General features: G+C 45.7%; 1 long non-coding RNA gene across 1 annotated transcript; it reads left to right on the top strand.

The window, feature by feature from the left end:
• Positions 1-760604: 760604 nt before the first annotated feature.
• Positions 760605-781613, top strand: LOC138579553 (uncharacterized). The gene is made up of 3 exons (XR_011304063.1): positions 760605-760680; positions 761021-761192; positions 781205-781613. It is a non-coding gene; the product is annotated as an uncharacterized lncRNA (long non-coding RNA).
• Positions 781614-1153433: the final 371820 nt, after the last annotated feature.

Raw genomic sequence — 1153433 nt, 5'->3', positions numbered from 1 at the left:
ATCAAGTAGTAAACCTATCCTTCTCGACCAATTCTGTACCAAACAATTTGAAACAGTCATAGGTTCTCCCCCTTATAAAAAAACAAGCCCTCAACCCTGCTATTCCTACGAATTACAGGCCTATCACCACGCCACCACAGTCCCCTTCCTGCTAAAAATCCTCGACAGAGTCACCTACCTGCAAATTCAAGACTACTTAGAGTCAATCAACTGCTAGGCCTGCGTCAATCTGGCTTTCGTCCTCAACATGGAACAGAAACTGCCCTTGTTGTCAGATTGATGACATCAAGGACAAAAACAAAGCAGCTATCCTAGTCCTCCTAGACCTCTCAGCAGCCTTCGACTTGGTTAACCACAAAATACTCTGCAACCACCTCTCATCTGCTGCCCACTTCTCCCCCTCTGCTGTCATGTGGATACAATCCTTCCAATAGGACCATGAGTGTCTTCTCATCTGTGGCTGCAGACCCCATCCCTATCACTTGCGGTGTCCCACAATGGTCCTGCGTCTCCCCTACCCTCTATAATATCTTTACACAGCCTCTCTTTGATAAGCTGGACCATCTGGGTGTCACCTACACCAACTACGCAGATGACACCCAGATACTCCTCACCATCACTGGCAATTACAATACAGACGCTACTAGGATTAACGAAATCTTCGCCATCATTCAGGCATGGATGGCCAAACACGGCCTCTGCCTGAATGATGAGAAGACCAAGCTCCTCCTAGTCGGATCTCCTAAAAACCTACAGAAACTTAGCCCCGATTACTCCGAGTTTATCATAGATGGCAACATCATCCCAGTCGTGAAAAACGTGAAAACCTTAGGATTCTACCTTGATGCCAATACCAACCTCTCCAAACAAGTCAACATGACCGCCTCAGCCACCGCCTTCACTGGGAAACTAATTAGGGCCTGCAGACCTTTTCTATCTACGAACAGCTGCCTCACTTTGGCTAGGGCCCTCATACAATCAAAGCTTGACTACTGCAATAGCCTCTACATAGGTGCCAACCAAGCTATAATCAATAAACTTCAGATCCTCCAAAACAATGCACTGAGAGCAGCACTAAATATTCCCAGGAGAGAACACATCTCCCACATAAGAACATCCTGCAAATGGTTATCCATTCAACAAAAAATCGACCAAAAAAAACCTCTGCCTTACCTACAAAGCCCTAAACCACCTAGCCCCCCTGTATCTCACCAACAAACTCACTCTAAAACCAAGTACAAGAATCACTAGATCCTTCAATACTCTCTGCCTCACTGTGCCTAGATTCACTGCCAAAAGAGCTGGGGGCTTGAGTTTCACTGTCCTTGCTCCTCAACTTTGGAACACGTTGCCGCTGAACATTAAATCGACCAAATCCTTCCAATTGTTCAGAAAATTAGTCATTAGCTGGCTTCTGGAGAAACCAATCCTAAAATAGACTAAGCTTATTACTAACTGTATATATTGTACATACCTTGAAATGTTTAACCGTGAAATCTAACTACCCTGCTTGTATATACTGTATATTGCATATTACCGCCATAACTGTATAACTGCAAAAGATGTTTTATATATACTGTAATTATGTAACCTGTCCTTTAAGCGCCCATGTACCCCTGGGTCCGGAGCGCTATACTAAATAAATAAACAAACAAACAAACAGTTGAAAACAAACTCAAAGATATTTTTCTAGTGAACTGGAAGGTAAAAGTATGCTAACCTATAACAACAAACCTCTCAAACATGCCAAGATGATTCAAGCCATAGACAAACTTGTGTCAGAAAATGATTTGGCAATATATTGCAGAAAGTTCCGTGGCCATTTAAGGATGGCAGGTGAGGACAAGGAGGGGAATGACAAGGTGAATCAATTAGCCAAGATTGGAGCTGCAATGGGAGAGTTGTTTCCTATTGAACACCTACTTGGTGAAACACTGGTAGATGCGATAACACGCTCCAAATCTCCAAATGTAGTTGAGCAGCCTGTGGTGCAATGGAGTTTTGATACCCCAGATCAGGACCTGATCAAAGCGCAAAAGGAGGATCCAATTTTAGGCATATTGTATAATCTTTTTTTTTTTATTGTATTAGATGAAATTAATCAACTTTTCAATATACAAAGTTCATCATTAAAATATATAAAATCAAAACTTAATACATCTTACATTTCAACATATACAAAAGGATAAAAGCTCATCAATTACTCACAATTGCTCAATATTACACAAAAATTGCTCGAGCTATTCAAACTACTATTAGACAATAAATTAGGAAGTGAATTAAAGGAAATGATTTAGAAAAAAAAAAAAACATTTACATATATTTAACATTCAGTTCCCTCAATAAAAACACGGCACATTCCATTCCTAATTGTCATGTCTTATGAAATAATGTTCATTATGAACAGTTCCTTATAAACCGCATGTGCAGTTCGACCTTTAGACACATAGAATATCATATATATGATCTCACTATCCGTACAATAAAACAGTTTTAACTATTCAGGACATATTTGTGTTAATCTCATCGCTAGGCAGATTTTCTAGCTTTAGAGACATTAGAAAATGTATCAATGCTATATGTACAGTGTTTTTGTTAGTGCATAGTAAAAAAGACCAACGTAAATCTTGTTCAACCACATTTAAAGTGGTGGTTACATTTACAAAATGAGGTGATCTTTAATCATTCAACTCTGTACAGTGACATACTAAGTGTTCTAACGATTTCGGCAATAGTAGGATCCAGACCAAATATACAGAACTCTATTTCCTTTGGAATCTGATGCCTTCTAACTTGTACTTGGCGAGTGGGCCATAAATCGAAGCTCGCTCTCAAGAGTGCTGTCCTAAATGCCACAGATGGAAACTTTAGAAGGTACGCTTCAGGACTTTTAACTTTTTTGGGCCAAAATCTGTACTTACAGATTTGGCAGTACTTTAGACACATATTTCTCGTATTAATCCAGTCCAGTTGGTATATTAATTCCTTAACTTTATCCGGATTTGTCACTAGCATATTGATTGATACATTTGCGTTTGCTAAACAAACTAGACTTTCCTCAACCCACCTTTTTGCAAAATTCTTATGTGAGGTGAGCATATAGTTAGCAATTACCTGTAACATATTCAGTTGCTGATTTGCTAACAAACATTTGCGAAAAAGTGAACATCTTCCCACAGATAGATGACATGCAGAGAAATTAGCCCAATTCATATTGCATGCATGCACCTGGTATACACTGGGGTAAGGAAAGCACCGCTCTCCAAAATGTGGCTTCTAGTCTATCCAAATTTAGTAGTTTACAATTCAGTAATGTTTCTGATCCATATAGAATGGATGGGATGGCTTTCATGTTCCAGAAAATAATTGCTGGTTTTATCGTGAATTTACCATACCGGTGCAATATGATTTTCGCCTGCGATATGGCTGTGGTCAACTTCACTTCCATGCTCTCTACTTGGCCACTCAGAGTTAACATTCCCTCAAAAACCATGCCCAGGTAGATGTATCTATTCACAACCTCTAACGGCATTAGGTTTATTGTCCACTTATATGTATTCCTATGAGTTATATTAGCAACATATGTCACAATTTGTGTTCTGTATGTATTAATCACTAGTTGGTTCGATTCTAGATACAAATTAAATGCACCAAGCAGGTTCTGCAAACCTATCGGGGTCTTAGAGATGAGCACTATGTCATCTGCATAGTTTAGTGATTTAATTCCATTGAGGACCGGGGAATCAGATGATATATGCAAGAACGAATATCGAAGGTCTTGTATAAAGTAATTGAAAAGAGCTGCTGTTAATAAACAGCCTTGTTTTAGACCACGAGCTGTCAAGATAGGGGCTGATAATAATCCTTCCAAAGTAAGTTGTATTCGGATGGATGTATCTGCATGGAATGCATGGATAATGTCCTGCAGGACTGGTGGACAGCCATCTCTTTTTAATTTCGCCATGAGGAGGACACGGGAGACAGAGTCAAAGGCTGTGTGTAAATACACAAAAGCGGAATATACAGATTGCTTGCACGGATGGCATTGTGCTTTTATTGCATTTAGTGATAGGAGGTTAACATTAGTGCCTAGACCTACTACAAATCCTGTTTGTTGCTGATCTCTCATGCCACAAGATTTCGTCCAAGCATTGAACTCCCCCAAAATCAATTTTGCAAAATGTTTGCCAGGGGCATCTAATAGTGCAATAGGGCGCTAATTTCTCGGGTTGGTGCGGTTGCCTTTCTTATATATGGGCACTATTATCAATGTTGTCCAGGACGCTGGTTTGTCTGCGATGTGCCATCACTTGTTGAAAAATGGCATAAAGGATGTTTGCCCAATAACTCAGGTTTTCTTTAAAGATGGCATTATGCAGTGCATCAGGATTGGCAGATCTAGATGAGCTTAGTTTTTTTATAAGCTCTTCAAGTACTATCGGTGAGCATTGGATATTCCAAGATGAAGTTGTTTGCATCCTGTACTCTTCAGCTTTAAAGTTAGGGTCCTTATACAAATTTGAATAAGAAGTCACCCATGCTTCTTCCAATACAGCGTTTGTTTGAACATGCGCTTGAAATGAAGTTGTACGATAATTAAGTAATCTCCAAACTTCTGGTGAGTTTTTGGAGTTTATGGTGTTAAACATGTGTTCACGATCATATTGGAAGACCAATGCACGACGACCACGTATCCAATTTAGGTATTTGCATTTAGCTGATCTTAATGCTTGACAAGGATTGGTGACATTCGTGGCTAGTATTGACCTCCTTTCTTGACAATATTGGGATTTACGCAACTTAATTTCGGGATCAAAAGCGTGCTTATGAGATTTATTATTCTGATTAGGAACAATCGTGTTTAATCGTGTTTTTAAAAGGTTCCAGTAAGTAAATATAATTGATTAAATTATGGGAATTAATAGATCTATTTATTACTTGAGAAAACTTCCACAAGTTTCCTTGAGACCATTTCAAGTGATTTTAGGAATTATTAACCTCTAGTTGTTGTTTCGTCCACTTCCTGTCTGAGTTCTCAGGCGACCAATTGATCTGCAGGGAAAGTAGATGATGATCACTTTGTGAGTGAGGAATTATTTCAAATAAGAAAATTCTGTTAAACAAATGTTGCTCTACATCTATGTAATCAATAGTGCTTTGACTTAATTCACGCTGCCAAGCATGTTTTGAGGGCATATCTCCCTCGACTGCACCATTTACCATTTGAAAGTTCCTGCTATTCATAAAATTGGACCTGGTAGAGAAAGCTTTTATCTTACTTGTCGAGCTGGTAGATAAGCAATCCAAATGTATGTCTCCAGCTATGATAGTCTCCGTGATGCCATCAGTTGCTTTTATCAGATCTAATAAAACTGTCAAGGCTTGAAAGAAAGCTTCATCTGTTAGTCCCGCCCGATTGCGGTATATATTTACAAATGCTATCACATGATTTAAACATGTGATTTTCACCAGCTAAATAAAGATATTGATGTTTCTCCAAGCTTCAACTTTAAGACCATGTTTCTTGTTAACCGCTACTAATAGCCCCGTGGAGGGCCATCCGCGCACTCCAACTTTTGCTGGTAAAAGTACTACATCAAAATTATCCCATGTTGGGGATTCAGTATACCAGGTCTCTTCTAGTGCAATTACATCGTATTGATCTGAAAGTAATTTCATCGAGGTTCGTAGATGACAATGACCTCAGGTGTTCCAACAAGCGATCTTTAATGGGTTCGACCAAATAGCTGTTAATGGTAAATTTTTATCAGTATGTGTGTCTTCACGCAGGCTCATGTATATCTAGTTTTGATGTCTATGGGCTTCATCTCACATATTAATGCGTTCTGGGTCCTGGGCAAGCAGAAAGCCCATGTCAAACAGAGCCATTTTCGCCATCCATATCACATTTAATACTGTGCCCGAAGGAATCCATAGTCTCACAATTGAGGTGGTAGCATCTGAGATGTATTCTACTTGAGCAATGTCGTGTGATACTAGATCTTCTAGTTCCACGACATCACCAATTATGTTTAACACACTTTGTCTGTTCAAATTGTATGAGGCATAAGGACCCTTGCGGCATTTTAAGATTACGGAGTGACAGGCCGAATGTAAGGGTGCTGCATGTCGTGATACACTGGTACTAAGGTTTGAAACCTTATTATTGATAGAGGAGATGTTTTCAGCTTCCAAACTGTATTTGGGACTTCTAGCTTTATAATCAGCTGCATTTGGTAATATGTTCTGACAAATGTTATCTGGTCTGGCTGATGTATTTACTGATTTACTGAGTCCTTCACTGTGCTAGACCAAGATACAGATTTCCCCTGTCTATCAGATAAACATTTATTTGGTTGATCACTCACACCATGAACACTTTCAACCAAGTAGGAGTCCAAAGCTTTGCGCATTTTGCTCAGCATTGATGCTCTCTGTAGGTTGGGTTTGTTTGAACAGGGGGCCTCTGTGGATTTAATTGTGGGTGCCAACACTGGTTGGGGCTTTGGGGGCACTTGCATGTTTACACAGTCACCACGTGTAATCTCTTCAACCATGTCATCTAACGACTCATGGACTGCCGGATGATTACAAGGAGCTGAGCAGTCCGGTACCAGTGAGGCACTAGCCCCTTGCAAGCTGGTGCCTTGACATTAACTGTTGTAATTTTTTTGAAGAAAGAGCTTAGTGAAGCCTTTACAGTTCTTGCTGGTGGCATATTCTTTGTTTTTCTTTGTGATGTCACTCTATCGCTCTTCTTTTTTTTGTGGGAATAATAGTCTCCTTGTGTATTGTGTCAACACCCCCCAAAGAGTGTGCTAGATCACCGGCTATTACGGGGTCGGTTGATAGAGAGTCCTGCACACTAATCCAAGAGCTGTTGACCATCGGGGGGCAAGGAGGAGTCACGCCTTCTGAACTTGGCGTAATTATATGGGTAATATCTGGCAGTACAGGCTGAGGTCCATCCTCTGATGGTACCTCATGTTGTACTTCTGGGAGTATGGTTAATTTATTGCACTCCTTTTGAGGAACCATTTGATTGGAATTTTTGGGGCAATTTCCCATATTTTGCAACCAGTGCAACAAATCGTCTCCCTTTGACTCCTGCTTAGATATTTTAGCGTCCAAGGTTTCAAACAGTTTAAACATAGACATGAGAGTAGTATTGATAGCTGCCAATGCTGTCTGTATTAACAAAGGTTGGCAATCTGGATTATCAGACAGGGGTCTCACCGCTGTACGGCGTGGTGTAAGCTGGATGAAAGAAACCGCCGATATTGAGTGACCAAGTGACGCTTCACCAGCAGACACGTTTCTTGAAATATTTTGCGAGCTGTGAATAGATGTAGGGGATTCGCACTGGCTCGCGTACAAAGAGACTTCTTGTTTGTCAGTGTCCCCTGCTGACAACACCGTAGATAGGGCACTATTAGAATGAAGTTCCTAGTTACGGGGCGGTATAGGGCATGGAGAGGCCAACATTGTGTTATCAGAAAGTACTTGCGGTACGGTTGCGTCATCAACTCTCCCCGCATTAAACTGATGCTTTGCTACATCATCATCAAAATGCGAGCTGGGTATATGAAGAATGAATTAGGTCGAGTGTACAAGATACTTGGAATTGTGCGCTAATCACCAGCCTTTAAGTTCGTTAAATGATTCCGGCTGCAGGAGTCTTGCTAAAAGTGAACCATCCAATCAATGGTTCACAGTGCAGGTAAGTAACTTGCGAACTATTAGAAGACTGTCACTGCACACAGAAAAACTTGTATATATATATTCAACCAGATAATAAAATGTTCAAAAATTGGCAATCATGATCCGATGCTGTAAGTGATTGACGCCAGAAATCATGGTTTGAAAAATGTCTTCATTAAATTGTAAGGTGATAGCCGACACGTGTTTTGACCCCGACGGTCGTTTTCAAGGCTTTTTGTTACCCATAGTACAGTACATTATTGAAAATACATAAATAATACATAAAATTATACATCAGAATCCACCCATGATGGAACATAATACAAAACCGAAAATTAAAATAAAATTGTAGCATACCACATCAGTTGGTAGAAGGTTCAGGATGAACTAACATAAATGAAAGAAAATGAGAGAGAAAAACCAATGATTTCATATTCGCTGTCGTGAATATTTGGCATGGAAAAATACATGAAATTCGTTATATCTATACATAATCCAAAGAGATATATCCTTTTTCATGTGTCCATATATAAAGAGCACGCAGTAGGACATGTGGCCCACGATCACCCGTCTGGAGTCCATGCAAGTCTAGCCCATATAAAGGACCTTATATGAGGTGAAATCCAAAATTCACAGAGCTCTGCCACCGTGTCATCAATCATGTAATAAAAAACTACTGTGCAATAATGGGAAACAAGTCAAGTGGCACAGCAAGTAGAGCGCTCGCTTTGACATCTGTGCAGAGCCTGCTAACGCAGGTTCGAATCCCGGCGGGGCCAAACTCAGCCTTTCATCCTTCCGTGGTCGATAAATGAGCACCACACACCGTGGGTAATAATAAGCAGCGCTCAGATACCTGAGGGTTCGTAGCGCTATATAAATGCCAAATTATTATTATTATTATTATTAATTCCTTACCCTCTGGATGCACAAATTGTTATTCGAACTTGTAATTGGTATTGTGTATTTGTAAAATTCATATTGTCAATTATAAAAGACATGTCAGCGATATGTTATGAACTCCTATGTAATGTTGCCTACCTTAGATAGAGTGTTTTCAAATGACCTTAAGTCAGGATATCGCCTGGTCAATTAGAACAAGGTCAATGGGTTAAATCCACGCATCACTGCAAGCAATATATACGCATAATTAGCATGCCTGATTATAAGTATGTAATGTTTGGCTCCTATAGAATTGAAATTTACCTTTCATGGGTCAGAGAATCCCCACAATCAATAAATTCGCTCCCCAGAGCCAGGACGCGTTGTACAAGTAGATACAGCGTACCACTGCGCTCGGGAATGACGTGTCACATAACAACGTCACACGCAAAGATGCGCGTGATGTCACAATGTAAACATGATACGTAATAGTAAAAAGATGTATTTTAGTGACATCGTAATCCTCTAATGTTCTCTAAGTGTGTAGTTATCAAAATTGTAAGGTTGAAAGGCATTATTGTGTGAACATTAAGTTATAGCAATAGAATGTACCGGATATAAACTCCTGATATAAGTGTCGACTAAAGCTTTTGTGAGCGTCAAAAATGTTCAAAAATAAATTAAATGGATTGCATGTCCTATGGTCTCCAAAGGGGTTGAATCATAGACGCCGGTCACAGCCCCCTTCCCCACGCATATGAGAGATGATTCAGTTTAGTCATAAATCACATAAACATAGTCATTCATAAGAAAACATGCATCTCGTGATCTGAATTCAAACCAGTCTCCGTTGTTCTCAAAAGGCAAATTGTTCTTGCCTCCATTTTACGTAATTTCAATTGTGTATCACCTCCCCTCTTTCCTTTTTTAACTTTCATCAGACCCAAGAACCGTATCTCTTCCGTACTATCCATTTGATGCATTTTTTGCCAATGAATAGCTGAAGCACAAACAGGAATCACGTGTCTCTTATTCTGACAACTCAGATAATGGCATCACTCTAGAAAACAAATAAACTATGATTAGCCTGCGCCTAATTTAAACTAGGTTTGTCAGCTCACCCAACAACTACCTCTAAAAGGTTACTTGAGAGAAAGCAGGGAGGTAAGAGTACCCTTGGGGCTGATGGAAGCCAGAACAAGGATTAGAGAGGCAGGCAGGGAACAAGAAGGCTAGGGTGCAGGAAACAGAGTAAAAAAGTACAGGCAGGTTAAGGAGCATTGAGACATATGAGAAAGAAGTGGCGTCACCCTTTTATAGAGTACCACTGCTAGCAGGAGCGTAAGCAGAGGCATGTTGCCATGGTAACTGGCACTGATGTCATGGCACCTTACGCCGCATTCCAGGTGGAAGATGGACGTGTCAGTATAGTGGCAGCAACCGTGGCAAGATGCTGAATTGGCTCATGTCACTGTTGCAGCATCCATTCTTCAGGAGCCTGGTAGGGTGCTCTGTGCCGACCACGAGGGAAGCAGAAGCAATGATGATATAGGTGCCAGCCTGAAACAGGTAAGGGGTGGTGGCATTGGGTTCAGCACGTGATACTAGTAGAGGTGAGGCCACGACCTTAGATCACTGAGAACTGGAGCTTTGAGGCCACAGCTGCCAGCCCTGGCACACACAGAGGGGGCCGGCGGGATTTACCTGGAGAAGCCCATCTGGCAGTTCTTATTTCTTGTATAAGACAGCTCAGTTGTTATTGTTTCTATTAGCACCAGAAAAATCTCTTGAGAGAAACGGCATGGTCTTTCAGGGATCTAATCCTTCAGGTCACTTGAAGAAATAAAGTATTCATAAACAACTGTCAAGGGTCCTGGGTAGTGAGCATGATGATAAATACTTCCCTGCACCCAATGATCACACTAGAGAGAAAAATAAGCCAAAGATATATAAGCATTGGATTCCAATACCATCTACAAATCAACAGGAAATGTGGCATGGATCCTCTGACCTCTCACTGCAAATGCAAACAGAACTAACTCAAGAGTTAGTTCTGATGCAAAATTAGCAACTTGATGCATAAGTGATAATTGCCAGACGCTTATCTTGATATATACTTTACTAAGTTTGGGATCAACATTAATATCCAAATAACACTCATATCCATCACATAAATTAAACTCCACAGCATCCATTCCTATCATTTGGTAGCCCCCTCATTCAGATGATAGAACGTATACTTCAAGGTTTAGTTTTTTGGGCCTCATTAGGATTGTTATGTTGATGGCCAAACCATTCCTAAAGCTGTAACACAACTAGAGAACTGCAGATATTGGGGAACACTGGTGTTTTGAAGTGCATGTCATGGGATACAACTTCAGTTATTTTAATTTTTAAAAGCATCAAGTTATTTGTATCCAGAATTTTATTCAAAATCCAAGGAGTGCTATGTTTGTATGATCTTGCACAAAAGAGGCACCTAGTTCATATTGAGTGAGCTCATTGCCAGGGATGGAGCTACCCCAACTATGCTTTTTATGAACCGTATTTCCAATTTCACAACAAGGGCCATGTTCACTCCCACTCAAAGTTCTATTGTGTAGGTGGCTGTTGCCACTTATTTGGCTTTGGTATTCAGACTTCCATATCTCCTATTAAAATGTTCATGTTGGGACTCCTTCCTCCTTCTTACCCCCTATTCTCTGGCCGCCCTTCTTGGTCCTCCTCCCTTCACCCTTCTGTGAGGAAAAAAACCTCTTTGTCATCTTTGACCCCTCTCGCTCCCTCTCATATCACATAGCTGACCTTGTCAAGAAATTTCACTTTCAGTATCACCTCCTCAGAGATATTCTCCCTTTCCTCACCTTCGACCAGAAACTCAACATCTCCAGAGCTCTGGTTCTCACTAGGCTTGACTACTGCAACAGCCTCTTCCTTAATCTGCCTCTTTCCTCCCTCTGCCCTCTTCAACTAATCCAGAATAGGACTGCAAGACTTATCCTTGGTCTCAAGCCCAGGAACCGCATCTCTCCAGCCATAACATCTCTTCACTAGCTCCCTGTGGCTGCAAGGATCCATTTCAAGAACCTCTGCATCATCCACAAGGCTATTGGGGGCCTGAGATCTCACTACATCTGACTCTCGCTCCCTAAATACCTCCCTGCTAGAGTTCTTCCGTCTTCTAGCTCTAGCTCTCTGCAAGTCAGACACTTCTCCAAGCACAGAGTGGGGATAATATCTCTTTGTTCGGCAGGAGCCCCCCTCAGGAATAGCCTTTCTGCACCTCTCCGTCTTGAGCTGGATCTTGTTAAATTCCAGAAGCTTCTCAAGACCTTCCTCTCCTCCTCCTCGTTCCCCTCCCCCTTCCTTGCTAGTTCCACCTGCCTCTATTTCTGGGACCTGTATACCTCATGAGCCTTACTGAGACAGGCCCTCCTTCAACCAGTCTCACCCTCCATCCCTTAGCAGTACTTGCCCTTGGGCAACCTTCCCTGACCAGCCTACTGAGTCTGGCCCACCCCCCTCCCTCACACTAGTTGACACCTATCCATTTTTCCCTGAGCACTTGCCCCCCTGGGCCTCCCTTACCACTTGCCCAGCCCCCTGCGCCCCCTGCACTTCTCCCTCTTCCCCTCTCCCTGCACTTCCTGTTATTGCACTTGCACGATCGGGATGTCACAAGGCCTAGTGGGACCGTTAGTGTTATATTTTCCTCTGAACCCCCCTTGTCTTTTGGTGCCTGGAAACACTTTTTGATGTATAGGCGCTATATGAATGTTCAATAAATAAATAACAATATCCCACTATTACATTTCACCAGTGGAATTCTCACAGTAGCCAAATGCGTTGACCACTAAAGGCAGAAAGTGAAACAACACTGAGATAGTCAGATGTCACAATTTCTATATTGGTGCTATAAATAATCAGAGTGATTGTAAAAGGCATTTTTGAATCATGACCATCAGTTTATAGTTATTTAAATGTATTGCCAGCTTTCTAGGACTGCAAAAGGCTTCAAAACCAGACATGATGGCAATTTCAGCACAAGCTAAACTAATGTCATCACTAGCCTACCACAACAATTATTGGTCGTGGGATAGCCCTTTCCACTTGTTCCTGGATGAAGGTTACTTTACAAAACATTTCAAGGGTCCACCCAGTTACCTCTTGTTTGGGAAACTGGGCCCAAAAGAATTATGAAGGTCCAGAATAAACCGCTGTGTCCCTGGCCCCCCTTTCAATTTAAGAGATTTGATACCACTCTCCCTGGTTGCAACCTTTTCCAGTGCAAAGGGGAGATCAATCAATATGAAGCTAGTCAGCCCACCCATCAGTTGACCTCACAGATTACACAAGTGTTTTTTCTATTATGGAGAAATGCCCCAGCTTTCTCCAAAACACCTTAATATCTAATGGCACTTTAATTTTAACATCATACCTCTCAATCTAGATCCTCCAAGTTTTGGAATGGCCTAACACTTTACAAGAAGCCTTTAATAAACTCCCACTTTATCCAGTAGCATATAATTAACTATTAGTTGTACCCATGATTTGTACAGGAATTCCTACTAAAAAATAAATAGACACAGTTATATTTATATTTTATACTTTTTACATTGTCTATAGCATGGAACCTACCCACATGCCACATTTCAGGTTTGTAGCATGCTGGAAAGTATGCTGCACATTTCAAACAGATACACACACACATATTCACAAATGTCCCCCCAAAATAAAAATTTGACAAAGGTATATTTATATTTGATACTTTTTACATTGTCTGCACCATGGAACCTACCCAAACGTCAAATTCGGTTTGTAGCATGTTGGCAAGTATGCTGAACATTTCCAATGGACACACACATATCCACACATTTCCCTTTCATATATAGAGATTCAATGAAAAAACTTTTTTAAAGGGATGTTATGGTTAAGTTGCGCTGATAAAAACCTATCAAATTCAGTGCAACAACTTTGTTAAAGGGACGATATGGTTACTTTGCACTGATAAAAACCTATCCATATTATGGTTACAAGTAAAACTGAAAAACCCCAGATATTCGCCATTTATGGTAAGCTAAGCAACCATAACTCGCGCCGTCACCATGCACTGCTAAACTAACACCCATGGCATCAAAGATGACATCACAAATGTCATTGATGACATCACTGATGACATCACATGTGCATTTACTTTTCATGAAAAGCCTCTACAAGGGATTGTCATTATAATGTTGGCATACAACTGTCAGAGGTCATTGGGAGAAATATCATGAGATACATAGTTCATTAAGCAATGCATTGCTATAAATACCATTGTATTACAGAGTTCTTTCTAGTACAGGAACCTACTCATGTAGAAACATTGGGATTGTCTGCAGCATGCACCATAGAGGTGCAATATTCATAATCTTGATAGGACTGAATTTGATAGGTTTTTATTAGCGCAATTTAACCATAACATCCCTTTAACAAAGTTTTTTCACTGAATTTCATAGGTTTTTACCAGGATACCCTTAATTTCTGTAGATATACCATACAGCATACTGAACCCCCTGACCCAATGCTGATAACCGCAAAGTCTGCAGATTATCCGACTGTCTCTGGACCTCTTGGAGCATCCACGCTGCCTTACATTGTTGTAGCGTGCAGCAAAGACACTGAACATGTTTAGAGAGCAACATATAAGTGAATTACAAAGAAAATAAACTAAATCTACAAAGTCTGTAATTATGAAAGCAACAGTGCAATTGCATAGGATGTGTAACACAATGGAATATACCAAGAAGTCCTACAAACGTCATCCTTATCCGGCATGTCTGCAAAGCGGTGAGGCACTTTAATTAGTTCGAGGACCCCACCCATGTCCTGTGGACACCTGGGCACATGCAAATCTCATTCTCTGTGTCCTACGGACAACGTGCATGTCTGGCATTTCTGCAAAGTTGTGGCATACTTTTAATTAGTTTAGGGACCCAACCCTGTCCGGCGAACACCTGAGCGCATGCACATCTCATGCCCTGGGTCCTACGAACACAGTGCCTGTTCGGAACTGTCCACTGCACGTGTGTCACACTTTTATTTAGTTTGGGAACCCAACCCTGTCCATAGGACACCTATGCGCATGCGCACAATGGATCCCGGCCAATAGGTGTCCTACGGACATCCGGCCCTTCCGCGATCGTCCATAATGTCACCATGTGACCGCACCCACACTGAGCATCGGCCCTTATTCGCGGACATGGTCTGGGCCCCAGAACAGCAACAAAGTGCTTTTCTGAGCAATGCAAGGTGTTTTACTGTGAAACTTCATCCTTGCAGAGGTCCCAGGCCCTTCCCCTGGCCATCTGGACATGTTTTGGAACTTTGTGAGCCCAGCTTGGCGTTCGAAGTGCCCGCGGAGCGTGCAGCTGCGGGGCGCTCCCCATCACCCCTATTGAAGACCACAACCCAGTGCTGCTCCTCATTCTGTTTTTGGATTTCCAGGACAGACACTGCTCCACATTGCTGGATTGCTGGACTACTCCTCCACATTGCTTTGTTGCTGGACTGCTAGGCTGCTGAGTTCCTGAATTAGACAATGGCATCCATGGCTACCTCTCCTGCTGCCTCTGCCTCCGCATCATCCCCACCACCTCCAACACCACCACCACCTTCCCAAGGGCTTGGGAGGGGAACAGGCGTAACGATGCAGAGGAGGAAGAAGAGGAAGACAAGAATGAGGTAGTGGAAGTCCCTGCTACCTGCTGCTGACGTGAGTCTTGGGTGTGGAGGCTTTTTTCCATCATTGGTGGTAAGCCCAAGGCTAGTGCGGCTAAGATTTGCCACAATGAGTGATGAATCGTACTTAGTCGCGGCAAAGCTGGGCTGTGCAGTTATGGGACTAGCTCCATGCAGCGACACCTAAGATACAGCCACAAAGCAGCAGTCTGGAGTGTCGTCCCTTTTGAACAGGTTAGTAGGTTGAGTTCCACTGCAGCATCCTCGACATCTGCTTCTGTCACCGAATGGGCCTGTGCACTATTCTACATATACTATTGCAGTACTTCAACCACTGGACACACTCTTGGAATGCACCCAAGACTATAGTAGCTGGTCAATTTACCACCCACTGCACAGACTATCATACAGCCAAAAATCTCAGGGCACTCCATTAAGCCACCTGCCACACACCCGGTTAACTTCTGTACACATATTATTACACTACTTGCAGCCACTGAGCAGACTCGTGGGTGCATGGCCTCTGTCCATGCACCCAAGACTCTAGTAGCTGAGCACAATCAGCACAGCATAATACAGCCATACACCAAAAATCTGTACACTGGCCAACACCCACACACATAGCCAGCCGGCTGAGGCCCTCTCCACTTCTGTACATATTACACTACTTGGAGCCAGTGGGCAGGTTCTTGGGTGCATGGCCTCTGGCCATGCACCCAAGACTTGTAAGGATATTTGGCATGTTACAGCACAGAGTACAGCACTACTGCACAGGTTGCAAACAGCACAGAGTACAGCACTACTGCACAGGTAGCAAACAGCACAGAGTACAACACTACTACACAGGTAGCAAACAGCATAGAGTACAGCACTACTGCACAAGTAGCACAATTTTTTTTTTTGCAGCACCACCACAAGGGTGTGGTGCATTGCTATATGGCTTACCAGATTAACAAGGAAAGACAGACTATTCAGTCAAAAGCGATTTTAACATATAAGATGCAAATATATTTTTACAGTTAAAAGCACACGTGCTCATTTAAAAATGCACACTATTTTTCACCTGAAATGCCTATGGTGCGAGAGACACATTTGAAAATTAACAGCTAACCTATTAACCATTAACCTGACTAATAAAACCTTATTTAACATAACCCACTAATGAAATGTGTTCTCCACTGCAGAATTAGGCATACTCTGAAAGCCATTTAAATGTGTGTGCAGATTTTTTTTTCTTCTCTTCTCTGCCTGTTTCTCCGTGTTTTTGTGCACAGTAACTGCAGGAAGAAGGAAGTCAGATTTGCAACAATTGCAAATGTATAAGCGAAGCTATTGTTGAGAGTAGGAGGATGAGAGATGATGGATTTCATTGGGACACGTCATACAGAGGGCTGAGATGAAAGTTTGAGTGGGAAGTATCGGGGAAAAAGACAGGCAGACATTTTTCTGCACTACTGGGGAGAAGACCTGGCTGTGGGACTCCTGACTGAATGCAGATTCCTGCGTCCTGCTACAGTCCAGATTTGGCAGAGCTGGGAGGAAGACCTTTTCCTGGTTGGAGGCATTCCTATCTGCAAAAGCTAAGAATTCCAGGCAATGACCCCGGTTTGAAAAGGAAAGGCGTTCCTTTTTGCTGGAGTTAATCTTCAAGGGAACCACATTCCGAAGGAGAACAGCTGAAGAAAACTTTGAACAGATAAGGTAATTACATGAGCGTGGGAGCCGTGTGTGCACGAAAATATGCAGTCAGTGTAGGAAAGGGGATTCCTGTGCGTGTCTTAATCAAATACCAATGTTGCAATTTGAGTTCTGTTCTCCGCCACTCTCTTTACAGTGTGTCATAGACAATGCTTTTACTGTACCATTTTATTTATTTCTGTAAAGAATGAGATCGTGTTTAAATGCAACTTTTATAATACAGAAAAATATTTGAAAACAGACGGGTGGTGTATTTACTATTTACCATTACAATGCCGATGATGTGGGGAGATTTTTAAACAGTGCAATGGTCATTTTAAGACAGATGTGTGCATGTCAGAATCAGTATGAATAATTGTGAGTGACTGTAGCATAGCTCGTTGGAGGTACATGAGCCAACGGGAAGAGAGACTCTCTGAACATAGCTCCCTACCGTATATAAGGTAGTGGAAATTACCACAAGACTACCATATATAGCTCTCTGTCGTAAATAAGTCAGTGAGTTCGCCCATGGTGGCACACCAACACTATCACTGAAAATGTGGTATTCCTAAAATGTAGGTCTGAGGTCTCTCTAGTGATCACACGAAAAATCTAAGCAAAGATAAGGGATTCTGGACATTGGGGCCACCAATAAAACAAGGGAATTATGCTCACCAAAATACCACCAACCACGTATACCAAATATGCATGCCTGGGTGCTGAAATAATGCATGTTCACTGTATTATTGTCGTACATGGCCAAATCTGAATACAAGGAGTGATTGTTGCTAAGTTATATTTCGGCGGTAAGAAAATACCGTCAGGCCCCAAATCTCCACAAAATACCCTACATATTTATGGTGCGTTGCAGGCCGGGAAAGTGATCATAGAGTACCTACTGGGCGTGGCAAGCGTGTCTCACACTGCCATTTGCACATTAAAGGGAACCCATTTTATAATAGCAGTGTGCCACTAAAAACGAATTTCAGAATGTCACAAAGGGAAACCACATTCTCAGATCTAGTGCAATATTTAGAGGCAAAGGTATTTGCACATGGGAATTGGTCTTCGAATAGCACGTTAGAATGGAGTAACCGCATTCAGGGTGAGGTGCAGAAAGAAAAACTAGACAATATTTTTGCAGAAGGCAGCATAATTCAGGTCTGCCTTACAAGATTATTGAATGCAGCCGATAAAAGTGCAGAGAAAGACTGTTTAATGGCTATGCGGCAAAATATGGTTTATATTAAACAAGTCCCTGCGAATGCAAGAGAATGATACTCAGCTAATTAACAGGTTAAAGACTGAATTAGAGGGGGCAAGTAAAAATCAGGAAATGTTGAGAGCAGAATTGGATGTATGCCAAAAAGACATGCAATTAAAATGCAGAGACTTTGATACTCAGTTATCCAAAAGCAAGAAACAATTTGAAGATAGTGAGCAAGAATTGGCACACTTAAAAGCCTTAGTGGATCACATTAGGCAGGATAAAGATGAGGTTGTTTCAGAAATGCAGATTTTACAAAAAGAACATTGCGAAAAAGAAGGTGATCTCCAGAGTGCAGAACAAGAAATGATTAAAATGATTCAAGAAAGAGACAAGAGAAATAAAGAGTTCAATGAATGCCAAATGCAAATGTGCGATATGCAGGAGGTGATTAATAAAATGAGTGATGAAAATAATTATTTGCATGATGAAGCCAACAGACTCCTTAAAAAGTGTAAGGACTTAGAACAGCAAATGTGCATTCCCAGGTCCCAGGAGAGGCGGCAGGGTACCACATTCAATGGAGTGGAGTTGAATTCTAGCTCTGCCCAAAGAGCTAGTGCCCCAGTGACTGGGCCGGTGACTGAACTTGGTTGCAGCGCCCTTGGGGGATTTGATACTCCCATTGGGGGCAGCCACCAATCTCATACACCTGAAAACAGGATTGAATCACAAAATAGTGCAATTCCATGCATTGCAACAAGTAGCCCCATAAAAATAATGAAATCCATTAAAGCCCTGATCAAACCATTTAAAAAGGGAGGTGAATGCTGCATTGAGGATCACTTAGAAGCGGTGCATGACATTTTTAAAGCACTCCAGATACCTAGGGAACAGTACAGACAATATTTTCATTTAACTTTAGATGCCCCGACGGCCAGCATCATAAGGGGATTAAATGAACAGCAGAATATGACATGGCTGGAGTTTGAAAAAGAAATTAGGCGTCATTTTTCTCCTTTTCAGTCATTGCAGGAGGCAAAGAAAGTCGCGTACACAATTACTGCTGGACCTAATACATCCCCTCGCCAATTTTTACAAGACTTAAAAAGAGCATTCTCTCGCTTTGATGTATCTTTTGACTCAAATTCCAATGAGTTTAAAACCGCATACTTCTATGGGCTACAGAAAGACATCATATCTCAATTGGTCCGTGAATTTGACCGTGACAAGTCCCTTGAATGGATTGTACATCAAAGCACAAAGCTATATGAGGTACTCTATTGTCAGGGTAGAGAAAGTGATAAAATGAAAGATACCAGGCCTAAATCTAAAGAACCCTCAGCCACAGTAATGGAAATCAGGTCAGCCAAAATGTCCCTTGAGTCTGCTCAAAGCCAAGGTAAAAATAATGTGACACCTGAACAAAGGGGTAATCAACAAAGAGCGCCATTTCCTGTACCAATGTTCCAAACACATGATCCTAGTAATAGAGAGAGCTACATCAGCCCTAGATATTTAGGGGATAGACCCCGGGTAGGATATCGGCCTGATATGGCAGGTATGAACAATAACCAGAGACAAAATCAAGATCAAAGAAATGATGGTCCCTACCAGTCATTGGGGACACAGAGTAGGTTTGATCCCAACACCATGATATATGGTAATCAGGATAGGCCCCGATATGTGGATCGATTTACTGATAATGGAAATCAACATAGGGGCCAGTACCCACAATCTGAGAGACAGGACATGAGGCGAAACGTGAATTACAATCCACGCCAGTACAATGATTCCCCACCAGGGGACTATAATCAAAGGATGGGTGCAACCCGCTCCCCTCCACAAATGAATCAAGAGTTCAGAAACCATCCCAACCGACATCAATCACCTGAGAGGTATCAGAATAGATCCAATCAGGGGGAAAACAACCAATATCGACCTAGGCCACAGAAAGAGGATCCTAGAGAGATGGAAAGGTTCCAGTGCCTTGAGGCCCAAGTGAAAATGTTAGCTGAGCAAATAGGAAAGCTCTATACAGCGCAAAAACAACATTCCAAAGAGGGGGCTGATGGCCATAGCAATGACCGGGGGCTTCCGAAAAGTGACTAAGTACTCATGATAATCGCAGTGCCAAAATGACAGATTGCTCTGATATAATTTTGCATAACGACTCTGAGATGACTAATGGATTAAAAATGAAAGTACCAGTAAATGAAATTGTGATAGAAAGTGCAAATACTTCTAAAAAAGAGGTACGGTTTAACTTAGAGCTAAATAAAACAGTAAAGATTTGCACAAATGAAAAAGAAACATTAGGAATTCCAAAAGAACAAAGGGACAGATTTAAGAAAAATGACTCATGCATGGGGAATACCAGTGAACAGGGAGTAAGTGGGGATGCCATAGCTCCTTCCCTGGGCAAGCAAAACAATGACCAAACACAGACAGAAAAAGGAAATACTCACAAGGAGGGTACAAGTCAATCACCTGAAGAATTCTTTGAGCCACATATTTTTGAAGAGGCTGAAAGGGCTGGTATTACACTAAATGATCACAAATGCACAGAATTAAAAAATGACAAATTGCTGAATGATGTTGTTACACATGTTCAGTTGGAAGGTTGTAATGTGGTCTCTGATGTTACCCAGATGGATGGGCGAACAGTGGCCACACTCCAAAAAACCTCTGAACATGGAGAAATGAATAAAATATCTCGCACAGAAATGGGTAAAAAGGAGGGAAAAATGTCTTTTCATTTACCAATGTGCTTAGCCAAAAGTGAAAAAGATCTGAGAAAGGTGAGCCCTGAAATCAGTAAGAATTCACATTTCTTATGTGTATTAGAGGAAGTTGAGGACAGATATTATGCACCCATCACTGTAGAAGAAAAATGCCACACCTTCGCTATGATTGACACTGGCGCACAGGCCACAATTATGTCCAAGGAGCTGGTAAAGAGTATCAATGAAGGGAGGCCACCACAGAGTCAGATCACAGTGAAGGCAAATCAAGGCCCAGTGCATAACTTTAATGGGGAGGAGGTGCCCATCATAGGTGTAACTGAGGTTGACATAAAAATAGGAAAGCACAGAATGAAACAAGAGGTATTGATCACATCTATTTGTGAAATTCCATTTCTGATGGGGACAGATTGCCTGAAAAGATTGTCTCCTCTCATAGATGGGGTGAATGGAGTGCTGTGGTCCTTAACCAAAAAACCATTGAGGCCTACGAAACTAAAATCACAAAACAGCAATATAAATGAATGTCACACCGTTGCCAAAACAAATGATGCTGTGGAGGTATATCTCCAGAATAGCTGCATACCTAGTGTCACTGTTATATTAATGTGTCAAGACAAAATGCAGAGCGACAATGAAAAACTACCTGTACAAATATACTTGGACCCAAGTAAAGATTGGCAGACTGCCATAGATGAGCACACATTACTTTTCTATTTAAAAGAGAAAACATGCAAACAGAATATTGCTCCTAAAACAGATTCAGAAAAACACATTACCACTCTGGCAGAAATACACATGGAAGATGAGCAACCATGGGTTCATGTTGGTATAAATGATTATCTTAAAACAATAAAAGCCACTTTAGCACTTGAACATGAAAGGAGTTTCATTAATGAGAAATTGTTGCAAAAAATTATGGAGAGGGAAGAAATCCCGAAATTTAGGATTAAAAACCAATATGTTTCTGGGTAGGACAGTCCAGACTTTGAAAACCGAATTGCAGGCAGATGCATGCTTAAAATTAGCATTGGGCAGAAAACAATTTACCATAATGTATGGATAGTGAGTGGAGCACAAAATGAATTTTACATGGGCAATGACATCATGCACAGAATGTGTATGGTGTTAGATTTCCTTAATCAAAAAATATGGTCACGCCTAGGTGGTCCGGCACCTGAATTTGAAGACAAAAGAAGGGCTTATCATTGTGCACAACTGGTTCCTTATGCAGTCGAATTACAAATGAGGAAAAATACTATTATTCCTGCATTTACAAAACAGTTTGCAATAACACTGAAATGCAAAAATGGGCAGCAGATGAAAGGCTCTGATGCATTTGTATGCCTGAATGAATCCATAAAACAGCAAGGCCTGGATTATGAATACATTCCATTGGTAGACATTGGTGAGGGATCTGTAAAAATCATGGTAAATAATAAAGGTTGTCAGGATATTCATTTAGAGGAAAACTCCCCATAAGGAATGGCCATACAAAAATCACATTATACGGCAGATTTAAATAACATGGCGATTGGGAATATTCCTGAAAAATATGTAGATGCCAAGGGCGAGTTGCCAGAACACCTGGACTCTCAGCCCAAAGGAATATTTAAAATTCATTCTGTGTATCCTTATGATTCAAATGAGACAGTGTGCTGCCATCAAGAGGATTGTATAATATTTAATTTAAATGAAAATGTAACAGGAAATCAGCCCATTGAAGTGGAAGATGATATGCCAAAATATTTAAAAGTGGCAGCTCTACAAAAAGACACAGCCACACAGTTAGAGGAAAGCGCTGAGATTCCTTTACCAGAAGAGTTTCCAGAATTTTCCAGAATGGTAGAAGAGCAGATCTCCTTAGCGGATGCATGTGACAGCGATAAGGATAGAGACGACCTGAGGGAAATATTTATGGAGTTTAAGGATGTATTTGCAAAAGATGCTTATGATTGTGGTTTAACTGATTTACATGTGGCCACATTACCAGAAGGTTGTAGCAGAAATCCAGTGTTTGTACGCCAGTATAGACTACCGCTGGCATGTTTAGAATCATTGGCAGAGATTATTAAAAATTTGGAATCACGGGGAATAATCAGGCCCATTCATAGCACATCCAATACGCCTATTTTAGGTGTGTTAAAGCCAAATGGTCAATGACGGCTGTGTGCAGACTTAAGAGAGTTAAATAAAAGAGTACCAGTATCTAGATGGCCACTACCATTCATTGATCAGGGCCTAGCTCAGATACATGGTTCAAATGTATTTACCACGTTAGATCTCACATCTGGATATTGGTGTGTGCCATTGGCAGAGGAGATACAACACTTATTTTCCTTTACATTTGACAGGACTCAATATGCCTGGCTTAGAGCTCCGTTCGGGTACATCAATAGTGGGAGTGAATTTGGCATATTTTTGAGAAAGGCCATGCCGGATGCAGCGGAAAGAGGAACAATAGTTTATGTGGATGATGTACTGATAAAAAATGAAAGCCTGAAAAGCCATTTTGATGAAATAAGACATGTACTTGGCCAATTGCAGAAAGCAGGCGCCAAAGTATCTTTGCAAAAAGCACAATGGTGCAAGAAAAAAGTGAAATTTCTAGGGCATGAAGTGACTGAACGTGGGCTAAATCCACAAAGGAAGAAAATAGAGGCCATACAAAGATTAAAAGATCCTAAAGATGTGAAAGGAGTAAAAAGTTTATTAGGGATGACAGGCTATAACAGAAAGTTCATTGAGAATTATGCAGAAATCACTCAACCATTGACTAAACTGCTTAAACTAAATACTCCCTGGAGATGGGAAAGAGAGCAGTCTGATGCAGTGGCTAGATTGAAGGAATGTCTTGTAAAGGCACCATGTTTAGCATACCCCATAAAGGACAGGGATTTCTTTATAGAAATAGGTTTTTCTGAACATTGTATGTCAGCAGTGTTATCACAAAAACACGATTTGAATCACAAAACCATTGCATATGCAAGTAAGGCATTTTCCCAAGTTGAAATGAAATTTAGTGAATGTGAAAAGGCCCTATTAACCACTGTGTGGGCGCTACAACATTTCCGCCCCATTGTTCAGGGAGAAAAGGTGATTATTGAAACAAATCATCAACCTTTGCAATTTTTAGAGAGTAAAAGAATTAGATCAGGCAATCTAGCGCAATCCAGAATCACTTCATGGACGCTGGCATTACAAGGTTTTCCCGTAGAAGTGAGATATGGACAAAATAAAAAGAGCCCAATTGCTCAAGGGTTAGCTGACTTACATGATTGTGCAGCTGAACAAATACCAAATGAAATGGAAGTGGAAACTAGTTTGCAGGAATTTGAACAATCATCACACAAAGCTTTTGATGAAAAAACATGCAAGGATTTGCCAACTGTATATGTGGATGGTTGTGCTTTTCACATTGAAAATGACAGTAATAAACAATTAGTGGCAGGAATAGGAAATGTCTGGTTGAAATGTGAAGGCGTTCCTAGTATAGGGATGAGGATTGGGGATAGGAGCAGTCAGGTGGCGGAATTGGCAGCCATCTATAAAGCAATTGCTACTGCAGTTGATAAAAAGTTCAGTGAAATTGTCCTGGTGACTGATTCTGACTATGCACGGAATAGCTTTGTGGAGTATTTGCCTGGTTGGAAAGCAAGAGGCATGGTTACATACAACAAAAAGCCACTTAAACATGGAAAAATGATACAAGCCATAGACAAATTGGTGTCAGAAAATAATTTAACAATATACTGGAGAAAAATTCGTGGGCATTTAAAAACACCAGGAGAGGATAAGGAGGGAAATGATAAGGCAGACCATCTGTCTAAGATTGGGGCTGTGATGGGAGAATTGCTACATATTGATTATTTAATGGGTGAAATACAAATTGATGCAGTGACACGTTCTAAAGCACCAAAGGAGGTAGATCAACCGGTGGTGCAGTGGAGTCATGACACGCCAGACCAAGATTTGATTGAGGCACAAAAGAATGATCAAATTTTGGGAATCTATTATAATCATTTGATAGATCCTGAACAAAATCCTTTAACAGAAAATGATTGTATGGGAAAAGAAGAGTTGAGGGTGTTATTAAAGAACAAAACACGAATCAGATTACAGGATGGACTCATGATTAGAGAGTCCATAACAGGACAAATACAGTGGGTAGTACCCCTTTCATTCAGAGGACTGATGCTACACCATGCACATGATACCATAACTGCAGGCCATAGAGGTTCACAAAAAACATTAGAAATACTAAAAGATTATGCTTACTGGCCACATATGTCCCAAGATGTGGAATTATATACTAGAGGATGTCTAGTATGCGCCCAATTTAAACCTGCTTCACCAATGCATAGAGCACCATTGATGAAAAGAGGCCTAACTCTCCCATGGTCAGATTTGCAAATAGACTATGTAGGTCCTTTAAAAAGGTCGAGCAGGGGACACCGTTATATTTTGAGTGTGGTATGTTTGATGTCGAAGTGGATTGAGTGCATTCCTGCAACAGATTGTAGTGCGCAAACAGCAGCCACATTGCTGGTGAACCATGTGTTTTCAAGGTTTGGGTTGCCACAAAGAATTGAGTCAGACAGAGGAAGTCATTTCACAAGTACTCTAATGAGTAAAGTATGGCAAATACTAGGTGTGAAAAGGAAACTACATATCGCATATCGGGCGGCGTCTTCAGGTACAGTTGAAAGAAGCAATAGGTCTGTTGTGGATATTTTAAAGAAATTTGTGGCAGAAGCAGGTTCCAGCTGGGATTTACGTTTACCATTGGTTTTGATGGCAATCAGGTCGACTCCTGCCAAAGCAACAGGTGTTAGCCCCCATGAGGTCTTAACAGGTAGGAAAATGGTGTTACCACAACACCTACTATACAGAACACATGAGCAAACCCTTGTGAGTGCATACACAGTTCATGAATATATTGATGAACTGAGGAGACATTTGCAACATGCATTTGCTTTTGTGCAGAGAAATCTGGAAAGAGCTGCTGATAGTGCAAAGTCATATTATGATAAAAAGACATCAGCAAAGGAATACAGTGTAGGGGATCAGGTGTACAAGTTTCATTTTGGAAAAAGTAAACAGAAAAATTCTAAATTTCTAGCAGCCTGGCAGGGGCCATTTCGGATTATAGATAAGGTCTCTCCTGTAGTGTATAAAATTTTGAAAAATGAAGGTGAAACTGCAATAGAGCAGTTTGTCCATGTAAATCAAATCAAACCATGCCATCCCAGACATGAGATCAGGCGGCTTGAGCATGTAGAAACAGATAAAATCCCTTGAACACAAAAAGAGAAAATAAATGGGTACAATCAGGAGGCAGTGACAAAGAAGTTAAAAAGTTGATTGTTATGAAGGCACATAAACACTGTAGTATATGTAAAATATAATATAAAATAAATATAAATAAATAAATAAATAAATAAATGCACATATAATGGAAGCTCATGGTTGGTGTGCAGAGAGAAAGTGTGTTAAATATTGAATATCTGCTTGTTTTCTTTTAACTTGTGTTTAATTTCAGAAAAAAAAAAAATGAAATATTTTTACCAAGCATGTTTTATTTTTGGCAAAAGGATGAAGTTAGTATTGTGCTATGTACTTAATCTGTTTATTTTCTATTTTGATTTAGACAATTAACATTATTTGGTCGGAGGTTCCGGGATCAGAGGCCACGGGAGACGATGGAGTCCTGGAGTCCCCTGGATGAAGACCAAAAGATGCCTGCCTCCAGGTGGAGGTGAAGACAAAATAACCGGAATGCCAAAAGAGATGACTACTGTGGATTCAAGATTGCCAAGATGAAAGAGTACTCGAATGAACCGAATAACATCGCTGGTCGGGACATACCAAAAGAGACAAAACAAAAGTTCCGGCATATGAAGTTCCACGTATTTATTATTTTAATTATTTATTTTAATTTGTTATATTAATTATTTGTTTTAGTTAGTTGTTTTATTTCGTTGTTTTTAATTGACTTGGAAAATTTAAACTTAAAGTAATGCCACTTCCACTGAGAAGGCAAATGTGGAACATTTTATGAACTGATGGACTCAGATGAAATGTTGATTGCAAATTTTCATTGATGCACATGAATATTCATTTTGTTGGATTGCTATATTGTAAAAAAAAAAAAAAGAACAAGTTGTTTTTAGGAATTGGCTTGGATTATAGCCAAGTTCTAAAAACAAAAGGAGGGTATATGTAAGGATATTTGGCATGTTACAGCACAGAGTACAGCACTACTGCACAGGTTGCAAACAGCACAGAGTACAGCACTACTGCACAGGTAGCAAACAGCACAGAGTACAACACTACTACACAGGTAGCAAACAGCATAGAGTACAGCACTACTGCACAAGTAGCACAATTTTTTTTTTGCAGCACCACCACAAGGGTGTGGTGCATTGCTATATGGGTTACCAGATTAACAAGGAAAGACAGACTATTCAGTCAAAAAAGATTTTAACATATAAAATGCAAATATATTTTTACAGTTAAAAGCACACGTGCTCATTTAAAAATGCACACTATTTTTCACCTGAAATGCCTATGGTGCGAGAGACACATTTGAAAATTAACAGCTAACCTATTAACCATTAACCTGACTAATAAAACCTTATTTAACATAACCCACTAATAAAATATGTTCTCCACTGCAGAATTAGGCATACTCTGAAAGCCATTTAAATGTGTGTGCAGATTTTTTTTTCTTCTCTTCTCTGCCTGTTTCTCCGTGTTTTTGTGCACAGTAACTGCAGGAAGAAGGAAGTCAGATTTGCAACAATTGCAAATGTATAAGCGAAGCTATTGTTGAGAGTAGGAGGATGAGAGATGATGGGTTTCATTGGGACACGTCATACAGAGGGCTGAGATGAAAGTTTGAGTGGGAAGTATCGGGGAAAAAGACAGGCAGACATTTTTCTGCACTACTGGGGAAAAGACCTGGCTGTGGGACTCCTGACTGAATGCAGATTCCTGCGTCCTGCTACAGTCCAGATTTGGCAGAGCTGGGAGGAAGACCTTTTCCTGGTTGGAGGCATTCCTATCTGCAAAAGCTAAGAATTCCAGGCAATGACCCCGGTTTGAAAAGGAAAGGCGTTCCTTTTTGCTGGAGTTAATCTTCAAGGGAACCACATTCCAAAGGAGAACAGCTGAAGAAAACTTTGAACAGATAAGGTAATTACATGAGCGTGGGAGCCGTGTGTGCACGAAAATATGCAGTCAGTGTAGGAAAGGGGATTCCTGTGCGTGTCTTAATCAAATACCAATGTTGCAATTTGAGTTCTGTTCTCCGCCACTCTCTTTACAGTGTGTCATAGACAATGCTTTTACTGTACCATTTTATTTATTTCTGTAAAGAATGAGATCGTGTTTAAATGCAACTTTTATAATACAGAAAAATATTTGAAAACAGACGGGTGGTGTATTTACTATTTACCATTACAATGCCGATGATGTGGGGAGATTTTTAAACAGTGCAATGGTCATTTTAAGACAGATGTGTGCATGTCAGAATCAGTATGAATAATTGTGAGTGACTGTAGCATAGCTCGTTGGAGGTACATGAGCCAACGGGAAGAGAGACTCTCTGAACATAGCTCCCTACCGTATATAAGGTAGTGGAAATTACCACAAGACTACCATATATAGCTCTCTGTCGTAAATAAGTCAGTGAGTTCGCCCATGGTGGCACACCAACACTATCACTGAAAATGTGGTATTCCTAAAATGTAGGTCTGAGGTCTCTCTAGTGATCACACGAAAAATCTAAGCAAAGATAAGGGATTCTGGACATTGGGGCCACCAATAAAACAAGGGAATTATGCTCACCAAAATACCACCAACCACGTATACCAAATATGCATGCCTGGGTGCTGAAATAATGCATGTTCACTGTATTATTGTCGTACATGGCCAAATCTGAATACAAGGAGTGATTGTTGCTAAGTTATATTTCGGCGGTAAGAAAATACCGTCAGGCCCCAAATCTCCACAAAATACCCTACAGACTCTAGTAGCTGGCCACAATTACCAAAGCATAATACAACCATGCACCCAAGAATCTTCCCAGTGGCCACACCCCTTGTGGCAGTCCAATAAGCCAGCTGCCACACACCCTATCCACTTCTGTACACATACTATTACACTACTTGCAGCCATTGTGCCGACTCTTGGGTGCATGGCCTCCAGCCATCCACCCAAGAGCCTAGGGCCTGGTCACAACCACTGCAGCATAAAACAACCTATACAAACATCCTCATATAATCTACATTCCACTCCCTTACCCTAATCAAGCCTGCCTGCAGTCACCAGATAAGCTGCTGACCTGAGGACCTAACCGGGAACTGCCGTGCTGTCCGCGGACACCTTAAACACAACATAGTCTTCTTGCACCTAAACAAATACATCATATGAACACTCTTTCACTCTGCACCCCCTCTACCCAACACCAGATGCCTTAAAACATGGCTTCCAGCTGTTTTCGCCACCATGCTATCCGCAGAATCTCTGCTACCTGCACAAATATTTCCCCTTATTATAGACTTACAATCTCTCACCTTCCTTATCAAGGGAAACACTCTATTAAGGATGGTTAATCCTCATAAATATGGTCTGGTAGTTTCAGTATGAGCCAAAAGTAAATGTACGCCTAATCCCCACTTGAATGCTGATAGTTGTATGAGGGGAATTCATTAATTCTACAACTCTGCAGCAATAATTTGTAGGAATCAATCATAAGGGTTACCTCTGTTTTTTGAGAAGTGTTGCATTTTCCCTGAAGATCCACTCTCAAACTTTTTCTAACAAGCAATCTCCTCCTCCAGGAGGCCTCACTGTAGTGACAGTTTAGGTTTTGCTAAAACGGTGTTGCTTAGTTCCTGCACAACCTGTATATTGTGGTTGGTGTTAATGGCCTCATCTTCCATGACTCACGAAACACCATTAAATCCTAAATCAACTACAGGACAGCGACATGGGGGGCATTCAGAATGAGAGGAGGAAACGTATTACTGCTTGGAGGTTCTTGAGCTGACAGCACTAAGGGTGTATCATTTGAGGAGCTCTAATGTCCTAGAGAAATGACACTTGTCTCGCCACTAAGCTGAAGCACTATGTCTATCATCAAGCGTGCTGATGTTGGACCACCCAGCCATGACATCCTCTGCATCCCCTCTTATGGGGTTGTGGATAATGATTTTAAGGTCTTCTCCCCTTGTCTAGAAACATACTCCTTCAATAATTGACCCTAGGGCAGACCATTTTTACAGCCTCGGTTGTGCTTAAAACTCACAGAGAAAAAGAATTAGAACAGAGAATCATGATCTCATACTCATCATCAACTCTCACTGCCTACTGCAGTCACATCAAAAGTAGTTATATCAGTAATGATCGAAGGCAAGGTGATGGAGGAATCACATTTGGGTATGTCAGGAAATACATCTGGAACCAGAACTCCAGACTTCAACCGCTGCTTACTAATCCTCCTCTGATGCAGCTCCCCAAGGTTTGATGCTGTGGTGCAGCTCTGCAAACTGGAGCTGGGTCCAGAGAGCACACCCCTTAGGGTGTACATTAAAGATGTGCACACTGATATGAAAGACCACTCTAGACTTCAGCTTGTTTCAGGCTGGTGCCAGGACTAACTGTTCAACTGTTTAGAATCTTCCTGCCTTCTCTGTTTTAGATCTGGTGGTTAGCTCCTCTGTTTCCTGAATCTGCTGACCATTTTGGGACCATGCCTTCTCAGTTTACACAGAGACACTCGGAGCAGCTCACCCTGGATCCTTACCTTTGCATAATGTTTGCCCGACCCCAGCTCCATCTCTATGCACAGCCACCTCTGACTAGCCCATCACTGTGGCATGGCAGATGGCTTTCAGGGGTCGAACGTTGAAGTATGGGAACCAGTGAAGAAGATGTAGCCAAAATGTAAATGGTGAGGGACGAATGCATGGATGGAGGTTTTGAAATCGAAGCAGGTAAACTGCCTTGATCTTCAAGGCAGTGTGAGCAGGTATTAGGCTGCCTGTGTTTTCATGGTGCTGTGGATACTGAAGACAATATTGCAGTCAATGGCGGACCTGGAGGTCTTTATATATGGTGTGAATTGTGGTGAGAATCCATCAGGCTTCGTTTCTGTGTGTCATGCTTGCACTTGCGTGTGCTTAGAGGAGTTTATAGGAGGATACATCCAGTGTTTGTCGGGTCCATTTTAATGCAAGCACTTGACAACACGGTTTTGGTGAAGGATAGGCAGGTGTTCAGTCCGTAGATGCTGGTCATAGATTTGATCTTAAGTAGATTTGTCTGTCATCTGTGCATTGACATATCTTGAAAGTAACGGTGGTGCAGAGTTTTCTCACTTGGTTCCATGTAGAGTTTGAAGTCAGCTGGGAAAAATGTGAAATCTTAATTACCATAGATGGGGTGGGAACAGTTTTTTCCCATCTGTGCACATGCTGGTGTGATAAGAAGTGAACCACTGCAAGAATTACTTATTGCACACCCATGTGTGTGGCAATAACGGTAGGAAGGGCATATTGTTGGTTGTGTTGTAGATTATGTAGTGGTCAGACAAGACCAGCATTCTTGTCCATGATGTCAATGACGTCATTAGTGGCCTGGATGGTTGCTAGGTCGGGCTTGTACTTTGAGTGCAGGTCAGACAGATTGTCTCATAGGATCTCATTCTGGGAGATTTTCTTATATAATTGGAGAATGATGGTGGTCACACTGATCTTGCCAATTATGGATACATGGTGATGAGACAGTAGTTGCCTGTGCTGAGAGTTGATTTTTCAACAGGTCTTGTCTGCATTACCTAATGGAGATCAGGAGGATGCCATCTTCATTTAAAGAGGTTCCAGTGCTGCAACGGGAAGTGACATGTCTCCTGAAATATACTTTTCAACTTGTTCCATTTGAGGACAAAACACAGTGAAAAGTGAATATGTTGGTGTTGTTAACACAGTTGGCAATGTTTCAGATGATTTTGCCATTTTGTCCACAAAGAACTTGTTGATGTATTTTCCCTTCTCTGTTGACGGGGAAATTGATGGTTTAGACAGAAGGCTGATGTAATGTTTTATGACTTTGAGAGGTGCATTTCTTCTTTGCTGTCTCAGTTATAGTTAGTGAGTAGCACAGTACTTTCTTTCCAATGCAATTATCAGGTTCTTGTGAGCTTTGTGAAGTAATGATGCTTCCCTGTGTTTGTGAATCACAGAGATTTTATTCTTGTTCGTGGATGATGTGGTTGCTTTTTGGCGAGTACTTCCATGTACCAAGTCATGGATGGTTTTGATCTGTTGAGTCATGATGTCAACATTCTGTCGGTGTTGGATGTGCCCATGAGGGTGTGGTTGAGTGCATCAAGGAGAGTGTTGATGTCTGTTGAAGGATTCCAGGTGGATGAGTTTTTCTTCCTGTGGTTTCATAGGCATGTTTCTGAACTAACAGTGTGGTGTCCTTGACAAGGCTTGCAGAATTCAGTTATATCTACATCTTTTCTGTTGCCTGTGCACCTAGGGCTGAGGCATCAGAAATGATATGTTTCATAGCCAAATTAATTCCCTGTGTTCCTTAATGTGATTACCACCTACTGGCCCCATATGTGCAGTTACCAAAGTAACCCATGACTTTCCATAGAACTTTACATGTGCATACACTATTGAGCTTAAAATAATTAGATTACTCTAATACGTTGATGCATCCATGCACAAGTGTAATCGATGCCCTAAAAGGTAAGCATAAGATTGTTTACAGAGGTAGCATGAGGTCCATGACACACTGATGACACAGCAGAAAATAAATAAGCTTAGAGCGCTATAAACAGACTAATATCGCTCGAGGACCCCGTGTGCTAATTCAAATCCTGCAGAAAAGAACTACGCTAGACACTGTAATTAAAAAGGTTGTCTGAGGGAGTGTCCTAATGACAGCAGGATCCAAAAGGATATTCGTAAACTTTATAGAATCCTTCACGAACAGTCTAAACTCAGACATTTTTTGTCAATATCTAGAAAATCAGGAAACATAGGATATTGCATAAATAGACCTTCTTTTTCTCACCCTTTACACCCACGTGTGGCAGGAAACTTTCTACTCCACCTGTAAAGATCTAGAATCACAGCAATTCAATCCAGAATGAGCATTGGCACAGCAGGCAACACCTGACTACATAATAACATCACAATCAACATCTACCACAACTTTACAATCATGAACCTAGCAAAATGCACAAACCTGAGAGTAAGCTAAAACAGTTTCAGTAACCTCAAAAAACATTCAAAGAATATTTGGTCACAGGGTTTACCTCTACAGCCATCTCCCTCCCCCACATCCTCACAGCACTTAAACCACCACCTATGACTCACATGCTTGAGCCCACTCGGTCATGTATCTATATGCCTGTTATCTGTCAAGCCCCAGTCAGAAGGACTTCATTCATTGGCTACAATGACCAAAGCTTTTCCGTTGTGTTTCCATTCTAAGACAAACCCTTTCAAGGATAAAAGCAGCAATCACTGCCCTCATCTTCCAAGAGTATATCTTCATACGAAGACACAGACACAACTTTAAGAAAGCAATCCATACCTATGGTCTACACTATTCAACCTATCAAGAATAATCAAATCACCAGATACAACCACCCACCTACTAAATGTTACAGTAATCAATACCCACCCATCCAAGAAGCATGTCATTGCAGCAATGGAAGAATCTTCGATAATGCCTACAACATAATAGGTCTTAGGGAAACATACTTTGCGGTAATATAGGTTAAACATATACTCGTGGACTATTAAGAACACACTTGATGTGTAGGCTTAGCACTAGTTCACTATGAAGACCTGACTTGCATAGACTCATCATAGTTCAACTTCGATTACATTGTTGTACGTTGAATAATGTATTCAATCTTATTAATCGTCATGCTGACAGTATACCATCCAGCTGAGTACAATCATACATTCTGTGATGAAATTCTCTGAACGGTACTTCACCATTCACCCAGGTCCCCCAATTCAATACTTAATTCCTGAAGACTTTTTGAAAGTGTTTTCAAGAAGAACTTGACATAGGTTTGGAGGCTTGGCTGGGTTAAGAAATTCCCCACCATGAAATGATCTAGAGGAGAAGTCAGAAACCACAGCAAATGGAGATTAGGAGGTGAGTTATAGAGGAACTACTGGCTGGAGTGGGAGGGTCCGGACCACAGGATTCTGAGCAGCTGATGAATATCACGAGAGGGTGAGAGAGAGCGGGGACCACTGAAATCAGGAAGGAGGGCCGCAGAGAAATGCAGGCGAGTACAGGGTAGGAGAGGCATAGAAAGTCTGGCAAACAGAATGCAGCAAAAAAAAATCGAGACTGTGAGCAGGAGTGAGCAAAGATGAGGTGAGGAAATCTGGGCCATCCATAACCAGAGAAGCGTGTTGCAAAGGTGCTGCACTCTGCTCTACCAGCCATTTGAGGCACATTCCTGCCCACTGAGAAGGTCCAGTTGAAGCATATTCTCCCATCTTCAGCACGACGAACAGAGTGGGAGGCAGAAAGGTGATTTGCCCCCCAGGGCTGGTTCTGGGCAAACATTGCTGTGCAATGGGAGGAGAGCAGTTATGAATGCCCCGGCACAGTGTTCATCTTCTGCCAATTCAGGAGGCCACGCTTTACCTTAACACAAAGAAGCACGGCAATGTGAAACTGAGCTTACGCTCTTTACATTGAATCAAGCTGAAAGCCTTGTACTTCAAGCATTGCTAAACTGACAGAAGCGGTCCTGGGTACCTTAGGTACTTCATTATAACGGAGTCAGAAACCTCAGATTCTCGTTTGCCCTATCATTCTGCTACCACCCGCCGAACAAATGGAAGCAATAGGAGGGCGCATCCACACAGTCCACGGCCAGAATCTTTTAAATTATTTAATGTTGAGTCTCCTGCAAAGGTGACCATATCTAGGCTTCACGAAGCAGAGTACTTCAAAATGATACTCAAAAGACACACGTTTTCTGCAATAAAGGTCACATATTGAACAAGCATATGACCATACCAGCTTTCTAGCAGTTTTTGCAGGGCAGTGGTAGGAGTCATTAACAAACAAGCATTGCCAATACCAACAGGTTGGGTCTTTGTGCAAGCATGGGAAAGGCACTTGTCAGGCATTTGATGGTAGTAGGTGCAAAATGGTAGCAGGTGCAAAATGGTGCGAGTACCTCAGTATCTAATAGCAGTGCCCGGTAAATGAGTAATACTTATATATATGCCAAAACTGTTTTTAAGTGGCAGAAGGCAGACTTGGTTAAGACATTTTCATTACACCAGTAGCGGGTTTACAATTCCAATAAGTCATTAACTCTCATAAGACTGTTTTGAAATAACAATGGCAGGCACTTCATGTGCAACGTTGATTTTATTGTTTAAAGCGCAGACCTAGCTCAACAACAGTGGGACACTGTGCAGATTGTGGGTCGCTGGAATTTTGACTTGCATCTTTTAAGAGTTGTGCAGTACTGTGAGGTCTGTGTACCGGTATGTGCGTACATTGTAATTAGTCCTTGGCCTGGTGTTGTTGAAAGAGACATGTTTTAACAGATTTGAAAATCATAAAATTGTGGGGGTATTCCGAGCCGACACCGGGATCGAGTTCCAATGGGTGGGTGCAAAAAAGGTTTGATGGTTCAGCTTGAATAAAGGGCGGTCAAAGACTTCCCATAAGGCAGTCTTTTGGGCAGGAAGAGGCTGGAACTTGGGGGGGAATAGTCATTGGGATTAACATGACCTTGGGCAGTCAATGTGTGGGCAAATAACCGATCAACACCTACAAGCTTTGTGTCTCTCCTCATTTGCCATTTCTCCCTAGAGTAGCCCAAACTAAAAAATAAGTTGTTCTGTTCAGCAACAGGGCAAGCATCCCTCGCACACTTAACATTGGCATAAGAAGTGAAAGCTTCACTCATACACACAGAACAGCACAGCTGAGGCAACACCAGCAGTGCACGTTTCACTCACGCACAGCGCAGGCTCAGCACATCCAGTGCCCTGGTTTCACTTTCGGGTGATGGTGGGGATGCAGGGCCCTGCTTTGAAGGGGTGTGGGGGGGAGGCGCCGCCCCAGTTCAGTCTACCTGGAGGAGCGCCTGAGGTGAGGGGCTCTTTCCCCCATTTAGCTGAATTGGTGGGCTGTAGAGGCTGAGCATATGATGCAGACATGAGAATGACATTGAGAATGGACTTCTTGTTCCCATAGTAACCAATAAAGCCAGGTAACAGACACAACACACGACCGACGCGAGGAGACAGAGCCATCACTTTTGAGGCAATTAAACCATAACGCGACGAACAAGGCGGACGAATGGGGAACTCAACAGCTGGATATTTAGTTATTGCCACTAGAAGATTCTCACACGGATGCGCACTTACACGGGGGCACGTATTTGATCATATGAGCGTGTTGTCAAGGAAACGTTTAAGTACAGACACGCCGATTTCTTAGTCGATGTGCCTGAATCACATTAATCTAAACCTGCCCTACTAATTAAAGTGAGCAATTTGTCGTATGTACCACACAATATGCACTTAGATCGCAGATAAGGGACCGTGAGGCAGGGGTGTTGCTAGGTCTGGAAAAGACCTGGGGCTATGCTGATGCCAGAACTGTCGGGAATGGAGGCTAGCTGGCCTTTTGGTTGTAGCTCCTGAGATTCTATCCGGGGCTACAACCAAAAGACCAGGGGCTATAGCCCTCTTAGCCCCCCCCCCCCCCCCCACCCCCAGCAACGCCTCTACCGTGAGGGATCGCTGTGTGTTGCACCAGTATTCACATTATTTCGGTTTACTCAAAGAAAGCGAGTAACTAATCTATATATGTACTACCTAATACATATTGAGCCTGTGGATACGGGCTACATGGGAGCGCTGGTTGTTGTGCCCGCGCATACAACAATTGCGTTTTATAGACTAACAAAGCAAATGTATGAATCAAGCCATACATGTTTAGTTGAATGTTTATAGGACAATGTATTTTTAGGAGGGATTGAACCCAAACACGTTTTGAGCAAGACTTTGAACAAAAGCTAACCATCGTCCTGGTAAGAAAATCATACATTCATTTTAATACACTAGAGGTTATCACCACGTTTTCTGTAAGATTTGGAAATTACGGTACCAGATAGTTCAACTTTGGAAATTCTGCACTTGGTCTTATGTGTTATTATGGAAAGCAATTCTATAAAACTTGTAAATTCAGAATAGTGACATCCGTGACTATTCAGTGTTATTGAAGGCAGATGAAAGAAACCTTGTAATGTTGACTGTTTTGTTTTTGCTTAATACACCAGCTTTCACTGATCTTAATTTTGCTTTGTTTTGTGTTTCTGCAAACTCCTACCTTCCCTACCTGACCCCCCTCCTTAATGTCTGTCAGCATTCACATTTTTTCCATTTATTTCAAAACCTTTTTTTGTTCCATGATTATGGACTGTTATTGTTTGATTGAATATGTGAATTAGATTAAATTCTAACTTGCCCTGATTTGAAAAAGGCACATGTTAGTGCCGAAACACGTGTACAAAATTAAGTTGTGTGGCACGTTTTTCTTTGGTGAGGGAAACTCTTCATACGTTTAATTTTAGGTGGCATGTTACCCTGCTGTGTCAATGGTAGGATGAGCTTACACATTTAGTGCGCCCCATAAATAGTATCATATCAGTCATGCACAGAACCGAGGACAAAAAGGCCTACTCAGCAAGTTGAGGACACATCCGCATGAGGTGGGATTGAGCCCATAACTTACCACTAACCTGCATTATGCTTCTATTCATGCAAGTGAGCAAGGCCTGGATTTGAGAAAGGCAAGTCAATTTTTGCCGAAACACGTGTCATCCACTAAAGGCTACAGTAATTTGCAAATAAAGCAATTCCAAATATTCCTCAAGATTTCTCTCTTCTGTTGAGAATCCTCGGTTCTGTGCATGACTGATATGATACTATATATGGGGTGCACTAAATGTGCAAGCTAACCCTACCATTGAAATTCTGAACAAGGGAGTTGAGAGCCTCTGTCTCCGTAGACGCTTACATTGGTGCGACCAAAAGCTAATACGTGGCTCCTACAATCAAGATCTGTCAATTTCTTAGCAATACACACACACAAAAAGGTCGCAAGGTATTACCGCAGAATGTGTCAACCAAAAAGTCCCTCACCATTAGTCATTTTCCCTGCAGTGTTCTTTTAATTCTAGGTGGCATTTAACCTGATGTGTTCTCTTAAATTTAAGTGCATTTTCACTGCTATGCTCTTTTAATTCTAGGGGGCATTTTACCCTGTTGAGTTCTCTTAAATTTAGGTGCATTCTCCCTGCTGTGTCTTATGAAACCTAGTTGCATTTGCCCGGCTGTGCTCTTGGAATCTAGCTACATCCCCCCCGCTCCGACGTTATCCCATTTGCGTCCTCCGACCTGCATTTGCTCTGAATTGGGGTACATCTGACCCACAAGATAGACAGCATACCTCACACTGCCCAAATCAGAGCTGCACGAAGGTGATCCAGAAAGCCTAATAATGCCCATCCAACCAAACCCCAACCCTCTGCCTTGCCAAGCCCAACCCCATCCATAAATGCATCTCTTCCATCCCCTCCAACACTTATATGCTCCACCTCCCCCATGTCCAACTGCCCCCTTTCGCCTCCCATTCAACCTCAACGCAGCTCTTGCTCCTCCCAAGCCAGAGCTGCACGCTGGTGAGCTAGAATTGAAAAGATCGCCCCTGTAGACTCTCCCTCATCTCACCTACCCATCCAATCCAAACCATCCACTCCCACCTCTGCTACCCAATTGCCTCTGCTCCCTTATCCCACTGAAGAGAGGGTTCCTGGAATGACCCTCGTGTCCCCTATTTGCATGACTGCCCGAAGGACGAGAAATGCCAGTTGCCAGTCACTGGTTGGCCAACCCCCAGGTGGACCGGTGCATTCCACATATGCCAGAAGATACTCTCTTAGACAACCGTTCAAACCCTATCCAGCTGATATCTTTGCGCATACAGGTGCCACATCACTGGACCAGATTGACTAATGATAAATATGCAACCGTGCTCCCGTCATTAGTGACACCATGCATACTAACGTTAGTCACAAAGTAAACTTGCATCCCTGCACGAAGTTACACAACCACACACATGCACACACAAAGAACATGCATACGCAGTTCAGTAGATAAAGGACAGATACATGTACATACGGTCAAGATGGCTTTTTTCTTTTCACTAGCCAAATGCAGAAACGCAAGAAAGCAAAATGTCACACAGAGCACGCTTGCAACCGCTTCACTTCAACTAACCATATGGAACTTCAGGGACATATAAGGAACCTGCAAGAGCCGAATACTACTAACCCCTAAGGAGAATACTACAACATATATGTAGGAAAACCATAGAATGAGTGCAGTGAATTCACATGAAACCACAGGCCTCAGAATAAGGAATGAAGGGATTGATTCTGCAGCACAAAGCAGAGGACCAGTGCTCGCAGGCAAGGACAAGGGCGGATGGGACATTCATGGCTCCTGGGTCAGGGAGCCACCTGCTAAATAACAGAATAGATCCTCACTAATTGCAGACCCAAAAGCTCAGTTTTGTGGTTCTCACCCATGTGACTCAGCCAAGCTGAACAATATCGATTTACCCGTGCTGGGATTACTGGGGTTGCTTGGTTTTCTGTGCAGAGGGGACCTGGCCTAGCAGTTCGGGCTGGGCTGCTACCTTCGGTGGCGGCAGCTGCTGACTGATTTGCACATGTCTGGTCCCCTTTTGCAATGGCGCGGACGGGCTAAAAAACGGTGGTGTGGAAGGTTGCCCAGAGCAATTGCCACTGGTTTAGATTCATTCGAAACCTTCCACCCATCACTTTTGTGGTCAGTTTGTTTCTCCTTGTGAGAGAGGGTATGCCCAGACGTAGGTCCCTTGCTCGCTGCGCCACAGGGAACCAGGCTGCACCTCACTGAGGAGGTCCAACAAGGCCGAAACATGTCTGGGGTTGCTTGGTTTTCTGTGCAGAGGGGACCTGGCCTAGCAGTTCGGGCTGGGCTGCTACCTTCGGTGGCGGCAGCTGCTGACTGATTTGCACATGTCTGGTCCCCGTTTGCAATGTCGCAGACAGGCTAAAAAACGGTGGTGTGGAAGGTTGCCCAGAGCAATTGCCAGTGGTTTAGATTCATTCGAAACCTTCTACCCATCACTTTTGTGGTCAGTTTGTTTCTCCTTGTGAGAGAGGGTATGCCCAGACGTGGGTCCCTTGCTCGCTGCGCCACAGGGAACCAGGCTGCACCTCACTGAGGAGGTCCAACAAGGCCGAAACATGTCTGGGGTTGCTTGGTTTTCTGTGCAGAGGGGACCTGGCCTAGCAGTTTGGGCTGTGCTGCTACCTTCGGTGGCGGCAGCTGCTGACTGATTTGCACATGTCTGGTCCCCTTTTGCAATGGCGCAGACTGGCTAAAAAACGGTGGTGTGGAAGGTTGCCCAGAGCAATTGCCAGTGGTTTAGATTCATTGAAAACATTCCACCCATCACTTTTGTGGTCAGTTTGTTTCTCCTTGTGAGAGAGGGTATGCACAGACGTGGGTCCCTTGCTCGCTGCGCCACAGGGAACAAGGCTGCACCTCACTGAGGAGGTCAAACAAGGCCGAAACATGTCTGGGGTTGCTTGGTTTTCTGTGCAGAGGGGACCTGGCCTAGCAGTTCGGGCTGGGCTGCTACCTTCGGTGGCGGCAGCTGCTGACTGATTTGCACATGTCTGGTCCCCTTTTGCAATGGCTCAACGGGCTAAAAAACGGTGGTGTGGAAGGTTGCCCAGAGCAATTGCCAGTGGTTTAGATTCATTCGAAACCTTCCACCCATCACTTTTGTGGTCAGTTTGTTTCTCCTTGTGAGAGAGGGTATGCCCAGACGTGGGTCCCTTGCTCGCTGCGCCACAGGGAACCAGGCTGCACCTCACTGAGGAGGTCCAACAAGGCCGAAACATGTCTGGGGTTGCTTGGTTTTCTGTGCAGAGGGGACCTGGCCTAGCAGTTCGGGCTGGGCTGCTACCTTCGGTGGTGGCAGCTGCTGACTGATTTGCACATGTCTGGTCCCCTTTTGCAATGGCGCAGACGGGCTAAAAAACAGTGGTGTGGAAGGTTGCCCAGAGCAATTGCCAGTGGTTTAGATTAATTCGAAACCTTCCACCCATCACTTTTGTGGTCAGTTTGTTTCTCCTTGTGAGAGAGGGTATGCCCAGACGTGGGTCCCTTGCTCGCTGCGCCACAGGGAACCAGGCTGCACCTCACTGAGGAGGTCCAACAAGGCCGAAACATGTCTGGGGTTGCTTGGTTTTCTGTGCAGAGGGGACGTGGCCTAGCAGTTCGGGCTGGGCTGCTACCTTCGGTGGCGGCAGCTGCTGACTGATTTGCACATGTCTGGTCCCCTTTTGCAATGGCGCAGATGGGCTAAAAAATGGTGGTGTGGAAGGTTGCCCAGAGCAATTGCCAGTGGTTTAGGTTCATTCGAAACCTTCCACCCATCACTTTTGTGGTTGGGAAGAGAAGCGGTTCCCAGTGAAGGCGGACAGAATTGTTACATGTGTTGCCACAGAGTCTTTCACATTACCTTGAAAAGGTACACTGAGCGCTGTGAACAGAGCAGGCTCCCAGGCCTGGGGGGACCCGCTCTGGCCAATCAGGGAGCACAAATCCTGGGGTGGTGTGTAACAGGGAAAGGTCCAATGACCATCCTACAACCATGCAACAATGGGCTTCATTACGGGTCCCGTGGTAACCGTGCCAGTGCTACCACCGGGTTGCCGCCATACCTGTATATATTATATTTACTGGCGCCTGACTTCCCAGTGCCAATGGGAGATTACAACCCAGATGGCCGGAAAAGTCAGGCATCAGTAAAATGTAAGTCCTCATTCCCATAGAGTCCCATAGGACTCTATGGGAGTGAGGACACAGAAGCAGTGGCGTCATTGCTAACGGTGCCAGTGCTTCCGTGAGCGGTCTGCCTACTGTGGCCGCTGTGCATGGCAGGGTCAGACCTGGCCAGAATGGTGGCTCTGGCAAGCAAACCTGTAATATGCCAGTCTGGCAACAATGGTGCTGGTAAGTTTACTGGCACCCTTGTGTCCGGTCTGACAGGGTCATAATGAGGCCCAATGTCATAGATAGTTTTTTGGGAAGTCACAGGCAAACCCACCTGACATAGAAGGACCAGTGAGATCACTCATATAGGTGATACCTATAGGTAATATACCCGAGTTACCCAATGGGATGGGTTTTTAGGTTTTTGGGGAAGGGTTAGGAATTGTGATGTCATAATACAATGAAAGCTCATGACACAGGCTAAGGAGCCAAGATTGCAGGATATTTTTGTCATTTCCTGTATGATCCCTGTCTGTTTGAAAAATAAAAGACAGTTCTGCTTTGCCCGATGGCTGCACCCTCCCTCATATTTCCAGGGGAGGTTTCGATGGGCCTTGGGTACTCTGCTAAACTGCGCTTTGGGGTGCAAACCCAGGATCCTCTGGACTACTTTACACCACATCTCCCGAATGGCCTTCCCCTCACCCCTCTAACTCACACTTCCCTTTGCTAAGTGCAGCAAGGGTAGCCCTGGCCAACATTTTGATTGGTCAGGATAGCTCAAGGGCAAAGCGTTTGTCTTGGAAGCAAGACAACGCAGCAAAACACAGGTTAAAATCCTGATCCCATGCTTAGAAACCACTCCTGGTATTAAGCGTGTAATAAATGAACAATGATAATATAATTATAATCTCTAAAGCACCTACACCCCACTCTGTCTCACACCCTGTGGGCCACACATAAGACACAAGAGGACCATGGCCTCAGCTACATCAGGCCCCACCTAGCATCACCCATGCTTCACCTCAGATCCCAATACTGCCCTCTCACTGCAGCACCCAAATCTCCCCTACCACTCCCAACCCTGTCCTAGCTCTATTCCTGTCGTCTCCTCAACACATTTGTCCACCTACCCACCCCATACCCTCCACTGGCCACCCCATCCTTCCCCCTACTTTCACCACTCCTCCTTATCTTACAACATGTCACCTTGTGACCTTTACAAGCCCAGGCCTTTCACCTCACCCTCAACACACACCCAACCCACTCTGCTATCATGAACCTCCCCCAAATTCCAACCTGAGTACTGCGTCATTTCCAGGTGAGGGTTTGATATGCCCAGGTACACTGCTAAACTGTGATTTGTGGTGCAACCCCATCAATCCGCTGGACTACTTTACGAACTGGTAGCAGAGGATGGTTTCTACGTTTGCTTGGCACCAAGCCACCTCTTCCATTGCAACGCCTCGAGGACTGTGAGGTGACCTATGGAAAAAGAGGATCACACGGAGAGTGCACCCTGTGAAGAGGCCGTCAGGAGCCGCCTTGGAGAAAATCCCTCTTGCGGTCCATGGGACGCCCAGCAGACCAGAAGGACAGAGTGGCAGATATGGGGAGAACAAGTGGCAAAGCGGCGACAGCGGATCCCTGACTGTAAGTATAGACTCAGCCATACAGCAAATAAGGGAAGTGGGGAATAACTAGAGTGTGTGGGGTGATGTTGAGTATTGTCGAAGTATTGTTCAGTAATGGAGCAGAGGTGGACGTTAGTTATCTGTGGTTAGAGAGCATTCGATCTTGAGGTGATTTGTTGTGGCAGTTGGCCTATACGATCGCTTTCTGAGTACGAATGACAGAAGTTATGTATATATTGAATACAGAGAATATATTCTCATGCATAATCCTGAATATCTTGGCATTTACCGAAACCTAGCTACATGACACTGCCCAGAATGCTGTAGACAACACTTTGCAAACTGGGTATAATACATATAGGGCAGACCGTATAGGACAGCGAGGTGGGCTGGTGGCACTTATTGTGAAAGATCATTTTGACTTTCATGCCCTTAACATTCAAAATATAGATGGTTGTGAAAATCTTATTGTAAAAATGAAAATTAATCCTAATATCTCCCTTACTATATTCACTTTATATAAAGCCCCCATGATTTCCCTTCATTCAAAGAACAGCTCCTTAAAATATTAAATGGTATCACCAAGTCTAAATTGCCAATACTGGTCATGGGAGATTATAATCTGTGGACTAATGGCACATGTGATTCTCAAGCCATCTCTCTGCTGTCTTCTCTCGAAGTAGCTGGCCACACTCAATTAGTAAATGTTCCAACGCATCAGGTTGGTCATACCATGGACTGCATCCTATCCCATAACTTGCATAGTTCTGCCTTGTGCACTCAGTTCTGTCCCTGGTCTGATCATTTTTTTGTTAATGCTATTATCATGCTACCTACCTCTCCATCCAGACTGGACACCAATATTAGGACAGAGATTGTATGCAGGAATAGCAAGAATATTTCACCTGCCGCTTTCTCTACCTTAAAGTCTACTAAACTGGGCAACATTGAATCCTTTGTGTAAATCTCTGATTTAGCTTCTCATCTTTCACTGGCCATTCAGGCCACTATCGATATCCTTGCCACTGAGAAAATAAAGAAAGTAAACATTGAAACTATTAATAAGTCCTGGTTTAATGACGATATTTTGGAAGCAAGCAAAAGTAAAGAGCACAGGATCGAGAATGGCGGAAGAACCCTGGCCCGTTCACATTGGAGAAAAACAAAAAATATATAAAGAGTTATAAACATACCATTATTGAAGCTAAAAGGAAAACATACAATGTACGTATTGAGAATGCTAAATCCTGCTCAAATGAACTGTTGAAAATTCTTAAAGAGTTTGAGAGCCATTCGTCTCTATATGCCCCAGTCACCAAAGACTCCATGTGGTGTCAATCAATACAGGAAGAACTGACAAATAAAAGTGCTGTGCATCAATCAACCATTGCAAATCAACAGGCCAGCCATGTAACTAACAAAGGCCTGGTTAGTAAAAATGTTACAAGTGTGGATCACTAAGCGGCTTTCTCAAAATTATATTTCTGTAGCTGTTCAGAAATAGAGGTTCTTGAGATTGTTGCCAACGAAGTCCACATCATGTCTTGGGGATTCATGCCCTGCTGATATTTTTAAAGGCTCCTTAAATGTCCTGATTCCTTGTATCACCAAGATGAATAATGCTTTGTTTGAGGAAGGCAAGGTACCCGCCTCAATGAAGGAGGTATGGGTAACTCCCCTCTTAGAAAAGAACACCCTTGACCCAGCTGGATCAAAGAATTACCGGCCAATCACTAATGTGCCTTATCTGTTGAAGATTATGGGCAGAGAGGCATACCTGCTATTTCAGAAAATCACAGAAGAAAATAAAATTTGTAATCCCCTCCAATCTGCTTTTAGAACTCAACACAGAGCAGAGACGGCCCTCCCGGACCTTAAATCCAATATTATAGGCGTTATCAAGAAGGCTCACCCAGCACTACTTATGTTATTAGATCCCCCCATGTTTGATCTTCGTGACCTAAATCTGCTACATGAAAGACTGAAAAATATTGCCAATTGCTCAGAAAAGGCCTCTCAATGGGTTGCATCATTTCAGGGCCACTTCAGGGCCACAGAACCTCTAGAGTGGCCACTGAAAATGCTCAGGCATCCCCTATTCTTATGACATGTGGAGTACCACCGGGTTCTTGTCTATTCCCTTTGTTGTTTAATATCTATATCAAGCCATTACTTGATCTTCTAGATGGACTGGGTGTCCAATATGCAAACTATGCAGACGACACCCAGGTGCTATTTTAATTTACTGGAAACTACCCAAATGATGCCACCATAGTGAATGGAGTTTGTACTGAAATCCAGGCCTGGGTCAAGTCACGACTACACTATTGTAACTGCTTATTCACAGGTATTTGACAGGGAAACCTTCATCACTTTCAGATCACTCAGAATGGAGCTGTGAGAGTTGTTTGTGAACTTTCCAGGCATGGCCATATCACTGCATTCAGGAAAGAATTGCATTGGCTGCCACTTAAGAAAATAATAAACCATAAGATCCTGTCACTTACTTATAAATGGCAGATTCTGACTGCCCATCATTACCTCATTAAGAGGCTTTTGTTAAAACAACCAGGTCGGGTGCTACGTTCTACTGAAAATCTTCATCTGAATCAACCTCAGTTTCACCTGAGAAGATTCAGCGACAAGAGCTTTGAATTCCCTGCGCCAAAGGCGTGGAATGCCTAGTCATCTTTTGTCAGATCATCACAAACACTGACAATGTTTAAGAGGAATATTAAAACCCTACTCTTTCACTCTGCTGACTAATGTTTGACTGTTCTCCTCTGCATTCCTGATAACATTTCCTGGCTTCCACTTCTCCTACTCTCTGTTTTTTGTTATTTTGGGTGCTCTGAAGCCCATGGGCATGTAGCGCCTAATAAGAATAAAAATAAATAAAAATAAATAAATACATTTCCTGTGAGTTGGGTGTTGTAGCTCAGGTCATAGATGATGGTATCCCTGTGTATATGGCTCAGCAACTGAAGCCAGCTTTAACTGTGGAAGGTGTCCTTCTGGCAGTCTCGCAGATGCGTTTTATCTACAAGGTGACGCTGTAGGTACAGATTGAGCCCGTGTATTGGTATCCCCTGTTAGGCAGGAAGATATGATATGATATGATGACCATGGATATATGTTTTTTTGTATTTGTCAAAGTACTGGTGTCTTTGGGAAATGTTTGGGAAGTTCTATGAGTGGGCTACTATTGGGGATTTTTGTGTTGTGCACTTACGCATTATAGGCCCGATGTCACCAGGGAGGATTTTTTTGTATAGGACTAGGGGAGCACAAGAAGGTGCAGAGCATTTTGATGATCAAGGATTGAAAAGGCAGTGCTATTCTTTTTTTTTATACCCTAGGCGGTGCATGTAGGGTGCATGCACAAGATGGGTGGATGTGCCTAAGAAGGCAGAGGAATGAAGAAAGGCAGTGCACGGAGCACTCCCAGAACACAGATTGAAAGCCGGAGAGGCTTGTGACTTTGTGGATTGAACTGTTATTTGGACATTTGAAAATGAAATAACAGCAGAGGTGTTGAAAGCCTGACTTGGGGTCAAGTAAGTATTAAAGAAAAGTGTCATGGAATCAATGCAAGGGACATGCCCCAATGGCATATATGCAAGCCCCTTTCACAATATATGGACACAATTTGTGAATATAGCACAGAATGGACACAAAGCACAGAGGGTAAACTGCCTAAACCATGAACAAAAGGTGGAAGCTTCTTCAAATGTGTACAGCAACCATTACACCAGCATATATACAAAGTTTAAAAGGGGAAGACATAGAATAAGTGAATGGCTATATTAGAATTGTGGAAAATGTTCCAGGATTATGGAGGGGATGTGGTGCGGCATCACTGGATGCTGAATCAACAGGAGGCTGTGGACAAAAAATCCTCACCCGACCTCTCCTCCTCCAGAACTTGAGAGCAAAGGTGCAGCAGCAGGGATCCAGGGGTTAAACCCAGCGAGGGAATTGAGAGCTGTGGCAGGGTACACAAATCCAATATTTGCAACTCCAGCATACGGCAGACGGGAGGGGCAGAGCAAGAGCAAATGGCCAGCAGAGGGAGTAGGAAATGCGGGAGGCAAAACTAGAGTGCAGTGAGATCCAAACATGGGTAAAGGAGAGCGACTTGGAAACGGAGGGGAGACGGGAAGGACTGGAGAATATAGTATCAAACGAGTGGGTAGAGGGACAAATATTGCTTAGATTAGATGGGAAGACAGCGGGTGAAGCGGGAGGACCGACTCAGGAAGCAATGGGTTGTAAGAACATGAGTGAAGCAGGAGATGGGCAGAGATAATGGAAGAGGTAGAGAGAAGAGAGAAGGAGGAAAAGGAAGAACAGAAGAGGGTGCAAAGGGAGAAAAAGAAGGCAGAAGAGTGAGAACGCGAACAGCAAGAAATGCAGAGACAGCGAGAGCTCCAGGATATAGTGAAGAAAAGGGCAGAAGAAGAAAGGGAAAAGCAAGTACAGATAAAGAAGTTAGAAGTAGAACAGCTTGTAAGGAAGTGACAGTGCAGGGAGGAGGAAGAGCGCGCTGTGAGAGAAGTGAGAGTTAAGTTAGCTTTAGCACATGTTGATGATAGCATGGAGAGGGAAGAGCAAGTAGCGCGAGACTGAAGCAGGAGATATGGTAGGGAAGCTACACTGACAGACCGAGGCAAAACCAGGTCCTCATTGAGGGGGGACTGCGGGAGCGTAATAAACCTTGGAGAAGGGCAGCGGGAAGGTACAGCATTGAGAAGACCAAGGTTCTAAGACAATATCGACATTGATAGCGGAGATACCGAGTCAGATTATAATTTAGGAAGGAGTGAAGATGAGGGAGTGGGGGCTGCCCGAGGGGTTATAGGGAAGAGCACAGACTGAGACATAGTATGGGGAGCTGACAAGGACACAGGCGGATTGCAGGGTGACATTGTCGCACCCACCTGGGTCTCTGCAGGAGCGATGAACACTTCTGGTCCCCTTCCGTGCTTTCTTGGGACTAGTAGCGTTGGACTGCAGGCACCTGCCAAAATAGAGAGGAAAGATGCTTAGCCTACCAGGATTGGTAAGTCTCGGTTCTGCCAGTCACTGTGTTTCTGCACCCAGCGAACATGTTGCAGGTACGTTCAGATTTCTGGTTGATTCACTGGGTCTGGTGCTGTTGCAGGTAAGTTTGGATATCCAGTTGCTTCACTGGGTCTGGTGCTGTTGCAGGTAAGATTGGATATCCAGTTGCTTCACTGGATTTGGTGCTGTTTCTCAGCTCGTGAATGGGTGAGTATCTGAAGGTAAGTTTTCTGGTTACTCCGAGCGGTCATTGCGTATTCTTAGGTCACAGTGAGTTCTGCGCGTGAGAAAGAAGTTGCCGATGCAAATTTAATACTTATTCTCTCTCCACAGGTTTCTTCTGAAGAGTTCACTGAGAGAGGACGTTCGCGAGAACTCATAATGCTGCTCGGGAGTTCCCAAGAAGATCGGGTAAGTGGTGCTGAAGCTTGCCTGCGCGCTTGCAAGAACGAGCCAGGAGTTGGGTCTAAGTGCGAGCACTTACAGTTATTGTCCTTTTTGTATTTCCTTTTCTCTTAGGTGCAGAGTTCAGGAACATGCGTGCAGAGATTCTGGAGTGGATGCCAACGTAGGTGAAGTTTGAGGATTGTGGTGAGCACGTTGCTTGAAGCTACAGATGCAACACAAAGCATGGGTCTGCCTTTGGGCGTGGCTTATATAGCCAACCACACCCAGAGGCTAGAGCCTCTGAAAGACTGTCAGGGGCCATCTTAGGTGTACAGGAAGTGTGACTGAACCAATCAGATTCCCCCAAGGGCGCCGGGGCCAATTGTAATATGTACCTGATTGTGAGAGAGTGGAAAAGGAGTGATGGATGCCTGTAAGGCATGTCTAGTCTGCCAGGCTCTAACCCATCTTGCCCCTGCCTGCTCTACAGTATATGTGACAGACATAGATGAGAGGGCACATTGTTCTAGGGCCGTATTGCACAGTGTAGATAGCGTTAACACATATACGCAGAGCCTCAGAGACCTTCAAGCGCAGAGGAAGGGAGAATTGGTGAGGGCGTTCAGTGCCACCAAATACACTGGAAGGTTGGATGGGGATACTGAACTGACACAGTTCCCCTTACTGGAGAAGGCAGGAGGGTGACCTCAAAATATACCATGGCAACAGATAGACAAGGGCAACTTGGGGTGTAGGCTACCCTTGTTGACCGCGTGTGTCATGATTCGCCGTTGCAGCCCCTTCTTGACTATGTGGTCCATAAGGCATTGCTACATTCCCTCCATGGCACACTCAACATGGCTGACGTTAGTGCGCGAGTAGCGCTCTAGCGTTTCCAGGAGTTTGCCAGTCCCTTGAAAAAGGACACGCCCCCGCGGTGCTTCGTGTCTCAACGCTAGACTTCCGAACTTCGGCAAGTGTGCTTGTACTTCCTGTGCTATTACCTTTTGTCCAGGATCTTAGTGCTTCCCTTTCCTAGTCTCCCTCAGCGCTCCCCTTTATCGAGGGCCTTCGCCCGTAGCACTCGCTCCTTTCCTTGATTCTCCTGGTTCCTTCCTGGCCTCCTTCCTTCTGGGACTTGAACGCAGACTCCTTCAGTCAGTATACACTACACGCTGGTGACGGAGGATACACGCCCGTGTCTTTACAAGTCCCGAGCTGTCTGGAAAAAGGAAATGAACCAGTCCAAGACTTCGAAAGACAAACAGGTGAGATTTAAGGCAAAGTGTGACAGCATGAGTGGGCAAATGGATATATGAAATGGAAAGACTAACAGCAGGTTAGACATTAGCAGTGGGGGACATGAAATGTTTACTGTTGGCAATTCTCGAGAGGTTGCCAATGACATATAGAAATGGGCCTTCTACCCAGGAGAAACAGCCCAGAAGACAGTGCACAATGGTTCAATGTTTTACAACTGCCGAGCGGCTTTGTGGAGCGATCTACGGGTGCAGTATCCAGACACTTCAGACATTAGCATGATAATGGCCTGCAAAATCAGGGAAAACAACGACCCCTTACAGTACATTGAAGCCATTCAAGAAAAATGGAGACTTGAAACACCAGAACCATGGGACAAGACAGTGGCATTATTTTACCATACACTATGTCACCAGTTGCCGAAGCAGGTAGAAAAGCACCTCAAGAAGTCAATGGGGATGGAGGCAAAAAAAAGGTCAGAAATTCAACTAACTATAGTGCACTATTGTAGGCTAATGCAAGAAAAGGCGAGGAAAAAGACTGAGAAAATGAAGCAAGAAGAGGCAAAGTTAGTGCAGAAGAAATTGTCCAAGTATGCCATGGATGGGACAATGCTGACAAGCGCAGAAGCACAGAGCACACCGCATGTGCGGTACAGATCGCCGCCCATGGGGGGAGGTTTCATGGGGGTGGGCGATGCGTTTCATGGGTTCAGAGGAAGAGGGGGGCCACCGAGAGATCAAGGGTACAGTCACCCTATAAAATAAGGCCCAGAGGGATTTTTAGGAGTGTATCCAAAGCAAATAAGGGAACCATCCCAGTTTTGGGTATGTGGACAGCTGGGACACATTTCCAGGGTGTGCAGAAGTAGAGGGGGTATACAACAGAATGGTGGGATGCAAAATCAACCCACATATCAGGGAGAACAGACAGTGTACTATGTTCAGGACCAACCACAACAGCAGGCGCAGGCATTGAACACATACCCGCAGGCATACCAACCCATGGCACTGGCGCCCTAGATACAGGCACCTACACAGGGGCCACGGATTTGGTAACTTTTACAGATGATCTTACACTTTCTATAGGGGAGCATGACTTATCTTTACCCTTATTGTATTTCTGACAGGCACCAGTAAACATAATGGGGAGAGACATTAGGAGCGAACTCAACATGATTATCTCATTCACTGACCAAGGGATAGTGTTTTCCACACCGGGGATTCACCTCCTAAACATGAGGAAAATTATTCAAGCCTAGTGAGGATGCACGGTACTGAGGGGGGTGCCAGCAGATGAAGAGTTTTTATGATATGGAGCTCAAATGATAATAGCATGGATCCCAGGGATCCAGTGAAAGCTATGGCACATTCCGTATGAATTCATTTTCAGATTGGAACTATCATTAGACGAGAAAGAGAAGGGAGTGATTCCACTAGAAGTAGAGGCAGTAATAGTGGGGGCAGACAGAATAACATTAAACGGGAAAGATGACACTGGATGAGCATGGAGGACAGTGATTTCAGTGGCAGAAGTGCACAAGTTGACTACAGTAAATGATGAAGAGCTATTCAAAGACAATCGCTCAGGTCATGAGGTAGTGTTCAACATCAGTATTACAAATTGGGTGAAGATTCACTACAGAGAGGTGTCACAGAGAACGACGAAGATGCTGCAAGCACAACCGTCATCTCGCGAAGAGGACTTGGCCAAGGTCCCCAATGTCTTATAGACCACAAGTCCCTATGACATGGGGTTTCTGAAGGGGATAGGAGCAGTGAAGGTAAACCTAAAGCCTGGCGCAATATTACCAAGTGCAAGGCAATACCCTTTATAGAGAGAGGCAGATGAGGGCATTTACTAAACCATTGCGGCCCTAGTTAAGTAAGGCATTGTAGTACCATCAGAATCATTGTGTCACACAGCAGTGTTTCCTGTGAAAAAGGCAACAGGGGGCTGTGGTGTTTTAAACTGGACTTACATCCTCTAATCCATATTGTCGAGGCAGAGTTTCCTTTAGTTCCAGGCCCAGCAAAAATGTTGTATAGTTTTCGTATGGAAGCTACCCACTTCACAGTTATAGATTTGAAGAATGCCTTCTTCTCCACTCCATCCACACTCACAAGATTTGATTTCATTCCTATATGGAAATAAGAAGTGGAAACACACTCGGCTTCCTCAAAGGTACTGTGAGTGCCTGTCTATATTCAACAGGATATTCCAGATGGATTTAGGCAACATGCAGGTTGAGAGTGTTGTTAGAAAATACGTAGACAACATCTTGATTTGCAGCAAAACAGAAGCACATTGTAGAAATGATTCAGTGCACATGCTGACGCTATTAGCAGAAAAGGGGTACCAGGTAGACAAGGCCAAACTACAATATTGCCAGGATGAAGTATTCTACATTGGGCAACTTGATCCCACAAGAATCATGGAAAGTGACCCCACAAAGGGCAGAGACATTTTGTAAGACCCCAAAACCCACAACCATAAGAGAGATGCAGCATTTTCTAGGACCATGTAATTACTGCAGGGCATGGGTGTTCGACTGCAGCACATATACATGACTGAGGCATTCGAAGAAATGAAAATAGCAATCTGCATGGCTTCAGTTTTAGGGATCCCAGACTATCAAAGGGAATTTTACTTACTCTCACACTCCAACAGAGTAGTAATGACCAGAGTACTGATACAGAAAACAACCATTGACCACAAACCATTAGCGTATTACAGAGGGAAATTAGACCTAATTATGAGACGACACTATTAGTGCGAACAGGCACTAGCTGCTGCCGCATTCACAGTGGAGAAATCAGAAGGTATTACCATGGGATCCAGCACCAATCTTTTCGTGGAGCATGCACTCTTTGCAATACTAGAGCTACCGAAACGTACACTGAAAACACAGAGGGCTTCTGGATATGAGGTAATACTATCAAATCCAGCTATCAAAGTAGTGGGATGCCGACTTGTGAACCAAGCGATGTTTGTCTCTGAGCCTATAGAGGAGGACGACTATGTACATGACTGCACCATAAACATAGAAAGCCAGGGTGACATCCCTAACTTAAAACAGGATGCACTTGAGGGGGGAGAAATACTTTTAATTGATGGGTCATCCACAATAGACCAGACTACAAGAGAAAGGCATACTGGGATGGCAGTAGGGAAGTTAAAAGAGGACTTAACAAGTGAGGTGATAATAACATTTTTCAGCACAAGCAAAAACAAGGAAGTGACAATATATTCAGATTCAGGCTACGTGACATCCACAGTGCATTCTGGGCTTTCATGTTGGCTGAGGAGGGGCTTCAGATGTGCTGACGTATCACCAGTACAGAACACGCACCAATTCGGAAGACTGATAGAAGCACTCCAACCCCCATAGCAGATAGCGATTGTGAAGTACCAAGCCCACACAAGGGGGGAGGATCACATCTCCAGGGGACACAAGGCAGCAGATGCAGAAGCAAAACGTGCTGCATATTTTAATGATCTCCTAGAAATGGACACTCCATCCAAGGTGCATGACCATATATGAACAATGGTGTTGAAGGACGGGTATAACACACTACCAGTGACACAGTTTATGGAATTGCAGGGAACTGCACCTAGAGAAGAAAAGGAATTATGGGTGAGAAGGGAGTGTTTCATGTCCCCGTCAGATGCCCTATGGCGGCAAAACAAAACAGGGAAATTGGTGATGCCATTGCCAATGTTGCACACTGCACTGACACAGTTGCACCATCCAACCCATATGAGGAAGGAGGTACTTGCTGCTCATATTGGAGAAGACTGGTTTTGTCCCAACCTTGTGGATCATGTGGCGGAATTTATGATTGTCTCATTTGCAAGCAATTTACAGCAGGCCATACACTAAAGGTAGTGAGAGGAGCCATACCTCACCAAATGGGTCAATTCTAACACCTTCATGGTGATTATGTTGACATACTCCAAGTATGCCAGGACTACGACTACATGATAGTGGTTTTGTGCCCCTTTTACCTGTGGATCGAAGCCATTCCCTTTTCCCATCATGATGCCATTAGAGCAGCAAAATGACTGGTCCAATGGGGTGTGTGTGAGGTCCTGTGGTCTGACAACGGCCTTCACTTCGCCAATGAGATGTTTCATCACATCTCGAACTTGCTAGGCATCCAACACAAATTCTCTTTTGCATATCACCACAAGCAAATGGAGTGTGTGAGCACCTCAATGGGCTGCTCAAAGAAAGTATTGCTAAAATAAAGAAAACATTGAATGAGAGTAGGTTACAATGTTTACCATTGACCTTACTCGCTTTGCGCAACAAACCAGGGTCCGACCACCATTTAACCCCACATGAGGTGGTAACCGGGTGGCGCATGAGACTTCCCCTGGCTCCTCCCACTTGGGCATTATTGGATGCTGAAAAAATGTCTGATGTATTGGGACAAGAAATGTATGAATACACTGCTTCTTTGATGGCTAGTGCCTCTTTTATTTCTCGCCAACTGAAGGGACAACAAGACACCCCAAAGGTAAAAAAGAAAGCAACAATTCAGAAAGAAACGAGGAATCAAGCAGTGAAATTGAGAGACAAAAAATCCTGGGACTACATAGGGGATGTCAAGCCCAGTCGAGCAGTGGCCTCTCCTAGCACTGATAGCGAAAGGGCCAACAATCCACAAGAATGAGAGCAAAAAGATTACCAAGGAGCATCATCGCACATTGCAGGCTGTCAATAGACATCTTCAAAGCTACACAAGGTTCTAAAGTGGAGTAAGTTATGAATGCCATTATTAAAAATGTGATAATTGTGTCTTGTGTCTTCTTTTCATTTGGTATCTTTGCCCTTATTTTTTGGTGAATATCCTTTGTTATAGAAAATAACTGTGTGACTCCAACAAACCAAACAGCAATTCCAGTAGGTATGACTACCATGTAGGTGGGGAGGGAAGCACTGCAAACTCAGTAAGGAGAGGTAGGCACAGTGCTGATATAGATGTAGGAGGGGTTGATGTCTATCTCACCGACACTGCTCGAGTATCCAATAAAATGTGGTACAAGCATATGACTAAAGTATGTAAACAAACCACTGTGGAGTGCTGCTATGTCTGCTCTCTTATCCCCTATGCTCTCAGTGCCCCAGAACGTGTGTAGCAATTGAAATACCAGCAGCAAGAACACAGTGCCTTATATACTTAGCAATGTTCACCACCTGAAGAAAATTCCAAGGGAGAACAGCAATGTTGATATGGATGTCCAAAGCAACATTACCCAATGAAGACAGCTAAAACACTAGACATGATGGATAGTTACTGGTAAAAAGACCAAGTTGTACAATATATCACTGACGGCCCACTGAAAGGGGAGAATAAAACAATAACATTGAAAGAACTACCATGTCCAAATATAGGGTGGATAGAGCTAGAGGGAGAATCAGTATTCTGGGAAAAAGCACAGATGCTTATTTACGGCCAAGTGTACACAGCAGAAGGGTGGAAAGAATTAGTGAGGAGCAAGGCACATACTCTCCTAACAGTTCCCGTTGGTACAGTTCAAGAAGAAAATGACAAATGCTTAAAGGAATGGGAATCAAGTGCGAGGTTGCTGACCTGGGTGGAGAATGAAGCTGGACAAGTGCCCATAATATCACTGAAGAAAGCAGCATTATGTTTCCAGTATGGTGGAGCAGTAAACGTTGGAGAAAACATGGAATGCAAGCAGACAGCAAAGGTTCTAGGCATGAAAGTAGGAATAGCTTTTTTAATGAATCATTACTGGGCCTGTGGATCCAAGGTATACGAGAAGCTGTTGCCAAACTGGGGAGGAGTATGGTCACTGGTACACATCAACAAGCCAGCATTAGTAGTTTCACAGAAAGACATCAAAACAGACAACTTCCCTAAAATGGACGATAGCAGATGAAAGAAGAGATCAGTATAATTAACGAGAGTGAAAAGGGAGAATTACATATCCTTAGCATCAAAAGATTCTCTGGAGAATATACCACCTGAGGACCGGTTGTTCAGTATTTGTATTTATTATTTGTATTTATTACATTTATAGAGCACTTTTCATCAAAGCAGTAGGACAGAGATGTTCCTTGCATCAGTAGTTCCAGCAGTACAGACAGACACAAACGCAAAATGACTCCAGATTACGAGTTGGGAACTAATGCAAACAATAAACTCAATGGTTAAGGGCTTCAACACCATCAAAGAAGAGCTCCGAGCAGTAAGGTTGATGGCCCTCGAGAACAGGTATGTCCTGGACCTCCTCACAGCAATGGAAGGAGGAGCTTGTGCCAGGATCTGGTCATCTTGCTGTACATTCGTTCCAGCCAATGATGAAGCAAACAGGCCACCAACTGAGGCAGTTACTAGATTATCACAAATGCATGCCAAAATGGAGGAAGAAGCAAAAGGTGCAGGAAACGATGAAGATTGCTGTCATATATATTCTCATGGATACCAACATGGATGGAGAATGGAATGAAGGTATTGCTAGCAGCACTAATACTGGTCCTACTAAAACGACAGAGAAAACTGAAGGGATGAAAGTGTTAGTAGAATCAACTTCCAAAGAAGATAAGATAATAGCAGCAAGAAATACCCTACTGTTCCCGACTGGAGTAGTGTTTGAAGATCCCAACAACTACAAAGAATTTTGGGGCAAATGGGTGTGGTGCAACCCTGAAGGAGATTGCTGTTATGTGACATAGAGTTTAGATGATCATGCAAGGACTCTGGGCAGAGAGGTTTGGAGAAGTGGTCGACAGGTTAACCAGAGGGGGGACTGAAGCGAGGGTCCCTGGAATGGCCCTTGTGTTCCCTATTCACATGGCTGCCTGAAGGATGAGAAATTACAGATGTCAGTCACTGTTTGGCCAACCGCCAGGTAGACTGGTGTATTCCACCTATGTGAGCAGATACTTTCATAGACAACCTTTCAAACCCTATCCAGCTAACTTATTCACAGATACAGGTGCTACATCAATGGACCAGATTGACTAATGATAAATATCCAGCCGTGCTGACATCATTAGTGACACCATGACATAGTAATGTTAGTCACCAAGTAAACTCGCATCTCTACACAAAGTTACACAGACACACACATGCACACACAAAGAACATGCATACACAGTTCAGTAAAGAGAGGGCAGATACATGTACTTACTTTTTTTTATTTGTTTTAGTTAAATTAACAACTTTTCAAATATTTATTTTTCTTAAATTCTCATTCACATTACAATTACATTAGTGGAAATTCACAATATGGGTACATGAACCCTAACACACATAAAAGCAAAACCTATGAAAACAAGAACAAATACACAAAACCATTACACAGCAAAAATCGAGCCGCAATATTAACATTCTTTAGAAGACAGTAAAATTGTTTGTAAAAATTGCACTATGGCTATTTGTACAACTGGATGTGGATTTGAAAATAAAAATTGCCATATTTGGTCACTCCCCATATAGCTGTGCATGGTAATCACCCTATTGAAACACTTCTCTCGAGGCATTGTTAATGCATTGCATTCCACTACTAAATGCTGTAGAGTTTCACTTTGCTTTACCTTCAGGCAATATCGAGAATAATTTTGTTCAGGTAACAACATTTTTCTTCTACACAAAACGTCTCGGGTATTCCATACGTTTAATCAAAACCATAAGTAATTTGCACGTATATTGGGAGAAGAACATTCCACCAAATAATCTGCCATAACACCGTATCTTTTGGTATCAAACAGGGAAGTGTTAAAGTCTTTAAAATGGGTACAATTAGTTACATTGTTAGCCCAATCCAGTTGATAGATCTTCGTCTTTGCCCGATCAGGATTAATCACTAATAGCTCAATTGAAACATCCGCATCGGCTAGGCTATTCAACACATGATTACGCCAGGTGACTGGGAACTTGTTTTTAGACCTAAGTAAATAGTGCGCTATTACCTCTAAGATGCTGGCGCTTTCTAATCACAACAAACATTTACGAAGTAAAGCACACTGTTTCCACGTCACCTGCGAGTAGATAGACAAAAGACCAAATTCCTGGTGTATCAACGGTATCGGAATACTACTGGTTTAGATGTAATATTTGTTTCCAATAGTTTGACTCAAGCCAATCCCAAAATGCCCGCTTTTTTGGTAAACTCCCTTCAACACCATACAGCATAATGGGCATAACCTTCATTTTATAGAACACAATTTGCTTCAATGAAAATTTCCCAAATTTATGAATTAACACTTTCGTTTGAGACGTTAGATTCTGGAGTCTGTTTTTAAATCCCAAGGCATCCTGCTGCAAGGATTTTACATTCTGAATTGATAACCCCAGATATTTATATTGGGGAACTGTAAGCAATTTGCAGTCTTGCAAATACCATGTGCATAATGTGAAGCCCAACTTCACTTCTATAACGCATCTTTTGCTTGCCATATTAAGTTCAGGACTACTCGAGAGTGTATCCAGAGTCTTTGCTCCTTGCTAGTAAATTCGACTAATGTTAAATCTGAGTATGCAATATCCTCCAGCTGTTGTACCTCTGAGAAGATGGCCATCACCGCTCTTCGGTTCAGGTCGTATTGAGTGAGTGTGGGGGCCTACACGCCAATACTAATGAGTGAGCAGCTGGAGGCTTCATATCAGGTGGGTCTGCTTTCTTCCCGCCGACACCTTTCATTTTGCTTCTCAATTCTGATTAGTTATTTGTGGATTTTGGCCTTGTAGATTGGCCAATGCGCAATCAATTAGATGCATAATGGCTCCAGACATATTGGGGGTTCCTGCACCGGTGTTGGTATCCACCTGTGAGCCCTGAGTTTGTTGAATACTGGTGGACACAGGCAGGGGGATCAAAGGCTGACGCATGGTTGTCTCCTCCAAAGAGTCTAATACTTGGGGTTTGTCATGTGCACCTATAATCGTTCTCCGACTGCTTAGTTTGATTACTGAATCCTTATCTTTCTCACTAGGTGTGGGGCCAGTGTGAGACTGAGGCTTTGTTATTTTGTGTTGGGAGTTATTATTTATTGGAAAGGTAAGAGCTGCCCACCTGCCATGTAAGCATCTACTGCTTTGCGGATTTCTGCTCTATGTACACTCTGTCTGGATTCATTTGCCACTATTGTATGTTTAGATGGAGCAGAAACCTTTCCAAGCGCAACATGTACCTTACTTGGGAAATTGGAATCCTGAGTGTTTTATTACTTATTTCATCCATTAAGTCATCCAAAGATGGATAACTCATGGCCTGTACTGGAGTGAAAGTAACAATTCCATTTGTTCTAGCCTGTGATTGAAGTGAGTATTTTTGCTTGATCGCTTGAGAGGCCAACACAACATTTCTCTTTGGTAGCGAGATGGCTTTAAAGAATTGTTTTGAAGAGGCCTTTCTTGTGCTTTTTGGGGCTTTTTGGTTGTTTGATACTCTTGTTCGGCTCACTTTCTTGACAATTTTCTCCTGGGCCCCTGACGTGAAAATCGTGGTTCACACTATAGCTGTTGTCAATGATAGACAAGTCAGGAGTTATGATCTTAGTTTTGGGTATTTTCTCAATGTCTGTTACGACATCATAAATGATCTCCTCAATGCACGGTACTGCATGTGAGATCACTTTAAGGACTTTGACTTGAGCAATAGATTCCACAGCCTGTTCACAGGATACAAGGATGTGTGTTTGACATGCTACAGATGAAGTGGCAACTTTAAGAATAGGATTTACCTGTTTCGTGGTAGGTACCAAGTCCAAGTGAAGGGAATTAGAACTTTGCCAAAGGAGGATTTTCTACAGGATTTCTCCTTGAGTGTGTAGTTTTTGTTCACAGGCTTGAAAAACATTGCCCAAAGTCTGCATAGCAAGATTCATTGCTTGCAATATCACTCCTAGTAAACTATCAGGGTGATGGATGACCACAGATGTGTTGGTTCTATGATTGTTAGTTTGTAGTTTGATCGGCGTAAAGGAGTCAGCAGAGGAAACTGATTCCACAACACTGTGGATATCCGAAAACATCACAGGCGACCCTGAAAAATTTTCGGGAAGTTGTTTGAGAATACCAAATCATTATCCTCCAAATCAATGGCTGCCTCATCCGTGTGGCTATGACACATTGAAATCATTGGTTTTGGCATCATCCCTGTGGGAGGCAAGTTATTCAACATTGCTGTGTCCGATATGGACACATCATTTTGCGACATTGAGAGCGACACTCCCGCCGCATGCATGGCAACAGGTATAGTGTAAGGAGAAGTCTTACCCATATCAGGGAAGTCAAGGTTCACTATCTCTGCATTTGTAGCAGTTGACCTTTCATCCATTTTGCTTACATTTTTCACCTTATGTGCTGAAAGGGTACCATTACAAAACTCCTGAATATCGGAATTCGCTAGCAGTCCATTAATGTTGGGTCCACGCCGGGGCGTGGAACATGAATAACTAGCGTGTCACTGCCGTGCGGCTAGAGGGTCTCTTACACTTTGTAACAGACTTCTGTTTGGCATACCTGTTTTCAATGTCTGCAAAATCATTATTCCTGCCGTGAGACCTTGAACAAAATATCTCCAGCGGTGCAGTATCCAGAAGACCAGAATGTCTCATGCCGCAGTGACTCGGCGAAGAGGCAAGGAGGTAATTCCGGGTACTTCCGCTCGGAGCTGATGTTTTTATAATTTCTGCCCAGAAATGGGTGTAACTTGCTGTTTCTTAATGGGAACTTGCTAAAAAAGGGAAATTTGCTCTAAATAAATATAAAAAATGGGATTAGCTATTAATTTGTCTTACTTAAGACATTCAAAGTACACACAAATATATTGGCCCTGGATGAATAAATACAATTTAAATAAAAGTGTAAATTATTCACACAAAATATAAACACATCCTCAGCTCACCCTCACCCACTCAGCCAAACAGCTCAACAGCTCACTTAGGAGCTCACTTCGGATGAGTGCGCTGGATGCCCAGCATCCGGTATAGATATTCGTTTCCTGGTTGCTTGGGGGTGGGATTTCAGCCACACACAATGGATCTAGAAGGAAAAAGGAGGTAGGAACAGGGTGAGTGGGTGAATAGAAGCTGTAATCCAATACCCAGCACGGACAGAGAAAGGGCCAGCCCAGCCCAGCCCATTGATTTCACTCCAGCCTCAGCCCAGCCCACTTCAACGTTCTATAATTAAGAGTGAATTACTCTGGTAAGCGTAGTGTCCATGAACGTTTCACTTCTGAATTGCGTGGAGACCCTCCTCTTGCGCATAGGACGTTCACAGCACCGTAGGATGTAGATGCACAACAAAGTCCAAGTACTTCACCGCAACAAACAGCTCAACAGCTCGCTTCGGATGCCAGCACTGGATGCGCAGCATCCAGTATAGATATTAATTTCCTGGTGGCTTGGGGCGGGATTTCAGACACACACAAAGGATTCTGATAAGCGTAGTGTCCGTGAACAACGTTTTGCTTCTGAATTGCGTGGAGACCTTCTCTTGCGCATAGGACCTTCACAGTACCGTAGGGTGTAGATGCACAACAAAGTCCAAGTCCTGCACCGCGCCATGCAGCTCAACAGCTCACTTAGGAGCTCACTTCTGATACATGTACTTACGGTCAAGAAGCCTTTTTCTTTTCACTAGCCAAACGCAGAAACGCAAGTAAACAAAATGTCACACAGAGCACGCTTGCAACCGCTTCACTGCAACTAACCATATGGAACTTCAGGGACCTATAAATAACCTGGAAGAGCCAAACACTAGAAACCCCTAAGGAGAATACTACAATATATATGTCAGAAAACCATAGAATGATTGTAGTGAATTCAGCTAGAAGCAAAGGGGCAGTGCTTGCAGCCAAGGACAAGGGCGGGTGGGACATTCCTGGCTCCTGGGGCAGGGATCCACCTGCAAAATAACAGAAAAAACCTCACTAATTGCAGACTCAAAAGCTCGGTTTTACAGTCCCCACCCACGTAACTCAGCCAATCCGACCAATAGCCATTTACACTTTGTGGGCAGAGAAGCGGTTCCCAGCAAAGACGGACAGAATTGTTAAATGTGTTGCCCAATGAATATTGCAACCTGCAGCACTCTCCCAGGCTAGATGGCAACACCAGTGACAACAATAGGGACACTGAGCACTGTGAACAGAGCAGGGTCCCAGGCTTGTGGGTTTGGGGTTGGCCGATTCAGCCAATCAGGGAGCACAAATCCTGGGGTGCTGTGTAATACAAAAGGGTCAATGACCATTCTACAACCATGCATGTCATAGATAGTGTTATGGGAAGTCTCAGGCAAACCCAGCTAACATGGACGGACCAGTTGGACCACTCATGTACGGGATACCTATGGGTAATAGTACCCGAGCTACCCAACGGGATGGGATCTTAGGTTTTGGGGAAGGGTTAGGAATTGTGATTGTGAGGAAGTCCACCATCAACAGAAGCAGTGTGTGCTCGCCTAGGTGTTTTTGATTTTTAGGAAATGGAATGATGGGAGATCAATCTCCCAAAATGTGTGGGGCAAATCCGTACACATTTCTTAATGCTCGCTGCACAACAAACATATAGTCAAGTCTACTCTGGGGGACACAGCCTACAGGTGCAGTCCTCCCTGTCACATCTATTTGATAGGTGACAGCAAGGGGTGCACGAAAACATCCAGAGAAGAGCAACATCTTCCTCCTCCTATGGCCAGCTTAATTAAATAGCAACGGCTCCATGGATCTGCCCTGTTCTATTGTCTAAATTCTGTGTGGTGATGGCGCATACTGATGAGAGTTAATTGAAGTAGGCCTGCGAATAGACCTGGTCACAGAACCTAACAATAGGCAGGAAATCTAACACCTCTTTCATATACAGTGTGTCACCTTGAAGCTAGCTCCCACTCCTCTGTTTGAAGGGCAGTGCATGGCATGTCTGGGACAACTGTTTACAGTAGGCAGACTCCCATTCAGAGGGACGAAGTATGTGATTTGAGGGAGACAGACGTCTGTTCTCACCACAAACTTCAAGGGAGACCTGCACTTTGCTCAAGAGCGACAGAGGGCTCAGTTAACCAGAGAGACACTTTGATCTACAACAGACATGAAGATGATTGAGACTTATAAGTACATGTTGTCACCCCTTACCGTTCCTGTTGCAAAGCACTCTGGTCCTGACCGCATGCATAACAGAAGATTGTTGGTGGGGATCCCTGGATTGGTTCCTTAAGGTAGGCTCAGCCTGCACCAATCAATGGGATCCAATTGGCTTTAAAAGAGGGCTAGGCCCCTCACTTAAGAGATCATCTGAAGGCCGGAAAGAGGAACTGAGCATTGGACCCTGGCTGAAGGTATAGTCCACTTTACAGCTTCCAGCAGTGAAGCAAGGCCAGGATTTCCAAGAGGGAAGCAAGATCCCTCCCCTAAACATCTCCCAGGGAACAGAGGGAGATACTAGACTCGGAGGACCCGTCCAGCAGTTCCAGAACCAGTGCCCAGCCGGCGCACAGCATGCCCTGCTCAGTCCTTCCAGCATGCTTCCTAGGTGGGAAGTGCCAGAGAATCTCTGAACAAAGGACAAACACTCTGCTCAGCTTTGGGACGTCCACATTGTAAGGATGTCACGAGCCCTGTGAAGAAGCTACGAGGAGTGCCACACAAGCATCAACCAGTATCAATCGTTTAAGGACATTTTCCAGGCAGTCAAGCCTGCGAACCGTGACCGGCTGCACCACTGACTGTTGTCACGCTGCAGTCACTAAAGCTGCTCAAGACGCCTCGACCAGCGTTCCAGATCCATCAACTAGCACAGAGACAATTAGCCTGATTCATGGAATTATTTGTGTGAAAAATGCAGATTTGCACGCCTTTCTGCCCAAAATACCCATACTTCAAATAGGGATTTTCGGGGAGGAAGGCTTTGCTGGCAACCGCTTCTCTTCCCACCATGTGTAAATGGCTATTGGTAGGATTGGTTGAGTTACGTGGGCGTGCACTCGTGGGAGTACCTGTGAGTACCGCTTGGCCGCTTAGCCATGCAGTTGCGCAGCTGAGCAGCCCAATTTGAATTCAATTACGTGTCCTGTGATTTTGCAAGTTTGTAAACCTATCCTATTGGAAGTAATATCTGTGCTATTGTCTTTGATATTTTGCTTGTTGACTTGTGTGTATTTGTTTGTAATTCTAACGACTTGCCCAATTGTATTCTTACATACCCTAAAGATCGCATATAAGTTAACTACAAACATGCATCCTAAGATCCCGCATCTCTTGTTGAGCTCAGACCTACGGTTACACGGTGGCATGGAGGCTCATCCTCAAACCTTTTATTCAGCAATCTCTATTTCACCTACTTGCATGTCCTCTTGGCCTCAGTCCAGATTTCCCTTTGATGGACATACAAAAGAAGCGGCTGTATATGTGTCTTCAGAATCAGCCATATCTGACACAAGCAGTAGCATTTCATCCCCACTAACAGGCGGCGATGCTCAGTCTTCCTTAAACACACCATGTGCCGTGTGAATCCCCAGCCACTATCAGATGCTACAATTTTAGCATCACAGAAAATTGCCCAATGGCAGCTACAATACATATTCCAATCTCACCAATCAATTCCCCCCCCCTGTCCCATGAGCAGTCTGACTTATCTATACACGCCAGTCAATGTGAGTCACCAGTTGCTTGGAGGGAAGAGGAGTATTCCAGTGAGTACTCTTGTGAGGGTGCTTCTTTCCAGTCCTCTGGCGACAATCACAATCCAATGCTTCAGTCTTTGGTCTTGCCCACACCCAGACCTATTCAACCTATTTCCTCTGACAAATCTTTACATCACCTACTGATGATCCAACCAGCGCTCACTGCTATTAACATTACCATTATGAGCTTATGTAAACAGTTCAAAGCAATTGACACCAAAGTAGCTTACCAATCAACCCAATTTGAGGAGTTGGTTAAATGGCAGACAGTACAACAGCCATCTATAATGAGTAGGAGTACCCATACGACTACTAATTCTGACATGTTGTGTAAGCCCATTGTGCACAATGACAACCAGAGTGTGTTAGAACATCCCGCACAGGCTTGTGTTGATAACCATACCACAAGTCCTACACCATGTGCTCTACCCACCATTTCCAGTATTATATGTCCCATCAGTGATCCACCCACTTCAGCAGTATCTGTCACAAACAAACCATCCCCCGTTCAGGTAGTTCATGGTGAAACATTGGAGATCTCTAAAAGCAACCAGGATATTGAAAAGGGGGTTCCATCGAGTACTGGCACAAGTCATTTACTTTTGCTCAAAGCCAAAAATCCTAAGCTTGAAAAGAAAAATCTCCTAGCATTGACAAAGAAAACAAAGAACATGGCCAAATTGAAATCGAACAAAAGCACACTTAACTCCTTTTTAAAAGTGCTTGGTAAGTCAACCTCTCTATATTCAGAATAGTTGACCTCGACAGAACCTATACCTCCAATGTCTATAGCCATGTCAAGGCCACTGGTGACAACCTCTTCAGCTACACCTACTAATCAAGCTCAACCTACCATGTCTCTCTCTCATCTTTTGCATTTGGTCTCCACTATTGAGCAGTCTAAGGAGGCGGAGGGTTTGGCCAACACGGCACCAATAAACAAACAAAATGTGGCACCTTCTATTCCTCATGTGAACACCTTTAGCGATTCCATACCTGTTGACATGCTACAGAGGCCAATTCTTGTGTCGCAATATGTTGCAATAAAACAAGTGTCCTTGCCTGCTGATCCTCAAGCTAACAAAAAGTCTGTTGCCTTCTGCCCACAGGCTACCTTCAACTTGCCAAGTGAAATTCACCCAACACAAGTAATGTTTGAAGGCCTGAAACAGAGAGTGGATGACCATTTGGCTGCTAGTATGGCTAAAGTGCTCACTAAACCTGCAGATGCCCAGACACTAGTCAATATTATACCTCCGACATCTGCAGAGGCACGTTTCGCTCACACTCCTAATACCCATTCAAATGTAGAATCTTTGTGTTGGGAGGAAGCTAATAGAGCACAACCTAGGATTAATATTGACAAGAGGTACTCCAATCTGAATTGGACCCCTCGTAAGCATACCCCTCAACCTTTCTCCAGACATCTACATCTGCATCGTAGGAATGTTCACATATTTATTTGGAAATGCAGAGAGGGAAACTTTCCAGCTTATGGTCTGAATCGTCAAAGTGTCTTGAACCTGTTTGGTGATGTTTTGGAGTTATATAATATAACTACACGAGACATTGACCAGATTGAGTTCTTCTTCTTCTTCTTAATTACCGAATGCGTGGGCGGACCCACGCAGGCGCTTCCCCATCCAATAGGATGATGTGCACCAACCCACCAATCAACACATAGCCCACATAAACTCACAACTCCTCCCACCGCCCCGTCTGTCTCACAAAATCCAACAACACACTGCTCCTCCTCCTGCCTCTCACCCCATCACCTCAGATTTGACGTGTTCAGTAGTAAGGCTGTGGATACCATCAGGAGTGGTATGGCAATCTATCTGGCGCTACTGAATGGAGCTCTTTGAGAGGGGTTTTCTTTTAGCTGAAGACCCAGAGTGTGACTCAGTTAAAACTCAAGCCAACAAACAAAAATCTAATATTTATCAAGGGACTAATAGATCAAGTAGGGATATTCCAACACCGGCTACCCAGAGGCATTAACCATTAAAGCAAGATGGTGTATCTATTTTGTATTTTAAAAATTGCTAGTTGGAACACCTAGAGGCCACTGTCATCTACACCATTGCATCTCCAACCTATTTTGTGTCTATCATGTGATAGCGCTCCAGGAAACGTGGCTCACTGTCTCACCACTATGGGATGACTACGATTTACTTTTGCTTCCAGCCATCCCTATCAGAGGTAGACCGTCCTCGAGTCTCCTTGTGGCTGTTAACACCTCTGCTGGCCTCACTATCGCACCTTGGTCCCATATAGGGGCCCAGATACAGCTAGTCCAAATTACAAATCACACACAGGTGTTAGGCTTACTTAATATTTATCGTAACATCACAGTAATGTCAGATGACGTGTTCTATGATGGCCTATCATCAATTTTAGACATGAAACTGATGAATGCTAAAATCTCCCACACAGTCATTGTGGGTGATCTTAATTTGGACTGCTGGAACAAGACCCAAAATAATCATGAGGTACAGAGATGGAGTGACTTTATGAATGAGCAGAATTTCATTATGCTCAATGGTGCTGTGAATGGTGATTCTCCCCCTCAATTGACGTGGCATTGTGGTTTGAGTTCGAGCATCATCGATTATGCATATGTTAACCATCAACTGTTCCAAAATGTTATTAAACTACCATTTGTGACCAACCGCATAGTGATCATAGATTATTAGCTGCATACTTTACATGGGACGTCTCCAAAGCAACAAAAAAAAAGCTGTTTTTCAGGCTGAACTTGTAGTTAATGCAGCAAGATCTCGCTTACATTGGAACGTGTCCTCTTTATTGACCTATGAGAATATAATTGAACACAATGCCAGTGAGTCCAACACGTGGCAATATTCAGATCTATTAGGCCCTTTTGTTAAAACTATATTAATACCCCGCCATAACAGAGTTTGTCATCCACATTCTTTTGATGGTGACACGCAGCGTTTTAATGCTGAGTTCAAGAAAGTCAAGAAAGATCTTTTGAATTCAGGTCATCCAGATCGCTGGTTACATCTACAAACAGCTAAATGTTGCTATAAAAACTGGCTGAGAAGCCGAAAAGCCAACCAATTCCAACAAGATGCTGAATCCATGGCAAGGTCAATGGCCAACAAAAATTCTTCAGGGATGTGGCAACTATTAAAGAACCACCCGTCACATCTCCAAGGAGACTCGCAAATCAATGGTGTTCATGAAGAATGTTGGATCAAACTTTTCACATTCTTATATGCTGATCCACATTTTGCAAGAAACACATTTGAACTTGTCTCCACATCTGCATGGCACTTGGAGATATCTCCTGATATCATCCAAGGCATCATAATGCAGGCCAGCTCCTCAAGGGCGATGGGCCCGAATGGGCTACCTAACTTTATGTTTAAAACACATGAAAATATAGAAAATATCCTATATAAAATCTTCTGTGGCATACTAAGAACATGCCTTATCCCACCCTTTTGGAAAACCTCCATTATAATACCTATTTTTAAAAAAGGAGATCGGAGTGTGCCTTCCAATTCCCGGCCTATTGCGTTACTAGATGCACCAGGCAAGATATTCACCAAATTGATACTATACAAATTCAATGCTTGGACTTTGAAAGCTCATTTACGAGACCCACACATCAAACAGGGTTTGTGGCCGGAATGGGCACGAATATTAATCTCCTAGCCTTAAATGCAATAAAAATGCAATGTCATATGCATAAACAGCAGCATATGCATAAACAGCAGGTGTTTTTTGCTTTTATTGACCTTAATGCAGTCTTTGATTCGGTTAGTCGGTTGCTGCTTCTCTCGAAACTGCGTAAAGATCAATGTCCTCCAATGCTGTTCGATGTTATCCATTCATTGCATTCAAACACCTCCATTCGAGTTTGTTTATCCCTAGATGGTCTACTATCAGAGCAAATTAACACCACACATGGTTTAAAACAAGGTTGCTTATTAGCATCTGCAATCTTTAACTATTATATTCAGGACGTTAGATTTCATTTCTCCAACATTGTCTCAGATTCACCCAAACTTAATAATCAGTCAATTCAAACACTCATGTATGCAGACGATATAGTTATTATCTCAAAAACGCAACTAGGCCTGCAGCGTCTTTTAGATGTCTTTTATAATTACACCAGGGTGAATGAATTAAAAATCAACACACGTAAGACACAAATTGTATCCTACGTGCCCAGACGAGTTGGTCCATTGGCCTATGTTTGGACAGTCAATCAGTCCATAATACAAATGGTGCCACAATATACATATCTAGGGATGTTGTTCGAGGGTTCCCCTCGAGCGAAGGGTCACTTAGAATGTATAGAGGCTAGACTTGCCTCAGCCATCTCGCAAGCGCATCTTATTATGTATACGTTTGGAACATTTTCGGTTATGCCAGCATGGCATTTTTGGAACATGAAGGTAATTCCAGGGCTGTTATACGGTCTTGGAACACTGCACATTAACTCTCCCTTCCAGTTTATAAAATGGGAAGCCAAATTCTGGCAGCAGATTCTAAACCTTCCACAATGCATACCTGCCGCTTAGATAAGATATGAACTAGGCTTGGCTTCTCTGAATGCATTGTATAATTGGCGCTTATACTCTCTGTTTAGAAAATGTTTGCTGTCAACCCAACTCACAAATCATATTTTTATTAAAACATGGCTCTCAAAGGTCTATCACATTTTAATTTTGGCAGGAATTTCACTAGATCTATTAGTAACCCTGATAAAGCCAAATATAAATTATTTGAAGCTGATTGGATAGAAACTAGAACAATTTGCCTTTCATATAAAGATCAAGTGGGGTGCCTCTTTCCGTACAAAAAGCTTTGAACTCTGCCCTCTTATTTGGTACGTTGCCCCTCTCACAAATTACGTGCTGGCATATTATGATTGCACTTTAACTTATGGAATACCAGAGATATTTAAGCCAAATGCAAACTTTTGCCCGGCCCAGATAATTTCTGCCGATTTTGCCTGAAGATAGACAGCCGAGAAACTTTGGTTCATCTTATCACAGAATGTAGTATTCTCCGATCAGTAAGAGAAATTTACTTTACAAGGCATTGTAAATACTTGACTATTGGTCACTAATTTTGGGATCATGTAACTTACCACTTCAAATTGCCACTGTTAAGTGTTTATCAGGTTTAAAATTAGATACTGTAGAAACAGTTTGATATTTGTCATTTGAAGTGAGATATGCCACACAAATACATCATGAAGTTGTGAGATAGTTGCGTTAGCAAAGACTGTTAAATTTTATCTTTTTCTATTTGTATATTACATGCATGTGTATATTATGTGATTTAGATAGGTATGTATAATGTGTGAAATTCTTTGTATTTTATTCTTGTGTATTTTATATTTAAAAGGTTGATTCAATTCAGCCAATACAAATAATAATAATAATAAAATTGTATCCATAACCTGCTTCTTCCACCTATGCATCCTCAGGTGAATCTTCCTGTACCTCACCTACCCACAACAAATCTCTGTCATCCTCACGATCGTCCTCTACTGCCTGGACTATGAAAACTGCCTTTATCTAGGCGCACCGGCGTTCCAACTTGGGAAACTCCAAAGAATCCAAACTGCTGCAGACTTCTGATTGACCTCCCACCTAGAGTACTCATCAGCCTCGCTTTCAGAGTCCTACACTGGCTCCCCATTGGTCGATTGATTACCTTTAAAGCCATGTGCATTACTCTGTGTGCCATCAACAACACCGGCCCCAAATTTCTCCAGGATAAACGTACACACTACCAACCCTTCAGGACCCTCAGATCTGGCGAAGCACTTCTCGTTATCCTCCATTGCAACTCCACCAGATTGGGAGGTTCCTCCTTCTCCATCCAAGCTCCCACCATCTGAAATGCTCTCCCTCTTCCCATCTGCTGCAGTGACAACCACCTCACTTTCAGAAAGGCCCACAAAACACAGCTATTCCCTTCCTCTTCCTGAATCCTCCCACCTCATTATCCTTGACTGTTACTCGCACATAAGCACCAGACTAGGCCCACCAAAACACCAACGGTTCCCTTTACAACAGATGCCGGCTGCTTTCACATGGGTCCACCATGCTAAACTCATCCCATTCCACTCCCGCAGACGATCGCACATCACCCTCCCGGACCTCCTGCACTCTGACTGGTGCACTCTGGTTACTGGACAACACCTATAAATCTGATAGTAGTTTGTATGTTGCCACTGAAAAGTGTCTTGACAACAGATAGGGCGTTAAAATACACCGGGGACACATCCAAACTCCCGCCACAGCTGAATACTGCGGAGCCCTGCACCGGCAGACCGTCCCCTATATAATATCAAAGGGGCTTGCCCTAAAACATGCAGAATGCTAAATTAGATGGATCTCTAGAGGTAGCAATTGAAGCACGCCTAATTTGATTATGGGGATAGTAGATGTTACACACTTAGATGGATTGCCCTATCTAAGTATCAAAGGGGCTTCCCCAGGCACTCAGACCGCTCGATTCATAGGTTTCACTGGAGGTAGAGATGAAGTGCTCAAGCTGACCTTGGGTATAGGACTTGTATGCTCTTAGATGGATTTGGGGGTAGGAATGATGATGTACTAAGATGTTACTGGGGGGCATAAAACACAATGCACTTAGACGGTTGTTTCTTTTGGGGACGGAAAATATAGTATAGGTCATAGGTGAGACACTTACAATACTGGCGAAGGCCATGTCAAAGGGTAGGACCGAGATATGAGGGTGGCTTGGTACTGCATCCAATTTACACATGTGGTTCCACTCAAAGCATTACACACACAAGGTTTCAGCACACTCATGAGACTCCAATTTACTTGCCGGCAACCCTTCACACCTAAAACTGCTCAGGTCAGCTGCTGAAATGCACTGGGTTACATGCAAGTAACCCCTGCCATCGTGCTTATTAGATTACGTTGTTAATCTTCTTCATACATGGGTGAGACGTAGTACCTATGTCTATTTAGTTAATTTGCCTACTGAACTCAACGAATTCCATTAGCCTCTTCCATTTCTACGGTAGAAATCCAACCCTACTAGAAGATTCACTCGGACAACTAGCCTATTGCCTTGGGACATCGAAGATAAACTCAGTCCGAGTTTAAAGTATGCATAAGAACACCACGTCTTTGGACATCTGCTGCGGGCTTGGCTCGCCATCCACATACTCTAGAATAAAGCTACGACTGTGTTATTCAGTGTGGCTGCCTACATAGCTTCTCGCACTGAACCCCCAGACTTGCCTTAACACCTCTGCCATTAGTATACAGCGACAGCCTATGACAAATTCGGTATAGCTGGGCACACATCAGGGATCCTGCACCAGCGCTCTGTCTTGACCACCCACAGCACCCACCGATGTACCTGATTGCTTGCGTTGCTTACTGGAGCCGAGCCAGCACTCCTAAATCCTAATCTCGGCAGAATGCACACACGCATCTTAAAGTCTACTCTTATAACGTTTTCCCATGTCTGAACTTCGGTCCCCGAGGGCGCTCCAACCACAAAGTTCCTTTGCGTCATACAAATGGGGAAATGGCTATATAAATGACGAGTACAATACAATACAATACAATTCCTGCTTTTTTCCATTATCGTAGTTGTGCTTCATGAGTTATAATTACAGGGCTACACGTTCCTTCTTTGATTCTCTCCCTTCTCTATTTACCTATCTTCCTTTCACACTGCTGTCCACCTTCTCCCTGTCTTTGACCTACTTCTCTCCCTCTTTCCCTTTTGCTGCCTATCACCCCACTCATCCCCTCTTCTTTATTTGTATTTTGTATTTTATTTATTTGTAAAGCGCACCGGGCCCGGAGGCATCTGGGCGCATAATCTTAGAGAACACATTTTCAATTACATACAAGAGCAGCAGTTAGTGGCTCAACCAGTTTACAGACAACATGCCAGTAAAACTACAGAGTGACAAGAATATGTACAAAATAGTATGCCAGACGGGATATACAGGCAAGGGAGTCAAATGGCTATTTTACCGTTGGGTTCCCACAGTTCAGGGGGGCTAGGAAACAGTATGAAAGCAATAAGTTATGTATGGGAGATATATCCAATGAGTCATACAGGCATTATGAACACCTGCTCAATGATAGGGAGCAAAAGTGAGAAACAGCGAGGCAGTATCGGAAGTAGCACAGCTAGTATTTCAGATGTTTTGTGCAAAAAGCCATGATTAAGTTTTACTCTTGAATGATTGGAAGGAAGGCTCATCTCTAATAACGTTGGAGAGAGAATTTGAGAGCTTGGAGGCCAGGACAGGGAAGCTCACACCACCCACTTTTTGTAGTTTGAATCTAGGAAGGGAAAGGCTATGAGTTTGGGCCACTCTCATTGGTCGGGTGGAAGTGTGAAACAGTTGGATAAGTAGGTGGGAGCCTGGTTGGACAGGCACTTGTGAGTCAAGGCAAGAGTTTTCAGTGAGATTCTGTGCGTAACAGGAAGCCAATGTAGATCACTTCTGTGGTAGGAGATGTGGTGGTTTCTTTGTATGTTTAATGCTGCTCTAATGGCATTGTTCTGTGTAACTTGCCGTTTGTTGAGGTTGGACAGACTGGTCCTTAGATAGAGAGCGCTACAATTGTCTTTCTTGCACATGATGAGAGTTCTGGCCAGGATGATGCAATTGGGTGTGGTCAAAAATGGTCTAAAGGCCGTGATAAGTTTGCATGTGCATGTATTAGCGGAAGCTGACCTGACTGCATTAGTTTGTCTGGACAGTGATAGTGTGGAGTCAAGATAGATTCCTCATGTTTTGGTATCTTTAGAAACCTTGATGACGTTGCCATCAATGTTGAATGACTTGAAGGATTGCTCAAGTTTATTAAGACGTTGATTGGAACCCAGAATGAGGAGTTCCGTCTTGTCATCATTGAAGCAAAGTTCATGATGCGCCATCCATGCCTGAATAACCATGTAGACATAGTTCAAGGATTTGGTGTCCACTGCATAATCACCCATGATGGGGATGAGTATCTGGGTGTCATCAGCATAATTAGTGTATGAAACACCCAGAAAGACAAGAACATCAAAAAGTGGTTTAGTAAACACATTATAAAGTGTGGGAGACACACACGAACCTTGAGGAACACCACAGTAAATGGGAGCAGGGTCTGCGGATGCTGACGAGAAAAAAACCCACATGGATCTGTTGCTTGAAAAGGAACTGATCCAGGCAGTGGCGGAGTCCGAAAAGTGGGCAGCAGATATGAGGTGCTTGCAAAGGATTTGGTGATTAACCAAATCAAAAGCAGCCTAGAGATAACAGGGATAATTTCCTGTTGTCTTTCAAAACCTCGATCTGTGTTTTGAGGTCAATAAGGGCAGTTTCAGTCCCATGCCTGGGGCGGAAACCAGATTGTCTCAAATCAAGGAGATTGGAGATCTGAAGGCAAGCTGCTCGATCTAATATTTTGAGCATTTCTTCTCTCTTTTCTTTATCTGGTATTAGCCTTTGTCCTGCTCGTCTCATTGTTTTTATATTTCTCCTGCATTCCACTCTCCTTCTACCTGTCCCTCCCCTTCTTCCTATTTCCTCATTATACCTGCCTCTCCATTTCTTCTTTTTCCTCATTATATCAGGCGGCTGTCTCTCATTATACATGATGTCTCTTTTCTGTCTCCCTGTATGTCAAATCCTCTCTCTTTCTCTCACTCCTGATCACCTAAACCATTCAATGTTTTCATCTGCAGTTATGCACTGCCTGCTCTCCTACCTCCTACCCTCTGCCCATCTCCCCTAAACTCTTTGTGCCTGACTATAATGCCAACAAACTGATTTGCCTTTACCACATTCTGTAAAAATGCAGTAATAGGAAGTGTCAGAGTAATGTTGTCCCTTCTGTTATTTATCCTTTTGCAGTCTCATAGGACTCCAAAGGGATTGAACATAATACTTTAGTATGGATGAGATTTCTTCCACACAAGGTTAGAGTTTCGGCAACAAATTCTGAGTGCTAAAATACATGGAAGCTTGTTGTCAAGTGACTCATAATTTGGCAGCTGGGAGCCATTACGTCTAGACATACACCTGGTCCGCTCCCCGCCACCAAATTTGGGTCTTTTGCACGATGGAGTGCAAATGTGCAGGGCAAAGTGCAACGTATACGCATGGCAGGCACAACTTACATTTACAATTAAGCCTTTACAATGGACCCCAATGAAGTCCACCGGCGTTATGCTGGTGCATAAAGCCGGCGGACTCCATAGGGATCTGCAGCATTTGCACAGGCATGAAAATGCATGCCGACACCTATGCTGGGGCATTTGTATAGCAGAGAGTATGGGAGGTGCAGTTGCATTCTGCCGCTCATCTGCGCCATACAAATGAATGAAGATGGGGCGTGACGTAACAAACATGCCTAAAAGCCTTTAGGCAAGCCTTTTACGCATGTGTGTTACATTATGGCCGATCGGACATGAGTGCCATGGGATTCTAAAATGCAAGATGTTTTACCGCTACTACCACACTTATAATCAAGCCGATAGTTTCTCCAATTGGCACTTGGCAGCACTTTAATTTGGTATCTCCCAACCCCTCCCCAGGAGGTGTGCCCCATTGTTGGAAGTAGGCTGCTCAAGATTACCTTGTCCAGAGCTTCAAAACACTCGTATGTAGAGAAATACACACATCTGCCAATGGTTTAGCAGTTTGCACATTATTTCAGGGCAGACATGTATAATAGATCTGTTACTGGCTTTCATATTAACAACACTGTTTTGAAGGCATCGCTAATGGGTTTTCAGCATCATGTGTTTAACAGATGGCAGCCTCTTCTCCTTAATTCCTGACATGCACTTTGTATATCCTTGGTTTAGAGCATTAGCATTTTAGTAAAACATGAATTGAACCGCATATGCCTGTTTTCTATTTAAAAAGTGTTCTGCAATGACCTTGCGTGTTATCTAAATGCGGTAGATTTCATCTCCGAGAAATTGATGCTTCAGAAACCTTCAAATAAGAAAGAAATGGCCTTATGTTTTGGAGCTACCTCATTCTGGCAATGCGCATAAAGAGGCTTTTCTGCTGGGTCCTAGATGTGTTTCGTAGGGGAAAGCTGCTACCCATTGCCTGGCCATTTGATTGTGTCCGAGTGCTGCAAAGAGACTTTGGAAAGCTAAGCTAAAACTTAAAAAGGAAACACGGAAGCGCACGGTTTTTGAAAGGGAAGATGCCAGGGGGCTCTGCTGCGTGCTGTGTGGGGCTGGAGAATTTCTGGGGAATTCCCTTTCCTTGCTCTGTCACTATCCTTGGCCGCCTGTGGAGGGCAGCATAGGTCTTCAAAGGCTACTCCACCGGCGCCGTAAAAGACACATTTTGGAACAGCAGGGACCTGCTACAAGATAGGTGCGGACAGTGGAAGACAGACAATACTGCAGGCCTGCAATACACGCACAACGCTTCTTTTTTTCCTGCTGGCACAGAACGTGTTCTTTTGCTCAGAAATGGTAATTTTCTGTTCAGTCATTTTCATGTATGTTTGTAATTCATATCCACGCACTCCTTGCGAGAGCGCTCAATGCTTCTAAAGGTGAACACATGCGTTAGCGTGTCTCCGGCCAAATCGTCTTTTCACCTGTCTTTCAAATTGTAAACATGTGTTACTTCATGGTACACACATATTAAACCAACCATGTAGTCAGTCTACCGTGTGGTGCTGTCTCAATTGCATTACCCTTTCGCACACGCCGTGTTTTCTTTGCAGGGGGTCTCCACTACACGCCGCACGCTGTGCAGATGCTGCTGTTTTCTCTCTGGCGTTCATTGGCGTCAAACCTGCATGCACTCTATCGAATACCCAAGGCTTGATAGTAACGGTTCCGTCGTCGGATAGCTCGGAAGGTTAATGTATCTGTTGTAGAAATGAATATCCATCTGCAGTTTGCAGGCTCATCTCGTTGAGTGGTGTCCCCAGAGCCCTTTGTCCTTTTTTTTTTCTTCCGAGCACCATTGAGTTGGGGATAGTATGTGTGATTTACGACATTACGGAAAGGGGAAGTGCGCAAAGAAATAGGATGATATTGTCACAATGCTGGAAACACATCTCAGTGATGTAGGGGGACCACAGTATGCACGGTGGGAAGCACAGCACGAGCTGAACAGATAGTAAAACACAATACCTTGCAGGAAAGTCAACGCAAAGGGCGTGGAGGTAGAGCTGGGATCTGCAAAACTTGTGTTTCTCCAGATGTTTCGGACTACAACTTCCACCCCCCCCCCCGCAGTTGACTAGCCTGGCCAGGGCTGATGGGAGTTGTAGTACGATGATAGGAAGTGTAGAGCTAAATATTTGGGGAATCACACGTTGCACATGGAGTAAAGCAAGTTACAGCCTTGGCAGCGTGTGTGATCCTGGCACGTCACTTGCATTGCACTGTGGCTCGCTGAACTTAAAGCGGTTTGTGGTGTAAACTCGAAGCAAGGCTGAGCATGACTTTCATGCAGCACGCGCAGGCGAAAAGCAGAACAACCAGACGTTTAACAGCTTGGGCGCTGGTGACCTAATAATGACTAACAAGGTGATCGATGTCTGAAGAAACCAGATGCCACAGCTGTTTATTTACTAGAACGGCCAAGACACTGGCGGGTCAGTCCTCCTTATATCTCTGCCCACGGTCTCTGTTTCCTTTACATAGTTTCGATATTTACTGATTCGTGCGACGGTTCTGTGCGATTATTACTATCATTAATAATACGTGTATGGCTCAGTAATGTGATTTCGGTGTTTCACAATCATGCGGACAGACATCACCTTAAAATTGCACCCACACGGTATGTGCACCCCAAAATGTATAACACACGAAACACGGCTTCTACTTTTAGTGAAACGATGCTTATTTTTGACCCACAATCCATTGGGGTTTTTGTTGTTTTCCAGACTGAGAGAAACTCCTTCCTGACCGTCTGCACCCGCGCCTGCTTTAGTCACCAGGGGGAGAGTACTCGCTTACATCAGTATGATTTGGGGGGCGTGCACCAAGCACCTAACGTGCGCCAGTGGTATTCAAACTTTGGGGCAAAACATGTCCATGTGCACAAGAGAGAGCGCGCGCACGCACGCACGCGCACACACACACACACACTCGCTCTCTCTCTCTGATTTTAAACTCATGGCAAATCCTAAATGTCCGTGTTTTGTTATGGATTTTGAATCTAGAATACATATGTTGATGGATTTATACTAATGATATGCAAGCAGCAATAGTAACTGGCTTTTCCAGTTTATATGTGAGTGCAGGTGGATGCTTAAACACAGTTTATCTGGCGTGTTGGAGAACTTTGGGATAGGGCGTCTGGCAGCACTGAATTTGGAGACAGGGCAACGGAACCAGGGGCCAGTGTAATCTATAGCCTCCTATGCTCTGAAGAGTGGTTGAGTTACCAAGAGCCCAGCAAGCCCCAAAATGCCCAAAGTTCCAGAGGAACCAGACACTTCTTGCCCCGAGGCCTGACCCCTGCAAGGCATGGTCATCTCCAGAATGGAGGGCCCCCAAAGTGGGCTGTTGCGACTGTGCACTGGACTTCCTGTCCTAAAACCGCCATTCTTAGCTCCAGATGAAGCTGTTAATTTGTGTCGTTTACGGCGCTGATGAAGCAGCCTTTCACATGTTATGTTATATTACATTTTGCGATGCTATTAGGCATGGCTGCCATTTTATCGGTTCCAGGTGCTCTCCAGAGATCTGAAAGGGAGTCAGTGGTTTGGATACTTTGGAGGAGAGGGAACATCCAAATTATTGCACTTTGTTTGAGGTTGGAGATTGCTAGTAACCTGGCCTCTTTCACAGCTTTCTAGGTCTGATAGGTTAGAAACACGGAGGACTTTTTGTTCAGAGAGGAAACCGCATGCTTGTAGTCTGGGCATGTCTTGCCAGAGGCTGTGCATGTCAGTTGGTATGAGATGTGTAGTTTAGTGTCTCAGGAGGGGCAGGCCTTCTGACTCTATTTGGTAGCTTGAGTTTGAGTGTGTCGAGCAAGCTGGAGATAATTGGGGGTTAGTTGAAAGGGTAAAGGGGGTTCTTGTTGGTTCTGTATTGGTTGGAAATATCAAGCCCCACTGTTGGTTGCATCGTTGGGAGAGGTGTTTGCCTTTTTGTAGTTGAGGTGGGAGGATGTCATATGTGGCTGTAGTGATTTTCCAGAGAAGGGAAAACATTATTTTAGGGTTTCGGAGGTGCCTTGAAGTATGGTCATCTTCTAGTCATTGTCTTGCTTTGAGTGCCATGTGTTGGGCTGCAGGTGAAACAGCCGGGAGCTGGTAGAAACACTTTGTACAGGCACGTTATGAATGCCATATCATATCATATTGTGTTCCTTTATGCTGTGTGTGCGTGTGAGAGTTGGGCTATTGAGAGGTGCTCTTTACACACCATGTTCGGTGTAGGTTAATTTCCTTTCTCGTATGCATTGAAAATCCAGGGTTATTAGACAGTTCCTGAATTTCAGGTGGTACTGTAGAATGCAGATTTCCCTTGGTAGTGTGTACCAGAGTTTGGCCACCCTAGCGGAAAAGGCTGAGCCTCTGTGTCTTTCTCTGCAGAATCCTCTAAAGGTATCATCTCTCTATGTTAGCTCTCTGGTATATTGGTAATGTGAGATTTTCCTTTGGAGATATTCTGTTTCTTGACACTGAAGGGCTCTGTGATCGAAGCACAGGGAACTGGCATGCAATCTTTATTTGATTGGTAGCCAGTGGAGTTCTCTGACAGCTGGTGTCACGTGACCCCTCCTATTGAGTCTAAGTAGTAGTGTAGCAGTAGTGTTTTTGATCTGTTGTACTTTTTGTGTCCGGTAGTCCGGCATACCTAGTTAAATGCAGTTTGCATAGTTGATTCTTGAAAGAATCAGTGATTTGATTGCCAGCCTCTGTGCGAGAAAGCGAGGAGGAGCATAAGCTGTCAGATGGTAGAAGCATCTTTTGACTTTTGACGTTACTTGGAGTTCCAGCGTGGGCCCATTGTCAATTCTAATGTCAAGATTCTTAATGAGTTTAGATGGTCTAGTTACCCATTCCCAGAAGCCATGGTAAAGGTGTTTAAAGGGAATCGTGAGGGGAGATTATCTTTATTTCTGTTTTGACAGGGTTAAGATTTAGGTAGTTAGTTATTCGCTTGAGCCTTCTATTGAGGATGACATTGGGCATTCCGCAGCCAGTTATTTTGCATATGTCTTGTGTGTGGATGCATAGTTATAACCAGTTTGCCCGTAGGGTTTTTTGATCTTCATCAATGGGGCCATATAGATATTAAAGAGGAGTGGCAAGATGCTTGATCCTTGAAGAACACCACAGGTCACGCACGGGTCATGGGTTTTGAGTTGAAAGGGCAAAGGCACTTGATTTTTATTCTGTCTGTTAAGAATTATCTCATCCATTGGAAAGATGTATTATACAGTATGATTTATTTGAGCCTTATGCTTAGCATGATGTGGTTAACTGTGTCGAAGACTGCTGAGATGATGAGAAGTATGAGGGGTGAGGTGTTGTTATTATATGCTGGCATTGTCAGGTTGTTCCAGATGTGCTGATGTGCAACCACATACAGGCGCAAGACCAACCTGAGAGTGATCCATTATAGTTATAAGAGTCAACATGCTCCAAGCCCTAGCTTTAGAGTTAGCTTTGGCTGGGCACAGTATGTCTGAGAAGAGATGCAAGTTGGAGGAGTCTTCTGGGTCTCCAGCTTTGTTTTTTTTAGAAATGGTTTGACAAAGGCAACCTTGAAAGCCTTTGGTACGATTTCTCTTCCAAGTGATCAGTTCATTATGGAAATAAAGTGGTAGTGTCTCCTTGTTTAGGATGTCTTTGAAGATATGTGGAAAGGAAGCAGGACATGTATTTTTTACATTTGAGTGACATCACAAACACCCATATTTTTTTTCATCAAAAGGCATTTTAGTCATTCTGCCACATTACTAGACAAAAAAAATCTATACAAACTGTTAACCAAAATTAAAATATTAGGTCATTTATTACTTAAAATCATAACATATATGTTCTTCCAAAATATAAATTATATTAGGTTACCCTTTGACTATCCTTTAATGTTATTTCCTTTTACTTTTGACAATATGTATGCTGGCTTCAGGATTAATCTATAAAATACCAATTATTATTGCGTTTGTCTGGTCTACTAGAGCAACTCTTTCTGTTCAGAGTTTTGCATATAGCTGTGTTCTAGTATTAAAGTTTAGAGCAAATATTTATCCTCTTTTTTCCGGGGACTAGGGTGAATGAGGAAATGAATATATAAAGAAGCAATTTCACCACTAGCTTCCCAACTTCCCAACACATAGGCCGTGGAATGAGAACTCCATGAATGACAATAACTTTCACTCAGCTGTCTCTGTCAACATCAGTTCAGGTATCACAAAAACATATTTTAATATGTACACACAGCAATATAAAAGAATCATGTGTTAGAGAGACACATGGATACTCCACTAAAACAAAGAAAGACGCCTGCTAATGGCCATTCAGACAATCAGGGTTTTTATGAAGAATACATAAGAAAAGTGCACCACATGAATTGCATAGAAATGGTTATAGCAGCTTTAATCAATGGGATAATTCTGCATACGACTTTTTGCATTAAAAAAGTTGTGATGTTAGTAACCATAGTGAATTTTGGTAATCATGAGTAAATATCTATTTGTCATGACACGTCTAAACTTGGTCATGTTTCTGGGGGTAGAGAGACACATAAACGGGTTGAATCCTGATGTTACTGTGTTGTCAGCCGCCGTCTTCAGCACGCTATCAAACATTCATTCTAGGGACGATTTGGCTACCTGCACTGGACTATGTGCACTGCCATTTCTGCCTAGAAGTAAAAGTAAAAACCGAATTTTAAAACCAAGATACCTGTATGTTGCTCATAACAGTTATTACTATGAAACACAGCAAAAGGAGTAGTCATCCCACTAACCTGCTACTCTCGTAGTTGCTGTCTGGTGTGGGAGTACGTGCAAAGGTTGCTCTGAATACAACGTATGCGTCAAAGTGAATCCAGGGCTGTAATCCTATTGATAAGGTAATATGATTCATGTGGTGCACTTTTCTTATGTATTCATCATAAAAACGCTGATTGTCTGAATGGCCTTTAGCAGGCCTCTTTCTTTGTTTTAGTAGAGTATCCATGTGTCTCTCTAACACATGGTTCTTTTATATTGCTGTGTATACATATTAAAGTATGTTTTTGTGATACCTGAACTGATGTTGACAGATACAGGTGAGTGAAAGTTATTGTCATTCATGGAGTTCTCATTCCACGGCCTATGTGTAGCTGTGTTCTTGTCACTACTTCGGGTCTCAGCACTTGACCACACCATTGTTTATGCAATTGGTATTCCAGTAAATAGTATTTTGGGTGAGTAAGTGATCTTTTGGTTTGTATTTCGAGAGTACAAGTAGTCCTGCCTAGTAGTTGTCAGAGAACAGTGTCCGCATTGTCTTTATACTTGAACTATTTATACACCATGAGCTGATTAGAGGATCCTTTTTGCTGGTAGTAGTTGGCCAATCAATATATGCATTTGCTGGTGTAGCCATTGTAACATAATTAAACATAATCATACAGTAAAAAAACAGTAGATGCTTAACACCTAAAAGCATGCAAATGTAAAAAATATACAAAAAAATCAGTAAAAAATATTCCGACAATGGAACATATCACAGACAATGACGCTTATAGCCCTTTATATGCTGAACATTTATCCAGTGTTTTTTCCATCAGCACCAGGCTCTCCATAACAATTTTACTACACCAAACTGTACAAATATATCCTATGAACAGCATATCTAACAATGTGATAAAAGGCAAGATGTATGTTTGTCCGTTAGAGTAACTTCACCTGTTGTCACGGCTAGAGGGAGCTGTTCACTTAGGATAATTAGTGATCCTACTCTGTCAATGAAAACCTGCACTTCAGCCCATGTACACAGGCCTGTACACTAGTAACCTTATAAGTGGCTGACGCTGTTCTGACACCTGCCCTCCTGATTACCGCAATTAATTGTGTTTACCTCAGCTCGGTATAAAAAGGGCAAAATAAATAAATGAAAAGAACAGGCATCTGTAATGATTATTTATACAGTTAGGGGATACTTGAGCATATTTGGTCTAACACAATAATGAGTATGTGGCTTCAGCTACAGGTCTTAGGTATAAATATATGATATGTATTTCTGGTCTGTTTAATACATCAAAATATTTTTACTGTTGGCAGCTGCATTTCACTTCAAGATAACAACACAACTTGCAGTGCTCCTTAAAATATCCAAATAGATAGCTTTCGTTTATCTGCTTGCCATCCAACGCTTGTGAAGAAAACCTATTAGATTGTTTTGATGTAGGCGGTTATATCCGGGACTGTAAATAAGTGTGCCATCATTTTGTGAAGAGAAAAAGAAGTAATTGCTTGCAAAGAAAAAATCTTAGAATGTTTGGAGATAGGATATTATATTCACTGGCAATAACACAGTGTGCTATTGTTTGTTGTGACTAGTTTATTGTGAGAAACATTTTTTTACAACAAATTGGAAGCACAGAAGTGCATTCAATGGCTGTAAATGAGTGTGTCTTGTTCTAATGAAACAAACTAGTAGATGCTTATGAACACAATGTTATACAATTATTTTAGTGGTTGGAGAGGGCATTCTTTGGCTGTACGTGTATTCCCTATTTTGTTGATGAGAACAAATGGTAGTTGCTTGCAAAGAAAGCATCTTATAATTGTTTGGAGGCCAGAGAGTGCATTCACTGGCTGAAACCTGGTTTGGATTTTTTTGTGATGAGACAAAATCGTAGTTGAAAAAAAAAATCCTTGAATTTTTTGTAGACTGGATAGTGCACACATTGGCTGTGAGTGTATATCATTTTCTGATGAGGCAAAATATTTGTTGCAAGCAAAACACATTCTTGTAGGCAGGAGGAGATTATATGCAATGGCTGGAACTTAATGTGCCATCCCTTTGTGATGTACAAGAGAGAATATAGCTGAAGAGATGACATATTAGAATTCTTTGTGTGCATGGGGAGATAAAACTCAGTGATTGTAACTAAGTGGGCCATCTTTTTGCAATGAGACAACATAATTTTTGCAACAACATTTTCTTCAGTTTCTTAGTAGGCAGAACAATATTATAGTCAGTGTCTGTAACAATAGTGTGCATTATTTTAGTGATGAGACAAAATAGTTGGTGTAAAAACAACATCTTAGAATTCTTTAAAGGCAGCAGCATCAACATTTGTGATAAGAAGCAATGTAGTTGCTTATAAGAAAACACCTTATAATTGTTTGGTGACAGGAGAGTACATTCAGTGGACATTCAATGGTTGTAATTTGTTTTGACATATTTTTGTAATGAGACAAAAGGGTAACGTTCTTGGGAGAAAAACAATCTTGGTATTGTTTGGAGGCTTTTTAGGTTCTTCGATTACATAACACTTTGTTATGGTCACAAAATGATCTTACTCATACTGCAACAATACAATGAGGTCAGAGGCATACTTTATTTTGATCCTCTAGCCACTATTTTATCACAGGAATGTCTTTTTATAAACAGTTTCAGATTAGGACCTTTGTATTTAGAAATGAAATATCTGCCCTTACCCCAATTTTAAAGGCCAGGCTAAATGGAATGGAGGAGATATTGAGAATCTATTATTGGATGCTGGAGGCTACTTTTCCAGTTATTTGTGCTGTGGTCTCAAAACAGGATCTTGTCCACTTAGGAGCTGATAACATTGCTGCCCTAAATAGTAGCATGTCATTGGACGTAAAGGCCCAGTTGGTGTCCAAGCATAGCTGTGCATCACAAACTCAATTTTCAGCATTACACTCGTGATCGTCTTGATTGTCCGTGGAGTCTCTACATTTATGTTCCAGCTGTTAAATGCATATCTATGATTTAATGCAGACGTTTTGTCCCTTCTAAGCTTCACCCATATTTGGTCTACATACAAGAAACTCTCAGTTAGGGTAGGGGGCATGGTCAGCTGCCGATAATATAGATGAAGTAAATCTATGCAGCTGCAAGGAGTACAATCACTACTAGTCCTATCCTATGACATATTCGATAACAAACATTGATAATTCATAACATTGCAGTTGCGGCGGATATGCTCTCAGGCAACAGTATCGAAATTCATATTCCAGTGAGTTTCAACTGAAATAATGTCAAGGGTTTTGACCCATGTTGAATTATTAGACGGGGTAGATGTGGGGATGAGCTGTCGCCGCCCATCATTCTATCCCAGAACAAAACTAAATCAATAGACTGGGTGGATGTGGGGATGAGCTGTCGCGCCCATCATTCCATCCCAGAACCAGGAAAACTGCACGGTTGTGCGCACACCAAAATGGTTGTCTAACCTGCCACCCACCAGTGCCAGCATGATGGACCGGAAGCCCCAGGGGTGAAAGGTGGTGTCAAAGGAAAAATAACAGTGTTGTTAGGCCAAAAGCGCCTTAAAATCACCTTTGTTTTCCTGAATGCAAGCTCAAAGTGCCTATTTCGAACATTGCAGGATATTCAAAAATCTTACTGAACACCAGCAGACATCTGGCAGAATGAAGTGTTGTGTGCATACAAAATCTGGGAAGATGAAGAGCCCACAACAATGTTTATAACAAAACTGGCTGAGCTGTGGATGTCAGCAGCTTAATTGAAATTGGATTTAAAACCACTAAAATCGAAATGTTTAAATTAAATGAGTGACCTACTTTTGAGTGTCACATAGTTGCAACTGTTAAATGTCAAGGTTTTGAACTTAGAATCAGAATTCTAGCTGCATGTGTAAAAATGGTAAGTTTGATTTAAACTGGGAACTAAAGTGACATTTAGCTGAATTCTGCCTGACAACTACCCCCGACAGGAGTTGAACTGGCTCAACAACTCTTCCCAGGCCTGGCTGCATCCTGCTGCCCCCACCAAAAGGAGATCACACCTCTCTGATTGAATTAAGGGAGGGGTACCTGCAGACTGCAGGAAGTTGAACAAAGCCCTGTCCTGGGCTCAGGCAAATGTTATATTGGGGGGGTCGTAAAATGGCTTCCTCTTGGGAGAAACTGGGAGGGGCAGTGCCTGCTAGCAAGCTGAGCTTGGGGGAAGTGGACAAACCAGAAACTCCACCATGTGCTTGTGGGAAGCCACACCCCTTTTTGACCAGGGCATAATTTTAAAAAGATAGATTACTCATAGTGCGGACTGGTCAAAATTATATAAATAATATCATTATTCTTGGGATTTTTCTGTGCACATTTTAAGAGGTGTTAGGACCCTGTGGTGTATTCTGGGGGGTTGCTAGCAGAAAATAGGGTCTTGCTCCAAATGTCTGTATGTTAAAAATCTGACACTTCATCAATGAATGTCCATACTCCTTGCGCACATTTGTGTAATTTTTGGTAAATGTCCGATATTGGTAAACTGACCAAAAAGCACAAAATGTTGTCATTTCTGAATTCCAGCTCGCAGGAACATGGGGCTTGAACAGAGACCTGTCTTAATTCACCTGTAATATGTACATGTAATGTCAACCACTTGTGTATCTGGGAAATATGTATTTGAATCAAATATAGATTTGTGGGCAAATTGACCAGGGGAGGATCCTCTGACCCATAAACAGACCTCATCATGATGACAATCCATTTCCTTCCCCCAATCAAGGGAGAGGGGAGAATTGGGCCAATGACAAGTAGAGAGGGGCAGGCTCAGTTATGCCACGCACACACCCACTTTCAAAACACATAAAAAGGAACATTGAAACCCAGGTAGGGACATTCACTTTCCACTTTCTTGCGGGACGCTTTGCCGGGAGACTCCAGACTTCAAATCCATCAACCTCCAGAGACCAGAGATCCAGAGAGACCAAAGATCCAGAGAGACCAGAGATCCAGAGAGACCAGAACTGTGCAGTGCTGAGAGCAGAACCAGAGACCAGACCGCTGTGAGCAGAACCACCAGAAGTCCCGTTCAACCTGTTGACCAGATCGGTGACAAAGTCATTCCTCTCCAAAAGATAGTGTGAGTACTCTAGGACTGTGCCAGACTAATCTCTTGGTTTAAAATAATCTAATTAAAACTATTTTAACCTATTTAGAACTACCTCATAGGAATCGTGTGTGTCATTCTGTCCTTTTTAAAGCTGAAAACTGTCACCTGTCATTTTGAACTTTTAAATTTCAAATCCGAAAAACTACCTTCACGAAATCGGCCGTATCTCCGGAACCATTTGTGCTAGGAGCGAGTTTTAACTGTCATCTTAAATTTGCCGCGATTTGACATTTTGCACAATTTCAGCCACGTGTAAAAATCAGCAGCTCCTTGCTTTCCTTTGCTAGAATTCGTTTTAACCTGCTAGTTACTCATAGAGCATTGCTAAAGTGAGCCTGAACTAATATAAACTAGATATCACCCACCATGAACCTCTAGAGGGAATTAAAAGCATTTTAGCACATTTCTCACTTCCTTGTCATCACATTCAAAGCATTTTGGGCCTGTGTTTCAAATTTCTACCTGTTTTCCTCTAAGCTTGCTGGGGGGGAACTGAATTTCGTATTGTATTTGATTGCATTCCTGAGAACTGTATGCGGAGTGAATTGTCAAGGAAAAGTGATTACATTGTCTTTTGTTGAAGCCATATCCAGTTATTTTCTGTACTGCCTTTCATTCATCATTGCGTTTCCTTGAACCATATAAAGCATTCTTTCCCTCCTTATTCTTCTGTTCCTATTCATAAGTAACCAAGAACTGTGCTACTGTAGGATTACCTCTTGATGATTACTGCTCATATTCACAAGTGTACAAGTGTACTATCCATTATCAATTTATTTATAGAAGTGTGATATATATATAGTTTAATTTTTCAAATAAACCTTTTAAATTTGCAAAACAAGCCTACTTCTTGGCTCAGCGGGGTCAAGGGGGATTCTAAGAGAGGGGTGTTATACAAGGGTTCATCATCCAGATTATAACTTGCCATAAAAATACATAAATAAGGGCTTCCCTTGGGCATCCAAGACAAGGCACTGACTTAGTGGGATTGCTTGATTGGAGTCACTTACAGAGTGGAGGCTCATAGCCGGGATATTCTGGATTAGGTTTACCACTTGTGCAGCTTAATACAGTGTGTCGACTGACTGGATACACATATTCGGTTAGATCACCACGCTGTTTTACACTGTGAAAGCACTCCTCAAAGGAACGCTCTAAGGAAACGGTTTGTTTTGCAAAATACAATACAAACTTCTGTAAGTCAGGAAGGAACTCAAATTCCAGAATGACGAGCTTGGTAGATATGAAGATAGCTAGGGAGAACCTCTTACATAAACTGTTTGTGAGAGGTGAATGGTCTGAACAGGACCAAAATGTATGGTTGCAGGCGATCACACAACAGGTCACTACAACTGGGTCAGATATGTGGAGAGATCAGCGTCCCTTACATGTGGCCCTGAGTGAACTATATATGGCCTCTAAGGCCAAGGATGAGCACAACAAGATTGCCAGGGCAGCGCCATATTTATATTTACATATGGGAGCCATGCAGGACAAATGTGCTGAAGGCCAAGAACTGGCAAATAGGCAACAGATGGCGTTAGAAAAGGCCCAATCTGACCTGGTCTCTTCTGAGCAGAGGCTGCAGAGGAGCCAGGAGTCAGAAAACGAGAGTAGACAATACATCATTAAAATGAAGGAGGATATGGATATCCTGCAACAGGAAAAGGCTGACCAGGATACCAGAATTTGGGCTTTGCAGAAGGAGCACCAAGACAGTTTGGACTCCTTACTGCAGAGCCAGAAAAAGCTGGAGCAACAAATAGATTTCAACAGGCCATGCACGAAGCAGGTAGCCACCCTGCAAAGCCAATTGGATAGAGAAAAAGAGGAGAGCAATTAACTGATTCTGAAAGACCTGGACACCCAGACAGAATTTCAGGAAGAGCGCCAGAAAGCTGGTGCCTTTCAAAGGCAGAGGGACGACCTGGCGGCACAGATGCAGGCTCTTAGTCAGGAAAGGGACACCTTAGGCCAGGAAGACTGCCAACTAAAAGAAAAAATTGAAGAAAATCACCTGGCCCTCCAGGGGCTGGGTGACCTCCAAAAAGAGCATCACCACTTGCTAGGGCACACCAGGAGGGTGGAAGATGCTCTGGCAAGAAAGGAGCAGGCCAGTAGGGATGGGACTCAGGAGGTGACCCTCCTGCAGCAAAGACTGGCCCAGTTTCCAGGACCAATCAGGAGGCACAGAGAGAGAATGAGGCTCTCTGCCAGCACAATGATAGGCCCCAGCAACAGGTAGCCATGCAGGAGAGACTGATAGAGTCTAGTAAGGCCTTAACTGAGGAACTGAAAGCGCAGGCTCTTGCATTGCAACAGGGAGCAGGGGCTGACAGAGATGAAGTTCGCTGGGAAAGGGAAACACCTGAGCATAACCTCAGAAGCCCTAGTACCAGAAGCCTTCGTCTCTCTCAGTCCCTGGACTCTGCCACCCCCATGTCCCCTGGCGCGCATGAGCACAGGGCTACAGGAATGGCAGATTACTATCCAGCCAAAAGTATGGGGCTCATAGGCCAGTACCACCCAGGAATGGATGGGCGGGCACCTGGGTATGGGCACCTAAGTACAGTGCAATTTAGTGGGGAACCCCAGGAAATTAGGCCCCCTAAGGGCATCTTAAAAACCTCTGCCCAGTTAGGTCACTGGGGGGGGTACCCATCAAATCCTGGTAGCAAGGAGGGATCTGAAGACTCCTCTGAGCGTTACAGGACACAGGAGACCAGGTCCCCACATTCTGCCAGCCATTCCCAGGCTTGCAGAATCCGGGAAAACCTGGAAGATCAGACGGGCATCTCCGGGAGCAGTGCTTCGGAGTCAGAGGATGAATGGACCAGGGTTACCTGAACTAAAAAGGCCAATAAGGCAAAAAGGGCCTTGCTTAAGGACCCATTGAAACAAATAAAGGCAATAAGGAGTGTCATCACGCCTTATCATAAGAACACCAAGTATTCTGTTTGGGAACACTTGGAGCTCTATGAGCAAATGATGGAGACTTTCGATTGGAAGGACAGCAGTAGCTGCATCCAGTACGTCAAATGGACATTCTCCCCTGAAAACTCCAGTTTCTTTGCGGGGCTGGAGGACCAAAACCATTCAAGATGGTCCACATATAGGGCGGCCATCTTGAAACATTTTTCTGTACATAGAAATCCCCAAGAGGCTCGCAAGACCGCCTACAATGTGGGGAGGATCAGGCCCCACAAGAATTTGTGCAAGAATTGAAGTGTGCCTTTGCGCAGACCACCAGAAGGGTGCGCACGGACAGCAGAGAATTTGTCAATACTTTTTTCCATGCCTTGCCCAAATACATCATGACCCAGCTAGTGAGTGATTTCACGAGAAGAGGTCACTAGACTGGGTCATTGAACAGGCTACCCGGATCTATGAGGTGCAGAAGCCCATAGAAAATAAGAGTAATGCGCAGAAAACCCCCAAAACCAACAGCACCCCTGCTGCTGCCAAGGTGGCGGAGGTAAAGGTTGCCCCCGTTTTAGATTTGGAGATGGGGGGGCCTAAAAACCTGCCTGCACCAAATAATTCACAGCCCAGAAGGCCCTCGGGCCAGTCACAGACAGGGAGTCGAGGAGGTAGTCCCACAAATGGGGTTCCCCCGCTCCCCTGATTATGTAAGTCCCTGCTACAAGGGAAACCAACCCATCCTGGGTTATGTGTGGACTCCTCCAGCCCAAGGGGGGGGATCCAGACAAGCACCTGACCCAGGGAACTTCCCTCCTAACTTCCCCCAGGAGGGCAGGAATTCACCAAATCATGGGCAGAACTTTTTTCCCAGGTATCCACCCAATTTCCAGCCCCAAAATCATCCATCCTTCTTTCCCCAATTCCCTGAGCCCAGACAACCTAATCCGGGAGAGGGGAGGCCAAGGGTGGAGGGGTACCCAAATCTTCCCAATCCGGGGTATTACCAGAGAAGGGATAGCTACCCTTCCCGGGATCAGCCCAGGGGAGAAAATAGAGCCCCGTATCAGCCTGAGCGGGTTTCACAACTTGAGCGCCAGGTCCAAAACATGGCACGGGATCTGGGTCACATGCTGAGGGTGCAACAGAACCTCAGATGAGCATGCCACCGCAGAATGCCCCAAACTCTGGGCCTGGTGCTCCAGAACAATGACGGGGGCAGCACCCCGATAACCCACCGGTTCCCAGGGAGGAGGCACAAGGGGAAGGAGGGTGTAAAGCCTGGGAGGAAGCTTCCTTCCCAACTTGTAAAAAGCCCCTGGAAAACCAGGAACCGGAAACAAAATCTCCTTCCCCTGAAAGTCTGCCACCCAAGGAGCAGAGAGGAGGTAGGAGAAACAAAGGACCCAAACAGACCCACTTTGTGGAGGAGGTACAGGTCTTCCAATATGAGGGAGAGGGATCCCAAGAGGATCCTGGGGAAAGCATCTTCCCCTTCAGAGATGGGGGAACTCCTCCCAAGGAAAAATGTGTCCCAAGGGATGCCAATTCAGACTGGGGAGATGTGGAGACTGAGCTACCGCCGCCCATCATCTCATCCCAGAACCGACAATACCAAAATCCCATGGGTCAAACCCATCCTGATGACTGCCTCCAAAAAGGGGGGGGCGGCCCAGAACCGGAACCAGGGGAACCTAAAACCGAATCAACAGACTGGGTAGATGTGGGGATTGAGCTGTCGCCGCCCATCATTCTATCCCAGAACCAACAATACCAAAATCCCATGGGTCAAACCCATCCTGATGACTGCCTCCAAAAAGGGGGGGGGGGGGCGGCACAGAACCCAAAACCATTTTCAGTTGTCAACTTTTTCTTTCAGATTCCCCAGGCTCTTCACAGAATTATGCCCAAATCTCTTCTCTCGCCATGTCCAAAACCAGACAGTTAGCCCACCAGTTGTCCAAAAATGTGCATTATCTGTGCCCCCTTGAGGAGAAGGAGGGAAGATACTATGCCCCGGCCGGTACAAGTACAGGGGCAGGGTACAATGTTGGCACTGGTGGACACTGGATCCCAAGCTACCCTTCTGTCCAAAAGGGCCTTTGATGAACTAAATGCAGGAAGGGGGGAGAATTACCGTATTCCTCTCACCTCTCTTCCTGGACAACGGCAGAACTTTGACGGGAAGGAAATTCCTGTCGAGGGGACTGCAGATTTGGACATCAAAATTGGGCGACACAAGGTGAAACACCCGGTCATAGTAGTGACTCCAGAGGGCACCCCTTGTTTACTAGGGAATGACCTCCTGAGAAGGTTGTCACCCCTAATAGATTGCGTAAACAAGGTCCGCTGGACCCAGACTAGCGACCAATAAAATTAAAACAGAGTGTCAACCATGTTAGTTTAAATGGCACCTGCCACATGGTTGAACAAAAATCTGACCAAGTAGAATTTCACTTCCAGAACAACCAAATTCCAGACGTGACAGTAATAGCAGTAGGGCAACAGACTGGTGATGGGGGGGTCCTCTCTATTTCTGAAAATCAACCTTCCTTCCAGTTTAAGGTGGTATTCCACACTGGAAGGAAACACTCTGAAATTCTTTACTAATCCACAATCAGAAACTCCCACTCCTATAGTCCAGAAAGATGTGAAATCAGCTCAGAGCCTGGCTGATATTCAGCAAATGGGAGATCAGTTGTTCATCCCTGTTCAGTTAAATGATGGGAAGGACTCTGTTCTCGCTCGAGTGTGTGTGAACAACGGTAAGAGCTTCATCAGCGAAGCCATGTTCCACCAACTCCCAAAAGATCCAGCCATTCCCACATTCAAACTGATAGACAAATGGGAAATGGACCTGGAAACACCTAATTCCAAACATCTCCTGCCAAGCAGGTGTATGCTCAAAATCTCCATTGGCAACAAGAGCATGGTCCATAATTGTTGGGTCGTGCGAGACGTCATTGCCGCCTTTTACTTAGGCAGTGACATTCTCAATCGCTTCGCCATTAGTTTGGACCTAATAAACTTCAAAGCTTGGTCCCGATTAGCGGATAATGGGCTTTGATGATCCAGAAAAAGCATTTAGGCAGCTCAATTGCTACCTTATGCAGTTGAAATTCAGATTAAAGAGGAAGTCACCATCCCAGAAAGGACCCGACAATTCTCCCTGGAAGTGAAAGTTAAAAGAGGACAAAAATTGAAAAACCCTGATGCTTATATTCATCTAAATGCTTCTACCCAACAGCAAGGGTTGGGGGTAAACCCAACACCATTAGTCAACATAGAACAAGACACCATTCCAATAGAGGTGGATAACAGCGATTTACAGAGTATTACTCTAGCCGCAGGCACCATCATTGGAATGGCGGTTGATGACCGACATTTCTCCATTGATTTAGGAAATGAACTGTTAGGACAAATCCCCAAGGACTGTTTTGACAGTGACAGTGAGGACAATACAACACCAGACAGGATTTTCACCCGGCATGGGGGGAACTTCCTGGTGTACACTTCTTGCCCTTATGGTAAGGAAGATGTGACTTGTGACTTCAGAGGGGATGAGGTGATTTTCCAGGTCCATGAGGGCTGCCTTTCCCACCTGAAGCCTCCGGTCCAAATCAGCACTCTGACCAGGGACTTCTCCATCCAGCTGGAGGAGGCCGCTGAGATAGCAAAACCAGAAGTCTTTCCAGGCTTCAGGCAGATGGTGGAAGAGAGAGTCAACCTAGCTGATGCCTGTGTGACTCTGGAACAGAAGCAAAAGTTGAAACAAGTTTTCTTGGATTTCCAAGATCTCTTTGCGGTAAACTCATATGACTGTGGTCGCACCGTCATCCACACCACAACAATTCCCACAGACCCTGGAATGACTCCAGTGTTTGTGAAGCAATATCTTTTGCCTCTCGCATCCATGGAGTCCCTTACTGAAATAATTAAGAACCTTGAGTCCCGGGGAATAATCCGTCCAGTCCACAGGACTTTCAATAATCCGGTGCTCGGAATATTGAAGCCAAACGGCCAGTGGAGACTCTGCGCCGACCTTAGGGAGCTCAACAAACGGGTCCATACTTCCCGATGGCCTCTGCCCTACATTGACCAAGGGCTGGTCCAGATCCAGGGGTCACAGGTATTCACAGCAATAGACCTGACCAATGGATACTGGACCGTGCCTGTCAGTAGGGAGGACCAATACAAACTGGCTTTTACCTTTGGGGGCCAGCAGTACACATGGACCCGGACTCCCTTCGGATACCTCAACTCCGGCAATGCATTCAACATTTTCCTACATAAGGCCATGCCAGACCTGGGTGCGAGGGGTAACCTGGCTTATGTAGATGATGTCCTCATCAAAAGTTCATCTGTGGAAGAACACATAGCGGAGATCCATTATGTTCTGACACAGTTGAGGGCCGCCGGAGCAAAACTTTCCTTCCAGAAAGCACAGTGGTGTAGAACCCGTGTTAATTTCTTGGGGCATGAGATTACTCCTCAGGGTCTCTGTCCCCAAGAAAAGAAAGTGGAAGCACTTCAGAAACTGAAGGATCCCACAACTCTGCGGGAACTAAGGAGCCTCCTTGGACTGACTAATTACAGCAGAAAGTTCATTGAAGGCTACGCAGAGATCACTAGACCTCTGATTCATCTCTTGAAGGGGGGGGTCAAGTGGGAATGGGGTCCAGAACAATCCGAGGCAGTAAGACAACTCAAGAGAAGCCTCTCACAAGCGCCTTGCCTAGCTTACCCTGTCAGAAACTAGGAGTTCTTCCTGGAGACAGGGTTCTCTAATACGTGCTTGACGGCAGTATTATACCAAAAGCATGACAAGGTCAATAAAGTAATCTCCTATGCGAGCAAAACTTTATCCTCTGTGGAGGAAAAATTCAACGATTGTGAGAAGGCACTCCTGGCAATGGTGTGGGCATTGAAGAATTACCGCCCGTTTATCCAGGGGGAACACATCATAGTGGAGACTCCACACCAGCCTCTGCAATATCTCCAAAGTGACAGAACCCGGGCTGGAAACGTGAGTAATTCCCGAATTACTTCCTGGATTCTGTCAATGCAAGGCTTTCCTGTGGAGGTCAGATATGGGCAAAACAAGAAGAGTCTCCTCGCGCAAGGTCTGGCTGACTTGCATGATTGTGCCAGAGAAAACTGTCGCGAGGACGAAAGTCTAAAAATCAAGGACAACATCGAAGCATACCTTAATTCCCCACACAAAGTCTTTGAAGAAGACAAGTGTGAGGGAATGCCCACTGTCTATGTAGATGGATGCTCGTACCATGTTGACAACAATGGGGAGAAAGAACTGGTGGCCGGTGCATGGGTGAAGGAGTTTCCATAACCCTCCGCTGGATACAAAATTGGTCCCCGAAGTAGTCAGGTGGCAGAGTTGATGGCTGTGCATCAGGCCATCCTCACTGCTGTCCAAAATCAACTCCACGAACTGGTCATTATCACAGATTCAGATTATGTACGTAACGGGTTCGTGGAGCACCTGGTTAATTGGAAAACCAGAGGCATGTTATGTGCTCATAACAAACCCCTGAAACAGGGGAAGTTAATCCAAAATATTGATGATCTGGTCACATCGAATGGGATGACCATCTACTGGAAAAAGATCAAGGGTCATTCCAAAGTAGAGGGACCAGACAAAACTGGAAATGACTTAGCTGATCAGCTGGCCAAAACCGGGGCCATCCAAGGGGATCTAATAGAAATAGAATCCCTGTTGGGGGAAATCCAGGTCACTGCTATCACTAGGTCCCAGACAAATGCTCACAATGATCTTTCAACTGCACAATGGAGTAAGGAGACCCCTGACGATGATTTGATTACAGCTCAGAAGGGGGATCCAATAATTGGTAAGTTTTACCAACACATTGAGGACCCTGAGAACTTTCCCCTGACGGATATCGATTACATTGGGAAAGAGGACCTAAGAGTGTTGATGAAATGTCCAAAAAGGTTCCGGATCCAAGACGGTTTGTTGGTAAGGAAATCCCAAGTTGGCCATGATCAGTGGGTGGTTCCTACCTCATTGCGAAGCCTGATGTTAAGTCACGCCCATGATGCGGCCACCTCCGGTCATAGGGGGTTTCACACAACACTTGAGATCTTAAGAGAGATTGCATACTGGTCACACATGGGACAGGACCTCGACCAATACTTGAAGGGGTGTCTTGTGTGTGCACAGTTTCAGCCATCATCCCTCACACACCGTGCGCCTCTCCAAAAGAGGGGGATGACACTGCCATGGTCAGATTTGCAAATTGACTTTGTAGGCCCTGTAATTCGCTCGTCTATAGGAAACAAGTACATGTTGACCGTTACATGCTTGTTTACCAAGTGGGTGGAATGTCTCCCGGCCCCAAACTGCAAGGCAGAAACAGCAGCTGCCCTGATGATTAACCACATCTTTTCCCGTTTTGGTCTACCTCAAAGGATTGAGTCAGACAGAGGTCGCCATTTCACCAGCGAGGTAATGACAAAGATGTGGGAGATACTGGGGGACAAATGGAAGTTACATATTGCTTTCCGGCCAGCTTACTCTGGGGCAGTAGAACGCTACAACCGAACCATTGTGAGCATCTTAAAAAAGTTTGTGGCAGATTCTAGGCCAAGTTGGGATATCCGACTACGTCTGGTCCTAATGGCCATCAAATCTACCCCTTCATCTGCAACTAAAATGTAACCATTTGAATTGATGACCGGACGCAAGATGGTGCTTCCCCAGCATTTGCTCTACAGGACCCAAGAGCAGACATTGATAAATGCCTCCACAACTCATGAGTATGTGGAGAATTTAAGGAAACACCTTCAACATGCTTTTGCCTATGCTTGGCGGAATCTAGAAAGATCAGCTGATAGCATGAAGACCCACTACGACCTGAAAACCACCAGGAAAGTATACGAGGTGGGGGACCGGGTCTATCTATACAATTTCCAAAGAAACCAGGCCAAACAGCGAAAATGTTTGCCTACGTGGAAGGGACCATTTGAAATTATAGACAAAATCTCCCCTGTAGCCTATATGATCCGCATCCCCAAAGGTAATTTGGCGGAAGGGGAAGATAAGTGGGTCCATATTAATCAACTGAAGTGTTGCCATCCCAGGCACACTCTGCAACAACTGGAGGAATCCACTGGAAGAAAGAGGGGGCCGCTCCAGAGTAATTCAGTTCCAAACCTAAAATATTTCACATATAGCATATAAAATTCTGTGATTCTTGAATTTATATGTTCTTGTCTCCTAATTTAAAAACAAAATGTATATGTTCATATCTTCTGATTTATAAAATGTATATGTTCGCCACACCGTTAATAATGGTGGAAAAATGTCTAGGAATATGTATTGCCACTTTGCTTTATCATCCTAGGAGAGATGAAACCATGGAGACTGACCAAGGAGAACGGCCCAGGGACCGGGAGCAAAGATCCGAGGGGCCCGGGGTACCGCCCAATATTCCCATCAGGACCGGCGAGGAGAACCGATCGATCCAACCGGATGGAGGAAAAGATGCAGAACTGTGCCATCTACAGAATTGGGAGAAGATGATGCGGACATAGCAGCTTGTGGATCAAAACATTCTTTGCACCTGACTCCCCCTCGACTCAAATTCAAAGTGCAGTCGGGCGGGGGGGTTTGTCAAGGGTTTTGACCCATGTTGAATTATTAGACGGGGTAGATGTGGGGATGAGCTGTCGCCGCCCATCATTCTATCCCAGAACCAGGAAAACAAGCGGTTGTGCGCAAACCAAAATGGTTGTCTAACCTGCCACCCACCAGTGCCAGCATGATGGACCGGAAGCACCAGGGGTGAAAGGTGGTGTCAAAGGAAAAATAACAGTGTTGTTAGACCAAAAGCGCCTTAAAATCACCTTAAAATCACCTTTGTTTTCCTGAATCCAAGCTCAAAGTGCCTATTTCGAACATTGCAGGATATTCAAAAATCTTACTGAACACCAGCAGACATCTGGCAGAATGAAGTGTTGTGTGCATTCAAAATCTGGGAAGATGAAGAGCTCAAAACAATGTTTATAACAAAACTGGCTGAGCTGTGGATGTCAGCAGCTTAATTGAAATTGGATTTAAAACCACTAAAATCGAAATGTTTAAATTAAATGAGTGACCTACTGTTGAGTGTCACATAGTTGCAACTGTTAAATGTCATGGTTTTGAACTTAGAATTAGCATTCTAGCTGCATGTGTAAACATTGTAAGTTTGATTTAAACTGGGAACTAAAGTGACATTTAGCTGAATTCTGCCTGACAACTACCCCCGACAGGAGTTGAACTGCCTCAACAACTCTTCCCAGGCCTGGCTGCATCCTGCTGCCCCCACCAAAAGGAGATCACACCTCTCTGATTGAATTAAGGGAGGGGTACCTGCAGACTGCAGGAAGTTGAACAAAGCCCTGTCCTGGGCTCAGGCAAATGTTATATTGGGGGGTCGTAAAATGGCTTCCTCTTGGGAGAAACTGGGAGGGGCAGTGCCTGCTAGCAAGCTGAGCTTGGGGGAAGTGGACAAACCAGAAACTCCACCATGTGCTTGTGGGAAGCCACACCCCTTTTTGACCAGGGCATAATTTAAAAAAGATAGATAACTCATAGTGCGGATTGGTCAAAATTATATAAATAATATCATTATTCTTGGGATATTTCCGTGCACATTTTAAGAGGTGTTAGGACCCTGTGGTTTATTCTGGGGGGTTGCTAACGGAAAATAGGGTCTTACTCCAAATGTCTGCATGTTAAAAATTTGACACTTCATCAATTAATGTCCATACTCCTTGCGCACATTTGTGTAATTTTTGGTAAATGTCCGATATTGGTAAACCGACCAAAAAGCGCAAAATGTTGTCATTTCTGAATCCCAGCTCACAGGAACATGGGGCTTGAACAGAGACCTGTCTTAATTCATCTGTAATATGTACATGTAATGTCAACCACTTGTGTATCTGGGAAATATGTATTTGAATCAAATATAGATTTGTGGGCAAATTGACCAGGGGAGGATCCTCTGACCCATAAACAGACCTCATCATGATGACAATCCATTTCCTTCCCCAATCAAGGGAGAGGGGAGAATTGGGCCAATGACAAGTAGAGAGGGGCAGGCTTAGTTATGCCACGCACACACCCACTTTCAAAACACATAAAAAGGAACATTGAAACCCAGGTAGGGACATTCACTTTCCACTTTCTTGCGGGACGCTTTGCTGGGAGACTCCAGACTTCAAATCCATCAACCTCCAGAGACCAGAGATCCAGAGAGACCAAAGATCCAGAGAGACCGGAGATCCAGAGAGACCAGAACTGTGCAGTGCTGAGAGCAGAACCAGAGACCAGACCGCTGTGAGCAGAACCACCAGAAGTCCCGTTCAACCTGTTGACTAGATCGGTGACAAGGTCATTCCTGTCCAAAAGATAGTGTGAGTACTCTCGGACTGTGCCAGACTAATCTCTTAGCCAGACTAATCTCTTAGTTTAAAATAATCTAATTAAAACTATTTTGTGCTAGGAGCGAGGTTTAACTGTCATCTTAAAGCTAAGATTCTAAGCTTTCCAACGAGCCTAGAACCGACTTCCTACTCAATATAGTGCCTCCGCAATCACGCTCGACGCACGCAATTAAATTTGCCGCGATTTGACATTTTGCACAATTTCAGCCACGTGTAAAAATCAGCAGCTCCTTGCTTTCCTTTGCTAGAATTCGTTTTAACCTGCTAGTTACTCATAGAGCATTGCTAAAGTGAGCCTGAACTAATATAAACTTGATATCACCCACCCTGAACCTCTAGAGGGAATTAAAAGCATTTTAGCACATTTCTCACTTCATTGTCATCACATTCAAAGCATTTTGGGCCTGTGTTTCAAATTTCTACCTGTTTTCCTCTAAGCTTGCTGGGGGGGAACTGAATTTCGTATTGTATTTGATTGCATTCCTGAGAACTGTGTGCGGAGTGAATTGTCAAGGAAAGGTGATTACATTGTCTTTTGTTGAAGCCATATCCAGTTATTTTCTGTACTGCCTTTCATTCATCATTGCGTTTCCTTGAACCATATAAAGCATTCTTTCCCACCTTATTCTTCTGTTCCTATTCCTAAGTAACCAAGAACTGTGCTACTGTAGGATTACCTCTTGCTGATTACTGCTCATATTGACAAGTGTACTATCCATTATCAATTTATTTATAGAAGTGTGATATATATATATTTAATTTTTCAAATAAACCTTTTAAATTTGCAAAACAAGCCTACTTCTTGGCTCAGTGGGGTCAGGGGGATTCTAAGAGAGGGGTGTTATACAAGGGTTCATCATCCAGATTATAACTTGCCATAAAAATACTTAAATAAGGGCTTCCCTTGGGCATCCCAGACAAGGCACTGACTTAGTCGGATTGCTTGATTGGAGTCACTTACAATAATTTGATGTGGTATATTATATTGTTCTACATCATTAACTGCTTTCTCTTTGTTTTTAAACATTGCAAACAATACCATTTTCAGAACTAACTATGATCTTCAAACAGTCTTCTCTTCTTAGGCTATATGGTTTGGTACAGCTTTACCTCACATCTTCTTCAATGTATTATATTAGTGACCTATTTGTTTAGCCCAGTCAATAGTAAAATTGCATTCAGTGGTGGGGCTGACAGCATTTTCCATAAGTATTCACTATTTCACATACACATTGCTTTTCTTCCAACCATGTCAAAGGAAAGGAATAATTTCTAGCTAGCATAGTGTTGCATGTTGCAGATGAAAACTGTAAGTTTGGTAAAATGGGTGGAAGATAATTTCATTATATGTACCTTCAGAAGATATTATAGCAGTATAGCAAGTCCCAACTTTGGAATGAAGTGGTATCACAGGCCCAAAATAGAATTAAGTGTGGTCATTGGAATTGATTCGGTATTAGCTATTTCAGCTTGGATTAAGTCTGCAATTCCCTTTTCACTAGTTTCTCTCCTTTTTTTAAAACTCTGCCGTTAGTGTTGAGCATGGTTGCATTTATTCCACAAAATAAGCTGTGAAAGGAGCTTCTGCCAAGTGCTCATATTGCAATTATCTTACCTAATTGGAGAGACATTCCGAGAATATTTGGGGACTCTGGCTTACAGTCCAAGGGCAGGGACTGCATCAGCTCTTTTCTGATCCTGCCGGCCAATGCCCAATCAATCGCCTACGAGAGGTTAGAATTGTACTGTAGCATTTTCCTCTGCATGGCATCTTCTACTACCATCAGCTCCAACTCCTGTCAACTGACAGTCATTCAGCAATACAGGCAGTATTTACCAGCAGTACACACCAATCTGTGACTTCCCAAATAGAACTGCGCGACTGAGGCTAAGACCACACCGAGCTGTGGTGGTGGTGACAAGACCCTGCCAGCGGATTTTGGCACTCATGCAGTATGCACTTAGAGCACAGGTGCTTTGGCAGGGTAAGAAGGTAGGGGCTTTGAGGGCCACTTGTTCTGGTTCGTACATGATGTGGGAACCTGCTGGCAGTCCCTTATTGTCACCCCATCCACTGGAAGGAACAGTGGAAGTTGTGTCATCAGAAGATGACATCCATTCAAAAGGACGAGTGAGATCATGTCTCTGTTTCATGTGCTTGTGCATTTCTGTGGTTGCAAAGGTATAACCCTTCTTTAATATACCATCACTAGCATATTACATATAATGCATTTTGAAGTGCCTTCCTCTGCCTTTACAGTCTTCTCTCTGGCAAATAAAATCAGTTCAGGACCCAGGACAAGGTGGACACTGTTTTCGGTTGAGAGCATGTCCCCTGTTCCACATGAAACTTAACAAAGGGCATCCTTGTCTTCCTCTCCAATTGTAGGCCCAGATACAGAATATTTAGTCTCTTCCTCTGCCTGATCCAACTACTGGAGGACTAAATATGTGCCCTGCACCTGTTTCTCTTCCCTCTCCTCCAGAACCGAAATCTGTACCTTATTCTCGCCAACATGTTGAGTGCCCCACACCTCTGCTAATCTGTCTCCCTGCTGTGGTACTAGCACTACCGACTCTACAACTCCGAAGTTGATGAAGATTCATCTAGAGTATCTGCAAATGCAATTACCTCATCCTGCATTAACTCATCCAGACATTGTATTAGTTCTTTTCACCTCATCGGACACAAGGACTCTCTGTATGACTTGATGGTCCAGTCTTATCCTCCTCTGCTTACTTCTCCTGTGTCAATGGCAAAACCTCCTTTGGTAGACCTACCTGCTCCCCTCATTCCTGGCTATTCCGTAGTGCCCCACCTCAAGCAACACCTGCTATGACTTTAGGAATCATTTTGGGGTGACAAAAAGGGCAAAGGGAACAGTCAAAAGCACACAGACACCTTTTTGGTGTTTTCTAAACTGTTTATGAGGGAAAGTAAAAGTGAAAAAGGAAAGTTGACAAAGAGAGCCCAAAAGGCACTCGCATGCACACGCACGTACACATACACACACATACAGACACACACACGCACACACACACACGCACACACACACACACACACACACACGCACACGCACACACACACACACACACACTTGAGCAAATATGAATCAAGAAACTCTAAAGACTAATAAACAGACAAAGAGACCACCAAACTCAAAGTCTACCCCCTTTTCAGTCAGCCTGACAAAACCTTCAAATGGAAAGTGAAAGTGAGCATTACCTTAGATAGAGCCAACAAACCTCCAAGAGCCATCTGAGTTTTGCAGAGGAATTCTGCAACCTTTTCTTTGGCCTTCTGCATAGAACACCATGCCACTGAATCTGCATGCAGGTTTTGGCGCTGTTTGCACTTCCAGTGCTTCCTGTGAGATCTTGTGAGAAAACCACATCTGGCTGTGGAGTTTAATTCAACCCATGAGATTGACTGGGCCAAAGTTCACCCAGCCTTACTCCAAGGAATGCAATGGAGCAGCAATACCAGCAAGAGAAAAGTCACCTGGTAAATCTCTAAGAGAACTCTATAAACTTGATGAGAAATACTCAAGGCTGAGATTCTGGGGGAAAACATTTCATCCTTCTTACCCTTTCTTTGCACTTTTTGTTAGTTGTGGTGAATGGTGACATCTGACCAATGGGGATAATGCCCATGGCCTTACTTCACTCAGAATTAGAGTCAGTTTATGAGGAGCTACACAACAACATTCTCTATTTGGTTTGAGAGGAGACTCATAGTGCATAAGGTAGAACAGCAAAACAGTGGGATGGTGAGAAGTTGGAGAATCTAAACCTGGGACAAGGAAAATCCTCAACCTCTGACATGGCTCTTGATGTTGCACCTTCTAAAACGCAAACCTTGTTTCAAATTGATTGTCAACATCTGTACCCATACAAGTTCCAAGCTCCATCATAAAATGGAGGTTGTCTTTCTAAATCCAAGACAAGAGTATTCATTGGTGGGTAGCAATCAGGTTGAAGTTACTTGGACCCAACATATTAGTTAGTGATATTTACAGATATTAAACCCTGTTGCATGAAGAGCAAAAATGCTGCAGATTAGAGATGACCCACATAGAACCAGATAGATACCCTAACAAAGGAAAGCTGATTACCAATCCATTCTACATGATATGTTGAAGCCTTATAGAAGGCAATGCAGTAATGTGATCCCATGCTTGAGGGCTCGCCACATTCACCAATAGGTCAACTGGGCTGATAACAGGTACTTGCCCGGAGAACAAATGTATGTGTCATCTTTCTATCTACAAAGATAACATGATGGTGAGCTATTGCAGTTCATTAAATGCACGGGTCAGCAATCCAAACCCCACCAGAGATATAAGCAGAGTACCTGAGATATACAACAGAACATAATATCCCACAGACCACAACAAATTGTAAGATATTTTGCTTGCAACAAGTATTTTGTGTAATCGAAATAAGATGTCACACCTGTCTTCTCCCCTCTAAAAACATCCAGTATTTTTCTTTGCAAGCAACTACTATTTTGTCTTGTTACCAAAATTCACACTCCATTACAGCCACTGAAAGCACGCCTCTCCCTGCACAAATTCAAATATTTGTGCTGCACAAGCAACAACTCTTTTGGCTCATCAGAAAAAGAGGGCACTCTGAGTTACACCCACTGAATATAGTCTCCTTCTGTCTCCCATTCATTTAAGTCTTTTTATGCATGGTAAGTATTTTATCACATCAATAAAATATGGTACACTAGGTTTCAACCACTTATTATGGTCACATGCTGCCTTCAAAGAATACAAAGGCCTTTTTTCACAAAAATATTTTGTCTCATCACACAAATATGGCCTACTATATTTCACACTTGGTTACATCCTCTGACCTTAATCTCCTCTTTCCTCCAAAAAATGCAAAGACTTTGAAGCATTTTGTCTCTTCACAAAAACATGGCACATCACAAAACCATGGCACATTTAGTTTCAACCAATCAATTTTCTCTATTCCTTTGAATTAATTCTACAATATTTACTTCACACACAACTATTTTCCTTATTAGCAAGTACTCATTTATCTCATCATAAACATGTGGCACACTCCATTAGAGCAACTGGAAGTACTATCCTGCCTCCAAACAATTCTAAAATGACTTTGTCAGAGTCAACTAATAATTTCTTTCATTGCACAATCATGAAGAAGTGAGTTACAGCAACATAATGTAAGCCCATCCTGCCACAAAGCTTTTCTTTGCAACAAGTCATGTGTATGATCGCAAAAAGATTGTGCACTGAATTTTATGATCTCCTCCTGCTCCAAAGAATATTAAGTATTTTTCTTCACAGACAATTGTTCTCTCATATGCTACAGAAAGACAGCACAATTATTTGTGGATGGAAAGTAGTGGCAAGGAGTCAGTATGAAGAAGGATAAATTGAAATTTGAATGTAGCCCACCACCCCAAGATTGGAGGGCAGAAACGAAAATGAAAACCTTATTTAGGAGCAAAATGACATACTCGGATTTGACTTGTTATTTGCACATCAGTTTACAATTGCAAGAGGATAGCTAAGACAGACATTTGTGTGGCTACACTTTAAGAGACAAGAAAGCTTACAGACTACTGAGCAGGGCACCAATGCAATGTGAACACAGGTGAAAAAACGTTGGGAGGAAAACAATGCAAAAGAAAACACACGCGGCAGAATGGCAATTCTTTTCTACACAGAACTTGTGATGACAGGCAGCCACATTGAAGGGCTGAACTGTCAAAATCGGAAATTGGTTCTTAGGATCAGAAACACAGGCACATCACAGATAGAATTCTGATGGAAAGGGATTACTCTTAATGGGATGATAGTTTGGGGTTTTCTATGGGGAAAATGCACATCAGAATTTATTGAAAAGCACAATGCACTTGCAAATTCAGTTTTTAATGGCTATAATTAGTAAAAACACTAGACAAAATTGTTGCTTTTGAAGGGCAACAATAATGAACATGAATTTTCAATGGGGCAATTAATTGATTTACTTCAAATGTCACAAGGGACTTACACAGATAACTGAAAGAATTAGAAAAGGAATACGCTAACAGACATAGACTAACACAGATTCTTCTATGAAAAAGGTGAACAGATGATACTGGCAATTTGGGATTGACTGGGATTTGACTGGGATTTCAATGGGATTTCAAATGGATTTGAATAGGATGCAAGGGTCAAAAGAGCGTGATATGCAGTTTGGGGACTGGGTGATGTGATTTTTACAATGTAAGCTTGAGTTTGGGAATCTGGACTACCATCGAGGTCTCTGGGCAGCAGGGCCAAGGGATATGGTCACTGGGACAGCAGGTCAAGTGATCTGGTCACGGGACAGCGGGCCAAGAGATCTGGTCACTGGGACAGCTGGGCTCTCCTGGATGTGATGCGGGACAGCTAGGCAAGGCCTGGTCACTGGGCTCTCCTAGATGGGATCAGCTGACTTTCCTCATTTCTCCCTGGGTCTGGATGGGTAGTTCTGCCAGGATGGATGGATGTATCTGCCTGGATGGGATCAGCTGCATCTGGATTCAGCGCTTTGGCGTAAGGCGCTTTATAAATAAACAAATACAAATACAAATACAAATCTGGTTTTGAGTCTGAAACTGGATGACTTGTCAGTGGATTGTGGATCTCTTGAGTTCCCTGTTTCCTCCTTATATGGCCAGAATGACATCATCGGATTTACAACCTGGGGGGGAGTACTCCCTCAGCTGGAATAGGGCAGTCTCCCAGTGTCCCCTCCTCTCCCTGGGCTGATTGATTCGGGGGAAGTGACATCATTTATGTGTGTGCATTTATGACCTTTCATTGTCTCTCAAAGCTACTTTTTTATCAGAAATGAGTTATGGAGTCAAACTTCACATTTATACTAGTCACCATTAAAATAATCAGATATGCGGATTTAATAAGTCACAAGGAATTGGACAGTCCGATCGCCAACTCTGTGTAATGTTGCATCGCCCTTTGGGACAATTGCGCCATTTTTATGCACAGCATGATATGTAAAATTCTGCAAATGGCTACACATATACCCACTAATATCTCACATCTGTTCACCTAGTTTCATATCTGTGCCATTTATAATTCACCCTGAAATGCATTTTTCCTGCCATTCCAGTTGACCAAGTGCTAGAAACATACACTAGGTCTCATTGTGCTTGTCCAAAAATCCCATGAAATATTGGCATAATATCGAATTATTGCTTATTCGGGGTGCTCGGAAAAATTTCTTCATGTGCAAAGTTCTTTAAAGTCAATGGGCTGGATAGTCACAGGTGTGGGCGGTCCTGCAATCCCCCACAGCCACATTGTCTCCTCCCGGGGCAGTCTGCACAAAGGACTTTTATGAAGCCCTTTGAAGCTATGCAGTTTGCCTTGGGAATGGGTAATGGAGGAACTCACACCTCTTGGTGAAATACTCTTGGTGAAATACTAGTTCCACTAGTTCCACTTGGGCCCTTTGTTCCTTTCTGCAGGGATACCAGCCAGTCCGACGAGGCCGCACATTTTCACACTCTTGGGCCTTCCATGTGCCCTTGTGGGCATCCTTGAAATCAGTGCCTGGGCCAAAAAACAGTTCTGCTGGTTTCAGAGTTTCTTTTTTCAACATAAACCAAGTCTTGTGGGGAATAAATATAATGTACAATTTATAGCAAAACTCCCACCCACATATTCAATCACATTTCTGTGTGAGCATAGTGTGTCAATTGACATTTTACTTTCAAACAGCATTTTCCTGATTTGCGAAAGAGCAGATTTACATGTGTGTTTATTTCCTTTCATGTCAAGTTCCCAAATGAGGGCTGGAGGGCTTTTACATACACGGTCGGTTTCTGGACACAGAGAAATACTGCCAAGAATCTCATTGATCTTGACATGGAAAAACAAAATGACCACAAAAGAAAACAAAAGCTGTGTTGAAAAAAAAAGCAGAATTCTTTGCTCCTCCAGTGATTTTTCAGTAGCAATACCGTTCCTGACATATATTGCCTCACTTCCTGGCAATTTGAAGAAATAAAGCACGCAGGGGTGTGTTACCAGGAAGGGCACAATGTTGTGGGTTTTAATATGAAGAAAGAACAAGTTGCGAAGGCGTCTCAGATGTCTTGGGCAGATTTAGTATTTCAAAATGACAGAATCTCAAATGTGATGCCATTCTGAGCGTAGGTCATTTTCTGATGATTTACTTTGAAAATAAAACAATAGAGAGCCATTCTTTGGGTGGAAGTGTTCAGTGCTCACCACACATGCGCCAAGGGAAGAACAGCACAGCCGCTTCTGTGGCATTATTCCAATGCGGATTTTGGTGTGAAGCAGGGTTCTGAAATGAGCCTTAAATGTACCCCACACCTCCTTCCCTCAAAGAATACAGAACCATTTTGGTTGCCATGAGTATTTTGGTGCGCAATTATAGCCTGCAAATGCACTTTCATGTCTTTCAATAATAATATGACTGTTGTCTTCTTAAGCAACTATTATTTTGTCTTGGTAGAAACATATAATGCACTGAATTACAGATAGTGATTGCACTCACCTGCATCCACACAATTGTAAGATTGTTTTCCTTCATAAACAACTTCTTTTTTTCACTTACCAAGAAATGTGCCTTTATGTGCAGCCAATGAATATAATCTCTGTATGCCTACAGAGAATTCTAGGACATGTCCCTTTGCAGCAGGCACGGCGTCTCATCATGTTATGTTATGTTACTTTGCATTTATATAGCACCTTATGAACCATTGGTATGGTCTGAAGGCGCTGGTAGGTTGAACGCCCTCGGGAAACGAAGTTCAAGTCAACAGAGAGAATGGAGAGAGTCAAAGGTGCTTGTGAGCACCGGATAAGTGTGCAGCTGGTGTGACATTCATGTAATAGCTGCTTCATAGCGGTAAGTGTGGTGGTTGAGAGTTCAGGGGTATGTGTTCATTCTGGCAGGTTCTATCCAGACCGGTTCTTGCTGCGTTAGGCTTGAGGAGACCGCCTGGCTGGGGGGTGTGAAACCAGCAGTGATTAGTTAGAGTGATGTGGAGTATGAGGCAGATGTTGGTATGAGAACAGCTATACCGAATGTTGTCATAGTATCTCTGTGTTCTAGTTGAATGGTGGTGTAAAGAGGATAGTAAGCATGGTGATGTGATAATATGGTTTACATGCTCTTTCAAACGTTACATGTATTCCAAACCAGAGAGTCCCAGCTACACCCTACTGATGAGCTTCAACCAGACCGAAACACGTGTCTGGGGTTGCTGTTGGTACTCTGTTCAGAGGAGAATTGCCTAGCATTTCGGTGCTGGACTGCCCCAGAGCAGGACAAATACTGATATGTTTAGGATATTTCTCCTCTGTGAAAGTAAGTGAGCTAAAGACTCTGTTTAAGGCTCTTGTAACCAGGACTCATGTCTGGAAGAGAGTCTCCCAGGAACCCCCTTGTTATTTGTGTATTCCAAACCATTCATGTATGTCGCGCACTTCTATGCGATCTAGTCCATTCCACGCACTCTAGTCCATTCCACGCACTCCGAAACATTCCATGCACTCCGAAACTTCCACGCACTCCGAAACATTCCATGCACTCTGACATTCCACGCACTCCGAAACATTCCGCATGCTCCGAAACATTCCACGCACTCTGAAACATTCCACGCACTCCAAAACATTCCATGCACTATGAAACATTCCACGCACTCTGAAACATATATATATAATCATATAATCATAGCACACTCAGTTCCAGCCACTGAAGGTCATCTAGTGTTTTCCTCCGGTCAATTCAGGGATTTTCTTCTCCACCTTCTGACAAAAATGTCATAGCTGTTTATATCATGCAAGCTGGTCACTGGGATTCTATCACCCTTGCAATAGTCAGTAGTAGTTACACAAATTACCTGTTCTGTTTCAGTTTTCTGTCTCCTCCGCAACTAAATAGTACTCTGAGATAATTGGTATGTCTTGTAACACTTGAAATCAAAAATACTAATTTTTGCTATGTGTATATTTACAATTCTTTGGGCATTGGAATTGCCTGTCATTACTGAGGAGAAACCGATTAATTTCCATAGCATTTGAGAGAATCAAATCTTTGAAAATAACCTTTTTTATCACCATTCTCCAGCACCTTAGCTTTGCAGAAATTGCTTTGTTTCCTTAAAATAAACCAACTTATTTTGAATTTGAAGTGAGATAACAGCCAGCCTATTGGTGTGAAATTGGCTAAACTTATTTTAAGAATCAAAGTGCTTCCATGCTTTTAATATCATATACGTAATGGTTAACAACCTTTGTTCACACACATCTCCTAAATCTACACCATAGCCAAGACAATAAAGGATTTGCAACCCTCAGAATTACCTAATGACGTCTGCATTGTGAACCATATCAACAATGGCATCCTAGCTGCCACCCCGCTTTTCAGAGAACCCATTGACCCTTCTTTCTGGAATCAATTGAGGTATTCCTAAATCAAAAACATACTATCATGGCTCCTTTCTTCCTCTCAATCTCTGGCTTACCCTGCCTGGTGAACTTCCTCGAAACTACTGTTGAAGCAAACCTCTCTGAACATATGGAACACAATCCATATGTGGCTATCTCCAGTTTGATGCATTGAGTAGCTAATCGACGAAAGTCACTCCCACTAGCATCCAAGAAGAACCTTCATTCTGGAATATTTCTGCTGCATTAAATATGGTTGACATCACCTCCAGTGTGGGATTGCCCTGTTGCTGGCAATTGTTTTCTCCTGCAACTATCAGTCCCATTTTGGCTACAGTGGTGTTTGTGCAAACTCCAGAGGATACAGAATTGCATGGCCAACTACATCCATGGCTTGAAATATAGGGTTCATATGAATCACTGACAGCCAGTCGAGTACAGAATTGCGTTCAGAACCCTCTCCCCCATTTGGAACCTTCTACAGCCATACCCTACACCCAGATGCATGAGTACAGCCCCACACAAAATACTGTTTCTCTTCTGGGTTAGATATAAATGATTTGTTAGAAGATATTTCTAATTTAAAGAAGCACACCTATTGAACACCCTGTTGCCGAACCACCATTTTCAGGTAAGGTTTGTAGAGTAACAGCTATAAGTGAAAATCCAACTCTTTTGTCAAGCATGTCATCCAATAAAGTTTATATTCACCCTGTATTGCCTATTATACACTCTGCCATACTTCTCTGTCATTGACACATTCCAAAACAACATGTGAGTGATATACAGAAATAAGGAATGAAAAAAGTAGCAGAGGCTGCCTATTACCACTGTTTCAACCTCTGTTTTTTAATGTCTTATCACAATCGATGGTAATGATTTCTCTAAATGACAGGAACCACTTGTGGGAATCAATGTGGCGTCAATGCACGCAGAATTTAAAGGTTCAATTATCATGTCTTTCCACTAGGGATATCTCAGGCTGTCCTGTGTGTAGGGCACCGCCATATTCAAAATGGTTGCTTAATGTTTTCCATTGTCCATTAGAGGGCAATTTATTCATACTAAAACCCCTCACTGGCTTTTTTTTACCCTATCGCTTATCTTCCTTACTTTTCTAAACTCCTTGAATGAATAGTCTGTACTCAAGTTTCTTCCTTCATGCACTTACACTCTCTACTCCATTCTGTTCAATTTGGTTTTTGTCCCAAACACTCCACCAAAACTGATCTTCTACATGTTTCTAACACTCTACGTTCTGCTCACCATCATAAGCTTTCTTTTATATGAATTATCTCAGCTCTTTCAGTGGCTTTTGACACTGTTGACTATCCAACTCCTCTTTCTTCTCTCTGCTCTATTGGTCTTTCTGGCATGGTTCTTTAGTTGTTTCATTTCCATCTCTCTGATCAGTCTTACCCTGTCACGGGGGCTGGCAACATTTCTTCTTTATGGTGTTCCCCAGGGCTCTGTACTTGGGGCTGCTATTATTTTCACTCTACACTATCCTTCTGTCTGAGATAATCAACAAATGTAACCTCTCATGTCACTTCTATGCAGATGATTAGTTTCCTTTCTTTCTCTTGTTTTTTGACACCCTTCATTTCTCTGGCTAAACTTGTCTCTTTGCGATCCAATAATGGATGCGTTTGCAACGTCTTGCACCTAACCCCTCTAAAACTGATTTTATTTTTTTCTATGCATCTTCTCCCTTAGCCTATCCGCCTCCTCCTTTTTCTCCTTTACTCCATCTGTCCTCCCATTTCCTTCCTCTCCATTTAATCTTGCTATCATCTTTGGCTTTTCTCTCTCCTTCTCCCCTGAAATCAATAACACTGTTTGTAACTGTCCTTTCCACCTATGTACTATTTGTCATGCTTACCCCTTCCTCTCATTGCAAGCCACTAAAATGATTACTACCTCCTTAATTCTCTCCTGTAATGACTACCGACTACTCTTTGGACTCCCCTCCTCCCAGCTTACTCATCCTCGCTCTGTTTACAACTCTGCTACACATTTTCCCTTTTCTGCTTGCTCTTCTATTCCTTGATCTGTTTCATCTATTTATTTCATGACATTCAACTACCGTCTTCTATTTCACTTTTTTTGCATCTTTTATATGTGACTCCATGGTCTTTCCCCACCTATGCCTTCTCCCTTGTCTCCCTTTAGTCCCCTACACAACCTCTTCACTCTCAATTTGGTCTTCTCTCTATCCTTAAATCTCCATGGGCCTCTTCATACTTTCACTCTTTTCCCCTTCATGCTACTAAACAGTGGAATTCCTTGCCCTTACCCATCTGGTCCCCACCTGCTTTACCTATCTTTTTCTTCATTTTCAAATCTAATCTTATTTTCCTAATCACTAACTTTATTTACCCATCTCCATTTCAATTACTGTACTGCTCCCATTGTTAATTGGTAGGTACCAACACATTGGCATCTTACAATATTATCCATGTCTGGGGAACTACACCAGCTGTTGGAGGATGAATTTCTTCTTTTGGAGCAAGACATGCAATGTGCATGGAGACTTTCTTCGCAAAAAATGTGAAACCAATCTCAATGCTCTATATTGCTTCATTGAAGCCCATTACATCATACACTCGAACCCAAAGGTCTTACCTTCTTGATCTGATATCACTGCAGTGAAATATGAAAGCTATAGTTAATTGTGATGATGTCACACACCCAACACCTCCCTTACTTCAACACTTGTTGGGTGCCTACTAATGCCGCTGCCACAGACTCCCCACACCACCCCAGGGCTTGTTGAAATGGGAAGTTATGATCATATCAAAGAAAGGAAGCCTCACTGTCCTCTAGGAGGGTCAAACAGTTGAGAGTCAAACATATACAATGATAATGTTTACAGAGATGATGATCAACCAAGGGAAAATATTCTCAGGGTTCAGAGTCAAATCATAGATAAAGCAAGCTTCACTTTCGTAATTTATCACATGTGCCAACTGAAACCGTTGGCTGAATATTTCTGGTAGTTGATAGCCACCCATTATACACTGGGTACTTAATCAAATGACAACATCCCAAGCATGATAAAGTTTATTATTGTTGATAAAAAATATTTGGTTAATTCCCAATTTCACACTTCTCTCGCCCAACACACCCACCTCCCCAGACCTTCTACAAAGTTAGAGGCCAGGGTAGTGGCATTCCTCTCATTCACTTGTCCACCAATAGTGGGAGAACAGTGGGCTGCCCCTTTTCACTTCCTACCCCACCCAGAAACTGGGAGCATAGGCATAAGCGAGATTGGTTGAGCTCTAATAGCACACTGAACCTCCACAAGCACTGTTCCTGTTGCCAGTGAGGCATCTTACAGAGTTAGCAACCAGCAGGACAAATATCATCCACAGGCATGAGCTCCACAGCTCAATCTTGTGTTAGTCCAGAAACATGTCCTCTTCTTATCACACCCCAACATGATCTGCTCTGGACATCAGAGGCTTCATGGATCTTGGGAGAGCTCTAGGCACTCACTAACCTACTAGAGACTATGTGCTCTAAGATTGTGTGGTATCTTCCAGAGTCACCGAGCGGCAGAACAGACATCATCTGTGGACATGAGAGACACACTGCACCACCCTGTTGGTGCCTACAGTGAAAGACTGCTCTTTCTTCTGCTTCACATGTTCTGGTGCAATGTGCCCTGTATGAAAAGGGACTTGTAGTATGTCCCCTCCTTCCATGTAATTATGGAAACAGAAGACATACGGCCTCATCACGAGTTGGATGGTAGCCCTTTAATGTGGAGATAACGCTATTACTGCCGCATTTAAGGGTCCGCCCAATCACCAATTTAACGCCAATATTTCGTGCCAATTACTGTGTGCTAATTGCGCCGAAAATGCCTCATTGGGTCCCAAAGGACAATACCCAATAACGCCCAACCCTTTATCCAGTACTAATAGCGCCAGGCCGGGTGGCAGCAACACTATTAGCCCGTGCACTATCCCGGCAGTAATATCGCTGGCATACTGCCCAACTCGTGATGAGGCCTATACTCTAAAGGTGTACTCATTTGAAACAAGTTGCGCAAATATCACTCTGCAGTACAGTTTTTGGCATGACAGAATCACTGAACCTTTACGGAAAACAGACTTCCCATGCACTTTGTCTATCGTATGGGCACTGTCAATAATTACTGTTCTACTAAACTATCCCATATTCTTGTACGGAAAGTGTATGTGGCGTGCCTTTTGAATTCAGAGATTGTATTTGTTCAACTTCAGTTTTTAGTTTTTGAAGTGAGGAGTTAATATGAATACGGATGTCTTCCCACGTTTCAGCCTCTAGTTGTCGGGTAATTGATGCCTAGTGCATGTGGTGAGGGTTTTGCAGCCGTGTAGTAACCCCGTCCTTGTGATATCTTCTTTGAGTAGTTGATGCTCTTCTTGGCACTTAGACAGCATCAGCTGAGGCAACTGGAGTCTGCTCTGTGCTCTTCTCATGATGAAGGTTGATGGTAGGGCATTAGTGGTTCAGGTGTGGTGGCTAGCGATGAGCGATGACCTGTGTGCTACACAGTTGCATTCACCACAATCATTTTCCCTTAGCAACCAGCTATTGATAATGGAGCGTTGTGCATTGGAGCACATTCAGGGAAAACATCTATTTTGGTCTGTTAGAAAAGGTCTAATTTTCAAGTGGCCTCCTAAGTGCCCTGTGTCCTTGCTGGGCTGCGCACACTTATTGATGCCTTCTGCCACTGGCATTGGACTTTGTGTGCAGGAGTTACAATCCGGAATTAGGTAATGGAAGCAAGAAACTCGTTCTTATATAAAGGTACATACATACATAAGAATGAAATGGGATAGATTTAGAGTGTTCTGTCTAAGGAGGTGGCAGAGAGTGGGTATAACGTTGGTTCATCGTCATTCATGACATTTAAACGAGTATAAAATTACGAAACAGGTTATTGACATTTTTTGGGGCGTGGGAAAGGGTATATGGGGTTTGGGGGGTTGGGAATAGTTAAACATAGGTGGTGGAGGAGGGGTTTTGGGGGGGGACTCCCACCAAAAAAATAAGAATGAATGGCCACACTGCTGACTCAGGAGTCAAAGCATGCTTTAAAGCATGGCCTTTGGATGCTGCCTGTGAAGAAGACATGAGTGCACGCTAGTGGGGTGAAGAAAGACATAGGGGGAGAGTGAGTGAAAGATCCATCAAAGTAATGTTGTTCCATGAAAGGCAATATTTGATCTTAGTTGAATGAGACAGGCCAGGTCCTGTTGAAATTCCCAATGCAGCACAAGTCATAGAGTGTCATAGGAAAGACAGAGGCACATGGAAGTAGAGATAAGAATGAGTGCAGTGGCAGGTGAAAGAGAGATAGGGAAATGAAAGAGACAGATAAAGGGAGATGGGATGAGAGAGAGAGACAGTGAGAGATAGCTAGTGAGAGAGGGAGAGAGAGAGGGAGAGAGATCGAGAGAGAATGGGAAGAGGGATGACAGATATATTTACATAGGTAGTTTCCTCAGTTAATGAGAGACTGAGAGAGAGAGAAAGAGAGGGAGACAGGCATAGACAGAGAAAGAGAAAGAGAGACAGCAAGGGAGAGAGAGAGAAAGATGGAAATTGAGAAAACCATGGACTGCATTACGAGGTTGACGATATGGAAAAAGTGGCAGTCCTTCTGGCAGCAATTCTGGTTTACAGTGCAGAATTATTGCCCATGGTAAATCCATGCAAAATTCCCCATGGCCAATAGGCCAAGTGGTGGCAACGGTAAATGATTTTGGTGGTAATTCAGCAGCTTTAGAACTTAGCATCGCTAGTTCGATGGATGTGGAAGGAGGTGCTAAGGTTCTGCCTTGAATAAAATTAAGATTATGACCAGGAAACAGTCAAGTTTGATCAAAATCATGTTCATAGAGTGGACAAAATGCGAATAAACTGGAATGCAGGAGTGTATGTGTGCAAACAAGTTCAAGTTTGGTGTTGTTTATTTTATCATTCTAACAATGGGAAATGATCTGTGTGCCTGGAGGCTTTGTCGCCCAGACCGGAGGCACTGTGGGATGGGATTGGCTCCCACACCCGCACACTCTTACATATCATGAACTCATGATCATTGGAAACCAAAGTGCTTTGCAGATTTTTAGAAACTATTATGCAGTGCAGAACATGATGTGAAAGAAAGGAATTACACAAGCGTATCAAGGTTTGTATGAAATATCTGCTCTTTAGCAAGGAAAGAGAACACATCACACAGATGCAGTCATCATATTACACCATACCTAAGGCAAAATGGTAGTCGGTTATAAGTGATACATTTTGAATAATGTGTGTTAAAGTACCCGTGAAATGTGTTTGATTTGACAAAACTCAGGAGTCTGGAAAAATGCTGCTCCAAACTACGAGAATGCTTAATTTCAAAGCCCTTCGCCTGTGTAAGCTGTTTTTCGTGAGGTGTAAGTGCGCTTTTCTGTCCCCATTAGTACAGTTTTGTTATAGATGTGTGCGCTGAGATGAAAAGAAACACAAAAACATAAGTTGTAGAAAAGGATCGCTAGCGTGCACTTTTCATTTCTTTTTTGTTGCTTGGTTGTAAATCCATCACATAAATCCGGTAGGAACAGGATTTCTGTGTGTGGCATGCTAGATGAAGCCAGAAAAGCGAGCCATCATGCTTTTCTAACCTAATTTAACACTCCACCCCATTTTATTTTGGAGAAGTGATGACGGAGTACCACACTTTCAGTAATCCAGACAGATAAGATCGCAGCTATGCAGTCCTCGCCAGTATGAGCCCGATTTATAGAAAAAGCGCAAAGTCCCTGCAAAGCACTCTGCGCGTAAAAATACTGTGCGCCTACCTGCACGCAAAGCATGTTTTGTTTTTTGTTTTGCGCGTTCTGCGTATTCATGGAATTTTAAGTGCAAAATTACCCTAAGCGTAAGTCGCTCCTGGAATGCCATGACACGCCCCCACGAAAAGCAAAACCAGCAACATATACCGACCTTTGCACCTAATTTATCCACACCATCAAGCACTATGGCAATACTATAGGCTCTCCTGCCACAACCAGGTCAGCTCCCCAGTGACTCCGTAACACAAAACTACACTCCGATTATCTGCGCAACATTTTGCATAATGCAAGGCTGTGGCCAGTAAACCTGCGTGCGAACCCCGTAATTCAAGGCTGCACCCCGCTAATCTGCATAAGATCACCCCTAACTCCATGCGACACCTCAACTACATGCCGTCACCCCTAAATTGATATGTGAACCTTACCTTTGCACTTTGGATCCTATGTGTACAGTGGTCTGCGCCTGCTATCATGTGGCGGTGAGTCCATGAGGTGTGTGTTTACCTTTTCCCAATGTGCAGTTGTGTGTTCCATGAATTCGGTTAGGTTTGCACTTGACTTGGTGTGCGATTTCACTGCGTTCCCCGTTTCTCAACACGTCCACGTTCGTCCTCATTTTGCTGTGAGAATGGGGAATATGCATGTTTCCGCCCCGGCTTTATTTCTTTGCTGGTGCCCGTCCCAAACTTTGTGTGGAGTGTCGTGCAGAGCCCTTTGTCTCATTGTACCCCAGCATCAGATTTTCATGCATGCATACAACAAATTAATTTCTATGGAATACAAATTGATGTTACACCTGGTCAACACCAGTAAGATTCAATAAGAATCCATTATTAAACCCGTCTGCAAAGTTTATACTTTTTCGAAACAGAGGGGAAAATGAAAGAATAAAAGTGAGTTTGCCTTGTTTTTACTCTTTCTTTCCCCACTCTACGTTGTGAAGGTTCCAACATTGTTAATCACCTCCGTGCAATTTAGATTTTTTATAAAATGACCCTGACTGGCTCATTTAAAAACATGTTTTGACTGAAATCCCAGGAGCACCAATGTTACCACTTATGGGCTGTTTGGTCCATGGCATTCAACTTCATATGTTCAGGAGGCAGAGGGGAAAAGGAAAGAGGCAAAGCCAGGCTAACGAGCTTTTCCTTTTTCCTCTCCGTCTTTTGAACAAGTAAACGCCACCTGTAAATTACGCTTCGTAGGCTGTGTTTATTAACAGATTCCTAGTCAACCACCTGCTCATTAGCAGGTGCTAATGCGAGTCTGATTTCATAGGAATCCATTCATTATACACCTGCCTGAAAATGTCATGCAGGCAGGGGTCAAGTCCTAAAATTTAAAGTGGGAGGACTCATCAACAAACGCAATGAATACGACGTCGTCAGAAATTAGCATATCAAGATGAAATATGCACATTTCATTAAATTGGCTTTGCATAACCACCCAAATTGCACAGGACGAATAGCATTTGCCTTTCATAAAATCAACACACACAAAAAACCCACAGAGGATATTTTCATCTACTAGTGTTTTTGAAAACGTTAAAAGGTGTGCATGTTTTAAACTCCAAGAACCAATACAAATGTTTTCCCTGGGATTTGCAGTACCCAAATACGACATTTCACCTTTAGTTCTTTGTCATTTTTGATCAGGTTATGTAGTGGTTGGCTTGAATTCAAAGAGGACATTCAATGTTTCTCATTTTAGCTGGGGGGATTGAGTCCACCCTCTGAATAAAGTGGGTGGACTCCATCCCCCCACGTATACCCTCGACTTGAGCCCTGCATGCAGGTGTTTATGTTTAATGAAATGCAGTGACAACTTGGAGGAGGAACACACGTCAGAGATGTAATCTCCACTCCATGAGGCTCCTTCTTCTGGTCACTGCTCGAAAAATGGAGCAAGGAGTAAATCAAGCCGTAAACGTCTTACACCTTGTTTTTATACCCTGATTTACCACTCTGCTTTATTTTAAAATGAGGGTGACAATGTCTGTGCACTGTGGTTGGCATTTCTATGAATCGCAAAGGATTTGGTCTGGTGTTTGCAGTTGCAAAAGCCAAGCAGAATTTCATGAGGATTCCAAGCTCTCTACCTACATTAAAAATACATTGGGGGATGATTCATGTGCATCCTCGGCATTAGTAGATGATGAGGCATTAGGTGGCATTATCAATAATTATGTTCCACCACCTAGCTCCGTGTAGAAAATTAACAAACACTATGCAGATCATATTTTACTGGTGGAAACTTTGCAACGCGGAAAGCCAATAACAATCACATTATCTCTCCCTGCTAACAGGCTTGCAGCTTGACTGAAAGGTAAGTATTTTGGATGCTGGCTTCTCTGGACCCTGGCTTCAAGCAATGTCAAGACCCCTTTCTGGCCTTAGAGCAGAGATGGGAGACCGTTACAGCTATGATGAAATGACCACTACCCTGCAGTAGTACAAGGATGAGTCATGGCTAAACCACCTACTCAGCCCACACAATACTACAAAACAATCATGATCCCAATCATAAAGATGAAACAGACACAGTACAGAGATGTACCTCCTTTGCCTTTTGTGGTAATATGGGGGGAGGGCAGGCTATACTCTTATGAGCGGACATAAAGTCAGTTCAAACTGGTGCTCCTTGCAGTTCGAAAATAGCATTCAAGTGATGCAGTTCAGAGGGCTCACCAGGGTTGGTTTGAAGGTGAAGCCGATTCAAGACGTTGGTCACCACTTGGTCGGGTTGATGAGTGATGCATTGCATCCAGCAGTTTCAGTCTAGGTCCGTGGTGGTTTCAAGCTCTGACCCTGAGGGCCCAATGCGATGTTGGGAGAGGTGGCAGTTCAACATTGTCAGCAGTGGCAAGCTGGTGTTTGAGCCGAACAGGTGTGATCTCTGCAAGTACGATGCTGCAGCAAGCTGGATCATTAAATGCAGCAACAGTGGTTCTAAGAATGTTTCAATAAGTGTCAAAAGCATCACCGTGTGTCCTGGTTGTTTGAAGGCATTCAAGCAGGTTCAACTCTGGCTCAAGGATGGTTCAAAGTTGCAGAATGCAGAAGTCCAGCTACTTTACTTCATCAGGTGCAGGGTGACTCAATCAAGGGGCTCAGGGACAAAAGTGGTCCTTTTTATCTTCACTTCCACAAGGGGGAGGCTAGCAGGAACCTGAAGGAGCCCTTCACCTCCAATGAGGAGCCTGGGTACCAGTGCAGCTGTCAGAGAGTACAGGTCTTGGCCCAATAGCAGGTCACCCAAAATGTGCCCTGACAATGGGTAAGGAGAAAAATTGCCTCTGCCTTTGAACACCTGTCCTCACCTCTGGCAGAGGGATTTGGAAAAGACTGCTCTCCCAACAGGGTCCATACAGATTCTTCTGTCCTTAGACGTGCAAGGTTAGCAAGAAAAGAGTGGGAGATGCCTTCCTTATTAGAGCAAAAAGCCACCCATGATTAGGTAAAAGCAAGCCCACTGTAGGGGGACAATACTTGTTTAGGTAACAAGTGACCTTTGCCTTCTTGCAGCATACCCAAGGTGCCTTGCTCTTTAGGAAGTCTAGGTGACAGAAAGGAAACAGAAGCCCTCAGAAAACCAAGATGAGGGAACCCTTCCACCAGTCCTTCTGCTCTGTCTGACTGGCCTAATCCCACCATGTTCCTAACCCTGCAGCTTCAAAGGCCCTTTGGTATGCAACGCCTTGGTGTGAGGCTAGCCCTTTTGTTGTGTGTGTGTCACTTTGAAGCTTGGTTCCCAGGTGGCTCCTGCTGGGAGCTTCCTGGGCAGGAGAGGTGTTACCCAACCTCCCAAGGGACTAAAGAAGACACAGTATTCCTGGCCATTTTTAGGATAGCTGATTAGAGACAGGCAGTTTGACTAGAATCCACATAGCATCCCCATAGCTGGCCCCTGATCACAATGTTGACAATTCATATGTGGCTTTAATATTTGTGTGAAATGTCAGTTACTATAGCAAAGCCCAGACATGTCCTAAAATGAGGGATTACCCAGCAACCAAACTAAAAGTTCATCATAATGCATTTCTGTATGCACTGACTTTGCTGTCACAGCAGCTTTCAAACTGGAAAGCAGGAGCTGCATATCAGGTAGACTGATGCAACAAGACACAGATGTACAGTCTGCATTTGGCATGGAGCTTTCTGAACGGGAGATCTGTTTATCTGACCACATTTTCTGACATGGATTACATGCATTATTTTATTATTAATAAAAATCATCAAACAAGCTAGGGCTTCCACACCCTTGCCAGATGGCAATCCTTCAAAAATGCACCCATTCCTCTTGTTCACCACAATGGAGGCCTTCTAATATGTTTAGGGGATGGAGAATGTCAATCCTGTGTCAGGGTTCTACATTGTATGGTGAGGAATAGGCTGTTAGGCACCAATCTGGCCCATCCTCCTGTCAGCTTCTCGGCATGCCAGAATACCATTGGTAGCATTCGCTTAAACCCGTTGGGAAGATGGGATCACATTCACTGCAGTGCCAGGCTCCTGTTACTTGCTTCAGAATGAAACAAATTGTCATGTCACGCAGAACCCCACAGAAAAATCAATTCATATTAAACAGACTTCATATGAACGGCTGAGAAGAAAGCTAAATCAGAAAATTACTATAGACATATAGTCAATAAAACAAATGTTATTAATATCACATAGATAACAATATATTGAATCTGAAAAATACCACCCATAATTCATATCGGGCTGTTACTTGCTTGCCACCTGTAACACCTAAGAACAGAGTTAGCACCTAAAGCCCTATTCCTTAGTATCTTAACTCTTGACCTTGAACGAGAGGCAGACCATACACTACTTATATACTTACCAACTGAGAAGTGAGAAGTGAGTGGAAGCATCTCTCAGCGACTACCACGTATTTCCATATTACAGTGCGATGACCAAGGCCAAGCTGGTAAAAAGTAACAGTTTTAGGGGAAAAACGGACTCTAGTGCAATATGTTTAAGAAGTAATGAGACTATCACCTGATGGACAGGTAAGAAGGGGGAACCAGAGTGGAACAGCTAGTAAAGAACGCAAGCCCACCCAAATGCCAGGGAAACCCTACTACTGGTCCATGAAACATGCCAGGGATGTTAGGGTTGAGAAAATGAATCCCGGTGGCCAGTGGCTGCACAAACAGGGGAACTCAATATGAAACAGAGGCTGGCTAAAGAAAAGCTTGCATGCAGAAACCATTGGAGGGCTGGAAATGGATAAAGCATGTGCACGCCAGATGATATATCACCCCGAGAGCAGGAACTAATTGTTGAATGAGGAAAGAGTAAGGGAGTTAGTGCAAGGAACGGAAAGGGGAAGCTGAAGGGAGCAGGACAAAAGAAAAAAGCTATCCCCCCTTGGAAAACCACAAACAAAATAATTCCAACAATAGGGCTCACCAAGAAATGCTTCCAAGAACCTTTTTCGGAGTACAGAGTCCTAATAAAGGTAAAAAATGGCTGCTACCCCGGAAGTTCTTTTACTACTTCCTCTGTTGTCTTGGCAAATAGGGAAGTAATTGTGGTCTAATTATCCCCACCTCCTTCTCATTCCTCCCACTGCCCATTTCTTATAAATTCATTAATCCTCATTTGATTCTTTGTGCTGACAATACTCGCAGCCTGGCCTTCTGTAAATATTCAGATGAATAAACTCCTTATCTTTACTTCTGAGCCCCCTTAGCCCATAGCCGATGGGCTGGTAGTTCTGGAGAAATGGGCTAGCACCTCTTCTGTAGCCTCAGTCCACAAAAGAGTCCATGTGAGCTTGCGTTGATCCTGTTGTTCCTTCATCATCTGCAGTCCTGGTGATGGGTCTCCTATATATTGTGAGCTGCTTGATAAATGACCTTATTTCCAGATGGAGAACAATTGCCAGATATTGCTAATATTCCAGGTCTGTGTGGGGGTAATACAATCCTAATGACAGTCTTATGTTTCGGCCATCTTCTATTATCCATCCTAATACTAACGAGTGGTTTCCTCCTCCAGATATAATAGAGTATGTTCAGGCCCATTATATTGCCTGAATGGGCTTTGCAACTATAGGTGTGATTAGATTATCAAATCTCTTTCGTTGATCCTAAGATTGTTATGTTTTAATCTAAAATATGGGATTGAGCCCAATAAAGTAGTGGGCAAAGCCTGACATGCTTGAGAGGGCAGGTTCATTGATACCAGTGGGCCTTGGTGAAGCCCGCGGCGGGGCAAGGGCGTGGTGTTTGGCGCCGCAGGACCTCCAGCTGCTTCCTGGTCCCAGGCCACGCCCCCAGGCACATAAATTCTTCTCCACGGCCCCGCAGCAGTGAAGCCCGCGGCGGGGCAAGGGCGCGGTGTTTGGCACCGCAGGACCTCCAGCTGCTTCCTGGTCCCAGGCCATGCCCCCAGGCACATAAATTCTTCTCCACGGCCCTGCAGCGGTGAACCCCGCGGCGGGGCAAGGGTGCGGTGTTTGTCGCCGCAGGACCTCCAGCTGCTTCCTGGTCCCAGGCCACGCCCCCAGGCACATAAATTCTTCTCCACGGCCCCGCAGCGGTGAAGCCCGCGGCGGGGCAAGGATGCGGTGTTTGGCGCCGCAGGACCTCCAGCTGCTTTCTGGTCCCAGGCCACGCCCCCAGGCACATAAATTCTTCTCCACGGCCCCGCAGCGGTGAAGCCCGCGACAGGGCAAGGGCGCGGTGTTTGGCGCCGCAGGACTTCCAGCTGCTTCCTGGTCCCAGGCCACGCCCCCAGGCACATAAATTCTTCTCCACGGCCCCGCAGCGGTGATGCCCGCGGCGGGGCAAGGGCACAGTGTTTGGCGCCGCAGGTGTTCGGTGTTCATGGTGGGAGGCCCCTTCCAGGTGCGGCTGGGGAGCAAGTAAGTGCAGGGGAGTGCTTACTTTTTGTGACTGCCTGAAGGAGTAAGGGAGTAAAGGAGTAAAAGCTCGGAACTGTTTTGTGCTTGAGGTCTTGGCTCGAGGGGATCCGCCATGCGTCTGTTAAAGTCATTAAGGTCCCACAAGGGCCATGCTGTACTTAAGAAACCCTCTCCCTCCTTGCCTCTCTCCTCACTCCCGTGCTGCCCTGAACCCGCCCCCATCAGTATTGAGCAGTCACCATCACGTAAAATTGTGGTTATTAAGAGACTGAGCCACCAAGGAGGAACAACTGGAGTTAAGGCCCTTACTGCGGTCTCCTCACTCATTGACACTGCCCTTGTTGTTGGGGAAGTGACCTCTTCTAGCCACCTTACTTCTCTCTCATCTGAAAAAGAAGTCCTGAACAATCTCCAAGTCATAAGGGACAGTAAAACTGATCTGTAAGGTCTTTGTGTTGGCGGTGATAGAGAGGATGGTGGTCAGGCGGGTCTGTCTCACCTTCTCGGGGGAGGAGGAGGGGGTATAGCTACAAAGGTGGTAACCATGGAGTCATCTCCAACCATAGAAGTTACTACGGATGGACGGCTGAGTTTGGGAGACTCTGCAGACATAGCCCCAAACAAGGGCAGCACGTCAGTTTGTCCAACCCCCGCTGCAGGGGAGTTCCGGGCCCCCACTATGACATCTTGCCCATTATTTCCGCTTCCTGCCTTTGATGAACCATGCCCGGGGATGGAGGAGGAACTGGTTAGGCATACAGAGTTTACCAGGGGATGTCAACCATCTAGCCTCTCCCTTGGCACCTCCCCTGGTACCTCATCGGATGCGTTATATCCTGAACTTGCACTTGCTTTGGATGTTGCAGAGGACTGCGATCGTAACTTTGGCTCTGGAATGGTTGTGGGTTTGTCCAGTTCCTCTCCTGCCCCCGTTCCCACAGAGGAGGGACAATCTAGCGACGGCTCCATGCATAACCAACCCCTCTGCTCTCGCAGCCCGTGTAATGAGCAAGGGTCTTCATCCTGTTCAGTAGCCAGCTCTTGTCTCCATCTCCCACACTTAGGACCACTGATCGACTGGGTTGTAGTACTAGCATTGACATTGGAACAGGTACTGACACCCCAGTTGCGGGTGTCTTTATACCTAGGGGGGGCCGGCTGTAAATGCAATCAAGTGCTGGTGGAGCTAGTAGCCATCAGAACTTTGCTCTCATCCCTCTTAGAAACTAAGGGGTGGGCTATGAGGGATGGGGTGCCTCTGACCACTTCAAACATGGGCAAGGGCCCCCCTGATCCTCCATGGGTTTCTGAGGGGGAGCAGGCTACCGTGAGCCCTGTAACTGTAGTTCCTTCAATCGCCTCCCCTAGCTTGGGGCTGGGGAACGCGGGACCAGCAATTGCCATCAACCCCAGTGCAAGTAGTGCAAAATTTAACAAACCTCATAGGACGCCCGATCCTAAGGCAAAGCCTTCCCCCTTGCGGGTCTATGTTCCTCAACGAGAGGGCCCACAATGTACCTTCACAGGGAAAAAAGGTGTGTACGGTCCACAGGGTAGTGGGGCTTCCTCCCAGCCCCTACCTCATTGGCCCTCATTACGACCCTGGCGGAATTCGCGGTGCTAAATGCACCGCGGAGCACGGCGGAAAGCTGCCGATAGCGCCATGGGGGTTGGCGGATTTTCCACCCCATGCCGACCTTGGCGGAGCGGTAAATCCCCAATCCCCATTTTGCCCTTCCCCATTCCCATTCTTGCCCCATAAGGTATAATGGGAGTGGGGAAGGCGTTAATTACGCCACCGTAAAGTACGGTGGCGTAATTAACAACGAGGTCCCTTAGCGCCATGGATTTCTCTGCCCGGTAAAACCAGGCGGAGAAAGGCTCCATGGCGCTACGGGAACTCGTAGTAGGGCGGACGGGTCCGCCACGATTACCGCTGGCGGTAACCCACTCCGCCAGGGTCGTAATGAGGGCCATTGTCAGTTCAAACACGCTAGGGTGTTCCTTCATGGGGTCCCCAAACTGGCGAGGGATGTGTATGAATCAAAGGATGCCCTGTTAAATAAAACCTTACACTGGCTACGGTCCACTAAAGGTTGTGCCTCAGTGCATAGGGAATCCATGGTGGGTTGCGTCAGAGTACCTAGTGGGGGGAATCAGTTCTGTGATACTGTGGAATTGGCCTTTAGGGACCGGAGTGTGGCAAACGAAGTCCTAGGACAACGTGAGGGAGCTGGCAGGACGTCCAGGAGTGGGATTTCAATTAGTCCATATCCGGATACGGGGTCCAGATGCACCTGGCGGCCAACTGTGAGGTCATCCCCATTGTCCGGCGCTAACCTTATCCCGTTAGGCTGTGATCGGTCAAGCACCTTGGTGGAGAGGCCACCATAAAGGGTCATTCCGGGACAGAATTAGGGATTTAATGAACTGTGGAGGTATTGTTTCTATTTGGGAGCAGTGATTGTAATTGCTTATCTGTGATGTTTTTGTATTTTTTTTTTGTGTTTGATGGATTTCTTTGAAAATCCGAATAAACTTGTTTGACTGAAGATGTTGCAGCTGTCGGAATCTATTAGGCTAGACAGTAGTCCAATTGACCCTGAGGTCGTTAGTCGGTGAGCCCAGATGCCTCTGTGCTTTTTGGGTAACATCAATGTGGCTTTAAGTGCAGAGAGACAGGTTATATTTCTTATGATAAATCTCAAGTTTGAAAAACATGAATATAGTCAGGTATATGGATGGAGTTCACTTCGGAGACGAATGTATATAGTAAATGAGCTATTGTTTATTCACCTTTTCTTTATAGGATAAGGTGCAAAAAATACAGCAAGGCACACTTTACCCTCGGCTTTCGCCAAGGATAGCCGAAGTAGGGGCCACCCCACCAGCTTACCTCAGCATCAGGCAGGGCTCTCAGTTTCAGAGGCAGCAGTGGACTCCCACCTAACTAGATGCCCAGATTAACTTTTTCCACAGACACATTTTGCAACAGTATCTTTGTTGGGAAATGCATAGAAGGGCACTTCAATGTTGAGTGTAGCACAATATTGCCATTCAGAAACTAGGGGTCAGAACTGAACTGACCACTGATATCCATATGATGACTGCTTACTATTCACATTCATCCCAGTTTCAAACAGTACCTCTGTTTCAAATTCAGAGGTTTCAATTATCAGTTCACATGCCTGCCGTTCAGCCTTCCCTCAGGGTCTTGGTGCTTCACAAAAGGGACATTTGGGCCATGGTTTACATGGATGATATCATGATAGTGTTACAAACATACCATTGCACCAGTGATTAATTTGTAAGAAAATAAATGTCAGGGCCCAAATATTTTCTTTCATGGGGGAGGGGCAGCTGCATGTCTACTGTTGACACCACCCACTGTTGTTCCAGTGTCACCCAACGGCTCCATGCAATGTCAACATATTTGGGGTTAAAGCTCCATCTGCCACTGGTTCATTGAGGGGAAATCCACATAACATATTATTGTGTATCAAGACACAACATGTAGTTGTGTCTTGAAATAAAATACATGGGTAAGTGTTAGTTTAAAACACATCATCGTTAACATTTTTCTTTAATCCTATCAGTGTCAAGTGGAGCATGTTAAACATCTTACCGCAGGAAAAAAGAGCAAAAAGACTTTCCACTTGTGGTAAATTGATGGACGAATGTAGGCAAAATTATTACTGAACTGATGAGTTGCCTGTCAAACATTGCAGCAAGATCATCCTGCTTAGGGTAACACTCATGACTGGCTCTCCTGCTCCAAATGGGTCTTTTCACTGACTTTGCCCCTGTGTTGGGGCTGTTGGCTGGTGACTGTACTATTTTATGGTATGGTATTGTTTATTTATAAATGCACCTACACACAGGCAAGTGTTTCAAAGCGCGTGGTTGTCAAATCTACCTGCTGGTTATTACACTAGAGTATTTGCAGCAATGTTATGCAGACTGAGGGGAGAAGTGTGTGGACATGGCCAGCATCAGTGACCAGGATTATATCAAATACAAGAAATTGTTCCTGGTGGAGACATACCATTTTTAAGAGAATTAATAATTTGGTGTCTGAATTAATACAAAAGACTCTCTGAGCTTGGTACAAGAAGTTATGAGTGTTTTATTTTTACTCATAGGTAGTTGCCCTTATACCTTATTTGGCATACAGAGAAATACCGACATTTCTCAATTTATTAACATTTGTTCGATTCTACAAGGAAGCATTTTATCATGGCAATCAACTATAGCATCACGATGTGCATAGAAAAGGCAAGTATCCCAACTGCTCCCATTGTAAAGAGAAGGGAGGTGGGATATATGTGCGTGAAACAGTGTTTTAGGTGCAATGAGTAATAGCAGCCTAAAGAAAGGAAATTGGGCCTGCGTGTTGAGTTAGGGCCACCCGGGTCCAATTTCCTTAAATCCCTTAAAAAATCTATATCTCCATCCAGGAAGAATTTCTTGTTGTATTTGATATATTACCCAGTTCCTGTGTGAGTAGGGGTAACCTCCCTTCTGTGTTATTCAGTGTCCAGGATTGTCACCTTGCATCTCATTGTTTTTCGTGAAAATGGATAAATAGTCCTGTCCTGCCAACCTGGGTCTTCAGGTTTGTGAATAACACTGTGCCAGCCCAGGATGCAGAGACCCTGGCCAGTGCACACTGTTGTTGATTGTTATCTTTCTATGACTCACTGAGAATTAAAATAATAAAGTTACCAAAACAGCACAACATAATCAAGCTGGGCTTCTAAATAAATGCCAGTGCTCAGCCCTGGCAAGCTCCCCACCCCCACATATTAAGCACTGCATTGCACCCTCAGTCACTTGCACACGATGAGCTTTCAGCCTCAAGTGGTGGTAGCCTAGTCATTTGTATCTGCTCCCACCTGGTCAGAATATAGTCTGGAAAGTTCTTTGTTTCCACCCTACTCACTTCTGAATGAGGTTGGTTGGAGATATTGTGTAGTAACAAAGCTGCTAGACCTCCTGTGAACTCAGGATATGCAGAGTTGGATGTCATGCTTCCAAAAACATAGTCAAGGGATGACGGCCAGATAGACAGTCCTAAACAAAGATTGCATCTTTCTGTTTTTAGATTTTTTTATTCTTATTTATCACTTAAACATTTAATAAAATTGTATCTTAAATGAAAGTTAGTCGTGAGCTTTAGAAAGCAGAATGGATATTAAATATCAATAAACAACAAATAATAACAATTGAATCTAAATTCTGTAATCCTAATTTTGGTGAATATCCTGAGGAGAAACAGAAAAGGGCAAACACGAAAGGAGTTAAGGAAAACATCAAGTAAAAAATAAGAAAGCAGAGGTTGTTGGAATCAAATCTAAAATCAATCGCAAACAGTACAAATGAGGCTTATCAAAAGGAATATAAGAAGAAGATTTAATATTAGTGGGAAAAGGGCAGATCCTTATAAGGAGCTCACACAGCATCCCCTCAAAGTTGTAAGATCTGAAATTGGTTTTGATTACCCCATGCATCCCTCCACAGTGATCCATCAGTGAAGTCTTTCACCTCTGACAGCTTTGCTGTGTTCAGCCATTCCTCTGTGACTGGTTAAGTTCCTTCCAATGCTCTTCCAGTAAAAAAGACTTGATTCCAGCAACAGATAATCACATACACTGGCACACTGACAGTATCTCTTGGGCCACGGCCTAAGAAAGAGGAATGCTTGGCAGAACCTCTACTCTATAACATCTAGGTCTCACATTTTAAACTGAACGCATAAGTAACTTTTTTATTTTTGTTGACCTCCAAGATGCCCACTCAGAAGCTATCATCTAGAGGCGACCTTCTATATGGTCATACGCACACACATAAAAACATGTTCCAACTATGCAGAGAAGTTGTAGAACGTCCAACTTCCCCATTCCACATACATGCATGTGCACGACCCATTCACAGAAGGGCGCACCAAATTATGCACTCCCAATGGCCAGTTGTGGTGGCATGGGGATATGCAGACTATACACAGTGGTCTACATTCTTTACTAGCATCCTGCACAACTGTACACCCAGAAAACGTTTTGTGGCATGAGCTTTGGCGATTGTTTACATTTAAACGTGAATGGAGACTTCCGGATGGTGGACCCCTAGCATATACTCTGTTCCTTCTCCTATGTGGAGGGCCAGGCGTCTGCAGACAATTCGTACTGTAGGTATAGTTGGATAGCGGCAGAGCATTCCCTCTGTGTGCATGTTCCTGTGTAAATATGAGGATCTGTGTGTTAGGCAGAATCGTAGAACATTGTGATGCAGATCATGCATAACCCATCTTGCGAAAAACCAACTTTGTGAATGGAAACAAGCCGCCATTTATTAATCAGTTTTTAGGGTTACATTCCAAAGGTTGAGTTAGCCACTTACACCAAAGGTCCATGTTGCCACTCAACATGTGGTTTTCTAATGAAAACACAAAGGGCTTGATTCATTAAAAAGTGTGCATTTATCCCGCAAAGGCTGAGCGCAAAGAACGACACTGCATGAGCCTACGTGCAGAATAAAAAATGCGCGCCCTGCGTATTCATGGAATTATCTGCGCAAAGTAACTGCATATGCAAGTCATGGCCAGAACGCCCCCTGTCACGCCCCCATTCAAAGCAAAAAACTCCTGAACAGCTTCCTTTGCATGCTCTACGGGCGCGTGGGGTCCCCCACAAGCGGGCTTGTATCTCGCGGACCTTGCGTGGGGTCCCCTGTAACTGTTACCACCACCCCTACAATATGCGTATGATTTTACATGGGTAAAACACAAAAAATCTGTGTGCAAACCTCCAAAAACCATTCCTACATCACGCTACACTGCATCTGCACACCACTAAGTCTGATCAGATCCCTGGCTGTGTACACGCACCCCTAAATCCGACGTGCAAACCTACCTTGGCGCTGCGATTCCCATGCACAAGTGTCTTTATGCCTGCCTTCTGTTGGCGGTGAGATTGGTGATTTTCTGTGGGCATTTCGCAGGCGAGGGGTTGCACAGTCACATCCATGAATGCGCTTTGTTGTACGCATTTGTGCGCTACTATGGACTGCCTACGGCCCGTCTCTCATAATGGCCACTTTTTCCATTCTTCCTCATTTTCAGTTCCACCCCCTACTCCACCCTCTGCGCAGGCCTTGCGCACGCTCTGCGTGGTTTCTAGCGCAAGGCACTCGACTGCTCGCAGAGATGTGCCGAGCCTGTGCGAAGTCCACCCAGAGTCCAAAAAAGAACTGCGCAGTCGATTCGATGAATTGTCAAACAGGGTTTCACGTGCGGAATGGCATGGAAATCCCCGATTTTACACGCAAATAATTCCATGAAGAGGGGCCACAATGTATATGTACTCTGCCTGTTATCATTGAAAGTGTAATAATGCATTTATTAAGTGCTTCCATTTCATGGTGCCCACCTATCTCTCATATTGAGATTGGACAGAAATGTCTTTGAAGCAAAGGGGCAACGCGCTGGTCTTGGAAGCAAGACCACGTAGAGCAACAGAGATTCGAATCCCGGATCCGCGCTTAGAAACCAACCTCAGGTACGGTATTAGGCGTGTTATTAATAAATAAATAAGTAAATAACTACAATAATTGTACACTATCTTCAAAATGAAAAATGCAGACTAAAACACAATCTTTTGTGAATGTTGCTTAATGCTATATTCGGTTATTCAGTGAATTTGGCTTGTCACTTGCCAATTGCATCTTCATGTTCATCGATACATTCTCTTAGAGAAATAAGTTGAGGTTTAGCACAAATATGTGCACCGACCAAGGAGTGCAAAATATCGTTTTTTCATTGAATAGTCAGTGCAAATGTTGTTTGTAGTATTTGGCTTTCACGTTACTTCAGTGACTCCTAGTGGAGCAAACGCTATTGGAATGGGCGGTGGTGTATGCAAATTAGTAGGAATTCCGTGAATTTAATGCACATGTTGGTAGTGATGCATCATTATTCCGTCTTTTCATATGTCTCTTGCTTCTAGTTGCAAGTGCGTGCGTCTATTGTCAGTTTCGAGGGAAAGTGTACCAGGTCCCCTGTGCTTGACAGAACATTGGCCCTCATTACGACCCTGGCGGAAAGTGACTGACCGGACCGCCACAGCGTAAATAGCGTTTCCGCCATTGCACGAAGGAGCAAAGTGCGGCCCATTCCGACCCATCGGGCACGAGCACCACGGCATGGCGGAAGTGCAAAGTCCGCGATGGCGGAAATGACCCCAAAACGGCCCACACCGCCGCCGTACGGCGCCCTAGGTGCAATACCGCCACCCATCACAGCGGACACCGCAGTGTGCGCCTACCGGAAAGTACGGTGACCGGAAATATACGGAAACGGAAGTAAAAACATGGGCCCGGAACGGGAAACATCCCGCCGTACACCTATAAAACCACTAAAACCACACAACCACCAAAAACACTACCCTGAGACACACCCCAACCCGTCATCCACCCTAGCGAAACCAAGAAAAATGGGAAAAGTAGCGAAGAAAGCGTGCGACCGCAAGCGGCAGGTCCACTTCTCCCGTGAGGAACTCACCGTGCTAACAGAGACCCTCCAGGAGAATGCAGCCGTCGTCTTCTCCACGCAAATGACCAGGACGGCACTTGCAAACAAGAAGGCCATATGGGCTCTGGTGGCACAGCGGGTAAGTGCGGTGGGGACCGCACCCCGCAACCCACAGCAATGCCGAAAGCGATGGGACGACCTGCGGATACGCGTCCGCAGCATACTCTCTGCCAACCGCAACATTGCCACAGCCACCGGGGGAGGTCCTGAATCACCCATCAAGTTGACCCCCTGGGAAGAAATCTGTGCCTCCACCATCGGAATGGAGAGCATAGAGGGAGTCGGAGGGATGGAGAAAGGAGTGCAGACATCCGAAGATTCAGGTAGGTGGGCCAGATAAAACAATGCCAAATCCACAAAGTCCATTCATGTGAAGCACCATGTGTCCACATAGTGCAACAGAAACACATGTCCAGGAGAACGTCCACACACATCGGCCTGATAGCGCACGTTAAAACCCACAATAAATACATAATTAATTAAAAACCCCTAAAACACGCACTACACGTGCAGCAGGCACACCCTAACTGCAGGCTGCCAAACAACTGCACCCTCACTCCACACACAAATGAAAGCACCTCCAAGGCCCCGACCCAAATCACCCTCAGGTACCACCCCAATGCATGTGATACAATGCCATTCCAATTCCCACAGACCCATCAATAACCCTCGCCCTCCTTTACTCCACCACAGGGTCCGATCCAAACGACGAGCATCAGGACACCCCTACCAGCACACCTGCAAAGAGGGCCAAGACCAACGGCCAAAGACCCTCCACCTCAGCTGCACGCATCAAGACACGGCAGCAGCACAAATCAGGTGGCAGCACAGAGGAGGGAACATCAACAGGCACCCCAGCAGCCAGCATGCCCACAACACCACCACCACAGGTCCCCCCAACGGATGCCACAGAAGGCACTGCCTCTGGTGGCAGCAGCACCATAGGTGACACCCCATTGATGGCAGCATGCTCCGACACAGAAGACGGGGATGTCGAAGTCAGATCCATCCATGACCTGTCCCAATCCCCCTGTCTGTCCCATCCCGTACAACATGAGGATGCCACGCAGGGGCACCCACAAGACGACGACTGGCCATCCCCCACAAGCCCTGTGGCAAGGCAACATGAGGTCCACAGCCCCTCTGTGACACCCCCGCAAATGGCCATGGCCCAGCAGAGGCAACAGTCCCTCGACCAGTTAATCGTGCAACAGCAGCAACTGGCCACGCTCCTCAAGGACCATGCCGATGAATGTGGGGGCACTAAGGCAGACATAGAAACATCAACTGAGACACTTAGGGCAGAAATGGAGAGAGGTACAGAGACACTAAGGGCACAAATGGAGAGAAGCACCGAGAGCCTGAGGGAGGAACTGCATGCGACGTCCAAAGACGTATGTGCCGAACTTGCCGCAGTGCGCCGTGTGCTCACTGGGCTCTCGCAAACCCTCAGGGACATGCATGGACGTGAGCAGGCAGAGACATCATCCGTTGCAAGTTCCGTCCAGGGCAGCCCCCAACGTAGATCTGGGAGGAACCTGCGCTCCACAGGCAGGGGTGCCCCTGACACCCGCAGAGGGGGCTTGCAATAGCGACTGCCCACTGACAATGAGCATCTTTGGACACTGGTGTTCGGGGGGGAGGTAGGAGGGTGGAGGGGGTGTGTTGGGCTCACTTGGGTGGCGGGTCGATAGGGTGTTCAACATGATATCACATATGCCATAAACAGTGCACGATCAACCAATGAGATGTGTGGACATTGATCTTTGTGTACTAGGCCATCATAGGCGTACAGTCCATATTGTGCATGTCCCAGACACACACAGTGCCACGAGTCCCGTGTCCATGTATCAGCCACCAGGCGTGAGTGCTAGAAGCATGCATCTATGAGATGCTGACGAATGTCACGGCCCTCCGGTGCCTCGCAGACTCCTTGAGGTGCTGCCACATCCCCACCCTCATCATGACCATCATCAGGTGCTTGCAGTTCTGCGTCAGGGGGCATGGGCACATTTCTACGTACGCACATGTTGTGGAGCATGACACATGCCATCACCATCTTTGCAACCTTCTCATGGCGGTACAGGAGTGCCCCGCCAGACCTGCTGAGGCAGCGGAAACGACCCTTCAGTAGGCCGAATGCCTGTTCAATGACTACACGGGTACGTGAGTGGGCATGGTTGTAGTCCTCCTCATGCTGGTCCCGTGGGTTCCGGACTGGTGTGAGGAGCCATCTCTTCAGTGGATATCCAGCATCACCTGTATGTGGACGATAAACGTATGATGTGGAATGCCATTGCTACGTACGCACACCCCCCCCCCTTCCTGCCAGGTCATTGCCGAATCACATACCCCACATTATCATGCATGTAATGAGACTCACCGAGTAGCCAGGATCTGTTCCCTGCGTGTCGCTCCATGTAGCGTGGTATTGTAGAGTTCCTCAAGACCATAGAATCATGGGTTGATCCAGGGAATCGGGCACAACAATGTGTAATGATCGTGTTGGAGTCACACACCATTTGTACATTCAGGGAATGAAATTGTTTTCGGTTGCGGTACTGGGCCTCCATGGCATGTGGGACGACCAATTCCACATGGGTGCAGTCGATGGCACCAATGCAACCCGGTATGCCGGCAAGTGCATGGAATCCCACTTTTGTGTTGGTAATTTCCTGCTCCGAGCGTGGTAGAGAGATGTAGTCGTCTGCGTGCTGCAGGAGGGCATCGAGCACTTGCAATAGTGTCCGTGAGAACAGTGGCTGAGAAATGCCATGCAACTGTCCGACTGTGTGCTGGTAGGTGCCTGTGGCCAGGAAGTGTAGTACAGACACCACCTTCAGTAGGGGTGGGATGGCGGTTGGGCTATCTATCATGCTGACAAGGTCAGCCTGTGTCATGTCCACAATGGCGGCTATGGTGTCCCGGTCCAGATGGTAGAGGGTGTGGATCTGCTCATCAGTGAGGTTGAACGGATGTGCTCGGAGGCGTGGGATTGCGGGCTGCCTGCGTGGTGGTAGTGGCTGTGCTGGAGGCCCTTGCTGGCCCTGCCTTGCCCTCCTCCTCCTCCTGCGTCTCCTCCGTGCGGCCGGTTGTAGTTGGTGTTCGTCTTCTTCTTGGAGTTGGAGTACTTGCAGTGCTATCAGGTCCCCCAGGGCCAACATCGCGAGTCCTGCCGGTAGCATTTCGGAGTGGGTGTGGTTGTGGGAGGAGACTGGGTGTGCAATTTATGTGTTTTCAGGCTGTATGGCCTCCACCTGTGGTGATTCATTCCACCTGTGCAAACTGCTCTCCCCTTTGGCCGAGCACGTCCCGCACACAACGCTGCAATTCGAGGAATGGCATCTTGCTATTGCAATCATGTATTTGTACCCGATGGCCGTGTAACATTGGTTGATATGTTCATTCTGCTGTGGTCCCATTGTTTCACATACTATCTGTGCAGTCGCGAACAGACTTGTGAAGGGTCAGTGGTACGTAGTACTCGAGTAACGGTGGGCCCTCATGCATCACTGTACCGAGTTGCAACGACGGGCGGGGCGTCCCATTTGTGGGTGAAGGCAGTTGCCATTTTCACACACAGCCGCACTAGATGGATTAATTTGTGATTTCAAACGGCCACAGATGCCTCTTCGACGTGATGTTGCAAATGAGGAATTCGAAGGGCGGCGCTTTCGGTTTTCAGCTAGCGGCGAGGAAATGCCCACAGGTCTGACTGCAAATATAACGTTCTATTGTTCAATGTCCTTGAGACAGGGGCCATGGCGAGGATGCAATGATTGATATGAATGGTTTGGGATGCGCAATAGCGACGTGGGCGATGAGGCCGGACGTTCCCAAATACATGTTACTTCACTACACTGGAATTACGGGCTGGGGCACTGTGGATTTTGCAGGCTGCATAACGCATAGACTCAATGGATATTTCTAATGTTATGTGAGTAAATATTCAGGCGTTTTAATCCCGGGATGAGGGAATGATGAATGGATGCATGGGCAGGTGATTTGATACAGAGTTTGCCATGTACAGGGCTTCTTGGAATCTATCCGCCTCCCCTGCGCTATGTGATGCAGGGCTGCCATAGTGGGACCATCGTCTATCTGGCCTTGTTGAGCCCTCCCTGTCTCGACGCGCCATCAGACACTTGTGTCCATGCACGTTACCAATCCCATCTGATGGATTCTGTTTTGACGACGCATGCACAGGTACACTCGTTTGTGATGGTGTTTACACCTCGATATAGATAGTTATGAGTCGCAAGTGGTTTTTGGGTGGTGATGATCCTTTGGAGTGGGCTAGCATGCATATGGCTGTGGATTTAGTGTGATCATTGAAGTGAGTTGTTCGAATGTAGTTCTGATGGCCATTCTATTCTTTTTCTTTTCTTTTGGTTGACAGGTATCTCCTCCCCTTTTGCCACTGCCATCTGTATGCCACTCCTGCAGATGGCTTTTACTCCCGACACCTGCTGCTTCGTGTTAATCAGTGGAGCAGCATTACGATCTTATGGGACGATCGCCAATGGGCCACATGCCCTTACGCAGTACTGGTGGCTCGGAGCAACATTTCGGCCTTTCAGCTGGACTAGTGCCTCCCCATTGGGACGGCCCTGCGGTTCTGTGCGCTTCCATGTTGCCTTTTCGTACGTGAATGTGGCTCTGTGTACCATGATGGAACAGGGCGTCACACAAGTAGTGGCTGGTCATTTCTTGCGGATGCAGCCCACAATGGTGAAATGTGTTTTGGAGTTCATGGCCTAATGGCTGTATGGGCTTGGTGATTTTGTTGTGCATTAAATTTCTATTCTGATTTGGCCCGTGTAGCGTTCTTCTTTGCAAGTGATGTGGCATATTCCTATTTGGGGAGCGATGTATTGTGAGGAGATCTGCATTGGGTTCCAGCTTCGGAGTTTAGTTGCGTGGTACTGTACTGGGCGCGTTTGCCTACGAAGCCCAGTGAGGTCAGGGATGGGGGCTGCCAATATGACTGTTTGAATGTTGTCATGCTCAGGGGCGGGGGATTGGGTTTTGTGTAACAGATGCCGGTCAGCCAGGTGGACTGGTGGCATGATGTGATTTTCGGAATATTGCTGGTCACAGGTGCCTGTGTTTGCGTGCGTTTCGGGGGGGGGGGGACTGTGGTCATGTCCATTGGATTGGCTTCTGTATTCGTGCCATCTGTGCCCTGCAGCTCCCATTGGCCCCTCTTGTGTTTCTTTTGTTCGTTGGCATGCATGGGTGACTTGTACATTTCACTGGTTGCATTGTGACTTCATTGCACCTACGGGGAGTTGTACTTTGTGGGCAGGGAGCGGTGTACAGGCACTCAGTGGGGCCGTTTACGGTTGATTCGCGATGCCGTACTTCTCACCATGGCGGAATGGTACATTCCGCCATGCTTGATGGCGTTAGGTACATGTCCGCTAGGGTCGGAATTAGCGTACCCTTGCGCCATGGTGGTGTTTACGGTTTGGCATGGCGTGCGCGCGCGTGCTTGGTGCAGTTAGCGTTGGCGTTCACTACGGTGTCGCTAATGGCTTCGTACTTTGCGGTGACGGGTCATAGTCGCACCAAGCGCTATTCGATGGCGGTATTGCATTTCCGCCATCGTTTTCCGAATTCCGCCAGGGTCGTAATGAGGGCCATTGTCTTTCTCAACATTTTTTGTTTGAAATGCGCGCCTGCTTTCTAGTAAACACTTTAGGGCCTGAGCCATGGAAGTGTTTTTATAATTGCGCAATCCCAAAGGAAAACGTTCCATGAATCATTGATTGTTATCACCTGTACTGGTTTTCTTTAGTTGTATGCTTTCCTGAAAAGACCCTGTCGGTGCAGCATTGGAAGTTAAGGCAGGTGTCTTCCACATGTTATCATTGAAGTGTGATGCACTTTTGTAGCATGTAAAGCTGTACCTCGCATATGACAGCCAAAGCCCAATTTATTGCCAATGTTTGTTGAACGGGTCGCTCAGTAAAAACATCAGGGACAGATTGCCGGTCACCTGAGCGAAAAGGCCCAACAATGTTGCTCTTTTCTTGATCAGCTCCCTAGGAAGCACTCCGGAAATAAACGTGTTTTAATGCCACGTCATCAGCTGTAAGTAATCCCTTGGACGATCTTCTTACCTGATGGCGTGGTCCGTGGACAGAGTAGGTCCCCTAGGGCCTATAGCCACCTGACAGAGTAGCACCTCAAAGCCTTTCAAATGCACATGTTGTGCTATTTAATATGTAATTCATCTACCTCTGACTATTCCAGGATGCACACACACTCATCTTACCGGTAAATTGCAAGACACCCAGAGGGATACACACACCCTGAGTGGGTACAGCATATTTTTAATTACAATCATACTGCTAAATGCGGCGTACAAACTGATGCATGTTTCATCCGTTCATAGAGCAATTTCAAATTACATAAATTTCCCGACTGATTTCTCTCTGAAGTATTAAAAAATGCCTTCCACAAAAACACCAGAAAGGCTACAAACTTTATTGCATTGCATGATTAATGGGCCCCATTAATTCAACCCTGTTGGTTGATCAGATGGTAAATCATGGAAATATAGCCTGCCTGCAGATGCAAAGCAGTTTTTAAAAGCTGAACATATCCCTTTGGAATCAGGTAGGACAATCAGCCCGTCCGCATCCCCGTGTAACCCTTTCATGGATTTCCAGAGAAAGAATTACTATATCGACGACATCAGGGTGCTCGAGCTCAACTCGGAGGGCAATTATCCGGGAGCGTCAGTTGCGCAACAGCAGAGGCGCATAACTCAGATCGAGCAGTTCCTGCTTAGAGAATATGTTATCAAACCCTTGGGTAGAGTGGAGGCTAGTGCTTCAGCATTGCAATCACTAACTGTGCTGCCTTCGCCTGCAGGACAATGATTCATCAGATGACAGGCCATACCTAGAGCCTGATTCACCAAAGCGTTTTATAATGGCACAATCCCATAGGAAAACGTGCTGTGAATCAGGCCCTTCCAATCTAATTTACTATAATGGTATATTTAAACCACAAGTCTCTGCCCGATGTCCATAAGCTGCTGAAATGCCGTATTGAACTGGGTGTGGCCTTGGGTTAAAGGTTGGGATCCTGGCAGGCTCAGTCCATCATTCTTCTGAGGTTGGTAACTTGAGTGACAGTGCAATTGGTAATAAGAACATCTGCCATTAGTGGATGTATGCATTGTAAATTAATTAATAACATACACTAATATTTGCTAAGATAGCACTTTTATTTTGGTATTGAACAGCTGGGAAGATTGCTAAATCCACATCAACCCCTGGCTTATATTCAATGAACATTGTCCAGCTTCCATTCATATAGAAGGGTTCAAGTGGGTCCGGAAAACACAGCCTTAGATTGACATGCTTTGGAGATATGAAGTCTGAGTCCCACTGGAGTATTGAGGCAGATATGCGGACACCTGCTTTCTCGCAGATATGGGTTGGGGAATTTGGAAAGTGATTGTTGGGATTTGCTAAGGGCAGAGTTCGGGCAAACAGCTCTGATGGAAACAGTGACGTGAAATCCTGGGCACAATGCGGAAGTGGGCAAAAGGCAAGCTACTACCAAACATTTGGTTTGGTGCCAAGCACCAGAAACTGCTGCTACTGGAAAGGGCTGGCCATTAAAATGGAACTCCCGTGCCCCATTCACAACAAGACCATCGTGAAAGCATCACTTCCTGAGCCCATCCCAGCAACCTCTCCTACCCACTCACCATGCTTGCAAGCCCCAGTCCACCTTCCCTACGTAGAGTGCTCAATTGCTTCAGGCTAGGTTCCTGCTGTATGAAGACCATGAATACTGGACATCCATGCACACACACATTGCTCAATATAATCACTAAGGCCACTGCACTGTAGCAAGCAAGAGCCATTTTGAAAAGCGAGGCCTCCTACATGAAACACCTGAATTGCACAGGAACATTAGTTTTGTTTATTTCAAAGCACACATTTCCCCGGATCTATAAACACACCCAGGTCCACTGATCTCTTGTAGTTCTTATTGACATGTATTTATTAATGTATCAATTTCTTAAACTGGAGTTCTTGCGTTCCCATTTTCGGTATCCAGTGATAATACTTGTGTTGATAAATGACATGCAATAATAGCAAGTGAGGCTGTGCACAGGATTTCCACAGGTGCTGCAAAATCATTCCCCCCACTATCCATGGAACACTTGACTGTGCTTATTCATTGTGATCAAATACCTTTGGAGGTAGTAAAAACACTGCAGAGATGCGGTGACTTCAATTCCAGCCTTGTCCAAAGAGAAATGTTCTGGATTCATTTGTTGGAGATGGTTCATCTAAAAGGAATGAACGAGGAATTTAGTTTGAATTGCTTTATTTAGAAGAAGCATAGAAAGCGTGATTTCTAAGATGCGGTCTGTCTTTCTGTTGGTAGGATCTGAACGGTAGGCCATACCTGTACCCCTTAAATACATTGGGGTACCCCTGATCATGCTCACACCAGAGTAAATGCACCCCTTTAGGGAATTAAGGCCAAGCGTCTATCTTGCAAAAGATAACAAATTTAATCTGTACAGAAGTGAGGTTTGGCAAGGTACTCTACCCAGAGAGGCATATTCTGTCTCTCAACTGCTGACAGGTCCTGAAGACTGCTTCTGGGTTTAGGGCTTAAATACTCTTGACTTGGATACTGGATACCGGCAGAGCTCATCCAAAATTGGCCTTCTTTCCTTTCAAGGGATTCTTCAAAGTCTTCCTTTCTTCATCATCAGCAACTCCTGGCAGCCATGCTATTTAACATATTAATACCTTACATAGACACAGACTACAGCCCTGCAGATTTTTCCAAACTTTGAGGTGTAGCCCCCAGTAAAAACTGAACATTTTTATAACTAATTTCCATTCATACTCCACACATCTTACTCATATTTTGATGTGGTCCTACAAACTTCTTTAAATCTGATTTCATAATTTTGTATGTTGTGCATTTAATCTGTACACTCATATGCTTAATCTGCATGGGCTTTTGATGAACAGGAACAGCTGCTCAGCCACTTCGTGTGCTCAGAGAGCTAACCTCGGTGGCCCAATGCCCGTAATCTATTTTTAGAACAGGCTGCATTCACTGTGTGGTTTAAGCAAAGTTAACTACCCTTTAACAGTTTAACTAATATATTTAGCTAAATAATTATTTGTGCCTTATATTTAATACTATTGCCATTTAGTGGCTTGCCACAGCTGTATGTGATAACATTTACATGAAAAAAGCTTTCTCAGTGCTATAGTGCTTAGAGAAATCTTGCCTCATTGTAAAACGCTTGAGGGGTGCAGGAAGGTGCTAGCCAAAGTGCTAACTCCTCCCCAACCGATCCGCACTTGATGAAGCTAGAAACTATTGTTAGGGAGAATTCTCTGTTTAGGCTGAATTTCCTAACCTAGTGAGTGCCCCAGCAGCTTTGCTGGATTTCTGGAGTTTGTTTTTTTCCATCCTGCCAAGAGTGAGACTCTTTTCTCCCACTCTTGAACATGTATGTGTGTAATTCCTTTGAAATGTCAATGTGTTCGATGGGCTATGGGGTCTTTTACTCCATAGGGTCTCATATATTTTTCTATGTGTGTTACACCGCACCCTACGTGCCGTAACACGGGGGAGTCCTCGAGGATCCCCCACCATAGACTCCATACCCGGGGACTGACTACTGTCTCCCCGGGCATGTAAAGTCACCATGGCTTTACTAGACCTAAATTTACTAACAGAACTAGTACAAACCATCTTATTGTGGACGTACTAGTAAGGGTAATTCGATTACTCCTGGATCTGTTACTCGAGGGGGCACTGTCCCGTCCCCCCTCAGCGAGTTTTGGCTGGTGGCAGTGGAAACTACTTGTTATGTTCGTCCCCGAACATAACCCTATGGGATTCGTCCCATTGTTGGAGATTGATACTTTTTCTCATTAATCTCTAACGTACCACCGATCTACTTATCTTAAATAGGTTTATCGGGTGGTATTTTCTGCCAGAACTCGGTTTGTAAAATGGCGTCTGTGTTCGTCTCTGTGACTCCTAAACCAAAGGTCGAGCCCTTTGTTCCACTTTTGGCGGGCTCTGTACAGAGACCCTCCAAAGTGGTGCCATTCTGTCTGGATTACCACAGGGGTGTGGGAGGGGGTTTAGGCACCCTGGACCGAGTTGCCTTGCCAACTCCGGTCGCACTCTGGAGTGATTGGCCCAGGTGGTGAGCCTTCCCGCTCACCACTTAGCATGTGTTGATTGACAGCTAGGCTGAATGAATGGGGGTTTTCTGCATAAAAGCAGGGCTTTTGGGACTGGATCTTCAGAAGTCACCACAGGACCTAAGAATCCGACGAGGGTAACGCTGAGCCGACCTGCATGACGACACCTCCGGTGGAGCCCTGCGGAACCGACTCACCACTTCCCGACGACAGAGGAGATCTCCCTGCCGGAGAGTCTCTTCCCCTGACTGGTGGGAACAACCAGTCCCCTTTGCTTTTTATTCGCCTCAGGACGCAGTGGTCGAATTGCCCGTGCAGAGCACCTCGGCAACCGGATAGCCACTACCCCTGAACCGCGACCAGAAGGTGGTGCCTTGTGACGGAGCACTCCGCGGCTGGTCTCTTCCCTGGTGGTGCACCGGACTTCATTTTCTTCGACGACGAGATCATCTCTACTCTTGGCAAAGACCCGACGTGCATCCACCACCAGGAACAACTGCCCCCGCCGGAGCTGCCCTCCACAACAAGGTACCGTGTCCACCTGGCTTCCCTTTTGATCTGTTCGAGTGAGGTGTCTTAATCCTCTCCGTTCCGTTGGGTCGCCTCCAAGCTTTTCTCATTTGTTGTTCTGAACTGGTTCAATCTTCCGATAACAATTTGCTACAAAGACTTGAACGCATCTCCGCAAGAGACTTTTGGGACATCGCGCCTTGCCTCTCTCCGAGTGGGCCTGGCCTCTGAACTTTACGATCTATTGTGATTCTTGCCTTCCTGCCTTGCATTTTATCCGCTAGGATCGAACTGTGTTGATTTCATAACCTGCCTATCTTTTTCTCTCCCGTCCTAACTAATATTCGAGTGTCATCTGGGTTGAGGTATACACCTCTGTCTGAAAATAAGTGGTACCAGTAGAACCTAGAGTTGTCGATATTGCTAGGGGGATTGATCGTCTACTTCGTAGAGTAATTGTGTTTGATTTGTGTGCCGTGATTTGCCTTATTGTTTTTCATAAGACGTTTTGTTATAAATAAATACCTTAATATCTTTACACTAAGCCTCGTTGCGTGTTTGCTTGTCTTGCTGTGAAGAATTGCCCTATTTTGTATACTCCACACACTGCTCAACTTTTCTTGAGAGAAGTCTGACTGCTCAGCCACAGCTACCACGTGAATCTGTGTGGTGCAGACTGCTACCAAGTGGGTTCACCGCCAACGCCTGTAGTCCTAAATCTTTTGCAGTGGTCCCAGAGGGAACTGCACAGGTTTCCACCTAACAACTATCTGTGAATAGTAATGGTAAGGGTCCAAAAGGTGGGCGCATCACAATGGAATGTATAAGAATGCCCATAACATGGAAGGTTGCATACAAAATCGATCTAATGTATAGGAATTAAATGTGTATATATAGAAATGAAAGGTATACACATTTTCCATACAAATTTACTCCAGGAACTTGTTTGCTTCAATAACATGCCTCAATTGCAGGTTGTAATATTATGAATTATTACGTGTTTTAACAATACAAGAAGTACATAATCTGAGGGAAGGACCTATAGAACCTAAGTGCACGGAATATACAGACGATGTCTGTAAAGACTCACTACCCAGGTTTGCACTCCTGCCATAGGCACACCGCATACTCTTATCATACAGAATTAGATCTCACACTGAGTTGACATTATGAAGCAATAGAAATAGACAAAGTGTAAGAAACGGCTACATAGATAGTAGGTCTAGGACACGGTGGGAATGAACGAGTGTATTAATCAATATTGAACTGATTACTTATATTATTGCCATGGATCGGCAATCATTCTAAACAGGTTAGATCAATTATTATCACTGCTCTAAAAACCTCTGTAGACAAATCCATTGGGCTCATTGAGAGGGCACCGGTCAAATATGTCCTTCATGTTTTTGACACCGGTAGTGGAGGCTGCCCCTACAGTCAAAAGCCATCACATGATGGATTCACAGGCTTACAAAACGGTATGCTGCAGCATCCCGCCAACAGGAGGTTGGATGTAGAGATAATCGCCTATACACATCGGCAAGCTAATACTCCATAGCAAAGGTAAGAATTACACGTTGGTCAATGGAAACTGTTGATTATTATGTATTTAGCGAGGCGAGAGAAATGCTTAATGGACACACTTCAATTTTTTGTGACCAGAGAATCAAGGGACAGTTGAGGGATGCACTCCCCAGGACTGAAGCCGTATTATCCATCAGCCGACTTATACTTTGTTCATGGGGACACAAACAAAGGTATGACCTTTCAATAGACATAAACCAAAGATATGGGCACTTAAGAACATATAGTGATAGAATCGTTCTCTTTTCACAGTGTTCCACAGACAGGAAGTTGTTTACCTGGATTCAAATAACTAAATATTGCACCGTGCAGTGCAGCATCTCCATGGTTTAGGAAATAGGTACGTGGACATGGTGGGGCATGTATACTGGGAGTATAACGTTTATAGTTCCACTTTCTGTAAAACTGCACCGCAGACATAGGGGGAGAGCTTGAATGCAGTACAGGAAATATGTTATGTTACTGGGGTGCCTCCAGGAATATCTGTAGTTTGAACAGGTAGCACGGGTGGCATGCACAATACAGATATGCGGTGGTGGAGCAAACAGGTTAGTGACTCTGGCATTTTTAAACTAGAATGTGAACCCTTGGCATATTACCAGACTTTGTTCACACACTATGGTGGTGGTCTTTGAAAGCTTTTGTATAATATGGAATATATGAGTAAAGCTTACTTTTTTGCACTGAATTTAGCTCCTGAAGAAGGGAATCTTATCCCCAAAACACGTTGAGCAAGAGCAATATTTACGAAATTGTATGAAAAACTCATTGTTATTTTGAGATTAAAGAATATATACGGAAGATGTGTGTGTTTTGAAGTGTGCTTAATAGTATGTAGAATTTCGTGAACTACTGTTTATAGAATCTCATTTAGCCAGTTATCTGGCATTTTGGTGTGCAGGGGATGGGACAGCCCATAGATTGGGCTCTAGTCTATGTACTGATACTCACTGCTTTGTGTCAGGTTGGTTATACCTCCCCTGCACCCTAACAGTCAATACAGTAATATAAACTAGCAGTGAATTTTCTATCCATTTTCAGTGTGCATGGTAACAGTCCAGATTTAGATTCCAGTTTTCTGTTGCAAAGGTTGGTGTCCTTGTTTTCATCGCTATATGCCCCTGTCTTTCTGCGAGGAGTTCATTTCCTGTCTTGCAAATCCACCAGTGCTGGGCAATGCTGCATGGGCATCCCACAAGCGAGGCAGGGTAACTGCTGTTACCATCGGCAGCTGGGAGAGGGGCAGCCCCAACCCCCCGCGCCTGCTCCTCTCCTTCCCCCCAGCTACGCAGACACGCAGTCTCGGCAGCACAAAAGCCACGGAAGGGTAAGGTGCAAACAGTTATCGCACCCTTCCTCCAAACAGCAAGGTGCTAAGCGCCATAAGGAAACAACCATCAGGCAGGACCTAGGTTCAAAGATCTGCCCCCACCAGGGGGTCAGACAGTTGGCTATCAGGCCGGGGGCTGCGACAACAGCAGCCCCACCACATACACAACAAAGACCCAGGGCCTCTCTGGGTCCTATAAATGAGAGCAGCATGCTGAGAGTAAACACTATCTGTTTGTGGACCCTGAACGGGGACCCAAGCAAACAGGAGGTTCACTGTTTACTCAGTGTCTTCCAAATCTTCTTGCTTCTTTAGCAAATCTTTGAAGTTCGCTGTACATCGCAGTGTCTTTTTTCCTTCCTGAATATTGTACTGTTCAAAGCAATTGCAATGCAGTCGTAACGAAGGAAGAAGCGGCAACCGAACGCCCAGCACGGACGCTGTCAACCTCAAAATCTCGGCATAGAAAGAAAAGCGAGCGGCAAGCGTGTCCAAAACAAAACAAACAAAGACGCGTGCTGCGGAATCATCCCCGAAACCAGTGTGAACGAAGGAGAGAGAGGCACTCGAACAGCACGGCACGGACGGCGACCGATTCAACAACTTTACAGGTGAGCCACCGCGCAGGGGCTACGAGGGAGGAAAAATAGGCATTTATGTCTGGAAGAGATACATTTTATAACAGTGGACCGGAACCCCCGCGTTATAAGGCAGGCGGGGCAAGATAACACAAGCCAATTTTAAACTCGGGCAGAGTCACAAGCCAGCTTGGTAGCACGGCGAGCCGGGAACTCGTTTTTTCTTGACAGCCACGCAGAGCTGGCGAACACAGTTTCAAGCTCGGCGGCCCAAATACTGCAGATTTAAAATAATTTCTGTAATATTGCAGGGTGACCTCACAAGCGGAACCAATTATTTGAATCCAGTAAATCAAGCCTGGGGGTTGCCCAATTTTCCGAAACCAGGCAAGAAGGCACCAGTCAACAGTGACCCATCACGGGCAACAAATAGAACAGGTTCAAAGAACTCGCCGATAACAACGGTTTAACTCCTTGATAAAACCTTTTTCTTTTTCCTATAGCAGGCATAGAAAAACATGGGGCCCAGACGGAAAACACGGGCACCCCCAACACCGGCGCAGAAGCCCAAATCACCACAACTGCTAGCAGCCATTGAAGCGACAGAGCACTACGGATGGGCATGGGTTAGAGAAAACATGTACGGCCTACCCAGGGAAGGGATTACCAGCCCACCCAGCCAGGACGAGGTTTCTGCACCATTAAAAAGGAGAATAATATCCGAAAACGCGAGAAAAGGTACCAAAGAATAGTCAAAACTATGCAAGAATGTAGCGGAATTACAGCAACTAATGGTAGAAATAAGGGGGAAACAGACGCTGCCCACAAGGGAACCTGGGGCCTCAAACCCCTCCAGCGCATCAGAACCTACTATAACGGTTGTCAACACACCCGTACCACTACCGATAGAAATCCCGCCACATCAAGTACAGCAGTTGCCAATAGCGCACACAGCTATAAATGCAACAGCTTCCACAACTCCAGCAACTGATCCAACAGGTGCCCTAAAAGCATGGACAAAGCCAGGCACAGACAACACGGGCGCGACAGGGGCACCCGGCAGCAATACAACTGACATTGTAACAATCTGTAATGCACAATTAGAACAAAAAATGAAATCTTTCCAAACAGAGATATTAAATAGATACAAAAGATGCCTGGCATGGGACATTGATACCACAATCAAAGAAGCCATATGGGCCAAAGAATTTATAGAAATCTTTTCCCTAATAGAAGCACAGCACAAAGGGAAATACGCTTTCAGAGACCCCAAAAAAAATAGAAGGAAAAAGCTATTGCCAGAAACGCCCAGGTCGAACAAAACTGGGACAACTGTTTACAGGCTTTTGCCATCTTAGCAACAATATATGAAGAAAAATTCCCCATGGATGGTAGGAAGATCTGGGCATACGTTGATAAAATAAGGGAAGTAAAAGTAACACAGAGGGGGAAGACATGGCTTGAATACGACATCAGATTTAGGAGGAGCATGTCAGAAAGGCCGGCCATTGAGTGGGATGAAGTCCAGAACGATTTATACACCCTCAACACCGAACCCCCCCAGGAAGAAGATACCATGCATTCTTCTTCCGAAAATAGCAAAAATTCGCAAGTAAGCAAATCCCATGACAATGATAAATCCAAAAAAGGGGAGCAGCCTTTTCGGAGGAACCAGCCTTGGGCAGCAAAAAATAATGCCCACAGACAGAACAAACAGCAGGCTGTCAAATCCAACATCCCATGCAGAAATTTTGGGAAAAACCAGTGTACATGGGGCAAAGAATGCTGGTACAAACACGCCTGCACAAACTGCAACGGCGACCATGCAGCAAGCAACTGCACCATTCTACCAGCCAAGAAAGAATGATATCCCAGTTTTAGAACCAGGACTAACGCCCATCAACCCGGGCAATTTTAGGGACGCCCTAAACAGCTACCCCGACAAGGAAACCAGCAGGATAATATCGCAGGGTTTCACCAAAGGGTTTTGCATCCCATTTAAGGGCACTGGGTCACAATACATCCCGATGAACCTAAAGTCAGCCAGTGACGACCCCCAGATAGTAGAAACCAAAATCAAGAGAGAACTGCAACTGGGCAGGGTAGCAAGTCCCTGGGACACCATGCCCCTAAAAGACTATTTAATATCCCCACTAGGCCTGGTCCCCAAAAAAGAACCTGGAAAAATGAGACTAATCCACCACCTATCCTACCCAAAAGGCCAGTCTTTAAACGACGGCATCCCACACACAGAATCCGCTGTATCTTACACGCATTTCCAAGAAGCGGTAAGTCTCATACAAGAGTGCGGCAGTAACGCCTTGATGGCTAAGCTGGACATCAAATCTGCTTTTTGACTCTTGCCAGTCCACCCAGAGTCTCAGCAGTGGCTAGGTTTCACTTTTAACAAAAAATTCTACGTAGATAGATGCCTCCCCTTGGGGTGCGCAGTATCCTGTGCACTATTTGAGCAATTCAGTTAGTTTTTTCAATGGGTTTTCCTAAAGCAGAGACCAGGGACAAAAATAGTGCATTACCTAGACGATTTCATGGTCATAGGGCCACCAAACTCCGAGGAATGCGGCCAGGCTTTAGCAAAACTGGAGCACATGGCTGCGCAGTGGGGAATTCCCCTAGCGAAGGAAAAAAACACCAAACCAGACACAAACATAGTTTTTCTGGGCATCGAAATAGACTCAGCAAAGGGGCTCTGCAGAATCCCTAAAACAAAAATATCAGAACTCCTGGCAAAAATACAAAACCTGAGAATGAGAGAAAAGGGGACTGTAAAGGAAATACAATCCTTAGCAGGCAGCCTCAATTTCGCATCCAAAATAATACCTCAAGGGAGGATATTTTCCAGAAGCCTGGAGTTCAAAATCAAATCACTCACCAAACCACACTTGCATATCCGGCTAGGCAGAGAGGTGAAACAGGACCTGGAAACATGGGGAAAATTCCTCAGAGATTTCAATGGGTCTTTACTTTGGCGAACGCCTTTGAATACCCGGTCAAACAGGGTCCTATACACCGACGCAGCTGGGAGCAAGGGGTTTGGAGCCATACTGGACTCCGAATGGGTGGCATGACACTGGCCCAACTCATGGCAAGCAGCAGGGTGGACAAGAAACATCACCCTACTAGAAATATTCCCCATCTGGCTAAAAATACACATCTGGGGCAGGCGACTAGCGAATACGGAACTTTTGATCTGGTGCGATAACATGGCTGTAGTGGGCTCCATAAACAGAAGGTCTACGAAATGCCCTCTAGTACTAAAAGTATTACGAGCCATTACAACAGTCACACTACAAATAAACGTTGTACTCAAAGCCAAGCACATTTCAGGGGCAGATAATAACATTGCTGGTGCCTTATCTCGTTTCCAGTGGACAAGATTCCGAGAGCTAGCGCCGCACGCCCAAAAACAGATGACGCCAATACCAACAGAATGCTGGGCAATAATGGGAAGACAAGAATAACAGTATTAATGCCAACGCCAAAGAGCACAGGCCGGGATGCCCAACGAAAACCGGGCACCTCTAAAACGGGTGCCAACAACACATCGGCATCAACGCCAGCACCAGAGAGTGCAGGCCGGGATGACCAATACAAAGCAGGCACCTCTAAAACGGGTGCCAACAACACATTGGCATCAACGCCAGCACCAGAGAATGCAGACCGGGATGACCAACACAAAGCAGGCACCTCTAAAAGGGGTGCCAGCAACACATTGGCATCAACACCAGCGCCAGAGAGCCCAGGCCGGGATGCCCAACAAAAATCAGGCACATCAACAACGGGTGCCAACAACCTCACAGGCTTCCTAACGGAGATGGCAGGGAGGGCGGTGGCAAGCACCACTGCAACACAATACAGTAAGTGTTTGCAAACAGTATTTAAGGCCACAGGTGTAAACCACATAGAACTTATAACGATTAAAGATATAAAAGTATTTTTAAAATGGGCCCGGGAACAAGGTTTCAAAAGGGATTGGGCAAAAAGACACCTGGTGGCAATTTCATACTTTACAAAAATACGGGGCGATTCAGACCCCACCCAGAACGCCCTCATCTCTTACGCAATGAAGGGATGGGGCAGTATAGAGGGTCCACAAGTGGACACCCGCCGACCCCTTGATTTCAGCAAACTGGTGCAGATAGCAAGCCATTTAGAAGCCATATGTTGGCACCCATACGAGATAACGTTATTTAAGACAGCTTTTTTCCTGGCCTACTTCGGGGCTTTCCGGGTAGGAGAACTCATCGCTTTCAGAACCAAGGCCACAAACGGCCTGGGCGTCATGGAAATCAGGGTGAGGCAGGAGAGTGTTAACATAGAAATGCAACAGTTGAAAACGGGTGCAAAAAGAACCATCAATATTTGTTGCCTCGATGAGGCAACAAACTTGCCGGTTTGCATCACCAATCTCAATTACGCGCAACGACCCAAAGTAGGGGGGGGGTTTTAATCCACAAGGATGCATCGGCCCTAAGCCGCTACCAATTTAAAGGAGTGCTGATAAAAGCAAGCAGCAGAGCAGGGTGGGATCCCAAACAATTCAGCACTCATTCATTCAGGATAGGTGCCGCCACTGCAGCATGGCAAGGAGGTTTAGCACCGCAACTACTAAAAAACATAGGGGGATGGAAGTCTGTTATAAAAGATATATCAGACCAAAATTGATATAGCCTAAAAAATGTATTTCTTTTCCCCACCTCCAACCACCACAGAAGCAATAGGCGAATCGAGGACCACACTACGATCAGCATGGAGAGTTGGCCACTCATTCGTTTTCAGGACAGGCAGATGGGCAGAAGAGACCAAAGAAGGGCCACCTTTCAGAAACACCATTACTTCATGGTGGGGATGCAGAGGCCTACGCTGGGCTGACGTCCACGAAACACTAGCAGAACTCGTGGCATACAGGGGCCCCCCAGAATTCCTGATCATCCATCTAGGGGGCAACGACCTAGTTAACACAGATAGACGCATCCTATGCGAAGAAATCTGCTCCTCCCTAGCCCGCATCTCGCACAACTGGAGGGGGACGGAAATATACTTCTCAGCCATCTTACCAAGAAAGAAATGGCTAGGGGCCAACTGCTACAAATCTATAGACATATCCAGAAGAAAACTGAACAGGACGATAGAGAGATTCTGTATGACAAGAGGACTGGGTTTCATAAAACACCCAGCCATTACACTAGGCAACCCAGACCTTTTTCTCCATGACGGCACCCATCTGTCTAGCCGGAGCATGGAGCATTTCTTTCGGGAAATCAATACAACTCTTGCTCACAGGGACTGTCTCTAGGCCATACTCTTGGGGGAACACGGTCAGCCGGCAACCTGCCGTGTGTGGCGGCACGGGTCTGAGGGGGTAACCTCAGGACCCGGTGCCCAAAAGTATGATACCATCATGATATGTGATATTGTTATTGTCATAACCCATATCTGTACAATAACATCCTACGGCCTTTTATTGCCAACACTTGAAACAAGTTGTGAGCCTATCATTATGGGTGAGGGTTTGGGATTCGGCCATTACTAATGCATGCATATGGGTTCAGCAGTTATGGGCAATGCCGCATGGGCATCCCACAAGCGAGGCAGGGTAACTGCTGTTACCATCGGCAGCTGGGAGAGGGGCAGCCCCAACCCCCCGCCCCTGCTCCTCTCCTTCCCCCCAGCTACGGAGACACGCAGTCTCGGCAGCACAAAAGCCACGGAAGGGTAAGGTGCGAACAGTCATGGCACTCTTCCTCCAAACAGCAAGGTGCTAAGCGCCATAAGGAAACAACCATCAGGCAGGGCCCAAGTTCAAAGACCTGCCCCCACCAGGGGGTCAGACAGTCGGCTATCCGGCAGGGGGCTGCGACAACAGCAGCCCCCACCACATACACAACAAAGATCCAGGGCCTCCCTGGGTCCTATAAATGAGAGCAGCATGCTCAGAGTAAACACTATCTGTTTGTGGACCCTGAACGGGGACCCAAGCAAAAAGGAGGTTGACTGTTTACTCAGTGTCTTCCAAATCTTCTTGCTTCTTTACCACAGAACCCACCCACCCTACAAAAAGGGAAGAAGAACAAAAAGAAGTACAAGGCACTGTACGGTGCCCACAACAAGTCGTGGGACACAAAAAGGCGGTACAGGTCCGAGGGGGTAACCTCAGGACCCGGTGCCAAAAAGTATGATACCATCATGATATGTGATATTGGTATTGTCATAACCCATATCAGTACAATAAAATCCTACGGCCTTTTATTGCCAACACTTGAAACAAGTTGTGAGCCTATCATTATGGGTGAGGGTTTGGGGTTCGGCCATTACTAATGCATGCATATGGGTTCAGCAGTTATTAATTTGTGGGTGTGTTTGCCAGGACTTATTTTTGAGCCCTGACACTTATTGTCTCAGACTCACTTTAATTATGAAGTGGTGATAGTCAGTGCATTCATCAAACACTATGAGCAGGTGCAGCTGTACTTTAACCCAGAATATGTCGACACTATGGGGAGCAGCTCTGGATGGTGACAGCAGTGCTTGGGGAACTGCCCACCCGCAGTGTCACAGTAGTACTAGAAGATATTTGGGCCCTGGCACTTCATTTTCTTTTACAAATTAAGTACTGAAATCCATAACATTAAAAGGTATTGGTCGTCAAGTGCAATGTCAAAGGTTTGAACTGTAGGATCTGCTTCATAATTGCAGTTCTAGACATGGTGCCGTAAAAGTGCAATTTGATGTGAAAACACGTTTGCAAAATAAATGGCAATTGGACCAAACTAGGAAATGGATCAGAAAGTTGTGGAACATTGCGTATTATAACCGTATTTTGCTAAACGCAGCAGCAACGCTATGTTGTATTTTCTCTCACTCACTCCACATTAATGTCCCCCCTGTCAGATTCAGCAGAGCGCCTCGAAACCATGCAGATGGTAGCGGTTTGCGGCATGAATCCCAGTAACATCACAATGCAACTGTCGGCATGTTTAGGCCGAAGCTGTAGGCTCTTGTGGCACACATGTCATTTCAGCATGCATTACTGACGCTGCTGGCACTTGTGGCACACATGTCATTTCAACACGCATTACCGAAGCTGCTGGCTCTTGTGGCACCCATGTCACTGCAGCATGCATTACCGAAGCTGTAGGCTCTTGTGGCACACATGTCATTTCAGCACGCATTACCGAAGCTGCTGGCTCTTGTGGCACGCATGTCATTTCAGCACGCATTACCGAAGCTGCAGGCTCTTGTGGCACACAGGTCATTGCAGCTCGCATTACCGAAGCTGCAGGCTCTCGTGGCATGCATGTCATTGCAGCACGCATTACCGAAGCTGTAGGCTCTCGTGGCACACATGTCATTTCAGCACGCATTACAGAAGCTGCAGGCTCTCGTGGCACACATGTCATTGCAGCTCGCATTACCGAAGCTGCAGGCTCTCGTGGCATGCATGTCATTGCAGCACGCATTACCGAAGCTGTAGGCTCTCGTGGCACACATGTCATTTCAGCACGCATTACCGAAGCTGCAGGCTCTTGTGGCACACATGTCATTTCAGCACGCATTACCAAAGCTGCTGGCCCTTGTGGCACACATGTCATTGCAGCACGCATTACCGAAGCTACACGCTCTTGTGGCACACATGTAATTTCAGAACGCATTACCGAAGCTGCTGGCTCTTGTGGCACACATGTCATTGCAGCACGCATTACCGAAGCTGCAGGCTCTTTTGGCACACATGTCATTTCAGCACGCATTACCGAAGCTGCTGGCCCTTGTGGCACACATGTCATTGCAGCACGCATTACCGAAGCTACAGGCTCTTGTGGCACACATGTCATTTCAGAACGCATTACCGAAGCTGCTGGCTCTTGTGGCACACATGTCATTGCAGCACGCATTACCGAAGCTGCAGGCTCTTTTGGCACACATGTCATTTCAGCACGCATTACCGAAGCTGCAGGCTCTTGTGGCACGCATGTCATTTCAGCACGCATTACCGAAGCTGCAGGCTCTTGTGGCACACATGTCATTGCAGCTCGCATTACCGAAGCTGCAGGCTCTCATGGCATGCATGTCATTGCAGCTCGCATTACCGAAGCTGCAGGCTCTCGTGGCACACATGTCATTGCAGCTCGCATTACTGAAGCTGCAGGCTCTTGTGGCACACATGTCATTGCAGCTCGCATTACCGAAGCTGCAGGCTCTCGTGGCACGCATGTCATTGCAGCACGCATTACCGAAGCTGTAGGCTCTCGTGGCACACATGTCATTTCAGCACGCATTACCGAAGCTGCAGGCTCTTGTGGCACACATGTCATTTCAGCACGCATTACCGAAGCTGCAGGCTCTTGTGCAGCTTGTGGCACACATGTCATTGCAGCACGCATTACCGAAGCTACAGGCTCTTGTGGCACACATGTCATTTCAGCATGCATTACCGAAGCTGCTGGCTCTTGTGGCACACATGTCATTGCAGCACGCATTACCGAAGCTGCAGGCTCTTTTGGCACACATGTCATTTCAGCACGCATTACCGAAGCTGCAGGCTCTTGTGGCACACATGTCATTGCAGCACGCATTACCGAAGCTGCAGGCTCTTGTGGCACGCATGTCATTTCAGCACGCATTACCGAAGCTGCAGGCTCTTGAGGCACACATGTCATTGCAGCTCGCATTACCGAAGCTGCAGGCTCTCGTGGCATGCATGTCATTGCAGCATGCATCACTGTGAGCTACACTTATTTCAGATGAGCATTTCCACCCTGCCGAACACAGAAGCACTGAATTAGTATTATTTGTGCACATCCATTCTGTATCTGTCTATGTGTTGCACTCACTCTAAAGCAAAGCAGCAGATGCTGTGTTTCTTCGCCATATTTTGATATACGTTTAAGTAATGGTATTGTAGAAACCATTTGTCTTATGAACAAATGCCCTGTATCATCAGAATGTGGCGAATTGTCACTTTCCGATGATCTAGGCATTTGTTTGTGAGACAAACAGGTGCAGAGATGTCATCGCTCAAGTTTGCTTTGGGACTCAGGAAATAAATTGCATAAGGTTCCGTATATCTGCACCTGTACTGTAGGACTTTCTGTTCCAGTATTCATGAATTTAATTAATCCGAAGAGATGTCCAATGAGAACTCGACACCATGTGCGCTATATTTCGGGGACAATACAAAGGTTTTTGCCGCCGTAGGCGAACAGTGATCTTACTTCCCCACCACATCACCAACAGCCATATTCGCAGATGCCCTGAACTACCCCCAAATGTGTCAAGCCTTTTGACATGTGTATCATGCCTGACACGTTCAGATCTTCCCCTTTCCCCCATCATTCTTGAAAATATTTAAGAGCGTGGTAAAAATACAACATATGCACCCACAAAAAGACACACACACACACATACACAAACACACACACTCCTGCAAGGCTTCATTCACAAACAGAAACGCAGCACCAAACAAGTGTTGAGCAAGTAAGCGTTTGCTCACAAAAAGTACAGATTGGGCAGGACTACTGCAAGCAGCTCTAAATAATGGGTACGGTTACTCCAGGCCTCGACAACTGAATGCATGTTGGGTTTTCAGGATGCCCCTCATTAATATTCATGAGATACATTTGCATACAATGATTCTAAACGTATGCACCATTTCCCTCATGAATGCTAATGAGGGATGTCCTGAAAACCGGTCAGGATCCCAGCCCTTCAGGCCTGGAGTTGGACAACCCTGTGTTATAGCATCAAGGAAGCAAGCGCGATTATTATTCACGACCTGGCACATCTACAACACAGGCCAGCCCTATGCAACTTTCCCAGAGCACAACAAATGACTGCATCTTTAAAATTAGGTGCAGTGTGGAGGTTCGCACCAAATGTTTGCAGGCACAGCTTGGTCGGTCAATTGCAAGTTTGCTTTACACATGGGTACATGTACAATATGCATATGGCCAATACAAGCTTCCCTGACAGAGACAACAGGCAACATCTGGATAGGACCAGTGCAACGTTCTTTTGCAAAGACGGGGCCTGGTATTGAATCTGTCTCCAATTCAGTCTTCACGTTTCTAGGTGCCAAACATCCTGTTTTTACATATCCCCCTTTCTCTCCCTCTCTCTCTGCCTCCAGCCTCTCTTTCCCGGTGACCATGCATCTTCTGGGTTTAAGGGTGTGTACAAGAATTTCACTGCCCAGTCAAAACTGTTCCTACAATTGCTCTCAGCAATCTCTCCCTGCAGGTCGTCCTTCGTATGCAGAGGTTTTTGGAGGTCTCGCTATGATAGCGGGGATGGGGCAGTTCATGCCGATCTAGAACTTCACATACACTGTTTCTCACTCGCTAAAAGGGAGGTAGCCATTGATCAGTGAGGTAATTCCCCACCCCAATTCTGCCCATTCTGCCTGCTAGCCAATCACAGTCTGTCTTTGGTCAGGGAGAAGGATCTACAGAGTAGAGTGGTTCAGCCGGAACACAATACATCATTTGCAACATTAGTTCATTGCAGGCAAGAAAAAACATGGGTGTCCTCAATACACAATTTTAGCACACTGGCAACTGGTTATTTTGGCCTTGCTTATATCTGACCCTACTATGAAATTGCCACATTACCAGTTCCCTCAGATGCCCCCCACTCTCAGCCCCTCCCCAAATGTTCATTTAGACTAATGCATTTCAATGGTGATTTCATTTGGACCAGCATATTACTATCAGAATACCTTTATTACAACTTTGACAGGTTGAGTGCTATGCCTTTAGCCTCAAGATGCACCCATTCCACATCCATGCTTTTGACTCTGTAACTTTCAACTAAGCATTTTTCAGTATTCAAATTAGCTTGGTAGATTTTCATCACTAATTTACCAAGAAATGCTGAACAATTCTTACACATGTGACTCCACCCAGATATCTGTTTTATGGCATTGCATATGAAAGTACCTTTCTGCCCCCGAGGCAATCTCTTTAAAGTTGCATGACTAAATATACTTTTCCAGCATTGGATCTTTCATAGATTCATGCTTTGAATATTCCCTGTGGTCAGGCTGGGAATCCTGGGTTACATTATTTTTCATTGACCCTTTCCCTAAGGGAACACCATGAACACCTTTTGCAGCCCATCCACCTTGCTATGGGTGATTATGTTCCCCACCAATGGGACCTCTATTATGTAGTTCCACCCCTGCAGCCTCGCTTCAGATTTCAACCATCTTTCTTGCTGTAAGGTGTCCTTGACTTGCTTCTGTAAAGATAAATCAAAGTTTGCGTACTTTAGAAAACTAAAATTCAGGAAAGAATTCGCTCCAGGAAAGCACAAATAGCAAAGGAGCACCAGTGACAGATAAGCGCTCTACTTTCTACATCATGGAAGGCACATCCAAGAAATCACTTTTTAAGGTCTGTTCAATTGCAACCTTAAAAAATGCCTTTGAATGGGACAGACATGCAGAATGCATTTACTGTCTATACCCCAATCACTCCTAGGAGGAGTGTGACATATGTCAAGGGTTCAGTATCAAAACCCTTAATGACAGACACAGGCGCTTGATCTGTTGGCTAAATGAGGGCAATTCTCCCACCTCAGAAGAGGACTGTATTGCCAAGGCGGGAAGAAAAGAGACCCTCTTCCTAACAAAGATCGAGGTCAGAATAGAGACCAGCTAAAAAACAAAAGCACAGGGAAAGGAAGACTGCAGAGGCCCCTTCTACACGTTTATCTTTTCTAGCTTTTAATGCAGGCAACGGGATCATGGACAGGCCATAAACAGGAAGACCAACACTTTCTGCCACAGCAGCGTCAGTGTTATGGTTGACATTAACGCATCACGTCACACCCACACTCCCTACTAAAACACAGGTCTCAAAGGCAAACTGTCTATGATAGACGTTGGATCATCATCAAAGTCAGCAGGTCCGTTGTTGAGAGATGTGGGAAGAAGAAACCACGTCCATCGATGACCAAGTTCACGACACCCCGTCAATTACATCTCCAATGACGGTGTAGCCGTCTACTGCAAATACAGACAAATCGAAGACTCAGTTGTCGATGACAAAATCATTGCTAATGGAAAGATCGCCGACCACTCCGCCAAAGATATAGTTGTCGAAAACATGAAATTAATCTCATTTACATGCTAAAACACATCACTGTTCAGACTCCTCGTCCGTCCACGAGGGTGGTTCACTGCTTGTCGACAACATCATCGACTATGATTAGTACAACCACTGCAGCGCCAACAGCTCTGCCAACAGCTATTCAGAAGGCCAAGGTAACACTAAAAGCTGCAAAATCTGCTACTCACAGCCGACTGCTTCACCTTGGTCACCCAGTGACCAGCGAGAGCAAGGGTACCAAGATAATCCTGTGGACTCACAGGTTTCCCCAGTTATTTATTCAGATATCATGCCAGAAGACATCCTGCAGCATGAAATCACTTTGTACCACGTTTTTCAAGATCAGACCTGACTACGCAGTGATTATGCAAGGGCAACAAGACACTAACCAGCTATTACCTGCCCAATCTTTCAGATTGCCCTATGGACCACCAGTGGTTTCAGAAAAAGGGCCATCCAGGCATCCACAGACAACAGCTGATCCGCCAGGGTCCGTCCCACACCTTCCTAGCACATGTCATCTACTGTTGCCCACCCATCTGCTATTGAATCCTCTGTCACTTCTATCACTGCAAGTGCTGTCATCGCTGCAAAGCCTGCACGCTCAGCCCAATACCATGCTTCCTCCTCCACAAGGAGGACCTCCACTACAACAGCCTGCAGCACGAGGAGCGCCTCCAACACAACAGTCTACAGTGCGATCACGTTGCAGAAGATCACGGTCCCCACGACACTGTAGGGAACAATCAAAATCATGTTTGCGAGCAACCTCCTCTCGCCCTTCTCAGCCCACCTGAGATCAAAAGTATCCCACATCCAGCATGCAGCTGCTACCCAGACTGCACAGGTCACCATCAATATTCAGTTCTCCACATGGACCAATGTTAAGTGCACAGTCCAGAAGGAGTGCACAGGAAGAAAACAAACTAACAGATAACAATCGTGATACAGTCCCACATGACGCAATGTCTGCCACAACAGGATCACTAACCAGGGATGATGACTGGGACACTGACAGTACCCTGATAGACGGGTCACCAAAAATCCCTCTGCAACCGTCACCACCGGATGAGTTTGGGGCCTTCAACTCAATTATGTGCGGAGCATGGCAAGAGTTTGGTCTAACAGAAGTGGAAGAAAAGAAGGACTGTTTTACTTTCGACCACATGGGGAAAGGCGGAAAGCTATGGTCTCCATACCCATTCAGACCATGACTGAGAAGAGGGGTTTCACAATATGAGGCACCCTTTCACTGAGCCTGCAGTAAAGGACAAATTGGAAAATAAATGTAAAGCACCTGAATCGACTCCCAAATACTTTCCATCCAACCAACACCAGAATCCATGGTGTCGGCAGTGGCAAGTAGAAAAGTGCATACGCAAACACAGTGCCACCTGAAAACGAAGGAAGAAAGCTCGATGTCTTTGGCAAAAAGGTACTTACAAATGGAGCCACTACTGTAAAAGTGGCCTATTACCTTGCTATTACAGCATGGTATGACCGCCAAATGTGGCCAAGAATGGCCCCCCATCCTACAACATCTGCCTGAGGAACACCGCACAGAAGCCCTAGCTATCCTCAAGGAGGCTGGGGAAGCCTCCAACCATAGCATAAACATCACAGCAGACATTTCTGAAACCGGCTTCAAACAGATTGGAAGCAGGATAGTCTTAAGAAGACAAGGCTGGCTTCAGTGCACAGATTTCAGGCCAGAGGTGCAGTACCAAGTCATTGACATGCTGTTTGAGAATGATCATTTGTTCGCCCAAAAATAAATGACACCTTAAAGGCAATAAAAACAGACATGGATACTGCGCTGTTGCTTACTTCACTGCAAGGGAGAAAAACCTTTCATCCCTTCAGAGTAGTATCAGGATGAGCAGGATCCTCCTCAACAAGAGGTTCCAGGGCTTATTCAAGGAGCACCTATTATTCCCAGAGGTCTATAAAGAACTACCAATCGTATCAACAATCCAGGGAGTATCGCAAGCCTCAGCGACAAAGAGAAGCTGCTACTTCCCAGAGGGCAAGGCAGAGCAGTCCTAAGAATGTCTCCAAACACCACAACATACCGCCCATAGGAGGAAACGTCACTCATTACATCGACAAGTGGTGTTTGGTGAAAACCTAGAAATGGGTGTTGGATGTGATCCAACACGGCCACCTGCTAGAGTTAAAAAAACAACCAAAACGCATTGCCCTTGCAAGACACTCACAACCGCACCTCTGAGTGCTCCAACAAGAAGTGCGGCAGATGCTTGCCAAAAAGCCCTACAAAGGGTGCCATGATATCTACGGGGAAAAGATGTTTACCCCAGATATTTTGTCATAAGGAAACCCGATGGAAAATTGAGCCCCATACATGATTTGTGACGACTAAACACATTAATCCAAAAACAAAGATTCAGGATGGTAAACCTGCAGGAGGTCATAACGGCTGTACAACATCAAGAGTACCTAGTGTCGCTAGACCTGCAGGATGCCTATTTCTATATCCCAATACATCGGAAACACAGGAAATACCTATGGTTTCTAGTAGGGGATCAGCACGATCAGTTCCAGGTCCTGGCCTTTGTGCTTAAGTCTGCTCCATGGATGTTTACCAAGTGCCTTGCACCTATAGCCGCATACCTTCATCGACAAGGCCACCACGTCTACCCGTATTTGGATGATTGGCTGGTCCGGCTCCGACGAACAGCAGAGCGAAGCAGTCTATCTTCGAGACAAATAATCAATTGGGATTTTAAATTAATTGCAAAAAATCTTGTACACATCCCTCCAAAACTTTGGTGTTCTTGGGTGAAAAGTTTTCTATGGCAGAGACGTTGGTGAGGCCATCCGTCGAAAGGTGCAAAGTGTTCATGACATCAGGCTATTTCCATCAACATATCTCTGCAGGCGCATCATCTATCAGGAATGCACAACCAGATAGCGGACAGATGAAACAGAACCAACGCTCAGAGCTCAGAGCCATGAGTGGGAACTTCACAACAGTGAAATTATCAGGGTGTTCGCTGAATGGGGCCACCCATCCATCGATTTGATTGCCACCTGGAGCAACAAAAAATGTCAGCAGTTCTCAAGCATAACTCAATAGCAGGGGTTGCTGGGAGATGCATTCTCCTTCCCACGTACCAACATCTTCTCATATGCGTTTCCACCTGATAGCAATAATCCGAAAAACAGTACAATAGAAGCATACCCATATCGGGTGAGTCTAATAACACCCAACTGGCCACAACAAACATGGTAGTCCGATGTGCTCAGGCTGTCCAAGGGGAAACCAATTCACATGGGGGTGCACGCCAATTTGCTCTCTCAAAACAAGGACGGGATTCTACATCATCATCCAATTGCTCAAGTTAAGAGCATGGCTCCTGATTTCAGGGAGTTCAAACACTTGAACAACATATAAGAATGGCAAAACATACTTACGGCAGCGAGAGCCCCCTCCACCAAATGCTCATATGATCTAAAATGGAAACGTTTTTATAACTGGTGTGATCAGAAACAAAATCTGCATCTCTTCTCTGCGTGGACAGAACAAATCCTCCCACACCTACTGCCCTTAGCCAAAAGTGGTCTTTCCATATCATCCATCAAGGTGCACCTCATGGCCATTTCCAGATTCACTAGAAAAAGGGGCTGCACTCCAGTCTTCAGCGACAGAATAGTCAAACGTTTTCTGTGAGGGCTATTCCGTGTTTTCTCTCCAGCAAGGAAAATACCACCTGAGTGGAGTTTGAACACCGTCCTTGCAGGACACATGAGGTCACCCTTTGAACCTTTGATTATTACACACATAAAGTTTGTCTCCTGGAAGGTTACATTCTTGGTTGCCATTACATCTTCCAGAAGAGTATCATAGTTATAGCTTCTAGTGATCGGCCAACCATACCTAAAGTTTGCAAAAGACAAAGTAAAAATCTGTGACAAATCCATGGATATCGTCCTCTTTTCACCAGGGGGAGCCCCTTTGCATGAGCATTCAGTCCCTTTTAAAAGTACTGGAATGAGGACGAATATGAGTTACCTAGTGGAAGATCCCTTTCCCATTACTGTGACGAGGAAGAAGACCAGATGCTTTGCCAGAAGGAGGGGGAACATTTGCACACTGGCAAAGTGCTGAGGACTGGGGGAAACCGAGGAGAATGCCTTTTCAAAGGATGTGAAAGAGAGACAATACCTCTCTGAGGGAACCAGGAGAATCACATACTGCTGAGCTACCACAGCACACAGGAGAATGTGGGAATACTGCAGAATCCCAAAACTGAAGCATAAAGACCCCAAGACCGACCAAGGACTACCAGGAGAGACCCTAAAGGTACAGGGGTGACCAGACTGGTTGGTAGCGGCAGAAAGGAACTCTTGGATACCTTGAGCCAGCTTAACAGGGGAAGAAGGGAAACTCAGGAAAGTAAAGTAAACTTCCAGAGCCCTCAAGAAAGAAACAAAGGAAAACTGAGACAAGCACCCAATGAAGATTACCATCACCATTCATCTTCATAGTCACAGTACTTGGCAGGCTAGTGAACCAGGTCTGCCACACTATCAAGACAGAACCTTACAAGTTTGAGACCCGCACCCCAGAGACTAGAACACAAGGTAAAACAAGGTGAGAGAAGAAGAGACCAGGGGAAGGGAATAATCCTCCCTGGTCTTGTGAAGAAGAGGCAGGAAAAGGGAAGCTTCTCCCTGTTGTTGTGAGAACTGCTTGGGAGAAGTCAAGAGATTCCATCACTCCCTTTCCGAGGAAACTCTCTTCCCGTGTGGCCAGGGAAGGGCAGCCCTACCTGATCCCAACCCTAGGGCGGGCTGTCTGCACCACATGGGAAGGCAAAATCCTCAGGAGGGGAAGGAGACTCCCTGGCAGGAACATGGTATCCCTCTATTCACTCAGGATATAATTACGCCTTGAATTCCCAAACATATATGGCCAATTGTTATATAGACCCAGTTCAACCACTTTGTACTGGCAATTGAACTCTGTTTAATCCTTTTTGCAAATGGACTGGGATGAGAAAAAAAGGAGTAATGCAGAACATAGTAGCTACCAACCTATAGTAGCGCTATATTTGTTGTACAGAGCCATAAGATGCTGGAACATTTTAAATCCTGGCAACACAGGGGCAGGGAAGACTGCTTCCTCCTAGATAAGGCTGGGAGTTCGGTGAGTAGTGTGGGTGCTGCAGCAGCACTGGTGTGATCAGCAGGCGGAGGGAAGTCGGTGTGCGAGCACTGAGGTGTCACTGAGAGCTCTGAGGCCATGGCAGAATGCAGGCTGGTGAAGGGAGCCAAAGCAGACGTTCGAAGCTGGCAAGGGGAGCCAGAGAGGGAAGCCGACACAAGATGCTGCAGGAACACGCTGCCGGTAGTACGCCAAGCCATGAGAGCTGGTGAACGACCCACAGAATATCAGGAAAGGCAGAAAAGAAGTTGTGTAACTGGTGAGCCCATTGTATAAGGGCTGGGACACCGGGAGAGTCGGAAGGTGAACCCGGGGAAGCAAGAGACTCCTTTGCCCCGCTGCAAGCTGCACAAGTCCCAGTTATAGATAGAATGGGAAACAAGGCTTGTACACTTGTGTGAAAGTAGAAAAGGAAACATCCATTCCCCTTTTTTGTGAATGTTATAAAACACCCTGGCAGGAGAGGAAATCTGATTCACTCTTCTGGATCAAGGAGACCCACTTCCTTTCTGGTTTGTTTGATAAGGTAAGGGACGGAAATAGGTTTTGGACACAGGATAAAAGGATATACTGCTGTGTAATCTATTCACAGCAGGTGAATCTATGAATGATCCAATGCTGGAGAAGGTATACGTTGCTTACCTCCATTTCTCCAGCATTGGTATTTTTACAGATTCAAATGCGCCTGCCAGCCTTCCCCACTGGTAAAAATGCTCTAGCATACTGCTAGCAAGCAACCACTGGTTAAAATCTGAAGGGATGCTGCAGGGGTGGAGCTACACGCTTAAGGTCTTATTGGTGGGGACCATAAGCACCTATAACAGGGTCGATGGGCTGCGAAAGGTGTTAAAGTTTTTCCCTTAGGGAAAGGGTAATACAAAATAAAAAAAATAAAAATGAGGATTCCCAGCCTGACGACGGTTAACATTCACAGCATGTAAATCTATAAAAGATACCACAGCCGGAGAAAGAGAGTTACCGGTAAGCAACTTATCCATTCAGTTTGAGAGAAAAGATTCAACACATCAGTTGTGGGCTCAGTAATTCAAAGGCAGCCCTTTCAGTATTGCCTTAAAAGTAAAATATCAATCAGCTTTTTCATGCTAATGAAAAGCTTAATGGCAAGTGTGCTGCAATCACAGTTCTCCCCATACCGTTCCAAGAATTTGTGCCCAAAGGCCTTTGGCTCCCTATTTCTGTTGCTGCATTCTAGGAAAATCATACTATTTTGCAGCCTTCCCTTCTGTTCGAGCAGGCCCCCTGCCTCCCCAGAATATCTGGAATTGTGTTATCTTGGACTCTTGGCTCACAGCAACCAAAATGCGTGATAATCTACTTGCACGACCCCTTGAATATGCGTACCCCCCTCGCGTCTACAAAATCGCATGGAAAAGGCCTACCGTAACCCCGCAAATATGCGTACCGTGCACGGGCAGCCAAATTGCGTGAAAATCTCCTCGAGCACCCCATGCAATACGCGTAACCCAACTTCGCCAGGCAAATCACGTGGAAAAAGTCTGCCCTGTCGTGTGGGCTGCCTGAGGGGCATGGAAAGGGTTGTAGGGGGTCCCTTGGGGTGTGGGCTGCCTGCGGGGCATGGTCAGGAGTGATGGGCTGTCTGCGGGGCATGGACAGGGGGGATGGGGTGTCCCCTGTGGTGTGGGCTGCCTGCGGGGCATGGTCAGGGCTGAAGGGGGGGTGCCCGGTGGTGTGGGCTGCCTGTGGAGCATGGTCAGGGGTGATGGGCTGTCTGCGGGGCATGGGGAGGGTCGTAGGGGGGTCCCCTGTGGTGTGGGCTGCTTGCAGGTCATGGTCAGGGCTGATGGGCTGCCTGTGGGGCATGGTCAGGGAGGATGGGGTGCCCCCTGTGGTGTGGGCTGCCTGTGGGGCATGGTCAGGGTTGTAGGGGGTCCCTCGTGGTGTGGGCTGCCTGTGGGGCATTGTCAGGGGTGATGGGCTGCCTGCATGGCATGGCCAGGGTTGTAGGGGTTTCCCCTGTGGTGTGGGCTTCCTGCAGGGCATGATCCGGGGGGATGGGGTGTCCCCCGTGGTGTGGGCTGCCTGCGGGGCATGGTCAGGGGTGATGGGCTGCCTACAGGGCATGGACAGGGTTGTAGGGGGGTCCCCTGTGGTGTGGGCTGCCTACAGGTGGTTCATGTGGCTCCTCCCCACACGGGGCACGAATCTGGTGGTACGCGGGTGCGCTTTTCACAAGATTTTGCTGGTACCAGCGGGGTACGTGTATTCCGGGGTACGCAAGTGTGCTTTTCATACAATTTTGCTGGCACCAGCGGGGTAGGTGTATTCTGGGGTATGTCCTACACTGGCTGGGCTCCAGTTGCTGGGGTGAAGATGACATGCCCTGGGAGGGTGACCGAGCTTTGCGTCCTCGCCTGGTGGAGGCATCCCCGCTGTTCTGCTCCACAGTGCCGTCTCCGCCCTCTTCCTCAGTCGCTGCTTTAGACAGGGAGAGATTAAACACAAGCATGAAGGTACTGAAGAATAGTCTCATAGACACAAAGCAATTGCACATGAGTGGCACTGTCAAACGTCACTTCCATCATCACCCTCCACAACACATGGGTCAGTGCAAGCAACACACATGCAGAAACAGGCATGGCACATGCAACAGACATTTGCATCCATGTCCAAGGCACCGTTGTAACATCCGATGGGGTGCTGAACCTCACATGCATCATGGGGCATGCTGATCACATACACCGGACAGTCATGCATCTGGCCATGTCTACCTCCCGACACAGTGCATTCATGGAGAACTAGGCCGCATCAGTGAATTCACACATCGTCATGGACATGTGTCATGCATCCATGGCGTTTCCCGGTCACACACACACTACTCAGACACACACACGTGTACACCATGCAAGACCATGACGGTGACAGCAGCATCCATGTCTCACACCCCAAACATGGCCAAGTACAGACACAGGCGTGCAAACATGTGTGAATTCTCACATGCTGCTGCGCATTATGCATTGCAACACATACACCATCCATGTAGAACACGCCTGACTGGACTCACATGCAGCACCATCATGTCCCTGCACACGCACATCCATATATGGCCCATGACACACATACAGCCAACTTGCAAACTCCTCCCACACTGCAACATGCACTGTGTTGTACGAGAATGCATGGGCACTTACCGCGGACTCCAGATGGGTCTGCATCTCGAGGACCTGGTGGTGAAGCACTGGGCGAATCAGCTCCAGGACCCTCATCTGCTGGATGGTAAGCTGGCCTTCCTGAGGGTCCTGGACTTGTCCTCCCAGCGCTTCAGGACGTGTTTGAAGTCACGGGGTGCCGCACCCTCCGCATTGATGGCACCCACAATGTCCTCCCAGATCCTCCTCTGTCCTTCCTTGTCAGCGCGCAATGGTGTGAAGAGGGCATCATAATCCCCCAGGACTTCATCCACCAGGATGCCAACTTCATTTGCACTGAAGCTGGCAGCCCTCTACCTCTCTGCCGGGGGGCTGCCACTGGTGCCAGATGGTGTTGTGTTGGACATGGCAACCCCCGAGGCAGGTGTGGGTGGGCAACCTGGTCCTGGGGCTGGGCTGTGGAGCGATGGAACACCAGTCAGGAGTCTTCTGTTCCAGCAGGGGTGGTCACAGCAACTGGACCCCTGGTGATGGCTGATGTGCAGGAACCAAATGGCAGGGCACGTTGGCAGCAGGCAGGCAGGCAGAAACAGATTGCTCGTAGGAAGCTCCCCACTCCCCAGGGTACCTGCCCCCCACTCCCCAGGGTAGTGGGGGGCAGGTATATGTTCTTCTGGGCATGCTGTGGTCTTCCATGTGTTGTCGCGTAGCCAGCTTGATGCAGAGTGAGTCCGCACATGAAAAGAGAGCACATGAGTGTGTAATTCGAGGAAAGGCCCTTAGCGTGTAAGCACGTAAGTGACGTGACGCACGTAGGCGTTGCTTTCCGCATGGGTTAAACGCCCTCGTAGCACACCATTTTGCTGTATGTGCTTATTGTGGAGAGCGAGCGTGAGATTCTTCTACTTCTTGTTTGCTGCGGCAGACTTTACTTCTTGTTTTGGCGGTGGAGTTGCCAACGCGCATATACGCATGTTTTTTTCTTACTTTTTCCAGGCAGACCTTGAGTCATGCACGTATTATTCCCACTGTGGTTTCCCCCGTGTGTCGCATACCCCATTCACGAGGTCATAGTAGCCTGCGTGTTACACGCATATTCTTTTTTTGTGTTTCTGGGTGCCACAGCGTACTGCTGCGGGGCCTTAATTCCGTGCACGTGGGCTACCGAGGGGTCGCGTGCATGTTTGTTTTTGTTTTAGGGGTGCCTGAGTGTTGTGTGACCCATCATTTTTCCCCAGGGGTCACAGACAGCCTTTCAGGAGCACAGGGGTACCGATTCCATCTAGTACCCTGTCCCCTTCATTTCAATTACTCAGGACAATTGTTTTCTGCACCTCCCATTCACACAACTCCATCAATGCCATGGTTGGGAGGCGACCAAGTAGTAAGGGAGGCAAAGCTGGGCGACCTCCAAGAGGTGTCTGCGGTAGGGGATGTGGGCAGGATGACCAGAGTGGCCAAGGTGGTGGACACGGGCAGGGTGGCCCAACAGGGCAGTGTGTCCAGGACCATTCAGGGACACCTATGCCCCCCCAGTGGGTCAGGGAGATGCAGCTGACACCATCCCAGCTCAGGCACTGCAAGCCCGACCCGGATTGGTCATGGAACAGGCACAGGATGACTCACAGGCCGACTTCCGTGTCACGAAGTCCAAGCCACATGTGGCAGTGAAAGTTACTGTCACCAGGCCACGTGGATTTGGGGCAGCAATGTCATCTGCTGCCCCGAGCAGCCAGGTTGTGGAGGCTGCAGGGGCAACTGCAGCTGACACCACCCGGCTGTGAGTCACCCAGCCGGGACAGTGTTGGTCCCAGCCCCTCACACCGAGCCAGTTGTGGCACTTGGTCCTGGCAACAGCACCCAGCAGCCAATGCCTGCAGTGAGACCTTTGGTCATCATGTCATTGCCTGCTTCCAGTGGCCAGTCCACCTGCGCTTCAGCCCCTACAGACCGGAGCGGCGTAAGCCACTCAGGGTCCGCACCACCTCTCAAGAGGAAGAAGCGTGCTCTTGTGGAACAGGCTGGGACCCCAGACACGGCTCGGCCCTCCGACACATCAAGGAAGCGGAGTTTCAATGACGTGGAACTGGTCGCACTTGTGGGCTACATGTCAGAACATGGCCGCAACATGCTGGTGACAGCATGGTGAAAGACTACGCCTGCTCAGCGTAGGGCCCACTGGCAGTGCATCGCGGACCACATTTGTTCCTTGGGATTTGTGAAGCACACAGCTGATGATTGCTCCAAGCATTGGAAGGACCTCAAACGCTGAGCTAAAAACAAGCTGGTTTCTAGTTACACCTCTACTCAGGTGACTGGCAGTGGGTCACCATCAGAGGAGGATGAACACACAGAACATGAGGCAATTGCTGGAGGGTTCAACGCAGAGGATCAAATCCAAGGGGTGAGAGACCTCCCAGGTCTTGAGACAATGTCCAGTGAGTGTCCATGCGTGTGTGTCCAGACCATGTGTATGTTGCTTGGGTGATGTGTTGTGATCGAGTGCCAGGTCAGGCTGTGTAGTCATAACTGCCATATGTGACCCATGTAGTGCCTCCAAGCCATCCCTTGGGTTTGGGGTTCACTGAATCCCTACTAACCACTGCAAACACTTTGCACATGATGACTGCCATTGCCCTTAAACTGCCATCATGCCACAACATTGTTATTAAGTTTTTTTCTCTTTACTGACTGCTGATCACCTACACATGTACTGCACCCGCTCAATTATGAGCCCTGTTTCAACCTTCAACATGACAATTGACTTGTGTCATGTCAAAGTTACCTACCATTCAATTATCCATGTGGCTCCCATCACTGTATTTGAACACAATGGCGTTGTTGCAGCGTGTGTCACATGTGTTTTGTACCACTCTTTTGCATGTTCTGTTTGATGAGATGTATTTTACAGGGATGGGGGACAGTAGTGATTTATTCCCATCTGGGTGTAATTGTCAGTTCTGCCATGGCTATTCTACGTGCTATCTGTGTTTTGGCATCTGTCATGTTTGTGGATGGTCCATGCCACTCACAGGCATATGTGTGATGCAGGTGCCATTAACCATCCAGCACGTGTGTTGCTTTTCCATTTTGGACTAATCAGTGTCTGCTTTCCGGGTCCCCTTCCACTTCATTGCCATTGCATGCATGGCTGAGTGTGTGTCATGTGTCACATGTCTGATTAATGTATTGGATGTCAACATTGTGATGCCTAAGTGTGTGGGCTATGCTGCTCGTGTGTGTGTTCATGACTTCTTCATTTTGTGCAGGTGATGAGGCACTAGAAGCTGTGGAGGAGATGGCGCAGGGGCAGGAGAACTCAGAGCCCCAACCAGGCATCAGTAGAGGACGTGCGGCCGCACGAGAATCTATTACTCCTACAGACCATCCTGTCCACGGGTGTCTCTGGGTACACCTCCGAGGATCTCTATGGCTCAGGTGCTGAATCAGACATTGACACAAATGTCCCATTGCAGGTGAGTGTTTCTGGCAGGGATGCTGTTCTGTCCAATAGACCTGCACTGGTGGTAGACTCCTCAATGGCCCATTCAGTGTTGGAATGTCCACCTGTGCCGGTTACGGATGCAGGGTCACACTCCACACTATTTGCTCCTGTCCTGGGGCAGCAGATCAAAGGAGGAATGCAGTCCTGCAGCCACAGGCAGCTCCAGCACAGCAAGGTGCACGTCTCCTTGGGCCCGACAGGTGTCATGTCCGGCAACGCGGTGGCCATGCGCCACTGGGCAATACTGTGTGGGAGAACTCCATTTATGCAATTGCTCAACAACAGGGGGCATCATGAGAGATGATGGCTCAGGCTGTGGAAAGAGTGGCCACTTCCATTCTCCCCCCCGAAAGGCAGGTGGAGCTCCAGCCGCAGGCAACGCGGTACACGTGCCGCTCAAACACGCAGGACATGTTGGCTGCCAACAGGGACCAACGGGCTAAACTGGGGGTTCTGCGCACAGCCATATCTGCAGAGGCACAGGCCCACAGGGATGCCCTGAGGGAAGATAACACCTCTCTTATAGCTGCTCTGGGTGCACTTGAGATGGCCTGGAGTAGACGGTCAGAACAGCAGCTGGAGCAGCTAACACCCAACATCTCAGCTGAGCTCCAGGCAACCCGTGAGGAGGTCAGTGAGGCCTTGCAGGCAGAACTCCGTGCTACACATGAGGTGCTGCATGGGGACCTCCGGACCATCATCCCACAGAACCAAACCTTTCATACCCGCATGCTTGCTGCCATGGAGGAGCATGCCAGGGCTTTGCATGGTCTGCCTCCCATACCACCCACACCTTCTCCTATTCCACCAGAGGGTGACGACAGTAATGGCAGTTCTCCCACGATTGGCTAGCTGCGAAGGCCATGAGCCCATGGAGTTTTTTTTTTCTCACCTCCTCCCTCCTTGGTGGTCCCCCCTGTGCCTCCCCAGTCAACCATGGCCAATTTTTTATTTTTTATTTTTATTTTTATTTTTCTCTCTTTTTTCACTTTTTCTTTCTATTGTGCATTTATGTGACAGTGTGTTGTTTTGTGTGGCATCCAAAGGCATCCACTGTGTGTTCCAGCTTTGCCCATACAGGGTTGTCTTGTGTTTGTATTTGAGGCTTGGGGTCCAGACACATATGTCACTCCTGCTTCCCCTTTCCATGGGCTTGCAAGGATGGCACCGTGTGACAGTAACTTACACAGAGGCATTGGGCTTCCATCAGTTGTGTGGCCAGTCTGTAGTCCAAACTGTGTATACACCCCTAGTGGGGATTCATGATAGTTTCTCCACTGCATGGTTGATATGTATATTGCTTTTAATATTGGTCATTGTGCATATTTACATGTTTCTTGTTCATGTGTTACCTTGCCTCTCTCCATTGCACATGCAGTTCATGCTGTATGCAGTACCCTGCCACATTTACCTACCAGCAACACACTGAAGATGGGAGGGGTCCATGTGGTGGCTTTCTCAGATTGTGACACTTGGGCTATTGTGATTGGTCACTGTCTGACGTTGCCACTGTTGGGTCCTGTATTCATGATTTGTCATGCAGGTGATACGCTCACCTGGTCACCGTGGGGGCATTGGGGCACGGTTGGGGCCCTCCCTTGACTTGACTCCTTGGAATCGTCTCCCCCTCCAGGTTGCTCCTGGTCCTGCTACTCGAGATACTGGTGTTGCCCCTGAGTGAAGACGAGAGACAATGAAAATGGAGTGGAAATATCGTGACTTCCCCCAACCCTTTAGGTACGAAGAAGTAATCGCAGCTGAGGAGGGTCCGGGAAGTCCCTAGAGACTGATGGAGTTCCAACAGTGACAGGTGAGTTGGTCTTTATAAGGAAACTTTAGTCTCTTGTATGGCACGGCCAAGCGTTCGTTATTCATATGAGTTCTAACCTGTTGTGTTCTTTCTTCCCTCACAGGTGCAGGCCGATGGCGAAGAATGGCGTCTGGATGCTTGATGAAGATTCACGGTTGCAGGATAAAGATACCGCAGAGAAAAGGGAGAGAAGAGGAGCTCCGGGTAACTGGGTGCCCGGATTAGGTAAGATGAAGACTCCGGCTCTGGTAGTGATGGAATGCAGGTAAGATGCGTGCACAGCTATGTAGCGGCTGGCAGCAGGTAAGGAGCGCCCTCAGCGATGGAGTAGCTTGATTCAGGTAAGAGGCGCGCACAGCGATGTAGCGGCTGGCATCAGCTACGTAGCTCCCTCAGCGATGGAGTAGCCGGATTCAGGTAAGAGGCGCTCACAACGATGCAGCGGCTGGCAGCAGGTAAGGAGCGCCCTCAGCAATGTCTTCAGGAATGGAGCTGCAGAACTCCAGTGATGCACAGGTAAGCATAGCGGAGAGCGTTACGCTGCTGAAAGCAGAATAACGGGAAGCGAAGGCACGTGGATGGGTTGGCCTTATATAGTCTGGCTCATGCCCCTACCTTTAGCCCCACCTACTGACTCCACCTTGCCCTTCCCAGGGACTCTGGCACGTGCCTTCCAATGCTGCTCTACGGCCACGCCCGGCCCAGCTGCACCTGCCATTGGCACAGAGTGTGCATGGCACACTTTTACATGAGCCTGGCGCCAGAGGCACCAGGACTGGGTCCAATTGGACCCTGAGGATGGGGAAGGACTGGCCCCTTGTCCAGTGGCCATGACAGCATTCCCCCGCAAGGCCTCTCTCACGGGCGATCCTCTCCCTGGTCCAGGATCACCTATCCTGTGCTCACCTATCCTGAGCACAGGATAGGTGATGTGAGGTCATCCTCCCACTCAGTGAACAGGTCCAGGATGATATGGGGTGGAAATCTGTACCTGCCATAGACCTGGTCATCAGGCATCCCAAAAAGGCTGGTCCTGTGTAAAAAAATGCGGGGCTTTGCTATCCTCCTCCTCCTGCGGTATCCCACAACCACTGCTGCGAGGTACGGTACATTCATCGTAGCGGTATGAGCTTGTTTGTTGTTTGCACGCACTTTTATGCTGCGCGGGGGCGCTTACGCCTGCTTTTGGCTGGCATACATGTTTCCGGCTTAGCGCGTCTTTTGTGGCACGCGGTTTTCCCCTGTTCGATTCCATGAAAACGTGTTGTTAGCGCACATGTGGGCGTTACAAGGATTTTGCAGCTGTACTTTCCCCCGTAACGACCACATTTTCACGTGTTGTTCCCCATTCTGCGTGATCCGCCCCCTTTTTAGGTGCGTGCCCTGGCCGGTGTGCGCCTTCACGCCTTCGGGATGTCGCAATGAGGTGTGCACCACATGCGGATTCGGCGCAGGCCACAGGTAAGCCACGCGCAGCGCCTTTCATGAATCACAAAAAGGCCACTTGCGTGGCTTTTGCACGTATGTGCTGCGACTTTCAAACTTGCGCACCCTTTTTCGGCGCACATTCATTCCATGAATTACCCCCTTAGTTTGGAAAAGTAGCAGCATGAAAGAAATAGCACTGTTTAAACTATTATTTTGGACATTGCTTTGATCCGAGGTCAACTGCCAGCTCTGCCCACCTAAAACCGCCTCCTTGGGCACCGCCCCCCAACTCCGCCCCAACCCACACCCTTGTGGGAACCGCCGCCAATTTTTTCACTTTTCCACCACTGTCTGCATCTCGTTATGATTGCACCATTTCTGAAGCACGTTTCAACTGCGCCACACTTGCCCGTTTTCTCCGTGCCATGTTCTTTTGTGACACTGTACAGTCGTTACAGTTGCATTTCATTGGCTTAGACACGCGTGGGACACGTGACCGGCCTGTCAAAGTTAAACCCTTCCTTAGTACAGTAGGCCCAATGAAAAAAAAACAGTTACATCTCATGTATGGTACTTAACAAAGTCATTTATGTATTACTCTATCAACGTTTTTTGAGGCAAATCTCTCAAATTTAGAAAAACATTTAACTGCTTTTTAGGTTATATTTTTAAAACGTAAAACACGTTTAATAAATGGCTGTGCTTATTTTTCTTGCTTCTATAACATGTTAACAAAACTTAGAAAAGAAATATATGCATTTATGAATTGTCTATGGGTCTGTTTGGCGTCTTGGATCTATTACACAATAAAGGTCACAATGAAGGACATACTTGGAATGTAATCATGTAATCCCAATGTGGTCATTTTTTCTGCAATTACTCACAATCTTTCATTATTATAGGCATATCTAGCTGATTTATTTTCAATGACTGTGCCACTCATTTTTTGTAAAACTTTCGGTTCTTGTAGTCCTTGTTCGCTCATTACTTGCAAGAATTTCCATGTGGTTGGTTTTATGCCTCCCACTGCCACATTAAGGCCGTGATGCCAGCCTTAGAGTTTATTGTTGGTTTTTCGCGATCCATGCAACAGGGCTTCATAACAGTTGCAATAGCCTATTTTCTTTTTTTATTTTAATAATAGCCTATTTTCATCTTTGGTTACTTTCTTCCAAAACGTGTGTGACTCCCTATACACGTTTCGTTTCTTTAAAATAGTCTAAATAATTGTTTAGCTCTCGCTCTTTGCTTTTAAAGTATGGCTCAGTTATTATTTCTAGGTTGCCATTGTTGACTTCACTTTTAGGTCCATACAACAGCACACATAATTTACGCATGTGGAACTGAAGTTCACTGTCAGTAGAATATTAGAAGTGAAGTCCATGTTTTTGTAAATTCCGATATTATGCCTGACTGTAACGGAAAAAAACACCCCTCTATTTCTCTCGGAATGTAATTGTAAAGGCTTTTATCGCAGCCATATCAAAATCCATGCCACACGTGTTTGGGTGTGCTGTATTTATTGGTAAATTATCCTTAATTTTTTCAAAAATGTGTTTTTTCTGTATGATTGCACATTAGAATATATATTTGAGGAAAAAATGCACCATTAACCGTTCCATAGACAGCGTACATTTGTTTTAATGGTTTAGGACAACTCTTAAATGTTCAGTCCATCATCCACTGTTTGCTAATTGCCAACCGTTACATGTTTTGTGCAATTTGCAAATATTAAAAACTTATTTTCTGGATCCGTATCATCAAATAACCAAAAATGATCGTCTCTCCCCATGTTATTTTAAATTCACCTGGTAGGGTCAGATCGCAGAATGTTTTGGACATTTTCGGACGTGCTTCCTTTTTTACTTTAAAAAAAAAAAAAAATTACTTTTAAGTAACTGTGCACTTGGCATAATCCCAGCAAGATGTATGGGCAGTTCAACCAATGTCTCTCTTTCCAATGGTCTGCTTGTAACTTGTGGGGTTTTAGGTTTTTCTTAAATTTATTGGATATGTTCCTTGACAGCTATTTTACTAATATCTGGTTCATGATTGTGGTCCTTTATACATTTTGAGGGTAATTCATAGAATTTCGCACAAAAGTGGCGCACGCGGCTGGCGCACAGTGTGCGCGTGCGAATGTCTGCGCCAGCCGCGTGCGCTAAAATCGATATCCGCGCACAGCGTATTCATGGATTTCAGCCTCCAAAACCAGCCGTGGCGCAGAGTGCCGCAGCGACCCTGCAGCTGCGCCAGTTACGCCCCGAAGAACGCCCTCGCGCAAGGAAAAGCCATCAGAATTCCCAATTCATCACAAAGGGCTGCGCTAACCCTGGACCAGTATACAGGGCTGCCAAACAGCAAACGGCGTGCGGGGAACGTGTATTATTGGGGTGCGTGGGAAGTTCCACATGCGATTACAGCAGGGTACGTGTATTACAGGGGTGCGCGGGAAGTTCCACACGCAATTCCAGCAGGGTACGTGTATTTCTGGGGTGCGGGGAACTTTTACACGCGATTTCAGCAGGGTACCTGTATTACTGGGGTGCGCGGGAAGTTACACATGCGATTTCAGCAGGGTACGTGTATTTCTGGGGTGTGGGGAAGTTTAACATGCGATTTCAGCAGGGTAGGATTCTTACTGGTGTGCGCGGGATGTTACACACACAATTTCAGCAGGGTACGTGAATTTCTAGGGTGCGGGGAAGTTTGACACGCGATTTCACCAGGGCACGTGTATTACAGGGGTGCGCAGTTAGTTACAAACGCGATTTCAGAAGGGTACGTGTATTTTTGGGGTGCGGGGAAATTCGACACACGATTACAGCAGGGTATGTGTATTACAGGGGTGCGCGGGAAGTCCCACACGCGATTCCAGCAGGGTACCTGTATTTCTGGAGTGCAGGGAAGTTTTACACGCGATTTCAGCAGAGTATCTGTATTACTGGGGTGTGCGGGAAGTTCCACACGCGATGTCAGAAGGGTACGTGTATTTCTGGGGTGCTTGGAAGTGTAACACGCGATCACATCAGGGTACCTGTATTACTGGGGTGCGCAGGAAGTTCCACATATGATTTCAGCAGGGTGCGTGTATTACTGGGGTGCGCGGGAAGTTCCAAACGTGATTTCAGCAGGGTGCGTGTATTACTGGGGTGCGCGGGAAGTTCCACACGCGATTTCAGCAGGGTACGTGTATTACTAGGGTGCGGGCAAGTTTCACACACGATAGGCCCTGTGCGAGTGGGGTACGTGTGTTTCGGGGGTGCAGGGGAGTCCTACACGTGAATTGGCAGTGTGGGTCCTCCCAGGTGTTCCGTCTGCACCCTCCATGGCCCCTGCAGGCAGACCACACCATAGGGGACTACCCTGCACCCCTGGTCATGTCCTGCAGGCAGCCATCCACCATGGGCATGCCCCCCCAGCCAAGCCACATGTCACCTTGCACTAGTGATCACCAACGCATTACCCCCTTGCACCCCCACCCCACAGCAGTGCAGGGCACCTGCCAGCAGGCACACACTCATGTCCCCCAGCACCCCCGCCCCCCAGCAGTGCAGGGCACTTGGCAGCAGGCCCCCACTCATGTCCCCTTGCAGCACCACCCCCCAGCAGTGCAGGGCACCTGCCAGCAGGCCCCCACTCATGTCCCACTCATGTCCCCCTGCACCCCCACCCCCCAGCAGTGCAGGGCACCTGCCAGCAGGCCCCCACTCATGTACCACTCATGTCCCCTTGCACCCCCACCCCCCAGCAGTCAGGGGCACCTGGCAGCAGGCCCCCACTCATGTCCCCTTGCAGCACCACCCCCCAGCAGTGCGGGGCACCTGCCAGCAGGCCCCCACTCATGTCCCCCTGCACCCCCACCCCCAGCAGTGCAGGGCACCTGCCAACAGGCCCCCACTCATGTTCCCTTGCACACCCACCCCCCAGCAGTGTGGGGCACCTGCCAACAGGCCCCCACTCATGTCCCCTTGCACCCCCAGCACTGAGGGGCACCTGGCAGCAGGCCCCCACTCATGTCCCCTTGCAGCACCACCCCCTAGCAGTGCAGGGCACCTGCCAGCAGGCCCCCACTCATGTTCCCTTGCACACCCACCCCCTAGCAGTGTGGGGCACCTGCCAACAGGCCCCCACTCATGTCCCCCTGGACCCCCACCCCCCAGCCGTGCAGGGCACCTGCCAGCAGGCCTCCACTCATGTCCCCTTGCACCCCCACCTCCCGCACTGAGGGGCACCTGCCAGCAGGCCCCCACTCATGTCCCACTCATATCCCCTTGCACCCCCACCCCCCAGCACTGAGGGGCACCTGCCAACAGGCCCCGACACATGTCCCCTGCGCCCCCACCACCCAGCAGTGCGGGGCACCTGCCTGAAGGCCCTGACACATGTCCCCCAGCCAACACGTCATCACAATCTAGATCCCTGGCCCTTATGGCCAGCCTCCACATGCCAAAGACCCAACCAAGTATTGCATTACCGCTCAACTCCAGACGGGTCTGCCTCTGAAGGATCTGGGCGCGGAGCGCTGGGCCTACGCATTCCAGAACCCTCACCTGGATGGCACTCAGGCGTGCCCGGCCCCCCTCCGCGAGGCGCCGGGCCTTGTGGAGGGTCCTGGACCTGAAGTCCTCTCAGCGCTTCTTGACGTGCTTGATGTCGCGGGTTGTCACCCCCACCGCGTTGATGGCAACCACTACGTCGTCCCAGATCCTCTCCCGTCCTTCCTTTTTGGCGCGTGATGTTCCGAAGAGGGCATCATAATGCCCCAGGACATGCTGCACCAGGACACCAACTTCGGTGGCAGTGAAGCTGGTGGCGCTCTGCCTCTCTGGCTGGGGGTTGCCAGTGGTGCCAGATGGTGCAGTGCCCGACATGGCAATCCCAGAGGCAGGAGTGGGTGGCAACTGGGTCCTGGGGCTGGGCTGTGGAGCGATGGAATCCCAGTCGGGAGTCTTCTGTTCCAGCAGGGGTGGACACAGCACTGGACCCCTGCAGATGGCTGACGTGCACGTGGGCAGCAGGCAGCAGCAGATGGCTGGTGGGAGCGTGCTCGGGGGTCTGGGGGGCGGGAAAATGGCCTTCTGGGCAGGAGCGTGATCTTCCGTGTGTGTACGCGTGGCCAGCTTGATACGGAGTGATTTGTCACGTGAAAATCTTGCACGTCAGCGTGTAATTCGAGGAAAGGCCCTTAGCGCGTAAGAGCGTCAGCACACGTACGCGATATCATTGGACCAAAGGCCCTTAGCGCGTAAGCGCGTCAGCAAACATATGCGATATCATTGGACTAAAGGCCCTTAGCGCGTAGGCGCGTCTGTGACGTATTGTGCACAGGCGTTGCCCTTTTGCGTGTAAAACTTGCCGCGCACCCCTGAAATTCACGTACTCCCTCGACCAGGGCCCTTTCGCGTGTGAAACTTCACGCAAACCCCGTAGTACAGGAACCCTGCTGAAATTGCGGGAGAAACTTCACGCGAACCCCAGGAATACACGTACCCTGCTGAAATCGCGGGTGAAACTTCACGCTCGCACGCGATAGGCCCTGTGCTAGTGGGGTACGTGTATTTCAGGGGTTCGCGGGAAGTTTCACACGCGATAGGCCATGTGCGAGTGGGGTACGTGCATTACTGGTGTTCGCGGGAAGTTTCACCCATAATAGGCCCTGTGCGAGTGGGGTACGTGTATTTCAGGGGTTTGCAGGAAGTTTCACACGCGATTTAGCTGTCAGAGCGGGGTACGTGAATTTCGGGGGTGCACGGGGGGTCGTACACTTGAATTGGCAGTGTGGGTCCTCTCAGGTGTTCCCTCTACACCCTCCACGGCCCCTGTAGGCAGACCACACCACAGGGGACTACCACGCACACCTGGTTATGTCCCGCAGGCAGTCCATCCACCATGGCCATGCACCCCAGACAAGGCACCTGTCCGCTTGCACCACTGATCAACAACTCATGTCCCCCTGTACCCCCACCCCGCAGCAGTGCAGGGTACCTGCCAGCAGGCCCCCACTCATGTCCCCTTGCACCCCCACGCCCCAGCAGTGTGGGGCACCTGCCAGCAGGCCCCCACTCATGTCCCAATCAGTCCCCTTGCACCCCCACTCCCCGGCAGTGTGGGGCACCTGCCAGCAGGCCCCCACTCATGTCCCACTCATGTCCCCTTGCACCCCCACCCCGCAGCAGTGTGGGCCACCTGCCAGCAGGCCCACACTCATGTCCCACTCATGTCCCCTTGCACCCCCACCACCCAGCAGTGCGGGGCACCTGCCAGCAGGCCCCCACTCATGTCCCCTTGCACCCCCACCCCCCAGCAGTGCGGGGCACCTGCCAGCAGGCCCCCACTCATGTCCCACTCATGTTCCCTTGCACCCCCACCCCCCAGCAGTGCGGGGGACCTGCCAGCAGGCTCCCACTCATGTCCCACTCATGTCCCCCAGCACCCCCACCCCCCAACAGTGCGGGGCAACTGCCAGCAGTCCCCCACTCATGTCCCACTCATGTCCCCTTGCACCCCCACCCCCCAGCAGTGCGGGGCACCTGCCAGCAGGCCCCCACTCATGTCCCTCTCATGTCCCCTTGCACCCCCACCCCCCAGCAGTGCGGGGCACCTGCCAGCAGGCCCCCACTCATGTCCCACTCATGTCCCCCAGAACCCCCACCCCCCAGCAGTGCGGGTCACCTGCCAGCAGGCCCCCACTCATGTCCCACTCATGTCCCCTTGCACCCCACCCCCCAGCAGTGCGGGGAACCTGCCAGCAGGCCCCCACTCATGTCCCCTTGCACCCCACCCCCCAGCAGTGCGGGGCACCTGCCAGCAGGCCCCCACTCATGTCCCACTTATGTCCCCTTGCACCCCCACCCCCCAGCAGTGCGGGGCACCTGCCAGCAGGCCCCCACTCATGTCCCACTCATGTCCCCTTGCACCCCCACCCCCCAGCAGTGCGGGGCACCTGCCAGCAGGCCCCCACTCATGTCCCACTCATGTCCCCCTGCACTCCCACCCCCCAGCAGTGCGGGGCACCTGCCAGCAGGCCCCCACTCATGTCCCACTCATGTCCCCCAGCACCCCCACCCCCCAGCAGTGCAGGGCACCTGCCAGCAGGCCCCGACACATGTCCCCCAGCCAACACGTCATCACAATCTAGATCCCTGGCCCTTATGGCCAGCCTCCACATGCCAAAGACCCACCCAAGTATTGCATCCACCCACATAGAAATGCCAATTTCATGATACAACCCCAATGGCAAGTATGTAAATGAACACATGTCCGTCACACACACACAATGGGTGCAAGTGAATGTCAAAACCCATATCATGACACGCATGAAACCAATGAGATAATACCACACATCGAAGTATGAAGAAAAAAATCTATTAAAAGCAACATGAATGGAATTAAAAACAAACAAACGACAATGGGAATTAAAAACGAAAAGCTGCATGTCTGTAAAATAATGAAAAACAACGAATCATAATCCAAAGGAAAGGTGTCCAAAGTCACAGTTCAAAAAATCAAATCCAAGGGAAAAACAAAAGTCAAAAACATTGCTCCATGGGTAAATAAAATAACAAAAAAGATGAATCCAATAGTGAACTATATACAGAAGAACAATCCAGGGTCCATGATCCCAACTGAAGAAATGAAACCTCTCAAAAATACTACCTAATGAAAAACTATATACAGAAAGGTGGTGCATTGTCCAAGCGCAACCAAAATAAAGAAAAAAACCAAAGGAAACCTAACGCTATCTAACTATTTACAAGGGCAGCGGGCAAGTCCAACGGCTCACATGTTGATGTTCCGGGCCAGGGCATCATCGAACTCCTGCTCAATCTCCCAGAGGCGGTCCTCTTCCATGGCCCCAAGGGTTCGTAGGGACGATGACATCTGGAACTCCAGGTCCCTGCGAATGGCCTCGAGGCACTCGGCCCGCCTCAGGGCCCTACGCATGGAGTTCTCCGCCCTGACCATCGTGAGCCGTGCCTCTTCCACCCGCTGCCGCTCCGCATCTATCGCATGGCCCAACCGCTGCCACGGGGAAGACACTTCCCGTCCAGGGTCCTCCTGCCCTCTGGCCGATGCCTGCCCCTCCGATGATGAAGGCCCCGAGCCATCATGGCTCCCAACTTGTTGCTGCTGCTGCTGTGCCGCTGCCTGTGCCCTGGCTCCTGCTGCCTGCACATCCTCCTCCAGCTGGGGTGCAGTTGTTGAGGGGCCCACCCCTGCTGGACGTCCGACTCCCGACTGTGGCAGGGATGTGTCCTCCATCAGCCTGGCCGCAGGGTCAGAGGCAGCTCCACAGGGCACCCAGGTGACACATGGGTGGGAATTGGCATGGAGGACGACTGGCGCATACAGGGTTCAGTTGAGGAGGGGGTCGGAACAAGGTCCACAAAAAGGAATCCGGCCATGGTGAGCTGTCCCAGTGGGTCAAGGCGGTCAATGAGCCATGCGAGAAGACGTGCAGTCTCCTCATGAGAAGACTGCAGGTCAGCTCTCATGGCACGTTGACGCAACGCCACCCCACCCAGGTGTCTTGATGCCCGCTCCCGGGGAGCCGGTTCAAGCCCGGCGTCCCCGAAAGCGGACATCCAGTCCCCAAGGAAGGACCCAGCAACCCCATATAGGGGCCCTTTGGACAGTGTCCTGGCGCCTGTGGCGCCAGGCTCATAAAAGACATCAGTCCTGGCGCCATAGGCGCCAGGCTCATTATGGGAATGCTTGGGTGCACTTACCTGATGCAGACCATGCTGCAGGATCCCGGCCTCCTTGAGGCCTGAAAGGAACTACTTTACCTCTAGGACTAATTTACCATCCGGGTGTGGTCGGGGAAGGATACATACCTGATTGGAGGAAGGATACATACCTGGAACTTCTTCCAAGGCTATTTAAACCCCACCCGAACAGCCACACGTGCTTCGCGTTGTTCTGCATCTAGCAGCTGGACGCTCACCGTCTCTGCTCCTGCATCCTGACTTCTGCCACGCTTGCCAGCATCCTGGATCACCTGTAAAGGAAGAGAAGAAGAGAACAGAAGAAGGAAAAGTCCTTACCTGCTAAATCTGCATCCCGGAGACATCTCGCCGACAATCCTGAAAAGGAAGACTTTAATTTAAAAGCTCATTGCGTCGATCGCTGCAGCGCCGCATTCCACTCACCTTTACAGGGCGCCTCCATGTTCAGCAGCGATCATCTGGATTCGCAGTCACGCCCCAGCACCTAGGGAGAAAAAGACCAGAACAAAAGGTGAGAGAGAGAAGGGAATAAGGAAAGCTAAATCTCCATGTTAAGACTTACCTGTTGATTCATTCCCTCTTCCTTTCGGGTCCGCGCCGCATCCTGGCATTTCCGGACCCCGGCCCCTAAGGGGAAAAAGAGACATCAGCGTTAATAAGCGAATGAAAAGACATTACCAAAAAACGCTCATTAAAGACTTAACTGATTTCTACAAGGATTTCACCTCTCATCTCGGGTCGGTGCCTGTTCCCCGGCATTCCGTACCCCGGCCCCTATGGGGAAAAAGACACTAGCATTAGTACATTAATGCATGGACACAAGGGGAACCTCTTATCAAAAGAACTTACCTGGAAGCCAAGCAAGTTTGGTTCTCACCAATCCGAAAATCCAGTGAAGTAACTGGATACCGACGCGCCCCTGCATCAGAAGCAGGATGGAGTGCTCGTCCTTCCAGACCCTAAGAAGGATACTTCTGCGAGCCAGACAAGCCAGATTTGGGGGCCCGGTCCAGTCCGTCTTCCGAACCCTGCGCATCACCTTAGAAGAGGTCACAGCAGCGCGAACCAGGCCAGCGCCTCCGTGGGAGTCAGGTGAGTGTAACAGAACGCAAAGCCTTCCTACAAATTCCCACCCAGGCGCTATGGAAAGTTCTGAGACTGATCAGTTGGCCCAATTACTGGGGGAATTACGGGCCGAAGTACATGCCGCTCGTCAAGAGACTAATGCCCTCAGGAGGGAATTAATAATATCAAAGGAAAGAACTGATGACCTGGCCAGACAGCTTTTGCAAGGTCAAGCTGGGCAAACTCCTCTACCCGGTTCCGGATGGAACCCCGCTCCTGTGGTTTCCAGTAACCCTGTGCAGATTAATCTACCTGGAAACATGCCGCTGGCCCCACCCGAACGCTTTACTGGGGACCCCAAACGATTTGCCGTATTCATGAATCAGTGTCGTTTGCACTTCCTATGCAGACCTAGGGCCTTCCCTAATGATCAGACCAAGGTAGCCTTTGTATTGTCATATCTCAGTGGCTGCGCTGCCGATTGGTCAGTTCCACTGGTTACTCAAGATGACCCGATTCTCCGTGATTTTCAAAGGTTTCAAGCAAGCATGGAAAGGTTATTTGCTCGACACTCTCAGGGGCAGGCTCTGGATGACAAACTTCTATCCCTGCGACAGGGCAATCAGGACCTCCTATCCTATATTGCAACCTTTAATAGACTAATTGTGGAAACGGGATGGCCAGAGGATAAAAGAGTCACGTTGTTTTATCGAGGCCTTCGCGGAGTACTTAAAGATGTCTTGGCCCAAGTTGTAAATCCGTCCCAAGAATGCACAGAGTATATAGACTTAGTGGTCCAATTGGATCACAGACTTCAAAACAGAAAAGCAGATCGGTCCAGGTTTGAGACCCGGGTGTTGGTCAAGACCCATGCTAATCCCAAGGGAGTTGATGTCTCTGAGCCTATGCAAATTGGAGGGGTTAAAGGACCCTTAACTCAAAAGGAACGTGAAAGGAGGCGGCAGTTAAAGTTATGTCTTTATTGTGGGAATTCTGGACACTTTCTACGAGATTGCCCGGCAAAACCGCCCCGAAAGGCGGTAGGAGCCGCTGATAAAAACCATGAAGACTCTGTTTCGGGAAACGACTCCGCCCGACAAGTGTAGGGGTCCGCTTGCCGAGCTTGAAAACTAACTCTCAGACCTCGCATTTCATTGTGCCAATGGTTCTTGTAGATCCAGAACAGCCTAAGCGGTTGCATGTAATAAAGGCATACATCGATAGTGGGGCTATTGGAAACTATGTGGATCGTGAATTGGTCTCTAGGATTAACCTCCCTCTCCGTCCTAAAACCAGCAAAGATGTCATCACCACAGTCGATGGAACTGAAATTGCCTCTGGACCGGTAACACATTCCACTACTGAGGTGACTCTTATTGGTCCCGACGGCCATCGGGAGGGTGTTGTGTTTGATGTAATCAAGGCTCCACAGTTTCAGGTTATTCTTGGAATCCCTTGGTTAGAGACACATAATCCTCGAATTGATTGGCGAGCTAAGAGAATAACCTTCCCGGATTTTACCCAAACCTGCTACCCAGAAAACCTGAAGATGAATCTAGCATCTGTAACCTCTGCCTCCATGCAACTACCTCCGGAATACCAAGACTTTCAGGATGTCTTCCAAAAGGAACAGGCCAACACGTTACCTCCTCACAGATCGTACGATTGCCAAATCGATCTGGTGCCCGGTGCACAACCCCCTTGTAGCAGGATTTATGCCCTTACCGAACCTGAGAATCTGCATTTGAGACAATATTTGGATCAATACCTAGCTAATGGTTTTATTCGCCCGTCAAAGTCCCCGGCATCCTCGGCTTTGTTCTTCGTGCCCAAAAAAGAAGGCGACCTTAGAACTTGTATCAATTACCGCGCATTGAACCAGATAACGGTTAAAAACCGTTATCCTCTGCCTCTGATCCCTGAACTCCTTGACCAGGTGAAGGACGCTTGCATATACACCAAGCTAGATCTCCGGGGGGCTTATCATCTGGTACGAGTTAAAGAAGGCGACGAATGGAAAACTGCCTTCCGTACTAAATACGGATTATTCGAGTACCAGGTGATGCCTTTCGGATTGTGTAACGCGCCGGCTGCCTTCCAATACTTCATGAATGATGTCCTTCGAGAACTCATCGATGTTTGTGTTGTCGTATATATCGATGACATTCTGGTGTACTCCTCTTCGGAATCTGATCACAAAAAACACGTCAGGGCAGTACTTGAAAAACTGCGCCAACACAAACTATTTGTTAAATTGGAGGAATGTGTTTTCCATACCACAGAAGTCGAGTTTCTAGGTTTCATCCTGATACCCAAAGGAGTCCGAATGGACTCAATAAAAGTGGGTGCCATCCTCAAATGGCCATCACCTAGCTCTGTAAAAGGGGTTCAAAGCATGCTCGGCTTTGCCAATTTCTATTGCAGGTTTATACCGGAATTTTCATGCGTGGTACAACCCATTACTGCACTCTTGAGGAAAAATAAACGCTTTGAATGGTCTGAAGAAGCCGAGCAGGCCTTTCAGGATTTAAAAGCTAAGTTTACCTCCGCACCTATATTGAAACACCCGCGTCCAGATCTCCCTTATGTCGTTGAGACTGACGCATCCAGCCTAGCCATGGGAGCTGTCCTGTCCCAAAGAGATCCCGAAACCAACCAACTGCATCCCGTAGCATTTTGGTCCAGAAAATTCTCGGCACCCGAGGTTAATTATGCAATCACGGACAAAGAACTGTTAGCCATTAAGTCCGCTTTTAAAGCCTGGTGGCATTATCTGCTTGGAGCTCGACATACCATCACAGTGATCACCGGAATTTACAGTATTTGAAAACCGCCAAGGCTCAGTCATCACGGCAGCTCCGATGGGCTTTGTTTTTCGCTGAATTTGATTTCGTGATTACCTATCGACCTGGCTGCAAGAATGGCAAAGCAGACGCCTTATCCCGAATTGGAATGGGAGAATCTGATACAAACTCAGAACCAGTACCAATAATTCCTGAACAGAGGATTCTAGGCATGACTTCGTTACAGACGCTTGAAGACATTCAAACCAGAGTGAAACAACTCCTGGACCCTACAACCTTACAGGAATGGATAAAAAAGGGATCAGACTTTACCATAGATAATGGTTTACCTTATTTCCAAGGACGCTTATTCCTGCCACATAAGGAATTACACGAACTAGTTATTTCCGGTTATCATGATACATTAATAGAGGGACACCCCGGTATTGCCAAGACAGAGGAAAAGGTGAAACGACAATTTTGGTGGCCCTCTTGGCGAAAAGATGTTAAATCTTTTGTGATGTCCTGTGGTGTTTGCGCCCAAAATAAAAGTCAAAAGAAAAGACCAGCCGGTCTCCTTCAACCTCTAGACATACCACCAGCACCCTGGCACACCCTATCAATGGATTTTATTACGGACCTGCCTCCTTGTTCGGGGTACAATACTATTCTGGTAATTGTGGATTTGTTTTCCAAAATGGCCCACTTTATTCCTTTGAAAGGTTTACCTTCAGCTTCTGTCCTAGCCAAAGAATTCCTCGAAAATATTGTTCGGCTACATGGATTCCCATCTATACTAATCTCTGACCGGGGAAGCCAATTCATTTCCCACTTCTGGCACAAATGTTGTCAAATGGCGCAGATCGACGTAAGATGATCGACCAGTCACCACCCTCAGACCGATGGTCAGACCGAGAGGACAAATCAGACCCTTGAACAGTACTTACGGTGTATGTTACAGCAATCTGAAAGCAACTGGAAAGACATTCTTTGGATAGCCGAATACGCATATTAACTCGGTACACTCTGGAACTGGCCACAGTCCTTTTAATACTTTGTTTGGGCATCACCCTCGAACCTCAAACCTTGACTCACCTCAGAACCTCGGAATGCCTGCAGTAGAACATCTGCATTCTACAATTACCCAAGCCTTCAAAGAGGCAACTACGCATTTACAACAAGCCAAGAGAAAATACAAGGAGAATGCTGATCTACATCGGAGTGAAGCACCTCCGTATCAGATTGGGGATCAAGTGTGGTTAGCTACCAGACATTTACCACTCAAAGGGCCTCGAACTTTTAACCCAAAATATCTGGGACCTTATTCTATTACGGCAATAATTAACCCAGTGGCTGTTAAACTTGATTTACCAGCTAGTATGCGAATTCACCCTGTTTTTCATGTGTCACTTCTGAAACCAGTGGTACCCGGAACCCGACTACTCAAACCTCCAGAACCTATTCTAATAGATGGGGAGCCCGAATTCGAAGTGAAGAACATTTTAGACTCAAAAATGTTTAGGTCAAAACTGTTCTACCTAATTGATTGGAAGGGGTACGGACCTCAGGAGAGGTCGTGGGAACCCAGCGACCATGTCCATGCACCTCGATTAGTCAGGAAATTCCACCGACTCTTCCCAGACAAACCAAAACCCCCGGAGAGAACAACCTTGGGAGGGGCCTTGGGGGGGAGTGCTGTCATGATGCCCGCTCCCGGGGAGCCGGTTCAAGCCCAGCGTCCCCGAAAGCGGACATCCAGTCCCCAAGGAAGGAACCAGCAACCCCATATAGGGGCCCTTTGGACAGTGTCCTGGAGCCTGTGGCGCCAGGCTCATAAAAGACATAAGTCCTGGCGCCATAGGTGCCAGGCTCATTATGGGAATGCTTGGGTGTACTTACCTGATGCAGACCATGCTGCAGGATCCCGGCCTCCTTGAGGCCTGAAAGGAACTACTTTACCTGTGGGACTAATTTACCATCTGGGCGTGGTCGGGGAAGGATACATACCTGATTGGAGGAAGGATACATACCTGGAACTTCTTCCAAGGCTATTTAAACCCCACCCGAACAGCCACACGTGCTTCGCGTTGTTCTGCATCTAGCAGCTGGACGCTCATCATGTCTGCTCCTGCATCCTGACTTCTGCCACGCTTGCCAGCATCCTGGATCACCTGTAAAGGAAGAGAAGAAGAGAACAGAAGAAGGAAAAGTCCTTACCTGCTAAATCCGCATCCCGGAGACATCTCGCCGACAATCCTGAAAAGGAAGACTTTAATTTAAAAGCTCATCGCGTCGATCGCTGCAGCGCCGCATTCCACTCACCTTTACAGGGCGCCTCCATGTTCAGCAGCGATCATCCGGATTCGCAGTCACGCCCCAGCGCCTAGGGAGAAAAAGACCAGAACAAAAGGTGAGAGAGAGAAGGGAATAAGGAAAGCTAAATCTCCATGTTAGGACTTACCTGTTGATTCATTCCCTCTTCATTTCGGGTCCGCGCCGCATCCTGGCATTTCCGGACCCCGGACCCTAAGGGGAAAAAGAGACATCAGCGTTAATGAGCGAATGAAAAGACATTACCAAAAAACGCTCATTAAAGACTTACCTGATTTCTACAAGGATTTCACCTCTCATCTCGGGTCGGTGCCTGTTCCCCGGCATTCCGTACCCCGGACCCTATGGGGAAAAAGACACTAGCATTAGTACATTAATGCATGGACACAAGGGGAACCTCTTATCAAAAAAACTTACCTGGAAGCCAAGCAAGTTTGGTTCTCACCAATCCGAAAATCCAGTGAAGTAACTGGATACCGACGCGCCCCTGCATCAGAAGCAGGATGGAGAGCTCGTCCTTCCAGACCCTAAGAAGGATACTTCTGCGAGCCAGACAAGCCAGATTTGGGGGCCCGGTCCAGTCCGTCTTCCGAACCCTGAGCATCACCTTAGAAGAGGTCACAGCAGCGCGAACCAGGCCAGCGCCACCGTGGGAGTCAGGTGAGTGTAACACCAGGACAGGCTCAACCTGGTGCCGGATAGCCACATCCGCAGGAAGAGGAAGGCCAGTTGGTGTAAGCCAATCCCCTCCCTGAGAACGGGTCTGGACATAGGTATCCCTGCAGATGATGCAGTCACAGGATCGGGGACAGGATTACAAACAGGCACCTTTGCGGCGGCGTGTGCTGCCTCCTGTCCCTGCCCCTGCACTGCACCACTAGCACCAGTGGAATCCCCACCTCCAGACCCCGTCTCTGTCCCTTGCACGGCCTCCTCCTCCACCAAACCCCCACCAACCTGGATGACTCCGTGCCATCTTCCTCCATTGGGCTCTGTGGGGTCACAGCTGCCCCTTCGGCTGCCGAGGAGTCCAACTCCAACCTCCGCCTCTTGGACCTTGCCTCGGGAGCTGCGACCTGGGATGCGGCACCGGACTCCTCACTCCCCGACGAGATGACAACCTGGGAGGGGAGCCGGGCCTTGCGTCTCCGGCTGGCAGTGCAATCCCTGCCGCTGTGCTCCACAGCACCTTCTCCTCCCTCTTCATCAGTTGACGCTGCAGACAGGGAGAGATAGGAGACAGGCATGAAGGCGCTGTACAATGGACTCATACACACATGACAGTGGTACATGAGTAGCATTTTCAAACTTCAGACATGGCATCACAATCCCCAACACACATGTCATTGCATCTCACACACATGAGCTATTCCACAGCCATATTGTAACAGCCAGCACCATCCATACACATACAAACAGCATGAGCAGCCAAAGGGGAGCCAGACATCACATGAAACACAGAGAGTGCACTAGACATGCACACACGCCACCACAATTACATGCATGTGTACACCTCCGCCAACTGTCGCAGTGATGAGATTGGCACCCATGTCACATCTGGCAATCAGTCTTCTACATATCAGTCTCACATGCATCCATGTTGCATCACTGTTGCACCCATGTCAAATACACACACATGCACATGTACACGGTGCAGATACATGCAGCTGGAACCAACATCCATGTGTGACACCACAACCATGCCAACTTACATACACAGTAATCAAAACATGTGTGTTCACACATCTGCATTTGGCCTGCATGCTTACCCACACATACACCATCCATGTGTCTCACACATGAAAGGACTTGCATGTGTCAGCCTCACAGCCCTGTACATACACATCCATACATGGCCCTACAAAACCACATGTACAACCTGCACACTACTGGCACACGCACAGCTCCCAATCAGTATGTATGTAGATGTAGACTTACCGCTCGACTCCAGACGGGTCTTCCTCTCAAGGACCTGGATGTGTAGCGCTGGGCGTATGCGTTCCAGGACCCTCATCTGATGTTCCGACAGGTGGCCACGGCGCCCCTTAGCATCCGCTGCCTTCAAGAGGCGCCGGGCCTTGTTGAGGGTCCTGGACCTGAAGTCCTCCCAGCGCTTCTTGACATGTTTGAAGTCGCGGACTGCCACCCCCTCCGCGTTGATGGCAGTCACGATGTCCGTCCAGATCCGAGTCCGTCCTTCCTTATCGGCGGCCGACCTTCCGAAGAGGGCATCATACTGCCCCAGGACTTGCTCCACCAGGACACCAACTTCGGTTGCAGTGAAGCTGGTGGCCCTCTACCTCTCTGGCTGGGGGTTGCCAGTGGTGCCAGATGGTGTAGTACCCGACATGGCAACCCCAGAGGCAGGTGTGGGTGGGCAACTGGGTACTGGGGCTGGGCTGTGGAGCGATGGAATAGCAGTCAGGAGTCTTCGGTTCCAGCAGGGGTGGTCACAGCAACAGCACCCCGGGCTGACGTGCAGGCAGCAAATGGCAGGGCACGTGGGCAGCAGGCAATTAGGCAGCAGCAGATGGCAGGTGGGAGCATGCTCGGGGCTCTGGGGGGCAGTAATTCGGCCTTCTGGGCAGGAGCGTGGTCTTACCTGTGCGAACGCGTGGCCAGCTTGATACGGAGTGATTTGGCACGTGAAAATCTAGCACGTCAGCGTGTAATTTGAGGAAAGGCCCTTAGCATGTAAGCGCGTCAGCACGCGTATGCGATTTCATTGGACGAAAGGCCCTTAGCGCATAAGCGCGACGGTGACGTGCACGCGCGGGTGTTTCCATGAACCCGGGTGCATGTTACACGTCCAAGAACTGCACGTCCGAGTGTCAGCTCGTGTAATTGGAGGTTAGGGCCTTAGCGCGTATACGCGGAAGTGACGTTGGACTTGTGGGCCGGTTCAAAAGCTACATATAGGACGTAATTTCCTTGTACGTGCTTTTCGTGGAGAGCGAGTGGGTGAATTCTGTACTTCTTGTCGGTTCACACGCGATTTACTTCACAGCGTTTCTAGTTCGTACTCCCTGTTACCTCTGACAGCTTTTTTCTGATTTTCTGTTGGGTCTGTTTCCTCAAACAGCGTTCACTTCTTCTTTTGTTCTGTCTCCTCAGACAGTATACAATTCTTCTTTTGGGGTGTTCCCAACGTATTTTTCACGCTCATTTTCCAGGCAGACGGTGAGTCGTGCACGTATTTACCAACTGTGCTTGCCCCGTGTGTCGCGTACCCCTTCAGAGGTCATTGTAGGCTGCGTGTAACACACGTACGTTCATTTTTGTGTTTCTGGGTGCCACAGCATAGTGCAGGTTCATTTTTCCACGCACGTGGTCTACGAGGGGTTGCGTACACGTTATTTTCTGTTTCTGGGGTGCCTGTGCGCTGCGTGACCCGTCATCTTTCCCCAGGGGTCACATACCGCCTTGCTAGAGCACTAGGGTACGAATTCCATCTAGTACCCTACCTCTTTGACCCCCAATTGCCCAGGACAATAGTTTACTGCAACTCCCATATGCACAACAACATCAGTGCCATGGTTGGGAGGCGACCAAGCGGTAAGGGTGGCAAAGGTGGCCGAGCCTCAAGAGGTGGCCGTGGTGGGCGCGTTAGGGGACGTGGCCGGGATTTGCAGGGTAGCCCTAGCCGCCCATGTGTGGAGGACCAGTCAGGGACACCCATGCCCCCACCCTCTCATAGTTGAGGGAAACGTGGCTGACACCATCTCTGCTCAGCCCTTGTTGGACCGGCCCATTGTGGCACCTGACCTGGCAGAGTGTGACTCCCAGGCTGACTTCCAGGTCACCAAGTCTAGGCCACATGTGGCGGTGCAAGTTGGTGTCACCAGGCCACGTGGATCAGGGGCAGCTATGTCATCTGCTTCCCCGAGTAGGCAGGCTGGGGAGGCTGCAGGGGCAGCTGCAGCTCAATCCACCCCAGCTCTGACTCTCCCAGCCAGGGCAGTGCTAGTCCCAGTCCATCTTGCTAACGTTCCCCCTGACTACGTAACACTTCAGCCAATGCCTGCACCAAGTCCCTTGCTCAGTGTGCATTCCCACACTCCAACTACCCAGTCCACCGGTGCTCCTGCCCCTAGTGGCCATAGCGGCGTAGGCCACTCAGGATCCCCACCACCTTCCAAATAAAAGAGGAAGAGTGCTCGTCCACTACAGGCTGATACCCCAGACACGGCTACGCAGTCCGGCATGCAAAGGAAGCCTAGCTTCAATGATGCCGAACGTGATGCACTTGTGCAGTATGTGTCCGCACATGACAGCGAAATGTTGATCACTTCAGGGTGCAAGACCACACCTGCTCAACGTCAGGCACACTGGCAGACCGTCGTGGACATCATAAGGGCCCTTGGATTAGTGAGGTGCACAGCTGGTGAGTGCTACAAGTGCTGGAATGACCTTAAGCGCAGGGCAAAGAAAAAGCTGGCCTCAAGTCATGCCGCTACTCTGGTGACTGGAGGTGGGTCTCCACAAGAGGACATTGAACTCACTGTACAAGAGTCTGTTGCTGGGACCTACATCACAGAGGAACAGATCCAAGGTGTGGGAGAACTGCCAGATTACGAGGCATTGTCCGGTGAGTGCACATGCATGTGTGTGTGATCCATGTGTATGTTGTATGTGTGAGGGGTTCTCATTGAGTGCCAGGTGAGGGTGTGTGTGCCTGAGTGGTTTGGGTCACCCATGTGCTTCATCCAAAACATTCTGCGCCCCTGGATTTGTATATTACAGTATCCCTTCTGCCCACAGTAGACATTTTGTGCAACATCACGCCAGTTGCCCTTGAAGTGACATCTTGCAACAACATTGTTCCGTATTTCTCATTGTTCATTCAGGCTGATTGTTTCGATCCCCCCACTTTCACTACGCATTTCTCAGCCCTATTGTCAAACGATATGTGACATGCCTATGGTACATGCCATCTGTGTGATGGCATGTGTCATGTATGTGGATTGGACATGCCACTCACAGGCCAATGTGTGATGGCTCTGCTAGCCAGCATGCAGCTAATGTGTTGCTCTTCCATCTTGGTGTCATCAGTGTCTGACATTTTCCTCCCCTTCAAACTCAGTGACAGTGCATGCATGGGAGGGTTATAGTCATGTGGGACATGTGTCAATCAAGTACTGGTTCTGTAGCTTGTGAGGCCTAATTGTGTGCCATGGTGCTAATGCCTGTTTCCATTTTTTGTCTTTCATGTTTCTGCAGGGGATGACGCACTTGATGCTGTTGAGGGTGAGGAGATGGTGCAGACACAGGAGGGATCCCAGGCACGACCGGGCACCTGTGGGGGACGGGGTGTGGTGGGTGAGAACCCACTCTTGCTGCAGACCATTCTCTCCAGGGGTGTCTCTGGGTGCACCTCCGCAGACCTCTATTCAGGTGTTGATTTGGATGATGAGACCTATGTGGCTTCGCAGGTAAGTGTTTCTGGAAGGGATTCTGTTCTGTCCGACCCACCTGCACCAGGGGTACAGCCCACTATGGGGATGTCAGTGTTGGTAGGTCCGCCTTTGGTGGTTACGGATTCAGGGCCACACTCCGCAACATCTGATCCTGTTCCTAGGCCAGCAGATCAGAGGGGGAATGCAGTCCTGCAGCCTCAGGCAGTGCCGACACAGCAAGGCACAGTTCGCCTTGCCCCAGACAGGTGTGGTGCCCGCCAACGCGTTGGCCGTACGCCACCAGGCAATACCGCATGGGAGAAATCCATATACGGTATGGCAAACCAATAGGCAGCAGCATCTGAGATGATGGCTCAAGCTATGGAGAGGGTGGCCACTTCCATTGTCCCCCCAGAAAGGCAGATGGAGCAACTGCAGCAGGCAACAGACTCCATTTGCCGATCACTCAGGGAGGACATGTTGGCGTCCAACAGGGATAGACGGGCGGCCCTGGACACTCTGTGGGAAGCCATTTCTTTAGAGTCCCAGGGCCAGAGGGAAACCCTGAGGGTAGAAGTCCATCACCTCAGGCAGACTCTTGTGGACCTTGAGGCTTCCACTGTCACGAGGATAGAACGGCTGCTGGAGTGGGTCACACGTACGCTCTCAGCAGAGATGCAGGCAACTCTGGAGGAGATCCGGGCATCACGGCAGGTGGTGCATGGGGATCTCCGCACCATATTCCTCCAGAACCAGACCTTCCACACCTGCATGCTTGCTGCCATGGAGGACCAGACTAGGGCTTTGCGTGGGCTGCCTCCCATAGCACCACCACCTCCTGTGGCGGCAGCAGCACAGAGTGATGAGAGCGACCACAGCGATTCTGAATCTCTCACGATAGCGTGGCCGTGCAGGCCATGAGCCCATGGAGGTGTTTTTTTCCCCGCAAAATCCACACAGGTGGCTGTTGGTGTGCACCCTGTCCTCGGACCTCCTGGGTGGCCTCCCCCACACCCACTGGCCCCCACATGGCCATTTTTGATTTTTGATTTTTGAGTTTTTGTTACAGTGTGTTGCCTTGTGTGGCTCCCGTGGGCATCCACTGTATTCCGGCTGGACACGTGCAGGCTTGTCCTGAGTTTGGGTTAGATGCTTGGGTTTGTGAGACACACACCCCTCCTGCTTCCCGTTTCCATGGGCTTGCAAAGGGTGTGCCCAAGTGACAGTGACTTACACAGTGACTTTGGACTCCCATGACATGTGTGGGCAGTCTATAGTCAATACTGTGTATACATTCCTAGTGCATATTGTTGTAGTATTGTACACTGCATGGTGTATTCATGTGCTTGTGCATCCATGTCTCCCTTCTAATTTGCAGGTTCATTCCACATGTCTTCACAAGGCCGTCTACTTTGGAGATGGAGTTCATGTTGTAAGCAGTGCACTTACAGATTTGCGTGGCACCAACACTGTACAGTTGGAAGTGGTCGATGTGCTAGCATCACCAGGTTGTAAGACTATGTATCCTTTAACTTAGTACTGTCATGTGAATGCTATGTTTGGGGTTGGCTAGCTGCATTGTATTGTGGTAAGTCTTTGGTCATGTGTGTTGTCAGTTCTACATTAATGGGAGCATATTGTGTGTGGCCATTTTCCATTCGGGACACTGTACTTTGTGACACTTGTGTCATGTTTTGGGGATTCCTTTGTTTGCTCTCACATAGCAGGACATGCCATGGTGTGTTGGGTGGCGGTGCTGGGGAGGTGTTGGGTGACATGGCACTGTTGTCATGTTGTATATTGCAAGGGGGTAATGATTTTAGCAGCATAGAAGTGTGTCTTTTGATGACACAGCATTGGTGGTGTTTGTGTAGCTAGGGATGCACACAATGGAACACTTTCAGGTGACAATCTCAGGCTGGTATGGTTGTGACAGTTGACTGTCACTTGACTCATCATCATTGATAGTCAGCTGGTATGTGCCAGGGCTGTATGCACTCCACAGGGGTGTGATTTTAGGTGAAGTAATTAGCCACCAGCTGCGTACGGGCTGCCTCACCCCGTGCCCTTTCCCCTCCCATGCGCAGCGGGCGTGCATGTGGTTGGGGATGTGGGGGCACCACCATGTCCACGGGCAGGCCCTGGCATGTTGCAACGTTGTGCAGGACACATGCTGCCACTATGATCCTGCACAATACTGGGGGAGCGTATAACAGCTGCCCGCCAGAACGGTCAAGGGAGCGAAATCGTGACTTGAGCACTCCGAATGTGCACTCCACTATGCCCCGGGTTGCAATATGGGCTGTGTTGTATCTTACCTCAGGTGGCGTGGTGGGGTTCCGAATTGGCGTCATCATGTGGGTGCTCAGAGAGTAGGCACTGTCCCCTGGAGAGGTGGTGATGGGTATCATTGGTGGGGTTTTGACATTACTCAGTATCTGACATGCATGCATGTGCTGTGGCATTTATACTCACCGATCAGCCATGTATCGCCATGCCGCCCAGCTTCTAGGTCCCGGTTTAGGGTTGACATTCTGTAAATGAAACTGTCGAGGGTGGACCCTGGATAGTTGGCATATACTGAGGTGATGATTCCCTTGGCATCACATACTACCTGGACATTGATGGAATGCCAGTGCTTGCGGTTTCTATAGATGTGCTCAGATGCCCTGGGGGGACGTAGAGCCACATGGGTGCAGTCAATGGCACCTAGCACTTTGGGGAAGTGTGCCACCCCGTAAAAATCCTGGACGACATCCTGCCTTTCTGCAGGTGTTCTGGGCAGGTATATGTGCCTGTGTACTGATGGGCGTGCAGTCATGATGGCCAAGACCTGGAGTAGGCAGCGTGACTGTGTGGCCTGTGACACCCCCCCACTATGGCACTTGTCTGCTGAAATAATCCAGTGGCCAAGAAGTGCAGTACATTAAGGACCTTCTCCAGGGGGCTGAGTGCTTGGGAGCAGAGGGTGGGTGATGTGAGGTCATCCTCCCACTCACTGACCAGGTCGAGTATTATGTGAGGTGGAAACCTGTACCTCCCATACACGTGGTCATCAGGAATCCCAAAAAGGCTGGTTCTGGGTGTAAAAATTCTGGCCCTGACTATCCTCCTCCTCCTCCTGCGGTATCCCACGGCCACTGCTGCTAGGAACGGTATATTCATCCTGGCGTCTGAGCTTGTTTGTTGTTTGCGTGCACTTTTATGCAGCGCGGGTTGACGTACGCCTGCTTCCTGCTGGTGTACGTGTTTCCGGATTAGCACGTCTTTTTTGGCGTGTGGGTGTTCCGCGCATTTGCCTCCTGTACTTCCACGCCCACCACAGTAATGCACGTACCCCGCTCGCCCAGGCCCAATCGCGTGTAAAACTTCCCGCAAGCCCCTGAAGTACACGTACCCTGCTCGCCCAGGCCCAATCGCGTGTAAAACTTCCCGCGAGCCCCTGAAGTACACGTACCCCACTCGCCCAGGCCCAATCGCTTGTAAAACCTCCCGCGAGCCCCTGAAGTACACGTACCCTGCTCGCCCAGGCCCAATCACGTGTAAACTTCCCCCGAGCCCCTGAAGTACACGTACCCTGCTCGCCCAGGCCCAATCGCGTGTAAAACTTCCCGCGAGCCCCTGAAGTACACGTACCCTGCTCGCCCAGTCACAATCACGTGTAAAACTTCCCGCGAGCCCCTGAAGTACACGTACCCCGCTCGCCCAGGCACAATCGTGTGTGAAACTTCCCCCGCACCCCCGAAATACACGCTATTTTTGACACAGCGGGTGTCCGTGTTTGTTGTGTACCCCTTTGCACGTCATTTGTCCTAGAGGGTCACAGTATGGGACATTCATCAGAGCTGTATATACGGCCTTTTGTTAGCGCACATTTTTTTAATGCGCAGGGACGCTACTGCCTGCCTTCGTGTGGCGGACATGTGTTGATGTACATAGTTGACTTTTGGTTTGTGTCATGGGATCGCCATTTCACTGCTGTGGGGTGGGGGTGCAAGGGGACATGAGTGGGGGCCTGCTGGCAGGTGCCCTACACTGCTGGGGGGTGGGGGTTGAAGGGGACATGAGTGGGACATGAGTGAGGGCCTGCTGACAGGTGCCTCTCAGTGCTGGGGGGTGGGTGTGCAAGGGGATATGAGTGGGGACCTGCTGGCAGGTGCCCTGCACTGCTGGGGGGTGGGAGTGCAAGGGGACATGAGTGGGACATGAGTGGGGGCCTGCTGGCAGGTGCCCTGCACTGCTGGGGGGAGGGTGTGCAAGGGGACATGAGTGGGACATGAGTGGGGGCCTGCTGGCAGGTGCCCTGCACTGCTGGGGGTGGGGTGCAAGGGGACATGAGTGGGACATGAGTGGGGGCCTGCTGGCAGGTGCCCTGCACTGTTGGGGGGTGGGTGTGCAAGGGGACATGAGTGGGACATGAGTGGGGGCCTGCTGGCAGGTGCCCTGCACTGCTGGGGGTGGGGGTGCAAGGGGACATGAGTGGGGGCCTGCTGGCAGGTGCCCCTCAGTGCTGGGCGGTGGGTGTGCAAGGGGACATGAGTGGGGGCCTGCTGCCTGCTAGCAGGTGCCCCTCAGTGCTGGGGGGTGGGGGTGCTGGGGGACATGAGTGGGGGCCTGCTGGCAGGTGCCCTGCACTTCTGGGGGGTTGGGGTCCAAGGGGACATGAGTGGGACATGAGTGGGGGCCTGCTGGCAGGTGCCCCTCAGTGCTGGGGGTGGGTGTGCAAGGGGACATGAGTGGGGGCCTGCTGGCAGGTGCCCCTCAGTGCTGGGGGGTGAGTGTGCAAGGGGACATAGGTGGGGGCCTGCTGGCAGGTGCCCTGCACTGCTGGGGGGTGGGGCTGCATGGGGACATGAGTGGGACATGAGTGGGGGCCTGCTGGCAGGTGCCCTGCACTGCTGGGGGGTGGGGCTGCTGGGGGACATCGGTGGGTGACTGCTGGCAGGTGCCCCTCAGTGCTGGGGGGTGGGTGTGCAAGGGGACACATGTGGGGGCCTGCTGGCAGGTGCCCTGCACTGCTGGGGGTGGGGGTGCAAGGGGACATGAGTAGGGGCCTGCTGGCATGTGCCCTGCACTGCTGGGGGGTGGTGGTGCTGGGGGACATGAGTGGGGGCCTGCTGGCAGGTGCGCCTCAGTGCTGGGGGGTGGGTGTGCAAGGGGACATGAGTGGGGGCCTGCTGGCAGGTGCCCCTCAGTGCTGGGGGTGGGGGTGCTGGGGGACATGAGTGGGGGCCTGCTGGCAGGTGCCCTGCACTGCTGGGGATGCAAGGGGACATGAGTGGGACATGAGTGGGGGCCTGCTGGCAGGTGCCCCTCGGTGCTAGGGGGTGGGTGTGCAAGGGGACGTGAGTGGGGCCTGCTGGCAGGTGCCCCTCAGTGCTGGGGGGTGGGTGTGCAAGGGGACATGAGTGGGGGCCTGCTGGCAGGTGCCCTGCACAGCTGGGGGGTGGGGGTGCAAGGGGACATGAGTGGGACATGAGTGGGGGCCTCCTGGCAGGTGCCCTGCACTGCTGGGGGGTGGGGGTGCTGGGGACATGAGTGGGGGCCTGGTGGCAGGTGCCCCTCAGTGCTGGGGGGTAGGTGTGCAAGGGGAAATGAGTGGGGGCCTGCTGGCAGGTGCCCCTCAGTGTTGGGGGGTGGGTGTGCAAGGGGACACGAGTGGAGGCCTGCTGGTAGGTGCCCTGCACTGCTGGGGGGTGGGGGTGCAAGGGGACATGAGTGGGGGCCTGCTGGCAGGTTCCCTGAACTGCTGGGGGGTGGGGGTGCTGGGGGACATGAGTGGGGGCCTGCTGGCAGGTGCCCTCAGTGCTGGGGGGTGGGTGTGCAAGGGGACATGAGTGGGGGCCTGCTGGCAGGTGCCCCTCAGTGCTGAGGGGTGGGGGTGCTGGGGGACATGAGTGGGGGCCTGCTGGCAGGTGCCCTGCACTGCTGGGGGGTGGGGGTGCAAGGGGACATGAGTGGGGGCCTGCTGGCAGGTGCCCTGCACTGCTGGGGGGTGGGGGTGCTGGGGGACAAGAGTGGGGGCCTGCTGGCAGGTGCCCTGCACTGCTGGGGGGTGGGGGTGCAAGGGGACATGAGTGGGACATGAGTGGGGGCCTGCTGGCAGGTGCCCTGCACTGCTGGGGGATGGGGATGCTGGGGGACATGAGTGGGGGCCTGCTGGCAGGTGCCCCTCAGTGCTGGGGGGTGGGTGTGCAAGGGGACATGAGTGGGGGCCTGCTGGCAGGTGCCCCTCAGTGCTGGGTGGTGGGGGTGCTGGGGGACATGAGTGGGGGCCTGCTGGGAGGTGCCCCTCAGTGCTTGGGGGTGGGTGTGCAAGGGGACATGAGTGGGGGCCTGCTGGCAGGTGCCCCTCAGTGCTGGGGGGTGGGGGTGCTGGGGGACATGAGTGGGGGCCTGCTGGCATGTGCCCTGCACTGCTGGGGGGTAGGGGTGCAAGGGGACATGAGTCGGACATGAGTGGGGGCCTGCTGGCAGGTGCCCTGCACTGCTGGGCCGTGGGGGTGCTGGGGGACATGAGTGGGGGCCTGCCTGCAGGTGCCCCTCAGTGCTGGGGGGTGGGTGTGCAAGGGGACATGAGTGGGGGCCTGCTGGCAGGTTCCCCTCAGTGCTGGGGGTGGGGGTGCTGGGAGACATGAGTGGGGGCCTGCTGGCATGTGCCCTGCACTGTGGGGGGTGGGGGTGCTGGGGGACATGAGTGGGGGCCTGCTAGCAGGTGCCCCTCAGTGCTGGGGGGTGGGTGTGCAAGGGGACACAAGTGGGGGCCTGCTGGCAGGTGACCTGCACTGCTGGGGGGTGGGGGTGCAAGGGGACATGAGTGGGGGCCTGCTGGCAGGTGCCCCTCAGTGCTGGGGGGTAGGTGTGCAAGGGGACATGAGTGGGGGCCTGCTGGCAGGTGCCCTGCACTGCTAGGGGGTGGGGGTGGAGGGGGGTCATGCGTTGGTGATCAGTAGTGCAAGCTGACATGTGGCTTGCCTGGGGGGCATGCCCATGGTGGATGGGGTGCCTGTGGGACATGACCAGGAGTGCAGGGGAGTCCCCTGTGGTGTGCGCTGCCTGCAGGGGCCGTGGAGGGTGTAGAGGGAACACTTGGGAGGACCCACACTGCCAATTCACGTGTAGGACTCCCCTGCACCCCAGATATACACGTACCCCACTCGCACAGGGCCTGTCGCGTGTGAAACTTCCCGCGCACTCTCGAAATACATGTATCCCGCTCGCCCAAGGCCAATCGCGTGTGAAACTTCCTGCGAACCCTAGATTTGCACGCACCCCGTTCGCCCAAGGCCAATCGTGTGTGAAACTTCCCGCACACCCCTGGAATACACGCACCCCACTCACACAGGGCCTATTTCGTGTGAAACTTCCCACGAACCCCAGATTTGCACGCAACCCGCTCGCTCAAGGCCAATCGCGTGTGAAACTTCCCGCGCACCCCTGGAATACACGTATCCCGCTCCCCAAGGCACGATCGCGTGTAGAACTTCACGCGCACCCCTGAAATACACGTACCCTGTTCCCGCAGGCCCAATCGCGTGTAAAACTTCCCGCGCACACCTGAAATACACGCAGAAGCTAATTTTTCACACAGCGGGTGTCGCTGTTTGTCGCGTACCCCTTTGCACGTCATTTGTCCTAGGGGGCCACAGTATGGGACATTCATCAGAGCTGTATATTCGTGCTTTTTATTAGCGCACATTTTGGTGCACATTTTTTTCCAGCGCAGGGACGCTACCGCCTGCCTTCGTGTGGCGGACGGGTTTGGGTCTGTGCGCATTTTTGCCCGTGCGCTGGTTTGCCCTATTCGATTCCATGAATTTGTGTTGTAGGCGAGCGTGTGGGCGTTCCGCGCACTTGCCTCCTGTAGTTCCCCCGTGATGCCCACATTTTCACGAGTTGTTCCCCATTCCGAGTGTTACGCCCCGTGTTCAGCCTACTTTTGTTATGTTCGCCGCGCTATGTGCGCTTTCGCTGTGGCCTTAGCGCACGCCGTTAGATGACCTGTGCGCCGGCATGCGCCGCGCACTTTTTCAGCGCACATCCCTGATTTTACTCGCGCATGGACTTCCATGAATAGATGTGCGCTGGTTTCCCATCGATATTCGCACTTGCACTGCGATTTTCGCTCTTTCACTGCGAATCGCAAGTTTTTGCACGCTTGCGCCAAAATTTTCGGCGCTCATTAATTCCATGAATCGGCCTGTTTATATTTTCTTCCTCTGACAGGCTGTCTTTGTCCTCTATTTGATAATACATATGTTACCTTTTCCATATGTTGCTGACCAACTATTTGGACGATAACATATTTTTTAATGTATTCATTTTCTGCAGAAGAGCTTGTATTTATACTATTTGTCCCTTTTTTTTAAACATTTCCACACTTCGCTTGCTTATCCATATCGGTATATTTTTTTTCCTTCAAATTAATAATTCCATATTTCCTCTGTACCCAAATGATGCTTTGTTTTCAATGTACGAACTGCTTCTATGAATGTTTTTATTTTTCAAAAATCTTGTGAGTTCTCGTCAGATTTTGACGGACTTCCAGCGCGAAGCCAAGGTGAACATCAAACCCTTAAACGCTTTTTGTTTTCGTGATCCTTCATTTCAGTGCTTACAAACGTGATTATGAAAAGGACTGATGCAATTAGTCGACGAAAACCTTTCAAGCATTTTGGTTCGGAGCTTTCACATGCAATGCGATCATGTTCGAACCACCAAGCCAACCACATCAAGGTGAAGCTCTGATTTTCACTCCACAGTAAACACCATGACAAATTATTTCTGCTCAGTCCTCACACTTCTACAAACCAACAGTGATCCATGTTCACCTTTTGTGGTAATGTTGGCAGTGTGAAGGCTATACTCTTAGAAGGGGTGTGACTGTGAGACAGTAACAACCCAAACAGCTATAGTACAATGTTTCAAAGTAAAAGGCATGTCCAAGCAAGGTTCTATAAGAATGTATATGCTTTAATTAAATAAATAAATTCTACAACTATATTAAAAAAAAACCACAGAAACCCCTCTCTCTAAAAGAAGAATGTAAATGCAAGCACTCTAAATTATTTAGCAGGGAGGAAAAAGGCAAGAATTTTAGTAATGTCACTCAAATGGATATGTTCCTTTAGCTAAAATAAGACAAAGGTACTAACCATTCTCTAGAAACCCAAAAAGTACCAAGGGGACAGAGGATCTCAACAGTAAGTAATTTCAGTTCTTAGGAGTTTCAACACAGTCAAACCATGCTTTGAGATGCAATGTTTGCAGATCGAATCAGGTTCGAAGCTGGTGAGATATGTTGATCCCAGGTGCTGAGTCAGAATTGAGTCGGGTTCGAGAGGTGCTTCATGCTGTTTGAAGATGGGGTCGAGCAATGCAGATCAATAGCTCCCAAGGATTGGTTTGATGATTGAGCATGGTTTGAAATGATGAGGGTTGATGAGTGACGTGATGATCCAGCGGCTCGAGTCAACCTGCAATACAAATTTCTGTCAGTCGGATGCCTGGTTCAATGATGCAATAGTTTGATGCCATCTGCATGGTGCAATGGTGTTTGATCTAGATAGGTGATGAAGCTCTTCTGGGGTGATGTGACGTTGAGCTGGTTTGATGATGTAGCAACAGCATTTCAAAGTTCAAAGGTGAGTGCCAAAGGCAGTACCACATGTCCCGGTGCTTCAGAGCTAGCAACAATGATTTTATTGAGCACGAAAAACAGGAGACCTAGCTCCTTTAGCTTTTTAGGTACTGTAAGTCCCTCTGCAGGGGGCTTTAGGGCAGGGATAGTCCACTCCCGTCCCTGCTCTCCCAGCCTAGGGACATTTCCCTAGCAAAGTAGGGGTGCTGAAAGAGTTCTTTAGAAAGAATTGCTCCCCCCACAAGGTCCAGATGCATTCTTCCTGATGACCTTGAAGGTCCAAAAGGGAATAAAATATCCCCTCTTTATAGGTAAAAGGCCACAGGTGATCAGATGAAAGCAAGTCTGCATTAATGGCTCCAACCCCTCCACCTGAGACAAGTGACCCTTGCCTCCTGATCCCATACCCAGAGTGCCTTGTTCCACAGAAGGTGGAGCCCTTCCTCAAGGACACCTGTGCTCCTTAAATTAGCTAACTTGGCCCCTCTCTCAACCTGCAGCTTCAAAGACTCTCTGCATTGCCACCGCAGAGTCAGGGCTATGATATGGAAGTGCATCTTTGAAGCTAGGTTCCCAGGGGAGCTCCTGACGAGAAATACTGAACCTAGCAAGAGGGATTTTCCCTTCCTCCCATGGAGTCAACAGAGTCCAGCGTCTTGTCCTTTCTCTCATTCGCTGTAATGCAGACAGTCAGGCTGCTTGAATTCCTCATAGACTTTCAGAGCTGGTCTGAGCACCCAAAGTTGACACTTATATGCTAGAAATCAGTGGGAGCTTCAATAATTAGGTGATCTATCCACCATATAAAACCATAATATGGTTTATATTTCCACTTTATCCTGCCACCAGGCAATAGTTTTGGATAATTATTATGTTTTGGAGAAGAGTGCACTATTAAATGCAGCCACTGCATTGCAGCGATTTTGCTGTCACAGCAGCTATCAAACAGGCCCTCTGACTTCTAAACCTGCTCTTTCGCATACCACCCTTTCGGAGATTAAGTAATTTGCATCACTTTATTATTTAAAATAAAGTAAAAATCAAGGTCTTTTCACCCTTCCTTACAGAGACCCTCCACAGGTCCTATTTTCATTGACTGGTAGGCCTAATCAGGTCCTAGTCTTACGTTGTTGAGGTATTTCACCTGAAGCTCTGTGGTCCTGTATTTACTGCACAACATCCAAAGTGGGGGCATCTCCTGTTTCTGGGATCTTGTGCAGTCTTGTGCTGAGAATCTGGCAGTGCATTCTCTTTGTTGGTCTGGGACCTAAGTCTTCTGCTGCTGCTGAGTAATGAGTTTATCCTGTGCCCTAAGGTCCTTCATGCTTTTTTGCTCACAAACTCTGCATGGGGCCATTTCAATTACTTGTCATTCTTCAGATATCCTAGCACCCTTCACCATTGTGGGAGGTATCACAGAGTCTTTCCTGTAGCTTCTGCTAAGTTCAGCCAGCTGGGAATCCATTATTGAAGGGTGGGCGACAGGGGCAAGAACCACCAAATCGCCACCCCAGCTGTCAAAGTTACCACCAAACGAATCCTCTGCAGCTGCGATCCTTGGCCCTCCACCACCAGAACCAACAGCAAGCTCACTTGTTTCCACTGGCCCTAATTAACCTACCTGGAATAGTTTTTGTCTTGATTGGATTTCGAGGGGGTGGGTTGTACACCTGTTGACACCCCCATTCCACATTTATTGTCAGAAATGTAAAATCCTACTCTGAAGTTACCTTGAACTTGGCTTTTGTTGGAGGACTCATCCCTGGGCCCGCCTTGATGAGTGAGATAGGTAGTTGTCTCTTCCCTTCATGGAAAACCTAAGTTTATTTTACTATGACTTTAATACTATTGTGACTATTAGCACCCTTGCTTGCAAAGGGAGAAATTATAAATACTTTTCAAAGTATCCAAAACCTGGCTGATTGCCTGGAACATTGGTGAACACTTTTCCTAGAATAGAGCTTCGACTGATTAAGCTTAGTATTTGAGTGCTGGTTTTGCCTCATCTCATTATAAAGCCTATATTATATTGTCTAATGTCTTTTCTCACCACTTTTGGTTATTACTGCAGTGTTGGTATTCAAACTGTATGAATTCTGAAGGGTGGAACATGTTCCATTTTGGTCATGGACCTGACCTTTGAGCGGCTTTGACTGTCGAAACTGGCCATGGAGGCCCTCATGATCCACACTTCTTCATGCATCACCATCAAACTTCACAAGCACCGCTGAGCCCCTGCTCAATACCACTCCCTTTCTAGAACAACGTGACAGATGGACCCAAAACCTATCGTACCATACCTGAAACACCAAGAAGTCTTGTTCAATACTGTCGATCCACCAAGAGCCACAAAGAGATATTGTTGGCTGTTTACTGCCCCCTTGGTCGACCTTTGTTGCTAGAGACTAGTTAGATCACTTAAATCCACTTTTTCACCACAACATATCCTTTTTTACAAACCTTGCGCTTTTTACTTGCCTTACAACCCTGATTCATTACAGCTACATCTTTTTGTCTGTACATATTTTGTGATCTTTCTTCATTGGCGGGTTTTGTGCAGTATTTTTCTATTTAGTTATTTTTGCAGCTGGTGTGTTTAATGAAAGTACCACTGAGAGACCACTGCACTTGTAATGAGCCCCAGTGTGTCTAAAAGCCACATGATAGACAACCCGATATGTGTTACCATAAATTAAATGGGAACCCACCAACAAGACATAGCTGGGTCTTACTTTTTGATCAATCCATGGAGGAGTGATGGATGCTCCCAAATCTCTTGTTATTCTCTATTAAAAGACAACAAGGGAAAGAAAATTCTTTGCAACGAGGGCTCCCCTATCTGTTATTACAGTGCAGGCACTACTCAAAATCTGCTGAGGAATTGTAGATCCTAAGGGTTAGCGGGTTGGCTCAAAGATAGGTTTGATAGTAAAGATTCTGGAGACTAGATGCACAGTTCAGTTGGAGAGTTTTGAGGCAACAAAGAGTGGTAGTTTGAGTCTAGGCAAAGATGTGCTTGGCTGGTACAATCTTGAGGCAAGCAGGTTCAGTGGTGAATGCCAAAGGAAGCTCGGGGGTCTTGATGGGTAAATGCAGTTAAACGGGCATAATCATGGTCTTAATTGTTTCGAAGGCAGGAACACAAGGATCCTGGATGCCTTGACTGTCATGCTACTGTGACTCAATTCAGGGCTCAAGGATACATGTTAGTCCTGTTCTCAGTTTCCCACACACAGAGGACGCTGGCCCACAACTGCAGGTGTTCTTCAACACGTGAGGTATTGGGATCTTTGGAAAGATAAACTCTCCTAACAGAGGTCCCATGACTGCTTCCTTATGTGTTTGTGTAAAAGTGAATCAAAGTTGGAGACCCCATATTTGACTGAGAAACATCTACAGGTGAGTGGACAAAACTAAGCCTGCTGTAATTCCTGTCCTTTGAAAAAGTGGACTTTGTCATCAGATATCAGACCGAAGGTGCTTTTGCGCTGCAGGAAGTGGAGGGGACAGGAAGGAATGATAGAGACAGAGAGAAATAAGATGGTGGAACCTTCTCCCACTGTATACCTCCCTCTGCCTACACAAAACCCTACCCCTTTCCTTCTCAATAGAATCAAAGCATTTTAGTATGCAGCACCCCGGTGTGAAGCTATGCCATTTAGGAGTGGGTTTGCCCAGGACAGCTTCCTGTGGGGTGGTTGTCTCTCTGGTGAGGGTTTTACATGCCCACCCAAAGAAACAAAGAGAGGCAACCCCCCAACGCATAAGTATTTCTGGCAGCAGCAAGAGCAAAATTACATGTGGGAATATAAAAAATCCTTTCACCACTGAGCCGCTGATTATCAGATTACCCTTTCAGAGATGAAATTATCTGAATCATTGTATTAATTTCATTTTAAAAAAACAGGGCTTCAACACTCTTGCCAAATGTGAATCCTTCACAAGGAAATGCAGCAGGAGGGTGTTTTTTGACACAATATATTGATTACAACCTGTTATATCCTCCCTCAGGGGACCCCCTCTAATACACATGTGAAGGTCTATAAAGAGGTTACATTACAAAATGTTCTCAGACATGTTATATTGCCCTTTCAAAAAGGCATAACAATGCTGAAGTAACTTTCTTTAATCTGCCATCTTTTAACTTGACCATGGCACAAATGCAAGTCCTAAGGGGTAAGGTAAGTAGTGCACACCTTAGTAACCTTAACGAACAACTTAAATAGGATTTAGCCAATCCAGCACATGCTGGTTCAGGGACTTTTAAGGTGCGGGGGAGGAAAAAGGCCTTGGCATGAAGCCTTGTTCAATAAAGAAAAAAGGTAAGAGGACCCAAGTTTGGGATCCTCCCGTCCCCTGCACACTTGTTACATACGTCCTAAGGGCGTTCAAATATTTAGATATTCAAAAATCATATGTGATTTAGATTACAATTTAATTGACAAAATGAGTTGAGCAAAAGGCACTCTCAGTTAAAAACAGTAATTTATTACATTCAATGCAGTTAATGAGAGGAAAAACACATAATACAAGTGATGATGTCCAATGATTTTTTGGCCGACACGTTTCAAGGATTCCCACTTCTTCAAAAAGGGCCTAATTGGACTGGTCATTGAAATTAAAATAAACAGAAAAAAGTAAAGTAAGCTGATGTTTATAAAGGACTAATATGAACACAGTTGTAAGTACAATAGTCAGATACAAAGCAATTGTGCCTTAATTAGGAAAAATAGTCTGTCCATGTTACAGGCCAATTCCAAAAGTACCCAACATCGCTAAAGACACAGTCCAGGAGACAGCAGATAAGATACCTGTAAGTTGCTTCAAGGCAAGAGACACTGAAAATATCTAGTGGTTAGAATCCTATGTAAGGTGACATATGTAAGTGTATTAGACTGCTGGAGAACGGTGAAGTATTCCTCGGATAGTCACGTAATGGTGTGGAATCATGAAGGCTAAGCTTCAAAGTCGGATGTCATTAAGGGGAAATAGGTCCAAAAAAGAGCAATAACCTTTTTTTAAAAATAGTATTTGTGGCAGACACCCTTATATAGAGGCATCATAAATGTGCAGTGATTTATATCAAAGGGAAAGGGTATAGATATGCTTTTTGTATTCCAAATGTGGTGTCTACCGGTACAATCTCAGGGCCCTAGTTGAGGAAGTTTGTTATGAATGACAACTGTGGAGGTTAATCATAATGCCACGTACTTCATACTGTAGCAATTACACATATTGACAAAATGGTCATAAACAGCTCAGAATACCTCGTCACGAAGCTTCCGGCAAGGGATGATAGTGATGTCCTTATTTGCTGTGGCAAAGTATCTATACCACGTATTGTCTTAACAGGGTACACGTACCCCGAGTATAGGGGAATATCTGGTCAAAGTAAACAGAATAACGTGCATATTAATATTGATATGAATGGGATATTACCTACACGTCATCAATAGACACGTGTGAGCAGACATAGATATTGAGTGCGGTCGGAAGAGAGAGAAAAATACCTCATGGTCATGAGCCTCGGGATTGCAATGGTGATTGCTGTAAGCGTTGCCTTGGAGACGTAGACGCGCATTCAATGCGGGTGCCGAGTATTCACTGTGATCTTGTTCAAGTAGTGAACTGTGTAATACAGAAAGTGTTGTATTAGCGTACATACAATGTTTAGGAAGGTGTTTGCTCATCTACGAAGACTACGAGGATGGAGTGTCACATACCTTACTAATCCGACTCGAGGGAACGCAAACTGCTTGTAGTTCGGGAGCGGCGTGCAGAGTCTCTGCGCGATCGTTTCCTAGGAGACCATCAAAGCCAAGAATGCAGGCCGCCATATTTGTAAAGTGTAATTACTGTTTGGTGGAAACAGAAGAGGGCAATGGACCTACTGTGGATCCCGGGCCTCAATCTTGGAGAGGTTCAAAGTATAGTTCGATGGAAAAATGCCAAACAAAAGGGGAAACATATTGATTGTTGTAAAAGTTTAAATTACAAGATGGAACAAGAGTTGTTTGAATATTGATTTGCGGTTCTGAGACTGGTGCTCGAAGGAATGTAGGAATGTAAATTAAGCAGAATCAGACGCAGAGTGTTGATAGCACCAAGGGAAATTTAGTTAGAAGGGAAATGTCCCAATGAATCAACTATTAGAAGGGCTCAATTACTAGTATCTGACTATTGCATAGTGCAATACAGTTGCATATACTCATATATGTTATTTTCCATGTAAACAAAATCACATACATGTTGATTGAGTATGTACATACACAATTCAGGATAGATATCTCCTCTGGGAGTAATCCATTTCACAGGAAATGTCATGTTGCTGTAATCTGGTATGTTTCAATAGATATACCTAAATCATCATAATCAGGGAAATAGACAATCTCAAAGTACATGTTGCATAATTTGTTTTACTCATAAGTAGCGATGACAGTAGCATTGTTGTCAATCCTTCATGATCTTTATAGTTCAAACAATTGAAAAAAACATATTAAACATACACATTGACTGTTGACTGACATGATGATTTTAGGAATATAGTCTTTGAACTCAAAATCATATTCAAGTTGGTAAATGCATAGCACTATAGTTATAGATGGAAATGAGGTCCCTGGATCAAGAATAAGTAAGTATATCACTTTATTAAGCACGTACCCGCTTTATAGAAACAGCTTAGAGAGAATTCCTCATTTAGACCCCTGGGGTGCAGGGTGTCAAGAGCATGTATCCAATATTTCTCTCGCTGTGATAAAAGGGCTTTGTAATTACCGTCCCTTTGTGGTCGTTTAACAACTTCTACCACTTGAAATTTAATTAGGGCTATAGTGTGTTGGTGCTCGATGAAGTGTCTAGCCACGGGGGATCTAAGGTTCTTGCACCTGATGGTAGATTTATGTGCAGACCATGTTCAGACCATCTCTCTTTAACAGGTCTCGTTGTTTGGCCTATGTACAATTTACCATAGGGGCATTTTAACAAGTAGATAACTCCTGCCCAGAGGCAGGTGGCAAAGTCCTTGATTTTGAGTTTCTTGCCTGTTTGTGGGTGAGATATTGTATCACCCTTGATCACGTTATTGCAGTTAGTGCAGTTCAAGCAAGGGATGGTACCCTTTTTCTTAGTACTTAACAGAAGTTGCTTTTCCTTAGCTGGTCTTTCTGCTCATACAAGTTTGTCCTTTAAGTCCTTTAATAGCATCCTGTTAGCGGGTGCCGCTCTGCACGTCTGGTCTGGCCAGGCATACAGAGCGGGACCCGCTGCAGAACCCATAATGTGGCGGCCCGGTATGAACGGTGCCGGCCCCTTACCGGCACTGTTCATACAGTGGCCGCCACAGTCGTAATGAGGCCCATGGTGTCAGTTCTTTTGAATAATTCTTCACAGTATTTTAAATTGATAGTAGATCTGACTACAGAACGTATGACACAACTTCAAATTCCATTGGAAAAAGGCATTAAAGAAGTCTTCCTGAGCCAACAAGAAGCAATAGTTCTGAAACCTAGAGAAACTAGAAACCTAGTCCTCTGTGCATTGCCATAAAACAATAAAGACTTTTACAACCCCCAGGAAGACCTATTGTCTCCCTATGTTGTTCTGATTTCGGACCAAGTGAAACATCTATCGATATGTTTTTGCAATCGACTGTCTAACAAACTTGATCCTTCCTCAAAGACACGAGGGATATAATAAGTTGTAGAAGGCCTCCAATGTAACGTTGCTTAGAATGTTTTAGCAACTGGTCAAGTATCCTCTATATATAGAGCCATTTTTATGGGTGGGCAAATGGGGCATGTGACCCGGGCTCACATCCTTGGTGGTGGGGCACCTGTTGCCCAACCTTGAGGGTAGGGGTGTGGGCTGGCACTGCTTGGGTTCTGGGGGGTCGGCACATCATGGTGTGTGGCCAAGTCACAAGGCCAGAAAACATTTTCTACTTTTTCTTGCTTTCTTTCATTTACAACATAATTTAGACACTGAAAGGAACGTATGCTTTGTATTAGCATGCACATTTGGCACACATACAAAAACAAGCATGGGCAATGCCAACAGATTGGGCTTTTGTGTAGGCTTGGGAAAGGCACTTGTCCGGCACTGCGTAGTGCTATTAACTGATCATTGATGGTAGCAGGTGTTAAAAAGTGCAAGTAGCTGGGCTTCTAATAGCAACGCCTAGAAAATGCCTATTACTTATATACAAACCAACGCTGTTGGCTTTGCCAATGCTTGTTTTTAACAGGACTTCAGTCAAGGACGTGCACAGTGCTTATAAACCGAGTAGTTGAAGGCAGACCTGGTTGGCATTTTTATTACACTAGCTTGTTTACAATTCAAATTAAGTCAATTGAGCCTCATTATAGGTTTGGTGGTATCCTGCTTGTAAATCTGGTGGCTTACCACCAAACAGTATTACCGTTAGCGGTACTAAATCTGCCGGAATTACCAGCAGATTACAGCAGATTACAAGTGCCGGTAAGGGCAGTTACTCCCCATTCCATGGAGTCCCATAGGGAGAATTGCTGATATTACCGGCACCAGTAATACTGGTGCCGGTAATAACAGCTATTTGTGCTGGTGGTGTGCCAGAATTACCTCCAGTAACTATTATCCTAAAGTAATATTAAACAAGTAGAGATCTGCAACCTCTAATACAAGGGGGTCAGAAAGTGCAAATATACTTTAGGCAGTTCTTCAGCAACCCACACGCTAACTAATAGTCAGTCCAATCCCTGTGTCCAAAGTGTGGAGCCTTGTGCTCAAAGTACATTCAGCACGGCTGCACTCGATCGTGCATTAAAGTACAAAGATTTTCTTCTTCAAGGGGTTGTAGTGTCTCAGGAAGGGAGGGTAATGTGATTAAGAATAACGTTCCACTATTCAGGGAGAGTGCCTTATGCCAAGAGCTTACGGTTCCAAAAGTCTCAAGTCGAAACTCAAGACTGCAGCAGTTCCAAGGCAAAGGTCAGGTACGAGCTGGTCAGTTCACTGGGCGGTCCAGTAACACTTCCGAAGAGGCTCATTTGCAGGTTAAGCATGAGTTTCTGGGTGTAGTTAGTTCCACTACTCCAACAGGTAGAAGTGCCCTTGCAGGTCTTCTATGATTGATTAGAAACACAGGCTCCAACGGGACATCACCGGGGTCAGGGTGCCAAACCTTCCAGCAGGTCAACAGCGTTCCACAGATCTGCTTCTTCAGTTCAGGATACTTGGCTCCTTTACTAAGTTTGGTGAGAATTCAGACGATCGACCTGGAATGGGTGTAGGGTGCCTCTTCTTATCCAAAGTTTGCATCCCGACCAAACGAAGGGCATCCAATGGGAGATCTGCACACATTCAACCATCCTAGATGTGAACCAATCATGGACCACGGTGGCCCAGTCATCCCAGCACACCAGACATCCTGGCACTTAGCCAAGTGTGCACAAGTAACCAAAATAGAGATCCCAAACCCAGTGCCTACCCAATCTTACACAAAGAAGCACCCAAATCAAGGCAAACATTTAATCAAACCCCTACAGAACTCCACCCCTAAAAGCACCTTGACATTAAATGGGTCTCACATCAACGCCAGATCCATGGTAGCCCATGCCTCTGAAATTTCTGACATTCTAAGTAATGGCAGTCTGGACTTACTCGCCATCACAGAGACTTGGCTCCACGAGGCGGCAGGACCTACGCTGATGTTAGCTGTACACGACAGTCACCACATACTCAGAGCTGATAGACCAAAAGCTAAAGGTGGTGGCCTAGCCATCATCGCTAAAAATACCCTACCCATTAGACTTGCCAACTCGCCCCCTTGCTCATCCTGTGAAATACTCAGAGCCAAATTTCTGCTTTCCAATAACCGCACGCTGACCATCCACCTGATTTATAGGCCCTCAGGTCCATTAGGAACCTTCGAAGAGGACCTTACCAGCCTCATAGAGAACAACACGCAAAACCACTCCCAAACCTTACTGATGGGTGATTTTAACATCGGCTTTAATGACCCTGACCACGGGCTGACCCAAAAAGTCCTCTCACCCACCCACATCAAGGGCAGAATCCTTGACTGGGTATCTGAACCCAACTGTAACATTACCATTACCGACATTGTCCCTCAACTTTGGACAGACCACTACTTAATCAACTTCACCGCCTCACTTGACCTCCTTACCCCCAAAACCATCAGCATGATACCTCCTCTACCTACCAGAAGTAAAAAAGATATCTCTGCTGAAAAACTTATCCCGCTCCTCCTCCCCGCCATCAATGGCCTGGAGAATAACATTGATCCAGACACCCTAGTGGACACCTTCAACCTTGCCATGACCAAGGCACTAGACACCATTGCCCCTACCAAACTGCGCAAAAGTAAACAGGAAGCGCACTTGAATGCCTGGTTCACCCCCCCAACTTAATGAACTAAGAAAACAGAAAAGAAAATTACAAGCCATCTGGCGTAACTCGCGTACCGACAACAATAAAGACAAATTAGCCCAACTATCTAAACACTATAAGAAAGAAATTATCAACACAAAAAAAACGTATTTGATGACGGAATCATAAAGGCCCAATCAAATACAAAGGAACTCTTCTCCATCCTCCGTGAAATGGAATCCCCAAGACAACCAGCTGACACTGTCCCAAAGGACAAGATATGGTGTACTAATATACAGAATGCCCTATCAAATAAAATCTCCTCCCTCCAACTCAAAATAACAAAAAAAGACTCCCTGCCCATCGCTGACCAACTACCACCACTGTCCACTGAGCTCAATACCATTCCACCATTCACCTTTAAAACGATCTCAATCATCGATACAGAAAAGGTTATTCTCTCCCTGAAACCTTCCAACTGCAAGGGGGACAGTTGCCCAGCGCAAATAATAAAGGATGCGGCCAGAGAATTAGCCCCTTTCATCTCAAAGCTCATCAATTCCTCCTTCAAATCAAACACTGTTCCTACCAACCTGAAAGAATCCTGGGCCCTCCCCTTACTGAAAAAACAAACTCTTGACCCTTCAATACCCACTAACTATAGACGCATCACCACTGTACCCTTCCTACTCAAAATTATTGTCAAGAGTAGCATACTTACAAATTCAAGACTACCTAGAAATGAATCATCTGATAGGCTTACGGCAATCAAGATTCCGCCCTCTCCATGGCACCGAAACAGCCCTGCTAGACCTTAATACTAATATTGAGGAGCTAAAGGACAATGGCAAAACCGCCCTGCTACTACTGCTGGACTTGTCAGCAGCCCTTGACCTGGTGGACTATGCAGTTTTATGCAGCCACCTAAGACTCGCTGCCAACTTCACGGGAGAAGACATTGCTTGGGTTCAATCCTTCTTAGCCAACCGGACCATGAGAGTTTTCTCTACCTCCTCTTGTGCCGATCCCATCCGCATGGAGTCCCACAGGGATCCTGTGTTTCACCCACTATGTATAACATCTTCGCCAAGCCACTATTTGACAAGTTGGACAGACTGGGTGTCACCTACACTAATTATGCAGATGACAGCCAGATCCTCATACCCCTTTCAGGGAACTATGAAGAGGACCTGGATCTGGTGAATAAAATATACTCCCACATTCAGGCATGAATGGCGACCCACGCGCTTCTGTCTGAACGACGATAAAACTGAGATCCTACTCCTCGGATCTGACTCTAACTTAAAAAAACTAACCCCAAACGCCACATCTTTTAACATTGACAACAATATCATGAAGGTTATGCCGGAGGTAAATACTCTAGGATTCTACCTGGACCTCCTCTCTTAACCTAAAAAAGCAAGTTAGCTCTCTCTCCTCCACCACTGCCTACACCTGTAAATTAATCCGAGCTGCCAGACCATTCCTGTCCAATGCCAGTTGCATCACCCTGGCTAACGCTCCTATCATGTCTAGACTAGACTACTGCAACGCCCTGTACTCCGGTGCCAATAAGTATGTTACTGACAAACTCCAAAGACTGCAAAATAACGCTCCAAGAGCAGCTTTGAATATCCCTCACAGAGAGCACATCTCTAAATTCAGGAAATAGGCCCATTGGCTAAAAATAAAGGACAGAATCCTCCTCAAAACTATCAGGATAATTCATAGAATTCAGCGCACAAGTGGCGCACGCGGCTGGCGCACAGTGTGCACGTGTGACTTTCTGCGCCAGCCGCGTGCGCTAAAATCCATTTCCGCGCACAGTGTATTCATGAATTTTAACATCCAAAACCAGCCGTGGCGCAGAGTGGTGCATCGACCCAGCAGCAGCGCCAGTTACGCCCCCAACCCCTCCCCGTGCGCCATGTACAGCGCACAAATCCCGTACATGGCGCACAGGCTCACAACCTCGAAAACGTCTGTAAAAAAACCGCGAGTGGGGTACGTGTATTACTGGGGTTCGCAGGAAGTGTCACACGTGATTGGCCCTGTGCGAGCGGGGTATGTGTATTACTGGGGTTCGCGGGAAGTGTCACACGTGATTGGCCCTGTGCGAGCGGGGTATGTGTATTACTGGGGTTCGCGGGAAGTGTCACACGCGATTGGCCCTGTGCGAGCGGGGTACGTGTATTACTGGGGTTCGCGGGAAGTGTCACACGCGATTGTCCCTGTGCGAGCGAGGTACGTGTATTACTGGGGTTCGCGGGAAGTTTCACACGCGATTGGTCTTGTGCGAGCGGGGTACGTGTATTACTGGATTTCACGGGAAGTGTTACACGCGATTGGCCCTGTGCGAGTGGGGTACGTGTGTTACTGGGGTTTGCGGGAAGTGTCACACGCGATTGGCCCTGTGCGAGCGGGGTACGTGTGTTACTGGGGTTCGCGGGAAGTGTCACACGCGATTGGCCCTGTGCGAGTGGGGTACATTTATTACTGGGGTTCGCGGGAAGTGTCACACGCGATTGGCCCTGTGCGAGCGGGGTACGTGTATTACTGGGGTTTGCGGGAAGTGTCACACGCGATTGGCCCTGTCCGAGCGGGGTACGTGTATTACTGGGTTCGCGGGGAGTTTCACACGTGATTGGCCCTGTGTGAGCGGGGTACGTCTATTACCGGGGTTCGCGGGAAGTGTCACACGCGATTGGCCCTGTGAGAGCGGGGTACGTGTATTACTGGGGTTCGCGGGAAGTGTCACACGCGATTGGCCCTGTGCGAGTGGGGTACGTGTATTACTGGGGGTCGCAGGAAGTTTCACACACGATTGTCCCTGTGCGAGTGGGGTACGTGTATTACTGGGGTTTGCAGGATGTGTCACACGCGATTGGCCCTGTGCGAGCGGGGTACGTGTATTACTGGGGTTCGCGGGAAGTTTCATACGCGATTGGCCCCGTGCGAGCGGGGTACGTGTATTACTGGGGTTCGAGGGAAGTGTCACACGCAATTGGCCCTGTGCGAGCGGGGTACGTGTATTACTGGGGTTCGCGGGAAGTGTCACACGCGATTGGCCCTGTGTGAGCAGGGTATGTGTATTTCTGGGGTTCGCGGGAAGTTTCACACACGATTGTCCCTGTGCGAGCGGGGTACGTGTATTTCGGGGGTGTGCGTGAAGTTTCACACACGATTTAGCTGTCAGAGCAGGGTATGTGTATCCAGTGTGGTGCGCGGGGAGTCCTACATGTGAATTGGCAGTGTGGGTCCTCCCAGGTGTGTTCCCTCTATACCCTCCATGGCCCCTGCAGGCAGCCCACACCACAGGGGACTACCCTGCACCCCTGGTCATGTCCCGCAGGCAGCCCATCCACCATGGGTATGCCCCCTAGCCAAGCCACATGTCACCTAGCAATATGATCACCAACTCATGTCCCCCTACACCCCCACCCCCCAGCAGTGAGGGGCACCTGCCAAAAGGCCCCCACTCATGTCCCCCTGAACCCCCACCCCACAGCAGTGAGGGGCACCTGCCAGCAGGCCCCCACTCATGTCCCACTCATGTCCCCCTGCACCCCCACCCCCCAGCAGTGAGGGGCACCTGCCAGCAGGCCCCCACTCATGTCCCCCTGCACCCCCACCCCCCAGCAGTGAGGGGCATCTGCCAGCAGGCCCCCACTCATGTCCCCCTGCACCCCCACCCCCCAGCAGTGAGGGCCACCTGCCAGCAGGCCCCCACTCATGTCCCACTCATGTCCCCCTGCACCCCCACCCCCCAGCACTGAGGGGCACCTGCCAGCAGGCCCCCACTCAGGTCCCCCTGCACCCCCACCCCCCAGCAGTGAGGGCCACGTGCCAGCAGGCCCCCACTCATGTCCCACTCATGTCCCCCTGCACCCCCACCCCCCAGCAGTGAGGGGCACCTGCCAGCAGGCCCCCACTCATGTCCCCCTGCACCCCCACCCCCCAGCAGTGAGGGGCACATGCCAGCAGGCCCCCACTCATGTCCCCCTGCACCCCCACCCCCCAGCAGTGAGGGGCACCTGCCAGCAGGCCACCACTCATGTCCCACTCATGTCCCCCTGTGCCCCCACCCCCCAGCAGTGAGGGGCACCTGCCAGCAGGCCCCCACTCATGTCCCCCCCAACATGTCAACATGACCCACAATCATGGCCCTCATGGCCACCAAAATCCCACGGCATGCCACCCCTGCCCAAATAAGCAACCAAGCATAACATACACCCCACATTGAAATGCACATTACAAGAAACAACCAAAAATGGCATGTATGTACATCAACACAAGTCCATCACACACACACAATGGGTGCCAGTGAATGTGAAAACCCACATCGTGACATGCTTGAAACCAATGAGAGAATACCACACATTGAAGTACGGGAACAAATGTATTGAACAAAAAATGTGGTGAAAGAAAATCAAATACCAAACAATGGACATAAGGAAAACAATAATGATAAAAAAAGGAAATCAGAATCCAAAATAAATGAAATCAAAAATGTCTCCAAAGACTCCTTCCAACAAAGCAAATCCAAACAGAAATGAAAAATTAAAATCCATTGCTCCATGGAAAAATCAAAAAAGAAAATGCCGACAAATCCACACTCCAACTATTTACAAGGATGAAATCCTGGGTTCATGAGCCCAACTGTCCAAATGAAACCTACAAAAATACAGTAACTAATGAAGAACTATATGCAAAAATGTGGGGTATTGTCCAAGCGCCCCAAAAAAAATGAAAACCAAAATGAAACCTAACACTAACTAACTAACTAACTATTTATAATGGCAGCGGGCTAGTCCGACGGCTCACTTTTGGATGTCCCGGGCCAGGGCATCATCGAACTCCCGCTCAATGTCCTGGAGGCGGTCCTCTTCCATGGCCGCGAGGGTTCACAGGGACGATGACATGTTGGCCTCCAACTCCCTGCGAATTGCCTCGAGGCACTCGGCCCGCCTCAGTGCCCTCCGCATGGAGTTCTCTGGCCTGACCATTGCGAGCCGTGCCACTTCCGTCCTCTGCCGCTCCGCATCTATGGCGTGGCCCAACCGCTGCCACACGGAAGACACTTCCAATCCTGGGTCCTCCTGCCCTCTGGCCGATGCCTGCCCCTCCGATGTTGAAGGCCCCAAGCCATCATTGCTCCCACCATGTTGCTGCTGCTGTTGTGCCTGTGCCTGCGCCCTTGCTCTTGCTGCTTGCACATCTTCCTCCGGCTGGGGTGCAGTTGTCGTGGTGGCCACCCCTGCTGGACGTCTGACTCCCGACTGTGGCAGGAATGTGTCCTCCACCAGCCTGGTCGCTGGGTCAGAGGCAGCTCCACAGGGTACCCAGGTGATACATGGGTGGGAAGATGGCATGGAGTACGACTGGCGCGTAGGGGGTTCAGGTGAGGAGGGGGTCGCAAGAAGGTCCAGCACACGGAGGTATCCATGTGACTCGTTCCACTAGGTCAACGCGGTCAAAGAGGCATCCGAGATGACGTGCAGTGTCTTCACGAAAACACTGCAGGTCAACTCGCATGCCCCGTTGACGCAACGCTATCCCAGCCAGGACAGGCTCAACACGGTGCTGGATAGCCACGTCCGCAGGGAGAGGAAGGCCAGTTGCTGTGCGCCCATCCCCTCCCTGAAAACAGGTCTGGACGTAGGCATCCCTGCTGGTGCCGGATGATGCAGTCACAGGATCAGGGACAGGATTACACACAGCCACCTCTGCGGTGGCCTGTGCTGCCTCCTGTCCCTGCCCCTGCACTGCACCACTGTCACCAGTGGAATCCCCACCTCCAGACCCTGTGTGTGTCCCTTCCACGGCCTCCCCCTCCTCCAAACCCCCACCAACCTGGATGACTCCATGCCATCTTCCTCCGTCGGACCCTGTGGGTCTCAGCTGCCCCTTCTGCTGCCGAGGAGTCCATCTCCAACCTCCGCCTCTTGGACCTACCCTCGGCAGCTGTGGCCTGGGACGTGGCACCAGACTCCTCACTCCCAGAAGAGATGACAATCTGGGAGGGGAGCCGGGCCTTGCGTCTCTGGCTGATGGTGCGATCCCTGCCGCTTTGCTCCACAGCACCCTCTCCACCCTCTTCATCAGTTGACGCTGCAGACAGGGAGATATAGAACACAGGCCTCAGGGCACTGTGCAATGGACTGATACACACATGACAGTTGTACATGAGTGGCATTGTCAAACTTCAGACATGGCATCACACTCCCTAACACACATGTCATTTCTACTCACACACATGAGCAATTCCACAGCAATATTGCACCAGGCAGCACCATCCATACACATACAACAGCATCAGCATCCGAAGGTGAGCCTGATGTCACATTAAACACGGGGAGTACACAACACATGCACACACACCAACATATTTACATGCATGTGTGCATGCCCACCAACTGTCAGAGTGATGAGATCGCCATCCATGTCACATCTGGCATTCAGCCTTCTACATGTCAGTACCACATGCATCCATGTTGCATCACAGTTGCACACTTGTCAAATACACACATGTACACAGTGCAGATACATGCAGCTGGAACCAACATCCATGTGTGACACCACAACCATGCCAATGTACATACACAGTAATTCAAACATGTGTGCTCCCACATCTGCATTTGGCCTGTATGCTTACCCACACAAACACCATCCATGTGTCTCACACATGAGAGGACTTGCATGTGTCAGCCCCCCTGTACATACTCATCCATACATGGCCCTACAAAAACACATGTGCAACCTGCACACTACTGGCACACCACGACACGCACAGCATCCAATCAGTATGCATGTACACTTACCGCTCAACTCCAGACGGGTCTGCCTCTCAAGGACCTGGACGTGGAGCACTGGGCATATGCGTTCCAGGACCCTCATTTGGTGGTCGGACAGGTGGCCCTGGCGCCCCTTGGCATCCACTGCCTTCAAGAGGCGCCGGGCCTTGCCGAGGGTCCTGGACCTGAAGTCCTCCCAGCGCTTCTTGACATGTTTGATGTCGCGGACTGCCACCCCCTCCTCGTTGATGGCAGTCATGATGTCCATCCAGATCCTGGTCCATCCTTCATAGTCGACGCGAGAACTTCCAAAGAGGGCATCATACTGCCCCAGGACTTGCTCCGCCAGGACACCAACTTCCCTTGCACTGAAGCTGGGGGCCCTCTGTCTCTCTGGCTGGGGGTTGCCAGTGGTGCCAGATGGTGGTGTGCCCGACATGGCAACCCCAGAGGCAGGTGTGGGTGGGCAACTGGGTCCTGGGGCTGGCCTGTGGAGCGATGGTATCCCAGTCGGGAGTCTTCAGTTCCAGCAGGGGTGGTCACAACAACTGCACCCCTGCAGATGGATGATTTGCAGGCAGCAAATAGCAGGGCACGTGGGCAGCAGGCAGTCAGGCAGCAGCAGATTGCAGGTAGGAGTGTGCTCGGGGCTCTGGGGGGCAGTAATTCGGCCTTCTGGATAGGAGCATGGTCTTCCGTGTGTTGTTGTGTGGCCAGCTTGATACGGAGTGATTTGGCAGCGAAAATCTTGCACGTCTGTGTGTAATTCGAGGAAAGGCCCTTAGCGCGTGAGCGTGTCTGTGACATTACGCGCGTGGGTGTTTCCCTCGTGACGTGGGCATAGTGGCTCATGGCGAGTGAAAAAACTGCACATCTGCGTGTGAATGCGTGTAATCCGAGGAAATGGCCTACGCGTATGTGACGTGACGCGCGCGGGTGTTTCCCTCAACACGGGTACATGTTCATCGTACACGTCCAAAAACTGCACGTACGAGTGTCAGCTCGTGTAATTGGAGGAAAGGGCCTTAGCACGTACACGCGTAAGTGACGTTGTACGTGTGGGCCGCTTTAAAAGGTATGTGTAGGACCCCATTTCCTTGTACGTGCTTTTCGTGGAGAGCGAGTGGTTGAATTCTGTACTTCTTGTCGGTTCACATGCGACTACTTCACAGCGTTTCAAGTTCGTACTCCCTGTTACCTCAGCGTTCAATTTTTTTTGTTGGGCATGTTTCCTCAAACAGCGTTCACCTCTTTTGTCCTGTCTCCTCAGACAGCGTACAATTCTTCTTTTGGCGGGGGTGTTGCCAACGCGCACATGCGTGTCTTTTTCACGTTCTTTTTCCAGGCAGACGGTGAGTCACGCACGTATTTACCAACTGTGCTTGCCCCGTGTGTTGCGTACTCCTTCAGAGGTCATTGTAGGCTGTGTGTAACACGCGTACGCTTATTTTTGTGTTCCTGGGTGCCACAGCGTAGTGCGGGTTCATTTTTCGACGCACGTGGTTGCGTGCAGGTTATTTTTTGTTTTCGGGGTGCCTGTGTGTTGTGTGACCCGTCATCTTCCCCCAGGGGTCACAGACAGCCTTGCTAAAGCACTAGGGTACGATTTCCATCTAGAACCCTACCCCTTTGTCCCCCAATTGCCCAGGACAATCGTTTACTGCTACTCCCATACGCACAACAACATCAGTGCCATGGTTGGGAGGCGACCAAGCGGTAAGGTAGGTCAAGGTGTCTGACCTCCAAAAGGTGGGCGTGGTGGGCACGGTAGGGGACGTGGCCAGGATTTGCAGGGTGCCCCTAGACCCCCATGTGTGGAGGACCAATCAGGGACATCCATGCCCCCCCCATGGTTGTGGGAAACGTAGCTGATACCATCCCAGCTCAGCCCTTGTTGGACCAGCCCATTGTGGCACCTGAACCGGCTCAGGATGACTCCCAGGCTGACCTCCAGGTCAGCAAGTCTAAGCCACGTGTGGTGGTGCAAGTTGGTGTCTCCAGGCCACGTGGATCTGGGGCAGCGATGTCATCTGCTGCCCCAAGTAGGCAGGGTGGGGAGGCTGCAGAGGCAGCTGCAGCTCTATCCACCCCAGCTCTGAGTCTCCCAGCCGGGACAGTGTCGGTCAGGTCCATCAAACCGACATTGCCCCTGCCAACATTACACTTCAGCCAATGCCTGCACCAAGACCTATGGTCATTGTGCATTCGCACACTCCTAGTACCCAGTCCACCGGCGCTTCTGCCCCTACTGACCAGAGCGGCGTAGAAGAGGAAGAAGGGTGCTCTGGCACTACAGGCTGAGACCCCAGACACGGCTACACACTTCGGCACGTCAAGGAAGCCTATCTTTAATGACGCCGAACTTGATGCACTTGTGGCCTATGTGTCGGCACATAGCCGCGAAATGGTGGTGACTGCAGGGTGCAAGACCACACCTGGTCAATGTAGGGCACACTGGCAGACCATCGCGGACCGCATAAGTGCCCTTGGATTTGTGAAGCGCACAGCTGATGATTGCTACAACCGGTGGAATGACCTGAAACGCAGAGCATAGAACAATCTGGCCTCAAATCATGCCACTAATCTGGTGACTGGCGGTGGGTCTCCACCAGAGGACAACAAACTCACTGAACATGAGTCTGTTGCTGGGACTTTTGTCACAGAGGAACAGATCCAAGGCGTGGGAGACCTACCTGATTACGACGCATTGCCCGGTGAGTGCCCATGCAGGTGTGTGTAATCCATGTGTATGTTGTTTGGGTGATGGGTTCTAATTGAGTGCCAGGTGAGGGTGTGTACTCCTGAGTGTTATGGGTCACCCATGTGCTTCCTCCAATACATTCACATGCCTTTGATTTGGGTATGACAGTATCCCTTCTGCCCACAGTAGCCATTAGCCCCACATTACTGCTGTTGCCCTTGAACTATCATCTTGCAACAACATTGTTCTGATTTTTTCTGTGTTCATTCAGGCTGATTGTTTAGATCATCCCATTTTTCATATGCTTTTTTCATCCCTAATACCACATATGTGACATGCTTCTGTCATTGTTTACACCCCACATCGTGCCACATTAGTTACCTGGTTATGTGAATGATTTGACCATTCATGGCGAGAGAGTATTGGCCTGCTGAAATTTATTTTTAGGGCCTGTTTGCATGTGGAACATGATAGTTGTTTCCTGTCATGTTGAAGTGACCAACCATTGATGTGTACATCTGCCTACAATCACTGTAATATTGTACACTGGATGTGTTGCAGTGTGTGGCACATGCATATTTTGCAACACTCTTCTGCATTAATCTTCTCATCATGTCCATGTGACATGGTTGTATGACAGTACTCATTCACTGACATATCGCTGTAGTTATCTAATTTACCATGGCTATGCTACATGACATCTGTGTGCTGGCGTGTGTCATGTATGTGTATTGGACATGCCACTCACAGGCTGATGTGTGATGCCAGTGCTACACAACATGCTGCAAATGTGTTGCTTTTCCACCTTGGTGTCCTCATTGTCTGCCTTTTTGACTCCCCTTCAAACTCATTGACAGTGCATGCATGCCAGGGTTATAGTCATGTGGGACATGTGTAAACCTTGTACAGGATCTCTGTCTTGTCAGGCCTATGTGTGTGCTATAGTGCTCATGCCTGTTTCCATTTCTTGTATTTCATGTTTTTGCAGGTGACGGCGCACTTGATGCTGGTGAGGTTCAGGAGATGGTGCAGACCCAGGAGGATTCTCAGCCACAACCAAGCACCAGTGGGGGACGTGGTGTGGTGGTGGGTGAAAACACTTTGGTACTGCAGACCATACTGTTGAGGGGTGTCTCTGGGTGCAGCTCCCCAGACCTCTATTCAGATGCTGAGTCGGATGATGAGACTTATGTGCTGTCGCAGGTCAGTGCTTCTGGCAGGGATTCTGTTCTCTCCAACACACCTGCACCAGGGGTAGAACCCTCTATGGGGATGTCAGTGTTGGTAGGTCCGCCTTTGGCGGTTACAGATGCAGGGTCACACTCCACAGCATCTGATCCTGTTCCTGGGCCAGCAGATCAGAGGGGGAGTGCAGTCTTGCTGCCTCAGGCAGTGCCAGCACAGCAAGGTGCAGATAGCCTTGCCCAGAACAGGTGTGGTGCCCGCCGACGCGGTGGCCGTGCGCCACCAGACAATACTGTATGGGAAAACTCCATGTACGGTATGGCAACGCAACAGGCAGCATCAGTAGAAATGATGGCTCAGGCAATGGAGAGGGTGGCCACTTCCATTATCCCCCCTGAAAGGCAGATGGAACAACAGCAGGCAACAGACTCCATTTGCCAATCACACAGTGAAGACATGTTGGCATCCAACAGGGACCGACGTGCGGCACTGGAGACTCTATGTGCGAATCCATATCAATAGAGTCACAGGGCCACAGGGAAGCCCTGAGGGTAGAACTCCATAACCACAGGCAGAGTCTGCTTGAACTTGAGGCTTCCCAAAATGTTAGGGCAGAACAGCAGCTGGAGCAGCTCACACGTTCGCTCTCAGCTGAGCTGCAGGCAACACGTGAGGAGATCCGGGCATCACGCGAGGCCATGCGTGCTAAAGTGCAGGCAACCCGTGAGGTGCTGCATGGGGATCTCCGCACTTTAATACTCAGAATCAGATCTTCCAGACCCGCATGCTTGCTGCCATGGAGGACCATACCAGGGCTTTGCGTGGGCTGCCTCCCATAGTGCCACCACCTCCTGATGCAGCAGCAGAGGGTGAAGATAGCGACAGCAGTTCTCCCACAATGGCATAGCCGTGCAGGCCATGAGCCCATGGAGGTATTTTTTTTTGCAACATCTACGCAAGTGGGTGTTGGTGTGCGCCCTGTCCCCGAACCTCCTGAGTGCCCCCTCCCCTGACCCCCACATGGCCATTTTTTTTTTTTTTTTTTACAGTGTGTTGCCTTGTGTGGTTCCCGTGGGCATCCACTGTATTCCGGCTGGGCACATGCAGGCTTGTCCTGAGTTTGGGTTAGATGCTTGGGTTCGTGACACACACACCCCTCCTGCTTCCCGTTTCCATGGGCTTGCAAAGGGTGTGACCAAGTGACAGTGACTTACACAGTGACATTGGGCTCCCATGAGCTGTGTGGGCAGTCTGTAGTCAATACTGTGTGGACATCCCTAGTGGGTATTGTTGTTGTATTGTACACCGCATGGTGTATTGATATGTGCTTGTGCATTCATGTCTTCCTCCTAATTTGCAGGTTCCTTCCTGATGTCTTCACAAGGCCGTCTCCTTTGCAGATGGAGTTCATGTTGTATGCAGTACACTGACACATTTGCGTGGCAGCAACACTCTACAGTTGGAAGGGGTCGATGTGCTGGCATATTCAGGTTGTAAGATTACCACTACTTTGACTTAGTACTGTCATGTTTTTGCAATGTTTCATGGTGTGTTGCTGTATTGTGTTGGTGGTAAGTATTTGTTGATGTGTGCTGTTTGTTATTGATTACTGGGAGCATATTGTCTGTGGGCAGTTTCCATTTGGGACAGTGCACTGTCATGATGCCTACCTCTAAGGAGCCAGGCCGGGCCCAGCAACCCCAGAGGCAGACATCATTTTCCCCAGGGAAGTCTCAGCGGGCCCAAGTCGGGGCCCTTTGGACTCAGTCCTGGCGCCTTAGGCGCCAGGCTCATAGCGGACCCAAGTCCTGGCGCCTTAGGCGCCAGGCTCATAGAAGAGGATATGTGTTTAAGTGCTTGGGTGCACACTTACCTGATGCAGACCTTGCTGCTTCATCCAGGCCCTCTTGAGGCCTGAATGGGACTACTTAACCTGTAGGACTACTTCACCACCCGGGTGTGGTCGGGGAAGGATACATAACTGATTGGTGGAAGGATACATACCAGGAACTTCTTCCAAGGCTATTTAAACCCCACCCGAACAGCCACACATGCTTCGCGTTGTTCTGCACCTAGCAGCTGGACGCTCACCGTGTCAGCTCCTGCATCCTGACTTCAGCCACGCCTGCCAGCACCCTGGAACACCTGCAAGGGGAGAAAGGAAGAGAAATAGGAGAAGAAAAGCCCTTACCTGCTAAATCTGCATCCCGGAGTCATTTCTCCAACGGCCCTGAAAAGGAAGACATCATTTTAAAGGCATTTCGTTTCGATCGCTGCAGCGCTGCATTTTACTCACCTTTGCCAGGCGCTTCCATCTTCAGCAGCGATCTTCCGGATTCAGCTACGCCCCGGCGCCTAGAGGAAAAAAGACAAGAACAAAGGTGAGAGGGAGAAAAGGAAAAAGGAAAGCTCAGTTTCCTTTTAAGTCTTACCTGTTGGATTATTCCCACTGCATTTCGGGTCCTGCCGCTTCCTGGCATCTCCGGACCCCGGCCCCTATGGGGAAAAAAGACAAAGACATTGAATGAGCGAATGCAAAGACATTACCTGAGCGCTCATCCAGAACTGTTTCACTTCGGGTCGGCGCCATATCTCCGGCACTCCGAACCCCGGCCCCTAAGGGGAAAAAGACATAAGCATTAGCGCTTGCTGCAATTAGACAACGAACATTATTATTAAGCTTGAACTTTTGAACAGAACTTTTACAGCGCCTTACCTGAACAGTCAAGCTTACCTGAACTCCCATCAATCCTCAATCCAGTGAAGTAACTGGGTTTCAACACGCCCCTGCATCAGAAGCAGGATGGAGAGCTCATCCTTCCAAACCCTAAGGTGAGGCTTCACGGGGAATCGTGGAGGAGGTATCGTGGAGGGTTGGAAGGGAGTGGGAGGCTTGAGCATTGTTCCACAGTTGGTAATACTCCCTTTTCACGCACAGGAGGGTATCCAACGAGCCAGGGAAGCCAGAATAGAGAGGCCCTTCCTGTCCTTCTTCAGAGTTCTGCGCCTTCGACGCCGCGCCTCCGTGGGAACCAGGTGAGCGTTACATGCACTTTGTGACACTTGTGTCAGGTCTTGCGCATTGCTTTGTTTGCTTTCACATTGCTTGACATGCCATGGTGTGTTGGGGGGCGGAGCTAGGGGGGGGTCGGGTGACATGGCTCTGTTTTCATGTTGTATTTTGCAAGGGGGTAATCAATTTAGCAGCATAGATGTATGTCTTATAATGACACAGCATTGGTGTTGTTTCGGTAGGTAGGGATGCACACAATGTAACACTTCCAGGTGACCAATCTCAGGCTGGTATGGTTGTGACATTTGACTGTCCCTTATGTCATCATCATTGATTGTCAGCTGGTATGTGCCAGGGCTGTGTGCACTCCACAGGGGTGTGATTTTTGGTGAAGTAATTAGCCACCAGCTGCATACGGGCTGCCTCACCACGTGCCCTTTCCCCTCCCATGCGCAGCGGCCGTGCATGTGCTTGGGGATGTGGGGGAGCGTATAGCAGCTGCCAACCAGAGCAGTCAAGGGAGCGAAAGCGTGACTTGAGCACTCCGAATGTGCGCTCCACTATGCCCCAGGTTGCAATATGGGCTGTGTTGTATCTTACCTCGGGTGGTGTGGTGGGGTTCCGAATTGGCGTCATCATGTGTGTGCTCAGAGGGTAGGCACTGTCCCCTGGGGAGGTGGTGATGGGTATCATTAGTGGGGTTGTGACATTACTCAGTATCTGACATGCATGCATGTGCAGTGGCATTTATACTCACCAAGCAGCCATGTATCGCCATGCCGCCCAGCTTCTAGGTCCCGGTTTAGGGTTGACATTCTGTAAATGACACTGTCATGGGTGGACCCTGAATAGTTGGCATGTACTGAGGTGATGATTCCCTTGGTATCACATACTACCTGCACGTTGATGGAATGCCAGTGCTTGCGGTTTCTATAGATGTGCTCTGTTGCCCTTGGGGGATGTAGAGCCACATAGGTGCAATCAATGGCACCTAGCATTTTGGGGAATTGTGCCACCCAGTAGAAATCCTGGACAGCAGCCTGCCTTTCTGCAGGTGTTCTGGGCAGATATATGTGCCTGCGGAGTGATGGGCCTGCAGTCATGATGGCCAACACCTGGTGTAGGCAGCGTGACTGCGTGGCCTGTGACACCCCCCCCACTATAGCACTTGTCCGCTGAAATGATCCAGTGGCCAAGAAGTGCAGTACATTAAGCACCTTTTCCAGGGGGCTCAGTGATTGGGAGCACAGGGTGGGTGATGTGAGGTCATCCTCCCACTCACTCACCAGGTCGAGTATTGTGTGAGGTGGAAACCTGTACCTCCCATACAACTGGTCATCAGGCATCCCAAAAAGGCTGGTTCTGGGTGTAAAGATTCTGGGCCTGACTATCCCCCTCCTCCTCCTGCTGTATCCCACGACCACTGCTGCAAGGAACGGTATATTCATTTTAGCGTCTGAGCTTGTTTGTTGTTTGCGCGCACTTTTATGCTGCGCGGGTCCATGTACGCCTGCTTCCTGCTGGCGTACGTGTTTCCGGATTAGCGCGTCTTTTTTGGCGCATGCATTAGCCCCGTTCGATTCCATGAATACGTGTTGTGGGCGTTCTGCGCATTTGCCTCCTGTACTTCCCCCGTGACGCCCACATTTTCACACGTTGTTCTCCATTCTGCGTGTTACGCCTCGTGTTACGCCTACCTTTGTTGTGTGCGCTGCGCTATGTGTGCTTTTGCTGTGCACGTAGCGCACGCTGTTTGAAGACGTGTGCGCCAGCATGCGCCACGCAGGATTTTAGTGCACATACATGGATTTACACTCGCATGGACTTCCATGAATCGCTGTGCGTGGGTTTCGCTGCGATTTTCGCACTTGTGCTGCGATTCGCACGCTTTCGCAAGCTTGCGCGGAAATTTTCAGCGCACATTCATTCCATGAATCGGCCTGAAAATCTCTCACTTCTAAATGTCTCAATGCTTTAGCACCTCCCTACCTATTGGAAATAATCACCAGGAAACTCACTTCCCGACCCCTGAGATCTGCCAATACCTTCCTGCTTGACATCCCCAGATTCAAACTTAACACGGCTGGAGGAACTAGTTTCCCAGTTAAAGCTGCTCAAGCTTGGAACACACTCCCTATTGACCTTAGACACCCCCTACCGTACGCTAGATTCAGAATGAATGCTCTCAATTGGCTTCGAGCCAATAATTCATAACCTCTTCACTCTTTGACAACTATTGTCAAACACATGTGACTTACTTATCCTCTTACTCATAGCTGTAATCATAGGCTCTCACTAACTTACGTCGTGCTAAGCTGACTCTTATCCGGTACACCCCCCTATAAACCATGAATAGCAAATGACTACCCCACCTCACTTACTGTATCCACATCATATCAAATGACTGTACTGTATCATGTACTGTACTTCACACTGTAATTACATGTATGTACTAAATTGTGACAGGCACTGTAACTAAGCTATGAGAATTCTTGTACTCCTGCGCCCAGCTGCCCAAGGACTTGGTGCGCATTATCAAATCAATAAACAAACAAACCCAGGATGTGTATTGGAACTAGACAGTCCAGCCCACATCCTGGGCGCGCACACAAAAGGCATGCAGAAGCCCGCAAAAGCTTCGGTTTGCACTCGACCCTGAATGACCAAATAAGGAATTTCCTGGGTCTGCTCGACTTGGGGTAGGCAAAGGGACAGAACCAAGGACTTTGTGGCAGGGTCATTTTAGGCACTGACCACTGTCCTGGGCCAAACATGGTAATCGCGGTTTGGACCATTGAAAAGAGTCAAACATGTGTTAACAGTAACAGCTGCCACCAGCCCCATCCTGGGCACACATGTACATTCACCAAAAAATCCTTTGAGGGTGTCTAGGGCCTTAAAAATGAGAAACAGACCATAGCGCAATGAAGTGCTACCAGCGCGTCCGCTACTGAAATTGACCAAAAAGAAGGTAAGTGGGGTTGGGAGGGCGGGGAAGGAATTGTTTGGATTGGGGAGGGAGGGTGTGGGGAGGGCAAACACTTACTCCAATCCCCGGCGGGGGAAGATGGCAGCCTCCAGCCATGTGGTGGCTTGGAGTGGGGAATACCCCATTCCGAGCCTTCTCATTGGCTGAGTGGCTGCCACAGCCAGGGGCCAGGGGGCAGGAAAGAATGCAATGGGAGAGGGATTCCCGGTCAGGTAATGCCCAGGCAAGGGCCAATGAGATTGCATGTTACAATCTCATGTCCCTTGCTGGGTACTAATTATCTGCATACACATCAATGTTGCACTGTGGGAGGGGCCTCCACAAAGCTAGCCGGCAAAGAAGTTGTTGCATTTTACACATCATAGTGTGCTGATGATGTATGGCAATAAAGTTCACATCAGATCAACTGAACCTCTAAATGCCAAATTTGTGCATTCACTACAACACAACCTTTGTGGTGATTCCATCTTTCTTTGGGGAATATATAAATAAAATCCAATAATCAAAGTTGAAATTAATATTGATCAGTTTGTGTTCCACCATGGTGAAGAAAATAGCTCAGTGAGGTAAGCACTTGTTGCAGAGATCTGTTTTTTTGCGCTGGGCTTCATATTTGTGTATTTAAATGCTCTTGATAGAAGCACATATTGTGTTACTAAACAATATACCTGCAATTCAATTAACTATTTACGTAAACTAAAATAGCACCGTTATGGTGCTGGTCTAGTTAGCGGTGGTGCAGGTCTTTCCTTACACCAATAATTGTTATAGCAACAACAGCACTGCAAAATAAACTATAGCTGCTATATTTCTCAGTGTCACCCATCTACTGGTTTATGCAAAATGTTCAATGGGTAGTGATGTTAGCGTTTCTCAAAGTCCCCTTATAATTGTTGTCTTAATCTCTTTACTTTACTTTAATTTGTGTTTTCTTTGAGACATATGTTTCATATTATGAGTCCCCTCCGATCAATGTCCTGTTTTTAAAAACATATAAATTCCTGAGCATGATGTATGTCACATTATAGAATGTACACAGTGGGAAGAATCGCCATCTGACAAGGGTGCAAAGCCCTGGCTTGTTTTATTTTTGTTATTACATTAAATGATGTGGGTAATTCCATCTCCAAAAGGGTAATCTGCCAACCAGATTCACCTTTTCGTTAACTCAATGCCAAAATCATAGTGTTCTTGTGCCCTGCTGCATCAGTAGCTTGATCTCCAGCACCTGCTCTGCTCGTGGCGTAGAGCATTGTCAAAGGTTATAAGATGCCCACTGGACAGCCTAGGCGACAGCCACATTTCTGTAACGCAATGGCAGCATTTAAGATATACCCTCGTACTAAAACTATAATGATTGTGAGTGACCCATGCTGGCGGCAGGGTAAACTCTAAATAAAGCTATGCCTGAGTTTAGGCATGGTGCATGGAACTACATATGATCATGGTCACCATGTCCCAATTGATATCACACATGCTGTGAGTCAGCTCCTACCCACTCCCAGTGCACATCTCTATTGACCTTTGCAGTGGACCAGGACCTACCACTCTGCACCAGAATCTCCTGAAGCTGGGAGAGCAGTCCCTGAACGCAACAATCCTATTCACAAATCTCCCTGAGTTGGCTTCACAGCAGCTGAAGGGCAACTCCAGCCAAAGCTCTCTGTTTTACCAAACCGGTCGCTCTCTGTTTATTGCATTGTGAATGAGAGGGAATGTGCCGGTGTCGGCTTTTGCACTACTCCATCAAGTCGAACATTTGCTTGCACTTCAAACCAGCTTGACGCTGCCTTATGCCCTATCTATGCCTGTCACCTGCTTGGCCTGAATTGAGTGCTCGATGCCCTTACTGATTGGAATTATTGGTGAGTCACACACTGACTCTGACCAGGGGCTACAACCATGGCTCAGCCCAGTTTGTCCTTTAACGACCACCTGCACATCAACGCACACAAAGTCACCACTTCAGTGACCACTGCCTGATGAATCGAACCGCTGGAGTGTCACTCAGCGAGCCCTCCCAGCGGCTAAAGCCTGACTTGGCCTGTCTCAACTATAAAGCAATCATGGGACCGCTCTGACCTGCATCATTGAGAGCACCTCTTCTGCTGCAAAGAGCAACCGCATTCGCCTCTACGTGGCACCAAAAAAATAACTGAATCCAGATACTGTTGACCATGAACTGCCCCCTTTGTCCACTTGGACCCTAGAGACTGGTTAAATCACAGTCACACCTGTATTCAACATCAATATATCCTTTTTGTGTTTAGTAATTCTCCAACCACTCCAGGAACCACGTTCAGATTGCTAGTTTCTTCTTACATCTTCTCTGTTCTTCCTTCGGGGTGGGTTTTTGTATAGTAGTTTCTATTTGTTCTATAACAGGTGGTGTGTTTAAAGTAGATATATTTTTATAGAACCTTTATTGGACATTTCCTTTATTTTGGACTGTGATCTCTGTTGTTTGGGTCACTACTGGATCACCTTCACACTCATCTTAAGAGCATAGCCTTCCCTCGGCCCACGTTACCACAAAAGGCTAAGGAGGTATATCTCTTAACTGTCCCTGTTTTACCTTTTATAATTGAAGCCAGATTTAATTGTTTGCCTCTTTTAAGCATTGAGTCTGGAATAGTTGAAGAGATAGAATTTTTGACATAATGAATGATTTTGCAATGTGCAAATCTAGATGGAAATATATAGTTTAATCTTGGCAGTGTTTCAGGCACATCAGCCGTGGGCAGTAGAAAGCATATACTCACTGTCTGCTTCTCATTTAATTCTTTCCATGATTACTTGAATTGTTCTGATGTATGGGTATGAACTGAAATGCTAAGTGAATGTTGATGTTTGTTACATGCCTTTTGCTTTCTCTGTGGCCTAATCATGTAATGTTTTTCGAAAGGGCAGGTACTTTGGACATATTCATACAGAAAAACATGGTTGAACTGTTAGGTAATAATTTTATTAAATAAATACTTGCTTAAAAATAATGTTCCTTTCTTTTCCCTAAATATTAATATATTATTCGAAAGACAAAGTAGAAATGTCTTAAAAATTGCACCCTCTTGGGGAAACAGTTCACAGAGATGTGTAATGTTTCTATTTTATTAACAACTAGATAATCCTTAAAGCCTAGGCGAGTTTCTGTTGAATTTGACTCGAGGCATGTAATCCCTTCATTTTGTGGATTGGGAGGGGGCATGGAATTCAGGGTGGGGTTACAGGGGTTTCTGGGGTGGTGGGGGATGTGTTTCGGGGTGGGGGGCAAGGCAGTCTGTGCCCCAGACCCCAGAAACTGTTAAGATGGGACAGTATATATATATATATATACCAAAATACCTCAAAGGGGAGCCATCTATATTATACAATACTCAGTGGTTGTACTTTACTGTATCTAAGACCCACAGATTTTATTAAAGATGTACTGTAGATTCCCTTATGTAGAAACGACTTCACCTTTGACAATGAAATATTGTGTCTGATAGAAGGCACAGCAGCAATTGCAGTGTTTGTACCTTGTTTCACAAATATCTATATGTCGAACTTTGATGACAGAAATATCTTTAACAATAGTATGGTCCAAGATAGCATTATCTGCTGAAAAAGATGTATTGATTGTACGTTTATTTGTTCAGAAGGGCAACACACTCATTTTGGGTGAATTTAAAACTTGGTTAAATTCTCTAAATACAAATCTTGGCTTTGCCATGCCTCATGATGTAGATCAAAGCCATTCCTAGACGCCGTTATAAGTCATAGGGAAGGAAAACTCAACACTACACTTTATAGCAAAACTACTGTTCACAATACCATATAATTATACTGTAATCGTCATCCTGGGTCTGTGGCTCAGTGGGCTATGCAGCTAGTTAAGGGATCTGTGTTTGTCCTCGTGGTCACAGGTTCAAATCCCAGCAGGTCCACTCAACCTTCAACTTTCTGAGTTTAATAAAACGAGTAGCATTGAGCTGGTTAACAGTTCATATCTATGTTCTGTTAATAGTGCCAAGATACCCCTCTACACATGCATGTGTTATGTTATCTTAAATCATTACGTGGCAATTTACAATATAGCCAGTTCTTGACAATAAGACATTTACACAGAAGACGACTTGCTATCAATCGATTGAAAGAATGAAGCTCAAGGTTACCCTTTTAAACTAAGCAAGCACTCAGCAAAAATACCAGGGGATACTCATATGGAAACTCTCCTCGCTACCAAATATTGGAGAACACTATATTGCACACCAGTACATTTTTCAGAAACACATTTAAAATATATTTATTAAACGGTTTTGACCCCAAGTTGAAGAGGGGATGGGTTTCTTGATGCACCTTCAACATTAGAAATCAATTGGTGTACGTCAAATGTACTAAGGTTCCACACAGAAACACAATCTCAACTTGTTGGTAATTTTTAGAGGTACCCAACTTGTTTGGCTCTTTCCATGCTGAAACTGTGCTGTGCGTCGTTTCAATAAGAAAACAACTATTTCTGTACACAACTAATTCATGACTAATTGCAACATTACATTAAAAACCTTATTTCCATCATACGATGCCAGTTTTTAAAATAGGCATGCAACCTACAACGTTATGCATGAAAATTAGAGAACACTGATCTAGAATTTGCAACAGAACAGTTCAAACATTTTTGGCTCATCATTACATCAATTTTCAACACAGAGAGAAAGGTTCTGAATTGAATGGATAAGTCTGATAATAACATTGTTTTCACTACCAATTGATTACACATTTTTGAACAACTGTGGACACATAGCGAGGATCAAAGTGTACTTCACTTTGCTCCGTGCTAAACCTTTTGTAAATTAGGCCCATAGACTTTCTACACGGCTTAAATGAAGAGCTCCATTGGTCGGCACTTTTATAGTGTTATGAGAACTGGCTTGGACAATAGTGATCATCTGACTCTGAACTAAGGTCCTGAAAGGTTTTATGTTATATTATTTGTTATTTGGTATTTGTATAGCGCCTCCTGCCATTGCTATGGCTTCAAAGCACTGTGGCGTATGGAGGCTCTTCCAAAGAGTCTGGGCAAACATGAAAATAAAAAGACATTTCATCACATGTACATAGTAATTCCAATTTGGTAACTACTCAATTATTAGCAGAGATGACTCATTTAAAACATTATAAAAATCATGCAGCACATTGTGTTCCAGCGCAGAGATGACTGCTATGTCAGAGACCATGTGACAGCTGGACCACATTTTTTGTGGGACCCAGCTGTATTCGATGGGTTGCAGCACAAGAGCTGAATAGGTATTATAAATATTACCGCCTTTTGTTATTGTTGGACACCACTGGCAAGATTTTTGCTGCCTGTGTGTTAAAGAACTTGCAAACTTGGGTCGATGGGAAAAGCCTTCTTCACCCACTACAAACTGGTTTTCAGAGTGGGGGCAGCACAAATGTAAACTTGCGGGTGGTGGACCACTTAATCAATCAGGCTACAGATATGTCGTACCCCGCCCTGTACCTAGCATTCGTGAATTTTAAATCCGCGTTCTATCTGGTGAACCGGGAACGCTTATGGACAAAAATGTGAGAGTGGGGGTGCCCAGCTTGGCTAATTGAAAATTGTCATAGCCTTACATCATAAAACAACTGCCAGGATTCGATTGGGCACTGGTAACCTACTGGTGGATGAGATCGGTATAGATAGGGGGTGAAACAGGGGTGCCTCTTGGCTCCTCTGCTTTTTAACCTATATCTGGTTCATCTGATCCGACGTTTGGAAGCACTGGGCATTTGGTCCCAGAAAATAGGTAATGTACACATCACTGCAATTTTTTATGCGGATAACTTGGTTCTCTTGAGTCACACAGTCCTGGGTATAAAAGCACTCCTGGAGAATTTAGCTAAAAAAATGAACTTGTAATAAATGAATAATAGGGTCTGTATTGGACTGAGCATTGGACAGATTAATTATGCCCCCGACTACAAGTATCTGGCCTTGAATATTACGGAGAAGGGTAGCTATAAAAACATTATAAATACTAAGATCGTAAAAGCTTGTCAACTAACCTATTTGATAAGTCACTTCTCCAGGAGTAATGCAGGGTCTTCCTGAGTGGGATGCTAATGCTATATAAGCAATGGTTCTGTCCTTCCATCTTTCTTTCATATATCTTCCTCTCTACCTCTGGTGTTCCCCAGAAGTCTAATCTCTCGCACTGGCTTTTCAACCAATACCTGGCAACTCTCACCCACTGCATTGCCACTTTCTGCTAAAATGTCTAATGCTACGCTGACAACACTCAACTCATTTTCAGGCTGCCCTCTGCCACCTCCTCTCCCTCTCATCTCTGATTGCCTAACTGCCATTCAAGATTGGTGTGCCGCCAATGATCTTTGTCTGAATGCCAGCAAGATGGAGATCCTCCTCATCAGCACACCTTCACCATCCTTTCCCCTCACTCTCTGGCCGGCCTCCTTTGGCCCTCCTCCTACACCCACCTGCGAGGCTAAGAACCTCTGGGTCATCTTTGACTCCACCCTTTCCTTCTCCGCCCACATCTCTGAGGTCTCTAAAAAGTCAAATTTCCTACTGCACCTCCTCAGAGGTACTCTGCCTTTCCTCTCCTTCTCCCAGAAGCTCATGGTATCCCAAGCTCTGGTTCTCTCTAACTTGAACTATTGTAACAGCCTCTTTCTAAATCTACCTGCCTCTTCTCTCCGCCCTCTGCAACTAATCCAGAACAGGACTGCAAGACTTGTCCTTTGCCTCAAGCCCTGGGATTGCATCTCTCCAGCTCTGAAAGCTCTCCATTGGCTCCCATTGGATGCAAGGATTACATTCAAAACCCTCTGCATTGTTCACAAGGCTTTCTGGGGCCTGGGTCCAAAATACTTTCAGCTATCCCTCTGCAAATACCTCCCCTTTCGAGCACTTCGCTCCTCTAACTCCAACTCCCTCAGGGTCAGTCGTTTTTCAATGAAATGAGCTCGGGGTAGATCTCTGTCTTCGGCTGGGGCCTCCCTCTAGAACAGCCTCCCTGCCACTCTAAAACTTGAGGAGAACCATCTCCAGTTCCGGAAGCACCTCAAGACCTTCCTCTTTTCTTCTGCCTTCGCTCCCCCCCTCCCCTGCTGATCTGTTCTCTCTTGGTACTGTGCACCTGGCCACCCTCTGTCCTCCGGGCCCAGGCACCTGCTCACCCTGCCACCCTCCCGCCCTGCCTCCGGGCCACCCTTAGCACTGGGGTCTGTATCTGTACCCATACAGCCCCCCTTTTTCTTTTTATTTATCTGTTTCTCCTCTGCTTCACACTTTCCACTTCTCTCCCCTTCCATGCACTTTTCCCCTTCCCCCCTCCCATGCACTTGCACGTTCTCAATGTCACTGGGCCTAGTAAGATTGCTTTTTTGTTCTCCCCTGTTCCCCTCTCTTGCCTTGTCGTGCTCTGAAACACTTGTGTACGAGCGCAATATAAATAAAATATCAATATCAATATCAATTGTATGGATTAGAGGGCCTGGAGCTACATAAGTGGGATTTGCTAAAAAGGATTGAGGGTTTCTTTTGGCGTAACATGTTAAATTTGACTCAAAGCACCCCAACAGTATATCTGCGCTTAGAGCTGGGATTATTATCCCTCAAAGCAATCGTGTTAAAACGGAGAGGAGAACTATATATTCATACTGAGATGATGAAGAAGGATTCCTTGATGGCTTGAGTGGGAGGATATATACCGGGGGAGTCTAAGAAAAATTATAAATATTTGGAATCTATAAATGAGTTGTTTATTGGAATTAACTGGCAACCTGACTTCGCTTGCACAACTTCCTATATAAAGTTTTTAAAAAGTGCTATCGAAGAAAATTTCACAGTGGGACTGATTAAGTAATTATTCCCACCTGGAATCATTGCATGGGTATGATATGATATGATAGTTTATTTATATAGCGCCTATACACAATGTGTTTCTAAACGCTTCAAGGCAAGGGAGGGAACAAGGGAAAATACAATGACATTCTTACAGGCCATGAACAGTAAGGATGTGAAATTAACTATCGTACTCGGCCTGACAACATTTCAGATAGTGCAAGAGCTAAGACATAGATAAGGAAGGGAGGGGGAGAGTGGGAAGGAAATGGAAACAGACAGGCGGCTACCGTACTAGGCCTGACGAAATTTCTGGTAGAGCCGGAGAAAAACAAAAAGTGAGGCAGAGGGGTGCAGAAAGGGGGGGAGGAACAAAACAAGCGACTATCATACTAGGCCTGACGACATTTCAGATAGTGCTGGAGGGGTTGTGGGGAGGAAAAAAATAGTAATGGGAAGGTAGAGGCAACAGACGTGGTTGCTATCATATTAGGTCCAGGGACAATTCTAATAGAGTAAGTGCATAGAAGAAGGTAAGGGGAGGAGATAGGAAAAGGGAGAAGGGAAAGGAGGAGAGAACAGAGAGTAAGCAGTCAAAACAGGTGTCGAAAGTGACCCATAGTTTTATGCACCCACTGCCATACCTGATTATTTTCCCAGGGGTAAGGCATCTTCGACTACTGACAAGGATCAATCGGATTCCCAACACGTACGGTTATGGGGGTCGACTGAAACTTAATCAGGAGAGTTGTTTCTGTAGGTTTTGTAAAAACCCTGGGAATCCTGAAACGGTAAGACATGTCTTCACCAGATGTCCAAAACTGGGTCCGCTGTACATGGTACGTTTAGGCCAGCTAATCCACAATTATGAGTCAATCTTATGTGAAGATTTCTGGGAATATTGTCTGAACACACAATCTACATCAGTACACATTACTCTGTACCAAATTTGGTTAAGCATCAAGCAGTACTTCGAGTAGTGACTTGATGACACTTGGAATTAATGGGAAATTCATTGTAACCGCTTGAAAATGGTTGCATATCTCCTGTTGAATGAATTTTATTATTTTACTGTGAAATGAGGTCTGAAATAAGTCCTGAAATAAGTTGTGAAATAAGTTATGTATATTGTTAATTTGTATGAGGTATGAACTCTTGAACCTTTGTATGTATTTTAGTTCATGTCTATGCGTTGTACATTAGAATGTTGCAAGTGGATGTATGTATATTAATGTATAATTGTGAATTACTTATGAAATGTTATGTGTATTTATGTGTATTGTGTATATTTATACGAAGGTTCTATGAACTAAACATATAATTGTGGTATTGCAGTACAAATGTTTTCTATTGGATGCAAAAGTGATGGCAGTGATACATAGCTATCTATACAGAAAAATGACATCACCACTTTCCAAGAAGCTGTGTGCTCTAGAGAAAAAAACACTCTTCCATTTTCCTACCCAGAGAAGTGCTGTGCGCCTGACCTGGGGTTAGTGGGAATTCTAGTGACAAATGATGCTGATGTTGAGACCCTGCAATACCCCTTGCACCACCCCAAGCCTAATGCTAAACAACAAAAGGAATGTCAGCACGAAATCACCATGCACACTTGACAGTCACATCCGTGACACATTGCAATGCAAGTCAACCCATTGAGTGGTCCTTCAGGTATGCTCAGTAGAGAAATCACAGTTTCATATGAGGATCTATATATCAGTGCAAATGAGAAGGTAACAGCAATAATAATTATTTTTTGTTTTTGTTTTATGGACTGGACACAACTGATCATTGGACATTTAATCATAGTCCTAACCAGATTGAATCTTTCTGGGCCTCATTAAACTGGATACAACAGTTACACACCCTAAAAGAATCCAGTATTGTTTGCTCTCAACATGGCGGCTTGTCTGCTCCAAAATGTTCTGGTTAAAGGCCCGCCTTTCCCCAAATAGAATTAAGCACAATTTTTCCTTTCAATATGGTGCTGGATCAGTGCCAAAATGCTCTTCACACAATCTTCTGAAACAGGAGAATCTGGTGGGCAGTGTTAATTAATCTGAGCAGGTGCAACATTGAAGAGTAAGGTGAAATGTTGGTCAGTTACTATTCTGTAAACTCAACCCTCACTGCAAGATACCCACTTAACCATAAAGGTTAAGCTAAATTTGCTTTTGCTTTCAGAAGAGATCTCTAGAATTTGATTTCACAAACATTAGAATGCTTACAGGTAAAACAAGCTTTTTCTGGCTTTTTATTCAGGGTTGTTAATACACAGAAAAGAGAGAAAAAAAAACATGTAAGAAGGGCTTTTCTCTCTAACTTTCTTGAGTCCTCTCATTTCTTTGACCCTTTTCAGTCTGGTTTCCGCCCCGGGAGGGGCACTGAATCTGTCTTGAACTCAGTACTTGATGACCTGGTATGTTTGGTGGACAAGGGTGGTGTCGCAGTAGTCCTACTCTTGGATTTGTCAGTTGCTTTCGACACTGTTGATCATTCCATCCTGCTCTCGCCTTTCCAACGCTGGTCTTTCTGGCCTGGTCCTTGACTGGTTCACATTGTTTCTCTCTGATCGCTCTCAGTCTATCTCTCATCCCCTTTCTGCTCTAAGTTGGCTACACTTCTTTGTGGTGTTCCTCAGGGCTCTGCACTCTCTCCTTTTCTCTTTAACATTTATATTAGATCTCTTCTGTCTCTTATCCACTCACATGGTTTCCGCTATTATTCTTATGCGGACGACACACAGATTCTCGTCCACCTGGATCTTACTCAAGCTGAGACTGCTGCACGTCTCAGGAACTGTTTGAAGGACCTGGGACACTGGATGATGACAAATTGGCTAAAATTGAATGACAGCAAGACCGAGGTCCTGGTTGTGGGTACTTCATCTCCCCTTCTCTTCTGGACCTCGCAATTCTGGCCATCGAGCCTTGGCCCTCTTCCACTTCCGGTTCAATCAGTCCATAACCTCAGTGTCAAAATCTCTGCCTCTCTGTCTCTTGACAATCAGGTGGCTAGTGTCTGTAGTGCTGGGCACTTTAAACTCTGCATTTTGCAGAAAGTCTTGTCTTTTATTCCTGCTGAATGCCAGGCTCCGGTAATGGCAGCCTTGGTCCTCAGCACTGTTGATTACTGCAACTCCCTTTATTTAGCCCAGACTCGCTATTTGATCCAAAGGCTTCAACTGCTGCAAAATGCTGCCGTTCGTTCCATACTCCACCCTCGCTTTGGATCCCACATTTCTACTTTGCTCAGGAAACTGAATTGGCTTCCTGTGGCCAGCCGGATCTTGTTCAAATCACTGTGTATGGTGCATCGTGCCTTTTATGGTGTAGGTGCTGAGTATCTTCAAGCAAAGTTTGTTCACTACACCCCACCCCGCCTGCTGCGCTCTCAGTCTGCATGCCTTCTCACTGCCCCCCGTTATCGTCTGTCACGTATGGGAGGCCACGCTTTTTCGGTGGCGGCTGCTAGATCCTGGAACAAGTTGCCTATTGCTCTTCGGGCAACTGAAGACCACCTTACCTTCCGCCGGCTGCTGAAAACCACTCTGTTTTAGGCCCTCTCTCTTTGCTGCTGTCGGCCACTCTGGATCTTTATTTCTCCTCAGTAACCAGTGCCAAGATACCTTTGGGTGTATGTGTGCTTTACCAAGTTCATATAACATAACATAACATAACAAGGGCCCAACATTAAATTGCATACAACAGGGGGTGTGTGTGAGCAGCCCTGCTTCATCGCTCTCTCTATTATAATGTTGTGTCATAGCTTGTTTTTAATTGACAGCCCCAGGGTAGGCGCCTGACAATTCCCTTGGACCCACCAAAGGAACCTGTCCCCAAAGAGAAATTACCACTCCACCCGGTCAAATGCTTTTTCAGCATCTAAAGAAAACAGGGCATTTGGGATCCCTCATTTTGATACTTTCTCAACCAGGTGGCACACCCGCTCAGCGTTACCAAAAGTTTGACAGGACTTGATGAACCCTGACTGTTCTGACTTCATAAGATCCGGGAGCAAGGCTTATAACCTAGATGCAAAGATCTTAGTAAATATCTTGGTGTGAATATTAATCAGGGTTATCGGGCGGTAGGAGCCTCATTAAGAGAGGTCCGTGCCAAGCTTTGCAAAAACCACCAGCTTCACTTGATCCATAGATTCCATTATGTCCTCTGCTGCCTCAAACAAATTGTATAATTGTAGTTTTGGGGCAAGAAGCAAATGTCATTTTTTGTAAAACATGGCTGTGTAGCAATCAGAGCCCGGCGATTTGCGTGGGGGAGTTTCCCAATGATATGATATGATATACCTGCTCCTCTAGAATCTCCCCTTCCAATGAGGCTCTGCCCGCGTCCAACCGCACCAGCAGTGTGATTGCATCGAGGTATTGATTCTGGGGTCGTTCAAGAGGTCTGTCATATGTGTAGAGATCTCTGTAAAAGTGCTAAAACCACTGTATGATTTCCCATGTCTCCGTTATGAATTCCCCTGTGTCATCCCGTATCTTTAAGACGGTCTGGGCCGATACCTTCTATCTGAGCTGCCTTGTGAGCAGTTTGTCTGTTCTATTGCCCTTTACATGTAACTGCTTTTTTGCTGACAAAAGACTCCTCTCAGCACGTTTTGCCCTGAGCAGATCTAACTGGCTAGCCCTGTAAGTTTTCAGAGTGGATGGCCCCTCATTTTGGGCATGATCTCCTTAAGTTGTAAGTTCTAGCGCTCTGACCTACTTGTCCGTGGTGGCCTTTAGAGCAATCAGTTCACCCCTGAGCAATGCATCAAATACTTACCACCAAGTCCTAGGGGAGGTATCGGATATGGAGTTGTCTTGCAAAGAGCTCAGGGTTTCATTACGAGTTGGTGGTATCTGGGCAATAAATCCACCCAGATACCACCAAACTAAATTATTGTTACTGCCACGTGGTCCGGCGGTATTACAAGCGGATTGCAAGTGGCAGTGGTGGTGTCCACATCTATTTGGTGTCCATAGGACCCAATGGGGATTTTTGGATGGAATAAGGCTGCAGTAATTCTACTGATTTTGGCAATTTTTTGGTGTAGAGTTGGAGGATAAATCCTCCACTTTAGAGCCAAACTTGTAGTATTGCATAGTAGGAACATTGGTGGTAATTCCATTACCGCCAATGTATTCCCGCTCCACCATACTTGTGACGAGGCCCTTTATTTTTTAATCAATCACTTCTGACGCTTCCTGTAAGAATTCCCTCCAGGAGAGACCACTGAAAGAGCCTCCCAGACCCTGAGGGAGATTCACCATCGCCCACAGTGGGGCTTGATCCAAGAGTGCCATCGAGCCCAGGGTTACCTCCCGGACTCAACCCTCAAGTTATGTCGACAACCCTATATAGTCAATACGGGATAGTGATCTGTGGACATGGGAGTAGAACATACATCCCACCTCTGGGCCCCTACATGCTCGCCACACGTCCACCAGTCCTAACAGGGAGACCCTTAAGTCCCTGGGAAGGAGTCCCCTGTGTCCTCTGCCTCGACCCACTACAGTCTTCCCCAGGTATCCATGCAATGCTAAAATCCCTGGTGAGAATAATGCTCTCCTTTTTCACTTCTTCAAGCCTTGCCAGTACTGCCTGGAAGAACCAATCCTGCCCTGGGTTTGGAGCGTAAGCCATCGCCATTGTATACATGTCCTTGTGATTTTGAACTTAACAAATAGATAGCGACCCTGTTGTCTTCCCTTGTGTCCAAAACCAACAGGTTGGGGACCTTCCCGATTGCGTTCATCACACCAGCCGCTTTGTCCTGTGCGTTGGCCTGAAAGACTGAAAGACACAATGGAATGCTTGCAGCTGTAATCTATGGCTATCGGTCTTCGAGATGTGTGTCTCTTGAAACTCAAGAAAGTCAGGTTTCTCCTGCCTCAAGAACTGGTCCACTGCACTGTTTCACCAGGAAATTCAGCCCCCTAATGTTATATGTGAGTACCTTAAACTTGCCTCAACTCCCCCCTGAACCCCATTCACTTCTTCTCAAGCCGCCCTACTCCTTGCCGCCCCCCCAGCCCAGCATTATGGTCTCCAGATCCATATCCCCCACCTTCCTCTCCCGCCCAACACCCTTACAGTCCCCCTCCCCGGCCTCCACCTCCAGTTGATGGCAGTTCCCCACTCACAACACCCAACTCTCCTCCTCCCTTTCCTATCCCTAACAATCCTGGTTCACCCCTCCTTTCATCCCCAACTCCCCCAACCCCTCAACAAACCCCAACAATAGCCACTCAGTATGATCCATGTGTCCTAGTGACCCCCCAGAATGGGGAACCCTGGCCATGGACTGATAAACTAGCCTGAGCTCCAGTTGCACCTACCTCCCCGCCCTCCCTACACATTTCGTTGCATGCCCACAAATCATTAGATTAGTGTTAAATCCCCACCTCTTCCCCACCTCCCCATCGATTGGAGCTGCAGGGCCTCAAGCGACCTTTGAAGGTCTTCATCTGACAACCAGCCACTTGTCACCCCTCAGGGCACTTTCCCATATCCATGTCCAGTCTTTTTGGCCCTCGGGCCCCTCTGCCTTTTCTCATCACATTCGACCATTCCCTAATGCTGAAGGCAGCCCAATGTTGTACCTGGGGCATATGGGAGATAAATACTTCATAGTCGGTGCTCCGCGCCTCAGCTGCCCCTCAACATGGTGATCAGGGGATCCTCCTCAATCCACCACCTCTAGCCTGCAGTCCTTGCTGGGGAACACCAGGATGGCTGCACAAGAAGAAAGGCCATAGGAAGGACCCCACCAGACAGTAACCTTGAGGCGAGGGTCCGAGCTATATTCTTTCAAGGGGGGCAGTGTATCCCTAAATATTCTACCATACAAGTTGCACAGATCCCTATCTGCCCCCGGAGCCCGGATCATCGAAGGGAATCAGCAGGTAACCTCCTTCCACTTGCCTGGGCACTGCCGCCTCAATCTCCTGCTGCGCTCATGTTGGAAATCGTTCTCTGGGTCTCCCGCCTTTGGTCATCCCTACAGCTGGTCAAAAAACTCCCACCCACCACAAAGCAGCCTGTCTGCCCGTCAGATAATGTGTCAGACAATCTGTCAGGTGACATCCCCTTCCTTCAAGGCTGCCACAAAACAGCACAAGGTCTCCGGCCACGGGGCCTGGCTCCTCTCTGCCGGCAGGCACTGCAATCCATGGTCGCTGTGCTCCTGCCGCATTATGTGGGAGCTGAATTCCCCTAAGTGGGGCGGGTGGGACAGCTTAATGTACACCTTTCGTGGGAGGGCCGGGCGTGCTTCAATTAGCACATCTGCTCTCCCCTAACCGCCATCTTGGAATCTGTTAATTAATTTTTAATGCACATTCAATGTAAAAATAAAAATAAAAGGAAGCATGCATATCCACATTTGTGAAATTTAAAGATATTGAGTGAAAAGTTTATTCACGCTAGGTGTACGTGGTGTAGTCAGAAGCACGTATTGACACAACACAAATGGGTCTCACATCAGTCTGCCTACTCCTGTTTGAGTCCGGTGACTATCCGTGGGATTTTAGTTTTTCTTGTTTTTGAGATGGTCCCCACTGAGAGCACAACATTTAGTGGCTTGTCTAATTTGCTATGTACCATCCTACATGACCAGAATTCTGGAATGAGGTGTGGTGGCTTACCCTCTCCAACTAAGAAAGGCTGTGTGGGACAAGGTGGACTCTAAAATAGAGCTCAGAACTGGCATCAAATGTAGTCACAAACAAACCCATCATTACTTGGACAATATTTTGCACCATGAGCCAGATATGCTGGCTGACCTTGTTGTACAGTTGTGGGAGATTGCATAATCCAGGTCTGTAAAAGCAGCAAAAGACTGCGGTTTGCATGAGAGCAAGAGAATGCTGAAATCTGTGACTCTTTAACTTTGTTTACTTTTACAATGTTTAATCCTAATCTATAAACTCTAAACTCTAAATTAACAGTACACTTTAAACTTTAATGTAAGGTTATTCTAAACCGTACACTCTTAACTCTAAACTCTAACTATAAACCCCAAACTCTAACAACCACAATTCTTGGCCACAAATCTCACCATTTCAGAGGCCAGTGTACAACCGCAAGCCATGACATCTCATGATTTGATAAAAAAGAGAACTGCAACAGGAAAAAACATTTTCATTTGATGTACCCTTCCTTTGGAACAAGTTACCAGTGCAGACAAGATGGGCACCCTCCATCCTACACTTTAGGAAGTTACTAATTACCCTAATCTTCAAGAAAGTCTTGCCTTTTACACAAGGGAAAGCCACCCCCATTGAGGCTAGGGAGGTGAGCCCACTCCGCAAGACCTCCCTAGGGTTTTGGGAAAGTTTGACCTCACTAGGAGTGACTCCCCCTTAGGGGATGGGAACTCCCATGGTAAAGTGAGATCTCCCAAAAAGACTGTACTCTCTGCTTATATGGGAGCCAAAGAAGTTGTAAAGGTGAAAAGGCCTTTTTGTTCATCAAAGATCACTGCTGAACCCTCTGCAGACTCACTATCATATAAGCAAACCCACGCCACCTCTCATTGCAGAGTCACCTATAAAAACAGTAAAGCCCACACCTGGAGGAGGAGATTCCCTGGCGCCAATCCTGACAACAGGGGAGGAGCTGTACAGAGCAGACGCTGCTGCTGGAGCACAGAATGAAGGCAGCATGGAGGTGGGACTACAGGGAGGAAATTCTGAACACCAGGGGCGAAAACCATTCAGCCCCCGTACCGAGAATCATAGAAGAGGATAGAGGCCAGAGCACCAGCCAGGCCCCAAGAAGGCCAGCGCGACAGAAGGTACTAACTGTTACGCTCACCTGGCTCCCACAGGGGGGTCGGTCGGACCCGGACTGCTGCGGCCTCCACCCACGTGATGCGTTGTGCAGCGATGATCTGCCCTCCAATTCTTGTCTGCTTGACCCGTAGAAATATTCTCCTACAAGTGGAGAGATGGATTTAGCCACTTGTGGATTCAAGTGATAGCACCCCTACTGTCCTCCCCTCTAATCACCACTGAAGTGCCCTCTCAGCAATCTCACCTTATATTCTTGAAGGATGAGCCCTCCATCACAGGGGCGCGTTGATGACCAGTTACTTCACTGGCCTGAAGATATTGGAAGAGTTGTAGATGAATCCTGACTCCAAAAGATCCTGGAAAAGAGCTGTAAGTATATAGTTCGTAAGAGTTCAAAATGTCTGGAATTCAATCCTGTCCAATTCCTCTTTTATCTTGCAGCTTTGACCCAATAAGAAGATTGACAGCTGAAAGCGCTCCGGTAAAGGTCTGTGTTACCCAACACTGTCCGGTAAATAATGACAAGGGTTAAACTTGCTGCTTTTTCCTTTTCTCACAGGTGCGGCATAAGGAGATGTGGCGTGCTGATGAATAATACCTCCGGTGGTAAAATCAGGTAAGCATATGGCGGCTAAAGAGATTGTCTCTGTCTGTTCTCTCTGCTCACCTTGTTGTTTCTTGTCTCCCTTAGGTGCCTGAATTCGGCGATGTAAAGATGGAGACAGTGCCAGATCGAAGAGGTGCTGTGTGGAATGGTGAGTATGGCGCGGCGCTGCTGCAGGCGATGCAATGCGTTTAAAACAAAGTCTTTCCTCAGGTTTGAAGATGCGATGAATCCGGGATCAGGTAAGAAATCGGGTAATACTCTTGTTCTAACCTTTGCTTCTTTTCTTCTTTCTAGGTGCTTCAGGTTCCAGGCGGGCGTGGCAGAAGGCTGGATGCTGCTGCTGGCACGGTGAACGTTACGCTGCTGGATGCAGAATAACACGAAGCGTGTGCTGCTCTTCGGGCATGGTTTAAATAGCCTCCAAAGTAGTCCCAGGTAGGTATTCCTCCCCTGCCACACCCGAGTAACAAATAGTGCCTAAGGTAAAGTAGTCCCTTCCATGCCTCACATGGGCTTGGATCTTCTTGCAGCATCAGGTAAGTGTGCACTTATGAGCCTGGCGCCTATGGCGCCAGGACTCATGTCCCATATGAGCCTCGAGCCATTGGCGCCAGGACTGAACCCAGACAGCACCTAGCAGGGGTTGCTGAGTTTTCTCAAGGCAACATGATGCCTGCTCCCGGGGCTGATGGACATGGTCTGGATGCCCGGGGGTATGCATCATGACAGCACTCCGCCTCAAGGCCCCTCCTAAAGTCGTTCTTCCCCTTGGTCCTGGTTTGTCTGGGAAGGCCCGATGGAATCTCTTCACTAATCGAGGTCCATGAACGTGTTCACTAGGCCCATGACCTTTCCTGTGGCCCGTAACCTTTCCAATCGATTAAGTAAAAAAGTTTTGATTTAACCACCTTGGAGTCCAGGATGTTTTTCACCTCAAATTCAGGTTCTCCATCTATCAAGATAGGATCTGGTGATTTGGTTAATCTTGTTCCTGGTTGAACTAGTTTTAAAAGTGAAACATGAAAGACAGGATGAATTTGCATATTGGAGGGTAATTCCAGTTTGACGGCCACCGGGTTGATAATGGCCTTAATGGTGTAAGGTTCTAAATATCTAGGATTAAAAGTCTGAGTTCATTTCAGAGGTATGTGTTTTGTAGCTAGCCAAACCTGATCTCCAATTTGGTACTGTGGAGTTTCACTTCTATGTAGATCAGCATTTTTCTTGTATTTCTCTTTTGCTTGCTTCAAATGTTCAGTTGTTTCCTTGAAGGCTTGTGTAAAAGTAGAATGCAAATGACTAACTGCGGGCATTTCTAAGTGCTGAGGCAAATCGAGTTCTGAGGTTCGAGGGTGGTGTCCATATATGGTATAAAAGGGGCTTCGTCCGGTTCCTGAATGTACAGAGTTATTGTGTGCAGATTCGGAAATCCATAAAATATCTTTCCAATTACTTTCGGTCTGGTGAAGCATGCAACGTAGGTACTGTTCAAGGGTCTGGTTGGTCCTCTCCATCTGACCATCGGTCTGGGGATGGTGACTGGTTGATAACCTTACGTCGATTTGCGGCAATTGGCAACATTTCTTCCAAAAATGTGAAATGAATTGACTACCTCGGTCAGAGACCAATACGGAAGGAAACCCATGTATTCGAACGATGTTTTCAAGGAACTCCTTGGCCAGAATTGAAGCAGAAGATAATCCCTTCAAAGGAATAAAGTGGGCCATCTTGGAAAAAAGATGCACGATAATTAGAATGGTGTTAAATCCATTACATGGAGGTAGATCAGTAATAAAGTCTAAAGACAAGGTGTGCCATGGTGTAGGTGGAATATCCAAAGGTTGTAAAAGGCCAGCTGGTTTTTTCTTCCGACTTTTGTTTTGGGCGCAAATGCCGCAAGACATCACAAATGACTTTATATCTTTTCGCCAGGTGGGCCACCAGAATTGTCTCTTAATTTTAGCTTCAGTTTTTGCGATACCTGGCTGACCTTCCATCAGGGTATCATGATAATTGTAGATGACAAGTTCCTGTAATTCCTTGTGTGGTAGAAATAGTCGTCCTTGATAGTAGGGTAAATCATTGATGACTGAGTAATCCGGGCCTTTCTTTACCCAGTCCTGCAGGGCTGCTGGATCGAAGAGTTGTTGGATTTTCAAATGAATTTCTTCTAGTGTCTGTAAAGTAGTTATGCCAAGAATTCTTTGTTCAGAAATTATAGGCACCGGCTCCTGGTTCGCATATGCTTCTTCCATTCCTATTCGGGATAAGGCATCTGCCTTGCCATTTTTACAGCCTGGTCGATAAGTGATCACAAAATCGAATTCGGCAAAGAACAATGCCCATCGAAGTTGGCGCGATGATTGGGCTTTGGCTGTTTTTAGATACTGCAAGTTCCGGTGATCGGTGATTACAGTAATGGTATGCCTGGCACCGAGAAGATAGTGTCGCCAAGCCTTAAAGGCGGATTTGATGGCTAATAACTCTTTATCGGTAACTGCATAATTTAACTCGGGTGCCGAGAACTTTCTGGACCAAAATGCCACTGGGTGAAGTTGACCAGTTTCAGGATCCTTCTTGGACAGGACAGCTCCAATGGCTAAACTTGATGCATCAGTTTCCACTACGTATGGAAGCTCTGGGCGTGGATGTCTTAAGACAGGCGTGGACGTGAATTTCGCTTTCAGCTCTTGGAAGGCCTTTTCAGTTTCAGCCTCTTCGGTCCACAAGAAGCATTTGTTCTTTCGCAAAAGTGCTGTGATGGGATGTACAACATGTGAGAAGTCCGGAATGAATCTGCGGTAGAAATTGGAAAATCCGAGCATGCTTTGTACCCCTTTACCTGAACTAGGTGAATGCCACTTGAGAATTGCGTCCGCCTTTCGTCAGTCCATTCGGACTCCTTTTGGAGTCAGGATAAAACCAAGGAATTCAACTTCCGTAACATGAAAAACACATTTTTCCAATTTTGCATATAACTTGTGCTGGCATAGTTTTTCAAGGACTGCACGTACGTCCTTAACATGGTCTGATTCTGAGGAGGAGTACACTAGAATATCGTCTATGTATACGACAACACAGACGTCAATGTGTTCACGAAGGACATCGTTCATAAAATACTGGAAGGCTGCAGGTGCATTGCGCAACCCAAAGGGCATCACCTGATACTCGAATAATCCGTACTTGGTGCGAAAGGCCGTCTTCCATTCGTCGCCTTTCTTTACACGTACCGGATGATATGCCCCTCGGAGATCCAACTTAGTGTAGATACAAGCATCCTTCACTTGGTCTAGTAGTTCAGGGATCAGAGGCAACGGGTATCGGTTCTTAACAGTTATCTGGTTCCATGCGCGGTAGTCTATGAACGTTCTGAGGACACCTTCCTTTTTGGGTATGAAGAACAAAGCTAAAGATGCAGGGGACTTGGATGGGCGAATAAAGCCATTGGCAAAGTACTGGTCTAAATATTGTCGTAGGTGAAGGTGTTTGCCTGTTCCTTTTGGAAGACATCCTGGAATTCTTGGTATTCTGGAGGTAGTTGCATGACTGCTGTGGTTACTGTGGCCAGGTCTGCGTTCTGATTTTTCTTTGGGTAACAGGTTTGTGCACAATCCGGGAAGGTTATTCTCTTCTCTCGCCATTCAATACAAGGATTATGTTTTTCCAACCAAGGTATCCCCAGTATTATTTGGAACTGTGGGGCTTTGATTAGATCAAACAGAATAGTCTCTTGATGCCCATCCTGACCCAATAGTGTCATCTCTGCGGTGGAGTGAGTTACAGGTCCAGTGGCAATTTCAGTTCCATCGACTGTGGTGATGACATCTGAGGTGGTTTTTCGGCAGAGAGGTAGATTCATCCTAGAAGCCAATTCATAGTCCACATAGTTTCCTATGGCCCCGCTATCAATGTATGCCCTTACTGCGTGCATACGCGATGGCTGCCCTGGATCTACGAGGACCATTGGTATGATGAAATGCAAGGTCTGAGTATCCTTCTTCAAGCTCGGCAAGCGGACCTCTACGCTTGTCGCGCGTGGTCGTTTCCCGAGTCTGACTCCATATGGCTTTTATCAACAGCTCCTACCACCTTCTTGGGTGGTTTTACAGGGCAATCCCGTAGAAAATGTCCAGATGTTCCACAATATAGACACAATTGCATTTTCCGTCTCTTTTCTCTTTTCTTCTGGGTTAGGGGTCCTTTAACCCCTCCGATTTGCATGGGTTCAGAAGCATCTGCTCCTTTGGGGTTAGCGTGGGTTTTGACCAACACCCGATTCTCAAACTTGGCCCGATCAGCCTTTCTGTTCTGAAGTCTGTGATCTAACTGGACCACTAAGTCTATATATTCAGCGCAGTCTTGAGGTGGGTTCACGACTTGAGCCAAGACATCCTTGAGTTCTCCTCAAAGCCCTCGATGAAATAACGTGATTGGTTTTTCTTCAGGCCATCCGGTTTCCACCACTAATCTATTGAAGGTTGCGATATAGGTTAGCAGATCCTGGTTACACTGTCGTAAGGATAAGAGTTCGTTATCCAGGGCTTGTCCCTGTGAATGTCTGGCGAATAGTCTTTCCATACTCATTTGAAAACCCTGAAAATCCCGGAGAAGAGGGTCATCCTGGTTGACTAGCGGAATGGACCAATCCGCTGCGCTGCCACTAAGATATGATAATACAAAGGCTACTTTAGCTTGGTCATTTGGAAAGGCTCCCGGTCTGCATAAAAAGTGCAAGCAGCATTGGTTCATGAACACGGCGAACCTCTTGGGGTCCCCAGCAAAGCGTTTGGGTGGAGCTAACGGAATATTTCCTGGTAAAATCACTTGCACAGGATTGCTTGATGAAACTAGGGCTGGATTCCCCCCAAACCCAGGTAGGGGTGTTTGTCCAGCTTGGTTTTGCAGCAGTTGTCTGGCGAGATCATCTGTGCACTCCTTTGATACAATTAGTTCTCTTCTGAGGGCATTAGTCTCTTGGCGAGTGGTGTGCACTTCCGCCCTAAGTTCCCCCAATAGTTGGGCCAGTTGGTCGGTTTCTGAAGTTTCCATAATGCCCGGGTTGGGATTTGTAGATAGGCTTTGCATTCTGTTACGCTCACCTGGCTCCCACAGGGGCATCGGTCGGACCCGGACTGCTGCGGCTTCCACCCACGTGATGCGTAGTGCAGCGATGACTGAATGGATCTGCCCTCCAATTCTTGTCTGCTTGACCCGTAGAAATATTCTCCTACAAGTGGAGAGATGGATTTAGCCACTTGTGGATTCAAGTGATAGCACCCCTACTGTCCTCCCCTCTAATCACCACTGAAGTGCCCTCTCAGCAATCTCACCTTATATTCTTGAAGGATGAGCCCTCCATCCTGCGAAGTACACAGGGGCGCGTTGTTGACCAGTTACTTCACTGGCCAGAAGATATTGGAAGAGTTGTAGACGAATCCTGACTCCAAAAGATCCTGGCGAAGAGCCGTAAGTATATAGTTCGTAAGAGTTCAAAATGTCTGGAATTCAATCCTGTCCAATTCCTCTTTTATCTTGCAACTTTTACCCAATAAGAAGATTGACAGCTGAAAGTGCTCAGGTAAAAGTCTGTGTTACCCAACACTGTCCGGTAAATAATGCCAAGGGTTAAACTTGCTGCTTTTTCCTTTTCTCACAGGTGCGGCATAAGAAGATGTGGCGTGCTGATGAATAATACCTCCGGTGGTAAAATCAAATAAGCAAATGTCAGCTAAAGAGATTGTCTCTGTCTGTTCTCTCTGCTCACCTTGTTGTTTCTTGTCTCCCTTAGGTGCCTGAATTCGGCGATGTAAAGATGGAGACAGCGCCGGATCGAAGAGGTGCTGCGTGGAATGGTGAGTATGGCGCGGCGCTGCTGCAGGCGATGCGACGCGTTTAAAACAAAGTCTTTCCTCAGGTTTGAAGATGCGATGAATCCGGGATCAGGTAAGAAATCAGGTAATACTATTGTTTTAACCTTTGCTTCTTTTCTTCTTTCTAGGTGCTCCAGGTTCGAGGCGGGCGTGGCAGAAGGCTGGATGCTGCTGCTGGCACGGTGAACGTTACGCTGCTGGATGCAAAATAACACGAAGCGTGTGCTGCTCTTCGGGCGTGGTTTAAATAGCCTCCAAAGTAGTCCCAGGTAGGTATTCCTCCCCTGCCACACCCGAGTAACAAATAGTGCCTAGGGTAAAGTAGTCCCTTCCAGGCCTCGCATGGGCTTGGATGTTCTTGCAGCATGGTCTGCATCAGGTAAGTGTGCACTTATGAGCCTGTCGCCTATGGCGCCAGGACTCATGTCCCATATGAGCCTGGGGCCATTGGCGCCAGGACTGAACCCAGACAGCACCTAGCAGGGGTTGCTGAGTTTTCTCAAGACAACATGATGCCTGCTCCCGGGGCTGATGGACATGGTTGGATGCCCGGGGGTATGCATCATGACAGCACTCCGCCTCAAGGCCCCTCCTAAAGTCGTTCTTCCTTGGTCCTGGTTTGTCTGGGAAGTCCCGATGGAATCTCTTCACTAATCGAGGTCCATGAACGTGTTCACTAGGCTCCCATGATCTTTCCTGTGGCCCGTAACCTTTCCAATCGATTAAGTAAAAAAGTTTTGATTTAACCACCTTGGAGTCCACGATGTTTTTCACCTCAAATTCAGGTTCTCCATCTATCAAGATAGGATCTGGTGGTTTTGTTAATCTTGTTCCTGGTTGAACTGGTTTTAAAAGTGAAACATGAAAGACAGGATGAATTTGCATATTGGAGGGTAATTCCAGTTTGACGGCCACCGGGTTGATAATGGCCTTAATGGTATAAGGTTCTAAATATCTAGGATTAAAAGTCTGAGTTCCTTTCAGAGGTATGTGTTTTGTAGCTAGCCAAACCTGATCTCCAATTTGGTACTGTGGAGTTTCACTTCTATGCAGATCAGCATTTTTCTTGTATTTCTCTTTTGCTTGCTTCAAATGTTCAGTTGTTTCCTAGAAGGCTTGTGTAATAGTAGAATGCAAATGACTGCGGGCATTTCTAAGTGCTGAGGCGAATCGAGTTCTGAGGTTCGAGTGTGGTGTCCATATATGGTATAAAAGGGGCTTTGTCCGGTTCCTGAATGTACAGAGTTATTGTGTGCATATTCGGAAATCCATAAAATATCTTTCCAATTACTTTGGGTCTGATGAAGCATGCAACGTAGGTACTGTTCAAGGGTCTGGTTCGTCCTCTCCGTCTGACCATCGGCTGGGGATGGTGACTGGTTGATAACCTTACGTCAATTTGCGCCAATTGGCAACATTTCTTCCAAAAATGTGAAATGAATTGACTACCTCGGTCAGAGACCAATACGGAAGGAAACCCATGTATTCGAACGATGTTTTCGAGGAACTCCTTGGCCAGAATTGAAGCAGAAGGTAATCCCTTCAAAGGAATAACGTGGGCCATCCTGGAAAAAAGATGCACAATAACTAGAATGGTGTTAAATCCATTACATGGAGGTAGATCAGTAATAAAGTCTAAAGACAAGGTGTGCCATGGTGTAGGTGGAATATCCAAAGGTTGTAAAGGGCCAGCTGTTTTTTTCTTCTGACTTTTGTTTTGGGCGCAAATGCCGCAAGACATCACAAATGACTTTATATCTTTTCGCCAGGTGGGCCACCAGAATTGTCTCTTAATTTTAACTTCAGTTTTTGCGATACCTGGCTGACCTTCCATCAGGGTATCATGATAATTGGAGATGACAAGTTCCTGTAATTCCTTGTGTGGTAGAAATAGTCATCCTTGATAGTAGGGTAAATCATTGATGACTGAGTAATCGGGGCCTTTCTTTACCCAGTCCTGCAGGGCTGCTGGATCGAAGAGTTGTTGGATTTTTAAATGAATTTCTTCTAGTGTCTGTAAAGTAGTTATGCCAAGAATTCTTTGTTCAGAAATTATAGGCACCGGCTCCGGGTTCGCATATGCTTCTACCATTCCTATTCGGGATAAGGCATCTGCCTTGCCATTTTTACAGCCTGGTCGATAAGTGATCACAAAATCGAATTCGCCAAAGAACAATGCCCATCGAAGTTGGCACAATGATTGGGCTTTGGCTGTTTTTAGATACTGCAAGTTCCGGTGATCGGTGATTACAGTAATGGTATGCATGGCACCGAGAAGATAGTGTCGCCAAGCCTTAAAGGCGGATTTGATGGCTAATAACTCTTTATCGGTAACTGCATAGTTTAACTCGGGAGCTGAGAACTTTCTGGACCAAAATGCCACTGGGTGAAGTTGACCAGTTTCAGGATCCTTCTGGGACAGTACAGCTCCCATGGCTAAACTGGATGCATCAGTTTCCACTATGCATGGAAGCTCTCGGCGTGGATGTCTTAAGACAGGCGTGGACGTGAATTTCGCTTTCAGCTCTTGGAAGGCCTTTTCAGTTTCAGCCTCTTCGGTCCACAAGAAGCATTTGTTCTTTCGCAAAAGTGCTGTGATGGGATGTACAACATGTGAGAAATCCGGAATGAATCTGCGGTAGAAATTGGCAAATCCGAGTATGCTTTGTACCCCTTTACCTGAACTAGGTGATGGCCACTTGAGAATTGCGTCCGCCTTTCGTCAGTCCATTCGGACTCCTTTTGCAGTCAGGATAAAACCAAGGAATTCAACTTCCGTAACATGAAAAACAAATTTTTCCAATTTTGCATATAACTTGTGCTGGCGTAGTTTTTCAAGGACTGCACGTACGTGCTTAACATGGTCTGATTCTGAGGAGGAGTACACTAGAATATCGTCTATTTATACTACAACACAGACGTCAATGTGTTCACGAAGGACATCGTTCATAAAATACTGGAAGGCTGCAGGTGCATTGCGCATCCCAAAGGGCATCACCTGATACTCGAATAATCCGTACTTGGTGCGAAAGGCCGTCTTCCATTCGTCGCCTTTCTTTACACGTACCGGATGATATGCCCCTCGGAGATCCAACTTAGTGTAGATACAAGCATCCTTCACTTGGTCTAGTAGTTCAGGGATCAGAGGCAACGGGTATCGGTTCTTAACAGTTATCTGGTTCCATGCGCGGTAGTCTATGCACGTTCTGAGGTCACCTTCCTTTTTGGGTATGAAGAACAAAGCTAAAGATGCAGGGGACTTGGATGGGCGAATAAAGCCATTGGCAAAGTACTGGTCTAAATATTGTCGTAGGTGAAGGTGTTTGCCTGTTCCTTTTGGAAGACATCCTGGAATTCTTGGTATTCTGGAGGTAGTTGCATGACTGCTGTGGTTACTGTGGCCAGGTCTGCGTTCTGATTTTTCTTTGGGTAACAGGTTTGTGCACAATCCGGGAAGGTTATTCTCTTCTCTCGCCAATCAATACAAGGATTATGTGTTTCCAACCAAGGTATCCCCAGTATTATTTGGAACTGTGGGGCTTTGATTAGATCAAACACAATAGTCTCTTGATGCCCATCCTGACCCAATAGTGTCATCTCTGCGATGGAGTGAGTTACAGGTCCAGTGGCAATTTCAGTCCCATCGACTGTGGTGATGACATCTGAGGTGGTTTTTCGGCAGAGAGGTAGATTCATCCTAGAAGCCAATTCATAGTCCACATAGATTCCTATGATCCCGCTATCAATGTTTGCCCTTACTGCGTGCATACGCGATGGCTGCCCTGGATCTACGAGGACCATTGGTATGATGAAATGCGAGGTCTGAGTATCCTTCTTCAAGCTCGGCAAGCGGACCTCTACGCTTGTCGGGCGTGGTCGTTTCCCGAGTCTGACTCCATATGGCTTTTATCAACAGCTCCTACCACCTACTTGGATGGTTTTACAGGGCAATCCCGAAGAAAATGTCCAGATGTTCCACAATATAGACACAATTGCATTTTCCGTCTCTTTTCTCTTTCCTTCTGGGTTAGGGGTCCTTTAACCCCTCCGATTTGCATGGGTTCTGAAGCATCTGCTCCTTTGGGGTTAGCGTGGGTTTTGACCAACACCCGATTCTCAAACTTGGCCCGATCAGCCTTTCTGTTCTGAAGTCTGTGATCTAACTGGACCACTAAGTCTATATAGTCAGCGCAGTCTTGAGGTGGGTTCACGACTTGAGCCAAGACATCCTTGAGTTCTCCTCAAAGCCCTCGATGAAATAACGTGATTCGTTTTTTTTCAGGCCATCCGGTTTCCACCACTAATCTATTGAAGGTTGCGATATAGGTTGGCAGATCCTGGTTACCCTGTTGTAAGGATAAGAGTTCGTTATCCAGTGCTTGTCCCTGTGAATGTCTGGCGAATAGTCTTTCCATGCTCTTTTGAAAACCCTGAAAATCCCGGAGAAGAGGGTCATCCTGGTTGACTAGTGGAATGGACCAATCCGCTGCGCTGCCACTAAGATATGATAATACAAAGGCTACTTTAGCTTGGTCATTTGGAAAGGCTCCCGGTCTGCATAAAAAGTGCAAGCGGCATTGGTTCATGAACACGGCGAACCTCTTGGGGTCCCCAGCAAAGCGTTTGGGTGAAGCTAACGGAATATTTTCTGGTAAAATCACTTGCACAGGATTGCTTGATGAAACTAGGGCTGGATTCCCCCCAAACCCAGGTAGGGGTGTTTGTCCAGCTTGGTTTTGCAGCAGTTGTCTGGCGAGATCATCTGTGTGCTCCTTCGATACAATTAGTTCTCTTCTGAGGGCATTAGTCTCTTGGCGAGCGGCGTGCACTTCCGCCCTAAATTCCCCCAATAGTTGGGCCAGTTGGTCGGTTTCTGAAGTTTCCATAACGCCCGGGTGGGGATTTGTAGATAGGCTTCGCGTTCTGTTACGCTCACCTGGCTCCCACAGGGGCATCGGTCGTACCCGGACTGCTGCGGCCTTCACCCACGTGATGCATAGTGCAGCGATGACTGAATGGATCTGCCCTCCAATTCTTGTCTGCTTGACCCGTAGAAATATTCTCCTACAAGTGGAGAGATGGATTTAGCCACTTGTGGATTCAAGTGATAGCACCCCTACTGTCCTCCCCTCTAATCACCACTGAAGTGCCCTCTCAGCAATCTCACCTTATATTCTTGAAGGATGAGCCCTCCATCCTGCGAAGTACACAGGGGCGCGTTGATGACCAGTTACTTCACTGTCCAGAAGATATTGGAAGAGTTGTAGACAAATCCTGACTCCAAAAGATCCTGGCGAAGAGCCGTAAGTATACAGTTCGTAAAAGTTGAAAATGTCTGGAATTCAATCCTGTCCGATTCCTCTTTTATCTTGCAGCTTTGACCCAATAAGAAGATTGACAGCTGAAAGTGCTCCGGTAAAAGTCTGTGTTACCCAACACAGTCCGGTAAATAATGCCAAGGGTTAAACTTGCGGCTTTTTCCTTTTCTCACAGAAGATGTGGCGTGCTGATGAATAATACCTCCGGTGGTAAAATCAGGTAAGCATATGGCGGCTAAAGCGATTGTCTGTGTCTGTTCTCTCTGCTCACCTTGTTGTTTCTTGTCTCCCTTAGGTGCCTGAATTCGGCGATGTAAAGATGGAGACAGCACCGGATCGAAGAGGTGCTGCGTGGAACGGTGAGTATGGCGCGGCACTGCTGCAGGCGATGTGGCGCGTTTATAACAAAGTCTTTCCTCAGGTTTGAAGATGCGATGAATCCGGGATCAGGTAAGAAATCAGGTAATACTCTTGTTCTAATCTTTGCTTCTTTTCTTCTTTCTAGGTGCTCCAGGTTCGAGGCGGGCGTGGCAGAAGGCTGGATGCTGCTGCTGGCACGGTGAACGTTACGCTGCTGGATGCAGAATAACACGAAGCGTGTGCTGCTCTTCAGGCGTGGCTTAAATAGCCTCCAAAGTAGTCCCAGGTAGGTATTCCTCCCCTGCCACACCCGAGTAACAAATAGTGCCTAAGGTAAAGTAGTCCCTTCCAGGCCTCACATGGGCTTGGATCTTCTTGCAGCATGGTCTGCATCAGGTAAGTGTGCACTTATGAGCCTGGCGCCTATGGCGCCAGGACTCATGTCCCATATGAGCCTGGCGCCATTGGCGCCAGGTATGAACCCAGACAGCCCCTAGCAGGGGTTGCTGGGTTTTCTCAAGGCAACATGATGGCTGCACCCGGGGATGATGGACGTGGTCTGGATGCCCGGGGGTATGCATCATGACACTAACACGGCAGGCAGAGATGAACACAACTGATACCAGAATCACTGACCCTCCCTGACAGAAGTCCTGCGAGAGAAGATCTATACAGGCTGCACAGGAAGAAGGGAAGCAGGTGGTTGACAGCTGCAGGGAAACGGAAATCCTGAATCCTTCACTGACTAGTGAGCCCGTGAGCAAAGACAGAAGTATCCAAAGTAATGAGAACACTGAAACCCAAATCAACCATATTGAAAAGTCCCATAAGGTGGAAGGAACGCAAACCAAACCCCACCAAAGATAGACAAAACTAGCCCACGGGTTAGAGAACCCATGAATAGCCTACCTACGTGCCGGGTTGTCACCGAGAGACACTAGGACTTTTACCAATATTGAAGGCCCAGAGAACCATAAAAGGGTAGTGAAAAGTATAATGCTAATGCTTCCCCGGTGGGTGAAGTTTCGAGTGAGCGATTTGGGCCTTAAGATACAGCATTGTTGGAGGGGAAAAGGTCTGGTACCTCACTAGATCCAAGCATTGAAACCTCTTTTGAACTCAGTTATTCTTTTTGAACACTTGAACATTTTTCATAAACTGAGTGACTTTGTAACCAGGGAAACTGAGACACATTTTGATTTTGAACTTTACAGACTTGGATTTTGAACTTTTGGATTTCTTCATTTGAAAGACGCTGTGGTGACCGAGACCAGGAACCGTGCCCTGGAATGAACATTCAATTGTAAAGATTGTCTGTAGCAAAGGGGGTCAGCTAGGAGGCATTGATATCCTCCATTGCGAAAACTCTTTCTCTACATTTTTGTTTCCTTTTCATCTAGTGGTAGGGCAAGTCAGTTGGACAGGATAGGATGGAGGACTACATTTTTTAGTTATTTTAAATTCCGTCAAGCACCTTAGTTTTTAGTTGTTATGAAGGGAACCTCTTTTAGCAATAGGAGTAGTATGGCATGTTTCTTTTGATTTGTGTGAAGACTTAACATTAATACCATGTCCTCTGGCCAGGGTCCTACTTATGGGTCACAACACTACACTCAACCCTACATCTCTCCCTCTGGAGCTCCTTCTCTCCACTGTCCAACCTTTCCAGCCCAGTTCCTCTACTACCCCCACATCTTTCTTGAAACACTATTTCCCTATGTGCATTGTAGGGAAATATATCCCAAAGAAAAATATGCAGAAGAGCACCATTTTAAAAACAATAATGTGAGTGGCGCCCTGTACAAAGCAACTGAAAAACACACATGCAAGGAATATGGGTGATGTCTTTAAAATAAAAATATCATTGACTAGGCTTGAGATAGATGTTTCCAAGTACCAGGAATTATCCTGCAACTTTAATTAAAATGGAAAACTACTCAATTGATTATTAAAAGTACAATGTTAAAGATGTGTCTTGGACAGGACTTTTATCAGCAAATGCAATGTTATAGTGTTGTTCTGTTTTATAGTGACTATTTCTATGTGGAGAATACAAAAAAAAAACATTTAAAGGCTATTTTTTTTAATCAAGCAACTGCCATATGGTATTCTACCTTCCACAACCCCAGCAACAAGATGGAAAGGGAGCTGCCTTGCTTTCTCAAGGAAATGAAACTCTTTTGAAAATGAGCACTACAAACTTTCAGGAAGCCAGACCCAGCAATGCAGTCCAAGTGTGTCATATACGACATGCTTCTTTCTACGCGCTTGGGCTCAAAATCTAAAATCTACAATGAATTCAGCTTGGCCAGCGGTTCCCTCTCATCTAATCAGATGGAAGAGATAAGAAGAATGCATAATTGAAATTACATTGGATTCATAATTTTGTTGATAGCTTTTTACAAAACCTCATAGAGAGCACTTAAAAAAAAATGTCACCTTAAAATCCCCTATTAGATGGACCCAAAACGAACATTTTGTGATGTTATGTTTTTTATGTAAATTAGGCACATTTGTATTTATAGCCACAGAAACGGCACATGGCAGTAATTCATATATCCTTGCATCTGTATTGGCGAGCACATTCGTTTGAGGTGGAAAACTATTTTTTTATTAACATTCTCAAGGAGTGAAAAGCGAAAAAGTGTTAGTCATCCACTGTAAGTGGTATCGAGATGAAAATGGCATTGAACTGAGGTTCCGTCGCAGCCCTTTAAGATGGGTTACAAATACCTTAGAGATGGACAGTGGATGCAGAGTTTACTCAAACATCAATAATAGGCAAAAGATACTGGGCCTCATTACAATTTTGGCACCAAACTTGTGAATTTTTCCGGCCCCTGGCAATGGGGGCATACAGGGCCATTACAAACCTGGCGGACCTGGGCTCAATGGGAATGGGGAGGCCGGTAGCACTGCCACCATTCAGAATGTCTGCTCATGGGTGCCGGTACGCCCGCCAAGTCAGACCTGGAAGGCAGGAAGGCACCCGCGATCAGAACTCGTAGTTTGCCAGTCCAGTAACAATGGTACCGGCAAGCTTACCGGTACCGTTGTTATCGGACCGGCAAACTTTTAATGAGGCCCACTGTTTTAATATCAATTATCTAAAACATGGAGTTCAACAATCAACCCTCATCATGATCTCTCCCAATGTTAGGGAGAATTCTCTGTTTAGGCTGAATTTCCTAACCTAGTGAGTCCCCCAGCAGCTTTGCTGGATTTCGGGAGTTGTTTTTTTTCCATCCTGCCAAGAGTGTGGCTCTTTTCTCCCACTCTTGGACATGGAAGGGTGTAATTCCTTTGATATGTCAATGTGTTCAATGGGCTATGGGGTCTTTTACTCCATAGGGTCTCATATGTTTTTCTATGTGTGTCACACTGCACCCTACTTGTCGTGGCACGGGGGCGCCCTAGCGGGTCCCCCCACCATAGACTCCATACCCGGGGACTGACTACTGTCTCCCCGGGCATGTAAAGTCACCATTGGCTTTACTAGACCTAAATTTGCTAACAGAACTAGTACCAACCATCTTATTGTGGACGTACTTGTAGGGGTAATTCGATTACTCCTGGATCTGTTACTCGAGGGGGCACTGTCCCGTCCCCCCTCGTCGAGTTTTGGCTGGTGGCAGTGGAAACTACTTGTTATGTTCGACCCCGAGCATAACCCTATGGGATTCATCCCATTGTTGGAGATTGATACTTTTTCTCATTAATCTCTAACGTACCACCGATCTACTTATCTTAAATAAGTTTATCGAGTGGTATTTTCTGCCAGAACTCGGTTTGTAAAATGGCGTCTGTGTTCGTCTCTGTGACTCCTAAACCAAAGGTTGAGCCCTTTTGTTCCACTTTTGGCGGGCCTCTGGACAGAGACCCTCCAAAGTGGTGCCATTCTGTCTGGGTTACCTCAGGGGCGTGGGAGGGGGTTTAGACACCCTGGACCGAGTTGCCTTGCCAACTCAGGTCGCACTCTGGAGTGATTGGCCCAGGTGGTGAACCTTCCCGCTCACCACTTAGCATGTGTTGATTGACAGCTAGGCTGAATGAATGGGGGTCGTCTGCATAAAAGCAGGGCTTTTGGGACTGGATCTTCGGAAGTCGCCACAGGACCTAAAGAATCCGACGAGGGTAACGCTGAGCCGACCTGCCCGACGACACCTCCGGTGGAGCCCTGCAGAACCGTCTCACAATCTCCCGACGACAGGAGAGATCTCCCCGCCGGAGAGTCTCTTCCCCTGGCTGGTGGGAACAACCAGTCTCTCTTGTGCTTTTTATTCGCCCCAGGACGCAGTGGTCGAATTGCCCGTGCAGAGCACCCGGCAACCGGATAGCCACTACCCCTGTACCGCGACCGAAAGGTGGTGCCTTGTGACGGAGCACTCCGCGGCTGGTCTCTTCCCTGGTGGTGCACCGGACTATCTTTTCTTCGACGACGAGATCATCTCTTCTCTTAGCCAAGACCCATCGTGCATCCACCACCAGGAACAACTGCCCCCGCCGGAGCTGCCCTCCACAACAAGGTACCGTAACTGCCTGGCTTCCTTTTTCGATCGGTCCGAGTGAGGTGTCTGAATCCTCTCCGTTCCGTTGGGTTGCCTCCAAGCTTTTCTCATTCTTTGTTCGGAACTGGTTCGACCTGTCGCTAAACAATTTGCTAACCAAGACTTGAATGCATCATCAGTAGAGACTTTCTGGGACATCGTGCCTTGCCTCTCGCCGAGTGGGCCTGGCCGCTGAACTTTATGACTATCGTGATTACTGCCTTCCTGCCTTACATTTTGTCCGCTTCAGTGTGAACCGTGTTGACTTCATTACCTGCCTATCTTATCTCTCCCATCCTAACTAAAAATTCGAGTGTCATCTAGGTTGAGGTATACACCTCTGTCTGAAAATAAGTGATACTGTAAAAACCTAGAGTTGTCGATATTGTGTTCAGGGGGATTGATTGTTTTCCATTCTGCAGAGTAATTGTGTTTTGATTTGTTTGCCGTGGTTTGCTTAGTGTTTTTCATAGACGTTCTGTTATAATTAAATAACTTACTATCTTTACACTAAGTCTCGTTGCGTGTTTACTTGTTTTGCTGCGAAGGATTGCCCTATCTTGTATGCTCCCTATACTGACCAACTTTTCTTGAGAGAAGTCTGACTGCTCAGCCACAGCTACCAATTGAATCTGTGTGGTGCAGACTGCTACCAAGTGGGTTCATCGCAACACCTGTAGTCCTAAATCTTTTGCAGTGGTCCCAGAGGGAACTGCACAGGTTTCCGCCTAACACCCAAGACTTCTCAAAGCATTTCATAAACAATTACATTTTTATAATATAAAATCATCATTGGTGACACTAAGCCTGCGTATTACTAACGTCATCCTACTTGGCAAACTACAAAAACCTAATGGTAAGTGTGATAGGTTCTACAAGGATCATGCAGGTATACGATCCATACTTGCTTAGGGCAGTGGAAGAAAATGATTTGTTTCTTAAACATCATGTGGGGCAACTAAGCCCTTCCCTTAAAATATGTCACTATGAACGTCACTAAATATACAATGTCTAATTGGCTACACAACTATAGGACCCTTGATCATGCGGGCCTCTATCATTGGTTACTTCCCAACCTCTGTCAGAACCCTCCCAACCTATGTTGGTGGTACGCATGCTGAAAGTCCAGGGGCAGATGAGCTTGTCTTAACCATAGCTTCCCACCAATAAGCATATCCATCCATCATCAAATCAGTGGTCCACTGTCAATTAGGTCTTTGAACTCGGCCTTGAACACGTTCTTTGCTCTGGGGAATTCAGGGGAGTGAAGGCATGCTCTGCCCTCGTGCATAGGTGTGACCATCATGCTCGTCCAACTTTTTCTCCCCACGTAACTAAAGACCACAAATTTGAGCTTTCAGTGTATTAAAACACTATTATTTAAGAGGACTCTGACATCTTCTTGTTTTTGTCCATGCCTTCTGAACAGGAGTTTCGTTCTTTCACATGATTTGTTTCTAATGTCTGTTCATCCCAGTCTGATACGACCTTGGCTTGTTGGCTCATCCAACCTTGCCTTTCTGAGTTTCACCCTTGTTAATTCACTTGTTTTCTAACTGTGCCACACTTGGAAACTGGAAAAAGCAGCCTTTCTTCTTTTGCTTGGCACTGCTATTGTACGTAGTGGAAACATCCATCTTCTACTGACTCCAATATATATATGTATATGTTCATATTGGCGCATGCTGAAATCTAATCATTATTTATCTATCATCTGCTTGCGTTCCTTGCATGTGTATATGTGTGAAATAGCTTGATCTATTCATTATGTCTTCAGCATAAGTTTCTTGATCTTGATCCCAAGATGTCATTCATCTTGATACTTTCTTTATTCCTTATAGAATTGTCTACGTTCTCTAGTCTCTGCATCTTCCCCGTACGTCAGCTTTGCTCTGTATGACAGTGATGATGATGACATCACCATTCTTCTTTATCATTCAACTGTCCTGTTTCTTCCGGAATTTCATTCAGATGACCATCGTATTGACTTGTATGCAAATATGGTTTCCTCAATGGGAACCTAACTTCCCAGATTGTCCTTGGCATCAGTATTTTCAGTGGTCCCTCATGTGTTTCACACTCCGGCATCCAACATACAGGTGCTGTGGGCGAGATGGTTGAAGTGGGGGTACTTAGCTCCTTCTCTACAGCATCTTTTGATTTGCACCGTGAGTGCAAACTGTTGAATATATTGGTAATATGAGTGCATACAACAATATCTCAGATTCCTAAAAATATTCTTGTTTATGCAATGTATTTTCAATAACTAATTGAATTCATATACCCTCAGTCTTATTTGTAGATGTAAGAAGGCTGCACCGGATCTGCCAGGACCCCACCTGAAAGAGCCCTTTCATAAACAAATGCAATCTACACAACAACACCCTTTGTGCGCCAACAATGAGCATGTAAACACAACCAATATTTTGGAATACTTTACAATACTAAGCATATCACTATTTGCCTAATAATTGTGCCAGATATGGCAATGCTTTACAATAAATTTACATTATTTGTATTTGTATTTTATTTATTTATATAGCTCAGCCAGGCCCAAGGGCAACCGGGTGCATATCTTGGCACAGGGTGTAAATTTACAGTACAGGGTGTAAATTTACAGAACAAGTTACAACATGGCATAGAAACAGTATAATGTACAAGATTATTTACAGTCACAGAGTATAAGTTGTTAATGCAAAGTGCACATTGCAATATTAACAGGTAGCGAGGAGATTTACAAGCAGAGGTAGAATATGAGCCTGTAATACATTGGTCGTTTAGACAACATTAGAGACTAACCATAATTTGGTTCTTTGTTTGAAAATGGTAGGGGAGCGTATGGATCTAATAGTTGCGGGAATGGAGTTCCAGAATTTGAAGGCAAGGATTGGGAAGCTGCTTCCCCCAGCTTTCTGCAGTTTGTATCTGGGGATGGTCAGAGCGTGTGCTTGAGCAGATCTGAGTAGACGGGTAGGAGTGTAGTGCGAGAAGCGCGTGGCGAGGTAGGTAGGGGCCTGGTTGTTCAGGCATTTGTATGTGAGCGTGAGCGATTTCAGCGCAATTCTTTGTGTCACTGATAGCCAGTGTAAACTTCTCCTAGTCTCAGAGATGTGAGCGGATCTGGAGATGTTGAGGGCAGCTCTGATTGCATTATTCTGTGTAACCTGAAGCTTGTTCAGGTTATGTTGGCTGGTCCCAAGATATAGGGCATTACAATAATCTAGTTTGGACATAACCAGTGTCCTGGCTAGGATCATACAGTTCTGTGTGGTAAGGAAGGGGCAACAAGCTGTGATAAGCTTACATGTGTGGGCAGAAGCCGAGACAACTGAATTGGTTTGTCTGTTGAGGGATAGGGTGGAGTCAAGGTAAATTCCTAACGTTTTGGTGTCAGATGAGACTTTGATAGTGTTACCATCAATAATGAACTTCTTGAAAGCGGTGTCAAGTCTGTTCAGTTGTTGTTGGGATCCCAGGATGAGGAGCTCCGTCTTATCGTCGTTAAGACAAAGCTCATGCTGGGCCATCCAAGCTTGGATGACTTGATAAATGTCATTCAAGGCTTTTGTATATGCTAAGTAGTCTCCTGTGATTGGGATGAGTATCTGGGTGTCATCGGCGTAATTGGTGTAGATGACATCCAGATAATCAAGGACATCAAACAGTGGTTTAGTGAAGACATTATATAAAGTAGGTGAGGTGCATGAGCCCTGGGGTACCCCGCAAGGGACCGGGGAAGGTTCTGCAACCGCTGTGGGTGAGACTACCCTCATTTGTCTGTTGTCCAAGAAGGAGCTGATCCATTTGGTAGCTTTAGTGGAGAAGTGGACGGCAGACTTCAAGTGGCAACAGAGGATTTCATGGTTGACCAGGTCAAAAGCTGCTGATAGGTCTAGGAGTAATAGTAGTGTAACGCTCACCTGATTCCCACGGAGGCGCTGGTCTTGGCAGGAAGGTGTCTGTGACCCGAAAAGTGATGTGCAGGACTCGATTTGCTTCTGGGGCCGAACCTCTTCGCACTGTGTGTCGAACTCGAAGAGTGAGATTTCTGCAGGTGAAAGAATATGGGGGTTAATGATCTGGGTTGTTGAATGTCCCTCTCTCTCTCTCTCTTCCTAGCTTCTCCGTAGAGCCCCCAGGTCAACGTGCTCACCTTAGATAGGTGAATGCTGGACTCTCCATCTGCGTCTGGTGCAGGGTGCCGTTGCCAGTTCCTTCACTGGTGAAACATAGGCCTCTTGACATCAGAGGATCGCTACTGTCGTTAACTGCACGAGCGGTGAGTTTCCGGACACCTTTTTAGTCCTTATAGTCTTTAGGTGCGTGGGCACGTTAATATAGAACATGACTCTGTATAATGCTTTTTCCTATTTGTCTTGCAGGGCTCTTGAGATAGGAGATGGTGTGAAGAGAGCCGAAGTTGGAGCCAGAGCCTTGGAATGAAGCGCTTGGAAATGCGTAAGTAAATGCAAGCGCTCTAACTGTCTCTTTTCCCTTGCAGCTGTGAGTTCGTGCTGAAGAGATGCTGGAAAACGCCGGAGTATTTGCAGGCGTTCTATTGTGGCGAGCGCGATGGACGTGAGTAAATACCTGTCTAATGTCTCTTCGTTTGTCTTTCAGATGCTGGGTTGCAGCGTTGAAGAAATCCGGAATTCGCGGAGTGCCGGTAAGTAATAACAATGCTTTTGTCTTCACAGGCGGAGGTGCAGCGTGAAGAAATGTTCGCTGCCGATGGATCAGGTGAGGAAAGCGCTGCGTGTAAAGGTTGCCGTGCTAACCTGTTGTTTCTTGTCTTTGCAGGTGCTGCTGAATACTGGATACAGGAGTGGTAAGTATTGTTCTTGCAGGTTCAGGATCGGAAGGAAGAAAGGCTGGAACAGACTCGGCGAGCGTTCTGCTGCAGATGCAGAATAACGCGAAGCACGTTTGTTCAATTGGGTGTGGTTTAAATAGCCTTGGAGTGATGAGGCGTCTTCCTCCACGGCCCCGCCTAGGTAAGAAAAGAGTTCCAGTTCCAGAAGAGTTCCCGTGTTGTATCCAGGGAGTGGAGCTTGCCCCACCCAGGTAAGAAAGTAGTTCCTGTTCACAGAGAATTCCTATGTGGCTGGTAAGTAAGCAGCATGGTCTGCTGCAGGTAAGTCCACCCAAGCATCTTCATACATATTATGAGCCCGGCGCTTCCAGTGCCGGGACCGATGGCTTTGATGAGCCTGGTGCCACCGGCACCAGGACAAGGTCCAAAAGGTCCCAGTGGGGACCGGCTGGTGCCTAAGATAACGGTTAGGGGCCTGCTTCCAAGGACGTTGGGCTGTTCCTGACTCCTTGGAAGCAGTGATCATGACAAGTAGGGCTAATTTGCCATTATCTTTTAGGTCCTCAATTTGGGTTTTCAGATCTAGTAGTGCTGTTTCAGTCCCATGCTTGGGACGGAAACCAGATTGTCTTGTGCCAAGCAAGTTGTTGTTGTCTAAATATTTTTGAATTTGAAACTACGCAGCCCTGTCCAGAATATTCAACAAGAAGGGGACCGTGGTGATTGGTCTGTAATTGGTGGGGTTCCAGTTTAGGTTTTTTTCAGCAGAGGGATGACCCAGGCGTCTTTAAGATTATCGGGATCAATGCCCGAGTGGAATGAGGAATTGATAAATTCAGTGATGAAAGGTGCAAGGTCATGTGCAGATTCCTTGATGTTTAATGTGATGGCACTTTTGCAACACCATCCAATCACATACATTGATCAATTACATCAGCAAAATTGTGCAAACTTAAAAAGGGAGTGGTTTCTGTACTATAAAGGGTCAAACTCATAGATTCTGGTCACAGAGACCCACTTGCTAATTCAATGATTGATGGAGAGAAAGACAGAGAGAAAGGAGTATTGATAACAACAACAAGAAGATGGAATAGATTGCTTTCCTTTTGAACCCATTGATTGATTATAAACAGAGCACTGTAATTGAGGCCTACAAGGAGTTAAAGTCCCAGGCCTTCCTCAGTCGAAGAGACAGCAGGCGGGCTGTGGAGGAAGCTGGCCCTCTCTTGCTTACTGATGCCCAGCAGTTCCTGGAGGTGGAGAGTGGAACCAGTCCTTAAGAAAGTTCCCACCTGGCTGTGAGACAGCCAAATTAGAAATCTATATGTAAGTATAACATAAAGGGAACATAATCCTGAGGGTAGCCATACAATGAAGGGAAATAGATGTAAACCCTGGTCCCTGTTATTTGTAAGTACTGAAGGCCAGGAATATATACATTGATTGCACATTCTGAGAAGTTAGGGAACATGTCAGAAGTGTATGTACTTTGGGAATTATACATGTGATACACTAGGTCTGATGGTGTGTATACATTGACAACCCCTCACTACTTCTCTGGGTGAAAACGTCTAGCACAGAAGAAGTATTTTGGGAGTCAAATGGTTATCTCACTGTGTGCATATCTTAAAAAAATATTATGATTGAAGTCATTCCTGTGTACACCATCAAGCAAAATTCTGTGATTAATGCTGTGTTGCTAAAGCCCAAATGGGAAAGGTGATTATTGAATACCCATATTCTCGCTTTTAAGTTGCCCATTAAAATTGAGCAATGTACAGTTTTTCACATTAATGCAATAGAAACACCACTGAAGTGAATTTAGCCAATGTACATTTTCAACATACATTTTCCTTTCTACAAGCAATTTATATGCAGGAAGGTCCAGTAGTGTGTTGCAATTGAGTTTTCTACAATGCTGCTGAAATTCTGACATGTCTATTGAGTAACAGGGGAGGTATATCCTTTCAATAAGGTGAAGTAGAGAGAATTAGGTGGACACAGATGTTTTGAATTAATTTGCTTTTTAACAAATGACAGTCTTATCCTGGACCCTCAGGCCTTTTTTAAACAATGGCACATGTGTGCACAGGGTAACCAAAATACACGTATGGTGATGTGCGTGTTATAAAAGTCTCTATTACTATACCTGAAAGCATTGAAAATTTAGGTGACTAATGTATTGATAATTTATTATCATTGACATAGGAATTTCATTGATGCATAACTTAGTTGATATAGAAATTGCTTCAAGAATTGTATTGTATTAAATACTAGACCTGTACAACCTTGTGTGTTTCTTGCCCTGAAAGGGGGAGCGGGGGCTGTAAGCAATCAGTACTGTTAAATTGGGTGTCCCGAGATTCATGAAAGGAACTTTATCAAATAAAGGAAAATTGTGCATGCCTGGTTTGAGGTTGGTAGAAAGTTCACCTGAATTAGATGTCACCCGATTAAAACATGAAGAAAGGGACCAGAACTAAATCTGGCCGTAGGTGTGCTAATAGAAGACAATATTCTTATGAAGAATCTTGTCTTCTATTTTATTACTGAGGCTTAGGCATCCTTTACTAATGTAGCGCCTATTAGTATGTTATACCTTTTTTCCAAGGAGGAGCATTGCGCGAATCGCACGGAGATACTGGCCATCTCCTGAGAGTATGGTACTGAGGCAACATGGAATGGCATAAAATGGAATGTACACTGTACCATTGTACAAACAGCGCCTAGAGCCCTGATGATGGACAATGTCCGAAATGCATTGGCATAACATACTAATAGGCGCTACATTAGTAAAGGACGCCTAAGCCTCAGTAATAAAATAGAAGACAAGATTCTTCATAATTTTACTAAAGAGTACTGAGTGATGTTTATGAAATAATACAGAGAAATAATACCACAACATTAATTTGAAACTTGAGCAGCTCACATTGGAGAGCGGAGGAGAGCACACCTAGGGCCACATCTATTTCTGATCCCTTTCTTCATTGCCTATACGTTACCTTGTGCCAGGATCTCAAGGTGTGCCCCAAATACATGTACATGTACTAAGACAGAACAAAAGGAACTTTACTAAGCACAGCAGTGCCCACCCTTTCCAATTCAACCCGATTAAAACATCCCACAACATTGCTTCATTGCTTCTCAGCTAGGTTTCCCTGTTTAAATCCCATACATGTAGTGACCAGAAGTAAGTTGTACATGTCATTCCTTTTATAAAAACACATTGCAAAACTATAACGTAAGATATCAGGACACTTTCAAACTTGACAAAATAAGTTGTCAAGATGATAGCTCAAAATTACAATATACAATATGAGGCAAGGGCCAGTGTCTGTCCGTCAGGGTTTCCCAGGAACAAGGTGCCCACATTTACTTCAAAGGAAGTCTCGAACATGGTGCTTAGTGTTTACAAATTAAACAAATCTCACAGTCTGGGGGAACATGAGATGCAACAGATCCAAGTCCTTCCAGGGTCCCACAACAGAATAACGTGTTTACTTCTCCCTTCCTCGAGGAGGGCATCCATCCACTCCCAAACGTCGGTAGTATAGAGGGTCTCCTCCTCAAGTCATCTTTTTTGGTTGTGGCCTTCCCTGGGTTTTGCACTCATGGTTTTGGAGCAGATAGGTGTTTCTGGGTTTCTCCTGACTATAGCATTGCAGATTTTCTCCTCAGGGTTCTCTATTGATAGAGCAGCAAGAGCTTCCCACCAACCTGGGTTCAAGGTCAGCACTTTTGGGATGGTCTACAGCACCCCGATGGGGTTCAGCAGAGAAGTGTGGCTCTACTCTTTCCTTCCACCAACTTATCCTTTCAGTGTTCTCTCTCAGGCCCTTCTTTGTCCTGTCTAGCATTAGGCTGTCCTCCCTGTCCCTGGAATAGTTTTGTCATCTCTTTCCCCCACTTGCCTCTATAATCTCCCCTGTACTAATGAGGTCCTTGAGAACTTCCTTAGCCTCACTACCTAAGTGGGTGGTTTCTATTTCTTTGTCTTGCCTAGGATTGCACAGCTCTATCACAGTCTCTGATGGCACACCCCACCCTCTCTCTCCTAATGATGTTACCTTTCATCTTATTACTCTCTCCTCCAATGGTTATCTTTCTTTCTCAATATAATTCCCTCTAAACTCCAAGTGTTCTTCTCTCTTTTCACAACAACATACTCCCTTCATAGGCCTTATCTCTCCTCCTTCTCTCTAAGAAAAATGTACAATCCAGTCTCCTTTTCCTGTTTTTATTTCAATTTTACATGTGTCTTCTTTCTCTCCCTATCAATATCTTGTTCATCCAGATATTATCTCCTTCCTTTTATTTCTTATGTTATATTCCTTCTTCCTTTCTAAATTAAAACATTCTTCCACCAGCAAAACAATCATATCCACAATGGTATCAGGCAATATTATGCCCATAAATAATGTCGCCATACGTATAGTTGCCGGGAAACGGCATAGGCAACATTATTTATGGGGATCATTTATGTGGTAAATGGGAGTGGCAGTCGCGGGGGTGTCCCCCACTCCCTTTAAAAAAATATGGGGTTGCAGGATTGTCCCCCGCAGGTTCCATATGAAAATATTGCTGGGAATATTATCACATGGAACTGTCCACAACTGGTACATTCCAAGTAATATCTCTATCCTCCTGTTTCCAGGTGATACTCTTCATTTTTCTCTCCATTGCAATACCCCTCTTTCTCTGATCCCTAACAATCTCTCCTTCCATTTCCCATAAAGGTTCATCTCCCTGCACCACACTACCACTACTTCCCTCCTCTAACACCAACACATCTTCCCCAAGTAAATCTCTCCCACTTTTCTACTCTATGCTCCTCTCACCTCATCACTCACAAGTATCTCCATTTGCCAGCTTTTCGCCCTAAAGCTCTCCTCACACATGCAGGAGAGGTGGGCTAGGCAGTTAAGATGATGAAGGGGTTTGCACCGTTCCTTCCACTGCTGCAAGGTGGAGTCTGAGCCTTGTTGTAGAGTTCCAGTAAATATATGGCCTCAATGGTCAGGAAAGAGAATTGCACTGCTTTAAGACTAGTAGGGGAATGGAGAGAAATTGAGAAGAGGCACAGGAGGGGTAAAGGGCGAATAAGCTGTGAAGAGCCGAGGAGGGAAGGGTTTAAGAGTGCAAGTACAGTGATGTAAATTGAGTGAGGTATTGGGGCAAAAAACCATGGATGGATTTTTTTTAGGTGAGTAGCAGGAATTGAAAGAGCGAGTGATTTTGTATGGATAGCTACCCAGCACGTGATGATAGGTAGAAGTGGGGGAGGATCTGATTTGTTCCAAAAGTGTGCCGGTCACAAAATTCAGAACTTTGTTACGGTGAGAAAAAGAGTACTGTGTTAGACCAAGAAGTAGGACCAGAGACTAATCAGTTTGTTTTGCACAGGAGTGGAGGTAACAGTTTTAGTTGAGTGGTGTGTGTGGTATGGGGGGAGTTTTCTAATGTTTAGAAGGTTGAGTCTGGTTGTAGTGCAGTGGCCATGATGAGCTGGTAGCATTTCATGTTCTGTGAAAGAAAACTACAAAGTTGTAAGCCATGATTTAGGGGTGAGGAATGCAGAGGAAAAATATATGGAGAGAGGAGAGTAGGGCTGGCATTGCAGGTAGAGAAATAAATAACTTCTGCCTTTGAAGAGTTTAACACGAGGGACCTAAGAGGTGATAGGTAAAGCCAAAGGAGGAATTGAGTTTGCCAAATAAGGAGGAATGTAGGCTGAAGAGAAATAGGCCCAGGACGTATCCTTGAGGGACACCCATGGGACGGGGTATTTGGCATGAGTTACTGGAGTCCCATTCGATGGAGAAGGAGCAGTCAGTCATGCATGGTGTCCTTGAAACCAAGGAAGGAAAGAGTTTGAACGATGGAGAATGGTCCACCATGTCCAAGGCAACTAAGGTATAGAATAAAGAGAATGGAGGAGAGATGAGCGTGGTGGGCAATGGACGGGCTCAGTATTTGGACTGGGATCCAGATTGGAGGGGGTCAGCAAGTATGTATACCTCCAGATAGTTGACTATGCAGTTGGAGTGGTAAGGAAGGCCTGCCGAATTAGGGGTGTTTGTAGTCAGCAGTTGGTTTATTTAGGAGACGTATGACTGTGGCTGTTATTCAACAGGCTGGGAAGATACCAGTTAATAGAGATAGCTTGAATAAGATGAAGAGGCAAGCAGAAATGAGAGATACAAGTTCCTTAATGATTTGAAGTGCAAAGGGATTAATTAGAGTGCATGCTGTGTTGGCAGAGTGAAGGAAGGGTAGTAGGTCAGTAGGGAGAAGAGGATCAAGCATGATTGAGAGAGGGGAGGATGACAGGGGGTTGGAGGAGATAGCAGAGTGGACAAGGTGTTCCATACTGTTTTGATTTTAATGGAGAAGTAGGAGGCAAAGTCAGCAGGAACATGAGAGAGAGTGGAGTCATGTTTGAGCTGCTGGGTCATAATCATATTGGAGAGGTTGAGGTAACCCATTATGATGACAGGAACACCATTTGGGCGGGTTTCAAGTAAGATGTCCATATCAGACAAGAAGAGGTTGAGTGTGCCTGTTGTGTGGTAGATGGCAAGGATTGTAAGAGGGGCGGGAGTGAAAAGTTGGATAAAGATGTGCTCAAAGTGTGAGGGATTGAAATCTGAGAGCGTAAGCAGTGCCAATGGTGATCAAGAAAACAACACTTCCACCTTCTTTGGAAAGATGTGAGAGAAAGAGCCAATGTCAGTGTGACAGGGTGCCATGGTGGCAGTGTAATGGGAGACACAATAACTGTCAGGGACAGGTTATTTATTCAAAATGACTTCATTCCACCGTTATATTTTGATAATTTTTAATACACAAGTGTCAGAACTCTGAAGCACTTGAAATGGAGCGAGTTGCCTCGTCGTGTAGAAGACGAAGTCTTCCTAATAATGTACCTGTCTGGCTGTTAAAATCGACAACCAGAATGGTCTATTAATGGAAAGATAGGAGACCGTTGACCCAGGCGCCGAGGAAGTGGAGACACGATGGACCGGTAAATACACCACCAGCTGAAAACAAGGCAAGTGTCAGAACTGCATAGATAATTAAACCAAAACAAAACACCATACATAGAATACCACTAACCTGCTAGTTAGGGTAAGGCAGTGTTGATACGGTTGGTAAATGCAGGCACCTGATGTCTAAGCAAAGAGAGCACAGCAGGATTAATACTAAGGACACCTAATTTCAGTTACTACTAGGAGATCCGTCACACTGGTTTAGCAATCTTACCGTTTGTGGACTCCTGTCCAACGGTAACAGAGTACGGGAGCTGAAGTAGTTCGTGGAAAGATCCCTCAGTGAATTGCAGAAGAAAACAGAAACAACCCACACAGTACACCTGAAGTCTCTAGTCCGTGTACTCGTGAGTTTCAGAAAATAAACAGTTCAAAGTTCCGTGGGGAGCAAGAAGAAACAAAACACAGTGCAATCCCGGAGCGATCCAAAGTCTTGCTTGAAAGATAAAGGCAATAATGTTCGTAATGTAATCCAAGAGAAATCCGAATGCGGTCCGCGGTCAGGCAGGGGGCGGGCAATGCAGGTAGAATCAATATCCAAGGCAAAACAGTAGCGGTCTGTGGTCAGGCAGGAAGGCAGCAATTGTTTTACTCGTAGTTCAAAATGCAGAACAGGGACGATCCGAGGTCATAACAAGGAAGACAATATCGAGGGGGGGGGCGAGGGGGAGTCAGGATATGGGAATCAAGGAGAAGAGAGCAGGACAGCAAAACGTAACGCCACCGAAGAAAGTTCAGAAGCGCCGGCGGAATCACAGGGAGGAGCTTAAGAAGAACGGTTCATGTGATTTCCTTTGCGTGATACCGTCAAGCATGGCGAAAGACTCTGCAATGCAAGGGACGCCAACGTTGCCAGGCTACCTTGCAAGCCCCAGGCTGCATTCTGGGTCGGCAGAGTTTTCTTTTGTTACGGCCCGCATCTTTTTTCTGAATCCACATGTTGTGATTGCGTATGTGCCGGTACTTGACTGGTGATGCCGTACTTCTTTTCCCTATTAGAGTATCGAAATGGCAGAGAGATCTGACAACAAGAAACATTTTTGGAGCAGTCAGTTAAAGTACAGCAAATTAGGCAAGAGAAGAAAATAAAAGTGTAATGGGAGATCCAGGTTTCCGTGATACCCCTTACTGAGAATTCGGGCCTATGTGATTCAAAACGATTTGTTTGAAGTATGATTTTATCAAGAGATTGGGCATTCTAAGACTAAGGTTGAGGTCAGAAAGGGGAGAAAAGGTAGATGAGTTCATTTCTGGAATAGATGCAGTGAAATGGGCTTTGTAGATGAGGTTGGAGTATGTGGCATAAGTGAGAGGAGTGGAGTGAGTGGCATTTAATAGATATGTAAAAAATGGTGATGGGGAGACCACGGAAGAGGAGCCAGGGAAGAGAAGCGAAGGGAGGGGTGGGTTGTGGCCATCCAAGAGAGCACAGGAAATATCTTTTTTTTATTGTATATGGTTACAAAAGTTTAACCTTTCACAAACATACAAAATATTTAAACTATGAATAAAACCAAAAACTTAAGAAAAAGTAGATCCAAAACAGATAAATCAATTTTTCAACCTTCAGCTCCAGAAGAAAAGACAGTGAAAGTTAAGAGAGAAAAGAGAAAAAGAGCGTAAATTGAGGCAAAATAGAGGAGACTTCCTCGGAGGATCAATTGTCCAAGCTTTGGCATTCCTAGAGGGCAACATATTAAGCTCCAGACCGCCAGGCAGCCATTTGTCAAGATTTTACAGTTCTAACTTACATTCCTCCAGCATCTTAACTCCAGCGATTGTCTTTTGATGGGATTGACCATCGATCAGGCTTTCCCATAATGGTCATGCGCCCAGTACGTTGATTCAGAGATGAACCTGCTGAAGAACTGTTGTCTGGAGTTTCTCGTGCCCTCACACTCCATCATCAGATGTTTGATGGATTGATTTTCTGGCTTAGCACAAGTCTGTCACAAATTTAAGGCTAGGGCTCCCAAACCTCTTCTCTCTAGGATTTCCCCAGTATGTAAGATATAGTCTCAGGAATGTATTCCTCAGTCTCCAGTCTGGGAACTTAATTAGATCTTTACTGAGGAAACCCAATTTTCTTTCCGACCTTTGGAGAGGATTCGGATTAGGCCCTGATCTTATTTTTTCAAGAGTCTGTATCCAATCCATTTCCTTCCCGTTTTTTTAGCCTTTGTTGGATTTTCCTCCAACAATTTTGAGTCTATATCCACGCTCCCAAGCTGCTCCTTCACCAGCAAGTCTAGCCTGCCCAAATATTGAGAGCTGCCCGCCTCCAGATGTTTTCTCATGTCTGTATACAATGAGTGATCTTGGGTCGTCGTAATACGATGTTGCAATACCATCAGTTTCCACCCAGCTTGAGATAACCAGCACCGGGTCCAGCTCCAGCAATAGTGAACAGTGAAGAGGGACTTCCAAAAATAGGCACCAGCACCGGTTTCCACACGAAAAGAGTCAGGGACTGCACAGACTGTGTCCACTCTCTCACCACTCCGCTCCGCTCCGCGGTCCTGAGAGTTTTTAACTGTTCCACCTCCAGCAATAATGAACAGTGAAGAGGGACTTCCAAAAATAGGCACCAACACCGGTTTCCACACGAAAAGAGTAAGGGACTGCACAGACTGTGTCCACTCTCTCACCACTCCACACAGGAAATATCATGAAGGAGGAGGAGCAGACCTGGCCAGTGATGGAAGTCAAGCAATCATGGGGTGATTGTAGGTGAGGCCACAGATTCTTAGGCAACTAAGAAATTAAATTTAAGAAATCACACAGTCCTAGGCAGCCAGGAACTGCTATTAAAGAAAGCACTGGGCCCTAGACAACCAAGCAATGCAATTCAAGAAATCAAAGTGTCCTCAGTGACCAAGCAATGAAATTTACAAGATTCAGTATATGCATTGGTATAAGTTCATAACAGTGAATGTGCAGATTTAGGAAATGGGACTCACGTGGTAGTTCTGTATTGAGGGGAAAATTAATGGGTCAGGTGTTTGGGAAGAGTGGGTGGACCTATTCTATATTATGCTCTAACAGGGCCACACAGAACCTGCCCTTATCTGCACATCTCTTTGCTTCCCTTTTCTGCAGGGAATCTGTACAGGAATTATGTGGGTGCACAAGGGTTGGGGGGTGAGGGGTCAATGAGGGAGTGGCATACTTCAAAAATACCCACTCAGGTTTAAAGGACAGGCACAATGGTAGTGCAAGTGCAGGGGTCTTCTTTACTTGAGCTCCAAGTCCAAATGTGATTAAGCAGGTGATGATGGTGCTGACTGCAAGCTTCTGGTTTCTAGGATTCACCAACATGCTCATTGCTTCACAAAAAGAAAAGCTGTTAAAAACCATACCTTCAGGCTTGTAATCATACGGGCTGGAAATGCCAATCAGGATGCTGCCTGCTTCAAAACGTATCATGCAAGGCCGAAGGGCAGGGCAATGGTGATACAAGTGCAGTCATCTTCTTCAGATGAGCTCCAACTCCATCAGGGAGTGTGCAAGTGGTGCTGATGCTGATTGCAGGTTCTTGGCTTCTGGGATGCACTGAGAAGCTCACTGCTTTACAAAGGAAAGTTTGTAAAAACGGGATCTGCACACTTCCAATCATGTGGGCTAGGATTGCCAGTCAGGTGGCTTCCTGCTTTCGAAATGGCTGTTCATGGACAAAGGCCAGGCAAAATGGCAGTTCAAGTGCAGGGATCTTGTTCAACTGAGCTCCAACTCTACAAGGGAGTGAGGAATTGGGGCTAGTGCTAAATGCAGGCTTCCGGGATGCCAAGTTACACAAGATGCATGTTTACCATAATGTGGTGTAAGCTGAGTCTCCAGGCACAGCAAGGAAGAGAAATAGGTACTATGTACATTTAGCAGGGCTTTATCAATACTACTTGAGGCGAGTACAGGTGATGCTATTTTGGACCATAAGTACAACCAAGCTACATCTACTAACTATTGACAGTCACAACCTCAAAAGGGACAGGCTATTTTGAAGTGGAAATTGGAAAGGGTGGTATTTTAATTTGCCTTGATGTGAGGAGGCAGAGCATAATATAGCCTTTATTCCTTATCCCAAGTGATAATGACCCCTCCAGAGATCTATAAGACTATTTGCATATAGTGGTAGTAGCAAGACATGTTTTGGAGATTTGGTAGTGAAGTAAAAACACTACTGCAATAGTGAGAAAAGTAAATAGACACACGTAGTAAAACTAGAGTGGGTTTAACACAAGCATGCAAAAGGTGCCAAGAAAGTGAAAGCATATACCCGGATTTTAACTTTCTCTCTAGTGTGTTAAATATGATGTTGTCATGAAAATAAATAGAAAGGAAGTGTCTTGTCGAAATAATCCTTGCCTGGAAATTGCAATGTTGTTTCTCTGTCTGCTATTGAAGGCTGACGAGCTAATTTTCAATGAGGCGCAAAGTAAAGTCTTGTATAAGACTTTTTTTATGCATGTGATTTACATCAAGGCCCATTTTCAACCATTTATGTGGCAGAGAGGAGGGACGGATCCAATTTGTATTTCTGCCGCCTCCCTTCCTGTCCACCATACAAATGCCCAGAATTTGCACCTGCGTGCATTTACATCCCAGCGCAAAGGCTGGGGATATCTATGGAGCCTGACTGCATTATGCACCAGCATAAAGCAGGAAGACTCCATAGGGATCCATTGTAGATTTTGTCTGCCATCCGTGCATGGCAGGCAGCATTTACAATTAAAATAAAATGCTGCCTATCCTGCATGCATGGCAGGCAGCGTTTCATTGTAATTGTAAATGCTACTCAGCATTTACTCATTTTCATGGCAGAGTGCATTTGTGCAAGGCAAAAGGCAGCGTACAGATATTTTCACCTCTTTTCGTCTTGCACATTTGCACTCTGCCATGCAAATGACCAAAATTTGGCAGCAGGCAGGCAGCCGCCTACATACATGTCGACACGTAACAGCACCCCAACATCAAATTACATCATGGAGCAAAATAAGCTCCAGAATGCAGTCAATACCAGTCTTTATTGACTGCGCTTTGAACATTCTGATTGGTTGAGAGGAGGTCAATAACAATCTCCATGTCCTAATTAAAGTTATACTAAAATTGGCAAATGGCAAGAAAGGAGTGATAGGAACATTGAAGTGGTTGGGTCAGTTTACAATCATCGTTATGGAGGAGTTACACTGGGGCATGAAGTGGAAAGGAGAGGTCTTCACCACATCGCATGGTGGTAGAGCACGTGCTTCAAAATCATGATATTGGAGAGTGTTGGAATAAGCAAGAAGTTATCCGATCGGCTGCGTAAAAAAATCTCACATCTGTAGAGTAGTAGGCTATAAAGGCCAACATTTGCGCAAGTAACAGTACAAAAACAAAAACGCTCAATTTACTTATTTGAACAAATCATTTTGGATTCTTTTTCCTGCTCTTTGAATGCTGGTACTGTATTTGTCCTTCAGTTGTCCTTGTGTTTTCTTCTACTGTTGAAGTACATGCGGCAAAGAGATGTGAGCGTGCCTGTGGGTTTTCGAATGATAGATATTAGAAATGCATCTATTTGTGATGTATTTTAGTAATGCATTTACTGTACATCTTGATATATGTACTTAAAAGGATACCTGTTGGATTTAGTGATATGGCTTTGGTGCGAAAAACCTCACAAAATACATGTTGAGCTACATCAGGACTATTAGAGAGTGGTCATTGTGAGTCAGTGAATACATTTCTAAAGTGCATCACTCATGGACAAAATCACCATTATTTGTCTCTGTTATAAAAACTATTTTGTTTTTGATCTAAAACCTTATTCGGCAGACTGTAGTTCTTCCTACACAAAACCGCAGTTCGAAATGTGTTTCTTTAGTTCACCTGTATTTATTGGAACGGGAGAAGTATATGAACTGTCAGGAGCATACATGTCTTGTCAGTCCAATATTGTGGGTGTCACTCACTCTCTCCCTGAGTTGACCTAAACTGAAAAATCACGCATACTTTCCCTTCATTTTCTTTGCGCTCCAATGCACAGCAAGGTGAATTTGCTTTGGCAGGTCACCATAGTACGGCGAACACATTCAATACTGCAGTCAAATTGATGTGGCACAAACAATTATGTGGTTGGTTTATGGAGTAAAGCAACAATTTAATATCAAAATATAACGACCTAAGGGTAGAAATTAAATTGCTGCGGCCAGTATACTTGCAAATTAAAGCTTGACTTCACTCTAACTCATTATTAGTGGAGAACAATTCTGCTGGGTATCTTAGCATCAAATGGCATTCTAGCTACATCTTTTATGTGACAGGGAGACTCAGTGATTGGGTGCATTTCTGAAGTTCAGGTGATTTTCTGTTGCACTGTGGGTACTTGGGTGTGTTAATTCTACTATATGGAGTTTATTGCTGGTAATGGACGCATGTTTCTGTTGTTTCAATACAGATCATGTGGTCTCAACAAACATGTAGAAGCAGGTGCCTGGAGTAGGTTTGTTACAAGGTATTTGTTGCACAATAATTCAATCTTATTGGGAACGGTGGGTTCACGGCTCGTGTCAGTAGACTTTGGCCAGAAACTATGTTTTTTTCCCTTGTATACAGGGTTGGCTGCAATATGGTTTGATCGCTGCTGGCATGATTTGAAAAGCCAGGTGTACAGGAAATTACTACACACTGCTCTTGTACAAAGGTGGAAGAGTATTTCGAAATATCTTGAAAAAGGTAAAAGAGGAAGTGTAGCTTTGTTCTTTCTACCTATCACTGGAACTGTGTCATTATCTTCCTGGTTCTCTTTGCCTCTGTCATTGGTTTTCAAAATCACTCTTGTGGTGACCTTGATTAAGATGGGGTACCTCCCTCATTTTTATTATCGTTATCGTTAGACTCAAAATCATTGGATGGGTCCTTGTGACACCCATCTCTTCAGTCGATACAATATGTTTCTCTGCTATCATTTCTGACCCGGAGACAGTGGGGCGATACACCTCCACAATCCTCCATACATGCATGGTAGTTTTAGGTGATTTGGTCATAGTTTCACACACAATTGCCACTTGTTCTTTATAGTTGAAAGAAGATGGCATGTTCCATATCTCTGAATAAAATCTCCTCTTTCCTATGATGAATTCGAAAAGAAAGATCTCTGCAACTTGGATTTGGTAAGGCCACTAAATGATGATTCAACACATGTAATCTTGACTCAAACGAATTCCATTATTTCTTATTCATAATTTTGCAACTTGCAACACGTATTTGGCCATGCTGCTAAAAGGCAGAACAGTCACTTATATCCACTGACTATAACCTCATTGTGCCTAGAAAGAATTATAAGACTTTTCTTTGCAACTACTAACTACCATTTGATCTGGCCACCAAAAATGATCACACTCAGTTAGAGACTCTTAGTGCACTCTATTATGGGGGTAATTCATAGAATTCGGCGCACAAGTGGCACACGCGGCTGGCGCACACAGTGCGTGTGCGGCAGTCTGCGCCAGACGCGTGTGCCATAACCCATTTCAACGCACAGCGTATTCATAGATTTCAACATCCATGACCAGCCGTGGCACAGAGCAGCGCAGTGACCCTGCACCAGCACCAGTAATGCCCCCAATCCCACCCCGTGCGCCAAAAACATAGCACAAATCTCCTACATGGCGCAAAGGCCAGGGGACCAGCATATGGCCCCCCAAGCAAGAAAATGCGTGGAAAAGTCCACGCTCACCCCTCGGAATACACGTACCCTGTGGACTTTTACATGCGTTTTCGATAGCGTGAGAGGGGTACGTGTATTTCGAGAGGTGTGTGGGGAGTTTTCCATGCGTTTTTGATAGCGCGAGAGGGGTACGTGTATTCCGAGGGGTGCGCGCAGAGTTTTACATGCGATTTGGCAGTGTGGGCACTCCTCGGTGTGCCCTTTCCCCCTCTCCATGCCCTGCAGGCAGCTCACACCACAGGGGACTACCCTACACCCCTGACCATGCCCTGCAGGCATCCCACACCACAGGGGACTACCCTACACCCCTGACCATGCCCCGCAGGCAGCCCACATGGCACCATGCACTTGTGAGCCCCAACACATGTCCCCCAGACACCCAGCAGTGACGGACACCTGCCAGCAGATCCCGACTCATGTCTCCCAGCGACCCATGCAACCAACCACCCAGCCGTGACGGGCTCCTGCCAGCAGGCCCCGACTCATGTCCCCCTGCAACCCCACCCACCCACCCAGCAGTGACGGGCACCTGCCAGCAGGCCCTGACTCATGTCCCACCAAACAGCATGTCATTACAAAACAGACCCATGTCCCTAATGCCAACCCTATTCCCCCTTGCCCCCCAGTACAAGCATGCAACCATCCACTGCACCCACTCCCAAATTACCCATGATATGAGACTCTCAAAAGAACCACCATGGCCATGCATAAATGTACAACAGAGCCACACAGTGGCAACACATGACTGAGGCAATGCTCATAGAGACATGCACTAAACCAATGAGAGTAGACCACACCAATAATGAAGATATATGATATGTATTAAAAAACGTAATGAAAAAACATATTGAAAGTTCAAACTTGTAATTTAAGAGATAATGAAAAAAAAAAGAAAAAGTCCAATGTTAAACAAAAATCCACAAGAGGAAAAAAGGGAAGTGGTCCATTTCCAATGTCCAAATAAAGTACATGAAAAACATAAAAAATACCATTGATCCATGGGATGTTAAAATAACTAAAGTATGTAGAAGTGTGGAACTATATACACTGCAAGTCTGAAGGTTACATGATGCACAAACAAAAGGAAACCTACCAAAAATGCTATAAAAATAACTATATACATAAAGTGGAGCAAAGTCCATGAACTCCAAAAAAAAAAAAAAAAGGAAACCTAACCATAAAGAACTATGCACAAAGGCGGCAGGCAAGTCCAATGGCTCACTTGTTGATGTCCCGGGCCAGGGCATCATCGAACTTCTCCTCAACGTCTTGGAGGCGGGCCTCTTCCCTGGCTCGGAGGTCTCGCAGGGATACAGCCATGGCCTCCTCCAACTCCCTGCGAGTTGACTCGAGGCACTCAGCCCACCTCAACGCCCTTAGCATGGAGTTCTCCGCCCTGACTATAGTGAGCCGCGCCTCCTCCGCCCTCAGCCACTCCGCATCTATTTGCTGGCCCAACCGCTGCCACACAGAAGAAACTCCCAATCCAGGGTCCTCCTGCCCTCTGGCCGATGCCTGCCCTTGTGATGTTGATGGCCCCGAGCCATCAACGCTCCCACCTTGAGCCTGCTGCTGCATGCATGTGCCCTGCCTGTCGATGCCTGCACGTCCTCCTCCTGCTGGGGTTCAGTTGTTGGGGTGGCCACCGCTGTCATGAACCGTCGCCTGCGTTCATTCTGGACTTCGTGGTCCCTGACCCATAGAGGACTGAATGCAGTAATCCTCCCAACATGGCGGCCTGATACGGAACACAGCTTGCCAGTCTTTGCGCTCCACGCTCTGCGTACTACTAAACAGACACACCCCCGCGGCTCTGCGCGTCTCAATGCTACCGCTCGCTGTAGTTGGACGTGTGTTGCCGGAGTTCGCTCGGGGCTTTTTTCTGAATCCTGTATTCGGTTCCTTGAATCCTTCTCCTTTCCTTCCTTTCCTCAAACATACCTCCGAACTTTCCTGGATTTTCGTCTGCGCTCAAGTTACAGCGTTACGTGCCTCCGAGCGTGGACATTGTTCCTTCCTGGTTCCGTCAGGGACATCTGAACGTATCCTGGAGTTGAAACATCATCCTCACGCTGGAATCCGAAGACCAGCACACGGGTTTATATAAATCCCGGACCGTGCGAAAGAAATCACCAAAGAAGGTCGCAAGCAAACAGGAAAAACAGGTGAGAAGGGGAGAGACTTGTGACAGATTGAGACGCCGAAAGAACGATACAGATACAGAGATGGAAGCCGCGGTTCAAGACCTCATGCGAGGCATGCAGGAACTTACCACAGAAGTTCAAAACCTTAAGGCAGAGAATTCTGCTTTAAAGCAGCTAGTCTTGTCTCGTGATTCTGCTACTAAGGAAAGTGTGTTAATGGTAGGAGTAGTGGACAAATATGATGGTTCTCCAAAGACCCTTCGTGCCTTCCTTGATTCATGTTTGGTACATTTCACCTTCAAGCCCTACTACTTTTCCACCCCTAGAGCAAAGGTGGGGTTTATGATATCACACCTCACTGGTAATGCTTTGACCTGGGCAACCCCCATAGTCAATTAGGGCAACGCCCTCCTGGATGATTATGAGGGGTTCATGGAAGCCCTAAAAGTCATGTTTGATCGTCCTGAGCAGGTTTACAGCGCTCAAGAACATCTACCTGAGTTTCAACAAGGATCCCAGGATATGCTTACCTATGTGACCCATTTTAAACAACTTGTGAAGGAAGCTGATTGGTGCCAAGAGGCCAGCTTCACCCTCTTTCGAAGAGGCCTGAATGAGGAAATAAAGGATGAGTTAGTAAGGATAGCTCGCCCAAATTCCTTCCAGGCCCTCTAGTACCTTTCCCTGCAAATTGATTTTCGAATCCAGGGAAGAAAGGCAGAGAAAAATAAGTCTTAGGGCCTCATTACACGGTAGGCGGTGAGCCATGGCGCTATTAGCGCCATGGCTCATGCCGGTAAAATACCGGCACCGCCTTGGCGGAAAGGGGATTTACCGCCCCATTCCAAGGTTGGAGGGGCGGTAAATCCCCCTTCCGCCATTGCCCTTCCCCATTCCCATTTCTGCCCCATAGGGCTCTATGGGAATGGGGAAGGCGCTAATTACGGCACCGCAATTCTGCGGTGCCGTAATTAGCTCCGAGGTCCCTTAGCGGGTTGGTTTTTAACGCCTGCAAAAAGCAGGCTTTAAAGCACCAACCCGCTAAGGGACCTCGTAGTAAGGCGGTAGTGATTTACCGGTATCAGTATTTTACCGGTACCGGTAAATCCCTACCGCCATCCGTGTAATGAGGCCCTAAGTCATCATTCCAAAAGGCTGCCATATACCATCCTTCCAGATCAGAGCCCGCAACTTCTCCAAACTCAGATCCAAAACCCATGCACTGTGGGCCTTCCGTGGACCCATTACCCCACAAGAAAGGATGCGCCGTATTCATACTGGTCTGTGCATGTATTGCGCCTCCGATAAACATCTTGTGAGAGAGTGCCCTATCGCTCCTCCACGGCGTTCGGGAAACGCCAGCTCCAGATCCAAGATGGGGCAGGGTTTCAGGAGAGTGGTGTGTGCTCCACATCACTTCCTTCCTTGAACTCTCCTGGACAAAATAACCTTGTGATTCTACAGGCATTCCTATCGCCTCCCAAGAAAGAATCTTACCCCATCCTGGCATTAGTGGATTGCAGAGCCATGGGCATATTCATAGATCATGATTGGGTCACTACTCACCACATTCCATGCGAAACACGAGAGACTATGCAACCTGTTGAAGCTATCGATGGGAGACCCCTATCTTCAGGACCCATAACCCTTCAAACCAAGGAGCTTCTTCTTTCTATAAACCACCACCAAGAGAGGATTACATTTGACATTATAAGATCTGCCTACTATCCTATGGTTCTAGGCATGCCCTGGTTACAGAAGCATAACCCCTACATCAATTGGGCTGCAGGCTCTTTGTTTCTTGGTTCGGAACATTGTATGTCCCACTGTTTGTCCCTAAACACCTTACCAAAGTCCTCTGAAGACTTCCAAGAAACTCAACAAATACCAGTCACCGTCTCTAACGTCATCCAGATTCCCAGGGCCTACCAGGCTTACACAGATGTATTCTCAACAGCCATTGTTCAAGCTCTACCACCCCACAGACCTGAGGATTGTACCATCGATACAGAACCTTCAGCAGTAATTCCTTTTGGAAGAATGTTTATTTTGTCAGAACCTGAAAAAGGGCCCTCTGGGAATATCTGGATACCAATTCGGAAAATGGAACTATTCGACCATCCAAGTCCCCGGCCGGCGCTTCTCTATTTTTTGTTCCCAAGAAGGATTCCAAGGAGCTTAGGCCATGTCTAGATTACCGTGGCCTTAACCAATGCACTCTCAAGGACCGTTACCCATTGCCTCTCATCTCGGACATCCTGGAAGCAGTCAGAGGTGCAGTCATCTTCACAAAACTAGATTTCAGGGGCACATACCATCTTATTCGTATAAAAGAAGGTGACAAATGGAAAACAGCCTTTAAAACACCCTTCGGCCATTTTGAATGCCTGGTTATGCCCTTTGGACTTGCTAATGCCCCAGCAGTCTTCCAACGTTTTATGGAACGGGTATTTTCTGATATTCTGGTCATCTTCGTCATCGATTATCTAGACGACATACTGATCTACTCCAAGGACCATATGAAACATGAAGAGCACGTAAGTGTTCTCTTACAACGTTTACATGAACATAAGCTCCTGGCCAAACCCGAGAAGTGCCTTTTCCATGCATCTACTGTTCACTATCTCGGATTCGTTCTTAGCCCAAAGGGGATTGGAATGGACTCTTCGAAGGTTGATTCCATTCTATCTTGGCCTGTTCCAACTACTGTAAAGCAAATTCAATCCTTCCTGGGGCTTGCTAACTTCTACAGGAAATTCATACCAGCATTTTCTGAGATCGTGCATCCTATTGTTACATTATTAAAGAAAGACACCCCTTTTCAGTGGACCTCAGCCCAAGATTCAGCGTTTCAACGGTTCAAGTCAGAGTTCACACAAGCTCCCATCCTAGCTCACCCCGACACAGACCGACCCTTCATTGTTGAAACTGATGCCTCCAACTACGCCATTGGGGCAGTCCTGAAACAGGAATTTGGTGACAAGTTAGAACACCCCATCGCCTATCTCTCCCGAACCTTGACTCCCAGTGAAACTCATTATTCCGTCCTGGAGAAGGAATTGTTAGCCATCCGTCAGGCCTTCACTGATTGGCGTCATCTCCTTCTGGGAGCCAAACACCCGGTACAAGACTGCACGGACCATCGGAATCTTCAAGTCCTACAATCCCTAGAATGTAAAAACAGTCGCCAAGCCTGTTGGGCCTTCTTTTTTGCCCAATACCAATTCCAAATCTATCATTTCCCTGGAACACATACAATTATAGCCGATGCCTTATCCAGACGTCCTGATTATGAACCCCTTGAGGATCAGACCTTTCCTAAGATGTTTCCCAACACAATATTTGTTGCTCAAGCAATTACTCTCCTGGAGGATATTCAAATCCAAACTCAGTCCTCGGAACCTTGGAAGGAGTTTAAGAGAAACAACTGATGGAAACTCAAAACTAAAGACGGATATCTATTCAAGGATAATAGTTTGGTTATCCCTACTCCTGGACTGAGACAAAAGATCACAAGCCTATGTCATGATACCTTCCATTCAGGAAACTGTGGCATCACCAACACCCTCCATCTAATACAAAAGACAGTTTTGGTGGCCAAGGATGAAGGATGATATCAAGATCCATGTCCAGACTTGTGCAGTCTGCAATCAGAACAAACATGACAATAAAAGACCAGCAGGTCTCCTGCTCCAACCAGCAATACCAACAAGACCCTGGGAAATCATTGCCACGGATTTTATCGTGGAACTACCGTCTTCCAGAGGCTACACAACCATAATGGTTACCATTGATCTGGTCACACATATGGCTCATTTTCCGTCTTTAAACAAGCTACCATCCTCATCCGAACTTGCTGGGATTTTCCTAGAACACATATTCCGGCTTCATGGGCTACCTTCCAAAATAATTTCTGATCGAGGACCCCAGTACATATCCCAGTTCTGGAAACAGTTATGTCGTATACTGGGAATCCAACATGCCTTGTCTTCGGGTTATCACCCACAGACCAATGGAGCTACTGAACGAGTAATCCAAACCCTGGAACAATATCTTCGTTGCTTCGCCACCAAGGTTCAGGATGATTGGTCACTCTTAATACGTGGGGCCGAATTCGCATACAACAATTCGGATCATTCAGCAATCAAAACCAGTCCTTTCTTCTGTAGTCAAGGATTTCATCCTTCAGTCCTGCCGTCCATTCTTCCACACCCTAGCCCAGTCCCTGCGGTTAATTCCTGGATTGAAACACTAATCAATGTGCACAAAGAAGCTAAGGAACACCTAGAAAACGCCCGAAGAGACGTTAAACATTATGCTGACTCCAAAAGAAGACCTGGGCCAGCCTATTCAATAGGCGATAAGGTCTGGTTATCCTCGAAACTCACCACATTACCTACAACCAAATAAATTGGCTCCCAGGTATTACGGACCCTTTTCTATAAAAGAAATAGTCAATCCAGTGGCTTTTTGACTCCGACTACCAGGATCATGGGAAAGGATCCATCCAGTCTTCCACACTTCTCTGTTAAAACCATATGTTCAGCCCTCTCGAACAGCTCCAAGATCTACCCCAGTGATTTTCAATGACCAACTTGAATACGAGGTCTCCAGAATTTGTGACTCTCGGTACCGACGTGGTCAACTACAATATTTGGTCGAATGGAAAGTGTATCCTCCCAGTGAGCGCACCTGGGAACCCATGTCAAACATGAATGCCCCCAGGCTGATTTGAAGGTACCATCTTATCCATCTAGGCAAACCCGGAGGAGCTGGGCTTCAGAGGAGGCGTACTGTCATGAATCGTCGCCTGCGTCCATTCTGGAATTCGTGGGTCCTCACCCATAGAGGACTGAATGCAGTAATCCTCCCAACATGGCCGCCTGATACAGAACGCAGCTTACCAGTCTTTGCGCTCCACGCTCTGCGTACTACTAAACAGACACACCCCCGCCGCTCTGCAGGTCTCAACGCTACCGCTTGTTGTAGTTGGACGTGTGTTGCCGGAGTTTGCTCGGGGCTTTTTTCTGAATCCTTTTTCCCGGTTCCTTGAATCCTCCTCCTTTCCTTCCTTTCCTCAAATTTACCTCTGTACTTTCCTGGATTTTCACCTGCGCTCGAGTCATGGCGTTCCGTGCCTCCGAGCGCGGACATCGTTCCTTCCTGGTTCCGTCCGGGACATCTGAACGTATCCTGGAGTTGAAACATCATCCTCACGCTGGAATCCGAAGACCAGCACAAGGGTTTATATAAATCCCAAACCATGCGAAAGAAATCACCAAAGAAGGTCGAAAGCAAACAGGAAAAACAGGTGAGAAGGGGAGAGACTTGTGACAACCCCTGCTGGACCTCCGACTCCCGACTGTGGCAGGAATGTGTCCTCCACCAGCCTGGCCGCTGGGTCAGGGGCAGCTCCACAGGGTACCCATGTGATACATGGGCAGGGAGATGGCACGGAGGACGACTGGCACATAGGGGGTTCAGTTGAGGAGGGGGTCGATAGAAGTTCCAGCACATGGAGGAACACAGCACTGCTAACCCGTCCTAGTAGGTTGGCGCGGTCAATGAGGCATTCAAAATGATGTGCATTGTCCACACAAGAAGCCTGCACATCATCCCGAATGCCACGTTGACGCAACGCCACCCCAGCCAGGACAGGCTCAACCCAGTCACAGATAGCCACGTCCGCAGGGAGACGAAGGCCAGTTGTTGTTCACGCATCCCCTCCCTGAAAACGGGTCTGGACGAAGGCATCCCTGCTGGTGTGGGATGATGCAGTCACAGGATCGGGGACACGATTACACACAGGCACCTCCGCGACGGCCTGTGCTGCCTCCTGTCCCTGCCCTGTACTGCACCACTAGCACCAGTGGAATACCTCCCTCCAGGCCCCGTGCATGGGCCTTCCATGGCCTCCTCCTCAACCAAACACCCCACCAACCTGGATGACTCTGTGCCATCTTCCTCCATAGGCCCCTGTGGGAGCTCAGCTGCCCCTTCTGCTGCCGAGGAGTCAACCTCCGACCTCCGCCTCTTGGACCTACCCTCAGCAGCTGCGGCTGCGGACGCGGCTACAGACTCCTCACTCCCCAAAGAGATGACAACCCGGGAGGGGAGCTGGGCCTTGCATCTTTGGCTGGCAGTGGGATCCCTGCCAGTGTGCTCCACAGCACCGTCTGATACACACATGACAGTTGCACATGAGTGGCAGTGTCAAACTTCACAGAGGTATCACACTCCCCAACACACATATCATTTAAACCCACACACATGTGCAAATTAACAGGAATGTTGCAGCAGGCAGCAACATCCATGCACATACAACAGCATGAGCATCCGAAGGTTAGCCTGACGTCACATGCAACACGGGAAGTGCTGAACACATGCACACACGCCACCAGACATACATGCATCTGTACATCTCCACCACCTGTCACAGTGAAATCACCGGCAACTATGTCACATCTGCCAATCAGCCTCCTACATATCTGTGTCACATGCATCAATGGCGTATCACATTCGCACACATGTCAAACACACACACGCACACGTATGCCGTACACGTACATGAAAGTGGAACCGGCATCCATGTGTCACACCACAACCATGCCACAGTACATACACTTCCATTCATGGGGCTTTCCAGATGCACACTCCTGGCACACCTCAACATGCACTGCGTCCAATCAGTACCCATGGACACTTACAGCTTGACTCCAGATGGGTCTGCCTCTGAAGGACCTGGAGGTGGAGCGCTGGGCATATACGTTCCAGGACCCTCATCTGGTTGTTGGTAAGGTGGACCCGGCACCCCTCTGCATGCGCTGCCTCCAAGAGGTGTCAGGCCTTGCTGAGGGTCCTGGACCTGAAGTCCTCCCAGCGCTTCCGGACCTGTGCCATGTCACGGGCTGCCACCCCCTCCACATTGATGGCAGCCACAATGTCCTTCCAGATCCTTTATTGTCGGCGTGTGGTCTTCCAAAGAGGGCATCATAATGCACCAAGACTTGCTCCACCAGGATACCAACTTCGGTGGCATTGGTAGCTGGCAGGTGTGGATGGGCAACTAGGTCCTGGTGCTGGGCTGTGGAGCGATGGAACTTAATGTCGGGAGTCTTCTGTTCCAGCAGCGGTGGTCACAGCAACTGGACCCCTGCAGATGGCTGACGTGCAGGCACCAAATAGCAGGGCACGTGGCCAGCAGGCAGACAGGCAGCAGCAGATGGCAGGTGGCAGCGGGCTCGAGGCTCTGGGGGGCAGGAAAATGGCCTTCTGGGCAGGAGCATGGTCTTCCGTGTGTTGTCACGTGGCCAGCTTGATACGGAGTGATTTGGCACGTGAAAAAACTGCGCGCCAGCATTTAATTCGAGGAAAGGCCCTTAGCACGTATGTGACGTAATGTGCGCGCGGGCATTTCCCTATCACGGGTTGAAGGTCCCACGTGGGTTTCCATTGCTCTGCAAGTGTTTTTCGTGGAAAGCTGTGCGTGTGTTTTCCAGGTGTTGGGGTTCACACGCGATTACTTCACAGCGGCTACAGTGCGTACTTCTTCTTTTGGCGTGGGTGTTGGCTATGCCTTCATCTTCTACACGCAAGGCAGACTGTGAGTCGCACATGCTATTTTTAATAATGCTGGTGTACTTATTAGTCGCGTACCCCTTTTTTCAGGGCAAACTACCCTGCGTGTTGATCACATAGGTGTTTTTTGTGTTCCTGGCTGCCATAGTGTACTGCGTGTGTTTTTTTACATGCAAGTGGGCTACACGGGTCGCTTATCTCTTTTTCTTGCTTTTTTGGGATGCCTGACCATTGCGTGACACGTCATTTCTCCTGGGGGAACCACAGAATGGGACATTCATTATAGCTGTATATACGTGTTTGTTGTTTGCGCACACTTTTGTAATGCGCAACGACGCTACCGCCTGCCTTCGTGTGGCGGACGTGTTTAGGCCTGTGCGTGTCTTTGGCCATGCATGGGTTTCCCCTATTCAATTCCATGAATACGTATAGTTCGCGTGCGTGTGGGTGTTCTGTGTATTTCCCTGCAGTACTTCCCCAGTTACGCCTTCTTTTTCACGCGTTGTTCCCCATTCCTTGTGTTCCGCCCTGTGTTCCGCCCCCTTTTTGGTGTGTGCACTGACTTTGTGCGCTTTCGCTGTGCGCGTCGCACACAGCGTTCTGGATGTTGCAATGACGTGTGCGCCCGTGTGCGCCACGCAAGGATTTGGCGCACATACCGGGGAAAACATGTGCAGGGCCTTCCATGATTCGCACGCGTGCACTTGCTTTTTCACGCTTGTGCCAGCTTGCGCCACGATTTTCGGCACACATTTGTTCCATGAATCGGCCCCTAGTGTCTCTAAACGAGTGTGTTTTGTGTAAGTGGCCATACCAAATGCTACTTATTAGTTCCAGAGAAAGTTTCGTATTATTCTTGAAAGGCAGGAGGAGATTATATACAATGGCTGGAAGGTAGGGGGAGATTATATACAATGGCCTATTGCCTTGACATAATTGTAATGAGCAATGAGGTCGTACCAGGCAGTCCTGTTCTGAAGAGAACGCTAGTCCAGGGATGTAGACAGGTGCTGATCTGAATATGCAGCGATGTACCCTAGTCATGGTTTTAAAGGTGATCCCATCCTTTAGGGGTAGCCAGTGCAAGGCCTTTCTATCCACTATGATACACTCTCTTCTAGCTTTCTGTCTACTGATTCTTACTGCATTGTTTTGGATGGTTTGACATCGGGATATACTCTTCTTGCTTGTCTATCAGAAGGGTGTTGCCGTAATCTAACCTGAAGAGAATCATGGTCCTTGCGATGATTGCGCTGTTCTTTTCGCTTAGGTAAGGTCTAATGAATTATTGCAAGTCTATGGTAGTACTCATAGCTTTTGTTCAGGTGGGAGACCTGTGTTTCGGCACCCAGTGATGCGGCCAAGTATATCCTCAGGGTTTTCACTTTTCCCGAAACTGGAATAAGGGAATCTTTGATCTTAAACAACACATATTCCTGGCTTAGCTTAGACCTTGCTTGATGACAACCAAAAATCACCAGCTCGGTTTTACTCCTGTTTAAGCATAACCAGTTTGCTTTCATCTAGCCCTCTATGATGTTATACATGCTTGCCACCCTGCTGTTATCTGTGTCATGACAGCCACTCAGCTCTACCACCAGCTGAGTGTCGTCTGCTTAGTTGGTAAAATAAGCTCCTATGTTGTTAAGTAGGGTACAGCAACACCTATTGATTGGACTACATGAGCAAACTGGAGATAGTGGATGAGCCCTACTTCTTGGTGCCTGCGTTAAATGATTTGAAAAACCTGTTTGATGACAAACGATAATTTTGATGTGGGAAGTGTAGACATAGTAACCCACATTAAGATACTACAGAATCCTAAACATTTGAAGTTGTATCCTTTCCCAGAGGATATGGTATCCTCGAAAGACAAGGTGGTATCTAGGCTTTTGGAACCTAGCCTTGTTTAATAATCACTCATACTTAATCGATTCTTCACTCAAAGATAGCTAGTATGAAAGAGGTTTGGTAGAGAATTTAAATGATCAGCTTATTGACATTTTTGCAAAGGATAAGTTTGATGTTGGACAATGAAAAGATTTCCCTATAGCAAAAAATAATGGGGCCATATCAGAACACCTTTCCACTATGACAATTGTATTTAGGCATGGTATAAGTACTAGATCAAACATTTGCCTAGTGCAAAAAACATGCACTTTCAAAACATTTTTGCTCTCGGGAAAACTTTGCTCTAGTGCTAGAGGGTTTCTACCAAAATGTCGACTAAAAAACTGTGACTGGTACTATAACTGTGCCTTTGCGCAGTCCCAAAACTGCGACCCTCATTACGCTCCCCTTAGTCGACGTAATGGGGGTCGGGGGTTGGAGGGGTGTTCCCAGCTTCCATTAAATGGAAGCAGGGGTCAATAAAGAAAAAAAAAAGTTAAAAAAGAAAAGAAAAAGACCAAGCGGCTCCAGTTCAGACTCAGTTAGTGTGAGAGTACTGATGCCGCAGGGATAGAGGAGAGACGGTGGCGCACTCCTGTGTGTTCCTGCTGTCACGGTAAGTGGGTAGAGGGGATGCGGGTACAGGGTTGCAGGGCACAGTGATCTATGTGATCACTGCGCCATGCCATAGCGGGAGTCAGCTTTTTGAAAGTCGACATTATGGGCGGCGCAGTGATCACATAGATCCGTCATAGAAGTACGGCAAACATTTTCCTGGAAAAAAAAATGTTAAGCCACCAGCTAGCAACTAGTTTGAAAGTCGTCCACCAAAGAGGTCCAGTCATATTTCAGGCTGCATATAGAAAACTGTAATCTCAATAAACATTTCTCCCGACCGGCCCAAGTTTTGGCTGATTTTCTGGAGCTTGTTGACGAGATCACACAAGGTGTTACAATTTATAACTGGATTGGTGTAGCTAGTGGGTTTTGGAGATTGCCTGGCAGTTATGAATTATGAGCTTTCTTGTGGGAAGCAAGCGTCTGTCACTGGTTCACATTTCCGCAGGGAGTTAAGAATTCAACCACCATTTACACAAACAAATTAAAATTTTCTTGAGAATCATCCCATGCTTAGTTAATGTGGCTGAATATGTGTATGATATCCTAATTGCTAGTATAAACAGTGATGGGGGCAAACACCACGTGTCCAGGGTTTTCCAGGTGCTGCAGAAAGTACACTTCAAGATTAATTAATCAACACCACGCAAAACAGAACAAAGTCTCGTTTTTAGGATTTGGAATTAATTCAGACGGGACAAGGATTCAGAAAGAGTGTTTTAGGGGGACTGAAGAGTTGCCCTCGCCATGCAATAGCTCTTCAGAGGTCATTATGCATATTTACATTCTCCTGGACCTATACCACTTCATCTGCAAGTCTGGCCACTTCATTTCATGAACTCTTTAGAGGCATCAATTGCCAATGGGGATTCAAACTCACAAAGGCTGTACCTAAATGGAAAGAAGAATTACCCAATGCCCTCACTGTAGCTCAACCTGAGACCCAGCTTCCATTTTGCATTTGACCCCTGGCTACTGACTAGACAATGGCCCTCATTACAACACCGGCGGTAACCAATGGCGCTATTAGCACCATGGTTGCTGCCGGTATTGTAACGAGTCCGCCATGGTGCAATGGGGAATTACCACCCCATTCCAAGGTTGGCGGGGCGGTAATTCCCCATGCACCATTGGCCCTTCCCCATTCCCATTTTTGCCCGATAGGGCTCAATGGGAATGGGGAAGGCGGTAATTACGGTACTGCAAATTGCGGAACCGTAATTACCTCCAAGGTCCCTTTGCGGGTCCCTACTTTAACGGCTGGTCCAGACCAGCTGTTAAGGTCGGGAGCCGCAAAGGGACCTCGTAATTAGGCGCTAAGGGGTTAACGGCGCCGCAGCCTTTTACGGCGCCGTTAACCCCTTAGCACCAGGGTCGTAATGAGGCCCAAAGAGTGTGATTAATAGTTAGAATATGGAGATCGGCATATACACATTACATATACGTCAACAATAATGAAGATACAGGAGTTGGAAAAATTCCATTTATGAATGAGCAGTGGTTTGTAGTATGTTGGCTGTTCAGAAACACTTGGATCTGATGGGTCACCAGAAGATTTCTCCAAGATGCACCATTTCCCACTGACAATGATAATCAATGGGAAGATACACTTGGGTACTGTCAACTTTATTCGCACAGAAAATTGGGTGACTATATTGAGTGAATTGGACTTCAAGGTTGAATACATCACCCCAGGGGACCCCTTGGTATAGTGTATATAAGGCAGAGGTGTTCCCATTAGAGGGTTATTGATGCACGAGAGACTTAACATGCAGTCAGGGTATGCCCACTGGTGAAAGTTCCCACTAGGTTGCAGGTGTATTATACAGGGGGGAAAGCTCACCCAAACTAACAACAGAAATGTTGGTGGAATTAGTGTGTATATTTAATTTCCTGTTAAGGCAGATACTGGTGAGCCAGTTGTCCATACACTGGGTGCACAGACGTGCAAGAGGTCTGAATCATTTGATTTGTGTCCCTCAAGCGCCATTTACAACTGTGTTGAAAGATTCATATTCAAGACATATTTAGTCTTCTAAGGTTGTACACTCAGTATTCAATGATGACAATAACATGATTTTGAGTCTCGGTTTCGAGGACATGTTATATTTCACAAATGTTGGATTTGGTACAGGAAATTGCACAGGAGGTTGAGCATATTTTTGTTCTGAAAAAAAAGGTGCCCATGAGTTGAGGCCCCTTCTCCCAGGGCACCCAGGTGGCAGATGAACTGGCTAAATGTGTGGTAAATGAAGAGAGGCAGGTGGATACATCTAAAATGATAGGTATGTTGACATGCAACACTGATACCAGTGGCTGGCAGTAGCGGCAGAAGACCTTGTTGAAACAGATGAGCAGGTGGGAATGTGAGATGGTTTCCAGGTCAGAGAAGGTTCTGTTGCTTTCTAAAGCAGGCATGTCCGCATCGTCACTACGATGCAGGCAAATTGGGACAAGATCAAAGGAAAATGGCCCTAACGTGGGTGCAGGGAAGTTGAGGACACCCAAAGGGTACTTAAATGAACAAGGATCTGCTCAAATTGGCTTGTTAGCCCCAATAAACATGAGATTTTCAAGACCACATTAAGATAGGTCATCCAACTTTGCAACATGATAAGCTGTTTGGGCTTTGGGGTGTACAGCTACTGGAGACACCTGTCACAGAATGGTCATGGTATACTATCCACCTTGATTTTCTAGGGCTCCTACCAAGGTACATGCTATTTATGATTAATGCTTTTAGTCGACTTTCCCTCTAGGAATTGCACAACATTAATAACCAGTGCATACTGGATGAAAGGTATGTTTATACAATTTAGAATACCCAAGCTTACAGCAACTAGCAGAGCCTACACGTTACACAGTTGAATATCAATACGTGTTGCAGGATGGACAGTGGGGTCCCAATTTCATTTTTACAGCAGTCCTGGGTGCAGACCCCCACTGCATTGGGCATTGTTGGGTGCAAGATTCCAGGATGGACTCATTGGAAGATGCCAATTGATATTGAGTCAATTATTGCATAAGAGGTGTTTTTGGATGTACAAACAGCTAAGATTACCAGAGCTATTCATCATGTTCACCCTTTTATGGCAGCCCATGAATCACATAACAGTAATGCAGATAAGAGACTGAGATGAAAGTCTGTGATGAATGCATGCCCAATTTCAATGAAAAATTCATCCCCTTCTTGCACACCTCTTCATGCACACGTTTGTGGTCTTTACAAGGTATAACCTATAGTGTAGGAGTTGTACATTCCTTAACTGGAGTATTGCAAGTGGGTGAACGGGGATCAGACAAAAAGAGTGTAGAAGAGAACAAGCATTCTCCAGCATTGGATCTTTCATGGATTCACATGCTTAGAATATTCTCCGTCATCAGGCTGGGACCCCCGGTATCTTCATTAAGATGTTTTCCATAGGAAAAAAGTTCGACACTTCTGTGTCCCATCTACGTCGTTTTGGGCTGCGTACGCCTGACCCAATAGGACGTAGGGCTATAAATGGCCCCGCCCTCGCAGCTCCCTTCAGATTTCAACCATCTCCAAAGTAGCAGGAGCACCTCGTGTTTGTTTCTACTTCTGTACAAGGTTGACTTCTACTCTTGAGAGTGTTTTCGTTAAAATGTCAGGAAAGGCGTTGTTCCGCCCGTGTGCCAAGTGCAGACTGAAAAAAGTCTATGAAGGAGATGGGCACATGGATTGCCTGTACTGTCTACACCCACTCCACTCGGTGGACAGTTGTGAGATCTGCAAAGGTTTCTTACAGAAAACACTAAAGGATCGGAATAGACGTCTGGTGACGTGGCTAAATGAAGGACCTACCTTTCATCGGAGGTAGGATCGGCGCACAGCCTAGCATCCAGGCCTAAGTCATCGAAGGTAGAATCCCATCGCCAGTCAGTGTCGGCAGAACCTCAGAGGAAAAAACAGCAATCTATGGAAAAGCGCCCCTCAGAGAAACACCTGGCGAAGGAATCTTCATCGAAACAGGGGCAGGATCGCCATCTAGGAAAGTCTTCTTCCTCATCTTTGTCGAAAAAAGGAAAAGATCCTATGAAGACCTCCTCCCCAGGAGACCATCACAGGTCTTCCTCGAGTAGAGACTCAACGAGGCATAGATCTTCATCAAAAAAGGCGGGATCACCAAGAGAAGCTGCATCACAGCCTACACCATCATCAACTGAGACTCCGTTGTTGATGAGATTGTTACCGTCGACGCAGGTAACACCTGAAGTAGCCCCGGTCAATACGACAGCAACGATAGACATCTTCACATTGACATTGTCGACGGTGGGCACTCCAAGGGCATGGCAGCCGGAGGTGTACAATGCGTTTCTGCCAGAGGCCTTATTACAGCCAGAGGCGGCCTTCTCAATATCATCCATGGAGGAGGATCGAGAACAGATCGCTGGTCCAGCAGATCTAGGATTGCAGGGGTTTGGTTCGTCGACGGTTTCGGGAGGGCAAAGTGCCCCCGCTTCATTGTCTTTATTGAACCCTCAATCTGTACTATCCTTGCAAGTGTTGTCCACGCTACAGTCCCTTCTGAAGCAGTTGGATGTGAGGCTACCCCTCATAGGCGCACTTTCGGGGATGCCGGCGATGCCTACCAATGACGAACCGGGTCCTTTTACGTGGTTGATGGGGAATCCACCTTCCCGTCCAGTTAGCGAGGAACCACCACACGCATACCCGGTGGTAGGGAAGTTACAGGATTCAGAGTCAGAACTTAGAGACTCTTGTTCGGATGTTTCATCATCCCCTTTGAGGGATCCTACATGGGAGTCAGAGGCGGAGATGGAAACACCTAGAAGCCTGGCTCAACCGTCGCTGCCAGACGACATCTGCGCTTTTCACACGATGATGGACAAAGCCTGTATTGAGTTTGGTCTGACCCCTGAAGAAGAAAAGAAGGAATGCTTCTTGTTCGACCATATGGGGAAAAGAAGGAAGTCAGTCTTCTCAGTTCCCATTCTGGACCGCATCTGGCAAGAAGGCTTGAGGACCATGCGCCACCCGTTTTCAGAACCAGCAATAAAGGGCAGATTAGAAAAGAAATTCAAAGCTCCAGACTCTACGCCTAAATGCTTGACCGCTCAACCTTCTCCAGAGTCGGTAGTGTCGGCGGCAGCAGCTAGGAAGGCCAGATCGCAACACAAATGTTCTACCACTCTGGATATTGAGGCTAGGAGACAGGATGCATTTGGCAAGAAGGTTCTATCCGTAGGAGCGACAATGGTTAAAGCAGCTAACTCGCTGGCAATTATGGCAAGGTTCGACAGGGAGATGTGGCATCATTTGGTCCCTATCCTAGAGCACCTTCCTGAGGAGCATAGAAAGTCGGCTATGTTACTGGTCTGTGAGGGGGAAGAGGCATCAAACCACTCAATATCACTGTGGACTTGGTAGAGTCTGGGTTCAAAAAAATAAACAACGGAGTGGTTTTGAGAAGGCAAGCCTGGCTGAAATGTACCAACTTTTGACCAGAGGTCCAGTATAAGGTGCTGGATATGCTGTGTGAGGGTGACCAACTGTTCAGAGAGAAAGTGGATGAGGCCTTGAAAGGTATGAAAGAAGATATGACACGGCCAGGTCGCTAGGAGCCCTGCAAAGTGGAAGAGCCTTTCGATCTTTTCATCCCTTCCACAGAGCATCAGGAAATTCCCGCTTTACCGCATCTAGAGACCTAAACTTCAGTAGGCCATCATACTCTTCCCAGAGTTATAGGCGTGCAGTCCAGGCCACGAGAAGAGGCCGAAACTACCAGGCTTTGAGAAAAAGGGGATATTCCTCGTCAGCAAAAGACAGACAGTAAAAGTCCCAACAATGACAAGTTTCAGGACGTCCTGGGAGGAAGGGTATCCCGTCATGTCGACGAGAGTGAAACTATAACAAGAGATCGCTGGGTATTGGACACGATACAACTAGGCCACTCGTTACAGTTCAAGGAAACACTGTCACAAATTCCAGCTGTGTATTCAGCGCAACCTCATCTTCGCATATTACAACAAGAAGTGGAGCTTATGCTGCAAAAAGGGGCTAGAGAATTCATCCCGGTGGCCGAGAGAGGCAGGAGAGTTTACTCTTGTTACTTCGTGGTCAAGAAACCCAATGGCAAGTAGCGACCCGTTCTGGACCTTCGGGCTCTCAACAAATCCCTGAAAAATCTGAAGTTCAAAATGCTTACGCTTCAGGAGGTCGTTCGATCCGTACAGCCGGGAGATTTTCTGGCATCGTTAGACCTTCAAGATGCATATTTTCACATACCTATGCGTCGACGACACAGAAAGTTTCTGAGGTTCGTAGTCGGTCGGAGCCATTACCAGTTCAAAGTACTTCCTTTCGGACTAAAGTCGTCTCCCTGGACGTTCACAAAATGTTTGGCTCCGGTGGCAGCTTGGCTGCGAAGAAAAGGTCACCATGTTTACCCTTACCCGGACGATTGGCTGATAAGGGGCTCATCTCAGACCATAACACAGGCAAGCCTCAAGGCCACCATGCAACTTCTGAAACGCTTGGGTTTTGCTGTCAACTTCGAGAAATCCTCATTAACGCCCTCAAAGAATTTGGTATTTCTGGGCACGAAATTCCAAACTCAACTAGGGCTAGTGAAGCTCTCCTTGGAAAGAATTCAAAAACTAACACAAAAGGCGAAAGAATGGAAAGTGGGCAGCAGGGTGTCAGTTAGAAAATACATGTCACTGCTGGGGGCCTTGGCGTCCTGTATTCCGTTGGTAAACAATTGCTGTCTCATCATGAGGTGGTACAGGAGTTGCTGGCCGATCGATCGTCCCAGAGTCGAGGCTTGTGATCAGACAATTTGAGCATCAGCAGCGACCTTTTGCGGGCACTTCAGTGGTGGCAGCTCTCGGACAATCTGACGAGAGGGATGCCCCTAAAGGTACCGGATTTTCAAGCGACGGTGGTAATGGATGCATCGCTGAAAGGATGGGGAGCCCATCTAGGGTCCCTGCAAGTTCAAGGTCAATGGTCCACGGCAGCGTCTACTCTTCACATCAACATGCTGGAGTTAAGAGCGGTGCGTTGGGCTCTGAAGTCCTTTCTACCGCACATACGAGCATCGGTTGTCAGAATACTAATGGACAATACAACAATGATGTTCTATCTCACGAAACAAGGCGGTACACGTTCCATGGCTCTCTCGAGTGAAGCTCAAAAAATATGGCATTGGACACTCGAACAGAATATGAGCATAATGGCTTACCATCTTTTAGGGGTAAAGAATATACAAGCAGACTCGCTCAGCAGGGAAATTAATCAACTGCACGAGTGGGAACTGGACGATCGACAACTAGCAAGCATCTTCAGAAAATGGGGTCATCCATCCCTGGATCTGTTTGCAACCTGAGAGAACAAGAAGTGGGCACATTACTCGAGCAGGTGGCCACAGCCTGGATTGATGGGGGAGGCGTTTTCCTTCCCGTGGATGAACAGGTTTGCTTACGCGTTCTCTCTGTTTCCGCTCATTCGGTGGACACTCCATTGGATTCACAAGTACCCATGTTGGGTAATTGTAGTGGCTCCTTACTGGTCGAGACAGTCATGGTTCTCAGACCTTCTCCAGCTGTCGATAGCAGAACCAGTGGAAGTTCCAGAAGATTCCGAACCTTCTATCGCAGGACAAAGGAGCAGTGTGGCATCACAATCCAGACTCCCTCAACCTGACGGCCTTGCTCCTGACTTCTCCGAGTTTGGGGACCTGAACATTCCTTCAGAGTGTCGTTGAATCTTACAGGCGGCACGAGCTCCATCCACGAACGCTTCATAGGCAGGTAAATGGAAGAGGTTCTGTGTGTGGTGCAGGGATCATCCGAGGGTAGACCCCTTAAGGGTCGGAGCAGAACAGATTCTTCCATAGTTGCTAAACTTGGCGGGGCAAGGATTGGCTTTTTCCTCCATTAAAGTTCATTTGGCGGCCATGTCGGGATTTACTCGGAAAAGACATTCAACGCCGCTGTTCAGCGATCGACTGGTAAAACATTTCCTGAAAGGCCTGTTTCAGACTTTTCCTCCAGCCAAAATGTTTCCACCTAACTGGAGTCTCAATCTGGTACTGTCACCGCTAATGAGGGCTCCTTTCAAGCCAATGTCATCGTTGTCGTTTTATCATGGAAAATGGCTTTTTTAGTAGCTATTACATCAGCAAGAAGGCTTTTGGAATTTCAGGCATTGGTCATTGATCTACCATACTTGCGGTTCTAAAAAGACAAAGTAGTATTGGCAACCAATCCTCACTTCATTCCTAAAGTCCCGACCACATTCCACAAACATTCTTCAATTTTTCTACCAACGTTCTTTGCAGCAGCGTCTTCTGTGGCAGAAAAAACTCTCCACATGTTGGATGTAAAAAGAGCTTTGAAGTTCTATCTCAGTTGTACTCAAGGTTTTAGATGTTCGAGGCAGCTGTTTGTAGCTTATGGGCCTTCGGTTTAGGGAAAGAAGATCTCTAAGCAAGGACTGGCCCGCTGCATGTCGTCGACTATTGCATTTTGTCACTCTAAAGCAGGAAAGCTTCTGGAAAGACGCCCAAAAGCTCATTCAACAAGATTCAACAAGATCCACCTCGTCATCGGTGGCGTTATGGTCGGGAATTCCATTGGTGGACATTTGTCAAGCGGCATCGTGGTCGGTGCTCCACACATTTACTCTGCATTATTGCCCTGAGCAAATATACCGAGGGTTCCCAGCCTGACGACGGGGAATATGCTAAGCATGTGAATCCATGAAAGATACCAACGCTGGAGAAATGGAGTTACAGGTAAGAAACTACTCCCAGACTGAGGCATGAAGAGATGAGACCTTCATTAGCAGCCGAAGAAAAGGAAAAAAATAAAAAGGCAGCCGCCAGCCTGAATTTCTAATCACACTGTAGCACCCGATTAAAAGAAAAAGAAGGGTGGCAATATGGAGAAATGGTAGGCATGACCAGAACACACATATGCTCAAGAGTGGGTGAGGGAAACATGATTTTATTGTAACCCTACACACAGTTAGGTTGAGAGAGCTAATGATAACAAACAAAGCAGGCAAGGTGGATATTTGGATGGCTAATGTCGAGCGGAAGACAGGGTGGTGGCATAGGTTAGAGGTCTGTACGGTAGGGTTCTGTGTGCACTAAACTACAACGTGTTTCAGCGCTATAGTTGTAGTTGATGTGCAAACAGAAAGTGAGGGGGAACCTGATGGCAAGCAGGTAGCTTCAGTAAACAAATGCAAGAGGAATGATGTTCCATAATACACTTCAGAGAGCATTACGAAAGACTTAAGCACATATTAACCCCTGGACAACAATTTCCTCTACGAGGTTTAAGGAAAATTGTGAATATCAATGCTATTTCTGTGCACAAATTGTTTTTTTTTCAAATATTTTGGTGCTATGGTGAGAATAAGTGTGCGCTACTATGATCATTTTGAACGTTTTGAACGTTCGCATGTATCACAGTTCCCAAGGTTGTATGTGCTTCCAATACCATAGTAGAAGGTGCTGGATTGGAGATCTATATTAATATGGCCATGAAGTATCTTCTCATGCTCAATTTGCAAATATATACCCACTAACCTTTTCTTCATTGAATACATTGGGCCTCATTACGGGTCTGGCGGTAACCCTGCTGGTGATAGCGGCGGGTTGCCGCCAGAACCATAATCATTTACTGGTGCCTGACCTCCCGATGCCACCCGCTCATTATCAGTCTGCCATCCGGGAAGTCAGGCACTGGTACATTTGTTAATCCCCAGTCCCATAGAGTCCTGTTGGACTCTATGGGAGTGGGGACACGGAAGCACCTGCACCATTGCTAATGGTGCTGGTGCTTCTGTTAAGGGTTTGCCTACCATGACCTGTCAGGCTCAGTGGTCTGGCAGGCAAACACATAGTTTCCCGTTCCAGAAACACGGGTGCCGGTGAGCATACCGGCACACTTGTTTCCAGACCGGCAACAATGGAATGAGGCTCTATAGCTTTAGAGTTTTTAAAGCACAAATGAGAGTCAAGAATATCTCTAAATATTTAGCAAAAACAGAAATGTTTTGGACCGATACAATTTTTTTCTCTTTTGCCTAAGGGGATCAATGGTGATTGGGATCTTAGATGCTAGATTTAGATTGATAGGATTGTCATAATGATTTGCCTGAATGTATACAATCATTCTATTTCTGCAGGTGTCAATCACAAATGTGACTGTGTTAGATAGCATTGAATTATGTATGTTATTGGTCTCATAAGGTATTGCTGTTATTGGTCTCATAAGGTATTGGTCTCATAAGGTCTTCTGCAATACTACCATTATATTGCTCTGTGGTCTATACAATTTTCCTCTTTCTGTATTTTATTGGTAGTTACATTTTGCTTGATTAGAAACTGGCACTACATAGATCTTAATGTTATATGTTTGTCACTATATAACATGTTCATACAACTCTCTTAGGTCTTCAAAGGATTTCCAACATGGCTCTGGGAATGGGACACAAAATAAGCAAACCAGCATAATTGTGTTAAGTAGACATTGTAGGGGGACTCAGATGAGCATGTGCCTTATAAGTGTAAGATTATTTTTTAATTCATTTGTAGACACTCACTGATTTAGTATCCCGCTGTATACAATCCCACCCTGCAATTCTGGGACAAGAAACAGGCTGTGTTTGGAGTTCAAACTCTAATTTGTTTGAATGAAACAGAACAAACAGTGATCCCCACACTTTATGTTGGGGAAGTCATCACAGTAAAATATGTTTGCATTGGTTGTTGGTTTAAAGAAATCAAAAGTGGCTTGCCTGGGAATGTCTCACTAAAATAAGATAAGATAAGTCAGCAGCCAAATGACAGCAACAAAACTGTAAGTGTGGCATGGGTGGGGTGTAGAGCAATTACTCTACTCCAGAAAGCCCTCGCCACTCTACCTCACCTGTCCGTAACGTAGACTGCCATAGAATTATGCCATGCATTCATAGAGAGATTTGTGACCACAAGCCTAATTCCATTCTTGGCCTGACTGTATATGTTGCATTGCATTACGCACTAACACACTAGCCAATGTTAACTAGTGCCACACTTATACAGAAATGTTAAGATTAGCCTGCTTCATCTTTAGACAGGGTTAGCAATGTTAGCATGCGCCACACTTAGATGAAATTCTGAACCTTAGCTTGCGTCACATCTAGACGGGATTATGAATATTAGCATGTACCATACATAGATGGAATTCTTAACTTTAGCCTGCGTCACATCTAGATAGAAATGTGAATGTTAGCATGCGCCACACTTAGATGAAATGCTTAACTTTAGCTTGCGTCACATCTAGATAGGAATGTGAATGTTAGCTTGCGCCACTTAGTTGGAATTCTTAACTTTAGCCTGCGTTGCATCTCGATAGAAATGTGAATGTTAGCATGTGCCACACTTAGATGAAATGCTTAACTTTAGCTTGCGTCACATCTAGATAGGAATGTGAATGTTAGCTTGCGCCACTTAGTTGGAATTCTTAACTTTAGCCTGCGTTGAATCTCGATAGAAATGTGAATGTTAGCATGTGCCACACTTAGATGGCATTCTTAACTTTAGCCTGCGTCGTAACTAGATAGAATTGTGAATGCTAGCTTGCGCCACACTTAGATGGAATTCTTAACTTTAGCTTGTGTCTCACCTAGATAGAAATGTGAATGTTAGCATGCGCCACACTTGGATGAAACTGTGAATGATGTTAAGCGCAACACTTGATTGGAATCGTGATTACTAGCCTGCCTCACATATAGACAGAATATTGAAAATTAGCATCGATAGAATAGTGAATGATAGCAAACATCAGACATAGACATAACTGCAAGGACAGCAATGCCAACTAACCAATCCACTAACAATTTCATCCCTCTGCATACACTTCTCAAACTCTAACCAAACACAACCACAAGCCTAAAACGCAGCAATCTGCACTAACTTCACTACACTGCAACAACAAAACAAACCCCACATAGACTTACACAACAGCACACAACGACTACCAACCGTAAAACACCCCAAGTCCAGCCGACGGAGCCACCAGGCTGATGCTGCCATCAGCACATCACTGCTCTCTTGCACTTTTCCAGCTTATTCCCACTAACTCACCCCCCTCCCTCTTTCAGAGCCGCCAGAGCGCCAGGGGACCACTCAGGTGGTGATAGTGTGCGGTACAAATATCCTTTACCATTAACTTTAACATACAATATACACAACACACAAACACAGTCACTCCATGGATCAAATTGTTATAATTCAAAATGTTTCGAATTCTGAATAATACACGGCAACATCAAAGTAACATTTAATTCAATAATTAAATTGCTACTTATCGGCCAATGTGTTCAAATACTCCATAAAGCATTTGCATAGAATTGATATTCTTTTTTTATTTAATTTATTGTATTTTATAGTTTAAGCAAACTTTTCACACAAGAAGAGAATAATAAAAACCATTAGGAGCAATTAAGAACAGTTGCAAATAATATCTCACAGTTCTACATAATTCATTCATTCTCAATAAATCACATAAAAGGAAAAATAAGAAAAAAATAAGTATGATTACGATCATCTTTGTTATTCATCAAAAAATATATAAATAAAACAATCATCCAATAATACATAGCAGCATTACATCACATATCACAAGAACATTAACACAATTCATAACATTAAAACACATTAAATGATCATCAGGGCTACTCTCAATACAATCACATGTTCATTTAAATCCATATTACATCATCATAAATACTTTCGATAGTCCACTTCATATATCTCATTGCAGCAATACAAAGGGCATCATCAGGGTTAAACGGCAAATGGTAACACAGCAGTTCCCAAGAGAAAATACCGTAATTTATCATATAGTCTCCAAAGTATTGGATTCGAAAAGCCTCAAGTGCCCCGCAATTCGCAAACAAATGTTGTAGGGTCTCAACTTCCAAAGCAAAGAAGAAATACAACTGTGCCTCTTTTTCAATGTTTTCTCTGGCCCCGAAAAATATCCCTTGTTGGGGCCAAATTGAGTTCTATTCGCAGTATTGCTCCCCTACACAATGGAGAAGGATGCTTTTCAAATAGGAAGGAATTGTATTAAACAATTTTATGTTCCATCTGAAATGTTCATATAACTTATATTTCAACAACATCTCCCCATTACAAATCCTGCTCCTTGATCTTTTTCTTTACTTTGTGAGGAGAAAATGTCAGCTCCTCTATGTTTGACCCTATAGTTGTTAACACAGAGAGATAAGAATCTGCCCACACAAGAGTTGAAGACATCTCCAGTCAATGCACGCCTTTAAGGCTAGCAGGCCCAGCTCGTGTCTATTTGCAGGCAATGGAGTATCCTGCAGAAGTCATAAAACCTTCCAGACATTCGCCTCAAGCTTCTCCCAAGCTGATTTGGGTTGTTTGCCAGTAACGGAAAAGTTTGCGGCTGAAAAGAATGTAGCTAACTTGACCGTTACGGTCAAACAACCCAAAGTAAATGCTTCTCCAAGTATGCCCTAAAAATGCACTCCCCCCCTACTTACCTTTTGGCAGCAAACCTCGTTGTGTGCCTCAGAATCCCTGAGACACCGGTTCCCTTCACTTACGTGCTTGGGAACCGGCGTTGCAGGGTCCTTTCCTTTTTTTTCCATAGGACTACATGTGGGGATTGATGGTATTATCAGCACCGATAACACCAGTGCCTGTAATACCGGCTATTTTTTGCCAGTGGGATGCTTGACTTACCACCTTCGCTGGAGGTTGACTCAGCCCCTCTCCTGCCCCCACTGGCAAACTTGTAGTTTGTCGGTCCGGAAGAGTGCAAGTGTACCGATTTACTGGCATGTCAATTCTAGACCGTCAAATCTGTAACGAGGCCCAATGTAATTAGTGATATTGTACTGTTCATTTGAAATTGCATCTCTTCTATGGACATGTACATGCCATCAATGGTCATTTCGTACTAATATCTCTTTTTAAATGACTAGGTTTTCAATGTTAACAACTTTCAACAATGGTGGAAATGTCGACGTTGTACATCCTTTCACAAATCCAGTCTAAGTCTTCACCTTTGAAAACACATAGGGTTCAATTTATGTAGCTAGGGTTTACAAGGTGTTCCATTTTCGGTGCAAGGATATGCTATTTTGCACTCTTTATGCAGCACAGTGAAAGGCAGCAACATTCTATATGTTCTTATTTAAATGCAATCTCACTCAGATTTGAATACAGCAAAAGAAGGATGCATTTCAAACTAACAAGCTATAATATCCTATTGCCCTTCTGTGGATGGTAGTTTATCAGCCAATGAATGTTGTGCGTGTGAAAATGCTATTTGTTTTACAATAAATCATATTTCATATGAATTTAAATATGATGTATAAATGAGGTAGCAATGTAGAATTTCACTAAAATGACTGATGGAGGTTATTCTGTGGGACTTTTCTCTAATTACTCAATCTTCAATTTGTATAATTCTACATGGCACAGAGCCAGCAAAGACCCTCAAGAGTGTCCTGGAAATTCCCATTCAGGCAGACCTCTCTGGTCTGTAACATCCCTCTAGGAAATCAGGTCTGCCTCAGGTAAAATTTGCTTCATGCTTCCTCATTGCTAAGGCCCCTTAACCTCCAGATATTAAACAAGGTCATCACTCATCCATTTGGGCCATGGGGTTCACCTCCTTTAGGAACCCAGCTCTTCTTTCTATTCTGTTTGTGCTTCTGCTTCTATAATGTGTACTAGTCAAACACTTTGTCATGGTGACATCACATATTTTAATTGGTCAAGTCTTTCTATTGGCTTGTTTAACAGGCTGACATTTCCAGGGAATGCACCCCTTCTTTTTCATAGGTTGATCATATTTCTGCACCTGTGGCAGGGTGGGGGCTCTACATCTTGGACCAGAATCATACATTTTTCGATATCTCCTGATAGGAATGTTTACCGTCAGTGAAATATGAATTTCCAAATCTTCCCAACAAATTCAGGAACACCTGACACACGTATATGTGCAACACAATATTTAATTATTAATAATGGTTTACTTATCAATTATGAATAATTATCACAATATCGTATTTGATCTGTAATCAAGAGGAGGCCTTAAGTCAGAACATGTGTCCATCTTCACAAATAATTGGGTAATGCAAAGATACAGTCAAAACTGTGTGTCAGAATTTTGAATGTATTTCAAAGGTCTACATGTTATTTATTTCAAATTTGGTATGTGAAATTTCATGCTAACATAATGAGTCATGTGAAAAGTGCTCAGATGCTTTTTTGTGAAGCCTTCAGTCATTAAAGGCAGATGATCTAGTGCTATTTGATCATACATTTACTTGCTTCAAAAGATCTATGCAAGAGCTACAAAGGTTTGCCAAGGACCATGATTTCATTATGAATTATGAGAAGACTAAAGTTATGCATTTTTTATATAAGCGTATCTCTGTCCCTACCTTGGTTATTGATGTGAATATTATTGAGCATGTCAACAACTATACATATCTGCTTGTTGAATTCACCACTCGGACCAATTATGGAGAATTGGTTGACAGAAGAAAACAAAAGGCAAATATTAAGTGAAATATGATGCACAGTTGTGTGACAGCGGCTTTAGTCTCCAGGGTATTCTCATCTTTTACAGGCAGTGTATTTGTACTTCAGTCCTATATGGGCTAGAAGCAATAAGTATAAAAAGAAATTCCTGGGCTAAATGGAGGCCTAATTCGGGTGGAAATTGCTGGGACTGGTCCCTAGATTTCCAGTAGAAATTATATGTAAGGAATTGGGCCTCACATCACTGTCTATCATGGCATTGAAGAGGAGAATCATATTGTATCTGAAATCCCATAACGTTCCAGTATGTCCATTGTTACACTTGTTGGGTCAGCAAGTACCTCTTGCCCATTCCAATTTGCCGTTGTCTTTAACACAAGAACTTTGAAAATATGGGATTGAAACCTGTTTGGGAGGAAAGTCTACAGAAATTAGTTAAGAAGGCTTCCAGCAAGCTGGAGCATTGGGACTGGTGTGGAAATGATTCTCACCTTGTTACATTGAGTAGCTATGGCCACATTATTGAACAGTTAGTTCATAAACATAAAGTACCTCAATGCTATATCAAACTATGTCCTTCCCCAGAATTACGTAGGTTTGTAGTATTACTGCAAATTGGTAGATTGCCAGCATTAGCTTCTGTCGGTCCAAAGCAGGGAATCCCAAAAGAGGGGAGGAGCTGTCATTCTTGTGGACTAGCAGGAAACCTGGAGACAGCTCAACACATGTTGACGGAGTGCCTTGAATATGGACCACTCTATATGAAGATGTTTGGTCCATATGTTTCCAACTAAAACAATATCAAGAGTGAGACATGTTTGTGGTACTGCTTGAATACTGCTTGAATACTGGACATAAAACAATGCATATCTCACTGTTTAATATCTGGAATGAAATACTCAAGTTAAGAAAAGTGGGAAAAATGAGAACAACTAATGCTGATAGTCTATGGATTTTGCCCATTGATGGTAGTAGCCACATGACCACGATGGTACTACCTATCAGTCAATGTGAATCTAGTAAATGCACTGATGAAGATGAAATAATGAACTTCGCCTTATTCCATGGACAAATCAGGACGATTATTGATATGTGATGTGTACAGTCGTATATGCATTATATCTTGTCTGCTTAGTTGGTTTGGTATTGTCTAGTACGTTGTGCAAATAAGGATGCAATGAATTGTGATGTGTATATGTTCTGCATTTATTTGTGAGTGACTGAATATCTGTATTCTAAATGTATTAACTGTTTGTATATTATGATAAAGCTCATTTGAGCTATAAACATAATAATACATTCATTGATATGGGTAGCTGACAGAGGTTACTTTTGTTTGTTCTTCCATTAACTGAATCTCTTGTGAATTTTAATGGGAAATGTTGTGTCAAAGATAGCAGTGTAAGTGCAATTAGCTGTGTTTGTAGCACTCATTGTGGAAAACAGAGCTCCATATTGAGGGATCAGTTTAGGTTACATCTCTTCCGGAGACCATTGTGTAGGCTCTACTGCAATGAAAATATGTATTTCTTAAGAGTATTTCTCTTGAGATTAACCCATGTGGGTAGGGGCAACCAATTACTCAGAGGCCCTGAACAGATGGGTCTTTGCCATAGGTATTTTAATGCTTTTCTTTGATGGAAGATAAATAAATCTGGTTCTCTCCAGATGGCCATGCAAATCACCTGGGGCTTTAAGATTTATTGGATCATTTTGTATGGCAAAATTCGAAAGGGTGGCATAGAAGGGAGTGTGACACTGTTGTACGCTCCACCTTTGCACTCTGGCTTGTAAATGAGGAAAATTACAAGGAGCTATGAACCTTCAGTTTTGTTTACTCATAATTCCAATATGAGTTCTATGCCATTTTGGTTCATGTAATTACACATGAATGCATTAATCTCTCTTTAAATGCTTGAAAATATTTTGGAGTTAATATACAAACTGGCACCAGTTCTTGGGCTTTTTTTGAACCCTGCTCCCTGTTATTTGTAGGGAGTGATGTTATGTATTGTCCTAGCCAAAGTGCAGCTCTGTATTTCAAATACCCATTATTTCCTATTTGTAGAGTTCAGAAAAATACATTGTTTCAGTGGTGCACTAAGGTATAATTTCTCAGATGAAAATAGTTTGTTTTAGTTTAGAAAGTAGCTTTCAGCATTCCTTATTGGAAGGTTAAAATCCAACAGGACGCAGTCATTGGACTTTCTCGCATTTTCACCTATGCAGCTTCAATGTGGTTAGAATTTTGTGAGGATATCATTGTCATTTGTCTGGTCTTGACCATCAGTTAACAGGTGCACATTTACCTGGTAGTTGAAGAAAAACAACACACATGAATGATGCAAGGCACTATTCTGGAGCCTCTCTTTAGATTCAACCAATCACCATTTCTCTTAGCGTCCCCTACATATGAATATGAGCAGATTTTGAATGTTTGTCAGTTGTGGGCCAGGCTGCTTATGTTGATTGAAGTACAATGACTGTAATGTTTTGTACTAAAACATGGCGCTGGTGCGCAAGGCATTCTGGTGCGCTCAGAGTCATAATGGACATTAGCTCCACGCCTCAGTGGAAACTTGATGTGAACTAGTCAGTGGATACACATATTTTCAGCATTGCTCATACTATTCCACTGGTAAACATGTTTTCAACTTAATTAATTGCTTATGTTAGTTTGCATGGCTCATCCAAGGACACATTGCATGAATAGGATAGGATAAGCAGGTGCCGGCTGGTACCTGATAGCGTTACCATGGATGTTGCTAAAGCTGAAGATATGATATGATATGATATGAGTTATAGAGTTGTTTTTGTTCTTTCTTGAGAAAGGGAAGAGTTCTGCTCCTTGAGATTGCTGTGGGTCACTCTGGCCAGGGGCCCCTGAGAGCTGCCAATGAGTTGAAACTCTGAGAGCCAGAGGATTCTAGGAGGTGCCACCCAACATTTGCTGAGGGCTTAAAACGTGGAGCACCGGGACAGTCAGGTAGAAAGCTTCACTTGGGGTATGGACACATCACTCCAGGCCCATTGATGCCAAGATATCGCTGCCTGACTGTTTCAGAGCTTTTAAGTGACACCTGGCAAGATGGGGATGCATCAACAATGATGTATTTTATTTAGACGTCTTTCTTTCATTTATTTATTTATTTATTTCTTATTTCTCTCGCATTTACTCATTTATGTATGCTTTCAAGAGTAAAGAGGCTGTAAAGAGCCATTTTACTGCCTAGCTGAGTGTTTGTGTGAATAATTAACCTCCAGCATCCACAGTTTTCATTCAGTGTACTGGGGAGAAACAGAAATATATCAGTGCACTTTGTGAAAGCTAAACACGAACACAGTCAAAGAATTAAGATTACCATTCATGATTTTCTATTGAAAGAGTGTCACTGGAATGAGTTGTCTGATGTATTAACAGAAGGCTTCAATAGATCCTATACATTTTCACAGAGACGATACTGTTACGTGAACTAATTTTAGACCAGTAGACCATACACCAAAGAGTGGTGAGATTTTAGATTATGCTCAACAAAGATTGATGCTTACATCTTGGACTGAATGTATAGTATCACTGGCGTGACCCGTGTCATCTCACCTTCATTACGGTCTTTTTCTGTGAAGGCATGGAGACTGCCCTGGCGTCTCTCACAACGCCAACACCGGAAAAAATAGATTTCCTGGCGTCCCAGAGAGAAGGGTGGTCACGTGACTGGCACGCAACATTCCCCTCCTTTGTCTCACTGTGCGACTATATGTGCAGCTGAAGAACGCCGCCCAAGTGCTCCTTAACAGTTGCATTTTGCCATTGAGTTAAGTCGCGCTTTATATCTGCTTGACATTCTGGTTTCCTGACTTTTGAACTGTTTCCTGACTACAAGCTTTGGATCATCCTGCATCTTCGTCTCGGTTCCTGTTTCCTCCTCCCCTTGCAAGCTCCCCTGATTATCGGACCCCTGGCATCCCAAACGACTCTGCTTTTGTCTTGCCCCTGAATCGGATTCTGTGTTCCCGCTACATTTGTCTTGTCCGAACACGAACAGTGCACACTGGGACACATCCTTTCGTTCTGTGTGTAGACACTGCGTGTGGGACCAGGACTCTTGTACTGGCTGCAGACGTTCAAATCTTGCTTGCTTTCATCCTAGTGTTTTTCCTTTGCACCAAAAATCTCACAAAGAACGTCAGTTGTTAGTCGCTTGTGCCATCATAAGGCATCCTACTCCTGAAGTGACCACTGGACGCTCTGCTGGCTGAACTCTTGGTCACTTGTAGTTTCTTCATTTAGGTGGATTTCATTTGGGACGCTTTGCTGTTTTCTTTGTTGGATTCACCTGGGGACGCTTTGCTGTTTTATGTGGATTTTCCTTGGGACACTCTGCTGCTACACCTTGGATTGTGTTTATTTTGAACATTATTTGCACCATCGTGACGTTCGGGTGAGTTGTTTTGGGACTTTTACTTTTTGGAACTAACTGAACATTTTCACTTGTTGTCAACACCACTTCCTAACTCAAGTAGGTTCTTTGCTTTTCCACTAAACTTTGCAGGTAAGAGTGGGGTTGCTAAGGGTGGTGCGGCGGGGCCTCGCTAATGTAGTAGATGGTCATTGTATCTGTAATCTTTGTCTTTTTCCCTTAGCTCTGTTGCTGCTCCTAACTTTTCACCCAAACTTGTGGCCTGTCAGGTGTCTTTGGTCCTACAGGATGCGCTCTTGGGGGAAAGGTTTTACTGTCTACGGTCTACTGTTCAATGTCTTCTTTCTTAAAGCATAGAGTCTTCTCCTGGGGACACTTCTTTGGTTGCCTTCACTGGATCATGACTAATTAAGGAGCCTCCTATTTGCCTATCAGTATGGATCCTGGGGAAGATTCTATGGCCGCAGGGATGCAGGCATTTTCTGCTTTACGAACCGATATGGCATCAGCTCATGCTATGTTTCATCAATGCATGGATGTGTTACAGAGCTTTGTGCAGCCCCTGCCTCACAATGAGGAATTTGGTGATGCTGCATCTGCCACACCCCCTCCTGTTAAACCACCTCTGGTTCCTATGGCAGTGGTTCTCCCTGGATTCTTTCCGCTGGCCGCTCCGGAGCGCTTTACGAGAAACCCCAAAACATACCGGACATTTGTTAACCAATGTCGCCTGCATTGTCTTTGCCAACTTTTGGCCTTCCCAGACGCTACTACGAAAGCTGCTTTTGTTTTTTCCCATTTAGGTGGGACAGCAGCAACCTGGGCCTACCCATTGTTGAAAGCCAACGACCCTGCCTTATACGATTATGATACCTTGATATGAGCTATGAACGCCATCTTTGATGCTCGGTATAAGGCTCAGGCCTCTGATTTGGAGTTTCTAGCCATAGGTCAAGGTAAGCAGGAACTCCTGCCGTATCTTGCCCATTTCAATCAATTGGCTGCAGAGACAACTTGGCCCAAACAAAAGAAGGATGCAGTATTTTATAAAGGACTGTCAGAAGAACTAAAAGAAGCCCTATCTGTTGTACCCTCTATCCCTTCAGGGTTTCCTGAGTTAATGGATCTAGACCTGCAGGTTTATGCCCGTCTTCGGCAATGCAGAGGCGAGTGTCGAGTACCAGATCTGAGTTCTCCTAAGTCTGATTCACCCTCTCCATCCTCGTCAGGGGAACTCAAGCCAATGCAAATTGGGGTTGTGAGAGGCCCTCTGACCAAGGCTGAACGGGAGAGGCGGATGGCTAACAATTTATGTTTCTATTGTGGCCAGTCTGGGCATTTCATCCGTGTATCTCCCAAAAGACTGCTTCAGCCTGCAGGAAACGTCAGGACTCATCCTTGAACCGAACTGGGAAGGTGAATCTACCAATAGACAGTTCAGAAGTTTCTCCTTCGCACATTTTTATGTGCATGTGTTTTTCTATGTCAGACAACGTGGCCTTTTCTTGTCCGGTTATGCTGGATTCTGGTGCTAGCGGAAATTATATGGACATACAATTTGCTAAAGACCATGGGTTGTCTACTTTCCCGAAACCTAAGCCCGAAGAGGTACACGCCGTGGATGGAACATGCCTAGTGTCAGGGCGAGTCACTGAACACACTGGTCCCATCGTTATGTCTACTACAGAAGGACATTCGGAATGGATCTCCTTTGATCTAATATCAACCCTTCAATTTGGGGTAATACTCGGGCTGTCTTGGTTGAAACTATATAACCCCGTCATTGATTGGGTGAAGCAAACGGTCTGGCTCCCTTCTGAGTACTGTACCTAGCCACGTCTGCAAACCAGTTCTGAGGTTGTATCATCACCCTGTTTGGCCATGGTGGCCAATGCTCTTTCAATCAGTGCCACACTCCAAGCCCCTGCCTCTGAATTACCCTTGGATTATGTGGGCTATGCCGATGTCTTTGATAAAGGCCTGTCCGAGAAGCTTCCTCCTTATTGGAGTTACGATTGCCTTATCGACTTAGTGCCTGGGGCGGTCGTTCCGCATGGCCGTTTTTACTCCCTTACACAGAAAGAGGAGGACCATTCGTGTGAATATGTGAAAAAGGCCTTACGCCTGGGTCATATATGGCCTTCTCGCTCCCCTGCGCCCTCCCCCATATTTTTTGTGCCTAAAAAGGAGGGGGATCGATGTCCATGTGTGGATTATAGAGCTCTTAATAAGATCACAATTAAGAATCAGTACCCACTGCCTCTCATATCAGAGTTTTTAGACAAGTTGTCTTCCTCCACTGACTTTACCAAACTCGATTTGAGAGGTGCATACAACCTTGTGCGGGTTCGACGGGGTGACAAATGGAAGACCACTTTTAAGACCAAATATAGTATTTATGAATTCTGCATCATGCCCTTTGGGCTTTGTAATGCCCCAGCCACGTTTCAACATTTCATTAATGACATCTTCTGCGATATGTTGGACTGTTATGTAGTGATATACCTGGATGACATTTTGATTTTTTACGACACTCTACAACATCATGTGCAACACGTCGGCTCTGTTCTACAGCGCCTTTGGGAAAAATCATTTTTTGCTAAACTGGAAACATTTGTTTTCCATGCATCCTCGGTTTAGTTCCTTGGTTTCCGTATCTCTGCAGATGGGGTACACATGTGCTCCTCCAAAGTGCAAGCGGTACTAGATTGGCCTGTTCTGACTTCAGTGAAAGCCTTGCAATCCTTCCTGGGCTTCTCCAATTTTTACAGGTGTTTCATTGCCTCCTTTTCTGAGATTGTTGCCCCCCTTACTCGCCTTACCAGCCCCTCTGTCCCGTTTCATTGGGACCATCAAAACCAATTGGCTTTTCAGGCGTTGAAGGAGGCCTTCTCCTCCTGCAACACCCCAACCCTTCCCTTCCATTCATCGTGGAAGCGGATGCATCTGCTATTGCTGTTGGGGCCATTCTCTCTCAGGTATGCCCTGCTAAATGACATTTGCATCCAGTGGCTTATTATTCCCGATCCTTATCACCAGCTGAACGCAACTACACAATCATGGAGAGGGAATTACTTGCCATCAGAGCAGCATTTAAACAATAGAGACACCATCTTCTGGGTGCCCCACATCCGGTCATTGTCTATACCGACCACCGCAACCTCCAAGTGTTATCTCATGCCAAGTGCACCAACGCCCGACACATATGTTGGCATTTGTTTTTTACCTTGTTCGATTTCACACTTATCGACCTGACCCATTACATGGTAAAGCCGATGCATTATACCGCATTGGCATTGATCTTGACACTCCAAAACCCAAGCCTTCTATACTGTCTTCTGGATAGGTGGTCTATGTTTGTTCTGCCTCCTCTTCTCTTTTTGGCTGCTTAAAACAATGGGATAAAGACCATGCCTCGTTTCTTGATGGCTTAGGTGCCAGGCTTGTTTCGGGTCTTCCCTATGTAAAGGATTTGTTATACCTGCCTGATACCCATTGCAGGAACATAGCCCTGGAATGGTCCCATGATTCACGACTGGCCGCGCACCCAGGTCAAGCCAAAACTTATGAGCTATTAAATTGGTGGTGCTGGTGGCTAGGTATGAAGGGTGACGTTAACCAGTACGTCTCCCGATGTGCTACCTGTGTACAATGCAAGAGACAATCGGGTAAACCAGTGGGTCTCCCAATGAGAATGCCTCTACCCCTTGACTTTGTGGTGGAGTTACCTGTGGTCAAGAACATGTCAGCCATTCTAGTCGTGGTAGACGTATTTATGAAGATGGTGCTTTTTATCCCATGCCCTGGCGTGCCATCGGCCACTCACCTAGCGGCATCGTTTTTTGATCACATGGTGTGTTTCTTTTGGTCTCCCCATAGTAATGATCTCAGACCATGGTTCACAGTTCATTTCACGCTGTTGGCATGCCTTGACCCGCTCATTGGGTATCGATGCACGCCTTTCATCGGCATATCACTTCCAAACAGACAGACAAACGGAGTGCACAAATGCCACCATGGAAAAATTTCTCCGTTGTTTGTGTCTGCAACACCAAGCGACTGGTTGTCGGTCTTGGGGGCCGCAGAATTTGCGTAAAATAAGTCTAGGCATTCTTCAGTGGGCTGCTCTCCATTTTATGCTTTCTATGGCCAACACCCTTGGATTCTCCCACCTGTCCTACCATCCTTGGAACGTATCCCTGCAGTCAAAAACATACGGGATTCTCTGGTGTCTGTCAAGCCAAATGGTCTCTTAGCATCTACTCACTGCCCAATCCCGGGCAAAGGTTCAAGCGGATAAACACTGGTCTCCAGCCCCCTCTTATCATTCTGTTGACCGTGTTTGGCTTTCCAGCTAAACATCTGTCCATTCATGGAAAGCGTAAATTACTACCGTGCTATGGGGGTCCTTACAAAGCTTTCCAATGTCTCAACACGGTTGCTGTCCGGTTGGACATTCCAGCATGTCAGCGGGTTCATCCAGTGTTCCATGTCTCTTCACTTCACCCCTGTATTCCCGAGACCCGACTTCCGACCACCCCTACTCCTGTTACAGTGCAAGGTGAGCCAGAGGAGAGGACTTGGGAACCCGCCTCTAATTTGGATGCCCCCCGCCTTCTATGTCAGTTTTGGTTGGAGCGCCTCCGTGCTCCCATTGGGTGGGCGTCCTTTGTGGGGGGTACTGTCGTGACCTGTGTCCTCTCACCCTCATTACGGTCTTTTTCTGTGAAGGCATGGAGACTGCCCTGGTGTCTCTCACAATGCCAACACCAGAAAAACTACATTTCCTGGCGTCCAAGAGTGAAGGGTGGTCATGTGACTTGCATGCAACATTCCCCTTGTTTGTCTAACTGTGCGGCTATATGTGCAGCTGAAGAATGCTGCCCAAGTGCTCCTTAACAGTTGCATTTTGCCATTGAGTTAATTTATATCTGCTTGACATTCTGGTTTCCTGACTTCTGAACTGTTTCTTGACTACGAGCTTTGGATCATCCTGCATCTGTGTCTCGGAGCCTGGTTCCTCCCACCCTTGCAAGCTCCCCTGACTATCGGACCCCTGGCATCCCAACCGACTCTGCTTCTTTCTTGCCCCTGAATCGGATTCTATGTTCCCGCTATGTTCGTCTTGTCTGAACACGAACGCTGCATGCTGGCACATATCCTTTCGTTATGTGTGTAGCCACTGCGTGTGGGACCATGACTCTCCTTGCGGAAAACTAACTTTTTGTATTGGCCGCAGACATTCAAATATTGCTTGCTTTCATCCTAGTGTCTTTCCTTTGCACCAGAAATCTCACAAAGAACGTCTAGTTGTTAGTTGCTTGCGCCATCATAAGGCATCCTACTCCTGAAGTGACCATTGGACGCTCTGCTGGCTGAACTCTTGGTCACTTGTAGTTTCTTCATTTAGGTGGATTTCATTTGGGATGCTTTGCTGTTTTCTTTGTTGGATTCACCTGGGGACGCTTTGCTGTTTTATGTTGATTTTCTTTGGGACGCTCTGCTGCTACACCATGGATTGTGTTTATTTTGAACATTAGTTGCACCCTTGTATCATTCGGGTTAGTTGTTTTGGGACTTTTACTTCTTGGAACTAATTGAACATTTTCACTTGTTGTCACCACTTCCTAACTCAAGTAGGTTCTTCGCTTTTCCACTAAACATTGCAGGTAAGAGTGGGGTTGCTAAGGGTGGTGCGGCGGGGACTCGCTAATGTAGTAGATGCTCATTGTATCTGTAATCTTTGTCTTTTTCCCTTAGCTCTGTTGCTGGTCATGACTTTTCACCCAAACTCATGGCCTGTCAGGTGTCTTTGGTCCTGCAGGCTGCACTCTTGGGGGAAAGGTTTTACTGTCTACGGTCTACTGTTTAATGTCTTTGTTGTGAAAGTGAACAGTCTTCTCCTGGGGACACTTCTTTGGTTGCCTTCACTGGATCACGACAAACACCTTGGATTGTTGAGCATATATAGGTACTTAGGAATTATGTTGTAAGATTTAAGGAGAATTATACTATTCAATTTGAGTTCCTAAATTGGTTTATTTAATCTTTTTATTAGATATTCTTTTTTAAGTATCTGAGCTTCTGAAAAATAATTGAAGGGAAGGGTGATTTGTTAGTTTAGTCTTTAATTCAGATCATAGAGTTTTGATTGTCACCTTATCAAGTATTTCAGGGGATTGTTTTTTCTTGGTTGTTGACCTAGGGACTGAACCGTAGAAAGTGATAGAGATTTCATTGTGTTGATTGATCTTAGAATAGAATTACTGTCTTTTTCAAAACAAGTTGGTAACGCAGTTGAAACCTTTTTACTATTACTGCATTCCCTACAATTCCTCAGGTTTAGTAGGCATGTTTTTTCAAATCGAGCATGACAAGGGAATTTATTGCCAGATTAGTTATTCGTTTTTCATTGTTTATGTAAAGAATAAACAAAGTGATGTTCCAGCACTCATAGGGAAGGGTTTCTATCCCAAAACACATTTTGAAGGCTATTGAACTATGATGGTTTTCATATTCCACACACCATATTCATTAAATAAAATCATTGAACATGTTCTTCTTCTTTCCACATTTAAGCTCCGGGTTGCTAGAATATTTTAGTTTAAAAGGTTGAAAAAATAATGTGATGCTGTATATTCTGTTCTTTTTATTTATTTTGATTTTGTATGTACTATTCAAGGAATAGTTGTTAGAGCATTTAAAGTAATGATAGAATATTTTCTCCCTACTTATAGTTTTATTAAATAGTACTTAGTAAATATAACTCTTGTCTTGGGATTAATCTCATGGACAGTGCTACACTACTCCTACAGAGCGTTTTATGGGACTTGTCCTTCCCTGTGCATGTCAATCGTTTGTAGAGTCTTGGCAGAGAATGTTATAGTGTATGCACCATAACATGTTACACATGTTAGTAATCAACATATGATGAGTGTGTACTGTTTACGCTTTTCTTTGTTGATCTATATTAATCACACATGCCATGAACCTAATGTTACATTTACAGGTCTTTAAAAGGATTAACCCTTGTCTTTAAAATGTATACCATAACTTAATGAAAGATTAGAATTGAAGGGGATGATAGATGCTTTGGCAGGGGAAGGCACAGGGGTAAGGAAGATGAAAGGAACATGGAATTACTTATACAAGGGCAGAGATTTATAATCTTAATTATAATTTCATTGTCCTCAGTTGGAACACAATGAGTAGATCAAGGCAGATAACTGTCATGCCTGCGCCATGGGCGCATACATTGGCGATCAAAATGGACCTTATTCCCCATTTTCGAGTCTTTGATACTTTTCTATTTTTTCCAACAAACTTCACTTACCACAATGCACCTGGCTATAACCATCTATTCCTATTGGTCATCATCGGAACTACAATCCCCAGAAGCCCTAGGGATCAGCTCTGCTCCCACCAGCTCAGGATCAGAGAGGGAGGTGGCTGATTGTCTGCAGGTGTGCTTAGCCAGGTGCGACCAATTAGCTTGCCTCTGTGCTGGGCTGGGCAGTAGAAAAGCTGCTGCCTGCAGGGGCTCAGTCTCTTGCATTAAGAGTCCTTCCAGCACCTTTTTGCTTCGAGCTACGTATCATTGTATGCGGTTCCTCTCTATAGCAGCCGATCACGCTCCACTGCTACCTTCCGTTCTTGCCTTCCAGGGTCCAGCCTTGCAGCCGACCACGCTCCGCTGCTACCTTCCGTCCTTGCCTTCCAGGATCCAGCCTTGCAGCCGACCACACTCCGCTGCTACCTTCCGTCCTTGCCTTCCAGGATCCGGCCTTGCAGCCGATCACGCTCCGCTGCTACCTTCCGTCCTTGCCTTCCAGGCTCCAGCCAAGCAGCCGATCACGCTCCGCTGCTACCTTCCGTCCTTGCCTTCCAGGATCCAGCCTTCCAGCTGATCACGCTGCACTGCTACCTTCCGTCCTTGCCTTCCAGGCTCCAGCCAAGCAGCCGATCACGCTCCGCTGCTACCTTCCACGCTCCAGCCAAGCAGCCAATCACGCTCCTCCGCTGCTACCTTCCGCCATTGCCTTCCAGGCTCCTGCCTTACAGCAGATCGCGCTCCGCTGCTACCTTCCGCCATTGCCTCCCAGGCTCCTGCCTTACAGCAGATCACGCTCCACTGCCTTCAACCTACAGTCTTCGTCTGCTGGGCTTCCAGTCTAGCAGCCTTCTACAGTCCACCTGCACCCTTCTACAGTCAGCGGCCCTACTTCTCTGGGCTCACTCATTGCTGCCCGGCCCTTCTGGGCTCCTTGCCGTGCAGCCTGCTTCACTCCGCTGCCCTAAGCCCTATCCCTCGGGGCTTCCTTCCTTACAGCCCTGCTCCTTTTGGGCTTGCACATTGCTTCCCTGCTTTTCTGAGCTTTCTACTTTGTTACCCTACCATCCTCTGCTATCCACATCAGTTTACCTTCATTATTTACTTTCAGTTATTACAGTTCCTCTGTTTCCTGACTGCTGCTCCCTTGATTTCTTCCTTGTTTTCAACCCTCAGTTCTTTCTCCCTTTCCAATCCTGTTACACGGCTTTCCCTTCATTTTCTTCTGCTAGTTTGCTATTCAATTTCCTTTTCCCTGGATTTATCTGTTAGTGTCTTCTCTTGTACTGTTTGTAAACCCCTTGGACAGAGCTTGTCTGTTGGTTTCCGTCAGGCAACCTCTGCCCTTTCCCTTGTCTAGTTTCTACGTTACAGACACCCATAGCTGTTGTTCCAAGCCATGAGCAAACAGTGTGGGCCTCTGTTATAGGAAAATGTGCAGAAGGTTAGAGTTTTTCTAAGGTTCGTGGAATACTCTTTTCCTATATCTGCATACACCCCAAGAGGGAATCTATTCTGTACCTTTTCCCTTACTACACTTGCCTACTCTTCACTCTCCTTTCTTTCAGCTGTGTGTGAACTATTCTGTCCACTTTACTTTGGCACAACCACCCAAATCCTTCCTGGGTGTCCTGTGCCACTCTTAATGGAGTGCCATCCGTGATAGAATGCAAGAGCAAAAGATTTCTTGTTCTATAGGCAGAAAGGCACACACAGACCAAAGATGCTTTCCTTTCGGGTTAAGAAACATTTGCAAAAATCCATAGGTTCCCTATAGTCAGCAAACAAGAACATTAGTCTAAAAGACAGTCTCGTCTTAATTAACAAAGATTTACAAGCACGGTACTACACTCACTGGCTTGCTGACCCTTCTTCCATGTATAATTATTATGACATTTGCGACTATGATCCACAGTCCTTATCTGTTGAAGAGCTACAGCAAGATAATGAATTCTTACAGATCTTGTTAGGCCAAACAGTGAAAGACACTCCTGCGTCTTCTGACATTTTTTCTAACACTTCTACAGCCAAGGATATAGCACTCATTGTGGGAGTCTCTAAACCAGAGTACGCTGTTGCTAGAGTGATATGTTCAAGATATGCTTGGCAAGCTCCCCAGTCTACTGGAAACCCTCATTTGACAGGGCACAGCATTATGTATCCTGAGGTTAGTCCACCTAGTCCTGGGTACAAAAGACCAATGCTGACCATTGGTTGTCTTAATACTTCCCCAGTATCTACCAACCACAATAACCTTAAGGTCAGTCTTCCTATTGCTACAACCACATTTTCTGCTACACCAGATTCTGAAGCTTTAGATCAGGCTAATGGTACATATCTGCTTCAAGAACAACTCCTACGCCTTAGAAGACAGACCGAAGATCTCTGATGAATTTTGTTATTTACATAGTAAAAATTTAATGAAGGGATACAATATTCCAGACCTTCTGACACTATGTCCTACACCCGATATTCTGTCTTTAAAGATCGATATGATAAGGCCTGAAATTGCCACGCAGAAAAGGATACAAACTTATACCAAGCAGATGGAAGACCTAAATTTAGCATATGCATCCCTTCTAGAGTCTGACACAGCTCTTTCACCTTCCAGCCACAGAAACTCAGGTTGTTGTACACCAGACCACAATTCTAATTCTGAACAATACCCAGAACCTGTCCGGAATACAGCCTTTCCATCAGTCAATACCCCAGAGCCATTTAGAAATCTGAGCACACCAGACTTTGAAGATCAGCCTTCAGAACACCTATCCTATCCTGACCCCACATCTATCATACTGCCTGTTACTGTATCTGCTAACCCAATCTCTGATACTCCTCCTTCTAAACCTGCTAATGTTGCAGCATCTCACATCACTCCTTCTGCAGTAGAAGCACCCCCTTCCTTTCGTCTTGCATGGACAGAACCGGTTGCTAAGTCAGATAACAATTTTTCTTTTAGGACTACAGCTGCTGGTGCCTCTGAAGGACTAGAACTACCAGACTCTACTCTGTCAGTCGCAGGTGCGTCACTACCCGCTGGTTCTTCTACGGCACCCACACTCTCAGTTGCTACAGCATCGGACATATCTACAGTCATTCATGATCTCCCTGCTGTGGTGGTTTCTGAACTTCCTACTAATCATGGAGAACCCGCCACTGTGACTCCTGAAATTTCTGGGGCTATTCTTGACTTTGCCTCTTCTGATGCCTTGGAAAACCTTCCTAAAGCAACCAACTCTGCTGTACCTCTGGCTCCACCTTCTAACACCTTACTGTTGCCTTTCAAAGCAAGATTGCCATGTAGCCTGCAGCAGTCTTTCAAAGTTCCTCTGAAAACACTGTTGGGTTTTGTTCTTCAAAGACTTTGTCTTTTCTGAATTCTACCTCAAAGGTTCAGAACTTTGATACTGTCTCTGTCCTTCAAGACTCCACCTAACAACCTTAAACAGTTTTTGGTGCCTCATGATGTGCCTTTTTGGAATAAGACTCTTTCACGGTGTGACAGACATTCTTCTTGTTGGTCAACCTTCAGGGAGCCTGGAGAGGGGCCTGGAGAGGGGCATACTGTCATGCCTGCGCCATGGGCGCATACATTGGCGATCAAAATGGACCTTATTCCCCATTTTTGAGTCTTTGATACTTTTCTATTTTTTCCAACAAACTTCACTTACCACAATGCACCTGACTATAACCATCTATTCCTGGCTATTCCTAGTCGTCATCATTGGAACTACAATCCCCAGAAGCCCTAGGGATCAGCTCTGCTCCCACCAGCTCAGGATCAGAGAGGGAGTTGGCCGATTGTTTGCAGGTGTGCTTAGCCAGGTGCGACCAATTAGCCTGCCTCTGTGCTGGGCTGGGCAGTATAAAAGCTGCTGCCTGCAGGGGCTCAGTCTCTTGCATTAAGAGTCCTTCCAGCACCTTTTTGCTTCGAGCTACGTATTATTGTATGTGGTTCCTCTGTATAGCAGCCGATCACGCTCCGCTGCTACCTTCCGTCCTTGCCTTTCAGGATCCAGTCTTGCAGCCGACCACGCTCCGCTGTTACCTTCCGTCCTTGCCTTCCAGGATCCAGCCTTGCAGCCGACCACGCTCTGCTGATACCTTTCGTCCTTGCCTTCCAGGATCCAGCCTTGCAGCCGATCACGCTCCACTGCTACCTTCCGTCCTTGCCTTCCATGTTCCAACCAAGCAGCCGATCACGCTCCGCTGCTACCTTCCGCCATTGCCTTCCAGGCTCCAGCCAAGCAGCTGATCACGCTCCGCTGCTACCTTCCGCCATTGCCTTCCAGGCTCCTGCCTTGCAGCAGATCACGCTCCGCTGCTACCTTCCGCCATTGCTTCCCAGGCTCCTGCCTTACAGCAGATCACGCTCCACTGCCTTCAACCTACAGTCTTCGTCCGCTGGGCTTCCAGTCTAGCAGCCTTCTAAAGTCCTCCTGCACCCTTCTGCAGTCAGCGGCCCTACTCCTCTGGGCTCACTCCTTGCTGCCCGGCCCTTCTGGGCTCCTTGCCGTGCAGCCTGCTTCACTCCGCTGCCCTAAGCCCTATCCCTCAGGGCTTCCTTCCTTACAGCCCTGCTCCTTTTGGGCTTGCCCATTGCTTCACTGCTTTTCTGAGCTTCCTACCTTGTTACCCTAGCGTCCTCTGCTATCCACATCAGTTTACCTTCATTATTTACTTTCAGTTATTACAGTTCCTCTGTTTCCGGACTGCTGCTCCCTTGCTTTCTTCCTTGTTTTCAACCCTCAGTTCTTTCTCCCTATCCAATCCTGTTACACGGCTTTCCCTTCATTTCCTTCTGCTAGTTTGCTATTCAATTTCCTTTTCCCTGGATTTATCTGTTAGTGTCTTCTCTTGTACTGTTTGTAAACCCCTTGTACAGAGCTTGTCTGTTGGTTTCCGTCAGGCAACCTCTGCCCTTTCCCTTGTCTAGTTTCTATGTTACAGACACCCATAGCTGTTGTTCCAAGCCATGAGCAAACAGTATGGGCCTCTGTTATAGGAAACTGTGCAGAAGGTTAGAGTTTTCCTAAGGTTCGTGGAATACTCTTTTCCTATATCTGCATACAGCCCAAGAGGGAATCTATTCTGTACCTTTTCCCTTACTACACTTGCCTACTCTTCGCTCTCCTTTCTTTCAGCTGTGTGTGAACTATTCTGTCCACTTTACTTTGGCACAACCACCCATATCCTTCCTGGGTGTCCTGGTCCACTCTTAATAGAGTGCCATCCGTGATAATAACAGTGTTGTTGAAGATCCAAATATACAAATAGTCTGCAAATTGTCTTGCATGGTAGATATATCTGCCGAGCCAAACCCCTCAGAGACGCTTACTTGGAAGATGGTCAAGTATGTTTGTCAACTATTTACAGAGCCAGAGTGTAGCCTCATTACCATTACAGTTAATGCTTTGATGGAGCATAATGCTGCAATGATGCATAATCCCTTACCCATTGACTTTTCCTGAATCATAGAACTGGATCATTGTAAGTTGCTATTAAAAGTATGGAATATTGGATTGGAGTTAATGACAAAGGTGAGGCACAAAGGGGGCTCTTCTAGTAAAGCTTGAGATGCAATGCAGAATGCTTTGAATGATGGCACTGCAAATTAATTCAATCAATGTAGCCAATCGCTATGAGAGAATGAAAACTTGGCCTATGACATGATGCAGGAATAGAGTGTAGCTTGTCCTTACTTTGATGATCCGGTTTCTCACCCTTTTTTGGTATGTTGCCCCCCATCAGGACTTCAGCACTGATTCCCACAAGCGCTGGTCGATATTTTGGAGTTGGTTGTTTCACCCTTGTATTAGTTGGGCCCAAGCTCCTCTGGCTCTCTGCCTGGCTCATCCACAATCCAAGCCATCTGCATGGTGCTGTGCACTGACTCTGACTCTGTAAGGGGCAATTACTCCTTTCCATTTTTCAGGAGCTAGCCATCTCTCTCCACCTACCCTTTTGTGTCCAGCCTTCCAGATCATTACGTTCTACTGTGCATTGTGATGAATCCTACAGAGTCCTCACAAAAACCCTACCTAAATCCACCTCCCAGGTGGCCAGTGAAAGTCAGACACTTCCTTATCCTGACCCCGGGGCTGGTATTAGCCAGAGGATCACCTGGGAGGAGAAGAGCCCCAGGGCAGCAGGAGGACTCTGTTGTGTGAGATACAATATTTGTCTTCCTTCAAGAAGGAAGTATCAAGAGTAGTGAAATATGTGAAGGCCTGTTGTCAGAAAAAGCTTTTAGTTTACCAAGCTATCTCAATGTCTTGTCATCACACCAGGTCACTGAGGCACAATGAACACCCTCTCTTTGTCCACATGTTTTGTTTGTCTGGTGGTGCGCGTCCCTGCAGTTCAATTACTTGTGTCAATGGTAATTTTAATGCATTTAAAAATGTAATGTCTTTGACTCAAATATGGAGTCTGGGTGAAATGCATTCTTGCTGCAGCAGTGGACATTTGACTCCAAGCCTCAGTGAAAGATTGGTTTGGAAAGTTGTCCAGTGAAGTTCATGGCAGGGATGAAGTGGAACGCATATTTGCCAACAGTGATGTTACCTTTTCTATATTTTTTCTTTGCATTCGGTAATATTTATCTGAGTTAATAAACAGCCAGATAAGCACACGTTTTATTACCTAATTGAGAGAGTGTATGAGTTCTTGCATTCCAGAAAGCACACTGCCATCATTGTTTGTGCATTGGGGAACAATGATAAGACTTTCATGCACTTATTTTGGGAGAGCAGAACATTAATGCATTGTAGCTCTCTCTCATCATTATGTTGCACACCTTTTTATTTGTAGTATATGTTTTTACTAGAATGTGTGAAAAATATGCTGCCCTTTTTGCTTTTGCTTCTGCTGCTTCATTACCATGAGAAATTAGGTCGGTGCCATTAGTATAAGCTGTGCATTTCACCACGGCAGCCGATGTCGGGTATGCCAGAAGTTTGATTAATGACCTCTGCATGCTGCAAACCCCTCATTGTCCTGAATGTACTGTGAACGTCACATAGCTGAATCTGAAGACATCAGCACTACCTGGTCCTCATGTTTCTCAAATGCAATTATCATTGCTACAAACTCTGCCACCTGAGTTGATACATGTCCTGGTAACCTCACACTTTGCACTACCTCAAAATCCTCGCCCTTGAGGGCGGTAAAATAGCTTAGTAGGCTAATGCATTTACTACATAATCCTCTCTTTTTCGAAATTTTTACTAGACTTCCAGAGTCGTTTATTGTTGTGACCGGTGTTTCATAAGTATTACCATAGCACAGGTGTGAAGCGTGTTCCAATCTGCAATGTATGCATCGCCTGTCATCTCATCTGTGTGCAATGTCGGACTGCAGCCCACCAGAAATCCAGCATTATGCACCACTGAAAAGACAGCCCACAGTGCTGTGAGGTCTAAATGTGCCCTTTACCAATTATACAAACCATTAGGACATTTTCAAATGATAAATACAATTAAAAGATATGCTGATTCTGTATTCGACACCCGCCAGGAATTCGTATTCTGTGATATTGGGGTTTCGTCCCCAAATCTCCAAAAGACATGAGATATTTTGAAGGCATGTGTTATCGCGTGTCTTTCAGACATGAATGGAATAATTCAAATGGGACTCTTACCTTGGGGATCTTTTTTTCCACGTCCACTATGCAGGAGTCAGGAGGACTCGAGTCACAGGCAGGAGGCCAAGGGCAGCAGGGAGCAGCTGCAGTCACACCGTCAACGACGACTCGAATCAGGCTCACACAGTCACTCTCTCAGAATGAAGCAGAACACACCTGCTGCTAGTGTGAAGATGAGGACTGGAGGAGGAGGCTGGCAATCTGTGCAGGCGCACTGCGCACAGCACTCCAGGCAGGGCTGGGGTGGCTGCATGTGCCGTATTCTGTGGGGGTGAGGGAGGAGGGGACGCGCATGAGCAAGAGTTGTTGTCAACAACTCTTGATCGTCAAGAGTTGTTGTCAACAACTCTTGCTCGTGGTCCTGCATCGTTCTCCTCCCCTCCCCCAACCCACAGTTGTTAAATCATGATGGAAACAAAACAATAGCTGCGGCCCATAGATTCTGATAGAATAACGGTCCGCACCTGCTGATGGCACATGCTGCTGCAGTCAGAGCAGTGCATAATTGGAGCATATGCCAAAAAAAAATAGTTAAACAAAGAATTTTGGAGCAAAATTATGATTGCAACACGTGTGCGGCAAAATAAGCAATATGCGCAGCTTCCCAATCAAAGGTGCAGGGCCGCATACGCCCGCACCTTACAGAGAACGTTGGCTGTGATGAATCTGACAATTTCCTCACTTCTTTCCCTGAAGTGACCTACTTCCATGTTGCATGGGGACAGCATCTGCTACCTTATCCCATCTCTGGGGCCTGGGGGAGGCTATATGAGAGAGGACCAACTAGGGGGAGGTACACCTTGGGATAGTGACAGTACAATTGTCGGAGGACAGCACATGCCCTCCTTTTCCTTTCAGGGATGTTTCCTCTGTCCCCCATGACTTAATGGCATATTGTTATACTCATCCCCTATCTCCTAATAGTTTCATTCTAATAAATCCCCAAACTCCCATTAGGTTGAACACGTCGGCAACTAGGACGAGGAAGAGGCATGGAGTAGTGAGGATCGCTTCCAAGGCGGCTCAGTATTCATGTCCTTTCAGCCATTCAGAAAGTAACTCCATAATGACTGACACGAGAAAGAGCAACAAAGTAATGAGGAATATGAAGACCGGTGAGCAACACAGTGGTCTAGTGGTTGGTAACTGTGTAAGCAAGCCGTGAAGTTCAAAAGCGGACTGGATGCAGTTGATGAGAGGTAGGAGAGAGGAGAGCTGCATACGCTGAGCTGCCTCGCAGCCAGTGGGACCGCTGAGCACTATGTTGAAAGCAAGCAAGCAAGCTGCAGTAGGTGATTGAGGGGTGAAATGGACATGAGATCAGAGAAACCAGTGTGTGGGCGCTCCGCTGCAACAAGAGAGAAGGCAGTGGAGACTGCGCACAGGAAATGCCGAGACAGCAGGAGTGTAGCACTTGACAGGGTGAAGCAGCAGGGGAGACCAGAGAAACGCTGGAGAAAACCGGTAAACTGTAAGAAGGAAGAATGGTTACTGGGTTGCCAGCAAGCATATGTCATTCTGCTGAAGCCATCAAAACAATTGGTGAACCTAAATGAAGGAAGTGGGTTACTGTGTGGCCAAATAATGTGAATCACTTCTGGAAAACGCAGCGCAATGGAAACAGCATGGTTGCTAAAGAAGTGAGAGCATTTGTAAAGCTAGTTGTTCATGGGTTATTAAACCCTAAGTTTAAAGAAAGAGTGACTAGCATAATAAAGTCCTGGTAAAGAAGTATGCCAGAAGTTAAGTATCTGAATAACAACGTATATGTGAGTTGTATAACAAAGTCCGGGCAGAGAAATATACCAGGTGAAGTTTAATAGTTGTGTAACAAACTCCTGGCAGATAAATAGGCCAGGTGAAGTTTAATAGTTGTGTATCAAAGTCCTGGCACAGAAATATAGCAGGCAATGTTTAGTAGTGGTGTAATAAAGTCCTGGCAGGAGAGGATACCAGGTGAAGCTTGGGGTGTGTGTGTGTATAATAAAACCCTAGCAGGAGAGTATACCAGGTAAAGGTTGATGTATATATAGTAAAGTACTGGTAGGAAGGTGCACCTTAAATTCATTAACTGTTGTGGAAGCGTAAAAGGAAAAAGAGAGCCTTTAGGAAGAGACATTCCTTTCGGATTCACAATGTATTACAGGGGAAGAGAAAGCTTGGGGAAGGAAGCTGATAACCCAAGAGAAGAAAAGCGTACCAAGCAGAGAGGGTAATACTCTTGGAACTTAAGTATTCTTTTTGAAGCAATGTAACCTAAGATAAAGACCCTGGAAAGGAAGTTGACCCCTGAAACTGTGAACATTGTTATTGGATACCTTTTTGTTGGATTTGAACGTTTGTGTTGAACTTGAACATTTGAGCACATGGAATACTCAAGAGTCAATACTCTTAGACATTGAAGTTTAGTTAGAGTGTGAGGGTCAGAATAGGATTACAGAAACAGGACAGAACTTTTATTTGGACATCTTGACACTGGAAAGACTCATTACTTTTGGTGAAGTAGGGAAGTTCATCCTAGATTAGGGGTAGTGAGGCATTTTCCAACCCCTTTTTTATGTTAATTAAAGGTTGTAACCACAAACATGTCTCCTATGTGCCTGCGTCTCATTCCTGGCTCCTCACAGTACCTTTTTAACCAATGATATTATCAGTGGCATTTCTCTGTATTCTGTCCGCAACTGGCATAGAATGCAGATGTAAAAAATAACTTCATCATCTGTGTCATTATCTCCAAATAAGCATCATCTGTCATGTCACTTAGTCGCCCTGCTGTGTCAAGTACTATTACTGTGCGCCAACTAACACCTTTGTCATCCATCCCATGTAATACTACTCTATCTTCTCACACCACTGCTGTTTCAAACTGTATTATAATTACCTCTCCTTCTGTTGCATCTGTGGGCACCTCTGCCCTAAATAGAAAATCTGCAGGCTTTCTTTTATCCGTGGGAGCCATCCTAACAACACCAGTACTGCATAGAAGAAGTCAATGGTTCTCCTCTCAGTTCCCTTTGGCCCTAAAATGCTTGCATTTACGTAATGAATACTGGTGTCAAGCATATTATTCCTTCCTCAGTATATGACATCGTCATATTCAAGTCCCTTCCCAACATGTTCATGGGTGTCTTTCGGGAATATAACAATGGTGCAGCCAATGTCTGCTCACCTACTGTTATGGGAAATTGTTTTGTAAATGGAGCATTTGTCATAGCCCCAGAGAATCCCTGTGTGTACATCACATTTTCTGATATTGGAAACCTCCCTTCCTTGACACAAGATGACATCGCCCCAGAGTCTACTATAAAGGAAATGGTCTGTCTCCTATTTTCACCCATACCTGCGGTTTCCTGACCCAGATGAGATGGTGTGTTTGCATCTGTAATACGTTCGATGTCTGCTGTGTTTGCTGCACTATGTTCTGTTGTGGATGTGGTGTGTATTGTGTCTCTTGTTGTGCCTGTGGCTGTTCACTACCATTTGGAAATGATTGCTGTTGTGTATAATGAAATGTGCAGTGGTCTTGCTGCAATTGTAGTGGGTCATGAGCACTGTATGCTGGGGTAGGCAGGTCCGCCTCTTGAGCCATACTGATGCCATCACTCCTGTAACACCCCTTCTCTGCTCCTGCATGTCTACGAATAATGCCCCATTCTTCCACATGCCCAACACTGTCCCCCAGATCCACCTTGGCACCAAAATCGTGGCCTCATGCCATCAACTCCCCCTCAAAATCCAGTTCCAATCTGATACCCTCTACCTCTCAACACATACCCCATCCCTCTAGGGTAATAATAGTTGTCCCCTCTCCCTGCAAAATATCTGCTGATACCTGACTCTGGATCTCCCTGTCCCTGCAGCTCTCCCCTGACATTCGTAATCATTGCTCCCTCTACTGATATTTTTTACAATTTCTTTGGCACTAATTTTGCTTCCTCCCTCTGCCTGTCTTAAATTGTATTCCTTTCCTTCATCTGTTTCATTCAGCAAAAGTGAACTATGTTCACTTGTATTTAGTGCCATGGTTTTGCCCCAATACTAACTCATTTCTTTAATTGTACAAAGGTACATTTTTGTGCCAGTTAGGTCTCGTCTCCAATCACCTCTTCTCCTGTATTTTCTGTATATATGCAGCTGGGTCCTCATTTATCCCCATTTAGTGTGTCAGAATGGTGCTAATGTCTCATGTGTCTGGAATTGTACCTTTAATGCCCTCCAAACATCTGCTCGGCAATTAATAAAGGGTGACTCATCAGGGTTGGTGTTTTGCACTGTTACCCCTGGGTAGCCTGCCCTTTTCCATATATCTTATAATTGTTCCCTCATTATAGAAGCAAATAAACCCTTCATATCCCCTTTTGCCAATGTCATCCCCGATGCTTGCTTTTCCAAATCATAAATCCACTTCTCAGCTCCTATTGTGACTGATGGTTATTTTAGTCATTGATGTATCTTTGTCTGTGTGTGGCCTTGATATATACTGAGCCAGTCACCTCCCTTTCTGGAGCAAAGGTAATTGCGTCATCCCTGCCTTTTCTATGTCCGCATCTGCACCCTTTTATCCTTTCACTGATATCGATTTGCAATTTGCTCGACAGCTTGGAAAGTTCCTCATTCTGTTTACATATGGCATTTTACTTCCTCTATTTACTGGGAGTAGCCCCTGGAGTGAGGGAAAGTCACTCCATATCTGCTTGTCATCCCACAGATTTATTAAAATGCTGTCTGGCATTGCAGGCCTGCATGCTTCAGGAGCTTGTGTTGCCTCCTCACCCCCTTCTTCTTCCTCTTCCCAATCTTCGTTGTCTCCCTTGCTTTCTTCTGTAACCCTATTGCAAACAATTCCAAAACATTCCCTTATATACACTCCTCTTTCTTCCCTTTTATGTCTCTACTAATGCCGCCATAAACCTCCCTTCAGTTATCTTTTATTTCCCTGTCTTCTGTCCCCCTCCTACTAATGCTTGCATTAACCTCGCCCCTGTACTTGTCTCTCCTTTTCACTTGCTTGTCTTCTCTTTTCAATACTTTTACATTGTCATCTACTTTAAATACTATTTGCCCTCCCATCCATTTGTCTGGTTCTTTCCCCCCTTTTCTCATAGCTTGCACCCTTTTCAATTCTTCTTTCGCTTCTGCCAATGGTGCTTCTACACTGCACAGCTCATCACTTTCTGCTTGTAATGCTAATGTGATTCTTTTATCGCTTTTCATTCCTTGTGCACTCATATTGTTTAGTTCCTCTGGGGGCGAAAAGTTTGGATTTGTATAGCCTGCTGCTACTTGCCATGGGTATAACCCAGGCACAGTCGAAAATGAAACAGTGCATGATTAAAGGGAGGTGCCTTTGGTTGGACATGCCCTTCATCGTGTGAGTAATCAGTATTCTCTTTTTTAACCTGCTCCACCTACTCCAGCATTTTCCATAGCTCAATTATGCTTAATCTGTTTTGCAATTTCTTTCCCTTGTATGTGACATGTATGCACATATGCATGTGTTGCAGCAAGCTTTTTGAATGTTTCCCATTTTAGAGCCAAGGCTGAAACGTTTTGCCAGCCGTCTCTTTGATGCACTGCACATGACATTTAACAATGTTTTCCTTATTTTGGGAGATCAACTTGCAGAGATGAGTGATGGGCGTGTCAGGCATTATAACAATATAAACAGTTCAGCTTACCATAAAAATCAGCAATCACCGCTCAAATACACTCTCCCCTCCTTCCCTTGCTCACACCCCTCCCCTTTTTTTCTTGCAATGTTAACACAGCAACGTTTCCCTTCTGAACCATATCACAACACAACACAATCCTCCCACATCACACCAACAATATGCAATCTCAGTCTACACCATACTTACCTCCAAACAATCCTAACTGCTATGCTACCAACACACAAAAAACATCTCTACCATCCCTATTATATACAAAAGAATGCTGGCAAATAATCCACATGAAACAAAAATAGCTGTCTTCCCTTTATATGGGGTATCTGATATTTATCTCTTCCTCCACTGCCCACGGAAGGAGGCTGGGGCTTTAAGCCCTACTGCACGATCTTCCCCAACTACTGTCAAATGTATCTTCTTTTTCTATCACAAATACTCTTTTTTCAACTCAAAACAACATCAACTCTGCCCTCCCTGCAGGTCTCTTCGTGCACAGGTACTCACAATCCTAGGATCCCTGAGGTCCATCGGCATCAAGTCTCTTCTATCTGCCTGCTCTGCCCGCTGCACCCAGTGTGCTGCCTGAGAGACCAGACAGGACTTTGAGGGAAAACTGGCTCCTGCCAACCTCTTCTTAAGTGCAAACTCAAACCGCTTCCCGTAGTCAGACTCTGCTGTCTAGGGGAGATGTAGCAATGACTGCTCGACCCTCCTTCAGACACTGGGTATCTCATCAGTGCCTCCAAGTGTTAAGGTGGTCCCAATCAATAATCAATAACAAAACAAACTTAAGAAAATCAAGTAATTGCAAGTTCACATGAACACCCAGCTTTATTCAAACGTAAATGTCTGGGGGAATACAAAACACATTCTCAAGCATTAACCGAAAAACACAAGCTTTTAAATGGGAAACACATCTTAAGTGGCATCATGGTTAGTGATAAGAAAAAATGTATGCACTTTTCTTATTGGTAAGTGAGATATAACATCTATAGATCCTATAGGCGGAGGATACTACTATTGGATAACCTCAGAAATAGCAAGTGTGCTATCTAGTTGATCCAGGAATACATTATCATTGTTCTGATCACATGGTAGTGGACCACTTTTCAAAACTAATTTTCGTATATTTATTGAGCTTTCCTTCTATCCTCCTATGCCGTGCTTTGTGTTTATTTACTATGCAGCCATTCGGCACGCTTGCTACTTGCACCTGAAGATCAAAAGATATCTGTACTTTCTCACTGCTACCAACACAAACAAATTAACTTTATGGTTGCATGCTGTGTGCTTCTGAAAAATGTTATCTATGTTTTTGATTATGTCGGGCCCTGATGCCTGAACGTATGTTTGGTATTATTGTGCAAAGCAGTTTTGATGTCAGGATTCAGTATTTCAAAATAAAGGCCTGTCATAGTATTTTCTAAAATGGCGGTACTCTGGTTCATTCTCTGCCATGTTAATGTTGTTTGTGTTTTGGTTCGTTGCATGCCACCACACATTACTCCCTGCCCAGGCATACTGCAACCTACCTCTCCTATGCCCATCTCTACAGTACTTGTGTAACTCTATCTGTGTATGCTGAAACATTTCCCTACTCTTGTGAGTGCACTCTATGTCTCACCCTACTTGTGTGACAGAATTTATTCTATCCTTCATGGCCGTTGCATAATTCCTAATGTTTAAAATGGCTGTTTACAGGTCATTTGTCAGCTTGTACGTATTTTCACCTCTGTGAATGTCTGGGGTGGGGTCAAATCTTGTGTGGATTTTATCTGCCTTATTACACTGCATTGGTACCTGGCATCGGTTCTGGCCATCAGTGTCTGATAAGACTTCAGCACTTATTCCCACAAGTGCCTGTAGACCACTTTGGGATCAGTCATTTCTGTTTAGTATTCAACAGGCCTGAGATCTTCTACCTGTCAGCCTGACTGCAGGCAGCAGTGTTCCATGAACTCTCTTGCTCATGCACTCTCCAAGTCTTCTGTGTGGTGCTGCGCACTGGCTCTGCCTCTGTGAGGGCTGATCCCTCCTCTGCTTTACTCAGGAGCTGGCAGTCTTTCTCCAGCTTCCCCTTTGGATCTAGTGCTCCGGATATTTACATTCTTCTGGGTATAGAGCCCGGGCAACCCATTGGTCCCTTTACCCATGCAAGGACGATAACCAACCAGAGTCAGACACCACCCTAGCCACTTTTAAAAGGGGCTGCAACTCATTTCCCTGTTTAATCCACATATAGCCAACAAACACAAGGGATTCTTTAGATGAGGGAGGTTGACTAAAATCCCTTCTTGGGAATTCTTTGTCCCCAAAGGGGGCATCACCCCCACTGGATTCTTGCTTTTCTTTCCCCAAGGGATGTTAAGAGTAGTGTGCTCACCTCCCTAGTTCCAAAGGGGGTGGCACCTCCTTGGTGAGAAGAGACAAATTCCCTAGATGTGTCTACACTACACTTAAATAAATAAGAAATTACATTGTCTGATGATAGTTCACCATATGTGGACTGAAGGACTGGCGAGAAAAAAAGAGGAGAGGTTGATCAATTGGCCAACACTGAGTCCTTGGATGAAAGGCTTCATGAAAGAGGTGTGCCCATTGCAAGTGAGCATGAGGCCATGGCCAAACTGGTGATGTATGAAAAGATGGACCAGCAAATATCCCTTGTATTTCTGTAGTGATTCCGGTTCCACAATGGTTAGGTGAGCCTGAGCCTGTTGTCATAATGTGAAACATTTGAACATGGGAGAAAAATCCCTCTTCATTCATGCCAATGATGAAATGACAAAAGTAGGATGCAGTCGTGTGCCAGTTATCAAAGAGCACTACTCAATTGTCAAACCAATTTACCTGTGAACCCATAAGCACATTGAGAGCAGCAGGGCCATTATGCGCGTCTTGAACTATCTCTCTAACAGAAGAATTGTGAAAATCACCAACACTGCTTATCTGCAAGGTTATACTGAGGGTAGCATTAGTAATAAAACTATCACCCTGTCTGAAAATTGGTGCATTTCAACTACCAACATAAGTATACAAAATAGGGTAGCATCACATTTTAGGAATAGGAGAACAAATAGGTAATATATGTAATTATGTGTTCAGTGAATAACCCCCTCATCTTTTGAATGCATTCACTGGTGTGGTCATCTGGCCAGTTCCCTGAATTAATCATGCTCTTTGGCATTGCTCTTGGCAACCTCTGACATTGCTCTGGGCAACCCTCAAGACCAAATGTGTTCAGCCTGACAAGCCATTACAGAAATGGGAAGACTATACACAAAACAGGCTTGTTCCCACTTATAAAGAGGCACTTCAGAAAGAAATGCAAGCTTACATCTCTTCTGCACGACACCAAAAGTAACCCCCAGACATGTTTCAGCTTCATTAGGCATCATCAGGGTGGGTTATCTTGGATCTCTAAGAACAGCAATTCCAGGACAGACATTTGAGCATACCTGTGTTACTTAGGCTGACATTAGCAAAACAGATGATTGATGCTGTGAAGGATTTGAATTAAACATAACCTCTGACATTGCTCTAGGCCACACTTAAGACCATTGTTTTCCAGACTGCAATGCCATTACAGGAGGGGAGGACCACATCGAAATCTGACTTGGTCACAAAAAAAAGTGGCAGTCCAGTTCCAATGGCTTGGTCACATCCCATCTTAAAGAGCACACAAACAAGCCTATAAATGGCCCATTGTCTTAGGGGCCAAGGCTGTCTAGCCATCGGTTAGGGCTGCACTCCCTGAGATCCACTTGGTGGATTTTACGAAAACTTCAAATATATTAGTTCATATTCAATAACTGAAATGAAATGAAATGTAGAATTAAATTCTCGAATGTGGCTTTTGCAGAAAAACTGTATTTATTCTGTTTCTGTTTCATGCAGATGCGCAGTGTTCCAATGCATTTCAGACTCTACATAGTCCTTCATCAGGACATAGCTCAATACTCTGAACACAACAATGTCAACCATTATCAGCTATATTTGTGTAAAAACAGGATTCATCAACCAGAAAACACCAAAAGGTGAATGAAACTGGGGTCATATACCCGGTATACGTTTGTATGTCAATATGCCACAATGAATATAGATGCACATATGGTGCATTATCCAGTAAGCCACCAACAATGTCATAAAACATCAATTGAAGGAATTGTGCGATTACGGTTAGAGTCATGAAAAATCATGTGTCAGTATAGGGTATGATATTATATGTTATGGCATTTATAACGCGCCTATAGACAAGTGTTTCAAGGCGCGACAAGGCAAGGGGAGAGGGAACAGAGGGAAGACAGACAGCGATCCTACTAGGCCAGATGTTATTCAAATCGTGCATGGGATTGGGGAAGTGCAAGGGGGAGCGGAAAGTGCAGTACATGGGATAATAGACTAATAACAATAAGTAAAATACGGCCAGCTGGTGGCAAGTGCAAGGGTAAGTGCAGACATCCGGTGTCAAGTGCTGGTAGGGGGACTGTAGGGATACAGGGACAGTCCCGAGTGCGGGGGCTGCCAGGAAGGCAGTGCAGGTGTACAACGGGCAGTGGAGGCGACCTGGGCCTGAGATCACAGGGTGGCCAGGTAACCAGTGCCGTTTCAGCAGGTATTCAGCAGGGGAGAGGAGGAGAAAAAGTAGAAGCAAAGAGAAAGGTTTTGAGGTGCTTCCAAACAGGAGATGATTCGCCTCAAGTTTTAGTGAGGTAAGGAGGCTGTTCCAGAGGGAGGCCCCAGCAGAAGAGCGAGATCTGCCACCAACTCGTTTCGTGGAGAAGCGACTGATCCTGAGGGAGTGGAGTTGGAGGCTCAACCTCTGGAGGCCAAAGCTGATGCTGTCCAGCAAGTTAGGAGTCCATTCATGAATGAGGCTATACTGGCCTTTATAGGCCTTAAAGAATACTATTGCCAATTAATCCCTAATTTCTCTGAAACAGACACTTCTACAGTTGGCTTGGGTGCAGTCATACCACAGCACAAAAAAGGAGAAGAACACATATAATGAATATCGCATGGAAGCTCCATCCCCACGACATTAACTCCTCCATAATAGAGCTGGAGGCCCTCGCAATAAAATTAGCTGTATACTTGTTATGTTATTACCTAACTGGCGAAGGTTTAAACTGATCACTGACCAAGCTCTATTGGTCTGGATGGCCATGAGCAAAGACATTAATCCTGGAGTCCTGAGGTGGTTCTTGACCTGAAAGCCATTCTCGTTTACCATCGAACATGGGATGGCGAGAAAAAAGCTTTCCCGATAATGGAAGAGAGATAGTCCTAATGGAGAGGGGGAAAAAGAAGAGGGCTTAGGAGAATTACGGGAAAGGGTGGATGTATGTGAGAAGACCAATTATTTGGCTGCGTCAATCAAGAGGGAACAGTAACTCCTCCCATCTGGGAGGAAGGCCTACCAGGGAGAAATCCAGAGCCATTCCTACTGCTGAGGTAGACGGTGATATCAGAGAGTGACCCATTTTCCCTCCCTTGTGCTCAGATGTTTGTTTGCAGAGCATTCTTCTCTCCAGCCTGGCTGCCTTTACCATATACTAGCCAGTGATTTTATATCAATTGCGGATTTCCCACATATGATAGAAAAATTCCCAGCAATCCAAAGTGACATTGCCTGATCACTGTGGAGATCAGCAACAAAGAGAGAGAGGGCCTTCCCTGGGAACAGACATTGAAGTGGCACTGCATGCATGCACTGGAGAAACCAATGATGTGATCCAAGGAGAGTTAGAGGCCACTTCCATACGTGGGTCTAAAAAAAGACCTTGTGCAGCTTTCAGAACATGTAAGCAAGACTGCACAACAACTCGAAGGCCTAGACCACTGGGGTCCAGGAAGTGAGGAGGACTCACCCACCCCTAGAAGAATTGCTGACACACCCCACAGACCAGGATCCTGAAACACACACTTGCACATTGGTCTTTCTGAGCCACCAGCCTCTTTACACAGTAATGCTGAGGAGTTCCCAAGAAATAAAGAGAAGCTTACAGTTCCCTAGGCCACCAGGGACAGAAAGGGGGAAGGAAACAGCATTCCCTGACAGACTTACCAGCAGACCCCATGGAACCAGGTCCTGGAACAGAAACAGAAACATTGGCCTTTCCGGCCCTCGATCTGTGGTACGTGGTAAGCCTGAGAGGAGAAAGTGAGCACGCTTAGATCCTTACTTATGACTTTTTCTGCACACCCTCCACGGGTAGGAAGACAGGGCCAGGTTGGCCAGGTAAAGTTGTCCAATCCCGGAAGGCTCTTATACATAAATAAGGCAGCTGGCTTTTCACCCTGACTTCCCCGGAACCTTACAGTTCAATATGTAAAAAATATCAGAGTCCACCAAACAATACTGTTCAATACTAATCCATTAAATGGGGAGTAATTCATACATACAGACGATTTATGGATGAAGATGCCCAAACTTGGTTCATGAAACGAATGTATTAGTTTTAACTTTGACAGTATATTTACATGGGTGTACCATTTGATATGGAACCATTGATTCTCTCCGGTTGTGGGACAATATACAAGATAAAACAACACTTTAGCTAGCTTTTAACGGCCGAAGCACAGTGTGTCAATGTGTCATAAATCACCAATGTATCAATTGAAAAGGATACAGTAACCAAAAAAGGATACAATTGGTAGGGCTCTTCCGGATCCTTTTTCACACGACTTGATTGTAGGTAGGTCAAATTAGACCTTCCAAATGATACAACTCTCTGACTGATAAAACAGGCAGAGAGATGGATCACTGGAAAGGGCGTGGGCATTGTATCGTAAGATATGCCTAGGATAGATAAAGTATCATAAGAAACTGTCCCAAACTCAAATCACTATGATAGCACAGTATTAGCATTAATTCGAAACACTAACCTTAAGGCCAAACTGAAGAATTCAACGAAAGTCTCATGAAGAAAACCAGGAGTGGAAACAATGATAAAGGAGGGGAAGATTAGTAAGGGAGACTTATCCCGAACGGCACAAGGCTCACGCTAGATACCGGGTTGGTGCACCACAGGATAGTGCCCAAAGTACTGTGCACAATCACCTTCCAATAGTTCATGAAATACTTTCTTTCCCACGAAGAACAAAATTAGATTTTCACGTGTTAACTGTCACAGGCACCAAAGGTACAAAGAAGTTCAGAAAACCATGTGCAGGATGGCACGCGACAGCGTACACGCAGCCAGGCCAGCCGCGCTTGGAGACAGCGTTTCCGCGTGAAGATTTAGCAAGCAAACAGGATACACGCAGCCCAGGGCAGCCGCACTTGAAAACAGCGTCCGCGTGTTGAGATTAGGCACGCGAACAGGATACACGCAGCTCAGGAATGCCGCGCTTGCAAACAGCGTCCGCGTGGAGATTTGGCACGCGAACATGATACACGCAGCTCAGGACAGCCGCGCTTGCAGACAGCGTCCGCGTGGAGATTTGGCACGTGAACAGGATACACGCAGCTCAGGACAGCCGCGCTTGCAGACAGCATCCGCGTGGAGATTTAGCAAGCAAACAGGATACACGCAGCCCAGGGCAGCCACGCTTGAAAACAGCGTCCGCGTGTGGAGATTAGGCACGTGAAGAGGATACACGCAGCTCAGGACCGCTGCGCTTGCAGACAGCATCCGCGTGGAGATTTGGCATGCGAACAGGATACACGGCTCCAGGAATTAGCGTGTGGAGGAAAACACGCTCAAAAAAGGCCAAAGAAGTTGCTGAAGGGAATGCGAGAACGCAGGTCAGGAGTTCAGCTACAAAACGCCAAAATTGACTTAATCAGAAGCAGCGATCGGCGTTTCCACGCTGCTTATGTACGCACTGCCGTGATACACGTGACGGAACTAAGTCACGTGAATTTTAACAACGTGAAAAATGCAGACGTCGTTTTCCGGGCAATGCATCGAACAACCTCCATTTCGAGTAGAATGCTCTAGTGGTTCTATGGGCGTAACTCATTTTGTATGGAGAGGTCGTTCCTGGTCCAGAGATATGTCCAGCAGGCATGACAGTGCCACCCCCCAAAGGAGCAGCCTCTCCCCTTTTCGAGTGGAATCGCCTTAATAAAGCAGGAGCATGAATGTTAGACAGAGGTTCCCAGGATCTATCCTCGGGACCATAACCTTTCCAATCCACCAGATAATACGGTTTCCCAGACCGTAGCCTCATGTCCAGTATGTCTTGTACTTTCTATTCGTCTGACCCTTTCACAGAAATAGCAACAGGCCGTATAGGCAATCTAGTAGCATCCGAGCATGGTATGATGAGTGACACGTGGAATACAGGATGCACTCGCCACCGTTGTGGCAATTCCAGATGGACAGCAGCCGGATTTATAACGTGGAGCACTTCATATGGCCCGATGTATTTAGGCAACAATTTCTTTTTACCGGGTATCCTCAAATTTTTTGTGGACAGCCATACCTTCATACCTGCTTTGTAGACATGTGCAGGGATTCTATGAGCATCGGCATAGGTCTTATCTCGTTTTTTAGCTTGCCCCAATTGCTGCTTAACTTTCGTCTGTAGACTCTTTAGATCTCTAATATTACGTCCTGCTGCAGGAGTATCCAAAGACAAACTGGAATCCAAAGGAATGGATCGTGGGTGTTGCCCATACAAAGGATAGAAAGGCGAAGTACCTATGGCACTATGGTAGGAATTATTATAGGCGAACTCCGCTGCCGGCAGAACATTGAGCCAATCTGACTGAAACTGCAGGCACAAACATCGCAGATATTGTTCCATAGTGCTATTGACTCTCTCAGTCTGTCCATCCGTTTGGGGGTGATAAGCACTAGACAACCTGTCATCAATTAGTAATGCCGAATTTAGTGCTCTCCAAAAACGTGATGCAAATTTTGAGCCCCTGTCAGTGATTGGAAGTTCCTAATTGATCTAACAGAACATTAATCAGTGGTAAAGGGTACTGATTCTTTATGGTGATGTCGTTAATAGCCCTGTAATCAATGCAAGGCCTTAGATCTCCTTCCTTCTTTGGAACAAAGAATAAAGGAGAGGCAGCCGCCGATTGAGATGGCCGTATAAATCCTATATCAAGAGCTTTATCGATGTATTCTTTCAAGACAACATCTTCTTTGGGAGTTAAAGAATAAACTCGACCAGTAGGGATTTTAGCTCCAGGAATTAGTTCAATTGGACAATCATACTGCCTACGTGGAGGCAGCTGTTCTGCCTGACCTTTGTCAAACACATCAGCAAAATCTGCATATTCACTTGGTATATGTGTACCGCTCTGATGTACCACACTAATAGTGGAAATTCCCTCCATAGAGGCCAAAATATTTGATTTATTTGACACCACCTGACTGGTAAAGCAATGTTCATTGCAAAAAACGTAAGGATATTAGATCAATCCTGTAACCCAGTCAATGGCGGGATTATGAAGAGTCAACCAATTAAGTCCAAGTAATATTTTGTACTGAGGAGCCGCAATGACATCGAAGACTATTTCCTCCGAATGACCATTTAATAAAGTCATCTGAATAGGTACAGTCTCCTGAGTTACCATACCGGAAATCAAGACTGATCCATCCACAGTATTAACAGTTTCAGGTTTGTTCTTGTCTACAAGGGGTATAGAAAATTTCTTGGCATATGTGATATCGATGTAATTATTAGTGGCTCCAGAATCAACCATAGCCTTGAAAACCAATTCTTGATCATTGAAACGTAAAGTCATCTCAACAGCTATAGGTGCATGCGCTGGAAATGTAATGGAGTCCGATGTAACACTCGACACAGGGACTCCTGCTACTGTTGAGTTTTGGCGTTTCCCGAAGGCTTACTTGGTTTTTTAGGACATGCCGCCAGTAAATGCTCAGATGAACCGCAATACATACATAAATTATTTTTTCTTCGGTTCTCTCTTTCTGCTCTAGACAACCGGCCTCTCACCGCACCAATTTGCATTGGTTCAGGATCATTCGAAGAAGCTGCAGGTGTATCAGAACGAACCGGTGCATGAAGGAAAGGTTTTCTCTCTCCTTTGTGGGCATTTCTTCGGGCATCAATTTGTAAAATTAAATCAAGAAATTCTGAAAAACCTGTAGGAACCACTGGGACCATGGACAAGGCATCTTTGAGTTCTTCTGAAAGACCCTTGTAGAAAACAGCCATCTTCTTGTCTTCCGGCCATTGGGTTTCCGCTGTTAATTGGTTGAATCGTGCAATGTAAGCTAACAGAGGTTGAGTGCCTTGTTGTAGATTCAGCAACTCCAGATCTGTGGCTTGAGTAGCGTAGCGCATATCAAAGACTTTGTTCATAGCAGCCAGAAGATCATCGTAATCGTACAACAAGGGTTTTTTTTTTTCCAATAAAGGTTTTGCCCAAGCATCAGCTGTACCCCCCAAATGGGAAAGCACGAATGCTGCTTTAGTAGTTAGATCGGGAAACGAATTAGGTCAGCAAAGGAAATGAAGTCGGCACTGATTAACAAAAGTTCTATAGGTTTTGGGATCACCTGTGAACCTTTCCGGGGGAGCCAAGGGAAACTGTGTGGGCATAACCACTTTAAGAGTTTCCTGTGATAATGATGGTGTCGTAGTCCCAGATCCAGATGCAGTGGCTACTGGAACCTGCGCTCCCTGAGGAGTGGCATGCATGGCATCTTGCATAACATCCATTCGATGCCGTAGCATGTCCTGTGCCGTAATCATTTAATTTCTCAAGTCAGTGATTAACTGAGTCAAAAGAGTTAAAGGATCCGTACCCTCCATGGCTTCTGATTCTGTCATAAATCACCAATGTATCAATAGAAAAGAATACGGTAACCAAAAAAGGATACAATTGGTAGGGCTCTTCCGGATCCATTTTCATACGACTTGATTGTAGGTAGGTCAAATTAGACCTTCCAAATTAAACAACTCTCTGACTGATAAAACAGGCAGAGAGATGGATCACTGGAAAGGGCGTGGGTATTGTATCGTAAGATATGCCTAGGATAGATAAAGTATCATAAGAAACTGTCCCAAACTCAAATCACTATGATAGCACAGTATTAGCATTAATTCGAAACACTAACCTTAAGGCCAAACTGAAGAATTCAACGAAAGTCTCATGAAGAAAACCAGGAGTGGAAACAACGATAAAGGAGGGGAAGATTAGTAAGGGAGACTTATCCCGAACGGCAGGAGGCTCACGCTAGATACCGGGTTGGTGCACCACAGGATAGCGTCCAAAGTACTGTGCACAATCACCTTCCAATAGTTCATGAAATACTTTCTTTCCCACGAAGAACAAAATTAGATTTTCACCTGTTAACTGTCACAGGCACCAAAGGTTCAAAGAAGTTCAGAAAACCACGTGCAGGATTGCACGTGACAGCGTACACGCAGCCAGGCCAGCTGCACTTGGAGACAGCGTTTCCGCGTGAAGATTTAGCAAGCAAACAGAATACATGCAGCCCAGGGCAGCAGCACTTGAAAACAGCGTCCGCGTGTGGAGATTAAGCACGCGAACAGGATACACGCAGCTCAGGACCGCCGCGCTTGCAGACAGCGTCCGCGTGGAGATTTGGCACGCGAACAGGATACACGCAGCTCAGGACAGCCGCGCTTGCAGACAGCGTTCGCGTGGAGATTTGGCACGCGAACAGGATACACGCAGCTCAGGACAGTCTTGCTTGCAGACAGCGTCCGCGTGGAGATTTGGCACGCGAACAGCATACACGCAGCTCAGGACAGCCGCGCTTGCAGACAGTGTCCGCGTGGAGATTTGGCACGCGAAGAGGATACACGCAGCTCAGGAATGCCGCGCTTGCAAACAGCGTCCGCGTGGAGATTTGGCACGCGAACAGGATACACGCAGCTCAGGACAGCCGCGCTTGCAGACAGCGTCCGCGTGGAGATTTGGCACGTGAACAGGATACACGCAGCTCAGGACAGCCGCGCTTGCAGACAGCATCCGCGTGGAGATTTAGCAAGCAAACAGGATACACGCAGCCCAGGGCAGCCACGCTTGAAAACAGCGTCCGCGTGTGGAGATTAGGCACGTGAAGAGGATACACGCAGCTCAGGACCGCTGCGCTTGCAGACAGCATCCGCGTGGAGATTTGGCACGCGAACAGGATACACGGCTCCAGGAATTAGCGTGTGGAGGAAAACACGCTCAAAAAAGGCCAAAGAAGTTGCTGAAGGGAATGCGAGAACGCAGGTCAGGAGTTCAGCTACAAAACGCCAAAATTGACTTAATCAGAAGCAGCGATCGGCGTTTCCACGCTGCTTATGTACGCACTGCCGTGATACACGTGACGGAACTAAGTCACGTGAATTTTAACAACGTGAAAAATGCAGACGTCGTTTTCCGGGCAATGCATCGAACAACCTCCATTTAGAGTAGAATGGTCTAGTGGTTCTATGGGCGTAACTCATTTTGTATGGAGAGGTCGTTCCTGGTCCAGAGATATGTCCAGCAGGCATGACAGTGCCACCCCCCAAAGGAGCAGCCTCTCCCCTTTTCGAGTGGAATCGCCTTAATAAAGCAGGAGCATGAATGTTAGACAGAGGTTCCCAGGATCTATCCTCGGGACCATAACCTTTCCAATCCACCAGATAATACGGTTTCCCAGACCGTAGCCTCATGTCCAGTATGTCTTGTACTTCCTATTCGTCTGACCCTTTCACAGAAATAGCAACAGGCCGTATAGGCAATCTAGTAGCATCCGAGCATGGTATGATGAGTGACACGTGGAATACAGGATGCACTCGCCACCGTTGTGGCAATTCCAGATGGACAGCAGCCGGATTTATAACGTGGAGCACTTCATATGGCCCGATGTATTTAGGCAACAATTTCTTTTTACCGGGTATCCTCAAATTTTTTGTGGACAGCCATACCTTCATACCTGCTTTGTAGACATGTGCAGGGATTCTATGAGCATCGGCATAGGTCTTATCTCGTTTTTTAGCTTGCCCCAATTGCTGCTTAACTTTCGTCTGTAGACTCTTTAGATCTCTAATATTACGTCCTGCTGCAGGAGTATCCAAAGACAAACTGGAATCCAAAGGAATGGATCGTGGGTGTTGCCCATACAAAGGATAGAAAGGCGAAGTACCTATGGCACTATGGTAGGAATTATTATAGGCGAACTCCGCTGCCGGCAGAACATTGAGCCAATCTGACTGAAACTGCAGGCACAAACATCGCAGATATTGTTCCATAGTGCTATTGACTCTCTCAGTCTGTCCATCCGTTTGGGGGTGATAAGCACTAGACAACCTGTCATCAATTAGTAATGCCGAATTTAGTGCTCTCCAAAAACGTGATGCAAATTTTGAGCCCCTGTCAGTGATTGGAAGTTCCTAATTGATCTAACAGAACATTAATCAGTGGTAAAGGGTACTGATTCTTTATGGTGATGTCGTTAATAGCCCTGTAATCAATGCAAGGCCTTAGATCTCCTTCCTTCTTTGGAACAAAGAATAAAGGAGAGGCAGCCGCCGATTGAGATGGCCGTATAAATCCCATATCAAGAGCTTTATCGATGTATTCTTTCAAGACAACATCTTCTTTGGGAGTTAAAGAATAAACTCGACCAGTAGGGATTTTAGCTCCAGGAATTAGTTCAATTGGACAATCATACTGCCTACGTGGAGGCAGCTGTTCTGCCTGACCTTTGTCAAACACATCAGCAAAATCTGCATATTCACTTGGTATATGTGTACCGCTCTGATGTACCACACTAATAGTGGAAATTCCCTCCATAGAGGCCAAAATATGTGATTTATTTGACACCACCTGACTGGTAAAGCAATGTTCATTGCAAAAAACGTAAGGATATTAGATCAATCCTGTAACCCAGTCAATGGCGGGATTATGAAGAGTCAACCAATTAAGTCCAAGTAATATTTTGTACTGAGGAGCCGCAATGACATCGAAGACTATTTCCTCCGAATGACCATTTAATAAAGTCATCTGAATAGGTACAGTCTCCTGAGTTACCATACCGGAAATCAAGACTGATCCATCCACAGTATTAACAGTTTCAGGTTTGTTCTTGTCTACAAGGGGTATAGAAAATTTCTTGGCATATGTGATATCGATGTAATTATTAGTGGCTCCAGAATCAACCATAGCCTTGAAAACCAATTCTTGATCATTGAAACGTAAAGTCATCTCAACAGCTATAGGTGCATGCGCTGGAAATGTAATGGAGTCCGATGTAACACTCGACACAGGGACTCCTGCTACTGTTGAGTTTTGGCGTTTCCCGAAGGCTTACTTGGTTTTTTAGGACATGCCGCCAGTAAATGCTCAGATGAACCGCAATACATACATAAATTATTTTTTCTTCGGTTCTCTCTTTCTGCTCTAGACAACCGGCCTCTCACCGCACCAATTTGCATTGGTTCAGGATCATTCGAAGAAGCTGCAGGTGTATCAGAACGAACCGGTGCATGAAGGAAAGGTTTTCTCTCTCCTTTGTGGGCATTTCTTCGGGCATCAATTTGTAAAATTAAATCAAGAAATTCTGAAAAACCTGTAGGAACCACTGGGACCATGGACAAGGCATTTTTGAGTTCTTCTGAAAGACCCTTGTAGAAAACAGCCATCTTCTTGTCTTCCGGCCATAGGGTTTCCGCTGTTAATTGGTTGAATCGTGCAATGTAAGCTAACAGAGGTTGAGTGCCTTGTTGTAGATTCAGCAACTCCAGATCTGTGGCTTGAGTAGCGTAGCGCATATCAAAGACTTTGTTCATAGCAGCCAGAAGATCATCGTAATCGTACAACAAGGGTTTTTTTTTTCCAATAAAGGTTTTGCCCAAGCATCAGCTGTACCCCCCAAATGGGAAAGCACGAATGCTGCTTTAGTAGTTAGATCGGGAAACGAATTAGGTCAGCAAAGGAAATGAAGTTGGCACTGATTAACAAAAGTTCTATAGGTTTTGGGATCACCTGTGAACCTTTCCGGGGGAGCCAAGGGAAACTGTGTGGGCATAACCACTTTAAGAGTTTCCTGTGATAATGATGGTGTCGTAGTCCCAGATCCAGATGCAGTGGCTACTGGAACCTGCGCTCCCTGAGGAGTGGCATGCATGGCATCTTGCATAACATCCATTCGATGCCGTAGCATGTCCTGTGCCGTAATCATTTAATTTCTAAAGTCAGTGATTAACTGAGTCAAAAGAGTTAAAGGATCCGTACCCTCCATGGCTTCTGATTCTGTCATAAATCACCAATGTATCAATAGAAAAGAATACGGTAACCAAAAAAGGATACAATTGGTAGGGCTCTTCCGGATCCATTTTCATACGACTTGATTGTAGGTAGGTCAAATTAGACCTTCCAAATGAAACAACTCTCTGACTGATAAAACAGGCAGAGAGATGGATCACTGGAAAGGGCGTGGGTATTGTATCGTAAGATATGCCTAGGATAGATAAAGTATCATAAGAAACTGTCCCAAACTCAAATCACTATGATAGCACAGTATTAGCATTAATTCGAAACACTAACCTTAAGGCCAAACTGAAGAATTCAACGAAAGTCTCATGAAGAAAACCAGGAGTGGAAACAACGATAAAGGAGGGGAAGATTAGTAAGGGAGACTTATCCCGAACGGCAGGAGGCTCACGCTAGATACCGGGTTGGTGCACCACAGGATAGCGTCCAAAGTACTGTGCACAATCACCTTCCAATAGTTCATGAAATACTTTCTTTCCCACGAAGAACAAAATTAGATTTTCACCTGTTAACTGTCACAGGCACCAAAGGTTCAAAGAAGTTCAGAAAACCATGTGCAGGATTGCACGTGACAGCGTACACGCAGCCAGGCCAGCTGCACTTGGAGACAGCGTTTCCGCGTGAAGATTTAGCAAGCAAACAGAATACATGCAGCCCAGGGCAGCAGCACTTGAAAACAGCGTCCGCGTGTGGAGATTAAGCACGCGAACAGGATACACGCAGCTCAGGACCGCCGCGCTTGCAGACAGCGTCCGCGTGGAGATTTGGCACGCGAACAGGATACACGCAGCTCAGGACAGCCGCGCTTGCAGACAGCGCTCGCGTGGAGATTTGGCACGCGAACAGGATACACGCAGCTCAGGACAGTCTTGCTTGCAGACAGCGTCCGCGTGGAGATTTGGCACGCGAACAGCATACACGCAGCTCAGGACAGCCGCGCTTGCAGACAGTGTCCGCGTGGAGATTTGGCACGCGAAGAGGATACACGCAGCTCAGGAATGCCGCGCTTGCAAACAGCGTCCGCGTGGAGATTTGGCACGCGAACAGGATACACGCAGCTCAGGACAGCCGCGCTTGCAGACAGCGTCCGCGTGGAGATTTGGCACGTGAACAGGATACACGCAGCTCAGGACAGCCGCGCTTGCAGACAGCATCCGCGTGGAGATTTAGCAAGCAAACAGGATACACGCAGCCCAGGGCAGCCACGCTTGAAAACAGCGTCCGCGTGTGGAGATTAGGCACGTGAAGAGGATACACGCAGCTCAGGACCGCTGCGCTTGCAGACAGCATCCGCGTGGAGATTTGGCACGCGAACAGGATACACGGCTCCAGGAATTAGCGTGTGGAGGAAAACACGCTCAAAAAAGGCCAAAGAAGTTGCTGAAGGGAATGCGAGAACGCAGGTCAGGAGTTCAGCTACAAAACGCCAAAATTGACTTAATCAGAAGCAGCGATCGGCGTTTCCACGCTGCTTATGTACGCACTGCCGTGATACACATGACGGAACTAAGTCACGTGAATTTTAACAACGTGAAAAATGCAGACGTCGTTTTCCGGGCAATGCATCGAACAACCTCCATTTCGAGTAGAATGGTCTAGTGGTTCTATGGGCGTAACTCATTTTGTATGGAGAGGTTGTTCCTGGTCCAGAGATATGTCCAGCAGGCATGACAGTGCCACCCCCCAAAGGAGCAGCCTCTCCCCTTTTCGAGTGGAATCGCCTTAATAAAGCAGGAGCATGAATGTTAGACATAGGTTCCCAGGATCTATCCTCGGGACCATAACCTTTCCAATCCACCAGATAATACGGTTTCCCAGACCGTAGCCTCATGTCCAGTATGTCTTGTACTTCCTATTCGTCTGACCCTTTCACAGAAATAGCAACAGGCCGTATAGGCAATCTAGTAGCATCCGAGCATGGTATGATGAGTGACACGTGGAATACAGGATGCACTCGCCACCGTTGTGGCAATTCCAGATGGACAGCAGCCGGATTTATAACGTGGAGCACTTCATATGGCCCGATGTATTTAGGCAACAATTTCTTTTTACCGGGTATCTTCAAATTTTTTGTGGACAGCCATACCTTCATACCTGCTTTGTAGACATGTGCAGGGATTCTATGAGCATCGGCATAGGTCTTATCTCGTTTTTTAGCTTGCCCCAATTGCTGCTTAACTTTCGTCTGTAGACTCTTTAGATCTCTAATATTACGTCCTGCTGCAGGAGTATCCAAAGACAAACTGGAATCCAAAGGAATGGATCGTGGGTGTTGCCCATACAAAGGATAGAAAGGCGAAGTACCTATGGCACTATGGTAGGAATTATTATAGGCGAACTCCGCTGCCGGCAGAACATTGAGCCAATCTGACTGAAACTGCAGGCACAAACATCGCAGATATTGTTCCATAGTGCTATTGACTCTCTCAGTCTGTCCATCCGTTTGGGGGTGATAAGCACTAGACAACCTGTCATCAATTAGTAATGCCGAATTTAGTGCTCTCCAAAAACGTGATGCAAATTTTGAGCCCCTGTCAGTGATTGGAAGTTCCTAATTGATCTAACAGAACATTAATCAGTGGTAAAGGGTACTGATTCTTTATGGTGATGTCGTTAATAGCCCTGTAATCAATGCAAGGCCTTAGATCTCCTTCCTTCTTTGGAACAAAGAATAAAGGAGAGGCAGCCGCCGATTGAGATGGCCGTATAAATCCCATATCAAGAGCTTTATCGATGTATTCTTTCAAGACAACATCTTCTTTGGGAGTTAAAGAATAAACTCGACCAGTAGGGATTTTAGCTCCAGGAATTAGTTCAATTGGACAATCATACTGCCTACGTGGAGGCAGCTGTTCTGCCTGACCTTTGTCAAACACATCAGCAAAATCTGCATATTCACTTGGTATATGTGTACCGCTCTGATGTACCACACTAATAGTGGAAATTCCCTCCATAGAGGCCAAAATATGTGATTTATTTGACACCACCTGACTGGTAAAGCAATGTTCATTGCAAAAAACGTAAGGATATTAGATCAATCCTGTAACCCAGTCAATGGCGGGATTATGAAGAGTCAACCAATTAAGTCCAAGTAATATTTTGTACTGAGGAGCCGCAATGACATCGAAGACTATTTCCTCCGAATGACCATTTAATAAAGTCATCTGAATAGGTACAGTCTCCTGAGTTACCATACCGGAAATCAAGACTGATCCATCCACAGTATTAACAGTTTCAGGTTTGTTCTTGTCTACAAGGGGTATAGAAAATTTCTTGGCATATGTGATATCGATGTAATTATTAGTGGCTCCAGAATCAACCATAGCCTTGAAAACCAATTCTTGATCATTGAAACGTAAAGTCATCTCAACAGCTATAGGTGCATGCGCTGGAAATGTAATGGAGTCCGATGTAACACTCGACACAGGGACTCCTGCTACTGTTGAGTTTTGGCGTTTCCCGAAGGCTTACTTGGTTTTTTAGGACATGCCGCCAGTAAATGCTCAGATGAACCGCAATACATACATAAATTATTTTTTCTTCGGTTCTCTCTTTCTGCTCTAGACAACCGGCCTCTCACCGCACCAATTTGCATTGGTTCAGGATCATTCGAAGAAGCTGCAGGTGTATCAGAACGAACCGGTGCATGAAGGAAAGATTTTCTCTCTCCTTTGTGGGCATTTCTTCGGGCATCAATTTGTAAAATTAAATCAAGAAATTCTGAAAAACCTGTAGGAATCACTGGGACCATGGACAAGGCATCTTTGAGTTCTTCTGAAAGACCCTTGTAGAAAACAGCCATCTTCTTGTCTTCCGGCCATTGGGTTTCCGCTGTTAATTGGTTGAATCGTGCAATGTAAGCTAACAGAGGTTGAGTGCCTTGTTGTAGATTCAGCAACTCCAGATCTGTGGCTTGAGTAGCGTAGCGCATATCAAAGACTTTGTTCATAGCAGCCAGAAGATCATCGTAATCGTACAACAAGGGTTTTTTTTTTTCCAATAAAGGTTTTGCCCAAGCATCAGCTGTACCCCCCAAATGGGAAAGCACGAATGCTGCTTTAGTAGTTAGATCGGGAAACGAATTAGGTCAGCAAAGGAAATGAAGTCGGCACTGATTAACAAAAGTTCTATAGGTTTTGCGATCACCTGTGAACCTTTCCGGGGGAGCCAAGGGAAACTGTGTGGGCATAACCACTTTAAGAGTTTCCTGTGATAATGATGGTGTCGTAGTCCCAGATCCAGATGCAGTGGCTACTGGAACCTGCGCTCCCTGAGGAGTGGCATGCATGGCATCTTGCATAACATCCATTCGATGCCGTAGCATGTCCTGTGCCGTAATCATTTAATTTCTCAAGTCAGTGATTAACTGAGTCAAAAGAGTTAAAGGATCCGTACCCTCCATGGCTTCTGATTCTGTCATAAATCACCAATGTATCAATAGAAAAGAATACGGTAACCAAAAAAGGATACAATTGGTAGGGCTCTTCCGGATCCATTTTCATACGACTTGATTGTAGGTAGATCAAATTAGACCTTCCAAATGAAACAACTCTCTGACTGATAAAACAGGCAGAGAGATGGATCACTGGAAAGGGCGTGGGTATTGTATCGTAAGATATGCCTAGGATAGATAAAGTATCATAAGAAACTGTCCCAAACTCAAATCACTATGATAGCACAGTATTAGCATTAATTCGAAACACTAACCTTAAGGCCAAACTGAAGAATTCAACGAAAGTCTCATGAAGAAAACCAGGAGTGGAAACAAAAGATAAAGGAGGGGAAGATTAGTAAGGGAGACTTATCCCGAACGGCAGGGGGCTCACGCTAGATACCGGGTTGGTGCACCACAGGATAGCGTCCAAAGTACTGTGCACAATCACCTTCCAATAGTTCATGAAATACTTTCTTTCCCACGAAGAACAAAATTAGATTTTCACCTGTTAACTGTCACAGGCACCAAAGGTTCAAAGAAGTTCAGAAAACCACGTGCAGGATTGCACGTGACAGTGTACACGCAGCCAGGCCAGCTGCACTTGGAGACAGCGTTTCCGCGTGAAGATTTAGCAAGCAAACAGAATACATGCAGCCCAGGGCAGCAGCACTTGAAAACAGCGTCCGCGTGTGGAGATTAAGCACGCAAACAGGATACACGCAGCTCAGGACCGCCGCGCTTGCAGACAGCGTCCGCGTGGAGATTTGGCACGCGAACAGGATACACGCAGCTCAGGACAGCCGCGCTTGCAGACAGCGTTCGCGTGGAGATTTGGCACGCGAACAGGATACACGCAGCTCAGGACAGTCTTGCTTGCAGACAGCGTCCGCGTGGAGATTTGGCACGCGAACAGCATACACGCAGCTCAGGACAGCCGCGCTTGCAGACAGTGTCCGCGTGGAGATTTGGCACGCGAAGAGGATACACGCAGCTCAGGAATGCCGCGCTTGCAAACAGCGTCCGCGTGGAGATTTGGCACGCGAACAGGATACACGCAGCTCAGGACAGCCGCGCTTGCAGACAGCGTCCGCGTGGAGATTTGGCACGTGAACAGGATACACGCAGCTCAGGACAGCCGCGCTTGCAGACAGCATCCGCGTGGAGATTTAGCAAGCAAACAGGATACACGCAGCCCAGGGCAGCCACGCTTGAAAACAGCGTCCGCGTGTGGAGATTAGGCACGTGAAGAGGATACACGCAGCTCAGGACCGCTGCGCTTGCAGACAGCATCCGCGTGGAGATTTGGCACGCGAACAGGATACACGGCTCCAGGAATTAGCGTGTGGAGGAAAACACGCTCAAAAAAGGCCAAAGAAGTTGCTGAAGGGAATGCGAGAACGCAGGTCAGGAGTTCAGCTACAAAACGCCAAAATTGACTTAATCAGAAGCAGCGATCGGCGTTTCCACGCTGCTTATGTACGCACTGCCGTGATACACGTGACGGAACTAAGTCACGTGAATTTTAACAACGTGAAAAATGTAGACGTCGTTTTCCGGGCAATGCATCGAACAACCTCCATTTCGAGTAGAATGGTCTAGTGGTTCTATGGGCGTAACTCATTTTGTATGGAGAGGTCGTTCCTGGTCCAGAGATATATCCAGCAGGCATGACAGTGCCACCCCCCAAAGGAGCAGCCTCTCCCCTTTTCGAGTGGAATCGCCTTAATAAAGCAGGAGCATGAATGTTAGACAGAGGTTCCCAGGATCTATCCTCGGGACCATAACCTTTCCAATCCACCAGATAATACGGTTTCCCAGACCGTAGCCTCATGTCCAGTATGTCTTGTACTTCCTATTCGTCTGACCCTTTCACAGAAATAGCAACAGGCCGTATAGGCAATCTAGTAGCATCCGAGCATGGTATGATGAGTGACACGTGGAATACAGGATGCACTCGCCACCGTTGTGGCAATTCCAGATGGACAGCAGCCGGATTTATAACATGGAGCACTTCATATGGCCCGATGTATTTAGGCAACAATTTCTTTTTACCGGGTATCCTCAAATTTTTTGTGGACAGCCATACCTTCATACCTGCTTTGTAGACATGTGCAGGGATTCTATGAGCATCGGCATAGGTCTTATCTCGTTTTTTAGCTTGCCCCAATTGCTGCTTAACTTTCGTCTGTAGACTCTTTAGATCTCTAATATTACGTCCTGCTGCAGGAGTATCCAAAGACAAACTGGAATCCAAAGGAATGGATCGTGGGTGTTGCCCATACAAAGGATAGAAAGGCGAAGTACCTATGGCACTATGGTAGGAATTATTATAGGCGAACTCCGCTGCCGGCAGAACATTGAGCCAATCTGACTGAAACTGCAGGCACAAACATCGCAGATATTGTTCCATAGTGCTATTGACTCTCTCAGTCTGTCCATCCGTTTGGGGGTGATAAGCACTAGACAACCTGTCATCAATTAGTAATGCCGAATTTAGTGCTCTCCAAAAACGTGATGCAAATTTTGAGCCCCTGTCAGTGATTGGAAGTTCCTAATTGATCTAACAGAACATTAATCAGTGGTAAAGGGTACTGATTCTTTATGGTGATGTCGTTAATAGCCCTGTAATCAATGCAAGGCCTTAGATCTCCTTCCTTCTTTGGAACAAAGAATAAAGGAGAGGCAGCCGCCGATTGAGATGGCCGTATAAATCCCATATCAAGAGCTTTATCGATGTATTCTTTCAAGACAACATCTTCTTTGGGAGTTAAAGAATAAACTCGACCAGTAGGGATTTTAGCTCCAGGAATTAGTTCAATTGGACAATCATACTGCCTACGTGGAGGCAGCTGTTCTGCCTGACCTTTGTCAAACACATCAGCAAAATCTGCATATTCACTTGGTATATGTGTACCGCTCTGATGTACCACACTAATAGTGGAAATTCCCTCCATAGAGGCCAAAATATGTGATTTATTTGACACCACCTGACTGGTAAAGCAATGTTCATTGCAAAAAACGTAAGGATATTAGATCAATCCTGTAACCCAGTCAATGGCGGGATTATGAAGAGTCAACCAATTAAGTCCAAGTAATATTTTGTACTGAGGAGCCGCAATGACATCGAAGACTATTTCCTCCGAATGACCATTTAATAAAGTCATCTGAATAGGTACAGTCTCCTGAGTTACCATACCGGAAATCAAGACTGATCCATCCACAGTATTAACAGTTTCAGGTTTGTTCTTGTCTACAAGGGGTATAGAAAATTTCTTGGCATATGTGATATCGATGTAATTATTAGTGGCTCCAGAATCAACCATAGCCTTGAAAACCAATTCTTGATCATTGAAACGTAAAGTCATCTCAACAGCTATAGGTGCATGCGCTGGAAATGTAATGGAGTCCGATGTAACACTCGACACAGGGACTCCTGCTACTGTTGAGTTTTGGCGTTTCCCGAAGGCTTACTTGGTTTTTTAGGACATGCCGCCAGTAAATGCTCAGATGAACCGCAATACATACATAAATTATTTTTTCTTCGGTTCTCTCTTTCTGCTCTAGACAACCGGCCTCTCACCGCACCAATTTGCATTGGTTCAGGATCATTCGAAGAAGCTGCAGGTGTATCAGAACGAACCGGTGCATGAAGGAAAGGTTTTCTCTCTCCTTTGTGGGCATTTCTTCGGGCATCAATTTGTAAAATTAAATCAAGAAATTCTGAAAAACCTGTAGGAACCACTGGGACCATGGACAAGGCATCTTTGAGTTCTTCTGAAAGACCCTTGTAGAAAACAGCCATCTTCTTGTCTTCCGGCCATTGGGTTTCCGCTGTTAATTGGTTGAATCGTGCAATGTAAGCTAACAGAGGTTGAGTGCCTTGTTGTAGATTCAGCAACTCCAGATCTGTGGCTTGAGTAGCGTAGCGCATATCAAAGACTTTGTTCATAGCAGCCAGAAGATCATCGTAATCGTACAACAAGGGTTTTTTTTTTTCCAATAAAGGTTTTGCCCAAGCATCAGCTGTACCCCCCAAATGGGAAAGCACGAATGCTGCTTTAGTAGTTAGATCGGGAAACGAATTAGGTCAGCAAAGGAAATGAAGTCGGCACTGATTAACAAAAGTTCTATAGGTTTTGGGATCACCTGTGAACCTTTCCGGGGGAGCCAAGGGAAACTGTGTGGGCATAACCACTTTAAGAGTTTCCTGTGATAATGATGGTGTCGTAGTCCCAGATCCAGATGCAGTGGCTACTGGAACCTGCGCTCCCTGAGGAGTGGCATGCATGGCATCTTGCATAACATCCATTCGATGCCGTAGCATGTCCTGTGCCGTAATCATTTAATTTCTCAAGTCAGTGATTAACTGAGTCAAAAGAGTTAAAGGATCCGTACCCTCCATGGCTTCTGATTCTGTCATAAATCACCAATGTATCAATAGAAAAGAATACGGTAACCAAAAAAGGATACAATTGGTAGGGCTCTTCCGGATCCATTTTCATACGACTTGATTGTAGGTAGGTCAAATTAGACCTTCCAAATGAAACAACTCTCTGACTGATAAAACAGGCAGAGAGATGGATCACTGGAAAGGGCGTGGGTATTGTATCGTAAGATATGCCTAGGATAGATAAAGTATCATAAGAAACTGTCCCAAACTCAAATCACTATGATAACACAGTATTAGCATTAATTCGAAACACTAACCTTAAGGCCAAACTGAAGAATTCAACGAAAGTCTCATGAAGAAAACCAGGAGTGGAAACAACGATAAAGGAGGGGAAGATTAGTAAGGGAGACTTATCCCGAACGGCAGGAGGCTCACGCTAGATACCGGGTTGGTGCACCACAGGATAGCGTCCAAAGTACTGTGCACAATCACCTTCCAATAGTTCATGAAATACTTTCTTTCCCACGAAGAACAAAATTAGATTTTCACCTGTTAACTGTCACAGGCACCAAAGGTTCAAAGAAGTTCAGAAAACCACGTGCAGGATTGCACGTGACAGCGTACACGCAGCCAGGCCAGCTGCACTTGGAGACAGCGTTTCCGCGTGAAGATTTAGCAAGCAAACAGAATACATGCAGCCCAGGGCAGCAGCACTTGAAAACAGCGTCCGCGTGTGGAGATTAAGCACGCAAACAGGATACACGCAGCTCAGGACCGCCGCGCTTGCAGACAGCGTCCGCGTGGAGATTTGGCACGCGAACAGGATACACGCAGCTCAGGACAGCCGCGCTTGCAGACAGCGTTCGCGTGGAGATTTGGCACGCGAACAGGATACACGCAGCTCAGGACAGTCTTGCTTGCAGACAGCGTCCGCGTGGAGATTTGGCACGCGAACAGCATACACGCAGCTCAGGACAGCCGCGCTTGCAGACAGTGTCCGCGTGGAGATTTGGCACGCGAAGAGGATACACGCAGCTCAGGAATGCCGCGCTTGCAAACAGCGTCCGCGTGGAGATTTGGCACGCGAACAGGATACACGCAGCTCAGGACAGCCGCGCTTGCAGACAGCGTCCGCGTGGAGATTTGGCACGTGAACAGGATACACGCAGCTCAGGACAGCCGCGCTTGCAGACAGCATCCGCGTGGAGATTTAGCAAGCAAACAGGATACACGCAGCCCAGGGCAGCCACGCTTGAAAACAGCGTCCGCGTGTGGAGATTAGGCACGTGAAGAGGATACACGCAGCTCAGGACCGCTGCGCTTGCAGACAGCATCCGCGTGGAGATTTGGCACGCGAACAGGATACACGGCTCCAGGAATTAGCGTGTGGAGGAAAACACGCTCAAAAAAGGCCAAAGAAGTTGCTGAAGGGAATGCGAGAACGCAGGTCAGGAGTTCAGCTACAAAACGCCAAAATTGACTTAATCAGAAGCAGCGATCGGCGTTTCCACGCTGCTTATGTACGCACTGCCGTGATACACGTGACGGAACTAAGTCACGTGAATTTTAACAACGTGAAAAATGCAGACGTCGTTTTCCGGGCAATGCATCGAACAACCTCCATTTCGAGTAGAATGGTCTAGTGGTTCTATGGGCGTAACTCATTTTGTATGGAGAGGTCGTTCCTGGTCCAGAGATATATCCAGCAGGCATGACAGTGCCACCCCCCAAAGGAGCAGCCTCTCCCCTTTTCGAGTGGAATCGCCTTAATAAAGCAGGAGCATGAATGTTAGACAGAGGTTCCCAGGATCTTTCCTCGGGACCATAACCTTTCCAATCCACCAGATAATACGGTTTCCCAGACCGTAGCCTCATGTCCAGTATGTCTTGTACTTCCTATTCGTCTGACCCTTTCACAGAAATAGCAACAGGCCGTATAGGCAATCTAGTAGCATCCGAGCATGGTATGATGAGTGACACGTGGAATACAGGATGCACTCGCCACCGTTGTGGCAATTCCAGATGGACAGCAGACGGATTTATAACGTGGAGCACTTCATATGGCCCGATGTATTTAGGCAACAATTTCTTTTTACCGGGTATCCTCAAATTTTTTGTGGACAGCCATACCTTCATACCTGCTTTGTAGACATGTGCAGGGATTCTATGAGCATCGGCATAGGTCTTATCTCGTTTTTTAGCTTGCCCCAATTGCTGCTTAACTTTCGTCTGTAGACTCTTTAGATCTCTAATATTACGTCCTGCTGCAGGAGTATCCAAAGACAAACTGGAATCCAAAGGAATGGATCGTGGGTGTTGCCCATACAAAGGATAGAAAGGCGAAGTACCTATGGCACTATGGTAGGAATTATTATAGGCGAACTCCGCTGCCGGCAGAACATTGAGCCAATCTGACTGAAACTGCAGGCACAAACATCGCAGATATTGTTCCATAGTGCTATTGACTCTCTCAGTCTGTCCATCCGTTTGGGGGTGATAAGCACTAGACAACCTGTCATCAATTATTAATGCCGAATTTAGTGCTCTCCAAAAACGTGATGCAAATTTTGAGCCCCTGTCAGTGATTGGAAGTTCCTAATTGATCTAACAGAACATTAATCAGTGGTAAAGGGTACTGATTCTTTATGGTGATGTCGTTAATAGCCCTGTAATCAATGCAAGGCCTTAGATCTCCTTCCTTCTTTGGAACAAAGAATAAAGGAGAGGCAGCCGCCGATTGAGATGGCCGTATAAATCCCATATCAAGAGCTTTATCGATGTATTCTTTCAAGACAACATCTTCTTTGGGAGTTAAAGAATAAACTCGACCAGTAGGGATTTTAGCTCCAGGAATTAGTTCAATTGGACAATCATACTGCCTACGTGGAGGCAGCTGATCTGCCTGACCTTTGTCAAACACATCAGCAAAATCTGCATATTCACTTGGTATATGTGTACCGCTCTGATGTACCACACTAATAGTGGAAATTCCCTCCATAGAGGCCAAAATATGTGATTTATTTGACACCACCTGACTGGTAAAGCAATGTTCATTGCAAAAAACGTAAGGATATTAGATCAATCCTGTAACCCAGTCAATGGCGGGATTATGAAGAGTCAACCAATTAAGTCCAAGTAATATTTTGTACTGAGGAGCCGCAATGACATCGAAGACTATTTCCTCCGAATGACCATTTAATAAAGTCATCTGAATAGGTACAGTCTCCTGAGTTACCATACCGGAAATCAAGACTGATCCATCCACAGTATTAACAGTTTCAGGTTTGTTCTTGTCTACAAGGGGTATAGAAAATTTCTTGGCATATGTGATATCGATGTAATTATTAGTGGCTCCAGAATCAACCATAGCCTTGAAAACCAATTCTTGATCATTGAAACGTAAAGTCATCTCAACAGCTATAGGTGCATGCACTGGAAATGTAATGGAGTCCGATGTAACACTCGACACAGGGACTCCTGCTACTGTTGAGTTTTGGCGTTTCCCGAAGGCTTACTTGGTTTTTTAGGACATGCCGCCAGTAAATGCTCAGATGAACCGCAATACATACATAAATTATTTTTTCTTCGGTTCTCTCTTTCTGCTCTAGACAACCGGCCTCTCACCGCACCAATTTGCATTGGTTCAGGATCATTCGAAGAAGCTGCAGGTGTATCAGAACGAACCGGTGCATGAAGGAAAGGTTTTCTCTCTCCTTTGTGGGCATTTCTTCGGGCATCAATTTGTAAAATTAAATCAAGAAATTCTGAAAAACCTGTAGGAACCACTGGGACCATGGACAAGGCATCTTTGAGTTCTTCTGAAAGACCCTTGTAGAAAACAGCCATCTTCTTGTCTTCCGGCCATTGGGTTTCCGCTGTTAATTGGTTGAATCGTGCAATGTAAGCTAACAGAGGTTGAGTGCCTTGTTGTAGATTCAGCAACTCCAGATCTGTGGCTTGAGTAGCGTAGCGCATATCAAAGACTTTGTTCATAGCAGCCAGAAGATCATCGTAATCGTACAACAAGGGTTTTTTTTTTTCCAATAAAGGTTTTGCCCAAGCATCAGCTGTACCCCCCAAATGGGAAAGCACGAATGCTGCTTTAGTAGTTAGATCGGGAAACGAATTAGGTCAGCAAAGGAAATGAAGTCGGCACTGATTAACAAAAGTTCTATAGGTTTTGGGATCACCTGTGAACCTTTCCGGGGGAGCCAAGGGAAACTGTGTGGGCATAACCACTTTAAGAGTTTCCTGTGATAATGATGGTGTCGTAGTCCCAGATCCAGATGCAGTGGCTACTGGAACCTGCGCTCCCTGAGGAGTGGCATGCATGGCATCTTGCATAACATCCATTCGATGCCGTAGCATGTCCTGTGCCGTAATCATTTAATTTCTCAAGTCAGTGATTAACTGAGTCAAAGGAGTTAAAGGATCCGTACCCTCCATGGCTTCTGATTCTGTCATAAATCACCAATGTATCAATAGAAAAGAATACGGTAACCAAAAAAGGATACAATTGGTAGGGCTCTTCCGGATCCATTTTCATACGACTTGATTGTAGGTAGGTCAAATTAGACCTTCCAAATGAAACAACTCTCTGACTGATAAAACAGGCAGAGAGATGGATCACTGGAAAGGGCGTGGGTATTGTATCGTAAGATATGCCTAGGATAGATAAAGTATCATAAGAAACTGTCCCAAACTCAAATCACTATGATAGCACAGTATTAGCATTAATTCGAAACACTAACCTTAAGGCCAAACTGAAGAATTCAACGAAAGTCTCATGAAGAAAACCAGGAGTGGAAACAACGATAAAGGAGGGGAAGATTAGTAAGGGAGACTTATCCCGAACGGCAGGAGGCTCACGCTAGATACCGGGTTGGTGCACCACAGGATAGCGTCCAAAGTACTGTGCACAATCACCTTCCAATAGTTCATGAAATACTTTCTTTCCCACGAAGAACAAAATTAGATTTTCACCTGTTAACTGTCACAGGCACCAAAGGTTCAAAGAAGTTCAGAAAACCACGTGCAGGATTGCACGTGACAGCGTACACGCAGCCAGGCCAGCTGCACTTGGAGACAGCATTTCCGCGTGAAGATTTAGCAAGCAAACAGAATACATGCAGCCCAGGGCAGCAGCACTTGAAAACAGCGTCCGCGTGTGGAGATTAAGCACGCGAACAGGATACACGCAGCTCAGGACCGCCGCGCTTGCAGACAGCGTCCGCGTGGAGATTTGGCACGCGAACAGGATACACGCAGCTCAGGACAGCCGCGCTTGCAGACAGCGTTCGCATGGAGATTTGGCACGCGAACAGGATACACGCAGCTCAGGACAGTCTTGCTTGCAGACAGCGTCCGCGTGGAGATTTGGCACGCGAACAGCATACACGCAGCTCAGGACAGCCGCGCTTGCAGACAGTGTCCGCGTGGAGATTTGGCACGCGAAGAGGATACACGCAGCTCAGGAATGCCGCGCTTGCAGACAGCGTCCGCGTGGAGATTTGGCACGCGAACAGGATACACACAGCTCAGGACAGCTGCGCTTGCAGACAGCGTCCGCGTGGAGATTTAGCAAGCAAACAGGATACACGCAGCCCAGGGCAGCCGCGCTTGAAAACAGCATCCGCGTGCGGAGATTAGGCACGTGAAGAGGATACACGCAGCTCAGGACCGCTGCGCTTGCAGACAGCGTCCGCGTGGAGATTTGGCACGCGAACAGGATACACGGCTCCAGGAATTAGCGTGTGGAGGAAAACACGCTCAAAAAAGGCCAAAGAAGTTGCTGAAGGGAGTGCGAGAACGCAGGTCAGGAGTTCAGCTACAAAACACCAAAATTAACTTAATCAGAAGCAGCGATCGGTGTTTCCACGCTGCTTATGTACGCACTGCCGTGATACACGTGATGGAACTAAGTCACGTGAATTTTAACGACGTGAAAAATGCAGATGTCGTTTTCCGGGCAATGCATCGAACAACCTCCATTTCGAGTAGAATGGTCTAGTGGTTCTATGGGCGTAACTCATTTTGTATGGAGAGGTCGTTCCTGGTCCAGAGATATGTCCAGCAGGCATGACACAACGTTTTTGGAAAAAGTACACATCAGTAACAAATTATTAATGCTAATATTGATGTATACATTTGTAACGCAGAATCAAATGTGGGTTTCTTTACTAAAACCATAATATCACTGTTTTACATGCATTTCTGGAATTCCTGTGTATGGTCTGCGTATTAGTGTTTTTTCGTACATGATACAAATAAATTATGTGTGGAGAGCTTTAATGTGTTTGCTCTCGCAAACGTGTTTTGATTGGTTCATGTGTGTGAGCATAGGTTTAATTAATGGATCAATCCTGGGGGGGAAAGGGGGATGGAAGGGAACAGGAAGCAGGAAGTGTGGTTTATTTAGGTGAGGATAGAGGTGGAGGACAGGCTAGAGACCAGCAGGAGGAGGGAAGGATCTGGCAATTGTGGAAATGATTTGTGACGCAGGTGAGGTACTGGAGAGGGTCAGCCTGCACTTCTGAGGTTTGCATCCTGTGGCAAGGCGGCTTATCTCTTCACTCTTTTGAGATTGATAAATGTTGCACCATAACAATGGGTGTCAATATCACCTGTTATCATAGTGGGAGGAATCTGACATTCAGTGCAATATAGGAACACGCATTATTAGTATGCACACACTATGTTTTTGGCAATACATGGCTAGCTTATCATGAGAAGGAAGCACACGGCTTTCTACCGAGATGGATGGAGATACGAAGAAATAATACATAATCAGAACAGTCCCCTTAAAATGTTTTACAATGAAAATACTATTTTTAATATATATGGACTCTTATAAAAATAGATTTAAAAAAAAAAGAAATACTCATATCAAGAGACGATTTGTAAACGGTGGTAAAAATTGCGGTAATTCAATAACAGTATTTTTACCAGGTACTGCAACATTCACAGTAATAGAGTTAATAGGGGAATACAGCAAAGTCAAAATGCCAAAATAATTGTTAAAGAAACCTTGAGGACTGTTCGTGATATTAATATTAATCATAAGTCTTATTTGTCAGAATATGCATCTAATGTATTTTTCCCGGATAACATCTGAACACCTCTTTCACACTTGACATTTTAGACCCACACAGGGGCAGCTGGTGTACTAACTTTCAAGTAAATATGGAGACATGTTCGCTGATGAACTCTTAAACCATGGGTTTAGGTCCCTATGAGCAGAAAAAGAAATAATTACCCACAATGCACACAAATATGCAAATTCACAATGGTTGCTCTTCACCATTACGCACTATCACTCTTTTAAATCGTTATTTTCTTGATACATAAACATATTGTGAGAGTTGTATGTATTGAGATGCTCTATGCTCTGGGAAAACCCCACCTGGCAATACAATGCTGCAAATGGCACACGGGTCACAGTCACTTTGCCTGTTACAGAACAACCGTCACAGAATACATGACAAAAACCTTTTTTACACAAGCCGTTGAAAACTGTTGGAAACTTATTCAACTGTTTCCCCAAAACGTTTTGTTGATGTTCTCCAGCTTCGCTCTGCTTTCATTTCGTTTAACACCCTCTTTACTGTCTCTGCTTGGCTTTAGCCAATTACTTTCAATATAATATGCAGGCTTCTTGTAGCTGTCCCCATATGCAATCCCTTAGAATGTTGGCATGTCGCTTGCTCGAGTCCAATTTGTACATGCTATAATTTAAGCTTCCATTTCTTGCTCTCGCGTCTCCACTCACGCTGCTCCACCCTTACTTAATATGATATCCTCGTTTCCATTTCCTAGTCTAATTTTCTCAAGATGTGTTTTTTTACAGCGCTTTGCATTTAAAGTCCTTGCACATAACACGATGCATGACTCCACAGACACAGCAATCTCCCACAGCCCGTCTCCCGAACTGTTCTTTGTCATTTGCATATGCACTGGAATCTGCACTGGGTTCATCAGAAAACTCCCCATCCAGCTTTTCACTTCGTCAGCAAATAGTCAAATCTGCTTACGGGCTTTGAGGTGATGTTCCGGCTAAAAATGCAGTGCCCCGGGCGGTGCGCAGTCCCAAAAAAGAGACCCGCATCCAATCCACTCACTCATTCCTCTGATCAGTGACTCTTCAGCTCAGTTACTGATAACATCCCTTCCTTAATAGTATTCAGTCTTCCTGCATTATTTATTTGGAACCACAGCTGCAAAAAGCAGACAAAGTTGGCTCCGATTCTTCGCCTTGGCGTTGCGCCATTGTCTTTCTGGCTAATGAGGTTCACTAGAGAGGACACAAACGCCTGTGTTTGGTGACCATCGTTGGACACTAAACGGACTCCATCAGACCCTTCCTTTTTAGCCCTATATGGTCCAGCTCAAACCCACATGTGCTTTAATTCCCTTGCCAGGCATACCACAGCATAATAAATAAATACAAAATAAACTTTTGAAAGTCCTCCCAAAAACGAGAGCAATTGATATGATTGAATGCCCCAGAAGCTGGAGGACTAGTACTGCCTCTCAAGTGTGCGCCTTCTGTGCCTAGAGGCCGAGCTACTCCTCAGTGATGAGGCCCAACAAGGCTCCCCTTGGGGTGGGACCAAGCTTGATCTGCATGTGGTCATTCCCCTTTTGTAAAGGCTTGGCAGGCGAAGAACAATGGTCTGGAGAGTTGCCCAGTGCAATACCACAGGTTAAGATTAATTCTAAACCTTCCAGCCATCACCAGTTTTGTTTTTACTTTTCCAAGTGTAAACATACACAGGTCCCCCAGTACAAAATGACTTTGCACTGCAAAAATAAACTTTGCACAGTTCCATGAATCAGCAGTGCAAAGTCACTTTGAACCGTGGAATAAATTCCATGAATCAGGCCCTAAGTCTATGCAGGATAGTTCTTCCTTTTATCCATCCAGAACGTGAGGAGTGTAGTATCAATTGCAGTTGGAGGTTAACAAGAAAAAACGTTAGCCTATATTTGTCTAAATAAAAGGGCCTCATTACACGGTAGGCGGTGGACCAAGGTGCTATTAGCACCTTGGTCCATGCCGGTAAAATACCGGCACCGCCTTGGAGGGAAGGGGAATTACCGCCCTATTCCAAGGTTGGCGGGTCGTTAATTCTCCCTTCCCCCATTGCCCTTCTCCATTCCCATTTTTGCCCCATAGGGCATAATGGGAATGGGGAAGGTGCTAATTACGGTACCGCAAATTGCGGTACCATAATTAGCACCCTGGTCCCTTTGCGGGTTGGTTTTTAACGCCTGCTAAAAAGCAGGCTTTAAAGTACCAACCCGCAAAGGGACCTCTTAGTAAGGCGGTAAGGGTTAAAGGTCACCGGTACCATTACCGTTGACCGTTAACCCTTACCGCCTTCCGTGTAATGAGGCCCTTTAAGTACCAGCAAAATTAAAGGAGCACAACATCATCTTATGCAAAAGATAAAACTGAGATCCCAATGAATGTACAAAATGCACCACTGCTTCTGATACATTAGCACACATCTCAGTACTAAAAAACATCACCCTTGGTGCTCTGGGATAGTACCAGGGAGGATATTTGTCACGTTCCATGTCATTTCATCGCCAGGCATTTAAAATCTGCAATGTAAACGTGTTTGACAGTTCATCATTTTTTTTTTGTATGGGGGATCCCCCACAATCCTGCCTCCTGCCCCTATTTTTAACTATACCCAACCCCCCAAACCACTTATCTGCCCTTTCCCACCACCCCCTCCCAAAAATAATTCGATGAACTGTCAAACACATTTAAACTGCAGGCTTTGAAATGCCTGACAATGAAAGACCGTCCTACCAATTGTCACCAAGGGTTCATGGTACAATTGTACCTCCCACTTTCACCCATGGTGAGATTGCCCCCTATCTTGACTTCGTCACAAATCCATATCACAGGTCTTTATAGACCATGGCAATGCTTAATGCAATGCACATTAAAGGTTACCAGCAGATGGGCCGCTAACTCTTCTAGCAACGAAACTTGTTTCTGCAGCCCTTTTGAAACCGTGACTGATTTGGTAATTTTTTGTCCAATACACAAACACCTACAGAGATTTTTTAGTGTGTGTCATTTTGAGGGAGTCTGGGCACAGGCAGAAAGTGTCCCGCCTTTTCATTAATAGTATCAAAGAGACGAAACTAGAACTTCTTTTATTATCATGGTGGCAATTTTTCATTTAAGATCCAATCAATCAGGACCGGAAGTGGCCAAATGGGAGTAATGAGGGGGCCAAGCTTGCAATCTAACGAAGCCCGTTGTTTTTTACCTGAACTCCAACGAAGCCAGTTGTTTTTTACCTGAACTCCTTCTTCCTGCTCTAAAACCAGAGCCCTAAAAACTACGAAATCCAGAATAAAAGTGGAAATAAAGATAGGAGATGATCGATGAATGTTATGGAAGCAGTTTGTAAAGGAAATTATACAGCAAAAAAATCGCTCCATTAGCAGCACCGAAACTCAGCCATCTAGGCTGGTTGCCAGGGGGAGCAATAGAGGGAGCCATAAGAAAGAAATGCAGGGCAAAGTTTACCAGAGTATAGAAAAAGTACTCAGCGACACAGACGATGGCAGAGGTTCATGTGGCAGAATAACTTCATAATCCAGGGGACTGAGATCGTATTTGCGTGAGCAGCACATCAATGTGGCAGAGGAAGGGATGGGAGTGAGAGTTGTATCCCAGTAGAGAGTTCTTGTTATACTGCCTGCTCCTAGGAAAGCAAAGCAGAAGGTATAGATGAGGAACGTTTAAGCACTCTTGCAGGGTGCCAGTGGCAGCCATGACCAGGCCAAGCAAGGAATGTGTGGATTACTTACTGGTAATCTTCATTACTCCTAGTCCTACTCTTCCTTGTCCCAGTACAACACGTGAGGTGTCCCACCTCCATGGGAAACCCTTTTTCTATTTCCATCTTTTCCATTTTGACCCGCCCCTCCCATGGGGATACAAGATCCACCCAGCCCAATTCACCTCAGTTTCATCAACCAAGTCGGGAGGGAGCGGTGGGAACAAGTACTGGGACAAGGAAGAGTAGGACTAGGAGTAATGAACTAATGAAGATCCCCAGTAAGTAATCCCCACATTACCTCCCTGTCCCTTTTCCTGATCCCAGGACTAGACATGAGGCATGCCAAAGCAAGCGCTGAATAGAGCAAATAACACACAAGGCCACAAAGCATGCACACCACTCAGCACCACTTTATTACAGAAAACAACCGGCTACAAACAGGACCCAGAGAGTCCCACGGTCCGAACTCCCAGAATCTAAGCACCAAAGGAACCCGCCCCAGTTCTGTGAATATTCAAGCGGTAGTGCCACACAAACGTAGAGGGGTTAGCTCATGTGGCGGTCCTACAGATGTCAACAATGGAGACCCCTTGTGCCTCCGCCCAGCAGGCAGCCATAGCCTGAGGAGACCTCTCCTGCACCCCAGGGGGGAAGAGACCCCAGAGGACTGATAGGTCAAGGAGACAGCATCCCACACCCATTGGCTAATGGTAGGTATGGAAGCTTTATAAACTGGCCTACCACCCCAAAAAGGGACAAAAGACTATAAAAAGAAAAGAATAAAGCAGAATGCTCTAAATAAATCGAGACCACCCAGTGAACATCAAGGTGGCTCCATCCCACCTACTCTTCAGTGGTAGAAGTAGGGAACAAGGCAGGGACAACCACCTCCTGAGACACACGTACATGGGACACAACTGTTGGCCGAAAGGTAGTGTTTCACAGCAGGAACAATGCGTCTTCCTGCACAAGCAGAGCCCGATAAGTTAAGGAACAAATCTTCCCCAGGCATCCGGCTGACATGCTGGCCACAAGGAAGGCCAGAAAATATCACCAGTACATCACACCCATTGTTATTCAGGAGAATCCTCGTGAGCAGTGGAAGAGGGGGAAAAGCATACAGAAGACCCTCTGGAATCTGTCCCGCACACCCTGGGAGCAAAGCTACACGCCTTCGTATTCTGTGTGAAGGCAAACATATCCAAAAACAGGGTCCCAAACCTGGCTCAGAGGGACCAAAAAAAATCCCCCCCAAAGTTCCAAGTCCTTGGATGTGAAGACCTTGCAGAACTAGTCCGCCACAGTGTTTTCCACACACCAGATATGAACTCTGAGAGACAACAAGCTGTGTTCCAGCCAAGTCCTCACGGTAGCTGCCAGAAGAGCGAGGACTTGGGACAGAGAGCCCTTGTGCAGGTTGATGCAAGAGATTGTTGTGGTGTTGTCTGACTGCAGGAGGACAGCCTTCCCTCGCAGGGTTGGGGCAAATGCCCAAAGAACACGAAAAGCTGCCACAAGCTCCCTCCAATTGGAGGACCGGGAAGCCTCCCACATGGACCGCTCTGTGGGATGTATTGACCCACTTCCCTATGCTATGCGGCATCACCCTGCCAGTTATGGGGAAAGAAACAGCAACAATGACGGCAAAACCCTGCGGCGTGCCAAAACCCTACAAAAACCTACCAAAACCGTGTGCTTCAGCACACAAAAAGAGGGATGCACAACCTGCCACCCATGGTGCATGTGCAGGGGAATAGAGTACACCCTGCAGAAAAGGTGCCAGTGGGCTCCATGACCAGCAAACCAAGTGCAGAGAGAGAAGCAGCACTTTGCAAATGAAACCCCAAAATGTGCCTACAAATGTCATTTGCTTTGTTGCTAAAAACTCCAAAAAATGCCTATAACACAACACTTGTAGATTCAAAATCTTGCCTGGTGCTAAAATTCATGTATTTAATGAAGCATTGTAAATATAAAAAGTCCTAATATGAAGAGCAAACATTCATCAGAAAACTGGAAAGTCTGTAAACTGACAGCCTATATTCCAAAATCTGGGTGCAGTACCCTGGGCCGCCTGAATGACAGCTGTCAGAGGAGACTGATTAAACTTTTTTAGTGAGCTAGATTGCAAAAGCCTGCTGGATTAGCAAACAGAAAAAGGATTGTTGCCTAAAAGGAATACAGATTTTAGTTGTGTTTTTGATTCCACAGATTTTAAACCCAAGAAAGAAATGTATTTGTATGTGATGCAACAAATGTGGATTTTTCTATGTTTAAAAGTTAATCAGCTTTGCTGAAGCTGCAGAAAACTGGAAAAGCAGAGTTTTCTCCCAGAAGGGGGGGCATTCCTCTAAGCAGAAACTCACGGGGAGGTGATAATTGCAGGTTAGAACAGAATCTTGTCTACAGAAGGCAAAGGAACAATGACATAGTTGCAGCCCAGGAAACTGGAGGTGTGAAGGCAGTCGTAAACTCTCTTGGAAGGAAAAAGCCAGGAGGGGGATGTCTTGGACTGCAGCGAGACAAAAAGAGGCAGAGCCAAGCAACTATCTGTTGCTAAACATGAACAGAGAACACATTTTAAAAGACTTATAACTTGCTATTCAAAATGGTGAAAAATATAAAAAGACAGAGTTGTTAATTTAATTTCTGGCTGCACATGTGAAGAGGTGGCAGAACTGTGTGACATGTTCTGGACAGGAATGGCAAGATATGTGATTTTATGCAAAATGTATTACTGTTAGAATTGTGAAACTTTACATGCCTATCCCTATGTTAAACATGCACATATGTGGAAAGTTGCATACAATTTGGAAACTGTGTGCATAGCGAAAAGGACAACATTCTGTAGAAAGTTAAAACAAGATCCTACAGCTGCAAGATTTTTATGAAAAGATGCTACACAAAATATGGCATCTTTGTGTGTGATTTACATAAAGGTGACTAATGTAGAAATGTGTGTTTAGTGTAAAATCTGATTTTGAGACCAGTGGCTAAGGGAGGTCTCTGAGGACTGTAAAGCAAATCATAAAATGTGACATCAGCCGGCCTTGATCCAATCACCCCAAATGCAAGGCGGAGATGAAGTGTTGACCCTATCCCAGCTCAAAGGGGCAAGCTTAGCTAAGCCGGCCCATACACCCCCTTTATAATGTCATTTTAGAGCATAAATAGAGACAGCACATAAAGACAGACAGATCCACTCACTTTCCTGATGCTGGCGGAGCGCCCTGCTACTGAAATCTACATCTTCCTTGTTCCAGACTCCAGAAACTTGGCAAAGAAAAGGCCCATGCATAGCTGAACCATTCTCAGCTAGGCCTTAAACTCTAGAAAAGAACCCCAAAAGCCTAGGGGAAGCATCATAATACAGCTGGCCGTGTTGTTAATGCTTGCCTGCTGAATTGAAATATCCTCAGAACCAAGAAGGGCAGATTCCGTCCAGTCCTTTGCCTTGCTGTGACCAGAGAGCCTTGCTGACCTCGTCCAGTCCGATGTGCCCAGCTGTCTATCCCTGATACATCTGATTCAATGGTTCAGAATCCTGATGGTCCAGAATCCTGATGGTCCAAAATCTTAAATCCATTTTGTCTTGTAAGTATTAAAAGGAAGCTAGAAACTGTTGATTCCCATGCATTATCTTGTCCACTCCTAACCTCTGAACTATCCTTACTTCCATAATCAGTAACATTGTCTGAATCCATAGTGAAATCTTATTCTGTCCATCTGTAAAAGCATCCTTTTTCCTAGTCAACTTTGATCTATTAATTTCATTCGAGTGACCAGCCTAGCGCTCCAAGGTGGACAGCGAGGAACCAGGACTGAGTCGTGAATCACTCCTAACTCTTTCCTGTGCCGTCCTGGTGGCTTAGCTCGGATGCTCTAGTCCATAGTCAATATTTTTCTGATTTTTAAACTGAAGCCTCTTTCCATTCTCGTGCCTATCTCACAAAAAACAACCTTTACTAAAACCTCAACAACTCCCTCAGTTTTAGTGATAGAAACAAAATCTCAACTCCTGCTTGTATCTAACATCCATAGCTATCCATAGAACCCAAAACATTTCAAAACAGTACGATTCACCCGTTATCGTGAATATCGCTCACGGAAAAGTTTGCCACGAATTCCCATTTTGAGACATTTTTACATGTGTGAAATAGCTTCCTTTGTTTCCGACCTGGACGTTAAGATTTCAAATGTTTTCTTTGGACTAAATCATTGCTGGTGATTGTGTGCAACTGTTCAAAGTGGCTCCCGTAAGAATTTAGAATAATTTAAGCAATTTTTCACACATTTAGATTTCTTGCTCATCCACTTTAAAAATCATTCTGACAATTGAAAAGCCCACTTCATTTTTTTCTTTCTGTTTAAGGGGTGAAGGGGGAAGTGAGACACTGTTTGATCTGTACTATTCCTGAATACATGTTCTCTCCTTTCATCTCTTTGCATTGCCTATTGGGGGTTGGGGGAGTTGTAGGGGGAACCTCTAACCACAGTGCTATCTGATCTGAACCAACACAAAAGTATTATTTCTGTGCTGCAATTGTTTTGCTCATTACGTAGTCCTAGTGTATTAAAGATATTATTCAATGTTCTGTCACACCATTGGTGATTGTTGTTTACCTATTAAAATATATATTGTGATTTTGATCTTAAATAAATAAATAAATAAATAACAACTTCAAACCAGCCTGATTCCTGGTCCAGCGTGACCTGGGGTATTTTTAAAGTAAGGGGTGTGATACTAGTGGTACATCTTTCAAATAATTGAATCTAGAGATCAAATAAGTTTTTCCATTGCGCTGTACACTAGGCCGAGAGCAGAGTCTATCACCTAATTGAAATCCTTAACAAATCTGGGGGGTCGAGTCCGGCCGGGGTTTGATTGATTGCCACCCGTGACAGTCTAACACAGCAGTCTAATCTGCAGATAATAATACTTTGTGTGGTGTGAGTACTCTGCTACACTGTATAAGCACCCGTAAAATAAATACTCTAGAAATCAGGCCTGTTTGAAAAAGTACATTTACCCTGAAATAAGCCAGAAGGAAATTAATATTTCTGGAATGGCGACCCCAGTGGAAATCAATATTGCAAGGGAACAGCAACTGCACAAATTGTTTATCAGGGGTTAATGGGTAGAACAGGGTGAACAGGTATGGCTGCATGGAATAAAGCAAGAAATCACTGAAACCAACCTTAATATCTGGTAGGACAAGGGGCCATTACATCAAGCACTCAGTGACCCATACACTAAAAGAGGAGCAATGCAAAATTACCAAAATAGCAGCCTACTGCAAGAAGAACTGACGCTCTTACTGCAAAAGAATGCAGAGCAAGATGCCCAGGTACTGAAACTGCAATAAGAGTGTCAGGAAAGGCTTGACTCTTTAAACAGAGTCAACAAAAGCTGGCGCAACAATTAACTTTTAACAGAGTCTTTGCAGAACTGCTCAACATCTTACAAGACCAGATAGACCCGTAGGGACTTTAATCCCTTCAAGTCCATGGACTCTGCCACCCTCATGTCCACAGGGATGGTAGACTTCAACACAATGGGAAATATGGGACTGATGGATCAACGCCTCCCAGAAATGGATGGGTGGGCATCTATCTACAGGTTCCCAAATATTAGGTCCAGCCTCTCTGATCAGGGAGACTCCAGTGAGGGGAGAATCAGAGAATTGGATCCTCAGAAATATCAACTACCTAGAGATCAGTCGATAAAATTTGGTGGGGGATTCCATGAGACTATGCACACTAAGATCATCTTAAAAAACCTCTTCCCAGCTAGGATTGTGGGGGGGGGCAGTACTCAGCCAATCCTGGGAACAAGGGAGAGTCAGAAGACTCTTCTGAGCACCACAGGCCTCAAGAGACTAGGCCTCCACATTCCGCCAGCCATTCCCAAGCTTGCAGAATCAGGGAGAGCCTAGAGGAACAGACAGCGACCTCTGGTAGCAGTGCCTCTGAGTCAGAGGATGAGTGGACCGGGGTGACCAGAACTAAAAAGGCCAACAAAGTTAAGAGAGCTTTACTGAAAGATCCCCTGAAGCAAATCAAGGCTATTAGGAGCGTCATCATGCCCTACCATAAAACATGCCAAATATTCAGTTTGGGAGCACCTTGAATTGTTTGAGCAAATGATGGAAACTTTCCACCTGAAGGATAGCCAAAGCTCTATTCAGTATGTTAAGTGGACATTTTCACCTGAGTACTCCAGCTGCTTAGCGGGGCTGGGGGATCAGAACCACTTAAGATGGTCCACCTATAGGGCAGCCATCTTAAAGCATTTTTCAATTTATAGAAACCCTCAAGAGGCCCGCAAGGCAGCCTACAACCTGCAATGTGGGGAAGACCAGGCCCCACAAGAATTTGTCCAAGAACTTAAACATGCCTTTGCGCAAACCAGCAGGAGAGTGCACACTGATAGTAGGGAATTTGTCAATACCTTCTTTCATGCACTCCCTAAATACATTATAACCCAGCTGGTGAGGGACTTTCATGAGAAAAGATCATTAGACTGGGACATTGAACAAGCAACTCGCATCTATGAAGTGCAGAAGCCACTAGAAAGTAAAAGTACTAACAAAAGCCCAAAAACAACCAACACCCCTACTGCTGCTAAAGTGGCAGAGGTGAAGGTTGCCCCCATTTTAGATCTGGAGATGGGGTGTCCTAAAACATTCTCGCACATAATCCTACTAACCCAAGACCCAGAAGGCCGTCGGGCAAATCCCAAACAGGGAGTCAGGGAGGTAACCCCACAAATGGGAACCCTAACTCCCCTGACTACATCAGCCCACGTTACAAGGGCAACAGACCCATCCTGGGCTATGTGTGGACTCCCGCAGCCCATGGGGGGATCCAAACGGAAAGCTGGAAACCCAGGAAACTTCCCTCCTCACTTTCCCCAGGAGAGCAGTAATCCCCCAAATGCCGGGCCAAGTTTCTTTCCCCGGTACCCGCTGAACTTCAACCCCCAAAACAACCCTTCTTTCTTTCCCCACTTTCTTGAGCCCAGACAGCCCAGTCTAAGCACCAAAGGAACCCGCCCCAGTTCTGTGAATATTCAAGCGGTAGTGCCACACAAACGTAGAGGGGTTAGCTCATGTGGCGGTCCTACAGATGTCAACAATGGAGACCCCTTGTGCCTCCGCCCAGCAGGCAGCCATAGCCTGAGGAGACCTCTCCTGCACCCCAGGGGGGAAGAGACCCCAGAGGACTGATAGGTCAAGGAGACAGCATCCCACACCCATTGGCTAATGGTAGGTATGGAAGCTTTATAAACTGGCCTACCACCCCAAAAAGGGACAAAAGACTATACAAAGAAAAGAATAAAGCAGAATGCTCTAAATAAATCGAGACCACCCAGTGAACATCAAGGTGGCTCCATCCCACCTACTCTTCAGTGGTAGAAGTAGGGAACAAGGCAGGGACAACCACCTCCTGAGACACACGTACATGGGACACAACTGTTGGCCGAAAGGTAGTGTTTCACAGCAGGAACAATGCGTCTTCCTGCACAAGCAGAGCCCGACAAGTTAAGGAACAAATCTTCCCCAGGCATCCGGCTGACATGCTGGCCACAAGGAAGGCCAGAAAATATCACCAGTACATCACACCCATTGTTATTCAGGAGAATCCTCGTGAGCAGTGGAAGAGGGGGAAAAGCATACAGAAGACCCTCTGGAATCTGTCCCGCACACCCTGGGAGCAAAGCTACACGCCTTCGTATTCTGTGTGAAGGCAAACATATCCAAAAACAGGGTCCCAAACCTGGCTCAGAGGGACCAAAAAAAATCCCCCCCAAAGTTCCAAGTCCTTGGATGTGAAGACCTTGCAGAACTAGTCCGCCACAGTGTTTTCCACACACCAGATATGAACTCTGAGAGACAACACGCTGTGTTCCAGCCAAGTCCTCACGGTAGCTGCCAGAAGAGCGAGGACTTGGGACAGAGAGCCCTTGTGCAGGTTGATGCAAGAGATTGTTGTGGTGTTGTCTGACTGCAGGAGGACAGCCTTCCCTCGCAGGGTAGGGGCAAATGCCCAAAGAACCCGAAAAGCTGCCACAAGCTCCCTCCAATTGGAGGACCGGGAAGCCTCCCACATGGACCGCTCTGTGGGATGTATTGACCCACTTCCCTATGCTATGCGGCATCACCCTGCCAGTTATGGGGAAAGAAACAGCAACAATGACGGCAAAACCCTGCGGCGTGCCAAAACCCTACAAAAACCTACCAAAACCGTGTGCTTCAGCACACAAAAAGAGGGATGCACAACCTGCCACCCATGGTGCATGTGCAGGGGAATAGAGTACACCCTGCAGAAAAGGTGCCAGTGGGCTCCATGACCAGCAAACCAAGTGCAGAGAGAGAAGCAGCACTTTGCAAATGAAACCCCAAAATGTGCCTACAAATGTCATTTGCTTTGTTGCTAAAAACTCCAAAAAATGCCTATAACACAACACTTGTAGATTCAAAATCTTGCCTGGTGCTAAAATTCATGTATTTAATGAAGCATTGTAAATATAAAAAGTCCTAATATGAAGAGCAAAACATTCATCAGAAAACTGGAAAGTCTGTAAACTGACAGCCTATATTCCAAAATCTGGGTGCAGTACCCTGGGCCGCCTGAATGACAGCTGTCAGAGGAGACTGATGAAACTTTTTTAGTGAGCTAGATTGCAAAAGCCTGCTGGATTAGCAAACAGAAAAAGGATTGTTGCCTAAAAGGAATACAGGTTTTAGTTGTGTTTTTGATTCCACAGATTTTAAACCCAAGAAAGAAATGTATTTGTATGTGATGCAACAAATGTGGATTTTTCTATGTTTAAAAGTTAATCAGCTTTGCTGAAGCTGCAAAAAACTGGAAAAGCAGAGTTTTCTCCCAGAAGGGGGGGCATTCCTCTAAGCAGAAACTCACGGGGAGGTGATAATTGCAGGTTAGAACAGAATCTTGTCTACAGAAGGCAAAGGAACAATGACATAGTTGCAGCCCAGGAAACTGGAGGTGTGTAGGCAGTCGTAAACTCTCTTGGAAGGAAAAAGCCAGGAGGGGGATGTCTTGGACTGCAGCGAGACAAAAAGAGGCAGAGCCAAGCAACTATCTGTTGCTAAACATGAACAGAGAACACATTTTAAAAGACTTATAACTTGCTATTCAAAATGGTGAAAAATATAAAAAGACAGAGTTGTTAATTTAATTTCTGGCTGCACATGTGAAGAGGTGGCAGAACTGTGTGACATGTTCTGGACAGGAATGGCAAGATATGTGATTTTATGCAAAATGTATTACTGTTAGAATTGTGAAACTTTACATGCCTATCCCTATGTTAAACACGCACATATGTGGAAAGTTGCATACAATTTGGAAACTGTGTGCATAGCGAAAAGGACAACATTCTGTAGAAAGTTAAAACAAGATCCTACAGCTGCAAGATTTTTATGAAAAGATGCTACACAAAATATGGCATCTTTGTGTGTGATTTACATAAAGGTGACTAATGTAGAAATGTGTGTTTAGTGTAAAATCTGATTTTGAGACCAGTGGCTAAGGGAGGTCTCTGAGGACTGTAAAGCAAATCATAAAATGTGACATCAGCCGGCCTTGATCCAATCACCCCAAATGCAAGGCGGAGATGAAGTGTTGACCCTATCCCAGCTCAAAGGGGCAAGCTTAGCTAAGCCGGCCCATACACCCCCTTTATAATGTCATTTTAGAGCATAAATAGAGACAGCACATAAAGACAGACAGATCCACTCACTTTCCTGATGCTGGCGGAGCGCCCTGCTACTGAAATCTACATCTTCCTTGTTCCAGACTCCAGAAACTTGGCAAAGAAAAGGCCCATGCATAGCTGAACCATTCTCAGCTAGGCCTTAAACTCTAGAAAAGAACCCCAAAAGCCTAGGGGAAGCATCATAATACAGCTGGGCGTGTTGTTAATGCTTGCCTGCTGAATTGAAATATCCTCAGAACCAAGAAGGGCAGATTCCGTCCAGTCCTTTGCCTTGCTGTGACCAGAGAGCCTTGCTGACCTCGTCCAGTCCGATGTGCCCAGCTGTCTATCCCTGATACATCTGATTCAATGGTCCAGAATCCTGATGGTCCAGAATCCTGATGGTCCAAAATCTTAAATCCATTTTGTCTTGTAAGTATTAAAAGGAAGCTAGAAACTGTTGATTCCCATGCATTATCTTGTCCACTCCTAACCTCTGAACTATCCTTACTTCCATAATCAGTAACATTGTCTGAATCCATAGTGAAATCTTATTCTGTCCATCTGTAAAAGCATCCTTTTTCCTAGTCAACTTTGATCTATTAATTTCATTCGAGTGACCAGCCTAGCGCTCCAAGGTGGACAGCGAGGAACCAGGACTGAGTCGTGAATCACTCCTAACTCTTTCCTGTGCCGTCCTGGTGGCTTAGCTCGGATGCTCTAGTCCATAGTCAATATTTTTCTGATTTTTAAACTGAAGCCTCTTTCCATTCTCGTGCCTATCTCACAAAAAACAACCTTTACTAAAACCTCAACAACTCCCTCAGTTTTAGTGATAGAAACAAAATCTCAACTCCTGCTTGTATCTAACATCCATAGCTATCCATAGAACCCAAAACATTTCAAAACAGTACGATTCACCCGTTATCGTGAATATCGCTCACGGAAAAGTTTGCCACGAATTCCCATTTTGAGACATTTTTACATGTGTGAAATAGCTTCCTTTGTTTCCGACCTGGACGTTAAGATTTCAAATGTTTTCTTTGGACTAAATCATTGCTGGTGATTGTGTGCAACTGTTCAAAGTGGCTCCCGTAAGAATTTAGAATAATTTAAGCAATTTTTCACACATTTAGAGTTCTTGCTCATCCACTTTAAAAATCATTCTGACAATTGAAAAGCACACTTCATTTTTTTCTTTCTGTTTAAGGGGTGAAGGGGGAAGTGAGACACTGTTTGATCTGTACTATTCCTGAATACATGTTCTCTCCTTTCATCTCTTTGCATTGCCTATTGGGGGTTGGGGGAGTTGTAGGGGGAACCTCTAACCACAGTGCTATCTGATCTGAACCAACACAAAAGTATTATTTCTGTGCTGCAATTGTTTTGCTCATTACGTAGTCCTAGTGTATTAAAGATATTATTCAATGTTCTGTCACACCATTGGTGATTGTTGTTTACCTATTAAAATATATATTGTGATTTTGATCTTAAATAAAAAAATAAATAACAACTTCCACAAACCAGCCTGATTCCTGGTCCAGCGTGACCGGGGGTATTTTTAAAGTAAGGGGTGTGATACTAGTGGTACATCTTTCAAATAATTGAATCTAGAGATCAAATAAGTTTTTCCATTGCGCTGTACACTAGGCCGAGAGCAGAGTCTATCACCTAATTGAAATCCTTAACAAATCTGGGGGGTCGAGTCCGGCCGGGGTTTGATTGATTGCCACCCGTGACAGTCTAACACAGCAGTCTAACCTGCAGATAATAATACTTTGTGTGGTGTGAGTACTCTGCTACACTGTATAAGCACCCGTAAAATAAATACTCTAGAAATCAGGCCTGTTTGAAAAAATACATTTACCCTGAAATAAGCCAGAAGGAAATTAATATTTCTGGAATGGCGACCCCAGTGGAAATCAATATTGCAAGGGAACAGCAACTGCACAAATTGTTTATCAGGGGTTAATGGGTAGAACAGGGTGAACAGGTATGGCTGCATGGAATAAAGCAAGAAATCATTGAAACCAACCTTAATATCTGGTAGGACAAGGGGCCATTACATCAAGCACTCAGTGACCCATAAACTAAAAGAGGAGCAATGCAAAATTACCAAAATAGCAGCCTACCTGTACCTCCACATACGAGTTATACAGGAAAAGTATGCAGACCATGTAGACTTCACAAAGAGGCAAGGGGAAGCAATGCAGAAAATCCAAATTAATCTGGACTCCACAGAGCAAAGGCTCCAGAGTAGCTAAGAAGCTGAAACAGAGGCTAGGCAGTATGCCACCAAACTGCAAGAAGAACTGACGCTCTTACTGCAAAAGAATACAGAGCAAGATGCCCAGGTACTGAAACTGCAATAAGAGTGTCAGGAAAGGCTTGACTCTTTAAACAGAGTCAACAAAAGCTGGCGCAACAATTAACTTTTAACAGAGTCTTTGCAGAACAGCTCAACATCTTACAAGACCAGATAGACCAACTAAAAGAGGAAAATAATAAATTGATTATCAAAGACCTAGAATCCCAAATACAGTTTGATGAGGAGCGCCAGAAAGCTGGTGCCCTTAAAAAACAGAGGGACGACCTGGCTGCACAGAGGGGAACTCTAACTCAGGAAAGGGACACCTTAGGCTAGGAAGTCAGTCATTTAAAACAAAGTTAGAAGGAAATCACCTGGCCCTTCAGGAACTTGGTGAAATCAAAAGGAATTATGAAAAGCTGTTAGAGCACATCAGGCGGGTGGAGGAGGCTCTGGCAAAGAATAATCAGAGCAGTAAGGACCAAACTCAGGAGGTGTGTCTCCGGCAGCAAAAATTGGCCCAATACTCCCAATTCAGACAGGAAGCACAGAGAGACAATGAGGCTCTCTGTGAAAAGAATGACAGGCTCCATAGACAGATAGCCATGCAAGAACAACTCATAGAGACCCGTAAGGCCTTAATAGAGGAACAAAAGGGTCAGATTCTGGCATGTCATCAGGGAGTAGGGGCTGAAAGAGATGAGGTCAGATGGGAAAGAGAAACCCCTGAGCATAACTTCAGGAACCCTGGCATCAGGGACTTTAATCCCTTCAAGTCCATGGACTCTGCCACCCCCATGTCCACAGGGATGGTAGACTTCAACACAATGGGAAATATGGGACTGATGGATCAACGCCTCCCAGAAAGGGATGGGTGGGCATCTATGTACAGGTTCCCAAATATTAGGTCCAGCCTCTCGGATCAGGGAGACTCCAGTGAGGGGAGAATCAGAGAATTGGATCCTCAGAAATATCAACTACCTAGAGATCAGTCGGTAAAATTTGGTGGGGGATTCCATGAGACTATGCACACTAAGATCATCTTAAAAAACCTCTTCCCAGCTAGGATTGTGGGGGGGGCAGTACTCAGCCAATCCTGGGAACAAGGGAGAGTCAGAAGACTCTTCTGAGCACCACAGGCCTCAAGAGACTAGGCCTCCACATTCCGCCAGCCATTCCCAAGCTTGCAGAATCAGGGAGAGCCTAGAGGAACAGACAGCGACCTCTGGTAGCAGTGCCTCTGAGTCAGAGGATGAGTGGACCGGGGTGACCAGAACTAAAAAGGCCAACAAAGTTAAGAGAGCTTTACTGAAAGATCCCCTGAAGCAAATCAAGGCTATTAGGAGCGTCATCATGCCCTACCATAAAACATGCCAAATATTCAGTTTGGGAGCACCTTGAATTGTTTGAGCAAATGATGGAAACTTTCCACCTGAAGGACAGCCAAAGCTCTATTCAGTATGTTAAGTGGACATTTTCACTTGAGTACTCCAGCTGCTTAGCGGGGCTGGGGGATCAGAACCACTTAAGATGGTCCACCTATAGGGCAGCCATCTTAAAGCATTTTTCAATTTATAGAAACCCTCAAGAGGCCCGCAAGGCAGCCTACAACCTGCAATGTGGGGAAGACCAGGCCCCACAAGAATTTGTCCAAGAACTTAAACATGCCTTTGCGCAAACCAGCAGGAGAGTGCACACTGATAGTAGGGAATTTGTCAATACCTTCTTTCATGCACTCCCTAAATACATTATAACCCAGCTGGTGAGGGACTTTCATGAGAAAAGATCATTAGACTGGGACATTGAACAAGCAACTCGCATCTATGAAGTGCAGAAGCCACTAGAAAGTAAAAGTACTAACAAAAGCCCAAAAACAACCAACACCCCTACTGCTGCTAAAGTGGCAGAGGTGAAGGTTGCCCCCATTTTAGATCTGGAGATGGGGTGTCCTAAAACATTCTCGCACATAATCCTACCAACCCAAGACCCAGAAGGCCGTCGGGCAAATCCCAAACAGGGAGTCAGGGAGGTAACCCCACAAATGGGAACCCTAACTCCCCTGACTACATCAGCCCACGTTACAAGGGCAACAGACCCATCCTGGGCTATGTGTGGACTCCCGCAGCCCATGGGGGGATCCAAACGGAAAGCTGGAAACCCAGGAAACTTCCCTCCTCACTTTCCCCAGGATAGCAGTAATCCCCCAAATGCCGGGCCAAGTTTCTTTCCCCGGTACCCGCTGAACTTCAACCCCCAAAACAACCCTTCTTTCTTTCCCCACTTTCTTGAGCCCAGATAGCCCAATCCGGGAGAGGGGAGGCCAAGGGTGGAGTTATACCCAAACTATCCTCCCCAGGGGCATTATGGAAGAAGGGATGGTTGCCCTTCCCGTGATCAACCAAGGGTAGACCAGAGGACCCCGTACCAGCCAGAGTGGGTGTCCCAACTGGAGTGCCAGGTCCAGAACATGGCATAGGATCTGGGTCGCATGCTGAGGTCTCAACAGAACCCTCAGATGTGCATTGCAACTCAGAGCCCCTCAAATCAAGGGTCTGGTGCTCCAGAACAATGACAGGGATACAACCCCCACAATCCACCAGTTCCCAGGGAGGAGGCACAGGGGGAAGGGAGGTGTAAAGCCTTAGAGGAAGCTTCCTTCCCCACTTGTGAAAAGCCCCTGGAAACCCAGGAACTGGAACCAGAATCTCCTGCCCCCGAAAATCTGCAACCTAAGGAACAGAGGGCGAGTAGGAGAAATAAAGAGCCTAAAAAGGCCCATTTTGTGGAGGAGGTGCAAATCTTCCAATTTGAAGGAGAGGGGTCCTCAGAGGATTCTGAGAAAAGGATCTTCTCCTTCAGGGATGGGGGAACTCCTCCCAAAGAAAAATGGCTCCCAAGAGATCCTGATCAAGACTGGGTAAATGTGGGGACCGAGTTAAAACCACCCATCATCAAACCCCAGAATGTCCAGCAAGAACATCCCCTTGTTCAAACCAATTCTGGGGACTGCCTCCAAAAAGTGGGTGGGGGGGGCAGCCCAGAATCAGAACCAGGGGAGCCTAGAATTTCCCCCATATCCAATTGCCACCTTTTTCTTACAGGTTCCCAAGATCCCAAACAAAATCCTGCCCAAATCACCCCTCTGTCAGAATCCAAAGCAAAGAAATGAACTCACCAATTGGCCAAAAATGTGCATTATCTTTGCCCCCTTGAGTAAAAGGAGGGAAGATGTTATGCCCCGGTCCAAATACAGTGGCAATGTACAATTTTGGCACTGGTGGACACTGGATCCCAAGCCACCCTTCTGTCAAAAGGGCCTATGATCAGCTGAATTTGGGAAGGGGGAGAAATACCAAATCCCTCTCACCCCTCTTCCTGGACAACTTCAGAACTTCGATGGGAATGAAATTCCTGTCGAGGGGACTGCGGATTTAGACATTAAAATTGGGCGACACAAGGTGAAGCACCCGGTCATAGTTGTGACTAGAGAGCGCACACCATGTTTACTAGGGAATGACATCCTGCGTAGATTGTCTCCCCTCATAGATTGTGTAAACAAGGTCCTCTGGACCCAGACTAACCGACCAATAAAATTGAAACAGAGTGTCAACCATGTTAGTTTAAATGGCACATGCCACATGGTTGAACAGAAACATGACCAAATTGAATTCCACTTCCAGAATAAACAAATCCCAGACGTGACAGTAATTGCAGTAGGACAACAAACTGGTGATGGGGAGGCCTCTCTATTTTGGAAAATCAACCTTCCTTCCAGTCTCAGGTGGCATTCCACACTGGAAGGGAACACAATCAGAAAATCCTACTTTTATAGTCCAAAATGATGAGAAATCAGCTCAAAGCTTGGCTGATATTCAGAACATTGGAGAGCAGTTATTCATCCCTATTCAAATGAATGAAGGGAAGGATTCTGTTCTCGCCCGAGTGTGTTTGAACAACGGTAAGAGCTTCATCAGCGAGGCCATGTTCCACAAACTCCCAAAAGATCCAGCCATTCCCACATTTAAACTGTTAGACAAATGGGAAATGGACGTAGAAACACCCAATTCCAAACATCTCCTGCATAGCAGGCGTATGCTCAAAATTTCCATAGGTAACAAGAGCATTGTCCATAATTGTTGGGTCGTGCGAGATGTCCCTGCTGTATTTTATTTAGGCAGTGACATTCTCAATCGCTTTGCCATTAGTTTGGACCTAATAAACTTCAAAGCCTGGTCCCGATTAGCGGGTAATCCCATGGACTTTGATGACCCAGAGAAACCATTTCAGTCAGCTCAACTGCTGCCATATGCAGTTGAAATTCAGATTGGAGAGGAAGTCACCATCCCAGAACGGACCCGGCAATTCTCACTTGAAGTAAAAATTAAAAGAGGACAGAAACTGAAAAATCCTGACGCCTATGTTCATCTCAGTGCTCATTTCCAACAGCAAGGGTTGGGGGTAAACCCAACACCACTAGTCAATATAGAACACAACACCATTCCAATAGAGGTGGATAACAGCGACCTAAAAAGTATCACTCTGGGCGCAGGCACCATTATTGGAATGGCAGTTGATGACCGACATTTTTCCATAGATTTAGGTAACAAACTTTTAGGACCAATCCCCAAGGACTGTTTTGACAGTGATAGCGACAATGACACGACACCAGACAGGATCTTCACCCGGCATGTGGGGAATTTCCTGGTGTATTCTTACTACGCTTATTTTTTTTTCGATTTATTTTATTCAGGACAGTCTGAAAAATGTATCGAAAGCTTCCATCTTTCGTTAATTTATCTAAAGCTTCGTTTTGACTAAATCTTCTTGCTTCCAGTGTAAAGAGCGCTTTCTGGTATCTTGTAACTGTAAGGGGAGAGTCCATCAAGGCTTTGCAACTATCGCCGTCGGCTGAGCCCAGTTGGGTTCTACTGTGGGAGAGGGGGTGCTATTTCCCAGCTGTTTGAAAGTTGCCTCAATTATGTTCACCATAGCCACCGACCACCTTGTGGATTCCCCTGATATCAGTCTATTCCATAGCTCGTTTTCTTCGAACATCCATGGCTTTTCTAACAAGGGTAGTAGGTAAGTTGTTCTGTTCAGTTTATTGTTTTCGCAGTTCAGTATTAGGTGCTTTAAAGTTTCTATCTTCCTGCGCTTATGGTAAGGAAGATATGACCTGTGACTTCAGGAGGGATGAGGTGATCTTTCAAGTCCACAAGGACTGCCTTCCCCACCTGAAGCCATCAGTCCAAATCGGTACTTTGACTAGGGACTTCTCTACCCAGTTTGAGGAGGCTGCTGAGATAGCCAAACCAGAAGTCTTTCCGGGCTTCAGGCAAATGGTTGAAGAGAGAGTCAACCTAGATGATGCCTGTGAGACTTTGGAGCAAAGGCAAAAATTGAAACAAGTTTTCTTAGATGTTCAAGATCTCTTTGCGGTGGACTTATGACTGTGGTCATACCGACATCCACACAACAACAATTCCCACGGACCCTGGCATGCCTCCAGTGTTTGTGAAGCAATATCGCTTGCCTCTCTCAACAATGGAGTCCCTTACTGAAATAATTAAGAACCTTGAGTGCCGTGGGATAATTCGTCCAGTCCACAGCACCTTCAATAATCCGGTGCTGGGGATTTTGAAACCAAACGGCCGGTGGAGACTCTGTGCTGACCTAAGGGAGCTCAACAAACGGGTCCATACCTCCCGATGGACTCTCCCCTACATTGATCAAGGGCTGGCCCAGATCCAAGGGTCAAAAGTATTCACTGCAATTGACCTGACCAATTGGTACTGGACTGTACCTGTCAGTAGGGAGGACCAATACAATCTGGCCTTTATCTTCGGGGGCAGAAGTACACTTGGACCTGGACTCCCTTTGGATACATCAAATCCGGCAATGAATTTAACAGCTTTCTGCATAAGGCAATGCCCGACTTGGGTGAAAGGGTAACGTTGCCTATGTAGATGATGCTCAAATCAAAAGCTCAACTGTGGAGGAGCACATAGCGGAGATCCGTTATGTTCTGAGACAGTTGAGAGCTGCCGGAGCAAAACTCTCTTTCCAAAAGGCACAGTAGTTCAGGACCCGTGTCAATTTCTTGGGGCATGAGATAACTCCTGAAGGTCTCTGTCCCCAGGAAAAGAAAGTAGAAGCACTCCAGAAAATAAAAGACCCCACAACTCTGCGGGAAATAAGGAGCCTCCTTGGAGTGACTAATTATAGCAGAAAGTTAATTGAGGATTACGCAGAGATCACAAGACCCCCGATCCATCTGTTGAAGCGGAGGGTCAAGTGGGAGTGGGGTCCAGAACAAGCCGAGGCAGTAAGACAACTCAAAAGAAGCCTCTCACAAGTGCCTTGCCTAGCTTACCCTGTCAAAAACAAGGAGTTCTTCTTGGAGACAGGGTTCTCAAATACATGTTTGACTGCAGTATTATATCAAAAGCATGACAAGGTCAATAAAGTAATCTCCTATGCGAGTAAGACTTTATCCTCTGTGGGGGAAACATTCAGCGATTGTGAGAAGGCACTCCTGGCAACGGTGTGGGCATTGAAAAATTACCGCCCATTTACCCAGGGGGAACACATCATAGTGGAGACTCCACACCAACCTTTGCAATATCTTCAAAGTGACAGAATCCGGGCCGGAAATGTGAGTAATTCCCAAATTACTTCCTGGATTCTGTCAATGCAAGGTTTTCCGGTGGAGTTTAGATATGGCCAAAACAAGAAGATTCCCCTCGCGCAAGGTCTGGCTGACTTGCATGATTGTGCCAGAGAAAACTGTCTCGAGGACGAAAGTCTTAAAATCAAGGACAGCATGGAGGCACACCATAATTCCCCATACAAAGTCTAAGAAGAAGACAAGTGTGAGGGAATTCCCACTGTTTATGTGGATGGGTTCTCCTACCATGTTGACAACAACGGGGAAAAGGAACTTGTGGCCGGCGTAGGGAATGCATGGGTGAATGATGCCGCAGAACCCTCCGCTGGGTACAAAATCGGTCCCCGAAGTAGTCAAGAAGCAGAGCTGATGGCTGTGCATCAAGCCATCCTCACTGCCATCCAACACCAACTCCACCAGCTAGTCATAATCACTGATTCAGATTATGTACGGAACAGGTTTGTGGAGCACCTGGCTAACTGGAAAACCAGAGGCATGCTATGTACTAATAATAAACGTTTAAAACATGGAAAATTAATACAAAATATTGATGATCTGGTCACCTTGAATGGGATGACCATCTACTGGAAAAAGATCAAGGGTCATTATAAAGTAGAGGCAGACAAAATTGGAAATGACCTAGCCGATCAGCTGGACAAAACCGGAGCCATCCAAGGGGATCTACTTGTGATCGAATCCCTGTTGGGGGAAATCCTGGTCACTGCTATCACTAGGTCCCAGACACATGCTCACAATGAACTCTCAACTGCACAATGGAGTAAGGAGACCCAATATGCTTATTTGATTGCAGCTCAAAAAGTGGATCCATTAATTGGTAAGTTTTATCAACACAGTGAGGACCCTGAGAACTTTCCCCTGACGGATAACGATTACATTGGGAAAGAGGACCTCAGAGTGTTGATGAAATGTCCAAAAATGTTCTGAATCCAAGACGGTTCGCTGGCGAGGAGATCCATATCTGGCCATGATGAGTGGGTGGTCCCTACCTCATTCCGAAGCCTGTTGCTATGTCACGCCCGTGATGCGGCCACAGCCGGTCATCGGAGGTTTCATAAGGCATTAGAAATCCCGCGAGAGGTTGCATACTGGCCACACATGGGGCAGGACATCGACAAATACCTGAAGGGGTGTCTTGTGTGTGCACAATTTCAGCCAACATCACTCACACACCATGCTCCCTTCCAAAACAGGGGGATAACACTGCCTTGGTCAGATTTGCAAGTCAATGTTATCGGGCCCGTGATTTGCTCCACTAGGGGGAACAAGTACATGTTGACCGTAACATGCTTGTTCACTAAATGGGTGGAATGTCTTCCGGCCCCAAATTGCAAGGCAGAAACAGCAGCTGCCCTGATGATCAATTACATCTTCTCGCATTTTGAACTACCCCAAAGGATAGAGTCAGACCGAGGTAGTCACTTCACTAGCAAAGTGATGACAAAGCTGTGGGAGATAGTTGGGGTCAAAAGGAAACTACACATTGCCTACCGGCAGTCCTCTAGTGGTGGAGTTAGGAGGTACAATAAAACTATTGTGAGCATGTTAAAAAAGTTTGTGGCAGATTCTGGGCCAAGTGTGGACATTTGATTACCCCTTGTCCTGATAGCCATCAGATCTACCCCTATTTCTGCAACAAAAATGTCTCCATTTGAGCTGATGACTGGATGAAGGATGGTGCTACGCCAGCATCTGCTCTACAGAACCCAAGAGCAGACCTTGATAAATGCCCCCACAACTCATGAGTATGTTGAGAATCAAAGAAAACACCTTCAACATGCTTTTGCCTATGCTCAGCGGAATCTAGAGAGATCTGCAGACAGTATGAAGACCCACTATGATATTAAGACAACTAAAAAGGAATACCAAGTAGGAGACCGGGTCTACTTGTACAATTTCCAAAGGAACCACGACAAAGAGCGCAAATTCCTCCCAAGTTGGTGGGGTCCTTTTGAAATTGTGGACAGAATCACACCAGTCGCCTACAGAATCTGCATCCCCAAGGGCAGTTTGGCAGAGGGGAAAGACAAGTGGGTCCACATAAACCAGCTGAAGAGTTGCCACCCCAGGCATATTTTGCGGCAAATATAGGAACCAACCGGAAACCCAGATGGGGAATAGTGCCAATTATAACCAATGCAAGTGTCTTTCTCACTACTGACATCCCCAAATGACATCTGGACACAGGAGTAGGAAAATATCCATGTTATGTTCTATCTTCTAGCATCTGGACTAAGAATCATCCAAAGGGATTACTAAGGAGGACCACTCGGGGATCGGGAGGAAAGACCCAAGGAGCCCGGAGTGCTGCTCCACACTCCCAACCAGAACCAGCAATACTTCTGATCAGAAGAGACAAGGAGAGGGGTTCACCTCCCGCACTGATGGGAGAAGCAGCTGACTTTCTCCACATGGACAAAAGAAAGGAACATCCCATTCTCCCGACTTCCCCTTGTCTGGCGGTCAAAAACACGTCGGGAGGGGGGGCTCTGTGGGATGTATTGACCCACTCCGCTATGCTATGCAGCATCACCCTGCCAGTTATGGGGAAAGAAACAGCAACAATGGCGGCAAAACCCTGGGGTGTGCCAACAACCTACAAAAACCTACCAAAACCGTGTGCTTCAGGACACAAAAAGAGGGATGCACAACCTGTCACCCATGGTGCACTGCAGAAAAGGTGCCAGTGGGCTCCATGACCAGCAAACAGAGTGCAGAGAGAGAAGCAGCACTTTGCAAATGAAACCCCCAAATGCGCCTATAAATATAATTTGCTTTGTTGCTAAAAACAAAAAAATGCCTATAACACAACACTTGTACATTCAAAATCTTGCCTGGTGCTAAAATTCATGTATTTAATGAAGCATTGTAAATATAAAAAGTCCTAATATGAAGAGCAAAACATTCATCAGAAAACTGGAAAGTCTGTAAACTAACAGCCTCTATGCCAAAATCTGGGTGCAGTACCCTGGGCCGCCTGAATGACAGCTGTCAGAGGAGACTGATGAAACTTTAAAAGTGAGCTAGATTTCAAAAACCCGTTGGATTAGCAAACAGCAAAAGTATTGTTGCCAAAAAGGAATATAGGTTTTAGTTGTGTTTTTGATTCCACAGATTTTAAGCCCAAGAAAGAAATGTATTTGTATGTGATGCAACAAATGTGGATTTTGCTAGGTTTAAAAGTTAATCAGCTTGGCTGAAGCTGCAAAAAACTGAAAAATCAGGTTATTCTCCCAGAAGGTGGGGAGGGCTTTCTCTCAGTAGAAACTCACATGGAGGTGTTAATTGCAGGTTATAGCAGAATATTGTCTACAGAAGGCACAGGAACAATGACAAAGTTGCAGCCCAGGAAACTGGAGGTGTGAAGGCAGTTGTAAACTCTCTTGGAAGGAACAAGCCAGGAGGGGGATGCCTTGGACTGCAGGGAGACAAAAAGAGGCAGAGCCAAGCGACCATCTGTTGCTAAACATGAACAAAGAACACATTTTAAAAGACCTATAACTTGCTATTCAAAATGGTGAAAAATATAAAAATTACAGAGTTGTTAATTTAATTTCTGGCTGCACGTGTGAAGAGGCGGCAGAACTGTGTGACATGTTCTGGGCAGGAATGGCAAGATGTGTGATTTTATGCAAAATGTATTACTGTTAGAATTGTGAAAATGTACATGCCTATCCCTATGTTAAACACGCACATTTGTGGAAAGTTGCATAAAATTTGGAAACTGTGTGCATAGCGAAAAGGACAAAATTATGTAGAAAGTTAAAACAAGATCCTACAGCTGCGAGATTTTGATTAAAAGATGCTACACAAAATATGGCATCTTTGTGTGTGATTTATATAAAGGTGACTAATGTAGAAATGTGTGTTTAGTGTAAAATCCGATTTTGACACTAGTGGCTAAAGGGAGGTCTCTGAGCACTGTAAAGCAAATCATAAAATGTGGCATCAGCCAGCCTTGATCCAATCACCCCAAATGCAAGGTGGAGATGAAGTGTTGACCCTATCCCAGCTCAAAGGGGCAAGCTTAGATAAGCGGGCCCACACCCCCCCTTTATGATGTCATTTTAGAGCATAAATAGAGACAGCACATAAAGACAGACAGATCCACTCACTTTCCTGATGCTGGCGGAGCGCCCTGCTACTGAAATCTACATCTTCCTTGTTCCAGACTCCAGAAACATGGCAAAGCAAAGGCCCATGCATGGCTGAACCATTCTCAGCTAGCCCTTAAACTCTAGAACAGAACCCCAACAGCCTTGTGGAAGCATCATAATACAGCCGGGCATGCTGTTAATGCTTGCCTGCTGAATTGAAATATCCTCAGAACCGAGAAGGGCAGATTCTGTCCAGTCCTGTGCCATGCTGTGACCAGAGAGCTTTGCTGACCTTGTCCAGTCCGATATGCCCAGCTGTTCGCCCCTGATAGATCCGATTCAGTGGTCCAGAATCCTGACGATCCAGAATCCTGACGGTTCAAAATCTTAAATCCAATTTGTCATGTCTTGTGAGTGTTAACAGGAAGCTAGAAACTGTTGATTCCCGTGCATTCTCTTGTCCCCTCCTACCCTCTGAACTATCCTTACTTCCATAATCAGTAACATGGTCTGAATCCGTAGTGAAATATTATTCTGTCTATCTGTAAAAGCATCCTTTTTCCTAGTCATCTTTGTCAACTTTGATCTATTTCATTCGAGTGACCAGCCTAGCGCTCCAAGGTGGACAGTGAGGAACCCGGACTGAGTCACGAATCACTCCTGACTCTTACCTGTGCCGTCCTGGTGGCTTAGCTTGGATGCTCTAGTCCATAGTCAATTTTTAAACTGAAGCCTCTTTGCATTCTCGCGCCTATCTCGCAAAAAACAACCTTTACTAAAACCTCTCTAACTCCCTCCGTTTTTCTGATAGAAATGAAATTTCAACTCCTACTTGTACCTAACATCCTTTGCTATCCAAAACCACATTTCAAAACAGTGGAATTCTCCCGTTATTGCGAATATCGCTCACGGAAAAGCAGCAAATTCTCATTTTGAGAAATGTGTACACATGTGAAATAGCTTCCTTTGTTTCCGACCTGGACTTTAAGATATCAAATGTTTCCTTTGGACTAAATAATTGCTGGCGATTATGTGCAACTGTTCAAAGCGGCTCCCATAAAAATTTAGAATAATTTAAGCATTTTTCCACACATTTAGAGTTCTTGCTCATCCACTTTAAAAATCATTCTGACAATTGAAAAGCTCACTTTGTTTTTCTCTTTCTGTATAAGGGGGGAGGGGGAAGTGAGACACTGTTTGATCTGTACTATTCCTGAATACCTGCTCTCTCCTTCCATCTCTTTGCATTGCCTATTGGGCGTTGGGGGGTTTTGCAAGGGGAACCTCTAACCACAGTGCTATCTGATCTGAACCAACACAAAAGTATTATTTTGAATGGATTGTGTCCTCCCACGTATTCCTCATCTTGTGATAACTCGTTATCGCCAGCTTCGCTGCTTCAGAAAACATTTTTTTCGCAGAGGATGCTGTGCTCGAGGCCATGGCATCGATTGTCCCTCGACGGGCTCCGTACCATCACTGATGGTATAAGTAGCTCGAGCCGCGCCCGTTGGCTTCAGTTCTGTTTTTCCGATTGCTTCGCTCTCGTGAACGGCGCGCTTCGTGATTTTCTGTCAGAAAATGTCTTCTTCATCAACCGCTTCGACTCCCAAAACTGGGTTTAAGAAGTGTATCAACTGCGGGTTGAAGATGTCTATCACCTATCCTCACCGTATCTGTCTTTGGTGTCTGGGTTCGGATCATCGAACCGGCGACTGTGGCTCTTGTCAGTCAATGACGGAGAAGGCCCTCCGTGAGAGGAAAAGTAAGTTAGCGGTGGGGCGGGATGCATCGATAGGCACTTCGAAGGCCTTGTCTAAAAATCATAAGAAATCGTTCGATTCAAAAGAATCGGAACGTCACAAAAACATTCGAAGAGATCCCGATCTCGTTGTAGGTCGAGACGATCTTCTTCGTCTTCTTCTAAAAAGCTAAAAAGGAGACATGGATCTCCATCGTCATCATCCGATACATCGACCAAATTGGTTCGATGTCCAACAAGATCGGATTCCCCTTCAAAATGGGAGAGCTTTAGAAGAAAAATGATGCAGGTCCTTGAGAACGCGGCCTCGACCCCCTCAAAGAAACCTCAGAAAATCCAGGCCCCGGTCGCTCCACAGGACGACACAGGGAAGTCGGGAACTACGGTGGTAAAACCCAGGAGTACCCATAAAACTCGAGTCGACAAATAGTCTAGAGATCCTCAAGGATCTAGTGTTTCTCCGCTCCCTCATAAAAAGCAGAAGTTGTCGAAGTCGAGTGCAACTTCGTCGACACCATCGGCGCAGACAGCTTCGACAACGAAGCCTATATTATCCTCAACACCCTTATCGAAGGCTTTGTCGAGTGTGTCGAAGGTTTCTTCGACCCGTTCGAAGAAAACACGAATTCCTTCGACGAAAAATCAGGAGGAAGAGAGAAGGTTTACACCTTTACCCAAGTCAGATTTTTTTTAGGTCCATGTCTTCAAATTTTGAAGAATCTGGCTCAGAGGATGAAGATGTCACTCCTTTTGGAGTAAACTATGGCACTAGACAAGTTCCAGAGGAATTTATAAACCCTGAAACTAAAATGAGAGACCTATGTGAAACTCTGCATTCTGCTAGTGGTGTTGACACATCACCTGAATTGGAGTTTGCTTCCCCTGATCCTGCAGAACATGCAGACTAAGGGTACAGCAATTTGATGAGTAGGGTGATAGAATATATTTGTTGGGGAAGAGCCTCCCCTACTTTTGAGCAGGATGATATGACGGACATTATATTCCAGGGACCCCGGAAAGATCCAGTTCTCCCTTTCCATAGGGTGCTCCAAAGGACAGTTGAAAGGAACTGGGAAAAGCCTGATAGCATTGCTGCAGTAGACAGCAATCTTCCAAAGAAGTACAGAATTTCTACTTCTGATTCAGAATACCTAAATAGACACCCTATTCCAGAAAGTCTGGTTATTCAGGCTGCTACTACTTCCAGGCAGACAGCATACCCAACCATACCTCCGGATAGGGAGGATAAGAAGGTTGATGCTTGGGCTCGTAAAGTTTTTACTTCAGGTAGCATGGCTCTGAAATCAACAAATGTCACCTGTACCCTGGCCAGGTTCACACATACCCTGTGGGAATGCATTTCGGCGGCGGCTGAACATATTCCGGAAGGTGAGGAAAGGGAAGGCTTCCTGAATATAGTCAATGACGGGAAGGAGGCAATGGGGGAATGTCTCTAGTCTGTACTGGACACTGCTGACAGTATTAGCAGGTCCATGGCATCCAGCACATTGCTACGCAGATTTGCGTGGTTGAGAAAGTCAGGGTTTGCACCAGATGTGCAGACCAGATTTCTCAACATGCCCTTTAATGGCTCGAGGCTGTTTGGTAGTAAGGCTGATGAGAGCCTAGAAAAACTACAGACCTCAAAAGCGGCAGCTAAATCCCTTAGTGCCTCAATGCGACAACCTCAGAAACCCTATTCAGGCTCATTTTCCAGGAGGGGTCACCCTTTTCAATACTACTCTTCGGTTGGTAGAGGAAGAGGACAGGCTTTTCAAAGGGGCAAAAGGAATGTCACTCGTGGTGGACGAGGAAAGACCACAAAGCCATCATCAGGAACGGCATCTATTCCCTCAGTTGCTCCTGCAGCTGCCTCCAAATCACTCTGAGGTCTTATCATACAAAACACCAGTGGGAGGCAGAATCTCTCAGCATCTGAAAGAATGGTGGGGCATTACTTAAGATGTTTGGGCACTGGAAACAGTAGCTCAAGGTTATTGCCTTCCATTCCTAAAAAGACCTCACAATCACCGGGAGCCAGCTCTACCAAAATTCCAGATCCGCTCCTCTTGCAGGAAATTTTAACCCTGCTAGAGAAAGGTGCAATAGAACATGTACCTGTAGCAGAGAGGAACAAGGGTTGGTACTCCCCTTATTTTCTCATCCCAAAGAAGGACAGAGGCCTGAGACCCATTTTGGACTTAAGAAAATTGAACAAGTTCCTTAGGAAGGACAAGTTCAAGATAGTAACCCTTTCTCAGATCCTTCAGGCTCTCCAACTCCAAGACTGGTTGGTATCATTGGACCTTCAGGATGCTTATTTTCATGTGCCAATCCATCCCAAGCACAGAAGATACCTGAGGTTCGCAGTTGGTGGCTCTCACTATCAGTTTCGAGTTCTGCCTTTCGGGTTGACCTCCGCTCTGAGGGTTTTCACCAAGCTGATGGCGGTAGTGGGCGCGAGTCTCAGGAGAGGGGGGGATTCACGTCTACCCCTACCTGGACGACTGGCTGATCAGAGCACGTTCTCCAGAACAAGCTCAGGAACCTCTGTTGATCACCTGTCACTTCCTCCACAACCTGGGCTTCTCCCTCAATTTCAAGAAGTCCCACATGATACCATCCCAACAACTCCAGTTTATAGGAGCAGTCCTGGACATTTTCTTGGGCAAAGCCTTGCCGCCCGAGGTGAGAGCTCTCCACATCCAGCAGATGGTAACAAAATTCCAGAAAGCCCAGCATCTGCCGGCCTTCAATTTTCTGAGGTTGCTCGGCCTCATGGCATCCTGCATTTTTCTAGTGCCAGAGGCCAGACTGAGAATGAGATCCCTCCAATGGGCCCTCAGAACTCAGTGGTCCCAATTCTCTGGGAATATGTCCGATCTTTTGCAAGTCCCGAGCGCAGTTGCTCAGGATCTATTATGGTGGGCTTGCAACAACAACATCCTCAAGGGAGAATCTTTTTGGCAACCTTGGCCGGAGATAACAGTAGTGATGGACGCCTGACTCACAGGGTGGGGAGCTTACACCAACGATCTGACAATCAGCAGACGTTGGTCTCCATCGGAGTCCAAACTACACATCCACATATTGGAGCTGAGGGCAATCAGACTAGCGTTGAAGGCCTTCCTGCCCTCCGTACAGGGAAAGAATGTCCTGTTAATGATGGACAACACAGTGGCCATGTACTACCTCAACAAAAGAGGAGGTGTAGGATCACTACCTCTGTGCAGAGAGGCGATGCAGCTCTGGCTCTGGTCAATACGAGAAGGAATCTCTCTATCGGCAGTTCACCTAGCCAGAGAAAAGAACACAGCGGCAGATGCTCTGAGCAGGCAGAGCACAGTCTCCCACGAGTGGGAGTTAGCTCAGGAAGTCCTTCTGGAGATCTTCGCCCTTTGGGGAACCCCTCAAGTGGATGTGTTCTCAACCACGGTAAACCGGAAGTGCGATCAGAATTGCTCAAGGGAATTTCCCTGAGAGGAGCTCTGGTAGACGCATCCGTAGTGGATTGGGATTTTCCCCTGCTGTACGTGTTTCCTCCAGTCCCCGTGATTCCTCAAGTAATCAGGAGGTTGAGAAAGTTGAGGAAAACCATGATCCTAATTGCCCCGGACTGGGCCAGGAGAACGTGGTACCCGGACCTTCTGGACACGTCCATCTGCCCTCCAGTACATCTTCCACAAAGAGAGGATCTTCTCTCGCAAGAGGAAGGTCGTGTTCTCCATCCAGAGGTCAAGACACTCAACCTTCACGTGTGGTTTCTGAGAGGTTGAGATACAAGGATTGGGATCTTCTGGATAACGTAATGGAGATTTTGCTTTCGGTCAGGAGGCCAGCAACAAAATCCTTGTACCGGTGTCATTGGAATAAGTTCAGTAACTGGTGCAAAGATAGGGATGTGGACCCATTTTAATGTAGCACACCAATGGTGCTTTCTTTCCTATTACATCTAGCCAATCTGGGGCTCCAGATCGGGACAATCAAAGGATATCTTGCTGCGCTGTCCATTTTTAAGTGCTCCTCGGAAGAGGTTTCTTACTTTAAAATACCATTAATAATACAGTTCCTGAAAGGACTTACAAATGTATATCCACCAATACCATTTCATGTTCCAACTTGGGATTTAAACTTAGTTCTCAAATTCCTAACATGTATACCATTTGAGCCTCTGCACTCCTGTCCATTGAGGCTTTTAACACTAAAGACGGTCCTTCTTATGGCATTAACATCAGCCCGCAGGGTTAGTGATCTACAGGCAGGCTCTCTCATGTAAACCTCCATATACCACATTTTACAGGGACAAGGTAGTTCTGAAAGTTAAACCATCTTTCTCACCGAAAGTAGTTTCTGACTTCCATTTGTCACAGAAAATTGTTTTACCAACATTCTATCCTCCTCATTTGGGAAAAGAAGAGGAGAGATTACATAGACCAAGAGGGCCCTCAGCTTTTACATTTCAAGAATGACAAAATTACGTCAAGATGACTAACTCTTTGTGGGTTACACAGGTAGTAAATTTGGGTTAGCGGTGACAAAACAAACTATATCCCGCTGGATCATTCTAGCTATATTGGAATGCTACAGATTAGCAGGAAAAGACCCACCGGATGGGCTACGTGCTCACTCCAGTAGGGGAATGGCTACTTCTGCGGCTTTGAAGAGGGGAGTCCCTGCTAAAGATATTTGCTCGGCTGCAACATGGGCATCAATGTATACTTTTATCATGCATTACTGCTTAGATGCCTCCTCCTCCAATGAGGGGCTATTTTCCAGAGCAGTACTTCACTCTGTTCATGAAAACAGGAACTAGCACTCCCACCTCCAAATTGATCACTGCTATGGGAGTCTATCACAAGATGAGGAATACGTGGGAGGACACAATCCATTCGAAGAACAAGTTACTAACCAACTGTAATGTTCTTTCGACTGGATGTTCCTCCCACGTATTCCTCATCGACCCTCCCAGCCTACCCCGCAGTACAGTTTATGTTTTCTTGGAATTTCCTCTCACAAGGGGCCTGTCAGTCACAGCATATGCCTGTATGTTGCACGAGTATTTCCTCGAAAAAACAGAACTGAAGCCAACGGGTGGGACTCGAGCTACTTATACCATCAGTGACGTCGACACGGTACGGAGCCCGTCGAGGGACAACCGACGCCACAGCCTCGAGCACAGTGCCCTCTGCCAATTTTTTTTTTCCGAAGCAGCAAAGCTGCCGATAACGAGTTATCACAAGATGAGAAATACGTGGGAGGAATATCCAGTCGAAAGAACATTACAGTTGGTAAGTAACTTGTTCTTCTGTGCTGCAATTGTTTTGCTCATTACTTAGTCCTAGTGTATTAAAGATATTATTCAGTGTTCTGTCACCCCATTGGTGATTGTTGTTTACATATTAAAATATATATTGTGATTTTGATCTTAAATAAATAAATAAATAATAACTTTTACAAACCAACCTGATTCCTGGTCCAGCTTGACCCAGGGTATTTTTAAAGTAAGGGGTGTGATACGAGTGGTACATCTTTCAAATAATTGAATCTATATATCAAATTCGTTTTTCCATTGCGCTGTACACTAGGCCGAGAGCAGAGTGTATCACCTGATTGAAATCCTTAACAGCTCCTCCTGAAGGGACCAAGCCCCCAGGACAGTATCCCACCCCTTGCTGCTGGCATCGGTCGTAACAATGATTGGCTAGGGCTGTAAAAAGGAAATCCCTGCCAGTAACTTGTCTGTGCTGAACCACCACTGGGGGACCTGGGACAACGAGGCTGTGAGCGGAATCCACTCATCCAGATCTGGATCATCCTCTGTCCAGAACCAATGAAGGTGGGACAGATGGAGGTGAGCCCATGGCACCCACAAAAATGCAAGATGCCATGTGGCCCAGGGACTGGAGACAAAGTCGCACTGAAGCCCTGGAGGAGGACAACAAGGACCAAATTCCAACCTTCAGATTGGAAGCTTGTGTTTGTGCTAGAACGACCCTCTCTTGTGACGTCCAGAATTGGGCTCCAATAAACTGAGATCATGGGAGGGGGTCAGGCAAGGTTTGCTCCAGTTGACAAGAAAACCAAGGTCCTGCTGAATACTGCAGGTCAAACACATATGCCAGCACAGGATCTCCAGGGAGGCAGCACTGAACAACCAGTCATACAGATAGCAGAAGACTTCTATTCCTCTGACGTATGGAAGGTCCACCACAGAACCCAGAGTCTTGATAACGATCCTGGGGGCAGACATGAGGCCAAAGTGCAACTGGTAGTGTTTCCCTCCCACAAGAAACCGTAGGAACTGCTGATAGCTCTTCCATACAGGGATGTGTAAATATGCATCCTGAAGGTCCAGGGAGGCCTGAAAGTCGGACGGATGGATCACAGGAAGCTCTCACTGCAGAGACTCTATGTTGAAATGGCGGGTCCGAATACGGCAGATCAGGATCTTCAGGTTGATGATGAGCCGGATCTTCCCCTTCTGCTTGAGGACCAGAAACATAATTGAATAGACCCTTTTACCTACTTGGTCTAGGACATAGGACAGAGGGCCCCTTTCACCAGAAGTGTGGGGTATATTTTATGTGGCAACGATCAACTGCAGAGTGTGTGTTCCCCCCAATAAAAGCACCAAACCCATATACCTGTGGATATATTTCAGTGTAGTCCTGTCTGTGAACCACATAACACCACTTCTGTTCCTCACCCTTTAGCAATAGATCAGCCAAGAATCAGGTTACTTTGTAGAAAGACTATATATATATATTTATTAAGAAAGAGGAAAATTGATATTTGCACAGAATCACACAACACACTGACTTATCTGTGGCACCAAAACAAAGCTTCAATACAGATAAGTAAACTTGAAGTGATGTTGATTATGAACTTCATGTCATTTGGCTATAGGGGAATTAATTAAATTATTATTTGGTATAAATGCGAAGGATCTAGTTCCATACCCCACTCACTAAATAAGAGGACACCATTAACTCAAACAGATCCTTAGAATACTTGGTTCTATTGGACATGTTTGCTTACATTGAACTGCTCTGGGTTTTTTTGCTCAGGAAAGCACATCTGGCATGGGGCAACTCAGGAAAATGGCATGGATCTGGTCAGACTATAACATCAGTCATGGATAGCCTCCAGCATCCCTCTATGTGTCTCACTTTGTATGGATCACAGCATTTGTCATTTTCATACAGCTCTCTCCTTTTCCCATTGTGTGTGCCCTTTTAAAATGTAAACCACACCCAAAATGTCTAAATTATCAGGTGTCTGCTTATTGGATTTGGAATGGACCTCTACTTTCCACCCCCATTGCAATGATTGGTTCCTCTAGTTACTAGGCACCATCTCTGGTGTGTTTATGACTCCACCCCCTTGAAATGCATTTGTGTCTACTTCAGTAATGAACTTAAAAACTAAATCATGGAAACTTTTTCCCAATTTACAGATAAGCATCATAAATTACACGGCCCGCGGTAGCGGGCGTGTAGTTACGGTTAAGTTGCTAAACCCATATGAAGACTTCTTTTTGGGCGGCTTATAACTTTTCTCCCCGTGGACGAATTTGTATACAACTTTCCCAAAGGTTGGGTGAGGTTTCGTGGAGGGGGGGCAAAGTTATAGGGGGGTCCAAAAACATTTTTTTTCATGGACTGAATGGGCAAAAACTTTGCGCATGACTACAAGCCAAACGGCTGGATGGATTTAAACCAAATTTACGGAAGGAGTGGGATCTTGGTTCCGAAAACGTGCTATTGTGTGTTTGGTGGAAATCCAACCAGTACTTTTGCTGTGAAGAACTGAAATGTACATCTCAAAACATTTCTGATATCTGGCTCCGCTCTGCGGATCCATTTCCCTGTTCGCTCCGCAGACAAATGTCTCATTGGCTTGCAGTGCGCCGTGATGTCGGTGAACATTGGACGTGGCTGGTGTTTGGCTTGAGGGAAGCTTGCTGTGCATCAACGTTTTTGGGAAATGCTGCCATGGTGTATCGGAGGACAGTGCGGCACCGGAAGGGCCTGGAAAACATACTTTATGACATGTGGTGGTGGGAAGGAGGGTTCATCGGATATATCTCATTATTAGGTGGAAGAAGATGGTAGTGTGTCTGCAAAATCAGTGCCCACTGCACCAATTCGCGGGTACCTTCACAGGCAACTACCTTGTGTGGTGAATGCAGGCAGCCTTCATTACGGCACGATAGCTCGTGCGGCCACCTCTTTCCGTGGTGACTGGTTGCAGGTGAATTGCAGAAGGGAAGTGCATGGCACATGACATGAACATTTTAACATAGTGTGTACTATGTTGTATTGTGTGTGGTAAGCCCATAGCCTCTTCCATGCATGGCTGGAGGCCTTGCACTGACAACTATGTTCCCTGATTGCAAGTAGGTTTGACATTGTAGCCTTGTGTGTGTGGTTTGTCAGCATTGCATACATTGTTGGTTCCATGGGTGTGGTGATTGTTAGCACATCCTACAGTGTTTAGTCCATGCCTGGAGCTGATGGAGGCAACGCTCCTGCCGTGTGTCAACTGGGTGCAATGTTCAAATAGTGTGTGCATAGAAGTGGATAGGGTTGAATTGCTTATTTTATAGGCTTGGGTAGTGTCCATTGCGCAGAGTTCTGAGTACTGTACTGTACAATGAAGTATTGGTTTTGTGCACTGAATACAGTGCTGGGAGCAGGGCCACTGTTGTGAAGATTCTGTAAGTCGGTTGGCAGGAACACCATAGTATGTGAATGAAAGTGGGTAGGGGTGCTGGAGGCTGTGTTATGTTTGCAGATTCTGCTAACTGTTGCATGTTTCCATGCATAGTTGCATTAAGGTGCAGAGGATGGGTAGAAGTGCCGGTGACTGTGGTACGTTTGTGGATTGTGGTATTTGGTCACATGTTGGCATGCATGGCTGCATTATGTTGCGTGGGTGCGGCCAAGGCATAGACTATTGGGTGCATGGCCAAAGGCCATAGGCCGTAGGTCATGCACCCAAGAGCCAAGGCCTTGACCACAGTCACCATAGCAATGCAGTTTTGACTTTGCATCTCTCAGAGGGTGGTGACCTTTAAAGAATGGTTGTGGAGCACATTTTGCACTTGATAGAGCACAAGAAGGGAGCTGACATGCGTATATTGTTGGTTCCATTGGTGTGGTGATTGTTATAACATCCTACAGTTTTCGGTGTATGGCTGGAGGTGGTGCAGTGACAAGTCCTGCAGTGTGCCCACTGGGTGCAGTGTTGGAAAACTATCAGTATAGAAGAGGGTAAGGTTGAACTGGATCTCGTATGTGCTTGGGTACTCTGCTTTGTGCAGATTGCTGGGGGTAGACCCAATGTTTTAAAGATTTTGTGGTTTGGTTGGCAGTGGCACAATATTTTGTGAATGGAAGTGGGTAGGGATGTTGGAGGCTGTGGTATATTTGTGGTATGTTTGTGGATTCTGCTAACTGTTACATGTTTCCATGCATTGCTGTGTTATGGTTGTGGGGGTTGGCTAGAAGTGCTGTTGCCTATGTTACATTTGTGGATTGTGGTATCTGGCCGCATGTTCGCATGCATGGCTCCATTATGCTGTGCTGGGTGTGGGCAAGGCCTAGACTCTTGTGTGCATGGCCAAAGGCGTGATGGGTGCCACTCTGAATTATTTTGGATACTGAAATCGTGGATTATTTTGCAGAACCTTCTACTTGAGGTGCTTTGGATGCAAACACGACATGCACTCAGAGTGTGTAACGGTAAATATGGAGTGCTGTACAGAAATTATAGTGTTGGATGCAGAGGGCTTGGATGTGATTGGTGCATGCGTGTGAATATTTCACAATACCCAATGAGGGAGTGCTGGAAATGGAACAGTGGAAAGGGAAGAAGGACTGTCCCTGCTTTACTGTGGTGCTTCCCTCATTGTAGCTGGGAAAGTGCACGTGCCACATCCTGCCATTCACAGCATGGTGGGCATGGAAATGGAACTGTGGGGATTATCCAATCAGGTGTTCAGGGTGTGGTTCACAGGAAGGGGTAGTACTATTTTTTCCCAATACTCTGTGTAGTGAGGTTGGTAGAGATAGAGAGATAATCGTGGGTGATACCTTTGTGCAAGATCTGCACAGGTATGCCATGCAAAGAGGCGTTGCTGCTATTTTCGGGTTGGAAGGAGTGGACGCTTTGTGGGGCAGTCTCCATGAATGCAGTTTCAGTGGATGGTTCACCTTTGCAGCTATGTGGCCTCTTTCGCTACTGTTAATGTTGTTGCGGTGCATTATGGAAGTCTCCATTTGGGTTGTGTGGACGTTTCCCCTATCACCTGAAGAAGTTTATGAATGCAGTGGTGCAGATTTTTCCCACTGCCAAGGCCGTTTTCTCTTAGATACCACCAAGAGGCATATGGGACCATGCCGGTTTAATTTGTCCCAAGCCAGAGCTCGGAAGATGCCTTATAAACAGAAGCATGTGTGAATGTGTGTGCACTGATGGGATGTTCTCCACCCATTATGAGATCATGAAGTTGCAAAATGTGCACTGTTTCCTTCCAAGTGGCATTTCTTTGGCAATGATATTTTCTTTTACACTGTGCAAGAATTGTTTACCATAATTCGTTAAAAATGTAAGCAGGAGAAGCAAACAGAGAGTCATATAAAGATAAAAAACAAAAAGGGTTGTTTGCAAGCATATAAAAAAAACACAAAAAAAACTTTTCTGAGCCACCACTAAACACCCAAACCCCTACCCTGTTTGAAATTTCTGCCCCCCTTCCGTTCCTAGCACGATAACTCTGCGGATTTCACGGTAGCTTCAGGATTACCCGTGCCACATCCGGGCCTTTTCAGGATGCCACATATGGAAATGGGACTATGGAGGCTAAGGCATTGCTCAATAAGGTTTCTGGTTGTGGTCTGTGCGCAAAAACTGTGGCTGAAGGTCTATTTGTATGGAGAAATGCAGAAGGCTATGGTTGAAGTGTGCAAGTTAAGGGGCATGCATCCTATTTGTATGCATGCACTGTATGTACTTGTTTTAAGTTGCAAAGATACATTCAGTGCTGCTTTTGTGCAATCATTTTGAAAATTATGTAGAAAATGGGTTACTGCGGATACAAATTCTGTGTTGTGTGCAAGTTAAGTGGCAGGCATCCTGTTGTCATGCATGCAATTTGTGTATGATATGATATGATATGATATGGTATAGTATGGCATTTATAATGCACCCATATACAAGTGTTTCAAGGCGCGATGAGACAAGGGAGGGGGGAACAGAGGGGGAACAGAGGAGAGACAGAGACAACGATCCTACTAGGCCAGGTGTCACTCAGATCGCACAAGTGCATGGGTAGGGTAGGCGGAAGTGCAGTACATGGGAAAACAATAATAACAATAAGTAAAAATATTGCCCGCTGGTGGCAAGTGCAAGGATAAGTGCAGACAGCAGGTGGTGTGGGACTGTTACAGAAAACAGTCCCCAAGTCTGGGGGTTGCTAGAAAGGCAGTGCAGGGGTGCGACTGGCAGGGGGGGACCTGGCCTGGACCTGAGATCAGAGGTTGGCCAGGTAACCAGTGTAGAATCAGTTTCAGCCAGGAAGTCAGCAGTGGAGAGGAGGAGAAAGAGCAGAAGCAAAGAGAAAGGTTCTGTTTCTGTTTCCTTCCCACTCTTCCCCTCCCTTCCTTCCTTATCTATGTCTTAGCTCTTGCACTATCTGAAATGTCAACAGGCCGAGTAATTTCCCATCCTTACTGTTCATGGCCTGTAAGAATGTCATTGTATTTTCCCTTGTTCCCTCCCTTGCCTTGAAGCACTTTGAAACACATTGTGTACAGGTGCTATATAAATAAACTATCATATCATATCATATCATATCATATAATTAGGTGCTTCCAGAACTGGAGATGGTCCTCCTCAAGTTTTAGGGAGGCTTGGAGGCTGTTCCAGAGGTAGGCCCCAGCCGAAGAAATAGATCTACCACCAACTGGTTGCTTGGAGATGCGACAGACCCTGAGGGAGTTGGAGGCAGATGAACGAAGAGCTTGAGAAGGGAGATATGTAGGAAGTGAGAGTTCAAGCTATTGAGGCCCCAGGGCCCAGAAGGCCTTGTGGATAATGCAGAGGGTTTTGAACTAAATCCTCGCAGCCACTGGGACACAGTGCAGCGATTAAAGTCCTGGAGAGATATGATCCCTGGGCTTGAGGCCAAGGACAAGTCTTGCAGTCCTGTTCTGGATGAGTTGCAGAGGGCGGAGAGCAGAAGCAGGCAGATTTAGAAAGAGGCTGTGGCACTAGTCCAGCCTAGAGAGAACCACATCAGTGGAGACAGTGAGCTTCTGGGAACCTGGTTTAGGTTGGTAAGATACATTCAGTGCTGATTTTGTGCAATATTTTTATGATTTATTTAGGAGATGGGTTAGTGCGGAAAAGAATTTGTAGCATTGTCGAAAGGAAAGAAGAGAGTTCCTGTTTGGATATTACACTGGCTGATATGGGTAAATGAAAACGTTGAAAGTATATAGCTTTGAAGTGCCACTTGATGGTAGGCGATGGGAGAAAACACAGTATGTTTTTTTAAGTAGTAATGGACGTTCAGTGGTAGATACTGTGCTCAGAGGCACTTATAACAGAGTTGTAAAGATACTGCAGAAAAAGTATTCATACCTCTACTTTGTGGTGATGGGTGGCTATGTGGATGAATGTGGATGCAGAAAGCTTGCATAGTTTTACTGAACTTTCGACTGGACATACTTTCTAATCACACGACACTTGCAGTCTGAATGTGTAACGGTACATATGCAGTGTTGTACAGAACTGACAATGTTAGATGCTGACATCTTGGATGTGATTGGTGGATGTGTGTGTGACTATTTAAGAGTACCCAATGAGGTAGTGCTGGACAAAAAATAGTGGAAAGGGAAGGACTGCTCCTGGTTTACAGGGGCGTGGCCCTCGCGGTACTTGGGGAAGCGCACGGCCAGAGTCTGCACTTCGCACCATGCTGGCCAATGGAATTGGGACTTTGGGGATTATCCAATCAGTTACTGAGGGTGTGGTTCACAGGAAGGGACAGTAATACTATTTTTCATTACTCTGCAAAGTGAGGAGGGCTGACATGGAGAACACATTGTGTTGATTTTGGGAGATGCCTTTGTGGTAGATCTGCACGGGTATGGCCAGGAAAGACACCTTTGATGGCGATTTCGGTTTGGAAGGAATGGACGCATTATGGTGTGCTGTCCATGTCCACAGTTTCGGCGTTATGCTTGAACTTTGCAGACAAGTGGCCAGTTTCTCTGTAATTTACGTTGTTGTCATGCATTATGGCGGCATGCATTTGTGTTACATGGCTCATTCACGTTTGTTCCATCAACTGAAGAGGATGATGAATGCAGTGAAGAGGCTTTTTCCCACTGCCCAGGTGGTTTTCTCAGCCATACCACCAAGAAGAGTATGGGACTATCCTAATTTATGTTGTTCCCAGCCAGAGGCTGGAAGGGGTCTCAATCATAGAAGCAAGTGTGATTTTTTGTCCGCTTCCGAGATGTTCTTCTGCAACAATGACATAATTAATTCTCGAAATGCTGAATTTTTCCATGCAAATGGCATTTCTTTGTCCAGCATTGGTGATGCTCTTTTGTTTGCCCATCTACAGGAGGCGTTGAAAACTTTACTCTAAGAATGTGAGGAGGAGAAGAAAACAGAAAACCCTAAAAAAACCAAAAATAAAGGTGTTTCTCTAGAAGCATCCAAAAAAAAAGGCTCTTTTGTCATCTTTCATGTCATGGGTGTTAACCTTAGCAGTTCTCAGTGGTGGCGCGAGTTATGGTTGCTTAGCTTACCATATGTAGCGTATTTCTGGGGTTTTTCAGTTTTATCTCTAACCATTATATGGATAGGTTGGTATTACTAAAGAGTGACTGCAATGTCCCTTTACAAAACTTTTTGCATGGGATTTGATAGGTTTTTCTTAGGGTAACTTAGGGTAACTGAACCATTACGTCCCTTTAACAACTTTTTTTTCACTGAATTTGATAGCTTTTTAGTAGGGCAACTAAACCGTAACGTCCCTTAAACAATATTCAAGGAAAAAAACTTTAGTTGCAGGGGCGTTAAGGTGAGAACTTAACGCAACCAACCCCCTGAAATTCAGCTAAAGCCATCTTCACTTCACGCCCCATGTTGCGTAGCCTATGACCACAATGATGACATCACAGATAACATCACTGAAGACATCACTAATTACATTACAACAGTAACTGGCATTAAGCATGGCCTTCAGACATGGTCAGTGTGCATGGCCAAATATATTATAACACATGAATGGGTACTAATCATGGCCTCCAGCTATGGACAGTGGTCACAACCTTCACCCATGTGCACTGAATATTTTAAAACACTAACATTCTACCAACCGTATATTTTGGCTGTTGCCAGTGGATACAGCTTTCAACCGTGTTCACTGTATATTATATTCACTGGTCAGGCACTAGTCATGGACTTGAGCACAATAGTGGCTACAATCTTTGGCTGTGACCACTATATATTCTAACATATAAATGTGCCACTAGCCATGGCATTTGACCTTGAGCAGTTTGTACATCTTTTTGCCATGTCCACTGTATATTTAAAAAAGCAATAAGCGGTGGTCTTCTGTGAATTATACAACACTAACCAGCCACTAGCTATGGCCTACGTCTGTGCCCACTGTATATTACATACAATAACTAGACACTAGCCATGGTCTTCTACACACTACTAGCCAGTGGCCACAGCCTTTGGCTGTGCAGACTGTATGTTCTAACATATTAATGGGCACTAGTTATGGTCTTTAGCCATGACCGCTGACTAAAGCTTTCAAAGTTGTTCAATGTATATTTTAAAAGGATGTACACATTATTTTAATTTTATTTTTTTATTTATTTTTAATTAGCATTTCAGTGTAAATGAATACAGAACTTTTTTGCTTTACTTCCAATTAGTCATTTGTTCATCTTCTCACCTAGCCAAACTGAGAAGAGCCCTTAAATAGTCATGAAAGGATTGCCATCCTTTATCCCTTTTCGCCAAACAATCGTCTCCCGATTATGATCATTTATTTATAATCCGTTCGGCTAGCTTCTGGCAGTTTCTAATTCCATGGGAGCATTGTTTCCTGCGTTTATTAATCTTAGTAGCATTCTTTCCAAATAACTGCCTAGACCTTCGACAATTCTTTTGTTCAATTCTACATACAAAGCTTCCCACCATAAGAACGAGTCCTGGCCACACAACGGTGACAAAGTGGTCTGTAGATATGTTTCTCTTTCTTCTTTTAGTTCTCCACAGAACATCAACAGATGCTGTAATGATTCTTCTTTTCCACTGCATAACTGTCCGATATTTCTATGTCATATTTCTTTAAGTTTTGTCTCATCTGTAGCACATTCAGCCTAAAGTGTAAGATCAAATTTCTGTGCTTGGGGTTTGCACTCTTCCTTAGGTAGTTGGGCAGCTGGTTAGGAAAATTAACCAAATTTCTTGATAGTGTGTGTGATTTAGATGCTGAGCAGCTTGGGTCCTCAATCTACAGACAACAGTAATGTTTTGACTCTTTTTGGGTGAGAGCGAAATGTTTCAACATTAGTAGACAAGTTTTCCAAGATTGTGACACAATTTTCTCTCCACATCTTTAAGGGCCAATAGACAGGAACGTCATTTTCCTGTTTTAATATTTTGTATTGGACTGGACACTCTAGTAGTTCTAGTTTTCTATAAATTGTTAATGTTTTCGAAATCACATGTGTGTGCATCGAATGAAGGCCAAATTCATAGCGGATTATACTGATCAGCACTGAACTTGCTATATTTAATAGTCTTCTCCGGTATCTGGCCTCTAATTTGTCCCACACCTCCCAGGGCATTCTCAGACATGTATCACCAGCATATGTTATCACTGTGATTACTTTTCGGTTGTTAAAGTCTACTACTGGTTGTAGCAAGAATTTCCAGTATTCTTTTTCAATAGGAGGGCTTGTGCTATTAGTTGGTCCAATTTAAGATCCAGATTCAAGATCCACGATTTTTCTCCATAATCTGCACTTATCATGGCGCGCATGTATTTTGTGCTTTTTGTCACCTTAATAGTAGTTTGTTGCAGCACCCAGCTGAATTTTCTTAGTTGTTTCTTTTGTCTTTTTTCAATTACCAAGATTTCTGTTTTTTTCAGCATTAATCTGGTGTGGATTTTCATTGACATAATGCTGTAGGGCGTCTAGCTTGTGTTGTAGTCCTATCGCAGTTAAATCAAGCAAGAGGAGATCATCCACATAGAGTAGGTACCCCAGGACATTCCCACTTATACCCGGATTACAAGCTCTCGCCGGCTCGATCCACTCCTTGATGTCTGATATGAAGAAGTTATATAAAATGGCCGCTAATGGACAGCCTTATTTCAGGCCTCTCATTGTTAATAGCGATTCAATAAGGGTCCCTCGTTGGTCTAATCTAATTTGAAGGCTTGTGTTCATGTGTAACGCTATAATGGCCTCGAGGAGGTCTTGTGGACATCCCTTTTTTTAGCTTATACAACAGTAAACCTCAATCTACCCTGTCAAAGGCAGCGGCCATGTCGACACATGCTAGGTACAACTTCTTATTCCTGTTCATTATTTTCATTTTCAGTAGATTGAGTGTTAGTAACTTTAATCCACAATCTACCTTTGCAACAAACCCTGTCTGTCTCTGGTCGCGATTTCCACTCATTATTAGCCATTCATTCAATCTTTTGAGTAGAATATCTGCATATAGTTTCCCAAGGACGTCTAGTAAGGAGATTGGCCTATAATTTTCAGGTTTCGTACGATCCCCCTTTTTAAAAATGGGGATCACAATTGATTTCAGCCATGATTCCGTTATTTGCTTGCCAATGCCGATTCTATTGAAGAAGAGATCTTCACACAAATCAGCCCATAGCTCTGTGGTTTGTTTTAAGACAAAGTTTGACAGCCCATCTGGTCCTGGTGCACGGGACTTGCTTGCTTTATTAATTAGGTTGAGTATTTCCTTTTTCGTGAACCCTATTTCCCAAGCTTTAGTGTTTACTGGGGGCCTTGATTAATTGGCATCCACATTATTTCTGTAGTACATTTTTCTGAAACGGTCTAACCACTGTTGTTCATCAATGGGATTTATCTGCTCTACACCCCTTGTGTTGAATTGCTTATTTATTAGGGTCCAGAAAGCATTAGCATTTTTGTTCTCTATTGACATGACCATGGATTCGGAGTCCTGTTGGTATAGCTGGGCACTATGTGCTTTCACCCAGTTTCAGTGTTTTGCTTTTAAGGACTTTACTTCAAACTCTGTTGATTTATTCTCCGCCTTTTTTAGGGCTCGTAGTTCTTGAGCTAATTGTTTGTTCCTTTTGAATAGTTCCTGATCGAAGTGATGTAAGTGTGTTTTTTTTCTTTGAGCTTGCTTGCCCATTGTCCCTAAACAATGTGAGACAGGATTTGTATTCAACTCCTCTGTGTGGTGAGTCTATCCAGGAATCTATGGCTAATTTTAGCAGTGGAATTGACTTGGTCGTTATACGTAAGTGATTTAGGCCATTATTTACACTCACTTTATGAGGCCATGTTTCATGAGTTTTAATTCTTGCGTTCTTGTTTGGATTACTTGGGAGAATGCAGGTTAGGATCAACTGGCTGTGATCGCTCTTGTGGAGTTTGGAATTTTCAGGGATTTGATGTTTTGATACGTGACGGAGTCCACGAAAAAATAGTCTAAAGTTGCACTAGCATTAACAGATCTTTGCTCTCAATCGATCTCCCTCCCGCTCCTGGCAAATTAATGTTCGTATTACATGTGCGGGCATAAACACTATTACATTATAAGTTAAAAGTGACGTTAGCATGCAGAATTAATTATAGAAAAGAAGAGGTACATTACACGATTGTGTATGATGAACTCCCCTAGCTCCCTGCAACGCCAGTTCCCTTCAGTTACGTGTATGAAAACCGGTGCCTCATGGTCCTTTTTAAAATGTGTGTTATTTCTTAATTTGTCGACCTGCCCGTAAGCAGGGGGGCACCACCTCAACCCCAATCCTAAACAGGGTGAGCAGGGCTGCAGGGGATACTATGATGGGATCGTTCAGTGTCATTGTTCAACATTTTTGGCTGTATGAAATTTTAGTGCAGCCGAAATTCAAACAATCATACCATACATTCTTTTTTGTGACTTTTTCTATGGATACCTTTTAAAATAGTGATAGGCTACTAGGCATGGCTTTCAACCATGCACATTGGTATTTATTAACACTAATCAACCACTAACTTTGGCCTTTGGCCATTGGTCCTGGCCAGTGACCCCAACCTTTGTCATGGCCAAGTCTACGGCCTAACTTGTTATTAAAGTAATCAAAGTGTTCATGAGCTAACTAATAAATGATGTTATGTCTAATTCCATTATTGATGTAGTCAGTTATATTCAATGTAATTAGTGTTGTCACTAGAGATGGAATCGGCCATGTGATTTGTAATGCCAACAGTGTTCTCATACAACATGTAATTAGAGATGTCATCAGTGATGTGATCTGTGATGTCATCATTGTCATCATAGGCATGCGCAACAGGGGGCTTGAAGTTAATGTGGCTTTAGCTGAATTAAAGGGGTTTTGTTGCATTAAGTTCTCACCTTAGTGTCCCTGCAACTATTTTGTTTTCATTGAATTTCAAAGGATTTGTTATAATGTTGCTCACCTTAACGTCCTTGCAACTAAGGTTTTTAACTTGAATTTCAAAGGTTTTGTGTTGTAATATGCACGGGCTCGTGCATAGGCACACTGGTGGAATGTTGATGCGTGTTTGGCACTCAACATTCCACAGTGGCGGTTGGAGGTCGGAGCTGAGATGGAGGCTGTGGGGTCTTACAATAAAGATACTCTATTATACATATCAAGGAGTGGACATTGAGAATATAACATTGGCGACGAGGACGTGTGAGACCCCATCCCACGTGTGCGCGGAGCAGCTGTCCGGGCTTATACCTCACCTTCGGTGTTGTCGGTGATTCGGAGGTTAAGCGTAGGAGCTGTCCGGGTGCTGCTCAGTCGGAGCATTGTTGCGGGCCAGTCCGCGCCGGCTCGGGTAGCAAGGAGGAGTGTTTGGCGCTCTGGCGGTGAAGCGGGGGAGCTGTCCGGGTGCCTAGTCGGCACGGTTACGGGCCGGGCCGCGTCTGCTTGGTTGAGCAGGGAGGAGCGGTTCGGGTGTCCAGTCGGGGCACCGCGCAGGCCAGTGTTTCCGCCCTGCAGTGGGCAGCGGAGACCCAGGGAGTTCGTGGGTCGGCTGCTTTAGCCCGGCAATCGAGGGCAGCTCGGAGTCTGTTGGGGGCTGGCAGGAAGTGTTGCCGCTGATCTGTACGGTGGCCGGCACACGTGAGAGTGTGCGCGTATAGCAGAGGCCGGCGTAGTGCCCCGCCTCCAGCAGCGTCTGCTTCCTACGCTGTTTTTCGGGGACTGTAAGTCTCCGGGAAGGAGGTGGGCTGTGGTGGCGCTCCGTAATATAAGTGCCGGCCGCTGGTCCCGCCCTCGTCAGCGTCCTGATCTAAGGCTGTTCACGGTCCCGGTTCGCCGTAAGGAAGGAGGAGGGGCTGCAGTAGAGCTCACAGCCAAATTGGGTGTACAGGAGTACAACTGAAGCCTGGCAAGTGGAAAGGGCTGCAAATTACTTATAAAGGTGGTTGGTGGTAAGGTGGGAAGAGAAAACCTTAAGCGCCGACAACAGGAGGTTAGTGGATTTGCTTGGGCTGGATTGGCTGTCAAGGAATTTTGGATTAACTGTTGAGACTCACCCAGTGCCAGAACTTGGCCGTACTGCAATTACTGTGGGTGCAAGTGTTCTAGGCAGCAGTTGAGACTCACCCAATACCATATCGGGCTGTACTGCATTACGTGTGGGTGCACGTGCCCAAGGCAGCAGTGGAAGATACTTGTCTGCTTTTTGTCGTTGGTGAATTACCAGTGACAATACTTTGGGGCTGTATGTATTTTTGGGGAGTAGCTGCACAAAGTATCAATGATTATCTGCTGCTAGGGAAGTAAGATTTTAAGCATTGCACAAAGGTGGCCAGTTCTTTTGGGGACATAAGAAACAGGGGAGTATACTCAACTATGTTGCATACAGCTGCTAGGCCTCCACCTGCGTTTCTCCCGAATCCGGGAGAGCCGGTTGCTCCTTGGGAGCAGTGGGTAGATGCCTTTAAGGTATATTTGAGGGCTGCAGGTGGGGCAAAGTTTAATGATGATGAAAAGGAGGCTGCTTTACTGAATTGCATTGGTACTGAGGGGTTGAGGGTTTTTCGTCATTTGCCGGGAGAGAATGTGATGGTTCAAGGGGGAGGTGAAGGGGAAATGGTGGTAAGTGCATATGAGACTGCTTTAAAAAAATTGCAAATACGTTTTGGTAAAAGAATTAATGTGGTTTTAGAGCGATATAAGTTTTTCTTGAGAGCACAAGGTTCTATGGAAAGCATAGATGCGTATGTTACAGCTTTACGGGCACTCATGGCTACGTGCGGGTTCCCGGGGAATGGAGAGGAACACATAAGGGATCAGATCATGATGAAGACATCCAATCAAAAAATTAGAGAGAGATTGTGGATTGAGAACAATCCTTCTCTTGATAAGGTTTTGGAGATTGCCAGAGCAATTGAAGCGTCAAAGGCGAGTGTACAAGTGGTTACTGAAAGGGACGGGAATAGGGAGATGGTACATGCTGTGGTGCCAAGGAGTAGAAAAGCTGGAGATAAAATGGTGACACAAGGCAATAGAGCATCTAAGGTCAAGGAGGGATGCAAAAATTGTGGCTGGTTGAGTCACAATGTTGGTTCGAAGTTATGTCCTGCTAACAATGTTGAGTGCAGGAAATGCAAACGTATGGGTCATTTTGCACGCATGTGTAAGGGGCAGGTGGTTGCTAGTGTAATTACAGAGGATGCTACCATGGGGCTAGACGGGGCATCGGGTGGTGGCTCTAATCAGAGTGTCTCTGATCAGAGTGTCATTTTACATGTTGAGGGTTGTGGGCGGAAGGGTCCATGGGTGTCGGTATTAGTGGACCAGCATCCTGTGGATATGTTGGTGGATTCGGGGTCACCTTATACCCTGGTGTCTCCGGAAATCTATCATGAAGTGCTGGGTAAAGAAATGTCTACTTTGTTGCCCCCGGACATAAGACCATATGCTTATGGACAGCAATCCATTGACCTGCTTGGTTATAATTGGTCAAATTTCTCTTTTAAGGGGAGGCAAACTATGGGTAAATTGTATGTGGCTTCAAAGGGCACAAGTGTACTGGGTTGGGATGAGCAGGCTGCACTAAAAATACAAATTCATCCAGGTGAAAGGGAACCAGTTTTAAGTGTCATGGAGGGAGGGGAAGAGAATAACAGAACGGTTACTTCCACACTCCTCATGAGTGAGTTTCCTGAGGTATTTTCAGACACCCTTGGCAAACTTAAAGGTTTTACACATCGCATTGTGTTGAAGAAGGGGGCGATTCCGAGAGTGCATAAAGTGAGGGGAGTGCCTGTTGCAGCCAGGGAGGCATTTAAAGCGGAACTGACTAAGTTACAGTCAGCAGGAATAATTGAGCCTATTGAGTGTTCGGAGTGGTTGTTTCCGGTAGTTTTAGTTAAGAAGAGTGATGGCAACATAAGAATGTGTGTAGACCTCCGAGAATTAAATTCCAACATATGGGTGGATCGGCATCCTTTGCCAAATATAAATGAGTTGTTGTTGACGTTGGGGGAAGCTAAATACTTTTCAACGTTTGATTTGTCAACCGCTTATCATCAAATTGACCTGCATGTGGATTCCAGACCTCTTACGTCATTTGTGACTCCGTTTGGGGCTTTCAGGTTTTGTCGCATGCCTTTTGGATTGGCTTCGGCTTCGGCTGTGTTTCAGCGGTTGATGCAGCAGTTGTTTGGTGGTGTGAAGGGTGTCAGCTATTTTCAAGATGACATTTTAGTTTGGGGCAGCAGCAAGGAACAACATGATGTCAGAGTAAGGAAGGTCATGCACATTCTTAAAGAGAGAGGGTTGACGGTAAAGTTGACCAAGTGTCAGGTGGGTGTGCAGGAGGTCACATATTTGGGACACACTTTGAGTTCACGAGGTGTGAGTCCAAAAAAGGAGTTGGTACAAGTGTTGAGAGATACGCCAGCTCCGGGCAATAAGGATCAGCTAAGGGCTTTTCTTGGTCTAGCGGAGTATTATGTTAAATTTGTTCCTAATTATGCTGAAAAAACGGTGGCCATGAGAGCTCTCATGAAGAAGTGTGCAAGGTTTGTATGGTCCGCAGAGTGTGCGGCAGAATTTGAGTTGGTCAAGAAGGAAGTAGAGAATGCTCCATCATTGAAATCATTTGACCTGAAAAATAAAACAGTTTTGACAGTGGATGCAAGTGAGGTGGGTCTGGGGGCAGTGCTAGAGCAATGGATAAAAGATGAATGGGTACCAGTGGCTTTTGCTTCGAGGACCTTGAGAGAGGTGGAAATGAGGTACTCTGTAATTGAGAGAGAGACCTTGGCAGTGTTATGGGCTTCAAAACACTTCAGGACATTTTTGTGGGGTATACCGTATATTGTCAGAACGGACCACAAACCATTGGTGCAGGTATTTTCTACCAAAGGGGTCATGGCAGTGTCTCCAAGGATTGCAAAGTGGTCAGTACAATTGCAGGATTATAATTTTTCCTTGCAGTATTTTCCAGGAAAGTTGAATGTTGTTGCGGACTGTTTGTCCCGCTTGCCAGTGGGACAGGGTGAGGGTGAGGCAGGAATAGTACAAGAGGATGATTTACAGGATTGTCAGGTTGCTTTGGTGACTTCAGCTGTGGAGAGGTCGGTGTGGGATCGGGAGTCTGAGACGGATCTTGAGTTGAGGTGGATTAGGGAAGGTTTGCTTAAGGGGTGGCACACTGTTAAGGACAGGTTGGAAGGGAAAGCTTATGTTCAAGTTATTGATGAATTGGCCGAGGGTCCCTGGGGTGTGTCTAGGGGTTACAAATTGATACCTCCTGTAAGTTTGAGGGGAAGAATAGTGGAATTGGCACATGTCGGTCATTTGGGACGATCTTTAACTAAAAAGAGATTGAGAGAAGAGTACTGGTGGCCATCTATGGACAAGGATGTTGAGCAAGTAGTGAAAGATTGTGTGGCATGTTCTGTAAGTGATAAGAGCAAGGTACTGCATCCACAACCTATACACCCTGTAGAGGTGCCAGAGCAGGTATGGTCGAAATTGGCTTTGGATATCATGGGTCCATTTGACTGTTTAGAGCCTGAGTCCAGATATATGTTGGTATTGGTGGACTATACGTCCAGGTGGATTGAGGTGGCGGCATGTTCTAGTGTTACAACGAATTCTGTTATTGATTTTTTAAGGAAAGTTTTTGATCGTGAAGGATTACCTGCGACTTTGGTGACTGACAATGGGGTGCAGTTCACTTCTAGAGCAATGAGGGAATTTTTGGAGCAGCATGCCATTTCGCATTGTAGGACAGCTTTATATAATCCTTCTGCGAATGGATTGGTTGAGAGAGCAAATGGTACTATTAAGGCAGCCATACAATTGGCTTTGGCCAATGGGTTGAATTGGAAGGATGTGTTAACACAATACCTGGCTGCATATCGGAGAACACCTGCTATACTGACGGGAAGATCTCCATTTGAACTCATGAGGGGTAGGAAAGCAGGTACAACATTGAGAACCTTGGCCATGGGGGGTGGTGGGCCATGCGATATGGACTTGCGAGCTGTGCATCGCAGTGTTTTGGAGCGACAGCAGAGTATAATGTCTTCACATAAAACTAGGAAGGAGTTGAATGTTAAGCCCGGGGATGAAGTGTACATTAAGAATCCTAGGATGGTTTACAAAGGTCACAGTTCTTTCATGCCCTTAAGGAGAGTTATCAAGGTGGGAAAGGGACATGTGCACTTGGAGGATGGCTCTGTTTGGAGTAAGAGAAGAGTGGTGGTGAGTGGCTGTAAAAATAAGGTTAGGCCAGGTGTGGGATCCAATTTGGAATTGCAAGAAACAGTACTAGATTATGATCCTGTGGTTTCACAAAGAATAAGGATTGAACAAGAAGAGATTGTTCCAATGCCAAATCCTGTTGGTCCAGAGGTAGATGTGGAATGTCAGGATGTTATGGATCAGCAACATGATGAGAGACAAAACAGGGTTCGTGTGGGTAGAAGCTGTGGTCCTCCCATAAGATTTAGAGACTATATTTGTTAAAAGTACAAGCATATTAAATTGCACTAAATTGTGTTTATATCTGGATGCATGTTGTATTATAACAAGTCACGTAACATTTTGTTCATTGTTCCATTGTTCATTGTTTCATTGTTCAAAGTTGTATTAACATTGTATACAAGGGAAGAGGATATGTTGTAATATGCACGGGCTCGTGCATAGGCACACTGGTGGAATGTTGATGCGTGTTTGGCAATCAACATTCCACAGTGGCGGTTGGAGGTCGGAGCTGAGGAGGAGGCTGTGGGGTCTTACAATAAAGATACTCTATTATACATATCAAGGAGTGGACATTGAGAATATAACATTTTGTTATTCCATAGATTTTAAGAATGGTTCCAGACCACTTGCATGGTATTCAGTCATGGTCAGTGGGCATAGCCTTTGGGTGTGCCCACTGTCCATTTTAAAATGCTACCAGATCACTAGCCATGGCCTTCGGATTGCAGGCTTTGAGAACTCACAATGTTTTTAGGCAATGCGCAGTGAGATTAAATTTGCCATGTACCACACACTTTGGTTAAGCAGCGTGCTCCAAGCGGTACATCAATTTTTGGCACTGTCATTTAAGTGTGGGCCGATTCGGCATCGCCATTGTGCTAGAGCACCCATTTTGGCGCACCCTTTTTTCAGCACAAAAGCCATTCTGGCACTGTTAATTTGCTGCGAGGGATGTTTGGACATGGCTGAAATTGCAGCCGCATCTAAACGCCCTCATGCCAAATAAGATCACAGGACTGAACTGCAACAAACTTCACCACCTCGCAGTTGCGTTGCTTTTCTTTGAATTAAATTAAATTAGTTACATTTAAAGGAAGAACATGCACCCTTGAACCCTTGTCTGCCAGAGTTTAAGGTGCAGCATTTAAACGCTAGGCCACAATGGCTTGGTGCTTCACAGCACATAAATGTCATTCGTAGCCTATAATTTAATATGTTCAACCATAAAGGCTAGGTATGAAACTTGTGAGAATCCAAACAACAGCATTATTGCAGCATAATGGTTAAGTGCTGTGTCTTGAATTCCTGCAGGCCAGGGTGCTCCGATGTCAGTGTTCAGCATAATTGTGATTATTTAAATTAGATTTTTCTGTTTTATAATGTTGCCCAGAGACGGTGTAGTCCTCTTTTTCAATATATGTGCAGTGTAAGGGGGAATGTGTGGTGTGAGGGTGGGCATGTCATTTGAGAGGGTGTGCATGCAATGTGTGTGTGTTTGATGTGAGCGTGTATATGTGTACATGTTGTGAAGGTGAGTGTGAGGGATTGTGGCTGCAGTGTGCATTTGCTCCATGAATGCGAGTGTTAGTGTGTGTGCATGCATGTGCACCGATGTGTGTTAGTGAGCCTTGTGACATGTCGAGTGTGAGTTTTCAGTGTCAGTGTGTGTGTGGGTGTGTGCATGTCTCCATTTAACTCGGAAGATTCCCATCCAGTTCTTGTTTTTTGTGTGTATTTTGTGACTTGTCGGTTTGTTTTGTCCATCAAGTGTCCTGTACTACAAGAGAGGGTTGAGAGCTTGAAAGAACGATAGATCCCTGCGCTATGGTTAAGTCTAGTCCAAGAGTTGATTGGATCCTGCAGCTAGGAACAAGGTTTGTTTGGGACGAGCTCTGAAATTCCCAAAGCGAGAAGGTTCTAGAATAGATGGGCAAACCCTGTTTGGAATGGCGCTGGATTTTATTCACATCTTTGGTGTGGATTGGTTCATAAGAAGGTCAATCCACCTCAATGCTGTTGCAAATTTAGTTTGTTATTGTGCACAGAAGTGCCAATGGTTATCATAGCACGTATAGTGCAGGTCACATGTGAAAAAGCCAACACGTGTGTTGACCGAAGTCTTTATCAAGGCAAGGTAATGGGGTTGTAGAAGTTTAGCAAGGCAAGGTAATGGGGTTGTGGAAGTTCTTGATTAAGGAGTAGTAAGCCACTGGGTGGTGGGGTGGCTGGTCCTTCAATGATAAGGCTGGGTAGCCACTGAGGAGCCGGAGGCTGAATGAGGAGGGCTCTGCGATGGCGGCGATCTTTCAAAATGTCCTGTCCCATGCTACAAGCCCCTTGTTTTATGGCTGGTCTCTTGGTGACAGTTGTGATACATCGCACAACCCCAACTAATCACATTCAAGTAGCACTGAAATGGGAATTAAATGACCGGCTGCAGTAATAAAATATGCCCAGGTACTTTCTGCACCCATAGCGAAAATCAAAAGCTGGCACCCATGAATATACACACATTACTGCTTAGCTTCAAAGTGAGGAAGGGGCTGGCCCCCTCAGGCCATATTGCTCTAAGTGGTCTTGTAACGTTGTCTCGTTTATTAGGCACCATGGCATGAGGGGGCTGGCATTTTCCTCACTTTGTGATTTTTCACCCCCAACATCATTGTAGTTGTAAAAATATCTATTTTTGTATTATGTATAATAGATTGAAGGCTTTGAGAACTCCCAATATTTTTAGTCAATGCTCTGTGTGATTACATTATTTGCCGAGGATCACACACTTTGGTTAAGCAGCATGCTACAAGCCTCTTGTTTTATAGCCAGTCTCTTGGTGACTGTTGTCATACATCGCACAACCCCAACTAACTACATTTAAGCAGCACGTAAAAGGGAAAAAATGACACACTGCAAAAATAACATTTGCACAGATACTTTTACACCCATAGCGAAACTCAAAAGCTGGCACCCATGAATATATGCACAGCAAGTGAACATATATCTTAAAGTGAAATATACAAATGTAGTTCAATAGACCTACTCCCTAGGCGAAAGTGCGCAAGACAAAATAGCATTGGACTTTAAAAAAAAGTAATGAACACAAGAAAAATAACCTGAGAGAGGTAATGTTCCAATAAATATGTTGGCAAAGTATAAAAGGTGATCAGCTTTTAAACACAACAATCTGTCGTGAAATATTCCCTGGAAAACTAAATCCCAATACAAAACAAGTGTGGGTGGTCTTGTGAGTAAGTGCCTGCACTGATAACATGACAACCTGAATAGAATTCTGGTAGCCAAATACTTGAGCAAGCTTGCCAACCTCAAATGAAACCCAAGGGGTTGTGTCCACACTCTGAAGATAAGTTACGCTGTCCACCCACTGTGCAGAAAATAACTGCACAAGTGTCCAGGATTGCAAACTCTCTTACCACAACATTGGCAAATACTCATGACTTTGTTGCCCTCTCATAATTTCCCCTCCTCCTTCCCATGTCTGGCTTTCAACACTACTCTGCTTTATAAAACTAACCTGGAAATAAACATACTATAGTGTCACTCAAATATATAAATCCTTATAGAACTATGCTAGGCAAAAAGTGTCCAATTGTGGCATTATTCCCCCATCTTTACTGTTGGACTACAAGTACTAGAATGCAATTCAGTAAAATGCAAAACAATGGTCTCTTGAGTGCAAAGCTTTCAAGGTATGACAGTAGCATGGTTTAAAAAAACAATGCTGATGCTGTGTGTTATGAGATATTTAAAACTAAGAAAACACATAGCATTCAGGACTGTGGACTGTCTCCCATCAATGCAATAGTCGGGATCGCTCCTCCTTAGTTTCATAGAGAGGACGTATCTAGTCCTCTTAGGCAATGTTTCTCTAAGTGGTCTTGTAAGGTGGAATCATTTGATAGGCAACATGGCCTAAGGGGAGTGATCCCTTCCTCTCTTTGAAGCTAAGCAGGGCTTGTCTCAGTTACTGCCAGGATGTAAAGCCCACTGTTGCTGCTAAATCATATATATTTTTTATTATTGAATGGGAGACTACAGATGCCAGAATGCAATTCAGCAAAAGGCAAAATATGGTCTCTTAGTGCAAAACTTTCAAGGACTGGCAGTTGCACGGTTTAAAATAATAATTTGGATGCCCATTCGCTCGCGCATCAATGCAGTAACCGGGACTGACCCAGCTTAGCTTAAAAGCAAGGAAAGCACTGGCCCATTTCTTTAAGTGGTCTTGTAAATTTCATTCATTTATCTGGCAAAATGGCCTGGGAAGGCTGGCCCCTTCCTCACTTTGAAGCTAAGCAGGGTCTGTCCTGGTTACTGCATGCATGGAAGATCTGGATTGCAATTTTGTCACTGTCCACATGGGCAGTGATTTTTCACTGCAGTCGTAACTATCGCTGTAAAAATATCTTTTAAAAAAAACGGTAACTGCGGGTACTGAACTACACACACCCTCAGCTATTTGTAATCAATTGTAGCCTCAAATATTGGAAAAATGGCTGATTAAAATGCTTTCCTCCTCACCAAGGGCCCGCCTCATCTGTGCCAGCTCCCACCATGCACCAGAGGCCTCCTATCTTCTCCCTTTCCCCTCACAACACATGCTGTTTTTGTGACGCAGTTTGCTGTGAGATGTCAGCTATCTGGGGCTACAAAAAGCTTTTTGTTGCAAACTCAGTCCTTAGTCCTCCTAAACTCCCAAATTTCTTGTGGTGCCCTCTAGCCAACCCTCTTCTCTAGCCTAATGGCATTTGCAGGCATGTTTTTTTTTTTACTGAAAATAGCTTTTTTCCTCTGTTTCATTTTCCCATATCCTCAGCTATAGTCTCAGCGTGAGGAATTCGACCATCTGCATGGCGAGTGTGCACTCGCCTGGGCTGTTTTTATTTCTTTTTTAAAGAAATTGAATGTTGCTAGATCAACCTGTGGGAAAGCTTGGGGCTAATCCGCACACATTTCCCAATGCTCAATGCACAAGACACACATAGTCATGTGCACTGTGGGGGACATAGCCTACCGGCAGAGTACTCCTGTCAAGTTCAACTGGAATGTGACAGCCACAGGTACATCAAAGTATCTCAAGAAGTGGGAAGGCAACACATTCCTCCGGCCATGGCCAGCCTAATTAAATGATCAAAGGCTCCATTGATCGGCCCTGCCTATTGTTAAGTTCTGTGTGGTGGCAGCGCATATTGGTGAGAGTTAGTTGAAGCAGGCCTTCAAAGAGGCCTGTTCACAGAACTAACAAAGGGCAGGAAACCCCAACACCCTTTTGATATGCAAAGTGTCAGCTTGAAGATAGCTCCCACCCCTCTGCATGAAGGGCAGCGGATGTCATGCCTGGGACAACTGTTTACAGTAGGCAACCCCTTCTGGGAACCCCCTATCAGAGAGAAGAAGTATGTGATTTGATGGAGACAGAAAGTCTGTTCTCACCACAAACTTCAAGGGAGATATGCGCTTTGATCAAGAGTCACAGAGTGCTCAATTAACCAGAGTGACACTTTGATCCACAACAGACAGGACGATGGGTGGCACTTAGTAGTATATGCTGGCACCCTTTACCTTTCCTGTTGCATATCACTCTGGTTAGAACCTCATGCATTGTTAGTGGGGACTCGGATTGGTTCATTATGGTAGGCTTAGCCTGCACTAGTAACTGTATTCCATGTGGCTTTAAATGAGGGTTAAGCCCCTCTTTTGGCAGATCATCCGATGACTTCAAAAAGAGTAAGAAGAAGGACACATTTGGACCCTGGCTGAAGGTGCAGTCTGCCTTACAGCTTCCGCCAGTGAAGGAAGGCCAGGATTTCCAAGAGGGAAGCATGATCCCTTCCCTAAACATCTCCCAGGGAACAGAGGGAGATGCCAGACTCAGAGGAGCAATCCAGCAGCTCCAGAACAGGTATCCAGCCAACGCATAGTGTGCTCTGCAAGGTTTTGCCAGCAAGCTTCCTAGGTGGGAAGTGCCAGAGAGGCCAACACTCTCCCTTGCTTTGGCCCGTCCACCCTAAAGGACAAGGCAAGTCCTGCGAAGAAGCTAGGAGAAGTGCCACAACATGCATCAACCAGCATCCATCTTTTGAGGTCATCTTGAACTCTGTTGCAGGAGCTGCAACGTGTCCTGGAACTGTCTCGACGCTGTCGAGCATCAAGATCATCTCAAGCACTATGTACATTGTGGTTCTGTTCCCCTGGTCCTTCTTTGAAGGCCCCTTGTTACATTTATGACCCCTTGCTCCCCTGGTGCTGAAACCAAGTAACCTTGAACAGTTAAAACTGATTGCTTTACCGACTACCCTCCTGTCAGTATCCAGAGTGCATCCCTTTCCTTCATGAAACTGTCTGTCCTCTGTGTTCCTTTACAGGGTGGGCTGTATTTTGTAGTGTGCTAGATTTGACTGTTATAATAGTAATAAAGGAGATGTTTTTATACAACCTTGACTGGACAGTCCCTTTTATCATTGGGTAATAATTGTATTTTCATTGTGTTGCAACTAACCAACGAACCACTACCGTGCAGAGATAAGCCTGCTGCTCTGTCCATGTTACCAAAATTGGACAAGGAGGTTTACAATTTACTTGTGTTTCCAATATGTTCAGATCCCTTCTGATGTACTAGAGGTGTGGTGCTGATTCATGGTTTAGAAACCGATATTCATCCCTGGACCACTGGTGCCCCGGAAGTTGATTTATCACACGCAGTTATCCTTCACATCGAGAGAAAAACAAGATGGCAGTCGTTACATTTCTAAAATTCCTGGTTTCAGGTAAATCCATGAGATGTAGCTATCTGTTTTTGAGAACGGGGCATCCCCTTCTCCATCAAATATTTAAATAACTACTGCACACAATAACTCCAAACTACACATGGATCATAAGTCAATGCTTCGGACCCAAGTTGGTTGGGATGTGGTCCAAATCCATCCAGTAGTTTGGGCTGGGCGCTTGACCTTGTTATTCTTGTTTTTCTATGGGAAAATTAATGAGAAGTAGGCCGCACTTTTGAAAAAAATACATTCTATTGATGCTTAATACATTTTTTATTTTTTAACAGATCTTTACGAACCTTTGCAGTCTGGAGAGGGCCTGCAAGTCCTTAATCACTTTTGAAATTTCCATCAAACCTGTTGCCCGAATCAAAAGTTACTAATAATCGAATTTTGAGGGGTTCATATGGGAGTTCCACTCACCTTAACTATAGGGCTGATATCGCCAACCTATAATATATCTGAATTAGTCTGTTTATGCCAGCCTTATGAAATGTGTGTTGCGTCGGCATGATGTTGCTTGTTCGAATGGCATATTTTTGCAATTTACCCAAACAGGTCAAACGTCACAAGATTGTATATACAGGAATCTAATTGAATAAACTACCATCTCCCTGAATCTCCACTTTGAGACATGTTCTGAGAAGCTAAATCACATTTTAGCTTGTAACTCTTGTTCCCAAGGGCCAATTGTTAGGAGAGTTGTCCGATTAGATGGATTTGTTCATAAGCTGTTCAGTGATATTTACATAATTTCAGTGAGAGTTATGGTTCCAGAGAAAATTGAAAAAATGTGATCCTCCATATACACCTTATTTTCTTTAAGAAACTTCATAAGTATCCTCGTTCATCTGTTCCTTTGTTGACCTAGGCTGCTATAAATCCATTAATATTCGAGCAAAGTCAAAGGCCTGACATGTGTTTTATCCCCTTGAACAGAAAAAGACCACCCCGACACCTTGACTCATGTGACCCCCTCTGGTATCTGTAAAATGTCATCAGATCAAGCAGAGGGGCCACAAATCTGATTTAATTCTTGAGAATTATTCAGTGTTCACAACCATTAGCAAGGTCTTTGTTTTACACCAATAAAACCTTAGTCCAGCACAAGCTGCGCTCCTTTCTTGGCTCTATGAGCTTCAAAGAGATGCTCAGATAAAGGGAGAAGGCAGGGTTTGACCTTTTTGCTTCCTTGTTAAAAAATCACTGAGCTAAGCACAGCTCTTTGTTCAGTTCCTATGAACATCAAAATAAATTATGCTTTTACATTCTGACTTCTTCTACATCGGACTTGCACCAATATCTTGAAATGTTAAATATATTTTTCTCCATCCTCATTTTTGCAGTTTCTTTTAAAACAGTTTTGACAAGCCACCAGTTTCCTTATTGTGCGCCTTTGTAATTACTTCTGTCAATTGGAGTTTAATTTTCCGTGTGTTTGTTTTCTTCCAAGTTGCAGAAAGCACCCATCTCTCTGTGCAGTCCTGTTTTAGAAAACAACCATCCAGACTAGGAAGGATGGTATCCACCTGAAAGGACTGAGGCATAAGGAGCGCCTTCCCTTGGAGCCGATACAGCCTGGCCAAAAACCAGGGATCCGCAACATGATCCGGTTCCCTCCATTCATGGAGAATTTTGTCTTTAGCTTCAGTCAAACTGGGAAGACCTGACTTCAAAGTCCTCATAAACTGCCGCAGTGGAATCCCAGAGGCATCCGCAGGCATAGGATCAGGCAGGCAAACCCCATGTAGTACACCACCTGAATCAGCACAGAGGCCACAGGGTCTCTGTACAGGCACTTCTCTTCTTTTCATCCCAGGAGCCAAGTGAAGCAGGGGAAGTGGAGCAGTCAGAGGAGGAAGAGGCAGCAGCTTTCCTGAAGATCTGCATTAGCCACTTTTCAGAACACGTAGCAGCCTTCTTCCTGTGCCGTTCAGGAGAGAGTGAGCTGGAGGAGCTGGACTCCACATGCTTGTGTTTAGAAGTGTGTTTCAACATAGCAACGATGTAAATGCAGACAAATCTGAAAACAGAAGAGCAGGACAACAGACCATTTATGGGGTGCGCCATAGTCAGCAACTCCCCCAAACATCTCTGCACTGGGGACGCACCCACTGATTGGTTGGTGTGCGGCCGGTAAGGTGCTCAACCGACCCTCCTTGCACCACAGTAGACCTGATAGCCATAACCAGGATGAAGGCACCCAGTGCTCAGCATGGGATGCCATCCACAGGTACCACAATGGAACCTCGATGGCCTGGCCAAGCGGGATGAAAAGTCCACGGAAAGGTAGGTCCCTGCAAGGGGTAGGGAAACAGACAAACCAGAGGTGAGTCAGGCTGGGGGCGGGGGGGTTTGGGTGTCTTTTAACCCCATGGGAAGGGCAGGCAAAAGGGGAAAGATGGACATAGGAAAGGATTCCGGGGGAGGTGGGACACCTCATGTATTGTACTAGGATGAGGAAGAAGGACAGGCAAGTAATGACGTTTAGAGAGCAAAGGAGAGAGACAGAGGACACACCCTCGTACCAGGAAAATCATAGAAATAAATAAGGGGAGATGCACAAGGAATAAATATGGTGGGCACAAGATGGATGAGCATAAGGAGACACAAAACTGAAAGAAACAACTAAAATATCAGAAACAAATAAGGTTAGAAAGAGAGACAAAGAGGGCACCAGAACACACGACTTTGGGATGCTTAAAATAAACCCTTATTTATTACAAAGCACATGCAACACCGTATATAAGAAATCACAGAGATGACACAAAAAACAGACATACACAAACGATATAAAAACATTAAAGAACAACATCACAGTTCAAAAAGCGTGCAAAAATGACAAAATCACAAATATGCTACAGGACTAATGAAACATACGGATACAGAGTTAGTTCTACAATAGTAACCTATGATGGAGTAGTTGACCTCCGGATGGAGAACACAAATGAAGAAGGCAAAGACAAGGAAGGAAATATTCAGTTAACCCATGTCAGAGAAATTCTGAGAACAAAAGCAATCTGATATTCCTCAATCAAGAAATGAGTCAAAAGGAGGTATTGAGGCCCATCTGAAAGAATGTTCGTCTGTGCAAAAAAGCAAGAGTCAAAAGATGAAAGAACTAGGTCCAGAACAGAGAAATAAAAACACTGAACACAACCAGGGTTAATGAATGTAAGATTTCAGGTATTACTTCGTTGAAAGGGAATCCTCCAGAGCTACTCTCCTCCCAGTCTCCAGTGCCATACCTTAAGGATCCAGAGAGGGCCGTCCAGACATGACATCCCTGGGAGCCCTGCTCAGCAATCAAAACATCTTTGCACATTAGCATGCTGATGGCAAGTGCTAGAAATGGAAAACATTTACTCTGGGAACCACAAACCCACTGCGTGTGAGGGTATGAACGGGGAAATGTGGGGTGTAGCCCCAGCCAAAGTCCAGTAGCACCCTATCTCTTCAGGGAACTCAATCTTGGCGATTTAAGTAAAAGCAAAGAGCATTTTGTGAACACAAGAATTAATAAATGTTTTCATTTGAAATATGTCTGTGATAGTGATTCGAACATTAAACCTTTCTAGCAAGTAATGCAAACTGGGCTCGTGGTTCTTTTCATTTGTCTGAATAGTCACTTTAAGATACACATTTCAATAAATCACAAGACATATGTACCCATTTGCACAGCTTGCTGATAGGGTGTGAGGCAGCTGTTTCTAAAAGCTGATCGTAATGTGGGTGGGAGCTCCCCCGCTCCCATGAAAACCCCTGCTTGTGAGTGAACAGATTTTGGGGCGGCTGTGCCAGAAGGGGCAGAAACAGCACTCTGGCAAGACACATTTTGCCTGAGCTAGTTCCTTCTTGTTCCCACCGATTTCCTACCCTTTGACGACACAAAATGAGGGTTGCCTGCCATCAGCACCCAGCATCTAAATTCACTTATGAGACCCATATCACTGAATTGATAAAAACAGAATTTGTCCTTGCCAATGATTGCTTGTTGCACCCCAAGTCCATGACCTGGTTCAACAAGATGCCGATTGTAGCATGTCTGTGGCTCAGTGGACTAATATATCCACTACAGGGACCTGTGTTTGGCCACATGGTCACAAGTTCAAATCCTGGCAGTTGCACTCAGCTTGTCATTCATCCGAGGTTGATAAAATGAGTGCCATTTAATAGGTTAAAAGAAACATCTGTCACCTGTCAACAGCAGCAAGATAGCCCTTAGGGGGTGAATGTGCACTCTACAAATACACTTATAATCTTACCTATCACCTACTCAAAGAGTGTCCAAAAACCTTGGGATTCCACATTAACAAATAGATGTCACTAAGAAGAAGGGAGCATATCCCAAATTAAACCACGCTTGCAACCCTCAAGGTACTCCCCCATGTTGAAAGGGAGGGGTGAAATGCATGTTAATTGGATGACCTGATTCAACCCAGGAAGCACAGAACGCTGTTTAGTGCTGTACCGTATATGATAATAGTCATGGAAAACACATCTCTCCTGCCCTTAAAGAACTGCAATCCCAGAGGACTGTGTCCATCTAATCTATGCATATGAAGAAACCTTACTATCTGGCACATATACACAACTCAAAGCTCTACCCTGTCAACATTTAAAAACCAAACGCGTTCTTAGTATATTTACATTTCTAGTCCTGTTGAACTCCTCCTGCAGCAAAGGTTCTCCTAAACTGCAACTTGTTCAGACTCCACCTACTGGCGAGTTGGGGAACACCCCTCTAACTACATCTTCCCCATTTAAACGGATTTCCGTCGCCACTCATGATCAGAAATATATAAATTGCACAGCGTTTTAAAACACATTGTATACTGTTCTTGCATTTCATGCATCCACTTGAGAGTCCGCCTTAAGGCTGGGTGGGTCAGGCGACCATTAGCTTCCAGGGTGCCAGCTCAGGGAGCCTTTCAAGGGCTACCCCAAGGTGGCGTGTTTGGAGACGTGTCATTTAAAAATTAAATGCACTTGCGGTACCAGGCGCATTTAACAACAATAGGGTGCTGGCACCCAAATGAGATAATTACCACCCTGCTCTGGCACAAGAGTGGGGCGATAATCATCTTAAGTGGGTGCCACAGCACCCGATTTGTTGTTAAATACGCCTGCTCCCGCGAGCGCATTTAATTTTAATATGACATTTCTCCCACCACAAAAAGAGACATTTGGTGCCCACACCCCTCACCCCCCCAATTGACCAGGGGCACGGCGGGAGAGAGGGCGCCAAATTGTTTTTTTTCTGTCCGGGGCGATGCAGCCACTAAGGCCAGCACTGATCCCCATTTGTCATGTACCCATTTGATGTGTGAACCTCTCTCTTGCGACATGGGGTTTGGTTTGTGCAGTAGCTCCTTGTCCATTCTCATATTTGTTCAGGTAAAGGTAGGTGCCACATGTGCCACATGTGCAAATTAAACATTTGGAGCGAAGATGTTGAAGGCTCCTATTCATCTAGACTCTGTTGTTGGCATGTGCCTGGGGAAATATGGGTTCCCTAACTGCTGATCCCTACATGATATCAGATGTGTCAAGGCATTGACCAGCTTAAGTGGTGTGTAGTGCGAGACAGTGGTGGTTGATATATAATTGGCAACTGGGTGCCCACCCACCACACATTATGGAGGAGCCATTACCAAGTCAGCAAAAGCAGGTAAATGTGATTTCCCTTTACAATTTGCCGATCCCCCAGCATGCATACCCAACGGCCTATGCAATGAAGATGTCTGTTTTCTTCCCTAGCCTTGCATGGCCAATTGGACAAGCAGGCTGGTGAGCAGCAGGGCTAGATATGTGTAGGGAACACTCCTGCACCTCCCTGCACATTTACAGGGAATGAGGCAGAGGTTTCTAATGCTCCACTGTGCCTGTCAGGAACCAGGGGAGGCCTCCCCCAACGTCCTCTTTCTTGTCAGCATGGTTGTAGGAAAGGAAGGCCTGGAGCAGCTGACTAGGCAGTGTTGAGCCTTGAGCTTCAACTGAGAATGTAAGAAAAACACATCTATGTGTGTATCTGTGCATGCAACGGTTTATATATATCTATGTATCTATGAAAGGATGCATGCATGAGTGAATGTGAGAGGTTGTGTCTGTGTGAATGATAGTGCAGTGGGAATGTTGTGTATGGGTCTGAATGAGTGTGAATGAGAATGCACTGTGAATGTTCTGTATGGGAACAGTTGGGGAGTCATGGTATCACAAGTATGACACTGAGACAATAGGTACAATTTGTAAAACCTTCATTGAAGTTTCTGGGGTTGGAAAAACTCCTGCTTTGCCCTGTACCTAAAATCCGAGTAATCTCGACCATCAAACGATAAACACAATAGTCCTAATCAAAATAGCCTATTCTAACAAAACCTAATGCCTGCCCTATCTGTTGTACAAAACAGTGTATAAAGGAGCAATGTATGCAAAAGAAAAATCATTGTTCAAAATAATAAATGTGGTTAAATCAGATCTCTTCCCCATGATAGACCACATGGAGTAAGGTGGTCCTTGTAGGCAGGATGACACACTCTGGCTCAGGTTTTCAACACAGTAAACAGTTCCAAAATGTGGCTCGGGCTCGCCTGGCCTCCATGTTTAAGTTTCTCTTTCAGACTTCCAAATAATTTTTCAACAAAAGGTTCACATAGATCCCCCTCTTTCGGTCCTCAGATCTCTTCAAAACACAGTTTACATAGGTTCCCTCTGTCAGGTTCAGACCTTTCACATCAAAATTCAGATAGGTCCCCTTCTGTCAGGTTCAGACCTATTCAAAACACAATTCAACATAACTTGCAAGGGGGCTCCCTTCCCCAAGTTTATTATACCTCAGGTCTCCCTCAGTCAGACTCAGACCACTTTCGGATGTCGAAAGACTTTCAAATGTGCGTGGCTTTCTTTACAGACGTCCGCAGGACCACGTCGACTAAAAGTTCAATGTTGAACTTACACTCTCCCGTTCGCTAGGAGTTACTTTGGCTTACTTCGCTTTTGCAGTTAATTTGTTTTATCGTTACAAACAATGTACCTTTCACTGAGCCTTTCAAGTGGGCTACTTCCTTTCGCCAGATGACTCCATTACTCAGTATCATTGATTTTACAGCTGTCCTTACTTCAAAAGTGCATTAACAGGTCTACCTTTCTTCGCGTCTCATCCACATGCAGGCAGCCTTTACTTGCGATATAATGTTGCCACTTCAAACTTTCTGTGACATGCATCAGACTCTCAGGTTGCTTACCGACTCACCGACTGTGTGCGTTTCTTTCTTGGTTCACCATTTCCCATTCACAAGTCAAGGTTAGTACCACAGGCTTGGTCTCGCCTCCCCAACTCTGCTGTTCACCTGCAAGGCTTGCTAGCATCATTGGTACAGAATGCTGCCTTTTGATGTAGGATCTAGCCTTTTCCACGTGTCTTTCATGACCTGTCAGAGGCAACAACCTTCAGTAGGGAACCCTTGGGGTTTTCAACCCGCTGCTCTGGTTCCTTGGTCGGTCGCTCTGCTCCAGTAGGTTTGCCTTCATCCCAGATGTTTTGCTTCTATTCGTGTTCCACCTTGCTCAGAGTGTGTCTCTAGGTTCTGCCTTTTATCCGTGTGGGGAGAACTATTTGGTATCTGGTGTATGCACTTGAAGTCAAGTGCCTGACTTTGCCTGACCCGATTAGCGGGACATGTCCAGTATGATGTATGAGAGTTAGTCTTGTTATTCTTATTCACCCTCTGCCTCGGCCTAAAAGTGGAGAAGTTGGGACCTTGGAGAATCCTAAAAAATAGGATGGGTTAGGTGAATAAAAAAGGGGGGAAAACCGCATCTCACCATCGGCTGCCTTACCCCCACTCCCAAAGACCCCTCAACCAGGTGATCCCCCCGCACCGGTCCACCCCCAGGGTCTGGATCCAAAGGCGATGGCCTTGCCCTGGCCACCTGAGAGAGAGAGATCACTGAGGACTAGCGGGTGCGACACTCCCTGGTTTCACACAGTACCCACGTGACTGAGAGAGAGGTTGAATGGACATGTGACAGCATGTATGAATGGGTATTAATGCATACATGTTGGTGGGTCGGGAAGCAAAGCTGTAGGAAGAACTGGAGCAGCCAGTATGGACATTTGCTTGTAGTGCTATGCCATGTTTTACAGCCATTAAGGGCTACATTGGGGCAGCTAGCAAGGATATGTCCTTACAATGGCATGACATGTGTTAATGTTATTATGGATGAAGCCAATTTGATGAGAGTTCTTACGTAGTGGAGGTGTTAGGAGGACTGCAATCGGGCAGCAAGTATGATGTTTCGTACAGTGGAAATACATGTTTAATGGCATTAAATCCAAAACCAACTTGATGAGCATTGTTGCATGTGGCAAAGGGTGAGGGGGCTACACTGGGACAGCCAGCAGGGATGTTTCCTTACAGTGGCATGACATGTTTTACTGGAATTATCAACAAAGACAACTTGAAGAGTGTTATCTGTGTCAGGTTTAGGGAGGCTACATGTGAGCAGTCAGCATAGACATATTATTGTAGTGGGATGGCATGCCAATGCCAACATGATTAATGTTCTTACATGGAATGCTGTCCTACATTGGTGCAGCTAGTATGTACATCATCCGTAGAGTGGTATGAAATGTTTTACTGGCATTATTGGTGAAAACAACTTGATTAGTGTTCATATAGGGGAATGTGAGGGGGGACTACATTAGGGCAGACAGCATAGCCATTTTCTTACAGTTGCATTGTATGTTTTAATAGCATCATGTGCAAAACCAACATGATTAATGTTTTTGCATGGAATACTGACATACGTTGGGGTTTTCTTACAGTGGCATGCAATTATTTACTGGCATTTTGGGCAAAGCCAAGATGGAGTGTTCTTATGTGGTTACACTGACCTACATTGGTGCAGGCAGTATGGACACATTTTCTTACAGAGGCATGACATTTTCTTCTGCCAATATGGCCAAAGCCATAAGAAGTATTTTCATACATGGGGATATGGGAAAATATTGGAACGGCCAACATGAATATGTTTTCTTATGTTAACATTCCTGGTATTATGGGCAAAACAAACATTTGTTTGTTGTTATGTTGAAATACTGGCATACGTTGGTGTAGTCTGCCTGGACAGACGTGTATGATACAGCCATCCTCCAAATGCTTTTTACACTCAGAGAATACTGATATAGTTCGTGGATAAAGGCAGAGTGAAAATGTGTTCGAAAATGCTCCTATGTGTTCACTGTTGGTGACTTGGCATCTATTGGAGTTTTTCATGTGTTACCCTACAAAGCTGATGCGTGATCATTGCTGAATGTTTCATAAAATGTGTGCTGTAAAATGCACCATTTTAACCAATTATCTAAAAATTATTCCTGTGGGGGAACCTCCAAACAACACTTGTTTTGTTAAGGCTGCGGTCCTATGCTTGGTACCTCTGATATGTTGATGGGAAACGATTTCACCGCTCTAATCAGCAATTTCCCCATCCACCACTGTTGAGGGGTAAACATGCTTCAAAGCTCAGCTAGGAGGAAAGCCAGGCCTGCCCTTCCACTTGATTTCATCAATTTCTATTTGAAGAGTTTTATAAATACTATAATAGTAATAGTGTGCCTACAGAAAAATGCAGACCCTTGCATTATCTTGGTGTGACTACCTGCGTTCAGGTACAATAAGAAAAAGGACTGACAGCGTACTAAAACCATACATGGGGCACGTAAACATTTGTGCCCTGCTTTTAATGAAAATTGAGACATTGGGCCTCATTACGAGTCGGGCAGTAGGGGATACCGGGCACCGGTAAGGAGACCGGTGCCTGTAATCCCCTACCGCCCAATTCCGAGGTCCCTGTTAGGGAGAATTCTCATTCTATGGCTAATTTCCCTTACCTATAGAGTCCCCCAGCAGCTTTGCTGGATTTGAAGGGTTTGTTTTTTTCTTCTGCTAAGAGTGAGACTCTTTTATGTCTATTGGGTTTATCTCACCCTCATAGGAACCATCTTTATACACACGTGTTACACAGCACCCTCAGTGCAGTGACCCAGGGTTGTCATAGTGACCCCCAAACATAGACTCCATACACTGGGACTGACAACTGTCTCCCAGGGCATGTAAAGTCCCCTTGACTTTACTAGTCAATTTTTATGAACTAAACCAGTACACCCCATCTTACTATGGAGGTAGTGGGAAGGGTTAATAGTTTTTCCCTGGTGTTCATTTTCGAGAGGGTACCGTACAGTCCCTCTCTCAAAAGTTTCTGGCTGGTGGCAGTGGTTACTACCAAAAATATTCGACCGCAAATATTTCCCTATGGGATTTTCCCATTGTTCGAGGCTACCACTTTTACTGACAGCCTCTAATATACCGCTGGTTTATTTTATTATTAACTTTACTCTGGTAGGTTTTATTTGCCAGAACTTTAATATAAATTCTTTCTTGTGTCTTTCTCTAAACTCCTAACCCAGGTCGGGGATCCTTTGTTCGTCCCTTTGGTGGGCCTCTGCCAAGAAGCCCTCCTTTAGGCTCCACTGAGTCTGGGGTGGATCCATTGTGTGACAGTGGGAGTAGGACCCCTGGACAGGGTTGCCTCAGCATCCCATGTCACGCTCTGCCCTGATAGGCTGGAGAGTCTCCCGCCAAGAAGAACACTCCACTGTGTGAGTGACAGCTAGGTTGTATGAATGGGGATCTTTTTGCATAAAAGCAGGGTCCTGAGGACTGGAAGAGCAAGACATCACCACTGAAACTAAGAAGTCGAAGAGGAGAGAAGCCAAAGACATCTGCAATGAGTGAACCACTGGTGAAGCCCTGCTGCAGCGTCTCACCCATTTTCTCCACACGACGAGAGAAGATCGTCATCTGCTAGAGCCTTCTTCCCTTGAGCTGGTGGGGCCAACCAATTTGCCAATTGCCTTCCTGGACCTGCTCTGGTCGCATCGCCAGTACCCCGTACTCAGAGACCGTATAGCCAGGCACCCGTCCACCCGGACCACGATTTAAAGGAGCGTACCTTTTATTTGTTGGGTAGCACCGCGGCTGGTTTCATCCCTGGGTAGTGCAGTAACTCGAACCTTCCTCCACGACGAGAGCCTCTCTTCCTCTGCTGGATCCCCCGAACTGCATGAAATACCATGAACAACCGCCACCGCAGGAGCCTCTTCTTCATTTTAAGGTACATTGTTCCGCCAGGCCGCCCTTTTCGCGTGGTAGTGCTAAAGGTGTTTTAAATCCTTTACCTACCTGTTGAGTTGGCCGCTCCTATCCTCTAACATTGTCTTCCACCTTCTGCATCCACCTTTTCGAATCGTTAACCAAAGACTTGACTGCAGCTACAAGAACATTTTGCTCCTGGGCCCTTTGCCCTGTACCACTGACTCTGGCACAGGCCTATTGACTCTGGCTGAATTTGTTAGAACTGCCCTCTCTATTTGCTTCTCAACTAGAACTGTGTTGATGCACCTAATACTTATAACCACCTTTTCCTTCCCACTTTTAAAACTTGTGAAGTGCCATTTTGCTCGGTTTTCATTTAAGTATTCTCTATGCTAAAGTACTGCCTTGCCTAAACTTGTTCACATACTTATTAGAAGTGTTGCTAGGGTGTGTAAGAAGATATTCATGTATAACTTGTGCTTTCCCTCCCTTGTGAGAAATCGCTAGAGTGCCATGTGTGTTTGGTTTTCACTGTGCCATTTTGCTCAGTTTTCACTCTTGCTCAAACTTGTCTACAATTTAACTAGGGAGTTGTGTATACTTTTCTTGACTGTTTTTAATTTGCTTTATCGACTGTGATTAATGTGTTGAACTAGAAGTGTGTAAAATAAATATATATATTATTTTTAATACAAAGCTTTGGTCAGTGTTTCCTTGTGCCATAGTACTGTACCCCTATTGTGTAAACCCTGAATACTGCTCATCTCCCTCTTAAGATAAGTCTGACTTCTTAGCCACAGCTACCAACTACATTTTTGTAGTACAGACGGATACCAAAGGGGATTTATTGCTTATACCTGTAGTCGTAATCTTATGTAGTGCTCCCTAAGGGAACTGCACAGGATTCTGCCTAACAGTCCCCTAACAGGAACCGCTAGGGACGTGTGGTCGGACTACACGTCCCTTACGGGTCCCAATAGGGGACCAGGCTGCTAATTACGGGCCTGCCATTAGCAGGCTCGTAAATAGCGCCTTCCCCATTCCCATTGAGCCCTGTGAGGGCTCAAATAGGAATGGGGAATGGTTGGTGCAATGGGGACATACCGGTCCGGCCAGGGTCGGACTAGACCAGTAAGTCCCCATTGCACCACACCAGACTCGGTCCCGTTATTGGTGGCAGTCATGGCGCAAACAGCGCCATGACTACCACCAATCTCGGAATGAGGCCCATTGATAGTGGCGTATTCAATACACCATAAACTGATGTTGTAATGTACCTTAAGTATTCAAGAAAAGAATCAGTATAGCACCATTTCAGTATGGAAAAATAATCTCACTTGACCTGGACAATCACTGGCTGCATCTCATTTTAATGGTACTGACCAAAAGGTTAAGCACTCAACTGTTTCTATTGATGATTAACTATTTCTTTCAGGACCACATAGCTATTTGTCAGTGGAGGTAGTGAACCAGATAACAGTCAAGAACGAACAATACACTGTCCAAACCCATGAGTGAACACATAATGCAGAAGAAACCCGCTGGCAGTCTTCCTTGCTGCCACCTATGGCAGACACATGCAAATAGCACTCACATTGCCTCACAACTGAAACAGTTGACAGTGCATGGCAAACCTCAAATTGATTAGAGCAGTGGTCTTCAAATTTTTAAGGCTTGGGCCCCCCGAGCAAAATGTGGGCAGGCTGGGCCCCCCCAACAATGCCAAATGGACATTAAGTCCAAATGGCTATGAACTATCAAGTGCCGTCCCCACACCCGTCTCCCAGTATAGTCCCTGGGCTCCCCCACCTGCCCCATCACAGTCTCTGGGCTCCTCCACCCACCTCCTACCCAGTACCTAGGCTCTACCCACCCCACCACAAACCCTGGGATCTGCCCACCCTTCTCCCATCAATATCTCATGGCTCCTGCCCATTCTGCTACCACCACAGTCCCAGGTCTCCCCCACCCTGCTCCCAGCACAGTCCCATGGCCAGTGGCGGCTGGGGGGAATTTTTAACGTGGAGGGGCATAAGTATTTCCCCCAGATATGTTTTAGCAACCGAGCGTAGCGAGGGAGCCTGAACCAATCAAGAGGAATTCTGGGGTTTTTCCCCCAGGAAAGTCTTTTAAAATAATAGGTTAAAATGTTGCATTTAAGAGCATACTTAAACAAAAAATGGGTAAAACGCCAAACAGTTTGCAATTGGCGCTGGGGGTGGGGAGGCAGGGTGCAAGTATGATTTTTTACTGGATATATATGATAGAGGTCCAGTAAAAATATACCATCCCTGTCCCCTGGGCCCCACAGTGCCTAACACAATCAACATGATTATGTGTGTATGCAAGGCACTGGGGGGCCTAAAGCATGTTTTGTTTTGGACTGGACATCTATGATAGATGTCCAGTAAAATAATACCATCCCTGTCGCATGGGCTCCACAGCGCCTCAGAAGGAGAGCTGAGTTTGGCAGGTGGGTAGAGGGATTGTGCAACAAAGGCATTTTTAAAATGCCTTTGTTGTACAAACCCCCCACCCCCTACTCCTCACTCATAAAATCAGCTGAACGGACCAAAACAAACACACAAATACACAAAGCAATAACTCTGTCATTCACACGAGCACCCATTACCATACACATATTTAAATGAAAAATAAATTAACATAAACTTACCTTCTGCCCAGGACCTGAGGTGTCCTCCCCAGCACTCCAGCTCCTGCATCATGAATAGGAATCAGGAAGTAAGAGCTTCCTGGTTCCTGCACATGCATGTAGGGGACTTTGCATGGCTGCTGAAATGCCCCGCTGCAGGCTGCTCTGTCCTAATGTGTGAGGAGGCGCAGGAGCTCCCTCTCGCACATACAGACATGCAGTTCCCCAGCCAGCATTTCCAATGAGCTATGCAAGGCTGGCAAAGCAAAACGCCCCCAGCCGTGCATGGGTCAGTGAGCATGTGAGGTTGGGGAACTGAACTGTCAAAGGGAAACACTGTTTCTCTTTGATGGTTCAACCAGCCCAGGAGCACTCCGTCAGCTAGAAAAAGCAGAGTGTTTCACTGGGCTGGCTCCTCGGCTCCTCCATAATAGGTGAGGGGGGCACTGGGTCGACACCCCCTCTCACATTTTGGATGAGTCGCCAGGCTCGGACCGGCCTGTAGGTCAATATGGCAATTCCCGAAACAAAAATGCAAAATGGTAGTTTGAGCCCGTTTTTTGGGTCAAAATTGGCCAATGTGGGCCAGTTTGATGAGTTATTTCACTATGAAGCTAGTCGTTTTGACCATTGTTGACGAATACATAATCTATAAATATCACAATTTGCTACCCCAGTTCAGGTACTATTCAAACAGTCTGTCACTAAAGGATTGAATTGCCATTTGCAATTGTGGGCCACTTTTTCATTGGTGCCCGAGAGTTTTTAGACTTTTTATGTCAGGCTGGGGTCTCGCCCCCCCCCACCCAGTGAATGCGGCCACGTCGACCTGAGAATGCAGCCGCGCCCCTTTGGGGTGGCACGCCCCACAGTTTGGAGACCTCTGGATTAGAGACTTCCAAAGAAGCTCACACTCTGGCCGCCACACGCGCATATTTAACTGACAAACTTGTACAAATTGGAGACCAGGCCTCAATGCTCCGTATTCCCAACAGAAAAAGACTCTGACTACATCAGGGCATTGAAAAGTACACATCTCAGGTGCTCTCTCCTGAGCATAGTTGCACAGATAAAGCAGTGATGTGACAGCATGAACAGCTGTCTACTATTTTCTAGTAAACACTACCAAAGAAAATGGGAGACATTGTGTCAAATGTGATGGCATGTGCAGTTCGCTGTCATCACATTTGATGTGCTGTTGCCATCTCATGGCGGACCGTAGACACAACTGGGTAATTTATTTTCAAATTGCTGTTTGATCGACCATAGCTACGATATATAAACGTTAGACCTTCTATATACACCTGTTACAGTTCGTATGGTTCACATTAATAAAACTCTGAACCAGTAAGTAGATTGTTTGGATTATAAAGTAAACCCAATTCTTTATTTAATAATTATTTGTTTTCTTCTAGGTATTTTGTTTTGAAACAAGGACAAAAGTATACGGTTTCTCTCGAACCTCTTCAGCTTCCAACCGGACTTGGCTTAAGGTAATTCAGGTAAGAGTCAATTTAGTTCTTAAAAATGTCTTCTCTCTCGTCTCTAGACTTCTTTTTCTTCTGTGTGGCTTTAATTTTTATAGTCTTGAAGAATAACTTTCTTCTCTAGTTGTTTCTTTCTGTTCCCTTCTTTATCTTTTCTAGATTTATTTTCTTATTGTCTAATCTCTTCAGACTTGTTCTCTGCTGTCAGTACTTGTTATTTATTCAACTAGATTTCACAGTTGGGCATTGTTATAACTGGGAACATTTCTTGACATACTCTCCTTTCCCAGATGCTCTTGAGCACTTTCAATGTAGACTCTCTCCCTTTAATGTTTCTAGCCACATATATAACAGCCTCTGTATTAAGTCTCTTTGAATTCTTTTTTTTATATTGGTCTCACATTCCTTGTTTTATGCCAGGTTATTATCTTTTAACAATCAGAGTATTCTTGTGTCCACATAGCGCAACGGCGCTATGTAAATAACTCACAGCGCAACGGCGCTTCTCTTCCAATGGTCTAGGGGGCCAACCTTCACCTCTTCACTTTAACTTTCCTCTACACAAAAAGCGCAACGGCGCTACTTTATCGCGCAACGGCGCTACTTTATCTCAACTGTAATGCGCCTCAGTATTAGTCTGAGCTTGGTCTCATAAACGTTGGTCTGTTAGGCAGATCCGCGTTTCTCCTCATTCATTCAAAGGTGAGCGTTTGCTTACCCGGTTTGAATGAGCGTTGTTCGCCTTCATGCAACGTCGCTGCCCTTCGCCCCTGGCGATAACGATCGCCTCCTTCATCCGACGCGCCTCCTCACTTTATTTCCTCCAGCGATCCTGCTCGCAGCTTAGACTGTCAACCTGGCGTCTGTAATCTCTGCCTTTCCGGAACGATAACGATCGTCCGGAATTTTCTCTCTCCTTCTTCTCTCTTACTTTTCTTGACACACCGAGCTGCGTAGACCACGGACTTCAGCTGATCCAGCCCGTACGTCAGTAGGCCCAGCTGTAACCGTTGTCCTCCTCCTCCTCCGTTCCCTAGACAACCAGAAAAATAAACAACAGCGTCAGACCTCTGTGATTCGCTGTAATCACTGTCCATTACTTTGTCTCCGGCAGACATCTGCAGTTAACCCTTGACAGCCCGGCTTGTCCGGTTTGTCATTACATTGCCAGAGCCAGCGCCTGATTGTAGATCTCCTGCATGTTTCCCATTGGATTCATCACGCACTCTCTCTTCTAGGCCCTTACGCTCGGGAAGGGCGGTGTTTCTTGATAGAAAATCGGCTTGGGCCAACAGTTTTCCAGGTAAATGAATGGTTTTGAAAGTGAAAGGTTGAAGAGCAAGAAACCACCTAAGTACCCTGGGATTTGTGTCCTTATTGCGTGCCAACCATACTAGTGGAGCATGATCGGTTACCAACATGAACTCTCGACCTAATAGATAATATCTTAGAGCCTCTATAGCCCATTTCACAGCCAGACATTCCTTTTCAATTGTGGCGTAATGCATCTCGTGGGGAAGCAGTTTCCTACTTATAAACACCACAGGTCTTTCATCTTCCCCTTCATTCTGGAACAACACTGCTCCAAGGCCTGTACCTCATGCATCTGTGTGTAGATAAAATGATGCAGAGAAATCAGGACAATGGAGAACCGCTTTTTCCGAAAGAGCATTCTTCAAGTTGTTAAAAGTTCTTTCTGTTTCTGGTGTACACCAATCCTTTCTATGAGGAGCGGAAGACTTTAAAAGATCTGTCAAAGGTGTAGCCAACGTGGAGAAATGAGGTATAAATCTTCTGTAATAACCTATAAAACCCTGGAAAGCTCTCACTTGTCTGGGAGTTACTGGAAATTGTAAGTTTTTTATGGCCACCAATTTCTCCTCTTGGGGTTTTATGATGCCCTGGCCAACAAAATAACCCAAATACTTTGTATGAAAGTTAGCCATAAAGGACTTCTTAGGATTTACATGTAGTCCTGAATTACGTAGTAGTTGCAATACAGTCTCTAGATGTACAAGGTGATCACTCCAGGTCTGACTAAAAACAATAATATCATCCAGGTAGGCTCCAATATATCCTTCATGTCCTCTAATAATTGAGTTCATCAACCTTTGGAATGTTGCAGGGGCCCCGTGCAACAGAAAAGGTAAGACTGTAAATTGAAATAATCCAGAGGGAGAGGCAAAGGCGTTTTTTTCTTTATCCTCTGGATGTAGCGGTATCTGCCAATATCCTTTTGTAAGATCTATGGTCGTCAGGAACTTAGTCTTTCCGAGTTTATCCAGTAAATCCTCGATCCTAGGCATAGGATAGGCGTCAAATTTTGAGATCTCATTTAGTTTCCGAAAATCTAAACAAAAACGAGTTGTTCCATCCGCTTTGGGGACTAAAACTATGGGTGACGACCATTCACTATTGGAGGGTTCTATCACCCCTAACTCCAACATCTCTTGGATCTCTTTATTGATTGATTCCAGCTTCGTCTCTGGTATCATGTAAGGTCTGATCCTGACTACCTCTCCAGGCCTGGTGTCAATGCGATGATAGGCTAGTTCTGTTCTTCCTGGTAAACTGGAAAAGATTTCTGAATATTTCATGTTAAGTTCTAACAGTTCCACTTTCTGTTGTTCTGACAATTTTTCATTTATATTTAATGCTTCCATTCCCAGTTTTACATTTAACTGAGGAAATTGTTCGATAGGTATTTCTTTAGTGTTAATCATTGCTATAGCTGTCACTGGATCAGACCATTTTTTAAGCAGGTTTACATGATATGTTTGCGTCGGAAATCTTCTATCATTTTGCCTCACTTTATAAGTCAACGGTCCCAGGACTTCTTGGATCACATATGGTCCCCTCCAAGTAGCCAACATCTTATTTTCAGAGGTGGGTAATAGTACCAACACTTTCTCTCCCTTTTGAAAGGTTCTTAACTGAGTGTTCCGGTTGTAGTAATACTCTTGTTTGATTTGGTTTTTCAGTACATTTTCTCGTGCAATCTTCTGTAAATTCTCCACCCTTTCTTTAAGCTGACAGGCATATTCAGTTAAAGAAATCTCTTGACCTGGGTTTTCCTCCCAACCCTCTTTTAGAATATCAAGTAAGGTTCTCACTGGTCTCCCAAACATCAGTTCAAAGGGTGAAAATCCCGTTGAGGATTGGGGTGTGTTGCGGAGTGTAAGTAAGATCCATGGTAGAATTTGGTCCCAACTTCTTTCTCCAGGTTCCATGGACTTACGCAACATCTGCTTAATTGTTTGATGATATCTCTCCACGAGCCCATCGGTCTGTGGGTGATATACAGCCGTTTTCAAATGGTCTATCTTTATATTCTACACACTTGCTCCATGACAGCTGACATGAAATTAGTCCCACAATCTGTGACGATCTCTCTTGGTATTCCCACTCGACTGATAAAAGGGATCAACACGTCACAAATATTTTGTGCGCTGGTAGACCGAAGAGGGAAAGTCTCTGGATATCTAGTCGCGTAATCAACGACCACTAGGATGTATTTATGTCCTCGGGAAGAGGGCTCCAGAGGACCAATAATATCCATCCCGATTCTACTAAAGGGTTCAAAAACGACTGGCATGGGCTGGAGTGGAGCTTTTCTTACATTGGCTCGGTTTTTCTTCTGACACTCGGGGCAAGCCTGGCAGAAACAAATTACTTGAGCATATATTCCTGGCCAGTAAAACCTCCCCAAGATTTTCGGTACAGTTTTCTCCGTTCCCAAATGTCCTTCGCCCAACTGTACATGGTCCACTTCCATAACCGTCTGATAGTATTTGCTCGGTACTAGCAACTGCTTGGTCACTATGTCATTCTCATCTTTACTGTATCTATAATATAACCCCTTCTCTTTAATAAAGAAAGGTCCTTTTCCTGACACTTCGTCTTGAACCTTGGCCCTAGCATTCGCCAATAAGTTATCCAATTCCTGGGCCATGCGAAAACTGTCACCACCTTCATCAATTTTCCAATCGACTACCATTGGACAAACGTTTCTTGCCCCCCAGTCTTTCTTCAACCTCCTTATGGTGAATTTGGTTTTCTTCTCTCTAGTAAAAGTTAGTGGAATTTCTTGATGAGCATACGGAGCGTCTTGTAACCAACTTTCCTCGACTTTCCTCACTATCTTGGCAAAGTTTGGCACATCGGACCCAATCAGGAGTGGCTCTGGCAATTTCGGCATCACAGTGGCCCTGACCTCTATCTGCTCTCCTGCCACCTTTACCTTTATTTCCTTGGTAGGATAAGATCTCACATCCCCATGTACACAGCGAATAGGAATCTTTGCATTCGAAAGTTTCACATTGTCTACTAGTTTAGTACTTACTACGGTTTGTAAACTGCCAGTATCTATCATGGCCCTCGTGGGTTTCCCATCGACTTCAGCTTCGCATGTATAGATAGGTGTACGAGGATCTTGTCCCGATAGCCGTGTCAGATGATTCTCCATCCTTGATGGTTTCCATGTTTCCCACGTCCATAGGTTCTGTTTTGACCCTTTTGGGACACATCCTCGCCAAGTGCCCCCATTCTCCACACTCAAAGCATTGTATTCCTTTGGGAACTGTACTTGGTGCTCGTATTCTGTGGGACTTTCACTACTGGGCCGGACTCGGTTGGGTTCCCAATCTGGTTTCTTGAGCATGGAGTTGGGCCATCTTGCTGGGCCTAGGTTTTTGGCAGAAGTGTTGTTTAAGTTCACATTTGGCTTGATGTGGGACACATAATTCACTGAGGGTCCCTGTCCCGCTTTTTGATAAGCCGGGGCAATGTTAACTGCCTCCACAAGGCTGGGTCGATGATGTTGACGGACCCAGCACTGCATAGGGAGGGGTAGGGCTTCAATGAATTGTTCCATGACAATTTTCTCGTTCATTTCTTGAATTGTAGTGTTTGGTGTTTGTAACCACTTATCCCCCAGTTCTTTAACCCTATAAAACAGTTGTCGGGGTGTCTCTTCTGGTTGCAACTTGATCTCACGGAACTTTAGCCGATAGGCCTCTTCATCATGTCAAAGCGTTCTAAAACCACTCTCTTCATATCCATATATGTCGTCTCTCCCATTGGATTGGCGGCCTGATAGGCACTTTGCATATCACCTGTCATGAGTGGCGCAATGTAATGGCACCAGCTTTCATTAGGCCATTGTGCATTCCTTGCCACCCGTTCAAAATTTACAAAAAAATGAGCGGGGTCCTCTCCCACAGAATATTTTTGAAGCACAGAAGCTGGCACCTGAGCATGTCTACGTACGGCAGTCGCCACCAGTAGTTGGGCCTGTTGGACTTGAATCGCTTGCTGAAATGCGTGTCTATCAGCTTGCGCTTGCTGATTCTGTAATTGCAAGGCCTGTTGGAGTAGTTGCTGCCCTTCACTCAGAGTTGTAATGAGTTCTTCCATGGTGTTCTATCGATCCCACTTCTGACACCAAATTCTTACAGTTCGTATGGTTCACATTAATAAAACTCTGAGCCAGTAAGTAGATTGTTTGGATTATAAAGTAAACCCAATTCTTTATTTAATAATTATTTGTTTTCTTCTAGGTATTTTGTTTTGAAACAAGGACAAAAGGATACGGTTTCTCTCGAACCTCTTCAGCTTCCAACCGGACTTGGCTTAAGGTAATTCAGGTAAGAGTCAATTTAGTTCTTAAAAATGTCTTCTCTCTCGTCTCTAGACTTCTTTTTCTTCTGTGTGGCTTTAATTTTTATAGTCTTGAAGAATAACTTTCTTCTCTAGTTGTTTCTTTCTGTTCCCTTCTTTATCTTTTCTAGATTTATTTTCTTATTGTCTAATCTCTTCAGACTTGTTCTCTGCTGTCAGTACTTGTTATTTATTCAACTAGATTTCACAGTTGGGCATTGTTATAACTGGGAACATTTCTTGACATACTCTCCTTTCCCAGATGCTCTTGAGCACTTTCAATGTAGACTCTCTCCCTTTAATGTTTCTAGCCACATATATAACAGCCTCTGTATTAAGTCTCTTTGAATTCTTTTTTTTATATTGGTCTCACATTCCTTGTTTTATGCCAGGTTATTATCTTTTAACAATCAGAGTATTCTTGTGTCCACATAGCGCAACGGCGCTATGTAAATAACTCACAGCGCAACGGCGCTTCTCTTCCAATGGTCTAGGGGGCCAACCTTCACCTCTTCACTTTAACTTTCCTCTACACAAAAAGCGCAACGGCGCTACTTTATCGCGCAACGGCGCTACTTTATCTCAACTGTAATGCGCCTCAGTATTAGTCTGAGCTTGGTCTCATAAACGTTGGTCTGTTAGGCAGATCCGCGTTTCTCCTCATTCATTCAAAGGTGAGCGTTTGCTTACCCGGTTTGAATGAGCGTTGTTCGCCTTCATGCAACGTCGCTGCCCTTCGCCCCTGGCGATAACGATCGCCTCCTTCATCCGACGCGCCTCCTCACTTTATTTCCTCCAGCGATCCTGCTCGCAGCTTAGACTGTCAACCTGGCGTCTGTAATCTCTGCCTTTCCGGAACGATAACGATCGTCCGGAATTTTCTCTCTCCTTCTTCTCTCTTACTTTTCTTGACACACCGAGCTGCGTAGACCACGGACTTCAGCTGATCCAGCCCGTACGTCAGTAGGCCCAGCTGTAACCGTTGTCCTCCTCCTCCTCCGTTCCCTAGACAACCAGAAAAATAAACAACAGCGTCAGACCTCTGTGATTCGCTGTAATCACTGTCCATTACTTTGTCTCCGGCAGACATCTGCAGTTAACCCTTGACAGCCCGGCTTGTCCGGTTTGTCATTACATTGCCAGAGCCAGCGCCTGATTGTAGATCTCCTGCATGTTTCCCATTGGATTCATCACGCACTCTCTCTTCTAGGCCCTTACGCTCGGGAAGGGCGGTGTTTCTTGATAGAAAATCGGCTTGGGCCAACAGTTTTCCAGGTAAATGAATGGTTTTGAAAGTGAAAGGTTGAAGAGCAAGAAACCACCTAAGTACCCTGGGATTTGTGTCCTTATTGCGTGCCAACCATACTAGTGGAGCATGATCGGTTACCAACATGAACTCTCGACCTAATAGATAATATCTTAGAGCCTCTATAGCCCATTTCACAGCCAGACATTCCTTTTCAATTGTGGCGTAATGCATCTCGTGGGGAAGCAGTTTCCTACTTATAAACACCACAGGTCTTTCATCTTCCCCTTCATTCTGGAACAACACTGCTCCAAGGCCTGTACCTCATGCATCTGTGTGTAGATAAAATGATGCAGAGAAATCAGGACAATGGAGAACCGCTTTTTCCGAAAGAGCATTCTTCAAGTTGTTAAAAGTTCTTTCTGTTTCTGGTGTACACCAATCCTTTCTATGAGGAGCGGAAGACTTTAAAAGATCTGTCAAAGGTGTAGCCAACGTGGAGAAATGAGGTATAAATCTTCTGTAATAACCTATAAAACCCTGGAAAGCTCTCACTTGTCTGGGAGTTACTGGAAATTGTAAGTTTTTTATGGCCACCAATTTCTCCTCTTGGGGTTTTATGATGCCCTGGCCAACAAAATAACCCAAATACTTTGTATGAAAGTTAGCCATAAAGGACTTCTTAGGATTTACATGTAGTCCTGAATTACGTAGTAGTTGCAATACAGTCTCTAGATGTACAAGGTGATCACTCCAGGTCTGACTAAAAACAATAATATCATCCAGGTAGGCTCCAATATATCCTTCATGTCCTCTAATAATTGAGTTCATCAACCTTTGGAATGTTGCAGGGGCCCCGTGCAACAGAAAAGGTAAGACTGTAAATTGAAATAATCCAGAGGGAGAGGCAAAGGCGTTTTTTTCTTTATCCTCTGGATGTAGCGGTATCTGCCAATATCCTTTTGTAAGATCTATGGTCGTCAGGAACTTAGTCTTTCCGAGTTTATCCAGTAAATCCTCGATCCTAGGCATAGGATAGGCGTCAAATTTTGAGATCTCATTTAGTTTCCGAAAATCTAAACAAAAACGAGTTGTTCCATCCGCTTTGGGGACTAAAACTATGGGTGACGACCATTCACTATTGGAGGGTTCTATCACCCCTAACTCCAACATCTCTTGGATCTCTTTATTGATTGATTCCAGCTTCGTCTCTGGTATCATGTAAGGTCTGATCCTGACTACCTCTCCAGGCCTGGTGTCAATGCGATGATAGGCTAGTTCTGTTCTTCCTGGTAAACTGGAAAAGATTTCTGAATATTTCATGTTAAGTTCTAACAGTTCCACTTTCTGTTGTTCTGACAATTTTTCATTTATATTTAATGCTTCCATTCCCAGTTTTACATTTAACTGAGGAAATTGTTCGATAGGTATTTCTTTAGTGTTAATCATTGCTATAGCTGTCACTGGATCAGACCATTTTTTAAGCAGGTTTACATGATATGTTTGCGTCGGAAATCTTCTATCATTTTGCCTCACTTTATAAGTCAACGGTCCCAGGACTTCTTGGATCACATATGGTCCCCTCCAAGTAGCCAACATCTTATTTTCAGAGGTGGGTAATAGTACCAACACTTTCTCTCCCTTTTGAAAGGTTCTTAACTGAGTGTTCCGGTTGTAGTAATACTCTTGTTTGATTTGGTTTTTCAGTACATTTTCTCGTGCAATCTTCTGTAAATTCTCCACCCTTTCTTTAAGCTGACAGGCATATTCAGTTAAAGAAATCTCTTGACCTGGGTTTTCCTCCCAACCCTCTTTTAGAATATCAAGTAAGGTTCTCACTGGTCTCCCAAACATCAGTTCAAAGGGTGAAAATCCCGTTGAGGATTGGGGTGTGTTGCGGAGTGTAAGTAAGATCCATGGTAGAATTTGGTCCCAACTTCTTTCTCCAGGTTCCATGGACTTACGCAACATCTGCTTAATTGTTTGATGATATCTCTCCACGAGCCCATCGGTCTGTGGGTGATATACAGCCGTTTTCAAATGGTCTATCTTTATATTCTACACACTTGCTCCATGACAGCTGACATGAAATTAGTCCCACAATCTGTGACGATCTCTCTTGGTATTCCCACTCGACTGATAAAAGGGATCAACACGTCACAAATATTTTGTGCGCTGGTAGACCGAAGAGGGAAAGTCTCTGGATATCTAGTCGCGTAATCAACGACCACTAGGATGTATTTATGTCCTCGGGAAGAGGGCTCCAGAGGACCAATAATATCCATCCCGATTCTACTAAAGGGTTCAAAAACGACTGGCATGGGCTGGAGTGGAGCTTTTCTTACATTGGCTCGGTTTTTCTTCTGACACTCGGGGCAAGCCTGGCAGAAACAAATTACTTGAGCATATATTCCTGGCCAGTAAAACCTCCCCAAGATTTTCGGTACAGTTTTCTCCGTTCCCAAATGTCCTTCGCCCAACTGTACATGGTCCACTTCCATAACCGTCTGATAGTATTTGCTCGGTACTAGCAACTGCTTGGTCACTATGTCATTCTCATCTTTACTGTATCTATAATATAACCCCTTCTCTTTAATAAAGAAAGGTCCTTTTCCTGACACTTCGTCTTGAACCTTGGCCCTAGCATTCGCCAATAAGTTATCCAATTCCTGGGCCATGCGAAAACTGTCACCACCTTCATCAATTTTCCAATCGACTACCATTGGACAAACGTTTCTTGCCCCCCAGTCTTTCTTCAACCTCCTTATGGTGAATTTGGTTTTCTTCTCTCTAGTAAAAGTTAGTGGAATTTCTTGATGAGCATACGGAGCGTCTTGTAACCAACTTTCCTCGACTTTCCTCACTATCTTGGCAAAGTTTGGCACATCGGACCCAATCAGGAGTGGCTCTGGCAATTTCGGCATCACAGTGGCCCTGACCTCCATCTGCTCTCCTGCCACCTTTACCTTTATTTCCTTGGTAGGATAAGATCTCACATCCCCATGTACACAGCGAATAGGAATCTTTGCATTCGAAAGTTTCACATTGTCTACTAGTTTAGTACTTACTACGGTTTGTAAACTGCCAGTATCTATCATGGCCCTCGTGGGTTTCCCATCGACTTCAGCTTCGCATGTATAGATAGGTGTACGAGGATCTTGTCCCGATAGCCGTGTCAGATGATTCTCCATCCTTGATGGTTTCCATGTTTCCCACGTCCATAGGTTCTGTTTTGACCCTTTTGGGACACATCCTCGCCAAGTGCCCCCATTCTCCACACTCAAAGCATTGTATTCCTTTGGGAACTGTACTTGGTGCTCGTATTCTGTGGGACTTTCACTACTGGGCCGGACTCGGTTGGGTTCCCAATCTGGTTTCTTGAGCATGGAGTTGGGCCATCTTGCTGGGCCTAGGTTTTTGGCAGAAGTGTTGTTTAAGTTCACATTTGGCTTGATGTGGGACACATAATTCACTGAGGGTCCCTGTCCCGCTTTTTGATAAGCCGGGGCAATGTTAACTGCCTCCACAAGGCTGGGTCGATGATGTTGACGGACCCAGCACTGCATAGGGAGGGGTAGGGCTTCAATGAATTGTTCCATGACAATTTTCTCGTTCATTTCTTGAATTGTAGTGTTTGGTGTTTGTAACCACTTATCCCCCAGTTCTTTAACCCTATAAAACAGTTGTCGGGGTGTCTCTTCTGGTTGCAACTTGATCTCACGGAACTTTAGCCGATAGGCCTCTTCATCATGTCAAAGCGTTCTAAAACCACTCTCTTCATATCCATATATGTCGTCTCTCCCATTGGATTGGCGGCCTGATAGGCACTTTGCATATCACCTGTCATGAGTGGCGCAATGTAATGGCACCAGCTTTCATTAGGCCATTGTGCATTCCTTGCCACCCGTTCAAAATTTACAAAAAAATGAGCGGGGTCCTCTCCCACAGAATATTTTTGAAGCACAGAAGCTGGCACCTGAGCATGTCTACGTACGGCAGTCGCCACCAGTAGTTGGGCCTGTTGGACTTGAATCGCTTGCTGAAATGCGTGTCTATCAGCTTGCGCTTGCTGATTCTGTAATTGCAAGGCCTGTTGGAGTAGTTGCTGCCCTTCACTCAGAGTTGTAATGAGTTCTTCCATGGTGTTCTATCGATCCCACTTCTGACACCAAATTCTTACAGTTCGTATGGTTCACATTAATAAAACTCTGAGCCAGTAAGTAGATTGTTTGGATTATAAAGTAAACCCAATTCTTTATTTAATAATTATTTGTTTTCTTCTAAGTATTTTGTTTTGAAACAAGGACAAAAGGATACGGTTTCTCTCGAACCTCTTCAGCTTCCAACCGGACTTGGCTTAAGGTAATTCAGGTAAGAGTCAATTTAGTTCTTAAAAATGTCTTCTCTCTCGTCTCTAGACTTCTTTTTCTTCTGTGTGGCTTTAATTTTTATAGTCTTGAAGAATAACTTTCTTCTCTAGTTGTTTCTTTCTGTTCCCTTCTTTATCTTTTCTTTATTTATTTTCTTATTGTCTAATCTCTTCAGACTTGTTCTCTGCTGTCAGTCCTTGTTATTTATTCAACTAGATTTCACAGTTGGGCATTGTTATAACTGGGAACATTTCTTGACACACTCTCCTTTCCCAGATGCTCTTGAGCACTTTCAATGTAGACTCTCTGCCTTTAATTTTTCTAGCCACATGCATAACAGCCTCTGTATTAAGTCTCTTCGAATTCTTTTCTTTATATTGGTCTCACATTCCTTGTTTTATGCCAGGTTATTATCTTTTAACAATCAGAGTATTCTTGTGTCCACATAGCGCAACGGCACTATGTAAATAACTCACAGCGCAACAGCGCTTCTCTTCCAATGTTCTAGGGGGCCAACGTTCGCCTCTTCACTTTAACTTTCCTCTACACAAAAAGCGCAACGGCGCTACTTTATCTCAACTGTATTGCGCCTCAGTATTAGTCTGAGCTTGGTCTCATAAACGTTGGTCTGTTAGGCAGATCCACGTTTCTCCTCATTCATTCAAACGTGAGCGTTTGCTTACCCGGTTTGAATGAGCGTTGTTCGCCTTAATGCAACGGCGCTGCCTTTCGCCCCTGGCGATAACGATCGCCTCCTTCATCCGACGCGCCTCCTCACTTTATTTCCTCCAGCGATCCTGCTCGCAGCTTAGACTGTCAACCTGCCGTCTGTAATCTCTGCCTTTCCGGAACGATAACGATCGTCCAGAATTTTCTCTCTCCTTCTTCTCTCTTACTTTTCTTGACACACCGAGCTGCGTAGACCACAGACTTCAGCTGATCCAGCCCCGTACGTCAGTAGGCCCAGCTGTAACCGTCGTCCTCCTCCTCCGTTCCCTAGACAACCAGAAAAATAAACAACAGCGTCAGACCTCTGTGATTCGCTGTAATCACTGTCCATTACTTTGTCTCCTGCGGACATCTGCAGTTAACCCTTGACAGCCCGGCTTGTCCGGTTTGTCATTACATTGCCAGAGCCAGCGCCTGATTGTAGATCTCCTGCACGTTTCCCATTGGATTCATCACAACACCCCATTGCCAATAATGAAGGCACAGCTTGTATTTTCTTTACAGCTGTGCAGCTTTCTTTAGGAATCTATGAAGGGTGCAGGGTTAAATACGCAGCAATGTGCCCTGAAAAAGCTTGGAATAAAGACCATGGTTCATTTAAGTGTTCTTTTTGATTTAATTCCCAAGGCCATTCTGATTAATGATCATTAAAGCCCAGATGCTCAGTAAACCTAAGCTCATAGCCCATTAAAGTCAACGAATACAACCGAGCACAGAGAAGTAGTGTCTTTTTGATCACTTCCGTTTACCCATTGGTGTGAGTACACAACGGAGCCTGCAGTGGCAGCTCAAATGAGCTGTTCACAAAAAAATCCACACGCAGTGAGTTTTATTCATTCTCTTGAAATCCTTGGGTCAACTCGTTTTTCTATTACCTCCTAACACGATAAATCCAATTGGAATCTAAAAACATTAGAGTTTAATGCGCTACATGGTACTTGAGTCTTTCATATATGTCACATTTTCATCTAGTTCGGCCTCATAATGTCACTTGTATTCTTTAACTGTACTGGAACCACGTTTTAGGACATATTGGTGAAGTAGGAAGGTGTTTTCGAACACTTATGGGTCAGCCTTTATTACTGCTGGAGAAATCAAACATCTAGTTATAGGTCTTGGCAAAAGCCCCTGGGTTCTTATGTTAATGCCGTGCTCTCGCATTATTGTTCTATGATATTAAATCAGTCAGATTCATCACGAGCAACGGGAGGTCAATGCCTGATTGAAATTCATAAGGTCAAAAAAGAAAGGAAAAATCAATTTATAAGATATGAAAATGAAGATTCACGCTATATTCACGAGCTGCAAAATCCTGCCTGAGTACAACGTACGAGATCAGTCATGGAAATGGAGGGGGGATGGGCGACTTATTGCGCTCCGCACAGCGCAAGCGGAAAAAGACATAATTTCATCAGTCATTACTGCAATCCAGTGAGTTATATAGAAGATGGTGGGCTAAAATGCTAAATGCTTTAGCAGTAAATTATTAAGTGGTGCATCCCTACGGCATTAAACAAATAAGAAGTGTGGAGCAGGTGTGGCGCCCACTGACTCACATTACTGGCTTTAGTGTCTATCGATAACACAAGCACTTTGAAGGCAAAACGGGACCAGCAATGTTTCGCTCTGTGAACGCTTCTTGTCAGAATGAGTGATGGCTTCCTCTTGACATTAGAAGATGTATTCATAAAAACCTCTTAAATGATCTGGAAAGTTATTTCCCAGTAGGCAACCTGCAAAGTGAACTCAGGATCTGAGATAGTTCTAAAAAAAAATCTGAATTTGAAGAGTTGACATGTGAAGGGCGAAAGAATTAAGGAGTGTTTAACTTTGTTTTATGTAAACGTACCGCCTTGAATTGAATGTTATTCCTGCACCTACCAGGCATACTACTATCCTTGATGATCGTTAATGCAGGATAAACTGGTGTGGGATAAAGTCAGTTACCCACATTTTGCGTCAATTAATCCTTCAAAACTGTATACAGATTCCTCCTGAAAAGTTAGCAGTTCACCCACAGGTCAACTGCAAGGGCCCTGCTGAACTATTGATATTTGTTAAATGGAGCCAGGTCCAGGGAAGTCATTTCACCAAAATTCCAGGTGTAGTGGAAGTGACATCACATGCCCCATGACCTCTGATTACATCACAGGAAGTGATGTCATTTGACCCCACCCCCAAGTGCCATCACAGGAAGTGATGGCACACAACCTTTCCTCCTTGACAAAACAGGAAGTGGCATCACATAGCATTGCTCCTCAGTACATTAAGAAAAATATGGTTACGATATCACTTTCATATGATATACATTTAATAAAAGAATGGATCATCATATGTAGTGTTAATATCAGTGTGTATAGGCCCATATTACCAAATGACTGTGAATGTAAGCAGGCATCCAACACAATAACTTGGACTATTGTACAACACTCAGGCTAAACTGTAAACAGACAGAGAATCTCGAAGAGGCCTAAACCCCAAAGCGCAGACATTCAGGGGGTAATTCATAGAATTTAGCACACAAGTGGCGCACGCGGCTGGCGCACAGTGTGCGCAAACGAATCTCTGCGCCAGCCGCGTGCGCTAAAATCCATTTCCGCGCACAGCGTATTCATGGATTTCAGCTACCAAAACCAGCCGTGGCGCACAGTGGCGCAGCAACCCTGCAGCAGCGCCAGTTACGCCCCCAAGAACCCCCCTCAGGCAAGGAAAAGCCATCAAAATCCCCAATCCAGCGCAAAGGGCTGCGCTAACCCTGTACCAGCACGGCAAGCGGGGTACGTGTATAGCTGGGGTTCGCGGGAAGTTTCACACGCGATTGGCCCTGTGCGAGCGGGGTACGTGTATTACAGGTGTGCGCGGGAAGTTTCACATGCGATTTCAGCAGGGTACGTGTATTTCAGGGGTGCGCGGGAAATTTCACACGCGATTCCAGCAGGATACGTGTATTTCAGGGGTGCGCGGGAAGTTTCACACGCGATTTCAGCAGGGTACGTGTATTACTGGGGTTCGCGGGAAGTTTCAGACGCGATTGGCCCTGTGCGAGCGGGGTACGTGTATTACAGGGGTGCGCGGGAAGTTTCACACGTGATTTCAGCAGGGTACGTGTATTTCAGGGGTGTGCGGGAAGTTTCACACGCGATTCCAGCAGGATATGTGTATTTCAGGGGTGCGTGGGAAGTTTCACACGCGATTTCAGCATGGTACGCGTATTACTGGGGTTCGCAGGAAGTTTCACACGTGATTAGCCCTGTGCGAGCAGGATACGTGTATTACAGGGGTGCGCAGGAAGTTTCACACGCAATTTCAGCAGGGTACGTGTATTTCAGGGGTGTGCGGGAAGTTTCACACGCGATTCCAGCAGGGTACGTGTATTTCAGGGGTGCGCGGGAAGTTTCACACGTGATTTCAGCAGGGTACGTGTATTTCAGGGGTGCGCGGGAAGTTTCACACGCGATTCCAGCAGGGTACGTGTATTTCAGGGGTGCGCGGGAAGTTTCACATGTGATTTAAGCAGGGTACGTGTATTACTGGGGTTCGCGGGAAGTTTCACACGCGATTGGCCCTGTGCGAGCAGAGTTCGTGTATTACAGGGGTGTGCTGGAAGTTTCACACGTGATTCCAGCAGGGTACGTGTATTTCAGGGGTGCGCGGGAAGTTTCACATGCGATTCCAGCAGGGTACGTGTATTTCAGGGGTGCGCGGGAAGTTTCACATGCGATTTCAGCAGGGTACGTGTATTTCGGGGGTGCCGGGGAGTCCTACACATGATTTGGCATTGTGGGTCCTCCCAGGTGTTCCCTGTACACCCTCCATGGCCCCTGCAGGCAGCCCACACCACAGGGGACTACCCTGCACCCCTGGTCATGTCCCGCAGGCAGCCCACCCAACATGGGCATGCCCCCCAGCAAAGGCACATGTCTCCTTGCACTACTGATCACCAACTCATGTCACCTTGCACCCCTACCCCCCAGCAGTGTGGGGCACCTGCCAGCAGGCCCCCACTCATGTCCCGCTCATGTCCCCTTGCACCCCCAGCAGTGTGGGGCACCTGCCAGCAGGCCCCCACTCATGTCCCGCTCATGTCCCCTTGCACCTCCAGCCCCCAGCAGTGTGGGGCACCTGCCAGCAGGCCCCCACTCATGTCCCGCTCATGTCCCCTTGCACCCCCACCCCCCAGCAGTGTGGGGCACCTGCCAGCAGGCCCCCACTCATGTCCCGCTCATGTCCCCTTGCACCCCCACCCCCCAGCAGTGTGGGGCACCTGCCAGCAGGCCCCCACTCATGTCCCTCTCATGTCCCCCTGCACCCCCAACCCCCAGCAGTGTGGGGCACCTGCCAGCAGGCCCCCACTCATGTCCCACTCATGTCTCCTCGCACCCCCACCCCCCAGCAGTGTGGGTCACCTGCCAGCAGGCCCCCACTCATGTCCCCCAAACACCACGCCATGACTATACAGACCCATGGCTCTAATGCGAACCCAAATCCCACCCCTCCACCCCCCAGTGCAAACAACCAACGAACCACTGCACCCACTCCCTAGTAAATCACCCATTCCATGATAGTCTGAAAAGAACCAGCATGCCCATCAGCAAATGTCTTACAGAGCCACACAGTTGCAACACATGACTGTGCCAATGCTCATGGAGACATGCACCAAAATCATCACTGTACACCACACCAATAATGTTGAATAAAGAAATGTATTAAAAAGTATAACAAATGTCAAAATGAAAAGCACAAATGCAAATGAAGAAATAATATTTGAAATAAGGAAAAGAAAGTCAAATCCAAGCAAGAAAAGAAATCCAAAACATGAAAAAAATAAGTGGTGCATCCCCAAAGTCCATAGAACGAAATCCAAAGATGGAAAGCATAAAAAAATATTACTCCATGTGAATATGACTAAAAGAAAGTATATACATGTCCTGAAAATTGAAAACGAAAGTCTGAAGGGTCCATTATCCCAAAAGCAAATGAAACCTACCAAGAACCCTATCTAGAATACAGCCATATACAAAAGGTGGAGCAAAGTCCGTGGACTCCAAATCATAATAATAAAGAAATTAAACCTTAACCTAAATAACTATATACAAAGGTGGGAGGCTAGTCCGACGGCTCACTGGTTGATGTCATGGGCCAGGGCATCATCGAACTCCTGTTCAATGGCTTGGAGGCGGGCATGTTCCCTGGGCCCGAGGTCTCGCAGGGATAATGCAGTGTCCAGCTCCAACTCCCTGCGAATACCCTCGAGGCACTCAGCCCGCCTCAGCGCCCTCCGCATGGAGTTCTCCGCCCTGACCATTGTGAGCAGTTCCTCCTCCGCCCGCCGCCGCTCCGCACCTATCTGCTGGCCCAACCGCTCCCACACGGAACACACTCCCATTCCAGGGTTCTCCTGCCCTCCAGCCGATGCCTGCCCCCCTGATGTTGATGGCCCCGAGCCATGATGCCTCCCACGTCGAGCCTGCCTCTGCCTCCGACGCAACTGCCTTAGCCAGCACGACGGCATCCAGGCTGATGGAATCCACTGACGCCGTCGTGCACGTGCCCTGCCCGATGATGCCGTCACATCCTCCATCTGCTGGGGTCCAGTTGCTGGTGTGTCGACCCCTGCTGGACCTCCGACTCCTGACTGTGGCAGGGATGGGATCCCCACCGAGTTGGCTGCGTTGGTCGAGGCAGGTCCACAGGGGGCCCTGGTGGCATCTGGGCCGGAAGACGGCATGGAGAACGACTGGCGCATAGCCTCCACAGAGGAGGAGAGGGTCACCAGAGTGGCCGACACATGTACGAAACCCCCGACCATGGCCGCTCCCAACTGGGCCACGTTGGCACAGTGTTCTTCGTGATGACGTGCATGCTCCCCCCGGGAAGCACACACGTCATCGCGAATGTCACGCGTGCGCAACGTGACCCCAATCAGGACCTTCTCCATACGGCCAGGGGTCCCCTCGTCCGCAGGTGGAGGGGAGTCAGATGACATGGACATCCCCCCTACCTGCGGACGGGCCTGGGATGGGGCATCCCTGCTGGTTCATGGTGGTGCAGTCACAGTGTCAGGGACAGTGATATGCACAGGCCCCTCCACGGCGACCTGTGCTGCCTCCTGCCCCTGGACTGCAGCACTTGCACCAGCAGGGATGCCCCCACCAGGCCCCATGTGCAGCTCAGTAGCGGCCTCCTCCGCCTCTGTGGAAACCACCAACCTGGATGGCTCCACACCATCTTCTATCGTTGCAAGCCCCTGTGGGGGCTCACCCACCCCTTCCACTGCAGCCGTGGGGGCATCCCTGCCGCTTTGCTCCACAGCGCCGTCTCCGCCCTCTTCTTCACTTGGCGCTGTGTAGAGGGAGACATAGAACACAAGCATCAGGGTACTGTACAATGGTCCCCTAGACAGGAAGCAATAGCAGATGAGTGGCACTGTCAAAGATCACTTCCATCATGTCCCTCCACAACACATGGGTCAGTGCAGGCAAAACACATGCAGTAACAGGCATGGCACATGCTATGGACATTAGCATACATGTCCAAGGGACTCTTGAAACATACAATGTTGTTTTGGAACTCACATGCATCATGGGTCATGCCTATCACATGCACACACTTCACTGCAGTTTCATCCATCTGGCCTCGTACACCCCAGACACAGTGGATGCAAGGATAACTAGGCTGCATCAGTGAATCTGAACATTGTCACAGACATGTGTCATGCATCCATGGCATTCACAAGTCACAGACACGCAGGTCAGACACACAGACATGGACACCATACATGTACATGGCATCAGCACCCATCCCTCACCCCCACCCATGTCCAGGAACAGAGACTGGCATGCTCTCATGTGTCCATTCCGCATAGGGCTTCCCATGTTGCATTTAAACACATGCACCAACCGTGTGGTTCACACATTACTGGTCTCACATGCATGACCATGATGCCCCTGCACACACACATGCATACAGGCAAGTATCAGACAACCAGCACACTGCAACATGCCCTGTCTCACACAGCAATGCTTGGCCACTTACCGCTCGACTCCAGAAGGGTCTGCCTCTCAAGGATCTGGGCATGGAGCGCTGGGCGTACGCGTTCCAGGACCCTCATCTGGATGGTACTCATGCTGCCCCGGCCCCCCTCCACGATGCGCCGGGCCTTTATGAGGGTCCTGGACCTCAAGTCCTCCCAGCGCTTCTTGACTTGCTTGATGTTGCGGGTTGCCACCCCCTCCGCGTTAATGGCAACCACAAAGTCGTCCCAGATCCTGTTCCGTCCTTCCTTGTTGGCGCGTGATGATCCGAAGAGGGCATCATAATGCCCCAGGACAAGCTCCACCAGGACACCAACTTCCTTCTGACTGAAGCTGGTGGCCCTTTGCCCCTCTGGCTGGGGGTCGCCAGTGGTCTCAGATGGTGTTTGCCCCGACATGGCGACCCCCGAGGCAGGCGTGGGTGGGCAACTGGGTCCTGGGGCTGGGCTGTGGAGCGATGGTATCCCAGTCGGGAGTCTTCTGTTCCAGCAGGGGTGGGCACCGCAACTGCACCCCTGCAGATGGCTGATGTGCAGGCACCAAATGGCAGGGCATGAGGGCAGCAGGCAGTCAGGCAGCAGCAGATGGCAGATGGGAGCGTGCTCGGGGCTCTGGGGGGCAGTGATTCGGCCTTTTGGGCAGGAGCGTGGTCTTCCGTGTGTTTTTGCATGGCCAGCTTGATACAGAGTGATTTGGCACGTGAAAAAATTGCACATCAGCGTGTAATTCGAGGAAAGGCCCTTAGCGCGTAAGCGCGTCTGCACGCATACGCGATTTCATTGGACCAAAGGCCCTTAGCACGTAAGCGCATCTGTGACGTATTGCGCACGGGCGTTGCCCTGGCAGGGCTTGAAGATCCCACGTGGATTTCCATTGCTCTGTACGTGCTTTCCGTGGGGTGCGGTGCATGTGTTTTCCAGGCGCTGGGGTTCACACGCTATTACTTCACAGCATGTGGGTGTTGGCTACGCGTTCTTCTACACACAGACGGTGAGCGGTACCCCGCTCGCCCAAGGCCTATCGCGTGTGAAACTTCCCATGCACCCCCGAAATACACGTACCCCACTCAATCGCGTGTGAAACTTCCGCGCACCCCAGAAATACACGTACCCCACTCAATCGCGTGTGAAACTTCCCGTGCACCCCTGAAATACACGTACCCCACTCAATCGCGTGTGAAACTTCCCGCGCACCCCCGAAATACACATCCCCCGCTTGCTACACTCTCTAATGCAGTTTGGAGGAGGAGGTTCCACCTGTTTCAGTGCTACAAGAACACATTGCACAGCGGAGCGTGTGCAGAGTGTGACTAAGTGTTAAGTGCAGGGAAACACTGCACAAGTCTTGCTGCACTCTGTACTGCTGTATGGAGGAGGAGCTTCCACCTGTTTCAGTGCTACAAGAACCCTTTGCACAGAGGAGCATGTGCAAAGTGTGATAGGGTGTTGTGGGATGTTTTTACCCATGCATCCAAGCCCTACAATAAAACTGTGCAGTACTGGCATGCAAAACATCATGATGGCCAGAACTCCCCAGAGAGTGCACAGGGAAAACATGAAGAATAGGCTGCCACCCATTTTTGCCTATGTTGTGAGCACAGGAGGGCACTGCCTAAAACCACCATTGGGCTACACACACAGTAGCCTGAAACCATTGGGAATGGCAATGCTGATTGCCAAAAGCAACCCAGAACTGTGGGGAATAAATTTTCTTAATCCCAAAAATGGTTGCATTACCAGTACTCACCACTATCAGAAAGCCGGCGTTTTAAAACCACCAGACTTTTGTGTGAAACTGAACAAATGAAACAAAACCAGACCAAGGAAAGACTTTCTAAGAGGTGGATACAATGTAAAACCATATTCTGAAATGACTTGAAGGAAGTAATTATTTAATGTATATGTACAAATTGTCAGTTTGATTTGAATGTAGAAAACTGGGAACAAAAAGTGACATTTAGCTGAAACCTGGCTTAGTGAATCTGGATTCTGCCTGACAATTACCCCCGACAGGAGAAACCTGTTCAGCCACTCTTCCCAGGCCTAGCTGCATCCTGCTGCCCCTTGCCAAAAGGAGTTGTCACCTCTCTGATTAGATTAGGGGTGGAGCACCTGAGAACTGGAAGGAACAGAACAATGCAACTCCCTTGACTCAGGCAAATGTTATATTGGGGGCGTCGTAAAGTGGCTTCCTCTTAGGGGAAACTGGGAGGGGCAGTGCCTCTGCTAGCAGCTGAGCTTGAGGGAAGTGGAAAAACCAGTTATTCCACCATGTGATGTGGGAAGCCACACCCCTTTTTGACCAGGGCATAATTTAAAAAAGATAGATAACTCATAGTGCGGACTTGTCAGAATTATATAAGTAATATCATTATTTTTGTGATTTTTCTGTGAACATTTTCAGAGGCGTTAGGATCCTGTGGTGTATTCTGGGGGGTTGTTAGCGGAAAATAGGGTCTCACTCCAAATGTCTGCATGTTAAAAATCTGACACTTCATCAATTCATGTCCAAACTCCTTGCGCACATGTGTGTAATTTTGGGTAAACGTCCGATATTGCAAAACCAGTTAAAAAGCGCAAAATGTTGTCCTTTTTGAATGCAAGCCCCAAGGAAGATCAGAGGCGGACAAGCATGGACCATAAGGAATATATAATGTGTACATGTAATTTCAACAAATTGTATATCTGGGAAAGATGTATTTGAATCAAATATAGATTTGTGGGCAAACTGACCAGGGGAGGATCCTCTAACCCATAAACAGACCTCATCATGATGACAATCCATTTCCTTCCCCCAATCATGGGAGAGGGGAGAATTGGGCCAATGACAAGTAGAGAGAGGCAGGCTTAGCTAGGCCAAGGCACACACCCATTTCCAAAACACATAAAAAGAGACTGCTGGGACAGGTAGAGACATTCAATTCCATTTGCTGCGGAGCATGCTGACCGACGACTTCACATCCAGAGATCCAACACTTAGACTTCCAAGCTAAACAGACACTACAGAACTTTGAACCAAGAAGGCCCACTGCAAGCAAAAGTATTTGTCAGCAGGCCTCAAAATCATTTGCAAACTATTCCACAGCCGGGCGAGCTGTCTGAATTCTTTTGCCAAGAACTCTTGCCAGTACCCAGAAAGCAGTGTTACATCCAGAATCCACTTGATCCGGACTGGAAAGCAGAGCAGTATCCAGAACCAGAGGCTGCTGAATCCAGAGAGGCTAGACCAGCAGAGCAGAGCTGACCCAGATCGCTGTGAGCAGATCCAGTGCCTGATTGACCCGCCAAGCAGACAGAACCGCAGCCGGACGTGTTGACCAGATCCGTGACGAGGCCTAGTTTAAATTTATATTGTGAGTACCTAGCAGAACCGTGCAGAACCAATCTCTTAGTTAAAATAATCTAATCCAAACTATTTTAACCTAAGTAGAACTGCCTCCTAGAAATCGTGTCATCTGTCATTTTTAAAGCTGCATAACTGTCACCTGTCAATTCTGCAGCTGCAAGCTGTCACCCGTCATTTTGAGTTTACTGTAAATCCGAAAAACTACCTTTATTTAATCGTCCGTATCTCTGGAACCGTTTGGGCTAGGAACGCATCTCCCACTCACCCTGAATCTCTAGAGGGAATTAAAATCAGTTGGCACATTTTCCCATCCATTGCCATCACATTTAAAAAGCATTTTGGGCCTGTGTTTCAAACTCCTACATGTTTCCTCTAAGCTTGCTGGGGGGGAACTGAATTTCGTATTGTATTTGATTGCATTCCTGAGAACTGTGTGCTCCTCTTTACATCTCCTTCCATTTCTTACATTGCATAGGGGAGGGGGGTGAATTGCCAGAGAAAAAGTGATTATCTTATCTTTTGCTAAAATCATATCAAGTATTTCTGTACTGCATTTTATTCCTCATTGCTTTTCCCTTGAAATCATAAAAGTATTTTTGCTACTTTATCCATCCTATACTAACTCCTCATTGATTGTAAAGAAGTGTGCTAGTGCCAGATTACCCATTGTTGATCAACATCATATGTCTAAGTGTACTATCAGATATTAATTTATTATAAAGTGTGATATATATATATATATATATATATTGTTTAAATTCTCAAATAAACCTTTTAATTTGCAAAACAAACCTACTTCTTGGCTCAGTGGGGTCAGGGGGATTCTAAGAGGGGGGTGTTATACAAGGGTGGTCATCCAGAGTACTGAACTAGACATAAAAATACATTAATAAGGGTTTTCCTCAGCATCCCAGACTAGGCATTGTCTTAGCTGTAGTGTTGATTGAATATTGCTTACAAAAGTGGGGGCTTGTCCGGGATATTCTGGGTTAGGTTTATCACTTGTGAAGATTAATACAGTGTGCTAACTGACAGGAGACATACATCCGGTCGGATCACCACGCTGTGTTACGCTGTAAAGCACTCCTCAAAGGAACGCTCTAAGGAAACGGTCTGTTTTGCAAAAACAAAATACAAACTTCTGTAAGTCAGGAAGGAACTCAAATTCCAGAATGACGACACTGGTAGACATCAAAATAGCCAGAGAGCACTTCTTACATAAGCTATTTGTGAGAGGTGAGTGGACTCATCAGGACCAAATGGTCTGGTTGCAGGCAGTCGCGCAACAGGTCACTGAAACAGGGTCAGCTATATGGGGAGATCAGGGTCCCCTACATGTGGCCCTGAGTGAACTATATATGGCCCCTAAAGCCAAAAATGAACATAATAAGCATGCCATGATAGCAGCATATTTGTATCTATGTATGGGAGCCATGCAGGACAAATGTGCTGAAGGCCAAGATCTGGCAAATAGGCAACATATGGCTTTAGAGAAGGCCCAATCTGATCTGGACTCTTCTGAGCAGAGGCTGCTCAGGAGCCAGGAGTCAGAAAAGGACAGCAGACAGTACATCACTAAAATAAAGGAGGATATGGATGTGCTGCAACAGGAAAAGGCGGACCAGGATACCAGATTTCTGGCCTTGCAGAAGGAGTACCAAGAAGGTTTGGACTCCCTACTGCAGAGCCAGAAAAAGCTGGAGCAACAATTAGATTTCAATAGGGCATGTGCCGAGCAGGTAGTCACCCTGCAAAGCCACCTAGATAGGGAGAAGGCAGAGAGCAATAAACTGATTTTGAAAGACCTGGATACCCAGGCAGAGTTTGACCAGGAGCGCCAGAATGCTGGTGCCTTCCAAAGGCAAAGGGACGACCTGGCGGCACAGATGCAGGCTCTTAGTCAGGAAAGGGATACCTTAGGCCAGGAAGTCTGCCACTTAAAAGGGAAAATGGAAGAAAATCACCTGGCCCTCCAGGGACTGGGTGACCTCCAAAAAGAACACCAGAACCTGTTAGAGCACACCAGGAGGGTGGAGGAGGCTCTGGCAAGAAAGGAGCAGGCCAGTAGGGATGGGACTGAGGAGGTAACCCTCCTGCAGCAGAGACTGGCCCAGTACTCCAGGACCAATCAGGAGGCACAGAGAGAAAATGAGGCTCTCTGTCAGCACAATGATAGGCTCCAGCAACAGGTAGCTATGCAGGAGAGACTGATAGAGTCTAGTAAGGCCTTAACTGAGGAACTGAAAGCGCAGGCTCTTGCATTGCAACAGAAAGCAGGGGCGGATAGAGATGAGGTTCGCTGGGAAAGAGAAACTCCTGAGCATAACCTCAGAAGCCCTAGTACCAGAGGCTTTGATCTCTCCCAGTCCCTGGACTCTGCCACCCCCATGTCCCCTCGCGCACATGAGCCCAGGGCCACGGGGATGGCAGATTACTATCCAGCTAGAAGTATGGGGCTCATAGGCCAGTACCTCCCAGGAATGGATGGGCGGGCATCAGGGTATGGGCACCCAAGCACAGTGCAATTTAGTGGGGAACCCCAGGAGAGTAGGCCCATTAAGGGCATCCTGAAAACCTCAGCCCAGTTAGGTCAGTGGGGGGGGGGGTAGCCATCAAATCCTGGCAGCAAGGAGGGGTCTGAAGACTCCTCTGAGCATTACAGGACACAGGAGACCAGGTCCCCACATTCTGCCAGCCATTCCCAGGCTTGCAGAATCCGGGAAAACCTGGAAGATCAGACGGGCACCTCTGGGAGCAGTGCTTCTGAGTCAGAGGATGAATGGACCAGGGTTACCTGAACGAAAAAGGCCAATAAGGCAAAAAGGGCCTTGCTTAAGGACCCATTGAAACAAATAAAGGCAATCAGGAGTGTCATCACCCCTTATCATAAGAACGCCAAGTATTCTGTTTGGGAACACTTGGAGCTCTATGAGCAAATGATGGAGACTTTCCATTTGAAGGACAGCCAAAGCTGTATTCAATATGTAAAGTGGACCTTCTCACCAGAATACTCCAGTTTCTTTGCGGGGCTGGAGGATCAAAACCATTCAAGGTGGTTCACATACAGGGCGGCCATCTTGAAACATTTTTCTGTGCACAGAAATCCCCAAGAGGCTCGCAAGGCAGCCTACAATTTGCAATGTGGGGAGGATCAGGCCCCACAAGAGTTTGTGCAAGAATTAAAGCGTGCTTTTGCGCAGACCACCAGACGGGTGCGCACGGATAGCAGAGAATTTATCAATACGTTTTTCCATGCTTTACCCAAATACATAATGACTCAGCTCGTGAGAGATTTTCATGAGAAAAGATCTTTAGACTGGGTCATTGAACAGGCTACCTGGATCTATGAGGTGCAGAAGCCCATCGAAAATAAAAATAACGCGCTGAAAAACCCCAAAACCAATAGCACCCCTGCTGCTGCCAAGGTGGCAGAGGTAAAGGTTGCCCCTGTTTTAGATTTGGAGTGGGGGGGCCTAAAAACCTGCCTGCAGCAAATAATTCAAAGCCCAGAAGGCCCTCGGCCAGTCACAGACAGGTAGTCGAGGAGGTAGTCCCACAAATGGGGTCCCCCGCTCCCCTCACTATGTAAATCCCCGCGACAAGGGAAACCGACTAATCCTGGGTTATGTGTGGACTCCTCCAGCCCAAGGGGGGTGATCCAGCCAAGCACCTAACCCAGGGAACTTCCCTCCCAACTTCCCACAGGAGGGCAGAAATTCTCCAAATCCTGGGCAGAACTTTTTCCCCAGGTATCCACCCAATTTCCAGCCCCATAATCATCCATCCTTCTTTCCCCAATTCCCTGAGCCCAGACAACCTAACCCGGGAGAAGGGAGGCCAAGGGTGGAGGGGTACCAAAATCTTCCCAACCAGGGGTACTACCAGAGAAGGGATAGCTACCCTTCCCGGGATCAGCCCAGGGGAGAAAATAGAGCCCCGTATCAGCCTGAGCGGGTTTCACAACTTGAGCGGCAGGTCCAAAATATGGCACGAGATCTGGGTCACATACTGAGGGCTCAACAGAACCCTCAGATGAGCATGCCACCTCAGAATGCCCCAAACTCTTGACCTGGTGCTCCAGAACAATGACGGGGGCAGCACCCCGATAACCCACCGATTCCCAGGGAGGAGGCACAAGGGGAAGGGGGGTGTAAAGCCTTGGACGAAGCTTCCTTCCCAACTTGTAAACAGCCCCTGGGAAACCAGGAACCGGAAACAAAATCTCCTGCCCCTGAAAGCCTGCCTCCCAAGGAGCAGAGGGGGGGTAGGAGAAACAAAGGACCCAAACAGACCCACTTTGTGGAGGAGGTACAGGTCTTCCAATTTGAGGGAGAGAGATCCTCAGAAGATCCTCGGAAAAGGATCTTCGCCTTCAGAGATGGGGGAACTCCTCCCAAGGAAAAATGGGTCCCAAGGGATGCCAATTCAGACTGGGGAGATGTGGAGACTGAGCTACCGCCGCTAATCATCTCATCCCAGAACCGACAATACCAAAATCCTGTGGGTCAAACCCATCCTGGTGACTGCCTCCAAAAAGGGGGGGGTGGCCCAGAACCCAAAACCATTTCCAGTTGCCAACTTTTTCTTTCAGATTTCCCAGGCTCTCCACAGAATTCTGCCCAAATCTCTTCGCTAGCAATGTCCAAAACCAGAAAGTTAGCCCACCAGTTGTCCAAAAATGTGCATTATCTGTGCCCCCTTGAGGAGAAGGAGGGAAGATACTATGCCCCGGTAAAAGTACAGGGGCAGGGTACAATTTTGGCACTGGTGGACACTGGATCCCAAGCTACCCTTCTGTCCAAAAGGGCCTTTGATGAACTAAATGCAGGAAGGGGGGAGAATTACTGTATTCCTCTCACCTCTCTTTCTGGACAACTGCAGAACTTTGACGGGAAGGAAATTCCCATTGAGGGGACTGCAGACTTGGACATTAAAATTGGGCGACACAAGGTGAAACACCCGGTCATAGTAGTGACTCCAGAGGGCACCCCTTGTTTACTAGGGAATGACCTCCTGAGGAGGTTGTCACCCCTAATAGATTGTGTAAACAAGGTCCTCTGGAACCAGACTAGCCGACCAATAAAATTAAAACAGAGTGTCAACCATGTTAGTTTAAACGGCACATGCCACATGGTTGAACAAAAATCTGACCAAGTGAATTTCACTTCCAGAATAGCCAAATTCCAGACGTGACAGTAATAGCAGTAGGACAACAGACTGGTGGTGGGGGGTCCTCTCTATTTCTGAAAATCAACCTTCCTTCCAGTTTAAGGTGGTATTCCACACTGGAAGGAAACACCCTGAAATTCTTTACTAATCCACAATCAGAAACTCCCACTCCGATAGTCCAGAAAGATGTGAAATCAACTCAGAGTCTGGCTGATATTCAGCAAATTGGAGAGCAGTTGTTCATCCCTGTTCAGTTAAATGATGGGAAGGACTCTGTTCTCGCTCGAGTGTGTGTGAACAACGGTAAGAGCTTCATCAGCGAAGCCATGTTCCGCCAACTCCCAAAAGATCCAGCCATTCCCACATTCAAACTGATAGACAAATGGGAAATGGACCTGGAAGCACCTAATTCCAAACATCTCCTGCCAAGCAGGTGTATGCTCAAAATCTCCATTGGCAACAAGAGCATAGTCCATAATTGTTGGGTCGTGCGAGACGTCACTGCCGCCAAAAAGTGGGTGGGGGGGCAGTCCAGAATCAGAACCAGGGGAGCCTAGAATTTCCCCCATATCCAATTGCCACCTTTTTCTTACAGGTTCCCAAGTTACCAAACAAAATCCTGCCCAAATCACCCCTCTGTCAGAATCCAAAGCAAAGAAATGAACTCACCAATTGGCCAAAAATGTGCATTATCTTTGCCCCCTTGAGTAAAAGGAGGGAAGATTTTATGCCCCGGTCCAAATACAGTGGCAATGTACAATTTTGGCACTGGTGGACACTGGATCCCAAGCCACCCTTCTGTCAAAAGGGCCTATGATCAGCTGAATTTGGGAAGGGGAGAAATACCAAATCCCTCTCACCCCTCTTCCTGGACAACTTCAGAACTTCGATGGGAATGAAATTCCTGTCGAGGGGACTGCGGATTTAGACATTAAAATTGGGCGCCACAAGGTGAAGCACCCGGTCATAGTAGTGACTCCAGAGGGCACCCCTTGTTTACTAGGGAATGACCTCCTGAGAAGGTTGACACCCCTAATAGATTGTGTAAACAAGGTCCTCTGGACCCAGACTAGCTGACCAATAAAATTAAAACAGAGTGTCAACCATGTTAGTTTAAACGGCACATGCCACATGGTTGAACAAAAATCTGACCAAGTAGAATTTCACTTCCAGAATAGCCAAATTCCAGACGTGACAGTAATAGCAGTAGGACAACAGACTGGTGGTGGGGGGTCCTCTCTATTTCTGAAAATCAACCTTCCTTCCAGTTTAAGGTGGTATTCCACACTGGAAGGAAACACCCTGAAATTCTTTACTAATCCACAATCAGAAACTCCCACTCCGATAGTCCAGAAAGATGTGAAATCAGCTCAGAGCCTGGCTGATATTCAGCAAATTGGAGAGCAGTTGTTCATCCCTGTTCAGTTAAAAGATGGGAAGGACTCTGTTCTCGCTCGAGTGTGTGTGAACAACGGTAAGAGCTTCATCAGCGAAGCCATGTTCCGCCAACTCCCAAAAGATCCAGCCATTCCCACATTCAAACTGATAGACAAATGGGAAATGGACCTGGAAGCACCTAATTCCAAACATCTCCTGCCAAGCAGGTGTATGCTCAAAATCTCCATTGGCAACAAGAGCATAGTCCATAATTGTTGGGTCGTGCGAGACGTCACTGCCGCCTTTTACTTAGGCAGTGACATTCTCAATCGCTTTGCCATTAGTTTGGACCTAATAAACTTCAAGGCTTGGTCCCGATTAGCGGATAATCCCATGGGCTTTGATGATCCAGAAAAAGCATTTAGGTCAGCTCAATTGCTACCTTATGCAGTTGAAATTCAGATTAAAGAGGAAGTCACCATCCTAGAAAGGACCTGACAATTCTCCCTGGGATTGAAAGTTAAAAGAGGACAAAAATTGAAAAACCCTGATGATTATATCCATCTAAATGCTTCTCTCCAACAGCAAGGGTTAGGGGTAAACCCAACACCATTAGTCAACATAGAACCAGACACCATTCCAATAGAGGTGGATAACAGCGACTTAAAGAGTATTACTCTAGCCGCAGGCACCATTATTGGATTGGCAGTTGATGACCGACATTTTTCCATTGATCTAGGAAATGAACTGTTAGGACCAATCCCCAAGGACTGTTTTGGCAGTGACAGTGATGACAATACAACACCAGACAGGAATTTCCCCTGGCATGGGGGGAACTTCCTGGTGTACACTTCTTGCCCTTATGGTAAGGAAGAGGTGACTTGTGACTTCAGGAGGGATGAGGTGATTTTCCAGGTCCAAGAGGGCTGCCTTTCCCACCTGAAGCCTCCAGTCCAAATCAGCACTCTGACCAGGGACTTCTCCACCCAGCTGGAGGAGGCCGCTGAGATAGCCAAACCACAAGTCTTCAGGCAGATGGTGGAAGAGAGAGTCAACCTAGCTGATGCCTGTTTGACTCTGGAACAGAAGCAAAAGTTGAAACAAGTTTTCTTGGATTTCCAAGATCTCTTTGTGGTAGACTCATATGACTGTGATCGCACCGACATCCACACCACAACAATTCCCACGGACCCTGGAATGACTCCAGTGTTTGTGAAGCAATATCGCTTGCCTCTCGCATCCATGGAGTCCCTTACTGAAATAATTAAGAACCTTGAGTCCCGGGGAATAATCCGTCCAGTCCACAGCACTTTCAATAATCCGGTGCTGGGAATATTGAAGCCAAACGGCCAGTGGAGACACTGCGCCGACCTTAGGGAGCTCAACAAACGTGTCCATACTTCCCGATGGCCTCTGCCCTACATTGACCAAGGGCTGGCCCAGATTCAGGGGTCACAGGTATTTACAGCAATAGACCTGACCAATGGATACTGGACCATGCCTGTCAGTAGGGAGGACCAATACAAACTGGCTTTTACCTTTGGGGGCCAGCAGTACACATGGACCCGGACTCCCTTCGCATACCTCAACTCCGGCAATGAATTCAACATTTTCCTACATAAGGCCATGCCCGACCTGGGTGCGAGGGGTAACCTGGCTTATGTAGATGATGTCCTCATCAAAAGTTTATCTGTGGAGGAACACATAGCAGAGATTCGTTATGTTCTTACACAGTTGAGGGCCGCCGGAGCAAAACTTTCCTTTCAGAAAGCACAGCCGTGTAGAACCCATGTTAATTTTTTAGGGCATGAGACTACTCCTCAGGGTCTCTGTCCCCAGGAAAAGAAAGTGGAAGCACTTCAGAAACTGAAAGACCCCACTACTCTGCAGGAACTAAGGAGCCTCCTTGGACTGACTAATTACAGCAGAAAGTTCATTGAAGGCTACGCAGAGATCACTAGACCCCTGATTCATCTCTTGAAGGGGGGGTCAAGTGGGAATGGGGTCCAGAACAATCCAAGGCAGTAAGACAACTCAAAAGAAGCCTCTCACAAGCGCCTTGCCTAGCTTACCCTGTCAGAAACAAGGAGTTCTTCCTGGAGACAGGGTTCTCTAATACGTGCTTGACAGCGGTTTTATACCAAAGGCATGACAAGGTCAATAAAGTAATCTCCTATGCGAGCAAAACTTTATCCTCTGTGGAGGAAAAATTCAACGATTGTGAGAAGGCACTCCTGGCAACGGTGTGGGCATTGAAGAATTACCGCCCGTTTATCCAGGGGGAACACATCATAGTGGAGACTCCACACCAGCCTCTGCAATATCTCCAAAGTGACAGAATCCGGGCCAGAAATGTGAGTAATTCCTGAATTACTTCCTGGATTCTGTCAATGCAAGGCTTTCCTGTGGAGGTCAGATATGGCCAAAACAAGAAGAGTCCCCTCGCGCAAGGTCTGGCTGACTTGCATGATTGTGCCAGAGAAAACTGTCTCGAGGACGAAAGTCTAAAAATCAAGGACAACATGGAGGCACACCTTAATTCCCCACACAAAGTCTTTGAAGAAGACAAGTGTGAGGGAAAGCCCACTGTCTATGTGGATGGATGCTCTTACCATGTTGACAACAACGGGGAGAAAGAACTGGTGGCCGGCGTAGGGAATGCATGGGTGAAGGAGTTTACAGAACCCTCCGCTGGATACAAAATTGGTCCCCGAAGTAGTCAGGTGGCAGAATTGATGGCTGTGCATCAGGCCATCCTCACTGCTGTCCAACATCAACTCCACGAAATGGTCATAATCACAGATTCGGATTATGTACGGAACTGGTTCGTGGAGCACCTGGTTAATTGGAAAACCAGAGGCATGTTATGTGCTAATAACAAACCCTTGAAACGTGGGAAGTTAATCCAAAACATTGATGATCTGGTCACATCGAATGGGATGACCATCTACTGGAAAAAGATCAAGGGTCATTCCAAAGTAGAGGGACCAGACAAAACTGGAAATGACTTAGCTGATCAGCTGGCTGAAACCGGGGCCATCCAAGGGGATCTAATAGAAATAGAGTCCCTATTGGGGGAAATCCAGGTCACTGCTATCACTAGGTCCCAGACAAATGCTCACAATGATCTTTCAACTGCACAATGGTGTAAGGAGACCCCTGATGCTGATTTAATTACAGCTCAGAAGGAGGATCCAATTATTGGTAAGTTTTACCAACACCTTGAGTACCCTGAAAACTTTCCCCTGACGGACACAGATTACATTGGGAAAGAGGACCTAAGAGTGTTGATGAAATGTCCAAGACGGTTTGCTTTTAAGGAAATCCAAAGCTGGCCATGATCAGTGGGTGGTTCCTACCTCATTCCGAAGCCTGATGTTAAGTCACGCCCATGATGCGGCCACCGCCGGTCATAGGGGGTTTCACACAACACTGGAAATCTTAAGAGAGGTTGCATACTGGCCACACATGGGGCAGGACCTCGACCAATACTTGAAGGGGTGTCTTGTGTGTGCACAATTTCAGCCATCATCCCTCACACACCGTGTGCCTCTCCAAAAGAGGGGGATGACACTGCCATGGTCAGATTTGCAAATCGACTTTGTAGGCCCTGTAATTCGCTCATCTAGAGGAAACAAGTACATGTTGACCGTTACATGCTTGTTTACCAAGTGGGTGGAATGTCTCCCAGCCCCAAACTGCAAGGCAGAAACAGCAGCTGCACTGATGATTAACCATATCTTTTCCCGTTTTGGTCTACCTCAAAGGATTGAGTCAGACAGAGGTAGCCATTTCACCAGCGAGGTAATGACAAAGATGTGGGAGATACTGGGGGTCAAATGGAAGTTACATATTGCTTACCGGCCAGCTTCCTCTGGGGCAGTAGAACGCTACAACCGAACCATTGTGAGCATCTTAAAAAAGTTTGTGGCAGATTCTGGGCCGAGTTGGGATATCCGACTACCTCTGGTCCTAATGGCCATCAGATCTACCCCTTCATCTGCAACCAAAATGTCACCATTTGAGTTGATGACCGGACGCAAGATGGTGCTTCCCCAGCATTTGCTCTACAGAACCCAAGAGCAAACATTGATAAATGTCTCCACAACTCATGAGTATGTGGAGAATTTAAGGAAACACCTTCAGCATGCATGCTTTTGCCTATGCTCAGCGGAATCTACAAAGATCAGCCGAGAGCATGAAGACCCACTACGACCTGAAGACCACCCGGAAGGAATATAAGGTGGGTGATCGGGTCTATCTATACAATTTCCAAAGGAACCAGGCCAAACAGCGAAAATTCTTGCCTACATGGAAGGAAATTATAGACAAAATCTCCCCTGTGGCATACAAGATCTCCATCCCCAAAGGCGGTTTGGCAGGGGGGGAAGACAAGTGAGTCCATATAAATCAGCTAAAGTGTTGCCATCCCAGGCACACTCTGCAACAACTGGAGGAGTCCTCTGCAATACCAGAGGGGGCCGCTCCAGAGTAAGTCAGTTCAAACTCTAAAATATTCCACATACCAAAAATATAATAACGTAATGCAAATGTGCCCTGTTATATATTGTTTTTAAAATCAGGCTGCAAAATGCATTTGGATGTATAAAATGTACATGTTCGCCACACCATTAATAGTGGTGGAAAAAGGTCTAGGAATGTGTATTGCCGCTTTGCTTTATCATCCTAGGAGAGATGAAACCATGGAGACTTACCAAGGAGGACGACCGGGGACCGGGAGCAGAGACCCGAGGGGCCCGGGGTACCGCCCAATATTCCCATCAGGACCGGCGAGGAGAACCGATCGATCCAACTGGATGGGGGAAAAGATGCTGAACTGTGCCATCTACCGGAAGAAGATGTTATATTGGGGGCGTCGTAAAGTGGCTTCCTCTTAGGGGAAACTGGGAGGGGCAGTGCCTCTGCTAGCAGCTGAGCTTGGGGGAAGTGGATAAACCAGTTATTCCACCCTGTGATGTGGGAAGCCACACCCCTTTTTGACCAGGGCATAATTTTAAAAAGATAGATAACTCATAATGCGGACTTGTCAGAATTATATATATAGTAATATCATTATTTTTCTGTGAACATTTTGAGAGGCGTTAGGACCCTGTGGTGTATTCTGGGGGGTTGCTAGCGGAAAATAGGGTCTCACTCCAAATGTCTGCATGTTAAAAATCTGACACTTCATCAATTCATGTCCATACTCCTTGCACACATGTGTGTAATTTTGGGTAAACGTCCGATATTGCAAAACCAGTTAAAAAGCGCAAAATGTTGTCATTTTTGAATGCAAGCCTCCAGGAAGATCAGAGGCGGACAAGCATGGACCATAAGGAATATATAATGTGTACATGTTATTTCAACAAATTGTATATCTGGGAAATATGTATTTGAATCAAATATAGATTTGTGGGCAAACTGACCAGGGGAGGATCCTCTGACCCATAAACAGACCTCATCATGATGACAATCCATTTCCTTCCCCCAATCATGGGAGAGGGGAGAATTGGGCCAATGACAAGTAGAGAGGGGCAGGCTTAGCTAGGCCCAGGCACACACCCATTTCCAAAACACATAAAAAGAGACTGCTGGGACAGGTAGAGACATTCAATTCCATTTGCTGCGGAGCATGCTGACCGACGACTTCACATCCAGAGATCCAACACTTAGACTTCCAAGCTAAACAGAGACTACAGAACTTTGAACCAAGAAGGCCCACTCCAAGCAAAAGTATTTGTCAGCAGGCCTCAAAATCAATTGCAAACTATTCCACAGCCGGGCGAGCTGTCTGAATTCTTTTGCCAAGAACTCTTGCCAGTACCCAGAAAGCAGTGTTACATCCAGAATCCACTTGATCCGGACCGGAAAGCAGAGCAGTATCCAGAACCAGAGGCCGCTGAATCCAGAGAGGCTAGACCAGCAGAGCAGAGCTGACCCAGATCGCTGTGAGCAGAACCGGTGCCTGATTGACCCGCCGAGCAGGCAGAACCGCAGCCGGACGTGTTGACCAGATCCGTGACGAGGCCTAGTTCAAATTTATATTGTGAGTACCTAGCAGAACTGTGCAGAACCAATCTCTAAGTTAAAATAATCTAATCTAAACTATTTTAACCTAAGTAGAACTGCCTCCTAGAAATCGTGTCATCTGTCATTTTTAAAGCTGCACAACTGTCACCTGTCAATTCTGCAGCTGCAAGCTGTCACCCGTCATTTTGAGTTTACTGTAAATCCGAAAAACTACCTTTATTTAATCGTCCGTATCTCTGGAACCGTTTGGGCTGGGAACGAAATTTAACTTTCCTCTGAAAGCTTAGAATCTAAGCTTTCCAAACGAACCTAGAACTGCCTTCCTTATACTTTTTCCGTAATCACGATTCACGCACTCGTGAAATTTACCACGATTTGAGATTTTGGCTCAATTTCTCCACTTGTCAAAATAGCAGCTACATTATTTCTTTTGTTAAAATCCGTTTGCAACTTGGTAATAACTCATAGAGCATTGCTAAAGTGAGCCTGAACTAATACCAATACGCATCTCCCACTCACCCTGAATCTCTAGAGTGAATTAAAATCAGTTGGCACATTTTCCCATCCATTGCCATCACATTTAAAAACCATTTTGGGCCTGTGTTTCAAACGCCTACCTGTTTCCTCTAAGCTTGCTGGGGGGGAACTGAATTTCGTATTGTATTTGATTGCATTCCTGAGAACTGTGTGCTCCTCTTTACATCTCCTTCCATTTCTTACATTGCATAGGGGAGGGGGGTGAATTGCCAGAGAAAAAGTGATTATCTTATCTTTTGCTAAAATCATATCAAGTATTTATGTACTGCATTTTATTCCTCATTGCTTTTCCCTTGAAATCATAAAAGTATTTTTGCTACTTTATCCATCCTATACTAACTCCTCATTGATTGTAAAGAAGTATGCGAGTGCCAGATTACCCATTGTTGATCAACATCATATGTCTAAGTGTACTATCAGATATTAATTTATTATAAAGTGTGATATATATATATTGTTTAAATTCTCAAATAAACCTTTTAATTTGCAAAACAAACCTTCTTGGCTCAGTGGGGGCCGGGGGATTCTAAGAGGGGGGTGTTATACAAGGGTGGTCATCCAGAGTACTGAACTAGACATAAAAATACATTAATAAGGGTTTTCCTCAGCATCCCAGACTAGGCATTGACTTAGCTGTAGTGTTGATTGAATATCGCTTACAGTGTTAGGTGTTGGGGGCTGAGTGCATGGACAGCCCCACACCCCACCTTCGCCAACTCGACTCAAACTTCCAAACACCATAAGGCAGTTTCTCCAGGAGGGAGTGCCAGCCTGGAATTTGACAGGATCCTGGCACTTACACAGAGAAACGAGGATCCTCAGCGAAACCGAGCAGGATGTAGGCGAAAGAACATCTCCCTGTAAGTAGCTCTGCTAAGTGTTGTAAATATACTGAGATTAACTGTGACTCAGGGAAGGGACTCACGCGAGCATGAGTAAAAAATAACTTATACGCAGTAGTGTTCCCCTAGTCCTTCGGAACCCAACTCACCCTCACTGTTTTCCACTACCAGACTATTGTCTTCACATAAACATCATATAGATCACAACATTTAAATGACGGAAGGAAAACAGGCTAACCCACACACAAGGCATGAGTTATGCCTTTTTTCAGATGCTTTTCAAGATTTTGTTTTTCTGAAACCCATTGCTCCGCACTCTCCCCAGAACAAGCAAATCAGCCTCCAAGAAGAGCTACTGTAACATGGGAGGAGGCTGGATGGTTGGGTGACTCCGGAAAGGGCATAGAATGGAACGATCTATGTATTGCCCTAAAAACAAAAAAATAATTTGTTTATAGAAAATCTTGGGTGAATCAGTCTCTCTTACACTAGTCTAATGCCCAGAAACTTGAGGCCCTAGGAAAACAAAATCAATCAAATACATATTTACTTGTGAAGCAATATAGTGATAATCAACCTTGCAATGAGCCAACGCCTTATGAAAACAGGGACTTGACTGACGCAGAAATACTGTATATAGACTTTGCTATGATGGGGGACAATAAAGACTCAATTGACCTGAAGGCTGTGTGCTCAATCATTGATAAAGATCCAAATGGACTTAAGGGAAACCTAACAGACAAAGGCATTGCCGCTAATAACATCTGTAAGTCATAGAACAAAATAATACCTGACCATGGGACAAACATGGAAGGAACCAAAAAATATCAGAAAAAGTTATTTCTCACCTTCCAAAATCTGTGCAAGGCACATCAATAGACATCTTCTTTACTATTAACACGAGCAAAAGTAAACTTAAAGGAAGTGTTTGAAAGGAAGGCAATGAAGAGGAAGCTTTCCCAGAGGGCCTGGGGAATGGCCATGGCCCTGACAGGGAAAAGTAAAGGAAATTGAAGGCTGCAGCAAAATGGCTGCAACAGAGGCTGTTCAGTCTACTGGCAGCAATCATAACAAATGTGGCCCCCATGGTCGGCCCCAAGCTTGCCTGGAACTCATGCCTGGTCAGGTGGATGGAATAAAGCACACAGCCTCTATCTCATCAGCATCCACCTTGGAAGACTCTGTCTTCTCTCCACGGAACCATAATTTCAGCAGAAACACACTTAACTCAACACCATTTCAGGTATATTGCAATGTGATAGCTGCCTTAAACATCTCATTGGCACTGTTTCTAAAGCTGTACGAAGCAATAAACAAAAGCTATAAGGATCAGGCCACCTTACCTCCTATGGTGCATTCCAAGCTAATACCTGTGGAATCGTTCATGTCTTCACTTCAATCACGAGTGGACCAGGAAGCGATCAGTGCTTCTACTCTACAAAAAAAGCTCCAGGATACCATAGACACAGAGAGAGCAGATGAAAAACTTGTATCGGAAACCCTGTTGGAAATATTGAAAGACTGCGAGAACAACAACCAAAAAGGGAGATAGAAGGAGGAAAACAGTTAGGCAATTCATGCATTGCAACCGCATGCTCCAAAACGAATCTGCTGACAGTTAATACCTTAACACAACACTTGCTCACTCTGGAGAAACCCTCTTCAACAGGCAATAAGAAAACAGAGCTGGTGATTAGAGAGGAGCTTCAGAATCTTCAAAACTCAATCATGTCAATCTGTGTACCTACCAAGATAGACCAAGGAGCTGCCCACAATGCACCTCTTACAAATGAAACATCAGTTACCTCAAATGTAGAAACGCTAAGTGATCCAATAATGCAGCATATCACGCAAACTGAGTGGAGAGAAAGAAAGAAACATCCAAAAAGAGGGTAACTCTGACTTGGTGTTTCAGAAATCAGAGAACAAATCCTCAAAACATAGAAGGAAGGAGCAAAAGACACCAAACAAAATTTCAAATCCTTTTCCCCCAGCAAACCTAAATCAAATGGTGCATGGGACTTCTTCTGTTATATCTCATATCCTCTGAAAAGTGTGAAGCTTGCCTCAGAAATTGCAAAGAAAGATACAATGAAAACTATTGGATTTCGTGATCTTACGGACCCATAAAGCATTCCAACTAGGGCTGAGGGCAGCCCAGCCGGCACAGCAATGCGCTGTACTTGAAGAGGACCCAGACCTGATTGACTTATCAACATACTCAATGACCGACATGGAGGAGAATTGGCAAAACAGTCGAAGGTCGCTTGACAACACACACGCTGCAAAAACCCTGGAAGCGAGAAAATTTCAATAGTGGAATCTAAGAGCAGCCATTATTCCTCAGTTTTTTTTCTAACTATGGCTGAAAAGAGAAAGAGAATTGAAGAATCCTTAAAGAATCCAGGGAATTGTGTGAGGCACATTGAATTAGATATCAACCAAACTGTTGAAAAGAGAAAAAGGATGCAAACGAGACCCCACCGGCAATGAGCAGATCACATGTTGGGAGTAGTGCGTTTCTATAGGGAGAGGATTTTGAGAATGAACAGAACTCAGGACTCAACTTTTCTTTCTTCTTTCTTCTTCTTTCTTCTTTAAGGCTATTTCATCATGTCCTGGCCTGCAGGTTCAAGAAATCAAAAGATATAAAAACAGTAGAATTCCAAGAAGAGCATTTAATGGATAAGGAGATTTTGCACCTATGATCTGTCTGTGTAAAAAAGTGTCACTACTAGAAACTGGCAATTCTCTTCGCTCCGTAGGCTTCGAGCTCTCTGAGAAAATTTAATGGTGGCATTCTGATATGAACACACGGCCCAAATCAAAATCATATGCAGGAAATGCAGAAACAAGGAGTAATAAAAAGAAACATCAAATTGACAATCATGGGAAAAATAAATAGTCCGCCAAGCAGGAGTGGAACCTCAAGCAAACCAGCTGAGAAGTAAATAGAAAAGAGATCATTCTAACCTTTGAGGATTACATTTTCCACTAACCTCGATGTGATATCTATTAGAAATTGTTAACAACAAAATAAAAAAACGAAAAAGAACAAGCTGTGTGTAGCAGGAGAATTCTGCATGGGCCCCAATTAAAGCAACCTGTGGAGCTAAGCAAATAGTGTTTATTAGGTCAACAAGAGCTCCAGCTAACAATGATCTCTTAGAACAGTCAGTTATTCAACACCAGCAAGACAAACCTGAAAAAGCATGCTGTCATTTGCCTACAGGATTCATGGCTAACGCCTTTGCCAATTGTGGATGGTTACCATGCATACTTACATTCAGCCTAGAGGGGTTCAAAGGGCAGACCTGCGTCTGGTCTTTTAACCCTTATTAAACAAGGAATTGGTTTGGGGACAATTGCTTCATGGAATGAAAATCAATTTGTACATTAAACCTTGGTATCCCATAAAAATCTAGAAGACAACCTGCAAAATATTCTCATATTAAACATTTACTGGAATCCGGCAGGGATACAATTACTGACATTTCTGGAACAGCGTCACTGATATTGTGGACAAGCATCTTTCAGAGAGAAATCCCCCACAAATCCTAATTTGCGTGGATCTAAACATATGCAGTCTGGACGAAAAGGGAAATCCTATATCACACTTTGATAGCTGGACCAATACATCAGAAGCAAGAACAGCAGCACCAGCAGTGGCCATGCTTAATTGGAATCTTTACATGCTAAACTGACAGAAAAAAGGGGACATTTCAGTAAAATATACTTGGACAAATGGTTCAAGTTTGAAGACCCTAGATTACATTTTTGCCTGCCATCGCAACTCTAATCTTGCAAACAAACTGAACAAACTGGAAGTGGAAGCAGTGACCAAAAGCAACCACTTTTAAGAAAAGGATATTATCAAGCTATCTGAAAGTTACAACTGGCTAAGTCAGCTGGGTGGCGATGTAAACTACATCTCTTTACTTCAAGACTACAAGATCTCGAGCAATAAACATGGCAAGATCAAAACCGTGTATAAACACACTATGATACTAAGAAAGCTATCAAGAAGATCAAATTGTGATCTTAGTTGTGGAAGTTAGGTACCTCAAGCATATTAACAATCATTGATGCTAGGAAAGAAATGAAGCAAACATATAAAAAATGGTTAATTGCCCATAAGGTCCACCAAAATGAGACAGATGTGGAGTGCATGCTGAGAAAAATGGCCTCAAAAAACATTTGAGGCATGTGGCAACTGATAAATGAGGCAATAACTCTGCAGGACTCAATCCTGTCTAATGCCATGACAGAGGAAAAATGGTTCTGTTTTCATCATGACCTATTTGGGCCAAATGGAAAACCCAATCATCGCCTTACCTCTCAATCAAAAGGAAAATGGCATATTGTAATTGAGGCCTCAAATCTCGAAGACTTAACAAAAAGAGCAAGAAGCAACTCAGTTCCAAGACCGGATGGAGTGACGTACAGAGACATCAAAGCCACTTAAACCATATGGATCCCATTTATCAGAAGTCTTATCAGAGATGTCTTGGAAAAAGGGAAGATCCCGGAATCATGGAAAAACATGATTGTAGTTCCGATTTATAAGTAGATCTGACCCCATCAACTACTGTCCGATTGCTCTCCACAATGCTCTGGGAAAGCTCTTTGCTGGAACTTCATTAAAACATCTGCAAACCTGGGCAATGGAAACAAAGAGATGGGACCATCGACAAGTGGGTTTGTTTTCTAAAGGGCTTTGGAACTGATCTGATTCTATTTTTGATCAACCTCCTGAAACTGAAAGCAATAAAAAACTAAACTAAAAACTATGTTGCTTTCATAGACCGGAAGAAGGGTTTTGACAGTGCTGAAAGACAACTACTCTGAAAGAAACTCCTAAAGTGGAAGTGCCCACTAGATCTAGTGGAGGCAATAAAAGCATAAAAGCATTAAACACTGACACAAAAGTGCAGATCAGATTAACGTCGGAAGGATTGCTATGTACTGAGATTGTAATACAGAGAGGGCTAAAGCAAGGCTACCCTTTAGCACCCATACTATTCACCCTCTGTTTATCCAACCTCTATGAAAGCCAAAGTGAGGTCAGAGCATTCCCACCAAAAATCAATGGTTTCCTGGTGGCATGGTCTCTATACGCAGCCGATTTGATCCTTATAGATTAGACACCCATTGGTCTACAACGCAGACTGACTGCACTGCAAAGATATTTCCAAGAACATGGATTACATATCAATGAAGGAACATTGGCTATCATGATCCTGGAACGAATGGGCGGAATACGAAAAGATTGCTTCAAATGGTTCCTAAACAAGGTCCAATTACTTCTGGTGAAAGAAACAATATATTTGCGAGTACAGAAGACAAGCCTAGACAGCTGGACTTGAGAATTCTAGTGAACATTTTGGCTGCCCAGGCAATAGCAATACAAAAAAGTATGGCAAGTTTTCAATGTGACCGTTCTGGGACTTGTACACACTCAAGGTAGTCCCTATCCTCACGTATGGAGCTGAGTCAATGCTGTTTTTTCCCAGGGAAACTGTGGAATACACTAGAAGGCCTCTTCTGGATTTGGGCCCACCAGTTCCCTAGATCAGTGTCAACTGCATCATCAACAGACAAACTAGCCTTAATCTCTCCTCAGGGTGTTGTGATTTGGAAAACTCAATCACGTTATTGAAAGCTTATTTTGAGCACTGCGCCCGAGTCCCATAGGGTGCTCAAAAACAATGATGCTGCTTAACACTTTTCCAACATTGGATTCAGTGAAGCCTTTTGAAAAGCAACCACGGATCCTGCCATGCAGATTCTGCAAGGACAGTAATAGTCAGGAAACTTTGAAACATCTAGTCTTAAACTGCACCTCCTTTACAGTCTTGAGAACGAACTACCTTGGAGGAGTCATTGCAAAGAGGCCTTCAAACTCATGTGAAGACTGGTGGATGATGGTATGCACGTGAGAAGATTTCAAACTCACTTCTGCAATGAATTTACATCGTAAGGCTTTAGCCGTGTAGCCGGGACTGACATCTTTTCTGTATATTAGATAAAGGATATAGAGCGTCAGTAATAAGGAGAGACAGGGCGTGGGATGGGAATCAATGCATGCATTTGCAGACAATACAAAGAAAGTGGAAACGTTTGAAAGACAGCCTGTACAGAGACTGATGCCAGGGTACGGGGAGAAAAACAGCAGTAGAGTTTGAATAGAATTGAAAATAAAACTAAGCATGGCAAGGTGACAACTAGGAAGAATAGTGAGTAATGCTGAGCAGTAGTCTAAGCAACAGAAGCACGGAGATAAGCAGCTCAGAGTAGAGCAAACAGCGAAAATGCATGGATGTCACTTGTGTGTCGGCAGAGGTAGCAGTTGCGACAGCTGCTTACTCCTTTGCAAACTCTGGCCTATCATTTTGTGGAAAAATACTTCACGTTTTGCTGTTACTACAGCCTAGATTTCCTTTTATTCAGGTAAAATATATGATATTATATTTGTATCTATCGCGCTTCACGTCTCACTTCTGACTGCTCCTGCTTCTAAGTGCTGTAGAAATAGTTGTTATTACTACAAAGTGTAATAGTACTTAATATATAAACCTCAGAAGAATTTAGGGATGATTTATCCCTGTTGAAATATGAACTCGGAAAGTGCAGACTCGCACATGTCAGAGTTGAGTGTTTAACTCACCAAGCTATCCAATTTTGACACAAGGCCTCATCACGACTTGGGCGGTAGCGGTAACGCTATTAGCATGGGCGGTATTAGTCCTACCGCCGAACTCCCCGGCGCTAATAGCGCCGGATCACAAGTTCGGCGGTAATGTAAGTCCCCATTCCCCACTGAGCCCACAATGGGGAATCTTCGCGCTAATACCGCCGGCGGATTTCCCGCCGGCGGTAATAGCACGAATTTTCGACGGATTTCCCCCCAGCTCAGAGCTGGGGCGAAATCCGCCGAAGCCCTGATTCGGCGGACCCTTAAATCCGGCGGTAATAGCGCTACTGCCGGATTTAAGGGTTACCGCCGAAGTCGTGATGAGGCCCACAGTCTGCTATTTAATCAATTCCGCAGTTTAAAAGAAACATTTATTGGGGCATCTACCCACCACCCTCTTCTTTCTCCTACAGACCTTTTTAAGAGCAAATGTAACATTATATATTGCAAACTTGGTTAATGTTAACAGAAACTGTATGTGCCCCGCACCCCAAATCTAACTCCTGGACATACCATTGTTCACTTCTGCCCCCAGCCAAATATTTGGCCATGAACCACATGAGAAATACCTACAAAATAATTCCCTTGGGCATGCTTCCTCCTGAAGACTGACTAAAGCAGTTTGAACTGTCATAGGGTGTAGGGTCACAGACAGGAATAGGGTCAGGGGTCATGTGGGAAGCATGCTGCCCTGGTCATTCTAACAAGCTGCAGACAATCCAAGTGGTAGGGAGGGGATTTCTGTGTGCCGAGCATGGTTGAGAAAGGGGAGCAATGGGAGCTGCAGTCACACTCCTTTTGTAGCCAGCCTTCAATATACCATTTCACTAGTGATGGGTGAGAAGAGGCAGTAATGGCCAAGGAGTGGACACCAGCTTGGTGGTGATATCAAGGCCCCCTTGTAAAATGTGCACCAAAGCAAGCATCCTAGGTGTTATTGTTTGCACTTTACCAGTTTTGAACGCGGTTCTGCTTCTGCATGATAACTAGCATGAACTGATGTAGGCTTGCATATAACGCTACCAAGGGGGTGACAGCAGGGCCCCCTCTGAGCCCAGGGGTGGTTTGGCCCTCACGTCCCCCTCATGGTGGCCCTTTGTGGGAAACAACCTCATTGAGCCCCATCCCATTTCCTATTCTTCTCCCTCCTAGCTCTGAAACTTTTGAATTCCCTTTCTCAATCGATGTGTTCTCTTACTCTGTACTCTTCATTTCACACTGAGTTGACAACTCACCTTCTTTCCTCTCCTTCAAGGCATATTACTTTTCACTCATTATATGTGCCGTTCATTGGTTTTGTTAATTACTTTGTTCAGTGTTTTGGCGATAAGCACCATATAAGCAGAAATTAATTAAATTAAATGAGACTAGGTGAATGTGCACGATTTCAGAACATTATGTACCTTCTTGGTGATAGTGGCAATAGGTAGCAAGCATGTGTACAGCTGTAGTAGAGAATTTCAATGTTGATCTTAATCTTGCATTGTGTGGTTGTGGGTTATGGTAAATGTACAAAGGCACACGATGCATTAAGTGTTAAATTAATTTAAGTGTGGTGGATTAGTACAAGAGGTCGATGGAGGGGGGACTCTTTGGTGATCCAAGATGCTCTTTTAAAAAGAGGAACAAAGTAATGAAAACATACTGCGACATTGTATAAACTTCAAGAAGGTGGCTGAATCAGTTTGTTTAAAATGTGTGACAATTGGAGGTTAAAATTGCTTTCATCAAACAAATAACAATAGTTGAGGAAAGAGTAGTGGGAGTGCAATCTCTCCAGTTGGTTGTGTTATGGTCCACAGTTTCCTCTTTTTAACTGTGGATCAGTCTCCCCTTCAACGCGTTTCTCCCTGAGAGAAAGATCTGGTGTGGTCTGGAACATATGTGTGGAAACTGCTTTAGAGCACACATTGGGCCTCATTACGAGGTGTGCGGTAAGGGATTACCGGCACCGGTAAGGGCACCGGTGCTGGTAATCCCTTACTGCCCTACTAGGAGTTCCCTTTGCGGGTCCTTCTATAACGCATGGTTTTACCAGGCGTTAAAGACGGGACCTGCAAAGGGACTCTAGAGCTAATAACGGTACCGCAACTTGCGGTACCGTTATTAGCGCCTTCCCCATTCCCATTAACCCCTATGGGGGCTCAAATGGGAATGGGGAATGGCCCTGGTGAATGGGGAATTACCGGTCCCGCCAACCTTGGAATGGACCGGTAATTACTCCATTCACCAGGGCGGAGTCGGAACGAGTTTGGAGGCAGCCATGGCTCTAATAGCGCCATGCCTACCTCCAACCTCGTAATGAGGCCCTATCTTATTTAGCATTAAGGGGTGTCATGACGGAATTCATTCACATTTTATTTGTTTAAAATGAGTTTAACCCTTGAGGTTTAAAGGTAACAAGTTTGAGTGTGCATAACTTGTTTACCTCTGCATTGTTTTGATTTATCTGAACTACAAGTTCCAGAAGGCAATCGCTGAAATAGTTACAGGTAGCCAGTTGGCAGAGTTTTGCAGGAGGAAAAATGGTCTGAAAAATGATTTGAGGCAGGTGAAAGTCACCAATGTTGAGAGTATGTTATGTGAAATCTGTTTTTGACTAAATTTATCAGTGGGTCTTGCACTCTTGCACTGGGGCACATGAACATGCTATAATCATATGTTTTGACAATTTGGGTTAAAATGCTCAATATCTGGTTGCACAAAGACGTGAGAGTAGCTAGTTCTTAATTACAGTGAAGATGGTATGAACCACTTATCCTACTTTCAGCCTTGACATCTCTTCTCTTTTCTAGTGGTTGGTGTTTAATGAAGCCTTGTACTTGTTTGTATATGTGTTCTGCTCCGATTTCTATTTCTTTCAAAGGTTGATGGTCCCCTCTGTCATGCCTGCTGTAATTATGCTCCCCGATGTGTTTTGACCCTTGGCTGCTGCATCATTATCAATTCCTTGTGTTAACTATTGAAACATTACTACTGGGGTTGCCTTACATTTTTCACCACCCATTGTGCTCTCAAGTGAGAATCTGCTCTTTTTGGTTTACCAGCATTGTCACTATCACTGTATGTGACACCAGTGTGATTGTGTTCCAGGTTCCTTGTGGTTTACCACTACATTTTGCCTAAAGGCTTTACTCCACAGGTTTGAGCTCCATATATGGGTTTCATCCTAAGTGTGATCTAACATTATCTTGCCACTACCTGGCTACTTTTTTTTCTGCTTATTGCACCTTACTGTATTTGTGCTCCCAACACAAGTTTTGAAGCATTGCTGTGCATCCATTAGATTTTCCCTCAAAAGTGCCAGAGTCACTTCTGAGCACTAAAGGGTGCCTTGCCATGGTAGGCCACAATATATGTTGTGTTCTGCATCCTTGCATCGAGCAGCAGAGGTCAGACAGTCGCACACCTTCATTAAGTATAATCACCAATACAACATATTACCATGCATTTACTGCACACTGGGGAACAGAATCCTACCTCTTCCGTTCTCCACTTCCCTTAATGTTTCTTTTTTTCATTCTCTTTGTCAAAATCTGCTCTTTACAAAGCTACTATTGGCAACGAGGATGGACAGTCTCTGTATTATTATTTTCGATCTTGTCAGTAAATGCAAGAACAAAACTAAGTGGACTCCCTGCTGCAAATGCCACTTGAGCACGTCTCAAACCCATCGCACAACCACACATTTCTTACAGGAGTATCCCTTAACACTGCCTCCATAAAAAACTCCTATCTTGTACAGACGCAATGGAACTGGCTCTCCTACTTCTGCAAGGCCTTGATCCATCTACTGGGATCAACATGCACCCAGAAGGCTATAAGCAACGCTTGCCAGCAATCCTGCATGCCATTCTCCAAAATGCTATTCATTAGCCTAAACATGCACCCACTTTACCCCTCTCCTGCCCTCTTTATCCCTTTCCTCCACAGACAACAGTCTGTATACCCCTGGAATGGCCACAATAAAGCCATACATACAAGCCTCAGCACTTTGAAACCACTACAGTGGTAATTTTGCTCAGTACGAAAACGTTCTTACATAACACGATGGGCCTCAATACAAGTTTGCTGGTCCAGTAACAACAGTGCTGGTAAGCTACTGGCAACGTTGTTACTAGACCGGCAAACTATGAGTTCTGCAAGTGGGTGCATTTCTGCCCGCCAGGTCTGACCTGATGGGCGGACCTGCACCCGCGAGGAGACATGGGCAGATGCAACGGCACTATTCATGAATGGTGCTGGTGCATCCGGCCTCCCCATTCCCATTGAGTCCAATAGGACTCAATGGGAATGGGGAGTAATAATTACCGGCACCCGGCAATGGGGATTTATGGGGTCCGGTGGAGCTGTAATGCCCCGGTAAATCCCCATTACTGGGTGCTGGTAAATTCATGACTGTTTACCGGCACGGCTACTGCCAGGGTTATAATGATCCCCAATGTGTGTGTTTGCCTGCGTTTTGCACTCTGGATGTACACTGGTATCATGCTGGCATATATTGTGTGCACATGCACCATTATGAAAGTGTTTTAAAATTACAATGGTGGCATATATTTGGACAGAGGAGGCATGACAAAGTGTTTCAACAGAAATTGCTGTCATATATTGTAGGTATAATGAAAGAGTGCACTACAGGCACATTTGTGTGCAGGAAGCATGACAAATATTTCACATGTCCATGCTGGCATATATTTTGGATTCAGGCTGAGCACCATGAGCATTTGATTCACAGTGGCTGTGCTGGAGTATATTGTGGTCACAATCATGAAATTGCGTTACAATGGCAATGCTGGCAGATATTGCGGGCACAGCATCATGAAAGCCTTTTAAATGCTCCACTGTCCCAATGCTGACATTGCATCTGTTCGATTTTTTCCATGAGAACCCCACAGAACAGAATGTAAACTTAATTACTTTTTACCCGATTCTTCTCACAAATTATAGTGTACAATTCACCAATTCATACCATTTTCAAAATGCCCCGGGTGAGACCAACAGCTTGGTCACTCATGCTAATTTGAGTGAATATTAATTCACCTACATTGAAACAATTCACCAACCACCACTAACTTTGAATCATTTAAAATGCCAGAGCCCCCTCAGACTCTTGTACCAACACCTCCCCCAGTTCCAAAAGCTGCATTCGCCAATGTTCTGAGGAAGGGGTTAGGTTTGTGCTCTTCGCCAAGTACACACCTGGCTGAAATGAATGTCGACGGTGTAAAGAAGGATTTAACTTTCATATACTTCATTGAATGAACGTTAATTTGAACATTTAACACGTCAGTGTGGTAGGCTGGGAGTAGTTGCATTTTGTTCTGCTTTACTCACTATGAGGGAAATTATGGAATTGATTATGTTCAAAATTAAATGAAAAATACTTTGAATAATTTTCAGAGAATGTTTTTCTATGTTTGACACTTTATTTGCTTTGAAATTCAATTAAACAAAGCCAGTGATTTCTAAAGGGAGAATATCTTTCTTCTTCCACGGTTCTTTAGAGGGACGTATATGGGCTGTGAACAACATTTGTCTGCATTAGGTGCTTAATGTGACCCAAATTAAAAGCAAAATGTCTCTTCAAGGTTTGAGGTTGGTCAATATTTGTTGAGGGGGTTGAGGGATCGAGCTAAAGATGGAGAAATGCCTTACTGAAGTGGTGACTTTGAAGGAATGAGGCCACTCCCTTCCCCCTTATTTTATTTTTTTTCATGTCTTTTCATCACAGGATGTTTTTTGATGGGGTTTTTTACCATGATTTTTTTTACGAAAAAACCCATCACATGTTTTTGGAATTATTTTTGGGGGGTTCTCTCCAACCCCCCATTTCTTTAATTTGTATTTATTCCCAAACACCTACACCTAATATATATAATTTACTAACCCCCTAAAACATTTGATGGGTTTTTCCCCAAAATAAATTTGCAGCAAAAAAAACCTGCGAAAAACATCCCGCAATGAAAGGATGTCATACCTTTTATTTTGCCCTTACCAATCTACTCAGCCCTCAGTAGACTATATACCTCCCTATTTTGGTTCTCATCTTTTCTCTTACCCCACATATTCTTTGGTCTCCCTCTACTCCACACCTACTTTTCATCTTCCTTACCCTCTATTCTTCCTATTCATCCATCACTCTCTCCTAAACTGGCTTTTCTCATGCATTGGTTATCATGCTTGGCATATGATAGCAGCAAATGGACATATGAGGCTGCATATCACCTAATGCTGTGGACTGACACCTTTTCCTCTCCTAATGATTTGGACTATGTTTCCCATCAGTCTTGCACAACATAGTCAATTGTGAGGGATCATGGGAGTCATAGGCAAAAACATCTGATTAGCTACAGGTTGCAGGCCCCAGATGGTAAAGCCACCATGCATATGAGGAACTAAGCAGTGTTTTGTTGGCATTTGATGCTGAATTTGGCATATGACAACAGCAACTGTGTATTATATGTAGGACATAGCATTTGAATGAGGAATTAATTGTCATTTCCTGGGGCACTTGAGACTGCACCTCACCCATGGTAAATATAACACCATATATATGAGGAACAATGTGGTGTTTATGGATCATTTGTGACTGACCTTGGCACATGATGAAATCAATTACAGGTGAGGCTGCAAATATGGTACATTATACCATGCATAAAAGGCAATGTATGGCATTACTGGGTCACGTTATATCGAGATAACCCTTAACCTGGGAAGTTCTTTCCCACCCCCAATCAAGAAACCCTGCAATACTCACTTATGTTTTATTAGCGCTGGCCTTCGTGAAGACTCATTTAGAGTCACACAAATCCCCCCCCCCAGTGCCCACAGTGAGCAAGAAACAGGCTGGGGTATAGGAAATATATTTGTATTTATATGGAATATAGATAATAGAGATGATGCTAAAACAACACACACATTTCAACTTCTTGTTACACAAATAAATCAAGCAAGTTGTTTGGGAAAAACAAAAACCACAATGCTTTACTTTATACAGATTTCACTTCAAGAAATAATCAAACTGGTCAATGAACACAAGCAGCTTACATCTATAGTGCTGTGCAATTTCAATTTTCCTGAGCACCTAAAAGGCTAGCAGTTTGGTTTATAGTTTGGTAGAAATACATATGGCAATTATGATTTTACCCTGATATTTGTTTTAAAATAAACACAGGGTGATTTAGAGTTTTGTTTCCAGACCCCCCCTCAGTCAACGGTCTGTGTTGGGGAAGCTGGACAGAAAAAATTGGTATGATTTGAGAATTTGGGATTTCAGACCTCTCCTCCTCTTAAAGGCCTGTGTTAGGGAAAGTTGGACAGAGAGATTGCCCAATTAAATTGCAGGATATAGTTTTCAGCGTACACTGGGAGATGAGCTTTGTTAATTTTGAATTTTAACAAAAATTTATATTTTTAGTTAAATAGGCTAAGGATCTACACAGTTTTGCCCCCAAAACCCACTAGAAAGGGAAATGATTTAAGGCAAGCAGACTCCCCCACCTTTTGGTTTCAAATGGTACAATTCTGTTTAAAGTTGGGGACAGCCAGCTGCATTTCAACCCTCTGTGAGGACAGGGCAGGGGTCTGGTCACTCCACTCTAAAGGATGGTTTCCCACTCTTCACCATATGACCCTGTCAGCTTTTAGGCCTTCCCAGCAATAGACCACTCCACCCAGATGCAATTTCAGCAAAATCACCATGTGGTGTTTCCTTGTCACTGTCAGATGGTACATTTCAACAGCTCTGTCCTTTCCTCATAGTGCATCCACTTTCTGTACCAGTGTTGACACCATCAGGATTTCAATACTGGGTGATGCACTGCAAGAATTCTTGCAGCCAGGATTGGACATTTACCCTTCTCTCTACCCCCAAGTCCAGCCTCTCTCTAAGGATTGGTTTAGGTGTCTAGAGAAGACATTTGACAATTCCCATTTTTAATCACCTTTTGTTTCCATGTCAACTTTTGGCAAATAGCAAGTTCTGTATTAAAAACATTGTGATTTACTAGTAACTGGTATAATGTATATATTTTCTGATTCAGCTAATCATGGGTAATTAAATAAAATTACAGCCGGTTGTACAAGTGTTTGGCAATTTTCTGCCATGTTCTTCAAAAAGCATGGTAGTTATGCATATGCGACTTACTCCCAAATTCCTAATGTTGCTCTCCACCAGTTCGCCAAATTTTAAATTCGGAAGATGTGCAGAGCAGCCAGGAACACCTTTTATCTGGTAATTACAATTCCCTAAATCGCTTGTGGATACATTTTATTTCAAAAGAATCACCTGGAAATGATCTAAAAAATGAAACATACATGTAATCAGTGTGACTTGTGGTTTCTGGAAAATACAACAATTGTGATCATCCATTACAACAAAGGGAATCTTCATATGCGCAAATATGAGCTTCTCTTCCCCCAGGCCATTTGCCACTCTTAGTTCAGCCTTGATTGCAGACACTGTTTTCACACCTCGCACCTACATTCCTGTCATGCACCGGCTACAATATTTGGTCTGCATAGAACTGCCCTCACAGACAGCAGGTTTAGGGAAACTTTGTTTTTGACACCCTTCGAGCAGGCCATATTATATTGCAGTTGCAAATAGTGGGGATGCAAGCCAGGCTTTCAAGGTGGAGCCCTTTGTGAATTTTGCCCAGACACCCACCATTTGTCCTTGGCTGAAAGGAACTCACATACTGCATTTTCTAACATCAGCCTTGATTCTTTGACATACGGTGTGTTTTACTGATCAGGGTTCACTTTGCTTTTGCGCTGAAAGTACAGGGCTGTTTCTTTTAGTCATTAATGAAATACACTTTTATGTATCTGCTGTTCATTGTTTTCTTCTAATATGTGGGTCTGAATTGTCACAGTGCACCACCTTTTGATGGTTGGCAGTTTCATTGAAAATAATGCATTTATTTCTCAGCAAGTAATGTTATGTGCTTTTCCAATCTGCACTTCTATTACATTTTAGTTTTAGCTTTCTCTGGATTTCTACTGTAGAAAGACAACTGCATAGTCTGTGTAAATAGGCCCCTTTTCAGCGTGCAGGTTTCTGAATGTGTTAAGAGTGGGTTTGCTACCATAGACTGCGAACACAAACACAATCGTTAGGGCTCATTTGAGCATTATTTAATACAAATCAAAAACAGCCGACACGTGTTTCGAGCAGCAACGCTCTTCTTCAGCAAGGCTCCTGACCTCTACACTACGTGCGGAAACACCGAGTCATATTGCAATTAGCAAATATATAGTGGAGTCGGGGATTGTACCCTGTACTTTCAATTTCCTAATCACACAACTACATAGACTTTTGGCTCAAGCATCCTCAAGCCTTGGAAGAAGAGTGTTGCTGCTCGAAACACGTGTCGGCTGTTTTTGATTTGTATTAAATAATGCTCAAATGAGCCCTCACGATTGTGTTTGTGTGCGCAGTCTATGGTAGCAAACCCACTCTTAACATAGTCTTTGACGTGGACACTTTGGCAGGGTGCCCACAAACGGCTCCCATCTGCAGCCTCCGAACACACCATATTTCCCATCAGGGCGCCTAACCTCAACTGTCCAACACTGCCAAAATCCCTTCTTTCCTCAAGTTTCTGAATGCTAGCTTACTCCCACTGTTTTGATTGACTGTGCCCTGTGCCCTCTCCCATGTTGTATATTCTGGGGTGTTACACTAGCCACTCCTATATTGTGTGAGGAAAGGTGGGTCCTCAATGGGATATTCAGTGGCAGTACCTTTCCACACCCAGAGTTCAGACCAAGTGCTGCCCATATCCCTTCCCCCTTAGCACACCCTGGTGTGCAGCAACCACCATACCAATGGGCTCCTCGGAGGGGGAGGGCTGATGTGCTCCATGTGCCCCATGATTATGATTATTAGACCTGACATAACTGGTTTAAGATGGCAATAAATGTCCATATGAGGGTTTATTAGTATTTGCACGGCATTGCCCCTGGCATGTAACGCCCACTCTGCAGCACTGTGTGTGCATTTACAGATGTTAATGTCACTGCAGTGGACCCAACTACATTAGCGTTAGGCCCCGCTTGTTAGACAATCCTGTCTACGCATCTGGTTGGTTCTACTGGGCCCTCCTCCTGTCATAACATGACCCACTCCATGGTATATTAAGGCATCACCTGAGTTAAAATGTGGTTGGTACCACAAAAAGTCTTATGTTTGCTTTAGCACCTATATTTTATTAAATGTAATTTTATGTACATTTTATACACCATCAGCCAATTCAGATTATGTTAGCAGGGTAAAAAGTCATGTGATGTTATTCCATGCGATCTCATCAGGGTAAATGATCATATGACATATGATATCACTTTCTGTGATGTAATTAGCATGCAATGTAATTTCCGGTGCTCCTGACATTTTGATGACTTGACGTCTCTGCGGAAGGGACGAGCCATGCGAATATTTTAAGTTGATAAAGGCAAGAGCGAGCCTGTGTTAGAAATATGTGCATTGAAGGAGAGAGAGGAGTCAAAGTGCACACCTAGGTTTCAAGCTGAAACAGGTGAAATAAAATGGTGAAGTAAAATCTGAAGCTGGAAAGGAAATAGAAGCAGCAGGGACAGGTAGCTAAGGAGATGTAAGAAATGGGTATGAATCCAATAGTGGATAGAAATGATGCAGGCAAAGATGATAGCATGACGGGAATCAGAGACTCCTTTCGTAAATTTTCTCTGCTAATGGTTGAGAAACTGCACTTTGGATAGCCTAATAGGTGCTAGTGTACAACAGATAGTAGCACCACTGGGAAAATGACACAATTATAGCAGTGAAGCGAAAGATTTAGTTGTAAGAAATTGTATGGCAAAAAAGCAAAGGGAATAATGGAAAAAAAGCATAGGGACTTTAATGAACAATGCAAACATTTACGATAAATTCAATGACAGTACTGGATACAATATGAATCATGAAAACACATTCTGTTTACACTCTTATAGGGAAAAACATTTTGTTTGCATTGGTAAATATCTATATTTTATCAATGTGATATATACAGAAGCTGCAAATCGGTTCTTGCGTTATTGTCTCCAATTTCCTTCTCCAAGAAAAGCGTTAACTTGTAGAGCATTGGGTTTCTCCCACACAGTGAATAGAACAGAATTGACAGCATAGCTTTCAGAGCTTCAGAGGAACAGAGATGCTTCTATTACTATTAGACACATGCTGATCAAGCAAATGTCGCTACCAGTCCCTAAATAAGCAGTATAAACCAAAAGATGGATAATTGTCAATGTAAAATGACTTACCAACCAGTTATTTTCCAAGGCAAAGCTGAAGGGCTAAACTCTCTCTACGTTAGAGGTGGTTCATTATGCCACACAATAATGACCCCGCCTAAGGTCTATGAGGCTATGTGCTCATAAAAAGGAAAATGTTTTCATTGAGGGAAAAATAAGTTATTCACAAGTAATTTGAAATGTTAATTGAATAAACATGGAACTAGTCATAATGAAGCTTTATAAACCTTGCCCCAGGGACACACCAGGAGATAGGGGTCCTGAAAACTGAGATAAAGGCATGAGCCCAGTGAGGACATTGTTCCAGGTAAACAAGCCCATAATTCCAGGTATAGCCCAAGGTCGAATCTGTAAAAGCCATTAGTGCACCCCTCATTCTTTAAAAATGTTGATGAAAAATAAGTAAACAAATCATTGCGAGGTTGACAAAAAGTAATGTATTTAAGTTGAAATGACACATATCGTAAATATGCCAGAATATTTTTATTACAATTGATGCTCTGGCGGGTGGTTTCTTGTGGAGCGTGAAACCCAAGAGCATTTACTTAATTTGTATGTGCACATTTTGTTAGGTAAGAATTGATGTAGTCACACTGTGTGGTCTCAAGAGGGGTAAATGTGAGCTGTAGAGCTGTAGCAATGAAATGCGTCAATACAAGTAACCAAGTAAAACTTACACTCAAGGTTTCAGTTATAAATAATTATTTATTTATTTAACATCAAGTTTTCAATAAGCATTCTTTAAAATGGCAATTAATGTAACGATCAAAATATACTTTTAAAATACTTTTCAGAATCAGAACAAGTTAGTGGACAATCTTTGGATATGCTTCATACACAATTCTTACACCCTGAGGTGACTTCAATCATAAGTTCATTAATAGCGTTTATATATCACACTAGTTATATGTTGCAGATTTTGAGGTTGCGGAAAGGAAAGATTTAAGAAAGGAAAAAGGTTAAAAGGTTTCCAATATATGTGAGAACACTTAAATCTTCCAATGAAATCTAGATAAGTCTTTCCCAGCAATAACAGTCTAAAACAAGTTTGCCACCTATGAGGGACAGCAATATCAAAGTCAATGGGCTAGAAGAGTCTGCAGAGAGTCAGGAAAGCCAAAGTCAATTTTAAACAGTCTTTGGAGCTGAGGCACATCTTAGATAAAAGTCTTGCACAAAGTTAGAGAGTTTGTAAAAATCACTTGTGGGGTCACAAGCTGTTAAGCCTGTGAAAAGCAGAGTTGGAATAAACTCTAAAGGTAAGCCAATGCCAATTCCCAACTGAGAAAAGCACAGCTCAAAAACAATGAGGTAAGTACCCCAAGCCTAAACAGTACCTCTGGTTTGAAGAAGAGTGGCCCAGCTGGATTCTCTCCTATTTCAGCAGTGCAGACCCTGTGTTCCTGAGCCTCAGTCATGGGGACAAGTGGGAGGACATCTGGAGGGCTCCTGCGGTGATAGTTTGGAGGTTGTCGGCAGCCACAGGCTTTTTTTCGGTTCCGCTGCACTTCGCGGGTTTCAGCACCATCGCAGATCTCGCATACTGGTTGGGTTTCTTTCACTCCTTGGGTCCTGCTCTGTAGTGAGGGGACTGAAGCTCTGTTCGCCCTGCTTCTTTAGGGCCCTTAGGATACTCCTGGAGCTTTTGGGCAGACTTAAAATGTTACACACGACTACGGATTTCTCAATGCCTGGCACTCCTTTCTATCACCCGTGAAAAAGTACAGCCAGTCAGGGAAGATGGTCCAGTGGAGTTCGTCTCAGAGTTAGATGGTCCCACTTACTCAAAGGAAGAAGTCGTCCCTACCCGAGCTTCTCTGTCGAATCGAAAAAAGGGGTTTCAGCACAGCAGCAGGGCTTTACAGGGCATGTCAAAGGTCCAGGAGGATGCAGCAAGCTTCATTCACAATTTCTTCATCTCCCAGTGGTCGACTCTGCCTCTAGTCCCAAAACCCTCACCTTTTAAGCATTTTTCTCTCATTCATACACATCCTAGGCCAGTGGTCTTCAAACTTTTTTGGCCTGGGCCCCCCCTGAGCAAATTTTGGGCAGGACGGCCCCCCCAAAAGTGTCAGATGGACAGTATGTAGAAATCGCTGTGAACCTTTGCGTGCCGGTACCACAACCTGCTCCCAGTACAGACCCTGGGCTCTCCCCACCCTTCTCCCACCACTATCCCTGTGCGGCCACCCATCCTACTCGCACCACAGTCCCATAACACAAGCATACACACATCCATACACATTTAAATAAAAAATAAATCACCATAAACGTACCTTGCATGGTTGCTAAAATGCCCCGCTCCAGTTTGCTCTGCCCGTATATGCGAGGAGGCGCAGGAGCACCCCCTCGCACATACATACATGCAGTGCCCCAGCCAGCATTTCCAATGAGCTATGCAAGGCTGGCGAAGCAAAACACCCCCAGCGTTGCATGGCTCAGTGATCATGTGCGGCTGGGGAAATGAACTGTCAAAGGCAAACAGTTTCCCTTTGACAGTTCAGCCAGCCAAGCAGCACTCCCTCAGCTGGAAAAAGCAGCTGAGGGAGTGCTCAGTGGGAGTGCTCAGTGTTTCACTGGGCTGGCTCCTCGACTCCTCCATAATGGGTGAGGTGGCCAGTGGGTGGACGCCCCGTCACCCAATATGGATGAGGCAGCAGGCTTGGACTGGCCTATAGGGCAATAGGGCGATGACCGTACCAAAAATGCAAAATGCTAGTGTAGGCCAGTAAAATTGGGCCCCTTTTTTTGGCCAATGTGGGCCTGTTTGAGGAGTTACTTCACTATGCAGCTAGTAGTTTTGACCATTGTTGCTGAATAAATATTCGTTAAATATCACCATTTGTTTACATTTGAACAAAAAACAACCCCTTGGGTACTATTCAAACAGTCTGTAACTAAACACTGAATATCCATTTGCAACTGCTGGCCATTTTTTCATTGGTGCCTCAGACCGTTTTATGGCCCGGTTTCACCATGTAAACTGCCCCTTCCCATTTCCTCCAATCTAAAAAAAAAAAAAAGTATACATATATTTTTTTTTTTACATTTCATGCTGGGCTCTGGCGCACCCCCCTGGGATGCGGCCACGCCCCCCTGGGGGTGCGCGCCCTAGGCTGTTAATCACAAAGCAGGGTGGCTCTCCTAAAAGGACAGCCAGCTAGCCAATCAGGACTGGTTGTATTGAGGTATTCCTAGAGACAAAGGACAGGGGAGTTTCGGAAACCTTCCTCACATCCTGTCTTTCCAGACACACTAAAACCAGAGGCGGGCTTCAGGGCTGAAGCATGCCAAAGGCAAAACAACCAAAGGGTTAAAATTTGGCTCAACACACAGAGTAAAACCCAAGAAAGATCTCACAAACAAAAAATGGTGAAAAAAGAAGACCGGGCCATTTTGACTAAAATGTGCTCCCATGGGTGCTGTACTGAAGCTGAGGATTCAGCCTGTGGTAGAAAAACACAATGGTAGGAAGATTAAACTAGTGCCACCAGCCATTTAAAGTAGTGAAGGTAACATAAAACATGTCACATGAGAATGTAGGAAAAGTGGCTACTAGGTAACCCCAGCAGCACTCCACATAAGATGGTGTGTGCTCGACCTACAAAGAGAATAGGTAACTAAAGTCAATTTCACTTTACTATTCTTGGGAACAGTCATTCAATCAAGAAAAGGTATCTAAACCGTATCAGAAAGATAAAGGATTTCTCTGTGACACTGCACTGAAGGTGCTGTGTGTCACCATACAAAAAACAGATGCCTATGGAGTTTGCCAGACTCCAAAAACAGTGAAAACACAAAATCCAAATAAGATCAAAACACATGAGAGAGTCAGAAAAAGGTCCCTCTCACTCCAGGGTTAAAAATAAAAAGTCCAACGTCCAGCAAAAGAGCTGGGGATCTCTAAGGTGGGAGGAATTTAGCACTAAAATTAAAGTTCTTCCTAACATTCTCTGATGGGTGGTTTCTTTTGGAGCGTAATACCGAAGAGCATTTACTTAATTTGTATGTGTACATACATTTCTGTTAGAATGCAGGTAGTAGTTTAGCAATTGTTCTTGAATAAAAAGACTGCTGGTTTCGGCTTTTGGACGGATCAGGAGCGTCATTCCACATTTGCACGGTTTTTTTTGTTGTCTTCAGCTGCCTACCACTCCTATATTTTGCAGTTTCCGAAAAGGTTAAAAATGATGTATGTCATGGAGAGGGGCGTCTTCTTGCGTGTACTTGCTCTTTAGCTTTTTCTGTTGATTTTGTACTGCTCTTTTGATTTGTAATATGCGCTACCACCTCGTGATGGCTTCGGCGCTGAACTCAGTTGTGAAGGAACTCGTTCAGTGGATGAGAAGTTCTTGTGCAGAACAGCTGTATGCGCCTGCTTTGTATTTGTGACATCGGTACACATGGCATGGCAGCATTGCTCACTGGATGTCTGGAGAGAGATTTCATTTTTGTGATGACTTTTTTTTTCTTTGCCCTCTGTCATTGTACCGGACATGAGTAGCCTCGTAATTTTTTGATGTATTGAAGACAGTATGATGTTTTCTTTAATCTGCAAGCTATATGCTTCATATAGCTTGCAGATTGTCCAATCAAAATCACTGGTACTCCCCGTGGGTACTCTAATATTATTACATAGGCCTCACTTTGTCTCTGCCATTTTTAAGGTCTATTTTAGACAGTTTGGGGCCGATTCATGGAAAAGTGCGTGGAAATCCTGCAAGGGCCGCATGCCGAGAACAAAACGGCGTACAGAATAAAAAATGCGCACCGCGCGTAGTCATGGAATTTACTGTGCAAAGTAACCGTATTCGCAAGTCGCACCCGGAATGCCCCTGACACGCACACACGCAAAGCATAAACAGCCAGGATAGCAACCATTGCGAACTCCCCCGGGACAAATACATGCACCCTTCAAACAGTGCATGGGGTCCCCCGCACGCAGGCCTTCATCTAGGGCACTCTGCGCAGGGTCCCCTGCAACTGTTGCCCACTCCCTGACAACATGCGTATGAGAAAACGTAACTCGGTATGAACTTGGAAAATCTGTTTCCGAACCCCCATAAACTGTTCCTGAACCCGCTACACTGCATACGCTCACCCCTAAGTCGAATCGGAAACCTGGTTGTATACACGCACCCCTAAATCCGACATGCAAACCCACCTCTGCACTAGATTCCTAAGCACAAGTGTACTTACGCCTGTCTTTGGGTGCCGTAGTGATAGAGGGATTTGGTGGCCATTCCTATGCTGTGAGGCTGTGCAGGTGTTTCCATGAATACGTGTTGTTTGGTACAAATGTGGGGGTGCGAGGGACTGCCTGTGTGCCATCCATCGTAACGCCCAATTTTGCATGTTATTCCCCGTTTTATGAGTTCTGCCCCCTTCCCAGCCCTCTGCGCAAGCCACGCCCACGCTCTGCATGGGGTCTTGTGCAAGGTGCTGAATGGCTCGCACAGACGTTCTGGGCCTGCGCAAACTCCATGCAAGTCTGAAGAAAGTCCTGTACAGTCAGTTCCATGAATTGCAAACACAGATTTGCATGCAGTTTGGCACGGAAGTCCCCTATTTCCCACGCAAATAATTCCATGAATCGGGCCCTTTTTCTTTCATATAAATCCGAACAAAAGTTGTAAACTTTGTTTTAATGAAAAGTGCATGTAGAATGGTCATGGAAACGGTTTCAGGTTCAGTTGTCTTCTATATCCAGGATAGTTTTGTGACAAAGTTTGCATAGGTCATTTATACATCTGCAAATTAGTTATCATTTAAAGTATGTAGGGTAAGTGTTGGGTGCAAAGAAATACAAACTGAGGTCTTCTCTTGTTATAGTAATATATAAACAAAGTACAGTGCATCAAAAAAGATGAACACATTTGTCATGGATGAGATATGTTTATACCAAAAAGGGTATATTTGCTCCACTCCTTATGTATCATTTTCTCGTATACCCTTGTTCTCTTTTACACTGCATCAACCATAAACAACACAGACTTTCACAGCAGTGGTTTTTCAATATGTGTAGAAAGTATGAAGCCTATTCAGAGGCATCCGTTTTTGTTTCCTATTAACTGCGCTGGCAGTTTTGGTTCCTTCTCAGGAGCAATTACAGTCAATGTGTCAATGTTATCAAGGAAACCTGTGACAAATTAATACATTTTCAGTGTTAATTAAACCTGTTATCATGCAAAAACAGCCAATTGGGGCTTGCAGTCTAGGTGTGGACCCTGTATACCACACCCCCCAACCCCCCACCCCGACCTCCCTAGACCACTTTCAAGGTCTGATCAATGTACAGAATCAATTTAGCCAGGATACGTCTACTGTCTACCATTTGGCATAAAGGGTATACATCTATCTTTTTGTCTCCCGGAGGGACTTCACAATTGATATAAGCTGGGTAGTATGAACTCCTTGGCCTGCCTTTCCCTCTGGATGACCTGCCTTTCAATCGTTTTCCTCACTATCCCCTTCCTAGGCCTGCATCCACTCTTCTCCTCCCTCTTCTCTGCCTCCCTCTCTCTCTCTCTCTCTCTCTCTCCCTCTCTCTCTCTCTTTCTCTCTCACTCACTCTCACTCAACTCCTGGTTTTATCACTCTCTCTCCCTTCTCCTGTCTCTATTTTCCGGCTCCCTCCTGATCTTATCCACTTCCCTCTAGATCTAATTTCCATCTCTCTTGTCCTCTCTACCCTCTCTCTCTCCGCCCCTCTCTCTCAGCCTTTTTTCTATGCTTCTCTTCTAACTTCACCATCTCATGCCTCCGGACTCCACTCCCACTCTGCTATCTTGTTGTAGCTTCTCTTTCCTCCCTTGCCCCCCTCTCTCTTTCTCTTTCTCTTTCTCACTCATGCACATCAGAAAAGCCAAATTGGTACCTTCTCCTCCAAGTCCTCTTTCACTTGCTACACTCTCCTCTATGGCTCTTAGCTATCCAAAGAAAGACAGAAATATTCCTTAGGTCTCGTATTGTAGATCCCCAAATGGTTAAGTGAGTCAGACACTTGCTACATCTGATATTGTGTATCTGTTTGTCATGAAATCTACATACACAGAAATCTAGCTTATTTAAATATCAAATGTTCACCACAACTCATCTTTTGATCATAAAAAAGAGTTGAATCCATCATTTCTTTTAGCAAATCACAATCTAAAACATTCATATTATTACATATATTGCGGGAATAACAATAGTGTCAGACAAAAGATAGCTTCAATGTTGGCCACCACTTCTTCTTATTATTAAAACGAATTATTTGCATATACCACTTCAAATGCTGTCATTCACTCAATCTCTACAATCACAACCCAACATGGTTCACTCCTTATCAATCAAAATTAACAACAATGACACTGGAATTTAATCAGGGGTACACTATTTTTCATTTCCACATTACTTCAACAGGTTTTAGGCACATATATTATTTAGGACTTCAATGTTCTGACTGTTCTTGTATCCTGTCCTGTACATTGATACTTTGTATTCCATGTCACTGTTCCATGAACTTTCATGATTAACTTCACCTTCACCATTGGGGTTTTCCCATGGCACAATTGGAAGCTCAAACCACTTTACTAACTTTTCTTAGCTGCATTCCGTCCGTAGAGCTTAGTCCCACACTTTGGTTTTAGCTCCAGTCAGTGGTCTCTGTGTGCAGTTGCCGTATCCATCGTGGCTTTTCTGTCTTTGTACTTTGCCGAGTGTGGAGTTGACAGATGCTTCATTTGCCGTTTAGCAATGGCGTTCTATTTTTTCTCCTCGAGTTTATGAATCCATGGGTAATCGTCATGTACCAGTTATCCTCCATCTCCTCCCACCTCACATGAACAACTGTCACTGCCAATTGACTCTGCAGACTTTGTATAGCCAACCCCTTCCTGTCTAGAAGCGTCGGTCTTTTCCCATTGGTTGATTGAGACAGATGCTTCAGTGGGCCCGATTGGTTCCTCACTTCTTACCAACTCCTCGTATCGCCTACACTTATGGGCAAGGACTTCCTCTGAAAATGTTCTTCAGGGCCTTTAGCCCTGCCTTTTTTCAGCCTTCATGTTTGCCATGTGGTGTACTGCACTGTTTAGCCTCTGTGTTACTCCTCTATTTAATACGTTGGGTATCAACTGGGTTTGGGGAGCATACCCCCTATTTCTGTATAATCCTGCGCCAGTTGCTTCTCCGCCACTGCTGCCCGTTTTTTTCCCTGCATTTAATCTAGAGTTTATCAGGTAGGTCTTAGTTCTCCCAATCGGCTGTTGATTGGGGAAGGTTAGTTCAATTCTTTTAGAGTAACCAGTCTTTTTCCCCTGCTTCTGGCCCGGTTTTGTCCCTTGGAGCCAGTCGCCTTCTGGTACTTGCAGTTTTCGATATTTGCTCTTGAACTGTGCTCCTTCCCAGGATCCATCCCATGTGTCTGAGGAGGTTGATGCATGCTGCTACAAGAAACCAAACAGTTCAGGTCACAAAGCCTCCAGGGAAGTATATGAAAGATTAAATGTAAAGACCTGGCCATGGTCAATGTAAAAGGCACCAATGTGCATAAACGGTTCCAGGAATACTGGAGGGCTTGGAAGGGTTTCCTCACAGGCCTCTGGCCCCCAAACCGCCTCTGCTATAGCTCTGTCTCTGTAAGGCCACCTACCCTAGGATGAGAGAGGTAGTTAGCACTCCTTTGACAGGGTCCGTCTCATGACCCTGTCACATCCATAAGAATACATTGTAATGGCAGGCCATGGTGACCATGTCAGCACATACCCATGGTGCAATAAGACTATACCCAACCTAGAGTTTAACTTTAACCTTCATTAAGGGGTTCACAAACAATGCTTGGAGCATGTATCAGGGAAGATGACAGCGCCAAATAAAAGTAACCTAAAGAGGGATATTATCTAATGCAGGGTTGTTCAACTCCAGAACTCGAGGTTCGGAATCCTAACAGGCTTTCAGGATATGCCCTCATTAAATTTAATGAGAAACAGGTTGCATACATTTAGAATAAATGTATACACATTTGTCTCATGAAAATTAATAAGGGGTATCCTGAAAACCCGGCCGGATTCTGCGCCTCGAGGCCTGTTTGGACAACCCTGATTTAGTGTGAGGCTAGTATCTCTCTCCTCTCCATCAAGTCTCCTCCAGTCTCTGTATTGTAATCTTACTACATGAGTTCAAGAGAAATGTTTCAGCCAAATAAAAGACATGTCTTTCAAAAGTGTCCCATGGTCTCTCCCTTGTGTCAATTGCAGTCTTTCAGGGAAACATTTGCACTTTGCACATGCCATTCTGGCGTAGATGCTGGTATTTTCTGCTACGAACGGGTAATATAATTAAAGTAAAACTGTGTGGTTTTGAATAGAATAAAGTGAGGAGTTTTCCACTTGCCATACTTTTGTCAATTGAAGCAGGTTTTCAAAAGAGCGTGACCAACACTCCACACCAGAAAGATGTGAATAATTGTTTTGCCAGCCTCAAATATAAATATGTACTAACCTTGAGACAAAGGCGTGATGGAATCCAGACTTACACTTGAGCAACCAAAAATGGTTTCCAAATGTACAGTGGTTGTGGTATTGTTTAAACACAGTGAGATGAGGTCAAATTAAGCACTGCTGACTTTTGGAATGAAATTAAACATTCAAAGCATGCTAGATGAATGACATTGTTTTTACTGTTTTCAGGGATATCAGAAGTGGTTTTGGATGCTATCTATCACGTCCACCCATTTACATTTTTGAGCATTTACTTTACGCATAAATGCTAAGCTACACAGGCAAATAAAGACATGAAAAGCACCGTAGTTCACATATTCAACATTAGTACAAAGAACAACAAAAATAGACAAAGGATGACAAAAAGCATACGAACAAAGTAACAACTTTCTGCACGTGTCTTTAGTAGTCTACGAGACAGTCAGAGATTACCTCATCCATCCATTGTTTTCAAAACATCAACTCCAACCCATGGCGCCTACGTGGCCAGGAAAGTGCCAGTTAAGATGTGCAGTTTATACTGGGACTATGTGTTTGCTGGGCGACAAGTTGCCGGGAAAATAGAGATCCACAGTTCCTCCAAGTTATTGGACCCTGATATATCCGTCAACCATAACTCAATTGTAGGTGCTCGCTGCTGTGTCCATAACCACAATATACATCTCTTCACCCACAGGAATACAAGCTACTGTAGCCAAAAAACACCTAGCACGGATGGGCCACAACGGACTGCTCACTATATTACCTATGAGGTTGCATACCTCTGTCCAGAAGCCAGTCAGCACCGGGCAAGACCAAATCCTATCTATTGTAAGGGTGCAGAAGGAGGAGACTGGCACACAGATGGCATAGTGATTGCTGTAGTCTTTTATTCAGTATACGATTTAAAGTGAAAACCTATCTTTCTCTATGTCTATGAGGGGGTTTTCCTGCCTCAACTATACTGCTAATGGGTCTGTCAGGAAGTCTTTGAAACATAATGACAGGGACGTCAGTCATTTCACAAAAATCGCAGGGATAGCAGAAGTGACATCACACAGCCCTTGACCCCCGAATGATATCACATGAAGTAATGTAATTGGACCCCACCCCCATGGCACATCACAGGAAGTGATGGCAAATGATCTTCAGATTTTTTAGATGCATCTAGCACCCGCGTTTCCAGGTGCTTTCATTTCAATCAGATATAAGAACCGAGGCACAGAGGGAGGCATGATTTGTGCACGATTACACATCAGGGTAACCACAATCTGTAACGCAGGCTACAGCTAGTGTATGAAACATCTATAGATCAATGGGCACAGAAGTATGTGTTATCTGTGGCATTGCTGTGTTAAACAAGCCAAAAAAGCACTGGCCTGAGGAGGTGTGTGCTGCTGTTTAACCAGGAGAAAAATGCTGCATGAGCAAGGCCTAAAAATGAAATAATTGACCAGGATTTCGTATCAACAAAATGCCCAGGTTATAAATGTATATATGATTCAGCTATCACTATGATAGAAGAAACCTATTAGACTGGTCTAACGTGCACAGAGTGCAGTGCACCTGATAATGTTATCTTTGTTGGATTATAATACCTGGGAAAGGTTCTTTCAATATACCCAAGACCCCCCATAGTTTTTATTGCCTAAGCATGATTCTGGGTGCTAGAGGACTTTAAAATAAAACACAATTTAATGTAATATCATTGCTGCACACATAAATTCATAGCACCAAACAGTTATTTAACATTGAAAACACCCACAAGTTGCTTCTCACCCGGGGACTCACGGCACGGCACGCCACACCCCAGTCTGGTCTGGACCACCTCATGTGCGTAATGTCCATGATGATTATGCCGCTGCAGGGACATACACTTCTGCAAGTGAAAGAAGTAAATATGTTTTTCAATCAAAGCTTAAATGTTTAACATAACAGAGAGAATGCGGCAGTGCCTCATCCACAAATATATCAGCCACCATTGGTGGCTGGTGTGGGTTCCATGTGTTAATATTCCAGCAAAAATATAGCCATACAAAAATATCACCATATTTTTGTTGTGAAATGAAGGCATGGAACCTGCGGGGGACACCCCTGTAACCCCTGCATTATTTTTAAAGGAGCGGGGGACACCCCGCAACCCCTGCTCCCAAAAACCCCAAAAATTATCCCCCCAAAAATATCTCCTATGGCTGTTCCAGACAACCATATATACAGCAATATTTTTGGTGGGGTTAATATGTACTGATACCCTGGTGAGTTGTTTTCTTGGAGGATGTAAATATTTGCCACAAGTATGTGATTGCAACAGAGCATTGCGTGGGAGCCCGAACTAATGAAAATGGGTTGGGGTGGAGGGCAGAGGGATTTGTCTCCCTCCCCTGGGTTAAATGGGTGCATTACACAGCACACTTTCTGAGAAAATGTGGGTAAAAGGCCAACAATGTGGGTAAAAAGCCAACAATCAGTTGTGTAGGCTATAGGGTAAATCATGAAAAAAAGTATAATAGATACAAGTCACAAAAGTGCACAGGGCATTTCCCAGTGCATTATCATGCTGGTCCCTGAAATATATGCCAGTATAAAAAACATTTGTATATTGGCTGTGCCCATACATTTCCAATGCTGGCTCCACTGACATTTGCTAGTATTCCCGTATAAAACCATACTTGTGTTGGCTTTAAGACGTTTTTCTATAGCATCATTACTGGCACTGGGCACAAAACTGGCTCTGCCAATATATGCCAGTGCTCCTGTGTAAGTACATACTCCCGTTTGTGTGGCTATTAAAAGTGACATGCCACAATAGGAAAACCTGTTCAAATTGATTATAATGTAAGCTAGTCTGGACCCATAAGAACACTTGCTTGATTCATCATAGATGCTCAGATAATAAAAAGTCATGCTACAGTGAAAAATATGCAGGCCACTGTACCAAAACATCAGTCTAGCGAGGTAACACTACTTATCATGCTTGCTTTTTCAAAGATGCAGAATAATACATGTAATGCCACCGTAAGCAATGGCTTGACTGACTGCACCAAACTGCCAGTCTAGCAAGGGAATGGCACACATGAACTTGCCTTTGCCCATAGATAACAGTAAAACATGTGAAGTCAATAAAGATGTGGCAAAAATGCTCCAGTGATCCCCAGTCTCCCAGGGACTTACACACACATGCATCCCCTTTCCCCTACCGGACACTCACCCAAATATCTAGTCTCGCACTCACTCACACTGGATTCAACACACAGGCACACACCAAACCCCACTCAGATAATTCAAACACACACTACCACATGCATGTTCATTCACCCACCAGCCACTCACACTTTCTCTTACATCCACTCATTGGATTCTCTACACAATCACACACCCATCCACCCAGAACACACAAAAAACACACATTACATTACTTCTCATTCACCCACCAGTCAGACACACTTTCTCTTACATCCACGCATTACATTCTCTGCACACAGGCACACACCCACTTACCCAGAACATTCAACAACTCACATCACATCACTTCTCATTCACCCACCAGTCACTCACACCTTCTCTTACATCCACTCATAGCATGCTCTACACAGGCACACACCCACCCAACTTTCACATACATACATCTGACACACACTTCACACATGCAAAACCCACACCATATTACAAATAAAAAACCTTCTTACCTTTTTTTTGCAGCTTCGGCCCATCCTTCCAGCCACCCTTGGCTCCTTCATGCTGCTCACAAATAGGAACCAAGAAGCTGCAAGAATTTCCTGGTTCCTGTATGTGAGCAGCAAGGAAGCCGAGGGAGAAGGGGTTGGAGCGGAACGTGGCATGTGACATGTTCCACATGTCGCTGTCAGCTCCAACCCCTACTGATTGCCTCCCAACCCATTGTTCACCCTGATGGGTGAGGACTGGGCCGGGGACCCACCAAACCTGGTGTGGTGGGCCCCCTGCATTGCAGGAGAGCCCGTTACACCAGGAGCACCCGTTTTCTTTGCATAAATAAAAATACATTTAAAAAAAAGTTGGGGTGGTAAGAGAGTCCACAGGGGTTGCAACTGTGGGCCTCAGGGGTCTCAGTGCACACCCTGGTGACCCCCAAAGGACATCCCTGCATATGGAGTCCACTGTCCTGTGTCAAAACATCTCTATTTTTGTCCCTTACACGTATAACTGAACTCAAAGGTTGCTCCAATGTTCTAGGTCCAGGACAATGACTCCCTCCTCCTGGACTAGGTGGTGCAGTTCTGGTTACACGTTCCTCACCAGGGATAATGACTTTATTCCCTTGGTTTAAATACTTCACAAACAAAAATTATTGCTGGTCCTCTAATACTTTGTGTCAGAAATGTCACTGTTTCTTTATCCCAAGGGGAATTACTCCCTTCCCCCGAGTCATTGGTTTGATCCTCCTTGCAAGCTCAAGTACCAGGAGAATGGCTCCCTTCTCCCAGCCTTCCTTGGCTTTGCTCTCACAGTTCACAAAACCAGGGGGAATGACAACCTTCAAGGGTTACTCGAAGACCCTCCTTCAGAGACCTCATGCCAAAATAGCTTCCTGGAAGGTCAGGAGAAGTAGGGAGAACTATCTACCCTATTAAAACCCCTGATTCCCAATATAACAACTCAATTAGTCATAGGCAGTGTTGGGGGTTTGTCCTGACCCCCATCGATAGCCATAAGCCCCCATACCCAAGGACTCACAATACACACGTCCTTCGGTCTCAGGCTTCCCGGTCGCACTGACGTGGCTGCGAACGCCCCCTTTATTTTTGCTGCACGCAGCGGCGTGCAACGTCACGCCGCTGCGTGCGCGTCTCTTAATGAATTCAATTCAGCAATACCACTAAGTCAGTGCCTGATCTGGGATGCCCAAGGGAAGCCCTTATTTATATATTTTTATGACAAGTTATACTCTGGATGATAAACCCTTATATAACGCCCCTCTCTTTGAATCCCCCTGACCTCACTGAGCCAAGAAGTAGGTTTATTTTGCAATTTAAAAGGTTTATTGGAAAATTAAACAATATATATATACATATCACACTTGTACAATAAATTAATATTTGATATTGATTCATCGATTTATTTATTTATATAGCGCTTTACACAGATATCACACTTAAGAATATGACAGTGATCAACAATGGATAATATTACAATTGTATGCTTATTTAATTACTTAGGAGTTGGTATAGAAGGGATTAGGTAGCTGAGAATGCTTTTATGGTTTCAAGGAAAAACAATGATGGAAAAGAATGCAGTACAGAAATAAACTGATAGGGTTTCAACCAGAGATAGTATAATCACTTTTCCCCTTGTGGCAATTCACTCCACCCCCTATGCAATATAAAAAGATGGAAAGGAGAGCACACAGTTCTCAGGAATACAATCAAATGTAGTTCAGTTCCCGTTCCCCCCCGCAAGCTTAGAGAAACAGGGATGATTTTAAACATAGGCAAAAGTACTTTTAAATGTGGTATGCAAAGAAGGGAAAAATATGCTAAAAATTATTTTAATTCCCTTTAGGAGGTTCAGGGTAGGTGATAGCTATTTAAGATTAGTTCAAGTCAACCTGGCAATACTCAATGACGGATTAGTAGGTTGAAAACGAATTTTAGCAGTTCAAGCAAAAGCGGCTATTTTGACAGGTGAAGAAATTTGAGCCAAATCGTAAATCGTGGCACTTTTTCCGAGTGCGTCGAGCGCGATTACGGAAAAACTATAAGGAATAGAAAGTCGGTTTTAGGCTTGTTAGAAAGCTTAGATTCAAAAGATATGGACGATTTAGTGAAGGTAGATTCTGAAAATTAAAGTGAAGGATCAGAATGACAAAATTACACTTTTACAGCTTTGAAATGGCACAATGAACACACGATTCCTATGATGCAGTTCTGGACAGGTTCAATTGTGTTGAATCAGATTATTTTAAACTAAGAGATGGGTTCTGCACATGCCTCAGGATACTCACTCCTAATTTTGGAAGGAATGGGCCTCGTCACGGATCTGGTCAACAGGTTGGACTGGACTTCTGGCGGCTTCTGGTACTGGTTCTGCTCACAGCGGTCTGGTCTGGGTCTGCTAGCGGCACTTCACAGCGGTTTGGTCTCTCTGCTTTAAGTTCTGGCTTGGTTCTGGATCTATCTGGAGTTAAGTTCTGGATCTCTGGATATTGTCTGGATTTGAAGTCGTCCGGCAAAATGCTTCGCAAGAAAATGGAAAGTCCCCCTTGCCTGTCCAAAGCAGTCTCTTTTTCTGTGTTTTGAAAATGGGTGTGTGCGTGGGCATAACTAAGCCTGCCCCTCACAATTTATCATTTGCCAAGTCCTCCTCTCTCCCTTGATTGGGGGAAGAAATGGAGTGTCATCGTGATGAGGTATGTTTTATGAGTCAGAGGATCCTCCCCTTTGCATTTACTTAGAAAAATCAATTTTCCCCAAAACACATATTTCCCAGATAAACAGTTTGTTGAAATTACATGTACACATTGCAGATGAATTAAGGTACATTCTTGCCCAACTCTGATCTTTCTAAGAGCTTGGGTTAAGAAATGACAACATTTTTTCGTTTTTGTAGCTTTAGCAACATTGGTTTTTCATCAAATCTTTACACAGACCTGTACCCTCTCCCTGAGCATATTACAATAATTTACTATGTCTCTAGCATAAACCCCGTGTCTGCAATATTAATAAATAGCGGGGTTCGGTCCCAGAACACCACACAAAGTGGAGTTTGGTCTCAAATCCTGAGGGCATTTTCCATTTTAAGGACCCCCAAATTGTACATTTCTGTCAGCTTAATACAAGATTTTATAAGCAATTTAATCAAACATACATTTGGTGCAATATGAAATCACATATGAGTCTGGGTCCGCCCCCAGGAACTTGGTGAGTCAGAGATCACATGTCTCTCCTTCCCCCAGAGCAGTGTAGACAGTAAACACCCAAAATCAGCATATTCTATTTAGCAGAAAGAGTCTATTGTGTTGACTGAGGTCAGCAGACCATGGGCCACTCTGCATCTGGTTAACATGACCATGTGATCTCCTGGGCTGTTCCTGGGAAGGCTAAGTGTGAAGACTTCCCATGAACAGAGGCCTCTTGAACTGTTAATTGAATCAGACTGTGTGTTAAGAATGTTCATTAACCAGCAGGGCTTTGAAGTCCAGGTTGGCTCAGGCTCCTTTGTCAGCTACTGAAATACAGTTCTTCTGTCAGAGTTTAGATCGCTACCGCCGGTTAGTGTCCAATGCCGGTACTGCACCTATTTTTGGGAGCTGTCTTGAATTAATGTCTTTCAAAAAGGGCATTTAGCTTGACAGCATATGATTTTTGCTTGACATGGCATTGATGTGGATCTGCAGTAGAGTAAAGTAGAACAATCAACCAGAGTTGGATTATTGTTTGGTGGTTTCGGGCCCATGATCTTAGCAATTTTTGACATTAATAAAAAGAGATTTTGAACAGAACCATCTTTCTTTGCACTGGTGGGTGGAAGGTCAGGTGACCATTTTGGTGTGCGCAAAAATGCGCGGTTCTCCTGGATTCTGGCGCAACTGTGGGCTTTTCCGCCATCTTGGATTTTCTAAGCCCACAGCACCAAATGTTGTAGCCTAATAATTCAAACGTGGGTCAAGACACCCAACAAGCCCCCCCGCCCGACTGCCCTTTGATTTCGAGTCGAGGGGGAGTCGGGTGCAATGGATGTTTTGATCCACGCGCTGGTATGTCCGCATCATCTTCTTCCGATTCCGCAGATGGCACAGTTCAGCATTTTTCCTTCATCAGGGTCGATCGATCAGTTCTCCTTGCCGGTCCTGATGGGAGTATTGGGCAGTACCCCGGGCCCCTCGGATCTTTGCTCTCGGTCCCCGGATTGTCCTCCTTGGTCAGTCTCCATGGTTTCATCTCTCCTAGGATGACAAAGCAAAGCGGCAATACCTATTCGTAGACATTTCTCCCCCACTATTGATATAGTGGGACGGCATATACATTTTATAAATCAATAGACATTTACATTCTTATTTTAAAAAAAACAAGATATAATCAGGAGACATTTTCATTCAAGAATCATAATATTTTAGAGACTATATGTGGGATATTTTAGGGTTGGAACTGAATTACTCTGGAGCGGCCCCTCTGGTATTGCAGAGGACTCCTCCAGTTGCTGCAGAGTGTGCCTGGGATTGCAACACTTTAGCTGATTGATATGGACCCACTTGTCTTCCCCTTCCGCCAAACTGCCTTTGGGGATGCGGATCTTGTAAGCGACTGGGGAGATCTTGTCTACAATTTCAAAAGGTCCCTTCCATGTAGGCAAATATTTTCGCTGTTTGGCCTGGTTCCTTTGGAAATTGTATAGATAGACCCGGTCTCCCACATTGTATTCTTTCCTGGTAGTTTTCAAATCGTAATGGGTCTTCATGCTATCAGCTGATCTTTCTAGATTTCGCTGAGCACAGGCAAAAGCATGTTGAAGGTGTTTCCTTAAATTCTCCACATACTCATGAGTTGTGGAGGCATTTATCAATGTCTGCTCTTGGGTCCTGTAGAGCAAATGCTGGGGAAGCACCATCTTGCGTCCAGTCATCAGCTCAAACGGTGACATTTTAGTTGCAGATCAAGGGGTAGATCTGATGGCCATTAGGACCAGAGGTAATCGGATATCCCAACTTGGCCCAGAATCTGCCACAAACTTTTTTAAGATGCTCACAATGGTTCTGTTGTATCTCTCCACTGCACCAGAAGAGGCTGGCCGGTAAGCAATACGTAGCTTCCTTTTAACCCCCAGTATCTCCCACATCTTAGTCATTACTTCGCTGGTAAAATGGCTACCTCTGTCTGACTCAATCCTTTGGGGTAGACCAAAACGCGAAAAGATGTGGTTGATCATCAGGGCAGCTGCTGTTTCTGCCTTACAGTTTGGGTCCGGGAGACATTCCACCCATTTGGTAAATAAGCATGTCACCGTCAACATGTACTTATTCCCCCTAAAGTAGCGAATCACGGGGCCTATGAAGTCAACTTACAAATCTTACCATGACAGGGTCATCCCCCTCTTTTGGAGAGGCGCACAGTGTGTGAGGGATGTTGGCTGAAATTGTGCACACACAAGACACCCCTTCAAGTATTGGTCGAGGTCCTGCCCATGTGTGGCCAGTATGCAATCTCTCTTAAGATCTCAAGTATTGTATGAAACCCTCTATGACCGGCGGTGGCCGCATCATGGGCGTGACTTAACATCAGGCTTGGGAATGAGGTAGGAACCACCCACTGAACATGGCCAGCTTGGGATTTCCTTACCAACAAACCATCTTGGATTCTGAACATTTTTGGACATTTCATCAACACTCTAAGGTCCTCTTTCCCAATGTAATCGGTATCCGTCAGGGGAAAGTTCTCAGGGTCCTCAATGTGTTGGTAAAACTTACCAATTATTGGATCCCCCTTCTGAGTGATCAAATCAGCATCTGGGGTCTCCTTACTCCATTGTGCAGTTGAAAGATCATTGGGAGCATTTGTCTGGGACCTAGTGATAGCAGTGACCTGGATTTCCCCCAACCGGGACTCAATCTCTTTTAGATTCCCTTGGATGGCCCCAGTTTTGGCCAACTGATCAGCTAAGTCATTTCCAGTTTTGTCTGGTCCCTCTACTTTGGAATGACCCCTGATCTTTTTCCAGTAGATGGTCATCCCATTCGAGGTGACCAGATCATCAATGTTTTGAATTAACTTCCCATGTTTCAAGGGTTTGTTATTAGCACATAACATGCCTCTGGTTTTTCAATTAACCAGGTGCTCCACGAACCAGTTCCGTACATAATCTGAATCTGTGATTATGACCAGTTCGTGGAGTTGATGTTGGACAGCAGTGAGGATGGCTTGATACACAGCCATCAATTCTGCCACCTGACTACTTCAGGGACCAATTCTGTATCCAGCGGAGGGTTCTGGGGACTCATTCACCCATGCATTCCCTACGCCGGCCACAAGTTCTTTTTCCCCTATGTTGTCAACATGGTAAGAGCATCCATCCACATAGACAGTGGGCATTCCCTCACACGTGTCTTCTTCAAAGACTTTGTGTGGGGAATTAAGGTATGCTACCATGTTGTCCTTGATTTTTAGACTTTCGTCCTCGAGACAGTTTTCTCTGGCACAATCATGCAAGTCAGCCAGACCTTACCCGAATGGACTCTTCTTGTTCTGGCCATATCAGACCTCCACTGGAAAGCCTTGCATTGACAGAATCCAGGAAGTAATTCGGGAATGACTCACATTTTCGGCCCGGATTCTGTCACTTTGGAGATATTGCAGAGGCTGGTGTGGAGTCTCCACTATGATGTGTTCCCCCTGGATGAACGGGCGGTAATTCTTCAATGCCCACACCGTTGCCAGGAGTGCCTTCTCACAATCGTTGAATTTTTCCTCCACAGAGGATAAAGTTTTGCTCGCATACGATATTACTTTATTGACCTTGTCATGCTTTTGGTATAATACTGCCGTCAAGAATGTATTAGAGAACCCTGTCTCCAGGAAAAACTCCTTATTTCTGACAGGGTAAGCTAGGAAGGGCGCTTTTGAGAGGCTTCTTTTGAGCTGTCTTACTGCCTCGGATTGTTCTGGACCCCATTCCCACTTGACCCCCCCTTCAAGAGATGAATCAGGGGTCTGGTGATCTCTGCGTAGCCCTCAATGAACTTTCTGCTGTAATTAGTCAGTCCAAGGAGGCTCCTTAGTTCCCGCAGAGTTGTGGGATCCTTTAGTTTCTGGAGTGCTTACACTTTCTTTTCCTGGGGACAGAGACCCTGAGGAGTAATCTCATGCCCCAAGAAATTAACACGTGTTCTACACCACTGTGCTTTTTGGAAGGAAAGTTTTGCTCCGGCGGCCATCAACTGGGTCAGGACATAACGGATCTCCGCTATGTGTTCTGCCACAGATGAACTTTTGATGAGGACATCATCTACATAAGCCAGGTTACCCCTTTCACCCAGGTCGGGCATGGTCTTATGTAGGAAAATGTTGAATTCATTGCCGGAGTTGAGGTATCCGAAGAGAGTCCGGGTCCATGTGTACTGCTGGCCCCCAAAGGTAAAAGCCAGCTTGTATTGGTCCTCCCTACTGACAGGCACAATTCAGTATCCATTGGTCAGGTCTATTGCAGTGAATACCTGTGACCCCTGGATCTGGGCCAGCCCTTGGTCAATGTAGGGAAGAGGCCATCGGGAAGTATGGACCCATTTGTTGAGCTCCCTATGGTCAGCGCAGAGTCTCCACTGGCCGTTTGGCTTCAATATTCCCAGCAACGGATTATTGAAGGTGCTGAGGACTGAACGGATTATTCCCCGGGACTCAAGGTTCTTAATTATTTCAGTAAGGGACTCCATGGATGCGAGAGGCAAACGATATTGCTTCACAAACACTGGCGTCATTCCAGGGTCCGTGGCAATTGTTGTGGTGTGGATGTCGGTGCGACCACAGTCATATGAGTCTACTGCAAAGAGATCTTGGAAATCCAAGAAAACTTGTTTCAACTTTTGCTTCTGTTCCAGAGTCACACAGGGATCAGCTAGGTTGACTCTCTCTTCCACCATCTGCCTGAAGCTTGGGAAGACTTCTGGTTTTGCTATCTCAGCGGCCTCCTCCAGCTGGGTGGAGAAGTCCCTGGTCAGAGTGCTGATTTGGAGTGGAGGCTTCAGGTGGGAAAGGCAGCCCTCATGGACCTGGAAAATCACCTCATCCCGCCTGAAGTCACAAGTCACATCTTCCTTACCATAAGGGCAGGAAGTGTACACCAGGAAGTTCTGCCCCTTTCTGGTGTTGTATTGTCATCACTGTCACTGTCAAAACAGTCCTTGGGGATTGGTCCTAACAGTTCATTTCCTAAATCAATGGAGAAATGTCGGTCATCAACCGCCATTCCAATAATGGTGCCTGCGACTAGAGTGATACTCTTTAAGTCACTGTTATCCACCTCCATTGGAATGGGGTCATGTTCTATGTTGACTAATGGTGTTGGGTTACCCCCAACCCTTGCTGTTGGAGAGAAGCATTTAGATGAATATAAGCATCAGGGTTTTTCAATTTTTGTCTTCTTTTAACTTTAACTTCCAGGGAGAATTGTCGGGTCCTTTCTGGGATGGTGACTTCCTCTTTAATCTGAATTTCAACTGCATAAGGTAGCAAATGAGCTGACCTAAATACTTTTTCTGGATCATCAAAGCCCATGGGATTATCCGCTAATCGGGACCAAGCTTTGAAGTTTATTAGGCCCAAACTAATGGCAAAGCGATTGAGAATGTCACTGCCGAAGTAAAAGGCGGGAGTGACATCTCGCACGACCCAACAATTATGGACTATGCTCTTGTTGCCTATGGAAATTTTGAGCATACGCTTGCTTGGCAGGTGTTAGGCAGAAACCTGTGCAGTTCCCTCTGGGACCAGTGCAAAAGATTTAAGACTACAGGTGTTTGGCAGTAAACCCACTTGGTAGCAGTCTGTACCACCCAGATTTACCTGGTAGCTGTGGCTGAGCAGTCAGACTTCTCTCAAGAAGAGTTAGGCAGTATATAGGGCATACATAATAGGTACAGAGGCACAGTAGTACAAGCAAACACTGACCAGAGCTAGGTGTAAAAGTATATAATTATTTATTTAAAAGACACACTCATAAATTACACTAGCACAGAAAAGGTAAGTAAGTCAAAACACGGTCACTATTACTTATATGTACATCCCTAGTTATTTGTTGGACAAGTCTAAGTTAACACCACTTATTTCCAAACAGAGGTGAGCGCTTAACGTTAGATGGCACTCCAACAAGTTAGTTAAAAAGGGAGGGAAAAGGCAGAAGTAATGAAAACAGCAAGGCAAAACACTTTTCAGAGATTCACAGTGAGTTTAGAAAGGCAGTCTATTGAGGAGCAAGGAAGTTCGGTTGCCAGGCCCACTCTAGGGAAAGCCAGGCGAAAATATGTCCAAGATCACACAATGTCACAAGTCTTTACAGGTGAGTAGAAAAGGTTTTACTAAGTTTAGAAAAGTTTAGTTAGGGTGTCCCAGGCTTACCCAGGTTCGAGAGCCGAGGGCTAAATCTACCCCGTACAATCGGTGGCAAGGGAAGCCGGGCGGAACACGGTACCTTTAGAATGGAAAGGATTCCCCAGCGGTGGCAGTTGTTCCTGGTAGTGGGTGCAAGTCATGGCATCGTCCAGAGGAAGAGAAGATCTCGACGTGTAGGAAAGCTGAAGGTCGTTGCACTACCAGGGAAGAAACCAGCCGTGGAGTTTTCCGGTTAAAAGGATGTTACCCCTCTTTCGCGGTTGAGGTAAAAAGTGGTATCCCGGTTGCCGGGGTGCTTGGCACAGGCAAGGCGGCCACGAGATGCTCCAGGGAGGCGAAAAGAAGGCAGAAACTGGTTGTCCCCACCAGTCAAGGGAAGAAGACTCTCCAGGCGGGAGATCTCCTCTGTCGTTGGGAAAAGTGGTGAGATGGTTCCGCAGGGCTCCACCGGTGGTGTCGTCTTGGCAGGTCGGCTCGGCTTCTCCCTCTTCGGCTTCTTAGGTCCTGTGGCGACTTCTGAAGAACCAGTCCCAAAAACCCTGCTTTTATGCAGCAAACCCCCATTCATACAGCCTAGCTGTCACTCAAACATGCTAAGTGGTGAGCGGGGCGGCTCACCACTTGGGCCAATCACACCAGAGTGTGACATGAGTTGGCAAGGCAACTCAGTCCAGGGTGCCTAAACCCCCTCCCACACCCCCTGTGGTACCCAGACAGAATGGCACCACTTTGGAGGGCTTCTGTGCAGAAGCCCGCCAAAAGTGGAACAAAGGCTCGACTCGGGTTCAGGGTTACTGAAGTGATCCTAGATGCCATTTTGGCAGCGAGTTCCGGCAAAAAATCCCAACCGGTGAATTTATATTAAATAAATAAACCGGCCGTATCTTTAACATTGCACCAAAAAGTGGTGCATTAAAATCAATGGGAAATCCCCTTGGGAAATATTTCGGTGGAATATTTCCATGGTATTCACTGCCACCAGCCAGAACTCGGCGAGGGGGGACGGGACAGTACCCCCTCGACAACAGACCCAGGGGCAATCTAATTGCCCCTATCAGTACTTCCACAGTATGATGGTTTGTACTGGTTAAGTTCCTAAATTAAGACTAGTAAAGTCAATGGTGACTTTACAGACCCAGGGAGACAGTAGTCAGTCCCAGGGTGTGTAGTCTTTGTTTGGGGGTCTCTATGACACCCCTGTGTTACTGCACTGAGGGTGCTGTGTAACACACAATCAAAAACCAATGATAGCCTATGGGGAAAAAATACCCCATAGCCCATAAGCACATAGCAAGTCACAGAAACACTCTCAAGTCATGTCCAAGAGTGAGGGTAAAAGAGTCTCACTCTTGGCAGGAGAAAAAAATAAACCCCAAAAATCCAGCAAAGCTGTTGGGGGACTCACTAGGTTAGGAAATTCAGCCTAAACAGAGAATTCTCCCTAACACTCGCCCCCCCCCCCAGACTAAGAGACAGGAGGATTTAATCCACTCCTGGATGAACCTCATACCTCTAGTCGATGACATACATCCGAGAGAGTCCATCAGCATTTTGATGGTGACACCCTGACCTGTGCTCAATGGTGAAATCAAACCCTTGGAGGCAGATTGACCATCTCAATAGTTTTGGATTTTCCCCTTTCATTTGCATTAACCATCTCAAGGATTGGTGATCAGTCTGAATGACAAAAGTAGAACCATACAAGTATGGCCTAAACTTCTTCAGTGCCCACACAATAGCAAAGCTTTCTCTTTCTATTGTTGCCCACCTTGTTTCAGGATCCTTCAGTTTTCTACTGATGAAGCAAATGGGGTGTTCCCTACCCTTCTCATCCAGTTGGCTAAGAACTGCACCTATACCTACATTGGAAGCATCAGTTTGTACAATGAAAGTTTGGTGGTAGTCAGGAGCTCGGAGTACTGGAGCTTGGCAAAGAGCTTTCTTCAGGTTTTTAAAGGCCTGATTGCATTCCTCATTCCATTTGACCTTCTTAGGGAATTTTGGAGAGGATATCACATTCAGAGGAGAAGCTATGGTCCCATAGTTCTCAATGAAATTCCTGTAATACCCAGTGAGGCCTAAGAAGGCTCTCACCTGGGTCTGAGTAGTAGGTGTTGTCCAATTTTGCACAGCTTCAATCTTGCTGAGCAAAGGCCTTATCTCTCCACCTCCTACCTCATGTCCAAGGTAGACCACTTTACTCTGTCCAATTTGGCATTTGCTTGCCTTTATGGTCAGATTGGCCTGCCCAGGAGCCTGCAAAACATGTCCTAAGTGGTTCACATGTTCCTCCCAGGAGTGGCTGAAGACTGCAATGTCATCCAAGTATTCCATGCAGAAGTCCTCCATCCCAGCTAGAACTTGGTTCACCATCCTTTGGAATGTTGCAGGTGCATTTTTTAGTCCAAAAGGCATAACCTTGAATTGGTATAGGCCAACTGGGGTAGAAAATGCAGTTTTCTCCTTGGCATGGTCTGTCAGGGCTATTTGCCAATAGCCTGACGTAAGGTCCAGTGTGCTGAGGTACTTGGCTGCACCAAGTTTATCCACCAACTCATCTGTCCTTGGCAAAGGGTGGGCATCAGTCTTGGTGACTGCATTAAGAGCTCTATAGTCCACACAGAATCTCAACTCTTTGGATCCTGCCTTTGGTACTAACACCACTGGGATAGACCATGGACTAGTAGAGGGCTCTATTACCCCGAGATCAAGCATCTTCTTGACCTCACCTTTGATGTGGGTTCTGACATGTTCTGACATTCTGTATCCTCTGCTTTTGACTGGCAGACAGTCACCATTGAGTATATCATGCTGTCCCCAAGCGGTCAAGCCTGGTGAAAGTGAGAACAGAGGGGCAAACTGATTTAACATAGCTTTGCACTCCTCCTGTTGCTCAGGGGTCAGATCTGAAGAGAGATTAACTCCTTCAACCTTTTTGTCCAAAGGTAAGCCTCTCAGGAGGTCAGGTAGAGCTTCACTCTCCTCCTCCTCTTCTGATGAAGCTAGAAGCAAGGCTCCTACTTCTGGTCTAGAGACATAGGCTTTGAGGCGGTTGGTGTGGAAGACTCTGGGAGCTTCCCTGGGTTTGCCCAGATCCACCAGATAGTTGACCTCTCCAAGTTTTCCCACAACCTTGAAGGGTCCCATCCATTTGTCTTGCAAGGCCCTCTGCCTTGTTGGAAGCATAACTATAACTAGCTGGTCTTGAGTAAACTCAGCCATGTTAGCCTTCTGATCATGCCAATGTTTGATCAGAGCTTGTCCAGCTTTCAAGTTGTCACTTGCTTCTGCCATCATGTGTGACATTCTCCTTCGGAGACCTATCACATAGTCAGTCACTCTGACTGGCTTGGGGAAAGGAGCACTCTCCAACCCCTCCTTAATCAGGGCCAAGGGGCCTCTGACTGGATGGCCATAGAGAAGTTCAAAGGGAGAATAACCTACTCCCTCCTGAGGGACTTCTCTATAAGCAAAGAGAAGGCATGGCAGTAGAAGGTCCCACTTCTTTTTAAGGGGTTCTTCTAAAGCACCTATCATGCTCTTCATGGTTCTGTTAAACATTTCGACCAACCCGTTTGTCTGAGGGTGGTATGCGGTTGAGAACTTGTAGGTAACTCTGCAGGTTTCCACATGGCTTTCATGTAGTGGGACATAAAATTTGACCCCCTGTCAGAGATCACCTCCTCAGGAAACCGAACCCTGGTAAAAATACCAAGGAGAGCCTTAGCTACAGCCGGAGCTGTAACAGTCCTCATAGGAATTGCCTCAGGGTACCTAGTAGCATGGTCTACTACAACAAGGATAAACCTGTTGCCTGAGGAGGTTGGAGGATCAAGGGGACCAACAATGTCAATCCCTACCCTCTCAAATAGGACTCCCACAACGGGGAGAGGCACTAAAGGTGCCACATTCTTGGAACCAACCTTACCAGAAGTCTGGCAGGTATGGCAGCTCCTGCAATATCTATCTACTTCAGCCCCCATCTTTGGCCAATAAAAGTAGAGAGAGAGCCTTTCCTTGGTCTTCTTGAAACTCAAGTGACCAGCCAAAGGAATCTCATGGGCTAGTTGCAAGAACTGTTTTCTGTTCTCTTGGGGCACTACCAGGCGTTGGTAGGCTCCAGGTTCAGATCCAGTTGGTTCACTGTAGAAGAGGCCATCTTCCCAGTGTAACCTATACTTCCCAGGCTCTTGCCCATCAGCCTGAGAAGCTGCCTGGTAGCGAAGGCCCTCCAGAGTTGGACATTCCCTTTGTCCCTTACAAAAAGCTGACCTGCTGGGTCCACCTTCTGCCAGTAAAGACTGCAGCTCAGGATGGTCAGCCGGGTCCAGGTCTCCAATAAGTTCTGGGCCTCCTACTAGCTCTTCTTCAGAGTCTAGTTCAACCAGACAGGGTTGTACCTCCCTCTCAGCCTCAGCTGGAGGTGGAGTTACAGGTGTAACTTTGGACAACCTCGGGGAAGCCCTTTTTGGAAGCACTGGAGTGCTTGCTGTAGGCTTTTTCCTAGGAGTCTTGGGTTGCCCCTTTGCTCCTGATCTGGTAGTCACTGCAGTAAGTTGCTCTAGTGGGAGAGGAGTGATTTCTGTCATCATCTCCTGAGATAAACCTTGCATGGTTTTCTCTCTTGCAGGTTTGGTGAGCTCCTGTAACCTTTTACTAGGAGGTCTGGGGGTATGTGACACAACTCCAAGTGCTTTCAGGTCATTACCCAACAGAACCCTTCCTGGTACTTCACATTGTATACTGACAGGTATCTTCACAGCCATATCATTACACTGGATGAGAACTGGTAACTGGGGACACATCTGCAAAGGCCCTCCAGCTAACTTGGTGAGGCATTTGGGTGCCTTAGCAACATCCTCTGCCTTGAAAAATGATCCATCCACCACAGGTATGCTGGCCCCAGTGTCCCTGATGGCAGGAGTCTCCTGACCATTCAAGTGGACACTGTCCTTATAATACTCTTTAGTATTATCTGGGATAGAATTATAGACATCTAAATTCTGTTGTTCCCACAACCCCAGAGAGACTAAAGAAACACTGGCTGAGACTCCAGTGGGTTCATCAGCCAGTAGTAGAAAGTTTCCACTTGCCATAGGGACTTCCTCCTCTGGAGCGAAGGCTAAGGAGACAAGCTGGATCCCTGAAGGTTTACCCTTACATCTGGGAACTCCTTTCACATGGTCAGTAGTCTTGCAAACATAACAGGATCCAAAGGTCCTTTGGAATGGAGGCTTGTTCTGACCTCCTTCTGGTTTGGCACCAGAAGGTATACTACTCTGCTGTGGTTTCCCAGGTGGCTTACCCTTATGGTGTGGTTTGGGGCCCTCTTTGGAATTGGAATTATTAGAATTCTCTTTGGAGTCTTTCTTAGGCTGTCTCCCCTCATCCTTCTTCTGAGTTACCCCAGAATCCTTGTGGGTAGCCCTGTTGGCAACCCATAAGTCAGCAGCCTTAGCTAGCTTTCTAGGATCTAATTCCTGTGAATCAGCCAAGTGCTGTCTGAGCTCAGGAGAGCAGGCATCATAAATTGACTCCATCATTACAAGATTTCGCATTCCTTCATAAGTGTTCACTTTGTAACCCTTAATCCATCCCTCTAAGTTTTTCAACCCTTCACACACCCAGGTAGCCCAAGGGGTACCATCATGCTTTTTGAGGCTTCTAAACCTCCTAAGATACTGGGAAGGGGTCTTCCCAAACCTAGCTATCAAAGCTAGTTTCACACATTCATACTCTTTCCTATCCTCCTCCCCCAACTCCATTACTGCATCAGTCGCAACAGGGGGGAGCCTAGAGAACAACCAGGTGAGTAACTCATTACCTGTGATGTTCTGGAGCCCATGATTATACTCAAACATAGACAACCAATCCAACACATCCAACCTAGGCTCATGCATACCAATCAATTATTTAGGCATCCGGGGTCTTTTAGGACTGGAACTTCTAGAGGAGCCAGAGAGAGAAGCATTCTCAACAGACAATTTCTTCATTTCTAGCTCATACTTGAGCTCCATTTCTCTTAGCCTTAGTTCTTTGTCAGTTTGAGCATTAAGTTTCTTGTTCTCTAATTCAGGTTTCATTTTCTCCAGTTCATAGTACTGAGGACCAAATGTGGGACCTGGCAAAGGCCCAGTAGGTACAGCTGGTAGAGCAGACAGAGGTCTAGAGGGAACATCTACAACAGTTTCATCTTCCTCTTCTGGTTCTGACCCAAGATCATCAATACTTTGTTCAATATCAATATCATAGCTGTTTTCTACATTTGCTGGAGTGGTAGGTTCCTCTGAACCATCATCCAGACTTTGGTTTTCTAACAACTTTTCTATTAGCTCCATTTTCTTGCCTTTAGTCATGAGATTCTTATGCTTACAGAGAACTCTTAAACAATCAGCAGTTTTTGTAGCAAGGGACTCTTGACTATAACTTTCCACAGCAGACATGTTAGAAAATGACTTTTTCTTTTTGTGCTTAAGCTTTGTGGTTAGTTGCACTAAGGTATCTCAAAAGTACTCTAAAGTGTATACTAAATACAAATCCCACCGCTGTACACCAGTGTTAGGCAGAAACCTGTGCAGTTCCCTCTGGGACCACTGCAAACGATTTAAGATTACAGGTGTTTGGCAGTAAACCAACTTGGTAGCAGTCTGTACCACCCAGATTTACCTGGTAGCTGTGGCTGAGCAGTCAGACTTCCCTCAAGAAGAGTTAGGAAGTATATAGGGCATACATAATAGATACAGAGGCACAGTAGTACAAGCAAACACTGACCAGAGCTAGGTGTAAAAGTATATAATTATTTATTTAAAAGACACACTCATAAATTACACTAGCACAGAAAAGGTAAGTAAGTCAAAACACGGTCACTATTACTTATATGTATATCCCTAGTTATTTGTTGGACAAGTCTAAGTTAACACCACTTATTTCCAAACAGAGGTGAGCGCTTAACGTTAGATGGCACTCCAACAAGTTAGTTAAAAAGGGAGGGAAAAGGCAGAAGTAATGAAAACAGCAAGGCAAAACACTTTTCAGAGATTCACAGTGAGTTTAGAAAGGCAGTCTATTGAGGAGCAAGGAAGTTCGGTTGCCAGGCCCACTCTAGGGAAAGCCAGGCGAAAAGATGTCCAAGATCACACAATGTCACAAGTCTTTACAGGTGAGTAGAAAAGGTTTTACTAAGTTTAGAAAAGTTTAGTTAGGGTGTCCCAGGCTTACCCAGGTTCGAGAGCCGAGGGCTAAATCTACCCCGTACAATCGGTGGCAAGGGAAGCCGGGTGGAACACGGTACCTTTAGAATGGAAAGGATCCTCCAGCGGTGGCAGTTGTTCCTGGTAGTGGGTGCAAGTCACAGCATCGTCCAGAGGAAGAGAAGATCTCGACGTGTAGGAAAGCTGAAGGTCGTTGCACTACCAGGGAAGAAACCAGTCGTGGAGTTTTCCGGTTAAAAGGATGTTACCCCTCTTTCGCGGTTGAGGTAAAAAGTGGTATCCCGGTTGCCGGGGTGCTTGGCACAGGCAAGGCGGCCACGAGATGCTCCAGGGAGGCAAAAAGAAGGCAGAAACTGGTTGTCCCCACCAGTCAAGGGAAGAAAACTCTCCAGGGGGGAGATCTCCTCTGTCGTTGGGAAAAGTGGTGAGACAGTTCCGCAGGGCTCCACCGATGCTGTTGTCTTGGCAGGTCGGCTCGGCTTCTCCCTCTTCGGCTTCTTAGGTCCTGTGGCGACTTCGAACAACCAGTCCCAAAAACCCTGCTTTTATGCAGCAAACCTCCATTCATACAGCCTAGCTGTCACTCAAACATGCTAAGTGGTGAGCGGGGCGGCTCACCACTTGGGCCAATCACACCAGAGTACGACATGAGTTGGCAAGGCAACTCAGTCCAGGGTGCCTAAACCCCCTCCCGCACCCTCTGTGGTACCCAGACAGAATGGCACCACTTTGGAGGGCTTCTGTGCAGAAGCCTGCCAAAAGTGGAATAAAGGCTCGACTCGGGTTCAGGGTTACTGAAGTGAACCTAGACGCCATTTTGGTGGCGAGTTCCGGCAAAAAATCCCAATCAGTGAATTTATATTAAATAAATAAACCGGCGGTATCTTTAACATTGCACCAAAAAGTGGTGCATTAAAATCAATGGGAAATCCCCTTGGGAAATATTCCGGTGGAATATTTCCGTGGAATCCACTGCCACCAGCCAGAACTCGGCGAGGGGGGACGGGACAGTACCCCCTCGACAACAGACCCAGGGGCAATCTAATTGCCCCTACCAGTACTTCCACAGTATGATGGTTTGTACTGGATAAGTTCCTAAGTTAAGACTAGTAAAGTCAATGGTGACTTTACAGACCCAGGGAGACAGTCGTCAGTCCCACGGTGTGGAGTCTATGTTTGGGGGTCTCTATGACACCCCTGTGTTACTGCACTGAGGGTGCTGTGTAACACACATTCAAAAACCAATGATAGCCTATGGGGAAAAATACCCCTTAGCCCATAAGGACATAGCAAGTCACAGAAACACTCTCAAGTCATGTCCAAGAGTAAGGGTAAAAGAGTCTCACTCTTGGCAGGAGAAAAAAATAAACCCCAAAAATCCAGCAAAGCTGCTGGGGGACTCACTAGGTTAGGAAATTCAGCCTAAACAGAGAATTCTCCCTAACAGCAGGAGATGTTTGGAATTGGGTGTTTCCAGATCCATTTCCCATTTGTCTATCAGTTTGAATGTGGGAATGGCTGGTTCTTTTGGGAGTTGGCGGAACATGGCTTCGCTGATGAAGCTCTTACCGTTGTTCACACACACTCGGGCGAGAACAGAGTCCTTCCCATCATTTAACTGAACAGGGATGAACAACTGATCTCCAATTTGCTGAATATAAGCAAGGCTCTGAGCTGATTTCACATCTTTCTGGACTACTGGAGTGGGAATGTCTGATTGTGGATTAGTAAAGAAATTCAGAGTGTTTCCGTCCAGTGTGGAATACCACCTTAAACTGGAAGGAAGGTTAATTTTCAGAAATAGAGAGGACCCCTCATCACCAGTCTGTTGTCCTACTGCTATTACTGTCACATCTGGAATTTGGTGGTTGTTCTGGAAGTGAAATTCTACTTGGTCAGATTTTTGTTCAACCATGTGGCATGTGCCATTTAAACTAACATGGTTGACACTCTGCTTTAATTTTATTGGTCGGCTAGTCTGGGTCCAGAGGACCTTGTTTACGCAATCTATTAGGGGTGACACCCTTCTCAGGAGGTCATTCCCTAGTAAACAAGGGGTGCCCTCTGGAGTCACTACTATGACCGGGTGCTTCACCTTGTGTCGCCCAATTTTGATGTCCAAATCTGCAGTCCCCTCGACGGGAATTTCCTTCCCGTCAAAGTTCTGAAGTTGTCCAGGAAGAGAGGTGAGAGGAATTCGGTAATTCTCCCCCCTTCCTGCATTTAGTTCATCAAAGGCCCTTTTGGACAAAAGGGTAGCTTGGGATCCATTGTCCACCAGCGCCAAAATTTTACCCTGCCCTTGTACCTGTACCGGGGCATAGTATCTTCCCTCCTTCTCCTCAACGGGGCACAGATAATGCACATTTTCGGACAACTGGTGGGCTAATTTTCTGGTTTTGGACATTGAGAGAGAAGAGATTTGGGCAGAGTTCGGCAGGGAGTTTTGGGAATCTGAAAGAAAAAGTTGGCAACTGGATATTGATGTGGTTTTGGGTTCCCCTGGTTCCGGTTCTGGGCCGCCCCCCCTTTTTGGAGGCAGTCACCCAGATGGGTTTGAACCAGGGGTTTTCGGTATTGTTGGTTCAGGGATAGAATGATGGGCGGCTACAGCTCAATCACATCATGTACCCAGTCTATGGATGCGGTTGTGGGTTCCCCGGGTTCCGGTTCTGGGTCGCCCCCCCCCTTTTGGAGGCAGTCACCAGGAGGGGTTTGAACCAGGGGTTTCCGGTATTGTTGGTTCTGGGATAGAATGATGGGCGGCGACAGCTCAATCCCCACATCTAACCAGTCTGGGTTGGAATCCATTGGGACCCATTTTTCCTTGGGAGGAGTTCCCCCATCTCTAAAGGAGAAGATCCTTTTCCCAGGATCCTCTGAGGATCCCTCTCCCTCAAATTGGAAGACCTGTTCCTCCTCCACAAAATGGGTCTGTTTGGGTCCTTTGTTTCTCCTACCTCCTCTCTGCTCCTTGGGTGGCAGACTTTCAGGGGTAGGAGATTTTGTTTCTGGTTCATGAGTTTCCAGGGGCTGTTTACAAGTGGGGAAGGAAGCGTCCTCCAAGGCTTTACACCGCCCTTCCATTTGTGCCTCCTCCCTGGGAACCGGTGGGTTATCGGGGTGCTGCCCCCTTCATTGTTCTAGAGCACCAGGTCCAGAGTTTGGGGCATTCTGCACTGGCATGCTCATCTGAGGGTTCTGCTGAGCCCTAAGCACGCGACCCAGCCGCTGTGCCATATTTTGGACCGGGCACTCATGTTGGGAAACCTGCTCAGGCTGATACAGGGTTCTGTTTTCTCCCCTGGGCTGATCCCGGGAAGGGTAGCTATCCCTTCTCTGGTAGTACCCCGGGTTAGGAGGAGTCCACACATAACCCAGGATGGGTCGGTTTCCCTTGTAGCGGGGACTTACATAATCAGGGGAGTGAGGGACCCCATTTGTGGGACTACCTCCTTGACTCCCTGTCTGTGACTGGCCCGAGGGCCTTCTGGGATTTGAATTATTCAGTGCAGGCAGGTTTTTAGGCCCCCCATCTCCAAATCTAAAATGGGGGCAACCTTTACGTCTGCCACTTTGGCAGCAGCCGGTGTGCTGGTTGATTTGGGGCTTTTCTGGGCGTTATTTTTATTTTCCACCGGTTTCTGCACCTCATAGATGCAGGTGGCTTGCTCAATGACCCAGTCTATAGATCTTTTCTCGTGAAAATCTCTCACGAGCTGGGTCATTATGTATTTGGGTAAGGCATGGAAAAATGTATTAACAAATTCTTTACTGTCCGTGCGCACCCTTTTTGTAGTCTGTGCAAAAGCACGCTTCAATTACTGCACAAATTCTTGTGGGGCCTGATCCTCCCCACATTGCAAATTGTAGGCTGCCTTGCGAGCCTCTTGGGGATTTCTGTGAACAGAAAAATGTTTCAAGATGGCCGCCCTATATGTGGACCATCTTGAATGGTTTTGGTCCTCCAGCCCCGCAAAGAAACTGGAGCATTCTGGGGAGAATGTCCATTTGACATACTGAATACAGCTACTGCTGTCCTTCAAATGGAAAGTCTCCATCATTTGCTCGTAAAGCTCCAAGTGTTCCCAAACAGAATACTTGGCGTTCTTGTGATAAGGGGTGATGACACTCCTTATTGCCTTAATCTGTTTTAAGGGGTCCTTAAGCAAGGCCCTTTTTTGCCTTATTGGCCTTTTTGGTTCGGGTAACCCTGGTCCATTCATCCTCTGACTCAGAAGCACTGCTCCCAGAGGTGCCCGTCTCATCTTCCAGGTTTTCCTGGATTCTGCGAGCCTGTGAATGGCTGGTAGAATGTGGGGACCTGGTCTCCTTTGTCCTGTGACGTTCAGAGGAGTCTTCAGGTTCCTCCTTGCTACCAGGATTTGATGAGTACCCCCCCCCCCACTGACCTAACTGGGCAGAGGTTTTCAGAATGCCCTTAGAGGGCTACTCTCCCGGCCATCCCCGTGGCCCTGGGCTCATGTGCGCCATGGGACATGGGGGTGGCAGAGTCCAAGGACTGGGAGAGATGAAGGCCTCTGGTACAAGGGTTCCTGAGGTTATGCTCAGGTGTTTCCCTTTTCCAGCGAACCTCATCTCTATCAGCCCCTGCTCCCTGTTGCCATGCAAGAGCCAGTGCTTTAAGTTCCTCAGTTAAGGCCTTACTAGACTCTATCAGTCTCTCCTGCATGGCTACCTGTTGCTGGAGCCTATCATTGTGCTGACAGAGAGCCCCATTCTCTCTCTGTGCCTCCTGGTTGGTCCTGGAATACTGGGCCAGTCTTTGCTGCAGGAGGGTTACCTCCTGAGTCCCATCCCTACTGGCCTGTTCCTTTCTTGCCAGAGCATCTTCCACCCTCCTGGTGTGCTCTAACAAGTTCTGATGCTCTTTTTGGAGGTCACCCAGTCTCTGGAGGGCCAGGTGATTTTCTTCAATTTTTTCTTTTAATTGGCAGACTTCCTGGCCTAAGGTGTCCCTTTCCTGACTAAGAGCCTGCATCTGTGCCGCCAGGTCGTCCCTCTGCCCTTTAAGGGCCCCAGGTTTCTGGCGCTCTTCTTCAAATTCTCTCTGGGTATCCAGGTCTTTCAGGATCAGTTTGTTGCTCTCTGTCTTCTCCCTATCTAGGTGGCTTTGCAGGGTGACTACCTGCTCTGCGCATGCCCTATTGAAGACCAGTTGTTGCTCCAGCTTTTTCTGGCTCTGCAGTAGAGCGTCCAAACCTTCTTGGTACTCCTTCTGCAAGGCCAGAAATCTGTTATCCTGGTCAGACTTTTCCTGTTGCAGGATACCCATATCCTCTTTTATTTTAATGATATACTGCCTACTATCATTTTCTGACTCCTGGCTCATCTGTAGCCTCTGCTCGGAAGCGACCAGGTCAGATTGGGCCTTCTCTAATGCCATCAGTTGCCAATTTGCCAGATCTTGGCCTTCAGCACATTTGTCCTGTATGGCTCCCATATATAAATATAAATATGCTACTACCCTGGCAATCTTGTTGTGTTCATCCTTGGCCTTAGGGGCCATATATAGTTCACTCAGGGCAACATGTAAGGGACCCTGATCTCTCCATATATCTGACCCTGTTTCAGTGATCTGGGGTGCGATTGCCTGCAACCAGACCGCCTGGTCCTGATGAGCCCACTCTCTTCTCACAAATAGCTTATGTTCTCTGGCTATTTTGATATCTACCAAGGTCGTCATTCTGGGAATTGATTTCCTTCCTGACTTACAGAGGTTTGTATTTTATTTTGCAAAACAGACCATTTCCTTAGAGTGTTCCTTTGAGGGGTGTTTTTATAGTGTAACACGTCGTGGTGATCCAACAGGATTTATCTATCCTGTCAGTTAGCACACTGTATTAATCTGCACAAGTGATAGATCTAATCCAGAATCCCCAGCTCGAGCCCCCAATCTGTTAATGACTTCAATTCAGCAATCCCACTAAATCAGTGCCTCGTCTAGGACGCCAAAGGGAAGCCCTTATTTATATATTTATATGACAAATTATACTCTGGAGGATAAACCCTTATATAATGCCCCTCTCTTTGAATCCCCCTGACCTCACTGAGCCAAGAAGTACGTTTGTTTTGCAATTTAAAAGGCTTATTGGAAAATTAAACAATATATATATATATATATATATATATATCACACTTTTATATCAAATTAATATTTGATATCACACTTAAGAATATGACAGTGATCAACAATGGATAATATTACAATTGTACGCTTATTTAATTACTTAGGAGTTGGTATAGAAGGGATAAGGTAGCTGAAAATGCTTTTATGGTTTCAACGAAAAACAATGATGGAAAAGAATGCAGTACAGAAATAAACTGATTTGGTTTCAAACAGAGATAGTATAATCACTTTTCCCCTTGTGGCAATTCAATCCCCCCCTATGCAATATAAAAAGATGGAAAGGAGAGCACACAATTCTCAGGAATACAATCAAATGTAGTTCAGTTCCCGTTCCCCGTAGCAAGCTTAGAGAAACAGGGATGATTTTAAACACAGGCAAAAGTACTTTTAAATGTGGTATGCAAAGAAGGGAAAAATATGCTAAAAACGATTTTAATTCCCTGTTCGAGTTTCAGGGTAGGTGATAGCTATTTAAGATTAGTTCAAGTCACACTGGCAATACTCAATAAGGCATTAGTAGGTTGAAAACAAATTTTAGCAGTTCAAGCAAAAGCGGCTATTTTGATAGGTGAAGAAATTTGAGCCAAATCGCAAATCGCAGCACTTTTTCCGAGTGCGTCGAGCGCGATTACGTAAAAACTATAAGGAATAGAAAGTCGGTTTTAGGCTTGTTAGAAAGCTTAGATTCAAAAGATACGGACGATTTAGTGAAGGTAGATTCTGAAAATTAAAGTGAAGGATCAGAATGACAAAATTACACTTTTACAGCTTTGAAATGACAGAATGAACACACGATTCCTATGATGCAGTTCTGGACAGGTTCAAATGTGTTGAATCAGATTATTTTAAACTAAGAGATGGGTTCTGCACAGGCCTCAGGATACTCACTCCTAATTTTGGAAGGAATGGGCCTCGTCACGGATCTGGTCAACAGGTTGGACTGGACCTCTGGCGGCTTCTGGTACTGTTTCTGCTCACAGTGGTCTGGTCTGGGTCTGCTAGCGGCACTTCACAGCGGTCTGGTCTCTCGGCTTTAAGTTCTGGCTTGGTTCTGGATCTATCTGGAGTTAAGTTCTGGATCTCTGGCTATTGTCTGGATTTGAAGTCGTCCGGCAAAATGCTTCGCAAGAAAATGGAAAGTCCCCCTTGCCTGTCCAAAGCAGTCTCTTTTTATGTGTTTTGAAAATGGGTGTGTGCGTGGGCATAACTAAGCCTGCCCCTCACAACTTATCATTGGCCAAGTCCTCCTCTCTCCCTTGATTGGGGGAAGGAATGGAGTGTCATCGTGATGAGGTATGTTTTATGAGTCAGAGGATCCTCCCCTTTGCATTTACTTTGAAAAATCAATTTTCCCCAAAACACATATTTCCCAGATACAGTTTGTTGAAATTACATGTACACATTGCGGATGAATTAAGGTACCTTCTTGCCCAACTCTGATCTTTCTAAGAGCTTGGGTTAAGAAATTACAACATTTTTTCGTTTTTGTAGCTTTAGCAACATTGGTTTTTCATCAAATCTTTACACAGACCTGTACCCTCTCCCTGAGCATATTACAGTAATTTACTATGTCTCTAGTATAAACCCTGTGTCTGCAATATTAATAAATAGCGGGTTTCGGTCCCAGAACACGGCACAAAGTGGAGTTTGGTCTCAAATCGTGAGGGCAAAATTCCATTTTAAGGACCCCCAAATTGTACATTTCTGTGAGCTTAATACAAGATTTTATAAGCAATTTAATCAAACATACATTTGGTGCAATATGAAATCACATATGAGTCTGGTTCCGACCCCAGGAACTTGGTGAGTCAGAGATCACATGACTCTCCTTCCCCCAGAGCAGTGTTGACAGTAAAAACCCAAAATCAGCATATTCTATTCAGCAGAAAGAGTCTATTGTGTTGAATGAGGTCAGCAGACCAGGGGGCCACTCTGCATCTGGTTAACACGACCATGTGATCTCCTGGGCTGTTGCTGGGAAGGCTAAGTGTGAAGACTTCCCATGAACAGAGGCCTCTTGAACTGTTAATTGAATCAGACTGTCTTCTGGGAACACCAGGTATTAAGAATGTTCATTAACCAGCAGGGCTTTGAAGTTCAGGCTGGCTCAGGCTCCTTTGTCAGCTACTGAAATACAGTTCTCCTGTCAGAGTTTAGATCGCTAGCGTTAGTGTCCAATGCCGGTACTGCACCTATTTTTGGGAGCTGTCTTGAATTAATGTCTTTCAGAAAGGGGATTTAGTTTGACAGCATATGATTTTTGCTTGACATGGCATTGATGTGGATCTGCAGTAGAGTAAAGTAGAACACTCAACCAGAGTTGGATTTTTGTTTGGTGGTTTCGGGCCCATGATCTTAGCAATTTTTTACATTAATAAAAACAGATTTTGAACAGAACCATCTTTCTTTGCACCGGTGGGTGGCAGGTCAGGCGACCATTTTGGTGTGCGCAAAACTGCACGGTTCTCCTGGATTCTGGCGCAACTGTGGGCTTTTCCACCATCTTGGATTTTCTAAGCCCACAGCACCAAATGTTGTAGCCTAATAATCCAAACGTGGGTCAAGACACCCAACACCTCCGTTCAAGGGGCAGCGCCACACTCCTCCTTTTTCGGGATGACAAACAAGAAACACTTTAATAATACACACTGAAAATCAAACAACTCTACTTAACGCAACACTTCAAAACAGTTTCCCCACACACCCCTTTATTATCAACCACCCGGGTCCCCTTACTCAACAATCCCCGGACTCAGGTCAATCAGACAAATGTCCCAGCATGTAATCGCTGAGGTAAGCAGGTTTCCCTCGCCCAGCCCTCTGGGGGTACCTCCCGCTTACCTCCGGCACGGGTAGTCTATCCGCAGGCGTTCCCCTGACAGGGGACTCTGGGGTGCTGGAGGGGCCACCTCCGTCGTCAGGCATCTCCATTAGGTCCGGTTCCGGGGGTGGGTCAGTTCTCGAGTCCCCCAGCTTCTTGAAGAAGCTGATATTCCGGGTGACAGTGGACCTTCCGTCCGAGGCAGTCACCATAGACCCCTTGCTGGCCACAACGTCCAACGGCTCCGGTTCGTAGGGAAGGGAGAGTTTTCCATGGAGTGTCTGTTGCGGACGAGGACCTTGTCACCTGGCTCCAGCCGCTGCGGGCGGAGCCCTCTTCGCATGTTCTCCTGCTCGATCCTCAACCACCGGTCCACCTCGACCTGTTTGTTGTCGATCACCCCTGGCTCCTTCTCCCCGACCTCGGGTATCAGCCCCCTCGGGCAGCGCTTAAACAAAGCCTCAGCTGGAGCCACCCCCATGGACGCATGCAGGGTGGTGCGGTACACCCGCAGAAACTGATAGAGGGCTCTCTGAAGGGACTGTCCCTGGCCTTGGGCGATCCTGAATGTCTTGTTCAGTGTCCTCATTAACCTTTCGGCTTCACCATTTGCCCCAGGGCACAAGGGGGTTATCTTCCAGTGCTGTACCCCGCAGCTCTCCATCAACTCTGAGAACCGTTCACTCTGGAAGGGCGCCCCATTGTCAGAGCACAGCATGCGGGGGAAGCCATGGGCCGCAAACACCTTCTCCGTGGCCACCACCACATGTTCGAAGACCACAGAGTCCACGAACTCCACCTCCGGATACCTTGAGTATTCATCGACGATCACTAGGAAGTGGTTGCCCATTGTTGTTGATCCGAAGTCCGTATGGACCACTTCCCAGGGTCGCGTGCCTCGAGGCATCGCCTCAATGGCGGGTTCTCGCTGTAGGGGATATGCAGCTTGACACCAGACACAGACCGCCACAAAATCGTCCACCTTCCTCTCCAGTTCAGGGAACCAAACCTTTAGTCGTAGCCTGGCCTTGGTCTTTGCCGCGCCCTGGTGTCCATGGTGGGCGAGGGTGATCACGTCCTTTACCTTGGACTGAGGGACTACTATCCGGTCACCTCTGAGCAGCAGGCCTGATGCCGAGAATGACAGTTCCTCCCTAACCTTCCACAGCTACTCCAGTCCCGTCTTGGCCTCTTGAGTGCGCCCCGCCAAGGATTCCAGCACCGACTTCCAGGAGCCTTGCTGCATGGAGTGCTTTAGGATTTGGAAGCACTCATCTCCGGCAGCGGCAGCCTCAAGCTCGGCCAGGGGCATTGCTTTGGGTGTGGCATCCACCACTCGATCCTCGCCGGTGGTTTCATTGATGACCCTGCCAGAATGGGAAGCAGGGGTTTATGGTCCGTCACGACCTTGACGGGGTGCCCCAGGACATAGAGCCTGAAGTGCCTGCAGCCCCAGAGAACCGTCAGCGCCTCGCGCTCGATCTGTGAATATCTTTGCTCTGTTTCAGACAGCGCCTTGCTGGCGTAGGCCACTGGACGGACAACCCCGTCACGATCTATCTGGGTTAGCACGGCGCCCAGGCCAAATGGGCTGGCGTCCACGATGACCTCCGATGGTAAGGCCAGGTCGAAAAACGCCAGGGTGTCCTCAGCCGTCAGCGCACTCTTGATGTCCTCAAACGCCGCCTGCTCAAGCGTGCCCCAGTGCCAGGTGGAATCTTTCTTCATCAAGGCCCCGAGGGGCTCAGACCTGGAGGCGAGATTTTGAATGAATCTCCCACAGTAAGTTACCATGCCTAGAAAGATCCTCACATCAGATACCGACTCGGGTGGCTGTTCCTTCTTGATGTCCTGGACCTTCCTGGGGTCCGGCGACACACCCCCCTCTTTGAAAACAAAGCCAAAGAATTCGATGGAGGGGCACAGGAACTCACATTTTTCCCTGTGAAGGGTGAGGCCAAGTGACTGCAAACTCTCGAATGTCTTTGCCAGCCTCCGTAGATGGTCCACCTCCGACCTCGCAAACACCAAAATGTCATCACTAATGTTCAGAACGCCCTCTAGGTCTGCGAGGGCACCTCAGATGATATTCTTAAAAACCTCCGCTGCCAAGGACACTCTGAAGCTAAGCCTTTTGTAGCGGTAGAGTACCCGGTGGGTGGTGATTGTGGTGATGTACCTAGATTCCTGGTGGAGGACCACCTGATGATAGCCCGCCCGGAGGTCCAGCTTGAAATGAAACGAACCCCCTGCACCTCCGCAATGATGTCATCAATGGTTGGGGTAAGGTGCCTCTCCCTCTTAATGGCCTTGTTCGGCAGCCTCATATCAACACAAATACGGACAGAGTCAGGTTGCTTGGGTTTCCTTGCCATGCCAATCGGGGACACCCAGGGGGTCGGGCCCTCCACCTTCTCAATTCTGTCGAGGTTAACAAGGTTGTCCAGTTCCTTGTCCACCTGCTCACAACGGTGGAAAGGAACCCTGCGGTGTTTCAGGGCGATGGGCTGCACAGACTCATCAATATGCAACCTCCCCGGGTCACCAGCCATCTGTCTGATTCCATTAAAGAGAGCGGCATACTTATCAAGCAGGTCGTTAATGTTCTCCAGGTACACGGAGTAGGCGAAACTGACAATGCCGAGGGCCTCTGCTGCGGCACAGCTCAACAGAGTGTTTGTGCTTACCAGTGTTACGTAGAACCGGGCAGTGATCTGTGAGCCATCATGCTCCACCTTTGCCATGAAGGCCCCATCAAGTGGGATTGGTTCCAGCCCCCCAAACACAAAAATGCAAGCTTTCGGTGTGTGGGTAGCTTGGGGGGCGCGTCCATGGCATCATAATGTCCCTGGGCCATCACATTGACTGACGCCCCTGTGTTTACCAGGACCAGGACTGGCAAGTGATTGACCTCCACCACACACCTCGGCTGTCTCCTGTTCTTCCCTCTCAGGACTCCCACACTGGAGACAAACAAAATGTTCTCTTCCTCCTCTTTGTCTGCCTCATCCACCTGGGCCTCTTCCTCGCTCTGGTCCACCTGGGCAACATTCGGCGGCGGTTCTGGCGCAGGAACCCAGACCGGTCCGGGCCTCTCGCCACCATCACGGACAGGGCTGCCTTGCATACCCGAGAAAAATGATCAGGCAGGCCGCACCTACCACATGTCCTTCCTGCCGCTGGACACTCAGTCGGGTGGGGAAGATCGTACCCACACTTCTGGCAAGATTCACCCGCTCTTTCAGCTCTGTCACGGGGTCCTACCGCAGGTCTTCTGAAGCCTCTTTCACCTCGCCACATGGCACACACCTCCTCAGACTTGACTGAGCGGGACCCCGCCTCCATCCTGGCTGCTCGAGTCTCAGCAACCTCGTGGCACCGGCCCAGTTCAAGGATGTGGGGCAGTGCGAGGCCCGGCTATCTCAGGACCTGTCTTCTGAGTTTGCCCGAGGGGCACGCCTGGATCAGCATAGTTCGTATCATGTCCTCAGCGTCGCCCCACGCACATGCCAACGAGAGGCACCTCAAAAAAGGTGTCCAACGTTTCATCTTCCTTTTGTTTTGCAGAGAGCATTACAAATCTTTCATAGTCCGAGTTGGCAAGGGCAGAAAGTGAGCCTGGAGGGCAGTCTTTGCTGCATCATAGCAGCCATCCCCTGGTGGAAGCAACTCAAATATCTCCTGGACCGAAGGCCCCGCCGAATACAGCATAGTTGCCAGCCTGCTGACATCATCTGTCACCTCTGCGGCCCTAAAGTACATATTGAGGCGATCAACCCACCTCTTCCATCGGGCCCAATGCTGGATGGCGGGCCCGACACGTCAAACTCAGGGATGGGTTGCAGGGTCGCATGGGCTCGTGCTTGAGCCATGACGGGAAGTCCTTGCTGGGCAATCGGCTGCACCGCTGGCGGGGCCTGAAGCACTGGAGCCTGGCCTCCTCCTAGAGGTAGAGGGGGTTGCTGTGGAACTACTGCCTGTGGTGGCGCCTGAGGCAATGGAGCCTGATCCCCTGCTGGAGCTGGAGGGGCCTGCTGTTGAGCTGCTGCTTGTCCGTCGTCCTGGGGAGGCTGTTGAACTGCTGGCAGCCCACCGTCTTGATCATCAACCCCACTCAAGTGCTTGAGCGCACAGGCACCCCCAGCGTAGACCTTGGGGGCCGCAACTCAACACCCACCACCACCACGAGGTACTGATGCCCCACCCAGGCAAAAAGAAATGGCCAACCTGAGGGAGAAGAAGATGATGGTACAGTGCCTCTCTCTCCAGACTGCCTCATGCGCAAACACAGCAACTGGACATGATGAAGAACAAAGAAGAAGAAGATGGAGGGTCCACCGCTGCAGCAGTCTTCACTGATGATGAAGAGGAAAATTCTCCAGCCTGATGATGAAGGGGATGAAGAAGTGATGAGAACCCCATCTGCAGCAGCACCCTGTGGGCACAGATGTTCCAAAAATTGAGCCAAGAAAGAGATCTGGGCTATGCAGGCCCAGCCATTGTAGCCCTTCTCCTTGCTTGCACTCGATGTTGGAGACCCCAGATTTGAAGAAAAATAAAAAAACGGGCATGGGTATGCAGGTATGACTGCCTGCTAGCAGTGTGTCAAAAAATTAGGCCTGGATGCCATTCACCGCCTAAGCCGGAGCTCAGAGAAGTTCCACGGCCCCACATACAAAATGGCCACCAGCCGCGTGTGTGATGCACAGCCTACGCCACAAAACGAAATGCTGTGATTCTGTTCCAGGGAAAAAATTGCAGATTTTGTCACTGCCAGGCCAGGTATAATCCCCCACTTGTCGCTACTGTTGGGGGGTTTGTCCTGACCCCCAGCGATAGCCGTAAGCCCCCGGTACCTAAGGACTCACACTACACATGTCCTTCGGTCTCGGGCTTCCCGGTCTTACTGACGCTGCCGGGAACACCCCCTTTATTTATGCTGCTCGCGGCGGCATGCAACGTCACGCCGCCGCGTGCGCGTCCCTTCAAGGGGCAGCGCCACAGGCAGTACAGTCTCTTATTTATCAGGGGGAACTGATGCTTATAACATGTTAGCCTTCTCAAGGTAAGACAGATTATCCTTCTCCCTTCCGGATACTATGGTGTTATTGTCACAGGGGGAGGCATGGAGACCATGCCCTCTGAAGTTTCAGAGTTTTCTAGTCTTAGGTGGAAGGACATTTTCCAAAATGTTGAGGAATCAGAGAGACTGTCATGTTTCATAGAGGACTTACACTCATTTTCTCATTACTAGAATCAAAGTTTATCTCACTCTCCCAGAGCAATAGAAACAATGTTCTTGCATCCCATTCCCATGAGGTTGGCTCTCTGTATTATTTTCTTCTTTATGTGGCTGATTGGAGGGATTTCCATTAGTGTTTCATACATTCGGTAGCACGCAAATTCGCCTCTTTTGATTTTTACAGAACCAGGCAAAACATTCAAGATGATTAATTTGCTCTCCTGCCCAGAAGATGGAAGAGTTAGTATCTTTATGTTCTTTTTACAGAAGGTCTCCCAAGATGGTGTCACATTAATGATAGAATCAGTAAAGAGATTTAGATGGAGATTTAAAGAGATTATGATCTTATCCTGGCCAGGAACCAGATACTCGCGGGTAAAAGAAAAGTAGATAGCTGTTCCCCTCCATTGTTTTGTAAACTGGAAGAATGGGCTGTTAGGTTAATGGATGGAATTCTACTCCCTTTCTAGGTCTCCCGGTTTAGTTCACTATGCTGGTTCCTGCTTTGATCGTAATGTCCTGGGTACTGTAAAGTTCGAACCCTGTAGACCCACTGGTAGCTACAGAAGGGTTGGATGCTCAGTCGCTTAATTTAAAGAATTTTAGGGTTCCCCAGTTTGTGTCAACCAGGTCAGATCCCACTTTGGACACCATATATAAGGGTACAAAAGGAGGAGACTCACACACAGATGGCATAATAATTGATATAGACTTTTATTCAGTAAAGAAATAAAGCAAAACCCTATCTTTCCCTATGCCTAGGAGGGGTTTCCCTGCCTCAACTAAAGTGCTAATGGGTCTGTCAGGATTTCTTTGTAACATAAGGAGTTCATTGTCCTGTGACAAAGCGTCCCTACCTCTGTCCCTTACACTTAGAACTGATCTCAAAGGGTTCACCAATGTTCTTGGTCCAGGAGAATGACTCCCTCCTCCTGGACTGGGAAGCACAGTTCTGGTTATAAGTTCCTCACTAGAGGGAATGATTACCTTACCCTGGTTTAGTAGTTCACAAACAAAAAGGATTGCTGATCCTCTAACACTCTGTGTCAGAAAGTGCACTGTTCTTTATCCCAGGGGGAATGACTCCCTCTTCCCCTGGGTCACTGGTTTGATCCTCCTTGCAAGCTCTCCTACCAGGAGAATGGCTCCTTTCTCCCATCCTTCCTTGACAGTAAGGGGAATGGCTCATTTCCCCTGGCCTTTCTTGGCTTTGTTTCGGAGCTCACTACACCAGTGGAAATGCATCCCTTCCCTTGGCCTTCCTCAGGCTTGGTTTAACAGTTCACAATACCAGAGGGAATGTCTACCTTCCCCATAGACTCTCTCAGGCTTATTTCACAGTTCACAATACCAGGGGGTATGTCTCCCTCCCCTGGTCTTTCTCAGGCTTATTTCACAGTTCACAAAACCAGGGGGAATGTCTCCATTCCCCAAGCCTTTCTTAGGCTTGTTTCACAATTCACAGCTTCAGGGGAAATATCTCCCTTACCCTGGTCCTTTTGTACACTTAGTTTCACAGTTTGCAACATCAGGAGGAATTACTCCCTTCCCCAGTGTCACTGGTATGATCCTCCTTGCAAGCTCAGCTACCAGGAGAAGGGCTCTCTTCTACCTGCCTTCCTTGGCTTTGCCTTCACAGTTCACAGCATCAAGAGGAATGCATTCCTTCCCCTTGCCCTTCTTGGCTTTGTTTCACAATTCACAACACCAGGGGTAATCTCTCCCTTCCCGAAATCGAAATCTGTGAAAACTCTAGAGCTGTAAAACAGCTAATAATAAATAATAAATATTAAATATTCAACAGAAATCTGCGAAAACTCTAGAACTTTAAAACAGCTAATGATAAATAATACATATTCAATATCTCTTGTAACATTCTACCTTTAAAGCAAACAGATCAATGTTGATATCACTGCCAAGAGACTAAAATCATCAATTCACCCTTACCATCAGCATAAAGGCTTCCAAATGAGATTTTGAAAGATAACTCAATTGAACATATAATGTTTTTTATTATTAAATACCACACATCCATGAAAACTGTAGGACTGTGGAGCAGCTAATATTAAATATTAAATATTAAATAATTAACATCCCTTGTAACAAGCTGCCTTTTGTAGGGCAAAACATCGAGCATCATTTTCTTAAGGAATGTGCATAAAGGCTTCCAACTGAGGTATTGTAGGATATTGTAAACCCTGCAAAGCTGTAGAAATGTGTAGAGGCCTATATTAAATAATTAACAATCTTTGTAACAAGCTACATTTGGAGGCCAACTGATTAATAATTTCATCATTGCCAAGTGTCATGAAAACATCTTTTTCAACTGACATAGCATAAAGGCTTCCAAATGAGGCTGAATATGGGAACTGGAAAGTTTGTTCAAGATGTACTTGAGCTTTGAAAATGACCTTTCACATGGCACCTGAGAGCAAGATGTCAGTGTAAGCTTATAGGCATTAGAAAGTGATGTATCGGCTTGACTGTAGATTTTGAATCTTCGTAGCACACTATAGCAGCATGCTATACAATTCTTGCACATCTTACATATTGTACGTTTGTCTCTGTCCTCAGGATCATCACCTTCTTCAGTTTGAAAAATGAGATGAAAATGAGCACCATCTTCTTGTGCATACTTTTCTATATTCTTTATCATGAGACATTTTGAATCTGTTCCACTTGGATGCAAAATCAAGCAGTTCAATCTGTAATGTTTCAGTGGATGCTTCTGAATCAAATCGGGTCAGAAAGCTGCTTAGTCAGGCCAGGGCATTACTCAGAAGGTTCTGCAGGATCTCCTGAAAGTTTCTGGGGTCCAAACATGCCAAATCTGCAAAGAGCTGACCATGGGTAGTGAACCGGCTCTGCAGACTTGTAATGATCTTGTCAATATTGTACACTTAAACTCTAAATTTATCACTGGGTAACACAATAGGTTCACCAGCTGCCGTAAACACCAGGCATCACCTTCTTTTGACGTACTCAAGGCACTGGGAAGTCTTCTTCGACTACAAATTCACATTCCCTTTCCTCCAGCTTGTCATTTGCTCAAATTATAAACTCCCTTGTTGCATCCATTATATCGCTAAAATTACAACCCTATGTCTGTAGTCTTTCTATGGTGTCATTTACCATTCTATATGCCTGTTGCACATCCAAACCTTGTGTTTGTAAGTACAGAGGTAAAGGAGTGGTATTTTTTTAATAAATAGATACATCTGAGCAGTTCAAACAGTACGGAATTAGTGACTTTGCATATTCTTCATCCTTGTACCTAGTATCGTAATTGAAGCGATCTGATGTGGCTAACTCCAGCATCGTTTCCACAACATCAACAAACATTGCGCAAACTGGATCATTATATGATCCAAACATTTTAGTAAGTGCTGCATCTTTTGCCCACAATCTTGGTTCCCCAATTAAAGATATTGAATGAAATCTATCCTGTTGGCATTTGTCACGCCACACACTCATGCAAAGGTATGATTCAATTCACAAATAAATACACCACATGAATTCAATAGGCCAAACAACGATTTTGTAGGTATAGTAACTTTTGTGACTTCCAACATTACTAGATTAAGTACATGTGCATAGCACCACACATGAATTTGGCCTGGGTCTTTGCTGCTCAGCCATTTTCTTTTGTAAAGACATTGTACTGCCTTTGCATGTGGAGGCTCTGTTGAATTACCAACACAGTTTGATACATCAATATCCACTGACTGCAGTACATCACAGAACGGATCACACATATCTTTCCCAGTGGTTGATGCACAGTTCACTAGCGATATAAGATGCTTGTGAACAACAGCCGTAATATATCAAATTAAAATAGAACAGTAATCTAAAGCATTTATTTGCTGAGTTGTAACCAGCTGTATTGATAAGATTCTAGCTTCTCTGATTTCTTCAGCAATTCCTTTTTCAATAATGATGAAATAATATCAGTGATGTTGTTAACGGCAGTTTTTTAAATCAGTTTAACCAGGCTGCCATGCCCTGTATTACCCTTTACACGGTCATGTTGTTTTTTACTAAGTTTTCCGACTTATTCAAGTTGACTTTTTAGTAAAGGAGTAAAGGATCACATTTTTCAGTAGAAGAAGAATTTCCAGAATATTGGCATGATCCAAACTTCCATTTTCTAAGGTATGGGCTGCTTCAATTGTTGCCCGATAGCTGAGATCTCTTCTGCCAGTCAGTTTAATTGTTTCCACCACACGCTCCATAATGGCCCATTTCCTTTTCACTTCCTCTTGTTTTGCATTTTTTTGGTTTTGAAAGAGACAGCTAAAAATGTCAGCATTCTTTGATCTCATAAATAAAGAGGTTGAACTATTGTTGTGCGGGTTGCTTTCTTCATGCTCATCAGCCAAGTGAACCTGTACAACGGGTCCTTTAAGATGAGGTAACAGTATCTGAGATGGATCTGAGATGGATGGGGATGCAGATATTACTCAAAAATCAATAATCAGACCGACTCAAGAAGTTGGCAAAAGGCAAAACTGTTTTAATAACAAGTCCTTAAAACAGTGAGTACAACGGACATCAACAGATGCCACACCAATTTATCTGTCACTCGAGAACTCAACATATTTCATTATAAATCACACATTTATAGTAAAAACTTGTCATCTTTGACGTCCCACTACACGGAAAATAAGAAAAACCTACGGGGGTTATGGTTGGTGAACGGGGAACATATACATATACTTTCTATGGGCTACAGGGACATGATTGGATCTCTAAGGTCAGATGGGCAACTAAGCCCATCCCAAGTGCAAGTCATCTTCTATGTCATGAAAATATACAACATGCTATTGGCTTCTCAAACTATAGGGCTTCTTAATACGTGACACTCTATAATTGGTTGGCACACTTTTACCCTTCTGGAATATTCCACTCGATAGCAGCACACAACTGGGACTCCAACCACTGGGGAATTGGCCTGGTAATGCCTTCCCACCCAATTAGCCCAACATCCATCATCACTCCTGAGGTCTGCCATTCAATTAATACCTTTGAACTTGTCCTTGCAGAGGCTCACTGCGCCTGAGAATAAAAGGGAGTGAAGCATGGTTTTACCATCTGGTCTCGGTGTAGCTCGCCCCAAAGTTTATTCACATTCGACCATGTGACTGGAGACCACGTTTTCGAGCTCTTCATTGTATTTTAATACCATTAAATGAAGGAATCTTGGCACCCTCAATGATTTTCATTACACCTCAAACAGGAGCAGAGTTTGCTTCTCACATTTTTTATCTTCTCGAGTACATGGCAAGGCTCTCAGTGGCCCGACTCTTGACACTGGGTCAGGCAAGCCTTCCTCGAATTTTCCTTCACCGTCAGCTATTATTCTGCTGCGCCACACTTCCAACCCTTTCATTTACGGGGTCCAAGTTTACTAAAGTGCATTGTGGAACATCCAGATTCTATATAGTCCTATGTATGTACATTGGTGCATTGCTGAAATCTATTCTATCAACTACATAGCCAGCTTTAAGATTATTTAGTCTACTTGCGTTACTGCGTCTGTACAAATGTAAAATGGTTTTGCATTTTCTCCAGTGCTTCTCCGCACATACAATCTTCATTTTTCTCTCAAAATATTGCATACTTCATTACTTCGTTATCAGGTTCTATAGTGTTACTTCATTTATATCTCTTCTGTGTACATCACCTCTACTTTATGTGACATCAACAGTTCTTTTTTTCATCCATTTTCACACTTCCTTCGGAACTTCCTTCAAAAGGTCACCATTTCTTCGTGGATATAGATAGGCTTTTCTCAATTGATACCTTGTTACAAGGACATTTCACGGTATTGGCATTCTCACTGGTATTGCATAAATTGCAATCTCCGGTTCCCAACATATAGGTCAAATAGGGGCAGTATTTCTGGTAGAGGTACTTGGCTCCTGCTCTGCACAATCACGGTCGCCATTCCCCATCTTTATGTTGATATCATTTTTTTGTACTGAAATTAATTGGATGGTTGACATGGATGGAATTTTAAAAAGGCAAGTAGGGTTTCTGATGAAGGACTGACCAACCACTGTTTTTCCTCAACATTTTCAGCTGACTGAGCTTCAGCCAGTACAACAACATTGTTACGCTCTACTTCCTCAGCTTGTACTTCTAGGGAACCTTCAAAAGTTGAAGCATCTATTTCAGTTCTTTCATCACCCTGTCCTGTTCCTCCAGCTTCAGTGTCAGTGGTAATTGAGGCAGATTAGCTACTTTCTGGTGTAGGATCTTCCTGAGGACTGACACGTTTTGTTGACATAAATATATCACTCACTTTTTGATATTGGCCTGATTCTTTTTCTAATTTTTTCTTTTTCTTCTCACGTTTTTTCTCAGCTCCTCCTTTAACTTGATTTCTTTTTCTGTCATCATCGCCTTTTTCATACATGATGAAATCTACCAATGTAAAAGAACATTTGTGTAATCAAAAGCTTCCATGTTTTGGTTACTTACAACAAAACAAGTATTACAATCAAGTTGGTTATTGGTCGGTCACTCGGAACAGCTGTCCTGGCTGGGCTTCGTGCATATACTGTTCTGAATGTGGGTAAGGGAAAGCTGATTGCAAGCCAAGAGCTGGACGAAGCTTGCAACTTGGTTTTTTAAGCCTATTTTTGCTGCTGACATCTCTACACAGTGGATGAAGTTAGTTGTGAGGGCAAGTAAAGGTTTTGGATGCAGAGTCTTGATTTGAACATACGGACACAGACTATCCTTAGTTTTCTTTAGGTAGGGAAATCCCACCTTTGTATGCAGCTTAGGCCTAACTCCAACTCACTTTGAGGTTACAATAAAGCTTGAGATTAGAAAGCTAAATCTGTTGTCTGTGTCTTACTTCATGATGCCTTCACAGCGCTCAGACACTTCCACACTCATTCATGTATCCACTAACTTACCCAACTATCCATCGACCCACTTATCCCCTTTCTCTATTTTCCCATCATTTCCTCATTGCATTATTGCAACCACTATGGGTCGTCCTCACAAAGCTATGGGTTTGTTTGCATGAGTTATATCTTTATTTAATGTTAAAAATCTGTTACGCTCACCTTGTTTCCACAGGGGCGCTGGTCCATCAGGAGGGTGACTTCTGCTGAGGCGCCTGGGATTCCCTGATGCTGATGGTTCCCCTAGCAGAAGAAGATATGCCTGCAATGAGAGGGTCCCCGATAAGTTCAAGCCACTGTTGTAGCCTTGGATCCGCCTCCCTTGTGCCCCTGTACATGATTTCTGTTGTCAGGGATTCTTCTTACCTTCTTTATAGTATCGGTAAACTCTCTGTCCTGCTTAACTTAGCAGGGGTGCTGTATGTTCAGTTACTTCACTGGATCTTCGTGCGGTGTGAGGTGCCCAGATGTAACACTCACCTGGTATCCACGGGGACGTTACTCAGCCTGTTCTGACCTCTTACGACCTCGAACCCTTCCTGGGGTCTACTCGCCTAGAGACTGGGCCTTGTTTTCTTGGAAAGTGTGCTCTCCATCCTGCTTTCAGCACAGGGGTGCGTTGATTGATGCAGGCTCGTTGCTGCCTAGTTACTTCACTGGCAAGAGTCTGACAGGTAAGTATAATGAGTCTTTTGAACAGTTCTCGAACTTTGTTCCTTTCCTTCCTTAGATGATGGCTGGCGTCCGGGGATGGCGACGTGCTGCTGAGATGAGTAGCACTGAAGGTGAGTGAGAGCGTGATGCGCGATGCGACCCTTTCGTATTTGTATTGAACTGAGTTATTTTTCTGTGTCTTTTAGGTGCCGCGACGTTTTCAGCGTGGATGCCGGTTATGAAGAAGAAATGCGGTGAGTAAGCACGGTATGTGGCACCTCTAGATGTTTCCACGCTAACCTGGAGTGGATTTTCCCTCTTGCAGATGGATGAGAAGTTCCGGAGACAGAGTTCCCCAGAGCAGCTGGGATTCAGGTAAGCGTTTGAAGCTCGTAGAGTCTTTAAAAATGAGCGAAGATTTGCTGAATGTTTACTAATGCCTTTTTTCTGTTCTTTTCCCTTTTCCTTAGAAAGCGGCGTGCCGAGATGGGAATGACACTTCGAAGACGCCCGCAGAACAGAAGGAGCGATGAATGATGGGCAGAAGCGCCGCAAGGTAAGGCTGTTCCTAACGGTGTTCTTGTTCTTGCAGGAGCTGAGCGCAGAAGAAAGATGCAGGCCTACTGGAGACCGATCCGAAAACGGTGAGTGTCACGATGCAGGTGCAGAAAACACAAAGCATGTTTCTCAGCCTGGGCGTAGCTTAAATAGTCTCTGGGTATCCCAGGTGTCTCTGGGCTGAACCACACCCAAAAGACTAGACTGTACATGCATTTCTGGGAACCGAAATATGTGGGGATAAATATTTGGGGGCATCCATCTTATCCCCATCAATGCACTACAAGTCCAATCCCCAATGTTATCCTATGGGAGTGAGTGAGTCTGGTGCCACAAGCGCCAAGTCTGACTTCAAGTGGTTCTTTGGAGGTATGGAGATGCCCTTGAGGGCCATGTAGGCGATCGTGGCCTGGCTCCTGCCTGACATCTTGGAGGGCTGGGAACATGAGGGGCAGGAATCATGACACCAGACCTGCTGTCACTCCTCTCATGTGTTTGTTTTCGTTCTTAAAAGTCTTTCATGTATTGTCTTTCTCTTGCTCTTTGAACGCTTCCACGTTCCTTTCTCGTGTTGTTATTTATGAGTTTTTTTCTGCAAGTCTTTATCTTACTAATGTCTTTCTTCTTTTCCTTTGACAGTTGTTGCTGCGGTACCAACACGTGTGAAGCACCTTGTTCTTTCTGTCTTTCAGGCGCCAGATGTCGAGCCACGTTCTGGACCAGAACGCAGGTGTGGTAGGATGCGGTGCGCCTTCCTCTGCAAGTGTGAACTGGCTCAGGTAAGCATTTGCAAGCGTGAGCTAATCCAGGCAAAGATGAAGCGGTCGCTGCAGCGGGCGTTGCTGACTAAGGTAAGCTGGCCCGGGTAAGTGAAGATGTTGCGGTTTTTGCAGCGGACGTTGCTGACAAAGGTAAGCTGGTTCGGGTAAGTGAGGATGTCGTTGCAGCGGACGTAACAGGTAAGCGTGACAAGGATAACTGGTCCGGAGCAGATGGGTCTTGGATGCTGAACGTCGGTGAGCACGTGCTGCTGCTTGGAAGCAGAACAATGCGCAGCACGGATTGCTGGAAAGGAGTGGCTTATATAAACGGCCCTGCCCAAGGATACAGCCACACACTGAACACTGGATCGCATGTATGTGTTTCATCCTGATCCCTACCCGCCATGTTGAATCATCAAGAGAGTTGTACTGAAGCACCTGAGCATTTCTTAGGGGCCTGGTGCCAAATGCACCAGGACTGGGTCCAGGTCGGCCCTTTCCCATTTTTAAGGGAGCTTTTAACCTGGCCATATTCCCCATATCGTGTCATGACTTCTAGTGTTGTCTTGGGGCAACACTGAGTCGTGACAAAATGGCTGGTCGTGACATTCACAAAGAACCATGTCTAAGGTATATGCAAGTTAGCAAGCATGATCTAAATTGCATGGATGCAATGCTGTGAGCACTTACAGTCAAAAATGCTACTTTTATAAAGGGAATTTAGAACATAACTTTAAACGTCTCTGCAAATGATTTTCCCATGTCTACTGTCAGATCCTTCACACATATGATGCTGTCAATTGGCACATTTGTCTGCAGCTTGCCTTGATGATTATTGAGCAACATCGCAATTTTGAAAAGCAATACTGGGCTTTGCTTTCCAAAGTCAAAACTCCCACCCATGGTAATGCTAGGGTTCAATGTAAATGACAATTGGGAGAGTGATGTGATTAGTAATGAGCAAATTTAGGTGGAAAAATGTATAGGCTTACGGTCAGAAATGTTCACCGGTGTACACCGCAATCTGCGTTTGAGCTGTTGTGACACAGGCACATGATCAGAAATCGGCGCCACCAGCAGTTACCTCATACCTCGGGCTGCGTGCATCAACGATGAACGAGAATTACAGGGGAGGAGACAATCAGGGTTGTACGAAATCATGCAGAAATAAATTAAAAAGAAAATGAATGAAGGTTCACTGGCCCAACCCCCTATAAAACATTGTCTATGTGACGTCCAGTTCACACACACTCTGCAACACACTTCGCTGTGCACAAACAATGATAAAAACCATCCGCTCCCTCATGCAGTGCCTGGAAGAGTTGACTACGATGAGTGGTTCAGGCCTGTGCTAGAGGGTTACTTGATGAAGTGCAGCATTAGCGGGATGTCCAGTGCAGTGCTGTTTGTCATTAAAACATTTGGCATTTGCCTACCAAACTTCCTATTTTAATAAAAGACCACTTTTTTTCCCATGTGGGACAGTTTGATGAGTTACTTAACCCTGCAGCTAGTAGTTTAGACTCGTGTTGCTAAATAAATATTCTTTAAAATGCACAATTTGCATCACATTTTATCAAAAAACCTCCCCCTTGTGTACTACTCAAATAGTCTGTCATAAAAGCAATGAATTGCCATTTGCAACAATGGCCCACTTTTTCATTGGTGACCAAGACCATTTTATGCCCCTTTCCGACACTGGCTGAGTGCATGAGCGCCAGTGTACAATCACCGCCAGAATGTCAGCCTACACCCAGAACCTCCAAGTGAGTCTGCTAACTTTGGCAGAGGAGCCTAGATGGAATAGCTCAGTGACCTTGCTCTGGCCCAGTGGTATGAAGGTTGGGAACTTGGGAGGGCAGGTGCTGGGCTGCAGCCTCATGTGGGGATAGATCACACTACCCTGACTGTGAGTGGTGAGGAAAGGGCTAAGGCCACAAGCCAGCCCATACCCTGCACATAAGAGGAGGGTATTTCTGCCCTCAAACAGGCATTGTGCAGGTGTGCAGGCCTACAGTGCCGGGTGACATTGGGGGAGCTTGCAGGTTATGTGGTTACATAGAAGATAGATGCAGATTTGTCTAGTCTACTCTGTACTCGCGTAGACAGTCCAGTCCTCAACGGAGCAATGCGAGGGATCGCATTCTGCATTGTTTGAGATGTGCTTTTTCATGTGGGCTGCATCGTGTCCTTTACAATTTGTTTTCTCCTTCAGCAGTGGCAGACAGGGCTGAAACAAACAATGTTTTGTAGAGTTGCCTAGAGCAATACCAGTAGTTATGATTGATTACAAACCTTCAATCCATCCCTCTACAGTGTTTATTTTACATTTGGCTCCACACAATGTTTACACCTGGGTCTATCAGTACATACATGGAATATGATGGCATCTTAGCATATGAGGCTGTACCAGGACATACTTGGCTGTACCATCTCTCTATTATTAGATAGCTTTGTATTTATGACACATGTATGCACGTCAGTCAAATTTCTGCACACAAGATTTGAATCTCCATGCATGGCGTCAAGCCATCTAGAAGTAATGCTGCCCCCATCCCATGCTGAAATCTCCACAACAAAAATAACAACTTCAAATAAATCAAAAGGCATTTATAAATCAAATAGTTCTTGAAAGGTTCAGGATGCCGACGCTGAATATCGCGACCAACGCAGAATAGGTAGCGGTGAGGAAGTTTGTGAGGAAGTTTGTGTCAGCAATCCTGCAAGCACGAGTAACCACCTTTACCCAAATCCCAGCCACTCTATAGATATAGGTAAACAGATATAAGCAAAGTCCTAGGCCGCAGCACTGGCACACTAATATCTGCCCCCCGCCCCACCAAAGGCTGCCTCTGCTACTGTCCCAGCTGTTAAGAATGTTTTGCAAAGCGCACCACCCGATTGCATTCAAGCAGATTTCATCAAACGCCTGTTGCTTGTTAAGGAAGTCGCCATGGATCTAAGGCTAACATGGGTTCCACATGTCCCTGAAAAGCCGGCTTTTGGCACTGACATTCGAATGCCCGCCCTGACATTCGAATGCCCGCCCTGACAGAAGCAGCAGCACCAGGAGTTCCCAGAAGCCAGGCACTGACTTGGCTTTGTTAGCACAACTGTCAGGCTAGCGAGGGCTCCTTGCAGAATAATGTCTGAGGGGGCCTTGCCTCCAGAGGGCGATTGGGCATTTCAGCAAAAAAAGTGCAATGACTGGGTGTGTGTGAATAGGATTTTCCAGAAACAAAAGATCAATGAAAACGGACTGTAACCACTTCCTTAGCTCAGGGCGCAGCCTTCGTGCAATGTGTTCTTTGGTTTCAGCTGTTTGTGGAGCAGAACAACGCAGCTCTTCAAAGCATCAATTATCATGCTAATAATCACATGTGCTTACTTATATGTCTGCCCAACCCCCATTGCCAGGCATTTAATCGTGCCGGTGAAACATTTTGTGAAGTTTGTAGTGTTTTGTGTCAAACTTTGTGAAGTGTGCAGAGGGGAAGTCCCATAACTTCTCACAGCCCTACACTTACCACTATCAGATAAGTGTTTGTGTTTTTGCTCCAGTTGTTAAGCGTTCACTGCTGACATTGGCTGATGGTGCTGCAGGCCACTTGATTACACTCCACTGAATACTGAGCACCACAGAGTTGAATATTAGTAGAATCTATTATACGTAATTCCATTGTAACAAAAAATGCATTCATGGAAAAAAATTGACAGAAAACTACCAACAAGAAAACCAATAGCTGCAAACACGTGTCCTAGAAAAGCCCAGAAAGCTCTCTACAGAAAAAAAATAAAATGCGGACACTCTTTGCACCCACAAGCAGAGATGGCAGCAGATTCTTGTGATCAGATAAGACAGACAGCCATGTACTCTCCATCGAAAACCTAAAAAATGGCAAGCGCCATGCTCCCAATGTCAAACTTTGCAATGGTAAGACTAGATTCACTGTGCAAAATGCACACACATTTGATAAACATTAACATCTAATGGCACTAACAGCCAACAGTCATCCTTCAAAGCAACAGCCACAGCTGAAAATGCATTTGTATTTCACGAAACAAAGTATCCCCATTCGTACATAACAATAACTGTCCTTCAGAAGGATCTTGGCCTGTGGCCCTATGCGTCTAAGTCACAGATCTACTCAGTGCTTGCACTAGCCTGAGAGCAGAGGTACTTCATCCCATGCAGTGGGCGATGGAGGGGTGTTACTGTATATGATTTCTACTTATACCCCAGTTTACACTGACACACTCATTAGAATAAAATGTGCTTTATGACCTTAAAAAATCATGAACACTAGTAAGATAGCTGAGCGGGTTGAGCGCTTGCTGCTGTGATCTGTGTGTGATTCGCAGGTTCCAATCCCAGTGGGGCCAGCTCAGACTTTCATCCTTCCATGGTCCATAAATGAGTACCAACTTTGGTGGGTGATATTGTATGTACATATGTTCTCTGGAAAACGCTGGCCTGTGGTAGCGGCCGTGTAGTTATGGTTAAATTGCTAAACCCACAGGAAGACCACTTGTTCAGCGGCTTATAATTTCGGTATGTCTGGAGGAATCCTCACCAAACTCTGCAAAAAAAAGTGTATGGTGTCTCTGAATTCTTTCACCAAGTTGGGTGAAGTTTTGTGCAGGGGGCAAAGATATAGGGCGGCCCCAATTTTTTTTTCCCCATAGACTGAATGGGGAAAACCTTTGCGCACGGCTACAGGCCGAACAGCTGGACAGATTTTCCCCAAATTTGCGGCAGGAGCGGGGGCTTGGGTCAGAAAGCGTGCTTTTGTGTGTTTGGTGGAAATCCGACCAGTACTTTGTTGCAAAGAACTGAAATGTATGTCTCAAAAAATTAGTGATATCTGGGTCCGCTCCACTTACCCATTTCCCTGTTCTCTCCGCGGACCGAATTCTCATTGGCTTGCAGTACACCATAAAGTCGGCGAACATTGGACGCAGCCGATGGTTGGCTGGAGGGAAGCATGTTGTGCGTCAAAGATTTTGGGAAACGCCGCCATGGTGTATCAAAGTTTAGTGCTGCACTGGAAGGGGTTGCTAAACATGGTTTGGAGGTTTGGGTGGGTGACAGAGGTGGATGCAAAGCCATTGACAATGTGTTGTGCGGTAGGCTAGGCGTGGTGGTGGTTATGTTGACTTTTTTCGTTTGCATTGTTTTATGGCAGTGGGTTCATAGCAAAATGTTGCCATGCTTGCCTGCATTGCCTTGTAGTGGTTGTGGGTAAGCCATAGGTTTTTGAGTGCATGGCCAGAGACCGTAGGCCTCCCCTTGTACCCAAGAGCCTAAGGCTTGGGCACCACCCCCGTAATGCCTCTATGCACGGGAGAGCAACAAGGAAATTTGCAGGTAGCTCATCAGGCGACTACCTTGTGTAGTGACGGCGTGGATGGTGCTTTGGAAATGGGGACTGGATTGCAGATGATGGAAAGAAATTGAGAATGGGTGACATTGGTACATGGAAGAATTTCTTACCATCACAGTTTTGCAATGTGGACCATTGACGCGACCAACTCACATATACTTCATTGGCGGGTAGCTGCTCAGGCGACTATCATAATTAGGTCAGTGCAGGTAGACTGCATTGGGGATGGGGAGTGCCTTGGAGACAGTATGAGGATATTTGCAGTCAGGGTACTATGTGGTGTTGTGCCTGCAAAGCCCATACTGCCTTGTGTGTGTGTCTAGGGCCCATGGACCTAACAGTGTGGCCACTGGTTGCAAGCAGGTGTGAGAATGTTGGCAAGTGTGGGTCTCTTAGTGTAGACATACGTACCTGTAGTCGGGAAAGCTGCATGGCAACATGTTCCCATGCATGCCTCTATTGCCTTCTAGTGGGTGTGTACAAGGACAAGGCTTATGGGTGCATGGGCGGAGGCCGTAGTCCTCCGCATGTACTCAAGATGCTAGGGCTTGGCCACTGCCTTGCTTTAAGGAAGGCCACTAACACATTGCCACATGGACGCATTTTTTACCAGCTCACTTTTGTGATATGGACCATTGACGCAGCTACTCATATATACTTCAGTGGTGGTTAGCTGCTCAGGCGACTATCATATTTTGTTCAGTGCAGGCAGACTGCATTGGGGATGAGGAGTGCATTGTAGACAATATGAGGATATTTACAGTCGCTGTACTATGTTGTGTTGTGCCTGCAAAGACCCTACTGCCGTGTGTGCATGGCTAGGGCCCTTAGACCTAACCATCTGGCCAGTGGTTGGAAATAGGTTTGAGAATGGTGTTTTGTTTGGGTCCGTTAGTGTACCCATACGTACCTGTAGGCAGGAAGGCTACGTGGCCACATGTTCCCATGCATGGCTCTATTGCCTTCCAGTGGGTGTGTACAAGGACTAGGTTCTTGGGTGCATGGGCGGAGGCTGTAGGCCTCTGCATGTACCCAAGAGCCTAGGGCTTCGGCACAACCCCCTCAACGCAATGCAGGCATGTATGGCACCACTGTGCTAATGGTATATACATTGCACACATATGTATGAAGAGTGCATTCCTTTTGCCATTGCTTATCTAGATAAGTTATTATAACCATACCTTCTTACATCCCGCTGTTGGCTAGGGGTGCCAGTGGTTATGTTGACGCTGTGGGTTCCCATTGAGTTGTGGCGGTGGGTAGGGGTGTCAGTGGTTGTGGTGCGTTTGTCAAGTATGGTATGTGGCAACATGTTCCCCAGTATGCCTCCATTGTCTTGCAGTGGTTGTGGGCAAAGCCTAGGCTTTTGGTTGCATGGGCGGAGGCAGTAGGCCTGCGCATGTACCCAAGAGCCTAGGGCTTGACCATAGCCTTGCTTCAGGGAGGGCAGTAAGACATTGCCACATGGAAGGATTTGTTCACCATCATAGTTTTGCGATATGGACCTTTTACGCAGCTACTCACTTATACTTCATTGGCGGGTAGCTGCACAGGGGACTATCATTTTTTGGTGAGTGCAGGCAGACTCCATTGCGGATGGAGAGTGTGTTGGAGAAAATATGAGAATATTTGCAGCCGGTGTACTATGTTGTGTTGTGCCTGCAAAGCCGTACTGGCTTGTGTGTATGGCTAGGACCCTTGAATGTAACAATCAGGCCACTGATTGGAAGTAGGTTGGAGAATGTAGCCTTGTTTGCGTCTATTAGTGTACCTATACGTACCTGTACTTAGGAAAGCTACGTGGTGACATAGTAGCATGCATGCCTCTATTGCCTTCTACTGGGTGTGTTGAAGGACTAGGCTCTTGGGTGCATGGGCCATAGCCTTGCTTCAGGAGGGCAGTAAGACATTGGCACATAGAAGGAATTTTTTATCATCACAGTTTTGCGATATGGACCTTTTATACTCGTATATACTTCATTGGCGGGCAGCTGTAGAGGCGACTATCATTTATTGGTGAATGCAGGCAGACTCCATTGAGGATGGTGAGTGCATTGGAGACAATATGAGGATATTTACTGTCAGTGTGCTATGTTGTGTTGTGCCCGCAAAACCTCTGGAAGTGGGTTTCAGAATATTGCTTTGAATGAGTTGATTAATGTACCCATAAGTACTTGTAGGCAGGAGGGCTACATGGCCACATGTTCCCATGCATGGCTCTATTGCATTCTAGTGGGTGTGTGCAAGGACTAGGCTGTTGAGCACAACCCGCAACACAATGCAGCCATGTAGGGGAGTACTGTGATATTGGTATGTGGATTGCACATATATGCAGAAAGAGTGCATTCCCTTTGCCTTAGCTCATTTGGATAAGTTATTATAACCACACCTTGTGACATCCCACAGACTTTAAAATATGTAAGTGTCCTAAGATCCTCACGTTTGCAGATACACAGTGGAGGACATTTTAGACTTCTTACAGCCGCAGTGGTGATATATTCCACCATCTGCCTTTGGAATTGTGTGGTCGTGAAGAGAGCCTTGCTTCGGGGAGTGCAGTAAGACATTGGAACATGCATGGGAGCACTGTGATACTGGTATGTCGATTGCACACATATGTATACAGAGTGCATTTCATTTGTCTTCGCCAAGTTTGGTAAGTGTTTGTAACTATATATACCCATACCTTGTTCCATCCCACACACTTTTAAATATGTCAATGTCCTAAGGTACGCGTCTGTGTAGAATCATTGTGGAGGTAATGTCATACTTCCTCCAGCAGCATTGGTGAGATAAGACATCATTTGCGTTTGGAATGGTGTGGCCATGAATAGAGCCTTGCTTCAGGGAGTGTAGTAAGAAATTGGGACATGAAAGGATTTTTTTACCCTGTAACTTTTGCGACATGGCCCACGTACGCAGCTACTGACATATAATTCATTGTCGGGTAGCTGCACATGCACTTTCAGAGCCCATTGGGGATGGGGAGACTATTGCAGATGATATTGGGATATTTGTAATGGGTGTACTATGTTTTGTTGGTAGTGGCAAGCCCCTACTGCCTTGTGTGCATGGCTAGGGCCCTTTGACCTAACAGTCTGGACACTGGTTGGAAGTAGGTTTCAGAATGTTGCCTTCTTTTGGTCTGTTCCTTTACTGATATGTAACTCAAGGGTACACTCTTGGAAATATACATGTCTCCTGTGGGTGTTCACCATTATAGAATGGTTGTTGAGGACATTTTGCAGTTGGTACACCACTAGAGGTGGCGTGAAGTGGCACACCTGCATATAGTGTATGTCATTGGACTTGTTGCCATTCACGGACTGACATGCCACCATTTATGCTTGGTATGGTGTGCCCCTGATAATACCCTGCGCTTTGAGAGTGAAGGAAGATATTGCGACATGACATACATTACTAAGCATTACACATGTAAAGTCTGCATAATGTACATATCGACCAACATACATTTGCAACCGACAACATCAACGCCATAAAGTACATCCTTATACAGGACAGCAGGCCATATGACTCTTAGATTTCTTTTGCGTAGCAGATCAGATGGCCAACGAACGCGGTTGGCGTTTCTATTGTGTGTAATTGTAATGTGTGCGTCACTCCCGTTGCATATACGTGTGCGCGGCATACGCCATGGCACCAGTCACTGGCGTTGCTGACTGTACTTGTGGAGAGTCGTTCATCACAGTGTGCACTCCAGGTATTTTTGTTATGTACGTGCCAAGCATAGCGCAATCTGTCATGTGAGTGCCTAGCTCCGGAAAGGAACAATATAAACAAACGCAAAAGCAGACATGCGCACACAAAGCGTACGGTTCCAGAACATTCCCATTGTTTACCAACCACACAGTGAATTGTTTGAAGTGCTTTATTTTGCTACAGATTGTTAATGAGAACGTGTAAGGCAGCTGCAATCATCGCTCTTTTATTCTGAAAACGAAATCCAGTGAGCAATGCCGTCTGTGTACTTCTGTACTTCTGTTCTCGTCTAGCAAAGTGGGAATAGGAGTAGTTAGTGGTGCTTGGTGGCCTGTGTGGAAGAACACATTTTCTTTGAAAGGTACACAAGGTAACAGCTGTTGGCTCTGGGATGCCATACAGCATAAACGTTTGCAGGTTGGTTTGTACTGCCGGACCCGCAAATGGCCATACATGCCTGTATCAGTCAGCCCAGATACTAACGGCAGAAAAGAAATCGCTTATGGTAATCTTGCAATGCTTGGTCCACCACCCGTCGGAAAGGGGAAGGGGTGGCACACGCAGTAAGGTGTTAGGAACTGAGAAGAAAGAGGAATAAGAATAGCTGTAAGTAGCCCTTATTAGTGGCAGCATACAGGAGAAGAGTTTGTGGGAAGGATGTCGCCATAGGTGGCTGCCTCATGGACCATGCACTGTATGTAATTGAGCAGCGTCATAGGTTAACCCACTGTCTTGCTCTCTGTTTTGTAGGTAACACTGTGATTGTAGGGCTCCACACAAGCAAAATGTCTTTCAAACATTGCCACCAGACGCTGTTTGCATGTGTTGCTTTTTTACAAAACAGGACAGTGGTCGTGAGTGTTGTTCGACCCACGGCACAATGTGTCTGTGTGTGTGCAAACAAATAAATAAAAAAAGAACCCTCATGGAGGTCACCTCAGAGTGCAGGAGAATGCAGGAGCTGGTTTGCTAAAAAATGCATCAATAAAATATGAGCTGTCGATGTTTGTGTGCCGGTTGAGTGCTGCGTGAACCTGTGGTCGTTATTACTTTCAATGCACTGAGGGTGCGTAGAACTAGTGATTGTGTGAAAGGCCATAACAGGGAATGTAGCACTGCACAAGTGAGCAGAAGGTGTGCTGTTTTAGTGCACGAATTGCGTTCCCTTTTCGGCTTGTCCGTTATGTCTGGATTTTCAGGGTTGGGAATGGAAATGGCAAGAATGGCAAAATCACAGTTGCAATTTACGGGGAATGGTGCAGACATGGCACTGTAACGGTGAATGCCTACAGCATCACAAACTTCCGTAAAATGTACAGAGAGAAAGTGTGCGGTAAAGTAACTTTATAAATATGCATATAGACCTGCAGCTGAATACATTTTATTCGTAATACACATGTGATGTAAAGTTGCACTTACATAACTGTGGCAACTTCCATGCTTGTATTGGGTGGGTGACAAATTGCAGTGTATGGCATATAGAATTGTTGCAGACTACCTTTGGGGCACATGGGCAGAGTACCTGCACTGTAAATTATGTATCCTTTTTTTAATAAAATTCCATGCAATGTCTGACCTTGGAGCTAAACATGCATCCCACTCAAGGCTGTTTTACAATGAACGTTTGTCCTGTTCAAGGAGACTTATGTTAGGTTTTGATTTCCAGAAATTATGCTGAAAAAAAAAGGATTTAGCCGGCAACGTGTTTTGATTGTAGCATGCATTTTTTGAATGTTGGTAGTGCCATTAAGGTGAAGGTAGTACGACGTATAAGTAGAGATGATGGTGTCGTACAAATGCTGCCCTGAATGCACAGATAGCAACATATATAAAATGTGCTTATACAGTCCCTAAGGAACATTTATATGTGCAGTATGTTATGAGGTACCAGTGGACGATGGCAGACTGCGTGTTTGCTGCCTCAGCATACATGGGTGGTTGTCCCATCGTACGTACTTTGGTGTCTTGCAGCGTGAATATGTTTGGGGCTGTCATTGGTAAAAGAAAAATAATTACTGCTTACGTCCTTGAAACATTGTAAGGGGGTTATGGTGTTCAAATGGTGTTTGCTTCACACAATAAGAAAGGGAAACAGAAGTTTAAAAACTCAAGCAGTAACACAGTGTTTGCAATATGGCTGCTGAGCTATGTACCATGTGCTGCAGTGAAATATGTGTTGGAGACCTTCTTTTGAAATCATGTACATAATAATGAGGATGACCTAATGGCCTAACCAGATCCAGTGGAATCCAAGGACCCAAATGTTGCAGCAGTTAGGACAGTTACGTAAGATGTAGGGATGTATTCATTAATTTGTATTGGTGTGATTGTGCAGATTATCGGGTAGGTCACTGTAGTGTAGTGCATTCAGTGTGTCCACTTATAGGCTAAGGTGAACAGTGTACGTAGGAAACAGGTTATCTATTGTGTGAAAGAAATGGCAGCCAATGTCAACTGCAGTGGCTAAGGGGTAGGTGACTGTGTTATGTGTGGGGTTTGTGGTGCGTGGATAGATGTTTGTATGCATAGTTGTACAGTGGAGCAGCAGTTGTGGGCAGAGTGTAAAATATTGAGTGCATGGCTGGAGCCCCAACATTGTACTGGGCGTAGTGAAGTGTGTAGGGCGTAGGCACAAGCTGCGCAGTGTAATATAGGTGTGAAATTGCAAATGGTGGCATTACTATGTGTATTGCAGAAATTAGTGAACACATTGCACTGTGGACACTGTAGAGAAGTATGATACCAATACTTGCATACTTACTGTTTGGATTGAAGAGGGCCTGTGGTGTTTTTTGTGTACCGAATGTGAAATGTTGTAGTACTCGTTGCTGCATTATCTGTGGAAAAAAAGAACAGGACATGTTAGAGCAGGTATTTCGTTACTTTGCAGTGCAATACATTACATATATTTATTTACTTTGTGGACCCTCACAACTAGTACTTCATAAGTACTATGCTTTGAACCAGTGTACTGTGCAATGAACGCAGTTCCTGTGTTTCTTTGCATAATCATTGGGTCTGGAAACTAAATCCATGCTGGATTAAAAAAGCTTCCACATTTCTTTGCTACTATGATGCACAAAGAGTTACAGTCACGTTTGGAGTGGTTGCAGCACTTTTTATGGTGTACTCTTAAAGTATGAGGACATGTAATGGTTTAAGATTTCTGGCCTATACATGTTGGTAAATAGGGTGGCGTTGTATAGCAGGTGGCGTTTTGTAAATGTTTACCTGCTTGCTTTTTTGTACCACTGTTTCTTTATGTGTTTGGTTGCTGCTGGTGGTTTGCAAGTATTATGGCATTGTACTGTGCTACTGCAGAATCGTGACGGTAGTTACGTAGCTGTTGGCGTACTGTAACTGCTCATACTCTGGAAGTGTTTCAAGATATGTTTGTAGCACAGTAGTTGTTGAAGGTTGAGTTGGGTTGTTTTAATGCTGAAAATAACATTGTAGTATTCTAGTTGCAGTTAGATACCAGGTGGTATATTCTAACTATTTACAGTGTCCCATTCCTAAAGGGTATGTTTAGAAGCTTGTGCATTGCTGTTGCCACTTGCACATCTGTGTACATTCTGAAGTAGTAGTCTACCATTATGGGTTTACGTAATGATAGGCCATATGGCTTGCAGTTGTATGACTAGTCTTAGGCAGCTAGTGACTGATTTGCGTACGTGGTGGTTTCAGAGGTTACTGAGGATAGTTTTGAACCCTCATACTTAGTACTTTCCCTTTGACGTATCCTGTGGAAAATACTGCTACTGTAATTTGTGCACTCGTATTGTTTGTGTGAGTGTATTCATTGGGTTAATTGGGGATGAAATTGTGCAACACAAAGGGGGTCATTATGACTCTGGTGCTAACGGGTTAACGGCGCCGTAAAAGGCTGCGGTGCCGTTAACCCCTAAGTGCCTAATTACGAGGTCCCTTTGCAGGACCCAACCTGAACGGCTGGTCTGGACCAGCCGTTAAAGTAGAGACCCGCAAAGGGACCTTTGAGGTAATTACGGTACCGCAATTTGTGGTACTGTAATTACCACCGTCCCCAGTCCCATTGAGCCCTATGGGGCAAAAATGGGATGGGGAAGGGCCAATGTTCAATGGGGAATTACCGCCCCGCCAACCTTGGAATGGGGTGGTGATTACCCATTGAAAATTGGCGGACTCGTTACAACACCGCCAGCAACCATGGTGCTACTAGCGCCATGGATTACCGCCAGTGTTGTAATGAGGGCCAAACTCAAGTGAATTTCTTCAATACTTGCTGTATGCTAAGTTGCTTTAGGTCGACAGTGTGGAAGGAAAACATTTTTTTTCCACTTACGAAGGCACTGGTTGGTGCTGGGGAGTAAGGTATAGTAGGTTTGTACATCAATGAGTAAATTTAGGCTTCAAGAATATTAAATAGGCATTTGCAAGTTCTGTAGGTAATCTCTGCTTTGGAATGATGGAATTATTATTGCATTTCCACCATGAGCATTGCTTTCTAATGAATGGAGTATAGTGGCCTCCACTGGTTGAGTCGCCTCTGTGGTAGATTATAGCTACTATTGTGAAGGTTTTCTTGTCAAGTGAAACCTGTCCGTGTGTGAAGGCAGTAAGTTTGCAGTTGTTTTTGGTTCCATCGGCATTGTATCTTAGAAGCATTAATATTATTTATTGATTATGTGAGAGTATATGTAGCTTTAAACGATTATCACAATTGCACAACATACAGGACATACAGAATATGCTATGGTTTGCATTTTGCACCAGTTGCTGAAATGGAATGGAGTCACAGTTAGGTATTGATACATACACGAAGCATTCGTTAGAGACTTGTTCCTGAATTACATGGTTGCACAGACTGCACGGATGTTTCCACATGTAGGAACTGTGAAAGATGTCATTTATGTGTATGTTTTTTCTTTCCAGTATTTGTAGTAAGTACATTAGAAATTCCTGTGGATCTTCTTGTCAGTTTAAAGTGAATTTCACCATTCCAGCACCGTAGTCCAATTCTTGCCTTATTCCTGAGACACTGTAAATTGTGTTAGGACTACTTGCTGCATTTCTGTGAAGGACGTGCATTTTCAAACACAACTGGTCTGTACCCTTTAAACAAATGTTTTCAAAAATTGCTGGCATTTGGAATAGAACATTCATTGTTACATTTGCATAGCAATTAAAACCTGTTGCATTGGAAAATTTGAATGGACCAGGTACTTCTGTGTCTGAGCACTTTGATGGAAGGCTACAAGGTTTCTTTGAAGAGGCATTTTTCTTTATGTGGATGGAGTTGGGTATGCCTTGTCTTTATTACTCCTTTTGTATGTGCTTTTGGTAGTTGATTTAGTATGAGTTGGTTCAATTTCTTTGGTGTTACTGTTGCCAAATCATTTACAACTTCTGATTGAATGAGCCCCTTTTTCAAACCTATCAGTTTCTGAGGAATAGGGTACATTTTCAGATGGGGTGTGTACAGTGCACATAGTCTATTATACTCTATGATGCAAGGAATGACTGCGCTGACTGCAGTTGCGTCGAATTTCACTAGATGCAGACCTTCCAGAGTACATAGCCGTGACAGTGCTATGTAACTCATGCCTTCTTTAAAGACTTTGCTGCCAATATCAATCAATGCTTGATCTAGGGTTAGACCTTGCGATTTATAAATAGTTACTGCATAAGCTAGCGACATAGAAAACTGTTCTCTGTGTACATACATGTCTTTGAAAAGAAGGAATCGAGTCGTTGTGCATCCTATATTTTTAACCTCGGAAAGTTTGCCAAACTTGATGTTCACAAACTGATTGCTGTTGTCCTGTGGGTATGTCTGGAAGCCAACAACTGTACCAAGTGCTCCATTAACAAAACCTTGCTCTACGTCAATGTTATGCTTTAGCATAACTCTACAGTTGACACATAATGTTAACATTTTCTCTAAACCAGCTGTTTTGGAGATAGAGTTCTCTAAGGTTTTTAGTTGTTCTAGGCCTTGTTGACACATAGTTATTGTCATACAGTGTAGGTCCAGTTTGTCTGTGGCATGAATTTCCACTAGTGGTTGTTTTTCTTTTTTCAGCATTGTTGCATTAAATTGTGCACAGCTTGCTAAAGTTGGCATTAAGGACATACAGATGACATTCTTCTGAGCTAATTTTTCCATGACATCAGTAGCACATGTGTTACACCCGTACAGCTCATGGATGCGTCTAGTATTGAGGGTAGACTGCGCCTCCTTTGATAGTACACCAATCTGTATGTTTTTTTCAATGTTGGCGTAGGTGAGGTCTGCAGACTGATGCATGTTTTGAGTTAGTTCTCTGTATTGGAAATGTTGCCCGAGATTTACATTCCTGATACTCCCAAGACTTTTACGTCACACGTTGTGCCCTAAAGTTTTGAAGCTAAGCATGACATGTTTTCCTCCAAAGAGTTCTTCGTTGTCTGTTTTGAGCACCTCTTGCAATCTGAGGTGAATCAAAGCCAACATTAAGTTGGAGACCATGCTCACCTCATCTATTAGGAGCCTTTTCATTTGTTTCAAAACTCTGTGTAGCTCCATAGCTGATTCTGCAGAAAGTTCATAGTACGCTAATTTGTTTTTGGTGTTCTACTGGAAGGAGCAGCAAACGGTGAAGAGTGACTCCACCTATGTTGTAGGTAGCCAAACCTGTCAGGCAGTTACAACAGCTGAAATGTTGTTGTTTGTTATTTGTTGGAGGTATTTACTGATAATTTGTATTAAGAATGTTTTAACTGGCCCAGCTTCACCACTTACATACAGCAGTACAGGTTTGTAGTTGTCACAGTTGCAACTTTTACTTTTGTGCTGTATACCATGTTACATTTTTTGACTTACTTCTAGAAAAATGGTACGCTGCTCATTGTTTAGTTGGGATTTCAGTACAGCCAACTCTTCTGCAGACTGCTCATACTGAAACATGGTGGTGGTTACTTCCGTCATGGCTAATTCTGCCTCATTTGCTAAGACTGACAGTCCAAGTGGTTCTTGGCTGCCTGTAACAGAAGGTCCACTGCTCTCAGAAGTGTCAACATTTAGTTGTGCTTCAAGTTCTTCTTCTTGTTAGAGTTCATTGTCCAATATAGTTGTGTACCGTGTGAAGTTTTCATTTGTAATTGTACTTTCACTTGCATCGAAAGCTTCTTCATAGGAGGGGTGGGTGGCTAACAAATCTTTTTCTTTTCTCCATGGTTTGAAAAGTTGTAGTAGAGCCATGTAGTACAGTTCTTTGTGTTGAGGAGGAGTTTTTAATGACAACTTCATATGATTAATTAGGCTGCGTTTGGTAAGTTTCACCAGGCTGCCTTCACAACACCAGGCTGCCTTTACAACGTTCCACTCTGTATCTACTTTTTTTCTCATCTGGTTTAATTGTTTTGTATGAAGGGTTTTGGGCTATCTGATATAGGCACAAGGCTTCTAAAGTAACACTCCTGTTTGGGTAGTTTGTGTCCAATAAGTTGTTCTTCAAAATGTCCTGGCTGTTGGGATCGTTTTTGGATATTGTTTGTATGTCTTTGTACGATTTCAGTACTCTCTTTCTGGATGCAGAAGGAACAAGGCTTAGCCACACTATGTTTTCAGATTTCCCATATACGATGGTGCCAGGTTAAACGGTCTGCGGCTTCGTAGACTGCACATTCTCTGTGGGACAGCATTTTTATGCCAAAGTTGTACAATTGATTTGACAATTGATATGTCATCCCAGAGATCTTTGAGCTCTGTTTTCTCTGCTTTGGCTAAGTAGGCTGTGCCATATCGTGCAACTGCAGTGGAATTGTCTGCAATGTACTGTACATCAACATTAAAATTCCATAGGAGGGCAATTATTGCATTGTAATCATTTATGTACTTTGATTCACTCCTTTCCACACAGTATTTGTTCTTAGGAGACTTGCCTTTCACACTGCGTCGAACTGAAGACATGAAGCTGTTTACTTGCCCTGTTTTTGAAACTGGTCTATCAAAACCAAAGCAGCATTTGGTGTAGTATTTGCCTCTGTTTTTATATTTGCGCCCACACTTGTGTCTTTGGAACTGCAAAATGTGTGCATGTAGGTCACTATCTGTACTTTCCAAAGGGATTGTGCAAGTGACATATTTGTGAAAGATCTGCAAAACAGTTTCATCACTCTCCTCACCAAATTTAGGAGCATTTTTTATCCACAAAAGCATGTGTATGTGTGGTGCTCCTCTGGCCGGAAATTCTTTTCTCCAAAAGAAGTGCTCCCCTTCTCAGAGGGAAGGTAGTGCTTTATTGCAAATGATGTGGTGCATGGCAAGGAAGCGATGATGGAAGTATTGTAAAACATTTACTGGATCAAGAGAGCAAAGTTCTACACTTGATTTGTTTTTGCTTGCTATGTGTAGGAAAGTTCAAGTCTTCCCATGCATACTCTGCACAACTTAAAGTGACAAACCATGTGGGTGGGCCAAGGTTGCGTAGCATACACCGTACATCTGCGTGCCATTGGAACCTATAATATTTCGTACCATGCATGTTCGCCAAGAGATTTCTAATACTTGACTGTAAAACTTCATCCTTCTCTTGCACCTTTAGCTATAGCTGTGTAGGAGATATGTTTTGAAAATGGGAACCTGTTTTAAGTGTGTAGGCAACTCCATAACATAGCGTTGCCAGTTCACTTTCAAAGAGGAGGTGGAATATGTACTCCATGTTCTGTTTAAATCTAGGGTCTTCAGAATACATTCGTAAACAGCGGTATTCTGATGCTGTTATGTGTGTGCATATTTCATCATATCTTCCGCCTTTACCAGTTGGGAAGAGTAGAGGAAAGGCTTGTGCTTCTACACTTTTTTTCCAGATACTGATTGGCTCTCCTTTGGCTTGCCACATTTGATATGTTTCTAGTGCATCGTCTATGGTGTCTTTGCAGTGCAGTGGGTGAATTGTGTAGTAGTCTAAAATATTGGAGGCTGCACTAGGATCTAGACGCTCAAATTGGCCAGTTGTTGGAGGGTAATGAATTATTTCAGTTGTTTCTCTCAGGTTTTCTTCAATGTTTATTTCCTTGTAGTATTCATTGTTTTCTTTTAGGTATTGCAAGGCTTCCCTAACTGTGCTTAAGTCCACTAGTTGCTGCCAAATTGTACACCATTTAACAGGATAATCAAAGACTCTTCTACTGGCCTTTGCACTCATAGAGTGTCTACATTTTCTTTGAGATCTAATGGTAAATAAACTACTTTCCCACAAATGCATCTCAGTAATTCGGTGGGAGGCAATTTTGCACTTTTTGGTTGAATTTGTATTATTGCTTGAAATGGGTGCACTGTATGATTATAATGCTCTCATACAAATGAAGCTGCTGCAGTGCATTTGGCAGTGGAAATACTTCCAAATTATTACTGATTGCCCGTGAAGGCCTTTGGTTATGGTCAAGTTTTGCAGTGCAGTATGTGCACAGTATGGAGGGGGTTGTAAATTCATATTTGTTTTCAGCTACAAGGTACAGAGCTAATTGAAACCATTCCGATTCCTAATTGCCTTCTATTTTCTGCATTATATATATATAGTTTTGGTGCTCTTTCTATAGAAAGTTCTACAACAACACACACATACTTGGTTTGGCATTTCAGCTGCTGTGCTTCTGACCTTTTGTATTTCTTTTCTGTATGTGTGATATAAAAAGATGATAGCTGCAATGTTGTCAGTACTGCTGTCTGAAAGTACTAGAGTTTGTAAGTGCTCTTCAGTTCCACAATATTTCCTTTGGATGTGCTCTATTTCTTAGAGCACTTGTTTGTCTGTACCGTGTAGGAGCATATCATTTAAATGTTGCAGCTCTACAGCTTGCATAGTACAGTTTGTAAACTAGATTTCTCCAGCATTGGATCTTTCATGGATTCACATGCTTAGAATATTCTCCGTCGTCAGGCCGGGAACCCTTGGTATCTTTTTAAAAAACTCTACACTTTTGTGTCCTACCAACGTCCTTTTGGGATGCTTACGCATGACCCAATAGGACGTACAGTATAAATAGACCCGCCCCCACGGTTCCCTTCAGATTTCAACCGTCTCCAAAGTAGTCGGGATCGCCTCGTGTTTTCTACACTTTGTTAGGTTGTACTTTCTTTCCCAATGTCGGCAAAAGCGTTGTTCTGCCCTTGTGCCATGTGTGAAATGAAGAAAGTTTATGAAGGGGACGGGCACATGGACTGCCTTTATTGTCTCTACCCTCATCACTCTGCGGAAACCTGTGATATCTGCAAGGGGTTCTCGGAAAAAACATTGAGGGACCGTAATCGGCGTCTGATATCGTGGCTGAACGAAGGGGCCTACCCTCCATCTGAGGGAAGATCGGTGCGCATTCTGGCATCGAACAGACCTAAGTCCCCTGTAGTTCCTCGCCGGTTGTCATCAGCTGAGCCTCTGGCAAAGAAGCCACGGCCTACGGAAAAGAGTCGTTCCTCTTCGGGGAAACATATAGCGAAAGGTGCTCCTTCATCGTTGTAGATTTGGCGGAGTCAGGGTTCAAGCAGATCAATAATGGGGTGGTACTAAGGAGACAGGCCTGGTTAAAGTGTATGGACTTTAGGCCGGAAGTCCATTATAAAGTGCTAGACATGCCCTGTGAAGGTGAGCAGTTATTTGGGGAAAAGATGGACAAAGCCCTCAAAGGCATGAAGGAGGATTCAGATACGGCAAGATCACTGGGGACATTACAAAGTGGACGAGCGTTTCGGCCCTTTCGCCCCTTCCTCAGAGCTTCGGGGAATTCTCAATTTGCCACATCCAAAGACCGGAATTTCAATAGATCGGCATACTCCTGCCAAGGATATAGGCGAGCTGTCCAGGCGACAGGGAGAAGCCAGGATTTGCAGACTTTTAGAAGGAGAGGAGGACAGCCTTTATCCCCTAAGCAATCCAAATCTCAGCAATGACAATCTTCAAGACGTCCTGGGAGGCAGAGTGGCCCATCGCGTCGATGAATGGGAAAGAATTACATCGGACCATTGAGTGTTGGACACAGTGAGACTAGGTCACTCTTTACAATTCAAGGTCACACCATCTCCCATTCCTCTCGTGTATTCGGCACAACCCCATCTTCACATCTTACAGCAGGAGGTTGTGCTTATGCTGCAAAAAGGGGCTATAGAATTGGTTCCGGAGGCCAAGAGAGGCCTGGGGGTCTACTCGCGTTGCTTCATGGTCAAATAACCCAACGGCAAGTGGCAACCCATTCTGGACCTTCGAGCTCTCAACAAGACTCTGCAACGCCTGAAGTTCAAGATGCTTACACTTCAGGAGGTCATCCGGTCGATACAACCGGGGGATTTTCTGGCATCGTTGGACTAACAAGACGCATATTTCCACATACCCGTGCGTTGGTGAAACAGAAAATTCCTGAGGTTCGTGGTGGGTCAGAGTCATTACCAATTCGAAGTGCTCCCATTCAGTCTAAAATTGTCTCCTAGGACGTTTACGAAATGTTTGGCTCCGGTTGCGAAATGGCTATGATGAGAAGATCATCACGTCTACCCTTAACTGGACGACTGACTAATACGGGGCTCATCACCGGCAGTAGCGCAGGCAAGCCTCGACGTTACCATGCAGCTGCTACAACGGTTGGGCTTCGCAGCCAGCTTTGAGAAATCCTTTCTGTCTCTCTCCAGGAGCTTGGTGTTTTTGTCTGTGGAATTCCAGACTCCGTTGGGACTGGTGAAACCTTCAATAGAGATAGTTCAAAAACTCAAGCAGAAAGCAGAGGAGTGGAGAGTTAGAACCAGAGTTTCAGTCAGAAGCTACATGTTGCTTCTAGGAGCCATGTCTTCATGTATCCCGTTAGTGTAGAACTATCGTCTCTTCATGAGGCCAATACAAGAATTTCTGGCGGAATTTCCGGTGGTCTCAAAGTCACAGATTGTGGTCCAACAAAGTGATGATCAACAGCGATCTACTAGAAGCGCTTCGGTGGTGGCAACTCTCAGACAATCTGACAAGAGGAATGCCACTGCTAGAGCTGAAATTTCAATCCACAATTGTGACGGATGCCTCTCAAACAGGATGGGGGGCTCATCTGGGGTCCTTACAAGTTCCAGGTCGCTGGTCCCCAGGAGAATCGAGCCTTCACATCAATGTACTGGAAGTAAGAGCGGTTCGTTGGGCTCTTAAATCATTTTTGCTGCGCATACGAGGATCAGTTGTGAGAGTGTTAACGGACAATACGACCACAATGTTCTACCTCAGGAAACAAGGGGGCACTCATTCCAGAACGCTCTTGAGCGAGGCTCAGGAACTATGGCATTGGGCCCTCAAACAAGACATCAGCATTGGGACGTTTCACCTACCAGGGGTGATGAATGTACAGGCAGACTCTCTCAGCAGGGAGGTGAATCAACTCCACGAGTGGCAGCTGAACGATCAGCAAGTGTTGAGCATCTTCAGGAAATGGGGTCGTCCTTCGCAGGATCTTTTCGCAACCCGGGAGAACAAAAAGTGCAAGCAGTTCACCAGCAGATGGCTGCAGCCCAATTAGCTAGGGGATGCGTTCTCTTTCCCGTAGATGGGCAGGTTCGCGTATGCGTTCCCTCCATTTCCCCTCATTCGACGGACCCTCCAGTGGATTCAGAAATATCCATGCCGTGTGATTCTGATTACCCCTCACTGGGCCAGACAGCAGTGGTTTTTGGACATGTTCCATCTATCCGTGGCAGAACCAGTTAGATTTCATGTGAGGCCAGACCTTCTGTTTCAAGACAAAGGAGCAGTTTGGCATCACGACCCGGGCTCCCTCAGCCTGACAGCTTGGCTCGTGATTTCTCCGAGTTTGGTTCTCTGAACATTTCTAGAGATTGTCGCCGCATTTTAGAGGCTGTGAGCGTTCCATCCACGAATGTCTCATACGCATGCATGTTCTGTGTGTGGTATAAGGATCAGCTGGGGGTGGACCCTTGAAACATTTAATCAGAGGAAATTCTGCCTTATTTACTACACTTCGCAAGAAGAGGTTTGTCTTTCTCTTCCATAAAAGTTCACCTGTCGGCCATTTCTAGGTTTACTTGAAAAAGGCACTCGACTCTGTTGTTCAGTGATCGACTTGTCAAACATTTTCTGAGAGGTTTATTTCGGACTTTTCCTCCGGCCAAGAAGTTCCCTCCTGGTTGGAGTCTCAATCTGGTGCTATCAGGACTAATGAAGGCTCAGTTTAAGCCTATGTTGTCGTCGCCCCTGAAATTATTGTTGTGGAAAATGGCCTTTTTGGTGGCCATTAGGTGATTGAGGCCCTATACTTACGTTTCTTCAAGGACAAGGAGGTGTTAGCGACTAACCCTCATTTTATTCCGAAAGTACCAACTATGTTCCATAAACACTCTTCTATTGTGCTACCAGTATTCTTCACTGTGGCTTCCTCATTGGCAGAGAAGGCTCTCCATACGTTGGACATCAAAATAGCATTGAAGTTTTATCTGAGTCGTACTCAAGAATCAGGCGGGCGTACGAGACAACTTTTTGTGGCTTATGGACCCTCAGTAAAGGGAAGACCAATCTCCAAACAAGGGCTATCCCGCTGGGTTTCGTCAGCTATTGCCATCTGTCACTCTAAGGTGGGGAAGCCTCTGGAAAGGCGTCCAAAGGCTCACTCGACAAGATCCACGTGTCATCAGCGGCATTATGGTTGGGGATTCCAGTGGTGGACATCTGTCAGGTGGCCTCCTGGTCCGTGCCACATACATTTACTCGGCATTATTGCCTGGAGCAACAGCATGGAGCAGATGTGCAGATGGGACGTCCAGTCCTGCAACACCTGTTTCAGTAAGGTAAGCCCCCACAGAGTGGGGTACCCGTTTCAATGTACCATGGCTGTTGCTTTTCTTGCTGATTGTATGTTTGCGTTCCTATTGTATTGGTTTGCATTACATGCCTCCATGTATAAGGATACTGCTATGTAATCTATTCTAAGCATGTGAATCGATGAAAGATCCAATACTGGAGAAGGAAGCAGTTTCTTACCTGTAACTCCATTTCTCCAGCGTTGGTATCTTTCATGGATTCACATGTGCCCGCCGGCCTCCCCTGAATGCAAACCTGGTATTGCCTCTACTTTGGAGGTTAAAATCTGAAGGGAGCCGCGGGGGCAGGGCTATTTATACCTTACGTCCTATTGGGTCATGCGTAAGAGTCCCAAAAGGACGTCGATAGGACACGAAAGTGCCGAGTTTTCCAATGGAAAACGCTTTTAAAAAAGATACCGAGGGTTCCTGGCCTGACGACGGGGAATATTCTAAGCATGTGAATCCATGAAAAATACCAACGCTGGAGAATTGGAGTTATAGGTAAGAAACTACTCCCTTCTGACTGTTGAATGATGGTTTGCTAACATTTGGTATGGTGGAAGGTGCTTTTGCAAGCAGGTCCAAAAATACAGGCCAAGGAATGTCCTTGTAATCCTGTATAGTTGTGAACTGGGCAGGTGTCCAGTATTTTTATTTTGTCGTTGCCTTTGACATAGTGATTGAGGAATTGCTGCTAAGATTTGATTAAGCATTGGTGAACGTTACACATTTATGTGCAAGATTGGTGAACGTTACACATTTATGTGCAAGGCAATTTGTAGGTCAGGCATGTTGGTTTGGTGGAATGGAGAGTGACATCTAAGTTTGATGGGGATATTTCTGAAAGCAGTGTTTCCTCTTCCATTATGGTATTGTGTATCTTTTCATACCCTCGTCCACTCCGATGTAAGGCAATTTGTTTTGTTTGTTCTTGTTTGTATGATTCTTCATTGATGTATGACTCTGTGTTGGTGGTGTGACTCCACTCACCTGTACAAATGTGGCCAAATGTATCTATGCTGATATTTTGTTTGTTTCCCAGTAGTGCGTGCTTGCAGTTTCCTTTGAGGAACTCACAAAAGATTATCCTGAAATAGACTAATTTGGAATATCAAACAACTTAAAGGACATAGAATATAGAGACTGAATAACACATTTATTTTTTGTTAATGTTAATTTTCATCTATTATTGTCAACCAGAAAATGAATGGCTCTTTAAGTAGAAATTCCCTTTTCTCTGGAATGAAGAAGCTGAAGGGGAGAGAGACTCCACAGTAAGCAGAGGCAGAGAGACACATACGTCGGCTATGGAAGCCCCACGGCAACGTAACACCTGAGCGGAGCGGAGCCTTTACAGACGGTGAAGCCCATGGGTTTGGAAAGTGCTGGTAAACCGATAGAAGAGCAAGGGACACAGAGAGTCTTTCAAGAAGGAAGCAGAGAGAAGTTGACGGTGCTGGCATGACCACAGAGATTCCGTGGTGGACCAGTGTTCCCCAGAACTACACTGAGCCCAACCGCCTACAACCCAGTTACTCGCATAGCTGTCAGCCTATAGCTAGTACAGAACTCGCAATGCCCGAGTGACCAAAAAAGGTGTTGGGAGGCAGATGAATACATCATCCATAGCTTCTGCTCTTTTGTATACAGTGAATGCAACCTGAACAATATGCAAATATAGCTTGATAAAACAGTCATCTTCTTAAAAATGGAAGCCACAGCATGTCTCTGAATGAGAACAGGTCTCAAAGCCTTGTAAAAACTCAAAAGGCTGAATCGACATAAATACATATCCTCGCAGAGCTCAGACAGTAGCCAATGTTAAAGTGAAATAAGGGAGGATTGAAATGGTGAAATGAAGACACGAGGTAGCAGTTCCCAAGAAGCAAGCAGTATACTTCCATATTAATTAAAGTTTTAGAAGAGCACAAAGAACCTTTGATGCTGAGGTGCAGTACAACAGTAAGCCAAAAGACTCCATTAAGAGTAACTCAACAGTGTTCCCAGTGGCAATAGAATACAGGGCACACATATTAATATTAGCTGGAATCTCAATAAATAGAGAAAGAGCAAAGCAACTCTATATGAGCCAAAGTAAAAGAAGAAACAAAAGTGTGAATCTTCCATCAATAGAGATCAAGGTAATTGTTCAAGGATCAGGAAACCAACTTCTGTGTAGCGACAAACATATCATTAAGTCTTGAAGGAGTTATATGAACTGATTAAAGAAGTCACAAGAGAGTATTTAAAAATACCATATTAAGAAGAGTCAAAAAGAAGAACCTTGTAAAAAGCAAGCTCCAGGAGAAAGGAGTCATTCTCCTATCGTTAGTTGTTAGAATAGTGGTAGGGTCAGTTAGGGTTAGTTTGGACTGTTGACACTTTTCCTTCAGACATTCATAGATGACTGACAGGCACCTTAGTTTAATAGGTAGGGAACACCTCATAGAGATAGGGAAGACTAGGCATTACACTTATTCTTCAATACAACCAGTCTTTAAATCTCTTCAAAGAGTCAGTGTCCTTCTTCTGACCCACCACAGCATGCACCTGTATATTTGTGTATAAGGTGTACATTGATTCTCAGTGTTAATAGCGTGTGCTGTAAGAACATGCAACATAAGTGTTTGTGTCCTGAGAGCATGTTGCAAAACAGCACATGGTGTAAGTGTATGTGTCATACGTGTGAGTGTTGTAAGTGTTTGTGTCCTAAAAATTAGTGTGGTAAGATTGTGTGTCGTGTGGTGTAAGAGCATGCCTCATAACAGCATGTAGCTAAGGATCATGTGTCATCAGAACATGTGCCGTATGTGGTAGCCAAAGTTGGCCCCTTCCCAAGGGTCACCTCGGCATCAGCCACAGCTTGCAATAATAAGGCGACGAGACATTGAACTGATGGATAAAAATGAGCTTCTTGTATTATATAGAAAATAAACGGGCATACAGAGAAATTATCAGCAGTAAGCAGGAAAATACAGAATGACAAGTGGTGGGCAGTTGGCACTTGGAGCTCTCAACGGTCAGCACTTTGAGCACAGGTTATATAGCATATTAGCAATCACTAATATATTATAGCATTTTCACAATGGTGGTAAGTACATGGCATGAAATTGGAGACATTTGGCAATAGCTGTCATCATCTCACTTGTGACCTTGTGACAAAGCCTTGCGGGTACATTGTTCTGTAATAAGGATAAGCGGCATTCACAGAAAATGTACTGTTATCTACCATAGATGGTGCTAATGCTATACTTGCAGAGAGCAAACAGAAGAGAAGGTCCGACATTTCCCTTTGCCTTGTTACAGGGTCTTGGTTTTATCTGCTTCAGGCAGGGTGTAGCATGTCAGAGGAGCTGACTGCAGAGGGAGACCTCAGCCAAAGGCAACATTGAGGATCTGAGGCCTAAATGTATGAGAGAGCATAATGTAGCAGACCATAGCACAACATAGCATAACATAGCGCAGCATAACAATCCTGCCACTTCATGTAGAAGTGTGTGTCATAGGAACACATGTCCTAGAAGCACGTGTTATAGAAACATGCACAGTCAGAGTATGTGTTGTTGAATCATGTGTTGTAGGAGCATGTGTCATAGGAGCATGTGTCATAACAGTGGATGTCATAAGATGGTGGCCCTCATTACGACCCAGGCGGTAAGGGGTTTACGCCGGCGTAAACTTCGCCGACCCTTACCGCCTGAGTACGAGTTCCCTCAGCGCCATGGCGGATTTAACACCTGCTTTTAGCAGGTGTTAAAATCCATGGCGCTAAGGGACCTCGTTGTTAATTACGCCACCGTAATTTACGGTGGCGTAATTAACGCCTTTCCCACTCCCATTATGCCCTATGGGGCAAAAATGGGAATGGGGAAGGGTAAATGGGGATTGGGGACTTACCGCCCCGCCAAGGTCGGAATGGGGTGGTAAGTCCGCCAACCACCATGGCGGAGTTGGCAGCTTAGCGCCATGGACCATGGTGCTAATAGCACCATGGTACTCCGCCAAGGTCGTAATGAGGGCCGGTGTGTTTTAAGAACATTGATGTGAGTTTTCAAGAGCTTTACATTGCTTAATGTACAAACTGTGAAACTCATATGCCACTTTGTACAGTTTTTATGAAAGATGTACATTTTATATGGAGCTGTTCCCAGATCAATTATGCTTTGACATATAGACAGGTTAGGTATTCCTTCTCCTGAGCAGGCTAGAGTACTATCAGTGCGATGGAGGACAGAAACAAGGTCAGATTACATAGCTCATATTAAATACGCAATATGCAGTGTATGTTTCTGCGTACACCTTTGCAAAAATGTATTGTAATCTCACTTACAATGACTGTCATACGTACATTGATTCTGTGAGGGTGTGGGTAGGGACTAGCACACAGTAGGCATGCTTTTGGGCAAGGACTTTTATACCAAAGTAAAGAAAGAAACCCATCTAACCCTAACTCTAAGAGGGTTTTCTCTGCTTCAAATAAATCTAGGAAAGTGTCAGAAAGACTGTAAATAAAAAGTCCACCGTCCTGTGTCAAAATCCTACTTCTAACCCTCATACTTACAACAAAAGAAAAATGGATTTGTCTCTTCAGGGTGCAGAAGTATGACTCCCTTTTTCTCGATGGTATGGTTTGCAAAGTAGGGGGAATGTCTCCCTTTCCCAGACCTTTCCCAGGCTTCTCTTGACAGTTTATTGTGGTTGGCGGAATCTCTCCCTTCCCCGGGCCTGTCTAAGGCTTTTCTTGGCAAGTCAATGCAATTGGGGAAATGTCTCCCTTCCCTCGCCCTTTATCAGGCTTATCTTGGCACTTCACTAGACAGCCCTTGTGTACTCTCCTGTCAGGGGTTGTTCTTTTCAAATGTGGGTCCAAGACCACTTCTTAGGCTTCTTATATGCAGGTCCCAGACCCCTTCGTATTGGCTTCTCAAGTGCTGGCCCCAGATCCCTTCATATTGCCTTCTCAAGTGTGGGTTCCAGACCCCTTCATACAGGCTTCTTAAATATTGGTCCCAGACTACTTCGTATTTTTTTTAAGTGTAGGTTACAGATCCTTTCACAATGGTTTCTCAAGTGCCCAGAGGTCCCTGGGCAGCCCCTGTACCTTCTTTTGGGGCTCCCAGTCTTTTGGCTCTTTCTTGTGTCTCCGTTTGAATTCTTGCAGCTCTTCTTAGCTGTTTTCTGTTCTTGCACAGGTTGAAACAGCTCTGCTACTTTTCTGTGGAGCTGCATAGCGCGTACCAGATCGCCCGTGTCGTGCTGCACACTCCTGCACCCGGGCTTTCTGTCTTGCTCGTTCTTGGCATGTTGCACATCGGCACAGCACATAGGGGCTCCAGAACTCTCCACGTTTTGTCCTGGTTTGCAGCTGGAGGCTCAGCACTTGCTGGGGTGGGAATTGACATCTGCGCGCAGAGCCTCTTAGGAGAGACTGACAAAAACCTTAGTCCCTCTTCCATCCTTAAGCTACTTGTGACTGGATAACTAGACTGTTCACTATGGCTTTCTGAGAGCTTGGTTAGGGCTCTGTGTATCTTCTTTATCACAGAACTTTGAGGAGATGACTCAGTAGAGTTGGTCCTGATCTTCATCACCTCAGTACTTTGAAGAGACACCTCAGTGGAGTCAGACTTAATCTTCCTCGTCCGAGTAGAAATACTACTCTTATAACAGAAATACATAGAGGAACCTATAGGTTATGGGAAAGGCAAAGAAGATGAGGAAGGGAAGGTGTACCATGCTGCCTCCTGATGTCCTCCCCATATCCCAGATGGGGACTCCCTCCCCATGAGATCCACTGCTGAGTACCACCCCGAGGGGGACTATCGGGTAGTGGCCTCACCTCTCTAGCCCCTTGGGGAGCAGGGATGACATCATGATATCAGTCACATATCCTTGCCCTAATACTGCTGGTTTCCTTGTCCAGAACAAGGAAATAGGACAGGAAATCTACTTTTCCATGTTCTTTGCCCCTCCGATGTTGTGCACTGAAGCAAATTGGCTGAAGGTCAAGGAACCAACGCATTACTCTAGTGTCCTTTAGGAGGCTTCCTGTCAAATAGCACTTGAGATATCCTTTGGCCTATTTGATGGCTAATGATTCTAATTCTTTGGTTGCATAGTTACTTTCCCTGGGGAATAGTTTCTGGTTGATGTAAAGCACACAGTGTTCGATTCCATCATAGGCCTGAGATAGAACGGCACATCTCCTTTAGAAGCATTAGTTTGGAGTGTGAATTCCATACTTAAGTTGGGAACTTTGAGTATAGGTTCACTGCATCGATTATAATGTGTCAAAACATGTTTTATCTTTTTTCTCCACTGTACCATTTGGGGCTCAGTGTTTTTTAATTTGTCAGTCAGATAGGAAGTGATGGAATAATAATTAGGAATAAACCTTCTCTAATAACCAAAAAGTCACAGAAAAGCCTTCAAGTCAGGTTTAGTTTTGGGAACTGTAGTTTCCTGAATGACCAAACTTTCTCTGTTTGCAGTTGGACCAATCCATTACCCACGAAGAAGCCCCAGTAATTTACTTCAGACTGAACTAGATAACACTTCTTGGGGTTGGCAGTCAGCTTGGTTTGTCTCAAGTGGTTTCTCAAGTGTCCCAGAGGTCCCCAGGCAGCCCATGTACCTTCTTTCGGAGCTCCCAGTTCTTCGCCTCCTTCTCAGATATCCGTTCATCTTCTTGCAACTCTTCTCAGCTGTTTCCTGTTCTTGCGCTGCTTTACGCAGCTCCAACACTCTTCTGTGGAGTCGCACAGCTCATAACTGCTCGCCTGCATTGTGTGACACTCTCATGCGCCAGGGCCTTCTGTCTTTATTTAGTTATTTATTTTATATATTGATTGTGCATTTGTTAGGTGCTTATACAGTAAGTCAATTCTGTTTCAAAGCCCCGACAGGGCAACAGGGAGCGAACATGGGATTGTAAAAAAAAAAAAAAAACAATGAATACAGTGGAAGATAAAGACGGACCTACTATGCCTTGTAAATATTGAGAACATGCAAGTGCAGCGAGAAGAGGGGAAAAAAGGTGGGTGGGGTAAGTGCAGGAATGTCCGTGCTCGTGGGTGAGCAGCAGATAAAGTGCATAGTATGGTAAGTGCTATTGGGTAGAAAGTGCAAACCTACAGAAATTAGGCCGGAGAGGGCCAAGGCAAGTGCTGAGAGGGAGGCAGAGGCTGGGGTGATTAGATATCGGAGGGAGATCAGTTCTGCGAGAGATACATAAGGGCACTGGCCACCAATCACAGTGACTTTGAGATTAGCAGAGGATGGACGAAGGGAAGGAGAAGGTAAAAAGGTAAGTCTTGAGGAGTTTCTGGAATTTGAGGAGGTCCTGCTGAAGACGAACAAGGAGGGGGAGGCTGTTCCATATGAGGGAGCCATCTGACGAAAGTGATCAGCCTTCGGACCTCTGTTTAGCAAAACGCTTTACACATAGAGAATTGGTGCCAGAGGATCACAGAGGTCTAGAGGGGGAGTTTTTAGTGAGAGTTGCAGTTAGCATGGTCCCAGGCCCCAGACAGCCTTGTAGATGATGCAGGGGATTTGAATGTAATCCATCCTGCAACTGGAAGCCAGTTGAGAGATTTTAGGGCAGGATAGATGCGGTCCCTGGGCTTGAGGCCAAGGATAGTTCTTACTGATCTATTTTGGATTAGCTTTAAGGGTCGTAAAGCGGAAGAAAGTAGATTCAGGAGAAGGCTATTGCAGTAGTTGTCATGAACTGTCGTCTACGTCCTTTCTGGACCTCCTGGTCCCTGACTCGCAGGGGATTGCATGCAGTTATCCTTCCAACATGGCCTCCCGGAACAGAATGCTCTGGATCAGTCTATGTGTTCCACGCTGCTCATCCTACAAAAGAGACACGCCCCCGCGGCTCTGCGCGTCTCAACGCTACCGCTACCTGTAGTCGAATGTGCTTAGCCGGAGTTCGATTGGGGCTCTCGCTTGATTCCTTATTCCCAGTCCCTTGAATTCCCTCCTGTTCCCTTTCCTCCCAAATCTCCTGGAAAACCTTCCGCGCTCGATTCACGGTCCTCCGTGCCTCCGAGTTTACCTTAATTACTTCCTGGAATTACCCTGGACTTTTGGAACGCTCCCGGAAACTGAACCACTACTCTCACGCTGGACGCCGAAGATCGGCATCCGGGTCTATACAAATCCTGGACCGTAAAGAAGAAGAAATCCCAGAAGGTTGCAAGAACACAACAGAAACAGGTGAGAAGGGGAGAGACTTGTGACAGATTGAGACACCTTAAAACGATACAGATTCAGAGATGGAAGCTGCCGTTCAAGACCTCATGCGAGGCATGCAGGAATTAACAACGGAGGTAGAGAACCTCAAGGCAGAGAACGCAGCATTAAAGCAGCTAGTTCTATCACGTGATTCCGCAACCAAAGAAAATGTGATATTGGGTGGAATAGTGGACAAGTATGACGGTTCTTCCAAGACTCTCCGCGCCTTCCTTGATTCGTGTTTAGTTCACTTCACTTTCAAGCCCTACTACTTCTCCACTCCTAGAGCAAAGGTGGGTTTTATGATCTCACACCTCACTGGAAATGAATTGACTTGGGCAACCCCCCTAGTCAATGCAAGCAACGCTCTCCTGGTTGACTATGATGGCTTTGTGAGAGCCCTTAAGGAAATGTTTGATCACCCAGAGCAGGTGTATAGTGCTCAAGAGAGACTACTCGAGTTTCAACAAGGGTCCCAGGATATGCTCACCTATGTTACTAGTTTCAAACAACTTGTGAAAGAAGCAGACTGGTCTCCAGAAGCTAGTTTTACACTCTTCCGAAGGGGGCTGAACGAAGAAATAAAAGATGAGCTCGCTAGGGTGGCCCGCCCAAGCTCCTTCCAGGCTCTTATGGATCTATCGTTACAGATAGATTTCCGAATCCAAGAAAGAAAAGCAGAGAAGAGGACGTCTAAGGCAAGTATCCAAAAGACCATCAGGGAACATGCCCCTAGAGCAGAGTCTACTGTTCCTTCTACCCCGGACCCAGAACCTATGCAACTAGTAGCCTTTCATGGACGCATTACCCCTCAGGAAAGGATGCGACTAATCCATAATGGTCTATGCATGTATTGCGCCTCCGATAAACATCTTGTGAGAGAATGTCCCATTGCTCCTCCACGGCATTCAGGAAACGCCAGCGCCCAATCCTAGATGGAGCACAGTGTCAGGAGAGAGATGTTTGCTCCACATCAATTCCATCCTTGAACTCTCCTGGACAAAATAACCTTGTGGTTTTTCAGGCCCTACTATCGCCTTCAAAGACAGAATCCTACCCCATCCTGGCATTAGTTGACTGCGGAGCTATGGGCGTATTTCTAGATCAACATTGGGTCACTGCTCATAACATTCCACATGAAAGCCGAGTTACAATGCAACCAGTAGAGGCAATTGATGGAAGGCCTCTTTCCTCGGGACCCATTACCCTTCAGACTAAAGAGATTCTACTTTCTATTAATCACCATCAAGAGAGAATCAAATTTGACCTCATTAAATCAGCCCATTATCTGATGGTTCTTGGAATGCCCTGGCTGCAGAGGCACACTCCTTACATTAACTGGGCAGCCGCTCACTGTTTCTTGAATCTGAATATTGTATGACTCGTTGCCTATCCCTGGATACCTTACCAAAGATTTCTAGAGACTTTCAAGAGAACCAACAAAGTCCAGTCACCGTTTCTAACATCATCCAGATTCCCAGGGCCTACCAAGCCTTTTCTGATGTTTTTTCGACCGCGATAGTCCAAGCTCTCCCTACTCACAGGCCAGAGGATTGTCCATCGATACCGAACCCACAGCTGTTATTCCTTTCGGCAGAATGTTTATATTATTTGAACCTGAAAAGAAGGCTCTCCGAGAATACCTGGATACTAACCTGGAAAATGGCACCATACGCCCGTCCAAATCTCCAGCGGGTGCTTCATTGTTCTTCGTTCCAAAGAAAGATACCAAAGAACTCAGACCATGTCTGGACTACCGTAGTCTAAATCAGTGCACTCTCAAGGACCGTTATCCTCTACCCCTCATCTCGGATATCCTGGAAGCAGTCAGAGGTGCAGTAATCTTCACAAAATTAGACCTAAGGGGTGCTTACCATGTCATTCGTATAAAGGAAGGTGACGAATGGAAAACAGCCTTTAGAACTCCCTTCGGCCTTTTTGAATATCTGGTCATGCCGTTTGGACTTGCTAATGCCCCAGCAGTTTTTCAACGTTTCATGGATATGGTGTTCTTGGACATGCTGTTCCTCTTCATTATCGTCTACCTGGATGACATCTTGATCTACTCCAACGACCTTCTAAGGCATGAAGAGCATGTTAAGGCAGTCTTACAATGATTACGTGAACACAAACTCCTAGCTAAACCCGAGAAATGCCTGTTTCACGTCACTTCTGTTCATTACCTAGGATTTGTCCTTAGTCCAGAAGGAATTGGAATGGATCCTTCAAAGGTAAAGGCCATACTATCTTGGCCGGCTCCCACATCCGTGAAACAGATTCAATCTTTCCTGGGACTTGCCAATTTTTACTGAAAGTTCATACCGTCCTTCTCTGAAATTGTTCAACCGATCATTGCTCTCTTGAAGAAAGATGCTCCATTTCTCTGGTCTACAGATCAAGACAAGGCATTCCAACGATTAAAGACAGAGTTTACTCAAGCCCCCATCCTGGCTCAACCCGATATTAACTGGCTATTCCTAGTGGAGACGGATGCATCCAATTACGCCATAGGAGCAGTACTAAAACAGGAATTTGAGGACAAATTGGAGCACCCCATTGCTTACCTTTCACAAACCCTAATTCCCAGTGAGACTCATTATTCCGTCTTGGAAAAGGAACTGCTAGCCATTCCCCAAGCCTTCACAGAATGGCAACATCTACTCCTGGGAGCTAGGCATCGAGTCCAGGTCCGTAGGGACCATCAAAATCTTCAAGTTCTACAATCTTTGGAGTGTAGGAACAGTCGTCAGGCCCGTTGGGCCTTCTTCTTTGCCCAGTACCAGTTCCACATCCATCATGTCCCTGGATCACAAAACATAATTGCTGATGCCCTTTCCAGACGTCCTGACTATGAAAACTCTAAGGATCGTACCTTTCCAAAGAAGTTTCCTCACATGATCTTTGTTGCCCAAGTTCTCACCCTCCTGGAGAATATCCAAGGCCAAACTCGACTTTCGGATCTCTGGAAGGAGCACAAGAGAAATAATAGATGGAATCTCACAGCTAAGGACGGGTATCTATTCAAAGATAATCGCTTAGTCATTGCATTGCCACTCCTGGACTGAGACAAAGGATCAAAAGTCTATGTCATGATACCTTACATTCGGGATATCGTGGGATAACCAACACTCTTCATCTAGTACAAAGACAGTTTTGGTGGCCCAAGATGAAGGATGATATTAGGATCCATGTTCAAACATGCGCAGTTTGCAATCAGAACAAACACAATAATAAGAAGCCAGTCGGACTCCTACTCCAACCAGCAATACCAACAAGACCCTGGGAAGTCATTGCCACTGATTTTATCGTGGAATGACCACCCTCTAGAGGCTACACAACAATCATGGTCACTATTGATTTGTTTACTCAAATGGCTCATTTTACACCCTTATCCAAACTACCTTCCTCATCAGACCTTGCCGGAATTTTCCTGGAACACATATTCCGACTTCATGGGTTGCCTTCCAAGATCATTTCAGACCGAGGACCCCAGTAAATATCTCAGTTTTGGAAGCAAGTATGTCGTATTCTGGGAATCCAACGTGCCTTATCCTCTGGCTACCATCCACAAACCAATGGAGCCACGGAGCGTGTGAACCAGACTCTCGAACAATATCTACGATGTTTCGCCACCAAAGTTCAGGACGATTGGTCACTCCTAATACCCATGGCTGAATTCACCTATAACAATTCAGATCATTCAGCTATCAAGACCAGTCCATTCTTCTGTAGCCAAGGATTCCATCCATCTGTCCTACCCTCCGTACTCCCACATCCCACTCCAGTACCTGCAGTAGACTCCTGGATCGAAAACCTTATCACAGTACATAAGGAGGTTAAGGAATACCTAGAACGGGCCCGAGAAGATGTCAAACGTTATGCTGACTCTAAAAGAAGACCTGGACCTTCCTATTCAGTAGGAGATAAGGTTTGGTTATCCTCGAAGCTCCTTCCTCGACACCTGCGCCCCAATAAACTGGCTCTCAGATACTACGGTCCCTTTTCCATACAAGAAATCATCAACCCAGTGGCCTTTCGACTTCGGTTACCTGAATCTTGGAAAAGAATCCATCCAGTCTTTCACACTTCTCTGTTAAAACCATACATTCAGTCATCCCGAACAGCTCCTAGATCTACCCCTGTTATTGTAAATGATCAACTGGAATACAAGGTTTCCAGGATTTGTGACTCAAGATATCGACGTGGTCAACTACAATATCTGGTTGAGTGGAAAGGGTACCCTTCCAGTGAGAGTACCTGGGAACCCGTGTCAAACATGAATGCTCCCATATTGGTTCGACGATTTCATCTGATCCATCCTGGCAAACCCAGAGGAGCTGGTTTCCAGAGGAGGCATACTGTCATGAACTGTCATCTACGTCCTTTCTGGACCTCCTGGTCCCTGACTCGCAGGGGATTGCATGCAGTTATCCTTCCAACATGGCCGCCCGGAACAGAATGCTCCGGATCAGTCTATGTGTTCCACGCTGCTCATCCTACAAAAGAGACACGCCCCCGCGGCTCTGCGCGTCTCAACACTACCGCTACCTGTAGTCGGACGTGCTTAGCCGGAGTTCGATCGGGGCTCTCGCTTGATTCCTTGTTCCCAGTCCCTTGAATTCCCTCATGTTCCCTTTCCTCCCAAATCTCCTGGAAAACCTTCCGCGCTCGATTCACGGTCCTCCGTGCCTCAGAGCGTACCTTAATTACTTAGTGGAATTACCCTGGACTTTTGGAACACTACCAGAAACTGAACCGCTACTCTCACGCTGGACGCCGAACATCGGCGTCCGGGTCTATACAAATCCCGGACCGTAAAGAAGAAGAAATCCCAGAAGGTCTCAAGTACACAACAGAAACAGGTGAGAAGGGGAGAGACTTGTGACAGTAGTCAAGCCTAGAGCGAACCAGGGCTCGGGTAACATTGAGCTTTTGGGGGAAATTGAGAAAAGGGAGAATTCCTTTGAGAAGGAAGAGTTCAAAGTGGGACTTCTTCGGAAGAAGGAGCAGGGGGGGGGGAGCCTATAGAGGATGGCCAGAGCGAAGGGAAAAAGAGGGAGCAGGGGTCTGAATGGGAATGATCTCAGTCTTTCTGGCATTGAGGCAGAGATCGTTGGAAGTACACCAGGACTGGATGTCAAATAGGCAGTCAGGTATGATGGAAGATGCAAGAGGGTCAGCAGGAAGTTTGAAAAAGAGCTGTTTGTCATCTGTGTAGCACTGGATGCTGGCAGAGAAGGAGGACATTAGGAGTGCTAGCTGAGCAAGGTAAGTGTTGAAGAGCCAGGCAGAGAGGTTTCAGCCATGGGGGACACGACAGGTGGAGAAGAAAGTAGGTGAGGAGGAGGTGCCCAAAATTACTTTGGACGAACGGTCAGTTAGGAAGGAGTTAAGCCAATCCATTACCCACTCGTTACTGGCACGTTGCTCTTCGGTGAAGCAGGTAGGGACTCCACAGTTTGTATGAAATATGCTATATAAAGTGTATGTTTCTGTGCACAACTTTATGTACATTGATTCTAATCTCACATATGATGACTGTCATATGTACATTGATTCTTAACTTGTGTAATGTACTTATCCTAAATGTGCACGTACATTATTAATAGAGGCTATTCCTATGTAGTACCATGTGTTTACAAAATGTACATCTTCTACATGTACCTGTACATTTTGTTTAGAAGAAGCACATTGATGATTCTCAGTGTTTGTTTTAATAGCATGTGTTGTAAGAACATCTAGCGAAAGTGTGCAAGGTATTGCTATTGATATTGATATTTTCTTTCTATCGCGCTCAAGTGTTTCAGAGCGCGACAAGGCAAGGGAGGGGAACAGGGGAGAACAAAACCGGGATCTTATCAGGCCCAGTGACATTGAGAACACGCAAGTGCATGGGAGGGTGGGAGGGGAAAAGTGCATGGAAGGGGGAGAAGTGGAAAGTGCGAAGCAGAGGAGAAACAGATAAATAACAATAAATAAATAATAAAGGCAACAGTGGTAGTGCAGCCAGCAATTTGCAAGTGCTAGGTTTAAGGCAGCAGACAGGGTAGGTCTGATAAGTGCAGGAAGAAAAATGGGGGTTGTATGGGTACAGATACAGACCCCAGTGCAAGGGTTGGCCTGGAGGCAGTGCGGGAGGGTGGCAGGTACCTGGGCCCGGAGGACAGAGGGTGGCCAGGTGCATGGTGCCAAGAGAGAAAAGATCAGCAGGGGAGAGGGGGAGCAAAGGCTGAAGAAAAGAGGAAGGTCTTGAGGTGCTTCTGGAACCGGAGATGGTTCTCCTCAAGTTTTTGAGTGGCAGGGAGGATGTTCCAGAGAGAGGCCCCAGCTTGTTTCTTTGAAAAACGACTGACCCTGAGGGAGTTGGAGGTAGAGGAGCAAAGAGCTCGAGAGGGGAGGTATTTGCAGAGGGATAGCTGAAGGTATTTTTGACCCAGGCCCCAGAAAGCCTTGTGGACAATGCAGAGGGTTTTGAATTTAATCCTCGCATCCACTGGGAGCCAATGGAGAGATTTCAGAGCTGGAGAGGTACGATCCCAGGGCTTGAGGCCAATGACAAGTCTCGCAGTCCTGTTCTGGATTAGTTGCAGAGGGCGGAGAGTAGAGGCAGGTAGATTAAGAAAGAGGTTGTTACAATAGTCCAAGCTAGAGAGAACCAGAGCTTGGGATACCATGAGCTTCTGGGGGAAGGAGAGGAAAGGTAGAGTACCTCTGAGGAGGTGCAGTAGGAAATCTGACTTTTTAGAGACCTCAGAGATGTGGGCAGAGAAGGAAAGGGTGGAGTCAAAGATGACCCCGAGGTTTTTAGCCTCGCAGGTGGGGGTAGGAGGAGGGCCAAGGTAGGCCAGCCAGAGAGTGAGGGGAAAGGATGGTGAAGGTGTTCCGATGAGGACAATCTCCATCTTGAGGGCAAATAGACAAAGATCATTGGCGGCACACCAATCTTAAATGGCTGTTAGATGTAACTAGGTGTAAGAGGATGTGACCTAACAAAATGTGGCATAGGTGTAAGTGTCGTAAGGGAGTGTGTTGTAACTGTGTGGGTCATAAGAGTGGTGTGGTAAGATGGTGTGTCATGTGCGGTGCCTTAGCATGCATAGTAGAAGTGTGTGTTGTATGAGCATGTGTCATAGTGGCATGCATCATTGGAGCATATGCCATAGGAGCATGTAGCATAGGAAAATGTGTAGTAGCAGTGTTGGTCATAGAAATGTGTGTTGTAGGAGTGCATTTTGTAGGAGCATGTGTGTCATAGGAACACATGTATCATAGAACATGTCTCATAATAGTTTGTGTCCTAAGAGTGTGTGTCTTAAGAGCATAGATGTGAATTTTCATAAGATCTACATTGTGTGACATACAAACTGTGAAACTCATACAGCTCTTTTTACCGTTTGCATGAAAAATGTACATTTTATATAGGAGCTATTCACAGAGCAACTATTCTTGAAAACTGACACTGTTTGAATTTCCGAATTTCCTGCAACTTGGCAGGCCAGAGTACCCGCAATGCTGTGGAGAACAGAGACTAGGTCAGATTGAACAGTTTGTATCAAACATGCAATTCACAGTGTATTTTTCCATCTACACCTTTACGTACATTGATTCGAATCTCACGTATGATGACTGTGTTTGGACAGTTTTTCTGAAGTTCAGTAAAACCATACAACTGAGGCAGTACAAGACTCCACTCTTAGTATAAGGCTGTACCACCTGAGTTTAGTGTAGCATAGACCGAGTTGTCAGGCTTATTTTAGGAGGGAGAGAGGGCTGCAGAATAAGCACAAATTAAAGTGTAATACAAATGGTCCAAAGAAACACTATTTTAAAACATACATGGTTTAGTTAGATACCAATAGGCCCAGATAAATCCTAGGGGAAATAAGTACTATCACAGATCATAAACACACATTATGGAAAAACACAACACTATGCTTGAAGGTACACAGTCCATAGCATATAAGCTTATTTGGAATACCTAACAGGAGTTCTAGGGAAGTCAAAACCAATAGATACTGTTGAATGACTTACAGTAGTAGACCCTAGCAGTTGTACTGTGACGCTCAGCAAGAAATCACATGGTAATATTAACTGGACAATATACTTATCTGATCTAGTGAAATACAGATGCAATGAACAGTACACACCTATAAATCTGTTTCAGGATAACACAGTTTTTCTAGTTGAGTTGGACTTTGGGGTGTAATATTCAATTGAAGTTGCTTTTTAGTTCACAGACCAAGGGAGGCAATAACTCTAACTTATTTTAGGACAACACAGTTAGCTCAAGGTAAGTAAAATGTATACACTTTTTACAGGTGCTATAAGCAACTTAAAGGCAGGTATAAATCTCAGACTGTTTTGTAACCCAGCTTTACACTTTATGAATGACTCAAAGTTATTCTAGGTAGGCAAAACCTAAGGCAGACGTTTTCTGGACAGGCTAACAGCAAGTCAGGGAAAGCAAGACCCGTTGGGGACACTCAAACATGTATCCTAACAGGAATAGTGAAGTGAAACCAACAGCATTACTTTTGGGAAGAAGCACAACCAAATCAGAGGTGAGTAATATAACCTTACATTTACTTTCTATTAGAATGGAGAACGAGTTTCTAAGGAAAGAATGATGTTACATGTACTTTTCAGAATGCAAAACATTTCTAAGTTAAGTAATAACTTTTGTAACTGTTCGCTCTCATAGTTACAGTTACCAACCAACTTCTATTGCAAGTACGTAACTTTTAAACACGTATTCTCTTTTCTAGGCAAAAGGCCCAATCCTTAGAAGTTCTTCCCTTATTCTTGGAGCATGAGTGTTTTCAGTGTCAGAAAGGGGGTCAAAGGGGCTAGCGTCCAACAAGCAGGTCGGGATAGGTTCTTAAGTAGCAAAAGTCAGAGTTCCTAAGGAAGACTGTTAGAGCAAGTACTTTACTTTTAGTAGGTTGGTTGAGGGTAAAGGGGCTTCACAGAACACACCCTAGGAGGATTCCAGCAGGGACCTAGGTGCACTGGACGAGAGGACTCCCAAACCCAGAAAACACCTCAAAACTACACAGTAATTACAAAAGACTTAAGATAAGTAAATACCCAAGCCAGCACAGTACCTCAGCACAGAAGACAATTTTGCAGCAGGAGGACTTCAGGATCTGCAGCCAAAAACTTGGTTGTTGAATTCCTCCATTAAGAAGACAGAAGACATGACACTTGAAGGACATTTGCAGCGAGGATCACAGGGAAGGCTCTAGGCAAGGTTTTCATTGTGCATTTGGTGCCTTTTTCAGGAGCACAGAAGAAGACAATATAACGCTGGTAAGATTCTCATCCTTTGCAAGGTCCAACACTCTGGTGAGAGGACTTTCTGGACTGGAATCATGCCTTCAGAGATCCAGCAGGATGTCCGCAAAGTCTCAGTGAGATTTGAAATTCAGAAGCCCATGCACCCCACAATGGCTTGAGATCCCATTGTAGTGGGTATTGCAGCCCTGCAAGGTCACAGCATGGCGTGGGATGGCTCAAAATGCAGGTCTTCTTAGGTCTAGTGTGTCCCCTCAGGCTCTGCATCAGGGACTTCATTTTAGTAGTCCCCAGGTCGATAGGAAGGAAGGGCTACACCAGGCTGCAGTTACACAGCTAGCTTTGTGGTTGCTGGAAATCATTTCAGCCATGAATGCTTCATCTTCCTCTTTGACTTTGGTTCCAATGGTCGACTACCTCTTCAACCTCCATGTTCTGACTTTTATGCAGGAACCCAGCCAATCAAACAGCCTTGCAATATTCAAACTTGCGGGATTGACAATCCTTTCAAGACAGCCACCCTCCCAGTTTGAACGGGGATCTTGTACTCAGGCTGGAAGACAAAGGGCATCAGAGTTTTGGACTCCTCCCTCGCTTCCTGCCTTCACAGACACTCTGGAGCCTGGGTGGGGAGTCCACAGGACTCCTGCCCAAGATAAAAATTACACAAAGGAGTTGTCCACCCTAGATGTCAGGAGAAGGAACAAGAAAGGCCATGGAACACTAAAATGGCGAAAAAATAAGACCGGGGCCATTTTGGTAAAATGAGCACGCATGGGTGCCTTTACCGGGGCTTTGCAAAACAGCCCGCAATAATGGTGCACTGAATTAATAAAAAGGTTCACTGCCAACAGCCATTAAAGGTAAGTTTGCCTTTGTAACATGAATGTTACATTTAGAAACAGAAATGTAATACTCAGTATCTTCCCAGCACTTCATAGAAGATGGGTGAGGCAGGTCTCAATTAGTACAATGTAAAAGGCATCTAAAGATCCTTTCCACCCTTGGGAACTGTAGTTCTCACAAGGGTAGCCAGAGAAAGTTAAAAGGGGAGCCCATAGGGCAACCCAGCAACAATAGGCACTTATTACCAAAAATGTGTCAAAGAGGATAACTTTTAAAAGACACTATGGAGAATCACTCACTGAGGTATAAACCAGTAAAGCAAAACGTTCTGGGGTTGACCGAGGTAAGGAAGATTTATCATTACTATGAAATTCTTAATTAACAGACTGTCACACATGCATTGATTCTGAGCATGTCTAATGTACTTATTCTCAACGTACATTTACATTTTATATAGAAGTTCCCATGTATAGCAGCACACATGTACAAAATGTAGGTCTTCTACATGTACCTGTACATTTTGTATAAATTGATATATTACTGAACTCCATTCTCCTCGATCTTCTGTGTAGTCACAGTGGTATGATATGATATGATATTTTATTTCTATCGCGCTCATACACAAGTTTTCAGAGCGTGACAAGGCAAGGGAAGGGCAACAGGGAGAACAAAACAACGATCTTACTAGGCCCAGTGACATTGGGAACGTGCATGGGAGAGGGGAGGGGAAAAGTGCAAGGAAGAAAAGGAGGGGGGAGAAAAGGAGAGTGCAGAGCAAGGAGAAACGGATACATAATACTGTATGGGTGCAGATACATACCCTGTTAGGCAGAATCCTGTGCAGTGCCCTTAGGGACCACTACACACAATTAAGACTACAGGTGGTGATACAAGTTTTACCTTTGGTACACGCCTGTACTACTGTGTCATAGTGGTAGCAGTGGCGGAGCAGCCAGGCTCATCTCAAGAGTATATGAGCAGAAGCAGAGATTACACAAAGGGACCACAATTACTGTGACTCAAGCAAACACTGACTCTAGGTTTCAGGTAGAAAAATATAAGTACATTTATTTTTAAACCATTCGTTATAAACACAACACTTCTATGAAACTTCAATAAAAACCACACGTTAAATATACTACAACTAACCAATTCACTTTGTACAGTAAGTCTCAAGGTAAGTACCCTGTGTTGGAATGAACCAGTGTTAGGCACAAAACACGTTACCACGAATATGATTATGTCCCTTTTTGCCAGGTCGGTCTACTAAACAAACGCGTATCCGTGACATGAAATGCTACCGGGGCAAAAACGTACTTAGCACCTGAGATACCTAGAGGGAGTTGGAGACAAAAATCACAGGCAATATATTGGTTAGGCAGGCAGAATCAAGAAACACTCAGAGACAGGAGTTCAAAAGTCAAAGGGCTGGAGCCAGGGTCGAAAGACACCGGGGCCAGTTGCCGAAGATCACACGGTCAGACAGTTCACGATTCAATGCAGCCAAAAGTACTTCGATATTGTCAATGTTTGGAAGCAAAAGTTATAAGAAGGAGGGAAGACAAGGGCAAGCCTTGAAAATGAAGAAAAGGGATTCACCCAGTTTCCTCAACAGAACACAGTACCTTGTTGCAATGGTGCAGCTGGTGCCCTGGCAGTTGTTCCTGTTGGTTTCCCGCAGACCCACGATTGCTGGAGCTTTGTCAAGAAGGAAGAACGTCTGAAGGGGGTCTGCACCACACAGGGATGAGGCCGGCAGCAGCGGCACGGAATAAAAGGTGCGCACCTTAAAAACAGGAGAGGCTCTTCAGGTGGCTATCCGGACCACTACAGCAGTGTGCAGCGATTTCGACCACGGAAGAGGATCCTCTGGCTGAAGAAGATGAGCTGGTTATCCCACCAAGCTCAAGGGAAGAAGACTCCGGACTGGATCTTCTCTGAGTCGTTGAAGGGCAGATAGCTCAGGACTGCAGCAGGGCTTCACCGGGACGGGGTAGTTGCAGCAGCCATCATTCTCTCCGCTTCTCTTCGGTTCCTTGTAGTTCCAGTGGTGACTCTCTGACTTCTAGCCCAAGAGACCTGCCTTTTATGCGAAAAACCCCCATTCACGCAGCCTGGCTGTCAATCACCCAGCAGGGGGGTTTTCCAGCCCAGACAACTACCCTGGCCAATCATGACAAAGTGTGACTTGGGTTTCCTAGGATACCCTGTGCAGGGGGTGACTACACCCCTCCCTCACATTCAGCCCACCTAGACACCCAGGCGCCTTGAGGAGGGCTTCTGAGCAGAAGCCTGCCAAAAGACAGTGAACAAAGAAGGCGAACCTGGTTTGCCGTGCAAAGTAAAACACAAGAGGGACTCTAACAAAAAGAAATGGCGAATAAACCCAACCGGAGCCAATAGAAAGACGATTTGGTCAAGCGGGTTTATGTTCGAGGCTAATATAATAGCCAAGAACAGTACCACGTTTATCTGAAATAATCGCAGTAGAACATTTAGGGTAGATACCACTGCCACCAGCCAAGTCTAAATGTTAAAAGAGTGAAACAATGCTCTAGGAGGTACAGATAAAAAGGGATGCGAGTTAACCCTTTCCAGTACTCCATGGAAGATGGGGTGTACTGGATCTGTGGTAAATTGACCACGTAAAGTTAATGGTAACTTTACCCTTTTCTAGGGGACAGTAGTCGCCTCAGAAATGGAGTCGAGGGAAGTCTCAAAGGCAACCCTGTGCCACGGCACTGAAGGTGCTGTGTGACACACACAAAGAAGGGGGCTACTGAAGTGGTGTACTTCAGAGTCTACACTCACAAAAACAGATGGAAACACATAGCAAAACACAGGTAAGAGTGGGGGAAAAGCTCTCACTCTTACCAAGTGGAAAAAAAATAAACTCCAGAAGTCCAGCAAAGCTGCTGGGGGACTCACTAGGTGAGGGAAATTAGCCATAAATGAGAATTCTCCCTAACAGACTCCAGTGCAAGGGTTCGCCCGGAGGCAGTGCGGGAGGGTGGCAGGGTGAGCAGGTACCTGTGCCCGGAGGACAGAGGGTGGCCAGGTGCACGGTGCTGAGGGAGAACAGAATCAGCAGGGGAGAAGGGGGGAGCACTTATGGCGCACCCTTGACAACATCCAGGTGCTTTCACCTCACCAGTAATACCCTACCCTGACCAGAAACTGTCTGACGAGAATAGCGAATTCATAGGTTTGTTTTATGTATACCATGTTTTGTGTATGTCTCTCTGCCACCATTTCTCCCCCACCTATGCACCGACACATTGGCCCTCAGCTACTGGCTCACCCTCATCGAGATAACCATTATTTTGTAAAGGTGGCGGCACCCTGCTCATGAAATTCCTCCTCCATCTGCAGCATTACCATTGTACAGCAGCCTCTTGGAAACGTGTCTCATTTGAAAAATACAACTAAATGTGTTTATAGAACACTGCAAACTGAATAGTCTCTTGACAATCGGTTTTATTATTGCCTACTTTAAGCAAGTCAAGGGAGAGGATGGGGAGGACCGAAAAACAAGTTCCCTCTTGGATCCTTTTATGTTGGTGAGTGCAGGCGGAAAGTACCCTAGTTCTGAGTACTGGTATAGTTCTGTTTTATAGAAGAGAAAACCCAAAGAAATATTCAGTCCGGGCACTGGGTCAGTGGGAGAGTCACTTTTCTGGGGGTTGGCGGAGATGTGTGATGAGAGCCACATGTGTGGAGGGCCACACTACATGTTCGCTTTCGATTGCATAAAAAGCATGTCTGAGACGGAGGTATCAGCACTAAGACCAGCCTTTAATTCCACATTAACATTAACATTATGTTATGGTGTGTGAGGTGATCTAGTATATTTGTATATCACCTTACTTCCAGTGGCATGGCCTCAAAGCTCTGCAGATTGCCTGGCAATTAGGTAGGCTACTTTCTGAACATTACCTGATAAACCAGGTCCCAGCTCATATGGCAAGAGCTGAATCCAGGCCCTTCGATAAATTGAGCGGAAAGAGTAAATGCTCGAAATATGATCTCTCCAGTTGCCCATCGAGATAGCCGCACAAAACAGTTGCATAAAGTACATGCCAATGAGGTTTCTGGGTTCCTTGAAAAAGCTGAGCTGGGAACTATTATTGGGTTGGGTAAAGCTGCAAAAAAAGGCGACTGTTGGGAATTTTGCCATATGGACAGCTGGCAGCCCAGTGCCCAGCAATGGATTCTTATGAAACAAATAATGAACCTATTGAATACCTCTCTGCTTCAGACTTAAGTAATTGCATTTGAAGGATAGAGAGGTAGGGATTCTGGAAGCATCTCTCTCACTTGTTAACCCTGTGGGAGTGAACCCTCAATTGGTAGATTTGCATTGAGTCAACCAGGCCGTTCAAAGTTTATTGGCTAATGTGTATTCGCCCAGCGAGGCATTACCTTTGCAAGTTAAGGAGGCTAAGGTGATGGACGTGGGGAGAGCTGCCAAAGGAGGTGCCATTCCAGGTAGGTGTGAGGGCAGAAAGAAAGTTGCTGCTGTTACACTGAAAGCTGGAGTCGAGGTTACAAAGTGGGTCATGCAGGGTCTCACAGATTTTCATTGTGGGCAGTGACCATTCATTTGATAGGATGTGGGCTAGTTGTACAGGGGATGTGATATTGGAGCTCCCCCATTACACTGACTCACTATTGGTACTGTCATGTTGAAGAATGTAATCACACCTTTATAGCTATATAATATTCAACATGGAAATGGCCTTGTGTGTCGTTTGTGACCCTTCTATAAGAGGTGGTTCCTTTACCGGATCCTCGCACATTCTAAGACAAGGGGCCTCATTACGAGGTTGGCGGTAACCTGCCAGTGCAACCGCCGGTGACCCGCCAACCCCGAAACACTGAATCCAGTCCCGGAGGTGTGGAAAGTTAGATGCCGGATTTTGTAACTCCCCATTCCCATAGTCCGATATGGGGTGGGGAGATGGAAGCACTGGCACCGCTGCTAACAGTGCCGGTGCCTCCACGACAGCCCTGGCAGGCAGATTCGTAGTGTGGCCGTCTGGAAAAAAGGGTGTCAGTAAGCTTACCAGCACCCTTGTTTCCAGACCGCTGCACTCGTAATGAGGCCCATTGTTTGCAGTACTAAAAGGTGGCCCTCACTTTAAATGTTCACCACATTGGTCCTCCCATTTAGACTGGTATGATCTTGAGAGTTGTCAGGTGAAGGAGGCTCTGTTGGGTGCTGTGAGAGACTTGAAGGTGTCTAACCCGCTAGTCCCTGGGGATCTGTCATCAAGGTGTCCAGGACACGGCCATTTCTTTTGGATCCAGTTCCTGAGGGTGGAGCAGTGTGGGAGGATCACCTGGATGAGAGGTCTTCTGGGAGTGGAAGTGGGCCACTGGATGGAAAGATGCAGTGTCCCCTTCCCTGTAACACCTTTGCCACATCCTACCAGGTAGGATACTTAGGGACTAACCTCCCCCATTTCCAACACAAACACTTTCTCACAGACAGCTCACTGTGAGAGAAAATGGACTAAAACCGAGCCGTATTCCTGACGTGTCCCAATACAATGGTAAGGCAGGGTCAGGCAATTACTAATCATTACACACACACACCTGAATTCCATCATACTTCCCTACACAGATGAAAGGCGGAGCACGAAAGGACACACTGAGAGAGACAAAGCACTGCAGAGGCAGTAGTTCAAACATGACAGTTTAATATAAGGTGAAAGACGGTGAGACCGAAGAGGATTGCAAGCAAGGAAGTTCCATTGACCTTTTCATTGACAGACCGTAACTTTCATGATCCTTCGAGAATAGGAAACATAAGACCTGGAATCAAATCTGAAGAATCCTGCATTGTGTGTCGGAGGTAACTAGGGTTCCCTGCATTGATAATTAAGGCTGAGAGAATAGTTCACTACTGTGGTACTACAGTGGCTCCTACAACAAAGCAACACCAGTGAAGTCATCAGAGCATGTAGGTTGGGGCGACTGATACCAGCCCAGTCTCTGTGCAAACCAAGGTTGCAAGCATCAACATTGCATAGAGGAAATTAAAGCAGCAGATGAGTGACTGAACTTTGAAGCTAAGATTCGATACGGTAAACAGAGTGGTCCAGCACCACGTGGGTGTTCATTTGAAAGTCTCTGGCCCTCATTACGAGCATGTAGGTCTTTGAATTACCATAACGGTAAGCATTGATGGTACCATACTTCCTGGACTGCCATACGGGCTCTGCTCGCCGGACCGGTTCACCCGCCAGGTTTTTCCTGGTGGGTGTAATGGCACCTGCGAACAGAGCACATCGGATAAACCGGCACAACTCTGAAGGATGGGGAGGCCCTTGTTTCCGGCAACCGAAAATGGGCAATTACCTGGTCCGCTGAACTCGGCATGACGCGGTTCTTGCCCATTCGCAGGTGCTAGAAAAAATGCAACTCTGGTGGTAGCGGTGCCACTTTTAATGGCACGGCTACCGCCAGAGTTGTAATGAGGGCCTCTGTTTGGTATCCAACTGAAAGGTGATGAGTGTAAAAGGGAAGGAACTGTAAAACGGAAGTGGTCCTGCTACAGGGTCAAGCCAAACACTGTGCACATTCAAATGTCTTCGATACTTGATTGAAGTTGGTCCGAACCCGGCTCAGGGAAACTAATTGTGTTAACATGGGATCTCAGCACAGCTGAGGGGCATCCGTGGTGAACTGTGAGTCAGCCAAAAGAATGTCCTGTGAACATTGTGCAAAAAGGGATCTGAGCACAAATGAGGGGGATCCAAACGGAACAAACATTGTACTAAAGAGATCTGAGCCCAACTGAGGGGATCCGTGTGAATATTGAATCACCTAAAGTGAATACTTGGGGAAATCCAAAGAGGAAAATAACTTCTTGCTTTTTTTTGGTTGCATCAGGCCCTCTGAATGGAGAGACTTGAGAAGCAAAGAGACTTGCATACAGAAGGTCCTGATGCTAATGATCAAACTGTATCCTCATGCTAAGGAAGCTAGAGACTGTGCTACGCTCAAGTGAACCACCTTGGTCCGTGCTGAAAACGCAGGGAAGGGAAGCCAACGGCCTGAACATCCTGATATATCATTTTTTTAACACTTCTTTCTTTTTTCATAAACACTATCCCCCATACTATTTGTATTTATAGGTAAGGACTGGCAATAGGTTTATTAGTATAGGTGCTTTTATTTAGACACATCACTAGTAGGACTGCATTATTATTATTTGATGGTCGTAGCTTGCTCCCATCTGTAGATTTAGCATTAGCTAGGCATTTATCAAACCCTTATTGAAGTTCAATAAACACCCATGAACTCTGGTCACTTGTGTCTGTCCTACAATTGATACCATGCCTTCCTTACATCTTGTGTCAGACGTAGGATGTGACTCAATTGAAGCAAATTGTGGAACCCTAGAATTTCATAAGCTTCTTCGCAGAGTCTCAGACCCATCTGTTGCCAATACGTTTTGATATTAGCAGCAGCAGAGAAGCTGATATCTCTCCAGGGAAAAGAAGAATGATCCCTATAGATTTAGTTTTGATATCCCCTCATGGGTGTCATATAAGATTAGCCCCAAAATTCAGCCTGGCATGGAAGTTCGGCCTAGATGTTCTGGCAGGCATCATACAGAATCATGTTGAAATTCCATTTGAAGTAAATCGTGGGGACAAAATTGCACAGGGAATTCTTGAAAAGGCTCTATTTCCTCATTTTAGAGAGAGTGAACCTGAAGGCATGAAGAGAGGTACCGTAGGCATTGGGGAAGCTGATGAACCATCTACCATTGAAGCAAAAGGGGAAGAAAGAACGGATCATCCTTCCCGAACTAGCCCTCGCCTAGCGAAATGATCCAGCACTCGCAGAGGCTTTCTTGCTCAAGGGTGTTTATTGAACTTTTATCAGGGGTTTGAAAATGACTATCTAACCCTAAATCTATGATGGGAGCAAGCTACGACCATTAAATAATAATAATACAGTTCTTGTGGAGCCTAATCAAATAAAAACGGCCTATACTAAAAATAAACTATTGACAATCCTTAACGTTATGCTACAAAATAGTATGGGATAATGTTCACAAAAGGAAAGAAGTGTTCACAAAGTGATAAGTCAGGAGGTTTAGGCCGTTGACCTCCCTTCCCCACGTTTTCAGCAGAGGACAAGGCAGTTCACTCGAGCAAAGCACACTCCTGGCACAAGGACATAGTTCTATTGCACGCATCAGGACCTCTACATGCAAGTCTCTTAGGTTATCAAAAAGTCTCTTGCTTCAGAGGGCCTGATGAATCTAACAAACAAAGGTTCCTTTGCAAATATTCACATAGGGTGATTTACTCTTCATCCTGGATCCCCCTCAACTGGGCTCAGATCCCTTTTCCTTCCACAATTTCTTCTCAAGTGACTCATGTTTCACCCCGGATCTCCCTCAGTCGAGCTCAGATCACCTTTTCACAATTAGCCTCCCTCAGCTGGGCTCGGACCAATTACAGTTCATATTTAGCAATCAAAGACTCTTGAATGTGTACAGGATTTGACTTCACCAGTTGCAGGACCACTTCAATTTTATGGTTCACAATTTTACACTCTCTGTTATATGCCTAACAGTGTCCTTCTAATGAACAGCCATGTGGCGCCCGACCATATTGTATATGGCATCTACCTTGGTTCTAAAAGTTCAATCATTCCTTGGATACTCAATTCTATTTGCGTCGCTCATCACATACGCCTTCCACTTGGTTCTTTGCAGATTTCTTCATACAATGTTGCCGCTTGCAACCTTGATTCTAACACAGACCGGTCTGCTATCAGTCTCCCTGACTCACCGGATGCGCTGATGTTACTGGAGTGGCATTGTTGCAGGTGCCAATGACAGTACCAGGGCGTATATCGCTCCTCCCCACCTCAGCTATCAATGTGGGAGAGCCATGGGTACTTTCCACACACAATGCAACTTTATGCAGCTTTAATTCCCAGTCTTGTGTTCCTTATCCTTGAGAGCTTGTGAAAGTAGCAGTTTTCTTCCTCTGAAAAGGCGAAAGGCAATTCCCTCCTTGCAACCCTTTCTGGTCTTGCCATTGTTATCCTCGTGTTAAACCGCCATCTCTGAACTGCTGCTTCCTAGTGTGTTTTGCCTTGCTCAGAGTGTGCTTTCGTGCTTCGACTTTTATCCGTGTGGGGAAGTCTGATGGAAGTCAGTTGTGTGTAATTTTCAGTAGTTGCCTGACCCTTGTGTTGGGACATGTCAGGTATATGGCTCTTGTGTTATTCCATCGCCGCTCATGATGAACTGTCTGTGTCGGGAAAGTGGGGGTTTGAACTTCTAGGTATTCAACCTGGTAGGATGGGGAAACGGTGTAACAGGGAAGGAGCTACCATGCCTCACCCTTCGATGTCCCACTTCCACTCCCCGAAGACCCCTCATCCAGGTAATATTCCCGCACTGGTCCACCCCCAGGAACTGGATCCACCAGCGAAGGCTGTGTCCTGGCTACCTGGATGACAGATCCCTGGGGAGTGGCGGGTGAGACACTGTCAGGTTTCTCACACCATGCTGATATACAAAACTTTATTCAGACATGTGAAATATGTCAGAAAACCAGTACTCACATTCCGTTTCCTCTCCCTCTGAATCCTTTACCAATTATAGAAGCCCCTTTCTCAAGGTCTGGGATGGATATCATTGGCCCTCTGGAAACCTCTAGACTGGGTAATAAATATGAACTTGTGATTGTCGATTATGCAACCAGATACCCTGAGGCATTTCCTATGTGAAACAACACCAAGATTTTAAAACACCTATTACCATATTTCTCTAGAGTTTGTTTTCCTAAGGAAATCCTGATGGATCAAGGATCCAATTTAATGAGCAAGCTCATGGGTGAAGTCAAGGAGCTGCTCCATATAACAACTTTAAAAACTTTCGTTTACCGTCCCCAAACAAATGGATTGGTAGAACAATTCAACAAATCTCTTAAAACGATCCTGAGAAAGTTGGTAGATAAGGATGGGAGGGACTGGGAACGTATGATCTCCATGGCACTATTTGCAGTAATAAAAACCCCTCAGGCATCCACTGGATTCTCCCCTATTGAACTACTCTGTGGTAGAGAACCTCGAAATGTCCTGGATATGTTCTGGGAAACCTGGGAAGAAAGAGAAGAGGCATGCACTCCCCTTTTGAAAATTGCTACCCGATTGCAAGAGCATATGAGACTTGTTCAAAATCTAGTTTATACTCATATGGAAAAATCCCATGCACAACAGGAGTCCACTAATGACAAAAAAGTATGTCTAAAGTTGTTTTCCATAGGACAAAAAGTATTGGTCTCTAAGTGGCGCGGGCCATATGAAATATTGGAACACACAGTAAACTGTACTTAAAAGGTAGCCCAACCTGACAGAAAATAAAAGACCCCTCTGTACCACATACATTTCTTAAAACAGTGGAAGGAAAATCCTTTAGCCACAAATGCCACATTACTATCTTTTTTGGAACCAGAAGAATTAGATAACTTTGAATTAATTCCCCAAGAGCTCTCTAACCAACAACAAGAAGATGAAAAGGATTTAGATATAGCATTTCCTGATGTATTCTCTGAGAAACTAGCATGAGTGAAAGGCACCTATCACTATATTAGAACACCCAAAGGAGAAGTGGTCAATCTGAAACCATATAGACTCCGGGAAGCCTGTAAACAGATAGTGGTTGAGGAAGTAAACAAAACGTTAAGAGCAAATATCATCAAACCCTCTTCAAGCCCTTGGTCATCTCCTATAGTAGTGGTCACAAAACCAGACCATTCTTGGAGGTTTTGCATAGATTTCCACCAAGTTAATGCCATTGCCAATTTCAATGCCTATCCCATGCCACGCATCGACAACATGATTGATAAACTTGGAAACACCACTTTTCTAGCCCCCCTAGACCTACCTAAGGTTTACTGGCAGGTCCCAGCACATGGACCAGATAAAGAGAAGACAGCCCTTTCATCGCCCTTGGGAATGTTTCAGTTCAAAGTCCTCCCTTTTGGCTTATACGGGGCGCCCACCACTTTCTAACAACTCATGGATAAACCATTACAGCCCTTCTTTGATTTCTGTGGAGCTTCTATTAGCAATATAGTCATTGATAGTAAAACCTGGGAAGACCATCTTTTCCATCTCTTTACTATTATGAGAGCCCTCAGGGAAGCCGGCGTAGCTGCCAATCCATCCAAATGCAAGCTGGCCTATCAGTCATGAAATACCTCAGCTTCTTTGTAGGGAATGGTAATGACCAACTTCAACATGAGAAAGTGAAGGCCTTCCTAGATACCCCTACACCTAAGACTAAGAGAGACCTTAGAGCAATCTAAGGGTTAATTGGTTATTACAGTAGATTTATCCATAATTTCTCAGAAAGAACAGCTAAATTGACCGACAAATTAAAGAATGTCGAACCCCAGAAATTCATTGGACTGACAAGGTTGATTATGTGTCTTATAACAACCTAAAACAAACCGTGCCAGAACCTGAAGATAAAGGTAGTAGATTTTTTGAAAGGGTTGCATTACAAACAGATGTCTCTCTTACAGGGCTTTGAGCAGTCTTGTCACAAATTTGGGATGGAGTGGAACATCCCATCTTATTTACAAGTCACAAACTCTTCCCACATGGCAAAAAATGTACTCTGTGCTGGAATTGGAGGCCCTTGCCATCAAGTGGGCTTTTACCCATCTTAGATATTACCTCCTAGGAAGAAAGTTTATGCTTGTCACAGATAATTCTCCACTAGTTTAACCAATGCAAATTTTCTAACCCTTGAGTCATGCAATGGTTCTTAGACCTGCAGCCCTACTTTTTCACTGTGGAGCACCAAAAAGGCAAACATCAAGGGAACGTGGTTTCCTTTCTCAGTTCCGTTGTGAAACAGATGCGGCTACATCTCATAGGTCTTCGGGGATTGGAAGTGGGACACCAGTATCCCCTTGCCTGTAGCACCTTTAACCCATCCTACCAGGTGGGATACTTAGGGACTCAACCCCCATCCCCCTTTTCCAACACAAACACTTTCTCAAGGACAGCTCTCTATGAGAGAAAACAGACTAACACCCGAGCCGTACACCTGACATATCCCAATACAATGGCAAGGCAAGGTCATTACACACTCCCGACTTCCATCATACTTCCCAACATGGATAAAAGGCAGAGCACAAAAGCACATGAGGAGGCAGCAGTTCCAAGATGGCAGTTTACTAGAAGGTGAAAGACGGTGAGACCTAAGAGGATTGCAAGCAAGCAAGGAAGTACCCTTGACCTTTTCACCAAAAGACCATAACTTTCATGAGCCTTTGAGAATAGGAAACGTAAGACCTGGAATCAAAGCTGAAGAATCCTGCATTGTGTGTCAGAGGTATCCAGGGCTCTCCCGCATCGATAATCAAGGCAGGCAGAATCGTTTGCCACTGTGGTACTGTCCTTTGCTCCTACAGCAAAGCAACACCAGTGAAGTCAGCACTGCCGGTAAATTGGGGAGACTGATACCAGCCTGGATGTGTGGAAATCAAGGATGCAAGCGGCAGCATTATCTAAAGGAAACTGAAGAGAACAGTGCATGAAGTGTATGTGGCAAGCGATGCAAATATAATTAAAGCAGCAGATGAGTGACTGAACTTTGAAGCTAAGATTTGATACCGTAAACAGAGTGGTCTGGCACCACGTGGATGTTTGTTCAAAAGTCTCTGTTAGGTATCCAACTGAAAGGTGATGAGTGTAAAAGGGAAGGGATTGTAAAATCGAAGTGGTCCTGCTACAGGGTCAAGCCAAACCCCAAGTCTTTGATACTTGATTGAAATTGGTCCAAGACTGGCTGAGGGAGACTAATTGTGTTGATAAGGGATCTGAGCCCGGCTGTGTGGGATCTGAGGTGAACCATTCGTCTCACGAAAAAATGTCATGCAAACATTATGGAAAAAGGGATCTGAACCCGAATGAGGGGGGTCCAAAGGGAACAAACATTGTACTAAAGAGATCTGAGTCTGACTGAGTGGGATCCGGGTGAACAGTGAATCACCTAATGTGAATACTTGTGGAAATACAAAGAGAAACAAGGTCAATGATAAACGATCTACTGCCTAAAAGAATGTCATGGTAGATGTTTTTCTAATTTGAATTTCATCCTGCAAAACACAATTATGATCTAGAAATTCTTCAATGGTCCCTGAGCCAGCTAAAGTACAAGCTGCCAGAGGTCCTAATACTACTGAAAGAAACATTTGTAGCAGAAAATTATCATTTTTAGGGTGGATTCTTTTTTTTATCAAGATTCGGTTGTTGTTCTTGCTTCAAGATTGAGCCATTACATTTATTACAAACTGTGGGCACTTATTAATAAATTGGCTAGCCTATCCACAATACAATCGTACATTTTGATATTGTTTATGCTCTTGTTCGTTGGAGTTAATGAATTATTTATGTCACCTATTACATGGGTTTATTTCTCCCATTGTATTTGAAATTTTGATATTTATAAAACATGTTTGGAATGTTGACAACCATCTGTCCTTTTTTTAATTGAAGAGCTTAATGGTGCAGATTGTGTATGTTTCTATCTGTATAATCCACAACTCGGCCGATGTGCTCATTGGGTGGAAATTGGGAATATCAAAATGAACGAAAACCCACAAGCACCAGAACCCCTGAAACAAATCTTCTGAATTTTTCCCACAATCAATCCATCAATCTTAAAGGAAAACAAAGGCTCACCTCAGCATCTGTAAATTGGTCCCTCCTGCCAGCTGTCCAAGAAGTGGAGTCCAGGGCTGAAAACAATGATTAGAGTAATTCCCTGTCACATTAGCAAGAATGAGGAAGGGAAACTAGAGTGAGAAACCAGAGCTGCAGCACAGCAAAGTGGCATAGACATCAAAGAGGAAAAAATAATAGCAAACAGTAGACAGAAATGACGGGAAGCAAAAACAAGTAATACTTCAGAAAACTGGAAGGGCATGGGCTCTGAACAAGCAGGGTGGCAGGCAATGTGGGGAGTGCTTGACTTCGTCAAATAATGACTCTGTAAGTAATACCCTAACTAAAGTCCCTAAATGATCGTGAAGCCCTCTGACCGTAATTTTAGGAAAGTCTACTCAAGTTCTGCCTTGAACCAGAATGGTTCATCTGTATTAGAGAACACCTGAGATGTACCTCTTAGACCACTACAGTCTCCCAAACACTTTATTGGACAACTTCCACCGGGTTTCCCTTGACTCTTTTCACATAACACTGACACTATTGGAGTCTGGGGGAATAAAGATGGTGTTACAGTCTGCTGATAAGAAAGACGTTATCTGTGAGAATTGTAAGATCACATCTGGTTTTGTTTTGGCGGCTACATTTCATCTGTGCCAAAATTAATACATTGGTAGAGGGCCAATGCAAAAGACACATTTTGATTAAAGGGATTTCAAGAATAAATCTTCACTTTTTCAAGTTTTAAGATTTACAAAATGGGGTTTAATCAGATTACACAAAGGAGACAGAGGCTTCTGTTCGATGATCTGCTTTGCAAGGTTCTTGGTGCCTATGAATTGGCTAAAAGCAGAGATCGATCAGATATTAAGAAGTGGCAAACTTATGTTAGGCTCATAACAATATAAAACAGGGTATTGGCGAAATCAGACGAATAGGATTGCCAGAGTCTAATACGTGATTAAAAGTGGAAGTTTTCTTTAATAACACATTAGTCTCCTTGTCTTTCGTCCCTCTATATTTTCCTGGGCGACTTACTTTATTTTCATTCTTTCCTATGATCATTTGAACTAAAACATGAATATCATTTTCTTTGGTTTCTTTCATAAGGGGGGTTTTATCTTCTCTCCTTTTGTGGTGGTAAGAAGGGAGCATGCCTTTGGTTTTTGTCCCTGAGATTAAGCTCCTGTTCAAAAGTTTAGCGGTGTGACCACATAAATGGAAGTTGTTCTGTTAAGCACAGCACATGAATGAGGACCAAAATATAAAAAGAAACATTTGAATATAACAAATTTCACAGTGAGTTATTTGTATTTTTCTTGGTCATTCCATATGCCTGACTGTATTCCGCTGTTCAATGGCTCTATGACTTTCAGCTGTAATACATTGTATAGCCCGCAGTAACTAACGTGTAGTTATGGTTAAGTTGGTAAACTCATAGGAAGACCACTTTTTTTTTTAACTTTGCTCCCCCTGGAGGAATCCTCACCAAAATGAGCAAAAAATGTATATGGGGTGCTCTGAATTATTCCTTTAGACTGAATAGGTGAAAACTTTGCACACGGCTACATGCGGAATGGCTGGATGGATTTGCACCAAATTTGCGGCGGGGGCTTGGCTTAGAAAGCAAGCTTTTGTGTGTTTGGTGGAAATCCGACCTGTACTTTTGTTGCAAAGAACTGAAATGTACGTCTCAAAAATTGTGTGATATCTGGCTCTGCTCTGCAGACCCATTTCCCTGTTCGCTCCGTGGACAGAAGGCTAATTGGCTTGCAGTACGCCATGCTGTTGATGAACTTTGGACGTGGCTGGTGGTTGGCAGGAGAGAAGCGTGCTGTGCATCAATGTTTTTGGGAAACGCTGCTATGGTGTATCAGAGGACAGTGCGCCGCCGAAAAAGGACTGACAAAAATAATGTACGGCATGTGGTGGTGGGAAGAGGGGATGGAAAGGGTGGGGGAGAGAGAAGTGGTTCATCAGAGATGTGTGATTATTAGGTGGACGAAGACGTTGGTGTGCCTGCAGTATCTGTGCGTACTGTGTCAATTTGCCGGTCCCGGCAAGGCCCCAACCATGTGTGGTGAATGCAGGCAGCCTTTGTTACGGCACGATAGCTCATGCCACAACCTCTTCCTGTGCTGACTGGTGGTACCTGCATAGCAGACGGGGAGTGCATTGCAATACATATATTATGCCATATGGTGGTGGGAAGAAGGGATGGAAAGTGTGGGGGAGTGAGAAGTGAATCATCTGAAATATGTCAATAGGTGGAAAAAGACGTTGATATGCCTGCAGTGTCCTTGTGTACAGCGCCAATTTGCAGGTCTCTGCACAGCTGCCTCCCATGTGTTATGGCACGATAGCTGGTGCAGAGACCAATTTCCAGGGTGACTGGTGGGAGCTCAATTGCAGAAGGGGAGTGCATTGCACATGACATGCACATTATTAGATAGTGTGTACTCCAGTGTGCTGCATGGATGGGGGCCTTGCAGCGACAACTAGGTGCCGTGTTTGGAATTGGGTTTCACATTCTTCCCTTCTGTGAGTGGTATGGCAGCAGTGATTAGATGGTTGATTGCATGGTTGCGGTGCTTCTTAGCACATCCTACGGTGTTTAATCCATGGCTGCAGCTACTGGAGTGAACAGTTGTGCAGTGAGTCCGCTGAGTGCAGTATTGTAATACTGTTGTAATACTTACTGTATTGAAGAGGGTAGGGATGAAGTGCACCTTCTATGTGCATGGATATTGCAGTGTGTGAAGTGGGTGCAATTCTTCATTAGTGTGGCCATAGAAGTGGAGACAAACTAAACTGCATATTGCATCCGATTGCATAGTGTCCATTGCGCGGAGTGGTGAATTCTGTACTGCAGTATGACATATTGCCTTTCTGTACTGAATAGAGAGCTGGGAGACGTACTATGTTTCCATTAAATCCCTGTATCATGGTATGGAGGTTGGGTAGTAGTGGCGGTGGCTTTGGTACGTGTGTGCAGTGTGGTAGGTGATCACATGATGGTATGCTTGGCTGCATTATGTTGCGGTGGGTGTGGACAAGGCCTAGACTATTGGGTGAATGGCTAAAGGCTGCAGGCCATAGGCCATGCACCCAATAGTCTAGGCCTTGCCCACACCCACTGCAGCATAATGCAGTTTACACTGCATCTTTCACAGAATCCTCACCTTTACACAATGGTTGTGGAGCACATTGTACACTTGATAGAGCACCAGAAGTCAGCTGACATGCAAATACTGTTGGTTGGTTGGGTTGGCAGTAACATCATCATATGTGAATGAAAGTGGGTAGGGGTGCCGGAGGCTGCGTTAAGTTTATAGATTCTGGTAGAAGGTGAATCTTTCTATGCCTAGACGTATGACAGTTCTGAGCTTGGGTAGGAGTGCTGGTGGCTGTGAATGTGTGTGGATTGTGGTACTTGATTACATGTTGCCATGCATAGCTGCATTACGTTGCGGTGGGTGTGGTCAAGGCCTAGACTATTGGGTGCATGGTTAAAGGCCGTAGGCCATAGGCCATGCACCTGAAAGCCACGGCCTTCACCACATCCAATGCAGCAATGCAGTTTTGACTGCATCTCTCAGAGGGTGGTCACCTTCACAGAATGGTTGTGGAACACATATTATTCTCCATAGAGCACCAGAAGTGCGCTGAGATGCATACATTGTTAGTTCCATGGGTGCGGCCATTGTTGGAACATCCTACGGTTTTCAGTGTATGGCTGGAGATTGTGCAGTGAAAAGTCTTGCAGTGTGCACAGGGGATGCAGTGTTGGAACACTGTCAGTATATAAGAGGGTAGGGTTGAAGTGAATCTTCAATGTGTTTGGACATTCTGGTTTGTGCAGCTTCCTGGGAGTGGCCCAATGTTGTGAGGACTGTGCGGTTTGGTTGCCAGTGATATAATACTTTGTGCATGGAAGTGGGTAGGGGCGGCGTAGCCTGGTGGTATGTTTGTGGAATCTGCTGTTACATGTTTTGATGCATCGCTGTGTTATGGTGCTGGGGTTGGGAAGAAGTGCAGCTGGCTATATTATGGCTATGTTATGTTTGTGGATTGTGGTTTAGGGCCACATGTTCTCATGCATGGCTCCATTATGTTGTGATGGATGTTGGCAAGCAATAGACTCTTCTGTGCATGGTGAAAGGCGTGATGGGTGCCGGTCTGGACAATTTTGGATACTGACATTGTGTTTTTTTTTCCCACACCTTTGTACGGAGTGTTGAACCTTATCTATGGAGTGCTGTACAGAAATCAGAGTGTTGAAACCTTACTTCTTGGCTGTGATTGGTGCATATTAACAAGGGGGGTCCTGGGAGTCCCTCTGCCAGACATTAGTCTTGGTTACAAGAGACTTACCCAGAGTCTTTAGCTCACTATCTTTCACAGTGAAGAAATATCCCAAACATATCAGTCTTTGTCCTGCCCTGGGTCAGTCCAGCACTGAAATGCTAGGCAATTCTTCTCTGAACAAGAGTACCAACAGCATCCCCAGACATGTGTTTCGGTCTGGTTGGACCTCATCAGTAGGGAGGAGCTGTGCCTCTCTAAGAGTAGTGAGCAAGGGGCCCACGTCTGGATTCCCCTAGTAACTTAGGGTGAGACCCAAAGTTACTTAAAAATGCAAATTAACAAGGGGGTCCTGGGAGTCCCTCTGCCAGACATTAGTCCTGGTTACGAGAGACTTACCCAGAGTCTTTAGCTCACTATCTTTCACAGAGAAGAAATATCCCAAACATATCAGTCTTTGTCCTGCCCTGGGGCAGTCCAGCACCAAAATGCTAGGCAATTCTCCTCTGAACAAGAGTACCAACAGCATCCCCAGACACGTGTTTCGGTCTGGTTGGACCTTATCAGTAGGGAGGAGCTGCGCCTCTCTAAGAGTAGTGAGCAAGGGGTCCCCTAGTAACTTAGGGTGAGACCCAAAGTTACTTAAAAATGCAAATTAACAAGGGGGGTCCTGGGAGTCCCTCTGCCAGAAACACGTGCCTAGCATTTCGGTGCTGGACTGCCCCAGGGCAAGACAAAGACTGATATGTTTGGGATATTTCTTCTGTGTGAAAGATAGTGAGCTAAAGACTCTGGGTAAGTCCCTCATAACCAGGACTAATGTCTGGCAGAGCGACTCAGAGGACCCCCCTTGTCAATTTGCATATTTAAGTAACTTTGGGTCTCACCCTAAGTTACTAGAGGAATCCAGACGTGGACCCCTTGCATACTATCCTTAGAGAGGCACAGCTCCTCCCTACTGATGAGGTCCAACCAGACTGAAACACGTGTCTGGGGATGCTGTTGGTACTCTTGTTCAGAGGAGAATTGCCTAGTATTTCGGTGCTGAACTGCCCCAGGGCAGGACAAAGACTGATATGTTTGGGATATTTCTTCTCTGTGAAAGATAGTGAGCTAAAGACTCTGGGTAAGTCCCTCGTAACCAGGACTAATGTCTGGCAGAGGGACTCCCAGGACCCTCCTTGTCAATTTGCATATTTAAATAACTTTGGGTCTCACCCTAAATAACTTGGGGAATCCAGACGTGGACCCCTTGCTCACTTTTCTTAGAGAGGCACAGCTCCTCCCTACTGATGAGGTCCAACCAGACCGAAACACGTGTCTGGTGATGCTGTTGGTACTCTTGTTCAGAGGAGAATTGCCTAGCATTTCGGTGCTGGACTGCCCCAGGGCAGGACAAAGACTGATATGTTTGGGATATTTCTTCTCTGTGAAAGATAGTGAGCTAAAGAGTCTGGGTAAGTCTTTCGTAACCAGGACTAATGTCTGGCAGAGGGACTCCCAGGACCCCCCTTGTAAATTTGCATATTTAAGTAACTTTGGGTCTCACCCTAAGTTACTAGGAGAATCCAGACATGGACCCCTTGCTCACTACTCTTAGAGAGACACAGCTCTTCCCTACTGATGAGGTCCAACCAGACCGAAACACGTGTCTGGGGATGCTGTTGGTACTCTTGTTCAGAGGAGAATTGCCTAGCATTTCGGTGCTGGACTGCCCCAGGGCAGGACAAAGATTGATATGTTTGGGATATTTCTTCTCTGTAAAAGATAGTGAGCTAACAACTCTGGGTAAATCCCTTATAACCAGGACTAATGTCTGGCAGAGGGACTCCCAGGACTCCCCTTGTCAATTTTCATATTTAAGTAACTTTGGGTCTCACCCTAAGTTACTAGGGGAATCCAGACGTGGACCCCTTGCTCACTTTTCTTAGAGAGGCACAGCTCCTCCCTACTGATGAGGTCCAACCAGACCGAAACACGTGTCGGGGGGATGCTGTTGGTACTCTTGTTCAGAGGAGAATTGCCTAGCATTTTGGTGCTGGACTGCCCCAGGGCAGGACAAAGATTGATATGTTTGGGATATTTCTTCTCTGTGAAAGATAGTGAGCTAACAACTCTGGGTAAATCCCTCATAACCAGGACTAATGTCTGGCAGAGGGACTCCCAGGACTCCGCTTGTCAATTTTCATATTTAAGTAACTTTGGGTCTCACCCTAACTTACTAAGGGAATCCAGACGTGGACCCCTTGCTCACTTTTCTTAGAGAGTCCTCCCTACTGATGAGGTCCAACCAGACCGAAACACGTGTCGGGGGGATGCTGTTGGTACTCTTGTTCAGAGCAGAATTGCCTAGCATTTCGGTGCTGGACTGTCATGATGCCTACCCCTGGAGCACCAGGCCAGGCCCAGCACCCCCGGGAGCAGGTATCACACCCCCGGGTAAAAGCCCAGCGGCCCTTCATAGGGGCTCTTTGGACTCTGTCCTGGCGCCGTTGGCGCCAGGCTCATGTTGGACATCAGTCCTGGCGCCATAGGCGCCAGGCTCATAAGGGGAAGTGTTTGGTGCACTTACCTGAAGCAGACCATGCTACACACTCACCTGATGCAGACCATGCTGCATGAAGAACCAAGCCAAATGAGGCTTAGGAGGGACTATTTTTCTGAAGGAACTATTTTGTCACTTCGGTGGGGCTATGGAAGAATAGTCACCTGGAACTTCTTCCAAGGCTATTTAAGCCACGCCCGGACAGCCACACGTGCTTCGCGTTGTTCTGCATCCCAGCAGCTGAACGCTCACCGTGTCTGCTCCTGCACCTGGACTCCAGCCACGCCCGCCTCGAACCTGGAACACCTGTAAGGGAATAAGAGAAGAGAAAGGTGAAAACCAAGAACTTATTCAACCTTCTTACCTGCATCTGGAATCTTCACGCCAGCATTCCTGAAGGAAGACTTCCATTTAAAAGCACCGCGTTACTCGCTGCAGAGCCGCGCTTCACTCACCTGTTCCCGAGACGCCGCCCGGCTCCATCGCGGCTCTCAGCACCGGTCGCCACATCTCTGCACCTAGGGGAGAGAAGAAGAGACAAAAGGTGAGCAAGGGAAGACAAGAGGAAAGCCGAATTTTCAGCCATATTACTTACCGGCTTTTCTTGGTGAACCATTCCACATCTCGGGTCGGCGCCGCATCTCTGGCAGGTACCGCACCCCGGCCCCTATGGGGAAAGGACATAAGACATTACTGGGGAATTATAAAGACATGTAGAGGGGTCGCCCTCATCACTAACTCACCTGATTTTACCACCGGCAATTTAACCCCTCAACGCATCGTCTTTGTTCTGCACCTGAAATAAAGGACAGAAAAAACAACATAAAAGGAGGCTCACACTTGAACTTTTGCATCTTCATACTTACGGCGTATCGCTCAGAAAAGTCAAGTGGATTTGCCAGCGCCATTCTGAAAACCAGTGAAGTAACTGGACGAACGCGCGCCCCTGCACCAGAAGCAGGATGGAGAGTTCATCCTTCCAAACCATAAGGTGAGCTTAAACCGGGGGTTTTGGAGGAAGTTAGAGAAGAACGAAGGGGGAAGGGGGGTGCAAGCACACTATTCAGCAGACAGTTAATCCCCTTTCTCATCTGCAGAAGGATATTCCTACGGCCCAGACAAGCAAGATTTGGGGGTCCTGTTCAGTCGGTGGTCCGAATTCTGCGCATCACGCTTGCAGAGGCCCCAGCAACCCAGACCAGACCAGCACCTCCGTGGGAGCCAGGTGAGCGTTACATGGACTGCCCCAGGGCAGGAAAAAGACTGATATGTTTGGGATATTTCTTGTCTGTGAAAGATAGTGAGCTAAAGACTCTGGGTAAGTCCCTCGTAACCAGGACTAATGTCTGGCAGAGGTACTCCCAGGACCCCCCTTGTCAATTTGTGATTGGTGCATGGATGCGTGAATATTTCACATTCCTCAATGAGAATTCTGGAAGAAGAACAGTGGAGAGGAGAGAAGGACTGCCCCTACTTTACTGGGTTGCAGCCCTCGCTGTAGCTGGGAAAGCGCACGCACCACATCCTGCCATTCTCAGCATGGTGGGCATGCGAATGGAACTGTGGGAATTATGGAATCATGTGTCAAAGGTGTGGTTCACAGGAAGGGGGCGGTACTAACCCCTTTCTCCCAATACTCTCTGTGTAATGAGGTTAGTGAACATGGAGAGATACACAGTGCTGATTGTGGGTGCTACATGTGTAAAAGATCTGTACAGGTATGCCGTACAAAGAGGCGTTTTTGCTAATTTTGGGTTGGAAGGAGTGGAGGCTTTGTGGGCCAGTCTAGATGCATAGAGTTTTGGTTGGATGGTTTGTCTTTGCAGATATGTGGCCTCTATCGTTACTGGTGAAGTTGTCGAGGTGCATTATGGATGTCTACATTTGGGTTACATGTCGTATGGACGTTTGCTCTGTCACCTGAAGAAGTTGATGACTGCAGTGATGCAGATTTTTCCCACTGCCAAGGACATTTTCTCACCCATTCCCCAAAAAGGAGTATGGGGCCATGCTGGTGTAATTTGTCCCCAGCCACAGCTAGGAAGGTGTCTTATGAACAGAAGAATGTCTGCATTTATGCGCACTGATGGCATGTTGTCCACCCACTATGAAAGCATGAATTTCCAAAACATACACTGTTTTCATGCAAATGGCATTTCTTTGACCACCATTGGCAATACCATTCTTTTCTACACTGTGCACAAAATGTTGCCCTTAATTCAGTAAAAAAAGAAGGAGAAGAAGCAAACAGAAAGTCATACAACGAGAAAAAACAAAAGTCGGTTTGCAAGCACGTAAAATAAAAAGCATGTAAAAACACAAAAAAAAGACAAAATAAAACATTTTCAGAGGGACCACTAAAGACCCAATCGCCTACCCTGTTTCCCAATTCTCCCTTCAGTCCCATGGACTCTGCCACCCTCATGTCCACTGGCTCATATGAAACAAGGGCCACAGGGATGGTTGACTTACGCACAATGGGAAATATGGGGCTGACAGATCAGCGCCTCCCAGAAATGGATGGGTGGGCATCTGTGTATGGATTTCCAAAAATTAGGGCCTGCCTCTCGTATCAGGAAGACCCCAATGAGAGGGGAATCAGAGAACTGAATCCTCAAAAATATCACCTACCAAGGGTTCAGTCTGTCAATTTTGGTGGAGAATTCCATGAAACTAGGCCCACAAAGAGCATCTTAAAAACCTCTTCCCAGCTAGGGCAGTGAGGGGGGTTACTCAGCCAATCCTAGGAGCAAGGGACAGTCAGAAGACTCTTCTGAGTGCCACAGGTCTCAAGAGACTAGGATCCCACATTCTGCAAGCCATTGCTAAGTTTGCAGAATCAGGGAAAGCCTAGAGGATCAGATAGCCACCTCCTGTAGCAGTGCCTCTTAGTCAGAGGATGCGTGGACAAGGGTGACCAAAACCAAAAAGGCCAACAAAATTAAGATGGCCCTACTGAAAGATCCCCTGAAGCAAATCAAGGCATTTGATCATAAGTCATAACACCCTATCATAAAAATGCCAAATATTCAGTTTGGGAGCACCTCCAGTTGTATGAGCAAATGATAGATACTTTCCACCTGAAGGATAGCCAAAGTGGCATTCAATATGTCAAGTGGACATTTTCCCCTGAATACTCCAGCTTCTTTGCGGGGCTGGAGGTTCAGAGCCATTCAAGATGGTCCACCTATATGGCAGCCATCTTAAAGAATTTGTCAATACATAGAAACCCGCAAGGCAGCCTACAATCTGTACTGTGGGGAAGACCAAGCCCCACAAGAATTTGTAGAAGAGTTGAAACATGCCTTTGCGCAGACCACCAGGAGTTCCTCAATACCTTCTTTCATGCACTCTCTATATGACCCAGCTGGTGAGGGACTTTCATGAGAAGAGATCACTAGACTGGGTCATTGAACAAGCAACTCGCATTTATGAAGTGCAGAAACCGGTGGAAAATAAAAGTATCAATAAAAGCCCCAAACCAACCATCACCCCTGCTGCTGCTAAGGTGGCGGAGGTGACGTTTGCCCCCATTTTAGATCTGGAGATGGGGGGGGGGCTAAAAATATTCCTTTGCAAAATCCTCTTAACCAAAGACCCAGAAGGCACTCGGGCCAATCCCAAATAGGTAGTCAGGGAGGAAACCCCACAAATGGGACCCCTAACTCCTCTGACTATATCAGCCCCCGTTATAAGGGCAGCAGACCCATCTTGGGCTATGTGTGGACTCAAGGGGGTGGATCCAACCAGGCAGCTGCCAACCCAGGAAACTTCCCTCCTAACTTTCCCCAGGAGAGCAGTAATCCTCCAAATGCCGGGTTGAGTTTCTTTCCCCGGTACCCGCCAAACATCAACCACCAAAACAACCCTTCTTTCATTCCCCACTTTCCTGAACCCTGACAGCTCAATCCGGGAGAGGGGAGGCCAAGGGTGAAGGGGTACCTGAACTATCCCAACCAAGGGTATTATGGGAGAAGGGACTGTTACTCTTCCCGTGATCAAACTAGGATGGACCAGAGAACCCCGTATCAGCCAGAGCGGGTGTCCCAACTGGAGCACCAGGTCCAGACATGGCACAGGATCTGGGTTGCATGTTGAGGGCTCAGCAAAACCCTCAGATGAACATGTCCACCCAGAACCCCTCCAATCAATGGTCTGGTACTCCAGAGCAATGACGGGGAGAGAACCCTGACAACCCACCGGTTCCCAGGGAGGAGGCACAGGAGGAAGGGGGGTGTAAAGCCTTAGAGGAAGCTTCCTTCCCCAATTGTGAAAAACCCCTGGAAACCCAGGAACCGGAAACAAAATCTCCTGCCCCCGAAAGTCTGCAATCTAAGGAACAGAGGGCGGCTAGGAGAAATAAAGGGCCTAAGAAGACCCATTTTGTGGAGGAGGTTAGAATCTTCCAGTTTGAAGGAGAGGGGTCCTGGGAAAAGATCTTCTCTTTCAGGGATGGGGGAACTCCTCCCAAAGAAAAACGGGTCCCAAGAGATCCTAATCTAGACTGGGTAGATTTGGGGACCGAGTTAAAACTGCCCATCATTGAACCCCAGAATGACCAGCAAGAAAATCACCTGGCCCAAACCAATTCTGGTGACTGCCTCCAAAAAGGGGGGGCAGCCCAGAATCAGAACCAGGGGAGTCCAAACCTCCCCCCATATCCAACTGTCACCATTTTCTTACAGGTTTCCAAAATCCCAAACAAAATCCTGCCCAAATCACCCCTCTGGCAGAATCTAAAGCAAAGAAATTAACCCATCAATTGGCCCAACATATGCATTATCTTTGCCCCCTTGAGGAAAAGGAGGGAAGATTGTATGCCCTGGTCCAAATACAGGGCCAATGCACATTTCTGGCACTGGTGGACACTGGATCCCAAGCCACCCTTCTGTCAAAAAGGGCCGTTGATCAGCCGAATTTGGGAAGGGGGAGCAATACCAAATCTCTCTCACCCCTCTTCCTGGACAACTTCAGAAGTTCGATGGGAATAAAATTCCTTTCGAGGGGACTGTGGATTTAGATATTAAAATTGGGTGACAAAAGGTGAGGCACCCGGTCATAGTTGTGACTCCAGAGGGCAAACCATGTTTACTAGGGAATGACATCCTGTGCAGATTGTCACCCCTCATAGATTGTGTAAACAAGGTCCTCTGGACCCAGACTAACCGACCAATAAAATTAAAATATAGTGTCAACCATATTAGTTTAAATGGCACATGCCACATGGTTGAACAAAAACCTGACCAAATTGAATTCCATTTTCAAAATCACCAAATCCCTGACGTGACAGTAATTGCAGTAGGACAACAAACTGGTGATGAAAGTTCTCTCTATTTCTGAAGATAAACCTTCCTTCCAGTCTCAAGTGGCATTCCACACTGGAAGTAAATACTCTGAAATTCTATACAAATTCACAATCAGAAAATCCCACTTCTATAGTCCAAAATGATGAGAAACCAGCTGAAAGCTTGGCTGACATTCAGAAAATTGGAGAACAGTTGTTCATCCCTATTCAGTTAAATGAGGGGAAGGACTGTTCTCGCCCGAGTGTGCGTGAACAACGGTAAGAGCTTCATCAGTGAGGCTATGTTCTGAAAACTCCCAAAAGATCCAGCCATACCCATATTGAAATCGATGGACAAATGAGAAATCGACCTGGAAATACCCAATTCCAAACATCTCCTGCCTAGCAGGTGTATGCTCAGAATTTCCATAGACAACAAGAGCCTAGTCCATAATTGTTGGGTCGTGCGAGATGTCCCTGCTGCATTTTATTTAGGCAGTGACATTCTCAATCGCTTTGCCATTAGTTTGGACCTAATAAACTTCAAAGCCTGGTCCCGATTAGCGGGTAATCCTTTGATGACCCAAAGAAAGTATTTTGATCAGCTCAATTGCTGCCATATGCAGTTGAAATTCAGATTGGAGAGGAAGTCACCATCCCAGAACGGACTCGACAATTCTCACTCATAGTAAAAATTAAAAGAGGACAGAAACTGCAAAATCCTGGCGCATATGTTCACCTCAATGCCCATTTGCAACAGCAAGGGTTGGGGTTAAACCCAACACCACTAGTCAATACAGAACACAACACCATTCCAAGAGAGGTGGATAACAGCGACCTTAGGAGTATCACTCTGGGACAGGTACCATCATTGGAATGGCGGTTGATGACCGACATTTCTCCATAGATTTAGGTAATGAACTGGTAGGACCAATCCCCAATTACTGTTTTGACAGTGAGAGTGACAATGACACAATACCAGACAGGATATTCACCCGGCATGGGTGGAATTTCCTGGTGTACTCTTCCTGCCCTTATGGTAAGGGAGAGGTGACTTGTGACTTCAGGAGGGATGAGGTGATCTTTCAAGTCCACCAGGACTGCCTTCCCCACCTGAAGCCATCAGTCCAAGTCAGTACTTTAACAAGGGACTTCTCCTGCCAGCTTGAGGAGGCCGCTGAGATAGCCAAACCAGAAGTCTTTCCGGGCTTCAGGCAGATGGTTGACGAGAGAGTCAACATAGCTGATGCCTGTGAGACTCTGGAGCAAAAATAGAAACAAGTTTTCTTAGATTTTCAAGATCTCTTTGCGGTGGACTCATATGGCTGTGGTCGCACCAAAATCCACACAACAACAATTCCCACGGACCCTGGCATGACTCCAGTGCTTGTGAAGCAATATCACTTGCCTCTCGCATCAATGGAGTCCCTTACTGAAATAATTAAGAACCTTGAGTCCCGTGGGATAATTGGTCCAGTCCACAGCACCTTCAATAATCCGGTGCTGGGGATGTTGAAACCAAATGGCCAGTGGAGACTCTGTGCTGACCTAAGGGAGCTCAACAAACGGGTCCATACTTCCCGATGGCCTCTTCCTTAAATTGACCAAGGGCTGGCCCAGATCCAGAGGTCAAAGGTATACACTGCATTTGACCTGACCAATGGGTACTGGACTGTACCTGTCAGTAGGGAGGACCGATACAAGCTGGCCTTTACCTTTGGGGGACAGCAGTACACTTGGACCCGGACTCCCTTTGGATACATCAACTCCGGCAATGAATTTAATATCTTTTTGCATAAGGCCATGCCCAACTTAGGTGAAAGGGTTAACCTGGCTTATGTAGATGATATTCTAATGAAAAGCTCAGCTGTGGAGGAACACATAGCAGAGATTTGTTATGTTCTGACACAGTTGAGGGCTGCCAGAGCAAAACTCTCTTTCCAAAAGGCACAGTGGTGCAGGACCCGTGTCAATTTCTTGGGGCAGGAGATAACTCCTGAGGGTCTCTCTCCCCAGGAAAAGAAAGTAGAAGCACTCCAGAAACTAAAAGACCGCACAACTCTGTGTGAGCTAAGGACCCTCCTTGGATTTACTAATTATAGCAGAAAGTTCATTGAGGACTACGCAAAGATCACCAGACCCCTGATCCATCTATTGGGGGGGGTCAAGTGGGAGTGGGGTCCAGAACAAGCCGAGGCAGTAAGACAACTCAAAAGAAGCCTCTCACAAGCACCTTGCCTAGCTTACCCTGTCAAAATCAAAGAGTCCTTCTTGGAGATAGTGTTCTCAAATACATGCTTGACTGCAGCATTATATCAAAAGCATGACAAGGTCAATAAAGTAATTTCCTATGGGAGTAAGACTTTATCCTCTGTGGACGAAAAATTCAAAGATTGTGACAAGGCACTCCTGGCAACGGTGTGGGCTTTGAAGTATTACCGCCCGTTTATCCAGGGTGAACACATAATATTAGAGACTCCACACCAGCCTCTACAATATCTTTAAAGTGACAGAATCCGGGCCGGAAATGTGAGTAATTCCCGAATTGCTTCCTGGATTCTGTCAATGCAAGGCTTTCCTGTGGAGGCCAGATATGGCCAAAACAAGAAGAGTCCCCTCGCGCAAGGTCTGGCTGACTTGCATGATTGTGCCAGAGAAAACTGTCTCGAGAACGAAAGTCTTAAAATCAAGGACAACATGGAGGCATACCTTAATTCCCCACACAAAGCCTATGAAGAAGACAAGTGTGAGGGAATGCCCACTGTCTATGTGGATGGGTGCTCCTTCCATGTTGGCAACAACGGGGAAAAGGAACTTGTGGCCGGCGTGGGGAATGCATGGGTGAATGATGCCCCAGAACGCTCCGCTGGGTACAAAATTGGTCCACCCAGTAGTCAAGTGGCAGAGTTGATGGCTGTGCATCAAACCATAGTGGTAGACTAGGAGGAGGCAGGTAGCTAGTTTATACAAATACTAGCTGATGCAGATCACACATTGATAACAAGATAGTTTTATAGTGATTCAGTTTAATCATAAATTCAGACATATATATAAAAAACTGTAGGTTCGTACAGAAAGGAAGACAATAGTTGAACCCCCTTTTTTAAAAAAACAACAACTCACATTTAAGCCCAGATTGGGCTCACAGAAGACCACAAGTATCTCCCACATCTTTGTCATCACTTCGCTAGTGAAGTGGCTACCTCGGCCTGACTCGATCCTTTGGGGTAGTCCAAAACGCGAGAAGATGTGATTGATCATCAGGACAGCTGCTGTTTCTGCCTTGCAGTTTGGTGCCGCGAAACATTCCACCCATTTAGTAAACAAGCATGTTATGGTCAACATGGACTTGTTCCCCCTAGAGTAGCGAATCACTGGCCCAATAAAATCGACTTGCAAATCTGACCAAGGCAGTGTCATCCACCTCTTTTGGAGGGGAGCACGTTATGTGAGTGATGTTGGCTAAAATTGTGCACACACAAGACACCCCTTCAAGTATTGGTCGCGGTCCTGCCCCATGTGTGGCCAGTATGCAACCTCTTGCAAGATTTCTAATGTTGTATGAAAGCCCAGATGACCGGCTGTGGCCGCATCATGGGCGTGACTTAGCATCAGGCTTCGAAATGAGTTGGATCTCCTCACCAACAAACCGTCTTGGATTCGGAACATTTTTGGACATTTCATCAACACTCTGACATCCTCTTTCCCAAAGTAATCAGTATCCAACAGGGGAAAGTTGTCAGGGTCCTCAATGTGTTGATAAAACTTACCAATTATTCGATCCCCCTTTTGAGCCGTAATAAAATCAGCATCTGGAGTCTCCTTACTCCATTGGGCAGTTGAGAGTTCATTGTGAGCATTTGTCTGGGACTAAGTGATAGCAGTGACCTGAATTTCCCCCAACAGGGACTCAATCTCAAGTAGATCCCCTAGGGTGGCTCTGGTTTTGGCCAGCTGATCAGCTAAGTCACTTCCAGTTTTCCTGTTTTGTACAATAAAGCTATTGTGAACATATTAAATAAGTTTGTGGCAGATTCTGGGCAAGTTGGGACTTTCGATTACCCCTTGTCCTGATGGTCATCAGATCTACCCCTTCTTCTGCAACAAAAATGTCTCCATTTGAGCTGATGACTGGACGAAGGATGGTGCTACCCCAGCATCTTCTCTACAGAACCCAAGAGCAGACCTTGATAAAAGCCTCCACAACTCATGAGTATGTTGAGAAAACACCTTCAACATGCTTTTGCCTATGCTTAACGGAATCTAGAAAGATCTGCAGCCAGTATGAAGACCCACTATGACCTTAAGACAACTAAAAAGGAATATCAATTAGGAGATTGGATCTACTTGTACAATTTCCAAAGGAACCAAGCCAAAGAGCGCAAGTTCCTCCCAACTTGGCGGGGTCCTTTTGAAATTGTGGACAGAATCTCACCAGTCACCTACAGAATTCACATCCCCAAGGGCAGTTTGACAGAAGGGGAAGAAAAGTGTGTCCAGGCATACTTTGCAGCAGATAGAAGGGCTTACTGGAAAACCAGAGGGGGAAATTCCGGACACCTAGAAAAATTATGAAATCTCCATTGATTACACCTTAGGAAATGAGTAAAGGATCACTGAATAACAGATGGGGAACATTACCAAGTGTTAAGGAATGCAAGTGTCTTTGACACTGCTGACATCCGCGAAGATGTGCGGACACAGTTGTGGGAACATTTCCATAACCATGCTATGTTCTGTTTTCTAGCATTTGAACAAAGAGTCATCCCAAGAATCACCAAGGAGGACCACTTGGGGACCGGGAGGAAAAATCCAAGGAATCCAGAGTATCTTCCCATCCTAACCTGGACCGGCGAGGAGAGCATGTCACCTCAATCACTGACAGGAGAAGCAACTGAATTTCTCCACATGGACAGAAAAGAACATCCCAATCTCCCGACTCCCCCTCGATTGGAGGTCAAAACAAAGTTGGGAGGGGGGATTTGTGGGATGTATTGACCCACTTTGCTATACTATGCGGCATCACTCTGCTATTTATGGTGCAAGAAACAGCAACAATGGCGGCAAAACTCTTGTGCGCACCAAATCCTCCAAAACCGCGTTTTCCAACACACAAAAAGATGTCTGCACAACCTGCAACCCACGGTGCATGTGTGGTGGAATAGAGCACACACTGCAGAAAAAGTGCCAGTGGGCCCCATGACAAGCAAACATAGAGTACAGAGCGAGAAGCAGCGCTTTGCAAATGAAACTCAAAATTTTGCCTATGAATGACATTTATTTTGCTGTGAAAACTCCAAAAGGCCTGTACATAATACTGTTTCAACACTCAAAATCTTGCTTGGCACTAATATTTATTTAATCTAATGGAGCACTGTGAATGTACAAAGTCCTAAAATGTGAAGAGCAAAACATTTTCTCAGAAAAACTGGATTGCCTGTGAATGACAGCACCTGTCAAAATCTGTGTGTAGCACACTGGGCTACCTGTGAATGACAGCCCTGTCAGATAGGCTCTCCTGATGAAACTTCAAAGTTATCTTAACTAAAAGTCTGTCAGAATAACAAACATAAAAGGATTGGTGCTAAAAGGAATACAGATCTCAGTTGTTTTTGATTCCACAGGTTTAAAGCTAAGAATGTAATTTATCTATGTTATTTGATGCAACAAGTTTGGTTTCTGCTGGATTTTAAATCAATAAATTAAGAATAAATTAGCCTGGCTGGGCCTGCAAGAAGTGGAAAAACAGGTTTCCCCCAAGGGGTGGGAAATCCTCTCAGCAGAAACTCACTGACATATGATAATTGTGGGTCATAAACTGCTCCTTGAAGGAATTCCCCAAAGGAGGGGGCTTCTCCTTGAGCTCCAGGGAGAGACAAAAGGTGGCCTATTTGCTGCTAAGAATACATTATGAACATTTGTTAGAGACTCAGAACTTGTTATCCAAAGTGGTGAAAAATATAAAAAGGACAGATTTGTTAGCCTAATTTTTGGCTTTATGTTTCAAGAGGCGGTGGAACTGTGTAACATATTCTGGACAGGAATGGCAATATATGTGGTTTTATGTAACTGTATTGATGCTAGAATTGTAAAACTTTACACAGACATCCCTATGGTAAACACACATATTTGTGGAAAGTTGCAGAAAGTTTGGAAATTGTGTTCATTGCGAAATGGACAAAATTCTGCAAAAGGTGAAACAGGGTCTCACAGCTGCGGGATTTTGATGAACAGATACTACATAAAATATGGAATATTTGCGTGTGACTTTTGTAGAGGTTACCAATGTATAAATATGTATTTAGGACAAAATTCAATTTTGATACTAGTGGCTAGGGGGGTTTCTAAGGACTGCATTTGTATTTGTATTTTATTTTATTTATAAAGCGCCTTACGCCAAAGCGCTGAACATCAAAATAACATGATACGTAAAACAATAACAGTGGAAGCAACGTACAATAATGAATCAGTCCAACAAAACAGTGAGAAGAGCAATTAAACTGAAGGGAAGAGGGGAAACTTAGCAGTATAACTGAGAGTGAGGGGGAGAGGGAGATGGGGGAGGGGAGGGAAGGGGAAAAGGATGAGAGAGGGGAGGGGGGTAGCAAGGAAGGAGATGATCAAGGGGAGAGAGGAAGGAAGGAGGGGAGCAGGAGGAGGAAGGGGTTTCATGGCGGAGAATGGAGAACGAGAGATTTAAGGGATGTGCGGAATGAGGAGAAGGAAGCAATAGAGCGGATAGAGAGAGGTAAGGAGTTCCAGTGACTGTAAAAGCCAAACCATAAATGTGACATCATCCGTCCTTTATCCAATCACTCAGATGCAAGGCGGAGATGAGGATCTGATCCAATCCCAGTTCACAGGGGCAAGCATAGTTAAGCTGGCCTATACACCCATGTTTATGATGTCATTTGAAAGGATAAATAGAGACAGCTGATGACAATTAGGGACTCACTCACTCTTCTGATTCCAACAAAGCACTTTGCCCCAGCATTCAACATCCAGCCTTTAACATCCTTCCAGATCCAGATGGCAAGAATCTTGCCAAGCAGTAGCTGAACCATTTTCAGCAAGGCCTCAATCCTCAAACTTATTCTCACAACCCAGTGTAGTGCTGTGGTGTGGGAACGCGTCCTGAACTAGCATCCTGAAACTATCTGGCTTGCTACCATAAACCATACCTGATGAACTTGCTATCCTGCTGATTTGAATACCCAAAAACAAGAAGGGCACATCCTGTGCAGTTCCAGTGACTGGCTTAGCTGAACCAGTCCCGTGCCTGATGTGCTGTCCTTCCTTGATAGACCCAATTCATTGACCAGAACCGTGACTGTCAAAAATCTTAAATCCCAGTGGATCGTGAGTATTAATAGGACGCTAGAGAAATATCGTATACCTTGCATTATCTTGTTCCACTCTAATCTTTGAACTATCCCTACTTTCATAAACAGTAACAGTGTCATAATCCGTAGTGCTATCTTCTTCTGTCTAGTTGCTAAAGTGCCATTTTCATAGTTATCTTTCTTTCTTTAACTCTGATCCATAAATCCCACTTTGAGGGTTTGGACTGGTGCCACCGGGGAAAGTGATGGGGATCTGTTACTGAAGTAATGAATTAGTCTCAGAGCTTACTTTGTCCCGACTTGGTTGCCTAGCCTATACGCTCTAGCCTTGAATAAAAGCATAAGCAATATTTTCTGAAATTGAAGTCCTTGTTCAAATTTGTGTCTTTATTTCTAAAAAACACCTCTCACTAGAACCTCTATAACTCCCTCAGTTTTTAGGATAGAAGCAAAATGTAAACTTACACTTGTACCTAACATCCTTAGCTATCTCTACAATCCAATGCTAAACAGTGTGATTGACCTGTTATATCAAAAACCGCATAAGTAAAAGTCTGCCGTGAATCTCCCTTTTGAAAAAGGTTTACACATGTGAATTGCCTTTAAATAATTTCCAACTTGGACTTTGAGATTTCAAATGTTTTCTTTTGATTAAATCATTGCTGGTGATTGCTTGCATCTGTTCAAAGTGGCTCCTGCAGATAATTTATATTAATTTAAGCATTTTTGACCACATTTTGTGTTTTTGCTCACCCAATTTAAAAGCCAATTTCAAAGCCATTCCTGACAGTTGGAAAGTCAATTCCGTTTTTCTCTTGTGTTTAAAGGGGGGAATGTGGGAGTGATATTCTGTTTGATCTGTGTTATTCCTGAGTACCTGCTCTCTTCTCACAACTATTTATATTGCCTATTGTGGGTTGAGGGGTGTTGAGAGGAACCCCTAACCATAGTGCTATCTGTTCCAAACCAACCCAAAAGTATTATTTTCTGTGCTGTATTTCTTGTTGTGTTCACTACCTGATTCCCAGTGCATTGAAGACATTATTAAGTGTTCTGTCACCCCATTGGTGATTGTTGTTACCTATTAAAATATATTGGGCCTCATTACACGGTAGGAGGAGAACCATGGCGCTATTAGCGCCATGGTTCATGCTGGTAAAATATCGGCACCGCCTTGGTGGAAAGGGGAATTAGCGCCCCATTCCAAGGGTGGCGGGGCGGTAATTCCCCCTTCCACCATTGCCCTTCCCCATTCCCATTTTTGCCCTATAGGGCATAATGGGAATGTGGAAGGCGCTAATTACGGCACCGCAAATTGCAGTACCGTAATTAGCTCCATGGGTCCCTTTGCGGGTTGGTTTTTAACACCTGCAAAAAGCAGGCGTTAAATTCCCCAACCCGATAAAGGGACCTCGTAGTAAGGTGGTAAGGATTTACCGGTACCGGTAAAATACCGGTACCGGTAAACCCTTACCGCCTACCGTGTAATGAGGCCCATTGTGATTTAAATTATAAATAATTAAATAAATATTCACCTTTGCAAACTAGCCTGATTCCTGGTTCACTGTGACCGGGGGGGGTCTCAGGAGACGGGTGTGATATGAGTGGTATATCATTCAGAATATTGAACTTATAGATGAAAATAAATAAGGGTTTAATTTGCACACTACATGTTGGGCGAGACTTGGGCATGTGCCAGATTGAAATCACTTCCAAGTCACAGTGTAATTCTTAAGTATTGTCATATTATGTCAGCATAGGTTTTTATATCTTCTGTATGAATTATTTTGCTGTCGTCAGACTTTGTTTTAACGTACATCCATTCTGTTCATGGCTGAATTTTGACAGCTCGGCAAGGGGCATCCTTCTTGTTAGCATTGCTCCACTATATCAGCTTGTGGGTACACTCTAAATGGTTGCCTGAGTGCATATCGTCTCGCATATACTGAACATGGTACAGGAATATTGCAAGGATTCATGCACAGGTTCCCACTTGTGACTCTTCATCTGTCATTCCAATGGTATGGTGCTATGAGGGCGGGGACCAGGGAAAAGGTGTCCACCTGCTCCTCTACATTCCCCCCTCTGGTCGAGTTCTCAACCAAACTCTTTGCCTCCTCTTCGGCAATTCCTGCTTAGTCTTCTCCTACCATTTCATCATATTTTCTTTTCATTGGGACTCATTTCTTTGTTACTGGCCTCAGGTGACCAGCATTTTTTATATGCTCATCCACACTACAGGTCATAAAATGACAATCTCATGCTGGTTAACAGAATATCTACTATCCCACATATTTCTTCTGATCCTTATGATAATAGAACTTAGTTCCTGGAGGTGAAAGGGTACCTTTCTTTATGTTCTCACGTATACTGGCTTCACTTTGCACTTGTTCACGAGTTACAGTATCAATGTCTATCATCATCTTCATTCCAATAGCTTTCTTGGCTGTCTTTTTTTTTTTTTTAAACATATTTTTATTAAGAGAGCAGTTCATAAGCACGGCAGTAATTTATACAGTTCCATTAACATACAGAGAAGGAGCATTCAGAAATAAGACGCTACAGCATCCAAATTGTAAGTACAAAAACATCACTTGCAATATAAGCAGATATCACAGATCAAGGTGTATGTTCAGATGCTACATCTGAGTCTGAGTCTAGGTCAAACAGATAGAAGCGCAACAATGGCCAGATGTCCTTGGGACGAGAGGGCGATGGCACTGACAGTATGAATAATTCCTCATCATCATTTACCATACAAAGTTCCTTCAAGAAGGAGGCCCTGGTTGGGGCAGTGGGGGATTTCCAGCATTTAAGAATACAACGTTTTGCGATGATGCATGATATATTGAATAACCTCCTCGTGGTTTCCTTTACCTTCCCTATGTCGCCCAAGAGATATTTCAGGGGCGAGAGATCTGCCAGAATGGCTGTGATGTCCTCAAGGAGTACTTCCACTTCCCTCCAGAATTCAGTAACCCTAGGACACGTCCAGTACATATGATAAGGCCCTGCGTCAGGGGAGTCAGATTTAGGGCAGGCGCCCGTGCAAGTATTCACAAATTTAGCTACCTTGGAGGGGGAATAGTGGAGTTGGTTCAGTACTTTAAACTGGATTAGTCGTAACCCAGAGTTCATAGACACCGATCGGGTTAATTGACAGTACCGGGCCCAATGGACCTCATCTATCTGGGTGCCCGTGTCTCGTTCCCAGACCTCTCTCATCGTGTTACGTGACGGGGAGTGGGCCTGAACCGGGGTGTATAGCATGGAGACCCCCTTGCCGCAACTATCCGTGGACACCATTGACCTAATACATTCATGGGATTGGGGTTCTTGTGGGAATGTTGGCCATCTCGCCAAAAAGGCCGCCCTCATTCTATAGTATTGAAGGTGTTTAAGTTGACCCCTGCCCACCACTGCAATGAAATCCGTGAGATCACAGAACTCCCCGTCAGGGAACATATCGCCCAGTGTAAAAAGCTTGTTAGAATCCCAGGATTGCTGAAGGGCCCGATCAAATGTGGGGGAGATGCCAGGGAAGTCCCATAAGGGAACCTCCGGGTCATAGGGGGATTCCACGCCGATTCTTCCATATATCTTGGCCCATGCTTGAGTGGTTGTATATACTGGGTCAAATAGGCATATGGCACCATAGCGGGGGTTAAGGAGGACTGAACATATGTCGTTTGGGCGGATCGAGTGTCTTTCAATAAGTATGTGTGGGGCTGTGTCCTCAGGATCAAACCAGTGTTTTACGAATTGTGCTTGTGCACATAAATAATATAACTCAAAGTCCGGTGCAGCAATGCCACCCTTAACAAAAGGTTCCACCATTTTATCCCAACCCATCCTAGCTGTTTTCCCATTCCAAATGAACGAGGAAGCAAGAGATTTAAGTTTAACGAAGAAAGGTTTACCAGGCCAAAGAGGGATATTATTGAAATAATAAAGGAGCTTGGGGAGAACCACCATCTTTAGTAACGCCACCCTCCCGTATAGTGATAGTGGCAAGTTAGCCCACGTCTGAAGCTTAGTCACCAGAGTTGACAGCAATTCCCCATGGTTATGTGCGTATAGCAGGTCTCTATTTCTAGCCACTAGTATCCCCAGGTACCTCACCTTGGAGGGGGCAAAACGAAATCCCTCTATACCAGCCAGGTCCCCTGTGCTATCCGTAAGGGGGAATATTTCAGACTTGGGCACATTAATTCTGTATCCAGAATGTTCCGAGAATTCCTGTATGTCTGCCATGATGTGTTTTACGTTCTCAATGGGGTCTCGGACGTATAACAGGGTATCGTCCGCATAAAGCGAGAATATCTGAGGCCCAGACATCCTAAGCCCTCTATGTGCGTGGTGTTGGCGTATGTATTCCGCCATTGGTTCAATAGTTAGAGCAAAAAGTATGGGTGAAAAGGGGCATCCCTGCCTAGTCCCCCTGTATAGGCGGAAAGCGGGGGAGAGAGTGGTGTTAGTCAAAACCTTAGCTGTCGGCTGTGTGTACAATAGACCCACACAGTTCATGTAGTAGTGACCCAGGCCAAACCGCTCCAACACCAGAAAAAGATAGGTCCAGGACACTGAATCAAACGCCTTCTCGGCATCTAATGCGACCACAGCCGCCTTGGCATCCGGGTCTAACTGTGCCATAACATTAAAGAGGCGCTCCAGATTGAGAGCAGTAGATCGAGCTGGAATAAAGCCCGCCTGGTCGGGGTGGACAAGGATCGACATGTACGGGAGAAGTCTAGTGGCCAGCACTTTTGCAAAAATGTTTGCATCGGTGTTAATTAGGGATAAGGGTCTGTAAGACGCCATGTCTTGTGCCGGTCTGCGAGGTTTCAAAAGGACAGTGATAATTGCCTCCCTCATTGACTCCGGAAGCACTTGCCGGTCCATTGCCTCCCACCAGACCTTCAACAACAGCGGGGCCAATTCATCACTGAACTCTTTATATAGTTCCGCAGGCAGGCCATCAGAGCCAGGAGAGCGACCATTCGATAAAGCTTTTATGGACTCAACAATCTCTTCCACAGTGATAGGACTATCTAGCGCCCCCCGGGTCGCAGTGGTCAGTGTGGGAAGGTCAAGGTTGTCCAGGTATCGGAACGTATCCTCTTTATTTTTCTGATCATGATTAGACTAGAGAGAGGAGTAAAACTCCATGAATGCAGAGTTGATATCCCGTTCTCCATTCACCAGTATACCATTAGGGGTGTGTATACTCGGGATCGGGTTGTGGTGCCTGTCAGTTCTAAGCATGTTGACGAGGAATCTCCCAGCCTTATTACTCTCCCCATGTCGTCGCGCTCTGGCCGGTGCGGCTATGTACAGGACTTCTCTGTGAGCCAGTTTATGGAATTCTCCCAGTGTTGTGTGCAGTTGTGAAAGGGTTTCCTTGTTCTGTGTAGTACTGTATTCAGTCTGTAGTAAATCAAGCTTTGCCTCAGTGGAGCCCAGTTCCTCCCGCACCGACTTCAACATACCCGTTGACTTGCCCAGGATATTACCCCTGACCCAGACCTTAAATGCATCCCACAGAGTCCCATAAATTGGAACTGAACCCTCGTTTATTTCTAAAAATTCTGCGATCTCAACATGCAGCGACTCACATACATTAGGGTCTCTTAGGATTGTGGATGGCATCCTCCATCTTCTAGCCGGAGCGATCTTGAGCGTCCCTCAAGTTTATGTCAAGTGTTATCGGTGAGTGATCAGAAAGGGTACGGGGGTGTATATCACACCTAGAGATAGCCCCAGCTAGGGATTGACTAATGATCCAGTAATCAATGCGCGAGTGAGAATCGTGCACCGACGAGTAGAAAGTATATTTCTTCTCCCTCGGGTGTAGTACCCGCCATGCATCAAACATGCCCATCTGTTCCATCAATTGTTTAACCACTAGTGCCGCCCTGGTGGGAGACCTGGGGACCGTCGACGAGCGGTCTAGGGATTGGTCTAGTATCATATTGAAATCCCCACCCCAGATGACCCGCTCCTCCCCAAATGAGGTTAAAATATCTGCTAGGGCACAATAGAACTGTGGATCGTCTAAATTAGGGCCATATGTGTTTATCAGGACCGTCTGGTGCCCCGCCAACTCCCCCAATACCAACACGTATCTTCCTTGTGGGTCTATTTTGCTGGACTGATATTTAAAACACAGTTTAGGGTGTATAAGAGTCAACACTCCCCTGGATTGTGTCGAATAATCAGTGTAATACCTGTGGGATCCCCATCTAGGCAAAAATTTAACATTGACCTGTCCAAGCGCATGTGTTTCCTGTATAAACAGTATTTGGGGGTTGTGTCGTACCACATACGCTGAGATCTTTCTTGCCTTAATTGGGTTATTTAACCCCCGGATGTTCCAAGAAAGGAGCTTGACGTCTAGTCCTTTATTGCCTCGTGTCATGTTCATACCACAAATCAAATGGAAGCCCACACTCTCGTCCCCCCGCAAGGGAAACGGAGGCCCTGCTGTAGAACTGCTCTCAGGTTTAATCATAACAACTCTGAACGTACATTCCTCAAACATGACCGGCATAACCGCCAGTCTAACCATACCAATTTTCCACCCCGAACCCCCACCCGCATCATCAACCCCAACTGGACGATGTACCCTTAGAACCATAACCTAGGAACACTCCTGGGGGGTATGAGCGACACTCACACGGCCTCCAGCCCAAGAGATCTGCATAGCTTCTTTAAACCAAACATTAACATTCAGGGCCGCCCAGTGGCCAACAATCCGCATCATTATAGTGGTGCAACATCAGGGGAACCACATCAACCCTCGGGGACATTGGGTTCCGCTACACCTCGGGGCAGCAGTTCGCGACCCCCAGCCCGGTCACGAGCCGGCAGCGGGATGGAGCCCTCAACATATAACATGGCTTCAGTTGGATTCTCAAAAAAGTGAGCCCGGCCACCATGCTGTATTCTCATTTTCGCCGGATAAACAAGTGAATACGGGACCTGGCGCAGCCTTAATTGCCTCTTGACGGGTTCATAAGATCTTCTTAGTGTTTGGACATTCGTGGAAAAGTCCGGATATATGTGTATCCTGTTATTCTCATGTAGTAAGGTGCCCTTTTCCCTGGACATTCGCAGGATAGCGTCTCTGTCCCTGTAGTTTAGGAGGCGGGCGATTATTGTACGAGGCGGAGCGCCCGGTTTGGGCAGAGGTGTCGATGTGCGGTGTGCTCGCTCAACCAGAAAGTGGTCTGAGAATGTATCCGGGCCCAGCAAATCTTTCAAAAGGGCTTCTACGTGGCGCTCCATAGCTCCTTTACCAAAGGTTTCGGCCACCCCGACCAACCGTATGTTATTCCTCCTTGAACGAGATTCCAAATCTTCACACTTATCAAGGGTTTTTCGGAGGTCCCCCTTCATTTGGGCAATATCGCGGTCATGTTGCGCTATCGCGTCTTCGTTGGTGGAGATTCTACCCTCGGCCTCAGTGGTGCGAGCACTCTCATTGTCCACCCTCGCCTTAAGGGAACTAATTGTTGCCCCAATGTCATCCAGTTTTGCGTTCACCGCCAAGAAGCCATCTGGACCATAGCCATCAGTCTATCCACCCTCTCCTCCATTGGCAGCTCAGGTGAGCCAACTGCCCGCTGTGACGGTGGATCTGTGGACTCACTGGGCTGAGCACTTGCAAAGGAGTCCATTGGGCCGGTTTTCTTGGAGCGTACTCCCTTCTGATCGTGGCGGCCCATATGCAAGAGGGGGTGGGCCGGAATCTCTACTACCTCCAGTGTTTCCTGTGTCTGCGTGTTGTAGAGGCGTTTTATAGGGTAGGTAGTGTGTTAATCTCAGTCGCCGTGTGACAATTCAGGGGGGTGAGTCCATCGGGGCCGCAATGGGTACCAGCTAGGCAAAGTGGCAGTGGCCCCTATAGGGGGGAGTTGTGGGTAGGCGACCAGACCTTCAGGGTCAACAGTACAGTGTATGCTGTTGTGTTCAACCACTAAGTTCAGGCACACGGATAATATTGTGGCACGTAGTCTAGTGCCCCAGTTGCCTAAGGCCTCAAGCCCGCACCAAGGAAGCAATCTGTGGTGAGCAGGCCTGGCCCCAAAGTGTCATGCTATGTACGTGGCGGCTGCTGGGCCCCGCAATTTCCAAAAGAATTATTGTCCGGGGGGGACCTCCCTGAAAGTGATCACACCCTCCAGTGCCAGTTCCCTATTGAGGACGGTCTTCCCCCCACCAGCCCCCACACCGAACCTTACTTGTGGCGGGATTCCTCTGGGTAGGGGGCCCCTCGCCCAACCAAAAACAGCAGATGTCGCTGTGGGTGTCTTCCACGGGTTCCGGGCCCCACGCAGTCTCAGGGAAGGCAGGGGAGGCAATCATCAGGTAGGGCCAGCGGCCGGCACAGCCGCGGGCTATCCCGCGCGGCGTCGCGGTCGCCTCCGTCCCGCGAGACCGCCAGCAGCGCCCGCCACCGCCTCAGACCCCCCGTCCGCAGGATCGAGACTCGGCGCCAGCAGGGAGCACCCGCGTCCGCCAGGCCCCGTCGGGCCCCGCCAAGTCCTCCTGTCGTGCCGGTGCCGGTGCTCCGCGCGAGCAGGATGAGTAGCCGCGTGAGGCCCCTCCCCCCGCGGCTCAGAATGGATTATGTATGGAGCCCGCAGGCGGCCAGCGATGCGGCTCCAAGCCGCCGGATTTTCTGGGCAGTATATCTACCGCACGGTCCAGTGCCCAAGCCCCATATTTGGATGAGTGGGGGCCACGACCGTCCACCACACAACGGTGTGCTGATTGTACTGCCAGGGCGGCCCTGAGCAAGGATAGTCGGTCTTCAGGATTGATTGAAGCCGGAGCGCCCCCCTCTTCTTGGCTGTCTTTTACATTGTCCCGGGATGATCCTCATGAAACAGAATCCTAGCAATACGAACACTAGTATTGCTCCAAGCATTTTGAAAACATTTGCCAGCCAAGTTGCAATCCATGAGAACAAAGATGTAGACCAATCATCATGTTTAATTGGATTGACTTCCTTCACCATCTCCGTGTGCAGGTCTGTTAGCGTAGTTATTGCTTCTGTCAGGCTTCCATTTTCTTCATCATAAGTAGGTATAAATGTACAGAATGAAGGCCCAACCTTGGCATACAAGCATCCCTCCGTTGCTATAATTAAGTCTAAGATATAGCTGTTCTGGAGTGCCGTAAGCCTTATTGCTCTCAATTCTTCTCTGATTGTATACAATTATTCTATTGCTGTATTAATCGTGCGCAGTAGCTCCCATCTGGTAATCTGGAGCAATTTGGCATTTACCGCAGTTTGTATTCCTGGTATAAATATAGAGGTAAAGATCACTGCTGAATAATTTGTGCTCATCTGGTATGCCATAATAGGCTTCTACCAATTTTGCTGAGAATGAATTCTCTCATTTTTGTTATCTTTGGTGTAGAGGTCTTCTCTTCATCAGGTGTGCATCCATCATAGGGAATTCTGTAATCTGTAGATCTCTCTGTGGAACTACCAAGGCTGGTACGCTGACCAGTACCAGTAAACAGATTCCTCCCCATTTTGGTGGTAGCTTTATATATGCTCTCGATCCACAGGCCCAATAATGATCCATCAGGACTGCAGTTCCTTCTTTCATGCCTGGTATATCAAAGATTTGAGCACACTTGTGATTTTCTCCAACTTTCACTGTGCCATTGTTTCTGAAACGTAGAGATGCATTCTTCAGGGGGAGTATCTGCAAAGGTCCCCCCTCATCATTGACCCACATCATCAGCCTCATAATTTTAGGCGAATGATCTTCACATTCTTTTTCTGCGTTTATCACAACTACGCCCCATTGTCCTGCCATAGCTCTTGCTATGCACGCAACCACTCCTTCAGCCCATCCATCAGGAGTGAGCACTGTTCCTTTAATTTGTAACTGTCCTCTTTCCCAACATATCTGTATCTCTACTTTTCTTGCCTTGGCAATTTAGCATCTTATTTTCTTCGATCTTGATTCCTGCTCCATTCACTCCATGTTGTTCATATTTTAATATCAGATGCACCATGTCTTTATGTCCTTGTGGCTTTATTGCTTGCACATAATCGTCTTCTCTTTGGGATGTTTTCTTGGCCATCCATACTAGGGATGCTGTTCGGCCCTGAAATTGTCCTCTGGTTAGTCAAAGTGCAAGGTGTGTCAAACAGTGGGCCTTTTTTACTGATACTTCTGTAGCTATGAATATTTAAGATCTTCCCAAAGCATAAGGTATTCTGGCACAGACATAGCAATTTTCATCTGATGTACTCCTTCCCACCTCTTTCATATGCTCTATACAATAGGATATCTGTTTAATGAACCACATTCTCAAAGTACGTATCTATACCTTCAGGGTTTTCTTCAACATTTGTTTTAAAGCAAAATAGCCTTCTTATTATATTATATTATATAACAGGCTATTTGGGCTTATAGTTGGGACAATAGTAGATGCTTCATTCTCCCCTTCCATACTTGTATCATTGTTTATAAGTTTTCGCAATGCCATAATAAGAAGGTGAAACGTATAAATCATAATGGCAATTGACACTATCATCAATATGCCATGGAAACCCTTTGATCTTTTGTGTGGCAATACTTCTCTAAAATGCTGGATCTCACCATTGTATGAATATGCAAATCTATTACCTCTTTTTTAATCGATTCTAGATAAGAAATTGGAGTATTGTTTCAATCATCACTCTCCAAACAATCAAATTGTTCTTAGGATTCTCTAGGAATGCAGAAATGTGTATTCCTCTTCAAATCAAAGCTGAATATATATGTTTGAGAAATGTAGGAAAAAAGAATAACTAAGAATGTATATACCAATGTAATGATAGGTATCATGAACGAAGATCAGAAATATGTTATTCTTTTCTTTTTCTTTCGAAACTCAAACTCTTCTCTCATTCCCTCTTTAGGCTTATATAAGTGTTCCACAATCACTGTAAATTAACCAGTTTATAAGACAACAGTAATTTAAAAATGTTTCACTTTCTTTATCTGTGTTCTTGTTCATAGATTGCATTATCATCCATTGCAACTCTTCTCTTTCTTCACTGGGGGTGCTTGCTTCACTGGGGATACTTGCTTCACTGGGGGTAGGTGCAAGAGAGGTCAATGCTTCACACTTATAGGGCTTGATATTATGCAGATGGCTCCAAGCCTATAAGCCTTTGAGTTTTGCAGCAGTAGGGCTTACCTCCTTTACCTCTTAAGGTCCATCGAATTGAGGGGCACTCCAGGTATGCACACATTCTTCTCACTAGCACCTGGTCCCTTGGGTAAAGTACTGGAGGTTTTAATGAGTCTTCCAAACTAATAGGCACATTTTTCATTTTGTTCACTTTTGACCCCTTTTGTTGATTCTTGATCTGTTGAGAAATAAAAGAAATATGTTGGGTCATCGTTTTCAAATAATCGTGCATTTCAACACCTACTACCTTCGCTACACTGTGAGCATCTGTATTTGCCCTTGTTGGGGGGGGGTGAGAGGAGGTGTCATATGGTGTCCAGTCACCAAATTATGGGGCTTTAAATGGTGATCTGAACCAGGTTGATAGCGTAATGCCTACAATTCATGGGTAGGCAATGCAGCCATCTCTTCTTTAATGTTATTTTAAGCTTTGCTATTCTATCCTTCAAAAGGCCATTGAATTCCTTCCATATCCCATTGGCTTGTGGGTGATAGGCCAAAGCAAACTTATGCTTGATGTCTAAGAGTGAGACTATATTTTCAAAGAGAGAGGGTGAGAGCACCAGAAACATATGGCTACTGCGCTGAACTTGTATAAATTAGAGTGTGATGTAGAAGCAGCCAGTTGCAGGAATCAGATAGGGCAATGTTTATGTGCTCCAGGCAAAGAATTGGAGAGTGATTGTTGGATTCCCATCTTCGTACACAATTCATAAGGATTTTAGAAAGTTCTTATGATGCGTTGGATCAAAGTTTGTTTAAAAAGGAGTCCACTAGTTATGCAATTGTGCCTTTGGGTCTTTATTGTCACTTTGGGTGCCAACACGTGTTTCAAAAACTCCAGGGTCTTTATCAAGGCAAGGTGTGATTTATCTTGGATATTGAGTTGATGGGACGTGTTGCCAGGAGTAGTTCAGTGCACTGATTAGTGCTTCTTGGAGGCAGAGTGCCTCAGTCGTACGTATTTTCCTTGTCAGTGATCAGTCCGATCATGAAAATAGTTATGACTGAGGCCCTCTGCCTCCAAAAAGCACCACTCAGTGCACTGAACTACTTGGTACAACACACCCCACCAACTCAATATCCACGAAAAATCACAGCTTGGAGGCTAGACAGGACTCAATGTTGGACCTCGTCCGACAATATGTTGCTGTGGGGGAGGACACAAGGCTTGAGATAGCACAGGCCTTAGCGGCGAATACAGCTGCCGTCAATGCCTCTGCGCTGATGATGCGAGACAGTCTGGGGGCCATCACGAAGGTCCTCACCGCTATCCTGCAGCATATGCAGCAGGCACAACCCGCACCAGCCGTGCAAATCACCACAGCTTCCACTGCATCTACCACACCCCCATCCTCCACACCCGCTTCCTCTGCACCCTCCAGCCCTGTGCGTCCAACAAGACGGAGTGTGAGGCACGCAGAAATGCTGCCCCTAGACAACAAGAAATCAAGAAAATAGTGTGGGAGAACAATGGGAGTGGGTCAGATGGTGTCGGTGGTTAATGGGTGTATTAGGTGGATTTCATTGGGGGGTTTTGGGACTTCATTGGGGGGTGTTGGAACTTCATTGCGGGGGGTTTGGGACTTCATTGGGGGTGTTGGGACTTCATTGGGGGTTTTGGGACTTCATTGGGGGTTTTTGGACTTCATTGGGGGGTTTTGGGAGTTCATTGGGGGTTATGGGTAGTTTTGGTGTTGTGGGAAGGGGTAGCACATTTCTGTAGTTGATATCAATACACCCGTTGTGTGAAAAATCATTCTATGTCTGGACATTGTTCATTTTGTGTGTATACATTTAATTCATGACAGTGCACAGTGCCCAACTCCCGACATTCGCTGTGTGCATGTCCACATGGACCCAGTGTACAATGTGTTACTGACACAAATATATCGACGTCCCTGTGGGTCAGAAATATTCGTCAATCAGTGATTGGCATACTGCACGGCCATCTTGTGCATCACGTACTGGCAGGAGTGCTGCTTCTCCTCCATCTTCATCCTCATCATCCTCATCCGGTGCATGCATGTCAGTGTCAGGTGGCAGTGGTACATTTCTCTAGACACACATGTTGTGCAGCATGACACAGGCCATGGTGATCTTTGCCACCTTCTCAGGCCTATAAAGGAGTGCTCCACCAGACCTGCTTAGGCAGCGGAACCGCGGCTTCAACAGGCCAAAGGTCTGCTCAATCACAACATGGGTATGGGTATGAACCCGATTGTACTCCTCTTCATGGCTGTTCTGCAGGTTCAGCACAGGGGTAAGTAGCCACGGCTTCAAGGGATATCTTCCATCACCTGCAAGCAAATACAAATAGGTCTGTGTGAGTCACTCTAAGCTGCCACCTTTAGGATGCACAGTCATGGCCGCAGCAATTTGGTGTTGACATGCACATGCCCCTGTACATATGCACAAATATTATTTAGATGCATTGTATACTGCAATTTGGTGTGGTAGTCTGGATGGTGGTGTACAGATGATGCAGGGTGATTTCTTGCATGCTGATGCGGATGTACTGTGGATGCAGGACAATGTTTTGACTCCCATTATTCCTTTGTATACTACACTGTGCATGATCACACCAGCCACATAGGCACAGTTGCAATAATGTTTAGTCATGCATTGCTTGACATACCTATGGTGGCCAGGTTGTGCGTCTTATATGTTGTCATTGATATACGGCATTGGTCCAATGTGTGGCAGTGATGTGTCATGTTTGGGTTGGGAGGTTCAGGTCAGGGGTGTTTAGCTCTGCATGCATTTTCTACTCACCGCCCATTCCCACCCTGGTGGAGTATGCATCCCGCACCTCACAACCCCAATGCACTGCCATGGGCCAGTCAGGCAACTCACAAAGCAGCCAGGCAGTCGTCCAGCATGTCACTCCACGTGACGGGGTAGCGTGGAGTTACGCAGCACCAGGGCATCACGTGTAGATCTGGGATATCGGGCGCAACAATGTGTGATGATCTTGCTGGAGTCACATACCATCTGCACATTGATGGAGTGGTATTGCTTGTGATTGCGGTACACCGCATCTAGGGCATGGGGGACTACCAATTCTACATGGGTGCAGTCAAGGGCACCGACGCAATTGGGCATGCCTGCCAGTGCATGGAAGCCTACTTTGGTGTCGGCAATCTCCTGGGCAGTCCGTGGTACGGATATGTGGGTGCTAGGATGCTTCAGGAGGGCATCCAGCACTTGGGTCAGCATGCATGAAAAGAGTGGTTGTGAAATGCCATGCAGCTGGCCCACTGTGTGCTGGTAGGTGCTTGTGGCCAGGAAGTGGAGCACAGACACCACCTTTAGTAGCGGGGGATCGCAGTGTATATTTCAATGAGGCTGACGATGTCATCATGTAACATGTCCACAATGGTGGTGATGGTGTCCCAGTCCAACCGGTACAGGGTGTGGATATGCTCAGGGGTTAGGTTGAATGGACTTGGTCTGATGTGAGGGATTGGTGGCTACCTCCGAGGTACTACTGGCTGCACTGGTGGTAATTGCTGGGCCTGTCTCACTCTCCTTCTCCTGCGTTTCCTCTGTGCTGCCTGTTGCTGTAGCTGTAGTTGTTGTTGTAGTTGATGTTGCTGTAGTTGTAGCAGTATAGGAATGTCCTCCAGCCCCATGATTGAAACAGCTAGTGGTATCATTTTGTGTAGGAAGGGGTGTGGTATGTGGGTGTACTCCTTTTATACTGGGACAGGTTGCATTGACTCCACCTGTGGTGATTGTGTGCACCTGTGGCAGTTGCCTTGACTGCAGGTTGCTGTTTACGGGTGGTCCGCAATGCCTGTATGGCTGCCATCGTGCAGGCCCTAATTACGGCCTTTGGGATGCCTGTAATGGCATGCCCGCGTGAGTTGTAATGTCCTCCTATTACCGGCATCCCGGTATTTACTCCGCAAAGGGGCGCGTGTATGCAGGTGAGCCGGTATTAGGGGGCACGGTACGGGCGGGGCGATATTGGAGGGTTGTCGGGTCATAATGGTACAGACCCGTTAAAGAGGCCTTTAATACCATTCCGCCTTCCTATTTTCATTACCTACATTCTCATAATGAGGCCCATAGTCTTCTTTACATTTTTCTTCTGTCTCACTGCACACTTAAATGTCATCCACGTATTGAATGATGGTGCTTTTAAGCTGAACATTTCCCAAGTCCATCTGAAGGACTCTATTAAAAATGTAAGTGGACTCACAGTACCACTGGGGCAAACAATGATGTTACAGGTGAAGAATTCTATATGAGAACAACCTCAAATCCTGTGAGTCTTCATGCTGGGGAAATGAGAAAAATGCATTTTTCAAATCGATAACAGTAAAATACCTGGCTTTTGACAACATTTTGCACAATATTGTGGCAGGGTTTGGGACTAAACAAAACTCTCCTTCAACTATATTGTTTAGGGGCAAAGATCCTGTACACATCTCATCGACCCCCGCTGTTGATTTTTTGACAGGGTATACAACCGTGTTACATTGAGATTGTGATGTTACTTGAATGCCTTGTTTCATAAGGGGGATATAGTTTTGAATATCATTTAATTCACTTCTCTGGACATCGGGTACTGTTCTGCACCTGGCAAAATAGCTCATGGTTTAGTCTTAGTTTTCACTGCCCCCACTCCTTTCAGTAGGCCCATATCATATGGACTTGTAGTCCATAAACTACTTGGCACTTTTTTCAAGTCTTCCTGAAAAAACAGCCGTTTCTTTTTTACCAACGCCATTCTCTGTGGTATTTCTATATTCTCAACTTTAATTCAATAAGCGAGGCTTATAAAGAATACTAACTCATTATCTGAATTGTCATCCATAAACAGTTCTTCATCTGTCAATTCTGCCAGTCTATATCCTTTATTGAGGGCTATCACCGTTCTCCATCCCCTTCCCTCATCGTCTGTCCCATGAAGCATCACCCTTTCTTCTCTTATCACTGCTGCTTCTAATTCCAAAAGAATAACTTGCCCTCACTCATCATCCATATGAATTTCTGGCCTGAACAAAATGTTTTCAGGCATCCTTAATAATTTTCATGCCAATTTAGGTAACCATGATAATAAAAACAGTGATGCCATATAAAAAATACCTCCTCGTCCAGAGGGACTCCCCGTAAGGCTTTCTTTCCTCTAAAGGCTAATGTAAATTCCCTCACATTCATATAATGTATCCATGGGGTTGAACATACTATGCCTTTGTCAGTAAAAGATATTGGGGTCATTCCGAGGTTGGAGGTAAGGAATTACCGGCACCGGTAAGGGTGCCTATGCCGGTAATCCCTTACCTCCGTATTCCAGGGTCCCTTTGCGGGTCCTTCCTTACCTCCTGCTTTTAGCAGGAGTAAAGTACGAGACCCGCAAAGGTACTTCGGAGGTAATTACTTACCGTAATTTACGGTGCCGTAATTACCTCCTTCCCCATTCCCATTGAGCCCTATGGGGCAGAAATGGGAATGGGGAAGGGCAAAAGGTGAATGGGGAATTACCGGCCCCTCCTACCCTGGAATGGACCGGTAATTACTCCATTCATCATGCCAGATTTGGGATGGTTTCGGAGGCAACCATGGAGCTAATTACTCCATGGTTAGTTCCAAACCCAGAATGAGGCCCATTGTCATATTAAGATTTGTCATTATATCACACCCTATTATGTTTACTGGTGTCTGTTTAGATTATGGCAATCGCATATACATCTTGTGTTCTCTTATAGAAATGGGTAATTCGTCTGTAAATGGAACAAAATTTGGCACCCCAGAAAATCTCTGAGCATTAATGGCAATGCCTGACATTGGATATTTTCCCTCACGGGCACAGGAACAAGTCGCTCCAGGGTCTACAAGAAATGAAAACGTCTTGCCTCTTATCCTCAATTGACTCATAGTTCCGCTTGGGGGTCTGGTGTTAAAGATAGTACTGAACACATCGGCTTGTCCTGTGGGTTGTCCTATTGTGGGTATACATTTATCCCTGTTCCTGTGAATGGATTCCCTCCCACCACAGTCACACTCCCTAATTTGGGTTTTACCACTTGTGTAGTTCCTGTGTCCATTTGCCATTGTGATGCGCCTGTCGGTTGCATTGGGATGTGTTGTATTTGTTGAGTGGGTGCCTGTTGCATTTGCATAGGTGCTTGCTGTTGCTGCCCCTTTAACGACTGTGTCTGTATCGGTGCTTATTGGAATTGCTGGGGTTGTGACAATTGTGTCTGTACTGGCACTTGCTGAAACTGATGTGGTTGTGGCGCATATGCCTGATTTTGCATTTGATCTTGTGCATACTATTCTTGTGAATCGCTATTGTATTGTGGAGCTTATCCTATCCCCCCTCTTGGAGACTGGCAATTTTGTTGTTGCATCCCTTCTCTGCTTCTCCATGCGCTAGCCATATGTCCTATTTTTCCACAATTCCAACATATTAGTGGCTGCCATTAGATCCTCCCCTTCCTTGGGGGTTTTGAAATCCTCCTCATCCTCCTCCTCAAAATACCATTCCCTCTGCCTCATGGCATATAATCATACTTATTCTGGTCTTGTGCATTAATTATATTATTTTGCTGTGGGAACTGCACTACATATGCAGTGCTTCCCTGATTACTTATCAACACTGCTCCCTCTATGGCGAACTTTGATATTTTCTTCTGCACCAACTTTGCCTCTTCTTGCTTTCTATGTTTGGCTTTCTTCTTTTCTTTTTCCTTTAGCATTCAGCAACAATGCACACTTGCCAATTGTATATCTGGCCATGGCTTTGCTTCCATTTCCACCTGTTTCTTTAATTGCCTTTGTACTGGCTCTGGAAGTCCTTGACATAATATGTGAGAAAATAACGCTACTGTTTTATCCCATGGTTTGTGCATCTCCAAACTCCATCTGTCCTGAATATCCAGAACAAGATCAATGGGGTCTTCATCCTCCCTCATCTTCCAAGTCATTATTGCACCAATATCCGATGTCTCTGGATATTGTACTCTAAGCACTCACCATATGTCTGCTCTATAATTATTGAATGGTGCTCCATCATGCATTGTGTTTTGCACAGTTACTTTTGCATAGCCTGCTCTTCTCCAAATGTCATCAGCTCTCCCCCCCAGGATAGTTGATAATAGGCCTTTTATATCATCTATAGCTAATGTCATTCCTAATGTCCTTTTCTCTAAATCTTTGATCCATTTTCCCGCACTGGAGGTTAAACTCATCAGTGTGCACTTTAAATTTTCCTTATCCATCTAGGGCCATGATATATATTGTGGTCGACCCCCTCCTTTCTCTAATAGTGCAAATTGTGAAAACCCTGGTCCTTGGTCATGCTTACCCACACTTCTTGTTCTCCCTGCAGCATTATCATCGCCTGCTTGATTTCTTCCTGGCATTGCCCTTAGTCTGCTCACATAGGGCGTGGATACATCCCCTTTACTGTGCGATCATACTTGCGGTCGTTCATTATATGGTATTAGTCCTGGTGTTCTTCCTATGGGGTCCTCTGAATCTGACCATTTTACCTCTTTATCTACACTTGATTTTCTTGAAACTCCACTCCACTCTCTTTTCGCATCCTCTCATTTTTTTTCATTTCTTCGTCTAACATTATTATGCCCCAACTCGTATGACTATTATCCACTTTCGCATCATCAAGATCTAACCTACTTAAAATTAATGTTCTATGATTGTCTGTTCTGATGTCATCTAAGCTTCATCCTGTTTCTCTAAAGGAGGCTCCTTGTTCACCCTCTTGAGTTCTACATCCTTCCTTATCCCTCACTTGTCTATATAATTTCCAAATCCTTGTCCCTATGGTCTCTATGTCTTCTTCTCTCCATTATGGTATGTTTAATAATCCTCGCAACCCTCCACGGGACGGTTGTGACCCTCTCTCCTCTTTGGTTTGCACTTGTGTTTCTATGTGCTGATTAAGCTTCCACTCCCTATAGACTAGGTCTTCTTTCTCATTCTGGTACATTTTCCAAAGCTCTAATGCTGCCAATCTTTTCTCTAATGTGTGGCATGTAAATATATCACCAGATTACGTAATACCGTATTTGACAATGAACCTCCTGGAGACCAAGGTATGAATGTTTTACTGGTCGGGCCCTTAATCCATTAGGAATGATAATGACTAATTTTGGCAGTATATCTTGGTAATATTCCGCATAGATGTGTGAGAGGTGTTTCCTCCATGATGACAAGTCAATACAGACTGTGAATACTTACCCAGTTTTTTTCACTTCCTTCCAAGTTTTTTAAATATATTGCTTTAAAATATTTGAGCAGGCATCATCAATCACTGCTCGTATTCCAGAAAATCGGAATATTTTGCCTACATTATTATTTTTAATTTTTTTAAATCTATTGACACAGTTCTTCTTGCTCCATTGTTTACACTTTCCGTTAATTATTTTTGTATCATTCTTGGATTATTATTATCTTTAAGCTGTCTTCTTCATTTATATTTTGGTTTTGACTAATTCTGTCTGTTTGATTGACATCAAGCCTTTGTCCAAAAAATGTAAGGAACACATATTTATTTACTTATTTGTGCTATAATTTCTTGTTGTTTGTCTTTCGTTTTAAACATGTTACCCTTTATACAAAGATATTATACCCCTTACATATGTGCACTTCAATAAATATATGTGTGCACTTCAATCCTCAAATATGGATTTATAGCCTGTGACCTTTCTGTCCCTCTCATGCCCATGAATTTGAGGTATTCTTATCTCTCTTCCTTTTATAATCCCCAAAATCCAGTTACTCTTCATATATATATATATATATGCACAATCACAGTCCCTCCCCTCTATTTTCTTACTAGCTGCAATGATCTACATACATCCATCACTCAGATCGAGTTCCTCAACATTGACTCTACCACAATTGCCCAGTTCACCTGTTCACCTTTCATCCGCGGGGCAACTGCAGGGACCAGACAGGAATTTAATCAAAGGGGGACCAGATGACCATATGTTGATCACATGATTCTTTATGTGCCAATCTCCGCAGGAAAATCCGCGATTGTCTGGCTCATGGCGGGAGCTGTTGAATGTCCGTGAGTCTGGGTCTGGGTTCTAGATCGATTAGACCTGAACCATCCGCACTGCTACCAAAATGTGCTCTAGCACCTTGAAGCATCTTTCTGCAAGATGAAGTTACTAATAAAATGTCTTGGACCAAATAACCAGACAGACTCAAAGAAGATTGTAAAATACTGCTTTTATCTCAATGAAGGAAAGCAGGCTTAATCATCATTCATCAAACTGATTTATGCAAGATCACAACATCTTTTTGATTATACTTAGTTTATGTAATGCTAGATGAGTCATCTATGATGTCATCCTATGCGTCATATTACAAAAACCTATCGAGGGGTGGGATTAGATTAGGGAAACATGTCTACATAGAGAATGGATGAGTGTTAGTCTCTCATTGGTGCCCCTTGTCTGTACGACATGCCCTGAGCTACTTCTACATACGTAGTATAGTGATTACAGAAGAGAATATGGCAGAATAGTAATTTGCTAAATTGTATGTAAAAGTGCATTGCAGGCTTTTCTGATTGGTTGCCAACCCAAATCCAACCTTAGACATTCTGCTCGCTAGCAGCACATACATAGAAATGAAACCCGGGTCCTCTGAGATACATCAGCTCTCCCCTTGTTTTCCCAATTAGTCTACCCTCTCTAGTCAGTAGGCCTTATGCCAGTGTCTTCTGTTTGCAGATTGACCTTGCCAGTCTGCACTGTCCCAGAACATTCAAGGGACTGTAGGCACACCATTACCTTATTTTCCAAGCCTAATGAATAGCCCTTGTTTGCAAGCTCTTCGTCACATGTTAAGAGATGAAGAATGTGTCCATTTCGAAAAAATGCATTTAACATGATTTGATTCAGTTATACTGGGTGCAGTTGCTCTTCTTGGCTTTTAGAGATTTGCTTACTCTATCCCATATAAACTGTATATACTTTTAATTGTCCAATACTAGCCATCTGTAAATTTTCTTGTTCCACATAATCTTGACAAATATCTTCTTCGCACATGATCTGCTCGTTAGACTCCCTTCGTACTTTGCCTTCATCTCTCAAAATAGTATCTTTTGTCGCAGGCCAATGCACTCCTTTATTTTGCAAGGAGAAAACAGCCTCTTCATCATCTTTTCACTTCATGATCCTGGGCTCGTATTTTGAGGTAGCTGGGTTGATTGACATAAGCCTTGTCCATCATCTTGAAATGGTCATCCTAAATGCTGAATATATGCATCTTATAGGCAAGGCCTATATGTTCTTTCTACCTTGCGTTACAGTGTATTTACAGTTATTGACCAGTGAGTGACTTCATTCTTCCTTGTGACCATGATTACTGTATCATTGGGTACATTTGTCTCTTAGAGCTCTAGTTACATGGTCGTTCTTAATTATTGTAATATCGTTTCAGCATAGGTTCTTATATCTTCTTTATGACACTTCTTTATGCAAGGAGAAAACAGCCTCTTCATCATCTTTTCACTTCATGATCCTGGGCTCGTATTTTGAGGTAGCTGGGTTGATTGACATAAGCCTTGTCCATCATCTTGAAATGGTCATCCTAAATGCTGAATATATGCATCTTATAGGCAAGGCCTATATGTTCTTTCTACCTTGCGTTACAGTGTATTTACAGTTATTGACCAGTGAGTGACTTCATTCTTCCTTGTGACCATGATTACCGTATCATTGGGTACATTTGTCTCTTAGAGCTCTAGTTACATGGTCGTTCTTAATTATTTTAATATCGTTTCAGCATAGGTTCTTATATCTTCTTTATGACATTTGAGTGCTGTCATCAGACTTTGTAACAACGTACATCAATTCGGTTTATGGCTGCATTTCGACAGCTCCACAAGGGGCATCCTTCTTGTTAGCATTCCTCCACTATGTCAGCTTGTGGGTACACTCTAAATGGTTGCCTGAGTGCATATTGTCTCTCATATACTCGACATGCTACCGGAATATGGCAAGAATTAATGCACAGGTTCCCCCTTGTGGCTCTTGTCTGTCATTCCAATGGGATGGTGCTCAGGGGGTGGAGACCAGAGAGATGGTGGACATCTGCTTCTCTACTTTTGGATTTCAGTTTGTGGATTACAGTTTTTATCAGGACCACAATGAAAACATTGATTCTGAAATTATTTACCCCAAGGAGGAATATATTTATTTGGCTGAGCCTGTGTTTGGAGAGCCAGTAGGTAGGTGAACAGGTGGGCAATGGTGCAATAATATCAAACCACTACTGTTAAAATACTTGAAGAAAGGGTCCCTAGAATGCCCCACTTGACCCCCATTAGCATGACAGCATGAAGAGTCAGAAATGCAAGATGCCAGTGACTGTTTGGCCAGCCCCAGCAGGGCCAGAAACATATACATATGCGAACAGATATTCTCTCAGACAACCATTCAAACCTTATCTAGCTGACCTCTTCCTGGATACAGGTGCCTCAACATTTGTTATTGATCCCGGTGCCACACTGGACCTGAACGACTAATGACACGTATCTAGCTATGCTGACGTGATTAGAGACACCATGACATTGTAACGTTAGACATGAAGCAAATTTGCATCCCTGCATGAAGTTACACAGACACACACGTGCATACATGAAGAACATGCTTACACAGTTCTGTAGTTAGAGGACAGATACATATGCATACTGTTGAAAGCCTTTATTATTTTTTATTTTCTCTCAGCTCAATGCAGAAATGCAGAAATGCAAGACAACCCAGAGATGCAGAGCAAGCTTGAAGCCACTTATTGCAACTAACCGTATGGAACTACAGTTTTGTATAAGGAACCTGAAGGACCAAGTACTACTGACTCATAAGGAAGCAGATACTATAGAGATGTATACAATTCATAGAATAACCATAGTAGAATTACATGACGCCAGAGGCCTCAGAAAATTCAAAAACAGATTTGCCAGCACACTGTCAAGGGCTGGTGCTCGCAGCCAAGGTCAGAGACAAGCAGAACATTCCTAAATCCAGAGACAAGGAGCCACCTACAAAATAGCAGAATAACTCCTCATTAACTGCAGACCAGAAAGCTCAATGTTGTGCTCTTAACCCACGTGGTGCCGCTGAGCCAAACAATGACCATTCAACCACATTGGGAGGAGGAGCAGGTCCCAGCAAAGCAGGCACAAAGTGATACAGGGAGTATTTTACAATGTTGCAACCTATAGGCTCTCTCTAAGTCAAAGTGGTTATACCAGTAGCAACAATTGGGACACATTGGGCCTCGTTATGACCCTGGCGCTCCTGTAATGAAGGGTGCCGGTACGGGACTGGCACCCTTCATTATGGGAGCGCCTATTACAAGGTTCCCTTTGCGGGACTCGGAACAGACGTATGGTAAAACCAGACGTCCTTTCCGGGTCCCGCGAGGGGAAGAAGGAGGTAATAATGGGCCATTTGTAATGTGGCCGTTATTACCTCCCTCCCCATTCCCATTGAGCCACATGGGGGCTCAAATGGGAATGGGGAATGGTTCCTTCAAGGAGGAATTACCGGGTCCTCCAATGTTGGAATGACCCGGTTATTCCTCATTGAAGGAACCCGGTAATAGAGCCCGGTTTGGAGGGAGCCATGGTGCTAATAGCACCTTGGCTCCCTCCAAACTGGTAATGAGGCCCGTAGTCTTTCTCATCACCTTGAGAAGGCACATGAAGCGCTGAGAGTAGAGCTGGGTCACAGGCCTGGGAAGACCCCTCCAGTCAATCAGGGAACATAATTCCAGGGGTGGATGCCAAAGGGCAAGGGCCAATGGTATGCCTGCGACCCTGCAACAATGTAATAGATAGTCTGTGGGGAATACTCAGGCAAAGTCACCTGACATGAGAGGGCCAGTCAGCTAACATATATAGGTGCCATCCTTACACAATACCACCCCAACCATCCAATCGTGTATGCTCCTTGTTTTTTGGGGAAGAGCCTCAACTTGTGACATCAGACCTCAACAAAAGTCCCTGACCTGGGCTAAGGAACTGTGATTGCTGGATATTTCCCTATTTCCTGTATGATCCCTGTCTGTTATGTAAAATATAGGACAGTTCTAACTTGCCCTTGGCTGAGTTTTCCATCTCTGTACCGGGGGAGGGTTCATTGGGCCCTGGCTGCACTGAGCAATGCTTGTGTGGTGTGAACCCCAGACATCTGGTATACCTAAACATACTCTATTTACTCTATTTGAGATCAACAATGGTTGCGTAGCTGATATTACAATAAGTAAAACGTATGAAAACGTATTACGTTGTGACTGTGGGCTAGGCAAATTATTTTACATTATTTTGCAAACTATATTGCTAAACACATCGGATGATAAGTATTCCTGAAGATTTTCCACAACAGAAATTAGGATTTGCTTTATCCCGAATTCCTTACTTTACTCTCGAATGATTTCGTTTTTTCCTTTCTCCTCAAGGCAAATTATTTTGTCAAATTTAGATTGATTTGAAATCCCCATGTGATGGCAATTTTCCACCAAAAGTCATCTAATTCCCTTTTGAGCAAATACAAATCGTCTATGTCTGCTTACATTATTCCTATATTTAGCCAAATCCTCTTAACATTAAAAACCTTTGCATGTGTCCATAAAATCAGCGCTATAACTGCATGCTGTCTAACATAGGTCTACAACATTTTCTGTTGAAATAAACTGATATGTAAAGAACATTTGGTGCACAGAAAGAGGTCTTTAATGAAGAAGTTCATATGAGTACATTTTGACATATTCCTGGAGAAGGTAAACAAAGGTAAGAATGAGTAAGGAGAGTTGCTGTTGTACCACAGCCGCACAGCGACACTGGGACTGACAACAACCAGAAGACTCCATCCCAGCAACCTGAAGACGGCCCCTTTGGACCGAAACTGTTACATGCAGTGGTGGCATAGAATTGATTGCTTAAAAATATAAAATGCTAAAATGAATACAAGTATGGATCAATAACAATAAACAAAACACTCAGGTATATATTGATCTTCGCTATTGCAAGATATCGTCTCATAAACCAGATGTCATTTCTTGGAATTGTATAACTAATGAGAAAGAATAACTCTTGACTTTCTATTGACTAAGACAGGAGTAAGTCAAACGTTATTCATAGTATCTTTTTTGTGAATCAGCCACAATAGTGATAGCTGGACAATTAGTTCGACATAGACTTTACCCTTAAAAGATGATTGATTACATGGTTAACAATATATATAGGTATTTTAATTTACATTAGTGACCTTCACAATTGGTTCTGAAAGCAATACATTGCAATAACACAAACATTTAAATAGTTGGCTTTTCGGTGAGCACATGCCTTTTTCTGTTACAAACTTTATCCACATGCTAATGTCATTTCAGAGTCTGTCATCCTGTTTTCTTTAGTGTGTTTCACTATCAAAGTTTCCATCAGGCATGCTATTTGACTATTTCAAGTTTACATCTGTAAATAGTAAACTTTGCATGGTGCACTTGTTTGGCGTGCAAACTATAGACCCAATTTGTATTTTTTGAAATGCCTTAAAAAACACGCTTTGCATTGAATGGATTCACACGTTTCCCTGATAACGCTATTTGTTCAATTTCAAGTCGTTTTATACATAAAATAATAGTGTTAATGTCTCCAGCACCCCACTCTCTTAAAAGTGCATCATTTACCATCATGCTTTTGGGAATTATAATAATAAAGCCCTAGGATTTGACAGGTTTCAAGTTGTGTACCTGCTTCACGGATATGTTATTAAATTGTACATTTTTTCTGTCATTACTATATCTTAATCAACATTTTTCCGTCTTCTGTAATTAGCAAACACCTAATTCACTGGATATTGAACTGACTACTCTTATTTTGTTCCTATAAAACAAAATATCATGCTATAATGTACATTTTGACCTATTGAACGCACGATGTCCTGAGACAGCATGCGTGCCTGCATATCCATCTTTGTATTTATATGCTACATGTCCATAAATCTGGTGAGATGATGCCTTTATAGAGCTCTCAAATGTCGCCTTCCCATGTGTGAGTAGGACAGCCAGTCATATTTCTCAAAGCATTTTTAGCAATTGTAGTTATAGACAGAAATGGAAAAAGTGGAATTAAAAGTCCCAGAAGGCAAAAAATATCAACAAAACTGGATGTCCAACTCACAGGTGCATCGGATAAATCTGGAGAGCCCATGATTTTATCCGGCTAGCTTAGGCTCAGAGCTGCTATAACCTCACAGGATCCTAAATGAAGCAGTTATAGAACTACCTTATGTACTTTTTGAAAATGGACCTGCGATAACGTGCAAATGTTTCAGAGATGATTCATTCCTACTGTGAAAACAGAACAGGTTTTTGGACACTTCCACATCCCAGATGAACTTGCAGTGGGCTTCCAGCTCTCACCAGTGAATCATTGTATAGTTGGGAGCATCAGATCTTGTGTCAAACAAGTTCCTTTGTTTAGTTCCTCGGAGTTTGTGCAGCCATTAATATGCCAGCCAGAAATCGAAAGGAACTATGTCCCAATCTACAAGGCCCTGATCACGTCCGGTTCATTTTGGAGTTTTGTTAGGCTATTTGTGAAGTTGCTAAACCGGCCTAACCTATATTTGGACAGTGGGGGTGCTTTATGAGAGATTTGGTAACGATTCTGAGGAGTTTGGAGCAGTGCTGTCGATATGTTGTTGGTCGTTTGTGTAGGATCTTACTCTTTAATCTGTGTTTGAACATATTTATTTCTGTTTCCCTTTGTCACAATGGTTGCTCATGGGTGTTAATTGGTTTGTTTAAGTTTTCACGTACTGCAAAACATGTGCCTATTACTCATATACCTTTCCCCTTGTGGGCTCCTATATAAACAATTAAAAGACTAACACGTTTCCAACACATATATAATACAAAAAACAAAATAATCACTTTCATCTCTGTGTGTTTGCTGTGTACCATCTTCTTGTATTGTATTGTATTAAACTGCATAATAGTAATTGTAGATTGTATTGTAATTGTAAAATGTAGTTGTAGATTGCAGTTGTAGGTTGTAGTTGCAGGCTACAGTTGTAGTACTGTTTTGTTTATTCCCTTTTCCAATTGTTTGGCACTTGGGTTGTGACGCTTCTCACACACACATTTGGATTCTGAGGTTCTCACATGTATGGTCTTCGGCCTTAGTGGCAGTTGGAATGGTGTGCAGACTGCAAATGTTGTGGTGCAAAGAGAACGAAGGCTGAGGGTAAGAAACAGGAGGAGCTGCATTTTTTTCTTCCAGGAGAATGAATCCCATCTTGATTGATGAGGAGGGGGAAACGCATGCTGTTTGTCTGTGTCATGCCCAGGTCCAGTTACAGAGCTCCACCAATCTTCTGAGTCAGTGGCGGAGGAAGATGCATTGGGAGAGGGTGCATGAGTGGGTGATAAGGCAGGGTCATCTGAGAAGGTACCGGTGGAGACAAGCACAGAGACATTTACGGGGGGGGGGGCTCATGAGGACAGCCACACTGATGAAACGGAGAAGCAGGCAGGCATGACCATCATGTGGCAGGAGGGGGTGGCTGCAGCAAACATCCTAGTGGAGATGCTTGGGTTGGGTCTTGACTGGGTGGGGGCATAGAGGAAGAAGTTATCTGCAACCAGCAGAGCGCAAGTAGATCTGTGGATGAGGGGTAGGACTGTCAGGAAGGGGCTCAGACATAGATCCAGCCTGCGGAGGTCCTTTGCAGGTGATAGATTCTCCGACAGTTGAATGGGAGAGGGGCCAGTACAAGAAGAGGGGGTGATGAAGGAGCCTCCTCCAGCTATGGTGTATGGGGAGAGCCAGGAGGCGCACTGGAAACTGTGGTCACAACCCACCACACATAATTCAGTGTCCTGGGTGTGGCACTATTATTCTCTGCCACCCGGGAACCTCAAGTAGGGCATTGTGCAGGGGACAAGGAATGAATCAGTTATGGGGAGGAACTTGCCTCAGAGGAGAACTTCCCCAACCACGATTTTCGCAATAGTCTGTGGGAGAGCTGGAGAATGTTATGAAGTGTATTGTGAGAGAGCTTGAGAACTTCAGTGAGTGCTGAACCCTGTGAAAGAGCCTGCACATCTTAACGGGGCTGCAGCTTGTAAAATACCCTAGCACCTTAGTGGGTGACTGCAATTGTGAGGAAAACCTGCAAGACTTTGTGGGTGACCGTACCCTGTGAAAATTCCTGCGAACCTTAATGGGTTGCTGAACCCAGAAAAATACTGAAAACGTTAGTGGGTGCCTGCACCCTGTGAAAATACCTAAGAATCTTAGTGGGTGGCTGTGCCCTGTGAGAAAAGCCCATGTTGAGAAGGTACATGAGAAGCCTGCTGGTTAGATCCACCCTGTGAAAATACCTAAGATCATTAAGGGGTAGCTGCACCTAGCAGAGCATGATACCTTTTGACAAGTGTGTGAAAAGGATTTAAAATCATTACTTGCGGTATAGTCAATACAAGGGGTTGTGGAAAACAGCAAATAGCCAGGGATACTGAGTCACATTCACTACTACAGCTATACATTTTGCAACCACACATACACCACAAAACAATCTCACTTCACTTTTCAGTGTGTGACATGTACTGGACAACAAATCATCATCATCATCATCATCTTCCAACTGGTATGTTGGCTATGGGGAGATGTTCCATACTCTTATGAATTGACTGTCCTTTTTATATAAATGTCAATTGTTCAACATGTTGTAAGGCTTCTCCTGCAGTTAGAGATAATAGGCCTGATCATTAAAAAAAAACTATCTCATGGGGGGGGGGGGGTGCGGGTGGCTGCATCTTTCTGAACTCTTGTTTGGCCACCACCTCTCCGATTGGAAGAGCCGACTGGCAGTGACCATAATTGTGACAGATTTCGACATTGAAGGGGCTGGTGCAGGCCCAGGCTTAATTTGCCTGTGATCTGAAAGCTGGGTCCTGAGATACACCTGCAATCTATAACACAGCCCGGGACTCGAGGAGGAGCAACGTGGCAAAATCTCACTGGCCGCTGAGGGCCAGAACCAGTGGCCGGACGGATCCTTCTCCGTGTGAATGGAGTAAACTCAGGGCTATGTTGCGGCTGAGAATGGTGGGGGCCCAGGAAGCAGTTGACTACGTGTGAGGGTGGAGTGTCACAGAACCCCGTACTAGGAGGTGAGAGGGGGGAGCGGGAAGTGTTTCACTCTGCAGAGGCAGCCGACTCCACACTGCATCGCTGCATTCACTTAGCCTTGATTTGAGAGCCCCAAGGCCCGATATCATTCCCCCACACCTTCCCGCCTGGCTCACGCTTGACTGGGCAAGCCATGGCCACCAAGCCTAGCTCTTTTGATGGTAGCTGCAGTGGCAGCATGGCCATGTGCGCTACCTCGACATCTTGTACGCGGATAGCCTACATGTTGGAATTGACTGACAAGGCCCACAGTGGGACCATACTTTGCCACAGTGGCCTCTTTACTCAACATGGGGGACCCTAGTGAGTACTTGAATCTGGACATAGGTGTCACCCCACCATGGTGGTGGGTGTATTGGAAATGTGAGGCCACCTTGGGGTGTTAAGAATGGAGTACCATTTACCCTTGGACCGCAGCAATGACCAAGGGGGGAGGTAGCCAGAAGAGGCAAGGCACAATGGAAGATTTTTCTTGTCAAACTAGCCAACCCCAAAAAAAAGCATCCACTGGATGGGGATCTCAAACCCTGTGGAATCACTCTCTGACACCCCACATCTCAGGCAGCTGATGGAGGGAATGCAGGCCTGCTTTGCCTCTATGACAGACAAGCTAGATGGCATTACGATGAATATCAGTACCCTTAGTGGGAAAATGGAACAGGATGACGGAAGCAGTAACCCACATTTGGACTGCAGAGGATGACATCCACGCTCTCAGGTCCCAGGTGACGACCATTTCCACTGACTTATAGAGAGCCTTGTTTAAGTGTGATGATCTGGTGTCTAGATCACAGAGGAGCAACATTCGCATAGTGGGGCTCCGGGAGGACTGTTGACACAACTCAATGGAAGTGGCAATTGAAAGTCTACTGAAAGAGTTACTTGGTGACCAAGGTTTATCCTCTATGTTTTTAGTTGAAAGGTTCCACAGAACACCGCCTACATGCCCTAGACCTGGTGCTCCTCTTAGAGGAATTATCATGAAATTCCTCAATTACGATGCCCGAGATGCAGTGCTACGTCTTGCCAGGGAGAAGTGCCCTCTGCAATATGACAACAAGACACAACACATTTAACTAGATTTCTCCACCATAGTCCAGCTGGAATGGAAATCCTTCTTGGTGGTCAAACGAATGCTCCAAGAGAAGGCCACTCTTTATGCCACGCTCTTCCCGGTGAGACTGCATATTCAACACCAGGGGAAAACTTTGTTCTTTACAATCACTTGAGGCAAATATACCAATTTCTCCATGACTGCCGGTGAACAGGGTTGATGGAGACTTGTCTTTGGTGTGAGGACCTATGTTGATGCACTGATGAATTTGAACTTGATCCACTCAGATCTTGTTATTTTATTTTAACATGTATATAGTGCACAAAGCCCAGAGGCATCTGGGTGCTTTAGTTTAATAATTCGGTTAGAGATAAGTGTTTAATGAAACAATTTACAGAGATTACAGGTCTGACATACATCCAAGGTGCATACAGTCTAGAAGAAGCTATCCTTATGTGAGCCAGATCTAATTTGTAAGCAGAGGACATGATAAGTGGAACCATATGCAGTATAGGAAAAGCTCACCCGTAGTTGCGGGAATGCATACCTAAGGCATAAGTGATGAGTGCATTTACAAAGTAGGGGAACTCACCTTTTTTGCAGGGAGCTACATCAAGAAAGCATACATAAGAGATGAATGAAGAGGGCATATACAGAGTGGGAAAAGCTTGCCTCTTGTTGAGGGGAGCTAAATCTAGAACGCATACAAAAGACATGATAGGTGGTGGCATATACAGAGTGGGAAAATTCGCCTCTTGTTGCGGGGAGCTACATCTAAAATGCATACATAAGACATGATAGGTGGTGGCATATACATAGTTGGAAAAACTTGCCTAGTGTTGCTTTGAGCTACATCTAGAATGCATACATAAGACATGAAGAGGACATATACAGAATAGGAAAAGCGTGCCTCTTGTTGCGAGGAGCTACATCTAAAATGCATACATAAGACATGATAGGTGGAGGAACATACAAAGTTGGCCAGACATTGTCGCTCTTGCTACTCCCAATAAGACTTAGTACCTAGGCATGCTCACATTGTTGTCTGTACCTGTCTACTATGGGCTTGTAACTCTGTGAATATGTATGAGTGTTATGATGAGCATGCCACTGCAAGAGTATACAGATGTGGAGACAGCTGCTCCCCAGGCAAGGTTGCTGTCGATTGTTGATTTGCATTGGTTCGTGTTGGGGTTGAGTGCCACAGTTAGCCAAGAGGGAGGGGTGGATAAGGCGGTACATGGCCCTGATTGGAGTGCGGTGAGGGTGGGGGGGAGTAAATGGAACTGTATGGTGAAATATCTGTTAATAAATGGTCAGCCAGTCACAAAACAGAGTGTGTGTTTATATGCAACTTTGGCTTGGTATGTGAGTACAAAGGCCTGTTTACACAGGCTACAGAAATGTCTGCACTCTCAATTACCCTGGTGACACCTATGTTTTAAGTTGGAATGTGTGAGGATAGGGAAAGTATGCAAAAGCAAGGAGAATGATTTCCCAGGTGAACCGGCATGACATCCAGATCCTGTTTCTGCAGGAAACTCATGCACGGGCAAGCATGAAGGCTACTTTTGCTAGAGGGAGGGGGCCAAATAGATTTTATGCTGATTACTCTACGCAATCCAGAGGGGTAATGAAACTTACATATAGGTGAGTTGCTTTCAAACTGCTGCGATCACACATAGACCCAGAGGGCCGTTATGTTGTGTTACACTGCAAGTTACTCAACAGTAAATTCCTTTTGGTAAATTCATACAGGCCTAATTTAGATGACCTGGGATTCGACTTGTCTCTGGCCGATGTAATATCGGGCTACTCATCTGTTCTGATTGTATGGGTTGGAGATATGAATACTATCTTGAATCTAAGCCTGGACCAAACTGGGGTGGCACCCAGACCCCTATCAAGAGCGGCTGTCAGTATCCTTGACCTAATGAGGGAGTTCTACTTACATGACATATGGCGCACCCTGCACCCAAGTGATAGGTAATTCACCTACTATTCCACAGTGCATGATATGTTGTCCAGGATCGACTTGTACCTTTTCTCGGACCAGATGGTATGGGTGACGACAGGCACTGACATACTTCCCCGCACTTATTCAGACCATTCTCTAATCCCAATTCAGGGATAGTTTATTCAGACCATTCTCTAATTAAACTATCCCTGAATCGGGGGGCATTCTTCTGGTAGCTGCAGTCTGTGGAAATTTAAATCTTTGGCCCTACAAGACCTGGTCTACCAAACAGACTTGGAGGCTGACATACACACATACTTTCTGACAAATGACAATGGCACTGTCACACAAGCTACGCTTTGGCAGGTGTTTAGAGCCTTCATCAGGGGCATGGCCATGTCCTGAGAATTTGGGGTACTCTGCACCATCCGCAGAGAAATAGCCAATAGCTAAGGCAAGCTTAAGAAACTCAACCTTGACTATGTGACTGCTCTTACTCACTCTGCGTTAGCTGCTATACAAGAACAGTTAGAAGATTTACAGCAGCTGGAGGACAGGGAGGAGAAGTTTGTCACCAGACCTGCTGTGGCTAGACGTATGGAGAGGGTCACAGACCAGGAAGAACAATATCCAGGCTGGTGCGTCAGGAGGGGGAATCAGAATTACATAACAGGTGTTAGAAATGAGCAACAAGTTCTTCGCCACTCAGAGCAGGAAATAAATGCAATTTCCCTACAATTCTATGCAGCACTCTACCAAGCGCAAGGGTCAGGTGACAAACAAGGTTCTGAGGCACTATTAGATTCGATTCCTATGTCCATACTGTAGCCAAGTGCCAGGGTGCGACAAAATACTCCATTCACGGCGGAAGAAATATTGTGCGTCATTAATGAACTCCCGAGGAACAGGCGCCGGGTCCTGGTGGACTCATGGCAGAATTCTATATGTAATATCGGGCGCTTCTGATGCCTCCCATGTTGAAAGTATGGGAGGAATCTGTGCGTGAGGGGCAACTACCGCGGACGCTGCATGAGGTTTTTGTGGTTGTACTACTTAAACCGAACAAACCGGGCAAGGATTGCGGCTCCTATAGACAACTGTCATTGATGAATGTTGACACTAAAGTGTAGGCCAAGGTGCTGGCCAATAGAGTACTGCCCTTAATGCTTGCCCTAATACATAGTTACCAAGACGATTTTGTCCCAGGCAGAGCAACGCCCCTTAATCTCCAACAGCTGTTTAACATCATGGCTCGCATATCCTCTAAGGCCAACGCAGTGGCCATTGCATTAGATGCTCAAAAGGCATTTGAGATGGTGTCCTGGCCATTTCTATTTGCAGTGCTTCAGAAATGTGGACTGGGGGACACTTTCATAAATTATATCAAGACCTTGTATCCGAGACCCATGACTACGGTTAAGACCAACATGACCCAATCAGCCCCATTTGCTCGGGAGAGGGATGCGGCAGGGTTGCCCACTGTCACCCCTCCTATTTGCAATGGCAATAGAGCCCATGACAAATCCCACCCACTCATGGCATAGGGACAAGGGTATATGAATAAGTGGGACCCCCGACATCATGTCATTATATGCGAACAATGTTTTGCTATATGTTAAAGACCCACGGCATAACCTAGAACCTATTATGCATCACATTAACAGCTTCGGGAAACATTCTGGGTTCTCCTTGAACTACTGGAAGTCTGAGCTATTTCCACTGATGGATAGCACCTATAGACCCAAGTGAGTGTACCATTGAGATGGGTGCTGAACACATTGAAATATCTAGGGATCACAGTGTCTAGATCCAAGGATACTCTATTTACTGACAACTATGAGACTGTAGCAAGCTATGCGAACACCAAAATATCTAAATGGGGGTGGGTGCCCATCTCTCTGGCGGGTCAAATTGCGTTAAATAAAATTATATTTGTCCCTAAAATACTGTACATGTTTGTGAATGTACCGATATGGCCTGGTAGATGCTTTTTCACTTATCTCCATAAAAACATGCCTCAATTCTTGTGCCACTCAGGTGCAGTGTGGAAAAAGTGGGAATCAATGGCACTACCTTTTCATTTGCGGGGATTTAATGGGCCTAACATTGAAGTTTACTGGCTGGTGGCGCAAGCATTTGCAATTTCTGGTATGTCGTGCATGAGGCCCCACCACACGTTAAATTGGAACTGAGTGCTGCAGACGGTTTGGAAATGAGGTTGCTTATACTAGAAAATACTTACAGTGACGACTGTCCATTTGATCATGTTCTGGAGACACATTTTTCATAGAATAGATATTAGTACCCGGTTTCCCTACAAACTTAACAAGGCTGCATACCGATTGGTGAGATTCCGAGCATAACTTCATGGTAAAACCACTTATGCAGTTGCGTGTCCCTGTGTCAGGATACCAAGCCTGCAATGCCAGCCACATCTAATACCGTTCCAGTTAAAACCGTAACGAGGCAGCATAGGTCTCCCCCGTCAGTAATTATGACTGACTCGGTGTCCGCATCGTTTCCTCCTTGGTACCCTGCTGTAATCAACTTCTCAATCACTGGCCCGTTAACAATAGAGGAGTGACTCAATGACACTACCTCAAACACTGAAGAAAGACTAATATCAACAGAAGCCCTAAAAACGACCATAAATGAACAACCATTAACTAAAAATGCTTACAGATACATTTCGCTGGGCAACACTGACCAAGATGAAATTGAATTGAATAGATCAGAACAAAACACACAATGTGCAACAAATTGAGTAGTTGACACATTCAAAGGCTAGCCCCAACAAAAAGGTCAATCATCTTCTTTTGAAATGCTTCTTTTCAACAATCTTTCATCTTTACTACGCTCATTTTATTCTGAGGTGATCACTGTGCATTGACATGAATATCAGCCACAAAGTCTGATTTCACTGCGTTCAGGTCTAAATCTCCACCTCAACAATCCACCTTACAGTAGAACTACCAACTGAATACAAAGTGAGCAGTTAATTTCAGCTAACAATGTATTCATTTGAATTATAAAAAGACTGCACCAGAATGGAAGAGATCAGGCACAACACAATGCACCAATTACACGTACCCAACTACAGTCTTGTGGAATTTTCAATATCAAATGTTCAGACACTTTACAATTTAAAGTATGGTTCGACATCCGAATAGAGAATGCCATTGCAATTGCCATTGCCATTGCAATCAACATCCAAATACACTTTGCTAGAAGTGGACGTGAGGGACTGTGTCTGCTCCCAGCAAATGCCTTTGAAGTAGTGACTGACGGAAATGGCAAGCAGTACGCCACACTTACATTCAATGAACTAACCTAAAATTACTACAATTTATCGGACCGACTCCGGAGACACCTTCGAGGCAAAATACATGCAATACCTACACATTGCGAATGTCCAGTGAAATCACTTCTCCTGTTCATCTCCAAATTGCCATCAGACGCACCTTTTTTCCTAATGCCTCGTCGCTTTCACCAAAATCAATCCACAGAAGAATCTATATGGTACACTAATCATCCACTTGCTAAAAACACTGTAGGGACTTTCATGCAACAAATCAGTCGACGCGCCCATCCAAGTAAAGTGTTCACCAAATCGGACAACTGCAATCCAACTACTTTCCAATGCTGGACTGGATACCAGAGAAATTATTTCTGTGACTGTACACCGCAACCCAACATGAATCACCAGTTATTGGCAGCCCCAAACCACAGAACATAAAGATTGGTCTTCAATTCTCCAACAGGGCCATGCTCCACAATATGTACTACCTATATATGAATCTCAACCAACTGTCAATCTTCAAACACCATGTATAACATCACCCATTTCATCATCTTTTCATTTAGTGAACACCATCCTGTTGAACATCTATGAAAATACCCCTAATCTACAGTTTGCTAATTGTGTCTTTACTTTGCCTTGAAAATGTTCCGTTTATCATAAAATACATTTTATGTTCTGTAATAGTTTCTGTGCACTTATGTGCATCTTTGCTTCCAATCTCTATACTATTTCATTCTATTTTCCTCATACGAATAATATTAAAAAATTGTCAAAATTATCTTAATGCTTGTTTACATTAAGCTCTTTTTATTTTCTTCCTGGAAACTGAATAAGTGCAATTTCTTTGTATAAATACTTATATTCTTCTCCATTATTGAAATTCTCAGCTTTTTAAAAACTATTTTCCTTGGAATGTTTCTTACCACAAGTTGTTCCAAAAATTAAAACTTATGCATACTTTAGAATATTCTTTCATTCAGTCTTTGACTCACTTCAATTATCCACTCTCAGACCCCAAAATTCGATCTGCAATCCTTTTCAAACATACGTTTTTGAACACATTCATTACCATGGAACAACTAAATCCCAAAATGGAGCTCTGCAGTTCCACAGTAATGAATTAGTAAGCAGATACTCGTTTTTCCTTATTCATTACCATGGAAAAATTAGAGCCCAACACGGAGCTCTGCTATTCCACAGTAATGAATTAGTAAGCACATATTGGTTGTTCCTTATTTATTACTATGGAACAACCAGAGCACAAAATGGAGCCCTGCTGTTCCATAATAATGAAGCAGTGCGCACGGTCTAGTTTTTTTTTTATCACTAATGCCTACTGCAACTGCCTGAAACGACAAAGACAACAAAAACCATTAGTATCCTGGCACTTTCAACCCAGGAATACTAATGGCACTAAGCCCCTCGACTGTGGGCAATTACCGCATAAGGTAATGCCCCTGGAGCCTTCATTAAGGCCCCCGCTATGCTCGTGCCTGTAACTATGGACCCATGAGGCATTACGTTATGCGATAATAGGCCACAGTCTCTGGGCTTGTTGCCTAATTAAAGCCCCATACTATCGTGATTTACCACTACGGAACTACCCTCACCTCTCCCCCACATGGGATATTACAATATGTAAATGGTGGAGGGTGCTAGGCTATCACACAGTAGGAGACCTATTCTCTGAACAAAAGTGTTGGACACTAGAGGATTGGAAGGGTAAACATGGGAATAAGGGAGTGGAATTGCTTCAGTTTTACAAACTGAAAGCAGCAGTACAAGACAGGTGGGAATGCTACTCGCTAGAACCCCCAGAACATAGATTACTGGCTTACATCTCAAACTATAGCCGATGTCAGCATATCCTGGCACGGACTGGGCCCCCAGTGGAGCAGGACCTCTCACCTGGGAATTGGGCAGCTGAGTTGGGCCATCAGTTCCCGCAAGGGCAATGGCAGACTATGTGCAGTTTCACTACAATGATATCTATGAATATGCAGATGAAGCTCACTACACACCATATAAACTTCAAAAGATATACCTGGACCATTCTGGCCTATGCCCTTGATGTGGGGCAGGGGAGGTGGGATATATACACATGCAATGGAACTGTCCCGACGTAATGTGACTGTTGAACTTAAATAAAGTTTAAATATATATATATATATCTAAATATTTTAGAGATCTTTGGTGAATGTGCAATGGGGAACCACAGTGGACTCTGTGAGATTGGAAACAGAAGCCAAATATGTGGAGATCATGGCTGCTCTCTGCCCTTAACTTACTGAATAATACTGGTTAAACCATCAAACGATGGTTCCCCTATAAAGAGTACTAAAATGGATAAGGCATGAATCCTGCAATGGATGAACCACCTTAGCTATTGCTTTACTGAGTTGGGACTTCATCAGATGTGAGACTCCCTTGCAGATGTGAGACTCGCTTGACGGTGTGAAAAAATGTATGCTGTAATTCTTATGAAAGCATTGAGGGCCTATCAAGATCGGAGGACTCTGGTAGGCCAATGTAGTGGCTACACAGTGAGGATGTATCATGTGCAGAAACTTGCCTTGATTTGGGCTCACCAATGCCCATGTGGATCCTGTAGAGCAGGGATGCCGACATGTGACGGCTTATATAAGCAAGTGGCATAAGGAGAATCAGAGAAAACCAACATGTTTGTATAATGGCTTCACCAATGAGAAGGTGACACATTGCTTATTTTTTTGTCGTAGATGTACACTGTTAAGGACCATGTGGTTTACCACCAGGTTGCATCAAACTGGACTGGGACTGTTTCTATATCTCTGGAACTGGTACACTCCACAATCTTTACTCCGAATCAGGAGAGGGTGGCAGGCTACTTGTGGGTGCATGGAGAACTTGTGAGAATGGAAGCATGCAATGAGTTGTTGGAAGGTAAGCCATTGGAGAGGATGGGGAGGCATGCAGTGGGCATGCATTTGGGATAGGAATGGTAGACGTGTCACACTGCAGTTCTTAGCCCGTTGTAAGCCAGGCATCCTTTTAATGTGAACGGTACAGCTGATTATTTTTTCAAAATACGTTATGGTTGAATGAACTTTGTGGTGTATTGTGATGAATAGAGTTACTGTACAATACATTTTGTCAAGATGCACGAAATATTGATTAAACATTCATAACAAATAAAACTGTCTCATGATTGCACAATTGCAGGGGCAGTTTAGAGATACTACAACAACTCATTCAATTAATGCTGCCCAGATGGCCCGCTGCTGCAGCAATACTGTCACAGGTCATAACCCCTTCTCACTGGTGAAGTGTCCAGTAAATAGGCATCAAACATCTGTGTGGCTAATGGTCTGCTGTCTGTGCCTTTTGATCCATCTGTATTCAAGATGCCCAGGTCATTGACGAGGGTGGCACATGGGGCTGTGCCTGCACTGCTCGCAAAGCGTCTGATGTGTGTCAGTGATGTACTGTGCACTTCCCATGGATACCATCATAATCCATGGGCTTGATATACCCAGTTCTCTTGGAATCATTTGAGCAGGTTGGGGTTCATCCTGCTGTCTGAGTTATTGCACTACTTGATGTTGCATATCCTGCAGGAAAGCATCCTTGCACATTTGCACAATTGCGCTTCCTTGAGATGCTTGCTACAAACTATCAAGTCCTGAGACAAGTGAATGTAAAGCGGCCAGTTTACTTTGAAATGTGGGGTCACAAAGGAAGCCAGAAGGTACTAAATGTTACCTTTAAATCCAACTAGACCCAGATCACCATACAATGTTTAAAGTGGGTTCCCCTCTATAGTATGCTGCATCTGCAACATCTGGAAAGATAGGAGCCCGCACCATGTTGGTCAGGTTGAGATGAAGCAGATAGACCAGAGGGAGAACCTCACTCTGGAATGTGTTGTGACAACTAACCCACTTCATGGCCTTTTCAAAAGGTCACAGCGCAGGGTAGATATAAGACAGCAGCTGCCACTGACATAGTATTACCAATGCGCCATATAAAGATCTGCTATGAGTGTTGCAATGTGCATGTTCCTCACATACCCTGTGCAGCATGTGCAAAATAGAGTTCCAATGGGTGGCCACCAAACTCTTCAGTTGTGCAATCACAACTTGTTTCACAGTTGGCGTAGTTGATTTTTGGCATGGTAAGCCTGGCTGAAATGGGAACTCGTCTTGACGGGCTCAAAATGTCTGATAATGCATGTGACCAGCATGGGTGGACATGAATAAAGTAGCGGACATGCATTTTCTTGCCAATTTGTAAGTCAATAATGATAATTGATCCATTTTCTATTGAAAAAAAAAACAAATGAAAAATATGAGGAATTAGCCACTGTGCTTCAAACTCCCCCACCTTCTCCCAGATGTTAATTTCTCGGTGGTTTCAACCCTGAAACACTTGCAGGCACAAAGTTGCCTGGGGCTGAAATGCACACACAAACACACATACACACACTGGCTGCACCCTTGAATTACTCTTGTACCCCTCTTCACTGCTGAATGAATATCTATTGTACGTATCCATCTATGAAAAGTGTGCTAGTGTGAACCAACCAACCATAAATACCATAATCTCAGTCCTCTCTCTATGCTCATCCTGTTGGGCTTGAGAGACAGGCCCCCACCTTGTCCCCATTCTTTTGTTGTTGTGGGTTGCATCCGACTCTCAAATGTCAAAGATGGGGTTACCGCCTTCATGCCAGTATCAAGCTGAAGATTAAAGAGATTACATGTACGTTTGAAGTATCCAGTGTTTTACTGCTGAGCCATCATTGTTCATGTTATTTGTATTGAATCCGCAAGCGTGGATTCAACATAGAGATGTGAAGGTCTTGACCGCTGTGTGTCCCCTTGCAGGAGAAGTACAGTGGTGCCACCTTGGGTCTGCATGCTGGTCTCCTGCACCCGACAGAGCCGATGGAGTTTGCCTTCGTGTAACGCATTGGATACTGCGTTTCACATCCACACGGCGCCTGGCACCATCAGACTGCATTTAGACCGTGCATCAGGTCTGCTCCAGCCTGAACCTGTGCACCTCTTTCCACTGCCATAGAGGATATCTATTTAATTCTGGTTGCAGCTCGTGTCCCTCATACTCGGGCATCGCCCCCTCCCCCGATAACATTTAAGCATTTCAACACTTTGTGCACCGCCATGGAGGAACTTTGAGACCATAACTCAGAGCCATCAGCCAAAGGAGAACACATGCTCTGGAAGGCTCTGAGCCACCCTGGCCTTCATGGACAGTATTACCACTTGACAAACACATGTGGCACCTGCCATCCACAACACCACCTAAAGGTGAGCCCTGCACTGATTTATTTGTGTAAATGCCTGATCCACCATGTCGGACAATGAAGTGGGCAGTAGCTCTTGTAGCCCACAGACAAACTCATTGCCTCGCAACCCTGTGCACAGAGAGGAGGGAGGCCATGGATCCCTACAACTTCAGGCCATACAACTAATTATATTTTGGATACAAGCAGTCTGGCACCAAGGTGGAACAGGTGGCTCAAGGAATTGAATATCTACATTGAAGCAATGGGTGTCAGGGAGGAATGCGGCCTCAGAGGCATATTGCTGCATTCGCTAGGACCTGTCGTGAGAGACATTGTTTTTGAAATGCTGGAAAACTCAACTGACACTTTCCAGGGCATAATTGAATTGCTGAATAATTATTTTGCTGCGTTAAAAAACGTAGATTATGAGTGCCACATTTTCCACACATCTCTGCAAGATGAAGGGGGAAACATGGACAACTTCATCATGAGACTGAGGAAAAGGACAAAATACTGCGATTTCGACCACTACTCCACAGAGGAGGCTTTAAAATCACAAGCCATTGCAGGATGTGAATCATGCCCAACTTTAGGACGTAATTATTGCAGAAAAGCAGGACCCTCGAAGGAATTCTTCAACTCGCCAGAGCAGACTCTGCATTGTCCATGCAGACAGAATCAGGAAGCAAGATCAAGATTCAACAGACTGCGTTGTCAGCATCCTTGTGCCCCAAGCCCACGTCTGAACGCAACCAAGAATCGGCCCATGCCCAGCCGTAGTTCACCACTGCAACAAGTGTGGAGGGGAAAATAATTTTCAATCAGTGTGTAAAAACATCAAGTTCTTTCAGTCAGCTAAGGGCAACAGAGACACTACAAAGTGGGAAAGCCATCGCCCAAGGTGGCAAAGCCCTCGACCAAGAACATGGTGATCCCCAGTGCCCAGCAGTCACAGCTCACACAGCAGAACAAGGGAATCATCTCAAAGGGACCGAAGGCACTACGATAGAAGTGGAGATGCCGAGCAGTCCAGGTACAGGAGTGAATCAAGGAGACGCATGGAACGATAGAAACTAAGATACTAAGAAGCTTCACCGAGACGGAGGCACAAGTCAAATCCATCGTCATCGAGTGGTGACCAGAAAAGAGGATACGTACATGCCATAGGGAATGCCATTGCAACTGAATACAGCCCATCCCTGCTGTTGCAAATAAACTGACAGAGTTGCAGATTCCTAATAGACACTGGTGCTATGGTGAATGTCATCAATGAAGGGACCTACAAATCTCTCAACTACAAGAAGGAACTGAAGAAAGCGCACATTGACATATATCCATATGGCACAAACACACTGCTTGACTTCAAGGGAACGTTAATGGCCACATGTACATAGAAAGATATGAGTCTGAAGGCCACACTATATGTGGTAAATGGAGAAGTTCCAGGTGGAAGCATTCTTAGCTTCCGGTCAGCCATTCAGATGGGCCTAGTACATGTGATGTATCAGATCATGTCAGCTTACACAACCATCCCGAAACAGATGACGAAAATGTTCCTGGCACTACTGAAAGGTCTTGGGAAACTAAAAGGGAAGCAAATCAAGTTGCACATAAATACCCATATTCAACCGACAGCTCAACACAATCGGTGAATACCCCTCAACATTAAAAAATATGTGGAGGACGAGATCCAGTCTCTATTAGATCAGGATATCATTGGACCAGCATCAGGACCCACCCGTGGGTTTCCCCCATCGTGCCGGTACCAAAAAATGAAAACAATACAACTATTTACATTAGTGTGGACATGAGAGCCCCCAACACGGCAATAGAGAGAGATAGAGCGACATCTGGTGACCCGGATGACTGATATGATGCATTTGTTTCACGGGGCAAAAGTATTTTCCAAGCTTGACTTCAATAAAGGCTATCACCAGCTCGAACTACATCCAAACTCTCGGTATATAACCACCTTCTCCACACACCTAGGGCTCTTCAGGTATAAACAACTTAGTTTTGGGGTATCGTCACCTCCAGAGATCTTTCAAAACGAGATGCACCAAGTCATTAAACACATTCCTCACTGCTTGAACTACAGAGATGATATTTTAACTTTCGTGGCCACACAAGAAGCACACAATGAAACGCACAGGAGGGAGTGCATGACAATCGAAGAGGCAAACCTAAGACTAAATGCTGACAAGTGTGAGCTCAGCAAATTGACGCTCAAATTCTTTGGGCACATCTTCTCGGACAAAGGACTACAACTGGACCCGGACAAAGTGCAAGCGCTCGTAGAAGCTCTCACGCGAACCTCTGTGTCTACTTTCAGGTCATCTTTATGAATGACAAGTTATTGCACCAGGTACATTCAGGACTTTGCCTCCGTCACACAGCCCTCTGCTTACTGACCGGAAAAGTGCAAGAATTTTCCTGGTCGACTGATTGTGAGGAGGTGTTTCAAGAGATCAAGAAATGTATTGCCTCTGCCTTATGCATGGCATACTACGACCCAGAACTTGAAACTGAATTGATAGTTGATGCCAGCCCCATTGGTCTTGGGGCAATTCTAGCACAAATAAAACCAGGTGCTTCACCAACAGCAGCAAGATGCATAGTGGCATATGTGAGTCGCATACTATCCTCCACTGAGTTCGCATACTCGCAGCCTGAGAAGGAGAGACTTGCCATTGTATGGGCATGTGAACATTACCATCTGTTCTTATATGGGCGACCATTCACCATTGTTACAAATCATCAAGCCCTTACAACCATATATCACAAGCCAACGGCCAGGATTCCACCTCGCCTCGCAAGATGGGGACTTTGGTTAGAGGAATACAGTCACCATCATACATCACCCAGGAAAGGACAGCAATTTTGCTGATTTCCTGTCCCGATATCCTTTATCTGCTAGAGATGAGAGAAAGTCCATCAAAGCCAATCAATATTTAAACTACCTTGTGAGCAATGCGCTACCTAAATCCATCACAGTATTGCAACTACTAGAAGGCACGACGAGAGACCAGCTGCTCATGACAATATGGCAATGTGTGACATCCGGCCAGTGGCACCACAAAAACAAGCATGACCAGCCCATGTTGGCAGCAGAAGAGAAACAATTTGAGACATTCCGCCTCATAAGGCAAACTCTGTCTGTCTCCATGGAAGGGCTATTACTAAAAGAAAACAGGATCGTCATCCCTGCAAGTTTACAAAACCAAATACTTGCTTTGGCACACATGGGACAATGAGGCATTGTGTCCATGAAGAGACAGCTCAGGACCAAAGTATGGTTCCCAAAGATGGGTGACAAGGTTTAACAGGTGCTAGCGAAGTGCATAGCGTGTAAGGCAGTCGCCCCGCACACATTTCCTGAACCCCTAAAAATGACAACAATGCCACTGCAAGTGTAGGACAAGGTTGCTATTGACATGTTTTGTCAGCTAGCCAATCGCAAATATGTACTCGTAATAATGGATGAGATGTCCAGATTTCCAGAAATTCATTTGATCCACTCCACAAATGCTCAGGCGGTCATTCCAGCCCTAGACAAAACTTTTGCTGACTATGGAATTCCCACCATTGTGAAATCGGAGAATGGACCCCCGTTCAGTGGGCACGACCTTGCCATGTATGCAGAACACCTTGGTTTCCAGCACCGCAAACTCACACCTCCCTGGCCACAAGTCAATGGAACAGTAGAAAGATTCATGGCCAACATAAAATGCACCCTTCAAATCTGCTCAATAACCAGGGATTGTTCGTGCAGGCCATCTGCACACTACTCCGGGACTACAGGAGCACGCCACACAGCTCCACAGGAACATGTCCATAAGCACTCATGTTTGGTCGCGTGGTAAGAACCACCCTCCCCCACAATCCCAACAGTGCACCATCTAGCAACTGTGCAGACAAAGCCAGGACAAGGGATCATGAGAATAAATGCAAAATGAAGGAGTATGCAGACCACTGAAGGAAGGCAAAATCCAGCAACTTCCAGATAGGCGATCAAGTACTTGTACATCAAGTAGAAGACTCCAAGGAAATCCCTGCTTTCAAACCAGAACCGATGACCGTGGACCACATTCAAGGAGCCATGTTAACAGCTGCCAGTCTCACCAGCACTGTCACCAGGAACTCTTCATTCTTTCAGTTAATTGAAGGTGAGATGACTCATGAGAGAGATGAATCAACAACCTATGATAACTCGTCTCATGCGGACTCAGAGTTCATGGAAGGCGTTGTGGACACAGATGATAGTGAGAGTGATTGCACTGATAGAGGCACTCTTCCCATGCAAAGCCCCTTTAGATGGGTGGTGCCCCAAGTTCTTTACTGAGCGTGGGTGAGATTTAATGTCCTCTCTCTATGGGCATTCTGTCGGACATGAGGGACATGCACCCACCTGTCCCCTTTCTGTTGTTGTTGTGGGTTGCATCCCACTCTCAAATGTGTTACCTCCTTCATGCCAGTATCGAGCTGTGATTTAAAGAGATTACATCTACGTTTGAAGTCTCCAGTGTTTTATTGCTGCGCCATCATTGATCATGTTATTTGTATTGAATCGGCAAGCACGGATTCAACCATGTCATTCTCTGATTGAGTCCCAGTCACTCTCCACCTCTCCCCGTGCTTCTTCCTACAATTAATCTAAATATCCCTAAACTTCCTTAAATGTTGTTATTCCCGCCCAAGCCAGGACCTCTTGACTTTCATAAAGCTTGCTGAGACTGAATGAGAGCTACATCCATATGTCCCCTTGTAAACCATGAGGATGCATTTTAGAGGTACTTTTCCAAATGTTTGTCCAAGATACACCCTTAACGAATCACCCCAAAATGTGGGTGATTTAGGGTTGGTGCTGGAAAGTTCATCCAGGCTTAGAGGGGTGAAGTCTAACTGCATATTAGTGAAACTATGAGTTGGTCATGTAAAAGGAAAGGTCAATTATTACAAAAGAGGAAGGGAAATATGATTTCTGTTAGGTTTATTCATTTTATTAGAATTGTGTTACTTTTGTATGGGAGGGAAAGGAAGATTTTGCAAGTACAGGAAAGGTAGTACATTTAAATTGCTCTGTGTTACATTCAGTTGTGTATCAGAGCAGATAACATGTGATAATAAATTCGTTCCCCAAGGCGCAAATCTCCACACAGGCATGATATACTGCAACAGTGAACTTGTCTTTTATTGTGCAAAAGGATTTACAACAGAATAATATGTACATCACTAGCACATTTATGGGGTAACTTCTCTGAAGGACAGCTGAACGTAAAAGGCAGTAATTGAACTGCAACATCTTACCTATGTTTTTCAAATTTTGTGCCCACCCTTGACAAGATGCAAGTACAACGAATGGCTCACACAGAAAACTTGTTTTCACGTTTCCACGTTACAAAATGTTCCTTTTAAACACCGTTAAAGACAATCCAAAAATATTTCACAAACCTGAAATAATATGCACTGCTTTTCGGTATGTACCTAACCCATGTACACCTTGCACATAGAGTGATAGGCTATTTCGACTGCCATTCACTTTAGAGTAAGTTTGTGTTTCCTTTATACTGTATATGCCTAAGAAAGGAAAGGGAATTTGCCCAATAAAGGTATGGGCCCGATTTACAAAAGCCTTTTCCAGTGGGAAAAGCCCAGCCCATTGGAAAACAATTTGCAAATCAGACCCATGATCTCTACAAAGATTCATATTGTATTTTATTTTTTGTTGAAATGTTGCACTCTTCATAAGTGGGAACATGTGTGTTTGTTTTTGGATTATCTCTCATGTTCTTTAAATAAAGAATCTTTTACTTAAAGCTTACATCTACAATACTTTCAAGTGCACAAATACTCAGATGTAATGAATCCGAGATAATTGTGGCTAGCATTACATAAAGGCTACTTTCATATTCTAATAGATATTATCAAAGCTTGCGACCTGTAAGTCAAACATGATGGCAGAAATTAGTTGAGGTTAACATACCAGGGAAGAAAATAGCATCTATAGCTGTCAAAAACTGCCAAAGGCACACCTTTACCTATTGGAAGCAATAGTGGCACACTATTGGAACTACATCCTACTTAGTTTGGCTTTTCTGTCCTGTGTTATATGAGAAAAAATAGATATACCTTTTTACTTATTTGTTGAATGTATGTGAATTTGGTTATTGGTATTACGGATGACATTCGTTTTTTACAATGACATGTAATGAATACAACTTTTTTCAATAGGAAAAGACAAGTAAGGTGTTGTGCAATATTTACTCCATATATGCACAAACGTCAGAGGTCACACTAGGTCTGGACACTAGCTAACCACTCTTTTCTATTTCAATATGTATTCTCCCCACTTATCAGTGTAAGTCCGCAGGTAAGAAACATTATTAGGGAACAACACTTGTTTTTGCAAATGTAAAAAAAAAAAAACACCAGATTAAGAGTGGCACATATGTGACAGAATCAGATCACTTGGATTCCAGATTCCATGCACCACAGCCAAGCAGTTAAAAATGGGCATAAACGCTACCTCTACATGGTGCCTGCTCAAAAACGATATCCCAGAACATCTGGCTGCAACCTTGCATAGTCGATTGTGAGGGATCATGGGATTTATAGTCCAAAACATCTGGAGAGCTTGAGGTTGCAGCCACCTGCCCTAATCTGTGGTATGTGTACTTGGTTATGAAAAACGCATCAGGCACCACCATGGTTACAAAGATGATAATGATGCCAGGAGTCAATCAATGAATTGAACACGATGATGATCCAAAAGCACCTGGAGTGTTTATCTAGGGCTTGTATTGGAGCAAAAGTACCAAAAGCTGCACATAAATATATGGCGGAAGTTGCGATCTTGAAAGCTGGTAAAAATCGTGAGCTTCGGTTGGCAAGACTTGGTTTTATAAATGTCTCAGCATATAAATAAAAAAAAAATTCTATTGTAGCACACTTCAAGTCCAAAATGAAATTGTTGCGCCATGCAGCTCACACTCTTGAAAACCAACAGATGTTGGAACAACTTTGCAAGAGAAACACCAGAGAAGTGTGGGTAGCATTAAGAAATCCTCTAGGAAAGGTGGACCAGCGCATGACTGCGATTATATCTGGACCAGTATGGCAACAATTTTTCACAGAAAAATATGCAATGCCAGTTGCATATAGAAGGTTGGAGTTGGAGAATCTACATCTGAAGATTCCGACTGAATGTCCTTGGATACTTAGTGACATTATCTGGGCAATCACTCAATTAAAGTACTCTAAAGCGGCTGGGCCAGATGGACTGCCTCCCTGTGTTTACAAAGATGATCCACACTTTTGGGCCAGATATTTATTGCCTTGTTACCAGCGAATATATCGTTCGAGTAATATACCATCCTCGTGGCTCATGGCAATTGTGATTCCTATTCACAAAAAGGGAGCTCTGAATGACCCGGCCAACTTTAGGCCAATTGCCCTCATAGATACGGCGGCTAAAATATTTGCTTGCCCAGTATTGTGGGAATTGGAGAAGTATGTCATCTCAGCAGGAATCCTTTCCAAAGCACAGGTTGGCTTTCGGAAAGCTATGGGCACACAGCTCAATGCATCAATTATTGGACATTTGCTTTCAGCATCTCGTACCAAGGCTAATGGACCAATTTATATGGCATCTCTAGATTTATCAGCGGCTTTCGACAGTGTTTTGCGTATCCGTCTTTGGCAGAAGATGCTGTCCTATGGGATTCCATCGAAGTTAGTTGCAATTATTGCAGCCTTACACCGAAATACATCATACAGGGTCCGCATCAATCCGGAGGGGTTATTATCTGACAGTATCCCGACAGAAATCGGTGTGAAACAGGGCTGCAACTTGGCTGCAGTACTTTTCAATCTTTATTTGGCGGACATTGAAAAGATTTGGGAGGGAGCAAATGTATTCCTGGTTAATTTCGGCAAATTACGCTTGAATTGGTTGGCCTTTGCTGATGATATCATATTGTTTGATAAGGTACCCTTTGGGCTACAGAATAAACTAAATATTTTTCATGAATACTGTATGCTCAATAATTTGACCATCAATTCGGCTAAATCCCATATTATAAGTTTTACAACAAGGAAGAATCTGATAAGGTTCAAGTACGTAATAAATCTCAAACCTATAGTCATCATGGACGAGATCACGTATTTGGGTTACCATATTTCAAACAATATGTCTCTCTCAAAATGGCGTGGTATTTTGACCGCTAAGCTGAATACTTTGGCTGCTCAAATGAGAATCATTTTCTCCAAGTATTGTAGGTACTCCCTTATGCCTTTGATATATTTTTATACTATGAAAGTAGAGCCTACCATACTGTATAGTTTAGATGTCTGTCTGTTGAATATGGTTCCCATTTTGAACTCTCTGCAGGGGAGTGTTTGGAAAAACGTTCTGGGCCTTCCAAGATACCTGCCGAATGCAATCTTGCTACATGAATTGGGTCTATACTCTTTGGCGGATAAATACGAATGGCGCATGGTTAATACATACTGTAAAATGCTTTCGCCGCCGCCAAATTCGCTCTATGGAGATTTCAGGGCAATGCTACAAGCAGATCAGCCTGAATCAATCTTGCAATTTAAAGGACGTATGTCCAAAACTCTGAGTACCCTGAACATGTCACATCAGGAGCTTATTAGCTCCCCAGGGAAAGCCAAAACCAGGCAGTACAGGAATGCCTGGGCTCGCAACGCAGACCTAATTGCAGGCTATACTTCATTTAATACATATGCCAAATTTAGACATGCTTTTGCCCCTCGTTTACCTTATATCCTGTGCTTTCCTGATAAGAACGCCAGAAGGACCTATATGAGATTTCGTTTGGATCTCATCCATACGGGATCTCGCATTAAGAACTGGTCAGGGGGCAAGGAAGGGGGTTGTTGGGATTATTGTAGATTCTGTTCCAACCGGAAGCTGCCTGAAACTCTTGAGCATCTGTTCATGTACTGTGTTCATTTTGAGCAAAAAAGGCTCCTCTGTTTAGGTAAATGTTTGGGGACCAACTCTCAGCTTGAACGGAATTTTATTTGGCTGCGTTGTATGTGGGGCCAGTCCACTGCAATAATGTTGGCAACAGTACGACTGGTAAATATGATTGAGGACGATCTTGTATGCTTAAATGGTATTATGTATCCAGCAAGAGGGCCCTCATGTGAAGTGGGTGTTTAATACCTCTTGTAACTGACCCTATTGTGGTTCTCACTATCTTCACCATAATTATGAAGTTGATCTAGGTTCCGTCCAAAAGGTTGATTTTTTTAAAGGTCCACTTGGATGTAAGACCCTTTTAGGGTTGTATTCTATGAAGTGATGTTGGGATGCGTAATGTGACTAGAATTTCAAATAGAATGTACAACTTTGCTTTGATTACTATTTGTTCTATATGGTACATTAAGGAACTATGCGAAGAAACGTGATGACTGAGATTTAACGCTCGATTATGTAATTTTCGGGTTTCTTTATTCTTTTTTTTAAAAAAAATCTGAAGTAAACGTATATATCTGTTGGTATCTTGTATGATGTTATATGTATCTAGAGGTTTTATTTAAATACTTGTATTGTAATGTGTTTTGGAATGTTTTAATCAATCAGATGCCAGCAACATATTCATGCAGTGGGCTAGGGACATCGACACTTCGAGCATCTCTGTACATACAATGTAAATGTATCATTTTCACCAGCCGTTTCTCAAAAAAGGCCATTGACGCATGTGATAGGGACTGCAGGTTTCAGAAAAGCAGAACTACTTCACTCTACACACGTTTACAGCAGACACATTAAGGAAAATGTCACATGTGCATCCTGCCAACATTCAAAACTGGCCATGCCAACTATATTGGCCCACTGTCACACATAAAAAATGCATGATAACTCACTTGCAGAAATCGAATTACCTCAACCTCTGACCCCTACAAAATGCATGTGTTGAGGTCGAGTGTAGGAGTGAGCCCTCAAAAGGACTTTCAATGTTAGGTGTGCAGAACTACAATGGTCAGGTGAGAGAAGTATTTGAACTCCTGAGATGTCCTTTCATTGATGTTCATAATATCTACTCTCAGTGTGGCGTGTAGTAGTTAAGGCTATTAATGGGTGACGTGGGGACTTACATTCCCAGGCAGGGTGTGGTTTAGGTTTTCATTACCTAAGCAGCTTGGAGCTCCATATGTCTCATGATGCATCACAAGAGCAGGGTGCCTTCACTTAAAATACATCACCAGCTTTTAAAGGCTTGTGGTGGTACTGTGCCAAATCAAATGCTGTTTGCAGTGGAGTCGGAGGCCCTGGCTATCACACGTGGCTCACATCTATGACATGAGGGTATTAGCCGCCTACCCATACAACCCATTCCTGATCTTCAGATTATGTGAGCCTCGTTGCTGGGCCACTTGTCAAAGCTAGCTATAATTGAAAGTAAAGTACACTTGCCAGCACATACACCTCTGCATTAACCATGGTTAATGTTAATGTTAAAGGTATTTGTACCGCACACGGTCTCCACCGGGGAACCCCAGGTGCAAATAATGCACTTATAGATGAATATTGGATAAATAACATGATACCAATGAGAATATGAATGACATAAGGCGGGGACAGTTTTGTCATTCCTCATATACCTACTTAATATTTTCTGATGGTACTGCTTGCCTTCATTTAGTTGCAACATACATGCCCATTGATTCTCAATTTCCTTTCTTACACACATGGTTAGATTAAGAGTCAAGGCAAGGGAATTGCAAGTCCAGAATATGTACCCACAAAGCACACAACAATGCAATTGCTGGACATGACCGAAAAGCAACTCTTATGCATGTATGAAATGATACCCCCCTAATAAACCACACTTGTGGATTACTGCCGGGTGTAAATATACTGTAGGCGTTGTTGTGTCTGGTTTACTTTTGTCATTAATAGTTGTCTCTGGGTATTTGTTTTATTCTGGGCCCCAGACTTGTTTGTTTGTTTGTTTATTATTGTAGGGCGCACCAAACCCTTAGGTAACTGGGCGCACGGCATAACAAGAATACTTAAAGTTTAGTTACAGGCTTAGAAGGGTACAGAGAGGCTTAGTTGCGGCAGTCGAAAGGTACAGGTAGGAAACATACACGTAAACATACACTGCGATAATTAGTCTTAATGTTTGTTAAGGCGTAACCAGGTGAGGGTGTTACGTCTGAGGCTGTAATAGGACTGATCCCTTCTGAGCTCAACTGGTAGTGCATTCCAATGATGGGCCACTTTTACTGGGAAGCTGTTGCCTCCTGTTTTTTTTAGTCTGAATCTAGGTATTTGAAGGCAGTAGGAATTAGATGTCCTAGAAGGTTGTACAGAAGTTTTCCTAATTATTCTTCCCTTCCGGTATGGAGGGGCTGAGCTATTGAGACATTTGAAGGTTAATGACACAGTTTTAAAGAGGATCCTATCGCTCATTTTCAACCAGTGATGGTCTCCTAGTATTGGATATATGCTCTCTAGTGGGGAGGTTGCTGGATCAGGGAGGTCTTTCTATGTCTGGAGGATACAGAAATTAATATGCTCCTGGTTTTGCCTAGGGTATTTCTTCACAACACCAGCTGATATAGAAATATGTATATAATTATACACAAGTAGTATTATGTCTCCCATATTATCCAACATACAACATTTCTGTACCACAGTGTGTGCCCAACAGATGTAATTTTACAGATTACTTAAATGAAGCCCCAATACCCAGAAACAACCTTTAACACTAAACTGTGTGTGCAAATTCGGGTTTGCATATGATTCTATTAAGCATAACCATAGTAAAAAGACTTCAGTTCATCAAGGTAAGCATACATATTTCTACTATGTCTATGCTTTGTTAAGCGGCTTCACTTTAACACTACAGCTAAGTCAATGCCTAGTCTGGGATGCTGAGGAAAACCCTTATTGATGTATTTTTATGTCCAGTTCAGTACTCTGGATGACAACCCTTGTATAACACCCCCCTATTAGAATCCCCATGACCCCACTGAGCCAAGAAGTAGGTTTGTTTTGCAAATTAAAAGGTTTATTTGATTTTTAACATGCAGACATTTGAAGTAAGACCCTATTTTCCGCTAGCAACCCCCCAGAATACACCACAGGGTCCTAACGCCTCTTAAAAAGTGCACAGAAAAATCACAAGAATAATGATATTACTTATATAATTTTGACCAGTCCGCACTATGAGTTATCTATCTTTTTAACTTATGCCCTGGTCAAAAAGGGGTGTGGCTTCCCACATCACATGGTGGAAGAACTGGTTTATCCACTTCCCCCAAGCTCAGCTGGCTCTCACAGCCACTTCTCCTTCCACTTCTCCCAAGAGGAAGCCACTTTACGGCGCCCCCAATATAACATTTGCCCGAGTCCATTGTTCAGTTTCCTGCAGTCCCCAGGTAATTCAATCAGAGAGGTGTCACCTCCTTTTTGTGGGGGCAGCAGAATGCAGCCAGGCCTGGGAACACAGCTGTTGATCCAGTTTCATCTCCTATCGGGGGTAGTTGTCAGGCAGAATCCAGTTTCATAAAGCCAGGTTTCAGCTAAATGTCACTTTTTGTTCCCAGTTTTCTACATTCAAATCAAACTGACAATTTTTACACATACATTAAATAATTACTTCCTTCAAGTCATTTCAGAATATAGTTTTACATTGTATCCACCTCTTAGCAAGTCTTTGCTTGGTCTGGTTTGGGTTCCTCTGTTCAGTTTTACACAAAAGTCTGGTGGTTTTAAAACGCCGGCTTTCTGATAGTGGTGAGTACCGGTATTGAAACCCTTTTTGGGATTAAGAAAATGAATTCCCCACAGTTCTGAGTTGCTTTTTGGCAATCAGCATTGCCATTCCCAATGGTTTCAGACTACTGTGTGTGTAGCCCAAAGGTGGTTTTAGGCAGTGCCCTCCTGTGCTCACAACATAGGCAAAAATGGGTGGCAGCCTATTCTTCTTGTTTTCCCTGTGCACTCTCTGGGGAGTTCTGGCCATCATGATGTTTTCCATGCCAGTACTGCACAGTTTTATGGTAGGGCTTGGATGCATGGGTAAAAACATCCCACAGCTTAATGAAATACATTGCAGATACATATATGGAAACATGCTGGCATGTTCAGGGCAAAGCCAACACAGGTATGTTCTTAATTTCTTCCACGGCGAGGGAAAGCCATCACAGGTGTGTCCTTAATGGGGAGAATGCGGACATTTTATGGCAAAGCCACTGCAGGTGTATCGTTTACAGATGTAAAACTGGCATGTTGGGGCAAAGTGATTGAGGTGTTCTTACAGGGTAAATTGCTAGCATGTTGGGGCAAATTTATACCAGTTGTGTCCTTACAGGGTAAATGCTGGGGTGTTAGGCAAAACCACTCCAAGTGTAACCTTACAGGGGCAAAGATTGCATGTAGGGGCAAAGCTTTCTCAGGTGTGCCCAAAGAGGTACAAAAGGTGGCCTGTTCAGGCAACACCATTATAGGTGTGTCTTTAAAGGGGCAAAATATGGTATTTTGGGGAGATTCTATTACAGGTGTGTTCTTAAAGTGGAAAGGGGCAAATGTTTGCATTCTGGAGCAAATCCATCACCAGAGTGTCCGCAAAGGGGCAAATGCTGGAATATTGGGGACATGCTATCACAGGCACTTCCTTAGAGCTGCAAAAGCTGTTAATATTTGGGATACAACCATTGCAGGTTTGTCCTAAAAGTGTCAAATGCTGTTATTTTCGGGCAAAGCCATAAAAGGTGTTTCCTTAAAGGAGTGAATGTTGGCACTTTGGGTCACAACCACCACACTTGTGTTCTTACAGAACAAATGATCATAATTTCTGGGCAAACCCCTCACAGGTGTGCTCCTACAGGGGCAATTGCTGGCCATATTTGGAGAGAGACATCACAGGGGTCTCCTTATAGGGGCGCATGCTGGCAATATTTGTGCAAATCCATTGCAGATTTGTTCTCAGAGGGACAAGCATTAGCAATATTTAGGCAGAGCCATCGTGAGTATGTTCTTGCAGTGGTCATTCTGGAATTAGTTTGTATTCTTCAGGTACTGGAGATCTAAAAAAATGTCCAACTAAACCCAGTCATCTATTATTATTATTTCTTCATTCCCACGGTAAGGTTATTCTTGTGCAGTTACCTGTGTTCATGCTGACAGACCATCGGGTGGAAGATATTGCACCCTTACAATGATCACTAATAATAAAAGAACTAGTTATTGAAAAAGAAAAATATTTAGGAATTACATTATTTGGCGTCTACTAGTGGCATTGCAGCTTTGATGCTTGTTTGTGTCAAGGTCGAGCTTCATCATGTAACTATACATTATAATGACCACATCTAAGCAGTGCATTGTCAGGCATCATTTTCACGTATAGCTCAGTGTTTTTGCAAGATACTGTACTTGCTTCACAGAGGTTTCTCAAAACTCTGGCCTGCAGAGTACATTGTTTTTTTTTTTAACACAGCTTAGGATATTTCTTGGCAGTGTATTGTTCTGAACAACCTTTTTCAAAGAACAACTATTGGGCATTTATAACACACTTTCTTAGACATTTCAAGGGTTAGGTTGACCATGATTATTCTCACACCACTATCCATCAATTGAACCCTTTGGAAACCATCCTGTGTATAAATATGGCATGGTTTACTGGAAGACAACAGCAGCGTTTAATTGAAACATTAGGGCTTCTTGGATATGCAAAGGTCCCTGACTGGTTTCTTGAACAGGTCTGATAGGTGCTGGCCTGACAAATGGAAACACAGATGAGACTGCAGAGGACCAGGGAGCTTGGCACTGTGGCAGATATCATGAAGAAGTGCCACTGGGAATTCCCTTCAAGGACACATCTACAATAACAATCCTTGGCAAAGCCGATAGGTTTGCTTTTGCAAACAGTAAGACTATTTTTGTTCCAAAAATATCTTACCCTTACGATGCACAAATACAGTCCTATTGATATCGCCAGTGCGTTTTTCTGTGTTACAGACACATAGACCCTGAATGAAACATGCAATGTTGAGATATTAGCAAGCTACTTGGCAAGATGGAAAGGCAGCTCAAATATATAAGCGCTTTGCAGAAATGTATGTGTTCCGCCGCTTACAGGGCTTGGGCTTGATTCGGGCAGTGCAGCCTTTTATGCTGTCCGAGGTGAAACATTGAAAACTATTAAATTGGTTAATAATAACACCTTCTTCCACAGCACTTAGAAGCGGGAAAAAGCTGCAATGAAACAGTATAGAGATGAACACCGTTTTGTTATTCTATAGGCCGAACTGCTCCTTTTATTTACACATGAGTTACTTCCATCATTAAATGCCCGCTAAGCGGGAGAAATCGCGCTTTACGCTAGACGTGACGGTTCACGCAGTGCCTACATTCCAGCCCTTTCACCACTGCATATTTTTCTATCATAAAGGAAATAGCACGAGAAGAGTCAGTGCTAGCATGTATATATGTAGTGCCTTTACAAGAGTCTTTGCCACAAGGCACTATATGACTAAGAAAACCCTCACACGTGTGTTTTCTTTACTAGAGAGCTGTGAGAAGAGCTCAAGGGCAACTCGCTTGTCTTGGAAGCAGGCGGCACAGGTTCGAATACCAGGCTCAACAAAGTATGTTTTGATAGATCTTTTATAATTATTCATAAATAAAGAAAAGTTTGCTTTCTTCATAGTAATACATGAACATCTCATAAGATTAATTTACCAGTCCCTCTTTAAACATGCATTTTTTAATTTTTATTATTTAAACAAAAAGTGAAATATGAAAGCGCGTGATCTTGAAATATTGGCCCATGAGCATATTTACTCCCTGAGGGGATTGTCTCGTTATATTGATACACAAGGCTGACCTAAAAAGATAAAAGAAACCGAAGCCGATCCTCACTGTTGTCCTAATTATTACATTCTTTCGCCTGTCAGGTTGTTATTTTAAAGAGACTACCGTGTATATATTTCTGAATTTATGCAACAGCACCACAAATACTCATCATTAATAAGCTGTCCCCTTCCCTTTCGCTCGACCAAAGCTAAGACATCAATCTGGCCATTTCTAATGAGACATGGGTTAAGGCTGCATGGAGTAGGCTCGCTGTCAGCCAGTGGCTGATGGGTTTAGAGTAAGAAACGATCCTTCATTAATTAACCTTCACTTTCTATGTAGATTCACTCATTGAGATGCAGGTAATTAAACCAAGGTCATTTCAAGGGCTGACAAGCAAAAAAACAGCAACGTGAAGGTAGCATGGTCCTCCTGGAAGAGACAGGATGAGGTATCTGTCATGTCCAAGTGTTTAATGATGTTTGTGCCTTTTGTGGCGAAAAGGGGATGGGGACATTGATCATGAAAAGGACATCCGCATAATAAGTGCACTGGGGGAATAAAGGAAATCTATTAAAACATAATAAAAATGTAGCATACACGTCACTGAGGCGTGGGTCCCCTGGCAAGGTGCAGCGCATGCGTCATACTTTTAGAAAAAGTTTGTATAGTTGCATATGAATGCTAAAAAGAGTTCAACTAACTTTAAAAGTGCATGCCTCAGGTTAGTGGACTGCAGTGACAAGGTTCCTTTGCATTGTTGTGCATTGTCCAATGAGGGCCTTTCCCCATCTTCTATCTCGATACTGCAACCACGTGCTGCAAACTCACTGTTGAGCACCACAGGCAAGGCTTTCAAGAGGCGTTCTCAATCACCACAACCAAGCGACCCAATGGGGGCTTCCAAGCTCCACGGATTAGTGGTACAGTGGGGGCTCTAGAAAAACACAGACTAGGAAAATAATGGGGAAGGGGTGACGACCACCATTGACAAGAAATGGCACTGTGGCTGAGGAAAATCACAGGCCAGGGATGCAATGGGGAGGGGCGACGAGCACCATTGACAAGAGATGGCACTGTGGCTTTGGAACATCACAGACACGGGATGCAGTGGGGGAGGGGCGACAAGCACCATTGACAAGAGATGGCACTGTGGCTTTGGAACATCACAGACAAGGGATGCAGTGGGGGAGGGGCGACACGCACCATTGACAAGAGATGGCACTGTGGCTTTGGAACATCACAGACACGGGATGCAGTGGGGGAGGGGCGACAAGCACCATTGACAAGAGATGGCACTGTGGCTGAGGAACATCAGAGGAAAGGGATGCAATGGGGAGGGGTGACGAGCACCATTGACAAGAGAGGGCACTGTGGCTTAGGAACATCATAGACAAGGGATGCAGTGGGGGAGAGGTGACAAGCACCAGTGGCAAGAGATGGTAATGTGGCTTAGGAACAGTACAGAAAAGAGATGACATGGGATCTGCAAAGCATCAGAGAACAGAAACAAAATGGCACCGCTGGCAAGAGATAAAATGGTGGTTGCTGGGCACTAAACAGAGAATATGCATTTGGGGCTGCCAAGCTATACAGACTGGACATGCAATGTGGCCTGCTGCGTATCACAGAAAAGATGCACAATGTGGCTTCTGATCTCTTCCAACAAAAAATGCATTACGGCTACAGATTAGCAGAGGCGAGCAATTGTATGGGGATGGAGGAGCACCACAATTAAGAGTTTCGATTGGCAATCACCAGAGACAAGGGATTCCATAGGGTTGCCAAGCAACACAAACAATATATTCTCACGAGTACGCAATATAGAGAAATAATGCAAAGAGGGCTTAGGAACAGCAGGTATAAGAACCACTTTGTGAGCAGCCAAAATGAACGGACTTAGAAACCTCTGATACTAATTACCATGTGCTTATTACTTGTTCACTGGAACAAGCAGACACCTGTTAGGGTGGACCCCGAGGCAGGCCGAGCCCTGCTAGGTGTCAGCGGGTGACAAACTCACGGAAGGCCTAACTCCTTCCATTGCCCAAAAGAATGCAAGGACCACACAAGTAGCAAGGTACAACTGAGGTTTATTACAGCCAACAAACCACAGGGATTACATGTGCAGAGAGGAAGTCCATGCACATCTCAGCGAACTCTGGATCGCAGGCCAGTTTTGATGACGTGTGATGTCACAATTTGCATCACTCTCTGGAAGACGACACACAAGTAGACTTCAGCAACCAGGAAGTACACAAAGAACCACATATTCAAATTGGGGACTATACCCTTCTGAAAATCTTCACCCGGTGCTAGAATGCGCCCGCTTCACCGGCCCCCACCTTGTTGAGGCGGTGACTGACAGAACAGTGAAGCTGCAAGGCAAGACCATCTGGAATCACCTGCAGGACGTCAAGCCCTACAAAGCATATCCCCACTCCGGATAGGTTGCTGAGTGGTAGTTCCCATATAGGAGCCTATAGAGAAGTGGTGTTATTGGACAAGGCTATGGCAGTTGTTATGCTTGGACCATCCCCGAAAACTGTTACTGTAGAATTGTTACAGTGAGCATGCCCCGTGATTGGTCAGTGAACCCAGCTACCCACCCCTAGGGCCATGATCTCTGATTGGCTAAGCCGTGGGCCCCCAAGCATGGGACAACCTCAGTTCCCAGCCCGCCAGACACCTGTTGACGGTGCATGTGCAACTATGTGTTTGTAAGGTGGAACTATGTGTCAGTGCAATAAGTGTGCATAGACCATTACTACCATGAGAGGGCTTTGTTTCCCAACGCAGAACTGTAGCTTGAGTGTTGCGACTTTGTTGCTACCATTGTCTGATTCGTGAGATGGTTTGTTCTTCCCAGCCGCCACTTCTTGGCTTCACATCAGCTCGGCCGGGTCACATGCTTGGAGACCATGCTTGTGAGCAAAGGGACTCTGAATTACTCTGTATTTGTCAGAGACACACCACTTCTTCAGCCAGTGTTACTTTGGTCCAGGGGTAGGAATGTATTTTGCCACATTGCGACCTTGGCAGTGGCTTCGTTCCCACTGCAGTGATTTTTCTTGCACAGCATTCTGTGAGACTTGCGGTCTAAATCGATCGTGGCCTACTAGATTTCCTGTGCCATTTTCTGGCTTCTACTATATGGATCTTCCATAGTGTCCATAGGTTAGTGTGTCATGTCTGTCAGGTCCCTTGAGTGCTCCTGCCATACCATGGGGTTATTTGCGTGTAAGCATCTGCAAGCATTTGCACAAGCCCTTCTAGCTTTTTTGCGTTCCTGCATTGCTGTTGCAAGCTTAATGGCAAAATAACAAACATGCAGACAGTATGTATATGTCACTGTCCTCTAACTCATAGAGCTGCTTATCTGTGTTCTTCGTGTAGTTGGGTGTGTGAAGTCCTGCCTGTGCAGATGGCATGTGTGCTTCATGTCTAATGTAGCTACAATGTCGTGGTCGTGTCTCTAACGACTTGCGGCATGGCTTCTTGGTTCTTTAGTTGATTCTATCCATGTAACTGTCTCCAGCTCCTTCTTGTATATCTTTGTCTATTCTGGGTAGAGTTTGTACTGCTGCAGGATTGTAGGGCCTGCTGAGAGGGTACCTTTCATAATAGTTGTCCATCTTTGGAGCAGTGGGAATTGATGTGAGCTCATATAATCGGTGGCCATATTGTCTCTGGTGCTTCTTCCGTTTCTAAGGTCTTTCGGGACCGAAGGCATATTCTGACCTTCCCTCTTCAGTCCCCCCTCTGGTCGACTTTTTGTTTTGACCACACCACCATTGTTTCTTCACTCATCTACCAAATGCCACACCTTTGGTATCTTTGTTATGCTCACCTGGTCTCTGCGGGGATGCTGGGGTACGGTTGCAGCCCTCCCAAGAAGTAGAACCCCCTGTCTGCTTTCTCCCACTGCAACTAGGCTGTGGGCTGCTGCGATGAATTGGAACACTACTCCTGCGTAGATATGAGAGGACGTAAGTTTGCTGGGCTATGAGTGAATTTCTTCTCAAACCCTTCTTCCCATAGTGTGGTTTCCGTGAGCATGCATCAACCCATTGAGGCTCACCTGTAGATTTTTAATGGTGAGCTCTCCGTCCTGCTACTACTGGCAGGGGCGCATTTAGGATGAGGACCGAGTTCCTTCACTGGTCCTTCATACGTGGTGTACAGTCCAGCTGCTACTATTCCACGCCTTTCTGGTAAGTGTCTTTCAGTTTTCTCTTTGTCTTGAAGTATTTGTATTGTCTTTCTGACAGCCTGTTGTCAGCTCTGTAATAATGTCTATCTTTCTCCCAAATTGGTGTAATTGCGGCCCAGCAGAGCTACAGAGCACACGGCGGCTCCAGATGAGGAGCAGAGGATCCCGCGGCGGTCCGGCAGCTGGTAAGTGAGCTTTTAAGGATAAGTGTGAAGAATTTTGCAAGCGCAACCTCAAACTGAAAGTTCGTAATGTCTAACCTTGCCTTTTGTCCTTTTACAGGGTGCGCATTCTTGGATGAAGAAGATGTTGTGCTGCGATGCCCAGAGCTGAAGTCCTGCATGCCAGAGGATTAAGAAGATGTGGTGTTGCGGTGCCCAGAACTGAAGTCCTGCGTGCAGGAGGATGAAGAAGATGTCATGCTGCGGTGCACAGAGCTGAAGTCCTGCGTTCCGGAGGATGAAGAATGGACGCCAGGCTCAGCGGTGAAGAATGCAGGTGAATGCTGACTCCAGGAGGTAAGCGTATGGGCAGGAGACTGGATTCCCAAAGGTAAGTGCGGCTTTATCCCAGGCGGCGGTGAGCGTTACACTGCATGCAAATGTAGTTTAACGAGAAGCGTGCGCCTTGCGGTTGGGTTGGCTTTTATGGCTGAGCTCTTAAGGCCACGCTCGCTAGTTCTGTTCTGCTTGGCACACCCTTCAACTCCTTGAAGTTGCACATGCAGCTTATAGATGGAAAGTTGCATGTACAGCTCAAGATGGAAAGCCACACCCGGACTGACTGCACACACGTGGAAAGTTCCTAAAAAGCACTACTGCCCATAATAAAGAGTATTGCTTATGTTTCTCCATGAGCCTGCTGCCAAAGGCACCGGGACTGAGTCCAACTGGGCCCCCTGTGTATAAACGTCCCAAAGGGACGAGCGTGAACCATGCAACCCTTTGCTCCCACAACCTGATGGTGCAGCTCCTGTGATCCTGGCCAAATGGCCATCACAGCACTCCCCCTCAAGGCCCCTCTCAAGGGTGATCCTCCTCCTGGTCCTGGTTTGGTGGGGTTTTCATGATGGAACTGCCTAACCAATCAGGGAGCATGGAGATGTTCGCTGGGTTCCCAGGTTCGGTCTTGAGGTCCATATCCTTTCCAGTCTATGAGGTAGTATAATTTGGATCGGACCCCCTTAGAGTCTAGGATAGTTTTGAGTTCGTACTCTGGCTCCCTCTCAATTATCTCAGGATCTGGTGGAGTGCCGACACATGTACCCGGTTTCATTGGTTTTAGAAGTGAAACGTGAAACACTGGATGCATCTGCATGTTGGTTGGCAACTCCAATTTCATGGCGGCAGGATTGATTATGGCTTTGATTGTATAGAGTCCCAAGTATCTGGGGCGGAAAGCTCTTGGTCCTTTCAGTGGGATGTTTTTTGATGCCAACCAGATCTTATCTCCGAATTGGTAACTGGGAGCTTCTCCTCAATGTTGATCTGCAAACCTTTTCTGTCTCTCCTTGGCTCTGGCCAGATGCTCGGCTGCTTCTTTAAAAACCTGGGTGATGGTTTTGTGCAGGTTTGCTTTTGCTGGCATTTCTAATGTGTCAAGTGGATCGAAAACAGATGTTCGTGATGCCTTCCGTACACAGTATAAAACGGACCTTGCCCTGTACTGGTGTGAATGAAATAGTTATATGCATACTCCACCAAACAGAGGATGTCTTTCCAGGAGTCTTTGGATTCTTGTAACATGCATCTTAAATACTGCTCCAGGGTCTGGTTGGTTCAATCAGTCTGGCCATCGGTTTGAGGGTGATGACTTGTGGACAGCCGAAGGTCGATTTTGGCAATTTTACAACACCTTCTCCAGAATGCTGAAACGAATTGAGTTCCACGATCCTATATTAATACTGATGGGAACCCATGCAGTCGCACAATCTGTTACGGAAACACTGCCGTGAGAGCAGAAGCAGTGGGGAGACCTTTCAAAGGAATGAAGTGGGCCATTTTGGAGATCAACTCTACAATAATCAAGATGGTTTTGGAACCATTGCAGGAAGGGAGATCTGTAATAAAAGCCATGGACAGAGTGTGCCAAGATGCTGGCGGTACCATCAATGGACATAGTAGGCCAGCAGGACTTTGCTTTTGGGATTTGTGTTGAGAGCAGACACCACAAGTCGCAACGAAGAGGGTAATGTCCTTTCTCAAAGTGGGCCACCAATATTGTTTTGTTACTTTTGCCTGAGTTTTTGCTATTCCTGGATGTCCTTCCACCAAGGAATCATGATATTTGGCGATGATTTGGTTTTGCAGTTTCTTATCCTGAAGGTACAGTCGCCCTTGGAAGTAGCGTAAATCGTTTTTGATGGTGTATCAGTCTCCTTTTTGAAGCCATTCCTGTTGGGCAGATTGACTCATCTGGCATCGCAAGTCGGCATGTAGATTGTCCAGACAGGTAGTCGCGACAATCATATTTTGGATCCGCTCTTCAGGAATCATAGCCACAGGCCTCCTTTTCCTCACTCATGCGGGAGAGGGCATCCGCTTTACCGTTACAAACTCCTGCTCTATAGGTAATGATAAAGTTGTATTCCGCAAAGAAGAGGGCCCAACGAAGTTGGCACAAAGATTGAGCCTTAGCAGACTTTAAGTATTGTAGGTTGCGGTGATCTGTGATGACAGTGACTGTATGTCTGGCTCTGAGAAGATAATGTCTCCATGCTTTAAACGCTGTCTTGAATGCTAGCAATTCTTTGTCAGTGATTGCATAGTTCAATTCGGGAGCAGAAAACGTACGCGTCCAGAATGCCACAGGGTTTAACTGTCCCGTTTCAGGGTTCTGTTCTGACAATACAGCCCCCATTGCTATATTGGAGACATCAGTTTCAACCACATACGTTAAGTCAGGCTGCGGGTGTCATAGAACTGGTGCCGTTGTAACTGCTCGTTTTAGTTTCTGAAAGGCTTCCTCAGCCTCTAGGGACCAGCAGAATTGTTGTTTTTTTCGCAGCATAGAGCTAATAGGATGGACGATCAGAGAGAAACCAGGTATGAACCGACAATAGAAGTTTGCAAATCCAAGCACACTTTGTACTCGTCAGTGAGGGCAATTGAAGATAACATCCACTTTGCATGTATCCATGCAAACACCTCGTGGTATGAGAATAAAGCCAAGAAATTCGACCTCTGTTACATGGAAAAACACTTCTCCAACTTGGCAAACAGTCAATGTATCCAAAGCTTTTCTAGAACTCCCTGGACATGACCAATATGCTCTTCTTTGGAAGTTGAATAAATGAGAATATCATCAATATAGACAAGTGCGCAAACTTCCAGTAATTCATGGAGCACATCGTTCATAAAAAACTGGAACGCTGCAGGGGCATTAGATAGCCCAAAGGGTATCACCTGGTATTCACAGAGGCCATATTCAGTACGGAATGCCGTCTTGCACTTGTCTCCTTCTTTGACACTTACAAGGTGGTACGCCCCTCATATGTCCAGTTTGGTGTAAATCTGAGTGTTTTTTACCTGATCTAAGAGTTCTGGGATAAGTGGTAACGGGTATCTATTCTTCACTGTGATCTGGTTTAGTGTTCTATAATCAATGCAAGTTCTTATGTCCCCTCCTTTTTAGGCACGAAAAAGAGTGCCAAAAGGCAGTGGATTTGGATGGACGGATGAAGCCATTGGCTAGGTACTGGTCTAGGTAAGATTTTAGGTGTTGGTTTTCCTGCTCAGTTAGAGCATAAATCCGACTGCAGGGTATCTGGGCTCCGGGTACAAGATCAATTTGGTAGTTGTAAGATCTTTGCGGAGGAAGGACGTTTGCTTGTTCTTTTTGAAAGACATCCTGGTAATCTAGGTATTTGAGTGGCAAGGATCCAATGAGACCCAGTACGATTCCTTTCTTAGTCTTCGGGTGGGTGGGCCTTTGAGTGTAACAAGTGTCTAAACAGTCTTGGGGAAAGGTCAGAACTCGTTTTCACCAGTCAATATTAGGGTTGTGGGTCTCCAACCAAGGCATTCCTAATATCATCTGTAACTGAGGAGCACCGATGAGATTGAAGGTAATGTCCTCTTGGTGGTCGTCCTGACACAACAGCTTGACTTTTTTGGTATAATGTGTTACTGGGCCGGATGAAAGTTGATATCCATCTACCGTTGTGACATTTTCCGATTTCTGCTTTTGTCGGAGAGGGAGGCCTATTCAGATAGTGTAACGCTCACCTGATTCCCGTAGAGGCGCCGGTCTTGACTGGGCGTATACCGTATCTTCAAAGGTGATGTGTGACACACGGCTGGCTCTTTGGGCTGGACCTCTGTGCACTGTATGTCTGACTCGAAGGGTAACATGTCTGCAGATAGAAAATATGGGATTAAGGAACTGGGTTATTGAATGTCTCTCTCTTCTTCCCTTTCTCTTCTCCTGTAGAACCCCAAAGGTTAACGCTCTCACCTTAGGTAAGTGAACGCCGTGCTCTCCATCTGCCTCGGGGCAGGGTGCTGTAACCAGTTTCTTCACTGGATAAGGGGAGCAGGCCTCTTGACTTCAGAGGACTGCTGTCCGTCGTTTACTGCCCGAACGGTAAGTTTCGAGTAATTCTAATGTCTTTAAAGTCTTTATTAATGATGTTTCTTGTTTTGCAGGGTTCCGGCGATGGCGGATGACGGGCTGAAGTGAGTTGAAGATGGAGCCCGTGTGATGAATAGAAGCGCCTGGAAGCACGTAAGTAAGCGCTTGTTGCCTGCTTCATGATGCGCTCTAACTGTCTTTTTATTTTGCAGGTACAAGTTCGGAGCGGCTGCAGGGTGCCGGAATACCCACTGGGTTAGATGTGGAAAGGAGTAATGGCACGTGAGTATTAAAGTTCCCCAATGTCTTTAAACGCACCTTGTTTTGTCTTTCAGATGCGGGATGCAGCGCCGAAGGCCTCCGGAACGTGCGAAGAGTTGGTAAGCTTTTGTCTTTCAGATGCCGGAATGCAGTGTGAAGACCTCCGGAGCGCACGAATAGTAGGTAAGCCTTTGTCTTTCAGATGCCGGAATGCATCGCGAGGCGTTAGTGACAGCCGATGGACCAGGTAAGTGAAGAGCTGTCACTGAAGACCGTAATGCTAACCTGTTCTTTCTTGTCTTTATAGGTGTTGCTGAAGACTGGACTCAGGATGGTAAGCCTTTTCCCTTAGGCCCAGGATCAGATGCAGAAGACACGATGAGCGTTCTGCTGCAGAGGATGCAGAATAACGCAAAGCAAGATTCATCCATCGGGTGTGGTTTAAATAGCCTCCTGTAGTGCTTAGGTGTCTCCTTCCACAGCCACGCCTAGGTAAGAAAAGAGTTCCTGCTTTCCAGAAGAGTTCCTGTGTTCTGAATCTAGGGAGTGGCTCCTGCCCCACCCAACAGGAAAAGTAGTTCCAAACAGAAGAGGATCAGAGGCTCAACTGGCAGGCAAGTAAGCAGCATGGTCTGCTGCAGGTAAGTCCACCCAAGCATTATGAGCCCGGCGCTTCCAGCGCTGGGACTGGGCATATTTATGAGCTTGGTGCCACTGGCGCCAGGACTGGGTCCAAAAGGTCCCAATTGGGACTGGTTGGCACACGGAACCTGGGTTATGGATCTGCTTCCAAGGGAGTTGGGAAAACCCTGACCTTTTGGAAGCAGAGATCATGACAGTACCCCCCCTCAAGGCCCCTCCCAAACCGGGCTTCTCCGGGGGTTTTGGCTTGTTAGGAAATGTTCGGTGAAATCTTTTGATTAGGCGAGGAGCGTGGACATATTCAGCAGGTTCCCAGGATCTCTCTTGGGGGCCGTAGCCTTTCCAGTCAATTAGGTAAAATAGTTTAGATTTGGAGATCTTGGAGTCCAGAATACTTTTGACTTCAAACTCGAGTTCTTCATCAACTAGGATAGGTTTTGGAGATTTAGTTAGTCGGGTTTGAGGTTGCACGGGTTTTAATAGAGAGACGTGGAAGACCGGATGTATCTTCATGTGCGGGGGCAAGTCCAACTTGACCGCTACTGGGTTTACTATGGTAGTGATGGAATAGGGACCAAGGTATCTTGGGTTGAATGTGCGTGGCCCTTTTAGAGGTAGATATTTGGTGGATAACCAGACTTGATCCCCTACTTGATATTGAGGGGCTTCCTTCCGATGTTGATCTGCTCCTTTTTTGTATTGTTCTTTAGCCCTTTGAAGGTGAGAAACAGCTTCCTTAAAGGCCTGGGTGATTGTAGAATGCAGGTAGTCTACTGCTGGTGTTTCAAGATCTTGGAGGGGATCCAACTCCGAGGTTCGAGGGTGACTGCCGTACAAAAGAAAAAACGGGGTTTTCCCAGTTCCCGAATGGACAGAGTTATTGTAGGCATATTCGGCTATCCAAAGGATGTCTTTCCAAGTTTTTTCAGTTTGTTGCAGCATGCAGCGTAAATACTGTTCCAGAGTTTGATTGGTCCTCTCGGTTTGTCCGTCGGTCTGAGGGTGGTGACTGGTCGATAGTCTCACATCAATTTGAGCCGACCGACAGCAACTTCGCCAAAAATGAGAAATAAATTGACTACCTCGATCCGAAATTAGAACCGAAGGAAAACCGTGCAGTCGGACGATGTTTTCGAGAAATTCTCGGGCCAGAGTTGCTGCTGTTGGCAAGCCTTTGAGCGGAATGAAATGCGCCATCTTGGAGAATAAGTCCACGATTACTAGAATCGTATTGTATCCGGAGCATGGAGGTAGATCGGTGATGAAGTCCATAGAAAGCGTATGCCAAGGGCGAGGTGGGATGTCAATAGGGCGTAAGAGGCCTGCTGGTCTTTCCTTTTGACTCTTGTTTTGGGCGCATACTCCACAGGACATTATAAAGTCTCTGATATCTTTTTTCCAAGACGGCCACCAGAAGTAGCGCTTGATCTTTTCTGAGGTCTTGGCCATACCGGGATGTCCTTCCATTAAAGAATCGTGATAACAAGAGATTACTTTTTTCTGTAAATCTGTGCTGGGTAGGTATAATCGTTCTTGGAAATACAATAAGTTGTCCTTTACTGCAAAGTCCTTTCCCTGCAGATGCCAATTCTGTATGTCTGCTGGAGTGACAAGTTGCCTAGCTTTATCCTTAACTTCCTCTATGGATTCTGTGGCGATTACACCCAGAATTCTTTGTTCGGGAATGATTGGTACAGGTTTAGGGTTGATCAAGTGTTCTTCCACTCCCATCCGAGAAAGGGCATCAGCTTTACCGTTCTTTGTACCAGGTCGATAGTTAATTATGAAGTCAAACTCGGCAAAGAATAATGCCCAATGGAGTTGTCTAGAGGAATGGGCTTTTGCGGTTTTCAAATATTGCAGGTTTCGGTGATCCGTAATCACAGTAACGGTGTGTCGGGCCCCCAGCAGATAATGCCGCCAAGCCTTAAAGGCAGACTTGATAGCCAGAAGTTCCTTGTCAGTAATCGTGTAATTGATTTCAGGAGGCGAGAATTTGCGGGACAAAAATGCCACGGGATGCAACTGATTGGTTACGGGGTCCTTTTGTGATAGAACTGCCCCCATGGCAAGGCTTGAAGCATCAGTTTCCACGATGTAGGGGAGTTCGGGGCGAGGGTGTTTTAAGATTGGTGCAGAGATAAATTTAGTCTTCAAATCCTGGAAAGCTTGTTCCGCCTCGGTAGACCATTCAAAACGTTTGTTTTTCTTTAACAAGGCAGTGATGGGCTGGACTATTCGAGAGAATTCGGGTATAAACCTGCGGTAAAAGTTAGCGAAGCCTAACATGCTTTGCACACCTTTTACGGAGGATGGTGATGGCCATTTGAGAACTGCATCGACCTTCTTTGAATCCATACGCACTCCGCCAGGTGATAATATGAATCCCAAGAATTCAACTTCAGTCACGTTGAAAACACATTTTTCCAACTTAGCGAAAAGTTTGTGTTGACGCAATCTTTCGAGGACCATTTTCACGTGTTTCCGATGTTCAGTTTCCGATGAAGAATAAACGAGGATGTCGTCAATGTAAACAACAACACACACATCTATGAGCTCTCTGAGGACATCGTTCATAAAATATTGAAAGGCGGCCGGGGCATTGCAAAGTCCGAAGGGCATGACCTGATATTCAAATAGCCCATACTTGGTGCGGAAGGCCGTCTTCCATTCATCGCCCTCTTTTACTCGTACCAAGTGGTAAGCTCCTCTAAGATCCAGCTTTGTATATATGCATGCTTTTCTGACTTGGTCCAGGAGTTCAGGGATCAAAGGTAACGGATATCTATTCTTTACAGTGATCTGGTTCAGGGAGCGATAATCTATACAAGCTCTAAGGTCTCCTTCCTTTTTTGGAACGAAGAACAAAGCTGAAGAAGCAGGGGACTTGGAAGGACGAATAAACCCATTTGCCAGGTATTGATCCAGGTATTTTCGAAGGTGAAGGTTCTCAGTCTCGGTGAGGGCATAAATTCTACTACAAGGAGGAGTAGATCCAGGTATCAGGTCTATCTGGCAGTCATAAGACCTATGAGGAGGTAGAGAGTTAGCCTGATCCTTCCGGAAAACATCTTGGTATTCTAGGTATTCGGGAGGTAACTGGGGAGTCTCTGAAGAAATTGCTGCCAGTGCAACACCAGGTGGAGGGTGACAAGTAGAGACACATTCTGGAAACTGGACCGTTCTTGCTCGCCAATCGATCAGAGGATTGTGTTTCTCTAACCAAGGTATTCCTAGAATAATCTGAAACTGAGGGGCCTTGATCACATCGAACACGATCTTCTCATGGTGTCCATCTTGACTTACTAGCGTCACCTCTTGAGTGGTATGCGTTACTGGCCCGGAGGCTATCTCCGTACCATCCACCGTAGTAATGACGTCCTTTACAGCCTTGGGACAAAGAGTTAGATTCATCCTCAAAACCATTTCATGATCCACATAATTGCTGATGGCACCGCTGTCGACGTAAGCTTCAATTGCATGTAATCGATCCGGATTATCAGGGCTAATGAGGACCATAGGTATCACGAAATGCGAGGTCACGGAACTGGTTTTCACGCTCGGCAAGAGGACCTCTATTCTTGTCGGGCGAGGTCGTTTCCCTGCTCAGAGTTTGTAACTTTGGTAACTGCAGCTCCTACTGCCTTCTTGGCAGGTTTCACCGGACAGTCTCGAAGAAAGTGCCCTGAGTTTCCGCAATAGAGGCATAATTGCAACTGTTTTCTCCTTTCCCGCTCCTTTTGTGTTAGAGGACCTTTCAGACCCCCTATTTGCATGGGTTCCCCGGAGTCTACTCCTTTGGAAGGAGTTGGCGGTTTGGAAAATACTCGAGCATCAAACTTGGAACGATCGGCCTTCCTGTTCTGCAGTCTGTGATCTATTTGAACGACTAAGTCTATATAGTCCGAACAATCTTGTGGGAGATTCACTACTTGGGCTAACACATCTTTGAGCTCTCCACGTAGACCTCTATAAAACAGCGTAATCCTTTTGTCCTCAGGCCATTGAGTTTCCACTATCAGTCTGTTGAAAGACGCAATATAAGCCAAAAGGTCTTGATTACCTTGTCGCAACGAAAGAAGCTCATTGTCCAAGGCCTGACCCTGTGAATGTCTTGCGAACAGTTTTTCCATACTGAGCTGAAAAGCTTGAAAATCATGGAGGACCGGATCATCTTGATTTACTAGAGGGATCGACCAGTCTGCCGCATTGCCACTAAGGTACGAAAGCACGAAAGCTACTTTAGCTTGATCAGTTGGAAAGGCTGCTGTCCGGCATAAGAAATGCAACCGGCACTGATTGATAAATACTGCAAACCTCTTTGGGTCACCAGAAAATCGTTCGGGCGGAGCCAGAGGTACATTCCCAGGTAGGTTGATCTGCACTGGATTCATAGAGGATGTAGAAGGAAGATTTCCCCCAGATGCGGGTAACGGGGTCTGTCCGGCTTGTGACTGTAGCAATTGTCTAGCGAGATCATCTGTTCGCTCCTTGGAAATAATCAGTTCCCTTCTTAGAGCGTTCGTTTCCTGACGGGCTGCATGCACTTCTGCCCTTAGTTCCCCAAGTAACTGGGCTAGCTGGTCGGTATCCGAGGTTTCCATAGCGCCTGGACGGGAGTTTTGTGGTAGTCTTTGCGTTCTGTAACGCTCACCTGATTCCCGTAGAGGCGCCGGTCTTGACTGGGCGTATACCGTATCTTCAAAGGTGATGTGTAACACACGGCTGGCTCTTTGGGCTGGACCTCTGTGCACTGTATGTCTGACTCGAAGGGTAAGATGTCTGCAGATAGAAAATATGGGATTAAGGAACTGGATTATTGAATGTCTCTCTCTTCTTCCCTTTCTCTTCTCCTGTAGAACCCCAAAGGTTAACGCTCTCACCTTAGGTAAGTGAACGCCGTGCTCTCCATCTGCCTCGGGGCAGGGTGCTGTAACCAGTTTCTTCACTGGATAAGGGGAGCAGGCCTCTTGACTTCAGAGGACTGCTGTCCGTCGTTTACTGCACGAATGGTAAGTTTCGAGTAATTCTAATGTCTTTAAAGTCTTTATTAATGATGTTTCTTGTTTTGCAGGGTTCCGGCGATGGCGGATGACGGGCTGAAGTGAGTTGAAGATGGAGCCCGTGTGATGAATAGAAGCGCCTGGAAGCACGTAAGTAAGCGCTTGTTGCCTGCTTCACGATGCTCTCTAACTGTCTTTTTATTTTGCAGGTACAAGTTCGGAGCGGCTGCAGGGTGCCAGAATACCCACTGGGTTAGATGTGGAAAGAAGTAATGGCACGTGAGTATTAAAGTTCCCCAATGTCTTTAAACGCACCTTGTTTTGTCTTTCAGATGCGGGATGCAGCGCCGAAGGCCTCCGGAGCGTGCGAAGAGTTGGTAAGCTTTTGTCTTTCAGATGCCGGAATGCAGTGTGAAGACCTCCGGAGCGCACGAAGAGTAGGTAAGCCTTTGTCTTTCAGATGCCGGAATGCATCGCGAGGCGTTGGTGACAGCCGATGGACCAGGTAAGTGAAGAGCTGTCACTGAAGACCGTAATGCTAACCTGTTCTTTCTTGTCTTTATAGGTGTTGCTGAAGACTGGATTCAGGTTGGTAAGCCTTTTCCCTTAGGCCCAGGATCAGATGCAGAAGACACGATGAGCGTTCTGCTGCAGAGGATGCAGAATAACGCAAAGCAAGATTCATCCATCGGGTGTGGTTTAAATAGCCTCCTGTAGTGCTTAGGTGTCTCCTTCCACAGCCACGCCTAGGTAAGAAAAGAGTTCCTGCTTTCCAGAAGAGTTCCAGTGTTCTGAATCTAGGGAGTGGCTCCTGCCCCACCCAACAGGAAAAGTAGTTCCAAACAGAAGAGGATCAGAGGCTCAACTGGCAGGCAAGTAAGCAGCATGGTCTGCTGCAGGTAAGTCCACCCAAGCATTATGAGCCCGGCGCTTCCAGCGCTGGGACTGGGCATATTTATGAGCCTGGTGCCACTGGCGCCAGGACTGGTTCCAAAAGGTCCCAATTGGGACTGGTTGGCACTCGGAACCTGGGTTATGGATCTGCTTCCAAGGGAGTTGGGAAAACCCTGACCTCTTGGAAGCAGAGATCATGACAGATCTTGGTCAATGTAGTTTCCCACAGCTCTGCTGTCAATGTATGCTTACAAAGCATGTATTTTTGACGGTTGTTTGTGGTCTACCCAGAGCACTGGGATGACTAGATGTGAGGTCTGTACAGGTTCCTTTTCACTGCTCGAAAAGTGGACCCCTGCGCTTGCCGGGCGTTGGTGTTTTCCGGGTCTTGTTCTCCTTCTTGGTCTTTGGCGGTTGCTCTGACCATTTTCCTGGGTGGCTTCACTGTGCATTCTCAAAGAAAGTGACCTGCTTTTCTACAGTACAATCAGAGTTGTTGTTGTCTCCTTTTTTCTCACTCTGCCTTGGTGAGTGGACTCCGTAGTCCCCCATTTTGCATGGGTTTGTTCTGTTCGTGTGACTTGGGTCGATTATCACGAGGCCGCACATAGACCATTTGCCCTTCAGCCCTTGTTCGATCCATTTTTCGATCCTGCAGCCTATGATCGAGCTGTACAGTTAGGTTGATGTATTCCGCACAGCCCTTTGGGGGATTTACCACTTGAGCTAAAACGTCCTTGAGCTCTCCACGCAATCCACGGTAAAAGAGCGTAGTCCTTTTTCCTTCTGGCCAATTTGTTTGAGCTATGAGATGATTGAAGGATGTGATATAGGTTAACAAATCCTGATTTCCGTGACTGAGTGACAGTAATTTGTTGTCCAGGGCCTGTCCTTGAGTGTGTCGTGCAAATGATTTCTCCATTTTGTGCTGAAAACCCCTAAGGTCACGAAGCAAAGGATCATCTTGATTTACCAAAGGTGTTGACCAGTCTGCTGCACTGCCTCTCAAACACTAGAGTATGAACATAAGGGATCAATGAGCAGATATAGCAGCTCTCCTCGGGTTGTGTCCCTGCCAATGTTGGACATGTGCGTTTACCACATGTTGTTTGTTATGTGTGCAATGTCTGTGAGATATGTGTCAACTCCCTTCATGTCTGTGCCAACACTGCGATTACCTCTCCTTACCTTATCAGCAGTGTCATCTGTACCACCTGACACAGTAGTCTGTGCAGCTTTGGTCGGGAAAGTGTTAGTGTGGGATAGAGCAGAGACATTCCAAGCAAGATATAGCTGCCAGAGCGCAGTGGCTAAGAGCCCAGTAGATAGCAGTAACCACACAGCAGACATAACGTTTTTTATTACATTTACCATTATAACTTACGCTTCTGCTGAGTAGCTGATGAGATGATAAAGTTGCCCGCCTGAAAGCCGCAATAAAAAGCGCTATTATGTTAGTATTTGTGAGAACGTTCAAGCTCTGCTAACTAAATAATCACTAAGTGCCCATGAAAATATCTCTTCCCAAATCATCTTTATGTATGCATTTCGGAGTGTGGGCAGAACAGGGTATGCACTTTGCTCAAGTTGTGGGTATGCTTGGACCAGGTATTCTATAAAGACTAGGAAGTAAATTTCGAGGGGCTCTAAAATGTCTGGGACTTCTTATAGCATTGACAAATTGGTTGGGGAATGCTTCAGGGCAGTCAACAGGAGGCAACATCAAGGAATTTTTGAACACTTGCCCTTTTCTAACAATTTACATCAACAGTCGCAGAACCCTGCATGTGCGAGGAAGGAGAAATATTAATACAGTGTTACTGCTGTACTCGGTAGTACAAACTGTGTGTGCAAAATGGACAAGTTAAATCAGGTGTCCACTTAAAGTTACGAAATCAAAAGGATCAAATGCCAAAGGTGAGAGTGCATTCGACCGAAAACAAAAGGATCACATTTTTTTTAAATGTATCATTTTTTGGGGATTTAGTATAGGTAAAAAAGGGTTTTTAGGGGTGGACCCCCCAAAAAAAGAAAAAAAAAGAATTTTGATCCTTTTTTTCGGTCGAATTGATTCGACCCTTTTGTCATTCGACCCTTTTGAGTCGAAACTTTATCCTATAACCGTCATGTATTTGTCAGATTTGTTCCAGATCATGGGAGGGAATTTGGCCAGGGAAACATTTCAAATTTCAGTTACTAAATGTCTTGGGGATAGCGGCAATGTTCTTCACTGGTGAATTTGGACCAAAGCTGCTGTGTAATTTCAGGGATTTGGGAGCGTTTGACCATAGGGTGGCCAGTAGGCTCTAGTTCATTGGGGTTTGGGACATTTGTGCTTTCTTGTTGATCGTTGGTTGATGCAACGTTGGCCCTGTCGATTTCTGCAGTTGCGCATTGGGGTGAGGCCCATGCTTTGTAGGGCGTGACGTCCTGCAGGTGACTCCAGATGGTCTTGCCTTGCAGCTTCACGGTTCTGTCAGTCACCACCTCAACAAGGTGGGGGCCGGTGAAGCTGGGCGCATTCCAGCACCGGGTGAATATTTTCAGGAGGATACAGTCCCCAATTTGAATATGTGGTTCTTTGTGTACTTCCTGGTTGCTGAAGTCTACTTGTGTGTCGTCTTCCAGCTAGTGGCACCCCCAGAAATGTTCTATAGGGGTGGCCTGATGAGGCCACAGGAAATCTTGGGGTGGCACACCAAAACAAACACATAAATGAATTTCAAGAAATCTATTATTCCGATGTAGTATATAGTCCAGTTGAAAATGATGTATATATGAGAGTTAAGGAATTGCATATTGATATAGTTCCATTTTTTATTTAACTGTTAACTAATTAATGTATCTGATGCACATACACTAATACCAGTACGTTTAACATTTTGAGTTCCACAATCCTGTTTGTGCTATGTAAGGAATATGTGATGTGTATATGCATGTTAGGCAATTTATTGTTCTTCAAACAGAAACATTGAAATGGAATCGTAAAATATTTAGTATATTGTGTGTTGCTTTTACGTCCAACAGATGGCACTGTTTTTCCCAGAACATGTAAAATATTTAGTAAAGCGTGTGTTGCTTTTACGTCCAACAGATGGCACTGTTTTTCCCCAAAAACATGTTTTTAGCTGTCACAGGTGTGACATCTACATATAGTACGTATATAAAAACACGCGCGTATTCAAATGCAACGTTGTGTTCAAATTTCAAAGCAATCAGTGAAGAACCTTCGGAGATTTAAGATTTTGAACAAACTAACATTTACATTTTTATTTATATAGATTAATAGAAGCATGCAAAGCCCTCTGGCATCTAGGCGCTGGTTAGAGACATGATGAGGCGGTAAGTAGATATAGCAGGAAAATACGTGTCTAGCGTTAGTTAAACAGGTGAGTCCTTAGATTTTTTCTGAATAGCTGGTAGGAGGATTCAGATCGCAGGTGAAGTGGCAAATTGTTCCAGGGGTTGGCCACCATAACCAGGAAGCTGGGGCCCCCGGCTCTTTTCCATCTAAATCTTGGGGTCAGGATGCATTGCCTGTGAGAGGATCTGAGTGGTCTGGCTGTTGGAAGGGGCCTTTTTGGTCAGGCAGAGATGGGCAATTGAAAGGGTTTTGAATTTAATAATTTCCTGGATGGGGAGCCAGTGGACTGCTCTCCTGGCTTCCGAGATATGGTTGTACTTGCTCAGGTAGAGTGCTGCTCAAAAAGCATTGTTTAGGATAACTTGGAGCCTGTTCAAGATCTTTTCAGATGTGCCACAAAGTAAGGCATTGCAGTAATCCAGTTTGGACCCCACAAGAGTGCGGCCACAGTAAGTTGGTTGGCAGTGGAAAGGAAAGGTCTAGTCGGTCGTATGAGTTTTGTGACGTAGGCTGTTGCAGAGGTGATATTGTTAATTGGCGGGTCATACTATGCGAGTGATCCAGGTAAAGGCCTAGTGTTTTTACTGAAGTAGAGACAGTTATCGTGTGGCCATCTATGATGAAGAGATGATTTTCAGGGTCAAGGCTTGCAAGACGGACTTGGGAGTGTTAATCCGACAATAGGAGGCTACTGTAAAACAATGAAAACAATCCAGTCACGAGTAAAAAAAGGTATAAACAACAGTTTATGTGTACTTGAGCACAGACTGAATTTTGCAAATGCACTGCATACAAGCATAGGAAAATTGAGCCCCGACTTGTGGGCATACGGATGGTATATACAGTTTTACAATATCATGACAAATTTGGGTAGCTCATCACGTGGTAATTGCTTGTGACCTAAAGGCCCATGTACATGGGCGATTCTCCATGGTTACATATGGTCGAACACTCCATGTCACCCTGCAGACAATTTACTATTTGGGAAGCAAGCAAGAAGGATGTAGGGAGATATCGTGTTCTGCAGTACAAGGTAACATTCCTCACTCTACTCTATCTATGTTATGCTAAGCTAAAAGGTCAGTCTGCATGTCTACTCAGTAGCTTGTTCATTTTAACAACAGAATATGCTGTAAATCGTGCTTTGCTTTAATAGTCTGGATGTCATGTTCACAATTAACTGCGGAAAACAAGACAGTCAGGAAAGACCGAATGGCACCTAATTTACAGACTAGCTATGTTCATGCCAGTGCTTCAAGGTTCTCTGTTGCAAAGTTCAGTGTGCTCAGTGATTTTCAGCATTCCTGTGTGGGGGCGGGTTTTAGGGAAGTTTCCGAAGCGGTGACTTTGTAAGCTTTCAACGGGTTAAGAATGAAAACTCAGAGATAAGAGCAAAGCAGCCAAGATGGCGTTTTTTCGGAAACCGTGATGGCACGGTTCAATGTGTATGTGTTTTTCTTAGGCCAACATTATAATGCAACATATATCTACTTTTAAAAACCCTCCTTTTGGCCTAAGCCACCACATTGCTAGAAACAAATGACCATGTATCATCATCATCATCAGAACAACTATAATCATCACTATCCTCTATATTGATAGACATACATTGTTTGATAGTGGCTTCCTGCATTATCAGGACATTTGTCATATCCACAGGAGGATGGGGACCAGGCCTAAGTTTCATCAGTGATTTTCCACAACAACAACTACCTAGGGCAGAACCTAAGATGGGCAAACATTGAATACAACAACAGAAAAATAGTATTACTCTGAAGAAAATAGCAGGTGCTGGGAAGATTTTCCAACCCCAGGTTTTCAACAGAGTTTAAGCCCATGTTCCTATGTCCCAATTCCCTTCAGGAATTTGAACTTCAGCACTAAGTATGTACAGTTGTTTTATCGCTTGGAACACCGTGGGGGAGGAGTCAGGTATATAAACACAACACGCGGGCCTGAACATTTTGCATACACCACCACGTTCAGCTAACACTACATCTAAGACCATTTTATTCTGAACAGCAACTAATCTAATTGCTTTCTGCTCCAGTGTCATGTTGAACAATATGTCAGTAGTATCATCAATAGTGTTCTCTAATACTCTAGTCAATCTCCTAATATCTCGTGAGTTAAGAACTTGGCCCCAAAAGGGAATCATGGCTTTTGCTATGTCACCTAATACCTGCAGGGGGGTGTCATCATATATTCCTCTCCTAGGCCTATGTTTTAATATGTCTGCAGTAGATTTGACATACACCACAAGCAGCAATAGTCCTAGATAAAAAGTCCCCTTCCAATCTTTTGGTAACCAGGGATATGGTTCTCTCCCACAAACAAAATATATGGGTCCACCAATATATAAGGACCTATTTTCATTTACTAAAACAGCAGTAGTCACACACTTATCATATGTGCCCATACACCAGGATCCCTCTTTTCTCAAGCAAAATGGTACTATATCTGGATCATGATTAATAGTGTAAGAGGGAGGGACTACATCATATTTGTTGTACTCTTATTTGCAAAGACAGGGCATCCTAATGGTAACAATACCAAACGATTGAATTCATTAATGTTTGTCCCATCAAAGTTACCAGTGCCACTGTCGTTCCACTTACCAAAGAATAGAGCTCTAAAGGATGCATAATACAAAGATGACAGTGCAAGTGGATAAATGTACCATCCAAAACCTTTCTCACTGTGTTGTGGTAGATGAGAACATACCCAGCAGATGGTTTTATTCAAAATCGCATGTGTGGAATTTATGAGTGTGTTATTGTGTTAACCTTCTCAATGTTTCAAATCATGCAGTCGAAAAGAGTGAGAATGCACATAAAGAGGGGATAGAGTGGGGTTGGCAGTAGGTAACAGTATACTAAGCGGATGCGAACTCTCCAAGTACCATAATGCAGGTATTAAAATGATCATAACACAGGCTACAAGTGTTATCACAACCAATTTCTCCTTTGTTCACCATGAGCCTCTAGATATGCCAGTAGCAAGGATATTACTCTCTTCATTTATATGTGCCCCAAAGATAGGCATAGTTTTAGTGTCCGTTAAGAAGCCTCACTAAACAGGCTTTATGAGTTAATCCGTAGGTGGCACTTGACTACATGGTCTTCCTTGCTTGTAGTCTTCTCCTGGATCGATGAATGTATCAAACTTCTTTTCCCACTTTTCCCTGTCCCGCTGTTACTCCAAAACAAACAATGTTCCTGCGTTCTTGAGGAGATTGGAGGGAAATCCATTGGTTTCTTGTGGGTGCAGGATACAAACTACACTTTCCTAACCCAGCAGAAATGTCATTCCCTATCAAGTTCCCTGGTCGAAGAGTGTACCTTTTGACTCCAGGTACAGCGTGATTGGTGAATAAAGAAACAGGATCTGAAGAAAGTGTAGAATTCTCAAGTGGGTTGACCTCAAAATGTAGCCCCTGATCAGAATAGCCCTTGTCCACGGGCACATCTTTGTAGTCAGGATCATCAAGATCATCAACAACCACCTCCTTAGCCCCTTTTATGCAGGGTAAGGGCAAGGGTACTCATTTCAGGTGCGCTGCATGATTCCAGTGGAGCTTTCCATCTACTTGAACAGCCGACTGAGTAGCCAGTGGCAACTGATATGGTCCTTTCCAAAGATCTGCAAAGGAGGACTTTCTTTCAAAGTCCTTCACCAAAACTAAGTCCCCAGTTCGAATGTGATTACCAGGTCCTTCGTATTTCTCAGGCAAAGTTGCTTAAACCTGTTGGTGAATCAAACACAGGTTTTGAGTCAATTGGTCACAGTAATCAGTCAATAATAGATAATCTATCTCGTTCAACTTCTTTTGTCTACGTGCATTCCAAATATTAGCAGGTCTCCCCATGATGATCTCATAAGGAGAAAGTCCTGTTCTGAATTGTGCTGCGGTTTTTAATGACAATAAGGCTAAGGGTAAAGCATCGGGCCATTTTAATTTACTGTGTGCACCTATCTTTGCTAGTTTATTCTTAAGGATACCGTTGTTGTGTTCCACCAAATTGGCACTCTGGGGATGTTGTGCTGAATTAAATTTCTCATCTATTTGTAGCTGCTTGCATACTTGTAGCATGATAGCCACTATGAAATGCGGTCAATTGTCAGACCAAATTACTCTGGGCAGCCCAAACCTTGGAAAGTATTCTTTCAGCATTACTTTGTCAGTTGACATGGCAGTGTTATCCTTCAGAGGGAAGGCTTCGACCCATTCACTAAAGGCGCATATCACTACCAACACATATTTGTAGTTTTTCCATCTTTCCATCTCAATGAAGTCAATGGGCCTCATTACACGGTAGGTGGTAAGGGATTACCAGCACCGGTAAGGGCACCGGTACCGGTAATCCCTTACCACCCTACTATGAGGTCCCTTAGCGGGTCCCTCCCCTAACGCCTGGTTTTACCAGGCGTTAGGGAAGGGACCCGCTAAGGGATTTCAGAGCTAATAACGGTACCGCAAATTACGCTATAGGGGCTCAATGGGAATGGGGAATGATTCCCGGAATGGGGACTTACCGGGTCCTCCAGGGTCGGAATGACCCGGTAAGTCCCTATTCCGGGAACACGGACCCGGAATGCGGTGAGCGCCATGGCTACCGCCTACTGTGTAATGAGGCCCAATGTGTATTACTTTGAATGGCATATTGGGAGGTCCAAAACTACATGTAGGTACTGGTGTACCTTTACCAATATTATTTTGTAATCATACAGTTCTGAAATAGTTGTTTTGCAGCTTTGGGAATGTTATCATTATACCAAACTGCATCTAAGTGTTTACAAATGCTCTTCGCATTAATCTGTGCTGGTCCATGTGCCATAGGAACTATCGGTAAGGTGTATTGACCCATGTTCGAGTTATTATGCTGCAACATTTGGTGCTGTGGGCTTAGAAAATCCGAGGGATTCAAAGAGAGGGGCGTTATACAAGGGTTTATCATCCAGATTTATGAACTTGTCATAAAAATATATAAATAAGGGCTTCCATTGGGCATTCCAGACTAGGCATTGACTTAGTTGGATTGCTGAATTGGAGTCACTAACAGAGTGGGGGCTCGTCCGGGATGTCTGGATTAAATCTGCCACTTGTGCAGCTTAATACAGTGTGCTAACTGACAGGATACATAAATCCTGTTGGATCACCACGCTGTATTACACTGTAAAAGCACCCCTCAAAAGAAGGACGCTCTAAGGAGACGGTCTGTTTTGCAAAATAAAATACAAACTTCTGTAAGTCAGGAAGGAAATCAATTTCCAGAATGACAATCTTGGTAGATATCAAAATAGCCAGAGAGCACCTCTTACATAAGCTAGTAGTGAGAGGCGAATGGACGGAACAGGACCAGACGGTGTGGTTGCAGGCAATCGCACCCCATATCACTGCAACAGGGTCAGACATATGGAGAGATCAGGGTCCATTACATGTGGCCCTGAGTGAACTATATATGACCCCTAAAGCCAAAGATGAGCATGACAAGATTGCCAGGATAGGGGCATATTTATATTTATATATGGGAGTCATACAGGACAAATGTGCTGAAGGCCAAGATCTGGCAAAGAGGCAACAGATGGCATTAGAGAAGGCCTAATCTGACCTGGTCTCTTCTGAGCAGAGGCTGCAGAGGAGAAAGGAGTCAGAAAATGATAGTAGGTAGTATATCATTAAAATAAAAGAGGATATGGGTATTCTGCAACAGGAAAAGACAGATAAGGATACCAGATTTCTGGCCTTGCTGAAGGAGTACCAAGAAGGTTTGGACTCCCTACTGCAGAGCCAGAAAAAGCTGGAGCAACAACTGGACTTCAATAGGGCATGCACAGAGCAGGTAGTCACCCTGCAAAGCCACCTAGATAGGGAGAAGGCAGAAAGCAACAAATTGATTCTGAAAGACCTGGATACCCAGACAGATTTTGAGGAAGAGCGCCAGAAAGCTGGTGCCCTTCAAAGGCAGAGGGACGACCTGGCGGCACAGAGGCAGGCTCTTACTCGGGAAAGGGACACCTTAGGCCAGGAAGTCTGTCACTTAAAAGAAAAAATTGAAGAACATCACTTGGCCCTCCAGGGACTGGGTGACCTCCAAAAAGAGCATCAGAACTTGTTAGAGCACACCAGGAGGGTGGAAGATGCTCTGGCAAGAAAGGAACAGGCCAGTGGGGATGGGGCTCAGGAGGTAACCCTCCTGCAGCAAAGACTAGCCCAGTATTCCAGGACAAACCAAGAAGCACATAGAGAGAATGAGGCTCTCTGCCAGCACAATGATAGGCTCCAGCAACAAGTAGCCGTGCAGGAGAGACTGATAGAGTCTAGTAAGGCCTTGGTTGAGGAACTGAAAGCACAGGCTCTTGCATTGCAAATGGGAGCAGGGGCTGATAGAGATGAGGTTTGCTGGGAAAGGGAAACACCTGAGCATAACCTCAGGAGCCCTAGTACCAGAGGCCTTCACCTCTCCCAGTTCCTGGACTCTGCCACCCCCATGTCCCTTGGTGCACATGGGCCCAGGGCCACGGGGATGGCAGATTACTATCCAGCCAGAAATATGGGGCTCATAGGCCAGTACCTCCCAGGAATGGACGGGCGGGTATCCGGGTATGGGCACCCAAGTACAGTGCAATTTAGTGAGGAACCCCAGGAGAGTAGGCCCACTAAGGGCATCCTGAAATCCTCTGCCCAGTTTTGTCAGTGGGGGGGTACTCATCAAATCCTGGCAGAAAGGAGGAATCTGAAGACTCCTCTGAACATCACAGGACACAGGAGACCAGGTCCCCACATGCTGCCAGCCATTCCCAGGCTTGCAGAGTCCGGGAAAACCTGGAAGATCAGATGGGCACCTCTGGGAGCAGTGCTTCTGAGTCAGAGGATGAATGGACCAGAGTTACCCGAACCAAAAAGGCCAATAAGGCAAAAAGGGCCTTGCTTAAGGACCCCTTAAAACAGATTAAGGCAATAAGGAGTGCCATCACCCCTTATGACACGAATGTCAAGTATTCTGTTTGGGAACACTTGGAGCTTTACGAGCAAATGATGGAGACTTTCCATTTGAAAGACAACAGTAGCTGCATTCAGGATGTAAAATGGACATTCTCCCCTGAATACTCCAGTTTCTTTGCGCAACTGGAGGACCAAAACCATTCAAGATGGTCCACATATAGGGCGGCCATATTGAAACATTTTTCTGTTCACAGAAATCCCCAAGAGGCTCGCAAGGCAGCCTACAATTTGCAATGTGGGGAGGATCAGGCCCGACAAGAATTTGTGCAGGAATTGAAGCATGCCTTTGCGCAGACTACCAGAAGGGTGCGCACGGACAGCAAAGAATTTGTTAACACTTTTTTCCATGCCTTGCCCAAATACATCATGACCCAGCTAGTGAGAGATTTTCATGAGAAAAGGTCACTAGACTGGGTCATTGAACAGGCCACCCGGATCTATGAGGTGCAGAAACCCATAGAAAATAAAAAATAATGCTCAGAAGAGCCCTAAACCAACCAGCACCCCTGCTGCTGCTAAGGTGGCAGAGGTAAAGGTTGCCCCCATTTTAGATTTGGAGATGGGGGGGCCTACAAACTTGCCTGCGCAGAATAATTCTAAGCCCAGAAGGCCCTCGGGCCAGTCGCAGACATGGAGTCAAGGAGGTAGTCCCACAAATGGGGTCCCTCACTCCCCTGATTATGTAAGTCCCCGCTACAAGGGAAACCGAACTATCCTGGGTTATGTGTTGACTCCTCCAGCCCAAGGGGGGGTCCAGCCAAGTGCCTAACCCAGGGAACTTCCCTCCTAACGTCCCCCAGGAGGGCAGAAATTCACCAAACCCTGGGCAGAACTTTTTCCCCAGGTATCTGCAAAGTTTCCAACCCCAAAATCATCCATCCTTCTTTCCCCAATTCCCTGAGCCCAGACCACCTAATCTGGGAGAGGGGAGACCAAGGGTGGAGGGGTACCCAAATCTTCCCAACCCAGGGTACTACCAGAGAAGGGATAGCTACCCTTCCCGGGATCAGCCCAGGGGAGAAAACAGAACCCTGTATCAGCCTGAGCGGGTTTCACAGTTAGAGCGCCAGGTCCAAAATATGGTACGGATCTGGGTCACATGCTGAGGGTTCAACAGAACCCTCAGATGAGCATGCCGGCACAGAATGCCCCAAACTCTGGGCCTGGTGCTCCAGAACAATGACGGGGGCAGCACCCCGATAACCCACCGGTTCCCAGGGAGGAGGCACAAGGGGAAGGGGGGTGTAAAGCCTTGGAGGAAGCTTCCTTCCCCACATGTAAACAGCCCCTAGAAACTCAGGAACCGGAAACAAAATCTCCGACCCCTGAAAGTCTGCCACCTAAGGAGCAGAGAGGCGGTAGGAGAAACAAAGGACCCAAGCAGAGCCATTTTGTGGAGGAGGTACAGATCTTTCAATCTGAGGGAAAGGGATCCTCAGAGGATCCTGGGAAAAGGATCTTCTCCGTCAGAGATGGGGTAACTCCTCCCAAAGAAAAATGGGTCCCAAGGGATCCACATCCAGACTGGGTAGATGTGGGGACTGAGCTAGAGCCGCCCATCATCTCATCCCAGAACCAACAGCATCAAAATCCCCTGGTTGAAACCCATTCTGGTGACTGCCTCCAAAAAGGGGGGGCGGCCCAGAACCTGAACCAGGGGAACCCACAACTTCCCCGATTTCCAGTTGCCAATTTTTTCTTCCAGATTTCCATGACTCTCCACAGAATTCTGCCAAATCTCTTCTCTCGCAATGTCCAAAACTAAAAAATTATCCCACCAGCTGTCCAAAAAATGTGCCCCCTTGAGGAGAAGGAGGGAAGATACTATGCCCCGGTACAAGTACAGGGTCAGGGCACAATTCTGGCACTGGTGGACTGGATCCCAAGCTACCCTTTTTGTCCAAAAGGGCCTTTGATGAACTAAATGCAGGAAGGGGGAGAATTACCGTATTCCTCTCACCTCTCTTCCTGGACAACTTCAGAACTTTGACGGGAAGGAAATTCCCGTCAAGGGGACTGCAGATTTGGACATTAAAATTGGGCGACACAAGGTAAAACACCCGGTTATAGTAGTGACTCCAGAGAGCACCCCTTGTTTACTAGGGAATGACCTCCTGAGAAGGTTGTCACCCCTAATAGATTGCGTAAACAAGGCCTACGGACCCAAACTAGTCGACCAATAAAATGAAAACAGAGTGTCAACCATGTTAGTTTAAACGGCACATTCTACATGGTTGAACAAAAATCTGGCCAAGTAGAATTTCTCTTCCAGAACATCCAAATTCCAGACGTGACAGTAATAGCAGTAGGACAACAGACCGGTGATGGGGGGTCCTCTCTATTTCTGCAAATCAACCTTCCTTCCAGTTTAAGGTGGTATTCCACACTGGAAGGAAACACTCTGAAATTCTTTACTAATCCACAATCAGACATTCCCACTCCAATAGTCCAGAAATATGTGAAATCAGCTCAGAACCTGGCTGATATTCAGCAAATTGGAGAGCAGTTGCTCATCCCTGTTCAGTTAAATGATGGGAAGGACTCTGTTCTCGCCCGAGTGTGTGTGAACAACGGTAAGAGCTTCATCAGCAAAGCCATGTTCCGCCAACTCCCAAAAGATCCAGCCATTCCCACATTCAAATTGATAGACAAATGGGAAATGGATCTGGAAATACCCAATTCCAAACATCTCCTGCCAAGCAGGTGTATGCTCAAAATCTCCATTGGCAACAAGAGCATAGTCCATAATTGTTGGGTCGTGCGAGACGTCACTGCCGCCTTTTACTTAGGCAGTGATATTCTCAATCGCTTTGCCATTAGTTTGGACCTAATAAACTTCAAAGCTTGGTCCCGATTAGCGGATAATCCCATGGGCTCTGATTATCCAGAAAAAGCATTTAGGTCAGCTCAATTGCTACCTTATTCAGTTGAAATTCAGATTAAAGAGGAAGTCACCACCCCAGAAAGGACCCGACAATTCTCTGTGGAAGTGAAAGTTAAAAGAGGACAAAAATTGAAAAACCCTGATGCTTATATTCATCTAAATACTTCTCTCCAACAGCAAGGGTTGGGGGTAAACCCAACTCCATTAGTCAACACAGAACATGACACCATTCCAATAGAGGTGGATAACAGCGACTTAAAGAGTATTACTCTAGCCGCAGGCACCATTATTGGAATGGCGGCTGATGACTGACATTTTTCCATTGATTTAGGAAATGAACTGTTAGGACCAATCCCCAAGGACTGTTTTGACAGTGACAGTGATGACAATACAACACCAGACAGTATCTTTACCCGGCATGGGGGGAACTTCCTGGTGTACACTTCCTGTCCTTATGGTAAGGAAGATGTGACTTGTCACTTCAGAAGGGATGAGGTGATATTCCAGGTCCATGAGGGCTGCCTTTCCCACCTGAAGCCTCCAGTCCAAATCAGCACCCTGACCAGGGACTCCTCCACCCAGCTGGAGGAGGCCGCTGAGATAGCAAAACCAGAAGTCTCTCCAGGCTTCAGGCAGATGGTGGAAGAGACAGTCAACCTAGCTGATGCCTGTGTGACTCTGGAACAGAAGCAAAAGTTGAAACAAGTTTTCTTGGATTTCCAAGATCTCTTTGCGGTAGACCATGGGTGCACAACATACAGCCCGCGGGCCAGTTGTGGCCCGCCATGCCGTTTTGTCCGGGCCGCGAGGCACAAAGACTTTCCTAATAGAGGGCAGCCCGCAAGCAGCATTGACCACCCTCTATTAGGAAAGTCTTTGTTGTCTTTCGGGCCGGACAAAACACCGGCCCTCATTGGTTCAGTGCACACGAACCACGCAGCTCCTACGAGCCACGTAGTGCGTGTGTGCTGCACCAATGGAGTGCCAGCACTATGGCTGGCGTGGCCAGTAAGGCTTGATGCCGGAAGGCATTTCAGCCTTGCTTGCCATGCCAGCCGTAGTGCCAGAAGCCTCGCCAGCGTTCCAGCACGTCTGGGTAAGTAAATGGGTGGGTGGGCTGTATATTTGTGTGTGTGTCTGTCTGTCTCGGGTCCGTCCTGACTGTGTTTTTTGTTTTTGTATGTATGTTGAGATGCGGAGGTGGGGGGGGTGTGTCGGGTATGTATGGGTGTGTTTGTATTTGTATGTTTGCAGTGTATGTTGAGATGCGGGGGTGGGGGGTGTGTCGGGTCTGCTTGAATGTGTTTGTGTGCAAGTGCAGTGTGTGTTGAGATGCAGAGGGGGTGTGTGTGTCGGGTCTGCCTTAATGTGTTTGTGTGCAAGATCAGTGTATGTTGAGATGCGGGGGTGGGGTGTGTGTCGGGTCTGCTTGAATGTGTTTGTGTGCAAGTGCAGTGTGTGTTGAGATGCAGAGGGGGTGTGGGGGTCGGGTGTGCATGAATGTGTTTGTGTGCAAGTTCAGTGTATGTTGAGATGCGGGGGTGGGGTGTGTGTCAGGTCTGCTTGAATGTCTTGGTGTGCAAGTGCAGTGTGTGTTGAGATGCGGGGGTGGGTGTGTGTCGGGTCTGCCTGAATGTGTTTGTGCGCAAGTGAAGTGTATGTTGAGATGTGGGGGTGGGGGGTCCGGGTCTGTATGCGTGCATGCTTGTGAGTTTGTTTGGTGAGTTGGGGGGTGGGGGGTTCAGGTCTGTATGGATGCATGGTGTATGCATGTGAGTTTGTATGGTGAGTTGGGGGTGGGGTCTGTATGGGTGCATGGTGTATGCTTGTGAGTTTGTGTGCTGAGTTGCGGGTGGGGGGGTTCGGGTCTGTATGGGTGCATGGTGTATGCTTGTGGGTTTGTGTGCTGAGTTGGGGGTGGGGGGTTCGGGTCTGTATGGGTGCATGGTGTGTGCTTGTGGGTTTGTGTGCTGAGTTGGGGGTGGGGGGTTCGGGTCTATATGGGTGCATGGTGTATACTTGTGAGTTTGTATGGTGAGTTGGGGATCGGGTCTGTATGGGTGCATGGTGTATGCTGAGTTGGGGGTGGGGGTTCGGGTCTGTATGGGTGCATGGTGTATACTTGTGAGTTTGTATGGTGAGTTGGGGGTGGGGTCTGTATGGGTGCATGGTGTATGCTTGTGAGTTTGTGTGCTGAGTTGGGGGAGGGGGGGTTCGGGTCTGTATGGGTGCATGGTGTATGCTTGTGGGGTTGTGTGCTGAGTTGGGGGTGGGGGGTTTGGGTCTGTATGGGTGCATGGTGTATGCTTGTGGGTTTGTGTGCTGAGTTGGGAGTGGGGGTTTGGGTCTTTATGGGTGCATGGTGTATGCTTGTGGGTTTGTGTGCTGAGTTGGGGGTGGGGTCTGTATGGGTGCATGGTGTATGCTTGTGAGTTTGTGTGCTGAGTTGGGGGTGGGGGGGTTCAGGTCTGTATGGGTGCATGGTGTATACTTGTGGGTTTGTGTGCTGAGTTGGGGTGGGGGGTTGGGGTCTGTATCGGTGCATGGTTTATGCTTGTGGGTTTGTGTGCTGAGTTGGGGTGGGGGGTTCGGGTCTGTATGGGTGCATGGTGTATACTTGTGAGTTTGTATGGTGAGTTGGGTGTGGGGGGGTTCGGGTCTGTATGGGTGCATGGTGTATGCTTGTGGGTTTGTGTGCTGAGTTGGGGGTGGGGGGTTCGGGTCTGTATGGGTGCATGGTGTATGCTTGTTAGTTTGTATGCAGGGTTGGGGGGGTTGGGGTCTGTATGAGTATGTATGCATGGTGTATGCTTGGTGGCATGGGGCATAGTGTTTGCTTGAGGGGTGGGTGTCTTGGGGCATAGTGTTTGCATGGGGGGTGGGTGTCTTGGGGCATAGTGTTTGCGTGAGGGGTGGGTGTCATGGGGCATAGTGTTTGCATGAGGGGTGGGTGTCTTGGGGCATAGTGTTTGCATGAGGGGTGGGTGTCATGGGGCATAGTGTTTGGTTGGGAAGTGGGGGCTATGGGGCATAGTGTTTGCATGAGGGGTGGGTGACATGGGGCATAGTGTTTGGTTGGGGAGTGGGGGCCATGGGACATAGTGTTTGCATGAGGGGTGGGTTTCTTGGGGCCTAGTGTTTGCATGAGGGGTGGGGGCCATGGGGCATAGTATTTGGTTGGGGAGTGGGGGCCATGGGACATAGTGTTTGCATGAGGGGTGGGTGTCTTGGGGCCTAGTGTTTGCATGAGGGGTGGTGGCCATGGGGCATAGTGTTTGGTTGGGGAGTGGGGGCAATGGGGCATAGTGTTTGCATGAGGGGTGGGTGTCATTGGGCATAGTGTTTGCTTGAGGGGGGATGTCATGGGGCATAGTGTTTGCTTGAGGGGGGTGTTTTGGGGCATAGTGTTTGCATGAGGGGTGGGGGCTATGGGGCACAGTGTTTGGTTGGGGAGCGGGGCCATAGGGCATAGTGTTTGCTTGAAGGGTGGGGGCTTTGGGGCATAGTGTTTGCATGAGGGGTGGGAGCCATGGGCATAGTGTTTGCTTGAGGGGTGGGGGCTATGGGGCACAGTGTTTAATAAAAATTAGGGGTTGAAAAAGCCTCCTGTCACGACTACCGCTCCACCCACATTTACCTTTCGGCCCACTATAGCCATCATGTAGGGGACTTTCGGCCCTCTGTCAAAATCAGTTGTGCACCCCTGTGGTAGACTCATATGACTGTGGTCGCACCGACATCCACACAACAATTCTCACGGACCCTGGCATGACTCCAGTGTTTGTGAAGCAATATCGCTTGCCTCTCGCATCCATGGAGTCGCTTACTGAAATAATTAAGAACCTTGAGTCCCGGGGAATAATCCGTCCAGTACACAGCGCCTTCAATAATCCGGTGCTGGGAATATTGAAGCCAAACGGCCAGTGGAGACTCTGCGCCGACCTTAGGGAGCTCAACAAATGGGTCCATACTTCCCGATGGCCTCTTCCCTACATTGACCAAGGGCTGGACCAGATCCAGGTTTCACAGATATTCACTGCAATAGACCTGACCAATGGATACTGGACTGTGCCTGTCAGTAGGGAGGACCAATACAAGCTGGCTTTTACCTTTGGGGGCCAGCAGTACACATGGACCCGGACTCCCTTCGGATACCTCAACTCCGGCAATGAATTCAACATTTTCCTACACAAGGCCATGCCCGACTTGGGTGCGAGGGGTAACCTGGCTTATGTTGATGATGTCCTCATCAAAAGTTCATCTCTGGAGGAACACATAGCGGAGATCCATTGTGTTCTGACACAGTTGAGGGTTGCCACAGCAAAACTTTCCTTTCAGAAAGCACAGTGGTGTTGAACCTGTGTTAATTTCTTGGGGCATGAGATTACTCCTCAGGGTCTCTGTCCCCAGGAAAGGAAAGTGGAAGCACTTCAGAAACTGAAAGACCCCACAACTCTGTGGGAACTAAGGAGCCTCCTTGGACTGACTAATTACAGCAGAAAGTTCATTGAGGGCTACGCAGAGATCACCAGACCCCTTATTCATCTCTTGAAGGGGGGGTCAAGTGGGAATGGGGTCCAGAACAATCCGAGGCAGTAAGACAGTTCAAAAGAAGCCTCTCACGAGCGCCCTGCCTAACTTACCCTGTCAGAAACAAGGAGTTTTTCTTGGAGACAGGGTTCTCTAATACATGCTTGACTGTAGTATTATATCAAAAGCATGACAAGGTAAATAAAGTAATCTCCTATGCGAGCAAAACTTTATCCTCTGTGGAGGAAAAAATCAACGATTGTGAGAAGGCACTCCTGGCAACGGTGAGCGCATTGAAGAATTATCGCCCGTTTATCCAGAGGAACACATCATAGTGGAGACTCCACACTAGCCTCTGCAATATCTCCAAAGTGACATAATCCGGGCCGGAAATGTGAGTAATTCCCGAATTACTTCCTGGATTCTGTCAATGCAAGGCTTTCCTGTGGAGGTCAGATATGGCCAAAACAAGAAGAGTCCCCTCGCGCAAGGTCTGGCTGACTTGCATGATTGTGCCAGAGAAAACTGTCTCAAGGACGAAAGTCTAAAATCAAGGACAACATGGAGGCATAGCTTAATTCCCCACACAAAGTCTTTGAAGAAGACAAGTGTGAGGGAATGCCCACTGTCTATGTGGATGGGTGCTCCTACCATGTTGACAACAGTGGAGAAAAAGAACTGGTGGCCGGCGTAGGGAATGCATGGGTGTATGAGTCCCCAGAACCCTCCACTGGGTACAGAATTGGTCCCCGAAGTAGTCAGGTGGCAGAGTTGATGGCTGTGCATCAAGCCATCCTCACTGATGTCCAACATCAACTCCACGAACTGGTCATAATCACAGATTCAGACTATGTACGGAACGGGTTTGTGGAGCACCTGGTGAATTGGAAAACCAGAGGCATGCTATGCCCTAATAACAAACCCTTGAAACATGGGAAGTTAATTCAAAACATTGATGATCTGTTCACTGGGAATGGGATGACCATCTACTGGAAGAAGATCAAGGGTCATTCCAAAGTAGAGGGACCAGACAAAACTGGAAATGACTTAGCTGATCAGCTGGCCAAAACTGGGTCCATCCAAGGGAATCTAATAGAGAGTGAGTCCCTGTTGGGGGAAATCCAGGTCACTGCTATCACTAGGTCCCAGACAAATGCTAACAATGATCTTTCAACTGCACAATGGAGTAAGGAGACCCCTGATGCTGATTTGATTACGGCTCAGAAAGGGGATCCAATAATTGGTAAGTTTTACCAACACATTGAGGACCCTGAGAACTTTCCCCTGACGGATACCGATTACATTGGGAAAGAGGACCTCAGAGTGTTGATGAAATGTCCAAAAACGTTCCGAATCCAAGACGGTTTTTTGGTAAGGAAATCCCAAGCTGGCCATGATCAGTGGGTGGTTCCTACCTCATTCTGAAGCCTGATGTTTAGTCACGCCCAGGATGCGGCCACCGCCAATCATAGGGGGTTTCATACAACACTTGAAATCTTAAGAGAGGTTGCATACTGGCCACACATGGGGTAGGAACTCGACCAATACGTGAAGGGGTGTCCTGTGTGTGCACAATTTCAGCCAACATCCCTCACACACCGTGTGCCTCTCTGAAAGAGGGGGATGACACTGCCATGGTCAGATTTGCAAGTCGACTTCATAGGCCCCGTGATTCGCTCCTCTAGGGGAAATAAGTACATGTTGACGGTGACATGCTTATTTACTAAATGGGTGGAATGTCTCCCGGCCCCAAACTGCAAAGCAGAAACAGCAGCTGCCCTGATGATCAACCACATCTTTTCCCGTTTTGGTCTACCCCAAAGGATTGAGTCAGACAGAGGTAGCCATTTCACTAGCGAAGTAATGACAAAGATGTGGGAGATACTGGGAGTTAAAAGGAAGCTACACATTGCTTACCGACCAGCTTCTTCTGGGGCAGTAGAACGTTACAACCGAACCATTGTGAGCATCTTAAAAAAGTTTGTGGCAGATTCTGGGCCAAGTTGGGATATCCGATTACCTCTGTTCCTAATGGCCATCAGATCTACCCCTTCATCTGCAACTAAAATGTCACCGTTTGAGCTGATGACTGGACACAGGATGGTGCTTCCCCAGCATTTGCTTTACAGGACCAAAGAGCAAACATTGATCAATGCCTCCACAACTCATGAGTATGTTGAAAATTTAAGGAAACACCTTCAACATGCTTTTGCCTATGCTCAGCGAAACCTAGAAAGATCAGCCGATAGCATGAAGACTCATTATGATTTAAAGACTACTAGGATAGAATACAATGTGGGAAACCGGGTCTATCTATACAATTTCCAAAGGAACCAGGCCAAACAGGCGAAATTTCTGCCTACATGGAAGGGACCTTTTCAAATTGTAGACAAGATCTCACCAGTCGCCCACAAGATCTGCATCCCCACAGGCAGTTTGGCGGAAGGGGAAGACAAGTATGTCCATATAAATCAGCTAAAGTGTTGCCATCCCAGGCACACTCTGCAATCCCAGAGGGGGCCACTCCAGAGTAATACATTTCCAACCCTAAAATATCCCACATATAGTCTCTAAAATATTATGATAAGAATGCAAATGTCTCCTGATGTATAAAATGTATATGTTCTCCCCACCATTAATAGTAGTGGGGAAATGTCTACGAAAATGTTTCTGCCGCTTTGCTTTGTCATCCTAGGAGAGATAAACCATGGAGACTGACCAAGGAGGACGACCCGGGGACCGGGAGCAAAGATCCGAGGGGCCCGATGTACCGTCCGGAACTCCCATCAGGACCGGCAAGGAGAACCGGCCGATCCACCCTGATGGAGGAAAACATGCTGAACTGTCCCATCTGCGGAATCAGAAGAAGATGATGCGGACATCCCAGCGCGAAGATCAAAACATCCTTTGCACCCGACGCCCTCTCGACTCGAAATCAAAGAGCAGTCGGGCGGGGGGGCTTGTCAGGTGTATTGACCCATGTTCGAGTTATTATGCTGCAACATTTGGTGCTGTGGGCTTAGAAAATCCAAGATGGCTGAAAAGCGCACATTTGCGGCAGAATCCAGGAAAACTGCGCCGTTTTGCGCACACCAAAATGGTCACCTGACCTGCCACCCACCAGTGCGAGCATGATGGGCCAGAAGCGCTATGAGTGAAACGTGGTGCCAAAGGAAAAACAGCAGTGCCTGTTAGCTCAAAAAGCGCTTTGAAATCACCTTTGTTTCTCTGAATGCAAGCTCAAAATGCAAACATTGCAAGATAGTAAATACAGGAGACCATTGCCAGACCCTATCCTTTGGCTGCACACAGAGCAAAATCAGTGCAAAGGTATATGGTGCTGTTCAAAATCCGTTTGAATTAATGTCAAAAATTGCTAAAATCATGGGCATGAAACCACCAAACAAAAAAATCCAACTTCTGGTGGGGTGTTCTACATTACTCTACTGCAGAATCCACATCAATACAATGTTAGCAAGGATCATATGCTATCAAGTAAAATCCCCTTTTTGAAATGTATTAATTCAAGACAGCTCCCAAAAATGGGTGCAGTACCGGCGCTTGACACTGACCGGCGCTAGCGATCTAAACTCTGACAGGAGACCTGTATTTCAGGAGCTGGAAAGGAACCTGAGTCAGCTGGGACTTCAAAGCCTTGGTGGTCAATGAGAATTCTTCACACCTACTGTTCCCAGGCCCTATACCAGAAGGCAGTCTGATTTAATTACAAGTTCAAGAGGCCTCTGTCCATGGGAAACCTTCTGCTGCCCCCACCAAAAGGAGATCACACCTCTCTGATTGAATCAGGGGTGGGGTACCTGGGACTGCAGGGAAACAGAACAATGAACTTCCCTTGGCTCAAAGCAATTGCTAAATCAGGGGGTCGCAAATGGCTTCCTCTTGGAAGGAACTGGGAGGGGCACTGCCTCTGTGAGCCAGGTGAGCTTGGAGGCGGGGACGAACAAGGAATTCCCCCATGTGCTTTGGGACCTAAACACGCCCATCTGGGCCAGAGCATAATTTTAAAAAGATGGATAATTCATAGTATGAAATTGTCAAAATTATATAAATAATATCATTATTCCTGTGATTTTTCTGTGCACATTTTAAGAGGTGTTAGGACTCTGTACAATGTTCTGAGACCGAACCCCGCAATTTATTAATACTACAGACACTATGCTTACACTAGAGAATTGAAAACTTATTGTAATGTGCTCAGGGAAGGGTTGCAGGTCTGTGTAAAATTTGATGCCGAACCGACCATGGCAAAACCCACTAAAAGCACAAAATGTTGTCGTTTCTGAACCCAAGCTCGCAGGAACATGGGGCTTGAACAGAGAACTGTCTTAAATTCATCTGTGATTTGCACATGTATTATGAACCACTTGTGTATCTGGGAAACATGTTTGATTATGAAAAATTGGGTTCTAAGTAAAAGCTAAGGGGCGTTTCTTCAATAGATTGTAAAAGGGTAGCATCACCCTGACTCACAACTCAGTTATCCAGTTAAAGGACAGAAAATCCTCTAACCTATCAGGATCCTTAGAGGGTTGGGCATAGAAAGTTAACCTTCCCACCCACTTTCAAAAGACATAAAAAGAGCCACTGAGACCCAGGTAGGGACATTCACTTCCCACTTCAAACTGATTTCTTGCGAAGCACTTTGACGGATGACTCCAGATTCCAGAACTTTGAAGCAGAGGGCCTACTGCAAGCTAAAAGTATTCTCAGCTGGCCTTACAATCTTGCAAACTGATTTTACCCCAGACTTCCAAAGGGCACATCAGAATAAAACAGCCGGGCTGTGCTGTTTCTGCTTCTTTGCCAAGAACTTTCGCCAGAACCAGACCCAGAGAGCAGTGCTGTATCCAAAACCGCAGACCAGACCAGACCGCTGTGCAGTGCCAAGAACTTTCACCAGAACCAGAGATCCAGACCAGCAGAGCAGAGCTGACCCAGATAGGTGTGACTTCAGAACCACCCACCAGAAGTCCAGTCTAAACCTGTTGACCAGATTTTGACGGCCTATTTCAAATTTATAGGAGTGAGTATCCAGCCAGAGCTGTGCAAAACCAATCTCTTAGTTGAAGATAATCTAATTCAAACCATTTCCACCTATCTAGAACTGCATCATAGAAATTGTGTGTCCATTCTGTGATTTCAAACCTGTGAAAGTGTCATTTGTCATTTGAACCTTACTTTATTTCTGAGAATCTACCTCCATTAAATCGTCTGTATCTTTTGAACCGCATATCCTAGAAGCGAGATTTAACTTTCATTTTACAGCTAACATCCTAAGCTTTCCAACAAACCCATAACGACATTCCAACTCCTTATAATTTGTCTGTAATCGTGATCGACGCACTCTGAAAAAGTGCCACAAATTGCAATTTGACTTAATTTCTCCACCTGTCAAAAACAGCTGTATTTTGCTTGCAACTGCTGAAATTCGTTTTCAATCTGATAATCATTCCTGAATAATTGCTAATGTTGACCTGAACTAATTCAAAGTAGCTGTCACCTACCCTGAATCTCCTATAGGGAATGAAAATCATTTTTAGCATATTTTTCACTTCATTGCAAATCACATTTAAAAGTATTTCTGCCTGTTTTAAAGCATACCGGTTGCTCTAATCTTGCTAAGAGGGAACTGGAATTTGTATTGCATTTGCTTGTATTCCTGAAAACTGTGTGCTCTCCTTCCATCTCCTTATCTTGCATAGGGGGGGGGAGCGAATTGTCAAAAGAAAAAGTGATCATATCAGTTTATTTCTGTGCTGCATTCTTTTCCATCATTGCATTTCCTTGAAACCATAAAAAAATTCTCAGCTACCTTATCCTTTCTATACCAACTCCTAAGTAATTAAAGAAGTGTGCTAGTGTAATATTATCCATTGTTGATCAACATTATATTCATAAGTGTGCTATCAAATATTAATTTATTCATAATAGTGTGATATATATCTTGTTTAATTTTTCAATAAATCTTTTAATTTGCAAAACAAACCTACTTCTTGGCTCAGTGAGGTCATGGGGATTCAAAGAGAGGGGCGTTATACAAGGGTTTATCATCCAGATTTATGAACTTGTCATAAAAATATATAAATAAGGGCTTCCATTGGGCATTCCAGACTAGGCATTGACTTAGTTGGATTGCTGAATTGGAGTCACTAACATATCGCTGTTACGTATGCATTGGGCAGCATCCATCTCTGTTCTTCCCGATCTACCCAACATCCCTCCTTGTCCAATATCCCAGGTCCCGAAGCCCAACTTTCAATTTCATCCTTCTGGTCCTCAGCCTGTATCTCTTTCACACTACTAACACCCTCATCCATTACCCCAGTTTCAGAAATCCACTTAGTGGAATCTAGCACATACATCTGTGAGTGAGGGTCAGTAGCAGTCTGTTTAGCTATTTTGCCTGCAAAAGCATTCCCTTTTCCAATGTCATCAGTCACTCTCTGGTGTGCTGCGCATTTCAATATAGCTAGTTGTTTGGGAAGGGCTAATGCGATTAACAGTTGAACTATCAAAGGACCATGCTGAATTTTTGTACCATGAGATGTTAAAAATCCTCTTTCAGCCCACAATCTACCAAACGCATACTGACTGTTAGTGTATATATTAACGCTGAGCCCTTGGGATATCTCCCAAAGACTAGCAAGGGTGACTATTGTCGCAGCCTGGGCGGAATTGTGTGGAATTCGTTTGCTTTCAATAATGCTATCTAAAGTGGTAATTGCATAGGCCACAGTAGAAGTGCCATCAGGTAGTTTAAAACAAGAGCCATCACAGAACAGGTCTCCTTCTGGCGATGTTAATGGTGTATCACTCAGATTGATTCTGCCCTACGTATCTTGCTCAGTAGCACACAAGCAGTTATGGGATGCATTATCGGTGCAATCCTCGTTTAAAGCGGGCAATAATTTTGCCGGATTCAAAGAACAGAATCTCTTAATTTTTATATGAAGTGCAAATAAAATCAATTCATACCACGTGAATCTGGCAGATTTGAGATGCCGAGTCTGTGTTCTATTTAACAGAACATCCACTGAGTGGGGTACCATTACAGTCAAGGAGTGACCCAAGACCATAGCCTCACATTGTTTCACTGAGGCGGCAGCAACAGTTGCAGCCCTTAAACATTTAGGCAAAGTGCATGCAACAGGGTCAAACGTGGTGGAAAAATAACCGCACGGTCTACTTCTTCCCCCATGTTCCTGTGTTAAAACAGCCAAGACACACCCTTCCCTCTCATGCACGAACAAAACAAAATCCTTCTGTAATTTGGTGTGCCCAGAACCGCTGCCGAACATAACACAGTTTTAAGCCGATCAAAAGCTTCTTGACAAACCGTGTCCCAAGGTAATGGCATAGTTACATCTTTTCTAGTTAATGCCAACATTGGCTTAATCAAATGTGAGAAATTCGGAATCTACACCCTACAATATGAAGCCATGCCGATAAAGGCCCTTACTTCTTTCTGAGTATTTGGAACAGTCATATGAGAGATTCTTCGTATACGTTCAGGTGCAAGCTTTATGACCATTTTCAGCTAAATGCTTTAATAATAACACAGTGCCCTCTTTACAAGCGTCTTTGGAATCTGTAGAAATAAGTAGGTCATCAATATACTTTATTAATATTCAATTGGAAGGCAATTGAAGCATGTCGAGTTGTTCCTTGAGTGCTCTACTGCAGATACTAGGACTCTCAGTGTATCCCTGTGGTATGCGTGTGAAAGTAAAAGAGCATCCTCCTAGTGAGAATGTGAACAACGATCTTCTGTCTGGGTGAATGGGTATGCTAAACAATGCATTCTTCAAATCTATTACCGAAGAATGTGTAGCCATAAAAGGAATCATAGTTAAAATGGTGGTGTTGTCAGGGACAATGGGAAATTGTGGTGCTACTACCTTGTTAATCACGCACAAATCAATAACAAAATGATAGGGTAAAGCATTATCACCTTTCTTATAGACAGGCCGAACCGGATTATTACATCTACTACCTGAAATCTCTTCAATAACACCTCGATGTATCAAATCTGAGACAATGCATTTAAGCGCCTGTTCACCTTCTACAGATACTTTTTACTGTGGAATACGTGGAAATGTAATACTGGATTTTAACACTAAAATCTATCTGTATGGGTTGAACTTTCAGTATCCCTACACCGTTGTCGTTTCCTGCCCATTAATGCATAGGTACTTGCTGTAATTCACTAGGTAAAGGCAAAGTCATAAATTGTGAAGCAGAATTCAGGTTGGGTGAAATGGTCATATGCACTCCGTCTGGCAAACAATAAATGACTGCATTCAATTTTTTTAACAAATTTAATCCCAGAAGATTCTCACCACAATTTGTAGTCACCAAAAATGGACAGGAGTCAGTGAATGGATTCAAAGCTATCGGTATCTGGAACTTGCAGATGGTCAATGGAAAATGTATAGGCCCCTGTGTCTACAAGGAAAACATGCTCTCTATCCCCAACTTTCATTTCAACATAGGGTCCTTTCTGATCTATGGGAATAGCAATAGGTTCCAGACTCTGCTTCGGGCAGTCCTAGCAAAACAAAAAATCATCAGATGTCAAATCTTCAGTGAAATAGCATTGTGAATTTGTGTCAAAAGCGTTTGTATTACCAGTATTCTGTTACGGACCTCCCTGATTATTTGCATTATTATCCTGTGGTTGGTTCTGTTGATTCTGAGCAAACTGGTTTCTATTCAGACTTGGCATGCCATTGCATGCTCTAGATCTTCTACCGATCTTCCCATTTGCTGCTCTTTGCTGGAGGGTCGAACACTCTGCACTCCAGTGACCTTCTTGTCTACAATAGGCACATTGGTTCACATGTATTGGCCCTGTTTGCAGCATGAACTGGTTTCCGGATTGTGTATTCCCAATATTTGCATTATTCCCACCCCGTGCTCCTCTAGCAATCTGTTGTAGAAAAACCCTCGTTTTTAACTCCCCTTTCTTCTTCTCTATCTTCTCTTTCTCATTATTAACCCTATTTTCATAGTACTGAGCCATATGCAAAACTTCTGACTGAGATTTCGCTTGCCATGCACTTTCAGAAGCAGTGATCTGCGAGTGAATGTCCGGCAATAATCCTTGCACAAATGTGTCAACAAATAATCTCTTTCCTGGCTCTGTACTCAAGTCTTGACCACTAAATTCTGAAAACACTTATTCAAATCTATTAAATACTGCTTTGTAATTGCACTTTATTCCAAATGTCTATTTTATATTCTTTATATGATGAATTCATGTGTGTACTATTTATTATGTTTTATGGAAATGTATCCTGTTGTAGTTTGTATTGCTTTGTATTGCTGAAAGACATGTATCGAATAAATTATATTGAACAAATGTATATATCACATTCAGAATATGAGTCAGATGATGTTGTAAAATACACTTTTCCTTAAATTGTTGATTTAAGATGAGAGGATTTTTGCACCTATATAAATTCAGGGACAGAGGGCCTCATTACGACCCTGGCGGAGTGGGTTTACGCCAGCGTTATTCGCGGCGGACCCGTCCGCCCTACTACGAGTTTCCGTAGCGCCATGGAGCGTTTTCCGCCTGGTTTTTCCGGGCGGAGAAATCCATGGTGCTACGGGACCTTGTCGTTAATTACGCCACCGTATTTTGAGGTGGCGTAATTAACGCCTTCCCCACTCCCATTATACCCTATGGGGCAAAAATGGGAATGGGGAAGGGTAAAATGGGGGATGGGAATTTACCGCCCCGCCAAGGTCGGAATGGGGCGGAAAATCCGCCAACCCCCATGGCGCTATCGGCAGCTTTCCGCCGTGCTCCATGGTGCATTTTGCACCGCGATTTCCGCCAGGGTCGTAATGAGGGCCAGTATGACTTATTGGATTTCAAAGATACAGGGTCTCAGGCGATCTTGATATATTGAGAAGTGCTTGAAACTCTGAACCAAGGAATAAAGGAAGATGGCTGCATTGCGCTCGAACCTCTCATTGAGCAATTGCATGATTTTGATAGAAAAAGTATCCTCGAAGATGGCGTTGCTAGAGTAAAGATCAAAATAGGGCGACATAGACTGACGTATCCAGTGATAGTCATGGCTACTTAGAGAACACCTTTTTTACTAGTAAACAATTTACTTCAACAACTTTCACCTTTGATAGATTGGGTGAACTAGGTCCTCGGGACCCAAACATGCAGCCCGACCAAATTAAAGAGAAGTGCCAACTATGTTAGTTTTAATGGTACATGTCACTAAATTGTAAATAATCCAGACCAGGTGAAGATTCATTTTCAAAGCACTCAAGTTGCAGACATCAAACTCTACCACCCACCAAATAATGAGTGGTTTGCCACTCTGGCAGGAAATACATTGACATTTTACCCACAGTGGACCTCCAGCAAGGGTCAAGGTCATGAACATGTATTAGAAACTTGCCTTTACATTTGAGGGGCAGCATTATACATAGACCAGTACTCCTTTTAGGTATATTTACAGCAGAAATGAGTTCAACATATTCCTACAAACTTGGGCCAAGGTAAATGATCTGTTAAACATATGTAAAACTGTGAGTGAGCATTTGGTGGAGACTAGCCACATTCTAAGAAATGTAGCCACAAAACAATCTCTTTGGAAAGCAAAGTGATGCAGAACTAAAGTAAACTTTTGAGCTCAAGAAATCACAGCCAATGTGGCCTCATTGCACAGAAAAAGAAGGTTGAGGTGTGAGTCCAGAAATTACCCTACCAAAGCATAGATGGTATATTATGTTGGCCGAAAACCAATCGCATCATATGCCCTACATCGCCAATAGAGAATCTTCAGCATAAACATAGAGCGTCCATTTTGTGTAAGGTCCGCCATTTGCTCTCTTTGCCTTTCTGTTCAAATGCTTTGCAAAATGTATTTTATGTATTTTATTCCATTCTGCTCATGCACGGAGCAAGGCCACAAGTTACATGTTGAGAGACCGGCCCAGACAGAAATGCCAAACAGTACGGAAATACATTGTTTTCCTCCCTCACAAGTCCATGATGGCGAGCAGAGAGGCATTTAATCACCAAGCCAAGTGCCAGCTGGTCTCGCTTAAACTGTAGAAACAGGCTGTTAAAGCATGAATCATACTTCCTTAGCGCACCCCCTGACAGGGCCCTCTTTAGATCAGGCTGACCCTTAGTTCACAAATAGAAACCAGAAGATAGCATGCTTTGGAATGTGTCTCTCCTACGAACGCAGCTTCCTCGCTAAACAAGTGCTTTGTGTTCTTCATAACAAAGAACTATGTCTGCTTACTGCAAATTGCAACTGTTGCTAAACCAAGTAATATAGATTAAGAAAGAAACATGTCATGATGTGTTATATTTGTCTTTGTTGTCAATTATCAAACCCTAGCTCAAGATACATTATGGGTGCTTTTGATGGGTCACAAAGAGATTGTATGATTTTCATTTTATATATATGATACTGTTGTAGAAGGTTCACTCTCTTGCGCCTCACGAGGTCTGAGTGATCACACGTTGCAAGACGTTAGACCCAGTCGGCCGACTGAGAATATTTGCTTTGCAATAAACCCTAGTACTTGGAAATCGATCCCCGTGTCTGTCGTATTACTGAGTTTATGGTGATTGTGCCTTGTTTCCATACGCAAGGGTCTTCAGGGCCCAGCAAAGGCTCCATTTAAATTGAAGAACTCCACAAATGTATGTGAATTACAAAGTATTTTAGATTGACTAACTATAGTTATACAAAAAGGTCTTAGAGCCCCTCTACCAAGAACTAACATGGTCAAATAACCTGTTCTATGGGCAGGTGCCCACTCAGGAGGGTGTACAACCACATTTTAGCTCACTGTACCTTTTACAGAGGGGAAATATCCATTTGCTTATCAGTCTTTGTCCCACCCACAACGGCAGTCCAACAACAAAAAGCTAGGCAATTCTCCTCTGAACAAGAGTACCAACAGCAACTCCAGACACGTGTTTCAGCCTTGTCGGGTCTCATCAGTGACGTGAAGCTTTGCCTCTCTAAGCACAGTGAGCAAGGGGTCCAGGTCTAAATTACCCCGGGTAACTTAGGGTGAAACCCCAAGTTCCTAAACATTTCACAAAAAGGTCTGGGAGTCCCATCACCGAGAACACACATGGCCAAATAACACTATTTGGAGGGTGCCCACTCGGGAGCGTCTACAACCATGTTCTAGCTCACTGTACCTTTCACAGAGGAGAAAAACCCATTTGCATATCAGTCTTTGTCCCACCCACAAGGGCAGTCCAGCAGCTAAATGCTAGGCAATTCTCCTCTAAACAAGATTACCAACAGCACCCCCAGACACGTGTTTCGGCCTAGTCGGACCTCATCAGTGAGGTGAAGCTGTGCCTCTATAAGCACAGTGAGCAAGGGGTCCAGGTATGAATTACCCTAGGTAATTTAGGGTGAAAGCCAAGTTCCTAAACATTTCACAAAAAGGTCTGGAAGCCCCTCTACCGAGAACCAACATGCCAAATAATACGTTCCATTGGAAAGTGCCCACTCGGGAGGGTCTACAACCTTGTTTTAGCTCACTGTACTTTTTACAGAGGAGACATATCCATTTGCTTATCAGTCTTTGTCCCACCCACAAGGGCAGTTCAACACCTAAATGCTAGGCATTTCTCCTCTGAACAAGATTACCAACAGCAACCCCAGACACGTGTTTCGGCATAGTCGGGCCTCAACAGTGAGATGAAGCTGTGCCTCTCTAAGCACAGTGAGCAAGGAGTCCAGGTCTGGATTGCTGTGGGTATTTTAGGGTGAAAACCCAAGTTCCTAAAAATTTCACAAAAAGGTATAGGAGCCAAGCACTGCCAAATAACCTGTTCTATGGGAAGGTGCCCACTCGGGAGGGTCTACAGCCACGTTTCAGCTCACTACACCTTTCACAGAAGAGAAATATCCATCTGCACAGCAGTCTTAGTCCCACCCAAAAGGGCAGTCCAGCGCCGAAATGCTTTGCAATTCTTCTCTGAGCAAGAGTAGGTGAAGCTGTGCCTCTCTAAGCACAGTGAGCAAGGGGTCCATGTCTGGGTTATCCTGGGTAATTTAGGATGAAACCCCAAGTTCCTAAACATTTCACAAAAAGGTCTGGGAGCCCCTCTAACGAGAATGAACATGGCCAAATGACCTGTTCTGTGGGAAGCAGCCCACTCGGGAGGGTCTAACAACCACGTTTTAGCTCACTGTACCCAGACCCTTTTTTTAAATATAGTTGTAAATACGTAGAGAATTACACAGGTATCATTCAACCCTCTGCCCATCTATTGAAGTCAGGGGTGAATTGGGAGTAGAGGACTCTCAAAAAGAGATTGTTAAACAACTGAAGAGAAGTCTATCCCAACCTCTGGGCTTGAATTATTCTATTAAAAATAATGCTTTTTCCAGGTGGCAGGATTTTCTGACAGATGTTCAACTGCAGTCTTATATCAGAAGTATGGGCAGGTTAATAAGGTCAACACATTCACGGATAAAACATTATCAACTGTTGAGATTAAGTTCAACCAACATTGACACTGAATCCTGACAACGGTATGGGCGTTTAAAATATATGCTGCCAGTTTATCCATGGGTTGCATATAACTATAGATACCTCCCAGCAGCCTCTACAATATATGTAGAGTGACCGAATATGGACTGGGAATGCCTCTAATTCGAGGATTACTTCCTGGATTCTTTCACTGCAGGTTTACCCTCTAGATAAGGGCAAAATAAAGAGTTTGATGGCACAAGGATTAGCAGATCTAGAAGAATCTGTCCAAGATAACTGTTTAGAAGAAGAATGAATAACATCCAATAATATGGAGGCATATCTAGCTTCTTTTCAAAAGGTGCATGGTGAAAACATCTGTCAGGGAATGCTCATAGTTCATCTGGATGAATGTTGCTACTAAAGCAAAGAAAATCATAAAAAGGAATTATTAGCTGGCATTGGACATGCTTGTGTGCATGGCATCCCTTATCCCTCAGCGTGCTATAACATTCAACCCAGAGTATTCAGCGGCAGAACTGATGGAGATATAAAAAGCTTTCCTTACTTCCATAAATCCGCAACTTCAGGAACTTGTGCTAATAACTGATTCACATTATGTCCCATATGGATTTGTTAAACGCTTAGTAAATTGGGAAGCAATGGGTATGCTGTGTGCGAACAACATCCCTGAAATATGGGAAATGTTGCACTGTTTTCAATTCTGTAATGTGTATCTCATTCAGAGTATGTGACAGCTGATATTGAATGTGAATGATATTTCTTTTTCTCACAACAACAGATTTACTAGGTACATTGTTACTTTCCACATATTGTATCAGAGAGAATTCCTGTCATGCCAATGTAAATAAAGGCCTGTACACTTCAAACACAACAGAAATATATTTGTGCATTTAGCATGTTAGGAAATATACACCTCGGATTTATCTGTATAACAAATAGCATGATATATCAAAATTGGCTTTGCCTAGGATTGTTCAATTAAGTCCCATTATAAGGGTAACTACAGTTCATATTGTATCAAAATATAAAGCTGTATTGAAGGTTTAGGGCTGTCCACGAGTTAGTCATCTGGAAAAAAAACAGACTTCCTTGCACTTCATTATAGAAACCCATTAGGCTAAATACAACAACTTTGCATGCCCAAGGCTTGCAAAACACAGAACAATAGGGCTTCATACATTTTGGGAATTGAATTTCTATATTGCTCTAACTGATGTATCTTTTTTCATAGCTTCCAGATGGCTGCAAACTTAAGGATCAACCTCCTACAAAACAAACTACAAAAGTCTTGGCTCCACTTGCACTTCAACCTTTAACTTCTAGCACACCGTACAATATCAGCTTTCAAGAAATGAATGGGCAGTTGATCCCCTGAGAGAAAGGAATCAGCCCTATGTCACTTACAGATTAAATCTGTGAGCACTGAGCACAGAAAAATATGTATATAATGAACATAACAAAGAACATTATTCCTCTTCTTTATTTTTTTATTTTTATTAAGTGTGTTGGTTCAGACATAAAAGTATTAACCTTTCACTTCATACAAAGATCAAACAACAGTAAAAGAAAAAAAAACGAAGTTAATTTAAATATTTCTCATACAAAAAATAAGATTAGTCTTTTTAAAACAAATTTTATGAAGACATCACATCAAAAGAAGGAAGGAAAGTGCTCAGTGTCCGCCATCATAAGTTCATTATTCTTTTCAATATCAGGGCATGGAAACCATCAAGCTAGACTATACAAGTTCATTAAAATTTTCCATTCCGAAGTGATTTTCCCTTTCTATTCGCAGGGCTGGGCAATCAGCTACCAGATGCTTAATAGTTTCTTTACTAACCAAGTTCCTGCAAAATCTACAGGTCTTATACGCTTGATCCCAGCCCCCACTTACTCGTCCTTTCCAAAGTCGGGATTTGATTAAGCCTAAAATGTAGGTAGTTTGTCCTACGTTTAGGACAAGGGAATATATGAACATACTTGGGGAACTCCTCCTGTATTCAACATACATACCTGTTCTGAGGGGATCACCCAGTCGTATTATGTAGCTTCTTCTTAACAGGGGCCAAGTTGTAGTAAAGCTCTTCTTTAGATGACCCTGTTAAGGTAAGTGTTTCACTCATTTGTTCCTGGAATTTTGTGATAGAGGCCCCGGATGCTCTGATTTGCTCTGCTCCCCAACTCTGGTAGAGAGACGTGGCTGGCAGATTTAATAGCTTTGCATATTCTGCCATTTTCCTCCATTTGGCTCTAGTCCCTAATGAGATCAGCTCAAACTCTTGCCTTATCACAGCGTTCAGGATGGAAGTGGACAGCCCCACTGTTTTCTTAAGCAACATTCCTTGAATGGTTTTAAGGTAGTCCCCCAGTTCAAAAAGACAATGATCCAATCCATAAAGCAAGGTAGGTTCCACAGTGGAAAGGTAATATTGGAGGAGAGGGTTAAGGGAGAAGTGGTAACATTGCGTATATACCCTCTTCATTTTTGCCAGAAGAGTCAGGTTTTTACCTCTGATCAGGGGTTTCCAGATCTCCTTGGATTGTGTGTTGGTGACAGGGTAACAAAGGTACTTAATTGATTCCACTCTTTCAAGGGGGTTCCTATCCACCCTCCATGTCATGGTTTCAGGGTTCTCTTGTTCTTGAAAAGGATGACCTTTGGCTTCTGGCCATTAACTCTGAGGTTATTGTCAACTGCACATTCAAAGAACAGTGTCAATTTCCTCTGGAGCCCTATCAGTGTTAGATCAAACAAGACCACATTGTCAGCAAAGACAATGCAGTCCAATGACACTGAGCGCAGCTTTGCAGGATTAGTAGTACCCCCATCCGAGACACAAAGTAAGTCTGCAAGATAGAGGTTTAAAAGGGTGAGGGCCACCACGCCCCCCTGCCGCAAACCAAGGTGCGTAGCAATGGGGTCTGTCATGGCCCCCTCCCCAGTCAACCTCATTCTGAAAGTTGTGTCTGTATGCAGCAAAACCAGCATCTGTGCCCGAGATAAAGGGAGATTCATACCCAGCAGTTTCTTCCAGAGCCTTGCTTTGAATACAGTTTCAAAGGCACTGGACAGGTCTATCAATGCCACATAGACAGTCCCTACCTTGTTTTTTTTATTGCTGCTAAGAGATGTGACATGACAAAGGCATTCTAGGATGTTCCCATGCCAGTACGGAACCCAATCTGAAACTGTGAGTACAACACCTTCAATGCTATGAGTCGCTTGAGCTCCCTTAACAGGAGAGTTCCAAACATCTTGCTGCAGCAAGGTTATTGGTCTGACATTTTTAGGTGTTCCCCTGTCACCCTGTTTGTGTATAGGGATGATTAGGGAGTCTCTCCATGTGTCTGGGACTTTAAGGGTTTTACTCACATAATTAAAGAGATATCTCAGAGGGCTGGCCCAGATTTCTAGATTGGATTTGATTAGTGCTGGCGGTATTATCTGGGCCTGGAGCCCTTGATGGTTTGGCCCTATCAATTGCCCATAAGATGTCTCAGTCTGCCACTGAAGAACCCCTTTGCTGCACATGTTCTCTCTAAGTAGCTCTGCTGCTCCTTTTATCTACGTCCTCACTTGATCAAATACCTACAAAAAATAACAATCTGACGATATGGTTCCTCTTGAAAAAATATGGCCTTGGTGTACTGCCTGTTCCTGAACATTTCGTGATCCAGAAAATTGAAGCACTGATTTTAGGGCCAATAACTTGGCTTACGAGATTATAGTTTATTTATGAATGTATGTAATACATGTTTAGTGCTGTGCTGTGCAATACAACATTCATCTTCCAAATATACCATGTGCTTTGAGGATTCGACTATGTCAGTGTCGCTGGATATCCTGTTCTCCGCAGTATTTTTATAGAGCAAACATCAAAGTTCCCCTAACAAGATTGACAGGCAGTTATCTAAATGCTTGCTGACGTGGTACAGCAGGGGAAATACACGCCATGTAAATTGACATTGAACGTTACTGAGGTTCTGGGTGCGTGCCAGGCGGCCTTTAGCTTCATTAGATTAAGACTTTTCAAAGTCTGTTTGGCGGTTGCAATTTGTTTATGATACTTTGTTACTCTTTGATGATTTGTTTCATTTTTTTAGGGAAGCTCGATTTCATTATAAAATGCAGCATTTTCTGTTTGCAAAATACAGGAAATTTAAAAAAGAACGTCAAACTCAACTTTGGGTATGTGTAGCGAGGGATATGGGCAAATATACAGAAAGCAACAAAGTTGCCCATTGTGATATACTATCATATTGCTCTGCAAGGGATTGTTTCACAAACGAATGCATTTTAAAAATAATTTTGAAAGGACAGAACCCAGAAAGCTCCAAAGCAGTTCTCCCTAAATTACATCCATAGCACACTGCATGCAAACTGCAGCACTGCACGTCCCTACTGGCTTATATCATCCTCTCCCTTGCAGCCTCTCCCTTGCATTTAGTTAGTTCGTGCACAGAAACAACAGCCCCATTATTCACTGAATCAACAGAAAGCAATGTAAACATGGGCGCCACTGCTAGCGTGCAATCTATGAACAGCTGCGCGTGGGCTAAATGGCATGGAATGAAAACCGTGTCTCCTGTCCGCACCTCCGCAGTGAACATGCCTGTCCACTTACCATGGGCTCGTTCCTCTAACCAGCCAACTATTTTAGAGTCCTTGGATTTATCCCCAACAATGATCTCTCCCCACAGTCCAAGTTAGGGCGGCCGTCAGATCCTGTTTCTACCACAAACTACAATTGCGACTTTCCTTATCTTCCCTAGTAGAGTCACTGATAAACATTCTCTAATTGACTCTTGTCATGACTACCACAACAGCCTCTGCCTGGAGGCCCCATAGTATCCCGTTCCATCACCTCCATGTCCGAAGAGCGGCAGCCAAGAAGTAATCTCCTCCGCCTTTTCTGGTCACCAATGGTTACCAATCAACAATAGAATACACAGTAAATCGGTCAACATCATCAATAAACTCCTGTTATCTTGGTGCCGAATTCCAACACAGCCCCATCAGACCTCTCCATTCAGCAATTGTGAACCACCAACTAATCTCCACCATACAGAGGTTAAATAAATGCAAGAGGAGGCATGTATGCATTGTTTCTTGGAATTAAGGAGTTGAACACTGACTCGCAGCAGGCACCTGGTACCCTCACTACTCTTATTCTGGTCAAATTGGAGGTCCTGGCTCTTGCAGAATTAATTGCTACCCAGTCAATCAGAAAACGTAATTTCTTCCCAGTCATGATCTTTGAAGTCATTCCTGGCATTAAATATATTGCAAGAGCAAACATTATTTGTACTCATGTAAATGCCCACATGCAACCATGTGCTTATGTTTTCTTTAAGATTTCGAATACAAGTATTTCCAGGTTAGAATTCCCAAAAATGCACAGCAAAGGATTTGTGATAACAAAGAGTGAGACATCTGGAGATAAGAGATTGCAGTAATAAAAGATGCAGCCTGACAAAATGGGACTCATTACAAGTTTGCCGGTACGTGAAATTTGGTACCGGTAAGCTTGCTGGTACTGTAGTTCCCGGACTGGCAAACTAGGAGTTGTGCTCGCGGGTGCCTTTCGCCTGCCATGTCTGACCTGGCGGGCAGAGTGGCATCCGCGAGCACAGCATGTTGGATGCACCGGCACCATTCTGAATGGTGCCGGTGCATCCGACCTCCCCATTCCCAATAAGCCCTTCGGCACTCAAATGGGAATGTGGAGCATTTTTTTACAGCGCCCGCCAATGGGCAGATACCGGGTCTGGCGGTGCCGGAATGCCCGGTAATTGGCCATTCTCGGGTGCTGGAAAAAAATCACAAGTTTGGCGGCAGCCTGCCGGTTTTACCAGCAAGGCTACCTCCAAACTTGTAATGAGGCCCTTGTGGTACGCCTTCCTGTGGCAGGTTTTTAAAGCAATCATTTTAATGAATTAATTTCTGAGTAGCTCGAAAGTTGGGATCATAGTACCCATCTAGAACAAGTGCAGCAAGTCGCCACCCTCTTCTTATCGCCCGGTCACTCTACTTGAAGGGAACTCTAAGATGTTTGTTGGTATAATTTTGACGAGGTTAGTGGAATGCATGACAGAAAACAATATTGTGTCAGATACACAAATAGCCTTCAGAGCAGGGTCCAGCATTGCGCGCCAGGGCCTTAATTTATATCTCAGTCTGGCCAAATACTATTGGTCTTGGACTCTCCTTGTGATCTGGACTTCATAGATGTGAGCTCCATGTTCAACTATGTGGACAGGAGACTTCTTTGGAAAACTCTTGGCACCATGGGAGTCCCAAAATGTTTAACTCACCTGATGGAGGCCCTACACTACATGAGGACTAACGTGTTTGTGTTTATTTTGGTATGGAGCGAGATCTGAGTGAACAAGTCTTGCTCTCCAAGAAAGTCCAACAAGGTCTGTTTACGAGCTCCCTGTGTTGAATCCAATGGTGTCATAACTCCTTTCCTGGTGGTGACCTCTCCACATGTGGCCAGCGGATGGCAGGCTATCTGATCCTGACCCAGGTGGTGGCTATTTGAGGAAGGATCACATGGAGGGAGAGATCTTACGGGAGAGTATCTGGGCACCATTGGACAAGCCATGGTATTCCCCTTCCTCTCTTAAGGATACCCTGTTCATACCCAATACCTTAATGGTATACTGTTACGCCTCCCTTCATCCGCCTAGGAAGGATGCTGAAGGCCTTCTAATGAGATCTGTATGGGAGTCGTCAAAATCAGACTTACCCTCTAAAATTCATGAAAACACCTTCTCAGCCCCTACCTACAAGTCACTCAGAGCTGTCTTGCCTTTAAAGAACACTGAGATCACTTAACCAGAGGTTAAAGACTTTACATGTAAAACATCAAGAATGGACTTCCATTCCCATAACTACAAGATTAGAGGGGCGAGGAAAATGAGCAGAGCAAAGAAGACCGAGAACACACTATGCACTCTAGTTGTTGTGAGTACATTCCTGTGACCGGGCGATTTAAACAGCAGAAGCAGCTGACTGAGGCACTCTGCTGGAGGGAGAAAGCTGCTTCTCTCAGTACATACTGAAAGACTGTGAGGCTGGAGAAAGCGCAATGGAGCCGACCAGCTTGGGAGAAAAAGAAAGGGAAGCTGACCGTGAGAGAAAACATGCTGCGGGAATGCCAGAAGTCAACAGAGGGCTCCTGGGTATTTGCAGTTGTTCGGAGGCAGCTTTCACCTTACCAAAGCCTGAAGACACGAAGCATAAGAGCCCAGCAGGGACCACAAAAGGCAGAGAAGCTGAGAAACAGACGTGGCAACTGAGAAGGAAACGCTGAACAACCACTACCGGCTTGCCATTGGAGAAGTAGAATATGCCAGTCAAAGCCGGTAAGTCCACCCAAGGGAAGCAGGGACGCTGTGGCGTATTGGCAGCCATGTGAAAACTGAATTAATGAAGCATATAAGAGAGAAAGAGCAAGAGATTATTTCTTTGAAAGTGAGAATGGAACCAGAACACAAGACTTTCAAGTGCAAAAGACATGTAAGGGAAATCCTGACAGGATAACATACCCTGCAGATATAATATCAGAAAAGGTAAACACAAGAGACAATCAAGTTTGGAGGGGTGCACAGAGGCCATATGAGAAAAGCCCTGGCACGGAAGTATACCAGCAAATTAAAGGTATATGAAAGATACAGATATATGAACGCCCTGGCAGGAGGATATACCAGGGAGTAGCAAGTGTGTGCCTCTAAGAAAGCCCTGGCAGGAGAGTATACCAGGCAGTTGCAAGTGTATGCATTTAAGCAAGCCCTGACAGGAGAGTATACAAGGCAGTTGGAAGTTTGTGCATCTAAGAAAGCCCCAGAAGGAGAGAATACCAGGCAGTTGCAAGTGTGTGCATAAAAGAAATACCTGGTAGGGAAGTACACCAGGCAAGGACAAGCTGTACATTACATATGAAATACATGACTTAAAAAGGTCATGAGTAAGACACATCAGGTCTAGCAAAAGGGCTATGCTGATCACGAGAAGAGGAGTGAAAACCTGGCAGAAGAGTACACAAGGTAGCGTAACATGGCAAAGACAGAAAGCCAATACATCAGGACTAGCAAAAGGTAGTGCTAATCAAAAGAGAAGAAGAATAAAAACCTGGCAAGAGATTACACCATGTATCCTAGTCCTGAGATTGATATATCAAGGCACAACCTCACAGCCAAGCTGTTTTGTTTACCAGTTGTGCTGCTAACCAAGGGCAGAAGAGTGAAAACCTGTCAGGACAGCACAGCAGGTATACTAACAAGACAAAGACAAAGAACCAAGTGGTTTTGTTTACCAGGTGTGGTGCCAACCAAAGCAAGGGGAGTGAAAATCTGGCAAGAGAGTACACTAGGTCTCCTAATAAAATAAAGACGAAGAGTCAAGTTGTTTTGTGTATCAGTTGTGTTGTTGATCAATAGAAACCTAAGGAACTGACATTGTTGAATAAACAATCACAGGAAGAGAACTCCAGGTGGAGGGAACCACCTTCTGGAACAAGGACATCTATCCTTTTGGGAGTCTTGTGTTGGAGTTACACATTTTCCTTTTTGAACATTTATAAATCATTCAAGATCAAAGACATTCCCCTTTCCACCCTAGCGTTGATTGTATTCGAATGTGAGTGGCAGAATAATACTTTGGACAAAGGACGGTTTGGCTTTGGACATTTTGACATCCAACATACCCTTAGTTTTGTATAAAATATGGAAATACCTCTTAGAGCAGGGACAGAGAGGCATTTCCCCAACTCCCTTTATTTTAATGAAGGTGCATGGGCAAAACCATAAATCTCTATATCCGTGTCTCATTCCTGGTTCCTCACATCCTCTTCCTTTTAATCTTTACATACATTCTCTTGTTACCTCAATCTTGCTACTCTAAACTCTCTCTCTGCTGTCAAACACTCCTCTGATATCTGCCTCCTTCTGGAAGAACATGAACTTGATGTCCTCGGTCTCATCGAGACATGGTTCACACCCAGCTCTGTCACAAGCTTTCATTCGCTCTTACCTAATGGCTACAAGATCCTCTCCGTGCCAAGGGCCAACCGCTCTGATGGGGGTGTAGTCCTGATCTTCCCCGAGTGAATTCCTGCCTCTGTCACTCCTACGCAGGCCTACTCCTCTTTTGAATGCCTCGCCTGCAGGCTCTCTCTCTCCCCTAGCCATTCACTTACTGAGGCTACTATCTATCGGCCACCTGGTCAGATTTCATCCTTCCTCTCTGAGTGGGCGGACCTCTCCTCCTCCCTCTGAACTCTTTCGCGACCTCTGCAATTCTCACTCACTATTCTCCCCTCTGGCCTGACTCATTCTGCAGGGCAGACTCTTGATGTTCTGATCTCCTCAGACCTTCCTGTCTCTGTCCCTCTCACCACTCCTCTCTCCTGGAGTGATCACTTTCTCCTCTCCCCCCACCTCACCCTCCCTGCCCCTCAGGCCAAGCCACTTCCATCACTGCCACCCACCTTCTCGGTCATCCGACCCATGAAGCGCATGTCAGCTGAGGCTTTCGCCGCCACCTTCTCACCTCCCCCCCCCCCTTTGGCTGACTCTCATCCTGACACAGCCCTCTGCACCCTCCACTCTGCTATATCTGATACTCTTGATATCCTTGCCCCTGTCATGAGAATCCGCCTGAAGCCCAAAGCCAAGTGCAAATCCTGGTACGACTCAGACCTCGTCTCCCTAAAACGCAAGTGTAGGGTCGACGAGAGGAAATGGTGTGCTTAATGTACATCCTCTGACAAACTGGCCTGTCGCCTGCTGCAAAGGCAATACCGGCTCTCTGTCCTAACCAAGAAGAGAGCGCATATCCAAGCCTGTGTCTCTGCAGCATCTTACAACTCGGCTGAACTCTTTAAAATCAGCAAGGAACTGGCCAATCCTGCTGCAGTCTCTACCTCTCTTGTCCCCTCCCAGGTCCTCTGTAAGGCACTGGTGTCTCACTTCATCTCTAAAACTCAGGACATCCTGTCCTCTCTCTCCTCCTATCCCCTCCCTCCCCCAACTCCCTGCTCTTCCTCTGGCCATTCTGCAGCCACCTCTCCTCCCTCCTTCTCTGCCTTTCCCCTGTTCTCCGCAGACAAGGTTTCTAGACAAGTCTGATCTATGAAAGTCTCGTCAAAACAGGTTCATCCCTGTTCCTCCAAAACTATCAAGGACCACATCGACTCCTTGGCTCCTGCCCTGGCTGATTTCTGCAATCACTCCTTCACCACTGGAGTCTTCACATCCCCCCTGAAGCACTCCATTGTGCGCCCTCTTCTTAAGTAACCCACTGCTGACCCCTCCTGCCGGCCAACTATCACCCAATCTCCATCACTCCCTCCCTGGACAAGCTCCTGGAGAAACCGGCCATCTCCCAGCTTAATCTCCACACTGAATCTGTTGGTTGTCTCCATTACCATTAGTCTGGCTTCAGAGCTGCTAGAAGCATGGAAACTGCTCTTCTGAACATCCATGAAGACCTGCTCTCCAACCTTGACTCTAACACCCTTGCATCCTCATCCTGCTTGATCTCTCTTCTGCCTTTGACCCTGCAATCATGCCATCCTGCTCAACTGTCTCTGTGATAACCTGGGTATCACCAGTCAGGCTCTGGCGTGGCTGACATTTTTCCTCTGTGCCCGACTCTCTCAGGTCCAACTTGGGTCCTTCCTCTCTGCTATCTTTTCCTCTACCTGTGGTGTCCCAAGGGGTCTAAGCTTTCTCCTGGCTGTTCAACCAATACCTGGCACTCCTGGTCCACCGCATCGCCACTCTCTGACCCAACTTTCAGTGTTATGCGGATGACAACCAGCTCATCTTCAGGCTACCCTCGGCTTCCTCCTCTACTTCCCTCATCTCTGACTGTCTGTCTACTATTCAGGAGTGGTGTGCCGCCAATGACCTCTGCCTTAATGCCAGTAAGACTGAGATTCTCCTCATTGGCACACCTGCTTGCTCCTTTCCTGTAGCTCTCTGGCCAGCCTCTCTTGGCCCTCTTCCTGCTCAAACCTGTGAGGCTAAAAACCTTGTGGTCATCTTCAACTCTACACTCTCCTTCTCTCCTCACATCTCTGACATCTCTAAGAAGTCACACTACCAACTGCACCTCCTCAGAGGTATTCTTCCTTTTCTCCCCTTCCCCCAGAAGCTCACTGTCTCCAGAGCTCTGGTTCTCTTTAGGCTGGACTATTGCTACATCCTCTTTCTAAATCTGCCTGCTTCTACTCTCCGCCCTCTGCAACTTATCCAGAACTGGACTGCGAGACTTGTCTTTGGCCTCAAGCCCAGGGATCATATCTCTCCAGGACTGAAATCTCTGCACTGGCTCCCAGTGGCTGCGAGGATTAAGTTCAAAACCCTCTGCATCATCCACAAGGCCTTCTCGGGCCTGGGGCCTCAATACCTTCAACTCTCTCTTCCTAAATACCGTCCTTCTCGAGCTCTTCACTCATCTGCCTCAAACTCCCTCAGGGTCAGTCGCTTCTCCAAGCAACAAGTTGGTGGTAGATCTCTTTCTTCGGCTGGGGCCTCCCTCTGGAACTGCTTCCCTGCCTCCCTGAAACTTGAGGAGAATCATCTTCGGTTCCAGAAGCACCTCAAAACCTTTCTCTTTGCTTCTGCTTTTTCTCCTCCTCTCCCTGGCTGACTTCCGGGCTGACACTGATATTGCACTGGTTGCCTGGTCGCCCTCTGATCTCAGGGCCAGGTTCCCCTCCCCACACTGCCAGTCACACTCCTGCACTGCCCTCCTGGCAACCCCGCACTTGGGGACTGTTTTTCTGTATCCCTGCAGTCTCACTACCAGCACTTGAAACCTGATTTCTGCACTTACCCCTGCATTTGCCACCTGCTGGCCGTACTTTACTTATTGTTTATTTATTTTCTTATCCCATGTACTGCACTGTCCTCTCCTCCTTCTCCCCGCACTTCTCCTCCCTCCCCTTCACATGAACTTGTGCGATCTGAATGACACCCGGCCTAGTAGGATCGTTGTCTGTCTTCCATCTGTTCCCCTCCCTTGCCTCATTGTACCTTGAAACACCTGTGTATAGGCGCGTTATAAATGCCATATCATATCATATCATACCTGTCTGGAGGCTACAGAGGCAGATGTTCCCCATTGCAGCGATATAGGTGACTGCTGGTTCTCAGCTATACAGATGATGCATTTCTCTTGGCAAGAAATGTGAGATCACTGCAGATATTGGCAGAGGGGTACCTTACTTATCTGAGGTCTAGGGGTTTATGAGAAAACCAGTTCAAATGTCCAAATGTTTTGTTATGTGACTTTCTCCAATATAAGATTCCCGAAAATAGTTTTTTAAGTGCAATGCTTGTCATCTGTTTTTCCTTTAACTATTTGGTGACTAGATTTAATAGTAAGCTGAACTATGGTGATCATGTTTCTAACAAGCAGTTAAGATGAGCCAAATAACAGGGGAAATATTTAGATTTTCAAGGACATTACAACATTTCTCAGTAGATCATATGCTAATGGTAAATTCCTGCTGGTTAATATGGCTGCACGATCAGGGGTTATGGGAAAGTGGACCATCATCAAAAGGTGGAAAATTCCTTTAAACAGGCTTGCTAATGATCCATCCTTCTACCTCAGTATACACGAACCACACGTGTGCAGTTCAACATGACACCATCACTCAAGACTTGATCATACATTTGATCTCTGTGGGCAGCTCCTATACACTAGGCTGGCTAATTCTCCCTAGGTAATTGTTACATACACTATATTTGATCTCCTATTTCGAAAGTTTAGCAGTTTAACAAAATACAGTCTAAAATGTAAAGCCATGCAGTTTCTTGCCTCGGATAGAGAAGGTGGAATGTTTTTAAAATGGAAGGTAAGGGCATATTGAACCCTCTCCCCGCTTGATGGGGTAGCAGCATATCTTTTCGCTGATGACCAACATGCAACACAAGCAATTCTTTTTGAAAGCTAGGTTTAATTTACTCACTTTAAGGGCAGTAATACATGGATGATGGAATGCACAGATCAAACACATCAATGCTGTCTTTACAAGGAACATGAAACCTTCACACATTTTGTCTTGTTTCCTCCAATACATTTAGATAGTAGGAAACACCCTTTACATGGAATTCTAAAAGATACTGGACTGAGGCATTTCCGACCGGCATTGCTGTTTTGGTTAGGTTGGACTGATTGTTATGACAGCCATGTTCACCCTTGCATGTTACTTGAAGAGAGCCTGTTGAAGAAGAATCAAACTGATGGTGGGCCAGTTCACGAGTTATAAATGTTTTACATTTTACATTAACTTCCATTTTAGCGTTTTAATATATTTTGTTTCTTGCAAAGGTCCTAGACCTTATTTATAAATTGATTTAGGTTAGCTCAGTCAGAGGGATGTCTTAGGTTTAGTTTTTATATGTATACATAACAACAAAACATGGCCCCCTGGGCCAAGAAACTCTCTCTCAATATCACATGCATGGAACTCAATTAATCACAAATAATCCAATGTTGAGAATATTCAAAAGTTGCTTTTAATATTTAATGTTCATAAACAGCCAACATGGTTTTCCTCAGGGAATATCCTATTCATGTCTGGGATGGGAGGATGGCTCTGTGCAAACGCAGGTTCGAATCCTGGACCTGCACTTGAAGAAAAAGAATGCATTATGAATAACCTGCAATGAAACTAGCGCCTACATACTTACAGGGTATGTGCGCTGTAAATAAATACTTAAATGTATGTATCTGACTGAGGAATCAAAACACCTTTGCAATGATATTTCAAAGTAAGTCACTACCTACATCCTTAGTGTATGTTTCAATTGTTCATCCTCTTTTCACTGCCTCAATTTACTACTACAATTCCTTTGGGGTAAGGTACCCTCTCATACCGGATGCTCGATTGAAGATATCATGAACTGGGGTAGTTGGTCGCAGTGCCTTGGTAGGCTACAGCAGCTTTCTGCAGGGCTCAAAGGATGCTGTTATATGTCATTGATGTAGGTATTTTATGTTTTATGTATCTGTAATAATCCAAAATAAACTTGAACTTGAATCAATGTTCCAACAATAGAGAATGCCATCTACCACATGCTCCTTTGCTGCTCTCTGCAGAATACTATCAGATAAGTCTTGCTCAGTGAACACTTTTATTACACATCTTCTGGTCTCTAAAGGTGTTGATTGGGCCACCAATGCTCTATATTTCAAAGCTCTAGGTAAATGTTTGCATACGCTCCTAGGTTCCACACTTTAGCCTGCCATGTTTACCTGTCTTTTGACCCTTTTGGTCAGTTCCTGATATTTTTGCAGATGGCTTAACTAATGTATAACCATAATATTAGTTTATTTTCAAACTTATTGCATTAGTTAAACACCCCAAAAAGATACCACACCCACACAAGGCTTCTTGTTATCTATAAAATGTTAGCTGCACAGCTCAGGGAAGATGCAGAGGGATATATTCCACACAGTCCATCTCAGAATAAGATGACATCTTTTTTTGTGATTACAAAGTTAACATTTTAACCGCACACACATACACACACACACACACACACACACACACACACACATAGACACACACATTTCACATGTGTCTGATGTCATGATACTGTTAAAATAGGGGGGAAAGGGAGGCACTGCTATATGTTACAAATACATGTTCAATGGAACAACCGTGTGAATGTATAGGGTGGTAAACTAATTTGTTTAATAAAGTAAAATAGTATTTCAGGTGCAGCTGGGAAAATCTCGAGGCCACTCGAGATCCAAAATACAAAGGCACAAAACACACCCTGGACGTTGCAGCCCAGGTGCCCAATGCCGCACTCCTAACGGGATAGTATCCCAGGTCAGTTAGCTCAACTAGAGCGGGAAAGAAGACTCAACTGAGTCAGTTATCCTCAATAGTTGAGGCGATAAAGTAGCAATTTTCGTGGCGATTACCATGTCAAGGTGCTCCACAACAAAATCTTATAACCATTCGGGTATACACTTCTTTCAATATTTCTGTCTGTCTGCTAGAGTAGAGAAAGGAAAAAAAACAGACTAACTCAAGGCAGGTTCAACAGAAAGCTTCAAATGTTTATATTTAAAAGGCTCTGTGCATTGCACTGTTAATTTCCACAGTGCAGTGTATTAAAAGTAGAAAATAGTAAAACATTGTCGCAAGACAGTGATTCAAAAAACAACAACAATGGTACAGTTTGAGCTGTAGAAGATTGTGTAAACCAAAATAAGGTCAATCCAATGGGTGTTACAAGTTGTATCTCCATTACATCACTTTCAACATAGAATAAGCACTCCTAGGTGGTGCTGGGTGTCAACGCGTTTCGGATTACATTAATCCATCTTCAGGACTGGATGTGCTCATGTTTCAATATATATTCAAAGTGTAGTCTCTAGTTGGGTCCTAAAGAAAAATTAGATAAACTAATCAATGGATGTTGTATATAATGTTCCAGAATAAAAAATTAACTGGAAGATATACTAACCTAATGGGTCCAGAAGGCAGGACTCATGAGGTATTACCGGGTCTGGAGTGAGTCTCCTAACCGCCAGACCGCAGGTGAGTGGTGGCAGGATGCAGGTCCCTAGCAGGAATCTGCAAGAGAATGAAAAGCCCCTGTCATGGGAGGTAGAGGACCTGTTGTAAACAAGTTACTGTGTTCAGAATGGTAAGCCCCTGTCATGAGAGGTAGAGGGCCTGTTGTAAACAAGTTACTGTATTCAGAATGATATACTGACGAATTGCTCACAAATATGGGGTAGAGGGACAAGGGACCCTGAAATTCTAACATAATGGAGAAAATTTGAATGCAATTCAGTAGTTTAAAACGTATCTCTAGTGTAAAAAAATCTCTGTTAAAGTAAAAGGTGATCATAGCTATTGTAAATAGGACACAGTATTGTGTCTGTGACAGAGATCTTAACCGGCTGGGTAAAATGCACTTACTTGTTTACTGCATGGAGAATGAATCCACAAGTGTCCCGTCACCAAGACAGGTCGCTTGCAAGTGATCACTGATAAAGTGGTCGTTAGGGACGCCACACATGCGCGTAAGCACTGTGGGTGCCATGTTGGTGTGGGCATATAGCCGGCCAGAACGTACGGGACGCAGTGTTGCGAGCAAGGCCGCAACAATGCTGCATATTCCACACATAGGCGAATCGCGCCTGTCAATGTAATAATAATGATCCTGAAAAGACCATGCCGGATCGAGAGGATCAAAGTAAATGGAAAGGGGGGGTAAGAGAACAGAGAATTGTAGACATAGGCTGTCATGTTTAAAAATGTTAGGGGGCAGGAGGGGGGCATCACAGTACAAAATAGACTGTGGGGCGCCCCACCTCCTGCAAGGTAAGTGAGACCCAGGGTGAGGAGCAAGCAATCAAGTCAGCTCCCATCCCTAAGTGGGTCAAAACAATAAAATACACTGTAGGGTGTGTGCATGTGTGGTGACTGACCAATTGGCGTGAGTCATGGGTACTCGAACATATCGCTGTTTAGAACCTGTCTAAACAGTTATTATGCTGCCGGTCCTTAAACCGTTCACATTCTGTCTGAACAAACATATTCATGAATGACAAGTATTATACTGACGGTCCCTAAGCCGTTCACATTCTGTAGGAACAAACATATTCATGAATGACAAGTATACACAAATGCATATTTGTGTGTTAACATACTCCAGATAATGGATAATCAACTTTGGTGGACAAGACCAGCATATTTGTTCGAACTGTACAGTGTCACCTTTGTTTACCACGTTCTGTTTCCACACCTACAACATCATAGAAAGCACATCAGATCAAATTCACAATTCATATCACGGGGAGTGAGACAGTCTCACAAATCGATCCATATGATTTCTCTCTGAAGCAGTTTCTTATGGATGTCGCCCCCTCTAGGGCCAACCTTCACGTGCTCTAAAATTAAGCATTTCAATTGGACTATTGAATGCCTGGATTCCATAAAGTGCACCGATAAAGGGGATTTGAGACTCTTTGTCCTTATATTGGACTTACGCTCTGTCCATCTGAGTTTGGCCTTTCTCATTGTGATGCTTACATAGTAGAATCCACAAGGGCATTTTAGGGCATATACTACATTAGTGGAATCACAAGTACAAGAGTGTTTTAATGAGATAGGCTTTCCATTATGTGGATGTGAGATCGTGTTTCCAGGTAAAATGTTACTACAATGTTGGCAATTATTAACAGTGCGCTGCAACAAACACGAAAAATAAATAACATACATACCCTTGTTCCTATCCCTGATGCCTTGCATATGGTTCCTATTGTCAGTTTCTGACGCCATCAACAATTCTAGTCTAGACCGGGCTAATCATAGTGCTCTGAGGGCCTTGAGGTTCCTTGAGTTCTGGAAACTTCTCAAGACTTTCCTCTTCTGCTCCTCCTTCGCTCTCTCCTACCCATGCAAATCTCCTTCTGCCTCTGAGACTGTTGCCTGGCCTCTTTTGAGTCTTACAGGGGCCAGGCCCTCCTTGACCAGTCTCCCACAGCTTCCCTACCAGCACTTGACTTCGGGCACCCTTACCGCACTAGCCTGAGCCTGGTCCACCTCATCCAACACACTTGTCCTCCCTCTTCCACTTTCCCCTGGCACTTACCCTAGTGGCTCCCCTGGAGCTTGCTCATCCCACTGGGCTCCCACTCCTGCACTTCACCCCCTCCCACTCTCTACCATCCAAACCCTTTACCCCTACGCCCACCCTTCCCTGCACCTCGTTATCTTCACACTTGCACAGTAAGAATGTCACAAGGCCTAGTATGACAGTTACTGCTGTATTGAGTATAGGCACCATACAAATGTCCAATAAATAAATAAATCAAAACCCAGCTCAGGTAGAGATGTCAACAAAGCCAGAGCGTTCCTGTAGTCTATAGCAGATGGGGGAATTGCTTTGTCCAGTGCCAGGTCAGGAATTAAATTGAAGTCTCTGCCAATTAGTAATTAAGCCTCTGCAAACTGCACCACGGAGGGGGCAGAGTCTCCAAGAACTCATGCTGGTTATCATTTGGCAGCTATAAAGAGCCCAAAGACACTTGATGTCGAAACAAGGCTCTTTTCAAAAAGAGAAACCGTGCCTCCAGGTCCTACAATTACCACACCCTTCTTTTTAACAGAGGCAGAGGCAAAGTATTGTCACAGGAATACTCTGCAACATAACCTGCATTTATCTTGCCAAAGTGAGTTTCCTGAATAATAGCCATATGAACACTGGCTATCTGAAGCCTGTCCAACATCCATGTCTTCTTAGTTTAGACCCTGCACTTAAGTGTCACCAGCTTAAATGTTTCTGTTTCTGTCATTTATATTCCAAATTGCAAGAGAAGAAAACATGTGGCAAATGGCGAAATAAAGAAGCATATCAACAACCGCCAAACAAAAAGACCCCAACCAACCCATTTCATCCATCATACAGACACGTACCATAGATAACGCCCAGCCCCCTGAGTAAACATGAATCCACTGCAAATAAAACAAGACTAGCCGCCCCCACCAAACCCTATTAATAAAGCTCACATCCTCCAATCGACTGATGGTTGAGGACCACACGCCCATTTCGAAAAGAAAGTTGCCATTGCATGTCAGGAGAAAATTGAGAAAATGCAACAGCATGATACATAGAGAATAAAAGAGGGAGGGGAAGTTAACACCCCTGAGCATCCAACATCTTCATAGTGGAACCAGGCAAAAACACAGCTCTCAGGAGACAAAAGTCAGGTTCACTTCATCATACATACGTGCAGGAGAAAGCTCTGGGTCTGGATGGCCTGCCATGACTGCAGACCTGACAACCTTAGACCAAATAGAAGAGTAAGATGTCCCTCCTATATACCCTCATCCAGCACTGGCTTAGTTGGAGAAGGGGTGTTCGAGTGTGGATTCCTGATAGACATGGCTTCTTGCTTCGTGAAGACAGTCCTGAGCTCTCTGTCAATGGTGCAGATGAGTGCACACAGGAATCCCTAATGATATTGCAGGGCCTTGTCTCACAACTATTGCGTGAAGTAATGAAAAGCCCTCCTCTTAGCCAGAGTAGATGGAGTGAAGTCCTGCAGAAGGGTCTCCTTAGAGCCACGAAAAACCAAGCTGAGACCACCCTGGCGACTGTCATGATACTTTCTTTGATAGACAAAAGGTTTGAACCTGATCAAGACATCCGGTGTCCACTTGTTGCAGAGCTGAACCGAGGAGTACGCCCCAAGAGTGCAATCCAGTTCTATGTCCTTGTCAACCGGCCATTGCAAGAGGGTTTTAAATAAATTGAGGACATAAGCGTGCAACTCTGAATTCAGAATCTGAGGCGGGAAACCTCAAAGATGTACATTATTCCACCTGGATCTGTTCTCTGCATCCTCCTTTCGTAGCTGTAACTGAGAATTACCCGATTTAAGGTCGTCAACCCTGTTAGACAGCTGAGAAAGCTCATAGGAATTTTTGCACGCACCATTCTCCAGGTCATCTATGCAGGACTGTGCCATAATGATTCTTTCAGACACCTTCTGAGACAGTTCACCCAGTGAACCATGAATTTCTTTATTCATATCAGCCAGTATCAGTAAAAGGTCAGATCTGGTGGCGTAGTGCCATCCTCATGGATCTAAACATCTGCAATAGGGTTGCACTTCTTAGATTTACCTGCCTATAAATGAGTGCCAGCACACCTCCAAACGTACTGCCTTTGGGTATCTTAGCAGCCGACATATTAAGGCTGAAAAAGGAAATGGCCCACAGGTCTCAGGCACCAAACCCGCAGCAACAGGGCAGGAGGCCACCAGGCAAACCTAAACTCCTTGTACATGAAGTAATACCAGCATATCCTCCATGAGAGACCCAGGGCTCACCATGTAGAAAAGGATCAGAGACCCATAAAACTCCTCAGGGAGAAAGAATATCCAGTGTCCAAGCCTAGTGACCCACTGTGACCTAGAACATAAGGGTAGGCACTCTCATGGCACAATGAGCGATTCCATGGCATTAGCTTCTATCTGCCTCACCAGTGCAGAGAACCATGGGTGGGTGATGCCACCCTTTTCCAAAAGGGTTCAGGGGCCTGAGGGGAGATCATGCAGTGGCGATATAGCCTGCCGCACCTAGCCAATACCACCCCCCCAAACCAACACTCCACTCCATAACATGGGGGGCGGGCAGGTGACACCATCCGCACCAAAATCGTTAGCTGCCTTGGCCCAGAAAACCTTCTCAGACTCAAAATCCCACAATGGGCACCATCCTGATTGAGCAATCTGGTGCGGGCATCAGCCGTAACCCACACTACCAGCACAAGGAACCTTTAGCAGACTGCCGAGATGTGTTGACGGAGGCGGTGTCGCATTGAGGGCCCACCGTGGCCAAGAGATTCAGTGGACCAGGATTCATTGTGGGCCCAAATCCCTGTTGGCTTATGGAGCTCGCATCAAGCATGACAGCTCTGGCAGTCATCTTGGCCAAGCTCATCAGTCTCTACATTTTTGCTGAACTTATAGGGCACCAAGACTGATAGTTCTCCAATCACCTAATATACATGATTATTAAACAACTGTGTTATTTGATTATTAGGCATCCATTCAGGTCTCCATGACTAAAGGTTCCACATCTACTCCCGAGTGTATTAATCCTTTGGACCTTTAATCTCCACCCCACCAGGCTCCCAAGACCAGTGGTCCCCTGGATGCCTGGAGCATTTGGGGACACCAAGTTTCTTATTCCTTTGGTCCTTTAATCCTTTATGGATCCAAGAGCAATGGTGCCCCAGTCACCAAAGTTCACTCTTTCTTTAGTATAGAAATACTTTTAGGATCCAAGATTAATGATGCCACAGTCACCCAATACAACTGAAGGACAAATTGTGATTGGATTCAAAGAGGCTAATTGTGCATTAACATTCTCCTCTTGGGCTTCAAGACCAGTAGTTCCTCTGTCACTTAATACAATCAAAGGACAACTGGGATTCTGTTCATACTTTCTTACGGAATCCATGTGCATAGCAAATGCACGTATGCTGTTCAAATGATACATAGTTTGTAATATGTAAAGGAACAATATGCAATACAAGCAATATACAATAGATACAGAGTACAACAGAGATACAGTACAATTAGAATGCTGAGATTCTTGATGATCATGAATGGAAACACTGGTTAATAGGACTGCACACCTCACAATCAACAGAGAAAACTAAGAAAATACAGATTATACTACTACTCATCACTCATCAGAAAAGTAATGGGACTAGCAGCCCCAGTTACATTGTGAGCATATAACAGTTTAAACAAACAGTATAAAAACAGCTAGAAAAAGCAACATGCACACCTCATCAAAAGTGTTCAAGTGAGTACAAGCCAGCAGATACTGCTAACCTACAGTTTAGATTTACCACCTGCAGGGGCGGTGCAAGCACTATGCAAATTAGGCAGCTGCATATGGTCCTGGACAGCAAGGGACACCAAAGACCAGGTTTTGCCCTCTGCTTTTATGAATTACAAAATATGTATAAACCAATCTAAACTAAAGTAGCTGAATAATGTCTTCCAGCACTTAGGCAGTGCCCTTCTGCAAATCACAGTGCTCACAATTCTAGAAATCTGTAAAAAGGCAGTGGAAGCAGGGCCATTGACTATTGAAAAAAAAAGGGTGGTCCTGAGAGTCTCTCTGCCAGACATGAATCCTGGTTGCGAGAGCCTTTCCCAGATTCTTTAGCAAATGGGCAAAATGAGGCATCCTTTAACTGGTTGGCACTGCCATATAGGCAGTGTGAACTACACAAATGACTTGACACAGGCTTTACTAATAAACACCAGGCAGGATAAAAGTGTTCTAATGCCCCAGTGTTAAAAACCAACAAAAGAGTTTTTGACATTGGGTATGATAACATCTCACTTTCCATTGATATAGAAGGTTGCCCAAGCACTTACAGGCTTTATAAAACACTATGGTGCAGTCTAAAGGGCCCAGGGCCCTTATACCTCCTTCCAGACCATTGCAGGTCGTGCAGGGGTTACCAAACTGTTGGCAATGGTTGTTTTCATTGTGTCTACTTTCAGTGATCATTCTTGTCTTCTAGACAAGCAGTAGATAGAGTTGTAATGTCACTGCAAGAGAGAGGTGTAGCAAGAAATCATTAACCTTACCTCCACTGACCTGGTCTTTGTCAATCCACATGATTCCGACCCACGCTTGTTTTCTGTCCCTCTTTTCTCAAGCTTGTATATCCCCCTGCCTTCTCAACCTGACTGGGCCCAATATCACCCTATAAATCTCTCAACAATGTCTAGCTATGTACTACTTTTCTTAACAGATCTGTTCCCTATTCTGCCTGTTGACCCTCTTTGTTACCTGCCTTTATCACCTCCTCATGATGGCTAATAACACTGCCTGAAATTGCCACCTCCTCCTCATAACTGTTTTTGCTACATGTCACCACCTCCTCCTGATCACTACCTGTTGGGACAAACTCCCAGGTAGACTAGAGGGCCACTAGGAGTTTGCAGACTCTTGGAATGCCCAACACTTTCCCCCATAAAGGAACATAAAACTGTGGTTTATTACAGCCAAACCAACAGGCATCAGTACAAGGATAGAAGAAATCCATGGACGACTCAAGGTCTCCTGGCTAGCAGGTCAGTTTTGTCCTGCAGTTGCATCATAGTGATGTCACAACCTGGTCCCCTCTACAGAAAACCTATTGCCATCTGGGATTGGCTGTCAGCAGCATAATAACCTATATGATCCCCTAAACATGTTATTCTACTGGCTCTTGCATGTCAGATGGCTGGCCTGGTCCAACCCCAAATTATTATCTCTAACAATATTGCAGTTTGAGGGTCTTACCATTGGTTCTTGCCTGTTGCTACCCACCCCTAGCAGCCTGCACTGTGATTGGCCAGAGCGGACCTCCCCAGGCCTGGGCTCCGCAAAGATTCGCAGTTCTTGGTGCACCTTCTCAAGGTAATAAGAATGACCATGTGTCTGTATTGTAACTCATGTGCACCACCTTAGACTATGAGAGTGTTTGTTCATCTCGCGCAACACTTTCCTCACATTATAACATCCTTGTTGCAAGCTTCTGTCTGGCGGTGTGAGATCGACTCCCTTTCCTAGCGTTGGTTTCTGTCCACTGAGTCGGCCAGGTCACGTGTTCGGAGACCATGATTTGGAGCTCTGCAGCTCTGAATTAGGAAGAATTATCTGTGTTTATTGTAGCTGGTGTTATTGTCATTCAGGGAGTGGAATGTCACTCGTATCTGGTGGCATTGACAGCGGGTCCTGTCTCACACTTTTGCTCTTGCCCAGCCTGAATTCAACTCAACTCAGCTCTTGATGAGAGGCTTGTGGCCGGCTGTAATTCTCCTAAACCATTATGCAGTTCCTTCAGTGTCCATGCTATTCTGTAATATCCCTATGGTAGTCACACTTGGCTCTGTCAGGTCCCATAGGTGCACCTGCAGTTCCATAAGGTTATTTGCATATAAGCCCCTGCAAGCTTTACTCAGGATCTCTTGCTTCTTGCGGTTTCTGCATTACTGCATTTAGCTAATGATAAATTACCTAGATTGGGAATGCTATCAGGGCCCGATTTGGATGGACTCATGAACGCTTGCTCGCTCCGCATACAGAGATATTTGATGAAGGTGGGCGGGGGCCTAACGATGACATGATTATGAATGTGGGCGGACGTCAGGTGTGGAAGGGACTGTGGGTGTCGGCCAGTGCCGGATCTAGATGGAGGTGCGGAGAGCTTCGCGCCCCCCACCTGGAGGGAATATGGAAATTTAGCGCTTTGCTTCCAGGCAACAATGCCAATTAACCAATCTACTAACAATTCACCCATCTACATACACCTCTCAAACTCTAACTCTAACCAAACACAACCACAACCTATAGCACAACAATATGTACAAACTTCACTGCACTGCAACAACAAAACAAACCACACATAGACTCGCACAACAGCACACAACGGCTACCGACCTGAAAACACTGCAAAACCCAGCGAACTGTGCTAACCGGGTTGAGGCTGCCAATGTCACATCACTGCTCTCTTGCACTTTTTCCACTTATTACCACTAACTCAGCTCCCCCTTCCCTTTTCAGAGCCGCCAGAGCACCAGGGGGCCGCTCCAGTGGTGATAGTGTGCGGTACAAATATCCTTTAACATTAACATTAACATAAAAATAATAAAAGCGCTATTAGCGCCATGACTAGCACCAACCTCGGAATGAGGGCCATACTGTCATTGCTTTTAGGATATTTGCTTTTAGGATATTTGTACCGCACACTATCACCACTGGAGCGGCCCCCTGGTGCTCTGGCGGCTCTGAAAAGGGAAGGGGGAGCTGAGTTAGTGGTAATAAGTGGAAAAAGTGCAAGAGAGCAGTGATGTGACATTGGCGCCATGACTAGCACCAATACCGGTACCGCCATCGACGTGGTGGTATGGGGACTTACCGGTCCATTCCGGCCTTTGCGGGACCGGTAAGTCCCCATTTGAAATGCCATTCCCCATTCCCATTTGAGCCCCCATGGGGCTCAATGGGAAGGCGGAAGGCAGCAATAACGGTACCGCAAATTGCGGTACCGTTACTGACCCCGGTATCCCTTTGCGGGTCCCGTCCTTAATGCCTGCTAAAACCAGGCGTTAAGGAAGGACCCGAAAGGGATCTCGGAAAAGGGCGCAAAGGGATTACCGGCACTGGTGTCATTACCGGTGCCTGGTATCCCTTTGCGCCCGGGTCGTAATGACCCCTATGTATATGTATCTGTCCTCTATCTACAGAACTGTACGCTCGTGTTCTTCATGTATTTGGATGTGTGTATGTGTCCTGATGTGCGGATGGCATGTGTGCTTCATGTCTAACGCTGCTAAATCGTGGTGTCTCTAACAATGTCAGTAACATGGCTTCTCAGCGCTTTAGTCAATACTGTCAATTGAGGTCTCTTTAGTTGCAGCCTGGGGCTCCTCATCCAATTGGTGGTAGACTTGTACCGCACCTGGCCTGTAGGGATGGCTGAGAGGGTACCTTTCAACATACTTATCGATCATTGGAGCACCAGGAATTGGTCCGAAAGAGTATGGGCATTCACAGTATTTTGTGGCCTTCTTCCATGTCATATGCCTTGTAGAAGGGAAAGGAGGGGGCGAATTTCCACATTCCTCGTCATACCCCAACCACTTGATGCAACCACTTGAGCCTGAAAATCAGTTGTACCATTGTATAAACCACTTTCTCCTGATCACTTCCTCTGCCGCTTCCTTTCACCACATCCTCCTGATAACCACCTTCTCCTATAACCAACTCCACCTGAAGTAATAGTCTTATCTAACTCCATCCCCCCTCATTCTTCCAACATCTCCTCAGTACTCCTAGCAACACCTACCAATAAACTCAATACACCTGCTACATTCACACACTCCAATAACTCACACTGAATTATGTTTTTTGGGCCTATGTAGAGGGTTGTCTTCTTCCTCTGGATTCTGATGCTTTACACTTGTGTTGGATAATTGGGCCAGGGATTGGCTCGGCTTTGGTTTCTAAGCTCCCCTGTACTGTGTTTGGGCTAACGGTGCTGGCATGAATCTATATCCAGGCTGACTACTGTTTTGAAATACCTGCTACCCTGTGTTTGAACACTTGCCTGGGGAGGCCTCTGCTCCTCCGTGTCCCATCTAGAGATTGGGTAAAGCTCCCTGGTGGTCCACAATGCTTCAGTTAATAAGGGAAACTGTGTTGATTTACTTGCCACATTGCATCCACGTCCAGTGATTTCCCAGCTGGAAGGCAATGATTTGTAACATTCGAGAAACACAAGTAAACGTTAAGTGTGCAAAAAAGCCTACCAGTGGCATAGTATGCATGGCACGCTCAGGAAGTGAGAAAACACACTGTTGCTTCTTTTAATAGATCGGAGAGTGTTCGGTCTCAATGCAGCTTGTGAAATTTCCTTCACTTGCATTGCCAGAAGGGTTTAAAGTGTAAGGCTTGATTCAGTGGATGTTTGTATTGAATAGCCCATGTTTAGAGAACCCCTAAAGGGAATGCTCATTCTTCCCCTGTCAATTTCCCTGGTTTATGGTACGTCTCACATAAGAGCTGGACATAATATACCCTGCTAGGGGGTGGGCACCAGAGGAGGGTGCCTCGTGGATCCTTCTCATACCGGTAGTGGGCCCATCACCCACTGGCCGAGGAATGTGCCTGGCCCTACAGGTCACAGCCCCCATGACCCAAGAAGCTGTCAGGGGACCCATTTACGGTATATACGTATGCCACCAGTCCTGTTGAGACACAGAAAACAGTTCTTCAGGACAAAAGCAGGCCTGCTCGATGATGTGACAGTAGCACACGGGCGCAGAACTGTAAGGCTGTTGCCTGGGGATGACTGGCTGACATAGATGGGTCAGCAGACAAAGGCATACTGTGTATCCCGATTCACCTGTGGAGGGGTGAACAGGGTGGTGGAGGGGAGAACAGGGTGGTGACTGTCATTCATATACTTGTAGGAATTTCGTTACTATGCCATGATTTCCGACAATTTCATTTTTTTTTGTCCATGCAAGGTGAAAGTGCACTTGCTTTTCTGCACTGCATAGAGGTCAGGTTCACAGAAAGCACATTTCCATCACCGCTGGGAACTGGAGAGTAACTAGAACACTTTCAAGAGTAAATTCCCAGCAGTAGGTCAGGTGCGACTCATATTCTCATGAGTGAGTAAGACTCGCCATTAATCTTAAACCCACAACGACATTCATACTGCTATTTGGGCAAACTGAGATGACTAGTAAGGGATCCCATGTGCCTTAACTCCATTTCCTGGCTGCATGATTGGCAGTGTGTCAATGTGTCCACGTGGATGGAACTCAAATGCCCCAATGCCATGCTGGAGTGTGACGTCCAATCCTGTGTGTTGATTGAATTCTGTGACTTGTAATATTACATTTGAAATGAGAACAGGAAATTACAATACAAGACACATAATCCCAAAAATGACAACAAGACGGGATGCCCTACCTTCGCATGGCATATGGACACATGACAGCTTTGCTTCATGTGCTGGTATTTGGTGGAAATGCCCACATCATTTGTGCCAGAGGTATCTCATCAACCCTGCATGCTGTCTCACAGATGTGTGCACAGTGTGGTGTGAGCATGTGGTGAAATGCATTAGTGAGATGGTGTGGTTGTTTGACCGTACCCAGATACTGTTCCTGGTGTTGTGATCTCTTCATGATGCATGGCAGATTGCTCAGAGCCAGGATCATGGGATTCTGGGTGAAGCCACGGAGTCATGCACATATGTGCAAAAAAGCAGGTCAGTATCACAGACCATCTGCACAATTATGGAGTGCTGCATGCGCCTCTTCCTGAAGACCCAGGGCCCGATTCATGGAAAAGAGTGCATTAATCCCACAAGTGGCACACACCGAAATCCACACTGCATGATCCTGTGCGCAGAACCAAAAATGCCCGCCCTGCGTGAAGTTTTCTGCGCATAGTAACCGTATATACAAGTCGCGGCCGCACAAGGCAAAAACAGCCAGGACAGCTACCTTTGCATGCTCCTCCAGGCACAAATACATGCACCCTTCAAAGAGTGCATGGTGTCCCCCGCAAGCGGCCCTGCATCTCAGGGACCCTGCGCGGGGTCCCCCATAACTGTAACCGGTACCCCAAGGACATGTGTACAGTTTCACGCAAAGCATATTTTTACCCGGTCAAACGGTGTGCGAACCCCTGTAACAGTCCCTGCACCCTGCCACAATGCATACGTGAACCCCAAAGTACAATTGGAACCCCGTCTGTGTGCATGTACCCCTAAATCCGCCATGCAAAGTCACCTGCAGAGTTGTGATTCCTCTGCGCAAGTCTGTACGCGTGCTTCTGGGTGGCAGAGATTTCCAGGGAACTGCAAGAGGTTGCGCGGTCACATCCATGAGCATGCTTTGTTGTGCGTATTTGTGGGCGTGCTATGGACTGCCTGCGGTCCGTCCCTCATAACACCCAATTTTTGGCTTGTTCTTCCCCATTCTGCATGCGAACTCCACGCAAGTCGCGGAAAAGTCCAGCGCAGTCGGTTCCATGAATCGACGAGCAGGCCTTTGCATGCAGTTTGACGTGGAAGTACCAGATTTTACGTTCAAATAATTCCATGAATCAGGCCCCTGTTACAAAAGCCATGTGTGTGCAGTGCAGGGCCCCTATCACCTTGGAAAAGTCCTTTGTGGCATAAACGTGTACTTTTATAGGATTGATGGGTGCAAAGTAACTCGGGAAGACTATGTTGTGTTTAATCAATATTGCTATGTCTGTAAATACCTGCGCGGGTATTTGGGAAAAGCAGGGCTGGGTGATGCCACTTGCCAGGAAAGCTCTGTGCAGGCTGTAGGTGTCAAGGATCTACTGGTCAGCCAGGTCAATCTGGGACAGGCTGGGCCAGTACATACTAGGTGTTTATGCCCTTCACATTCTTGTCACCCTTCTCCTGGTATGTCACTGCAGTTGGGGATGGGGGAGCTGCAGGGCGGTTTTATGGGCTGCCTGGGGTAATGCAGGAAAAGCTTGAAGCCTGATTGGAGGGTTGTGAGGCAGGCTGATGGGATGTTGCGGGATGCAGAGGCATCGGATGGGCTGTCTGGGAGGGGGGTTCTAGGGCTGGCTGAATGACACCTTTCTTGGGGTTCTGCTGCTGATGTCCCAGCAGGGGGTTAGGCAGGATTCCCTGAGGTTGCTTCCTGAGAGGTACACTGTGTGCTTCTCCTTCCATGGTACTGCAAGTTTCAGACTATGCTGAAAATATGCTTTACGTGCTGTTCAAAACCCCTAATGTGCTGATTGTTAGAGGGTCTAATATGGATTGTTTGGCTGATTCGGGCCTTGCGTGTGATTATCCCCCTGTACCCCATATTTATACCTGCTCTGATCAGGTGCTATTTGTATGAGTAAAGGAGGATGGTAAAACATGTTTAATTCTGCCTTATTATACAATTGTTCATATTTTCCAGACATGCTGAAATTCTGTTTGTAACAATCCATGTTTAATATGTGTGGTTTAAGTCCTTTGGACGGGCAGGGCTAATGCACATATTTTATTTTATTTAAAGTCAAGAAACATGTGGACCAATGTTCACAGTGTAAAAAAACATTGACAAGAATGTTCTACATTTGCATACGCACAGATGTTTGCACAGACTACTTGGGGTACATGAAAAGCATTTTAACGTGCGCTGGCTGCCAGAGTAGCTTTGACTCTTCACGAGGCCTCTATCACTGCATTTCTTGACTATATGATTGGTAGTGCTTGATGGTGTCCTGATGCATGGATCACACCTCTTCCTTCCTATGACATGCTTGAGTGGGAGTTCCACTTCTGCATTTTGGTTGCATTCTGTGGCTTATCTTACTACATTTCAAATGGGTAAATGAAATGGGAGTACACGTGCCAGAATCAAATGAATGACAACAGGACTGGTTGTCTTACTCTCCCATTGCATAGGGACACATGAACGCTTTGCTTCATGTGGTGCTATGTGTTGGAAAAGGCCAAATCATTTGTGCTGGATCTATCATATCAGCTGTCACCCTGATGTGGGCTCAGTGAGGTATGTGGTGGAGAAACTTGTAGGGTGACTGGGTGAAGAAATACTAATTCAGATATTGTAATTGAAATGTTGCCAACATGGGCCTGAATGTATCGTGAAGACACCTTGGAATTCCATATACAGTGGACAGGGGTATGTGAACCCCAGTGATTACTGCTTACTTGTTTTCCCTGTAATGTCTTTTAAGGACATCAGAAGGGATTATGTCATCTGATGTTAGGCCTCATGTATCACCCCATGTACAGTGTATGGCACCAGTGCACAGTGCACAGTTCTGACGTGTTAAGCCAATGCTTCTGAACATCTGTGTTGCCTGCCACGTGGATGTCGTATTCAAGGGCACACATTTACACCCAAATGCTGTAGGCGAGTGTCACGTGACTTGCGACTGGGCCTGGTGCTGTACCTTTCCCTCCCAAAGTATTGCAGATGGAGTACACGCACTCTGAAATGTCATCAGTGTTTGCTCAAGGTAAGGCATATGTTAACTAGACACAAGGGAGACTTTTATCCTCTGATGTAGCTTCCATGAGTACCAATGAAGTTGGTTATAATACTAAAGGGGGAGGTCATAGTGGACATATCCTCACATCAGACTGGCGATTAGGGAATGGGCAGAGACAGTCACAAGTCATGCATGCATGACACCAACATTCATTGCTATGAGGTTGCTTACATGAGTAACATCAAGATTGGTAGTATTGCATTGGAATGAGTGTTTTACGGCATTGTACCTGTGAAAGACCTGTGAAGCACGCATCTCTAAAGTTATTGTTTTCTTTCGTGATTACCCTTTTTCCAGCTGAAAAGAAGCAGTTCATCCTGTGACACCAGCTGCATGCAATTAGACATGCGCATGACACGGTTCCTAGTTCCAGATTTGACCTGTTAAACCTACTGACCACATAAATATTCACCAGGTTGCAACTGCTATGAATTGAAACTTGCCTAAACGTGTTTACATTTCAGGCTGTTTGTTGGACTCGGAATATTCCGAATATTAAGGTTGCTTGCAGACAGACCAAATATGTTCTGACAGGCCTTTTCGCCAAGCAGCCCCAAAACATGGTTCCTTAATGAAGATTGTCAGCGCCCTCAAAACATCTCAACTTGTTATGTTATGTTACTTCTTATAGAGCGCAACACGCCGGAAGGCCTCAGTGCGCTAAAGTGGAAAAGCAAATCAGGGTCTGATCAAACAATATGTTATTGTTATTTTGATACCTGATTTCATCTTCGCCAACTTTGTTCCAAAGAGTTTGCCAATAATCTCAGCTGGGAACTCCTGCCATGCCAGTCTGAGGATATGAAGGTTGTTTTGTGTTTTTTTCAAACACCCTCTGTGACCCACAACGTGTGTATCATGGCATTGGCATGCAATTAGACACTGAGGTAATGTTGGCCAATCATCCTAACCTCCACTAAATACTGATAGGGTTACTTAATGTCAAGCTTATCCCCGCGCCTTGTTCTGCTAAATAGCTCTATGTATAGCCATTCGTTTTTCAGACTATTTCCCTACCTATAGAAAAGAAAACATGTCTGCAAGAAATAACAGCAAATTCCCATTAGATTGTTAATCTTATGTTGTGCCAGTCTTTTGCTTTAGAGTGTTTCTAAGTAACAACGCCTCTTTTTGTGTAAGGTCCCTTCCCTGCAATGTACATTAGTTATTTCTTGAGCTGGTTTCCATTGTGTGGGTTGGTCCCTGCATCCCGCATGCCTCCTTCAGTGCGTAAGCCTTAACTTCAGGCAGTCAATAACTAGTCATCCAGTGGATCCATTGGGAGCCATTCCTTCAGCTTTGTGTGCAAATAGCAGAGTCTGGGTGCATACGGAATTAGGATCCCGTGTATTCTATCTTCTCTCTCTCTGGCCTCTATCAGACTTCCACACAACTGTATTGAAAATGGTCCTTGTAACGCTAATGTGTAGACTATTTATACCACGTATGCTACAGATTTCTTTGAGGTTATCTGGAACGGTTTAAAACAAGCATTGGCAATGCCTATAGTTCTGGCATTCATTGATGTTGTTTGCATTTTGTATTTATAGATAACAGGGTGCAAGGAGGAGAGTGTAAAGTTTTAAAGGAGGATGGAATAAGGGGCGCAGGTGTGCATAAGAATGAGAAGGAAAGAGAATTGTGCAAGGAAGGACATGATTAAGAGAGGGTGCTATCGATGATGAGCAATATACACCACCAAAATGCACCAAGACCAAAAAAGGCCATGGGAAGGAGGCTTTGTTTCACAAGATGTCTGGTATTTCATTTATTCGTGTTTTCCCAATGGCACAACACAACCATCTGAAGGGAAAGCCCAACAAATACCTTTTTAGTTGTTCGTATTAACACAGCTTAAACGTTTGTTGGTCAATTGGTGCAATTACGAGTGCATGTACAGGAGATAGAATTGTGCTTTTTTATATAGGTGAAGATTTAAAAAAACAAATAGTATGCTGTGCCAGCGTCTGTGCATAGTGTGTCCCCTTTCTTTGCAGGAGAAGCTCATTTCTTTCTGCATTCAAAGTGCTTTTGTAGAACAGATCTCTGTGTTTAATACCATTGTTGTGTGTTTCAAAGGATACGGACTCCATTGGCTCTATGGATTGTATGCTGGCGTTATAGTTTGCCTTTTGTCTCTTCCCCTGTTCTGTTCACTGCAGTAACTGCGTCATATTGCACCGGCCATGTTATCAGCTCCCCCTGATAATAGCCTTTGGTCTAAATTAATTTGTGAATCCCCAACGTAGCGCATGTTACAATGATATCCACAGACGAAGACCACTGAAGTTTGCTGACTGTTTACATGTTACTCAGCTTGCTCAGCATAACCTTAATTATATTATAGGTCTGAGGCTAATTTAAAACACAGAATTTTGAAATGGTGGTTTTGGTTTTACATGGGTGGCAGAGTGGGGGTGGGGGGTCGAGGAAAGAGCGAGGCCGACTGTGTGAGATCGAGCATTCATCTGCTCAAGAAAGCCATCCGGATTGGATCTGTATTGCAAAGTATAGCGTTCTCAGTAGAATACATCTGCCAGTTCAACGTTTATTAAGCATAAATATGTGGTGGAGCTTGAACTCTAAATCTGCCTTGCACTCTCATAACGCCGAAGCTGATGAGGCAGACAGTGGCCTGATGCATAAATCAGATATTGAGCCTTTGGGCCACTTTCTCAAAAAGTAGCGCAAATGAAAGAGTGCAGAGAATGCACTCATTTGCAGTCGTTACCATTAGTCTGTGCAATAAACTGAGGCAACCACATCCATTATGGGGTTACCATCATCAAGCAAGTGCAATCATTGGAGATAGAGGGTCAAATTCTCAAAAAGCAGTGCAAATGGAGTTAGCACAGAGGATGCGCTCATTTCATTTGCACTGCTTTCAGAAATGCTCAGGTCACCTTATCCTCACTTTGTTCTTTGTACCATTGTCCATCCCCCTTGCATGCATTAGTTTCAGGAGCGCGCTCCAGACGCTAATGTATGACAGGCTCCCAGCAACCACACAGTTGCTGGGAACTCCTGTCACTGAGATGGGTCCCTTAGTTCGTTCCCCATGTTTTAAAGTAATGGACTTTAACCTCAGCCAGTAAGTGACTTCAGTTGTGCACGTACAGAGAGTGACACGTGACTACGTGACTCCTCACGTCCCACGTGAACTCTCCTCCAAGAACGTCTGTGGCGTACTCATCAACTATTGGCTTCCACACCACAGCACGCAGACAACACTCTAGTCGTTGATGGTGCACAGCCGGTTGTCTTTACATTTAAAAATGGTTACAGGTACATCCACGTGACATGCCACTTTGTCTAGATACATTTTGATACGAACAAGGACGCACATCGGTTACCAGTGTGCTCACTTCAAACCCTAGGTAAGATTAGATTATGACCATGAGATAGCAGAAATGTTTTTCCTTTAAATTAAGTGTGCCGACTTAAAATTGTCTCTCTAACATGCCACCACGTTGATGTAACGAAAATCAAATTATGTGTTTGAATTCCACATATTTATCCAATTAGGAACTGGCACTCGAAAATAATTTCCAGTTTGTATGGGGATTTACATTGACCTTGATAGCGCCCTCTGTATTCTACACCTATGATGGATATACATCCACACCAATAGCTGAGAGCGCAAGATGCATTAGACAGACCTGGCACCGTACTTAATATCGGTGCCTATAACAATTCTATTTTGGTGTTCCTCTGCAGGAGTGCCTCAGCCTGAGGTAATTTTCCATGAATATTAGACAACATAACTGAGGAGCCATGCTGTAAAACTCTCTTGATGAGCAACCATCACCATGCCTTTCCAACAGCAGCGGCATGAGGTCACCACACACTCAGTGGTCACAATGTCTACGTCTGTAGGACTAGAATACAGGTACTTTTCATAAAACAAAGATAATGATACAGAAGCTACATAGCTAAAGTCCCCGAGCCTCGTTCTACTGTGATGCATACCCTCTTCGGTGCATATAGTGTATATTAAGGCCATCATTGAGGCATATATGGGTACTCACTATGGTCAACAAACTAAGAAGAATTTATTTTCCTGCCAAGATGCAAAATGGCATTGGATGTAGCTTGTCCACGTACATTATTTTTTTCCTCTAAAAATTAATGTTGGTATTTCATTTCGTATATGCATATACATTGTTTAAGAATAGGATCATCAAAGTTACGTGCCGCTCATACCTCTGAGACTGACTGCTATATTGTGGTAACTTTGAAGAAAACAGAACCCTGATTGGTCTTTTTTGTATGTACTTTTGCAGAATTATTTGCCCCTGAGCTTCAAAAACTATACAATCAAGATTTACCCCGACAATGACAGGGATCTATTTGTTATGTAAAATTGGTACATGTTGATTATACTTCAATGAATTTGAGAGAAGATCTATTTTTGATTTTGTGAACCTTAAGCTAATTAAAGGTAAAATTGCATCTTTTGTTTTAAAGAGATTGGGCCTCATTACGACCCAGGCGGTAAGTTACCGCCTGGGTCGTACCCTTACCACCATGGTGTAAACTATGTTTACACCATGGTGGATGGCGGATTTACCGCCCCATTCCAAGGTGAGTGGGGCGGTAAATCCCCATTTCCCATTTTACCCTTCCCCATTCCCATTTTTGCCCCATAGGGCATAATGGGAGTGGGGAAGGCGCTAATTACGCCACCGTAAATGACGGTGGCGTAATTAGCACCATGGTCCCTTAGCGCCATGGATTTTAACGCCTGCAAAAAGCAGGCGTTAAAATCACCATGGCGCTAAGGGACCTTGTAATCAGGCGTTAAGGGTCGGCACCGTTTACAGCGCCGTTAACCCCTTAACACCTGACTCGTAATGAGGCCCATTGACTGCTTAACTCAGTTTATATGGTGTACCGGGGACAGGAGCATCTCAAGTGTTAGACAGTATTTGTGTACTTTGTGTATTTCAGACCCTGTGTCAGAGTCTGTATTCCTCCTCTGCACCCTAAGTGGTTGTCTATGCCAATCTACCCCAAACATCTGTCACCATAGCTACACATAGGTGTGCGCATATAGGCATCCAAATTTGAAATTAGGTCTATACCAGAGAATATGGTCCACATTCTGAACATTCTGTTTTGTGTACAGACGGTCTATGGAATCCATGAGGTATTTAAGCATTATTGCCCCCAGGGCAGTACAAGGCATAATTTGGCCCTGAAGACCGAGGTAAAGGCCTGAGCTCAGTGAGGGCATATGACAAGGTGGGGTCTATTGAGGTGATATTACCGAGATGGCAGGCTGTCCCTGACGGTAACGGCATCCTGTCCAAGTTAAGGGCCTGAGTGAAGCAAGGATACCTTAACGTGGGTGGTGGTGCCGTTCCCAGCAGGATTTGCACAATGCTGAGATTAATATAGCCATTAGCAGCAGTATAGTTCCCTACACAGGTGCTAAAGTTGTTTCACATTTAAAAAAAGAAACATATTTTCGCTGCACGGCCCGATGCCGCGCAGTGCTGCCCGCCCTGAAGTCCGTTGTCAATGTTGATGACATAGGTCATCAACATTGAAAACGGACTTCGTGGACGACAGCACTTCATTCCCCCCCCCCCCCCCCCCGTGATAAAAGCCATTATAACCTGCATCACTCTTGACAGTATACTATATTTAAGTATATAAAGTTTTAAGTACAAAAATCCTGAGCGGTCTCAGTGAATTGGCAGTGGATATGCTCCACATCACTGTTAGCTTTGGAATGCAGTGTTCCAAATGGCCTGAGGGCTAGACAAAATAGTCGGTGAGCTATGCTGATTCGCATACCTGCAGACTATCCAATGAGAGATGTCTTTTTAGCATTTCAACAGTTATAATAATAAATATCTCCTTCTGTCAGCACCTAGAGATAATACACTTATAGAGTTTGTTAAGTTATGTATCTTCATTCAGAAAACAGTCCATGTGACAAGGAGAGATGGCAAGAGTAGGAAGATGGCAAATGGACTCCCCCACGGCCAGCAACCAGCTCAGCATTCAGTGCATGGGTCCTCTTTTGCAAAGCCAACCCACCCCTTCCCATGTGCCTCACCGCTTGGGCTCCATCAATGGTAGCCTGGTTGGTTGGGGTTAGGTGCAGGATTATAAAACAGGGGATGCTTAATCAGTGTAGTTTAACAATGATCTCAAAGAAAAGATTGCACGTTTAATCACTTCCTAGTTTATGTCCAAAATTATATCACTAATAAGACAATCATATTTAACAGCCCAAAGACACAAATCGGAGCTCTTCTATTATAGGAAATGTGGTTGTTGTTTAAAAATAAAAGTATGTATTTATTGTAGACTGCAAATATCAACTCTGTAACGGAACACAATATTATACTTTTGGTTATAGGAGAAGGTGGTACAACTTCCGTGTAGTTGAAAATATTCCTTACTACACTTTGGTCACTGCTCCTCTGTATGTTTTTCAAATCACAGGAAATAATTGTCACAAAAACACATTTTGGATAATGTTTTGATACAAGATATAATTGATTCATACAATAACTGTAGTGCTTCTACAACTAGGAACTGTAGTGCGTCTACAACTAGGCTTATAGTGGTATTGTTGTCCTGTCTCGCACCATCAAAAGGTCACCATAATTCGGTTTTATTCACTGAGGACCAATTAGAATATTAAAATATGTATAAAGAGGATGCTGCTCCTTCAAAGTATCAAATCAAAATAGAAATAATACGTGTGATCCTGCCCTTCATGAAGTATTGTGTTGTTTGCCTTGGGTTCCAGCTGGAATTCTAGGTTTGAGTCACAGGCGTGTGCCCTGAAGACTCGCCTTGCAAAGTAGATTGTGTTCAAGGTGCCCTATATGTATTTTACGTGTGCATTGACTAATGCCATGACCATTGATCCGGTGATACAATGATTCTGCTGTGAGCCAATTCCTTTCTATGCCTACCCAGCCGGGCATCTGGACATCTGGTGGCACTAACCAGAGTCCCACTGGCTGTAATGCAAAGGCATGATGATAGGTCTTTAGACCAGGCACGGCTCTAATTCAGTTTCATAGCGTACACCTTGCTCAGTGTAAAGTATAGACAATCCGGGGAGGAGGCTGATCCACATTATATTATTTGCGACTCAGAAGAACACCTTGATTTGCTGGAAATGAAAAGACCAGCCCAAAACATAAATCAAGGAAGGCATCATATCACAGTTTTGCCAGCATGAGAGATAACGTTAAAGATACAAATATGGCTTTCCAAGCTTAGATAGACTCTGGGACATATGTGAGGCTTTCACATGAGTGTGGAAGACTTTCTCCACACGAGCATGACATATGTTCCAATTTACTGTTGTCCATTCTAAGCCAAGGACGATAAACAAACATGGACTGAAATGACGCGATAGACCACACAGAAAACAGGAGGATCCCCATGGGGGCCCACCACCCCATTGTATCAGGCCATACAGTCAGATAGCACTGTGTGTTGACATCTTTACGTGTTTTCTGTCTGCTTGTTTGGTAATACGTAACATCTTTGGTTGTTTTATTTTTATTCAGATGCTGAAATTCACCATGTTATTGCTGCGTTGTGTACAGAATGGTTTCATATGGCTCCTTAAACAAATTTAAATTAACATATGAAAGAAAACGACCAAAAAAAAATAGAAAGTCAAAGCCTCCTCTGCAGAAAGGAATCTTCAGCGTGTCTAGTGCGAGAATGGGAGAAAGATCACAATGTGTGGGGGTCGTAGGGTAAGGAGGCCATGAGGGAGGTCTGACATAAGGCTGGGATCCAATCCCTATGAGGTTTCAGCAAAGAGAGTAAACGTAGACTTTAATGACTTGCACACAGAAGGTAGGTGCTCCTTTCATTTGAGTTCTTGAAGTATTCGCTCTTAGCTCAGGCAGCAGCCCCCAAGGGGATCTCAGAAACTATGTGTTCGGGCAACTCATTGGGCCTCATTACAAGTACGCCAGTGCTTGAAGAAACTGAAGTAATGCAGTGATAACTCTGTTACCACTTTATTAGCGTTTCATTGACCCACCGCAGTACTATAACTTTTGTGACCAAAATCAGTTAAAGCGGCGGAATTACAGCTGGCAGTAATTCCGATGAAATTCCAATCTAGTCCTAAAATGAGGAATGACACCACCCTACCACCACTGGTAATGCTGCTGTAATTCCGCCTGACCAAATGGCGGTAACAGTAATTCCATTTATGGGTAATCTGGGGGATTTACCACCAGAATGCTGCCAAACTTCTAAGGCCCATTGTCATTAAGCTTCAAGACACAGCTGTGAACAATGATGTCCACAAATTATATCCACCTGTTGGAGGATCTGATCCATAATACCCCCAGAGGTCATATCAACTGGAAATGCAAAATCCACATGCCCATATACACGGCTTACTGGCACAGCAATCTGGCAGTGACACTCTGTGCCAGGGTTTGTCTACAACCAGTCTAGACGAACTATGAATGGCTAAATTGAGAGAATGGAGTGATGTAGATGTTGTGGCCCAGATGCCATCTTGTTTCCGACCAGTTTATGAATCTGTGTTACTGATATAAATATCATTTGCCAATTGATGGAACACTGATTAGTGCAAGGTCTATAAGTGGTCAAGTCACAGATCTTGCACTATGGGAAACACTTGATGACTGAGATATTAGTGCCTCGATGCCCAAGGGCTGTTTGTGCACTATACAAATGTAAAAATATATAAAAAATAAAATACATATTAATGCTTTTTTTTTTTTTTTTTTTTTTTTTATTCAAAACCGTTGTTTATAGTTTGGTTACCAAACTTTCACAACATAATTATTCTTACATTCCACAATTTTCATACAATTTTCATAACATCAACAAATACAATTTTTACATATCCTGGCTTTCCATAAATAAAAGTTTCTAGTTATTCTCATTAAATATCCAGTCTTAAAAAGGAGACACTCATGTTTTCCACAATATAAAAATAGCAATTCCCCGATCCTGACCCTTAGTTTTTTGGGGTTGTTTAGACAATGCAACATAGAGTCTATACTGCCAGTCATGTGAATCCATTGTCGAATTTCCTAATTTACAAATTCTTTGTCATTTACCAATTTTTGTTATGTGACTACACTGTTTGATTGCATTGGGTGAAATTTTTCTAGTTTCTCATTCACTAGAGTAACAAGACGCGTAGTTCTCAATATGGCTTTCGTTGTAAATCCCCACATGCATGCCATCCACAGCCATTCTCTGCCTTCGGCAGTATCATGCTCATGGTTGATTTCAAATATTTCATTTCGTTGTAGTTCAAAGTATGTACAATGAATAATTAAATGTTTTAATGTTTCATAGGAGTCTATCTCTTTACATAATCTACATGTGCCACTAGGGCCAGTTTCCTCTGAGTTTGTCCAATTTTTTATTCTTTGTAATGTTGAGATTTGATTTAGTTTAAATCTTAAGTAGATTCCTCTAGCTGTGGGACATGGAAATTGTTGGAGATAAGTCTTACGCGGACAGCGGGCCGTTACAAAATTACGGGCTTCTTTGTATGACTGATATTTTTCCATATCATTAATGGTTTTGCACCAATCGTGATCATATAGACGCTTTTTGATGTGTGCTTGGCGATATTCTAAGTCAGCAGAAGTAAGTGCCAATTCGTTTAAAAGAGCCTCCATTTTTTTCTGATAAATTGCAATGGACAATGGATAACGATTTTGATCATTGTCCCCAAGTCTTCATATAAGGAGTTATTGGGGGGAAAAAGCATTTTTGCGTAATTAGTGAGTTGTCGCCAATTGTATCGGGCAGATAATGATATCAGTCCTAATTCTTGTCTTAGAACTGCATTTGGAAGTGAATTGGCAAGACGCAAAACGTCTTTCCAGATGCGACCCTGTAATTGGTCTAGAAATAGATTTATTTTAGCCAAGCACATATCAAGGGCATATAATAGAATTGCCTCGACTTTGAGCGTATAAAACTCAAACAATGGAGCCAGTGAGAACTTGCAGTATTTCGCTAGAATCATGCGCATTTGAGTCGTTAGTATTTTTGCTTTTTGATTCAAGGTATTTTTCCACATTACTAGCGCAATTGAATCAGAAATCGTATAGCCTAGATATCGAATATTGGCCGTCCGTGGAATAGGAGTCAGTCCAATAGTCCAATTTCTAGGGCATATCTTTTTCTTTAAATTATTGAGCAAGAAGATATTTGATTTTTCTGCGTTGAATTGCAGATTATGAGCTAAGCAGTAATCAGCAAACAATGAAAGCTTCGTTTGAAGGCCCGATGGAGTTCGATCAAAGATTACTATGTCATCGGCGAATGCCAGCCACTGGATTTTTAGTTCGCCAAGCCGTGCTGGATAGCTAATTTTTTGTGTCCATATTTCATTGATACTGCAGAGATATAGATTGAATAGGGTTGCAGCCAGATTGCAGCCTTGTTTAACCCCTAATGTGGTCGAAATAGGTCCCGTGGTAGCTCCAGCCATGTTAACTCTAATAAAGTATACAGTATTAGTGTGTAGTTTTGCTATTAAGTATACAAGATGATCGGGAATGCCCATTGACCGCATTTCTTGCCATAGCAAGCCACGTAGTACATTGTCAAAGGCTGCAGTGAGGTCCACGGAAGCTATATATATTGGCCCTGTGTTCGGAATCTTCGATTTCGCGAGTATATGTGCCATTAGTGTTGCATTAAGGGAAGTTCCCATCTGTGCTCTGAATCCAATCTGAAATCTGGATAAGATTTTATTAGTATTCAAGAATATTTGGAGTTCCCTTAAAAGTAAGATAGCAAATACTTTGGCAGATGCATCTATCAGTGCAATTGGCCTGTAATTCGCGGGATTACTCCTGTCCCCCTTTTTGTGAATGGGAACAATAATAGAGCCCAATCATGAGGACGGAATTACTAAAGACACCAATATTTTGTCGAATTGATGTTTCAGTATGTTAGCCAGAGTAAAGGATTTCGCTTCAGAACACAGGGAGGGATCCCATCAGGGCCAGCTGCCTTGGAGTAGTTCAAAGCATTGATGGCACATTCGATATCTTGGAGTGACCAGGGAATTAATGGGAGTTTAGGAATCGGAGGAATAATAGCGTTTGTGGCTGAAAACCGTGTGGGTACAGTATATTTTTTCCCATAGTATTCCTTCCAAGCTGCCGCAGATATCGTAGAGGCTTGGCTCTTGTCCAGTTTGCAAGCATCCGATCGTAGGATTGCCCACGTTGATCTCCGATCATTACGACATAATACACTAATTATCTGTTGATTAACCAACTTATGTTTGTAATGTTTGATATTTTTACATTTATTGCGATATGTGGTACAAATTGAAATTTTCTTCTGAATATACTCGTCTGTTTTGCAATTATGTGTGATTTTTTTTAAGATACGTAGTTCTGCGTTTTTTTTCCGTTTTGCTGCTATGATGTCTGAACATCTGTCCAGTGGGAGTGTTCTATTCGCATTACTGTTTGTTTTTTTTTTTTTTTTTTTTTTTTTTTTAATCTTTAAGATTTTTACAAAGGAAGGAATAATTCTTCGTTGCTAACTTCATACTTGCTTACTGTTTGTGCTGTATGTTCTCGCCAGTAGTTGCATTAATGTCTGCAGATAGTCAACTGGATCTTTGTAGTTTATCTGCAGCATTCCATGACTATCCAACGAGCCCTTGATCCATTTGTCCATATAATCGTTAACCCTATCGCATAGGGGATTATTCCATCTTAGCGAGAGTTGTGATCTATCGCTTTCTAGTAGTCCCTGACTCGGATCCTGAGCCAATTCGGTCGTATTTGTAAATATGGTGAGTGAGATTAACATATGATCTCCAAGGCCAGGGTCGATTATAAGAGTATCAGAGCACCATTCCATTAGATTTCTAGATATAGCAAAGTAATCTAATCTAGATCTATGTTTGCCTCTCTTCCAAGTGTAGTCAAGCCGTGTATTTTGGAAAGGAAGAAATGTTATATCCCATGATTCTAAATGCATATTCCACTTTTCACCCCTTCTATGTACTGTTTGGGGAGGGTCGTTGTCTATACTGTAAACGAGTTTCTTTTGACATTCAGCATTAAAGTCGCCACCAATTATTATCCTGCATGCCGTATATTTGGTAAGTACTTTGTCTAGGAGCATGTCCAATTGGTCAAGAGCATTATTAATGGTAATACTGTTTGGGTTGTGATATATGGAAACATATAAAAAGAAATCCTCAGGAGAGGATTGATACGATATAACAACAGCTATATACAATGGTGAGTCATACACTTCCTGAATCTGAAAATGTAATTTGGTATTGATACAAATTGCAGTGCCACCATATGGACGCCCACTAGGACCTCGTTCTGCTTTTTTTTGCAACACTAAGAAGCCAGATAGTGATATATTATGTGTTGCCATAATTTCTTGACAGAACAATACATCACAGTTAGTGTCACTGGGTTTGTTGTTAAGCCAAGAAAAAAGATTATTAAAGCCGCATGAGTTCCATGAAATTATGGTGAGTCTATAAGGCTTGGTGATTGGGAATATTAGCCATTGCAGGATTAAGTGAGGTAGCCAGTGAGGTTAGCCATGACCAATCCTTGCTAGCATTAGATAAAGCAGCCAATTGGCTAATTACTTCCGGGTGGATGCCACCCTGGTCTTTATAAGCTATTTTGTTCCTAACAGGTGGAGAGGGTTCTCTCAAAGGTGTTTCATTAAACACTATTGCTTCATCGAGGATTTCAAATGGTGTAAGTTGAAGTCCAATCGTAATAAGTTCAATCCTGTGTTTCCATATCAGGTTCGAAATGATGGGAGATTGTACCTTACATACCATCCTAAAATTTTGGATTTGGGGGAGGGTGATCCATTCTATATCGTCCGAATGCAGCGTCCTAAGAGCTGGAATTTGTTTAAATGTTTTCAGCAGGGCAGTACGATTCAGACGCTTATTTCCATATATATTTGGATCAGTTTCCCATCCAAGAATGGTAGGTACCAATATGCTGGTGTCATTCGTGTGCTTTAGAACGTCTGTGCCATCAAAGGGTAACTCTCCTTCAATAGAACCTTCCCTTTGCGAGGCATTGTGTGTGTATATCCGCTCGTAGTCCTCAGAAATCGACTCCCTTCTCATGGGATGATTAGGTTGAGAGTGAATAATTTGTTCCCCAAGCTCTGTGGTTTGTATTTCTAATACAGGTGAGGTTTGTTACCTACCAGTAATACTTTGCTCGAAATAGGTTTGAAAAACGCTGATAATTGCGTTTGAGCAGTGTTTATTGGCTTCGATTGGGGCGAAAAGGATCCACTGGGAATGCTCCCTTTAGGTTCTTTCCGATTACACACATCTTTTCTTCCTTTGCTGTTTTTGGATAGTGCACCCGTCTCTCTGCTTTTAGAAGAGGACTGTGATGCATCCTTTAATGTATCTGTGGGGGCGTGTATGGAGTTACCCAAGTCATTTACAGGTAGTTGTTTGGTTTCCTGTGTGGAAGTAACACATTGTTCTGATTCAATGTTTATATTTTGATTGATGTCATTTTTCTTATTTTTGTTTGCTTTTGGGATAGGAAGTTTTGCCTCAGACATCAGAGACTGCCTTCCTTCCTTTCGCTTTAGGGCTCTGAGAAATAGACGCTTTTCTTTACGTGAGGTAAAGAATTGTCCATCGCTGGCTGAATCACCACTCTTAGCCTTGCTTTTTCCATTTAGGGCCATAGAATCATTATCAGATTCCATAAAGAGGTTGGTCAAGGCCGAAGGGCTATCCGGGTGATATATTGGATCTACCTCTGGTTCCTTTTGGATATCTTTTCCTTCCATTTCACTTTCAACCGGGTTGTTCTGAACAAAGAAAAGTAATTGTTCGATTTTTTCAGAGTTCCTGGTGACCATTTGACATAATTGGGCATGAGTAAAGATGTGGCACTGTGTCGGCACCAGAGGAGTGGCAACAGTTTGGGCAAAGGATTGCGGAAATAAGTATGTATGCAACCGAGGTGGAGGCATAATGGCTACAACTTCGGCTTGTTCGTTCATTTCAGTTTGTGTAGCTGTGTTTTTAATTTCTGGCTTTGTTAGGGTGTCGATTTTTGCAGGTGGTTGTGCGACGTTACTAGAACATAAGCCCTCATTTCGGAGAGTTTCAGCAAAGATGTAGCCCTCTAATTTATTTAATTTAAATAATATTTGGTTCAACGATGATTTGCAGTCTCTGAGCTCATAATGAGTGTAATCATGACCTTTATCCAGTAGGTTTAATATGCGTGTTAAAACTGGATAAGAGGCCTCTAAGGATTGCAAGTCATCAGAGGGGTCTAAAAGATCAAAACCAAGTGGAGGCATATGAGGCTTCAGGGTAGGAGAAGAGGATACTGCGGCAGCCATTTGATCTAAGTCTGAGAACAACAGGGGTAACTCTGCGGGTGGTTCCCTGTTATTTACGATATGGCTTGACCTCACAGTACAAGGGATGTTATTGGAGGTCTCCAATGGCGCCTTTACTCTGCAATGCAGGTGAACATCAGCTATTTTTCGACCTTGCAGGGTAACCGGCGTAGAGGGACCATCGGACAGGCGGACCCGTTTTTCGAGGGCCGCAAGAACTGCCGGAGCAAGAATGGAATTATCAGATGGTGAGATGTTCCGTGCATCATTCGTTTCCTCTCCCATACTTGAGGGTTCATCCATTCGCATGCTCATAAAACTCTTCCTAGAAGAGTACAAACGACCCGGACCGCCCTTCTCAATGTCATTTGAAAATTTCGGCATGGCAGGCGCTTCGGCGTCCACCATGCACTGTGATCGTGCATATGCAAATGCCACTTCGTGGCAAATTGTATCATTTGCCACTTCAACTGTCCGTCCATGTGCATTGCATGCAGTGACCTGGTTTTGGTCCATGGTAGCCGTCTCAACAATTGGGGTCAAGTAGGTTCGAATTGTTATTTTTTTTTGCTTTTTTAAGTATTTTTTGTTGCCCTCGGTTTTACAGGGAGAGCGTCCACTACGCAAGGAATAAACCATAGAGACTGTGCAGCAAATATAGTGCTACTCTTTAGATAGATTTGAGCTTTGTGAGACCTTGCGTATTGGATGCAAAGTCTCTGAGGCTTAGAATAAACGGACCATCATTAAGAGCGAATTTTGTCAGCATCCACGAGGCCCAGATAACAACCTTTATTTTGACTTGCAAGGGAAGATTTCAACAATTATCAGCACTCAGAACGTGTTGCGCATTTAACCCCCCCGCGCACCGCAACCCGTGAACCGTAAACAGTCAACCGTACTTCAAAAGTACTTCCACGGTGCGCGCGCGGGTGCGCTGAATGCGCGTTCTTTATGCTGGCCGGGGGGGTGTGCCCACGGCAGGGGGCGGGGAGCACCACAAAGACACACCTACAAGAAATAGAAAAAGGGAGCGAAATAAGTTTTCCAGGTAATCAACGTTGCGTTGCAATGTTATTCAATCCCGTCTATCAAAGACGGAGGCGAGGCTTAACCAGGAGGCTGACACCCTCAGACTGACCCCCCTCCCACCATTACAACGTAATTGCAACGTAATTACAACGTAATTCAAGCGTTCAAGAGATTCAGACGTAAATGCCACGTAAAGCGAAGTCCGTGCTCATCACGTAATGAGTCACTGCGAGCAACGTAGTGCGTTCCTCACGCCTAATTCAAACAATCCAACTGAAAGTCACCTTTTTTTTTTTTTTTTTTTTTCCTTCCTTTGGTCAGGCAGAATATGTGCAACCCGTAAAGACTTCCTGTCTGTTCGAATTACTGCAGGCTCGCACGGCTTCCAGTGATCAATTCCGGACGCGCACAACTTCCGCGCACGATTCTGCGGCACCCGACAGCACCTAGCCACAGTCAACAGTACTTCAAAAGTACTTAATGCTTTACAATTGGAGCATATGTACCGCAATTTCAAAGATTAAAAGAACTTTTTTGACAACATATGGAGACCTTTACTGAACTTATATATTGGACCTGCTACTGGCACCCTGTCACATGTAATGTTATCCCGTTAGCTGTTTTCATTGCCTGTGAGTACTTATCTGAACATTCTTTGCTCCTCTGTACTTTGTAAGTAGATTCTTATGCACATTATTAATGTATTGAAGTTCTATGCACTGAGGGTAATTAATACAAGGTGGTTTGTGTGTATAAGGGGCTGTTGTTGCACAGGCTCATAAGAAAGTGAATGAGGGGAGGGACATTATAGAGTCCAATGGGCAGTATTGGATTGGATTTGTATCTCATCACCACTAATTATGCTTAGTTAGAATTATGCTAGCACTGCAATGCAGACTTTAAAGAAGCTAACTGTTTTATAATAATATGGTTCTGGGTATACCATGTACGTTTTTCTTCAAAACATGTCGAGAAGGGATTGGGGGAAGGGTGTGTGTGTCGGTGGAGTATGGTTGGGATTATTTACCTCCCCAACGTGTATCCTTTGCATGTACGTCTCTGTATCCTCTTCATTTCATTAAATGTGTACCGTTAGTAGTCTACCCTTTTAAGTATATCCATATTATTGTACCCACTTACTGCATCCCTTTGTGTATTGCTCTGTTGCTTCACAGCTTGTGTCAAGCTATAAAAGAAACAGCCCATACATACATACATAGATACATGAATAATGTGTTTTATGTACATTGTATTCTTACTTTACTAATACTTTAGGCTTGTTATAGCTTTTTAATTGTTTTCTTTTGTTGCCTAACTTTCCAGCTAGTGAACAAACAATCCAGTAGAGTGTTGTGCATCCATGTCTAATGGCGCCTTGTACTTCTCATAAGGTTTTTAAAAATACTTTAAAACTTTAAAAAATATGTTGTCTGCTTGGCAATGTAACTCGTCTAATATGTGATTTGAATAGACTGCAATGCCAAGTGTAAACTTGTTACAATTTGCTCTTGTTTCTACCACTTGAGTGCCCTTTTTGGGGTGTATTCCCTATTGGATTTTCCTTCCGAACCTTATGAGATAGTGCTGTGGTGATTTGGCAGCGCTAAATCCTTATTTTCCATGTCACTTCCGTTCCAGATCTATTCCAGGTTTTTGGCAGCCAGTATGCACTTTAATCAAAAGACTATGCTTCCCAGTACATGGCTTGTAGGTGCTGGCAAGCAGCACACCTAAGGCGTGAGCTCGTTAGCTAGCTTAAAAACCTTAGTTTGCTTCAGTCTAGCGCTGGTCATTGATGCAGAGTTTTTGTTTGTGCCCGTCCCTGGTTCATGCTTTGATTCTAGTTCTAGTTCCTTGTTTCTTGTTCCTGGATCCCTGGATTTCAATTATAGTGTTCTAATTAGTATTTTTCTGCTTCCTGATTCCCTTTCTGTCTTCCTCTGTTTAGCATTCAGCACTATCCAGTGCTTTCCTTTTCCTGTGCAGCCCAGTTAGTCTGTGTCCTTTATTCCTTTGACGTTGCCTTATTCTACAGTGTAACTTTGATCCTTTAGACACCCCTCTTTTATAGATGTACTATTTGTGTCCCATTTTTCTTTCCTTCCCTGTGTGGCGAGGGGGAGGTTTAACACTTGTAATTTAATGTTCCCTGGTCCTGTTCCTTTACTCTCTCTTGGAGTCTGTTCCTGGTTGCCCCTTGCACTTCTCTCTGTGTTACCTATTGATTGCTAGCTGTAATGTGTGTTGTTGTATCCAGCTCCTGTGCACATGCCTATGTTTTCCACACAATTCTGTAATCACTATTCCTATTTGTCCCTTGTCAGGAGTCTTATGTATCAACTTGTCCTCCCATTGCTATAATAGCCTTTCTGGGTCTCTGTTTAATCAACAGGGGTTGTGGGCTTCGCTGACATTTCACATGGTATTTCTCCTCCTCGTGAGTATTGGCTTTAGGTTATCTTCCAGAATACCATCAGAGGTGTGGGTTCACCGATCCTGTCTTTGCTTGTACTGAATGAGGGTGTAGCGCTGACAGTACCTGTACAAGTAATTGTGGGTGAGGAGGTTGCTGACTTTCTTTGCAATCATAAGGAGCTTCTAAGTGCTTACCACACATCCCTGTTCATATATGTGTATTCTTATCATGCTCTACTTGCACATCCTGGATTTTAGTGTACATGTATCTTGGTTTCTGAGTGCCTGCTGTTTGACACAATGCTATTCACTGTGTGTTATTGTGCATATTTCCCTTGCCATATCCACTGCCTTTTTCCTCTCATGACGAAACTATTACGCTAATACTGAGGCAAAGGGTAATGAGAGCTGGGCCTTTGGGGGCATCAACAAGCTTCTGTGCATGTACTATTCAATCTAGGATGTGACTTTCAATTAAAGTACTTTCCTTAGGGTTTGGTCTCAGCTCATGGTGCACATACATGGGGCAATAAGCAGGCCTCAAACACAAAATGCATGTGTGTACATGAAGATGAACTTTAATGTTATTAACATTTTCTGGTGATGCTGTTTCTTTCTTCCTTACTTTAGTTTCCCTGTATTTGCCTCTGATTTGTATGCAGTGTGGGTCTTCATATTTGTTTGTTTTGTTTGTTTGTTTGTATGTATTGTTTTATTATTTATAATGTGCACCAGTCTCGAAGGTATCAGGGTGCAGGAGGCAACAAGACATTTTCAGCTTTGGTTACATTGCTGTGCAGTCATATACAAATATGTACAAATTATACAAACAGAAGGAGGCTGAGGGGAATGTGCGAGGGGTGTGTCATAGGTAAAGAGAGTCAGAGTATTAACAGTCATTTTACTTGATCTGGTGGATGAGGTTGTGCCTAAAGTGTGGGTATGACTGATCTACCCTTAGGGCAGGGATAAGGGAGTTCCAGTGTTGAGCGGCTTTTACTGAGAAACTGCTTCCTCCGGACACATTTGAATCTAGGCACTGTCAGGAAGTTGGAATTGGCGGTTCTAGTGGGGCTGTTGGAGGACTGTTTCTGGAATCTGTCGATGAGATATTGTGGGGCGGTGTTGTTAAGGCATTTATGAGTGAGTGATGCTACTTTAAGTGAAATTTTGTCTTTTGTAGTGAGCCAGTTGTTGGCTCTCTTTATGTCAGAGATATGAGCTTTTTTTGGGATACTCAGTGTTGCTCTGAGAGCATTATTTTGTAGAATCTGGATTTTGTTGGTGATGTACTTGTTACTACCTAGATATAGGGCATTGCAATAATCCGGCTTTGTCAAAATTAAGGCTCTTGTCAAGGTGGTGCAGCTGTTACAGGAGAGGAAAGGCTTGACTGCTCTGATTAATTTGAATGTGTAGGCAGTAGAGGAGGCCAAGGAGTTGACCTGTTTGTTGAGTGTGAGGGTGGCGTCTAGGTAGAAGCCTAAAGTTTTAACTTCTTTGGCTACTTTGATGGTGTTACCATCTATGATGAAGTTGGAGTAGTTATGGCCAAGTTTGTTGATGGTGGGGCTGGTGCCAAGGATTATGAGTTCCGTTATGTTGTCATTCAGGCATAGACGGTGAGAGACCATCCATGCCTGGATGATGAGGTACACTATTTTCACCAAGGCCAAATCTTGACAACGGTAGGAGGATCTGAGTATCATCGGCATAATTGGTGTAGGTGATACCAAGTCCATCAAGATCATTGAAAAGGGGCTTTGTGAAAATTTTGTACAATATGGGGGAGAAATATGATCCTTGTGGCACTCCGCAGGTAATGGGTATGAGGTCAGCAGACTCTGCGGTTGAGAAGACGTGCATGGTCCTATTGTTTAGGAATGATTGTATCCAGCCTATTGCTTCTTGTGAGAAGTGAACGGCCGAGTCCAGATGGTTAAAGAGGATTTTATGATCTACTAAATGAAACACTGCTGATGGGTTGAGTAGTAGTGGTAGTAGTAGTAGTGCCGCTTTGCCATTGTCTCTAAGTGAGTCAATTTGTGCCTTAAGGTTGATCAACATATGTAATGTTTGTACTAGCACAAATGTGTAGTAAGTCTTGAATTGTTAGCTAGTTATTACATGTTTAACATTACTCAAAACTCTGATAAGGTAGCATTAATTATTTTACCGTCCAAAATTTCAAGATTATAAATAGTGTACTTCTATGGTGCATGCTGCAGCCATGGCCTACGTGTATGCATGATTAGGTTCTCGTATTAACATTAACACTCCAATATATGCATTTTTTTAGATGAGTACATTTATTAATAGATTAAGTAATTCATGACAGGTCTCTCGATCACCCCTGACATCTTGTTACCAACATTATAAACACAACCTCTTGTAGGGACTTTACATCAAAATTAATTTCATATGTGATGCCATCAGTGATTTCATCAATGACATTTTTGATATCATCTTTGATGTCCGGGGTGTTAGTCTTAGCAGTACACGGTGGTGGCGCGAGTTATGGTTGCTTAGCTTACCATAACTGGTGAATTTCTGAGGTTTTTTGGTTTTACTTTTCACTATAAAGTTTACTATTAGTGCAATTTAGTCATAATGTCCCTTTAACAAAGGGTTTTCACTGAAAATATATATATTTATATATATATATATATTAACCAAAAATATCAATTTGATTATTTGAAGTATGTAGTTTTATTTCAAAATCATGGGAAATAATGTTTTCATTGACATTCTTGATACATATGCGTTTAGATTCTATAAAGGTTTGTGAAAAGTCTCTGTAAAATTTTCATTATGACAAATAAAAAAATAACTGTCAATAATGAGGTCCCATCTTTGAATATTTACAATGCAACAGAACCAAGATGTAATATTCACATTGTTAGAATTTATCATGAATACAGAACAATCCTGGCATGGCCGTCGCTGACACAAATGGCAATGCTGCTTCCTGGCAGACTGTCACAGACATCCTCTCTGGTGCTCCCTCTCCAGGCATATGAACCATTAATGGTGGTACCAGATGGAAGGACTGTTGTCTATCAGAATGGCAGTGTCATGAGACAGAGCTCTCAGCCAAACCACCTCCTTATCGATAGTCGTCTTCTGAGTCTCATATTCCTCAATGATCCTGCCACTACCCTGTCTGACTCCCCTCTTGCCCCACTCTCCAACACACTCTCTCATTACACTGTGCACCTGGGAGGCTCGTGGACTGGCAAAGAGGGAGTCTTAGGTCAAGCTAACCCACACATCCTTTACTCACTCCTTATCTCATCGTCCACACCCACGGATTCCACCTTCCTTTGTGGACTATCATTTATTCCTCCCTGTACCTCGCATTACAAATCTTGTCATGTTCTTAGATCTTTTATTGCCAGCTGGTTTATGGGTGGTGATCTGGGGTCAACTACTACTGTGGAATTCATAAGGTCTCGGAACTAAGAGAGTGATAGGGGCTATAACTTGTGGTTGCCTCGGTAGGGGTCAGAGGCATGCTTTGGCCAGACTGTGATAAACATACACACTATAGACCCTTAAACTGTCCTGTGGCCTTGTAGGGCACATTCTCAGGGGTGGACTGGGAAGAGAAAGAGGCTCTGGAAATAATTACTGAGAACCAAAAGAGGCCCTGGAAATATTTACTGAGGACCAAAATAGGCCCTGTAAATAATAGTCAAAATGGCCCGATATTAAACATTTCAACAAGCCCAATGCTTTTCCTATGGAAACATTTTGAAAATACCACACAAAAGAGGCCCAGGGTGCAGGGGCCCACTGGGAAATCTCAAGGGTTCCCTATAGGCCAGTCCAGCCCTGCACATTCTTTCCAAACAGACATATTGTACAATTATAGAGGTTTTCGTTTGGGGCTTGTAGTGTGGCCAATCTCTCTATGGTTTGTGCCTGGTCAGGTTTCTCCATGCAACTTCAAAGCCTATATCCTTATGCGCTGCATGACCCATGGCCATGCTTTGGCTATATCTAAAAAAATGGCATTTGCTTGCATGCATACACTATGTCTAAATTTCTATAGTGATCGTAATATTTGTGGTCGTGCAGGGATATTACAAAACCCACCCCCCCCGTCCACCTTGGTCTATTACAATTCTCCTAATGGGGCTCCTCTCACTCTGAATAACCTAGGGGGGTGGGATGGTTTAACCCCTTCCCAACAATGGTAATTGTATCCATGTGGACTACCCACGAACAACTTAGCTAAAGATACTCAGTGCACTTGACAATTATTGTACAGACATACAGCACATTGTTCCAAACTTTGATGCATAGTTCAAATAACAGAAGCATAGGCAAATGCGTGGAAATTCATCTGTGGATATGGTGATGCAGAAGTAATAAGTATGAGCAGTAATAATTTTTTAGCTCCGAGACTAAACGTTTTCAGAAAGTGCCATGGAAAGTGGTAAAAAGGAAGCATTCCAGATGCGCACATTCAGAATGTCTGACAGTCAAACGCTTCTCCAATCAGAGGGTGGGGGAATGTATCTCGTTGGTGCCTTTCTTTGGAACAGCCTCTATGCCCCTCTCAGACATGAGCAGCACCATTCAAAACTCTGCTCTTCTCTACCTCTTTCCCTTCACCGCTAATCACCACACTGCCACTGTGACCAGTGGCTTGATCTTCATGCACCACACAGGATACCATGTCCATCCTCCAAATCAATACCGGCACCCCTCCCACAATACACCCCTGCTTGATGGCCTGACATGCCTCCATTGAGAGCCACCTGTACTAGCACTGAGACCAAGGTTCTCCTCCTTGGCTCTGCTTGGCTCCTCCCTCTCGGGCCCTCCATCAGCACTTGTATGCCCCTGTGTTCTTGCCATTGTTATTGCCCAGGTTCATTTAGCCATTAAGTAGTCTGGTTCTTTGAAACATAATTCTGTTGTATAAAGCGACTTACAAATGCTCAATATAATAAAACAAAAAATAGATAAATACACCACATTGAAATCCCTGATGGCAGAAGTGGTCACCTCGAGTGCACCAAAAGGCTATAGACAAATTAGGTATGAGTACACAGTGTTCTAAAGTCTCACCTTGTGGTGTGTGTGGCTACTTGGCATGAGAATAAACACACGGGAGACATATGTAGTGTGAGCATGCAATCTCAACCAGTTTCATCTGATGGTACATGGGGCTGCTTCAGGTGCGTATGTGAGCATGTAGGAATTATAGTAAGAGGCATTCATTATATGCCAGAAATGTGGGTTGCGAAAAAACGAATCAAAGCAGAACTGTGACTTAATAATGAAGGTCAGTAGGTTTGTAACTTTCTTTAATATTTTGGTGTTTGAAAATGGCATTTGTGCTGTGCACTTGATGACTAAGTATGTGATGAACAAATGTACTTTTTGATTAAAAGAATGCACATTGTACGTTATGTTATGATGAAGGATATTTATACTGTACGCTATAACCGCCTGAGTGTTACACTTGAGATGTTGTGTGCCTTGCTCAATCATATATTCTGTGCAGAGTTGTGAGATGTTAGCTTCGCTACATTGTGGTGATGACTCCTTGAACACCAGCACCCACAACCTGTGTTCAGGCTCATGATGTCTACACTGCTTTGTCCCATGGAATATCTTGGTGTGGAGTCACCATTGCATCCCTGGGCACTTTTAAGGGGAGTGCATCAGCTCTTGTGCTCCCTGGGCCCAGGGGGTTAATTGGTTGCTCGCTACTCGTTCCACTTCAATTATATTTCTCTCTGTCTGTGCTTCAACCTAAGACTTTTCTATCTGTGTCCTTCAGGCAGGACCCGGTATGGGCAATGGGTGCACCTGGATCTCCTATCCATTCGGAGGTCTTACTACTTGCATGCACTTCCCTGCACGTCATGGTGTGACCTACTCCCCTGTCTTGAAATCTCTGTGTTCACTCTGTGTGGTGTGGGTGTTGCTCATTCGTTTTCATCTGCTTCTGAAATGTTTACCTAACTTGTTAGCTAACATATTTTAATGTGTATATTCGATACAAATATGGCAACTGAAATATATGCTTTTATTCTTTCATTTTCATAGCTACATTCTACCGTTCTGCATATGCCATAGTTCCCAGCACCCGTCTGATTGATTCGTCAATAAACATTGGAGGATAATCATCAACAGTGCTTCTTTAATAATGATTATGTGGGACGATCGCCAGGAACCAATCTGTCCTTTAGCGGTAGCCGCAATAAGTAGCAACCTGACAGCATTTATGATGTAAAAATGAGCTGATGTGAAAGCGTTGCATTTGAAAGTGAAATGACTCATTATCTCCTGACTAATGGAACATAGAAGACACATAACACATTGATTAATCAATTTCTAAGTGCAATCAGTGTTCCATGAGGAACTTATATAAAAACAATCGAAGCATGCATTGTTTGCTAGCTATAACTTCTATTGGAATAAAATATCAATGTTTTCATGGACAGAATCTTCTCTTTTGAGCGGTTTGTGAAAAATAAAAGTACTTGTTACATTGCAGACTATTGCTGTTTTCTTCAAAATAATTGTTATGTTCTCCGATTTGTGAAAAGAAAGAAAATATTCATGCTGTGAAGAGTATGTGTGTGTTTATCTTCCTGGTTCTGCATTAGGTAACGTTATGGAGTGGGTGATGAGAGGGTATGCTGGAGCATATCATTAGGACAAGGGATGTCAGCTTGAGGGGTGAGTGATATGATTTAGTGCTGTAGGGTGATGTATCAATGGATGGGATTAGCACAAGATGGCAGCACCTAACCTGTTGTTTTCGCATGTGTAAATGTGACGAAAACTAAGGTAAGATACATAAGACCTTTTTTATGATCGATTACAGTATGTGTAAAAAAAACATGCCCGATCGATCGGGACAATAACATTTCTGAGCGAATTTCCCTTTTAATAACAGCAATGGAAGGTGTCGTGTGCAGGAAAATTTGCAGCACCTGCTGCACATACGTGCCTCCTAACTGTGCAGATAACAGCAAACTGGCAATTGCAATTAAGCAAATGGCAAAATTGAAAATGGTCATGGAAAAAGCAGAAGGGATTAATAAAGATGAGAGTTGATTGTCAGTGATTACATCCTGGATGCCACAATGGCTCACTAATATATGCCAAGTTCTATTTTCATTCTCATTTTCTTGATAATAATATGGTGTGTTTACCAAATAATCATAACCTGGTGTGTGTCCCATGGAAGTAAGGTTATCCTCCTTGCCGTTATGGTAGGTGATGCTACTCCTCCTTGGAAAGATGAAAGCGGTCAAACGGATCCAGAAACAAAGGTAGGAGATATAAAAATGGTTTCAATAAATCACCCCATATGCCCAGAAGGTACCCTTTGGTCACTACCCGCTGATCGAGAAAATTACCTGGAATGTTATGTAGACCCCCTGCAGAGGGGAAATGCAACTTCATAGGATGTAACCCCTGGAGTTATGCCAAGTGGGCAGGTAATGTAAGGAATGTATGCAAGATATGGGTGCCCAGGACTATATATGACTGGCAACAAGAAAGAGATAGAAAAGATTAAGAATATATAGAAAGATTCATCCCTAATGGGATGGAAGGGGGGAATGTTGGGGAATACTTCCAATGCCCCCAACGTGCGCAGAGAATCAAGCTTCAAAGGTCCTTGTGAAGAAAGGCATGGCATAAAGAAAGCAGCCCCATGCAGTTAGAATTTCTAGTATAGGCCCAAAGTGTGCCAGTAACCATGCTTCAGTAAGCAGTGTCCGAAGGGATAAGTAAACTATAACTCACAGACGCTGTACATGAGTACCTTGTTGTACTCATGTACAGCGTCTGTGAGTTATAATTTACTTACCCCTAACAAGTATAGCAGCATTTAACATTAGTCAAGGAATCATTAGGGGCACTTATAATGATAGCAAATGAAGGTAAGCTTTTACACCAAGAGATGTTCACAACCATTCTTATTTCTGCCTTACAGGGTTGGGGAAAAGCAGTTTTGGATGGTTTAGAACTTTGGCGCCACTCAATGAAACTGCATGAACCTTTGCAATATCATGTTGGACCTGACCCTGAATAGGTTTGCAAAGTTTGGTGTTGTTTTACCAAGAGGGAGCAAAATTATAGGGCGTCCCAAAATATTTGGAAGGTTTATACATTTGGTGCTATTTTACAAATCTGCACAAAAGTTTGCAAAACGATTTTAAACCCAGATTTTAATGTTTTTGCAAAGTTTGCAGGGATTTTGTCAAGAGGGGCAACATTAGAGGGGGTTCTCAACATTTTTAGATGGCTTATAACTTTGTTGCTGTTTCACAAATGTGTTCAAAAGATGTCAGAAAGATTAGCGAACCAACCTTCAATGTTTGTGTAAAATCTGAATGGATTTTGTCAAGTGGGGGATAAGTTATATGACTATTGTATGTATGTACATTTTGACACTTTTGAAAAAATAAAACATTGGTCGATTTGTAGCAAACTTGCGTAAGGAGCATTGGCAAGGACCTAAAAGCATAGTTTTGCAAATGTGTGTGTGTGTGTTTTAATTTTTGAAAAGTGTCAGAATGTAGGTACAAAAACAAGTGATATATACCTTTGGTGACTGAAGTATAGCGTGTGACCATGGGCAGTGGCCAGATTGTCCGGCTCATGGGCTAAGGCCATGACACGGACAATCTGGCTACTGGCCATGGCTATGAGGGGGCAATGGGGTTAAAGTGTGCATGGCCACCAGGTTATGTGATAACGTTTTTTTAAAATTGGGACAGGTTTGAAAGGGAAAACACATTTGCTCCTGGGTACAGGTTCAAGTGCTGGAAGGGATTGCAGCAAATATGCCCGAGGATGGTCAGCAAGAACTGGAAAGCATGGTTTTGCAAAGATGACCTTTTTAAAAAAAAAAAAGTGTACAATGTAAGTACAGCCAAATGTTTATGATTGTTCTGTTGTGGTTTTTGCCATGTTTCATTTTAGTATTCCATCTGACACTGCCCGTTTGCATTTTATCTTACTCTTTTAGTTCTGTTTCGTTGTGGGTTGTAAAGGGAGGGAGAAGTGTTGTAGTGTAATCCTGACGCATTGTTCTTTGGCCAGGGTTCCAGATTCCTTTGTAGTTGTTGAGGGCTCAGTGGCGGTGCCGTCACGGAGTCCGTCGGCTAGAATAAACCTGTGTTCATTGCCCTACCTGGCGTTCCTGCTTCGTTCCCATATGAAGCCGCACCTGGGCCTATGTGTCCAGATTTGACATATGCTTGCTGCAGATGGCCATGTATGACGACAGAAATTGTACATTCCAAATCATGGCAGCATTTAGCCATGTGAGGTTGCATCTAACATATGATGCCAGTACCTGGGTATATGAGTCTAGGCATGTCGTAAATTGGCATATGTGGTTGTAAAGGGAATGAAATAAATCCCCCTCATTCCTAAAGTGTATTTAAGAGAAGGAAAGAGTTGCCTCAGGAGTCAGCTGACAACATGCCAAAGAAATTCTGTAACACCAAAACCCCATTAATTGTAACAGATGTGTCAGTGCTCGGGCCTGCCATAGGACGTCCGTGCGCCTCCCTGAGGAGCAGAACTACTTTCATAGTTCCAGAATAACTTCCTGGAATTTTTAGCGCACTAACACATATTAAGTCACTCGCAGTCCTCCCAACTGCCTCATTATCGCTAGGTTTCTTCAAACACTATGCCAGGGACAAACACAAGCATGGATGCGTTCCAGGAAAGAGTAAATCTACCGGTCCGGAGACACCACAGCGAATGAGGTCCACACTCATATAATGTCCTTCTGTCCTTTAGGCCTCACTCTCCACAGAGCAGAATTGGCGCAGACCATTTTTAGCACTCGGATTCATGGCCTATCATCACCATTTCAATGGCACCTCGGCGTAAAGGTGTTCGGTGTGCTGAGCCGCTCGTTCGTTTCTTGGAGAGGGAAGCAGGGCGGGGTTTGCAAATTCTGTGCTTCCATTCACCTCTCGCCCCCCTCGCTTAGCACGCCGACTTCCTCTGCTCGAAGACTGCTTGCGTTTCTTTTTGTAGCATATTGGCTCCTTGTACTCCAAGCCACATCCTGTTATGTTTGGTTGCTAGGTGGAGAAACGTTATCACCGGCTTCAGCAATAATTTATCCACGGCGCTGGAGGAGCTGTCATGTACTTCTGACAGTGAGCTCCAGCTCTTTATCAGCTCGCCTGTAAATCAGCCATGTGTGGGTGCAGATGCCAGCAATGTTTGATCTCTCCCCGACACTCCAATAATCTGCCGCTGTCTGATTGATTCGCCCACACTGCCAAGCACACTGCGGCCCGGAGTGGAGTGCCCTCTGTTTATCTCTGCTGGTCATCTGCTTCGGGGCAGCGGGGCAGCAAATGCTGTTCCGCCGGAGACGCGAGACTTGTGCCGAATAAAGAGCTTTATATCATACCCTGGAGTAGGTTGAGTCTCATAAATCAATGATAGCAGAATTGAATGCGCCATAAATACCTCAAACCATATCTCTTACAAGAATGTACGAGTAATTCAAAGAAACAGAAAAGGTAACTTTGCCCGAGAGAATTACAGCTCCTGCAAGTCCAGAGCTGTGCAGTGCGGGCTGTTTTTATTGTTCTCGACTTCCGCCTGCCCCTTGCTGCTTTGCAAGAGATTTCCGCGAATTAGTGCCGCGTTGCATCTCATTCTGAGACTAGTGGTAGGAGTAAAAACATGTGTGATGCAGTGGCGGCTGGCGGTTTTCTTTTAATTGGAGGTGGTAAATATTTCATACAACTATGCGTCGGCGATTTTATCGAGGGATCCCACACCAACCAAGAGGGGTTTCTCCCCAGGGAACATTTTTGGAATAATGGGTTAAAATTATGCATTACGCAACAGTCGGTTTTGTAGGGTAATGCATAAAAAAAATCCATGAAACAATCCAATAGATGCAAGTCAGCAACAGTGCACAGGAGCATTTCCCAAAGCATTTTCATGGTGCCTTTCCGGACAATATATGCCAGTACAAAAAAAAATAAAACCTTTCTGGCTGTGCCCATACATATCCATGCTGGCTGCACCTATGCATGCCAGTATTCCCATATAAGAATTTACTCATGTTTGCTTTGTACATAATGGCAGTAGTGATACTACAAGAAAACATGTCCAAGCTGGCTCTGCCAATACATGCCAGCGCCTACACATAGCAACATACTGCTATTGGGTGTGTCATTAAAAATGTCATGCAGCAATAAGAAAATGTGTCTGACACATAATAACACACATGTTTGCTTTATCATGGATCATGGATGCCCAGTGAAAATGCCATAAAAGAGGATTATCGCGGGGTGACTTTAATGCTGTGTGCTCACAGAATTTCTGCGTAGAAACGCAGAACCAACCACATAAAACCGTATTATTATGCAAGTAAATGACAAATCCAAGTCAACATCAATCAGAATATAATGTGTTAATAACAAAAACATAAGAAGCATATGGGAACAGAGCAAAAGTCCAGTGCATGTTGGATCATCCAAGATCCTTCATTGGGGAACATCTGTTTCCTAACAATCAATTCATTGCTGTATATAGTTGTAGGCCACAGTTCTGCATCCACAAATCAGAAGGCAGTCAGGGCAGTGGAAGACTCAGAGCCCTATGAAAATATCCTGAAAACAACGCCAAACGCAAGCAGACCAGTAAAAATGCCATGCCAAAGTAAGAAACAGCTAGACTGGCTGCATGAAAATGCTAGTCTAGCCACATAATAACACTTACCATTATTCATTTATTGTAGATGCCCAGTAAATCATGTCATGCCACAGTAAGAAGTGGCTAGACTGGCTGCAGCAAAATGCTAGTCTAACAACATAATAACACTAAACATGCTTGAGTTATCATAAATGCTCAGTACAAAATGTCATGCCACAGTACAAAATAGCTAGACTGGCTGCACTATAATGCCAGTCTAGCCACGTATTAACACTAAACATGCTTGCTTTACCATACATTTCCAGTAGAAATGCCATGACAGGGGCAGAAAAGATAACCAGACTGGCTGCAGCAATGCAACGTAGTCTAGCCATGCAACAGCACTTGTTGTGCAAACATGATAAGTATTGTTACGTGGCTAAACTAGACTGCACATTTCACTGCAATATTGTTTAACCCCTCCTTTTTTACCTAACAATTGCTTCAAAATAGAGGGGGCAAGGTTTGGATGAGGTATTATGGCATGGGAGGATGGTAGCAGGGGTGGGAGGGTCTCTCCTGCATTTTGCTGCAAAGCAATCAGTAACAAAGGGTGATAAATAAAACCTTCAATTACATTTCTGTGGTTAAAACACATGTAACTACCCAAAGAGGTATATATCACATGTAATCTCAACTAATAATGTCATATTTAAAAAAAGATTGATACTTAAATTGTCACATGTCTTTACTGTTATCACAGTGTTCTTAATGAGATAGTGTTGTACATGGGATCAGGCGTCGATCTACTGTACAATTGCACAAATACAATTTTCAGGAGCATTGGAAGCAGGCATGTACATTAGCACCGTATATTTGCAGCACTGGAGCTTATACAATTGCGCATGCGCAAATAGCACAGTAATTCTGCTCAAGATCGTCAATGCTGCAAGGACACTACACTTACTTCAGGGCCAGTGCAAGGATTTAGTCCCTCACATGAAAGGGCGGACTGGCATGCCACAAACAACCAGGGAATGATACCTGTGCAGCCCAGTTTAAAACCTTAGCCTCTGAAAACAACCCACCACATTGCCCCATCAGGCCCTAACGATGTGGATGAAATCAGTATAAAATAGAGGACTTGTGAAGACCTGTGCAGAGGTGCCCTATACAGAGTTATTGTGGGCAGGAGACCCACACACAGTAGGTTTCCCTTAATGCGACAACCCTTACTCTGGCAGGTGAGGATTAAGGAGTGTCTAAGCCAGCTCTGATGCAACCCTTAGTTACCAAGAGGGCAGCCTTGAAGGCTTTGATGAAACAGGCCTACTATATATATGCATGGCATGGTTAATTACCTCACTCTAGCCACAGGTGAAGTGTCATTCTGGTGCCCCTTCATTTACAATGGAGCCGGGTTCAGGCACAAAATAGAGAGCCTCTGGTTCCCCTCTGCTGTTGGTGCCTTAGACAGCTACCTAGAATTTCCCTATGGTAGCACAGGCCCTGAAAGACCCCCTGTACTGGGTCCTATTACATTTAAATGTCTCTGACAAGTAAATGTCCAACTGGGCCTGACCCTTTGTATATTCAAGAGAAAGTTCTTCTTTTCAGACTGGGAACATAGGCCCTTGGTGCCCAAATATCTCATCATCTTTGCTGCATTTAAGCCAGCAGATTACGTGGTCTGTTTTTCTGGTAGCATTTAGTTCGCAAATAAAAACCTGGTTGTTCTAACTTTCTTGTCTCATCGATCTCATATTGCTTTCAGTTGGCTGAACAGCGCTAGAGATGGTCTACAGTATAGCACGCTATAAAGTACCATTGCATTGTCTAATTGCAGCTGGTATTACAGCACCTGTCAGCGGGAGGGATCCGCCTTTAAGAGTATTTTAAGAACACACATTATTACTGCACGTTCCATCAATCGATTGATGAATCAATTATATATTTAGGGGTTATATATTTACGTCATGCTTGACTGGACGTCGGAGTGCTCGGTGCCCTATGCAAAGTAACACGCCTCTTCAACATACGCTTTTGTGGCCTTTGTGACATTCAGTTCGTCCCATGTCAAGCTAACCGCACAGCGACATATACATTTAACATGTCAAAGTGCTCCATCGGAACCGATTGGCTACTGCATACTTTGGGACATCTGCTAGAGTCAGTCAGTACTTATGAACTGATTGAGCTTTCTATAGCCCAGAGGCATGGTTGAATGTCGTTGTCTCATGACCCTGTGACTCCAGATGAGAAATGGATTTCAAAGCCTGACCTTCCTGAAGGCAGGTCAGGATGTGATGTGAAGGATGAGGCACGTGCCATGCCAGAGGGCATCATCCACTTCTATTGTCTTTCTCCTTCTCAAAGCCAAACAGTTGAAGAATAATAAACTGGGGAGAAAAAACGTTGGAGTCCGATCTGGGCACGTACACGACTGTGTGTAAAATGGATTCCTGTGCACAAAGGCAGACAGGGCTATGGGGTTTTTACTATAATGATATAGAATTGATTAGCGTGAATTACTTTTATTATTGTTATAGTTTTTTCACAATATTGTTATGTTATGTTACTTGGCATTTATATAGCACTCTATATATCATTGGTATGATCTCAAAACGCTGGTAGGTTGAACTCCCTCGGGAACTGCAGTTCAGGTCAGTAGAGAGAGATAGTGTCATAGAGTGCATGGTTGCACCAGTTATGTGTGCAGCTGATGTAATAGCCTGATGGTAGCTGCATCCTAGCGTTAGGTGTGGTGTTGAAGATATTAGTTGGAATGTGTGCAGTCTGGTGGTTGGATATTCAGGCTGGGTTTGGCTGTGTTAGGCCTGAAAGACACTTATGTGAGCAACTAGGCCGGAATGTCATGGGATAGCTGTGTTTTATTAGGATGGTGAGGTGTTCATGGGGAAATTCGTATGTGAACAGCTAGGCCGAATTTATCAGGGGTATAGCTGTGTTCTAGTTGTGTGATGGTGTATTGTAGAGAGTAGGCGTAGTAATGTGATATTATGGTTTCTCTTTAAATCGCCCAAGACCAGGCATGTGAACAGGATGGCTGGGAACACATCTACACACGGACACACAGTAACAGTGGGCTGGCCTACTGTGACTGGAGGGGGCATACAGATAAATAGTAGCAGCATGGGGACAAGAAAGCAGAGTATACAGTAACACACAGGCACGGTGGGCACACATGGTGACGAGAGGGTTGGGTAATACACTGGGATACATATCGACATCACGGAAACAGGATGGCAGGGAGCACAGCGACGCACTGACACACAGTGACAGGGGCCTGGGGTTACAACGATAGGAGGGAACATAGTGATAAGCGACAACTGCATGGGAACAAGAAAGCAGGGTGCACAGAGACACATGTACTGTGGGCACACACAGGACGTAGAGGGTAGGGTAATTCCATCCATTCCATCCATTCAATCCATCTATCCAATCAATGCATCCATCCATTTCTTCCATTTCTTCATCTACTCATTCCATCCATCCATCTATACCATTGAAGCATCAATCAATTTCTTGAATTTCTTCATCCATTCATTCCATCTATCCCTTCGGTCAGTGCATCCATCTAAATCTTCAATTTCTTCATCCATTCATTCCATTCATTTGTTCCTTCCATTCATTTGTTCCTTCCATTCATTTGTTCCTTCCATTCAATGCCCATTCCATCCATCAATACCTTATAAATACATTCCATCCATCAGATCCATATACATAAATTCCATTTATTCCTCATGCATCCATGCCATCCATTCATTCCACATGCGTCCATTCTGTCCCCATCCATTTCATCCATTTCATTCATTCTATCCATTTCATCCATGCAATCCATTTCATCCATTCTAACCATTATATCAATTTCATCAATTCCATCTATCCTATCCATATTGATATATGTGTTTTGATTATACTGGCTTTTATATTTGAATGATTTAGTTGTTGAGTAAATTGTTATACTATTGGTTATGGCATCTGTTGTTCACAGTTTTAGAAATAAAAAAACACAATGTTCGGGGGAGAGGGGTCATGCCATCTAAAGGAAAGGGCCCCTGCCAAATGAGTGGGACAAAATGGTGTGACACAAAAGTTGGGGGGGCAAACACCCTTGTCCTCCCTAAAATTACACCCCTTGGCCCTTTTAGGAATCCACACGTCACCTAATATTGTGTGGGCTCCTTATCTCATGGGAACCCCCAAATAACCTTCTGCAGGGTTTCATAACAATCTGAATCTGATGTTATAGAGCTTCCTCAAGACCAAGTGAGGGGGTGACAGATTTGGTGAAGGGATTTCCTTTTTGTCCTTTGGCTGCGTGCGCTGTGGGATTGATGTGTGGGAGAAAAAACACAGAGATTCTGGCCCCTGCCCTGGCAACCTTACAAACACCTCACGCATTGCCCGCAGCACCATAGCTAGCATTCAGCCTGCCAACCAGAATCCTATAGAAGGTGAAGTGAGGGCCTGGGATTTCCATGTCTCAGGCAATCTGTTCTCTAAGCCGAAAGTGTGTGCCTCCCATCACACTTAGAGTGCTTACCATAACTCTGCTTATGGTAATGGGTGGAGTCACTAGGCTGTCCGCTCGCCACATCTACCAAATCCTTGATCATTGTTTTACACACTGCACAATGTAACTATTTGAGAGACTTAGAAAGAGGGTGAATTTGAGAGAGGGAGAACGAGAGAGAAACAGAGACAGAGCGAGAGAGACATAAAGAGAGAAAGAGAGAGAGAGAGAGAGACAGAGAGAAAGATAAAGAGAGAGAGAGAGAGAGAGAGATAAAGAGAGAGAGAGATAGAGAGTCCAACATTAGAAGCACTGGGTGGAGACCAATCTGTTTTGCCATGTAAGGCATTTTCTTTGTTGGCTCTACGAATTTCACTGCTTTGTTATGTCATGTCATTATCATGCCTTGCTACGTGGGGCTTGCTTGTTTGCACCCATCACTAAACTGCTCAAAATTATACTTTCTACGCTATACAGTACTGCCCCCCAATTCCCCACTGTGATTGTGCCTGCTCGGATTTCCTGCATGTGTCCCAATGTCACATTGCTCCTATGTGTTCCAGAATGGTTTCCCCCCTCTGAGGTTTTGCTTTCTGGTGTCCGAATGTGATTTGGCACTTGGTGCACAATAAAATTAATTCCCTGCTGTTTTTTCCTCTCAGATTCCGAATGTATTTCAAGTGAGTGGCTCGTAAATACTGCCCCTAGACATCATAGCAGGCTGAATTGCTCCTTGGAAAACTACCACCATTCTGCCTTGTCTGGCATGCACGCCCCCCATGGCTTTTACTCCTGCCCTACTGCTTGGTACCCATTGCAGCATGCTTAGGTACTGCTTCCAGACATCAGCAGTTCACCTAACCCTCCGTGGAGCAGGAGCTCTACCTGACCCTGCAGGAGCAGTGGTCTTACAAGAAGAAGTCTCCCTGACCAGCCCACAATTGCAGCAAGCGCATAAGCCACTGCGCTAGAAACGAAAATCTCGCTGCTCGATCCTCTGCTTTATTGTATGAGAGCCGTCCTTGATGCCTGAAAAATAAAATAGCATTTCTGCCATCAACTGGCTGTTAGTAGCAAATCTGTGCTCACTACCACCATTACACACCATGAGATATCCAGCATATTCCAAGGTGGCCGCCCGTTGTTTGGCTGTGGCCTCCATTGCCTAACCAGGCCCAGCAGACACTGCTGAGCACTGATTGGCTGCCGTGCCAACTTCATCCTCCTATCGTGCGCTGGCAGGCGTAAGCTGGCCCACTCCCACCAAGGCCCAGGGAAACAAGGCCATCACCTGTCCCCAGCCTGTCATCAGCTATATGCTGTCTGCCAGACCCCCTGGTCAACGCAGCCCATCTACCTCTACATGCGGTCCAAAGTTAACTTTAATCTTACAAAATTGCCTAAACACATGCTAACAGATGGCGGAAATGTAGATTGATCCTCCTGCGATCAAGTACAATATTAATACATCACAGCTCGCCTGCCCTCTAAACTAGTCTAAGTAGAATCTAATAACAACCCATGGATACGTTGACAACCGCTGAACATCCCTGTACTGATTTCCACTACTGGCCTCTACTATGAACTATATATGCATCATCTACGACCTGACTGTGCAACCCACTGTCCACACAACTCTAGCCCCACCCGCCCAGCTAACCTCATCTAAACATTGCGCTAATTAACCACACCTCAGCGCGACGAGGCAAGCTCAGAACCACAGGTAAACCCATATTGCACCTCCTGCCTCTCGCACCGGGTTGTTGCTAACAATCCCCCACCAACTATCCAATGGGTATATTATGGGTATATTATACTCGTGAGCCTTTGCGTCTTTTACAATACTGCCCATAGGCATCTATGCCAACTATACTGTTCCCGTTTAATAGTGATTATGTACACACTGCCATTGTATACTTACGCCTGTGTGCACTGCCTATTACTGCTATCCTAATCATGCTCTGTGTGTTTATGCCTCAACGAGATATTGCAGCCTGGTGCTATGCATACTGTATCCCCTCCATATTTAGCTCTCAACTACATGGCTCTACTTGCCATTGATTGTGCACTCACCGCCTCTGCTCTACGTGCCACCTTACTGCCTTCAGCTCCCACTAGCACTGCCTCACTGCCTGTTTGAATCTGTGCATCTGTATCGCTCCAACTGACCTTGCTGGTATGTGAAACTTTAAATCCCCATTGCCCAATGATGCCCACACTGTGTCTTGATACCTATACTGTGCCAATATGACATTGTCCCCACATGTATGTCGGTGTGCAACTGCCTTCTGAGACCTCCATGCAAGTCTGATTTCAGCTAATCTATGCAAAGTTGATTTTAGCCTACCCCTGCAAAGTTGATTTCAGCTATTCTACGCAAAGTTGATTTTAGCCTACCTTCGCAAAGTTGATCCTAGGACACCCATGCAAGTTGATTTCAGCTATTCTATGCAAAATTGATTTTAGCCTACCTATGTACCAATGGAAAGTGGATTATAGGCCCTCCATGCAAGTTAATTTCAGCTAATCTATGCAAAGTTGATTTTAGCCTACCCCTGCAAAGTTGATTTCAGCTAATCTATGCAAAGTTGATTTTAGCCTACCTTCGCAAAGTTGATCCTAGGCCATCCATGCAAGTTGATTTCAGCTAATCTATGCAAAGTTGATTTTAGCCTACCTTCGCAAAGTTGATCCTAGGCCATCCATGCAAGTTGATTTCAGCTATTCTATGCAAAGTTGATTTTAGCCTACCTTCGCAAAGTTGATCCTAGGCCATCCATGCAAGTTGATTTCAGCTATTCTATGCAAAGTTGATTTTAGCCTACCTTCGCAAAGTTGATCCTAGGCCATCCATGCAAGTTGATTTCAGCTATTCTATGCAAAATTGATTTTAGCCTACCTATGTACCAATGGAAAGTGGATTATAGGCCCTCCATGCAAGTTAATTTCAGCCAATCTATGCAAAGTTGATTCTAGGCTACCCTTGCAAAGTTGATCCTAGGCCCTCCATGCAAGTTGACCTCAGCTATTCTATGCAAAATTGATTTTAGCCTGCCTATGTACCAATGGAAAGTTGATTATAGGCCCTCCATTCAAGCTGATTTCAGTTAATCTATGCAAAAGCGATCTTAACCCACCCATGTAAGTTGTTTTAGCCTACTCGCGAAAGTTTATCCTAATCCGCACCTTACTCAGCACACCACACTCAGTGCTAAGCTTAGCCTCCTGTGAACACCCTGCACTAAGCCACAGACCTATCGCCCTCACTCTCGGCAACCAGCCTTAACCGCCACACAATGTACGCTAGCACCTCTCTGCTGCTACCTGCCCTCCTGCTCCTCTTACATCTAACATAGGTAATTATGGACCAAATTAAATACAGACCCCGCCCTACCATGTCTAGAAACATTAGGCTTTGTGCCAGATTCTCCCCCCTCCATAAACCCAAACTGCCCAATACGCACCTAAACCGCTGTACCAACCCCAAAAATACTTCTAGGAATCTGCCGCAAGCATCTCCACAAACCTGTACTACTGTTATATTGAATAAACCCACCCCAACAACTTTGAACACCAAATGCCCGCCAAAAACCATGACAATAGCAGGAGCCCTAATTAACGCCAGATCGATCGTGGCCCATGCCACTGAAATAGCTGATATCCTAACCTCAGACAATGTTGACCGCCTAGCGGTCACAGAAACCTGGTTACATGATGCAGCAGGCCCAGCATTGTAATGGCTATTCCAAATGAGTACCAACTACTAAGAATGGACAGACCTAACGCTAGAGGAGGTGGTTTAGCCATCATTGCTAAATCCAACATGGAACTAAGACTCACAACGTTACCACTACTAAAATCATGTGAATTACTATCTGCTAAACTGCCCATATCCCCATGCCACACCCTGACCATCTACCTCATTTACAGGCCGTCAGGGCCCTTATGTTCGTTTGAAGAGGATACCTCCAGCCTGATAGCTAGCAATACTAAAGAATCATCTCAGCTAATGATCCTTGGTGACCTCAACCTCTGACTCAACAACCCAGGCGACAAACAAGCACAAGCTATAGCCACCATGCTCAATGAACATGGGCTCTCCCAAAAAGTCCTCACCCCTGCCCATGACAAAGGTAGGACTCTTGACTGGGTAGCTACCTCAAACTGCCCAACCAGAATTACGAAAATTACACCCCAAACCTGGACCAACCACTTCTTGATTGAATTTAGCCTAACACTCAATAAAGAAGTAAACAAAGAAAAAATATTGGCACCCCCTCTCCCTACCAGATCAAGAAAAAACATCACAACTAATAACATCCTACCCTGTCTCCTTCCAGTGATAAATGCCCTACCAAGCAACTCTAACCCAGACACGTTGGTTGACCACTATAATGAAGCTTTGACTAAGATCTTAGACTCCATCGCCCCACTTAAGAACTGTAAAAGTAAACAACAAGCTCACCTGAACACCTGGTTCACCCCTCACCTAAAAGAACTCAGATTGGAAAAAAGAAAGTTAGGAACTATATGGCAACATACCCCCACGGATGAAAACAAATTAAAACTCAAACTCTTTCCCCCTAAATACAAAATTGAAATCATCCAAACTAAAAAAGAGGTCTATAACGAAAGGATTTCCAAAGCATCTTCCAACCCCAAGGAACTATTCACAATTCTACGCGAACTAGAATCCCCTGTACCTCCTCCGGATAATCTACCTAAAGATAAACAATGGTGTACCAACATTCAAAACGCCTTAGCAAATAAAATAAAAACACTGCAAACCAACATGGCATTAAAAAGAGCCTCACTCCCATTTACGGAAACCACTACTGTACCCTCTCCTAGCAACACACCTGACTTAATACCATTCAAATTCTCCAAAATCTCTATTTAGGAAACAGAAAAAAATGATTGTCTCACTAAAGCCTTCAAATTGCAAAGGCGACAGCTGCCCTGCCCAAATAATCAAGGGTGCAGCCAGAGATTTAGCTCCCTTTATTACCAAACTCATTAACGCTTCCTTTATGTCAAGTACTGTCCCAAGTAGCTTAAAAGAATCCTGGGCCTTACCCCTTCTTAAAAAACAAACCTTAGACCCATCCATTCCAACACATTACAGACCTATTACCACTTGCCCTTTTCTCCTGAAAATAATTGACAGAGTGGCCTACTTAAAAATTCAAAAATACCTTGAAATGAACCAACTAATGGTCTCTCGTCAATCGGGATTCCGACCCCAACATGGCATGGAGACAGCCCTGATAGATCTTAAAGCCCAAATTGATGAACTTAACGATAAAGGAAATACAGCTATGCTACTCCTCCTTGATCTGTCAGCGGCCTTTGACTTGGTGGACCATGCAGTTTTATGCAAACACCTAGCATCGGCAGCCCACTTTTCAAGTGAAGCTATAGCCTCGGTCCAATCATTTCTTGATAATAGAAGCATGAGAGTCTTCTCCACGGCAGCCTCTGCAGTCCCAGTCATAACAACATGTGGAGTCTCCCAAGGCTCATGTGTCTCGCCCACATTCAGATACAGCCTTAGAGAATGAAATCGACATCCTCATTTAGGCATGGATGGCAACCCACGGCCTCTGCCTGAATGACAATAAAACAGAGATCCAAATCCTTGGCTCAGCCAACAATTTAAAAAAACTTAATAATAACTACAATGCCTTCAACATCGACGGCAATATAATTACAGTTGCCAAAGAAGTGAAGACTTTAGGCTTTTACTTGGCTTCCACACGCTCCCTAAAAAAACAAGTAAATTCCTTGGCCTCCTCCACTGCCTACACTGGCAAACTCATCAAAGCATGTAGACCAATCCGCTCACCAGCTAGCTGTATCATTCTAGCCAATGCCCTCATCCTCTCTAAGTTGGACTACTGCAATGCACTTTATGCAGGAGCTAATAAATATATCACAAACAAACTACAAACATTGCAAAACAATGCGATCAGAAGGGCCCTGAACCGCCCTACCAGAGAGCATATCTCCAACGCCAGAAGAAATCACAATTGGCTAAAAAGTACCGATCAGTTCCTCCTCAAAATGGTCACTTTAGCCTTCAAATGCCTAAATAACGCAGCACCACCATACCTGAAGGAAAGAATACCCAGAAAACCCTCTACACAGTCAACACATATTGTCTCCAAATTCCCAGATTCCGCTTACAAAAAACAGGTGGAAATAGCTTCCCAGTAAAAGCAGCTCAGAAATTGAATGCTTTACCAGTCGAGTTAAGACGAGACCACTCCTATAACAGCTTCAGGTGCAACACCTATGTCACAAAGACCAATAAACCATAGCCACATATGCTCGCTCTCTCCTCTTTTCTGCTCAGTCAGTAATCATGCACTAACGATTATTACCCAGGCACATGTACATACCTGTAACTATGCAAACTGTAATTATTACTGCAATGACCCATGCACATGTATTTACCTGTAACGATGTAAACTGTAACTTTATATGCACCTGCATATACTTACCTATGCAAATGTAACCAAGCTATAAGTAAACTTGTTATGTTGTGCACCCAGCTACCTAAGGGCTTAGGGTGCCCTATAAATAATAAACAAACAAACAAAACAAACAAACAACAGAATGCTACACCTTTACAATTAACTTATAGATTGCAGTAATGGCCAATGCATCTAGCTCTACATTTATGCAAGTCTCCCCTATGTACAAAGATGTCTCTGTGCTCTCACGACAGGACCCTTAAAAACTGACCTGCACGCAGAGCTCTGGGTTCTTATGGCCTTCACACATCAACAGAACTGCAAAGCTATTGTGCATTATTCCTCTTCCCACTAACCTAACCCACTCCTTTCTCTTTCAGATCCACCTTAGCACATTGATATAATGCAAATTGCAGTGGTGCGCAGTATAAACCACAATAGAAAACCATTACATAATAATCTAGAACCCCAAAGGAATCCAAACTTGTTTTTTCTTTTGTTTTGTCTATTAGGTGGTGCTAACAAACTGACACTAATTCAATGGAGTACAGATTAAAAGGAGATGGGGTGAGAGGGTATACACACAGCTTGTGGGTGTTGTTTTAAATTGTTTTGCAGCCATTAGCCACCCATGACCATGTTAATCTGAGGTACTAATATCAGAGCAGTTATGCACTTGCATGTTCGAATACTGCAAGGCCTAGTAGGACCATAACTGTATTTTACTGTTTTTGCCATTGTCATTTTACCCTGTTCCCTCCCCATGTAGTCTTGTGGCACTTTGAAACACTATTCAGTTGTATATGTGCCTAACAAATGCTCAATAAAATAAAATAAAATCTTTGGACGTATCAGTTGTGGCTAAAGGAAAACATGCCCAGATTTACCTAAGCGTGAATCAGGTGCATGTTGAATCCTCTTCTGGAGCAGGAATTGCAACCGAAACAGTGTGTCACATTATATTTATTTATTTAGGCATTTATATAAGGGCACCAAGTCCGAGGGCATCAGGGTGATGGTTACAGTAAGAGGGGAGTGGACACAGGGGGAGGGGCATCACTGTTCATATCTGGCATTGCAAGGAAGTGACTGACAGGGTAGGAATGGAAGACTAGATGGAGGATACGAGCCTTGTAAGGAGTGTGGTGGTAACACTAAAGCATGTGGCATTTTAAAATATGTGCTTTATCGGAACTTTGACAGCAACCATTTCAGTTGTTCCTAATCAGAACTGAAAAAAAGATGCCCAAAAACAGTGCTTCACCATGCCAGAGGTGTACGGAAATTAAAAAAAACAACGCATACAATGGAAAATTGCAATTAAGAGAGAAAAAAAATAAGTTCCAGGAAAAAAGATGTATTTAAAAAAAAGATAAAAAATATATTACCTAGGTCTATGCAAAAAAAGAGTACCCAAAAATAATATTCCAGAGAGGATACAAAAATAGTCTTGCTGTCCAATATGGAGTTAGAGGTAGTGTGATAAAAATAAAAGTTTACTTTAAGGGATCTTTCAAGTCCATAACAGCTTGAAAGAGAGGAAGGAAGTGTGTGGCAGGTCAATGGACTTTCCTTATTTAGACCTGGAGAGGATCCAGATGTACAGCTGTAGTCGTTGTGTCTATAAGGGAAAAGTGTCTTTCACAATGAGTCTTTCTTGCAGCGCAACATTACGTCATGCAGTTCTAATTTGGAAACTTTGGGTCATTCAAACAGTTCCTATTCCAGGGTGCTATCAGTGGGTGTGAATCTGGTCTTCACAAAGTGTGCTCAGATGGAACTGATAGTTCATGCAGAGATTCATTATTGTACCTTATGTGTTCCCTGCAATCACAAGTTCATGGCCAACTCATCTTGCATACAATTGTGCCAGTTGGCTTGGCACTTCATGAGCACGCTCCCAGCAAAAGGATGGACATTTTTATAATTTCGGGTCATCACACAACCATGCAGGGACTATCTAGTACATCCTAGTGAATCCTAGTGCTATATATGTTGGACTTCTGGAATAGTACCAAAGTACCTTGTCCTCTCCAAACATCCTATTCAGAATGAAGCTGCTTAACTACTTTTAGTTATCAAAAAACAAGACCATATATTGTTTCTGCCTTGAAGGCCCTGCACTGGCACCATTTGAAAGACATGATGGATTACAAGTTTCTGTGCTACCTACAAAAAGTGAATAATGACAGAGAGCCCTCTTAGCACTATGACATGACATTTAACATAGCATTAAGGCTCACAAACACCTGCATTAGGATAAAGAAGCTTGGCTCATGTTCCATTATCTTTGGAGGCTCAATTGTCAAAATAAATCCAGTTAGGCATCAAATTGGAAGCAAGGCTACCTAAATTCATAGGTCCCCTGCTCTAGCGCCCCTAGCATAAGCATTGTTTCCCTACATGGCACTTTTACTCGGATAATCTACCTGCACTCACATCTTTTCAGAGACACCTGGGGATTGTAAGCTACATTCCTGCCACTTTTCTTTGTTTACACTTTAGCCCAGCTAGTCTAGAGAGTAGAAAGGCTTAGTACTGCACCAGGCACACCAGATTCTTGGAACACTGTAGAACATGAATTGAATAGGTCACACAATAACAAACCATCACACAGGATCACAATGGGATATTTCTTTATCTGAAAGGGTTTACATTTCACAGCAAGAAGATACACATATTTCAAACTGTTTGCATTGGTGATATGTACGAACAAGCAAAACATATTTTCATCAGTGCATGGTGTTGGAGAGAAGAAAAACAAAACATAATAGTGTACACTGACTATTTTCTTTGTATTCTAAAAAACTAATAAGCATCCATTGATAATGTGTTTAATACGGCATGATAGCCTTATTTGCTTCCCCCATGTTCACTACCAATAGATTGGGATGACATTAGGAGACACCCTGATAGGCACTTTAGTTGGTTATTATAAAAGCAAATGCATTTTAGATACAGCCTCAACTCCCATTTATCACTTGGCTTCTTGCTAAGGTCAGGTTAGTACATGATTATGGATAATGGACTCTCCTGCATAACAGCACAATTCCCATAACCAATTGTGCCTTAGGCAACTACCTTAATCCCTGGGTACCTTAGGGATAGAGGGAGTTATGCCTTTTGGGTCAGTTTGACCTGGCCAAATCACCACTGAAAAAAAAATTCTAGTTACTTTATTCCATATTAAAACTCACATGATACTTTTGTGACCCGGAGCCCTTCTGACCTGCTTGCAGTTCAAGTTTCACCTGGCAGCTACCCCCACTGTCCAGCCTGAGACACTTCGGGACACAACTCTTCTTGGATCTCTGCCACACTGTCAGATACCCAGATATCGCCTTTGCTCACAGTCCCATTTCAAGGCCACAGGGATATTTGGCAAGATACCTTTATTCTCAAACAGCACAGCTACCAAATGGCAGCCAGCTTTCTCACTCGTTGATCTCTTTCAAAACTCAGAAACAAAAGCTTGATGCATTGCTCGAAATCAGATCTTGTTAAATATCAGCCCAGGGTTTTAAAGTCTCATCCAGTCAGCTAGCCTAGAGCAGACCTCGTCGCAGCCCACAGCATATTCTGTCATGCAGCAAAAGCCCCATGTAAATACAACCTTGCAAAAAGACCCACGCAAAATCCTAGGCTAAAGCCCATGCCAAAAAGCCCAGCCTTCCAGCACATAGCCCATCATAAACCTTTTTCCAATATCCAGCTCAGCAGATATAGATTTTGAGCATTTTTACCCACCTATTTGATGATGTCACCTCCTTCACTCCAGCCCTTTTTTTGTATCAATCCCAACTTTAACATGTCACTGAGCTTTTGAGAATATTCCAGCTCTTCCTGGACCCATCATGCCGCCTCTGGTTTTTGGCAAGCTGCAATGCTGCCCACTGTTTAGTCATGTGCTCAGAAGAAAAATGAAACACCCACTTCTCTTTTCCTGTGCCTCTGCCTGAACAATGACCATTTTTATTTCCAAAGCCTGTCATCTTGCTACATCACACATTTCACCTTGCAAAACAGGCTGTTCACCCTTTGATTTCTACTTTTCTGCTTTTCTGAATCTAACCCTGGCGAGCAAAACTGTTTTGTCCATGCACATGCAGCAATGTTATAATGTTAATGCCAGCATGCCACAAATATAACCCCTAAATCAGCTGCTTGGTTCCAAATCACCCCATTTCCATTCCTACTGCTACAAACACCCCCTTGTTAGTAAACCATGTTAGTAATTCATGATACACTACAGAGTGTGTAGCATGTGCACTATGTCCAAATCATTGGCACACAACTTCCCTCCAGGATGCACCTACACTTTTGGCTTCACAAGCCTTGTGCTACTCCTGTACCTTTGTACTGATGTTTGGCTCTCCATGGCTCTTCTCCATCTTCCCTACCATCTGTGAGTCTGAATGCTCCATGGTTTTTGATGACATCTTCCATATACTTCTCTCCCCATCTCTCAGTATGAAGCATTCTGCATACTGTGATTGTACCTTATAAAACACAATGAATATATTGAATACTTGAAACTTTTATTACATAAAATGCTTGGCTTATGTGCATGTTTTATTAACTTCACTCCACAAATAGCCTATCTGATCCACCATTATTGACTACATGTGCGTTTCAACTACCATAACCATATTCCCACTTCAGCCTCTTTTATCACAACTCTGCTATTCTATTCTTCTGTAGATCACAGTGTGGTCTACCGCAGGCAGGGCCAAATTATGCATCCTTTCGGACAACATTGTTTTCCATATGTCTACTGTATTGGTGCTAGGCACTGAATAAATGCTTAATATAATATACACATTTCAATACTTCTTTTAGTGGGAATTTCCCAAAACAGCAAAATATCATTGACTTTGCCCACCTCAGGATAATCACGTTACAATTGATGTAGGACTCATGATTGAGCAGAGGTACCTACCAAGTGTCTATTGGCCTTGTGTTGTAAAGTCTTTGTCAAGAGGTTCGATTTATGTGTGCTATGCTGACAAGGTAGCCTTGTATGTGTCCTACTCAGCAGTTCATGGGAGGGAGAGTCATCAATCTCTTTTGTATTATCTGCTTTGTGAAATAACCACTATTATTACTTCAGGCACAGATATAGATGTAAAATAAAAAGAAACAATGGATGGAAAAAGAAATTATACAGCACCTTAATCAGATAGATATTACATTTATTTTTAATTTGTAATCACAAAACACATAATAATTAGTTATTGATATTTCTGACAAATACACACGAAGTAAAGGCAATGCCACCAAATAACAAAATTAGTAGTAGTAGTTGTCATAGTAGTAGTAGTAGTCATTTACAATGCACCTTTTCCCACTTGTATGGCCTCAACATACTTATGGTGGAAACGCCCTCAACGACTGAATCCAGCTGTGGGAAAATTCTCAGAAAGGCTTAGAATGTGTGTGTGCATTTGTCCAAGATTAGGAATTAGGTGGGCTGGCTAGGCTCCAGTAAGGAACCCAAGAAGTCAGGTACATGCATGGGAGCTGAGTGAGGTGTGCTAGTGTAAGAGATTCGTAATGTGTCCAGCTATACCAACATGTTGTCATATATTGTCACTGTCTTCTGATGGCAGAGGTGGTGAGGCAAGTATGGTGTAAAGAGGCAAAGGCATATGTGTCCAGCTAGACCTAATTTGTCAAAGTCGCAGCTGCAGTGATGGGAGATAAACTTCCAAGATGGCTGCGCACCGGCGCCATATTGTTGTAGGTCGTATTTTGCATAAGCATTGCATTCCACCCCTTGGACAATCAGCTACCATAACCTGACAGGCGAGCAGGAGGTACCCATAATCTTCAAATTATTCTCCATAAATTAGGAATACATGAAGCACAACAGCAAAAATGAACTAATACCACAGAAATACCAAAAATCCAGATCAACACAGAACGTAGTGCTTCAGGAACCCATGCGAATAATTCCTCCCACCAATTTCAGCTTTGATCCTGTATAACTCGGGCCACTAGATCTTGCAACCCCGTCAGATGTTTTTCAATGGAACGGGAATGACCCTCCAAATCAAAACAACACATTCCTTTGATTGTTTTGCACCCTAGATTATGTTTTAAAAACAAATAATTTATAGCTGCCCTATTTTGTAAATTAGCCTTTCTAAAATTTCTATTATTACAGCTCATTCAAAACTTAAAAATTCTCATTAAGCCCTTTAACCACTAACAAAGCAAATTTAGTCATGGTTTCATATCCTCCAGCAGCTAAAACCCAAATCCCAATACTGGAAATGGCTAACACTAATACTTCAGCTTCAGAAAGCAAGTGGACCTCAGAATTGCAATCTGATGACAATGCAGCACGTGTAGATCGCCTAATTGCAGGTTTCAAGGGGAACATCGTTAAATCAAGGCATGTTAAAGCAAAGGGACCACCAGAAATATTAGCAGGAATGTACAAATAAGTAAAGTTCCCACAGGAGAATAACCGACCTGGGGGAAGTTTTACATGGTTCAAGTGACAAGCAGTCAAAACAGTGAAGTACATAGCATATTATTTAACACATCAACACAAACCTTTATCGGTCTTGCACATAAGCGCTGCTCAAAATCAGTTCTCGTTCCCTGCATGTTTAAATTCAACTGCTGGCATTTGCCAATATGGGAGAGATCGCAAGTCATTTGATAACAAACATCCGTGGGAGCAATGTCATGAGTCATGATACGGCCCATGTTTCTCCATTCGTGGGTAGTGTCTGCACGAATACTTACAATATTCATATACAGAAAAATATTTTCTAACATCTGAAGTTTCAATCAAAGAATCGTTATGCAGAACCCCGAATAGATTCTTCAAAATCAGGGCTGGCATTGGAATAGCCACAAGGCATGTCAAAATCAAATCTGCAGAACTGTGCACGTCTGACAAACAGAAATGCGAGAGATTTAAAACTTGTTGGGCTAGATAGACCCATATCTTTTCTGTTTGCTTGACATCGGCTGAATAGCCATTATGTCAAAAGGATGCAAAAATCCCATAAGGGAGCGAGAGCAAGGCAATTGTCGCTGCCCTTGCCATTTTCTCAATTAGCCGCTATAAACTGCAACAGATGCATCTTCCGGCTCAAAGCTAGTAGCAGGAATATCAGTCTTCATCCAAATCCCCGAATCCAGTTGGAGAATAGAGACATCTGCCACACCCTCTGACAGGCTCCAGTCCCTGCCGTATACACTGCACCATGCCGCACTCAGGATCTAAACATCAAAATTCAAAAACAAGATATCTTTTTATTTCTTTATTCTTTTTTTTTCTTTTTTATTGACTGCAGTTTTGTAAAAGAAAACAAACTTTTTGTCAATCCTGTTCCAAAATCTCCATTTATTTCTATCACACTACAAGAAAGGCAGGAAAAAAAGCGAAAAAGAAGAAGAGAAGAAGAGAAGAACAAGAAAGAAGAAGGAGAAAGAAGAAAAGAAGCAAAGTCTTTAACTTCTCTCTTCGGCGTCATGCAACAGGCTAACAACAATGATTTAAGAGAATGCCAGTGATCTGTTCTTATATACAATTTATCATCCTGTGGGGCTAAACAGCAACTTTGGTGATTGTGGTAGTATCATGTCCATAAAATTAATAACATCACACGTTAGCTGGACATTTATCCCCGTTATTAGGTAACTCCACCATTCTATCATATTTCCAATTTTTGGAGCATAAAGTTCTAGGTGCACGGAGCGCTGGACAGCAATTTTCGGGCACTCAATTATCAAATGTTTAATTGATTCCACCTCTATCTGACAGAATCGACAAGTATCGTTCTTAGTCGTTGGATCTTTTATTTTCATCAACCTTTCTTGCGTGTGGTATAGGTTGAGGTGTAGTCTTAGAAACTGATTCTGATGATAATTCAACAAGATATCAGTGAAGTACATCACTCATGTAAATAACATTTGTCAACCAGGATGTGACTCCATTTTCTTTTCCCCATTTCCATAACCAGAACCACTTGATCCTCCCCGGCTGCAATCACAACTGGCGGAATAGGTGGTTGATTAGATTTCTCAAGCCATACTTTGGCATCTGGAATAATTACATCTGATGAGTCAAAACCCTTATCCCCATGAATGGTTAATACCGTGGGTGGCTCACCCTTCTTTACCGTAGATAATTTTACAGGTACTAATATCAATTGGGCCACACGATCGCCCTTGTGAATGGGCAACATATTTTCTCCACTGTTGATGAGAATAACCTTAATCACGCCCTGATAGTCTGCGTCATGATTCCACCCAATACTTGAACACCTTTAAAGGCTAGCCCAGATCTGGGGGCAATTAATCCCATGTGTTCAGACATAATTTGCACCACAATTCCTGTATCAATCACAGCAATCCCTGTTGGTTCAAGACGAATCTCTTGCCTTGCATGCAAATCCTCCCCAGCAGACTCGGGAGTGGCACGATAAGGGGCTAACGCACCAGGAGATATTTGCCAGTACAACAGGCCTTATTTGGTCTGATTTGTAAGGCTGGCATTAACATGCGCATCAGTGGAGTTTCACTGTTCGCAATGAGATGGTTATTCAGTATCAGTACAGCTTCTAGAACACGTTATCGGCATCCCTTCAAAGTACCATCACCTGTTTTGCGTAACTGTGCTTTCAACAATCCATTAATTCTCTCAATCAACCCCAAAGCTTCAGGGTGGTAGGGGACGTGAAAAATCAATTTGGTTCCTTTTTCCTGACAATAATCTAGCACCACGTTCCCCTTAAATTGGGACCAATTGTCCCTTTGGATTTGTAAGGGGATACCATAATATACTGCCACTTGGTCCAATAATTAAATTGTGCTCAATTGGGTAGCTCTTTTACATGGCAATACCATTAAGTAACCAGAATAGGTGTCTACAATGGTGCATGCATATTGACATCCTCTGTTAATGGGCATAGGATCAATATCATCGATTTGCCAAATCTGTTCAGGCAACTTACCTCTCTTGAAAGTGCTGTGAATTATGTGTGGAATAGCTCTCTGCTTATGATGTTGGCACATGGGACATTGTAGGATAATCGTTTTCACAATTTCCAACAGAAGGCTGATACCCCTGTCTTGTGCCCACTTGATAGTAGCCTTCTCTACGAGATTTCCACTTTTCTGGTGGGCCCATTTTCCAATTCCTTCCAAACCATCCTCCTCAGCCCTCGTGTCCATGATTGGAATTTTTGCATGTTTGTCTGCAACAGAATTGCACCACTGTTCTAATGAGTCTGTTGCACAATGTGCATCCACATGACATACAGTTACAGTAGTATGCATTAGCATTTCAGCATAGTCTTGCCATAATTCTTTCCCCATACTTCCTTAGCATGTATTTTCCAACCATTCTTCTGTTAGGTCAGCAGCCACACTACCAACCCATTCGCAACAGACCATGAATCGGTATAAATATGACAACTTCCAGGTGTTTCTTGCTTCAACGCCTGACACATGGCTGCTCTTCCCTTTACTGGAAGTGGTTGGTACCTTCTTCAATTTGGTATTGTATGCCACTGCTTTCCAATGTCATTCAACTCCTACATATTTAGCTGAACCATCCGTGAACCATGCATGTTCAACTTGGTCCTTTGTTAATTCTCCATATGGGATCCCCCATTCAACTGGAGACTCATCAATAGTCAACTCTCCCTCTGGCTCCCGGTCTACTAGAGGTACTCCCGCCATTTGCTCATGTAATTTTGCCACAGACCCTTCCCTGTCTTGGCACGATCTAGTATGTACCATTTCCATTTGATGATATTAGCCTCTTGTGCATGACCAATTTGATGTGTTTTTGGGGAGCTCAGTACCCATTGCATGATTGGTATTTCAGGCGGATCAATACATCATGACCCACCGTCATCTGTTCCGTATCTATGAGTGCCCAGTAGCATGCTAGCAGTTATTCCTCAAAGGGAGTATATCTGTCACCAGTAGCAGGCAACTTCCGACTCCAAAATCCTAAGGGCACCTGTTTTCTGTCCTGTTTTTGCCATAAGCTCTAATTGGCATAAACATCCTGCATGGTCATATTTAATTCCACCTCTCCATCCCTCAAAGGCCATAAATCAAGTACTTTCTGAATTGTTTCTTTGGCCAGTTGGAACGCCATTTCTTGTTCTTCACTCCATTCAAAATAAAAACATTGCAATTTACTTTGTAAAGGGGCACCAAAATCTGCCCCACATTGGCGATATGGTGTCTCCAGAATCCAAACAGTCCAATAAACTGTTGAGCCTGTTTTTTAGTTCTCGGAGTTTGAAACTCGAGAATCGTTTGGTTGGCTTTTGGCACCATTTTACGATGTCCATTATGCCACTGTATTCCCAGAAAAATCATTGACCCGGAGGTCACCAGTGCTGCTAGAACAGACATGGCTTATCTGATCCCGACCGCATTTCTCATCTAAGAGTACATTATTTCTTTTATTTAGGCTTGTATTTTTAAGAAATGGTTCTGATTGATGATGACATCTCAGGCCTGTCTTCAGGACAGGAAAGGGGAGGTCCTGAGGCTTGGTTTCATGTTAGGAGAAATCACAGTCCCTGTATACTGCTGCAAATAGCATTTAAACTTGCATCTAATTGCAATTTTAAATGACATATTTATACGCAGAAAGTTTCAACTATATGTGCATATTGTTTCTGAATGGTACATGTACATGAGAACACCATGCCCATCTTGCAAGTCTGGTGGGCGTTTTGCTGATCATGGGTTTTAGTTTAGGGGAGAACGAAATGACATCACTTTATTTAATGTATATCTAAAAATACTCAGTTTCACTGCAGCTGCTTAACAAAATTTCTTTTTTTTTTAATTGTGTTTGGTTTATCAAAACCTTTACAATGATTTTGTAAAACATTATATTACATCAAAAAATCATATTTAAGTTATTAGGAATTCCATTTCATTTAATTTAATTTCACTAATCACTTTTATATTATTTGCCAGTTAATCATATAAAAACACAGTGGATATCCATGATACAAGTCAAAACATATTAAACACTAAACATATTATAAAATCTAAACAATCAATAATCTTATCAAATTCTTGAATACTCTTCCAATTTTACACATAACTCCTCATCAATAGCATAGAGTCATTTAACAAGTGCTAAATGAAGACTCTTACTGTCGCCCCTCATACCTTGGTTCCATATAGTCTACAGGGTAAATGGCCCTTCATTACTCAGATAGTGATTCAAAATCCTATCTCTCTGGTACTTAAAGTGGGGACAATCCATTACAAGGTGCTTCAATGATTCAACACAGTTACACTTGGGGCAAAATCAACATATCCCATCCAATTGGACCCGACTCATAGTGTTCCTATGTTTGATCTTATCTAACGTGGGTAACTGATTGATTTTAAATCACGTGTACATTTTCCTGGCTTTAGGACATGGAAATTGTATCAAATACAAAGGTCTATCTCCCCATTTTCTGTGATGACTCTTGTATTCTAGGTATGACTGATAAGTCCCTATTTTGTCAGATTGTATACACTAATAATATTCTTGAAATTTCTTTTTGCACAACGGTAAAAATGCACATAGATCATCTTTGCTGACATTTATATCATTGGGTATACCAGACATTGTATCACAATATTTGTTCGTAGACAGCACATTCTTCTCATTGGCAATTCAATGTAGATTTTCATACAGCGATTCTTTAGGAGAAGTCAAACTTTTAATATAATTCCTCAGACTTTGCCACTTTCTTTTGACTGATAACAGCAGTAAATTTAGCTTGTGACATACTATATATGCAGTTGGGGATTGCGCGTGATAGACCTAGGACATGTTTCCACAGGCAGCCCTGCATAATACCAAGTTGTTCCACAATCTCACTACCGCATATGTCTAGACAGTATAATACAATTGGCTCAACCTTGAGAATGTAAAATTTAATCAGTGGAACAAGTGAAAACATGCAATATTTGCGCATCATCATTTTCATTTGTGATGTCAACGCTTTGAGTTTGCTTTTAAGCAAAACTGTCCACATCTTAGCTGAGTAATTGTCAACTAAGGTGTATCCTAAGTATCGAATTGAAGGCATATGCGCCACCAGTATGTTGTTTAATGTCCAGGTGAATTTTGTAAGTTTGCGTCTTCCATCTGCAAAAATAATAATGTTCGATTTGGTCGGGTTCACCTCTAAATTATGTTTTGAGGCAAAGACCGCAAATTGATCCAATTTGTGCTTGAGCCCAAAAGGTGTTTTATCAAAAAATAGTAGATCCTCTGCGAAAGTGATACAATCATGTTTTAGTGAGCCTAGATCTACGGGGTAAATTAAATTACTCCAATCATTATCTAGGTCTGATGGGTACAGATTGAACAAAACCACCGCCATATTGCAGCCCTGTTTTACTCCTATAGCAGTGTCGACTTTTTCGCTAAGGGCTCCTTGGCAGTTTAATCTAATCCTGTAACTAGTTTTATGATGAAGTTTTGCAATCATGGTAACCAAGGCTTTGGGGAAGCCTCTCGTAAGCATTTTCTCCCATAAAACAGCTCTGATTATGGAATCAAAAGCTGCCGTTAAGTCTAGGGATGCCATATATACTGCTCCAACATTAGCCTGCTTAGTCTGTACTTGTAGATGTTGAAGAATGGTGGTACTGAGTGGGCATCTCATTGATTTTTGAAAGCCCGCCTGTGAGTGAGATAGTATGTTATGTAAATCTATAAACTGTTGGATCTGTTTTAACAGTAAAAGGGAAAAGATCTTAGAAGATATGTCCGTTAATGCAAAGGGTCTAAAATTTGTAGGATTTTCTGGTGGTTCTTTTTTATATTGGAATGATTATCGCAGTGGACCAAGAAATTGGAATTAGTCCACCATAGTAGACATTGTCAAATTTGACTTTCAATATTAGCGCCAAGAGTTCAGTATCAGCGTTATAGAGACAAGCTGGAAGCCCATCAGGACCCGGGGCTTTGGAATTCTTCATCTGCTTGATTGCATCTCTGATATTGCCTATAGTCCAAGGGGAGTGCTCGTCAACCGCCACCTCCGACACGTCATTGCATAAGCTGCTTAACACAATTCTGACATCATATTCAGAGTCCTGTGCACTGTGGTTTCATGGAATATCAGTACAGTTCTTCATGGATTTGTCAACACATCCTTGCCACGTGCCTTTCCTTCAGGAGGACTATTGTGCACATTTTAGCATCTTGAAGTTTTTAGGCCCACCTTCTTTTCTTTTTGCTTGTGTTGCATAGGCCTTATGTTGGACATCATTTCTGCACTGGCCTTCTATTTCGGGGCATGCACACCAATGACTCTGGCCTTTTATTTTCTGGCATGCACGGGCTCTTTAACCCCACTAGATCCCCCTTTCGGATTCTTTGATTACTTTCTCAGAGAGAAGAGCAAGGAGAGAGTGGGGTGTCCATTTCCATATGGGGTGGGTTCGTTCCAGGGATCTCCTTTACAGTGTGTCCTGATGGAGTTGTGCTCTGGTCTGCACTCTACTCTTTTCAGAGCTTTATGTTTTGGTCCTGGACCCCTGACTTTACGGCACGTCCACCTCAAACCTGTAGAGGCAAGGAGTTATTTAATACGCCAAGAATAAAGGAGAGATTAAGTATATCATACAATACTATTGTCCTCAGTAAGGACGTGGAAATTGACAGCAAAACAACAAGATATACATAACATTTGGTGACATCATAAAACATTTCACATGACGATTGTTTGTAATAACTTCAAAATAAGTATAAGTTGTTCTACTCCCTGTAATTATGTGATTGTCTTCATCCGGGTTGTCATTCTGTAACTTTACTCTTCAGATGGTTCCTGGGCTCTACACTCACTGGGATCTTCAATCAATCACAAGTTCTGTCTGGGAGGACAGCTTTCAACTGATTGATATGAACCCATTTCTCTTCCGTGTGTTCTCCTTTAGGGATGCAGATCTTATAGATGACAGGTGAGATTGTATCTACAATTTCAAAGGCGCCGCACCAGGAGGGGAGGAACCTCAGCTCTTTGGTCTGGTTCCTTTGAAAATTGAAAAGGTAGACCCTGTTCCCTACTTGGTACTCCTTCTTGGTGGTCTTCATGTTGTAGTGGGTTTTCATCCCCTCTGCCGACTTTTCTAGATTTCGCTGAGTGTAAGCATATGCATGCTGAAGGTGTTTTTGCAAATTCTCAATGTACTCATGGGTCGTGGACCATATGATAATTGTCTGCTCTTGAGTTCTGTAGAGCAGATGCTGAGGTAGAATCATTTTTTGTCCAGTCATTAGCTCGAATGGTGACATTTATGTCGCAGAGGATGGTGTAGACCTGATGACTATCAGGACAAGCGGTAGTCGGATGTCTCAACTAAGGCCAGAGTCTACCACAATCTTCTTCTGGATGCCCACAATTGTTTTGTTGTACCTCTCAACTCCTCCACTTGAGGCTAGGCGGTAAGCAATGCAGAGGTTTTTCTTTACCCCGAGTATCTCCCACATCTTTGTCATCACCTCACTGGTAAAATGAATGCCTCTGTCCAACTCAATCCATTGGGGAAGGCTGAAATGCGAGAAGATGTGATTGATCATCAGGGTAGCAGCCGTTTCTGCCTTGCAATTTGGGGCCGGGAGACATTCCACCCACTTGGCAAACAAGCATGTCACGGTCAACATGTACTGTTTCCTCTAGAGGAGCGAATCATGGGCCGGGTGAAATTGCCTTGCAAATCCCACCAAGGCAGTGTCATTCCCCTTTTGTGTATGGGAGCTCTGTGTGTAAGGGAACTTGGCTTAAATTGAGCACACACAAGACATCCCTTCAAGTACTAGTTGAGGTCCTGACCCATTTGTTGCCAGTATGTGACCTCTTACAAGATTTCCAAAGTTGTATGAAACCCCTATGAGCGGCTTTGGTGGCTTCATGGAAGTGACTTAACATCAGGCTTTGGAATGAGGTAGGTACCTCCCACTTGTCACATCCAGAGATGGATCTCCGTACCAACAAACCGTCTTGGATTCGGAACATTTTGGAAAACTTCATCAACACCCGGAGATCCTCTTTCCTGATATAATCAGATTCGTTCAGAGGAAAATTCATAGGGTCTTCAATATGTTTATAACATTTCCCAATAACCGGGTGCCCTTATGTGCCGTCATCAAGTCAGCATCTGGGATTTATTTACTCCACTCTACAGTTGAGAGTTCATTTTGGACCTGTGTTTGTGACCTGGTGACATCAGTGACCTGCCTTTCCCCCAAAAGGGATTCAGTTTCTGTGAGATCTCGATGGATGGCTCTGGTTTTGGCCAACTGGTCAGCCAAGTAATTTCCAGTTTTGTCTGGTCCCTCTATTTTGGAGTGACCTTTGATCTTTTTCCAATAAATGGTCACTTCATTAGCGGTGACCAGATCATCCATTGCTTGGATTAATTTCCCATGCATGAGTGGTTTGTTATTTGCTCACAGCATGCCTCGATTTTTCCAATTATTCAGGTGCTTCACTAACCCATGCCTGACATAATCTGAATCAATGATTTTGACCAGTTCTTGGAGTGGGTGTTGCAAGGCAGTGCGGATGGCTAAATACTTCCAGGAACTCTGCCACCTGACTACTTCGGGCACCAATCTTGTACCCATCAGAGCGCTCTGAGGCATCATTCACCCAGGCATTACCAAGGCCAGTCACTAGTTCCTTTTCCCCGTACTTAGAAACATGGTAGGAGTACCCATCCAGATAAACTGTGGGTATCCCCTGGTCCGTGTCTTCCTCGTAGACTTTGTGTGGGGAGCTAAGGTACGCCTCAATGTTGTCTTTAGTTTTTAGACTTTCCTCCTTGAGAAAATTCTCTTGAGCACAGTCATGCAACTCAGCCATACCTTGCGCAAGGGGACTCTTCTTGTTTTGACCATATCTGACCTCCACAGGAAAGCCTTGCATGGACAGAATCCAGGAAGTCATTCTAGAATTACTCTCGTACCCTGTTCGGATTTGGTCACTTTGGAGATATTGCAAGGTCTGGTGAGGAGTCTCGACAATGATGTGCTCCCCCTGGATGAACGTGCGGTAATTCTTCAATGCCCACACAGTTGACAGGAGTGCCTTTTCGCAAATGTTGAATATTTCCTCCACAGAGGACAAAGTCTTGCTCATGTATGAGATGACTTTGTTGACCTTGTTGTGCTTTTGGTATAATGCTGCTGTTAAGCAAGTATTTGAGAACCCCTGTCTCCAAGAAGAACTGCTTGCTTTTTATGGTGTAAGCCAAACAAGGCGGTTGGTAAATGCTTCTCTTGAGTTGTTTCACTGCGTCAGCTTGCTATGGATTACACTCCAACTTGATCCCGGCATTTAGTAAATGGACCAAGGATCTTGTGACCTCTGCGTAGTCCTCTATGAACTTCCTTCTATAATTGGTAATTCCAAGAAGGCTTTGTAGTTCATGCAGAGGTGTAGGGTCTTTTAATTTTAGTAAGGCTTCCACCTTTTTCACCTTGGGACAGAGACCCTTGGGGGTGATTTCATGCCCTAAGAAGTTCACGTGGGTCTTGCACCACTGTGTTTTCTGAAAGAGCAGTTTTGCTCTGGCTTTCTGCAACTGGGTCAGAACATACCATCTTTCAGCTATATGTTCCTCCACAGTTGAGCTTGATTAAAACATTGTCTACATAGGCTAGGTTTCCCCTTTTGCCCAAGTCGGGAATGGCCTTATGCAGGAAGATGTTAAATGCATTGCCAGAGTTTATGGGCCTCATTACGAGGTGGGTGGAATGGGTTTAACGGTGCCGGTAATGGTGCCCATTCCGGTAAACCCATTCCTCCCTATTACGAGGTTCCCTTGCAGGACCTGCTCTGAACGTCTTTGCAGATGGCGCAAGGGGTCCAGGGAGCTAATAATGGACCCGTTATTAACTGGCCAGTTATTAGCTCCCTCCCCATTCCCATTGAGCCCTATGGGAATGGGGATGGGTTTTTTGAATGAGGAATTACCAGGTCCTCCAAGGTTGAAATGGCCCGGTAATTCCTCATCCAAGGAACCCAGACCCGGACCCAGGTTTGGAGGCAGCCATGCCATTAGGGCATGGCTGCCTCCAAACTCATAATGAGGCCCTATGTATACAAAGGGGGCTTGGGTCCACATGCGTTGCTGCCCCCTACCGAAGGTAAAGGCAAGCTTGTACTGATCTTTCCTACTCACAGGTACTGTCCAGTATCTGTTGGTCATGTCAATGGTGGTATACACCTTTGACCCTTGGATCTGGGCAAGTCCCTGATTGTCCCTGATTGATGTAGCGAAGGGGCCATCTTGACTTGTGGACCTGTTTATTTAACTCCCTAAGGTCTGTGCAAAGTCTCCATTGGCCATTGGGTTTGAGTATCCCCAGTACCGGATTATTGAAGGTACTATGGAGTGGAGAAATTATCCCACAGGATTCTAAGTTTTTAATAATCTCTGTGAACGACTCCATAGAAGCGAGAGTCAACCAGTATTGTTTCACAAATACAGGAGTTATCCCAGGGTAAATTCTGTTATGGAGGTTGAATGTATCTCTCTGCAACAACATTCATACAAGTCCGCAGCAAAGATATTCTGAAAATCCCAAAACACCTGTTTCAGCTTTTGTTCCCCGGTCTCACAGGCATCTGCAAGGTTGATTAGTTCCTCAAACATCTGCCTGGAGCCCAGAAATACCTCAAGTTTTGCAATTTCGGCAGTATCCTCCAGTTGAGTGGAGAGATGTCTTGTTATAGTGTTGGCCTGGACATTTTTTTGTTTTTTTGTTTCATAATGCTGACAGCATCGGGCGCCGAAACAAACACAAAGGAAAACCAACATAATAAAACAAGACAAAGAATGGTCAATACTAATATGCCCTTACTGAGAATAGGTACATCTTAAAACATCCTGAGCATTAACTAAAGAGGTGTGTCTTCAAAGCTTTCCTGAAAAGACTCAGGGTGGAAGTCTCTCTGATGGACGGTGGAAAGGAATTCCAGAAAGATGGAGCCAATGCCCGGAAAGATCTGCCTAAACCTTTTGTTCTATGGATTCTTATTCCCTGTAATAGTGAGAGGGCAGAAGACTGCAATTATCTGGCTGGCTTATAGGGCATGATCACTTTTTTTAAGGTACTCAGGTGTTTTTCCATAGAGGGAGCATTGAATTATTAGGCCCATTTTGAACTCAATGTGTTTCTGCACTGGTATCCAGTGCAGCTCTCTCCTAGCATTAGTGATATGAGCTCCCCTGGGAATGGACATGGCAATACGGACAGCGTCATTTTGAATAGTCTGGCATGTCCTGAGATTAGATTTTGATGCTGGGCACAGCAGTATATTGCAATAGTCTAACCTCAGGCAATGGTCACTGAATCCTTTTTGCTGATAAAAAGTTGTAAGGTCCGAAGAAGCTTCAAGTGGTAATTGCATCGCTTGTGTAGATTGTGTAACCTAGCGTCTGAATTCAGGGAGGCCTCTGGTACAACCTCTAGGGTCTTTACTTTGGATTAGATTGGATTCTTGTTGTCTTGCAAAGTGAAGTTGGCATATCTTGGGTCCAATTTAGCACGGGCGTGGGAGGAGCCACAAATCATTAGCTCAGTTTTATTGCCATTTAAGCAAAGCCAATTCTAAGGCATCCAACTTTCGATGGCATTGTAAATGGTCTTTAATGTTAACGTGTCTTGTTGGTAGTCCCCGCTAAGCTCAAAGAAAAGCCTTGTGTCATCAGCGTAGTTGGTAAAAAAAGACCCCTAGCTCTTCCAGTGAGGTGCAAAGTGAGCTGTTATGCTTCTCAATTACAGTATGGCAATCATGGCTCAAACTACTCATAATATACAGGAAGCCACCTACCTGAATCAGAGGCCACCGCTGACGCTGCTGTGAAAGCCCTCCTGGTCACCCTCAACCTACCCACAAATGTACAGTGAGAAGGAAGAGGGATTCCAGGGAAACCCTCTGGCATAGAAAACCCTGTTGTAGATATGATGTAGGGTTCATAAGTTTCTAGTTTCTTCAGTGTAGAGCCTTTGGAACCAGATGGTGTGTCACCTTCTTAATGAGGAGATACAGAATGAGGTTGGCATCTGGCATCTGTTGAAATAAATGTATATATCAGGTTTGGAGCCCAGACTGGCCAATTAGAGAGATAGGAATCAGGCTTACCCGTAGCTTTGCCTTATTGACAGTATTCTGGACTGTGTGCTGTTCTCATAGGTAAATCCTGGGTTACAGAAGGCAAGATTATGGCTTTGTATGGGAACAGAGAGAAGGTGGTGACTTCTCAAGGTAAGTAAGACAGAAGGAAGGGTGCTAGTAGATTGTGGAAAATAGCATACCCGTATTCATACGCTGGGGTTTTCTGTGACTGGCGAGACTGCTTGCGGCAAAGCCACAGGCGTCTGGGTCTGCGCAGAGGAACCGTGGTTGCCTTTGGGAATGCAATGGCGTCCGGAACTGGAGGCTGGGATACAAAGGTAAGCAAGCAGGTGTTGAATACGTACTCTAGCGATTACACTCTTCTTCCTCCTAAGGTGGTGGGCACTACACTTACATGATGGAAAGCAACTATGACTTTCTCTGAAGTGACATGAAGACTGTAAATGCTGTCGCTGGACATTTGATCACAATCACAGAGTGCTGAAGCTGAAGGAAAGATGATAAGATTAAGAAAGGGTAAACACACGTACAATATGGAATAAATAGGTTACAAAGATTTCCAGGGCAGGGAACTCACAAAGAGAAGTCATGTAGAGCGTAGCAATGCAACAGGTCCAAGTGGGAGTAGCTTGATGTTGATTCAATGGTAACAGAGGTGGAGTCAGCAGCCCTGGACTGCTGTAGGAAGCTGGAATGCTGCAGCATGTTCTCCCAACCATGTTGAAGGAACGAAAAGAGCCTAAACTAATCCTCGCAATCTATACCACAATGACCATCTGAGACCATGGTTCATAACACAAGCGCATATACAAATTAAAAAGGAGTGGCAATATTGAAGTTCCTTGGGAGACACCAAATTTGATCAAAGAGACTGAAGATGTGGTTTAGCACCATTGTATATGAGTTACTCGATTGGATAAGAAAGACTTAACCCAATTGACCACCTTCTCCGAGCAGCCTCTCTGATTTTGTAACCATTCCAGGAGGCATTTGTGATCGACAAGATCGATTGCCGCCGACAGGTGTAACAGGATCAGCATCCATGCTTTCCCACTGTCGAGTATATGGGTTTGGAGATCAACTAATGTGGTCTTCGTGCTATAAGTAGGTTGAAAGCCTGATTGCCTGCTGTGTAGATTGATGTTATTCTTTAGACATGTGGTTTCAATGAGGGGAGATAGTCACTGTTGACTTGAAATACCACCTAATCCTTCCTGATGTCACAGGTTACCTTATACACTCCATAAGGGCAGGAGGAGTACACCAAGAAATCCCCCCCTGGCCGTGTGGAAATATTTTCCAGAGGGACATCATAGTCACAATTGTAACAGTCATTTGGAATTGGTCCCATGATATCATTCCCTAAGTGAATAGAATAAGCTTGGGCATCAACCGCCATTTCCATAAAGGTGTCTGCGCCCAAAGTGATACTTCTAGATCACTGTTATCCACCAATATTCGAATGGTGTCATGCTCTAGATCAACAAGTGGTGTCAGGTGTACATACAACCCTTGCTGTTGGAGGTGATCATTCATATTTATATAAGCATCCTGGAAGGCAATAGTGAATTGTCGTACGTGTCCTGGGATGGTGACCTCTTCTCCCGTTTGAACTTCAACTGCATACAGCAGCAATTGAGCTGACCGAAATGCTTTCTCAGGGTTGTCAAAGCCCATGGGATTACCCCCCAGTCGGGACCAGGCTTTGTAATTAATTATGTCCAAATGAATTGTGAATCGATTGAAAATGTCACTGCCTAAGTAAAATGCAAAGGGGACATCTCTCACAACCCAACAATTATGTTCTATGCTTTTATCTCCAATGCCCATTCTTAGCATGCACCTGTTTGGAATTGGGAGTTTCCCAGCCCATTTCCCACTGATCAATCAACTTAAATGTAGGTCTGGTCTGATCTTTTGGGAGTTTCTTGAATAATGCTTTGCTGATGAAGCTTTTTCCACTATTCAGGCATACTCTGGCGAGAACAGGCTAGGCTTCCCCCTCATTTACCTGAATGGGGAAAAACAGCTGTTCACCCTTCCTCTGGATGTCGGTCAAACTGTGATCTGGTTTGTCATCATCTTTTATCATGGTATTTGGCTTTTCTTCAGATTGTGGTTCGGTTTACAATTTCTGAGTGTTTCTTTCCAGTGTGGAATGCCACTTGAAACTGGGAGGAAGGTTCATTTTCAAGGGTTCCCATCACCATTTTGTTCTCCTAAAGAGATGACAGTGATGTCTGGGACTTGATTTTTCCCAAAGTGAAATTCTATTTGGTCAGACCTGTGATGGTGGAAATGCAGCAGAGGGACAGGGCCTCCCAATCCTTGTCCTTCATTGCTTTTTATCATGTGTTCTGAATGGTCAAACCACATGAGAGACAGCCACCCAAGGGCAGGGACATTATCCATGACTACCCTGGAGCTCTGGCTCCTTTCCGATGTAGCTTCTCCATTTGGGAAAGGTTGGGGGCTCCCTGGGACTGCCGCTGCACTTGAGGATGGTCAACCCTCATGGGAGATAGCAGCCCAAGGCCAGGGACATCACGCCCACCCATCGTGGAGTGCTGGCTGGCCTGCATTATACAATTCCCCCCTGGGGAGGGAAGGAGACCATGCCAGGGGCTCCCTGGCGCTGCCGCTTTGCTTGGGGAGAGTACACCCACTGGGAAACGGATGCCCATGGCTGGGGACATCACCTCCAAACATCCTGAAGTTCTTGCTGGCCTGTGTTACAGCTTTTCTCTACCATGGAGACCCGGCAGTGTGCCAATACCTCCCTGAAGGGAAAAGCTGTAATGCAGCCGAGCCAGAACTCCAGGATGGTTGTAGGTGATGTCCCTGGCCTTGGGAATCTGTCTCCCATGTGGGTCACCACCCCCAAGCACAGCAGCAGTCCCACGGAGCCCAGGCAGGGTCCCCGTCCTTTTACGGAGGGAGAAGCTGTAACACAGGCCAGTCTGAGCTCACGAAGGTGGGGGGTGATGTCCCTGGCCTTGGGTGGCTGTCTCCCATTTGGGTTGACCGACCATCCCTAAGCCTAGCTGCAATTCCACAGAGCCCCGGCAGGGTCCCTGACTTTTCCCGGAGGGAGAAGCTGCAACGCAGGCCAGCCAGAGCTCCAGGATAGTGAGGGGCAATGTCCCTGGCCTTGGTGGGCTGTCTCCCATATGGGACCTTGTCCTTTCCAAGCAAGGCCTGTGAAGCCTCCACAGAGCGAATGATTAGTCAGCAAAAAATACCCAACGTGTGTTGCAGCAGATGTCTACTGTACGCAAGACCCTCCTCTGCTGATTGCCAAGCCAATTGTATTTTGGTGCAGTGATCATATTATTTTATGGATGTTTTAGCACAGATTTGTACATGTCATTCTGTTTGGATGTTCTCGCCTCAAGGCATGTGTGATTTAAATTTGCAACCTTTGCAATGTGTGTTTTTCCAGTGCATTTGAAAAATGTACGTTTGCCCGCAGCTATGGGAAGGTCCTCTCAGTGTAACCAGAGTTATAGCCGCCGTTTTTTAATTTGTCAACTTTTTAAAAATAATGGTTTTATTTAATTGTGTTTCTACATGTTTTACAAAGTATTCTTTAAAATTATTTTTGGAGGGTTCATTGACTGTTATAGATGATAATAAAATTGTATTGGGCATTTTAATTGTTTGCTTTGTGTAGTCTTCCTTTTGTGCTATTGATTTATGAAAGCTATGAACATGACTTTTTTGTGAACATTTGACATTCTGATTCCAGAACTCAGTGTGCACATGTTCTGTGTTTGGCTATTGTACAGATCTATTCATTATTTGGAGCAGCTGCAGGTGAGTAATGGTGTGTTTTTCTATATTTCATGTAATATTAATTGTTGTTTATATAAGATAAATTAAGTGATATGATATATGATATGATATGATATGGTATTTGTAACGCGCCTATACACAAGTGTTTCAAGGCGCGACGAGGCAGGGAGGGAGGGAAACAAGGGGAGGACAGACAAACGATCCTACTAGGCCAGGTGTCATTCAGATTGCGCAAGTGCAGAGGTAAGGGGAAAAGGAGAAAGTGCAAGGAGAGGAGGTGGGGGGGAAGTGCAGTACAAGGTAAGTAGCGTAATAAAATAATAAATAATAAATAATAAATAAAAAGGGCCCGCTGGTGGCAAGTGCGAGGTAAGTGCAGAGCAAGTGCTGGGAAGGGGGGCTGTAGGGATACAGTGACAGTCCCACAGTGCAGGGGGAGCCAGGGAGGCAGTGCAAGTGGAGAGTGGCTGGGCCCTGGACCGAGGTCGCTGAGAGTGGCCCAGATGCAGGTTTAGTGCAGAATTCAGAGGGGAGTTAAGCAGGTTTAGCAGGGGAGAGGGAGAGAGAAGGCAGAAGCGAAGAGGAAGGTTTTGAGGTACTTCCGGAACCGGAGATGGTTCTCCTCAAGTTTCAGGGAGGCAGGAAGGCTGTTCCAGAGGGAGGCCCCTGCTGCGGAGAGAGATCTACCCCCAGCTCGTTGCTTCGAGAAGCGGCTGACCATGAGGGAGTTGGAGACGGATGAGCGAAGGGCTCGTGAAGGAAGATATTTAGGAAGAGAGAGTTGAAGGTATTTAGGCCCCAGGCCCCAGAAGGCCTTGTGTACAATGCAGAGGGTTTTGAACTTAATCCTCGCAGCCACTGGGAGCCAGTGAAGAGATTTCAGTCCTGGAGAGATACGGTCCCTGGGCTTGAGGCCAAGGACAAGTCTCGCAGTTCTGTTCTGGATAAGTTGCAGAGGGCGGAGAGTGGAGGCAGGCAGATTAAGATAGAGGCTGTTACAATAGTCCAGCCTAGAGAGAACCAGGGCTCGGGAGACAGTGAGCTTCTGGGGGAAGGAGAGGAAGGGAAGAATACCTCTGAGGAGGTGCAGCTGGTAGTGTGACTTCTTAGAGACGTCAGATATATGAGGAGAGAAGGAGAGTGTGGAGTCGAAGATGACCCCGAGGTTTTTAGCCTTGCAGGTAGGGGCGGGAAGGGGGCCAAGGGAGGCCGGCCAGAGAGCTGCAGGGAAGGAGGGAGTGGGTGTACCGATGAGTAGAATCTCAGTCTTACTGGCGTTAAGGCAGAGGTCATTGGCGGCACACCATTCCTGGATAGCAGACAGACAGTCGGAGATGAGGGAAGGAGAGGAGGAGGCCGAGGGTAGCCTGAAAATGAGCTGGGTATCGTCCGCATAGCACTGGAAGTGGGGGCAGAGAGCGGCGATGCGGTGGGCAAGGAGTGCCAGATATTGGTTGAAAAGCCAGGGAGAGAGGATGGATCCCTGGGGGACACCACAGGTGGAGAAAAAGATGTCAGAGAGGAAGGAGCCCATTTGGACCTGGGAGGGTCGACCGGAAAGGAAAGAGGTCAGCCATGCCAGAGCCTGACCAGTGATACCCAGGTTATCACGGAGACGGTTGAGCAGGATGGCATGGTTGACAGTGTCAAAGGCAGAGGAGAGATCGAGCAGAATGAGAACGCAGGGAGTGTTGGAATCGAGGTTCAGGAGCAGGTCCTCACGGATGTTCAGGAGAGCAGTTTCCGTGCTTCTGGCCGCTCTGAAGCCGGATTGATGGTCATGAAGATTACCAACAGATTCAGCATGGAGGTTAAGCTGGGAGATGGCCAGTTTCTCCAGGAGTTTGCCCAGGAAGGGAGTAATGGAGATTGGGCGATAGTTGGCCGGGCAGGAGGGGTCGGAAGAGGGTTTCTTGAGGAGGGGGTGCACAAGGGAGTGCTTGAGGGGGGATGGGAAGACTCCAGAGGCGAATGAGTGGTTGCAAAAGTCAGCCAGGGCAGGAGCCAGGGAGTCGATGTGGTCCTTGATGGTTTTGGAGGAACAGGGGTGAACCTGTTTAGACGAGGCTTTCATAGATCGGACTTGTCTGGAAACCTCATCAGCAGAAAATGGTGGAAAAGCAGAGAAGGAGGGCGGAGGGGCGGCTGCAAGAGAGCAAGAGGAAGAGCCGGGAAGAGAGGGAGGGAGGAGAGCGGAGGAGAGCGAGGACAGGATGTCCTGAGTTTTTGAGATGAAGTGCGAGGCCAGTGCAGTGCAGAGGGCCTGGGAGGGGACAGGAGAGGTAGAGACTGCAGCAGGGTTGGCCAGCTCCTTGCAGATTTTAAAGAGTTCGGCCGAGATCCGAGTCATACCAGGAGTTACATTTGGCTTTGGGCTTCAGGCGGATTCTCATGACGGGGGCAAGGATATCGAGAGTATCAGATATAGAGGAATAGAGCATGGAGAGGGCTGTGTCAGGGTGGGAGTCAGCCGGGGGTGGAGGAGGGGGCGAGAAGGTAGCAGCGAAGGCCTCAACTGACACGCGCTTCATGGGCCGGATGACCGAGAAGGTGGGTGGCAGTGAAGAGGGTGGCTTTGCCTGTGGGGTAGGGAGGGAGAGGTGGGAGGATAGGAGAAAGTGATCGCTCCAGGAGAGAGGAGTGGAGAGAGGGAGGGAGAGGGGAAGGTCAGAAGAGATCAGAGCATCAAGAGTGTGCCCTGCAGAGTGAGTAGGCCCAGACGGGAGAATAGAGAGTGAGAGAGAGTTGCAGAGTTCGCGAAAGAGACCAGTGAGGGGACAGGAGGCATCGAGGTGGATGTTGAAGTCACCGAGAAAGAGGAGTTGGGTGGTTGAGGACAGGAGTGAGGAGGAGAGGTCAGCCCACTCAGAGAGGAAGGAGGAAATTTGACCAGGTGGCCGATAGATAGTAGCCACGGTAAGGGAATGGCTAGGAGAGAGAGAGAGTCGGCAGACAAGATATTCAAAAGAGGAGTAGGTCTGCGTAGGAGTGACAGTGGCAGGAATCCACTCAGGGAAGATAAGGGCAACACCACCCCCTGAGCGGTTGGGCCGGGGCACGGAGAGGATCTTGTAGCCGTCAGGTAGGAGTGTGTCGAAGCTGGTGGCAGAGCTGGCAGTGAACCAAGTCTCAGTGAGACCGAGGACGTCGAGGTCCAGTTCCTCAAGAAGGCGACAGATATCAGAGGAGTGCTTGATGGCAGAGCGAGAATTTAGAGTGGCAATGTGGAGAAGGTTGCCACCCTTGAAAAACTTCCGGGGAGGGGTACAGATCAGAGGTACGCCCTGCGGAGGTGTTAGAGAAGGAATTGAAGAGGGAGCAAGAGAAGGGGCAGGGAGGGAGGGGAGAGGCAAGGTAGCCGAGGACAGAGGAGGGGGGACAGCGGGAGCGGAGAGGAAGTTGATGAGGCATGGGAAGCGTCTATCAAAGAGGTGAAGGTTGGCCTGAGGGCCTTGGACCAAGACGGTCCCGTTAGCATAGACATTAATGATGGCTTTAGAGGAGTGGAAAGGGGCCAAGAGGACATCCCAATGGGTGCCACCATTAATGGGAGAGGTGGAGAAAGGAGAGAGCACAGCGACCATGTGAGGGGTCCATACGTCAGGTGAAGGCACGAAAAAGAGAATGTCAGTGAGAGTTTCCTTGGAGCAGGCGCTCGTGTAGGTGTCAGCGATAGGGAGGCCTGGGTTGGATGTTTAGGTTTCTGATTTAGACAATTTTGTAAGTATTATTTGGAAAGTAAGGGTTTCCGTATTTTACTGCAGTGTTTTGATTAGAGTGATCATGCAGTCGTCGTTCATATTATGCTATTAGGAGTGAGAAAAATATATTTCTATTTAAAGGTTGTTTCTCACTGACATTGGAATATGTGAATAAATGGGGTGCATAAGAAACCCTAGTGTCAAGCAAGCAGCATAACTCTACCCATGACAAATATTGCAGCTGTGTATGTGCTTTGTAGTTGGATATCCAAAGGATTTTCTGTGACCCTATATCAGTGACTTTCTACTGTGTTAGAGTTGTGGAAGTGTTTGAATGTGACTTTAAATTTGAGAAGTCTTAAGAGGCAGTGACCTGATGAATGCTAACTTGGTTATGATGTTCGCACATTATTTTGCTTATTTGTGGATTCTGCCAGATTACTGCGAAAGTTAATTTCAACTGGTAACTTGGCAGTGATCATTTCTTCTCTTGAGAAGTGGGTTGGGAATTGTACCCAGACGTTATGGCTAGAGTATGCCAGGTAGTATTAAAGTCTTTTGGCGTTCCAGGCAAAATACACCAGGTAAATGGTTTATGAGAAACTATGAAGCAAAGCGGAGAAGGTGAATTCATAGTGCTAAGGGCTCATAGTTTTCAGTTCAGGTTTTCTGCAGAAATGTGCCTCTTTTTATATAGGTATGATTTTGCAAATCACATGGCTTATGCATATCTTTCTCTTAAGATGTGCATGAATTTATCATGAATTGTTAGGTTATGAAGGAAATGGTTTCTGTGGCATATAAGATTAGGTCACATTTCATTCAGGTTTATAATCCAAAAAATGTACTGTGCCAACCACAGATATATCACAACCTGACAAACTCAGTCCCCACCCAGTGAAACTCTACTTTGCTCATCTTCTTTACACTATATGCGCTGCTAAATACTATTACGCATTACTCAGGCACTAAAAGCAGAGAACTACCTGGGGTATCTCTTTTATACTGCAGCATTTCCACTCTAATCTAATTGGTGTGTTATGTAGCTCTGCTATGTTTAGTTTCCTCACCAACAATATATGTGAAATTGATTCTAACATTTCGGTCACAGATTTGAAAGTAGATTCCATCATTGCATTGTATATAGAACAGTATGGGTATGATGATGTGGAGCACCAGTGCATGCACATGAGTCTAACCTGTGTAGTAGACAAAACAACATGTTTGTAGTGATTTATAAATAATAAAGAACAACCATGTCTGCTACTTTCACAATTTGTTTGGAAATGGTGTGCTTTGGTAGGGCAGGAACCCACTTGTGATCACATATTTTATTACACAATGGACAGACATAGGAGGATGTAAAATGAATAGGAGTGCATAGTAATTCCTATCATCAAAGAAGCAGCTTACATTGCCTGTTGAAACATTTTGCAGCTGTGTTTGTGCTTCGAAGTTGGATATCAAGCTCTTCCCCAAGATTCCGTATTAGTAACTCTTTTTGTGTCAGATTTGAGGAAGTGTTTGAATGCGTCTTTAAATATGACACGCTTTTTGATGGAGAGCAGCTGATCAATGTTAACTTGGTTCGATTTTTGCCAAATGTTGTTTTACTTATTTGTGGAAGGATTCTGCCAACTTACAGGGAAAGTTAATTTGAACTGGTAAGTTTGTAGTGAACATTTCCTCTTTTGAGCAGTGGTTTGGGAATTGTACTCTGAAGTTATGGCTACAGTATCCCAGGTATTACTAAGTAAATGTTCACTGGGATGGGGGCAAGGCCAGTATTGATGAGGTTCGCTAAGGTAGCTTTCTGGGGCTGCTCAGGGCACTTGCACATTCAAATCCTAGTGAGAGTGGAGATTGGCAGTGGAGGGAGGACACACATGGTTATGTCTTTTGTTGAGTAGCAGTACTAGTGGTTAGTTTGTAGGTGAAATGCAGGATAGCTACTAGTGATTAGTTTGTAGGTGAAATGCAGGATAGCAGGTCAGGCCAATGGCCCTATCAGGCCTGAACAGGTACAAACAAGCAAGTCCCTTGAGTTTGCATGTCCTTTGATGAGGATGCCTAAGGGGGATTGATTTAATAGGTGGTGCCATGAGAAAGTGAGTGGGAGGGTCCGGACATGTGACCAGCAGTCTACTCAATGCTGTCTGTCTGGCCCTGGCCTACAGTCGTTAGGCAGAGGCTTGTAAGGTGTAAACACTTTAGCTGGGTGGAGCAACTGAGGGTACGACGTTGTTTCATTGCCTGCTGTTACATCACCAGGCTTTTAAACGTGCACATTACATCGTATGTGCTCATCAAATTTTTTAGTGGGGGGTGGGAAAGGGCAAATAAGGGTTTGGGCGGGTGGGCAATAGTAAAAAAATAAGTGTGGGTGGGAAGTTTGGGGAGACTCCCCCAAAAAAAAAAAGAAATGATGAGCACATTCGATGGAATGTGCACGTAAAAGCCTGACAATGTAAAAGCAGGCCATGAAATCACATGGAACCCAACTGGGAGGAAGGGCATTAGCTTCCAGCTCACCTCCCTCATCACTTTCCTCATGAATCGAGGACACACCAGAGACTAATGAATTTCAGGTTGCTGCATCAAATGAAAGATATGTAACAGATTTTCCTGCAACACTTTTATGTATGTGAATTAACAAGTTATGCTAATGTATTCCATGTTTATTGTGCTCAGGACTAAGATGCCCACTTTGCATGTTCAGTTTATAGTGATGAATGAATGTAGAGGGATAAGACCATGTGCCCTCCCTTCAAATTTCTGGTGAATTAATGCCTTTTGACATGACTCTTATAGATCAGCCTTACATGATTGGAGAAAGTGTGTGAAGGATTGCATGTAGTGTAAATAAGATGAGCAAAGTAGAGTGTGAATGAATGGTAACCGAGTTTCTCATTTTGTGATGCATTTGTGGTTGACAGCACATTTTGAAGATGCTAAGCCTGATGAAACCTGAGTTATTGTATAGATCATAGAGACCATTTGTTTTAAAGCCTTGGAATTCATGATAAGGATGCACATATGAAGTGAAAGATATGCACCAACTATGTGATTTGCTAGGTCATACATATAGAAAAAGAAGCAAGGACATCTGATATGGGAAATGTATTTTTCTCACACATAACCGTAGCATAATATGTACTACTGCTTGAACCATCTTCAGAAAACACAGGCATAAAATATGAAAAACCCTACTATCCATGCAATACCCATAAGCTGTACTAAATTACAAACCTATATATACTGAATACATTTTATATAAACAATTTATATAATATATTGCAAATATAAACAACACAATCACTGACCTTCACCATCCCAACTTTTTTCTTTGCAGCTTTTTTCTAAGATGCCATTAAGCAAGCAACAATTACGTGCCAGAAGGAAGAATTGTGTGCAGGGAAGTAATATTTTTCAATATAATATTTTAAAAAGTAGTGTTCTCATATCTGTAGATACAAATACTGTAGATAATACAACAATACCTGTTATCGATAATACGTTTGAAAATCTGCAATTTCAAATAAGGAGATGTGCCAACTGAACTGATTAATGGATCCCAGAATGCTATTATTGAAAGTAATAAAAGAAAACATTTATCAAATCCAGTAGTGAGTGAAAAAACTAAGATTGTTTGAAGAAAAGATAGCAAATGTGCTATCAATTTGAAACAGAGGAATATATACTGGGCCTGCGGTCGTGGCCCAGTAGTTATGGTTAAGTTGCTTAACCCATAGGAAGAGCACTTTTGGGGTGGCTTATAACTTCGCTCCCCCTTGACAAATCCTCTCCAAACGTTGCAAACAAAGTATATGGCCGACTTTTTTCTGCCAAATTTGGTGAGGTTTCATGAAGGGGGGGGTGTGCCATAGTTATAGGGGTTCCCAAAATTCTTTTGTTTTCAATAGACATAATGGGAAAAAACTTTGCTCTCACCTACAGCCCAAACTGCTGGATGGATTTTCACCAAATGTGCAGCAGGAGAAATGGCTTGGTCCCAAAAGCGTGCTTTTGTAAATTTGGTTTAAATCCATCCACTAGTTTTCTTTAAAACGGGCTAAATGTAAGTCAAATAAATTAGTGATATCTGGATGCGCTCCGCTGACACATTTCCCTGTTCTGTCTGCGGACTGTCATCTGATTAACCAATCGGGTGACGTGAAGTCCGCAGACATCAGACATGCCCGCTGATTGGATGGACAAAAACGTGAAATGCGTCAGTGTTCCTGAAACGTTCACCATGTTGGATGTGGTGACTTTTGCCGGTATCCGCGGACACAGCGGCAAAACAACAAAAAAACGCAACATTACACTTGTCAAACTGATGAGTATGGGATGGGATATGGTCATAAGAAGCCAAATAAATTTCTGGTTTTAATCCCTGAAAGTCTGCGAACACTCCAGATGTCCTGTGACAGTCCTCACGGACACTTTGGATGTCCTAGGACATATGTGCCCATTTCTGCATTACAGGGTTGGTGAAAAGCAGTTTTTGGCTAGCTTATAACTTTGGCACCACTCAATGAAACTACATGTAATTTTGGAATCTTATTCTAGACCTAATTCAGAATGGTTTTGCAAAGAATTGTGGGATTTTGTCAAGAGGGGGCAAAATTAGAGGAGGGGTCCCAAAACAATTTAAAGGCTTATAAATTTGGTGCTTTTCAACAAATCTACACAAATGTTTGCAAAAAGATTTTATATCGAGATATAAATGTTTTTCTAAAGTTTGGTGGGATTTTCTCATTAAAGGGGGTTCTCAACATTTTTAGATGACTTATAACTTTGTTGTCATTTGACGAATGTGGACAAATGTTTTGAGAAAGATTATAGACCCAACCTTCAATGTTTGGCTAAAGACTGAATGGATTTTGTCAAGTGGGGGCTAAGTTATATGACTATTGTATTTAAACACATTTTGACACTTTTGACACAATAAAACATGGGCGGATTTCAAGCAAACAATTAAAGCATGGTTTTTCAAATGTGCCCATTTTATTTTTTGACAATTGTTATAATGTAGGTACAAATCATTGTGATATACCTTTGGTGACTGAGGTATAGCCTGTGGCCATGAGCAGTGGCCAGATTGTCATCTTTGAAGTAATGGGTGGCAGTCTTAGCAGTGCACAGTGGTGGCGCAAGTTATGGTTGCTTAGCTTACCATAACTGTCGAATTTCTGGGGTTTTTCCTTTTTTCCTTGTAAGCATAACATGGCTAGGTTGTTATTAGTGGAATGTAACTATAATGTCCCTTTAACTAAGTTTTTGCACTAAATTTGCTAGGTTTGTATTAGGGCAACTGAACCATAACGTCCCTTGAACAACGTTTTTTCACTGAATTTGATACGTTTTTATTAGCGCAACTTAATCATAATGTCCCTTTTACAAAGTTTTTTCATTGAATATCATAGGTTTTTATAAGTGCAACTTAACCATAACATCCCTTAACAACGTTTTTTAATTGAATTTATTTATATACATATATATGCAAACAAAACAAGATGGGTGGAAGGGGCACTACTCTGGGTCCCAACTGCAGTAAGCTCAAGCAGTCCAAAGATGTTCTCCTCCTAACGCGCTTTCCTGTCTAAGTAATGTTCATGGATGATGATTGGATGCAGGTGTACAGGGTTACATATATTACACGGCCTGCAGTAGGTGCCATGTAGTTATGATTAAGTTGCTAAACCCATAGGAAGAGCACTTTTTGGGTGGCTTATAACTTTGCTCCCCCTGGACGAATCTTCACTAAACTTTGCAAAAAAAGTATATGCCCCGCTCTGAATTTTTCTGGCAAGTTTGGTGAGGTTTCATCAAGGGGGGCAAAGCTATGGGGGTCTCCATTTTTTTTCCATAGACTGAATGGAAAAAAACTTTGCTAACGCCTACAGCCCAAACCGCTGGATGGATATTCACCAACTCTGCAGCAGAAGCAGTGGCTTGGTCCCAAAATAACGCTTCATGTAAATTTGTTGAAAATCCATCCAGTAGTTTTTTTTAAAACAGGCAAAATCCAGGTAAAAACAATTAGTGATATCTGGCTCCACTGCGCAGACCACTTTACCTGTTTGGTCTGTGGACAGGCATACGATTGACCTAGAGGGTGACGTCATGTCCACGGACATCAGACACGCCCACTGATTGGATGGTTAAAAGCATGAAGTGCGTCAGATTTTTGAAAACGCCCGCCATGGTGGATTCGCGGTCATCTGCTGCTGTCCGCGGTCATTGTGGTAAAAACATATAAAAAACAAAACATTGCACTTGTCAAACCTATCAAACAATCTCCGGGAGTTGAGGGGTGATGAGAATGCGATGGGATATGGCTATAAGGAGCCAAAAAACTGATATTGTCCCTGAAGTTCAAAAACGCTCTGGATATTCGGGGGGCAGTCCTGTGGTGTTCGCGGACACTTCAGATGTTTGGGGAAATCTGTGCCTATTTCTGCATTAAAGGTTTGGTGAAAATCAGTTCTTGGTTGGCTTATAACTTTGGTGCCACTGGATGAAACCGCAGTACATTTTTTAATGTTTTTCTAGACTTGATTCAGAATAGTTATGCAAAGTGTAGAGCTGTTTTGTCAAGAGGGAACAAATTTAGAGGGGGGGGTCCCAAAATATTGTAAAGGCTTATAAATGTGATGCCATTTGACAAATCTACACAAAAGTTTGCAAAATGATTTTAGATCTAGGTATACATGTTTATGTAAAGTTTGGTGGGATTTTGTCAGGTGGGGGCTAAATTAGAGGGGGTTCTCAACATTTTTAGATGATTTATAACTTTGTTGCCATTTGACGAATGTGGACAAAAGTTTTCAGAAAGATTATAATGTATGTGCAAAGTCTGAATGTATTTTGTCAAGTGGGGGCTAAGTTATATGACTATTGTATGTACATACATGTTGACACTTTTGAACAAATAAAACATGGGTTGGTTTCAAGCAAACTCGTGTAAGGAGCATTGGCAAGGAACTTAAAGCAGGTTTTGCATATGTGGTCGTGTTTTATTTTTTTACAACTGTAGGTCCAAAAAATTGTGATATACCTTTGGTGACTGCGGTGTAGCCTGTGGCCATGGGCAGTGGCCAGATTGTCCGGGTCATGGTATGAGGTCATGACGTGGATAACCTGGCTACTGGTCAGGACCACGACTGATGAAAAATGGTGTTAAAGGTGCCATGTCCACCTGCGACCAGCTATGTTGTAAAGTTATTCAAAGGTAGGATAGGTTTGAAAGGGAAAACAAATGTGCTTGTGGTAATATGGTCTCAGGGTTCTGCAGGCTGCCATGGACAGGAAAGAGGGGCTCTGTACGGAGCTCTGCCTTCCCTTTCCATGGTGGCCATCTTGAAAAGGATTTTCCTTCCTACAGCGGGACGCTGCAGGCATTCTGGTGTAGGAAGAAAAATCTTTCTTTTTTTTAACTCACTTTGGGAACCCGAGTTTGTAATGACCTTCATCCCCCATTGCAGGGGCTGGAACAGGGGATAATGGTCCGGAGATGTCATTTTCTGCCCTCGCTTCGCTTGGGCCGATAACGTGGGCTGCCAGGCCGTTATCCCTGTTCATGTCCATGTACCGGGGGATGAACGCCTTATTATTTCCATTAGCATAACACAAAATGCTAATGGAATTGTTGGAATATCTTATTGAATCTATAAACATTACTGTGAAATGTAAAGTAGATGGAGTCAATAAGATTTTATTTTTAATTCTATTTTTTACTGTGAAATGTGGTTCCTAAAGGAACCTTTCTTTTGTTGGTTTTTGATGTTATTATTTTTTGCAGGAGAGGTTAGTGCATAAAGTGGGGAGGGAAATGAGGGAAGATGAACCAAGCACTAATATGGAGGGGCAGGTGGACAGGGGAAGATATTGCATGTGTCTTACTTCTATGGTAGGGATAATGTTTCTAAAGCATCTTGATTACAGCTTCAAAAGCACTTCTAAATTGTTTCCCCCTCGTGTGTGGAGTGTTTCAGTAGAGGACTGTTGTCTTTGAAAGACATGGATAAGCAGCCTCTTTAATTTCTTGCAAGGTAGCTGGTGGGATTTTCTGTCCCACAGAAGTAGGCTGTGTGGTTACAGTATTGGTTGAGGAAGATGAGGTGGAGGAAGACAGCCTACTAGTTGACAGCATTGCAGTGGTTGGATTTGGTGTGGTGGTGCATGGAGGTGGTCCCGTAGGAGTATTGTCCAGGTAGTTTGTGACTGAATACAAAGGTGCACTCAGTGCATTTCACTTTGGTAGCTTTAGCCTTTGGTACATTCCCGACAGTGGTAAAGAACTGCCAAACCCATGATTCTCTCTGGGTGCTAGAGGTAGGCACTTCCTCTACCACATCTTCTTGGTCCGCTTCATTGTCTTTGGAAGTACTGTGCTTTTTTTTTGTGTAGGTCCTCCAGCTGGTGCAAGTTGTGGCTCTTGGCAAGAAGGTATGTCATTAGCTGATGCCATTTTAAGATAAATAGCATTTTTGCTAATATTCTTCCAAGTATGTGCTTTGTACTAGATTTTTAATGGACAATGAGTAAGTATAGGTATAAGAGCTGTGCAGGCGTACATTTTGAGCTTGAAAGTTCCTAGATTAGTAGGAAATGCAATTCCAAACTGTCCTCGAAGCACGGACCTGATCCCAAAGTGCGGACACGTTTGTGGACACAACATCATGCCTCGTGCAAGCGCATGGTTCTGTGGCACTGTCCAGAAGGTCTGTGATGACAACAGACATTCGCGGACGTCAACAGATGCAAAAACAGTGGAAAAAGTTGAAAAAAGTGTATAGAAGTGTCAAAAATGATGGTAGAAGGTGGGAAATTACAACAATTTTACTATATTGGGGTAAGTATGATGTTAGTAAATTGTATGAAAATGCCATGCACTGGTAAAAACCTATGAAATTCAATGAAAACACATTATTAAAGGGACACTATGGTTAGAAGTAAAATATTGAAATCCCTCAGAAATTCACCAATTATGGAAATCTAAGCAACCATAACTCCTGCCACCACCGTGCACTGCTAAGACTAACACCCAGGACATCAAAGATGACAACACAAATGTCATTGATGACATCACTGATGACATCACATATCTGGTCACTTGTTTTGGTTCACTGACATATCTATGCCAGGTGGTTTTGTTCACTGACATTCAGAATATTAAAATTCAAAAGGTGCTATATATATATATATATATATATAAATATATATATATATATATAGATGTTAACCTTGTCATATGTTCTTAAAGTGCTTTCCTTAGGGTTTGGTATGTTGATATGTTGCAAAGAAATCATTAAAAAAGCTTTTCATATGAAAAGAACATATTTCATTTTTGCACTGAGTAAACCTAAGACATTACGAGGCCGATTCATGGAATAATTAGCGCGGCGCAAGTGGGCAAAAACGTGCGAATCGCAGTGGAATAGCAAAAATCGCAGTGCAAGTGCGAAAATCGCACGAAAAGCAGCGCACATCGATTCATGGAAGGCTGTGCGCGAGAAAACCAGCGGATGTGCGATAAAAAAGTGTGCGGCGCACGTTGGCGCACAGGCCATCTAACTGCGTGCGCCAGGTCACAGCGAAAATCACACAGGCCACAGCGAAAATCGCACATAGCGTGGCACACGCAACAAAAGTAGGCGGAACACGGGCGTAACACTCGGAATGGGGAACAACTTGCCAAAACGTGGGCGTCACGGGGGAAGTACAGGGCACAAGTCCGCGGAACGCCCACACGCTCGCCTACAACACGTATTCATGGAATAGAATAGGGTAAAAAAGCACACGCTCAAACCAGCGCACAGGCACAAACACAACCGCCACAAGAAAGCAGGCGGTAGCGTCTCTGCGGCTGTAAGAAATGTGCGCCAAAAGGTGCGCCAACAAATAGCACCTATATACTGCCATGATGAATGTCCTATACTGTGGCCCTCCAGGACAAATGACGTGCAAAGGGGTACCCACAAACACGGACACCCGCTGACAAAAAATACGTGTGCGTGTATACCGGGGTGCGCGGGAAGTCTCACACGCGATTTGGCCGGGTACGTGGATTTCAGGGGTGCGCGGGAAGTTCCACACGCGATTTCATCAGGGTACGTGTATTTCAGGGGTGCGCGGGAAGTTCCACACGCGATTTCAGCAGGGTATGTGTATTTCAGGGGTGCGCGGGAAGTTGCACACGCAATTTCATCACGGTACGTGTATTTCAGGGGTGCGGGAAGTTCCACACGCGATTGGCCCAGTGCGAGCAGGGTACGTGTATTTCAGGGGTGCGCGGGAAGTTCCACACGCGATTTCAGCAGGGTATGTGTATTTCAGGGGTGTGCGGGAAGTTCCACACGCGATTTCATCAGGGTACGTGTATTTCAGGGGTGCGCGGGAAGTTCCACACGCGATTGGCCCAGTGCGAGCAGGGTACGTGTATTTCAGGGGTGCGCGGGAATTTCCACACGCGTTTTCAGCAAGGTATGTGTATTTCAGGGGTGCGCGGGAAGTTCCACACGCAATTTCATCAGGGTACGTGTATTGCAGGGGTGCGCGGGAAGTTCCACACGCGATTGGCCCAGTGCGAGCAGGGTACATGTATTTCAGGGGTGCGCGGGAAGTTCCACACACAATTTCAGCAGGGTATGTGTATTTCAGGGGTTCTGGGGAGTACCACACGTGAATTGGCCGTGTGGGTCCTCCCAGGTGTACGCTCCACAACCTCCACGGCCCCTGCAGGCAGCCCACACCACGGGGGACTACCCTGCACCCCTGCTCATGTCCCGCAGGCAGCCCATCCACCATGGGCATGCCCCCCAGCCAACCCACATGTCACCTTGCACTACTGATCAACAATGCATGTCTCCCACCACCCCCACCCCCCAGCCACCAGGGGCACCCACCACCAGGCCCCCACTCATGTCTCCCACCACCCCCACCACCCTGCCACCATGGGCAGCCCCCACCAGGCCCCCACCCATGTCTCCCACCACCCCCACCCCCCAGCCACCAGGGGCAGCCTCCACCAGGCCCCCACTCATGTCTCCCACCACCCCCACCACCCTGCCACCATGGGCAGCCCCCACCAGGCCCCCACCCATGTCTCCCACCACCCCCACCCCCCAGCAGTGCAGGGGCAGCCTCCACCAGGCCCCCACTCATGTCTCCCACCACCCCCACCCCCCAGCAGTGCAGGGGCAGCCTCCACCAGGCCCACACTCATGTCTCCCACCACCCCCACCCCCCAGCAGTGCAGGGGCACCCTCCACCAGGCCCCCACTCATGTCTCCCACCACCCCCACCCCCCAGCCACCAGGGGCAGCCTCCACCAGGCCCCCACTCATGTCTCCCACCCCCCCACCCCCCAGCCACCAGTGGCAGCCTCCACCAGGCCCCCACTCATGTCTCCCACCACCCCCACCCCCCTGCCACCATGGGCAGCCTCCACCAGGCCCCCACCCATGTCTCCCACCACCCCCACCCCCCTGCCACCATGGCCAGCCTCCACCAGGCACCCACTCATGTCTCCCACCACCCCCACCCCCCAGCAGTGCAGGGGCACCCTCCACCAGGCCCCCACTCATGTCTCCCACCACCCCCACCCCCCAGCAGTGCAGGGGCAGCCTCCACCAGGCCCCCACCCATGTCTCCCACCACCCCACCCCCCAGCAGTGCAGGGGCACCCTCCACCAGGCCCCCACTCATGTCTCCCACCACCCCCACCCTCCAGCAGTGCAGGGGCAGCCTCCACCAGGCCCCCACCCATGTCTCCCACCACCCCACCCCCCAGCAGTGCAGGGGCACCCTCCACCAGGCCCCCACTCATGTCTCCCACCACCCCCACCCCCCAGCAGTGCAGGGGCAGCCTCCACCAGGCCCCCACCCATGTCTCCCACCACCCCACCCCCCAGCAGTGCAGGGGCACCCTCCACCAGGCCCCCACTCATGTCTCCCACCACCCCCACCCCCCAGCAGTGCAGGGGCAGCCTCCACCAGGCCCCCACTCATGTCTCCCACCACCCCCACCCCCCAGCAGTGCACGGGCAGCCTCCACCAGGCCCCCACTCATGTCTCCCACCACCCCCACCCCCCAGCCACCAGGGGCACCCTCCACCAGGCCCCCACTCATGTCTCCCACCACCCCCACCCCCCTGCCACCATGGGCTGCCTCCACCAGGTCCCCACTCATGTCTCCCACCACCCCCACCCCCCAGCCACCAGGGGCAGCCTCCACCAGGCCCCCACTCATGTCTCCCACCACCCCCACCCCCCTGCCACCATGGGCAGCCCCCACCAGGCCCCCACCCATGTCTCCCACCACCCCCACCCCCAAGCCACCAGGGGCACCCTCCACCAGGCCCCCACTCATGTCTCCCACCACCCCCACCCCCCTGCCACCATGGGCAGCCTCCACCAGGCCCCCACCCATGTCTCCCACCACCCCCACCCCCTGCCACCATGGGCAGCCTCCACCAGGCCCCCACCCATGTCTCCCATCACCCACACCCCCCAGCAGTGCAGGGGCAGCCTCCACCAGGCCCCCACCCATGTCTCCCACCACCCCACCCCCCAGCAGTGCAGGGGCAGCCTCCACCAGGCCCCCACTCATGTCTCCCACCACCCCCACCCCCCAGCAGTGCAGGGGCAGCCTCCACCAGGCCCCCACTCATGTCTCCCACCACCCCACCCCCACCCCCCTGCCAGCATGGGCAGCCCCCACCAGGCCCCCACCCATGTCTCCCACCACCCCCACCCCCCAGCCACCAGGGGCACCTTCCACCAGGCCCCCACTCATGTCTCCCACCACCCCCACCCCCCTGCCACCATGGGCAGCCTCCACCAGGCCCCCACCCATGTCTCCCACCACCCCCACCCCCCTGCCACCATGGGCAGCCTCCACCAGGCCCCCACTCATGTCTCCCACCACCCCCACCCCCCTGCCACCATGGGCAGCCTCCACCAGGCCCCCACCCATGTCTCCCACCACCCCCACCCCCCTGCCACCATGGGCAGCCTCCACCAGGCCCCCACCCATGTCTCCCACCACCCCCACCCCCCAGCAGTGCAGGGGCAGCCTACACCAGGCCCCCACCCATGTCTCCCACCACCCCACCCCCCAGCAGTGCAGGGGCAGCCTCCACCAGGCCCCCACTCATGTCTCCCACCACCCCCACCCCCCAGCAGTGCAGGGGCAGCCTCCACCAGGCCCCCACTCATTTCTCCCACCACCCCCACCCCCCAGCAGTGCAGGGGCACCCTCCACCAGGCCCCCACCCATGTCTCCCACCACCCCACCCCCCAGCAGTGCAGGGGCACCCTCCACCAGGCCCCCACTCATGTCTCCCACCACCCCCACCCCCCAGCAGTGCAGGGGCAGCCTCCACCAGGCCCCCACTCATGTCTCCCACCACCCCCACCCCCCAGAAGTGCAGGGGCAGCCTCCACCAGGCCCCCACTCATGTCTCCCACCACCCCCACCCCCTTGCCACCAGGGGCAGCCTCCACCAGGCCCCCACTCATGTCTCCCACCACCCCCACCCCCCTGCCACCATGGGCAGCCTCCACCAGGCCCCCACTCATGTCTCCCACCACCCCCACCCCCCAGCCACCAGGGGCAGCCTCCACCAGGCCCCCACTCATGTCTCCCACCACCCCCAGCCCCCTGCCACCATGGGCAGCCCCCACCAGGCCCCCACCCATGTCTGCCACCACCCCCACCCCCCAGCCACCAGGGGCACCCTCCACCAGGCCCCCACTCATGTCTCCCACCACCCCCACCCCCCTGCCACCATGGGCAGCCTCCACCAGGCCCCCACCCATGTCTCCCACCGCCCCCACCCCCCTGCCACCATGGGCAGCCTCCACCAGGCCCCCACCCATGTCTCCCACCACCCCCACCCCCCAGCAGTGCAGGGGCAGCCTCCACCAGGCCCCCACCCATGTCTCCCACCACCCCACCCCCCAGCAGTGCAGGGGCAGCCTCCACCAGGCCCCCACTCATGTCTCCCACCACCCCCACCCCCCAGTAGTGCAGGGGCAGCCTCCACCAGGCCCCCACTCATGTCTCCCACCACCCCCACCCCCCAGCAGTGCAGGGGCACCCTCCACCAGGCCCCCACTCATGTCTCCCACCACCCCCACCCCCCTGCCACCATGGCCAGCCCCCACCAGTACCCCACTCATGTCTCCCACCACCCCCACCCCCTGCCACCATGGGCAGCCTCCACCAGGCCCCCACTCATGTCCCCCTGCACCCCCACCCCCCAGCATCCAGGGTCACCCTCCACCAGGCCCCCACTCATGTCTCCCACCACCCCCACCCCCCTGCCACCATGGCCACCCTCCACCAGGCCCCCACTCATGTCCCCCTGCACCCCCACCCCCCAGCATCCAGGGTCACCCTCCACCAGGCCCCCACTCATGTCTCCCACCACCCCCACCCCCTGCCACCATGGGCAGCCTCCACCAGGCCCCCACCCATGTCTCCCACCACCCCCACCCCCCAGCAGTGCAGGGGCAGCCTCCACCAGGCCCCCACTCATGTCTCCCACCACCCCCACCCCCCAGCAGTGCAGGGGCAGCCTCCACCAGGCCCCTACTCATGTCTCCCACCACCCCACCCCCCAGCCACCAGGGGCACCCTCCACCAGGCCCCCACTCATGTCTCCCACCACCCCCACCCCCCTGCCACCATGGGCAGCCTCCACCAGGCCCCCACTCATGTCTCCCACCACCCCCACCCGCCAGCCACCAGGGGCAGCCTCCACCAGGACCCCACTCATGTCTCCCACCACCCCCACCCCCCTGCCACCATGGGCAGCCCCCACCAGGCCCCCACCCATGTCTCCCACCACCCCCACCCCCCAGCCACCAGGGGCACCCTCCACCAGGCCCCCACTCATGTCTCCCACCACCCCCACCCCCCTGCCACCATGGGCAGCCTCCACCAGGCCCCCACCCATGTCTCCCACCATCCCCACCCCCCAGCAGTGCAGGGGCAGCCTCCACCAGGCCCCCACTCATGTCTACCACCACCCCCACCCCCCAGCTACCATGGCCATCCTCCACCAGGCCCCCACTCATGTCCCCCTGCACCCCCACCCCCCAGCATCCAGGGTCACCCTCCACCAGGCCCCCACTCATGTCTCCCACCACCCCCAACCCCCTGCCACCATGGGCAGCCTCCACCAGGCCCCCACCCATGTCTCCCACCACTCCCACCCCCCAGCATCCAGGGTCACCCTCCACCAGGCCCCCACTCATGTCTCCCACCACCCCCACCCCCCTGCCACCATGGGCAGCCTCCACCAGGCCCCCACCCATGTCTCCCACCACCCCCACCCCCCAGCAGTGCAGGGGCAGCCTCTACCAGGCCCCACTCATGTCTCCCACCAGCCCAACCCCCAGCAGTGCAGGGGCAGCCTCCACCAGGCCCCCACTCATGTCTCCCACCACCCCACCCCCCAGCCACCAGGGGCACCCTCCACCAGGCCCCCACTCATGTCTCCCACCACCCCCACCCCCCAGCCACCAGGGGCAGCCTCCACCAGGCCCCCACTCATGTCTCCCACCACCCCCACCCCCCAGCCACCAGGGGCAGCCTCCACCAGGCCCCCACTCATGTCTCCCACAACCCCCACCCCCCTGCCACCATGGGCAGCCCCCACCAGGCCCCCACCCATGTCTCCCACCACCCCCAACCCCAAGCCACCAGGGGCACCCTCCACCAGGCCCCCACTCATGTCTCCCACCACCCCCACCCCCCTGCCACCATGGGCAGCCTCCACCAGGCCCCCACCCATGTCTCCCACCACCCCCACCCCCTGCCACCATGGGCAGCCTCCACCAGGCCCCCACCCATGTCTCCCATCACCCCCACCCCCCATCAGTGCAGGGGCAGCCTCCACCAGGCCCCCACCCATGTCTTCCACCACCCCACCCCCCAGCAGTGCAGGGGCAGCCTCCACCAGGCCCCCACTCATGTCTCCCACCACCCCCACCCCCCAGCAGTGCAGGGGCAGCCTCCACCAGGCCCCCACTCATGTCTCCCACCACCCCACCCCCACCCCCCTGCCACCATGGGCAGCCCCCACCAGGCCCCCACCCATGTCTCCCACCACCCCCACCCCCCAGCCACCAGGGGCACCCTCCACCAGGCCCCCACTCATGTCTCCCACCACCCCCACCCCCTTGCCACCATGGGCAGCCTCCACCAGGCCCCCACCCATATCTCCCACCACCCCCACCCCCCTGCCACCATGGGCAGCCTCCACCAGGCCCCCACTCATGTCTCCCACCACCCCCACCCCCCAGCAGTGCAGGGGCAGCCTCCACCAGGCCCCCACCCATGTCTCCCACCACCCCACCCCCCAGCAGTGCAGGGGCAACCTCCACCAGGCCCCCACTCATGTCTCCCACCACCCCCACCCCCCAGCAGTGCAGGGGCAGCCTCCACCAGGCCCCCACTCATGTCTCCCACCACCCCCACCCCCCAGCAGTGCAGGGGCACCCTCCACCAGGCCCCCACCCATGTCTCCCACCACCCCACCCCCCAGCAGTGCAGGGGCACCCTCCACCAGGCCCCCACTCATGTCTCCCACCCCCCCCACCCCCCAGCAGTGCAGGGGCAGCCTCCACCAGGCCCCCACTCATGTCTCCCACCACCCCCACCCCCCAGAAGTGCAGGGGCAGCCTCCACCAGGCCCCCACTCATGTCTCCCACCACCCCCACCCCCCAGCCACCAGGGGCACCCTCCACCAGGCCCCCACTCATGTCTCCCACCACCCCCACCCCCCTGCCACCATGGGCAGCCTCCACCAGGCCCCCACCCATGTCTCCCACCACCCCCACCCCCCAGCAGTGCAGGGGCAGCCTCCACCAGGCCCCCACCCATGTCTCCCACCACCCCACCCCCCAGCAGTGCAGGGGCAGCCTCCACCAGGCCCCCACTCATGTCTCCCACCACCCCACCCCCCAGCAGTGCAGGGGCAGCCTCCACCAGGCCCCCACTCATGTCTCCCACCACCCCCACCCCCCAGCAGTGCAGGGGCACCCTCCACCAGGCCCCCACTCATGTCTCCCACCACCCCCACCCCCCTGCCACCATGGGCAGCCCCCACCAGTACCCCACTCATGTCTCCCACCACCCCCACCCCCCTGCCACCATGGGCAGCCTCCACCAGGCCCCCACTCATGTCCCCCTGCACCCCCACCCCCCAGCATCCAGGGTCACCCTCCACCAGGCCCCCACTCATGTCTCCCACCACCCCCACCCCCCTGCCACCATGGCCACCCTCCACCAGGCCCCCACTCATGTCCCCCTGCACCCCACCCCCCAGCATCCAGGGTCACCCTCCACCAGGCCCCCACTCATGTCTCCCACCACCCCCACCCCCCTGCCACCATGGGCAGCCTCCACCAGGCCCCCACCCATGTCTCCCACCACCCCCACCCCCCAGCAGTGCAGGGGCAGCCTCCACCAGGCCCCCACTCATGTCTCCCACCACCCCCACCCCCCAGCAGTGCAGGGGCAGCCTCCACCAGGCCCCCACTCATGTCTCCCACCACCCCACCCCCCAGCCACCAGGGGCACCCTCCACCAGGCCCCCACTCATGTCTCCCACCACCCCCACCCCCCTGCCACCATGGGCAGCCTCCACCAGGCCCCCACTCATGTCTCCCACCACCCCCACCCGCCAGCCACCAGGGGCAGCCTCCACCAGGACCCCACTCATGTCTCCCACCACCCCCACCCCCCTGCCACCATGGGCAGCCCCCACCAGGCCCCCACCCATGTCTCCCACCACCCCCACCCCCCAGCCACCAGGGGCACCCTCCACCAGGCCCCCACTCATGTCTCCCACCACCCCCACCCCCCTGCCACCATGGGCAGCCTCCACCAGGCCCCCACCCATGTCTCCCAACATCCCCACCCCCCAGCAGTGCAGGGGCAGCCTCCACCAGGCCCCCACTCATGTCTACCACCACCCCCACCCCCAGACACCATGGCCATCCTCCACCAGGCCCCCACTCATGTCCCCCTGCACCCCCACCCCCCAGCATCCAGGGTCACCCTCCACCAGGCCCCCACTCATGTCTCCCACCACCCCCAATCCCCTGCCACCATGGGCAGCCTCCACCAGGCCCCCACCCATGTCTCCCACCACTCCCACCCCCCAGCATCCAGGGTCACCCTCCACCAGGCCCCCACTCATGTCTCCCACCACCCCCACCCCCCTGCCACCATGGGCAGCCTCCACCAGGCCCCCACCCATGTCTCCCACCACCCCCACCCCCCAGCAGTGCAGGGGCAGCCTCCACCAGGCCCCCATCCATGTCTCCCACCACCCCCACCCCCCAGCAGTGCAGGGGCAGCCTCCACCAGGCCCCCACTCATGTCTCCCACCACCCCACCCCCCAGCCACCAGGGGCACCCTCCACCAGGCCCCCACTCATGTCTCCCACCACCCCTACCCCCCAGCCACCAGGGGCAGCCTCCACCAGGCCCCCACTCATGTCTCCCACCACCCCCACCCCCCAGCCACCAGGGGCAGCCTCCACCAGGCCCCCACTCATGTCTCCCACCACCCCCACCCCCCTGCCACCATGGGCAGCCCCCACCAGGCCCCCACCCATGTCTCCCACCACCCCCACCCCCCAGCCACCAGGGGCACCCTCCACCAGGCCCCCATCATGTCTCCCACCACCCCCACCCCCCTGCCACCATGGGCAGCCTCCAACAGGCCCCCACCCATGTCTCCCACCACCCCCACCCCCCAGCAGTGCAGGGGCAGCCTCCACCAGGCCCCCACTCATGTCTACCACCACCCCCACCCCCCAGCCACCAGGGGCAACCTCCACCAGGCCCCCACTTATGTCTCCCACCACCCCCACCCCCCTGCAGTGCAGGGGCAGCCTCCACCAGGCCCCCACCCATGTCTCGCACCACCCCACCCCCCAGCAGTGCAGGGGCACCCTCCACCAGGCCCCCACTCATGTCTCCCACCACCCCCACCCCCCTGCCACCATGGGCAGCCCCCACCAGGCCCCCACCCATGTCTCCCACCACCCCCACCCCCCAGCCACCAGGGGCAGCCTCCACCAGGCCCCCACTCATGTCTCCCACCACCCCCACCCCCCAGCAGTGCAGGGGCAGCCTCCACCAGGCCCCCACCCATGTCTCCCACCACCCCACCCCCCAGCAGTGCAGGGGCACCCTCCACCAGGCCCCCACTCATGTCTCCCACCACCCCCACCCCCCAGCAGTGCAGGGGGAGGCTCCACCAGGCCCCCACTCATGTCTCCCACCACCCCCACCCCCCAGCAGTGCAGGGGCAGCCTCCACCAGGCCCCCACTCATGTCTACCACCACCCCCCTGCCACCATGGGCAGCCTCCACCAGGCCCCCACCCATGTCTCCCACCACCCCCACCCCCCAGCAGTGCATTGGCAGCCTCCACCAGGCCCCCACCCATGTCTCCCACCACCCCCACCCCCCAGCAGTGCAGGGGCAGCCTCCACCCGGCCCCCACCCATGTCTCCCACCACCCCCACCCCCCAGCAGTGCAGGGGCACCCTCCACCAGGCCCCCACTCATGTCTCCCACCACCCCCACCCCCTGCCACCATGGGCAGCCTCCACCAGGCCCCCACCCATGTCTCCCACCACCCCCACCCCCCAGCAGTGCAGGGGCACCCTCCACCAGGCCCCCACTCATGTCTCCCACCAGCCCCACCCCCCAGCAGTGCAGGGGCAGCCTCCACCAGGCCCCCACTCATGTCTCCCGCCACCCCCACCCCCCTGCCACCATGGGCAGCCCCCACCAGGCCCCCACCCATGTCTGCCACCACCCCCACCCCCCAGCCACCAGGGGCACCCTCCACCAGGCCCCCACTCATGTCTCCCACCACCCCCACCCCCCTGCCACCATGGGCAGCCTCCACCAGGCCCCCACCCATGTCTCCCACCACCCCCACCCCCCTGCCACCATGGGCAGCCTCCACCAGGCCCCGACCCATGTCTCCCACCACCCCCACCCCCCAGCAGTGCAGGGGCAGCCTCCACCAGGCCCCCACCCATGTCTCCCACCACCCCACCCCCCAGCAGTGCAGGGGCAGCCTCCACCAGGCCCCCACTCATGTCTCCCACCACCCCCAACCCCCAGCAGTGCAGGGGCAGCCTCCACCAGGCCCCCACTCATGTCTCCCACCACCCCCACCCCCCAGCAGTGCAGGGGCACCCTCCACCAGGCCCCCACTCATGTCTCCCACCACCCCCACCCCCCTGCCACCATGGGCAGCCCCCACCAGTACCCCACTCATGTCTCATCACCACCCCCACCCCCCTGCCACCATGGGCAGCCTCCACCAGGCCCCCACTCATGTCCCCCTGCACCCCCACCCCCCAGCATCCAGGGTCACCCTCCACCAGGCCCCCACTCATGTCTCCCACCACCCCCACCCCCCTGCCACCATGGCCACCCTCCACCAGGCCCCCACTCATGTCCCCCTGCACCCCCACCCCCCAGCATCCAGGGTCACCCTCCACCAGGCCCCCACTCATGTCTCCCACCACCCCCACCCCCCTGCCACCATGGGCAGCCTCCACCAGGCCCCCACTCATGTCTCCCACCACCCCCACCCCCCAGCAGTGCAGGGGCAGCCTCCACCAGGCCCCCACTCATGTCTCCCACCACCCCACCCCCCAGCCACCAGGGGCACCCTCCACCAGGCCCCCACTCATGTCTCCCACCACCCCCACCCCCCTGCCACCATGGGCAGCCTCCACCAGGCCCCCACTCATGTCTCCCACCACCCCCACCCGCCAGCCACCAGGGGCAGCCTCCACCAGGACCCCACTCATGTCTCCCACCACCCCCACCCCCCTGCCACCATGGGCAGCCCCCACCAGGCCCCCACCCATGTCTCCCACCACCCCCACCCCCCAGCCACCAGGGGCACCCTCCACCAGGCCCCCACTCATGTCTCCCACCACCCCCACCCCCCTGCCACCATGGGCAGCCTCCACCAGGCCCCCACCCATGTCTCCCACCATCCCCACCCCCCAGCAGTGCAGGGGCAGCCTCCACCAGGCCCCCACTCATGTCTACCACCACCCCCACCCCCCAGCCACCATGGCCATCCTCCACCAGGCCCCCACTCATGTCCCCCTGCACCTCCACCCCCCAGCATCCAGGGTCACCCTCCACCAGGCCCCCACTCATGTCTCCCACCACCCCCAACCCCCTGCCACCATGGGCAGCCTCCACCAGGCCCCCACCCATGTCTTCCACCACTCCCACCGCCCAGCATCCAGGGTCACCCTCCACCAGGCCCACTCATGTCTCCCACCACCCCCACCCCCCTGCCACCATGGGCAGCCTCCACCAGGCCCCCACCCATAACTCCCACCACCCCCACCCCCCAGCCCCCAGCAGTGCAGGGGCAGCCTCCACCAGGCCCCCACTCATGTCTCCCACCACCCCCACCCCCCAGCAGTGCAGGGGCAGCCTCCACCAGGCCCCCACTCATGTCTCCCACCACCCCACCCCCCAGCCACCAGGGGCACCCTCCACCAGGCCCCCACTCATGTCTCCCACCACCCCCACCCCCCAGCCACCAGGGGCAGCCTCCACCAGGCCCCCACTCATGTCTCCCACCACCCCCACCCCCCAGCCACCAGGGGCAGCCTCCACCAGGCCCCCACTCATGTCTCCCACCACCCCCACCCCCCTGCCACCATGGGCAGCCCCCACGAGGCCCCCACCCATGTCTCCCACCACCCCCACCCCCCAGCCACCAGGGGCACCCTCCACCAAGCCCCCATCATGTCTCCCACCACCCCCACCCCCCTGCCACCATGGGCAGCCTCCACCAGGCCCCCACCCATGTCTCCCACCACCCCCACCCCCCAGCAGTGCAGGGGCAGCCTCCACCAGGCCCCCACTCATGTCTACCACCACCCCCACCCCCCAGCCACCAGGGGCACCCTCCACCAGGCCCCCACTCATGTCTCCCACCACCCCCACCCCCCTGCAGTGCAGGGGCAGCCTCCACCAGGCCCCCACTCATGTCTCCCACCACCCCCACCCCCCAGCAGTGCAGGGGGAGGCTCCACCAGGCCCCCACTCATGTCTCCCACCACCCCCACCCCCCAGCAGTGCAGGGGCAGCCTCCACCAGGCCCCCACTCATGTCTACCACCACCCCCCTGCCACCATGGGCAGCCTCCACCAGGCCCCCACCCATGTCTCCCACCACCCCCACCCCCCAGCAGTGCATTGGCAGCCTCCACCAGGCCCCCACCCATGTCTCCCACCACCCCCACCCCCCAGCAGTGCAGGGGCAGCCTCCACCCGGCCCCCACCCATGTCTCCCACCACCCCCACCCCCCAGCAGTGCAGGGGCACCCTCCACCAGGCCCCCACTCATGTCTCCCACCACCCCCACCCCCTGCCACCATGGGCAGCCTCCACCAGGCCCCCACCCATGTCTCCCACCACCCCCACCCCCCAGCAGTGCAGGGGCACCCTCCACCAGGCCCCCACTCATGTCTCCCACCAGCCCCACCCCCCAGCAGTGCAGGGGCAGCCTCCACCAGGCCCCCACTCATGTCTCCCACCACCCCCACCCCCCTGCCACCATGGGCAGCCCCCACCAGGCCCCCACCGATGTCTGCCACCACCCCCACCCCCCAGCCACCAGGGGCACCCTCCACCAGGCCCCCACTCATGTCTCCCACCACCCCCACCCCCCTGCCACCATGGGCAGCCTCCACCAGGCCCCCACCCATGTCTCCCACCACCCCCACCCCCCTGCCACCATGGGCAGCCTCCACCAGGCCCCCACCCATGTCTCCCACCACCCCCACCCCCCAGCAGTGCAGGGGCAGCCTCCACCAGGCCCCCACCCATGTCTCCCACCACCCCACCCCCCAGCAGTGCAGGGGCAGCCTCCACCAGGCCCCCACTCATGTCTCCCACCACCCCCAACCCCCAGCAGTGCAGGGGCAGCCTCCACCAGGCCCCCACTCATGTCTCCCACCACCCCCACCCCCCAGCAGTGCAGGGGCAGCCTCCACCAGGACCCCACTCATGTCTCCCACCACCCCCACCCCCCTGCCACCATGGGCAGCCCCCACCAGGCCCCCACCCATGTCTCCCACCACCCCCACCCCCCAGCCACCAGGGGCACCCTCCACCAGGCCCCCACTCATGTCTCCCACCACCCCCACCCCCCTGCCACCATGGGCAGCCTCCACCAGGCCCCCACCCATGTCTCCCACCATCCCCACCCCCCAGCAGTGCAGGGGCAGCCTCCACCAGGCCCCCACTCATGTCTACCACCACCCCCACCCCCCAGCCACCATGGCCATCCTCCACCAGGCCCCCACTCATGTCCCCCTGCACCTCCACCCCCCAGCATCCAGGGTCACCCTCCACCAGGCCCCCACTCATGTCTCCCACCACCCCCAACCCCCTGCCACCATGGGCAGCCTCCACCAGGCCCCCACCCATGTCTTCCACCACTCCCACCGCCCAGCATCCAGGGTCACCCTCCACCAGGCCCACTCATGTCTCCCACCACCCCCACCCCCCTGCCACCATGGGCAGCCTCCACCAGGCCCCCACCCATAACTCCCACCACCCCCACCCCCCAGCCCCCAGCAGTGCAGGGGCAGCCTCCACCAGGCCCCCACTCATGTCTCCCACCACCCCCACCCCCCAGCAGTGCAGGGGCAGCCTCCACCAGGCCCCCACTCATGTCTCCCACCACCCCACCCCCCAGCCACCAGGGGCACCCTCCACCAGGCCCCCACTCATGTCTCCCACCACCCCCACCCCCCAGCCACCAGGGGCAGCCTCCACCAGGCCCCCACTCATGTCTCCCACCACCCCCACCCCCCAGCCACCAGGGGCAGCCTCCACCAGGCCCCCACTCATGTCTCCCACCACCCCCACCCCCCTGCCACCATGGGCAGCCCCCACGAGGCCCCCACCCATGTCTCCCACCACCCCCACCCCCCAGCCACCAGGGGCACCCTCCACCAAGCCCCCATCATGTCTCCCACCACCCCCACCCCCCTGCCACCATGGGCAGCCTCCACCAGGCCCCCACCCATGTCTCCCACCACCCCCACCCCCCAGCAGTGCAGGGGCAGCCTCCACCAGGCCCCCACTCATGTCTACCACCACCCCCACCCCCCAGCCACCAGGGGCACCCTCCACCAGGCCCCCACTCATGTCTCCCACCACCCCCACCCCCCTGCAGTGCAGGGGCAGCCTCCACCAGGCCCCCACTCATGTCTCCCACCACCCCCACCCCCCAGCAGTGCAGGGGGAGGCTCCACCAGGCCCCCACTCATGTCTCCCACCACCCCCACCCCCCAGCAGTGCAGGGGCAGCCTCCACCAGGCCCCCACTCATGTCTACCACCACCCCCCTGCCACCATGGGCAGCCTCCACCAGGCCCCCACCCATGTCTCCCACCACCCCCACCCCCCAGCAGTGCATTGGCAGCCTCCACCAGGCCCCCACCCATGTCTCCCACCACCCCCACCCCCCAGCAGTGCAGGGGCAGCCTCCACCCGGCCCCCACCCATGTCTCCCACCACCCCCACCCCCCAGCAGTGCAGGGGCACCCTCCACCAGGCCCCCACTCATGTCTCCCACCACCCCCACCCCCTGCCACCATGGGCAGCCTCCACCAGGCCCCCACCCATGTCTCCCACCACCCCCACCCCCCAGCAGTGCAGGGGCACCCTCCACCAGGCCCCCACTCATGTCTCCCACCAGCCCCACCCCCCAGCAGTGCAGGGGCAGCCTCCACCAGGCCCCCACTCATGTCTCCCACCACCCCCACCCCCCTGCCACCATGGGCAGCCCCCACCAGGCCCCCACCGATGTCTGCCACCACCCCCACCCCCCAGCCACCAGGGGCACCCTCCACCAGGCCCCCACTCATGTCTCCCACCACCCCCACCCCCCTGCCACCATGGGCAGCCTCCACCAGGCCCCCACCCATGTCTCCCACCACCCCCACCCCCCTGCCACCATGGGCAGCCTCCACCAGGCCCCCACCCATGTCTCCCACCACCCCCACCCCCCAGCAGTGCAGGGGCAGCCTCCACCAGGCCCCCACCCATGTCTCCCACCACCCCACCCCCCAGCAGTGCAGGGGCAGCCTCCACCAGGCCCCCACTCATGTCTCCCACCACCCCCAACCCCCAGCAGTGCAGGGGCAGCCTCCACCAGGCCCCCACTCATGTCTCCCACCACCCCCACCCCCCAGCAGTGCAGGGGCACCCTCCACCAGGCCCCCACTCATGTCTCCCACCACCCCCACCCCCCTGCCACCATGGGCAGCCCCCACCAGTACCCCACTCATGTCTCATCACCACCCCCACCCCCCTGCCACCATGGGCAGCCTCCACCAGGCCCCCACTCATGTCCCCCTGCACCCCCACCCCCCAGCATCCAGGGTCACCCTCCACCAGGCCCCCACTCATGTCTCCCACCACCCCCACCCCCCTGCCACCATGGCCACCCTCCACCAGGCCCCCACTCATGTCCCCCTGCACCCCCACCCCCCAGCATCCAGGGTCACCCTCCACCAGGCCCCCACTCATGTCTCCCACCACCCCCACCCCCCTGCCACCATGGGCAGCCTCCACCAGGCCCCCACTCATGTCTCCCACCACCCCCACCCCCCAGCAGTGCAGGGGCAGCCTCCACCAGGCCCCCACTCATGTCTCCCACCACCCCACCCCCCAGCCACCAGGGGCACCCTCCACCAGGCCCCCACTCATGTCTCCCACCACCCCCACCCCCCTGCCACCATGGGCAGCCTCCACCAGGCCCCCACTCATGTCTCCCACCACCCCCACCCGCCAGCCACCAGGGGCAGCCCTCCACCAGGACCCCACTCATGTCTCCCACCACCCCTACCCCCCTGCCACCATGGGCAGCCCCCACCAGGCCCCCACCCATGTCTCCCACCACCCCCACCCCCCAGCCACCAGGGGCACCCTCCACCAGGCCCCCACTCATGTCTCCCACCACCCCCACCCCCCTGCCACCATGGGCAGCCTCCACCAGGCCCCCACCCATGTCTCCCACCTTCCCCACCCCCCAGCAGTGCAGGGGCAGCCTCCACCAGGCCCCCACTCATGTCTACCACCACCCCCACCCCCCAGCCACTATGGCCATCCTCCACCAGGCCCCCACTCATGTCCCCCTGCACCTCCACCCCCCAGCATCCAGGGTCACCCTCCACCAGGCCCCCACTCATGTCTCCCACCACCCCCAACCCCCTGCAACCATGGGCAGCCTCCACCAGGCCCCCACCCATGTCTCCCACCACTCCCACCGCCCAGCATCCAGGGTCACCCTCCACCAGGCCCCCACTCATGTCTCCCACCACCCCCACCCCCCTGCCACCATGGGCAGCCTCCACCAGGCCCCCACCCATAACTCCCACCACCCCCACCCCCCAGCAGTGCAGGGGCAGCCTCCACCAGGCCCCCACTCATGTCTCCCACCACCCCCACCCCCCAGCAGTGCAGGGGCAGCCTCCACCCAGGCCCCCACTCATGTCTCCCACCACCCCACCCCCCAGCCACCAGGGGCACCCTCCACCAGGCCCCCACTCATGTCTCCCACCACCCCCACCCCCCAGCCACCAGGGGCAGCCTCCACCAGGCCCCCACTCATGTCTCCCACCACCCCCACCCCCCAGCCACCAGGGGCAGCCTCCACCAGGCCCCCACTCATGTCTCCCACCACCCCCACCCCCCTGCCACCATGGGCAGCCCCCACGAGGCCCCCACCCATGTCTCCCACCACCCCCACCCCCAGCCACCAGGGGCACCCTCCACCAAGCCCCCATCATGTCTCCCACCACCCCCACCCCCCTGCCACCATGGGCAGCCTCCACCAGGCCCCCACCCATGTCTCCCACCACCCCCACCCCCTAGCAGTGCAGGGGCAGCCTCCACCAGGCCCCCACTCATGTCTACCACCACCCCCACCCCCCAGCCACCAGGGGCACCCTCCACCAGGCCCCCACTCATGTCTCCCACCACCCCCACCCCCCTGCAGTGCAGGGGCAGCCTCCACCAGGCCCCCACCCATGTCTCGCACCACCCCACCCCCCAGCAGTGCAGGGGCACCCTCCACCAGGCCCCCACTCATGTCTCCCACCACCCCCACCCCCCTGCCACCATGGGCACCCCCCACCAGGCCCCCACCCATGTCTCCCACCATCCCCACCCCCCAGCCACCAGGGGCAGCCTCCACCAGGCCCCCACTCATGTCTCCCACCACCCCCACCCCCCAGCAGTGCAGGGGCAGCCTCCACCAGGCCCCCACCCATGTCTCCCACCACCCCACCCCCCAGCAGTGCAGGGGCACCCTCCACCAGGCCCCCACTCATGTCTCCCACCACCCCCACCCCCCAGCAGTGCAGGGGCAGCCTCCACCAGGCCCCCACTCATGTCTCCCACCACCCCCCAGCAGTGCAGGGGCAGCCTCCACGAGGCCCCCACTCATGTCTACCACCACCCCCCTGCCACCATGGGCAGCCTCCACCAGGCCCACACCCATGTCTCCCACCACCCCCACCCCCCAGCAGTGCATTGGCAGCCTCCACCAGGCCCCCACCCATGTCTCCCACCACCCCCACCCCCCAGCAGTGCAGGGGCAGCCTCCACCAGGCCCCCACCCATGTCTCCCACCACCGCCACCCCCCAGCAGTGCAGGGGCACCCTCCACCAGGCCCCCACTCATGTCTCCCACCACCCCCACCCCCCTGCCACCATGGGCAGCCTCCACCAGGCCCCCACCCATGTCTCCCACCACCCCCACCCCCCAGCAGTGCAGGGGCACCCTCCACCAGGCCCCCACTCATGTCTCCCACCAGCCCCACCCCCCAGCAGTGCAGGGGCAGCCTCCACCAGGCCCCCACTCATGTCTCCCACCACCCCATCCCCCTGCCACCATGGGCAGCCCCCACCAGGCCCCCAATCATGTCTCCCACCACCCCCACCCCCCAGCAGTGCAGGGGCAGCCTCCACCAGGCCCCCACTCATGTCTACCACCACCCCCACCCCCCTGCCACCATGGGCAGCCTCCACCAGGCCCCCACCCATGTCTCCCACCACCCCCACCCCCCAGCAGTGCAGGGGCAGCCTCCACCAGGCCCCCACCCATGTCTCCCACCACCCCCACCCCCCAGCAGTGCAGGGGCAGCCTCCACCAGGCCCCCACCCATGTCTCCCACCACCCCCACCCCCCAGCAGTGCAGGGGCACCCTCCACCAGGCCCCCACTCATGTCTCCCACCACCCCCACCCCCCTGCCACAATGGGCAGCCTCCACCAGGCCCCCACCCATGTCTCCAACCCCCCCCACCCCCCAGCAGTGCAGGGGCACCCTCCACCAGGCCCCCACTCATGTCTCCCACCACCCCCACCCCCCAGCAGTGCAGGGGCAGCCTCCACCAGGCCACCACTCATGTCTCCCACCACCCCCACCCCCCTGCCACCATGGGCAGCCCCCACCAGGTCCTCACAATCCCCAATCATGTGCGTAATGGTCAGCCTCCACAGCCAAAAAGCCCTACCAAGTAACCCATTCACCCACATGGAAATGGAAATCACATGTTACACCCCCAATGTTCATGAAGCTAATGAACCCATGTCCGTCACACACAATGGTTGCAATTGAATGGGAAAACACCCAACATGACATGCATGAAACCAATGAGATGATACCACACAGTGAAGTATGGAAACCAAAATTGTATTGAAAAAAATAAAGAATGCTAAAGAAAGGAAACAAACTACAATGGGAATGAGAAAAAATAAGCTGCATGTCCGTATTAAAAAAAAAAACTGCAAATCAGAATCCAACAAAATGTCGTCCAAAGTCAAATGTAAAAAAATCTCTATGCAATAAAGAACTATGTAAAAAACTACCAAGGGTCCATGAGCCCAACTGAACAAAGGAAACCTACTAAAAAACCTAACTAAAAATCAACTATATACAAAAAGTGGAGCAGTGTCCGTCGACTCCAAATCATAATAAGAAACAAAGGAAACCTAAAACTAAAGAACTATATACAAAGGCGGCGGGCAAGTCCAGCGGCTCACTCCGTGGTGTCCCGGGCAGGGCATCATCGAACTCCTGTTCGATGTCCCGGAGGCGGTCCAGTTCCATGGCCCCGAGGGTCCGCAGGGACGACGCCGTGTCCTCCTCCAACCCCCTGCGGATTGCCTCGAGGCACTCGGCCCGCCTCAGGGCCCTCCGCATGGAGTTCTCCGCCCTGACCATTGTGAGCCGCGCCTCTTCCACCCGCCGCCGCTCCGCACCTATGGCGTGGCCCAACCGCTGCCACACGGAAGACAATCTCTGTCCTGGGTCCCCCTGCCTTCCGGCCGATGCCTGCCCCTCCGATGTCGAAAGCCCCGAGCCTTCATGTCTCCCACCATGTTGCTGCTGCTGCTCTGCCTCTGCCCGTGCACTGCCTCCTGCTGCCTGCACATCCTCCGCCGGCTGGGGTGCAGTTGTTGATGTGGCCACCCCTGCTGGACCTCCGATTCCCGACTGTGGCAGGGATGCCTCCTCCACCAGCCTGGCCGCACCGTCAGAGGCAGCTCCACAGGGCACCCAGGTGACTGATGGGTGGGAAGATGGCACAGAGGACGACTGGCGCGTAGGGGGTCCAGTTGAGGAGGGGGTCGGAGCAAGCCCCATCAGACGGAGGAATCCGGCCTGGGTGACCTGTCCCAGCAGGCTGACGTGGTCAACGAGCCATTCAAGATGACGTGCAGTCTCTCCATGAAAAGAGTGCAGGTCACCTCGCATGGCCCGTTGACGCAACGCCACACCAGCCAGGACAGGCTCAACCTGGACCTGGATGGCCACGTCCGCAGGCAGAGGAAGGCCAGTTGACGTCAGCTCATCCCCTGCCTGAAAACGGGTCTGGACGTAGGCATCCCTGCTGGTGCAAGATGATGCAGGGACAGGATCGGGGACAGGATTGCACACAGGCACCTCCGCGGCGGCCTGTGCTGCCTCCTGTCCCTGGTCCTGCACTGCACCACTAGCACCAGTGGGATCCCCACCTCCAGACCCCGTCTCTGGTGCTTGCACGGCCTCCTCCTCCACCAAACCCCCCACCAACCTGGATGACTCCGTGCCATCTTCTCCTGTTGGGCCCTGTGGGGTCCCAGCTGCCCCTTCTGCTGCTGAGGAGTCCAACTGCAACCTCCGCCTCTTGGACCTCCCCCCGGCAGCTGCGGCCTGGGACGCGGCACCGGACTCCTCACTCCCCGACGAGATGACAACACGGGAGGGGAGCCGGGCCTTGCATCTCCGGCTGGCGGTCGGATCCCCGCCACTGTGCTCCACAGCACCTTCTCCGCCCTCTTCATCAGTTGACGCTGCAGACCGGGAGAAACAAAACACAGGCATCAGGGCACTGTACAATGGACACATACACACATGACAGTTGCACATGAGTGGCATTGGCAAACCTCAGACATATCACAATCCCCAACACACATGTCATTGCAACTCGCACACATGAGCCATACCACAGCCATATCGCAACTGCCACCACCATCCCTACACATACAACAGCATCAGCAGCCAAAGGGGAGCCAGACATCACATGCAACACAGGAAGTGCACCACACATGTACACACACCACCACACTTGCATGCATGTGTACACCTCTGCCAAGTGTCGCACTGTTCAGACGGGCATCCATGTCACATCTGCCAATCAGGCTTCCACATACCGCTGTCACATGCATCCATGTTGCATCACTGTTGCACCCTTGTCAAATACACACACATGCACATGTACACAGTGCTCATACATGCAGCCGAAAACAACATACATACCTGACATCACGGACATGTCTACTTACATACACATTCATCCAAACATGTGTGTACGCACAACTGCATTTGCCATGCAAGCCTACACACACAAGCACCATCCATGTCTCACACATTACAGCCCTCGCATGTTTCAGCCCCACGGCCCTGTACACCCCCACCCATACTCGACCCCATACAAACAGATGTGCAACCTGCACAATACCGAATAATCACCACACGCACTGCTCACAATCAGGATGCATGTACACTCAACGCTCGACTCCAGACGGGTCTGCTTCTCTAGGACCTGGACGTGGAGCGCTGGGGATATGCGTTCCAGGACCCCCATCTGTTCTTCCGACAAGTGGCCCCGGCGCCCCTTGGCATCCGCTGCCTTCAAGAGGCGCCGGGCCTTGTTCAGGGTCCTGGACCTGAAGTCCTCCCAGCGCTTCCTGACATGTTGTAAATCGCGGACTGCCACCCCCTCCGCGTTGATGGCAGTCACAATGTCAGTCCAGATCCGAGTCCGTCCTTCCTTGTCGGCGCGGGAACTTTCGAAGAGGGCATCATACTGCCCCAGGACTTGCTCCACCAGGACACCAACTTCGGTGGCCCTGAAGCTGGTTCCCCTCTGCCTCTCTGGCCGGGGGTTGTCAGTGGTCACAGATGGTGTTTGCCCCGACATGACAACCCCAGAGGCAGGAGTGGGTGGGCAACTGGGTCCTGGGGCTGGGCTGTGGAGCGATGGAATTCCAGTCGGGAGTCTTCGGTTCCAGCAGGGGTGGTCACAGCAACAGCACCCCTGACTGATGTGCAGGCAGCAAATGGCAGTGCACGTGGGCAGCAGGCAGTCAGGCAGCAGCAGATGGCAGGTGGGAGCGTGCTCGGGGCTCTGGGGGGCAGTAGTTCGGCCTTCTGGGCAGGAGCGTGGTCTTCCGTGTGCTTTCGCGTGGCCAGCTTGGTACGGAATGATTTGGCACGTGAAAATCCTGCACGTCAGCGTGAAAATCGAGGAAAGGCCCTTAGCGCGTAAGCGTGTCAGCACGCATACGCAATTCTATTGGACCAAAGGCCCTCAGCGCGTAAACGCGTCAGCACGCATACGCGATTCTATTGGACCAAAGGCCCTCAGCGCGTAAACGCGTCAGCACGCATATGCGATTCTATTGGACCAAAGGCCCTCAGCGCGTAACCGCGTCTGTGACGTGACCCGCACGGGTGTTTCCCACACAGCACGTGATGACAGAGCACACGTGGAAAGACTGCACGTCAGAGTGTCATCGCGTGTAATTGGACAGCACGTCAGGGTGTCATCGCGTGTAATTGGACAAAAGTGCACGTACACGCGATTGGCCTATGTACGTGTATATCAGGGGTGCGCGGACACTTACACACGCAAGTACGTCAGCGCACCTGTATCACAGGGTGCGCGGGAATTTCCACACGCTATTGGACTGGGTACTGGATTTCAGGGGTGCGCGGGTCACACGCTCGCCGTCAACACGCGCAACGCATTAATTTGTGCGCTAACAAAATAAAAAACTCAGACCCAGGATGAACATACCGTTCCTAGCAGCAGTGGGCGTGGCCTACCAAAGGAGGAGGAGGAGGATAGTCAGGGCCAGAATATTCACACCCAGAACCAGCCTTTTCGGGATGCCTGATGACCAGGTGCATGGGAGGTACAGGTTTCCACCACACATTATACTGGACCTGGTGAGTGAGTGGGAGGATGACCTCACATCACCCACCCTGTGCTCCCAAGCACTCAGCCCCCTGGAGAAGGTCCTCAATGTACTGCACTTCTTAGCCACTGGATCATTTCAGCGGACAAGTGCCATTGTGGGTGGTGTATCACAGGCCACCCAGTCACGCTGCCTACACCAGGTCTTGAACATCATCACTGCACGCCCATCAGTCCGCAGGCACATATACCTGCCCAGAACCCCTGCAGAAAGGCATGCTGCCGCCCTGGATTTTTACGCTGTGGCACGATTCCCCAAAGTGATAGGTGCCATCGACTGCACCCATGTGGCTCTACGTCCCCCCAGGGCATCTGAGCACATCTATAGGAACCGCAAGCACTGGCATTCCATCAACGTGCAGGTAGTATGTAATGCCAAGGGAATCATCACCTCAGTATATGCCAACTATCCCGGGTCAACCCACGACAGCTTCATTTACCGAATGTCCACCCTAAGCCGGGACCTAGAAGCTGGGCGGCATGGCGATACATGGCTGCTTGGTGAGTATGAATGCCACTGCACATGCATGCATGTCAGATACTGAGCAAGGTCACAACCCCACCAATGATACCAATCACCACCTCCACAGGGGACAGTGCCTACCCTCTCAGCCCCCACATGATGACGCCAATTCGGAACCCCACCACGCCACCCCAGGTAAGATATAACACAGCCCACATTACAACCCGGGGCATAGTGGAGCGCACATTCGGAGTGCTGAAGTCACGCTTTCGCTCCCTTGACCGTTCTGGCGGGCAGCTGTTGTACGCTCCCCCAGTAGTGTGCAGGATCATAGTGGCAGCATGTGTCCTGCACAACGTTGCAACACGGCGGGGCCTGGCCGTGGACATGGTGGTGGCCCCACATCCCCAACCACATGCACAGCCGCTGCGCATGGGAGGGGAAAGGGCACGGGGGAGGCAGCCCGTACACAGCTAGTGGCTAATTACTTCACATAGGAATCACACCCCTGTGGAGTGCACACTGCCCTGGCACATTCCATCTGACAATCAATGATGACTCAACCTGACACTGATCCTGAATGTCTGGAGAATGAACCGTGAAAACCATATCAGCCTGAGATTGTTCACCTGGAAGTGTCACAATTGATCCTGAATGTCTGGAGAATGAACCGTGAAAACCATATCAGCCTGAGATTGTTCACCTGGAAGTGTCACAATTTGTGCATCCCTACCCACACAGACACCACCAATGCAGTTTTGTGAAGTAACACATTCAAGCAGCTAAAATGAATACCCACTTGCAAAATGCAACAAGAGGACAGTGCCATGTCAGCCAACCCATCCCCAGCACCGCCACACGACACACCGTGCCATGTCATGCTATTTGCAGGTAAACAAAGTAATCCCCACAACATGACACTAGTGTCACAATGTAGAGTGTCCCTAATTGAAACTTGCAACATCTGAAATGCTCACAGTAATGCAGGACCAACAACAAAGTACTACCATTAACATGACATCACAAATGTTATATATTAGTAGTCTCACCACCTGGAAATGCCTGCACTCCCACCACTACCAACTGTGCAGTGTTGGCGCCATGTAGAGTTGTAGGTGCACTGCTGCCAACATGGACCCCATCTCCAGACTAGAGGGCCTTGTGTAGACATGAGGAAGGGACCTGCAAATTGGGAGGTAGACACAGATGATGAGTTACACATCAATGCAACATGCAGTGTACAACACAACAGCAATATGCACTAGGAATGTATACACAGTATTGACTAGACTACCCACACATGTAGTGGGAGTCCAATGTCACCATGTACGTCAATGTCACTTGGGCACACCCTTTGCAAGCCCATGGAAACGGGAAGCAGGAGGGGTGTGTGTGACTCAAATCCAAGCATCTGAACCAAATACATGACAAGCCACAATGCTGCGTATGCCCACAGGAACCACGGAAGCCAACAAATTGTCCCAAAAAAATTGGGGAAAAATATTTAGAAATTAAAAATAAAAATAAAAATAAAAATAAAAATAAAAATAAAAAATAAAAATCAAAAATAAAAATAAAAATAAAAATCAAAAATGGCCATTGATGGGCCCGGGGGGGTTTGGGAGGCCACCCAGGAGGTCCGAGGACAGGGTGCACACCAAAACCCACCTGTGTGGGTCCTGGGAAAAAAAAACACCTCCATGGGCTCATGGCCCACACGGCTACCCTATTGTGGGAGTATCACTGCTGTCGCTATTATCACCCTGTGCAGCTGCATCCGGAGGTGGTTGCACTATGGGAGGCAGCCCACGCAAGGCCCTAGTCTGCTCCTCCATGGCTGCAAGCATGCGGGTGTGGTAGGTCTGGTTCTGGAGGATGAGTGTGCGGAGGTCCCCATGCAACAACTCATGGGATGCCCGGACCTCCGCCCTCATTGCCTGCATCTCAGCTGAGAGCGTACGGGTGAGACGCTCCAGCTGCTGTTCTGTCCTTTGGTGTGTTGAAGCCTCAAGCTCAACAAGAGTCGTCCTGAGGTGAAGGAGCTCCTGCCTCAGGGCTTCCCTGTGGGCCTGGGACTCAATGGAGATGGCCTCCTGCAGAGTCGCCAGTGCCGCCCGCCTGTCCCTGTTGGACCCCAACATGTCCTCCCTGTGTGACTGGCAGATGGAGTCGGTTGCCTGCTCTAGTCGCACCATCAGCCTTTCAGGGGGGACAATGGAAGTGGCCACCCTATCCATGGCCTGAGCCATCATCTCGGATGATACTGCCTGTTGTGTTGCCATACCCTAAATGTATTGCTCCCATGCGGTATTGCCAGGTGGCGTACGGCCACCACGTCGGCGGGCACCACACCTGTCTGGGGCAAGGCGAACTGCGCCTTGCTGTGCCGGCACTGCCTGAGGCTGCAGGACTGCATTCCCCCTCTGATCTGCTGGCCCAGGAACAGGATCAGATGTCGCGGAGTGTGACCCTGCATCCGTAACCACCAAAGGCGTTGCTGCCAACACTGACATCCCCATTGAGGGTTCTGACCCTGGTGCAGGTGGGTGGGACAGAACAGATTCCCTCCCTGGAACACTCACCTGCGACGGCACGTAGGTCTCATCCGAATCAACACCTGAGTACAGCTCGGGGGAGGTGCAGCCAGAGACACCCCTTGAGAGCACGACCTGCCGCACTTGTGGGTTCTCACCCACCACCACACCACGTCCCTCACTGGTGGTTGGTCGGCCCTCGGACCCCTCCTGGGTCTGCACCATCTCCACAACCCCAACAGTATCAATTGCGTCTTCCCCTGCAAAGACATAAAAACAAAGAAATGGAAACAGGCATTAGCACCATGGCACACAATGAGGGCTGAGAAGCAAGAGAACCAGTACTTGATTGACACATGTCCCACATGACTAAAACCCTCCCATGCATGCACCCTCACTGCATATGAAGGGCAGGCAAATGGCACACACTGATGACACCAAGATGGAAGATGAACACATTTTCTGCATGCTGCCTGGCAGTGGCACCACACATTGGCCTGTGATTGCCAGGTGAAACACACATGCCATCACACAGATGGCATGTACCATTGATATTGAGTGAAGATGGAGAGGAGGGCAGCACCTATTCATTCAGTCCAGTTCCCACATGTAATAGCTTTTCTAATTCTAACTGGTCAGATTTTTCACCTGGAGCTGCCAGTCTGAAATGGTCCAATTGCACAGGGACATGTGTGAACAAATGATATCCAGGTAACAAAGTCACTCCACTTTACCATAGCCATGCCAGACATGTGACTAGTGGACTGCAACATGCCTAGTAAAGGTGGTGGAATGCAAACAATCTGACTGAATGAACAGTGAAAAATAAGCAACAATGCTGTGGCAAGGTGACACTTCAAGGGCAACTGGCGTGCAGTTGGGCTAGATGTCTACTGTTGGCAGAAGGGATACTGCTATGGCCAAATGCAGCTGCGCAGGATGTATTGCATGAAGCACATGGCTGACCCATACGACTCAAGCACACACTCTCACCTGGCACACAAACAGAAGCCCTCACAGACACACCATGCACATGGATGACACACACATGCATGTGCACTCACCGGACAATGCCTCGTAATCAGCCAGATCTCCCACGCCTTGGATCTGTTCCTCCGTGACGTAGGTCCCAGCGACTGACTCATGTGGAGTGAGTCCATGTCTACTACTGGAGACCCACCTCCAGTCACTAGAGTTGCGGCATGACTTGAGGCCAGCTTACTCTTTGCCCTGCGCTTTAGGTCATTCCAGCGCTTATAGCAATCATTGGCTGTGCGCCTCACGATTCCAAGGGCACTTACGATGTCCGCAACGGTCTGCCAGTGTGCCTGGCGTTGTGCAGGTGTGGTCTTGGATCCTGCAACAATGACCATCTCGTTGTCATGTGCGGACACATACTCGACAAGTGCATTCAGTTCGTCATCCGTGAAGCTGGGCTTCCTGGACGGGCCGGACTGTGTAGCCGTGTCTGGGACATCAGCCTGTGCCGGACGAGCACTCTTCCTCTTCCGCTTGGAAGGTGGTGGTGATCCTGAGTGTCCTGCCGGGACTCTGTATGAGGAGTGTGGGATTGCACACTCAGCTTGGGAGTTGGTGCAGACATTGGCTCTAGTGTGATGGTGTCAGGGGGAATGTCAGCAGCATGGACTAGGACCGACACTGTCCTGGCTGGGTGTGTGAGGGCTGGGGTGGATGGAGCCGCAGCTGCCCCTGCAGCCTCTCCGCCCTGCCTACTTGGTGCAGCAGATGACCTTGCTGCCCCAGATGCACGTGGCATGGTGACATCAACGTGCACCAGCGCACGTGTCATAGGCCTGCTGACCTGGAAGTCAGCCATGGAGTCAGCCAGGTCTGGTGCCACAATGGGCTGGTCCAACAAGGGCTGAGCATGGATGGTGTCAGCCACATCAGCCTCAACGGGAGGGGGGGGGATTATGGGTGCCCTTGACTGGTCCTCCACAAATGGAGGGACAGGCTCACCCTGCAAGTAACGACCACGTCCCCTACCGGATCCACCACGGCCACCACTTGTGGCTCTTCCACCTTTGCCACCCTTACGGAATCCTCGCCTCCCAGCCATGGCACTGATGCAAATGTGCGTATGGGAGTGGCTGTAAACTATTGTCCTGGGCAATTGGGGGTCAAAGGGGTTGGGTACCAGATGGTAATTGTACCCTAGTGCTCTTGCAAGGCTGATTGTAACCCCTGGGGAAAGATGACGGGTCACGCTATGCACAGGAGCCCCAAAAAAGGGAGATGACGTGCACGCAACCCCTCCTAGACCACGTGTGCAGAAAGAAAAACCTGCACTACGCTGTGGCACCCAGTAACACAAGAATGAACGTATGCATGTCACACGCAGCCTAGAATGACCTCTGAAGGGGTAGGCTACACACGGAGCAAGCACAGATGTTCGATACGTGCGTGACTCACCGTCTGCCAGGTAAAAGAGCGTGAAAAAGGAGCGCGTTTGGTTGGCAACACCCCCGCCAAAAGAAGATTTGTACGCTGTCTGAGGAGACAGGACAACAGTAGAAGGGAACACTGTTTGAGGGAACAGGCCCAGGTAAACCAGTATAAGAGAAAAAAGAGAAAAAGCTGTCAGAGGTAACAGGGAATACGAACTTGAAACGCCGTGAAGTAAATCGCGTGTGAAACGACAAGAAGTACAGAATTCACCCACTCGCTCTCCACGAAAAGCACATACAAGGAAATGGTGTTCTACACGTACCTTTTATACAGGCCCACACGTCCAGCATCACTTACACGGCGTGTACGCGCTAGGGCCATTTCCACCAATTACACGCTTTGTCACTTATGCGTGTAGGGCCATTTACACCAATTACACGCTTTGTCACTTCTGCGTGTAGGGCCATTTCCACCAATTAGACGCGATGAGACTCTGACGTGCTGCCCAATTACACGCGATGACACTCTGACGTGCAGTCTTTCCACGTGTGCTCTGTCATCACGTGCTGTGTGGGAAACACCCGTGCGGGTCACGTCACAGACGCGCTTACGCGCTGAGGGCCTTTGGTCCAATAGAATCGCGTATGCGTGCTGACACGCTTACGCGCTAAGGGCCTTTCCTCGATTTTCACGCTGACGTGCAGGATTTTCACGTGCCAAATCACTCCGTACCAAGCTGGCCACGCGTAAGCACACAGAAGACCACGCTCCTGCCCAGAAGGCCGAACTACTGCCCCCCAGAGCCCCGAGCACGCTCCCGCCTGCCATCTGCTGCTGCCTGACTGCCTGCTGCCCACGTGCACTGCCATTTGCTGCCTGCACATCAGCCAGGGGTGCTGTTGCTGTGACCACCCCTGCTGGAACCGAAGACTCCCGACTGGAATTCCATCGCTCCACAGCCCAGCCCCAGGACCCAGTTGCCCACCCACTCCTGCCTCTGGGGTTGTCATGTCGGGGCAAACACCATCTGTGACCACTGACAACCCCCGGCCAGAGAGGCAGAGGGGCACCAGTTTCAGTGCCACCGAAGTTGGTGTCCTGGTGGAGCAAGTCCTGGGGCAGTATGATGCCCTCTTCGGAAGTTCCCGCGCCGACAAGGAAGGACGGACTCGGATCTGGACTGACATCGTGACTGCCATCCACGCGGAGGGGGTGGCAGTCCGGGATTTACAACATGTCAGGAAGCGCTGGGAGGACTTCAGGTCCAGGACCCTGAACAAGGCCCGGCGCCTCTTGAAGGCAGCGGATGCCAAGGGGCGCCGGGGCCACTTGTCGGAAGAACAGATGGGGGTCCTGGAACGCATATCCCCAGCGCTCCACGTCCAGGTCCTAGAGAAGCAGACCCGTCTGGAGTCGAGCGGTGAGTGTACATGCATCCTGATTGTGAGCAGTGCATGTGGTGATTATTCGGTATTGTGCAGGTTGCACATCTGTTTGTATGGGGTTGAGTATGGGTGGGGGTGTACAGGGCCGTGGGGCTGACACATGCGAGGGCTGTAATGTGTGAGACATGGATGGTGCTTGTGTGTATAGGCTTGCATGGCAAATGCAGTTGTGCGTGCACACATGTTTGGATGAATGTGTATGTAAGTAGACATGTCCGTGATGTCAGGCATGTATGTTGTTTTCAGCTGCATGTATGAGCACTGTGTACATGTGCATGTGTGTGTATTTGACAAGGGTGCAACAGTGATGCAACATGGATGCATGTGACAGCGGTATGTGGAAGCCTGATTGGCAGATGTGACATGGATGCCCGTCTGAACAGTGCGACACTTGGCAGAGGTGTACACATGCATGCAAGTGTGGTGGTATGTGTACATGTGTGGTGCACTTCCTGTGTTGCATGTGATGTCTGGCTCCCCTTTGGCTGCTGATGTTGTTGTATGTGTAGGGATGGTGGTGGCAGTTGCGATATGGCTTTGGTATGGCTCATGTGTGCGAGTTGCAATGACGTGTGTTGGGGATTGTGATGACATGTCTGAGGTTTGCCAATGCCACTCATGTGCAACTGTCATGTGTGTATGTGTCCATTGTACAGTGCCCTGATGCCTGTGTTTTGTTTCTCCCTGTCTGCAGCGTCAACTGATGAAGAGGGCGGAGAAGGTGCTGTGGAGCACAGCGGCGGGGATCCGACCGCCAGCCAGAGACGCAAGGCCTGGCTCCCCTCCCGTGTTGTCATCTCGCCGGGGAGTGAGGAGTCCGGTGCCGCGTCCCAGGCCGCAGCTGCCGGGGGGAGGTCCAAGAGGCGGAGGTTGCAGTTGGACTCCTCGGCAGCAGAAGGGGCAGCTGGGACCCCACAGGGCCCAACAGGGGAAGATGGCACGGAGTCATCCAGGTTGGTGGGGGGTTTGGTGGAGGAGGAGGCCGTGCAAGCACCAGAGACGGGGTCTGGAGGTGGGGATCCCACTGGTGCTAGTGGTGCAGTGCAGGACCAGGGACAGGAGGCAGCACAGGCCGCCGCGGAGGTGCCTGTGTGCAATCCTGTCCCCGATCCTGTCCCTGCATCATCTTGCACCAGCAGGGATGCCTACGTCCAGACCCGTTTTCAGGCAGGGGATGAGCTGACGTCAACTGGCCTTCCTCTGCCTGCGGACGTGGCAATCCAGGTCAGGGTTGAGCCTGTCCTGGCTGGTGTGGCGTTGCGTCAACGGGCCATGCGAGGTGACCTGCAGTCTTTTCATGGAGAGACTGCACGTCATCTCGAATGGCTCGTTGACCACGTCAGCCTGCTGGGACAGGTCACCCAGGCCGGATTCCGCCGTCTGATGGGGCTTGCTCCGACCCCCTCCTCAACTGGACCCCCTACGCGCCAGTCGTCCTCTGTGCCATCTTCCCACCCATCAGTCACCTGGGTGCCCTGTGGAGCTGCCTCTGACGGTGCGGCCAGGCTGGTGGAGGAGGCATCCCTGCCACAGTCGGGAGTCGGAGGTCCAGCAGGGGTGGCCACATCAACAACTGCACCCCAGCCGGCGGAGGATGTGCAGGCATCAGGAGGCAGTGCATGGGCAGAGGCAGAGCAGCAGCAGCAACATGGTGGGAGACATGAAGGCTCGGGGCTTTCGACATAGGATGGGCAGGCATCGGCCGGAGGGCAGGGGGACCCAGGACAGAGAGTGTCTTCCGTGTGGCAGCAGTTGGGCCACGCCATAGGTGCGGAGCGGCGGCGGGCGGAAGAAGCGCGGCTCACAATGGTCAGGGCGGAGAACTCCATGCGGAGGGCCCTGAGGCGGGCCGAGTGCCTCGAGGCAATCCGCAGGGGGTTGGAGGAGGACACGGCGTCGTCCCTGCGGACCCTCGGGGCCATGGAACTGGACCGCCTCCGGGACATCGAACAGGAGTTCGATGATGCCCTGGCCCGGGACACCACGGAGTGAGCCGCTGGACTTGCCCGCCGCCTTGGTATATAGTTCTTTAGTTTTAGGTTTCCTTTGTTTCTTATTATGATTTGGAGTCGACGGACACTGCTCAACTTTTTGTATATAGTTGATTTTTAGTTAGGTTTTTTAGTAGGTTTCCTTTGTTCAGTTGGGCTCATGGACCCTTGGTAGTTTTTTACATAGTTCTTCATTGCAAAGAGATTTTTTTACATTTGACTTTGGACGACATTTTTTTGGATTCTGATTTGCAGTTTTTTTTTTAATATGGACATGCAGCTTATTTTTTCTCATTCACATTGTAGTTTGTTGCCTTTCTTTAGCATTATTTATTTTTTTCAATACAATTTTGTTCCCATACTTCACTGTGTGGTATCATCTCATTGGTTTCATGCATGTCATGTTGGGTGTTTTCCCATTCAATTGCAACCATTGTGTGTGACGGACATGGGTTCATTAGCTTCATGAACATTGGGGGTGTAACATGTGATTTCCATTTCCATGTGGGTGAATGGGTTACTTGGTAGGGCTTTTTGGCTGTGGAGGCTGACCATTACGCACATGATTGGGGATTGTGAGGACCTGGTGGGGGCTGCCCATGGTGGCAGGGGGGTGGGGGTGGTGGGAGACATGAGTGGGGCCTGGTGGAGGGTGCCCCTGCACTGCTGGGGGGTGGGGTGGTGGGAGACATAGGTGGGGGCCTGGTGGAGCCTGCCCCTGCACTGCTGGGGGGTGGGGGTGGTGGGAGACATGAGTGGGGGCCTCGTGGAGGGTGACCCTGCACTGCTGGGGGGTGGGGGTGGTGGGAGACATGAGTGGGGGCCTGGTGGAGGGTGGCCCTGCACTGCTGGGGGGTGGGGTGGTGGGAGACATGGGTGGGGGCCTGGTGGAGGCTGCCCCTGCACTGCTGGGGGGTGGGGGTGGTGGGAGACATGAGTGGGGGCCTGGTGGAGGGTGCCCCTGCACTGCTGGGGGGTGGGGTGGTGGGAGACATGGGTGGGGGCCTGGTGGAGGCTGCCCCTGCACTTCTGGGGGGTGGGGGTGGTGGGAGACATGAGTGGGGGCCTGGTGGAGGCTGCCCCTGGTGGCAGGGGGGTGGGGGTGGTGGGAGACATGAGTGGGGGCCTGGTGGAGGGTGCCCCTGGTGGCTGGGGGTGGGGGTGGTGGGAGACATGAGTGGGGGCCTGGTGGAGGCTGCCCATGGTGGCAGGGGGGTGGGGGTGGTGGGAGACATGAGTGGGGGCCTGGTGGAGGGTGCCCCTGGTGGCTGGGGGGTGGGGGTGGTGGGAGACATGAATGGGGGCCTGGTGGAGGCTTCCCCTGCACTGCTGGGGGTGGGGATGGTGGGAGACATGAGTGGGGGCCTGGTGGAGGCTGCCCCTGCACTGCTGGGGGGTGGGGTGGTGGTAGACAACGAGTGGGGGCCTGGTGGAGGCTGCCCCTGCACTGCTGGGGAGTGGGGGTGGTGGGAGACATGAGTGGGGGCCTGGTGGAGGGTGCCCCTGCACTGCTGGGGGGTGGGGTGGTGGGAGACATGGGTGGGGGCCTGGTGGAGGCTGCCCCTGCACTGCTGGGGGGTGGGGGTGGTAGGAGACATGAGTGGGGGCCTGGTGGAGGGTGCCCCTGCACTGCTGGGGGGTGGGGTGGTGGGAGACATGTGTGGGGGCCTGGTGGAGGGTGCCCCTGCACTGCTGGGGGGTGGGGTGGTGGGAGACATGGGTGGGGGCCTGGTGGAAACTTCCCCTGCACTGGTGGGGGGTGGGGGTGGTGGGAGACATGAGTGGGGACCTGGTGGAGGGTGCCCCTGCACTGCTGGGGGGTGGGGTGGTGGGAGACATGGGTGGGGGCCTGGTGGAGGCTGCCCCTGCACTGCTGGGGGGTGGGGGTGGTGGGAGACATAAGTGGGGGCCTGGTGGAGGCTGCCCCTGGTGTTTGGGGGGTGGGGGTGGTGGGAGACATGAGTGGGGGCATGGTGGAGGCTGCCCCTGCACTGCTGGGGGGTGGGGGTAGTGGGAGACATGGGTGGGGGCCTGGTGGAGGCTGCCCCTGGTGGCTGGGGGGTGGGGGTGGTGGGAGACATGAGTGGCGGCCTGGTGGAGGCTGCCCATGGTGACAGGGGGGTGGGGGTGGTAGGAGACATGAGTGGGGGCCTGGTGGAGGGTGCCCCTGGTGGCTGGGGGTGGGGGTGGTGGGAGACATGAGTGGGGGCCTGGTGGAGGCTGCCCATGGTGGCAGGGGGGTGGGGGTGGTGGGAGACATGAGTGGGGGCCTGGTGGAGGGTGCCCCTGGTGGCTGGGGGGTGGGGGTGGTGGGAGACATGAGTGGGGGCCTGGTGGAGGCTGCCCCTGCACTGCTGGGGAGGTGGGGGTGGTGTGAGACATGAGTGGGGGCCTGGTGGAGGCTGCCCCTGCACTGCTGGGGGGTGGGGGTGGTGGGAGACATGAGTGGGGGCCTGGTGGAGGCTACCCATGGTGGCAGGGGGGTGGGGGTGGTGGGAGACATGGGTGGGGGCCTGGTGGAGGCTGCCCATGGTGGCAGGGGGGTGGGGGTGGTGGGAGACATGAGTGGGGGCCTGGTGGAGGCTGCCCATGGTGGCAGGGGGGTGGGGGTGGTGGGAGACATGAGTGGGGGCCTGGTGGAGGCTGCCCCTGCACTGCTGGGGGTGGGGGTGGTGGGAGACATGAGTGGGGGCCTGGTGGAGGGTGCCCCTGGTGGCTGGGGGGTGGGGGTGGTGGGAGACATGAGTGGGGGCCTGGTGGAGGCTGCCCCTGCAATGCTAGACGGTGGGGGTGGTGGGAGTCATGAGTGGGGGCCTGGTGGAGGCTGCCCATGGTGGCAGGGGGGTGGGGGTGGTGGGAGACATGGGTGGGGGCCTGGTGGAGGCTGCCCATGGTGGCAGGGGGGTGGGGGTGGTGGGAGACATGAGTGGGGGCCTGGTGGAGGGTGCCCCTGGTGGCTGGGGGGTGGGGGTGGTGGGAGACATGGGTGGGGGCCTGGTAGGGGCTGCCCATGGTGGCAGGGGGGTGGGGGTGGTGGGAGACATGAGTGGGGGCCTGGTGGAGGCTGTCCCTGGTGGCTGGGGGGTGGTGGGAGACATGAGTGGGGGCCTGGTGGAGGCTGCCCATGGTGGCAGGGGGGTGGGGGTGGTGGGAGACATGGGTGGGGGCCTGGTGGAGGCTGCCCATGGTGGCAGGGGGGTGGGGGTGGTGGGAGACATGAGTGGGGGCCTGGTGGAGGGTGCCCCTGGTGGCTGGGGGGTGGGGGTGGTGGGAGACATGGGTGGGGGCCTGGTGGGGGCTGCCCATGGTGGCAGGGGGGTGGGGGTGGTGGGAGACATGAGTGGGGGCCTGGTGGAGGCTGTCCCTGGTGGCTGGGGGGTGGTGGGAGACATGAGTGGGGGCCTGGTGGAGGCTGCCCATGGTGGAGGGGCGGTGGGGGTGGTGGGAGACATGAGCGGGGGCCTGGTGGAGGGTGCCCCTGGTGGCTGGGGGGTGGGGTGGTGGGAGACATGAGTGGGGGCCTGGTGGAGGCTGCCCATGGTGGCAGGGGGGTGGGGGTGGTGGGAGACATGAGTGGGGGCCTGGTGGAGGGTGCCCCTGGTGGCTGGGGGGTGGGGGTGGTGGGAGACATGAGTGGGGGCCTGGTGGAGGCTGCCCCTGCACTGCTGGGGGGTGGGGGTGGTGGGAGACATGAGTGGGGGCCTGGTGGAGGGTGCCCCTGAACTGCTGGGGGGTGGGGTGGTGGGAGACATGAGTGGGGGCCTGGTGGAGGGTGCCCCTGCACTGCTGGGAGGTGGGGGTGGTGGGAGACATGAGTGGGGGCCTGGTGGAGGGTGCCCCTGCACTGCTGGGGGGTGGGGTGGTGGGAGACATGGGTGGGGGCCTGGTGGAGGCTGCCCCTGCACTGCTGGGGGGAGGGGGTGGTGGGAGACATGAGTGGGGGCCTGGTGGAGGGTGCCCCTGCACTGCTGGGGGGTGGGGTGGTGGGAGACATGGGTGGGGGCCTGGTGGAGGCTGCCCCTGCACTGCTGGGGGGTGGGGGTGGTGGGAGACATGAGTGGGGGCCTGGTGGAGGCTGCCCCTGGTGGCTGGGGGGTGGGGGTGGTGGGAGACATGAGTGGGGGCCTGGTGGAGGCTGCCCCTGCACTGCTGAGGGGTGGGGTGGTGGGAGACATGAGTGGGGGCCTGGTGGAGACTGCCCCTGCACTGCTGGGGGGTGGGGGTGGTGGGAGACATGAGTGGGGGCCTGGTGGAGGCTGCCCCTGCACTGCTGGGGGTGGGGGTGGTGGGAGACATGAGTGGGGGCCTGGTGGAGGCTGCCCCTGCACTGCTGGGGGGTGGGGGTGGTGGGAGACATGAGTGGGGGCCTGGTGGAGGCTGCTCCTGGTGGCTAGGGGGTGGGGTGGTGGGAGACATGAGTGGGGGCCTGGTGGAGGCTGCCCCTGCACTGCTGGGGGGTGGGGGTGGTGGGAGACATGAGTGGTGGCCTGGTGGAGGCTGCCCCTGCACTGCTGGGGGGTGGGGGTGGTGGGAGACATGAGTGGGGGCCTGGTGGAGGCTGCCCCTGCACTGCTGGGGGGTGGGGGTGGTGTGAGACATGAGTGGGGGCCTGGTGGAGGGTGCCCCTGCACTGCTGGGGGGTGGGGGTGGTGGGAGACATGGGTGGGGGCCTGGTGGGGGCTGCCCATGGTGGCAGGGGGGTGGGGGTGGTGGGAGACATGAGTGGGGGCCTGGTGGAGGCTGCCCCTGGTGGCTGGGGGGTGGGGATGGTGGGAGACATGAGTGGGGCCTGGTGGAGGCTGCCCATGGTGGCAGGGGGGTGGGGGTGGTGGGAGACATGAGTGGGGGCCTGGTGGAGGGTGCCCCTGGTGGCTGCGGGGTGGGGGTGGTGGGAGACATGAGTGGGGGCCTGGTGGAGGCTGCCCCTGCACTGCTGGGGGGTGGGGGTGGTGGAAGACATGAGTGGGGGCCTGGTGGAGGCTGCCCCTGCACTGCTGGGGGGTGGGGGTGGTGGGAGACATGAGTGGGGGCCTGGTGGAGGGTGCCCCTGCACTGCTGGGGGGTGGGGTGGTGGGAGACATGGGTGGGGGCCTGGTGGAGGCTGCCCCTGCACTGCTGGGGGGTGGGGGTGGTGGGAGACATGGGTGGGGGCCTGGTGGAGGCTGCCCATGGTGGCAGGGGGGTGGGGGTGGTGGGAGACATGAGTGGGGGCCTGGTGGAGGCTGCCCATGGTGGCAGGGGGGTGGGGGTGGTGGGAAACATGAGTGGGGGCCTGGTGGAGGCTGCCCCTGGTGGCTGGGGGGTGGGGGTGGTGGGAGACATGAGTGGGGGCCTGGTGGAGGCTGCCCCTGCACTGCTGGGGGGTGGGGGTGGTGGGAGACATGAGTGGGGGCCTGGTGGAGGGTGCCCCTGGTGGCTGGGGGGTGGGGGTGGTGGGAGACATGAGTGGGGGCCTGGTGGAGGCTGCCCCTGCACTGCTGGGGGGGTGGGGGTGGTGGGAGACATGAGTGGGGGCCTGATGGAGGCTGCTCCTGCACTGCTGGGGGGTGGGGGTGGTGGGAGACATGAGTGGGGGCCTGGTGGAGGCTGCCCCTGCACTGCTGGGGGGTGGGGGTGGTGGGAGACATGGGTGGGGGCCTGGTGGGGGCTGCCCATGGTGGCAGGGGGGTGGGGGTGGTGGGAGACATGAGTGGGGGCCTGGTGGAGGCTGCCCATGGTGGCAGGGGGGTGGGGGTGGTGGGAGACATGAGTGGGGGCCTGGTGGAGGGTGACCCTGGATGCTGGGGGGTGGGGGTGCAGGGGGACATGAGTGGGGGCCTGGTGGAGGGTGGCCATGGTGGCAGGGGGGTGGGGGTGGTGGGAGACATGAGTGGGGGCCTGGTGGAGGGTGACCCTGGATGCTGGGGGGTGGGGGTGCAGGGGGACATGAGTGGGGGCCTGGTGGAGGGTGCCCCACAATGCTGGGGGGTGGGGGTGCAGGGGTACATGAGTTGGACATGGGTGGGGGCCTGCTGGCAGGTGCCCCACAGTGCAGGGGGGTGGGGGTGGTGGGAAACATGAGTTGGACATGAGTGGGGGCCTGCTGGCAGGTGCCCCACAGTGCTGGGGGGTGGGGGTGGTGGGAGACATGCATTGTTGATCAGTAGTGCAAGGTGACATGTGGGTTGGCTGGGGGGCATGCCCATGGTGGATGGGCTGCCTGCGGGACATGAGCAGGGGTGCAGGGTAGTCCCCCGTGGTGTGGGCTGCCTGCAGGGGCCGTGGAGGTTGTGGAGCGTACACCTGGGAGGACCCACACGGCCAATTCACGTGTAGTACTCCCCAGAACCCCTGAAATACACATTCCCTGCTGAAATCGCGTGTGCAACTTCCCGCGCACCCCTGAAATACACGTACCCTGCTCGCACTGGGACAATCGCGTGTGGAACTTCCCGCGCACCACTGAAATACACGTACCCTGCTCGCACTGGGACAATCGCGTGTGGAACTTCCCGCGCACCCCTGAAATACACGTACCCTGATGAAATCGCGTGTGGAACTTCCCGCGCACCCATGGAATACACGTACCCTGCTCGCACTGGCCCATTCGCGTGTGTAACTTCCCGCGCACGCCTGGAATGCATGTACCCTGCTGAAATCGCGTGTGGAACTTCCCGCGCACCCCTGAAATACACGTACCCTGCTGAAATCACGTGTGTAACTTCCCGCGCACCCCTGAAATACACGTACCCTGCTGAAAATGCGTGTGGAACTTCCCGCGCACCCCTGCAATACACGTTCCCCGCTTGGCATTTGCTGTTTGCCAGCCCGGTGAACTGGTCCAGGGTTAGCGCAGCCCTTTGCGATGATTTAGCGATTTTGATGGCTTTTCCTTGCGCGAGGGCGTTCTTGGGGGCGTTACTGGCGCTGCTGCAGGGTCGCTGCGATTCTCTGCGCCACGGCTGGTTTGGAAGCCTAAAATCCATGAATACGCTGTGCGCGGAAATTGGCTTTAGCGCACGTGCCTGGCGCAGTCAATCGCACGCGGACACTCTGCGCCAGCCGCTTGCGACACTTTTCTGCGAAATTCTATGAATTACCCTGTACATATGGTACCTATGAGTGGGGGCCTGGTGGAGGCTGCCCATGGTGGCAGGGGAGTGGGGGTGGGGGGCCTCCACCAGGCCCCCACTCATGTCTCCCACCACCCCCACCCCCCAGCCACCAGGGGCAGCCTCCACCAGGCCCCCACTCATGTTTCCCACCACCCCCACCCCCCTGCCACCATGGGCAGCCTCCACCAGGCCCCCACTCATGTCTCCCACCACCCCCACCCCCCTGCCACCATGGGCAGCCTCCACCAGGCCCCCACCCATGTCTCCCACCACCCCCACCCCCCAGCAGTGCAGGGGCAGCCTCCACCAGGCCCCCACCCATGTCTCCCACCATTCCATAGAAATATAGAAACAGTTCATGTACTTACACATGACAACCTTTGTGACGTGTTTGGTAGAGAGTGGAAACACACCTCTCATACAGAAAGATTTTTTAATGAGTAGAGTTACATTCAAGGAAATAATGTGCCTCTTGTTACTGATGAGAGTGGATGTAGCTATGAAGTCTAAAACTGAGTGATTTATGAAAAATAAGGAATGCTAAGGTCTGATAATGCAGACATTGAAAGTTTAGTTGAGTCTAGAATACAGCCTAAAAAGCAAAGTGAGGTATGGATGTGCAATTTTTTGTGCAATATTGATATGTTTTCTTGTAAAGTCTTAAAGAGATTTAGAAAAATTTTGCACAAAAATAATAATGTTTAAAGACAGATCAAGATACTACAGACAATAGATGACAATGGAATTCGTGAAAGAAGCAGGACTTCTGGGACACTCTCTAGCTTGTCTTGATAAGGGGCAGTTTCCTCATATACGGATGCTGGCTGCACATCATACTAAAATTAGAAACCTTGTTAAACCATATGAGTGCAAAACACCAAGAATGTCTCTTGCACTTTTAAATCAAACACTTTTCACTGGAACTGTAGAAAGTTTAGTTTGTACACTGCAAATGATAAAAATATTTCATTTAAAAGAGTTTATGTAGATGAAACACTTACAGGAAGTGGGAATGGTGAACCTACGCTTTTAAAGGATCTGATTTTTCAACGGTATAAAAAAAGTATTGTAATGTCTTAATTGACATCTACTGAAAGACCAAACGTTGTTTTTGCATCTTCTCAACCCACTTTTTTATAAGTCTCAAGTGCAACTAGTGTGCATTGAGAAGAGCATTAAACAGAGTGTAGAAGATGTTTGGACAGAACTTTATTTGTATTTGTTTGTAGAATAAAGTTTTGACACAAGTGAGCCACTTTGTGTTTGTAGACACTGTGTTGGATTGTATAATCAAACAAGTATTCCTGCCAGAAGTGTTTTGAATGACATGATAGGGCCTGATATCCCTGTTGTGCTCCAAAAATTGAACATGTTTGAAGTGATTGCATTTCAAACCGTTCACCCTTTTCAAGTTATCATTAGATTGCACACAAAGATGTCAAACCTGCCTAAAAGAAATTAGTGCAAGCTGTGAGAGGCAAAGTTGTGTATTTAACACTCAATTTGGAAGAAAATATCAACACTCTAGGAGTGAAGTGTGACATTGCAGATTCTTTGTTTGTTTTAGCAAATGGTGTTGCCACTAAAGATAAGAACATTTGCCAAGTGCTTATAGATAATGGAAAGGTGAAAAATGCATTGGCGTTTCTATTGGAGCACAATGATTTATACAAAGGCAGTGTGACTGTATCAGACTTTCCTATTACAGAAGGGAATAGTTTCTATGAACACTACACTATTCATCCTCTACATTCTAGTAAAATCATGTGCAACAGTTTAGACTTGTATCAAATTAAAGCAACGAAAGAAGCACCAACCAGTGTCTGGGAAAAAACGTTAGAAGATTGTTGTTTCCCTATGCTTTTTCCTACTGGTAAAGAAGTAGGCGTGGATGATCGGAAAGTGCCATCTCTTCTTCAGAATATCGCTGTACAAGAATGTATTCTGAAGATTCCCGATTCCGCACCAATGTTGAATATATTTTTCACTTAAAGGTGAATTTTCAACATTATGTTATGCTGTTGCTCATAAACTTCAGACCAGAACTAGATTTTAAAATCTCTCTGCATTTGAGATGCTGCAACAGGTGAAATTAAAAAAATGAAGTTTTAACGGGTAAACAATATTCTTGCTACAATGAGAGAAACCAAGGAATATTGGTATAGGAGCCACTCCAAGTTTACATGCATGATCAAGAACTTGGGCTCTCCAACTGGTTTGTGACTTTAAGTTGTGCTGAGTACCGGTGGGATGATCTAGCAGAGTGGATTTGTTAAACTAACCCACAGAAAGAAAACATAGAACTCATGAAACCAAGAGAATTGTGTTCCATGTACCTTGTAAGTGTATCACAGTTCTTTCATTATAAATCTTAAGCCATGTTACGCTTTATATGTAATAAAGAAAATGGTCCATTAGGCACTGTGGAACATTTCTTTTGGAGTTAAGAGTACGAGGCATGTGGGGCTCCACATACACATATACTGTTGTGGATTAAATATGCTCCTCAGTTTGGGAAAGAAGGTGATGCCTGTGTGATGGAGTTCATAGAACAATATGTTGCTTGTTCCATTCCTGCTCAGCATGTGAATGCTGATCTATGGAGCAAGGTGGAAAGATTTCAAAGGCACTCATGCAATGTAATGTCAAAGAAAATACAAATGTAAAGACAAGTACTACACTAAGTGCATATTTAGCTTTCCAAGACCTGGGACACCAGTTGGTTGAGTGAATAGTTTGATATCATCTGTATGACACCATGTTACTGGCAAGTTACCAAGAAATACCTATCATTTAAAAAGAGATAAGGAATGCCAATGCATTAATGAATACATTCTTGACATTGCTCAGCTTTGGAATTCAAATACTGATGTACAGAATATTTCTGATGATACAACAGCTGTTGCTTGTAATGTTACAACATAATTGACAAAAGCTGAAAAGAGCAATGCAACTGAGGTATGGGCAGATTTATCAGGAGATAAAAGTCTTATTCAGAATCTTCTAAAGGTTGGTCTAAAGATGCTCTCACCACATAGAGAGTGTGGTAGCTACGAAGCTGCCAATTGGCTAACTAGTTTGTATCTGTATGGATGTAGCATTAATGTACTTTGGTTAAGTCTTGGCCCAGCTAGTACTAGAAATCGGGTACTGAAGACTTTGAGTGAAATTCAGCAGAGAGCTGAAACAAGTCCTGGCAGTACAGAGATTCTGATAACCAACTTGATTGATACATATTATCAAAATCGATCTGTAGAGTTGGAGGACCGTTGTTTATCTGAGTGCTAGCTAGCAGAATGCTACTCATATCAATGTATTGAAGCAAACAGTGAAAGAAGGTAGTTTAAAGTACATGGATACTGGTTGTCTAGTGAGACATGAAAAGGCAAGTCTCATCAACCACATGCAACTGTCTTGCAACTCTATTGCCAAATTTCAGAGAAAAAGGAATTATTTCATTTTTGTCTTTTGCAGTTGTTTTTCCCATGGCGTGAAGAGAGTGATTTGCTTGGAAGTTTTGAAACTTTTGAAGAATCATTTTTGTTAAAAAAAGATTCATTACATATCCAAAATGTGAGCAGTACTTGGGGTTACTGGAGAAATAACTGGGTCAAGAAGAAGTTTTGGCAGGTGAATTGGCAAAAGAGGCTCCTGAGGGAAGTCAAGATTCTGCAGTAGGAAGTCAAAATGTGCTTGCCATGGAAGAAGTAGAACGTGCAATGCAACAAACTAAAGTTTCAGTTGAAAATTATAATGAAATATTTATTAAAATTAATATAGTGCAACAAAAAGTTGATTTTGAAATTAAAGATAGGGTCTTACATGTTTTACAGCATGGCAAGCATGGATGCTCTTTCCAATACAAATCTGTATTGTTGTCTGTTAGTCGACAAGCAGGAACAGGTATATCTTTTAAATTCATGCAATAAGAACTATGATCCAAAATGTTACTGATTGCTCTTGGTCATGTATTGTAAGTGCTACAACAGGATTAGCAGCATTCAATGTAGGAGGTGTTACTTTTAATCGACTGTTAATGCTACCAGTGCGGCATGACAACAAACTAGAGTATCGAAAACTTCTATCAAGTGCAGCACAAGAAGTAGGAAAAGTCCTTAGAAAATTAAATACCTTGATTGTAGATGAAGTAAGCATTGTTTCTAACTTGATGCTAACTTTCATTCACTTGCGAATGCAAGAGGGTTTGAAGACTTACTACAACATTTGTTTGAAGGTAAACCTTTTACAATTAACTCCTGGGAAAGGTCAACCAGTTTTCAAAATGCTGCAATCTAAGTATAGTAAAATTCTATAGGAAGGTCATTTTAACCTTTGGAATTGTTTTGAATTCCAGGAACTTACCATTAATATGAGGCAATCTGCAGACTTAGAGTATGCAGACATGCTTAAGAAGATTTGTATTGGTGTTCGTGAGGAGAATGTGAAAGTAGTCTTAAAGGAAAGACTGATTTCTAACATGTTTCATGCAGATTGCAGTCCGACTGATGTCATTTTGACTCATCAGGAAAGAAACATTCCTTGTGTTGCTTTGATGTGCACACGTGCAGATTGTAACAAGTTTAACTCTAATGCTACTGTCAGAGAGGCAAAATATTGTGGTGATAAAATCGTGTGATGTTTTAGATGGTCATGTTATGCCATTAGACTTGGATAAGAGATCAAAAGCTTGATTAGTTCACCTCCAAAATTCAATTTCTAAAACAGCAGGTCTAGAAGCAGTTTTAAAGCTGGGCATCAATGCACAAGAAATGTTAAAGAGGAACTTGAATGTAGGAATTGATCTAGTCAATGGAGCAATGGAAAGAGTGATTACATTTCACACTTTTCCTCACAGCCCAAACATTGAACATGTTGAAGTAAAGTTTGATTGTGTAGAAGAAACCCATTTGATTTCTCGGACCTCTGCACATTTCATGCTTTTTAAGGAAAGCTTTGTGAAAAGAACACAATTTCCATTGTGCTCTGCATATGTAATTACTATTTATAAATCACAAGGGTTGACTTTAGATGCAGCACTTATTGACATTGGTCATACAGTGTTTAAAGAAGGAATGTCATATATAGCTCTACCATGTGTGAACAATATTGAAGGTTTCTTTTTAATAAATGTTGTTGAAAGAAAAGTGACAGATGGCCTTTCTTGCATTGAAGAATATAATAGGTTACGTGTAATGTATGCTCATCACCTGAACCTTATACTTGTACCTTAGCCAGGAAACATAAGGAGTCATTGAAACTACGTTCAAATAAAATCATTCCTCTTAAGATTGAAAAACAACAGAATCTACTCGAGTTGAAGAGTTGTTCAACTATGACATACTCACCTTGCAGATTTACTAATGAAACAGGAGTTGAATGCTATTCTAATGCAGCTTTGTATATGTTGTTTCAAATGACACCATTGATACAAGAAATAGCTTCCACTGCAGACAAGCAGCTATGTGTGGAACCTTCATTTCTTAAAATATTTGTAGATGAAATACCACACAGTTAACATTCAGCAATGTCAATCTGAAATTTAGCAGCTGTTGCAAGTGGAAATAAACAATAGATAGGTTGGATACAGTATTTTCTATAAGCTTTCCGAGAACACCCATATCAACAATTATTTTATTACATAGAGGAAGTTGTGTGACTGCTAGAAGGTATAGATGTTGGATTAATAAGGCTTTAATAGTGGCAGTGAAACAAATCTTAAGATTGTGGAAAACTAGGAAAACGCCGCAGGTGGAAGATTGGGTTAATGATATGCAGTTGTTATCAGATTTTGAAAAATATATGTATTCCTGAAGAAATCAGGAAGAGGTTTATTTGGATATCTGGTCACCATTGAATGATTTGTATGGTGCATAGAAATGAGTTTGGTGAATGACGTCTGATATTTGAATGTTCATGCAGGTTATTATGAATATAAGGTATGCTGGGTGTGGGGTGTGTTTGTGTTTTGTGTGGGTACTTAGTTTGTTTTGTGTACCTTTTTTCTTTTCTTTTTGTTCTCTTTTCTTTTTTTCTTTCCATCTTTTCTCCCTCTTTTTCTTGGTTTTAGATCTTATACAAACTTGCTAGTTGTGTAGAGAGGGTTTACAACAGTAGGGTATTGATATTTTTGTTAATCATTGTACATTTATAATATTTTAGGATTTACTCATTTAACTCATTGATGGTTCTGTAAACTTTGTAAATATTGATGTTAGGACTTTTGAGAATTGTTAGCTATTGTTGATCCTGTTACATATTTTATTGTAAAATATAAATAAAGTTTTCAAAAAAAGAAATCAACAATTTTCTCAAAATACACAGGAAGATAGTCAAAAGTTTTTAATGACTGTTTTCGATTTATTACTGCAGTAAACTGTTAGTGTAGATAGGTATGTTGGAATTAGTTACGAGTGGAATCATATGTGTCCACAATGTAAGAAACATTACCCTAATCAGGATATTTCTGAAAAATATGTACATGTTCCTATCCCTGATCAGAAAAGTGTACATGTTTCTGATCTTCTAACTAAAGCATGTCATGACATGCAATGCAGTGGTTGTGGTTGAAAATTTACAATCAATTCTGCAAAATCTAGTTTTTGATAAGTATGTATTGATTATGTTTCAAAGTTACAGTGTATATGTTAAGAACATTAACACGTCAGTAATGAATTTTGTAAATATTCAAGTATCTATTAGAAAGAAAACTTTTAAGATGTGTGCAATTATTTTTCATGAGGGGGCATCCATTCACTGTGAACATTTCACAACATGGATGCGTACCTAAGTATATTGGCTTGTTTGCAATAATTCCATAGTCACACAACAAGCTAGATTGCCAAATGGTTTAAAGAATGCTGATTTAATATTGTTTGAACCAACGTTTTAAAATATATATTTTATATTCTTTGTGAATATAAACATGTAAAATAAAAGTTTGAAATGGAATAATAGGGTAATAAGTGTTTATGTAAAATAGAAGATGGATTGTTACTAGGATGTATTTTAAAATTAGTATGAAATAAATGTAGAGATAATAATGTATTTATTTATTTATTTATTTGCTTATATAGTGCGCCAAGCCCAAAGGCATCTCTGCGCTGTCTTACAGAGAAAAGTTACATTTGTTGTCAAAGTAAAATATATCCAACAATTTAGACAATCATCTGTAGAGCAGGTGATACATATACATTATCTTACATTATTTACATAGTTACAGGGAAAAGTCTAGTGGCAACTGTTGATTTTCCATCTATACAGCATTCTAGAGTAGTGAACATTATTTTCCCAAACTGCGTGAAAAGTTCAGTTTTTAGTTTTCTACGGAAAGTCCAAAAGGATTCTTGTGCTCTGAGCTGGACAGGCAAGGTATTCCACTGCTTGCTAGCTATGGTGGGGAACTACTGCCACCTGCTTTTTGTAGTTTGAATCGTGGCGTGGCTAGAAGATGGATGTAGGCTGCTCTGGTAGGCCTTGTAGGATGAGGTTTTGAGATCTTGTCCGATAGGGATGAGGAGGCAACAGTAGGCAACTCGGTTAAGACATTTGTGTGTTAAGGTAAGTGTTTTGAACACTATTCATTATTTTACCTGTAGCCAGTACATTTTCTGTCTTGCTGCCGATCTAGGGATGTTGAGTTCGCTCTCAAGGCATTATTTTGCAGGACCTGAAGTTTTTGTGTATTCTGGGTCTTGGTGCTAGCGCATAAGGCATTACAGTATTCTAGTCGGGTCAGGACTAAGGCTCTCACCAAAGTAATACAGCTGTCAAGTGAAAGCAATTGTCTAAATCCATTGATGAGTTTGCATGTATAGGTTGTGGCTGATGTAGTGTCAATAACGTGTTTTGACAGTGTAAGCAAGGAGTCCAGGTATAAGCCAAGTGTTGTTAACTCATTAGACACTTTGATATTGTTACCATCAATGTCAAAAGTTTTGAAGGCCACTTTTAGTTTGGCCAACCTGAGTGGAGAGCCTATAAGGAGCAACTTGGTCTTGTCATCATTCAGACATAACCCATGATGCGCCATCCATGCTTGGATGTTTATGTAAATGGCATTGAGCGTTGCAGTGTCAATACCATGGACCCCAGTGATCGATATGAGGATTTGGGTGTCATCTGCTTAGTTAATATAGGTGACACCCAGATTGTCCAGCCGGTCAAACCGGGGCTTGGTAAAGAAATTGTATAATGTTGGCGAAACACACGATCCTTGAGGTAATCCACAAGAGACAAAAGTAGGTGGAGCTTTAGCCTTAGGGGAGAAGACTCGCATGGTTCTGTAAATTAGATATGATTTAATCCATTAGGTAGCATTGGTTGAGAAATGTGCTGCTGAGCTCAGGTGTTTGCACAATATGTTGTGGTCCACGAGATCAAACGCAGCTGAGAGGTCAATGAGGAGAAGTTAGGCTACTTTCCCTTTATCCTTTAGGTTGTCCATTTGAATTTATAATTCCAATAGTGCTGTTTCTGTCCCATGTCTCGGATGGACTCCTGACTGTCATAGAGTTAGGATTTTATTGGCTTCAAGGTATTTCTGGATTTGGAGGTAGGATTTTCAAGAGAAAAGGTACCGTTGTTATAGGGCGGCAGTTGGAATGTATGTTTGGGTCGAGGGTCAATTTTTTAGCACGGGTAATACCCAGACATTCTTAAGGTCAATAGGGACACAATTATTTTTAAATGAGGCATTAATGAGATTCATAATAAATGGAGCTAGTTGGGGGCGCAGTCTTTAATGACTGTTGCCGGACACGGGTCACCTTGGCACCTTGAGGGCTTTAAACTGGGGATTATTTGGAGTACTTTTTGAGTTTGTGCTCACTGTAAATTCGAATTCAGGTATTTCATTGGTAGTGGGAGGATTTGCACGGTGACTGGGGTGATTAGATAGTGTGACTAAGGTTCTTTTTGCTTCAATTTTGCATCAGAGTCATGCAACTTTATCTTGTAGAGCATTTTGCATGTTCAGACACCAGTTTGCACCCTTGTTGCAGCTTTCCACTGGGGGAATTGGAGTTTCTAATTCCCTGAGGATAGCAAACAATTCTTTTGTTTTTGATTTTAGCTTTAGTGATTCTGTCATTGTACAGTGACCTTTTTGTTAGAATGATTTGTGATTTATATTCCTGGGCAGCCTTTTTGAATTCTAGTTTGTTTATTTCTGATGGGGATTTTTTCCATTGCGATTAGGTTTTTCTCTTTGCATTTCATAATGCTTTTAGTGTCGGATTAAACCACCCATTTAAGTGGGCAGGTTTTTTTTCTTTATGTAAGGCAAGTGGCGCAAGCTTGGCTGTGGTGGCCAATATGCTATTGTTGTACTGTTTGGTCATTTTGGTCGGATCAGGATGCTCATAAGACTGCTTGCAACAAGGGTTTTAAGTTATTGGCTGTGATGATCTGTTAATTTCTTGATGCGGCTGCTGGGGCCAGCTTGGGTAAGTTAGTGTGGCTGATCTTGGTAACAGTATTGAAAGTTATGAGATGTTGATCTGACCAGGGACAGGGAGAGTTAGATACAATGGTTGAACAGCAGTTGATATCAGCAAGCTAGTCGAGAGTGCAGCCTTTTGCATGTGTGGGATTCTGGATCTGGTGCACGAGGCCCAGTGCTGAAATAGTATTGGCTACGGATAAAGTGTTTTGTCAAGTGGGTCATTGAAGCCAAAGTTGACATCCCTCAATAAAATGGTTTGTGATTTTGGTTTGGCATTTGCAGATAGTATTTGTGTTATATCATTCTCAAAGGTGAGTACAGTGCCACAGTAGCTGACAGTGACATTTTCAATGATAGTAGTTCTCCTGATGTGATAAAATTGCTAGGTGTTTCTCTCATGTTTAAGGCATTTTTAGCAATTATAGCTACTCCTCTGCCTTTAGCTGATGGTCTGTCCATCCTACAGATAGTCTATCTGACACTGCCAAGGCAAGGGCTGGGCCTGAAGCCACGTGAAGCCATGATTCAGTGACGGCTAGGAAGTCTAGTTACTCTGAGTTGTAAAGGTGTCTGCTATATCTAGTGCATGAACTTGTATCAATCTGTCGTAGGATGTTATGGTCTGGTGGTGTGGTGTTGGTCTGGTGGAGCTTAGGTAGTTGGGCACCTGTATGAGCTGTTCATAGTTGTTGAAAAGGTTGTCTCTTGTGAACCTAGTTCTAGTAGCTAGAGTGTCAGTGGAAAAGGGTGACTCTGGCACTGAGTAGTTGTCAGGGTTGCAGATCTGCACTTGTCAATATCATTTGTTAAATTGTTATTCCTTTGAGGTGTCCTCTGGTTGAGAGCTGCCGGTAGAAAGCAGGTCGGCATGATAGATCAGGAGTGTGGGAGTTGTCGAGTCATGGCTATGGTTTGGGGTAATTTAGGTCTAGGCCATGTCATTATCTGTCTTACATGGGTGTGGTGTTCAATTAGAAGGGCAGGCATTTTGATCAGTGAGGTTGGCATACTTATACTAGTGTGGTGGTGGATGTTGTTAATTTAATAGTGGTATAAGCAGTAGGATCAGCAGTTAACAGGTCTGGCCTTAGAATGAGACCCCAAACACTACATACAGTCCTGACTAGAGGCACCATAGTGGTGTTTGATCAACTACCGTTGCATAGATACTTGGTAATACAATGTGATTCAGTGATTCAATACTGTGGCGTTCCAGATGGCGTTAAACACTATAGGCAAATAATACAATGCATTTCAGAAACAATTCAGACCTGGGTAGTTAAGCAATTACAATTATCATTGCAGGCACATTGACCACATATGCTACAGTGTAACTTAGTGCTGAATATAAGAGTTAACTGGTGGCGTGTGAGCGAGTCTAGAAGCAATCTCCGCTATACATAGTGTATTTCACCTGTGGGTTGAGTACTTGCCCACGGGTGCAACATGTTAAGCCAATATACAGAATGAATTTTCGACTAAGTTCGACTACGTTCGACTATAAAGTACCATGTGATGTGTCGTAGTTAAACAGAAGACACTGAGTAGCGATGCGTCTTACCTTAAAGTCAAGAAGAGCTTGTTCACTGCACGCACTGCATGCAAGTAGTTCAGTTGGCATGGACGATGGGTAGGGGCCTTAGGTGTTGGGGCCGGCTTCTGCCTTCCGGCACACCCTTATAGGCTATGAGGGCATCCTGTGGACTGGTTGCTAGGCAACCTGTTAAACAAAATAAGCGCAGCTTTTCGGATGTGGCAGCGGCCATCGTACATCAGGCGAGGGACTCACCCCGATAGACGACGGAGTAGCAGCTCCACGTGGTTTCGGGCAGCTGGGCAGAACAAAGCGGCGGTCTTAAACCAGGTAACCCGCTTCAGGCACGGGCAATCTTAGCATTTTCAGCTGTCTGCTCATTGCAGCAGATGATCTCAGGAATGAAGTGTAGCTGCTCTTGCAGCTATCGCAGTGTTGGCGCTTGTGAAGTATAGCTGCTCCTGCAGCTATGGCATTGTCAGGGCTCCTGCCCTTACAAAGAGGGGTTGGAACTGAGACCACAGACAGGGGGCCTTGTGCTAGGGGCCTTAGGCGTGGGGGCCAGCTTCTGCCTTCCGGCGGACCCTGATATGCTATGAAGGCATTGTGTGGACTGGTTGCTAGGCAACCTGTTAAACAAAATAAGCATGGCTCTTCGGTGCAGCAGTGGCCATCTTACATCAGGTGAGGTAGTCACCCCGATACACCACAGAGTTGAAGCTCCACGGGGTGTTGGGCAGCTGGGCAGAACAAAGCAGTGGTCTTAGAACGGGTAACCCGCTTCAGGCACGGGCAATCCTAGCATTATCAGCTGTTTGCTCATTGCGGAGGATGATGTCAGGAATTTCCTTGCTGGATGATATCTGGAGTGAAGTGTAGCTGCTCTTGCAGCTACTGTGGTGTCAGCGCTCGTGAGGTATAGATGCTCCTGCAGCTACGCCATTATCAGGGCATCTGAAGATTACATAAATTAGAAGAGAGAGAAAACAGCATTCTGCAATCTTCTGCGTCTGTTTTATTGTATAATACAGTGTATTTGAATATGTGCAAGCATTCCCTATAAGTGCTAGGTTACATGAATGGTACATTATTTTGATTGTTAGGGAGTGTAGAAGGTCATGACTGTTTACATACGAAACAAGTAAACAGTAGTATGTATATACAAAAACAATAAAGTACAATGTTTGTATTTTTTCAAAAGCATCCCAATTCAATAAAAAAAAGAAAACAGCCTACTTTAAGTGGTAGTCTGCTCAATGTTTAAAGATATTCTATTTGCAGTGTGGAAGTTTTCAGAAAAGTCATACAATGTAATGGGTACAAAATTGTCAATAGCTTCTTAAGTGGGTAGGTGACCAAAAAACAAAAAAAGGATGCACACCAAATTAAAAAAAGAAGTATTGTAATGGCAATGTAGACATAATGATTATATTTTAAAGTGAAGTTTGATTTCATAAATACATGTTTTCCACACTGCACACAACTATCTCTGCAAATAGAAGTTTAAATAACCATTCCCAGTTTTAAAAAATGTCACATATGATGTGTACATTTTGAAATGTCATTATTAACTTCTAATGTGTGTACGTGGCAAAAGGACACATAGAGATTTACAAGAAGTCTGGAAATTTAATGTGTTTTGTTCTTAGTGTAGCTTTTGCTAAGTGTTAATACATTTACACACACACAAGATTTTATTGTCTACCAATTATTTGAAATATTGGTATGTCCACACTTTAAAAAGATCTATATTCAAAATAATGTTACAATCTTTGCAAGTCAACATTTATTTTTAAAACTGAAGACATTGATAGGTTATATGTCTTGGTTTCCTGGTAAATGTTGCATAAATGAATCTGCAAATTTGTCATCAATTAATATTAAATAATGTTTGTACAGTTTTGTAACATCTTCATTGTTGTGAAATGCCTTTATAGATTCACAAACTATTGACATTGTGGGCAATTCTATTTATAATTTGCTGATGCAAAACCAGGTTCATAGTTAACTAAATTGCTAGTGTAGTTGAGGGAATCATGCAGCATTTATTTTGTCCATACTACACTGTAGCTACCCCTTCTCTTTTAAAGTGTAATTCTTTTAAGTTTTATTTTGATACAATGCTTATTTTATACAATTTTTCAGATTTCTATTTAACCTGTCATATAGATATACATATACAAAGTGAGATAGTATATATATATAACAGTGCTTGAGGTAGCAGCCGTGTAGGTATGGTTAAGTTGCTCAACCATAATAAGAGCACTTTTTGTGTGGCTTATCACTTCACCCCCTGCCACAAAGCCTCACGGAACTTTGCAAAAACAGTATATGTTACTGTCAGATTAATTCTCCAAAGTTTGGTGAGGTTTCGTTAAGTGGGGGCAAAGTTATAGGGGGCTCCCAAAATGTGTGTTTATGCATAGATGCAATGAGAAACATTGTTTGCTCATGCCTACAGTCCAAACCGCTGGATGGATTTTGACCAAATTAGCAGCAGGAGAGTCGGTATGGTCCTGAAAGCATGGTTTCGTATAGTTGGTGTACATCTGGCCAGTAGTTTTTTTCCAAAAAACATCCTAAAAGTAGGTTAACATAAATGTGTGATATCTAGGATTTGTCCGCTGACTCACTTCCCTGTTCGTTCGCGGACAGGCCTCTGATTGGTGCAGAGGGTGACGTGATGTCCATGGACATCGGATGCGCCCACTGCTTGGATGGTAAACAGCGTGAGGTTTGCCATATTTTTTTAAATGCCTACCATGTTATAACTGTTTTGCCGTTTGACGAATGTGGACAAATGTTTTCAGAAAGATTATAGACCCAACCTTAAATGTTTGTGCAAAGTCTGAATGGATTTTGTCAAGTGGGGGCTATTGTGTGTACGTACATTTTGACACTTTTAAACAATAAAACATGGCGGATTTGCAGCAAACTCATGTAAGGAGCATTGACAAGGACCAGAAACATGGTTTTGAAATATGTCTGTGTTTTATTTTTGGCAAAGTTTTTAATGTAGGTACAAAAACTAGTGATATACTTTTGGGGACTGAGGTATAGCCTGTGGCCATGGGCAATGGCCAGATTGCCTGGGTCGTGGTCTAAGGCCATGACCTGGAAAATCTGGCTGCTGGCCATGACTATGATGGACCAGCAATTGGGTTAAAGTGTACATGGCCACCAAGGACCGGCTATGTGCTAAAGTTTTTTTTAAAAATTGGAATAGGTTTGAAAGGGAAAGAAATGTGGACGTGGGTACAGGTTGAAGTGCTGGATGGGATTGCAGCAAATATGCACTTGGAGGGTCAGCAAGAACTGAAAAGCATGGTTTTGCAACAATGTCCTGTGTTTTATTTTTAAGTGTCAAATGCAAGTACACTACACAATGATGTAACATTGATGTCTGGGTAGTGGGCGTAGTACTGGGCAAACACAAAAGTGTACTCTGATTTGATCATTGGGGAATGCAGCATGGTCGAAGGCTATGCCCCAATGGCCATTGGTTACATTATTAGGGTATAGTGGACACTGAGCTAGGATGCAGGGTAGGTACAGTGAATAATAGGGTTGGTTTGGTTCGGTTGGGGTCATGGTGGAGCCTTATGCCGTAGGCAATTGAACAATGATTTCCATCCCCAGCATGTGCTGCTAACGACAGACATAAGTATGTGTTGTAAAAACTATGTTTCTTAAAGGAGGTTAAGAGTTATTTCATATATATGAAAAGAGGAATTATTAATAACTTATATGTAGTGATGTAATCCCATGAAACATTTTCACTTATTAAAACCTATTAAATTAACAGAAAAAACGTTGTTAAAGGGATGTTATGGTTAAGATGCATCTCACCCTTGGGACTCCTCTGATCCAGTAGTTACACAGTGGCATCCCACCTTGGCATACCTTGGCATTTCGCTCCTGGGTTCTTATGAGCATTTGCCCATCCGTACTGCCCAATCTATGTATGCACTTCTCTCACTGCACAATGTATATGTTCATTAATAGGAGCATTGTGTACATTTGTTTGTATAAGTAAGGGAAATGTAGATACACAAGATTTGTAAAAGATTGTTAAGTGGCAGTTGGTGTGTGGAAGCCTAATTTGGGCATAGGGTTATGTGTACAATCTTTGGAAGTGATTGGTAGATGGGTGTGACTGCTTGAAAGGAGGCATTGAGGGAGAGTTACAACTATAAAATTAAAAGGGATAGAAGGGCTGCAATGTCCTGTGATGATGTGCATGTGCCGTCCGGGTCTTTTAAAGATCCATGGCATGGAAAGGGAACTGTGGTAACCGTGGATATTTATAAAGGTCCATCGATTATGGTCCTTATTTTATGCTATGAGATTCAATGAAAACAAAGGGACTTTATGGTTACAAATAAAACCAAAAATCCTCAGAAATTCGCCAGTTACGGTAAGCTAAGCCACTATAACTTGCACCACCATTGTGCACTGCTAAGACTAACACCCAGGATATGAAAGATGACATCACACAAGTTACTGATGACATCACTGATAACATCACATATTAAATCCATTTTAATAAATGGTCCCTACCAGGGGTTGAGCTTATAATGTTGGAAACAACATGTTAGGGCTGATTGGGAGAACTTGTCATGAACTACTTAATGCATTAATGAATGTAAACAAATCATTATATTCTAGTGTTGTCGGTAGTAGAGGAACCTGCGGATTTCTGCAATCACTCCTTCGCCACTGGTGTCTTCCCTTCCCCCCTGAAGCACTCCCTTGTGCACCCTCTTATTAAGAAACCCTCTGCCGACCCCTTCTGCCCGGCTAACTATCGCCCAATCTCCATAACTCCCTTCCTGGGCAAGCTCCTGGAGAAACTGGCCATCTCCCAACTCAATCTCCACACTGAATCTGTTGGTTGTCTTCATGACCATCAGTCTGGCTTCAGAGCTGCCAGAAGCATGGAAACTGCTCTCCTGAACATCTGTGAAGACCTGCTCTCTAACCTCGACTCTAACACTCCTTGCGTTCTTTTCCTGCTTGATCTCTCTTCTGCCTTTGACACTGTCAATCATGCCATCCTGCTCAACTGTCTCCGTGACAACCTGGGTATCACTGGTCTGGCTCTGGCATGGCTGACTTCTTTCCTCTCCGACGGACCCTCCCAGGTCCAACTTGGGTCCTTCCTCTCCGACATCTTTTTCTCTACCTGTGGTGTTCCCCAACGATCTAACCACTCTCCCTGGCTGTTCAACCAATCCCTGGCACTCCTTGCCCACTGCATCGCCGCTCTCTGTCCCAACTTTCAGTGCTATGCGGATGATACCCAGCTCATTTTCAGGCTACCCTCGGCCTCCTCCTCCTCCTCTCCTTCCCTCATCTCTGACTGTCTGTCTGCCATCCAGGATTGGTGTGCCGCCAACAACCTCTGCCATAATGCCAGTAAAACTGGGATTCTACTCATTGGCACACCCACTCCCTCCTTCCCTGCAGCTCTCTGGCCGGCCTCTCTTGGCCCTCCTCCCACTCCCACCTGCAAGGCAAAAACCTTGGGGTCATCTTCGACTCTGCACTCTCCTTCTCCCCTCACATCTCTGATGTCTCTAAGAGGTCACACTACCAGCTACACCTCCTTAGAGGTATTCTTCCCTTCCTATCCTTCCCCCAGAAGCTCACTGTATCCAGAGCCCTGGTCCTCTCCAATCTGGACTACTGTAACAGCCTCTATCTAAATCTTCCTGCCTCCACTCTCCGCCCTCTGCAACTTATTCAGAACAGGCCCGCAAGACTTGTCCTTGGCCTCAAGCCCAGGGATCGTATCTCTCCAGGACTGAAATCTCTGCACCGGCTCCCAGTGGCTGCGAGGATTACATTCAAAACCCTCTGCATTGTACACAAGGCCTTCTGGGGTCTGGGGCCAAAATACCTTCAACGCTCTCTTCCTAAATACCTTCCTTCTCGAGCTCTTCGCTCATTTGCCTCCAACTCCCTCAGGGTAAGTTGCTTCTCCAAGCAACGAGTTTGTGGCAGATCACTCTCTTTGGTAGGGGCCTCTCTCTGGAACAGCCTTCCTGCCTCCCTGAAACTCGAGGTTCCAGAAACACCTCAAAACCTTCCTCTTTGCTTCTGCTTTCTCTCCTCCCCTCCCTTGCTGAACTTTTGATTGAAATTGCACTGGTTACCTGGCCACCCTTCTGATTTCTGGCCCAGGCCCTGTCCACTGCCCACCTGCACTGCCTCCCTGGCAACCTCTGCACTTGGGGACTGTTTTTCTGTATCCCTTCAGTCCCCTTTCCAGCACTTTGTCTGCACTTCCTTGCACTTGCCTGAGTTTTATGTGTTGTATTTATCGTATTTATTCCACTTCCCATGTACTGCACTTTCCCCTCTCCCTTTCCCCCTTGCACTCTTCCTTTCCCCCTTCCCATGCACTTGCGCGATCTGAATGACACCTGGCCTAGTAAGATTGCTGTCTGTCCTCCCTTTGTTCCCCTCCCCTTGCCTCGTCGCGCCTTGAAACACTTGTGTGTAGGTGCATTATAAATGCCATATCATATCATATCATTCATACATACATACATACATACATACAGGCAATGGTTGCAGCATGCACCATAGAAGTACAATATTTTTGATCTGGTAATTTCTGATAGCAAAATAATCAATGATACCATATGAGAGTTTTGAGTAATGTTAAACATGGAATAAATAGGTAACAATTGAACATTTACCACACACCTGTTTTAGTAGAAAAAATACATATAAAAACACACAGTCTATAGAAATTAGGGGTACATACAGGGAAACTAAAGTAAGGAAGAAAGAAAAAAACAGCACCAAAAAATGACAATAACATTAGAGTTAATCATCATGTACTCAAATTAATTGTGTGTTTGAGGGGTGCGTATTGCCCCATGTATTTGCACTATGAGCTCAGATTAAAATCTAAGGAAATTACTTTTAGAACATATAAAATGGTTAATTTGTAGATATATACCACCTTTTTTAAATTTAGGAAATTCTCATTGTCAGTAAAAACAAAAAACTAACCTAATCATGTCAGTAAACAAAAACAAGTGGTCCAGATATGTGATGTCATCGGTGATGTCATCAATGACATTTGTGATGTCATATTTCATGTTCTGGGTGGGGTGTTAGTCTTAGCTGTGCACTGTTGTGGCGTGAGTTATGGTTGCTTAGCTTACTATAACTGGTGAATTTCTGAGGTATTTTGGTATTACTTGTAACCATAATGTGCCTTTAAGAATGTTTTTTCATTGAGTTTCATAGGTTCTTATTAGTGCAACTTAACCATAACGTCCCTTTCAGGGAATATGTATATACATTTATTGTTAAAGAAGTGAATACAGGTTTGTTTGCTCTGTAGCATGAATAATGAATACAAACTTGTATTGGTTGTGTACTATGAATATATTCAGTATTCACTTAGTACTATTATGAAAAAAAACATCATTATTCTTGTTTTTATTTTATTATGAAATACATTTCATTCTGTTTCAGATTTACTAATATTCATGAAAGAAGATGACACATATAAAGGTATTAGGTAAGACATTTGATAAATATGATATATATATATACATATATATATATATCCTGGCTGGCTCTACGCTACAGTTAGCAGCATTCCCTGCTGCCACTGCCTGGTACATACCAGAGGGATTCAACCCTGCACACCTGCATCCAATCAGCCTCCCTGAAGATTGCTGAGGCATGAAAGCACGCTAGGAGGAGAACATCTTTGGACTGTTTGAACTTATTGCAGCTGGAACCCAGAGTAGCACCCCTGCCGCCCCTCAAGTTTTGTTTTCATATTACATGGACGCGGTAGCGTCCATGTAGTTATGGTTAAATTGGTGTTTCCATAGGAAGAGCATTTTTTGGGTGGCTTATAACTTCGCTCCCTCTGGACGAATCCTCACCAAACTTTGCAAAAAAAAGTATATGGCCCACTCTGAATTTCTTTGCAAAGTTTGGTGAGGATTCGTCCAGGGGGGGAAAAGTTATAGGGGGGGTCCCAAAACTTGTGTTTTTTCCCATAGACATAATGGGAAAAAACTTTGCGCACAGCCACAGGCCAACCCGCTGGACGGATTTACACCAAATTTGCGGCAGGAGCGGGGGCTTGGTCCCGAAAGCGTGCTTTTGCAAATTTGGTGTAAATCCGTCCAGCGGGTTGGCCTGTGTAAATCCGTCCAGTAGTTTTTTAGAAAATGACCAAAACGTAAGGCAAAAAAATTAGTGATATCTGTGTTAGCTTCGCGGACGGACTTCCCTGTTCGCTCCGTGGACAGCACCCCGATTGGCCCATGGCCTTGCGTCATGTCCGCGGACATGCGACCTGTTCGCTGATTGGACGGCGAGGAGCGTGGAGCGCGTCAGATTTTCTGTGGCGCCCGCCATCTTGTATTCGCCGTCGACCGCGTACAGCACGGTGAAACATGGATAAAATTTTTTATTTAGTGCCGTGTGTTGGTGTGTAAGAGTGTTTGGGGAGGGTGGGGGAGTATGAGATAGGTTCAATATTTTGTTTTTTTATGTGCTAGATGTTTTTGTTGTGTTCGATTTGTCTGCGGAGAACACGGCTGTTCTGACATTTTGTAAATAAACTAAATGGTGGGGTGTTTAGAGGACGGAGTATGTGTCATTTTTGTTCGCAAGGAAGGTAAAAATTAGCTATCAACACTCGCAGTGTACTTAATTGTTCGTAAATACACAAACTGGGGGTGTCCTCAGGACGCTGTCCGTATTGTAATCTGTCTAGTTGAATGTGTTCTAAGAACACTCTCGGTGTCCCGAAATGGTTGCAATTACACAAAATGGGGGTGTTCTGAGAATGTTGTTTGTATTGTTGGTTGTCAGGGTGAAAGTGTTTTAAGACCACTCCTTTTGTCTGCTAATAGTACAATTTCCTATGGGCGTCAACTGACTTTGTGTCCACTAAAGAAACGTTAAATCCGGCTGGTGTGCGCCGACATTATGTGATAATCCTATGACTGGCGCTATTGACCTGGCTGACTTGCTTTTGCGACACTAAATCATATCTCCCGCTCCTAAGCCTGATATTATCAAAACATTCATATTCCCTGCCTCTCTCCGTGACGTTACAGGGTACGTCATCAAACACACCCAGTCCTCTCCAGTCCTAAGTGACTTTACACAGAACCCGGAAGACAACACATATTATGTCACAACACAGCGCGCCACAATTCGGAATATGAAACAGTGATTTAAAAGCAAACAGCAAGATTGTAAATTTTGTAAAGTACATTTATTTGACATCAAATGTTTAGAGAATATTCAGCAATTTGCATTTGTCTTTGTTGTTGATCCGCAAAAGTTCATGTTAAGGCACGCGATGTTCCTTTGCGGTACAGAGGGTGTTAGATCAGCTTACAACTCAGTGCGCCACAATTCGGAATATGGAACTGTGGTTTAAAAGTAAACAGCAGGATTGTACATTTGGTAAAGTACATTTATTTCACATGAAATGTTTAGTGAATATTCAGCGATTTGCTATTGTCTCTGCTGTCAATCAGCAAAAGTTTATTTTGAGCCACGCGTTGTTCCTTTGCGGTAGATAGGCTGTTGGTTTATGAAAAAAGCAGTAAATGGTCGCTTGATAATCGGAAGGTTGCTCCAACAACGAGCCATTAGACCACCCTATTGGTTGGTATGTTGTTTGTAGCCGCTAGTACTGCGTAAGGGCATATTGGTCCTTGGTGATTGTCCCATAAAATGGTGAGGGTCATGAAGTTGCATATTTGGACCTGCACCTGGCAGTTGAAGATCCCATCCGCTGGAGTCTGTAAATCGTGACATAGGCAAAATGGGGCGACATACCTGTTTTAAAAAAACATAAATTAGTCTCACCAGCTGATCTTCATTAAAAATCATCATTTTATTTATTAGGGCGTGAAACTATTTGCTATCGAAAATAGTGCAACGGAGTATGTTAATAATAAAATAATAATATTTTCCCATTCATATAGCGCTAAGAACCGTGAGGTATCTAAGCGGTGCTTATTATTACCCACGGTATGTGGTGCTCATTTATCGACCACAGAAGGATGAAAGGCTGAGTTTGGCCTTGCCAGGATTCGAACTTGCGTTAGCAAGCTGTGCACGGATGTCAAACCGAGCATTGTACTCGCTGTGCCACTTGACAGGCTACAGTGAAGTGGCACAGCGAGTAGAGCTCTTGACCGCCTATAGACCGGTTAAATTATTTCTATTAACACACCCTGTGTCGTCTGCCTTTTTCAGAGCCCTCTAAACGACAGGGGATCAATTCGGCAGTGATAGTGCGCGGTAGAAAACATTATGCCACTTTAAACAAACAAGTTCAACTTGAGCGGTCTTTAATGCTACGCTATTGTAATTATATTTGGTATAAAATAATCTAAAGGGTTACTTACAGTACAATAGCAATTTCCATTGTCTACGAGTAGTGCAGTCCCAAAATACGACTCCGCGTGTGCGAACGATCTTTCGCATAGTGATATAATATATAAAAGTGGTTTCGTTTCAGAAATGTCATCCTTATCTTCTCTTACGTTTTAGCAACACTCCTTCAAGAGAAGTCTTTCATCACAACCTCTGTCTGTCAAGGTCAAAACACAATACAACCTTATAGTCCGCTTCGTGAGCCTCTCCGGGGCCCGAGAAAAAAATGGAAGCAGCTGACCTTCACTGTGAACGAGCATAAGTTCTTACTTTGCAACATTCTGTGTAAAGCCATCTGTGAGAAGTTGGTTTTTGCACGCCATGTTTGTATATTGTTTGCGTGATATCAAAAAAAGTTTGTTTAAGGGACGTTATGGTTCTAAGTACAGCCGAAAGACCCCTGAAAATCGCAAGTTATGGTAAGCTATGAAAAATAACTCGTGCCACCATCGTGCACTGCTAAGACTAACACCCAGGACATCAAAGATGACATTGCAAATGTCATTGATGAAATCACTGATGACATCACATGTGTATGTACTTTTCATGGAATTTGTGTACTAGGGATTTTTATTATAATGTTGCGAAAAAAGTGTCAAGGATATTGCAATAAATATCATACCGTTATTAGTGGTTTGAACGATGCATTGATATAAATAGCATTGTATTATGGGATTCTATCTAGTATACTGAGCTACAAATGGAGAAACATAGCATTGTGTGCAGAGTACAAGATGAAAGTATAATATTTGTAATGTTAATATGTTGAATAATGAAATGATAATTGTCCTGAAATGTTCGAAAATTCACAAAATGGGGGTGTTCTGAGGACGTTATTCGTATTGTGTGATTGCTTAGCTGTATGCAATGAGGGAATGGCACAGAGAGTAAAGTGGACGCCGTCCGCGGACACCGCGGCTGTTCGTGGACAGGGCGTGCTACATCCAGGTTTTTCCAGGAAATCCAACATGGAAAGAAGACTGTACGGATCAGCCAATCAGATGTCAAGGTTGTGGATTTGTGTTGAAAGAGACTGTGTGTGGTGAAGATGGCAGAAGTAGAGAAAGTCAGGGTGTTGGTGCTTGGAGATATGTTTTTGCATGGTTTACAACAGTACGCTCAATGCAGGCAAGTTGCAAAGAACTTTGATGTGAAAGGAGTGGAGGTGGTGTGGAGCACTGTGCCTGATTGCAATGTACAGGGAATTGTACAAGTTTGTGAGGATATGGCCACGATGAACATTCCGCATGTGGTAGTTTTGCACTATGGTGCTTTCCATTTGGGCAACGTCAGTGCCCCTACTTTGTTGGCTGATTTGGAACGCTTGGTTCAAGCTGTAATGAAGATCCTTCCAAATGCGAAAGTAATTTTTTCTGGATTACTACCTAGGGCAATATGGGACAATAGTTCAGTTTTTTGGCCTCAGCAAAACATTGCTAGGTGTGTCATCAACCGAGGCATGTGTGCCTTCATGCTTAGAGCTGGTATGTTCTTCTGTAATAATGAGAATATTGATGCCAGTAATGCTGTTAATTTTAAAGAAGATGGCATCTCTTTATCTTTTACAGGAAATGCCTTTCTATTTTGGTATGTAAGGGTTGCTTTGGAGAAGGTTATGTGAAGATTTTAGGAGTAAAGTAAAAAAAAACAAGAAAAAAAATACAAAATAACAGGTGTCTGTCAAGCATCTGTAAAAAAAACAAAAAAAACGTCTCTTTTCAGAGCAAACTTCAAAGGGGAAATGGGGCCCACTATTTAAATTTACATTCACCACGCTCAGATTTTCGATATGTCCGCGGACATGGCGGTAGTCCGCGGACATGAAAATCACTACGAGGGGGTTAGTATGTTCTATGTTACATGTATATGAAGTCATGGATATTATGGTTAAGTTGTGCTACTAAAAACCTATGAAATTCAGTGAAAAAACTTTGTTAAAGGGACGTTATGGTTAAGTTGCGCTACTAAAAACCTATGAAATTCATGAAAAAACTTAGTTAAAGGGACGTTATGGTTCAAAGTAAAACCGAAAACCCCCTGAAATTCAGCAGTTATGGTAAGATAAGCAACCATAACTCGCGCCACCGTGCACTGCTAACACTAACACCCAGGACATCAAAGATGACATCACAAATGTCATTGATGACATCACTGATGACATCACATGTCTGGCTCCCCCTTTTTTTCCTTTACTGACATATCTAGGCCACATGGTTTTGCTCAGTAACAGTCAAGGGGCCTCATTACGACCCTGGCGCTAAGGGATTACCGGTAGCGGTAAAGGTACCGGTACGGGTAATCCCTTAGCGCCTGATTACAAGGTCCCTTTGCGGGTTCCCACCTTAACGGCTGGTTTTACCAGCCGTAAAGGATTGGACCCGCAAAGGGACCTTGGTGCTAATTACGGTACCTTCACAGTACGCAAAACTCTAATAAGAAAGCAGTTATCTTTTCACTATTCAACATGGCAAGATTATGAATATTGCACCTTCATCATGTATGCTGCACACACTGCCTATGTTTCTGCATGAGTAGCTTACTATACTGGATAGAACTTCATAATAGAATGCTATTTATATCAATGCATTGCTTAATGCACTAATTAGCTCATGATATGTATCCCATTGATCCTTGACAGTTTTTGGTCAGCATTATAAGCATCCCTTGTACAGAGCTTTCATGAAAAGTACATACACATGTGATGTCATCAATGACATTTGTGATGTCATCTTTGATGTCCTGGGTGTTAGTGTTAGCAGTGCACGGTGGCGCGAGTTATGGTTGCTTATCTTACCATAACTGCCGAATTACAGGGGTTTTTTGGTTTTACTTTGAACCATAACGTCCCTTTAACTAAGTTTTTTCACTGAATTTCAAAGGTTTTTCGTAGCACAACTTAACCATAACGTCCCTTTAACAAAGTTTTTTCACTGAATATATATATATATACATACCTGCAATGCAGGTATGTATACACAGATTTGTATTTTTTAAATATAATTATTTTTAACTGTGGCTACAGCATCAGCCAATGAGATGCTGGTATATGCAGGTGTGTCTTAGGTGAGCAACGACTGGAGTGATTCTATCCAAGCTTACATGCCCCCCTGTTAACATTGTAACCACTGTTACAAGTAAACATGTTGGGGGATTTTAGACCACTCAAACTGCATACAATAAATTACAATAGATATTACAATATATTTTTGCTGTCTATGTTCAATTGCATCTAGTTTTGTGACTTAAAGGGTGGCCCTTAAAAGGGCCATTTTGGAGGAAGGAAAGAGTGGGGTGTAACGGGTAAGGAAAACACATATGAATGAAACATATAACAAAGGGAATTAAAATAAAAAGGAACATATATTTTTTGGGTTTTTTTATTTTTATTTTTGATCTTTTTCTGAAAAAAGGTGGGGGAAGTTGCCACTTAAAAAAATAAGAGTGACAGTTAATTTGGTTTTGAGAAATTACATTCTCCCATTCCTTAGTTGTGGCACCACCCACGGTTACCCATTTGTGGCATAGTTCACACAGGACACTCATAACTGAGATATTGGTAACTGGTCAAATTGAAACAAGTGCTGATGACACTGCTGCAGAAGTTGAGGCTTCATTCAGTGTAGGTGATGTCCCACTGGTGGATGTCGGTGCTGGAGGTGGTGCTGATTTACATGCACATAATGCATGAGCCTGATGCATTTTTATTTTGCGGTGCTCATGCGCTTTCCGATACGCCTCATCACATCATCCCAGTGGACTCGCCTCAGATGATTTATCATTTATCATGATTGATGTTCCCATGCTTTGTGACAGAATATTAGAAGGGCCACGTCTTAACGTTTACTTGCACAATGTGCATAGTACTTCCTCTGGCTCTTTTTTTATAACAGTGTTCTTTCACATTGAAGTATCGCCAACTGTCTGCTGTGGTCTTCATTCCAGTTGCTTTCTTCATGGGTGGCAATGGATTGGGGACCCAGGTGACACTGGCCCTCATTACGACCCTGGCGGAAATCGAAAAACGATGGCGGAAATGGAATACCGCCATCGAATAGCGCTCGGTGCGACTATGACCCGTCACCGTAAAGTACGATGCCATTAGCGACACCGTAGTGAACGCCAACGCTAACTGCACCAAGTACGCGCGCGCGCGCCATGCCAAACCGTAATTAGCACCATGGCGCAAGGGTACGCGAATTCCGACCCTAGCGGACATGTACTTAACGCCATCAAGCACGGCGGAAAGTACCATTCCGCCATGGTGAGAAGTACGGCATCGCGAATCAACCGTAAACGGCCCCACTGAGTGCCTGTACACCGCTCCCTGGCCACATAGTACAACTCCCCGTAGGTGCAACGAAGTCACAATGCAACCAGTGAAATGTACAAGTCACCCATGCATGCCAACGAACAAAAGAATCACAAGAGGGGCCAATGGGAGCTACAGGGCACAGATGGCACGAATACAGAAGCTATACCAATGGACATGACCTCAGTCTCCCACCAAGAAACGCACGCAAACACAGGCACCTGTGACCAGCAATATTCCGATAATCACATCATTCCACCAATCCACCTGGCTGACCGGCATCTGTTACACAAAACCTAATCCCCCGCCCCTGAGCATGACATCATTCAAACAGTCATATTGGCAGCCCTCACCCCTGACCTCACTGGGCTTCGTAGGCAAACGCGCCCAGCAGAGTACCACGCAACTATACTCCGAAGCTGGAACCCAATGCAGATCTCCTCACAATACATTGCTCCCCAAATAGGAATATGCCACATCACTTGCAAAGAAGAACGCTACACGGCCCATATCAGAATAGAAATTTAAAGCACAACAAATTCACCAAGCCCATACAGCCATTAGGCCATGAACTCCAAAACACATTTCACCATTGTGGGCTGCATCCGCAATAAATGACCAGCTACTTCTTGTGTGACGCCCTGTTCCTTCATGGTACACAGGGGCTACATTCTCGTACGAAAAGGCAACATGGAAGCGCCTAGAACCGCAGGGCCGTCCCAATAGGGAGGCACTAGTCCAGCTGAAAGGCCGAAATGTTGCTCCGAGCCACTAGTACTGCGTAAGGGCATGTGGCCCATTGGCGATCATCCCATAAGATCGTAATGCTGCTCCACTGATTAACACGAAGCAGCAGGTGTCGGGAGTAAAACCCATCTGCAGGAGTGGCATACAGATGGCAGTGGCAAAAGGGGAGGAGATACCTGTCAACAAAAAGAAAAGAAAAAGAATAGAATGGCCATCAGAACTACATTCGAACAACTCACTTCAATGATCACACTAGATCCACAGCCATATGCATGCTAGCCCACTCCAAAGGATCATCACCACCCCAAAACCACTTGCGACTCATAACTATCCATATCGAGGTGAAAACACCATCACAAACGAGTGTACCTGTGCATGCGTCTGTGAAAACAGAATCCATCAGATGGGATTGGTAACGTGCATGGACACAAGTGTCTGAAGGCGCGTCGAGACAGGGAGGGCTCAACAAGGCCAGATAGACGATGGTCCCACTATGGCAGCCCTGCATCACATAGTGCAGGGGAGGCGGACAGATTCCAAGAAGCCCTGTACATGGCAAACACCGTATCAAATCATCTGTCCATGCATCCATTCATCATTCCCTCATCCCGTAATGATAACGCCTGTTACCATACTCACATAACATGTGAGAATTCCATTGAGTCTGTGCGTTATGCAGCCTGCAAAATCCACTGTGCCCCAGCCCATAATTCCAGTGTTGTGAAGTAACATGTATTTGGGAACGTCCGGCCTCATCATCCACTTCGCTATTGCGCATCCCAAACTATTCATATCAATCATTGCATCCCCGCCATGGCCCCTGTCCCAAGGACACTGAACAATAGAACGTTATATTTGCAGTCAGACCTGTGGGCATCTCCTCGCCGCTAGCTGAAGACCGAAAGCGCCGCCCTTCGAATTCCTCATTTGAAACATCACGTCGAAAAGGCATCTGTGGCCGCTTGAAATCACAAATTAATCCATCTAGTGCGGCTGTGTGTGAAAATGGCAACTGCCTTCACTCACAAATGGGAGGCCCCGCCCGTCGGTGAACCTCGGTACAGTGATGCATGAGGGTCCACCGTTACTCGAGTACTACGTTCCACTGACCCTTCACAAGTCTGTTCGCGACTGCAAAGAATGCATGTGAAACAATGGGACCATAGCCGAATGAACATATCAACCAATGTTACACGGCCATCGGGTACTAATACATGATTGTAATAGCAAGATGCCATTCCTCGAATTGCAGCGTTGTGTGCGGGACGTGCTCGCCCAAAGGGGAGAGCAGCTTGCACAGGTGGAATGAATCACCACAGGTGGAGGCCATACAGCCTGAAAACACATAAATTGCACACCCAGTCTCCTCCCACAACCACACCCACTCCGAAATGCTACCGGCAGGACTCGCGATGTTGGCCCTGGGGGACCTGATAGCACTGCAAGTACTCCAACTCCAAGAAGAAGACGAACACCAACTACAACCGGCCGCACGGAGGAGACACAGGAGGAGGAGGAGGGCAAGGCAGGGCCAGCAAGGGCTGCCAGCACAGCCACTACCACCACGCAGGCAGCCCGCAATCCCACGCCTCCGAGCACATCCGTTCAACCTCACTGATGAGCAGATCCACACCCTCTACCGTTTGGACCGGGACACCATAGCCGCCATTGTGGACATGACACAGGCTGACCTTGTCAGCATGATAGATAGCCCAACCGCCATCCCACCCCTACTGAAGGTGGTGTCTGTACTCCACTTCCTGGCCACAGGCACCTACCAGCACACAGTCGGACAGTTGCATGGCATTTCTCAGCCACTGTTCTCACGGACACTATTGCAAGTGCTCGATGCCCTCCTGCAGCACGCAGACGACTACATCTCTCTACCACGCTCGGAGCAGGAAATAACCAACACAAAAGTGGGATTCCATGCACTTGGCGGCATACCGGGTTGCATTGGTGCCATCGACTGCACCCATGTGGAATTGGTCGTCCCACATGCCATGGAGGCCCAGTACCGCAACCGAAAACAATTTCATTCACTGAATGTACAAATGGTGTGTGGCTCCAACAGGATCATTACACATTGTTGTGCCCGATTCCCTGGATCAACCCATGATTCTATGGTCTTGAGGAACTCTACAATACCACGCTACATGGAGCGACACGCAGGGAACAGATCCTGGCTACTCGGTGAGTCTCATTTCATGCATGATGATGTGGGGTATGTGATGCGGCAATGACCTGGCAGGAAGGGGGGGGGGTGCGTACGTAGCAATGGCATTCCACATAATTCGTTTATCGTCCACATACAGGTGATGCCGGATATCCACTGAAGAGATGGCTCCTCACACCAGTCCGGAACCCACGGGACCAGCATGAGGAGGACTACAACCATGCCCACTCACGTACCCGTGTAGTCATTGAACAGGCATTCGGCCTACTGAAGACCCGTTTCCGGTGCCTCAGCAGGTCTGGCGGGGCACTCCTGTACCGCCATGAGAAGGTTGCAAAGATGGTGATGGCATGTGTCATGCTCCACAACATGTGCGTACGTAGAAATGTGCCCATACCCCCTGACGCAGAACTGCAAGCACCTGAAGATGGTCATGATGAGGGTGGGGATGTGGCAGCACCTCAAGGAGTCTGCGAGGCACAGGAGGGCCGTCAAATTCGTCAGCATCTCATAGATGCATGCTTCTAGCACTCACGCCTGGTGGCTGATACATGGACACGGGACTCGTGGCACTGTGTGTGTCTGGTACATGCACAATATGGACTGTACGCCTATGATGGCCTAGTACACAAAGATCATTGTCCACACATCTCATTGTTTGATCGTGCATTGTTTATGGCATATGTGATATCATGTTGAACACCCTATCGACCCGCCACCCAAGTGAGCCCAACACACCCCCTCCACCCTCCTACCTCCCCCCCGAACACCAGCGTCCAAAGATGCTCATTGTCAGTGGGCAGTCGCTATTGCAAGCCCCCTCTGCGGGTATCAGGGGCACCCCTGCCTGTGGAGCGCAGGTTCCTCCCAGATCTACGTTGGGGGCTGCCCTGGACGGAACTTGATACGGATGATGTCTCTGCCTGCTCACGTCCATGCATGTCCCTAAGGGTTTGTGAGAGCTCAGTGAGCACACGGCGCACTGCGGCAAGTTCGGCACATACGTCTTTGGACGTCGCATGCAGTTCCCCCCTCAGGCTCTCGGTGCTTCTCTCCATTTGGACTCTCAGGCTCTCGGTGCTACTCTCCATTTGGACTCTCAGGCTCTCGGTGCTACTCTCCATTTGGACTCTCAGGCTCTCGGTGCTACTCTCCATTTGTGCCCTAAGTGTCTCAGTTGATGTTTCTATGTCTGCCTTAGTGCCCCCACATCCATCGGCATGGTCTTTGAGGAGCGTGGCCAGTTGCTGCTGTTGCACGATTAACTGGTCGAGGGACTGTTGCCTGTGCTGGGCCATGGCCATTTGCGGTGGTGTCACAGAGGGGCTGTTCGCCTCATGTTGCCCTGCCACAGGGCTTGTGGGGGATGGCCAGTCGTCGTCTTGTGGGTGCCCCTGCGTGGTATCCTCATGGTGTACGGGATGGAACAGACAGGGGGATTGGGACAGGTCATGGATGGATCTGACTTCGACATCCCCGTCTTCTGTGTCGGAGCATGCTGCCATTAATGGGGTGTCACCTATGGTGCTGCTGCCACCAGAGGCAGTACCTTCTGTGGCATCCATTGGGGGGACCTGTGGTGGTGCTGTTGTGGGCATGCTGGCTGCTGGGGTGCCTGTTGATGTTCCCTCCTGTGTGCTGCCACTTGATATGTGCTGCTGCCGTGTCTTGATGCGTGCAGCTGAGGTGGAGGGTCTTTGGCCGTCGGTCTTGGCCCTCTTTGCAGGTGTGCTGGTAGGGGTGTCCTGGAGCTCGTCGTTTGGATCGGACCCTGTGGTGGAGTAAAGGAGGGCGAGCGTTATTAATGGGTCTGTGGGAATTGGAATGGCAATGTATCACATGCATTGGGGTGGTACCTGAGGGTGATTTGGGTCGGGGCCTTGGAGGTGCTTTCATTTGTGTGTGGAGTGAGGGTGCAGTTGTTTGGCAGCCTGCAGTTAGGGTGTGCCTGCTGCACGTGTAGTGGGTGTTTTTGGGGTTTTTACTTATTTATGTATTTATTGTGAGTTTTAAAGTGCGCTATCAGGCCAATGTGTGTGGACGTTCTCCTGGCCATGTGTTGCTGTTGCGCTATGTGGACACATTTGAGTCACATGATTGGACATTGTGGATTTGGCATGGTTTTATTTGGGCCACCTACCTGATTCTCCGGATGTCTGCACTCCTTTCTCCATCCCTCCGACTCCCTCTATGCTCTCCATTCCAATGGTGGAGGCACAGATTTCTTCCCAGGGGGTCAACTTGATGGGTGATTCCGACCCTCCCCCGGTGGCTGTGGCAATGTTGCGGTTGGCAGAAAGTATGCTACGGACGCGTATCCGCAGGTCGTCCCACCGCTTCCTGCATTGCTGTGGGTTGCGGGGTGCGGTCCCCACCGCACTTACCCGCTGTGCCACCAGGGCCCATATGGCCTTCTTGTTCGCAAGTGCTGTCCTGGTCATTTGCGTGGAGAAGACGGCGGCGGCATTCTCCTGGAGGGTCTCTGTAAGCACGGTGAGTTCCTCACGGGAGAAGTGGACCTGCAGCTTGCGGTCGCACGCTTTCTTCGCTACTTTTCCCATTTTTCTTGGTTTCACTAGGGTGGATGACGGGTTGGGATGTGTCTCAGGGTGGTGTTTTTAGTGGTTGTGTGTATTTTGTGGTTTTATAGGTGTACGGGGTGTTGTTTCCCGTTCCGGGCCCATGTTTTTACTTCCGTTTCCGTATATTTACGGTCACCGTACTTTCCGGTTGGCGCTCACTGCGGTGTCCGCTATGATGGGTGGCGGTATTGCACCTAGGGCGCCGTACGGCGGCGGTGTGGGCCGTTTTGGGGTCATTTCCGCCATCGCGGACTTTGCACTTCCGCCATGGCGTGGTGCTCGTGCCCGATGGGTCGGAATGGGCCGCACTTTGCTCCATCGTGCAATGGCGGAAACGCTATTTACGCTGTGGCGGTCCGGTCAGTCACTTTCCGCCAGGGTCGTAATGAGGGCCAATGCCACAAATAATTTGAAAAAAAAAACAAAATAAAAGGTAAAACAAAAAAACACACAGAACAAATCACAAGACAGGAAAAAGAGGATTAGGTGAAAAGTGGGTAAAAAGGAAAAAGAATGAAAGTGGTAAAGTGCCAAATGTAATTGAATTTTTTTGGATAAACTTTCACTAACAAGCACTGATAGCAGTGATCAATATAATCTTATTTGTATGTGGGTGGGGTGATTATTCATGGTTACACACTGCCACACAGTGACAGGGCTGACATTGAACCACGTGTTCTCAGAGTGCGGATGTCGAGATCAAAGTCTTCAAGAAGGAGGCAGATGTGAAATGAATATTTGACAGCAGATTTAGCATTCAGGCTGGCTAAGTGAAGCCATTCACCAACTTTGAAGGTTTTCCGGGAAGGGGTACGGGGGGAGGTACATCTGTTAGAGGTTGTGTAGAGAGAGAGGAAGGAGGAGTAGCAGGAGAGGGTGGGAAGCTGATGAGGGCTGGCAGGTGCTGGTCAAATGTCATGCGCGCAGATGTCCTCATATGGCATGGTCATAGCCGTGTTAATACATCTCAACATGTCATTGGGCTGTTTGTTGATGTGGATAGGAGTCAGGTGCAGGCGTGGAGCCGCATCATCTGATATGATTCGCTAGCGCATCAGGTGCGAAGGTGCGTAGCCACGTTGAAGGAGGTCGACGTCCTATTGACTCATTTTGCATGCATGGATTTCATCAAACAACATGGACATATTTGCGTCAATATACAAGAGTATGTCATTGGCTCGTTCGTTGACGCAGCTAAAATGGTACCGGGGCTCATAATCTGATTGGCTGTTAAAAACAGGCACAAAGCTGTGTAGCCTTGTCAACTCAGCTTTCAAAGTGATTGGGCCTTCCATTGACGCAGCTATTGCCACGTCCAGACACAACTCCTCATTGGGTCATGTGATTGGTCAATGATTTAGATGCGAACATGTCATTGCGTTTGAGCAAACCCGGGCATACGGAAAAAACATTCCGGTTTGCTATATTGTGTAACCGCTGTTATAGCTGTAAGGAAGACATGGTATCAGCAGTAAGAGACACAAGTAACCACAGTTCAAGGGTGTTTATTGAACTTCAACAAGGGTATGATAAATGCCTATCCAATCCCAAATCTACAGATTGGCACAAGCTAGGACCATCAAATAACAATAATGCAGTCCTACTGGTGTCTTTTCAAAATAAACAGGCCTATTCTAAAAAACCTATTACCAATGCTGACCTCAAAATGCAAATAGTTTGGGGGTTGTGTTTATGAAAAGAAAGAAGTGTTAAAAAAATTATATGTCAGGATGTTCGGGCCTTTGGCCTCCCTTCCCCACGTTTTCAGCATGGGACAAGGCGATTCACTTGAGCGTAGCACAATCTCGGGCTTCATCAGCATGAGGATACTGTTCAATGACTAGCATCAGCGCCTTCTGTGCCCAAGTCTCTTTACTTATCAAAGTCTCTTGATTCTGAGAGGCTGATGTACCAAAACAAACAAAATGTTATTTTCCTCTTACAAGTACTCAATTCAGGTGATTCACTCTTCACCCAGATCCCCTCAGCTGGGCTCAGATCTCTTTATTACAATGATTGATACTTCGAATCCCCCTCTTCAGCGCTCAGATCCCATTTTCCAATGTTCATAGAATACTCTTTCTCAGTGACTCACGGTTCACCCCGGATGCCCCTCATACGGGCTCAGACCCTTCCTCATACATCGCTCGTCACATACGCTTCACACACTGATCTCTTCAGATTTCTGTATACAATGTTGCTCCTTGCAACCTTGGCTCTAACACAGCCCGGTCTGGTAACAATCTCTCTGAATCACCGGCTGTGCTGGCTTTACTGGCGCTGCTGTTGTTGTAGGAGCCAAGGACAGTACCTCAGCAGCAAATGCTTCTCCCACCTTGGCTATCAGCTTTAATTCCTAGTGTTATGTTTCTTATTCTCAAAGGCTCATGAAAGTAACAGTATTTCTATGAAAAGGTCAAGGTCACTTCCCTTCTTGCAACCCTCTCTGGTCTTGCCATATTTATCCTCGTATTAAACTGCCATCTTGGAACTGCTACTTCCTTGTTAGATTTGCCTTACTCATTCAACACCTTCTTCCTTTTCCTTCGCAGCCCCCTATCTGTATACACCTGGGTCATGTTAAAATGCTGCTGGTGTTTGTAATGATCAGTAATTGCCTGACTCTCCATGACCATTGTTTTGCGATATGTCAGGTATACAGCTCGGGTGTTGGTCCGTTTTCTCTCACAGTGAGTTGTCCGTGAGAAAGTGTTTGTGTCGGGAAAGGGCTGGGGGGGGGTGAGTTCAGGAGTTACAGGGAAGGGGATGCCGCCTCTCAGCATTGGGTGTCCCAGTTCCAATCGCCGAAGACCCTCCCACACTGGTCCACCCTCAGGAACTGGATCCTAAAGCGTTGGCCATGTCATGGCCAACTGGATTACAGATCCCCAGAGACTAGTGGGTGAGACACCTTCAGGGTTCTCACATTTGACTCTCCCAAACACCTTTTTTATGTTTTCTGTTATTGCTTTTTTGTCTCTTGGTGAGTGAACTTAATTGTGAGCCTTCAGGAACTTCTAAAAGCAGTACCTTGATGTATCAATTCCTTTTTCATTTATCTTCTTCCTATACCTTTTTCCTTTGTCTTGTGCTTTGTAGCTGGTCAGTTTTGTTATTTTAGCGTGCTACATATTTTTTTAACGTTTTTTGATATTAAGTGGCAGAGTCCTTTTTGTTATGTGTATTTTTACAGTTTTTATGTTTCTCCCACTGTCCTTTGTTTCAGAAGTTTTTCTATTGTCATGATTTCTGTAATGAAGAGGTAACAATTGTTCATCAACTCTATGTAAAGGGGAATCATGACCTCTATTTCTTTATTTTTTCTCCTGTTCCATGATTGCTCAAATATCATCTAATTTTAAATGTAATTGAATAATGTCAAAATTCATAGAACAAAGCAACATATGATACATCTGGCCTCATTACGAGTTGGGTGGTTTGGTAATAAGGTGCTTGAACTCTGTCACAGTGACACATTTTGGTGTTAACAGAATTACTGCCACTGTTACCTCATGGGCGAATTCTGAGTTTGGAGTTGAAGTGTAGGATTCTGCTGGAGCTAAATCCTCTACTTTACCTCAGTAAATGTGCAGATTTACCATGCAAAATTACTGCTTGCTATACATTCCTATGGAGTCCTATGCACTCCAATAATGGGGATTTACCCCACTATACAACCGCTCGCAATCCGGCAGTAATGATGTGTAACCGGGTAGCGATAACAGTGATATGGGTTTGGTAGTAAATCCACAGACTTAGCGCCAAACATGTAATGAGGCCCAATATTTTTAAGTAAAATATCTTTCTTTTAGTAATTTCAAAGGTCTGTAGAACAATATATCTAGTTCATATTGTAGTCATTGTAGTCATTACACCTAGTACGATAAATGAAGGGAGATAAAGTGGTAGCAATATCATCATTGAAGAGGTGTTTAAGCCATTCCAATATCATTTTTAATATAACCCCCATTCTGGCTCTTTTTTATGCAGTTCTGCATAATGTATACTGCCAGCTATGATAATTAAAATCACTGAAAATAGTACCTAATATATCTTAGCCAATTTAATTCCTGTTCACAATGTGTGTTGTTACTTTCTTGTAACTCAACATGTCTACATTTTATTTTACCCATTAGGACCATTAGGAGGACTCGAAGGGGGAATTGTGATTGTTTTCTAAAGTATAATTTTTCAGTAAGTAAAAGCCTTGAATATACCAAATACACTCAAGAAGAATGTTTTCATAATAAAGGTCTTTGCCAATTGTAATGGCTATAATACTTTCATAACGACCCAATGAAACAATGCCTTAGCTGCAGAGGAAAATGTCAGGACATCATACATTTGGTGGAGGAGATTTCATATTTGAGGAGCAAAGGAATTGATATGTGGCGACTGAGATCAGAATTGTACCAACACACACAATTCAGCTGAAAATGATAACAATTGAAATAACAATTCGAAGAACAAATTTCACTGGCCTAAGCCAAGACTAAGGACAACTCTAAGGCAAACCAAATCCATAGTGAATAAGACTGGAAGAGCTGTAAGAAACCTAAATGGGGAGCACACAGTTGGTATCAGCTTCAAAAGAATGGCAGAAAGCAAAAGAACACAGATAGATAGGTAAATGAGCATCAAAGTCCACAAGTTTAAGGCAACATAAGAGAAGGCAAGCACATTGAATAAGACGGAACAACATATAAGTATGATTAAGAGAAGTGGTACCACTAAACAAACGCCCACACATTTGCAATGTTAATGAAAAAAAAATATGTCTTGCGACAATGGCATGGCTGTAAAGAGGTGTAAAGAGGTGTTGTGGTGGTGGAGTGGGGGATTCAGTGCTTAAAGAATGAGACTTCAAGAAGCAAAAATCTAAATGTCTATGTGCATGATTGACATCTATGTAAATCCATTTTTATTTTTTTATTTTTTATTGTGCATTCATTCAAAATTTGAACTTTACACATCAAGAATACTTAATTAATACATAAGATAATATAAAAAAGCATATCAATTTTAAAAATACATTCAACTCGAATTCACATTTCGAAATTAATATACAATTACAATATTGATTTAAAAAAACAGAACCCATTCTGTTAATGTGGTGAATAAAGCACCGACATAAGCAGATCACTATTCCGTTCATAGAAAATAATTCATACATTTCTTCCTAACATTCACAAATACATTCTCTGTAGTTCTTGATTCATCAATTTCTTCATAATATTTACTAATGCATTCTCAATATTGCATAGTGAGACCAAGCTCCTCCATCATTCTAATCACCCTCCACAGTCAAGAAAACATAATTACCCGTACTCAGCCAATGTCAGACTGCTTGTGCCAAATCGATATTGCCCAATGAGAAGAATCTGCTTAGAAAATGTGTCCTCACTTCTTTTAGAGCCCCACATTCTACCATTAGATAATGTAAAGTTTCATTTGGCATTTTGCATTGGCGACAATTACCTATATTTTCCAATGTACCTATTGCTCTGTTGGCCAGAACTTCCCCCGTGGGCAAAAGATTTAAACGAAATCTCAGAAATTGACTCCTTATTCTTTGGCAGGGAAATTATTTTAAATAGGCTGGCAACATTTCCAGAGGCTTATCAATCCTGGCAAATGTAGAATACGTTTTATATTTCCTAACGATAGCGATTGTCCTGATCCAATCCATCTCCTTTAATCGTTTTTTAATCACCTCTGAGTTTTCAGTCATCTCTCTTCTGTACTTGCTACATTCATACAAAATGGCATCTGCGGTATTAACAAGGGCAGTGAGAAATGGTGAGTCGTTTATCCCCATTTCTTTCGGTAGATCTTCAAATAGTGTATTTGTTTTGGGGTAATTTGTCATTAGGCTCAAAACTTTCCATTGCAAAAAATATTCCAATGAGAACAAGCCAAGTTCATATCGGATTGATGGCATTGGTGTTCCCATTGGTAGATTTAGTACCCTTTTCCATATGGGTCTCGGGAGGATAGCTTAGAGGCAACATGCTCGCTCTGGAAGCAAGATGACACGGAGCAATGCATGTTCGATCCCCGGGTCCGCGCTTAGAAACCTCTGGGTATTAAGCACATTATAAATATCATGTCATTTAGCCATCTATTTTCACCCATGGAATAATACAGCTCATAGGGTTTGTTTCTGCCCCATATAATAACTTGGGTACCACTTTGCCCACGTAATAGATCACCAAGGGCTTTATGGTGAACTAACAATATTTGCCAAGAATCCTCTTCATCTGGTAAATCATTTGGTCACCTTTAATCCGTAATCAATTAATACTGTCCACACAGGATGTTTTGTCTGATAACTAAAATCCTAGGTAGATTATCTCTCTCTGGGAAACTATCTTAATGTTATCTACCTGCTAGTTGTATTTTGCATTGGTCTCCTTACAGTTAATTAACTGAATCACTGGTAATTTCTTCTGATTGATTACCAAGCAATTTGTTTGGCATATTCACTTGTTTTTGTTAGCAGGTGTTGGAGCCCTACCTGGGTATGATCTATAAGTTCCAAGTTGTCTGCATATGCCAACCAATTTATTTTCCGTCCACCCAATTTAGGTGGAACCAGGCTGGCTCCCTCCATTGCCAAGAGAAAATCAGCCATAAAAAGGTTAAATAGACAAGTCACAAATGTGCATCCCTGCCTTAAGCCTCTATGAGTTCTGATTGGGAATGTCAACAGTCCTTTAGAGTTTATTCTTATAGTAATCCAGGTCTCTTGGTGGATATGTTCTAATATTGCAAGTAGTGATGGGGGAATATCCCTTGCTTTTAGTTTATTCCACAGATGTACACTATTTACTAGATTGGAGGCCTTGGTGATGTCTATTAGGGCTTCAAAGACCTTTGCCTGACTTCCACTACGATCCTTTGCAATTTTATCCTTCATGACTGATAAGATCAAACCATTAAGTGTTGTTCCCAACCCCTTTCATAACCCAGTTTGTACTTTCAGTAAGAGGCCTTTCTCTTTAACCCAGTGTTCAGTTTTTTTAGGACTATTGTAGCAAATATCTTGCTGTCAGGGTCTAACAGAGTGACACTCATCCAAGAGGTGAACATTATCTTTCACACACCTAGGATGAGCAGACTTAGGCACCTGCATCATGTATTTTGACCTGAATCTGCATTTTTGTGTACCTGAATGATGGTACTCATATGCCCAGACACCTATCATCACATGTATGAAACTCCTTTGTGACTAAGATTGCACAAGTAACAGTGCCTCAATGCCTTTGGGCTGTATGTGAACTATATAAATGCATAAATAAATAAATAAATAATTGGTCGATAGTTCAGTGGATCTGTGCGATCCCCCCTTTTATGAATAGGCACAATAATGGACTCTCGCCAAGATTGTGGAATGTTACGCTTCAATAAAATGTTTTAAAATTAGTTCCAACAGATCCACCCATAGTTTTACATTGTTCATAAAGACTGCATTTGATGGACTATTTGGGCCACATGCCGCCGACATAGATGCTTTTACAATTTCTCCTTCTATGTCTAATGCATCACATTCTAATATCCATGGTACTGTGCAATCAAACACACGACTGGACCGGACTGGGCCTTCTCCATGTATAGTTTTCCAATGTGCAACCCAAGCATCCTCAGTCACACTTGTCGACTGAGTTAAGCATTGCGGATGCTCAATGTCATTCCGTAGGGTTCAGAATTGTCTCATATCTTTTTTAATCAATACTACAAGCATCACCTCCGCAGATGTATTGTCCATTAATTGTCTGTGGCCCCTTAGCTAGCGTTTAAGGACCAATTGCATTTCCCTTTTCTTTGTTACATATTTTTCTGTCCCATACTCATTGAGTTTGAGCTGCTTCAAATAATAATTCATTTTTTTCATCTTTAACCAGACTTCCTTATCGAAGGCAAATCTGTGCCATTTAGTCTGTGTGTGAATTATATTAGGTATTTCCTGATAAAACACTCCACTGAGCACTTATCGATCAGGACCTCCTCACTAACCCGCTCTACATATTTCTTTAACTTCAAATTCAGTGTGCTTCCCTTGCGCCTACATTTCCGTATCTGGTTTCCAGCTGGATTAACCGTCAGGTCTGTAAGTGTTCGGGTCACGGAACATTTTATCTTCATTGCCAGATAAGTAACTAATATATCATGATCACTCAAGACAGTCTCTTTCACTGTGAAATAGTCACAGAAATATAATAGTGATCTAGACAATATTATATAATCAATTACAGAACAGGATTTCCCTAGTTTCCATGTGCAGGCCATTTTTTTGTTAATCACAATTGTTTTATTCAAAATATGAAGGTCCCATATATTACACAGATTGTCCCATATTTTCCCACTTAATCGATCAAGCTGTTTGAGGCGCATACCACAGTGAATTGCTCTGTATTTAAAGGCCCCATACTAACATGATCAAGTAATTCACATCCGTCAGCCATCCACCAGCCAATTGGGAAATATGATTAATGGAGCTATCCAGGTTTTCCAGCTGATTACTCCAGTATATGTTTATTAACAGTAGCTTCCTCCTTTTCTCCCCACATTCTACCTTCATTTCAACTGCTAGAATCCCTTCTATTTCATTAGAGAGAATATGGGTCGCTGCTATTTTTGAATTCCTTGTAGCTAACAGCAGTCCACCCACAAGCCTACCTTTCTTCTTAAGTTTCTTAGCCTCTAGCTACGCTATGGTAAAACCATCTCTGTACAATTTGGTAGTTAGCCAGGTTTCCTGGAATGTGATAATGTTGTATTCCTCAAAAATGCGGTTACCTCCTCAAAGCCAGGAAGCCTCTCATGTTCCAATCTAAGCAGCACAAGTCCTCTTGTGTCAGAGAATGAACTTACCCCCCTCAGTCCCATTAATTCATTTTTTAACAACTGTAGGACACTCCATGTTGTTCCAGAAGTGGGAGAGTGGGTATCTCTTTATTCACACTTAAGCTTCTTGCATCCATCCGGTTCACTACATCATCATTCACCACAAGGGTTTCACACTGCATTGGTCTCTCAGCAGGCTCGGACAACATGTTTTGAGCTTCCTGTTGTGAATCAAAATGTATTGAACATATGGTGAAAACATGTAACAGTGAATTATTTTAGCACCTTAAAGTGCTCACACTGATTGGTAGGTTTCACTTATCACTTGCCCAATCTACCAGCATACTATTTAAAAAATCCAGAAGTGACTTACTAATTCCATAGTACCCCTGGTATATCAATCGTTGAAGTATTCCTCTAGCCGTCCCATCGAATCTGCCATATCTAGGTAAGTATTATCATTATTATGATTATTTTTATCAATATTGATATTATTAATAATGATGATAATATTAAGTAAGTCAATAATGTTTTCCTAATTGTAACAATAGCATATATAGGGCCTCATTACGACCCAGGCGGTAAGAGGTTAACGGCGCCATAAAAGGTGGCTGCGCCGTTAACCCCTTACCGCCTAATTACGAGGTCCCTTTGCGGGTCCCCACCTTAACGGCTGGTTTTACCAGCCGTTAAGGAAGGAACCCGCAGAGGGACTTTCGAGGTAATTATGGTACTGCAATTTGCGGTACCATAATTAACGCCTTCCCCATTCCCACTGAGCCCTATGGGGGCAAAAATGGGAATGGGGAAGGGCAATGGAGAATGGGGAATTACCGCCCCGCCAACCTTAGAATGGGGCGGTAATTCCGCCATCCACCATGGCGCAATCGGTAAAATACCGGCGTCAACCATGGCGCTATTAGCCCGGGTCGTAATGACCCCCATAGTCTAATAAGCAAAGTACAAACTCGTTCCTATTTCATCTTTTCAATAATTTTCTGAAATAATGCACATAAATTCCATGATTTGAATGCCCTGTGATATACATGATGTGCATTTTAAATGATACAGTAGTGCACTATCTTCTTTCTGTGTTTTCCTAGTTCTTCCTTTATTAATAGGTTATGCGTGATAATTTCGTGGCAATTTTACCGCGGCAGAATTATGCGCTGCTGAAATTTTTGGAAAATGAACATTTCAGATTCCCTTATCCCCTCTATCCACCACCCCTATACCCCTTACAATTACCCCAGCCTACCTGCACCTACCTGCCTACTGCTCCCTGCATCCGGCTTCTCCCTGCAACATCAGTTCCATCTCCAAATTATGGGTGCAAACTGAAGCTCTGGGCCCTTTTATTTTAATTTTATTTTTGAATGTATTGTCCCCCTGCTTTCCATGTAATGGAAAGTTGTGGACGACCCTGCTACTACCGAAATCCCACAATCTTGAACAAGGGGAGCCGGGACACCCCCTCAACCCAGCTCCCTTTATTCAACATTTTAGTTTTAAATTTTTTTTTACTGTGCTTAATTCGCCATTTTTTAGCCTTTTTTCTGAAATGTTTGGGTATTACCTAATAATACATTTCTGCTACAGTAAATATTGTGTTACTAATTTTATGACTTCATTATAAGCAATACACCACTAAATCACTATTAACATATTTGAAATTCCTTTTCAATGTCTACATTTCTGCTTGTTATTAGGTCTCTAATGCTCCTTTTTTCTCTAATCACATTTTTCATATTATCAATCATTAACATGTTATGAATACGTACCATTTGAACAATCTATGGAGTCTTTAGAGATTCACTCCTGTAGCATTCAATGTTGTAACCAAATGATTAATGTATTGAGAGGGCATTTGACAAAATGGCCACCAGCACAGTTAAATAAATGCTAATTTCTCTTGAAAATATGCTATCTCCTTGTTCAATCTAAAACCTGATAGAATCAACTTACTAAGTCTCAGCTATCTTTCTGGAGAAAATCAAACCACAAAAATGTTTTAAACATTGATTACATGCAACTGCCCCCTTTCCCACCGTGAATCCTGCCTGCCCATAACATGATCCGTGGACTGTGTTGTAGTCCTGTAGACAAGATAATTCTAAAATGGAAGGTGGAATGCTAAGAGATGGAACAACCATATTATTGAGAAGCACATACACTTGTTGAAATATACACCATTGACACCAACTTCATTTACACTCTATCATTACAGTGCTTTTTACTCAAGCAAACATAATGTGTTACAACTAACATATCACAAATGCAATCAACATTCAGAAAGAGATGTTCAGCATCATCAACAAGCTAAGAAACATAACTTCCTGCAGCAAAAAACCCACCCCCTCACACAAACAAAATTACAAACATCCAGAAAGTCATCAAGAGGATGCCCAAAAAATCAACAACTTCCCTAAGCAGCCAATGCAGAAACCAACTACAAGACTAAAGTACTCACCAATTCCGATAGAAAAGGATATTTAGTTAGAAATATGTACCGTGCAGTAATAGTTTATATTTGTTGGCAAAATTAGACAGTTCAATGGTACCAACAATACATAAAAAAAAATATTTTGGTTACTTCTTTCATTAATGTTAAATTTCCAAATTGTTTCTGGGACCACTAATCATGGTGGCCATTTCACTGCAATATAAAAAATGTTAAGCAAATGTTGAAAGGTACTTATCAATAGCCGGTGAAAAATGTGCTAAATAAATAAGGACATTTTTAACAGTACCAATCAGAGCAAGCATGTTTTAACACAAATATGATTGACAATATGAATGCAAAATGAAATAAATATTAATAAATATTATATCTCTTTTTGTCAGTGCATGCAGAATAAATCAATTACAAGTAAAAAAGAAATGCAAATAAAAATGTGCAACAGTTGCTTGAGCAATCCATCTGCTACTTATGCTTATCAAGTGCTTACCTAAGTGCAAAAAAAATTTCTCCTTATCAAAAAATTGCTACCTCTGAGAGCCCAACTAGCCTACTGATTGAAAACTAAAAGACTTGTGGACAAACCACATCAGGCTATGAGTGACTGGTACCCCATGTGGACTGTAAGGAAGGGGAACTCCTACTCAGAGATTTTTGATCCTAAATAGAGTTGATGTTTGCCCAGTTTTTACACAAGGACAAACCACCCTGCTACAAGTTTTCATTGTATCCCACCAGCTGAAAACACATATACCTATTTGTTTGCCTTGTTTGCAATCTAGGGAAACGTTATACTGCCATTAGTCTCAGTTGAACCCCTCCTTTCTTTATTTACAAATAAAACTCTGTAAATTCACCATCTGGGCCTAAGTGTCTCATTCATGACATATTGTGTCAGAAGTGGGATCAAAGGGAACTTGCATAGAGGTTTCACCAAGCCCCACTTTGAAGATGGTAAGAGTTACCAAAATTCAACTTCCACCACATGACCATAATCTGATAAGTTAATTTGAACCTTTGCAGTGTAGAAGCAGGATCATACAAGCACAATCTAATACTAAGGAACTCTTTAAAATCCTCAAGGAACTAGAATCTCCTGTCGCCCCCCTTGACTCATGTATCCCTGACTCCGATTGGTGTGCCAACATACGAAAAGCACTACTAAACAAAATTACCACACTACAGGCTAAAATCAATACCAAAAAAACTATCTCCTGGACTCAGCAGGTAATACCCAATCCTACAACATACCATCCCACAAACATTCCTGCAAACCCTTCAGCTTCTCACCACTCACCATTAAGGAAGTGGAAAATATCATCCTAAAGTTAAAACCATCCAATTGTCAAGGTGACGCCTGCGCAGCAACAGTTGTAAAGGAAGCAGCGACTGACCTCGCTCCTTTCATCACCTCCTTTATCAACTCCTCCTTTAAATCTGGCATAGTACCAAGCAACCTCCAGGATGCTTGGGTAATCCCCGTAATCAAGAAACCTAACTCAGACCCTAGCAACCCTACCAACTATAGGCCTATCACCACAGTGCCTTACCTCCTTAAAACGTTGGAACGTGCTGCATATCTCTAAATTCAAGATTATCTCGACACTAACAACTTATTAGGACTCAGGCAATCTGGCTTCCGGCCGAGACATGGCACAGAGACAGCCCTGATAGATCTAAAAACTCAAATCGAGGATCTGAAAGACAAGGGCAAACAAGCGCTCCTACTTTTACTTGATCTTTCAGCGGCTTTCGATTTGGTTGACCACCAAATCCTGTGCCAGCACCTCAAAATTGCCACCCACTTTTCTGACGCAGCTACCTCCTGGATCAGCTCATTCCTTGCAAACAGATCCATGACGGTCTTTTCATTGCTTGCCGCCGCTGACCCATCTCACGTCCCATGTGGGGTCCCACAAGGTTCGTGTGTATCTCCTACGCTAAATAACGTGTTTACTAAACCACTCTTTGATATTCTTGACCATCTGGGTGTCACCTACACAAATTATGCGGATGACACCCAGATACTCATCCCTATCACAGGTGATAATGTAATATGTAACGGATGTCAAAGCACTCAATGCAGTCTATGCCGTCATCCATGCGTGGATGGCCCACCACGGGCTCTGCCTCAACGATGAGAAAACTGAGTTACTCATCCTAGGTTCTCAGGCAAAAATCTCTAAACTTGACAAGAAATATGAGGCCTTCATCATTGATGGCAACATCATCAAGGTCACCAATGTCACTAAAACCCTCAGAATCTACCTAGACTCCACCCTCTCTCTCAACAGACAAGCCAATTCAGTAGTCTCAGCATCTGCGTACACATGCAAATTAATCACAGCTTGGCATCCCTTCTTAACAACGGACAACTGCCTGATCCTCGCCAGAACCCTCATCTTATCAAAAATTGATTACTGCAATGCCCTCTACCTCGGAACGAGCCAAGGAAACATTGACAAACTCCAAGTAACCCAGAATAACGTCATCAGGGCCGCTCTCAACATACCCAGGCACGCCCATATCTCATCCGTCAGACGCAACATACACTGGCTTCCCATCTCACGGCGTATCGCCCTTAAAACACTTGTGTTAAGCCACAAAGCACAGATTAATGCGGCTCCGGCCTACCTGTCAGCGCGCTTCACGCGACACACAGCATCCAGACCTATAAGATCTGCACAAGCGCACACACTCATCATTCCCAGCTACAATCTGCAAACCGCTAGAGGCTCTAGCTTCCCAGCCTGGGCGGGGAAGCTTTGGAACTCCTTACCAAATGATTTTAGGAATGTCCCATCCCTCCAATCCTTCAAAAACAGAACTAAACAATGGCTCTATGAGCAAGACGATGTACCTGACACCCTTCTGTAACTCTTGCTGCCTGCTGCGCCTTCTCGATTTCCTTGTTCTTTCTCTATCTGGCTGACACCCCCTTGTAAATTGTATGTATACATGATGTACTGTGTATATATAATCTGTAATCTGTAACTGCCTTCTGTAACTCTGTCCTGTAACCACCTTTCCAAAAATGCGCCCTGATGCCCTTGGGCAGGCTGTGCAATATAAATAAACAAATACAAATAAAGGTAAATATACCAGCAGGTATAGAACCATAATGTCCTCAGGAACCAGAGTCCAACTTCCCAATGTGACGTTTGGGACAATAGCTGCCAAGGCAGGGTGGACATTTGAGTATATTTTGGTTGTAGCGGCTAGAGTGGACAATAAAGATTATAGGGGTATTTAAAAGGTGCTACTCTTCACACAACACAGCAAATATGTTTGTTCAGTTGAGGAGAGGATTCCGATAACCCAACTGGTGTGTTAAGTATATTAGATTCCCAATCTGCAAAAAGCCACAGGACTGGAAGATAGCGAGAGTGGGGGAATGGAGCTTGGTACCTCTCACCCAAAGGCCTGTAACTAGTGAGGGAATAGAGCTGATTTCTTACCCTCTTCCCATGTGCCTTGACTATGTTCTGGGCCAGAGTAACAGCCCCTTCCACCATTCCACATTTGAGCAACATTTCTCAGTGGAAGGGAGCAGAATACAGATGGGGCGATTCTTTGTTGAGAAGCTGGTTCTTCAATACTGGACATAAAATAATATGAAAGTAGTAGGGAAGACCCCTTTACCAACTCTGAGTCCCACCCAATTCCAGAAAACAGTGATAGAACTTGCCCATTCCAAGTAGCAAGATAATATGCTCAGACAATTATGTTTTGCCATGGGGTCCAAGAGCAATTAAACTATTCTATGAAAAGTGCTCACACATCAGAAGACCTTTACATTGATGTAAGGCAAGGCACGTTATAACCATTACCCATCAAAGACATACCATTCTTCCACATCGGTATGAACTTCATGGGTCACCTGCCCCCATCCAAATCTACTAATTCCTGTAGCATTGTCATTGTTGATAGTGCCACCAATTATTGTGCTTACTGAACACGCAAAGTCTCCACTGAAAAGTAGAGTAACAAATGAGCTGTATGAGCAAAATACATCTGCCCCTGGTGTAATGGAACAATACCACCAACAATGCATGTTTTTAATGCCAATCCTTGCAAACCATGTCCAATTTAATTAAACAATTAGACCTGTGCGGATTTCAGGGGAACTGGTCCCAACCCCCGCTGAAGGGCCCGTTTTGTCCGGGAAGCCCCTAAACCACCAAGAGCCCTCCAACAGCACCCTACAGGGACGGCGGCTCCGCGAACCTCCAGCCCAATAACAGATAGACGGCTTGTACAAACAAAAGAGTTGGCAGCAGAGTTGAGTAGCTGCAGTCTGTGGCAGTCCGTGGGCAGGACGAGCAGCCAGGCTACTACGATTCGAAAACCTCAGCGGGACCAGGACCGAGAGGAAGATCGGTGCTGGATGCGGAGCGCTAGTGTATCTAATAACAGACCTGACTCAACCAGGCCCTCCTCACCCCGATTGACTCCGGGGTCTCGGGGTTGCCCCCCCTGATTCTATCTCTCACCAAGGAGCCCAAAGCACCGAAAGATGTACGCATCCCAGGGAAAATAAACTGCGGGCTCTTATCTGCGGATACTTCTATGGCCTGAGGGTCCCCCTCTCCTCCCCCTCAGACCTCCCCCGATCCAGCAACCTCGAGTAGGGCTGATTTTATCACCCCGAGGAGCTCGACAAACCCCGAGCAGGAAGCTACATCGAGAGACATTATGAACCCAGCAAAGGTCATGCCTTCAAAACAAGCACAACCCTCGGCGGCACAAACTCCCGGCTCGTCCCCAGTGCAGCCCGCCGAAGGGCGGACTGCGAGGGTTATGCCTGCCGGTTCGAGTTGTCCGGCTGGGTTGACGAACAAACTGTCTCAAGACTATGGGCTGGAGCCCTCAAATCATCTGTCACTTACAGTGTCCGCCTCGCCATCTATAGGTGCTCGAGACCCAACACCGGACGAAGCAGAGCTCCCGGTCGACCTCCCGACCTTGGCCCTCGCCGTCACACAAGCGGCGCAGGAAGGAGTGGTGAGACTGGGAACGTCATCGGAACAGAGGCGGACGGCGGTTATGTTCCACGCCTCCGAGGACGCGACTCCGCCCCCAGGCGAACGCGGAGCCAAGAGGGGCTCGGAAAAAAACAAACTGGAAACGTCAGAAAGGACAAAGCCACGAGCCTCATTTTTGGAATCAAATGTCCAAACAGACGGCGATATCGAAGAACTGGAGACCATGGAGTCTTCTACCTCGCTTTCTGCGACTTCGCCTCCAAAGAAAAAAAGAAATTGCAAATCTAGACCTGGTTTTAAGGCGACACACTCAGCAGTGTTAAAAAAATCAAAATCCACCCAGCAAAACACCCAGAACAATAAAAAAAAAAAAAACATCTGCCTTGAAGTCCTTGTCTAAAACAGTGCTATGTAATTCCCTGAAGGAATACTTTGTCAGCCAAGGGAAAAGAAAATATGATGTCCTACAAGAACTCACGGACGCTGAGATACTTGAAGTTACCTTTGAGCATTCTACAGCTGAAACTCAAAATACGTCAGTCCTAATAGGCTTCAACCAGCCTAATAAAACAAATAGTTTGCCTACTTTGCCGTGCGAAGGAGAGGTTAATAAGACATTTTCGTCACAAACAAACCCACCAGTCCTGGAAATGCCAACAACTCCGAAGAAGTCCACGGACCATATAAAGTGTAAAACTGTGGGGACCGACACTCAGAATTTACCTAGACTGTCTCCTTTATCATTGCCTTTCCCGACTCCACTGTTGCTGCTGCAACCCCTTTCGCCTAACAAGGGCCAAGCAGAGAGAGCAAGCGCCCCTCTAGCTGAAAATGATCCTTTCTCCGCGTTCCCTAATCAGGGCAAAGCAACCGGAAACCAGTCAAGCTCTCCCATAAGCTTCCCTCCACAATCAGCAAACTTATCTCCAATTGACAAGGATTTAAGTTGGAGAGAAAGGGAGAAGAGACGGGAGCAAAATCCGACCCCCACCCTGACACCGCCCCGAGCTACACCAAGAAGAAACAGCAATTTAGGAGACCTTAATCAAGATGAAACTCAGAAAGAATCACCTCCCAAGCGATTAGACATAACAACTCTCATGTCCGCGATCACCATCGCTTTAGCCCCGTTTGGCAAGCTATACGAGGCAATAAGTGACTCTCTAAAAGACCAAAAAACCCTTGCTCGCAATGACCCACACAAAACTGATTTATCTGGAAGGGTATATCGCAGCAAAAGAAAAGTTAGACTCCGAACTTTTCAACAAGATTCTGCTCATGTCTTCTAGACCGCCCTCTACACCGAAGCTGTCAAAGCAGAGACCCATCGAGATCAGAGACTCAACCGATCAAGGATCCCAAACAGAAACTGCCTTCCTATTTGGGCAACAGCTGACATCTAATCAACAAGTGCTGGAAAACAAGCCGTCTTCAACCAACTCATCTGCTCCTCAAAACAAACAAAAAAAAAGCCAGCTCTTGCCTGTGCTCCCGGCCACATCCACCGTACCTTTGACGGAAAAAGGAGCTTGGGGTCCCAGTACCCAGCACCAATAACCAAAAGGACAACCAGCAAAATTGGAGGAATTCAGGAACCATTCGAAAACCAGGGAAGAGGTACCATTGCCCTCAAACAGGGTCGATCCAGCAAAGGCGCCGCTGCAGTCCGACAAAGACATATAATCCCGTACACAAAGAGACTCACAGCCTATGTTGATCCAAACGGGCCCTTCAGTCAGGCCAAAAACAAAATTCAGAAGCAATAACATTAAACAGAGGAACGGTTTTAAAAATTCTGAAACACTCCAAAAACCTAAAACACTTGACTACGTCAGATCTAACGCTAGTGGAACCTTACCACAAAGACCACAGAGCCAAGGCATTCCTCCATGTCAAAGTGCATGCGGTAAAGAGAGGTTCAAGCGACGACTTTAGCGACCTCCGAAAATGCGGGTATACCATCATAGAATGGTCCAGCTCAGCGGAAAAGGATCATAACCACGCGACGAAGACGGAGTACGCCAAAAATCAGTCTGCAAAAAAAACAAACTGGAATTCTCGCGACCCTGTCAAACTTACAAGCCAACAGACTGCTCCTTCACATGACTCAGCCAAAGAGGGCTTAGGCACAAAAAGAAAAGAAAGCCATACCTCATCAGCGATAGAAAGAGAAGAATGCACCACAAGCCATACTTCAAAAGGCCTACCTAAACCCCCAAGAAACTTCAAGAGCGCCACAAGGTAAACACATCGCAGAGACCTATACCATCGGATGCTCAACAGACGGTAACTTCTATCCCGGTAAATCCATGTAAGTCCCCAATTAGAATGGAAGACTTCTTGAGAGATGATAACTTTATGAATTTAACTACCCACTAATGACTGTCGAACGCAGCAGATCCACAGAACTGGCACTTTGAAAAACAAAAAAAGTCTACCAAAGGCATTATGCCTAAATCCCCACTCTCAAAAAAACGCAGGCGTCAGAGTGGACTTCGGGAGGAAGAGTCACAAGTTAACTCCCTTAGAATTCCGAGAGGCCCATAAGAAATGAGAAACCGTCCATCTTCAACAAAAGACCATCACAAAGAGGCGGAAGTAAGGGACTTCGACTACCGGAATCCAAGAAGCAGAAGAAGTCCGGACAGCTCAAGAAGACGGAATAAGCCAAACAGTCCTAACAGACAAAAATTCTCTTCACGAGTCCACAGACCACAGCAAAACTTTCCTCCGTCTATTATATTCAAGATCGAACAGATCTCACAAAATTCAGAAGCAATAACATTAAACAGAGGAACGGTTTTAAAAATTCTGAAACACTCCAAAAACCTAAAACACTTGACTACGTCAGATCTAACGCTAGTGGAACCTTACCACAAAGACCACAGAGCCAAGGCATTCCTCCATGTCAAAGTGCATGCGGTAAAGAGAGGTTCAAGCGACGACTTTAGCGACCTCCGAAAATGCGGGTATACCATCATAGAATGGTCCAGCTCAGCGGAAAAGGATCATAACCACGCGACGAAGACGGAGTACGCCAAAAATCAGTCTGCAAAAAAAACAAACTGGAATTCTCGCGACCCTGTCAAACTTACAAGCCAACAGACTGCTCCTTCACATGACTCAGCCAAAGAGGGCTTAGGCACAAAAAGAAAAGAAAGCCATACCTCATCAGCGATAGAAAGAGAAGAATGCACCACAAGCCATACTTCAAAAGGCCTACCTAAACCCCCAAGAAACTTCAAGAGCGCCACTACAAACGAAGAGACGAGCTCACAGTCACCCTCACAATCATCAAATATTTCGTCCTCATTTGCTCCCATAAAACAATTATTAGCGTGGCTGCCCAAAGCACCAAAGTCCTCAGCGAAAAAATAGCAACCAACCCAGGTGAGCCTGCCAACCAGAGACACAATGCAACTCTCACTTTTAGCAGCTTCACACCACACAAAGTCTAAAGTTTGCTCTGATATCACAATGATGTCCTGGAATACAAGAGGATTCAATCACCTTACCAGACCAGGCGAAGTGAACCTCGCCGAATACGACATCATTACACTTCAAGAAACATGGCTCCTCGACAAACCTGGAATCAATGGTTTTTCCGTCATGGTCGCGGCAGCTAGTAAGGGTCGGCTGGGTCGCCCGTCCTCTGGACTTTTGGTGGCAGTTCGGAACGGAACCGGTCTCACAATTAAGAAGCATCTGGCCGCAAGTCAAAACCACCTAGCGGTGCTTGTGGAATGGGCTTCCCCTTCTGAAGCCAGGTCAGAGAAACATAAAATTGGAAAAGAAAACCAAAAGGAGACCAAACTGCTGGCCATAATCACCACGTACTGGAACCCACAGTCCATCACCGATGAGAAATTCCTCAATATCATCAAAACAGAGATTGACGGAATCCTATCATCATACGAAGAAGCACAAATCATAATAAGTGGCGACCTGAATGCGACCTGTCCAAAAAAGGGACAAAAAACCATCAACCTGAGAGAAAAAACCAAGGCCGTGTCCCGTGGGGAAAAATGGCAGACACTTATGAATACCAGAAACCTCCACAACATTGAGGAAGCTCTCCTACCAGAAAATCCCATCCCGTCCTGGGAAAGAGGTGCACAAAAGATTATATCTACACATCTGAGGCCATGATAGCACGGTTGGGTTCATTTGAAACATTGCGAACAACTGAGAGCGATCACAACATCTTGAAAATCATCGGAGAACAGCACAAGAATACTCCTGTCTGAAGTCCCAGAACCCACTGCCCAAGGAAACCGACTCAGACTCACGAGTGAAAGGATTAGAGAACTGACGAGAAATTACGAACGGCAGGAATACAGAGAATCTGGAGGTACAACTTATGTAGCAGACTACCAACCGCTGCTGATTCCATATTACTCAAAAGCACAGAAAAAAAGGAAGGCTGCAACAAACCCGCTGCATGAGTACAACTTAGATCTAGTACTCAAAAGGCGAGAACTCAGGAAACTGAAGAGACAAGCGGCAAATTTAAAAACGAGCGACGCAGATAAAATCTACTTGCTAGAGCAAAAAAACTACAAATCCTGGCTAAGATTAAACCGATCAGCTTTATACCAGAAAGACGCCGAAGAAATGCTAAAGAAACTAGCAGACAAAAATTCCAGAGCTTTTTGGCAACTGATAAAAAAGAACAACAAGACGTCGTCCTCGACATCAAACTGTGTCGCAGAGGCTGCCTGGATAGCTCACTTCTCGTCCACTTTCAAACTTCCCGAGGGAATTGCTCCCAAAACAGTTGCACCATTAGACCTTACTCCTTGGGCAGACTTCGTTGATTTTGAAGACATTACGGCAGCAATAAAAAGGCTAAAACCATCAAGAGCTCCGGGTCCCGACGGAATCACAAACATCGACTTGAAAAACCACCCGTCTGAATGGGCGACCTTTATTAGTCAAGTCTTCCAAAACTGTACCTTGTCCAGATCAATCCCAGTCTCTTGGTCTACCTCAGTTGTTGCCCCCATTTACAAGAAAGGTGACAGGTCGCAAACTACCGCCCAATCGCTTTGTTGGATACCATTGGAAAGATCTATGGCTCGCTCATACAAAGGAACTTTCAAACCTGGGCTAAATCGGCCGAATGCAACAACCCTTTTCAAGCGGGCTTCATGAAAAACTGCGGAACCCAAGTCAACATTCTGATCCTCAGCATCTTGAAGAGCAAACTTATGGAAGGCCCTGGAAGAGTCTTCTTAGCCTTCATAGACCTGACCCAGGCCTTTGACCAAGTCCACAGAGGGTTACTATGGTCCAAACTGTCTGCCTGGAACTGCCCGGGGTCCCTACTGGAGCCCATCAAAGCTCTCCATACAAAAACCTCCATAAGAGTTAAACTGAACCATCAAGGTCTACTCTCTGAAGTCATTCCAACATTCAGAGGGGTTAAGCAGGGATGCCCCCTGGCGCCTGCTTTGTTCATCTCTTTTTTGGGGGACTATGAAGAAAGCGCAAACCAAACAAGATCCAAAAATCGGCCAAACGCCTCTAGCTCGACTTCTTTATGCCGATGATATAATCCTCCGCGACCAGACAGAAATTCGTCTACAAAGACAACAAGACAATCTGGCTTCCTACATATCCACAAACAACCTGGAGATTAATAAGGAAAAGACGAAAATTCTGATACTGGAAAAACCATCCGGGAAGAGGCAAAAAAAGAAGCCGATCTGGCACATTGAAAAAGCCGCATTAGAGGTCATAAAACACTTTAAATATCTTGGTGTGATGATGGATAGCTCCAAATCAGAAGTCGCAGCGCAAAAGCATCTGTGGGAAAAAACTTGTAAACTGACAACACAGGCACGGATCATCGACAGAAAGTATGGACGGTTTTCTCTGTTACCGGTCCTGAAATTTTACAAAGGAAAGGTGGTCCCCTGCCTGGTCTACGGAGGAGAAGCACAACCCACTCTCCCCTCTGCGATATGGGCCAAACTGGAGGTATACTTCTGGCGGAAGGTCCTCCAATTATCGGATTCAACACCAATCGCAGGCATTAGACGCGAACTAGGCCTCCGATCTTTGAAAGCAGCAAAAGAGGCAGGAAAAATGTCACTCTTCAGGAAAATACTCATGCACGAATCCCCCCACTTTACAACTTGATAAATACTGAAATGCTCAACGGTACGTGCAAGATGCTGACCACATGGACATTTAAACAAAGAGCCACCCTGGACAACATCGCCTGCTCAGAAGAGACACTGATCGGCAACCCTACCAAAGTGAAAAAGAAAATGGACCAAAAAGACTGGATTGAAACCCACACTACGGCTGAAAAAAACAACCTTCTAAACCACCTGTCTCCTCAACCTAAAAAACTGGATGCCACGCTCGAAATATTCAAAAGATTTCCGGACAAAGCTCTACGTTCAACCCTACTTAGGGCAAGGTTGAACTTACTCCCAAGCAACGAAATCTGGGCGATAAGGGGCCTTTCTGCCACAAATCAATGTCGCTTGTGCAAAAGCGAATCTGAAAAGGAGTCAGTGAAACACCTTCTCTTAAAATGCCCAAAGACCACGAAATGGAGAAAAGCTTTTCTTGGCCCCCTACTTGAACCTTTCTCCCAATACGACGAAGAAGTGTGGTGGGCCCGCTTAATGAGTGGGTCAAGAACTTCGTGGTCCATAGCAACGACAAAAATTTTAAAGCTGCACTGGATAAATGCACAAAAACGACATAAAACGTCTACACTGAAACTGAAACTAAAGTACATAGAAGTGAAGAGAATGAAGTAAACCACTTTGCAAAATCATAAAATTGATAAACGCAAAAAAAAAAAAATATTAAACTGCCCAAAAAAGAGAAGCAACTCATCATCCACATGAGATGCATAGACAAACTAGAAGTGCTTGGCATGAAACGCCATATGTGTAGACATGCTACAGCACTTCTGAACCTAAAAATAAAATCACAAACAGAGCTGTATTGGAAAATGAATTAACTCTTTGCCTAAACTGCACAGTGTTACTAAAACACAACCTTGATGTAGAACAAGGTTTAGTCAATGGAGCAATTGGAACAGTTGTTGACTTTGAAACATATCGAAACAAAAACATTATCCATTTTGTCATCATCAAGTTTGACAAACCTGAACAAACTATAACAACCATCCCTATGTCATAGCATGTTTCCTTGTTTTTAAAGATATGTATGTATGCAGAGAACACTTCTCTCTGTCTCTTGCATATGCATTTAACATTTATAAGTCATCTGGGTATGCATCCTGTACCTCAAAAATGTAAACCTTTAAAATGACAAGTAGTGTGGACTGAAACTGTAGCAGATCTGGCCATGATCCTCATTAAAAGGGGAAAAAAAACACAGGACCTTCAAATCAAACAGAGATCAAATTTGCTGGTCCTTTTACATTTAACAACACAACTTGAGTGAATTTCTATGCAAATGTAGCAATCAATCTATTAGTCCAATAGCTACTAACAAATCAAAGACTATCTACAGTGTGTCAGGCATAAAACAGAAATTGGACCACTGTGCAACAATGTTTACATTCACCATGAACACACAGGAGGATCTACAAGAATTCCTATACTTACTAAACTAATTGTACTAGAGAGAAAACACATCCCTATCAATAAGATCCTACACATTTCATACTCTTGGATACCACCATGCAATATTTGAAACCATGTTTCTGTAGCACATGTGTCCAATTAACGATATGCATATGTATCTATACCAAATTGTAATACAATTCCATATCAATAACTTCTCTCTCCAAAATGCAAATCATTTCATATTATGCTCATTTCACAATTCAGACAATCTTTCAACAATACAAATAGATTCACATGGCCATAGGCATAATATACAATGCTGGTACCCAAACCACTTCAGGACACTATACTGTGTATGTGATAAAAAGAAGTGGCTGGTTTGACTGTAATAACGCTTCTGTTATTCTAAAACAAATGTTACCAGCAAACCTAACAAATGCCTACTTAATATTCCTTAACCCAAAATGTAGAGATTACATTATACTTTAAATTCATATTTACAATAATATACAGTTAGAATAACTATTTTAAAACATCAACAAACACAACAAATATGCTTTAATTACAATACACTTAAAACACACCATCACCTATCTAATTACTTAAACCATTCATATTACCACTATACTACGTTCTACTTATACAACATCTGTTTCCATTTCACAAACATCACAGTCCAAAAAAATGGAGAAGAGTTAAACAAAATGTTCATGTTATTAACAGGATAATTTACTGAAAATCTTTTTCCAAACCAACTTGGATTTTTTCGCCACGACTCTATGATTAAAATATGTAAATACAACAACAGTGTATCACACACACATGCTGTATTTGGGCCTCATTAGGAGTTTGGTGGTGTGGGTAAAATGCAGCAGTATTACTGTATGCAACCGCATTACCACACCGCCCAACTATGAGTTTGGCCTAAAACTTGTGAATTAAACTCCAGCTATGAGCTGGAGGCAAATCTGCCAGCTTTCCACCAACTTTTGGCAGAATTAACACAACGGAATTACTGCCATGTTAAATCCGATAAAAATCCCCCAAAGGAGTACTAAGGACTCAAAACAATGGGGACTTAAACCGCCACTGCCACTTGTAATTCGGCAGTAATGCCACCAGACCAAGTGGTGCTAACGGTAATACAATTTGGTGGTATCTGGGTGAATTTACCAAACAGATACCACCAAACTCGTAATGAGCCCTTCTTGTTGCGTGGGTCAAAAGATGAATGTACATATACATTTGTCTCTGGAGGATTGCTGAGGGGCAATGCACTCACCTTTAAAGAAAGACAAAGCAGAGCAACACAGGTACGATCCCAGGTGCGCGCTAAGAAACCTCTGGGTATTAATCATGTTATGAATGACCAATTATAATTATAAAACTTAAAGTAGGTATATCTTCCATGCCATTTTCTACAACTAATTGTATTTTCTTTTTTTTTCAGACAAAAAACAGCTGATCCCTTATTACTATGTACATTAGTTGCCAACCTTAAACAATCCACTTCTTGCCACATCCACACTTACTGTAGAATACTACTTGTAAAGGTGCACCCAAGTTCACACAATTAGTCTGATGAATACTCAAAGCCCACGCAGAAGTTGGACTGGTTAGTAGTCCAGGCTACATATAGAATGTATTTGGGTTAGTCACTTCATTGGTCATCAGTATATATCTGATGACTCTGCCTTGAACCACATACTACTGACTATATTTTGAATACATCATCAAAGGGCAGTTAATTGGTTGGCATTGTCCATCATAGGCCGTGTGGCAAAGGGACTTCTCATTGGTTGGCATCTAGTTTACCAACCTTGGACATTTTGACAAAGTGTCAAGATATGTGCGAGAAGTAAGTGGGGAGATCAAACTCTGCTGTCTGCCATAATTACAATTAAAGAATACTTTCTGATCACCCCAAGGCAATGAGACCTTGTCTTTCATTTGAACTTGGTCTTGCATGCTGTCTGGTATCTGCATGTGCTTTGAGGGAGTTCTGTAGGTGCCTTATCAATGCTTGGCTTACAAAGAATACCCAGTGTGTTCATGTCTGGATCACGTGTTAGGGTACCATGTTTGAGAGTGGAGTTTCTTCTATGTATTAAGGTTTTAGCTCATTCTAAAAGGGTCACCCTTTCCCTACTTTCTATAGAGTGTATTGGCATAGTATTCCTGTGAACCTGGACATCAAGGGCTGGTTGTTGCTATTCATTTATTTAACTTGGAAGGCTACTGCTTCGTCTTCTGGGAACTGTTATCTTGTTTTTGTGCTCGCTCTGCACACATACTACTCCCTTCTGTATTTAACCTTAGCGTGTTCTGCAACTGTTGTTTTGAGCAACTTCACAGCTTCTCAAATAAATGTGTTTTTGTAAGTTCAGCACCTGTCTGAAGCCCTGTTACATCTAGGCCTACTGCAGCCTATGTTCTAGAAAATGTCTGCACCTTGGTTCATCCTGTTAATCTGCATCTTCTAGCATGTTAATGTTCTTTGCGGCTACATATATACTTGTATATGTCCTTTGTGTCTATGAGCATGTGTGTTTCATGTCTGTGTGTGAATATTCTTCATGTCTATATGATCTTTAGTTCTATGTGTACTGGTTTCCACTACATGTACTTCATTTGTATGTGTGTAGCCATCTGGTTACTCTCTATCTGCTCATGTAGCAATGTCACTCTGCTTTTCACACCATCTATTCTATTCTGTACTATGACTCCAGGGTCTTAATTTGTTTCACTTTCACAAACAGACTCTCGTGCAGTAGGGCTGTCTCAGCTTGTATAATTTCTCATCTGACGATATTGGTGCGGGGCGGGGATTGGAAATGGAAATGGAACTTACAGACTCATCTGAGTCGGGGCAGTAGGTGTTACCTGAATTTTCTCATGCCCCATTACACTACCCCATCTGATCCAGTCGTGGACCATGCCCATATGTCTGCCCATACCGCTATAGTCATCCTTGGGTCGCCATATTTTACTCACCCACTTCAAACTGGCTTCTTGCGCTACGTATTTTTCAGGACCATAGGTCATAAAACAACAATCCCATCAGCTTCACAATCCACCTAATGTTCGGTGTAGTTGTGGGGACCGATGGGACTCTCAGACAATGTCTCAGGAGGCTCGATCAAATAGTCTAGAGGGTACATTTTGGGCACTTCATCTGTCTGTAGAGCCTCATGTACTTGTGTGTCCACATTTATTATTATGGACATTTGGAATGCCTTCTTGGTCGCCTTTTTGCATTGTTCAGTCTATTTTTAGGTCACAAATCAATGTCAGGACCAGTACTACTATGGTCAATAGGATTTTGAATATGCTTCCCAACCAGGTGGAAACCCATGAAAACAGATATTGAAGCCATTCATCATTTTCAATTTCTTCCACCTCTGACACAATCATAGTGTGCAGATCTTCTAAGGCTCTGAAAGCTTCTCTAAGGGTCTCATTCTCCTCATATTATTCTGGTATAAATATGTGCAGCAAGATGGGCTGATCTTTGGGCAAATACCTCCCTCCATTGATGTTAACAAATCAAGGACATATCGATTTTGAAGGGCATTAGCCTCACTGCCCTCAATTCTTCTTTGGTGGCATTGAACCCTTCTATAGTTGAGTTTATTGTATGCAGCAACTGCCTTCTGGTTATCTGCAACCACTTGTTGTTTACCGCTGTTTACAAGCCAGGGACAATGTTGGAAGTAAAAATCATTGCTGCTTTGCCAAACAGTTCATGTTTGTCTAGTATGTCATTATAGGCATGTATTCATTTTGCTGAAAAATGAAGTTCCCTTTTGTTGCATTTTAGCATAAGAAACCTTTTATTGAGATATTCTTACTCATCAGGGGGGAGTTTCTAATCTGTACCTCACTTTGTGACACCACCAAGGACACTTTGCTGATTATTGCTGTAGAGCAGAGGCCTTCCCAATTCGGAGGAAGCTGGATGTAGGCCTTTGAACCACAAGCTCAGTAGTGGTGCAGTAGTACTGCTTTATCTACATTCATAACTGGCACAACAGAAATGTGCCCACACCCTGTGTTCATTCCAACCCTCAATGTGCCATTATTTCAGAAGCACAGAGCAGCATTTTTCAGTAGTAGTATCTGTACTGGTCCTGATCTCACCTTCTACTCAGGTGAGCAAATTTGTATATTAAGGCCATTCTTCACGGCACTTTTTATTCACATTCAGTGCCACCTCTTCAGGCTGTTATAAGAGTGTTAATGCTTTGTATTTTTTCAATACGCAAACCCATCCTTCAGCTGTAAATACACTTCCTTTTATCTGTAGCTGGCCTCTATTCCAGGACCATGTATTTCTTTCCCTCGTGCATCTAAGGAACTCATGGTGGCAAAGACAGACACAAGTGATCACAGTGCAAGATTGTTAATTAAACTGTTAATGCAGGGTGGAAAAATGCCTAAACTAAACCTAACTCTAAGTTGGGAGCAAGTGTCAACCATCAAATAAAAATAAGGCAATCCCAGTGGTGTCATGTCAAAATAATGGGGCCTATACTAAGAAAAACCTATTGCGAATTCCTTATGCTAAATACAAAAGAGTGTGGGATAGGGTATTCCAAATAAAGAAGAAAAGTGTTCACAAATAATAAGTCAGGATGTGAGTGCCTTGGGGTCTCCTTTCCCCATGTTTTTAGCATGGCACAAGGTTGGACTTTGGAGCACAGCACATGCTTGAGCCTTCCCAGCACAAGCTGACAGTTCCATTCTTAGTTTATGGTGAGCCTTGATGGCCAAGTCTCTTTTTCTAAAAAAGTCTCTTGCCTTCGAGGGTCAGAAAATAACAAACCAAAAAGTTCCTTTCATACGATATTTTGGGGTGAAAGTCGCTCACCTCTGTGTCCCCCTCTTGCGGGCGTGGACCCTTCTCGATTCTCAGTGTCCCTCTGCTGGGTTCACTTTGGCTCTCGATTAGGGTGATTATGGTTGACACCGTGGTTCCCCCTCTTCTGGGCACTGACCCAGTTTGAGCTTTCTCAGCACGAGCTAATAGTTCTGTAGCAGCTATCAGGGTTGTCTTCGGTTCAAATACAAGTCTATTGTGCCTTCAAGGCCTGATGCGCTTAACAAACAAACACATGGTTCTTGTTCAATGAACACGTTGGGTGATGGCTTCATCTCTGGGTCCCCCTCTTCTGGGCACTGACCTCTCACAATTCTTATTCAACAACTTATCTGAAACTATTATTTTCTTAATGAACTTTTGGGCTGTGAGTTTCCAGCCCGATCGCCCTCGGCCAGACTCGGACCCCAAATAACAAGTAGGACAGTCCACCTCTCCTTGTGGCCTATGGCTTCTTGTTTCCACAAATCTTCACCAGCAATTCCTCATGGGCCTTTTAGACTTCACCCGTTTCCATTAGCATCCCTCGTCTGGGTTCACTCTTGCTAATCTTCAGGAAACACAGATCATATGCAAATCTTTGACCATGCGGGATTCACTTCCCTTAACTTTCAAAATTATCTGTCGGTCAAAGACTTTTGATGGTACAGAGGATTTTATAAGACCCCTGTATGACCATTCTGACCTTCGCCTCTTCCCAAGGCCTTCTGGTTACGGTAGTCTTTTACTATGGGGTAATCACCCAGAGATTCTTGAGTGAGCACCCACATGGTGCCGGACTCCTCTACTGCTGGTTTACCCCCTTCAAAATTATAAACAGTTCTTTGGTTGTTCAAAGTTCAAATAGCCACGTGCTACTTTTCATTCAACACAGTTCTGTTTCTTTATCGGTTCTCCCTTCGAATCACCAGCTGTGATGAACCGCTTAGCTTTCTTTCTCCTTGGAGTCAAGGTTGGTACCACTGAGATACACGTCTATCCCTGGCTTGGCAATCAGCTGAGTAGGGTCTCACGTATCGTAGACATCTGCTGCAACACACGTTGGCTATTGTTCGCAGACTTATCATTTGCTCTGTGGAGGCTTCACAGGCCTTCATCGAAAGGACCCTTTCGCTCTGAGCCATATTTCTCCTCCTCTTGAACTGCTGTGCTGAGTTAGCTCTTACGTCATTCCGCCTGCCTTGCTTGTCCTATGGTCTCTTGTTCCACCTTTTATCTCTGTCGGGAAAGGAAAGGGCCATCAGGTATGTGTGATTAAGGTCAATTGCATGACTCTGCCTGGCCCTTGCATCAGGACATGTCTGGTAAACAGGTTGTATATTAGTCCATCGTCTTTCTTGTTGAGAAAACATTTTTGTGTCAGAAAAGGGGTTTGTAAGTATTCTGCATGACAAGATGGGGAAGAGGTGTTTTTGGAAAGGTGGATTTTGGAGGGTTTTCGAAATGAGTAGGAGGGGTTGTGTGGCAAACGGGAATAGCAGGGATCATGAAATGAACACAGTGGATTGTGGGAACAGTAGTGTTTTATCTGAGCATGTTTGGAGTGCAGAACATAATAATATGAGGTACAGGAAGGAAAATGTCTAAAGGTATTTGGGTAAGAATGATCATGGGGACATGGAGAAGAATGTCCCGGAATGTTTGGGCAGGATGCAGGAACACAGGGTTTCTGGTATAGATGATGTTCGGGTGTATGTGGGTTGGAGATCTTAGGGGATTGGATCTGTACAGATCTGGGTGTAATAGATTTAATGGAAGGAGGTGAAACAGATATATTGTAGCCTACAAAGGCCTTGAGGATTTTGTCCTCCTCTCCTTTTGCCTCGGTATAGTACCGCGCCTTGCCTATGACATTTCCCTGAGCATAAACCTGAGCTCCCCGATCCAGGTGATCCTCCCTCGCTCGTCCATCTCCAGTGTTGGGAATTGAGAGCGTCAGCCCTCCCCTGGCCACCTGAATAAGGGATTCTTGAGGTCTGCTTGGGAGTTTCTTACATGCATCACTGTGCTGCAGCATTTTAAGGTCTTCTATTCTAATCTATCGTCCATTCTGGTGTACCAGTATATATTTCATTATCTTGTGTTGGGTTTTAGCATTCATTATCTGATGCATTTGCTTTATAAAACCATATTCCCGTGGAAAATCTGCCTCCATCACTCACTCTATGAAAGCTGTTTGACCATGGAATTGTCCTTGTGTCATACACAGGGTGAGGTTTGCCAGGCAATGTGCTGTGCCTGCGGGTACTCCAGTTGCTATGAAAACTCGAGAGGCTCTCATGAAACATGGGATGAAGTAACACACAAAATAGTTCTCATCAGAAATCCCTCTCCCCACTTCACTCATGTGTTTGTACCACCAATTATTGGTGACGTGGATGGAATTATCAATTTACTTGCCGAATTGTTTTGGTTCACCTGGCAGACTTATTTTCAATCTTTTAATCAGTGTGCTTGCTTCAGGGACCTCTTCAGATGCCATTTGGCATTTTTATGGTAGCTGTGCTTGTGTTTACTGGTCTGTAGTATTAGTGACCACCTTTTTACTGTGATAAAAATAATAAAATAGAGACAACACAATGTATAAAAATATAGCTCTTATCATAATAGCTAGCATGTCTGCCTTTTGCAGATATCTCTGTGTATAATTTCTCATAGGTGCAGAGAGAAAATATCTAATATCATTTATTAAATGCATTGTTCCTCTTGTTCTTAATGCAATAAATGCTCACAAGAATAACCTACTTAAGAGTGTGATAAATTTCTACAATGGTGTATGTTTTAAGATTAAACAATAAAACTGTCAGGCAAATGTTCCAGTAGTATTCAAGAAACCTAAAAGGACCAGAAAAAACAGAATGGATATGGCGAACATTTGATGCTTCTCTTTGAATGGAGAAAGCAGCACTCTGTGTTGAAAAAAGTGTCTGAAGAAAGTTGGAAAAATGCTCTGGTGCGAAAAATCTCTGTTATTTTGTCTTTTACTCTTGCTGCTGCTCCTGCTGCTGATTGGCTCTGGTCATTGCCCACATCTGTGGACTTCGAACTTCTTCTTCACTTTCGATCTATGTATCGATGGGCAGGGGGCATCAGGGTAGTACCTCTTGACATCACTTAGGTGAATCCAGGATCCCTCTACTTTAACTTTAACTGCAGAGGATGCTGCTGTTTCTCCTATGTAAGGTCCTTTGAACCTCGATTTGTGCCGATGTCAAACATGGTTTCTACATAAAACCCCACCCCCTGGATAGAGCTGACGGGGCTGTAATAATTTTTCTATATCAATATGTCGACTGGTTTCTTCGCTGACTCTCAAACCCCATGCCTCATCTGCACCTGTTTAAAGATACATTTCAGGGACTTAGTCGTAGCCATCAAATAGTAATGCTTTTCTTCTCCAAGTACAGTGACTGAATTCTCAGCATCAGTTCAAGATCGAGTGGAAGGAGCAATTGGGGCAATCATTCAAAGTCCCTTCATCAGTTCATGAGGTGTGAGGTGGTGGTCGTAACCTTGTTGTTTGTGGTTGGGCAGTAACAGCCACAGGAAGGCAGCATAGCCAACTTCTATGAAGGGTATCCTATATTTTTGCATTGCGTTTCTTTAGGCGGTCATTGAGGCACTCGCAAACTTTCTTTGCGTGTGGGTGGTAAGCAGATGAAAATGTGTGTCTTATTCCCAAGAGGGATGTTATGTGCACAAACAATTTGTTTACAAAATGTGGTCTGTTGTCGGAACGTAGTACTTTGCATATTAAATACCTCTCTTATGAGGAACTTTGTAGCTGATTGGCATCTGGATATGTGCATGGACCAGCTTCGATACAGGGACAAATGGGCATGCAACTACAATCATGTATTGTAGTCATTACAATTTTGCAGTATGTCTACATAGACGGTATGCAAATTCTGAAATGGTCAATCAGGATGGGGTATTGTTCCTCTCACCATCCCCATTGTGTGGCCAGCATACATTTCTGACACATCATGCAATTTATAATGAAATTAGTCACATTCTTAATTAGATTGGCGACAAAGCAGTTGTTGAAATCTACGCTGCAAGGCATTCTTTGGTGTTGTGTGCTGGGTAATGGAGTTTCTTCAGAGCTACTGTGAGCAATTCCATGGACATAATGGGTTTCTCTGTACTATACTGGCACCACACTCAATCAGAGGGGGATAATGAGCACCCCCTTTCTCTCCATAGCTCCTGTTCTTCACGATCTGTGTTATTGGCAATGTGTTAAAACCTTCTGTTATCATCATGTTATGTGTGTGTATACTTTTTCTAGGCCGTTTTAATATCCAGTATCTGGGGAAATATCCTGCTGTTTTGGCTTCTGCATCTGCAGCTTTGTTGCCACAAGAAATCAAATCTTTGCCTCTCGTATGCGCTGAACACTTGACCACAGCGATTGCAGAGGGACATTTAACTGCTTTCAATAGCCTCTCCAAAAATGGCGCATGCTGTACTAGTGTGCTGTCTGTGCTCTGGACGTTCCCCTCTTCCATCATGATAACCTTGAATGTACCATTGTGGTCATGTAGGCAGAGTCAGAAAACACTGTTACCACCTTGTCCTCATGCGCCTCAAGCATTAAAATGTGCTGGTAATCTTGCGCTTTTCACAATTTCCCATTGTCTATTGTTTTTAGTACTGCAGTCGGACTATGTCATAATCCATTCTTTTGATCTATCGTTGATGACCCATCAACAAATAGTATTTTGACCCCTCCTAGGGTGTCTTCTTTGACATGTGGCACGTCATCAGGAAAAACTGTATAGGTAGTAAAATCATGTAAATAATCACCCTCTTCGACTGGTTCTGCTACAAACCTTGCTGGGTTCTCTGTGCAACACCTAACCATTTTTATTGATGAGCTTGATATTAGTACATCATAGCCTGATGCTCTCTGGGTAGTAAATGTAGGTTTGGATTTCTCAAAAGGGTTTCACTTATAATATAACTGGATAGCCTATAGTGATACTTGATGACATCTCATTTGCAAAAGCTGCTGCAGACAATGCTTGTTCCAATGGATAATGGTCCCTTACTACTGGGTCTAGGAGCCCACTGTAATATGCCAGTGGTTTGTGTCCATTGAAGTTCTCTGTGTGAGGACAGCCATCATCACCACTCCATTTCAATGGGAAAAAAGAACAACTCCTTATTGTAATCTGGGGGCTGTGCTGATTGCTATTTTTAATTCATCATCAAACACATGTATCATCTCACCTGTCCATGCCATATCACTCCTGTCTTTCTGTGCCCCTTTGAGTCCTTCCAAAAGTGGTCTTATATATGCACTGTAATCAAAAACCCAAGCTCTGCAATAATTGCAAAGTCCTAGGAACTGCTGCATCCCCTTCACATTATTTCGTCTGTATGTATTGCTGATCTCCTCTGAACTTTCACGTGTCACTTTTTCCCCTGATGCTGATATTATCTGGCCGATGTAAAATACGTCTTCTCGACAACATTGCTGTTTTCCTTTGGCTACCTTGTATCCTTTCTCAGCCAGAACTGTCAATAATTCACAAAGTCTTTCCTGCACTCTTCCTGTGTTGCACTGCCAACTAATAAGTCATCTACATACTGTATGACTTTGCTGTCTGTCTGGACATTTCCCAAGTCTATTTGCAGAACCCTGTTAAAGACGCTTTTGGACTCACAGTACCCATGTGGGAGGCGGCTGTGTTGCAATGGAATTCTGAAATCTGTGCAGGGGAATGTAGAAGAACACATTTGTCAAATCGATCACTGTAATATATTGGGGTAGTAATTGGTATATTGCATAATATTGTTTGCTGGATTTGGCACTATCGGAAATTCTGCTCCAAAAATGTTGTTTAAATGACATTGATCATGTATAAATCTCCAAGACCCTCTGGTGCTTTTTTTACAAGGTACACAGCTGTGTTACATGGTGATTCTGAGGGTGCTAATATACCCTGTTGCACCAAGGAAGTGATAGTTTCTATAAATAGCTCCATCAGCGTTGTTGTACTTGCAATACTGTCTTACTCAGGGTAGAATTGTATCCTTTTATTTTTATTTTTATTTTTATTTTATTTTTATTTTTTTGTTTTATTTTCACTGCTCCTACTCCTTTTAATTATGTCTACATCATATGAACCACTGGTCCATAATGAGGCCAGCACTTTTGTCAAATCTTCTTGCATGAATTATATTAGTTGGGGAACCTCTCTGTACTCTGTTAGCAAATTATATGTAAGACAAATACGAAAAAACATGTCGTTATCTGAGTCATCTTCAAATAAGTCTTCATCAGTCAAATTAATCAATCTGTGTGTTGAATCGAGTGCTACTAGATTGCGCCAAGTCACTTCTGCAGCATATACTTTATGTAATATCACTCTGTCTTCCCTTACTATTGCTGCTTCTAGTTCAATTGTAATTATTTGCTCTTCCTACACATCCGTGGGTATCTCTGACCTGAACAAAAATTCTGCAAGTAATCTCAACAGTTTGTCTTGTATATGTGGAAGCCATGCTAATAGAATCTCTACTCCATACAGGAATACCTCTACATTTAGTGGCACCCTTCTATGTGTTTTCTGACCATAGAATACACTAATAAACTCAATGGCATTTACATAATGAATGCCTGTTTAAAACAAATTATCCCCTTTTCAGTAAAGGAAATCATCATGTTTACTCATAAGATATTTCCCCAATATACTTACTGGTGCCTTTCGAGAATATAACAATGGCAAACCCATCTCATGTTCCCCTATGGTTATGGGTAGGGTGTTTGTGAAAGGAACCATTGTCATAGCCACAGGGAATTCTTGAGTATCCATCAATATTCCTGACATTGGAAATGTTCTCTCTCTCTAACACAGGATCTCATCTCTCCAGTGGCAAATAAGAAGGAAAAAGTCTTGTCGCCTATGGTCAACCTGCCCATTAGTTCCTCTTGCAGGTCTGGGGTAATCAATAGCATTGGGCACATCAAGTCTCCCTGTAGGTTGCCCTATTGCAGGTACATGTTCAGTCCTGTCCTAGTGAATGGATTCCTTATCACTACTGTCACACCCTCTGTTCTAGGTGTCGGTAGAGCCTGCAACAATATGTTTTCGCCCCATTGTACTACTGTATTCTCTGGTATTTGTGGTTGTATGCATACTTTCTGTGTCTAAGTTTACACCGCCTGCTGTGGTTGTTGCATTTGCAGTTGTACTGCCTGTTGCGATTGCTGTGTTTGCTGATCCTGTGTCTGGGCTAGTAAATACAGTGCATAGTCCTGGGCATTGTAATCTGACAGTGCAGCACTATATAATAATAATAATAATAATAATAATAATAATAATAATAATAATAATAATAATAATAATAATAATAATAATAATAATTTAGCATTTATATAGCACTACAAACCCTCAGGTATCTGAGCGCTGCTTATTATTACCCACGGTGTGTGTGGTACTCATTTATCGACCTCGGAAGGATGAAAGGCTGAGTTTGGTCCTGCCGGGATTCGAACCTGCATCAGCAGGCTCTGCACGGGTGCCAAAGCGAGCGCTCTACTCGCTGTGCCACTTGACCGGCTTATATGGTGGTGTATATGCTGACCCCCCAATTCTGGCAGTTTTGCTGCATGCCTCACCTGCTTCTGCAAACCCGTGAAATATGTCCTACATTCTGCATGTCCATCACTATACTTAAGGTCCTCCAAATTAGGGTTGTCCCCCATTAAACCTTCCTGCCTGCGTGCTTGAATGCAAACACCCTGCCTCTGGGTGAAAACCCTCTCCCCTGGGGGTTAATAATTATATTCCCCACTTCCTGCAAACTTTCCATTTAGCCCTGGCTGCATCTGCTGTGCTTCCTGCACGCTATTATTTCCCCCACACTCGTTAACACAGCTCCTTCCATTGCCAATTTAGACAGTTTCATTTGCACTAACTTCACTTCCTCTATTTTTCTTTCCCGAACCTTCTTTCTGTCCTTCTCTTGTTGCAGTCTGCAATAATGAACAATATTCAATTGTATCTCACCATATGGTTTTGGCTCAATCCCTACAATTTTCTTTAATTGACTCTATACCTCTTCAAGGAATCCCTTTCTCAAAATATGACAACATATTGTGATATTTTTGTCCCACAATTTGTTTGCCTCTATACACAACTTGTCTTGTATATCTTCTATATAAGCAGCGTGGTCTTTATCTGGCCCCTTGATTGCATCCATATCTGATGTGTCTTGGAACTGTATTGTGAGTGCCCTCCAAATGTCTGCACTACAATTTTTGAAAGGTGCCCCATCCTGCCTCATGTTTTGGGCTGTCACCCAAGGATACCCTGCCTTTTTCCAAATGTCATCTGATTGCTCAGCCAATATAGCAGCAAACAGGCTTTTCATGTCTCCCACAGCTGTCATGCACACAGTTTCTAGCTCTAACCAGAGGTGTAGCCAAGATTGTCCCATTAGTGGGGCCTGAAGCTAATATAGTTGGGCCCACTGCAGTGACATTAACATATGTAAATGCCCACACAGCATTGCTGATTGGGCATTTACAGATTTTGGATGGCCTTGCCAGCTCAGGCCCTACCCTGTCCTACGCCTCTGGTTCTAACTCATAATTCAACTTCCCTGCCCCTGCTGTGAGTGATGGTAATTTATAAATAAAGTTATTTTTATCTGTCTGTAGTGTGAGGAGCCAGGAATGAAACTTGCACACAAGAGGTTCACCGTTTTGGTCAAAGAGTTTTTTTTTTTTAATAAAAGGGGGAGGGGAACTGTCTTTCTGTCCATGCAGTAGAGGTATTTTCCTACCTTAAATCAAAACTAAGGGTCTGTCAATTTCAGAATGTCCAAAGCAAAACCGTCCCATGTCCAAAGTACTATGCTTGCCCTCACACGTTAACCAAATAAACTCTAAGGTGAAAAGGATAATGTCTTTGTCCTTAAGTGGTTTATAAATGTTCAAAGGAAAAATGCATAACTCTGCAACACAAAGGTTCTAGAAGGACAGATTTCCTTTTTCAGAGGGTTGCTTTCCCCTGGATTTCTCTTCCCTCTGTGGTATGTTCAAAGATATCAGTTCCATGAATTTCTCTTAGTCCACAATGCCCTGTGCTGGCTTCTGGAATTCTTGCAGCATCTCTGGTCTCACGGTCAGCTTCCCACTTCTGTTTTCCTGAGCCTGATGGCTCCACGGCAGCCTCTGCAACTACCTGGTCTCTTGATGCACCCCAAGAGAAACAGCTTTCTCCTTCTAGCCACACACGCTGGTCAGCAGTGGCTCCAATTTAAATCTCCCAGTTACAGGACTGTACTCCTGGTCTTTTCTGCTGTGCATCACTCAGCTACTCTTCCTTGTCCCCGTTCTCTTGCAGTTATGGGAGTGGAAGTCCATTCTTGATGTTGAATCTGTGGAAATGTTTCAAAGCAATGTAGCTCCTGATAACTGAGAAGACATTTTCATGAGGTCTGGCAGGTAAGTCAAGTCTTGATGGTTTACACATAGATCTTTCCGGATGGTTTTTAACACTTTTCCTAGGTGTATAAGGGGAGGTGTAAAAACATGCCATCAAGGCATCAGGAATAGATGTGATAGGAAGGGGACTACTGAACCTTGTCCGATGGTGCCTTGGAACTTCTCCGGAGGTTGACTCCCCCATGTGATACTCCTTCATATAGCCACACCCAGAGTCAGGATCAGGTAGCGACTGTCTGCCCTTAGCCAAATGGGGAGAGTTCACTGCCAGGAAAGAAGTGATGAAAACCATTGGATTCATCACACTGGCCAATGTGTGTATTGTGCTAGTCCTTTACCTTTCTGTAATAGCGGAAATTGTGTCAGTTCCATTCTGCGCAATGGTGTAGCTGCACCCTTTGTCTTTTTCAGTGCTTCCGTCATGCTAACTTTCTTTTGTCCTGGTAAATCTCTTGGCCTGCTTGCATATAGAGTCTTTCTTTCCTCCCCCCTCAACCTGATCTCTGGGAGCCAGGGGTATTTAATGGGCTATGGCCTTGATGTTGATTCCTCTAGCTCCATCCAAGCTACCTCTCTCCCTACACACATGCCCATAGGCGTTGCTCGTATAGCTTCCTCTTTCCCACTATCTTCATCATGTTCCTCGTCCGTCGATATTTCTTCTTCTTCCTCATCCTCTCTGTCCTCTAACTCTAGTCTCCTAAGATGATCTATTCTGTATGTCCACCTCTTCCTTCCTCTTATTGGACCATTCCCAAACTTCCTCTTGCACCAATGCCATGCCTTCTGTTCCTCTATACACTGTCACTTCTCCTTCTCATAATGCCTTCTTCTCCTTTATCTGGCACTGTATGTCATCTACCTCTTTCCCTTTCTTCTCTTACCATTTTTCTCTTTCTTTTTGGTCACCTCTTCTCCTTGCACTTTATTTATTTTCCCTTTTCTCCCTTTCCTTCTCCTCCCTGTTTCTCTCTTTCTCTTTTTCCCTGTAGCCTTTTCTTATTTTCCACCTTCTGTCCATCTCTACTTACCCTCATATTTTTGTTACATTCATCAATGCCCTTTCCATCAAGTTTCAGTATTATCTGTCCTCCTATCCATTTACCTGGTAAAATTGTTGTCTCATCGTTTCTGCTCTGCCTGCCCTTAGCTCTCTGAGGCTCTTCATCCTCCTCTGTTAGCCTTGCTTGCACCCTGCACCACATGTCCGATTCTTCTTGCAATAGTGTTGGCTTTTGCCTACTAGCAATTTTGTCTCTCATACTGTCTTTATCATTATATGCTGGGGGCACATATATGGGGTTGGAATACCCTGCTGTGGCTTTTAAAGAATATAATCTGTGTACAGTCGAGGGTGAGTCACTTGTTTGTGGAGGAGGAACTGTGGGTTGTGTGCCCGCTCCATCATGCTGGTTCATCATACATTCTTTTTTACTTTGCTCCTCCTCTTCTTCTTTGAACATTTTCCACAGTTTGAATGTACTCATTCAATTCTGTAATTGTTTTCCCTTGAGTCTTGTATTTAAATATGTGCACATGTGTTGCAGCACTGTTTTCGAGGAAGTGCCATCTTGAAGCCATGCCATAAACATCTTAACCCACTCAACGTGGTGCTTCATGATTTTAATTTTATATTGGGAAGGTGATTTACACAAACAGACAATGTGAGTATCAGCCATGTTAGCAATATAAAACACAGCTTACCGAGAATCAATGAACTCAGCTTCACCACTCGCTCATCTCTTTTCACTCTTTTTCAAATCCCTCCCCACAACAGTTCCACCAATATTACAACATCCACGTCTCTCTCTGAGATCAAGCCCTTAATAACACAAAATTATCCTGAGCAGCACCCAAACCAACTGCTCTCACTCCGGACCTCCTTTTCTAGGTCCAGAACAGCAAATTCCCTTATTCTACTAATACAAAAAACACCTCACACAATTAGTCTGAATAATACTTAAAGATGGAGGATGCAGGTGCCCGTTAACAACCAGCTTTATTCAAACAACAAATTACAAGCCGGGACAGCATACAAGCATATGTGTTCTCATAGCCTTCAACTCTTTCAATGATTGCATGCAGGTGTTGTGTCACAACTGCGTCAGCTTTGACATCACATTGCACAATCAGTTTGCAAAACATACAGGGAAGTTGGGTTGCTTAGTAGTCCAGGCTACATATAGAATATATATGGGTTAGTTACTTCATTGGTCAGTATCTATTTGATGACTCCGCCTTGAACCATCCTACTACTGATAATATTTCTAATACCTCAATACGGGGACAGTTAATTGTTTGGCATTGTCAATCATGGCCGGGGTGGCAAAGGGACCTCACATTGCTTGGCATATAGCTTACCAACCTTGGACATTTTGACAAGACGTCAAGATGTGTGTGAGACACTAGCTGGGGGATCAAACTCCGCCGTCTGCCATAATTGCAATTAAAGAATACTTCCTGATCATCCCAGGGATGAGGCATTGTCTTTCATTTAAACATGGCCTTGTGTGCTGTCTGGTGTCTGCATGTGCTTTGAGGTAGTTCTGCTGGTAATTTTTCAGTATTTGGCATGCAATGAATAGCCAGTGTTTTCATTTCTGGATCACGTGTTATGGTATCGTGTTTGAGAGTGGATGGTCTATTTTTTAAGATTTTTGCTAATTCTAATGTGCATGTTGTGTTCTTCATGACCACTTGGGAGACCCTTTCCCTATTCCCTATAGAGTGTCTAGGCATAATATTCTCATGTACCTGGATATGAAGGGCTGGTTATTTCTATTAAAACAGTTAACTTGTAAGGCTACTGCTTCATCTCCTGGCAACTGTTATCTCTTCTTTGTGCTCGCTTGGCATGCTTACTACTCCCTTCTGTGCTTAACCTAGACACATTCTGCGTTTGTTGTTCTGAGTAACTTCAGTGGTTCTCAAATTAATGTGTTTTTGTAAGTTCAGCACTTGTCTGAGGCCCTGTTACTTCTAGGCCTACTGTGGCCTCTGTGCTAGGAAAATGGCTGCACCTTGGTTCATCCTTTAACCTTTTACCCTGCATCGTCTTGCATGTTAATGTTCTTTGGATCTAAATATATACTTACATATATCCTTTGTGTCTATGTGCATGTGTTTTTCATGTCTCTGTGTGAATATTCTTCATGTCTATGTGCTCTCTAGTTCTACTTGTACTTGTGTCCATTACATGTACTTTGTTTGTATGTGTGTAGCTATCTGGGTACACTCTATCTATGCATATAGTAATAGCTACCTGTCACTCTACATTTTCAAACCATCTATTATATTCTGTACTGCTACTCCATGGTCTCAGTTTGGTTTGTCTTTCACACCCAGACTCTCAGGTAGGTAGGGCTGTCTGAGCTGGTATTGTTTCTCACCTGGACAATATTGGTGAGGGGTGGGGACGGTTAACAGTACTTGCATACTCAGTCATGGCAGTAGGTGTTATCTGAATATTCGCCAGCCTTCTATAGCCACACTCCAAAAATCTGATTACATAATTGTTAAACTCAAGGCAGTTGTGTCTGTGTCCATGGCTAGTGACCTCTGGTCATGCCCCACGATGGCCGGCGCAACACTTAATCTGACTACTACTATACCCATACTCCAAAATTCCCATTGTGGTTGTGGCCATGACAAGGTGTCAAATTGTTGAAATTTACAGAACTATTAATCCCAAAGGAATCGTAACATGGCTATAGCCAGTGGCCCGATTATTTGCAACATTTACTGTGATAACTACTACTATACCCACACTCCAAAGGTCCCATTACATAATTATTAAACCCATAGTAATGTTTTCTGTGTCCATGGCCAGTGGCCGTATTGTTCATATTTTATAACTATTAAACCCAAAGTAAGCATACTGTGACCATGTCCAGTGGCCAGATTGTTCAGGGCATGATCTAGTCAGCCACAGTCACACTTAGTAGTCACATCACATTACTATTAAACTCAAAGTAATCCATGTTGTAGCATATGACATAACACCATAAGTGTCAATTAATGTCCTTGGTGATGCCTGTGAAAAGAGGCAGCAAACACACCGGAAATCATGCAACCATTTTTACACCCAATAACACATATATTGTTACCCTTTCTTCTCTCCCCAAACTCCCTATGCCCTCTTTGATCCTCAGCACAACCACACAATTCAAAAAATGTTATATGCAGGGTCTGCGGACAGTGCACTCAGTTCGTGGATCCAACCTGGAGCAAGTTTCAAAACTTTTGATGCATATCACATTTCTCAATTGACCAATCAGTGCCGCCGCTTGATGTCCGCAAATGTTCTGATTGGTACAGAGGCGTCCGCAGACAGTGAATCAGGAAGTGAGTCCACGGCCTGGACAGATACCAGTTTTTTTGTTTTTTTTTGCCCTACATTTTGCATATTTATTTAAAAAGGTACAGGATAGATTAACCCCAAATTTGCAAAAGCAAGCTCTCTAGACCAGGATGTTGCTCCTTGTGGAGGTTTGCTGCGTATCTGTCCAACGATTCAGGCTGTGTCTGCAAGCACACTTTTTTCCTATTCAAGTCTATGTGCATTTTGAAAAGTTTGGGGACCCCCACAACTTTGTCCCCCTTCACAAATCTGCACAAAACTTTATAAGCTCATTCACACCTACATCTATATTTTATTTTGCAATGTTTCATGCAGATTTGTTGAAGGGCACCAAAGTTATAAGACACCCAAAAACTGCTCATCCTTTGGGAAAGCCAACTTAACCATAACTACAGGTTTGCTTTTGCTGACCCGGTAACTATATGTATACTTTCTGGAAACAGTAAACTGGTCAGACATAGTATACTCTTAAAGGAAATATGATACTGAGTCCATACTCATATCATATAAGAAGTAATGCAAACAAATGTTTAAAATATTGTTTTAGGCATTGGCATCACCAGGAATCACATTTAAGGGGGCAAAGAAGGGCCACAGGCAAAGGCAGGGGGACCGCATATAAAAGGGATATTAGTATGCTTTTCCAAATTGATGTGGGCCCCACATCTGGCATCCTTCACTCCACAACCCAGAACCCAGGCCCTGTTCCTGGCATCCTGCCTCCCCTCCACCAGAGCCCAGGCCTCATACCCAGCATCCTGCCTCCCCACCACCAGAACCTAAGTGCCATACCTGGCATCCTCCCTCCCTACTGCCAGTGCCAAGACCCCTTACCAGGCATCCTTCTATTCCCCAATGTAGAGTCCAGGCCCCATATCTGGCAATCTGTGTCCCCACCACCAGAACCCAGGCTCCATACTTGGTCTATTTGTCCCCCCATTACCCAGGGCCCAGGCCCCATGGCTGTCATTGTGCCTCCCCACAGCCATAGCCCAGGCCTCATACCTAGCATCCTGCCTCCTCAACAGCTGTAGGCCAGAACGCAAGCACCATACATGGCATGCTGCCTCCCCACCACCAGAGCCCAAGTCCCATACTTGGCATCCTTCCCCCAACACATAGAACCCAAGCACCATACCAGGCATCCAACCTCCCCACCACCAGAGCCCAAGTCTCATATTTGGCATCCTGCCTCCTCAACAGCCAGATAACACAACCTGCATACCTGTTATCCGGCCTCCCACCATCATAGTCCAGACCTGCACATGGCATCCTGCCTCCCCACCAACATAGCCCAGGCACCATATTTGCCATTCTGCTGCCCCACCACCAGAACCCACGCCCCATACCTGGAATACTGCCTCCTCAACAGCCAGAGGCCAGAACAGAAGCGCCAAATGTGTCATCTTGTCCCTCCACCACCAGAGCCTAAGCCCCATAATGATGTGTTCCATTCATATAGCATACTAACCTACCACAGATACACCAAAACAGCTCCCACACTCCTTAAACACCACAGGGACAGACACTAAAATCACATAAACAATTTAAGTTACCCACCTGGAGCACACATTAACCACTGCTCCAGACAACTCACAAAATATATCAAACTTGCACACCACAGAGAATCCTATCTTTTCAGACCATGCACACATCAACATTGCAACAAAACAACCTTCCCTTGCTTCTTCATTAGTCTCCTATCTGACCTCTTAAAGATCCAGAAATCCCAAGAAACCATGAAAATGGTGGACTGTATACTACATAAAACTCAATAACATAGCATAACTGGACCTAACAAAATGTTTCACTCATTCTTTTGTGGGGCTATACTATGAACGGCACATGCCATTTTGGTTACAGACAGCAATAGAGGTGGAAATAATTGTTGGCTCTACTGAGGTTGGTTTACTATACATGAAGAGATTACATTATTTGCCCACAATCACACACTTTGGTTTAACAGTATAACTGGGATTTGTACCCAATGTACAGTTTAGGCATTTGAACACATAACTTTCAAGCTCAATTTGCTGCAAATATGTACATTTTGGATTTCAAAACCTACAATAATACTCAAGCAATAAGCCACGAGCAGGGCGGACATTACCGCTTCAGGTAATGCCCAGGGCCCATAGTTACAGGGCTTAACGCAGGACCCAGGGCATTACCTGAAGCAGTAATGCCCCACCTGCTTGGGGATTATTGCTATTGATACCCTAGCCCGTAATACCATGGTACTAAAAGCAATTTTTTTCAGTTGCAAAATTCTCCGGTATTTTTGGCAACTGAAAAAAATGCCCGCCAAGGAAGGGGAAACAAAGTCCGTTCTCCCTTTCCATGGCGGCCTTTGAAAATAGTTTTTAAAAAAATGAACAAAACAATGCCCATCATGGAATGGGAGAAGGTACTACACTTAGTCCCTTCTTCCGTTCCATGGTGGCGTGTCACAGATTGGGAGAGGACGCCCTGGGGACAGAAGTGTTCCAAGCGCGTCCCCTCCCGAAAAGGAACTAAAAATAAGGTAAGTGGGGCAGAGGGAAGGGAAATCTGTGGAGGGGGAAGGGAAACAGGGGAGGTGGGAGAGAAGGGGAGGGGAGCACTTACCTTGATCCCCGGCGGGCAGATGTCAGCCTCCAGCCCTGAAGAGGTTCGAACCGCAAGATTAATATGTGGTAATACCCCGGTTCTGAGCCTTCTCATTGGCTGGGAGGCTTACACCCACCCACTGTGTACTAATGCCTTATAGTGCTCAAGTTTCCCATGGACATGCGTGAGAAGGCTACCCAGTCCTGTTTATGCAAATTTTACTATGTGATGTGTAGTTTTCGTAAATTTCGAATTGGATAGAAAAAAAAATTAAACTCTAGAATCCAGAGGGGTAAAATCAGAACTGGATGGCCTTTTCATGCTTGGCCACTGGAAACTTGACAGTTCTGATAGTTTACTTGCAAAATACACATATCTCAAATTAAAGTAACCTTAAATATGTAAATCCTTAGTGAAACATGTTAAGCCAAAATAATATTGCTGTAGTTTTATTTTCCACATCTTGAAAGGAAAAGTAGAAGTTGCAGAATGCAAAATAATGCAAGCCTGAAAAAAGCCTTCCTTTTACACGTCTGTACTTTTCTCACTTTAAGAATCACTAAGTCACTTTGTACTGTGCAAAACATTCCATGAATCAGGCCCTTAATTACTAACTTTGAAAAAGTATGCTTTCTTATGTAACTTTAAATATCTTGTAAGTGTGCACCCACGTACTATTTAAGCCAGCTGTTAGGAGTCTCAGATGGAATACAGACCCATCAGATAAGACATAAAACAAAGGAGTCATTGCCGGCCATTAAGGCCATATAAAGGGCAAGGAGCTCTGTTCAGCTGCGAGATGTAATAGGCTTGGCTGAGCACACAGCAGACTCAAGGCCAAATCACAAAGAAGTAATTGACACATGACTACTGAGGTGATGATTGATTGTAGCATAATTGGTGGTAAGCCGGGTGCAGATGAGCTTCTCTGCACCTGGATGTTCTTTCTGCGTGCTGCTAGACATAGGTGGAAAAGGATGAGTGGGGTTGATGCCAACCAAATCATAGTGGACCATGCAATATAGGGTCCTATAGTGAGTAAAGCCAATGGAATGTTGTACTTTCAGTGACGTTCATAGTGGCCATTTTGAAGGGAGGGCTTAGTTGCCCCACCTGACATTAATTATCCAATTCCCTCTCCCCGTTACCATATACAGATATGGTATCTATGTTAAGTTACCTTCCTACCAATCACGTTGCATGTTAGGATTTTAAGATTGCCACATAGAATGACGTTAGTACGTGTGCAAGTTGTACGTCAGCAATGACGAGTTTTTGCTATAAATATTTTGTTTTTTTCTAAAAGTAAACAGAGCTAGAAGATCGAACGATTGCTGATGTTCATTGTACTCCCCGTTTTATGAACTTGTCATTAAACAGACTCACTTTGCCAAACTATTGAGTTGTCTTAATTATTTGATACATAAGTATGAATCTGCATCCCTATCCATCTACAGGGTACTGCTACTCATCTTAAAGGGCTGTTTGGAGATCATCCAGTTCACTATGGTATCTTCCTAATTTGTTATCCTAGTGCATCCCTACACTATTACTGCTTCTCTGCCCAGGCGTTTTGACCTGGTTTCTTTTTTTCTTCTTCCTTCAGAGACTATGGTCTTGTTACCCTGGCAGGCTCCGAACACACCAATTTCCAAGATAAGGTACCAGTGATGTAACACCAACACCGTAGTGATTGGTGCTGTATTAAAGCTTTATACCATAAATCCTAATACTCAAAATGGAGCAATAAATACAAGAACACAAGTGTTTACAAATCTAAGCATTCACGCGGGCTAAAAAGAAAGAGGCAGTGTGCCAATGTCACTGGTGTGGCATCACAACAAATATCTCAACACTGAGATCATTAAAACACAGAATTCAGACTTAGAGGTGGAGCCCTCAGATCATAGACTAGAGCGCACCTGGTAGCACCATTTGAACTATGAGTTTCCATTGCAAGTACAAATATTTGTATTGGGTATCCGTCTCTACAGAATGCATTTGTGCACTGTATCCCATTCACATGGAAAGTGACGAGTTACAATCAATAAAAACACATTTTACAAAATGGAAATTATAGCCCTTTAAATTACCACTTTCTACAGATGTTTTGTTTTAAACCATTATTTTGAATAACTGCAGAAACCTGTCTAACGAAAGATCAATGTTTTATATCTCATGTCTTCATGTGTGAGGTGTTTAAACCCTTGAAAATGAGTTTTATGAGCACTGCTTATATTCCATTCCAACCAAGACCCACTCACTCATTGCTGAGAGGTTGGCGGGCCTGCCTCGTGTAAAAGAGGGTATCACTGTCAGAATCGCAATGGTAAGTGTCCTATGGGGTCTCTCGCACTCTGCCCCCTACAAGCAACATGTGACTTCTCTCTCGCTTTCCCTCTATCGCCTTTTGTCTAGCCTCTCTCTACCCCTTAGTATTTCCCCATTAGTGCACTGTATTTATTCCACCTCCTGCCTTTCCATCAGCCTTGTATTCATGATATGATATGATATGGCATTTATAACGTGCCTATACACAAGTGTTTCAAGGCGCAATGAGGCAAGGGAGGGGAAACAGAGGGAAGACAGAGTCAACAATCCTACTAGGCCAGGTGACATTGAGATCGTGCAAGTCCAGGGGAGGTGGGAAAGGGAAAAGTGTAGGAGGAAACAGAGGGGGCAGTGCAGTACATAGGATAACAGTAAAATAAATAAAGACAATAAATAAAAGTGTGGCCAGCTGGTGGCAAGTGCAAGGGTAAGTGCAGAAATCAGGATTCAAGTGCTAGTAGGGGCTGTAGGGATACAGAAACAGTCCCCGAGTGCAAGAGTTGCCACGGGGACAGTGCAGGTGTGCAACTAGCAGCGGGGGACCTGGGTCCAAGATCAGAGGGGAGTCAGGTAACTAGTGCAATTACAGATTCAGCCAGGAGTTCATCAGGGGAGAGGAGAGAAAGCAGAAGCAAAGAGGAAGGTCTTAGGTGCTTCCGGAACTGGAGATGGTTCTCCTCAAGTTTCAGAGAGGCAAGGAGTCTGTTCCAGAGGGAGGCCCTAGCAGAAGAAAGAGATCTACCACCAACTCGCTGCTTGGAGAAGCGACTAACCCTGAGGGAGTTGGAGGCGGATGAGAGAAGAGCTTGAGAAGGAAGATATTTACGAAGAGAGAGTTGAAGGTATTGCAGTCCGAGGCCCCAGAATGCCATGTGGGCAACGTGGAGGGTTTTGAAATTGATCCTCACTGCCACTGGGAGCCAGTGCAGAGATTGCAGTCCTGGAGAGATACGATCCCTGGGCTTGAGGCCAAGGACAAGTCTTGCAGTCCTGTTTTGGATGAATTGCAGCGTGCAGAGGGTAAAGGCAGGCAGATTTAGAAAGAGGCTGTTGCACAAGTCCAGCCTAGAGAGAACCAGAAATCTGGTGACAGTGAGCTTCTGGGGGAAGGAGAGAAAGGGAGGAATACCTCTGAGGAGGTGCAGTTGGTAGTGTGACTTCTTAGAGATGTCAGAGATGTGAGGAGAGGAGGAAAGTGTGGAGTCTAAGATAACCTCAAGGTTTTAGCCTCACAGGGGGGAGCAGGAAGAGGGCCAACAGAGGCCGGCCCGAGAATGACAGGAAAGGAGGGAGCAGGTGTGCCGATGAGGAGAATCTCAGTCTTATTGGCATTAAGGCAGAGATCACTGGTTGCACACCACTCCTGGATCACGGACAGAAAGTCAGAGAGGAGAGAAGGAGAAGAGGTGGAAGAGGGAGCCTGAAATTGAGTTGAGTGTCATCCGCATAGCATTGAAAGTTGGGGCAGAGAACGGCAATGTGGTGAGCAAGAAGTGCCAGGTATAGGTTGAACATCCAGGGAGAGAGGTTAGACCCCTGGGGAACACCACAGATATAGATGGAGCTAGAGGAGAGGAAGGACCCAAGTTGGACCTCGGAGGGTGGATCGGAGAGGAAGAAGTTCAGCCAAGCCAGGGCCTGATTGGTGATACACAGGTTATCACAGAGACGGTTGAGCAGGATGGCATGGTTGACAATGTCAAAGGCAGAAGAGAGATCAAGTAAGATGAGGACACAGGGGGTGTTGGAATCAAGGTTGAAGAGTAGGTCTTCACAGATGTTCAGGAGAGCATTTTCTGTGCTTCTGCCAGTTCTGAAGCCAGACTGATGGTCATGGAGGCAACCAAGAGATTCAGAGTGAACATTAAGCTGGAAGATGGCCATCTTGTCCAGGTGTTTGTCCACGAAAGGAGTGATGGAGATTGGACGATAGTTAGCCGGGCAGGAAGGTTTGGCAGAGGGTTTATCAAGGAGAGGGTGCACAAGAGAGTGCATCAGGGGGAGGGGAAGAATCCAGTGGCAAAGGAGTGGTTGCAGAAATCAGCCAGAGCAGGAGCCATGGTGTCAATGTGGTCCTTGATGGTTTTGGAGGAACAGGGATGAACCTGTTTTGACAAAACTTTCATAGCTCAGACTGGTCTAGAAACCTCGTCTGAGGAGATCAGGGGAAAGACAGAGAAGGAGGGAGGAGAGGTGGCTGAGGTAGGGCCAGAGGAAGAGCAGGGAGTAGAGGGAAGAGGGAAAGAGGACGAGAGAGAGGACAGGATGTCCTTAGTTTTAGAGATTAAATGAGAAGCCAGGGCCATCCAGAGGGATTGGGAGGGATAGGAGAGGTAGAGACTGCAGCAGGATTGGACAGCTCCTTGCAGATTTTAAAGAGCTCAACTGAGTTGTTAGCTGCCGTGGAGATGCAGGCTTGGATGTGGGCTATCTTCTTGGTGTGGACGGAGAGCCGTTATTGCCTTTGGAGCAGGTAGCAGGCCAGTTTGTCAGAGGATGTACTAGAAGCACGCCATTTCCTCTCAGCCACCCTGCACTTTCGTTTAAGGGTGACGAGGTATGAGTTGTACCAAGAGTTGCATTTGGCTTTGGGCTTCAAGCGGATCCTCATGACAGGGGCAAGAACATTGAGAGTATCAGATATAGCAGATTGGAGCATGAAAAGGGCTGTGTCACGGTGTGAATCAGCCAAGGGGGGAGGGGGAGGAGAAAGTGGCAGCGAAAGCCTCAACTGCCACACGCTTCATGGGTCGGATAACCGAGAGGGTAGGTGGCAGTGCTGGAGTCAGCTTGGCCTGAGGGGTAGAGAGGGTGAGATGGGAGGAAAGGAGAAAGTGGTCACTCAAGGAGAGAGGAATGGTGAGAAGGATTGAAAGGGGGAGGTCTGAAGGGATCAGAACATCCAGAGTGTGCCCTGCAGAGTGAGAATTGAGAGTCAGAGAGAGTCGCAGAGGTCACAAAAGAGTCCAGTCGAGGGACAGGAAGCATCCAGGTAGATGTTGAAGTTACTGTTATGCTCACCTGGTATCCACAGGGACGCCACCCAGCTGGGTTACTCGCTGGTATGCTTCTCAGGTTTGCCCGGATGTGGTCTGCGGGGAAGTTTCTGCCTGAAAATACAGGAGGACTGTGTTCAAGACTGACCGACTGGGGTAAGTATCCTCCCTCCATCCCCGTATGATTTCAGTCCCTCTGGCGCCCTCTCCTCACCTTGTGGTAGAATTAGGCGTGCTCTCCGTCCTGCCTTCTTTGCAGGGGCGCGTTGTCTTTCATGGGCGAGTGCGGTCCAGTTACTTCACTGATGCTGGGCCGTTTGATATTGTTCAGGTAGGTCTTATTGCTGTTCTTTAGTTTTGTTTCTATCCTGCATGCCTTTCTTTGTTTAAAATGTCTCTTTTTTCTCCCTTAGGTATGCAGAGCTTCAGCGCGGCAAACTGGCTTGGTTGAGCCCCGCTGGTAAATGATGGCGCATTAAGAGCGCTATGATGCGGTAAGTAAGCGCTATGCGCAGCGCTGCGAAGTCTTGCCTTTGCTAACCTGTGTTTTCCTTCCTTGTAGGTCGCAGTGTTCTTCAGCGCAAGTGGAATGTCCGGAGTGGTGCCAGCCGAGAAGCGACCAGCCAGGTAAGCCTTTTGAGCAGTTCGTAATTTGTAAATGTCTCTACTGCTTTCTTAAATGTTGCCTCTATCTTCCTCTTTCAGGTTGTTCTGTCCGGGAGGCGTGCAGATTCGAGGAAGCTGTTCTCAGTAGCTGCGAGTGTTTAAAGATGAAGACTGCAGGTAAAATGCTGCTGCTAATGATGTTCCTTTTGTCTCCTTGCAGGTTCTGCTTCTCCAAGGTTCGAGGGAATAGCTGGACACGGTGAGCGTCATGTTGCAAGCTGCAAAGTAACGCGAAGCGTGTTGTCTTGCTCGGGTGTGGTTTAAATAGCTCCAACAAAATAGTCCAGGTAAAGTAGTCCCTAGGCTACCACACCCAAAACACTAGACCGCATAGCTTGGTTCTTAGGAACCAAGCTATGTCGATGCCTCCATGTTGGCTGACAATACAATAAAGTAGTTCCCAAGCACATTGTTTTTCATGGTGTATGAGCCTGGCGCCATAGGCACCAGGACTGGCCCCATGAGGGCTTTTGAAGAGGATGCCAGGCTCTAGAGGCCCGAGTCCTGACTCCACCTGGACAATGGGTTTGCCAGAGGGGGTTTTGGGTGAGGGTTGTGACAGTCACCAAGAAGGAGGAGTTGAGTGGTTGAGACCAGGAGGGAAGAGGAGAGGTCCGTCCAATCAGAGAGAAAGGAGGAGGTCTGACCAGGTGGCTGATAGATGGTAGCCACAGTAAGGGAATAGCCAGGAGAGAGAGAGAGAGCCTGCATGCGAGGCATTTGAAAGAGGAGTAGGCCTGCGTATGAATGACAGAGGCAGGAATCCACTCAGGGAAGATCAGGGCTACACCCATTCCAGTACGGTTGGATCTGGGAGCAGAGAGGATCTTGTAGCCATCAGGGACGAGAGTGTCAAAGCTTGTGATAGAGTTGACCCTGAACCATGTCTCGGTGAGTCTGAGGACATCGAGGTCAAGTTCCTCCAGCAGGCGGCAGATGTCAGAAGAGTGTTTGACAGCTGAGCGGGAGTTGAGAGTGGCAATATGGAGAAGGTTGCCATCCTTGAAAGACTTCCAAGGAGGGGTACACATGAGAGGTGTGCCCTGCAGAGGTGTAGAAGAAGCCTGAGGAGGGGAAGGGGGGAGAAGGTTGGCTTGAGGGCCTTGGACCAAGACAGTTCCATTCATGTAAACATTAATGATGACCTTAGAGGAGTGGAAGGAAGGCAGGAAGGCCTCCCACAGGGTGCTACCATTAATGGGAGAGGAAGAAAAGGGAGAGAGCACAGAGACCATGTGTAGATTCCATAGGTCTGGCGAGGGAACGACTAAGAGGATGTTGGTGAATATTTGCCTAGAGAAGGCACTGGTATAGGTGTCAGCGATAGGGAGCCCTGGGTTGGAGACAGGGTGTCCTTTTTAATCTTTTTCCTACCAGATTTTGTGAGGAGAGCAGGATAGTCAATAGAGAAGCAGTTAGAAAATATAGGAGAGACAGAGAACACCATAGAGTAGGTAGGGAGAGGAGAGAAGACAAAGGGAGTGGGAAGTGGTGGGGAGAAGACTAGGGAAGGTCACTGGGCAGGGAGCAAGCAGACGAGACAAAAAGAGACAAGACAAGTTGACAATTGTACAAGATGACCAGCGCTTAGATAGTGGTGGGAAGGTTCGCTAGATGAGTGGTTTGCTAGGAGGCAAGTTATAGAACGGCACTAATTCACAATGCAATTTTAAAACAGTAGAAAAACACACCTAAGTTTGAGAGTCCTGTATAGTGGGGAAAAAGGCCTTGGTTTCACAATGGAATTTTAAATACTTTCACAATGCAATCTTAAAACAGGAGAAAAACACACCGAAGTTTGAGAGTCCTGTATAGTGGGGCATAAGGCCTAGGTTTCACAATGCAATTTTAAATACTTTTACAGTGCAATTTTAAAACAGGAGAAAAACACACCTAAGTTTGAGAGTCCTGTATAGTGGGGAAAAGGCCTAGGTTTCACAATGCAATTTTAAATACTTTCATAATGCAATTTTAAATACTTTCACAATGCAATTTTGAAACAGGAGTGCAAAACTAGCTCTGAAGCCTTAAAGTACTGGAGCTAGGGGACACATCCATGGGCCTAGAGGTTGAATATGGGGGTAGCATAGATTACTGAGATGGGGAGGGGAAGTGTAGGGCGGCGATTCCATGGCACCTATCCTACTAGCTGTTCCACTTGTTAATCTCACTAATTTCTACCTAAAATTATCTCTTGGATAGCCGGATATCAGGCCCGTTTATTTTCTTCCTCATCCTTCAACCCATGCATCGTCCATGTTTACATTTCCTTACCAATAACCATCCTTGAATTTGCCAATAAAATAGCCCAACCACTAACAAACACATCTACCATTTGGACTATTTACAGGGCATTTTAGGGGGAAGAAGGATAGCTCAGGGGTTACGTGTTGTCTTGGAAGCAAGACAACAAAGTGCAACACAGGCTGGACAGCGCAATACAGGTTCAAATCCAGATCCGTGGTTAGAAACCACTTGTTGGAATTAAGCGCGTTATAAATGAACCATTATAAATGAACAATTATAATTCTAAACTGTACTCGCTGGAAACAGATACAAAAAGGGCCTTTGTCATTTGCAGTAAAGCAACTTGTTTTTGGATCGACTCGTGGCCATGCTTTACTCACACATGCAGTTATTCTCCATATTTTCATAAAGTGTGCTTTGCCTGGAGTGCGCTCACATCAGTCATAAACCATGGCATAAGGCACTGTAGCTCCTCCTGAAATTAAATACATATTATATCATGAACATCATGGTTGTATTGTTAGCCAATGAACACAACTCAATTTTACACAAAAACCTCATTTGGCATTGTGTGGCTTCCATAATTAGTGCGGTGTGGGATTCCACGTGGTATAGTTCCGTCTGAAGTGTTCAGACAAAATCTGCAGTATTAACAACTCCATACGCTCAGACTCATATATTATAGCATGAAGTGTTGAGGCATATGTGCAGTGCATGTACATATGCTGTCCTATTGTGCAAGCAGTCATACTGAACTCCAGACAGTATGCAGGGATGAACATAAATATATGGGTAAGTCCATGTTGGCTTTGGTTCACACTCTTCAGAGTGCCAAGGCACCAGCAGATGCCACAACATCACCAGACTGGAAAGAAAGAGCAGAAAGAGGGAATAATCCAGGAGCCAGGCCTTTCCTTACTATGTGGCCTTTCTCTAGAACCTGTGGCGAGCACAGGTCAGACTGATCCTTCCCATCCTACAATTCTGGGAGGAACTGAAGATCCTACCCTTCAAAGAATAGCTCACCAGATTCCTTCATTCAACCCTTTCTCCCCTCTGAAGTTCCCACCATCCCCTGCTCCCCCTACCTATCCCAGCTGATCTGCTAACACTGCACCTTACTTGCAACCCCTGGGTGCGTATCCTTTGCTACTTCCTAGCTTTATACATCCCATACATACAAAGACTCCAGAAAAAGGGATTCATGTGACAATCACAGCTTTACCAATTTGTGAGACATATATTGTGTCCCCACTGCCATGCTATCAGATCATATATTTTGATTACATTTTAAATACCTTAATCAACACATCTGCTATGTCTTATTTCACATCCATCACCCTTCCTCTTGTATGTATTTTCTTCTGTCAATGTCCTTCAAAGTCCTTCACTGGAACCAACCCTGGGTCACTGTTTCTCTAACATGTGTAAATACCCCCCTCTCCCTGCCACATGCTTTAATCTACCCACTTTTTCTCAGCACTCAGCATCTCTGATTCGTCCAATAACCCAATAAACGATGTTATGGTCATTAACAATTCTTACAATCGGATGCATAAGGTCAACATAATGTACCAGCCTGATATCAATATGTCTACAGATTTGGAGAAAATAAACTATCGAACTTGATTCTCTTACCAGCAAATTTAACGTACCTTGAGGTTATGTTCCTTCTTTAAATGCCTACTGCATTTATTCATGAGTTTCTAATGGCACATATATTCATCGATAGGGAAAAAAAGAGGCATGATTTGGCTAATGCAAAATCTGTAAGTCTGCTAGGAACCTGTTTGGAACACGTTTTAGCATCACAGCGGGTGGCTCAAATGTGCTACATAAGTACCACATTATTATCATTATCCCCATCATGTTGAGCACTGCAGTGTACAGAGAGCCTGCTGAGCAGGAGTGGGAGGAGAGATACAAATTGGCACTGCCAGGTTACCTGAGGATAACCATTGTCCTCTGTTCCAAGAGTGCTATGACTAGGACTCTAAGATTGTAAGAGATACATTCTCTGGTAGCACTGCGATAATTTCATAGCAATGGCTAAAATCAATGTACGAGATTATAACTTATCATCGTCCACAAAAGGTCAGGTAGTTTCAGCCTCTGAATGCATTTTCTCCATTAATTCTAACAATAACCATCCTTAAAGCTTGAAAGATTTAAGACTGTATTGTACTTGGATACTTGGAGGGTTAAACCTGATCCTACAATTTGATGCTTTTTTTTTTTTTTAGTTTTGCTTGGTTGGTGACAAAGCTACCAGTTGCCCACTGTTGTCATGTACAGTGTATTGTATTGTAGTCATCATTTATATAGCGCCATTTCCCCATTTGCATGCCTCAATGCACTTTGGGGTTGGAACATCCTCAGGGACCGAAGTCCAGGTATGGGAAACTGCTCTTAGAGTAGACTTTAAGATGTGTGTGTGCATTCTGCCGAGAATAGGACTGGCTAGTTTCCAGTAAGAAACCCTAAAGGTCAGGTACATGGGCGGGTGCTGTTGGTGGTCACGATAGAGTGCTAGTGTAGGAGACTCGATGTGTGCCCAGCTAGACCGTATTTGTCATAGGTTGTCACTGTATACTAATGTCAGAGGTGTTCAGGTACGTCTGGGGTTCCAGTTTGATAAGACATGTGAGCAGCTAGACCGAATGTGACATAGCCGTAGCTGCATTCTAGAGTGCATGGATGGAGAGCCGTTCCTGCGCCAGGTGTCCACATACGTGGTGTGTTTATGCATACCATAAACTCTGACTGGGTTTATCGTCGATGTCTCTTTGTCAGATGTCTTCTTGCACTTTGGTTAGCCCTAAGTCTCCCAAGGAGACAGGCTGGTCACCTTCCGGCCCAGCTCCCAAATACCTGCAGTGAGTGATGTGAGTACCTGGTCCCTGGTAGAAACATATTGCAAAAATGTGAGTGCCTGGTTTTGCATGGCAGTACCTGCTATACGTTAGCAATACATGTCATGATTTGACTACCAGAACAAATTATGGTTGTACTTGGCATATAATGGCACTCGCTGGAAATGGTGAATGCCTGGCACATCTCTTTGCAAAAGCCAAGAGGAATATCTATGCCCTCAAGATTGTTTATGCAGTGTGAAAGAGTTTCTCCCCGCTCATGATTTCAGCTCTGAGATCTAGACAGAGGGTATGGAATAACCTTGACATACTGTTATACTTCCTGAGCCAGTAGTTATAGATGTTACTCAATGATATGCATGGTCATGGTGTTAACTGTGTGCACTTGTGAGAAGTGATCATGGCAAACATATACATCTTTGAAAAATCTTATAAGTAGGGCTTGATTGCCAACATTCTGTCGGCATGTTTAAGAACTGATAGGACACAATAGTAAGTCCATCTGAAATTCAGTATATGTAAAGGTTATACGTACGTAGTCATTGTGGATGGTCTGAAAAATTTGATTGGATGTTTCTGTTTGATGGCTCGAGGAGTCCAGCCCTACTGGTAAACCATTTTTTGTTGTGACTATGGCCATGGCGTTTGCATCTCCCGAGGCACGAGAACTGAGTTTGATTCCTATTGGCTCGATTCTGGCGTCCTCACAGTCACCTGCAGCTGAAGAGACCCCCTGTGGATGACGCCTCACATCACAGCTGCTCTGGAGGTAGAGCGTGAAGATAACGTTCAGCGTGAGCTGCCATCACAGGCCAGTGCACTTGTGCTCTGAGGCGGGAGTCTTCGGAAATGGCGGTGTATTTATAGGGAGGCTATTGACGCCCAATCTGTGTATGAACCATGAGGTGTTGCAGACACGGGGACAGGTGTTCTGTGAACATGTGCACCGATTTATTAAAAAAAAAAAACACGTTCCAATGAATCCAACTAGGGTCGCTAATTTTAGTCCCAGTTAGTTACGCATTCTTGATTTCTGCACGTGGGCTTGGTACCACCGGGTGATGGGTTTCCCCGTGCATGACATCCGAAGGACACATTTGACAACGCTCATCTCTGGTGCATGCGCTAACCTCTGGATGTTGGCCAGTCCATTGTTTTCTCATTTCACAGAACAAGAGCTTGCTTTACGTGTGAAAATGTGGGACCAGCATCAATACATGCATTAAATTCATAGCATCACATTAACATATGAGGTATTCCATTCCGGAAGTAAGCAAAACAGTGCAGTGATCTGCACATAAGAAGTGCACCTAGACACAAATAGGTAGACACCTGTAGCCCCTGGACTTTAATGAGTACACATTTAGATACATATGTTTGCATGGTATCGAGTTGCATGGTATCGAGTTTCTTTTGCAGAGTACTTTTTCTGACATTCTTGAACCCTCAAAGGCATGTCTAGACTCAGCATCACACTTTAACAATAAAATGTTATAACCCATATGTAGAACGCTGCGTTCTAATATTCAGATTAGTGAACATTGCAACCCAAGTTCCACTATTTTACACACATGTTTACAATGATCCAGGTCATAATATACTGTCGCTCCGAGGGCATGTGGGCATGTGTTCAATCGCAGTAGGGCTCATACTCAAGGTAAGTAAAATGAGTACCGTACTTGTGAGTCCGAGGGAGTTTCAACTCTGGATTTCTGAAAAATGAGGTGAAGGATTTCTGAAAAATGAGGTTCACTGCTGGTAGAGCGGGCGGTAAAATATGTAGATTATCTGAAGAGAAAAAGATGCATGCAATGCGTTCATACTTAAAAAAATAATAATTTCCGTCCCTGTTTGGGAGTTGGAAATGCATTAGGCACAGTAGCGGGCCAAACCACTGCAGAATCATGTTTAATAAGGCACAGTAATGAGGCAGTATACAGGAGAGCTATGGTGGTAATCTGAAAAGCCCGCATCTTCACCACCCACGAGGGCGCTCCAGCACATCCTTAGTAGCAAGTATATGCCTTCTCTTAAAGACAAACATGTATTTCTTTCATGGGTGTGTTTTTACATTTCTATCTCTACATTTTGGTTGGAGGTAGAATTTGGAGGAATTGTTTTGAGGTATTTTACACTGTACTCAGGTAATATTTGCAGCATGAAGTATTCCACTGGTTATAGTCAGGTGGGTGAAAAAGATAGACATTGTTTGAAATATCACCTGTTTTTACCATTATCACCAAACTCATAAAGACGGTGTGAGGTAACATGAACACTACTTCATGGTACTATGAGTTCCATGCAAGTTCCAAGCAAACCAAACATTCACTTGTTAAAACAGAGATCACTTCACAACAATATACAATATTATTGGGGATTTGCATGTATTCATTTTAGATCTATTTACGTCATATTTTTTTTTTATCTCTGGCATCTTTGTTAATTGTATATCTCATCTGCCACTTGACGCGTTTGTGATTTTCTACCGCATCATCCGTGAAGCTGACAGAGCCTGGAGATGCGTCACTTGATCTGAGCTTGCTAAAATGAGACCTTCGGAGAGGAGGCGGGAATCAGCATATTCACACCTCATCCTAGTCAAATTCACAGTTCATGGAGGTAAGCAGATGCATCTCTTATTCAGATGATTGGGCTTACAATTTCAATTAGAGAAGCGGCTCTCCAAGCTGATCGACCTTGTCAGAATACAATACCGGTTCCTCATTACAAGGGTTCCATTTGAAAATGCTACCGGTAGAATGTTGTTTGTTAAAAGTCTGCTGATGGCCTGACAGGAGACTGATGGAGTTGTAGGACCTGAGCGCTCTGCAGCCCTGCCAGACTGCTTGCGACTTGAGTGGTAGTTTCCTAACGCTGGGGTTCCCGAATTCCAGGGCAACGATGTTGGAAGATTTGATGCAGCGTTGGGTGCAGTCTCCAGACCCCCTTGATCGCGGCGTCCAAAGAACGAGTCTTGGACCCTACTCATCCGAAGATTCAGTGCCCGATCAAGATAGTCACAAGTGGTACAGGACTCCAAAGAAAGCAGATTTGAAAGGCGGGGCATCCGCCGACACAACGTTTGGGAGACCCAGCCGGTGCTGAACCCCATGGGGTGAAGTGGACAGAGTGGGTCCTCCGGCCTGAGTGCTGCATTAATAGGCCTAGCTAGCGGGGGACTGAGCTCAAAGCTCAGACAAGCCCATCCTGTGTGGGTGCAGCGGAGCAGGGGTGTACTAGCGCCTTGGAGTCACATCAATGCATTGCAGGTTGTCCAGGAACTGGTGTGGTTGCCTACTGCTTACAGCAACATGGAGGGACAGAGCAGGGGCTGCACGGCGCTCTGGTGGAAGCAGACGGTGTGGCTGATCACCCCAGTCACTGCAATGACTGGCCAGTTGGTGCCGGCAAGGTAGAGTTCTATGTAAGGTGAGCAGGCCCAGTGTTAGAGAAGCTGAAGCAGTGCTGGTTATTGCGGGCCAGGGCCCTCTTAAGGCTTACCAGCAAGCCGGTGAATGGCATAACCTGTCGGGAATGACCCTGGAAAGAATCATTTAAGCTATGGGTCCCACATTAGTGGTTTATTTTTGCCCTGCCACCTGGGAGGGTAGCTTGGTAGTTCCAGTGATGTAGGGGCTTTTGCAGACAGTAGCCCAAAGTGCTGGATCGGGGTCCGTTGCTCCTGTGACTGTCATAGCTACCTGGTATCTTGGTGGGGAAACAGCCTCCTATTCCTCGCCCCCCTCCACCAGCATATGAGCGTGGTCTCTGGGGGCAAAGCCAGGTGTATACTCTGTGGATTTATCTCAAGACAACTTCAGCTGGACTGAGCTTCCTCACGCTTGTACTTCCATCTGTGCGATCGCTGAGGGAGGCAGCATGAAAGCCAACAAGCAGAGGAATAAGGCTGACATCTCTATTAAAGATTTACTTCGACCACCTAAGCCTAGAAATGTAGGTGTGCCAGACCCACAACTAATGACAGAACAGATTGCAGACTCCCAGCCTGATACAAAATTAGATTTTGCTCGATTATTCCAGTTTGTTCAGAACGAAGTGGCATCTACCCTTTAGAAATTCGAGGGGTCCTTCAAAGAGCTGACCTAGACTGTACAGCAGGTGGAGCATAGACTGGGGGACCTTGAAAGTGCTTTCTGTAACTAGGCCAACAAATGTGACCAGCTGGAACAACAGATTATGGCATTGGAGGTGCATCGCGCTTCTGTAGATGAGAAGCTTGAGGACTATGAAAACCGCTCCCGACGAAAAAATATTAGGATTATAGGAGTCCGTCGTGAAGTGACTGATAAGGATTTGGAGACTTGTGTTAAGGATATTTTCAAAGAGATCCTTAGTGATGCGACTGAGTCAGATCTTATATTAGACCACATCTATCGGGTTTACCCCAATTTCCAACAGCGATCTAACCTCCTTCCAGATGTACTTACACATGTCAATTTCTTCAAAACCAAAGAGCTGATCTTCCAGAAAACTGGCTGTAACATGGAATTTCATTTCCAGGCAGTACTCTTACAATGTTCCAGGACTTGGCTCAGGGCACCATTCAGAAGTGTCTCCTGATGAGACCGCTGACAGAGTGGTTGTCGGGCTAAGGCATTCAATACAGGTGGGGCTATCATTCTGGATCATGTTCAAACACAATGGGATCCAGCACCAATTCACGTCACTTCAGGCAGCCATCGAGGTCCTTCATATTCCAAGTGATGAACTACAATGTCCCACCAGACCCAAACAAGATGTTCCCAGCTCGGTCTCATGTCAGATCAAGTAAGGGCCGCCACAAGGACTGCAGACAACCCTCACAGTATGAGTATAGGATGATAAAGAAGCAGTGAATCCGAAGAGCATAGCTGGCACTGACTTTCGTTAACATGGCTATCTCCCGGTTAGTGTGGTTTGGGTTCATCCTAACAGGATGGCTATTAGATATGTATACCCACATTGTTCAGCGCATAAAGATCCACAGAAGTCACAAAGAGTGAGCATTGAGTTGCAGGCAGGGTGTCAGGAGTACCCACCCGTACATGGGTTGTTTTTTTATAACCCATTGTGTCAACATTTTGGGGTTATTTTTTACTTTTATTTTTGGTTTCCTATGTTTTTCTACAATACTACAACATTGTTTAGATTTTAAAGTCATGGGTTTGGGATTTCAGCAGTCAGAATCATCACTTATTTTCTTTGCACTTGTGGTCCTGGGTGGTGGAGTTCCAGAACATTTGAGGCTCTCATGAGGCAAGTTGGCAACCAACTAACTTGGGTATGTACTTTGATGGGTATTGGGGGACTTATGCTGGATTTGCAGGGTTGACATGTATTCCAATAGGTGATCTTAAGATAATTTCTTTAAATGTACAGGCCTCAATTACCCCAAGAGGCAGAAAAGTGTCTTTGCTAAACTGAAGGCGTTGCAGGCCGACATAGTCTTCCTGCAGGAGAAACAAGTTCTGCAAGCAGACTGATCGCGACTGCAGTCTAAATAGTTCCAAAACCAATATTTTGCATCACCACCTCATAAAAAAGTGGGTGTGGCCATATTATTTAATCACACTCTGGCCTTCAAGAAAGTCGGGTAGATGAGCAATAATCAGGGGAGGGTCTAAAGCCTTCGTATCAGATTGGGGACGATTTATGGGCTGAATCAAAATCAGGACACATTTTATGCTCGTATTTTTCCAAGGATTGCAGAATTTCAAGTGGGTGTTCTAATTTTGGGCATAGACTTCACTGTGGTATTAGAAGGGAGGGTCGATAGATCGAGGCCCCAGGTAGGGAGCGACATAGCCATAGTGAGCTCACTTGCACAAGGAGTAGAAGATTTACAATTGGTAGATATATAGATATATAGATATATCAACACCCTCAAGATAGGGATACTACTTACTATTCAATGTGCACCACAGCTTTTCCCGAATTGACCATTTTTTCATTTCCAGACCCCTCCTAGATGCCATTATGACCTCCTCCATTGAACTAGGAGTGAGTTTGGTTCATGCCCCTCTCAGGATTCAATTAGATGCATATGCTTCACACCTGAGGAGGACCACCCTCTGTAGGTTGAATGACTCCCTCCTGTCTGATGCTGCTTATTGCACCTCAATATCCAAGGCAATTTCCACATATTTTCAAAACAATACGACTGAGGATGTCTAAGTGGCAACTATTTGGGAGGCTTTCATGCCGAATTTACGGGGGGAGCTCATTATCCTGGCCACGGCACAGAAACAAGTGTTGGTAGCCCAGAGGAGAGCTAAGGAAGAGGAGATGAAAGTCTTAAGCTGTACAATATAAGGGAGACGGGTCCTGTAGGTCATAAAGACATCTGCAAGTTGTGCGGGCTGAACTAAAGTCACTGTGCGCAGCAGACATCTCACATAAATGATTGCAAACAAAACATTCTACTTTACCACCTCTAATAAAGCCACGCATATATTGGCCTACAAGATACGGGCATAGAGAGTCCGTAATACCAGAACTAAGTTAAAGTATAGCAGCGGCCACGTACGTGTAGATGACAAGTCTAAACTATGTATTCTGTCCCAATGTCATTCATACCTCTTTAGGGGAGATAATTTAGATGGTGGTTCCCAGAGGGAGTTTATTAAAACTGCAAACCTACCTAAGATTCCAGAGGGGTAAGCTAGAGAGCCCGATTACGGCAGAGAGGTAGTGCAGGTTGTTCGCCCTCTTTCAAATAATAAAGCAACGGCTCCAGATGCTTTTTTGGCCCTCTTTAATGAAAAATTTGCAACAGTTCTAGTTCTCCAAATAGTTCAGCTATTTAACAGTGTTGTAGACTCTGGTGCAGTTACAGTCAGAATGGCAGACGCATTGCTTACCCTGCTGGGTAAGCCAGACAAGGATACCCTAGAGTGTGCTTCTTAAAGACTGATTGCCGTTCTTAATTATGACATCCAAATCTATTCTAAAATCCTGGCTACCAGACTGGCGGGTGTTCTCCATAGGATTATCCATAGGGATCAAAAAGGCGTTATTCCAGGACGTCAGGCCCAGGATAAAATTAGGAGGGCCATTGATGTGATCGAATGGGCTCGAAGGGTTGAATCTGAGTTGGTGGATGCAGAAAAAGCATTTGATAGAATGAACTGGACCTACTTGTTAGAGACACGGCAAGGATTTGGGTTTGGCCCGTCTTTCTCAAGCGGGTGCAGGCAAATTTTACACATCCTACTAGTAGGACCAAGATGAATGGAGTACTCTCAGAGCCGATTGCTCTATGCAGGTGACCCAGCAGGGATGCCCGCTGTCCCCTCTTTTGTTTGATCTATCCATGTGAGTGAATCCATTAGAGGGATGGGTATTGCCAGAACCCAACACAAGATTGCGTTAAATGCAGATGATCTCTTGTTTTTTAATGCATAATTCCTTAACTACTCTCTGCCAGATTGTCACTTTGTTGGACTCGTTTTTAAGGGCCTATGGGTTTAAAAGTAATTTTACTAGGTCAGTCATACTTAAGGATTTGGAAAACCAAGATACAGTCCAAAGGCTTTAGAGTGTGTGTTGTGTTTTGTGTTTTAATGGGAGACAAAGAGACTAACATACCCAGGGATCTACCTTACGCCCAGATATGATCAATTCTACACTCATAACATTCCAGAACTGATCTCCACACTCCATTTGGATCTGGAATGGTGGAGGTAAGCTGGCATTTCATGGCTCGGGAAAGTGGCAGCATTTAGATGTTTTTATTCCCCAAAAAGTAATTTTTGACTTTCAATCTAGGGTTTTTAAATGTATATGGACTTAGTAAATCCCTAGGGTCCCAAGGCACATGCTGAGGGCTACCATAGAAAGGGGGGTTTAGGAGTAGCAGACTTGGAAAGCTACTCTTATGCAGCACCGATTGACCCATTCCGGAAAGTCAAGGGACAGAACAAGCCCTGAAGCATCCAATGGATATTGAGCATGCTGTTTTTGGGATCCCTTTGCATGATTGGTTTTGGCAATCCCCCAGGGCAGGAAAGGTCAATCAAGGGTTGCTCTGATCTTCCCGAGGCTACATTAGACTATTGGAACAAAGCTGCATGGAAATATGCTGCCTTGCCCTCCCTGCTTACACGTATTTGGCAAGCTTTAGATTTCCTTCCAGGTCGGCAAGAGCTGTGATTCACTTGTGGAAAGATGGGGGGTTACTGAGGATAGGTCAGCTACTTGAAGAGGGGCCACCATTGAGTTTTGAAAGATGCACACAGGTGTTTATGGTTGAGGATGTAGATAAGTACAGGGATGTTCTACGTCATCACTGGATGGCAAACACTAAGGTGGGTAGACAAGCTAAGAGTGACACCATTCCGTTTGAGGACTTGTTTCTTGGGGACCCCCCCAGCCCGCAAAGAGTCTTTGTTATATAAATACCTGAATGCTAGACGATTCAAACCTCCGCATCCCTATATAGCTAGATGGGAAGCAGATATGGGAACTCCATTTGATGACTTGGCCTGGTACAATATATGATCCAGAGCCACAAAATCATCTAGGTGCGTGCAAGTGAACAAGAATAGCTATAATATACTGTTTCAATGGTATTTCACCCTGTGAGGCTCCATAGAATGAACCCTACACTATCCCCATGTTGCTGGATATGTATTAGTGCCCCAGGCACAATATTTCATATGTGGTGGACAAGCAACCTCATCAAGTCATATTGGAAGGACGTGCTTGCTCAAAATAAGGAATGTAATTGGAATAGATTTGCCCATAGCACCTTTAGTGGTGCCAGTGGGGGATGAAAACCCAGAGGGTTTCTACAAATTGGGGACGCCATCCTCCAAACTAGTTACCCATCTGTTGATAGCGCAGGTGGTGGTAGCAAGCAACTGGAAAGTCCCCCAAATCCCCAATGTGAAGGAATGGTGGGCTAAAATCTGGTTTGTGGCAGTCAGAGTACAATTGAGGCAGTCCATGTGCCCACATTATTGTAAGAATGGGGGCCCTTTATTACATTTGTTAACCAGAATGAGTTCCCAGACGCATTTCATGAACCCTAGGACATGTCCTCTTTTACATTGTTATACATTCTTTCTGTTTACAGATATATAGTTTAAACCCAAGTGCTCTAGACTACTCATCTGTAGATATACCCATTACGCTTTGATTTGGAAACAAGAAATGATTGGTTACTAGTGTATGGTCATTCACCAATAATTGCTATATGGACGTTTGTATGCATGGTCAACTGAATGTCTATTGGTTACTGTTTTTGTTTGACCAATGTTGGAAATGGCAAGTGAACTGAAAATTAACAATAAAAACGAGAATGGTAAAGAAAAAGTCTGCCAATGACATCAAATTATTTTTAAATGAGGAATTACCACACTTCTACTACCTTCTATCCCTGTAGCATCTATACGGCTGCTGCTTACCCCTATTTATGTTGTTGGGAGTGAGAGGAAATGCTACCAGCTTTTTTACCACCAGCATTCAATTGCAGACATTATCACTTAATATGCATTGCACTTATAGCTCCCAGTAAATCCTTAACGAAGCCCATGATTGATTTCAAAAGGTGTCCCAACCTTTGATATGGAAGGTATACCTCTTTGCATTTTTTAAAGATGTGCAATTTAATTTTGTACTAAATATTTCAGTTGGTGTTGACAACATCTCGTATGTAGTGAACCCCTCTAAACTGTGATTGTGTGCCCCTCTCCATTGATATGAGATATGGAGGGACTTAAAAGTCTTCTATACTGAATTCAGCACCCAATGAAAATTTGTCTTAGCTCTGTTAGAATTCAGAGGCCTTCTTAAGGTCATATATATGACGCCAATGCTTTGCAATTGTGGGCCAGGATCTAAGGTTGTGGCTAATATGTTTCAACAGGCAAATATAATAATGAGCCAAATCAAATATAATGGAACCTACATTATTTAAGTCATGCCAAAGCAATTAAGCTTAAACATTTACATTATAAAAATCAAGCACTCGCCAAGAAGTGAAAATGATGCTTGTGAAAAGAATGCTTAACCTCATGTGGTCCTTTTCCCCTTTACGAAACGTAACACCACTGCTGTTGCTCTCCCCCAGGCCTCTGTCATGTCAGCCCCAGTAGATGCTTGCAGATTTGACAGTTACACTAAATACCCTTAAACCCTCCAAATGAATTACCTCTGTCATCAATTTCTATAATGCAATCATACAAGTAAACCACTTTCTTCTCCATTGCCCGTACAACAGATCAGCAACTCAGTATGTGTTTGAACTGTGTATTAATAGTCATTTATTTTGCTGCTTATACTTGTAATTAAAAAATATTATTTCCTTAGTGACCCTACATTGACACCTATACATCCCTCTGTGGCACTTCAGAGTCTGGGCTGCAATATTTAACAGAAATAGAACATATAGAACGGCATATATAGCTAAATAAATTACTTTATAAAATAAATGTGTTCAAATGGAAAGAAGAGAATGTGTTTAGGTTTAACTGCAGGAATTACGACAACAATCTTTTCAATGTGGCCCTTGGTTCTGTTTCTTTTCTTTCTGTTTGCTTTATATGGTGTATTCTTTCTTGTTGGAAATGTAATAAAAAATGTATTTGATAAATCTGTTCCTTGCCAAAAATCGATTGCTTCAAAGTTTGCAAAAGTTCTGAATTATCCAGGAAAAAGTTTTAGCTTTCCTTGGGCATCATCATAAACTATAATCAGATGTTGACATGCTGGTTGTCGATTCCAGGGATGTCATTTGGGGTCGACATGGGTCGTAGTTGTGACCCCTGGCGATTCCCTTGTGACCCCACATTTTGTAAAAAAAAAATGAAATAAAAGGAAGCTCCTGGTGTAGCGGGGAGTCCCACCAGACCATGCTCTGTTCTCACCCATCGGGCTGAAGGCTGGTCCGGGGAGGTGCCCAGGGATTGGCATTGCAGCCGAGGGTAGCCCTGAAGGACGGACCAAAGCTGCAAGAAAAAGGTAGGAAAGCTTTAAAAAAAAAAAATATGATGTGTATTTTGCATGTGTGAAGTGCGTGTCAGATGTATGCATGTGAATGCTGGGTGAATTAGATGTAGTGTGATTTTATGTGTTTTTGTTTATGTTCTGGGTGGGTGTGTACCTGTGTAGAGAATGCAATCAGTGTATGTAAGAGAAGGTGTGAGTGACAGGTGGGTGAATGAGTATGGATGCAATGGTGTGTTTTTGAATGTTCTGGGTGGGTGGGCGTGTGCCTATGTAGAGAATGCAATGGGTGGAGGTAAAAAAGGTGTATGAGTGAGTGACTGGTGGGTGATTGAGTATGAATGTGATGATGCGTTTTTCGATGTTCTGGGTGGGTGGGTGTATGTGTGCCTGTGTAGAGAATGCAATGGGTGGACAAGAAATATGTATGAGTGAGTGACTGGTAGGTGAATGAGTATGAATGTGATGGAGTGTTTTGGAATGTTCTGGGTGGGTGACTGTGTTCCTATGTAGAGAATGCAATGAGTGTTAATAAGACAAGGTGTGAGTGATCGACTGGTGAATAAATACGTATGACTGTGATGGTGTGTTTTTGAATGTTGTGGGTGGTTGTGTGCATGTGAGGAGAATACAATGAGTGGATGTAAGAGAAGGTGTGAGTGACTGGTGCGTGAATGAGAATGGATTTGATGGTGTGTTTTTGAATGTTCCGGGTGAGTGGGTTTGTGCCTGTGTAGTGAATGCAATGCCTGAATGTAAGAGAAGGTGTGAGTGAGTGACTGGTGGGTGAATGAGTATGAAGGTGGTATTGTGTGTTTGAATGTTCTGGGTGGGGGTGGGGTGTGTGCCTCTGTGATGAATACACTGTGAATGAATGTGAAAAGTGATGTGTGGCTGAGTGACCAGTGTGTGAAAGGGGATAAATGTGCGCATTTGTGTGTAAGGCCCTGTGAAACTGGGGATGACTAGGGCATTTCTTCCACATCCTTCATTGACTTTTCATGTTTTACTGGTATTTTTGGGCAGAGCCAAGTTCATGTGTGCCATTACCTGGCTAGACTGGCATTTTGGTGCAGTCGGTCTTGCCATTGCTTACTGCGGCATGACATTACTTGCCATCTTTAAAAAAGCAAGCATTATAAGTAGTGTTACCTCGCTAGACTGATGTTTTGGTGTAGCGGCCTGTATATTTTTTACTGTAGCATTCCTTTTTATTAACTGATTATCTATGATGAATCAACCATGGGTCTAGACTGGCTTACATTGGAACCAGTTTGGACAGGTTTTCATATCATGACATGTCACTTTTAATGGCCAGACCAACGGGTGTATTTTCTTGCATATTAGTACATAGGAGTACTGGCATATATTGGCCGAGCCAGTTTTGTGCCCAGTGCCCTGTGCCAGTAATGATACTATAAAAAAAAAACATCTTAAAGCGAACTTGAATATGGTCTTATAAATGTATGGGCACAGCCAGCATGAAACATTTTTGATACTGACATATATTGCAGGGACCGGCATGATAATGCATTGGGAAATGCCCTGTTCACTTTAGGTGATTTGCATCTATTGTACTTTTTTCCTGGTTTACCCTACACCCTACAAAACAAATTGTTGGCCTTTTACCCAAATTGCTGGCCATTTACCCAAATGTTCCCAGAAAGCGTGTTGTGTAATGCACCATTTTCACCCATAATTCAAAACATGTTCTCCGTTTGTTTGGGCTCTCTTACTACGCTCAGTCACAATCACATACTTGTGGCAAATATTTAAAGCCTCTGAAAAAACTACTCCCGACTGGTGGCTGGTATATTTGTGGACCATACACTGACCCCTTCTTTCTATGCTACGTGAAACATTTAAGCTTTGAATACAAAACATATTTACTTCTTTCACTTGCAGCAGTGCATGCCCCTGCAGGGCATAATCATCAATGACATTGCACACAGGTGGTGGTCCGGGCCGTTTCGGGGTGTGGCATGACCTGTGCTTTATTAAGGATCTTTTGGGGGGGTCCCCACAGCATGGCTCACTGGCAGGCAGCCAAGTTTTGTGCTACACCATTGGGCACCACTGGATCTGACAAAGGGGTAATGCGCAGTGCTCGCCTTGAAGTCTGCCAGTAAGTCCCCGGGTGAGAAGCAACTTGTGGGTGTTTTGAATTTAAATGATTTATGTGTGCAGCAATGATATTACATTAAATCGTGGGGGCTTTTTAAGTCCCCTGGCACCCAATATTACGCTTAGATAATAAACACTATGGGGGGTATTATACTCCAGCAAAGATCACATTATCAGGTGCACTCCCCTGTGTTCACACAGTCTAGTATAATAGGTTCCTTCTATCGTAGTGGTAGCTGACTCATAGATACATTTATAACTAGGGAGTTTTATTGATATTAAATCCTGGTCAATTATTTAATTTTCAGGCCTTGTCTGTGCAACATTTTGCTCCCCTATAAACAGCAGTGCACGCATCCCCAGGTGAGTGTGTTTCTGGCAAGTTTAACACAGCAACGTCACAGATTAATACTTCTGTGTCCATTGATATATAGATGCTTCATACTCTAGCTGTAGCCTGTGTTAGATTTCGGTTACCCTGTTACAAGTACTGCATTATGTATGTTTTACATACAGACCCCACGTCGAATCTGGAAAAAGACATTCCCCAAATGTGTGATAATCACGCCACCCTTTGTGCCTCGGGTTCTTATATCTGACTGAAATGAGAGCGTCTGGAAACACTGGTATTAGATGCATCTGAAAAATCTGAAGGTTGTTTGCCATCACTTCCCGTTATGTCACTTGGTGGTGGGGTCAAATGACATCACTTCCTGAGATGTCATAAGGGGGGTCAAGGGTGGTGTCATGTCAGTTCCACTACCACTGGAATTCTGTTGAAATGACGTCCTTGGCTGTTTCGCTGTCATTTCTGTTAAAGCCATAATGCCAACAAGAAGCAGTAAGAAATGTTACGCAATGCAACATCTTTTCAGATACAGACATAGCAAGTGTCTTTTGGGGCTGACTGCTGATGGGTTGGGGCACAACCAGTGGTTATTTTGCAAAATAATAAGTGCAAGGGTTCAACTGTTCTGTAGTTTGCTTGTGACACATTTGGGCGGGCAGATCCCCAACTCAATTGCCACCACCCATGACTGCCCTCCACTATGTGAGTATATTTGAGGTCAAAGCAGAAACGTCCAATGTCTAATTGGGGGTGATAAATGCACTACCAGCCAGATGTGTGATTTACAAATGCAAATCAACTTAATATCAAATGACATAATATACTATGTATGTCTTGAAATAATGGAGACATATAAGCACTTTTTAAAACACATAATCTTCATTCACATTTTGTTTTAATTCTATAGGTGGCAAATTGAACTTATTGACCTTCCATCAAGGACCTTTGCACCTATGGTAAATTGATAGACAAATAAATGCAGGAAAGATTATTACTGAATTTATGAACTTGCCTAGTAAACACATCATACACAACAAAATTAATTGAGCTAAGCAGACAATTCCTCACCCCTGCTAACTGCTTTACTCTGGCCAGAGCTTTATTCTCTCTCGACTTGACTATTGTAATGTATTACTATTAGGTACCTCGAAATCCAACTTAAACAAACTACAATTTATACAAAATAAAGCCCTAAGAGCGGCCCAAGGCATCAGAAAATCAGATCATATATCTAAGATCAGGAAAGTTCACCACTGGCTACCTGTTGTAGAATGAATCATCTTTAAAACTCTGTGCATAACCTACAAATGCCAACAGGACACAGCTCCTAAGTATTTAAATAAAGCTCTTAAAAAAGTATTCATAAGAACACTAAGGTCCAACAACCACCGACTTCTAGAGATACCCCGTTACAAGAATACTAAAGCAGGGGGTAGTGGCTTCCAATACTTAACCCCAAAACATTGGAACTCCCTTCCCAATAGTATCAAAGAAGAGGGCTCCTTCTCAGGATTCAAAAAATAACTCAAAACATGGCTTTTTAACTAAAATAAAGGATAAGCGTTGTGAGGGTATGTAAATATGATCTATTCAATATGTACCAGTCATCTTTGTGTAATAGAATGTAATTATGCTTCTTGAATGTCTGAATTGTGCAATTTGTGATTAAACATGTGTAATATGTGAATCATCGCTCTGCAACCTCACCGTGATTCCTAAGGGTCTGGGTGTGTAACAAATGTAATAAATAAATAAATAAATAAATCTGAAGCAGAGGACCTGGAGGCAGCGAGGCAAATGAACTTGCATGCCAGACCAATTAAGTTCGCTTTTAGATAATGACCCCAGAGCGCTCCGTAACCCGGGTACTTAACCATAGAAATGTGTTAAGTAAACCAAGTAATGAAGAAACTTTTTGAAAACCAAACTAATTCAACAAATGTTAATTCTTCTGTTTTTAAAAGGGAGCAGATGGCTAAATAAGAAACCAATTACTTTATCAGAAGAATGTGATTGTCACAATGTGGGGCATAACAAGAACCAACAACTAAAAGGGTAAATACACATGAGAGAAAAGATAAACCATCATTGTCAAAGCCAAAAGAGAAACATACCCAGGCAAATAAGAAAGAACAAGAACTGCCAAAGCCAAAGAAGGCAGTTGGTGTTTTCAATGTTAATAAAAAAATGATTTCCAATAGAAAAAGGAGGTACCAAGAGAGGATGGATTAAACCGACCTTGCCAAAGCCAAAAAAAGTTTGTTATTGAACCAGAATACTTGTCAGCAGTTGGTTAGTGGAAAAGTGAAGAAACAGGAGTGGCAGGAAGGCTGCCTTTCTGATGAAAGACATTCAGAGGAGTGGAGCATAGCCTGCAGAGATTGTGGCAATCACAGAGGTGTAAATAAACAGCTTCAGTGTGATTCTCATTTCCCTTTAAGTGTTTCTTATATTTGATACTGTGGAGCAAAAGATTTTGCTAACCTGTTTAACTTCAACCTTTACCACAGACGTACTTGCAGTAGTAGTTTACTCTGACCTGGCAGGGGGTTACACCAGGTCACAGAACGTTGTAGTAGTTGGATATGTTCTGGCAGGAGAGTACACCAGAGCAGAGAACTTTGTCTCAATACTCCTGGTAGGTGAGTAGACCAGGTGGAAGCCATTGAAGTACTGTGGTATGGTTAAAGTTTTGAAGAAGTTGAAGAACCACTAAAGTGTGTTTGTGGATTAATGCAGAATCATCCTCACAAACTAATACCCTTGAACAGGTGTTGTTTGAACAGCTACAAACATAGTTACTATTGTCAAATAAGTGTTTGTATAAACTGATACAGAACTATACTGACAAAGATCTTTTTGTTGAAAGCAATGAAGTAAGGAAATGTTCTACGTTGCTGATCAGAAGTTGTTGCAGAAATTTTATGTCATCAAGGTGGATTTTTTCATTATCAGTGTTGGAAACAAAAAAGAACTGAAGTGGAACTTTGTTACAATACAGGATTGCCTTAAGCTTTTTTGAACTGTTGAACAAAATCCTTATGGAGTCTGGGGAAGATTAATTCACCCAGATTAGAAGTATAAACAGTTATGAAGTTAACCTAACTGTTACATTGGTTGCTGTTGAACTGCCATATATTGCATTGTTCAGTTGTGTATGTTTCAGTGTGAGGGACAGAATCCTTTTGTTAGAGTGTTTCCATTTGTTTATTTTAGGCTGGGAAATCCTCCTCAGGGTAGGGTAAGTGAGGCGTTTATCCAACCTTTTATGTTAATAAATGGCATATTTTGAAAAACCTTCACAACGTTGTCCACATCACATTTCTGACTACTCACAAATAGTGTTAGGTGTGGGATCGGAATACGTTGATACAAACTAGGAATACATGAAAGGTAATGATTGGAGTTTCCTTATGAAAATAATAATTCAACGTCTCAGAGGCATATGAGTTTGACTTACAGGTCAAACCACAAGACACCATTTATAACAAGAGACTCTGTTGAGGTGGCTCAGGCTTGGTCAGTCCTGCTTCACCGAAGTCCAGAAGATCTTCCTGGCACTCGAGTCTGACTTAAAAGCCACACTTTTTTATTCCAAAAGCCTATTGAATTCTGTGTTCAGCCTTTATTTGATGTTCTGTCAGTTTTATTAAAAGGGGCATATAAAGTGGCCCTTGTGACTTCTTCTAATTGAATCTCAACAAAGTAGAGGAACCCATAGAAATAGATTAATTATCGGAATCAGATGATAGTGAACAATTTCAAACACTTCCAGATAAACAAGAGGTGAATTCTCTAGTGTGGGCTGAGCTTCAATTGGAAGAAGTCACAAGGGCCACTTTATATGCCCCTTTTAATAAAACTGACAGAACATCAAATAAAGGCTGAACACAGAATTCAAGAGGGGTTAGAAAGAATAGTAGAATCATCTCAAAGACTTGTAATCCCACAGGGAATATAACAGCCCTATAAGGAGGGGGAACTTTTGGGAAGTTTTTTAAAATGTTTTGAGTGATTTGCTCATCAGTTGAACTTGAGTCCTTAATTAAAAACCTGTTATTTGGCAACACTACTGAAAGGAGAACTCCAAAGCGCATATCATCTTCTAATTCCAGAAGGTATAAACCCCTTTTCTGAAATCAAAGAAGGATTATTGAAGAAAGTGGGGCAAACTGCAAACTTCTATAAGAAACCCCTATAGAATTGTCTGCTCAAATTCAAAATATGTTGTCCTTATGATTAGGAAAAGACCATTAGAAGAGGTTTTAGAAATCCTGACTATAGAAAACTTTAAAAATTGGAGGTCATTATGACCTTGGCGGTAAGGGGTTAACGGCGCTGGTAAAGGTGCCAGATCCCTCAACCCCTTACCACCTCATTATGAGTTCTGCTCGCGGGACCCACCAAGAACATCTGGTTTTACCAGGCGGCCTTAGCGGGTCCCGCGAGCAGCCCAGCATGCTAACAACTGGCCCATTGTTAAATGGGCCAGTTGTTAGCATGCTCCCGATTCCCATTCAGCCCTATGGGGGCTCGATTGGGAATGGGGATGTACCGGGTCCGGGTTCCTTGAATGAGGAATTACCGGGCCCTCCAAGGTCAGAATGGCCCGGTAATTCCTCATTCAAGGAACCCGGCCCCTTTACAAACCTAATTTAGCCTTTTCATGTGGACAAGCAGGACACTTAGCAGACCATAGTCCCTTCAATAAGAAAGAAGAACCAAATGTGATTGGGTGTATGACAGCAAATATTTGGGAGGAAATAGACTAAGAATGCAGAGAAAAAAATGAAAGTATAAATAATTTGTACTGTGGAAATAAAAACCTTTAAACCTATGATGCAGCTTTAGTAAATGGAATCCAAGTTAAGGCTCTAATTGAGTCAGGTAGTAGACAAACAGCAATGCGACCTAACTTAATTTCTTGTAAAAATCCAAAAAGAATCCATCCTACTAGAGTAACATATTTACACAGAGATGACAAAGCTTATTATATAACTCTTGTCACAATTGGAATTCAAGAAAACACTACTAAATACTACTGAATGCTGCTGTTGTTCCAGGATTACCGGAAGAAATTATTATTGGAACTGATTTTACAAAATGTTGAAATATTACACAAAAAAATGTAAATAGTATTCTCTTTATTCCCTTCAAAACTCATGGGTTCAAGAAGACATATTTTCAGAAGATCCAGTCTGGGGCTGGAAGATAGGTGAACTTGCTAAAAATGCGAGAGAGGTTGATGGCTAAGAAGGGGGAACAGAACCTGGACCGGAGGTCAGGTCTTTAGGGGAAGGGTATGTGATGCATTCTACGGAGTCCTCACAAAAACTTACCTCAGGCAGACCATGCTGCAAATGACTCCAATCCAACATAAAGCCTGAAAGGGGCTATTTTTCTACAGGGACTACTTTTTACTCGGGTGTGGTTCTAAGGACTTCTTACCTGGGACTACTTTTGAGGCTATTTAAACCACACCCGACAAGCAACACACGCCTCGCGTTATTCTGCATCCAGCAGCGTAACGCTCACCGTGCCTGCAGCCTGCATCCAGTCTTCTGCCACGCCCGCCTCGAATCCGGAGCTCCTAAAAACAAAGACGAAAGAAAGGGACAAGGTTAGAAAACAAACTTATTCTATTCCACACCTGATTCTGGATCCATCTCGTCTCCGGACCTGTAAAGAACATCATTGCTGTAGTGCCGTACCATACTCACCAGTCTTCACAGCATCCTTCGGGTCGGCGCTGCCTCCATCATTTCTTCGCCGAACTTCGGCACCTAGGAGACAAAAGAAAACCACAAGGTGAACCGAGGGAACCAACAAATATAATTCTTACCACCATAGACTTACCTGATTTACCACTGGAGGCATCCTTTTGTGACTCTCCATATTTTCATGTGCCGCATCTGTAAAGAGAGACAAAACAACACGTTTTCCACGTGCAACATTTACCGGACAGCGCCGGGTAATACAGACTCTTACCTGAGCGCCACCAGCTGCCACGAGAGCATCTTTTCACGAGCCAGCTGCAAGACAAGAAAGGAAGGGGGGAACAAGAGTGAACCTCGGACATATTGAACTCTATGAACTTAATACTTACTGGTCCTCACCAGGAATCTCAGAGTCAATAATCTCTGGAACTCTCCCGAGCCTTCAAACCAGTGAAGTAACTAGAATCGATGCGCCCCTTCAAATCCACACAGGATGGAGAGCTCATCTTTCAAAAATATAAGGTGAGATTGCTGTGAGGGCATTTCGGAGGTGATTAGTTGGGTAGGACTGTGGGGGTGCCATCACTTGAATCCACAAGTGGCTAAATCCATCTCTCCACTTGCAGGAGAATATTTCTACGGGTTAAGCAGACAAGATTAGGAGGGCAGATCCAGTCAGTCATCGCTGCACTATGCATCAGGTGGGTGGAGACCGCAGCTGTTCGGGTCCGACCGACGCCCCTGTGGGAGCCAGGTGAGTGTAACAGGCGGCAGGCTGCTTCATGGATTTGTTTTGGGCTAAACGCATGCCAGTGGAAGAACTGGAAAAGGAAGAGGATCAGAAGGTGGAGGGTGTTGATGGGAAGCCTCTGAGCTCTGGTAGGATAACACATACTGCGGTGTCACTACCAATGTCCATCCACCAGCATACTGAAAGTCTTCAATTCGATCTGATCAGGGCAGCCCATTTTCCTATAATCTTGGGGGTAAAGTGGCTGCGCAAACATAATCCCGCCATAGACTGGAAGAATAATCAACTTGCCTTCACTTCTAGTTACTGCTTCAAGTCATGCTTGCCGGAACCTGGTGTAGCCACTATCAAGACTGTTTGAGAACCATTAACCTCCCATGCCACTCTTAGTATACACTCCATCCCAGCCAGACTACAGGAGTACAGTGAGGTTTTCCTCGACAAAGATCCTCAAGAACTTCCACCACACCGACCTGAAGACTGCGCCATAGATCTGCAGCCCGATGCACTTATCCCTTTTGGTCGCATGTATTCTTTGTCAGTGAACGAAAAGGCAGTTCTCCGGAAATATTTGGTTTCTAATTTACACAGTGGCCTTATTCAACCCTCACGTTCTCCCGCAGGAGCTTCACTATTCTTTGTGCCTAAGAAGGATACTCAAGGATTGAGGCCTTGTACAGATTACAGGGGTCTCAACAGAGTAACTATCCGGGATCGTTATCCAATGCCCCTCATCAAGGACATTTTGGAGGCTGTTCAAGGGGCGGTGGTATTTCCTAAACTAGATCTCCGATGAGCATATCACTTGCTTCGAGTTCGAACGGGTGATTAATGGAAAACAGCTTTTCGAACCCCGTTCGGGCACTATGAGTATCGGTAATGCCCTTTGGTTTGGTGAATACACCCTCTATTTTTCAGAGATTTATGGATCATATTTTTTCTGATCTCATTCTACAGTGTGCCATAGTCTATCTGGATGATATCCTGGTGTATTCTTCATCCGTAACCCTACCTAAACAACATCTACATCAAGTGTTACAACGCCTCAAAGAAAATAATTTGCTGGTTAACCCGGAGAAATGTGTTTTTCATGCAACTACTGTCACATATTTGGGGTTCATCCTTTCAGAAGCCGGCGTTGAAATGGACCCTAGGAAAGCTGAGGCCATTCTGAAATGGCCCTCAGCAGTCTCTGTGAAGAAAGTGCAGAAGTTTTTAGGGTTGGCCAACTTCTACCGAAAGTTTATTACCAACTTTTCTGAGACAGTACTTCCCATCACTTCTCTGTTGAAGAAATCATTGTTACCTTTCTTCTGGTCCTCTGTAGCAGAAAAAGCATTCCAGAAGCTTAAGGAAAGGTTCTCTTTGGCTCCATGCTGCGCCAGCCGGATCAGGAATGACCTTTCATCGTCGAAGCTGATGCCTCCTCCACAGCATTAGGTGCAGCCCTGCTACAGGAATCCAATGGAATAGAGTACCCAGTGGCCTACCTTTCTAAAACACTCACTCACAGTCAAGCAAACTATTCCGTAATAGAAAAATAATTACTCGCCATGAATGCCACCTGTGAGGAGTGGCGCCATCTATTACAGGGGACTGCTCATCCATTCATTCTCCGAACTGACCATAAGAACCTGAAGGTCATCCAGCAGATGGAGTGCATAAATTCTCGTCAGGCCAGATGGGCCCATTTCTTCTCTCAGTATGATTTCATCCTCACATACTTACCAGCTACAAAGAACATACTGGCCGATTCATTATCTTGCATTCCCATTCCTGAGACGGTGACGGAGGTCTTACCAGAAAGGATGTTACCGCAAAAGAAGGTATTTGTCTTCTCTCCACATTCCTTCAAGGGGTCAGAGACACGACTGACATCACCCGGTTGCCATGTAAGATCAACCCGTTAAATACCCGAATCTCTCGTGATAGTTTACTCTTTGTGGACAACAAGTTGTACCTACCGGATGCCACTTCCAGACGATACGCTCTTAAATGGTGCCATGACAGCGTCAGGGCTGGCCATCGAGGAGTGTTAAATACTAAAGAGCTATAACAACGTCAGTTCTGGCGGCCTGAGATGACCTTGGACGTTGACCAATACGTCCGAACGTGTTCTGTTTGTAATCAGGCCAAACACAACACGCAGAAGCCAGTGGGTTATCTTCAACAGGACACACCACCCACAAAACCCTGGGGTACCATCTCCACTGATATTGTGGTGGAGCTTCCTCCATATGAAGGGTGCACATGTATGATGGTTACAATATACTGATTCACTACCTGGCCCATTTTTCTCCATTGCCCGGCTTACCGACCGCTGATGAGATGGCTGTAGTGTTTCTCAAAGATGTGTTTCGTCTCCATGGTCTTCCTGACAAGATACTATCTGATTGTGGTAGTCAATACACCTCACTGTTTTGGGGTGCTCTGTGTAAGAAGATGGGAATAGAAAGAGCCATGTTCTCTGGCTATCATCTGCAAACTAACAGACAAACTGAACAACTAAATGCTTCCTTGGAACAGTACCTCCGTTGTTACGTCAACCATTCACAGGACAATTGGGTTACTCTACTTCCCACTGCTGAGTTCGCATACAATAACGCCAAGCACAATGCTATCAAACTTAGTCCTTTCTACTGCACTTACGGGTATCATCCCTGCTTTCCTGCTGATCCCACCTCTGTTCCTACTGTGGATGCAGTTCTTTTGAGCCTTTCTGAGGCCCACCGGATGATCAAGAAGAGCCTCCAAGAGAGCCAGTTTCGCTACCAGTCTCAAAAGAATCCTCATCGCCAGGCCTGGGCTGCATGGGAGAAGGGTGATAAGGTGTGGCTGCCCACGAAATATCTTCCGCGCTGGCTATGACCCTCGAAACTGTTGCCAAGATTTCTTGGCCCTTTTTCCATCTTGAGTGCATCAATCCTGTAGCCTACAGACTGCAGTTGCCCCGTCATATGAAACACATTTTTCCAGTGTTTAATACCTCTTTACTCAAACCTTACCTGGTGGACCCATACGTTCGACCTAGAGGCAAAGTTCCTGCTGTGGTGGACGATACCTCTGCTGAATATGAAGTGAGCAGGATTATGGACTCACGTTACCGCAGGGGACGTCTCAAGTATTTAGTAAGGTGGAAGGGTTATTCCACCTCTGAGGACTCCTGAAAGCCAGTATCCCACCTTCAGGCTCCTAGGTTGGTCAGATGGTTTCATCGCCATCACCCGGGCAAACCAGGTGGTCAAGCGATGCAGAGGTGGCATACTGTCATGCGCATAAGGCGTCTGCCTTCATGGAGGCCATGGAGGACTTGACGGTTTTCCGGCCATTAAGTGGTGCCATTTCTGTCTCTCACTTCCGGGTGCAGCGTTCTAGCTGTTTGTCTGTGTTTGTTTTCCCTGCCTTTAAACCACGCCCCTTTCTGAGACGCTTCGCATTGCAACCCTATCGCTTATCTGGGTGCTCACGCTGTGTTTTCTCTCGCTCTGTTCGTACTATCTGTCCCGGTTCCTTTCTTTGCTGTTTTCTTTTCTTTCTTGGCCTTCGCGGTCCTGCCCACAGTCTGCCTTTGTTTCGCTCGTTCCCTTTTTTTACTTACTTTCGCCTCCGCTTTCCTTGGCGGTCTCCACTTTCCTTTCCTTTCCCTTTGCCGGTCGGGGTTTTGTTCCATCTTAACGGTTCCCTTTCCTTTTCCTTGCTCTGCTTACCTTCTTTGCCTTCTTCCTGGCGTTTTGCTTTCCTGCGGCTCCGGTCTCCATGGTGTGCCTCTTTCTTCCGCTCTGGAGATATTGGAGATTCCTTCAATCCAAAGTACCTGTAAAGGATTTTTTTAAACCCATCAGGAGGTCACTCCGCCCACGCTTCCGACCACTAGAGAAGTTACTTACCAGCATAGCCAGCGGTCATCTGGGACTGCCTTCCAAACTCCATGAGAGGTTTTTTTCTGCCAAATTGGCTTTTTCCTCTCTGAGGGCTCTCTCGGAACGGGGTCCATTGCTGCCTTCTTTACGAAGGCATCATTGTGGCTTCACTCCAGGGGAGACCATACCTCTTCAAAAAGAAAAGAAGAGATCGAAGAAAGAAGGAGCAACGTCAAGAGAGGTTGTCTAAAGAAGCAGGTGAGGAGGAGGGGGTGTTTGAAGACAGTGATACGCAAGAAGTAGAGGAGAACTTTGATAAACTTGACACCAGTGGACTGATCTTCCTCTACATGTCTTTATAACGAATGACTAAATAACAAAAACTTTTTCAGTGAAAGATAAATAACTAACAATGTAGAATTTAACTTCTCTTTTTTAATTTGGTGGGTCACCCCAACCCCCCTGCTTCCTCAGCATTTTTACCCCATCCCAACCCCCCATTTTGAATCCCTTACCCCACCCCCATACAAACTTTTTACGCAAAATTTGACAATTTTTTTGTTTTTAATTTTTCACTGAAAATGTAATTCATTATTTATTTTTGTTATTAACACTATATACCCCAATCTCCTGGCTTTGGAAAATGTGGTATAATTTGCTCAGGTCCAGTGCCGCTCAAAGAACATTATTTTGGATGACTTGGAGGAGGTTCAGGCTCTTCTTCAGAGGTTCTGCAAAGTCAGACATTTCAATAGTTCAACTTAGACCTCACAACGGCATTGGCCACTTTGAATCGGTTTGTTGCAGTGAGGAACTGTCTACTTTATCTTATGAATTGTGTGTCTTAGGCAGTTGTAGTGGTGATATTGTTTATTTGGTGAGTCATGTTGAGCGAGGTATCCAAGCAGATACCCAGAGTTTTTACTGAGGTAGAGAGAGGGATCTTGTGTCAATCTATGGTGAAATGGTAGAATGCATGGTCAAGGTTTGTGAGACAGGTTCGAGGGCTTATTAGAAGACACTCCGTCATATTGTCATTCAGGTACAGGCTATGCTGGGCCATCCAGGTTTGGATTGTCTCATAAATGGTATTTTCAGTAGATCAGTCCTGGTCATAGTCTCCTGTTAGGGGGATGAGAATTTGTGTGCCATCTGCATAGTTTGTGAATAAGAGGCCCAGTGAGTCGAGGTGGTCAAATAGAGCTTTTGTATAGATGTTGTAGAGGGCAGGCGAGACACATGAACCTTGCGGGACACCACATTTATGGGGGGGGCTTCATTTATGAAGACTTTCAATATTCCATCATTGAGAAAGGAGGCAATGCGGCTTGCATATTTTGGTGAGAAGCATGCTACTGATGTCAAGTGGTAGCATACGATATTGTGGTCCATGAGATCAAATGCGTCAGAGAGATCAAGTAGAAGCAAGAGTGAATGTTTTCCTGCATCGTTGGTGTCATCCAATTGATTCTTTAGGTCAAGGAGAGCAGTTTCTGTTCCGTGCCTGGGGTGGATGCTGGATTGGCTAGGACTGAGGATGGATTGGTCTTCTAAAAATGCCTGTATCTGATTGTAGGCAACTCTGTCTAGGATTTTCAGGAGGAATGGGACAGTAGAAATGGGTTGGTAGTTAGCGTGGATGGCTGGGACAAGTGAGTTTTCTTTTCAGCAAGGGGGTGAATTAGGATTCTTTGAGGGTTGAGGGGACGGTGTTAGCAGTGAAGCAGGCATTGATGAAGGCTGTAATTAATGAAGTGAGGGTCAAGCAGCCAGTCAAATGGCACAGCGAGTAGAGCGCTCACTTTGGCATCGTGCAGAGCTTGCCAACGCAGGTTCGAATCCCGCCGGGGCCAAACTCAGCCTTTCATCCTTCCGAGGTTGATAAATTAGCACCACACCGTGGGTAATAATAAGCAGCACTCAGATACCTGAGGGTTTGTAGCGCTATATAAATGCCAAATTAATATTATTATTATTATTATTATTATCTATACATTGTTGGTGGGGCAGATATCACCTTTGCACCATGCAGGTTTGAGGCTTTTCATAATGTTGGTCAGGTCAGGCTCGGAGCTGGGGTTGAAATTAAACTGTTGTGTGTGGGTTGTGGAGATGTTAAGGTATTGTGGTGGGCTGTAGACAAAGATGACTGATTTGGCTTTAATTTTATCCTGTAGTTGGATTATTTTCCCTGTTAAGGTGACTTGGATGCTGCTAGAACAGGTGTTATCTTTGGTGACAGTCGATGGGAGTGTGATAGGGGATTCTAATTCATGGAGGATGAAGAACAGTTCATTTGGACTAGAGGATGCTCCATGATCCTATTATTGTTGGTTTCTGCTTTGGCCGTGAGGATAGCTTGTTTTTATTGTGTAGACCATTCTAAGAATAAGGCCCTATTGGTTGTGTAGGGTTCCTTCTACCAGGCTGCTTCGACAGCTTGGTTTTCCACTCATAAGGTGTGAAGCTGGGTGATGAACCAGATATTTTTGTGGCTAGTGTTCTTTTCTTTGCATGGTGGTTTGAGGGGGTCTAGGGCCTCAACTGCATTAGTTAGTACGGAGTTGTATTGTATCACTTGGAGGATGATATTGTGGTGAGTTGGGAGCTCAGTGATGTGCAGTGGTAGTAGGCGGTCGCTAGTGAGATTGCAGGAGCTGTGTGCTAAAGTGGGAGGTAGGAGGCAGGGCGATTTAGTGTGTTTCTGTGGCATAGAGATAGTGAATGTTACCCATTATTATTGGTGGCAGGTTCAAGGGCATGATACATTGGAGACTACAGATATGTTGCAATTATGTTCCAGTAGCCAGTCAGGTGTGCAGCCTTGTGAGTGTGTGGGGTCAAGGATCCATTGGGTGCTACTGAGGGTAGAGGTGGTTTTGGCCAAGACTGAGGCGTTGAGGTCCAATGGCTCATTTATGCCAAGATTGAAGTCTCCCAGGACAATGAGCTGCGTTTAGGCTTGAGGTTAGCAGAGATGACTTGGATAAGATCTTCTTTAAAAGAGGCGATGGGAGAACCCGGGGGCAGTACAGCAGGTAGAGAGATATAGAACAGTTGGTTGAGCAGCTGATTGTGGAGACTATAGATTTGCAGTGCGGGATAGGTGGTACAGTGATAGGTATACGTTCGATCGACTCTTTATATATGAAAGCAACACCTCCTCCTTTACTGACTGGCCTGTCTTCTCTGAGTATGGTGTAGCCACTAGGAATAGCAATAGAAAGTGCCAGGCCAGCAGATGGGGTGAGACAGGCTTCTGTGATGGCTAGGATGTCAATGTTCTTGATATTTATGTGTTGTGGTTGTCGAGTCCATGGGCAATGACAAAACTGGCATTTATCAGGGTGCATACCAGGCGAGGGGATAGTGGCAGACTCTTCTGTTCAGTGTTGAGTGTTGTTTTAGGCTTGATGGTGTGGTTTATGAATTTTCATGGAGAGCTCCTTGCTTGGGTTCGGTGACATAGGAAAGAATTGCATGTGAATATGTGAGGGAGGTGATATCCTGATGGCGATTCTAATGTGTTTCTCCGGGCTCTGAGACGTCGGATTCAGTCTAGACTTAGACGTGGATTGGTAGCAAGTGTGTTACAGCTGGGTAGTTGTCAGTATGGAACTTGGGCTCACACATAGTGGGGGCATTAGGCTTGGGCACCCCAGAAGTTTCAGCATTAGGCTTGAGTGCAATTCGGAAGGTGGCCTTTGATTTTGGGGTGCATAAACTGGCAGCCACAGGCTTGGGTGCAGGCGTAAGGGTAGTGTTCATATTTGGATTCGTAGGTGCTCTCTTCCTGTGAGGAGCAGGCAGAAGGATGGTGGGGGAAATTGTAACGTGGTGTTATATGGATTAAGGCATACTGGTGCTTTATCCATGAAGATTGCTGTCAGGAACGTGATGGGCGCTTGAAAAGTCGCATTGAAAGGCGTAAGGTGATCTGGTGCTTTATCCTCGTGGAACGCTGACAGGGGCTGAAGCGGGTGGAGCAGTGTGAAAGCCATTGGACAGTGATGTTACGTGTCCTTTGGCCATAAAGGAGAACAGGGATCTTGGGTGGTTGTAGTTCGAGTCAGTAGGTATGGCATGTGGGTGGAAGCGTGCTTGGGCAGTTATAGAGATCCGGCACGCTATTTGATGTAGCATCTCAGACAGGGGTGCACTGGGAACCAAAAGAGGCCCTGGAAATAATGCTCTAAGTGGCCCCATATGGCACATTCTCACAAACCCTTTTCCTCTGTGAAAATGTTAAAATACCACACAAACGATGCACAGGGTGTAGAGGCCTACCAGGAAATCTCCAGAATTCCCAATAGGCCAGTCTACCCCTGATCTAAGACAGAAGTAAGGCACCAGTAGGTATGTCATTGGAGCTGATTGGTGTATGTATAGTGATAGAGATGGTTGGGACGGCATCGGCGAGGGGGCTGTGTGAGGAACAGAGGCAGGTGCATTTGTGGACATTGAATAGCAGCTAGAAGAGGGCTTACGCGTCTTACCTTTATCTGTAAAGCTTGCTGTGTGAGCAGGGTCATCTAACGTCGAGGAAGTGCTCCGTTCGTGTGAGGCGGTATGCCCATGCAAGCTCATTAAAGACGCTGTGAGTGAGTCGTTATGATGCCGAATGCATCCGGGGTGCAGGTAACGCAGTCCACACAAGGACAGGCAAAGACAGGTACTCACTGCTTTAGGTGCAAGCCTTTGGTGCAGGCCTGCTCCGCCATCCCGATTCGGGGGACTATACCCATTTCAAATGAGGCGGCCTGTGGGAGCTCAGGATGCTTGCTGGCGCCTCCTGTTCACGTTGAAATTCATGCATTGCATGGAACAGCATATGAGGCAAAGACAGGCTCGCACTTCTTTAGATGCAAACCTTTGGTGCAGGTATTGTTTGCATCCAGTCTACATACTGTATATAAAACTCCCCCTGGATCAGTACCAAATAAATTGCTGTCTGTAGATGAATACCTTACTTATGCGTGGATATGAGCAATTAAATCAGTGAGTAAATCACCTTAATTCACCTTAATTCTGTACATGAGTCAGGCAAATGTGCTTAGTAGCTTCTAATTGAGGGGTTCATCAGCCCTGATGCCTGCCTGTCCCAGAATAATCTGTAGCTATGACCTTCCTGCAATGAAGGGATAATAGTATGCACATATTTCCTACGAGGCACCAGTCTTATCAAATGAATGGCAGTGTCTCTTAAAATGTGCTTATGCGCCTAACCTGTACAAAGACGTAAGGTGTTAACATATCCCTGGCATGTTCAGACTGTCCTGAATCACGTAGGAGAGCACCCACGAGGAACGGAGGGGGGGGTTGGGGGGGGGGAACTAGCACAATTGAAAACTACTTAGAGCTTTGCATAAAATCAAAGAACATATTTGGAACCTAACAACCCACATTTGAATATATGGCATATATGCGGTGGTGATTGAAGCCTGCACGCCTTCTGAGAAAACGATTGCACTATTTCCTTTCTGCTTCTATCATTGTGATGACACCCTAACAGTAAAGAGAAGACAGACTATGAGCCATTTGTACACATTTGGAGAGTATCCTGCTTCGCAAGTCAGGCTCTGGGTGTCCTTCTTGAGCAGGCAGATGGCATCCCTCCACACATTTCTTTCACAACATCCTCTTGCCAGGTGCTACAAGGACTGAGGGTATAGCACCAAGTGCTCCAGGGACAGACCACCCCGATTCACGGACATTTCTTGGAGACTACCAGAGATCTGCCCTGTCTAGACAAGGAAAATCCAAAATTCTGCTTCTCAGGGTGGGCTGAGACCAAAACTTGGTCCACACACAGAACAAACGTGGAACCTATTCATGACATCCTCTATTTAGTTCATAGCCCTCCTGTACTTTTTGTTTCTGGCATCTTATGTTTTGTCTGTCTGTTGAGTCGCCCGTATGCCTCTGGGCCAATTGATGCGCTATACAAATATATAAAAAGTAAAGTACATTTTGTGTATACAGATGGCCAATTGTGCATTTAGAAGCACGCAGTGATATTAACATTGCTCACCCCTTCAATTTTAAGATGCACATTTGACCTACATCTTCAATAACAATTATTTGTGGTTCTAAGTGTGTGTGAGTGGGCTGCATAGCCAAATGTTTTCAATATGCACTTATAAAAGCAGCCTGTTGACATTGGGTCCCAGAATCTGGTAGTTGTTGCAACTAGAAGTGCATCTGAAGGAAAAAAAACACTGGTACATCATAGGTCTTTCGCTGTGATGATCATAATCAGTGCATGTTACCCCTGGTGATGCACATTTTCCCTTTTCTGTGCACAATTGTCACCCGTTAGCACATTTACCTAATCACGCAGAGGCGTAGACAGGGTAGGACCTGAGCAGACAAAGCCCACCTAAAATCTGTAAATGCCCACTCAGAAGCGCTGTTTGGGCATTTACAGGTGTCAATGTCACTGCGGTGGCCCCAACTACATTAGTTTCAGGCCCCACTTAGACTTTCCTGGTTACGCCCCTTGCAATAGCCCTGATGCAACCATACAATTTAAACATAGTAAAATATAACAGATCCCAATGTCATTTGCTGGTTGCTCTTTCAAGGATTGTAAGGTTTTTAAGAACATATTATACAGCGCAAATGGCAAATCAGTGTAACCCCTTAACATTGAATCACAGTCCAATCTGCAAAATGCCATTCTTTTTTTTCCATTTGTCACGATGCAGTCGAAATGGATCAATTTTGACTAATTTCCACATGCCAATGAAATGCACATCTTTCTTCAGTGTAAATATTTTTTGCATTGAAGACCATATTTTGCTCAACGTCTCCATTTTCTCAGTTAAAATACATTGTTAGTTCTGTTGGGATGGAAATGAGTATATCCCATCCCCTAGGCGCTTCAAGGTGAAGCAAATCCCCTATCAAATAATGTTGTGTATAAGGGGGGAGAGAACTGCACTATGTGTGTTGTGTATAAGGGGGGGAGAACTGCACTATGGAACTCGGTGCAGATGTAATATAGTGCGAACAGCAGGTGCATAACATTAGGCGACACATAGACAGAAACAACATTTTGTAGTTATGACAGAAGCACAGGCTTGCATGAACGCACTGCACCAGTCGAGCACCAATCGAAAGATTTGACCAGACCCAGATCAACAAGGCAGAATGAGTCTGTGCCACCAGTTCTCATGGAAGTTACTGTAGACAGTGTGACTGGATCCTGTTTGTGCTACACTTGATTCCCACTGCCCAACCCGGGCTCCATGGCAAAACCCTTGCCCCCCCCACAAAAGGCGTGCACTCAGCAATATCCCAACAGAGCTTGACCTGCTGGCCCACGGTGGTGGGAAAAAAAGCCTTTGGTGCTTTTCCTAGTATCCAACTTTTTTCCAGGCAGCAGGGGGCCTGGCTAACAAAAGAACCTCAGCTGACTTGCATGTGGACAGCAGGGCGACCTGCCAATGTGCCTCCCTGTACTCCATGGGATTAATTTGATGCACTTGGTTCATCTAGGGTTGGACTGCTTGGCTGGCCTCAGCTGTTGTTTCAAGCAATTAGCTTCCACCTACCTTGAGGCCAGGTCAATGTGTGCCCCTCAGGGAGGGCCCTCTTAAGTGGGTGGCTCTCCCCGCCAAGCAGAGCAAAGGCCAAGCAGCTGCCAGCTCTGTAGTGGTCAGATCCAAGTGAATGGGGTCAGGTGGTGAAATACCCAGTGCGGGCACTGTAAGCCATTCTGTGGCCCCTTCTCCACCAAGCATGCTTCTACAGCAGTTTGGAATGATGGTTCCATAGGGTGTTCCCCCCTGTGACCGCACTGGTGGTGGCTCGTGGAGAACCCCCTCCCACTTTAAGTTGTTCCTGGGCTCAGCATCTCCCTTTCTGCCCCCAGGAGGAGGCTGGCCTCCCGGAGCCTGTGTGGTTGACCTGTCCATCCCTCAAGTGCTGTGGTGAGCATGTTCTAATGTTTGGGTCCCGAAGCTTGCCACAAGGGCGTGATTGATCCTGCCAGTAGCATATGCTTTTCTCAAAGATTGTGCGATGCAAGTGTAAGTGCACACAGCGGGTACAGCGAAACTGTGAATGGCTCTTAAATTATGGTTCCTTTGATTGCTTCATCTGTTACTTGGATAACTGTGGTAATTCTAGAGCTAACAAATGCCAACAAATGCTGACTTCCAGTGAGGTGTGCAATTATCAGGCCAAGAACAATCCTGGCTCGCCCGTCTGCTTTGGTGACTCTCGATAAGCTTCGGCAGATCGGACGGCCTGTGACAGCGACGATACATCAGCCCTATCAACTTTCAATGGTACTTTCAGTGCCTTCCATGGTGACCACGGGTAATGGGGAAGAGGGAGGCTAAGAAACCGCTACCACATCCAAGAAAGGCAACAGGCATACAATTAACTACTCGCCACTCAGGGAGGTGATGATGAAAAATAACAGTACTGGGGCTGGGGCTTGAAGACTCTAGCCAACCCACCCAAACCCCCCCTGGCACCTCCAACCTTCCTCTCTGTCCCCCTCAAAAGGGGAGCAGGTGGTCACAGTCGGGGGATGAGCGGATCGGCTGGGTTGGTCGGCAGCACAGCGGCCTGCTTCCGTCATGGTGGGAAGCCCCATTGCACTGCCAAAGAAGACGGCAGGCAGGCTTCCTGGTCAGAGCACCTGGAACCTATTTCTTCAAAATTCTAATGTTCTTGGCCGACTCCCAAGTGAGGAAGTTAGATGGGGCTGCTTCCCCCCACCTTCTCCTGAACTGGCAGGTTTGGGCCAACATCTGGAAAAACAAAAGTTGTGACTCTTGCCAGTGGATCATTTAGCACTCATGTTAATGAAGAACGCAGCCAGCTGTGAGAATTAGTGTCAATTGCAGGGAACATTGATCATCAGCACTTCAAGCACACCTTACAGACCCATGTTCCTCTCAGGAAACCACCTGTCTGAGGGTCACTTGAATGTCATTTGCCCCGGGGACCCTCCCAAGGACACAACTAGGGGCGTTGCATGGACCCCTTCCCTATATCTCCCTAAGGTCATATCCCGATCAACACCGTTGCAGGATCCATGGACCTGGCACAGAGGCTTGTTCCCAGTGCATCCTGGCCTCAACTCATGCACTGGCCCCAGAGTGCAGAGGTGTCAGCTTAGGCCCTGCACCCTGGACAGTGGTATTGAGGCCAGCATGACCTCATGGCCACCCAGCCATCTTTCCTTCGGCAATCAGACCAGATGGCCTGAGTCGCAGCTGGCACAGCTGTCTCCTAAATTTGTCTGTGGCCGGCTCCATAATAGTCTGTGGGGAGTGTCTCCCTGTAGAATGGACATGTGGTGCAGGAGCCAGATGGCCTCCTCCATGCTCAGACCGGGGTCACAATGCAGGTGGGGATGTACAGGCCTGGCCGCAGAGGGAGAGGCTAAGCAATCCCGGCAGCTAAAGGCAAAGGCGGGACGCATGGTCTGTAAGGATTCTGACAGAAGTGCTACTGAGGCACCACGAGGCAGTCAGGGGTTACAGCCCTTTCAGGAGGACAAAGCTCTAAGGCATCGAGAGCAGAGCCTCGGACAGCCGGGGATGTCACCTTGTCCTTTGGTGCCACTTTCTAAACAATAGCTGTCAAGTTTCCTTGTTCCATGTGGGTCATCTCAAGCCAGAACTGTTTTTTAATTTCATGCACTGAATGTCTATGCAAACAGACAAGGAGATTTTCCAAGACTTGATGAAGATGGCAGTCAGGTGAGCTCTTTCTTGCAGTTGGTGCATGCCACTCAGGGGAGCTCATTGGTACTGTGATATTGTGCCCAGGGATGTATTACTCTGTTATGTGATTTGACCTGTGTTGAATAGAGATGAGCAGGTCCAGCACCAATGGTGCAGAGGGAGACATCATGAAGATGGTAGTCAGGTGAGCCCTTTCTTGCAGTTGGTGAATGACACTCAGGGGAGCATATGGTATGGTGACATTGTACCCGGGGATGTCTTCACTTTTATGAGATTTGGCCTGTGATGAGTGGAGGTGAGCAGGTCCAGCAGCAATGGTGCAGAGGGAGACATCATAAAGATGTCAGTCAGGTGAGCCTTTTCTTGCAGCTTGTGCATGCCACTCAGGGGAGCTCATGGTATGGTGACATTGTGCCTGGAGATGTCTTCACTCTTTTATGATATTTGACCGGTGTTGAGTGGGGGTGAGCAGGTTCTGCAGCAATGGCGAGGAGGGATACATCATGAAAATGGCAGTCAGGTGCACCCTTTCTTGCAGTTGGTGCATGCCACTTAGGGGAGCACATGGTATTGTGACATTGTGCCTGGGGATGGCTACACTCTGTTTAGTATTTTGTGCCTATGACAAGGTTACTGTTATTTCTACTAGCTACGATTGTATATGTGGTTTCTGCCCTTGATGTCATGGATGTTGAGGGAGTGGCATTGTAGTTTTGGTATTGTGCAGGCCACAACATGCCACACTGATCTTGCATACTACAGGGGTTGCATATAGCAATACTCCACCTAAGTGTTCAAGGGAGCGGAAGTGTGACTTGAGCACCCCGAATGTGTGCTCCACTATGCCCCTAGTGGCTATGTGTGATATGTGGTAGCTTGCCTCACCTGGGGTTACTGGATTTCTGATGTGCGTCAACAGGAATGGTGAGAGCGGGCAGGCACTGTTCCCTGCAAAGGGCGAAATGGTTGTTGTTAACATTTATTGTCATTACTTGTGTTAATATGTGTCACATGACTGCCTGTGTGTGCATGATAGTTGATACCCACTAGCCATGTGTTTTCAAAGGTTCCTGATGCAAGGGCCTGGGATATGGGGGAATGGAGGAAGATGTAGCTGTCATGTGTGCACCCCAGGTAATTGGCATTGACATGCAGAATGTGTGCCTTGGAATCACAGATCACCTATGCATTATTGGAATGCCAATGTTTCCTGTTGCAATAGATGCGCTCAGTCTCTTCGGGGTGGGTGGGTTTGGAGCTCTACATGTGTACAGTCAATGGCTCCCAGGACCCGTGGAAAGTGCGCAACTGCGTGGAACTCCTGGCACACTCACTTCCTTGCCTGCAGTGTGTGTGGCATGTATATGTGCCTATGCACAAGTGCTAGGATGCAGCAGAATGAGCCTCATCACGGCCTTGGTGGTATCCTGGCGGAAACCACCAAAGCAAATAGCTACTTGGTCCGGCGCAATTTGCGCTGAGTCACATGTAGTGGTAAGGCTGTAATTCCCCATTTCTTTAAGAATCCATAGGACTCTATGGGGATTTTCGGCACTATTACTGCCGGCGGTAATAGCACCAGAAAATCACTGAAAATAGGCGGAAAACTGGAGATTTACCTCCAGTAAAAAGCTGGCAGTAAAACTCATGATTGGGCCAACTCTTAAATGTGGTGGTAATAGTGTTACTGCTGCATTTAAGGGCTAGCACCGAACTTGTGATCACACCTAATATTGGTGGAGGCACCTAGATTGTGTGGGCTGTGACATTCCTCCAATGATGGCATTGGTATGCTGGAATGAACCATTGGCCAGGAAGAGTAAGGCTGCTAGCACCTTGACCAGAAATATCATATATACATCTCCTCGTCTGGCATCCCAAATAGAGTTGTGCATGGTATGAAGATTCTGGCCCTCCACCTCCTTCTCCTTCTTCTTCTTCTATGCAGTAGGATCATAGCTAACAATGAAGGGTCGGTATTGTGGCAAGCCAAAGTTAGTTGGCGGTTGCATAGTGGTTTTTATATGTGGCCTTTTATTGTGCTTTGTAAGAGGGTAAGGGTGATGGTGTGATCAGTTTCCTTAAGAGTCTGACATGTAATCTTTGAATAGGGTTTACTTAGCGCTAAATGGGGGCCTGTTGTTTGTACGGTGTCTGCCTCCCCATGCCGCCCAGGTTTTTCCCCATTTTCCTCATTTAATGAGGATTTTGCATGTTTTGCCCCCTATTTTCGACATTCCGCGGGTCCATCCCATGCAAAAGGGCTCCTGCACATCTCAAAGTAGAAAGGGCCAGTGCAAAGTTTGATTTGTAAATCAGGTTAATCCATTTTGCAGGGCGCAAAGTGTACTTTTGCAGCGCAAAATCACTTTGCACCACACACATTTTTTTGTAAATGAGGATCGTGTTTTTAAAATTTAGATAGGCATCTTTATCCATCCTCTTTTATTACAAGTAAGCAGATATCTTGAATAGGTAACATATTGCTCTAGACCCACTGGTACATCATGCTCAATCAGCCCCTCTGATCAACTGTCACTCCTGGAACATTCTGACATTCACGGACACAAAATACTTTATACCACATTTTCAGACTGTCAGTTGGTATGCTGGTGTTCGTTCCAAGTGCTGTTGCCACAGTAAAACCTCTTCATTGCGTTCAAGTATTTACACAAGTTACATTATCCACACAGCTAGAGAACAATTACACCTGGCTTCCCCAATGCAAGTGTGGTAGCTCTCTAATTCTTCCCGTACAGTTAATGAACAAAATGGCACTTCACATCATGTCCACATTTCAATGAATAACAAGACAGTTGGTTATTGCTAATATCTAACATGGCTCAATTTTATAGGATCAACTTGTTTATGCCCATCGGATACTGGGAAAATGTCTTCTCCTGCACCAGTCAGTCTCATATCAAGGGGCAGCTTTGGTTTTTATGCACCCCACCACAGCAGCAAATAGCCTTCATCTGAAGCAGACCATCACACATAGGGCCTCATTCCGAGTGGGGTGGTAAGGGATAACGGGCACCGGTAAGGAGATCGGTGCCAGTAATCCCTTACCGCCCTACTACGAGTTCCCTAAGCGGGTCCCTCCTTCAACTCCTGGTTTTACCAGGCATTATGGACGGGACCCGGTAAGGGACTTCAGAGCTAATAACGTTACCGCAAATTGCGGTACCATTATTAGCTACTTCCCCATTCCCATTGAGCCATATGGGGGCTCAATGGGAATGGGGAATGGTTTTTTCAATGGGGATTTACCGGTCCCGCAAAGGTCAGACTACACCGATAAGTCCCCATTGAACGAGACTGGTGACGGTACAGTTATTGGAAGCAGTCATGGAGCAAATAGCGCCATGACTACCTCCAATCTCGGAATGAGGCCCATAGTCTCAAGTTCACACCATTTGCAGCCAACAAACAGAGCACTCCTTGCCACTATGAAGCAACATCAAACCTGAGTAGAGTCTCCTCAGACCATCCAAGTCGAGAAGCTCCCTCTATGTACACACATCACTCTGTGACTCAAATCTTCGGTTTCATCAAACTGACCACCATGACAGTGTCACCTTTCTTTTGCAAACCATGCCATATGTCACAAACCAGTAATTTCACAGCTCCATCCTGCCTACAGCACACCTGTGGATTATGTCAGAGCCAGTCACCAGTACCTCAGTCATAACCCTCTCTCTCCTTCCGGGACTGATAGCATGCCACTCCAAGACCAGCCTGTTATCCTTCCACAGGGCCATTCAGCTTTCAAAGGCTGCTTCAGGCTCTCTTCCTCCATCCGCCAATCCGATTGCCACACAAAGCAGCAGAAACATCTCAGCTGCTGCTTCACCCTCCTTCTGCGCCATAGGGCACCACTCTGGCTAACTACCACCATGAGGTAAAAATGACTAATTTCTGGAAGGGTTTCTGGTGAGTTTGTCTTTCTGGTGAGTTTGTCTTCGCTGTGCCCCTTCCAAAGCAAAGGACCTTTTGGACTCATCAACTAGGCCATAATGGAAGATAGGGTCTCAGGATAAACCATTAGTTAGGCATCATTAATATTCCTTTTCTCTAAAAGATAAGCTGTCCGCGAATCCAAGATGGTGGGCGTTCCCAAAAATCTGACGCACTTCACGCTTTTCACCATCTAATCAGTGGGAACGTCCGATGTCTGTGGACACCACGTTGCCCTCTAAGTCAATCGGAGTGCTGTCCGCAGAGCGAACAGCGAAGTGTGTCCGCAGAGCGGACATAGATATCACTAATTTGTTTGTATCTACTTTTTGGTCATTTTAAAAATAAATACTGGACGGATTTCCAGAGCCGCTGCTCCTGCCGCAAATTTGGTGAAAATCTGTCCAGCGGTTTGGGCTGTAGGCATGAGCAAACCTTTTTACTCCATTCAGTCTATAGGAAAGAAATACATTTTGAGACCCCCCTCTAACTTTGCCCCCCCTTGACCAAACCTCACCAAACCCTGCAAATAAATTCAGATTGGGCCATATATTTTTTTTTCAAAAATTGGTGACAATTCGTCCAGGGAGAGCGAAGTTATAAGCCACCCAAAAAGTGCTCTTCCTATGGGTTTAGCAACTTAACCATAACTACATGGCTGCTACCGCAGGCCATGTAATATATTATAAATATTACAAGACCTGCGGTAGCGGCCCTGTAGTTATGGTTAAGTTACTCAACCCATAGAAAGAGCACTTTTAGGACGGCTTATAACTTGCCCCCCCCGGATGAATCCTCACAAAACATTGCAGAAAAAATATATGTCCCCGTCAGATTGATTCTGCAAAGTTTGGTGAGGTTTCATGCGAAGGGGGCCGCAGAGTTATAGGTGGTGTCCTAAAATGTGTGGTTTTTCCCACAGACGCAATGGAAATAAAATTTTGCTCACACCCACAGCCCAACCCGCTGGTGGATTTTCACCAAATTTACACCAGGATCAGTGGTGTGGTCCTGAAAGCGGGTGCTTTTCATCCCTGAGGTCCACGAACAATCCTGATGCTCGGGTACAGTTCTGTAATGTTCGTGAACATCTCAGAAGTTCGGGGACATCAATGCCTATTTTTGAATTACAGGGTTGGTGAAAAGCAGTTTTTGGATGGCTTATAACTTTGGCGCCACTCAATGAAACTGCATGACATTTTGCAATATCATTCTAGACCTTTTGCAATATCATGCTAGACCTGACCCTGAATGGTTCTGCAAAGTTTGCAAAAAGATTTTAGACCCAGAATTGAATAGATTTGCAAAGTTTGGTGGGATTTTGTCAAGAGGGGTCCAAATAAAATCTCCCACACCACGTCACCTGGTACTGAGGCAGCTCCATAACTCCAGAATGATGCTGAAATCGTGTCAGAAGTTCTTCATTATCAGGTGGTGAAGGAAAGATAAAAGTTACAGGGTGAAGTCATCAAAGTTCCCCACAAAGTTGAATGCGCCATCCCTTGGACGAAAGGGGATGCCATTGATGCAGGAAGGTGAATAAAGACATTTTGCATGACAAATTCAATAATCTGAGATCTCAGCCTCTGAATGAAAACCATAACCAGACCTACAGCAGAGGGGGAAGGTGGCCGTTGAGGGGGTCCCAATTTCAATCTCATCCACAAGATCCTGCATGTATATGATAATGCCACTGTCAATAACCCAATCCCTCTTCAGCCAAATTCTTGCCAGTTTCTTTATCATAGCACCCTATTGTCCAGTCACAGATAGATAACAATACAAATATCCATAGACAATGGGGAAAATAGGGCAAGGGGAAGGGAACTCCAAAATGGCACTCCTGCGGAAGGCCCTGTCAAATATTTACTAAAAATATCCTATTATTTGCTCCCTATATAATGTGTTTGGTTTTGTATTTCCAAACATTCTCTTCCCCAGTGCCCTCAAGAGATTGTTGGTGGGCCTTACAAATGGTTCTGGAGCCATTTGGGCAGGTTTCAGTCTAGTTACTGTATCTTCTTGAGGTAGACTTGTGCGCCCATGCAAACATCATTTGGGTGAGTAAATCACCTGTGCCACTAGAAGATCCTGCCTCTAGCTCCTGATTTCTGGTTGAGAAGAGAAAACCAGTATAGAGTATTCAGTATAGTATATATAGTATATATTAGCACCCAGGGCAGGGGAGCAGCTTGGATTACGTGATGAAACTGCTATTCTCAGCCTGTGTTCCATGGTGTTCCATGGAGCCCAATGGCTGCTTCCCCTACCCCACATGGCCAACTTCTTCACACCCTCCCTTCTCTTCATTTTTTAAAGTAACCCAACCCCCAGTCGCACTTACCTGTTTGTAACGGCGGCGATGCCTGCTGCAGCTTCACCCTGTCTCCCTTTGCGGGTCGCCATGGAAAGGGAAGGGGGCACTGCTTCGTGGCGTCCATCTTAGTATAATATTTTGTTTCACTGCACTGCATCCCGTTCATTCAAACAAAATACGACACACCTAGCACCCCGGGTTACCAGATTAAAAACCTTAACACCCTGCTAGGGCCTTTAACTTGGGGCCCAGGCGGATAACACACTTTTAAAAGTAAGTTAAAAGTCAAATGAGACCCAGATTTCACTATTACCTTCTGCTCACTTATCGATGTGTCATGCCTGGAATTCCACAGACTCCTGTACTTGCACAACCTGGCTAGTAAGCATCACTGAGTCATGGTGCAACACATGACATCTTCATGCGGGACCTGTTTGTGGGTGTGTTACTCTCCAGTTCTCATCTCCATCTTGATATCCACTTTCTCTCACGTGCCTTTTTTTATTGGCAGGTTCTATGACTTCCCATTCAACTATAACATTTGTGCAATGTGACTTGCCATAGCATATTAGGCAGGGCACCTCCACCTCTATGATTGTTGTGTTCCTACCAGGACCATTTAAAAAATCTCAAAAACCGTACTCTCAGGGAAAGTCACCAAGAGGGAGCAGTAGCCAGGCTGATCTCAAAGTGATGTGTGTTGTATATGTAAATGAACTTCCACTTCTATATACCTCATGCAGAGTTTGTGCAGTGTGAATAAACTACCACAAATGTAGTTTGTTTTTGCTAAATGTGCTGTTTTGTACAGTGTGAATAAACTACCACAAATGTAGTTTGTTTTTGCTAAATGTGCTGTTACAAGTGATACACTTTGCAAACGGGGTTACGATTTTAAATTATTCTGCGCAACTGCATTTTGATGAATTACTTCACGCACATGGATGTACGGAATTATTTTTAATTGCAAAACGAATTTGCAAGAAATGTCATCTGCTAAATGAATGGCCCAGGCAAAAAAAGATCCACTGCTTTAAAGGTGGAAACAAAATACTTGCAGTAAAAAAACGTTGTGTACAACTAGAAACATCTCCATATCTACTGGTGCATCCATCTTCAAGCAGATTCTCTCATCAACTCCATCAACTCAATGGAATGACCTATTGTGCTCAAGAACAGAAGCTGCCTCACATGTGTTTTCTAGAGAAAGACTGCGGAACATGTATTCTGCGCCTGCCTCCCTTCAGGTGCAATATTGAACACCTCTACACATAACTTCCATCATGAACAACATTGTAAAAGGGGATCGTAAAAGGATTTCCTTGTTTGACACATTGTTGGCATGTAATAAGCAATCCATGAGCCTGGACCTGCGATGCCCTTTTTAACCATTACCAGGAGTAACAGAGTAGGATTGCTATGACAGTAAAATGAATGTGTATTTTCAGTAGTTCAATTCTCACAATAGAATATACTTTAATTGTTACATATCGTCATGACATATTAAAGAGACAATGGGCTCTGTAGCATCCATTCTTGTAATAACATTGTTCTTTGATCAAATGCTTCTTACCCTCTTGTCCAGCCTCAAGTGTTCATACTGTTCATTAAAGCCTGCAACCATCGTTCCAGGACAGTGGCCTACTGATTTACATTGAGACGGAGAGTGGTAGCCCCTCTACTGAAAGCCAACTGGGGTCACATACCCTGTTCTATGGAATTTCTTCCACTCAGGTGGGTCTACAACCAGGTTTTAGCTACTTTGACCCATGTTTGTTCTCGGTAGAGGGGCTCTCACACTCCTTTTTAATTGTTTAAAACCTGGGGTTACACCCTAAGTAAGGAAGGGTAAAACAGACTGTTAGGGAGAATGTTCAGTTCCGTGCTAAATTCCTCCCACCTTAGAGACCTCCAGCTCTTTTGCTAAACTTTGGGACCTTGAACATTTAAATTCTATGTGTTTTCTGTGTTTGTTTCTTTTGGTTGTGGAGTCTAACAAACTCCATAGGCATCATCTTTTACATTGTGTCACACAGCACCTTCAGTGCAGTGGCACAGGGAAGTCTTTCAGATTTCCCAAAGGTTTAAATACCTTCTCTTGGATAAACTGTTTCCAAGAGCAGTACAGTGAAATTGACTTTACTTACCATTGGAACGTTCTAGACCCACCACACACTATCTTACAATACAGTGCTGGAGGGGTTACCTAGTATCCCCTTTGTCTAGCTTCTCATGTAACATTTTTAAGTTACCCTTTCTCAAAGAATGGCTGGTGGTAGTGGTTTTGTTTTAACTACTGTGGTGCGGATTTTCCGTGGGCTGCGCTCGCAGCTGCAGTAAATCACCCAAGGGTGCCATTTTTGTGAAAATGACCCGGTCCTATTTTTTCACCATTTCGTTGTGGAAAGGTACTTCTTGAGATTTACTCAGTGCACCAAACCAGGCTTGGTCACATTGTTCGCTTTGCCTTTGGCGGTATTCACGGGTGAAGCCCGCCTCTGGCTCCAGGGTGTCTGTGGTAGGCAGGAAGTGAGGGAGGTGCCCCAAACCCCCTGTGCTTAGCCTCCTAAGTGTCCCAAATGCACTCTGTGGTTATTGGCCGCCTGACTGTCTGGCAAGGACAGCCACCCTGCTGGGTGACCGACAGCTAGGGTGGAATGAATGGGAGAGAAGTGAATAAAAGGTGAGGCTTTTGGCTTAGAAGGCAGAGTCGACCACCGGACAAAGGAACCGAAGAAGTACTTGAAGGGTACGCCTGATGCAACTCCTGGAACGTTGGTTTGCCCGGTGAAGCCCTTCTGCTGTGCTGAAACTCCAAATTTGTATCGACAGAGAAGTCCCTGCAAGGACTACTTCTCCCTTTGAGTTGGTGGGACCAATCAACTCCAAAGTAAGCCACCTGGACATCCATCTTGGACCTGGTTGAATTTCCACAGAGTTGCTGCTGGAAACCATATAGCCAGGGAGAGGAACACCAGATTGTGTGCGTTGCTTTTAAGCTGGCCTAGACGTCCAGGAAGATCATGCGGACTATCAGGAAGCAGCACTGGCCAAGCCTGAGCCCCCTCAACAGCGTGCAGGACCCCAGAAGCAAGAAAAGCCCATCTGGACAGCCAGGAACCACTGTGTTGTTATTTGCGGTAGACACGAGGACCTGAAACACTGAACAGCCATAGAATTGAATATTGCCAGTTGCGAGTGGTGACCCTCCCATTGCAGTACAGGAGTCCCCAGAAGTCCTCCCTCTTGTCCCCATGACTGAGTCCCAGGAACAGTGACATCTGCAGGGCTGCACAGGAACAGAAGTCATCTACTGCACTTTTCTTCATTCTAAAGGTACTTGAAAGACTGAAAGAACTTACCTCTTACTGTAGAGTTGCTTGCATCTTCTACTACTCACAAATCTAATCAGCTTGTGGCCCTACATTTGATTCTTCTTTTTCTTCAAAGACTTCTAAAAGACTGTGCAAAGACTTTCTACTTACCTACAAAGAAGTGCTTAAGCTCATATAGACTTTTGCCTATTGACTTTGGCTTAGCCTCTTTCACCAAATGACTCTTATTGGGGGATCTGAAAGTATTTGCCTGCTTAAGAATATTTGTGGTCTCTTGTATGTTCTAAATAATCTTTTCCTTTGACTAATTACTATATGATTCTAAATGCAACAGTGATATATCAATGTCCCCTGCACCTTAGCAATTGAAGTCACCTGAGTGTGTAGGGGTAGTGTCTGTGGGCCATCCCAAAAGGGTATCTACTGGTTTAGAGATATTAAGAGTGTATATTTCATGAAGTGTATTTGAGTGTTACTGTTATATTGCTCCCTTCTGAAGAAGGCTATTCTAACTGACTGATAAGTAAATGTATAATTGTTTATTCAGGACACCTTGAGTTTAAGAGTTTATTTAAACACTTGTAACTGTAAATCTCTGTGTAACTCCACTACAGCTCACATTGACCCTTCTTGAGATAAACCTGGCTGCTCAACACACTACCAAACCTGTGCAGTACAAGCTTATACCAAAGGTTGGGTTTCCTATACCTGTAGTCAGAGTTGTTTGTAGTGTTCCCAGAGGGTACTGCATACAAACTTTGCCCAACAAAGACATGGACAGATTGCTCACTGTGTCCTAGAGAGGATCTCTGTCACCTCATTGATGAGGCCCAACAAGGCCAAAACATGTGTCTGGGGTTGCTGATTGTACTCTTGTTCAGAGAATTGCCTAGCATTTTGGTGCTGAACTGCCCTTGTGGGTGGGACAAAGACTGATATGCAAATGGATGTTTCTCCTCTGTGAAGAGTGCAGTGAGCTAAAGCATTGGTTGTAGACGCTCCTGAGTGGCTGAAATTCCATATCATTGGGTATTTGCCCCATGTTTGTTCTCAGTTGAGGGGCTCCCACCATCCTTTTGGTTTACATTGAGCTTTGTACTTTTTTTACACTGGATTTTATATCGTATTGCGACTGGGGCTTGGTGAGCCCATAGAGCCCGGTAATCCAGAGCCAGAGAGCCAAATACGGCAAGCTGAGCCCTGGGAATCAGCGACTGAGGATTTAGTGAGCCTGGAGAGCCAAAGCTGGAGAACAAGAGACGAGGGTCATTGAGTTGAGCTCTGAATAGAGTAATGAAGCGGGTGCCGAGGGTGCCGGCTTTTGTCAGGATAACATGAGCTACTAATTACTTTTGTTTTGAGGATCCAGGGAGGATATCTTTTAATGAGGACATGTCAGCAATTGTTCTAAGACTAATTGCAAAATTGTGAGGCTGTGTCGTTTGCCTCGCATTGTTGCCTGTTTTGTGTACCTTGCTTTGTTACACCTTTGGGCAGCTGCGCTTGGGCTGTCTGTAGCTGGACTGCTTGTACTTGTTTTTTGGCTACAACTCTGCTCCAGTTTGCTGTCTGTGCTAAACCAGTCCATGTGCTGGCCAGTTTGTGCCTGCTATTGCTGTTATTTCTGCCTTTTATTGCTGCAGGAGACTGTGTGTGCCAGGTGTGTTAAACCTTGTTTGATTCTCAATTTGCAGATTGTGACAACTGTGGGGCTTGTGCCTTGGAGTCGCTGCATACCTCTTTTATTTACCCCTGGAAACCTTTTGCACATCAAGCCACATCTGGTCAAGGCTGCCCCTATAGCTTGTATTAATTGCTTGATGAGGAAACTGGAGTCTAATCCGGTCTCCAATGCCTGTCTAATATCCAATGTCTCCATCCTCTTTCTAAATCTGCCTCCAAGATTGTGAGCAGCTATCCATTACTGAGTGATAGTTATGTTGCTAGTAAGCCTGCTGCTGTTGCTGCCTATTGTGTAACTTCTTCTTATCAGCCCTTATCCTTGGTTGGTTCAGTCGGTTGAACCAGTCTCAAAGATTGATTCTGCTTTGGAGATGGATAATTCTGCTGTTCATTATTTGGATCCTCCATCTCAGTCTTCATGTTTGGCTCCTGTCCTGGTCGAGGCTATTTCAAAATGGATTGTGCCTGCGTGACGGATTATGGTGCTACACCATCAGCTGCCGTTTGGGATGTTGTGGAGTAGGTTGCTCCAAATACTTATCCTACCTTGGCATTGGACAATGCTGTCATATCTACTATTGCCACTATTGATTATTCTAACCTTGTCTCCTGTATTGATAACGTTGACCTTAATGCCATTAAACCTTTTGATTGCATGCCTTTAGCACCTGTAACGCTTACCTTGTGTCTCCATGGGGGCGCCTCTCGATAACCGGGAAGTTCTTCGGAACCCTTCGGCTGCCCCTGGAATCGGTAGAGGTAACACTGGAAGACAGGAGGGGCGATTTAGAAACGACTCCTTCTTTGAGACCCTCCACCCGGGTTCCCCCTGTAGTTTTCCCCCAGTGACGGCTCTCACCTTGTATAATGTAAAGATGCGCTCTCCGTCCTGCCACGCTGGGCAGGGGCGCGTCGATGTGGCCCTGTATCGCCGAGTTACTTCACTGGCGAGGGCCGGAGTTCAGGCCGGCTGCAACTCCTATCCAGGTAAGTATTCAGGTGAGTCTTGATTGGTGGAACAATGTCTTTGGGTGGGGTTTTGCCATGATGAATTCGCCGGTAGTAACATTCTTACTATTGCTGCAGGTGAGGATGCTGCGAAGTAGCTGAAGGCGAGTCTGAACAGGTAAGTGAACGCCTAGCGGCGCGGAAGCGTCCATGCAAATGGCTAACCTGTAATTTGCTTTATCTTGCAGGCCAGGGAGGCCCGGAGGTGAATTGTCCTCGAAAATCCGGGAGGAGAGGGTACTGCCCAGGCGGTGGATGCAGCTATGCAGGGAAGGATGAAGACGAGACTGGTCTTGGAAGTCGACGAAGCCGGAGGACACCGTCTAACTGACGGATGCAGAGATGCAGGTAAGGATGAAGGAGAGACAGGTCTTCGACCGCGACGAAGCCGGAGGACACCATCTAGCCGACGGATGCAGAGATGCAGGTAAGGATGGAGGAGATTCGGGCCTTGGATGTCGACGAAGCCGGAGGTATGCTGGACAGGACCAGATGAGCGTCACTCTGCTAAAGCAGATTAACGCGAAGCGCGTGCCTCAAGATGGGCGTGGTTTAAATAGCAAGGCGGTCTCCCAGGTGTCTTTGGGGCGCCCACCCTGGAAGCTAGACCGCAGGATGCAATTCTCCTGTATTCCACCTGGGGGCGGCCATGCTCGTCCAATACTCATTGAAACCCCGTTCTTGCAAGCGTCTCCTATGCCAGCAATGGCAAGACTGGCTCCAGGGCATCCGAGGCAAGCCAAATGAGGTCCTTAAGGGCCCGTGACCCCTAGAAGGGGATAAGGTCGTGACAGCACCTACTACTACTGACATCAGCATCGCTATTTCTTTCTGTTGATGATTATAGGTTTCCTGCTGTTCCTGTTGGTTATTTTCCAATATGTAATCCTTTGTGTGCATCTTTGCAGAATAGTCCTTCGCCCATCACTAACGAGGGGGGTGCAGCATATGCAATCTAGATGTGGCCATTTGTGGTCCAGCTCTAGCTTGTACAGTTGCTCCTGCACCTTGTGGAGCTTCGTCTAAGCAACACAAGAATACATATACTATCACTGCTCTTCCTGGTCACTCACTTTATTGTGCTTTACTAAATATTTGGTTGTTGGTGAAATATTCAACTGAGTTAGCTGATTACATTGTTTCTGAAAATCTTGATTTTCTTACTATTATGGAATCCTGTTTACACTCAGTTGCCTCCCATGTTGCGACACTGGCTACACTTCAAAGATATAAAATTGTGCGTGAGAACCGTGCTACTGCTATTATTTACCGTGAACATCTTGACAATTATAAGGCACAGTGGGCCTCATTATAACTATGCCGGTTCGGTAACAATGGTGCCAGTAAGTACGACTCTGCAGGCGGGTGCCATTCTGCCCGCCAGGGTCAGACCTGGCCGGCGGAATGGCATCCACCCACAGAGTTTCACGGAAGAACTGGCACCATTGTTAACAGTGCCGGTGCTTCCATGGTCCCCATTCCCATAGAGTCCTATGCGACTCAATGGGAATGGGGACTTACAAATTTACCGGCACCTGACTTCCCGGCTGCCGGGGTCGCAATACCCCGGGGTTACATCAGTTATGTCATCAATAATATTTGTGATGTCATATTTGATGTCCTGGGTGTTAGTCTTAGCAGTGCACGGTTGTGGCGCGAGTTATGGTTGCTTAGCTTACCATAACTGGCGAATTTCAGGGTTTTTTGGTTTTACTTGGAACCATAACGTCCCTTTAACAAAGTTTTTTTTACTGAATTTCATATGTTTTTAGTAGTACAACTTAACCATAACGTCCCTTTAAAAAGTTTTTTTACTGAATTTCATAGGTTTTTAGTAGCACAACTTAAGCATAACCTCTCTTTATCAAAGTTATTTTACTGAATATACATTTTCATAGTGTGAATTTGATAGATGTTTACTAGGATTTCCCTTACTTTATATACATGTAACATAGAACATACTGAGCCCCCTGAAACAAAAAAGATATGCCTCCAACATAATGACCTCACAGAAACTGCAGAGCTAGAAGCAACAGTACACCTACAGAACAGTATGAATATAACTTACCAAAAACTAGTATGTAAACTTAATTTTTCTTATATATTTCTAAACTTTTTGTATTAGGTACACTAAAAATAATATATTTTGGTTTTTCACACAGAAATGTGCAGTACTTTGGAATGGCTTGAGGAACATTTTCCACGTGAGGAAATGTCTGAAAATAGTGATACTGATGGTAGACACTTCTCTATATAAGCAAATTAATAATCATTACTTTATGTGTACTTAACATCTATATATTTATTTTTAACAGACCATACAAACATTGAAAATAATACACCAAAAGACACATTGGAAAAGACGCATTGAACATAAAATGGACATGTTCAAGGAAAATTTCAATGTTTTGAAACAGTTTGTGGAGGACCACATAAAAGAAAAAATTAAATACCATTGTCCCACATGTACCTGTTCCCCCTCTCCATGTCCCAGTCAACTATCCCCAAACCCTCAACACCAAGAACAACGTTTTGATGACACTTCTATCCCTTCATCCTCTCCCATCCATCCTCTCCAAACCACTAATTCCCCTGTATTTCTATCAGTTTCTGCTTCCCCCTCTCTTTCATAAATTGTGTATATGTATATAATAAAAACAAATATTATGTTTCTTTTAATGAAATCCTTCCTGTCTTATTTTTTTTAAAAAGCAGTTAAAATGTACGCGGACAGCGCGTCTGTCTGGGATGTCCGTAAATGAACAAAATGGGGGTGTCCTAAGGACACTATACCTGTCCGTACCATTCGCAACCAAGATGGAACTGTTCTTAGAACACACCCGGGGTCCGGGATGTCCATAAACTAACAAAATGGGGGTGTCCTAAGGACACTATACCTGTCCGTACCATTTGCAACCAAGATGGAACTGTTCTTAGAACACACCCGGGGTCCGGGATGTCCGTAACTGAACAAAATGGAGAAATCCTAAGGACACTATACCTGTCCGTACCGTCCGCAGCCAAGTTGAAACTGTCCTAAGAACACGCGTGGTGTCCGGGATGTCTGTAGTCAAACAAAATGGAGGTATCCTAAGGACACTATACCTGTCCGTACAGTCTGCAGAACATCTACGCACATGGGCACCACACCCATAAATCCTGCAAACATTGCGCCTGTCCATAACTGTCCGTCTCACTTGTGTTGCACTTTTGTTTGAGGACCCAAACACTGTCCGTAGAACACCTGCGCGCAAATGCGCACGACCGTTCCCGTGCATTTGGTGTCCTGCGGACACCCGTTCCCTTCGCGGACGTGTTCCCGACATCATCATGTGACCGCACCCATGCTGAGCGTGTGTCCTAACCACACCCCAGAGCTGATCTTCATTGTACTTCTGGCTATTGCAGATTGACTTTTGCTGCCTTTGCTGCTCTTGCTGAGATTATCTCATCAATTCTGATGGCATCCATGGCTGCTGTTGCTCCATCTGCCTCAGCACCACCCCTAAACCCTCCTGCACCAACACCTCCACAAGGCCTGGAGAGGGGAACAGGCGTGAGGATGTAGAGAACGAGGATGAAGAGGATGAAGAGAATGAGGTCGAGGAACTTCCTACTACCAGCACTCATCGGGAGTCTTGGGTGTGGCGGTTGTTTACCATTCATGGTAACGTACCAAAAGCATGTGCGAACAAGGTCACCTGCAAACAGTGGAAAATGGTGCTGAGTAGTGGGAGATGTGGTTCGTGCAGCTTTGGTACGACATCCATGAAGCGACACCCAACGTTGTTCCACAGTGGGGACATACGCAAGGTTGTACCTTGTGATAAACGTAGTAGGGTGAGTTCCTCTACAGCATCCTCCGTTTCTGCTCCTCTCACCACAAGAGAGACTCCTGTGGGAGAGTGTATCCCTCCAGCTGCTTCACAGGCCATTCACGATGCTGTTGACCCTGACCTTTCGAGGGTCACAATATTGTGTATGTACTGCGACGCAGTACTCTGCAGGGGGAGAGTCTTAGAAGTGCTTTCGGGACTATGGTCACGGAGCACCAGAAGACCTGCTACCTACCTAAGTAAGGCCGACCCTCCATCTTCCTCTCTCCACCTGCCCTTTCTTATCCTAGTGGTTGGTGTCCCTTCCTTACCCTCCTTTCCCCTCCTCTCCTAGTGTGTCGTGCGTAAAAAACAAAAAAAAATATAAAACAGCAAAAAAAAAAGGCTCTTTTCAGAGCCACCTTTCACAGTTTAAAAATAGACATAGCAAATAAACAGTGCAGGACCCTGTGCATTTTTTGGGGAAGTCCGTGGGCAGAACTAGGACATATAAAGTTTTAGGATACTGCCCTAGCAAAACCAATGCACTTTTCTCTGGGAGGAAGTGGTGGCTCTGAAAAGAGCCTTTTGGTGGTGTTTTTGTGTGTTCTAAAAACTTGAAATCGACAACATCTACTGCAAAATAGATGACTGTAATTCCAAAAAATGTCGCAATGCATTTTGTACATTTCTCAGAAAAATCTGATTGCCAGCATGAGTAAGATGGACTCCATCTCTGCGAAAAATGTATGTCCTACGAAACATAATATTTTCATTGTGAAAAGATGACATGCCAACATTTCTTAGAAAGGCACAAACAGCCTTATTGACATTGCACCTCGCTTTCTCCATTTGTGGACCAAATTAAGAAGAACACAGACACATTTGTTTTTGCACAATACGAAAAAAAAATACTTGGGAATTTGGAAACATGTCCATGACCTTCCCAATTCCGTCTTTCATTGCAAATTGCAAAGAAATTCCAGACAGATGTCCTAAACTGTTCCCTCCACAATGAATTAAAATTATGTCTGGATGACGCTCTGTCTCTTAAGTAGCACAGAGAGGTACCAAGTCCAGCCACTTCATTCCACGCACTCCATGCCAGTGTACTTCCACATGAGGGAATCCAAGATCTGCAGCTACTCCACAGCGTACTGCATGCACCTCCAACCCATGTATCCATGAGTCTCCCAAAATCCAGATAATCAATTTTCGGAAACACACAGCCATAGCTATCTGTTCTTCTCTAAAGAAAAAGATGTTCTGACAAAATCTCTCCTTACACAACACGCCCAGTAAACTTTACTGACCAATCCCTAGCTCCGCTCATTCTCATTTGCATGCCCCTCCACCCCAGAATCCCTGTATGTAATACGCGGTGTCCGCGGACTACCGCCATGTCTGCGTACATTTCAAAAATCTGAGCGTGGTGAATGTAAATTTAAATAGTGTGCCCCATTTCCGCTTAAAAGAGCCTTCTTTTATTTATTTTTTTGCAGATGCCTGACAGACACCTGTTATTTTGTATTTTTTTTTCTTCTTACTTTACTACTAAAATCTTCACATAACCTTCTCCAAAGCAACCCTTACATTCCAAAACAGCATGGCATTTCCTAAAAAAGATAAGGAAATGCCATCTTCTTCAAAATAAACAGCATTACTTGAATCAATATTCTCATTATTACAGAAAAACATACCATCTCTAAGCATGAAAGCACACATGCCTCGGTTGATTGCACAACTAGCAATGTTTTGCTGAGGAGAAAAAACAGAACTATTGTCCCATATTGCCCTAGGTAGTAATATTGAAAAAATTACTTTCACATTTGGAAGGATGTTCATTACTGCTCGAACCAACTGTTCCAAATCTGCCAACAAAGTAGGGACACTGACGTAGCCCAAATGGAAAGCACCATAGTGCAAAACTACCAGATGGGGACTGTTCATCCTGCCCATATCTTCACAAACTTGTAGAATTCGCTCTACATTGCAATCAGGCACAGCGCTCCACACCACCTCCACTCCTTTAACATCAAAATTGTTTTCCACATGCCTGCATTGAGCATACTGCTGTAAACCATGCACAAATATATCTCCGAGCACCAACACCCTGACTTTCTCCACCTCTGCCATCTTCACTACACACAGTGGGGGTCATTACGACCAAGGCGTTAACCCTGGTGCTATTAGCGCCATGGTTGACGCCGGAATCCGCCATGGTGAATGGCGGAATTACTGCACCCATCACAAGGTTGGCGGGGCGGTAATTCCCCATTCACCATTGGCCCTTCCCCATTCCCATTTTTGCCCCATAGGGCTCAATGGGAATGGGGAAGACGGTAATTACGGTACCGCAAATTGCGGTACCGTAATTGCCTCCAAGGTCCCTTTGCGGGCCCGTTCCTTAATGGCTGGTAACACCAGCCGTTAAGGCAGGGACCCACAAAGGGACCTCGTAATTAGGCGGTAAGGGGTTAACGGCGCCGCCACCTTTTACAGCGCCGTTAACCCCTTACCGCCTGGGTCGTAATGAGGCCCAGTCTCTTTCTACACAAATCCACAACGTCAACATCTGATTGGCTGATCCCTACTGTCCCCTTTCCATACTGGATTTGCTGGAAAACCCCGGATGTGGCACGCACTATCCATGACAGCCACATTGTCCGTGCGGCACGTAACTCTTAGCCAGCCCTTCTACCCATTCCACATCACTCTCGGTGCCATTCCCTCATCGGATACAGCTAAGCAATCACACAACCATCCACCAACCACATCCAAGACCTCTGCATCTAACTCTATCATCAGAGTTCCGCACTTCAAATGTACTGTTGATCACTCTGAGTACAAGTCTCATATCATTGGAAAGCACCTACTACAAAAACTACTCTACAAGTCTCCAAGATTTCTACTTACAGCTGCATTCATATCCACATGCATGAATACAAACTACAGGTATGCATATTTTATTCACAGTACACGTACAACTCTTATGAATCCATATAAACAGAGTAATGCCACTAAACCTGCATAACCTATACATACATGCCAACCCTCCCGATATAGCCGCGAGACTACTTATTTTTCATTGAAAAATCACACTATCTTTCACTGTCTCCTGCCTCAATTGATGCTAATCCCAATACAATCCTATGGGAAAAATAAATGTTCCTGTGTTCCCGATTGCTGTGGTGAAATCTCCTTCTCAGGGGCTCCCGATTGTTGGCATGTCTGCCTATAAAATTAACTTATTGACATTTTTCCCATCTACTATAATCAACTGTCACTTCCAAACCTGTCTGCTACCTACAACACAGCTTTAAAAAAACAAGTGAATTCCATACACTTAAAATTCTACTCATTTGCAAAGCATGTTGAACTAACATATTGGGCCTCATTACGACCCAGGCGGTAAGGGGTTAACGGCGCCGTAAAACGTGGCGGCGCCGTTAACCCCTTACCGCCTAATTACGAGGTCCCTTTGCAGGTCCCCACCTTACCAGCCGTTAAGGAAGGAACCTGCAAAGGGACTTTCGAGGTAATTACGGTACCGCAATTTGCGGTACCATAATTACCGCCTTCCCCATTCCCATTGAGCCCTATGGGGGCAAAAATGGGAATGGGGAAGGGCCAATGGTGAATGGGGAATTACCGCCCCGCCAACCTTGAAATGGGGCGGTAATTCCACCATGGCGCAATCGGTAAAATACTGGCGTCAACCATGGCGCTAATAGCGCCATGGTTAACACCTGGGTCGTAATGACCCCCATTGTAAATAAAATATAAAGGCTGCACATAGTCAAATGAAATGGATGCATACACTATGTTCAGATATCAAACAAGACTACTACTACAAAAACGTAAAAATCAACGTCTACATTAACATCAGTGCTATAAACACACAAAATTACTAACTTCTGTCTTTTACAATTGCAGTGAAGACCACTCTCCTGAAAATCAGCAGCATCTGAACTAAAAACAACATATCCGCAGAAACCTGCTCATGCCACAAAAAAAAAGAGTAAGTACAATACTGCCTTAATATTTATGCCATTTATTAAACAGGGATTAGCAGGCAGAATGGCACACAAATGCCCGTTTTTTTAAAACACAAATAACATGCTCAACCTCTAGAATGTTAGTATTACAAAACAAACAACTGTTTTAATTTTATACCATTAGGTTTACTATTAATGCTTCTCCTCACCACTAGCTCACTTTCTACTCTCATCTGAACCCCAGTTTAGTATAACACAAATAGAAGAATAGCCTTCCCAACAGGGAGGCCGATTCATGGAACAAATGTGCGCAGAAAATCTCGGCGCAAGCGTGAAAAAGCAAGCGCATGCACACGCGTGCGATTAATAGAAGGCTCTGCGCGTGTTTCCCCCGGGAAGAGCGCCAAATCCGTGTGTGGCGCAAACGGGCGCACATGTCATCGCAACATCCAGAAAGCTGTGCGCAAGGCACCACGTTAGCGCACACACCAAAAAGGGGGGCGGAACAACACGTGAAAATAAGGGCGAAACTGGGGATGTACTGCTGTGAAGCACACAGAACCGCACGCATTCATGGAATCGAATAGGGGAAACTCACGCACGGCCAAAGACATGCACAGGCCTAAACACGTCCGCCACACGAAGGCAGGTGGTAGCGTCCTTGCGCATTACAAAAGTGTCCGCAAACAAAATACACGTATTTACAGCTATGATGAATGTCCCATTCTGTGGCCCCCTAGGAGAAATGAAGTGTCACGCAACGCACATGCACCCCAGAAAAGGAAGAAAAAGAGATAAGCAACCCCTGTTGCCCACGTGCATGTAAAAAAAAACACGCAGTACGCTGTGGCAGCCAGGAACACAAAAAATACGTACGCGATCAACACGCAGGCTAGTCTGGCCGTAAAAAAAGGGGTACGCAACAAACATGGACAGCCGCAGTGGGAAAAAAAATAGCATGTGGGACTCACCGTCTGCCTTGCGTGTAGAAGAAGAACGTGTAGCCAACACCCACCTGCTGTGAAGTAATCGCATGTGAACCCCAACGCCTGGAAAACACACGCACTGCTTCCCATGAAAAGCACGTACAGAGCAATGGAAACCCATGTGGGATCTTCAACCTGTGCCAGGGGAATGCCCGCACGTGTCACATCACAGAGGTGCTTATGTGCTAAGTGCCTTTCCTAGAATTACACGCTGACGTGCAGTTTTTTCACGTGCCAAATCAAACCGTATCAAGCTGGCCACGCAACAACACACAGAAGACCACCCTTCTGCCCAGAAGGCCATTTTGCTGCCCCCCAGAGCCCCGAGCAGCCTCCCACAAGCCATCTGCTGCTGCCTGCCTGCTGCCACCGTGCTCTGCCGTTTGGTGCCTGCACATCTGCCATCTGCAGGGGTCCAGTTTCAGTGACCACCCCTGCTGGAACAGAAGACTCCCGACTGGTGTTCCATCACTCCACAGCCCAGCCCCAGGACCCAGTTTCCCACCCACACCTGCCTCGGGGGTTGCCATGTCCGACACAACACCTTCCGGCACCAGTGGCAACCCCCAGCCAGAGAGGCAGAGGGCTGCCAGCTTCACTTCCGATGAAGTTGGCATCCTGGTGGAGCAAGTCCTCGGGCAGTATTATGCCCTCTTCACACCATTGTGCGTCGACAAGGAAGGACGGAGGAGGATCTGGATGGACATAGTGGGTGCCATCAACGCGGAAGGGGTGGCACCCCGTGACATGAAACACGTCCAGAAGCGCTGGGGGGACTACAAGTCCAGGACCCTCAGGAAGGCCCGGCACCTCTTAGACGCAGAGGATGCAGAGGAGCGCCGGGGCCAGCTTACCAACCAGCAGATGAGGGTCCTGGAGCGCATTCGCCCAGTGCTTCGCCACCAGATCCGGATGCAGGCCCGTCTGGAGTCGAGCGGTAAGTGGCCATGCATTGCTGTGTGAAACAGGGCATGTTGCAGTGTGCTGGTAGTCAGCTACTTGCCTGTATGTGTGACATAGGCCATGTATGGATGTGTGTGTGCAAGGACATCATGGTGCTGCATGTGAGAGCAGTCATGCAGGAACCACATGGATGGTGCATGTGTTACAATGCAACATGCGGAGCAACATGCAGAATACACACATGAATGCATGCCTGTCTCTGTTGTTGGACATGGATGGGGTGCGGGAGATGGGTGGTGCTGTCAAGGACATGTATGGTGTACATGTCTATGTGTCTGAGTACTGTGTGTGTGACTTGTAAATGCCATGGATGCATGACACATGTCTGTGACAATGTTCTGATTCACTGATACAGCCTAGTCATCCTTGTATCCACTGTGTCTGGGGTGTGAAGGCCAGATGGATGAAACTACGGTGATGTGCGTGCATGGGATCAGTATGACACATGATGCATGTCAGTTTCAAACCACCATTGTATGTTTCAAAAGTTCCTTGGACATGTATGCAAATGTGCTTTGCATGCGCCATGCCGATGCCTGTTTCTTCATGTGTGTTGCCTGCACTGACCCATATGTTGTGGAGGGACATGATGGAAGTGACGTTTGACATTGCCACGCGTGTGCTATTGCTTCCTGTCTAGGGGACTATTGTACAGTACCCTGATGCTTGTGTTCTATGTCTCCCTCTAAACAGCGGCGAGTGAAGAAGAGGGCGGAGACAGCGCTGTGGATGCCTCCACTGGCCGGCGACGCAAGGCCCAGTCACCCTCCCAGGAATTACCATCATACGGGAGCGGGGGGACTGGTGCCACATCTGCCACTACGGCTGCAGCGGAAGAGGTGGGTGAGCTCCCACAGGGGCTTGCAACAGCAGAAGACGGTGTGGAGCCATCCAGGTTGGTGGTTTGCACAGAGGAGGAGGAGGCCACTACTGAGCCACACATGGGGCCTGGTGGGGGTGGTACCACTGGTGCAAGCGGTGCAGTCAAGGGGCAGGGGCAGGAGGCAGCACAGGTCGCCATGGAGGGGCCTGTGCATGTGACTGTCCCTGACACTGTGACTGCACCACCATGCACCAGCAGGGATGCCCCATCCCAGGCCCGTCCGCAGGTAGGGGGGAGGTCCACGTCATCTGACACTCCTATACCTGTGGACGAGGGGACCCGTGACCATATGGAGACCGTCCTGATTGTTGTCGCGTTACGCATGCGTGACATTCGTGATGATGTGCGTGCTTCCTGGGGGGAGCACGCACGTCATCAAGAAGAGCTGCGTGCTAACGTGGCCCAGTTGGGAGGGGCCATGGTTAGAGGTTTCCTACATGTGTCGGGCACTCTGGCAGCCCTCTCCTCCTCTGTGCAGACTATGCGCCAGTCGTTCTCCATGCCGTCTTCTAGCCTAGATGCCACCAGGGCCCCCTGTGGACCGGCCCCGACCAACGCAGCCAGCTCGGTGGAGATCCCATCCCTGCCACAGTTTGGAGTCGGAGGTCCAGCAACTGGACCCCAGCAGATGGAGGATGTGCCGGCATCATCGGGCAGGGCACGTGCACGACGGCGCTGGTGGATTCCATCAGCCCGGATGCCGTTGTGCTGGCAGAGGCAGTTGTGGTGTAGGCAGCGGCAGGCTCAACGTGGGAGGCATCATGGCTCAGGGCCATCAACATCAGAGGGGCAGGCATCGGCCGGAGGGGCAGGAGGACCCTGGAATGGGACTGTCTTCCATGTGGCAGCGGTTGGGCCAGCGGATAGACGCGGAGCGGCGGCGGGCGGAGGAGGCACGGCTCGCCATGGTCAGGGTGGAGAACTCCATGCGTAGGGCATTGAGGTGGGCTGAGTGCCTCGAGGCAACTCGCAGAGAGTTGGAACATGCCATGACTGCATCCCTGCGAGACCTCGGGGACAGGGAAGGGGCCCGCTTCCGGGACATCGACATGGTTTCGATGATGCCCTGGCCCAGAACATCACAGAGTGAGCCGTAGGACTTGCCCGCCGCCATTGTATATAGTTCATTAGTCTAAGGTTTCCTTTGCTTTTCTTTTATTTTGGAGTTAATGGACATTGCTCCACTTCTATATAGTTTTTCATTCATAGGAGTTCTTGGTAGGTTTCCTTTTGTTTGTGGATCATGGACCATTTGGACTTCCATTATATATAGTTTCAGACTTGTACATACTTTCTTTTTCTATATTCCCATGGATCAATGGTTATTTTTTTATTTGTGTTATGTTTTTATTATGGACATTGGCAATGGACCACTTTTTTATTGGACATGATTTTTCTTATTTTTTACTTCATTGGATTTGAAATGTATGTATTCAAAATCTATCATTGCTCTTTGGTTTTCAGTTTACAATTCCTCCAACTCTGTTCATTATGTTTTTAATACATTTATTATAACTTCTTAATTGGTGTTGTGTTCTATCATTGGTTTTGTGCATGTCTCATTGAACATTTCCTTTGTCATGTGTTGCCACTGTGTGGCTCCGTTGTGCATTCCTGTATGGGCATGGTGGTTCTTTTAGACTATCATGGCATGGGGAATTTGGGAGTGGGTTCTGCGGATGGTTGCATGCTTGGGTTGGGGGACAAGGGGATTAGGGGTTGGCTTTAGGGATATGGCTCTGTTTTGTTGGGACATGTTTTTTATTGGGACATGAGTTGGGGCCTGCTGGCAGGTGCCCGTCACTGCTGGGTGGGTGGGCATTCAGGGGGACATGAGTCGGGGCCTGCTGGCAGGTGCCCATCACTGCTGGGTGGGTGGGGGTGTAGGGGGACATGAGTCGGGGCCTGCTGGCAGGTGCCCGTCAATGCTGGGTGGGTGGGGGTGCAGGGGGACTGAGTTAGGGCCTGCTGGCAGGTGCGCGTCAATGCTGGGTGGGTGGGGGTGCAGGGGGACATGAGTCAGGGCCTGCTGGCAGGTGCCCATCAATGGTGGGTGGGACATGAGTCGGGGCCTGCTGGCAGGTACCCATCAATGATGGGTGGGACATGTGTTGGGGCTCACAGGTGCATGGTGCCATGTGGGCTGCCTGCAGGGCATGGCCAAGGGTGTAGGGTAGTCCCCTGTGGTGTGGGCTACCTGCAGGGCCTGGGGAGGGTGGAGGGGCACACCCGGGAGGACACACACTGCCAAATCGTGTGTAAAACTCCCCGCGCACCCCTCAGAATACACAAACCCGTCTCGTGCTAGCAAAATCGCGTGTAAAACTCCCTGCGCACCCCTCAGAATACACGTACCCCTCTGCGCTAGCAAAATCGTGTGTAAAACTCCCCGCGCACCCCTCAGAATACACGTACGCCTCTCGCGCTAGCGAAAACGCGTGTAAAAGTTCCCATGCACCCCGAAATACACGTACCCGCTCGCACAGAGCCTATCGCGTGTGAAACTCCCTGTGTACCCCACAAATACACGTACCCCGCTCGCCCAGGGACTATCGCGTGTGAAACTCCCTGCGCACCCCTGAAATTCGTGCAGGCTGCCCATCCACCCTTCCCATGCCTGACAGCCAGCCCATCCACCCTGGCCATGCCCCACAGGCAGGCCACACCACAGGGGGGAATTTTTCCATGCAATTTACCTGGCGAAAGTGGGGTACGTGTATTCTCAGGGGTGTGCGGGGAGTTTTACATGCGATTTCGCTAGCACGAGAGTGGTATGTGTATTCTGAGGGATGCGCAGGGAGTTTTACATGGGATTTCACTAGCGCTGAGGGGTACGTGTATTCTGACAGGTGTGCAGGGAGTTTTACATGCGATTTCGCTAGCGCAGAGGGATACGTGTATTTTGAGGGGTGCGTGGGGAGTTTTACACGCGATTTCACTAGCGTGAGAGGAGTACGTGTTTCTGAGGGGTGTGGGTGGGGTTTTACACGTGAATTTCGTGGTTGGGGGGCTATATGCTAGTCCACTGGCCTTTGCTCCATGTACTGGATTTGTGCGCTGTTCATGGTGCATGGGGCGGTGTTAGGGGCGTAACTGGCGCTGCTGCAGGGTCGCTGCACCACTCTGTGTCATTGCTGGTTATAGATGTTAAAATCCATGAATACGCTGTGCACTAAAATGGGTTTTGGCGCACGCGGCTGGCGCAGACTGCCGCACACGCACACTGTGCACCAGCCGCGTGCGCCACTTGTGCGCTGATTTCCATGAATCACCCCCTAAGTGTAGCTGTCCAATGCACAATCACACACCACCACATATATCTTTCCCATTATACTCAGACACTCATGCACACAGCATACATTGCCGAACGGCCCAACCCATACCTTCTTTTTTTTTTCAACAGACCCCAAAGAATGCCTACCAAAAAGCAAGTCCGTAGAAAGCAACGCAGAAATAGAGAAAATGAAAATAAAAGTGTCCAAAATAAGCATCCATCTCTACCAGAGTTTGTACAAAAAGTTCAAACAAAACACATAATATAGTCATTTAGCGAAACAAAACAAGCTTCCAGCACAGAAACTTTGCCTCCTTTATCAAAATGTAGAACAAAACAGAAAATGATTAACAAGAATTTGGCTACCACTACTGCTAAAACTGCTCCTATAAATCTTGATATACTAGCAAGTAACCATACCAAAAAAGTATTATAGCAAACATGTTCCACCTCAGAGTCCTTCACAATCTTATAAAAACAGGAGACAAATCATGCACAACCCTTCAAACCTACCGTAGAAAATTAATCTTAGAAGCTTTGATAGACAGTGCAATCCTTCTCAAAAGAAAGTTATTAATTTTAGTGTTAAACAGAATCAAAGTACTAACAAAACTAATTACTAAATTACAAAAATAACTTCTCAATAAACGGAATGTCAACAAAAATAACTTCTTAAATATCTGTGGAGGTGAATGGAGACACACCACAAGCACAGAACCATATTTTAATGAAGAAGGATACAAACAAAACCAAACAAACACAATTGCCATACATAGCAGTGGACGAGGTTATGAAAAAAATAATAATACCATAATGGAACAAGAAATACTGCTTACAAAAATATCCCCAGAAAACTCAGAATTACCTCTCCATTCGACTGAACCAGAACATCCAGTATACAAATGGCCATGCACGTCAATGTGTAACATTCCCAAAAAATCTTTCAAATCTTTACGCCAGTTCCTCAATCAGTATGTGAAAGGCAAAGACAAAATCAAAATGAAAGTGCTGCAAAATATGGATACCTGGCCAGTGCGCAAATACACAGGACTACAAGGACATTAATTATCCTGCATTTCAGGACCTATTTGCAAAAGCACCTTCCATCCTATCAAAATGATATCAACACATCATTCAACTATAAGAAATCTAGTCTATAAACTGCACTATGCTAAAAGTCCTGCTTTAGCACTAGCCAATTTAAATAACACTCTTCTACATGGTACACCCAAAGACCTACTCGAAGAAATTGACCACATCCAGAGAAAATATTTTGGAAGTGAAAGCCACTTACAAAATGCAATAGCTTTACAACAGACTAGCAACAATTCTGCACATGGCAACCTTCTACTACACACATGCAAAAAAGAAATACTAACATTTAAAAATACATCCGCTGAAGTACCAAACCATGTGTGTGTGTGTTGCCGCAGAACATTTTATAAAAGTAACACAAAAACTGTAGATGTAACATACAAAATAGAAGACAATGAACATTCCAAAGGGTTTGAATTAGCTCTCTACCTTATAGCAGAAAACAAATACGAAATAACTGACCCCTTAATACTTTGCAGTTACTGCACTACAAAACTTGACAACAACCAAACTCCTTCATGTGCTATCACAAATAACTTGGAATTATTCCCACTACCAAAACCCCTGCAACAACTCAATTTATATGAGAGCATCATAATTCAAACAGTGCACCCATTTCAAGCAATAATACGCCTTCAATCAAAAACAGCAAAATTCCCTCCCTCTGAATTGGTGAAAGGAATTTGTGGCAAAGTAGTTTATTTACCATTAGATCTAACAGAAAATGTGCACACTCTAGGAGTGCAACGTCCAATGCAGCAATCTTTAATTATCTTAGTAAATGGAGTACCTACAAAAGACAAAAAAATTTGGCAACAACTCATAGACTTACATAAAGTTAGACAAGCCTTGCAATATCTAAAAGACAATAATGAATACTACAAAGAAATAAATATTGAAGAAAATTTAAGGGAAACAACGGAAATAATTCAAGAGTCACCCGAAACTGGTCAATTTGAACTTCTAGATCCTGCTACAGTATCCAATATTTTAGACCATTGTACAATTCACCCATTACACTCTAATGACACCATAGATGATGCACTAGAAATGTACCAAATGCGACAGACCAAAGGATCACCAATCAGCATATGTGAAAAAAGTATAGAAGCACGTGCTTTTCCTCTACTCTTTCCTAGTGGCGAAGGAGGAAGGTACGATGATAGACCCACTCAGATAACAGCATCAGAATACCTCTCGTTAGAAATGTATTCTGAAGATCCCAGATTTAGACAAAATGTGGAATACATATTCCACCTACTCTTTGAAAGTGAACTAGCAACTCTACGCTACAGAGTTGCACACATATTGAAATGAGGAACCCACTTTCAAAATATGTCAGCTACGCAATTAATACAAAAAGTGCAAGACAAAGATGAGGTTTTACAATCAAGCATTACAAATCTGTTAGCAAACATGCATGGTACGAAAGAGTACTGGTTCCGACGTCACAGAGATGTATATTGTATGATAAGAAACCTTGGCCCACCCACTTGGTTTGTTACATTAAGTTGTGCAGAATATGCATGGGAAGATCTACATGATTTCCTACGCATATCAAACAAAAACAAAACTAACATAGATATACTAACACCTGGAGAACTTTTCTCTCTAGATCCTGTTAATGTTTCACGATATTTCCATCATCATTTCATTGCTATGCTACACTTTATTTGTAATAAAACTGTTCCTAACCTCGGAGAAGCACAACACTTCTTTTGGAGAAAAGAATACCAAGCCAGAGGAGCACCACATATCCACATGCTTTTATGGATTAAAGATGCTCCTAAATTTGGTCAAGACAGTGATGCCACTGTTTTACAGTTTATCGAAAAATATATCACTTGTGAAATTTCATCGGAAGCAACAAAGTGATCTTCATGCACAAATTGTACAATTTCAAAGACACAAATTTGGCAAATATTGTCATCGCAAATACAAAAACAAAGGGAAATACTACACCAAATGCTGCTTTGCTATCCCTAGACCAGTTACAGAAACAGGTGAAGTGAACAACTTCATGTCTTCAGTTAGACATAGGGCCTCATCACGAGTTGGGCGGTAATGTCGGCGCTATTAGCACCAGCATTAATAGCCCCACTGCCAAACCCCCCAGCGCTAATAGCACGGGATCACGGGTTTGGCGGAACGGGTATTGCCCATTCCCCACTGAGCCCATTCGGAAATTCCCCATTCCCCATTGGGCTCAATAGGGAAGCTCAATGGGGAATTTTCGTGCTCTTACCGCCTGCGGATTTCCTGCCGGCAGTAACAGTACACATTTTTGGCGGATTTCCCCCTAGCTCAGAGCTGGGGAGAAATCCGCCGGAGCCCTGATTTGGCGGACCCTTAAATCCAGCAGTAATAGCGCTACTGCCGGATTTAAGGGTTACAGCCAAACTCGTGATGAGGCCCTATCTCTGAAATTGTACAGCTTAGGCATAAAAATGCTCTCTCATAGAGAATGTGGCTCCTATGAAGCTGCAGATCATTTACCCGGTACTGCTTTGTATGGAAAATCTGAAAATATAGTATGGCTAAGTGTTGGTCCTGCTAAATCTAGAAAAAGAGTTCTTAATCATATATATAATCGATATAGAAACAATAGCCAAAAATGATCCCAACAGCCAAGACATTTTGAAAAACAATTTACTAGACACATACTACCCGAACAGGAGTACCACTTTGGAAACCATGTGTCTATACCACATACCCCAAAACTTCACATACAGAAATAATATAAAACCCAATGAAAGGAAAGATAGATATAGAGTGACAGATTGTAAAGGCAGCTTAGTGAAACTTACCAAATGAAGCTTAATTAATCATATCAAATTGTCATTAAAAACTCATCAACATAAAGAACTATATTACACGTCCCTGCTACAACTTTTTAAACCACGGAGAAAAGAAGAAGAGATACTAGAAAACTATGACTCCTATGAAGATGCTTTCAAAGCAAATGAAAGCACTATCACTGATATAAACTTTACAAAGTACAAAACAATGTTGCACAACAAACAGCAATAGGAAGAAGAACTCCAGGCCCACCTAGATAAGGACACTCCCGACAGTAGTCGACCTTCTGTAACAGGAAGTAAAGAACCACTGGGACAGCCACTAATAGCAAATGAGGCAGAATTAGCTATGAGAGAAATAGAGAACACCATGTGTCACTATGAAGAAGATACAGAAGACTTAATTGTACTACAATCAAAATTGAACAAAGAGCAGCGTACCATTTTTCAAGAAGTAACAAAAGAAATTGCATATGGTGTACAACATGAAAATAAAGAATGTACCTGCCAAACTTACAAACCTATACTACTATATCAATGGTGAAGCTGGTTCAGGCAAAACATTCTTAATCAAAATCATCAGCAAGTTCCTTCAACAATTGACAAACAACAAACTGTCAGCTGTTGTAACTGCCCCCACAGGTTTAGCTGCCTACAACATAGGTGGTGTCACTTTACACCCATTACTACTCATTTCAGTAGAACACCACAACAAATTAGAATATTACAAACTTTCTACAGAAGCTGCAATGGAACTACGCAGAGTATTAAAACAAATGAAAATGCTACTAATAGATGAAGTGAGCCTGGTCTCCAACCTAATGTTGGCCTTGATTCACCTCAGATTGCAAGAAGTACTTAAAACAAACTACGAAGAGCTCTTTGGAGGAAAACACATTATTGTTTTCGGAGATCTTCTTCAATTGGCACCAGTGAAAGGTGAACCTATTTTTAAAACCTTAGGACACAAACTCTGCCGTAAAATTGTTGGCAGCATAGGAAATGTCAACCTTTGGCAACATTTCCAATACATAGGATTAACAGAAAACATGCGCCAATCTGCAGACCTCACTTACGCCAACATTTTAAAAAGTATTAGAATTGATGTACTATCTCAAGAAGCAGAAGCAATATTAAAAACCTGGCACATCCATGCACTTTATGGCCATAACACATGTGCTACTGATGTTATGGAACAATTAGCACACAAAAATGTCAATTGTATTACCTTAATGCCAACGCTTGCATGTTGTTCCAAATTCAATGAAACAATGTTGAAAAAAGAAATGCAACCAATAATTGAAATTTGCTCCACAGACAAACTGGATGTACATGATATGGCACTATCCATGTGTCAACAAGCCACAGCAAAACTAAATACCTTAGAAAATTCTATCTCCAAAACAGTTGGTTTGGAGAAAATATTAAAATTATCCTTAAACTGTAGAGTAATGCTTAAACGTAACCTTGACGTGGAGCAAGGACTAGTTAATGGAGCACTGGAGACAGTTGTTGGCTTTCAAATATACCCACGTGACAACAACATTCTGTTTGTCAATATTTTCTTTGACAAACTTTCAGAAGTAAAAAGGATAGGGTGCTCAACAGCTCAATTCCTTCTCTTCAAAGACATGTATGTACGCAGAGAACAATTTTCTCTAACTCTAGCATACACAGTCACCATTCACAAATCACAAGGTCTTACCCTAGACAAAGCATTGCTAGATATTGGGAACACAGTCTTTAAAGAAGGCATGAGCTACATACCACTATCACGCTTATGTACACTTGACGGTCTATTTCATATCACTTTGATGCAAGTAAAGTAAACGCTGATATTCCTTGCATTTTAGAATACATTAGACTAGGTTCACTATACACCCCCCATCTAAAAACATATCCTGTTCCACAAAACGGAAAAAGTTGTAAAAGAAAACTAATTCAAACAGAAATGCAACAGGATCTCACTACAAATCCTCCAAAGAGAGTAAAAGAAGCTAAAACGTCATCAATGACCACAACCAAAGAAGAACCTATTACTCAAAGTAACTCAGGTACTTCTTCAAAGAAGCAACACGCACTCCGAAAAAATGACTTGGACACAGAACTATCTGGTCCATTCAAATTTTCAAATATAACTGGTGTAAATTGCTACGCAAATGTAGCAATGAATATTCTATTTTAATTGCCACCAATTGTTGACAACATTTACTTACACAGTATAGACAAATTGTGTTTGCAAATGTTAGATCTTCATCGAAACGCAACAAACAATCCTGACAACATGTATAGTGTTCATGGAATAAGACAAGAATTGGACTACTGTGCTGGAATGGTGAAATTCACTATAAAGTCACAAGAAGATCCACAAGAATTTTTAATGTACTTACTACAAGTACTGGAAAACAAAAACATATCTATAAATGAAATCTTCCAGATTTCATACATGTGGAAACATACATGCACTCTCTGCAAAGAAGTGGCATAGGAACAAATCCATAATGAGCGTTTCGTGTATGTAACCATACCTAATTGTGAATCTGTTCCATTTCAGCAACTTGTACAAAATGCAAACCATGGTAGATTTTGTACTATCTGCAATTCAGATAATCACTCCACCTTACTAATACAAATGCATAGTAAATACGTTACAATGCAGATGGTAACAAAAACAACTGCAAGCTGACTGGATTCACACATGGTCAAGTATCACTTGGTAAGAAAACCTTCACAACAATAGGTATAATCTACCACGCAGGAGCCACAACCAATTCAGGTCACTACACTGCATATATAAAAAAGAAATGTGGATGGTTTGAATGTAATGATGGTACCATTACTCTAAAGCAGAGATTACCAGAAATTCTTACAAATGCTTATTTAATCTTCTTAAAACCAAAATTGAATAACTAATCTGTACTTAAACATTAACATAACTTCAATTAAAAAACTCTAAACTGTTAGAATCCGCCAACAGGTATCTAACTGCCCCAAGATTCTATAACAACCAAACATATAAATGAATACTACTAAATTATAACAAGAAATAAACAGTTAGAATACGCCAACAGGTATCTAACTGCCCGAAGATTTTGTAACAACCAATCAGATAAATCAATACCACTAAATTTTAACAAACAATAGACAGTTAAATACACCAACAGGTATCTAACTGCTCCAAAAATCTGCAACAAGCCAAAGATAGAACATTGGCCAGAAACAACAAGTGAACACTGAAAACAAACAAACAAATAGACTGTAGAATAACAAAAAAAGTTTTTTTTTTAATCCGACATGGATTTTTTTCCCACAGACCCAATGATTTGAAAAACAAACACAGAAACTGAGCGAATTGCCCAGTACACTGGTTTGTAAACTACTAAATATAAGGGTCGAACAAAAGCTGAAATGTCTATTATGCAATGTAATAAGTCTTTATAAAATACATACACTAACATGCTCTTTTCTTTTATCACAGACATTGAAAAAGAATATGTGCTCCTGTTACCCAACTCATGAAAAAAATATATCGAATCTCTAAAAATCAAACAGTAAGTATATTCTAATAGAACGCATAAATACTGCTGCATAACAGAACCATTGAAGCAAACATCTAACCATACACCACATACAAAATGTTTACTTCCATGGATATGTTACACTGCAGTGCTTGTTACCAAACTCTACAATCTTAATGACATGACGTAGCCAAAACTTCACATACAAACTATACAAATCAAAGAGTACACAAACTGTAGATTTGCAAATATTTTATAGATATTCGATTCTATGGGTGTGATCTATGGGTGTGATATTGTTACGCTCACCTGGTATCCACGGGGACGCCACCCAGCCCTGGTTGGATGATTTGCACTCTCTAACCCTCTCCCGGTTCTATGGTAAGGCCTCTGGCTAAAGATGGGTCTGCAATATAGGAGAGCTGGATTCAATACCCGATTGTCTTTATGTTTTCCCACCTCCCTTGGCCTCAACTCCTTCTTCCCCCTTGGGCCTTCTCCTCACTTAATATTGTAAAAGGCGGATTCTCCATCCTGCTCCTCGTGGCAGGGGCACATAGATGTGGGGGGCGAGCAGCGACCAAGTTACTTCACTGGTGCAAGCCCCCCTGTGGGAATCCAGGCCTGCTTCGACTCCGTAGGTTTGCTGCTTTACAGTCTTTACCTGCAGTTCTTATGTTCCTCTTAGTTCGAATAATAATGTCTTGCTTCTTTTCTTTTAGGTATGGAAAGATATTTTGGTGCTTGTCATGCAGTTTGAAGAAGAGTATGGGCCGGTAGGCGAAAGCGCGGTGTGCGCGATGCTGTCCGGTGAGTAATGCGTGATACGCTGCGCTGTTTCACCTTTTATATTGCTAACCTGTGTCTTTTCTCTCCTTGCAGGTTGCGATGTTCCTCGCCGAGTGCCATAATGTTCCAGCAATGATACTGACCAGGAGATGACTACCCAGTAAGAATTGTGTGGCTTTCTTCATTCGGGAGGAAACGTGAGTAAACGCTTACTAATGCTGTCTTTCTTTCTCTTCTTTCCAGGTTATGGTATTCCAGGATGCATGTGATGCCGGATGATGGAGTTCGTACCTTCAGGTGTGTGGAACTGAAGTCAGCGATGGATTGAAGACAGGATACTGTTACAGGTAAGTTTTTTAGTGTTCTCTCTCTCTCTCTGCAGGTCCTTGGTTTCAGGTAAACTGGCATCAAAGAACTGGACACTGTGAACGTTACGCTGCCCACAGCAGAATAATGCAAAGCATGTTCTGCTGTTTGGGTGTGGTTTAAATAGTGTCAGGTAAAGTAGTCCAGGTAAAAATGTAACAGGTGTGCCACACCCAAAGTCTTCCAGGTAAAGTAGTCCCAGGCCAGCCACACCCAAAAGACTAGACCGCATAGCTCAGTTCCTTGTAACTGAGCTATGTGTGTGTCTCCATGTTGGCTGAACCCCCCCAAGTTAAATAGTCCCAAGTAAATAGTCCCATTCTAATGTTGGTCTTCATGATGGTTATGAGCCTGGCGCCAAAGGATGAGGTTTTAAGGCCTTGGACCTGGTCCTAACTGCTATTGTCACCCCGAGTGGGAAGGGTATGCCCAGACGTGGGTCCCTTGCCTGCTGGGCCTAGAGACCCAAGCTACTCCTCACTGATGACGCCCAACAAGGCTGAAACATGTCTGGGGATGCTTGTGGTCTCGTGCAAAAGGGATGTGAACTAGCAGTTCGGGCTGGACTACCCCTTTGGGGGTGGTACCAAGCCTGATTTGCATATGGTTTTTCCCCTTTTGTAATGGCTTGGCAGGCGAAGAACGATGGTCTGGAGGGTTGCCCAGAGCAATGCCAGAGTTCAAGATTTATTCTAAACCTTCCAGCCATCAACTCTTTTGTTTTGCTATTGTCACCCCGAGTGGGAAGGGTATGCCCTGACGTGGGTCCCTTGCCTGCTGGGCCTAGAGACCCAAGCTACTCCTCACTGATGACGCCCAACAAGGCTGAAACATGTCTGGGGATGCTTGTGGTCTCGTGCAAAAGGGATGTGACCTAGCAGTTCGGGCTGGACTACCCCTTTGGGGGTGGGACCAAGCCTGATTTGCATATGGTTTTTCCCCTTTTGTAATGGCTTGGCAGGCGAAGAACGATGGTCTGGAGGGTTGCCCAGAGCAATGCCAGAGGTCAAGATTTATTCTAAACCTTCCAGCCATCAACTCTTTTGTTTTGCTATTGTCACCCCGAGTGGGAAGGGTATGCCCAGACGTGGATCCCTTGCCTGCTGGGCCTAGAGACCCAAGCTACTCCTCAGTGATGACGCCCAACAAGGCTGAAACATGTCTGGGGATGCTTGTGGTCTCGTGCAAAAGGGATGTGACCTAGCAGTTCGGGCTGGACTACCCCTTTGGGGGTGGGACCAAGCCTGATTTGCATATGGTTTTTCCCCTTTTGTAATGGCTTGGCAGGCGAAGAACGATGGTCTGGAGGGTTGCCCAGAGCAATGCCAGAGGTCAAGATTTATTCTAAACCTTCCAGCCATCAACTCTTTTGTTTTGCTACTAACTGGAAGGCTGACTTGCCAGTGAGGGCCAGGGGCAAGGGTCATGACAGCACTCCCCCCAAAGGCCGCTTTCACGGTGGCACTTCTGCCTGGTCCTGGTTTGGCTGGGTAATTCTGATGGAACTTTTTAATTAAGCGAGGTGCATGGATGTATTCACTAGGTTTCCCATGATCTGTCTTGAGGGCCATATCCCTTCCAATCAACTAAATAGTATATTTTAGGTCTGGTGTATTCTGAGTCTAGGATATCCTTTACTTCAAACTCTGGTTCTACGTCAACTAATACTGGTTTTGGTGGTGTTGTAACCCGAGTACCGGTTGTACCGGTTTCAGGAGTGATATGTGAAACACAGGATGAACCTGCATAGTGGGTGGTAGGGCTAATTTAACTGCCACTGGATTTATTATGGATTCAATAGAATAAGGTCCCAGATATCGGGGATGAAAGGTCCGAGTCCGTATTATGGGCACATATTTTGATGCTAACCAGACCTTGTCTCCAATTTGATAGTCGGGGGCTTTACAACGATGTTGGTCAGCAAATTTCTTTTGTCTGTTTTTGGCTTGGAGTAAATGTTCTGCTGCTTCTTTGAAGGCCTGGGAAATAGTCATATGTACGGTTTTAACCGCTGGAATTTCCAAAGGGGTTGGGAGATCCAATTCTGAAGTACGTGGACGTCTACCATATATAGTGTAGAAAGGGGTTTGTCCAGTGCTGGTGTGTAATGAATTATTATAGGCATATTCAGCTGTCCATAACAAGTCCTTCCAATTTCTTTCCACTTGATGTAACATGCAATGTAAGTATTGCTCGAGGGTTTGGTTTGTTCTCTCTGTTTGAGGATGGTGACTTGTGGATAGTTGAATTTCAATTTGGGCCATTGAACAGCATTTCCTCCAGAAGTTGGATACGAGCTGACTACCTCGATCTGAGATCAAGACCGATGGAAAGCCATGTAGCCGTACGATTTCCTCCAGGAATACTTTTGCAAAATATGGATACCTGGCCAGTGCGCAAATACACAGGACTACAAGGACATTAATTATCCTGCATTTCAGGACCTATTTGCAAAAGCACCTTCCATCCTATCAAAATGATATCAACACATCATTCAACTATAAGAAATCTAGTCTATAAACTGCACTATGCTAAAAGTCCTGCTTTAGCACTAGCCAATTTAAATAACACTCTTCTACATGGTACACCCAAAGACCTACTCGAAGAAATTGACCACATCCAGAGAAAATATTTTGGAAGTGAAAGCCACTTACAAAATGCAATAGCTTTACAACAGACTAGCAACAATTCTGCACATGGCAACCTTCTACTACACACATGCAAAAAAGAAATACTAACATTTAAAAATACATCCGCTGAAGTACCAAACCATGTGTGTGTGTGTTGCCGCAGAACTTTTTATAAAAGTAACACAAAAACTGTAGATGTAACATACAAAATAGAAGACAATGAACATTCCAAAGGGTTTGAATTAGCTCTCTACCTTATAGCAGAAAACAAATACGAAATAACTGACCCCTTAATACTTTGCAGTTACTGCACTACAAAACTTGACAACAACCAAACTCCTTCATGTGCTATCACAAATAACTTGGAATTATTCCCACTACCAAAACCCCTGCAACAACTCAATTTATATGAGAGCATCATAATTCAAACAGTGCACCCATTTCAAGCAATAATACGCCTTCAATCAAAAACAGCAAAATTCCCTCCCTCTGAATTGGTGAAAGGAATTTGTGGCAAAGTAGTTTATTTACCATTAGATCTAACAGAAAATGTGCACACTCTAGGAGTGCAACGTCCAATGCAGCAATCTTTAATTATCTTAGTAAATGGAGTACCTACAAAAGACAAAAAAATTTGGCAACAACTCATAGACTTACATAAAGTTAGACAAGCCTTGCAATATCTAAAAGACAATAATGAATACTACAAAGAAATAAATATTGAAGAAAATTTAAGGGAAACAACGGAAATAATTCAAGAGTCACCCGAAACTGGTCAATTTGAACTTCTAGATCCTGCTACAGTATCCAATATTTTAGACCATTGTACAATTCACCCATTACACTCTAATGACACCATAGATGATGCACTAGAAATGTACCAAATGCGACAGACCAAAGGATCACCAATCAGCATATGTGAAAAAAGTATAGAAGCACGTGCTTTTCCTCTACTCTTTCCTAGTGGCGAAGGAGGAAGGTACGATGATAGACCCACTCAGATAACAGCATCAGAATACCTCTCGTTAGAAATGTATTCTGAAGATCCCAGATTTAGACAAAATGTGGAATACATATTCCACCTACTCTTTGAAAGTGAACTAGCAACTCTACGCTACAGAGTTGCACACATATTGAAATGAGGAACCCACTTTCCAAATATGTCAGCTACGCAATTAATACAAAAAGTGCAAGACAAAGATGAGGTTTTACAATCAAGCATTACAAATCTGTTAGCAAACATGCATGGTACGAAAGAGTACTGGTTCCGACGTCACAGAGATGTATATTGTATGATAAGAAACCTTGGCCCACCCACTTGGTTTGTTACATTAAGTTGTGCAGAATATGCATGGGAAGATCTACATGATTTCCTACGCATATCAAACAAAAACAAAACTAACATAGATATACTAACACCTGGAGAACTTTTCTCTCTAGATCCTGTTAATGTTTCAAGATATTTCCATCATCATTTCATTGCTATGCTACACTTTATTTGTAATAAAACTGTTCCTAACCTCGGAGAAGCACAACACTTCTTTTGGAGAAAAGAATACCAAGCCAGAGGAGCACCACATATCCACATGCTTTTATGGATTAAAGATGCTCCTAAATTTGGTCAAGACAGTGATGCCACTGTTTTACAGTTTATCGAAAAATATATCACTTGTGAAATTTCATCGGAAGCAACAAAGTGATCTTCATGCACAAATTGTACAATTTCAAAGACACAAATTTGGCAAATATTGTCATCGCAAATACAAAAACAAAGGGAAATACTACACCAAATGCTGCTTTGCTATCCCTAGACCAGTTACAGAAACAGGTGAAGTGAACAACTTCATGTCTTCAGTTAGACATAGGGCCTCATCACGAGTTGGGCGGTAATGTCAGCGCTATTAGCACCAGCATTAATAGCCCCACTGCCAAACCCCCCAGCGCTAATAGCACGGGATCACGGGTTTGGCGGAACGGGTATTGCCCATTCCCCACTGAGCCCATTCGGAAATTCCCCATTCCCCATTGGGCTCAATAGGGAAGCTCAATGGGGAATTTTCGTGCTCTTACCGCCTGCGGATTTCCTGCCGGCAGTAACAGTACACATTTTTGGCGGATTTCCCCCTAGCTCAGAGCTGGGGAGAAATCCGCCGAAGCCCTGATTTGGCGGACCCTTAAATCCAGCAGTAATAGCGCTACTGCCGGATTTAAGGGTTACAGCCAAACTCGTGATGAGGCCCTATCTCTGAAATTGTACAGCTTAGGCATAAAAATGCTCTCTCATAGAGAATGTGGCTCCTATGAAGCTGCAGATCATTTACCCGGTACTGCTTTGTATGGAAAATCTGAAAATATAGTATGGCTAAGTGTTGGTCCTGCTAAATCTAGAAAAAGAGTTCTTAATCATATATATAATCGATATAGAAACAATAGCCAAAAATGATCCCAACAGCCAAGACATTTTGAAAAACAATTTACTAGACACATACTACCCGAACAGGAGTACCACTTTGGAAACCATGTGTCTATACCACATACCCCAAAACTTCACATACAGAAATAATATAAAACCCAATGAAAGGAAAGATAGATATAGAGTGACAGATTGTAAAGGCAGCTTAGTGAAACTTACCAAATGAAGCTTAATTAATCATATCAAATTGTCATTAAAAACTCATCAACATAAAGAACTATATTACACGTCCCTGCTACAACTTTTTAAACCACGGAGAAAAGAAGAAGAGATACTAGAAAACTATGACTCCTATGAAGATGCTTTCAAAGCAAATGAAAGCACTATCACTGATATAAACTTTACAAAGTACAAAACAATGTTGCACAACAAACAGCAATAGGAAGAAGAACTCCAGGCCCACCTAGATAAGGACACTCCCGACAGTAGTCGACCTTCTGTAACAGGAAGTAAAGAACCACTGGGACAGCCACTAATAGCAAATGAGGCAGAATTAGCTATGAGAGAAATAGAGAACACCATGTGTCACTATGAAGAAGATACAGAAGACTTAATTGTACTACAATCAAAATTGAACAAAGAGCAGCGTACCATTTTTCAAGAAGTAACAAAAGAAATTGCATATGGTGTACAACATGAAAATAAAGAATGTACCTGCCAAACTTACAAACCTATACTACTATATCAATGGTGAAGCTGGTTCAGGCAAAACATTCTTAATCAAAATCATCAGCAAGTTCCTTCAACAATTGACAAACAACAAACTGTCAGCTGTTGTAACTGCCCCCACAGGTTTAGCTGCCTACAACATAGGTGGTGTCACTTTACACCCATTACTACTCATTTCAGTAGAACACCACAACAAATTAGAATATTACAAACTTTCTACAGAAGCTGCAATGGAACTACGCAGAGTATTAAAACAAATGAAAATGCTACTAATAGATGAAGTGAGCATGGTCTCCAACCTAATGTTGGCCTTGATTCACCTCAGATTGCAAGAAGTACTTAAAACAAACTACGAAGAGCTCTTTGGAGGAAAACACATTATTGTTTTCGGAGATCTTCTTCAATTGGCACCAGTGAAAGGTGAACCTATTTTTAAAACCTTAGGACACAAACTCTGCCGTAAAATTGTTGGCAGCATAGGAAATGTCAACCTTTGGCAACATTTCCAATACATAGGATTAACAGAAAACATGCGCCAATCTGCAGACCTCACTTACGCCAACATTTTAAAAAGTATTAGAATTGATGTACTATCTCAAGAAGCAGAAGCAATATTAAAAACCTGGCACATCCATGCACTTTATGGCCATAACACATGTGCTACTGATGTTATGGAACAATTAGCACACAAAAATGTCAATTGTATTACCTTAATGCCAACGCTTGCATGTTGTTCCAAATTCAATGAAACAATGTTGAAAAAAGAAATGCAACCAATAATTGAAATTTGCTCCACAGACAAACTGGATGTACATGATATGGCACTATCCATGTGTCAACAAGCCACAGCAAAACTAAATACCTTAGAAAATTCTATCTCCAAAACAGTTGGTTTGGAGAAAATATTAAAATTATCCTTAAACTGTAGAGTAATGCTTAAACGTAACCTTGACGTGGAGCAAGGACTAGTTAATGGAGCACTGGAGACAGTTGTTGGCTTTCAAATATACCCACGTGACAACAACATTCTGTTTGTCAATATTTTCTTTGACAAACTTTCAGAAGTAAAAAGGATAGGGTGCTCAACAGCTCAATTCCTTCTCTTCAAAGACATGTATGTACGCAGAGAACAATTTTCTCTAACTCTAGCATACACAGTCACCATTCACAAATCACAAGGTCTTACCCTAGACAAAGCATTGCTAGATATTGGGAACACAGTCTTTAAAGAAGGCATGAGCTACATACCACTATCACGCTTATGTACACTTGACGGTCTATTTCATATCACTTTGATGCAAGTAAAGTAAACGCTGATATTCCTTGCATTTTAGAATACATTAGACTAGGTTCACTATACACCCCCCATCTAAAAACATATCCTGTTCCACAAAACGGAAAAAGTTGTAAAAGAAAACTAATTCAAACAGAAATGCAACAGGATCTCACTACAAATCCTCCAAAGAGAGTAAAAGAAGCTAAAACGTCATCAATGACCACAACCAAAGAAGAACCTATTACTCAAAGTAACTCAGGTACTTCTTCAAAGAAGCAACACGCACTCCGAAAAAATGACTTGGACACAGAACTATCTGGTCCATTCAAATTTTCAAATATAACTGGTGTAAATTGCTACGCAAATGTAGCAATGAATATTCTATTTTAATTGCCACCAATTGTTGACAACATTTACTTACACAGTATAGACAAATTGTGTTTGCAAATGTTAGATCTTCATCGAAACGCAACAAACAATCCTGACAACATGTATAGTGTTCATGGAATAAGACAAGAATTGGACTACTGTGCTGGAATGGTGAAATTCACTATAAAGTCACAAGAAGATCCACAAGAATTTTTAATGTACTTACTACAAGTACTGGAAAACAAAAACATATCTATAAATGAAATCTTCCAGATTTCATACATGTGGAAACATACATGCACTCTCTGCAAAGAAGTGGCATAGGAACAAATCCATAATGAGCGTTTCGTGTATGTAACCATACCTAATTGTGAATCTGTTCCATTTCAGCAACTTGTACAAAATGCAAACCATGGTAGATTATGTACTATCTGCAATTCAGATAATCACTCCACCTTACTAATACAAATGCATAGTAAATACGTTACAATGCAGATGGTAACAAAAACAACTGCAAGCTGACTGGATTCACACATGGTCAAGTATCACTTGGTAAGAAAACCTTCACAACAATAGGTATAATCTACCACGCAGGAGCCACAACCAATTCAGGTCACTACACTGCATATATAAAAAAGAAATGTGGATGGTTTGAATGTAATGATGGTACCATTACTCTAAAGCAGAGATTACCAGAAATTCTTACAAATGCTTATTTAATCTTCTTAAAACCAAAATTGAATAACTAATCTGTACTTAAACATTAACATAACTTCAATTAAAAAACTATAAACTGTTAGAATCCGCCAACAGGTATCTAACTGCCCCAAGATTCTATAACAACCAAACATATAAATGAATACTACTAAATTATAACAAGAAATAAACAGTTAGAATACGCCAACAGGTATCTAACTGCCCGAAGATTTTGTAACAACCAATCAGATAAATCAATACCACTAAATTTTAACAAACAATAGACAGTTAAATACACCAACAGGTATCTAACTGCTCCAAAAATCTGCAACAAGCCAAAGATAGAACATTGGCCAGAAACAACAAGTGAACACTGAAAACAAACAAACAAATAGACTGTAGAATAACAAAAAAAGTTTTTTTTTTAATCCGACATGGATTTTTTTCCCACAGACCCAATGATTTGAAAAACAAACACAGAAACTGAGCGAATTGCCCAGTACACTGGTTTGTAAACTACTAAATATAAGGGTCGAACAAAAGCTGAAATGTCTATTATGCAATGTAATAAGTCTTTATAAAATACATACACTAACATGCTCTTTTCTTTTATCACAGACATTGAAAAAGAATATGTGCTCCTGTTACCCAACTCATGAAAAAAATATATCGAATCTCTAAAAATCAAACAGTAAGTATATTCTAATAGAACGCATAAATACTGCTGCATAACAGAACCATTGAAGCAAACATCTAACCATACACCACATACAAAATGTTTACTTCCATGGATATGTTACACTGCAGTGCTTGTTACCAAACTCTACAATCTTAATGACATGACGTAGCCAAAACTTCACATACAAACTATACAAATCAAAGAGTACACAAACTGTAGATTTGCAAATATTTTATAGATATTCGATTCTATGGGTGTGATCTATGGGTGTGATATTGTTACGCTCACCTGGTATCCACGGGGACGCCACCCAGCCCTGGTTGGATGATTTGCACTCTCTAACCCTCTCCCGGTTCTATGGTAAGGCCTCTGGCTAAAGATGGGTCTGCAATATAGGAGAGCTGGATTCAATACCCGATTGTCTTTATGTTTTCCCACCTCCCTTGGCCTCAACTCCTTCTTCCCCCTTGGGCCTTCTCCTCACTTAATATTGTAAAAGGCGGATTCTCCATCCTGCTCCTCGTGGCAGGGGCACATAGATGTGGGGGGCGAGCAGCGACCAAGTTACTTCACTGGTGCAAGCCCCCCTGTGGGAATCCAGGCCTGCTTCGACTCCGTAGGTTTGCTGCTTTACAGTCTTTACCTGCAGTTCTTATGTTCCTCTTAGTTCGAATAATAATGTCTTGCTTCTTTTCTTTTAGGTATGGAAAGATATTTTGGTGCTTGTCATGCAGTTTGAAGAAGAGTATGGGCCGGTAGGCGAAAGCGCGGTGTGCGCGATGCTGTCCGGTGAGTAATGCGTGATACGCTGCGCTGTTTCACCTTTTATATTGCTAACCTGTGTCTTTTCTCTCCTTGCAGGTTGCGATGTTCCTCGCCGAGTGCCATAATGTTCCAGCAATGATACTGACCAGGAGATGACTACCCAGTAAGAATTGTGTGGCTTTCTTCATTCGGGAGGAAACGTGAGTAAACGCTTACTAATGCTGTCTTTCTTTCTCTTCTTTCCAGGTTATGGTATTCCAGGATGCATGTGATGCCGGATGATGGAGTTCGTACCTTCAGGTGTGTGGAACTGAAGTCAGCGATGGATTGAAGACAGGATACTGTTACAGGTAAGTTTTTTAGTGTTCTCTCTCTCTCTCTGCAGGTCCTTGGTTTCAGGTAAACTGGCATCAAAGAACTGGACACTGTGAACGTTACGCTGCCCACAGCAGAATAATGCAAAGCATGTTCTGCTGTTTGGGTGTGGTTTAAATAGTGTCAGGTAAAGTAGTCCAGGTAAAAATGTAACAGGTGTGCCACACCCAAAGTCTTCCAGGTAAAGTAGTCCCAGGCCAGCCACACCCAAAAGACTAGACCGCATAGCTCAGTTCCTTGTAACTGAGCTATGTGTGTGTCTCCATGTTGGCTGAACCCCCCCAAGTTAAATAGTCCCAAGTAAATAGTCCCATTCTAATGTTGGTCTTCATGATGGTTATGAGCCTGGCGCCAAAGGATGAGGTTTTAAGGCCTTGGACCTGGTCCTAACTGCTATTGTCACCCCGAGTGGGAAGGGTATGCCCAGACGTGGGTCCCTTGCCTGCTGGGCCTAGAGACCCAAGCTACTCCTCACTGATGACGCCCAACAAGGCTGAAACATGTCTGGGGATGCTTGTGGTCTCGTGCAAAAGGGATGTGAACTAGCAGTTCGGGCTGGACTACCCCTTTGGGGGTGGTACCAAGCCTGATTTGCATATGGTTTTTCCCCTTTTGTAATGGCTTGGCAGGCGAAGAACGATGGTCTGGAGGGTTGCCCAGAGCAATGCCAGAGTTCAAGATTTATTCTAAACCTTCCAGCCATCAACTCTTTTGTTTTGCTATTGTCACCCCGAGTGGGAAGGGTATGCCCTGACGTGGGTCCCTTGCCTGCTGGGCCTAGAGACCCAAGCTACTCCTCACTGATGACGCCCAACAAGGCTGAAACATGTCTGGGGATGCTTGTGGTCTCGTGCAAAAGGGATGTGACCTAGCAGTTCGGGCTGGACTACCCCTTTGGGGGTGGGACCAAGCCTGATTTGCATATGGTTTTTCCCCTTTTGTAATGGCTTGGCAGGCGAAGAACGATGGTCTGGAGGGTTGCCCAGAGCAATGCCAGAGGTCAAGATTTATTCTAAACCTTCCAGCCATCAACTCTTTTGTTTTGCTATTGTCACCCCGAGTGGGAAGGGTATGCCCAGACGTGGATCCCTTGCCTGCTGGGCCTAGAGACCCAAGCTACTCCTCAGTGATGACGCCCAACAAGGCTGAAACATGTCTGGGGATGCTTGTGGTCTCGTGCAAAAGGGATGTGACCTAGCAGTTCGGGCTGGACTACCCCTTTGGGGGTGGGACCAAGCCTGATTTGCATATGGTTTTTCCCCTTTTGTAATGGCTTGGCAGGCGAAGAACGATGGTCTGGAGGGTTGCCCAGAGCAATGCCAGAGGTCAAGATTTATTCTAAACCTTCCAGCCATCAACTCTTTTGTTTTGCTACTAACTGGAAGGCTGACTTGCCAGTGAGGGCCAGGGGCAAGGGTCATGACAGCACTCCCCCCAAAGGCCGCTTTCACGGTGGCACTTCTGCCTGGTCCTGGTTTGGCTGGGTAATTCTGATGGAACTTTTTAATTAAGCGAGGTGCATGGATGTATTCACTAGGTTTCCCATGATCTGTCTTGAGGGCCATATCCCTTCCAATCAACTAAATAGTATATTTTAGGTCTGGTGTATTCTGAGTCTAGGATATCCTTTACTTCAAACTCTGGTTCTACGTCAACTAATACTGGTTTTGGTGGTGTTGTAACCCGAGTACCGGTTGTACCGGTTTCAGGAGTGATATGTGAAACACAGGATGAACCTGCATAGTGGGTGGTAGGGCTAATTTAACTGCCACTGGATTTATTATGGATTCAATAGAATAAGGTCCCAGATATCGGGGATGAAAGGTCCGAGTCCGTATTATGGGCACATATTTTGATGCTAACCAGACCTTGTCTCCAATTTGATAGTCGGGGGCTTTACAACGATGTTGGTCAGCAAATTTCTTTTGTCTGTTTTTGGCTTGGAGTAAATGTTCTGCTGCTTCTTTGAAGGCCTGGGAAATAGTCATATGTACGGTTTTAACCGCTGGAATTTCCAAAGGGGTTGGGAGATCCAATTCTGAAGTACGTGGACGTCTACCATATATAGTGTAGAAAGGGGTTTGTCCAGTGCTGGTGTGTAATGAATTATTATAGGCATATTCAGCTGTCCATAACAAGTCCTTCCAATTTCTTTCCACTTGATGTAACATGCAATGTAAGTATTGCTCGAGGGTTTGGTTTGTTCTCTCTGTTTGGCCATCTGTTTGAGGATGGTGACTTGTGGATAGTTGAATTTCAATTTGGGCCATTGAACAGCATTTCCTCCAGAAGTTGGATACGAGCTGACTACCTCGATCTGAGATCAAGACCGATGGAAAGCCATGTAGCCGTACGATTTCCTCCAGGAATACTTTTGCTAAATTGGATGCATTTGGAAGACCCTTAGAAGGAATAATGTGTGCCATATTAGAGACCAGGTCTACAACTACTAAGATGGTGTTGAATCCTTGACTGGGAGGTAGATCTGTAATGAAATCAAGGGACAGTGTGTTCCATGGTGCGGGAGGAATTTCCAATGGTTGGAGAAGACCAGCTGGTTTCTGCTTTTGGCACTTGTTTTGTGCACACATACCGCAAGATTGGATAAATTGTATGATGTCTTTATGCCATGTGGGCCACCAATAGTTTCGTTTTACTTCAGCTAGAGTTTTGGCAATTCCAGGATGACCTTCAATCAGGGAGTTGTGATAACCCGAAATAACCTGCTCTTGTAAATCTTTACTTGGCAAGTATAGACGGTTCCTAAAATATGGTAACTGGTCTTTAATGGTGTAATGTTCACCTTGGTTACACCACTCTTGCAAGAAAGTGGGATCCATTAAGAGTTGGATCTTGTTTTGGAGTTTACCCTGTGTCAATGTTGTCGTAAAACCCAGGATTTGTCTTCTGGAATGATGGCTACTGGATCTGGAGTTATGTATACATTTTCATAAACACTCATACGGGACAAGGCGTCAGCCTTTCCGTTTTTGACTCCTGGGCGGTAGGTGATCACATAGTCATATTCAGCGAAGAAAAGAGCCCACCGCAGTTGACGGGATGATTGAGCCTTTGCTGTTTTTAGGTATTGCAGGTTTCGATGATCAGTTATGACCGTGGCAGTATGTCCAGCACCAAGGAGATAGTGTCGCCATGCCTCGAAAGCTGATTTGATAGCCAAGAGTTCTTTGTCTGTGAGAGCATAGTTGAGTTCAGGAGGTGAGAATGTTCATGACCAGAAGGCCACAGGCTGTAACTGGCCAGTTCCTGGGTCCCTTTGTGAGAGAATAGCTCTCATAGCCATGCTAGAGGCATCTGTTTCAACTATATAAGGGAGGTCTGGTTGAGGATGCCATAGAACGGGAGCAGAAGGGAATTTTTTCTTAAGTTCTTGAAAGGCCATCTCTGCGTCTTCGGTCCAATGGAACTTTTTATTGTTTTTTCTCAATAGTGATGTAATTGGATGCACTATTTGGAAAAAATCTGGGATGAATTGGCGGAAAAAGTTTGCAAAGCCCAACATACTCTGGATTCCTTTAAATGAAGTTGGTGACGGCCAGTTAAGAATGGCATCTACCTTGTGCCTATTCATTCTGATACCTTTTGGTGTGAGGATAAAACCGAGGAACTCCACTTCGGTGACATAAAAAGAGCATTTTTCGAGTTTAGCAAACAGTTTATGTTGGCGGAGTTTAGTAAGGACGGAGGGGACATGCCTGACATGGGCTTCTTTTGTAGCAGAATACAATAAGATGTCATCAATGTAAACCAGGGCGCAAACGTCAATTACCTCCTGCAAAACATCATTCATAAAGTACTGGAATGCAGCAGGAGCTTTTGCAAAGTCAAAAAGGCATTACCTGGTATTCATACAAGCCGTATTTGGTACGAAAGGCGGTTTTCCATTCGTCTCCTTTCTTCACTCAAACAAGATGGTACACCCCCCAAGGTCCGGTTTGGTATAGATTTAGGCGTCTTTCACTTGATCCAATAATACGGGAATAAGTGGCAGTGGATAACGTTTTTTTACTGTGATCTGGTTTAATGTGCGATAGTCGATGCAAGTCCTCAAATCTCCATCCTTCTTTGGTACGAAGGGACTGGCTGCTGGTGATTTAGATGGCCAGATAAATCCATTTGCCAGGTACTGATCAAGATAAGATTTCAAATGGAGGTTTTCTGGTTCAGTAAGTGCATAGATTAGACCACAAGGAATTTGCGCACCAGGTATGAGGTCGATCTGACAATCGTAGGGCCTGTGCGGTGGTAGAATATTGGATTGTTCTTTCTGGAACACGTCTGAAAATCTTGGTATTCATTTGGTAGAGTAATAGTCACACCTAGTACAATCGCCGCCATACTGGCAGTAGCAGATGTCATAACTCTGTTTTCCCCTTTTCTTGGTAATAAAATGTGTGTGACCAATCATCGGAAAAGGCCAACTTCTCTATTAGAGGGTTGTGAGCTACCAACCATGGCATCCCTAAGATTAGGTCCTGGCACAGTAGGGTTAGTGCTGCTGTACATTGGGTTACTGGTCTGGAAGCTATGTCTGTCCCAACAACAGGAGTAACTTTTTCAGTAGTCGACTTAGAGCATAAGGGAAGCCCCATCTCTGCTGCCAGATCTTGGTCTACATAATTCGCAACTGCTCCGCTGTCTATGTATGCTTCAACAGCATGCATCCGAGACGGTTGTTGGTTATTGATCAAAATTACTGGTAATGCAAAGTGTGAGGTCTGTGGCTCATCCTTCTCGCTCGACAAGCGGACCTCTACGCTTGCCGGGCTTGGTAGTTTCTCAACTCCTTGTTATTATGTTCCTTCTCTGTGTCTCCAACAGTTCTCCTTGGTGGTTTTACTGGACATTCTTTGAGGAAGTGGCCTGATTTTCCGCAATATAAGCATAATTGCTGTTGCCTTCTCTTGTCTCTTTCAGTTTTAGTTAAAGGGGGCCGTACACCTCCGATTTGCATGGGTTCTACCGTATTTTTCAATGTACGTGGAACATTATCCTTTGAGCGGACATACACAGCTCGAGTGTCTAACCTTATCCGGTCCGCTTTTCGGTCTTGTAATCTGTAATCTAATTGCACCACAAGGTTGATGAATTCTCCACAGTCTTTAGGTCGGTTAACCACTTGAGCAAGGACATCCTTTAGTTCCCCTCGTAGAGTGCGATGAAATACTGTGGTTCTTTTTTCCTCAGGCCACCTAGCTTCAACGACTAGTCTGTTATATGTTGCTCTATATGTAAGCAAGTCTTGACTTCCTTGACAGAGTGACAAAAGTTTGTTGTCTAATGCTTGGCCTTGGGTATGACGAGCAAAGAGTTTTTCAATTCACATCTGGAAACCCCCAAAGTCATGTAACAACGGGTTATCCTGACTTACCAATGGTACCAACCAATCCGCAGCACTGTCACTCGGATATGACAAGACAAAAGCAACCCGCGCTTGGTCGTTAGGAAAAGCCCTAGGTCTGCAAAGGAAATGAAGATGACACTGGTTCATGAACGTTGCGTACTTCTTGGGGTCCCCTGTAAATCATTCAGGTGGAGCTAAAGGAACTGCCCCAGGAAGGGTTATTTGTACTGGATTGGTGGAAGAAGTTGGTACAGGTGCTGGCAGAATGTTACCAGGCAATGGGGTCTGTCCTGCCTGTGATTGGAGCAATTGTCTACTTATTTCGTCGGTACGATCCATAGTAACAATCAAATCCCTCTTAAGAGCATTGGTTCCTTGCCTGGCTAAATGTACTTCAGCGCGTAATTGTCCCAACAACTGAACTAACTGGTCAGTCTCTGAAGTCTCCATGATGCCCAGGTGGATAATATTATTGAGGCTTTGCGTTCTGTTACGCTCACCTGGTATCCACGGGGACGCAACCCAGCCCTGGTTGGATGATTTGCACTCTTGAACCCTCTCCCGGTCCCTTGGTAAGGCCTCTGGTTAAAGATGGGTCTGCAATATAGGAGAGCTGGATTCAATACCCGATTGTCTTTATGTTTTCCCACCTCCCTTGGCCTTAACTCCTTCCTCCCCCTTGGGCCTTCTCCTCACCTTAATATTGTAAAAGGTAGATTCTCCATCCTGCTCCTTGTGGCAGGGGCACTTAGATGTGGCGGGCGGGCAGCGTCCAAGTTACTTCACTGGTACAAGCCCCCCTGTGGGAATCCAGGCCTGCTTCGACTCCGTAGGTTTGCTACTCTACAGTCCTTATATGCAGTTCTTATGTTCCTCTTAGTTCGATTAATAATGTCTTGCTTCTTTCCTTTTAGGTATGGAAAAGTATTTTGGTGTTGTCATGCAGTTTGAAGATGAGCATGGGCTGGTAGGCGAAAGCGTGGTGTGGGCGATGCTGTCCGGAGAGTAAAGCGCTACGCGTGGCGCTGTTTTGCCTTTTATATTGCTAACCTGTGTCTTTTCTCTCCTTGCAGGTTGGGATGTTCCTTGCCGAGCGCCGTGATGTTCCAGCAATGATACTGACCAGGAGATGACTACCCAGGTAAGAATTGTGTGGCTTTCTTCATTCGGGAGGAAACGTGAGTAAACACTTACTAATGCTGTCTTTCTTTCTCCTCTTTGCAGGTTATGGTATTCCAGGATGCATGTGGTGCCGGATGATGGAGTTCGTACCTTCAGGTGTGTGGAACTGAAGTCAGCAATGGATTGAAGACAGGATACTGTTCCAGGTAAGTTTCGTAGTGTTCTTTCTCTTTCTGCAGGTCTTTGGTTTCAGGTAAACTGGCATCAATGAACTGGACACGGTCAGTGTTACGCTGCCATCAGCAGAATAACGCAAAGCATGTTCTGCTGTTTGGGTGCGGTTTAAATAGTCTCAGGTAAAGTAGTCCAGGTAAAATAGTCCCAGGCCTACCACACCCAAAAGACTAGACTGCATAGCTCAGTTCATTGTAACTGAGCTATGTGTGTGCCTCCATGTTGGCTGAACCCCCCCCAAGTTAAATAGTCCCAAGTAAATAGTCCCATTCTAATGTTGGTCTTCATGATGGTTATGAGCCTGGCACCATAGGCGCCAGCACTGACTCCAAGAGAGTCTTGGATGAGGTTTTAAGGCCTTTGACCTGGCCCTAACAGTGAAGGTTGACTTGCCAGTGAGGGCCAGGGGCAAGGGTCATGACAGATATGCTACGGTGGTTGTGGCCAGGGCCTAGAGTCTTGGGTGTATGGCCTATGGCCTATGGCCTGTGGCTATGCACCCAAGACTCTAGGCCCTGGCCACAACCACCGCATCATATCACACCCATAGATCACACCCATAGAATCAAACATTTTAACTGTCTATATGGGCCCACCCATATCGCACTTTTTACAAAGTTTAGTGAGGATTCATCCAGGGAGAGCAAAGTTATAAGCCATCCATGGTGTCTTAGAACTTTGGTGCATATAACTTCGGTCTTGGGTGCATGGCCTTTCGCCATGCACCAATGACTCTAGGCCCTGGCCACAACCACAGCAGCAAATCACACCCATGGTGGCTTATAAGTTCAGTGCTTATGGCCCTGGCCACAACCACTGCAGCATATCACACCCATGGTGGCTTATAACTTCAGTGCTTATAACTTCGGTCTTGGGTACGTGGCCTTCGGCCATGCATCCAAGACTATAGGCCCTGGCCACAACCACCGCAGCATATCACACCCATACAATCAAACATTTTAACTGTGTCATATGGCCAATTTTTATGTCCACAGACACTGCGCGTGTCCTTAGAACAGTTTCAACTTGCCCGTGGACAGCACGGACAGGAATACTGTCCTTAGGACACCCCTCATTTTCACTAATTACAGACATCCCAGACAGCGTGGGCATGGCGAATACATCAGTAGCAACTGCCACCTAAACAAATACAGTGTTTGACCCATCTCTTACTCCCCAAACCTCCCCAAGCACTCTTTCACACCAAAACACTCCCCAAAACTGCATTTTGCCTCTGTTCGCCGCCGCGCTGTCGGTGGATCCAAGATGGCGGGCGTATCGGAACAATCTGACACACTTCACGCTATTCACCATACAATCAGCGAACGCGTCACATGTCTGCGGACATGACGCCAGCCGATTAGCCAATCCGTGTCCTGTCTGCAGAGCGAACAGGGGAGTGTGTCCTCGGAGCAGACATAGATATCATTAATGATTTTAGACCTACTTTTTGATCATTTTAAAAAAAAACTACTGGAAGGATTTTCACCAAATTCACAAAAGCACGCTTTAATGACCAAGCCGCTGGTCCTGCTGCAAATTTGGTGAAAATCCATCCAGCGGTTTGGGCTGTAGGCATGCACAAAGTTTTTTCCCCATTCAGTCAATGGGAAAAAAGACATTTTGGGACCCCCCTTATAACTTTGCCCCCCTGGACCAAACCTCACCAAACTTTGGAAAAAGATTCAGAGTGGGCCATATACTTATTTTTGCAAAGTTTGGTGAGGATTCGTCCAGGGAGAGCGAAGTTATAAGCCGCCCAAAAAGTGCTCTTCCTATGGGATTAGCAACTTAACCATAACTACACAGCCACTAATGTGGCTGTGTAATTTCTGTTAGTCAATTTTCTACTGTTACTTGTCCATGGTCTGACAATTTGTTTGTCTGTATTTGTTTCAACTTACTTAGCAGTCTGGCTAAAGTGAAAAAGCCTTATGTTGAGATTTATCATCATAATCTTAGGGGAGTAGCTTCCACTTCATTTAAGGCCATCCTTTCATCTAAACTACATTCTCTTGGTGATGTTTCTGAAGTTCAGGATTCTGCTATCTTGGCTACCATAGCCACAATTTCCCTTTTAAGAATTAAATCAATCAAAATGGGTGTTGAGAAGGGTGCTTGGTTTACCAATGATATTATCCACCTCAGAAAACAGATGAGGATATTTGAGAGGAAAGGTAAAACTAGCCACCTGAAAAATAAATAAAGCCCTCTATACTGATGCTGTTGGTAAATATAAAAAAGCCTTTATATCCATCAAGAAGGCTGATTTTGACTCTTGTATCAATAATCAATGATTAATAATTGGACTGTAGGGAGTTGTTTTGCATTTTAAAAGAACTAGTGGGTAAAGCCTTTATACGTACACATGTGGAGAAGAATGACACTTGGTGTCAAAACATTCAAGATGCCATGATGGCTAAGTTACATACTCATATTAGAATATTGAAAACAATAAACAGAAAGCAGTCTCACTTCCCCCATTTTCTGAATATCTCAGGGATGCTTCGGAGATTCCCCAATTCTGCATTGGAAGACTTTTTTCTTAAGGTCATAAAATCTATGAAACCCACTTTATGTAAGGGTGATGCTTGTCCAACTTCTGTGATCAAGGATTGTGCACGCCCCATTTTCATTCATGAATGCCTCCTTTGACTCCTCCACTGTACTGGGTAGTCTTAAGGATGTTTGGATTTCACCTTTACTCAAAATGGAATCTCTTGATCCTAGTATTGCTGGTAATTATTGTCCCATTACTTGTGTCCCCTGTCTTTTAAAAATGCTGTACCCGGTTGTGTATCTGCAGGTTCAGCACCATCTTGAAACCTATGGGATTCTTAGTGAAAGACAGTCAGGTTTTTGTGCTAGGCATGGCACTGCGACCGCCCTTGTTGTTGGTAATGTTGATGTTGGTCATACTGACCTACTAATGGTGTTGGATCCTTCTGCAGCCTTTGATTTGGATGACCACTCTATTCTGGTTGAGTGTCTTATAGAGGTAGCGAACCTTTCTCCCATGTCGTCCTCATGTCCTCATGTCCTCATGTGTTGTCTTTTTTTTGTGGATAGACGTGCCAGAGTTTTTGCCGGGAATGCCTCTGCTCTTCCTATCATTTTGACAGGCAGAGTGCCTCATGGTTCCTGTTTAGCTAATGTTTATACTCGTAACCTTTATGACTTATTGGATAGTCTGGGTGTCAAATATACTAACTATGCTGATGACAAACAGATATTCTCCAATCAGTGGGTATTTATGAAGAAGTCTCTAGGGCCAACAACTATATCCATAGGATTATTCAGGCGTGGATGGCACAGAATGCTAAAACTGAGTTGCTGCTTCTGAGGACGGAGCCCCTTGTAAGAAGTTGGGCAATGATTATTCTTCCTTTCTCATTTCAGATTGTGTTATTCCTGTGGCTTTTCCGGTGAAGACTGTGGAAATAATCTTGTATGCCTAATTGATGATGAATCAGTACGTTAACTATCTTAAGTCCCTTATGTGTGTACTTTCTTAAACTCATAAGTGAGATTTGACCTTATTTGTTGGACCATAATTGTGCCATTATTGGATCTAAGATTGACTATTGTAAAGGCTATTGTAATGGCCTACTTGTTGGTATTTCACAGTTCAACTTGGCGAAGCTTTAGTTTATTCAGAACAATGCTGTGCAGGATGTCTTTGGTCTTTCTCACCGCACTCGTGTTGCGCTGGCTGGGCGGACGCTTCATTGGCTGCCTCTTAAGGCAGTTATCTCTCATAAGATATTGGCACTTACTTATAGGAGCCTACATGACTCTTGTCCTATCTATCTTTCTCTGTGCGTTAAGTGGGTGCCTGTTTATCGAATATTGTGGTCAAATGACCTGCAAAACTTGCTTTGCATTCCTCACTTAGATAGTTTTAAGGCTGCTGTAAAGACTTATCTATTTGATGGTTAGCTTGTGTTTTTGGTGATTCTGTATTTATTCTCTGTTATCTTGTTTGTGTTTGTTGTGGTGTATGTCTTAGTTGCTGAATACTATGGGAATGTTGTGCTATATATTAAATAATAATAATAATAATAATATTAATAATTGTAATAATAATAATAATAATAATAATAATAATAATAATAATAATAATAATAATAATAGACTTCACTGCCTGACCTTATGCAAATATATGGGGACTGAGCAGTTTCTATTGGAGAAGAAAGCAGTCAATAATGTTGATCACACTGTAATTAATCAGTGTGAGGGAATTTTACAGTTCTGTTGCCTTTTCTGTCATTACTCTCAGAATGAACATGTTTGCTCAATTCCACGCACTTAACATGTTTTGTGTATGTGTGTGCATGTGTCAACTTGAACTTTCCCTACCAGCACTGCATCTATTCACCTATACTGTGTAAAGCTTGCTAATCTGCTTCGCATGCACTACATGATCTATGTGGTTTTGAATCTTGACATTTTGCAGCCTGTTTTGTCCCTGTTCTGATTATGAATTAAATATGTACTGCTACGGTCTGTGACATAATTGTTCTCAGTATGAGAGACGTTTGCACTACTGCTGCATGTAACATAACTTATTTCCATAGTGAAGATTGCTGTGCTGTTGCCTGTGTCATATTGTTGCCTGAGGTAAGAATGCATTGCATTTATTTGTGATGTATTTTTTGTGTGTGTTGTGCAGATATTAGTTGATATGTCACTCTGTTCACTAAGTGACCACGCTGATCTGATATTCCCTGGTATAACCTCCCACCCTACGATACTGGGACAAAAGACAAGCTGTTGGGTCAAGACTCTAATTTAGTTAAATAAAATATATTTAAGGTGGCCCTATTACTTTATGTAGGGGAAGTGACCACAATCAGGGACAGACATTATGATGATGTGTTTACACAATTAAAATGAACCTGCCTGTGATGACAATCCTGCTATGAGGTGGAGCACAGGCACCTGAACACCATAATGTTAAATACATATATTTCTAACGTTTCTGATCCTAAATAATATAAGGCAACCTCTAAGCAGCATTCTCAATTCTATGACAACATTGCTGCTTATTGGCCAGTGTGTTCATATACTCATACATCACATAACCAATAGAAAAATGTAGAACATTTTATGTTTTACAGTATCAAAAACAAGTATTGATTTTAGAGAAAGGTTGTATTGGAAAATGACATTTATGCAAAGTCAAAACAGAGGAGAATGGGTTTTATATTAGTATGATTTTCTTTGGAAATAGGATGGGTAAACTCCCTTTTATTTCCCCATTCACTATTCACAAGTCTACCACTTTCAATCAATTTTCTATTTACAGTATGAAGCTTCATAGTGAAAATGTATAGACTATTACTGTGAATACTGCATGATTCAATGTAACTGTCATTTACAAAAAGCAGTGTTGGTGCTGGGAAGTGCTCCCTGTTTTACACAATACACACAGCACAGAAAAAACATATTTGTTCTTATTTAAATGTACTCTACCTCACCTTTAATGCAATGAAAGTAGGACATAGCACACACTAGCAAACTACCATACCCAGTTCTCATTCTGATTAATCTATTTATCAGCCCATCGCTCTGTATGCAGAGAATACTGCTATCTATAAACAGTCAAATCTCACTTTGCTTTCAATATAGTGGGACAGCACTGTTGCATTTCATACTACAGAAATACCAAGATGTTCTGTTTGGAATGACAACAGCCTCGTGGAAATCACCTTCCCAATACCTCCTATTTCAGGGGCTTTGCAGGGCAAAGGTTTGTGAAGTTTACAATGCTACATTCTCTGGTGTGTATTCGCTATGTAAGGAATATGGAAATAGTGCATTGTTACTGTCCTTGGTATATGTATTGCTGTTATGTGTGTGATGGAGGCTTCACTGTTGTGTTCGTGGTGTACCTTTTCTTTTTATTAAAACTTGATTTGCTTCTGTCTGTGCTGGACGATGTGTGAAATGTTTGCATTTCTCCTATCAGTGCTCTACCTAGTCTGATCTTGCAAGGAAGAATTGCTTACTAACCGTCTCTATTGTACAGTTGTGTATATGTGTGTGTGTGTTCATTTTGAAGTGTTCTTACTTATGCATGACCACTTATCTTTGTGAGTAAAGCTTGCATAGCTGCTTCATGTATAACACGTGTTATCTATGTGATGGAAACCTATACTGCATGTGCCTGTGCTGTGTATTAAGGGCTTGCACACATGCTGATAATGATGTACCTATTTTCTTTTAAACACACATTCTTTGCTGCCTCCTTTGCTTTTTCCTGTCTGTGTGAGAAAAGCACCCACTGCTGCTATCTTTACTTTGCGTTTTCTGTAAGTGTACAAAGTGTGCATGGATGCCTCCTGCGCTGTGCCAATTCTAATGTGGAATGGAATATTGCATAACTTGAGGAACCCTTGAACTGCCACTCTGTCAATGTACCTTTTGGTTTGTTGTGGAACCTTCAGCTGCTTGTGCTGTAGATATATGGGTGTAGAAATCCTTTTATGCTGTTTTCTGCACAATGCCTGTTGAATATGATGGAATTATGCATCAATTGTACCTATGCTATACCAATTATATGTGCACCACTTGTTTGACATAAGGAGGCTAACACAAGTGCTACATGAATATTAACATTTCCTGAATCAAATTGTAGCTTGTTGTTTTTACTTTTACCCACCCAAGTAAAATGTAGGTTTACAGTTTGAAACAAATGAAAGTAGAGCACGTAGGGAAGATTAAGATCCCAACTGAATAGGGAGAGAACACTTTTATTCAACAGCGAGAAATTACATTCTTCTTTCAAAGGGTAATCAAGAATTCTATCCAAAGGAAAGCACTCCAGCGTACTACGCTGTCCTACATATATATGTGGGCCCCACCTGATTAGACCAATCATATCATATCTAAAATTGTGAAAACTTCTTTCACTTGGGAGGAATGGTGAACTGAGCCTTTGACACTCCCAAAGTAGTTCTCAGTAAAACCCAAATGCCTAAAGGAAGGTAAATTAAAACAGTCTGTTGGGCTGTAGAACACATCTTTTGGATATTATCTATGTGGCCAATACAATTTAGGCAGAATCAGGGGGATGCAGATTGTTTCCCTTAGTGGATAGAAGATTGCATGGAACCTGTAGTTCTCTTTTTCTATAAATGTTCAGTCAAGTTACTACAATTTACCATGTTATGTTATTGAATTTGTAATGTAATGCAATGCACCCAAGAGCGCCATCAACATGCTGATTGCTGGATAAAACTACAAAAACACCCCTGGCAGGGTGGGTCAGAGGAGACAATACTTTGTGCATGCTTAAGGATGCGTGTTTTTAAGCATCTGAGAAACTTACCACTGTTAACGTATTCACAATGCCATTTGATGACATTGCACTATTTCCTTTAAACAGGGACATCAGGCGAATCAGGGTACAGTCCAGGGAATCTTTACATTTCTTCAGAAATATTTCTACACTAGCATTCTTCCTGAAATCCAATTGAGTACATGCTAATTGAATTGTCTTCAAAGTAATTATAGTCACAAATCTTGTAAACATCTTACAAACGTTCTTCAGTGGCCATGTCTTCCCTGTGGCTTTACCATTGGACATATTCCTGAAACACTTCCCTAAACTCCAATTTGTTTCTTTGTGTGCTTCCGAACTAATTCTAGAATGCCTTCATAATTTCCATCTATTTATCATATATCATCAAATCATGCTTAAAGGATAGTTCCGGGACTTTTTTTTTATTGTCCCTACGGTTCGGCCATGTGTTTTTAAGCATAACTCGGTAGATCGTAGAAAACTTTCCTATGGACCTTACCCGACTTTTCGTCCATTAACGCACTCGAAATCAGCCGCCATTTTCTGATAATCCTATCATTTCCCCCCATCGTCCTGGCTCACCTGCGTTTGCGGCACTAAATCAAATCCCCCGCCCCTGAAACAGACTTTATCAAAACATTCATATTCCCCGCCTCTATCCGTGACGTGACTGTGCTGCGTAGGCAAACGCGCCCAGGCGTCTTCTACGCGACTCCACACAGAACCCGGAAACCAACACAGATTAGCTCACAACACAGCGCGCCACAATTCGCAATATGAAACTGTACTTTTAAATCAAACCGCAAGATTGTAAATTTGGTAAAGTACATTTATTTGACATCAAATGTTTAGAGAATATTCAGCGATTTGCATTTTTATTTGCTCAGGTTCCAAAAAGTTCGTTTTGAGGCACGCGATGTTCCTTTGCTGTACACAGGGTCTTAGATCATCTCACAATACAGCGCCACAATTCGGAATATGAAACTGTGGTTTAAAAGCAAACTGCAAGATTGTACATTTGGCAAAGTACATTTATTGGACATCAAATGTTTAGAGAATATTCAGCGATTTTCATTTTTATTTGCTCTCGATCCAAAATAGTTCGTCTTGAGGCAAGCGATGTTCGTGTGCAGTAAACAGGGTGTTGGTTAACGGTAAAATAAGCTCTTCGGTCGCACTGATAATCGCATGGCTGTTCCAAAAACGAGGCACTAGGCCACCACAACGGTCTGTATGTTGCATCTAGCCGTTAGTACCGCGTAAGGGCATACTTGTACTTGGCGATCGTCCCATAAAATGGTCAGGGTGGTAACGTTGTTCACGCGGAGAAGCAACTGGCGGTTAAAAAAGCCGTCCGCCGGTGTCTGGTACTCGTGACACATGCAGTAATGCATGATGTACCTGTTTGAAAAACATAAACAATGAAATTAATCTCACCATCAGATCTTTATTAAAATTATTCATTTTATATATTCGGTCGGGAAATTATTTCATAGCTAGGACAGTGCAACTGGGTTTTAAACGTCAAGGGGGGGCTGTAGGATACTGAGACAGTCCATCAGTGCAGGGGTTGACAGGGAGTGCAGGTGGAGAGTGGAAGGGCCCAGGACCGAGATCGCAGACAGTGGACCAGTTGTAGCAGGGGAGAGGGAGAGAGAAAGCAGAAGCAAAGGTTTTGAGGTGCTTCCGTAAAAGTAGACGGTTCTCCCCAAGATAGTGCGCGGTACAAAACAATATTCCACATAGAACGAACAAGTACAACTTAACCCGTCTTTAAAGCTACTGTATAGTAATTAAATTGCGGTATAAACTCATCTAAAGAGTTACTTACATTATATTTGCATTTTCCATTGTGTCTGTGCGTAGGGCAGCCCCGAAATACCACTCCTTCTATGCCGACGTTATTTCTTCTAATGAACGAACATGAAATGGCTTTCGTTTCTGAAATTATATTCATTATCGTTTCTTACGTGGTCCCGGCCTGTCAAGGTCAAAATACAATAGAACCTTATACTGAGTCGTGGGCCATTCTGGCACCCGAGAAAAAATCAAAGCAGCTGACCTTCACTTTGAACGAGCACACATTCCTAGTTAGCTACATTCAGTGTAAGGCATTCTCACAGGACTTGAAATTTACACTCCATCTTTGCATTTTGTCTGCGTGCTTTGCAGCCCCACAGAACCATAAATACGGAGACATTCTATATTTTTTGAAAAATGATTTATATTACTGTTTGGCTTAATTTAATGCGCAAATGAACAAGGTTGGATAGATACACATATTCAATGGGCCTGCGACATGAGGAGACTCGAGAGAACAGACAATCAAATTACAATCATTTAAACCGTGATGTGTATTTCTCAATGAGTTCTTCTTTAGGTGGACATGGAACAGAGGCAATGTTGGGTGGCAATGCAGTTGTCCCCTGCACAGGTTCGTTCACAACTCCATTTATGTGCCTATCTAGGACGTCAACAATAAGTTTCTCAATAAACTCATATTGCATATCCTCAAACACTGGTTTGATCACCCATTGTTTACTTCTTTTAGTGAAGGCCTTATTGTAGCGAAGCGTCCCTAAAGTTCCGGTCGTCCTACTTTGTTGACGGCCAACATTATGGTTATGTGCCAAGACCGCTAAAAGAGTCCGATTTATCATGCCCTCCATGCCAAAATGCAATCGTTTTGGCCTGTACTTTAGGCACATATTGTGAAACACCTCCAAATCTCCTGTGTGGCAGAATTCCGTGAGTCCCCTCAAAGCTTTTGTTATAGTTTTATCAAATACAATCTTTTCAATGGCTTTGTGAGTGGGTGATGAAGGAATCAACCACTTCTTCTTCCGTGCCTCCTCTGTGGACAAATGGCCATGTTCACAATTGTGGAAATGTTGGTTCGTGTTCCATCGGTGAACGTTCGTACAGTGTGGCATTACTGACCGCCATTTTTCCAGTAGAATTTCCAACGACCCTCCACATGTTTTTGAGCTCCACCAAAGATGGTTGCTGATTGACTTGGACCACTGTGAAATACCTTGCAATTCTTTTTTTTTACCTGCAGCCGACAATTTTTTATTGATTGATTTTGCAAGATGCCAAACGTCAAATTGGTGATTTATATTTTTGTACTGTTCTCTCATTGTCTTGGCAATTGAAACGTGTCTGTCCGTGGCTATCAGGTCGATCACCATTCCCCGCGATTGTAGTTCTTGCAATGATGCTACAAAGCCAACTTTCTCCATGGCCACTGAGGATGTACTTTGTGACACCTGCACGACCACCGAACTCACAATTTTCTTACTTTCCATGTCCTGAAAGTGGTAGGTGCAGTACTTGGCTGAAAATCCTGGGCTGTCGCACTGTCCATCACCGGCTAGCCTGAACCGTTTGCCCGCGAATGTACTATCAATAGACATTTTTTCCATTCTCCAAGCTTCGCTAATGGCTGGAAATAGATAATCGGTTTGGTATTTGTAGAACTGAGTTTTCGCAATGAAATGGATTCCCACAAACTGAAAGAAAGACTCTAATTTTTTAAAACTTGAACCACTAAAAAGTGCAGCCGCTGCACAAAGTAGATTGCCTGCTGGCAGTTGTCCCAGCATAGGTTGTGCAGACCATGAGAAAGGATGATATTTTGTACAGGTGGCATGTATTTTAAGGTTAGTGCCTCGAATTGCACGAGTCACATTAATGAATGGCTGGCTCCCCACATACTTCCCCACCAACCGAATGCCCACATTTCATCCGAATAATAATATCAATCAAACAACTATCGAATACAATGAATTTGGCCTCTTTCCTTATACTGTCACTCTGCATCCCAGCTGGTTCGGCCTGTAACGTTGAGGACATGTCACTCACATGAAAGGTAGAATCTCTGATATCGTCTTCCGCTATGTTCAGTGATATTGATGGTGTTTCATTGTCGTCCACTTCATTCTCTTCCATTGCAACATCTGTTCCTTCTCCGGAGATGGGTGAATAAAACAATTTCTTCAACTTTCTCGCGGTCTTAGTTTTTGCGGGTGTGGATTCTGTGAATTGATCTCCGACTGCATCCGAACTACCAGGAGGACATTCACTATCAATGGCTGGTGGTGGTATAGCTCCGTTGTCAATCACTTCATATTCTTCCCATTGGCACGATGCATCTCCAGTCTCAAGTCCCTGCCAAAAGGTTTGACAAGCAACATCTCTCGTTCGCTTCACTGTCTGTGTAGATCTAGTTCGTACACCCACTCGCAACTAGAGGACAGATTGGAAAAGCGATGTTCAGTTTAAACACAACTTACAGTATTGAACTATTAACAGTGAAAAACAACATAATATAGTGACCAGGACACTAACCTTCTTTTGCTTTCTTTTCTTTGAAACTTTCTTGCCTCGAACTTCAACATCAGGACGCTGTTGCTCCGACTCGTGTGTGCATGTCTCCACTTCCTCTTGCGCTGCAACGACTATATTTTCATGATAAGCACATCCATCACGCACTGACGCTCCATCGACTCCCTGAAACATAGAACTTTCATTAGTATGTATAATAATATCGAAAACACAAAATGTACTTGGGGACCAATACCCACGTACATCTCAATAGCAAAACACGAATGAACGCTTTGTGTAGAACATTCAAACGACAATTATTCACGCATTGTTGATCTAGTTAGATGGAACTGTCAAGATCCATACCTCGGGCTCCTCATAGACTTCCGTTGATGATATTATTGAAGATGATGCTTCAGTGACTCCCTGAAACACAGTAATTGCATTAGTATGGTTTTCTATTTTGATAAAAAGAACAGAAACTTTGTGCAGGCGTGAACGGCTCATCTAAATAGACCTGCACAAATGATCAGTTGTCTAAAATAAATAATGGATATGTAAATATGATTCGATTTGCTCGATCGTTGGAAGTGTCACCACCCAGAGATCTGCATCAACTACTAGGGGTGATGTTCTTGTAGAAGAAGCTCCGTCATCTCCCTGAAACATAGTACTTGCGTTAATAAAGAAGGAAGTATAGCGGATGTAATCACGTCATATGATTTCGCTTGATCGAACTGTCAGTATCCATACCTCGAAATGCATAAGAACATCAAGGGACGATGTAACTGCGGTGCACACTTCTGCAAGCTGTTGCGCCGACCCGTAACTGCACGCTCCCCCTTCTTCTTGGACTAATGCTCCATCGACTCCCTGAAACATAGGACTTTCATTAGTAATGAACACAATATTGAAAAAAGAAGACACATAGGAGGGTGACGACAGAAGGACATATCAATGGCTAAAAACGAAAGAAACATTGTGTGTAACAATCACGCTACAAGAATGCAAGATCTGATGATCTCCATCGATGGAACTGTCCTGAAACGTACCTCGAGCATCTGAGTGACATCAACGGTAGTCGTCAATACGTTGGACTCCTCAGCATCTCCCTGAAAGACAGTACTTGCATTATTTTGGATAACAATAATTATAACTGAAAACAAAGACTAGAGGACGAGTACAAGGGTGTACCATTAGGTAAAATAATTACACGATAAATTAAAACTATTGATTTACATGCCTAAAACAAGTCAGTGGCAGAATAGCCAAGTAAGATTACCCGATAGGCGCTTGAAGTGGCTGATGACTGCAATAACGACACGGATGGAGAATCTTCCGCCTTCATATTGAGTGGATACATAAATGGGGAAATTATTGTTAGCTAATGCTACACACTACCGCAAGGCCGAGAGATAAATACGTAAACTTGACTCACCAGTGGAGGGATGTGGACGAATAGAGTGGGAATAGCGGTTGAGAGCAATTTTCGCCTCGCTCGCGGTGTGTTCTTCTTTATTAGCAATGATGTGGAGTACATGTCAGAGCTAAAGTGCCTGCTGCAGATGCGGTATCGATCACCCCTCTTGTCCGCAAAGACTTCTAGGACTCTACTTTGAAGCTCAGACGGTGGATATCCGCAATATCGGACCCATTCTCTTATCTGATCTATTGTCTTAGGGAAAACATGCATTATAGTACCTTCAGATTTATTATGGGTCTTCGAAGGGCAACCGCCAATGGAACAGGCAGGCATTGTGAAAAGTTCTGAAAAGTAAAGATCAACAATTCTCTATGAATACCAATGTGTTAAAAAATTAAATGACACATAAAAGGCTCAATGCAAGGTTCGTTTTGGTTCTTGGAACTATACACGTTATTCACATGCAGATAAGTATTTGAATAACTTTAAAAAAAATAGAAAAATAATTTGACTAAACTCAGAACATGTGACTAGTTCCTTGCATGTACTGTCTTGAACGAAAAGAAATTGGACGCAAAATGATTATGGTACATGGCCTTACCTTGACGAACAAACAGTTAGATTCCGGGATCAGAGTAGTTTCTTGTCGTAGAACAGGGAGCAGTTCACAGGTTGCAAACTGACGAGTTTCCTCGAAGTGGTCACGGAAGTTCACAGAGACGAAGAGCAGATAACCAGCACCTTCACGGGTTGACTAGCAAAGCGCAAAGAAGTTCTCATTAGAAATATGAAGTGGGTTATAAAGAATTCGAAACAGGGGTGTGTTTGTGAATGAATGACGTGTATATGTCGTGGCATTATGCGGTTTGCAGGGGGCCGTCCAGCGTGAGGGGGGATGCTTGGCAGGAGACACGGGGTCTGGAGGTAGACATGGGAACAACAACCCATGCTCTATAGACCACTTTGAAGTGTACATGGTCTTTGGCACCTCTTGGCCTTTATCGCTCCCTGACAGCTCCACTTGCCAGCACAAGTACCCCGGTGCGAACTGCCTTTGATAGGGCGGGGGGTGGATTGGGGCGGTGGTCGTGCAGACAAGACACAGGAAGACTCGTGAATGGAGACACACTTATGTGGATTGCAGGGGGCCGTCCAGCGTGAGGGGGATGCTTGGCAGGAGACACGGGGTCTGGAGGTAGACATGGGAACAACAACCCATGCTCTATAGACCACTTTGAAGTGTACATGGTCTTTGGCACCTCTTGGCCTTTATCGCTCCCTGACAGCTCCACTTGCCAGCACAAGTACCCCCGTGCGAACTGCCTTTGATAGGGCGGGGGGTGGATTGGGGCGGTGGTCGTGCAGACAAGACTCGTTTGCCGCAGGGCCTCACCAAGGAGAGGCCATCTAACTGCATGTAAGAGGCAGGCTGCAGGATCTAGTGCATGGAAGGCAGGGGGGTGAGTTTATAAATACCTCACCCTCCCAGGAGAATATATGGGTGCAGTTCACCCTGGAGACCCTGGATGCGTAGGCAGTTAGTCAGCAGCAGGCAGGAAGACTATTCAATGGAGACACACTAGATTCATTTAAAAAATCAAAACAACCATTGTTAAAATATATGTTGGGTTTTATTTTAGATCTTAATTTCAATTGAACATAAATAATAAACATTACACATTGTAAAGTTGCGGTTGCAGCACATCCAGGGAAAATCCGCGGTATTGTCCACTGTCGCTGGGGAAATGTTGTCTAATGGCAAGTACCGCACAGGCAGGTATTACTCTCCGAACGCGGTGTCCGAGCCTCCCGTGAAGCCACCAAGTGAAGCAACGATAGGCCACCAGCCTGTACCACCTGTGAAAATGAAAGATGCAAACTGTATTAAAATGACAACTTTCTTATCACTGTCGATTCAGGTAAAAAATGTCATTCTGCTTTGAAAAAAATTCTATCTAGAAAATGCACAACATGGAACCAATTTACATGCATTCGAATGATGAGACGACCATGAAATAGTAGTGGCATCACTGACATCACAACCAGAGTATACTTACTCGTTACTCGGATTACGCGGACGAACAGTGCCGCAAAGTTCGTGCATAAGCACCATCATCATCCTCAACACGGTCCGTGAGAGGCAGGCTTCCCTGAACTCTGGCAGCTCGGTGATGCATTGCGGACTTGGCTCGCCTTCCGAAATGTAGGCCAGGCATCCCGAGTTTTCTCGGCAGCAGCAGTTCTCCTCCTCAGTTGGCATTAGCTCGCACCGATTGCACGTGCACCAGGTGGAGACGCCGTCCATGCGACATGGTCCAGGCTCTTCATCCGTTGACTGGTCCTCCCAACTGCCGTCCGAATCCCCATCATTTTCGCGTGCTTGCCTTTCCAGTAGTTCTTCCTCGGTGTACTCGGGCTCGTACATATACGGCATTATTGTAGCCATTGTGTGGTAAAGAAAGTAAAATAATTTACAGAGATGGTACAGGTGTTCACAAGGCCGAGAAGCGGCGAAGGTAGCTGACCAGAGCACAGAAACGAGTCACAGAATACTCAAAGTAACACAGAGAGAGTAATGGAATCGAAAATCTGCTGCTGTGTGTTGTGAAACGGTGTGTTTATACTTATTGAGGAAAGAGGCGTCCTGCCATTTCCATGGCGACACGTCATTAGCTGAGGCGCAGCGATTGTTGACACGAAACGTGCTTTGGCGTTGGGAAATGGGCGGTACGCGTCTGCTGATGTCAGGCTCAGGGGCGGGGGATTTGATTTAGTGCCGCAAAAGCAGGTGAGCCAGGGCGATGGGGGGAAATGATAGGATTATCAGAAAATGGCGGCTGATTTCGAGTGCGTTAATGGACGAAAAGTCGGGTAAGGTCCATAGGAAAGTTTTCTACGATCTACCGAGTTATGCTTAAAAACACATGGCCGAACCGTAGGGACAATAAAAAAAAAGTCCCGGAACTATCCTTTAATCATCCCTTTGAATGGCATGATACTAGTATATCATTTGCTCAGTGTCATTCAAACGAATTCATTGCCAGTTATATTTTCATAAAATGCAAACTTCGATGGAAGGCAACATAGCACTGTGTAAAATGGGGAACTTTTGTAGAAAAAAACATTATGAATGCAAACTTTGTGGGTGATGATTGAAGACACGCTGGATTGTGCTCTAATTACTATAGTGTTAGCTGAGGAATTGGAAGAGTCCTACATTCTTTCCTGAACTGTAATCGGGATGAATCCATGTGGATGCATGTTGCAGGTGCGTAACATGCAACATTTGTTTCCAGGTCTTTTTTTCTGCATGGTAATTCTAAATTGCATCTCATAGAATTGCACAGTTTCCTTGAAACTATTATCTTTCTAGCCAGGTAAGGTGGAGCTTGTGTAGCTAATGCCTGGAATTTTACACCCGCAGTTTTGAAGATGATCTAAGGTGGTATTGGCACGCAGTGTAGATCCTTATATATGTGGAATATATGCTGAAACTTCTTCATGCTGGCGCTCAATACTGCTGCAACACATTGTATAGATTTGATTGGCGTGAGGGATGAGGTAGGGTCACATAACATGATAGTGTTGATAATAATGGAGTGGGGAGGTCATCATCCTTTTATGTGATGGGTTTCAGGGCTCAGAGAATATTAGTGAATTCAAAGGTTGAGATGGGTATGAATGGGTTACATTTTTCCCATCTGTGTATCTTCCCGGACAGAATTATTTGGCAGTTGGTTGAGGTGGGCATTGCAGTCAATGGGCCTGATTCATGGAGTTTTTAACCCGGTGCAGAATGACTTTGCACTGGTGCAAAGTGACTTTGCCATGCAAACAAACACCCTGATTCACAGAGCGGTGCCAAGTGTATTTTTTTAGGGCAAAGTCACTTTGCACTGCAAAAGTACTCTTTGCACCACTCTAAATGGGCCGAACTCACGGTTCAAAGAGTACTTTTGAAGTGCACTGCAAAAATATACTTTGCACCGTTCTGCGAATCAGGGCGTTTGTTGGCAGTGCAAAGTCGCTTTGCACCAGTGCAGTCACTTTTTACTGTGCTAAAAATTCCATGAATCAGGTTCAATGTGTTTAATGATTATTAGTATTTCAGCAATAAAAAACCAATTCAAGGTGGGACAGTGTAAATCTCTGATGAGACGAAACAGATTGCTGAGTATGGGGAGGGCTGCAGTCTGTAGGATCTGTCAGGAGAGAAAGAGGGAGACAGTGAGAGAGAGAGAGAAAGAAAGAGAGTCAGAGTTTAAGCATTAGTTTGTCCTGTATAAATAGCCAACTTAAAATCCTCCGGATTTAATTGCCATGTTCTAGCACATTTAATCCATCTTAATCCTTCCTCTACTTTCTTTATATTTTTGGATTAAATAATATGTAATTTTCCAAGTTCTCATTCATTTTTACATATATCATATTAGAGGCTGTATAAACTGGGCTAAATTAATATTGTGATGAATGTGGTTAAATACTCTATATAATTGTAAGAGTGCCTACCTGCACTATCATGAACTTACCAAATATCTATCTTTAACCTTTAGCTTTCCTTTTGAAGGCACACTCCCAATACACATGTCCCAATAATAATAATAATAATAATAATAATAATAATAATAATAATAATAATAATAATAATAATAATAAATAGCAGTAATACACACTGTCAGGGAATGAGACCAAGAGATAGTCTTGCAAGGATAACAAAGTTTATATAATATAGAAAATGCCAGCAAAGGACTCTGCTGCTCGAGAGCGCTCTGCCAAGAATTACACGGGCAGCACACTATAAAACAGAAACGCATCACTGATGACGATTTAGGCTAAGAGAGATGTCACATCGCTGGTTGGTGCGAGACGTATAGCATGGCCTGCTCTATAGGGGATGCCAGTCCCTAATTGCTTGCTGCTTCCCAGTCGATCTCGGTGCACATGGGCCAGCTGGGCTCATCTCCGCAGTGAAGGTCAGGTTGGCGGGTGCTACATTCCTAACTATCTAAGCTACACAACAGGAACTGATGAATCATGAATAATGGCAGATACCTGAACATCACATGCAAGGGTAGACTTTGTAAAGAAGGAATAATGTATTGGCATGTCGACCTCCACATTCAGGGCTTCATTGATACCACACCTCCTGCACCCGGTCTCTTCCCTGGGGGCTTGATCTCCTGGCTATCTTCCTGTTGCCTCACGATACAAACAGACATGTGTTGTTATTTGTGAGAATATATTGCTACCCAGTATTAGACCTAGGGTGGGTGTTCTGGAATAGTGAAGGAGAAGGGATTAGATGCTTATCATGAAGGGGCCGGGGGCTTGGCCTGGTGATTTTTGGCCTGGTTGGGTGGGGGCCGAGGGGGCATGGGCAGTTTAGTGGTGATGGATGGGCATTCGTGCTGTGGCCTGTTTCTGTCCCATGCACTCTGCAAAGCACATTCTGTGACAGAATGATACTAGAGATTTGCAACATTAAGAGGAAAGGGAACGGGTGAGCTGCTGTGAGAATAAGGCTCATGTGGAGCTGACCTGATGTGCTAATGGCTTGGCTCCTTTGAGTGAGAGGCCGGGGATGAGACTTCTGCAGCCCTGCAGAGTGGTAATGTTTTGAGTTTATTCGAAAATGGCATCACGACCAGCACACAGGCAATGTTATACGTCTACTTCTATATACTATGGGGTTCGTGCACGTACAGGGGAGGAGGGGCCTCCTCCCCCCTTAGTCTCACTGGGCCTACAGACCTTGGTTGTGCCTAGGGTGGTGGGGGGAAGACCACTTCCTTCCCAACACTTTCCATAACACAAAACTTGGGGCATTCTCTGACAGCAAAACAAAAAATAACCAACCCAATAGAGCAATTTGCTTTTTGCATTGCATCTGGGGGGAATCCAGGAGAATTGTTGGTGTGGATTAATATAATATGTTTATGTATATTTATCAGGGGGGAAAATCATACCACAAATCCAGAAGCTGACAACCATAATTCTTTTTTTATTTATTTTTATTTATTTACAATATATACAGAAAGATAACATGTCAACAAATTAGAACCACAGAAGAGAATGCCAATAAAACAAAAATTAGAAGAAATCATTAAACACATTCCAGACCTTCTCATATGAAGACAATTTACATTTCAACTTGTAAAGCAACTTTTCCGTCCTCGACAGACTGTGCATCTCCTGGATCCATTCCTCAAAGGAAGGAGGGACCCGACCTTTCCATCCTCTGAGAATCAACCTTTTGGCCACAATGAACGCCCTAAAAATCAATTTTTTAAGTGCAGAGCTGACATCAGCCAACCCAGAATCATAACCAAGGATTACCGTCCTAAAATCCAGGACAGAGCCTCCACCAGAAACCCTGTCACACACACCACAGACTGCATTCCAAAAATCTCTGACACGCACACAGCTCCATAGCATGTGTTCCATCGACCCAACTTCCTGGACGCAACCCCAACAATCGTCATTATCAATCATGCCCCTCTTATGAAGTGTTTTAGGACACCAATAAACTCGATTCAGAATCTTAATTTGTCGAGACCTTTCACTCAGATTCAGCAAACACAAGGAGACATTACCACACATATTCTGCCAGTCATCAATATCAATCTCCAACCCAATTCTCTCACTCCAAACTCTCCGCAAATTGTCATTACTCTGATAATGTGACACAATTAGCCTGTACAGCCTACTGGCTAGACCACCTTCCTTCCCATTCGGATCAGCCAGAAAAATACCCACATCCAAAGAGTCAGACCAGTCCACTTCACCCACTGACCTCCTCAGGCGTCTATAAGCAGAGTCTGACAAACCATCAAAATTCCATCTCTCTCTCAGCTCAGCAGCAGTCAACCACCGAACATCATTCCCCAAGTCAGAGACCCATTCAATATCCATCAAGAACCATTCAGGCCAAAAAACTGTCCTCGAGTTATCCCTAATCCTAGGATTCAGCCAAATAGAGGCAAACCTGCACTTAAACGCATCCCGACCTAGTAACGACCAAATATCAATCCATGAGTTGCGCAAAAAGGACGTCACCAACATACCACCACCAGGAATCTTAGTATTAGTGGTCAACAAGGATGCAGGGCCCAGTGGCCCATAGGCATTCGACTCTGCCACCGCCCAGCCGTCTACGTAGAATTATGGTTGTCTTTGTTCCATTTTTGAAAGACAACCATAATTCTACGTATTGCAGTTCTGGACTTCAGTTTCCAATTACCAATCCCAGTTGCCCCTGAAGTTTCTTTTTCAGATCCATTCCATAATTAAAATAGATGCGGATCAAGTATGGCTTCTTCAAACCTACAAACTTCACACATCATCCAAACCCACTCCTAGTAGGTGTTCTTCCAGATCTCTTCTCGATGTATTTGTCTTCACTGTCTACAGCTCTAAGCAAACACATTTCTTCATTTGGATTTCCATATCAACTGTTTGGTAATGAAGCACAGACATTATTTTCCTACTCCCACCTTATCACCTGAGTTGTCTTTCTGTAGTCAACTGACTACCTGACTGTCCCTCACTGAATTACAGTGATGCTGAACAACTCTAGATCGTAAGTGACCATTTTCATGGCCTCCAATGCCACACATACTCTTCTATATCCTTGCCCCCTGACCTACGTACCCCATTAAAGAAAAATATTATAAATCCTGCCACTCACCAAAAAGCGCAAAAAACACAAATATATTTTATGCCAATTTAAAATTAAATTCGTATTAAAAATGCACACAACACAAATATATAATTTCAAATGTTGCTTCATGCTGTACTAAACATAAAACACTAAAAATAGCTTTTACTAGGGGGGCGTGGCCAGCTACGGAACAATGCGGACGTGAGCCTTCGAGCTCCCGGTCCTGCTACATACTTCCTGCTTAAAACACCTGCCATCCGTGTCGAACTACATTTTTTAAACAGACCCTCGGTGAGGGGGACCGCTGCTACGAATTTTACGGGAGGAAATCGTAGCGAAAAGTGCAAGAGCGAGGTGACCAAAGAACAGAGAACTCCCCGAAGCGTCCCGAGGAACCGCTCCCAAGATGGCACCATGCTACGTGATGCGGATGTGGGCCTGCCTGCGTAGCAAAGATACAAGATTGTGAACCCGCACCAGCGAAGGGGACGAGAGGTGTGGGGAGCGGACCCGGGACGTCCGCCGGCACAGGGTGGGTGCAGGTGCACAGTAACATACGGCGGAGCGCGGAGCGGAGCTGCGCGGAGGCTGACTGGGAAAGGAGGGCTGCCTCGCCTCCGACCCGGCACCTGTCCCGCTGAGAGGAGTGGCGCGCTCCCCACTCATCCATCAGGCACTCCGGGGGAGAGAAGGTGTCACGCCTGAAGTGGACGCACTTGAGGACAGCCCCGGTGGAAGGGGCCGCGATCATGGACGAAATTCCCTCAGGCGCCGGCCTAAGCTGGGGGAGGAGGCACGGGTGGTGGCGATCAGGCTGACTCATACGAACGCCCTACACGCGGCACACAGCTGCGCCACCACATGAAAGTAAGTGGGGAGACTACACAAGGAAGGACTGGAGGCACCTCAAACCAGCGCTTACCCCTGTGCCAAGCCCTAACTGGCCCCCAGCGCACACCCGACTGCAAGAGTCTCCCAAAATCGAAAGGTGAAGGTGATTATAACCCATCGGACACCGGACACAGTGGCGGCACATGTTACGCAGGAACTCCCGTGTAAAGACCTCTGACATAGGAAAAGAAAAATCCAGAAAAACGGGAACTCAGAGCAAAATTGACCAATTCACCACTGCCGCAGCGAATGCGCCGGCTGAGCAAGATCACAGTGAAACTATGGAAGAAGAAAGAGTGGAAGAAGTGTGGATGTCTCGCTACTACGTAACGACCTTCAAAAGTTAACGTCCCGCACCGGTGAGGCCGAGCAGCGCATATTTGGGACGGAAGACGGACTGAGGAACCTGGAGCAGCAGCTGCATAGAACTACAGCCCGCCTAAAGGTACTGGAAGCGAGAGTAGACGAAGGAGAGGGTAGATCGAGACGGAACAATGTACGCATTTTAGGCTTGCCCGAGAAGGCCGAAGGTGACTGCATGGAACTGTTCCTGGAGCAATGGCTCATCGATCTGTTCGATAAAAAGAGTTTTTCCAAATTCTTCACAATAGAACGAGCTCACCGAGTGCCCACTTGACGTCCCCCGCCTGGGTCCCCGCCGTGCACGGAGGTGTCAAGGTTCCTAAATTACAGGGACCGGGACGCATTGCTGCAAATGGCACGCACGAGGGGCACGATAACCCACAATGGCTCCAGAATTGCTCTCTTTCCGGACTATACAAGAGAAGTGCAAAAGGCGAGGCAATCATTTGAGCAAATCAAGAAACAGCTGCGCTCTCTGAACGTTAAATAGGGTCTAATCTTCCCAGCCCAACTGAAAATCTTCCACAAAGGGACAACAGTCCACTTCACTGACCCTAAAGAGGCATGGAGGGGGGCGGAACTACACATAGATGGTGACTGGAGACCGAATTGAAGAAACAGACCTGCGCACCCTGGCAGTCCTCCGACCAGAGACCCTCCTCGCGACCATCCACCGAACCGAGATGACATTATGCCACCACTTGAGGGGGAGGGCTGAGAGGGGGAGACAAGGCAGCAGCGATCACCCAAGCAGCGGACCCTAGGACAGGGGATCGGCATCGAATGCAAGCAACGCAGCAAGGTATTCGACACGGATGAGAAGACATTTAGCGGCCGTTTTCGGACGCACGCACCTGCCTAGTTACTTGGGAACAGTTGTAGAAGTTGTAGGGGTTGTTAATTGTTGTCTGAGCGAACCATTGGCGAGCTCGGGCTGATGTTCGGGTGACAGATACTTCATGTTGGGGCAGAGTATGGGGAGGGGGTAGGGGAGTTTGAAGTTGCATCAGAATTTGCTTGTTTAGTTCTTTGTTTTAAGATGGCCCGTGGCTTCACTCGGGCACAGAAGTTACAGCACACTTTAGGTCGGGATCTGGCTCCCACCAGAGAGACAAGGTTCACTGCTGCAGGACACACACAGCACAACCCGTCACACCCAATACCTATCCGATATGATGGAATCCAACAATCGGAGTAACACCAAGTCCATTAGCATTATGACCTGGAATGTGAACGGGCTGGGCAGTAGCATTAAGAGGTGCCTTGTTTTACAACAACTGAATCGACATGCGCCAGACGCAGCTTTCTTAACGGAAACCCACTTAGCTGGCACGAACTGCAACCTCTTCAAGCGAACAAATTACCGCATAGCATTGCATTAGGCTTCTCCAGGGGAACTTGGGGAGTTCTGATCCTAATACACAAGCGATTACCTTTTAAGCTGTTATCCGTTGCACAGGACACAGGGGCAGATTTGTACATATAACCGGGACTCTCTGGGAACGCACAATATCCATGCTAGCCATTTACGCACCACCAACCTTACTTACCTCCCTAATTGACGACTTAACACCTATAATCACTGCAGATCCCTCGAATTTGATGATAGTAGGGGGAGATTTCAATGAGGTTATGAACCTGGAGCTTGATCGCACGCACATCCGCACGAGAAACCCTTCCACGCGTACCAAATTAGCCACGTTCATGGACGCTATGGGACTGAAAGATGTGTGGAGGCATCTACACCCTGGCACGAGGGAATACTCGTTCCTGTCTGGGGCACATGCCTCATTGTCAATGCTTGGCTATTTATTTCTCCCGATATCCGAACCACACCTAGTAAGTGCAGGACAGTTCCTACCCAGAGGCATATCAGACCACTCCCCACTCATGATGGAAATTAATACCGATAGGCCAATCCCCCCACCTACCTGGCGGCTAAACGGTTACTACCTGGGTTTCCCAGATCTATTAGAGCATGTGCAAAAAACCACAGAATCGTACTTTGAAGTGAATAAACACTTGGTGGGAAGCCCAACAACCGTACGGGAAGCATATAGACCGGTATTAAGGGGGGAACTTATCTCCTGGATCGCGGCCCATAAGAAAAGACAGGCTAAATCAATCTGGGAAGCGGAAATGCGAGTGCGGAGAAATGAGAGTTATCCCAAGGCCAACCAGAATCTCACTGGGCATTACAACTAGCACAAAAACAACTACAGAATGTTGCCCTAGATAACGCCAAACAGGCACACACAGCAATGCGTGTCAGAGTGTACGAAACCGGGAATAAAGCGGGCAAAATGCTGGCATGGCTGGAGAAGCGAGATGAAGGACTCAGACATGTCAGAGCGATTAGGACACAGGGGGACACACTGTTAACGGCGGATCGGGACATCGCGGAGGGGTTCGACTCCTACTATAGGGAGCTCTATAAAGCACTGACCTCCCTCATTGATACCGCAATCCTATCGGGAGTCACCCTTCCCTCTTTAACACCCGAGCAAAGTGCTTTGCTAGACACTAACATCACGGAGGATGAGCTGTCCGCACCCATGGCGGACGTCCAACCCAGGAAAACCCCGGGACCCAATGGCTTCCCGGTAGAGGTGTGGAAAAAAATAGGTACAAACATAGTTAGACCACACTTACTGAAAATGTATGTAACATCCCGCAGTGAGGGATGCCTTCCACGAGACCTGAGACAAGCCACTATAATGGTATTACCCAAAGCAGACAAGCCTCCGGATAGATGCAGTTCATATAGACCTATTTCTCTCATCAACACCGAATCCAAAATCCTAGCGAAAACACTAGCTAACCGACTCCAACCAATTATACCCTTCTTAATTCACCCGGATCAATGTGGATTTATGCCACAAAAATCCATGTGCATGAACATACATCAATTACATACAGCGATAGAAAATGCGCCCACCATTCAGGGCCCATTAGCCATGTTGGCAGTAGACTTTGAAAAAGCGTTCGATTCGGTTAACTGGGAAGCGATCTGGGAGATAATGCAAAGAATGGGATTCGGGCCCCAATTCATGAGCTGGGTCAAACTACTGTATAAATCACCAATAGCAGTCACAAAAGTAAACGGTTACGTATCAAACCCCTTTGAAATAGGAAAAGGGACCAGACAAGGATGCCCACTGTCAGCCATATTTGCGATAGCAATCGAGCCACTTGCGATAATACTGAGAAGTAATGAGACATGGAAGGGCTTCCGCTGGTCAGAAAACTGGGAAGACAAAGTGTCCTTATATGCGGATGACTTGCTTATATACCTGTATGATCCAGTAAGATCCTGTGCCATAGTGACTGAATTACTGCAAAAATACGGCGCCTTCAGCGGCCTGCAGGTTAACTGGGCTAAATCCATTCTGTTTCCGCTGGGGCAGGTAGAACAAACGATACCACCACAATGCCCCTACCAGGTGGAGAGGAAGCATTTCAAATACTTGGGCATACTCGTTACAAATAACCTTAATGATTACGTCCCCAGAAATGTATACCCAGTGATGACAAGACTCGCGGAAGACTCCCGACACTGGTCATCGCTCCCCCTGACGCTGCTATGCAGAGCAGTGCTCTTTAAAATGATGTCCCTGCCCCGACTCCTATATATATTACAGAATGCCCCACTTCACGTCCCCCCAAACGTATTCAGGAAAATAGATCAATCACTCCGGAAGTTGCGGTGGAACGATGCCCCCCCCCCGCATAGCACTTGCCACGCTCCAAAGGTCCATATGGGAGGGCGGAATAGGACTTCCCCGAATGCAGACATACTACTGGGCCAGCCATTTGACAATAGTGAACGACCAGTTGCACGGGGATAAATCTGCATCGCATAACTGTTCATTAGAAGCTGGCACTCCTGAAAACCCTGTCATGCAATATCTCTATAAGAAAAGGGCCCAACCAAATACTTCCAATATGCAGACACATTTAACCCAAATTTGGACAAACGGACACAAATTTGTGGGATGGGGCAATAAGCTGTCACAAGCCCAGCCATTGTGGAATAACAGAAACCTCCCGGGTGTATACAATCTTCCGAAATGGCCGCATTGGTCTCAACATGGAACACTTACATTGGGTGACGTCGTGAGAGAAGGCACCGTAATCCCATTCACGGAGCTGGCTCTCCGTCTTGCACTTCCCCAACCGAACAATATCATTACACTCAATTGCAACACGCACTACAGGGCAACCTCCCTGATATGACTGCATTGCCGGAATTTACCCCAATAGAAAGGAACCTTTTCCCGGAGCGAATCACCCAAAAAGTGATGTCGGTCCTATATAGTGCCATAACCTCCTTTGGCACAACAGAATTGCTAGCACTACAGACCAAATGGGAGACTGATGTGGGAACAATACTACCAGAAGAATGGGTCATGGCATTGATGTTCCCTAGGGAGGTAGCCATATCGTCAAGGCTTAGGCTGATTCAGTTAAAGATACTGCACAGAGTATACTATCCTAGAGTAGCCCTCTATAAATGGGGAAGGATAAATGACCCAACTTGTCTGCGATGCAAAACAGAGGAAGGTACCTTCTTCAACATACTGTGGACATGCACACACATTCAACAATTCCAGGGCGCATGTTGTAACGAATTATCTAGAGTCATAGGCAAAGAGATTCCTAGAGATCCTAAGTTACTACTGCTGGGAATAGACGATGAAGTTGACCTGACAAGATATGAAAAGCTATTTGTGTTCACCACTACCGCACTTATCAAAAGAAACATCGCTCAAAAATGGGGGTCAGAGATGACTCCGAGTTATGGACAATGGATGACAGACGTAGACATCTGTGTTGCAATGGAGTGCAGGGTATACACAGCCAGAGGTATGAAATTCAAAACATGTACATATTTGCTCAATTCCTGGCGATTTTCGTAATGAATCCCAGAAAATTGAACAAGTACATGAACATATTCTAATTATAACTTAAAGAACCTTTGATTGGTAATTTTCTAAAAGCTATCAATGGGAATTTCTTTTATTTTTAATTTGGTATTTTTCAATTTGACTCCTTTTTAAAGGTTCTTATAAAATTGGAATTAAGGGACAGCTTTAATTTGTCCCAAAAATGATATTTCCATTTTCAGAACTATAATTCATTACAATTTTACATAAAATGTACACAATTCCACAAAACATCATATATTTCAACTAAATACATTTTAACATAATAATTTCAACAATAAAATAGTAATTCCAAATGTCTTACACACAAGTAAACAGCATACATTAACAATGTGTAAGTCTTCTTTTACATACATCTTCATTTCTGGCAATTTTCGTAATGATTCCCAGAGAAAATGTAACACTTACCTAAAAGTATTCTCATTATTATTTAAAGTACCTTTAATTGGTATTTTCATGAAAGCTATTATACATAAATAAAGTGTCATTTGAATGTTTAAAGTTTCAAATTTGGTATTTTCACTCGGACCCTTTTTCAAAGGTTCTTATCAAAATTGTAGGCAAGGGATGGCTTTAAGGGATGATGTGGAAGCCGTCACAAACATTATATGTACACCAAACATATATAATAATACAATTAAATAGCACTTCAAAATATTTTACAAGCAATTACGCAACTTAAAAAAACAGGAAATTATTATTATTTGTTTTTACAAACTAGTTAAGGTTAAACCAACAAAAAACTTGCCAAGTGAACACACAAAAGAAATCATAACGTTAAGGTAACAACATCCAAAATTTATCAACAATACATTTTAAAACTATTATAATTAAATCAAATATTTTGATAACCTTAACTTACTCATACACCTAAAACAGCAAATATTATTATATAATAAATAATAAATAATAATTGATACATACAAGCAAACTATGTTTTATAAAGGAAATGTATTGAAAACATAATCAAATCTACATTTTTATTACATTATTGTTATAGTAAACACATACTACATGATTAAAAACATATTTTGTGCATATAATTCATGTGCAACACTTCTATTTAAATATAAAATACTAAATTTATATTCTAAATAAAACATTAACTTTAACCGTAAAATAAATAATACTATATATATAAACATTTGAATTGTATAATGTGCTTTAAAAAACAAAACAAATTACATTTTACAATTACAAATATATAATTCAGTAACAAAAAAACACAATGTAAAATTCAACATACAGCACACATAAACATAAAACATACACTAAACAAAAACCAGATTGCAATATAATAAAAACTATTTTGTAACAACTATTTGAACAAATAACATCAATATATACACAACTTATACAATGTACAAACATTTGATTTATAATAAGCATACTTTACATAAACACAAATATCCACTTGCTACTAAAAAACAATTACTAAACCATGCAAAATGTAAATAGTGACAAAAGCAAACCAAATAGAATACACATAAAAAAATCATCCACCATCCCTCTGCAGAGTGGACCCCACCTCTCGGGCACAGATGTGTTTCATCTTCGCCTGCCCCCTCTCTCACTCCGCTCCCATCGCATCGCCTATCTGCAGCACTGCGAAGAGTGGATGAGGATTATAAGAATGAACAGGATGGCTTGTTTGCTGAAATAAACCATGTTTTATGGATCTTGGTTTCTTTTTTATAAAGGATTACTTAAAGAAATTAAAGCTAATATGGTCCTACTGGAATCTTTTCTGTTCAAATTCAACCATTTAACCCTTTAACTAATGAAATTTATTGTGTTTTACCTGGCAACTCATCATCTTTTTCTCTTCAAAATTGACTTCTGACATTAAAATAAAATGTATTGGTGCAATCAATGGATCCTGCTTGTTCTCGAATACATTTCCGAATCAACATAAGGGAAAATGACTCTGTGGAAGAAATGTTTAGTATGATCACTGTGGCAGAGGCGGGTACTACTTTGAAGCCTCCTGTGTGTCGTGGGAAAGAGGGTGTGCAATTGAAAAAATCTAAAAAATTTATCAAAAAACAAAGAAACAAGCATCACAGAAACAATCTCTCCTTTCCCAACCTGGAGGCAAGGCTGCTCTAACTCCTCCTGTGTGCCTGCTGGTATCGCTCTTAGATACCAACTAACACCATTAATAAGACAGCAGAAGGTGCAGTAAGCCTGGCTGGACCCACTAGGGCTAACGATAATCACCCATCAATTTCAGTGCAAAATGTATCCATCACTTACAACCTGCCGGCAACCTACTCACTCTTTCGAATTCATGCCCCTATATCAGAGTGGTTACACATTTTGATGTTTCACTCCGTATTATTGCTACGCATGATGAGGTGCATTTACGGGAGTACTTGAACATTCTGATCATTACCATATACTGGCATCTACCATGTCTCCTTTGACCGAGAAAATGGCATTCATACCTACATTCATTGCTAATTGGCATCACATTGGGCCTAGGGGTCATATTTTATTGTCAGGAGATCTGAATTCAGAATGTACCCTTGGCCACAAACTGAAACATGTTGGGGGGCAAGGCCTAAAGTAGGTCAAAAACTGAAAAATGGGATTGAGTGGGATAAGGCCCTTAGTTTGGGGATAGTTTGGGGTTTATGGCCGTGAATGGGATTGTACTTGGAGATATTCCCCGCAACCTCACTTGGTTGAATGGTTGAAGTACATCAACTATCGACTATTTTTATGTGGGGCCCTGGTTATTCAAAAACTGTCCCCGATTTAATGTTATAGGGTCTCATCTAAGTGATCACGCAATGTTACCAGCTTACTTTGAGATCTCGATAAATGGGGATGTGGCGATCCAACAGTATCCAAAACGTCTGGAAATTAATTTGAACTCCCAAGGAAACCACATCTTCTTGTCATCTAAATTGATATTACGTGTAAACGAGATCGCTGTGAACAATCTTGCTCGTGAATCTGAAGCAGTGCGCCTGCATGCCCTATACATGGACAACTTTGAGTGCTTTGTGGGAGACGTAATAACAGCTAGCCTAACAGGGTGGAGTAAAAGGAGGTTCAGCCCCAGAAAACATCACTTTGACTTTGTTACACATAGAAGTGAGTTGAGAAGCCAGGTGAGTCAAATTAAAAATGACCTGGCTCTGACCCTTTATGAGAAACAGGTTTGCTTGCGACGTGCTCACCAATCATATAGAAATTGGTTACGTGCACCTCAAGCTCGAAGGTGCCAGCAGGACGCACGATTGATGTTAACTGCCCTCGCTAACAAAAACTCTAAGGCTTTTTCGGTGCTAATCAATGACACAGAGTGCAAGTGGCCAGACTAGTAAATGCTGTATCTGAAGAAGACTGGGTGTCGCATTTCAAAGCCATCTACCCTGCGTCTTAGATCCCTGATGAAATGACAACTGTTTGCATATCTACTGCAGGGTCCCCTGATATAGATTTAAGGATGGAGAACGTTTTGAACCTAATTATGGGCATTAGTTCATCTCTGTGCACTGGCCCAAAATCGGCTGTCAAACCTCCTGTTGAAGTCTAATCCAATTATCTGGGCAGAGATTGTGTCTACTCTATTCTACGACATTATATGACTAGAGCAATTTCCCCCATCATGGGACCTGACCCACATAATTACTATTTATAAAAAGTGTATGAGATTGCACCCTTGCAACTATAGGCCCATTGCAATTCTGGATGCAGACTGTGTCCTCCTTCAACATCTTGAATCTTTGGCCAGAGGCCTGGGGCTTATTACCAAGTGGAAAACCGGTTTCAGGAATAATATGGGCACTGCCATGAACAGAACCCTCCTTAAGTGTATGCAGTATTCTACATGGGCCAAGGGCAGTAACACAGTCTACTTCACATTAGTGGACTTAAGTGCCTCATTCGCCACAGTGGATCGCTCTTTTCTCTGGTGTAAATTACAAGGATGGAGCATTCCCCCAGGTTTACTGAGGTTGACAGAAGGCTTACACAAAAACTCATCAGTCTAAGTCTGTCTAAATGAACAGGCGTTGTTGTCTCGTCCCATTGTAACAGCAAAAGGTGTGAGGCAGGGGTGTGTACTGGCACCCTGCCTTCTTCAATAACTCTAAAAATGTCAAAATGTCAATTTGTTCCTGGTTGCTTACAAAGACCATCAAATTAGAGAACCAGTTATGTAGAGTGGCTCGAGATATGGCAGATTTTCTCCTCTGCCTGCGATTCGTTTTTACGAATCGAAAATCATCCCATAGATCCTGGATGGGATTGAAGACTACGATGTGTCAACAATTGACTGTCTTTTTTGGAAGCCCCGATGTGGGGAATAGTTCTTCATCTCCCTAACACAATTCCTCATTCAGTGATTTGTTATGAACTGGTCCTAACATCTTTAAAGGCCAGAGCTTGTTCAAGATATTTGACCTTGTACAGGAAGATCTTGGCCCAGTAGACACTTTGCTCTACCTTGACCAAAAAGGTGATATGCCAGGGAGGGGGTTCAAGGGCACTGAGTGAACCTCAAGAAGTTTTCAGTGAAGATTCTGACTAGGAGTGGCTGTGGGAGCCCAGAATTGCTTGGGAATCCTTGCAAGGTAAAGCGAGTATTATATGATGCAGACTCTGTGCACACAGTGGGGGAGTTCCATAAATATTCCACAATTATTTATTTAAGGGGTGAGCATAAAATAAGAGGTACATTGGCTCCATTTCTTGCGATTTATCCATGCATGGTCACGCACAATCTTTTTATGCATTTTCGCCTGAATATTGTCTACACAAAGGAGGTCTTACTTAAATATGGTGCTGTGAATGATGAGGGGCTTCTTTGTTGCAGATTTTGTGGGCATGGGCGCCATAGGGAAACTTTACACCATTTGTTGTTGCACTGCAATTTTTTGCAGGCTTTGAATCAGAGGGTCTTTAGAAGGTATGTTGGTAGTACCAATTATTTGGGGCTCGACAAAATGTGGAATTATTGTTTGTCGGGGCCAACAACCTCTGCTGTGATTCTGGTTGTAACCTTTGTAAGATCTTAGAAGATTGATGCTGCATTTAGATGATTGCCTGCTGATTTTGTCTGGAATTAATATTATTTTTTCTTTTCTTTTTCCTTTGAGATTTATATATACTGATATGTGTAATTTGATGATTGTGTTGTATTTTGTTAGTTTGTGTATTATTGTTAAAGATTCAACTTTATTGTTTTTTAACCAACAATACTAAAAAGAATACATTGTTTTTAAAACATACATCAATTAAAACAATTTAACATTTTTATCAAACACACACAAATATTTATAAAACAAATTACATCACCTTCACTGTAAAAAAAATGTACAACCCAAGATAAATATTACAAAACAAAAACAGGTTGAGTCAAGGTCCCCATGATGTTTTATTTAAATATGGTTTTTAAAATGTTGTACTGATATATTTTAATGTTCCCTTCACGTTATGATTCCTTTGTGTCTTTACATTTTTGTTGGTTTAACCTTAACTCTTTTGTAAAAAAAATGATTTTTTCAAATAATGTATATAACCTACCTCCCTTTCTTTCAGATTCTTCAGAGGCCATTCAAATGTCTGAAGTGTTGGTATACATCCTAGTAACATAACAAAACCTAGGCGTCATACTGTCAGTCATTTTTCACCAGTAGTTTGTACCCTTTTTACAAAACGAAGTGCAAGAACACGGTGTAAAAACAAACCTTCCATGATTTTATATAATTGTTTTGTACTACGACTACGTTTTGGGCACGCAATCACACGCACGTGTGTGCTAACGATGGTGGTCGGGTCCCTTTCTAGACAATTATCACTTTTGAAAAAAATGACTCTGGAGGTGTGTTTTCGTGGCCGGTCTGTTGTATTGTTCACTCCCTGTGACGCGTTACGTACACAGTGGCAGTGCGTCTGCCCGCCCCCTTCTTTGTCTTCGTTCTTCCTCGGCTCACCATTGCAGTTTCAGTAAATAAAGGCACTGCTTGATAACGTGGAACGGCCGAGAGCTTAACTCTGCCCTTGGAGATCGCTTACATCAAACCAGCGATCAGAAAGTGCTGCAGATAAAATTTGTCATCAGGGATTTCCTACAAAAGAATTACAGTGGAGAAATGACCTGATCGATAATATGGATTTTCACTGCAGGGTCTGATAGCCCAATTGCTCTGAAACACTCACACAGATAAAAGGGCACGACTGCCACTTTGTTACAGACTGCTGACTCAGCACAAAACCTGTCAGGTATTTATAGGCCAGAGTGATACAGAATTATCACCTAGCAGGGCCCAGTTCTTGTTAGTTCGAAGATTGCCTCCCTTTATGGGCTTGCTAAATGCAGGTGAATGGAAAAATGATGGCTAACAGCTGTCAAAATACAATAGAATGAAGTGCTTAAATCTTATTTTGGCCATTATAGGGGTAACAGCCACACATACATCACGGTGCAGACACTGTAATGATATTTAGGGGCCAGTAAGGCGGGTGATATAAACAATGTCGTCGTGATCAGCGTGACTGGGTAGAAAAGCTCACGCAGATCCAGGGGAAGAGCTGTTAATCCTCGGCAGCCCTTGTGTGACTTCATGTTAATGGCGGAGCCAACGCAAATTGATGCCTTTGTTCTGAACTGCGGGTTTGGGCAGCTATTCCCATTCTTTCTGTCATGCATCATTTAGTCAAAAAGGAAATGCTGTGCTGCGAGCTGCGTGCAATTACCTTTAAGAGTTCTGCTCGTTCCCAGCATGCACAGGGCCCCTTTCGTTCTGGTCCGGAGGTGTTGGGAGTCTGCATCATAGAGGTCAAGGTCTATCACGTTGTTCCACGTTCGGAGTGTGTAGCTCGCGCAGTAATGAGCCCTGTTTTTAGTTTGTGATCTTAGGGAAGGTGTTAACACCACCAAAAAAGCCAACACTATTGCTATAGCTCTGGCAATGAAATGGGGTGTGAGGAGCGACGCACAGCCTGTTGGTGTTGTTTCAGTCTTTGCTGACCCATTGACTGCCCATAGCGATGCTAATCACTATGGCCATTCCCACCCATTGTCCCCCTCCCTGCCCCTGCTTTGAGCCTGATCTGGCATCCATGCAGTAACATTGCTGGGTTTTTAAAGAGTTGCCTTTCTAATGTCTATGAGCTAATGTTTTAATCGAAGCTACAGATCAGCTTCTCGTGCAATAAATATGCCTTGACCAAGTTTATTTTGTAGTCGTTTAATTTTTAAGCAAACATTTGCTGCTTGAATGGAATTCCTGTTATAAACAAGCAGTGGCAAAGTAAACCGTTTTTTGGTTAGATAAGCATTTGAATGTCACTGCCTTCATATGTCAAGTTACTCAGATCATGTGCCAGCTGTTGCCATTTATTAACAAGTAATACCATTTTGGCAGTGCCTAGCAAATGCCTTTTCCCAACCTATCCAAAATCCAACACAAGTGGATTTGTGAATGCTCGTTAACTTTGCATTACCTCCACATCCACTCTTCCCCATCCCTGTACTTACCTCATGAGGCCCCTGCCTCCGACACAGGACCTTCTTTTATTTCTTTGAATTCCTATAACTCCTCCCAACATCCACGTCATCCAGTTAAATTTTTCCTGCCTCGGGGAGGCTGGACTTTTCCCAGTGCAGGGCTCGGGGAGCGACGATTGCTGCCCCCCTAGTGGGGCTGTGTGCCGGGGCCTTCGGCTCCTTCCGGTACAGCGTTGCTCACGGGCCCCCTGCGGGGCTTGGGGTCCCAGTTGGGTGGGAATGCCTCGCCCAGTTTTTGCAGGGCTATAGGCCAGCGTGCCAGCGGGCCCGGGGGGAGGTAAGGAGTTGGGGGTTTTGGGTCTGCCTATGCCTTTGTTTTCTCATACCGGTGGGACCTAGCATTTGCTGCAGATTTGTACAACGTGGTTTACCGGTTCCATTAAAAGTATTTTCACAACGTAGAGATGGAGGCGGGTGGGCTCCACCTCTGGCCAATGGCCAGTTCCCACAGGGATAGATTGTTTGGTCTTCCCCATTGGTGGGAGTTCTCTGGACTATCATTTAAATATATAGGTGGCAAGTTCGTGTTCTGTTCGATGTTTTTGCAAGCCATGGGTAAACATTCGGCAAAACGCAGGCACCTTGTCCTGTCATCTTCCTCATCTTCCTCTTCACTTGAAATGCGCAGGAGGAGAAAGAAGAAGTCAAATGTTTTTCCTTAACCAGGAAAGTATTGAAAAAGCTGCTAAAGCGTCATGCTGGAGGGAGTCAAGGTCATACGCATGGGCACAAGCACCAGCGTCTGTCTTCCTCTTCATCCTCATCTTCTGGCACTGAGTCCTCGGCCTCTTCCTTTTCCTCATCGGCTGTTGCAGAAGAGAAATATCTGGACAGGGAAGGAGTGGAGGAGGTGCTTGCTCAAGTTTGGGACTGCATCGGGTTCTCAGAGCCCCTGGTGCCAGTGGAGGGGCATGACACTACTATTTGCCATTATAGGCATACCCCAAGGATGGGGTTGCCATTGGTATCTGATATCCAGGATCAAATCCTTTGGGAATGGTGTGACCTAGAGAAGATTGCAATGTCCCGCTTTATGGCCAAGCTCTATCGATTGAAAGGGGGAGAGACTTTGCTATCAGATCCAGTTGAGGTTGATTATATCCTCGCCAGCCTGGTGGGTCGCTCCTCTATGTCGGCTAAGGATGCAACTGTCTGGGACCCAGTAGACCATAGGGTTAATTCCAGCCTGAAGAAGGTTCATGGCGGGGCACATCTGGCCCTCAGGGCTAATATCTATGGTTCCTACACAGTTGAAACTGTGCTGAGTGGTTTCAGAAAATTGAAGAATGCCTTGGATGGGGGTTCTGATTGTGCCCCTTTGCTATCAGAGATTCAGAGACAGGTGGAACCTTTGTCTGATCTGGCTTTTGATGGGGTGCATGGCTCGGCCATGGCCATGGGGGCTTGTTTGTCTGCCCGGAGGGATGTGTGGGATTGGAAAACTGAAGGGTCTCAGAAGGCAGCTGCCCTAAAACTTCCTTTTGATGGGTACAGACTTTTTGTTGAATCACTTGAGGATAAAGTGAATAAAGTGTTTAAGGCTGACAAACATGCTGACAAATTGCGGCGCAAGCCTGCCTTGACAACCAAGACGTTTTCAGCTGGTATGGGAGCAGTGACCGGAAGGTCTTTCCCTGGCTCCACCTCTCAATTTTTTCGGAGATCAAGGGGAGTTCGGGGGCCTCCACGCTCTTCACGCCCTGGTCCAGTATAGAAATCCTGACAATTTGGACAGACCGGTGGGCGGGTGTCTCTAGCTGTTTTTTCTGGTATGGGACTGGTGGTGATCAGATTCCTGGATTCTGGACACCATTCGAAGGGGTTATCAAGTGACCTTCCTGTCTCCACCTGTCCAGGTTTGCATGGTTCAGACTGTGGTACCCAGATTATGGCCAAGAGGTTGGCCATGGAAATTGCACTATCTGAGTTCTTGTTGAAGGCGGACATTATGCCCGTCCCTCTCCCTGTGCGAGGTCAGGGTTTCTACCTTCGGGTGTTCCTGGTCCCCAAACCTTCAGGGAAGTATCTCCTAATTCTGGATCTGCTTTGTCTGGAAAGAACACTTCAAAATGGAGACCTTACAGAACATTCTCCCAATGTTGTACAGGGGGCACTGGATGGCATCTCTGGATCTCGAGGATGCATATTACCACGTGGCACTTGCTCCTGTCACATGAAGTTCTTCCGTTTTGCAGTGGTAGCTCAGCATTTTCATTTCTGAGTGCTCCCATTTTGGTTGCGATCAGTGCACAGAGTGTTCACCAAGCTGGTGGCTCCCCTGGTGGCGCATTTGCACCTGAGGGGAATTCAGATTTTTCCCTACCTGGATGATTGGTTGGTCAAGGCATCCCTCCGGTGGCATTGCAGGACTGGGGGTTTGTGGTGAACTGGCAGAGTCTCAGCTGGAGCCTTCTAAGGATCTACTTTTCACCGGATGGGGAGGGTGTTCCTGTCCCAGGAAAGGGCCCTTCGCTTGCTGACTGTTCTGGGGAGGATTCTGAGGAGGCAGTATGTCTCGGCTCACCTATTGCTCAAGTTGCAGGGGCACATGGATTCTTGAGTGTTTCTGCTTCCTTGGGCACCTTTTCATTTAGGCCCTCTTGTGTCTTATCTTCTCTCCCACTGGCTCCCGGCATCTCAAGTTTACAAGGATTTGATCCCGGTGTCGCCAGCGCTGAGGGGCTCCCTGCTGTGGTGATTGGGGGTCCAGAATCTCTGGGCAGGGATCTCCCTGGTCCTTACTTCTCTGACCACCCTTACTACTGACGCCAGTGGAAGACGTTGGGGAGCAACAATGGGGGTCCTCTTGGCCCAAGAGTTGTGGGATCTGGAGGAGAGCCATTGATCATCCAATTGGGGAGAGTTGCGTGCCATTCTTTGGGCTCTGGTATACTTCAAGGTGTTTCTGGAAGGCCGGGCGGTTTTGGTCTCAAGCTTTGGCATATGTCAATCACCAGGGCGGGTTCCAGCTGCTCCTTGAATGCTCTGGCTTCTCGGACAGGTACTTGGGGGAATTGCATCTGGTGCCCCTGGTGGCCTCACGTGTCAGGGGGGTTGACAATGTTCGAGCAGATCTTCTCAGCAGCTCGTTTCCCTCCTCTGCAGAACTGGTTCTATCCGACCGGGTCTTTGCGGAGAACTTTGTCAGATTCAGGACCCCGTTCTAGATCTGCTTGCCTCTCCAGCCTCGGCAAAGGTTCCCCTCTTCTGCTCTCGGTTTCAGGCCGAGAGGTATTGGGCGTTGGATGCCCTCTCGGTGCAGTGGCCTCAGGGTCTCCTTTATGCTTTTCCACCTCTTCCCCTTCTGCCCCGGGTGGTTCAGTGCATCAGAGTGTCCAGGGCGACTTTGTTGTTGGTAGCTCCATTTTGGCCCCACCGGAGTTGGTTCCCCTCTCTTTTGGAGCTTCAGTCCCGGAAGCCTTGGCTGGTTCTGAAGTGACCCTGTCCCCTTCAGGGGGGTCTGAGGGTGGGAGTCTGGCGGGTTCAATGGGCAGTATTGCTATTGCTCAGTATAGGTTGATGGCTCAGGAGTTTTTAGGTCCTGTGGTCGAGTGAGCCTATCATGAATGCTTGTAGACTTTCTATTCTGAAGGCATATGGCAGGCTTTGGGGGCATTTCTGGGACTGGTGTGGGTGGTCTGGGATCCTCCCCTGAGTTCTGGTATGCCCACTATTCTCCAATTCCTCCAAGAGGGTTTTGACAAAGGGCTCGCGTTCTCCACGCTTCGTTCTCAATGGGCTTCCATTAAATTCCTCCTGGCCATCTGGATAGGGAGGGGCTGATGGGGAAGTTGTTGCAGAGTTTTTCTTCTTCCCATCCCTGTGTTTATCAAGGGCTTTCCCCTTGGGACCTCCCTCTTGTCTTACAATTCCTTCAAGGACCTCCTTTTGAGCCTATTTCTGAGATTGACATCAAACATCCTACGCTGAAAACTGCTTTTCTTATTGCTATCACTTCTGCCCACAGGGTGGGGGTGATTGGGGCTCTATTGTGTCACCCCCCCCTTTGCTGAGGGTGCTGCCGGACACAGTGGTTTTGAGGTGTGATCTGAAGTTTCTCCCTAAAGTTGTGTCTCGGTTTGTGGGATGTTCTGACCCACTAGGCTCTGCCCTGCAACATCACTGTGTGCTGCTTTCATCAGAAACAACAGGATGGCTGCCAAAAAGCTCTTTGCACTAAAAATCTCTGAGAAGTGCGCAGGGAAACCTGAAAAATAGGCCGCCAATCCATTTTTCCTGTGTCAGTGGTGGAACCGGAGACCACACTACCAAAACCTGTCATTGGGCTGCCCACAGAGTGAAATGGAATTACCTGAAAAGGCAGGGCTGCATTGCCAGGAAAAAACAGAAGTGCTTTAAAATCCATTTTTCCTTGGCTGTTGGAAGTGCAAAATCATGGTTCCCAAACATCAGAAAAGATTCAACATCCTTGTTGGGTGTTAAACATCACTTTATTTAAAGAATCCACCTAAGCACAATGTCAGGAGAAGCACATTTCATCACAAGAAAATCCACATTCAAAAAGGTGCTTGCCTGCAAAAATCTGTGAGAAATGGGCACAGTACCACCGCTCGCCTGTGTCAGAGCTGTCATTGACTTATACTTGCAGTTTTAAACTTGTGTCTTAAAACCAAATCGTGGAAAAGAAGAGACTTGCCATCAAAAGTAATATAGGTTGCTACGATTCAATTTCAATGTTTTAAAAAGACTGGAATTATGAGATCTGTGTGTATATTTGTTGAAAATGTAAGTTTATTTAGAAAAGACAGTTTTAAACAAGGGGTTTTAAAAGTGAGCTAATGTTAGCCACAGTACTTCAAAGGCACATTCCACAGTTTGCCGCAAAGGCATGTTCCCCCTGCTCTCTGCTCAGGAACTGTCATTGAGTTGTTAATGGAGGTCGGAGGAGATTTTGGCCTGTTGCTCTGAGGAGAGACAAAAGACTCCCTTGATTGAAAAGATATGCAGATTCAACTGTCAACAGAAAACAACTGCCAGCAGGCAGCGAGGCCTGGGCTGCGTTTGGCCCAGCCAAACCTTGGGGTCGGGACCAGAAAGATATGTGTATCTTGACCCACAAGAAAATATCTTTTTGAAAAAGACTCACAACTGAACTGTACAACATTTGTAAAAATCTGTAAATATAGTGTTGTTAAAATGAAATTTCTGCTCACAGTTTGAAACTACTCTGAACTTGATGTTGTAGCATTTGTGATAATGCTAGAAATATGAAACTTCACAGGATTATGCCCAGATGTCATGCGCATGTATGGAGAAACATATGGACAGATCTGACACTGGGTAACCAAACAAAAGCGTGAAAAACTGTCAAATTTGAACCGAAGCTCTCACTAAAATAGAACTCGGACGGATACTTGCTCTATTAAATCTGTGATGTGAATCTGTATTATTAGCAAGTTGGTGATATTGTAAATATGATTTATGTGAAACATAGATTTACTATACTGAAACAAAGGGGAGGTACTCCCTGGGTTGTAAAATACAGCATCACTATGACACTAGATTTCCTTCTCAAATCAGGAGAGGGGAAATATTCTAACCAACAGGATTTCTAGAGGGTGTGCTTAGAATAATTCAGCCTACCCACCCCTTTGGGAAATACATACATAGGGACAGTTTAGGACCTAGAAACAGACAGAGATTCACCCATCAACTGATTTACTGGCGAAGCACTCTGCATGAGCAACCCAGATCCAAGACTCCAGAACTTTGAAAGCAGAGAAGGCCCAATTGCAAAGCTGAACCCTTCTCAGCTTGGCCTCTAAAATCTTGCAACCTGATTTTACCCCCAGACTTCCAAGGGGCACACCAAAAATGTAACAGCCTGGCTGTGCTGTTTCTGCTTTCTTGCCAAGAACTCTTGCTAGAAACCAGAGATCCAAACCAGTAGTGCAGAGCTGTAACCACATAGCTGTAACACAGAACCAACCCATCAGATCCAGTCCAGAGGCCGTGCAGAGACCAGAGTGCCGTGCTGAGTGCAGAACCGGGTGTCTGAATCTTGTCCGGTGGGCTAGCAGAATTCCAGTCCAGAACCCTTTGACCAGATCCTGACGGGCGTATTCCAAACCATAGTTGTGAGTATCTATAGCATAGAATTGTCCATAGCCAACCTCTTATCTTTAAATAATCCTATCCAAACCATTCTACCATATCCAGAACTGCATTGTAGAATCTCTTTCTTGTTTTTCTGAATCTTTCCCTCATCCATATAGTCCTTTGTTAATTGTAGTGATAAATTCATCTTTGCCCTAATATATTTGCTGAGGAAAGACAAGTGTCTTGGCGGGCAAAAGTCAGAGCAGAGGCTCCGCTTTTCTGGTGGCTGTCCGTTGGGTATTTTGCATCTTCATAGCCTCCTTAGTGTAAAGAAAATCTGTTTGTAATTTCAAAAGCGCATCTTTCATTTGAAAATCTTGACTCTTTCTGAGAAAAATCGACCTCTACTAAAATCTCTGTAACTTCCATACCATACATGCTAGAAACACAATATGAGTGTCAAATTGAAGCTAACATCCTCAGCTTTCATACGAATCTGAATTCCAAGTCCTTGTAGTTTTTCTGCAATCGCGTTTCTCGCATGCAGAAAAGTTTACCGCATATCTGCGTTTGGCTCAATTTCAACACTTGTAAAACAGCTATTCTTTGCATCCAACCTCAGAATTCAGTTTCCAATCTGCTAGTTATTCAATCATCATTGCTAGTGTTTACCTGAAACTATATAAAGCAGCTCCCATTAGTTCTGAATCCAATTTAGAGAATTAAATTAATTTTTCAGTGTTTTTCCCATTCATTCAAAACCACATTCAAAAGCATTTGACCTGTTTAGAAATCATTCCTGTTTCTCTCTGCTTGCTGGGGGGAAATTGGGATTGAAACTGCATTGGTTGAGATTGTTTACTCCTGAAACCTGTGTTCTCTCCTTCCATCTCTTCATCTTGCATATTAGGGGGGATTTAGTAGTGTACAGGGGGAAAGAGTGACATTGCATTTGATTGAACCCACATCAAGTATTATTCTATGCTGCATTGTTTTCCTATCCATATCAAGTATTATCCCATGCTGCATTATTTTTCTTATCCATACTCATTCTGATTAAAGAGATTGTTTTGATATCACCCAATGCTGATCATTGTATAAATATTAATAGTGTGATATCTAGATATTGTTCAAATTCATAATATTGTGATATATATATTGTTCAAATTCATTAAATAAATCTTTTAACTTTGCAAAACAGCCTGCTTCCTGGTTCAGTGTGACCGGGGGGATTCAAAGAGAGGGGCATGATTAAGGGTACATCATTCAGAAATAAAAGAACTTATAGAGAAAAATATATAATTAAGGGTTCCAACTGTGCATCACACGATTTAGGTGGAGTGCTGGGTTGAAATCACTTACAGGTTTCACACCTCTCAAAATCTGGTTCTCCCTGCTTTGTTTCGGGATCCGCAAATGCCAGAGGAGGTGGCTTGGCATGCCATTGATGTGTGGCGGGCGGTGTTGGAGAATATGGCTAAGACTGCCCTTTTCTGCCAATCTGATAGTCTACTGGTTACTTTTGGCCCTACTGGTGCTGGTCACAAGGCCTCAGTGGTTTCCATTAGCCGATGGATCTGGGTTGTTGTCTCCATGGCCTATGTGGTGTCTGAGCTGCTTGTACCTGCGCACATTCAGAAGCGGTCCACCAGGGGTTTGGCGGCTTCCTGGTCTGATTCTAGGGGGGTTTCTCTGCAGGAGATTTTTCGGGCTGCTACCTTGACTGATCAAAGCACTTTCATCAACCACTATCGGTTGAATGTCTCCCACCCAGGGATGGTTCCTTCGGAGTTGGAGTTATGTCAGTGGGGATGTGTATTTTGAGTTATTAAAGCTATGTGTTTTTATGCATTGTTTTTGGCTCTGTGTCTCATTGGGACCTTTTCCCCATTGCTGCGATGGTATGCCTCATGAGGTAACTAGTGGGATGAGGAAGAGTGGGCGTGGAGGTAATGCTGACAACCCTCCTCTCCCTCCCTGCAGGGAAGGTCCCATGCTCCGGCTTGGTAATATAAACTGGGTGATGTGGATGTGGGGGAGGAGTTATAGGGATTCAAAAAATGAAAGAAGGTTCTGTGTCGGAGGCAGGGGTCTCATGAGGTAAGTACTGCAACGAGGAAGAGTAGGACTATGAGTAATGAAGAGTACCGATCAGTAATAAGAGCATTGCTGCTTTGTAGTCCCTCCTTCATAATGGGGATAATCACATCTACGCACATTGTTAAACTATACAATCAAGCGTGACTGAGGTACACGAAGAGAACTGAAGATGTGTTGGCTCATACATGACTCCCTCCCAAAGAGTTCCATGGGGATCTTTGTACTGCAGGTTTTCCTCCACAACATCAGTATTACCAACTCCTTTCACAAAATCAGCGAGACAACAGACTACACGCGATCATTGTGATGAGGTGCTGATACACTACACACAGGAGGTATGGGTTAACTTGGTTTATTAAGTATCAACACAGAGAGCAGCAGGCGCCTAACCCAAGCTCCCCTTCAACTTTATTACATTCTGGAACCCAGCATAACATACAGAACACAACACATTCCCACGCACACTATTGCTTCAGGCATCTTCATGGACAAGAGGCATGTAGATTGTAAAACACCATTTTAGGTGTGAATTTGTCGGAAGCGGCTGAGTCTCTGTTTTTGTTTCTCTCAGTGCAGCTTGACTAGTCCATGTTATCCACATTACAAGGGCCTTTCCTCTAACGGAATCTCTAACAGATTCTCAGAAACTGCAAAAGCAGCTCCAGCATCTGTCAGAGAACTAGCAGGGACTTGCAGAGGTACCTGCTGAATTGGTGCCGTTAAGGATGGACCTTTTTCTGAATTTTTAAACTGCTGCAGCCAATTTAGTTGAGGAGTCAAACCGAGTCTTTGGGAGTCCTCGGGAGCGGAGGAAACCCTGTGACTCCATTGTCCCTTCTTCACTCTGTGCTGGCCTCTTCAGTAAGAAAATGCGTAAGAATTTGGGACAAACTGTTTATTAAACAAGTTTTCATCTAGTGCCGCGGCTGCTGCCCATTGCTCATGTAATTATTTACTACGAGACTCGAAAGCATTAGTGCTTTGTTCCAAATACACGGCTCGGCTGATTAGTAAATAAAGACTGTACATTGTATAGTTTTCAGAACTTCTACATATATTTAACAACTACAGTGAGCCTTGTACCACCGCAGCACCGGGTGCTGCCACCTTGATAGCCGCGTATCGCTAATTGCCTTGCCATGTGTGCGGGGACTGTGGGCTTGCCTTTAACGCACTGGGCAGGGCTGCCACCCAGTGATCTTTAACAACTTTTAAAGGTCCATAAGCGGGGTGTCAAATTTACGGGGCTAATTGAGCTCTTTGTTCCCAAGAGTGGGTAAACACAGTACGCTCCGTGGTACCTGCTGATTGTGCTGGTCTCCTGATTTCCAAGCATCCAATATTGTTTGCCCAATTTTTATTGGATGCATATGTGAGAGTGAAGGCACTCTCAACAGCTTGGCACTACAGCAGGGTACCTCGTTGACCTTAAGATACTGTAGAAGGAGGGGGGTCCCGTGAGCAGTCTCCTCTTCCCTTGGCCCAGCTTCTGGGGCACTCTAACGGAAAGTGAGTGACCCTCTAATGCTGAAAAATAATTCTAACAAGGCCAAAGCCTATAATCTGAGAAGCTCAGTGGTGGACGACCTTTTGATCACTAAGCTGAACCACCTGAATACACCTAAGGACCCTGTGGCTGCCACAGAGGGAGTTCTATCTTTTAGACCCTATCCGAAAAGGGGGGTGGGGGTGCTTTTTTCCTACTCAGAGTGATTTTGTAAATGACCTCCAGCTTCCAACAACCTCTGGTATAACTATGACTATTGGAAGCCTACTAACAAATGTTAATGTCTCCACTCCAGTAAATTCCACTGGGAAAGATCTTCTGTCTTCTGATCGTAATTATACCTTGACGACCACTACCATGAAGACCGCAATTGAAAAATGTTTCCCTGGTGTAATTAACTCGCCTACTATCTGTCTTCCGGTGTGTTCGTCTAATGAAATACCTCAGACATTGAACCCCTCAGTGGGCAAAATAGACCAAGAGAAAGCCCTAGTAACTGGAGTGGAGTCATTTTATGAACTGAACAAATTATCAGCCTTATGAGAAGAAATACAAGAGCCCAAAAAAGTATTGCCTGAAATTTTAGGCTCCCAAGAAGAGGCCCCTCCCAAACATTTCCCACCAGTTTTGGTAAATGATCAGGGGATGGGCTCAAACTCCATAGTAGCGCTGAATTTTGTATTAAGCTCCCTTATGAACGTTTTTGAAACTATCAAATCAGAGGTAGAGCAACATTCTGGAATCTTGCTGGAAGTAACAAAAGAACTGGAAGTAAGCTAATCAACAATAACTGCCCTAAAAACGGCGGTCAATGAATATAAGTTTGAAACAACCTTTCTACTGTCCTCAGAACTGCAGATTCAATCTGAAAAAATTGACTTACTGTCCAGTCAGCTGTCCGCCCTTCAGGGGAACTTGGAGACTCGAAACAAGTCTTTGGAAGAAGCAATTAAGTTAAAGGCTTGTTCCGGTGCTGCCACTGGCATCCCAGCTTTGCCTCCGACTACCCCAATGGCCAATATGGATGATACACCAATTTCTGTTTCAATGATGGAATAATTCATCCAGCTAGCCCAGCTAGCGGAGGGTCATGTATCCATTGATCAAGAGAACGTATGTGTAACACATGTGGAATCTCCAAAACCTTGAAGAAAATGTCCAAGATATTGAATGGAAAAACTAAGAAACGGAGGAAAAGACAACAGAATGCAGCAAGGGAGCTAATTAAAGAGTCTGTCAAAACACCTGATAATAAAAGCAAACAAAAAACCTCAGGTGAAAAAGTGACTGAATCTAAGAGGGTAAGACAGCAAATCCTTCGCTCCCTTGTATTAAGGAATCTAATGGAGGTTTGAAAAACAAAATAAATTGACAGTCCTGGAAGTTTCTGGATTACAGTCTAGGGGGAAATCACCTTTAAAAAAAAAACCTCAGTGGGAAGCCAAACAGATACTGTGGAGCCTCAGAGGAAAATTGCTCCGATTTTCCTTAAAATGAAAAAGCAAGAAAAGTTAAGTGCTGTAAAAATGAAATTTTCCTTAAACCATCAGTGACTACTAAAGTGGTGCAGTCACTGTCTGGGACTGCGGTAGCTGTGCAATCCGTGGAATCAGAGGCAAATTTGATACCGCAGTCGACCCCTCCCAATGATTTGGCAGAAAGGCCAAAAGGAAGGGTGGGGAAGCCTACTTGGGGGGGCGGGGGTGATGCGATTAAAATGCCTCAAACCAGCATGCCTGCAAACGTGACCCATTCCCAATCAGTGAATAAAGGGCAGTTGCATTTTTATCAAGGGCTTACAATCTATCTCTCAAATGTATTGAAGTGTGAGAAAGACTCTCAACCAGTAAATCGATCAAGAGTATTGAAGGAAATTAGCTTTATACCAGCCCTGAGATTCATATTAACTGCGGATATTAAACACAGGGATCTCAACTCTCAATGTGTTGACACACAAATTTACAATTTATTTGTTAAAAAAAGACTTGTAATGGTTATGCGTGGTGCAACTTTATGTCATCTTGGGACCTCCTCATGTTAAATTGTAATATTAGGGGGGATATTCCCAGTAGACATACCTGGCAACAAGACTCTAAACATTCTACCATTCATTATATGTTTTTTTGTAAACCTCTGTTTGATAGCTGCTCGGAATTCCGAATTACAGAGGGAAATGTAGATAACCATAGTATCCTAGAAGCAGCTGTTAACCTGTCCCAAAAACAACGGGTGCAAACCTTTCCCGAAATCGTGTCTGTAAACAATGCAGGAAATCAGGGTTGTTAAGTTTGAGAGACATGGTCGTTTTTTGACAGATCGTTTGAAGACAATCCTTGCTGATCCTCCTCTCACACAATTGGTCTTGGGTTGCCAACCCTTGAGATTCTGTGATTTTCTTTGGGAGCTAAATCCCCCGTGCTTAAGTCAAAGTAAGTGCGTGAGGTCCCACAAATATCACTTTGATTTTGAAACCTATCAAAGGAAAAAAAACAATTAGGCATCACGATATCTCTTAAAAAAATATAGGGGATGCCCAGGCATTGAAGTGTGTATTAAAAACATTAAATAATTCCCAAAGAAATTGGTTACGTTCCCATAAATATATGAGAGAGCAAAGAAAACAGGAGGAAATGCTACATGCTGATGGTGCCATAAATTCCAGAAGCTTCTGGTCAATTGTGGGATTGGTGATGGGTTTCACTGGTGATCAACAAGAAACGATTATACAAGAGTCCTCTTGGATTGATCACTTTGACAGCCTTTATGGCTCACCCAGCTGTCAGGCGGTGAAGGTATCATGTTCTACAGAGTGGTTCCTGAATTACACCTTGGAGGATTTCAAAATTTTGATAAGAAAATCTTCCTCCTCAACGGCCACTGGTCCTAACGGCCTGAGTAATGCTGTCCTGAAACTGAATCCAGTACCTTGGTCTAGGGTCCTAAAGATCTTGTTTGATAACATCTTCCGTACGAGACTGCCCCCAGACTCGTGGAGAAGATCTATTGTTATTCTGATATACAAAAAGGGAGATAGATCGATCCCGTCAAATTATCAGCCTATTTCCATCTTAGATGCCGATGGGAACATATTATCTGGCCTTATTCTATCTGAACTGGAGAAGTGGGAAGAGGCTAAACGTATAATTCCGAACCAGCAGACTGGTTTTAGGTGGGGCTTTCTACTTCCTTGAATACACTAACTTTGGGCTGTCTGACTTCGGACTCACTCGAAAAGGGTGGGTCCCCCTTATTTGGAGCGTGGGTGGGTTGATCTCTCGCAAGCTTTTGACTCTATCAATAGGAACAAATTCTGGGAGAAACTAAAGTTGTGGGGGATTCCGGACCCCTTGCTCTCTATTCTTGTGGAATTGCATGAAGGCTCTTCATTAAGAGTCAGGTTATCCAAATTGGGTGCCCTTTCCCAATCAATCTGGATAGAAAGGTGGGTGCGTCGAGGATGTCTCCTCGCACCCCTCCTTTTTATTCTTTATCTATCAGATTTAGTGGATTGGCTGGAGAACTCTGGGTTGGCGGCTCCTAAACTTGGTAATCAGAAAAATGAATTTGCTGGCGTATGCAGACGATATTGTTGTCTTTGATTAGACACAAGTTGGGCTGCAGCGTCTACTCAATGTGCTGATGGAGTATACAAAACATAATGAGTTAAAAATCAACCTGGGAAAATCAAAGATTATTGCCTTTAAACATCCATCTAAGAAGGTTAAACCCTATGTTTGGCAATTGGACAACTCAAAAATGTCTTTGTCTAAGGAGGTGATTTATCTAGGCTCCAAAATCACTGCCTTTCCGACCAGGGGTGACATGCTTCTAGCAATAGATCTAAAGGTAGTCTGCCTTGCTGCTCAGATGAAAAAAATCCATCTGCAGTATTGCAAATTCTCTATCCTCCCCTTGTAAAATGTTATGTTGGGAAAGTAGTACCTGTCCTTATTTTTGGGATGGAATGTAACTTGGCGGCTTATCAGGCAGACTGGGACAAGGTTGAAAGCAAAATCTGGAAGAGGTCCTTGGGCCTTCCAGACTGTGTTCCGATCTCTTGTTTAAGATTTGAACTTGGTCTTATTTCCTTGAGGATTTGGCTGGAATGAAAATGGGTGTCATGCTATAGATTAGTTTTAGCTCTGCCAAGTGCATCGCTTTATAAGGTCTTGGCTGACGCAATGAGGAACTCTTCCAATCTTTTGTTAAATACCTTGAGATCTAAAAGTATTGAAATTCTTTCCTTGTCAGATTCAGACACCGATACTCTCATCCAGAATCCCTCCAAAGTAAAAGAAAGTCTTCATCGGATGAATTGGATGAGAACTACAGACAGACTGAGGAGTGCTAAACTCTCATCATCCCCTTTGGTAATTGATAAACCAAGGTCCTTATTCCCGCAATACCTATTGAAATCTCCTGACGTGCATACAAGGATGGATTTCTTAAGACTCAGACTTAATTTACTACAAACTCTGGAAATCCTCCATGTGCGTTTTGCTGATCGTTATCCAAACAACCTATGTGGCAGGTGTAGTGCCAAAGTAACTCAGTCAACTCGCCATCTTCTGACTGAGTGTGTTGGGACTTGGCCTACTAGAATTTGCAGATTTAAACACTTTGTTCATGATCATAACGCTCTCTGTACGGACATGTTTTGGGACAGATTAACATCTGGTAATGAAGTTTTTCTTACCTATGAAGATATACTGGTTTTAAAGAACCTCAATCTGTTGAGTAATTGGCCCATTTTGAAGCCCCTGACAATAATTTGAGGCCCATTCTCCGTATGGTTTTAGTTATTTATTATCTGTGCTCTGCGTAATGCTTTGAGCTTTTTCTTATCCTTTCCTCTTGATGAAGATTCTGTATTGATGCTTATTTCTTGTTTTCATCTCTTTTTTTTCTTGACGTTCTTTGTTGATGTTTTTTTCTTCTTTTTGATGTATTTGATTCTGATTATATTTTGTCTAATGCACAATAAAAAAGCACCACTTTTCCAACCGTGTCCTACCATTATATTCACAACGGGGCTCATGTTCATTACACTGCATTTTAAATTACACTACAGGGACAACTCTGTGCACCTTTTCACATTTGTGTTATAAAGTGCACAAAGACGTGTGTAAACTGACAAAACTGACTTAACATCCTTTGGCTGTTCGCATTTGCAATGGATTTGCATGGAATCCAGTGCATTAATGCCAGCATGAAAAGGCCATCCGGGTGTTAAAGTATTCGGGTTTGTACTGCAGAGCAGATGTCGGTGGCAGACTCGGTAAATTCGATTTGGGCCTCCACTTCGCAATGAAAAACTACATAAATCAAGAGGGTCATAAAAAAGCATTAAAATAATTACGCATGCTTTTTGCGCATTTTTATCATGAACCGCTTTGAAAAAATGTGCCCATATGTCGCGCTAGGGCACTGTGATCATATTCAAGAAATATATACTTGCAGCAGCCTATTTGTGTAAACATGTGTAGGTCACCCTTGAAGTTGATGTGTCTTCCGCAGGCAGGGCTGCCTGCAAGGTTAGGGTGAGCAATGGCACATGAAGTACTCTGTGTAAAGTTCTCCTGTCCCTGAGCAAAGTTTGATGTCTTACCCTGGTGCCTCCTGGGATCCGTAGTCCCTGCCATACAATTAACGAAACACACTGCCAGAGCCTATCACAAAAGTACTATTTAGCATATTGCATATTATCTCATGGATATTAGGTACAACAGAAATTGAAAACAACTATTTCCTAAGTGGTACAAAAGGAGAAATGTTAGGTGGCCAAAGGACTATAATAGCCACCAATGTTTCCAGCTCTATCAACTAGTCCTTATGGCCAGTCATCCCAACCATGCAGAATTCGGCCATAGCAAAGTAATTCCTGCCTTTACTAGGTAAACCGGCAAGAGACAAAAGCATTGGTCGGAGCCAGAAGTTATACCGGAAACCTTTAGGTTTTTAATTGCCACCTAAACATCAGAAGGCATTGTTATGGAGGGATTCCAGAAAACAGTTTTTGAGGGATTCCAGAAAACAGTTCCATAATTCGGATTCTTGCCACCAACTTGTTCATAGCCGAAGTGAAGGACGGGCAGTAGATGTTCGTTGCTTGATCTTAACGACCAAGAAGGAGTGTACCTTGTGTATGGTAGGCACACATGTGCAATACAGAGAGTCTTAAAATGGATTTCTCTTGCCACAGTCAGTCAGAGATGAACAATTGCCATGCAGCCATTTAAGCAGGAGTTAGGCTTTGAATGATTTTAAGTTTCTAAACTGAGTTCCCATTATCCATTCTGGTGCAATATATGCATTGGTAATCATTACTTGTTGGGGAGAGGAGAAATAATATAGAATCCCTTTTAGTAGTTTACGTTTAAAAAAGCAGAATGAGTAATCTTGTGTACATGGGAGGTCAAGTTCAGAGCTTTGCCCAGATGAATTCCACGATTTCAAACAACTGGTGAGGCACTGGGAAGTGGGCCAAGATCTACAGCCATAGGTTTTCTATCAAGTGTGGTGACTGTGATCTGCACCGTGGGATTTTCATCTTGATTGCATTCAATTTCAGATGGTTGGAACTCCTCCTGCTTTCAACATCTGCCATGCAGGTGATGACATTGTTATTAGTACTTCCCAGTGCTGCAGGTGCTGCAAAGAGTTTAGCAGGATTTGAATATAGTCAGCATGCATACATTTGTTTTTAAAAACTCATGTAGAAGCTGTTTACATAAATGAATAACATGATTACAGATACAGGTTAAACAACACTAGAGACAGGGCGGAGCCCTGTAGGACCCCACTTGTTATTTTTAGAGTGGAGATGCGAAGCCCTCCAATTCCACTGATTGAGAATGCGCTTCAAGAAAGGATTGCAACCAAAGCAAGGTCTGTTCTGTTTTCTCTACTTTTAAGAGGCGGCACAGTGGGATCTAAGATATCATAGGACCTCATTACAAGTTTGCCGTTCCGGGAACTACGGTACCGGTAAGTTGCTGGTACTGTAGTTCCCGGAACGGCAAACTTGTAATGAGGTCCTATGATATCTTAGATACTTATCAGACAGGTTTTCAAACAGGTATATGTACAGAGCTGGCAGTTACTGCTATGCTGGATAATGTTAGAATGTTGGCGGGTGCCTTTCTGCCCTTCAGCGGCACACGTGAGCCCGATATGTCGGATGCACCGGCACCATTCTGAATGGTGCCGGTGCATCCAGTCTGCCCATTCCCATTGAACCCTACGCGGCTCAAATGGGAATGGTGAGTAACGGATTCCGGCCCCTGGCAATGAGGACATACAGGGTTCGCCAAGGTTGTAATGGCCCTGTATGCCCCTGAAGAGGAAGTGTCGAGTATCGCCCCCACTCCAGTTGGCCCCCTCAAATTGCCTATTGAGTTCACACCAAAGTATGTGACGTATGAAGAACAGTTAAATCAGCAGAGAGCAGCACATGGGCTCTGCCCAGTACCTGTCAGTATGACAGCACCTATTAATATACCGACACCTAAGAACACCTGGACAGTAAGGTATCCATTAAAAAAGCCATGCCTACATTCAAAACAATATGACGGTTGTTTGAATAAAATACCCGAAGAAGCAAAGAAGATAATGAAGGAAGATGAATGGTGACGTCATACGAAATCGGACTGACACACATATAGAGGATATAATGACCTGAGAATACTGACAAGACACGAAATATAGAGATGATACCATGGATAAGTGACATCTTGAGCCCAAGGTGAAGAAGTTGATGTCAAGATGAAGAAACTTATCCCACATACATGATGAAGATATTTAGTTAGTTTAAACATGTACGATGCAAGTAACTGCAAGAGGCAAAGACATTGTGAAGCTTGCATAGGCTAAATAATCGATAGATTGCGGCAAACGCCAACATTTACAAGTATATACCTCAAGAAGCACTTTATGTATGAATGCAAGTCCACTAGGCATATGAGCAGAATTGAACAAAGGTTACAGAAGGCCTCAAATGGAGTTTGTCGCAGCAAGAAAATAGAGAATCAAGACAGAGCAAAACCCAACTAAGAATGACCATGCCAAGAAGCCAAGGTCTTATCTGGCCAGAACAAGCCAACATTGGATACAATTAAGGAGAGAAGATAACAGAGGATCCTGTTCAGAAAGGTCAAGATAAGCCACAGACATCAGAGAACTGGTAAAATTAAATCAAATATACGAAAAGGCACAGAGAAAAGCTGATTTCACGGTGTCCAGTCACGTGACAAAGGCAGGCTGGAAGAGTGACATTTTCACACCTATGCATGGATCTCTGCCATGCACATACTCCTTAAAAGCTCTCAGAGCACAGAGCAGACTTAAGGCCAAACTACAAAGAAGTAATTGACACATGACTACTGAGTTGATGATTGATTGTAGCATAATTGGTGGGAAGCTGACTAGCTTCTCTGCACCTGGATGTTCTTTCTCCTTGCTGCTAGACGTAGGTGGAAAAGTATGAATAGCATTGTATGCCAACCCAATCATGGTGGACCATGTAATCTAAGGTCCTATAGTGAGTAGAGCCAATGGGACGTTGTACTTTTAGTGATGTTCATTGTGGCCATTTGGGCATAGTTGCCCCACCTGACATTGATTATCCAATCCCCTCTCCCCGTTACCATATACAGATATAGTACCTATGTTAAGTTACCTTCCTATAAGCAATCACATTGCATGTTAGCTTTTTAAGATTGCCACGTAGAATGACGTTAGTACGTGTGCAGGTTGTGCGTCAGCAATGACGAGTTTTTGCTATAAATATTGTGTTTTGTCTAAAAGTAAAGAGAGCAAGAAGATCGAGTGATTGCTGATGTTCGTTGTATTCCCCGTTTTATGAACTTGTCATTAAATGGACTCACTTTTTCCAAACTATTGAGTTGTCTTAATTATTTGTTCATGAGTATGAATCTGCATCCCCATCTATCGCAAGGGTACTGCTACTCATCTTAAAGGGCTGTTTGGAGATCATCCAGTTCATCCCCATTGCCAGAGGCTGGAATAAAATGCAAGTTCGACGGCAGCCTGCCGGTTTTACTGGCAAGGCTACCGCCAAACTTGTAATGAGGCTCATAGTCTTCAACAAAAGATTGCATTTCTTGTGAGTATTTATTGTCTTATTCTGGGGACAGGGAAGAACAACAAAGGGCGCAGTTGAACAGTGAGAGGTGTTTGAATATTGCAGGTTTCTATTCCTGCAATCACAATCCATTGATAAATAGACAATAATGGATAATATGGACAAAGATTATGAGCCATCAGAGTCCAGGAAGCAAAATGCATTGCTGATGGAAATCCGAGGTACTGAAGAGGATGAGAATGACAGAGCAGCCATAGGCTCAAATAGCAATAGAAGCCCACCCCTCCGCCTGTGTACAGTTTCTATGTGTAAACACCTTCCTGTCAAGGATCATAAAGTACAACACACAATTATGTGGAATGCAGAACACAAACACCACCAGAACCACCATGTCCAGACCAGTTCGTCCTATGTGTTGTTAGCCCACAACAAAAAATCAAAAGTGTGGCATTCCCTCTCATAGAATACACAGCAAATGATTTTGGCCACTTGTGCACTCTGACAGAAAACTGATGGAAGGCACGGACCAGCGTGGACACCACATCTATACAACACCATATATTGTGGCACATGTAGTCAGACGTGGCAAGATGTCCAAATATTTTATGTGCTTCCTTCCCAGACCATCATTCAAGCAACATACAACAACAGTCTTCGTGATTACTTCTCGAAATACTACAGCTGTGTGAATGCTTGAGGCACCAAGCCATATCCACTGTTCCCTAGTGATGCATATCAGTGATCTTCCATTGCATAAAGCCAGTCTTGTATTGTTTGAGCAGGAGCAAGAATGTAAAAAGTCGCATTATAGACAGTGCATGTTCAATACTCTTCTGACTGTAAACCTGGCAATATACCTCTTGCTCTACTCTTTTTTTCTTTTTTTAAACCTAGATTCCAGTGGTTCATGGGAAACTCTGATCACTGCTGGGGAATTTCCTGGCTGCTGTTTCTTTCTCCCACAGGGTGGTACTAGTATTGCCAACCATGTAATTGTCGCAGTGCAATGGGTACTACAACAGTTTGTGGATAATAAAACCCACTTCACAAACATGTGGACCAGTGGTCAACGCATTGACTACCTGGATTCACAGCACACTGAGGGGATGTTTCATCCTCTATGTGACAGGAGAGATCTCTGAGTAACTCATGAGAGCAGAAGGTGTATGCTATGTGACACCAGGCAATTTTAATCATTGAACGAGTTTGGAATAGAGGCCACAGAGGAGCTGACTTCTGCAGCCATCAATGGATTGAATTCATGCTGTCTTATGAAGTGGAGAGACAACGCATGCCCCCCTTTTTGAGCATTTGATTGACCCTGTTGTCACACACTTTATCAGCAATTGTCTGCCTGTGAAATAAATTATCAATGTTGGTGAGCTTATCCAGTAACATTTCCACTTGTTTTACCATTAAAAAATGCACTGTTTGGAGCTCTACTTTTCCCATGTTGGACAGGATAAGTGAGCATGCAATTGCATCACAGATTACTGCATCACTCACAGCAGACTGCTCTGTTCTGGGCTATGACCTTTCAAGGGGGCCACCAGGTGGGTTAGCCATTGCAATGCCATCCTCTGTGTTATTATCCCTCTGGTGTACCTCACTGAGATGTACCTAGGGTCCATGAGATTACAGATGATGCAGATGTAGCACTGGTGGTACGTAACATGCTTTCAACCTTACATGGTGGTTCATGGGTAGTTGGATTTAGATGTAACATTGAGTACCTATTTGTTATGATGTACCAGGGCCCTTAAATAACGCACAGACACTGTGGCACGTCTTAACCTTACCTTTATTAACTCCAAACTGCCAACTCTCCCTTTCCCGCCTCCCCTCCTCCCCATGCCGCCCCCCTCCCTCCTTTTACTTTCACTTCTGCCTTAAAGGGCCTGTGTCCTTTTCTGCCGTAACACCCCCCTTACGTATCGATTGAGTCCGTGGCCTACATCTCTTCGATGAGAAGGGTGGGCCTTCTGGCTGCCCTTTGAGGCCGTCCGGCTGGCTCGTTTCTTTCCTGGTACGGATTAGCTGGTTCCGGCACCTCAGGGGGGGGGCCTCGGGGTGTCTTGGGGTCCACAGGGTCCTCTTCTTCTAAGGGCATGTCCTCAGCCGGATCTTCTTGGAACATTCGCCTGAAGAATGATGCGTTCCGAGTTATCTCACCCTGATCCCCTGTTGCGGTGACCATAGGTCCCTTTACTTCCATCACTATCATTGATTTGGGTCGGTGTCTCGAGTCTGTCTTTCGGCGCTGGGCTTGCCAGACCAGTACTGTTCCTCCTACTGTTCCTTTGCTTTCCGTTTCCTGTCAGCCCATTCTTTGGCCTTTTGTCTTTTCCCTGCCTCTCGCCGTCATATCTCGTTGTCCTCCTCTGGCGTGTAGTCTTTGAGTTGAGGAAGTCGGGATCGCGGCTTGTACTTGATCATGAGTTCAGCCGGGGTGTGGCCGGTTGCCTCATGTGGGGTGTTCCGATAGCCCCGTAGCATCTGTGAGCTGGCCTGCGGCATCAAGGCTTGATCTGTCGCCGCTTTCTGGCGTGTGCGCTTAATGTTCGCCATGAAACGTTCCACCATCCCGTTAGCCTGGGGCCATAGTGGGGTAATCTTTTGGTGGTGGAGCCCCAGGTGCGGGCACATTTTTAAATTCTAGTCCCTGGAACGGGGACCCATTGTCCATTTTCACTGTGTTGGGGATGCCCCACTCGCTGAACAGCTCATCTATTACGCCTACCACATGATGAAAGGCTGTGGACTGCACATGTTTCACCAGTGGGAAAGGCGAGTACTCGTCTATGGCCACTAGAAGGTAACCTCCTTCTTCCAGTGGTCCATAAAAGTCGAGTGCTACTTGTTGCCATGGTCCGTCCAGGAGCGGGACTATTTGCAGTGGGCAGGGTGGTGAGCCGGCTGCATTTACCTGGCACGGGTTGCAGTGTTTTAGGGTGTCGTCAACAACAGTGCCCATGTGGGGAAACCACACTTGGTTTCGCAGTATCTTTTTCGTGTTAGCCACGCCTCTGTGGCCCTTGTGTACGATCATAACTAGTGACTTCTTTAGGCTTTTGGGAGCTACCAGGCGGTTCCCTGTGAGTAGCGTGCCTTGGCTTATTGTGGCCAGTTCGTTGTGTATTCTTTCCATTCTGGCTATGTCTCTTCTGTCCACTTCCCCGCCCTCCCCGGCTCAAAGTGTTTGTTGGCTGCTAGTCGCCATTTGTTCGTGTTGGTGAGGTGCACCGCTGCTTTGATGGTGGGGTCTGCCCTGCTCTTTTCTGGAAACAGGTGTGCTGTGATGGCTGGTGGAAGGGCGTTTAGCGACAGGTATGCAACGTATTTGTCAGCCTCACTCTGCATAGTGGCGTCGGACACACAGGTAGTCCGCTGGGTTTTCATCACCTCCAGGTTTGTGAATGATTGTATAGTCGTATTCTTGGAGGTGGATGCCCCATCGCTCGATGCGTGGGGGTATTCTGATTTTCGGATTACCAAAGAGGGCCAGCAGGTCCTGGTGGTCCATTATGAGGGCGGAAGTGTGTCCAATGACGAAATGGTGGAATTTCTCGCATGCCCACATGGCTGCCAGGCTTTCGTGTTCCGCTTGCGAGTATGCTTGTTCGGTTGCGTTCAATGCATGACTGGCGTATGCGACAATGTGAGTTTTTGTGATTTCTTGTGGGTCTGTTTGAGCCAGTATTGCCCCTAGCCCTACCGGGCTGGTGCCCATGGTGATTTCAGTGTACCAGCTCGGGTTGAAGTATGCTAGTTGTCTATTCGTGGCCAGTTATCATTTGATGGACGAGAATGCCTGTTGGCATTGGTCTGTCCATGTGAAGGGCTGATCTTTCTTCAGCAGCTTTCTGAGCGGGCATGCGAGTGGGGCGTATTGTGGGAGGTAGCGTGCGCAGTACCCTGCCATGCCCAAGAATGAGCGAAGGTCAGATGTGTCCGTCGGGTTGGGCAGGTTATGGCACAGATTTTGTCAGGGTCTGCTTTGATGCCCTGGCTCGAGAAGATGTGGCCAAAGAAGCATGGGGTGTGGGTGTTGATCTCACATTTTGTACTGTTCAGTGTGAGTCCCGCCTCATGGAGGATGTGGCAGACCTGATGTAGCGCTGCGTCATGTTGGTCCTGGGTGACTCCGAATATGAGGATATCATCGCTGTAATTGAATGCGTTGGTGACCGGGCTAATCAGTATGTGGATAGTTTCCTGAAAAATTTCGGCGGCAGATGAGATGCCGAAGTTCAGCCGTTTGTAGTGAAACAGGCCTTCATGGGTCGTGAATGTGGTGATGGGTCTTGATTCGGGATCGATGACCAGCTGGTGGTATCCTTGGTTGAGGTCCAGCTTTGAGAATTTGGTGGCTTGGTTGAGCCTTATTAGCATGTCTTCGATGTTTGGGCCTGGGCATGTCTCCTGTTGGATGGCAGTGTTGGGGATCCTCATGTCTACACAGAGGCAGAGACGTCTGTCTGCTTTGGAGACGATGACCAGTGGGGACACCCACGGTGTGGGCCCTGTCGCTCTCTCAATGATATTATTGTTCAGTAGTGTTTGCAGTTCATGTGTGACTTTTGCTTGTAGGTGAAACCCTATGCACCTGGGCTGTTGCGGCACCGGTCGTACGGTCGGGTCAATGTGTAACTTGATGACATTGGGCCTCATTACAACCTTCCAGTCCGGGACTGTGCAAAATCCGTGACGGCGGTAAAAACGTTTCCGTGTCCGCAAGGTTGTTTAAAAACCTTCCGATTACACGCTGTCGGTCACGCGCACCACACGGGCTCGGAAACGTTGTTACCGCCGTCACGGAAAACCTCACGGAAATGGAAATAACGCAGCCACAAGTGGCGCAAAACCAATGTCCGCCTCCGCCGCCACAGACACGGAACCGGAAATACCATGATCGCCAAAACAGGAAACAGAGAGGCGGCCATCATATAAAGGCACAATCCATTGCCATCCAGAGTCAGCGCAAGCACAATCCTAACTCTGAGAAGCCAAAAGGGACCACCAGCATGTCTGCCAGGATTCCGTCTCAGAGGCAGCGCAAACAGCGCTTCAGCGAGGCGGAGCTAACCATCTTGGTGGAGCACATTGTGGACAATGCGGAGATGCTGTTCAGCGCCAACCAACGGCGTGCCACACAGCAGCGGAGGAAGGAAGTGTGGGCCTGTTAGGGAGAATTCTGTTTAGGCTGAATTTCCTAACCTAATGAGTCCCCCAGCAGCTTTTCTGGATTTTTGGAGTTTGTTTTTTCCATCCTGCCAAGAGTGGGACTCTTTTCTCCCGCTCTTGGACATGTATGTGTGTAATTCCTTTGAATGTCCATGTGTTCTATGGGCTATGGGGTCTTTTACTCCATAGGGTCTCATATGTTTTTCTATGTGTATTACACCGCACCCTACATGCCGTAGCACTGGGGCGTCCTAGCAGACCCCCACCATAGACTCCATACCCGGGGACTGACTACTGTCTCCCCGGGCATGTAAAGTCACCATTGGCTTTACTAGACCTAAATTTACTAACAGAACTAGTACAAACCATCTTATTGTGGACGTACTAGTAGGGGTAATTCGATTACTCCTGGATCTGTTACTCGAGGGGGCACTGTCCCGTCCCCCCTCGTCGAGTTTTGGCTGGTGGCAGTGGAAACTACTTGTTATGTTCGACCCCGAACATAACCCTATGGGATTCGTCCCATTGTTAGAGATTGATACTTTTTCTCGTTAATCTCTAACGTACCACCGGTCTACTTATCTTAAATAAGTTTATCGGATGGTATTTTCTGCCAGAACTCGGTTTTTAAAATGGCGTCTGTGTTCGTCTCTGTGACTCCTAAACCAAAGGTTGAGCCCTTTGTTCCACTTTTGGCGGGCTCTGTACAGAGACCCTCCAAAGTGGTGCCGTTCTGTCTGGGTTACCACAGGGGTGTGGGAGGGGGTTTAGGCACCCTGGACCGAGTTGCCTTGCCAACTCCGGTCGCACTCTGGTGTGATTGGCCCAAGTGGTGAGCCTCCCCGCTCACCACTTAGCATGTGTTGATTGACAGCTAGGCTGAATGAATGGGGGTTTTCTGCATAAAAGCAGGGCTTTTGGGACTGGATCTTCAGAAGTCGCCACAGGACCTAAGAATCCGAAGAGGGTAAAGCTGAGCCGACCTGCACGACGACACCTCCGGTGGAGCCCTGCTGAACCGACTCACCACTTCCCGACGACAGAGGAGATCTCCCTGCCGGAGAGTCTCTTCCCCTGACTGGTGGGAACAACCAGTCCCTTTTGCTTTTTCTTCGCCTCAGGACTCAGTGGTCGAATTGCCCGTGCTGAGCACGTCGGCAACCGGATAGCCACTACCCCTGTACCACGACCAAAGGGTGGTGCCTTGTGACGGAGCACTCCGCGGCTGGTCTTTTCCCTGGTGGTGCACCGGACTTCACTTTTCTTCGACAACGAGATCATCTCTACTCTTGGCAACAACCCGACATGCATCCACCACCAGGAACAACTGCCCCCGCCGGAGCTGTCTCTCCACAAACAAGGTACTGTGTCCGCCTGGCTTCCCTTTCGATCGGTTCGAGTGAGGTGTCTTAATCTTCTCCTTTCCGTTGGGTCGCCTCCAAGCTTTCTCACGTATTGTTCTGAACTAGTTCAATCTGCCGATAACAATTTGGTACAAAGACTCGAACGCATCTCCACTAGAGACTTTTTGGGACATATCGCCTTGCCTCTCTCCGAGTGGGCCTGGCCTCTGAACTTTATGATCTATTGTGGTTCTTGCCTTCTTGCCTTGCATTTTCTTTCCCGTGAAGTATTGAACTGTGTTGATTTCTTAACCTACTGATTTTTCTCTCCCGTCCTAACTAATATTAGAGTGCCATCTAGGTTGAGGCATACACCTCTGTCTGCAAATAAGTGGTGCCGGTAGAACCTAGACTTGTCGAAATATTGTTAGGGGGATTGATCGTTTCTTCTTCGTAGAGTAATTGTATTTGATTTGTTTGCCGTGATAGTGCCATAGTGTTTTCGATAGATATTTCGTGATAAATAAATACCTTAATATCTTTACACTGAAGCCTCGTTGCGTGCTTGCTTGTCTTCCTGTGAAGGATTGCCCTATCTTGTATACTCCACATACTGCTTAACTCTTCTTGAGGGAAGTCTGACTGCTCAGCCACAGCTACCAACAGTGAATCTGTGTGGTACAGACTGCTACCAAGTGGGTTTACTGCCAAACACCTGTAGTCCTAAATCTTTTGCAGTGGTCCCAGAGGGAACTGCACAGGTTTCCGCCTAACACTGGTGTACAGGGTGGGATTTGTATCGAGTATACAGTTTAGAGTGCTTTTCGACACTTTAGGATAACTTACCACAAAGCTTAGCACTAAAAAGCAACTTTCAGAAACATGTCTGCGATGGAAACTTATAGTCAAGAGTCCTTGTCAGGTGAAAATACTGAGAGTTTGCGAGCTCTCTGTAGGCAAGAGAATCTTCCTGTAAGAGGCAAGAAGTTAGAACTAATTGAGAGATTGCTGACGAACCAAAGTCTGGGTACTGGTTCAGAGGAACCAATTTCTCCAGCAAATGTAGATAACAGTGATGGTGTTGATCTAAATCATAATTCTGATGATAGCGATGAAGAGGCTGACGAGGAAGGAGAGGCTAACGAAACTGTCTCCCCTGCTCCTCTACCTGCCTTACCAGCTGTGCCTACGGGGCCCATACCCGGTCCCACAAGTAACCCTGCTTATTTTGAACTTGAAAAAATGAAGCTCGAATTAGAATACAAACGGTTCTTGGCTCAATCTGAACGAAACCAAGAGCTCGAGTTCAGACGGATGAATGCCCAGGCTGAGCAGAAGCAAGCTGAGTTAAGACTCAGGGAAATAGAACTTAATCACGAGTTAGAGATGAAAAAGTTGTCTATGGAAAATGCTTCTCTCTCCTCTGGTTCCTCTAGGAGCTCCAGTCCCAAAAGACCCAGGATGCCGAAGGAATTAGTGGGTATGTATGAACCAAGATTGGATGTGTTGGATTGGTTGAAACTGTTTGAGTACAATCATGGGCTCCAGGACATCAACGAGAATGATTTACTTCCCTGGTTGTTCTCTAGGCTCCCTCCTGTTGCGACTGATGTGGTAATGGAGTTGGGGGAGGCGGATAAGACGGATTACGAAAGTGTGAAACTAGCTTTGATAGCTAGATTCGGGAAGACCCCTTCCCAGTATCTTAAGAAGTTTAGAACCCTCAAAAAGCATGATGGCACCCCTTGGGCTACCTGGGTGAGTGAAGGGTTGAAAAACTTAGAGGGATGTATTAAGGGTTACAAAGTGAACACTTATGAGGGTATGAGGAATCTTTTTATGTTGGAGTCTATTTATGATGCCTGTTCTCCTGAGCTCAGGCAGCACTTGGCTGATTCGAAGGAATTGGATTCCCGGAAGCTAGCTAAGGCTGCTGACTTATGGGTTGCCAACAGGGCTACTCATAAGGATTCTGGGGCAACTCAGAAAAAGGATGAGGGAAAACAGCCTAAAAAAGACTCAAAAGAGAATTCTAATAACTCAAATTCCAAAGAGGGCCCCAAACAAAACCAGAAGGGTAAGCCACCGAGAAAACCACAGCAGAATAGTGTGTCTTCTGGTGCCAAACCGGAAGGAGGTCAGAACAAGCCACCATTCCAGAAAGCATTCGGTAAATGCTTTGTTTGTGGCTCGACTGACCACGTGAAAGGAGATCCCAGATGTAAGGGTAAACCTTCAGGGGTCCAGCTTGTCTCCTTAGCCTTCGCTCCAGAGGAGGAAGTCCAAATGGCAAGTGGAAACTTTCTACTGCTAGCTGACGAACCCATGGGAGTCTCAGCCAGCGTTTCTTTAGTATCTCTGGGGTTGTGGGAACAACAGAATTTAGATGTCTATAATTCTATCCCCGATAATACTAAAGAGTATTATAAGGACAGTGTCCAGGTGAATGGTCAGGAGACTCCTGCCATTAGGGACACTGGGGCCAGCATAACTGTGGTGGATAAATCATTTTTTCAGGCTGAGGATGTTGCTAAGGCACCCAAACGCCTCACCAAGTTAGCTGGAGGGCCTGTGCAGATGCTTCCCCAATTACCAGTTCTCATCCAGTGTAACGACATGACTGTAAAGATACCTGTCAGCATACAGAGTGAGGTACCAGGACGCGTACTGTTGGGTAACGATTTGAAAACTCTCGGAGTTGTATCGCATACTCCCAGACCTCCTAGTAAACGGTTACAGGAGCTAAGCAGACCTGCAAGAGAGAGGACCATGCGCGGTACTCTCCAGGAGATGATGAAGAAAGAAATCACTCCTGCTCCACTGGAATTGGCGGCCGCTGTCTCCAAGAAATCAGAAGCAAAAGGGAAACCTAAGACTTCTATCCCGAACCCAGCAGCCAGCATTCCAGTGCAGCCAACACGGACCTCCCCACGGTTGTCCAAAGTTACACCCGTAACTCCACCTCCAGCCGAGGCTGAGAGGGAGGTACAACCCTGTGTGGTAGAATTAGACTCTGATGAAGAGCTAATAGAAGGCCAGGAACTCATTGGAGATCTGGATCCTGTTGACCATCCTGAGCTGCAGTCTTTACTGGCAGAAGGTGGACCCAGCAGGGCAGTCTTCAGTAAGGGACAGAGGGAATGTCTAACTCTGGAAGGTCTTCGCCACCAGGCAGAAGCTCAGGCTGAAGGGCAAGAGCCTGGGAAATACAGGTTGCACTGGGAAGATGGCCTCTTCTACAGTGAACCGACTGAGTCTGCACCTGGAGACTACAAACGACTTGTAGTACCCCAAGAGAACAGACCACAGTTCTTGCAGTTAGCCCACGAGATTCCTTTGGCTGGTCACTTGAGTTTCAAGAAGACTAAGGAAAGGCTCTCTCTCTACTTCTATTGGCCAAAGATGGGGGCCGAAGTGGAAAAACACTGCAGGAGCTGCCACACCTGCCAGACCTCTGGTAAGGTTGGCTCCAAGAATGTGGCACCTTTAGTGCCTCTCCCAGTTGTGGGAGTCCCATTTGAGAGAGTTGGGATTGACATTGTTGGTCCCCTTGATCCTCCAACCTCCTCAGGCAACAGGTTTATACTTGTTGTAGTAGACCATGCTACTAGGTATCCTGAGGCAATTCCTATGAGGACTGTTACAGCTCCGGCTATGGCTAAGGCCCTCCTTGGTATTTTTACTAGGGTCGGGTTTCCTAAGGAAGTAATCTCTGACAGGGGGTCAAACTTTATGTCCCACTACATGAAAGCCATGTGGAAAAACCTGTGGAGTTACTTACAAGTTCTCAACAGCTTACCACCCACAAACCAATGGGTTGGTAGAACGGTTCAACCGAACCATGAAGAGCATGATAGGTGCTTTAGAAGAACCCCTTAAGCGTAAGTGGGACCTTCTACTGCCATGCCTTCTCTTTGCTTATAGAGAAGTCCCTCAGGAGGGAGTAGGTTACTCTCCCTTCGAACTACTCTATGGTCATCCCATCAGCGGCCCATTGGCCCTGATTAAGGAGGGGTTGGAGAGTGCCCCTTCCCCCAAGCCAGTCAGAGTGACTGACTACGTGATAGGTCTCCGGAGGAGAATGTCGCACATGATGACGGAAGCAAGCGATAACTTGAAAGCTGGACAAGCATTGGTCAAGCACTGGCACGATCAAAAGCATTGGTCAAGCACTGGCACGATCAAAAGGCTAACATGGTTGAGTTCGCTCAAGACCAGCTCGTTCTCGTTATGATCCCAACAAGGCAGAGGGCCTTGTAAGACAAGTGGATGGGACCCTTCAGTGTTGTGGGTAAACTCGGAGAGGTCAACTATCTGGTGGACTTGGGCAATCCCAAGGAGGCTCCGACAGTCTTTCACACCAACCGACTCAAAGCGTATGTCTCAAGACCCGATGTAGGAGCGTTGCTTCTAGTATCATCCGAGGAAGAAGAAGAGAGTGAAGCTCTTCCGGATCTCCTCAGAGGCTTACCTTTAGATGAAAAAGTTGAAGGAGTAAATCTCTCCTCCAATCTGACACCCGAGCAACAAGAAGAGTGCAAATCTATGTTGAATCAGTTTGCCTCTCTGTTCTCGCTTTCACCAGGCTTGACCCCTTGGGGCCAGCACGACATACTCACTGGTGACTGTCTGCCGGTAAAAAGCAGAGGATACAGAATATCAGAGAACGAACGAACCCACATCAAGGTGAGGTCAGCAAGATGCTCGATCTCGGGGTAATAGAGCCCTCTACTAGTCCATGGTCTAGCCCAGTTGTGTTAGTACCAAAGGCCGGATCTAAAGAACTTAGATTCTGCGTGGATTATAGAGCTCTAAATGCAGTCACCCAGACTGATGCCCACCCTTTGCCAAGAACAGATGAGTTGGTGGATAAACTTGGCGCCGCCAAGTTCCTCAGCACATTTGACTTGACGTCAGGCTATTGGCAAATAGCCCTGACAGACCATGCCAAGGAGAAAACTGCATTTTCTACCCCAGTTGGCTTATACCAGTTTAAGGTAATGCCTTTCGGATTGAAGAATGCACCTGCTACGTTTCAACGGACGGTAAACCAGGTTCTGCATGGGATGGAGGACTTCTGCATGGCATACTTGGATGACAACGCAGTGTTCAGCAATTCCTGGGAAGAACATGTAACCCACCTGAGAGATGTTTTGCAGGCTCTTGGACGAGCCAATCTGACCATAAAGGCGAGTAAATGCCAAATTGGACAGAGTAAGGTAGTCTATCTTGGACATGAGGTAGGAGGTGGAGAAATAAGGCCTTTGCTCAGTAAGATTGAAGCTGTGCAAAATTGGACAACACCTACTACTCAAACCCAAGTGAGAGCCTTCCTAGGCCTCACTGGGTATTACAGGAATTTCATAGAGAACTATGGGACCATAGCTTCTCCACTGAATGTCATCTCCTCGCCCAAATTTCCTAAAAAGGTTAGATGGAACGAGGAGTGCAATCAGGCTTTTGAAAACCTGAAAAAGGCTCTTTGCCAAGCCCCAGTACTCAGAGCTCCTGATTACCGCCAACACTTCATTGTGCAGACAGATGCTTCAAATGTAGGAATAGGTGCCGTACTCAGTCAACTGGATGGGAAAGGTAGGGAGCACCCCGTTTGCTTCATCAGCCGCAAGCTGAAGGATCCTGAAACAATGTGGGCAACAATCGAAAGAGAGTGCTTTGCTATCGTGTGGGCTCTGAAGAAGTTTAGGCCGTGCTTGTATGGTTCTACTTTCGTCATTCAGACTGACCACCAACCCTTGAGATGGTTAATGCAAATGAAAGGGGAAAACCCAAAACTATTGAGATGGTCGATCTGCCTGCAAGGGTTTGATTTCACCATTGAGCACAGGTCAGGGTGTCACCACCAAAATGCTGATGGTCTCTCTAGGATGTATTTCAACGACTAGAGGTATGAGATTCATCCAGGAGTGGATTAAATCCTCCTGTCCCTTAGTCTGGGGGGGCGAGTGTTAGGGAGAATTCTCTGTTTAGGCTGAATTTCCTAACCTAGTGAGTCCCCCAGCAGCTTTGCTGGATTTCTGGAGTTTGTTTTTTCCATCCTGCCGAGAGTGGGACTCTTTTCTCCCGCTCTTGGACATGTATGTGTGTAATTCCTTTGAATGTCCATGTGTTCTATGGGCTATGGGGTCTTTTACTTCATAGGGTCTCATATGTTTTTCTATGTGTGTTACACCGCACCCTACGTGCCGTAGCACTGGGGCGTCCTAGCAGACCCCCACCATAGACTCCATACCCGGGGACTGACTACTGTCTCCCCGGGCATGTAAAGTCACCATTGGCTTTACTAGACCTAAATTTACTAACAGAACCAGTACAAACCATCTTATTGTGGACGTACTAGTAGGGGTAATTCGATTACTCCTGGATCTGTTACTCGAGGGGGCACTGTCCCGTCCCCCCTCGTCGAGTTTTGGCTGGTGGCAGTGGAAACTACTTGTTATGTTCGACCCCGAACATAACCCTATGGGATTCGTCCCATTGTTAGAGATTGATACTTTTTCTCGTTAATCTCTAACGTGCCACCGGTCTACTTATCTTAAATAAGTTTATCGGATGGTATTTTCTGCCAGAACTCATTTTTTAAAATGGCGTCTGTGTTCGTCTCTGTGACTCCTAAACCAAAGGTTGAGCCCTTTGTTCCACTTTTGGCAGGCTCTGTACAGAGACCCTCCAAAGTGGTGCCATTCTGTCTGGGTTACCACAGGGGTGGGGGAGGGGGTTTAGGCACCCTGGACCGAGTTGCCTTGCCAACTCCGGTCGCACTCTGGTGTGATTGGCCCAAGTGGTGAGCCTCCCCGCTCACCACTTAGCATGTGTTGATTGACAGCTAGGCTGAATGAATGGGGGTTTTCTGCATAAAAGCAGGGCTTTTGGGACTGGATCTTCAGAAGTCGCCACAGGACCTAAGAATCTGAAGAGGGTAAAGCTGAGCCGACCTGCACGACGACACCTCCGGTGGAGCCCTGTTGAACCGACTCACCACTTCCCGACGACAGACGAGATCTCCCTGCCGGAGAGTCTCTTCCCCTGACTGGTGGGAACAACCAGTCCCTTTTGCTTTTTCTTCGCCTCAGGACGCAGTGGTCGAATTGCCCGTGCAGTGCACCTCGGCAACCGGATAGCCACTACCCCTGTACCGCGACCAAAAGGTGGTGCCTTGTGACGGAGCACTCCGCGGCTGGTCTCTTCCCTGGTGGTGCACCGGACTTCACTTTTCTTCGACGACGAGATCATCTCTACTCTTCGCAACGACCCGACGTGCATCCACCACCAGGAACAACTGCCCCCGCCGGAGCTGTCTCTCCACAAACAAGGTACCATGTCCGCCTGGCTTCCCTTTCGATCGGTTCGAGTGAGGTGTCTTAATCCTCTCCTTTCCGTTGGGTCGCCTCCAAGCTTTCTCACGTATTGTTCTGAACTAGTTCAATCTGCCGATGACAATTTGCTACAAAGACTCGAACGCATCTCCACTAGAGACTTTTTGGGACATATCGCCTTGCCTCTCTCCGAGTGGGCCTGGCCTCTGAACTTTATGATCTATTGTGGTTCTTGCCTTCTTGCCTTGCATTTTCTTTCCCGTGAAGTATTGAACTGTGTTGATTTCTTAACCTACTGATTTTTCTCTCCCGTCCTAACTAATATTAGAGTGCCATCTAGGTTGAGGCATACACCTCTGTCTGCAAACAAGTGGTGCCGGTAGAACCTAGACTTGTCGAAATATTGTTAGGGGGATTGATCGTTTCTTCTTCGTAGAGTAATTGTATTTGATTTGTTTGCCGTGATAGTGCCATAGTGTTTTTGATAGATGTTTCGTGATAAATAAATACCTTAATATCTTTACACTGAAGCCTTGTTGCGTGCTTGCTTGTCTTCCTGTGAAGGATTGCCCTATCTTGTATACTCCACAAACTGCTTAACTCTTCTTGAGGGAAGTCTGACTGCTCAGCCACAGCTACCAACAGTGAATCTGTGTGGTACAGACTGCTACCAAGTGGGTTTACTGCCAAACACCTGTAGTCCTAAATCTTTTGCAGTGGTCCCAGAGGGAACTGCACAGGTTTCCGCCTAACAGGGCCGAAGTGCACCGCTGTGGGCGTGACAGTGAGGAGCGTGAAAGACTGCCACAAGCGGTGGGAGGACCTGAGGCTGAGGGTACGCAACCTCATTTCCACGCACCGCCAACGCAGCAGTAGGACAGGCGGAGGACCCCCTTCCCCACTGAGGCTACAAGCATGGGAGGAGCGTTGCAGCAGCGTCCTCCACCTTGAGGGAATCCATGGGATCGGGGAGGCTGAGGCAGGAGTGAGCCCACCTGCAGATGCCGGTAAGTGCCCAAACATGAATGCCACATGAAAATATGCAGTTGTGAGTACTGGGCCAAAGGACCCATTAACAACCCCCCCCCCACAGACAGTGCATGTGTGGGCCAAAGGACCCATTAACAACCCCCGCCCCAGGCAGTGCATGTGTGGGCCAAAGGACCCATTAACAACCCCCCCAGGCAGTGCATGTGTGGGCCAAAGGACCCATCATGATCCGTATGGCAACCAATATCACAGAATGCGTACACCAGCAATCAGATGCATGTGACTAACACTATTCAATGTACAATCTTAATAACGCATGTGATGCACCCATCTGCCACCACAACAACACTAATTGCATGCCCTTTGTGTCCCCACAGCCGTTTCAAGTGACAGTGATACTGCACAACAGGCCAGCCAATCTGCACCGGCAAGTACACAAGCAACCGCCACCACACAGGAGGATGCTGCCGGCAGTTCTGCACCTCTGGCCGCATTACCAGACACTACAGATGTGCCGCCCACCACCACCACCGACATCCCCACCGTCTCCACACTGCCTGAGTCTAGACAGGTGCCACGGGAACCTATTATGGCCACCCAACACAACACTGAAGGCAGCAGCACTGCAGAGGGGGCGGCCTGCAGTGATTACAGTGCCCCGCAAGAGCACTCGGAAACGGGGCCACAGGGGGAGATGCCCACATTGGAAGACCTGGGCTCCTTCCATGAGCTGGAGTTCAGCCCCACATCACTGAGGAGTCCCATGAGGTCGCCCACCCCATCCATGGCCGAACTGAATGCCCGCATGCAGCGGATGGAGGAGCAGCAAGCTACCCTCACCCATCTGGTGGAGAGGCAGCTAGAGGAATCCAGGCTGCAGAGGGAGAGCTACAGCGCCTCAGTGCGTCGCCTGTCAAGGTCCATCGGACGCTTTGCAAGCACTATAGTAACCCTTGCACGCCATGTGCGGGAGGGCAACGACCAAACCTCCAGGCTTGTAGAGGCCATGTTGGTTGGCCAACAGGCAAATCTGGCACGGATGCCCTCAATCCCAGATTCTGCGCAATCAAACACAACCACCCCCATCCAGCTCCACTACTGCCAGTCCAAGGAGGCGCTCGAGTAGGCTAACGGGTCCCTCGGGCAAGGTTGCACAGGCACAGAAGCGCACACGGAAGTGATGGCATGTGTGTGGGGCAGTGCAGGACACATGTGGACTACAAGGGTGTGAGAGGGGTGGGCACGTTTGGGTGGTGGGGTAGGTAGTATTGGGGGTTTGAACAATGGGGCCTGGGTGAGGGTGGGCACGTTTGGGTGGTGGGGTAGGTAGTTTTAGGGGTCTGAACAATGGGGCCTGGGTGGGGGTGGGCACGTTTGAGTGGTGGGTGGCCCCGGGTGTACAGCTTCCCTAACCAATGCACCTCCTTCCCTGTTGTTATTACATCAATACATCACCATTTCGAATCAAGACATGCATGTGTGGACATTGATCATTTATTTTGCAGTGCAACTATTAATTCATTGTCGTCACCATGTTCGTGCATTTCTGTGAATGTGCTGTGACTCAAAAGTAAATGCGAATCAGGGCATCCCGTGCTCTCTGGCCATCATGTGGACCCCCAGGGGGAGGCGGTGCCATCCCATCCCCATCTCCATCCCCATCCCCATCCCCATCTTCCTCATCTGCGTCTGGTGGCATTGGGATGTTCCTGCGCAGGCATATATTGTGCAGCATGGCACATACGAGCGTGATTTTATCCGTCTTCACTGGGCTGTACAGCAGTGATCCGCCAGATCTGCTCAGACAGCGGAAACGGGCCTTCAGCAATCCAAATGTCCTCTCAATCATTCCACGTGTGCGGATATGTGCCCTATTGTATGCCTCTTCATGCCTGTTCCTTGGTCTCCGTACAGGTGTCATCATCCATGGCGTGAGTGCATATCCCGCATCACCTACATGGGATGTAGATGGGGGAACATGTCAGTGTTTGTGGCATCATGTCCTCATCTGCTGCTGTGCATTCTTGTATCATCATTCATTCATGCATATGTACCATGCAGTGTATGGAGGTATGTTTTGGGCATCACGATGTATGTCGCTAACTGGATATGGGCCTACACATTAACTTGCACGTTTACTGTGCCCTGCGGGTGACATTTGATTGTGTGCATGTCACGGTGCAGTGCTGTCCACACATGGCAGAGTGACTCCACTGTACGGAAGTAGTAAATACACGTCGTCTCATTTACACGCCTCTCGTGCCTTTTGAGGCAGTGTTTCAATTGAGGGTGGGTGTCTGCAGTGGCACAAGGTTCATGGGACGGTGACGGGATTGGCTGTGCAAGCGTGTGCACGGGCACATTGTGGTGCCCTGTCATGTCTTCCTTCATGATGTTTGGCATCCGCTGTGTATTTGGTAGATGGAAGGGGGGTGATGCATGTGCGGTCACAGCGGCACACTCACAATGCTCATTGGCCTGGACACACACACACCACTTCGACAGGGTTGTAGCATTGTCAGCTGTACTCACCCAATAGCCATGTGCTTTGTCCGGCATAGCGTTCCATGTACCGTGGCAACGTGGAATTCCGCACTACCATTGAGTCATGTGATGAGCCTGGGAAACGTGCGCAGCAGTGTGTAATCACTTGCATGGCATCACAAACCATCTGGTCATTCAAAGAGTGATACTGTTTCCTATTGCGGAACACCGCCTCAATTGCACGTGGTACTGTCAGCTCAACCTGGGTGCAGTCAACTGCGCCTATGCAATTTGGCATGCCTGCTATGGCATGGAAGGCCAACTTGGTGGCAATGACCTCGGGGAGGGTGCGTGGTAGGGCTATGTGTTCCGACACATGGCGCAACAGGGCATCCAGTAAATGTACCAGGATTTTTGAGAAACAGGGTTGTGATATGCCGTGCAGCTCACCAACCGTGTGTTGATAGGTGCCAGTGCCAAGGAAATGCAGTACTGAGACAACCTTCAAGAGGGGGGGGTGGCGGTGGGGGTGTCAATTTGGCTGCTGATGTTGTCCTCAATCATGGCGGTCATGTGCAGGATTGTTGCACGGTCCAGCCGGTATAGTGTGTGGATCTGTCCTGGGGTGAGGTTCCAGGGTGAGGCCCTGATGCGTGGTATTGCTGGCTGGTGGCGGGGTCGGGCTGGCTGGGCAATGGGGTTTGCCATAGCTGCAGGGTTGGCTGGTTGCCGCCTGCGCCTCCTCCGCCTACGCCTCCTCCTCTGCGCCATTACTGCCACCATGTGCAGTGCTGCCTGTTGGTTGAGTAGGCCCAGTCCCAGTGCTACTAGACCTTTTGCCTGCATAGTTCTGTGTTGTGTTGGGCTGTGTGTGGCCCTTTTGTAGGCTTCTAGTGGCCTACTAGGTCCAGCTGGGCTGATTTGGTGCACCTGTGCCCTGATTCAGTTCAGCAGGCAGTGTATAAGGCCATGTTCGCGGTGGCGGCGGTTCCGCAACCGTGATCACGGTATTTACGCCATTTTTTTGCCGGTATTTCCTTGTCCGCGCTAGTTGTGATGCTCACGGTTGAGGGTGGTGCTATTACCGGGGCCGTGGGTCATGATTGGGCGGACATGGAAACGGTGCCGGCATGGTTTTACCGGCAGTGTTAATTCCGGACCGGAGTACTTGTAATGAGGCCCATTGTCTTTCAGCATGCCTACTCCTTCAAATAGGGCTGGATAAGTGGTCTTTAGTGTCTCAATGTTTAGGAGTTCTTGGTCAATGGCTTGTATAATTTGGGAGTCGGGCGGGATTCCTTGAATTGTTTCTGACTCATCGTAGTGAATGTCGATGAGATGTTGTGCGGCAGCGGTTTTGTGGCTGAGTAAACATCTCCCTTTTGCTGGGCTGTGGATGACATGTATCGTTGCCTGTGCTCTTTTACCTCGTTGGATGAGATCACATGCAAACTGCCCTTTTGAGGTTAGTGGTTGGGTAGCGCCCCATTGGAATATGTTGCATGCAAGGGTTGTAGTGGGAATATGTCCGCTAGGTGATCGTAGGTTAGATGGCTCATGACATTGACGGTGGCGCCGGTGTCTACCAGGAATGGGGTGTCGGCTCCTCCTAGATGGACCGTCACTCAGGGTGCGGTGCTGTTGTCTGAGGCTTCGGAAATGAGCCGGACATACTCTCTGCTGTACCAGTCATATTCTGCGTATTGTTCCTGTTCTGGTGGTTGATCCACGAGGGGTGGGTTTTCATATGGGTCTCTTGTGCTGTTCTCTCTGCTGTGTTCTTCCTCGGGGTATGATTGCATTTGATATATCTGTTCCTGGCTGGGGTAATTCTCGTTAGCCGCTTCTACTTGTAGGTTTTCCACTGCTCTGATAAACCCAGAGTTGGACATGTGTCTGGGGTTGTTGTTTCTGGTGCTTTCTCGCTCAGGATATGGCCGAGGGTTGAAGGGTCTTGGAGAGTCAAACTGTCTTGCCTGTGTCTGTTGACTCGGAGGCCGGTACGCTGGTAATAGTGGTGTTTTCTCCCGGCACATGCTCTGAAAGTGCTTCTCCTGACCACACCTCATGCACATTTGTCCTATTGTAGGGCACTGGCCTTCATGCGGGAATTCAAACCCGCAGCGGTAGCCACTGTCTTTCTGGGGTTGTGCGCCTCGCAGGATTCCACTGGTCTTGCCTGTATGTTGTGCCAGGTTGGTGGCCTTGCTTACCGGATGTAATGACCGCTATCGTCTCATTCTTCTTTGGGTTCTCTATTGTGCTGCCTGGACGTTGACGCTCTCGTAAACTCTGGCTAGCTCCGCTATCTCCTTCAAGGGTAGTGGCTTCTTCAGCAGGTGTTTGCAAAATATTGAGGACAGGCAACCCTCGATCACTCTCAGGCGGATAGCTTCTTCGTCGTTAAAGTTGGCGAAATCACAATAGGTAATTTTTCTCTGGAGGCGTAATATGAACTGACCAATCGTTTCGTGTGGCATTCGGGTGCACTGGTTAAAAATATAATGTTCATAGGGCCTCATTACACGGAAGGCGGTAATCCAGGGTGCTATTAGCACCCTGGACCATGCCGGTAAATTACCGGCACCGCCTTGGCGGAAAGGGGATTTACCGCCCCATTCCAAGGTTGGAGGGGCGGTAAATCCCCCTTCCGCCATTGCCCTTCCCCATTCCCATTTCTGCCCCATAGGGCTCTATGGGAATGGGGAAGGCGCTAATTACGGCACTGCAATTTTGCGGTGCCGTAATTAGCTCCGAGGTCCCTTAGCGGGTTGGTACTTAACGCCTGCAAGAAGCAGGCCGTTAATTCCTCCAACCCGCAAAGGGACCTCGTAGTACGGCGGTAAGGGTTAACGGTCACCGTTGCCATTAACGGTGACCGTTAACCCTTACCGCCGTCCGTGTAATGAGGCCCATAGTCTCTGTTGGGGACTACCACAGGCAGCTGTTAATGGCTTCGATGAGTTTCGGGCAAGTAATTCTCTCTGCCAGCGAGATGGTCTTGATAACGCTCTTTACATCCTTCCCCACTACGTTCGTAAAGATGTCTAGTTTGTTTGGTGCATCCTGGTTTCCAACCGCCCTCATAAATTCTTCAAACTCATCCATCCATTCTTGCCACCTTTGGCCTTGATTCTCCTGGGGTTCTAGCGGGAATGGGTTTGGTCGGCATAGGAATGACACAGGGTTTGTGGGGGTGATTCCTGGAGCAGCGGGTGTGGTATTGTCCGCCGCAGCATCTCCTTGTTGCAACATGGTTGGTGGTGTGTGGCTCGGGTGGTGGTGTAGCCACTGGTAATCTTGTGGTGAGGTAATGTGCGTATCTGCCTCTTTCTTTCCTTTCCACCTGTGTAGGTCATTCCTGGTAACACCTTGCTTGGTTTCACGTGCACTAATGTATGCAGTGTCTAAGAGATTTGTGGCTTTCGCTCAGTGTTTTCTTTTTTCTTTTTGTAGCAGGTCGGGGTCTCCACTTTCGAGTGGCTTCTGCAGGAGGCATGTGGTGGGTGCCGTCCTGTGGTTGTGGTTCCTCGCTTTCAAGTGGTCTCAGCTGTGCTTTACCTTGTGTCTGTTTATTCATATTATCCTCCGCACTTGCCCCCTCTGTGCGATTGTCTCGGCTGCACTTTCCCTTTTATGCGTATATTTGTATTGTCCACCGCACAGACCTCCTCTGTGCGATCTCGCTCATCCGCGCTTAGCTGGGCCTCCTTCCCACATTCGTTCCACTGGACGTGTGGTGCTTCTTTGGCTCCTCGCACGCCGGGTCTCCTCTGGGTCTCCTTCCCTTCTTCGGGTGGTGGGCGGTGCTCCCTCTGCTCCCGTTGGGCCACTGCTACTCACTGTGCTGGACCTCCTCACCAGCACGGCGATGCCTCCGTGTTCCTTCTTTAGTCATGCTGCCTGTCAACGCCGGACCTCCTCACCAGCATAGGCAGGCATACATCTCCTGCTCGGGTCTCCTCCCCTTCACCTTCGTTAATCCGCCGGCACCAGCGCTGCATTCCTCCTTCTCCGCAGTAGCTTTGCGGCTTCCTTGGATCGCGTGGGCAACCTCCGCTTGTCACCAGTTGTTATGATGTACCAGGGCCCTTAAATAAGGCACAGAGACCGTGGCACGTCTTAACCTTAACTTTATTAACTCCAAACTGCCAACTCTCCCTTTCCCGCCTCCCTTCCTTGTTGTCCCGCCCCCCTCCCTCCTTTTACTTTCACTTCTGCCTTCAAGGACCGTGTCCTTTTCTACCGTAACACTATTGACTTCCTTTATTGGTCCACATTTCAAGGTAAAAGTGTCTGCTTTTCATCCACATTTGTTGGGTTGGAGTACTCAGAGAAAGCAGTGAGGGGGCACTTTGCAAACATACTTGCAAGGATGATTTGCCTCATCAATTGGCGAAAGACCACAGGGAGCAGGGAGAACATTATCCAGACCACATTGTGCAAACTACACTGGGAATGCCTAGCTCAAGACTGACAGCATTAATGGGCGGGATATAACTGACACATTTTGATAGCTTTGTGAGCAGTGTGGGTTTAGCCTATGGTGAGGAGATGCTGTGGAACTGTAATAGAGAGACCCCCGACCGGCCCATAGAGTCTGAGTTTGCTCTGTAGTACTTTAAGACGAGATAGCAGCACCTTGAGGTGGATGGGAGTGTAGGATTTCGTACTCCATCACCAATCAATAAGGACAGCTCAATGGTTTGGCAAAGGGGAGTCTGTTTAATGACAAGTACAAAAAAGGGGGAAACATGGAAATCAACAGTGATGCGATAGCCCGTCTCGCTTCAACTCCCAACAACTTCATGCAAACAGTAACATTTATACCCAAAATTCGTCATCATTGAGGATTGGATAAACATTATCAGGTGGCCGTCTAAGCCCTTCCTTCAAAAATGACTATGGTGGACGTCACTAAAAATACGACGTCCCATTGGTTCTACTATCTATAGGACCCCAAGATTATTTGGTCCATCGTGATTGGGTTGGCTTCGACCCCATGCATAAACCTCCACTTTAATTAGCAGCACACAGAATGGTCAACAAGGTGCAGGATGCCCCAAGATTCACCCGGCCTCCCTTCCATCAATCAGTACTTTAGTGGCTATGTGTCAATTAGTTGGCTGTGGTCGACCTTGAAACTGTAGCCTCTTGTCAGAAAAAGTTATGGTATCTTCTGTTTGGGAGACAGCCAGGAGTAGGTGTGAAACTGTGACTCTTCTCGCTCGGCTGGTCACGTGCTAGCACACCGTGAATCGGCCTATTTTTCCTTCTATTTGCGCATTTAATTCTTATTTGGCTCGCCACCTGCTTGGGCCTCCTTATCTCGGCCTTCCTGGGGCAGGCTGTTCTGTTCTTAAGTTTCAATTCCGCAAAGCTACTGTTCGCCTCCCTCTCTTGGTCTGACCTCGACTTCCCAGGGATGAGCTGCTCTTGCTGAGTTTCGATTCAGCTGTCTCTTCTCGTATTAGTTGGAATACGAACCCTGTCCTGTTTGACCCCTAGTAACCTGAGTTAATTCTGCTTCGTTATATATATATATATATATATATATATATATATATATATATATATATATAGGTGGCACTTGCAAGCCACACTGTTTTTCTTAGCTTCTTGCGGTTACTAGCATATGTACAGGCGATAGCTGGTTGAATATCTTCATCCTGCTTACGGCTTAAGTTTCTTTATATTTCAACATCGTCTCTCCTTCTAGGTTCACACTATCCTTACTCATGGCGTTTAGTCTCTGTGTGTCATCCTTTCGTTGTCATTTCTTTCATCTGTGAGTCTGTCCTGGCCCTCGTGTCGTCACCATTCATCTTCAATTAAGGCCTTTTGAGTTTCTTCTGGGACAGTGTTTAAGCAGTCTTCATTTCGTGTCATTTGCTGGTAGGGTTGTCTCAATGGATACTTTACTGTCCATGGTTGTATGGTTATTAGTACTTCAATAGGTATTGTTCTTCTGATAGGCACTGGGCGGAGCTCTACTGCGGCTTTCTGCTGCTTTATTTGCTCATCATACCTCACTTTCTTGGTGTGAATGTTCCTGGAACTTCAAAATGGGCGTCTGGAGTGCAAGCCATATTTGGGACCTCCTCTACACTCCCCCCTCTGGTTGGTTCATCGACCACTTCCGCTTCCTTTTTTGGATTCATCTTACTTGGTTCTTCTGTATCCATTTCTTCTTCATCTTCTGGGTTTGTACATGATGCTTTGAAGGAGTGTCTCTTTGGAGTCCATATTTTTATCACTCCTTTCAGGCTTCCTGCTGTTTTTACATGCTCGTTTTTGTTCCCTGTCATTAGGTGACATTGACCATTTGGGCTGCAATAGATCCATTTCCCTTCATAATTTCTGCGTTTCCTGAGATACAGAAACTTCATACCTTCTGGTGCATGTGCGCTGGCCTTCACAAAGTCTCGTATTTCATTGTCAGTTAGAACTCTGGGCTTCCAACCTGGTTTGACATCAATCATGATCTTCATCCCTATGGCTTTCTTGGCAGTTTTCTGGAATTGCAAGATTATTATCTTGATAACACAAAACCCCAGTAATATCATTACTAGCAGGGCTCCTAGGAATTTGAATGCATCCGCCATCCATTGTGGAACCCATGAAAACAGTGATCCAAACCAGCTGTCATCATCAACTTCATCGGTTTCATTGATCATCTGGTTCTGTAGATTGGTCAAAATACCTATGGCCTCTGTTAAAGTTCCATTTTCTTCGTCGTGAGAAGGTATAAATGTGCAACATGATTCTCCAATTTTTGCATCCATAGATGTGGTCATGTCAAGTACATATCTGTTCTGGAGAGTCATCAGTCGGATAGCTCTTAACTTTTCCTTGATCACATTGAATCCTTTTATTGTCGAGTTGATGGTTTGCAGTAACTCCCATCTGGTTATCTGCAACCATTTAGTATTTGCTCCAGCCTTGATACTTGGCATGAGGATTGTCGCGAACACTGATGAGGTGTGGCTGAACAGCCTCTGTTCATATGGGATTGCATGAAATGCTTCTTCTGATTTGGCAGAGAAATAGTGTTCTCTCTTCACTCGAGTTGTCAGTTCCACAGATCTCCTCTTCCTCAGGTGAGCATCTGCTTTCGGGAAACTATCAATATTCAGGTCACCTTTCGGGATCACTAGTGCTGGAATGTGGACATTCACTATTGTGCATTTGCCTCCCCAGTTTTTCGGCACTCTGATGTATGCTTTGGATCCACATGCCCAATAATGATCCATAATTACTGCAGTTCCATGAGTCATTCCTGGAGCCTCAAAAATGTGTCTGCAGTTCTGATTCTCTCCCATCCTCCTTGTGCCATTGTTCCTGAAGCAAAGTTTTCGGGCTTTCTAGTGGTACTATCTGCAAGGGTCCTCCTCTGTCTTCGACTCATGTTAGTAATTTTGTAAGCTTTGGCCATAGTGGTTTGCACAGTCTCTGTGAGTTCTCTATTGCTTCCTTGCAGGTTCCAAGGACTATCCATACTCGGCAGATCACTATTCCTTCTTCCCATCCGTTTGGTGAAAGCACTGTTCCAAAATCTGCATTTGGCCTCTATTTTTCCAAATTTGAGCCTCTTCTGGAGTTTTTCCTTGGCTGTTCAGTCTCGGGTTTACTTCCAATCTTATTCCTGCTCCTTTTACTTCAGGTTTCTCGTACCTGATCATGTGATTTCTAGTATGGGCTCTATTTCTCATCTTAATGTCCTGAACATAGTGATCTTCATCGAGATAATCTGTTTCAGTTACCCATATCAATGAGGCATCACTTCCCATGAACTGGCCTCTGGTGTTGCACATTGGTGCGTGTGAAAGACAGTGTGCTGTCGGAACATTGATTTCTACAGCCACGAAGATCTTGGATTTCCCCATGCTGTACTGTAGAAGTGCACAAACGAAGCACTCTCCTTCTGAATTTCGTCTTCGAACTTCTTTCATGTGCTGGTACCAAATGTTGTTCCCTAGATGTGCTGTACTGCCGAGGTAATCGTTTAGTTCATTAGTATCTTCATGCAAGCTTCTCTTGATTCTTAATGTTTTCCTGTAGTTTGCTGTAACTACATCTGTGAATGCCTCTGTATGGCTTTTTCTTGCTGGTGGGTTCTCAGGTATCCTGGTCCATGGCGCAGGCTTCCTCATCTGCTCTATTTGAGTGGACAAGGGTCTGGCAGCTCTTTCCTGGTCATCATGCATCTTTTCTCTGCTGCGTGCAAGTGCCCATGCCAACCGGCCTGACACCGGTCTGGTATGTGGCTGTATTGTAGGTTTGGTACTTGTCCTTTGTGTTGGAATATGTGTGCTGGGTAATATAGCCTCTGTTGTTTTGTCCTTCAGTTCCTCTTGTCATTTTCTCGCTCTGGTTATGTGCAGGAACAGAAGGTTTACTAACATTTGTGTCCTTGCGGAGAGTTTTTCTAAGGCCATTTCCTTTCTCTTAAGGGCTTCTGATATGATGGCTTCTGTTGGTCTTTCTCTTAATTCTTCTTGTTTTCTCCCACTATCTCATGTGAAGGGTTTTTCAGTAGGCAGTCTCCTCTTGTCTGCTGCTTTCGTTTGAGGTTCTGTGGTCATTGACATTCGGCCTGGTGCGTGTGCATTAAGTGTGTGTGTGTGCGTGTTGTCAGTACTTTTTCTTCATTCTTCTCGTGCCGACCCTGTCTCTGGCTTTCCTGTTCATTTGTTACCATGAATGTGTGTATATCACTATTAATCATGTTCATTTCAAGTTCATTTACTCTACCATCAGATACTAGGGACTGGAATGACTATATAAGGTCTGGGTGCTTTTGTGGGTTTCATGCGTGTATCATCAGGTGGACGCACTGAAATTGGAACGCTCCATGCACCAATAAAAAATGCAGTTCTGATCGCTAATGACAGTAAAATAATAATAAATACAATGCATAAGTACATTATGTTTCGATATGTAAGGCAACAACATTTTCTTCCAGAGAAGCGGGGTGCCTCTCTGCTTGTGGGAGGACCAGGTTACCGCTCTGGGCTCCCATCTCGATCATTCGCCAAATGTCAATGTATTGTTCCCCCACTAAATATCGTTCTTCGAGCTCTGTATCAAAAGTGTGAGGTGCTTCACAAGTGTCCCCCCTCTTGTGAGTGACGATTGTCTCTTAATGCAGGATACAGTTTCTTTGGTAAACTATGGGAAAAATAGGTTAAAATAATACTTCGATGAGTGGCCTTTACTGTGCATGTTCAAAGTACGAAAGTTCTCAGTCCACTCCTCGAATCTGCTTCAGTCCTGAGGACATGTTTGACACTGGTCAGTATGAAGAAATAGGGTAAAGTGACAACAAGTATAACAAATATGGTTCTTGACTCAACTCCCTCGATCTGTCCCTCGGTGGAAAGTTTCCTCAGAATCTCCTCAGATAATCTCTCTGATGGTTGGAAAGTTCCACTTGGAGATTGATTGCATGTAGGAGCATTCCCATCTGTGCGATATTAGCTGGATCTCTGATGAATGTGAGGACGTCAACCTCGATAGGTCTCCCCACCAATTCTGGAAAGTCAGTAACTAGGCGAAAAAGGACATTGTGCGCCAATCTGCTGTCTTCTGGTGACAGGGATATTTGTCCTGTCTTTGTTGAGATTCAGGATTATACGTTCTTTCCTTGATGTAAACAATATCTGCACTGTCCGGGTGCGTGGAGTGCGACCAAAATGATTACTTTATTTAAAAGATGGTTTAAATGTTCAGTGTTCGCTGAGTCTCGAAGGAATGTGAGAGTGTCTGTCGTCCTTCCAATAAGAGTTGGACAGTCTTTGATTATGCAAAAGAAAAGTGTATTGATGAACTCATCTACTTCCACCTGTGTTGGAAGCATTTGATTCCTTCTCACTGTACTCAGGGAGTATGATGAATTGTTCAGCAATGACAGTAAGCAGTTGTCTTATTATTTTTTCGTTTTCAGGATCTTGGAGAAAGTCTGTGACACTGGTGAGCCTCCCTACTAGTGACGGGTATGATCTTAGCTCTAGGTTGAAATATGTGACCACGTCCTTTGTGATGTCTCTACTGTGGGACACCATAAGTGCTTCCATACAAAGTCTCAGTTTTGGATGAATTGGGATACTGTAACTGTTTCCAACGTAGATATTCTTGATCAGATTTTGTCATAGTCCTTTTCTCCTCACGGTTTAAGAGTGCCTCAGTATGAAAGTTCAAATCAACAAAACATGTTGTGGCTTATATGCGCAATTTACTTCTCCACCCTGCAACTACGATGCACAGTGTCAATTTTTTATGTCCTTATCCCCTTTTTGCTTAGAGGAAGTGTCCAACTTGCAAAAGGTTCTTTCTCTTTACTTTGCTGGTCATGTGTCCTTCTTCCTCGTCATGGATCTTGTCTGCACGTGCTGTGGTTCTTCCCCGTTGTCTCTAGTCTCCTCATGGTGGGGTGCAGGCAGGGGTGTTCCTCCGATGTATGGCTTGATATCACCCAGGAAGATCCAAACTCTTCTTCCTTGCAGCTTGACTGCGGATGGAGTAACGTCTTCAACTATGAACGGTCCGTTGAACCTTGGCTCGTCCCACTTTTTCCTTGTATGATTCCTCACCAAGACGGTGTCTCATGGGAAGATGAGTGGAACACATAGACCCTGAGCTGAGTCTGGAGTAGTGTCTCCTTCTGTATTCTCTGCTGCACTGCATCCTTTTCATCGTCTCTGCAGCTGGTCTGAAATTACAGTAAGGCAAGATGTCATACAGTTCAGATATTTTTGCATTTCAGAACCTAGAACTTCTCCTGTCGACTGGGCGTCACATCTAGCTCTGTCTCGGGTGTGAGGGGAGTTATCATTCTTCTTCCTGTGGTTATCTCGTGTGGTGTAAGATGATGGTCGGAGACAGGTTGGTTCCAAAGAGCATACAGTGCCAGTGGAAGGCAGTGCAGCCATCCCTTCTTTAGAGTAAACTTCAACTTGGCTGTCCTTTCCTTTAACAAGCCATTGAGCCTCTCACAGATCCCATTACCTTCTGGATGATACACCGACTAGAACTTGTGCTTTATACCAAGCAGCAAGCTAATCTGCTCAAAGATTGCATTTACAAAATGAGCCCCATTATCTGATCTCATTACTTCACATACCCCCCACCTGAGGAACACTTCTCTCACTAAAAATGTGGCTGCACAGGTAGAGTTTGGGTGTGTACATGGACCTACTTCTATCCACCTAGAGAATGGACACACCACGACAATTAAATATCTGTACCCGTTGCATACTTGAATCATGTCGACATAATCGACATGCAAGTGTTGAAAAGGCTAATTTGGCCTGGGGATGACTCCTCTCACTACTTTTAATGTGTGCCCAGTGGTGAATTGCTGGCAGATTATGCAATTCACCATAAAGAATGCAGCATGCTCAGCTAAATTCGGTATGAACCAGTCTTCCGAGAGCGTTGCTGCTAGATTCTCTTTCGACATATGCGCCCGTTAATGTAATTGCTCCAGCACTATTTTTAGTAGGGCTACAAGCATTACTGGTTTACCAATGCTTTCTTGTCGCCACAAGCTGTCAGAGGGGTTTAAAGAACACCCTTGACATTTCCACAGGTTTTTCTCTTCCTGTGGTGCCTCCCCTTGGAGCTCCATTAGTTGCGTTTTCCCCAGATCCTTATAGGCTTCCGTTGTGGTTCGTGCAACCATCATTCTTTCATGGGTGCACGCCACTTCCACTTCTATCACTGTCTCACCTTTGGATGCCATACGCTTGGCTTCCATGTCTGCTGCGTGATTTCCGCATGAGACAAAATCTGTCCCTTTCGTGTGGGTGGCGCATTTCACGACCGATATGCCCACTGTGAACTGTAGTGCCTTTATCAGACTGTCCAATAAGTCTGCGTGCTGCACTGGCGTGCCGTCTGCTCGGAGGTAGCCCCTCCTTTTCCAGCACACTAAGCCTGCGTGCACCCTTGACATCACATAGGCGGAGTCACTATACACCGTTAGTTCCTGGTCGGCGTGATTCTCAATGGCGAGTATCAATGTCAATAATTCTGCAGCCTGTGCTGAATAGTGAGATGGTATTCACGCACTAACAACTACTCGAAATTCTCCATTTGCTTGTGTTTCATCACAGCGATGCCTGTGTACCTTTGCCCATCACTTTGGTCGATCCTCGAAGACCCGTCAATAAAGACGATCTCTCCTCCTGCCAAGGCATTCTCTTTCACCCTGGTGATTTCATCATAGCATTCTTCTTAATTCATGCAGTCATGTATCGGCTCTCCTTCAGTGACTGATTCTGCTATAAACCTAGCTGGGTTCACTATTTTACATCAGACTATTTTAATCGATGGGTTTGATATGATCAGTTCATAGGCAGAAGCTCTCTGAGATGTCAGTGTGCCCTTTGGTTTCTCTAAGATGGCAAATAATGAGTTCTCGATGTATAACGTCATGGAACATCCCATTACAATGGTTGTCACTTTCTCTATGGCGAACGCTGTGGCAGCTAAACTTTGTTTGCATGGGAAGTGGCCTCTCATTACTGGGTCCAGATTCCCAATGTAGTATGCTAGGGGCTTGTACCCCAATGAGGTTCTTTGAGCGAGGACTGCCATCATAATGCTGCCTTCTGTATGTGAAAACAGGTAAAATTCCTCTGCATAATTGAGAATTCCGAGAACTGGAGCTATACAAATTGCTTTCTTCCGTTCAGTAATCCCCTTCTCCATTGTCTCAGACCATTCAATCTTTTCTTTTGTCACTTGGGCCTTCTTTAGGGCCTGAAGTAAAGACTTAGTATACGAGCTGTAATTGAACACCCATGCCCTAACATAGTTGCACAGGCCTAGAAAGCTCTGCATTTGCTTTATCGTGTGTGGATGAGCCGTGTTCAAAATGGCTTCTGCCCTTTCTGGGGTCACCTTCTTGCCTTCATGTGAGATTAGCTGGCCTATGTACAGCACTTCCTATTGACAATAATGTAACTTTTCTTTGTCATCCTTATAACCTTTCTCAGCCAGTATAGTCAGTAGCTGAACAGAATCGTGCCTGAATTTTTCTTCGGTGGTGCTGCAGATTAGGATGTCATCCACATACTGCAAGACAATGCTTTCTTTTTTTTTAAACTTTTCTTTATTGGCATGGTGAGAGAACAGACAAACAACACAATGTACAGTATAACAAGGGTATCAGATACATACATGGTAAGGCAATACACGGGAAATGCCAGCAAATGACATGTAGGACCATGATACAGACTTATGAGGCGCGACAATGGGTTAGTTTACTTCACAGGGAGGGGGGAGGACGATAGTTCTAAGTCATCTTTGTTATTCAAATAGGTGCAGAATTGCAACCATACATTCCTGGGTCGAGAGGTCAGCGGGAGGGTGTTGATATAGTCCTCCTCGCACGCTTGAGTCCATGTGAGGGCCCCCAACCACATCTCAAACAAAGGGGGGAATTGGCGCTTCCAACATTGAAATATACATTTTTTGGCTATTATGGTGGCAACTTTCAGAAATCTGGACATCTTCCTCAATTCAGGGCTATCCCACAGGCCAAACAGTATAGCTAGGGGTTCTGGAGGGATATGGGATGCTGTAATATCTGAGAGAGCTTCAATTATGGCTTTCCAGTATGGGCCCAGCGCATCAGAGGACCAGACATATGAGTATGATCTGCAGCAGGAGCCCCGCACTTAGGGCAGGTGAGGGCCTGGGTGTGTGCGAACTTATCCAGTCTGTGAGGCGTGTAGTAAAGTCTGTTCAGGAGCTTGTATTAAATGCACCTGTGTCTGGCATTCAGAGAGGTGGTTCGGGTGTGTATGCACATTTTCCCCCACATTGCGTCACTGATGGGGAGGCCCAGCTCCTCACTCCACGTATCTCGTGCCTTGAGTGGCACGTCCGTGGGGTCGGCCATCAGCATTTTGTACAGCGAGGACACTAAACCCCTAGCTCCAGCCGAGTTGGATATGTAGTGAATCTCAGGTGAGTCTGGGGGCTCATCAGGGTATGAGGGCCACCAGGCGCAGAACACCGCCCTCAACCTATAGTATTGTAGTAGTTCCAACGCAGTACCCAGGTGTCTGGGGCGCCACGTCTGCGGAGTGATAAACTTCCCGTTGGGGTAAAAGTCGGTCAGGGCCCGGTAGCCCAGGTCGTGCCAGTGTTTCATTAAGAGTTTGTCATGTGTAGGGCTGAGGCCCGGGAACTGCCAGACGGGAAGCCATTTGTAGTATGGGTGGTGGTAGGGTTGTGTCTGCAGGATGTATTTCGAGGCCCTGATAGTGGTCGCTACATGGTCTGCTGGGGCGGCAGCATGATATGTGTGATGGAGAATGAGGGAGAGGGTGTTGACACTCTCACTTGCTAGTTTCTCGAGCTTCACATGCGGGGGGGGGGTCAGAGAACGTGTACCAGTATGTAGCATGTTGGGCCTGCGCAGCTGTCCAGTATTTAGCGAAGTCGGGGGCGGTGAAACCCCCGTTTCCATAGGGAAGAGTCATGTGCTGCCATTTCTTACAAACCGCGCCCGAGTGCCACAGGAATTGAGCACAAGCAGCGTGCAGGTTCCTGAAATATCGCTTTCCGGGGAAGATTGGCACATTAGTGAAGATGTAGAGAAATTTAGGGACCATGATAATTTTGATTAGAGATAGTCTACCCGAAGAGAGAGTGGAAGACTGCGCCATTCCACCATTTGAGCCTAAGCAAGCTGCGCCACGGCAGCGTAGTTGTCAGCCAACAGTGAATCTTTGGTGAGGGACACCTGCACTGCAAGGTATCTGATGCCCCTCGGTGACCATAGGAGGGGGAATTCGCAGGGCGGTTGTGTAGTGGACGGGGTGAGCGGTTAGCTGTCAGATTTGGAGTAGTTTATGGTGAAGCCCGAGAAAGTGACAATTTTGGTTATGTCTCTCAATATCGGGTCCAGGTGGGCAGCCGGGTCTCTAAAATAAAGAAGCACGTCGTCGAAATATAGAGAAATGATCTCGGGTGTGTCACGAAGACGTATACCTTTACGCATGTGTTTGTCCCTAACATTGTCAGCCATGGGTTCTATAGCGAGCGCAAAGAGTATCGGAGAGAACGGGCAGCCCTGGCGGGTACCCCTGTGGAGAGCGAAGGGGGCCGAGGCCATGGAGTTGACTAGGACTCTGGCTGCGGGGCTCGTGTAGAGAAGTTTGATGTACGATCTCATGCGTGGACCAACTCCCATTTTATGGAGCACCGCCCACATGTATTGCCATGACACCATATCGAACGCCTTCTGGGCATCGAGGGTGACCGCCACAGCCTGTGTGTTGGGGTCGATTCTAGCCAAAACATTGAACAGTCGGCGGATATTGAGGGCGGGGGATCTGCCGGGCACAAAGCCACTTTGGTCGGGGTGGACTAAGTGGGGCATAATGGGGAGAAACCTGTTGGCAATAATCCTGGCATATATTTTCGTGTCAGTGTTAATCAGGGAGAGGGATCTATAGGACCCACATTCATCCAAGGGTTTACCCGGCTTGGGTAGTACAGTTATAAGCGCCTCACGCATGGATTGAGGTAGGATGTTTAACTCTAACGATTTTTTCCACACCTCCAGGAGTCTGGGTGCCAGAATGGCTACATGTTCCCGATAAAACTCCGAGGTTAGGCCGTCCGGGCCTGGTGCTTTGCCCCTAGGGCAGTTCGAGATGACCGTAGTTATCTCATCAAGGGTGATAGGGGCTTCGAGTAGGTTGCTGGTCACGCGGGAGAGGAGGGTCATGGGGATTTGATCTAGCAGGGTGTCAGTGTCTTGCAGGCTGTGTTCTTGCTGGGGGCCATGCAGGGTCGTGTAGAACGCAGTGAATGTCCCAAGGATGTCATGTTCGGACCAGCACAGGGTGCCTCCTGTGTCTTTAACACAATCAATGCGGTTCCTGCCCCCCTCAGTGTGGACCAGTCTAGACAGTGTCCTACCCGGCCTATCCCCCTCGCCATACTTCCTTGCCGCTACGGGACGGGCGAAGTACCGAACTTCTCTTAGAGCATGAGACTCAAATGTCTCTAATTCCGCTCTGATCTGTGCCAGTATGGTCGGGGAGGGGGTGGCGGCATATGCCCTCTCAAGCTCCTTTAATTTCGCTTCCGACTGCTGCAAGCTATTTCTTATGGCTTTGAGGACCCCAGCCTCCCTAGAAATGCACATCCCTCTGATGAAGACCTTGAATGCCTCCCAGCCTACTCCATCGGGGGTGTCATGCCTGCTATTGCATTCAAAGAAGGTGTTGATGTCAGCTAGGATATCGGCTTTGAAAACTATGTCTAGGAGGGCCTCAGATTTAAATCTCCAAGAGGAGCGAGGGGGCTGGTCATGTCCCAGTGTTATCTGAAGTATTACCGGTGAATGGTCCGATAATGTGCGCGGTAATATCTTGGTCTCTGTGACCCTGCCCATCATGCAGCTCGATATGAGGAAAAGGTCAATCCTGGAGAGGCTATCGTGTACCGATGAGTAAAATGTGTACTGTCTAACCTGTGGGTTGAGAGCTCTCCCTACGTCTCTGAGATCAAGTGTGTCTATGTGAGCGAGTAACCTATGGGCTGCGCGTGATGGGGCTCGGTGGGTCGTCCCGGACCTGTCTAGGTCCATATCTAAGATCAGATTCATGTCCCCGCCCAATATGATGGGAATACCAGTATATCTCAGAAGCGTGGTGGTGACGGCATCAACAAATTCAGGGGCGTCAAAGTTAGGGGCATATGTGTTCACAAGAAGGCATTCCATATTAGCGAGTGAGCAATGGAGGATCACGTATCTACCCTCAGGGTCAATATGGCTGGAACGCAGGGAAAACTGGACTGACTTATGGATTAGAGTTAGGACCCCCCTGGATTGAGTGGAGTACTTCGTATAGTACCTATTGTTGCCCCACGCAGGGGCGAGACATGTTGCTAGGCTCCCAAGGGCATGGGTTTCTTGGAGAAAGAGGATTTTGGCACAGTGCCGCTGGGCATAGGCAGTTATCCTGCGGGCATTAGTGAAATTGCTTAGACCACGGATATTCCATGTTACAATGTTCAGAGCCATAGTGTCACATTATGGAACATCCCAGTGGTAGTATTCGTTAGCATTACACTGTTTGCACTTGCCGTGTGCACAGTAGTATTGAGTCAAAGTCATGTATCTCTCAGCCATGTTTTTAACTGTTAACTGAACCCCAACTTCGCCACCCCCAACCCTCACTGCCCAACCCCAACATGCAGTGCATACCTCCCACCCCAGAACACACAAGGCGTCCTTTGGGCCTGCTCCGACCGGAAACCAAAGGTTAGAGGACCAGATCCAACGTGGATAGGGCCACATCCCAGCCCAACAGGGGCCAGTCATTAAGAAGAACAAAGTAAAAGTGAAATCAAACATTGCAACTGCAACGGGGGGCGCTTGTGCCGTGCGGTCAGCATCTGGAGCTTGGCGTGGGGCAGCAAATGCTGTCCCGAATGTGTTGCTGCGATAAACGGGTATCACAGACAGCCTCTGAGACCAGAGAGTGCCCTCTGGTAGGTTGACATCGCCGGAAAGAGTAGGACACAGGGTTAGCTCCGGGAACCAAGTGGGAGAGGAGGCAAAGTAAGCAGTTTAGGAGCTAGTCTGTGGCCCGCATACATATGATAGGAGGCCGCAGTTGTTAAATGGACACGGTGAAGTTGCCATCAACACATCATAAGGCATGGATCTGTGGACATCTTATAACATCGTTGGTTGTGCAGTCTAAGGTGCGTGGTCGCCGCGTGGCCCAGGAAGAGGTATATGCAACTCAATGAACTTCACCGCTTCGTCAGGGACAGTGAAGAAGAAGATCTTGCCATCATGAGTGATCTTTAGCCGTGCCGGGAACAGGATGGCGTAGGGGACGTTGCGCTCCCTGAGCAGTTTCTTGACGCCTATGAATTGGCACCTCTCCTGCTGCACCGCCAGCGAGAAGTCCGGGAAGATTCTAATGGTATGGACCTCAAATCACAGGTCTCCCTTTTCCCATGATAGGTGGAGGATGAGGTCCCTGTCGCGGTAGTTGATTATCTTGGCGATAATGGGGCTGGAGATGTCGCTGGGTCTGGGGCGCGGTGATAGGGCCCGATGAGCCCGCTCGACTGTGAAATATGGTGAGAGGGCAGGGTCATCCAGCAGGTCTTTGAGGAGCTTCTCCACTGCGTCTTCCATCTGCGCCTTGAGGGCATTCTCGGGGACCCCAATGATGCGCAGGTTGTTCCTACGAGAGCGCAGTTCCAAATCGTCACATTTCGCCTTGACGCTTTTCATGTCATGCGTTAGGGAGGCCACAGTGTCTTGGAGTGCGTTAATACCATCCTCGTTTACAGAGATTCTATTTTCAGCCTCGGTGATCCTCGATCCCGCCTGATCTACTCGAGTCTTTAGTGAGGCGACGTTAGCATTGATGTCGTCCAGTTTTTCATGGAAGGAGGCGAAGTTCTTAGCCATAGATTCCATTAGTAGGGTGAGGTCGGGTGCTCCGACCACTTGGTGCGGGGTCAGGTCTGGCTCGTCCAGGGGCGATGATGTGCTGGCTGGCTCATCTCGGGGGACCGCTTTAGTGTACTTGTCCATTGCGCTTGCTCCTTGGGCCCCCGCCTTGTGTCTGCTAGGCATTGTCTCTGTATTGGACCCGGTTGCAGAGAGGGCCCACTTGTGAGTAGGATGAAGAACTGGGGAGGGCAGGGGCCGACAGGCGCAACCATAGTGTCTTTTTTTGCCGGCTGGCGCTGCGAGGCGGTTGGGGGGCCGCCGCAGATAGCAGAGAGTTACCGGCGGAGCCACAAAGCTGTTATGGCAGGCATTCACGGCCTCCACATGTGTTCAGGTTGCACGGGGGGGCCAGCGGGATCTGTCTCCAGAGGGCGCAAGCGGGGGTGGCGACAATGCCAGCGGGAAGGTGTGCAGACAGTATGGTAAGGACTGCTTCCTTATGGCAGTTCTGGCACCCAGCCGGGGCCCGCAAGGTCGCACACAGCGGGCAGAGACCCTGCCGCCCAGGCGCTCTAGCCCCCGCTCACCTGGTCCGCCGTGGCAGCGGGGTAAAGAAATCCTCTGTGTTGTCCTTGCCGGGGGAGGCCGCGATGATCGCTGACGCAGCAGATAGCATTCACAGTGTGGCGGCGTCCGCAGCGGGACTTCCAGGCAGCCGCAACACCTCCACAGAGCAGCGGGAAACAGGAGCGGGGGGGACCTGGGAGTCAGGCAGGCCAGGCAGGAGGGCCGGATGTCGGGCAACCGTAGGGGCCGGGTGCTAGAGCCAAATCCAACAGATGTGCCAGCCGGGTCCCGGGTGGACAATCGAGTCCAAAATCGCACAAAATGTCCAGTGCAGTGGTGGCAACAGCACGGCCAGCCGATAGTCCGTCACAGTGTCGGGAACCGCAGATGTGAGCAGATGAATGCCGAGGCCGCACAGAGCTGAAAAGCTAGCCAGCCATCTTGGGCTGCTCCACAGTGCCACCGCAAGACAATGCTTTCTAATGCACTATTGCTGGTCCATCTGCAGGACTCTGTTGAAAATAGACGGAGACTCACAGTACCCCTGTGGCATCCTCGTGCTTTTCAGATGCATTTGCCTGAACGTGAATGACATCAGATCTTTTGAGTCACAATGCAACAGGATTGAGAAAAAGGCATTTTTCAAGTCAATTACTGTGAAATATTTTGCCTCGACAGGTATATTACATAGAATTGTAGATGGGTTAGGGACTAGAGGGAACTCAGCCTCAACAATATCATTTATTGTTCGTAAATCCTGAATTAAACGCCAAGACCCCCCCTTCGATTTCTTGATAGGATAAACTGATGTATTACATGGTGACTCTGACGTCACTAAGATGCCCTGGTCCATCATGGCAGAAATTGTCTTAGAATTCCCTTCATCTGCCTCTCTGGACATGGGATATTGTCGGGCTCTTGGTAAAATTGCTCCTGGTTTGTTTCAGTTTAATCTTTACTTCTCCAACCCCCTTAAAGAGGCCTACGTTATAGGGTCCTGTAGTCCACACTGAGACAGGCATTTTAGCTATATCATCATCAAAATATTCAGGATGTTTTAGTGCCAACAACATTCTCTGTGTTACTTCTCTTTTAATCATCTTTACCCAAAAGGTGAGACTTACTTCCACCATTGTCTCTCCTGTGTCTGCTTGTTCTTCAAACAGATCGTCATCGGTGATGTCAGTCACTCGATATCCTTTGATGGCGATAATTGCGCACCATCATTCCCTGCCTTCATCATCGTAACCATCAACCAATACTACTTTCCCTCGCACTGCTGCTGTGTGTATCATCAAGGGAAATACTTGTCCCTTATCCTCATGCATAGGTATTCTCCGTCTGAATAAAAACTCATCAGGGGTTCTCATGGTTCTGTCTGCAATGCCTGGCAATCCCGCCATAAGCACACGCATGCCAAATGCCAAAACGTCTGGCTCCAATGGTATGGCCCTCATGGCTATGTGTCCTGAGTATGCTCTAATCATTTTGCATACATTGGAATAGTGCATTCCTGGAGTGGAGCATACTATGCCCTCCTCCGTGAATGAAATTGTCATTTTCAGCTTTGTCATTAAGTCCCGACCCAAAAGGTTTACTGGGGTCTGATGCAAATACAATAAAGGTACATTCATTTCACACTCTCCTATGGAGACTGGGAGTACATTTGTAAAGGGAACTCTACTGTGAGCTCCTGTAAAACTCTGAGTATTTATGGCTTTGCCGGACAAGGAAAACTTGCCTTTACTTATACACAAGCGTTTTGCACCTGTGTCCACTAGGAAGGAATATTCTTTACCCCCTATAACGACATCCACCCTAGGTTACCTATGAGGGTCTGGTGTCACTGATAGGATAGAGCACATCAGGGTTCTCAGTGAGCTGTCCTAGTTCATATATAAGTTTGGCCCACTGTGCACTTGCAGATTTTCCCCATTCCTAGTGTTGCTTCACCTTCCAGGCTTCTGGGTCTGTGGTAGTTGTGGCGGTGCCTGTTGGGATTGCCCTTGTGGAAAATTCCCCATGCTTTGTGGTTGCGCCCCTTGTTGCGCTCCTGGCGCTTGTTGCTGCACCGTGTGATTCTGTGCAACGCCTTGCTGTAAAATTACAGGTGGATTCCCTGTGCCTGCTCCCATTTCTTGGCCGTTCTGCATCATGCCTTGACTTCTGCATGTGTGCGCCAAATGCCCTGTCATTCCACACAGCCAACATACTGGTGGTGGTCGGATTATTTGTCCATTTGACATATCCGGGTTACCATTTTGCATGTTTTGAAAGCCTCCTTGATTATTTCGGAAACCTCCCTGATTGCTCTGCCATCCTCTTTCCCGTGGGTAAAACCCTACATTACCCTGATCATTCTGTTGTGGACTAGCCACCTGCTGCATGCTTTGTTCAGCTGTGTTAGTTAGCATGGCTCCTTCAAGAGCATACTTTGATCATTTATTTTCTACCATATTCGCTTCCTCACCCTTTCGAGTGGCCTCCTTTTTGCGATTCTTTTCTTGCAACAATCTACAGTAATGTGCAATAGTCAACTGTATTTCAGCCCTCAACTCCTACCAATTTCTTGAGTTGTTTCTACACTGGTCCTAGCAACCCTTTGCACAATATATGGTAAAACACAGGTATTGATTTTGTCCAAGATTCATGCATTTCGAGCACCCACGTGTCTTGGAAATTCTGTATCCTCAGAATCCTTCATTTTTCATTTCGAGTCATTATATCTCTCATATCGGGAAGTGTCTGGGTACAGCACTTATAGTGCTTTCCATACTGCTGCTCTGCAATTGTTAAAAGGCGCTCTGTCATGCGCGGTGTTAATTGTGGTTACACCAGGGTAGCCTGCCCGTGTCCACAAATCGTCTGCTCTCTCACCAAGTATGGGGATCAGGAGACCTTTAATGCCCCCTATAGTTAGCGTGTTTCCTCAGGTCATTTCTTCTAACTCATGTATCCATTTTCCGGCTCCCGATGTCAGCATTGGAAGCTTGTTTTTTAGGTTTTCTCGATCCATGTGTGGCCATGGAATATATTGTGGTCTTGCTCCCCCCTTTTCTAAAGCGGAAATTGGAATGCGCAGCCCTCTTTCTCTTCTCTCATAGTTCTCCTGTCTATTGCAGGGGTAATATGCCCGCATCGCTGTTTACCTGGCAATGTCCTCAGTCTGTCTACATAGGGCGGTGACGACACCCCCCTCTGACCATGAGGTACTCCTTCTTGTCGGTCAGACTGTGCGGCTGACTCTGATACCCTTGGTGCGGACTCACTAGTGTCTGACTATCGTATCCCTCTTTCCCTTGGGAGTTGTCTTTCATGCCGTCGCCCTTCATTTTCCTCGAGCTCCTCCCTTTCGGAGCCAGTCATTGTTTGTCCCCAATTCATGCAACTTCTTGTGTCTTCATTGTTTTTCACTGACTCAGTGTCATATAGCGGAGTGTTTTCCAAGCGTTCATCCTCCCCCTCTCGTTGGGGTATTTGTTCTAGCCCCAATTCATCATACACTCTATCGATCGCGATCGTTTCCCTGATGCTTCTGGTGTTGAAGTCATCTTCAATATTTGCCCTTGATCTGCCCGGTACTGATTCGTACGCAGGAAAGAATTCTTCAATGTCTTCCCATTTTACAATTGGATTGGATTTTTTAACTTCCCTCTCCAAATATTCGAGATCGCGTGCCCTCTGTCTTCGTTTACGTTCGATATCTTCATCAAATTATTTGCGCTTCCTTGCCTCTTCTCTGACCCTCTCTTCTTTCCTTCTCTTTTCATTTCTACGTTCATCTGTCCTTCGAATTGCCTCATCTCTTCGTCTCCTTATCCTTTTTTCACGTACCCTTTGCTCTTCTTCTAACCTTTGCTGTTTCTGTCCGTCTTTATTATAGGCTGCTCTTTGGTTGTGATCGAGATGTTTTTCTTGCTCCTCGCGATATAGCTGTTCTCGCCTTAGTCTATCTTTCCTTCTTATCCTTTCATCTCTTAACTCCCTCTCTTTCTCCTTTCTCTGTGCCTCATCTAACCTCTCCTTCGGTCTCAAGTCATCACTGCCTTTCCCATCTAGTTTCAATAAGATGTGTCCTCCCATCCATCCATCTTTTGCAAATGCTATCTCATCAGTTCTGTCTTTGCTCCCTTTCCATTTCTTTCCCTCTCTCTCCTTGTCAAGAGATGCACTTGTCTTTGCCTGATCCCTCCTTTCGTCATCGTGCCTCCCCTTGTCCCTTGGGACTGCAGAGGTAAGATTCTTGTCCTTATCCGTCCCTTGATTTTCATCACTATTTTTCAAGATGGTAGAGGGATAGGTTAAAGATAGGCATTTGGTCTGGGGTCCCCTGGCTCACTGGTTTGAGTACCGCTGCCAGGTTCTCATACCTTTCCCCTGTCCGTAGTGTGGCTGTCGCTGTCTCGGTCTGCCTCTCTGCCCCCCTCGGAAAAAAAAAACTTTGTTGTTTTTGTGGATTTTGTTGATTTTGTCCCCTGCCTCCACCACCCGCACTTGTTCCGGCCTGAACGTTTAGAGTCGGATCTGATCCACTTGAGGATCTAGATGTGTTTGAAAGGTGGCATATCGATTGTTCCTTCGATCATTGTAGCCCCCTATTGATTGGTCAGTGAAGAAACCTTTTCTTAGATATGGATAAGTCATTACACATTTAATGAATGTTTGCATCGTTATACTCGGTAGCGTTACTTATGCATTTTGTCCATCTTAGCGATATGAAGTAGAAGAAGAGACAGAGGGCCTCATTACACGGATGGCGGTAAGGGTTTACCGGTATCAGTATTTTACCGGTACCGGTAAATCCTTACCGCCTTACTACGAGGTCCCTTTGCGGGTTGGGGAATTTAACGCCTGCTTTTTGCAGGCGTTAAAAACCAACCCGCAAAGGGACCAGGGAGCTAATTACGGTACCGCAATTTGCGGTACCCTAATTAGCGCCTTCCCCATTCCCATAGAGCCCTATGGGGCAAAAATGGGAATGGGGAAGGGCAATGGTGGAAGGGGGAATTACCGCCCCGCCAACCTTGGAATAGGGCGGTAATTCCCCTTTCCACCAAGGCGGTGCATTATTTTACCGGCATGAACCATGGTGCTAATAGCGCCATGGTTCACCACCATCCGTGTAATGAGGCCCAGAGTCTTTCTTCTATGATGATCTTCAGGATCAAAAGGAATGTGCCGCCACAAAATTATAAGGGAAGCAGTCGTATCAGAATATAGGTCGCTGAGGAGTACATGGCTGTACACACCTGATTCAGACGAGGGTGGTATAAAGCCATATATCTAGACACCGTTTACATAGTTGCTAGCTTTGCCCATGCAATTTTTGGTCCACTGTTTGTGTTTACTACAAAAACCATATAAGAGATTCCTTGCAGTCTTGGTCTGTAAAGGGGTTAGCCACGTTTCTGAAGTAGTACCTAGCCGGAGGACGCAAGTTTATCCCGCACCGTGCATTACACCGGTTCATTCAAGGAGTTATGTACATGGGGCGGAGTGCACGAGGGCTAATAGCAGTAAATTGAAGTGGTATTGAGCCTGAAGATGCGAGTTCATCCCGCATATTGTATTGCACCGGCTCATATATGGAGTTATGCACATGGGGCGGAGTGTGCTATGACTGACATCAGTACATTGTAGTACGGGCAGAGTGACACAGGCACCTCTTTACCGCTATAAGTTGTAGCCCATTAGGTTTGAGAGAATCATGTATATTATGGTTGGAGTAGACTCACTAGATGGCCGTAGTTACGTGATGATATTATATGATCAGTGACGTTCAAGGTATAGGAGAAAGCAGAAAGGGTGTAAAAAACGTTGTCATCTGTGTTCCCCCCCCCCTTCTTTAGTGACATGGACCTTGTTGAGTTCGATGCACGGATCTTCAGTTGAATGTACTGGATTCTGAAAACCCAAATACATCACGGGTTGTAGGGCTGGGCAGAATTTGTCCGAGTTTCCCATCATCCCGGAACCGACAGAGATTGTGAGTGCACATTTGGTTTTTATTGTTTTTTTTAAATGGAAATGAATATGGATAGTTAACTTTTTGTTATCTACCCATGTGGAATACTTGAAGACATAGAGATGTCTTCGTTTGATCCATAGGATGTCTATATTGTAATAGATTGTTGCGGAGGATTGATTCTGATGTCCTACTTACAAACCCTAGAGTTGGAGCTTGGTGGTGAGTAGGTCTTGGTGATTCTACTGATTAAGAACACTTTTTGTGACAATAGAAGTCACCTTGTAAAAGAAATAGGGATGACACAATATTGATGGATGTTTCGGTATGTCTTTTTTAGAATGGAATATGGCCTATATGTTTCCCGAGAAGGGCGGATTAATTAATCTGTGCCCAACGTCCTGAAGAGTCCTGTGTGACCGAAACATGTGTCGACGATTCGCTGTGTGTAATCTGGACCAATATAGAACCAGATAGAACTGGACACCTGATGTTATGGACTGGGTCACTAATATATGTGTAAACTAAACGAGACTTAGCTAATAGCAGTAGTAGATACTGTGTTTGACAAGCCAAATTGGTTTTATTTCCAATTGTCTGAATGTGAGATTAAGCAATTACGTATGAATGTTTAAGATATGAATGCCAATTTGATTGAATGAATTTAAGGTTTGTTTATGTTTTTATTATACATGCATGACATTTGTGAAATGTGTATTGAATAAAATGTATACCTAAGTGAAGAATGTATGTGTCATCCTATTCTACTGGTCCACCCTTTTCTTATATAATGTACCTTACCTGAAGGACCAGGGATTAGAATTGCAGGTTTCCCCTTTCTTTATAACTAGTCATATGTTGTAAGACAGCTTTAGACAAAGACCCATTTTGTGACCATGGCATAAACATCTTGTGGGCCGTACCTTTAACCCACTCGGTGATATACTTCTTTAGCTTGTGTGCGTGTTTTGGCAATTGCTTGCATAAGTGTGCTAATGGAGTTATGTCTTCCATGTTTAAATCTGTTCCCTTTCTTCTTATAGAACACTTGTTAATGCTTTCATGTGGTTCAAACACCTTGTGACAATATGAGCAAGCACAAAACACTGCAAGCTCCAATACAAATTTTCCACAACAAAAACATTTATATTACCAATTTGCTCAAAAAACATCAATTCATGTGCGATTCTGTCTCAACTATTGAATTGCGCAAAAATGTCATATATGACGTCACAACACACTGGACACAGATATCTCTGCCTCTAATCATTACCCCTTTGTGGAGTTTAAAGGAACCCCTTTCATGACGTCTTTAAACATGGTTGTAGCCTACTCGTTCCCTATTATATGGGACTCTGGGTACACATTTCTTCTAGCCTCTAAATTTAAGGCGTAGGAATAAGGCGAATCCTCTCACTTCTCAGGTGTCCTCCTTGGTAACCTCTCTCTTCTCGGGTGTAAATCCCGGTAACCGCTATTTATTCAATTATTCTCGAGTCATTATCGCCTCATTACGACCCAGGCGGTAAGTTACCGCCTGGGTCATACCCTTACCACCATGGTGTAAACTATGTTTACACCATGGTGGATGGCGGATTTACCACCCCATTCCAAGGTGAGTGGGGCGGTAAATCCCCATTTCCCATTTTACCCTTCCCCATTCCCATTTTTGCCCCATAGGGCATAATGGGAGTGGGGAAGGCGCTAATTACGCCACCGTAAATTATGGTGGCGTAATTAGCACCATGGTCCCTTAGCGCCATGGATTTTAACGCCTGCAAAAAGCAGGCGTTAATATCACCATGGCGCTAAGGGACCTTGTAATCAGGCGTTAAGGGTCGGCGCCGTTTACGGCGACGTTAACCCCTTAACGCCTGATTCGTAATGAGGCCCACAGCCTTCTCTACTTCTAACTATATTTTGTTTTTTCCTCCTCCCTCTATTACCTTTTCACTATATTTGTTTCTAAAGCATGCACTTTTGCCAGAACATTAGTCTTTTTCACTCACCATTCGCATTGTTCCTCTTTGGATGCTCGGGATCACCGCCTTCGTTACCGCCTTCTTCAGATTTTCGCCTGATCAGCTACCCGTAGGAATGGGAAGGGATGTGTTAGGAAAACGGGTCCCTTCAGGCACCGACTGCAGTCTTGCTTTATACTACCATTGTCTACGGGGAGCTTCACGGTCTACTCAGCCGAATGGCAAAGGACTTGTGATATTGCCGAAGACCTAGAGTTACTATATGTCGATGGTCAATAGGTGTCTTATTTTAATCAATAATCGATGGTCACCAACCATCCTCTGCTACCAAGTTGACTAGAGAGACCCCCGACCAGCCCATAGAGTCAGAGTTTGCTCTGTAGTACTTTAAGATGAGATAGCAGCACCTTGAGGTGGATGGGGGTGTAGGATTTCTTACTCCAACACCAATCAATAAGGACAACTCAATGGTTTGGCAAAGGGGAGTCTGTTTAATGACAAGTAAAAAAAACGGGGAAACATGGAAATCAACAGTGATGAGATAGCCTGTCTCGCTTCAACTCCCAACAACTTCATGCAAACAGTAACAGTTATACCCAAAATTCGTCATCATTAACGTGTAACACTCAAAAGTTATCATGCAATTCTATTGGTTGGAAAAGGTAACTTAAATATAGGTGCTATATCTGTATATGGTAACGGAGTGTGAGGATTGGATAAACATTATCAGGTGGGCATCTAAGCCCTTCCTTCAAAAATAACTACGGTGGACGTCACTAAAAGTACGACGTCCCATTGGTTCTACTATGTATAGGACCCCAAGATTATTTGGTCCATCGTGATTGGGTTGGCTTCGACCCCATGCATAAATCTCCACTTTAATTAGCAGCACGCAGAATGGTCAACCAGGTGCAGGATGCCCCAAGAATCACCCGGCCTCCCTTCCATCAATCAGTACTTTAGTGGCCATGTGTCAATTAGTTGGCTGTGGTCGGCCTTGGAACTGTAGCCTCTTGCCAGTAAAAGTTATGGTATCTTCTGTTTGGGAGACAGCCAGGCGTAGGTGGGAAACTGTGCCTCTTCTCGCTCGGCTGGTCATGTGCTAGCACAAAGTGAATCGGCTCAGTTTTCCTTCTATTTGCGCATTTAATTCTTATTTGGCTCACCACCTGCCTGGGCCTCCTTATCTTGGCCTTCCTGGGGCAGGCTGTCTGTTCTTAAGTTTCGATTCCGTCAAGCTACTGTTCGCCTCCCTCTCTTGGTCTGACCTCGACTTCCCAGGCATGAGCTGCTCTTGCTGAGTTTCGATTCAGCCGTCTCTTCTCGTTTTAGTTGGAATACGAACCCTGTCCTGTTTGACCCCTAGTAACCTGAGTTAATTCTGCTTTTGTGTAAAGTGGACTCGCACTTCTATAGTGTGCTTCGTTGAGGTAGATATATATATATTCAGTGAAAAAAACTTTGTTAAAGGGACGTTATGGTTAAGTTGCGCTACTAAAAACCTATGAAATTCAGTGAAAAAACTTTGTTAAAGGGACGTTATGGTTCCAAGTAAAACCGAAAAACCCTTGAAATTCGCCAGTTATGGTAAGCTAAGCAACCATAACTCGCACCACCACCGTGCACTGCTAAGACTAACACCCAGGACATCAAAGATGAGATCACAAATGTCATTGATGACATCACTGATAACATCACATGTCTGGCTCACTATTTTTTCTTTTGCTGACATATCTAGGCCACATGGTTTTCTTCAGTAACAGTCAGAAACTAAGAATTTTATTTTATTTGTAGACATATCCTTCTAGTAGGTTCTTACAGTAATTCCCTTAGAGTACAGTCACATCATATGAAACATATACATATGGGAAAACACAAGCTTGAAAGACAGCAATCCCTTTTGTGCATAAAGATAATCACTAGACTTATGAGCACTTTCTGATAGTTCTGTTGTTTTTTTTAATGGCTGTACTTTCCCTGTATATGGTCATATTTGTATACATTGTACTCACACTACTTTCCTTAGGGTCCAATCACATCAAGTGATACATATACATAGGGTAAATAGCAGCTTTGAAACAGAGCAATCATTTATTTGCATGAAACTAATCAGTTAAGTTATGAATTGTTTCTGCTACTACTTGTGCTTTTTTGCTAACTTCACTTTCCCTATATATACCCATATTGGTATGTGTTCTTGTGTCTTTGTGTTTTGTATATAGTAATGCAATTATGTAATACATGGGTTTTATTAGCTACTTATTACATATTTCACAGTACACAAAAATCTATTAAGAAAACAATTATCATTTCATTATTCAACATATTAACATTACGAATATCATACCTTCATCTTGTACGCTGCACACAATGTTATGTTTCTGTATGAGTAGCTTAGTATACTAGATAGAACCCCATAATAGGATGCTATTTATATCAATGCATCGTTCAATGCACTTATTAGGGTATATTTCTTGCAATGATTCTTGACACTTTTTTCGCAACATAACAAGAATCCCTTCTACACATATTTCATGAGAAGTACATACACATGTGAAGTCATCAGTGATGTCATCAATGACATTTGTGATGTCATCTTTGATGTCCTGGGTGTTAGTCTTTGCAGTGCACGGTGGTGGCGCGAGTTATGGTTGCTTAGCTTACCATAACTGGCGAATTTCAAGGGTTTTTCGGTTTTACTTGGAACCATAACGTCCCTTTAACAAAGTTTTTTCACTGAATTTCATAGGTTTTTAGTAGCGCAACTTAACCATAACGTCCCTTTAACAAAGTTTTTTTCACTGAATTTCATAGGTTTTTAGTAACGCAACTTAACCATAATATCCCTGACTTCATATACACATCGAAAATCTGAGCGTGGTGAATGTAAATTTAAATAGTGTGCCCCCCTTTGAAGTTGGCTCTGAAAAGAGCCGTGTTTTTTTTTTTTTACAGATGCTTGACAGACACCTGTTATTTTGTATTTTTTTTCTTGTTTTTTTTTCTTACTTTACTCCTAAAATCTTCACATAACCTTCTCCAAAGCAACCCTTACATTCCAAAATAGAAAGGCATTTCCCGTAAAAGATAAAGAAATGCCATCTTCTTTAAAATTAACAGCATTACTGGCATCAATATTCTCATTGTTACAGAAGAACATACCAGCTCTAAGCATGAAGGCACACATGCCTCGGTTGATGACACACCTAGCAATATTTTGCTGAGGACAAAAAACTGAACTATTGTCCCATATTGCCCTAGGTAGTAATCCAGAAAAAATTACTTTTGCATTTGGAAGGATCTTCATTACTGCTTGAACCAAGCGTTCTAAATCAGCCAACAAAGTAGGGGCACTGACGTTGCCCAAATGGAAAGCACCATAGTGCAAAACTACCACATGTGGACTGTTCATCGTGGCCATATCCTCACAAACTTGTACAATTCCCTGTACATTGCAATCAGGCACACTGCTCCACACCACCTCCACTCCTTTCACATCAAAGTTCTTTGCAACATGCCTGCATTCAGCGTACTGCTGTAAACCATGCACAAACATATCTCCGAGCACCAACATCCTGACTTTCTCCAATTCTGCCATCTTCACCACACACAGTCTCTTTCAACACAAATCCACAACCTCGACATCTGATTGGCTGATCCGTACAGTTTTGTTTCCATGTTGGATTTCCTGAAAAAACCAGGATGTAGCACACCCTGTCCACGAACAGCCGCGGTGTCCGCGGATGGTGTCCACTTTACTCTCTGTGCCATTCCCTCATTGCATACAGCTAAGCAATCACACAATACGAATAACGTCCTCAGAACAAACCCATTTTGTGATTTTTCGAACATTTCAGGACAATTATTATTTCATTATTCAACATATTAACATTACACATATTATACTTTCATCTTGTACTCTGCACACAATGCTATGTTTCTCCATTAGTAGCTCAGTATACTAGATAGAATCCCATAATACAATGCTATTTATATCAATGCATCGTTCAAAGCACTAATAACGGTATGATATTTATTGCAATATCCTTGACACTTTTTTCGAAATATTATAATAAAAATCCCTAGTACACAAATTCCATAAAAAGTACATACACACGTGATGTCATCAGTGATTTCATCAATGACATTTTTGATGTCATCTTTGATGTCCTGGGTGTTAGTCTTAGCAGTGCACGGTGGTGGCGCCAGTTATTTTTCAAAGCTTACCATAACTTGCGATTTTCAGGGGTCTTTCGGCTGTACTTAGAACCATAACGTCCTTTAAACAAACTTTTTTTAATATCACGCAAACAATATACAAACATGGCGTGCAAAAACCAACTTCTACAGATGGCTTTACACAGAATGTTGCAAAGTAAGAATTTATCCTCGTTCACAGTGAAGGTCAGCTGCTTCCACAACTTCTACAGATGGCTTTACACAGAATGTTGCAAAGTAAGAATTTATGCTCGTTCACAGTGAAGGTCAGCTGCTTCCATTTTTTTCTCGGGCCCCGGAGAGGCTCACAAAGCGGACTATAAGGTTGTATTGTGTTTTGACCTTGACAGACAGAGATTGTGATGAAAGACTTCTCTTGAAGGAGTGTTGCTAAAACGTAAGAGAAGATAAAGATGAAATTTCTGAAACTAAACCACTTTTATATATTATATCACTATGCGAAAGATCGTTGGCACACGCGGAGTCGTATTTTGGGACTGCACCACTCTTAAACAATGGAAATTGCAATTGTACTGTAAGTAACCCTTTTGATTACTTTATACCAAATATAATTACAATAGCGTAGCATTAAAGACCGCTCAAGTTGAACTTGTTCGTTGAAAGTGGCATAATGTTTTCTACCGCGCACTATCACCGCCAAATTGATCCCCTGTCGTTTAGAGGGCTGTGAAAAAGGCAGACGACACAGGGTGGGTTAATAGAAATAATTTAACCGGTCTATAGGCGGTCAACCGCTCTACTCGCTGTGCCACTTCACTGTAACCTGTCAAGTGGCACAGCGAGTACAGCGCTCATTTTGACATCCGTGCACAGCTTGCTAACGCAAGTTTGAATCCCGGCAAGGCCAAACTCAGCCTTTCATCCTTCCGTGGTCGATAAATGAGCACCACACACCGTGGTTAATAATAAGCACCACTTAGATACCTCACGGTTCTTAGCGCTATATGAATGGGAAAATATTATTATTTTATTATTAACATACTCTGTTGCACTATCTTCGATAGCAAATATTTTCACTCCCTAATAAATAAAATGATGATTTTTAATGAAGATCGGCTGGTGAGACTAATTTATGTTTTTTAAAACAGGTATGTGGCTCCATTTTGCCTATGTCACGATTTACAGATTCCAGCGGATGGGGTCTTCAACTGCCAGGTGCAGGTCCAAATATGCAACTTCATGACCCTCACCATTTTATGGGACAATCGCCAAGGCCCAATATTCCCTTACGCAGTACTAGCGGCTACAAACAACATACCAACCAATAGGGTGGTCTAATGGCTCGTTGTTGGAGCAACCTTCCGATTATCAGAGCGACCATTTACTGCTTTTATCATAAACCAACAGCCTATCTACCGCAAAGGAACAACGCGTGGCTCCAAATAAACTTTTGCTGATCGACAACAGAGACAATAGCAAATCGCTGAATATTGACTAAACATTTCATGTGAAATAAATGTAATTTACCAAATGTACAATCCTGCTGTTTACTTTTAAACCACAGTTTCATATTCCGAATTGTGGCGCACTGAGTTGTAAGCTGATCTAACACTCTCTGTACCGCAAAGGAACATCGCGTGTCTCAACATGAACTTTTGCGGATCGACAACAAAGACAAATGCAAATTGCTGAATATTCTCTAAACATTTGATGTCAAATAAATGTACTTTACAACATTTACAATCTTGCTGTTTGCTTTTAAATCACAGTTTCATATTCCGAATTGTGGCGCGCTGTGTTGTGACATAATGTGTGTTGTCTTCCGGGTTCTGTGTAAAGTCGCGTAGTACTGGAGACGACTGGGCGCGTTTCATTACGCACCCTGTAACGTCACGGAGAGAGGCGGGGAATATGAATGCTTTGATAATATCAGGCTTAGGGGCGGGAGATATGATTTAGTGTCGCAAAAGCAAGTCAGCCAGGTCAATAGCGCCAGTCATAGGATTATCACATAATGTCGGCGCACACCAGCCGGATTTATCGTTTCTTTAGTGGACAAAAAGTTGGTTGACGCCCCTAGGAAATTGTACTATTAGCAGACAAAAGGAGTGCTCTTAAAACACTTTCACCCTGACAACGAACAATACAAACAACGTTCTCAGAACACCCCCATTTTGTGTAATTGCAACCATTTCGGGACACTGCGAGTGTTCTTAGAACACATTCAACTAGACAGATTACAATACGGACAGCGTCCTGAGGACACCCCCAGTTTGTGTATTTACGAACAATTAAGTACACCGCGAGTGTTCATAGCAAATTTTTACCTTCCTTGCGAACAAAAATGACACATACTCCGTCCTCTAAACACCCCACCATTCACAGGCCGATTCATGGAATAATTAGCCCGGCGCAAGTGGGCAAAAACTTGCAAATCGCAGTGGAATAGCGAAAATCGCAGTGCAAGTGCGAAAATCGCACGAAAAGCAGCGCACATCGATTCATGGAAGTCCGTGCGCGAGAAAACCAGCGGATGTGCGATAAAAAAGTGCGCGGCGCACGTTGGCGCACAGGCCATCTAACAGCGTGCGCCAGGTCACAGCGAAAATCGCACAGGCCACAGCGAAATTCGCAGATAGCGCGGCGCACGCAACAAAAGTAGGCGGAACACGGGCGTAACACTCGGAATGGGGAACAACTTGCCAAAACGTGGGCGTCACGGGGGAAAGTACAGGGCACAAGTGCGCGGAACGCCCACACGCTCGCCTACAACACGTATTCATGGAATCGAATAGGGGAAAAAAGTGCACGCTCAAACCACCGCACAGGCACAAACACGACCGCCACAAGAAAGCAGGCGGTAGCGTCTCTGTGGCTGTAAGAAATGTGCGCCAAAAGGTGCGCCAACAAATAGCACCTATATACTGCCATGATGAATGTCCTATACTGTGGCCCTCCAGGAAAAATGACGTGCAAAGGGGTACCCACAAACACGGACACCCGCTGACAAAAAATACGTGTGCGTGTATACCGGGGTGCACGGGAAGTCTCACACGCAATTTCAGCAGGGTACGTGTATTACAGGGGTTCGTGTGAAGTTTTTCACGCGATCGGGCCTGGGGGAGCGGGCTACGTGTATTACAGGGGTTCGCGTGAAGTTATTCACGCGATCGGGCCTGGGGGAGCGGGCTACGTGTATTACAGGGGTTCGCGTGAAGTTTTTCACGCGATCGGGCCTGGGGGAGCGGGCTACGTGTATTTCAGGGGTTCGCGTGAAGTTTCTCACGCGATCGGGCCTGGGGGAGCGTGCTACGTGTATTTCAGGGGTTCGCGTGAAGTTTCTCACGCGATCGGGCCTGGGGGAGCGGGCTACGTGTATTTCAGGGGTTCACGTGAAGTTTCTCACGCGATCGGGCCTGGGGGAGCGGGCTACGTGTATTTCAGGGGTTCGCGTGAAGTTTTTCACGCGATCGGGCCTGGGGGAGCGTGCTACGTGTATTTCAGGGATTCGCGTGAAGTTTCTCACGCGATCGGGCCTTGGGGAGCGGGCTACGTGTATTACAGGGGTTCGCGTGAAGTTTCTCACGCGATCGGGCCTGGGGGAGCGTGCTACGTGTATTTCAGGGGTTCGCGTGAAGTTTCTCACGCGATCGGGCCTGGGGGAGCGGGCTACGTGTATTTCAGGGGTTCGCGTGAAGTTTCTCACGCGATCGGGCCTGGGGGAGCGTGCTACGTGTATTTCAGGGGTTCGCGTGAAGTTTCTCACGCGATCGGGCCTGGGGGAGCGGGCTACGTGTATTTCAGGGGTTCACGTGAAGTTTTTCACGCGATCGGGCCTCGGGGAGCGTGCTACGTGTATTTCAGGGGTTCGCGTGAAGTTTTTCACGCGATCGGGCCTGGGGGAGCGTGCTACGTGTATTTCAGGGATTCGCGTGAAGTTTCTCACGCGATCGGGCCTGGGGGAGCGGGCTACGTGTATTACAGGGGTTCGCGTGAAGTTTCTCACGCGATCGGGCCTGGGGGAGCGTGCTACGTGTATTTCAGGGGTTCGCGTGAAGTTTTTCACGCGATCGGGCCTGGGGGAGTGTGCTACGTGTATTTCAGGGGTTCGCGTGAAAGTTTCTCACGCGATCGGGCCTGGGGGAGCGTGCTACGTGTATTTCAGGGGTTCGCGTGAAGTTTCTCACGCGATCGGGCCTGGGGGAGCGGGCTACGTGTATTTCAGGGGTTCACGTGAAGTTTCTCACGCGATCGGGCCTGGGGGAGCGGGCTACGTGTATTTCAGGGGTTCGCGTGAAGTTTCTCACGCGATCGGGCCTGGGGGAGCGTGCTACGTGTATTTCAGGGGTTCGCGTGAAGTTTTTCACGCGATCGGGCCTGGGGGAGTGTGCTACGTGTATTTCAGGGGTTCGCGTGAAAGTTTCTCACGCGATCGGGCCTGGGGGAGCGTGCTACGTGTATTTCAGGGGTTCGCGTGAAGTTTCTCACGCGATCGGGCCTGGGGGAGCGGGCTACGTGTATTTCAGGGGTTCACGTGAAGTTTCTCACGCGATCGGGCCTGGGGGAGCGGGCTACGTGTATTTCAGGGGTTCGCGTGAAGTTTTTCACGCGATCGGGCCTGGGGGAGCGTGCTACGTGTATTTCAGGGATTCGCGTGAAGTTTCTCACGCGATCGGGCCTTGGGGAGCGGGCTACGTGTATTACAGGGGTTCGCGTGAAGTTTCTCACGCGATCGGGCCTGGGGGAGCGTGCTACGTGTATTTCAGGGGTTCGCGTGAAGTTTCTCACGCGATCGGGCCTGGGGGAGCGGGCTACGTGTATTTCAGGGGTTCGCGTGAAGTTTCTCACGCGATCGGGCCTGGGGGAGCGTGCTACGTGTATTTCAGGGGTTCGCGTGAAGTTTCTCACGCGATCGGGCCTGGGGGAGCGGGCTACGTGTATTTCAGGGGTTCACGTGAAGTTTTTCACGCGATCGGGCCTCGGGGAGCGTGCTACGTGTATTTCAGGGGTTCGTGTGAAGTTTTTCACGCGATCGGGCCTGGGGGAGCGTGCTACGTGTATTTCAGGGATTCGCGTGAAGTTTCTCACGCGATCGGGCCTGGGGGAGCGGGCTACGTGTATTACAGGGGTTCGCGTGAAGTTTCTCACGCGATCGGGCCTGGGGGAGCGTGCTACGTGTATTTCAGGGGTTCGCGTGAAGTTTTTCACGCGATCGGGCCTGGGGGAGTGTGCTACGTGTATTTCAGGGGTTCGCGTGAAAGTTTCTCACGCGATCGGGCCTGGGGGAGCGTGCTACGTGTATTTCAGGGGTTCGCGTGAAGTTTCTCACGCGATCGGGCCTGGGGGAGCGGGGTACCACTCACCATCTGCCTTGCGTGTAGAAGAACGCGTAGCCAACACCCGCTGTGAAGTAATAGCGTGTGAACCCCAACGGATGGAAAACACACGCACCGCACGAAAAGCACGTACAGAACATAATGGCACGCGGGATCACCAAGCCCTGCCAGGGCAACGCCCGTGCGCAAAACGTCACAGACGCGCTTACGCTGTAAGGGCCTTTGGTCCAATGAAATCGCGTACGCGTGCTGACGCGCTTAGGCGCTAAGGGCCTTTCCTCGATTTTCACGCTGATTTGCAGGATTTTCACGTGCCAAATCACTCCGTATCAAGCTGGCCACGCGAAAACACACGGAAGACCACGCTCCTGCCCAGAAGGCCGAATTACTGCCCCCCAGTGCCCCGAGCAGCCTCCCACGTGCCATCTGCTGCTGCCTGCCTGCCTGCCTGCCTGCTGCCACCGTGCCCTGCCATTTGGTGCCTGCACATCAGCCATCTGCAGGTGTCCAGTTGCTGTGTCCACCCCTGCTGGAACAGAAGATTCCCGACTCGGATAACATCGCTCCACAGCCCAGCCCCAGGACCCAGTTGCCCACCCACTCCTGCCCCTGGGGTTGCCATGTCGGGCACATCAACATCTGGCACCAGTGGCAACCCCCAGCCAGAGGGGCAGAGGGGCACCAGCTTCACTGCCACCGAAGTTGGTGTCCTGGTGGAGCAAGTCCTGGGGCAGTATGATGCCCTCTTCGGATCGTCCCGCGCCAACAAGGAAGGACGGGACAGGATCTGGGCCGACTGTGTGGTTGCCATCAACGCGAAGGGGGTGGCAACCCGCACCATCCAGAAGGTCAAGAAGCGCTGGGAAGACTTGAGGTCCAGGACCCTCATGAAGGCCCGGCGCCTCGTGGAGGGGGGCCGGGGCCGCATGAGTTCCATCCAGTTGAGGGTCCTGGAACGCGCACACCCAGCGCTGCACGCCCAGGTCCTCGAGAGGGAGA

The sequence above is a fragment of the Ambystoma mexicanum genome, chromosome 3p (assembly GCF_040938575.1).
Source record: "Ambystoma mexicanum isolate Mex_15411 chromosome 3p, UKY_AmexF1_1, whole genome shotgun sequence".
NCBI classification, from domain to species: Eukaryota; Metazoa; Chordata; class Amphibia; order Caudata; family Ambystomatidae; genus Ambystoma; species Ambystoma mexicanum.
Note: the sequence above shows the minus strand (reverse complement) of the source record. Positions and strands in the feature narration are given on the sequence as shown.